The 1,153,433-nt window shown below is 43.4% G+C and overlaps 6 protein-coding genes, 10 long non-coding RNA genes, 3 other non-coding genes and 3 pseudogenes across 86 annotated transcripts in view, besides 72 other annotated features; 13 read left to right on the top strand and 9 right to left on the bottom strand.

The window, feature by feature from the left end:
- The window catches only part of RAB8B (RAB8B, member RAS oncogene family), a 78,171-nt gene extending 24,204 nt beyond the window's left edge, over positions 1–53,967 (bottom strand). For 2 of the 3 annotated variants that reach the window (NM_016530.3, XM_011521669.4), the window contains exon 1: positions 53,825–53,967. In NM_016530.3, the coding sequence (NP_057614.1) occupies positions 53,825–53,948 (124 nt within the window). In that variant the 5' untranslated portion in view covers positions 53,949–53,967. Of the gene's footprint in view, positions 1–19,593; positions 19,726–53,824 lie in introns of all 3 variants that reach the window. The other variant, XM_017022312.1, reaches the window with a different exon arrangement.
- Positions 32,381–32,946: an enhancer, noted in NCBI's record as "OCT4-NANOG hESC enhancer chr15:63502826-63503391 (GRCh37/hg19 assembly coordinates)". NCBI's record gives its function as "activates a minimal SCP1, AML or CMV promoter by ChIP-STARR-seq in naive H9 embryonic stem cells {active_cell/tissue: H9 hESC(naive)}" and the evidence as "EXISTENCE:reporter gene assay evidence [ECO:0000049][PMID:30033119]".
- Positions 49,365–49,865: an enhancer, noted in NCBI's record as "H3K4me1 hESC enhancer chr15:63485907-63486407 (GRCh37/hg19 assembly coordinates)". NCBI's record gives its function as "activates a minimal SCP1, AML or CMV promoter by ChIP-STARR-seq in naive H9 embryonic stem cells {active_cell/tissue: H9 hESC(naive)}" and the evidence as "EXISTENCE:reporter gene assay evidence [ECO:0000049][PMID:30033119]".
- Positions 51,147–51,306: an enhancer, noted in NCBI's record as "active region_9528". NCBI's record gives its function as "activates an Ori minimal core promoter by ATAC-STARR-seq in GM12878 lymphoblastoid cells {active_cell/tissue: GM12878}" and the evidence as "EXISTENCE:reporter gene assay evidence [ECO:0000049][PMID:35858748]".
- Positions 53,883–54,212: a silencer, noted in NCBI's record as "silent region_6512". NCBI's record gives its function as "represses an Ori minimal core promoter by ATAC-STARR-seq in GM12878 lymphoblastoid cells {active_cell/tissue: GM12878}" and the evidence as "EXISTENCE:reporter gene assay evidence [ECO:0000049][PMID:35858748]".
- LOC101928972 (uncharacterized) lies at positions 54,142–65,506 on the top strand. 2 transcript variants are annotated; one of them, XR_932355.4, is made up of 4 exons: positions 54,142–54,727; positions 56,538–56,583; positions 62,884–62,964; positions 65,258–65,506. It is a non-coding gene; the product is annotated as an uncharacterized LOC101928972 (long non-coding RNA). The 2 variants fall into 2 exon arrangements; XR_243169.5 differs by lacking the exon at positions 56,538–56,583.
- Positions 54,393–54,542: an enhancer, noted in NCBI's record as "active region_9527". NCBI's record gives its function as "activates an Ori minimal core promoter by ATAC-STARR-seq in GM12878 lymphoblastoid cells {active_cell/tissue: GM12878}" and the evidence as "EXISTENCE:reporter gene assay evidence [ECO:0000049][PMID:35858748]".
- Positions 85,723–85,822: a silencer, noted in NCBI's record as "silent region_6511". NCBI's record gives its function as "represses an Ori minimal core promoter by ATAC-STARR-seq in GM12878 lymphoblastoid cells {active_cell/tissue: GM12878}" and the evidence as "EXISTENCE:reporter gene assay evidence [ECO:0000049][PMID:35858748]".
- Positions 85,973–86,632: an enhancer, noted in NCBI's record as "active region_9526". NCBI's record gives its function as "activates an Ori minimal core promoter by ATAC-STARR-seq in GM12878 lymphoblastoid cells {active_cell/tissue: GM12878}" and the evidence as "EXISTENCE:reporter gene assay evidence [ECO:0000049][PMID:35858748]".
- Positions 85,973–87,356: a biological region, named in NCBI's record as "MED14-independent group 3 enhancer GRCh37_chr15:63448416-63449615".
- Positions 86,004–86,577: an enhancer, noted in NCBI's record as "H3K27ac hESC enhancer chr15:63449195-63449768 (GRCh37/hg19 assembly coordinates)". NCBI's record gives its function as "activates a minimal SCP1, AML or CMV promoter by ChIP-STARR-seq in naive and primed H9 embryonic stem cells {active_cell/tissue: H9 hESC(naive and primed)}" and the evidence as "EXISTENCE:reporter gene assay evidence [ECO:0000049][PMID:30033119]".
- RPS27L (ribosomal protein S27 like) lies at positions 86,096–95,324 on the top strand. Its single transcript, NM_015920.4, has 4 exons — positions 86,096–86,173; positions 87,052–87,160; positions 87,842–87,952; positions 89,513–95,324. The coding sequence occupies exons 1-4, from the start codon at positions 86,168–86,170 to the stop codon at positions 89,539–89,541; spliced, it is 255 nt and encodes an 84-aa protein (NP_057004.1). The 5' UTR covers positions 86,096–86,167; the 3' UTR covers positions 89,542–95,324.
- Positions 86,157–87,356: an enhancer, noted in NCBI's record as "MED14-independent group 3 enhancer chr15:63448416-63449615 (GRCh37/hg19 assembly coordinates)". NCBI's record gives its function as "activates an origin of replication core promoter dependent on BRD2, BRD4, P300/CBP and CDK7 cofactors, and independent of MED14, by STARR-seq in HCT116 cells {active_cell/tissue: HCT116}" and the evidence as "EXISTENCE:reporter gene assay evidence [ECO:0000049][PMID:35650434]".
- Positions 86,783–86,872: an enhancer, noted in NCBI's record as "active region_9525". NCBI's record gives its function as "activates an Ori minimal core promoter by ATAC-STARR-seq in GM12878 lymphoblastoid cells {active_cell/tissue: GM12878}" and the evidence as "EXISTENCE:reporter gene assay evidence [ECO:0000049][PMID:35858748]".
- On the bottom strand, positions 101,512–121,712 carry LACTB (lactamase beta). 4 transcript variants are annotated; one of them, NM_032857.5, is made up of 6 exons: positions 121,345–121,712; positions 120,871–120,937; positions 116,524–116,714; positions 115,884–116,220; positions 113,923–114,088; positions 101,512–102,293 (listed from the first exon to the last, which is right to left on the bottom strand). In NM_032857.5, the coding sequence occupies exons 1-6, from the start codon at positions 121,699–121,701 to the stop codon at positions 101,768–101,770; spliced, it is 1,644 nt and encodes a 547-aa protein (NP_116246.2). In that variant the 5' UTR covers positions 121,702–121,712; the 3' UTR covers positions 101,512–101,767. The 4 variants fall into 4 exon arrangements, with proteins under 4 accessions (NP_116246.2, XP_047288084.1, NP_741982.1 ...); XM_047432128.1 differs by lacking the exon at positions 101,512–102,293 and adding an exon at positions 112,106–112,587; NM_171846.4 differs by lacking the exon at positions 101,512–102,293 and having other exon boundaries at positions 112,106–114,088.
- Positions 120,954–121,143: a silencer, noted in NCBI's record as "silent region_6510". NCBI's record gives its function as "represses an Ori minimal core promoter by ATAC-STARR-seq in GM12878 lymphoblastoid cells {active_cell/tissue: GM12878}" and the evidence as "EXISTENCE:reporter gene assay evidence [ECO:0000049][PMID:35858748]".
- Positions 121,154–121,223: a silencer, noted in NCBI's record as "silent region_6509". NCBI's record gives its function as "represses an Ori minimal core promoter by ATAC-STARR-seq in GM12878 lymphoblastoid cells {active_cell/tissue: GM12878}" and the evidence as "EXISTENCE:reporter gene assay evidence [ECO:0000049][PMID:35858748]".
- Positions 121,244–121,823: a silencer, noted in NCBI's record as "silent region_6508". NCBI's record gives its function as "represses an Ori minimal core promoter by ATAC-STARR-seq in GM12878 lymphoblastoid cells {active_cell/tissue: GM12878}" and the evidence as "EXISTENCE:reporter gene assay evidence [ECO:0000049][PMID:35858748]".
- On the top strand, positions 121,806–129,762 carry LOC107984798 (uncharacterized). Its single transcript, XR_001751584.1, has 2 exons — positions 121,806–122,833; positions 129,417–129,762. It is a non-coding gene; the product is annotated as an uncharacterized LOC107984798 (long non-coding RNA).
- Positions 146,169–146,463: a silencer, noted in NCBI's record as "tiled region #14461; K562 Repressive DNase unmatched - State 7:EnhWF". NCBI's record gives its function as "represses a minimal TATA promoter and a strong SV40 promoter by Sharpr-MPRA in K562 cells {active_cell/tissue: K562}" and the evidence as "EXISTENCE:reporter gene assay evidence [ECO:0000049][PMID:27701403]".
- Positions 149,431–153,227: an enhancer, noted in NCBI's record as "VISTA enhancer hs2160". NCBI's record gives its function as "enhancer in: tail[7/8]" and the evidence as "EXISTENCE:transgenic organism evidence [ECO:0001131][PMID:17130149]".
- Positions 163,470–164,145: an enhancer, noted in NCBI's record as "H3K27ac-H3K4me1 hESC enhancer chr15:63371627-63372302 (GRCh37/hg19 assembly coordinates)". NCBI's record gives its function as "activates a minimal SCP1, AML or CMV promoter by ChIP-STARR-seq in naive H9 embryonic stem cells {active_cell/tissue: H9 hESC(naive)}" and the evidence as "EXISTENCE:reporter gene assay evidence [ECO:0000049][PMID:30033119]".
- Positions 164,146–164,823: an enhancer, noted in NCBI's record as "H3K27ac-H3K4me1 hESC enhancer chr15:63370949-63371626 (GRCh37/hg19 assembly coordinates)". NCBI's record gives its function as "activates a minimal SCP1, AML or CMV promoter by ChIP-STARR-seq in naive H9 embryonic stem cells {active_cell/tissue: H9 hESC(naive)}" and the evidence as "EXISTENCE:reporter gene assay evidence [ECO:0000049][PMID:30033119]".
- TPM1 (tropomyosin 1) lies at positions 171,658–200,826 on the bottom strand. 58 transcript variants are annotated; one of them, NR_176346.1, is made up of 12 exons: positions 200,630–200,826; positions 199,421–199,546; positions 186,455–186,588; positions 183,893–184,010; positions 182,634–182,704; positions 182,300–182,375; positions 181,785–181,860; positions 181,296–181,358; positions 180,928–180,997; positions 179,431–179,509; positions 177,488–177,677; positions 171,658–172,483 (listed from the first exon to the last, which is right to left on the bottom strand). NR_176346.1 is itself a non-coding variant. In NM_001407323.1 (11 exons), exons 1-10 carry the CDS (start codon positions 200,741–200,743, stop codon positions 179,427–179,429), a joined length of 981 nt encoding a protein of 326 aa, NP_001394252.1. In that variant the 5' UTR covers positions 200,744–200,826; the 3' UTR covers positions 177,395–177,677; positions 179,383–179,426. The 58 variants fall into 58 exon arrangements, 41 of the variants coding, with proteins under 41 accessions (NP_001352707.1, NP_001394255.1, NP_001394265.1 ...); NR_176344.1 differs by lacking the exons at positions 177,488–177,677; positions 179,431–179,509 and adding an exon at positions 199,742–199,867; NR_176342.1 differs by lacking the exons at positions 177,488–177,677; positions 199,421–199,546 and adding an exon at positions 199,742–199,867.
- Positions 194,186–197,539, top strand: TPM1-AS (TPM1 antisense RNA). Its single transcript, NR_147233.2, has 2 exons — positions 194,186–194,732; positions 194,878–197,539. It is a non-coding gene; the product is annotated as a TPM1 antisense RNA (long non-coding RNA).
- Positions 194,720–195,379: a silencer, noted in NCBI's record as "silent region_6507". NCBI's record gives its function as "represses an Ori minimal core promoter by ATAC-STARR-seq in GM12878 lymphoblastoid cells {active_cell/tissue: GM12878}" and the evidence as "EXISTENCE:reporter gene assay evidence [ECO:0000049][PMID:35858748]".
- Positions 195,520–195,689: an enhancer, noted in NCBI's record as "active region_9524". NCBI's record gives its function as "activates an Ori minimal core promoter by ATAC-STARR-seq in GM12878 lymphoblastoid cells {active_cell/tissue: GM12878}" and the evidence as "EXISTENCE:reporter gene assay evidence [ECO:0000049][PMID:35858748]".
- Positions 199,141–200,054: an enhancer, noted in NCBI's record as "H3K27ac hESC enhancer chr15:63335718-63336631 (GRCh37/hg19 assembly coordinates)". NCBI's record gives its function as "activates a minimal SCP1, AML or CMV promoter by ChIP-STARR-seq in naive and primed H9 embryonic stem cells {active_cell/tissue: H9 hESC(naive and primed)}" and the evidence as "EXISTENCE:reporter gene assay evidence [ECO:0000049][PMID:30033119]".
- Positions 200,968–201,882: an enhancer, noted in NCBI's record as "H3K27ac hESC enhancer chr15:63333890-63334804 (GRCh37/hg19 assembly coordinates)". NCBI's record gives its function as "activates a minimal SCP1, AML or CMV promoter by ChIP-STARR-seq in primed H9 embryonic stem cells {active_cell/tissue: H9 hESC(primed)}" and the evidence as "EXISTENCE:reporter gene assay evidence [ECO:0000049][PMID:30033119]".
- Positions 253,623–254,123: an enhancer, noted in NCBI's record as "H3K27ac hESC enhancer chr15:63281649-63282149 (GRCh37/hg19 assembly coordinates)". NCBI's record gives its function as "activates a minimal SCP1, AML or CMV promoter by ChIP-STARR-seq in primed H9 embryonic stem cells {active_cell/tissue: H9 hESC(primed)}" and the evidence as "EXISTENCE:reporter gene assay evidence [ECO:0000049][PMID:30033119]".
- Positions 254,124–254,624: an enhancer, noted in NCBI's record as "H3K27ac hESC enhancer chr15:63281148-63281648 (GRCh37/hg19 assembly coordinates)". NCBI's record gives its function as "activates a minimal SCP1, AML or CMV promoter by ChIP-STARR-seq in primed H9 embryonic stem cells {active_cell/tissue: H9 hESC(primed)}" and the evidence as "EXISTENCE:reporter gene assay evidence [ECO:0000049][PMID:30033119]".
- Positions 281,803–282,303: an enhancer, noted in NCBI's record as "H3K4me1 hESC enhancer chr15:63253469-63253969 (GRCh37/hg19 assembly coordinates)". NCBI's record gives its function as "activates a minimal SCP1, AML or CMV promoter by ChIP-STARR-seq in primed H9 embryonic stem cells {active_cell/tissue: H9 hESC(primed)}" and the evidence as "EXISTENCE:reporter gene assay evidence [ECO:0000049][PMID:30033119]".
- On the bottom strand, positions 289,415–290,415 carry LOC100287243 (Y-box-binding protein 1-like; annotated as a pseudogene).
- Positions 345,213–345,978: an enhancer, noted in NCBI's record as "H3K27ac-H3K4me1 hESC enhancer chr15:63189794-63190559 (GRCh37/hg19 assembly coordinates)". NCBI's record gives its function as "activates a minimal SCP1, AML or CMV promoter by ChIP-STARR-seq in naive H9 embryonic stem cells {active_cell/tissue: H9 hESC(naive)}" and the evidence as "EXISTENCE:reporter gene assay evidence [ECO:0000049][PMID:30033119]".
- On the top strand, positions 359,528–414,315 carry LOC105370854 (uncharacterized). Its single transcript, XR_007064671.1, has 7 exons — positions 359,528–359,615; positions 395,435–395,698; positions 398,433–398,668; positions 399,072–400,773; positions 405,418–408,311; positions 408,396–408,490; positions 408,787–414,315. It is a non-coding gene; the product is annotated as an uncharacterized LOC105370854 (long non-coding RNA).
- Positions 367,359–368,197: an enhancer, noted in NCBI's record as "H3K4me1 hESC enhancer chr15:63167575-63168413 (GRCh37/hg19 assembly coordinates)". NCBI's record gives its function as "activates a minimal SCP1, AML or CMV promoter by ChIP-STARR-seq in naive H9 embryonic stem cells {active_cell/tissue: H9 hESC(naive)}" and the evidence as "EXISTENCE:reporter gene assay evidence [ECO:0000049][PMID:30033119]".
- Positions 396,004–396,503: an enhancer, noted in NCBI's record as "H3K4me1 hESC enhancer chr15:63139269-63139768 (GRCh37/hg19 assembly coordinates)". NCBI's record gives its function as "activates a minimal SCP1, AML or CMV promoter by ChIP-STARR-seq in naive H9 embryonic stem cells {active_cell/tissue: H9 hESC(naive)}" and the evidence as "EXISTENCE:reporter gene assay evidence [ECO:0000049][PMID:30033119]".
- Positions 396,504–397,005: an enhancer, noted in NCBI's record as "H3K4me1 hESC enhancer chr15:63138767-63139268 (GRCh37/hg19 assembly coordinates)". NCBI's record gives its function as "activates a minimal SCP1, AML or CMV promoter by ChIP-STARR-seq in naive H9 embryonic stem cells {active_cell/tissue: H9 hESC(naive)}" and the evidence as "EXISTENCE:reporter gene assay evidence [ECO:0000049][PMID:30033119]".
- Positions 397,687–398,187: an enhancer, noted in NCBI's record as "H3K4me1 hESC enhancer chr15:63137585-63138085 (GRCh37/hg19 assembly coordinates)". NCBI's record gives its function as "activates a minimal SCP1, AML or CMV promoter by ChIP-STARR-seq in naive H9 embryonic stem cells {active_cell/tissue: H9 hESC(naive)}" and the evidence as "EXISTENCE:reporter gene assay evidence [ECO:0000049][PMID:30033119]".
- On the bottom strand, positions 398,942–853,023 carry TLN2 (talin 2). Of its 2 annotated transcripts, NM_015059.3 has the most exons (59): positions 852,888–853,023; positions 653,811–653,886; positions 625,098–625,222; positions 596,127–596,298; positions 593,392–593,489; positions 591,439–591,568; positions 590,259–590,411; positions 587,487–587,629; positions 585,675–585,802; positions 569,683–569,746; positions 568,252–568,356; positions 556,777–556,932; positions 550,632–550,733; positions 549,181–549,257; positions 545,705–545,885; positions 544,706–544,819; positions 542,359–542,467; positions 541,373–541,581; positions 540,709–540,807; positions 536,320–536,487; positions 534,777–535,071; positions 531,496–531,662; positions 527,114–527,242; positions 525,884–525,997; positions 523,693–523,806; positions 521,086–521,220; positions 518,469–518,597; positions 516,384–516,486; positions 506,487–506,695; positions 505,240–505,359; positions 504,028–504,225; positions 502,804–502,943; positions 495,129–495,222; positions 493,082–493,171; positions 491,146–491,268; positions 489,657–489,800; positions 487,880–488,041; positions 481,752–481,892; positions 481,120–481,301; positions 479,878–480,010; positions 477,151–477,252; positions 472,439–472,609; positions 466,663–466,809; positions 462,332–462,433; positions 459,683–459,802; positions 450,786–450,932; positions 447,280–447,446; positions 446,171–446,354; positions 443,080–443,205; positions 442,804–442,920; positions 437,788–437,973; positions 433,541–433,648; positions 423,952–424,057; positions 422,963–423,087; positions 409,944–410,069; positions 407,774–407,836; positions 407,500–407,682; positions 404,592–404,717; positions 398,942–403,091 (listed from the first exon to the last, which is right to left on the bottom strand). In NM_015059.3, the coding sequence occupies exons 4-59, from the start codon at positions 596,260–596,262 to the stop codon at positions 402,963–402,965; spliced, it is 7,629 nt and encodes a 2,542-aa protein (NP_055874.2). In that variant the 5' UTR covers positions 596,263–596,298; positions 625,098–625,222; positions 653,811–653,886; positions 852,888–853,023; the 3' UTR covers positions 398,942–402,962. The 2 variants fall into 2 exon arrangements, with proteins under 2 accessions (NP_055874.2, NP_001381476.1); NM_001394547.1 differs by lacking the exon at positions 625,098–625,222.
- Positions 407,717–408,916: an enhancer, noted in NCBI's record as "CDK7 strongly-dependent group 2 enhancer chr15:63126856-63128055 (GRCh37/hg19 assembly coordinates)". NCBI's record gives its function as "activates an origin of replication core promoter dependent on BRD2, BRD4, P300/CBP, MED14 and CDK7 cofactors, with strong dependence on CDK7, by STARR-seq in HCT116 cells {active_cell/tissue: HCT116}" and the evidence as "EXISTENCE:reporter gene assay evidence [ECO:0000049][PMID:35650434]".
- MIR190A (microRNA 190a) lies at positions 419,532–419,616 on the bottom strand. Its single transcript, NR_029709.1, has one exon. It is a non-coding gene; the product is annotated as a microRNA 190a (primary transcript).
- Positions 446,815–447,315: an enhancer, noted in NCBI's record as "H3K4me1 hESC enhancer chr15:63088457-63088957 (GRCh37/hg19 assembly coordinates)". NCBI's record gives its function as "activates a minimal SCP1, AML or CMV promoter by ChIP-STARR-seq in primed H9 embryonic stem cells {active_cell/tissue: H9 hESC(primed)}" and the evidence as "EXISTENCE:reporter gene assay evidence [ECO:0000049][PMID:30033119]".
- Positions 460,539–461,467: an enhancer, noted in NCBI's record as "H3K4me1 hESC enhancer chr15:63074305-63075233 (GRCh37/hg19 assembly coordinates)". NCBI's record gives its function as "activates a minimal SCP1, AML or CMV promoter by ChIP-STARR-seq in naive and primed H9 embryonic stem cells {active_cell/tissue: H9 hESC(naive and primed)}" and the evidence as "EXISTENCE:reporter gene assay evidence [ECO:0000049][PMID:30033119]".
- Positions 472,778–473,291: an enhancer, noted in NCBI's record as "H3K27ac-H3K4me1 hESC enhancer chr15:63062481-63062994 (GRCh37/hg19 assembly coordinates)". NCBI's record gives its function as "activates a minimal SCP1, AML or CMV promoter by ChIP-STARR-seq in primed H9 embryonic stem cells {active_cell/tissue: H9 hESC(primed)}" and the evidence as "EXISTENCE:reporter gene assay evidence [ECO:0000049][PMID:30033119]".
- Positions 483,882–484,679: an enhancer, noted in NCBI's record as "NANOG-H3K27ac-H3K4me1 hESC enhancer chr15:63051093-63051890 (GRCh37/hg19 assembly coordinates)". NCBI's record gives its function as "activates a minimal SCP1, AML or CMV promoter by ChIP-STARR-seq in naive H9 embryonic stem cells {active_cell/tissue: H9 hESC(naive)}" and the evidence as "EXISTENCE:reporter gene assay evidence [ECO:0000049][PMID:30033119]".
- Positions 484,680–485,477: an enhancer, noted in NCBI's record as "NANOG-H3K27ac hESC enhancer chr15:63050295-63051092 (GRCh37/hg19 assembly coordinates)". NCBI's record gives its function as "activates a minimal SCP1, AML or CMV promoter by ChIP-STARR-seq in naive H9 embryonic stem cells {active_cell/tissue: H9 hESC(naive)}" and the evidence as "EXISTENCE:reporter gene assay evidence [ECO:0000049][PMID:30033119]".
- Positions 499,859–500,014: a silencer, noted in NCBI's record as "fragment chr15:63035758-63035913 (GRCh37/hg19 assembly coordinates)". NCBI's record gives its function as "represses an EF-1alpha promoter that drives an FKBP-Casp9 reporter gene in an ReSE screen in phorbol 12-myristate 13-acetate-treated (for megakaryocytic differentiation) K562 erythroleukemia cells {active_cell/tissue: K562(+PMA)}" and the evidence as "EXISTENCE:reporter gene assay evidence [ECO:0000049][PMID:32094911]".
- Positions 520,653–521,153: an enhancer, noted in NCBI's record as "H3K4me1 hESC enhancer chr15:63014619-63015119 (GRCh37/hg19 assembly coordinates)". NCBI's record gives its function as "activates a minimal SCP1, AML or CMV promoter by ChIP-STARR-seq in primed H9 embryonic stem cells {active_cell/tissue: H9 hESC(primed)}" and the evidence as "EXISTENCE:reporter gene assay evidence [ECO:0000049][PMID:30033119]".
- Positions 521,154–521,654: an enhancer, noted in NCBI's record as "H3K4me1 hESC enhancer chr15:63014118-63014618 (GRCh37/hg19 assembly coordinates)". NCBI's record gives its function as "activates a minimal SCP1, AML or CMV promoter by ChIP-STARR-seq in primed H9 embryonic stem cells {active_cell/tissue: H9 hESC(primed)}" and the evidence as "EXISTENCE:reporter gene assay evidence [ECO:0000049][PMID:30033119]".
- Positions 534,632–535,403: an enhancer, noted in NCBI's record as "H3K4me1 hESC enhancer chr15:63000369-63001140 (GRCh37/hg19 assembly coordinates)". NCBI's record gives its function as "activates a minimal SCP1, AML or CMV promoter by ChIP-STARR-seq in primed H9 embryonic stem cells {active_cell/tissue: H9 hESC(primed)}" and the evidence as "EXISTENCE:reporter gene assay evidence [ECO:0000049][PMID:30033119]".
- Positions 544,649–544,943: an enhancer, noted in NCBI's record as "tiled region #9569; K562 Activating non-DNase unmatched - State 21:Repr". NCBI's record gives its function as "activates a minimal TATA promoter and a strong SV40 promoter by Sharpr-MPRA in K562 cells {active_cell/tissue: K562}" and the evidence as "EXISTENCE:reporter gene assay evidence [ECO:0000049][PMID:27701403]".
- Positions 552,239–553,093: an enhancer, noted in NCBI's record as "H3K27ac hESC enhancer chr15:62982679-62983533 (GRCh37/hg19 assembly coordinates)". NCBI's record gives its function as "activates a minimal SCP1, AML or CMV promoter by ChIP-STARR-seq in naive H9 embryonic stem cells {active_cell/tissue: H9 hESC(naive)}" and the evidence as "EXISTENCE:reporter gene assay evidence [ECO:0000049][PMID:30033119]".
- Positions 555,548–584,509, top strand: LOC105370855 (uncharacterized). Of its 2 annotated transcripts, XR_007064673.1 has the most exons (5): positions 555,548–555,754; positions 559,469–559,591; positions 560,517–560,715; positions 574,501–574,604; positions 584,391–584,509. It is a non-coding gene; the product is annotated as an uncharacterized LOC105370855 (long non-coding RNA). The 2 variants fall into 2 exon arrangements; XR_007064672.1 differs by lacking the exon at positions 555,548–555,754 and having other exon boundaries at positions 559,331–559,591.
- Positions 598,392–606,401, top strand: MGC15885 (uncharacterized protein). The gene is made up of 3 exons (NR_026897.1): positions 598,392–599,056; positions 603,211–603,413; positions 604,955–606,401. It is a non-coding gene; the product is annotated as an uncharacterized protein MGC15885 (long non-coding RNA).
- Positions 618,430–618,569: an enhancer, noted in NCBI's record as "active region_9523". NCBI's record gives its function as "activates an Ori minimal core promoter by ATAC-STARR-seq in GM12878 lymphoblastoid cells {active_cell/tissue: GM12878}" and the evidence as "EXISTENCE:reporter gene assay evidence [ECO:0000049][PMID:35858748]".
- Positions 721,053–721,982: an enhancer, noted in NCBI's record as "NANOG-H3K27ac-H3K4me1 hESC enhancer chr15:62813790-62814719 (GRCh37/hg19 assembly coordinates)". NCBI's record gives its function as "activates a minimal SCP1, AML or CMV promoter by ChIP-STARR-seq in primed H9 embryonic stem cells {active_cell/tissue: H9 hESC(primed)}" and the evidence as "EXISTENCE:reporter gene assay evidence [ECO:0000049][PMID:30033119]".
- Positions 721,053–722,143: a biological region, named in NCBI's record as "Sharpr-MPRA regulatory region 9025".
- Positions 721,849–722,143: a silencer, noted in NCBI's record as "tiled region #9025; HepG2 Repressive non-DNase unmatched - State 24:Quies". NCBI's record gives its function as "represses a minimal TATA promoter and a strong SV40 promoter by Sharpr-MPRA in HepG2 cells {active_cell/tissue: HepG2}" and the evidence as "EXISTENCE:reporter gene assay evidence [ECO:0000049][PMID:27701403]".
- Positions 736,732–737,262: an enhancer, noted in NCBI's record as "OCT4-NANOG-H3K4me1 hESC enhancer chr15:62798510-62799040 (GRCh37/hg19 assembly coordinates)". NCBI's record gives its function as "activates a minimal SCP1, AML or CMV promoter by ChIP-STARR-seq in naive H9 embryonic stem cells {active_cell/tissue: H9 hESC(naive)}" and the evidence as "EXISTENCE:reporter gene assay evidence [ECO:0000049][PMID:30033119]".
- Positions 736,732–737,323: a biological region, named in NCBI's record as "Sharpr-MPRA regulatory region 10240".
- Positions 737,029–737,323: an enhancer, noted in NCBI's record as "tiled region #10240; HepG2 Activating DNase matched - State 5:Enh". NCBI's record gives its function as "activates a minimal TATA promoter and a strong SV40 promoter by Sharpr-MPRA in HepG2 cells {active_cell/tissue: HepG2}" and the evidence as "EXISTENCE:reporter gene assay evidence [ECO:0000049][PMID:27701403]".
- Positions 778,392–778,923: an enhancer, noted in NCBI's record as "NANOG-H3K27ac hESC enhancer chr15:62756849-62757380 (GRCh37/hg19 assembly coordinates)". NCBI's record gives its function as "activates a minimal SCP1, AML or CMV promoter by ChIP-STARR-seq in naive H9 embryonic stem cells {active_cell/tissue: H9 hESC(naive)}" and the evidence as "EXISTENCE:reporter gene assay evidence [ECO:0000049][PMID:30033119]".
- Positions 788,957–789,505: an enhancer, noted in NCBI's record as "H3K4me1 hESC enhancer chr15:62746267-62746815 (GRCh37/hg19 assembly coordinates)". NCBI's record gives its function as "activates a minimal SCP1, AML or CMV promoter by ChIP-STARR-seq in primed H9 embryonic stem cells {active_cell/tissue: H9 hESC(primed)}" and the evidence as "EXISTENCE:reporter gene assay evidence [ECO:0000049][PMID:30033119]".
- Positions 790,980–791,589: an enhancer, noted in NCBI's record as "NANOG-H3K27ac-H3K4me1 hESC enhancer chr15:62744183-62744792 (GRCh37/hg19 assembly coordinates)". NCBI's record gives its function as "activates a minimal SCP1, AML or CMV promoter by ChIP-STARR-seq in naive H9 embryonic stem cells {active_cell/tissue: H9 hESC(naive)}" and the evidence as "EXISTENCE:reporter gene assay evidence [ECO:0000049][PMID:30033119]".
- Positions 791,590–792,199: an enhancer, noted in NCBI's record as "H3K27ac-H3K4me1 hESC enhancer chr15:62743573-62744182 (GRCh37/hg19 assembly coordinates)". NCBI's record gives its function as "activates a minimal SCP1, AML or CMV promoter by ChIP-STARR-seq in naive H9 embryonic stem cells {active_cell/tissue: H9 hESC(naive)}" and the evidence as "EXISTENCE:reporter gene assay evidence [ECO:0000049][PMID:30033119]".
- Positions 803,709–804,003: a silencer, noted in NCBI's record as "tiled region #2524; K562 Repressive non-DNase unmatched - State 22:ReprW". NCBI's record gives its function as "represses a minimal TATA promoter and a strong SV40 promoter by Sharpr-MPRA in K562 cells {active_cell/tissue: K562}" and the evidence as "EXISTENCE:reporter gene assay evidence [ECO:0000049][PMID:27701403]".
- Positions 852,001–852,615: an enhancer, noted in NCBI's record as "H3K27ac hESC enhancer chr15:62683157-62683771 (GRCh37/hg19 assembly coordinates)". NCBI's record gives its function as "activates a minimal SCP1, AML or CMV promoter by ChIP-STARR-seq in primed H9 embryonic stem cells {active_cell/tissue: H9 hESC(primed)}" and the evidence as "EXISTENCE:reporter gene assay evidence [ECO:0000049][PMID:30033119]".
- Positions 852,794–853,123: a silencer, noted in NCBI's record as "silent region_6506". NCBI's record gives its function as "represses an Ori minimal core promoter by ATAC-STARR-seq in GM12878 lymphoblastoid cells {active_cell/tissue: GM12878}" and the evidence as "EXISTENCE:reporter gene assay evidence [ECO:0000049][PMID:35858748]".
- Positions 853,171–853,367: a silencer, noted in NCBI's record as "fragment chr15:62682405-62682601 (GRCh37/hg19 assembly coordinates)". NCBI's record gives its function as "represses an EF-1alpha promoter that drives an FKBP-Casp9 reporter gene in an ReSE screen in HepG2 liver carcinoma cells {active_cell/tissue: HepG2}" and the evidence as "EXISTENCE:reporter gene assay evidence [ECO:0000049][PMID:32094911]".
- Positions 853,534–853,603: an enhancer, noted in NCBI's record as "active region_9522". NCBI's record gives its function as "activates an Ori minimal core promoter by ATAC-STARR-seq in GM12878 lymphoblastoid cells {active_cell/tissue: GM12878}" and the evidence as "EXISTENCE:reporter gene assay evidence [ECO:0000049][PMID:35858748]".
- On the top strand, positions 863,094–864,379 carry LOC124903503 (uncharacterized). The gene is made up of 2 exons (XR_007064670.1): positions 863,094–863,317; positions 864,238–864,379. It is a non-coding gene; the product is annotated as an uncharacterized LOC124903503 (long non-coding RNA).
- HMGN1P26 (high mobility group nucleosome binding domain 1 pseudogene 26) lies at positions 881,097–882,347 on the top strand (annotated as a pseudogene).
- Positions 892,185–892,685: an enhancer, noted in NCBI's record as "OCT4-H3K4me1 hESC enhancer chr15:62643087-62643587 (GRCh37/hg19 assembly coordinates)". NCBI's record gives its function as "activates a minimal SCP1, AML or CMV promoter by ChIP-STARR-seq in primed H9 embryonic stem cells {active_cell/tissue: H9 hESC(primed)}" and the evidence as "EXISTENCE:reporter gene assay evidence [ECO:0000049][PMID:30033119]".
- Positions 898,041–898,541: an enhancer, noted in NCBI's record as "H3K4me1 hESC enhancer chr15:62637231-62637731 (GRCh37/hg19 assembly coordinates)". NCBI's record gives its function as "activates a minimal SCP1, AML or CMV promoter by ChIP-STARR-seq in primed H9 embryonic stem cells {active_cell/tissue: H9 hESC(primed)}" and the evidence as "EXISTENCE:reporter gene assay evidence [ECO:0000049][PMID:30033119]".
- Positions 900,435–900,544, bottom strand: MIR6085 (microRNA 6085). Its single transcript, NR_106733.1, has one exon. It is a non-coding gene; the product is annotated as a microRNA 6085 (primary transcript).
- A 38,294-nt stretch (positions 900,545–938,838) lies between these two features.
- On the top strand, positions 938,839–938,915 carry MIR8067 (microRNA 8067). The gene has a single exon (NR_107034.1). It is a non-coding gene; the product is annotated as a microRNA 8067 (primary transcript).
- Positions 946,469–946,763: a silencer, noted in NCBI's record as "tiled region #8292; HepG2 Repressive non-DNase unmatched - State 22:ReprW". NCBI's record gives its function as "represses a minimal TATA promoter and a strong SV40 promoter by Sharpr-MPRA in HepG2 cells {active_cell/tissue: HepG2}" and the evidence as "EXISTENCE:reporter gene assay evidence [ECO:0000049][PMID:27701403]".
- Positions 947,879–948,392: an enhancer, noted in NCBI's record as "OCT4-NANOG-H3K27ac hESC enhancer chr15:62587380-62587893 (GRCh37/hg19 assembly coordinates)". NCBI's record gives its function as "activates a minimal SCP1, AML or CMV promoter by ChIP-STARR-seq in primed H9 embryonic stem cells {active_cell/tissue: H9 hESC(primed)}" and the evidence as "EXISTENCE:reporter gene assay evidence [ECO:0000049][PMID:30033119]".
- On the bottom strand, positions 974,497–976,612 carry LOC102724938 (uncharacterized). The gene is made up of 3 exons (XR_932342.2): positions 976,508–976,612; positions 975,238–975,433; positions 974,497–974,578 (listed from the first exon to the last, which is right to left on the bottom strand). It is a non-coding gene; the product is annotated as an uncharacterized LOC102724938 (long non-coding RNA).
- Positions 980,168–981,367: an enhancer, noted in NCBI's record as "MED14-independent group 3 enhancer chr15:62554405-62555604 (GRCh37/hg19 assembly coordinates)". NCBI's record gives its function as "activates an origin of replication core promoter dependent on BRD2, BRD4, P300/CBP and CDK7 cofactors, and independent of MED14, by STARR-seq in HCT116 cells {active_cell/tissue: HCT116}" and the evidence as "EXISTENCE:reporter gene assay evidence [ECO:0000049][PMID:35650434]".
- GOLGA2P11 (GOLGA2 pseudogene 11) lies at positions 985,870–1,001,852 on the top strand (annotated as a pseudogene). 2 transcript variants are annotated; one of them, NR_169521.2, is made up of 24 exons: positions 985,870–986,005; positions 987,458–987,510; positions 987,600–987,694; positions 987,879–988,040; positions 988,148–988,255; positions 988,449–988,536; positions 990,035–990,243; positions 990,706–990,743; positions 990,863–991,403; positions 991,589–991,669; positions 992,834–992,884; positions 992,973–993,246; positions 994,644–994,702; positions 995,035–995,176; positions 995,965–996,054; positions 996,160–996,267; positions 996,461–996,544; positions 996,918–997,924; positions 998,586–998,942; positions 999,392–999,947; positions 1,000,034–1,000,135; positions 1,000,207–1,000,309; positions 1,000,393–1,000,540; positions 1,000,628–1,001,852. The product of NR_169521.2 is annotated as a GOLGA2 pseudogene 11, transcript variant 2 (transcript). The 2 variants fall into 2 exon arrangements; NR_136885.1 differs by lacking the exons at positions 985,870–986,005; positions 987,458–987,510; positions 987,600–987,694; ... (9 more) ...; positions 994,644–994,702; positions 995,965–996,054 and adding an exon at positions 994,778–994,805 and having other exon boundaries at positions 996,918–997,865; positions 998,632–998,913; positions 1,000,628–1,001,044.
- Positions 988,929–989,223: a silencer, noted in NCBI's record as "tiled region #15238; K562 Repressive DNase unmatched - State 12:CtcfO". NCBI's record gives its function as "represses a minimal TATA promoter and a strong SV40 promoter by Sharpr-MPRA in K562 cells {active_cell/tissue: K562}" and the evidence as "EXISTENCE:reporter gene assay evidence [ECO:0000049][PMID:27701403]".
- Positions 988,929–989,837: a biological region, named in NCBI's record as "Sharpr-MPRA regulatory region 15238".
- Positions 988,945–989,837: an enhancer, noted in NCBI's record as "H3K27ac-H3K4me1 hESC enhancer chr15:62545935-62546827 (GRCh37/hg19 assembly coordinates)". NCBI's record gives its function as "activates a minimal SCP1, AML or CMV promoter by ChIP-STARR-seq in primed H9 embryonic stem cells {active_cell/tissue: H9 hESC(primed)}" and the evidence as "EXISTENCE:reporter gene assay evidence [ECO:0000049][PMID:30033119]".
- Positions 1,000,057–1,000,557: an enhancer, noted in NCBI's record as "H3K4me1 hESC enhancer chr15:62535215-62535715 (GRCh37/hg19 assembly coordinates)". NCBI's record gives its function as "activates a minimal SCP1, AML or CMV promoter by ChIP-STARR-seq in primed H9 embryonic stem cells {active_cell/tissue: H9 hESC(primed)}" and the evidence as "EXISTENCE:reporter gene assay evidence [ECO:0000049][PMID:30033119]".
- Positions 1,000,558–1,001,058: an enhancer, noted in NCBI's record as "H3K4me1 hESC enhancer chr15:62534714-62535214 (GRCh37/hg19 assembly coordinates)". NCBI's record gives its function as "activates a minimal SCP1, AML or CMV promoter by ChIP-STARR-seq in primed H9 embryonic stem cells {active_cell/tissue: H9 hESC(primed)}" and the evidence as "EXISTENCE:reporter gene assay evidence [ECO:0000049][PMID:30033119]".
- Positions 1,001,853–1,040,254: 38,402 nt separating the features above from the next.
- On the top strand, positions 1,040,255–1,047,412 carry LOC107984784 (uncharacterized). The gene is made up of 4 exons (NR_148210.1): positions 1,040,255–1,041,816; positions 1,044,699–1,044,769; positions 1,046,527–1,046,644; positions 1,046,811–1,047,412. It is a non-coding gene; the product is annotated as an uncharacterized LOC107984784 (long non-coding RNA).
- Positions 1,047,413–1,076,978: 29,566 nt separating this feature from the next.
- Positions 1,076,979–1,078,160, bottom strand: LOC124903502 (uncharacterized). Its single transcript, XR_007064669.1, has 2 exons — positions 1,077,401–1,078,160; positions 1,076,979–1,077,283 (listed from the first exon to the last, which is right to left on the bottom strand). It is a non-coding gene; the product is annotated as an uncharacterized LOC124903502 (long non-coding RNA).
- Positions 1,077,638–1,078,237: an enhancer, noted in NCBI's record as "H3K27ac-H3K4me1 hESC enhancer chr15:62457535-62458134 (GRCh37/hg19 assembly coordinates)". NCBI's record gives its function as "activates a minimal SCP1, AML or CMV promoter by ChIP-STARR-seq in primed H9 embryonic stem cells {active_cell/tissue: H9 hESC(primed)}" and the evidence as "EXISTENCE:reporter gene assay evidence [ECO:0000049][PMID:30033119]".
- Positions 1,078,238–1,078,837: an enhancer, noted in NCBI's record as "H3K27ac-H3K4me1 hESC enhancer chr15:62456935-62457534 (GRCh37/hg19 assembly coordinates)". NCBI's record gives its function as "activates a minimal SCP1, AML or CMV promoter by ChIP-STARR-seq in primed H9 embryonic stem cells {active_cell/tissue: H9 hESC(primed)}" and the evidence as "EXISTENCE:reporter gene assay evidence [ECO:0000049][PMID:30033119]".
- C2CD4B (C2 calcium dependent domain containing 4B) lies at positions 1,078,288–1,080,038 on the top strand. Its single transcript, NM_001007595.3, has 2 exons — positions 1,078,288–1,078,378; positions 1,078,549–1,080,038. Exon 2 carries the CDS (start codon positions 1,078,589–1,078,591, stop codon positions 1,079,681–1,079,683), a length of 1,095 nt encoding a protein of 364 aa, NP_001007596.2. The 5' UTR covers positions 1,078,288–1,078,378; positions 1,078,549–1,078,588; the 3' UTR covers positions 1,079,684–1,080,038.
- Positions 1,127,728–1,127,958: a silencer, noted in NCBI's record as "fragment chr15:62407814-62408044 (GRCh37/hg19 assembly coordinates)". NCBI's record gives its function as "represses an EF-1alpha promoter that drives an FKBP-Casp9 reporter gene in an ReSE screen in K562 erythroleukemia cells {active_cell/tissue: K562}" and the evidence as "EXISTENCE:reporter gene assay evidence [ECO:0000049][PMID:32094911]".
- Positions 1,133,497–1,133,697: a silencer, noted in NCBI's record as "peak2366 fragment used in MPRA reporter construct". NCBI's record gives its function as "represses an SCP1 promoter by STARR-seq MPRAs in K562 erythroleukemia cells {active_cell/tissue: K562}" and the evidence as "EXISTENCE:reporter gene assay evidence [ECO:0000049][PMID:32103011]".

The following is a 1,153,433-nucleotide window of genomic DNA, read 5'->3' as shown; positions in this document are numbered from 1 at the left end:
TTTGAAGGCCTCGGGCACTTCAAAAGTTCAACCCTTCCCTCACGTATTTCCCCCCACTATGGTAGCTCAAAACTTATTTATCAATTTCAAAGACAAAGAACCACAAAGCCCTTGACAAATATCAGCAAGCTCTATCATATATCAGGAATAAGCTTTCTGAGGAGACCAGTTAGTGAATACAACTTAGTTGCAATTTGCTAAATCGTCATCATCTGGCTACTCAGCTTTGTTTAGATTTTTCTATTCTTTTGCATTCTGTCCAGCAGGGTTTCTCAATCCCTGGGCCACAGACCAGTACTGGGCTGCACAGCAGGAATTCAGTGGCAGGCAAGTGAGAGAAGCTTCATCTATATTTACAGCTGCTCCCCATTACTTGCATTGCTGCCTAAGTTCAGCCTCCTGTCAGATCAGCAGTGGCATTAGATTCTCATAGGTGCTCAAACCCTATTGTGAACTGCCCATGTGGGGGATCTAGGTTGTGCACTCCTATGAGAATCTAATGCCTGATGATCTGTCACTGTCTTCTATCATCCCCAGATAGGACCATCTTGTTGCAGGAAAACATGCTCACAGCTCCCGCTGATTCTACATTGGTGAGTTGTATAATAATTTCATTATATATTACAATGTAATAAAAATAGAATATAAGTGCATAATAAATGTAATGTGCTTGAATCATTCCTAAACCACCCCCACCCCCACACCACCACCACCTCCAGTCCCTGGAGGAAAAACTGTCTTCCATGAAACCAGTCCCTGGTGACAAAAAGGTTGGGGACCACTGCTATATAGAACCCCTTAAAGTGGTTTCCAAGAAATTTCAGGAAAACACGTAAATTACATATCCTCTAAATTGACTTAAACATTAACTCCAGTTTTGTTTTGTTTTGTTTTTTGAGACAGAGTCTCACTCTGTCACCAGGCTGGAGTGCAGTGGAGCAATCTCAGCTCACTGCAACCTCCACCTCCCAGGTTCAAGTGATTCTCCCGCCTCAGCCTCCCGAGTAGCTGGGACTACAGGTATGCACCATCACGCCCAGATAATTTTTTGTATTTTTAGTGGAGACGGGGTTTCACCATGTTGGCCAGGGTGGTCTCAATCTCCTGACCGACCTCGTGATCCACCCGCCTCGGCCTCCCAAAGTGTTAGGATTATAGGCGTGAGCCACCCAGCCAACTCCAGTTTTATTTAGGTGGGGAGCATTCAACTGCTATGTTACTACAGTATTTTTTCATATAAACATTGAAAGCACCCAAAAGGCTGCTTCCTAGCTCCAGCTTTATACAATGCATAGACATAAACCAACCGAATTTCCTCCTTTTTTCTCTGTGTGGTACTTTTCCCCCACGGAGCCTTTTTAGATACTCTTGTGTCTTGAAATAGGCAACAATCACACCCAAGCTAATTTAGCAGAACACCTTCTCAACCATTATTTCCCCTCACTAACAACCATAAATTATTAATAAATATTAGGTTGCTGCAAAAGTAATTGCCATTAAGAATGGCAAAAACCGCAATTACTTTTGCAGCAACCTAATGCAATCTGATAACCACTATTCCCAAGTTATCTGGCTCATATTTTCTCCTCTAAGGCACCTCCCTCAGCATTTCAGGGTCTGTAAAGGTGACACAAAACTCAGCAACTCAGCATAAATATTACTGCTAGCATCTGACAAAATATACTGTTTCCATCACTCATTTAAGACTTAATAGACATTGATTTTTATTGTGATTTACGTTTTATATGCCACCAAATCCAGTGTAACAAAGACCCTCTAGGAATCCTCCTCTATCCTTTACCTCTCTTTGGGCCTGGCATCAAGAACAATGCCCAAAACCTGGTATGTACTCAATACATGTTTCTTCAGATTAACATTTTAAAAAAATTCATGACTTTCCAAATCCATAGAAACAGAAAGTAGTACAATGGTAGTTACCAGGATCTGGAAGGAGGGGGAAAGGAATAGTTGTTTAATAGGTATGGAGTGTCAGATTTGCAAGATGAAATAGTTCTACGGATCAGTTGCACCACAGTGTGAACAGGCTTGTAAAACTACTGAACTGTACACTGAAAAATGGTTAAGACTGTAACTTACATATTATGTTTTTACCAAAATAAAAAAAACAATGACTTTCAAAATGCCTACTGTATACCTGAATAAATTAATTAAAAGGCCAATGTCCAACATTTTACCACTTAATAATTCATTCACTTATTTTTTTTGAGATGGGTCTCCTTCTGTTGTGCAGGCTGGAGTGCAGTGGCGCGATCTTGGCTCACCGCAACCTTCGCCTCTTGGGTTCAAGCGATTCTCCTGCCTCCTGCCTCAGCCTCGCGACTAGCTGGGATTACAGTGTGCTCCACTACACCCAGTTAACTTTGGTATTTTCAGTAGAGATGGGGTTTCACCATGTTGACCAGGCTGGTCTCAAATTCCTGGCCTCATGTGATCCACCTGCCTTAGCCTCTCAAAGTGCTGGGATTACAGGTGTGAGCTAGCCTGCCCAACCTTCATTCACGTTTTAAATAAACGACGATGTATACCAGAATATTTGTTCAGATTAATATTTTCCTTATTCTGGCTTATTAAAGTAGTAACGCCTGTTCTTATTAAGGTTGATTTTGCCTGTAATTAGAAGTCATGGGCAACTTTACCACCTTCACTCAATAATGCCAATTTGAGGCTCCTTAAAGCCTCACTCTCCATTCATTTAAAACACTTCAAAAACCTTCTACTGACAGAGGCTTTTTTTTTTTTTTTTTTGTTAGGAACATTACCTTTCAGTTATGTGAGGAAGTTCTACAAGATGGTGACACTTAGCCATCTTTTCACTACTCAAAGGTTTTCAAAGTTTCTAAGAGCTGTGAACTATGGCATTTAGCTTTTGCTTATGCTGTTGTCAAGGGCCAACTGACAGACAACGGCTGCAGAACAAAGTCAAATTAGCACCATATGGAAAAAAAAAAGCAAGTGGGGACCTAGAAAATAGGCAACAGTTTTAGTAAGTAAGAATTTCACTACAAGAGGTAAAAATTCATTGAAAAGCACTGAACTGTAGGTTAGTTCAGTTTAATGACTGAACTGTCACTAAAAACTTGTGAACAGGCTGCTTGACTGCTCTGAACCTATATATCCTCATCCATAAAAAAAGGTTGACAGGATCTAATTAGATAAATTAGACGATGTGTGTGAACGTGCTCTGGGAACTCTGAAATTCCATATAAACCTAAGAGATTACACATTCAGTCTATAACCCTACAGCTCTTGTCACTTCATGCATGGATTATTTGTAATAGCTTTCCAGGATACTGTGCCAACATCTCTCCCTGGTCTAATTCCCCTACATGTCACTTCTAGACTAACTTGCAACAATCCCTGTGGTAATGTCACTGCACTATTTAAGAAGCCGTGGAGCCAACTTCTTCAGCCTGGTGATACAGCCTTTCCCACCAGATGCACCATTCTCCTGACACTGCAAACCTCAGAGTTTCTCCAAATGAGGCCTTTTGCTTCTCTCAGTGGGCCCCATACCTCCTTTCCTGCACTCCTGCATGACCACCTCACTTTGCAGCCTTCTCTGAGGATGCCATTCCACCCATGTAGTTCCCTCTCTTCTCTCCTCAGCTCTGCCTCAAAGCCTGGTTTTTGCACAGTGATTTAATCCTGTGTTATTGGGTTTTATTAACATAGTGCCCTGCAATTGCTCTCAGATCATGCGAAGACTCCATCCTCTCTTTGCCAGTTAAGTTGTGCACAGAAACATGTGTACAGTAACTAAATTAAAGGGTAGGTACTCTTACATATTTAAGTAAATATTATATACTACTAAGGGTAAAGATGGCTTTAAAAACTTTGGAAATTTGGCCAGGTGCGGTGGCTCACGCCTGTAATCCCAGCACTTTGGGAGGCCAAGGCAGGCAGATCACCTGAGGTCAGGAGTTGGCCAGCCTGGCCAACATGGCAAAACCCCTACTCTACTAAAAAAATTAGCTGGGTGTGGTGGTGGGTGCCTGTAATCCCAGCTAGCGGGGAGGCTAAGGCAGGAAAATGAATCACTTGAACCCAGGAGGTAGAGGTTGCAGTGAGCCGAGATTGCACCACTGCATTCCAGCCTGGGCAACAGAGTGAGACTCTGTCTCAAAAAAAAAAAAAAAAAAAACTTCGGAAATTTCTTAATATATTATAGTTACAATAGTCAGGATGCTGAGAAATCTTATTCCAATAAGAAAATGAAGACACATTACAATTAGCTTGACAATAATATCAGTAGTGGATTAACATTCATGTTAAAATTTAAAGCAAAGATAATTTCCTGATGCTACTCCAGGGATTAAAAGAATAATTAGCTGTAAAATGATAATATAATCAGGATGCTTTCAGCTGCAAATAGCAGAAACCCCAAATCAAACTAGCTTAAGGCAATTTGTTGACTCATCTACAACAAGTCCAGTGGTGAATGGGGTTCAGAGATGGCTCAATCTAGGGCTCCAGCTCATTTCTCTGCACCTCCCTGGGTTCTGCCCTCCAGGGAGTATCAATTTCACACTCTTGACTGATAGCAGTTCCTGACCACAACAGCAATACCAGAAGAAAAGAGATTATTTTCCTCTTCCTCTCAAAAGTGAGAAAGCATTTCCCCAAAGCCTCCAACAAGTTTTCCTTCATGTCTCATTTCTGGACTTATAACCATGGGAATGTCATGTTCTGGCAGGCTAAGGCTGAATTCCTGAACTAATCACTGCCACGGGGAATTACCAAGATTGGATTAATCTAAATCCATTCTCTAAATTTAGATTAATCAAGTCCTATCCCTGGAGCTGGGTCACTCCTAGAATCCATAGGCTGCTAAAAATAGAATAGAAAGGCTATTGAGAAAAATCATAATATCCTCTATATTATATACCTATTATATATCCTCTATATAATACTCAAACCTATCTCATTAATAAAATTTTATATTCATAGCTATATGAAAGGACAAACTGTATACTCATATCTATATGAAAGAGCTGCACTACTATCCTGTCATGAATGTTATTACATTTAATGAGAAACTGTAGTACTTCTCTGAAGGCAATTTCATGTAGTGTTCAGCTAAGAACTAGAAAATAAGAAAGAAAAAGGGGACAATGAGCAGCCCAAGTAGCTGCCACAACATCTCTGTGCTGAACTGTGACCACAGCTGCTAGGAGAGTCCTCCAGCCCACAACTCCAAAGACTTGGCTTATCCCCTAGCCCCAGATGACTGGAGACTAGAAAGAAGGAGGGGGCTATCACACCAACAGCAGCAAGAACCAGAGGTCATCCTGGCAGTAAGGGAGCAACTTTTTTTTTTTTTTAATTTAAAAGGACTATACAATCTCAAAAAACATAGTTTTTGAAGGACATTATCCTTCAGGTCAAAAAGCCCTTTGTTTAAATTATACTACAGAGCTATGGTAACCAAAATGGCATGGTACTAGCATAAAAATAGACACATATACCAGTGGAACAGAACAGAGAACCCAGAGATAAATCTATATATCTACAGTGAACTCATTTTGACAAAGGTGCCAAGTACATACATTGGGGGAAAGGACAGTCTCTTCAATAAATGGTGCTGGGAAAACTGGGTATCTGTATGCCGAAGAATGAAACTAGACCCCCACCTCTTGCCATATACAAAAATCAAATCAAAATGGATTAAAGACTTAAACCTAAGACTTCAAACTATGAAACTACTAAAAGAAAACATTGGGGAAACTCTCCAGGACATTGGATTGGGCAAATATTTCTACAGTAATACCCTGCAAGCACAGTCAACCAATGCAAAAATGAACAAACAGGATCACATCAAGTTAAAAAGCTTCTGTACAGCAAAGGAAACAATGAGCAAAGTGAAGAGACAACACACAGAATGGGAAAAAATATTTGCAAACTACCCATCTGACAAGCTATTAATAATCAGAATATATAAGGAGCTCAAACAGCTCTACAGGAAAAAATCTTATAATCTGATTTTAAAATGAGCAGAAGACCTAAGCAGACATTTTTCAAAAGACATACAAATGGCAAACAGATACATGAAAAGGTGTTCAACATCAGTGATCATCAGAGAAATGCAAATGAAAACTACAATGAGATATCATCTCACCCCATTTAAAACGGCTTTTATCCAAAAGATAGGCAATAACAAACACTGGCAGGGATGTGGAGAAAAGGGAACCCTTGCACACTGTGGGTGGGAATGCAAATTAGTACAGCCACTATGGAGAACAGTTTGAAGTCTCCTCACAAAATCAAATATAGAGCTATCATATGACCCAGCAATCCTGCTCCAAAAGGAAGGAAATGAGTATGTCAAAGAAATAACTGCACTCCCATGTTTATTGCAGCACTATTCACAATAGCCAAGATTTGGAAGCAATCTAAGCATCCATCAACAGATGAATGGACAAAGAAAATGTGGTACATATACACAATGGAGTACTATTCAGCCATAAAAAGAATGAGATCCTGTCATTTGCATCAACATGGATGGAACTGGAGGTCATTATATTAAGTGAAATAAGCCAGGTACAGAAAGACAAACTTCGCATGTTCTAATTTATTTGTGGGAGCTAAAAATTAAAATGATTGAATTCATGGAGATAGAGAGTAGAAGAATGGTTAGGCTGGGAAGGGTAGTGGGGGGTAGGGGAAAGTGGTAATGGTTAATGGGTACAAAAAATAGTTAGAATAAGACCTAGTATTTGCTAGGACAATAGGTGACTATAATCAAAAATAATTTAATTATACATTTTAAAATAACTACAAGTATAATTGGACTGTTTGTAACACAAAGGATAAAAATGCTTGAGGTGATGGATACTCCATTTACCCTGATGTGATTATTATTACTCATTGCATGCCTGTATCAAAATATCTCATGTAACCCATAAATATATACATCTACTATGTACCCACAATTTTTTTTTAAAAGACTTTTTGTATTTCAAAAGTCTTTTTGAGAACATCATTTTTTGGCAGCACATAATATAATAATTCATGTTCAAAATGATGACCCTGAGTCATCCTGACTCATGAGCAGTCCATGACCCACCAGGAGGCATGCAGCCCACCCAGCTGGAAACACAATCCAACATCTGAGTTTAGAAGGCAAGATTCCAAAGGTATTTCCATGTTGCTCAAATATACCTCAACACTCATTTTTTGATGGTTTTAAAGTAGTCCCACTTTCCTTATTAATATTTATCTAGTCAATACAGTAGGAAATATAAACTGTAAGAAAACATTCCCAAGGGAATGACTCAAAGGCATTTTCATTTTGAATTTAGAAACTCTCTCTAACAGATTTTGCTTTCCTGAATTGACTCTTATGCTAAATGGTTGCTTATAACATAAGGAGGCAGGGAAATAAGTATGAAAGAGAATCATAGAATTATAGACTTGAGAAGTACTTTAGAGATCATTTAGTTCAGTCCTGTCTGTGTGGCTAAGAAAACTGAGGCCAAGAGAGATGCAGCAATTTACGCAGATTCACGAAGACCAATAAAAAAAGGTTAGGTTAAAATCAAGTTTTGGCTTTTAAAGATCAGACCTTCCCAAAGGGAGACGTACAAGAACATCCACATCTTGGTGGGGAAACTTCCTCTTTAAGGGTCATAGTATAGAACACAGGCAACAACTTAAACGTCCACCAACTGGAGAATGCCTTGGTATACAAGTAGAGTAGGAATACTCGAGCAGTGAACAAAAGCCATATTTATCAACATAGATGAATCTAAAAAAGATGATGGTAAGTGAAAAGAACAAGTTGCAGAAATATACAGTCAAACCAATTTGTATATTTCTGAAAAAAATATTTAAAATGCCAAAACAACAGTATTATCATTCATATATATAAAATATATATAGTATATTTTTATATATATATCCATGTATAATTACAGTATAAAACATGGATAGGAATGATTATTAACAAATTAAGGATAATACTCAATGTTACCTCTAGAGAGAAATGGAAGAGGAGGGATTCATAGGGGACTTTGACTCTATAATTTATTATTTCTAAAATTGAGTGGTGGGTACATGGACATGAGAATGTCTTATATTAGCTATACTTTAATAGGTCTAAAAGTTTTTGAAATTCTTTTAAAAAGCAAATATTAGTAACCTGGAAAACATACATGGAGGTATGTTCATTAACGGCAGTAAAAAACCAAACCAAATTTTAGAGATGAGCGGTACCTTAGAAGATTTAGTCAGGGGAAAAGCAGGCTCTATCGCTCTTATTCAATACAGTATAAAGAGGTCCTGTGAGCCCTTGGTAGCCCACCCCATCCATGCCTGGTCACCAATGGCTTACAGTCCTTCTTTATATCGAACAAGGATGGTATGGTAGTGCCTGCTTTTTCCCTGACTAAATCTTCTAGGGGTACATTTTATCTCTGAAATTTTGGTTGATTTTTCCACTACCATTAATGAATGCATGCCTTCACATGTCAGATTTCCAGGTAACTAATACTGGATCAAGTTCAGATTGGATCAAGTTCAGAAAGTGAGGGGCAGAGCAGGGAAGTGGGGTGGCAAGGAATGCTAGCTACTCTGATTTCAAGCAGGGGGTTTGGGGACTTTTCTTCTCCACCTCGAGGAAAAGGAGTTTTGACTTGGACCAAGGACAAGTGAAGAATACACATTTGGGTCACTGTTGGGAGTGGCACTCTGGCAGGAAGAACAAAGGAGTTCTGATTTTCCATTCAATGGGAGAAGGCGGACAGCCACTGCCCCACCCTTGGGGTGGGAGGTTTGGGCCAGGAGGCTCTTTCCTGCACCTCTGAGGAGAAGGCAGGGTGGTATTTGAGGTTTCTGCATTGTCCAGCGCAACCCACAGGGCATCAGAGCTCGCAGATACCTCACCACGTGGCACCAGTGAGGGGTAAGGAGCAAGCTCTTACCCAGAGTACTGCTTACCAGATATTTCTCAGCAACCAGTGATGTCGCTGGAGGCAGCTGAGGGGAAGGGCTTGGCCAGCAAAACAGAAAGAAGGAAACTTTCAACCTGGCCCAAGTCCATAGTTAACAGATCTAACAGGGAAAAGGAACTTGGAATGAGCAGTACTGGGCCACTTTTCATTCCACAAATTAGATATAATTGAACATGGTAAAGGGACAGATTGACAAGACTCTTTTACACTAAAGTTAAATTAGTCAGTCAACAGATATTAATAACATAATCTTTTCTGTTTCAAGAGAATAGGGAGGTTGCCCCTGCGTTTGTGAATGGGTGAAAGGATACCATTGCTGGAGTGTGGGAAAGAGTAGTTTTCTTGGCCTTCGGAACTCTCTCTCTAGGGCCAACTAGTTCTCCTGACCTTCAGCATAAGCTGTGACTTGATGCATTTTGGCCGGTGGGTGCTGCAGCTTAGAACACACACAGCTCTCCTGCTTTGAGTACTATCTTGGGTCTCCTGGGGAAGTCTGCTGCCTGGTCCAGAAAAATCAGGGGTAGAAAAACATCAGGGACCTTCAACTAAGGTTTTCTATACCTCGTTCCCACTGAATTTCTTTTAAAAGACTAATTTGGCTGCAGTCATGAGAACCTTGAAAAAAAATTCAGACTTCTGGGTCATTCAGCCTTTCAATGAATCATAACAATGCAAGATTTCAATGCTGGGTTTACTCACAGCACTGCACATTTTTCTACAAAGGTTATCTATCCCCTTTGACCCACTTTAAGAAGCAGAAGTTAAATACTGTGCTTTTACAGTTAAAAAGGAAAAAAAAACAGGACTTTGTTTCAAAAGTACATTTGGAAACACGTGATCCCAGGCTATCTGAATATGGGTTATGTGGTTTGTATATTTACATTTCAGAGATCTTCCAGAAATAGAAAAATAGTTTCCCAAATATTGAAGTCTACTTTAAAGAAATGCTACATTCACCTCCTTAAGATTTTGATTAACAATAAAGATACAGTTCTTGCCAGTTTTGAAACTTTCTTTGACAATCAAATTTTGCTTATGCTTTTTTTGGTTTGAATTTAGATTAATGAAATTTTAGAGTAGCTGATTTTAGGATAATTAGTTGAAATCTCTAATTAGAAAAATGGACTACTGAAATAAAAAATGAGTCATAAACTGAAGCTTTAAAATATTTTTTTCTCAAAATAAAGGACTTGGAGAAAATGTAAAGGTAGAAATAAATCAAGAATGTTACTTAGATTGAGACTGGGAACAGTGGCTAATGCCTGTAATCCCAGCATTTAGGGAGGCTGAGGTGGGAGGATCACTTGAGGCCAGGAGTTGGAGACCAGCCTGGGCAACATGATGAGACCCCACCTCTAAAAAAAAAAAAATTAAAAATTAGCTGGATGTGGTGGCACGTGCCTGTGGTCCTAGCTACCTGGGAGGCTGAAGTGAGCGGATAGCTTGAGGCCAGGAGTTAAAGGCTGCAGTGAGCTATGATCATTGCGCCACCACTCCCCAGCCCTGGCATGCCATGAGACTATTCTCAACAAAAAAGAAAAAAAAAAAGAATGCTACTTAGATTGAAAAAAAAGAGGTCAAGGCATTGTTCTTTCATAAATATACGTCGCATAAGTTATAAAGCTATTTTCACCAAGTATAAGTTATTTTGCTGGATATATTTATAACTATTTAAATTTTTGTTTATTTATATTAAAATTGTTTTCTTGTTTGAAAATTAGGAAGTCTAAAGTTTAGGAGGAAAAACACAATAAAAGTAAGTTTAGAAAACATTTAACAACAGTGTGAAATGATCACTGGCAGCCAAATACGTTTATTTTAGCTTTGTTCAACCCAACAGAGGAAAACGGGGCATTTTTTAAGGGGGACAAATGGTCAGCAAATATAACTTGCCCTTAAAAAAAAACCTGATAAACTAAGAAGATGGACTAGAATTTTCTGACGTGTTTGGTTCTTCCATCCTATGAATAGGAAGTGGCAAATTAAATGGCATTTATATATGTCAACAGTGACACACATTACCACTTCCTGCTAAAAAAGCTGAACGGCTTTACACTGTTTCAGAATTTTCTATTTGTTACTAAATTAAATTCAATTCTTGGCATTCTTCATATGACAGCTGTACCCATAAGATCTAATCATACCAACAAAATATAACAAACTCATAAACTAATTTCAGAAATTAGGAAGAATTTACTAATTTCTCTTTGAGCCATAAACATGCATTATAGATATACAAATAGTACAATTAAGAATAGTTTTAAACAATGTCTCTATTTGAGTCTCGAAGGGCTTTAATTTGTAAGGTTAAAATATAATGATCTAATTAACCCTTAATATATCTCTGGGAAATAAATGAGCAAAATAAATAACTATATATCAAATGATAACTACTAAAATATAACTATGTGTTGAATCATAAATAAAAGGTTTCTAAATGCTAGAACTACCAAAAGTCAAGAAAGACAAAAATAGCAAATAAAGTGTAATAATACAGCTACAACTCAGGTAAAGTATGCAGAAACAATTAGGAAACACTGAGAATTTTAAATCTGATTAAGGAGCCAGCAGAGATTATCCAGCATTCAGCTCACCATTTAAGCCAGGCCAAAAGACTTCATGACAAGTCTCTTTTGCAAATCTTGCACTTTGAAAAGGAAATGTGTTTCAAGTGTTACTCAATCTAGAAGTAGCAATAAGCTCGAAGATGTCAAAATGTGGATTTTAGAGATTCTCAGTGAACAGATGTTGTACCTTCAATAAAGTCTCTTTTCATAAAGGGGCTAACTGGTGAACTAACCTTTCTTAAAGAATGAAAGTTCAGAATGCCTCTGAGCTTCCATTTCTTTCCCCACTATTAATTCATCATTATCTCAAGAACCAAACTGCTCCAAAACAAAACCAGTTGCGTCTCTCTTGCTGCATCCATTGTTTCTGATAAAGTGTACCTTTGTAGCAGGAAAACCCCTCGAGTATGAACCTCTATTATTTCCTAAACCTAGAATTTCCTTGTTTGAATTCTGACAACTGAGTCAGATCTGTTTCATTTAAGGGTGAGGTGAATACTCTGAAGACATTCAAAAACTGAAGTTAAAAAAAAAAACAAAAAACACGCAAATCCCTGATTTTAGGTACTAAGGCGCTATTGCTATGGGAAGACCATATTGCCAAATCACTGGAATTATCACTGGAAAAAATTACAACTACATTCCAATGATGTTGCACCAAAAATGCAGTGAAACTGATTATTTGGCTCTTTCCAAGTATTGACCATGTATCGTATTTTCCATTCATTTAGAGGTAAATGAAAGCTAAAAAAATAAACTAATAGAACTAAGTAATAACACTACATAGTACAACTAACTAAAAACAAATGATATCTCTTTTCCCTTTTAGAATGAATTCTTAAAAAGAAAAAATTAAAAAGAATGCTATCCATGTAATGTATCAGATAATAACCAGGGTTAAAACAAACTTTAGCTGTATACATATTTTTACTTTCCAGGAAAATTCCCAAGTCACTTTGTTCAGAAATATTTCAGCTTATATTGGTATGAACTGTAAAATTTGGTAATTTTCCCACCCAATTAATACAAATAAACATTTTAGTAGAGAGGGGAGGAGGAAGGGTCTTTACCAAATTACTAGAGGCAGTAGAGAAAAACCTAAAGTCATACTCTCCCAGCCTGGGCAACATAGTGAGAGCCCATCTCTACAAATTAAATTAAATTAAATTAAAAATTAGCTGGGCATGGTGGCACATGCCTGTAGTCCTAGCTACTCGGGAGACAGAGGCAGGAGGATCATTTGAGCCTAGGAGTTCAAGGCTACAGTGAGCTATGATTGTGCCACTGCACTCCCACCTGGGAAACAGAGCAAGGCCCTGTCTCTAAAATAATAATAATAATAAGTAGTAAAATCATACTCTCTCCTGCAGGCCTGCCTCTGCCTTCTCTCATCCTCTTATCCCACTGACTTTTCTCTAAATAAAAAGTGATAACAGGCCGGGCGTGGTGGCTCACGCCTGTAATCCCAGCATTTTGGGAAGTCCAGGCGGGCGGATCACCTGAGGTCAGGAGTTCGAAAACAGCTTGGCCAACGTGGCGAAACCGTGTCTCTACTAAAAATACAAAAATTAGCCAGGTGTGGTGGTGGGCGCCTGTAATCCCAGCTACCAGGGAGGCTGAGGCAGGAGAATTCCTCGAACCCGGGAGGCGGAGGTTGCAGTGAGCCGAGATCAAGCCACTGCACTCCAGCCTGGGCGACAAGAGCAAGACTCTGTCTCAGCAACAACAACAACAAAAGTGGTAAGAGATTATAAAATAAACAAACATAACTGCAAACTTCCAGCGTTCTGAATCTAGTTAACAAGAGCCTTTTCTTGATCAAAACCAACATCAATGCCACAAAAGTGTATGAAAATTAAGCAGCACTTACAGCTCACTGTAGCCAGTGTGATGGAAGGATAATTATAATAAGCTATTGCTGATGAGTAAAGTTACAACCAACAGAGTAATGCAGGTAAGAGGATGAGTAAAAAAAAAATCAACATTTTGGCACAAATGGCATATTTTTCCCAATCAATAATGAAAAACTACCAGTGACTACATCCTCCTGATTTGTAAGCACAATCCTCTATGATACAAAAGTTTGAAGGTGACAACACTCTATAACCTTCATGGCCAATTACACTCATCTATATATGTAGCCATTCACCTTAAAATAAAGACACTCTACTAACTTTATAGGGTGCCAAAAGATTCTGTCCTCTATTACTTCCTTGGTTTGGCTTCTTTTTTTTTTTTTTTTTTTTTTTTTTTTTTGAAACAGCGTCTTGCTCTGTCACCTAGGCTGGAGTGCCGTGGTGCAATCTCGGCTCACTGCAACCTCTGCCCCCAGGGTTCAAGAGATTCTTGTGCCTCAGCCTCCTGAGTAGCTGGAATTACAGGCACGTGCCACCAAGCCTGGCTAATTTTTGGATTTTTAGTTGAGACATGGTTTCACCATGTTGGCCAGAATGGCTTGAACTCCTGACCTCAGGCAATCTGCCCGCCTTGGTCTCCCAAAGTGCTGGGATTACAGGCGTGAGCCACCATGCCTTCTTTTCAAATACTGGAGAAATACATTAAGGATCACTGAATGTCTGTGAGCACCTATCTTCCTCAGGAATATTTTTCAAAGTTACAAGATGCTTTTTAAACAGGTCATCATCAGGCAGTCACCCCAAATGACTGACACATAAGATACCGAAGACTCATTTGGAAATCTCTAGCCTGAACTTGAGCCCCGAAGGGCAATGACCTTTATTTCTATAGCAGAATACCTGGGAGTGAGCAACCAAAAGATATGTCTTCTCTTAGGCATGCATAGAAATACTTCCTGGAAAATAGCTTTCCTCCTCTCCCCCACCCCTTATTTCCCAATGCTGGGGTAGCCACTGAAGGCTTTGTGTCTTATTTACCATGAAGGAATATTTTGAAGCTATTAAAAGTGATCCTTGATTGTTACCAAGGTTATATAGAGATCTCGAAAATATTTATGTTATCATGTTATAAACGTGGCAAAATATAAAATGCACTGTCTGCAACCATGTAGAAAATACATGTACATATGGAAAGCAACATGTAAAACAATTATATAGCTATGTTAGGCTAAGTATATTAATGTGAGATGATTTTCAAAATTACAAACTAAAGTTTTCACTTACTCATTATTTTTGCATTGATAAATTCTGAAGAAAATATTATACATACAATAGCGAAAATAGTACTCACTGTAAGTATACTTCAAATTCTGAATTAAAGAAGCTTTTAGGGGCTGCCCTTGCAAAATCTTAGCATTTAGTATAATCTTGTTTCTATGGGAAAAAAAGCACAAAAAAAGGGCACCAAACAACTAATTCACACACTCCATCTGAAAGAGCTAGTGTGAATTGGGGACTGCAATCATTATCCACCAAAGAGCCCAGACAAATATGTTCCTCTTTCTCTAATACTGCAGTTCCAGTTTATTTCTTGTCACCTGCAAGACAGCATGTGGGAAACAAAGAAAGGGATCAAGACATGAACTTGCTTTCACATGCTGTGTTTTATGACCATCTGCAGAAACAAATCCAGGAGGAAAGGCATCATTTGCAGAATTCATTTTTCCAGGCTATCCCTGTCCCTAATTAACACAGATAATTCTGAGTTTGCCATATCATAATTTATTAGCCACATTCAATTAATCTAATCAGCTGTAAAACAGGAGAGGGCAGCAGTACAAGTTTTAATAAAGTGAGCTCACTGGGGCAGGGTTCGGTAGCTCACACCTATAATCCCAGCACTTTGGGAGACCAAGGCAGGAGGATCGCTTGAGCCCAGGAGTTTGAGACCAGCTTGGGCCACAAAGGAGACCCTACTCTACAAAAAAATAAAACAATTAGCTGGGTGTGGTGGTGTGTGCCTGTAGTCCCAACTACTTAGGAGGCTAAGGTGGGAGAATTGCTTGAGCCTAGGAGGTCGAAGCTGCAGTGAGCCATGTTTGTGTCTCCAACCTGGGTGACTACGCTCCAGCGTGGGTGACAAAGTGAGACCCTGTGAAAGAGAAAGGAAAGGAAGAAAAGGAAAGAGAAAAGGAAGAAGAGAAAGGAAAGGAAGAAAAGGAAAGAGAAAAGGAAGAAAAGAAAGGAAAGGAAAGAGAAAAGAAAGAAAAGAAAGGAAAGGAAAGGAAAAGAGAAAAAAGAAAAGAAAAGAGGGTGCTCACTGGATTTTAAAAGCTGCTCAGCTGAGGATCATGGTGAATTCCCACACAGACAAAGGGCAAAAGCAGCCTTGGTGAACAATTTGTTTTGTTATATTTTTAACTCATCTTTCTGTTTATAAAGCCCCATAATACAATGAAGTTAAGAACAAAACAAACAGCAGGTATGCACAGATTATTTTAAAAACAAATCCAGGGGTTCAGAGGGTGAAGAATTCTGGGTTCCTGGGTGGACAGAGCCAGAATGTTTCCATACATGAACGGTTGAGGAAAACAACCAAAACTAAATAAAACAAAATTGAACATCAACTTGTAAATTAACCTCTGCAATTGAAAAGTTAGTATTTTACAATGTTAACTTCATTTACCCCGTTTCTGCCTGATCCAAAAGTACGTTTGCAGCACCCTAACAGTAACCCTAAGTTACTAACACGAAAAACAAAAACAGAACTATTCACTCACAGATAACTTTACAGGCACAGTGTTATTTCAAAGATGTCCTCAGGCAAGCCTGGGGCAGGATTTCTGTATCTAGTGGTCACAGTTTTGGTGTTCTCAGTTTGGTCCTCATTGTCATTAGGTCAGGAAATACATACAACAGTGGATGCAAATGTCAGAGGCGTGTGAACCAGAGCAACTCCATCTTAAACAGGAGCTGGGTAAAATAAGGCTGAAACCCACTGGGCTGCATTCCCAGATAGCTAAGGCATTCTAAGTCACAGGATGAGACAGGACGTCAGCACAAAATAAAGCTCATAAAGACCTTGCTGATAAAACAGTTTGCCCTAAAGGAACCAGCCCAAAGCCACCAAAACCAAAATGGCCACAAGAGTGACCTCTGGTCGTTGTCACTGCTACACTCCCACCAGCACCATGACAGTTTACAAATGTCATGGCAATGTCAAGAAGTTACCCTATATGGCCTAAAAAGGGGAGGCATGAATAATCCACCCCTTGTTTAGCAATATCATTTAAAAAAAAACCATAAAAATGGGCAACCAGCTGCCCTTGGGGCAGCTCTGTCTATGGAGTAGCCATTCTTTTACTCATTTACTTTCTTAATAAACTTGCTTTCACTTTGCACTGCAGACCCGCCCTGAATTCTTTCTTACATGAGATCCAAGAACCCTCTCTTGGGGTCTGGATCAGAACCCCTTTCCTGTAACACAAAGAAGTTAAGAAATGTGAAAACACAATGACTATGTATTTTTAACCTCAAATTGTCTATCAGCAGAATGAGAAGTGTGAAGAAAAATGACGCTGGCCATTTTAGGAACAGATCACAACCATAGACGGCAGATCTTGGCATGAATTTCTGAGGGTGAGAGAAGAAAGCAGAAAAAAATGTGTGCATTCTGAAAAACTGATATTTAATCTATTTTGCATAGGTAATATACCTTTGCAGGACTCAAAGTTGAAGGCTGAAGTCCATATTTGGAGATTATGATACTGAAGTCAGAAAAGTGGGAGATTTGGCCCCTTATCTGATTTACAACCAATTCCTTATCCTACGTGTGAGTATAATCCATTTATCAAATTGTAGAACAGAAAACTGACGGAGGCTGCTTCATTTTAGCTATGTAACAGATATGGCTAAAGAGTGCTCAACCACACATGATAGATACAATAAGGTTTACCTTAGTCAAATGAAGGCAAATTTAGCGAAAATCAGATTGACTAAGGCAAGGGCAAATTTCAAGATTTAATTTGACAAAGAATTAGTGGCTGGGCACAGTGGCTCACACCTGTAATCCCAGCACTTTGGGAGGCATAGGCAAGAGGATCACTTGAGCCCAGGAGTTCAAGACCAGCCTGGGAACATGGCAAAATCCCGTCTCTACAGAAAATACAAAAATGAGCCAGGCATGGTGGCAAGCACCTGTAGTCGCAGCTACTGATGGGGCCGAGGTGGGATGATTGCTTGAGCCCAGGAGGTCGAGGCTACAGTGAGCTATGATCACGCCACTGCACTCCATCCTGGGTGACAGAGCGAGACCCTCTTTCAGAAAGAAAAAAATAAAACAGAGAAGGAAAAAAATATTAAATTCTTCTTGCCAATGAGCTAAACAAGAAAAAAGAAAAAGAATTAGTGGGCACCTCCATGAGCCTGACACTACGCTAGGCACTGAGGAATACAACAATGAAAAGTTATGAGTCTCAAGGAGCTCCTAGGCTAATAGTCATTAAAATTTCATAATGTGAAAATCCTACTCCATACTGGTGTCTTTGCTAAAGACAATATTCTAAGGTTTGCTCTTCAGGAGCAGGAACTAACAACAGATGATGAACTAACAAAACCATGATTTCCTAAGATATGAAAGTGTCTGCTGTCATTTCCAGAAGCAAGTATATATTTATCACCCAAAAGGCTGAGAGTAAGCAAGCGGCATTTGTCTCTCACAAATGGCAAAAATGTTAATAGTAACTTTTCATGTTGTTTAGAAACAAATTCGGCTTAAAATATATGACAGCAATAAAAATTAAAAGTACTCAATATACCATCACTTTTGCATTCTCTCCTAGCACTCCAGTAAATAAACTATAGTCCTGGTCAAGTCTGAAATTCTGACTTGTAAGAGCTTTGATGACTAGCTAAAAATAAAAATTGTCAAACATATTTATAAGGAATGGTAATACTAAAAACTCCAACACGGTTAAGTTACATTAACAAAGGCTAAGAGGCTCAGCAAACTTTGGTAGTGCAGCTGCAGAGTTTTGAATCCTGACTCCAAAGTCCTTTGTCTGATAAGCATGATGATATTACGTTAAAGACGATATTATATTTATTGTGTACCTACTATGTGCCAGGTAGAACTATAGGAAATATCCATCCCTAACCCTCATTTCACTGATAAAGAACCTGCTGCTCTAAGAGGTTAAGTAACTTGTACAAACAACAAGAAAGTGGCAGAGCTGGGGTTTCAACCCATGTCTGCCCATCTCTGATATCTGATCTCCCCTCGTTGGGCTAAAGATGAGGATTCTGTGTCTCAAGTGACACTAACAGGAGAATCACCCTTTAGAGTCCACCCTGGAGGAGGTACTAGCTCAGATTATGGAGGACTTGGGAGGAATCTGTTTCTAATACATCCCTTAAAGTTGAACCTAACTCCAGATTATGTCGCGATCACAAAAGGAAAATTGGTCCATTCTTGGTGGACCTGAATATTAGGAATTAGTTCTTTGAGCCTCTGAGTATGCTTAGCACAGCCATTTTATTATGAAATCCTTATTTCTAGATTAATCTGAAATAGATCTGATCATCCTGGCAAACTAGAGAAGACCCCATCTATGTAGGTCTGTTTTGAATCAGAATGAAGCTATCTCCCAAGGCAAGGTTCAAAATAAGAGATGTTAAGGAGATGGGGCAATTAGGTAATTTTCCACTCATATGATTGAAATCCATCCCATGTTAGCCTATGTGACAGGGACTGTGACACTCATGCTGCTCCAGGAAACATGATCTTGGTTCTACAGTAAGACTAGGAAGAACTAAAAAAGTTTGGATACCTGGGGTATTATCAGTGGTCAAATGTACTTGGCCATTTGAAGAATACCTTTTAAATATACATAAATATCTTCCAACATGGGATGAATATTTTCTATAACTTTTCTCTATCTAATTATAGTTGCATCTTCCAATTCTGAGTTTATAATGAGAAAGAAACTATGTTGGAAACAACTACAAATGATAAAAATAAATAAAATAAAATATGGCCAGCTGGCAGACTGTTCTACAACATCATTGAGGCTCCGTGCATCACTTGAATAAAGCTTGATAGTTTATAAGCATTTCCTTGTTTTGATCATCACAGACAACCCTGAAGATGTAGGTATAACAGGAATCATAAGTATCTCCACACGGAGAGAATGAGTGACTTACCCAACACCACAGTGCTATAAGTGACAGTGATTCCAAATCCAATACTCTGTCCACTACATCACACTGCTTCATTAGCAGACATTTTGTGGGATAATAAAATGGGTTGTTTTTATTCCTCTATGTGAGGCCGCACTATAGAAGAAAACAATATAAAGACAAAAGAAAAACTCCTTTTTTGGAACAGTGTATCAGTCAGGGTCTAGTCAGGAAAAAGAAATCAAATACAGTCATGTGTCACTTAACAACCAAGTACAGTCACGTGTCACTTAACAACCAGTACAAGTACAGTCGTGTGTCTTCAAGTATAGTCATGTGTCACTTAACAACCAGACGTTCTGGAAAATGCATTTTTAGGTGGTTTCGTCTTTGTGCAAACATCATAGCATGTACTACACACCTAGTCTACGTAGTATAGCCTGTTTATTGCTCCTAGGCTACAAACTTATATAGTATGCTACTGTACCAAATACTGTATGCAACTGTAACACAATGGTAAGTATTTGTGTGTTTAAACATATCTAAACATAGAAAAAGTACAGTAAAAACATGGTATAAAAGATAAAAAATGGTGGCTGGGCCCAGTGGCTCATGCCTGTAATCCCAGCACTTTGGGGCCGAGGCAAGTGGATCACCTGAGGTCAGGAGTTCGAGACCAGCCTGGCCAATACAGTGAAACCCCGTCTCTACTAAAAATACAAAAATTAGCCGGGCATGGTGGCAGGTGCCTGTAGTACCAGCTACTTGGGAGGCTGAGGCAGGAGAATCGCTTGAACCCGGGAGGTGGAGGTTGCAGTGAGCCAAAATCATGCCACTGCATACCAGCCTGGGTGACAGAGCAAGATTCCGTCTCAAAAAATAACAAAAAATAAGTAAAATAAAAATGGTATACCTATATAGGGTACTTACCATGAAAGGCGCTTACAGGACTGGAAGTTGCTCTGAAGGAATCAATGAGAGAGTGATGAGTGAATGTGAAGGCCTAGGACATTACTGTACACTACTGTAGACTCTATAAACACTATACACCTAAGCTACACCAAAATTATATTTAAAAAATAAGGTAACTGTAGTACAACATTACAATAGTTATGATGTCACTAGGCAACAGAAATGTTTTAGCTCCATTATAATCTTATGTGGGCCGGGCATGGTGGCTCACACCTGTAATCCCAGCACTTTGGGAGGCCAAAGCGGGAGGATCACTTGAGGTCAGGAGTTCGAGACCAGCCTGACCAACATGGTGAAACCCCATCTCTACTAAAAATACAAAAAAAATTAGTCGGGTGTCGTGGCATATGCCTGTAGTCCCAGTTACTCGGGAGGCTGAGGCAGGAGAATTGCTTGCGCCCAGGAAGCGGAGGTTGCAGTGAGCCAAGATTGTGCCACTGCACTCCAGCCTGAGCAACAGAGTGAGACTCCGTCTCAAATAATAATAAAAATCATCATTATCATCATCATCATCAACTTATGGGACAACCATCCTATATATGATCCATCATTCACTATAATGTTGTTATGTGGTGCATGACTGTATTTACAACAGAAGGAATTTAATAGAGGGAACTGGCTATATAAGGCATTAAATTGCTGCAAACCATATTGGGGATGGTAAAAGGTTTAACAACAGCAGGGAGCCACTACCACCCCTAAGCCGGAGAGACAAAAGGAAGAGATGACAACAGCAGGGAGCCACTACCACCCCTTAGCTGGACAGACAAAAGGAGGAGATGGTGTTATAGGAACTGAAGACATAGAGTCACTGGACAAGAACCATGGTGGTCCTGTCCAGTGAGAACTAAAGCCAGAGAGAAACAGTCTCTGCTAGAGAAGCCACCCAAGGCAAGAAGGGAAAAAGAGAAATATCTTGGTTTCTCCCTTTCTCCTCTTGCATTATTTCCTGCCAGTTTCTCTAATCAGCTGAACCCAGTCTGAAGCTAGCTGACCCAGAAGCCTGGGTGGAGAAACAGGGAAGAATGAATATTAGAGAAAACTGACCAAGGGCTACAGTTAATCCTCAGCTGCAATAATCAAATATGTGACTGTTACAAGCAACTGAGATTTTGGGGTTGTATAACTGCAAAAGCTGACTGATACATGCCTCCACAAACATCAAGTAGGTAAATAAATAAGCAGACAGAAGTGAAATAAATGGAGAATCAAAAGTGAAATCATAGCAATAATTACTTTTAATAATTGCTTTGAAGACATTTCCACTATTAATTCGTGAGCCCAGGGTGGAAGGCAAGCACATGTACAGACCCCCAACCATGCTCTGGTCCTGAAGGAGAAGTCCATTCAGGAACCTGTCTAGCTATGTGGTGGGATCCCCAGCTAGCGGTGGAGATGAGCCCTGGCCAGGACTGTCTTATAGCTTCACAATTAACTGGGCAGTTCGGGACAGGATGACCTGGTGAACTGGGAGTGTCATATGCTGGCAAGTGAGGAGCCAGGACTTCCAAAAAGGAAGTTTGTCACTGAGTCAGCGATGTTGCCAAGCCCTAAGCCAGAGCAGTACTAATATAGCTCAAAGGTAACCACTGACATGGCCATTCAAGCTTTTTGCTTATAATACTTCTAGCACAGTACTAGCTTCCATCATAATACATACAGTATAGCTTCATTAGTTATTTATAATCCCTCCCTTCTCCCAAAGTAGACTGTATGCACCACAGGATACTGGATACCTTTTTAGTTTATGTAACTCTACAATTACCCATCTTAAAATATATGGCCCCATCCAACATATCCAACATTATTTTTCACAATTCCTCAGCATAAAACCTCAGAAATGCCTCTTTCATGCTCTGTGGTATTCCCTGCCTCTAAGCATTTTTCAAGATCTCCCCATTGTCTGGAACATTCTCCATCCTTTCCATCTGAATCCTGAAAGTGCCTCAAGATTCAGAAACTCTACCTCCTCTGTCCTCCAGTTATTCCAGCCAACTCTGCTCACTCTCTACCCTAAACTCCTACAGAATTTAGAATGCATATCATTATGCATGTGGCAATTAATTATTTTTGTTGTTTCATTTAAGTTTTACCTTCCCAATTACACTTGAGCAGAGGATCTAGCACTGTATACGGCTGATTAAATAAGTGCCTGATAAATGTTTAAAGGAATAAATGAAAGATAAACCCTTTTTAAAAAAAAGCAGGAGCCTCATCTTTTACTTACAGTACTTCATTTGGAACCTCCCTCCTGTTTGCCAAGCAAGTAACAGGCACTCAATAAACATTTCTTGACACTGATCAATTACTTTGGAATACAATCAGGTTTACATATGTCTAGATTGATCCTACTGGAATGAATCTTAATGGCTGGCAAATTAAGTTACATATTTGGGTAACTTTAAGTGATAAAACAAAAAAGTGAAACACAAAAAACACTAAAATATGAAACCACTGAAAGTTTCAAAAAATACCACTTGACTCTTACTCCTCCTTACTCTTATATGTGCAGTGAACACTGTACTCTCTTCTATTCTCATGTTCTTGTCCTACTGTCTTTCCCTCCATTTAAAAAAAAAAAGTTGGTCTGTACACAGTAAATTGACTTCATGACCCAATAAAGGGTTGCAATCCATATTAAAAACACCGGCCTAAAGAACATTCTAGAATAATTTTCTTAAATTATTAAGTACAAATGACAAAACAGTACTAAGCATACATAAAGTAGATGTCTTCATTTTAGAATGAAGAAAAGGCAACAATGCAGTCTCTTCTAGAGAAATGAAATAGAACGAAAGGTTCTGCTACCATTGTCTCAATTCTAACCACGTTAACTTAGACAGGTTTAGGGGTTCGGGTGATTTTTAAAAATTCAACACACTGAAATAAATAGCAATTTTGTAATTATATTAAAAGGCCTGATATAAGGGCTAACACTGAAGTGGGGGGAAATAATTGGATATTTCATATTGGTTAGAAAGTCTTACTTTCTTCAGAAACCATAGTTTTCTTAACACTTGGACAACAATCACAAAACCAAATGTTGTGGATGTCTCTACGTTGTGTGGGAACTTCTACCATTGTTCCAACAACTAGAATGGCTTCCAGAGTCCATGTAGAAAGAGTAGAAAGCAGAAAACCAAAAAAGAAGAGAGATAATAGACTCATTACCCAAGAGACCCTCTCAAAAACACAGCCAGTTAAGCCAGCAGTGGAAGCCTTCCATCAATATAGGCTCAATAGTAAAAGACCCAGTTTTCTTTCATGGAAAAAAAGGGATCTGTCTGATCAAATACAGCCTCCATAGAATTGGTTTTTCTAAAAAATGAGACAAGTCTTCAGTGGCAAACTGCCCCACAGCAGTGGCTTTCTGCCTTTTTTAACCCACTGGTAAGAAATAATTTTTATATAACAACACATTCCACATATATACATACTTACATAACTGAAACAAAAGTTTTATGAAATAGCACTTGACCCTTACTCCTTGTTACTCTTACATGTGCAGTGGACTCTGTGTTCTCTTATCTGTTGTCATGTTCTTGTCTGTTCTCTTTCCCTCCATTTAAAAAAAAAAAAAAAAGTTGGTCTGGACACAGTAAATTGACTTCATGACCCAGTAATGGGTTGCAACCCATATTGAAAACATTGGCTTAAAGAACATCCTGGAAGTCAAGTAAAGGTCACATTCTCTCTCTCGATCTCTTTCTCTCTTTCTTTCTTTTTTTTTTTTTTTGATGGGAGTCTCGCTCCTTTGCCAGGCTGGAGTGCAGTGGCGTGATCTCAGCTCACTACAATCTCTGCCTCCCAAGTTCAAGCAATTCCCCTGCCTCAGCCTCCTGAGTAACTGGGACTACAGGCGCGTGCCACCACCCCGGCTAAATTTTTGTATTTTAGTGGAGACGGGGTTTCACCGTGTTGGCCAGGATGGCCTCGACCTTCTGACCTCGTGATCTACCCACCTCAGTCTCCCGGCACCTGGTGATCTCTTTCCTTCTAAAAAAAAAAAAAAAAAAAAAAAAAAAAATCCACTGCTGGAAGAAAAGATCATTTTAGCTTCACTTTTTAGTGAGAGAGAGAAAAATGACAACTTCAGGGTCTTGTATATAGCTGCCCCTAAAATATTTGTTAAACTTAAGAGGCTAAAGTGTTTTTTTTTCTTCCTATTTTGTGAGTAAAGTAACATATTAACAAGCAGGGAGGCTAAGATTTAAAGGAAAAAAGGAGAATTCCAATAATGGAAATACTGCTTGAGCAACATGCCCAATATTTTGAATATGACATTGCCGGGAATTCCTGTATCACCTGAGATACTTTGATTTATCAGCCTAAGGCCAAGAAACAAAAGAGAGAAACGCCCATCACAAAAGGCCAGAAGAGTTCAGTAGTGTGGTAACTGACATCATTTCAAATGAATGAAGTGGGACTATGCCCTTTAAATGAGGAAATAATTGCCTGCAAAATAAATGACTCCAGCTTAAAACAATCCAGAATGTCTAAAGCACAAACTCTTAGAACAAAATGCAGCCAAACAAAATGAGCTTCAGATTAGATAACCCCGTATAGTGGAGTCCAACGATATTCTTCAAGATACTCTCCTGAGATCCCTGCTCAGCAGATAATGATGCTGACAGCTATAATGGGATAGGCTATCATTAATAAAAATAGCTAGCACTTCTTAAGGACCCACTTAAGGCCAGGCACTGTGATAGGTACTGAATATTCCTTATCACTATTCTCATAACAAGTCTGCAAGGGGGCTTTAATCCCCATTTAACGTAAGAGGAAACAGAGGTCCAGATAAGTAACTTGCTTATACTTGTAGAAAGTGATAAAACTGGGATAATGAACTCAACTGTTATATTTTAAACCTTCACCTCCCATTGGTGCATTTCTTTTGCCAACATAAGGGTAGAAGCATAAAAAAAAAAGAACAGATAACCACATGTACAACATACATGGAGCAATAGGAAGGAAGTGAGGAAGGGGAAAAAAGGCAAAAAGGAACTGGTCCTTTTAAATAAGAAAGACATTATTTCAGAAAATGGCAGCTTCGCTTAGTTTGGAACCTAAGCTTTAGCTCTATAGTTCTAAGTGTCTATTTTAACAGCAGTTATTACTATGTGAGCTCTGTACTCTCAATCTAGGGAAAAGAATCTTGCCACTAGAAGAATAATTTTAAAGTGAGAGTCTGCTTTTGATACAAATATTTGATATAGATACTAAGTGGAATAAACATAGCGATCTACCCTTCTCTCTCCCGAAAAACTGTCTTTATCACGTTTTACTTTAAATTGTTTAGATTTTCCTCAAATTAAAAAGACAAGCTAAAGGTAATAAAATATTATTAAAGGCAATGCTTTAATTATACAGCATGGAAACCACTCATTTGCACAATGAGCATTTTATAGCTGAATGAAACTCTTCTCAAGCTTGGGGAAAACACTCAGAGGTATTCAAAATAATTAGTCCTTTGATCCTTCATTTGGTTTCAAATGGCCATAAGTGACTCTCCAAACTTGGTCAAGGATCTGGAGTTATTATACACAGTACCACCCAACAATCGTCTTGGTTAAGGCTTTCTCACTGACCCAAAAACATGGCACATGGTGAAAAACATTTTCCTTAAATGTCTAAATTGCTGCTGGAATAAATACTAGAAATGATTAGAAAGTTCCAATGGAAAAACCCCATATTCCATTCAATATTTTTAAATGTAAAGGACGTTTATTTTTGCATCTTTTACACAAAAAGAAAGTAATTATATAGAACAATCCTAACTCCATTACGCTTATTCCTCAAACCATTAGGCCCTCGTATGTACCATCTTTTCATTAGTCTCTTCGAAGTACATTTGAATTCCTTTTATCTGACTAATCATACATTAATCATATATGATTTATCTAATGAGATATCTGATTATTCTTTCTAAAGATGAAGGAAACTACCATGAGCTCAGAGGATATAAGGAAATGAAATGAAAGAAAATTAGATTCAGTGGAACTAAGAGAAACATAGATGTAATCAACCCATGTGCATCTAGTCAGAGGCCAACTTCTCTCTAGCAAAAGTCCCCCAGTGTGTTAGCAACAGAGACTACTGCACTGATACCACTTTATGACTAAAAAAGGAGGAATACTTTACAAGTCAAAACTTTTTTTTTTTTTTTTTTGAGACAGAGTCTCACTCTGTCACCCAGGCTGGAGTGCAGCGGCATGATCTCAGCTCACTGCAACCTCTGCCTCCCAGGTTCAAGCGATTCTCCTGTCTCAGCCTCCCAAAGAGCTGGGACTACAGGTGCACACCACCATGCCCGACTAATTTTTGTATTTTTAGTAGAGACAGGGTTTCATCATATTGGCCAGGCTGGTCTCGAACTCCTGCCTTGTGATCTGCCCGCCTTGGCCTCCCAAAGTGCTGGGATTACAGGCGTGAGCCACCGAGACAAGCCACAAGTCAGAACTTTTAAATCAGTGGTACTGAACATTTAAAAGTTGGATTGAGGCCAGGCACAGTGGCTCACGCCTGTAATCCCAGCACTTTGGCAGGCCAAGGCAGGTGGACTGCTCGAGCTCACGAGTTCAAGACCAACCTGGACAACATGGTGAAACCCCAGTTCTACTAAAATACAAAAAATTAGCCGGGTGTTATGGTGTGCGCCTGTAGTCCCAGATACTTGGGAGGTTGAGGCAGGAGAATTGCATGAAACCAGGAGGCGGAGGTTGCAGTGAGCCAAGATTGTGCCGCTGCACTCCAGTGGGGGAGACAGAGCAAGACTCTGTCTCCAAAAAAAAAAATAATAATTAATTAATTAATTAATTAATTAATTAAAGTAAAAGTTGGATTGAAACATTTATATGGATGTTAAAAGAGAGGAGAAATCACAGTAGATAATATATATGAAAAATTATAGAGAAGAAAAACACATCATATGGTGCTAAGATGCTAATTATGGACTCTTGAATAGGGTAATTTTCTTTAATTTTTCTTTTTTTTGAGACGGTCTCATTCTGCTGCCCAGACTGGAGTGCAGTGACACAAACAAGGCTCACTGCAGCCTCAACCTCCTGGGTTCAAGTGATCCTCCCACCTCAGCCGCCAGAGTAGCTGGGACCACAGGTGCATGTCACCACACCTGGCTAATTTTTAAAATTTTTTATGGAGATGGGGTCTCGCCATGTTGCCCAGGCTGGTCTCAAACACCTGGGGTCAAACAATCATCCTGCCTCAGCCTCCCAAAGTGCTGGAATTATAGGCATGAGCAGCTATGCCTGGTCTATAGGGTAAAATTTTAAGGGCAAATATAATATAGTTGCTCTTTCTTCTGAATCTTCTGCCAATTCCCACTTCAACTTTCAGTAAAAAGTAAAGGGTTGTGAAAATAAGACTGAGTTGACAATTCTAAAACTGACTAAAATAAAAATGAAAATTATGAGGACCTCAGGCATTTTTCAAAGTAAACTAGAAAGAACTTTCCTTTTGATAGTCCATTTACAAGTAGCGAAGTCTATCATAGGGATTCTCAGTTCCTTCGAAGACTAAAAAGAAATACAGTATGACAAAGATACAGCGTTAACTGGTTAAATTTTTATATAAGTATAAAAATTACTTCCTACTCTTTACAAACTTGTTATTGACCAGAAGGCAGTTTTTCATTTAATATCTTTGAAAAATCAGCAGTTAAGTAAAAAATATCAAGACAATTTTTGGAACACTTTAATCAGAAGTATGGAAGTATACAAATGAATTTTAAAATAAAATCAATGCATCAATGAATAAGATCTAATATGAAAGTACTCACATTTCACGATGAGACTATGATCAGATGCAGGAAAGGCAAAAGTCTAAATCCCAGTAGAGAAAGGATGGGTATGAGGGACAAAGGGCCCTTGGACTGAATTATCAAGAGTGATGTCTTCAGCTTCCAGATTCCCAGAGCCCCTGTTGGTAGTTATTGACAAATATGGTATTTGGTCACAAATAGCAACAGCAGGTATCTCTTGTGTCTGGGATAGGAAAGGAGATCAGAAACCTGTGAAGATTGCAAACTCCTGACTCCATAAGAATGAGGTGGAAGGTCTGAGGACAGAGAGCTGTAGATGCCCTACTCAATTTTAAAGACCTTAGTAAACAAGAAAAAATAAAATTAAATACTATATGTGTATTCCATGGGAAATTATTTTTATTGTTTCTTTTGGTGGGGAGAACACCACTATATGCAGTTTTAGGAGGAAAAGATAAGAAACATGAATTCTCAGAAGCAGGTTTCAACCCCCACAGCTCAAGGGTTACATTAAAAAAGAGAAATGAACTGCTGCTGAAATTAGAAGCAAGAGAACCCACTCTGGTCAAATCCACTGTCAGATGGAAAAGCTTTGTGAAGTGTTAGAAACGGTTGGGCATGGTGGCTCACGCCTGTAATCCTAGCACTTTGAGAAGCCGTGGTGGATGGCTTCTCGGCCTTTTGGCTAAGATCAAGTGAGAAGCCGTGGTGGGCAGATCACCTGAGGACAAGAGTTCAAGACCAGCCTGGCCAACATGGTGAAACCCCGTCTCTACTGAAAATACAAAAATTAGCCAGGCACGGTGGCACCTGCCTGTAATCCCAGCTACCCGGGAGGCTGAGGCAGGAGAATCGCTGCAACCTGGGAGGCGGAGGCTACAGTGAGCCGAGATCATGGCCCTGCACTCCAGCATGGGTAGCAGAGTGAGACTCCGTCTCAAAAAAAAAAAAAAAAAAAAAAAGAAAGAAACTGAGCGTACCCATTTCCAAGGAATTCAACACTGTTGAATTCTTTTTCAAACTTAAACTCCTAGATAACTACATTAGATCCTTTACCTCCCACACTGTAATACCTTGAAAGGAATAGCCAATCAGAATTTTTAAACACTGGAAATTTCTACATTTTACACGTTGGTATAGCAAACGAAACCACTTTTTTTTTTCCCCTGAGACAGAGTCTCGCTCTGTCACCCAGGCTGGAGTGCAGTGGCACAATCTTGGCTCACCACAACCTCCACCTCCCAGGTTCAAGCAATTCTCCTGCCTCAGCCTCCCGAGTAGCTGGGATTACAGACACATGCCACAACGCCCAGCTAATTTTTGTATTTTTATTAGAGTAGGGGTTTCACCATGTTGCCCAGGCTGGTCTCGAACTCCTGACCTCGTGATCTGCCCGCCTCTGCCTCCCAAAGTGCTGGGATTACAGGCGTGAGCCACCGCGCCTGGCCTGGAAACCACTTTTGTTTTGTTCTTGAGAGCAGATATAAGCGATGGAAATAAATGGAAAATGTAGAAAATTATTTGGAAGACAGAATTTACTCATTTTAAGTTTCAACACTCATATAAACAAAAGCAGTTGGAAAGAACTCATGTAGGAATTCCCCATAACCAGAAGGAAGATTGTTTTGTTTTGGGTTTTTTTTTAAGTGTCCATATTACAACTTAAATTTACAACTTAAGCTTTTATCATTATTTTAAAAATGAAAGTGGTATCATCTATAGTCATAAATGCACAGCCTACTGAATTTAAAAGAGGAGCACATTCCAGTTTTAGGCATAAGTACAGTAACTAAATAGACTTGAACAAGAAATTCTTTATCCAGTACAGATTTTCTGAGCATTTGGCACTATACAGAAAACCATGATTTACTAAGCACCAATCAACTGACCTAAGTTACATTATAACAGCACCCCTAGCCTATCCTCTGCTTTGCCCCACGTCCCCCTCCAAACATATCCACCTGAAATAGTACCTAGAAGACATTTGTCCTTATCAGATTTTATTTGAAGGAAGAAGTCAGAAAGGAATTATCTAGTAATAACTTAGTTACAATTTCAGGTACCAGCAGAGAAGCCAAAAAATGAAAATTAATCTGTGTACAAGCTGAAATTGTCCCTAGTTCTGAAAAGAGAATAGTCAGAACCTAGAGAGTTCCTTTTTGATTCCAAAGAGGGAAGGAAGGGAGGAAAGAAGGGAGGAAGAGAGGGAGGGAGGGAAGACTTAGACACTAAAACATGCTTTAGGCCTCTGCCAAAGCCTTATAAAAAACTAAGACAAACCTCATAGTTAACTACTGACAGTGGCATGTGCTTTTAATTCTATTCTGAAAATGTGCATGCAAGCAAGGCAAAATTATATCATGGTTCTCATTTACATTTATCATTGCCTCACTATGGGAATATATAATCACATACGGACATCTGTGGATGATTATATACAAAGACGGGCCTTTCAAGATCAAGTTTAAGAGTTCTAGTGTCTTTCTATTCATACACCAATCATGAAGCAATTCACTAGAGCTGTTTTAGGGAATACGGAAATATTTGGGGAAGTCCAGAGGCTGTCTCCTCATCACGTACAAAAATTTTGTAATAATTTCCTTCACCTCCCCCTCTTCCCACAGTAAAGCTCAGCAGTGACATTTCCTTTCCCCTATCTAGTTATATGAATCACTTTTTACTTTACTACATTTTTAGGGATTCTGTGTTTTTACCTTGAATCAAAAGTGATGCCAAATTATCACTAATACATCTTGACTCTTCTGATCCCCAATCAGAATTTCCCCTCCCCTAATTGAAAGTGACATTTTCTAGTACAAAAATTTTCACGCAAAATGAGGTTAGACTAGAATAAATATGAGTCAGATGAACATGAACTGAAACAGAAAAATGTGCTGGTGCAATCCCTCCCTTAACAACTTTATCTCACAACCCCGGATGTTTAAAAATGATAAACATGGTGACCTATCCAAGAACAACCTGGATATCAAGTTTTCGTTGTTTGTTTTTTGCTGCGAACTAGTTCAGCATGCTCTGCTTGTTATACATCAAGGATGCCTCTACATCAATTCAGGAGGAAAGACTACAACGCACTGTGTAGGAAGATGGGGCTTTTAGGCCAGGCACTGTGGCTCATGACTGTAATCCCAGCGCTTTGGGATGCTGAGGCAGGAGGACTGCTTGAGCCCAGGAGTTCAAGACCAGCCCAGGCAACATAGAGAGACTCCCTCTCTTAAAAAATTAAATAAAATGAGCTGGGCATGGTGGGACACACCTGTAGTCCCAGCTACTTGGGAAGCTGAGGTGGGAGAATCACCTGAGCCTGGGAAGTTGAGGCTGCAGTGAGCCATGATTGCGCCACTGCACTCCAGCCTAAATGACAGAGTGAAATCCTGTCTCTAAAAAAAAGAAAAAAACACAGGGCTCTTCATGTTGTTGAATGATCAACTAGGGGCAACTCCCCTTCAGCCATGACAGTTATGAGATGTCTATCAATATCTATCATGACCAGTCACTAGTTGCAATTGACTAGTGTCAGTCAATATATGACAATACTAAGAAAAATGCGGTGCTTGGCAAAAAAAATCCACCAAAACTATGACTGGATTTAACTGGAAGTTAATTTTGAACTCTACCACACTACCTGTACTTTTAAGAAGATACATTTAAAGAAAGTAAATACTAAACACAGTATCAGGAAGCTTTATAAAGGAAATATCAAACTATGGCTCTCTCTAAAGTCTTGCGTAAACATTCTTTCCTATTCTAATGGCCATCAAAGTTAAGGATATAATAGGGTTAAACCAGAATCTCAATGAGAGAGATGGTGAACACATATAGTCTGGGGTAGAACACAGTTATAATATCACAGTACGTGAGACAATAATCTCCCAACCTCCCAACTCAGAAAGGGACAAGAATTCACTCAATCTGGCTGTAGTTTCAGGAACATCTGTGAAGCATTTCCCAGTATTCTCAGTAATTTCTATACTTCCGATCTACAAAGGATATTCTACTATTTGTTCTCTTGTCAATAAAGAAAAGTTAGGCCAAAAGAGATTTTAACACAAAACACTTAAGCTAATAAAAGCAGAGCTGGTCTTTCACTTTTATTTGGGTTTTTGCAGATAAGACGCACATCTCAAACCAACCATAGGATCCTTCCCCAAATTCTTTCCCTGCTGTTTATCTTTTGATATTGCAAGAGCTCTGATGGGTCCCTTGTGTAGTGGTATCTTTTGGCAAAAGTGGTTTCCTCAGGTTGAGTTGAGCTCTGGCTCTTCAAAGTTAATTAGAACCACACCACACAGTATCTCGAGTATGCTGATAGAAAATGCCTGTGGTGTGATGTTAACGAGAGACAATTAAATTTCTCTTTGTTCTCTTCAGAAGACAATTACATTTCTCATCTTTTATTTGCATACCAGCCACTCAATAAAAACCAGCCTACAGCCTAGTAAAAAAAAGGCCAAGAATGGGCCTTGCCCACAGCTGCAGCTACCACCCACTACTTGCCCACCCCTTTCTCAATAGAAAAGACAGCGGGAGGCCACGGCACATACTTCCTACTCCTTTCAGGGTCTTCCATGTCAGAAACCCTGCCACGTTCCCCACATCCAAATTATCTCAGTGCTTTGGTGTGAAAAAATTGAAAAATGATCCACAGAAGGTTGGGAAGCTGGAGGTGGAAGGTACCTGGACAGCACCAAAGGTTCCCTTGTGCAGACAGCAGGAAGCCTAGCTGTGGCACTACCTATCTCTTACCCAGGTTTGCTTTCACACAATTCAGTCTCAGTAACAAAAGATTTTAGGGGAGAGAGTAGAGGTAGACAAAGCAGGAAGAAAAAAGAAATTCATTGAGGAAACATTTTGTAATCAAGAATGAAAGTAACAGTGCTGTGCACAGCACAAAGATGGCTTTCTCAAAGACACAGAGAAAGCCTCATTGTCTAAATCAGGCCAATGTTCACAGGGCACTGACAGCTCTAGAGAGGGCCAGAGGCAAAGAAACTGTAGCCTCTTACCTGGGGAAAAAGAAGATTTTTAGGGCCTCTTCTGTCAAAATAAAATGAAAATCAATTTTCACAAAAGAAAGCCAATGAAACATGCAACTTCTCCACTTCACCACCACAACTACAGCAGGCCTGAATCCTACTCTGAGATGTCTAGAGTTGCAGTCTAAGATTATTTTATCTTTAAAAGATAAATGGTCATTCTCAGCAAACTAACACAGGAACAGAAAACCAAACACTGCATGTTCTCTCTCATAAGCGGGAGTTCAACAATGAGAACACATGGACACAGGGAGGGGAACATCACACACCGGGGCCTGTTGGGGAGTGGGGGGCAAGGGGAGGCAGAGCATTAGGAGAAATACCTAATGTAGATGACGGGTTGATGGGTACAGCAAACCACCATGGCACATGTATACCTGTGTAACAAACCTGCACATTCTGCACATGTATCCCAGAACTTAAAGTATAATTAAAAAAAAAAAGATAAACGAGCAATCATTCCTAACATGTTTCAGTAAGCAACTATAATTCTAATTTCAGAATCATCAGAAAAAAAGTTCTAAACTGGTACCTTTAAAGGCTCCCTTCCCCAGAAAATGACGGTTTTATTTCATCAAATTATTTCTTTCTTATTTTATTTTATTTTATTTTTTCGCTTTTTGTCTCCCAGGCTGGAGTGCAGTGGTGTGATCTCGGCTCACTGCAACCTCCGCCTCCCGGGTTCAAGCGATTCTCCTGCCTCAGCCTTCCGAGTAGCTGGGATTACAGGTGCCTGCCACTACGCTTGGCTAATTTTTGTATTTTTAGTAGAGACAGGGTTTCACCATGTTGGCCAGTCTGGTCTCAAACTCCTGACTTCAGGTGATCCACCTGCCTCGGCCTCCCAAAGTGCTGGGATTACAAGTGTGAGCCACTGCACCCAGCCTCATCAAAGTATTTCATAATATCATCCTAAAATTTCAGTTCAATGACAATTTTTTCAAGCACCAAATAGGTACAAAGTATGGTATTCGGCAACGCAAAGAACACAAAGACAAAACATGTTTCTGTCCTAAAGGAATTCATCGTGGGTCCCAGCACTTTGGGAGGCCGAGGCAGGTAGATTGCGTGAGCTCAGGAGTTCAAAACCAGCCTGGGCAACATGGCGAAACTCTGTCTCTACTAAAAATACAAAAAATTAGCCGTGTGTGGTGGCGGGCACCTATAATCCCAGCTACTCGGGAGGCTGAGGCAGAATCGCTTGAACCCAGGAGGTGGAGGTTGCAGTGAGCTGAGATTCCATCACTGCAATCCAGCCTGGGCAACAGAGGGAGACTCCCCCTCAAAAAAAAAAAAAAAAATTATCGTGGGAGTGGAGGGTTGGGGAAGCAAAGGAAGACGGTTCTACTTATAGGAACAACATGGTAAGTGCCACATGAAAGATCAAAGTACTACAGAGTACAAAGTCCCACTGAGGAAAGAGCATCTTGGTGGTTGGGTTGGGGGTGAAGAGAGACAATTCTGACATGGCCTCATAAAGAAAGTGACATATGAGGAACATCAGGAAAGACAGATGTCAACAGGCCGAAATGAGGTGTGTTCTTGGAACCTGCCATTCTGGGCAGAGCAGTAGAGCAGTTAATCTTACACTTTTTAATTTTGTGAATTAGTAAAATGTGCAGGCGAGAATAAAAGGTGGTGGTAGTGAGAATAAAAGAAGGTGAAAGCCAAGCATTGTGCATTCCATAAAGTTTGCTTAGGGAGAAAACTTACCTCCCTTAGAGAAAAAAAATAGCAAGAATTCTATTACAATCGTTTTTTCTTTCACAAATGACAGTGAGATAATGACCATCTATTACTACCAGCATTTTATAAGTAAAGAGGCATTTTAATTCCAAAAATGTAAGAAGCACATCAACTCAGAGACTTAAAAATTGTATTTCTTCTCATGTAAGGGCCTCTAAAACCCTTACACTGGCCAGCTGAAAATGTGGCCACAGTCCACCCAGCACAGATGTTGAGGGTCCCTGGGTTAGAGTTTAGGATTCCTGTAAAAAACAGAGAGAGATATAGCTGAAGCCACACTGTAGGGAGTTTGGAATGATAGGCCAACGATGATGTATTCCAGTGGACAAAGTAAAAAATAAGACTTTTAAGGGAGGGATAAGGGATTAATATGATAATCAGAGCTATGCTCTAAAACTAATTTGCTTGAAGTGTACAGAATGGAATTCGGGAAGGACGCTGCCCAAATGAGACTGGAAGTGCTCGGGTCACTTAGAAGGACATGGCAAAGTCCAGGAGAGAGGTATTGAGGGCCTAAATTAGGGTGGCAGAAGAAAGAATGGAAAGGACTTGGCAACAAATTGTACATAAGAACTGAGGAAAAGGGGCCAGGCGCGGTGGCTCACGCCTGTAATCCCAGCACTTTGGAAGGCCGAGGTGGGCAGATCATGAAGTCAGGAGATCGAGACCATCCTGGCCAACATGGTGAAACCCCGTCTCTACTAAAATACCAAAAAAGAAAATTTGCCGGGTGTGGTGGCACGCACCTGTAGTCCCAGCTACTCGAGAGGCTGAGGCAAGGGAATCGCTTGAACCCAGGAGGCGGAGATTGCAGTGAGCCGAGATCACGCCACTGCACTCCAGCCTGGTGACAGAGCAAGATTCCTTCTCCAAAAAAAAACAAAAAAACAAAAAACTAAGGAAAAGGAAAGAGTCAAAGATGACTTCCAGGTTTTGAGCCTAAATACCTGAAAAAAAATATGGGTTAAAAAATATATGACAATTCATGAAAGGGTACTAGATAAAAAGAGGAAATGAACTGACCGTGGGGTGGGATGCACACAGAGGAGTCTGAGAGAGGCCGGGAAGAGGAGGAGACAGAAAGTTGGGTAGTCACACATGGAAGGGGGCAAGCTTAGCTCCATCACCACGTGGGAGCTTTCGAGCACTTATACGTGCCCCGCACTGCGCTAGGAGCTAGGGATATGATGAGAACCATAATGGATCTGATATGTGCACTCGCGGAGTTTACAATCTGGCAGGAGATATGGACATCAATGCAATAATCACACAGATGGACGTAATTACAAATTTTATTGAAGTGTCCAATTTCTAAAAGAGAAAAAAAGGAAAACCTAGAGAACAGACACTTGGAAGTGACTTCCATTAAAAGGCAAAATGAGACTACCATGGAAAGGGGAGGAGCGGTTAGAAGAGTAGGAAGTATGCTGGAGCAGACAATTCCTGGAAGCCAAAGGAGGAATGAGTTTCAAGGAGCAGATAATAAACAGTGTGAAATGCTGATGAGAGGCCAAGGATGACAAAGACTGAGAAAGGACCACTGGACAGTTGTTAACAAGGAGGTCATGATGACCTGAGTGCAGTTTTGAAGGGGGCAGAGCAGGACTTTGAGGGGTTAATGAGTGAGGAGATGGGGGACAAGACTTCTCTCTTTCAAGAAATTAAGGAACAAGGAAGGAGAAAGGGGAGATGGGTGACTTGAGAAAGTAGCGAGTTTATGGGATATCCTATGTAGAATGAGGATGATTTCAATAGGGTTGAAAGTAGAGCAGAAAGGGCAAGCAGAGAACTAGACAGAGAAGACAGATGACGGAGGAGAGGAGGGGAATGACTGCCAGGGCCAGGTCCCAGGAGAGTGGGAAGGTATTATTACATCAAGCATACCAACCAACAGGTTAGCACTGGCTCCTTGGAGAGAAGGGCGAAAGAAACAAGGAAAGGTGAAAATATCCAGAAATTAGAGATGATAAGAAAGGATGCTGGGGAAGCACTTGTTAGGGAGTAGGGGATCTTTTCAGGAAAATGAGGGGGAGAGGGGAGTCTTCTGCTATGATTTCAGTGAGACACCAACAGCTGGGACTTAAGGAGATTGCTATGGGCTATCAACTGCACAGTCATTAAAAAAAAACATTTACTCAGGGCCTTCTCTGCCCCAGGAACTGTACATATTTATGTGCGGCATAAATGAAGTTAGCAGGCATTTATTACTATAGATAAATACTCTGGGTAAAAAAAGAAATGGGCTGATTTTATTGCTCTCACATCTAGAAAAAGACCATAGGCAATAATAGGTGATAATTACACATCCTTTGAAACGTATGTATGTGCTAATAAAAGAGATATCACTACTGCAGGGACCCAAGAGTCATTCCTCAGAAGGAAATACATGGTGTTAGTTCATTTATTCCACAAACAGATACTGTGTGCCTAAGCACCAGATAAAAGAGCTCTGAAGAGGCCAGTTACAGTTCCTGTCCTCCAGGAGCTTCCAATTGGATATGACAGGCCCTGAAAGCTCCTGCTCTTCCACCATGGAGGCACATTTCACTGCTTTTACTGCCCATGAACTGAACTCCCCATCACAAATCTGTATGCTTTATTAGAAAGTAAAACTCTTACCATCTGAACATTTTTTACAATATGCTTTTCTGGGTACATCAAAATTTTAGGGAACAGACTGGACCTGAGAGTTTCACGGCATGGTTTTTCAGTGCCATTAAACTTCAAAATGAACTCTCTTAAAACTGCTTTTAAAATTATAAATCAAATGTGTCACTTCTTATGAACCTGACACGTTTTCAGAGCAAAGAAATAAAATGTGTCACTTCCCTGAACATAACTATGGTCAGAATAAAATCTATCCTCCTTACACTGCCTTGAGGCCCTTCATGCCCTTGTCCCTACCACATATCATCCCGTGTGTGTGTGAGTATTTTTTTTGTTTGTTTTTTGATACAGGGTCTCACTTTGTTGCCCAGGCTGGAGTACAATGGTGCCATCATAGCTCACTGTAGCCTCAACCTCCTGGGCTCAAGTAATCCTCTCACTTCAGCCTCCTGAATAGCTGGGACTACAGGCGCATGATCACACCTGGCTAATTTTTAAATTGTATTTATTTTTATTTATTTATTTGTTTATTTATTTACTTACAGATGGAGTCTCACTCTGTCACCCAGGCTGGAGTGCAATGGCGCAATCTCGGCTCACTGCAACTTCCATCTCCTGGGTTCAAGCGATTCTCCCGCCTCAGCCTCCCAAGTAGCTGGGATTACAGGTGCCCACCATCATGCCCTGCTAACTTTTTTTGTATTTTTGTAGAGACGGGGTTTCACCATGTTGACCAGGCTGGTCTCAAACTCCTGATCTCAGGTGATCCGCCTGCCTCGGCCTCCCAAAGTGCTGGGAATACAGGCATGAGCCACCATACCCAGCCAATTTTCTTATTTTTTTTTTTGTAGAGATGAGGTCTCCCTATGCTGCCTAGGCTGGTCTCTAACTCCTGAGCTCAAGCAAGCCTCCTGCCTCGGCCTCCCAAAGTGCTTGGATTATAGGCATGTGCCACTGCACCCAGCCCTCATCCTTGTATAAGAAAAAGTGTTAAATGGAGGAAATCACACTTTATGCTCACTTATGCACATTTCTTTTCCTAAATCTCTTGAGACAGTTTAAAGATGAAAAAGAAACTAACAGCATGTATTGATACTGTAAAAGTATGATTAATGACTTTTTTGAGATGGAAGCAGCATCTTGATTATTAGGGAAAGAAAAACCTATTCACTAACTTTCAAGTTGGGTAATTTACTCCATTAAAATCAGCTACCATGTTTTAAGATTTAATGTATTGTTCGAATTCATGTATGCAAACAAACTCATTAAAATTCAGGAGATTTCACTCAGAAACTCACTGTACTTAAAATTCAGGGCCCTAACAGAGGGTATTGAACTAGAATATTTAAATGGAAACATTTGTCCCTTCTAGACAGGGTGTTCTACGCTGTTTTTTGTTTATGTTTTCACCCAAAGTAGGAATTCAAGATGCCCTGAGAGTCTGCAGCAACTGGAAGAACTTGCTCCTGATATTACACTAACATGCTGCACCCGAGGTCAAGGGCTGATTTTTCAATGCCTCCTTACACCCGCTGATGTAGGGGATAATCACCATCACTCTGGGGATGAATTTAAAGACAAATATTTCCAATTCTAGCTTTGTAAAATGCACGTAGTCCTAAATTTTATTAAGAAGTAATTTTCTAGAAAACAGACATACATTCCTTTAAGTAACCAAAATGAATGCTCCCGCTCATATTTTGTATGGAACTCATGCTAACAGGTGCTTCTTATGTTACCTGGATTAAAAAAAAAACACCTCACCTTATACTGAGCCTGACTGCGTGATAGGCCCTGTGCTTCATTAATGCTTTACCACAGCACTTCATTCAACCACCCCCCGACAACCCTCTGCAGAGAAGAGGAACTAAGGGACCACGCAGGTTAAAAACCTCATTGAGGTCACCCAGCTGGTAAGGAGTGACACCCGCAGTTCACCCTGCACCATACCACCTCCCTGAAGATAATGAATCAGAAAAAATACTTCTGAGTCACTGTTGGGATTGAAAAAAAACATGGGGTTTAAAAATGGATTCTGGAACTAGACTGCCGTTTACTAGCTATATGACCTTGAAAGGTTATTCAAACATTCTGTGCCTCAATTACCTCATTTGGAAAATAGGGATAACGGAACACAACTAAGACGCGTTGCAAGAATTAAACGGGTCAATCCATGAATAATGTTAATGCCTAGAATTTGGTATACAGTAAGCACTCAATAAATGTTAGCTCTTATTAAAATCAAGTGCTGTAACAATGAAGCCCCCAAAGATTACCAAGGTTCTTACAGCTGTCTGGACCTACCCTCAGTGAACTAGGGGCTGATTTCATTCATATGCATTTACACACTTTTTGTGTGTGCTTTCCATGTGACAAACACATCATACACACAGTAACAGCATTCAATTCTCAAAAAATAAAAGTCCTACAAGGGAGTTTCTATCCTTCTTATAATAAAGAAAATGACTGAATAATTTGCCCAAGGCTTTCAAACAGGAATTTGAACTTTGGAGTTTCTATCTCAAAAGCCCAAGTTCTTTTAGCTACACCATTATTTTGAGTTCTTATGTCTACTTTTTCCATTTTGTCAGTAAGTCCATTGGTTATAACTTAGGATCAGAGTTTGGACAGAGACTTTACAGTGTATCTAGGACAACATTTCCTTTTCATACACGAAGAAATAAAAGCCCAGGAAGTTTACTGTTGACATGTCTGAAGTCACATAATGAATGTCTTCCATAGTCCCACACTGCCAATTTTTCCTCTCCGATGTTGGTGGCCTGCCTCCAAGAGGCCCTCAGCCCTGCTCCTAATCTTTTTGGGCCATAGAGAAACCAATGACCACTGCATAAATCAAGACTATAAAGGCTAAGAGAGGGCTCAGAGACTTCCCTATGAGGCAAGCTCATGCGTTTTAGCAAGTGGACTTCGTTATATAAAAAGCTGAGTTGCTCGGGTTTCTCTGCTTTCTGGATCACAGAGGCATTATGGAGACTTAAACAAATCAGGTGTTCATCTAGTTTACAATGCTACTGTGTCTGCGAGGAAAACTTTGCCAAACAAGGTTTTTACAAACAAAAGCTAGAATAGACACAATTTCACCTTCAAATAAAAGGACAGGCTGACATGAAGTTTAAACTTAAATTGCCAAAGGAAGGAAGCTCACAATTAAGGTAGCTGTTCCTAGCACTTAGTAGTCTAAGGCCAACAGCATACAAGCATAACAAACCAACAGTCCCCATGTGGACAGACAACACTGAGATTTCTGATACAATTAGTTTCCTTTTCACGAAAGAGTCAGATTCATAATTAAACTCTGTCCCCTCCTGTTCCCATTCTGCTGCACACATATTTGATTGCTTCCTAAGGGCCTGAGTTAGAAACCGGGAGACCCAAACCACAAGTCCACTGACCTCTGGGGGCCAAGAGGGAACTTGATGCATGTTTGCATTAGCTATTACTCAGGCTTGTCCAAGGAGAGGTTGATTTCATCTTCCCACTCAACATACTTTTCAAGGGTTTGTTGGTCAGTTTTAATAGTTCTTTTTTTTCTTTTTTCTTTTTGAGACGGAGTCTCGCTCTGTCGCCCTGGCTGGAGTGCAGTGGCGCGATCTCGGCTCACTGCAAGCTCTGCCTCCCGGGTTCACGCCATTCTCCTCCCTCAGCCTCCCAAGTAGCTGGGACTACAGGTGCCTGCCACCACGCCCAGCTAATTTTTTGTATTTTTTTTTTTTTTTTTTTTTTTTTTTTTTAGTAGAGACGGGGTTTCACCGTGTTAGCCAGGATGGTCTCGATCTCCTGACCTTGTGGATCCGCCCGCCTCGGCCTCCCAAAGTGCTGGGATTACAGGTGTGAGCCACCGCGCCCGGCCAATAGTTATTATAGACCACTGAAAGGGGCTGGTCCTATGGGTAAGTGCCCAACACACAGAGTCCTGTGGAAAACTCCAGCACCTGTTTTGAGAGGAAGAGGTTGTTGCAGCTAGAGTACAGTCCAGAACTGAAGTGCGAGGCTCACGTGTTGGCCCCTCTAGCTTCTTACTTGATTAATCAGTCAACTACCCTCTCAGAACTTTAGATTCCTTGTCTACAACAAGGAGATATCTATCTCCTTCTACCTTATATGATTATTGAGTAGTTTACATAAAGTAATAACATAAGTGAAAGTACTTTGTAAACGGCAAAGGTCCAAGTGAAGGGAATGGGCAAATGATGTTGTTTCTTAACGTCCTAATTGGCCTCCCCATATATGATCCTACAGTGGCTCCCTACTGCTCTAGGATAAAGTCCAGACTCTTGAATAAGGTTAGAAGCTCTTCTGCCCTCTAATGACCCAACTTCACCTCTTGTCACATCCCCCACTTACCTGAGGCTTCAGCCAAACAAGATGTCTTCAAGTTCCTCCTTCAAGGGCTATGCTATCTCTCTGGAGGGCAGGAGTGGCTCTGCCCAGAGAGCCTCCCTTCCTTACTCTCTTCCATTCTACCCAACTAACTCCTCCTTTGGGGTCCAATCTGAGCTGAGATATAATTCCCTCCTAGAGCCCTTCCTCGACCTCTCCTCTGCACACTTTCATAACACGGAGATTTACTCCTTTGTAGCCTTTTTCATCATTGTGTTAAAATTGCCTGGGTATTCATTAACTCTTTCCCGTTTCAAAATTTTGCAGACCAAAAAGTGTTGAATGAGTGAATTTAGTGAAAGTGATAATGACCTAATGTTTGGCATGAGTAGCTGACTGACAAACCAATATAGTACCCCCACCCCCAACTTCAAAAGCAAGGAGGAAAGAGGTTCTTGGAAATCTAGTTAAAACCTCACCCACCCCCAGCCACTCCCTTTTAACCCCAAAGCAAAAGGCTAATCAAGGGCCGAATATATACTTGCATCCCAGATCTCCTAGTCTAATTCCTTCCTTTTCTCCCACAAAATGTTGACTACGCCCAGACTGTATGCCAAACCATCAGTGTCTTTTCATAGCAAGAGAAATGAAGGCAGATGGGGTGTAAGAGAAAATAGATTTGAAATTAAAAAACAAATGCTCAATGTCAGGCTTTGTGTGACCTTGGGCAACCCCGATGCCTCTAGGCCTCAGGCCCACCATCTGTCAAATGGAAATTTAGCACCAGCAAAGGGCTTCCTATTATTTTAGACTATTTTTCACCTATCTCACCATGAGGTTTTTTTTTTTTTTGTCTTGTCATGCTTTTTCTTTTTGTGGTGTTGAGTGTCTCACTATGTTGCCTAGGCTGGTCTTGAACTCCTGGGTACAAGGGATACTCCCTCCTTGGCCTCCCAAAGTGCTGGGATTGCATGCGTGAGCCACTGCACCTAGCCTCACCATGTTTTACAGGAAGTAAATGAGACTATTTGAAAATACTTTATACATTTCTTCTCAAAGAAATACTTTTACAATTTTCAATAAGTTATCTTTCTGGTGATATTTAGCTTTATTACTCAAACCAAAACATTTTAAAGAATAGGATTCAAAAACATTAAGCAATCTCTTTAGTACAACAAAGATTTTAGCCAATTTACAAGATCAATACAGGCTTGTTTGAATTAACTAATGCTACTTCTTCTTCTGTCTTCATGTCATCAAAACACTAGTGTCTACCAGTGCAAAGAATCCTCATCCACAATCATTAACTGAAGAAAGAAAAGGACAAACCCTTTTATAGACACTGTTTGATTTCACAGACTCACAGAATGCTGCAGCCAGAAGAGACCTGAAGACCATCGAGGCCTGCACTCACCCTTCATGATCAGAAAAGTCTAGTCTGATGTTTTCAGGAGGGGTTTGTGCCATGAATAATTCAAAACACAAACCAATTGTTTGTCACAGCCCTACGTACTTTTTAAAATAAGAATTAAGAGATAACTTGAACAAAAAACGGTAAATCATATAATAAGATCACAACATAAATGTAAAATGTAATAGTGCTTATCAAAGTTGAAGGCTGGCCGGGGGCAGTGGCTCACACCTGTAATCCTAGCACTTTGGGAGGTTGAGGCGGGCAGATCACTTGAGCTCAGGATTCAAGACCAACCTGGGCAACAGGTGAAGCCAAGTTTCTACAAAAAATACAAAAATTGGCTGGGCGTGGTAGTGCACAGGAGGCCACTAATTCCAGACTGATGACAAAGTCTCAAAAAAAGCCCACAAAGAAACAAAAAACAAACAAAAAAAACCCAAAGTTGAACGCTGAAGGGCCAAAATAAAGACATAACTCTGATGATATTATATATATTTATATATGCATGTTTTTCAACTTAATTATAATGGAATTTTGTGCATGTTAAAGAAATTATTTCACTTTTCCCACAAATTTTTCATCCTTCTATAAGGTTGGAAATTTTCAAAATGATGTAGACAAAATAGGGAATGCAACAACTCAAATTTGTTTGTGGACAACACCCTGGTCTGTGTTCATTACTGGCTATGGCAGAGAGAGGCACCAATTTTTTAAAAATTATCTAGTTCTAAACAATGTAAGAGAAAAATCGAAGTCAAAGGTCACTATTAATTCTCAAACTATTTTACAGAGACATTTCTAACTCTTTATCCAATAGTTTACTCCAATTGCTAACAAAAGCAAAAAGAGACTGAACCAAGTAGCCAAAGAGATAGGGGAAGGGAAATGTTTTCATTTTTCTCTTCCCAACCCAATCCCCTCTCTCTAAATCTTGGTATGGGTGAGGTGCTAACAGACAGTGAAACAAGAAAGTGGTTGGAGTCATTCCAAAAGGGGAACAGTTGACTCTCAATAAAGAATTGTTTTCCATGCTGTATCAAGATTTTACTCAGAGATATTTAGAAGAGAAAAAGTAAACGATTCCTTGTTGAAAACCATAAAAAACTATCACATCCAAATTCATAAGCAATAAACAAATTACAGAAGGGTTAGTCACTGACATCTCCCAACACAAACTCTTTTTTTTGTAATGGATTTTGTGTATTCGTATGTATGTGTGCATAAGGAGATTAGAGTATGCTGCAATATCCATTCCAGATAAACAAATATTGCATAAGAAACGAATTTACAATTCAACTTTTAATAGATTATCCAATACTTCACATTAAAACTTGACCATATATCTTCAGAGTTGTCCTTCCACTTTATACATCAGGATAACATCTATGATTTATTAAAATAATTACCGCCAAGTTCTTCACCAAAATATGCAAAATTATAATGTGATATGGGAAGCCACGCCAGTCCTAGCTTTGCCAGCAGAAGGCCGTGCAATACTACACGTTGCTTAACAGCTCTGCAGATGGTTTTTATCATAATGAAGTGGGATTCTATACCTAACTGAGCTTTTGCAAAGTGCTTTGAAATCCTGCAATGCTGTCATGAGACCACAAGTACCACCATTATCCAGGCTTTCTCAGTGGTAGCCAGCCTAAATACGATGAACATGATAACAAGCAGAGTGTTAGCATTTTCCCTGAGAGTCAAGAATTAAACTTCTGGGCTGAGGAAGATGAGAGCTCCCAGGAAAATGTCCAAAGTTGCAGTAAACAGGTAAATACCAAAGTGCCTAGTTAAACTAATGCTAAATGCTACAAGTAGGACAGCAAGAAAATACTTTCATCACAGCTAATTGAGCTGCTGTAGAGAACTGTTCCCAAACTGTTTCCACCACTTTATGCGGCCTCCCAAAGGAAGTCCCAAGCAACTAAGTAACTTTTTTTGAAAAGCAGATTTATTTCTTCCTCTAAGGACAACCAGGTACCTACCTCCTTTCAGGTTCTTATTAATTCAACTTGAAATAAGAAAAATCCCAAAACACAAAACTGAACATAGGAAAAGGGCACCTCTCCAGACATACTATATCTAATAATTATTTACTAATAATATTACTAATATTGAAATTTAGCCATAACATGTTGGACAGCAAATAGCTACCTATTCATTTTAGAAAACAGCAAATGTGTAGGAAGTTGCCGCCCTCCCTCTCTTTCCCTACTGTCCATGGCAGACATTAGGAATCCATCACAGCCCTCAGCCTTGCTGAGCTCAGACAGGACCTCAGAACTCAACAGAACACAGCATTCCTGGCAGCCACTACCAATCCATCAGGATTGACATTTTTCATCCCAGCTTTGCATATTCCTCAACATACTATGCCAACATATTGAAATGGGTCTTTAAAGAAAGCCATTTCAGCCAGGTGTGGTGGCTCACTGTAATGCTAACACTTTGGGAGGCCGAGGCAGACAGATTACTTGAGCTCAGGAGTTTGAGACCAGCCTGGACAACACAGCGAAACCTTCTCTCTGTAAAAAATACAAAAATTAACCAGGTATGGTAGTGTGCACCCGGGGTCCCAGCTACTCCAGAGGCTGAGGCAGGAGAACTGCTTGAGACCAGGAGGCGGAGGTTGCAGCAAGCCGAGATTGCACCAACACATTCCAGCCTGGGCGAAAGAACAAGACTCTGTCTTAAAAAAAAAAAAAAAAAAAAAGAAAAGAAAGAAAGAAAGAAAGAAAAAAAAAAAGAAAGCCACTTCAAGACAGTTTCAAGACTAAAGAAAACCCTTTATTTAAACTATAAAATGATCATTTTTTTCTGTAAGATGAGAATAAAACATAACCATAAACATCAGTACTATAGACATATGCTATTCCAGTGAGATACACAAGGGCTCTATATAAAAATATTTATATAAATATTTTTTTTAAATAGAATTTGGCCTTATTCAACCCAAACGCTCAGTCCAGGTCTAATCCACTCACTACCCTGTCACTCAAATGAGTGCTGGGCAGAACACAGACACAAACACAGCTCCATCTGCTAATTAAAAATGGGCATGAAACTGTTAACAGGCATCTGTTGCATTGTTTGAAGCTAATGGGCAGAGACAAAGCTGAAATGGCTCTTATAATGCAAACCCAGTGATTTCACTCATTTTCTATTTGGTATTTATGTTAGTGGGGGGTTGGAAGCTGGGTGTTAAAACAGCTTATTATGGAGACTGAAAGATAAGTAAAATATCTTTGATATTCTAAAACAAACCTTTCAAACTGATTATAGAAAGATATGTAGCATTTTATACTGGGGGAAGTAACATTCCTGTGTTAAGAGTCCAAATTAAACACTTTTTATCTTAACTCAAATATCATCTAATCATCTATAATACTGTGAAAGAGAATAGTAACAAATTCAAGCTATGCTTTACAGCTCATATAGGGCTTTCACAATTCATCCCTTCATCCGTTCATTCATCCAATGTGCAGACATTTAATACAGGCCTTGGAGATTTAAAAGGCGAATATGACTTGATTTTTGCCTTAAGGAGCTCACAGCAACTCTGAAAGGTAGACACAGTATTCTTACACTCTGTTATAAGGAACTAAGGCCCTAGAAGGATAACTGACTCCCCAAAGCCCACAAAGCTAGAACGGCAGATGCCCATTGCTCTTAATTCAACATGCTATCTCCATAATGCCAAACATACTAGTCCACCTCATCTGCCTGGAAAATGAAAATAATTTAAGGCTTTTTCATGTCAATACCAGCTCTGATAAAGGATCTATTTTAAAGTACTGTAACCACCATACATCCTTGATGGCCATGCCTGCTTTGCAAGCTGGTAGCTCACAGGCCTCATCTAGCCCACAGACATGTCTGTTTGGCCCTTATTGTAATGGCCCTCACATTGTTTTTTGTTTGTTTTTATTAATTGCCCATAAAGTTGAGTTTTTATGAGAAATTTTCAGCAAATCTTGAAATATGTGATGATTTTCCAGCATGGCAATGGTAAAGCTGCAAATAAAAAGCAGCCACGCCCTAAGAGAGGGAATACATACAATCCAGGGTCCACATCACACCCTGCTGCTTCCCATTCTGGGTCCACTCCCCTTACTCATAGTTCCCACCAGAACCATGTGAGTTTGCAACCCCTAACCTAGGTAGTAAGAATCTACAATCTTACCTTGAATTTCCCTTTTTACATTTCCGTGGCTACTTGCATTTCTGAAGCTTAGTGATATCATACTCCACATTACTCGCCACCTAAAATCTACTTCCCCATCCTCACCCCCAACCCTCTTCTCATGCTATGAAAACTCTATTCCTGCAAAATATTCTCAAGTAACAGTTCTAACACCCACAGGAGAGCTGATGTCCAGAGCTGGGTGAAGACAGGCAGACCTAGACTCGAGCTGGCCTGAGGCCAGCAGCTCCCTGCTCATCCACTTCAGGATCTATGGTTCTTTTCAGATTCAGTTATTGGATTCAATTCAAAAATATACTGCTAAATTTTTCTTTGTCCTCAAAGACTAGACTTATTTACCTCTAAAACAATATCTAAACCTATTTCCCTCCAGCTTTTCTCAGTGGATCCAAACAATCTCGCTGCTGTTGCCAAGAGAACCTCCTCCCTGACTTGCTGCCTGCAGAACAGCTGGTGAAGCTCTTCATTAAAGTACACATTCTTCAGACAGATCCATATTTGTACCCAAGACTCAGTTTCCCCATGCCCATCCTTTATATGTAGGAAGGCTTTTTTCATTCACTAGAACATTGATTGAAGAGATGAGTTTAATCCTTTATGATCAAGTATTAAATTCTACTTTTTCTGAACCAGAGTCGTTATCAATGCTATTGCTTAGATGGGAAATCTACTGGCAGCTTTGAAAGAACACAATGACATTAAAATAAGGCTTTATGTACAAAATGTTCAATATGAACTTGCATGTTCCTTGCATATTTTTGTTTGAGAAGTTGAAACCAAGGAAAACAACTATGAAAATGAAAATCAACTTGCTCTACGTATCTGGATTATGCTCAGCCAAATGTTGATGTCATCTTGGATAAAAATGTAAATATGACAAAGTTTGTTTTTCAGTCAATAAGTCTTGATAAAAGCTTTGAAATGCTACCAACCAAAAATAGTTTTTAATTTTAAGTAACGGTCAGCAAACTTTCTACAAAGAACCAGTTAGTAAATATTTTTAAGCTTTGTGGGATACATATGGTCTCTTTTGCATATTGCTTTATTTTTTAATAACCTTTAAAATATAAAAACCATTCTTAGCCTGTGAGCTACACAAAAACAGGCTGCAGGTCACACTTGGCCCATAGGCTATAGTGTGCTAACCCCTGATTTTAAGGAAAGTGAACCCAAGAAAAATATCCAGTGTTACAGAATAAAATGTCTAAAAGTACTCTGATGAGACTAAGCTACAACAATTACTAACATACCCCCATTAATATGATTTCATTAGTTACTTTACGTATGGAAGAAATTTTAATGATAGGATACACTTTGATCTCCTAATGTGAAACTATAGACACAGAAAGGGCAAAGGACAGCTATGCGCTGAGTTATTCCAGTATAAACTCCAACAGAACTCAGAGTCATTGTAGTAACATTTGCTATTCACCTGAACAGACTCGGCTAATCAAAACAGAAATGTCTTAACTTTCCTCACATAAAGGCGTATGTGCAAACTCTAATTCTTCCCTGGAAAAGGTGATGACTTGAATTAATGGGGATAATCATACTGATTAGGAATAGTAGCAACTCAGTTGTGAAAAGTGACATAGACTTGGATCTGGGGTTTCACTACAGGATCTGCTATAATCAGCTGTGTAATTTTGAGGGTGTCAATTAAACCTTCATTTTTTTTTTATTTATAAAATTGGGACAGGAATAAAGTAGATAATATCTAAGACTCTTTCTGCTGTTAAACTATGACTATACTAAATAGTGAAACCACTCAGGAAATACCTAACAGGAAGAAGGGGGCAGGGCAGCAGAGAGACGGCAAAGGGAAGAAGCTCTGATTGTCCTGTCAAGAGGACAGGGCTGGGTTATCTCTTTTTGTTAAACCAGCACCTTTTTCTGTCCAGAGCCATTTCAAGACGTCGGTATGCCCTCATATCAATATTAAAATGCATCCATTTCCCAGAGGAAATATAATCTATAGCTAACTGTATCATCATTCCTAGTTGTCTTTATGTTACATTTTACAGGCACTTAATTAAATGTTTTTGATGTTGTTGTTGTTGTTGTTTTTTGAGATGGAGTCTTGCTCTGTCGCCCAGGCTGGAATGCAGTGGCGCGATCTCAGCTCACTGCAAGCTCGGCCTCCCAGGTTCACGCCATTCTCCTGCCTCAGCCTCCCAAGTAGCTGGGACTACAGGTGCCCGCTGCCACCCCCGGCTAATTTTTTGTATTTTTTAGTAGAGACGGGGTTCACCGTATTAGCCGGGATGGTCTCAATCTCCTGACCTTGTGATCCGCCTGCCTTGGCCTCCCAAAGTGCTGAGATTACAGGCATGAGCCACTGCGCTTGGCCAATTAAATGTTAATTATGATTACATAAGGGTTTTTAGAGCCAATAAAAAAAATTCAATTTTCAAACATTTGGAGTGAAAGGCGAGTTGGTCCTAGGCACTTGACCAATAATTTCAAATGGATAAAACATCCTTTCCTCACAGTTAACTAAACTATTGACAGATATACTAGAAGATCTTCAAAAAGTCAGATACAAGAAAATCTACCTTCCAACACCCCTCAAAGAGCAAAAAGGAAATGAAGGGACCTGAGATATCAGAGAAGATAGCAAAACCTTATTTATTTACTTATCTATTTTTTAGAGACAGAATCTTGCTCTGTCTCCCAGGCTGGAGAGCAGTGGTGCAATCATAGCTTACTGTAATAACCTTGAACTCCTGGGCTCACGTTATCCTCCTGCCTCAGCCTCCCAAGTAGCTAGTACTAAAGGTGTGCACCACTCCACCTGGCTAATTTTTTAATTTACTTTTTGTAGAGATGGGGTCTTGCTATGTTGCCCAGACTGGTGTCAAACTCCTGGCCTCAAGTGATCTTCCTGCCTCAGCCTCCCAAGTAGCTAGGAATACAGGCATACACCGTTTGGTGAATTTTTGTATTTTTGTAGAGACAGAGTCTCGCTATGTTTCCCAGGCTGGTCTTGAACTCCTGGCTTCAAGTGATCCTCCCACCTCAGTCTCCCAAAGTGCTGGGGTTACAAGCTTGAGCCACCACACCCAGCCAATAGCAAGACCTTAGAGAAGTGAGAAGAAGAAAGTATCTCTGAGACAACTGTATCTGGAATCAAAATGACTGTCTCCTTCCCTTCGTGATGACAGAACCCCTATCAAAACAGTGTCGAAAGATGGCAGATTACCATTTTTAAAACTACTAAAACTTTGACAAAGCAAAATTAAGACTTAAAATGTATCTTCATGGGAAGAAACAGACACCCATACATATCTACCAAAACACATACACACAAACCCCAGGCGTTGAGAAATACATCTTTTCCGTATGACACAGAGCTTATCAAGTGCTGTCAGCAATGCTATGGCAGACTTCATCAAAACCCAGTCAGAAAAGCACAGGAACTTACACACTTAGGTACTTCATGACTAGGGAGGAGATGGGCTGTCACCTCAGTAACTTCAGATCACCTGGGAATGAGGTGAGGGGCATGGAGGGAGTGGCTGCTAGAGATGTCAACACTCAAAATCTATACTTGTAATCAGTGAAGAGTCTGTGGAACCAGAATGGTGCTAACATTCACCTTATTTTCCCAGCTTAATTTTGACTGCAGAGCATTAGGTTTCTATATAATTCTGCAGTTTGAAGGCAGTGTGTATATAAATTCTGCAGTTTGAAGGCAGTGTGCTACCACTTCCTGTTGGAGCTCTGGGGCTAAATAAGAGGTATGGGATTTCCCCTCCTCCACGTCAACTGAAGACACAGCTCACACCTCTTTTTACCACATCCACCTCACAGAAAATATAAAGACCAAGATGTCACATGAGATTCACCTCCTTTTCATGTTCACTTCCTATTCTAATCTGTTTCAGGACACTGGTTTTCATGCCTTCATAGCTGTCACCCTCCAAAGAACCTCATTTCCATCATTTTTTGAAATCCACTGATAGACTTGAACCCTTCAAAATGAAAAGTAATTTTTAAAAGCTACTATTTTAAAAGGAACCAGATACCCTTACAGGAAACATGGGACAAAAATTAAGGGAAAAAGAGAAAACGAATAAAACTATTACAAACAAGCAAGTCGTCCAAGAAGCTTAACAAAAACAGCATCAGCGAGATTCACTTACTTTCAAGGCAGGAGATACTTCTGGGAGGCTCAAATACAGAATGGACAAAAGGACACCCACTCAACTTGTTAGAAATTATCCTTTACCATCTGTACTGCAGTATGCATTCAACAATGAAAAATTGTTATTTGAGGCTTTGAAATTAATACAAATGTCAAAAATTAACACCCTTTAGTTGCTGTACCAGCAGCTACCACCAAATCTTAGGAATATACTTGAGAGATGACATTTAAAATCTGCTTTTTCAGAAAAGAAAAAGTCCCACTCAAGACTGACTGCCAAGAACTTGCAATTCAAACTTCCCTAAGCCCAGACATCATAACACCCAGGAGATTTTAGACCATTCAATCTATATGAAAGAATCCAGAATGAGCAAACAAACCATAGCCTTTACTAATACTTAAAGAGTGTTCTATACCAAATACTCTTTTTTTAAAAAAAGATAAATTATCCTTAAAAATACACAAATATTTAAACACACGTATTACCAAAGCACTAGCTCTCTATTATTTCCCAACCCAGAAATTCATGGTGAAATATGCTGTAAGAACCATACGAAAGATGACTAAATAAGCCACTATTAGAGGCCAGAAACATCACCAACACAACCAAAAGCTGAGGTATTCTTAAGGTACTTAATTAACCTGCAACTATTTAACAGGAGAAATGATGTTAAGGTGGTCACTTCTAAAACAGCTTAAAACCAGCTTTGACTTGGTCTTCAGTTTATGATAAGTTAAGAGATCTTATTACCTGAACACAGTGTCTTCCAGTACAAAAGTAGAAAGGACAGCTCCCAGCCAGGATCAGAAAAACTCTTGATTCAATTGGAAGTAACTGAGAGGTATATCACATGTTGTGATTCACTTAACAATAATTAGAACCAAAGCAAAATATACAGGGAGGCAGGTAGAATGTAAGTTCATTTCCTTGGCTGAGAAGCTGTTAAACATTCAAACCGAAGGATTTAAAATACTGAGAAGTCTTGCTTCTCAGGAGATGGTAGTAAAGAGGTGAACCATATTTTCCTGACCACATCATTTCCAAAAGTCACCAATTCCCTTAACATCCATTAACACTCACAGAACAAATTAACGCTCTATAGACATTATTCCATCATTAGTCACATTTTGCTTTCTCCTGCACTTGATCCAAAGGAAGTGAAGAGAAAATGGTAATCAGTTACTATAGCAAGTCTTGCGCCCCACTACTTTCCATTTCCTCTCTTTTCCATCTCCTCTGTCTTCTCTGCTCAACCTCCCTTTACTATGATGTTGCTTCCTCTTTTCCTTTCTGTCTCACACCCAGATCCCTTTACTTTCTCCATCAAGTATCCTCATTCTGCCCTCTGATCCCTTGAACTCTTCTTCCACCTACAATTTTCTTCTGTCCCCTCCTACGACATCTCAGTCCAGACCTCCTGTGGCCAGCCGTCCCCTTCTTCCTCACCTCCTGACCGCTCATTCCCCTGAATTCCCTTCCAGTTGCCTGGTTCTCACCTCTCTGTCCCTTGTGTCCTCTGTCCCTTTACTTCACATCCCTCTCATTGCCCCCATCCCTCATTTCCCCCTTCACATTTCCTTCCTCTCCTGTCTTTTAATCATTGGCACGTCCACTATCCCCTTCTCTCTACATGAGATTTCCTGAGTCTTCCCCCCAACACATTTTGTCCCTCAAAGACCCCTCCCTGTCAGTCTCCGAACCCTCTCGTTCCCCCAATACCCCTAGTCCTTGTTCCTCTGTTCCCCTTCCCGTTCCTTTGCCCCCAAGTTCCCCCTTCGCCCTTAGCCTCACGTTCCCGCTCGCCTCTCTCCCTCACGCCCTCGCCCCTCTCCCTCACGCCCTCGCCCCTCTCAGTGCCCCCGCCACCTTGCAGTCCCCGGGGTCTCCTCTCCCGGGCTCCCAAGCGCCCCCCGCCCTTTCCCCGTCCCCTAGTACCCGCCCCCCAATTCTCTACCCGGTCCCGGGCCGCGGCCCCTCCCTCACCGATGGTGGAGATGAAGGTGGTGTTGAAGGCGTCCTCTGAGAAGCGGAACAGGAGGCAGGTCTTGCCTACCCCCGAGTCGCCGATCAGCAGGAGCTTGAAGAGATAATCGTACGTCTTCGCCATCTTCTCGCTCCGGCCCTCTGACCGGGGAGCCAGAGGAGGCGGTGGAGAGAGGCGGGGAGGGGGCCGCGGGCGAGGGGGCGTGCCCGCCAATCCGCCGCTGCTCGCCCCGCCCCACGCCCCGCCCCTCCTCTCGGAGAAGGCCTGCGCGCCCCGCCCCGTGCGGCCAATCGGCGAGGGCTTCGTCATCACCGCCCGCGCCCCGGGACTTCATGGGACTTGTAGTTCCTCCGGGGAGCCTCGGGCGTGCCCCGCGAGGACTGTCCAGGCGGCTCCAGCGGATAAAAGACCTGCTATGGGCGGGGTGACAGGGTGGAGGCGTTTCCACCCGAGCTGGGAAGGGAGGCCCCGTTTCGTACTCTGCTGGTCGAGCCGCGGGAACTTAACTTTGTTATTTCTTTGTGTGCAGACGCCTTCCAAATCCAGGACCTCAGAATCAGAGCCCCGTAGTTCCCGCATCTCTTCCGCCGAGACCTGGAGCAGAGATGCTTTCTTTCCTTGGCGCTGCTGTGGCGCAGCCTACGGGTTATCTGCAGAGGGCATTATCCAGCTTCTCCCCGAGGCCATGCCCAGCACCACTATAACCCCCTCCCGCAGCCCCTCAGTCACAGAGCTGAGAAAGAATGGTTACCATGCTAACTCGAACCTCACTCGTGCCCCCTTCTTCACGCCACACAGACCAGAGCCAAATACAATGAGTATTTAGAGAATCTGCTACGCTGATCGCTCCCCTCTCCTCGCAGGAGGATGGATTTTTAAATCTGGGAAGTCTTGTGCTACAGGTCTGTGCCCCATGAAACTGCAAGCATCCTGTGAGGCGGGCCACGGGAATTTAGAGAGTAAGATTTGAATTTAGTCTTGGCTCTGCTGCAAAACCGCTGTGACAAGTCACACAGGCACTGGACATTTCAGTTTTCTCATCTGTAAAATGGATATGAAACAAGATACTTCATAGGGTTCCAGTGAAACTTAAATACTAAATGTGAAAGTTCTTTGAAACCCATAAGGCACTGTTAGCAGTGATGGTAATATTCATTACTCTTCAGTAGGCTCTCACTTAATTGATGACGAATATAGGGAGGAAACAGCATTCTGTTATACTCAAGTTAATCCTTTATTATTTATTGTCTTAGGCTAATTCTCTGTTTTGTGGATGTATTGTTCAGTCCCCTTTCATTTGCTAGTGGCAGAAACCCAACCGGATTAGCTGTTGTGAAAGGGGTGTTGACTGGTTCAGGTAATGTGGAAGCAAAAGGCTAAGAAGGTGTGGGACTAGGAGTCCACCCTGCCAGGGCTCTGTGTCTCTCATCTGTTGTTCTCCCTTCGAAGTTTTAATTTCTAATATGTCAAATACCGACAGGTAAAACCCACATGAAAAAAAGCTTCTTGGAGTCTTCAATAAGTTTTAAGAGGATGAAGGGGTCTTGAAACCAAAGTATTTGAGAACCACTGGTCCAGACATTTACCTTAGCTATAAGGAAACACCTTCTGGAAGGCTAGAGGTTATTAAGGGAACCAGTGGACTCCACCATTAGTGGAATAAGAAAAGGGGGGGGGGGAAAAACCGTGGACAGTTAGTTGAACAAACCAGCAGGCTTTTCTAAGGACACATACTGTGTGCCTTGTGACTTTAGGAACAGTGCCACTGATAATCCATTCTCAGTTGCATTGTGGCAGAAGACTTAGTTGGCCCTAGAATTGGCCTTCATTTTCTATGCGGGTAAAAGATGAAATGTGTCATCATTAACTGATTGATCATACAGTAGCCAGAGGGCTGCTGCTGCTGCTGCTGCTGCTTACGGAATGTCTCATTCCTAGAGTCCACTAGATAGGAACAAAGCTCTAATGAGTTCAAAGTCACAGTGTCTGCCCCTAATGAAGAAGGATTCTGCCCTCTGGCACAGGCTGAGCCCTCTTGCCCAAGCCAGTCCTTGAGCAAGCCTCTGAACGTGGCTTCAGCCATGATCTGAACAGTGTGGATTGTTCTATATCTTCCTCCTCATTCCTGGAAAAGAAGGGGAAAAAATTCCGCAAAGACCAGTGGAATTTATTTCTTTTTAAAAATGTATATTTATGGCCAGGCGCGGTGGCTCACGCCTGTAATCCCAGCACTTTGGGAGGCCCAGGCGGGCAGATCACGAGGTCAGGAGATCGAGACCATCCTGGCTAACACGGTGAAACCCCGTCTCTACTAAAAGTACAAAAAATTAGCCGGGCATGGTGGCGGGCGCCTGTAGTCCCAGCTACTCGGGAGGCTGAGGCAGGAGAATGGCATGAACCCGGGAGGCGGAGCTTGCAGTGAGCCGAGATTGCACCACTGCACTCCAGCCAGGGTGACAGAGCAAGACTCTGTCTCAAAAGAAAAAAAAAAACCGCATATTTATTAAAATGATGTTTAGTCCCACTGTCTGTATGCAACTATTATCACTCTCTTTCTATATGAATAAAAATGTAGTGATACGGTAAAGAACTTAAGTTCAAAAGAGAAACTAGCATTAGGAATTTTAAAGTCCCTAAATTTTCTTAGGGGAATTTTGTTAATTGATGGGAATTTTAAAAAATAATAATGTTGTCTTATTTTCACTTCCCCAGTTTTTCTCTGCTACCAAGTATATATAATATTGGGACTTTCTAGCTGGTAAGTTTGTGCACCACTGTTGAACCATTCAAGCATTTTGACATATTGATACTACTTCAAAAAGAATCAGATTTTTTTCTCTTACACATTATTCATTTTCATATTTTGTGCAACAATGTTATTTAGATATCGGATTCTGGTGGTAGTAACTGAGTACTATTGAATCAAGGCATTTTGCTCAAAGGACTGGACATTAAGTATATTTGTAGCAGTACAGTTACTTCAGGTAGCAGGTTGCTGGTTGCCACTGTTCCTTCTTTCTCCGAGAGCTATCAGTGGACCCCGTTTTAAACTCCAAGTTACTATGCTCTGAGTGAACCACATCAATACTTTCTGTCAGTTTCCCAAGCCCACCCTGTAAATACTACATCACTGCAGAGCACCAGGCACATTCAATTTGATTTAGCAAATGTTTATTGAAGCCTTCTATAGGGTTAATATTGTACATGACAGCTTGACTACAGAAATCTAGATGTCCAAGGAGTCTACCTTCTGTGAATTTTGTCAGACCAGCACTCTTTCTGTTTTTGGAAAGCCACTCCTCTTTCTAATGATGGCTGTGAATCATGTCACTTCACTCCACATGCCACAGAGGTGGGCATATGACCCAGGCTGCGTCAATCCGAGTTCTTCCCTGTGAACTTTCTAAGGAAATGGGTTTTGATGCTGAAAGTAGGTCTGTCTGGTATGAGGTCTATGTGAGCTTTTGGCTGGTTTTGATCAAAGCTTTAGTTCATTTTCCTGTATGCTCTTGTTCCTGCTCTTCTCTGTGTTTACTTTGTCCTCAGGCTAGCTTTCCTCATGGTAGCAAGCAAGACTGCCATGTTGCACAATTCCAAAGGCATTATTCACTCTCCACAGTAATGTATTCATCTTGGAGGTCCACTCCCAAGATTCTACAAACATAGTCTTGAGGGTCTGTGTGTTCTCTAAGCAAATTTTCAAAATAGTTTAAGAATTTTTAAACTGGTTTAAGTTGCTCCATGACACTTGAGAGCAAGAAATCACCTTTCTTAATGGCTTTAACGAAATTAAATTTGGCTGAGACCCCTACTTATCAAAGGCTGGCAAAACCAATATCAGGTTTTTTTTGTTTGTTTTTGAGACGGAGTTTCACTCTTGTTGCCCAGGCTGGAGTGCAATGGCACAGTCTCAACTCACTGCAACCTCTGCCTCCTGGATTCAAGCATTTCCCCTGCCTCAGCCTCCCGAGTAGCTGGGATTACAGGTTCCCATCACAATGCCCAGCTAATTTTTATATTTTTAATAGAGACGGGATTTCACCATGTTGGCCAGGCTGATCTCCAACTCCTGACCTCAGGTGATCCGCCCACCTTGGCCTCCCAAAGTGCTGGGATTACAGGCATGAGCCACCGCGCCCGGCCCAAAATCAGTTATTATTGGGACTTTTCCTCTCCTTAATTGTATCTTACAAGAATCCAGGAGCTCACATGGTCCTGAAAAATTAAAGGCAAAGCAGCCTCTGGGAATCAGTGTGTACCCATCTCGGTTGACACTTCTGCCCAACTACTCTTAGGTTCTGGCCCTCTGCCATCTGTTGAGCACAGCTGTCCCGGTGGGCTACAAAGATGTCCTTTATGGTGATTATCTTCACTGACTGATGACTCAGCTGTTGAATAAGTTCTCTCTCTGTTATTGAATGGTTTGTGTGCTTCTTTGTCTGCTCCCTTAAAAGTTGAGCTCTTTGAGGAAAGAGACTGCTAATGTATTGCTGCATCCCCAGCATGCTTAGCATGATGTTTTATACATAGCAGGCACTCAAGGTGTTGAATGAACCAATGAATGAAGATCTGACTAGCATCTTAGCAGTCTAGCTAATTTTAAAACATCTGGACACCTTTAGTTTATTATTTGCTATATTAGGTGTTTGGGACCTCGCTAATATCTTTCTGTTTGTACTCTACCTTGTATTTAGATGTTATTCATTCAGTAAGTACACTATTCATTGTTGTGTTTAAGAAATCAGCATAATTATGTATTATTTTTCTGGTTTGTCAAGATCACATTGAATGATAAGCCCTTAAAAATACCAATTTTTCATGTCACCTGTGTGTCATTAAAAAATGCTATTTAGTGATACTCCAGTGTATAATTCTACAATTATCCTAATCAGAGGGACAAACTGTACCCTTTCCACTGACTGATATTTCCTGAGCAATCACTAGGTGAAAAATGTCCACTCAAACATTCATTAAGTTCACACTTTGAAACCAGCTAAGCAAGGCCACCTGGAGGATACAAAAAGATGTCTCATGTGGTCCTTGCCCTCAGTTTGCTCCCAGCTAATTGAGGGGAGAGCCCACAAATGAAAAATTCAATGGTAAATGTGAGGCTCGTACACATTGCATTTATCTTGATAGGTGAAGATAAGTTGTCCATTCTGATTGGTTGGCTTTTCATTCGGATTAGTGGGGCATCCATTCTCATTCTCATTGGTTGGGTGTTGATTTTGATGATTTGGGCATCCATTCTGATTGGCCAGGCTTCCAATCTGATTGGTCAAGTGTTCCTGCCAAACTGATTGTTACATATTATGCATATCACCACTGGATGCAAAAGTTAAATAAAAATGAGAGATGATAAGACCCCTACATTATGTACATTCTACAATAATGTAGAATCAGTGGGAGCCCCGAGCTTGTTTTCCTGCAACTAGATGGTCCCATCTAGGGGTGATGCGAGACAATGACAGAACATCAAGCATTAGATTCTTTTTTTTTTTTCTTTTTGGGACAGAGTCTCACTCTGTCACCCAGGCTGGAGTGCAGTGGCACGATCTAGGCTCCCTGGAACCTCCCCTCCCCAGGTTCAAGCGATTTTCCTGCCTCAGCCTCCTGAGTAGCTGGGATTACAGGCACACACCACCACACCCGGCTAGTTTTTGTTTTTAGTAGAGATGGGGTTTCACCGTGTTGGCCAAGCTGGTCTCAAACTCCTGACCTCAGGTGATCCTCCTGTCTTGGGCTCCCAAAGAGCTGGGATTACAGGTGTGAGCCACCGCACCAGGCCTAGGCATTAGATTCTCATAAGGAGTGGGCAACCTAGATCCCTCACACACGCAGTTCACAATGGGGTTCGTGCTCCTCTGAGAATCTAGTGCCACCTCAGTTCTGACAGGAGGTGGAGCACAGGTGGTAATGCTTGCTCACCTGCTGCTCACCTCCTGGTGTGTAGCCCAGTTCCTAACAGGCCACTGACCACAACTGGCCCACTGCCTCGGGGGTTGAGGACTCCTGCACCAAAGGGTGGTTTGGAAGGAATTCATTCTAATACCTCTTATATTATTTCTTTCTCTGGTAATAAAGTTGCTGACAATAAAATATTAGCAAAATTCATTCATTTCATTAAGCTAGGCATTGCTATTTTGTGGGATTTTGTGTAAAGTAAGACGTGCAATAAGGACTATGCATTTTGGGTAGAGCTTTTTGGGTAGAGCTTCTTGTAAACTTGAGGTTTTTTGTTTGTTTTTTTTGGTTTTTTTTTTAAGTCTTTTGGGGCCAACTTTAAAATGGACTCTTATCCAATAGCAAAGTCAAGATGTGCTGAAACTCACAATCAGCATCAGAACAGGTATTGGGATTCTTATGGTAGTAAATAACAGAATACTAAATGACCTAAATAAAAATACTGATTTAAACCATAAATATATTTAACCCTAAACTAGAATTATCAGATATAAGCCTAGTGACAGGTGAGACTTAATCTAGTAGCTCAAATTACATGCCCAGTTCTTGGCTTCTCTTTGTCAGCATCTTAGCAACACGTCTTCAAGATAGCACTTATTTCAATAGGCTAGCCCCATGTGGTTGCAAAATGTCTTCCTGAAACTCCTAGGGCTCCTTGCTTCCAGATTCAAACAGAGCAGAATGTAGAGAATCCTTTTCCCCAAAAGTTCAAATAAATACCCAGGAATTGAGTTCCATGGGCCTTGACTGCCCTTCCCTGAACCTATGCAGGGCCCAAGAGAGTGGCCTCTGTCAACTGATGTAAGCCACTGGGACTGGGTGTAGAGTCAGCCTCACCCTAAACACAGGGTTCTATTAGTGAAGACTGGAGAAGATAAGGCTGGGAAACAAATGAGCACCATCTGTGTTTACGTGTCAAATGCACATGGATATTTGTTTGCTTGTTTTTGAGACTGAGTCTCATTGTATTGTCCAGGCTGGAGTGTAATGGCACGATCTCGGCTCACTGCAACCTCTGCCTCCCGGGTTCAAGCAATTCTCATGCCTCAGCCTCCTGAGTAGCTAGGATTTCAGGCACATGCCACCACACCTGGCTAATTTTTGTGTGTTTAGTAGAGACAGAGTTTCACCGTATTCATCAGGCTGGTCTCGAACTCCTGACCTCTGGTGATCCGCCCACCTCGGCCACCCAAAGTGCTGGGATTACAGGTGTGAGCCACGATGCTTGGCCATCACATGGATATTTGTGTCAAGTACTACCAAGTGATTGATTACATTGGAGAAATCACAGAACTGAATCCAGAAAAAGTGTGATTTGTCATTCTCTAAACAGATGGGTTGATGCTTAACTGGGAAGAAGGAAATATGGCCTCCTTGAGGAGGGAATGGGTAACCCAAAGCCAGAATTAACCAAAGCACTTTGACACCTGGCCCCTTTTCTGCGCTACTTCAGGAATCAGCTGACGGTATAAAGCCCATTTTGGCAGCAAAGACTTTAAAATGGGCTTTATACCCTTAAATGGTTCCTGAAGCAAACTTTCTAATTATTCTATCAGGCTCTGACAAATCTGTCCTGGGACTTTGTTATTGTCAAAAGGACTGAACTTAGCATCAGATGACCTGAGTTCTGTTTCCCCTCTGCTACTAAATAGTTCTGTGACCTTAAACAAGCACAGCATTTCTGTGCCTCAGTTTCCTTAACTGTAAAATGGGAGGAACTGAATGAAATCATCCATTCCCATCTGTAAAATCCTTTGAGCTCTTGAATCCAGGCCCCGATAACAGATGTCCTGAGACCTGGAAGTTCTGATCTTTCACACAATAGTCTCCCAAGCCACCCAAACACCCTGGTGAATCAGGGGATTTATCAGCAACCTCAGAGGTCTTGTGAGTCCCATTGAGGCTATGTAGGGTGTGGAGCCGGGAAAGGAGCCCAAGATACTTAGTTCCTTGTTCTAAACAACATTCAATTCACCCTTATGACTCAGTTATCATTGCTTCTCTCTTTCCAAGGAGCACCAAGTTTCAGTCCTGAGATAGCAACAATGATTTGTTGGGTTGCCAAATTACTGGGTTAAGAGAAAAATGAAATTCTGCATTATTCTGAGCCAACTCCAATCAGATTTCTTCCTGCAATTCCTACTTAATATGAATAATCATAATCATTTCCCGAATAACCTTAAACATAGACATGTATATATATTTAGAGGCAGGGTCTCACAATGTTCCATAGGCTGGAGTGCATGGCTATTCACAGGCACGATCATAGCTCACTGTAACTTCAAACTCCGGAGCTCAAGTGATCCTCCTGCCTCGGCCTCCTGAGTAGCTAGGACTACAGGTGCACACTACTGCACCTGGCTCTGACTTTTTTTTTTTTCCTGGTTTAACAGCAGCAAGGGATTATAAACAGAGTTAATCAGGGAACATGTTGAATTGCTCCAGAACCTGTGATAAAACACCCTCTCCCTTTGTGAAATTCCTTGCTCTCACTGGTTCAGACAGAACTGAAGAGTTAATATGAAATCAAGCAGGATTCTTTGATTATTCACTTTTAAAATTACAAGCATAAATGATGATGATAACCTAATAGAATGCTGAATAAATAAGGCTGAATAGGTGATTCTTTTGGGCCAGGTTGAATATTCAGATTAAGAGAAACTGCGAATGAAATCCCAATCACATAGTAATTTCCCACCTATTGCTTTCTGAAACTCAAGTAGCTATATGGTCTAATTAGGCTGTTTGGGGGATTATCACATTTTATTTCTGCAATGAATGGCATCATTTGGGGTTTAATATTTATTGAGGCTTTTATGAAACAGAGAGGTTTCCATATGTCTCTAGAGCAAAACATTTGTGTTTGCCATCTGCTACTCAAGAGTAGTTTTGTAGAAAAAGAACGCAAATTGCTTGCTTCTTTAATTACTTTGGGGCTAGGCTATACTATAGTTGGGACTGTGGAAAAGCCAGTGGAATTAACTGCTGAGAGAATACCATTGTTTACTTAGCCACCAACTTAAATAATTTTTTGCAAGTAAACTGCATAAAAAGAGATTAAAGCCTAAAATTATTTTTGTTCTTTTAACTCAAGGCAAAGACCAAGTGAAGAGATGTGTGAGATTTTTTTCGAGCTGGCAAAAAGGAGACCCTATCCAGGAGACTAGGCTTTAAGGTCAGTATAGAAAGTATCAGATCTCTTTTTCAAGATCTGACGCCAACTGAATCTGTGACTTATACTTAGTACTTAAAAAAAAAAAAAAAAAATCAGAGGATCTCCTTGAGCCCAGTATCAAAAAAATTAATTTACTTTTCATCACCAGGAGCTAATTACTTGGGCTCTGGACTCCATACTGTTTGTTTCTGCTTTCCCTCTTCTCAGTGGCTTCTTGAATTGTGTATAAGTCTCTATTCAGTAACACCTCCACTAGCCTGTAGACAGTCATCATTAGAAAATATAGTATTTCTAATCACTTTTGCTTAATCAGGAGTCACTTCAACCAACAGGGCTCACCCAAAAGTGGAAACTCTGGGGCTTAGGAATTGTCTGTGGATTTCAATTGCTGATGCTTTTTCTAGCTTTCCTCACAGTAAAATTGTATCCATCAAGGTTATGAGAATACAAATGTAAGAAATTGACAGATGAAAGGGACCTAGTCTGCCCAGTGACTAACTGAGATCCTTGACAGGCTACCTAACCTCAATGGACCTCTGACTTCTAAGACTACTTCTTGCTTTAAGAGGCCATAAAAACCTGCCGGGCGCTGTAGCTCACGCCTGTAATCCCAGTACTTTGGGAGGCCAAGGCAGGCGGATCACGAGGTCAGGAGATTGAGACCATCCAGGCCAACATGGTGAAACTCCGTCTCTACTAAAAATACAAAAATTAGCTGGGCGTGATGGTGCGTGCCTGTAATCCCGGCTACTCGGGAGGCTGAGGCAGGAGAATCGCTTGAACCAGGGAGTTGGAAGTTGCAGTGAGCTGATATCACGCCACAGCACTCCAGCCTGGCAACAGAGCGAGACTCCGTCTCAAAAAAAGAGGCCATAAAAACCAATGTCTAGGCCGGGTGCGGTGGCTCACACCTGTAATCCCAGCACTTCGGGAGGCTGAGGTGGGCAGATCACGAGGTCAGGAGTTCGACACCAGCCTGGCCAACGGGGAGAAACCCCGTCTCTACTAAAAATACAAAAATTAGCCGGGCGTGGTGGCGGGTGCCTGTAATCCCAGCTAGTCAGGAGGCTGAGGCAGCAGAATTGCTTGAACCCAGAGGCAGAGGTTGCAGTGAGCCGAGATTGCGCCACTGCACTCCAGCCTGGTGACAGGGCGAAACTCCATCTCGAGAAAAAACAAAACAAAAATCCAATGACTATAGAGATGTATTCCAGGGTTTCTCAAAATGTGTACCTCAGAACGCTAAGTGAGTCAGCAGATGCTAGCAGGTGATACAAGAAGAAAAGATTTCAGGGCTAAGCTTTTTGAGAAATGCTGCTATCAGTTGTTTAGATGGTGCGGCTTCTCTGACGTCAGTATGCAGAGGCGCAGCTGTGAGTCTCCACCGCAAGGTGTGGCACACGGCTTTTCCCACACTCCATTCTGATGGCGCATCTTATGGGGCTTGTGTCCTCAGACTGTATGTTAGGAAACTCATTTAATCCAAACCCTTTTTTTTGCTTGTTTGTTCGTTTTTTGTTTTTGTTTTTTTGAGACAGAGTCTCACTCTATCGCCCAGGCTGGAGTGCAGTGGCGCCATCTCGGCTCACTGCAGCCTCTGCCTCCTGGGTTCCGGCGATTCTCCTGCCTGAGCCTCCCGAGTAGCTGGGACTACAGGCGCCCGCCACCACACCTGGCTAATTTTTTGTATTTTTAGTAGAGATGGGTTTCACCATATTGGCCAGGCTGGTCTTGAACTCCTGACTTCAGGTGATCCACCCGCCTTGGCCTCCCAAAGTGCTGGTATTACAGGCGTGAGAGCCACCGCACTCGGCCCTTATTTTTATTTTTATTTTTTTTAAATTTATTTATTTTGAGACAGGGTCTCTCTCTGTCACCCAGCTTGGAGTGCAGTGGCATGATCTTGGCTCACTGCAACCTCTACCTCCCAGGCTCAAGGTATCCTCTCACCTCGGCTCAAGGTATCCTCTCACCTGGGCTCAAGGTATCCTCTCACGTCGGCTCAAGGTATCCTCTCACCTCGGCTCAAGGTATCCTTCCACCTCAGCTGGGACCACAGGCCCGCACCACCACGCCCAGCTAATTTTTATATTTTTTTGGTAGAGATGGGGTTTCACCATGTTGCCTCGGCTGGTCTCAGACTCCTTGCCTGAAGTGATCTACCTGCCTCGGGCTCACAAAGTGCTGAGATTAGAGGCTAAGCCACCCCTCGAAACCTAACCCCTTAGTTTTAGATATGAAAACACTAAATAGCAAAGTCCTACTATCAAGTTGAAAATCAGCATGTTTACAGGAAGCTGTGAGGAAAGACGGCAGCATCCATTCCCAGAATTCCTGACAGACTGGACTGAGAACACCCGTCCCTGCTCCCAGGCTTCTCCTGAGTCCCAGGGCAGGGCTCCCTGCTGCCGCCTCTGTCACTGTCAGATCCACAGAAAGATCAGAGAAGAGGGTGGGGCGCTGTGATGGCTCTCTCTCCTCCACACCTGGGGAAGCTGCTTCACCCTCAAGCTCTGGGGGACTGGCAGATGTTGTACTAACCTGAAATTAAAATCATCTGTGCAGAAGCATATTTACCCAGAATTCTGAATGAACATTCTGTATATTGTGTTTTTGAGAAAAAGACTAATGTCAAGTAATTAAACTAACTGGCATTTTTTGCTTTGTATTGTTCTGTATTTTGAATGAATTATAGGCTAGGTTAGAGGGTCATATCACACCCAGGCTAATTTCCCACATTGACATTTAAAGTGCTGTAAAAATGATCTGCACAATGAAGTGTTTTTACAGAGAAATTATTTGAATTTCTTGAGGGCATGAATTATATTTACATTGTATCCCTAATGACTGACTAACACAGGCTTGGCATATATTAGCCACATAGTGACAAATATGTTTGCATTAATTAGTAAATTACAATCTAATGAGCAGGTTTTAATAAAATTAAATAATGGTAATAATTCACTCACAGCACTAATGGAATCCTACCTTTTCAGATTAATTGACTTATCATGGTCAAGGACCATGAATTCTGGTTAAGGCTTATTAACAGAGGCTATTTGACAGTTTTCACTTGTAATCTCTTGGTTTCATAAACATGTTTCATTCAGGTGATAATAAATGAGATCATTTCTATATTTGACTCTTCAATACATACACACAGAATTGGAATGAGCTGGTAGTTATCAAGTCCTATCTTCCAGGCACTGCAGAATTCCCCTTTCAACCACTTGGTCTGTGTTTAAACATCCCCATAGATAACACACATAATAACAACCTTGAAGAAATGTGTGATCCTGGAGGGCCTTCTGAGTCATCACAGGATTAAGTCATGTTAGTAAATGATAGTTTGTGTTCTATAGTTTCATTCAACAAAAGCTCTTTTAGCACCTACAATATATAAAGCAACTTACTAGATACCATAAGAGGAATAAAGATGAACTGACACAGACCACTCCGTAAGAAGCACATGGCCTTCATGGGAGGTGGGACCCACACTTAAATAGTTAAAATACTAGGTAGAATTATGATATACTGGTAATGTACTGTGGTGCTAGTTTATAGTTCTTTTTTTTTTTTTTTGACAGAGTCTCACTCTGTCGCCCAGGCTGGAGTGCAGTGGTGCAATCTCCGCTCACTCCAACTTCTGCCTCCCAGGTTCAAGCAATTCTCCTGCCTCAACCTCCCAAGTAGCTGGGATTACAGGAGCGCGCCACCACGCCTGGCTAATTTTTTTATTATTTTGTGGAAATGGGGTTTCACCATGTTGACCAGGCTGGTCTTGAACTCCTGACCTCAAGTGATCCACCCGTCTCGGCCTCCCAAAGTGCTGGGATTACAGGCATAAACCACTGCGCGCAGCCTTATAGTTATTTCAAAACTAGTTTATATTTATTTAGACACTGGTAGTCTATAATTAAGTGGATTACCCAGTGTATTAGAACACCTAATTCCCTAACTATTGTTGATACATGGAAGGTTACCACACTCAGTATCAATGACATTGGGTTTTACTAGCAATCAACAGCATCACCTAAGAGCAATGCTCTTGGGTGAACCATCCCAGCAAGGTCTTGCTGACCAGCGTTGAGTCACCTACTTTAGACCCACAATTCACCTTAAATGGATGAGCAAGGAGGATGAATCAAGATGACATGGGAACCTGAACTGCATTGAGCGAGGTTTCAGGGATGCCTTCGGGAAGCTGGATGCTTGTACAGGCTGCAATATAGACCAAGTTGCCAAGTGACAACCAAAAATGGGATTAGTCAGGGAATAAAAATTGTCCCTAGCTTTCCAGAATGGCTCTATCTGAACAGATAGTGGATCTGTTGGGGAGAAGGTGAAGGGGGTAGGAAAAGAACCTGCCTGTTTACACCCCAGAAGTGACCACCACCTACTAGTCTGAACCAACTTTTAAATTCTGATTTGGGCTCTGTTTCTACCTCCATATGAAAAGCGAAAAAATTTAAAGGAAGCCGGGTGTGGTGGCTCATGCCTGTAATCCCAGCACTTTGGGAGGCCAAGGCTCTTGGATCACCTGAGGTCAGGAGTTCGTGACTAGCCTGGCCAACCTGTCTCTATTAAAAATACAAAAATTAGCTGGGCATGGGCGCCTGTAATCCCAGCTACTTGGGAGGCTAAGGCAGGAGAATCACTTGAACCCCCTGGGAGGCGGAGGTTGCGGTGAGCCAAGATCGTGCCATTGCACTCCAGCCTGGGCGACAGAGCGAGACTCCGTCTCAAAAACAGAATAAAACAAAACAAAAACTTTAAGGAAATTAAATTATATAACCAACCTCCAAAGATCATTAAGGAATGTATCCTTCATATATTATGAACAGTATTGTTGGAGAAAGTTGAACTAACCCTCGCCTGAGCCGAGAATCCAGAATTCAATGCTGTTAACGTTTGAACACACAACAACGAATTTGCATCCAAATAAACATTGTACACATTTCCTTACATCTTTTGCCTTGAGAATTTGGTGATGAAAATACTTTTTACATGTGGACATATTTCCCTTAATATTAAATGTTGTAAATTATTATGCAAAACTGAGATATGGGGGAACAATAAGGAAGCTCATAATTTTAGCTTCTTTGCATCTCAAAGCCAGGACTGTGATCATGACCCTGATTCTGAAGGAAATGATGTGGACAGAAGCTGTTTTGTCTGACAGCTCCTCACAACCTTGACTGACCCAAGCAACCCCCACAAAAAGCAATGCCCAGCAGTCCAGGGAATCAAGCTTCTCTTCCACCCCCTTGGTCCATTCTGGGGAGGCAGCAGCAGTGGCACTGACCTTAGGATCATCCTCTAGAGTTTTGATGTCTGGTTTTGTATGGGAGTGCAACCTTAGCAGTAAAATATTTACTTATGGAGCTCATTCATTTGTTCTCTGGCCCTTATACCTACTGGAGATAATGCCTACTGCCCAGAATAAGTAAGTTATTTATTGGAGGTAGCAGATAAAATATTGAAACAGCTCATGCCTTTGTGTTGTATAGTTGAGGTAGAAATAATGGTACCCAGATTTGTGCAGACTCTATTAACTCACATCTTTGGCTTATTTATTATTTGGCCAGATATGATTTGCTCTTAGGTCTTGGCAAGAGGGGCCTCTTCCCCTGGGGCCCACTGTGTAGAGAGCCCTATGCTACCCTTGTTCTCTTCTGGTCAGTCCTCTCCACTGGGCAAGGAGTTTACAGGCTAAGTGGATTTACTCACCCAGAGCCATGCCATCTTTTTAGGCTACATTCCAGGTACCCAGAACTCAGGATTCCCTGCCAATGGCCCTGCTTCCAGGATTGGTATGGGCCTCTTCTCCTGATCGATCTTTCTTTCTTTCTTTTTCTTCTTTTTTTATTTTTTGGAGACGGAGTCTCGCTCTGTCACCCAGGCTGGAGTACAGTGGTGTGATCTCAGCTCACTGCAACCTCCACCTCCGGGGTTCAAGCAATTCTCCTGCCTCAACCTCCCAAGTAGCTTGGATTACAGGCACACATGGCCACGCCCGGCTAATTTTTTGTATTTTAATAGAGACAGGGTTTCACCGTGTTGCCCAGGCTGGTCTTGAACTCCTGAGCTGAGGCAATCCACTCATCTCGGCCTCCCGAAGTGCTAGGATTACAGGCATGAGCCACCGTGCTCGGCCTTTTTTATTTATTTTTTATTTGAAACTGAATCTTGCTCTGTTGCTCAGGCTGGAGTGCAGTGGCGCAATCTCAGCTCACTGCAAGCTCCACCTCCAGGGTTCAAGTGATTCTCCTGCCTCAGCCTCTCGAGTAGTTGGGATTATAGGCACCTACTACCATGCCCAGCTAATTTTTGTATTTTTAGTAAAGACGGGTTTTCACCATGTTGGCCAGGCTGGTCTCAAACTCCTGACCTCAAGTGAGCCTCCCAAAGTACTGGGACTACAGGTGTGAGCCACTGCACCCAGCCCTGATCTATCCTTCTGAGGGTGGACTGTACAATTGGGCCATAGCCCCAAGTGGCCACCAAAAGGGGGTGATGATATGGCCAGCGCTTGGACATATGGGCTGGAATCCACATCGTGTGTGTGTGAGGCCCTTCATGATGTGGGCCCAATTTGAGGGGTGAAGGAAGGGCACTGTTCTGGGCCAGGGCTGCTCTCCTGGGCCACCACGTTTTGGTATGGACCTCTAAGGAGCTGAAATATTCTAAATTCAAACCAATTATCTGCATCATTGTAAAGGTATATCTGTCAAGGTAGGAAACCCAAGTTTGTTAGCTTTGGCTAGAATTTTTAAATATTTAGACATATGATATGTTGGTTTTCATTTTCATTCTTGCTCCATGCCCCACAAAATGGGGCCTGTCCTTGGAATGTGTTTGATTTTGAGTGTGTTTAAAATTCTAATATAAAGGCTCTGGTAAGTGGTTGGAGTGTGGGTAATGGGTGGGCCACTTTGCCACCAGGTCAAACAGAGCATTGCTGCCAACCAGCGCTCCAACTACGTTCCAACATCCTTCTGCTCCCTGACCCAACAAGGGAAACTGTGTGTGTGTGTGTGTGTGTATGTGTGTGTGCGTGTGCGCATGTGTGTGTGTGTGCTTGCGCGCGCATGTGTGTAATATCCACTGAGAATCAGGAAAACATGACCTGGCTGTGCTCACATCATCCAAACCTCACACTGATGTTCTGTTCTAGATCGCCACGGCTGCTCTGCCAAGCTTCTCTTCCCACTTGGCTTCCTTTAGCTGCTCAGAGTTAGGAGCTAGGCATTTTGAAGTCCTCCTCCAGGAGAAGAAGAATGAACTAGAAAGGGAATCATGCCAGGCTTCCTTGATTGAACCCCACTTCACTTCAGCAAATCCTTAAGCCTTTCTGTCTGTTTTGTCAGCTGTAAAATAAGCAGACTAATTCAGCTCTACCTCAGAGGGCAATGAGTGGCAGGTTTAATTAATGCTGATTGTGATGGGCTTTGTAATGTAAAGTTGTATATAAATGAAAAAGAGCTTTAGAGCCATTTTATCCAAAGTCAGCTAAGTTTGGAGTGCATCCTGCTTTCCACTGCTATGGTTAAGCCTCTGAGTCCTGATCACAGACTGCTGCAGACAACAGAGGAGCAGGAAGGCACAGTTGGCTCACATTGCCTGAACAGAAAGCAGGGCTTAGCAATGGCAGTGGGGGGGCAGAGCATGTAATCAACGCACATCTCAGATGTCTGCATGGCAGGCAGCTCCAAAATTCACTGGGTCCAGCTGGTGGCAGATGATGGGCTGGTTTTTGCAATCAAAGTACAAAGAACAAGGTGTATCCGTTTATTCCTGGGACTGTTCTGGAGAGATCCTTGAGATCTAAAGTGTCACACTGAGGGAAAAGCTCTTTCCAAAGATCTCCTCTGCAGGTCTTCCTATCATCCCTGCCTGGGTTTGCTGGCTGACAGCTCATGATAGGAGTCTTTTCTTCAGGGACAGTGCTTACTGAGAACACGCTACGAGGCTCAGGCCTATCTAGGATCCATTCCTTCCTTTAAAGTCTTGTGTCTTTCCTACTTCACTTAAAGACATGGTGATATGGTTTGGATTTGTGTCCCTGCCGAAATCTCATGTGTGAATTGTAATCCCCAGTGTTGGAGGAGAGGCCTGGTGGGAGATGATTGGATCATGGGGGCGGCCTTCCCCCTTGCTGTTCTCGTGATAGTGAGTTCTTATGACATCTGGTTGTTTAAAAGTCTGTAACACCTCTCCCTTAGCTCTCTTCCCCCTGCTTCGGCCATGTAACACGTGCCAGGCCGAGAGCAGTGGCTCATGCCTGTAATCCTAGCACTTTGGAAGGCCGAGGCGGGCAGATCACGACGTCAGGAGATCGAGACCATCCTGGCTAACGCAGTGAAACCCCATCTCTACTAAAAATACAAAAAATTAGCTGGGCGTGGTGGCGCATGCCTGTAGTCCCAGCTACTTGGGAGGCTGAGGCAGGAGAATCGCTTGAACCTGGGAGGCTGAGGTTGCTGTGAGCCAAGATTGTGCCACTGCACTCCAGCCTGGGCAACAGTGGGAGACTCCATCTCAAAAACAAAAACAAACAAACAAAGACAATGTGCCTGCTTTCTCTTCGCCTTCCACCATGATTGTAAGTTTCCTGAGGCCTCCCCAGCCATGCCTCCTGTACAGCGTGTGGAATTGTGAGTCAAACCTCTTTTTATAAATAAATTACCCAGTCTCAGGTAGTTCTTTATACCAATGTGAGAACAGACTAATATACATGGCTACCTAACTTACCAGAAGTCATAGTGGTCCCACTGAGGATCACACCTGGGCACTGTTGGTTACTTTGGCTAACATGGGATTTCTGTCTCTTTCACACAATTCATCTAGCAACATTCACATGCAGCAAATCATAACTTGTATATGCTTAGTGGACATGACCACTCCTTCCCTTAATCTCTTAGAGCCCTGTGTTTCCAGGATGACAGATCATATTCAGTATTATGTTATAATTATGCTTATACAGGCTCTTCCTAATATTAGATGACCTTGAGCTCCTCAAAAACCCCAAGAGGGTCTTAATCATTTTTATATTGCCCTTGACCTCGGTACTTCTTTATAGAAAATATAAAAGATACTTGTTCAAATGCACTGGAAATAAAGACATAATGAGTGATGAAAACGATAGGAAGGCCTAATGTCCATTAGGGAGTTTTGTTTTCAAAATTTAAAAAAAATCTTGTTGGAAGATCTAGATATATTATATTCATAAGGATGAAAGGTCTTCAGCTTCAGCCAGACTTAGGTTTATAGCTTGGTTCTGCAAGTTACCATTTCTGAGAACTTAGGAATGGTACTTAACTATCTCTGTGCCTCAGTTTCCTCATGTGTAAAATGGGGATAATATTACTATCTACCTCATAGGGATGTTGGAAAGATCAAATTAGATAATCCATGTGAAGAGTGCCTAGCACGGTGCCTGGCACAAAATCAGTGCTCAGGTGATATCATCATCATCATCATCACCACCACCACCACTATCAGAGATTATGGGGGAAGGAGTCTTAGTTGCTCTCCAAGGCTCACAGTATAGCCTTTGGATTTAACAACGTGCCCCATAGTTCCCTTAATGGCACCTTATAAGTCAGAAGCAGGACCCACTTAGGTCAGAACCTCTAGATTTTCTGCTTCTCACCCCTTATTTCAGATTTTCTTCTTTGGCCACTTGAAGAAGTGTGAATAAGATAGTTCTCATTTAGACATAATGTGAGGGCTGTTTAGAAAGGCATTTTGCAAATAAATTACTTGTATATTATGCATAGTAATTTTGTTGGTTGTAAAATATACTGTTAGACACATGTAGATCCTTGTAAACTGACTCAGTTCCAATGTACTTGGTATGTCTTTAGTTTAAATGGTTTCTCCCCTCAACATGTGGTCCTCGGATTTGATTGTTCCACAGGAAAAAATGTTTTTGTTGTAGACATTCACCACCAGTTTGCCGAAGTTTGTGGAGAAAATGTTTTCAGTTAACAAACAATGTCCCATTAATGCTAGGGGTTTGAGGGAGAAGGCAGGCAGCCTGGAGGGGGTAGCGCAGAGCCACCAGCTGTGGTGCCAAAGGCAGCAAAGACGCCTGGAGGGAGTGGGCACCTTTAGGGTCTTCTGTTCAGTCTGTGCCTCCTTTCCTCAAAGTTGCCCCTAGCCTTCTTCCACAGGGGTGGCCCCAGCAGTCACTGTCTCCTCAAGTGGCCCTGAGGCTCTACCACAGATGACCAGGGTAGACACTCCTGACCCAAGCTGAGACAACCAGATTCTCTCTCCAGGGCACCTGGAATTAGGACACAGGCCTCTGGTCAGTCACAGTTGGCCCTGGAACTAGGACAGCTTATACTGGGGGGCTGGCCTGGCCATTTTCACTGTGTACCATAGAAGGAAAACTGGGCTGTGGAGAAAGGAGACTGACACAGTGTCAGGGAGAAAGAGATGAGAAACCAGGTCACCCCAAGAGAAAAAGGGAGGTGGCAAGAGCATGGCTGTCTCCATTCACAGTGGCCTCTCAGGGCTTTGTTCCCACCCCATGTGGCCCAGCTGCCCTTCCTGCCCTGGCGGGTGCCCAGCACACTCTCCATTTTAGCTCAGGCAAGTGTGAGATGCCTCTGTTACTGGAAACCCAAGGAGACTTGGCTAAGTCCGTGGGCTGGCAGGGAGAGAGGCTTAGCCAGAGATTCTGGTTGCACAGAAAGTGTCTGCCTGTTCACACCTACCCTGCTAGTCCCATCACACTCAACTGGCCTGTCTAAATCAGACATGCACAGATAATTTTTACTGATCACAATATTAAATGCAACAGATTCACACTTATCCCTAAAATAATGTTTTCTCCTAGTCACTTCCTGATATACCTTCTTGTGTCATAGGGAAGTGGATGGATGGCATTATAGATGGCATACCCAGAACAAAACAGGATTGGCACTGGTCTTGCCAATTCCCCTGACAATCGGTCAGTCCCATTGCTGGGGCATTTGATACTCATCTGTAGCTTTGGCCCTGCCCCGGGTTCACATGCAAATCCTCTGTCTAGATGGAAGGCTTTAAGAAGCCCTGTCTCAGTAGTTCAGGAGACACAGTTAGTTTACTCTGTGACTTGTCCTGCTTTTTTTTTTTTTTTGAGACAGAGTCTCGCTTTGTCACCCAGGCTGGAGTGTAGTGGCATGATCTTGGCTCACTGCAACCTCGGCCTCCTGGGTTCAAGCAATTCTCATGCCTCAGCCTTCTATGCGTGCCACCATGCCTGGCTAATTTTTGTATTTTTAGTAGAGACGGGGTTTTGCCATGTTGGTCAGGCTGGTCTTGAACTCCTGACCTCGTGATCCACCTGCCTCAGCCTCCCAAAGTGCTGGGATTACAGGCGTGAGCCACCACACCCAGCAGGACAAGTTACTTAATTTTTCTAGAACCCAAAGGGATTGTTGAAAAGATCATATGAGCTAATGTGCCTGGCAAAATGTAGCAGGTATTTGATAAAATAAAACTGTCTTTCTTTCCTGTACTTAGATTTTTTTAACAGGTTTATTGAGATATAATTTACATACCATACAGTTCGCCAATTAAAATATACAATTCATTAGTTTTTAGGGTGGGGCACGGTGGCTCACGCCTGTAATCCCAGCACTTTGGGAGGCAGAGGCAGTTGGATCACAAGGTCAAGAGATCGAGACCATCTCGGCCAACATAGTGAAATCCCCTCTCTACTAAAAATACAAAAATTAGCTGGGTGTGGTGGCATGCACCTGTAGTCCCAGGTACTCGGGAGGCTGAGGCAGGAGAATCGCTGGAACCCAGGAGGCGGAGGTTGCAATGAGCCGAGATCGCATCACTGCACTCCAGCCTGGTGAAACAGCGAGACTCCGTCTCAAAAATAAATAAATAAATAAACGAATAAAAAATAAAAAAATTAAAAAACATTTTTAGTATATTCACTGTATTTAGATTTCTTAAAATGCAATTATAGCATAAGGAATGTGAGGTTTAATAGTTTTAAAAGACAGGATTTTAGTCAGCTATAAGTTTATGTAAATCAACAGTGTGATACCACTGCATTGACAAAAAAACCTTTGTGATATTGGGATGTATTGATACACTTACGATAATCCGAACAGGACAAGTAATAATTCCCTGTTATTCTCAGCTGGCAGTGTGTTCAGTCATTGGGCCTATTTTAAGAGAGAAATGGGCAAATTGGAGCATGACTAGAGAAATGTGATAAGGGTGATGGGAAACTGTTTATAGGAGCCAATGATACTCATCCTGGAGAAATAAAGCCTTAGAGGAGATGAAATATCATCCTTAATTAGCTCTAGAGTTTATTTTTATTTTTTTAGAGACAGAATCTCACTCTGTCGCCCAGGCTGGAGTGCAGTGGTGAGATCACAGCTCACTCATAATCTCAAACTCCTGGGTTCAAGTGATCCTCCCTCCTCAGTCTCTTGAGTAGCTGGTACTATAGGCATGTGCTACCATGCCCAGCTAATTTTCTTTTTTTGGTAGAGATAGGGTCTCCCTATGTTGCTCAGGGTGGTCGTGAACTCCTGGCCTCAAGTGATCCTCCCACCTTGACCTCCCAAAGTGCTGGGATGGTAAGTGTGAGCCACTGTGACCAGCCTAGACTTGTTTGTAAAATGAATGATATGTATTTCTATGTTCCCTCCCTAGACAGAACTTCAATAGGTGAATTCAAATTAAAAAGCAAGCAGATTTTGATACAACATAAGGAATAAGTAGAGCTGTCTAAAATTGGAGTGGATTATCCCTAATGTGGAATGAATTTTTTTCTTTTTTTTTTTTCAGTAGAGATGGTTTCTCACTATGTTGCCCAGCCTGGTCTCAAACTTCTGAGCTCAAGTGATACTCCTGCCTTGGCCTCCCAAACTGCTAGGATTACAGGCGTGAGCCACCACACCTGGCCTCTAATCTGAAATTCTATCTTTAATATTTAACCACATTATTTACAAGTCAGAAAGCAATGTCCCATAGAGCCCTTACTCTGTGCAATGTATTATGCCCAGGCAGGTAAAATTATTAAGAAGGTCAACTCTTCTTTATTCAAGGCCAATTTTCCAGTCTGTGGATTAGTCTAACAGATCATCCTTTCTTTCATTTTTCATTTCTGCTCCCTGCTTTTTGATCAGAGGATAGAGGAAAAGAATCCCAAAATGATCAATACAGATATTTTATTAGCAGTTCTGATGATAATGGAAATACTCCAAGAAGACTTAGGTATTACCGATCAGAAGGTTGTGCTCATCTCTTCCCAACTCTCTGTAAATTGACTTCACCTTAGTAGACTGAAAGTGGTCATAGTGGGAATATTTTCACCATGGAAATTAGCAAACACTACTGATCAGCACACCTACCCCTTCCTCCCCACCTCCAAGCTCGCTGACCAATGCCCTACTGTTTGAGAGTCTATGCTACCTAATGACTACTGGCCTGGCACGACTAAATGACAATAGCCCTTCTAGTAGATTGTTCAATTATGTGTCTCTATAAAAATACATTTAAAGCCAATGCTATTTCATGTTTTTTTGTTTGTTTGGAGATGGAGTTTCACTCTGTCACCCAGCCTGGAGTACAGTGGCACTATCTCAGCTCACCGCAACCTCCTCCTCCCGGGTTCAAGTGATTCTCCTGCCTCAGCCTCCCGAGTAGCTAGGATTACAGGTGCCCGCCACCACACCCAGCTAATTTCTGTATTATTAGTAGAGACGGGGGTGGGGGTGGGGGGGGGGCACAGCTCACCATATTGGTCAGGCTGGTCTCGAACTCATGACCTCAAGTGATCCGCCTGCCTCAGCCTCCCAAAGTGCCGGGATTACAGGCGTGAGCCACCTGCTGCTATTTCACTTTTGTGTGAGGGCAATTGGAATTTAAGTGGTTTCCTTTAGTTAATGAGTTTCAGATGAGTGAAATATTGGGGAAATACTTAGGGAAGACTAGCTTTACTCTCACCTGCCCTGTAGGCCATATATTCTGTCTTTAGGGAAACCCAAAATAACTATGTTCTGTATATTGAAGGGGGCTATTATGCATAGCTACTTATGGAATGGCTGTGTAACATGAGTAGGAAGACATCTCCAAGGTGAAGGCCCCCTGGAAACAGGAAGTTAAAGTTCTCTGCTGGCCAGCACTTGTCCTGTATAAGTGGCTCCTTGTGCCACCTATTGGATCTTGAAATAATAGTCTCTGAGCTTTTGATTCAGAGACTCCAGTAAGTATTTTTTGCAGATAGAACATATTCTCATCATCTTCCTTAAGGCACAACTGTTGTAATGACATTGCATTTTACAAGTTGTTATGAGGGAAATGCCATCAGTCCAAGATTCCCAGAGCCAACTGATTTCTTTTGCAAACGCTAAGCACCCGGGAGAACTTATACAGCAGTGGTTCTCAACCCTAGCTGCTGATGGAATTACCTGGGGAGTTTACAAAAACACTGCCAGCTGGGTTCTACCCCCAAGTACTCTAATTTAATCGACTTCAGCTGCTCCTTTGGTGATTCTAATGTACAACAAATTTGGGTTTTATTGACTTAGAGGGTTCCTAGAAGTGGTAAGAGAGAATGAGATTTGCTAGAATGAACGGGGGAAGAGAGGTGCTTTCCTGCTCCAATGTGGAGAAAAATCCTTTATTTGTTACCCTGGAGTAGTAGGAATCTGGGTTCTAGCTTCCTGACAACCACTAGGAATTACAGTTGGCATTTATTGAACACTTGCGGTATACTATGCCTCATCTCATTTTTTCTTCATATAACCTTATGAAATAGGTATAAATATTTTCATTTTATAGATAGAGACACAACTTAGAGGTTAAACGGCTATTAAAGTTTCTGTGCTCCCTGGAAATAGGGTTTCCAAATTGCTTACTGTTTTGTATATAGCAGACATTCCATAAATAGTTGAATAAGTTTTTCAGTGTGAATAAGTAGAACACCATTCTTCTTTGTACTTTGAGCCCTTTAACCCATTAGCCTTTTAGTCAGCTTTTATCTAATGGAAAAACAGAATGCTTTTCACTTATTTTGCTTGTACCCACTTCCCAAGGGAAGAAGCAGCAGAGGTTACTACAGTGTCGTCGCATTAACTCTGCAGTGACTTTGAATCACTTTCCTAATTTTATCTTATTTGTTTGTTTGTTTTTGGAGACAGGGTCTCAATGTCACCCAGGCTGGAGTGTAGTGGTGCAATCATGGCTCTTTGCAGCCTCACCCTCCCGGGCTCAAGCGATCCTCCCACCTCAGCCTCCTGAGTAGCTGGGACCACAGGCACATGCCATCATGCTCACCTAATGTTCTTTTTTCTTTTTTTGTAGAAATGAGATCTGGCTGTGTTACCCAGGCTGGTCTTGAACTTCTGGCCTTAAGCAATCCTTTCCCTTGGTCTCCCAAAGTGTAGGGATTACAGTTGTAAGCCACCGCACCTGAACTTTCCTAATTTTAGAAACAAGTTAACTGAGGCTTAGGCAGAATTCAGTGGTCTTTTGGTCTTTTCATAACACCAAGTTGAGACAGAGGAATGATCAAAGGAGTGCATCAAGAAGGATCAACTAAAACTATGATGAGAAGAAAGGGATTCTGGATAACTGGAATCATTATTAAAGAATGACCATCAAGTCAGCTCTATTGAGTATGGTACTCAGCATATTCCTGGAGTGCCCATTATGCACTGTGCTAGGCTTTTGGGGAGATGAGACCAAATTCTGATCTTCAAGAACCCTATGGGCCAGGCACAGTGGCTCACGCCTGTAATCCCCGCACTTTGGGAGGCCAAGGCAGGCAGATCACCTGAGGTCAGGAGTTTGAGACCAGCCTGGCCAACACAGTGAAACCCCCTCTCTACTAAACAGTGGCTCCTGCCTGTAATCCCAGCTACTCAGGAGGCTGAGGCAGGAGAATTGCTTGAACCTGGGAGGTGAAGGTTGCAGTGAGCTGAGATCGCGCCACTGCACTACAGCCTGGACGACAAGAGCGAGGCTCCATCTCAGAAAAAAAAAAAAAAAAAGCCTATGGACTTTTGGGGAAGAGAAGGCATGACACATGGAAAGTGAAATAGCATAGCAGTATAAGAGCATTTTTTAAAAAGTTCATATAAGACAGCAGTAGTTATTGACAAGTGGTTAAGGTAGGGATTAAGAGTTCAGAAAGGGGAGAGATTATATTTGCATAAATTTATGCTGGCCTCAGCACCCTCATAAAACACCTTGACAGTATGAACTGTGCGTTACAATGAAGTCTGAGAAAACACCGTGTCTCTCAGTAGCTTACCTTCCCCTCTGGAGTCTCGGGCGGATAGTGAGAAGGTTTGCAGGAAGCAATGGTAGGGGAAATGAAGAGACCTGATCATCAAGGCAAGCAGGACAAGTGCTAGGAGATCTCACCTGGCTGCCAAGCTTGGCTATTTTGAAATATTAATGATTTTTTTCTCCCTGTATTTTTCCCTCATTCTCCTTTTAAGCATTAGAAGCATATAGTACTTTCTGGGCTTTGCTTTTATAAATTCTAAGCCCTCCAGACAATTTATAGCAGGAAGTGCAATGCTGGCTGTTCATGGAATCACCTGGGGAGTTTTAAAAATACTGCCGCCTGGGTTCCACCCCTAAATACTCTAATTTAATTGACCTCAGCTGCTCCTTTGGTGATTCCAAAAAGCAAACAACTTTGGTATCACTGACTTAAAAGGTTCCTAGATATGGTAAGAGAGAATGAGATTTGCTGGAATGAATAGAGTATCTTGGAGAAGCAGTGAAAGAGGAGTGCTTTCCTGTTCCAATATAGAGAAAAATCCTTGATTTGTTACCCTGGAGTAGCAGAAACCTGGGTTCTGGCTTCCTGACGGCCCCAGCGGGGAGGTAGGAAGACTCCAGAGAGAATGGCAGTGTGATATATCTAGGCCAGTGCTTCTCACACAGGGATGTGCACAAGGATCACCATTGTTAAAATGCAGATTCTGACTCAGTAGTTCAGGGGTGGCGCCTGAGAGTCTCTATTTCCAAAAAGTTTGTAGGTGGCTGGTCCACAAAGTGGCAAGGATCTACATGGCTAGGACTACAGGCTGTCTCCTTTAAGATTCCCATATCCATTTCAAGCATAGAACAGGAGGAGCCGCAGCCTGTTAAAACTGAATGGTCCCACAGGCAGGGACAAAGGATGTTTCTGCGGTGATTTGGTTTGATTGATGACTGAGGAGCAGATGGACCCCAACTGCAACGCCTTCTAGGCTAAAAGAGGACCACATCCTGACAGGGGATCCTCGTGTCAGGGTCTTGGCAGATCACAGATGGCCACTCAGAAGGGATGACTGAAGAGAGTTTCATGAAGCATCCTCATGAATAACAGATAGATGGCAACTCTACAGTTGGCACTTTGGGGGCCATGGGTGTGGTCCTGTTGGAGAACTGGTAGGCAGAAAAGACACACACTTGCAGAAGTTGCTGCTGATTTCAGGAGTGTGTTGAGAATGAGCCACAAGCACTTTAATAACTGCCAATAGGTGGACAATGGAAGAGAAAAAAGAATGCAGTCTTGTTATAGTTTCCTGATGACACAGATTTCTCGAAGTGTCTCAGAAAAATACTTAGAAAGGGTATGAAAAGTTATCTTTAGGCCGGGCGCGGTGGCTCACGCCTGTAATCCCAACACTTTGGGAGGCCAAGGTGGGTGGACCACCTGAGGTCAGGCGTTCGAGACCAGCCTGGCCAACATGGTGAAACCCCGTCTCTACTAAAAATATAAAAATTAGCTTGGGCGTGGTGGCATATGCCCGTAGTCCCAGCTACTGGGGAGGCTGAGGCAGGAGAATTGCTTGAACCTGGGAGGTGGAGGTTGCAGTGAGCTGAGATCATGTCACTGCACTCCAGCCTGGGCGACGGAGTGAGACTCCATCTCAAAAAAAAAAAAAAAAAGAAAAGTTATCTTCAGTCTGGGCAACATGGCAAAACCCCGTCTCTACAAAATTTTTAAAAAATAAGTCAGGTGTGGTGGTACACATCTATGGTCCCAGCTACTCTGGAGGCTGATGAGATTGCTTGAGCCCAGGATGTGAAGGCGACAGTGAGCTGTTTCACACCACTGCACTCCAGTGTGGGCAACAGAGTGAGACCTTGACTCAGAAAAAGAAAAGTTATCTTTAGGACCTCCACCTCAAACTCTAAATTTTTTTTTTTTTTTTTTTTTTTGAGACGGAGTCTCATTCTGTTGCCCAGGCTGGAGTGCAGTGTCGCGATCTCAGCTCACTGAAACCTCCGCCTCCCGGGTTCAAATGATTCTTCTACCTCAGCCTCCTGAGTAGCTGGGATTACAGGCACACACCTTGATGTCTGGCTAATTTTTGTATTTTTAGTAAAGATGGGGTCTCACCATGTTGGCCAAGCTGGTCTTGAACTCCTGACCTCAAATCATCCATCCGCCTCGGCCTCCCAGAGTGCTGGGATTATAGGCATGAGCCACTGCGCCTGGCCTGAATTTCTTAAAAGCAAAACTAAACTAAACCCTTGATCATCTTTCTGGGAAAAGGGCATAGGCATTGAAAAACTTCAGTCCAGGGGAAAGCTGGGGATCTGATTTATTTAGAGCAGCACTTGGGGCCTGAAATTTAGCACTAGTTGGGTTCCCGGCTTAGCCTGTCCGAACACCTATGTGTTTTATCAGCACTAGAAGTTGGTAAAGGGAGGCTGGGCGCAGTGGCTCACACCTGTAATCCCAGCACTTTGGGAGGCCGAAGTGGGCGGATCACCTGAGGTCAGGAGTTTGAGACCAGCCTGGCCAACATGGTGAAACCTCGTCTCTACTAAAAGTACAAAAATTAGCTGGGCATGATGCGTGCACCTGTAGTCCCAGCTACTTGGGAGGCTGAGGCACAAGAATCACTTGAACCCAGGAGGCAGATGTTTCAGTGAGCCGAGATCGGGACCACTACACTCCAGCCTGGAATTCCATCTAAAAAAAAAAAGAATTTGGTAAAGGGAGATGGGAGTAGAGATGGCCCCCACACCCTTCTGAGGTGAAGGGAGCCAGTGCCAAATGGAAGGTTTCAGTGGCACCTACTTAGACCTGGCCAGCTAGAATGGATGGAAAGTTCTCAGGGCAGTAAATAGGATTTTGACTGGTGCTCTACAGTTCTTTGGAAAGCCAGGTGGGAGCTCCTTCTGCAGGATCCCTGAGAGCAGGGTGCCAAGTGTAAAGGGACTCCAGGGCCCTCCATCTGCCATCAGTGCAGGGGCCTGAAAACATTTTAGGAGAAACTGAGCTTTGGAGGAGGAGGCAGAGTTGTAATTAGAGTCCAGGTCTTCTTGACCTGGAAAATTTTATTTCTCAGGCTGCCTGTGAGTGTCTGAGAGGCTGGAGGATTTTGACACTACACCGGGCATTAGTTAACAAGAACTGAAGCCATAACTAGGCCTAATAATCAGAAATTGTTCTGAGACCTATGATACATGAAGTGCCAAAATAAATTCCAACTTAATTAAAAAGTTAAAGAATAAATATCACAAGAGAATTAGAAGAAAGCAACGGCAAATATTCAGTTAATCCTACAGTGACCAAGTCCTCTCTAAACACAATAGCAAAAGGGAAAAAAGCAATAAATTTGAAATATGTATGTGTGTGTGTGAATATATAACATTAAAAACTTCTGCATGATTAAAACAAATTATCAAAAAATAAAATTAGGCAGGGCACAGTGTGTCACAGTGTAATCCCAGCATTCTGAGAGGCAGAGGCAGGAGGATTGCTTGAGGCTGGGAGTTTGATGCTGCACTCCAGCCTGGGCAATAGAGCAAGACCCTGTTTCAAAAACACAAGAAAACAAAAGTAGAAAAATGCTAATGGCCAATAAGCATATGGAAAATATTAATTACAACAACAATGAAATATGACAAAGTATTAGTTCAAAACAATAGTTCTTCTGGATTGAGATAGGGAAAAACAAAATATCCAGTATTATCAAGGGTGCAAAGAAAGGGACATTCACATACATTTATATCTGGAAAATAAATTGGTTTCGCTTTTCTGGAGGGTAATTTGGCAGTTTATATTACAAACCTTAAAATGTGCATAACTTTTGACTCAGCAATTCCTCCTCCAGGAATTTATCCTAAGGGAATGAGGACAAACACAAAAACGTATCTATAAAAATGTTTATTGTAGCGTTAATAATGAAAAGTTGCTGGGAGGGAGTACTGAATGTTAAGCTTTGACAGAGCTAGGTAGTGGGTACATGGATCTTCATTTATTGCATTAATTTTCTATTGTTGCTGTAATCAATTACCATAAATGTAATGGCTTAAAACAACATAAATGTATTTATTTATTTATTTATTTATTTATTTATTTATTTATTGAGACAGAGTCTCGCTCTGTTGCCCAGGCTGGAGTGCATTGGCGCCATCTCCGCTCACTGCAACCTCTGCCTCCCAGGTTCAAGCAATTCCCCTGCCTCAGCCTCCCAAGTAGCTGGTGTCTACAGGTGTGTGCCACCACGCCCGGCTAATTTTTGTATTTTTAGTAGAGACGCAGTTTCACCATGTTGGCCAGGCTGATCTCGAACTCCTGACCCCAGATGATCTGCCCACCTTGGCCTCCCAAAGTGCTGAAATTACAGGCAACAAGACAAATTTATTATCTTACAGTTCTGGACAGAAGTCTGAGCCAGGTCTTATTGGGCTAAAGTTGAGATGTTGGCAGGGCTGTGTCCCTCTTTGGGAGATCCAGGAGGGAGTCCATTTCCTTGCCTTTTCCAGCTTCTAGACGCTGCCCACATTCCTTGGCTCATGGCCCTCTTCCATCTACAAGCCATCAACATAGCACCTCTCAGACCTTCCATTACCACATCTCCTTCTCGCTCTTCTGTCTTCCTCTTCCACTTTCAAGAACCCTTGTGATTCCACTGGGCCTACACAGATAATCCAGGATACTCCTTCTAGATTAAATCAGCTAATCAGCAACCTTTATTCCACTTGCCATGTAACTAAAGGTTCTGAGGATTAGGCCACTGATGTCTTTGGGGGCCACTATTCTGTGTATACAATTGTATTATTCTATATACTTATATACATTAAATATTTAATATTCACCAATTTTTATTAATTTTTAAGTATCAAATATTTAAAAACCCAAACCTAATGCCCAATTTAGTGTATGGCTGAAGTGAAAATATATATAGTCACAGGACAAATGCTATATGCCCATTAAGAAGCATAATGTAGAATATTCCAGCCTGGGCAACATGGCGAAACCCCATCTCTACAAACATTACAAAAATTAGCCAGGCGTGGTGGCTTGTACCTGCAGTCCCAACTACTCAGGAGGCTGAGGGGGGACAATTGCTTGAGCCCAGGAGGTCGAGGCTGCAGTGAGCCAAGATTGTGCCACTGCACTCCAGCCTGGGCAACACAGTGAGACCTTATTTAAAAAAAAAAAAGAATATGTAGTGACATGGAGTGATGCTCATTTTATAGTAAGTGGGAGGAAAATTCAAGTCTACAAAAGATTATGCACAAGATGATCCCAATTAGGTTAAGTCAAAACCCAAAATAAACCTATATCCAAGAGAGTAAAAAATATTGGGAAGGATATAGGTCAAAAGTTAAAAATGTTTATTTACAGATGGTAAATTTTCTTCTATTTTTCTGCATTTCCCAAAATGTATATTATACATGTATCCTTTTTGCAAAGACAAATAAGGTGATTAAGAACATCAAGTCAGGGCGGGACGCGGTGGCTCACGCCTGTAATCCCAACACTTTGGGAGGCCAAGGCGGGCAGATCACTTGAGGTCAGGAGTTCGAGACCAGCTTGGCCAACATAGTGAACCCCCCCCCCACCATCCCCCGTCTCTACTAAAAACACAAAAAGTAGCCGGACATGGTGATGGACACCTGTAATCTCAGGTACTTGGGAGGATTGAGGCAGGAGAATCGCGTGAACCCAGGAGGCGGAGGTTGCAGTGAGCCAAGATCGCGCCACTGTACTCCAGCCTGGGTGACAGAGCAAGACTCTGCCAAAAAAAAAAAAAAAAAAAAAAAAAATCCAGTTAGACCAATTTTCTGGTAAAGTGTCTTTCTGGTTTCTTGCCTTTTGGTCGCCCATGACACCCATTTTTCAAGCATAGAGTTTCCTCCTCAAAAATAGAGCATGCTGTCACGCGCCGGTAGTCCCAACTACTTGGGAGGCTGAGGTGGAAGGACTTCTTGAGCCTAGGAATTGGAGACAAGCCTGGGCAATATAGCAGGACCCTGTCTCCAAGGAAAAAAAAAAAAAAAAAAAGAATAATGGCGTGTTCCTGTGGTCCCAGCTACTCGGGAGGCTGAGGCGGGAGAATCGCTTGAGCCCAGGAGGTCGAGGCTGCAGTGAGCTGTGATGGCACCATTGCATTCCAGCCTGGGCAAAAAAGCGAGACCTTGTCTCAAATAATAATAATGATAAAGACTCATGTTCGGTCATCGGTGACATTCGCCTTTCTCAGGCCCCCTAGTTGTCCACTCTGCAAAGGACGAGTAATCCTCGGAAGGGGTGGGGCCTCTTAGTGAATGAGGCACAGCAGCGAATCCGTGCTGTTTTAAAAACTTTTTTTCAGAACAAAGCAAACCTAAGGCACAGCCATACCCCGCAGAAAACTTCGAAATCTGCGCCTTGAAAAGGGAAGCCAAAAGGATACGAGCCTCTTTCATAATCTCTCTGGCACGTATTAATGGTTAATAATACTGTATTTTTTAATACACAAAAGAAGAGAATAGTGGCATTGCCCCGTGTGCCCACCCCCAGAGCTAACCGAGAGCGGCCGGGCCAGGGGGCCGGGGGCTGAGCGGCCCGCCGGGTTCCGGGGTGGCGCCGGCCCCGGTGGCCGCGGGCGCTCCCTCGCCATGGCCTAAGCCCGAGGCCGCTCCCCAGCCAGATTCTGGCCTCAGGCACTGCAGAGCCCGCGGCGCTCGCCAACAAGCCCGTTAGACCCACGGGACTTGGCACCCTGGAACGCTCACCATCCCCGGGTCTTCCCTGCGCCCTGGACCCGAGTACCCTGCTGCGGCGTCCCCCTACCACCGAGAGGAGGGCCTAGAGCAGACAAGCCCGCCCCGCCGCTCCTCCCAGCAGCTTCTATCCCGGAAGTTGATGCCGAGCGCAGATCGCTTGCAGCTTGCTAGCTGTGTGGGCTGGGAGGTCTGGTAGGGCTGAGCTTGCAAGAGGATCAACATGCCTGTGAGTTGTTTACATCGGGCTCCGGGTTTGTTTTGGGCTTCTTTACCGAGAGTCATATGGGACGGATGAGTCCGGCTGCCTCTCGGGCCTGTAGTGTCCGAGAGTGGCGAGGCGGCTCAGGTTGCGCAGCGTCTTCGCGCGTGGCGGGCATGTAGTGACTTGCCCGGTCACCGCGGCGCGGCTGGCCCTGCAGGGGCGTGGGCTGCAATTCAGAGGCGGTGGCTGGGAGGGGAACAGTTCTCTGTGTAGCTTATGAGCGGTCTTGGTCTTTGAGGATGCCCCTGAGGTTGTGATCTTTGGGTCTTTTGGCTTTCCCAGTGATTGGTGTTTCTCGCCCCCTCTGCCTTCTTTCGGAAGCGATTTCCTACTTGTTTTCCTTTTTTAAAAACTGTCCTCGTTGTTGCCTTATATATTAATTCCGTCAAGGACGGTCGCTCAGCAAGAATTCCTGTCAGATCAGCTGTTGAGCCACAGGAGCAAAAATCACCCAGGCGCTGACGTTGTCTGGTCTACTTCAGCAGTTTCTACTCTAAGCGAGTCCACAGTCGGGGTCACTTTCTTTGCTTAGCACCTCGACTTCGCGCAGTTTTCATCGAAGACAGTTCATTACGCAGTTGAGTAAAGAAGGACAAAGTTTGCCTTACCATATGTTTCCTGATCGTGCGAAAGCCCTTTTCTAGGGACTTGGAGAACACAAGTATTATGAAAAGTACTGATGAAAGTTATTAACAGGTTTCGAAAAATAACTTTACTATCTGACGTGTTGCTTCTGCCGAGGATGACCGTTATTCCTGTTTTTGCATGTATATTTCACGTATGGTTAAATGTGCCAGCGTTGTGGTTTAAAACTAATAGTAATAATATGCTTCTTTGTTCAGTTGGCTAGAGATTTACTACATCCGTCCTTGGAAGAGGAAAAGAAAAAACATAAAAAGAAACGCCTAGTACAAAGTCCAAATTCTTACTTTATGGATGTAAAATGTCCAGGTAAAATTTGAAATCTTAATTCCTTTACTAAAGAAAATTTCTGTAGGGATTGCTAGTGTGGTGTGTATAGTTAAGATACATTAGAACCCTCTGTTGAGTAGAAGTGGGATTACAGAATTGGAAATGTCAGGGACATTTTCATAATAAATGTACTGAAACCATTGTAGAAACATTTCGGGGTAAGTGAAAACAGGCATTCAAAGGAGATATGCCATTTGACTTAGCAAGTCTTTAAGCTCTTCAGACGATGAGTTTTCTGTTTCATGATACAAAGAAAAGTCTGTTGATTCTTCAGTCTAAAGCTGTGCTGCCCAATACAATGGCCATTAGCTGAATGTGGCTACTGAGCACTTGTGGATAATCAAAATGTGGATACTCAAAATAGAGATGTTCTTTAATTGTAAAATACTCACTGGATTTTGACGATGTAGCACAGAAAAAAAATACATTGATTACATGTTGAAATGATATTTTGGAAATATTAAGTTTAATGAAATATATTATTGATTTTACCTGTTTTTAAAAAATTTTGTGTCGCTGCTAGAAAAGTTTATGTTACACATGTGGCTTGCTGTTTCATAGCACTGAAGTTACTGATTTTTTTACATATTACCAGAAATGTCGAACAGGTGCTGTTTTCCTCTGCTTTTCATTTTTAACATTGCCTTTTTTTTTTTTTAGGTTGCTACAAGATCACCACGGTTTTCAGCCATGCTCAGACAGTGGTTCTTTGTGTAGGTTGTTCAACAGTGTTGTGCCAGCCTACAGGAGGAAAGGCCAGACTCACAGAAGGTATATCATTTGGCATTCTCCAACCCAGTGATGAGATTGATGATTATAAATGTCTCTATCTTCACTGAAAAGTTTAAAGAAATCTTAATGATTACCAAAATAACTTATCTTTCATTGTGTGCTTTCAGTAAAGAATGGCCTGTTCAAATGGATATATTTATACTCTTGACCTTGCAGTGAACTCCATTGACTTATTTTTCTTAGTTTAGAACACATTTATTCACTTAGTTTGCTTAACTTGGAATAAATTAAGTCAGAATAGAAGCAAAAGAATAACTACATGTTATAGGACATGCAGATTTATTTATTTATTTATTTATTATTTTTTTTTTTTATTAGGAGTCTCGCTCTGTCACCCAGGCTGGAGTGCAGTGGCGCCATCTCAGCTCACTGCAACTTCTGCCTCCCCGGTTCAAGTGATTCTCTTGCCTCTGCCTCCCAAGTAGCTGGGACCACAGGCGCGTGCCACCATGCCTGGCTAATTTTTTGTATTTTTAGTAGAGGTGGGGTTTCACTGTGTTAGCCAGGATGGTCTTGATCTCCTGACCTCATGGTCTGCCCGCCTCGGCCTCCCAAAGTGCTGGGATTACAGGCATGAGCCACCTCGCCGGCCAGGACATACAGATTTTTAAAACCATATAGAATTTTAAAATTTCTTTTACAAAATTTTGTTCCATATATATTTAGTACATATAATAGTTTTTTTTTTATCATTGCCAGCTAAGCAACAGATAGCTAATATATAAGTTAAAATGCCAGAGATTTTACTTTTATGAGCAACTGCAATGATTAATATAAAAACCTAATTTTAATTCCTCTTTCACTTTAGTGCAATAAGAAAAAAAAATTATATATATAGTTTCCATAGTAATACTTGTAAATTTGTGATTCCATAATGATGTTATAAATTTGCTTGTGATATTTTGGGGAGCTGTAAGTTCCATGCTCTCACTGGAAGAGTTCAAGTGGATTGGCAGCAAATCTGAGATCTATTTGGTGTGACCTGGTGAGATCTAAATATGGAGTCAGCACATGATTTTTTTAAGAGTAATATTGCTAAGTAATATTGCTAAGTATACTTGGGAGATTTTTGAAACAAAGTATGTCATGTCATGATTTTGGAATTTAGTGCCCATATGCTGACAGATGGTTTAATGGGTCTATCTGTTCTAGAGTTTTCCTAATAGGTCTGAAAATACCTCTAATCAAAATTATTTACTTGAGAAAAGTATTCAGAATAGTTCCTAAAAATTAAGAGTATATCTTCTGACAGCTTGCTTGAAACAGTCTTCACTGTTGAATTCAGGCTCATGGTCTTAAGTAGACTTCATTATAGCATTTGAGAAACAGGAGTGACACTTATAGTCATACCAGAGTAAACTCAGATATGATAGATGTATTATAGCAAATTTCTGGTATAAAAGGATAAATAATCTGTATATGAGTATTAATCCAATATTCTTAAAACTTCAGTATTTTACTTAAAAGTACTTTTTGTCATTAAAATTATAGCAAAGGTAGAATGCACTTGTTTAATATACTCTCATGATTCTTTTGCAGGGTGTTCATTTAGAAGAAAGCAACACTAATGATTCAAACAGCTTCCTGAATTTTAATTTTGTGTTGTCTCACAGAAAGCCTTATCATAAATTCCATAATTCTAATTAATTTACCAAGATAATGTAATTACATTTGGTTTTGTAAGGTATACAGCAGTAATCTCCTATTTTGGTGTCAGTTTTTCAATAAAGTTTTGATTATGGGCAAATCCCCTCTTTTTCTTTTTTTAAAATATATTTGAGTATGCCATACATTTATATATATGGTGTATATGAATTTGGTTTAAACATTTTAAAATTTATTCTGATTAGTTTGTGTCTTTTTTTTTTTTTTTGAGAGAGAGAGTCCTGCTCTGTCACTCAAGCTGGAGTGCAGTGGTGCGATCTCGGCTCACTGCAACCTCCGCCTCCCAGGTCCAAGCAATTCTCTTGCCTTGTCCTCCCAAGTAGCTGGGATTATAGGCACACACCACCATGCCTGGCTAATTTGTGTCTCATTTTCAAGAGTAGAAACCCTAAATATTTTATTTTCATTCCTTTTCCAAATTGCTATGAATGGGATTAAAGGATTACAGATGTAAAGTCTATTATTTGTGAATTCTAAATGTAGTTCTGCTGTTGTACCTGTGGAAACATCTTAAAGAAGTACATATTTTGCACGTCCTGCACGTGTACCCCAGAACTTAAACTATAATTAAAAAGAATAGTTTCAAAAAAATACATATTGATCACAGTGTAATGCCTTGGATTTATGTGGCCTTGCTATACTACTATATAATTTAGGACAGTAACTGCTAGCTGGGGTGTGAGTTATTTATTGGAAGCTCCTTTTTAGGGTAGAAAATTTGAGGAGAAATCTGAAGTGGCATGATTTACCCGCAGAAGTCCTGGTTGGGGATAGTAGATGGTGTTGAATTCTCTGGCCCAGATAGGTGAGCACTCCTGACTACAGATGTGTGTTGAGTGGTTCTGGTGCCTGCCTCATTGTCATTTTCATAGTTTATGAAGTAATCCTGGGGAGCTGAGACGGGGAGTGTATCCACTCACTATACAACTCCTCATTGGACTAGGAAGATAGTCCAGTTTCTACTCTGCTTCTATTTGATTTGTTACCTTGTGGCAGGTATTTAAAACAGGCATTTCCTATCAACAGGTAGGCCTCTAATGTGAGCAACTGATCCTCTTACATACTGCTTAAATCAGAGAACTGTTGCACAAGAACTAAAGAATGATGGCAAGTTTGGGGTGTATATAGTTGTATAAGGAAGGCTGGGCGCAGTGGCTCACACCTGTAATCCCAGCACTTTGGGAGCCTGAGGCAGGTGGATCACCTGAGGTCGGGAGTTCAAGACCAGCCTGACCAACATGGAAAAACCCCGTCTCTACTAAAAATGCAAAATTAGCTGGGCGTGGTGGTGCATGCCTGTAATCTCAGCTAACTCGGGAGGCTGAGGCAGGAGAATTCGCTTGAACCTGGGAGGTGGAGGTTGTGGTGAGCCAAGATCGTGCCATTGCACTCTAGCCTGGGCAACAAGCACGAAACTCCGTCTCAAAAAAAAAAAGAAAAAAAAAATATATATATATACATATATATGTAGATGACCCAGAGATTCTCAGACTTTTAGTTTCTGACATCATTAGAATCTCAGTAATTTTTTTCAGGCCATTCCTTGGCCAAAAGAAATACCTAACAGTTACATTTATTAACTTATGTTCTAACAACTCTAGTAGCCATTTGAAAAAAACTATACACACACAAGAGCAAAAGTGATGTGATGATTTTTTTAAAAATAGAGACAGTGTCTTGGCTCTATTGCCCAGGTTGGAGGGTCATAGCTCATTGTGACCTCAAACTCCTGGGCTCAAGCAAGCCTCCCACCTCTGCCTCCTGAGTAGCGGAGACTTCAGGCACGTGCCACCACGCCCGCCTAATTTTTTTGTAGAGATGGGGCTCTGGCTGTGTTGCCCAGGCTGTAAGGAACTCCTGGCCTCAGGTGATCTGCCTTGGCCTACCAAAGTGCTGGGATTACAGGTGTGAGCCACTGTGCCCAGCCTGATGTGATAATTTTTATCTCATCCTTAAATCATCACAGTTACTAATGGAATGTGTGTGCCTTTTGGGCTCCATACAGTTTCTCAAAATTGAAATCAGATTGGACACCATTGTCCTTATTTCTTCCACATTGATTTTTGCATGGTGCTTTTTGTCATAGCAGTGGCTCCAAACCCAGCTTCACAAGGATAGGATGCCATCAAAGGGAATGTAGTGCCATATCATATTGAAACTGAACTTCCTGGAACTAGTAGTTTATACAAAAGATGCGTCAGTGTCAAGTGTTTTTCCTGAGGTACTCCAAGGCACTTCAGCTTGCACAGTTTAGGATACTTGGCTATAAGGAGAGACAGTGGGATGACAGCTTTTGATGAGAAGGAATCAAACCTATGATGAGGACTAATCTAACAAACCCTGAAAATTCCCTTGGAAGTATTTTTTAAAAAAGGATTATACTTTAAAGACCACATCTAAGGGCTGGGCGCGGTGGCTCACACCTATAATCCCAGCAGTTTGGGAGGCTGAGGCAGGCAGATCACTTGCAGTCAGGAGTTCGAGACCAGCCTGGCCAACACAGTGAAACCCCGTCTCTACTAAACATACAAAAATTAGCTGGGCGTGGTGGTGTACACCTGTAGTCCCAGCTACTTGGGAGGCTGAGGCACAAGAATTGCTTGAAACCAGGAGGCAGAGGTTGCAGTGAGCCAAAATCGCACCACTGCACTTCAGCCTGGGTGACAGCGTGAAGCTGTGTCTCAAAGAAAGAACACATCTAAGGATTTACATGGCATTGGGAAACGAATGGTGTATTAAGTTTTACTTTATTATTAATCTAGATGGTATTACTGGTTTTGAAAAGTGCTGAATAGGACACCAGGACTTTCCCAAACTTCAGGGTCAGCCACATACATTATTATATACTGAATGTTTTAAATATTATTTATATTGACTTCATATTTTAATGTAAATATATTTGTAAAGGAAACCTTCCATAAACTTAATATAAATTTATTTTTAGGGGAAGGCTTCCTAAATGGAAAAACCAGTTACATAAAGATAGCTAAAAATAGGCCGGGCGCAGTGGCTCACGCCTATAATCCCAGCACTTTGGGAGGCCGAGGCGGGTGGATCACGAGGTCAGGAGATCGAGACCACCCTGGCTAACACGGTGTAACCCCGTCTCTACTAAAAATACAAAAAATTAGCCGGGCATGGTGGTGGGCGCCTGTAGTCCCAGCTACTTGGGAGGCTGAGGCAGGAGAATGGCGTGAACCTGGGAGGCGGAGCTTGCAGTGAGCCAAGATCACGCCTCTGCACTCCAGCCTGGGTGACAGAGCAAGACTCCAGCTCAAGAAAAAAATAAATAAGCTAAAAATAAAATGAAATTCTTGGCTTCTGGCCTGATGAGATGACAAATGGTTTTGTGTCTGGTCGTTCCTGTAAGTCATCTGATAAAGCTCTAATTCCTTTCTGTTTTATTTTTCTGGAGATATGATTCAGATACTATAAAATCCAAACTTCTGTGATGTAAAAGTCAGTAGTTTTTACTATATTTACAAGGTTGTGCAACCATTACTACTGTCTAATCCCAGACCATTTTCATCACCTTAGAAAGAAACTTCATACCTATCAGCATTCACTCCCTATTCTTCCCTCCTCTCAGCCATTGGCAGCCACTAAGCTACTTTTGTCTCCATGGATTTGCTTCTTCTCAATATTTCATATAATGCTATTTCGTATAAATGGAATCACATGGTATGTAGCTTCTGTATGTTTCACTTAGCATAATGTTTTCAAGGGCTGTCCATGCTGTTGCATGTATCAATATTTCATTCCTTTTTTTGACAATATTCTGTGTAATAATATACAATGTTTATCCATTCATCAGTTGATAGATACTTAGAGTGTTTTCACTTTTTATTTATTTATTTTTGAGATGGAGTCTTGCTCTGTTCCCTAGGTGGAGTGCAGTGGCGTGATCTCAGCTCACTGCAACCTCCTCCACCTCCCAGGCTTGAGTGACCCTCTGGCCTCAGCCTCCCGAGTAGCTGGAACTACAGGCACGTGCCACCACACCCCGCTAATTTTTTGTATTTTTTGTAGAGATGGGGTTTCGCCATGTTGCCCAGGCTGGTCTTGAACTCCTTGCCTCAGGCCATCCGCCCACCTCAGCCTCCCAAAGTGCTGGCATTACAGGTGTGAGCCACTGCATCCGGCCAAATAAAGTATTCTTAATGACATCTGCAAAATCCATTTTGCTATGTAAGGTAACATATTCGTAGGTTCTGGGGATTAGGGTGTGGGAATCTTTAGAGGGCCATTATTCTGCTACCACAGAATATAAAGTTGTAAAATTCTACCCCATATTTGGAAACTGAGATTCTTAAATTATGTCTTTGTAATTCTCTTTTTTCTTTTTCTTTCTTTTTTTTTTTTTTTTTTGAGACGGAGTCTTGCTCCGTCGCCCAGGCTGAAGTGCAGTGGCGCAATCTCAGTTCACCGCAAGCTCCTCCTCCTGGGTTCACGCCATTCTCCTGCCTCAGCCTCCAGAGTACCTGAGACTACAGGCGTGTGCCACCACGCCGGGCTAATTTTTTTAAAGTATTTTTAGTAGAGATGGGGTTTCACCGTGTTAGCCAGGATGGTCTCGATCTGCTGACCTCGTGATCCGCCTGCCTCGGCCTCTCATGTCTTCGTAATTTTCCATGGAAAAAAACTTAAATCTTTGGAAGGAATAGAGTACATTATTGCATTTTACAAAGAAAAGGATAACTTTTATAGAATAATGACCTTGTATTCTTTTAGGATTTTACAGCTACTTTTTCACAACTATAGGCATAGAAAATGACATCAGGGGCCGGGCGCGGTGGCTCACGCCTGTAATCCCAACACTTTGGGAGGCCCAGGCGGCGGATCACGAGGTCGAGATTGAGACCATCCTGGCCAACATGATGAAACCGCGTCTCTGCTAAAAATACAAAAATTAGCTGGGCGTGGTGTCGGGCGCCTGTAGTCCCAGCTACTCGGGAGGCTGAGGCAGGAGAATTGCTTGAACCTGGGAGGCGGAGCTTGCAGTGAGCCCAGATCGTACCACTGCACTCCAGCCTGGGCGACAGAGCAAGACTGTCTCAGAAAAAAAAAAAAAAAAAAAAAAAAGAAATGACATCAGGTCATGGTGTTTGCTATTGATCGACACTTAAATAGCCTTTGAATTTTGTTTCAAAGGAGATGCCAGAATTGCAAATTTTCTCTGCTGATTTGTGTCCTACTGATTCTGGCTCGCTTTCCCCCTACACTACTAGGGCTACTCTCACTTTCACACCTAGCAAAACTTCACCTTTCAAAGAATTTAGGCAGAATAGTCCTAATTTAGTTAATAAGCTTTCATTTTAAATCTTAGGGAAGCAGTGTTAGTTTCAGTTATTCTATAGGAACAGAAATTGGAGCTGCCACAGCCTTTTGAACCAGAGCCCGGCAGACCCTCAGCTTCAGCCCTGCTCAGTGTTTTGTGTCTATGAAAGTCTTTTTAATTTTCTCATTACACATTTTATATATCATGCTATGTATTTAGAACAGAGGGGTTGTGTAAGATTATGACTCTATGTTCTTTATCTTGTCTTTGTATTAATTTGAAGTTGTGTTTTTTCTTTATTTGTAGCCAACTAATTAAAATACCAACATATTTATTTTTATTCATTTTTATGTGACAAACTTTTAAACTGAAGACTGCATCAATAAAATTGCATGCCATTAAATATGACTTTTATTGGATTGGTAAATTTTTAGAGATGCCTTTTTTTTTTTTTTAGACAGAGTCTTGCTTTGTTGCCCAAGCTAGAGAGTGCAGCGATGCGATCTCGCCTCACTGCAACCTCTGCCTCCTGGGCTCAAGTGATCCTCCCGCCTCATTCTCCCAAGTAGCTGGGACTACAGGCCCATGCCACCATACCTGGTTTATTTTTGTATTTTTTGTAGAGACAGGGTTTCACCATGTTGCCCAGGCTGGTCTCAACTTCTGGGCTCAAGTGGTCCGCCCATCTCAGCCTTCCAGAGCGTTGGGAATACAGGTGTGAGCTACTGCGTTGGCCTAGAGATGCTTTTTATGGGAAGTCACGATAATGGTTAAAACAGGCTTTAGAGTCAGATATGTGTGGGTTTGAAACAAGTGCTAGTTAATGGTTTGTGACCTTGTGAAAAAATAATAATATTTCTACTTAATAGAGTTATGTTGAAGGTATAATGAGATAGCATATACAAAGAGCTTAGCAAAATGCCTTCCCCACAGTAAGTGCTCTGTTAATAGTTTGTGTGGGCCAGGCGCGATGGCTCACGTCTGTAATCTCAGCATTTTGGGAGGTCAAGGCGGGTGGATCAACTGAGGTCAGGAGTTTGAGACCAGCCTGACCAATACGATGAAACCCCGTCTGTACTAAAAATACGAAAATTAGCCGGGCGTGGCATGTGCCGGTAGTTCCAGCTACTCAGGAGGCTGAAGCAGGAGAATCACTTGAACCTGGGAGGTGGAGGTTGCAGTGAGCCGAGAACGCGCCATTGTACTCCAGCTTGGGCAACAAGAGCGAAACTGTGTCTTAAAAAAAAAAAAATAGTTTGTGTGGTATTTTTTTTTAAGTGGAAAGCAGTCATGTCTATTCAACATCAAGTACTTTAATGTTCCATTTTTTCCCTAAAGTGATTTACCCACCTTACCACCACACTGGAGCATAGATATGTTAACTTTTGCTACAAAACAAGTCACCCCCAAATCTAATAGCTTAAAATGTTGACTTATTACTATTTCTCATGAGTATATGAGTTGGCTGCTTACTCTGTTGGTCTCATCTAGGTTCACTTACACAGCCACCTTCACCTGGAGGCTCAAATCATAGGTCTGGCAGCTGGTGCTAGCTGTCAGCTGGGGCATCTCTGTTCCCCTCCACATGGTCCCCCATCCTTCAGTAAGCTAGTCTGGCTTCTTTACATGGCAATCTTGGGGTAGTGTTCTTAGAAGGTGGCAGACAAAAGCTTGAAAGCCACTTAAAGCCTATGCAGTGGGACTTGTGCAACATTATTTCCACCACATTCAGTGGGTCAAAAAGCAAATCATAAAGCAAGACCAGATTCAAGAGAGTGGAGAAAGAGCTCCACCTTTGGATGGAAAAAGCAGCAAAATCACATTGCAAAGTTGCATGCACAATGGAATGAGAGGAAATCGTGGCCATCAAAGAATTGGTGGTCGGGCACGGTAGCTCATGCCTGTAATCCCAGCACTTTGAGAGGCTGAGGCAGGAGGATTGCTTGAGTCCAGGAGTTCAAGATCAGCCTGGACAATATTGTGAAACCCCTACTCTACAAAAAATTATCCAGGCATAGTGGAGTGCACCTGCATTTCTAGCTACTCAGGAAGCTGAGGTGGGAAGATCACCTGAGGCTGGAAGGTCAAGGCTGCAGTGAACCATGATTGTACCACTGCATTCCAGCCTGGGTGACAGAGTGAGACCCTATCTCTAAATAAATAAATAAATAAAAATAAAAGAAAATTCCAAATGGGGGCCCAGGCATGGTGGTTCATGCCTGTAATCCCAGCACTTTGGAAGGCCAAGGTGGGCGGATCACTTGAGCCCAGGTTACAGTGAGTTACGATCATGTCACTGCACTCTAGCCTGGGTGCCAGAGCAAGATTCTGTTTCTAAAAAATAAATAAATTCCAAATAACATAAAACACTAACATTAAAGAAACATTAAACATTTAATGTTAAAATAACATTAAAGAAAGGCATGACATTTTTATGTTTATCTAAGGGCACGGATTGAAAACTTGACAAACATGAATACAGGACCTAGAGATCAGAAGTCAGAAAGAAATAAGGAGATGAAATGGATCTGTTTTAGAGAGCTGCTCTCTTTCTACTTCAACCAACTCAGAGATATCCATCTATTTACTTGTATAAAGTGTTAAGGGAAGAAACAGATTTAGGGCTCAGAATTATAGAAAAGCCCTTCCTTTATTAGGGTGTATAAAAACTTTGATTTCTTTTTGAATTTTCCTGAGTTCAGTGGCACACTGGTAATCTCTAGTACACATGATCTGTGGCTGTTAGAACAAAATTCCCCAATACGTTAACACTGCAGCCTCCAAAATGGCTCCCAATGATCCCAACCTTCTGGTATCCACTCCTTTCTACAGTCCTCTCCCACACCAAATCAGGGTTGGTTTCTGTAACCAACAGAATTTGGCATAAGTGATGGCATATGGCTTCCAAGGCTGATTTATAAAAGACATTGAGGTGTTTCCCTGTTTCTTCAATCGCCTGCTCTAAAGGGAAGCCATAGCACAGACAAGCAGACCTATGGAGAGGGCCATGTGGTGAGAAACTGAAAACTCTTGCCCAAAGCCAGCAAGCCACAAAGACCTCTTGCCCATGGCCACGTGGGTGAATCATTTTGGAATCAGATTATCCAGCCCCAGTCAAGCCTTCCCTCAGATGCCTGAAGCCCCTGCTGACATCTTGTCTACAAACTCATGAGACCCTGAGCTAGAAACACCCAGCAAAGCTGCCCCCAAATTTCTGAAACACAAACTGTGAGACAATAAGCTTTGGGGTAATTTGTTATGCAGTAATAGATAACTAATACACATTATACTACAGGAAAAAGCTCAAGACACAGAAGGCCAGATATGGTGTGATTCCATTTATATGAAACATCCGTAACAGGCAAATCCAAAGAGATAGAAAGTAGATTGCTGGTTACCAGGGGCTGGAAGGACAGAGGAATGGGGAGCAAATGCTAATGGGTATGAGGTTTCTTCTTGGGGTGAAAATGAATTGGATAGTGGTAATGGGTACATAATCTCGTGACTATACTAAAAACCACTGAATTGTACACGTTAAAGAATTTTATGGCATATGGACTGTGAATTATATCTAAATTACGTGTGTGTGTGTATGTGTGTATGTATTTGGAACAGAGCAGCGGATGGAAGTTGGAAGGACTTTAAGGAAAGTGTTAATGAAAACCTGAAGAGCCTTGAAGAAATTGTTGAGAAGTATGGCCTTTGAAGAGGCTGCAGGTGTAGTCTTAAGGAAAGTAAGAGAAATCTTATTGGCAATTAGAGGAAGGGATTCTTGTTTAGTACTGACAGAAAATTTAGCAACACTGTCGCCAGGAGTAACTCAGAAAACAGAAAATGTGCCTAATGAATTGGGTGACTAGCTGATGGGATTTCCATATGCAGTGTTTTTTTTTTTTTGTTGTTGTTTTTTGTTTTTTTGTTTTGAGGCTGGGTAATTTATAAAAAGAGGTTTATTTGGCTCACGGTTCTGCAGGCTGGACAGGAAGCATGGTGCTGGCATGTGCTTCTGGTGAGGGCCTCAGGAAGCTTACAACCATGGCGGAAAGAGAAGGGGGAGCCCGGATGTCACAGGGCAAGAGAAGGAGCAGAGAGCCATACACAGTGTTGAATGTGCTTCCTTAATTCTTGTTGCTTATACTAACATGCAAGAGAAAGATAAGCTAATGGAAGAACTATTGGTAAAGAATTAATAATTGATGGTTTAAAAAATTCCCAGACTCTTCAGATTGCAAATGATGCCAAAATTAAGAAATGGCTTCAAGGCAAAGATAATAATTGAGGGCACTTCCAGGAAAACATAGTCTAAAGATGATATTGAGGGCATGACTATACAATCCTTTCTCAAGACTTCAAAATGAATCAACATGGTGCTTCAGAGAACTATTTAAACAATAGAGTTCATTAGATTATTAGCGTAATTAGTTCTTCCCATTATCTTGGCAGAGACAAGCCCCAAGTTAGAGAGGGGATATTCTGAAGGGACTTTGGGGTGGCTTTTGTCTACTGGCATAAACCCCAATAAAATTCACAGGATACTCTTAACATTTTAAAATATTATATTGTCAGTTAATAGGGTTGCTAAAAAAAATTCAAAAATTAGAGAAATAAAATATTATATTGGCAGAACCACTGTTAACTTAGATGGAAAGGAAAGAGAGTATAAAAAGGCCTTTGGGTCTCCAAACTTCTACAAGTGGAAAGCACACTGAGAAAACCACTCAGCTAGAAAGATACGCTACCTTTCATGAAAAAAAGGTATGGGGAAGCGGCCAGGCTTAGTGGCTCACGCCTGTAATCCCAGCACTTTGGGAGGCCGAGGGGGGCGGATCACCTGAGGTCAGGAGTTCGAGACCAGCCTGGCCAACATGGTGAAACGCTGTCTCTACTAAAAATACAAAAATTAGTCGGGAGTGGTGGCACGCACCTGTAATCCCAGCTACTCGAGAGGCTGAGGTGGGAGAATTGCTTGAACCCAGGAGGCTAAGGCTGCAGTGAGCCGAGATTGTGCCACTGTACTCCAGCCTGGGTGACAGAGGGAAACCCTGTCTCAAAAAAAAAAAAAAAAAAGTAAAAAAGAACAATTAAAAAAAGTATAACTCAGGGGCTGGGTGCGGTGGCTCATGCCTATAATCCCAGCACTTTGGGAGGCTGAGGTGGGTGGATCACTTGAGCCCAGTAGTTGAAGACCAGCCTGGGAAATATGGTGAACAGCTGTCTCTTAAAAAAAAGAAAAAGTATAACTCGTAAGGTAGAACTAAGAGCCCAGAGAACATAGCCAAGAACTAAGAATTATTCTGAAGCCTTGAATACTAATCAGAGTTGCCAACCTCTGTCTGACTGAATTTCAGAATTGCCAGTCTCCTGTATGTCTTCCACTTCCCTACTTTTTGAAGAGGACGGTATCTAGCAATTATCCTATATCTGCTGTGCTACGGTATGTTACACATATGGGGAGCAAATAACTACAGTTCACAGGTCTTAAGAGAAACTACTTGAGTTGCTGTACCTAAGGAACTCATCCCAAGGAGCCCTCATTCACACTTGCACCTGACCTGATTTAGATGATAAGATACTGGGCTTTGAGCTGATGCTATATTAAGGTGAAACTTCTGGAGGATTTGAAAGGAGGTAAGAGTATTTTGCATTGGGAAGGACATAAATCATTGGGGACCAGAGGTCAGACTGTGGTACCCAACTTCCAAGTTGACACCCAGTGATTCCTGCCTCCTAATATTCACAATGTATATAATCTCTTCAACATTTATTAGGCCCCATGTAACCCATGGAATTTGGCAAATGTGATGGTATGTGACTTGAGGCTAGTTTATAAAAGAGTGACTTCTGCCTGGCACTCTCTGTCTCATCACTTACTCTGCGGGAAGCCAACTACCATAAGATACTCAAGCAGCCCTACAGAGAGGTCCATGTGGTGACAAACTGAGTCCCCTTGCCACCCACCAGCCAGAGAACTGACTCTTGCCAGCAGTCATGCAAGTAAGCCATGTGGAAGCATTTCCTCCAGCCCTGGAGAATTCTTCAGATGATCATAACACCTTGTCTGCAACCTCATTAGAGACCGCGCCAGACCCACGTGACTATATTGCTCCTGATTTCCCGATTCCTTCTCTGAACGTTTCTTTTAAGCTGTAGTGGATAACTAATATACCATTTCTCATGCTTTTGTTTCTGCTCTCATATTAAAAGGATATTTGGGCTGGGCACAGTGTCTCACGCCTGTAATCCCCAGCACTTTGGCAGGCTGAGGCGGATGGATCACCTGAGATCAAGAGTTCGAGACCAGCCTGGCCAACATGGCGAAATGCTGTCTCTATTAAAAATTCAAAAAGTGGCTGGGCATGGTGGTGGGTGCCTGTAATCCCAGCTACTTGGGAGGCTGAGGCAGGAGAATCGCTTGAACTCAGGAAGCAGAGGTTGTGGTGAGCCAAGATCACACCACTGCACTCCAGGCTGGGTAACACAGCAAGAGTCCATTTCAAAAAAAAAAAAAAAAAAAAAAGAAAAGAAAAAAAACCTCGGATATTTGGAGGCTCCTGTTGAATGAGATTTTCTCTGTATTACACATGCAGAAAGTACATATTTTATCAGAATATTTTATTTCAAGAGTTAACACTTTTTTCAAAAAGTAAAAACAATATAATTACTTCCCTGAGTATAAAGAACCAATTCTACAATAAAAGACCATTACAAAATTAAGCAATTAGAGGTACATAATTCTCTGCATTCAGTTATACTCTATTTCAAATTTATTCTTAAAAATGTCATGTTTTGGAACTTTAATGTTTCAAAAAAACCTCAGAACAACTCATTTTGCACCTATGGTGTTAAGGTTATCAGTCTGATCTGTCTTTATCAAATTCAAGGGCAATCTTCAAAGCGGTGCTATTGAGGCCAACAGATTGCATGTTACATATGATAGAAACAATGATTCCTCTTGGGGGAACCTTGTTATTTATAGTCTCTGTATCCAGTTCTTCAGGAAGGACCAGCAGGACACTACTGGCACCCACTGCCCCTCCAGTATGTGAAGCATAATGCCGTTGCTTTCTACACGAACCATACGTTTGTTTCCTTTCCACAACACCCCACGCCATTGCATATTTACCCTCTTTATCCCAAGACATCTCTGTGTTAGGGACTGGGGTCCACATCATAACCATTGTTTCTGGTTTGAGGTATCCAGGTAAAAGATTTTCATTTGAGTTCTTAAACAGCCCAACTTGGTAACCATAAAGCATTGCATTCCCAAATTTCAGAAGGTCACCCACTGTAGACAGAAATCCACCACCAGCCCATTTATAGGAGTTATCCACGTAAGGTGTGTTGACAAGACGTTTCTTTTTATTGTAAACATAAAATCTAAAAGGAAATAAGAAATGATCATGAAAAATTTCATAGTCACTGGCTTCACACATGATGATAGAAAAATGTATACATGAGAGAGATTGTATTTCAATGTAATGATCATACATTCTCAGAAACTATAAACTAACCACTAATTTTCAGTATGATTCAGGTCCTAATGACACACAGATAACTAAGTAAGATAGTCTAATTACCTTTTGAATTAAAGCATAGAAAGTGGTTTTTTTCTATTGGTATGGCTTGTCCATGCTGAGTGTATCAAACCTTTAATACCTGCAAAAATGTATTGGTTAATATTACACATGACATATTTGCCCTGTGCATATGGAGAAAGTTATCATTTGGTAGATATTCCTTGTCCTTGGGGTTAATGTTGCATCGTGCCACAAATGAATTTTATAACCAAAACTGTAAACATCCAAAGCACTTTGGGATGTTTAGGAATAAGGTTATTTGTAAGATGACTAGATTTCTTGGATAAAAATACCATATAAGCTGGGTGCAGCAGCTGGTGCCTGTAATCCCAGCAACTCAGGAGGCTAAGGCAGGAGGATCACTTGAGCCCAGGAGTTTGAGTCCAGCCTGGGCAGCAAAGCAAGACCCTATCTAAAAAAAAATTCTAAACAAAATACCATATACATATCATATATAATGATGTGACATGGTAGTTTCTTGGTGCAGTGGGAAAGGCTGGAGTTAGCAAACCCTAGTTTGAATCCTTTCTTCTTTTTTCAAGATTCTTATACGTCCCCTAAAAGTACAAGTCATAATATTGAGTGAAGTAGGGTTGGCAGTTAGGAAATGAGTGGCCACAGGTATGTGTCTGAAGATTTTAAAAAAGAGGTGGTTTTCTCATTGTCTCAAAATCAACATGTCTGTCATGTTTCTCTCCATTAAAACCTTCATTATACAACTTTTAATGACTTTCTTGCCCTAAACTCTCACATCCAGTAAGATGCTAAATCCTATTTATTCAATCTCTGCTTTGTGTCTTACCCTTCTCCCTTCCTTCTATTCCTATGACAACTCTCAAATTTTAGGCCCTCATTACTTTGTGTCAACTCCTGATTATATTTGTAATTCCAGCCAACCAAATAAAATTAAATCTAAAAGTTACATAATAGAAACACATTTTTTCATTGAGAAATAAATTTCTACTTTTCTTTTGAGACAGAGTCTTGCACTATTGCCTAGGCTGGACTGCAGCGGTACAATCATGGCTAACTGTAGCCTCAACCTCCAGGGCTCAAGCAATCTTCCTGCCTCAGCCTCTTGAGCAGCTGGGACCACAGGTGTGTACCACCATACCTGGCTAAGATTTTTTTTTTTTTTTTTTTTTGGTAGAGATGAAGGTCTCACTGTTGTCCAGCCTGGTCTCGAACTCCTGGCCTCAAGCAATCCACTCGCCTCTGCCTCCCAAAGTGCTGGGATTACAGGCATGAGCCACTGTGCCCAGCCAATAATCAGCTTTCTGTAACTTCTTTTTTTTGAGACAGAGTCTTGCTCTGTTGACCAGGCTGCAGTTTGGTTCTCCTGCCTCAGCCTCCCCAGTAGCTGGGATTACACGTGCTGCCACCATGCCCAGCTAATTTTTTTCTGTATATTTACTTATTTATTTTTGAGACAGACTTTCACTCTTATCGCCTAGGCTGGAGTGCAATGGCGCGATCTTGGCTCACTGCAACCTCCACTTCCCGGGTTCAAGTGATTCTCCTGCCTCAGCCTCCCGAGTAGCTGGGATTACAGTTGTGCGCCACCACATCTGGCTAACTTTTATATTTTTAGTAGAGGTGGGGTTTTGCCATGTTGGCCAGGCTGGTCTCAAACTCCTGACCTCAGGTGATCCGCCCACCTTGGCCTCTCAAAGTGTTGGGATTATAGGCATGAGCCACCATGCCCGGCCTATTTATTGATTTTTGACACTGAGTCTTGCTCTGGTGCCCAGGCTGGAGTGCAGCAGCACAATCTCAGCTCACTGTTCCTGGGTTCAACTGATTCTCCTGCCTCAGCCTCCCCAGTAGCTGGGATTACAGGCATGCACCACTATGCCCAGCTAATTTTTTTTTTTTTTTTTTTTTTGGATTTTTAGTAGAGACGGGGCTTCATCATGTTGGCCAGGCTGGTTTTGAACTCCCGAACTCAGGTGATCTGCCTGCCTCGGCCTCCCAAAGTGCTGGGATTATAGGCGTGAGCCACTGTTCCTGGCCGATTTTTTTTTTTTTTTTTTTTTGAAACAGAGTCTTGCTCTTTCACCTAGGCTGGAGTGCAGTGGCACGATCTCGGCACACTGTGATCTCTGCCTCCCGGATTCAAGTGATTCTCCCTCAGCCTCCTGAGTAGCTGGGATTACAGGCGCCCACCACCACGCACAGCTAATATATATATATAGTATTTTTAGTAGAAACGGGGTTTCCCTATGTTGGCCAGGCTGGTCAGAAACTCCTGACCTCATGTAATCTGCCAGCCTTGGTTTCCCAAAGTGCTAGGATTACAGGTGTAAGCCACTGCGCCCAGCTCTGTAACTTCCTTTTAACAGTAAAGCATTTCAAACCACTTACATTAAGACTGGAAACTAGAACTCCTCAGTCATTCCTCCTTTAAATATAAAAATATGGAGACTTCTAGACTTTATAATTCTAGCTTTAATAAGCAAATTCTAGATTTTAATCTCTTAGTTCCTTTTCACATAGGACAAATTAGTACATTTTTATGAAAATAATTTTATTCAGCTGAAAGATAAACTTTACCATTTCAAATTCCTAGAACATTTCTGCTTAAAAGAATATAGACACAAGTTCTTGACTAGGTTACTGAGACATTTTTGTAACTAACTGATGGGATGACGCCAGATGACAAACAGCTTCTTCATACTTATTTATAAGAATCTCCAGATTCTGCACAAGAATGTTATATCACCACAGAAATCTACATCTACAAACTTAGAAACTAAAAATACTTTTTTTCAAGGGTGGGGGGACAGGGTCTCACTCTGTCACCCAGGCTGGAGTGCAGTGGTGTGATCCCAGGCTCAGGTAATCCCCCACCTCAGCCTCCTGAGTAGCTGGCACTACAGGCACACACAACCTTGCCTGGCTAATTTTTGTATTTTTTGTAGAGAGAGGGTTTTGCCATGTTGCTTAGGGTGGTCTCGAACTCCTGGGCTCAAGTGATCCACCTGCCTCCACCTCCCAAAGTGCTGTGATTACAGGCATGAGCCACTGCGCCCAGCCTTATTTTTAAAATGCTTCTTAAATGTCTTTAGAGACAATATTCATCACTTGGTATTTATTGTTATAAGAAGTTTGAAAACCAACATAATTTCAAATGCATGTTATAAAAACAATCCCACTTTAACATTTAGTATTAACATTTGAATTGAACTACCAGTAGAGAGTCTGTCAGCTAAAGGCATGAAAAAGAGCTTGATATGGAACAATTCTTAATTCTAGAAGACACTTTAGAAATAGAAGGTAAAGGCCATATTTATACTGTCAAAATACAGCCAAAGTTGAGAGAAGGTGGGGGATGGTTAACGGGTACAAAAGAAACATAAATAATCAATAAGATCCAGTATTTGAGAATACAACATGGTGATTATGGTCAATAAAAATTGTACATTTTAAAATAACTAAAAGAGTAGGATTGGATCATTTGTAACACAAAGGATAAATACTTGAGGGGATGGATAACTCATTTTACACGAGTGATTGTTTTGCAGTGCATGCCTGTATCAAAACATCTCACGTACCCCATAAATATATACAGCTGCTATGTACCCATAAAAATTGAAATTAAAAATTTTAAACATTAAAAAATGCAGCAAACACTCCAGAAAATATTCATTTTATTTGGTTTTCATCCCATCTAGTTATAAAATTAGAAATTTTTGTTGCAAACATTGTGCCAAACACATAAAAAATATGGCCAAGTTCTAATAATAAGCCGAGGCATTGACTGAGGATTCCCCTATCAACAAATTGAGTGTCTTTCAGTGGCAAGAACATTCACTGAGCTCCTTTGTGATGTTCACTTACTGGGTTATTTAGTGTACTTGCCTATACAGAGTATATTTGCTACACAGAATCAGTATAGTTATGTGCCTAAACAGAAACAGTGTCCCCACTGTTCCATTTAAGAAAATCCCAATTTTATTCAAGACAACAACATATCCAGTTAAAAACAATTCTCTTGCCTCCCTTACAGCTAAGTGTGATGTTGTGACTCAAATCTGAGCAAAAGAATTTAAGTGCTATTGTGAGGTGGGATTCTGGTGAGATACTTTTAAACAGGTGACAGACACCGTATGGTACTATTTTAAACACATGCATAAACACACAGAGAAGTGATAAAGAAGAGAAATATTTACTCCTGGAAACATAGTAACTCTAAAAAGCCTTAGTCAGGATATTATAAACAGGTTTATGGTTATACCCAACAAGTCAGTAGACTACATAACGAAGCTGGAAACATTTTTTTCCCCTCAAAATGGTACCATAAAACAAATGAATCCAAACATATATATTTATTAAGTTTTACTTCAAGGTTTTATTTTTGCCTGTATCTTTGAAGAGATTCCTTTTACTCCCTGAACTCCCCCAAAAAGCTGGTGCCTTTAAACTCCTTTAAAATAATTATTACAAAAAAGAATCAGAGTTGAGTTTTAGAGGCCCAAATAGATACTGTATCAAATAAAATAAATAAAGCAAACAGACAAAACATTTTCCTAGGTAACAATATTTCCTCTTTTAGTGCCCTATTTTATTTCAGCAGCCCATTTTATCTAACTAAAATGAATCAACTACCCTTTAGAACCATCGAGAACTACCAAAAATTAAAACAAGACAAAACAAAAAAACCAAACCAAAAGCATCTCAGAGCTGATAGGGACCCTTAACACTAGAGATAGAAACCCATCGCCTTTTTTCAAAGAATAGAAAATAAAATGAGCTAGGCTCACGCCTGTAATCCCAACACTTTGGGAGGCTGAGGAGGGAGGATCATTTGAGGTCAGGAGATCAGCCTGGGAAACACAGCAAGATCTCATCTCTACAAAAAAATTTAAAAATCAGCCAGGTGTGGTGGCACACATCTGTAGTTCCAGCTACTTGGAAGGCTGATACAGGAGGATCACTTGAGCCAGGGAGTTCAAGGCTGCAGTGAGGTATGATTGTGCCACTGCATTCCTGCCTAGGCAACAGAGTGAGATCTTGTCTCAAAAAAAAAAAAAAAAAGAAAAGAAAATGAAATTGACTCACCATCATATGGCATATTTTGATTTTTGCGCAAGTCACAAGTTAATTACTCATCAAGAAAACAGGAAATAATAGCTGCTCTGCAGTCTGCACATTCACAGAGACTTAATTTCTAGCTTAGAAAAGAGGCTCAATGAGTGGACATAACGTCCTTCTCCCCCTTATACACAGAGCTAGACGTCCATTTTCAAACTTTCAGATGTCTAGATCTAAATCATAGTAAGGTCATACATCCATGCCATCTTTACTAGAGAATCTTTTTTTAGATTCAACTGACAACTTCTGGTATTTGTCTTTTGTTTTTGAGACAGGGTCTCATTCCATCATCAGGTTAGAGTGCAGTGGCATGATCACAGCTCACTGCGGCATCAACTTCCTGGGCTCAGGTGATCCTCCCCGCTCAGCCTCCAAGTAGCTGGGACTACAGGCGCATGCCACCATGCCCGGCTGATTTTTTTTGTATTGTCTGACAGGGTTTCACCATGTTGCCCAGGCTGGTCTTGAACACCGAGGCTCAAGCAATCCACCCCTCTTGGCCTCCCAATGGTATTTATCATTTTTCTTGTGCTTTCCAGTAAAATATAATGCTAGATCCAAAAATAATAAACACAAAGAGTCTGAAGTAGTTGAGAACCACAGGCCATTTAAAAAATTAAAATTCATTGCTTGTTGCTAATCTAATTTATTTTGGGTCCCCAAGAAATCTCTTTTAGGCCACAAACTGATTTGCAATGCATATTTAATCCTTTTAAATAAGCTGATAATTGAACAATTATAATTTAAATACAACAGAAGATTGAACAAAACTAGTATGTAGATAAGAACACAAAGCTAAAAAATTTTCCAAAAAAAGCCACCATTTCATCTATTTCTTTATAAAGTACAATTAAACCATTTGTAAAGCATGTACTAATGGAAATATGCAAGGTAAAAGTAATAGTTGATTTGTTAAATGTGCTACCTTTCTAACAAATCAAATAATAAAATGGAAAATAAAATATAACTGTAAAATTCCTATCAGTAATTAACATTCAAAATTCTCTTCCAAAGCCCCTTTCACAAATTACTAGCAAAAATTATAATAAAATTTTAGTTTGACATAGTCCACTGAATGGCTTTCAAACTTTTTTTTTAACCTCAACCCACAGTGAGGAATATATTTCTCCTTTTGACTGAATGAAAACACACACACACACACACACACACACATCACACACACATCACACCCTTCTAAAACAGAAGTTTTATGGAGCAACACAGTGGCCAGTGGCATAGATGGCTGGTTGTTCACAAAATTGACTCTTCTTCATTAGTAATAAAGTAAAGCAAGGCACATGCCTGCTCAGCTACAAATTACATTTCTCAGCCTCCCTTGTCGCAAAGTGTGACCATACAGCTAAGTTTTTGCCAACAGAAGGTGGACAGAAATGAAGTGTGACACTTGCAAGTCTGGAGACCTTAAGGCCCTGAGTACATGCTCCATACCCTTTCTCTTTTCAGGAGGCTGGGGCACCTGCAGGGCTGTGATTGAGCTTCAGGTGTACAGACAGGGACACCACTGTGGAGAGAGGAGCAGTAAGATGGATGAATCTGGCCTCTTAAAGGCTTGTGGGGAACCAATCAGAACAGCTCACCTCAGGAATGCTGCAAGGGGGAATTAAACTTTTATTTTCCTCACGCCACTGCATTTTGGTGCCCCTTTAATGCAGCAGCCTAACCTTTATCCCAAAGCTTATATTTACCTTTACTACCTGCAATGTACTTTATCATATTCTATTCTATTTTTTTCCATTAAAAAAAAAGAAATCCTGGTACTCAACCCACTAAACTGATTTTCCAACTCAATAATTGGACATACAAACCTACAGTTTGAAAACCACTATGGTATGAAGAGAGAGGAGTAAACAGATAAAAATCAGTAAAGAATACAAATACTTAAAAAACTGAATTAATTCTGACCACAAATAATCAAGATATAACTCAACTGGCCATTTTATAAACTTCTGACTCACCCTCCTAACATTTGACACAACTGCCCTTTCATAAGTATTTTGTTCTTTCTGAATTAAAGTATTTTTGAAAAGTTACCAAGTATTTGCTTTCCAAATACTTTTTCCTCTAATAATAAAACCCCAAATTACTTTAAAAAGTCAAACAAATCTTTATCGCATTTGCTAATACTGTGTCTCAAATTTTTCTCTACAAAATAAGCTCAAATGTTTATAATTTTAAAATTCAATACTTCCATGTGTGTTTTTTGAAGTATACCAGTTCAGACAAGAAATCTGTATTTAGTTCACATTACTTTAATCCTGTCTCATCTCAGCTGAACATGGAAATTTTTTAGCACTTTCATATAGTCTTGTGCTTGTTTTATTTAATTAACTAAGTAATTAATTAACGTTTAGAGACAGGATCTTGCTTTGTCACCCAGGCTGGAGAGCAGGGTATAATCATAGCTCACTGCAGCCTGAAACTCCAGGGCTCAAGTGATCCTCTCCTCCTGATTAACTAGGACCGCAGGTGTGCGCTACTATGCCCGCCTAATTTTTTAAAGAATTTTTGTAGGGATGGGGTCTCACTCTGTTGCCAAGGCTGGTCTCAAACTCCTGGCCTCAAATGATCCTCCTGCCTTGGCCTCTCAAAGTGCTGGGATTACAGGCATGAGCCACACAGCACCTGGCCAGAGTTATTTTAGATTATGTAAATTAGTAGTTAAAACTCTAAGTCATAGAAAATGTCTCCATAAGAGAAAGCATAAATTAAAATATAAAATTTGTAAAGGCTAAAAAGCTGACTAAACCCTTTCCTATTATAGTGGTAAATGAATCAAATATGAAATTATATAAAATCATAGCATTTTTCACTCCTAAGGGTAAAAATTCTAGTTAACTTGTCAAAATCTGTTCTAAAGCCTCTCCATAAAATATTAAAGTCTGCTTAAGCAATTTGCCTAGAATTTTGTTTGAACACCCAATTCAAATTTACGTAAGTAACTTCAACTTGATAGTTTATATTTAAAAGCTGTAAAAGAAAATGGAGAGAAAATGTCGTTTAAATGTTTTAAATCTTAAAACTTATTAAAAAGTACCTAAGGATGCCTCACTGTAAAACAGTGTTTATACCCAGATAGTTTTTAAGTGTTCAATTATTTTAGATATTGCTTTGTATTTTTATAATATATCAAAAAAAAATTTTTTTTAAATGGGGTCTCGCTCTCTTGCCCAGGCTGGAGTGCAGTGGTGCAATCACAGCTCAGTGGAGCCTCAAGTTCCCAGGCTCAAGTGATCCTCCCAACTCAGCCTCCCAAGTAGTCAGGACTACAGGTACACACTACCATGCCTGGCTAATTTTTTTTGTACTTTTGGTAGAGATGGGGTGTTACCATATTACCCAGGCTGGTCTTGATCTCCTGAGCTCAGACAATCCACCTGCTTCAGCCTCCCAAAGTGCTGGGATTACAGGTGTGAGCCACCTTGCCCCGCCCCCAAAATCTTAATTACTCTTATTAATGGCATGTAGCAGAGGTCTGCATAATCCAAATAAGAAGAGCATTTTAATGTTTACTATCAACACACACAAAATAAAGCAGAAAATCATTCAATTAAATATCTACACATATACATAAAAAAGAACAAAATCATGTCCTTTGCAGCAACATAAATGTAGCTAGAGGCCATTATCCTAAGTGAATTAATGTAGAAACAGGAAATCAAATACCACATATTCTCACTTGTAAGTAGGGGCTAAACACTGGGTACACGTGAACATAAAGATGGAAACAAGAGACACCAAGGACTCAAAAAAGGGGGACGCAGGGAGGAGGGCAAGGGTTAAAAAACTACCTATTAGGTACTAAGCTCATTATTTGGGTGACAGGTTCAATTTAAGTCCAAACCTCAGCATTATATAATATCCATGTAACAAACCTGCACATGTACACCCTGAATCTAAAATAATAATTACAAAAAGAAATTAGGGGATTACCATGTTAGCTACATATCTAAAGGGCAGTGTGGCCCCACTGATAACTATGTTACATAATCATCATATTCTTTTTTTTTTTTGTTGGGGGCGGTGACAGAGTCTTGCTCTGTTACTCAGACTAGAGTGTAGTGGGGCGACCTCAGCTCACTACAACCTCCACCTTCTGGGATCAAACAATCCTCCCACCTCAGCCTCCCGAGTAACTAGGACTACAGGCACGCACCACCATGCCTGGCTAATTTTTGTATTTTTTGTGGAGACGGGGTCTCACTATGTTGCCCTAGCTAGTCTCAAACTCTTGGGCTCAAGCAATCCTCCTGCCTTGGCCTCCCAAAGTGCTGGGATTACAGGTGTGAACCACTGTGCCTAGTCATAACATGTATTCTTTTTGAAAGAAAATGTATGTACTTAATTGAATTATTTGCTAGATGTTGGTCTGTAAGCTCCTGGAGGGCAGGAGCTATGTCAGGTTAGCTCTATTATGTGGTATAGTATGTGGCATGTAGTATTTGCTTAATAAATATTTACAAATGTAAGGCAAAACAAAACAAAAAATACACATATAGGTAAGCAATCTAATAACCATTTACTGTTACAGTTTTATTATTTCATATACTATTTTAAAAGCAACATATTAAATAATGACAGTGACAGATTATAACTCATTGACTAAAATAAGAATCCATGAGTGCATACTGGTATGAATAAATAAATAAGAGAGAAGGGAAAGCACTTTTTTTTCTGAGATGGAGTCTCACTTTGTCGCCCAGGCTGGAGTGCAGTGGCATGATCTTGGCTCACTGCAACCTCTGCCTCCTGGGTTCAAGAGATTCTCCTGCCTCAGACTCCCGAGCAGCCGAGATTACAAGTGTATGCCACCATGCCCGGCTGATTTTTTGTATTTTCAGTAGAGATGGGGTTTCGCCATGTTGGCCAGGCTGGTCTCAAACTTGGTCTCATGTGATCCGCCCACCTCAGCCTCCCAAAGTGATGGGATTACAGGCGTGAGCCACCGCCCCGGCCCGCACCTTCTTATAATAGAATGCCAACTGATAAATACAGAATGGATGATGGAATTAGAAAATCACCATTTGACAACCATCACTGTAATAACTGATTCAGTCATGAATCACTGATAGATGCTAAAACTAGTAGAAAGTTTGATGAGAAAGAGGATTTTTACATCATCTCAAATTATCTCCTCCAAATATACTTGTTAATTATAAAGTAAAAATAGTAACTTTACAATAACCTGACAGGCACCACCTCAAAAAGTGATTAAAATACCATCAGCAATAATGGGACAAACTGATGTCAAGTGACTTCTGATAGATATGACAAGTAAATGCAATGTGAGATCATGGATTAGATCCTAGACCAGAAAAAAAAGTTTTTCTGCTCTTTTGCTATAAAGGACATTATTGGAACAACTGGCAAAATTTGAGTAAGGTCTGTAGATTTAATAAAAGCATTGTATCTATGTTAATTTCCCAAATGTCCTTTTTTTTTTTTTTTTTTTCCTTTTTTGACATGGAGTCTCACTCTTTCGCCCAGCCTGAAGTGCAGGGGCACGATCTTGGCTTACTGCAACTCCACCTCCTGGGTTCAAGCGATTCTCCTGCCTCAGCCTCCCGCGTGGCTGGGATTATAGGCACCCGCCACCACACCTGGCTAATTTTTGCATTTTTAGTAGAGAGAGGGTTGATTTCACCACATTGGCCAGGCTGGTCTTGAACTCCTGACCTCAGGTGATCCACCCACCTCGGCCTTCCAAAGTGTTGGGATTACAGGCGTGAGCCACTGCACCCGGCCCTGAATGTCCTTGTTTTTAGAAAATACACATGTAAATATTTATAGGTAAAGGGGTATCACGTCTACAACTTATTTCCAAATGGTTCAGAAACAAACACATATGTAGACAGAAAGGTAATGCAAATGCGGTAAACTAACATTAAGGGAATCTGAGTAAAGAGGATATGTGAATCCTTTGTACTACTCTTGCAACTTTTCTATAAGTATAAAATTATTTCAAAACAGTATGAAAACAATTAAAAACTAATAACACGTAAACAAAGTATTAGTTAAAACCTAAAAAAGGAATGGTTAAAGAGCAAATTACAGATGCTCATGGTGGGTGCAATTTTGGTTTAGTTATTCATGTTTGAATTATTAATATTATTGCTATCTTTCATCAAAGGGTCTTAGTGTACTTTATAAACATGTTTTACTTCCTTCACTTTACAGATGAGAAAACAGACATGTAGAAAAGCTCCCAAAATGTGGCAGGTTGATTTTGGAATGGAAACAAAGAAAATTTGACTTTTAATTAATAAAATAGTGTTAAGATGCGATATAGCTAGACACAGCAGAAGGTATTCATTTACCTTGCTCTATTGTAAATCACTGGCTCGTTTTCTTCCTGCACAGTCGTCAGCATATCCAAGTCATGGAATATTTTCTGCATATAGTCCAAATATTTACATCCTGAAGCTCTCTCTACTATGGCTGCCAGTAGGGTATAGCCAAAAGTTGAATACAAAAACTGACTACCTTGAGACATCATTGCGAGGAGGAAAAAAATAAAATACTTGATTATTATTCAAAAACATATAAAATATATTCCCACTGAAAATTGGCATACTTTTAAAACTGGAATATTTTACTTCAGCATTCAGAAAAAGAACACAGGCAATACATCAACAAATTGAGTTAACTTTGCAACTGTCCTTATTCCAAGTCCTTAACACAAGAATAAAATTATGATCAGCATACTTAACATTTCACATAAATCTGCTCCTTTCTCTGATAATAAAGTAAGCAAATAAATCCTACCTCAAAACAAAACAAAAATATTTCAAAGTGACAACAAAACAGGAACAGAAAGAAAAGAAAAGCAAATTTGATTTCTTGAGTCAACTTTGTTCTTAATATACCTCTACTCATTGTTTAGGGCATAAATGGGCAAACACGTTCTTATTTTAATAAAATATATGGGTCAGGAGCGGTGGCTCACTCCTGTGTCCTAGCACTTTGGGAGGCCAAGGGGGGAGGATCACCTGAGGTCAGGAGTTCGAGACCAGCCTGGCCAACATGGTGAAACCCTGTCTCTACTAAAATACAAAAATTAGCCAGGTGTGGTGGCGGGCACCCATAATCCCAGCTACTCAGGGGGCTGAAGAAGGAAAATCGCTTAAACCCAGGAGGCAGAGTTTGCAGTGAGCTGAGATCCCGCCACTGTACTCCAGCCTGGGTGACAGGGCCAGACTCCATCTCAAAATAAATAAATAAATAAAATAAAATAAAATAAATGTAGGCACACAAACTTTGTTTCAAATACATATTTGAATTTAAATATATATTCAAATATACATAGTATTTCAAATAAATAACTTTATATCATTTTGGGTTCTGGACAAACTCAAACTGGTTTGAGACAGGGTCTTGCTCTTGCTGTTGCCCAAGCTAGAGTAAAGTGGTATGATCACAACCCACTACAACTTTGAACTCCTGGGCTCAGGGATCCTCCCGCCTCAGCCTCCTGAGTAGCTAGGACTACTTACACACACAGGCCACTGAACCTGGCTAATTTAAAATTTTTTTTGGAGAAACAGGGCCTTGCTTTGTTGCCCAGACTAGTCTTAAACTCCTGGGCTCAAGCGATCCTCCCACTTTTCCCTCTGTAAGTGCTGGGATTATAGGCGTGAGCCAACTGTGCCCAGCATGGAACTTTATTTTTAAGATAAAATCCATAATTATATCTTATTTGCTCTTATTAGTCATATCTATAAAATATCTATTCAACTAAAAGCTTTTAAAATGAAAAATGAATATAAGTATATCAAACTATGGTAAATTTAGATATTAAGTAGCTTCAATAGGCACCAAATCAAAAAATAAAACAAAGATAATTATTTGTATAGAGCAGATTTTTGGCAAAAAATTAGTGATGAACACTCATTTCTTTAAGAAATAAAGGCACAAAATAAGTTGAGCAATTTAAATTCTAACTAAATACTAAAATATCAGCAATACCTTATCATGTCTACTTTGGTCCAGGTTGTATTTAGAGAACTATTATTCCAACATTTCTCCATAAGTTTGCATGAACATCTTGATACTGAGAATCCTCTAAATGACTGGGTAGTCTCCAATGAGGCAAAATTTAAACAAGCTGCCTGGATGCTAGGCTTTGTTAGAAACTACAGACAAAAACGCAAGCACCAGACTAGTCCGTATCACAATCATCAACCTCAATGAATGCACTCCGGATGGTATCATTTTGGATTTCCTGAAAATTAACATTTCAGTAATGATGATTTTGTTAAGAGAAGGGATTAACACTCACCAGGTTTGAAGAACAAAGGATCATTTTTAAATAATCTTAGGGATTCAATTGAATTTTCAAACTTTTCTCTCAAATATAATTCGCCTTGTTCAAAATCATTCTTTTTCTTGCCAGGTTTTGAATTCCGGCATTTGGCTTCATTCTCCTGCTCTGTTTTAAATTTAGTAAAATCATTCTTTTCATTACTTTTGCCTTCTTTTTCTTGCTCAAATGCAACATTCTCTTTCATCATCTTCAAGGCTTTATAAGCTTTCTCTTCTTTCACCTTTTTTATGTCCTTTTCATAATGACGAATTCCACTTAAATGGGAAATCAGTAATCTTGTTGTGACAGAAACCTAATTGTAAAAACATGAAAATTCAATTACAATATTAACCTGAAAAATAGAAAGTTAGTTGCCTCGGAATAATGTCTCAGTAATATTTTCCACTTAGAACTGCTGCTGGGAAAATGTCATGTACAAATCCTTAGCCTCAAATTTCAGAAAAATACCTACCTGATTATCATCTGGATTAAGAAAAACTAATACATTAACAATAACTAAAAACAAGCCAAAGAATCCTATGAAACATTTTAAATATAAATTCCAGCATAAACCATTTAACATGCCATTAGTAAAATGAACTGTGAGTTTCAGTACCTTTTCACCTTCATATTCTTTTTCTGGGAATTCGGGAACATAATGTTGTACTGGAATATCAAGATCCAGTTTCCCTGCTTCCCACAATTTGGCAAGAGCAACCATGGTGAGACTTTTGCTGATGCTAGCAATTCGCATAACTGTCTCTGGTTTACATGGTACACGGTTCTCAACATCAGCATAACCTAAACCTTTGGGGGAAAAAAGCAAAAAGTCACTATTAACAGGCTTCATGGTCAAACAAGTTTTCAAACCCTGAAATAATACTATCTTTAAACATGCTGTGTTTATCTAAAAGAAAAGATACTCCACTTTTATAAGTTACTTAACACTGGACATGTAAAGGATTAAAATCTTAGTATATCGGTAAGCCTAACAATTTAACCTTATAACTAAAGTGAAATTGTACCCTGTTTGCAATAGCAATTTTCTATGACTTAGATACAAATTTTTCTTAGCTTATCTAAACAACTGAGTTATTCCACATTTTAAATAAAGTATTCTTTAAAGAAAACATCATTATTCTTCTTCAGATTATATTTATTTTTGACTTTTGAGTAAATTTCCACTGAATTCCTTGAAATAGCCACTCAATAAAAGTAAGTGTGGGCCGGGCATGGTGACTCATGCCTATAATCTGAGCACTTTGGGTGGCCAAGGTGAGCAGATCACCTGAGATTGGGAGTTCAAGACTAGCCTGGCCAACATGGTAAAACCCCGTCTCTACTAAAAATACAAAAATTGGCCAGTCATGGTGGCGTGTGCCTGTAATCCCAGCTACTCGGGAGGCTGAGGCAGGAGAATCGCTTGAACCTTGGAGGCAGAGGTTGCGGTGAGCTGAGAAAACGCCACTGCACTCCAGCCAGGGCGACAAAGTGAAACTGTCTCAAAAATGTGTGAAAAGATGTCCTGCAAACCAAATCTAGCTAACCATCAATTTAATTCGACTGCAAACCAGGAGGAAAATTATGTACTAACTTAAAGCTTTTTCTAGAAAAAATTTTAAATTTGGTTTCCATGTTCTCACAGGCTGAAAGTGCGTAAATCTAACTAAGAAAGAGAAAGTGCCTGCAATCCCAGCACTTTGGGAGGCGGAGACGGGTGGATTACTTGAGCTCAGGATTTCGAGACTAGCCTGAGCAACATGGCAGAAACCGCATCTCTACAAAATATACAAAAAAAAAAAAGAAAGAAAGAAAGAAAAAAGCCTGGCGTGGTGGAGTGCACCTGTAGTCTCAGCTAGTCAGGAGGCTGAGGTGGGAGAATCATCTGAGCCCAGGAGTTTGAGATTGCAGTGAGCCAAGATCACACCACTGCACGCCAGCCTGGGAGACACAGTAAGAGACCCTGTCCAAAAAATAAATAAATAAATAAATAAAAAGAGAACAGAGATCTGAAAAGAAAAGGAATACAATGACTATAAATTTGTATAATCTTAAATATCTAAAAAATATTTGCATAAAGTCCATAAAGCTGACATTTATATAATTTTTGATTACAAGACTTATCATAAATTAGGTATAATGATTAGATTATACTTATACTTGAAGGAAGAATCATTTTCCTTTTTTAAAAAATTTTAAGCTGGGCACGGTGGCTCACGCCTGTAATCCCAGCACTTTGGGATGCCGAGGCAGGCGCATCACCTGAGGTCGGGAGTTCGAGACCAGCCTGACCAACATGGAGAATCCCCGTCTCTACTTAAAATACAAAAATTAGCCAGGCGTGGTGGTGCATGCCTGTAATCCCAGCTAATCGGGAGGACGAGGCAGGAGAATCACTTGAACCTGGGAGGTGGAGGTTGTGGTGAGCTGAGATCGCACTATTGCACTCCAGCCTGGGCAACAAGAGTGAAACTCCAAAAAAAAAATAAATAAATAAAATTTTTTTTATAGAGACACAGGTGTCGCTATGGTGCCTAAGCTGGTCTCAAACTTCTGGTCTTCAGCCATCCTTCCTCCCTGGACTCCCTAAGCGCTGGGATTACAGGCGTGCGCCACCTCAACTGGCCCATTTTTCTTCAAATTCAAACCCCTACTGCGCCCATCAACTTACTGCCTTTAAATGGCATATGAAACATTTTTTTTTCTTTTTTTTTGAGACAGAGTCTCGCTGTTGCCCAGGCTGGAGTGCAGTGAACGATCTTGGCTCACTGCAAACCTCCGCCTCCCGAGTTCAAGCGATTCTCGTATCCTGGCCTCCCGAGTAGCTGAGATTACAGGCACGCACTAGCATGGCTGGCTAATTTTTTGTGTTTTTAGTAGAGATGGGGTTTTGCCACGTTGTCCAGGCTGGTCTCGAACTCCTAAGCTCAGGCAACCCACCTGCCTCTGCCTCTCAAAGTGCTAGGATTACAGGCGTGAGCCACTGCACCTGGCCTGAAACATCATTTTCTAAAAGTGGGACTCCTAGAAACCTAGGATGACCAATTAGATCAATTTCTGTGCAACAGAGAAGTTATGAAAAATAATGCCTTGATAAAAGTATCATAAAATGAATAGAAATCCCTCTCCCTAAGTTTTTTGCCTTCTGTTTGAAAAAAATAGATGACACCTCTACCTGGTTAAAAAGCCTAATAAAGTAGACTGAAAAGTCATTAAAGACAAGGAATAGTGTGTGGGCGGCAAGCCACCCAGGCGCTGAGGCAAGAGACCGAGGACACGAGCTGTTCCAGTATAATAAAATATAAAACAAGAATAGTTATACCAGATATAGATCTTAGATATGATTATATATATCATTAATCTTATTAGTTTGTAGCAATTAGTCTTTATTCCAATATTATAATAATCCTTGCTCTATAATCATAGCCAAGGAAAAACCAGGCCATACAGAGATAGGAGCTGAGGGGACACAGTGAGGAGTGACCAGAAGACAAGACTGCGAGCGTTCTGTTACGCCCAGACAGGGCCACCAGAAGGACTCCTTGGTCTAGCGGTAACGCCAGCATCTAGGAAGACGCCCGTTGCCAGCCGGACCGTGGTCTAGCGGTAGCGAAGAGCGTCAAGAAAAAACACCCGCTACTTAGTAGAACCAGAAAGGGAGTCTCCTTTTCTCCGGGGGAGTTTAGAGAAGACTCTGCTCCTCCACCTCTTGTGGAGGGCCTGACATCAGTCAGGCTTGCCCGCAGTTATCCGGAGGCCTAACCGTCTCCCTGTGATGCTGTGCTTCAGTGGTCACGCTCCTAGTCCGCCTTCATGTTCCATCCTGTACACCTGGCTCTGCCTTCTAGATAGCAGTAGTCAATTAGTGAAAGTACTAAAAGTCTCTGATATGCAGAAATAATGGCATAAGCTGTCTTTCCCTCTGTCTCCTCTCCCTCTCTGCCTCGGCTGCCAGGCAGGGAAGGGCCCCCTGTCCAGTGGACACGTGACCCACGTGACCTTACCTATCATTGGAGATGACCCACACTCTTTACCCTGCCCCTTTTGCTTTGTATCCAATAAATAACAGCGCAGCCAGACATTCGGGGCCACTACCGGTCTCCGCGCATTGGTGGTAGCGGTCCCCCGGGCCCAGCTGTCTTTTCTTTTATCTCTTTGTCTTGTGTCTTTATTTCTACACTCTCTCGTCGCCGCACACAGGGAGAGACCCACCGACCCTGTGGGGCTGGTCCCTACAATAGTGTATAACCCCAGTACTTAGCACTTTGCTTTTTACGGAAGAGAGGCCTCAAGAAATTGTTAACTTAATTAAAAAAGAAAACTTCACAAATTCTGAGTTTTATCTACCCATAAGTGTTACCTGCAAGTACTCAGTTAATGGATTGTTCTACACAGTAGTTACCCCTTATCTGTGGTTTCGCTTTCCTCAGTTTCAGTTATCCATGGTCCGAAAGTATTAAATGGAAAATTCCAGAAATAAACAATTCGTAAGCTTTAAATTGCATGCCACTCAGAGTATTGTTGTGATTGTTCTATTTTATTATTGTTGCTAATCTCTTACTATGCCTGATTTATAAACTTTATCATAGATATGTATATATAAGATAAAATATAGTATATACAGGGTTCAATATCATCCACTTTTTCAGGCATCCACTGAGGGTCTTGGAATATATCCCCAGGATAAGGAGGGACTACTGTATAAAACTTTCAGACTAATAAATCCAGTCCTAAGAGAAAAGTGGGAGTGGGTAGCCATCCTCATGACTCCAATTTATTAGTCACATTTTAAACCTTACCGTGATTTAAAAACACCTGACTCTTTATTATGTTAGATGTTTTCTCTACAATATGCATCGTTTTATGTAAATGCAATAGCATTTCATGGGATCCACTCTAACCAGTAAAACAATATTTTATTTACCAACTGGCACAGAACAAAACAACAATTTTCTGAACCCACCTTCTGACCAGACTTCTTTTCCATCTACAGAAACTCCAACCACTATGCCCGGTGCGCCCACCTCATCCTAAGACCGAAGGGGAAAGAACCGACAGTTACGGGCCTGCTGAAAAAGCCCAGCGCTCTCCTCGGGGACCTTCCAAGGCCCCGCCCCCTGAGCCTGGGCCCCGCCCCCTCCACCTGGGCCCCGCCCACCTCGTCCCAGGCCATGGTCACTCACTAACAGCAAGGGATGTGCCTGTCCGCCCCCTAGGGGGAAGGGGCGGTCCCCGAGACAGGCGGTGACCTCCACCCAGATTTGGGGAACCCCCAAGAGCGTCTGACCACGGCTCGGCGGTGGGGAAATGGGAAGTCTTTCTCGGAAGCCGATCGCGGGCACCCCGCCGCCCCGGGTGGGGTCCACTCAGCCCCCGACAGCACCGCCGACAGGGGTGGATCCCCGGCCCCCTACGCCCCCCGCTCCAGTGGCCGCACCTTGATCCTGTGCAGCAGGTCGCGGCTGCTCTCGATGGCTCTGGCGAAGCACCTGGAGCAGGGCGGCGCCGGGGTCTGCGGAGACCACGGGGCGAGGGACTGCTCCTGTGGCGGCTCGGCCAGAGGCGACGCCTCAGGGTCGGGGGCCGCGGGGGACTGCGCCGGGGCCGCGCCCCTCAGCCCACCTGCCAGCTTCACCCCGAGCGCCAGCCCCAGCCCCAGCCCGAGGCCCCCGACCCAGCCGTGGCCGAGAGGCGGCAGCCCGGCGCGCTGATGGACCCCGCGTCGTCCGCAGCTTGAGGCCAAGCCCCCGGGGGCGGCAGCCCGGGCAGTCACTGCTGACATGAGCCGGTACATGGCGTCTCTGCACAGCCGGCCGCCACCAAACTCACGCACACCCTGCCAGCCGCGGCGCGGGGCGGAGGGAAGGGCAGGGGGCGGGACGGGGGTGGGGACCGCGGTCAGACCCTAGCAGTCGACGCCTGACTACCCGAGCGCCGATCGCATCGAGCCCTTCTTCCTCTCCCTTTTCTTGTCTCTTCCTTGTTTTTCCTTTCTGTCTCTCTTTCCTTTTTTTCCTTTGCTTACCCTCAGATCAAGCGTCACCTCCCAGAAGCCTTCCTAGTTCCCGTCCCATGGGAGTTCTCGCCCTTACCATCTTGCCCCTCAGTGTGCACACTTCTTTAACAACAGTTAACACTTTGTATCATTTAACTACTTGTCAGATTCCTTACCAGAGTGGGACTTCTTTGGGGAGCCTAGACTTAGTTTTGGATCCTCAACTTCTGGAACAGCGCAGGGCACACAGTAGACGCTCAGCAGGCATCTCCTTTCCCTTTAGAGATGCCTTTCTCCTTTCCTTTCCCTTTCTCCTTTCCCCCTTTAGAACGCGCTTCTTTTCACTCTCTTGCCATCTCCCTTATGTCTCATTTCAATTCACCCATTTCCCTAAAGATGTTTTAAAATCTATTGCTTCTGGAATTCTAGCTCCACACCGTACCAAAGACATGAAGTTACATCCAGACCTTATATTACCTTTCTTTTGCTATAAAAGATAAAGTGTTTTTTAAAAATTTCGTGCTTGAAAAATTTTAATCCAAAAGTAACTATTATAATTTACAATTACCTATGATTTCTCAGCATCTGTAAATGATCAGACATTCTTGTGAAATAAGAAACCTAATCTCAAATTGCTACAAAATGTAAAATGTGTATAAAATCCTAGTTTAACGTGTAATGAAATTGATATGTTAATTTGAAGTTACTTAAACATTTATCAGTTTTGTAATTTTTATATTTTGGGATACATACATACACACACACACACACACACACACACACACAATCTTTGAAAGCTTGTAGGCTTTATACCTTCAGCACTGGGGCAATATGCCCCATATACAAAATGGCCCTGTCTTTTCTTGCAGGTGGAATAAAGAAGAGAGCTCACAGACTTGAACTGACAAGCCATCAGGACAAACATATTGAGGTAATAAACTTACTGAGTAAACATATACATACCTCAAAATAAATATATTGAGGTAATAATTATTTAATAGGAGGAAAAGGCAATAATGGTATCCATACCTAGCAAGAAAATAGTGGGGCTAAATAAGTAAAGCTTCTGGGGCTACTCACAAAACCCAAGACTCCAAGAGACCAGAATATCCTAGGACCCAGAGCGTTTGACACTGAAACTGCAGTTATAGTGGACAGATGTACTCTATTAAGATAGTACTGGAGGTTCCCACGGTGGGGGTCACCACTACTCCAAGAACATGAGAGAAAAAATATAAAGAGAAAAATGTAAAAGACGCAGTCAGTGGTGGTTATGAGTGCCCACTTTTATTTAAACTGTACATAATTTTTCTTTAAACTGTACATATGTTACTGAAACACCAAGGGTTTAGCCTAGATCCCATTGCTCGCCACACAGAAAGCCAGTCACCAAGACAATGAGTATCGCCGGGGGAAAACAAAGCTTTTTCAGGTGCTGCAGCCAGGGAAACGGGAGTTCAGTCTCAAGTCCATTTCCTCAGCTAACTAAAATTAGGGGTTTATATAGCAAGGAAGAAATGTAACTATGTGTGGGGAAACAGGAAATAGGGAGGGATAAGGAAGAAGAATTGTTCAACAGGAAGCAGGTGGTTGGTTAGGCCGGGGGTCCCAACCCCTGGGCCATGGACTAGTTAGGAACTGGGCCACACAGCAGGAGGTGAGTGGCAGGTGAGGGAGCATTATTGCCTGAGCTCCACCTCCTGTCAGATCAGTCATGACCTTAGATGCTCATAGGAGCTCGAACCCTATTGTGAACTGCGCATGTGAGGGATCTAGGTTGCTTGCTCCTTATGATAATCTAACTAATGCCTGATGATCTGAGGTGGAACAGTTTCATCCTGAAACCATACCCATCAGCCCCAACCCCACACCCCATGGAAAAACTTTCTTCCATGAAACCTGTCCCTGGTGCCAAAAAAGCTGGGAACCGCTGGGTTAGGCAATCATGACAGGTGAAGGATCTGGTGTCTCATTGTCCAAATGTGGTGATCTGGTAAGTTTCAGTTTCTTGATACTATCTGGGAGACCTGATGGTTGGTTTCCTCCAAAAGGAACTCAGATAAGACAAATGTAAGTTTCTCAAGTTTTAAGACTGGGCAGGTCAATTTTCTCTCTTTATTCAAAATAAACCATAAACATATTCTATTGGACAATTGGGCTGGTTTCACATATGTGTTTTTTGCACTCTTCTGTACCTCTCCTTGGATAAAAAATAAAAAAAGAAACAGAGCCCTGTGTTTGCCATGTACAGGGCAAAAGCCAATGTCCTGGTGGACTTCCAGTCTAGAAGCAGGTACAGAGAGGCCATTTGAAGTATGGCTTCTGGGAAGTGTTAACCTAAAAGGAAGAGGCTGAGGCACAAAATATAATTTAAAGACTTTACTTTAGCCAAAGTGAGGACAGCTGCCCTGAAGACTCAGACCCAAGGAAACTTGGAATGAGCTCCCCATTAAGGGGAGCTCCCCTGTCCTCCTTTGCCTTTAAAGGCAAAAAAAGGGGGACAGGGAATGGGCTGATACAAAGTTGTTTGTCAGGGATCCCCATTGGTTTACAGAAATAACAATGATTGGCTATATACATTGTTAAGCAACAGGGTATGGGTTCTAGCGTCTGGTGCCCCATTATTAGGTTAATTTATAACTACTCGTGGCAACAGCAAGCAGTTTCAAGAGATGAATACATAGCTTATTGTGGGGGTAGGACATGAATGCCATCTCTTTTTTTTTTTTTTTTTTTTTAAGATAAGGTCTCACTCTGTTGCCCTGGCTGGAGTGCAGTGGCGTGATCATGGCTCATTGCAGCCCCAACCTCCCAGGCTCAGGTGATCCTCCCACCTTAGCCTCTTGAGTAGCTAGGACCACAGGCATGCACCACCACACCTGGCTAATTTTTGTATTTTTTTTAGAGATGGGCTTTCGCCATGTTGCCCAGGTTGATCTCAAACACCTGGGCTTAAGCGATCCTCCCACCTCGACCTCCCAAAGTGCTGGGATTACAGGTGTGAGCCACAATACTCAGCCACCATCTCATTTTAATGTCTCCCTGGGCCTGATAATTTGAAAGGACTTGCATTCTTCACATAAAAGTTATTTTCTTTTCTCAGAAGGTAACAGAAAATAAATTGTTCTCCAGCAAGCTGAGTGCCCAGGAGGCAACCTGACCAAGCAGCCTGCAGACTTGTTGGCAGGATCTTTACTACAACTCTAGGGCAGGAGCCCAGAGCCCCAGCATTTGAGCTGGCTTTGGGGTGGGAGCCGCAGAGACCAGATAGAAGAAAGGTAAACAGGCCAGGCGCGGTGGCTCACTCCTGTAATCCCAGCACTTTTGGAGGCTGAGGCAGGTGGATCACGAGGTTAAGAGATCAAGACCAGCCTGGCCAACATGGTGAAACCCCGTCTCTACTAAAAATACAAAAATTAGCTGGGCATGGTGGCACATACTTGTAGTCCCAGCTACTCGGGAGGCCGAGGCAGGAGAATCACTGGAACCCGGGAGGCGGAGGTTGCAGTGAGCTGAAATCACGCCACTGCACTGCAGCCTAGATGACAGAGCGAGACTTTGTCTCAAAAAAAAAAATAAATAAAAAAGGTAAATGACTACACATGGAGAAGAATGGGAAGAGAGAAAAAAAGTGAGGAAAAGGGGAAGGAAAGAAACTTTCCACTAAAAATAAATCTGCAAACCAAGTTTCCAAAACATATTTTTAAAAGTTTTCTAAAAAACACTGACAATAAAATCAACCACCAAATTGTGAAATCACCCCAAACAAAATAAAATCAGTAGAAGGATATACAGGAAAAGAGGAAAAAGAGAGGCCTTTCCCTGGCTAAGAAAAAGATGGGTGATAGAAAATAAAACAAATATATATATTTTAAAACAAATATATATTTTTAAATATATATTTTTATATATTGAAATATATAAAACAAGTATATATAAAATATTTTTTATATATTTGTGTATTTATATATTTTATATATTTGTTGAAAATATATATAAAAGATAAATAAATGTATAATATCTACACAACAAAAAAGGAATTACAAAACAAAATAGGAATAAATGAAGCAAAACCATATAAATATGAAAATGCACTTATCAGAAATTGGGGAAATAAAAGATCATGAGAGAACTTTAATATCATCTCTTCTGAAGCTGGAGCTACAGTTTTGATGGACTGCTGTAACTGCGTCCAAAGCTTGTACTGCTCACCACACAACAGCCAATCAGTCAAGAGACAGGCGTTGGAGCAGGGAAGATGACTTTATTCTGTGGAGCCAGCAAACCAAGATGGCAGACTACTGTCCTAAAGAAGCATCTTAAGTAAATGTGAATGTTGGGCTCCTTTTATGTTAGGGGAGGGGGAAAACGGGAAGAGGCTTAGGTCAAAAGGTGACCAGTGACCACAGACATCTGGGTGGCAGCAAGGGTAAGCTTCTTTGTCTTTGTCAGGTCACAGTGCTCTTACAAATTTTTAACATAACATTGTTACTTATGTGTATACCCATCTTATCTCCTTGGGGGTTAGTTTTGGGGAGGGACTAATCATCCTTGCTTTAAAGTTAAACTATAGGCTGGGCACGGTGGCTCACACCCAGCAATCTAGGAGGCCAAGGTGGGAGGATTGCTTGAGCCCAGGAGTTTGAGACCAGCCCTGGCAACATAGTGAGACCCGTTCTCTACAGAAAATTTTAAAAAATTAGCCGGGCATGGTGGCCTGTGACTACCAGCTACTTGGGAGGCTGAGGTGGAAGGACTGCTGACCCTGGGAGGTCGAGGCTGCAGTGAGCTGTGATCATGCCTCTGAACTCCAGCCTGGGTGACAGAGCGAGACCCTGTCTCAGGAAAACAAAACAAAATACTGAGTGGGACTCAGACAGAAACCACTGGTACACCAATAGAAACTTCTGTCCAACAACTCAGAATAGACATAGTCCCAGCCCTCCTGGAACTTGCAGTCTATACGGTAATAGAGTCATGATAAACAGAACGGCAAGATTAAATGTAAAATCCTAGTTGTAATGAGTGCTGTGAAGGAGAGGTGCATACTGTGTTGAGAGGTTATAATGTGAGATGTTATCTGATCTGGGAGATGAAGGAAGACTTTCCTAATGAAATGAAATTACATCCAAGACTTTAAGGATAAACAGGAATTACCTTGGTTAAGTATGGGCAGAAAGAGAAGGGAAGTGTTCCATGCAAGGAATTAGCAAATGCTAAGGCCTTGTGGTGGGAAGAGGCGGTTTCATTCAAGGAATTAAAAGATAGTCATGGGCCAGGTGTGGTGGCTCATGCCTGTAATCCCAGCACTGTGGGAGGCCAAGGCAGGCAGATCACCTGAAGTCAGGAGTTCAAGACCAGCCTGGACAACATGGCGAAACCCCATCTCTACTAAAAATACAAAAATTAGCCAGGTGTGGTAGTGTGCACCTGTAATTCCAGCTACTAGGGAGGCTGAGGCAGGAGAATCACTTGGTCCTAGGAGGCAGAGGTTGCAATGAGCTGAGATTGTGCCACTGCACTCCAGCCTGGGCAACAGAGTGAGACCCCGTCTCAAAAAAAAAAAAAAAGATAGTCATGGTGGGTGGAGTAGAGAACTAAGGGGCGTGAGGTAAGAGATGAGGCTGAGGACTGACCATCCAGTACCTTATCTCCTTCTGCTGCTATTTCTTTAGAAGAAGGAATGCTCTTCTACAGCTGCTTCTAGCCACAAGTCCTGTCCTACTATATCTCAGTATAGTGTATACTATTAACCACATTAACAAGCTAAAAAAGAAAAATCACATGATCATATCAATTGATGCAGACATATCAATCATTAGGCAAAACACATTCATGACCGAAAAAACCCTTAGGAAAATAGGAATAGAGAAAAACTTCTTCAAATTGATAAAGAACATCTACAAAAAAATCTATTGCTAACATTATGTTTAGTGGGAAAGACATACGAAGCAAGTATGTCCACTCTAATCTTTCTTATTCAACAAGGTGCTAGAAATTATATCGAGTGCAATAAGGCAAGAAAGACAATTAAAAGCACACAGATCAAAAAGAAAGAGATAAAATTGTCCTTATTTGCAGAGGCCATGATTGCTTATGTAAACAATTTTAAAGGAGCTGGGCACAGTGGCTCATGCCTGTTAATCCCAGCACTTTGGGAGGCTGAGGCAGGCAGATTGCTTGAGGCCAGAAGTTTGAGACCAGCCTGGCCAACATGATGAAACCCTGTCTCTACTAAAAATACAAAAATTAGCTAGGCATGGTGGTGCCTGCCTGTAGTCCCAGCTACTCGGGAGGCTGAGGCACGAGAATCACTTGAACCCAGGAGGCAGAAGTTTCAGTGAGTCAAGATCACACCACTGCACTCCAGCCTGGGCAATAGGGCAAGATTCCATCTCAAAAAAAAAAAAAAAAAAAAAAAATGTTAAAGGGAAAACAAAAACCCATCACCTCCTAAAATTAGAATGTTTGTCCAGCAAGGTCGTAGGATACATGATAAGCATAAAATATCAATTATGTTTCTATGTACTCGCAATAAACTTATGGAAAAGTTTAATTAAAAAAATAAAGATGGCCAGGCGTGGTGGCTCATACCTGTAATCCTAGCACTTTGGGAGTCCAAGGCAGGCAGATTGCTTGAGCTCAGGAGTTCAAGATCAGCCTGCGTAACATGGTGAAACCCCGTCTCTACAAAAAATGCAAAAATTAGCTGGGTGTGGTGGTGTGTGCCTGTGGTCCCAGCTACTCGAGAGGCTGAAATGGGAGGATCACTTGAGCCCAGGAGGCTGAGGCTGCAATGAGACAATATTGCATCACTGCACTCCAGCCTGGGTGACAAAGTGAGACCCTGTCTCAAAAAAAAAAAAAAAAAGGTGGAATATGAACCAGGATGAATATTCTGAAACTCAAATATAACCATATCTAACTCCTGTTCAAAATGCTTTAAAGCTTAACCAATAAGAGAAAGTCCAGACTCCTATGGTTGGACATGTGGTAGGATAACCTACTGAGAAAAAAATGGGTTTTGTTTTTTCAGAATCAGGTTCACCACAAAGGAATGAACTTCATTTCCTCTTCTGCCAAGAAGGAGGCCAGGCCTCTGACCCTGGAAGGTCTGGGTTTTTCATACCCCCAAAAGGGCAGTTAACAACTGTAACTGGTTGTTTGAGAGGTCCCAATCCACCGAAGTATAAACAACGAAGGTTTTGTTTTTCCCAGTAATTGCTACCTGCTTTGCTTGGCCAAATCCCTCCCCACCAGGGTAGAGGGGAACTTTAGTGATAACTCCATCTGGTCCAACACCTTTTCCGTCACATGAAGCTATCAAAACAGTGTAATTTCAAGTGAATATTTGGTTGCTTCAGGTACTATTTCCCCTGCCAAGTCCAGTTCAATGGCCTCTCTCTAGGAGCTGACCAGGGTGCCATTTAAAGCCGCAGGGAGGTCCCGGCTGAAGCGGGTAGGTGGTGCCATCAGGAATTTACTTTCCTAGTCTGTCTCCCTTCGCTTGGCAGCAGGTGTGTGAAGCAGGCCTCACCAGTCAGAGGTGCACATTTTCAGAAGCTGGCAATGCCATTGACGGTGTTGGATGAGACATGCAGCTCTCTGGGCAGTAAGTGGCAGGGGTTCTCACAGTGTGGCAGGGCTGCCCCACTGTACCCACCACTGTATCAGGCGCAAGGCCGCTGTCAACAGCCCAGCTTCTAGGAGCACCCGAATCTTAAAAGACTCCATTCGTGTGTCCTTTACACTTGCAATCCTGGCATAATTAGAAATAACTCCACTTTCCCTCTCAAATGAGGAGATAAAATATGTAGCCATCCCACCCCATATGTTTTAATAAATTCATTTTCTATTTAACTGGCCAGAGTGGTCTTTGAATTTACAGCTAAGAACGTGCCTGATACAAAAGGCTTCTCAGAATCAGGCTCCTCCCTCCTACTCCATCTCTATCCCACCTGTGATTCGATCTCAGTTCTATTAAAATAGATGGCTGTTTAATGTCTCCAGGCCATTGGACGGGCTTTTCTTTCTTCCTGGAACGTTTTTTCCCCCAGCGTCCACCTGGAAAACACTGTCTTCCTCCCTCTTTGTGCCCTGCATTCCTCTATTGTCACACTTAGCCCCATGTTACAATTGTACTAGACTTTTTGGGTTTGTTCTTTTGAGATTTCTCTGCCAATGATTTGTGAGTTCCCTCAGATTAGAGACTTAGTTTCCTCCAGGGTTAGACCAATGCCAGTCACAGGAAAAGTTTCAACAAACATGTATTGAAAACTTTATATGAATCAGTGTAAAACTGCACTTTTTATAGAAAAATGGTGAAATCAATTGGTTATGATTACTGATTTAGAGAGTAGCTTTAGCAGTCTGCTAAGTTGAATTCTCTGATGGTTTTCATTTGTAGATCTTGAGTTTTAGCTGGAGAGAACCAACCCTATCAGGGGTCTGGAAAATGGAATTCAAGTCAGGAGTGGACCTTAAGTTGGACTAAGCCATGTCACACCAATAGGGAGACAAATGGTGACAGCTCACTATTATTATTAGACTGCTATGTCACTGCTATGTGCTGGCTGCCTTATATACCTTCTTTTTTTTTTTCTTTTTGTTTTGAGATGAAATCTTGCTGTGTCACCCAGGCTGGAGTGCAGTGAAACAATCTCGGCTCACTGCAACCTCCACCTCCCAGGTTCAAGCAATTCTCTGCCTCAGCCTCCTGAGTAGCTGGGATTACAGGCACCCACCAACCCGCCCCGCTAATTTTTGTATTTTTAATAAAGACAGGGTTTCACCACCTTGGCCAGGCTGGTCTTGAACTCCTGACCTCGTGATCCACCTGCCTTGGCCTCCAAAAGTGCTGGGATTACAGGCGTGAGCCACCGCGCCCGACCTAGTAACAGTTTAAAGGATAAAGCAGGCGAGCACTAGGGACAAGAGGCAAGGATTTCAGGCCCTGCTCTACCACCAATGAGGTGGGCTCACTTCAGGCTAATTATTTTCCTTCTGAATCTCAGAATCTGTATCTGTAAACCAGCATGCACTCTGAGGTCCCTTTCAGCCACATGGTACAAAAATTCTAAACCTCCCAGCAAGAGGTTCACTATAGAAGATGATACTGGATAAGACCAAAAAGAAAGAAAGAAAGAAAAAAAACTTTCCTAATAGTGGAAGTTGGAACAGGCTCAGCATTGTTTTTGGAAAGAGAAGTTATTTCTGGAAGTTTCTCAAGCGTCTCTCTGTTCTTGATGGAACTCAACACAAGCACTCTGCATCTAGTAGGCCCTCCATAACTATTTCTTACTAATGAACAGCATCTAGGGTGTCAGAGTTGGATCTTCAGGGCTGGGTACATCTAATAACCTCCTCTCCCAGCGTTTCACCCCGCCTGTGATAAACAAGTGTTTGATACGGTGACCCTCTTGTTTTCTAGACTCTTTTAGTTAGATTTCTCTGTGGGATGTTTTCAAACATTCTCAGGTAATAATAACAAGACCATAATGATAACCCAGAGGTGGTTGTAACTTTTATGTGGTTAGCTGGGAGAAAGAATTAGAGGTTTTAATGGTGATGAAAAATTTTTCTTGAACCTGATCAGCCTTTGACAAATGCAGACTGGAGCTTTAACAGTTGCAAAATGGAGATAGTGATGCAGGATGTTTAAAGATAGAGTAGAAGGCATAGACCAGAGAGAGCAGCTGTTAGTTTGCTGAGGAAATGGTCTCCCTTCTCGTCACAAACCATTTCATTATCTATGTGTATATCAAAGCATCATGTTATATGCCTTAAATATATATGATAAAATCTTTTTAAAAATTCATTTATCTGTTTGCAAATTGGAGGAGCTTGACACTAGGATGCAGTTAGGTCAGAACAATGCAATAGGTATGTTGAGCTCATGACTGGTCAAGGAATAGGCAAGGCCAGAGGGAAGCTGTGACCAGGGAGGCAGGTAGCCAAAGTGACACTCCTCAGATGTGGCAGCTGTCCCTCCCACTTCCCCATGTCAGCCCTTCCAGCTGCCAGTGCCTGCCTGAGGACTCTGGTGCTGGAGGCTGTCTTGCCCATGAGTGCAGCAGGCAGGAAGTGTTGGGGAGTAATTGCTGCCCCCTTCAAAAAAATAAAGACTGGTGGGAGTAGGTGTAAAATGCCTCAGCACTCTTGTCCTTCTGGGATAACTGTCTCTGAGTTCCCTGAGGGGATCAAGCTTCAGCCACATGGGTAACTTGCATGATCTCGCATCCTTCATTGTCTCCTTCCTTTCCCTGTCTCACATCTTCAGTGGTGTTTCCTAGGATCATCTCCCACAAACTACCTGAGCTGGAATCCTTGTCTCAGGTTCTACTTGTGGGGAGACCCCAACTAAGACAGCAGGCCACTAGGAATATGATGGGTAAAGTCACTGACTTGTAGCCAGGGGACTAACAGAACACAGGGCCGCCATGGGGCTTATAACACGGAAGAGGAAGTAGCTGAAGTGTCCAGTATACAAAGAGATGAGCACGGTGAGACTCATGGCTGTGCGCAGGAAGGGGCAAGCTTGATTGGAAGACTACCGTAGTCCTGACCCTGTGTTTGGGATTAGGTACATATTGTCTCTATCAATCCTTACAGAACTATACACTAGAGATGTCACCTCCATTTCACAGGTTGAAGGAAGTTAAATAACTCATTTATGATCACACGGCTCGTAGAGAGGGGATGTGAACCAGGCCTCCCTGGTACCAAAGTCTATGCTATATTCCCAAGAGCTCACCTAACAGCCCACACATCATGAGTGATCAGTGACCAGTCGGTGTGGTTTTCATGAGGAAGAGCCAGCAGTTCCTCAGGCCAGGCCAGGCTTCCCAGGGTGGAAGGACCTTAGAGAGGTTGAGGTCAGCCACATGGGGACTCAGCTTAGCAGATCCAGAAACTTGATTTGGCAACCCCCTAGCAGTAATCTGGCCTGGGGCACTGAATGACAGCCACCAGACTCTCCAGAGACTCATGAATGATCTGGGTACTGATCTGTTGATCAGATATTTATGTTTGTTAGTGTATTAGTTTTCTGTTGCTGATGTAACAAATGACCACAAACCTAGTAGCTTCAAACAATATACATTTATTATCTTACAGTTCTGGCAGTCAGAAGTCTAAAATCAGTTTCACTGGTCTAAAATGAAGGTGTGGGCAAGGCTGCATTCCTTCTGAAAGCTCTAGGGGAGAATCAATTTCATTGCCTTTTCCAGATTCTAGAGACCACCCTAATTCCTTGGCCCCTTCATCTGCCTTCAAAGCCAGCAGCATAGCGGCTTCCAGCCTGACTCTGACTCCTTCTTGTTACATTTGATGCATCTGGACGATCCCGGAGAATCTCCTCATTTCAAGGTTCTTAGTTTAATCACAGCCACAAAGTCCCTTTTGCCACATAAAGAAATGTATTCACAGGTTCCAGGGATGAAATATGGACATCTTGAGGGAGCCATTACTCAGCCTATCTCCTTCGGTCAGTTTTTTTATCTTCCCACAGCAGGATCATAGTTAAGCCAGCCTATGAGCAAAGGCTGCTGAGGAACCTGAAACCAGAGTACAGGGATGTGTACAATCTCCATGGACAGGTCATCAGCTGGCTGCAAATCAGCTGGGCCCCAGTCTGCCATCCAATCAACAAGGAGTGGAAACTTCTGACACTCAGGCTTCCCTTCTTGTAGACACTGTAGCCTTTTATCAGACGGACTCCAGTGCTGATTGTCAGGTCCTGCTCTACTTACTCCCAACTCTCCATCTCTGATACAATTACAAGTCATCTTTTATGGTTGCTTGATGGGACCTGTCCCATCCTGGGTTCCTGTTAATCATGCCCATCCATTAACGTCTCTGACAGATTGTGTTACAAACCAGTACCCAGTGACAGCATTTGATCCAGTGTTCTCCAGGACCTCACAGCTCCCTGCCCTTCTCTCCCTACCTCTCTGACTTTTGGCCGCACATCCCAGGTTCCAAAGTCTGCTCTGCCCTTCCCCTGTCTTTTTGATAACTTGTTAGGACTTTCCTTTCTGGATTCTGTGCAGAAATAATCTCATCCATTATGTACTGAGCTTTATTAGTAACCTTGTCTCAAAATTTGGGGAATACCTCCTTCATGGTGACTTTTTTTTTTTTTTAAAAACTGATTCTCAATTTTCTGTGTTAGTCAATTTCTACGTTTCTGAAAATCATTCTATAAACATTCTGCAAGAAACTGTTTATGTGCCAGGCTTTGGGTAAGGCTCAGAGAGCCTAGAGGCCAGTGGAGAAAATGAATTTTTTTTAATCAAATCATCACATTCACGTATATGTAATTATAAATGAAGATTAATTGCTCTTAAGGACAGAAACATGGTTAATGAAAATTTAACACAGACCTGCCCCAGATTGGGGGTCCTCAAGGGAAACTTCCCTATAGAAGTGCCATTTGAACTGTGATCATCGGATAGGTGACAGGGAGAAGTCAGGGAGCTGGGAGGTGACTGTGGCTGCAGGCAGAGACAGACAGATGGGGAGGAAAGGTCAAGGGGGATTGTATAGGCAGGCAGGGGGCAAGGCGGGGGTTTTGAGTTTTAGCCTAAGAGCAAAGATTTTCAGCAAGGAGAGAGTGGGGATGGCATCACGTGTGCTGAAACCATCTTCCTGATTGTAGCGTGGTGAACAGCTTTTATGGGGAAGGAGGAGAGGACAGGAGGGCAGTTAGGAGCTCCTTTTGGTAACAGAGGTGAGACATGAAGGCGACCTGGCTGGGGTAGTAGCAATGGAGAAGCAGCAGAGTGGTTGGTTTCTCAGAGTAGTTTGGCAGTAAAAATCTAACAGGAGATGGTGACAGTTTGAATATGAGGCAAGAGGTGGAAAGTTTCGAAGATGGAACCAAACTTCACAGCATATATAAGTTACTATTAACTAGTCTGATTTTTTTTTTTTTTTTGGGACAGTGTCTCTCTCCGTCGCCCAGGCTGGAGTGCAGTGGTGTGATCTCAGCTCACTGCAACCTCTGCCTCCCGGTTCAAGCAATTCTCATGCCTCAGCCTCCCAAGTAGCTGGGACTACAGGCATGGACCACCATGCCCAGCTAATTTTTGTATTTTTAGTAGAGACGGAGTTTCGCCATGTTTGCCAGGCTGGTCTTGAACTCCTGACCTCAAGTGATCCACCCTCCTGGCCTCCTAAATTGCTGGGATTACAGGCGTGAGCCACCGTGCCTGGTCTGCAATGAAACATTATTAAAAGGAGGAAATGATAGCTCTTGTGTATTTTGTGACAGGCCTAATGAAAATAGCTGCCTTCAGTGTGAGGGGGTTGCTCCATCCTTGTGAACCGCAGACATGACTATGTTGGTGGCTTCTGGGAGAAGTTTACATATCTAAGTTCAAGTTCGTAGGTGGCCAACATGGTTGATGCTTTTATCGTCAGAATTCCCCTAACATTCTTTGCGGTGGGGAGAGGGACTATCTCTAAAACCAAACCACCATCCTGAGGGAGCCTTAGACTGAGAGGCTTACTTATGGACACTCACATTTGGAGAATTCTGGGAATCCAACCCCAAGAATGCTGGCCCCTTTCCCCACTTGTGACGGACGGTCTTTTGAACCTCAGGATTTGGCAGTCTGTCAAACCAAATAACTCTGGGTGCAAAAGTCAATGCAGTCCAGAACAATATCTGCCTCGTTGCTACAGGCTGGATGTCTCTAACAGGCATGTCTTGGAATCCTTGCCCTTTTTCCCTTTTCACTTAGAACAGATGCACTGGTATAAGAACCTGCATGAACACTTTTTTCCCCAACATTATTTTTTTATATTTTATTTCATTTTATTTTGAGACGGAGTCTCACTCTCTCACCCAGGCTGGAGTTCAGTGGCACGATCTGGGCTCACTGCAACCTCTGCCTCCCGGGTTCAAGCGATTCTCATGCCTCAGCCTCCTAAATAGCTGGGATCACAGGCATGCACCACCACGCTCAGCTAATTTTTATATTTTTAGTAGAGACGGGGTTTCACCATGTTGGCCAGGTTGGTCTCGAACTCCTGACCTCAAGTGATACTGCCGCCGCCTTGGCCTCCTAAAGTGCTGGGATTACAGGTCTGAACCACCGCGCCTGGCCACAATGTGATTTTTTTTTTTTTTTTAATAACAAGACACTTGGTTGCTTTGTTGAGACAGAATTTCCAGGATTTCACATTTGAGTCTCTGGACCTAAGTATCCTGGTGGCACCACTTGGATATCTTAAAGTCACCTGTGGCTGCAGGTAGTGGCTCAAGCCTGTAATCCCAGCACTTTGGGAGGCCAAGGTAGGTGGCTCACTTGAGGGCAGGAGTTCGAGACCAGCCTGGCCAACATGGCAAAACCCCATCTTAGCCGGGCGTGATGACACATGCCTGTAATCCCAGCAACTTGGTGGCTGGGGCATGAGAATTGCTTGAACCCGGGCGGCAGATATTATAGTGAGCTGAGATTGTGTTACTGCACTCCAGCCTGGGCAATAGAGCAAGACCCTGTCTCAAAAAAAAAAAAAAAAAAAGTCATTTGTTAAAGTGAGTGGACCCCTTTGGAACATTCAGTCAGATTCTGCTACCCAAAGGCTAGAAACCCGGCCTCCCAGCACACAGTGGGGGAGAGGAGTGTGTACCTTAGGATGAGGCTGAAGGATCTTGGACAGGGAGCCTGGCCAGAGTGCTCCAACCTCGCCATTACTTTTGTTCAATTACACATTATGAGAAGTGGAAGAAATGAGAAAAGCAAATTAATGCTTAATCACTGTTAATACCCAACGCACTTCTAAGGAAGGCCCCTGTGCCTCATTGTGGAGATCTACATACGCCTGCACAGTGACCCCAACCACACCTCCGACTTCATCATTAACATCTAGTATTCTCCACTTTGGCTGCACTTTGCATGATGGAGGGGGGTTGAGGGGGTGGGAGTGTTAAAAAACAAAAATCCAGCACTTTGGGAGGCCAAGGCAGGCGGATCGCCTGAGGTCGGGAGTTCGATACCAGCCTGGCCAACATGGTGAAACCCCCATCTCTACTAAAAATACAAAAATCCAGCCGGGCGTGGTGGCATGCACCTGTAATCCCAGCTACTCGGGAAGCTGAGGCATGAGAATCACTTGAATCTGGGAGGCGGAGGTTGCAGTGAGCCAAGATCGTGCCACTGCATGCCAACCTGGGCGACAGAGCAAGACTGTCTCAAAAAAAAAAAAAGACAATGCCATGGTAATGATTTTGTTCATTACCATAAGATACATGGGTCACCCCAATCTTACCTGCTGGCCTAAAGGCAAGCGACGGCCACTTCAGTTCCACTTTGTCACATGCCCCACTTGCCCAGCACACACCTTCCTTCCTCCCCGGTTAAGACGCTGGCTGGTGTTTCCAGTGGAGCTGGTCCTCATGCCCTGTCTTAACACTGGACTGTGCTGTTGAAGAATATGGATACTCACTCACCTTCTGGCTCTCTCCTCTCTGGCTTCCCCGGATTCCAGCCTCCAGGAACCAGATCCTGACCATGGCTTGCTTGGTTGGCTCCTGTACCTCCCATTGGGGGTTGTGGGCAGATATTTAGATTCTCATCTGCAATCTGGGAAGCATAAACTAACACTACCCCCATTTTATAGTCAATGATATGAATGCCCAGAAAGGTTAACTGATTCAGGCCGGGAGCGGTGGCTCAGGCCTGTAATCTGAGCACTTTGGGAGGCCGAGGTGGGAGGATCACTTGAGCCCAGGAGTTTAAAACCAGCCAGGGCAGCATAGCAGACCCCATCTCTATTTTAAGGAAAAAAGAAAGAAAGGTTAAGTGATTCATATATGACCACCCAGCTCTGAACTTTACTGCTTTTGATTCTATTGAGAGGTGAAGCCGGCTGGGCTTTTGGGTCGGGTGGGGACTTGGAGAACTTTTCTGTCTAGCTAAAGGATTGTAAATGCGCCAATCAGTGCTCTGTGTCTAGCTAAAGGTCTGTAAACACACCAATCAGCACTTGGTAAAAACGGACCAATCAGCACTTGGTAAAAACGGACCAATCAGCACTCTGTAAAACGGACCAATCAGCTCTCTGTAAAGTGGACCAATCAGCAGGATGTGGGTGGGGCCAAATAAGGGAATAAAAGCAGGCCACGCAACCTAGCTGCGGCAACTGATTGGGGTTTCTTTCTGTTGTAAGTGCTTACCATAGAGTTTGTTGCTGTTTACTTTTTGGGTCTGCACTATGTTTATGAGCTGCAACACTCACGGCAAAGATGTGCAGCTTCACTCCTGAAGCCACCAGGCCATGAACCTCCCAGGAGAAACAAACAATTGTCGACACGCTACTTTTAAGAGGTGTAACACTCACTCGGAAGGTCTGTGGCTTTACTCCTGAAATCAGCGAGACCATGAAACCACCAGAAGGAAGAAATTTCAGACACATCTGAACATCTGAAGCAACAAACTCCGGACACACCATCTTTAAGAACTGTAACACTCACCGCAATGGTCTGAGGCTTCATTGTTAAAGTCAGCGAGACCAAGAATATCGGAAGGAACCAATTCCGGGCACGCTATCATCCAAATAGTCCATTACTTGAATTTTAGCTGTAAAATAGCAAAAATTATCACCCACTGGGGTGAGGGGAGGATTTATGTGGTGAGGATTAAAGGGATATGGAGGCAAGGTTAGTCAGTATAGCGTAAATAATGGTTGGTCTTTGGAAGCCAACTGAGTACCAAGTGTGGACATTAAAGATTGCTCCAGTGTTAGGTTTTCATCATCGTGGTCTGCCATTGCAAAATACCACAGACTTGGCGTGGCTTAAAGAATAGAAATTTATCTTCTCACGGTTCTGGAGGCTTGAAGTCTGGGATAAGAGTGCCAGTGTAGTCAACTAATATGAGCGCTCTCTTTCCAGGCTTGTGGACAGCCACCACCTTGCTGTATCCTTTGGCAGAGAGAGGGAGTGGAGGAGAAAAAAAAGCGGGGAGAGGATTTTCTGGGCAAACCAGAGTGTTCCTTGTGTCTCTTCTTATAAGAACTCTAATCCTATCATATCAGGCCGCCACCCTGAGGAACTCATTTAACCTTGTCTCATACTAAAGTAGTCACCCTGAGAATTACGCATTTTAACACAGGAATTTGGGAGGACATAATTAAGTCCATAGCATGTTTCCAGAGAAACCATTATTTCTCAAAGTTGGAAAAGAACACAAAGATCATTTTATACATTTATACTTTTTTTTTGTGGTAGAGACAGGGTCTTGCTATATTGCTCAGGCTGGCCTCGAACGCCTAGGCTCAAGTGATCCTCCCACCTCAGCCTCCTGAGTAAAGAGCATCTTTTTATTTGCTCGTTATTTCTTGGTAACTCATTTCTCTGCTCAGCTTCCTTTCCTTGGGGCAGGCGTTGAGGGGAGGCTTTCTGCTAGAGTCTGCCTTGGGGCTCTGAGAACGGTTATCCCAACAGACTTTAATTATTCTTTTCTAAGGGCTTTCCTGCCCTTGAGTTGGTTATTTACAAAAATGCCTCAGGGATTCCCAGAGGAAGGCCCCCCGAATTCTAATGTGCTGGCTTTCACTCTGGACTAAATGCTCTGTTCTATAGCTCACTCAGCTCATCTTTCCATCTTCAGGAGAGGGAGAAGCTACATTGTGGGGCAGCTTTACTTATTCGCAGAGCCATTTTACCCTTTAGGTGAAGAGACAATCCCAAATGCCGGTATAAAGACTCATCCTAGTGATGGTGATGGCCTCCAAAAGCATCCTCCATGGTATGAGGCCAAAGGTTTAGCTTCTTGGTGAAAGATTGTAACTTCCCGTTTTTGTCCTAAGAGGCTTTTTCTTATTAAATTGTCAGAAGTGGGCTCTCTGAGAAAATCTTAAGAGGCCCTTACTGTAAGACTTTCATGAAGTTTAAAGTGTGGCTGTCTCCGCAGGGCATTACTGTGAAGGGGAAGTTAGATTTTAGTATGTCAGAGTCTTGAATCAAAGTTAGGAAAATCAGAGTTGGGAACTTTCTAGAACAGGCTGGGCAGTCTCTCAGAGGCTTGCACCATCTGGATGGGGTGACAGCATGAGAACCCATAGGAAGGAAGCCTGTGGTCCCCTCCACTTCATCGCATTCACTTTGGCTACCACAGGCCGACCCCAGGGTGGACCCCATGTCTGTTGCTAACCACTTTGTTGCCAAGTTACCCTTCTGGAGGCTCATTTTCCTCAGCATGGCTCTGAGAGGGAGTGCCTCCTTAATTTGTATATCTTTCTCTCTCTCTGTGTATGTAACTCCTCAATTTTGTACCCTGGGCCTCTTCTCTCACCCTAGTCCTGCCCTAGATACTAGTATCTTCCTCAGGGGGATTTGTGTAGATTAAATTACAGAATGTGGGATGGGTGTGGTGGGGTCTGTAATCCCAGCACTTTGAGAGGCTGTGGCTGGTGGATATCTGTATCTATCTATCTACCTATCTACCCATCCATCCATCCATCCATCTATCCTATCATCTATATTATAGATATATGGATAGAGATCTATAATATACATATGTATAATATATCTCTTTCTATATATATATGTGTATATGTTTTTGAGACGGAGTCTGACTCTGTCGCCCAGGCTGGAGTGCAGTGGCGTGATCTCGGCTCACTGCCCACCTCTGCCTCCTGGGTTCATGTCATTCTCCTGCCTCAGCCTCCCGAGTAGCTGGGACCACAGGTGTGTGCCACTACGCCTGGCTAATTTTTTTTTTCGTATATTTTTAGTAGAGACGGAGGTTTCACCATGTTGGCCAGGATGGTCTCGATCTCCTGACCTCGTGACCCGCCCGCCTCGGCCTCCCAAAGTGCTGGGATTACAGGCATGAGCCACTGCGCCTGGCCAAATTAGCTGCTTTTTAAATGGAACCCTAGAGCCCTCAGACATAACGCCGCATATCTACAACTCTCTGATCTTTGACAAACCTGAGAAAAACAAGCAATGGGGAAAGGATTCCCTATTTAATAAATGGTGCTGGGAAAACTGGCTAGCCATATGTAGAAAGCTGAAACTGGATCCCTTCCTTACACCTTATACAAAAATCAATTCAAGATGGATTAGACTTAAATGTTAGACCTAAAACCATAAAAACCCTAGAAGGAAACCTAGGCATTACCATTCAGGACATAGGCATGGGCAAGGACTTCATGTCTAAAACACCAAAAGCAATGGCAACAAAAGCCAAAATTGACAAATGGGATTTAATTAAACTAAAGAGCTTCTGCACAGCAAAAGAAACTACCATCAGAGTGAACAGGCAACCTACAAATGGGAGAAAATTTTCGCAACCTACTCATCTGACAAAGGACTAATATCCAGAATCTACAATGAACTCAAACAAATTTACAAGAAAAAAACAAACAACCCCATCAAAAAGTGGGCGAAGGACATGAACAGACACTTCTCAAAAGAAGACATTTATGCAGCCAAAAAACACATGAAAAAATGCTCACCATCACTGGGCATCAGAGAAATGCAAATCAAAACCACAATGAGATACCATCTCACACCAGTTAGAATGGCAATCATTAAAAAGTCAGGAAACAACAGGTGCTGGAGAGGATGTGGAGAAATAGGAACACTTTTACACTGTTGGTGGGACGGTAAACTAGTTCAACTGTTGTGGAAGTCAGTGTGGCGATTCCTCAGGGATCTAGAACTAGAAATACCATTTGACCCAGCCATCCCATTACTGGGTATATAACCAAAGGACTATAAATCATGCTGCTATAAAGACACATGCACACGTGTGTTTATTGCAGCATTATTCAAAATAGCAAAGACTTGGAACCAACCCAAATGTCCAACAATGATAGACTGGATTAAGAAAATGTGGCACATATACACCATGGAATACTATGCAGCCATAAAAAATGATGAGTTCATGTCCTTTGTAGGGACATGGATGAAATTGGAAGTCATCATTCTCCATAAACTATCGCAAGAACAAAAAACCAAACACCGCATATTCTCACTCATAGGTGGGAATTGAACAATGAGATCACATGGACACAGGAAGGGGAACATCTCACTCTGGGAACTGTTGTGGGGTGAGGGGAGGGGGGAGGGATAGCATTGGGAGATATACCTAATGCTAGATGACGAGTTAGTGGGTGCAGCACACCAGCATGGCACATGTATACATATGTAACTAACCTGCACAATGTGCACATGTACCCTAAAAGTATAATAATAAAAAAATAAATTAATTAAAAAAAAATGGAACCCTATTTTTACTTAAAGGGATGGCTGACAGACAAACTATTATTCTTTTGACTTGGGAATTTGGCGGATATTTTCTGAAAATGAATAAAGTATCCTGTCACTTCAAGGAAATCATACGACAGTATTTGTTGCCACATGGTAAACTGAATTTTCAAGTGAAAATTAGGATTTGGGGAAGCCTGTATCTGCTACCATAAGCTTGACAGCTTTTTAGTTTTTTAGTTTTTGTTTTTTTTAAATTGAGATAGGGTCTTGCTGTGTTGCCCAGGCTGGAGTGCAGTGGCACAAACACGGCTCATTGCAGCCTTGGCCTCCTGAGTTGTAGTGATCCTCCCATCTTATCTGAGCTGGGACCACAGGTGTGTGCCACCATATCAGGCTAATTTTTAAAATTTTTGTAGACACGCATTCCCACTGTGTTACCCAGGCTGGCCTCGAACACCTAGGCTCAAGTGATCTGCCCCCCTTGGTCTTCCAAAGTGCTGAAATTACAGGCATGGGCCGCTGCGCCCAGCCATCTAGTGTTAAAATACTTTTCTTATGAAATTTGTGGTGATAGTAATAAATGTAGTTTTCGATACTATATAATGAACTATGTCAACATTTGGAAGTCTACAACTCATTGAATCAATATTTTCAAAATGGCCAAAGCACAAAAATCCTGCATAAAAAAAGAACCATTTAAAATGCAAGATGAGACTGGTTGTAGTGGCTCACACCTGTAATCCCAGCACTTTGAGAGGTCGAGGCAGGTGGATTGCTTGAGGCCAGGAGTTGGAGACCAGCCTGACCAACGTGGTAAAACACCATCTCTACAAAAAATACAAAAATTAGCTGGGTGTGGTGGCTTGTGCCTGTAGTCCCAGCTACTCAGGAGGCTGAGGTGGGAGGATCGCTTGAACCTGGGGGGTTGAGGTTGCAGTGAGCTGTAATCGTGCCACTGCACTCTAGCCTGGGCGACAGAGTGAGACCCTGTCTGAAAATAAAATAAAATATATTAAAAAGTAAAATAAAACGCAAGATGAACCAGTGAATTTTAGTATGACTGAATACGAAAAGTTCAGTGATACGGTTCCAGATTATACCTTGCAATTAATGTTTAAGGAACTACCATTTGGCTGGGGGTGTTGGCTCATGCCTGTAATCCCAGCTCTTTGGGAGGCTGAGGTGGGCAAATGACCTGAGGTCAGGAGTTTGAGACGAGTTTGGCCAACATGGTGAAACCCTGTCTCTACTAAAAATAAACAATTAGCCAGACATGGTGGTGCACGCCTGTAATCCCAGCTACTTGGGAGGCTGAGGCAGGAGAATTGCTTGAACCTGGGAGGCAGAGGGTGCAGTGTGCTGAGATCATGCCATTGCACTCTAGCCTGGGCGATAAAAGCGAAACTCCGTCTCAAAAAAAAAAATGCCATTTGTTGAATTATAGTGCAGTATCAAAGAAGCACATCCAGAATTATCTGAAAAGTCTAATGACATACTCTTCCCTTTTCCATCTATACATGTATGTGAGGTCATATTTTCTTCATATATGCAAACTATGTCAAAATAAGTGGACTATATAAGCAGATAAAAGAAAGCAGCTATCTTCCGTTTAATGCAAACATTAAATGGATTTGGAAAAATGTAAAAGAATTTCACTCTTTTTTTTTTATTGATCATTCTTGGGTGTTTCTCGCAGAGGGGGAGTTGGCAGGGTCATAGGACAATAGTGGATGGAAGGTCAGCAGATAAACAAGTGAACAAAGGTCTCTGGTTTTCCTAGGCAGAGGAACCTGCGGCCTTCCGCAGTGTTTGTGTCCCTGGGTACTTGAGATTAGGGAGTGGTGATGACTCTTAACGAGCATGCTGCCTTCAAGCATCTGTTTAACAAAGCACATCTTGCACCGCCCTTAATCCATTTAACCGTGAGTGGACACAGCACATGTTTGAGAGAGCACAGGGTTGGGGGTAAGGTCATAGATCAACAGGATCCCAAGAAAGAAGAATTTTTCTTGGTACAGAACAAAATGAAAAGTCTCCCATGTCTGCTTCTTTCTACACAGACACAGCAACCATCCGATTTCTCAATCTTTTCCCCACCTTTCCCCCCTTTCTATTCCACAAAACCGCCATTGTCATCATGGCCCGTTCTCAATGAGCTGTTGGGTACACGTTCCAGACGGGGTGGTGGCCGGGCAGAGGGGCTCCTCACTTCCCAGTAGGGGCGGCCAGGCAGAGGTGCCCCTCACCTCCCTCCCAGACGAGGCGGCTGGCCGGGCGGGGCGCTGACTCCCCACCTCCCTCCCGGACGGGGCGGCTGGCCGGGCGGGGGGCTGACCCCCCACCTCCCTCCCGGACAGGGTGGCTGCCAGGCGGGGACGCTCCTCACTTCCCAGACGGGGCGGCTGCCGGGCGGAGGGTCTCCTCACTTCTCAGACGGGGCGGCCGGGCAGAGACGCTCCTCACCTCCCAGACGGGGTCACGGCAGGGCAGAGGCGCTCCTCACATCCCAGACGGGGCGGCGGGGCAGAGGCGCTCCCCACATCTCAGACGATGGGCGGCCGGGCAGAGACACTCCTCACTTCCTAGATGGGATGGCGGCCGGAAAGAGGCGCTCCTCACTTCCTAGATGGGATGGCGGGCGGGCAGAGACGCTCCTCACTTTCCAGACTGGGCAGCCAGGCAGAGGGGCTCCTCACATCCCAGACGATGGGCGGCCAGGCAGAGACGCTCCTCACTTCCCAGACGGGGTGGCGGCCAGGCAGAGGCTGCAATCTCGGCACTTTGGGAGGCCAAGGCAGGCGGCTGGGAGGTGGAGGTTGTAGCGAGTCGAGATCACGCCACTGCACTCCAGCCTGGGCACCATTGAGCACTGAGTGAACCAGACTCCGTCTGCAATCCCGGCACCTCGGGAGGCCGAGGCTGGCGGATCACTCGCGGTTAGGAGCTGGAGACCGGCCCGGCCAACACAGCGAAACTTCGTCTCCACCAAACAAATGTGAAAACCAGTCAGGCGTGGCGGCACGCGCCTGCAATCGCAGGCACTCGGCAGGCTGAGGCAGGAGAATCAGGCAGGGAGGTTGCAGTGAGCCGAGATGGCAGCAGTACAGTCCAGCTTCGGCTCGGCATCAGAGGGAGACCGTGGAAAGAGAGGGAGAGGGAGACCGTGGGGAGAGGGAGAGGGAGAGGGACGAATTTCACTCTTTTCACTAAAGTTTTCCATCTTAGAAAACATTTTTACTAAAAGTGTTATTTATTTTAATAATGGGTTTATTATTGTCGTTTAGAAATGAATTGGTAAATAAATTTCCCATTTTTAATTTCTAATATATAAACATTGATAGCTATAACCCATATAAACAAAAGCTCTTTGGGGTTCTCAGTAATTTGTAAGAGTAGAAAGGGATTCTGAGACCAAAAAAGTCATTCTCGGGCAGAGGGCCGTGCTGCCCTTTTTTTTTTTTTTTTTCCTTGAGAGTGTTCTATGCCTGTACCCCATGGACTGTGTGTTAACTCTGCATATCCATCAGTTTCCCATTTGAGTGACTAGGAAAACATTTTGCATACAATGCTTTGTGATGTCCTTTGGCCTCTACTTGTTTACATAGTAAGTCCATCTCTATTCTTTTTCTCTTTAGCCTGTGACAATTCAAATAGAATTATTTGGCTCCAATCCCATCTAAACACAGTGCCAGTGTAGATTGTGAAGCCATGTTATGGTACTCAGTGGATGGCCAGAGGACCCAGAACCTGCAACCATGAATCTAATTTTAAATAGTAATCAAATGGAAAGACAGAATTTGAAATTCCATAGGCGTCTGGGGGTGAGTCTGCAGATCCAGCATGAGAAGCCCGACCTTGCTGGCTCAAGCATAGGCGCCCAGAGCCATGGCAGGAACCACAGGGAGGCTGGGAATATGACTGTTGTTATCAATGTGTGGTTACTTAGTTCTTTCTTAGAAACCATCTCAAGAGTTACTCCCTTTATTTCTATGCCCCAGTCTAAGTTTGAAAGATTTTCCTCTGAGCAATCTTGATCACTGAGGGACCAAAGATCTAAGGCTAGGTCCACCCTTAGTTCTTCCTGCCGAAGTCTCCATCAGGCACTGCATACCCCCCGCCTCCCTCTCATAGATGCCTCCTGTTTGTGGGTACTGAGGTCCTGAGTCATCTTCCTGCAATTGTACCACACTGTGGCCTCACCACGTTGCTATCAGGCTCTCCAACAGATCATTGCGTGGACCTCCCCAGGCACACTAACCATTCATACCTCACAAAACATTCCTTTCTGGGCCGGTCACGGTGGCTCATGCCTGTAATCCCAGCACTTTGGGAGGCTGAGGCGGGCAGATCACCTGAGGTCGGGAGTTTGAGACCAGCCTGACCAACATGGAGAAACCCCGTCTCTACTAAAAATACAAAATTAGCTGGATGTGGTGGCCCATGCCTGTATTCCCAGCTACTCGGGAGGCTGAGGCAGGAGAATCACTTGAACCCGGGAGGCAGAAGTTGTGGTGAGCTGAGATCGCGCCATTGTACTCCAGCCTGGGCAACAAACGAGAACTCTGTCTTTAAAAAAAAAAAAAATTCCTTTCTGCGCTTAAAAAGTCAATCAGTAGTTTCACCATAATCCATGTAGCTCAGAGTTAATATGCTACATGCCTCGGCCTCCCAAAGTGCTGGGATTACAGGCATGAGCCACCGCGCCCGGCCAGTCACTTAGTTTTCTAAGCCTCAGTGTCCCCATGTGTAAAATACTACATGCCCTGCCTGCTGTACAGAGTTGGGAAACTCAAACTTGATAAAAGATGTGAAAATATTTTAAAAATTATAGGCCGGGCACGGTGGCTTTTGCCTGTAATCCCATCACTTTGGGAGGCCAAGGTGGGTGGATCACTTGAGGTCAGGAATTCGAGACCAGCCTGGCCAACGTGGCGAAACCTTGTCTCTGCTAAATTTACAAAAATTCTCTGGGCATGGTGGCAGGTGCCTGTGATCCCAGCTACTTGGGAGACTGGAGCATGAGAATTGCTTGAGCTTGGGAAGCGGATGTCACAGTAAGCTGAGATTGCATCACTGCACTCCATCCTGGGTGACAGAGTGAGACTGTCTCTAAATAAATAAATAAATACAATTATAAAGTGCTAGTCAAATGCAAGTTGGTAGTGAAACAGGCCTTGACATATTTCATAGTCACTTTATAATTCTTCCATCAAGGCTGGACAAGTGTCACCTTAGCACAGATCAACCCAGATCAACATACTGAAGATTTAGGAGCACAAGATTCTTTAATAGAGGATATTTTTCTGCCCTGCTTCTTCCAATTGCAGTATATCATATTTGATCATTGTAGTGCTTGATGAATTTATTTTGCAACTTACTACGATAGAATGAGAAATCACTGGCTTTTCCAAATAGATCATGGCTGTCTCCCCATTGGAGAAAGAGGTACTCTGTAGAGTAACTAGGTTAACTCAGAATATCTACACCCTGAAAGGCCAGTTTTCTTTTTATAATGTAAACACATTAAGGGAATTTGGAAATAAAGAGAAATCATCCAGAATTCTACCATCTTAACACAGCTCTGTGTTTTTGCCCATTACAGCCTAGTTGGCATCCATAAGCACTTAAGAGGGCTGTAGTTACAATGTACATATCATTTTGGTTTTCTGCCCCTTTTTCACTTATGCATTTCTCCACATTTCCTTTTTCTTCTTTTTGTGATTATACTTTGATAGGCATCTACATTTCTACCTAGCCTCCGTGTTTATCATTTTAATGGTGAAATAATATTCCATCAACTGAATTAATCATGATTCCTTTTGGGTGAAGATATAGGTTGTCGCCAGGTTTTTCTTTTTCTACTATTAATAATGCTACAACAAACGGGCCAGGCACGGTGGCTCACACCTGTAATCCCGGCACTTTGGGAGGCCGAGGTGGGCGGAACACCTGAGATCAGGAGTTGGAGACCAGCCTGACCAATATAGTGAAACCCCATCTCTACTAAAAATACAAAATTAGCCGGGCCTGGTGTCACACACCTGTAATCCCAGCTACTTGGGAGGCTGAGGCAGGAGAATTGTTTGAACCTGGGAGGTGGAGGTTGCAGTATGCCGAGATTGCACCATTGCACTCCAGCCTGGGCAACGAGCAAAACGCTGTTTCAAAAAATAAAAATAATGCTACGACAAGTGGCTTCTTAAATATAGCTTTTTGCCTTTGTTGAAAACCAAAGTCTCCAGGATAGAATTATTAGCTCAAAGCTTAAAAACTCTTTAGAGTTCTTGCAAATATATTTCTATTGCTTTCCAAAAGGATCCCACAAATTTTAATGCCATTAACATATTTGATCTCATTGCTAACATTCCAGCATTGAGCAATTTATTATAAAATTTTACCAATTTAATAGGTATCAAATGCTGTCTCTTTTAAAATGCTATTTTTATTTCCACAAAGGAAAGACAGTTTTCAAGGGCTACTTTTTTAGAGGGAAAAGTTTTGTCACCAGAAAGATAAATCCAGGTAGCTGATAGTATCTTCATTTACTCTTTTGTCCATACCAAGGACGTAGGAGAGTGATTTGGCACTCAGCCTCCCCTTTAGAGGTTGAGAGCAGCTAGATCTGCCCCTTTAAACCATGACATCCAGGTCTATGGTATGCAGCAGAGTGGATACTACTGAAATAGTTTACACATTCTTGCTGGAACTTACTAATACAGTTTCAGTTTTACTGAACTTCTAAACCAGCAACATAAGTTAAGGATCCAGGAATATTAGATTGGCAACATGCAAATTGACTATCATCTAACAACTGGCATCTAGACTCAGTCAGAAGGAGTTTTCAGGCAAACAGAATCTGGTGTGATGTTTATAGCTGTGTAGCGGGAGCCAGGCCTCTTAGCTTTGCTATTTGTGTCAGTTCCCAAGGGAACTTAAGTGGCAAAAGCCCACTTCAATTTTCTCAGTTTTAGGTTGCCCATTTGCCTGAAAGAAGTGATGTGAAACTTGTGAACCAGAATCTTGGGAATATTCTGAGAATCTCAGATGGAAGGGACCATTTTAATTATGAAATCTTTTTTCATTAAAAAAAAAAATCAGGTAACCCTTTCCCCATTTCACATTTCTGGTTCAGGTACTCAATAAAATGCAAATAGAATGACAGAATTTACTTTGATGAGCTCAAAATCAGTAGCAAAATATAAATCAAGATGCCTTATTAATAAAAAAGTTAAAGATTTGTTAAAAACAATAATGTAAACAGAGATGATTGTAGGTATTTAGGATGTTTAATTGTGTCCCATCCTGCCTTGCCCTTTACATATTTAGCATTTTTTTCTGATAGGAAAGTAAATTGTAGATTGGAAAAAAATCTTATTTTAAAAACAATTGCATGAAGCACATATTATTATGGTGTCTTCATTTTACAAATGAGGAAACAGACTTAAAGAGGCTGAGGGCCCCGAGGTCACACTGCTCAGGAGTGTGTCTCAGCTCCCTTATTCAAACTCTTCTGTTTCTAAGGGTTTACTCTTCTTGCATTTGAAATTGAGCAAAAGTTTAAATTCTTTTACCCAGGCTGCAGAATGGGTCTGGGAAAGACGGTAATGCTGTTGAGAGGCTCACGCATGCAGGTGCTGGGGAGAAGCCATTGGGTGGAGAATATGTGAACAGCAGGTGGCAGCAGTGTCTTTGGAGTGCGTGGTTGTCCCAGGCAGTCCCCGGAAAGCAAGGTCCATGCAATACCATGGAGCCCTGAACCTAATGCCTGACCTTTCATCTCTGACCTCCTGCTGAGCCAGGTGTACTACCTGCCACCTAGTAAGGTACAGTGTATCCCTGGGGAAGGAATTGGGGAGAATATTGGGAAACAGGTGACTTGGGAGTCATTTATAATTGAAAGGCTCCCATCTGGGTAACTGGTATAATGTGTGGTGGTGTGACTCTGGCGTGTTACTTAGCTTCTCTGTTCTTCAATATCCTTTCTGTAAAATGGGGATAATGGCCATCTGCCTCTCAGGATCACTGAGATGATTAAGGGAATGTGATATCTACAAAGCCCTTGGAACAGCCCAGTACTGGGCGCACACTATGTGTACGTTACCTATTATTAATATTCTTTGTTGAAGGCTTTATCGTTTGCAGTGGACTTTCATACCTATCATTTCATTCCATCCTCCCACCATATTTTAAGATGCAAATATTACACCCATTTAATATAATAGAGGCGGACACCGGTTGAGCCAGAGAAAGTACAAATTAGCACGAGCTTTGAAGTCAGACAGATTGGAAGTCAGGCTCATTAGAGTTGTGGGATTTGTGCAAGTTACTTAATGCTTTGGAGCCTCAGTTTCTTTCTAAATGAGTGATAATATTACCTATCTTGTGGGTTTATGACAACATACATGAAGTTTAAAACAACATACATGGTTTAAAACAATATATATGAAGCCATCTGGTGTGGTTCCTCTTCCATAGTGAACACTTAAAATTATTCAAGGGATGTTTTAAAACATCAAAAAGTATTTAGACAGGCACGGTGGCTCATGCCGGTAATCCCAGCACTTTGGGAGGCCGAGGCAGGCGGATCGCCTGAGGTCAGGAGTTCGAGACCAGCCTGGCCAACATGGTGAAACCCCATCTCTACTAAAAATACAAAAATTAGCCAGGTGTGGTGGCGCATGCCTGTAATCCCAGCTACTCGGGAGGCTGAGGCAGGAAAATCGCTTGAACCCGCGAGGTGGAGGTTGCAGCGAGCTGAGATCGCGCCACTGCACTCCAGCCTGGCGACAAAGCGAGACTCCATCTCAAAATAAATAAATAAATACAAAGTATTTAAAAAGGCAAGTAAATTTACTTACAATCCACCACCTAGAAATAACCTTGTTATTACTATGATGTGTTTTTTTCCCCTAGTATTTGTAAGTGATATGGCCGAGCTCCCATCACATATGTGTAAGTCACTCGACCAAGGTGCCAAAGCTAAGACAGGGGCAGAGCTGGGCTCACACACCAGGCAGGGCTGCCTCCAGGGCCAGGTTCTTCTGTGTAGCTACTTCTCCACACTTCCTCAATCAAGTTAAGGATTAAATGTCTTTTGAGAAACTGATGAAAAAATATTTCAAGTGTTTCAAGTTTGAAAATATACACTTACATTCAAAAGCATGTAAAGAAACCAGAGGTACCTAAGACAATCTTATCATATAGTTCAAGGCTGGAATTCTGCCCAGAAGGTAGGGTTTCACTTGCAAAACATGAATTTCTACAGATTTTTGTTTGGCCAACATTTTCACTGTTAAAACATTACTGTTCAAGCTGTTACAACTACAACAAGTAAATTTGGAAAAATCAGTGAACTAATCATTTGACAAATGGATTAAATTGAGTGAATTAATGATTCAGCAGATTGGGTCTTTGGGTGCACTGATTTTTTGGCAAATTGGCTCGCATCTATTAACATGGAGTAGTGCTCAATGTATGTGCTTGTTGAATTAATTAACACATGAATGAATGAGTGCATTGAATCTTGCCATAAATAAAATGATCTTTCCCCCCGAAGGTCAATGACTTTACATGATGTCAGCATTTTAAGAGCCCCAAAAGCTTCTTGAGACAGATATTCTGATTCTAGGGTCACGGCTACTCACCATGTGTGCATCCCAACTCCAAATCCACACTCATTGCCTGGTTGGCTCCTCAGTGAGAGCTGGTGCTTCCCTGTTGGTTCTTAGGGTTGAAGCCCGCTCACTATGGGTCTTGGAGTCAGAAGACCCAGGTTTGAATGTCACTGGGCTTGTCCACATCTTAGCCACGGAACACTGGCCAAGCCAGTGCACCCTGGAACCGTGTTGTCACTGATTACATGGGGACAGTGCTGATGTCTGTCCTGCTTTGTTCCCAGCATCACTGTCACTATCAAATAAAATGGAAATGCTCTCTGGGAGCCGGAAAGTGCTAGGTGAATTTTAGTTCTTTATGAGTTCATTATTATGAAAACCACAGTGGCCATGTGTGTGCTCTGTCATGGAGGGAGTAGGAAGGCTGGGGACGGGTCTCAGGGAAGGAGGGCCATGCCTGCTCGCTGGTAGAGGGTCACTACTCACCTTTGCTCTTTGGTCTCTGCCTTTCTGGTCACTGACACGCATGATAGAAGGGCACACACACCTATTAAACTGCTTCCCCCAGGTCATCTGCCAGTGAGGAGCTGGCAAACCCCAGTGGCCCTACAAACGCCTCCTCACTGGCTGCTTCAGGCTGAGGTCATTTGCCCGGAGCCCCTGGGGTGGGGTGAGAGGGAAGCCGGGGTCCTCCCAGTCACCTTGGGCCCTGTGCGGCCAGGCTGGGTGGCATCCTCCTCCGTCTGGCCTCTCTGCTCCCAGCTCTGAACGCAGCCTGAGAGAGGGCAGAAGGGGTGTCTGCTGGGCACCTTTGCTGCCTCACAGCCAAAGAAACCTGGCTGGGGAGGGCCGGGCAGGGAGGGCACACAGCTGGGCATGACAGGGAGGGCGTGTAATGGCGTAAGCTTGGGAACAGGATCAAAGACAAAGAACGAGGGGGCAAGAGGTGTCTGGAGAACGCAATTTTTTCCTCCTCCCTTTTCTCAAGTGTAAGAGTAAAATCATTAAAGAAAATAATGCGCCCTTCAAAGGCGAATTGGCAATCAGTGTTGAATTTTAGTGCTGGAGTGGGTGACAGCACATCCCAGCTGCAGTCAGGAGACCTACCGCTGCTGAGTGACGCTGCACCAGCCACCCGCCATCAGCCACCAGCCCCCAGCCAAGCGGTCATTTACCACCCACTTGGTCTGGCTCACTTTCTGTTTCCTGAGTTATATTAGCTCTAGTGGAGACCTACCATAACAGTTCATCACGCTTGAAAGGTGCTTCTTCCTCCCAGAGAACTTCACGTCCACCCTCTAAAAGCTCATCTGTCTGAACAGCCCTTCAGGGTTAAAAGCACCTGTGCTCAGATGGACTCTGAATTGGAAGGTTCTGAGGTTCCATCTAATCCTGTTATTACCCAGACTTCAGCTGGGCTCTCATTTCACCTCTCAGAGATTTGGTTCAATTTAGCCTGGACCCCAATTCCAGGGCCAGTTTAAGACCATTACAGGCCCCAGGGTCTTTTAATTATGGAGTCCGCATTCCACATAATATCAAACACATTAGAATATACCCATATTTCACATTGAGTATCACATTTTTGCTGTAGAAAGGATCAAAAGGACTTTATTAATCTTGCTTTTGAAATTATAGCTGCTCATTGACTACATGTCTGGCTATGTTCTCCAGGCTGGCATTGTGCATGCACAGTACATTTTATGGAGGGAGAAAATAAAACCTTAGCGTTATTTTCAAACAGAGAATCCAGAAACACTAAATTTAAACATGAATGAATTGACGTTGTTTGTTTTATAGACATTTAATTAAAATGTATTCCTTTCAATTTCATACTTTTCCTTTTATATTTTAGATTCAATAATTTTTTTTTTTTGGCATGTCACGTATTTTCACAGGCCTTTGAAAAAAGCTCATTGGCCAGAGGCCCTGTCCCCGGGGCCCTGCAGACCAGATGGCTCTGCTGGTGTTTGCTGAGAGCCCTTCCCAAGATTTTGCCCCACCCCTCACCTCATTCCCAGCATCTTTCTGATCCCCTGCTCCCTGTTCCTGTGTGTCTATCTGCCTGTGTTTCAGTTTCCACTGGTATCAAAACTGACCGCAAAGCCCAGCTCCTTCACTGTTACATGGACATTTCATGAGGTTGGTACCTGGACACATTCTGAGGACCATGGAGAACTGTCACTTACATACCTTGTAAGCTCCTGCCATCTGCTTGGCTCCACCCTTTCCCTCCCAGTGCCCACCCTCTCTCACTCCACATCCTGCCAAGGGCAGCTCTCCAGGGAGCCTGCATCACATCAACCACTTCCCTTGTCTGGCCGCTTCTCTTTCAAACAGCCAGGAATGCCTGCAGTCCCTATCCCCCTTGAATCTGCAGAGCAACATTGCTCCATCTCTACACAAGCATTATCCGATGACTTCATCCCTTCCAGAGCTTCCTGGGCAGGAGCTGCTGCTGGACACTTCCCAGGATGAGGATCTCACCGTCTCTCAGGACAAGGCTTTTGCTTGCTTTTGGCCTGTTCTCACCATTAAAAAGGAATAAGATGAGGCCAGATGTGTGGCTCCTGCCTGTAATCTCAGCACCTTGGAAGGCCAAGGTGGGAGGGTTGCTCCAGCTCAGCAGTTTGAGACCAGCCTGGGCAACACAGGGAGACCCCATCTTTACAAATACTACTACTACCAGCACTACTACTATTACTACTACTACTTGTAAAATTAGTTGGGCGTAGTGGTGCATACTTGTAGTCCCAGCTACTCAGCCATCTGGATCGCTTGAGCCTGGGAGACTTGAGGCTGCAGTGAGCCATGACTGTGCCACTGCACTGCGGCCTGGGCAATAGAGAGATACCTTGTCTCAAAAAAAAAAAAAAAAAAAGAAGTAATAAGATGAATGTGAATTCTGGCTTTATTTCAGCTGCTCCTGATCCTGCCTCTGGGCTCCTTTGACCTTCAGCCTTCCCCCTGAGAGACAGAGCTGTGTCTCCATGGGACAACTGAGGAGCCCTGTAGTAAAGCCCCAGCTGAGATCCAGCCTCTTGACTTGCAGTCCTGGGCTTTCTCAAGGTCCTATTTTCTCCCTGACTGCCTTTTATTATTCGGCTTTCTTCAGGGAAGAAATGCACTGCACTGTGAATTTCCTTCAGCAAACAGAAGCTCTCTGCTTGTTGAAGTAAACAGAGCTGTGGAGGGTGGGGGGCGGGGAGGGGCCGGGGTGGGAACAGGGCCAGCTTCCCCACTAGCCACAGGAGGCACAGTGCCCAAGGCCCACAATAGGACCCATGGAAATGATGCGATTTCTTTTACAATCGGGAGAAAAAAATAACTTTTAGGTCAAATAAAATGTTTTAACATGTAATACAAATATATTTGTCTTCTTACCAATGCAGATGTAAAGTATGATTTTTAATTTTTTTTTCATAAAGTGGCCCATGAAGGCAACAGTACGCAGGGTCCAGGTCCACACAGTGATAATATGGCCCTGGTGGGCAAGGGTCTCTGGACTGAAATTTATGTGTGACAGTCCATTTAATGGCACAGTTGTGCTACTGAGGGGACAGAGACCTGGCACCTCCTGGTCTATGAGCTACCATCACCCCCCCAACACACACACACCCAGATGAACCAGTGAAAGAATGACAAGGCTGGTTCTGTTGGCGTGGTCAGCGTGTGTTGGGTCCAAATGCCCAATCCTTTTGGGGGATTTTTCTTTTTTTTTCTTTCCTTTTCTTTTTTTTTTGAGACAGAGTCTCGCTCTGTCACCCAGGCTGGAATGCTGTGGCGAGATCTCAGCTCACTGTAACCTCTGTCTCCTAGGTTCAAGTGATTCTCCTGCCTCAGCCTCCTGATTAGCTGGGATTACAGGCATGTGCCACCACGCCTGGCTAATTTTTGTATTTTTAGTAGAGACGGGGTTTCACTATGTTGGCCAGGCTGGTCTCAAACTTCTGACCTCAGGTGATCCACCCACCTTGGCCTCCTAAAATGCTGGGATTACAGGCGTGAGCCACCGTGTCTGGCCTTTTTTGGGGGATTTTTCTTAAGAGGTGACACCATGCAGAGTATGTAGTAGTTGTTTTTCTTCCTGAAAAAGGAAACAGCATAAAACTTAGCCCTGGTTTAGGATACGATCCACTGTCGTTCTTTTTTTTTTTTTTTTTGGAGACGGAGTCTTGCTCTGTCGCCCAGGCTGGAGTGCAGTGGTGCTATCTTGGCTCACTGCAAGCTCTGCCTCCCGGGTTCACGCCATTCTCCTGCCTCAGCCTCCCAAGTAGCTGGGACTACAGGCGCCCGCCACCACGCCCGGCTAATTTTTATAAACATCAATACATATAAACATCAGTAGTGTGTATCAGAGATAGAGGTGGCAGCCATCAGTGCTTACGCCCTCTGGCATATAGGAGCTCCTCTCTCTTCTTTTGGATGAGCTGGTCCCATCTACCAAGAATCTGTCTTTGTAGTTCTGCCCCCACTTCCCACCCCTATCAGCCATGGGGAGACTGTAGCATAAGGGGAAATGCTCTGGGTGTGGTGTCAGGGACCCTGGCGTGTAACGTGAACCCTGCTGCCCCTCAGCTGCAGACCTCGGGTAACCTGCTTCACCAAGTGCAGTCTGGGCTTCAGTTCTACATCTGGAAAATGAGGTCTCCCTTTCCATTCTAGCATCTCTGATTTTATGACTCTGGGAAAATTCAAAGTTTCTTCACATCAGGAAAAGATTAGGGATTCTTTGTTTAAAGGTATTTCATAACATACACTCCATTAAGCTATGAAAACAGGGAGTTTGAAAGCTTCACTATCGACTGAGGTGGGCAGGCAGAGTAAAATCCTGTCGCCTTCCATGAACTCCCCTCATTTCACATCCTGTCCATTGAATGGACTTTAAAATTGCTCTCAGCAATGCAGAGTGCAGCTAGAAGGCTCACATGCTGCTATTGACCCGGGAATTCTTAGGCATTACCCTGCTGCGACACTCAAGGCTCATATTGGTGAGACCAACAAAATCTCTCTGGCAAATCCGGGAAAATCTAGAATTCCATAGAACCAGGGGAATCACATTGGATCAGATTTCACCAGCTTTCTCTACTTGAAAATTCTTAGGCTGGCAACCCAGCCCAAGTGTACTTTGCTTGAAGTTGATCAGCTACAAAACCGTAAGTTTGGCGAGAGAGTACATGTGGGGATATGAGGTGCAGGGGGCAAAATGACAATCACACATTTACCAATAAACTTGGGGGTTGGGGAGAATGGGAGAAAAATCACTTCTGGAATTCCCATCCTTGCCTGTTTACTCCTCCTACTCATTGCAGTATGGAAACCATTTAGCTGCAGACAAATGATTTCCTGGCATATTCTTGGGACTATTCCAGTAAATCATGTCCTTCTCTACCCCTGGGAAAAGTCTCTCCCTTGCTTGGGTCATAACTCAAAACTACATCTTCGAGATACTTGCTTTCAGTCTGCCTCCAGCAAGCTGAGTCTCTGAGATTAAGTATGGCATGCACCAGTGCCGATAGGCCTGAGCCCAAAGAACGACCCATAGTAAAAGACAAACTAGGCCAGGCACTGTGGCTGATGCCTGTAATCCCAGCACTTTGGGAGGCCAAGGCAGGAGGATCACTTGAGATCAGGAGTTCAAGACTAGCCTGGGCAACATGGAGAAACCCTGTTTCTACAAAAAATACAAAAATTTATCTAGGCATGGTGGCATGCACCTGTAGTCCCAGCTACTCAGGAGGCTGAGGTGGGGGAATCACTTAAGCCCAGGAGGTCCAGGTTGCAGTGAGTTATGATGGCACCACTGCACTCCAGCCTGGGCAACAGAGCAAGAGCCTGTCTCAAAACAAAACGAAACAAAACAAAAAACAAAAACAAAATCAAAAGACAAGATAAAAAGGAGATTTCTCTAGGGTAACACAGTCCCTGCTTCTGACAAACCTGTCCTCCAAAACCAGAAGAGACAACATTTTCATTTGTCTAACCTAAAATATTTTAAACAGAAATACTAAAAATAGGATTTTATTAATAAGACTTCTATTTATACATAAACTCTTTGGGAATCTATTTATCTCTCTAAGCGATGGTTTCTATTAAAATGAGATTATATCTAGTGATTTTGTAAAAAAATTACCAAAACAAGTTGATGGGATAAATACAGGAGTACAGATAGCTCCCCCTCAGAGTCAACAAACTTTTTCGGTAAAGGGCCAGATAGCAAATATCTTAAACTTTGTGGGCCATGAGGTCTCTGTCACAACTTCTTAACTCTGTTATCATAGCACCAAAGCAGCCACAGACACTGCTTAAGTGAATAAATGCGGCTATGTTCCAATAAAACTTTATTTGTAAACACTGAAATTTGAATTTCATATAATCTTCACATATCATAAACGATTATTCCTCTTTTGAGTTTTTTTTTTCAACCACTAAAAAAATTAAAAAGCCATTCTTAGCTCTCAGGTTGTACAAAAACAGGTGATGGGCTGAATTTTGCCCATAGACCATAGTTTGCCAAATTCCGATTTAGAGGTTTCCCAGGGCAAAAACGCAAAGAAGTTAAAGTTTGTTTTTTGGTTAATGTAACCTTTCCCTACTGGCACTGGCATTTTAAAATAAGACAAGTGGGTAAGGAAAATGAAAGTCAAAGGAATAAGTTATTAATAGAGGAATTTCAAAAGAGTTGAAAATATTTTGGAGATGGTCCCTCATCTGACACCTTCTAAACAACTACTAACTTTACCTTCAGGTGAAATGAGTTTCACCTCCATCAAGTTCAGTAGACTTCTATTGACCTCTGTTATATTCCAGGAACACACTAAGTGCAAAGATGATGCAAAAATAGCCTCTGCCCTCTGAGAGGGACAACTGTTGTCAAACAATGAAAGATCCTTTCCATTTAGTGGTGGGATTGATTAATTCATTGAACAAACATTGATTGAGCATGCCAGGCCCTGGGTCTGGTGCTACCCATTTCAAGGTAAATAAGTTCTGAAGATGTTTATGGTAAGCATCGTCCTTCCTCACTATTACCTTGTTCTTTTTTGCTTGAGGGAAAAGAAGAGGCCCAGAGGTGTCTTGCCCAGGTGGAAGAGTAAAGAGGAGACCAAAGTGTGACTACTCTTCCTTAGCAGGGCTGGAGTCAGGTGAAGTGACTAGCTTGCAAAATTTAAGAAGGGGCTGGGTGCGGTGGCCAACACCTGTAATCTTAGCAGTTTGGGAGGCTGAGGCAGAAAGATCACTTGAGGCCAGGAGTTTGAGACCAGCCTGGGCAACATAGTGAGACCCTGTTTCTACGAAAAATAAATTAAAATTAGCTGGGTGTGGTGGCACCTGCCTGTAGTCCCAGCTACTCAGGAGGCTGAGGCGGGAGGGAGGATTGCTTGGGTCTAGGAGTTGGAGGCTGCAGTGAGCTACAATCATATTACTGCACTGTCCCCTGGGTGACAGAGCAAGATCCCATCTCTTAAAAAGTAAAATAAAAAATAAAAAAATTTGGCTGGGCATGGTGGCTCACGCCTGTAATCCCAGCACTTTGGGAGGCCAAGGCAGGCAGATCACGAGGTCAGGAGATCGAGACCCCGTGGCTAACACGGTGAAACCCCGTCTCTACTAAAAATACAAAAAAATTAGCCGGGCATGGTGGCAGGTGCCTGTAGTCCCAGCTACTCAGGAGGCTGAGGCAGGAGAATGGCGTGAACCCGGAAGGCGGAGCTTGCAGTGAGCGAAGATCGCACCACCGCACTCCAGCCTGGGCAACATAGCAAGATTCCGTCTCAAAAAAAAAAAAAAAAAATTTAAGGAGGCATTCATATGCAAGTACTTTTATGACTTGAGAGTAAGCACCTCCTTAAATTTTGTACCCTAGCATGCCCCACTTGTCACCTCCTAGTCCGGCCTGTGCGTTGGCTCCCGCTAAGAACGCTGTGGTCCCGGGAGGACTTGGGCCTCCAGTTTCATTGTAGAGCCCACAGACTCCTTCCTCCCTCCTCTCTCCCTCCCCAGCAGCCCTGCTATGCACACCCCTCCTTCTTTCAGCCAGAGAGAGAGATGACCTCAAATAGGAGGCGCTGTCTCAGACTCATCAGGGCCTCCAGATCTCACTCTCCGCCCACTCACCTGGCTCCAAGGAATCCCTGCTGGAGTGGGCATTTGTGGGTTTTGGACACCTAGTGCTCATGTCCCCTTCCTAAGATGCCCCGATTTTCGAATGCAGAATTGAGGAATGACCTCTTTTTCACTGTACACAGTCTTATGGAACTTCTCCCGGGGCCTTACCGTCCCAGGGCTGAGGCTGGAGTGAAGCCCGGTGCCTGGCCATTGGTGCTCCCTTCCAGGGCTGGGAATCCTGAGCTGAATGAACTGGTTTCTTTTTCTTGCCACCAACCACCGTGACACCTACAGTCCCTCTGAATAATGCCCATGTTACACACCACATCATATCTCAGAGCCCTGCTACTCAAAGTGTGGCCCACAGGCCAGCAGCACCGGCATCACCCAGAGCTGGCAAGAAACGCAGAGGCTGGAGCCAGCCCCCACCACAACAGAATCTGCATCTGGACAAGATCACTGACGGGCTCCTGCGCTCATTAAAGTGTGGGGAGTGCCTCTCTACACCTTTCCTCACCCTCCCACACCGTTTCGCAGCAACAGGGGCCTGGGGAAGGGGCCTGTCTTCACGTGCATGAGTTGCTGAAACCGAGGGAGGCTTGCGTTTCCAGATGACCTCATTCCCCGAGGACTCCTCAGCTATAGGCTTCTCAGACGCACTCACCTGATGCATAGTGGATGGCTGACTGTAAAATAGGAAAAATTGGGCAATGATTTCAGAAAATAATGACATTTAAACAAACCTCTCTCCAGAGAAGCCCCTCCCCTTCCAAGGTGTGGGGCAATGGAGGCCGGAGACTCCCGAGGTTGGTTCATAGGGTAAAGCTTCGCTACAAGTCCCTCAAGCTGAGATGGTGGTGGTTGTGGTTCCTTTTCCCTAGAGAAGGGACCTACTCTATCTTCTTTTTAGGCGGATCAGGAGTGAAGAAAGGGCATGAATAACTCTAATATTTATAGGTAATCTGCCTTGTAGCAGGCCTCAGACATGTTTTACCTTTTATTCTTTTTTATTTATTTGTTTGTTTATTTACTTATTTAAATAGAGACAGGGTCTCATTCCATCACCCAGGCTGGAATGCAGTGGTGCAATCGTGGCTCACTGCACCCTTGACCTCCTGGGCTCAGGCAATCCTCCCGCCTCAGCTTCCCAAGTAGCTGGCACTACAGGTACATGCCACCATGCCTGGTTATTTATTTATTTTTGTAGAGATGAGGTCTCACTACGTTGCCCAGGCTTGTCTTCAACTCCTGGGTTCAGTGATCTTCCTGCCTCGATCTCCCTGTGCTGGGATTATAGATGTGAGTCATCACACCTGGCCTTTTTTCTTTCTTTCTTTTTCTTTTTTTTTTTTTTTAGAGAGTTGCTCTGGGGATCAGAGCAACTGTCACCCAGGCTGGAATGCAGTGGCGAGATCATAGCTCATTGTAGTCTCCAACTCCTGGGCTCAAGTGATCTTTCCACCTCAGGCTCCAAGTAGCTAGGACTACAGGGATGTACAACCACACCTGGCTAATTAAAACAACTTTTTTTTTTTTTTTTTTTTTTTGTAGAGACAGGGTCTTGCTTATGGCCCAGGCTGGTCTTGAACTCCTGGCCTCAAGCACTCCTCCCATGTCGGCCTTCCAAGTATCTGGGATAGCTTTTGTTCTTTAACACAACTATAAGGCGCAGGCTCTTACAGAGGAGGAAACTGACATTCAGAGAGGCTGAGTAAACTGCAATTCAGAAAGGCTGAGTAACTTGCTTCAAATCCCCCAGTTGTTAACTGGGAAGAACTAAGGATTGAACTTGGGTTTTTCTCAGTGTTGCAGATTCACAAAAGTACCTGCAACAAAGCACATGCAGTATAAAAGTGGTCTGCATGTCTTCATACGATCAATGGTGGTGGTGATGCTGATGGCTCTGAGTGTGGGGAAAGGTGGGGTGGTGGCCTTGGGAGAGTCAAGGACACAGACCAGGGGCTTGTGGAGGGCTCACCTCTCTGTGGTGGTGAGCTATAAGACCGACGAGATGTGCAGCTAGCATAAGACATCATCCTTTGCACCAAAGGGATTTGTAACTCAAGATAAAACATCACTAAACTATGAAACAAATGGAAATAAGACTACATACATTCAGATTTTTCCAATAATGACTTTGTCAATGCCTTTTCTTTTTTGAGACAGGGTCTCGCTCTGTTGCCCGCCCAGGTTGGAGTGCAGCGGTGTGATCACGGCTCACCGCAGCCTCGACTTCCTAGGTTCAATTGATCCTAGGCTCATTTCAGCCTCCAAAGTAGCTGGGACCACAGGCGTGTGCCACCACACCCAGCTAATTTTTTATATTTTTTTTGTAGAGATGGGGTTTTGCCATGTTGCCCAGGCTGATGTTAAACTCCTTGGCTCAAGTGATCCTCCTGCCTCGGCCTCCCTAAGTGCTGGGATTACAGGCATGAGCCACTATACTTAGCCAATGCCTTTTTTTGAAATATAAAATAACAAAATTCCGTCGCTGTGTCTCATTCTTTTGGGTGCTATGCTTTTGTCTATGCACGCAGTACAAACCCTCGTAGGATAATCCAGCTCTAATGAGTGGGGAGCTGACCTCCTGATTCCTTTTAATCCCAGATCTGAGGCCAAGGGATGTTTGCTCAGCTAGTGGAGGTGGCAGTGACTCCTCCACCTGGAGCAGCAATGGTGTGCACCATTGTTAGGGAGGCGAGTAGGCTAAAAACTCACGTAGTCACTTCTCTAAGGTTAATTTCTGGAGTGCCCGCTATCCTCATTCCTGGGCTCTCAGTCAAGAATGTAATTGAAGCCCCAGGACAATGGAGTGTGAAAGGAAAGATGTTCCCTGGTGTCAGATGCCCTGGCCAGCCAGAACCAAAAGCATGGAGTAGACGCTTGGCTTTTATTCCTGGTGTTGGCTGGGTCCCTGTGTCCTGCCCTATTCCTGAAATCCTCTTTAGGCAAAAGCCAAAGCTAACTAGGAAGCTCCAGCTTGGGCCTCCTCTGGCATCGCCAGGACCAGCTGTGACAGAACAGCTTGCTTCCTTCTGCCAACCCCCTTGTTTAAAGGTTAAACATACAAAGGCAGGAGCCGCAAGCCCAACAGAGGGTACTGCAAAGCAGCCCCTCAGATGCTAACGATTTCACCAGACGACCAGGATATTATTATTGTCTGAACTCAACTTCTAAGTGCCCTAGGAAACCTTTTAGTGGCTGAGAGTACGATCACCAAGGAGGTGAGCTAGGTTTTCACAGTGTCATTGAGAAGTCCCCAGGAAACCTAACCCCAGTGGCAAACCCCAGTGTGCCCTGGGGAGACACAGGACCTGGGCACCTCTTCTGGATGCCACTGGGCAGGCACTTCCTGGAGAGCTGATGAGGGTCAGTCATTGGGGTCTACTCGAGGCCCCTCCTCCCACACTGGAGAGGGGCTGTTCTTACTGCTCACCAATGCCGGACTTTAGTCCTGACGGGCGGTGAAGTGTGCTTCCATCAGATTTCAGGGGAAGATCCAGCTGGGCTATCAGGCTAACTCGCCACTGGCCCTGACCCATCCCGATGAATCATCCTGGTGAAATGAACATCAGAGGCAGCCTTGAAGGAGAAAATGACAGCACACTAAGGCAGCCTGATAGGTGAGTAGGGAAGAGGTGAGGGGCGGCCTTGTCTTTGAATCCTGGGGAGCGTGACTTCTACGGGCTGATTGCCGGGATCTAAGACTATTTAAAGAACAGGGCAATAGAAGTTGTCTATCACTGAGAGTTTGCTATGCCAGGCACCATACTAAAACTTTTCATGCAGTATCTTAGTTATTCATGCCCTGAACGTTATGATGTTGGGTACTATTATTATTATCCCCATTTTGCAGATGGGGAAATAATTGCAGAGAAGTTGAGCAGCTTACTTTAAGTCACACAACCAGTACATGGCAGAGGTGGCTGTTAAATTCTGGTCTAATTTCGAAGGCTGGGATTGTACATACTATCTAGGCTGCCTCTTTAGCAGGGCAGTTAAGTTTTCTATATGGCTGCTTCCTTCTTCTGTCACTGTTCATCATCCAGTAATTAAGGGTCTTCCCAGAACTGAGGCCCGAGGCAGTGCCTCTAAGCCCACACACCCATCATTCACTTTTATCAACTCAGGTCTAGACAAGGGGTACAAGAAAGAGCCGGGTGGCTGCGGTGAAGGCATGTCTTAAAGCTCAAGTTTGTGTGTTTTTGTTGGGGGAGCAGCACAGATGAGGGAGCGGGAAAGGGATAACGTGTGGAACTAGATTTCTTTTCCTTTCTTCTTTTTTTTTTTTTGAGGTGGAGTTTCGCTCTTGTTGCCCAGGCTGGAGTGCAGTGTCTCGATCTCGGCTCACTGCAACCTCTGCCTCCCAGGTTCAAGCGATTCTCCTGACTCAGCCTCCTGATTAGCTGGGATTACAGGCATGTGCCACCACGCCCGGCTAATTTTGTATTTTTAGTAGAGAAGGGGCTTCTCCATGTTGGTCAGGCCGACAGGCCAACCTCAGGTGATCCACCTGCCTTGGCCTCCCAAAGTGCTGGGATTACAGGCGTGAGCCACTGCACCCGGCCGGAACTAGATTTCTTAAAGGCTTTACCACACCAGTTTGGGAAAAGTTGTTTTGCTTCTCTTTTAAGAACCTGAGGCCTGGAAATCAAAAAAGGGCTCTCCAGGCTGGAGTCCAGGCCGGAGCAGGAATCACCACATAGTTAAGAAACAACTTAACACTATATTTAGGGTATGTCTGTGCTTAAATGAAATAGTTTTTTTTAAGTGTATGTTTTCATTTCTTACATGTCAGAAAATATCTGTATTACAAAAAAATCTCCCATCAGTCCTAGTTGTGAGAACAAAAAATTAGAAAAACCCAGTGATCAAAAAGAGGAGAACAAATTATGGCACATTAACCAGAAGACTAGGTGAAGCAACACAGGAAGATGTTTATGCAAAGTTTTTTGAATAAAAACCAAAATTTTGAATAAAAAGCCTTCCATAAACACACAGGCAAAACATATGGAAAATAAGTTTTTTTTTTTCCCAGTGGTGACCTTTTTTTTCCTTCATAGTTTTTCTCTATTGTTTTTATAATGCTTTGTGACAAATAAAAAATGTACACAATTATATGATGGCATGTACCTCATGTGTACATTTTGCTTATTTCCCTTGCAACCCAGTATCCAAATGTGCCAAATAGCTTTTCATTTGAACTTGCAAATTGCTGCATGAAATTTAAATATTCCTTTAAATACACAACCCACATCAATTGCTGTTATACAAATTGGAATGAACTCTTCAGGTTCAAGTAGTTTTTATCCAAATTTAATTATCCATGTTTATCAGTAATACTTTATGTTTCTGGGGTAGGAACCAAAACAAGGAGAGCAAAAGGGGAGCTCCCAGCCCCCAGCAGTTTACATTAAAACAGCACTGAAACCCAATTCTCTCTCGCCCACTGCCCCACTACTCCTCTTTCTTGGAAGGCTGGAAAATGGGTTATCTGGAGACACCCAGGGCTCCTAGCCCATTAGGATTAGGGAGGCTCTGAACCTGGCTGAGGCTTCTGAAGTCTGGCAGCCTGAGCAGATCAGGTCGCTGTCTGCACTAGCGACTATAGCAATCAGCCTGGGGAGGCTTCTCGTGGGAGAAGTGAATGTTAGCGGCGATCCTCATCCATTTGCTTTACCAGAAACCAAAGGCTCCTTCAGACCTCCCTGGTGGAGTAGGAAGCTGATTTTATAGGCTCTAAGAGTATATGTGTGCATTCATTTATGCTCTTTCCTTTAAAGCTTAACAGATGCTCTAGGATTAAAGCAAAGGTATGGTAAGACCAAAAGTTTAAAAACAAACAAACAAACAAACAAACAAACAGAACACAACTACATGGCCTACAGCAAGGAATGAGAGGTGGGTAAGAGGGGAGGATTTTAAAATGAGAATTTGGTAGAAAAAAGCTACAATTATGAACAAAAAATTTCGTAGCCAGAGTAAGTAGTAAAACCAAAGCATTTTTAAACTAGCAGAGCTCTTGTTTCTAAGATTTGAGAGGCCGGGGTGAGTGGTGATTTGCCTGTGGCTGGAGTACCCCTGAGAAAATTATAGAGCATGCCCAGGAGAGCCTTTTCTACTGGTTTTAGATGGTTAGAAATCTACCAGGAAGGGGGCATGACATCTGTTTCCATGCAGTCTTGTATCATTTACTGTCTATTTGCCATGTAATCATATCCTGTTTTATTATTTTTTAGTGCGTTTGTGCACATATTCAGTTGCTTCCATAGACTCCTTGAGGGCAAGACGTCTATTATACTTTGTCTGTATTGTCCTATAACCCCCAACCTTGAAAACAGACCAGGATTTGCCATCATGATGTTTGCTGGCTTCTCAGCCCCCAGCCCCACAGAGCATCTGCCAAGAGGAGCTGACTCTTCTACTCCTCCGGCCCATCTGAGCCCAAAATACAGTCCCCAAAATACTGTAAAACATTCTTAAATGGAAATACAATTTGTCTTGTAGGCAAAATTATGAATCTTAACTTTCATAATTTTAGTTACTAGAAGACAATATGGAAGCTCTGTGTCTGAGAGAAAGTGAGCAGAACAAGAGATTAGAGTAACAAAAAATTGTAGCCAGAAGGGAAGAACGAAAGCCAGAAAAAGGAGGCATGGCGGATAGGAAGTTTTCAAGTAGAGGGTTAACAACTGAAGAGAGATGAACAGTTTGGCCAGGATTTGAGCCTAGCAACTCTTTGTTGAGGCACATTTTCTTGACATTCCTATTCTTAGGCAAATTATTCTGCCTTTGCTCTTTTTAATTTCTCCGGAAGGTGCTAGGCAGACAGTCCCGGAGTGTTCTGGAAAGGAGTGCTTTGTGTGAAGATAGCAGGAAAACAAATCATGGGAATGACAGGCTTCGAGCTGAGTAACCCAGGGGTTAATCACTTCCCGCTGGCTCAGGCTTCTGAGATGCAGGTATGCTTTGGCCATTCCTAGGAAGCCAGCATCCCCTTCAAAAACAAAAGCCCCTACTGCCTGGGTGTGGGTTCCCATTTCTAATATTTACATCACTGGGCTTTGGGCAACTATACTTAATCCTTTTGGGAATAGTGATGGGGCTCACTTCAGATAAAGGCGTCCTTGACCACAGCACGATTCAAGCAGTTCCTTGGCAAGTGTTTCATTGTGAAGGGTGGTTTTCATAGAGGAAGTGGACTTTGGGGTGAGGTGGGGGAGTGGAGGTGCAGGATGTGGGCAGCCCATCGAATCCCAGCTCACCAGAAGGCCGAAGGGCTATATTATACCAGTGCAGGCATCTGGGAGTTTAACACTGGAGTCATGAGTCTAACCAAGAGTCCCACTGGAAAGGCAGCATTCCAAATCCTTTCTGAGTGTCTCTGGAGTTGAAAACAGACCAGGACTTACCATCATGATGTGTGCTGTCCCCTCTGACCCCATCCCCATGCAGCATCCGCCAAGAGGAGCCAACTCTTCTGCTCCTCCGGCCCCCCTGTGCCCAGCCGGCCCCTCCGGAGACACAACAACTGCTTCCCTGCCACAGACAAAGCATCTTTCACCTTCCCGGTCATTAGCTTCCCTCTGGAGACAGTGGATTCCACGGCTCCACAGGATCTGCCTCGTGGCTTCTCTAGAATAAATAAGGGCTGAACTGCCTTCATTTACATCCGATGCCAGGCCTAAGAGCAGTGTTCTGTTGGCTTCCATGAAGCAACAAATCCAAATGCAGTTTGAGAATGGAGTAACAGAAACTTACAACAGAGCCAGCCTTTAGCTTCCATGTGAGATTTGAATCTACTACTTTGAAACATTCTTTGCCTCCTGTGCGCAGGTGATTAACAACTCAAAAACAAACTTCGAAACTGTGACTTGAGCTTTCTTTCCGGGCCACTTGTGGGGTACCATGGCCTTGCAGTGAATATCCTCCCGGGCAGTGGTACTGGGGATTTTCATTTCAAAAGGAAAAAGTTACTTTCAGTTTCCCTAAGGACCTAATGCAGGTGAAAAAAAAAAGGATTGGGGCTAAGGAACAGAAGAGGGACTCTACACACATTGCCCCATTCGGTTCTCAGCCCTGAGGAAGTGAGTGGGCACGTGGAGAGGGGCAGTGAAACCACCTCCTTCAGGGATGGAGAAATCAACGCCCAGATGGCAACATTAACCTGGGCCGGTCTGTGAGCAGGGAGCGGATGCAAAACCAGTGCCTCTGGTTTCCAGGCCCCACGCTGCACTGCCCGCCTTGACGGGGGCTGGATGACTCGGAGCAAACCACTAAATCTTTCTAGGTCTCGTTTTTCTCTGTCCTCGATGATCTTAAGGCTCCTTCCAGTTCTGAATCAGCGTTTTCAGTTTAGGGCAACAGCCTTGGCAGGTCCTGATATGGCCTTGACTCGACCCTTGGTTCTCCATGGCTTTGGTAACAAATGGAAAGAAAACTCTCACAGGCAGCAGAAAGCAGCCTTTTCCTCAGGGTTGATGCCCATTTGTCAAAAATTTGGCAAAAGTTACATTCATATTAGTGAACTCTCAACATAGTTTCATTCATTGTTTGACACACAAAATTTATGACATCTGTTGGAGGAATGTAGCTCTGAAAACCCTCAATGTCAAAAAGTATATATAATGGAAGGAACACTTCTTGTACTGCCCAACATTTCTATTTTCTTTCCAAACCTTTGTCTCCAATTCTGGAAATGATGGCTCCCTGAACGCCCTAGTGCTTTTTGTTTTGATTGGAGAATTCGGATTTTTTTTCTCCCTGTATATATATCTGACTGTAGATTTAAAAAAAAAACCAGCTACAAATAGTGTTGACAAGTTGAAAAAATGGTTCACACACATTCAAATACTTGAGTAAGACAGATATCTATATCTATATCTATATAATTTTTTTTTCCTGGAGAAAAATCAGGCCCAAAGTATTGAACTCTGGAGGACACAAACCAGCATATGCAAAAATTAGATTTTGTTTCTGTTAACGACATCTCTAGGAACAATAAGGAGGGGAATTGTTCTTTTCAATGTCAGTCTCAAAAAGTTCTGAATGTATCCACAAAGCGCTTTTCTTTTTTCTCTTAAGAACTGATTGTAGGCCGGCACAGTGGCTCATGCCTGTAATCCCAGCACTTTGGGAGGCCGAGGTGGGCAGATCACTTGAGGTCAGGAGCTCGAGATCAGCCTGGGCAACATGGTGAAACCTCGTCTCTACTTTTTAGAGTACTTTCTTACTCTATTTTTATACAAAAATTAGCCAGGCGTGGTGGCATGCACCTGTAATCCCAGCTACTCGGGAGGCTGGGGCATGAGAATTGCTTGAACCCAGAAGGTGGAGGTTTCAGTGAGCTGAGATCATGCCACTGCACTCCAGCCTGGGCAACAGAGTGAGACTCTGTCTCAAAAAAAAACCAAAAAAGCAACAACAACAACAACAAAACAAACTGTAGAACTCTCATCATTATTTTTTGAAGATGCTTATGTTTTTACCTGTGTCCTTTCTCTGTGGAGTTCCACAATGTTTTACTCTGAACAGGGCAACTGTTCAGCTGTTCATTCTGAAATCTGGGACTGCTAAGTTTCAGCAATGGAATTTAGAACATGAATCTTGAATTCTCTCTCTACACCTCATGGTTCTCCAAATGGTGACCATCTCAGCTTCCAGCCTTGGCCTTTCCATATTCAAGAGTCCTAATCTCTGTACCTTGACCTCACAGAGTGGCATGTTCAGAGGTTATCACACCCAGTCATACCCCAGGCGTGTACCATGTAGAGACAGAGCCGTTCTCCTTTTTTATATTAATCTGAAAGATTAGGTAATCATTCTTCGAATTGGCATGATGCTTCATAATTAACTGATCTTGTCTGATCCCTGGAACCCAGAGGGGAAGTCAGGTGTTAAACCACTCCCACACGGTCGTGTCAGCTGCTAAATGGTTGACTCCACCTCCATCTTCCCAGCCTCCTCCTCTCCTAATTATACCTGCGGCTTCATCTGTTTTCATCTATTATCTAGAAACTGTTTTTCTTCTGCTGTAAAGCGTTTGAAACAAGGGGAAGGAGATTCCAGACAGGGCTCAGGAGTCACACAGGGCCAGAGTTTGAAGCCCAACCCCACTACTTGGGAGCTACTGAACTGAGTATCTAAGCCTCAGTGACGTGAGGCTTAAGTGAAATAACCCTTGTGAGTACAAGTTCTTTAGCACACATAAATGGGATCCGAAAGTGTTAAAAACCATCATAATTTGGGGTAAGGTTAGTCCCCCCTTAGCTTCACAAGGATGGGTACTATCTTCTGTGGTGGTCTTTGGAGCACAAATGGCAAGTTGAGGACCACAGCAGTTAACTTTTTTTTTGAGATGGAGCCTCACTCTGTCATCCAGGCTGGAGTGCAGTTGTGTGATCTTGGCTTACCGCAACCTCCACCTCCCGGGTTCAAGCGATTCTCCTGCCTCAGCCTCCTGAGTAGCTGGTATTATAAGTGCACACCACCATGCCTGGCTGATTTTTGTAACTTTAGTAAAGACGGGGTTTTGCTGTGTTGGCCACGCTGGTCTCATTCAAACTCCTGACCTCAAGCGATCCACCTGCCTTAGCCTCCCAAAGTGGTGGGATTACAGGCGTGAGCCACCATGCCTGGCCGAGCGGTTAACTTATGGAACAAGACCTAGGCGCCTGGTACTGTGCCGTGTACTTGAAGTGGTTATAGATTAGACTCCCACAGTTATAAACTATGAGCTAGGTGCTAATCTCATCTCCATGTTAAAGATGGAGCAGCTCAGATTTAGGGACTTGACAGGTTAGGCAGTCTCATAAAGGTGGAGTCTGGATCTGAAGCCAGATCTGGCTCCCCGAGTGAAAGAGGACCAGGTTTAGGAAAGGCTTCCATGACTAGAGTGATGCAGAGAGGGTTTTTTCCTAGCTGAGGATTGGCAGAGGTGAGGCGAGGGGTCCTGAAACTGTAGGAAGGTTGAGACCTGTGCATTTATTTGCCGTGAGCAAGGGGACAGCTTTTTGGAAGGAGACCTAAAACCAGGCTCCGGGACCCTGCTTGGATTCTTTGCCTTACAGCCTTTGTCTTTCTGTGGAGAAGAGATTCCTGATTAAGAGACATGGAAGTACAGTTACAGAGATATTTAATACTTTTGAATGAAAATATATCTGCATCCAAATGAGTTTTCATTTGTTTCCATTCTGTTTGCTTTTGGTGAGAACATCCTTTTTTCTCCCTGCAGCACAGCTGAAGCCAGTATTGTCTGTAATCTATTTTTGTTTGCTTAGAGTCTTCAAGAGCTAGGGAAATGACTGATGACATTTTTAGTTTCCAAGTCTGAGAAAATGGAGACGTATTGGAATTGAGAACTCATGAGTTGGGAAGCAGAAAGTCATAAAGACTCGCTAAAGCAGTAGTTTGAGTCAAATCATATCGCTGGGGGACAACAGCAGATTTGGCACATTAACCCATCATTTGTTCTTGTGTGGCTATGCCACTGCTAGAGGCTTAGCTAATATGTCAGGAAGAAAAATCCCCAAACCAGTAAAGCCACTGCCAAAGTCCTACATGTATGTGCAGGCATACACCAATAACATTGAAAACAACATTTGGAAAGGGTCTCTCCTGCTTGGTTATAACTTTAACAGACCAAAATAATGCTGCCTTTAGTGTTTCTGAGAAGGTAACACATGAAACCCAGTTTCCCCTGGACTGTGGGATATTGTTTTGAGAACCTATTTGTGGGGGAAGGCAGGTCAGTCACACGTTCAAAAGTTCACAAATTAAGAACATACAAATGACAGGACCACCAAATTTAGAAAATGTCCTACAATGTGCATTTTATTCCATATCATTATACAATGTTTACATATAGTTAAAACTCTCAAGAAAACGTCCTTTACCAGTTGTATGTGGTGTCTAAATCTTTAACATGAAGGACTGAAAAGAGTGGAAATCCACACTGATTGTTATCCTACAGATTGTCATGAGCTGCACGTGTGCCAATCAGAAAGGAATGGAAGTCTCGGAAGAGCAGCGTGGCTTACAGACCCTTGGCTTTAGTGAATTCAGGCATGCGGGATCCATAGTCTCATCTTGTAGTAAAACTCAAGACAAAATAAATTAGTGTTGGACAGAGTTCTACATTGTACAATGTTGAACAAAAGACCACAGGGGGACCTTTTGTTCAAAGTAGCACCAATCCACACCTGATTGTGTTTCCAACATTAACCTTCCTGTTGACTCTATCATTGGCACTTTGAATGGAACTTCTTCTGCTTTAGTGAGGATTCCTACGCTGACTAAGCACACTGTGTTGCTAAACTCTCTACAAAGTGTGGCAGCATCAACCCGGGAAATGGCACATTTGAACCAGGATCGCCCTGACATGGGCTTGCCTTTTTGTATGTGTTTTCCCCACCCCCTGACCTAGCTGGTATCTTGTGGATGTTTCTGTGACAGTGGTAAAAGTAAATAAATTGCATTTAAGGGGTAAGCAGGTGTTTAAAAACAAAACAAAACAAAACGAAAGAATGTGGTCGCAGCTAAGGAGGTTTTCACATGTTGTTTAACTCCAGTAAAGTCTGATCCAGCATCTGATGCATACTAAGGTTTTCTTCTTTGGCATGAGCCACTTTCTCTGTGGTGAGATTAGAAAATTAAGTCATGAATAGCTGTGCTTTGGACACAATGGTGGTTTGTACATTTAGGCAGGCAAACATCAATCACAAACACAGGATGAGATGATTAGAACTAGGCATGCTTGTAAGACATTACTCATTTCTAGACAAGAACCTAAGACGGAGGGGAGGGCATCTTTGACCCAAAGGAGCCATGGCACGGATTCTCACAGAGCAGTCAGGTGCACCTCCACCAACAATTCACTGAGGATAAAATGCACGTGGGGTTTGGTGAAGGTTCACTGACGGTGTGCCGTGGGAACAGGGAGAGGTAAAAACCAAATACAGCTGCAGCACTGTTATACAAACTGAAGAAGTTACGAACAGCAGACATTTCCAAGGTACAGGCAGTTAAAAGTCTGGGAGTTGTGCGGTAACACAAACTCACAAAAGCAAAGATGACATAAATAGGTTTTCTGAGAACTTTTAAAATGATTTATTTCTGTTGCTCATAAAAAATTGTCAACATGTTTCATGCACACTTCATTAGGACATTCTCTTAATATTTTTATAGTGTTCTATTTATTAGCATGACATTCTCCCCAGACTCCAACAGCACCATTAGACTGAGTAAAGCATACCTTTCAGACAACCAGGGGCTTCTGGCATGAGTTCCTGTTTTCAAAAGCTATTTTGCCCAAGCATAGGTACATTTAATCATATTTCAAACACTATACCAGATATTTAGAAGTTAGGAATATGAGTATCTGATAGGAATATATACACACACACACACACACACATATATATATATATATACATACTTAAAGTAGGACTCATGGCTGTCAGGAAATAGAAAACATTTTTTGGGGGGGCTCCTCATTATTTATCAGTTCAAACAAGAGGACCTGCTATTTCAAGGAGCAGTGCTGAATTGATATAAGTATTCTACCATAAAAGCTGTTTTGTGATTAAAGAGAACGTAATTATTCCAGCCATATAGAGAAACAAGCAGGCAAGGCCAGCCTTTCAGCCAATTCCTTGCATTTGCATTTCTGCAGAAAGCAACTGTTTTCAACTCTATTAGTTGAAGGTAGGACAGTCTTAGATTTTCTGCACATGGGCTCCACGCCTAGAATTCAGCCCAAGTTTTTTCACTCTTAAGTTTAATCCTCATTCAGGGCCAGCTTTAGTTCATTAGTGAGGCGGCGATTTTGCTCAAGTTGCTGGTAGAGTTGATCTGTACAGGTCAGCAAGCAGGTTAGCAGAAAAGAGGCAGAAGGAAGACAGGTTAGCAGACTTGGTGAGAGGCAGTTAATAGAGAACACAAAGAGACCTCAAGCAGGACAGCAACTGGTCACTTGCTGAGCAGTTTACTCTTACCCCATAGTCACCTGTCCTGTATCCAGGAAGGGTAGACCCTAAAAAGCTTGGTAGACTTAGGAAGTGTCAGAATTTCTCTCTTGGTGAGGAAAGGAGGGGAGGAGGAGCAACAGGATAAGAGGAGGAAGAAGAGTGAATGTTCCTCTTATACCTCACTAAACCACTTTGTGAGCTGAGCCATACATGGTTTCTGGCAATAGATTTGGGAATGCAGGCCTGGCTGGAGGCGAGCCCAGCGTGACATCCACCCCTTGCTAGGGCTCAGTGTTGAACTTAAGTGAAACATCAACCTGCCCAGTGCTGCCCACCTCTTCCAGAACCCCTTTCCTCTCCGTTCACAGGGCAGGCTTTCCCCTCAGGTAGGACCAACTGGGGGTTACTGCTTTTGCTGCACTGAAATTTTTTGAAATTTGGAATTAAGTCTCTGTCCTTCCCCCAGTCACCACAATACAGGGTACACATTCTGACTCCTGTCTAGCTTTGATAGTGTTATCCATTCAAACAGCAAAAGAACAAGCACTTGTCACCACTCAACACTGATTTAGAATTTATCTGCTTGCTTTTTTTGTTTTTTGAGACTTAGTCTCGCTCTGTCCCCCAGCGTGGAGTGCAGTGGCGTGATCTCAGCTCACTGCAAGCTCCACCTCCCGGGTTCATGCCAATCTCCTGCCTCAGCCTCCCTAGTAGCTGGGACTACAGGCGCCCGCCACCACGCCTGGCTAATTTTTTTTGTATTTTTTTTAGTAGAGATGGGGTTTCACCGTGTTAGCCAGAATGGTCTCAATCTCCTGACCTCATGATCCGCCCGCCTCAGCCTCCCGAAGTGCTGGGATTACAGGCATGAGCCACCGCGCCCAGCCCTATCTGCTTACTTCTTGAAGAGGATGGCATTCATGTGTGGTGCTAATGGATGTGTATAAAATGAACGAAACTTGCAACACCTACATGAAGACCAGCGTGATATACATTTTACACACTGACACGTGATCTGCTTACGGGGGAAAACAAGTGCAGGAGTCAGTCTGTATCTGATGATCCAGGGGACATCCAAGCTATGACAAGCAAGAGCCCGGTATGCACTGGGAACAGCTGGAGGATGCACGGTGGCTTTGAATGCTGGTGACAACTTGGACCTAAAAATACTTCATGATCTTGAAAAGCTAACAGACCTACCCCTAGGGAAAATGTGCCTGCAGCCCCCGGGTCTGTCAGGAGACTGAGCAGTTCTCACATTAACATTCTCTTATAAATGGTAGGACATGGGAGGATGCTATGCTCGTTATGTTTTCTCGCTTGGAATATCTGCTGCTCTGTCCTCTTTGCTCATCCACATTTTTTGAATATGCCAAACCCCAGTCAAACGTCCGCTACCTCCTCCAGGGAGCTCCCAGTCAGAATGGTTCTCTCTTCCTTGTTGCCTCCAAATACACATGCCTATTAGTTCGGACTCGCTTCACTCCTCTATCTCCCCATCAGATGCCCAGCTTATTGAGGACAAAGAGCCTTTCCAGCCCATCTCTTTACCACACCCCCACTGCTTCCCACGGTGTTTTGCACGTGACATATGCTTGGGGGTTCCAAGACATATATCCCATTACTACATTCACACTATGGACATAGGAAGTGTCGCCATGGGTGGGGAGCTTGTCTCAGTTTGCTGAGCCCAAATGTTTGGCCAGGCTAGAATGGAAGAACTTTGGAGAAAATCTGGAGAATCCAGAGGGTCAGTATGAATTCAGCAGGAAGGACAGTGGTCCCTCCGACAGCCTCCTCTGGATCTGCTCTGCTTCAGCTGCTGTGGAGCTGGTGTGCATGGGTGGCCCAAAGGCAGGGACAAGACATGCTCATATCCTTGGAAGTGTTTTCCCTTCCGGTTCTATGGAGACTCCCAGCTGTCTGAAACTTCAAGTGCCCAAACTCAGTGATGCTTTTGGTTTGGCCCACCAGAGCAGCTGTAGCTATGGCCTGGCCCTTTGAACCAGAAGCCTGGTTCAAATCAACAGTTGAACAAGAAATCAACAATTTCTTGATAAACTTGAGTTTATCAAGTTTTCCTCTTGCACATGCATACCTTGGGCTACTCCTGACCTGCCCTCCCAGTCCATTAGTGCCCCACTTCCCCTTGTAGAGTGTACTTATAGAAAGTGCGAAAGTCTCTGGAAGGATTTCCAAAACACAGATGTGCCTCCAGAATTACATGAACATCTGCTCAGCAGAACTTTCAGACTTGGCATTTTGTCTACATCAGGAAGCAGGATTTACTCAGAGAAGGGTACACTTCTCTTATTCTGAATTTAAAAAAGAATGAGGAAGGAATCATAGTCAGAAGCAGGCCCAAGGAGCCTTAAGAAAAGAAAAGCATGAAATCATGGAAGTCTTTATAAACTCAAGGGAGAGACATTGTCCAGATTCTAAAATTCCACCATACTATGACTAAAATACTTTAATTCACAGCTTTCTTTAAAAAAAAGTATTTCCTCTATGCTTTGAAGTCTCTGTAGAGTGAGAATGACACTATCTTCTGAGTTTGTCCAAATTTATTTGAGTATGGTGGTATATCAGCCCTCTCGGGCTAAAAAAACTATATACAAAACATGCAGATCATCCATGTTAAAAAAAAAACAGGAGAAATATATAGCTAGATTGTTGAGGAAGGAGAAATGTTGGGAATTATAACACTAAAGTCCATATTAGTTAAAGTTCTATTTTTTGCAATGTATTTTTTTAAAAAAATCACTTAATTGCTGTTTGTGAAATAAAACAGAAGCCCAAATGAAATACAATTGTCTTCTGAACAATTTCCACCAACTATCTTTTTGGGAAAAAAAAAAAGAAACTTTCATTGCTATATTTTAAAAATGTCCACAAATGAAAACACAGCCATTGAACACAAAGATTATGTACAATCCCTCCCAAAGAGTATGTGCTAAAAAGCACAAAACAAATCACGACTAAACAGAGTAATCATATTTAGAAAACCTAAGATGTCATTTTCATGATCAAAATAAAGGTGGCTGAGTCATGAATATACTTCAAAAAAGCTTGAACTTTTCTTTGTGCTATAAAAGGATGATCGACAATAACCAAAACTTACATTGTTTGAATCCAAGTTCTTTTTCACCCTTCTCAATGTATAACTTCCTAGTAATATGGGACAGCTACAGAACCATTCATCATGAGCCTTTCATTAGTTAGCCAGGTCCTCCCAAGTAAGGCCACCGAAATAATCAACACAGAGGGGTCACTACATCCCGAGCTAAACCTCCAGCAAAGGAAGACACTGATCAAGCCAGACCTTTCAACTCTCAACAAGCAATGTCCCCTGTGTGACCCAGACTGCAAAGCAGAGCCATCACAATTCCCCCAAAACCCCCCCAGATGTCCAGACCTCATTCTAACCTTTGAAAATCAGAACTCTGAGAGGGAATGCAGGCCTGGGTATTTTTTTGAAGTTCAACAAGGAACTACTGCTTTAGAAACTCCTGATATAATTCTGTATAGTGTTCAGTATTTAAAAAGAAAAAGCAGCAGCCAAACACTAACCCTCATATGTGTGAAGCAGCTTTGTAGTTTTATTCAATGTTGAAACTAAAATGTCAATAAATAAGAAGTAAAAAGAATAGCAAACAGAAATAGCTTACACAGTGTTTATTTGACACTGAAACGAAGAGCTTCTGTACAATAGAAAGCACAGTGTGTGCCTGGCTCTAAGGCAGGATGCTAAGAGAGAGAACCAGGGTCAGCTGGAGAATAGACAAATGCAGAGCTCAGAGAGGTGGGACATCCAGCTCGACGAGGGAGTCTTGGGAGAAGTGAAGCAAAGAAACTTATCTGCGTGAAGATAAAAAGGTGGGAGGAAAAAAAAAGTGGCACAATGAGAAAAAAAAAAAAAAGAAAGGAAACCAAACCAATAGATGAGAGCACTTGAAACACAGACAAGAAGCAGTCATGCAAACCCCACTGCCAGCCACACCCTTGGAAGGACATCCATCTTCCCACCTGAGGCCGTCACAGGCCGCCTTTCGGCAAGGGTCCATTTTAAGAAGACCCATGAACAGAATTTAAAAACAAAAAAAATTTTAAGCTACACTCGTCTTTCAGAATATTTAATCATACTTGATGCAAAAAGTTTTTCCCAAAGAATCACCACATTTTAGCACTGAAAAAGACCTTAGAGACAGATGATCTGCTCCACCCCCTCATTTACAAATGAGGGATGAGAAGACACATTTTCTCTGGTTTCCATGGCAACAGTCATGTCTCTAGAGGCTTTTTTGTTGACTGTGGGGATTCTATAACCTCTAAGGCAGCAGGCACATGCCACTCTCTTCAAGTTACCATTTTTTCTGCATGGGTAAATGAATGACAGGTGGGCTTGGAAAATGACATTTCCAGCTTCAATGGAATTCAGGGTGATATTAGAATGAAGAACTCTGAAACATTCCAGGTTAGAATTTAAAGTAGTAGAAAAAGTTTAATGTTTAAGTTTGGTTAGTAATATGTAAATTAGTTGTATCTGTTCAAGGTTCTTCTCATGATAACAAGACTACCTACTCCAACTCTTACTGCCTAACAGTAAAATCTGGGCCATTAACTCCCAAGCTCACATTGTACAATCTGTGTTTAATTTCCCATTTATTTGACACAGGTTGTGGTAAATATTTATCGTGGGTATTTTAATTCCTTTCATAAAAACACAAAATTAAAGGCTTGGTTACTCAGCAGAGGGTTCTTTTTACTCTACCATTCTTTTTTTTCTTGAGACAGAGTCTCGCTCTGTCGTCCAGGCTGGAGTGCGGTGGTGCGATCTCGGCTGACTGCAAGCTCCACCTCCCGGGTTCATGCCATTCTCCTGCCTCAGCCTCCTGAGTAGCTGGGACTACAGGCATCCACCACCACGCCCGGCTAATTTTTTTTGTATTTTTAGTAGAGACAGGGTTTCACCGTGTTAGCCAGGATGGTCTCAATCTCCTGACCTCGTGATCCGCCCGCCTCGGCCTCCCAAAGTGCTGGGATTACAGGCGTGAGCCACTGTGCCCGGCCTACTCTAGAATTCTTAAAAGTAAAAGAGATGATCTTTTGTAGTACCACTGTTAAAGCTGTATTGGATCATGCCAATTTCCTTATCCTCAGATTCTCAATAACCTGACACTTTAAGGGTTCCTTCAAATTATATTTAACGAAAATGATTATGTTGTACTTAGTTGAATTTCAGGAAACAAATTTTGATATTTTTTGAGAAGTTCCTGTACAACAAACGGCATGGCCTTCTAGTTTTACTTGAGTTTAGCTTAATTTCCCAAAAGGACAGTGCTCAAGGTCACTCATTCTAGTTCACTGCTCTAGTTCAGCGTTTACAAAATAAACGGATTCTGAAAAGAAAATGGTTTGTATAGACAGACTTAATCTAATTGGCCTTTATATTAGCAGAAAGTGAAAAAACAATGACTATTCTAGGTTATGACAAAAAGGGTGAACACAAGAGTGCAAAGATGGAGATTAGGGAGCAAGGAAGGCATGGTGGTGAGTTTATTACATTAGCATGAGGGCAGGGTGTAAGCAGGCAGAGTGGATGAACGTTTACATGGAAGTCATATCGTTGAGAGCGTGGTCCAGCTCCTCGCTGATGGCTTTGTACTTCAGTTTCTGAGCGTACAGCTCGTCTATGACCAGGAAGTGGAAGGCAGAGGTGCAAGAACATGGAGAGTGATCAAGAAATGGAGGGTGAGTGAGGGTGGTGCGCGCACCATCCCAACACAGCAGCAAGAAAAGGGCAATGCATGAAGGGGTTGGTGCCGCAGCAGGTGGCCAATGCAGGAGGCGTGCGTTTTGTTTTAAGTAAATTGAAACAAAAACAAAGAGAACAAAACCCATTAGAAAATAAAATGAAAAAGACTCAATATGAAAATCCTAACAAATATGGTAGGTATATCAGTAAACCATGTTAAATTGTAAACGAAACCACAGAAGGCTGTCTCCTGGTGAGGGGAGGCAGGGGCTAATGGAACATCTTTCTTTTGCAGAGCTATATTTTAATTACACTGGAGTAGTCAGGCATCTGCAGCTATAAACAATGGGAAAAAAATGCAAGGGCAGTGTTTTGGAAGAACAATTTGTGACTACAGCCTGTAGTCCTTATCTGGTTCCACCTTCAAACCACTGACTTCCTGACCACACTAGACCACTGGGATAGCGATTTCTTAGTGCCATTTAAGCTACTCCTGTGGTCTTCCCACTCAAGCTGCCTATTACTGGTCCAGGAGGCTTGAAAAGCAATGGGCGCCACACTTTATATGGCAAGTCTGCAACTTAGTTTTTGTAATGCTGCAGGTTTCATACTTTGCTGCACTTTGGCAGATCATTTTGCAACCATTTGTCATTCTCTCTTCTCCACTATTTTGGTTATTATCTGCACCAAACACTAGTTCCTTCTCTAATCCCTTCTGTGATGTAGATATTTGTCTTTTTTCTTTCTTGTTCACAGCTAATCCTTCACAAGCTTCAAAGCTCAACATTTAGGATATCTGTGAGATAGAGTGGTTATTACTAAAATAAAACCTAAGTGCCTTAGGGAAGAAATGCTTAAGTATAATTTTTCCCTCCTCCTTCAGGATATAAAGTATTTTGTTAAGATAATATATGACTTAAAATAACCCCTAAATCCTTACTTTGAATTCATACTTGGAAGAAGATGGGTTCTTCTAAAAACAAGACCACAATCACCACATCATTCCCAATTTAATTAGGAAGTAACACTAAAGATATAAAATATACTAGAGTCATTCTCACCAATAAGCACCTCACTCACAGTGAAAAATAAACCTGCCACACTTGTAATGAGCATGAAGTCAAGCTGGATGGCATTTGCCACTATGGCTGGTGGCTAACTAGTCACCTCGTGAGCAGAAGACTTAGGTTCATGAGTTCAAGAGCCACAGAGAAAAACCCCAGAGGACACACAGGAAGAATGTGCAAGTGCAAAGGAGCGTATCAATGTGGATGCCCTTGAATTGGAAAATTGTTTTGCCAGGTTGGTATTCAACCATAAGGATTAAACTAAAAACACTACTTAAGATCTTACCTTCTAAGTCATCAATGCTTTTCTCCAATTTAGTTACTGACCTCTCCGCAAACTCAGCCCGAGTCTCAGCCTGTAATGATTTATTTGAGTTAAAGTTGGGAAGTTTTATGTTTCCTGTAGCTACAAACATAGGGAAAACTAGAGGATGAAAATGAAGCACATCACCTATAAAATGGATCAGAAACTACTTGTCAGTTTCAGTCACCTCTGTGAGAAATGGCAGTTAGCACAGTACATAAACTCCAAGGCGACCTTTGAATATTCCTGACTTGGATCATTGGAACTTTAAAATGAAAAGGCCCTGACCGGTTCCATGAAAACAAACTCATTTAAAATCCAGTTGGCTTCATCCACAACTCTCATATTACCTCCTTCAGCTTGTCGGAAAGGACCTTGATCTCTTCCTCATATCTGTCTTCCTTCTGCGAGTACTGTAATTAGAAAGAGCATTCCAGATGTCAGGCTGCAGCTCAATCTACTCATGGCTTCTCATGCAAAGAACTCGCCAGCTCAGCCAACAGATGTTAAGGATCTCTTAGGAGGTAATGGAACCTCTGATATCAAATGGCACACTGCAATACATTCTCTGCTTTCTTGCCTATTGTTTTACATGGGATAACAACAAGATAACTTATCCACTTGGCACTTGGTTTAAATTAAATTGATGCCTCATATCCCTAACATAAAATAAATTCTCTAGTTAAAAAAAAGAATTTGTTATCTAGTAACTCTCCAAAAATCACCTCACAATATTGCCATTTTACTAAAATGTCTACTGTAAGTGTTGCTTTCTGGCAGGGCCTCTTTTGAGCAGCTCTTAAAAGATGCCTTTCCCCCACACCATCCTCCTGGCCTACCTTCTCAGCCTGAGCCTCCAGTGACTTCAAGTTGTTCGTCACAGTTTTCAATTCTTCTTCAAGCTCGGCACATTTGCTAATGTTTTCGATCAGAGGCAGAAAGGGTGGGAGACAAGCCAAAGGAAGGAGGAGAGAAAAAGGAGAGGGATGGGAAAAAATGAAAACTGAGTCCTAGAGACGAAGGGCTGCCTTAAAGTAGCCAAATCATCAGGTATTAAAATGTTTAGGTTTTCCAGGAACACTGCCCCCCAACCTCGCAACAGCAGAAGGCAGGGTGACCAAATCCAACAACTTTGAAGTGCGATAATTTGGCTCCTTTTTTGGCTGCCCAAAGAGCATTTATGAAGGGAAAACAAAGGAGCATAAAGGACCAAGGGAAAGCACTTAAGGCAAGATATAAATAGCAGAGGGTGAAGTGAAGGTGCAGTCGTTATACCAAACGAACCAGGAGGCATTGGAAGCTGAAAGATGTCTGGGTTGCAGTTAAACCTAAAAACCACACGAGCCATCAGTACCTTATCCTCTGCAGCCATTAATGCTTTCAAGGTCTGATCCATTATTCTTAATTGTTCTTCCAGCTGTCGGACTTGGCTGTTAGTGGACACAGGAAATGCACAAGGCCATTCACAAAATCAGTGTGCAGGTAAGGCATGCAGTGATACACGCATTCATACATAAGACACCCCACACGAGTCCTCCATGTTCCATACTCGTGGCTCATCCACATCAAATGAGCACAAAAGGAGCCCGGAGCTGAAACAGGTAATGTGCAGCTGCCAGAAGGTCATGCTGTTTAGTCACTGCTCTGCAGCACCCCATTCGTGGCCTCCTGGCGCCGGGCCCGCTTACCCTTCTGAGAGCTCAGCCCGCTCCTCTGCACGTTCCAGGTCGCTCTCAATGATGACCAGCTTACGGGCCACCTGCAGCAGGAAGACACAACACACACACCATGGGTCTTGCAAGCTTTGTGTAACAGAAGGGCATGGGGGTAGAGATCAGATCCCATCAGGCCCTAAGGGTTTTGTCTACAAACAATATGATCCTCTTTCTGGTAGACCAGAGAGAAGCAACTCTCTATTAGGAGTGCCAGCAGAGAGGAGATCAGAGGCTTCTGCTTTGACTCAGAATGGTTAGCTGTGATTGGGCAGTCTCAATTGGAAGTCTGACCTAGGTGAACCGGCAGCCAGACCAAAATGTGGAAGGAGGGATAAAATACACATTCACAATCTCAAAAACAGCAGTAGGATGAGACATGTACTAAAAAGGTGGGGGCTGCCAGGAAAACAAAGTAAACCTAAGAACTCCATCAATTTGATGGCTGATCTGTGCATCTACCTCCTTACTGCAGTGGAAGAATACAAGAGACACTAACGTGAGACAAGTTGGTGAGATAACTGACAAAATCAAATTTGTATTTAGTGGAAGAACCAGAGAGAGGAAGGGAGCCTCTGAAGCAGATCAAAACTTGTGAGCATAGTGTAATCTGAAGGTAATAATGGTAATAAAAAGGAGGGGCAATGCTGTTTCAGGATAGCCACGATGTGATCCAATAAGGAAAAAACAGAAACCTTAATAATCAAGTTGCCTCTTATCACAGGAGGCTGTTTTCATGGGGACACGACCAGGAGCAAATTCTGCTGAAAACCTGCGTTGATAATAGTTTTCTACCACCCTTGAGGAGAGAGGCCTCTGTGAATCCACTGAGAAACTGTCTGTGGTCTCTAAGCTGCCCAATCTGGATGTGCCAGGTCACTCTGGGAAGAAATGACTTGCACCATGACAGCATGAGAGCCTCCTTTCACAAGACACAGGGCCCAACTCTCCCTTCCGGCCAAAGATCTTTTGTCCGGGTCTTTGTGGCTGGGGGAGAGGAGTTTTGGTCCTTCTTCGCAGTGCTACTGATTGGCTTCCTGATAAAGCCTGGGATCCCCTAGCAGGATTAAAATTAGAACCGTTTTCTGGACACAAAGGAACTCTGCTTCTCAAAACCACCCATTTCTGCCAACAAAGCAGATGGCCTCACTCGGGAATCAAGACTGTACATTGCTCCCTGGCTTCCTGAAGGCCACTGCTGGGTGTCCACAAGGCTTTGGGCCCCAGGATCTGACCTCTTCATATTTGCGGTCGGCATCTTCAGCAATGTGCTTGGCCTCTTTCAGTTGGATCTCCTGAATTTCCATTTTTTCTTCATCTTTTTGGGCTCGACTCTCAATGACTTTCATGCCTCTGAAAAGAAAGACAAGCAAGAAAACCCAAGATTTAGAGCTGAACTTCCCAAATGCACACTGCACTGCTGTGGCTTGTGAGGCTTAGTGTAAGTGGTAGACCAAAATAGAGCACAGAGCTACTTTTATTTTCCAAACCAGGAAACAACAATTTCCAGAGCTAAAGGTGGAAAAAAGAGACACATTTCTCTCTGTTCACTGTGAATGAACTCTCTCACTTTGAGTACTGATGAAACTATCAGGCATCTAACATTAATGATGACGAAAGGTACCACGTCAGGAATCTGTCTGAATCTTGGCAGTATGAAACCGGAAAAGCCAATATGCTTTACTATTAAAAAGATAATGAGATTTCTTGCCTTTCCTGTGGGAAGCCTCAGCTTGCACATGAACCAAAGCTAGAACAAAATCAAACTTATCTTTATATACCTCTTTCTACAAAGAATCTTCTTACCCTGCCACCCATAAACAAAAATATTAGACTTAATGTTAGATTTAATAAACTATTAAGTCCACAAAGAATGCTGATATTTGACCATTTCAGACAAGTAATAATGGCAATTTCTTATGGTTCAACTGAATGCATCAAATTAAGTTTTACCTATAATGGAACCCTTTCATGACAGCAATGCTGGGAGACAGGCCTGACACTGTCCTCTACACTGAGTGTATTAGGGTCCTATGGCATGGTGTATATTAGGGTCCTATAGCGTGGTGTAATGTTTCAGAAAAATACTAAATGACCTATGATATTTTACAGATATATGGAATAACAAGTCATGTAAAATGGAATTCATTTATCAAAATTTAAGTAGGCAGTATAAGTGAACCACTATTTTTTTATTTTTATTTTTTGAGACAGAGTCTCGCTCTGTCACCCAGGTTGGAGTGCGGTGGTGTGATCTTGGCTCACTGCAACCTCCACCTACTGGGTTCAAGCGATTCTTCTGCCTCAGCCTCCCGAGTAGCTGGGATTACAGGTGTGCACCACCACGCCTGGCTAAGTTTTCTATTTTTTAGTAGATTTAGGGGTTATGCCACGTTAGCCAGGCTGGTCTCGAATCCCTGGCCTCAAGTGATCTGCCCGCCTCGGCCCCCTAAAGTGCTGGGATTACAGGTGTGAGCCACCACATCTGGCCCACTATCTTTTGATGAAGCATTGGAATACAGTTGAGGAGATCTGGGTCGGAGTCTTGGCTTAGCCACAAATATGCTGTGAGCCTTGGTGCAAGTCACATCAGCCTCTGAGCCCTACTTTTCTCATTTGTAAAACTAAGGGACTAAATGATCCCCAAGTCCCCTTTACTCCGAAGTCTAACATTACCAGACTGCCTTTAAGGTACACTAACAAGTATATTTCAGAAAGAAGTCAGCCACAAAACTGCTCTTATGCGTACACTGTAAGATGCTTAGTCATCTTAAAGAAGTCCAAAATGCTTGGTTAGCGAAGAAACACTAAGCAGCGGTGAATAATGGCCTAAAAAGTTTAGCTAAAAATCTTCTTTAATCCTAAAGTCTGAAATCACTCTTTATACCTGGTACCTAGTGGTAGGGTCACTTCAAAGAGTAAGAAATGGACAAGATGACTGACTGCATTCACTTGCCCAGGTCACAGCACAGACAGATACACATTCAGTGCTCTGAGCCCCTTCATGCTATGCCATCCCTCAAGCGGCAGAACGCTCTCTCACCTCATGGAGTCTCTCTTGAAGTACTTCTATGCAATATGGCAAATCCTTACTTCCAACAGTTGAGCTTAAGGGAAAATGCCTTTTAGACCACACAAGGCTGTGCTGGTCTATACGAACCATGCTTTCCTTTACTACCACAAAGCTGAATCTGAGTAATAATTCAGCTACAGCCAGATTACAGTGGAGGTGGGCTCAGAACACACGAGCATCTGACTATTTGTGTGCATGTGTGTTGTGTATATTACTAAGACCAAGTCCAAAATATTTTACTTTTGCAGACCATGTTTCTGCTTTGTGTTTTTTCTTCCACCTATTTGTTAAGCTATTTTGACAACTGATAGTCCACAGTTCCTTTATTTACACCTAAGCCTCCTTGTATATTATAAAATAAAGTTACACTTTAAAAAATGCACAATTGCTCTGTGGTCAGTAGGAGTGAAAGGGCCAACTTGTATCCCTGACATTTCTCCTTTACATGTCTGTCTCCCTCATTAGATGGTGAGTTCTGTAAGGGCAGGAACAAGATCATCTTCTTCTTTGTAACCTTAGGGCTTAGGACAGTGCTTTGGACATAGTAGGTGTTTCACTAATGCTAAATGAACAAAACCAACCGAGTTATACCTGGGATCAATAGAGGAAATGATCCCACCACCAGGGGACTGAAAAATTCTTAAACCTCAAAGATCACAGGAGCCCTCCGGTTTATTCCACCAGGAAAGGCAGCTGCAAAAGATGGCTGATGAGGCATTCTCACCTCTCACTCTCATCTGCTGCCTTCTCAGCTTCCTCCAGCTTCTGCAAAGCTGTTGCCAGACGCTCCTGGGCACGATCCAACTCTTCCTCAACCAGCTGGATGCGTCTGTTCAGAGAAGCTACGTCGGCTTCAGCCTAGGTAGAGAGTGAAAAGCATTTCAGAGTTGGGGAGAAAGTGAGGGTGGTAGCTTCAGGAAATGGCTGGGACTGCAATGCTGATTTCAGATAGGAAGACTGTCTTGTGGTGAGCTACCTTTAAGTGCATTACAAGCCCTCATCAACTCTGGAGTTCTCGGACACATTTACACATTGATTTATACAGTGAACATCCATATTTGTGTATACACAAATCTATACACACAATTCTCATCAGACAGACAGATCATTAGCAAACGCTCTTTCACATGGTTCCTTTCTTCCGTAGATTTTTTTGTTTTGTTTTGTTTTGTTTTTGAGACAGGGTCTCGCTCTATCACCCAGGCTGGGGTGCAGTGGCACGATCTCAGCTCACTGCAAACTCCGCCTCCTGGATTCACGCCATTCTCCTGCCTCAGCCTCCCGAGTAGTTGGGACTACAGGCGCCCGCCACAACGCCCGGCTAATTTTTTTGTATTTTTAGTAGAGACGGGGTTTCACCGTGTTAGCCAGGATGGTCTCAATCTCCTGACCTCCTTATCCACCTGCCTTGGCCTCTCAAAGTGCTGGGATTACAGGCGTGAGCCACTGCGCCCGGCCCACTTCCGTAGAGTTCAACACCCTGGCTTTACTTGCCTGTTAAACAAGAGCGTCATCACGGCCACCTCACTCACTGGGGGCCTGAAGTGTGAACTGAGACAAGACTTACCCAGGCTCAGCCATGTAAGACAATAGCAGTACAGCCAGAAATCGGACTCAAGAGTTTCACTCAACTCTTTCCTTCAAGCCACTTTATCATAGGATCCTTACAAAGGAACTTAAATAGTTTAAAATTCAGTGGTTCTAAAATACACACCACATGAAGGCCCAACACAATCCAGTAACCCCTTTTAGAATAACTGGCCTCATTGGAACAGAGCCAAGACAAATTTCCCAAGTGTTTTTGATGTAAGCCTATGATTTTTCTTTGAAGTCAAGGTTAATACAAGAAAAGTATCAAACTCCTAAAAAGAAAAATAATACAAGTACTGTTTTTACTTGGTATCTGTCACTGAAATAAAATGTTGGTTTCTTTGAGAGGCAATGATTTTTTTCCTGTCATAAGAAATTGTTGCTATGAGCCTCAGAACACTTATAAGACTATGATGGTCCATTATACACACTTGCACTGGTGGCTGTTTAAATATTGTGCATGGAAGTGGGAGATGGAATTTACTAATCAGGTAAAATATCCTCATCCACTTTGAATGTATGTTCACTAAGGGGTGGTGGGGTTTTCAGAACACTTAGGAGTTTTCTAGAAATTACAATACACACTTAGGGACCCATGGTAATAGGATAACAAATTTCTCTACACACAGCCCTGTCTTTGTCATTGAACTGTAAGCTGCTCACATCCAGAGAACTCACAGTTCTCTGCACAGAGTATGGGCTCAGTAAGATGAGTAAAACCAACCTAATTTTAATAAAAGCAACGTTCTCAGCTTATGGATCCACAATACAGAGTTGGAAATGCAAATGTAGTTAGAAACTGTGGTCATAGTCTTTAATCAAAGGAATCTGAGAACCTTCAGCTCTTTGCTCACCTAGATTTGTAAGATTTTAAATGCCAAGTTTTATCTGGGAAGAGAGGTGAGTAGGGCATCTCCAACCACGGTGAAGGACTCTATAAAAACATGTAAATACACTTTTATCTTGACAAAAATGTAGTAATTGGTTGATGGAGGCAGGGAGCAGGGCAAATGTGAAATAAATCAGAGGAAGAGCATTTACAACTGTACTGCCTACAAAGTAAATCATTATCAGTGCACAGCTGGTAAATGGACCCAGCTAGGAATTACTGGCAGATGACTGTTGTTTCTGGTGTGTGTGTGTATTGAAGGGTGAGGGTAATAGGATAACAAATCTCTCAATTATAGGGAAGTGTCTTTTAAAAACCATTAGGCTTTTTTTTTTTATTACTATTACTGGAAGGATGTATATATTAAGGATATACTTTTGGGTCAGGTAAGATTTCTTCACTTTTCTATATTTTCATTTTCCAGTAAAATTCTATTCCTTTTGAGGGTGGGGGGGAGACTCAAAGCGGAAGCAAAAACAAAGGGCAAACAAAACAAAACAAAATTTAAAGCCACACAAAAAAACCAAGCACACAAACCAAAAGCCCTACAACAACAAAAAGCCTCCATAGAGTGTCTAGGTTATGTACTCAAAAGCACTGTACACTTTCTTTTCTTTCCCCCTTTCTTATCATTTTCAATATGATGGCAAATATCCTTGTTACAGAGGCTATGGCCTATTAGAGAAATGCCAGCAAGATTTTCAAAACTTTTTTGTAGCTACCAAGTTCCAAGTTCTCTGCTCTGCTTTAGATCTGGGCCTGAACCTCAAGGACTTTGTACTCACAGAAAGACGACTGTTTATGCTTTGGGGAAAGAACCCTCTGGGTGACAGGTCTCTATCCCCAGCTCCCCACACAGCCGAGTCACCAGAAAGGAAGGAAACAGCACCTCATGTTCATTCCAGCCTTGCACATGAGATCTTCCTACCCAAAGGGCCCCTACCAATCCATCCGTGTCTTCCCTCCGATCACCCCCACCCCCATTCTTTCCCTTAGCTCTTGGCACTGTGTTTACAGAATGCTGTTGTCTAAATGCCACTCTTGTTTCCCCAGGGGCATTCTGTAGAACCTCAGACTCCTGGACATCAGAGAATATGTCCTACAGGAATACCAGCCAGCAGGGCTTCATACAGGGTGCCCCAGCAACGACTGGGCATGGAGACCAGTTTCTAGGTGCCAGTTTGTGATATAGTGGGAGGAATGGTAGGGCACACACAGCAGACCTGAGAGTGGCTGCCCCTTCCTGAGGAGGCCCTGTAAATCCAAAAAATAGGGTCTCAATTTTTTAGCTAGAAGGATCCCTAGGCATTGTCCAGATCAGCAATTCCCACAAGTGGCTGAGTGTCAGAATCAACTCAGAGATGAGCATTAAAAAAAAAACTTTCAGCTGGGCGCTGTGGCTCACGCCTGTAATCCCAGCACTTTGGGAGGCCGAGGCGGGCAATCATGAGGTCAGGAGTTCGAGACCAGCCTGACCAACATGGTGAAACCCCGTCTCTACAAAAAACACAAAAATTAGCCAGGCATGGTGGCACATGCCTGTAATCCCAGCTACTCAGGAGGCTGAGGCAGGAGAATTGCTTGAACCCGGGAGGCAGAGACTGCAGTGAGCCGAGATCATGCCACTGCACTCCAGCCTGGGCGACAGAGCAAGACTCTTGTCTCAAAAACAAAAAAAAAAAAAAAAAAATCAAACTTCCAGGCCGTGTCCCTAGAGATTCTGATTCAGGAGGTCAAAGGGGGAGGGCAGGAATCTGTACTATAAATAAACAATCCCCTTTGCCACCACCCAAAGAAGCTGGCTATTCTTCTAGCTCTTGACTAGAAACAGGCGGCAGGAGGGAACTCTGACCCTGGGCACAGAAGTATGTGGAGGCCATACAGCCATCAGTGTGAGACAGGATTAAGATCCAAGTCACTAGGCTCCCAGCATGCCGGCTCTCCACTATGTCACTTCTCCTGGCTTCCCGGAACATCACGGAAACCTTGGAACTGGCAGTTCTCACTCCTGTGTCTTTATCTCTCCTGAGATCAGATTGAGATGTTCTCCGGCCCCCACCCCAACTCCCCACAAAAGGCCTCAGGCACAGATCCTAACCAGGACTGGGAGAACAGTTGCTGCAATGCAAATCATCTGCTAAAGTGATTATCACAATCTTTTTGAAATGAGGCAGGATATAAAATTGAAAACTTCATAAAACAATGCTAATGGGTAATAGGAAGCTCACATAAGGACACGGAACATTTACTCCCTAGCCCAGAAGTCAATGCCTACTGCCCCAGAGGTTTCAGAGCAGGACAGGCAGAGGGGCTTTGAGGTTAAAGCCAGGACCTAGGAGTAGTATCTGAGGTACACCTATCTTTATGGGAAAACCCTGAACCCATGACAGGCTCTGCAGGCCCTATTATACTGGCCTAGTAGAATTTTTGTTTGGCTCGTTAGAATTCAAGATATGCTTAATTTTATAATTTAATCAGGGCCACTTTTTTCTCTTTCTTATTTTTACTTTTTATTCTGATTTATTATGCTCTATGTTCCAAAAGCCCCACACCTCTCACCTTTACTAGCTTTTATTTCTGGTATTTTTTTTTTTAAGTTTTGAGCTTATTTCAATATTTTCTAAGGTTCTTTTCATCATGGCACCTGGGGAGTCTTAAGGACCTGCTGTTGCCTCTGCCGGTACAAGCCCATAGACACATGACCATCTGTTATCTAAAAGCAGAGATATAAATAACAAGGCATTTGGGGAGGGTCAAGACCCCAGACACAAATTATTTGCAGGCATGTAAATCACTCTTAGTGTACTGAGTTAGCTTTCTTCTTCTTCTTCTTTTTTCTTTGAGATGGAGTCTAGCTCTGTCTCCCAGGCTGGAGTGCAGTGGCATGACCTCGGCTCACTGCAACCTCCACCTCCCGGGTTCAAGCGATTCTCCTGCCTCAGCCTCCCCAGTAGCTAGGATTACAGGCACGTGACACCATGCTCGGCTAATTGCTGTATTTTTAGTAGAGATGGGATTTTGCCATGTTGGCTAGGCTAGTCTCGAACTGCTGACCTCAGGTGATCCACCCGTCTCGGCCGCCCAAAGTGTTGGGATTACAGGCATGAGCCACTGCACCCAGCCAAGTTAGCTTTCTTCTAACAGCAGCCCATGTGCTGACTGCCAGTGAAGTCTTTCAATCTGGGATGCTAGTTTCTTTTATTTCAAAAGTGCTATTGTGTTCTAACAATGAACTACTCAAAAAAGAGACTGCTGTATTAGTAAAGGCTACCAATGTCCTCCTGCAGATGTTTTTAAGTAACTTCCTGGTGCTCTGTACTTGAGGTGCCTTACAATGCATATGACCCTCCTCTAAGGGCATGCACCCCATTCCCCCACCCCAACATGGTACTATATAGAAATCAAGGGCATGCCCACCCCACCATAGTATAATATTATCCCAAATCAGATTTGAAAAAAAAAAAAAAAAACAACTTTTATGAGGCCTAGATTTTCATGAAATCCAGATGTTTTAGCCAATACAACAACAGAAAATTAAAAATGGCAGTGACTTTTACTTTTTAAAAAAGTATTCCAGTTAAGGTTATTAAGAAAAAATACTGGTGGGAGAATATTATAATCTAGAAATCAATCCTCTGGAATATGTTTCCAAAGTCCTGACTGAACTGGAGTGGAACTTGGGATGATCAAAGGTCAGGTCTTTTTATTTCATGCAAACTGTAGTTATACGAAGAAGGTTTCACCCAACTTGCTGTGTAAGGCCAAGTGACCACAGCCAAGCTAAACTTCTGCCCTTATATGGTAAGGAAAGGGGGGAAAAAAAAAAACACTGATGACATTAAGGGGCACTCCCATGGATAACAGATAAACACAACCTCCTGTGTGTGCCAAAGCCCATAATTTATGAAGCATATTTGTATAATGAGGGAGAACAGACATGAACAAGGCATTGTAGTGCCTCTGCCTTGCCTACATATGAAAGCGGAAATCGAGAGTATACATTCCAGTTAACAGCCACTCTGGGAGTGCCAATGCAAGCACAAAATGCACCCTCGGTTTTCCTATCCCGGAAATACTTACCAAGTGTAAAGAGGGAAAGTGCTGGGAATTTTTGTAAATTGGTTATTTCCCATGATTTAATCATGTTACTAATTAAGAACCTTCTGGCCACAACTCCCTGTCTCCTTGTTTGCTGGATACTACTCAGAAAGGAAGATTCATCCTGCCTTTTTCTTTAAATAATGAAAAAAAGCAAACATAACCCTAGTGGGTCACAAGATCTGGAATCAATCATGTCAAGCAAAGTAGCCTCATTCCAACATTTTGAAGGATCCACACACCTTGGAAACACAGACTAGGAGGAAGTAAGGGATGGCTGCTTTTTCCAAGGTAAGGGCTGGTTTAATAGGGCCTATTAATTACAGTCTGAGTATTTGAATTTAGGCCAACTCTCTGGTCAAATATTTTTTGCAGTGGCTCATGGTTTTGTCACTAAACCTTTATCTTTGCTGCCAAAAGAAACTGTTACTGCTAGCTTAACTCACAGCCCAAGCTACATCTAAATACCTAAGTCAGCTACATTTAAGTTCCAATTTCAGAAGTTAGGAACAACTTGCAGCCTGAAAGTCTCTCTTCAATGGTCTGATCCAGTCTTCAAGTTGCTGTCTTAAAAGGTTCTGTGTTCAATCAATCACCCAGGTAGATTGTTTGCAAAGATTACTTAAAAAAATTGAAACTACTTAAACTACTTTTGATATAAAGCCGTGAAAAGAACGAAAGTACTATCTTTAGCCAACTGGCACAGGAAGAGTTCTGTTATAAAAACGACGTGCAAAAGAGAAGGTAAGAATAAAAGTAATAATGTGCCCTTCATAAAATTTATCTTTTGTGTCTAACATCAATCACTAGGCCAGGAGCCAATACAAGGCTCTCCTGCATAGGGTCACACATACTCTTTCTTAGCAGGGTGAGGAGACCTCAGACTTCTACCACTGATACCACTTTAACCCATCAAACATGCCTACCAGCCCGCCCACTTCCTCTTCATTCAAGCCCCCCGCCCCAACAAATGTTGATTAAAAGCAGTAAATGAAGTGTTTTATGATGTCATGAAATGAGCAGGCCATCTTTAAGACCTCTTGCTGGGTGGGGAACTGAAGGTGAAGGAGCACTGGGCTGCCAGGGCTGTGCAGTTTTAATGACAGCGGGCACACAGCACTTACCCTTTTGCGCCAAGCATCAGTGTACTGTCTTTACATAGTAACTCCTTTAACCGACAGGTAGATGCTGTTACTATCCACACTTTACACACAGGGAACTGAAACACAGAGATTAAGTAACTTGCCCACTGCTAGTAAGTAGTGGAGACAGGATTCAAGTTCTGACAGTCTGGGTCCAAAGTTCTTGTTTTTATCCATCATATTCTATATAGTTCTAATGGTTCAAGGACAGCTACTAGCGAGTAAGGGAGTCGGAATTAGTTTACCACCCAGCCAAGTTCAGGGATATCCACAGGACTTTTGCTGACTCGTCCTATAAAGCAAATACTGAGAATTATCTTTTGCCTATTAATTTCCTTATTCCTGCTTGTATTTTATCTGAAACTTTCTCTAGTTGAGCTTTCCTCTGAAGAGGACCATTTCAGGTCTTGAAGTTTCTGTGGCCAGCCATACAGCCATTTACAAACACTTAACTAGAACGATTTACTCAACTCAGAACAACCCCGTATATTAAGCACAGCAGGACATCATACTATCAATTGTCATAAAACTCCCAAGGTGTTTGTTTCAGTATCTTCATTAAAAACACACACACACAAAATCGACAAATATCCAATACTAGACTACCTCTGAAATCCTGTTCGTGTTTGCTGGATACATTTGCCTTAGAAGAAAGGAAGGAAGCCAGGTATTACATTTAACAAGGGGGAGGGGAAGCCCGCAAGAGAATACACCCAATAACTGTTGACATTTCGCCAACTTTTTCCAAGACTTGGTAACAAAGCATTATCTATCTGTATGAGAGAAAAGGGGAGGAGGACTGCTGAAAAAAGGGACGGGTTAAGGGTTTTGCACTATAGTTTAGCTCTTCCAGCAGAACGCGGCGCTGTCAAGCTGTCAATGTCTGTCTACCGCCTCGGAGACACAGGCCGCCGGGAAACCACAGGGTCGACGGGAACGGCGGAGTGTAGCATCCCCGGGCCCCAAGTCCACAGTGCCTCTCCCACTTGACCTGTCGGCGCCCCTTCTCAAAGTACGGATCTCCAAGAGGAAGGACCTCCTCCCTCTCCACTCTCAGAGTAAAGCAAGCCAGCAGCGCAAAGTGCACCTCCCGGGGACGCACAGACACGACTGAAAGCCACCACCCCAGAAACAGACCCTTCCTGGGAAAATGCTCCTTCCAGAACCTTCTCAACACCACCCGTTTCCCCTGGGAGCGTTTACTTTGGATCAGCGAGATGGAAAACAAAGGCTCAGGAGAACAGGCCGGGCCCCTCCCCAGAGCCCGCCGCCAGCTGGCCCAGGTGCGCCAGGTGCGCCCTGGAGGCGTGGGGACGAGGGACCGGGGCCTGCGGGGGGGGAAGCAGGAGGGCCCTGCGGGGCTGCCCCGGGAGGATGCGCCTCTGGGGGCTGCGGGGTGATGGGTGTATCCCTTACGGTCTCCCTCAGCTTCCTCTCGTGGTCCAGCTCGCGCTGCAGGGTGCCCGCGCGCTCCTCAGCGGCGTCCGCCTGCTCCTGCAGGCTCCGGATCTTCCTGCGCACCGCCTCCAGCGAGCTACTCCCCGCCATCGCGCCGGACGGTAGGCGGGCGGGAGGGCTGCAGTGGGAGAGGCCGGCTGCTGCCCTGCGGACCCGGCTGCCGCGGCTGTCCTGGCTGCCCAGCGCCGGTCCGCCCCGCCCAGGCCTCTCTGTGCGATGGCGGCGCCCCCTGCGGCCAGGAGCAGTCCGGAAGTCGCAGCCTCCAGGGCTGCGCAGACAAACCGCAGGCGGGCGCGCGCGGCTGGGAGGGGCGCGCGCCGTGGATCCCGGGACTGGCTGGGGGCACTGCGCATGCTCGCGGCGGCGGGGAGAAAGGCGCTCCCGGCGCGCTGCGGGGGTACCTGGTGAGCTGGGCGCTCCGGGAGGCCACTGCACTAGGGCTCTGGCTTCCACTTCTAGGGCCCCTCCGCGGCGCGGTGGTGACCCGGGGTAACGGAGCTGGCTGCTAAGGGCAATAGCGACTCCTGCTGGCCGCGGGAGCGCTCCGCTCCCGAGTCCAGATTCCCATGCCCGGGAGCCAGAGAAGCTGAGCGGCGGGTCTGGAGCCGGAATATGCCCTAAAGGGCCTGATCCCAACCGCAAGATTATAACCCAAGCACTACCCCCATTCCCCAAAACTTCACGAAGTGAAAACCACCCGCGTGTAGAGCACAGTGGTTAGACCTCCTGTTCTAAATGCAGTTTTCCTAGGTTGACTCTGGCTCCTAGTTTCCTGCTGCGTGACTTCGGACACATTACCTGTCTTCTCTGGGCGTCATCTGTAAAAGTGGGAATAATAATAGTACTTTCCCCATGGGGCTGCTATGAGAATTATGAAGGACTGTAAAGCGCTTAGCACAATACCTTGTACATAGTTAAAAACTCAAATGATAGCTACGATTAAGAAATACACAAGCATTGTTTTAAGAGTCAGGCTGAGGCCCATAATCAGCTGTGTAATCTCAGGCCAGCCTCCCTGGGGCTCACTTTCCATGAAAACAGTCATCCAAATGGTCTCTTCTCTTTACAGCCTTCTTTGGTGTCAGACCAGCCTCTGAGATCTCCTGGAATCCAGTCAGTCCTGGGCTGGACTGGGATGCCTTTAAAAGGCACCCCAAGGAAAGCCACAGAACCCTATGAGAGAGCCTCTGGCTACAGGTGGAGAAAACCACCGCAGATACAGTCTCCACCGATTTCCCCCTTGAGCTGTATTCTTAAATGCCTTCTAAGTCTCAGGGCTTTTTCTCCTCAGGTTTGTCACAGAAAGCTCTTAAAGCCAGCTCCCTTATGTGTGGGAATAATAAAGAAAACATGCTTGACAACCCTCTCCTCCTCCAAGCCCTAACAAGGAACTTTTGCTTTCCTGCCTCATTTTCTGTGGAGTTCCTCACAGCCTCTGCTGAGACTCTCACAAATCCCAGCTTGGGTCCTTGCATCCTGTAGGTGGGAGCTTCTCGCTTTGTTTCCCCGCGGTTCATCTGGTCAGGTGGGGAGGTTACAGCTGGTCCCCTAAGTGCAGAGACTGTGGGCCTCCAACATTGAGAATGGGGGAACCGGGTGTCTGGCAACCTCCAGGAGCAGCCAGGAAACTGCTGGACACTGGCAAGTGCCATAAGCAGCCAACTAGTGACTTAATGTCCTGGGAAGGTCAGTTTCAGGTGAGTTCATTTTCATGCCGATGTCATTATACAAGAGTTTAGGAGAGTTTTCTCATCCTTGTCTGTAGGTTGGAATCACTTGGGTATTTTTTAAATGCTGCCGCCTGGGTTGCATCCCCAGGGATTCTGATTTAACTGGCTTTGGGTGCATCCTAACTTTGGGTTTTAAAAGCTCCCTAAGTGATTATGTTTAGAGAAGGTTGAGAATCCCTAAGTTAAGAAGTAAAGACCTACAAAGGGATAAAGACTCATATGCTATAAATATCAGATATATCACAGTTACTGGGGAAGAGATTGGGGGCCAGAAAAAAATGGAGTCTTCGATCCCCTTCAGCCTCACTTTTGACTTAGGTGGAAAGACAACACAAAATTCGAAACAAGACCATCAGGGATACTACTCCTGAATGACAATCTTCTAAGCTAGGTAGAGCCCACTTCCAGAATAGGATTTGTAAAGTAGTAGAAAAATGTTTTTAGTAATAATAGTAGAAAAATGTAAAAGTGTTTTACACTGGTGAATAATGACAATGAAATGTCCTAATCCCAAAGGTAATACGATTCCACCTCAGGAAGCTGACTTCTCCCTTACCGGACTTCTCCCTTTTTCTAGTGACATCTGTCTCTTCCTCCTCAAGTTTTGACTATTTTTTAGTAAATAAAAAACGAATACTCTCAATATGGTCATGCACTGCATAATGATGTTTTGGTCAATGAGGGGCTGCATATATGAGAGTAGCCTCATAAGATTACAATAGAACTAAAAAATTCCTATCGCCTGGTGATTTGTGTTACAATTGTTGACAGTATTCAGTACAGTAACACACTGTACAAGTTTGTAGCCTAGGTGTTTAGTAGGCTATACCCTCTAGGTTTGTGTAAGTACCATACACTCTATGGTGTTTGCACAATGAATAAATCACCTAACGACACATGTCTCAGACCTTATCCCCCTTCATTAATCAACAAATGACTGTATAGCATTTCTTCACTAACTTCTTCAATATTCCTACGGGCTCCAAACTCCAGACAACCTAAAGTGTCCTAAAAGGGAATGTGATCAATACACTATCAAAAAAGCCATATATGCCAGATTTAGGGGCAGTTTCCCGGTGGGAAAAATAACCAAAACAAGATTCAAGAAGCTCCCTCCCCTGCTGCTTCCCACACCAGCTGACTTTAAATAACTTCTTTCCCATTTCTGCCCCACCCCATTCCAGCGCTCCCTTCAACAAGACTTTTCAATAAAGACATGTTAGCACTACATAGTTACAATAATTATTATCCTATTTTTTTCCCTTAAGAATTGTAGTAACCTTTTTCTCCCTCTTTTGCCTTCAGTCTTACTGGGCTATTTTCAAATTCTCTGCATTCTTTTCCTTATAAGGAATATCTTTCCTTGATCTATTAGCAGCTCTTTTGAAAAAGCTAAATAAACGTCCTGCTGGAGAATTTGCGGGAGGCAGGCATCTTCCATTTAGCCATATATAGAGCAGGCATCTGATCTGCATTATACAAAGTAGGCTCAGAGTCATATATGGTTTTTGGCTCTTTTTCCAAAGCCAGGTAGTTTAGAATTTAAATGTTTTAGCGAAATCAGTGCTTCCCCCCAAATCCCCTTTCCAGGAAGCTTGATTTTCACTGAAAATTTCTTTTTGTCAGATCCTAAATGTCGTCTCTGGAGTTCTCATTTACAAAGCACACCTGGATATACATCTCAAGCCTTTCATGCTACAAAAGACTTCACTAATTTCAAGACCTGAGACCCTTCAGTTATTTGCATGTTACTTTCATATAAAAAAGTCTGCTGTTGCTCTCGGTGTTTCAACTGCTGGCATAGCTTTCCCTGGTGCTCACACATTCTTGGAATTGTTACCAACTTCCCAAGGAATTCTTTTCTAATTGGGCCTCTAGGCTTAATTAGCTTTTAGAATGGAATCCAACGGTGTGAAAAGAAGTTGGTCCTTTGGCTTGACTTTCCGAGGCAGAAGAGGCAAGCTATCAATTAAAAAGCTTCCAAAGGGCAGTGGACAAAGAGCTTAGGAGAGCCTTAGCTGTGTGCATCACCCCTGCAACTATGTGGTGGTTGTCAGAAGGCTGACAGGTGGGGGCGGGGCCAGCAGGAGGGGCAGGGGGCAGCTAGCTCACTATACCATATAAAGCACTGAGCTATATATAACTCACAGCTTACTTTCTGGATCTAGTGCCTTCAGACTGCAGACCCAAGCAAGTATCATCTTCCCAGGCAGATCTTAAGGGGTGGATTAAGGCTTACACTAATGAGAAAGGAAGCCTCAAAGTGTCTCTGTGCCCCACCATGAAGTGCAGCCATCTAAGTAAAGGTACCGCTGTGTCATTTCTTTCATTTAGAGGCCAGGTTCTCTGAACCCTGACTAGACCCACCACCAAACCCAGAACTTCCCACCCACTGGAAACGGCAAAAGGAAAGAAAGTGAAGAAAACCTGGCATTCTCTACACAAACCTTGGTGATGACACCTCAAGGGTTTTCTGCCACCAGGGAGGTGAAGTTCACCTCCAGAGTCCAATTTCAGCTGCTCTATTCTCCCAGCCTCTCATCCACCCACCTCCACCCCCAGGGAGGTAAAGGAAAGGAGAAGAAGAGAGGAGTGGATGAAATATAAATGAATGTGTGCAGTAGCAGTCAGAGGCGGCATCCAATGCTCTGGGCCATGGCAGGGCTGTGTGCAGGTGTCCAGCAGGAAAAGGTAAACTTCCTTCATTGCTCTCCAGCCCTGTGGTGACCCCGGAGTGGCCACGCAGGCAAGAGGTGAGGGAAGCAGTGTGAGCGTGCACTTACATCGGTGGCCTTTTTCTCTGCCAGCTCCAGCTTCTCCTGGGCATCTTTGAGAGCCTCAGAGTATTTGTCCAGTTCATCTTCGGTGCCCTTGAGTTTCTTTTGCAGTGACACCAGCTCATCTTCCAGCTGGGAGTTGGCCAGGGGGTACAGGGAGGGAGGGGGGTGCAGCAGGCAGCGTGATCCCGAAGGGGAGGGGTGTGGGTGCACAGAACCAGAAGGACAGGGACAGCGGGAGAGACAGAGGGAAAGACAGGGAGGGAGAGAGAGAAAGAGAAAGAGTTAGCCATTCGTGCGCCACGCCGTGCCGCGCGCCCCGGGTACCTTGGCGGCGGCCTCTTCGGCGGCCAGGAGGCTGTCCTCCGCCTTGTGCAGCTCCTCCAGCACCCGGTCCCGCTCGTCCTCCGACACCCGCAGCAACTTCTCCTTGGCCGCGATGTCCTCCTCGAGCTGGGGGCAGCGGCGGGCGGGCGCGGGCGGCCGGCACGGACCGGGTGTTAGACACACACAACACACGGGCGTCGGGTTGGCTGGGGCCCCTCGGGCTCGGGGCGCCGCCGAGTTGGAGTGCAAAGGACCCGAGGTAACTTCCTCTTTACCCGAGCTGGAACCGCTCCGCGGCTCACCCCGCACACCCACCTGCCCTGGGACGAGACTCCTGCCGAGGTCTCAGCGGGCTCAAGTCCACTACTTGGGGACACAGAAGAACGCCACTGCTGGCCTGGCTTTCGGGCTGTAGCCTCCATTCCGCCCCATCTTTGTTCTTAGGTAACAACTCCAGGACTCCCTTCTCCTCCCCAAGTTTAAGGTTCCTTTCTCCCCAGTCAAAAGTCAACGAACTTCTAACACTTGAGTTACTCGACCCCCTTTCTCCATCCCTCGCCCTTCCTTCAAACGTCCCCAGGAACCGGGTGTCCTCCTCCCTCCCCCAAACTGATTCCCAGTCCTGAGAATAAAGCGCCTCTAGGACTTGATTTCGCGGGCCATGGGAACCAGAGAAGGGAAATAAGCGTCCTCAGACCAGACTAAGTTAGACTAAGCCTGGCTCTTGCGTTTCCCTTCCTTCTTTCCAGACGCGCGCCCTGGCCGCCCTGGGTGGTGGTGGGGGTAGGGTGGTGGCTCCCCGAGTCCTCGGGGTGGGGATCCAGCCGGGGGTGCCAGGCTCGAGTCCCGGCGCTCTGGGCGCGGGCGCAGGGCCGGGGAGGCGCAGACCTGCTTGCTCCTGTCTTCCGCCGCCTTCTTGTCGGCCTCCGCCTGCTCAGCTCGATCCAAGGCGTTCTCCTTGTCGAGCTTCAGCATCTGCATCTTCTTCTTGATGGCGTCCATGGTGGCGGCGGCGAGGGGCCCTGGGGCTGCAGCAGGAGCGGCGGGGCGAGCGCGCGGTCGGGCGGAGGAGCGGGAGTGCGAGCGCGGAGCCGCCTGCTTCTCCCAGATATGTACTTTCCCAAGGGGGCGACCGCATTCCTCAAGACAGCCAATACTTTTTTGGAAAAGCTTTTTTCTCCTGCCCCCCTTCCTCCTCTCCTCCCTCCGCCCCGTGCCCCCTCCCCGCTCCTCCCGCGGGGGCCGCTCGCCCATTCGCTGCCGGCCGCCGGCCTCCCAGTTGACGGTGGATATGACTATATATGGGGACCCGAGCCGCCGAGGCGGCGGCCGGAGAGGCCGCCCTGTTTCTAAACCTGCGCGCCAGGGAGAGGGCGTTGGGGCCGAGCCGGGGCCGAGGCGCAACCCTCCGCCCTCCGCGTGCCCTTCTCCCAGGGCCGGCACCCAGCCATTAGGGTCCCCAACCGAGCCCGCCCTGAGCTGCCGGAGGCCGGGAGAGCGCGGACCAGGTGGTGGATGCGCGTCGCCCCCCTGTGCCGTCCCCCGGCGCGCTTAGCCAAAGGCCCGGGGGCTTCCCAGCCGTGCTGCACCCCGCGTCAGGGTCAGTGCGCTCTCGGCACCCGCCAGCGCCTCCCCGGCAGCTCTCAGCCAGCCAGGTGTCATCCTGCGCGCTCACGCTCTGGAAACTCAACTGCAGCAGAGAAAGGGAGAACGTGGGAGAAAGCCTGGGGCGGCTCTTGAGACTTTCTCTGCGGGCGCGGGTCAGAGAGGCAGGGGGCGGCACAGCGACAGCACACGGAGTCTTGTTTTCTGCCTGCCCTTTCCCCCAGCGGAGGGACAGTCAAATACTTTAGGGACACAGGACTCAGTGGCGTACTTCTGTGCTTGCTGTGCAGTGCCTCCAAAAAGGTGTGCATGTGTGCGTGTGTGTGCGGGTGGCAGTCTAAGGGGAAAGAACATTGAGTTTAGACTCAGGCAATTTGGTCTGTGGTCTCTACTCTGCCACCAGCAACTGTGAGACCTTGTTTGCTGCCCGCGGCTTCCTCAACTTTAAATCCAGCGGGTAGATAATCCCCGAGGTCCCTCCAGATATAACTTGTTATCATTTTTCTTGCACTGATTTTAGGGAGTCGGCCTTCCATGTTAGATGCTTAGGTGCCAGGTTTCGGAAAACATGGGATCGGCGTTAACCTGGCTAAGTCATTGCATCCGCAGCCGCAACTCTGAGGAGGCTCTGCCGTGTGAGCTGTGCTTGGAAGGAGGAGGATTTCCCCCAACACTTCTTATTTTTAACTACTCCTCCCATCTCCCAAGGGGGAAAGGCTGCTTTTTTTCAGAGCTTCAGTGGGAGGGGAGGAGAGGGGGCTGCCCCCAAGCCCTGAGATCAGCTGAGGCAGGGTTGGTGAGGGTCTTGTTAATAGTCCCCACAGAATAATTCACAGTCTGTACTGCATGGTTACCAAATATTCCCCGGACGGTATCTGAGCAGATTAGGCAGGCCAAACAACTTGTAAGTCCTTCAGAGAATGATCAAATTCCTCTCCAAGATTTTATCGGGTTTCTTCCACTAACCTAACTGCCCAGGAGGGAAAAGATACACTGACCTAATGGTCAGAACATTAGATCTGACCATTAGCATAGGGGCTGCGTGGCACAGAAATTGACCAGAGCCCTTTAATCACGGTGTGTCAACCCAGCCACCGGAACAGTGACAAAGTTCCAGGCATGTGGACGATATCCAGATGCGTGGACTCCAGGGAGCTGACTCCCCAGGTTGGAGCTCAGCAGAGGAGGCAAGAATAGGGAGTTAGGAGTCAGTTCCAGGGATCCAGACCTGGCCTGGTCACTTCCTTGCAGTGTGACCTTAGCCATGTTACAATCTCTCTAAGCCTTTTTTCTCACTTATAAAAAGAGGCAACTGAACTAGAGAAACTCCTTGCGGGACCACATGTTACTGACTTTTCTTTTCTTACTGTGCCATATGTAGCCGAGGGACTCATTAAAGTTTCCTTAAATGAAATCATGCTACAAGCAATTTATTAAACACACGGTTGTTGAGTACCTGCTATATACTAGGCAGGTACTAGGCTCTGGAATCCAAAGAATGAGTAGCACAGGTCTATGTCCTCCAGGTGTTTGGCATGAGAAAGGTGTTAAGAATTCACACGAGGAAGAAATAGAAATGACTAGGTCAGAGCAGATGGGAAAAAATTCTCTGAAAAGGTGATGGCTTTTAAACTGATTTTAAAGGAAGGGTAGCAGTTAGCTAGAGAGGAGGGCCGTTGTATGCGCCAAGGAAAGAAAAAGGAATGTTTGGTGGTGGTTGGACAGTAGGATTTTGGGGGTGAATGGGGGCATGAGACTGGAAAGGAAGCTTGGGGCTGTATGATAAAGGGCCTTGAATTCCAGATTCAGACATTCAGACCTTATTGTGTAGTTTAAAGCCATCGATGTCTCTTCTTTTCACCTCTTCCTCTCCCAGACTCCCTCACCTAGGGCCTATATTCAGAGGTCGAAGCCTATGGTGTCAAAGTATGGAAATGGAGCTATACAACGCTAACTTTTAAAATCCCTTAGTACCACATCATTGATCTCTAGACTGATGGGTTAACATAGCAGGTCCTGAATTCAATCATTTCTTTTAACCCATGTTGAGATTCTGCCATGTGTCAGGCCCAAGTCAGCTTCATGGGCTATACCACCCATGACCTTTTTGTCACCAAGGGCTAAGACAAAGCTAGGACAAGCAAAACGTCATGACTTAAATAACACATTCTTCTGTAGTGAACAGGTCTCCTGGTCCTCTCCAGAGGTAGGCTGGACAGTCACAGGCTGTATGTAGTGTGTATCCCTGTTCTCTGGCTGATTGGCCACAACTCAAGGATGGATCTAAATACTAACCAGGGACTTGGCGTTGTGGCTTGTCAGGCAATGATGAACTGGGCCACTCAGCTTCTTTCATTGCAGTTTGAATTAAGGAACGTGAAAAATGGGAATCACTAGCCGTGGCTGCTGAAACAAAAAGGGATTGCAGTGTCGGGCTGGAAATGCCACGTGTAAAAGTGATTAAGGTTATTCACAATTTTTTAGGTTTTCTCCCCAGTCAATGTCGTGGTAGCATTGTACATCCCACCCAATTAAGTTGGCTGTGGCCATTTGACTTGCTTTGGCCAAGGAAACGTGAGCAGAAATGACTTCTGGTGGATACTTAAAGAGCTCACGACTAACCATGTTCATTTTTCAAGACTGTGGCTGCTCTGTCATTGTGGGTTTTCAAGTGGCTCCCTCTTTCCCCCCAACTAACCCTTGGTGGACATGTAGTGAGAATAAGATATAAATCTTTGTTATTTTAGGCCACTGAGATTGGGGGTTGTTTGTTACTGAAGCATAACTAGCTTCTCCTGACTAATACAGCACAATAGGCATGCATCAGCTAAGTTATGAAAAAGCAGAGAAGTGATTATAGAGAAAGAATGAAGCAGGCATATCAAGATAAACAGAAGCACCATTTAGAGAAAGAGATTGGGAGAATATGACCAAATTTCAGTTCCAGGGGTCCTTATAATAACCCCCTGTATTTCTTGAGGTTACATAAGCGAGTCTATATTCCTTGAAAGTAAAAAGCTTACCAAATCATGGTGGCATGACAGCCTGCACAACATTCAACATTCTTGGCCTAGAGGCTCTACGTGATCACCACGAACATGCTTGGAATTTCCAGATTTCTCCAGTGCCTGGTATTCAGTCATTTCTCAATGAATGTTTGTTGAACAATTTTTTTTATGACTGACAAGTCCAGCTTTCTTACTGACTTACAAGAAAGTCTGGGAAGGTAAAGTAACAAATCTAGGTTCAAAAGATCTTGTTTCCATTCAAAATATGGGCTCTGTGTCTTATTTCATGAAGAATGAATATAAGTATTGTGATAGGGTAAGACAAATGTCTCCAAATATTTATTGGACACCTTTTGTGTGCAAGACATTTAGGGCTTATGGGATCCAGGGAAGCAGACAAAAGACATGGATCTTTTTCTGTAGGAAAAGTGTCTATGTATGATGCAGGGAGAACCCTCTCTTTGGGAGTCATTTAATATGTATTTCCCATGGCATGACCATCAGCTCAGTTGGTCACCTGGGGCCCTCTATAGTTATGAGGATCACATATCTCGGGTTTTCTAGGAAAGCTTTAATATTAAATATGCTGCCTTTTTCCTTCCATAAAACACTTGTATGTGTCATACTACATTTATCAATATTTGGTTACAAAGGAGAGTCAACATGAGCATCATTTCCCAATGTGACACCTTTAACAGGAATGCCCACTTGAATATGTACATCAGGGTTTGTTTGTTTGAAAAAACAAAATGAAAACCTCATTACCTGATAGTCACCCCTTGTTTAACAGCAATAGCCCTGCCGGTGTACTGTGACTCCCCCAGAGTCAACAGTGCTGACTGAAGCAATTAAGGGAAAGTGAAGAATCTATAATTAAATGGAGAGACGACTGCTTCTTCGTCTCTTTTGGAATGCAGCGTTTTATGCTCACGACTCAGTGTCCCTGGAACAAGATACGGCATGCTCTCCTCAAACACTGGGAGTTGTGTTTCCCAAGGGTTTGTGATGCTACCATCAAGGCCTCACAGAAAATATGCTATGCTTCCTGGGGGCGGGGGGTGGGGCTGGTTTGGATCTCTGAGAAAGGTCTTTAGGCCATTTTCAAGGCGTGCCTGCCTTTATTGTTTAGTAACACACAGCTGGTCCTGATTCTTTGGAGAGGCCCTTGAGCACGCTTATTACCTGGAATGTTTGCATGGGCAAAATGATTGTCCCAGTACAAAAAAAAAAAGGCATAGGAGTTTTCCTGCCTTACCTCTTATTGTCTGTCTCTCAACAGTAGCAACTCAGTGTAGATTTAATCAAGCTCCAAGTGTGGCAGATTTAGCTGTCTTAAGAAAGGCGATATTCCTTCATGTTTGTATAGTTTATAAAGCACTTTCAAGTTCATTACCTCCTCCTCCCAACCTCTTATGACAGCATCAGGATGAGTTCTCTGATTTTCACTCTGTACATGAGAAAACCAGGCCGAGCACAGTGGCTCATGCTTGTAATCCCAGCACTTTGGGAGGCCAAAGCAGGAGGATCACTTGAAGCCAGGAGGTCAAAACCAGCCTGGGCAAATTTGTAGAGCTTCCCCCCATCTCTCCAAAAAACTTTAAAAATTAGCGGGGCATGGTAATTCACACCTGCGGTCCCAGCTACTCGGCAGCCTGAGGCAGGAGGATCGCTTGAACCCAGGAGTTTGAGGTTGCAGTGAGTGTGCCACTGTACTCTAGCCTGGGTGACAGAATGAGATCCTGTCTTGAAAAGAAAAAAAACCTAAACCAAAACAAAACCACACACACCAAGGGCAGTAACTGGTTCAAGACCACTCAGCTGGGAGGTGGCAGTGCAGGAACAAAAATGCAGATATCTGAACTCTCAGTAACAATGCCCTTTTCATTCATTCATTCCCAGCCTGTTTTTAGGTTCAGTTTGATTTCATATTTATTTTATGTTATTTTTATTATTATTATTTTTGAGACGGCGTCTTGCTCTGTTGCCTAGGCGGGAGTGCAGTGGCACTATCTCCGCTCACTGCAACCTCCACCTCCCGGGTTCAAGCGATTCTCCTGCCTCAGCCTCCCGAGTAGCTGGGATTACAGGCATGCGCCGCCACACCCAGCTAATTTTTGTATTTTTAGTAGAGATGGGGTTTTACCATGTTGGCCAGGCTGGTCTCGAACTCCTCACCTCAGGTGATCTGCCCACCTGGGCCTCCCAAAGTGCTGGGATTACAGCCGTGAGCCACCGCGCCTGGCCTTATTTCATATTTAAAAGCAATACATTATAAGGGGAAGGGGGGGGTCGCTAAGGTCGTTTCTACACGCAGAACGTGGTTAAAACATGATACTAATGAGGCTAAGATTGAAGGGTTGCCCTGACCTGCATGGGCCAGCTCACAACAGAAGCCTGGGCTCCTAAACCCTCCCACCCACTCTCAGTGATGGGAGAACCTAGTGAGAAAATGTTGTTAAGCCACCAAAATCTTTTTCCACTCTTGTGTTTATGACCAAAGGAGGGATAATAAGGACATCTTGAAGATAGAAAGGTGAGTATGTTAATTTTATTCCCAGTAGCTTTAATGGAGATTTGGGGTAATCAATAGATATCTACACTTGATTCCCTTAAAACCCTTGGGTTTGCAAAGGAATGAGCCACCAGTTAACCCAGGCAGTATGTTTGGGGGGAAAATGAAGAGAAAATTTGGGGCAAAACAGCAACTAGTGCCTCCTTAAGACCCAGCCTGCGCAGAAACGAAAGCGTCTGTACAGACTTCGCAGTCCAGAGCCTTGAAGGCCACGTCGGAGCCTTGGACTGGTTTCAATCATGACTTCCCAGCAAACCCTGCATTCTTTTCCTATTGAATGCCACCTGCTCATTTTTATATTTTTATACTTGCTTCTCAAGTTTCTGCTGATGTCCTTAACAGGAACATATGTGGAGGTGACCTTTGCAACCTCCTGAATGGCAAGTAAAGCCCCACCCTTACTTTGCAGACCATGAAATTCGATGCAAAAAAAAAAAAGCCCATGGAGGCGGATGGCCCAGGTGCCTCTCCTCTACTTGAGGTCTCGCTACAACCCACTCAGGCTCTAGGAGGCAGCCGTGTTAGGTAAATTCAAGATTAGGATTTCTAAACTTTTGTTTCTGCACCTATGCCAGACCTAGTGCTAACAGCTTAATTCTCAGTGGAGGTTATTTGATTTAGAGGCCTATGGGTGGGCCTAGGTTATTAAAAGTAAGCAATGGGCTTTCTTTTGGTTTTGTAAAGACCCTTTCTTGGCAGACTAGCAAAACCCATTTCCCCAAGGTTTAATTGGTTAACATGTAGGTTTAATCAAGCTCTATATGTGGGGGAATTTAGCTGTCTGAAGAATGGTGATATTCTCTTATATATGTGTAGTTTAAAAAGCACTTACAAGTTCGTTACCTCCTCCTACTCACCTCTCATGACAGCATCAGGATGAGTGTGCTAAAAGCAAAACCTTGTACCCCAGGGTTTAGCACTTTCTTCTGGGACCCTGAGTTCTTAAGAGAACCTGTTTTCTTGCTTTGATAGAAATTGCTGTTCCTCAATAGAAATGCTTCTCTGAGTATTTTGTCCTGAGGACCATTCTACCTCAGGAACTTCAGTGGAGGAAGGAGCCAGACTTTTCTTACTGCTTAAGGCGGAGGAAACTGTTCTTTTGCTGAGGTACTGCTGCTTGAGGAGGGAGCTCCATCAGGGCTGCCGGCAGAGTTCCAGAAGAGGCCAGTATTTTTAGCATGGCCTTCTTCACTTCCCAGCACCTGCCGTGATCTGTAACCCAAGGGGCTACTTAAATGCCACTGAGATGACTGAGGACAAGGCAGCCTGAGCTAATGTCCTAAAATACCACCCAAGGGAGGTTTTTCTTTTGGGAGCCATTTCATTTCTACCTCTTCTTGTTCCTTCCTAAGCTGTGGGGCTATTATAGATCCTGGCTGAGAAGTGCGACATCTGCCCTGGGAGGAAGTTAGAATAAAACCACTGGATCTATCTACCTTGATGCCAGCCATCTACCCTTGGCTCACAGTTTCTTTTTCTGTTGTTTGTTTGCCTGTTTTATTTTATAGTTCTGTGGTTCCTTCTTCCCCAAGGCTTCCAGTTTCAATCTTTCTACTGTCCTTGCCAGATGGAAGCAACAAAAGCATGTCCACACATATTTTTCCCAAAGCAAAGTCCTCTTTTGATATCCCTGAAAATAGGTGAAGGTGAGAGACAAAGGCAGGTCAAATGTTTCAGATGAGATGACAGTAAAGGGAAGGCAAACCCCTCTCCTAGCAAATATAACTCATGGAGCCCATTAGTCCATAAAGATGGTACAAGCTGGAAATAGAAATATGTTATCAAGAAGCTTGATACATTTGTGGAGGACAGATGCACCGTGGGTCATGAAGGATAATGAGAATGTCTTAGGATGTCTCTAATCCTGGAGTTTGACATCAGCCCATCCATCCACAGCATTCCTTGGCATCACTGTCAGATGTACAATGCTGGGCTGCTAAATCCTAGGGCTGACCCAGTGTGGAAGTTCTTACGTGCCTCTGCTAATTTCTCTGGCAACTCTAAATTCTCCCAAACACTGTGGAAGGCCTGGTATGAAATCAAGAGTTTATTTTAAAAGGAAGGAAATCAGAACTTATATATTGAAATGGATTTTGTCACCATGATCAGTTTTGCTTTAGTTGGGCAAAAAATATAAGCAGTAAAATCAAACATATGGTAATATAACTTAGTTAAAAATGATATGTATTTTTTAAAATATTTTTTATTTTATTTATTTTTTGAGATGGAGTCTCATTCTATCTCCAGGCTGGAGTGCAGTGGTGCGATCTCAGCTCACTGCAACCTCCGCCTCCTGGGTTCAAGTGATTCTCCTGCCTCAGCCTCCCGAGTAGCTGGGACTACTGGCGTGCACCACCACGCCCAGCTGATTTTTGTATTTTTAGTAGAGATGGGGTTTCACCATGTTGGCCAGGTTGGTCTCGATCTTTTGACCTCATTATCTGCCTGCCTCGGCCTCCCAAAGTGCTGGGATTACAGGTGTGAGCCACTGCGCCCAGCCCGATATGTATTATATATATGCAATATATGTCATATATGCGTATGATTACACACACACACGCACAGACACACACACCCGATGTGGGAAGTTACTGTTAATTTGATAACTGAATTCACTTCCTTTGAAGAGGTAGGAGGGGTGCTAGGATCAGATATGGTCTTCAAAAAGGAGTATAGCTATATCTTTATGGTTTAATTTTTAAAGTAGAATATATTTGTGAATTATATAAAGTATTAATAATCTCCTATTTTCCCTTCGTTGTTATTTAAAAATATATTCTTGAGTGTATTACAGAAAATTTTGGAGGGTTTATAATTGCCTGAGTCTCTTAAAGGAAGAAGAATCCACTTTGGCGTGTACATAAGCCAAAGCCTCACAGCAAGTAAAAACTAATATAAAAATAAAGTAGTCAATTTCCTTTGGGACACCCAGCTGTTTTTCAGTGCCTACTATTTGTCAGGCATAAAACTTGGCACCAGAAATTTAAAAGTGAACAACCTGGAATTCTGGCCCTCTGTGGGATCCTTTATTTCTAGGTTATTGCCTGTGGCAAACCCAAATTTCAAACGACCTACTGGAACTGTTGTTAGTGGTCTTTTACAAGTCACCCAGTAAAATTAGTTTCATTGCTTTACCATCTTGTGTTTGGACCAAAAGCAACATGCCCCCAGCTTGATCTTTTATTAAGTTTGCCACACCTGGTTCCTGACGACTTACGGATGTTTCCAAAACTCCAACGTACCTTCAAAGGATAAAGAAGATTTGCTTCACCAGGCAAAGTCAAAAGAATGTGCTACGGGCTGGGCACAGTGGCTGATGCCTGTAATTCCAGCCCTTTGGGAGGCCGAGGCGGGTGAATCACGAGGTCAGGAGTTCGAGACCAGTCTGGCCAACATGACAAAACCCCATCTCTACTAAAAATATAAAATTAGCCAGGCATGGTGGTGCGTGCCTATAATCCCAGCTACTTGGGACGCTGAGGCAGGAGAATTGCCTGGACCCAGGAGGCGGAGGTTGCACTGAGCCGAGATCGTGCCACTGCACTCTAGTCCAGGCGACGTGAGACTCCATCTCAAAAAAACAAAAACAAAAAACAAAAAAAGAATGTGCTACAGAGTCTAAAGGAATAGCAGCTCCAAATGTGGAGCTAAAAAATGCTTTTGGAAACAAATCCAAATAAAAGAACAGACAGCAAAATGTTGACTGTCATTGTTTTGCATGATAGACTTGTTAGTAATTTCAGAAATTCTTTATTTTCCAATGTTTGAAAAATGAGCATGTTCTACTTTTATAATAATAATAATAATAAGTTAATAAGCTTGCCTAAAAGCTCCTTTAGCCATCCACAACAATGCTTTACATATAAATAAGAGGCCTCCCAAAGAGACAGTTTTGAAAGGAATAGTGCTTGTGACTCTGAATTACCTGTTAGGTTACATGCCAGATTCTACCTGTTCTGTCTTCACCATCACAGGTACTTGCGTACTTGTCCTAAAGCCTCTCCTAGAAGGCATGCTTCTCACCAGCACTCACCTTAGGACTTCCACTGAGTCATAACACAAGTAATCATAGCCGCAGACCCCCAATAGACGAGGCTTGGATGAGGCTAGGACTTAACTCTTCAGACAGGCAGCAGAGTCCACGTTCTTAACCAATAGACTGTGTCTCCCCTCCCGATGACTGATGGGAGTAGGCCCGCCACACATATTTACTGAGTGAACAATTGTTCCTAAGTGCGTTAAAAAAGTACAGTCACGATATCTTGTAGTTGTACATTGTTAACAGCAATAGGAAAGCCAGCAGCCAGGATCTTCTCAGCTTGAGAAGAGAGAAGGCAGGGGTCAGCGCGGCCTTACCTCTGCTCCCTCTCATCAGCCTTGAACTCTGAGTAAGGACGGTGAGCTCATGGCTGGAATGATGTACTTCTCATGTCCTTCTCCCTTCCGAGGTAGCTGGTTTGGCTTGTGACTTCTCGGTCTTCATTCAAATTTCTCCAAGGCACATGTGCTGATGGCTGTTCCCTGGGTTCCTGGGTTCCTCCATGACAGGGAGCCCAGGGTGGGTTTTCTCCTCGGTGTCATCATTTCTGGGCACCTGCTGAGCTGGTCGGCCTGAGCACCCTGGTATTGCCAGAGACAAACAGAAGCCCTGAGAGTGACAGCCCAGTCACTGAGCATGCCTGGCCTGGCACGAGGCCCCATCATACATGAGCCCTCCTGCCCAACCCAGTGACACAGTGGGGCCAGTTCAGAGGTTAACACAAGGATATAGATTGCCTTGTTTGGGAGTGAACATGCGTTCTTGGGCTTTGGAGTCACCCGGGCAAGGGTCTGATGAAGGCCCTTAATTGCATGCAGCCTCAGTTTCTCCTTCCGTAAACTTGAGATAAGAATATGTACCTCATCAAATTGTTAGGAGGGTTAAGTGTGCTAGCAGAACCGCCGTGTCTGCCGCTTCCTCTCCAAAATTCACATAGGCGAAAATGATCGGCAAATTGGCCGTCTCCTATTTACACCTTGAAACAAACAAACTCACTTGTCTTGCTGTTGGATGTGTTAGCCGTAGAAGCCATTGATGAATGAAATGGAACGTATTCTGTGTTATATTTCACACAGAGGCGCTGAGGTACCAATATCTGTGTCTGTATGTTTTTGGGGAGTTGGAAAGTGTTATTTTAAAAGCGTGGGTTTTGCAGTTAGACCAACCTAATTTACCCATTTATTACCAGGGTGACAGCCAAGTCACTACCTCTTTGAACCTTGATTTCTTCATCTGAAAAATGGGGATAATAATAGTACCCATTTCAGCAGGTGATTATCATGATTGAGCTATTTAATGAATGTAAAACACAGTGCCTACCATGTAGAAAAGTTAAATATTCTCTTCATAATGGTTATAAATTTATCAAAAGGTCCAAGGCATGTGTACACATGGACAAATATGTGTGTTTGTTTGTGGGTCTGTGTATAAAACATTAGCCCAAACACATTACTGTTAACGCATCATTTGGGATTGTCTTCTTGGCAACGAGTTCTTTTTCTACCCCCTGAATTCCTCTGAGCACACTGCTGCCCTTCTCTGACTTGGCTTTCTGATTCCTATTTTCTTCCAGGCCACTTTGGTTATTTATTTTAATCAGATATTGCTTGTATGAAAATGCTAGGGAGATGGAACCTTGAATTCCTGCCAGGACTGTATCAGGTGGGCTCTGGGTAAGTCAAGACCTGACTCCCGTTTGTTGTACCATTAAACTTTTTATTGACATATACCATATGTACAGAGATGTGCGTATGTCATACTCATATAGCTCACTGAATTTTCACAAGCCCAGCAGGCCCTTGTAACCAGCACCCAGAACAGGAATCAGAACGTTCCAGAAGCCCCTTGTGCCCCCTTCCACATATTATCCCCCCTACAGCTGACCACCATCCCGGCTAGTTTTTTCCTGCGTTTCAGCTTTATATAAACCTGGCCCCTGATTTTAAGGAGCTCAGAGGCTCTTTGTTTCTCCCTCAAATCTACACTGTGATTAGATCCCCACTTGTTTTTGATTATTAGTGAATGTCAATAAACTTGAATTTAGTAGCACCTATGTGTGCAAGGCACTCTGTTACTTCACTAAAGTGATGAGGCAAGAGAGGTTTGTGTCTTCAGTGAGTGTTTTTTTTTTTTTTTTGCGGTGTTCCTCATGCAGGGCTGCCTGCTTGAGCTGTTTCTCTTGGAATGAGGCATGCGTTTCCCATACTCCTCTCTCTTGTCTGGCTTCCAGTCTGTATTCCATCCATGAAAGTGAGTCTTCCTGGGTAAAGATCCCAATAGAAGCTGACCAGTGTCCAGTTTCCAATTCCAGAATTCCAGGAGAGAGAATTTGACTGGCCCAGCTTGGTCCGCTCTCAGTCACGTCAACTGTGGCTGGAGGGTGTAAGGACACGTGATGCTGAAAGGGTGTGGGACCCAGCCCTGAAAAGAAGAAGAGAAAGCGGGGAAGGGAGGGGCTTGGAAGTTTGCAGCAAAGATGTTGGTCTGAGCTGGTTCCTTCTAACTCTGATAGTTTATCATTTCCTTTTCTTCTCAGATGCAGATCCTTGACCCAATGTCTAACCTGATTTATTATTCACCTTCCCGCATCAACGTTGCAATTCAGTAACGTGGCTCATGGAGCACTAGGGCTGATGCTTCCCAAACTGCCTCTGTGGGGCATTTCTGGCTCCGATGCCGCAGCTGGCCACTCAGGAAGGCAGCTCTTCCATCTGGCTCTGAGGATTAGCTGTGGTTTTATAGACACACATGCTCTGCAGTCTCTACCTCTGAGGGAGGGGCATGTTCCCTCACAGCACAGACTTGGCCCCTAAAAACTGATTTCCTGGATGCAGGGACCACCAACTGTTTATGATGATGATTATTATTACAGAGCATTGGAATTCCTGCCCAGGTTCCAAAAGTCACCCCCATGAAAGAGTGTTTGCAGCAGCATCCTAAATCCTGTACAACATCGTGGTCAGAGTGAAAAATATAATGGGGTGTCTCCAGTCCAAGCTCTGCTATGACATGGACAGGGCCAGAGATGGAGGCGGGGGACTATGCTCACTTTGCCTTACATACACGACCTCATCGAATCCTCACGGCAAATCCAAGCGGGAGACATCACTACACGTGTTTTCATGGACGCGCCAACTGAGGCAGAGAGAGGTTAAGCATAACATGAGTAAAGCCCATTATTGTTTATGAAGTGCTTTCTCTTTGTTGTCTCATTTTATCCTCATGAAACCCCATTTTATAGATGACTTTCTTGTGGCTCAGTTTCCCAATTTTGCATGGGTCATAAGTGCCAGAGGTTGGACAGACTCAGAACTCTGACTCCTATCCCCTAAGACAAATCTGCAAATATGCTTCTGTAATAAGAAGCGGATAGAGATGAACACTTTTAGATGATCCACTTGTAATTTTATGGTGTTTCAGAGAAAGGCAAGCTCATATATGGATGGAGAAAATCAGGAAAGGATTGAAGGAGGAGGTGATATTTAGGCCTAGTTTTTGTAGTCTGAGCAGTAATTGGACAAGCATTACTTGAGAGAAGAGCACTCCAGGAGGAGGAAAGGACACGCTCCCAAGCCTGGGGAGGGGGTATGTTCAGGAAATAGTAGGAAGTCATTTGATCTACTGGGAAGACTGAAGGGCAGAGTGGGGGATGAGGCTGGAAAACCAGAGTGCCTCTCACATGGGCTGTGGCAATTGTCTCCTTGACAGGTTGGGGCAGAAGGGTTGAAGGGTCGACCACCCATGAATGGAGGTCTGTGACCTCAGAAGAATCCCCGGACTGAGTTTCCTCATGGGATTCTTGTTGCTCCCTTGTTGGCTGTTGGATAATTACCCACTGGGTGCCTATGATTAGGGACAGGGCAGAGATAGGGGCTGGAGCACACATTATTTACAAGTGCTAGGGAGATCCAGCAACTTTCTAAAAGAAGGAACAATAAAACTTTTATAGATCATTACAGAGTCAGATGTTCCAATAAGGTAGGGTTGGAGTATGTGTGTGTGTGTGTGTGTGTGTGTGTGTGTGTGTATACATGTGTGTTGTGAAGTTTGCGGGTCACAGAGGGTAGGGAGCAAGACAGCAGGGGGTAACAGCCGGGCATGACCCCCTCTGGCCCCAGGTTAGTTTCCCCCTCCAGAGGCAAGTCTTATGGGAGGATCATATATGCCTCAGTTTCCTCACCTACAAAATGGGAAATTGTAATACCTGTCACCCAGGATTGCTCCGAGAATCCAATGAGATGTGCCAATGTGTCTTGAGGTGTTACTTTCATTGTTATTTTGTACTATTATTAACTTTAGACCTTCCCATGGGTACTTACCTTCCCAACTAGAAAATAAAAGTCTTTAGGAGTAGTGGCCATGTCATCTATTTCTTTTAATCTTTGGTGGTGCCTAACAAGCACACAACAAATTGTTTCAACCATCAAAATAGACAAATTAGTAGTAAGGTACATTTGCCCATGGGATGAGCATGGCCACTGTTTTTGGGAGCCGTATTTTAGTTTCTGAAATGGTAATGAGCCAGATGTCAGATAGCTGAAAGAAACAAGGTGGGTTTCACCCAATCCATCAATACTTGTACAACAACCCTGCGCTGAGCTCTGTGAGGGTGGCAGAACTGGGGGTGGGATGGCTGCCTGAAAGCTTAAGGACCATGGCACCTGTGGAGTTGGCTTCTGTCCGTGGTTGAGCTTGGCATGCTGGTTGTGGACATATTTGTGGAGCAGCCTACCTTTGAATGGACCCCACAGCTTGGACCAGGGACTAACAGTGACCACAGTGGACCACAACTAGAGGTCTTGCCCCCATTTTCTCATGGGTCATAAAAGCCTTGAGGAGAGGGAAAGGAAGCCACAAAAATGGACCAACATGAGACATAACACTGAGCTTAGCTTGTGAGGAATTGAAACCCAGCTGATTTAATTCAGAAGCATTTCCAATAGAGACAATTCTCATAGCTCCAGTGAGGTGCAAAGATTCATGCCAGTTCTGCTCACAATGGTGAACATTATGTAGATAAATTGTTATCGAAAAATTGTCCCAGGACCTGAACACTGGGGTGATGAGGGTGTTCTGAGAGGCCAGAAGCTGACGTGGAAGAGCTCAGGACCAATCTGCATAATTTTTGGGTGATGTATGTCCTTTTTTTTTTTTTTGGAGAATTTACTTTTGGGATGAATGCTTGGAAAATTAGGGTCTTTGATATATTTGAAAAAACTAGGAGATGCTACAAAATCACAGGTAGTCTCTGAAAGTAATAGGATGGAGTTTGGATTTGAACCTGTCATCTCACATTGTGTTATACTTTTGTAGTTAGAAAGTACCTGCTTTTGGAGAAGGCAAAGGTATTTATGGAAAGTGAGGGCCTTATCTTGGTTACTCTGTATTTGATTTCCATCTTATTGTCCCCAGAACTCCTGTGTTGACTAAGTCCTCCTTTTGTCAATAAAGTTTCCTGCCTTGACTCCACATTGGAGTCTCACAGTCTAGTGTCATCACTGTCATTGTTATCACCTGTTTTGGAGATAGTATTTATTATCTCAGAAACCCAGAGACTACAAAAAGGAAAACTGTGAAGGTGTAGTTAAGGAGAGGCTGCTTCTCCTGAGATTTCAATATGAAGGACTGTGTTGCAGCCCCATCATCCCAAATCAAAGTGAATTCCAGACTTTAGAGCTGTACACCTTTAAGGCAAGTTTGTGGGGAGCTCCACAGCTGAGAGGGGTGCCCAGCTAGGAGGGTCCAGGTGCCAGGTGAGGGGGAATCAGTGTTACCTGTGGCAGCAGATGAAGGATGCCTTTCCAGATTGAGGATAGTCTCGTATAACTAAAAACTGGTATTTGTTGCCTGACAATCTTCATTTGGCTGGAAGAACTCCCATAGTACCAATCATAGAGTTGGTGTTCTATAAACACTTACTTGTTGGCTCTTGGATTCATGACTTTAGAACTGAGGAGCACAGCTATGGGGCTTGCAGCTGCAATTCTGCAGATGCTCCTTGAGTCAACCTGGGCCTCTGCAGCCTTGCTGCACCCTCAGCTCCACCTGGGCCTGAGCTCCAGGGATGGGCTTCTGACTTGCTTACCATTTCTACATTGACCTCCTAATCCTCCAATACTGGTCTCCTCTATCTTGTCCCCCACGCCCATCTTGGTCTGAAGTCTTGCTGTTGGGCCTCAGTACCCAAGTACTGTCTTTCCATGATAACCATTCTCCCTCCAATCCAGACTGTCCATCAGACCTGGATCTGCACGAATGCAGTGCTCTGACTGACCACCAGGATCCTGCCCCTCAGGCCATCGTGAGGGTCTTGTCTATCTGGATTCCTAGGATCACCTGTTCCTGAGACCATCCTCACCCACCCCTGGCCCTACCTGGGTGGATCTCTCTATGCCTTAGCCAACTTTTGTGTGACCTCATCCCTGTCCACCAAGCCATAGTTGTGCTCATCAGCTCCAGAATCATGAATCCAACAGCCAACAAGTAAGTATTATGGAGCACCAACTATATGATTGGTACCCATGGCAGTTCCTCAACCAAATGAAGATTGTCAGGCAACAAATATCAGTCTGTAGTGATATGAGACCAAAGGTGGAATTATCTTCCTTTACCCTTTTGGAAGAATTATGTAATGAAATATATTAGTTATATATTGCTGCATAGCAACTTACCTCAAAATGTAGTGGCTTATACACTTTATGTATAAGAATAAATATTTATTACCTCTTACATTTCTATGGGTCAGACACGAAGAAGTGATTTAGCTGGCAACTGAGGCTTGAGGTCTCTTATGACGTTGTATTCAAGACGTGAACTAGATTGCAGCCATCTGAAGGCTTGTCTGGTGCTGGAAGATTTACTTCTAAGGTAATACATGCCTGGCATTTTGGTGCTGGATGTTGACAGAACACTGCATTTCTCCTCGCCAGCCTCTTGGTGGCTTCTTGAGTGTCCACATGACATGGTGGCTGGCTTCCCCAGAGCGAGTAATCCAGGAGGCCAAGGATGAGGCAGCAGTGTCTTTTATGGCCCAGTCTTGGAAGTCATAGACTGTTGGTTCTACCATATTCTCGTGTGTAGGTCAGCCCCAATTCAGTATGGTGGGCACAACAATAGGAGGTGGGGTCCCTGGGGACCATCTTGGAGACTGACTACTGTCCCAAGGGCTATTCACCTTAAAGGCTAGGAGGAAAATACATTTTATCTCTTAAACAGATAGTCATATTTGTTTATTTCTCTATCTCCAATGCTGGAACAGTACCTAGCATATAGTCGGTGCTTAATAAATATTTAATGAATGCATGATTTTATGAACAAAAGACATTACTTTCAAGAAGTGCTTTCTAGTTTGTGAAGTAATTTTCCAGATGTTTTACAACTTGATTCCCATACCTGTGAAGTATAGAGGGCTAGTATTATGAATACTACTATAGAGAAGAGTGAACATATAGTCACGTATGAAAAGCATTGTCCTAATTCACCCAGCCCGGAATCTGATGCTCTTTCCTTCATGCTCTACTCATATCACATGATCATGTCATGACCCCAGTTCCCTGGGCTTCTTCCATGCTCACTGGCTGTGAGGTGGGTATCTTGAAGGGTAGGTAAAATGACCCCTGCGAGGCTGGGACAAACCATTTTAATGGTTTGCAGGGCAGGTCTACTGTGAAGCCAGGGACATTTAAGCATCAAAACTCGCACTCGCATGGACCCTTCCAGGACAATTCCTAACTTTTTTGCCAAGTGCGAGCCATCTATGTGTGACTACATTTGATAAACTGATACAAATTCTAGAAGATGGTAACCTGCTGTTTAGCAATATCCACAGTCATTAATGACAGTGCAGCTGTAAGCGTCCCTTAAAGGCATCAATAAGTTCTCAGAATAGATGCCATGAACATATAGATGATTTACTTAATCTCACAGGAGAAATGTTTTCAAGGATACCTGCAGTCATTGACAATTTCAGTATTTTCCAACAGTTATATTTTTTTCCTTTTTAATGTATTTTAGAGATGAGGTCTCGCTGTGTCACCCAGGCTGGAGTGCAGTGGCACGATCTTCGCTTACTGCAGTCTTGAACTCCTGGACTCAAGTGAACCTCCCACCTCAGCCTCCTGAGTAGCTGGGACTGCATGTGGATACCACCATGCCCGGCTAGTTATTTAATTTTTTTGTAGAGATTGGGTCTTTCTATGTTGCCCAGGCTTCATAGAAGAAATATTTTAAACATAGATACTAATTTGAGTTTTTCTTTAGCTAAAGAACTGAGAAAAATCAGATAAAAAAATTAGTAAGTTATGCAATTGATAAAATCAACCTAAGTTATTTTGATTTTAAGAAACAAGTTGTAGCAAAAGAACTCTTAGTGCCAAAGGCATTTATTCGTTAAGAAGAGGAGGCACATTTTGAAGATAAGTAATGAACAGGGTCTTGGACAGTTGATAGTCCCATCTCTAGGGAGGGCTCATCTGGGTATGCGGGGGATTCTGCAAGAAGGCACGTCTCCCTCTCAGCCCAGGCCCTGTGGGACACAGCTCCTAACAGGCTTGGCCAGACAGGGAGCTCCAGTGAGCTGGGGCTTCTCCTGTAGGCTCATGCCCACCCAGTTTCTCCTCTGACCCATGGGACCTGGCCTTTCTCTAAGGAGCCAATTAGGGGTTCTTAGGCATGAGCAAATAAAAAGAAACCCAGAAGAAACATTCTGTGGGGCTGGACATGGTGGCTCACACCTATAATCCCAGCACTTTGCAAGGATGAGGCAGGAGGACCACTTGAGCCCAGGAGTTTGAGGCTGCAGTGGTCCATAACTGCATGCCACTGCACTCCAGCCTGGACAACAAGTGAGACTCTGTCTCTAAAACAAAGCAAAGAAAGAAATATTCTGTGTTTATTTAAAAGAAATGTTTGCTCCCCTCCAATTCTATCCTTTTGCAATTTCAGAAGAAGCTTTGTCTCTGGATTAGTCAAGCTGAAGTTATTTTTCTTGCCATCCGTGTGGGGAATTTTTCCATTTTTTCCAACAAGAAAATAACCCTTGGGCCAAAGGAACTGTGAAAATGTTTAGTCTCCAGAAAGGCATGCAGTCTCTCAGGGCAGCGGAAGCCCTGCAACTCAACTTTGGAGCGTGCCATTGTGTCATTTATGAAACAACCTCCCTTGCTTTTCCTTTGCACACCCAGCATCCAACTTCTGCCCCCCACAATTCACAATAACTGCCCTATGGGATGTCATGTGGAGATTGATTAGGGTGGGGTGCTGCTGGAATGCCACACAATTATCTGGATACGTGGCATTTTGGAACCAGAGTGTGGATGTGGGCTTGGAGCTTGGAGACTGGCTCTAGTCTCAGTTCACTTGATGGGTGATCATGGGAAAGTCACTTCCCCTCCTTGTGTCTGAGTTTCTCCAGTTGTAAAAAGACAGTGTTTGAACTGGATGATTTCAGTGCTTAATGATTTTTATGAATTATCCTGAAGGGCAGAGGGTGAAGCTAGGATCAGGGTAGTTTCTACAATGATTTATGTGAAATGAGAGATGAAGAAGGCCATTCTCTGTATATTCTTGGGGAGTGGGTAAGGGAGGGGGGAGAGCTCTGATTTTTGAAGTATATATTCATATTACTTTATGTTCTTTAATACATTAATTTTTGGGGGTGTTGTGATATGTGATACCTGTTAAAGCATGGGCTCAGAGAAGGGGACCCTTTTGTCTGGGCCTTGCCTAGATGGTGGATGACTCATTTAGTAGATGCCAGTGTGGATGGTTGATGGCTAAAGATTACACAGTTAAAATAGAAAATAATTTGAATCATAGATAAAGTTCCATTTAATTAGTGTTTCTCTGGGAAGCCTTCCCTAATCTCCCTTCCTTATTGACAGAATTAATAACCACCCTTTGATTCATTCCTACACATAATTTTTATCATTACAAATATCACACTGTAATGTATAATTCAAAAACATGTTAATATTTATTTCCCTGTATCATTGCAGGCCAATGGATATCAGGAAATACTTCGTGGGGAGGAAGCAAGGGTTGTGCTGGTCAAAGCAAGGTTGACAAAGACCTGGCTCAAGAGATCAGTGACTGGAGCTATCCGTCAAAGCAGATCAGGAAGCCAGGTGAATAGGTAGGTACCAGGAGACAGTCAGAAGGCCCAAGTCAAAGCAAGACAGAGTGAGGCACTGAGCAGTATATGTAGTAGCAGTGAAAATAGCTTGCAACGGAGGCCCCTCCTGTCCTGGCCTGGGGGCCTTTTACATGCTTCCTGCTGAGCCAGGTGCTGTGGGTGAGGCTCCACACCTGGCCAATCTCCTGTTTGCTGGCCCAGAAGGGATCCTGAGGGAGATAAGTGAGTGAGGCTAAAGAGGGGAGCAAACCCATCTGTCTCAGTCAGTTTGGGTTGTATAACAAAGTACCATAGATTGCTGGCTTATCAACAATTTATTCCTCACTGTTCTGGAGGCTGGAAGTCTGAGATCACGGTGCCAGCCTGGTCGGTTTCTGGTGAGGGCCCTCTTCCAGGTTGCAGACTACTGACTTCTGGTTGCATCCTCATGAGGTGGAAAGAGAACTAGCCAGCTCTCTGGCATCTTCTTATGAGGACACTAATCCCATTCCTGAGGGTTCCACCTTCATGACCTAATTACCTCCCAAAGGTGCCACCTCCAAATATCATCACATTGGGATTAGAGTTTCAACATATGACTTTCGGCAAGCCATAACACTCAGTTCATTACACCATCTGATGTTTTTCTATGACTGAATATTTATGTAAATAAAATTTGCAAAACAATCTATTGAAATTAAAAGAAAATATAATTTATAATAAATTCATATCAACTTTAAAAATCAACATCACTTAGATTAAAATTACTTAATCTTTTGAAAATGTAATTAAATCTTTAAACATATTTTTATAAAATAAAACCTATTTATTAATACAATTCTAGCCTTTGAGGTCTGCCTGTGGCCAACATAAAGAATTAATATCATGCTTTTTGTATGTTATGGATAGGCCTGCAAATACACAAATTAAAAGTGTTAGGATTTGTTTAATATTGCAAACTATTTCCCAACCATCATGTGAAGCTGTTGTGAATACTGCCTTAATTTTTGACTGATTCCAGAATCACAGGCTGGAGCATTGAGAGAAGCAAGAAATAGACACTCAGCATTCCTAGGAAAGGATACTGCACTTTGCATGAGTCTGTGCATTCATGAAATCTGTGAGGAAGAATAAGGTAAGTTAACTAATTTGCCTAATTCTTATCTGAGTTCATATGGGGCTCACATCCTGCCCATCCTCCAAAGGGAGGTGTCCATCTCCAGCGCTGGCAGCGGCACAACCCACAAATCTTCATGGATGGCATTTGGACAAGGTTTCCCTTTGATTCACAGACACAGGACAAGAGACACGGAGAAGCGTTTCTCTGGGGCCTGAATGGTGTTACTCATCCGAGTGGTGTTTAGGGTTATTGGTTGTGCTGTGCCGATGCTGAGTTCTGAATCCTGAATGACAGAGATGCTCTCAAGTTCCTTAACACATTAATCTATTTTGGGTTTGTGATATGTAAGACCTATAAAGCATGGGCTCAGAGAAGGGGACCCTTTTGCCTGGGTCTTTCCCAGATGATGGATGACTCATTCAATAGATGCCAGTGTGGACGAATGATGGCTAAAGATCACACACTCAAAACAGAAAAGAAATTGAATCATAAAGTTTCATTTTTTGAATGTTCCTCTGTATGCCTTCCCTAATCTCTGTTCCTCCCTTATTGACTGAATTAATCATCATCCTTCCATTCCTACATATAATTTTTATTATTACAAATATCACACTGTAATATATAATTTAAAATTAAGCTAATGTTTGTTTCTCTGGCTAGGTTGGAATCTTGAGCAACAAGGTGGTACCTTAATTGTCCCTATGTCTCCAGCAGGCAGCACAGTGATTGATATTTCATAAATATGTGGGTAGAAGTGGACTGTGAGCATTAGGAGTCTGTGCTTAGAAGCCAAACGTTCCTGGGTTTGAATCATGGTCTTACCACTTCCCAGTTAGGTGACTTTGGAAGTTTCTTAACACCTCTAAGCCTCAGTTTGCTCATCTGAAACTGGGGATAGTGACATTCCCCCCTTCATATGGTTGTTCTGAGGCTTACTTTTTTGCAAAATGTTTAGTATAATGTTAGCCGTTGCAACGTTCCATTATTTATCACACAGTACATCTCCAAACCAAACAATCCCCATGTCCAGCCTCACAGTATTGACATGTGGGCAAACCAGGCAGTGCATACCAGGCCACTTGCAAGGACATTGCAAGGAGGCATTATTGTTAGGTCAATTTCTAAACTTAAAAGGGGTACCGAGTGTGTGGAAGATTTGCAACTCTTTGAGCCTATGGGTAGAGAAGAAGGATTAAGGAATTCATCTAAGCTAAAAGACTCCTGGAACAGATGAAATATAGACCTTCAGTTGTTATTCTCCTCCTGGAGGGTGACGCTCTCTGGCAAATATTTCCTTCACTAATGGGCTGGTGGTGATGTCCCTGTCCAGAAGCAGCTCCCATCAAAAGCTGAGAAGCTGAGGAGTTGGTGTAACCTGAGACCTCACTCCAGCAGGCCTAAAATCGCAGCTGAGCTTGCAGGAGCATTCTGAGCAGCAGCCTTGTGGGGGCTCTACCCCGTGTGTCGGGTGGCTGTGTCTTGTCTATCAGGAATGACCTGGCTGTGTCCTGCCAAACAGGTACAGGCTGTGTCCTGCCTCTCCAACCTGGACAAAAATGCACAGGCTATTGTGGGCTGGTGCGATCCTATCTCTCAGCCAATTTTCTTAATCATCTGCCGTGGCCCTGGGAGGCATCTCAGGTTTCCACGGCCCCATGGCCCACAATATTTGCTATTTTGGGCCAGGTAGTCAGGGTCTACAGCTGTATTCTGTGTCATCCATGGAGCAGCCATTCGACAAGTATTTCGTCAGCTCTGATTCATCTTCAGGCAAGGTGCCAGGTGCAGAGGACAGGGAAAGTGTAAGAAGGCTCTCACTCCAGGTGGCTTATACTCTTGCTAGGAAAAGATAGAGGCTACTACTCAGCTGCTAGTCTAACAAATATATGTCCTAAGCGGCAAATCAGTGCTTTGGAAGACGAATGAGGGGCCTGTAGGGTTAACTGGGTTGTTCAAAGAGGGAGTCTTAGAACAAGAGATGTTTCTTTCTGTGTTAGGATGATTTCCTGATCTTGCAGTTGCCCATTTATCTGTAGTGCCCACATAACCAGCATAGGTGCCACCTCACCCATTGCCATGATTTGGGGTGAAGGTGGGGGTCAGACTCTTTCCCAGACTGGTATGAGGGTATAATTCTTAGAGTAGCATGGAATGGGGTTTGCAAATTACTTCTCATGAACACCCTAGACTCTGGAACAACCCTTAGAAAAATGGAAACACTATGCAACAGCTCTGCCAGCTCAGAGATGGGATGGGAGAAACCAGGGCTCCTGCTGGAGCACAGTGTCTTAGAGTGTGGCTTGCCGTCCAGGATGTATCTCTAGTAGTTGTGAGGCTATGTCAGGCTGTGAGGCCAGGTCAAGGGTCTGGATGACCTGAAATCAGATTGCAAGGACCACAGTGGGGCTTGAAGTTGCATGCCCATCTTAGATGTTCTAGGATCTCAGGGCAGGCCAGAAAGAGCTCCATTTGCAAAGCATTGAATATAGGAGGGGTTGGGGGTGTGTCTCTGAATCATGCTCTGGACTAGTCCCCAGGGGACTTATAGCAAGTTCCTTATTGAAAGAGTTTATTCAACTCCATGAGTAAGACCAGCTTTGAGGGTTCTAAAGAGCAATTGGTACTGAGAGGACAGACCATTCAAGGTAGCTCCAGAGACCTGTCATCAAACGGGAGTAGCTTTGCCTCTGTAATAAACTCTGGATGGGGATCACATCAGGAGAAACTTCAGCACATGTCCATGGTCATCATCATCATCACCATCATATTTTATTATACAAGAGCAGTCACTAAGCACCTACTCTGTGCCAGGCACAATGCTATGTGCAGATCCTCATAGCAGTCTTTCAAGCTAAATATCACTTCCCTCATCCTGCAGGGGAAGCAACAGAAGTCCAGAGATGTTAAATAACGTGTAGAAAGTCACACTGCATTAAATTGGCAGGGCTGGGACTCAAACCTAGGTCTGTCTGACTCTGAAGTCTATGCTCAACTTCAGCAACTGTAGCCACAGCAGCAGCAGAGATGTAGTGGCTTTGGCACCAGGAGAACTTTGTCTGAAAGTAAGTGCTAGAGACTCAGAACCTGCTAGGATTCTAGGTTGCAAGCAACAGAAACTAATTTTCTTTCTTTCTTTTTTTTTTCTTTTTGAGATAGAGTCTTGCTCTGTCACTCAGGCTGGAGTGCAGTGGCACAATCTTGGCTCACTGCATCCTTGGCTCACTGCAACCTCCACCTCCCAGGTTCAAGCGATTCTCCTGCCTCAGCCTCCTGAGTAGCTGGGATTACAGGCACGTGCCACCATGCCTGACTAATTTTTGTATTTTTAGCAGAGAGGGTGTTTTAATGTGTTGACCAGGCTGGTCTCGAACTCCTGACCACGGGTGATCCGCCCGCCTTGGCCTCCCAAAGTGCTGGGATTACAGGTGTGACTGACTAGCTAATTTAAATAGCAAGAGGATTATTGGAGTGACATAGGGTCAGTCAAATACTGACAGAAAGACTGAAGAACTGGGCAGGGACCTGCCCTCACCAGGAGTCACACAGTGAGAAGTTCCTCTAGGCAAGTGTCAGATGCTGGGAAGTCAGAACAGAATGACAAACGTCCATTGCAGATTCCTAAGAATGGCAGAAGAACAAGGAAGATGGGATTGAAACCCCAGCAATCAAAACTTGTGGTCAAATGTAGCTAAAAACTATAGCCATCGGTACCTGAGTATCAACATCTCCTATGAACAATTCACCTATACAGATTTGAGCAGACAGGTGATAGAAGGCCAGGCACTGTGGCTCATGCCTGTAAGCCCCAGCACTTTGGGAGGCCAAGGCAAGCGGATCGCTTGAGCTCAAGAGTTTGAGACTAGCCTGGGCAACATGGTGAAACCTCGTCTCTACAAAAAAATACAAAAATTAGCCGGGCATGGTGGCGTGTGCCTATGGTCCCAGCTACTTGGGAGTCTGAGGTGGGAGGATCGCTTGAGCCCAGGAGGTCGAGGCTGCAATGAGCCCTGATCGTGCTACTGCACTGCAGCCTGGGCGACATGGCGAGACTTCATTTCAAACAAACAACAAACAAACAACAACAAAACAGGTGTTAGAGTCCTTCCTCACACAACTACCAAACTTAAGTGGGTGAACTTTTCTAGTGATCACTCCCATGGAGCACTAACCTCAGGACCCACTCATTCTACCCAGCCTCCACGATGGGGATCCTTGCCTGCTGGTATCCCTGTCTTTGCATAGTCCGCTCTCACACGGAATCAGGGCTGACCTGTGTGAACAATGGGACAGTAGATGTGATGACGCGTGACTTCCAGAGCTAGGTCGGAGAGGCATTGCGGCTTCTTCCTTGGTTTCCTGGATAGGTAGTTGCGGGGGAAGCCTGTCACCACACTGTGAGGACACCCAGGCAGCCTCATGGAGAAGTTTGTGTGGAGAGGAACCAACCTGCCAGCCATGTGAGTAAGTTATTGAGTTTCAGGGTTCATTTGTTACACAACAATAATTGCAGGTGAGAAAGAAAGGAGGTAATATGTGTGCAAGCAGTAACTACTGGAGCAGTGTCTGGACATTGTTGCACCCAGAGTTGAAAGAAACCTTCTAGCTGGTGTGGACATTTCCTTAGTAATATCCCTCACAGGTGCTCAGACTCTCAGCAAACCTGGAGCTCCCTTAGCTATCTTCATATGTGGTGGTTGTTTGCAAGAGATGATAAATATCTTGGCTTCCTGGGGCAGAGGTAGAGCAATGGTGGGGCCAAGGGTAGGGCAGTTTAGGAACAGCTTCCCCTCTATGGGAAGTGTCCTGTGGGCCCTTTAAGCCTGCCTGGCCACAGACCTTCATGGACTTAGTTTTTCCTTTCTCTAAACCAGGGATTAGCACAGTATGACCCTTGAATCAGCCACTTGATTTTGTAAATAAAGCTTTATTAGAATCAGCCATGCCCATTTGTTTATGTATTGTCTAATGCTATTTTGGCGCTTTAATGGCAGAGTTGAGTAGTTGCAACAGATACTGTATGTGGCCTGCAAAGCCTAAAATACTTACTACCAGACCTTCTAAGAAGAAGTTTGCTGGTAGAAATGGACAAGTATTGTTGGCCAGCACAGCTGAGAGCCAGAAAGGCAGCGTCAGTTGTCCACTCTGTCTCCAGCTCTATGGAGGACAGAGGGTCACTATGGCCTCTCTCTTTCCTTGTCTCATGACAAAGGACTTTCCAGCAGGACAGAGAGTAGAAATGTCAGAGGGAATGTCCTCAAATCCTGACACATGAGCCAATAGATGTTTACCCTCTATTAGTTATTTATTGCCGTGTCACAAATCATCTCAAAATATAATGACTTAACAAACAATGACTATTTCTCATGGTTTCTGTGAGTCTGAAATCTAGGAGTGGCTTAGCTTGTTGGTTCTGACTTGGGGTCTTTCATGAGGCTGCAGTCAAGATGTCTTTTGGGCAGAAGAAATGGACACTGTGCTTCGTCTCTGTGTGGTGGGGTGGAGAGAACTATGAGTAGGCAGTCAGGAGACTTGGATGTCAGCCCTTGCTCTGTGCCTGACCTCCTGAGTCTTTGATTGAGTCATATTTCCTGTTGGAGCTGTAGTTTTCTGATCTTTTGAACTTGGGTCAGTTTTTCTTAGGGGTCCAGGCCCCAATACTTAGCAAGTTCCTTCATCCCTGTGGACTTGTTTTCTCATCTACAAAATGAGGATAAAAACACCTTCCTCTTAGTGTATGAGGAATAAACAAGCTAGGCCATATAGTGTGCCTAGCACATAGAAAGTGTTCAATAAACTTTAGCTGTCATTATCAGCAACAGAAATAGCAATATTAAAAGATCTGATGCCACAGTTTGCTCTGAGCCCTGAGAACAAGGGCTTCTGCATCTTCCCTTCTCCTTCATCAGTTCAGCCTCTTGCTGATACCCTCCAAGGCTGGCTCTAGGTGGTTATGCTCAGGCCTCTGGCATAGGCCGGGGTGTCTGTTTCCTTTCTCAGCCTGTGGTGGTGAAGGCACATTTGTATACAGCTAGTTGAAATTACAGATTAAACAACCAGCATATCTCATAGTTGGGTCAACCTTTGGGACAGCTGTGAAGTATGTGATCACAGGTGGCAGTGATGGAATGGACTTCAGAGCTCATCTAGTCCCTGATCCAGCCACCCCTCTAGCCTGTGGTGTCATCATCCCTCCTCACAAGTCCTGTCTGAGCAGTTAACTGAAGCACCATCCACCATGCAGGGTTCCTGCAAGCAGCCCTTTGGTGCCTGCAGACCCGAGGCCTGCCAAAGCCATCGCAGCTGCCTGCGCAGACCCACTCTGTGGCCAAGCCACTGTGTGAAATCTTTAGCCCCAAGTCCTCACCCCACTGTAGAGACGCAGTGGATGAAACCCATTGGGCCCATTCCCATTCTTTTCGGTCTCAGCCAGCATCCCAGGCCTCTTCCTGCACCCATTGGCTCCCAGACTCTATCCCTACACTGCTCTGTTCTCTTCTCGGCTGCCCTGGCCCCCATCCCCCTTTCCCTGACCCCTTCACTGCTCCAAGCAGCGCATTCCTCTGTACCCTTAGCCTTTCCTGGAACATTCCCTTTTCTTTGCCCTCTGACCCTTCAGAGAGGGGCTGCTTATCCTCACATTCCCCTCTCAGGGTCAGCAGGACAGGCTGGAATCCTCCTGGCTCCCCAGACCACTCCTAAACTCCTCTTCACCTTGTGAAAGCTCAGTTCCTTTAGAGTAATGTCATTCAGTCCCCTCCCCATCCCTAGTGCTCATTTATAGTCAACCCCTTCGATGTACTGGCCACCTTGGCTCCAGGGTTCCTGGATCCTTTCCATCCCAGCTCCCTCATCACCGCGGGGCCCTTTATCATCTATGAGGATGACTTTTCCAGGATCCCAAACATGACCTCCTAATTGCCAAGAACAGTTTCAGACCTTAGCTATCCACTGCCTTCCCATTACCAAAATGACATTCCCTACAAAATCTCAAACCCAGATATCTCGCTCTCAAGATTATCTCTTGATCTCCCAGCTTGCTTCTTCTAGGCCCCTTACGACAATTTTCCAACCTCCTCATGAACCCAGACCTACTGAGCCCAGTTCTTTCTCACTGTCCGCCAGTCTTCTTCTGGCTTCATGTCCTTTTTCTTCTGTCTTAGATTCCATGGTTCTTCACTGGAGTCACTCTCTTGCAAACACCTCCAATTCCTTTGCTTTTCTTCCTCTCCTTCTCACTACCCTATTTATCATAAAGCTTGGCATTAGTACAAGGCTCTTGAGTTTGTAGAGCTTTTGAAAAGGCATGGCTTTGTTTTGATATTTTGGTGGTCACGTATGATGCAGGGCAGGTAACAGGGAAGGTATACCTATTTCTGGCTGACAGATAAGTTATTAAGTGGCTTTTCCAGGGTTGCCCAGAGCTGAGCTTCAAACCCATGTCTTCTGGCCTTCAGTTCACCTTGCCTCCAGAACAGGGTGGGCTTTGGATCCATACCTTCCTCACCAAGTATCCAAAGCCCAGCAGAGGGAAGAGTGTTCCCAAAGTGTGCCCAAATGATGATGGGGGCAGGAAAGGCGGCATCCAGGGGGAGTGTGACTCTTCACAGGCCATGGATTGCTGAGAAATCCTTTCCAAGAGGCCGGCCTCCTAAGGGACGCCGGCTGCCAAATGCAAAACCAGATGCCATTGGTAACACACACACCGTCTGAGACAGAATTCCTCCAGCTTCCCAGCTTTCTGCAAATCCCATTTTCTTTCCTTATTGGGGCTCAGGGGGCCGAGGGCCCCACATCACTCTGCACATCAAAGGCATCACCAGCTTTCCCAGCACAACTCCCAGAGGCTTTTACCCAGCCTTAGACAATAAAATCACTTTTAAATAAAAACCAAGACTCAATATTCGGCAGGAAAGGGATTAACAGGATCAGTCGAGAGATGACATCATGCTATTTTTGTTGGCATTTCCCCAACTTAAGTGTGAGGAGTCTGGGTGTGGAGAGAGAATATATATATTTTTTTCTTTTCAACTGCTTTGGCCACTCTAAATCTAGGTCTGGAAAATGCAAGGACAGGAGGCGGCTGGCACAGCTGGAGGTGGCCTCCAGCACAGTCAGGGCATCCACCAGCCTGAGGGGTGAGGACATGGGACCTGCATGGGAAGAGCAGGGACCGGGATGGGCTTTTTGCTGTCATTCTCCCTGGGCCTCAGGCAAGGGGAAAGGAAAGGCCCCTTTTGGTGATCAGTCCCAGAACTTGCAGAAAGGTGCCCTATACAGTGGGCAAGCATCCTGGTACAGCTCTCGGAGACAGAGTGGGCTAGAGCAGAGGTCCCCAACCTTTTTGGCACCAGGGACCAGTTGTGTGGAAGAGAATTTTTTCATGGACCAGTGTGGGTGGGAGGGATGGTTTTGGAATGATTCAAGTGCATTACTTTTATTGTGCATCTTATTTCTTTTATTATTCCATTTTAATAAATAATGAAGTAATTATACAACTCCACATAACATAGAATCAGTGGGAGCCCTGAGTTTGTTTTCCTGCAACTAGAGGGTACCATCTGGGGGTGATGGGAGACAGTGACAGATCATTAGTCATTAGATTTTCATAAAGAGTGCACAACCTAGATTCCTCGCGTGCGCAGATCACAATAGAGTTTGTCTTCCTGTGAGAATCAAATGCCACTGCTCATCTGACAGGAGGCGGAGCTCAGGTGGTAATGCAAGCAATGGGGAATGGCTGTAAATACAGATGAAGCTTCGCTGGCTCACCACCACTCACCTCCTGCTGTGTGGCTGGTTCCTAGCAGGCCATGGACCAGTACCGGTCTGTGGCCTGGGGGTTGGAGGTCCCTGGGCTAGAGAATCTGGGCCTGGCTTATCCATATACCAGCCTCTGGATGATGGCCACTAGGATAGAACAGTAAGGCCCTTTGAGGACACTTGCTCCAGTGGCTTCCAAATTTGTATTTTTTTAAGTTAAGGAACTCTTGCTTCAAATGAGATAATATACATACACTGCATACAGATGGCTGGAGGAAGTGGAACTACCACACTTGGAGCCTCCTGGCTGGGCCTCCCCAGTGCCTGAGGCTACCTTGAATTCTAACACCAAAAATACAAGTTGAAAATCTCTGACCATTAATTAATTTAGTGACCAGTCACCAAGTGTCTGCTCCATGCCTGGCACTTCTCCAGGTGAGCCAAGTCAGGCACAGTGCCCCTTGTCCTCTCGGGGCTTACAGTTTCATGCATGAGATAGACATCAATCAAATAAGGACACAAATAAATGTGAACGCCCCCTCCCCTCCCCTGACTTTTATATATAAGGAAAGTGAGTCGTGAAAATGTCAAATTCTTAGCCAGGCACTCAGGCTACCATTACTAAGCCTCAAGCAGCCTTTCCAACTTTGTTTCACATTACTTTCCCACCTGAACCCCCAGCACCATCCGGAGCCTCAACTGATGTGTGTTTCCCAGCTATAATTTACCTTTTCTCACCTCCAATTTCCCTGGCCTGCCCGGTGCTCCCTTCCATCTTTCTCGCTGCCAACCATCCCTAACCACCACTGGGAAGTCCACTGACAACCCCACGTGTCCAGAAGTCCCCTCAGTTGGAGATATTCTGCCCCTGGCCTCAGCCTCCCTCAGCACCTATGCCTGATCCAGAGAGGAGGGGAGCTGCTGGCATCCATTAAGGAGGAAGAAACCTTGGCAGCATCCTCATCCGGCTACCGAGACCTTAGATGAGTCTCCCAACCTCACAGGGGAGCCCGTGAGCTCACCCTTGGAATTAATGATTTGTGCATACTTCTACTCAGGAAATTCCCTGAGGGCCAAAATTGATTTTTCTCCTACTTTGTCCTCTCCCAGTACCAAGTCCAGTGGCTCACTGGAAGCCAAACATGGCCTTTGTTCCTTGACTGGGGTATCGTATTGGGTACTCCCTGGTGCAAAGTCTCTCAGTTTTTCGTGACTGCTTCAGGGCTGGCTCCACACAAGCTTCACTGAGTTTTCTTTTCATGGGAAGACTGAAGGCACATTTTATCAAGAGTCTAGGCCTTCAAGTTTCCATCCACCTCCCTTGGAAAACTCCTGCCCCTCCCCACCAAAATTTCTAACTCTCCAGATGCATCCTTTCCATGCCCTCCTTCCAATGCCCCGGCCCAGGGACATTAATTCTAGAATATTGCCCATTCAGCCCTTTGCTAAGCCATCCCTTCCTCTCCAATCTCTCTCTTGGCCACTCAAATCCTAGGGCCCAGCCAGAACCAAAGAGGGAGGAATTCCGAGTCCTGCAGTCCACAGCCAGTGGTGGTTGTGGATCCTTCTCATTGGATTTCTTCTCCACAGTCCCATCAGTGTGAGTTGCATGCATGCAGGTTCTATGATGTAATAGCACTATTAAATTATACATGCAATCTTCTCCCCAAACAGTAATTAACTTTGGGAACTAGTACTGTTTAAGACACACACAGAAATTCGGCTGTTCGGTAGTGTGCTGGAGATGGTCCGTGCTGGCTTGTAAGAGCTGTTTGATGGAAATTTTCAGGAATTTTGTTAGCCACTTGTTAAACATTGCCACCACTATTAAATTGTAAATTCCATAAACTTGTAATTAAATAAGTTATATTAAAAATTTTAATACATGCTAAAAATGCATTACTTCCTAATTATTTTGCTACACTTTACTATTATCTATTGTGTCTATAATGGTGGAATACACTGCTGCACATCACTACCCAACTCCAGGCCCGTTGAAGTCAGCCATTGTGGGAGTATTTACACTTGGAAATTGGCAAACACTACAAATCAGTGCTGTCCTCCCCACACCCAGGTCAATAAACCTTCACCAGCACTTCACTGGAGAAAGCCTACGTTTCCTCAATTTGCTCTGCACTCCTCCACCTTCCTCAGTTGGCCATGTCATTTTGCAGGGTAGCATTTGGTTTTTTGCCTCCTCTGCCTGGGGCCTGTTGACGCTAATAGTCCTGAATGGCAGCTGCCTTAATTAATCAAGGAAGGACAAGTCACTATCTTAGGGGATGAGAGAGTTGATGATCCTTTTGGAAATGAGAGGTATACTTCGGCTACTTGGTGAGCACAGGCTTTAGCCCTGCTTGGTGGGGTGGGGTAGGGAAGGCTTACCTAAAGAAGTGGCGCTTGAACTAAAGTAGATTTCACATTCCTGGAGAATGTGGGGCTTGTGCGATGGGGTAGGTGAAGTCATAGGATAAACCTGTGTTTATCATAGCCACCATAGGATAAATCTGGTGCCTCTCTTGAGAGCATTGGTTTGTTAAGATGGTAAGTAGTTAAAAACATTATTAAAAAAAATAAAACAAACATGACAGTATTATGTAAAGGAGTACAAACTTTGGATGAATTTTAAAATTAAAACAAGAGACTGCAAAGACATTTTTCCCACATGACAGACTCCTCACGCTATGGCCCCAAACCCCACGGGCACCTATTCGCTCTCCTCCAACATTCAAAGTCCTCTGGTGGAAAATTTTGAAGATCCCTGAGCTAAAGGTTTTTGAGATAGCAATAGCAACTAATTGAACAGAGAGTGGGGAGGAAGTAGCTAGGGCATTCCAGAAAGTGGAATTCAGTAGGAAAGAGCAAGGGCTTGGATTAGATTCCTCGGGTTTGAATTTCTGCTCTGCCACGTCTTGGCTGTGTGACCTTGAGTAGGTTACATAACTGTTCTGTGCTTGTTTCCTACAGATGTCAGCTGGGAATAGTAATAGTACCCATGTAACAGGTTGTTCCAAAGATGAAATTAGCAGCATGTGTAGCGCTTGAAACAATGTTAGGGCTTTTTGCTCTTTCCAGTTCTCCTAAGTAGAGGGACTAGCAATAGCAAAGACCTGGGCCTGGGCAGGCATGCTCAAGAAACAGACAGCTCTTCCACATGGTCGGGCATGGTGTGTGTGTGGAGAGAGGTGGTAGAGGCCGGGGAGCTTTCCAGCCTCATCTGCAAGGAGACCAACTGTGTAGCACACTCACCTGCCCCTGGCGACTCAGTTCCCCTGGCAGGGTCTTCCTGTGCAATGGGGGTGGGCTGGGGGCTTGCTCATCTCCAAAATCCCTTCTGGTACCCATAGCCTGCATTTTATTTCATCTTTTCTCCATCTCTTCTCTCTGAACACTTACACAGGATTTTCAGATCCCCATAGTTTAGAGACTAAATGCGGTTTTGTGTGGCTCACCAGTTACCCCGCGAATTTGTCTTTCCATTTCCAAACAACTAAATTATATACAAGTTATTTGATTTTTTAAAGGGGGGCGAAAGGGCATCAACACTTTTAGCTAAGGTGAATAGCTAATCCAGTTTTATAAAGTTATTTTTAAAAATAAATCTTGCCAATTTCATAGCAAGTTTATGGCATGATGCAAGTTTATCCTGCAGACTTTATGGTCTATGGAATCAGAGAGATTTGGTTGAAATCCTGGCCCACTGATTGCCACAACTGGGCAACCTGTTTCTTCTTTTAACTCAGTTTCCTCATCTCTAAAATGGGCTGGTGATAATTGTACCTACTTTATAGGATTATCGAGACAATTAAATGACACAAACCAGATCCAATCATGAGAGGATGGGATAACTGTCGTTTGCCCCTCTGACCTTGTAGTGGGGGACAGGGGTGAGTCCAGCACCTTCTCTTCTGGGCACTGTTCGCAGGCTGCGTCCCTTGACCCCATCTCAGCTCCTGTCACACTGCCCTCTCCACATACCTGTCTTTGTCTCCCACCTTTTATCCTTCAGCCCAGGAGGTAATGGCTGGCACTATCCACCCTGGGCTACCGCATGCGCCTATGGGGTTTCCCCACACTACCCACACCTTTGTAAATAGTTCCTTTATTCAACTCTCCTCAAATTACCTGATATGACTATTCAACTTGCTCCCTGACTGATATATACTTAGTATACTATATATACTTAGATACATACTATTACTATATGTACTTAGATATATACTATTACTAAGTATATGTCAGTCAGGGAGCAAGTTAAACACTCAGGTAATTTGAGGAGAGTTGAATAAAGGAACTGATATACACTAAGTATATCAGTTAGGGATATATGAGCATGTGATACATCAAACTGGTATACTGAGCATCTACTATGGGCCAAGTATTATACTAAGTATATAAGGGCCTGACTGATATACTTAGCATAATACTCGGCCCATAGTACATGCTCAATAAATGGAACTATTATTAATATGTAGAAGAGAAAACTCCATGCCTTTTTAAAGGAATGTCTGGGCATATTTATTGAACAACATTCATTGACTCAACAGATATTGAGTTCAAAGTCCCATTGAGTCAATATCAAAATCGTATGTTATTTATTAGGTTTTTTCCCATTTATTATGCAGCACCTTCATGTGGCATGAGCAACATGGAGATGAACCTCTTGCTATTGGTTTCAGCGGGGGAGGGAGCTCACTGGGGTTTCCTCTGTCATGACAGCTGACAAGCAAACTCATCAGTCACCTGTTGCCCGACTAATCAGTTAGAGCTCTTACCTAGAACTGAGCAGTCAGTCACGATCAGGAAAAGTGAATTCTACTCACCGGGTTCTCTCTGGGGAGGACACAGGCGCAGAGGGGTGAGCGGCCCTGTCAAAATCGGCCTTTTGTCTGGCTCTAATCTAGATGTGAAGTCCTATTCGATGTCACAGACTTGGAGGATTCTGTAAAGTGGGAGAAGAGCCCCGAATGAGGGCCGAGAAACTGGGTTCTAGCCCCTGTTTGGCTGATAGCTTTCTGTGGGTCGACGGCGACTGTCGTCTTTAGGACTTGCTTTCTTTCTCTGTGAATTGAGATGGTTGGTCTGTTAATTGCCTGTGGCCGCTGTAACAAATTACTACAAACTGAGTGGCTTAGAACGACAGGAACTTATTCTCTCCCGGTTCTGGAGGCCGGAAGTCAGACATCAAGGTGTCAGCAGGGCCATGCTCTCCACAGCTTCTAGGGAAGAATCTTTCCTTGCCTTTTATGGGTTCCAGTGGCTCGTGGCATTCCCTGGCTTATAATAGCATAACTCCAATGTCTGCTTCCATCTTCCTGTGGCCTTCCTCCCTCTGTGTGTCTCCATGAGTTCACTCCTCTTCTTATAAGGACACCAGCCATCGGACTTAGGGCCCACTCAAATTTGGTGGGATCTCATCTCAGTCCTTAACTAATTACGTTTGCAAAGAGTCTATTTCTGAATTAGGTTACATTCTGAGGTTCAGGGTGGACATGAGTTTGGGGGGACACTATGCAACCCAGTACAGTTGGATTCTGGGTTCTCGATAGTTCTTACCAGTCGCACTGGCTCTTGGAAGTTGATGGGTATGTGGCATTCCCTAGTCGGGCCTCTCTCTTTGCTGGACTACTTTGAAAGAGATTGGGTAGGGCAACATTACACTACCCCACACTATATCATGCCCCCTCTCTTTTCCCTCCCTCAGTGTTACCACTCGACATTACTACAGCTCTCCCCTCCCCTCCCCCTGACTCCTACTACTGGGATCTGTGGGAGCCTGTCTGTGTGCTAGGCACTGAATCCTTTCTCTTCCAGTGGTGCTATGAAATAAGTATTATTACCATCCCCACCAAAGGTGATGAAACTGAGGCTCACACAGCTGCAGAGTGGCAGAACCAGGACGTGAGCACAGGTCTAGCTGAGCCAAAGCTCAAGCTCTTGCCACATGCCTGGACGTTTGAACAACAGAGAAACAGGCCTGGCTTTTCTTCGACCATACTTGACTTTCAAGGCAAAATTGTGAAACTGGAAAAAGTAGTTTACACAATTTCCCTCTGAATTGCCTGTTCTTGTCTTTGCCTTTCTCCCATGCCCTAATCCCCCATGGCGGAGTCTAATACCCTAAGGCATGCTCTGGCCTCTCTGCTCCCTTAGACACCTCATTCTCACTAAGGCAACAATGCCTGATAATAGCATAGAACGCTGCCCTCACCTCACCCTCAACCCTGAAGGGCTGTGCATTAGCATGTGGCTGTGCGTGTATGTGTGTGTGTGTGTGTGTGTGTGTATGTGTGTGTGTGTGTGCATGTAAGCCAGTGTTTTTCACTCAGTTTTCCTTGCCTTGCCCTGTTCTTTCTAAGGGCAGGACTGTGCTTTGCCTGACAGACCAGGGCAGTTTCCTGCTCTATGTTTACAGCTTTTATCATAGTAGCGTACAGTTTGAACTCAACACACCTACAAAAAAAACCCTTAAACCCACACTTTAGCCAAGGCCTGATAATATTTAAAGAAACACGGATTTTGAGTGTTTCATAGTTTTTCTAATATATACTAAAAGTTTATTTATGCTCTGTTCTCACTCATAAGTGGGAGTTGAACAATGAGAACACACAGGCACAGGGAGAGAAACATCACACCCCAGGGCCTGTCAGTGGGTGGGGAGTAAGGGGAGGGAGAGTATTAGGACAAATACCTAATGCATGCAGGGCTTAAAACCTAGATGACGGGTTGATGGGTGCAGCAGACCCCCATGGCACATGTATACCTATGTAACAAACCTGCACGTTTTGCACATGTATCCCAGAACTTAAAGTAAAAAAAAAAAGTTTACTCGTGCTCTAATATCTCCTATACTACAGTGGCATGGGAGGGACCCACATTTTGGGAAGTGATGGCTTAATGTTCTGCCATCTACTTGAGACATTTTCTAAGGATGTTGAGTTTATTTATTTATTTATTTATTTGGTGAGAGTGGATATCTTTGAAGATCATGAGCAAATGTTTAGGGGTATATACATTGATATAACTCTTTAGGAAATTAGGTCGGTGATACATATTAGGGGCCTTATAACAGGTAACCTTATACTTATTATTCCGGGGAATAATTCCTGAGATAATAACCCTCAAAGCAGGCTGGGTGCGATGGCTCATGCCTGTAATCCCAGCACTTCAGGAGGCCGAGGCAGGTGGATCATTTGAGCCCAGGAGTTTGAGACTAGCCTGTGCAACATGATGAAACCCCGTCTCTACTAAAAATACAAAATATTAGCCAAGTGTGGTGGCAAGCACCTGTAGTCCTAGCTACTGGGGAGGTTGAGGTGGAAGGATCACCTGAGCCCAAGAGGTCAAGACTGCAGTGAGCCATGATAGTGCCACCGCACTCCAGTCTGGATGACAGAGTGAGACCCTGTCTCAAAAAAACCCCCAAACAAACAAATAAAACCAACCAACCAACCAACCAACAAGGAACTCAAAGTAGAAAAGGCTTGATTTGTTTCATAATGCCATTTACAATAGCAAATGTTTTGGCAGCAATCTGAGATTCCAATGATTGGGAGGTGGTTGCATAAATCATGGCGTATCCTTTCTTAGAGAATAACATGCAACTATTAAAATGATGCTCACTCTATAAAATTAGGTGAGAGAAGCAGGACACATAAATGAATATCAAACATCTAAGTTGATCATTATTATATAAAATGAAATATGCATAAAGGAGAGACTTGCAAGAGATATTGCTAAATGTTAGCCAAAGGTTGTTCGTAGATCATTTTCCCCCTGTAATTTCTACGTCTTTATTATCTCCAAGTTTTAAATAGTAAATTTCAGGGTGGAGGAATTAAACCATTGACAAGGTTATTCATGTATCTTTATGTTCATTTTCTGGACAGGGATATTGTGATGATGGCCCTGATTCATTTAGTTGGAGCCAAAGTTTCCAAAAAAGAAGTTGATGCTCTTGTTATTGATGTGTGTGTGTGTGTTTAGTGGGGTGTGATGTGAGGTGAGTGCCTCCTGAGGAACACTGAAGATTGACAGGGGGTCTCTAGGAAAGGGAGACCCAAATACAGTCCCCCAGGGTCCCATGCACAACCTGCTCATCACTGCCCTGGCAGTACTTGAAGACACATTGTCCTCTAAAAGAAACACCCAGCCTGACATCTCAGATTACTGCCCAGAGCCAGGGAAAGAGAGTGAAGAGATTCCCCAGGGGTGGGGTGCCTCCTCCTGGATGTCTTCAGGACAGTTCATTTGGCCATGGAGGTTTTGGAAGGCCCTAGCTGGAGCCCTGAGGTAGGCACTGAGTTGGGCCCTGCCGGAGCTAGGAAACAAGCCTGGAACAGAACAGCCTAGCAGCAGAGTAGCTGTTGACTGAGTGCCTATAATGCATGTGCATACGGTGAGCTAGTCCTTGAATTTTTCTAATTTAACACTCATAATCATCCTAGGAGAAAGGGTTCCAGCCCCCATTTTGTGGATAAGGAAACAGACCCAGAGAGGTTAAGTCACCTGTGCAGTCACACAGCGGGGATTCACACTCAGGTTCAGCTGACTCCAACACTCCCACACTTTCAGTGACGCTGCCATGAATCTCCATGGAAGGGAACTAACACTATTGGCCCCCTCCCCTGCTTGACCAGTTCTGTCAAGCACTGGGTAATTGGGGATGTAGTAATAAATCAAGCCATACTTCCCGGGGGATACAAATCACATTGCTGCTTCCACTTTTTAAAGTCAATTTCATCTTAGGCTTCTTGGGACTGCCACCAATGCCTAGCCACAGAGAGGGCCAGGGTCCATGGAAAGTGCTGAGATGCTGATGTGTACACATGTGCTCTATTGCGTCCTCATGGACCGTGCTCTACTTCATCCAACAGTCATGCTGATTACCTTCATATTAATGGGACAATGTATGGTTGGGCACCCCCCTTCCTCCCTGCTTCCTTCTCACTCATCGGCTTTCAGCCTGGAGCACATACCTGTGGTTAAATTATTAAACCTTACAACAGGATAGAAATGATGACAGCTGTAATCCCTACACACACACACACACACACACACACACACACACACACACTTTCACGCCACTAACAATTTGCTGAAAATGCTGACTTAATAGTATTAACCTAATGGCTGGGTTGAAATAATGATAATAATGATAATGATGATAGTAATAGTAAAAGAATTGCTCTCAAATCATTCTGACAGGTATTGCAGCTTCAGTTGCCACGCTCATTCCCTGAGAAAGAATTTGCATTTTAAGATTCAGTTCGTTTCAGGCAAACGGCTCCCCAGGAAGATAAATGAGCCTTTAATGAGGTTTTTCCTTGCCCAGAGTGAAATCTTACTCCTTTCTGCAAAAGCAGGTGAACACCAATTTCCAGACAGGATTCAGGCCAAACCTCTACATTTCCAGACTTCCAGGGGGCAGACTGGAAAATGACATCTATTAAAAATCCTGCGCTCATGCCTGTAATCCCAGCACTTTGGGAGGCCAAGGTGGGTGGATCGCCTGAGGTCAGGAGTTCAAGACCAGCCTGGCCAACATGGTGAAACCCCGTCTGTACTAAAAAATCCAAAAATTAGCCAGGCATGGTGGTGGGGGCCCGTAGTTCCAACTACTTGGGAGGCCGAGGCAGGAGAAGTGCTTGAATGCGGTAGGCAGAGGTTGCAGTGAGCCGAGATCGTACCATTGCACTCCAGCCTGGGTGACAGAGTGAGACTCTGTCTCAAAAATAAATAAATAAATAAATAAATAAATAAATAAATAAATAAATAAATCTTGGGCTCTGATTTAAAGTGGTCCCCAGTGGGGTGTCATTGCACTGTGGCGGTGTTTTGGATGGGGGCATGATGTGGCAGGAATGTGGCTTTCTGGCTCTCTCTGGCCCAGCAATGGTGGGAGCTTTTTTGGAACACCCCTAAAAACCAGGGTAAGTATCTTCCCTCTAGCCATAGCAGGCAGACCACGGTTTGAAATGCTCCAGCCAGTTAAAGAAGTAGCATTGGGGTGCAGACCCCAAAGGTGTCTCCACAAAGACTTGCTGAATGCCTACCGTATGTGGTTCTACACAGATGAAGATGACTAGGATATAGCTTGAACCCAGGAGGTGGAGGTTGCGGTGAGCCAAGCCCACGCCATTGCTCTCCAGCCTGGGCAACAAGAGAAAAACTCCGTTTCAAAAAAAAAAAAAATGCTATTTGAGAGATAGTCTTGTTCAGCCCTTCTAAAACTCTTCTGTTCACTTGCCCTAGTTTTAAGGGTTCCCATCTGGTATCTTAGTCTTGGGATGTCCCTGTGCTGTGGAGTTGTCTGTGGGACAGTAACCATATTTATGTTACTCTTTACTATTTTGCTATATAATATTCTATTGTTATTAAGTTATAGTTTATAATTTCCATGATTATTCTTCCTTTTACCCATTAATTATTTAGAGGGGCATTCAGAAATTTTCTTAACACATGGGTTGTGTGGAAATGTTTTGGTTACTGACGTTATAATTTTATTGCACTGAGGTTTGTGAATATGATCTGTATAATATCAATTCTTTGATGCCTTTTGGTATTTTCTTTGTGGCCTAGGGTACATGGTTAGTTCTTGTAAGTATGTACTTGAATAGCTGTTTATTCTTTATTTTTGAGGTGCAAGTTTTCATAAATAACTGTGGTTCGACTCTGCTGTATCCTTCACAATTTTTTGGTCTGATTCAATGCTTTCTGAGAGAAGTGATTAAAATCTACCACTTTGATTATTCATTGTCAATAATATCTTTTTGTCGGTTTTTGCTTTATATATTTCGAAGTTGTGTTGTAAGGTTACACAGGTTCAGGTTAACTATATTTTTTTTTTTGGTGAATTGTTCTTTATCAAGACCTTTTTATTGCCAAGTTTTTGTCTTAAGGCTTATTTTGTTTCAAATTAATATTGTCAAGATCAACTTCTTTTAGTTAGTATTACCTGGAATATTTTTTCTTAATCTTTTGGTTTTGATCCTTTCCTGTTTTTGGTTTTAAATGTGTCTTTTAGAATAGCTTTTAGCTGGATTGCAGTGCCTAGACCACTGCCTAGTATGCATAGTAGGTGCTTAATAATTATTTGTTGAATGAATGAATGAAAAAATTAAATCTAATCTGAAAATTTATCCTTTAACAGATGAGTTTAATCTGTTATAATTCTTGTGATTATTGATATTTGACCGACTTCTACCACTTTTTGTTTTCTAAATACATGTTTTATATTTCCTTCTCTTTTTATTTTCCTGCTTTATTGACTTCTACTGGATTAGTCGAATAGGTTTTATTTCATTTCCCCTTCTACTATATTGAAAGTGATTCCTTTTCTGTTGTTGAGAAGTGATTGAGTTCTCAATCACTTCCTATCTCTGTGCTACCAAGAAGAAAATAGAGAAAAGAAATAATAACAGCTATTTATTGTATATCTTGGTCAACATTTGGAATAAAGGACATTTGCTAACTATGCCCTTTGATCAGCACAATAACCCTGTAAATTCAATGTTAGAATGCCCATTTTACAGATAAGAACTTCGAGATTCAGATAGTTTAAGTGACCTGTCCAAGGCCCTACAGCCAGTGACCAGCAGATCTGGGGATGAAACTTGTTCTCTGTGATTTCACAGTATGCGTTTCCTGCTGCCAGCCACACTGCTGATGCAAAGGCCAACCCCAGATTGCTGTAGGACAGTTATCACAGTATTTCTTAGTTCCCACAGCCATATTCTGGTCACCAGACCTTGTTATCTCCGTGTCCTTGTGATAATTCAGAAATGGAAATGAATGAACACAGGCCTGGGGTACAAGTTCTGGGCACAAGAGAGCCATGAGCTGAGAAGTAAACAGAACCCTTAAAGCCCTCCAAAATTAAATTGGTCATAATCTGAATGAATTCTGTCAACTCTTTTTAATAACATCTCCAAATCAGCCACTTACTGTGTTGGGAATGCATTCTCTTCTCCCATTTGATACTTAGCTGGAGCCCGTTAATAAGCAGACAAAAAGAACTGTAATTCTTGCTACTATCTCTGCAAATTGATTTTCAGCTATTTGTTCTTTCTTCAAACAGCTTCCAATCTGCTTTGATTGTCTCCCTCTGGAAAGGGTCTGACGGCCCAGATTAGAGAGGGGGAGGAACATAGGGCCACATGGTCACTGGCTATAGGAGAGCAAGGACAGAAGCTTCTGAAGCTGTATTAATATTCAGTGTCAGTCGCAGGATGGATGGGAGAGGGAACAAGCTTCGGGAGCCTTTGATGAGGTCACCCACAGAGGAGGCAGGTGCTATGAATAAGATTACCCACAATCCCACAAGCTCCCGATGAATTCCCATTGCAGTAAACAATGTCCAGTGGAATGGTAATCCTGGGGTTGGATGTCCTGCTGATTTTGCAGGGGTACAGGTGCATCTTTGTCTGAAAGGGCGGTGTTCCTTTCTAGGATGAGAGTATGAAAGAATGTGACCAAATTTCTGAAATTCCATTCAGGGACTGCAGCCATGCCCAGTAACTGCACCCGCAAGCGTGTCTGCGAGGCGTGCAGCCCGGGCTGGCCAGAGGGCCTCACTGGGCCCTGTTCAGGATTTCATCTCTAGTGGAGGCACATGCGTCAACTCGCCCTTGAGAGGCACTTTTCAAAGTGGGTACCATCTGAATCCAAGCCAGTTGGTGGGGGTACAGGGTTGGTTGTGCCTGTTAAAATGTGGATCTGGGGCCCCACCCTAGACTTACTGAGTCAGAATCTAATAGGAGGATGCCAGGAATCTACATTTCCAATAAGTGGCTGGGGTGATTTTGGTACCAAGTCTAACTTGTTCTTCAGGGACTCTCTGCAGGTGCCGGCAGCCTCCTGTTGGGTGGCTGGGCTGGTGCGAGGGGGCACATACTGTTAGAGTAGATGAATAGTTAGACATAAACAAAAAAGAGAGCCCCTGGGGAGGAAGTTTTGGAAAATGTTATGTTCCAGAGACTACTTAAAACATGTATGTTAAATATAAACAGAGAGGAGGGAAAATGCCAATGCAGAAAAAGTGCCCCCAAACGCTCCTTAAGACGTCTTGTAATTTTGTAGTTAACCTGTCAAAATGTAGCTAGCTATGTATTAATAGAAAGGTAAAAAGGGCAAAGAAAATATTCCTAAGAAATCCACAGGCACAGTAAGTACAGTTGTAACCCCCCTGTGACCCTTCTGTGGTGGCGGTACATGAGCAAGGCCACCATTAGGTAAGGTTCGTATTGATTACCTGGCCCTGCACAAGTGTATCAATGACAGTGAGGGAAATTCCACAAACCTAGGTGAAAACTAGGAGGGAGCAAAAGTGGAGACTTAAAACAAAAGCAGAAAACTAAACAAAGAAAAAGGTGGAGTGTTAAGATGGAGGCAGGAGCTTAAAGAAACAGTCTGGCATAATAAAAACTGCAATACAAAAGTATCAGGGCTGCTCCCAGCCGGAAGAGCCCAGTCCTCTCTTGGAGTTTACTCTTATTTCCTTTTGCTTACTTTACTAATTGGTCTCTTAGCCAAATTCTTTCCTCCAGAAGGACTAAAAACCGAAGACTCCACACTTCCCAGTAACAATAGGAAGTGACAGAAGGGCCCTGGATGAGGAATCCTGACCCCAGCTTTCTCCTTAGCTTGCTCTGTGACTTTGAGCACGTCATGTTGTCACCGTGGGCCTCATTTTCTGGTCTGTTAAGTAAGTGCCACCCAGAGCTTCTTAGTAGAGGAACAGGACCAGAATTAATGGCCCAACTCTCTGTTTTGGACATAAGAGTCTGAGGTGGGAGTAGAACTTCTGACTGGAGGTAATAATTACAGCTCGTTTTCATCGCATGCTTACTGTGTGCCAGGCACTGCTGTAGAGATTTAGGCATGAGTATTTTTCTTTCATCACAGCCCCATGAGGTTGCACTTTCATATTATCAGTTTACAGATAAAGAACATGAGGCGAAGAATAGTTAAGGTCATAGCTAGTAAGAGGTGGAACAGGATTCCAAACGCAGACACTCAGACACCAGAACTTTCGCTGTTACAATAAAGATCTACTATATCTCTCCATCGTAAATGTCCTGCTGGCAATTGGAAATACCTGAAACAGCTAAGAGGCTTGCTCATCAGGCAGATGTGGCAGTCATCAAAATAGAGGTGACAGGTGGAAAGCCAGAGAGATATTTAAAGAGTGTGGAGTTGCAGCACCAGTAAATACCTGTTGACTTAACCAGCCCAGGGTAACAGCCCTTTGAACTTCTGTATGGTTGTAAAAATGTGACTTTGTTGAGGGGAGTTTAAAGCATGATTGCAGGTAGGTGTAGAAATCTTGGGTGAGGGGAAGGGGACATTTGCTAGCACCCTGCCCCCACCTGCCCAGCATGCTCTAGAGGTAATGGCCCTTTCCTTTATAGAGATTTAGGGCCGGAAATAGGTCCCTGCTCATTGTTTCAGAGCTCTGAAGACACGTTTGGGAAGTTACAAAGCAACCATGATGCCATACTTCCTTCACCGTAGAGACTTGTCCAGTAGATGACACTGGGTGTAATTTGGTCTCAGGCAGAACTGGGCCAGAATTTGATAGTGGGTAAAGCAGGTCCTTGCAGAAGGCTAAATTACAGGGGGTAATGCCTCCTTGCTAGTCCTCCTGGACTAGCAAGGGGCTGGATTTTCCATGGAAGGGAATGACCTTGTTGGTGGCAGATGCCATTCTATGGCCTTCTCATCTCTGTGTGCCCTCCTGGGGGTGGGGGTGGTCCCTTTTCTGCCCCAGCGTCAACTCTCACCTTCATGATAAGATTCCATAATCTTCGCCTCTAGCTTGGACCTCTCTCTGGCCTCAGGCTTTTATTTATATCCACCTCCTGGACCTCTGTATGTGGAGGCCCCGCTGGTAACTCACGCTCCATTTGTCCTGGTCTATTTCCCACAACTCCTGCCCTCTTTTGCTCTTCTCTTGTTAATAGAAGCTGTGTTCACCAAATTCTTCAGTGGTTTCCATCAGCTGCAGGGGAAAGCCCAGACTCCTGGGCTGGAACTCAGGGATATTCAGGTGCCAGACCCACCCACCTTTCCAGCCCCATGCCCAGCCCTTTGCATTCCAGCCACACTTGTGCCCTTTTACACCTTGGTGTCTTTGACTGATTTTTTATTAGGGTGCCTTTGCTTTCTGTAGCAGTCTGATTGCTCCTTTTTATCCTTCAAGACCTGGCATAACACCTTAGAGAAGCTTTGTAAGACTATAATCCTCTCCCTCCCCAGAAGAGGTCCTCCTTCCTTGGGGCTCCCTTGGCCTTTTTTTTTGGAGATACAACCTTGCTCTGTCGTCCAGTCTGGAGTGCAGTGGTGCAATCACAGTTCACTGTAGTCTTGACCTCCCGAGCTAAAGCAACCCTCCCACCTCAGCCTCCTGTGTAGCTGGGACCATAGGCACTTGCCAGCACACCAGGCTAATTTTTAAATTTTTTGTAAAGATGAGGTCTTGCTATGTTGCCCAGTCTGGGCTCAAACTCCTGGGCTCAAATGATCCACCCACCTCGGCCTCCCAAAGTGCTAGGATTATAGGTGTGAGCCACTGTGCCCGGCCTCCCTTGGCCCTTTCTGCATGCCACTAGTTCACGTTTTCCATGTTGCATTGCTAATATCTTTTCCCACGACCTTCCTGCTGGACACCAAGCTTCTCCATGGAGAGAAGCTTTCTGTCAAAGACTCTCACACTCAATTTTGTGTTCCCAGTCCCAGGAAAATGCTCAGGAGATGTGGTTTAAGAAATGAACCCATGGTTCAACAAATGGGTCAGAATTTCTGGGAGAATGGGCCTGTGGTTTACTGGGCCCCTCAGGATTTTATCCAAAGCATAATGGTGGTAAAGGGAAGGACAGATGCCTGGAGAGGCTTCCCAGATACCATGCCGCCCAGGACTCTGCATGTGTGAGGCCCTTGGGCCTCCCTGGCCCATCCTCCCTTCCTCCCCTGTTGTCTCAAATCTTGCAACAACTCACCACCTTCCTGTCTCAGCCCAGGACTCTCCCTTTGTTCCAGTCCTTTTAGAAGTCTCCTCACCTCTTCTAGGAAGCCTCTCTTCGTTAAATAGGATGGGGGAGAAAAGATGAGCTTTCCTAAAGCTCCTAAGTCAAGCATTTTCCCCCTCTCTGGCATTTCAGATTAATTGAGAGAGTGAGGAAGAGGAAGCAAAAAAGCACAGATTTTAGTCCTGTTAGGCTCTTGGTCCCATTAGAGAAGCAGTTAGTTCCCTAAACCCTTCATTAGGATCATGCAGGTATTTGTTCATCATACGGCTCCTGGGCTCCATTCTAGATCTGCTGGATGAGAATCTTCAGGGTGGGGGCCTGGAACCTCTATTTTTAACAAGCACCTTGGGTAATTTTTAAAAATCAGCAGACAAGTTTGGGAACTCTGTTTAGGTGCCAAATAAGCAAATTAAATAACTTTCTGTTGGGCTCATTATATGAGAGTGCTATGTATTAATCATTATCCTTGTAGCAAGAGTTTATTGAGCACTTACTATGTGCTTGTTCAATTTCTTTCTCTTTCTTTCTTTCTCTCTCTCTTTCTTTTCTTTCTTTCTTTCTTTCTCTTTCTTTTCTTTTTCTTTCTTTCTTTCTTTCTTTCTTTCTTTCTTCCTTCCTTCCTTCCTTCCTTTTTTCTTTGTCTCTTTTCTTTTATATAGAAATGGGTTCTTGCTATATTGTCTGGGTTGGCCTTGAACTCCTGGGCTCAAGTGATCCTTCTGTCTTAGCCTCCCAAGTAGCTGGGACAACAGGCATGCACCACTGCACCTGGCAATAATTTTGAGCCATTTATATGTATTAACTCATTTGTTCTCGATAACAACCTTTTGAGGTAGATACTATTATTACCTTCACTTAACAGATGAGGAAACTGAGGCACAGATTTAAGGTATCCAAGTTCACCCAGCTAGGAAGTGGAGAGATAGGATTAAAATCTAAGCAGTGTGGATTCTGAGACTTTGCTCTTTGCCTTTGACACACAAAAGAGGAACATTACCAGAGCAGGGCATGCTGCTCCATGCTGCAGACGATGAATAAATAAATGTTCACTGAAAGGAGAAATTGGAAACAGACATGATGGGAATGTTTGATTTAGTAGCCTGTTCTCTGCCATCAATAACTTATTCATGTTCACAGCATCCCAGGGGAGCAGTTCTGGGGGCAGTAGTATTCTCGGTTTTGTAGATGAGGAAATAAGGCCAGGAAGATGCAATAGTCAGACTTCAGCACAGACCCCACCTCCATTCAGTGGATGGCCAGGGAAATCTACAATCTAATACTCTGCATTCACAGGAAGGATTTCCTTTTACAGGTCCCTTTTCACATTACATCACTGTCTTAAGGCTACAGGGATCTAGTGCAATGAATCATTTCTGGAAATATGTACATTGGAAGATAGTAGTGATGACCAACCGATAAGCTGACAGCCCAAGGCTGGCTTCTGTTCCTGTAATACCACAATCTCAATGGCTTCATCAGGTGGCATCAGGTGAACTGGATTGCACTGCTCTGTGACCTTGGTTCCATGCCCTTGTCCACCTCCTCTCACACTCTCAGTGAATCCAGATGAATTCCAGAATATGTTCCAGTTGCTGTTGGCTGGAGGAAATCACCTCCTTCCTAGGAAAGCACCAAGGATGTGGTGTGGGGCAGAGCAGGCTGAACTCCACAAAGGGAAGGGAAACCCCTTAACACCATTTGCCCGGGTAGACTTTTGAAGGACTTCAGGCACTGCTGTTCCTTCCCTGAATTGCTGAGAAAATGCCTAAGACAGCAGGGTGAGTAGTCGGGGGGTGAATGAGCTCCCCAGTTAGGCTGGCGCCTGCCTGCTCCAGGCCCTGGTCTCCCTTGGGATTTGCATCTGGGGCTGACCCGGCCACGGGTAAAAAGCAGGATATGAGTCTCTCCTCACTCCCCTGACACCTCTGAGGCAGTGAGTGGGGAGAGAGTGGTCCCATCAGGGAGAGCTGGCCTACCTCTGTATACCAGGCCCAGCCTTACAGTTTAGCTGAGCAGACTGTGATGTGACTGAACAGAAATCCCTAATGGCCCATTGCATGTTGGCTCTCTTATGCCTGATTTTTCCACCAGTATTACCAGGAGCCATCCCCCAGAAGGCCCCTTTTGAATGTCACTTTGGGATCTGAGAGTTAGAAGTCAAGTCCTCGGTGGTGATGGTCCCGGGGGCACATCTTGGTCCCTGTGTTAGGTAGCTGGGATAGAGCAGATGTGGGCCCTCTGAGAACAGGATCAGGAGAGGGAGCTGCTGGGGTGCACATGGGGAGGCAAGGGGTGAAGGAATGACGAACCAGAATTAGAATATCCTAACTGTGTCCTGCACTGCCTCAACCTTTCCCTTAGAACACCGCTTTACAATGATGGCTTCACTGGAATCAGGTGGGCACTTTTAAAAAAGTACTGCCCACTCCCACCCAAACCACTTTCTGATGTTGGTAGTCTGGGTGGGCCTGGCACCAGTATTTTTATGATTCTCCAGTGCTTCAGATATAAGCTAGGGGTGAGCACCACCGCTTTGAGAGCGTCTGCAGGTCTCCCGCTCTGGCTGGGGGGATCATTTTTTTTTCCCATACTCAATGTGGGCACAGCTTCCGTCCATGGAAAAAGCAATGTCTTTAGCCCCTTCACTAATTGGTGAGCTAAGGACCTCTATGCAGGAAGAATTTGCAGGCCTACAGTTCTGTGAATTTAGCCTGCAAGTTCCATGAATGCAGGGACCACACCTACCTTGTTTTCCTGGGACCTCAGCACCTTGTAAAAATAAATGTTTGCCATCAGAGTGCTGAGACAGCTGCTCATGTTTCCTGGAATCTTTTTTTTTTTTTTTTTTTTGAGATGGAGTCTCACACTGTCGCCCAGGCTGGAGTGCAATGGCATGATCTCGGCTCACTGCAACCTCCACCTCCCGGGTTCAAGTGATTCTCCTGCTGCAGCCTCCCGAGTACTGGGATTACAGGCACCTGCCACCACACCTGGCTAATATTTTTGTATTTTTAGTAGAGACAGGGTTTCATTATGTTGGCCAGGCTGGTCTCAAACTCCTGACCTCCTGATCTGCCCGCCTTGGCCTCCCAAAGTGCTGGGATTCCCTGGAATCTTTTGATCTGGACATGCTCACTGCTGTAAGTGATCCTTAGCTTCCTCAACAGTAAAATGGGTTCAGCAACAATGACGTCTACCTCACAGTGCTGTGAGGATCAAGTGGGGTTGGTACGGAAAAGAGCATTAGAAAGTCTGATCCAGCTGTGACTTGTTGCATCGCCCCCTTGCTCTGCAGCATGAGCTCCTATTCAATCTTTAAAACCCAGTTCAAATGTCACTGATCTGCAAATTCTTCAGAAGATTAACCACACGCTTTACACAGAACTCCAGTATGGCACTTGTCATTCTACATTCAACGTGATTTTAGTCAATGGCTACTGAGCCTTTTCTCTCCCAGGCACTGGGTCAAAAGCTTTAATGCCGTGATTTGATACTTATTCATCTACCTCGAAAGAATTGGAACTCCTCAAGGGCAGAGGCCATAAGGTGAATCAATATATCCTCCACAATGCCTAGAGGGGTTTTACTTCTGGAAACGATTTTTGGTAACTAATAACATGTCTGTCAGTACTTGTGTTGATGAGTTTTGAGTAACTGTTGGGTATTTGTAGGAAAAATGAGATCTTGGAGTTGGAAGGACAGTGAGCAAAGGGGATAGTGATTTGGAGCAGATGGCTTTAGAATGCAGGGCAAGGGATGGTGTAAATGTCACCTGGGCCCCACAGGGCACTTTGAGTTGATGAGACAGGCTGTTTTGGAAGGAAGACTTTGCAGGTGGATGGCCAAGGCCATATAGCCCGGTGAACTGGGGGAAGCTTGAGCAAGATCCACTCAACTATAGTGGGAATGTTAAATAAAGACTATTCCAAACTCGATCCATCTGAAGGTTCAGAGTTTTTCTGCATGCTTGAGATTCCAAAGGGACCCAGTGGAGTGAGACAATATCTCAGAACCATAAAAGTGAAAGGCATAAGCTTAGGTTGGAAGATGACTACAGAAAACAATAAATGTCTTATGGTGTAGGGTAGCAGCAATGGAGTTTAATGGATTTATAAGCCTCTTATTAGAAGTTCAGACAAGGGAGAGCCTTTCTAGTGAAAATGGTGTAATTCTGATAATAAAACTGACAAAGACACTTTCCAAAAGGCATGCCTCAGACATGAGTTCTGCAGGGTGTTAAGAGGAATTATGTGAAATGGGGGCTCTGTGATCGATCGTGTTGGGAAATGCTGGATTATACAAATTTAAGCACAGCATGTTCCCTTGCTCTTAACTCTAGCAGATCTTAGAATCTTTAAAATGAGAATGTACCTAGTGAATCTCCTGGAAGGATATATAGTATTTCCCAAACCTTGCAATGCCAGACGTTTCCTTTCCTTTTCTTTTCTTTCCTCTCTCCCCCTTTTAATGTCTTTTCTTTTCTTTCCATTTCTAGTGGCACAACTCATAGCAACAGTGTTCTGTAGAACACACTTTGGGACATGCTGCTGTAAAGTCATCTCACTTGTATGTATAGCAGTTGTGAAATCCTAAATATAACATAAATGAATCAAATTCAATAGTGCATTTTAAAATTTCACCAGAGGGGCCAGGTGTGGTGGCTCATGCCTGTAATCCCAGTGCTTTGGGAAGATTGCTTGAGGCCTGGAGCTGGAAACTAGCCTGGGCGACATAGCAAGACCCGTCATCTCTACAAAATGTTTTTCAAAAAAATTAGTCAAGTGTGATAGCACATGCCTGTTCTCCCAGCTACTCAGGAGGCTGAGGCAGGAGGACTGCATGAGCCCAGGAGTTCAAAGCTGCAGTGAGCTATGATTGCACCACTGTACTCCAGCCTGGCCAACAGAGTGAGATCCTGTCTCTAAAAAAAAAAAAAATTCACCGAAAAAGAAGAGTTTTGATTCCAGAAATATAAAGATATTTTAGTGTTAGAAAATTATGAGGTAATTCTTAACATCAACATGTAAAATAAGAAAAATACAATAATCTCAACAGATAATGAACATGTATGTGATAAATTTCAATACCAATTCTTGATTTAAAAGTCTAAGAACTAGGATTAGAAAAATAGATCCTTAATGATATAAAAATAATCCATGGTAAATTAAGATAAGATCACCGATATTATTACTATTAACATGATTCTTGAAGTTGTACAGTAACTCATGAAAAAGTATTACAATTATTCAGAGAGTAAGATAATAGCTAGATGCAGAATATTTTTTCCAAACCATAGTTCAAATTAGAAATATTTAGAGGAAAAAGATCCCAATTCCCAATGGCCCAACAAAAAATAAAAAATTTATAAAAACCTCAACAAGAATGTTTAGGACCCACTTGAAAGAAAACTTTGAACTTTATTGAAAGATATTAAAGAAGGTTTGACTAAATAGATAGCCATATATTATTTTTTTGAGTAGAAAATCCGAATACTGTAAGATGCCAATTTTACCCAATAAATTTATAAATTTAATGAACTTGCAATCCATAATGGGCTTATCACAATAAGTCTAAAATTAGTTGTTTATCACAATAAGTCTAAAATTCATCAGGAAAAAGAAGTAGTTGAGAATAATTTTTAAAATCTTGAAAAAAGGGTGATGGAGGATTTGGCCCACTAGGAATTAAAGTCTATTATAACACAACAAGAGTGTAAACATTATGGTATGCGGGCAGGAACTGGCAGGTGCAGCAATGAAACAATGTCACCTGGAAACATATTCTAGACTACGTGTATATAGTAGTGTGTATATGAGTTTTAGACTACATATGTATGTGTTTATATATGTAGTCTATATATACATACATATGTAGTCTAGAACACATATACACACTAAGACGCAGAACTGAACACATACACGCTAAGATACATTCGCACACACATACACACTCTGACAAAGAACGGGAAGGAAATACGGTAAAGAGTTAATGGAGGGTTTATGAGTGGTGGGATTATGGGTTCTGACTCTCTTCTTGGTCTTTTTTGTACTTTTCAAATTTTCTATGATGGACACATTTTAGCCAGCTAATGAGAAAAACAGTAAATGTTGTGCGTAAGTGTGTATGTGTGTGCATGTGCAAACGCTTAAAGAATGTGCTCCATTAAATAGGAAGGCCCCCTGGGAAAGAATACCCTGCTGGGCACGGTGGCTTACGCCTGTAATCCCAGGATTTTGGGAGGCCAAGATGGGTGGATCACCTGAGGTCGTGAGTTCGAGACCAGCCTGACCAACATGGAGAAACCCTGTCTCTGCTAAAAATACAAAATTAGCCAGGTGTGGTGGTTCATGCCTGTAATCCCAGCTATTCGGGAGGCTGAGGCAGGAGAATCGCTTGAATCCGGGAGGCAGAGGTTGCAGTGAGCTGAGATTATTGCACCCCAGCCTGGGCAACGGGAGCAAAACTCCGTCTCAGAAAAAAAAAAAAAAAAAAAAAAAAAGACTACCCTTAATGCCGACACACTGATCTCTTCCTTCCCGGTGTGGGCTGCTGTGAGTGTGGAAGGGGTGGTAACGAGGGCCCAGGCTGTAGGGGTGAGAGGGCCCAGGCGGTAGGGGTGACAGGGCCCTGAAGGGAGAGAGGGGTGTAGAGGAGAGAGGCTTCAGGGTGGTAAGGAGGAACGTTGCCCTTTTGCCCTGAGCTGGGAATTATGAATCCAAGAAAATGACAAAGTCGTAAGCTGTTTTCCTTGGCAAAGGAGCTGTGTTCTGAGGTTATAACATTGCCTCGAGGATTAAATGATGGTGAGTGGAGGAAGAGGGGGAGATGATTAGTCTTGATCTGTAAAGTTCACCCCCTATGACTTCAATAAAATGCCCAACTGGCAAGCGAGATTGAGGGAGTATTTGTAGAAGTTGGCCCTAAATGTGGGGTGTGAGCAGCAATTGTTGGCACACATCCTGGGGGCTGCTGTGGCTCTCTGTTGGAGGACTTGTGCCCAGAGCAGGCAGAGTGGGCATGGAGTGATCTTTCCAGTGCTGGCTCCTGCCGGTCTCAGAGCCTCAGTGTGTGCCTGGGCAGTGTGTGCCTGGGCAGTGTGTGCTGTGCTGAGGCGTGTGGGCTGTGGAGGCAGAGGGCTCTGGATTCCCTCCTGACTTTTCCACTTGCCAAGTGGCCTTGTGCAAGTTATATACTTACCTTCGCTAGCTGTAATGTCTGGAATGGAGATGGTAACTCCTGTTTTCCTTTAGAAACTCCACTTGCCCCTTAATTGAGATTTTCTAAAACACTCGTGGGGGATTCAAGTTTGGGTCAGAGAAAAAGGAGGAAGAAAAAGGGAAAACATAAATAGCCTTAGAGCAATAATTTGCCCTGTCAGACCCAAAGAGACTTTGTTAAATTCTATAATTTCTGGAATGGCAGTCCTAGAGGTGGTGGCCAGGCCAGTCATTTGAGAGTTGGGGGCCGGTGAAAAGGAGACACCTAGGATCCTGCTTCAGGCTCCAAGGACACTGGGCTATGTTGATCTTTGGTTAGAGAATCACAGACTTCTAGAACTGGAAGAGGTCTCAATTTAACAGGGAGAGACAAGGCACTAAATAATTGGCACACAAGGCTGGGCGCAGTGGCTCACACCTGTAATCCCAGCACTTTGGGAGGGCCAGGTGGGAGGATCGCACCACTGCACTCTAGCGTTGGGTGACAGAGTGAGCTCTTTTCTCAAACAAAAACAAAAACAAAAACAAAACACCCTCGGCACTGAAGATCGTGTGGCGAATTAACAGTGGATTCCTAAGCGAGGACCCAGTATAGTCCCTCTTTCTCTCAGTGTGGCTTCCTGCTTTTTTCTCCTGGTTACTTGGCTATTAATTTAAGTGCCAAATGAAACATGTGTGAAAACTTTGTATCTTCCTTGGTTTTAATTTTCTTTTAAAACACAATTTCACATAAATATCTAAGTCAAGATGATTTAGTAGAACGATCCTTTCAGGACTTCCTTTTCTCCAAACGCTGGGTAAAGAAAGACTAAAAATAAGAGAAACAACAACAACAAAAAAAAAAAACACAAGGAGAGTCAAATGCTAGATAAACAGCTCAGTGTTCATTCAACAGCACAAGGCGCAGACCCTTGGGTGAGGGTGAATGAGGCTAGGGCTGGGTGGTTCTGGGTCTTGACGAAGGCAGCAAGACTGGCCTTCTTGGCTTTTCTTGACTTAAAGGGGAGTGAAAGCACCCCATGTCAGGTGGGAACCAGAGCCAGGCCCACTCTGTGAGGTTGGGGTGGGACAGGCCTCCTTTGCCCATGAAGGGAGATTGGAGGAAAGCAGTGACTGTTGCCTGGCCCACCACTTCCTAAAGCTGCCTCCCCAGGCCTATGGAAGGGAGCAGACACAGCCATGTAGCCAGGTCCTGGGCAATGCCTGCCTCCAGCTCCGTCAGATCGCTGGAGTCAGCCCCAGGCAGAGCCTTGAGCCTCCAGTATTAGACTTGGTTGTGAACTGGGGTTCCTGGATCAGAAAGGACGCAACGGGGATACTGCCTTAGAGGGAGGAAGGGATGACACAGAGGGAGGAAAAATGCAAAACGAAACACAGTAAGCTGCAGCTCCAGAGGCCCCTGCAAGCCCAAATTCCAAAATGCAAGAGGAGAAGGGAGGCTAAGAGAGGTGGTCAACAGAACCAACAGGCGGGAGAACCCACTTCAAAGAGGTACAAGGAGAAATTGACTTGGGGGCAGAAGTCCCAGGAATCTGTAAAGCAAACATTAGGCAGCTGTGAAGCAAGATCAGATGGATATGATGAAGAAACAACAAATCCTGGAAATAAAAAATTATTAGTTAAAATGTTAAATTATCTGTAAATGACTAAAAGTTATGAGTTATTGAATAAACTCAATAATCAGGATAAAGTTTAGTTGGGTAGAGTTGAAGAAAGAGAGTAAAATGAAGAAGAGTATTGAGGACTTCACCCAGAGTACACACAAAAAGTTTTTAAAATGCGAGAGAGAACTTATGAGAAAATTAAGCTTGACGGAGAGACTCCCATATGTATCTCATTGAATAGGAGGCCAGAAGGCGAGCGTAGAGGGAATGGTGGAGAACCACTTGAGATAATGGCCGAGACTTCTCCAGACTTGAAGTAAACACAGATTGGGCCAAGTGGCGCTTTCCAGGTGGATGTGTTGGGGAGCTGGCCTTTTCTGTCAGTGCCAGACACACAGCGGGTTGCTGTTACATGTGCTATCTCATGCGATGGCCACAACCGCCTTGCGGGATAGGTGTGATCATCCTTGTTTTCAGATGAGGAATATAAGAAACCTGTGGGTGGAGAGGCTGGCCCCATGTCACACAGTCATAAGTGGTAGAGCTGAGCTTCCATCTCAGGCAGAAGTCTCCAAGTCAAGATACAATGGCCAACTTGTCCCTGTTTGCCTGGGACTTTCCCGGTTTTACCGCTGAAAGTCCCATGTCTTGAGCAACACTTCAGTCGCTGGGAAACCGGGATAGTTGACCACCCTAGGTGAAGGGCATGAACTTTGGAGCTTGCCAGATCTCAGATCTCATTTCTATACTTACTGTGTGTGCCTTAATTTTCTCATTTGCAAAATGGTAATAACAGAGGCAACAGTCAGATGAAATGGCAATTCATTTAAAGCGCTTAGCCTGACACCTGACATCTGCCATGCACTCAATAAATGTTAGATGCTGTTATTTATTTATATCATTACTACACAATTTGTGTGCTTCCCACTATGGTGCTCCACTTGTAGAGAGCAGGGCCTGCTTCTGGAGGCCTTGAATGCCAAGGCTAAGGGTACAGATGTCATCCTTTAGGACAGTAGTTTCAAAACCCGACTGCACATCAAAATCAGCTGGGAGCTTTGATTAAAACCTAGATTCTCTAGTGGCTCACACCTGTAATCCCAGCACTTTGAGAAGCCAAGGTGGGAAGATCACCTGAGGTCCGGAGTTCAAGACCAGCCTGGCCAACATGCTAAAATCCCATCTCTACTAAAAATACAAAAAATTAGCTGGGCATGGTGGTATGCACCTGCAGTCCCAGCTACTTGGGAGGCTGAGGCACAAGAATTGCTTGAACCCGGGAGGAGGAGGCTGCAGTGAGCCGATGTCCCACCACTGCACTCCAGCCTGGGTGACAGAGCGAGACTCCATCTCAGAAAAACAACAACAACAACAACAAAACAAAACAAACCTAGATTCTCAAAACACATTGTCTAAAAGTCTGATTCGGCATGTCTGGGGCAGGATCTGCTGGTCTGCAATAATTGGTCTTTGAAAATTGTTTAAATGCCATTGAAATTTTAGAAAACATTCTAATCAGTGTGTTGGGCAGTTTTGCTATGTATGGATATTTTGAGTTGCGGCAAGCCTTAACTGTGGGCACATCCACCAAGTTAATGCAAGGTTAGGGCCTCTCCTAGCCAGGAGAGGAAAAAAGCCTATTGTTTGCATTTTTTCTAGGACTTGAGCCTGCAGGAGAGTGAAACTACCAAGCAACCTGTTGAGATCCCAGATGGTTTCTAACCCACAGAATTTCTCATCCTCTTTCCATCCGTCTGTCTCAGGGACTGTGCCTCCCCTACCATGCTCCTGGCCGCCTTCCCAGGCTCCCATCTCCGCTGAGGAAGGCATTCCCTCCTCATGACCTCATCAGAAATGGTCCCTTCCCCAGGGCAGGACTTCCCACCATAAATTCTCCATCAGCAGAGGCCCCTCCGGCCAACTGAGAGCGAGCAGCGAGTTCCAGGCAGTGTTCTGTAGTTCAGCATGAGTCAACATGGAGACCCTGCCTCAGTGCATCAGTCAGCCCTGGAAGCAGTCTGGCTTAGAATGCATTTCTTACATGTTTAGAGATTGCAGAACAGCCATCAGTTTTATCCAGAACACCTGTAAATAGTTTTTTGAAACAAATTATCAGAGCCAAAAAACAAAATAATTCTTGCATCTACTCCTCTTCCTTTTTGAATTGACATATCTAAACAAAAACCAAAAGGAACACGTAAATCAGGCTTTACTGCGATGAAGAGATAGTGTCCTATCTCATTTTACTAAGAGGACATATGTAAATGCTGAGTTATTTCTTCTCTCACGACACATCTGTGTATTGTTCAGGGGACCAGCATTCTGCCAAAAACAAGTTAGGAACACTAGATAAATGAGAAGACTTTGAACTAGAGACAGAGAGATCTGGGATGTTGATGTGGCTTTGTTACAAATGGGTCCAACGGCCTCTGGGAAAGACCATCTCTCTAAGAGTCTGCGTTCCTCCTTTGTGAAGGGTAATGAGGTGGGGTGGGAGGTGCCTGGGGGTGGGGGTGGGTGGGATTAATTTAGAGTTGTTTTCCGATGAGGTAGCCACTAGCCACACGTGGCTATTTAAATTTAAATGCAAAATAATTAAAATTAAATAGAATTGAAAATTCAAATTTTCAGCTGCACCAGCTGCATTAAAAGTGCTCGAAAACTACGTGCGGCTAATGGCTACCATATTGGACAGCACAGATGAAACATTTCCATCATTGTAGCAAGTTTTATTTGCAGTACCTGCCTAGATTGGAAATCATAGTGTAGGATTCTATTCTACCTCTCCTCTGCATATTGCCCCTGTGACAGACATTGCTAATCGATCACAGCATTCTTGTCTACTATACCTTGATGTGTCTTCACCATCTTCCTCGGAGATCCATTTGTGCTCAATTGACCTGGAATATGCATGTGAGACAAACCATGTGCTTCTAGGGACCAGATCTGAGTTCTTAACCATTTTTGTGCTGTGACCCCTTTGGCAGTCTGATGAAACTTATGAAGTCCCCTCCCAGAAAAAAAAATGTTTTTAAATGCAAAAAACACAATATGAATTACCAAAGAAACCAATTACAGTGAGATATAGCTATCAAAATGTTAAAAGAATAAATGTTTGACATAATAATAGATATGCTTTTTTATTATTGCACCAAATAATAAGATCTGATGGCAGGTGATTTTTTTTTTACTTATAATTTTATAATTTTAATGTAATTTTGAAGTGGTGCTGAAAGCAAATGATATTTTAAGTATTTTGTCAAAGCTACCATGGGATATAAAAATAACTTTGATGTCTTCGATGAAACAAAGTCACAGATATTGCCAACACTATTGTGTGATGCTTCCATTCATAACTGAAGAAAATGCTAAATTTCAGTTAGTAGTTACTAAAAATAAAGATGCATTTTTCCCATTGTTAAAATAAAAACTTCAGCTGAATTAAATGTAATGGAGTTTAATTGAGCAGTGAATAATTAGCGAATCGGACAGCCCCCAGAATCATAGCAGATTCAGAGAGACTCCCGGGAAGCCTGCTGGTCAGAACAAATTTATAGACAAAAAAAGGGAAGTGACATACAGAAATCAGAAGTGAGGTACAGGAACAGCTGGATTGGTTACAGCTCGGCGTTTGCCTTATTTGAACACAGTTTGAACACTCAACAGTGTATGAATGGTTGAAGTATGGCGGCTGGGATTGGCCAAGACTCAGCCACTGTTACAGGCGCATACTCCTAAGTTCAGTTTTCAATCTTGTCTACCCACTAAGTTAGGTTGCAGTTCATTCTCTGGGCTCAAATATAGAAGTACGGAGTCCTTCTCAAGACATATTTAGTGTGCTTTAACACCATCCAAATTCATGGACTCATTAAGTTCTACTGACAGATTTCTTAGGGTTCCATGGACCTTTGCAAGGAATCCCTGAAGTAGGTGATATGTGAAGTTCCTTCTGGATTTGCCATTTTGTGGCCACATAAAAAAATTTCTCCAAATTGTTCATGCATGTATGGAATATTAGTGTGCCAAGGCTGATGTCCCTAACCATAATCCCCCTTCTTCAAGAGCATCTCATGCAGTTGAGGAGATGTGGTTGGGAGTGGTGGAGAGGGGAGCACAGAATGAAGAAAGGGGTCAGAAGAAGGCTAGAGAAATCTGCCACCTCTGTCACTTTCTGTGGGGCAGATAGGGAGGGGAGGGGCTCACTGTCACTGCTGACCGCAGCCGACCACAAAGGGCATTCCTTCCACAGTGAACTCAAAATTAGTGCCATGAACTCCACGGACGAAGCGAGAAAACCAAATGGTCAGCATCTGAAAATGACACCCCCTTCTTTGAGCACTCCCTAAAGACCTTTTATGTTGTGGCCTTCAGTGCCTTTGGAACAGTTTTACGCCTTTGTCAAAACAAATAGAATGCCCACTAGTGAAAAAGGATTTGCTACAAATACCAGTGACAGTGCAGAAATAAATATTTATAGCCTGGGCTCTGAGACCTACATATTCTCATTTCTTATAGAGCCTGGAGCCAGGCCTATGCCAGTGAAAATTGATTTACACAATAATTGTTTTTCCATTTATAAGAAACATATGCCTGCCACTACTTTATTCTGGGGATCTTGACAGATCACAAACTCAGTCAAACGTACAATAATCAGCTGGCTGTAGCAGCAATACCCAAATCAAACTTGATTTCCCATTAATCGACATTTCACGATCTCAAGCCCAGTAGCACATAGCCCCGCCACAGTCTCCCCCAGCAGAATGCCCTCCCCTGCCAGCCAGGGAAAGGCACTCGGTTTCTTTGGCACTGCCTCTCTTGTGTAGTCAGAATGCATCATTTTATTCTTTGACTTCTTTGTCATTTACTTATGCATCATTCACTCATTCATTTTGCAAATAATTACTTTGTAGTTACTGTACCCTCAGGTCAGGAATAGATATTGGAGGAATGGGAACTAACATTTATTGGGTACCTTCTCTGTGCTAGGCACAGCACAATGCACTTTCTCATTCCTTACTACAAGTACTCGCACAACCACCCCGTGATTCTGGAATTATTATCCCCCAGTCTTAGCTATACAGAGCTCAAGGCTCAGATAAGTAATTAACTACTTATCTAATTTTCTAGAAAGAGAAAAATGAATAATATGATTCTGATTCTCCAGAAGTTTACAGTCGAGAGGGGGAGACAGTATTGATATAGCTGAGGAACTACAGATACGAGAAAGAATTAAATAACAAAGCAAGATAAGGTGATTACATTTTGAAATGAGAGAAGAGATAAGAAAGGCACAAGCAAGTCATGCCTGTAATCCCAGCACTTTGGGAGGCTGAGGCAGGCAGATCACGAGGTCAAGAGATGGAGACCATCCTGGCCAACATGGTGAAACCCCGTCTCTATTAAAAATACAAAATTAGCTGGGCATGGTGGCACGCACCTGTAGTCCCAGCTACTCAGGAAGCTGAGGCAGGAGAATTGCTTGAACCCGGGAGGCAGAGGTTGCAGTGAGCTGAGATCATGCCACTGCACTCCAGCCTGGCGACAGAGCAAGACTTCGACTCAAAAAAGAAAAGAAAAGAAAAAGAAAGGCACAGGGATCACTGTGGACCGGGATAGTCAGTGAAGGTGGGCTTACATCCAAAGATGAAGACTTGGTCACTGGGAAGGGGGTGAAAGAGGACATTCCAGGAAGCAGGGTGGTGTTGAGCAAATGCCTAGACTCAGAAGTTAAATGTAATTTGGGAGGTGGGGTGGAGCATGCCATGAAGGTACAGACATGTGGAGTGAGAGTATTCCTTAGCACAATGCCTTATGTGAAGGAATGATCAGATGCATCAGAGAATGAAAGAGTAAGTGGCGGATACTGCTATGTAGGTGGGAATGAAGTTGGATAGATGTGGTTGGATTGGGTTGTGGAGGGCTTCAATTGGCAGGTTGAGGAATGACAACCTCTAGAATCTAGAACACCTAGCTGGAGATTTCGTCTCTATAGAAGGGAATCGGATAATTATTTGTGATTCTTTATTGGTAAAGCCTACCCTAGAGTCAAATATATGAATATCATGAAATCCAAATCCAAGCAAAAAAAGAACACAAGTAGCCAGACATTTTTTTAAAAAGTATAATCATGTACAAACCCCCTAAACATCCCATGATACAAGAGTGGTTAAGCAAATTGTGGGGTAAGACTGGAGAAAGGGAGGTCAGTTCAGAGGTTGTCGAGGCTATGATAGTGAATAGTACCAGAGAACTGAGAGTAGGAATGGAGAGAGGTGGATGGATCCCAGAGATACATCAGAGGTAGAATCTACAGGACACGGTAACTGATGGAGTGAGAGACAAAGGAGAGGGAGGAGTCAAGGATAATTTATGCCTGGGTTTCTGGCTTGAGCAACTGAGTAGATGAAGGTGCCATTTCCTGAGGTAGGAGAAGATAAAGAAGCCAGTGTGTCAGGGGAAATGATCAATCTGGCTTTCAACAGTTTGAGTTTGGCATCTGACTAAAGGCATTTGCCAAATAGCCGGCTGTGTGGGTCTGAAGCTCAAGAGAGTGACCTGAGCTAGACACATAGATTTACAAAGCACCAGCTTCTAGCTGATAAAGGAAGGTGTGGGATGGACAACACTGCTGGCAACACGAGTAGGGTGGGAAATGGAGCTAGGATGAGGCTGGAGGAACCCTAGCATTTAAGTGGGGGGAAGAATTGGAGCCCAGAATGGAGACCAGGAAGGAGTAATCAGAAAAGCAAAAAAAAATGCCAGGGAAGGAAGATTGTGGTCAGCACCCTCAGATGGTGCTAAGAGGTCAGGTAAAAAGTGGAAATCACGGCGTCTATTGGGTGGAGCAACTAGAAGGCCTTTGATGACTGTGGCAAGGACAATTTCCATGGTATAGTGAGGACCGAAGCCAGATCCAGTGGCTTGAGGAGCAAGTGGGAGGTGAGTCTAGCCACATCATTTCAGAAGTTAGGCTGTGAAGGACATAAAAGAAATACGACAACAGCTGAAGGAGAACAGAGGATAAGGAAAGACTTAAGATGGGCCAGAATGGGAAGGACAGAAACATCTTTAAATGCTTCAGGTGGAGGCAGTGGAAAGGACGTAGAAAAAACCTGGAAGGCCATATGCCTACATGGTAACAGCGGTAACCTGTGGGTAGTGTAGTCCAGAGGTTCCTGAATGTTCAAAAACAGGCTGAATGATGTTTGTTGGAGTTTTGGTATTGTCTGTTTTATTGCTACAAAATTCTTTAAAATATGTCCATTTACATGTAACATCACACAAGTATGCAGAGATTTGATAAATGGAAGCATTCCTCTGCCTGCCTACATTGGACGGCAGGGAGGTTTGCCCGAAGCATCGTGGTGATGAATACCAGTGGTGCCCAGCATCCAAGATGGCCCCAGTGAGCCACAGCTCCTGGCTTTCAAGGCTTTGTATGAAAGCCCTCGCCACATTGAATCAAGGATGTCTGTGTGACCAACAGAGTATGATAGAAGTGACAATTAGGACCAAGGCTAGGTCGTAAAGGGCATTGCCATTTCAGCCTCAGTCTCCTGCATTGCTCACTCTGGAGAAAGCCAGTACCATACCATAAAGACACTCAAGAAGCCCTGTAGAAAGACTCATACGGAGAGAAACGGAGGCCTCTGGCCAACAGTCAGCACCCACTTGCCATTCCTGTGAGTGAGCCATCTCAGAGTGGAGCCTCTAATCCCAGCAAGCACTTACATGCAGCCCCAGCAGACCCTTGACAGCACTTCAGGAGGGACCCTGAGCCAGCACCTCCAGCTGAGCCTCTCTAAATCCCTGCCCCACAGAAATCAGGAGAAATTTCCAATGATTAGTATGGAAGCTGCTACGTTTTGGGGTGATTTGTTATGCAACAATTAACTGTTGTGGGCACCCTACATGTGTTGTGGGGCCCATGGGAGCGTCATCCACTAGACAACGGTCTGGCTATAACAGCATTTAAAAATAGAGGTACCAATTGTGTGTTCGATTTAAACAAGAAGTCATGTGCTCCGGCATCCTTCTGTGTGAGGAGCACAACCACTCCTACCACATCACACACACTCAAATTGATAACGCTACCTGTTTTGTAGATAATATTTAGTATGTGAGTGTTGTGTACGACTCAAGTATGAGTCAAGCATATGTGGAGGTTTTCAGATGCTATAGTTTTAGGATTTAATTTTGGAGGAAGTGAACTTGAACAGTTTCAAACTGCATAATTAATGACATTCCATTTTCATGACAACTACTAATTAATCTTGCCTGTTATCATAAACTTTTAGCCTGTGGGAGTTTGGGTCTTCCTAGCTCACATGGGAGAACAAATTGTGTTAGACTTTCATTTTGTTTTTTTAATTGTGAAATGACTGGGGTTGAGATAAAGTGGTGGGAAGGGGTGGAGTGGGTGTGCTCCCTGGGAACCATTGGACCATTCATTTAGCACCTGGGTTTATCAAACCCCCTAAAGTCAGGGGTTAGCTCTTTCACATCTGCCCCATGGCCAGCACAGTGCCTGGCACATAATGCTGGTTCAGTAAGTATTTGTTGAATAAATACTAATTCTGCTCCTTTCCTTGTTCTTTCATTCTACTCGTAGAGTTTAATAAAAACCCTGTGGAAGGTTTGGTATGTTTCACCTCTACAGAGAAGGAATGAGAAAAAGTGTTTCACATTTCTCTGGGGTCAGTATGACAGGACAGTGCTATCTCCCTTCCCTTCTCCCCTCCTCATGCCCTGGAGCAGTGGACCTGGAGGATAAGAGCGGGGTTCCTCTCCTGGACCCCTTCCCGCTCTGTGAGCACCAGTTGAGGAGTGTGTCAACAACAGCAATAGTGGCAGAGACTTGGGGGTGTCTGGAATATCCAAGGAATGGTCTTGTGTGTAGAAGTGAAGTGGCTTCACGAGTGAGACCCATTCTCATTCAATGGGGCCCTTTTGGTTTCATTGTGTGGCCTAGGGTTAGAACATGGCAGCTGGGAGACACTTTGATTTCCCAAGCAAGCTTGGCCAAGTCTCCCTCTGTCCTCTGAAGAGGAGGCAAATCTCCCTTCAGGGCAGTCAGTGGATTTGCGCCTGGCCCTGGCGAATGTGGTCATTTCCGGAAGGAAACAAGAATAATTTTCCACTCCCACATTCTGGCCACTGCAGGGCAGGGAAACCACTTGCCAAGTCAGGCAAAGACATTCCTGGCTCATCCTGGGGCATTGTTTGAGCTCATCATCTGAACCTGATGACAAGAGACAGGAATTGTTTTTGTGAGACTCGTGGGTCAGGGAGCTTTGCTGGTTCAGAGAGAGGATTGAGGTCATGCGACCAGGCAGGCTACCATGGCCACCAGCAGCTCTTTAACTTCCATGATGACTCGTAGATAAGCCTGGAGAGATGGATGGCTGCAGACTGGCAGGAACACTTGTCCTGGATTTGGGTAGGCCAGGGACACCAGGTTGCTGTTGCTGGAATACTTGGAACAAAAGCACTTGTTTCTGAAACCAGATATCTTATCATAACCAGCTCTTGCCTCTCCATTTATAAAGGATGGGGTCAGCTAGACTTGGGAGAGGACAACATGACACAGACATTAAAACAATTGTGTGTCCAGACCTGCCCAAAGGCTGTGGGCGAGTTGGCAAAGTGTGTTTCTGGTGCCCTCAGGTGCCCCTCTGTGGAGCTCATTTTGAGCCCACAGATGCCCCGTGCTTACTCCCTCCTCTGCTCCATCAGAATTTGTTTCAGTAAAGGATTTGATATCAGTCATGCACACTATAGTGGAATTAAAGCCATTTAAGCCTTTTCTCAGAGTGTGGCTCTCATGGCTTAAAAGGCAATCTACTATGATTAATCAAAGGCCACAGTACAAACCTTACTTAATTCAAAGAAATTCTAGTTTTTTGCTACTTTAGAAAAAATGAATTAAACAGTTTTTACTTAAAAAAAAACTTACAAGGGATGTTAATTAACTTTTTAATCTTGTAACTTTGGGAAGTAAGTTGGACAATTATTATTATTATTTTTAGAGATAGGATCTCAGTCTGTCACCAATGCTGGAGCGCAGTGGTACGATCATAGCTCCCTGTAACCTCAAACTCCTGACTCAAGCGATTCTTCTGCTTCAGCCTCCTAAGTAACTAGGTCTACAGCCATATACCACCATGTGGAGCTACATTTTTTTTTTTTCGTAGGAACGAAGTCTTGCTATTTTGCCAGGCTGGTCTCAAACTCCAAGCCTCAAATGATCCTCTCGCCTTGGCCTCCCAAAGTACTGGAATCACAGGTGTGAGCCATCATGCCTGGCATGGACAACTATTTTTGCCCCTATGTTGCAGGGAGGAAACTAAGGCAGAGAGCACAAATGATGTGCACAAGCTCCACAATGAATTAATGAGCTGGCATTAGCATGAAGGCCTCTGACTCAGGCACCAACGTCTTTCCAGGGACCCTATAGTCCCATGTAGGCCAAAGAAAGCTCCATACACCTCCCCCCTGCAGGTGACAAGTGCTCCACGCCTAAGTATCATTTAGCCCACGTAACAGTCCTAGGAGCTAGGGACAGTGCCTGCACTCACAGATATAGGCATGGGGGCTCAGAGAATTTTTTAAATTTTTAAATTTTTTGTGGGTACATAGTAGGTGTATATGTTTATGGGGTAATGAGAGATTTTGATATGCAATGCATAATAATCACATCAGGATAAATGGTAAGCAACTTGTCCAATTGCTTACAACCAGAAAGAGGCAGCATGAGAATTTAGTCCAGGTCTCTTGAGCTCCCAACAGGGCTCTTTGCTTGTAGCGGGTCGTTTAGAGAGTCCCCAGACCCCTCTCAGCATCTGAGCAGAGAGGGGTAGGAATGACGCACGAGGCCATAGCTTCCAGGCCTTTAGCTCTGGGGGAATAGTTGGTAAGGGGCTCCTGGGACTTTTCCAAGTCTCCAAGGCACTGGGAGTTCCCACGATGTGAAGATCTGCTGAGTTGGCTGAAAAATGTAAATAATGCACTTTTGGCTTTTTGAAGCCACATTCCATTTTAGTGATTTATCATCTTATAAAGGCAGAGAAGGGCAAAAACAAAATATGGGAATAAGTGATTTCCTATAGGGAGGAGGAGACTAGTCCCTGCTATGTTGTGTATTTATATTGAGTGTCAGATGCAATTCTTCTCCTGAATGTTCAGGAGAGGGGGTCTGATTCTCTGAATTCTTCCTCTGTGCTGTCATGAGACAAGGTGTCTGGTACAATTAAGAAAGGGCTTCAGTGTCTACTGCTGACTCCCCAGCCCCCAACCCTCTCCCCACCTCCATGAGCCTGTTAATTAGAAAGGAAAGGTCACAGCCTCTCCAGCAAAGCTGCCAGCAATTCATTGAAATACTCAAAGAATTTCTCCCAGTTCATCTACTGTCGTACACTCATTCATAAAACATTCACCAAGCATCTGTTTGTATGAGATGTCATGTTACATACACGTGTAGATTTATATATACACACATGTATATAATATATATAATGTATACATCTTATATGTATACATGTAATATATATGTAATATAATATGATAATATGAATATATGACATATTAAATATGAATTTATATATGAATATGTTATGTGCATATTCATATTATAAATATGTAGTATATAAATATATTCCATATACTTATATATGTTATATGTATGCTATATATACATATATGTATATACATAGGATTACATATGTATGTATTCATATAAATATGTATATATATTATATACACATAGTAATAAGCTAATATTTGGTGACACTTTCTGTGTCCCCAGGCACCATTCCAAGAAATTTACCTTATAACTCACCTCAGCCTAATACTTGACCCCATGAGGTAGGTATTTTATAATCCTTCATTTACAGATTAGAAAAACGAGGCACAGAGAGAGATAAAATAGCTTGGCCAAGATGTCATAGAGGGTTGAACGCAGTCTGCCTGAGTTCTCTCACTGAGTCTGCCTGTAGTGCTCTCACCCATCACAGAATGCCATCTCCAGGAAGACGAGGCAGTCGTACAGAGGTAGGAACAAAGGCCTAGGGAGTGCGGAGAAGGGCGGGGCCGTCTGCCAGGGAGAGGCCTGTGGTGAGAGGAGTTTTCACTGAGGAGATGGCTTGTGAACTGAGAGCTCATCTCAGCCTTGAAAATAATTGCCGGTGAGGTGCAGTGGCTCATGGCTGTCAAATAACACTTTGGGAGGTCTAAGTGAGAGGACTGCTTGAATCCAGGAGTTTGAGACCAGCCTGGGTAACATAGTGAGACCTTGTCTCTACAAACAAACACACAAAGAAAATAATTGCTTTTCTACCAGTATAATCAATAGTTGCTCCTTCATCTCTGCATGGGAATAGATTGACAACAATGATTGTAGCAGTAATAGTAGTAGTAGCAGCCGCAGCCATATTAGTATTAATCATGATGCCATGCTTGATTTGCCCAGCACTGTGACAGAGATCCAGGGCTTTAGATCTGCACGTTTCCCTGATAACTGAGGCCTATGCTTTCAAGACCAACATCTGTGCTGGCTCCAGTCTATGTTGTGTCTTTTTTTTTTTTTTTTTTTTTTTTTTGATAAAGTCTCGCTTTGTCGCCCAGGCTGGAGTGCAGTGGCGCAATCTTGGCTTACTGCAACCTCCGTCTCCCGGGTTCAAGCAACTCTCATGCCTCAGACTCCAAGTAGCTGGGATTACAGGTGTGTACCACCATGCCTGGCTAATTTTTGTATTTCTAGTAGAGACAGGGTTTCGCCATGTTGCCCAAGCTGGTCTCGAACTCCTGGCCTCAAGTGATCCTCCTGCCTCGGCCTCCCAAAGTGCTGGGATTACAGGCGTGAGCCACTGTGCCTGGCCTGTTATGTCTTTTAAGCCACTCAACAATTCTGTGAGGCAGCTCTTATTATTCCCATTGTCACATAAGAAAATGGAGGCTCCAAGGTGTTAGGTAACCTGTGTGCCTCAAGGGCCAGGTCAGGTTGGAGCTGGATTTGAATCCAGGTCTGCATGACCTTCCCACTTTACTTTGCTACCATTTTTAATTGATATCTTTCTAAAACATGCCTCACCTATACCTTCTTTAGTAAAACACAGCACAATGCAATGTAACCTTTTCTTTGTTGACTCAAGGCCACCCTTGTGAACACACTTGTGAAGCCATTGTCTGTGGTGTGCGTTTGAGCACTAAAAAAGGACCTAGCAGCCACCTGAGCCATCATTGACTTGGCCGAAACCGCTCTGCTGTTCTTTACCTGCCCAGAGATACTTTTAGGGATTATTAAATTGTATGGGGTGATGGAGTTCTATAGCACTATAAATAGCTCGGTCTGTTCTGTCCTTAGAGTTGTTGTTTTTTCAGATTCCCTCGCTGTGACCTTCTTTGTTCTCTGTCATCACTTCTTTAAGCCAGGTGCCTGTGCATCTATTTCCATGACCTCCACACTTCCAAACCAGCATTTTCCCACTCTCAGTTTGGAATTTAGGGTGAAACTGAATAAAGGTTGTCCAAGGAAACCAAGGATTGTGTTTGAAATGAAATCCAATATGATCAGTGCCCAAGAAAGAATGAAATGGATGAGCTCCGAGACAGCGGTTTAGATGGGACTTCCCAGATAGCTTCTTCGTTGATTCCTCCCAACAAGACTGTGTCATGGGTAGAGACAGTGATATTTCCACAGTTTTACTTGCTTAGGGTCATGCAAACTCATGAACTGGAATTGGAAATCAGGTCTTTTTTATTGCCTAGTTTCCTGACATTCCCCCTGGGTCAGTTTGCAGCAAATGGTCAGACACTTCTGGCCATCCACCTGTGGCTTCAGTGGGACCTATCAGGTAAGATAGGGTTGAAAAGGTCCTTGGAATTTGGCTCCATAAATTTTAAGGGCCCCCAAAATGACTGCCTCAGCTCAAAAGCATCTCTCTCAGGAACCCTGAGGCCACTCTGTAAGGCATTGATGGTAGTTGAAAATGGTTTTGGGGACACTAAACTACTATAACCCATTAACATCTTAAGAGTAATTAATTTATCATTCATTCTTGCATTCATTTGTATGCCAGGTGTCAAGTTCTTTGGCCATTAAGATACAAATGAAATAGCCTCAACTCCATCCCATATATGGTGGGAACCGCTTTCTCTCCTTCCCTTCATTGCTAATTTTCCCAGGGATTTGGATCAGGAAATGGGCTTGAGTTTTTCTTTGTCACCTGGGCTCTGAGCACCAGCTTCTACTGAATTAGTTCCATGGATGGATCAATTCCCCATCCCTATTCTCTCTGGCTTCATTCCAGATGTACAACACAGCTGCATTTCTTTGACTTCCCACAGAAAACATCACCCATACAGGGTACCCGAAGGTGTGGCAGACTTCACTGAAAGTTGAGCATAACAGTGAGAAGTGGTTCCGTTGTACCCTATAAACTGCAGATTCAAATATTAACCCCTCTTCCTCTCATTCTTAAAAAGTCCCTTGGCTGTTTGTACTTACACAGGTTCCTATTGTGTTTATTAGCTCTCTTCTTTTCTCTTTTGTCTTCTGCCTTCCAGAATTTTACTCCATTTCTTTTGCTAATCAGTTTTGTTCTCTCCAGCTCCCACCTCTCTAGATAACATTTTCTCCTTCCATTACACATTCATTCGTTCATTCAACAAGGATTAAGCAATATCTATTCTAACATTTATTTACAATGGGCTGCTGAATCATTTGTCTTTGGTACAAGATACAAGTCATGCCAGGCACTGTCGAGGATACAAAGGTGAAATTAGACATGGATCCTGAGCCCATGGTGCTGATAATCTCCATGGGGAGATGAGTTACGTGCCAGATAACCAGAATGGAAGTTAGAATGTGTTAAGAAATGTAAATGTGTGGGAAGACAGGCCATGCTTTAGGTGATGAGATGAACAGGGAACGTAAGGGCGTACTAGGATACAGTACCAAAAGAGGGATTAGGGCACAGGAAGCCTTTGGGATCAATATTTCTCCCTCTATTCCCCCACCTTAAAGTCCTGACTCTTCTATCAGACTGAGCTAAAGCAGGGATGAGAAGGGAAGTGGGTCCCCTTCCCTGGAAGCATGGCTTGGACATCTTGACTCTGTTAATAGTGACAGCCAAGATCAATACCCCCAATTCTCTGAGTGTAACTGTTGGAAGAAGCACCTGCCACATAGTAGGTACTCAATATCCCTTTGCTAAATGAGTGAATGGATGTTGAGGAGGACTGATAACTCATCTGGGTTTGGTACAAGATACAAGTCAACCCAATGAAAGCATAGAAAAATATAAGAACCTGGCTGGGAGTCAGGAGATCTGGGTTTTAGTTCTGGGTTTAGTCATGTTTTACCTTCTACCTTGGGCAGGAAGTCACTTACCCATTCATTCATTCATTCATTCACTCAGTTGTTGAAAGAGCACTGAAAGTATCTACTTTGTGTCTGACTCTAGGCAATGAAAGCTGAAGAAAGGGCACAAGTGGGACAGACAGAAACATACCCAAATGATAAAGAAGTTTTATACAATTTAGGTAAGAAATGTAATAAATATTAGAATATAGAGGTGCTCTGAGATCCCTCATAAACTGTTTTGCAAACAGAGAGGATGGGATGATTGTTTTAACCTTCCTTCGTCCAGCCTGTCTGGGCAGTCTAATTTAAAGCAATATCCTTAGAGTGCATTTAAATTGCTTATATCCTGTGACACTGGGAATAGTGAGCTCCACTTCATTCTGAAAAGGATGATTGCATCAAGGAGTAAGACACAGGACATATGGGTCACATTTAATGAAAACACATAACCTAGGTTTTCTTTGATCCTGTCCATTTAATATCCTCCAGGTGAGTTTAGGAGGCACTTACACCTCTAGATGGGAGGAAGGCTGCGGCCCGGTTGCTGAGGAGGGATGCGCAGTGCCCTGTGTGGGACTCAGGGTGCAGGATGCAAGCCAAGCTCTGCTTCCACTTGCTGCTCTGCTTCCACTTTCCACTCTGCTGGAGCTGAAATAATAGCATTTATTCCTTATTCTAGAAGTATCCTGGGATTCAGCTTCCATTTTTATTATGTGTGTGTATATATTTCCAAACATACATTTGCATAGTTGAAAAAGACAGAGAAGGCACATGTCAAAATGTTATTAATAATAGCTGTCCGCTGAGTTTTTACTATGGATCAAGTGCTTTAAAAGTATTTTTCCAGTTAATCCTCATAACAAATGGATATGGCTAAGTATTCTCCCCATTTTACAGATGAGGAACCTAAGGCATCATTAGTTGGAGGTGCTTGCCTGAGCTCAGTGCCCAGCCCCCTCTCTGCCAGGTCCCGGGAACCTGAGTCCTCCTCTGCAAGGAACTCCCAGTCCAGCAGCGTCGCTTCTCTCACAGTGGTGATGTCATCCTTTCAGATGAGAGTCAGGACCCTCAAGGAATTGTGACAATCAAGGTAGGTCAAAATGGGAGAGTGGCCACGTTATTCAGTTATTCAAAATATATACATAAGATTTAAAATAACCAGATTTCAATGTTAAACATCATTCTCATTTTTGTAAATAGAAAAAAAAAGGAAAAAAAATGTGACTGAAGAGAAAAGAAAATGAAAGCAAAAGTGGAAGAGATGAACTATGAGGAAAGGAGGTGTGATCATAGATGTAGAAAATTACAATAATTGTAGGCAAATGCAGGTGTAACTCTATAGCAACAAATTCGAAAACCTAGAAGAGATGAAGCATAAATAGATGCAATAGGAGATGAAACACTTGAATAGATCGATACAATTCTTTTTACATAATGCTATTTTATTTAGAAGACCACTTCTACCGAGGCGGGTGGATCACGAGGTCAAGAGTTCGAGACCAGCCTGGCCACCATGGTGAAACCCCGTCTCTACTAAAAATACAAAAATTAGTGGTGGTGCACACTTGTAATCCCAGCTACTCGGGAGACTACCACTTCTATATTCATCAACAGATTTAAAGGAGGGGAACATGTGCTCAGATTTATAAAGGTTGATAAGGCATCCAATAAAATTCAGCAGGCTTTCCTAATAAAATTCTGAAGAAGAATAGAAGGAAATAGCTAAATATGATAAGTATTATTTGTCAAAAACCAACACCAAATATTACCAATGGTGATATGTTAAAACATTTTCATTTAAATCTGAAGCAAGGCAAGGGTATCCACTATCTCCATTATTATTCAACATCATTTTGGAGGTGCTAACAGGTTCTATAAGATAAGAAAGTGAAATAACTTGTACAGGTTGAGCTTCCCTCATCTCAAAACCTGAAATCTGAAGTGTCCCAAATTCTGAAAATTGTTGAGCACTGACATGTCGCCACAAGTGGAGGATTCCATACAGAAGTACTGAACACAAATTTTATTTCATGCATAAAATTATTTAAGATATTACATAAAATTATTTTTAGGCTATGTATATAACGTGTGTATGAAACATAAATGAATTTCATGTTAGATTTTAGTTCCATCACCAAGATATCTCTTATATATATGCAAATATTCCAAAATATAAAAAAAGTCTGAAATCTGAAACACTTCTGGTGCCAAGCATTTTGGATAAGGTATACTCAACTTGTATAAAATTTTGGAAGAGAAGAGATAAAATTGCCCTTTTGGCCAATGCCATAATTGCATCTAGAAAACCCAAATATTCTAGAGTTGGTAGCACAGGTATGTGAATACTGTCCTTGGAGGTGTGTGCAGCACACTGGCATTGGCTGAAACATGTGTGTAGTGGCTAGACATGGGAACTCAGGTGACAGCCTCTCAGTGGACAAATGGCAGAATGAGTAGAGTGGAAGCATACCATGGAATATTGGGCAGTCATTAAACAGAATGAGTCAGATCGATACTACCTGACTCAAAGGGATTTCCAGGATGCATTGTGAAATTAGGAAGGTAAGGTGCAGAGAAATTTGTGTAGCAAAGCCCCATTTTTGTGACATAACCTATGCTCCCATGTTTGAATGAGCATGAAGAAAGGTACTGGAGGATACATGCCAAGGAGGGAGATGGGGAAGTGAGGCCAACCAAGCCAAACCAGACCAGACCAAATGAGATCAGACCAGATCAAACTAGACCTGACCAGAGCAGACCAGATCAGACCAAACAAAACTACACCAGACCAGACCAACTAGTCCTGTCCAGATCAGACCAAGTCAAACCAAACCCAAACACAACAGACTGTTAAAGTGTCCCTGATTAAGCAACTTGAGTGACATCCCTTTTATGTTATGCATGTGTGTGTCTGTATGTAGATGCATATAATCATAGATGAAATGATGGTCATTGAATTATTGATGGTGACAACTCAGTGTATGGGATCTCAGGTGATTTTTATTTCCCTTGAGCTTTTTATATTAAAAAATACAGAGCGTATGTATTATTTACATAATTAGGAAAAAATGGAAAAAGTGTTTTTCATTGCAGAATGATTTTTAGAAAAGGGAGGGAAAAAAAGAACCTTACTGTTCTGCAAGTGGCAGTATAAGGGGGCCACTCTTCTTGGTGGCCCTTCTGCAGCCCACTTTGGTGAGGTGTATCTATCCCAGAGCCCACTGGGGAATGCAGAGGCTGAACACTGACTGCGTAGACCAGACCTCAGGGACCTTCATGCACACAGTATGTTTCTGGGCTCCAACCACATTGTAGTACATCTTCTGTGTCTCTGGCTTCTGCCCTGAGCCTCTTCCCAGAAATTTCAGGAGAGAGACTGGGAGGGACTGTAGGAAGCAGAGTGAGCTCGAAGTCCTCTTCCAGGACAGGAAACCAAGTCCTGCTGTGGCCACACAGAAACGAAAAGATAAAGTTGATCGGGGCACAGGACCGAGTCATTCCTAAGGGAGCTCACATTTTCGCATATTGATGCATAAGAAGAATCTCTAGTTACACTGGTGTAATTCTCCAGGCTTTTCTCTTCTCTGGTTCGAAACTGCTCTGGATCACGTGGCTTTCCAGGGAGACCTGTGGGATTAAGAAGAGAGTGGGCCTACAACCCCATTTCCAGTTGTCTACTATAGAAAACAAAGTACAGGCTCTCATCTGAATCTGTGGGCAGAGTCTGGCTGGGCTCTCTATAATCCTTCCCTGGTCTTCCCTGGCTCTGTAACTAAGAGTTGAGCACTTCCACACTCTCTCCCCACAAGTCTTGATGCTGGAAAGGAAAGCATTGCAAAGCCACAGCTCAGTGTTGCAGCTTTGTTTTCACGCAAATCTTAAACTCTCTTTGTTCTCACCTCTGTCATCCCTTTACTTTTATTTACCTGATGCTAGGAAAGAGTTAGGTCTAATGGCTGAGACATGAAAAATGTCAAAGACCAGCATGAGAACTAGGCCCAGGGGTGCCTCTTCCAGTCTCTTTCTCAAGTAGCTTTCTCAGTTTTGGGGGACATTGACGAAGTCTCCCACAATATCTTACACTAAGTAGTTGTTTGATAAATATGTATTGAAGTAAGGTCTTTATCTCCCCCAATACCGCATGTGAGAGGCCACGAATAAACCTGCCTGCTTCACTCACATGTCAGCACGGGCTTGTTTATCTGGTTAACTCACAGACCTATCCATCTGTTAGAATAGCTGGGCGTTGTGGCGGGTGCCTGTAATCCCAGCTACTTGGGAGGCTGAAGCAGGAGAATCGCTTGAACCCAGGAGGCAGAGGTTGCAGTGAGCCGAGATCATGCCACTGCACTCCAGCCCGGGCAACAAAGCAAGACTCCATCTCAAAAAAAGAGAAAAGTCCCCTTTCATTCTCTGGAACTCCTTAGGCCCTGATAGAATGAGTCAAGGGCAGACATCTTTTGAGGCCTGGGGCAGTGGGGGGAGGACAAGCAGGGAGGGAGTGGTAGATCCAGAGAGGCCCTGCCACAGAGAAAGGTAGAAGGGAATGGAGTCAGGAAAGGTGGAGGAAAGCCCTTCAATAAAGCTTGGGGGACCTCAAAGATAGCCAGTGATAATGGCAACAATAATATGATAATTGCCACTGGGCAAGGATTGGAAGATAAATCATTTTCTCTCTTGCTCTCCAGGGGATGTTTATGGATTGCTTTTTCTTTTACTTTTCAGTGTTCAGGCCCAGGAACAGTAGGAAGGGATCCCTGGGCCAATGCCACATGCATTGGTTCTGGGCTGTCATGCCTGGGTTGCTGTGTCTTTCAGTAGGAGATAATTGGGTAAGGTGGGAGGAAGGGCCTTGCACACCTAACAAGGCAGGGGCCCTTGTACGGACAGCTGGGCAGGGATAAGGGAGGTTTAGGAGAGGCTAGGGCAGCAAAGAAGTTCACTGTTACAAAACCAGAGAGGTAGATTGAGCCTGAGCCCCGAGCCATGGGCCAAGCCCTTTCAACACCACTCTAGCTGGCCTGGGGAAAGGGGTTCATTTCTGGCGCCAGCCCAGGTCTGAGCAGCCTAGGTTCAGGGTGAGTTCAGGTTATACTGCCTGCTTTCCTGCTCTGGGCCCCTCCCCAGCAGGACTGGCTGGCCTGCAGACCTGCAGAGAGTCAGGCCCACCTCCTCCCTGGGGACAGGGCTACCCTGACCTGTGGCTCCCTGTGCACCTTGTCTTTGTGACCCAGTGTAAGCTATTCTGGGTGGGGCCTCCATCTCTTCTCAGGCCTCCTCAGCACTTAGCAAGGTGTCTCCTACACAGGTGATCTCAGAACCAGCTTTGAGGTCATACAGACTTGGTTGCAAATTCTGCCTCTGCCTTGAATCAGCTATGTAGCCATAAGCCGGAGGAATTCTCTGAGCCTCAGTTTTCTAGCCTGTAAATCAGCAATAAATGCTTCTAAGAGCAGTTGTGAGGACTGAATGAAGTAATGCACGTGATGCGCTTGCAGCTCAGTGCTGGACACACACATGATGGCCACCAAGCCTAGAAACAGGTCTTATCACTTTGTCATGTATTATAATGTCATATTAATAAATCATTTATCATGATTTTGCCTGTGTTTGCAGAACCAGTGGCCACTCACTGATTCTGGATTGAGTTGAAAGCCCTCAACCCATGGTCATCCATTCACAGTGACAATCAGGGACAGCAGGTGTCTAAGCACTTGCTGCCTTCCATGGTCCAGATTTCCCTTGGTTGTTTCCCCTCCAGGACACCCCAGCTTTCCCCCACTTTTTGGAAGGGCTGCCATCCAGGTCTGTTTCTGATGAACAGGGAAGGTGCTCAGAGGCAGGCTGGGCCATGGGGATATCCCAGGGTAAAGTCAGTTCAGGGCATCAGCTGTTCTGTAGGGGTTGGGCACAAGCATTCCTTAGAGACCAGCAAAGCATGTGGTACTGACGCACCACCTTCAAGGCCCCACAAATCAACACTTGGATCTAATTGCTGTTTGCCTGCCACACACAGAGATTTTAAATATTCAGGAGGATCAGAAAAGTAGGCAGACTTTGAGTGGTTGCTAAATCATCAATCTGACTATTCTATACAGAGTCTTTGAGCACCTATGCGGCAAGGGCACAGAGGTCTAAGAGATGGTCCCTGTCCACAGGGGGCAATGTCTGTTTTGGGGGAAAGGAGAAAGTGCCCAGGATAGCACAAGCTGGAGAAGCTCACAGAGGGAAAGACCACCTAGACCTGCGCATTTAGTGAAAGTTGCCCAGCGGAGGTACCCACGTTGATTTAATTGTTTGTTCTTTCATGGAAACATCACACTTAGGTGAATTTGAGAGGATATTGGTGGAGTGTCAGTAACCTGTGACACTCCTCATTTTGGGCTTCTAGAGCAAAGGCTGGCAAACTTTTTCTATAAAGGTCTAGATAGTACATATGGTCTTTCCCTGTCCTCCTCCTTCTCCTTCTTTTTACAACCCTTTAAAAATGTAACAACCAAAATAAATAAATAAATTTTAAAAATATATAACAACAACTCTTAGCTCAGTGGCCATATAAAAGCAGACCAAGGGCTGGATTTGGTATACAGCAGCAATTTCCTGACCACTGTTCTAGAGAATTACCAGAAGCCTGATACCATTATTATTAACAATAATAATAACTTAGCCCCGAGTTTAGTGTGCAGGCACCAAGCTATGCACTTTACCTACATTATCGTATATAATTCTCATAACATCCCAGTGAGCAAGGTACTATTATTGTACCTTTTCTAGGAGAGCAATTAAGGCACAAAGAGGTTAAGTAACTTTCTCAAGGGCACTCAGCGAGGAAGTGGTGGAGGCTGAATTTAAATCTAGGTCTATGTGATGGAAGCACCCACTTTCTTAGCCTGCATCACGCCAACCTCAGCACTGCTATGTGGGAGTACAAGGAGGCTGGGATAGTGCTTTTCCTTCCAGTGGCTCCAGGGAACATCCATGTCACTAACAGAAAAATGTAGGCCGGGCGCGGTGGCTCACGCCTGTAATCCCAGCACTTTGGGAGGCTGAAGTGGGCGGATCACGAGGTCAAGAGATCGAGACCATCCTGGCCAACATGGTGAAACCTCGTCTCTACTAAAAATACAAAACAAATTAGCTGGGTGTGGTGACATGTGCCTATAGTCCCAGCTACTCAGGAGGCTGAGGCAGGAGAATCACTTGAACCCGGGAGGCAGAGGTTGCAGTGAGCTGAGATTGTGCCACTGCACTCCAGTCTGGTGACAGAGTGAGTTTCTGTCTCAAAAAAAAGAAAAGAAAAGAAAAATGTAGAGAAGTAGACAGAATTGGGTAGAAGGTCGAAAGACACAATCTGGCTTTCTAATGGTTTCCCTGTACTCCAGGTATTGCTACTGACATAAAGCGGCACTAGAAGCAGAGAGGACTGTAGCAAGTAGCATTGATTGCAAAAATGATCTTCATTTGATCATCTTTGAAATGGGGATACAGTAGCCACACCTGTCCCCACTACCCCTCTCAGCTCAACTATGATAAAGAACTCTTTGCAAGTACTCTTAGTAGCTTCTGGGGCATTAATTAAATGAGAGTCTGGATTTATTCATTCATTCCATGTACACACGGCTCCATTCCAAAAAGGACCTGATATGTGTACAAGTTTGCATGGGATTATTCTTTCTCCAGTAAGAGTGGGAAAATAGTTACCAGCTCTCAGCACATACTTTAAATTTTTTTTATTTTTTTGAATCCAGAAAGGAAATTAAAATGCAGAGAAGAAAATAAATGCATTTATTACTTCCCAGAATGAATTACTTAGTAATTTTTAAAAAACCCAATAAACAAAGAAAAAAAACCACACACACATAAAAGAATGGGGTAATTTTGAGTTGTTTTCCCAAAGACAGGCCCTGCCTCGGTACACAGGACCCAGCTGTTGCGCATTAAGGATGACACAGAGGGGCTGGGCATGGCAGCTCACGCCTATAATCCTATTGCTTTGGGAGGCCAAGGCAGGAAGATCGCCAGCAGTCTGGGGGTTACTCAAGGTAGCTCAACTGAGTGGCACTCACCTTCTGTTCCACAAACCCTTGGGCAGCCCTGAGACTCAGAGGGTTGAGAGGTCAAAACTATTTTCATAACAATACCGTGCTGCATGGACACTTGCACTCCAATGGTGCAAAAGCAAAAAAGGGGAGTATAAAACGGCTGGTGCCTTAGCATGAATCAAAGACAGCCCTCAAAGGTACTAGCGGTCTTGTTCTTCTCCGCTGCTATGCACTCACAAGATAAAAAAAAAAAAAAAAGGCAATGGGTTAAGAATGTCTTTGATGAAATGCTAAAATAATTGTGTGGAATCTCAGTCCTGGAGCAGGAGTCTTGCTACCACCATGTGACGGAAGGGACCAATGCAGAAAGCATCGTGGCGAGCTGCAGTGGTGCTCTGGAGCAAAAGCACGTGTGTGATTGTTCAAGGTGTGAAAACTGAACTAGCCGCTTCTCTTTGAAACACCACTTTTAATCAAAAGAATGACTGACATTCAAACTCTGTTCTCTAGACCTGTATTTGGCAGACAATTTCCTGAATATGGGTGAACTAGATGTCTACTATCGGCCAAAATGGAACAACAGTAACCGAATTACCCTCTCCCACCTTAAAGAACTAAGAAAAAAAAAACAGGTAAAATATTAAAAATAACAGGCTCAGGACAGCGAACCATGAGAAGGGACACAAACGAGGCATCCCAGCTTGCTGTCTGGAGGGAGTGTGCAGGCCACAGTGCAGTGGGGGAATCCAAACAGAGCTGGGGGCTCCCTGAATTGAGAAAATGGCATTGAGAATTCAGGGAGGTCAAGGTGGCTAGAATTCACAGGGCAGAGCACTAGAGGGGAAAGAGCTGCCCAGAGAAAGAGAAAGATTGCTCCAGAGATCTGCAGAGGAGAGCTCTAAGCACTGAGCTGAGCCCTGAGCTAGGCCTAAGGCCTGTGCAGAAATCACTGTTCCTCATAATGGATGTCAGGCAGCAGTGACCATAGGTAGATGAGGTTTGGCGGGACTCTTAGGGCCCCATGACTCCATGGGTTTTTGTCTTTTATCCCCAAACCTGTCACCCTTCAGAGCCCAGATTAACTGACTGGGCCGTGGCTCAGGAAAGGGAAGGTAGAGGGGAGAGAGCTTGTGGGTTAGGAGTTCTCTTTGCTGGTGCCTTTCGCTCTAAAGCAGTGCCATTGGCAGAAGCGTCCTGAGAGTCATGCTGGGCTGCCCTCACCTGGAGCCTGAGGATGGAGTAATGACACATACACTGTACAGTGTCTTACTTTAAGTCCTGGAAGTGGCCTAGATACGTCCTTCGATGTCATGGGTTTTTGTAAAATTTATGGTATAATTATTATTTTTTAAAGTTTTTTCTTCAAAGGGGCCCCCAAATTAATCAGGTTCGGGGTTCACGAAAATTGGATCCTCCTCTGGTAAGGAGGTTTCCCACACCTAGATTCCTGGTGTTATACAAGAAGCCCCACTAAAAAACCAGCCGTTTTTCCTTCCTTCATTCATCCATGTAACACAGGTGCTCCGAGGGCTCACCACGTGCCGGCCCCGGCCAGCTCTGGAACACTGGGGTGAACACCACACGACAGCTGCAGCCCCTGCCTTTGTGCTCTTCAGTCTGATGGGGACCAAGGGAGGGGAGGAGTCACCCGAAGCAATTTAACTGAAAGGGGGGTAGGTGCGTTGAGGGAGGGGATGGGTGCTGTAAGCAAGGACAAGTCGGGGCCCCAACTCCTGGAGAAGGGGCATTGAGTGCAACTGTGAACAGGAGCAGGGGCTGGCCAGGCAGAGGGCAGAGGGCGGCTGCCAGGAGGGCTGACTTCCAGGCAGAAGGGGAAGGCAGCTGTGTGCAGGGCTGGGACTCAACTGCCGTGGCACGGTTTCAGCCCAAATCATAGGCTCTTTTTATGATTCTTTGTAATTCTGCTCACATCAAAGTCAAAATTGCCTGCATCTGGACAGCCACTCTCTCCAGGCCAATTACAGACACCGTTTCTGGAGTGTCTCCTGGTAGCTCACCACTTCCTCCCTGCAACACCAGTCCTGTGGGCTCGGCCAGAGCTAGTCCTGGTAGGAAAGCCAGAGCAGTGAGGGACCGGGGTGTGGGGTGAAGGATGGACAGCTACAGAGGTCACCGGCAGGACCACACCCCCAAAAGGGCATCAGGAATCTGACCTTGCCAGGGAATGTTGGCGCCCAGAGTAAATTGCTCCTTAGCCTCTGCTAAGATGTCTGATAGGTGTGAGTGTACTCCCCACACCAGGTCAGAACTGACAGCAAAGCCATTTTCTAGGAGGAGGCAGCTGCCCACAAAACCTCCAGCAGCTTCCAGGGCCTGAAATGCCCACTGTGAGAGTTACCCCTTAAACAGACATGCCCTGTGCTGTTCAGTTAGGCTAAAGCATGGCTCTCTGGGGTCAGTGGATGGAAGGATGGAGGTGGGAGGAGGTGGTGAGATCCTGGACTTAGTGAACACCTGCCCGTCTTGTGCCAGGCATCGTGCCACTGGGCGTTTGCAGGTACATCATCAATTCAATCCTCCCGTGCGCCTTGGCGGTAGATAATCTTGTCTCAGATAAATCGAGGCCTCTGGGTTTGCACTGTAGCTTTCATTCACAAGGTGTTGCATTCAGAAGTAACAGCAGAGCTACATCCAAACATAATTGAAAAGCAATTTGAATAGTTTGTTGTCTTTTGAAAAACATCTAAGGGGATTATATATATCCATCAAGCATAGCAAAATGTTTAGAATTCTGTGCCACCATGTAGCTGCTCCCACTCCCCAACATCCGAGTAGGGCAGCTGCTCCAAGATCTGCCATTGCCCCCTCTCAAAATCCCCCCACACTCTCTGGGAACGTCTCTCCCTTCTCCCCTTTCCCTTTGTGGATAGCTCTTTGCTCTTTCCAGTGGCGATCTAGCTGGCCTTCCCCGTTCTGCTCAATCCTGCAAGCACAGTCCCCAACCTAGGAGGGCCCAGAACTTCTTGCCAGAGGTCTCTGACCCCAGAGCTACGTGTTTGTTTTGTGAAGCCTTTGACGTCTGTGGGGAGGGAAGAGGAGGAGAAGGCCAGTGTCTTGTAAAACCGGAGGCATCACGAGGCTGGCCCGTCCAGCACCCGCTGGGCTCTGGCCCTTGTGCCCACTTCAGACCTGCAGGCTGAGCAGCTGAGGGAAGGGAAGGGAAGGGAGAGAACCCTCCACCTGGGGAGGGGAGGCCCCAAGCCAAAGGGGTAGCCTTCCAGGTGTGCATCAAGGTGTGCAGACCGGCTGCAGTCTGCAGGAGACAAATGTCCCCACCTCTGTGAGGCTCTACTGAGAGACTCAAGGGCATCAGCCAAGATAAAAAACGACTCCTTGGGCAGAAAATTCAAGCCATTGATTCTTTCTCCACTGGGAATGAGAAGAAACAACCACGACCTTCCGTAGCCTACAGACAGCAGGAGAGAGGCAGCTGCCATTTGGTGTGGACTGTCTTCCTTCCTTCTGCCCTTGTCCTGTTTCCCCTCCCTCTTCCCCTCCCTCTTCCCCTCAATCTGAGAAACCCCTTGGTATCAGTGGCTCTGGTTCCATTCTTCCCTCCTTCCGTTCTTTCTTTCCTTCCACTTTCTTTTTTTTTTTTTTTTGAGACAGAGTCTTGCTCTGTTGTCCAGGCTGGAGTGCAGTGGCATGATCTTGGCTCACTGCAAACTCCATCTCCCAGGTTCAAGCAATTCTCTGCCTCAGCCTCCCGAGTAGCTGGGGTTACAGGTATGCACCACGATGCCTGGCTAATTTTTTGTATTTTTAGTAGAAACAGGGTTTCTCCATGTTGGCCAGGCTGGTCTCAAACTCCTGACTTCAGGTGATCCTCCCACCTCGGCCTCCCAAGGTGCTGGGATTACAGGCATGAGCCACGACGCCTGGCCCCTTCCTTCCACTTTCTTTCACTCTTATCACCAAAAGGACTGGGCTTTAAAAAAACTCCTCAATCTCATTGTCAGTGTCCGCACATAAGACTCACCTGGGGAACTTTTATAAAAAGGATCTCCCCTCTTTCCAGACCAATTAAATCAGAAACTCTGGGTAGGGCTGGGGCATCAGCATTTTTAAAAAAGCTCCCTCCAGGAGATTCTAAGAGGAAACCAAGATTGAGAACCCAGAGACCCAGGGACTGTTGGAACTGGAAGGCACCTTAGGGCTCGCCAGGAGCCCAGGAGCCCAGGCCTACCAAGCTGGGACTATGCCCGTGCACTGGGTTTGGTGCCTGGCTCAGCAATGGAGGCCTCTGTGGCCTGAGCAGGAGCTGTAGGGCCTCTGAAGGTCAATCTAATGTGGCAGCTTTACCTCCCCCATCCCCCTCTCCCCACAGTATCCCATCTCTTCCTGAAGGCCTGAGGCACCCTCTGAGAAGTGAGCAGAGAGGCCGGAGGGTCTGGGCTCTGCTTGGCCACCACATCTCCAGCTTTTACAACGAGCAGTACTACTGCTGTAAGTTCCCAAACCTGGGGCATTTTTGGCAAGTTATTAATCCCTATTAAGCAAGCCATTAATCTCAATTAACTTGATTGCTTAATTAGGCAGGGCAAACAAAGAAGGAAGTCCATAGAAATTGCTCATGGGGCACCAACAGGCTGTGTGGTCTTTGAGAACCAACAGGAGTCAGGGGCCTGAGTTCTGTTAGCCCTTTTGCCAAGACCTGTGTCTTGGCATTTCACATCACTAAACCAGGGGTTGATGAATGGGCTGTTCCAGTTAAAGGGCTATGTAGATAAGCAATTTTCAAAGACTTGGAAAAAAAATAGATTCAAACTTAAAACCATACTAAACAGTCTATAATTTCTCTTTGCTACCAATTGCATTTCAGATGTGTGCCCTGTCATTAGTATTGCACTGTGAAGGTTGATTGGAATCACATAGGACTGTAAATGGTAATAACAGGCATTCAATAAAAAGTTACTAAATAAAATAAAAATATTTCTAAGATTCTGAGCTGGGCTATCAGTGAATTTACTTTGATTGGTTTATATTAATACATGTTGGCCAGGCACGGTGGCTCATGCCTGTAATCCTAGCACTTTGGGAGTCCAAGGTAGGTGGATCACTTGAGCCCAGGAGTTCAAGACCAGCCTGGGCAGCATGGGAAAACCCTGTCTCTACAAAAAAATGCAAAAATTAGCCAGGCATGGTAGCACACGCCTACTCAGGAGGCTGAGGTGGGAGGATCACTTGAGCCAGGAAGGTCAAGGCTGCAGTGAGCTGCGATTGCGCTGCTGCACTCAGCCTGGGCCACAGACTGAGACCCCATCTCAACAACAACAAAAAGAATGTATGTTAATTGTAGCAAATTTGAAAGTTGTGGAAAAAGACAAGAAAGTCAAGCTGAGATCACCGTTGTAAAGTTTTGTGTTGGTGTTTCTAATTCTGTTTTTTCATGTACATATGCATAGCTTTCAAAGTTAAAATCTCTGCTATGCAAAAGTGGGGCTGGGCAGATGGCCTGCAAGAGTTTTAGGCCCTCATGCTAGATTCTGCTGGGGGCCTGCTTGGATCCTCTTTACCGCGGGGGCACCTGCCCCCAGCTGCTGTGAGTGTTGCATACTGTTGGCTCATGCTTGTTTACTTCTCTGGAGGCTTGCCCTTTACCAAGTGGGAGCTGCCAACCCTGAAAATGCCTGGAGGTTATCCAGGGATGGCAATGTCCTTCTCCCAGGGGCAGCTCACAGCTAATGACTGCCTGATGCTGGAAGCAAAAACCTAGCTCCTTTGCCTCAGCTGACACTGGAACAGCTTTGTGGTGTCACTTATGTCCCAGAGCAACCTGTGGATCAGGCTGAGGTTAGATTTTAGCTGAAGCCAGCTCTTTGCTTAGCTTCCTTTCTACCTCATTCTACTTCCTCGACTATCTTACTGGTTTCTCTGGGGCCCCGTCTATAGGAATCGCCGGCTTAGCTCTACTTCTGGAGCACCTGACCTCTGGCAGCTCCTTTCAGCTCTAGCCCTTAGGACCAAAGCGTGAGACTTGCTCCTCAAAGCAGCCTCAGCATCACCTGGGGTCTTGTTAGAAGTGCAGAATGTCAGGCCTCAAGCCAGACCTACTGTCTGCGTCTGCATTTTAACAAGATCCCAGGGAGATTCTTATGCACATTAAAGATTGAGAGGACTATCCTAGATATCAGTGTTGTAGGAGAGAGTGAGGTAGGGCAGGAGTGGAAGGTGGTTCTTCTTTGGCCTAATTTCCACTGGAGCCCAGGGGGGTGAATGAAGAGGGAAGACAATGTGAGGAAATCTAAGGATTTATGCTGCGTCCCTGAAGGCAGGGTGAAGAACACCTTTGCAGTGGAAACACGTGAGGGGCTGACAAAAATGGAGGATTCATTCTAGGCAAGAAGGGGTGGTTCCTGGATAGGGAGGGTTGGGTGTGTCATCTGCAGGTTCTAATTCCTTACCTTCCACTAATTCAGGGGCAGGTGAGCTGCGGTGAGCTTCTTAGTTCTCTGGGTTTTCTGTCCTTCCGTATGTAACATATAGGATTTGGACAAGTTGATTTCAATGATGCCCTACAGATTACACCCTGTATAGGTCTAAGAAGAAAACAACAACAACAAAAACGGCTCCTATAGCTACAGTCACAAATCTTAGGCAAAGATGACAGACACATCAATTGACAGAGGCAGTTGCTGGGATGTAGAACCCACAGCCCAAACTTAGGACCTGTGCATCAATTCTATTTCATTGCATCAAAACTTTTTTTAAAAAAAAGAAAGAAAAAAAGGAAGGAAGGAAGGAAGGAGGGAGGGAGGGAGGAAGGGGTTGAAATCACAGAGTGGGTGCTCTCTGAGAGGTACATGCAGGGACCAAGGGAAACAACGGAGTGAGCAGCAATTCTCCCAGCTTGTGGGACCGCATGATATAGACAGAATGGGCCTGACATTGAAGAGTGCTCACTGTCACGTCGCATTGCTTCCTGCACAGCAATGTGCCTCCCAGAGCTTGCACAGAGTTTGGAGGTCAGTTTCATACCCTGGAACTACATCTGCCTGGTCAAATTCCAGATGCTAAATGAAGAGGGTTGTTTCTGGACAAACTTGGGCTGGCAAGGCTGTCACGCTTCTTAGTCACCTTCCTTCCTTTGGAATTTCCCCTCCTGGCCTCAGATGCCCAGAGCTGCTTAGAAAACCCTCACGGTGGTGCCTGATCAAGGCTGACCCCCTATAGACAGTGGCTTATGTTCCAGAACTTTCCCAACCTTTTTCCTTCCATCAAACTCTTAGGTCAGTTTCCTCTCCTGTGCCATCTAATCCAGGAGCCAGTAGTTATATGTGGCTGTTTACGTTTTAAATGTCAGTTAATTAAAATTAGGCAAAAATTCAGTTTCCCAGTCACACAAGCCACATTTCAAGGCTCAATAGCTGTATGTGGTAGTGGCCACCGTATTGGACCATATAAAGAACAGTTCCATCATCACAGAGAGTTCTATTGGACCACGCTCATCTATATCACTCCTGTGCCTTATTCACCTGGCAGTACATCTGGCCAGTATATGGCATGCAGGAGGGGGAATATTCAGAATGCCTCCATGTTCTGCCTGCATGTGTCCACTCCTCTGGCAAGCCCTCCTTTCACTCTTCCTTCAGATCCTGCCTGCTGTTATCTGAACATTCTGCCTCTGGAGAGCTCCGTGTCCCTCCCCTCCTGGTCTCTAATCACCACAGATAACTGAGCTGTCTACCTTCCATCACTGTGCTGAAATCCCCAATGTGGCCTCAGGCTTGCCGGCAGAGCAGCTTCATGGTCATTGATCATATTAACTAAAATATTAGGTTGGTGCAAAAGCAATTTTTTAAAACATCAAATGGAAGGTGAGGATTTAAAACAATCGGGGGCATGAAGTCCCCCAAACCATCTTCTGCTTGCCCTTCTTACATCCCAAGTATGGCAAGGAGGCCTCACAGTCTTGAAGTTGAGAGCCAGCTAAGTGCATGAGATAAGGTTCCAGTTGACCTGCGTTTTACCCAGCCAATGGCATGCCTCTTTTAGGCCCAGCCTAATTCCCTGGAAGAACAATAGTTGTAATTTTTTTTTTTTTTTTTTTTTTCAGACAGTCTTACTCTGTCGCCCAGGCTGGAGTAGAGTGGCGCCATCTCGGCTCACTGCAACCTATGCCTCCCAGGTTCAAGCAATTCTCCTGCCTCAGCCTCCTGAGTAGCTGGGATTACAGGCACGTGTCACCATGCCCAGCTAATTTTTATATTTTTGGTAGAGATGGGGTTTTGCCATGTTGGCCAGGCTGGTCTCAACTCCTGACCTCAAGTGATACACCCACTTCGGCCTCCCAAAGTGCTGGGATTACAGGCGTGAGCCACCACACCCGGCTAGTTGTCGCTATTGAACATCACATATGGGACAGGTGCACACATCATCTCATTAAAGATAATTGAAATATTTCATTTAGTTGGGTATTGGGATGGTTTCTTTCACAGATAATTCCTGTGGTCTCTATTGGGATTAATTTATTTATTAAGGCAGGGATAGAGGAAGGAAGCAAACACAGCTCAAGGCCTTTGCAGATATTCCCTCATTTAATCCTTTTTGAGTGTAAATCAGGCAGCTTTGCCCACATGAGTGTCCCCATCTCCAGGTTAGCACTGTCACCTGGGTCCCTGGATGGCAGTGACAGTAACAATAAAGAATAGCTATAATAATGATGTTTCACAGTTGCTTACCACTTGATGCTTTTCTCCAATTATGAACTATTTTAAACATATACAAAAAAACACAACACCCAGCTACCCACCACCTAGACTGAACAAATATTAACATTTACCACATTTGTTTTAGATTTAAAAAATTATTGAGACAGTTGTAGTGTCCTTTGTATTCTTCCCTGATTCCATCCCCCTTCCTCCTCCTCAGAGGTATGGATTATTCTAACTTGGTGTGTAGATTTTTCATCTGAGTTTAGGACTTTTACTGGTATGTGTGTATTCAATAAACAATTCATAGTATTTTTGTGTGCTTAAAATTTACATCAATAGTGATATGATTTGGCTCTGTGTTCCCACCCAAATCTCACCTTGAATTGTAATGATCCCCACATGTAAAGGGCGGGACCAGGTGGAGGTAATTGGATCATGGGGGTCGTTTCACCCATGCTGTTCTCGTGATAGTGAGTGAGTTCTCACGAGATCTGATGGTTTTATAAGGGGCTTCCCCCCCCCTTTGATTGGCACTCATTCTCTCGCCTGCTGCCCTGGGAGGAGGTGCCTTCCACCATGATTCTAAGGTTCCTGAGTCCTCCCCAGCAATGCGGAACTGTGAGTCAATTAAACCTCTTTTCCTTATAAATTACCCATTCTTGGGTATTTCTTCACAGCAGCGTGAGAACAGACTAATACAAATACTTCACACATTCCACAATTTTTTCTCTCAGCACTTTGTATTCAAGATTTATCCATGTTGATGCTTGTAAGATCTAGTTCATCTGCTGCATAATATTCCATTGCATGAATGAATCATGATTTTTTAATAGATGGGTTTTTAAAAATTATTTAAGACCGGCCGGGTGCGGTGGCTCACGCCTGTAATCCCAGCACTTTGGGAGGCCGAGGCGGGCGGATCACGAGGTCAGGAGATCGAGACCATCCCGGCTAAAACGGTGAAACCCCGTCTCTACTAAAAATACAAAAAATTAGCCGGGCGTAGTGGCGGGCGCCTGTAGTCCCAGCTACTTGGGAGGCTGAGGCAGGAGAATGGCGTGAACCCGGGAGGCGGAGCTTGCAGTGAGCCGAGATCCCGCCACTGCACTCCAGCCTGGGCGACAGAGCGAGACTCCGTCTCAAAAACAAACAAACAAAAAATTATTTAAGACCTTTATTAACAGGTGCTTGCAGTTTGTTGACTTTTTTGAAAAAATCAAGTTGTAAACTTTTATTACAAATTAAAAATGAAGTTCTTAAAAATCTCAACTTGACCAGATATGAAACAATTTAAAAACCTTGAAAGGCGTATTGAGAAAAACCAGGCTTTAAAAAAAAAAAAACACGTTTGTTATTACCAAAAAGAGACGTCTTTCGTTTTTAGTAAAAATAATAACCTCATGCTGCATAGATAAGGCAGATAGTTCTGCTTCTCTGGTCAACGGGCAAAAAGCAAGCACTTTAGGTCTTCCACTCCAATCTTTTGTTCATTTCTTATTGCTGGAATTTCATATTTCTTCTTGTTGGATGACTAAACTGTATGTTGGTAGAGATGAAGCCGGCATTTACTCAGCCTGCCCTGCTCAGCCTCCGGAGTGGACGAATTCTCAACTGGTGGATCTGCTGCTTTTGTCTCTTTGCCATCTTGTGGTTTAGGGTTTTCTGGGCGTCTGCGTCGGTAATTGAAGTTGCGGAGGTACCGACGTTGAGGTGGCTGCTGACCTTGGGTGTCACCTCCTTGATTTTCTTTATCTTCTTCATTGCCGTCCTCTCTAGGCTGTTTTGGGCGAGGAGGGCCCCTGCGGAACCGTGGTCTATATCCCCAACACATATTCTGCCTCATTGGTCTACGTTGTTCTCCTGCACCCTGGTTGCCAGCACCCTCCATCACTTCTCCCTGCACAGGTTGGAATGCTGTGGTCGACACCCATAGGGTCTCCGCATGGAGTCAGGTGGGAACCTTTGCCGCCGTAGGGCCGGCGTTGTTGGGCCTGGCCTTCGGGAGCACTCCCCGATCCCTCGTTCTTTTCCCCACTCTCACTGTTCTGGTAATTTTGCTGGTAATTGCGTGGAGGACCCCCACGACTGGATAGCGTCTATATAATGGTTATAGTCTGCTGCATATTTACTGCCTTGAACTAGAACACCACCAGGACCTGTAACATGTGCTGCCTCCGCACCCTTTTCTCCTTCAACAACATCAAACTCCATAGTCTCCCTATCTACCCTGGGAAGGTACTTCCTGGGGTTATTCTCTATGGCAGTCTGGGGTACAAATACATCTTCCTTGGTGTCATTCCTGTTGATGAAACCATATCTGTTCCTTACATTGAACCATTTTACTGTTCCCAAAACCTTCGTTGCGATGACTTTCTTGTCCCCGCCGGCAGGCGCCGTCGGTGTGAGGCCGCCCAGGACACCGTTCCCTGCGCCGCTGCCCGTAGTGCCGGGCTTGGTGTAGGTGGAGCTGAGGGCGGGGGCGGGCGGCGGCTGCTGGGTCTCCGCCTCGCTGCTCATGGTTGCAGTGATGGTGACTGGGGCCGGGCTGCGGCAGCTGCGGCTCCTCCTGGGTTGTGATGGTAAATAGGCCGGCGGAGGCGGTGGGGCTGCTTAGGGCTCTCTGGTCTGCTCTCCACTCTCGCTACCGATCGAACTCGACATGGGGATTTACCATGTTGGCCAGGCTGGTCTCGAACTCCTGACTCCAAGTGATCTGCCCACCTCAGCCTCCCAAAGTGCTGTGATTATAGGCATGAGCCACCGTGCCCAGCCATCATGATTTCTTTCTTCATTCTCCTGCTGATGGACATTTTGGTTGCTTCAAATTTTTCGCGGTTACAAAACAATGCTCCAATGAGCGTCCTTGCATGTCTCTTCAGGCACATGCTCAGGAGTCCTGGGCTGTGTGTAACTTCAGTATTCACATATGATTCCACATGGGCTCACGTTTAATCCTCATAAAGCTCCAACACATTTCATTGACTAGGTGTAATTGTCCTGTGATAGACATGAGGCAGTTCATTGACGTTACAATTCACCCAAGGCAAGTCAACCGGCTTCATGAGGTGCTAATATGTATTCCGTTAGTCCAACATCAACGGATATGGTTCAAGTGATGGCCCTGGAACTTTCCAGTTGTGCAATTTGAGGCAAGTTACTTATACTTGCTGGGCCTCAGTTTCCTGTAGCACTAGGAATTACATGATTTATTCTGTGCTATTGTTGTAAAGATTAAATCAATGTGTATAAAAAGCATCCAGCCCAGATTCTAGCAGGTGGTGTAGAATCCATATTATTTAAAACTAAGAATGATAAATGCTCAGAAATATTTTTAATAAAAGTAATGGATTATATGGGCATTTAATTCCCCAAATGTGACATTGTTCTTCCAATTTCCCCCCACCCCCCCACTATTCTGAAACAAGCATAATTGTATATAACTAGTTCCTCAGGATTGTACAGTATGCCAGCTTCTGTGACTGATGAATGTGAACTAGGAACAACGACCACTAGGGCAGAGCCATCTGACTGTTTCTTTTATAAGAACGCGCATTTTGATAACTAATATTCACATGTCGAAGAGGGACTTTGCATGCTACCAGAACACAAACGCATCTACGTAGTAAAAACAAGTCTAGTTCTTTCCCTTACCACTTGTGAGCATCTCTTTGGAATTTGGTTTTCCTCATCTGCATAGCAGATCTTTGTTCAAGAAACTCTGTTCAAGTATATACAAGTATACTTGAATGTATAAAACGCCCCATGGGGCCCTTAAATAAGTGTAGATCAGTACGGATCATTCAAACTAATTTTATTCAATGACACTTGCTCTCAAGTTTCTTGTTCTGATTTTGTTTAAATATGTTAAGATCCTTTCAAACAAGGCTTGGGTTTCCGACTTTCCTGAAATGTGCCTGGGGCAGGGTGGACATGTAATAACAGTAGAGAGAGGTCAGATTTCAGAATTAGACAGCTTGGGTTTGCCATATGCAAGCTGTGAGGCTGTGGGCAAATTACGTCACCTCTCTGAGCTTACTACCTCACCTGACAAATGAGTGCAGAAATACCTGCTTCGTGAGGCTGTGGCAAAGATTTGATGAGGTTCTGTACACAAAACACGAACTCTACAAATATTAGCCTCCCTCCTCTTCCTCCTGTCCTGCTAAACTTAAGGCTACCGCCCTCTATGCCAAAAATCAAGATGGAAAATTCTTTTCTTCTCCCTTCAAAGGCTTTGGATGCAGCAGCTTGTCATTTCTTCTTTACCACCAATGCTTGGAAAGAGGATGCTGTATCATTGGCAGTATTGTTTCTTTCCCAACTGTGCCAATTTCTCTGCAAACCATCAGCCCTTTATTTTGTGGCTGAGTTTTATAATTTACCAATTGATGTGGGTATTTACCATCCTTAGAAACAGCCCAGGGATGCCTTTCTCTGGGGGTTTATCAAAACTGCTGAATTTGAACTCTTTTTGCCAAAACCCCTTCTATAGGATTTGGAGTGGGTTTGTGGGTTGGCAGATGCTATTCTAGCAGGAGACATCTGGCCATAAAATGAGGGCTCCACTGAATATGCCAGCGTGGTGTGCCCATGCACCACAAGAGGGGACACCTAGCAGAGACTGACAGGTAAGGTACAACACAGCCCCTCCCCGTTCTGTCAGGTGACGCTGCAGCAGACGCAATGGAGCCCTTGATAATCAATCAAGGTGTCAATCCAGATGGCCTGTGATGGAGGGATGAGGGCTACAGGAGGGCGGGTTGGTAATGAAGCTCCCACAGCTCTCTCCCATGCATGGTTAATGCATGAGGTGACACTCAATCACCTCCCAGTGCAGCAGTTGGGAGCAGGAGAGCAGCTAACTATGCACCTACCTACATCCCTACCCACACTGCTGGAGTCAGGCTGTAGCTGGACAGTGGCCTTGGACTGTTTCCCAGCACGTTATTTCCGATGGGGCCAGAGAAGATTTCCCAGGGACTGGATTAAATTAGCTGGCATTCTTCCCTCATGCAGAAGGACATGGCAGCAGGACTGCTGGGCTTCTGTCTCATGTTGAGTGATGGCACAGGAGGTATCACTTTCAATCCTATCCTACGCTGGAAAAGGCTGGTGTACAGAAGGGATATCAGGCGTGAGGAACTGGGCCAGGATAAAAACAAGATTGGCAGGAGCACTCATATTAGGCCACGGCTGGGGACAAGAACCCAGGGAAGGCAGAGAGGCAGAAGCCATGTGAGGCAGAGAAGCATTTCACAAGTAATATGCTAACAAGAGTTGGCTGCAATGACTGCCTTTGAACAGGGTACCTACCTTGGCCCTGCCTGGAGGCTGTCCACCATCCAAGCAGCCATCTATCCATTGCTCCTGGCCTGCAAGGAACCCAGCTGACTCCTCTCCTCCAGCCCTGGAGGCCTCTACATCCACCTGGGGGTGAGGGCAGGTACAGTTCGGTGCCGTCAGGGGAGGTGGGAACTGGAAGGTATGCCCCATCTTCTTGTGCTTCTTTTCTTTCTGATTTGTTTTCTGAGGTCAGAGCTAGGAGTAGTTAACAGAGAGAGAGAGAGAATGCTATTCCAGGGTCAGGGGACAGTGCAAAATTCCAGTGATGAGGAAAAACATCTATATAGGGAGCTGCATGCAATTTAGCAAGGTCTGGGCATGTGATTAGCCATGTCAAAGCTCACGTGTCCCAAACAATTCCTCATTACAGGACTTCCCCCAGGTCTTCTCCATCCCTCAGTCCTTCTTACCTGGGGAGGAGTAAATGGAACTCCATCTTCCTAGCCTTCTAGTAACCCACGCCAAACCCTTTAAAGTCATCTTGACCCCTCACAAACCCCATATTTAATCTCTCAGCAAGTCTTGTTGCTCCTGCTTCACAAATTCCACCATCCAGCTCTAAACCAGCAGCGGTTGTCTTCCTGCTGGCCTCCCAGCTTTCAGCGGGTTCCCTCCAACCTGCCTCCTAAGTGATCTTCTAGAACATGTCACTTCCCTTTTAAGATCCCTCCAGTGGTTCTCTGCAGTTTTAAAGTTTTCTTTTTGAGACAGGGTCTCACTCTGTCCCCCAGGCTGCAGTGCAGTGGTGCAAACACGGCTCACTGCAGCCTTGATCTCCCAGGCTCAAGCTATCCACCCACCTGTCCCCCAAGTAGCTGGGACTACAGGTGGCCATCACACTCGGCTAATTTTTTGTAGAGACAAGGTTTTGCCATGTTGCCCAGGCTGGTCTTGAACTCCCGGGCTCAAGTGATTCACCTGCATCGGCCTCCGAAAGTGCTGGGATTACAGGTGTGAGCCACTGTGCCCGGCCGTCTGTCCTCTATAGGATAAAATGAAATCACCTTTATATTGGCTCATAATGCCTTTTGTGATATGACCCCTTCTTACTCTCCAGGCTCCTCCTTCAACATTGGCCCTACCTTTGTCCCAGTAAACACATACAGCCCAGACCATTCATTTTTTCATTTTATTAATAAGGCACTCATCAAATATTTGAGTGATTACTAAGTGCCAGACCCTGTTGCAGAATACTACAATTGCTGTAGAAATACAGCAATGCAATAAACAAAATGAATTATCTGCCCTCAGAAAGCTTAGATTCTCTATAGGTTGGGGGAAGTAGGACAGAAGTATGTAAACAAACAAATGCACGGTACATCAGATGATAAGGGCTAGAGGAGATAAAGCAGCAGAGGAGAATGATTGGTAGAGGTTTCTGGTATTCACCCATGTTCAGTTGTTCCCTCCCTCCAGACTGTGACATAGGAGGTTCACCCTTCCCTACACCCCTCACCCCTTGCAGTTAGATGGAGACATGTGGTTAGTTCTTCCAGTGGTTTGTGTCCTTCGTTGGTGCAAAATATTCCAGCATTCACTTTCCTTGCAGCAACCAAGGAGACCGTGTGTTCCAGTGCCAGTAGCTACAAGATGGCAGAGCCTCCTTCAGCCCGGATGGCAGAGTTGCTGCTTGGAGGATAGTGGTGCTGGCAAGTTGGTCAGCGTGTAGCAGAACTTGGGAGAGGGACGATAACAACCTGAGTGGAGGCAGTGTGTACTAGGCTGCCTAGAGAAATACCTGAGACTAGGTAATTTATAAGAAAAGGGGTTTAATTGGTTCATGGTTCTGCAGGCTGTACAGGAGGCACAGCAGCATATGTTTCTAGGGGGGCCTCAGGAAGCTTCTAAGCATGGCAGAAGGCAAAGAGGGAGCAGGCCCACCACACGGCGAGAATGGAAGCAAGAAAGAGAGCATGGTGTGGCGGGGAGGTGCCACACACTTTTAAGTGACCAGATCTTGTGAGGACTCACTCAATTATCACAAGGACAGTACCAAGAGGATGGTGCTAAACCATCCCCACGATACAATCACCTCCCATCAGGTCCCACCTCCAATACTGGAAATCACATTTCAACATGAGATGTAGGTGGGGACAAATATTCAGACTATATTACAGTGGCAGTGAGGATAGAGGGGGAGGGGGCCAGGATCGAAAACTGTTTAGGAAGTAGGACTTAATAGCAGAATAACCCAGGGGTTAAGGATGAGACAGGAGGCTGGGATGAGTCCCTGGATGGGTGCCTGGGTGACCTAGAGAACACGGAAGATGAGGCTGCAAGGCTGGAGGAGAGATGATGAATTCGGCATGGGCATGTGAAATTTGAAGAGTGTGTTGGAACCATCTCATAGGTGTTTGGATCTATGAGTCAGGCACCCAGAAAAGTGGTCTGTGTTGTTTATATAAACTGGGGAGTCCATGAGAGGCAGATGATATTGGAAGCCATGGTAGTTGCTGAGATGACCCAGGAAGAGGGGCAGAAGCAGAAGGAAGAGAGCAGAGAGCCTCCCAGCATTAAAAGGGGCAGGTAAAGATGTCCTCAAGGAAGACTGAGAAGGAGTAGCTAGGGTGTTATGAGAAGAGCAGGAAAGAATATGGTATAAGACAGGCTTCTCTGAGTTCAACATATACAACATATACAAATTGCCTGGGGGTTTGTGAAAATGCAGATTCTGGCTCAACTGGTCTGGGACAGAGCACAAGATTCTGCACTTCCATAAGGCTCCCAGGTGATGTCGATGCTACTGGTCTGCAGATCACACTTTGAGTAGCAAAGATGTAGGAGAAATCATGGGAGAGACTTTTCAGGAGAATAAAGTAGTTGGCTATGAGCTTTTCCTCTGCAATTCTTGCCTGTCTAAGGTAGGAGCAGAGAATGAGGAGTACTGAGTCATTTGGGATTGAGAAATGCCAAGGCAGAAAGACCCTGCTCTTAGTGACCAGGATTACTTGGGCCAGGTGATGCCATGAGACTGAGCTGCATTCTTGGATTTTGAAGCACATGCTTGCTTCTCTCAGCCTTTGGTAGAAGGTGCATGTCTCCTGGGACCCTCAGGCAGAGCAGGTGTGTCCCCTCCACCAAGTAAGTAGGGCCAGGGCTGTCTGAGCCTGCCTCTGATAAATAAACCTGGATGGGCTCTCTAGACTCTGCTTATCCTGTTGATGAGTCTGCACTAATGTTTTAAGCTGCCTTCTGCATGATGTCCTGCAGACACCTGACTCATGGGCTTCCTTGGCTGTTGCACACCTCAGCTAGAGGTACCTTTGGAAGGCAACAGTGTGAATTCCTCTTCCACGACAACCCCGCTTCTGAGAAAGACCCAGGATGCCAGGCTGGAGAGGGAGTTCTCCACTCTGACCTTCTCTGGCTCCCTCCAAGGGCACATACCTCAATGAGACACTTGAAGTGCTCCACAATTTGACCCTTATTCTTAACTCCTACATCTTCTTTAGGCCCCTTTTCCATTCTCCTGGCTGTCTTCTCCAGCCCCAACAACCTACATCCCCTTCCTAGAAGACACCTTGAAATCTTGTGCCTTCTTTCTCCACTCTCATGTCTGCCAACATTTCAGGGTCCAGCTCAAATTCTACCTCCTCAGGAAGCCTTCCCAGATTTCCCTGTCAGAATGAATCTTTCCTAGCAACAGGACCCACCATTTGCGTTTCTGTTTTAGCATTTCCCACAAGCTGCTTTTGTTCATTGGCCGGTTATACACATTTTTTTGCCAAACAGTTTATGAGCTTCTGGGAGTTGAAGACCGTGCCATATTCATCTCTGTGTTTGGGGATGCTGCATATGGTTGTTTAGGTTGGACACTGCACAAGAGCACCCAGCTGAGGGCGAGTTGGTGGGAGCTGATGTAACCTGACCACTGCTCCCTGGCGAGGGTCTGGGTTGGCCCAGAGAAAGAGGTGACTTTTTCTATTTCACACAAAGGTGCTGTACAGGGTAGAAGAAGCCTGGTCTGTATCCCTCTCAGCCCCTGATTGTTTTGCTTTGTAGGTGACAGGGGCTTCACGAATGTTGTTGGAGTTGATGCTTTCCTGAGCTGAACAGAGAATAGAAACACTTTTATTCCATTGACAATCAGAAGCCCTCTCACTCCCTCTCCTACTTCTGTCGCTATGGGCCCTCAAGCGATCTACTTTGTTATTCTGGAGAGGCTGTACTTCTCTGAAAGATTTTTTAAAAAGCTGTCAAGATCCTGACACTTATCTGGAAAGATCTCAGCGCCTCCCTCCCAGACAGCCTCTCTCTGTCCTCAGGCGGGGTCTCATAGCTGGGCCCCATCTCTGGGTGGCTGATGGAAGACTCTTTATTACCAGAATCATGTGAGGACTGTGTCTAGCTGAGTAGATAATTGTGCATATTTCGCCACCCAAAGTGAAACTGTCCATTTTCTTATTTCCACACAGTCTGGCCCTGGGTGTTGCCACAGCTCCCCACCCTTTGCCCAGCTCACATGGGGGAATCTTGTTAATAAGAAATTTCCTTTGGGGGTGTCCTGAGGCCACTTGGACCCCATGTCCAAAAGTCATTACAGGGAGAGAGAGAGAGAGACACGGCTGCTTAGGTGGCTGGTGCTTGAGGATAGGAGAGTGATATGGTTTGGCTCTGGGTCCCCACACAAATCTCACCTTGAATTACAATAATCCCCAGGTTTTGTGGGAGGGACATGGTGGGAGGTGATTGAATCATGGGGTGGGTTTTTTTTTCTGTGCTGTTCTCATGATAGCGAATAAGTCTCACGAGATCTGATGGTTTTATAAAGGAGAGTTACCCCACACGTGCCCTCTTGCCTGCTGCCATGAAAGACGTTGACTTTTCTCCTCCTTTGCCTTCCACCATGATTGTGAGGACTCTCTAGCCATGTGGAACTGTGAGTCCATTAAACCTCTTTCCTTTATAAGTTACCCAATCTTGGGTATGTCATTATTAGCAGAGTGACAACAGACTTAATACAGAGAGAAGGAAGGAAGGTAGGGGAGACAATGGAGGCAAGCTGGCCTTTCTGCCTGAGGCCTGATTGCCTCTGAGGCTGTGAGGCACCTGGGAGAGCTATTCCCAAAAGCCCATTTATCAGAGGTCCCCAGGTGGGGCTTGGCCTTCCAGCCTCCTGCCCTTCAGACTTTATCTTTGCTGCCTCCTCAGACACTTCCCGGGCTCCTCATCTCTCCATGTCCTGGCTGGTCACCTTGAAACTCTCTGCTCTCCTGGTTCCCACAACACTGCACACTCCGAGGTCCTCTGCATCCATTCCTGCCCAGGTCTCCATGTCTCCTGTCCCACTGCCCACCCACTGAATGTTGGGGGACCTCTGCTCTCACACTGCAGGCTTCTCTGGCTGGCCAGCGGTGTGGTGTGTGGCCTCAGAGCTCTTCTATGCCTTGACCAATATGTAAGTGCACACATGTAAAATTAGTTTTAAAATAAAAATGGTATCCTATATGCAATGGCTGTGGTTTTTTGTTGTTGTGTTGTTTTTTTTTTTTTGTCTTGCTCTGTTGCCCAGGCTGGAGTGCAATGGTGTGATCTTGGCTCACTGCAACCTCCACCTCCCAGGTTCAAGCGATTCTCATGCCTCAGCCTCCTGAGTAGCTGGAATTACAGGCGTATGCCACCATGCCCAGCTAATTTTCATATTTTTATTAGAGAGGGGGTTTCGCCATGTCGGCCAGGCTGGTCTTGAGCTCCTGGCCTCGAATTATCTGCCTGCCTCAGCCTCCTGAAGTGCGGAGATTACAGGCATGAGCCACGCACCTGGCCCACTATATGTTTTAAAACAATGAAGTAGCCATAGCATAGCTAGACTAGCATAGACTAGGATACAATAGAATACTATAGCGTAGACTAGGATAGAATAGCATAGCATAGCATAGCATAGACTAGGATAGAATACAATAGCATAGACTAGGATAGAACACAATAGCATAGACTGGACTGGGATAGAATAGAATAGCATAGGCTGGACTGGGATAGAATAGAATAGCATAGGCTGGACTGGGATAGAATAGAATAGCATAGGCTGGACTGGGATAGAATAGAATAGAAGAGTAGAGTAGAATAGAGTACAGAACATTGCAAAAGGTGAAAAGTGAAACTACTGTTTCATGAAACTTATTTCAGTTAGACTTTTTTGTGTGTCCACGGTCATAATTTAAATGAATGTATTACTATGGGGCATGATGAAAAAAGTGGAGAACAGCCATTGTGAGTCTACACTATGCAGCTAGAGTGATTTTAATTTGTAAATCTGAGTATGTCCCCCACCTAATGCCTGTCAGTGGTTCCCTAGCTTGGTCACTCATTACTTAGGAAATATCTAGTGAGAGCCTATTGTGTGCTAGTCACTGTTCTAGGTGCCGGGGATAGAGCGGTAAACAAGGCAGACAAAAATACCAGCCCTGGTTAAGTTTATATTCTAGTTGGGTGAATATAAATATAGAAATAAACAAGAAAAACATACATAGGAAAATTATACAGTATGTTGAGGTGGTACGTGCTCTGAAAGAAAACACCTGAAGAGGGTCAGGAACTTTAGGAGCGTGGAATGAGGACGGGAGGGTGCCGCATGGTGGTCTGGGCAGCCTCATGGAGAAGGTAACACTTCAAGAAGACTTGAAGGGGGTGAGGGAGTGAGCTGTGAAGATATCTGGAAAAGGGACATTCAGGGCAGAGGGAACTGCAGTGCCAAGGGCCTGAGCAGGGGCTGCCTGGGTGGTTTGAGGGAGAGGGAGAACATGGTGAGAGGGTACAGGGGGGTGGACATGGGAAGGAGATAAGGTCAGACAGGCACCTGGAAGCCAGGTTACGTTGGGTCTGTGGGGGGCATTGTAAGGACACTGCAGGGGAAACAGGAGTAAAACCTGCAGAGCTTTGAGTAGAGGAGTGATATGCTCTGGGCTACATTTGAAAATGTAGGGTTCAATCCTCTTGAACAGGTCCAAGGCCCTTTATATTTTGTTCTTGCCTAAAGATGCAGACTTATTTCTTGCCATTTCCATCAGCAACACCAAAATGTTCACATTTTCTCCATGATGTTTCCCACTTCTGGGACTCTGCCTGGAAAGCCACGCCTCCCATCCCTCTCTTTGGCCTGGCTCACCTCTACTCGTCTTTTAGCAACCAGCTGAGATACCACCTCCTATTACAACCTCTCCCCTTAGGCTGGGAGACTTGCCTCCCACTCAGCCTGCTAGCACCTTCTCTCTCTCCATCAGTAATGTACTTCATTGTACTCTAACTCATGTGTGTTCTTTCAAATTTTTGATTCCTGGGAGGTTTAGGATCTTCCTTTTTGCATCATTTTACCCCCACTCCCTATGACAGTGGTGCACATAGGACATGCATGCAATACACAAATGGCTGTTGAATGAACAGTGGCTGATGAGGATTCCATGAGGTCTGAATCAACTTTCCAAGGCCACGCAACATAGTGCTCCCCACACCCCTCCCGGTGCTCCTTCTGCCATACCACAAGACTCCTGGGGTGCCCTGAGGCTTTCCTTGGGGGGATGGGTGTGACTCCCCATTGTCCCTGGAGGAATTTAATTTAATAGATGAGACAAATTGAGTGGCGGGAGGGGTGGAGGTAGGGAAGATGCTCATAGAGGCGGCAGCTTGCTTAAGGTTACACTGTGCTCGTTGAACTTGGGAGTCCACTTGCAGCGTCTGGCTCTGCACCGACGTAAATGTACACGGATACTTCACTGGGCCCAGCTGTATCTCTTCTCCATGGAAGATCCTCTTTCACCCAAAGCACTTCATCAATATTACAACCAGAGAAGGGGGGCCAGTCTGGGCTTTCCTGTGGCCTATGGTGTAGATTGGGGCTTTGACGTAATTTGGGAGCAAACTTGGGGACCCCTTCAGGCATCGTAGGCATCCTGCCCTGGGCTGGCTTGCCAAAGCTTGGAGGTTAGGAAGGAGGATGGGCAGACTCTCCCTGTATGTTTCCCTATCCTGTAGTGAGAAAGACTCACAGATATACACAAGGACAGGCCACCGTTGAAAATGAAATACACCATTTCCCTGCCTAATAGAACTGGCAGCTTTCCTTTCTTTCTCCTCTGTCTTCCTGTAGGTGATCAAGCATCAAACTTTCTGTATACACTGTAAAGTGCTTCTTCCAATAATCTTTGCAGCCTAGACTTACAGTTTGTCCTTCCCAGGTCTGTTTCCTTATAAATATTCCAAGGTGAGGCTGCCAGTGGGTGATTTATTTACAAGAGGTATCACTTCTTGCGGCTGTGCATGGTGTCCAAGCAAATGGCTTACTGCAGCTCTCACCAAACTCAGCTTTGTTATCTACTTTAGATGAGACCAGGTGATTCACTCTCTCTCTAATTTCAACTCTTGGTGAGCTAAAATGATTTCTGCTTTAAAAATGTCCAGAATGTGAAAAATAAAATGAAAAACTACAGAAACAACAAGCCTTGTTATTCAGATAGAGAGGGAGACAGAGACAGAGACTACTCATCTTATCTGAATGCTGTCACAGGGAAAGCACACCCTGACAGTCCACAGCCCTGGAGCCTCCTCAAAGTTTCCCACCCAAAGAGGAAGCCCTACAAAAGAAATGGAAGAGAACCCCCTGTACCCTGCCAGGTCTGTCTTACCAAAGGAATGTATCATTCAATACCCTTCCAGGCTTCCCCATTCCCTCCCAGTAGTTCTAAACCTCTTGGGGGCCAAGGACTCCTTTAAGATTTCCCAGAAAAATATGCATGTCCACAAATGCCTAAGATTTCAGGAGGTGCAGGGGAGTGAAGGGAAGCAGGTGCTGTGGGGTCCAGAGGGGAAGCATCTTAGGGGGTTGCAGGGTTGGAGGACAGGCTGTGTGGACGGGGCCAGGGCTAGGACCCTGGGTTGGATGTGGCTACAGGGAGGAAACGAGAGGGCATTTTAGGCAGGAATGAGGCCAAAGGTAGAGGAGCTGAGATGCAGCTGGCTTGCCTGCAGAGCCACAGTGAAGGGAACAGAGCTAATGCTTATTGACCACCTACTATGTCCCAGCCACTATGATATGTGCCAAAGGGCTATAAACAGGCGTGCTCCCTCGCCCGAAGGAACACAGTCTCATGGGCCAGGCAGCCAAGGACTGGGGCAGGATTAACCATGATACGGTCAGAATGAGCAGCAGTCCCTCTCAGCAGGGAGTAAAGCCCTGAGGCTGCAGATGGGAGCTGGTGACCCCTGACAGTCTTCATCACCAGGGCAGGCCTTGATGGCAGGGGTGGGACAGGCCGGGCCTTTCAGTGTGTCCTTGGCTGCCTCTCTCCAGTTAGGGGCTGGACGCTGGGCTCAAGTGGGCGATGTTCCAGGGCTTTCAGTGGTCCAGAGATCCCAGCTGGTTCCAGCTCCTCAGAGCAGACATAAAGCGGGTCATTTCTTGCTTTCTGGCGTGGTGACTCAGCTGACAAAAATAACTCACGCTAGCAACAGCTCTTTCTGCATCTTGTGGGCTGGGAACGGGTACTAGGAAGGACAAAAACTGCTAAGCAGTGAAACATGAGGACTCCTCCATCTGACTCAGCCACAGAAACACACAGAGAGACAGACACAGACAGAATGACAGCAAGAGACAGAGAGAGAAGCAGAGACAGAGACATAGAGAGACAGTCAGACACCCACACAGATGTGTTCTGAGAAACTGAGTGGGGCTGCTTCTGACACTGAAGCCAAGGCACTCCTCATTTCTGGACTCAGCAGCTGGGGAAGTCACAGGGCTCAACTACCAGGGAAAACAGTTTACAGGTCCCAGGACTTAACAATGCTTTCCCAGGTGTACAGAGCACAGCCTCCAGGGTTGTGCAACCCCCTGCAAATGGACTTCTCCCAAAGCAAGTTCATGTGGCAGCTCCCAGCTCTTGCAGACTCCTGCAGCCCTCTTTACTCGGCTTGAGTGTGGTCCTTTGCATTCTGCTCCCAGGAACCTTTTGTTTTGGTCCCTGGGCACAGGGTCTGAACGTGTACCTAGGATAACTTACCACATGCCTCTCTCCAAAGACTGCCTTGTTCTGTGAGTTGGAATTTGCTGATGAGGAGGGATGCCATCTGTCTTTCCCACTTATCCACACCCAGTCCACCCGCCAAAGCTCATTGCATCCCCCTTTTCTCATTTAGAGTCAGACAAGGAAGTTCATATTTTCAAATGGGTCTGGCGCCATGCTGGGTGTAGGCAACATCATTTCCCTCCACCTAGACAATAATCCAAGATAGGTATTATTTAACATGTGAGAAAACTGAACTTAAAGAGAACAAATGAGGCCGGGCACGGTGGCTCATGCCTGTAATCCCAGCACTTTGGGAGGCTGAGGAGGGCACAGCAGATCGCTTGAGCTCAGGAGTTTGAGACCAGCCTGGCCAATGTGGCAAAAAATACAAAAAATTATCTGGGCGTGGTGGTGCATGCCTGTAGTCCCAGCTAATTGGGAGGCTGAGGTGGGAGGATTGCTTGAGCCTGGGAGGTGGAGGGTTGCAGTGAGCTGAGATCGCACCACTGCACTCCAGCCTGGGTGACAGAGGGAGACCCTGTCTCAAACACAACAACAACAAAGAGGATAAATGATTTGCCCAAGACCACACCACTGGTTAGAGTGGAGCTGGAATTTGGGCCCAATGCAGTATAGTACCACATCCCATGGGATGCCTCCTGTGGTACTGTACAGCATCCCATGCTTGCAGCTGCCATTGTATCCCATCCCTGCCTGTGTGCCTCTCTCTGAGTTTGACATGCTGCTCAGAGCATGGACAACTCATCTGAAAACGAAAATTATATCATTGGAAGGTCTCTTGTCCTATATAATTGGGACTAGTAGTTGGTTGGTTAACCAAAAAATTTGATCAAGGTGAGAAATCATAAAACAGGACACATACAGCCTTATTTTGATGTGGATCAAAGGCCTTTTCTCAAAGAAACTGGTGAAGAAAATTCTACTTTTCTGTTTTGCGTAAGCTACACTAATAATTTCCAGTGTCTGTTTTAATGAAGAAGAGAGAACCCAAGGTACTCTTGAAGCAATTCGAGTGCAGAATCCTTCTAGATTTATACAAACTTTCTCTTTTTTTTTTTACCGTTATCTCGTCCACACCTCATTCAACAAGTTTCTTAGTGATTCACTTTTATCAAGTCTTTCCTAAAGCAATGTGTTTGACATAAAAAGCAACAATTTCTTTTGTTCCACACTCTTCTTTCTCGGTTTATGTTCCTTTTGGTTAAATTGCATAATCATGGTGTCAAGTGTAAGTGGCAAGGCATAAATAGATTTGGGAACATGAATAATTGATTCTTGGTAAATGTTCTACTCATTTGGAGAGCAGAAGTGTGGAGGCGTATTATAGATAAGCTGCTAGCTGGGAGCATCAACTGCTGTATTTGGGGCAGAGAATGGAAGCTGGTTAACCTGGCCAGTTATGGGGAATGTGGTTAAGAGGCTTTGCGCAGGACCTGATGGAAGGGTTGGGGTGAGAGCCAATGGAGATGGCAGGTGAAAGGATTGAGTAAAGTGGTGTCTTGTATATAAGCCATCTTCATGATTTTGAAGCCTTCCCTGATGCTGCAGCACACATGGTCCCCTCCTCCCATGAACCTTCTTCCCTAGGGAACGTTAGAGAGCCCCCAACCAGCAGCCAGGAGACCCAGATCTAATCCCAGCTCTGCCACTTTCTACCTCTGTGAGTTTGGGCAAAAGGCTTAATCTCATCAATCGGGTTTTCTTCTCTGTACACTGAAGGAATTGGGTAAAATTGTCTGGAAAGGCTCTTCTGGCCCTGTTCTAAGTATCCCAGGGCCAGGTTTCTTACTAACTCCACTCTTCTCTTTGGGGTTCTCAGTCACCCCCAGGGCTCTAGAATACTCCCTGTCTGATACGGTTTGGCTGTGTCCTCACCCAAATCTCATTTTGAATTCTAGCTCCCATAATTCCCATGTGTCACGGGAGGGACCCAGTGCGAGGTAATTGAATCATGGGGGCAGGTTCCTGTGCTGTTCCTGTGATAGTGAATAAGTCTCACGAGATCTGATGGTTTTAGAAATGGGAGTTCCCCTGCACACGCTATCTTTGCCTGCCACCATGTATGTTGTGACTTTGCTCCTCATTCGGCTTCTGCCATAATTTGAGGCCTCCACAGCCATGTGGAACTGTGAGTCAACTAAACCTCTTTGCTTTATAAATTACCCAGTCTAAGGCATGTCCTTATTAGCAGCGTGAGAACAGACTAATACACCATCCCAAACCGTATCAACAGCCTCACCTGTGTGCTGTGCTGTGCTGTGCTGAGCAGCAGGAAAGCACCATGTTTTTGGTGCCCTTTAAGTGGGATGGCCTGACCTCTCATGGATGACCAGGTGAGAATTTTTAGACCCATCAAATACCAAACCATATTATCAAACAAAGATTATTAAAACTATGTGGCTTTGGAGCAAAATGGACCTCTTATAAGAATATAGTATATGATAAAGGAAGCATCACAAAACAGTGGGAAAGGAGATAATATTTGGTATGGGAAAAGTTGGATAATAGTTTGGGGAAAAAAGACTTAGGCCCACATCACAAACTATACATTAAAATAAATGATGGGTTATTTTTAGATGTAAGATTGCTACAGAAAAAACACAAGAGAAAATATAACTGAATGTTATTATCAAAGCCTTGGAGAGTGATGCCTTTGAAAGTCTAGAGGCAATAGAAAATTCACAAAGGAAAAGAGAAATCAATTTCATTTTGTAAAAATATATAAAATCAATTTGTAAAATAAATAGGCAAATGAGAAAAAACAGATAAAACATGAGGGGTTTATATGTTTATTAAAAAAACTCATGTACATCAGTAAGAAAATCATTAATAATTTGTAATAAACAAATGGGCAGAACACATAGTTAAGTTACAAATGAGGAAATTCAACTGGTATAGAAAAAACCTCAACCTTTCTAGTAGTTAAATGCATGCAAATTAAAATAAGAATTAAGAATCCACTAAATTAAGCAGAACATTAAAAAACTTGGCAGATCTAGTGCTGCTGAGGATAGGGCAAAATTGCTAGATGGGAATATAAATCCCAGCCCTTTGGAAACCAATTTTACTACCCAAAATTTTAAAATTGCCTTGCTCCCTTTGACTCAACTTCTAGAAAAGCATCCTAAGAAGATAATAAATATGGATAAAGTTATTTCTAATGAAGATGTTCATTGCATTATTTTATGGAAACATGTTACAAATGAGGGAAGAGTTAAGTATTATGAAGTATACTGACCCAATTAACTATTTTGCAGACATTAAAAGAAACAAGAGGCCGGGCACGGTGGCTCATGCCTGTAATCCCAGCACACTGGGAGGCCGAGGTGGGTGTATCACCTGAGGTTGGGAGTATGAAACCAGCCTGACCAACGTGGAGAAACCCTGTCTCTACTAAAAATACAAAATTAGCCGGGTGTGGTGGTAGATGCCTGTAATCCCAGCTATTTGGGAGGCTGAGGGAGGAGAATCGCTTGAACCCGGGAGGTGGATGTTGCGGTGAGCCGAGATCATGCCATTGCATTCCAGCCTGGGCATCAAGAGTGCAACTCCATCTCTAAAAGAAAAAAAAGAAAAGAAAAAAAGAAAAAAGAAAAAGAAACAAGACTACAGCAAGGTAGAAAGTTACGTTTACAAAAAAAAAGTTTACATAGCAAGTCAGTTAATCTCTCTGAGTTTCAGGTTTCTCATTAATAAGATATAGATAATAATAATACTACCTTCCTCATCTGGTTGTTGTGTGGACTAAATAAGATAATACGTGGTATATGTTTAACCCAGCACTTCGGCTATGGTAAGCATGCAGTAAATGTTAGCTAATGTTATTGTTTTCATGATTGTCAAATACAGTTAATACAAATGGAATATGGAAAAAATGATAATAGTTGTGTTAGGGTGTTGGGATTATAGGTGATAATATATCACCTTTTTCTTTTCCAAACTTTATTATTGATATGTTTTGTTTATAATCTTAACAGCTTTATAGATGTATTCTGGACATAAAAAATTTACCCACTTTAAGTGTACAATTCAGTAATGTTTAATATATTGACAGAGTTGTACAATCATCACCACAATCAACCACCCTAAAAAGATCCCTCATGCTCATGGGTAGTCACTTCCCAGCCCAGGCAACAACTATTCTGCTTTCTGCCTCTATAAATTTACCATTTCTGGATGTTTCATATAAATGGAATTATAGGATATGTGATCTTTTGTGTCTGGCTTATTTCAGTTTATAATTTTTAGGAGTTCAAAAACATAGTTTGCCACTGTCATTGTGAAACAAAAACAAAAATACAACAAAAAGCAACTTCTTAGCATGATTTGCATTTTTAACCAACCTACTGGCATTAGCCAGGTCCTGCCAGGAAACAGATGGCTCACTCATAAAGGTCAACGGACTAGTTTAACGAAGGGACTATTTACACACAGGCTGGTCAGGTGAAAGGAGTCGGGTTCAGTGAGAAACAGTCCCTGCCCCTGGGTCTAAAGAGACCAGAGGGAAGAGCAGTGCTGCTGGGTCCTGGAGAGGGCTGTACCGTGAAGGAGGGGCTGCCTGGAGGGAGCCATGGCAGAGAAGGCAGCCATGGCCAAGACTATGGCTGGGCAGGTTGGGAGCTGGGGACTGTTGAGAACAAACACCCCACCCTCACTCTCTGTCCTCCATCTGAGCTGCTGCTGGCGCTTCTAGGCACTGAACCTAACTGGAAGGCAGCTGCCCAGGAGCCCCGGTGCTGCCGCCCACAGAAGTCAGCCTCCAGGGCCAGAGCAGGGCAGAGAAAGGCCGAGAGCAGGCCTAGAGGGGCCAACAGAGGCAAATTAGCAAACCACTTTTCCCAGTGAGCCACCCGCCCTCTCTAACCTCCTACACTGTGCACTTAATCACCCCGAAGTACTCAGGGTCCTTTTCACATGTCAGGAACGTTGACATCCTCTTGCCTGTTTCCATGCTGATACCCAAGCCTGGAATGCTCCTTCTGCCCTCCTGCCTTCGACCCTTGCTCAGGCACCTCCAGGGGTGGGGCTGGGGGATCTCACCTGTGGGCTCCCACCATAGGTGTTTCGTTCTTCTGCCAGAGCATTCCACTTGGCTGGAATTATTTGCTGGCATGACCATCTCTCACACAAAACCACATTTCCCTGGAAGGGAACAGCTGTTTTATATATGGTGCCTGGAATAATGCCTGTCATATGGTAGGTACCCAATAAATATTTGTTAAATCGAACAACATCCTGTAATTCTTTTGTGTTTCTCCCACCCCTACTGTCTACTGGTTTGGAGAATTTACTTTAGTATGCTGCTGGATGATGAACAATTTCAAATTCGAGAGTTTCTCTCTGAGATAAGTAAATTCCTCTGATTTTAGGAATAAGCAAACAACCTAATAACGGTGGAAAGAACAGGTGTGACTGTCTCTTTTGAAGAGATGTGATGCGATTTCCTTGCAGTTGTAAGCAGCTTCCATTGTTCGCTATTTTCTCTACGGTGTTTCTCCCACATGAAGTAAACCTCGCTAACGTTTTTGCTCAGCTCTGAATGGGACTTGTCACTTCTGGTTAGGGAGATATTAACCACCCTTCAGACATACAGAGCAAAATGAAGTGAACCCGGAGCACACACCCACAATACAGCTAAGGGGGAACTCAGGCGAGAAAAGAAACCTTGCTTTTTGAAACTACCAGACCGTTCTCCCACTTAGCTGGTTCTCAAACTCCTGCAAGAATCTTCAAGGGAAAGAAAAAGAAATTCAATGATTTTCATACTCAGGCACCCCTCCCGGCTGAAATAGATGCTTCTATGTGCAGCCTTGAGGCCAGTGGCATTTCCTGACTGGCTGCCACAGTGAACATTCTGTCAGGGGTGTTGTGCTCCAAATATTGTCCCTGGCAGAATGTCTCTGGGCCAACACCCAGTTTTCCTGCCTGACGGTCCGGAGGATGCTCAGGAGGCCACAGAATTGGGATGAGTGCCACAAAGCAGGCTGGAGAAATTCTAGTTGCTGGGCCTAGGGGCAAAGTTAGTTCTCTGGAAAAAGGAGAGAGGATGGCGTTTGGAAGGGTGACTACGGGTTCCCTAGAAAAATACAAAATGACTATAATGTCACCCAGATTACCATGAAAATGTCCCTTTCAGGAATAGTTCAGAGAGGCAGAGTGGTATAGTGAGAAGACGATCCTTTAACAAGACCCATGTTGAGGCCAGGCGCAGTGGCTCACGCCTGTAATCCCAGAACTTTGGGAGGCCGAGGTGGGTGGATCACTTGAGGTCAGGAGTTCGAGACCAGCCTGGCCAACATGGCAAACCCCCATCTCTACTAAAAATACAAAAATTAGCCAGGCATGGTGGCACATGCCTGTAATCCTAGCCACTTGGGAGGTTGAGGCACGAGAATCACTTGAGCCTGGGAGGTGGAGGTTGCAGTGAGTGGGGATTGCGCCACTGCACTCCAGCCTGGGTGACGCCCCATCTCAAAAAAAAAAAAAAAAAAATGGCCCTGGCTCTGGTCACTTACTGTCTGGGGACTTGAGGATTCTTAGGAATCTATTTAAAAATAATATTCTACTAGCTTCTTAATGTAGTCCACAGAGCACAGCTTTGGGATCATACAGATCTGAGTTTGAATGCAGGTCCTTGTCATTTACCATATGTGTGATATCACTTTTCTTTTGCATAGAATTTTTAGCTGGGCACAAAGCCACCAAGCTGAATGCTCCATTTTCCAGCCTACCTTAAAGCTAGATATGACCAAGTGACTAAGCTGTGGAATTGTGAGTGGGAGTGTGCAGCTTCCTCCTTTGCCCTGACAGTGAAAGAAGGTGTCCTGCCGTCCCTTCAGCCTTTTCCTCTTGTCTGGAATACAGACTTCGTGGGGAAGTCATCTTGGATCATGCAAGTGTCCCAGGTGACTGGCAGAGCAAACACAATTTATCCCTGGATTTTTTGCAGTTTCAATCCAAGCCATAAAGAGTTGTACAGATAAAATTCTAAGGCACATATGCTCACTGTAAAGGTATACAGACTTGGAAAAATCTATTTGCAAATGACATATGTGACAAAGAATTTGTATCCAGAATATGCAAAGAACTTTTACAACTTGTTAATAAAAATAGAAACAATTTAAAAATAGGCAAAAGGGTGGGTATGGTGGCTCACATTTGTAATCCCAGCACTTTTGATGGCTGAGGTGGGAGGATCACTTGAGGCCAGGAGTTCAAGACCAGCCTGGTCAACATAGTGAGACCCCCCTCCCCAAGTCTCCTTAAAGAAAAAAAAAAAGTAGGTGTGGTGGTACATGCTTGTAGTCCTGGCCACTCAGGAGGCTGAGGTGGGAGGATCACTTGAGCCCAGGAGGTCAAGGCTGCAGTGAGCTATGATCATTCCACTACGTTCCAGCCCGGGTGACAGAGTGAGATCCTGTCTCTAAAAATAAAATAAACAAGGCAATAGATTTGAATAGACATTTCACCAAAGAAGATATTCAAATGGCTAATAAGCACATGAAAAGATGCTCAAAAGTATTAAGGAAACACAAAACCACAGTGAGATACCATTTCACATCCACCCACAATAATCAAAGACAGACAATGACTTTGGGCAAGGATGTCGAGAAATCAAAATTCTTAAACATTGCTACTGGTAGGAAGCTACTTTGGAAAATAGGCAGTTTCTTAAAAAGTCAACCAAATACTTGCCACATGACACAACATTCCACTCTGTAGTATATACCCAAGAGAAATAAAAACATATGTCCTTAAAAAGACTTGCATAATGTTCATAGCATCAGTGACTGAAAAGTGGAAGCAACCCAACAGCCCATCAGTTAGCAAATGGATAAAATGAGGTATAGTCATACAGTGGAGTACTAAATGGAATGCTAAATGAAAGAAGTCAGACATAAAAGCCACATATATTATTCCATTTTTTAAAAATGTCCAGGAAAGGCAAATGTCCGGGAGAGACTAGGGTTGCCTGGGCTTGCCGGTGAGGATGGGGGTTAATTTGAAATGGGTACAAGAGATACTACTGGGATGTTATATAAGCTGTAAAACTGGATTATGGTAATGGTGACATAACTTGATAAACTGACTAAAAATCATTGAATCACATACTTCAAATGGGTGAATTTTATGATATATATAGTTTATACCTCAGTAAAGTTAAAAGACAGAATTTTACACCAATACAACTTTTAGGAACAAGAGCAAAATAAAACAAATTTTCAGAAAAACAAAAATCGAGAGATTGCCATAAATATATTTTCTATTAAAGGAGCTTCTCAAGGACTTGCTTTAGAAGAAAAATAATGTCAAAAGGAATGTTGGAGATATTAGAAGAAATGGCCACCAAACAAACAATCTAGGAAAGAAGAAAATGTATTAACCTAATTCAGGGCCATTGCAAAAGCCTACAGCGAGCATTAATTTAATGGCAAGATGTCAGATGCTTTCTCTTTACAAACAAGTTCAAGCTAGGATGTGTTTCATCATCAGTTCTTCTCAATTTTGTCCAGGACAGTAGCAAAACAAGAAGAGGAAATAAGGATTAGAAAGGAGGAAATAAAACTGTCATGATCTGCAGATTGTATGATTGTCTTCTCAGAAAAACCAGAAGAATTTATGAATACATTATTAGAATTGATGAGATTTTAGCAAAGTTAATAAAAAAATTAATACACAAAGTTCAACTGTATTTCCACACTCAATTTGAAAGTATAACTGAAATAAGAAAAAAAGTACAAGATACTTAGGTGTCAACCTAACCAAATATGTGCAAAACTCTTCAGGGATAAAGTTGCAACACTTTACTGAAAGGCATTAAAGAAAACGCAGATAAATTAAAGCTAAGTCATATTCTTGGTTAGGAAGATTCACTATTGTAAAGATGTCAATTCTCCACAAAGCAGTTTAACACAGTTTCAGTAAAATCCTAAGAAGATCATTTGTGAAACTTGAAAGTTTTAGTCTAGAATTTTATTTTAAAATTTATATTGAAGAGAAAAAAGCCAAGCATAGCCAATATACTCTTGAAGAACACAATCTTGGAAATCATCCTGCCATATAGCAAGATTTAGTATTAATATAAAGTAATTAAAATAGTATCATGTTAAAGAAGGGATAGATAAATAGATCAATGGAATAGAATGGAGAGATCAGAAAGAAACCTACACAGATCAAGAAACTTGATTTTTTTGAAAAAAGCCATCGCGTATCAGTGGGGAAAGGGATGGACTATTCAAAAAATGATGCTAGAATAATTGGTTATCCATTTGGGAGAAAATAAACTGAATCTCTACCTCACATCATGCACAAAAGCTATTCCACTGATTGAACACTAAAAAATGCGAGCCAAATTTAAACATGACACCAACTTGCATAAAACACACACACACACACACACACACACACACACACACACACGTGCATGTAGAAACTGGTAAAAACTGAATAAGTTGGGAGGCTGAGGCAGGCAGATCACGAAGTCAGGAGATCGAGACCATCCTGGCTAACACGGTGAAACCACGTCTCTACTAAAAATACAAAAAAAAAAAAAAAGCCGGGCGTGGTGGCGGGCGCCTGTAGTCCCAGCTACTCGGGAGGCTGAGGCAGGAGAATGGCGTGAACCTGGGGCAGAGCTGGCTGTGAGCCCAGAGCGTGCCACTGTACTCCAGCCTGGGCAACAGGGTGAGACTCTGTCTCAAAAAAAAAAACAAAAAACAAAAAAAAACTGAGTAAGTTTTGTTAGCAATATTTACCAATGTCAATTTGCAGGTTTTTATATTGTACTACAATCATTTAAGATATCACTATTGGGGAAAACTGGGGGAAGAATTTGCAATTTTTTGTGAGTCTATAATTATTTCAAAAGAAAAAGTTTAAAAAGTGAAAGGAAAAACGTAAAAGTACTTAGAAGGCAATATAAAATATTTTATGACTTCAAGGTAGAGAAAACTTTCTTGGTCTAGACACAAGATGCAGGAATCCTAAAGAAAAAGATTAATAAATATATACTATAGTTAGAAACTTCTTCAAATGACACCATAAATAGTATGAAAATACAAGAGAAGACAGGTGCCATATGTAATCACCAAACAATGTCCAGAATACAAAAATAACTATGAAGCACTGAGAAAAAACCCAATAGAAAAAATGGATTAAATAGACATTTTCACAGAAGAAATCCAAACAGCCCAGAAGCATAAGAAAAAAAAAACCATACACAACCAAACCACTCAACCTAATGAGTGATCAGGGATGTGTTAAATAAAACTCAACAAAATATCATTTTGCATTCAACAGATGAGCAAAAGTTCAAAAATCAGACAGTATCAAATGTAGACAAAGATGTAGAGAAATAGGAACTCACATATGTTGAGGATGGAAATATAAAATTTATATATCCACCATGGAAAAGTGTTGGGCAATAGCTACCAATGCCAATCATACAAAACTGCATGACCCAGCAATTGTAGTCCTGGGTCTACAGAAACTCATGCACATGTGCACCAGGATACATGAATAAGAATGTTCCCCGCAGCATTATTCAAGATAGGCAAAAACCGGACACAACACAAATGTCCCTCAAGAGTTGATTAGATATATTTTAGTATACTTATATAATGGGGTATTATACAACAATTAAAATGAACAAGCCATAGCTCTACAAAACAAAATGAGTGAATCTCACAAACATAAGTTTGAAAGATGTTAGGTGCTAAGAAATACTAGTGGATGACTCCATTACTAGAGCAGGTGAAATTAAGGTATATTCTTTAGGGATCATATATAGGAGGTAAAACAAAGGCAGGAAAGTGGTTACCATTGAGGTGGTGGAGTGAGATTTGCTTTTGATGAGGGAGAAGTAGACAAGGGACTTCTGGGGAACTGGCAAATATTCTCAATGTAGATCTCGGTCATGGTTTTATCGGTGTCCATTTAATAATTATGTTTGTTTGTATGCATGGTGTATAGACTTTTCTATATGTATATGTCCCAATGTAAGAGGAAAAAACTACCCCACCTTTCTCTCATCACAGCATTTATCATCAGATGATAATTGCTCATTGAACTATCAGTTAATCCCATTACAATGCAAGAAACAGGAGAGCAGGAGCTGTGACTCATTGCATGCTCACAGCCTTGCTGAGCATTCAGTGGGTGCTCAATGAGGGAATAGTAAACTGATACTATTTACAGTTAAGACTGGGCTTATGAAAGGCATCTGATTTTACAGCCCAGGAATGATGGAGTGGGACTCAACCAGTTCCCCTCCCCTGTATGTGGGGACTGTGACCAGAAATAAGCCAAGAACTGAGCAGAGACTGAGGATGGACACATCCTGTTAAATCTGCTAGGCTTTGCCTCAACAAATTGTATTAGACAACTTTGTGGTAGGAGATTACAGCTCAGCTAGACGACAGCCTCCTGATTGAGCTACTCTACCACTTACAGCCTTCGACATAACATTCTTCAGCGATGGTTTTTGGCAAGAGCTTTCACGGAAATGTGCCTGCCTGGAGCCAGCTCCTGTCTAGAGAGGTTCCTGTAGAAACTTTAAATGATGACATCAGTCTGCATATGCCCCAACATCAGGCTGCTGACCCAGCTGCCTGTAGATAGTAGCATCTTGTCTTTTCTACATGGGCCCCGGGGACAGAGAGATAAGGAGGAAAAAGGTCAGGGGTTAGGCAGTCCATCATTGCACAGGCAAGTTGTGGTCCGATGGTCCAGACAAAAGTCTGGATTTCTGCCTTCCTGCCTCCACAGGCTTGGAGTCTGGCCTCTGACTAAGCCTGGGGCAAATTAACCCAGTCATGATTAAGCCATGAAGAAAGGTGCCAGAAAGTTGGGACGCATACATGAGACGTATTGAGTCTCGGGGGTGTGCAGTTGGTGTTCATCCATTCCTTCAACAAGCATGTGTTGAGTGCTTATGTGGGCGGACGCTGCAGCAGGCACCAGGGATATTGTCCAGCAGGGGACTGTCATGCCAGCTTTTCAGATTAGACTGTGTGGATGTTGCTCAAGAAGGAGCAGATACGGTAGAATTGATCAGCAGTCTCCAGATAGGGGTTCCAGAGGATTCCCCTTAAGGATGGAAGGCAGTAGTATTAGGACCGAGGAAAGGAAGCACCTGGTCACATTGCCAAATTTCTCATGGCAAGTACTGGAACAGGTTGGAGAATGTAAATGTTGACAACATACATTTTTGAATGAGCATACCATAAAGGGAGACACAGATGTTTAGGGAAAGACTCCAGACATTTGAAGTGACAACAGGAAGAGAAATTGTTCTTTCCAGAGAGCTGTGCTTGGTCCTGCTGCTAGAGACAGTATGCTTGGCAGTAAAAACCTCAGCGTGCCCCTCTCCATGGCCCAAGCATTTGTGGAGCACCCCCTAGGCCCAAGCTCTGTGGTTGAGTGGTAGAATCCAGAGCGAGCCACTCAACAGTATAGTTCAGTGGGCCCGTGCGGTGATGTGCCTCTATAAAGCACGGTGTCCTTTTTTTTTCTCAGAGTTCATCTGGGCACATTTTAAAATTTGATCACTCCTCCTAAAAAACACAGAACATTCACTGGTTGTGTGAGGAGCGTGTGTATTACTTTATAAAAGTTGACACTGAGAGGTGACAGGCAAGTCTGGAGCTGTGTATAAGTATCAGATGCATTTCTGATCATTTATGTAGTTAACCTTCTTGAATTTAAACTTAGAATTCCCACTTTGTGTAGTGTTTTTTTTTTAAACTTTGTGTAATATTTTGTGTGAAACACAGGCATTTCCAACTGTATATTTACTTAATCAAAGAATTTTATGCATTCTGAGCTCTTATTTGTTTAATCATGGATTTGAAAGTTTTAAGAAATACAGAAATAGTTCAACTATCAGTAGGAGCTTTGAGGAATCACAGAAGAAACATTAGTTAACCATTACAGGAGAAAGCAGACAGACTGCAAGACATTTAAACTCTATGATACAGAGGATAGGCAGCTGGGTGTGGTGGCTCACACCTATAATCCCAGCAATTTGGGAGGCCAAAGCAGGAGGATCACTTGAGGCCAAGAGTTCAAGACCAGGCTGGGAAACATAGTGAGACTCTATCTCTAAAAAAAAAAAAAAAAATTTTTTTTAATTAGCCACGTATGGTGGTGTGCACCTCTAGTCCCAGCTACTTGGGAGGCTGAGGAGGGAGGATCACTTGAGCTCAGGAGGTCGAGGCTGCAGTAACCTATGATTGTGCTACTGTAGTCCATCTTGGATGTCTCAGGAAAAAACAAAAAGAAGATGGACAAAGAACTCTGAAAAAAAATTCATTGGAATTGAAAAGCCTGAAATGCTACCTTAAAAAAAAAGGAAAAGAAAAAAAAAAGTAATACCAGCTGCAAACCTTGAACAAGCTGCAAGCAATATGGAAAACTTTAACACAGGATTTTCCTGTTACAATAGTGAGCTCTGCCCTGGAGGGTGTAGTGAGAAGAGAGTTTGGACTAAGTCACAGAAGATTTGAAAGCCAGGGGGATATTGTCAGACCTGGGGTTTTATAAGTAACCATGGTAGCACTGTAATGCGGGTTTAGAGAAGAGCGAGGCTGGAGTGAAGGAGGCCAGGCTGGAGAAGATCCCAACAGCCCATGGAGAGATGATGAGTCTGCACCAAGGGAGGGCAATCAGGATGAGGAGAACGGCCAGTTTGAGAAGCATGTGAAGAGTAGAGACGACAGACCTTGGTGGCAGGTGGTTGATGAAGAAGGAGAGCCAGATAGGACTGTGATTCTAGAGAGGGTGAGCCAAGGCCAGTAGAGGGCTCAGGCTGAGGGCAGGCATGGGTCCAATGGTGGGCATGTTGGGATCCTTGTGGAAATGTCAAAGGGACCACTCAGAAAGCTTAAGGCAAGAAGGAGCATTTAGGAGAGGGCAGAAGAAGACAAAGGCAGTAGGGGAGGCTGTGAGAGTTAAGTTAGCCTGGTTAAGGTTGTGATTTCTTATCATCTTAGCGGTGAAAACAGTTCCCCTTGACTGGGGGCCTCCAGTGTCCTGAGTCCTTTGCTTAAGGTACTTCTTTTTCTTGCCTCTTCCCTGCATTACTGAACTTCCTGGGTCCGTTCCCACATTGCCCTGGAGTTGACCATGAGCTCCTGGTTCTGGTGGGGAGATGAGTTCTGGAGCTTCTTCCTTTGCTGCCCACGTGGGCCAGAGCCAGAAGCGATTCTTGGCTCAAGGCAGGTAGACAGAACCGAATGACCTGAATGATCCTCGGACCTTACCCTGCTGCTTTTAACAATTCGGCTCTAAACAAATCACACCCCATGCCCTATGGGAACCTGTAGTTTCCAGTGCACAGGAGCATCAACCTGAGGGGTTATTTTCCATAAGATTCCTCTGCTAAAATAGCACCTTGTGACTTTCTGTTGTTCAAACGAAAATACAGCTGGGAAACAAAGATGCGCTTGGGGAAGACATTTGCACTTTTGCCTGGAATGTGGTGTCAGAATTTAAGACCAAGCTCTTTTTTTTTTTTTTAAATTATTGTACTTTAAGTTTTAGGGTACATGTGCACAATGTGCAGGTTAGTTACATACGTATACATGTGCCATGCTGGTGTGCTGCACCCATTAACTCGTCATTTAGCATTAGCTATATCTCCTAATGCTATCCCTTCCCCCTCCCCCCACCCCACAACAGTCCCCAGAGTGTGATGTTCCCCTTCCTGTGTCCATGTGTTCTCATTGTTCAGTTCTCATCTATGAGTGAGAACATGCAGTGTTTGGTTTTTTGTCCTTGCGATAGTTTACTAAGAATGATGATTTCCAATTTCATCCATGTCCCTACAAAGGACATGAACTCATCATTTTTTATGGCTGCATAGTATTCCATGGTGTCTATGTGCCACATTTTCTTAATCCAGTCTATCGTTGTTGGACATTTGGGTTGGTTCCAAGTCTTTGCTATTGTGAATAGTGCCTCAATAAACATACGTGTGCATGTGTCTTTATAGCAGCATGATTTATAGTCCTTTGGGTATATACCCTGTAATAGGATGGCTGGGTCAAATGGTACTTCTAGTTCTAGATCCCTGAGGAATTGCCACGCTGACTTCCACAATGGTTGAACTAGTTTACCGTCCCACCAACAGTGTAAAAGTGTTCCTATCTCTCCACATCCTCTCCAGTACCTGTTGTTTCCTGACTTTTTAATGATTGCCATTCTAACTGGTGTGAGATGGTATCTCATTGGGGTTTTGATTTGCATTTCTCTGATGGCCAGTGATGATGAGCATTTTTTCATGTGTCTTTTGGCTGCATAAATGTCCTCTTTTGAGAAGTGTCTGTTCATATCCTTTGTCCACTTTTTGATGGGGTTGTTTGTTTTTTTCTTGTAAATTTGTTTGAGTTCATTGTAGATTCTGGATATTAGCCCTTTGTCAGATGAGTAGGTTGCGAAAATTTTCTCCCATTTTGTAGGTTGCCTGTTCACTCTGATAAGACCAAGCTCTTAATGGAATAAAGTTGGGATAATTCTCATGAACTATTGAAGACAGAGCAGTCTTGGGGGGAAGAGCATATCCTGAGGGCTCAGCCTGTGGCTGTGGGCATGGTGTGTATTCAATATCAGAATCTGGAAAAATGTTTGCAAGTGCCTCTGTGCCAGGTGCTGTGCTAGGCCCTGAGAACGGGAAACAGCCTGGCTGTGCTTCCCTTTCTGTTTGCTCCAAGGAGAGGGAAGGTAGATGCTTAGAGTTGGTAAAGGGAAGTGTAGTCCATCTTAGAGAAGTCCTAAGTAGACTATTAGGGGGTAAATCCATTATAGTGAAGTAAAATAGCGAAAAAGAAAACCATATGAAAGAAATTGCGGGCCGGGCGCGGTGGCTCACACTTGTAATCCTAGCACTTTGGGAGGCCAAGGCGGGCGGATCACAAGTTCAGGAGATCGAGACCATCCTGGCTAACATGGTGAAACCCCGTCTTTACTAAAAATATAAAAAATTAGCCAGGCATGGTGGCAAGCGCCTGTAGTCCCAGCTACTCGGGAGGCTGAGGCAGGACAATGGCGTGAACTTGGGAGGCAGAGCTTACAGTGAGCCGAGATCGCGCCACTGCACTCCAGCCTGGGCGACAGAGTGAGACTCCGTCTCAAAGAGAAAGAAAAAAAAAAGAAAAAGAAAGTGTCGGGTGATAAGTGAAAGGTGTGCCCTCTGTGTTTTCTTCTGTTGGGACTGATAGAAGAGAACAGATGGAAAAGGAGAGACATAGGTCAGGAGGATCTGGGGTCAGAGCTACTGATGAGGGACCTGGGCAGGAGGTGGACACCACCCCACAAGGTCGGGCAGGCCTGCAGGGAAAGGGAAGGTAGGAGGAAGCCAGGCCAGCCTTGAGCAAGACACAGTTTTTTTTTCTTTTATTATTATTCTTTTTTAGTTGACATGTAATAATTGTACATATTTATGGGATACAATTAATACTGCATCATTTGATACATGTGTAATGATCAAATAAGGGTTTTAGCATATTCATTTAGCATTTATCATTTCTTTGTGTTGAGAATATCTGCTCTTCCAGCTATTTGAAAATATACAATAAATCCCAGCACTTTGGAAGGCCGAGGTGGGCAGATTGCTTGAGCCTAGGAATTCAAGACCAGCCTGGGCAACATGGCAAATCCCTGTCTTTCCAAAAAATACAAAAATTAGTTGGGTGTGATGGCGTGCGCCTGTAGTCCCAGCTACTCAGGAGGCTGAGGCAGGAGAATCGCTTGAGCCCATGAGGTCAGGCTGCAGTGAGCTGTGATTGTGCCTTTGCATGCCCACCTGGGTGACAGAGAGACCCTGTCTCAAAAAAAAATGTATACAATAAATTGTTGATTATAGTCACCCTGTAATGCTATAGAATACTAGAACTTATTCCTCTCATCTAGTGCAAGATACATGTTCAGACTCAGAACTGAACTTTGGCGTCGCAAGGGGGTCCTTTTCAGTAACCCCTCTCATAGGCTTTAGCATTCATATATGTGTGTTATTCCAGAACATAACCGAATAAGCTTCCATATCCCCAGAGGGTGCCATATTCTGTTTGATATTTTGAGGCCAAATACCATCATGTCATAAGGTGAAACATTCAGATTGAGGAACTGCTCCATGAGACCGAGGAGCTGTAGAGAATAAACAAAGTGGAAGGAAGGTGGGATTCAAAGACCAAGTCAGAGTTTACATTGAAAAGGCCAGGTTTCATGAAATACAGTTTAATGGAGAGCAGGCTCCTAAGTATCAACAGTGAAACTGCACAAAGAAGCCCCACAACTACTGCTTGGTTTGCCAGGTTTCCCTACATATAATAAAGCAGCTAGCTGTGAGACACAGGGAGAAAGCCTTATCACCACTCCATGGATGAAAAACCCAAGGCACAAAGAGATGGATTTGCCCAAGGCAATGATCAACAGTCAGAATCAGCTCTAAGATTCAGGCTTCTTGATTGGTGATTCCGAATTCTGTCAATTTTTAAATTGGTGACTCTTTAAAACTTAAGTATAATATCTAGACCAAAAAAACGAACAAAAAAAGTTTCAGAATTGAACACACCCATAGGGTTAGTTCCCAGATCAAGAACAGAATGTTCCCATCCCCGGAAGTCCCCTCCTGTCTCTCTTTTTCACTCACTATCCCTCTATCCCTCCAAAATAGCCACAATCATGACTTCTAAGAGCATAGAATACTTTTGCCTGTTTTTGTCCTTTCTAGAAATAGAAGAATGTGAGTTTTTTTTGGTTTTTGTTTTTGTTTTTTTGCTTCTGGTTTCTCTAGCTAAGCATTATTTTTGTGAGGTTCATCTATATTATTGCATATTCAGATAGATCATTCTCATTGCTATATAGTATCCCATTATTTGATTATACCACAATTTACTTATCCCTTCCATCAAATGCCAAGGGCACTTGGGTAGTTTCCAGTCTGATGCTGTTACAAAGAGTGCTGTTATGAACATTCCTCAAAGTGTCTTTTGATGAATATATGTACACAGTCCTATTGGGTATGTATTTAGGACTGAAATTGCTGAGTCTTAGGGTATACACATGATAAGCTTTAGTAGATACATAGATACTATAATTGGCAAGTTTAAATTTTGTCTATCGAAGTTTAAAACTCACCTGACTATAAAATTCTGTATTTGTTTACATCCAGGCATCTGTCTTAACATTGCTGAATAATTGTCTTCTCTTCTTATCTAGATCACTGAAGAGAGGATCGTGACTTAAACTTGCCTTGAATCTCTATAGTGCTGGGTACTTGGGGCTGGATACAGAGTACTCGTTACATGAATACTTTCTTATTCAAATGTACGAAGAATTGCATAAGCATAGTTCTGCTTCTAGAAGAAAGCCACAGACTTAGACTCAAAGTCTAAGGCAGGGCCACAAAACATCTCAATAGAAAGAATAACTAAACCAGGATTGACTTAAAAGCTTGAGAGCAGAGGTCATGGCTCATCAATCTTTGCATCCTTCACAGTGCCCAACACAATGTCTTATACATAGTAGGTGCTCAGTAAATATTTGCCCCCAAAAATGGAATCAATAAAGAAATGATTGTGAATTGCTTCTATCACATCTGGCTCAAAGTCAAGTGCTTTTTGAGATAGAAAAACAAGATGAATATAGAATTGGGTAAAAGTTGGAAGAAAACATGCGTTAATCCTACTCATGAAAAATATTTCATATAAGGAAAGCAACTTCATTGTTTTAATTTTTCAGCCACTCTTCCCAGAAAGAGAATTCCTGAACCTGTCACTCTGATCCTAAACAATGTGAAACTAAGGAACAGATAAATTTGGGTGCTGGAGATTATATTTTATTCCTCAATAACTAGATGTAGCAGGAGAAGAAAGATTTGAAAATTTTTTTTAAGACCAAAACTTTCTCTAAGAGACCTCCCCTTCAAAGGCTTAAGGTAAGACCTGGGGTGGTGAGGACACAGGCCAAGGGAAGGCCTGATCTTTGGCACAGGCTTGAGTGTCAAGCAACTAAGCCTGGACTTCTCTCTCTGGGCAGCAACAACATTCATAAAGACAGGGCAAGTCACAAGAAACAAAGACGAGATGCTGAGGCATTCCTGAAGGGGCTTTGTGAAGAAAAGGAGGGCTTGGAAAAGAGATCTGAAGTTGACAGCATCTCTCAAGGGTCCCTCAGTCCCCAAAAGACTGAGAGCTGCTGAGGGTAACATAAAGGAAGTGCTTTTTGTTCATTTCATAACCAAATAAGTGAAATACAAACCTCTGCAAGTTATGCTCAGTGGCATGTTTTGACATCTCACTGGAAATCAAATTTCTGCCCCATAAAAGCCAAGAGGTTTTGGCCAGGACCCAAAAGCCTTTCTCAACCTTCTCATTAGCAAGCAAGAGAGTAATCTGAGGTTTCTGACCCATTCTGTAAACTGCAGTATCTCCCCTTCCCTAAAACCAGAAAAACCCCAGAATATGTTCTAAATGGAAAAGGAGCTTTCCTGCAGCCGAAGATGGGAGAGGAGTGACCTCAGGACCTCTGTAGTCAGGCGAGCCAAACCCCTGGGCTCTAGAGAGGAAGGAAAGAGAACACAGCTGGGGATGAGGGTGAAGAGGGGTCATGAAGGGAAAGGAGGGGAAGAACAGGGAAGTACTAGGAAGGTCAGAGACAAAAAAGAAAATGAACATTTACTGAGCACCTACTGTGTACCAGGTTTTTTATATAAAGTATTTCCTTTGATCCTCAAAGCAACTCTGCAAAATAGGTCATGGTATCTCTATTTTCATGGGCAAGAAAATTAATCCTCACCTGAAATTTCATGGCCAGTACCCCCTGACCCCTGGGCAAGTCGGCTCCTAATGTGGGCCCAATGCCTTAGAGGGCTTTGCTTTGGCCCTCCTCTGGCCACACTGCTGTCCAAGAGGTAAATAGTCCCAGGAACAAGGAGGTGCATCCACGCAGAGCCTGTGTAACGCTACTAGACAGTAGTCTAGGTTCCTAGAACCCCAGAATTTTTTGCCCAAACTTCTGCTCACAGTCCACTGGCTAGAACTCATTATGTGCCTCCACAAAGATACAAAGAGACAGATGTACAGCCTGACTTCCTAGCAACAACTCCACAGCATGGAAGGGCCGCATGAATCTTGGGGTCAGTTAATCATCTTGGTCATTCGTGTCCTCAAACCCAGGTCAATTCTATGTCATGAGGAATCTGTGTCCCACCAGACTGCTACTCTACGGCCTGAATTTGGTCTACGTCTTGTGTGTGCATAAAGGGCCTTATCTGGTCAGGTTGCTCAACAGGGTGAAAACACTAAGGAATAGCTTTAACATGGGAGAAAGAACATCGAACTCTCAAATAGACGTCAGCAGCTTGGAGTTAGTAGATTCAATGCAATTCTTCATTAGGTCCTGAAGAGGCAGGGAATTTAGCTACATGCAGGGACCATAGAAATCATAGCTACAGCTGGACTTCTCATCCATTTTTTATCAGATGCCAATCCCAAAGTCGATGATAATTTTGGAAAATTCTTCTGGTCCCTAATACAGCCAGAATACCATTTGCCACTACTATTAATCAGATTTTACATGTCCTTTGCCTGATGGTTAGTGCCAAAAGGTTTGGGAGTCAGACAGTCTTCGGTTTAAATCCCGGGTCTGCCTTTTACTAGCTGTAAGAGCTTGAGCAACTCCCTTCACCTCAGTTTCCTCATGTGTGAAATAGATCTAGGTACCACCTAATAGTGTTATTCTGTGAAGATTAAATGAAAGCATCTGCCCTGGTGCTTGGCACATGGTAGATGCTCAATACATTTAATTCCCTTCCTCCTATCTGTGGCTGATGGGAGCTAGTCACACTTGCGTATTTATTCTCCTACCATCCATCTAGTGATAGAAATATTCAATACAAATTCTTTTCCCAGTATCCAGTGTTTATACAGATACATATTTACACAAGCTATTTTGACAATTTGAAATAATTTTTTGAAGAAGAGCTTCACTGAGATGTAATTCTCATACCACAAAACTAGCCTTTCAAGTGATACATTTCAGTAGGTTTTAGTATATTTAATGGTGTAAGCAGCCATCACTGCTATTTAATTTTAGGATATTTTCATCACCCCCAAAAGAAACCCCAAACCTATTACTAGCCACTTCCCATTTTCTCCCACCCGACTCCCAGCCCTAGGCAACTGCTAGTCTACTTTCTGTCGCTATAGATGTGGCCTATTCTGGACGTTTCATATAATATGTAGTCTTTTGGGCCAGGTGCGGTGGCTCACGCCTGTAATCCCAGCACTTTTGGAGGTCAAGGCGGACTGACCACTTGAGGTCAGGGGTTCGAGACCAGCCTGGCCAACATGGTGAAACCTATCTCTACTGAAAATACGAAAATTAGCCAGGTGTGGTTTCAGGCACCTGTAGTCCCACCTACTCGGGAGGCTGAGGCAGGAGAATTGCTTGAACCCAGGAGGTGGAGGTTGCAGTGAGCTGAGATCATGCCACTACACTCCAGCCTGGGTGACAGACTCCGTCTCAGAAAAAAAAAAAAAGTAGTCTTTTGTGGCTGTTTTTTTTTTTTTTTTTCACTTAGCATAATGTTTTCAGGTTTCATCCATATTGTAGCATATATCAGCACTTCATTCCCTTTTATTCTTGAATCATAGTCCATGTATACTACATTTTGTATATTACATATACTGTATTTTGTTCATTCACTGGTTGATGGTCATCTGGATTATTTCTCCCTTTTAGTTATTATGAGTAATGCTGCTATGAACATTTGTGTACAAATTTTCGTGTGGACATTTGTTTCAAATTCTCTTGGGTATACACTTAAGAGTGGAATTGCTGGGTCATATAGTAACTCTACATTTAAACTTTTGAGAAGCTGACAGACATTCCAAAGTAGCTGCACCATTTACATTCCCATCAGACAGGTAAGACGGTTCTAATTTCTCTGCAACATTAATCATTACCTGTCTTATTATTAATATTAATTAATATTATTAATATTAATAGCTGTCTTTTTAATTATTACCATCCTAATGGGTAAAGTGCTATGTTATTGTGGTTTTGATTTGCATTTCCCTGATGGCTAATGATGTTGAGCATCTTTTCATGTATTTATCGGCAATTTGTAGCTTTTCGTTGAGGAAATGTTAATTTAAATCCTTTGATCATTTTTAATTGGGTTATTTGTCCTTTTATTGAGTTGTAAGAGTTGTTTATAATTTTGAATATAAACATCAGATATATGATTTGAAATATTTTTTCCGCTTCTGTGGGTTGTTTTACGTTCTTGATGATGTCCTTTGAAGAACAAAAGTTTTAAATTTTTATGGAGTCCAATCTGTTTTTTCCTTTTGTTGTTTGCACTTTTGGTGTCATATCTAAGAAGGTGTTGCTTAATCTAAGGTAATGAAGATTTATTCCCATGTTTTCTTTTAAGAGTGTGTGGTTTTAGCTCTTACATTTAAGTCTCTGATCCAGTTTGTGTTAATTTCTGCATATGGTGTGAGATAGAGATTCTGACTTAACTCTTTTGTATGTAGATATCCAGTTGCCAGACCAAGCACCATTTGTTAAAAAGTTTGTTTTTTCTCTAATAAAAAATCAGTTGACCATAAATGTGTCTATTTCTTTCTCAGCTCTCAATTCCATTCCATTGATCTATATTTCTATTCTTATCCTAGTATCACATAATTTTGATTACTATAGCTGTCTAGTAAGTTTTGAAATTGGGGCGTGTGAGTCCTCCAGTTTTTTTTTTTTCAGGATTGTTTTGACTTTTGGATTCCTTGATTTTACATATGAATTTTAGGATCAGCTTGGCAACATCTACAAAAAAGACAGCTGAGATTTTGGTAGGGATTGCATTGACTCTGTACATCAATTTGGAGAGTAATGCCATCTTAACCATATTAAGTCTTTCAATCCATGAACATGGGACATCTTTTTATTTATTTAAGTCTTTTTTAATTTCTTTCAATGGTGTTTGGTAATTTTCAGTGTATAAATTTTAAATTTTTTAGTTATATTCTTAGTTTCATTTTTCAGATTGTTTCTTGTTAATGTATAGAAATACAATTGATTTTTGTATATTGTATAAATGTATAATATATAAATGTACTTTTTTGTTTGTTGATTGGTTTGTTTTGATGGATTCTTGCTCTGTTGTTCAGGCTGGAGTGCAGTGGTGTGATCTTGGCTCACTGCAACCTCCACCCCCTGGGTTCAAGAGATTCTCCCACCTCAGCCTCCCAAGTAGCTGGGATTACAGGCATGCACCATCATGCCCAGCTAATTTTTGTATTTTTAGTAGAGATGGAATTTTGCCATGTTGGCCAGGCTTCTGTAAGTGTGTATTTGTATTTTGTCACGTATCCTACAACCTTTTGAACTCATTTAATAATTCTAATAATTTCTTGGTTTCTAATAATTTCTAGAATTTTCTGTATACAAGATCATGTTATCTATAAATACAACTAGTTTTACTTCTTCCTTTGCAATCTAGATGCCTTCAATTTTTTTTTTCTTGCCAATTGCTGTGGCTAGAACCTCCAGTACAGTGTTGCATAGAAGCGGCAAGAGTGGACATCCTTGTCTTGTTACTGGTATTAAAGGAAAAGCTCCCAGTCTTTCACTATTAAGTATGATGTTAGCTGTGGGTTTTTCATAGTTGCTATTTATCAAGTTGAGGACATTTCTTTTTATTCCTAATTTGTAGATTGCTTTTATCATGAAAGTGAAGTGGTGTCATTGTCTGGGGTAAATACCCAAGGTTCGTTATTTCACACCAAGGAAATCAAGGACATGGACATGCAAGGAATGAGATTAAGAGCAGAGGTTAAATAGGCAAAAGAAAGAGAAAAGCTCTCTCTTGCAGAGAGGGGTCTTGAGCGGGTCTTCTTGTCTGTGGTGACATGCAGGAGGTTTTATAGATGAGCTTCAGGAGGTGGTGTCTGATTTACATAGCGCATGAAAGATTGGTCAGACCAGGTGTGCCATTTGCATAGCGAGTGAAAATCTAGCCGCCTCCAACCTATTCTTTTATAATGCTATCTGGCCAGTGCCATGTTGCCTGCTTCTTTACTGTGCACATGGTGACAAAGAAAAGGGAAGATGGAGCCTCCATGTTGAATATACCTGGCTTCCAGGTAGCCCTGTTCTATTGGCACAGCTGCCGCCATTCAGCTGTGCAAGCTTCCAGCTTGCTTATCTATGTTTGCAGCTCGATTTTTCAGGCTGCTCTTTGTTAGAAAGGAAATTATTTTGGGGCTGCTTTTTGTTAAAAGGGAAATTCCACTGATGACTCTGTTGCCCTTACTATCTGCCTAAATAATTTCTTTCTATCTCCTGTATCAAAAGAGTGCTGGATTTTGTTCAATGCTTTTTCTCTGTCTATTGAGATGATCATATGGTTTTTGTCTTTTTATCTTGTCCTTTATTTCACTTGATTGCTTTTTGTATTTCAAATCAAACTTGTTTTTCTGGGATAACTCCTTACTTGATCATGGGATACAATCATTTTGATATGTTGCTGGATCTGGTTTGCTAGTATTTTGTTGAGGAGCTTGTGCTTATATTTGCAAGATATATTATAATAAATGTCTTTGCATGCTTTTGGTATCCGGATAATACTGGCCTCATAGAATGAGTTGGGAAGTATTGCCTCCTCTTCTAGTTTTTGGAAGAGTTTGGGAAGGATTGGTGTTAATTCTTCCTAAGTACTTGGTAGAATTCACCAGTGAAGGCATCTGGGTCTGGGCTTTCTTTGTGGGGGAAAAAGAATGTATTACTAATTCAATCTCTTACAGGTTCTCTTCGATTTTTTCTCGTTTAGTCAGTTTTGGTAGTTTGTATACTTTTAGAAATTTTTGTTTCGTTCAGGTTATTGGATTTTTTGGCACACCATTGTTCAGAGTATTCTTTTACAATCCTTTGTATTTCTGTAGGGTCTATAGTGATATTTCTTTCAGTGTTATTCCAGATTTTCATAATTTGAGCCTTCTCTATTCTCCATTAAGCTAAATTTTTGTCAATGTTGATCTTTTCAAGGAGAGGTTGTCTTTTAACCACAGCATAACTGAGCCTATTCTTACTAAACACATGAGGAGATAACATACGTAGTTTTCTAATCTTTCAAAGGCTTCTAAACCTACAATTCACTCCACAAACATTTATGGAAGCTCTACTATATAGAAGCAGCATAAGCATGCTGTAGACCTCCAAAATGAATAGGACATACTGGATGGTCCCTGTGCTCAGTGGTACAGTCTTGGGTAGAGTTGAGGGGTGGAAGTTGGGGTCAGTCTAGGATAACAGCTAGATAGCACAATGGGATAAGACTGAGGCCACCTAAGTGTGGCTGTGTAGGCTATCTACTCCACAACTCTAGGTTCCAGTGACCTAGACTACTGGCAATGTGAATGGTGTATACTGAAGTTGGGCTAGCCGTAGCCCTTGAATAAGTGCTGACACTAAAATATCTGTAAACCAAAAATAAGATTCTAAGCCCCCTCCCGCAGCTGACTGAGTGCACCTCTTTTCTTGGCCAAAGGGATTCCAAAGCAACCTGAAAAACTAGTTCAGGCCTTGAGGCAAGTGGGGTGGGGGGTTTGGACATGCCTCTGTATACTCTCCTCCCTTTGGAATTCAGGCACAACTGACCAGCATTAACATAAAAACAGAGGTCTTAAGACTGAAAAAAGAGGGCCAGGCACAGTGGCTTACGCCTGTAATCCCAGCACTTTGGGAGGCCAAGGTGGGTGGCCTCGAGGTCAGAAGATCAAGACCATCCTGGCCAACATGGTGAAACCCCGTCTCTACTAAAGCACAAAAAATTAGTCGGACGTGGTGGTGCACACCTGTAGTCCCAGCTACTCAGGAGGCTGAGGCAGGGGAATCACTTGAACCCATGAGGCAGAGGTTGCAGTGAGCCAAGATCGCAGCACTGCACTCCAGCCTGGCAAAAGAGAGAGACTCTGTCTCAAAAAAAAAAAAAAAAAAAAAAAAGAGACTCTTTGTAGCAGTAAGATACCAAATTCCAGCCTGACTCTAGTATAGCATCACATGACAGACAGCAGGCCCTGAAAGAAATAAAAATATTTTACCCCAAAATATATTTTTTGACATATTTTGAAACAGCCCGTAAAGCTGTCTCTTGTGGAGGAAATTTACATTCTGTAGAAAATCCCCTTCCCTTTCCAGGTCTTTTTCTGATCCTGAAGAGATTAGCTACGAGTATAGCACATTTAAAGGTCTGAATAGAAAATATTTGCCATCTATTGCCTCTCAGGGCGGCCATCTATAAGACTTCATCTATATAGTAACAACCTTGGTCTCCATAACCCTTTATCTTAACCCAGACATTCCTTTCTCTTGACTCTAGGTCTTTAGGTAATAACTCTTTCAACCAATTGCCAATCAGAAAATCTTTGCATCCACTTAAGACTTGTAAGCCATCTCTTTGAGTTGTCCCATCTGTCCGTACTGAACCAATGTATACCTTATACATATTGACTGATGACTTATGCCTCTCTAAAATGTATAAAACCAAGCTATAACCCAATCACCTTGGGCACATGTGGTCACGAGTCCATGGTCCTCACCTTTGGCTCAGAATAAATCTCTTCCAATATTTTACAGAGTTTTGCTTTTTTCATCAACAATGCCTATAGGGATCTGGAGATATAAGTGAGAGGGCCATTATTTCTGGCTGTTGGGGGGAGGGCAAAGGGGAGATAAATATCAATATTTATTCCATCCATCTCTCCTCCATACCTTCATTCTGCACCTCCCTCTTTGGCAAAAATTCCTACTTTTTGAAAGAGCATCATAATTTCTAAAATGATTCTTGGCCCCACAGTTCTTTGACATGCATAGGGCTTGGCAGACTCACAGGAAAATGAGGTCATTTAACACAAACCTTGTAATGATTGAAACCTGTGCTTTCTATGGAGAGCAGCAAGATGGAGGGAGAAGAGGGGAAGTAACCTGGGACATAATTACATCAGCCCAAAGATCCGAGCTAGGAACTCTTCTCACTTGGAAAAGTGTAATAGACAAGGGCCTTTTACTCCTGTGAGTGGGTTTCACACCATTGATGGTAACACTTTCACCTGTAGGCTAGAAGGATGGCTGGGCCTCCCGCTCTTCTCAGCTGCTTTGCACATAAAATTTGAGTGATGTTATTTTAGAAAGGCATTTAACGCTGATGCTGAAAGACTGCTTTGCAGTGGCTCACACATATCTGGGACCAGGGCCGGGTGCCGGTCCATCACAGGCAAAAGGGCAATCAGCATTGTCTGAGTAACACTAGCTGCCTGGGGAATAAACTTGAGAGAAAGCTGTTCTCCTCTTGACCTCTAGAGTTTCCAATTCACATTCTAGCAGGGCAGCCGGCAGATTAACAGCTGCAGGTTTTCTCCCCACCTCCACTCCTGAGATCTGCAAACCAGCTTCTGCCAGGGATGCCTTGGAGAAGTAGGTTTTTCCAGCACTGCACAATAGTCTGTGCACATACAACAAACTGCTTTTTTATTTTAAAAAGAAAAAGGAAAGGAAATTTCCCTGAGGTTCTAATCCTTCTCTCTGTGAAGCCTGTCTTTCTAGTGCTGTTTGTAAAAGTAGGTTTCATGAGTTTAGGTTGATGATTGCTGTAAGGATACAAAATTGAGATAACTTTTTGGTCTGTTCACAGCTCTTCTGTGGCAGAGGTTCAGAGGTCTGCTGACCAAATGCAAAGGGAGGAGGAGAGTAGGGGGCTAAGTGTGGGCTGCTGGAAAGGCCTGATGATACCAGAGTCTGGCTATGCTCTGCCTCTGCAGCGTAACAGCTCCCAGGTCCTTGGCCAGATCATAGAACTTCTCTGCTTTAACTTTTTTTTGTCTGTTTACATGGGAGCAAGGTTTACCTACTCCTTGGGTCCAAGGTAAATAGATAAAGTACCTGTGGGTACTTCGGAAGCTAAAAGTGCAATAGCATTAAGAAGGGTGATTGTTATTTTGCTGAATAGTCAATGTTGGATTGTTCTTCCTTACGAGCACTAATACTATTCAACAAGTCCAGTGAATTAATCCCACTAATGTATAGTCAGAACCTACTAAGTGCTGGGAATTTATCCTGCCAGTTGGAATTCAGGCTTGACATATACACATGCATACATGCACACACACACACACACACACACACACACACACACACACACACACATACACACACAATTGCCTTCACTCCTTTCCAGAGCTCTGATGCTATAGCTATTGCTCTTCTGCTTGCAGCTAGGGTGCCCTGGGATAAGGCAGAGAGATCACCTCAGCCTGCACAGCTAGCACCACAGGCAGATGGCTGCCTTGCAGATAAAAGAGGGTTTAGTGCCGCAAACACGTGCACTCTAAGGACCTTGGAAGGTGGTTGGTGTGGCTCAGTGGGGAAAGGAGACAGCCTAGACTCAGTCAGACCTCGGTTTGAGTCCCGGTCTGGTCAGTTATTAATTTTATTAATTGTATTACCTTCAGCAAGACTGAGTCTCAGATTCTCTGCCTATAAAGTTATTCCCACCTCCAAGTGCTCTTGCGAGGATTAAATGAGATCAGCATGGTGGACTGCCCAACGGAGAAGGTGCTCCTTCAATGCAGACTCCTTCTCCTGCCTGGACAGCTTATCAGTCTTGTTTAGGAAGAGTGGAAGTCGAGCATTCATTCACTCCATAAATATGCATGAAGCACCTGCTATGCGCCAGACTGCTCTAGATGTGGGAACGTAGCAGTGGGCAAGGCTAGGGAGGTCCATGTCCCCTGGAGCTCACATCCACCCTCATGCGTCTTATCACATGCGCCTTACCACAGACGGGGGGCACATGCTACAGAATGTGTGTCATCCGCAGCTGCCAGCATGGGGAATTAGGAAGCGCATTGCCCAAGGGGCTTGGCCATAGGCTTTGCTGAGAGCCCAGTGGCAGTGCTGGACCCCGAGGTGGGGCACAGATGGCACAAGACCTGGGTTTCCGTCATGATTCTGCTGTGTGCTGGCCCAGTGACCTTGGATAATGCCAGTTCTCTGCACCTCAGTGGCCTCATCTCCCACTGAGACTGTCATTGGTTCCACTGTCCTCTGGGTTTTTATAAAGACCAAATAAACTAACAAGAAGTTTCCTTGCAATAAACACATACACACACACACACACACACACACACACACACAGAGAGAGAGAGAGAGAGAGAGAGAGAGAGAGGCAACATTTGACAACAACAATTATATTCTCTCATTTAAGGACCATCTCACTGTCTGTATCTTGATATCATCATCATCCTCTTCATGCTCATTTTTACTTAAGCCATTAGTTTTCCTTGGTAGAGAAAATGAAACCTGTTGTCAGTTGCAAAGCTGTGTCTCTGGACCTGAATTTAGCTGGGTGCATTTGCAACTATAAAAACAAGGAGGGTAGGAGGAGACAAAATATGTATGGGGAGGGGAAGGAGGCAGACATGCAGGTTTTGCTGGTGTTATAGACAGACCATGAGACCTCCTCACACAGGACTGAGGCTGGCCCAGAAGTCAGTCCACTTGCCCAGGATGAGTCTCATTGTTTGCGCCATCAGCAAGGCCTGGAGTTCGAGTGCAATGGCCCTATTGACTATGCCCTTCATCATCCAAGGCAGCCGCCAGGTGTGGCTCTCCTTCCACACTTGGAACCTGACCTTCAACTGGAGCCCTAGCAGCCACAGTGGTGCCAGCCTGGGAGTGCGAATGGGGTGGGCCTGGGAATGGGGTGAGCCCTGGGGGCTGTGTCTTTCTCCAGGGCTCCTGGTGCCCTAAAGAGACGGAGGATCCTATAGCATTTAACGTTAAGACAGTTCAGCCAAGGCCTTCCATGCCAGAAGGTGGCTCTGCTTCTATGCTCTGGTGCAAAGTGGGTGCAGGTCTGGAGCTCCTGCCTCTTCTGTGAGGGACCCACAGGGTGGGGCTCTGTGATCTTAGGGCAACAGACATAGAGGCTGCTGAGTGGCAAGGGAGGCAACCAGCCCGGAACAGCAGTGAGTGTGTCACAGGCAGGTAGAAATTTTTTTTAAAAAAAGGAACATTTGGGTGAGACTGCACCACGCACTTACACTAGGGGCTCACGGCTGGTTTGCCAGGGCTCACATCCCGGCTCTGCTGCTCCCTTGCTGTGGGATCACTTACCTCTCTGGGTTTGCTTTCCTTATCTGAAAACTCGGGACGATCCGTGGGTGATTTTTGGTTGCAGGCATTAGAAACAGACTGGTTCACTTAAACAAAGGGGGACTTATGAACTGGATACAGGTGGCTCGCAGCATGAAGGGAAGGGCTTCAGAAAGGGGGCTCAGAAACGTCAGGCCGCAGAGTTACTCCGGGGGGTACCAGAAGCCAGACCTCTGAACCAAGGCCACTTGGGAGCTGTCTACAAAGGGTGGGGACGAATCACGTCCTGTCAAGAATCTAAACGCTGAGGACAGCCTGTGTTAGTCCATTTTCACTCGCTGATAATGACATACCTGAGACTGAGTAATTTATAAAGAAAAAGATGTTTAATGGACTCAGTTCCATGTGGCTGGGGAGGCCTCAAAATCATGGTGGAAGGTGAAAGGCACATCTTATATGGTGGCAGACAAGAGAGAAAATGAAAACCAAGCGAAAGAGGTTTCCCCTTATAAAACCATTAGATCTTGTGAGGCTTATTCACTACCACGAGAACAGTATGGGGGAAGCTGCCCCCATGATTCAGTGATCTCCCACTGGGTCCCTCCCACAATATGCGAGAATTATGGGAGCTACAATTCAAGATGAGATTTGGGTGGGGACACAGCCCAACCATATCACAGCCCGACTGGCCTTTTGGGGTCAAAGGATGACTCACTGACTAAGAAAGGATGTGAGACAGTCCTACCAAGACCACACACAACAGGACAGAGATTGCTCCCCAGAACAGAGCTGGGGTACAGTGCCAAGAGAAAGTGCCAGTGGCTGCAGGAGGCTGGAAAGATCACAAAATCCACTGCAGAGGGCAGTAATTCCCACTGGGTAGGGCCACTGTGAGGCAGATATGAGATCAAGCAGTACAGCACTTAGCACGGCACCTTGTCCTTACTGAGGAATCAGCAACATTCAGCTGCCCTTGCAGTCACTTACCTTAACCCTCAACAGCTCTGAAATATCTTCATTTTCCATTGTGAACCCGGGACTACAACTGGTGAAAAGCGTTGCCCAGGGTGGCCCAAGTGTCAAGCAAAGCTCTGACACCAGCGTTGCTTTCAGAGCTGGCTACGTACATTGCAGAGCTGGGTATAAAATGTAAATAAAGGACCTCTTCTTTAAAAAGCAGGAAAAAATACTGTTCATTAAAATGTAAAGCTGTTTCCTTTCTTCCAGTGTCTCTTTCTCAACTGCCTTGGTGTTTTTAATTTGCTACTTAATGTCATTCAAAGTAAAGAAAAATTAAAATGTAAAATTATTAGCATGAATTTTACTCTCCTTTATATTATGCAATGCTGGTTTGATTTTTTTATTTTTATTTTTCGAGACAGAGTCTTGCTCTTTCGCCCAGGCTGGAGTGCAGTGGCGCGATCTTGGCTCACTGCAACCTCCACCTCCTAGGTTCAAGCAATTCACCTGCCTCAGCCTCCCAAGTAGTTGGGATTACAGGTGAGCGCCACCACGCCCAGCTAATTTTTATATTTTTAGTAGAGACAGGGTTTCCCCATGTTGACCAGGCTGGTCTTGAACTCCTGACCTCAGGTGATCTGCCCACTTTGGCCTCCCAGCTACTGAAAAGATATTTGCCACTTTTTAAGCAAACGAAATTGATAGAGACAATAACCTTTCTCTTCACCTGTTTCAGTATTTTCACTTTAAAGAAAGAGCCATTGTAGTAGAGAACAGGAAATAGGATTTGACCTGCAAATATTTCATTTTACCAACTCTGCTTCAGGGAAACTTCTTGGTTAACACCGTCCCTGCGTAGAAGCTTGTGGGAGTTGGAAATCTCCCTCAGGAGCTAGAGAGTCTTTGTTTGCCTGGCAGAAATAGGACCTCTTCAAGTCTGCAAGAAGTCCTTGCTGGTCAAGGAGCCCAGTGGGAGGTGGGCTGCTTCAAGTTGGGGGCAGTGGAGAAGTCAGCTGGTGCATTGCCTTTTAGGACGGGGGGTATCTTATAAACTTCCTCCCCTCTGCCCACACAGAAATACTATATATTTTGCAATTAAAGCCAGGCTTCCACTGGTACTGGAAAAAAAGGGGTCTTGATCCAGACCCCGAGAGAGGGTTCTTGGATTTCACAAAGGAAAGAATTCAAGGTGAGTTGCAAAGTGCAGTGAAATAAGCAAATTTATTAAAAGCTACTCCATTACAGAATAGGGCATGCTCAGAAAGCAAGCAGAAGAATGTACCATCTTTGTTTTAAGTTTTTCTTATATAGGGGTCCTAACTATGTAAAGAGTAAACTAAGCTGTGACTACATGAGGGTGAGCAGACTGCATGACAAAATTTATTATTCTACTGATTTAAACAACACTATCTTTGACATTTTCGTGTGAGTACATCAAAGCATAACTATAATTATCCTGAAAGCATATATTGATATGGGTATTGGGACATCTGGACCTTCTATTATTGTAGGCGTTTGACCTTGCAGGCATTACCAAGCTGCTGCCTTAGCTGTAAACATCCTATGACCATGGGTTGTGACTGGCAAGGATTGTGCCTTGCTCGTTTTAAGATGAAGCTGATTTTAAAATGGCGGCACTCTGGCTCTCCTAGGCTCCTGCTTCCCTAATACCATGCTCCTTTCCTTTTGTTCTAAAATGTGTGTGGAGCCCAGAATGCCCTGAATTCTCCACGGGCCGGATCTGTCTGCTGAATGTTCCAGGGACAGGTCTGTGCAGCTCAACTGCTGCAGCAACAGAATAAATATTTTGAGAGCTCCAATTTGGAACCAGCTGCAGTGAAATCGCTTCTTTCTGGCTTGGGTCAGAAAGTAAGAGAAGAAAACCCACTCTTGCAACTTGTCTGCACCCGTCGCTCGGGCCCTGGACACCCATATGCCCCTGGTGGGCCACTGGGCTGGACCAAGTGCTGTGCATGGTCTGTCTAATGAAGCACTGAAGTGCTGCCTGCCAACCCTGTCCCTTGGGGTCCAGCAGCACACGGGGCACTCGCATTAAGCTGCTGTGGTAGGAGCTGGTGCCTGGCCAGTGGGAAGTGGTGGTAGCCTTTTGAGCACAGGTGCCACCAGCAAAATTTCCCTTACAGTTGCTTAGCCACTCCAGGTCAGGGAAAGACCCAGGTTGATGAGACCCACTCACTACTAAAACAAAGGCAAAGGAAGGCACCATCAGCTGTGCCTGTATCCTGAACCCTCCTGTCCCCACCCACAGCACGCACACAGTCCTGTTGGTCCAGCACTGACGCCTGGGGGATCTCAGTGGGGCCTGGGGGACTGCACTGGCGTCAGTGAGTTGGAGTCAGGAATCTGTCAAGTGTAGCAACCACAGCAGAGGACAATGGGTCAGGCACCCTTGTGTGATGGGGTGTTTGCTCACATTCCATCTCCTCCAGAAAGCCTTCCTTGACTTCTCTGGACAAGACGGATTGCTCCTTCTTGGCAACTCTTACAGTGTAGATAATCTGCACTATAAATGTACTCATGGTTAGGAACACAATCTGCAGGCCTCAAATCGCAGCGCTCCCATTCACCAGATGTGTGACTTTCAGCAAGTTACTTCTCCATACCTCATTCCTTTACTTATTAAAAAAAAAAAAAAAAAAAAAAAGAATAGTGACAATGCCAATTGCACAGGAGAAGGAAGGAAGGACATGATTTAATATACATACATTGCTTAGAGTAGTGTCTGGCACAGAACGACTCCACAAGAGGCTGCTATTATAATCATACAACTATTTTTTAATGGTAAAGTATCCATAACATAAAATTTATCAATTTAACTGTTTTGAGTTACAATCAGTGGCATTAAGTTCATTCACATTGTTGTGCAACCATCACCACCGTCCATCTTCAGAACTTTTTCATCATCTCAAATTGAAGCGCTGTAACTCATTAAACGATAATTTCTCTCAGGCCCTGGTAACCACTATTCTGCTTTCTGTCTTTTAATTAACATAACTTTTTATTATATAATGTCTTTTTTTTAATTTAACAAATATATTTATTGAATAGCTGCTTTGCACCAGGAACTGGAGTAGAGTCTGGGGACACAGTGGTCATCAAGATAGAGTTTAGGCCTTTATGGAGCTTTTCTTATAGGCATTTGAGATTGACAATAAACAAACATGCAAGACAATCTCAGACAGTGATGCGTGGTATTGTTGAGAAAAACTATCAAAACAAAAGCATGGCATGTCCTTTCAAATTATATGGGGGCTTTGTTTAGCAGGACTACCCAAAAATTATTTAATTTTCTAGGATATTTGCTTGACATACCTATTTACTATCTGATTAGGGTCTAGACACTGGGAAGTGACATGTTAACTTGTAGATTTCTAGCATATAGAAAAGATAATCCAAAAGGTTATGGTTTTGTTATCCTGTAGGACAGTAAGAACTTTTATATCTAACCTAGCAATCTTCTAACATGTTTTCTCTTTAATGTCTCTATAAACACCCAGTTTCTCAAATGCTTTTGGAACCAACATGAAGTAATCGTACTAGTTTCTGCGTTAATCAGTTAACAAATCTTTGAGATGTGTTTATTCTATTTTTGTATGAGATCTGTGTTTTTAACTCTTGAAAATTATACTTTGCCACTCTAAGGAACATAAATCAGGACAAGTGGATAGAGTGGCTGCAGTTGGTATGATAGCATTTGAGACAGGGTGCTGAGGGAAGACCTCTTTGGGCAGGAACTTGGATGATGAGAAGGAAACAGACACCCCAACTTCTGAGAGAAGAGACTTCCCAGCAGAAGGAATGGACAGGAAGGGCCAGGGTGCTCCTGGGGCTGTGAGGAGACCCGTGTGACCAGGGCAGTGGGCTAGGAGAGTGGGGGCTAGACTGGGTCAGATCCTGAGGAGCCCTGTAGCCTGTACCGGGCCGGGGCCGGGGAGGTCAAGCCCAACTTGAAACTGATGTTGAAGAATACACTCTATCCTCATGACAAGCAAGTACGTGTCCTCAGGCCACTCTTCCTGTCTCATTGGCTCCCCTCCTTCTCCCCATCCTGCTTAGCTCAGTGAGGCCAACTGATGCTAGTTCATCTTGGCTGTGTACTCCAAACTGCTCCAAGTCTGAAGCCAATTTCTTCAGCATCAGACCTTGGTCTCAGCCCTGCCTGTGAGGCTTTGGGGATGGGGAAGGGGGGCCCAGCACTGGACTGGCTGGTCAGGAACCCAATGGGGGAGTTTAGTGACTGCCTGTGAAATTCCCTGGGGGGCCCAACAGTCGTCAGTGGCCATTTGTGTGTTGGGCTGTCAGGGGACCCACTCCTGGCACCGCCTCAGAGGAGCCACAACTGAGCAAGGACCTCTTGCTAAAACGTGAGTGATTTCTTCTAGTTCTACAACCTTCTAAGGCTTCCCTGAACAACCCAACCTGCCCTCCCAATCTCCCCTCCCAGTCTCCCCTCCTGCACAGAATTGAGTCCTCGGGGCAGCCCTACTGAACAGCGCCCTGTAGTGAAACTTTGTGTTCCTGTTGTAATCCCTGAAGACAGGAATTGCTGCAGCCACCAAGGATAGGGGCTTTTCTGCAAAAGGCAGAGCCCACCCTATTTTTTCGAACTCTGTTGAGCTCCTACTGTGTCCCAGGCACTATCAGCCACTGTAAAGTGCTGGCAGCAGTGTGACAGCAGGGGCCACGTCTGTCTTGGTCACCACTGGGCCTCAGGACATAATATTGCCCAGCATCTACTAGATATTCTGTAAGTATTGCACTAGTGAACAAATAAAGAAAAGTAAATAAGATGCAGTACCTAAGTGTGGGGACTGCTTTGTGTTACTTCAGAGCACAGGGATGAGCAGGAGTTGATTTATGTCTTTTTAATGAAGCTCAACCTAATGGGCAGCTGTGTATAGTATTAAGCACAAGAATTCTGGCATCAGACTGCCTGGGTTTAATTCCTGGCTCTGCCACTTATTAACTCTGTGACCTTGGGCAAGTTACTTAATCTCTCTGTGCCTTATTTCCTCAGAAATGGGGAAACCTCATAGTGTTGTCAAGAGGATTCAAATAAAGTTTGCAAAGCACTTAAGAGAGTGCCTTGCACATTCTACGTACGATGGCAGATTTTGTTAAATAAGGGAAAACTTGCTAAAAACTAGAGTGATGTCCAACAATAAATGGTTGCCTAATAAGGTGCTGAACTGCCCACAACCAGAGGTATGGGCAGATGTATTAGCTCTTCCGGATAATTAATAATATCTATTATCTATTGAACACTTAATATTGTCCAGCATTGTGCTAAGCACCTTACATTTATTATCCTATTTTGTCTTTACAATAACTCCATATTATTATCACCACTTGACACAGGAAACAGGCTTTGTGATGGCCTGAGATCCCTCTGTTTGAGTGACAGATCTGGGATTCTATGGATTCTGAAGTGAGTTGTGCTCAGAATTCAGAGAACACTTGGGTGTCTGAGGTCACGTAGGGCATGGGAACCATGGGGAGAAGGCAGGTAAGCAATCTGTGGGCTGAGGGAGGAGACTCCAGGGGCAGCCAGAGCCCAGGGCTTAGTGATAAGGAATGCTTTGTGCTGGGGTTCACAGGCAGACAAAGAGTGGGCAGGAGCTAGGAGGTGGAGAGTTTTTGCAGCAATCCATCAACCAATAAACCAACCAACCAGCCCATCAAGTCAGAGACACACTGTATTTGGCAATGAATGGAAGGGAGGTGTTGGGAGGTGGCTCCGCTCCATAGGCCCCCACTGCAAGACACTGTTATGGCTGGTCAGGGCCACTCTTTATAGCAAGATAGTGTCCCTTGGGGGACAAAGAGAAAGAAAGTACTGCGGAAGGAGGAAGCAGCAGGTAGATAGGATAGAAGATACAGGTAGGGGCCTCTCCTTGGGAAAGAGGGGACAAACCTTCCACAGTAATAGTAGGATAGAGGAGATGAGTACAGATACATATTTAGGAGCAAAGAAGAAAACCAAGGGGGTTCTGCACTTGTCTTTACTGTAAAAAACAAACTGAGGTAATCTGTTCAAGGGTTGAGGAAGTGAGTTCTGGGACTTGTGAAAGGCAAGTTTGGAATAAACCTGAGTAGGTGTGCTAGGAGAGCAAGCAGGGAAGAGGAATCTTGTTAAGCTGCAGGAGGCCCTGCTGGAGACAGAAGGCAGGAAATTGGGCTGAGCCAGGGGCGACAGTTCGTGGTATGTAGGAGAGGCCACTGCTAGGCCATACTCGCTGCTATCCAGCCCCGTTTTTCCCACAAGGGCCCAAGCTCTGGGGCTATGGAAGCTGTCCCATCCACCTAAGAGTAATCCTTCTTTCTTGACCAGCCTCCCAGAAACTCTCAGGGTCCATGAGAGCCACCTCTCTCAAGGGCACGTGGAGCCCTCCTGCAGCCCCAAAGCGCTGTTGTGGCTTAAACGTTTAGAGCAGCCTCTACCCATCTTGCATATCCTCTTCCCTCTCCACATTGACTCTGAAAAACACCAGTGGCCAAAGTGGAACATGGCTGGAAAGTCCACGCTGTTTCCTTAGATCCGTGGGACACCTCACTGCTAAAGCATTTCCCGCAATCATTTCATAGGCCTCTAAATGGGCATCCGATTAGCGTGACTTCATTTTCCAGGTGCGAAGGCTGTCTCTCTCAGGTTCAACATCGTCGGCTAGAGGCAGCAGGCCTTCTGAGCAGCTGTCTTGCTATCAAGGCAAGAAGTATCTGTTTTTGTGGTGTGTTTACCACCCCTCCTACCCTGAGGGCCACTCTCATCATTACCCTTACTGTGGAGGACAGGTGGTTCGCGGCAGGGATGGCAAACTCTTGAAACACACGTCTTGTCATGTCCTAACCCAGCACCAAGGGCAGACCACAATAATATATCACGCCTCATTGCTCAACACAGAGCTCCAGGCAGCATCAGGAAACAATTGCGGTGGGAACTCCAGACAAATCTTTTTGCCACCCCCATGTGGGATCTGTAGCTCTAGCACCTTCTTCCCTATTGTCTGTGAGGCAGGATGGCCCTCCGTAAAACTGTGAAAGGGTGAGGTGTGTCTTTGGCCTGTAAGCAGCCCTCTCCTATAGGCCCCTAGAGGTGGGTTCTCCTCCAACAGTCATCCCTGCTCTGTCCCACTGCCCTCCTCAGGGCCCTGAGGAGCTGAGCAGCTACTCCAGTCACTGACTGGTAATAATGAGGGCAGTGGGTTGGAATCACAGCTGCATCTCTGCAACACTGTAGCTCTGAGGCTGTTTTCTCCTCCATGAGGGATACTGATTACACCTACCCGTGGGTCCTTAGGCACAGGAATAAGGATCAGAATGGAATTGAGGTCCCGTATTTATAAGGTTTTTAAATTGCATTGATCTCTGGCCTCCTAAGAAAGCGTCACTTCTAATCGCCAGCACCAACCCTCCCAGATATTTTAACAGGGCACAATTTTTGAATCTGAAAGGAATAATTCTAATGGTGGATGTGTAAAGTTGTGGAGCTCTTTGGGGGTAAACCCGGCTTTGTGGCACCCTTCGGATCCCACCTCATGCTGCAGCGGAACTCACATTTGCATGGTGCTTCCTAGTTGATAAAGGGGTTGTCACTTTAGTTCAAGATCCCTCCCTTGCTATTCTAGTGGCATCGACTTGCTATTCTAGTGAGGCCTTGTGACTTTCCTACCTGGTAGAGCCTACAAATCCCTCTCTCTCATTCTTTCTTCCTTCCTTTCTTTTTTTAAACCAAGGGATCATGATGAAGCATGGCTGGCTGGGCAGGGAATACGGTGGAAAAAGGGCAGCCTAGGCTGGAAACACCCCAAGCCGGGAGCATCGCCCCCATCTCTGTCACCAGGTCAGAGAAAGAACAGCCAAGCTGAACTGAGGGTTATTTTTAGTCTCAAAGATGCAGCCTTTAAGAACAAACAGCCTAGGAGTGTGCCAAATGAGCGTGGCCCCGGAGGAGGTGTCAGCACGCACCTGCTTCGCGTCGCCCCCGGCCCCTCCGGAAATCAGAGCTGGGGCGGTGTGTGTTTTTCCTCAGGCTGACTTGCAGGGCACCCCGTGTGCCACAGGGTCCTGTGAGGATGGGGTGAGAGCCCCACGCACCATGACCTTTAAAACCAGCCTGGGCCTAACCTGAATGGGCTGTCTCCCTCCAACACCCACCCACAAGAGGAACCAACTTTGCAAGGGCCCCACCTGCCTCATTTGGTGCCATGCTTCTGCCTTCGGCCCCTCCTGCTGCCTTTGTTACCACCCCAGCCCCAGACTGCTGTGGGGTACCTTGGAGTATCATTTTCCTCTTCCTTTCTTGTTTCCTCTCCTAACTTTTCTTCCTTTACTCTCTGTAACACAGGTAATCCATATTCATGGTGGAACAAATTTAAAAATTGAGATAAGCAAAAAAGAAAAATCCCTATGACCAGCCCTCCCCCGGCCGCTGTGAGTGGGCAGACGCTGGCACTCGCTAATATTTGGTTGATGTTTTTCCGGACTTTTTTCTATGCATACTTGCGTATAAGGCACTTATTTTTTTCAAAAGCATGCAATCCCACCCACAGCCTGGCACTGAGGAGCCAGGACAGCCACTCATTCAGGAAGGGCCTCTACCAGTTTGGATGACGAATATTATCTCGCAATCATGACCTGTAGCTCTATGGCAAGAGGCTGTTAGGACATGACATTTCAAAACAGAATTGTTCTGAAATAATTTTTACTTGGCTACAAAGAACAAATAGCAAGAGTGATGCCAGTCTGGGGTAGGATAGGCAGCTGCTGGGCAGATGAAATATTTTTTGTGTAAGGTAGTGATGGTCTTTGTGGAAGGTTACAGTTTTTGCTTTAGCACAGTGCCTGGTCTCTGTGTATTGCACTGCAGTGTTTGATAAAGGCAACTTTCTTCTTCATCCTCACCTGTTCTGGCAGGAATCACTTTGCCTGTGTCAGGCTTTTTTTTCAGCGGTCACCTGATTCAGAACCGCACCCCAGTGTACTGGCTAAGAAGATAGACTATCAAGTAAGGAGGTGTGGGTTCAAATCCTAGCCCTGCCCCTAAATAACTGCGTGAAATTGGGCAAGTGGTTTAGCTTGCTTGTGTCAGATTTCCTCATTTGTAAAACAGGGATGAAGACAGAATATACAGTTCAGGCTTGGGGTGAGAATTCAGTGAAATAAAACAGGGAGAGCACTCAGAAGACGGCATAGCACATAGTGAGTGCTCAAAACTCATTCATTCTTCTTCTGCTATTATTATTTTTTCAACTCTTACTGAACAGATCCTGTGTTAAAGGCACTTGCCCGGATTCCAGTGTAATTTAGGGCAAATTGGTGAACTTACCTCTCTCTTACTTCAGATAGGAGCTCGAGGCAGTTGGGGAATGAGATGAGGGGTAATTTCAGGTGCTTGGATATCAGGGGATTGAATAAGTTTGCATTATGGGGTCACTGGAGCTTGTTGACACATGGGGAAAATGTTAAGAGCAATGTTGCTTTAATTGGGACTCTCATAAACACAGCACTCCCATTGCTGAAGGTGGGTCTTGAGTACATCGGGGTCCAACGTGCTATTCATGCTACTTTTGTGTATGTGTGAGAGCTTCCGTAATACAACGTTTTTATACAGGTATAGGTGTGTGCGTCCTGAAAAAAAATCTACAAGCACTCTATTTTTCTTTCATCCTTTTACCGAATTGTTTTAATATGCCTTTTATACAATGCTCATGAATCTTTTTTGTTAAGACCACAAAAGCAATAAAAATGCATCCTCCTTGGACATACTGGTGTTGAGAGAAGCCACAGCTGGTCTATTACAAGGTTTTCACTCTGGCGATCACATTTTATTGCACTGATGACATGCAGAATTCCTTAGCTGACAGGTGATGGGGACAAAGAGCAGACACCTCACTGGTACCTGGTGCCAGGCTGCCTGCTCCCTTTGCCCTTCCTCCCAGTCTTGGCTTCCAGCCCTTATTTTAGGTCATGCTTTTCCCATCTATGTCAATGCCCAGCACACGGTGTGCCCCATTAAAACTCTGAGAACAGAAGAGTTGGAGGTTAGAGACATTCATCTGGGTTAATCACAGAACTTTCCACCTCAAGATTGGGGTCCTTGACATCTGTCCCCTCCCTCTTCCAGGCCGGCCTCACCACCTCCTTCTCTCTGGTCCTGGCAACTCCTCCAGACTTTTGGCAACAACATAGATGTCACATTCTTGTTACTACGTAGGACTGAGTTCATCTTCTTTTTAGTGATCGGTCCTTCAGATGTTTGGGCTGGGTTTGTTGCTACCACCATTATTATTATGAATAATTATAGCTGCCGATTATTGAGGGGTTATTGGGTACCAAATGCCATACATCCATAGTCATGGTCTCATTTAATCCATACAACAGCCAATGAGGTAAGTGCTATTATTCCATTTCACAGACGAGGAAACTGAAGCTTGCAAAAGTTGAGTATTACAGCCACAGAGCTAATAAAAGAAAATTGTAATTCCAGGCTTGCTTATTCCAAAGCTCATGCTCTTCACATTATGCTTATTTGCGATTCTTTTTCCATCTGTGGAAAGAGGAGGAGGGTGTAAAAGAATGGCTTTCACTAGACCTACAGTTCTGTTGTGGTTTTGTATGTACATGGTAAATGGAGACTACCATGACGTGGACACCCTTGCTGTCTAGGCTCTAGTGTCTTATAAAAGGGCTCTAAGGTGTGTGTGTGTGTGTGTGTGTGTGTGTGTGTGTCGCGCACACACACACACTTCTAAATGTAAAGAGAGGGCCATCCAGAGGTAGAGGGCTGTCAGGTAAGAAAATGACTCCGGAATTCAGCACACCTGGGTTCTGCCTCAGCTCTGACACTCATCAGCTTGTTATCTTAAGCAACCCGCTTCCCCTCCCTGTACCTCAGTTTCCTTATTTGTAAAAGAGGAATAACAAAGCCTAGGTCACTGTTAAGTGCATTAAGTGAGATCAATGGAAAGCGTCCAGAGGAGTGCCCAACCAAAGTTGGCATTCGAAAGTAAGGGTGTCCCTGTCCCACATTCTCTGGTGCAGGAGGGTTTCCCAAAGCAGCGTTGGGAAGAGAGAGAAGTGTGAGCCTTTGCCTGGGTGCATGCTCAAAGATGCAGTTTTGGGGAGGAGGGTACTTTGCAAACCCCAGCAAGTTTTCCACTGGGAACTGCTGGATTGTATGTTGGGAGCTTTGGAGTGAGGTTTGGGCCTTACCCCCCCCTTGGCCTCCCCAGCTGTTCGGGAGGGTGCAGGTCTGCTCCCCACACACACCCTCCCTTCTGCTTTCTTCCCCATGCATCTCAACCTAACCAAAGTTCACGCCCAGCCCTCGCTTTCTTTCCTGACTGCCACTCAGACCACAGACACGCGGGGCAGGGGCCACACTGGGTGGGGCTGCAGGTGGTCTGCAGGTCTCAGAGGGGGGTCTGGACTGAAGAGTTAGCCCCCTCCTGCTGTGAACCTCCTATTCTTAGAAAACCAGGGACTCCAAAAGCACTCCTGACCCCGCTCCCAGCCACAGACAGACACAGCGACCCACACAGACTTAGAGACACACACGTAGGCACACAGACACATAGAGATACAGACCCCCACCCCAAAACATGTACAGATATGCAAAGATATGCAGAGACACAGCCACATAGAGACAGACACACACAGAAATATGAACAGATGTATACACACATAGACACAGACCCACGCACACAGAAACATGTACAGATATGCAAAGACATGCAGAGATGCACACACAGACACACAGAAATACCCAGACACATAGAGACACATACATAGACGCAGACACACACGGAGACACTATGACGTGAACAGTGTGTGCGCGCACACACAGGTTCCCTCCCACCCGGCAGGCGCTGCCCTCTGCCCCGCGGCCCCCACCCCTGCGGCTCTGCCTCTTTGGTCTAATAAGGGTAGGTGAGAAAGCATTGTGAGATTCCGGAGATATTTCCTGGCTCCCCGCATGCTCCTTCTGTGGCGCGTCCAGCTGAATGTTCAGCTCTGGGCAAGTGTCCAGGGCCCGGGGCCCCAAGGCTGAGTCATGTAGACAAAGATTCCGAGGCCCTGAGTAGCCTTTCTAGATCCCCGGCCTTTAAAAAAACACCGCAGGATGCCCTAGGAGGCAGCGAAGTTTCCCACAGAAACTCCACTTTGTGCAGATTTAATCACAGGGCATTTAAATAGCATCATCTGGAGGTAATTTGGAATTTAAATTACCAGGCTAGAGGAAATTTTTTCTACCAAAAGAAGGGCTTGGAATATTATATTGTGTTGGTTATCGATCAGCCATTTGCAAGGGATTACAAAAGTGGTAAGGCCTGTTTTATACAATATGTTAGAACAATTTACAGCAGGATTTGGTCATCACTAGTGTAACTGGTATTACTTGTTCCACAAAGCTTGGGGCAAGAAATGACACATTTCATGAATTTCTAAATCAAATCGTCCTTAGACCCCACACCTACTAGGACCTCAGAAAAATTCAATCCCAGCCTCTTTTCAAGGCCCCTCCTCTCCTCCTATGCAGAACTCTGAGGCCTCAGGATCCTTGAAACTTGGGGGAAGGGCATCAGGTCTGTGACGATCACTGCCCAGTGGCTCATTGTCCATGCCCAGGTAAACCAGTAAAAGGCTGCTGCTCACGGCATCCTCCAAATTCAAGGCCACAGTGCAAGTGTCCAGTCCCCAGAAGCACACTGCCCACCCAGCCACTCCCCAGAGGCCTTGGCACCTCAGGGTCCTGGGTAAGAGGCTGGGCACCCAAGGGTCCTGCCAGTCCTTGAATGACCTCTAGCCCTTGGCCCCCTCCCCAGCCCTCGCAATCTCTAACAGTAAGTGTTAGGTCTACAGACCCTTAGAAAATCAAAGAAAGGCCTTTAACTTTCCCCCAGAGCAAGAGAAGCCTAGCCTTCAAGACAGGAAGGCCTCTGGAGAAGAAGAAGAGGAAATCCCCCACATTCTTTTCCAGTGAGCTACATAAGAAAAACAGACATGGTTAATTTATCAATTGCAGTGGCCAGTCACTTCTTAGTCAATAATTACCTGATTTACTTAATAATCCTTACTCTTCAGGGAGTAGATAGAGCTGTGGTCCAAAAAAAAAATCCAAAAAATCAACAAACAAACCCCTTTCTTTGAATAAAGATGATGAAATCTCTTGACTTCTGTAATATTCAGAGTCCCTCTGGATCACTTCCGTTTGGACAGGAATGGGTTCAGTCCTAAACAGCTTGGTGTCTAGTAGCTCAGTCTCTTTGTTCCCTTTCATGGAACAGTTGCACCCCTATTTGAGGACTGACAAGGGTGCGATGAGGGGTGACCCTGCAACTCAGGTAAACCCAGGCTAGCTCCGACTCACACCCAGCACCACACAGGCGGTAGAGCTTAAGGTTGGAAGGAATGGCTGTGGAATCAGATAAAACAGAGTTTGAGTTCTGGCTCTGTCACTTTTTATCTGTGTGACTTCAGGCAATTTACTTTACCTCTCTGAGCCTCAATTTCTTCCTTTCTAAAATAGGGATGATAAAGTGCCTCATAGGATGATGGAGAAGTTAAATGGCAGCCATGCAGACATGCCAGGATAGTGGTGTAAATTCATGCTGCAATGTACGCCCTCTGCTCCAAATACTCTCTGCTCTATATGTGATAGAGAAATGTAAGGTAAAATGACACAGCCACATTTGAAAAGCAATATTAGTGTCTCTGAAGACAAGACCAAGATGCATCCATGTCCCTCCTCTAGGGTCCCTAATAGGATTGACCCTATTTGCCTATGGTGATGATCAGCTTTGTCTTCATCCCTTTTTCATTCTTCCCAGCCCCCGCCCCACTCCTATTCGTTGAATCATTTCCTAAAATAAACAAGCTGCAGACAAGCCATTATTTCAGAGTCTGCTTTGTGTGTGTGTGTGTGTGTGTGTGTGTGTTGGGGGGACTAAGACAGCTGGAAAGGAGAAAAACCAAAGCAAAACAAAAGGGTGGGAAATAGAAAACAAAATATGGCAGGAATCAGTTAAACTATACGTCATTATAATAAATGTAAACAGATTACCTCTCAAATGAAACATTCTCAGATTAGATAAAACAAATGAACAAAGTTTATAAGAGATACACCTAAAGCAAAACCATAACAATTGGAAATAAAAAGTTAGAAAAAGATATACCAGTTCAATGCTAACCAAAACATGAAATATATATTGTTATGGGTGAAACTGCATGCTCCAAAAGATACGTTGAAGTCTCAACCCTCAGTATCTCACAATGTGACCTTATTTGAAAAGAGTCATTGCAGATGTAATAAAATTAAGATGAGGTCATATTGGAATAGGGTGGGCCCTTAAGCCAATATGACTGGTGTCCTTTTTTTTTTTTTGAGATGTAATCTTACCCTGTCACCCAGGCTGGAGTGCAATGGCGCCATCTCAGCTCACTGCAACCTCCGCCTCCCGGGTTCAAGCGATTCTCCTACCTCAGCCTCCTGAGTAGCTGGGATTACAGGCATACTCCACCACGCCCAGCTGATTTTTTGTATCTTTAGTAGAGACGGCATTTCACCATGTTGGCCCGGCTGGTCTCGAATTCCTGACCTCATGATCCACCTGCCTTGGGATCCCAAAGTGCTGGGTTTACAGGCATGAGCCACATGCCCAGCTGGTGTCCTTATAAGGAGATGAGAGACACAGATGCACAGAAGCCAGCCATGTGATGGGGGAGGCAGACACTGGTGTTATGCTGCCACAAACGGAGGACTGCCTAGGGCTACTAAGAGCTAGAAGAGACAAGAAAGGCTCCTCTCCTAGAATATTTGGAGGGAGCATGGTCCTGCCAATTTCAGGCTTTGATTCCACTTTGATTTCAGACTTCCAGCATCTGGAACTGTGAGGAAATAAATTTCTATGGGTTTAAGCCACCCAGTTTATGGTAATTTGTTATGGCGGCCCTATGTAATTAATATACATAACTAACAATATTTATATCAGACCACATAAAATTTAAGGCCTGATATGGTTTGTCCCCATCCAAATCTCATGTTGAATTGTAATTCCCAATTCTGGGGGAAGGCCCTGGTGGGAGGTGATTGGATCATGGGGGCAGATTTCCCCCTTGCTGTTCTCATGATAGTGAGTGAGTTGTCATGGGATCTGGTTGTTTAAAAGTATGTAGCACTTTCCACCTCACTCTCTCTCTCTCCTGCTCTGCCATGGTAAGATGTGCTTGCTTCTCCTTCACCTTCCACTATGATTGTAAGTTTCCTGAGGCCTCCCAGCCATGCTTCCTATACAGCATGCATAACTATGAGTCAATTAAATCTCTTTCTTCATACATTACCTAGTCTCCCGTAGTTTTTTATGGCAGTGTGAGAACAGACAAATACAAGACCAAAGCATTATTAAGAATACGGACATTATAAAGTTATAAAAGCAACATCCCATTAAGAATATATAATGTTTGTGAATTTGTATACACTTAACATGACTAAATTATAAAGGGAAGTTAGATTCATTCATATTCACCATGTAATATATTTTTTAAATTAACTCATACATTCATCCCTATCATAGTGTAATACTTTTAATGTACTTTATCAGGACCAAACAGATCAAATAGTAAAAAAAAAAAAAAAAAAAAAAAAAAAAGGGTAAGGATATGTATAAAAGAGTAAGGATATGTAAGATATGAAGAGTAAGGATATGTAAGGTATGAAGAGATAACTTAGTAAACTTGCTCCAATATAGAAATACGGAAGCCTGCACCAAAATAGAGAATATATATATTTTTCAAGCACATGTCGACCATTTTAGCAGAGTCTCAAGAAATTTCAAATAATTTATAGCATAGAAATCATATTTTCTATGCAGAATGCTATTAGAAACAAACATACTCCTAAGTTTACTGTGGATAAAAGGGAAAGTTTTAATAAAAATTATTAAATATTTAGGTTTGAACAACTAAAAAAAACTACTCTAACACTTGTGGGATGCAGATAAAGCACTACCTAGAGGTATATTTATAGCTTTAAAATATGTTACTGGCAAAACAGGATTGAAAATAAATGAATGAAAAGAATACCAAAAACTATTTTAGAAAAGAATAAATGAGATAATACATGTAAAGTCTTTTTCATAGTGCTTGACACATAAGTATTCAATAAAAAGAAGAGCACAATAAATGGAAATTATAATTGTTGTTATTCCACCCATATCTTTCCAGTGAAAAGAGATTTTCTTTCCAGGATTAAATTAAAAATTCATAAGTAACTATGGCACACCAAGAAGGAGATACCTCTGTGCCTGGAACTTCACAAATTAGTTTTTATACAATTTTGCAGAGTCCAGTAATATCCCAGAAAGATAAATTCTCTGGCCCAAGTTGGTGTCTTCTGCTGCTATTAAATATAAACCTGTTCCTTACCTATCGAATGGGCTAGAGACAGAACCCAGAGGTCAGCAGTGACATGATATGTATTAGAAGCTAGGTCCCTAGATACAAGCTGCCCTCTGAAAAGCCTTATTAGCATCCAGGGAATTTCTGTCATGAATCCTTAATTTAGCAAGGAAGTAAAGATTTCAGTAATTAGGGATTATCACCTTTCCTGAAGGTACTGTTGATAAACCAGTTCCCTAAAATTATTCTTCAGTAAAGGTGGCCTTAGGCTCTTAATGACAGGGTGTTTTTTCAATAACTATTTTTGACTAACCAAATACTATTTGGGGAACATACAAAACCCTCAAAGGAACTCAATCAATGCATTTTTAGATTGGAAAAGTGATCCCTTGACAGAATCTGTTAAAAAGCCAAGAAATCACTGTAGTATCTCATTAGTAGTATTTGACTTTTCCATCTATATTATTAAAACGTTTATATGTTCAGGTTGGCCCCAGAAGGTCTTTCTTTGTTTAATTTTCTCATTTGGAAAAAAAAAAAGCCTAGTTTTTCAGGGTTGCCTTTTATCCAAGCATACGTGTTCATCTGCAAAAGGGAAGAGGGCATTGAGGGTCCCCTTCCCTGATGCTCCTGGTCAAGCAGACCCACCTATGGAGAAGGCAGCAGCTGACGCTGAAACTCGCTTTAGTTTGTACCACTTTAGATGGGTGTGTTCTAACTGTCCAGGAGGCTGAGCACACTGGGAAATGAGGTTGCTTAGAAGGGATGGCCTTGACTGATAGGTGAACACTTAACTGCCTGGCCTTCCCAATACAATTTCTTAAGGATGCTGGGCAGCTCTTGGGCACTAGTTCTTGGGAGGGCTTGGTTCTGTCATCAGAGGAAAGCCCAGCATCTATGCAGCCCCTTGTTCTCGTGATATATCTCCCTAACACCCCTTGGGGTAGGGAGGGAATGTTCTGTTACCCCCTTTAGACAAGTGAGGAGACTATACATTCCCAGATTAATGACAGGAGAGGAGATCATCCTTTGGCTGCTGATGAGGGAGGAAGACTTGTGGGAGAGGATGCTTGGTTCTCAGGGCCCTCACCTCCTCCTCCTATACCTTGTCTTTGAGCAAACATGCTTCCCTGTGGGATAAATAATCATAACCCATACCAACCCTCCTTGCTGCCGGATACCTGCCATACTCACTGCACCTTCTTGACCACTGTGCAACTAACATACACCCAGCACAGAACATCCATCCACACCCATGTATGTCTTGAATGTCTACTATGGACTTAGTACTGTGCTTGGTACTTGGGATGCAGTGATGAGTAAGGCAGACTGAGAGCATTGCTGAAAGCCAAGTTTGGGTCTGTCTGTTGTAGAAGGACACATTTCTGTGGAGAACAGGGCTGTGGTGGGCAGTGAGGAAAGTAATGACCTTCTGTCTGGCTTCCCTTCTAGAGAAGCAGCCGAGCTGATTTTCTCCGGCAGTGGCTTCAAAAGACGAAGCTCAGCATAGCAGAGAACTATTAAAACCACAAGTCTGAAAGGTGTATGATGCCACAGAGAACGTGTGCTTTCTCTCCTCATTCAGGAGGTCCCCAGGCATCGAGGCAGGCAGCGAGGGGGTGGTTCTTGCAGCGGTGAGACAGTCGCCATCTGCACAGGCTTCACCTGGGCCTGCAGAAGCAGTCTACCACCCCCCCATGCCTTCCAGCTGCAGACCCTCTGAACTGTACATAAAGCCAATTGTAACTGAAATGAGGGCATATAAGATATCCAAAGTTGTTGCCAATTAGGTTTTTTTTTTTTTTAAGTGCTACTTTGCACATTAGGTAATCATCACTTTCAGCCTCTCTGAGCAGAAAGCACCCAGAGCACATTCTCTTGGGTGCCTGGGCAGAAATGCAGAGGTCTCCATTTCAGGGTAATACAGAAACATTACCCTCCCTTGTTAATTTTGCTAATAAAAGTTGTACATAGCTAGATCTTAGGGTACATGAACGTAACCATGGTTTTCTTTTATGATTTCCACTTTAAAAATTACCTTATAGGCCAGGCGCAGTGGCTCATGCTTGTAATCCCCAGCCCTTTGGGAGGCTGAGGCGGGCAGATCACGAGGTCAAGAGATCCACACCATATTGGCCAACGTGGTGAAACCCCATCTCTACTAAAAATACAAAAATTAGCTGGGCATGGTGGCGCAAGCCTATAGTCCCAGCTACTCGGGAGGCTGAGGCAGGAGAATCTCTTGAACCCGGGAGGTGGAGGTTGCAGTGAGCTGAGATTGCACCACTGCACTCCAGCGTGGTGATAGAGTGAGACTCCGTCTTAAAAAAAAAAAAATTACCTTATAAACTCATCTGAATATCAAAACAAGCTCTTCCTGATGAATTGTTTTTCCTTTACCAGCTCCATCTCCAATTATGCTGCCCCACGTGGAGATTTGTACAGAGACTTGGCAAGGTGGTAAAATGACCTCATTGGTTTGTTTTGGGTAGAGGAAGTTTGTTTCAGTTGAGTTCAGAAGCTGATCATAAGGAAATCAGGCCCATTAGAAAACAACCCTGATAAGCAGGAGTGAACTAACGTGGTTAGAACTCCTTTGTATTAATGCTGAATTCACAAACTCCCCTGCCCTCAATGGTTCATGAAATTCTGAAACACACAAGTGGAAGACCTCAGAGTTACTGCAATCCCCCTGACTGGACCTCTACAAGCTGTAAAGAGTCCCTCCACAACATGTTCAGAAAACACAAGTGGGATGAAGTTCTGGGATATAAGAGTACAATAGCTTCAAGCTCTGTACCTCCTCCAAGCCTCTGCTCACACAGTTCCCATCTTCTAGGAAACACCCTTCCCCGCTTCCCACTTGGCCAACATGTAGCATTCTCAAGGGCCAGCTAATGTCCACAAAATTCATCTTGTGATCAGTGTTGGGAAAGACCTTAAATATCATCTGGTTCTAGGAGCTACTCCTTTCTAAAATTGAATTTCTTCTATAATTTCTAGGCAGAGTTGAAATACCATTGGTGACTGGGGGCTCAATCTCCTGAAGACAACCCATTTTATCTTCATATAGCTTTATTTTTATTAATGATAATTACTACTATTTGTTGCAATTCAACTTATAGTAGTTGACAAATGTTACATGAATGTAATTCTCACAACAACCTTACGAAGGAAGTATCTCTATTGTCTTCTCATCTCATTTTACAGAAGAGAAGATCAAGTCTGAGGGAGGCTCAAGGACCTGCCCACGGTCACAGAGCAGGAAGCGGCAGAGCCTGGAGGTCTAACTCCAAAGGCTGTGTGCCCTTTGCCGCTGCACTGCGACCTCCAGGTCTTCCTGGTGTGCAGAAATTCTTCACTGTCACAGGCGCACTCAAGATAGAGTTGTGCACAATTGTCAAATGACCTCTTAGAATTCTCAGTGCTTAGAGTCTGTCCTGCACACAACATAGCATGTAATGACCTAGACTTGCAATCTTTCATGGATCATTGTTTCAAGAATTTAGTTTCACTCTCCACCAAAACTGTAAGTTCCTGGAAGGTGGGACCATGCTCTATGCTCATTTTGTGTATTTAATTTTTGTGTGCTTAATTTTCAAGACTTTTTACATCCATTTCAGAACCTATTAGGTGGGTAATTGCGGTTTTTGCCATTTAAAATAACAGTGAAAACTGTAATTGTGTTTGCACCAACCTAATAGAATAGACAGCACTGAGCACATGCCAAGGGCTGATTGATTGAACAGTGCTGGGGAGAAGAGCAGACAAAGAGGCAGGAGCCCTGGATTCTCGTTCCAGCTCTGCCACTACCAGAACAGTCCTCTCCACTTGCCTCAGTTTCCCCATATGAACTGGATGATATGTGCCACAACCATCTTTTGATTGGTGCTCTCCCAGGCTACAGGGCTGGTGGCAAGGCCAGGAAGAACTAGCCCATTACTCAGACTGAATCATGCCCTCATGCACTCACCCAGGAAGCAGTGATGATACCCTAGAACACATAGCTGGAACAGGGAGCAGGACATCACCCACAGGACATAGACTAACTTCTGCTGGCACTCCTGGTCTATTCATCCCTTATGTTCTTAGGCCAGCAAAAAGCAGAAATCCTGCACAATTCACAGTCGTTCAGTCTCTCACTCCTTAGGAAGTTTCTCAATGTTTAGCGAAAGGTTTTTATACAACGTCAATGAGGCCGGGTGTGGTGGCTCACGCCTGTAATCCCAGCACTTTGGGAGGCCAAGGCGGGTGGATCATGAGATCGTGAGATCGAGACCATCCTGGCTAACATGGTGAAACCCCATCTCTACTAAAAATACAAAAAATTAGCTGGGCGTGGTGGTGGGCGCCTGTGGTCCCAGCTACTTGGGAGACTGAGGCAGGAGAATGGCATGAACCCGGGAGGCGGAGCTTGCAGTGAGCCGAGATTGCGCCACTGCACTCCAGTCTGGGAGCTGGGAGATAGAACGAGACTCTGTCTCAAAAAAAAAAAAAAAAAAAAAAAAAAAAAACACCAATGTCAATGAGAAACAACAGAATCTGTAGAAATTTCCTTGGGAAATCCCTTACTGGCTAACTCACCAAGGAAGTAAGGAAGCTGGTGTATGTTCAGCCTTCACCACTGCATTGGGCAATTTTTCATTCATTTGTTCATTTATTTCACAATATATTTTTTTTGGGCCCATCATGGACTAGACACTGTGCAGTGTGGTGTAGATACAATGATGAACAAGACAGGACACAGTTTCTGTCTCAGGGGGCTTACAGTCTTGCTGGAGAGGGAGCTTTAAGCAAATAATTACACAAAGCTTGATTAAAATCAGGTAAGTGCCACAAAGAAAACGTGCATAGAGCGCCAACAGGGAGGCCTGACTTGAGGGTGGGTTTGGGTCGGGGAGGGTTTCTGGGCGGAAGCAGCATTTACCCTAGGACCTGGCACATCCAGGAAAGAGAACGTGGTGAGGTCTGGGGGGTGCTCTGATTTCCAGCACACTGTGGGAGACAGGAATCAGATTCCTCATCTCAGCTCCGACTCCCAGTGGCTGTGAAACTGTGTAAGTTCACCTCTTCTCTCTGGGCCTCAGCTTTGGTTTGGTTTTGTATTTTCATTGCTGTTGTTATTGATTTTCCCCATCTGTAAAATGAAGATGTTACTTTAAGCAAATGTCGTGATGCTCAGATAAAAGCCGTGGTTAAGTTGTCACCTTGAAGACTGAACAAATTAATAAAAGGGATCCTTATCACGGACTCTTCCCCTTCATATCCACCGCATCTGTGAAAGGGAGAGTGTCTGAGGGAGAATTTCATTTGACGTTTAGAAAAATGAGAGTGAAATGGGTTTTCCTTATATGGATTCTCCACTTTATAAGCCATATACCCAGATTATATACAGACACATGCAGGGGGCTGCAGAGGGACTGGAAAACCTGGTCCCAGGTGGCCTGTGGACGGGAAAGCCAGCAGACGTGTGAGGGGAGAAAAGAGCTTATTAAACAAACCTCACTGGCAGCCCTTCTCCTCATCTCTTTTCCAGATGAGCCTGAAAATGCTCCGCCAAGAATTCTAATGAGAAACAGATTTCCTCTGGCTCAGCCTGTCCTTCACCTGCAGACTTCTAAGCAGAGATACTGCTGTCCACTCCTGCCGAGAGTCCAAGGGGGGTTTGTTTTAAATTCTCTTCTGCAGCAATTGGAGCTTTGAACGTTTGAGAACACATTTCAGATTTCTCTTCTTTTATACTTTAGCCAAAAAGCACGGGGTCAAAATATGAAAGGAAGCAAACACAGTCATTTGGTGGAGGGTTGGGGCTAATCACCCCGAAGTCCTGGTCGTTCATCAGCAAGCCCTTAAGTTGAAAGTGCAGGGATCCCAGTTTGCACGGAGAAATGTTTGTTCTGTCGTGTGAATGTTCCTGTTTGTGGTCCCACCCACAGACTCCAGCGTGGGTCAATGACTCTATTGTGAAGCAAAGAAAGCCAAAGCAAGACCTTAGCCAGAAAGATGTGAAAGTGGGTTTTGTCCCTTTAACCTGAAACAGACGTTATGAAAGAGATTAGTCAACCTCTACTATGTGGGCTCAGGAAATGTCCTGAATTTTCATAGCTTTGGAGAGTTCTAAGACAAACATGGTCTCTGCTTTTGCCCTCGCGGTCAGAACCCCAAGCCTGCCTGGCCCCCTGCAGCCCTGCCATTGTCTCTCACAGCCCCGTCTCTGTCTGTCTTGTTTGCTCTGCTTCCCACAGGCTTTGCCTGCTCAGTCCACAGGGTGGAGGGAGGGTGGGGGCATTTCTTCCAGCAACCCAGCGCAGACCCTCGACTCCCCCTGGGTTTACACATCATTGTGGAAAGAGCGTTCTTTTCATTTCCTATGTCATCCTGTCTCAAAAAAAAATCCTTATTTCTTAAAAGCGTCCCTTCCTATGAGCAATCAGGATGGAGGTTTGCTAAAACATACTTTGGCTTGTGGCTGGGCATGGTGGCTCACACCTATAATCCCAGCACTTTGGGAGGCCGAGGTGGGCAGATCACCTGAGGTCAGGAGTTCAAGACCAGCCTGGTCAACATGATGAAACCCCGTCTGTACTAACAATACAAAAATTAACTGGGCATGGTGGCTCAGGCCTGTAATCCTAGCTACTAGGAAGGATGAGGCAGGAGAATCGCTTGAACCCAGGAGGTGAAGGTTGCAATGAGTCGAGATTGTGCCACTGTACTCCAGCCTGGGCAACAGAGTGAGACTGTCTCAAAAAAAAAAAAAAAAAAAAAATATATATATATATATATATATACACACACACACACATGTATATACATACGTAAATACATTGTGTGTGTGTGTGTGTGTGTGTGTAAATATATATATAAAATATTGGCTTGTATCTGTCTGTGTGGTGGGAAAGGAGAGATCTTGACCTCCCTTGACTCTGCCATCCCAACTTCTGCTCCCCCAGTACCAGACTCCCTTTCATGAGAGTGATTTGCTCTTTGAACCAAGTTTCATCAACAGTCAAGTTTGCCAAGACAAACTCTTTACCTGGAAGGAACTCCCCTGAAAGCCTAGTGTTCAGAGCATGTGTCGTCTGGCAAATGAATGCTCAAAGGCTAAAAACTAACTGGAAAACGACTTCTATTAACAAGTTTGTCAGCCTAAATAACAGACTCTGAGAGGAAATTCAGGAACAGGTATTGCAATGGAATACTCTTGCCATAGTAAACTGTGCGACATTCACAGAGGTAAAGGAAGACAAAGGTTTTTAAAGGAAAAATGAGGAGGATGACATAATTGTTTTGAGATAATTATCCTTGCCTGCAAAGATCAATAACAAAGGTGGTGTCATTCTGAGGTTGGACAGGCAGTTGCTGGGCAGTTGTCCTCACAGAAGTGTTTATGTGTAAGGTTGTGATGGTCTTTGGGCGAGGTTGTGATTTTTGCAGTCTTTTGTGATCTTGTTATCAGGCATTTGTGCATAAGAACCCTTCTTCATGGCCTTCCTGGTTGTATTTGTCAGGATTTTTAACACAAGTGACTCCACTTTGATTCTGACAACTTTCACAAGTTACTTAGAAAAAAAAGCTGGAAGCAAAACTGGATTTTTCATGTGCTCAAAAATATGGAATCCAGAAGCTGGGCGCAGTGGTTTATGCCGGTAATCCCAGCTACTCGGGAGGCTGAGGCAGGAGGATTCCAGTAGCCCAGGAGTTCAAGACTAGCCTGGGCAACATAGAGAGACCCCCCCTCATCTCAAAAAGAAAAAACTGGAATCCAAACATCACATCAAAAATAAAAATGCTTAACAAAAGAAAGGATATAAGGAAATATTCCAAAATGTACTAAGGCTGGGAGGTGTAATGGGATGAGAATGAGCTTTGGGGTCAGGCCACCTGCTTCCCTGGGAGCTCTGAGCAAACCGTTGTATGTCATTAAGCCTCAGTGTCTTCATCTGAAAACAGAAATAAGGCTTCTCCCCATGAGAGTTCTTGCAAGGATTAAATACGGTGATGTATATCAAGTTCTAACGTGGTCTAGTCATGCGAAACTTGCATTAGCTTTATGTTGGACTACTGTTCTGCAGCTTCTAAATTTTCAAGATGTGGATTTTAACTTTATAAAGGGAAACACTAAGCTTAAAATAATTACAACAACAATATGGTTCATGTTATAGGGACATTTCATGCAAGGAAATATTACCCAGATTAGATGTCACATCTGGGGTGGGACAACTTCTAAAAAAGGCATCCTGAAGCTTTAGTAAGATCTAGCCTAAAAATGCGATCATTTTGTCCTGCCAGTAACTGAGGCTGGGACCTAAATCTGTCAGTTTAGCGAGCAGGTTCTGTGTCTCAGTCACTAGACTACTCCAGACAGCACATCTCCAGGATGCTATTGCCTCCCACGGTGATGCAAGGAACTTTGCTTTATGCTTTGAAATATGCCCCCGAAGGCCAAATCCCTCTGAGAAATGAGAGTTCCACCATATCCTCTGAAATGGCAACATTCCTCTCATCCAACGTTTTTATTAGCATCCTTTTGTAACCCATTAAGTCCTTAACAGCAGCTTTGAGGAATTACACCTGTTTTTCATCAGGATTGCAACCATAAGCCAGCACAAACATGTGTGATAAGTTGATGCTAAAATACCATGACACACTCCTTGGATTTACTAGCATTTAATAAATGAAGGAGAAAGCTTTGCCTTTTATAGCCCTGAGCCTCCCAGGCCTAAAGCAGATGGAGCAGTTGACTCCTGCAAAGCATTCATTGCTCATTGCTTCCAAATCCAAGGAACAGGCATCTCGGATCACTGCGCTGTGAGGGCAGGAGGACCCTTCTTTTGGAAAGCGGTAAGTCCAGTGTTCTCAACCCTGACCATTGCTCAGCATCAAGTGGGGAGCTTTTGAAAAATACCCAGGCCTAGGTACCAGTCCCAGAGATTCAGATTTAGTTGGTCTTGGGGGAACTCTAGTAGCCTTAATTTTTAGCAGCTTCCCCAGAAGTCTCTCATCCGTAGGCAAGACTGATATCTACTAAAAATGATTTGGACCACAGGCAGTCTAGGGCAGTGGGAAGAACATGGACTTTGGAGACAAGAAATAATGGATTTAAATTCACTGGAAAGGATAAGCTCTGTTATTTTAGACAAATTTCTTAAATTCTTTGAGTCTTAGTTTCTTCACTTGAAAAATGAGGTTAATAATATTTATCTCTTAAGGCAAATAAATAGGAGTTTGTTATGTAGATTCCCCTGGTGCCATCTTCAGACTGATAAGGATTTAAAGTTATCTTCAGTAATCAACCTTTATCTTTCTTGGTAGAGAGGGGAGGAGAGACGCCTTACGTCCTGCTTTTAGGTTTTTAGGCACATTTTAGGGGAGGGCAGAGAGCTTTTCTTGTATCTGCTCTTTCTCAGTTGCCTTCAGCTCACAACAATCCTCCTGCCAAAGTGGCATATTTTGGGGTGGCATCTATAGGCGTCTCCTATATGAATCAAGACAGAGGGGTATTGGTGAATGGAATGAGAAGAAAGTCCAGCCATAGACCCACACAGGTGTGGTCAATTGACAAAGATGCAATGGTAAATCAATGAAGAAAGGATAGACTTTTCAACAAATTGTGCTGGGATAATTGGATATCCATATGCAAAAGTAACAACAAAAAATCTTGACCCTTGGCCCATACCCTAGGTACCTAACTTTGTACCTTGTACAAAAATTAACTCAAAATGCATCATAGACCTAAATGTCAAACCTAAAACAGTAAAACTACTGGAAGAAAGCTTAAGAGAGAAAATCTTTGTGATGTTGAGTTAGGCAAAAATTTCTTAGATACAACAATATCAGAAGCACAGTCCATAAAAGAAAAATTGATGAATCAGTGTTCATCAGAATTAAAGCCACCTGCTCTGTAAATGACGCTGCTAAGGAAATGAAAAGACAAGCCACAGGCTAGGGTAACGTATTTGCAAAGGATATATTTGACAAATAACTTAAATTCAGAATATATAAAGAACCCTCAAAACTCAATAACAAACAACCTAACCAAAAAAATGGGCAACAGATTTGTACAGGCAGCTCACCAAAGAACATATATAGATGGCAACTAAGCATAGAAAATATCCTTAGCATCATTAGTTATTAGGAAAATGCAAAATAAAACCACTGCACACCTATTCGAATGGCTAAAAAAAATAATGACAATATCAAGTCCTGGTGAAGATGGAGAGCAACCACACCTCTCACAAATTACTGATGGGAGGGGAAAGTTCGGTGAAAAAGTTTGATAGGGTATCTCTGGACTGAAGAAATATAGTACCTTGTTTTCTGTGTAGATGGGCTTGATCCAAAGGCAGGAGTGGAAAGTGAGTGACGATTGGTCCTGAGGTCAACCACAAAGTTAAGTGAACTGCGTTCAGAAAATCAGACCAGTGGTTTCAAATCCAGGTCAGTGGGCCCCTGAGGATTTATCTGAAAAGGTAGTGAGTGGAACTGTGGAGTTATTTTTCACATTTCAAGAAAAAGCCTAAGGAAAATCATGTTTTACCTGAGATAAGATTCCCTTGGCAGGCTGAGTAAAATCTCATGTTCTTTTACTTTTGGCTGGAATTTCTTTTCTGCTGATTATATCTAATTCATAGAGAATTTTTTAAAGCCAACATGCAAGTTGGTGGATAAAAGTACTTCATAGGAAGAGGCCCAGCAGGAAAAGTTATAGAATGGGGTTTTTGGTGATGAAAAGTTTGTGACTGGCCAAACTAAGCCATGCATTTGAGGATGATGAAGGAACACTCTCCTTCAGCAAAGTCTGAGTACCCACAAGTTTTTACTTGTGCAAGATAGCTTAGGGGTTGTTGTATCTGATGTTAGAGAACCCTCCCCCCGCCCCCCAGGTCTCTTCAGGTCTGTAGAAGCTCCAAATGGACCTGTATGTAATTTGGAGACTGAAAAAAATACAAACCCCTGAGTCTGATTCAACACCACCACGCATCACTTTTTTTTTTTTTTTTTTTTTTCTTTTTGAGACGGAGTCTTGCTCTGTCACTGGGCTGGAGTGCAGTGGCGCGATCTCAGCTCACTGCAACATCCACCTACTGGATTCAAGTGATTCTCCTGCCTCAGCCTCCCGAGTAGCTGAGACTACATGTGTGCGCCACCAGGCCCAGCTAATTTTTGTATTTTTAGTAGAGATGAGGTTTTACCATGTTGGCCAGGATGGTCTCGATCTCTTGACCTCGTGATTCACCCGCCTTAGCCTCCCAAAGTGCTGGGATTAAAGGTGTGAGCCACTGTGCCTGGCCAGGGCACTCTTAATCAAAAGAAGTACATTTCCAGGGCTGAAACTGAGCCTCCTTATTGACATTAGCACATCAGTTTTATGATTGTTCATCATAATAAAACAAATCAGGGTTTTGCACCCATGAACACTAGAAAAAGTGACACCAAGCCCTGGCTAAGGTTGGAAGATGTGGAGATTGCAACAGCAACCTTAGATGCACCTGTACGCAAGCAAATTAACATGCCCTCCCCTTCTCGGCTTGCGCAGAGCTCAAAGGAGCTTAACAGGATTAGGAGCAAATACCTTGTTGTTATTTTTAACATTGCTCAACTCTTTTGTAAATCTCTCCATTGTCCCTGCCAGTAACCTCTTCCTAAAGGGAGGCATCCAACCTTAGAAACATAACAGGCAGAGTTGGCAATAATTCATTCGAGGTCTTACCTAGTAGTGGCCCATGGAATTTAGTACCTAAAAAAGAGATTCATAACGTGGTAGAAAGCTTATTGGCCTTGAAGTTAGATAGACCTAGATTTGAATTCTGATTCTGCAGCTTATGAGTCTTGGTCAAGTTATCTTGACCCTTTGAACCTCAGTTTCCTTTAAAATGAGGATGTTACCTACCTCACAAAATTACTGTAAAGATTAACGATAATAAATGGAGAGTCCCTGACATGGAGTCGTGGAAGTTATCACCTGGTAGATGCTTAATAAATGTTGGCTACACTTACACACACACACGTGCACACACTCACCTATATATATGCACACACATATATATACACACATATATATACACATTTAAAATTTAATTACTAGATAATTAGAGGAAAAATAAGATGCACACTCTTTCACTTCTGAACGTTTCTGAAATTGGGTTGTGTCTTTTAATTGATGGCAACCCAAATTTACTAGCAGCAAATAGAGGAATGAGTTGTGACATGGTTTTCATCACTGAGTTATGCAAACTTAGCTAAATCTTTCCAAGGAGATTGCAGAATTGAGAGCTGGGAGAGGCTGCTGTGGTTAATTTGTGCCCTGTGAAAGATTATCACTAGATACTGCACATCCATCTGTCAAAAGTATCTGGGTGACTTCCAAATTTCCAGTGATATGTAATTCAGTTGCAGAGAAAATGAAACCATGAGTTTAACCAAATAGGAAATGCATGCAAAACCTGGCATATTAACTGTCTCTACTAAGTATACTCAGGATGTCAAGTTCACGGGTACAGGTTCCATAAGTCTACATTTCTATGACAGTACTTGCCTCAACTGGGAAGAGTCTTCAGACTGTAAATGTGAAAAAAATTTAGAGTCGATGGTGATATTAAAAAAGAAAATGCTATATGATTATACAGATAAATGTGCATGATATGGTTTGGCTCTGTGTCCTCACCCAAATCTCATCTTGAATTGTAATCCCCACGTTTCGGGGGAGGGACGTGGTGGGAGGTGATCAGATGATGGAGGCAGTTTCCCCCACGCTGTTCTCATGATAGTGACGGAGTTCTCAGAGATCTGATGGTTTTTAAAGTGGCAGTTTCCCCTGCGTACTGTCTCTTTCCTGCTGCCATGTATGACATGCCTGACATGCCTTGCTTCCCCTTCACCTTCTGCATAATTGTAAGTTTCCTGCGGAACTGTGAGTCAATTAAACCTCTTTCCTTTATAAGCTACCCAGTCTCAGGCAGTTCTTTATAGCAGTGTGAAATGGACTGATACAGTACAATATTAGTTGTTTTTAAAAAAGTGTTTAATTCGATATGACTTTTTTTCAGTAAATCTGTGTTAAGCTGATGGTGCATCTTATAACTGATGGCATCTTATAACACATTAAATACGGTCGCACTAAACCACCTCTCCCATCCCTGACTAGTACCACCTGTGCTCATGTTGCTGTATTCTGTGACATTAGCTGACTAGGCTGATTCAAAATTAGCAGTGGCAGGCAATCTGTGTGGCCAGTGAACATTCATCCACATTAATGATTAGGAAAACAAAAATCCAGACCAAAATGAAAGACCATTTCATTTGGCCAAAAAACTGTAAAGGTCTAATAATTCCTTTGGAGAACAGTTTGATATTTTCTCATGAAGTTGAACATCCACATACTCTATGACCTAGAAATTGCATCCCAAACAAAGAGTCGCTGCACTTGCACACCAAGAATCACATACAAGGAAGCGGCTAGTTCCATTTGCAACTCACACAATCACACAAATGCTTTTCTTCAAGACGTCCCTTGTACTTCAGTATTTAGCAGAAGTGCTTTATGCAAACTCCCTATTTTGTCACACAGAATATTAAAAAGACATGCATTCAAGGGTTGAGACTGACTGGAATTAATAACTTTTACTGCTTCGTCAAGATGCAATCTTCAGTGAAATTGGAAAATCTGTAGTGAGGATGTATGGGAGTGAATAATTCAATGACTACTAGTTCTGTTTAGTGCTATTGTTTGATCTGTGTTAAGTCACCTGCAGTTTTACCTACCATTGCTTTTGTACATCAATGTGGAAAAGGCAAATAATATCTTAGAATTATTATGAAAATAGGTTTGATTTTGCAGCTTCCTTGAAAGGATCACAGGGACCCACAGGGGCAGACCAGGCTCCAAGAATGCTGCTGTACCACAGTATTCCAATATATTAATTTATTATAATTTATTCTAGTGTTGGTGCACATTTGGGTAGCTTCCAGTTTCAGGTTATTACATATAGTGTGTAGCAAGGTTTTAGAATATATTCTTCTCCCTGCCACATAAAAGTGTACTTAACCCAGCACCTGGCATACAGTAGGCATTTAATACATTTCAGTCATGAAAATTCCTTTACAGAGGAGTCCTCATTATGCTCTGTTTAGGATTTCCCTACCTCTACCTTGTGCTGTACACAGTAGGATCTCTATACAGATGATAACAAGATATTTTCTCAAAAAGCCATAGAAAGAAATGAATTAGTTATTAGCAAAGGCAGAAACTAGAAAAGTAACTTCTGCCCTTCTCCCAACCTGGGACCCTGGGATGCCTCCAACCCTGGGCTGTTACTGAACTTTTCCATAGCTTAGGAGGAGTAAAACCCCTCGGAGAATGGATGCCTCCTCCTGGCAACTGCTGCCCAATCCCCAAAGTCAGCAGCTCTCTAGCCACTGCAAGGCTGCATGGAGAAAAGCCAGATGTCTGTCCCTAAGGCGTCCAGGCCTCCCTTCCCCAGACACCAGGACCCAGAAAGGCCTGCTCCCTGCCCTCTGGCAGCCATATGCGGGGGTTGGGATTCATGTTTCTGTCATTTGAAACTTCGACCCTTGGAGGAAAGATGCCAAGATGCAGGGATAATTGAAAAGTGACCTCTGGCAATGGCAGGTGTTTCTGGGACGTGCGCTTGACCTGCTGGCTGCTGTCCAGCCTCTCTTGGTTCCTATCTATTTTCCAAGCCCAGCTTCTCCAAAAAGTTCTGCCAATTCTGTGAACACCTCAACATCTTCCCTATAGATTCCTTCTTAGCTTACATGGGCCCACTGGTTTCTGTTACTTGCACCCAATGACCCTGACTCATTTCACACCTTCATTAGAAGCCTGTTCTGAGAATCTGCTCTCAGGAGTGGGCAAGGGTCAGGCCTGCCACCCAGGGAGCCATATTAGGAGTTATTAACATGTTGGGGCAGCCCTTTGACTCCTCCTTTTAGCCCTTGTCTTCCCATTTACCTCTCCGGGCCTCCCCAGATGTCTGTCAGCCTTCTAAGCAGGCAGTACCCATGGCAGACTATGGTGGCATCATGCCCTCACAGCCTCTTTTGCTCCCACAGCATTAGTCATGACCACCCCCACTCTCCCAGCACCTTGTCCTCGCCTCCATGAAGGACAGATCACATTCTCTTGCAGCCGTTTGTTTACTCACCTGCTGTCCCACCTGCTTCTGATCACCTTAGGCCTGTGAGCCATCAGCCCCTGATTCACAAATGGTGACGCAGGAAGCAGTTTACACCTTTGCCAACCCCAGCACCCAAACGGCCAAGAGTGAAGGATAAAGCGTGCTGTTCTCACACTGCCACGGGAGCTTGAGGGCTGAGTACACAGGTCTAAAGAGAGGAGTTGATGTCAAGGGGAAGGTTGGCCTTCATAGCACAAAGCTGAGCCATTTGCTTGGTACAGTGCCTTTCCTTAGATTCCCGAGGACTTTTCCTAGCAGGGCAATGGGAGGAGCTGGCCCCCAAAGGAAGGTTGGAGTCACCCACCAGCTCTCTGTCCAGCCCGAGAGAGCGGCTCCAGCAGCCTCTTAGCGGAATCTCTCCGGACATAGACGTGTGAGGTTCCTCTTTACTAGAGGCAAGAATCTCTGAGCGCCCATGTGAGTGCTTCTCCACCCCAAGTCCACTTCAGAATCCTGTAACTGCTGGGACAGCCAGCCAACCCTGAGTGGCGAGATCATGACTTTGGTTGGAGGGTCCTCTGTACTGTTCCGTGACACTCATGTATCAGGTCTTTCCTGACAGAGCAACTCAATGTGGAGCCCAGTGTCTTCGGCCAGGCTGCATGAGATTCCTTCCCTGCACACCACTCCTCTGGGTAAAGAGCCAGAGGTGATGGCACCTGGATCAAGCTGGGATCCCACTGTTGAGGCCTCATGTGGCTCCCTCTGGCTGCCTGACCCTTTCCACCCCCTGCTTTGGGCCCCATTTGTCCAGCAACAGCCTGTTAAGTGCTAAGGCTTGCCTCCTACCACTGCAGAATTGGGGGCGGGGAGCCCTGGAGGTCATCCAGGCCTGTGCCTGGTAGGACCACCCCAACATTTACCACTGGTCTGGGCAAATTGCTGCTTCCCAGAAGTGGCTTTACCAAGACAAGGGCTAACCTCACTTAGGTCCCAAAAGTGAGGTTAGCCCTCTTTTTCATCATGACCCAAGCCCAGGAAGGGAGGACACAGGGCCTATTACATTATGTCTGGAAAGTTGGAGGGTTTCTTTCATCCAGTCGTGTTGCTAAATAACCTGCTGAGAGGCCACGGCCACATCCCAAGAAGGATCCCAAAGATGAGCTTCACCCACCAATGCTCCTGAGATGGCCAAAGGCAGGCTCTTTACTCCAGAAACCAGGAACAGGAGGCATAGGGAGAGAGAGATTTGAGTATTAAATTTAAATCTCTCCATTTAAGTTTAAATTTAATATTTAATTAAATTTAAATTTAGAAAAGAAAATTAAAATGAAACATTGCTTAGCTGATTGAAACTCCTGATTTGTGTGTTTCTAAGCTCAGAGAATGATCCCTCGAGGACTCATGGCTGGTGGCCACCAGTGATGAGACAAAGGCAAGAGAGGGGCCCTGGGCTCACTACACTTCTAGCCTCAGTGCCCTGCACCATTTCTGCTCTGCACCTCACCCCAAAAATGCCAGACAGCAGAGGGAACCCTGGGCTGAGACGGAGACCTGGGACCTAGTGCCAGCTCTCCCATGGAGTGACCTTAGACACCCCGTTTCATGCACCAAGCCTCAGCTTCCTCATCTATAAAGAAGAAGGACAATGGGCTATCACTTGCAAACCCTGTAAAGTTTTTGTTAAGCTCCAGCAAGACAGGGTATGAGAAGTGTGCAGTGGGAAGAACTTCACAATGCGAGCTATTGTTAGTGTTATTTTTGCTCATAGAGGGTGGCCATCCCTGCCTGGGAGGTGGCATGAGGAGTATGCCAGGCTGGCAGGAAATGCCGTGGCCATGGGCATGGGGGACCTGGCAGTGGCCTATGATTCCAGAGAGTGTGCCCAGGAGCTAGGTGTCTAAATAAGCAAATGCAGGCCTCCCTGAGGACGTGGACAGTCATGCACCCCACAGAAGGTCTGAGTGGGTAGTTATGGGCACCCCAGGTTTCTGGACCAGCTGTTCCTCCAGCCCGTCTTGGAGCTGGAAGCAGAATAGAGACCAGAGTCTGGGGTCAGGGTTGGGGTAGGGGCTGTTGTGAAGCTGCATTGTGCATTTGCTGTGGGAATGCTGGCAGTCACATGCCTTCTGCCATTGCCTGCCCGGCTGGGTAAAACTGAGCTTCTGTGCCTTTAAAATTGTTTGACATCTTTGAGATTGGAAACAGAGCTCCCCAGTGGAAGGCCAGCAGTAGCTATGGAATGCTATTCTAATACAAAACTTACTCTCGGTGGATTTAAACTGATAATCCCACTGGCAGGCTTTGGAGCGAAATCACCTATTATGGTCCTGGAAAAGGCCCCAGATTCTCTGGGCTGATCTTTGCCCATGTGGGCTAGTGAGAATAGAGCTGTTTTCCCTCTCAGGCTATGCAGCCCCATCTCCCACCCTCAGCTGACGAGACAACCCTGAGATTCTAGTCCGGATACAGGACTGAGAGCTCAGGGCTGGCGGGGAGTCCCCATGGTGTTTTGCTCTAAGACACTCGCTAGCCCAACCCCTTAGGGGTGCCTGGCCAAGCGCTCAACATCAGCAGATGGCAAAGCTCGCGCTGGCGGACAGGTCTCCATTCCAGGCTGCCTCCCTCTCCCAGACCATAATGTCAAGGATGCGGGCCCATTTCGCAGTGGGGGTAAGCCTGGGTACTGCAGTTTCTCATGGCCAGTCAGCTCCCGAGGCGACGGTTCCTTCCTCCCACTGCGGGGACCCTTGTGACCGCCTGGGGACTCTCCAGCTAATCCCTCCTGGGCCTGGCCCTCCCATGGTCAAGTCCTCTGTTCCAACGGAGGCTCTGGAGGCAGAGAGAGCAGGGTTAAATCCTGGTCTGCAAGATTACTTAGGGCAAGTTACTTAGGCCTTTCTGATCTTTAGTTTCTTCCCCTGTCAAATGGGTATAGTAATCACACACATTTCAGTGTTAAGAGAATGAAATGAGCTAGACTAGAATCAACAGCCTAGCACGGTGGCTCTCAAAGTGTGGTCCAGGAGTCCGCAAGACCCTTTCAGGGTAGCTTTGAGGTCAACACTGTTTTCATGAAAATACCAAGATGTTATTTGTCTTTTTACTCTCATTTTCTCACCCTCATGGTTTCCAAAGGCTACTGGCTCTGACAGCTGTTGGGATGTGTGCTGTGTATTCTTCTTTTTAAAATATTCTCAGCTTCAATTTATAAAATGATAATGATCCATAAACAGAAGTCTGGGGCCATCAATAATTTTTAAGGGGCCTCAAGACCAAAAACATGGAGAGAACCGCTGGACCAGCACAACACTGTGTGCTTAGTAGGTTTTCTTTTCATTGGCTCTGAGCTGTCTTCCTTGCCCTGTTTCCCCATTCCTTGATGCAGGGCGTTCCTGTCCTTTGCACCATAAAGGATGCATTTTATTGTTCATTTACTCCCAGCCCTACTTACTGCACCTTCACATGTGGAAGGACTCGACCTACCAACTTGATGCCTTGGTAATGGTTGTTTTTCTCATGTTGCATGAGCCCCAGTACCCACAGGCCAGCAGTATTATTACCTCACTATGCTGATTTCATCCTGGTAAAAACAAAACAACAACAACAAAAAAGCCTCACTGAAGTTTGTCACGGTCAGATGAAGACCTGTGGGCTTTCTCTGACAGGACAGAAATCGGGGTGCACAGGAATGTGGTTTTAGCCTTGGTAGTTAGGCAAGATCTGCTTTGCTTTGTCTTCAGCCTTTGGAAGCCCACATACTCAAATGCCTACTTCAAGATACTGTGTCTTCCCTGAACCTGAGGGTGATCAATGATCTTGTTACTGTATGTGCATGTTATTGTATTAGGGTTTGGTCAGAAAAACAGAAGCCACTCTAGGTATTTAGAGAAGGAAGAGAGGTTCAATACAGGGAACTAGAGGCATTCATGACCTCACAAGAGCAGCGGGAAGAAAGGGCAGAAAGGCCACTTTGAAATCTGGAAGTTCAGAGATCCCGGGGAAGTGGCCATGAATGGTGTCCGCTTCCAGCAGCATCAAAGTGGGAGATTCTCAAGGAGATGCCCGAACGCCATGCAGAACCCCACAGGAGCAGCTGCTGCTGCTGCGAGCTGGCCTGTCCTGCCTCTCAAACACTGGCTTCTCCTTCTCTTCTGCATCCCCCAAACAAGCGAGAGTAGAATCTAACCTGAAGCCTGCCAGCCAGAGAGTCTGGGAAGCGTTGTTTCCAGGCTTCTTGCCCCTGTGGTTTGGGTGATTGCTTAGGTCAGGGAGTTGACACATAGTATCTCTCATGGTTGCATATCATAGCTAGCCTATGAAATAATGGTGGTGGTATGCACAAAGTATGTCAATCAGATATACTGTTTATTAGTAATATTTGCTTTCTTTTTTGCATTTTCTGCTTTTATATAGATATATTGTTACTATTTGAATATTTCCTCTTAATTTTTTTTTTTTTTTTTTGAGACAGAGTCTTGCCCTGTCACCCAGGCTGGAGCGCAGTGGCGTGATCTCGGCTCACTGCAAACTCCGCCTCCTGGGTTCAAGTAATTCTCCTGCCTCAGTCTTCTAAGTAGCTGGAATTACAGGCACCAGCCACCACGCCTGACTACTTTTTTGTATTTTTAGTAGAGATAGGGTTTCACTATGTTGGCCAGGCTGGTCTTGATCTCCTGACCTCGTGATCCACCCACCTCGGCTTCCCAAAGTGCTGGGATTACAAGCGTGAGCCACCATGCCTGGCCCTCTCAAATTCTGATAAGGATTCTAGGTGTATACTTTGGAGAAAAACAGCTCCTTGAAATATATGTAATTGTATGAGTCAAATGATGCAAAATGTAATGAGGATTGTGAATGCTGTTCATATTATGCAAAATACAAATATTAAATTCACATAGTTTAAAAAATTAGAGGCTAGGAGCAGTGGCTCACACCTTTAATCCAGCACTTAGGGAGGCCGAGGCAGGAGGATCACTTTAGGCCAGGAGGTCAAGACCAGCCTGGGCAACACAGCAAGGCCCCATCTCTACAAAAAAGAAATTTTCTAAATTAGGAAACTAGTTAATAAAAATATTAGGAAAAATGCATTATCTCTAGATTAGCTGAGAAAGAATATTGTCTTTTTTTACTAAGTTTATAGAGTTTAATATTAAGTTTAATAAGAGATTAATAAGAATTTGCATGATAATTCTAATCTTTGTAGAATTTTTTATTCACTAGCATTTAAACATTAAGAACTGTAATTTTTAGCTATTTAATTTTTTAGGGCAAAAATATTTCAAGAATATATTCTACTTGGAAATTCTTCACATTTTATTAAAGATTAATTAAAAGCAGAATGTCAGTTTTGCCACCAATCTCAAAATTTCACAAGGTGGAAAAAATATCTAAAATCATGTAAACATGTATGATAAATTATCTTCAATCCAGAAATAATAAAGAATACTAGCCAGGTACAGGGGCTCACACCTCTAATCCCAGCACTTTGGGAGACCAAGGCAGGCAGATCGTTTGAGCTTGGGAGTTCAAGACCAGCCTGGGCAACATAGCGAGACCCCATCTATAAAAAAAATTAAAAAATAGCTGGGCGTGGTGGCACACACCCGTAGTCCCAGCTATTCACAATGCTGAGGTGGGAGGATCACTTGAGCCCAGGAGGTCCAGGGTGCAGTGAGCTGAGATCGTGCCATTGCACTCCAGCCTGAGTGAGAGTGAGACCCTGTCCCAAAAAAAAAAAAAGAATATTAAGAATATGAAACAAAGAAGTGCTAGAGAAAAATGAGGGGCTCTAAACACACTTTGATCTTCTTAATCATCAAACTTCATAACAACACATTTTTGTAAAAATGCTTTAAGAAGATAACTCCTTATAGTTTTGAATCCTGGAGACTAAATTTTTAAATTGTCAGGATGATTGCTATAGACCACTAATCATTTTCATAAGCTGAAGATAAGAAAATTTTAAAAGATTTTCCTAAGTTATTTTATTCATTCCCTATTTCTGCTATAACAAAGTAACCACAGATTCAGTGGCTTAAAACAACACACATTTATTATCTTACAGTTCTGGAGGTCAGAAGTCAAAAATAGGTTTTATTGAGCCCAGAGTTATTAGCAGGATTGTGTTTCTTCAGGAGGCTCTAGAGGAAAATCCATTTCCTTGCCTTTTCAGCTTCTGCGGGCTGCCTGCATTCCTTGGCTTTCAGCTTCTCCTTCCATCTTTAAAGCCAGCTGTAGTATCTTCAAACCAATTCCCCCACCACCTGCCCGCCTGCACCCCGCTCGCTATTGCTCTCCCTTCCTCTTTCTCTCACCTCTTCTTTTGTCACACCTCCTTCTCTGACTCCATACCTCTCCCTTCCCCTTATAAAGTTTACACTCACTTATAAACATTAGGCTCACTTAGTTAATGCAGAATAATCTCCCCATTTCAAGATCTTAATTACATCTTGAAAATCCCTTTTGCCAAGGGAACACTCATACATTGTTTGTGGGAGTGTAAATTAATTCAACCATTGTGGAAAGCAGTGTGGTGATTCCTCAAAGAGCTATAAACAGAACTACCATTAGACCCAGCAATCCGATTACGGGGTGTATACCCAGGGGAATGTAAATCATTCTATCATAAAGATACATGCATGTGAATATTCTTGCAGCACTATTCACAATAGCAAAGACATGGAGTCAACATAAATGCCCACCAGTGACAGAATGGATAAAGAAAAAGTGGTACATATACACAATGGAATACTACACAGCCATAAAAAAGAACAAGATCATGTCTTTTGTGGGAACATGGATGGAGCTGGAGGCTATTATCCTTAGCAAACTAACACAGGAACAGAAAAAGGAATACTGCATGTTCTCACAAGTAGGCGCTAAATAATGAGAACACATGGACAAAAAGAGGGGAACAACATACACTGGGGCCTACTGGAGAGTGGAGGATGGCAAGAGGGAGAAGAGCAGAAAAAATAACGAGTGGGTACAAGGCTTAGTACCTGGGTGACAAAAATAAAATAATCTGAACAAAAAAACCCTGTGACATGAGTTTGCCTATATAACAAACTTACACATGTACCCCTGAACTTAAAATAAATAAATAAAAAAAGAAGACTGCAAAATCAAAAAGAAAATCCTTTTTACCATGTTAGGTAATATGCTCACAGGTTTGGGTTATTAAAATGTGAACCTCTTCGTAGGCTCTTGTTCTTCCTATCATAAAATCATAAAACCTCTTTGTGGGCTCTTGTTCTTCCTATCATAAAATCATAAAATCATAAAAACATGTTACTGAAAAACATTTTCCAAAATTACATTGCCTTGAGTCAAAAGGTTAGTGATATCATCAAATGTGCCAGCTAAAAGTGAACAACTACTTAGTAATGTAAATATGCAGTATAATAACTGTAGGAGCAATCCAGCAACGGACAGTGCTATTTGTTTTCCTGTATCGTGTCAAAGTTTAACATTTTAATAAGTAAAATAAGATTTTCATAATAAAATTATAAAAATAATTGAAATTTAAAAATAAAATTACAGGTTTATTTGTATATCTCAGAAGGTTTTCTGTGATCGTGATGTTTGGCTTTTGTTGAATATTTATTTTGATACATTGGCTTTCAGTTTTAGGTTAAAATATATTTTGGATACACTTTTGCTAGGCCTTTCCAAATTGATATAGCACAGGGGTGGAGATATATAATGCTATTTTTCTTTTTTCTTTTCTTTTTTTTGTATTTTGTTTTGAGACAGAGTCACCCACTGTCGCCCAGGCTGGAGTGCAGGGTTGCGATCTCGGCTTACTGCAAACTCTGCCTCCCGGGTTCACACCATTCTCCTGCCTCAGCCTACCGAGTAGCTGGGATTACAGGCACGCACCACCACGCCTGGCTAATTTTTGTATTTTTGGTAGAGATGATGTTTCGCCATTTGGCCAGGCTGGTCTCAAACTCCTGGCCTCAAGTGTGATCCACCCACCTTGGCCTCCCAAATTGCCTATTTTTCTTTATTATACTTTTCTTCATGCTCAAAATAATGGATATATAATACATTGAACTTATTTGAAACTGTCTTTCATTGTACATTTTCTGTCATTTGTACATGGATGGCATGAGACTCATCCACTCACCAAGGACAGAGTTATTACCATGGCAATAGATAAAAAGTCTGTTAGTGGAATTTTAAAACTTCTCTCTTTTTATAAATGGACTTTCATAGTTTTAATTTTCTTTTTTGGTGGCTTTTGTGATTTTCTGAGCTAACTTCCTGGAAGGCAGGATTTAAAACCTGGATAACAATATTCCAAGGAATGGCACTGTGATGGGCACATTCCTGGTTTTCTGGTGTTCAGCTGACTGACACTGGCCCTCCAGGTCCCTGTTGATGGGCCAAGCTGAGGGCTGCAGGTGCTTCTGTGCATATCCAGGACATGTTCCTCACTTGAGCAACCAAGAGGCTAGGCAGAGTCTTATTAGAGCAGAAGCGATTTCCTATTTCATTTCCTTTCCTTTCTCACTCGCTCTCTTTTTCATTTTCTTGAGACAGGGTCTTGCTCTGTCACCCAGGCCGGAGTGCAGTGGCACTATCATGGCTCACTGCATCCTCCAATTCCTGGGTTCAAGCAATCCTCCCGCCTCAGCCTCATGAGTAGCTAGGACTGTGTGTGGGTGCCACCATGCCTGGCTTATTTTGTTTTATTACAGAGATGGGGTCTCACTATGTTCCGCAGGTTGGTCTCAAACTCCTGGCCTCAAGAGATCCTCCCACTTCAGCCTCTCAAAGTGCTGGGATTATAGGCATGAGCCACCGCGCCAGGCCTCTTTTCTTGTTTTTTCCAGTGAATGCTGTCAACTTCATTTACTTTTAACCAGCCAAATAAGGAGTTGGAGGCCGGAGCTAAGTCACCCTGTATTTCTTGCTTAGTTCAATATGTTTTATTGCTTTCATATGTTGGCGACCTGGACAGCTGCTTGGCTGGTCTAGTACTTAATTCAGTTCCATGAAGAATAGAAGCTAGGATGTTCGTCAGGCTTTTGGGAATGCTAACAATAGTTTATGGGCATTCCGCCTCCTTCATTATTACAGCTGGGAATAACTTCCTTACAAGCTTCTCCATAATCTTCATCTTCTCTTAGGAACTTGAGGCTTAGGCTGGGGCTAGAATGTGGACCCCCTGGGGCACTCTGTAGGAGTTTCTGAAAGACTTTCTGGCCCCATTACCCAGAGCAGACATACTAGGAATTAGAGACAATTTGGACTTTTTTTTTTTTTTTTTAAATTACGGGGGTCCTTCACCAAGTTGGGTCCAAAAAAGTTTGTGCAGAAGGAGTGGCTTAAGTAATTCATTTGTGTAAAGGTTAAGAGTAAGGACACTACTGGGGAAAGGGATGAGGGAGAAAGTTTAATCCAAGGATGGACTCCAGGGGTAGGGCAAAGGAATAGAGGTTGGTGATAAGGGGCAAGAAGTAAGCAGAGACCAAAAGAAATGCTGAAAAGGTACTTGTGTTAATTTTCTAGGGCTGCCCATAGCATCACAGACTGGGTGTTTTAGCAATAGAAACTTACTGCCTCACAGTTCTGGAGCCTACAAGTCCAAGATCAAGGTGTTGACAGAGTCGATTCCTTCTGAGGGCTCTCGGGGAAGGATCTGTTTCCAGCTGCCTCTTTCTTTGGCTTGCAGATGGCCGTCTTCCCATTACATCTTTTCATATCATCTTCCCTCTGTATGTCTGTCTCCACATTTCCCCTTTTTATAAGGACACCAGTCATACTGGATTAGGGCCGCCCTGAAGATTTCACTTTACCTTGATTTCCTCTGTCAAGATTCTATCTCCAAATAGTCACATTTTGTGATTTCGGGGGGCAGTTAGGACTTCAATATGTGAATTTTGGGGGAGACAAAATTCAACCCATGAGTGTGCTCACGATAAAGAAAAAAGTGCATATATGTCGTGATCCTATTATGTACAAATACTACACTTACACATAAACACACAGGACACACAGAAAGAACATTCACCAAGTGCTCACCTGTGGGTGGTAGAATTTAAATTGATATTTTAAAATGATACTTTCTTGTATTGTAAAATTTTTTTTACCTTGAATACATTAGCTGTATAATCTGGTAAATATTCTAATTAATAAACATTAGGGGGAATAAAAGAGTAAAGACTGCCTGGGCTCAAGTCCTGGCTCTGCCACTTAGTAGCTGTGTACATTAGTTTAGATAATTAACTTCTCTGTGCCTCAGTCTCCTCATCTATAAAATGGGAATAATAAATTGTACCTCACAGGGTTGCATGAAGATTGCACCAGTTAATATGTGTAAAGCGCTTACAGCAGAGATAAAAACATTTGCTGTTATTCATTTATTGCACCAATATTTTTGAAGCCATCATTTGTACCGCTTTAGGTGCTGGAGACAAAGTGTGCCACTAGCCGAATAATAACGTCTACTGAGCCCTTTCTTTGGGCTGGGTACCATTCTAGACCTTTTATGCATATTTGTGCATCTAATTTTCCATATCACTCTGACATAGGTACCATTTCCATTACTCTCTTGCAAGAGGGAACTAAGGTACAAAGACTGTTAGGTAGCAGAGCAGGATTTGAGCAGCCCGGCTCTTAACCATTTTGCGGCCACCTCCCAAGTGCGTGCAATACAGAGCTACTGGAGGGCTAAGATGGTGAAAGACAGCCTGGGACATTACCAGTCACGGCACATGAGCTTATTTAGGAAGAAATGATACTTACACTTAGACAAAGCAATTCAAACCAAAGATTGGGATGCACCTACAGCCACTGTTTTACTACACAGTGTCTCTTGGCTGGGCCCAGGGACGCAGGGCTGGAGATTGGAATTAGGTAGCTTCAAATTGATTCTTCTGCCTTGAGTTTTCTTTTGCAATAGCAGTAGCATTTGTTTGTTAGGTCCCATGACCACCTCTCATTTCATTCTCAAAAGGAGCCTATGATTCAAGAGAACAGAGGCTCAAAGGGGTTTAACAACCTTCCCAAATTCACACAGGGAGGAAGGGACAGAGCCAGGACTAGAGGTTGGGTTTCCTGATTGCTGACCCACAGCAGCTGCTGCTTCTTGGGAGCCTGTGGCTTCCCCGGGGGACGTGTCCTTCCCCAGGAGAGTGTGGGCATGAAGGGATTCTTCCCGGGACAGAAGAGCATCATCCATGTGTTCAGGGAGCTCCTTCCGCTCCTGCTTCTGTATCTGCTTCTGCTCTGGGAGGGCAGGGTCTCCAGCGCCGTGCTTCCCCAGCATGGAATACAGGGTCTGGCACAGATAGTCCTGGATGGGCAGGGCTGGAGGGGACCTGGAGATTGCCTTGTTCTTAATCATTGTTAAAGCAGCAGAACATTTTTCCAAATGGAATATACATGGAACCCCAATACAAAAAGCAGATAAAAGCAGTGCTGTTGAAGCAGGTGTGGGGGTCCAGGCCTAACCTTTAGCCTCCTCTTCATAGACTCCTGCCCAGGAGGCTCCTAGGAACCTCTTAAAAACCCTGAACTCCAAGGAAATTCAGAGTGAAAACTGCCAACCTCATCCACCTTCTCCACAGCTGGGAAGACTGAGACTCAGAGTGGGGAGGTGACTTCTCACAGATCCCTAACAAGGGTGTCAGGGCCCGGGTGATGAAGACAGGTGCCCTGACTCTGAGTCCATACTCTTTCCAGTACCCCCACCCTTCTATCTTCATAGCAGGTATTCAGTAAATACTTGTTAAACGAATATGTAAACTTCCCAGAAAGTCTTCCATGATTTTTCCCCTGTCCTGACCCCACTTCCTTCACCCTGAGAGCCTTTTTTGTTTTGTTTTGTTTTGTTTCTGAGACAGAGTTTCTCTCTTGTTGTCCAGGCTGGAGTGCAGTGGTGCAATCTCGTCTGACTGCAACCTCTGCCTCCTGGGTTCAAGCAATTCTCCTGCCTCAGCCTCCCGAGTAGCTGGGATTACAGGCACATGCCACCACGCTCAGCTAATTTTTGTGATGTTTAGTAGAGACAGCATTTCATCATGTAGGCCAGCCTGGTCTCAAACTCCTGACCTCAGGTAATTCACTTGCCTCAGCCTCCCAAAGTGCTGGGATTACAGGCATGAGCCACCGCTCCTGGCCCTGGAAACCTTTTTGATTCCTGAGTTGGTTCCAAGCACAGAGCATGTACTCCATCAACATTAGTCACTGCTGTCTCTGGTATGATGATGGTTCTGTTTGTAAGGCCCATGGTTACCCAGTTGAGAGCTAAATTCATACCAAGACTACAGCAGTGCCTACAACACTGCTATGTCATGGGGCGTGAGAACTGCTGGTGACTTTCCAGGCCATCCCGCTCTATTCCACATTCACTAGTAAGGATATTTTTTTTCTTCCAACTTTTATTTTAGGTTCGAGGGGTACACGTGCAGGTTTGTTACATGGATAAACTACATGTCACGGGGATTTGATGTACAGATAATGCTGTCACCCATGTAGGTATAATACCCAGTAGGTAGTTTTTCAATTCTTACCCTCCTCTCACCTTTACCATCAAATAGGCCCCAGTGTCTTTTATTCTCTTCTTTGTGTCCATGTGTACTCAGTGTTTAGCTCTCACTTACAAGGGAGAACATGTGGTATTTGATTTTCTGTTCTTGCATTAATTCACTTAGGATTATGGCGCCAGCTCCAACCATGCTGTTGCAAAGGCCATGATCTCATTTTTTTTTTTATAGCTGCACAGTATTCCATGGTGTAGATGTACCACATTTTCTTTATTTAGTCCACCACTGATGGACATCTAGGTTGACTATATGTCTTTGCTATTGTGAAGAGTGCTGCAGTGAACATACATGTACTTGTGTCTTTATGGTAGAATGACTTATATATCTTTAGGTATGAATTGCTGGGTAGAATGGTAGTTCTATTTTAAGTTATTTGAGAAAAATCCATACTGCTTTCCACTGTGGCTGAACTAATTACATTCCCACCAGCATTGTATGAGCGTTCCCTTTTCTCTACAACCTCGCTGGCATCTGTTATTTTTTGATTATTAGTATTTCATTGTGGTTTTGATTTGCATTTCTCTAATGATGGGTAATATAGAGTATTTTTTTTCTGTGCTTGTTGGCTGCATGTATGTCTTCTTTTGAGAAGTGTCCATGTCCTTTGCCTATTTTTTTAATGGGGTTGTTTGTTTTTTTGCTTGTTGATTTGTCTGAGTTCCTTATAGATTCTGGATATTACACTTTTGTTGGATGCAAAATTTGCTAATATTTTCTCCCATTTGTAGGTTGTCTATTTACTCTATTAACAGTTTCTTTGGCTGTGCAGAAGCTCTTTAGTTTAATTAGGTCTCACTTGTCTTTTCTTTTTGACACAGGATCTCGCTCTGTCACCCGGCTGGAGTGCAGTGGTATGATCACGGCTCACTGCTGCCTCAGTCTCCTGGGTACAGGCAGTCTTCCCACCTCGGCCTCCTGAATAGATGGGACTACAGATGCATGCCACCATGGTGGGCTAATTTTTAAATTTTTTGTAGGATAGGGTTTTGCCATGTTGCCCAGGCTGGTATTTTTGTTTTTGTTATAGTTGCTTTTGGAGTCTTCATCATGAAGCCTTTGCCTCAGCTCATGTCCAGGATGGTATTTCCTAGATTTTCTTCTAGGGTCATTAGAGTTTTAGGTTTTACATTTAACTCATTAATCTATCTTGTGTTGATTTTTGTATATGGTGAAATGTAGGGGTCCGGTTTCAGTCTTCTGCATATGGCTAGCCAATTATTCCAGCAGCATTTATTGAATAGGAAGTCATTTCCTCACTGCTTGTTTTTGTCAGCTTTGTTGAAGACCAGATGGTTGTAGGTGTATGGCTTTAATTCTGGGTTCTATAACCTATTCCATCGGTCTATGTGTCTGTTTTTGTACCAGTACCATACTGTTTTAGTTACTGTAATACAGTTTCAAGTCAGGTAGTGTGATGCCTCCAGCTTTGTTCTTATTTCTTAGAATTGCTTTGGCTATTAGGGCTCTTTTTTGGCTTGAAATACATTTTAGAATGATATTTTATAATTCTGTGAAAAATGTCATTGGTAGTTTGACAGGAGTAGCATTGAATCTGTAAATAGCTTTGGGCAGTATGGCCATTTTAACAACATTGATTCTTTCTATCCAAGAGCATGGAATGTTTTTCTATTTGTTTGTGTTGTCTCTGATTTTTTTGAGCAGTGTTTTGCATGGTTTTTCTCATTTCCATTTTGCTTAGTTCAGCTCTGATTTTGGTTATTTCTTTTCTTCTGCTACCTTTGGAGTTGGTTTGCTCTCTTTTTTCCAGTTCCTCTAGATGTAATGTTAGCTTGTTTATTTGAGGCCTTTCTAACTTCTTGTGTTGGCATTTAGTGCTATAAACATTCCTTTTAGTACTGCTTTAGCTGTGAGATTCTGGTATGTTGTATCTTTGTTTTCATTTGTTTCAAAGACTGTATTCATTTCTGTCTTAATTTCATTATTTACACGAAAGTCATTCAGAAGCAGATTGCTTAATTTCCATTTAATTGTCTGGTTTTGAGAGATCTTGGTATTGATTTCTATTTTTATTGCACTGTAGTCCGAGAGTGTGGTTGGTATGATTTGGATTTTTTTGAATTTGTTGAGAATTGCTTTATGGTTAAGGGTGTGGTCAATTTTAGAGTATGTGTCATGTGCAGATGAAAAGAATGTGTATCTTGGTTTTTGTTGGGTGGAATATTCTGTAGACGTCTATTAAGTCTATTTAGTCAAGTGTCAAATTTAGGTCAAAAATATCTTGTATTAATAGTATTCTGCCTCAATCAGCTGTCCAACACTGTCAGTGGGGTGTTGAAGTCTACCACTTTTGCTGTGTGGTTATCTAAGTCTTTTCTTAAGTCTCTAAGAACTTATTCTATGAATCTGGGGCTCCAGTGTTGGGTGCGCATATATTCAGGACAGTTAAGTCTTCTTGGAATTGAACACTTTATCATTATTTAAAGCCCTTCTTTGTCCTTTGTGATCATTGTGGGTTTAAAGTTGGTTTTGTCTGAAATAAGAATAGGGACCTCTGCTCTTCTTTATTTTCCATTTGCTTCATATATCTTTCTCCATCTCTTTACTTTGAGCCTGGGGGTGTCCCCGCATTTGAGATGGGTTTCTCGAAGACAGCATATAGTTGGGTCTAGCTTCTTTATCCAACTTCCCACTCTGTGCCTTTTAAGTGGGGCGTTTAACCCATTTACATTCAACGTTAATAATGACATATGCAGATTTGGTCCTGTCATCCTGTTGTTAGCTGGTTGTTATGTAGACTGGGTCAGGAGATTTGGTCAACGTTTATAACTACCTACCTGTGCGAGGCACTGCTCTGACTCTAGGGACACAGATGAACACAAATGCTTGACAACAATCACAGGCTTACCATGTACAAGGCTCTGTGCTAAGCCCTGTACTAGCTACATTCATCAGGGCTCATTTGGTGACAATCAACAAAAATTCAACTGAGACCAATATAAGTGGAGGATTTATTGGAAGGACCTTGGGCTAGCTTACAGAACCAGTAAGGAAGAGCTATGGGAGGTAGGGCAGCTCTGAGATCCTGGGCACCAATTCTCTTTCATTTTTTTCTCTCCTGCCTGATTTTTCCTGCATGCCCAGGAACAAAGCTTTCAGAAGCAGCTCTGAGGTCAAATCCCTCTCAGCTTCCAAAAAAGAAAATAAAAAGAAGTTCTTCCCTGCTGGCTCCATTTAGAAAAATTACGCAGAAGGGCTTTAGCCTGGTTTGAGACACTTGTCCATCCTTGGCCCAGTTGCTTATTTGGGGGCTGGGGTAGGCAGGAAGGCAGGAAAGAGCGGAGGAGTCAGGGAACAGAAACCAGTCCAGGCAGGGTCTCCTGTTTCCCATTCCCCTGGTAAGAGCATGGAGGTGCTCTGAATATACAGTTGGCCAGATTGCAAAAGGCCAAATTGTTTAATTATTTATTTATTATTATTATACTTTAAGCTTTAGGGTACATGTGCACAATGTGCAGTTTGGTTACATAGGTATACATGTGCCATGTTGGTTTGTTGCACCCATCAACTCGTCATTTACAATTAGGTATTTCTCCTAATGCTATCCCTCCCCTAGCCCCCAACAGGCCCCAGTGTGTGATGTTCCCCACCCTGTGTCTATGTGTTCTCATTGTTTAACTCCCATCTGTGAGTGAGAACATGCGGTGTTTGGTTTTCTGTCCTTGCGGTAGTTTGCTTAGAATGATGGTTTCCAGCTACATCCATGTCCCTACAAGGGACATGAACTCATCCTTTTTTATGGCTGCATATTATTCCATGGTTTATATGTGCCACATTTTCTTAATCCAGTCTATCACTGATGGACATTTGGGTTGGTTCCAAGTCTTTGCTATTGTGAAAAGTTCCACAATAAACATACGTGTGAAGGTGTCTTTATAGTAGCATGATTTATAATCATTTGGGTATATACCCAGTAATGAGCTCGCTGGATGAAATGGTATTTCTAGTTCTAGATCCTTGAGGAATCACCACACTGTCTTCCACAATGGTTGAACTAATTTACACTCCCACCAACAGTGTAAAAGCATTCCTATTTCTTCACATCCTCTCCAGCATCTGTTGTTTCCTGACTTTTTTATGATTGCCATTCTAACTGGCGTGAGATGGTATCTCACTGTGGTTTTGATTTGTATTTCTCTGATGACCAGTGATGATGAGCATTTTTTCGTATGTCTGTTGGCTGCCTATATGTCTTCTTTTGAGAAGTGTCTGTTCATATCCTTTGCCCACTTTTTGATGGGGTTGTTTTTTTCTTGTAAATTTCTTTAAGTTCTTTGTAGATTCTGGATATTAGCCCTTTGTCAGATGGATATGTTGCAAAAATTTTCTCCCATTCTCTAGGTTGCCTGTTCACTCTGATGATAGTTTCTTTTGCTGTGCCGAAGCTCTTTAGTTTAATTAGATCCCATTTATCTATTTTGGCTTTTGTTGCCATTGCTTTTGGTGTTTTAGTCATGAAGTCTTTTCCCATGCCTATGTTCTGAATGGTAATGCCTAGGTTTTCTTCTAGGGTTTTTATGATTTTAGGTCTTACATTTAAGTCTTTAATCCATCTTGAGTTAATTTTTGTGTAAGGTGTAAGGAAGGGATCCAGTTTCAGCTTTCTACCTATGGCTAGCCAGTTTTCCCAGCACCATTTATTAAATAGGGAATCCTTTCCCTATTGCTTGTTTTTGTCAGGTTTGTCAAAGATCAGATGGTTGTAGATGTGTGGTGTTATTTCTGAGGCCTCTGTTCTGTTCCGTTGGTCTATATATCTGTTTTTGTACCAGTACCATGCTGTTTTGGTTACTGTAGCCTTGTAGTATAGTTTGAAGTCAGGCAGCGTGATGCCTCCAGCTTTGTTCTTTTTGCTTAGGATTGTCTTGGCTATGTGGGCTCTTTTTTGCTTCCATATGAAATTTAAAATAGTTTTTTCCAATTCTGTGAAGAAAGTCATTAGTAGCTTGATGGGGATAGCAATGAATCTATAAATTACCTTGGGCAGTATGGCGATTTTCACGGTATTGACTCTTCCTATCCATGAGCATGGAATGTTCTTCCAGTTGTTTGCGTCCTCATTTATTTCACTGAGCAGCGGTTTGTAGTTGCCCTTGAAGAGGTCCTTCACATCCCTTGTAAGTTGTATTCCTAGGTATTTTATTCTCTTTTTTGTAATTGTGAATGGGAGTTCACTCATGATTTGGCTCTTTGTCTGTTATTGGTGTATAGGAATGCTTGTGATTTTTGTACACTGATTTTGTATCCTGAGACTTTGCTGAAGTTGCTTATCATCTTAAGGAGATTTTGGGCTGAGACGATGGGGTTTTCTAAATATACAATCATGTCACCTGCAAACAGAGACAATTTGATTTCTTCTTTTCCTAACTGAATACTCTTTATTTCTTTCTCTCGCCTGATTGTCTTGGCCAGAACTTCCAATACTATGTTGAATAGGAGTGGTGAGAGAGGGCATCCTTGTGCCAGTTTTCAAAGGGAATGCTTCCAGTTTTTTCCATTCAGTATGACACTGGCTGTGGGTTTGTCATAAATAGCTATTATTATTTTGAGATACATCCCATCGATACCTAGTTTATTGAGACTTTTTAGCATGAAGGGTTGTGGAATTTTGTTGAAGGCCTTTTCTGCATCTATTGAGATAATCATGTGGTTTTTGTCATTGGTTCTGTTTACGTGATGGATTACATGTATTGATTTGCGTATGTTGAACCAGGCTTGTGTCCCAGGGATGAAGCCAACTTGATCGTGGTGGATAAGCTTTTCGATGTGCTGCTGAATTCGGTTTGCCAGTATTTTATTGAGGATTTTTGCATCGATGTTCATCAGATGTTGGCAAAAGGCCAAATTGTTAAACATGTATATTTGGCTAAAGTTGAGGCTGAAGCCAAAAGTCACAACTGAATTTTGAGATTCCAGAAGAAATCTGAAATTGTATTAAATATTATTGTTATGATGATTTTATTACCAAAAAGGTTAGTAGTTACATGTTAAAGGGTGAGAACTGTTATTTCTCAGTGCAGTGTCATTTCCCTGCTGGTGCTCCTGTGACCATTATACTTTGACACAGAACAGTCACTCATTTCAACTAATATTTAATAATATCTGTTATGCTGAGCAGAATATAATTCAGAAAAAAAGTTTTTCAATAATATGTTTTCTAGAAAGAACTTTGTACCTACAATTCATTCTTGGGCAAATCTCTGCTCAGTATGGCAAGCTGGCTACATTGGGCATACAAAAAGCCTCTGAACCATACCAGGCAGGACAGTCTGGGTTTAATTCATTCCAGTCTGCATGGCTGCTCTGTGCAGCTAGTTTCGGCAAGGGCCCCTGAGCTGTGAGGAGCTTGAGTCGTCCTGTCAGCCCCACTCAGAGGTATTTGGCCTGCAGAGAAATTTTCTGATTTTCTCTAAACTTTGAGGAAAGACAGTTCAAAGATCTAGATGTATGCCTTCAGCCTCACCCATGGCATTTACTCTCTGTAAGGCTCATGACTTGCTCTTTGTTTTCTTTGCACCTGACTCATCTTCCTGCAGACTGTGTGCTTCCTGAGGGCAAACTCCCTGTTTGTTCATCGTTGGATTTTCTGCACCTGGCCCATGCCTGACCCACAGGGTCCTGGAGCACTGACTATGAGCCAGGAACTGTGTTGATGTTTCATGAGCTCATCTGATTTAATATCTAGAAAGTTTCCATGTACCTCCACCTCTAAGATAACTGTCATATGTATCTACTGGAGGAATTGACTTGTGAACGTTGACTTGTGCCTAAGACAGTCCTTGGAACGTAGAAAATTGCCCAATAAGATAAAATATGAGTTTTGGGAACCATTTGAAATTGGCATGAAGTCTTTATTCACCTAAACCTCTGAAAAGCACTGCTCTAGGAGCAGAGAAAAAGGGGGATTGAGACATCAAACAATTACACAAAATGACTGGGAAATGCCTGCAATATGGTCACTGCAAAGGCTGAATATTAAATTGTCTATTTGCTGTGATTATATAAAAAGTATAGGATCTGGAAATAAAACCTGGAAGTGAAATATTGACCAAAAGAATTCTAATGAGGGTTTCTTTTTCAAGATTTAAAAGCTAAGCATCAATCTAACTTAGCTGTTATTTACTAATTTAAATCCCTACTTTACTCCATAAGAATCTAAGGAGGCTTAGAAGCTGGTTTGTGCATCAGCTGAGGCCAATCTGAGAGGCTACGGGCCTTTGTTCTTCCATCGCCTCAAGGGCCAGACCTGGAAAAAGAGAGCAGGGTTTCTCCAGTGCTGGCCTGCCTCGGAACTACCTGGGTGCTTAGGAACAAGAGTGGTGACTGGGCCCACTCTGGCACCTGCTGAGTCATAGTCTCTGTGGTTGAGGTGCCAGATTCATATTTTTCTGAAACTCCTTGGGGCATTCATTCAGCAGGTTACATTTTGCCAGGGTTAACACCCATTTTGCACCTCTGCCAGGGTGAGGATGTGGTTAGGGGAGGAGGGCATGGGTGCTCATCACAGCCCTGTACCTGCCGTGGGAAGACTGTGATTAGGGACAACCTCCTATCCTTAAGGCTGGCCAGGAGCTGGCGGGGAGCTGGCCCCGCTTCCAGCCCTGTGGGAAGTGGCAGTGAGAGTGGGAACAGGACATGAACTGTCATCTGTGGCAGTGACCCTCCACGTGTGGCCCGTGAGCCAGCAGCACGGGCATCAGCAGGGAATGTGATGGAAAAGCAAACTCTTTGGGCCGTGCCCCAAACTCACTGAATCAGAGATGAGGGGACTCAGCACCTGTGTGTTACACCCTGTGGGTGATTCTGACTGGCATTTCAATGTTGGCAAATCACTGATCTGTAGACCCTTCTCCTAATTATCTTCTTCTAATCTCCCTGCAGCCATTTGAGGTGAGAGGTGGCAGTGCCCTATTTTGGAGAGCTTAGTTATCTGCTGTGTCCCAAAGCCTGCCAGGAGCAGAGGCGGGAGCCAAGTCCAGGCCAGGTGGTTTCCGGCTCCTTCCATTCCTCAGGTATCCAAGAGCAGCTGGTGGTGGCAGGAGTGGCTGCTCTCCTCCTCCGTGCCTTGAGAGAGGGTCTGGGAGGGTGTGAGGGAATGCGGGGAGCAGCCTCATAACCAGCAAGGCCTCTGGGGAAGCAGGGAGCCCCCATGTGCATTCCTGTGCTGTCTCACACCCACCCCGCCCCTGCATAGTCCTGGCCTCCCCATGGCCCTTACCACATCAGGGAACCCAGGAATGGTGTGTCCAGGTAAGAGGCTGGAAATGAAATTTTCATTTTAAAAAAGTCCTTCCGGGTTTACAAGGTGTGTGTGAAGGGATGGTGCTCATACCTGAGAGGGCGTCCGTGGATTAGGAAAGTCAAAATGATGAGGGGTCCCTCACCTGCCAACACCACTGTGGGTAGGGTGGACCCTGCCCCTCCTGGCCACCTTGCTGTGCAGGCGGTGGCAGCAGGTTCCCACCACAGACGAGGAAGCTGAGCCTCAGTGAGCAGAGGGCAGTGCCAGGGCTCAGTAGGGGATGTGGACACCTAGACCACTCTGCTGCAGCCCACCCTGGGCTCGGGTCCTGCACTGCCTGGCAGAGGCCGGTCCAGGCTTCCAGTTGATTGGGGAGAGGCTAGCCTCACTGTCGTCTCTGCCTGTCCAACCCAGCTTCTTCTCCCTCTGTGGAAAAGGGTAGCTGGGTTAATATCAAATGTTTTCATGTCAACCTACAATTTGGATTTCCTGAAGGTGTTTGGTCTGGGGAATAGAGGGGTGAAGGATGAAGTTTCTCCATCTTAGTTTTTCAATGATGAGGAAAACCTCATGCTTCCTGAGTTGGGAGAAGCACTTGCCTTAGAGTCAGAAAAAGCTAAGGTGGAATTGTCATTTCTCTCCCTTCCCGTATTTAACAGCTTGCACCTCAGTTTCTTTATGTAACAGCTTGCACCTCATGGGACAACACAACCCGTGTGGCAGAATTTTTGTGAAGAGTCAATGAAATAGTGTATGTGATCGCTCGAGCAGTGACCGGTACGGAGGTGCTGAAGAGATGCTGCTTGTTACTTTCTTTCTAGGTACCACAGAGTCCGTGTTCACACAGTGTAAATGCCATCTGTGGGAATTTAGGACACTGTCACTAGAGACACAGTAGTTTAAATCACAGACGTAATTAAGAAAACCCAATATACTATAATTCAGAAAATCCAAATCTGCAAACCAAATGCAAATTATTCTCTTTGCAGAAGGATTCTTCTATTAAAAAAAAAAAAAGCCCAAACAAAAAACCCAAAACATACCCAGAGATTCCCTTAAAATCATGTATTGATTTTATTTTATTCAGTCTCTTCAGGAATATATTTATTGGGTAAAGCATAGATTTAGTGACCACCTGGGCATCTCCAGCTCAGAATTGCCCCCAGTAGTAAGAGAAATTTGCTTTTTTTTTTTTTTTTGAGACAGCGTCTCGCACTGTCACCCAGGCTGGAGTGCAGTGGTGCGATCTCAGCTCACTGCAACCTCCACCTCCCGGGTTCAAGCAGTTCTCCTGCCTTAGCCTCCCGAGTAGCTGGGACTATAGACACATGCCACCATGCTTGCCTAATTTTTGTATTTTTAGTAGAGACGGGGTTTCACCGTGTTAGCCAGGATGGCCTCGATCTCCTGACCTCGTGAGCCACCTGCCTTGGCCTCTTGAAGTGCTGGGCTTGCAGGCATGAGCCACTGTGCCCGGCTGGAATTTGCTTTTTTAAATTAAAGAAACTTGAGCTCAAAAAGATTAAAAAAAAATTCCACTTGAAAATTCTTGGCATAAATGTCCCATTTTTCTGACCTACACAACCTATGGGTATAGGTCAGAACAATGGAACATTTGTTCTATACCCATAAGAAAATGCCACAAAGCAAAGTGTCCATAAATCCACAGTAAATCTTTACTTAATGTCATTAGGTTCTTGGAAACTGTGACTTTGAGCAAAATGACGTATGATGGACGAAACCAATTTTTTTCCTCATCAATGTTATAATGAAATCACACTGAACAAAACGACATTATTTGGAAACTTGCTGTCTATTGCTTCTCTTAAAGTCAAGACTCCAAGAACCTATTGATGACCTTAGGTGAGCCCTTGCTATACGGGACTGCAATTCACAGGAGAAACCATTCTCACTGGACACTCGCTGGGCCTCTCTCTCTTTATCAAAATCATTTATTAACCCTGTGGCCTTGGGCCTTGGGTGATGCCTCTGAGCTTCAGCATCTGCATCTGTGAACAAGGCTGGGACAGATGCAGGCGTCAGACAACGGGTTCACATCAGTTCTCGCTCCGAAATGCCAGTTTTCTTCCCTGCGATGGTGGTAATGGGATGTTGGGCCATGACTATTGGTACCATTTCTGTGCTGTCATAAAAACACTTGTTATTATTTTGGCATGAAATAGTCTTTTAAGCTGGTGCTGTGAGCACATGTTTCACCCTTAGCAAACTGGGGGGAAAGGCTTTGATTTGAAGGTTACCAGGCTTAGCTGGGTGCAGGTGGGAACCAGGCAGATGCCGTGCCGACTGCATGAATGCCCATTTTCAGACCACTTGGAGCCTCTGCCGCTGGACCCACAAACTTGTGGGAAACTCCTTGGCGGCTTCTTAAACCCAGGCTTCAGGGCAGACTCCTGGAGGATCTGTATTTAAAACATACAGGTGCTCGGGACCCAGCCCCAGTGGGCTGAATTCGAGTCCTTGGGATGTTGTCATGCAGCGTATCCGATTCTAGGCTATCATCATGGAACCGAAGGCCCTTTTCATGGTCTCCCACCCAGGGCAGCCCAAATCACTTCAGGGTTCAAGCAATAGTCAGCGTGCCTTCTGCCACATTCCTTTCCCATGCCGGAGCTTTTTCATTTTATTCCAGCCTCATAAGCATTGCTTTTGTGCTTGGCAAGGTAGTAGACGTGCAGCGAGTATTTCATGCAAGAATTCTGCTGATTAGGACAGAGGCTCAGGGGTAAGGAGGCGTGTCCAAGCTCGCACAGCTGGAAAGTGAGGACAGCAGGATTCAAAGTCAGTTTCAGCTCCAAAGCCTGTGGTCTTTCCACCACCTGCAAATAAGCCAGGAACACCTGGGCCTGCAATCTGCAGTCCATGAGCCAAATCCAGCCCGCTGCTTATTTTTGCACAGCCAGGTGAGCCAAGGATAGCTTTTACATTTTTAAAATGTTAGAACAAACAAAAAAAAAACATAACATGCACATTAAAAAAAATGCAACAACAGAGGCTGTATGTGGCCTGCTAAGCCTAAAATATTTACAATCTGGCCCTTTAAAGGAAAAACTTGCCAATTGCTGATTAAGACTGTGACATATGTCCCCTTCTGAGCTCACCCTGGGATGGTTGGTGAGACGACACTGGGTCAGTGTGTCCATCCAAAGCTTCATTGTCAAAAACACAGCAGTTCTGAGTCATTAATGTGACTTAGGTCTTCAAAGACTTTCGTAATCATTTTGCTGGCTTGGCCCGAAAGTGGCACATGTTCCTCTGGATGTGCCAGTGTTTGCTAGAACATCACAGAAAGCTGAGGGCTTTTACATTTTTCACCTGCCACATAAGAGTTTTCCAGGCCAGGTGCAGTGACACACACCTGTAATCTCAACACTTTGGGAGGCCGAGGCAGGCAGATAGCTTGAGCTCAGGAGTTTGAGAGCAGCCTGGACAACACAGTGAAACCCTATCTTTACAAAAAATACCAAAAAATTAGCCAGGCATGGTGGTGTGTGCCTGTGGTCCCAGCTACTCCGGAGGCTGAGGTGGGAGGACCACCTGAGCCTGGGGAGGTTGAGCTGCAGTGAGCTGTGATTGTGCCACTGCACTCCAGCCTGGGCAACAGAGCTAGACTCTGTCTCCAAAAAAGAAAAAAAAAAAAAAGGAAAAAAACAGTTTTCCATTAAGGGGTTAAGGGGCCTCCAGGGGCTGAGGCCAATGGTTGTTCCCTTATATCAGAAGCCAGAGCAATCACTGACCCAGTCCTATTATGTCCACTCTTGGCTGATCCTGGCAAAAATTCTGTGAGGTTGAAGAGAGAGAATTGTTCTCCCAATTAAAAAACAGAATCTTCTTTCTTACAGAAAATAAAGCTGTGGCTCAGAGAGCATAGCACAAGCACACAAAATGGTGGCACCCCCTTTGAACCTTGTTGTTGGTCTTCTCATCTAGACATCGTGCTTCTCTAGCTTACAATGCCATGGCTGGGCACTGGCTCAGTGCCCTGTGTTTAGAAAGAACACCCCGCACTTACTTGGAATTCACTCACAGATCCTTTCGAGGCTTCTGCCATTCTCTAGGGATATATTCCTTTGTTTTGATCTATTTTCTATTGATGAGGATATTACATTACCCCAGGTAGATGTTCAGTTATAAGAGACTCATTGGATTCTTGAATAGAAGTGCTGTAATTTTCTCCGATAGGATAGATGACAACCCCAAAGGTTATAGTTTTGCTGCCTGATAGGATAATTAACTTCATAACTAATTTAGGAATCTTAATTGCAGTATTCTTTTTTCTCAGTGATGATGAATATTCTACATATTTTTAAATGAACCTTGTCATTGTGCTGGTTCTTTGATTAGTGAGTTAAATCTTTGACACATGCTCACTGTATATTTGTATGAGCCATGTTTTTTTAACTTTTGAAAAATAGACTTTGACATCCTCATCATGCCTACAAAAATGGAGACCTCCAAGATCAAATCCACCAAGCTGCAGTGGTCACCCTGGAGTCTGGAGTCTTCTCTCTGTGGGTGTATTGATCTGTAAAGAGGTGGCCCGGGGTGGTGGAAACCTTTGGATAGCACAGCTCGGTTTAGCTCTTGGCTCCACCTTTTAAAAGCTGTGTCATATTGGCTGACTTGTAAGATGTCTCTCAGTTTTAGTATCCTCAGCCATAAAGTGGATATAATGCTCCATTTATATAATGTTGTTATATAAAAATTAAATAACAAATAATAATAGAAGACAGTGGTCGAGGATACAAATTCTGAGCCAGGCTGCCAGGGTTTGCTTCTTGGATCTGTTGTTTCCTAGTTGCACAAAATTTTCTAGTTGCATTTGATTTTATTGTGCTTCCATTTCCTCATTTATAAAATGGGGTTGCTGGGCATGGTGGCTCATGCCTGTAATCCCAGCACTTTGGGAGGCCGAGGCGGGCGAATCACGAGGTCAGGAGATCGAGACCATCCTGGCTAACATGGTGAAACCCCATCTCTACTAAAAATACAAAAACATTAGCTGGGTGGGGTGGCGGGTGCTTGTGGTCCCAGCTACTCGGGAGGCTGAGGCAGGAGAATTGCGTGAACCCGGGAGGCGGAGCTTGCAGTAAGCCGAGATCGCGCCACTGCACTCCAGCCTGGGCAACAGAGCAAGACTCTGTCTCAAAGAAATAAAAATAAAAAATAAAAAATAAAATGGGGTTAGACCCTACCTCAGTATTTAAATAGCCCTTGGAACTGTAGTCGACTGGAATATTGTAAGCACTTAATAAATGTTATCTGTGATGAGGAAAATAACGATATTCATAAAACACCCAGTAGAGCACCTAGTATATAATTTATTCTCAAAGAATTGGTAGCTGCCAAAGATCAAGGATATTCACCATCCAGACTCAGAGTCATGGCAAAAGGCCTGTTAATACATAAAAACAAAAAGTTTCCAAGAAATAAAGAAATTTGCCCAAGATCACCCAGCCAGAACCAGAACCTAAGTCTCAGATTTCAGCCCAGATTCTGTCCCCTGTGCGGAACTTAGGAGCTAGACACTGAGCACAAAGGACAACCAGCCCCGCCATGCAGGGGCTGAGTCTCCTTCCTGCCAGACTCGTCTCTGTAGCTTTCAGTGATTCCCTGCCCGAGGAAATGTCTTCCCCCTGCTGCTACTGCTGCTTCGAAATCAACGCTTTTGTGGGGCCACAGGGAAAAGTCAGAGACTGAGCACAACACACCAGGTCAGGGATGGTGCCATTTAGTCCCAGGAGCAGAAAAAAGACCAGGACTGTCCTGTGCCCTCCCCCACCTTCCAATCCCTGGGGTCCTGAGCTCCACGCTCATGCCTCCAGTCAAAATAGTTAAAGATTTCCATCCTAAGTGATGATGAACAGGAAAAACAAACCCATACCATACCACATACCCAAATACCAGACATTCCTCACATGGTTTGCTGTGTAGGTGATTGGCCACAGACTTCTCTAGCTTCTCAGAGCGCAGGGATGGAGACTAGGGGTGGGGAGACCTGTGCCCCGACCGCTCATCCCAGAGTCTAGAAACAGGACTGGGATGGCTGCTGTCTGTAATAAGTCTGCTATCCTTTTCCATACCCATCAAGTAAGCCATATACTGGAATCCGGGTGTTACCAACATCACACTCTAGAGATGCATCAAAAAGTAAACATTTGTTGAAGACCTACTGTGAGTCTGGCACCACGTTAGGGGCACGAGTGCTCAGTTAACTCTTGAAAGTGGACGCAGTGGGGTTTTCATTGGTCACATTTTCAAGATTGCTTTCATGTAGGTGTGAAGGAAAACGGAACAAAATTTCGCTGCATGCCTAGTATGTGGTCAAATGCTTGTTGGCCTTTTCCCATGCGACTGCTACCTGGCATTAGTTAGGGCACCTTGGCTGCAAGCCCAACTCTGTCTGGCTTAAATGTGGCAGAAGTGTATCTGGTTAGTGATTGGGAAGCCTGGAAGAATTAGGTTAGACAAACCGATCGACACTGCCACCAAAGATACAGATTCTTCGATTGCCTTCATTCCACCATCCTTGCGGGAGGCTCCACGATGAGGCTGGTGCTGATTGTGGTCAGAAAGTGGCTTTTTCATTCACTACTGATAGGGAAGAGAGAGCCTGTTGGGGATATATGATAGACATTGTGCTTGACTTCCCAACATCGACTCCCCTCTGCCTTGTGGAGTGCAGCAATATTTTGGGGACTTGGCCTCAAGTCAAGGATAACACCGTTTTCATTGGTCACATTTTCAAGATTGCTTTCATGTAGCTATGAAAGAAAAGGGAATAATTTTTTTTTTTTTTTACTAAAAGAATAGATTTTTATTAAGCGCTGTAAGTTTCTAGCAGCATTAACAGAACAACAGGCCAATTTCCATCACAGAACAACTCCTGAGGCATTCTCATTCCTTTCTGAAACTCTTCCATGAACTCCTGCAGTTCCCCCAAAGAAGCATCCATGCAAACTTAGATGAATAAACTATGGAGCTTTTGTGGTGAGGTGGGCCAAAAAAGCAGGGAATTTGGAATCTGGGAGTAGGAAAGAGAAATACATATTATCCACTCAGTAAACTGTCAAGAATGTGTTTCCTCTTATCTCCAGCAGATATTTTCTCTTATCTCCTTGGCCAGAATCAGGTTATATGTCCATTCCAGAACCAGTCACTAGCAGGGGGAATGGTATTATCCTTGACTTGAGGCCAACTCCCCCCAAATATTGCTGGACTCCATAGGCAGAGGGGAGTAGATGCTGGGAAGTCAAGTACACTGTCTATCAACAGGCGTGAAAGCTAAGACTTGCTCAGAGCCATGTCTCTCTGACGTTCAAAGCCCTTGTAGGTTCTTTTCACTTCATTGTACTACATGAGGCAAGAAAAGGGAAGGAAGGATTAGGGAGTTGAATTTCAAGTGCCCTTTTGGAGCATGCAGCTGCAGGAGGAAACTCTGCTTCTTAAAGTACCCTTTCCCCTCTACCTTTCCCTTCTTTTTCAGATGGTCCTCACATCCCACTGGCATTCAGACCAGGGGCACCGTTGTGTAGGGATTGGCTCACACCGTCCAAGGTCCTCTCAATATTTCAGTAACAACTCCCTTTGGCGGGGCATGATGGCTCACACCTGTAATCCCAGCACTTTGGGAGGCTGAGGTGGGTGGATCGCTTGAGGTCAAGAGTTTGAGACCAGCCTGGGCAACATGACAACACCCCGTCTCTACTAAAATACAAAAATTAACTGGCTGTGGTGGCGGGTGCCTGTAATCCCAGCAACTCTGGAAGCTGAGGCAGGAGAATTGCTTGAACCTGGGAGGCAGAGGTTGCAGTGAGGCAGGATCGCGCCATTGCACTCCAGCCTGGGCAACAGAGCAAGACTCTGTCTCAACAAACAAACGACTCCTTTTGAGCTGGAGCCTGTCTTCTGGATTTTGCTGGACAATGGGGAGAGTTACCAGGAGGTGGCAGGATATTTAGGATCAAGTTGTGTTTCCTTGCAGCTGTTTCAGGAAGGAAACCCTAGGAAAGCGATTTTCAGAGAAACTATTTTAGTCTTAGGCAATAATGTTGCCCTGTGGCATGGCAAGGCCACGGGGAGGTGGGGAGGAGGAAGAAGACAGCTGTGGTGGGTGGTAGGTGTTTGGGAACAGGCTTTTTTAGTTTGTTCAAGCTCAAATCAGCCAGAGTTCAAAGCAGCTGACACCAAGCAGGTCATAAACACGAGTTACAAACTGCATGGTCTGAAGTTTTCTCCCAGGCAATCAATCTTTATTAAATATCTCACATGTCCAAGGCTTGGTTTTGGGTGCTAGGGAGGCTGCATGAGATCCCTGCCTCCGACCTAGATGAGGCTGCTGCACAGGCGAAATACTACCTAGTAACACTAGACGGGATATGTGACATGCTAAGAGGGGAGGAGAGACAGTAATTGCAATAGGATTTGGGAGCAGTGTTTCCCAAGGTGTGATCTTTGGAATATCTGTCCCTCAAAATATACTGAAATTAAAAACTGCTCCAAGGGCCTCCAAATTGGGGCAACCCCATATATTATAGGCTCCTTTTGGAGATATCCAGTGCATATGAGTATCTTAAAGGCTCCAAGAAGTCTCATAGAGACTTATTAAATTATTAACCTATTTACCTTTCATAGCCTGATTTCTGATACTTATTTACCCATGAAACACCTCCTTTTTCTCTCCAGGAAACAGGGCTACCCGATCTATCGGTGTCCTATGGAACCACACTGCCCCCTGTGGTCAGAACCACCTGGGATGCAGAACAGCAAGGACTGCAAACTTGGGTGCAGAGGGCTTTCCTCCACGCAACCCAGGAAGCTCCGTGATTGGCAAACTGCTCTGTCAGGATCCATCGAATCAGCAAACATAGGTGCCTCTAGGATGCAAACCAGGGAACAGGACTGTTATGTGGCTTGCTGGTAGCCAAGCAAAATGCCCCGATCCATCAGGTGAGCTGATGATGAGCTTGCAGACATTGGAGAATGTAGCACTGAGGCAGAGTGGCAGCCAGCCTGAAAGGTTTGTCATGTCTTCCCCTGCTTCCCTGGCCCCTTATTCCTTTGGAACGGAGCCCTGATTCCAAGGAGTGCAGGCCCTGCCAGACAGCCTTTGTCCCTACCTGTCCCTCCAGGTTTAGGCCTTGCATGGTCCTCTCCCCGTATCCCTCCTTCCTGCCTGCATGCCTAACACCCTAAATGTTCTCTCTGCTCTGTTCAGTAGCCCAGGCTACTTCCCATCCTTTGAGAATCTACTCCAGCCCACCTCCTCCTCAGTCCTACCCTCCCAAGGACCCGCCCTGAGGCTGGAGTCCTGCTGGCCTCCCACCACACTGGATAACTTGGCATTGCTCTCATTTCTCCTTGCAGGAGACGGGCTTCTCCAGGGTGGTCTGAGATCTCTGGAGGGAAGAACCGTGCCTTGCCTTCTCCTTCCATCTCCTCTCATGCCCATAGAGTCAGGGAGCTGAGAGGACACCAGCCCATCTCTGCCCCGGAGCCTCTAAGCACCTCTCCCTTCCTGCTTTTCCAAATGCCTCTGCAACACCAGGGTGCTGGGCGCATGGGACTGAGGGCCTCCCTCTGGGCCCCTTCTCACCCTGGGCTACCCCAAGTCTTGGACCCCATGTGGAACATGGTCAGCCTTCTGATGAGTCCAGAAAGCATTTCTCCAACATTTAGTTGTGAGCTTAAGGGAATTAAACTTCTCTTTCTGAAAATAAGCTGCAGATTATCCTGAGAGAGGCCCAAACAGGCAGGAGGCTCTGAATATGGCCGCAAGAGCTCAGGCTGTTACTGCCCCTCCTAGGTGCCAGCCCACACAGGCAGGGTTTTCCGCCCACCACCCCCAGGTCAGCCTGGCCATAGAGGGTCTGGGCTGGGGCTTCTCCCCTTGGGGAGTTCAGGCAGCAGAACTCCTGCAATTGTGCTCTGCTTGGGGTGGAAGGTGTTCAGATAAAAATGCCTGGTGGAGTATCTCGGAACCACAGAACTACCTGTGAACGCTGTGGTTTTAAACCCAGGATAGAGCTGTGGTCTGAAAACAGGGTTTTGGAGACACTCAGTGGGAATAAAGTAAAGCAAGGCTCTCTGTGACTGCATGATACAGAACAAGCTCGGTAGCACGGGCTCACTCAGTGGTCTCAGAATGTCTTCTTCTTCCCCTCACCAGACATGTGCAGACTTGGCCTCTCCTGCAGCCCCCACCAGCCCCTATGGTCTCTTTCCCTACTCGCCCAGGAGCCCCCAGCACATCCCAGGTTCTGCCATATGCACACAGTTCCGTCTGCCCCCAGCTCCCTCTCCCTGTGTCTGCCTGCTTAATATCTATCCCACTAGCCAGGTCTGACTGAGGTTCTCCCTATGCTCTTGATTTAAAAAAAAAAAAAAAGCTTTGGAAACAAATTGGAATTTCAATCCTTGCTTTGCCACTCACTAGCTGGGTGATCTTAACATAGTGGTTGGGAGATCCCCGTTCTGCTAGCTGTGTGGCCTTGGGCAAGTTACCTAACCTCTCTGTGCCTCAGCCTTGCTGGCTATAAAATGGAGATAAGAGCACCCATGCGTTGTACAGGGTATAGTTGTGAGGATTAAATAAAGGTGATAATGGTGCGTGTCTGGCACGTGGTAGGTGTAGGGTAGGTGTTAGCTAACTTAGAGATGGAACGCGGCTCCCCCATCCTACCTCTGGCAGCAGCCCCTCCCACTACAGCATCTCCCACTGGGCAGCTCTGTGGCCCAGCTCACCCTGCTTTGAATTTTTTTTACCTTGGAACCGAATTCATTCTCCAGTTGCTGACCTTTGTTAGTGCATCTCCTGTTTCCATCATGCATTTTCCCTGCACAGAATCTCTCTCCTGATCTCCTGCAGAGTGATTCATCTTATGACTGGACCTGAAGTGCCCTCCCTGACACAAGGCCCCTCACGGTGTGCTCCTGGCTGCCTCCTTGCCGGCCTCAGGGAATTGTTCACCTCCTTAAGCAACTGCCTCTTCAGAAACCCAGGCCTACCTAAGTGCGGTTCCTGCAGCCTGGAGTGCCACCCCCATCCCTTCTCTGCTGGGGAACTCCTATTTATTAGGAGTCGGGCCAAATGTCCTCCTCTTGGAAATCCTTCCCAGCTTCAGGGCTCTGCCCTTTACTCCCACACCCTTGGGTCAATGTTTGCCCTCCCTGGACTGTGACCTCCTCCAGGAATTAGGCTCGGGTCCCCAGAGTCCTACACACAGCAGGGGCTGGGGCACTTCTAAGTTAAGGTCGTAGTTGATGGGTCAGCCTGATTGAGCTGCGTGTGCAGAGGATCTGAACTCCTGCAGACACCACTTCTGCATGAGTCTTGGTTTGCCGCTCTGCAAAATGGCCACACCACCTTCCCCACAGCTGCGGAGGGCTGGGCTCTGGGTGTCCAGCAGCACCGAGCTGACACCCAGGAGGCTCATTAAGTCAGTCAGTCCTCTCACCCCTTCCTGGTCGGCTCAGGCTTCCCACATTCATTTTGGGTGTGGTCAGCTCCAATCTCATTTTTGTTGTTCTTGTTAATCAAAGATATAAAAACCTTCATTATCAACTGGCTTAGAGATCCTAAATCATCCTTTCAAGCGTGAAAAAAAATCTTTCTTATTGGTTGTTAGACATACCAGTGACTCTCTTCGTTGCGATGGTGATTCTTTGACACCCCCTCTTGCAGATTAGAAATGCCTCACACTTTTCTAAGTCTGGCTGCCCCGCCACAAACAAGGACTTCTGGCCCCCAGCAATTCCCAGTCCAAACAGGAAGGAGGGCCTGGCAGTCTCCGGGGGTTGCAGTTGTGGCCTCAGCTGTCAGAAGTGAACCTAACCTTCCTGTGCCAGGACCTGGGTCAAGATTGGAGATGATCCCATATGCACTTCTGTATTCAGCTGTGCGGTCTTCTGACAGAGGCGGTATGTAAAGCCAAAAAGCCCCCTAGCTACTTGTCCAGGACGCCTGCTCCTGGAGTTTCTCCAAGTTAACTCTTGTCAGCAAAGCTACATGAAATTCTGTGGCACCCTGTGGCTCTGCGTCTGTCACTCACTCACACACACGTGCTCTCTCCTGACATACCTCTGGTAACTATGGAGCTAGTCCTCAAGGTGGAATTTTACTCTCATGATAAAGACAGTCTCTTCCCCCTTCTTTTCCATCTTCCTCCCATTCCCATGAGTCCTCCACACAGGTTTGTTCCTTTAAAGGTTTATTTCTGGCAAATAAAAAAAAATAACTTATGTGGTTAGATAAATTAATGTATGTGATTAGATACGACACAGGGCAGAGCTGAACGTTCCTGTTTTCTTCTGGATCTTGAAGGTTGGTGAGAGGCCGCTGAATGAGACCCAGCCTCGTGTTTTGTGGGATGAAGAGATGCAGACAAAGTGACTCAGGTACACTGATGCTCCCTGGAGGGCTGGGAGGTGGGCTCAGAGGAAGAGGCCGAATCCAAACCTTTTTTATTGAAAAGAAATAGCTCTTGTTTGTAGCATTTAAAAGAATCAACCCAAACTCTGCACACACTCATCCGTAGTGACCATAAACATGACATACCAAGCAGAGGCTCAGAAAGATGGAGCAACAGACTGAGGACATTTTCAACATGGTACTTGGGGATACCTTTGGGAAAGATGCCTTCCCCAGCAGAGGCCAGCACTGTGGAGAGATAGGACCAGAGCCACTACTGGCACAGTTGTCAAGATCTTTTGCTTTCTGAACTCTGGGGACCGCTGCCTTTTAGCCTGAGGGGAATGTCTCCAAATTTCTTGGGTTGGTAAGTCTCAGAAGCAGCCAGCCCCTTGGTCAACAGAGGGTACCTTTCCTCCAGGAATCTGAGAATGGAACATGCTGATAGTCTGTGCTGAGATCTTAAGGCCAGCATCCCAGAGGCCTTTCCAGAGCCCAGAACCTCAAAGCTGGGAGAGAAGATTCTGGGGACTATCTGCCAGGGAGGAAACCAAGGCTCCTCGGGGGTCAGCGTGTGAGTTCCCCAGGAGCAGAGACCATGGCTTGCTCACCACTTTTGACCTGTGTCTGGTTCCTTGATGAGGTTTTGGCCTTGGCATCACTTTGGAGGTGGGGTTTACTCTCTTAGGCTATGGTGAATTTTGGTTATAATTTTTTGATAAATTAGGAACAGGCTTTAGTTGCCTGTAAACACACTGACTAAGACAGCCAGAAAGCAAGCAGGTGAGAATCAGAAGAAGCTCGAAGGGTTTTCCCTGATAAAAGCATATGCCGTGAGGCTACAGGCAGCTCATTTCTTAAGGCCCGTGCATAGACTGCAGGCTGGGCAGCTGCCTCTGCAGCCGACCTGGAGGGACTGTGTTGACCGACTGCAGGGCCAACCAGGAATTGAGGAACCTGCCTGCACAGATGGCCAGGGCCACAGCTGGCTGGACACTGGCAAAACTTAAACAAGGGCTGTTCATTGAACTAAATATGACCTCAGCATCCCTATCTAAAGACTCCTGAAAGGCCCAAGTAAAATCTAAATTTTCAAATCACTGGGCAGTTCTGAAATCCAGTTCAGGTTCCCCTTTTGGCCATCGGGAACAGCAATTTCTGGCACAAAAATCAGCCCAAGGATTCAAAGCCCTCGAGGAGTAGAGGGGTGTGAGAAGAACCACATGTCAACACACCGGCTCTCTCTTCACAGAGATACACTTCTATGCTCCAGACCTGGGGCCGTTTTTACTCTGACACCACTCTCTTATTAGGTGTTCTGAAAGTTCACACTCCCAAATGAACTCATGCCTGTGTTATTTTCCTTTGAAGGACCAGAAGGCCCCCTCAGTACCATCTGAGGACACCGCAGTAGTGCCTATTAAATAACATCCAGACAAGGCATGGCCCTTCAACTATCTTATGAAATGAGAAACCACCACACCGGCCACGAAGCCGTTCACATACACATGTGCAGGGTGGATGAGGAAAGGACAGATGAGAAACTGGGACCATACCAGGTGATAACTGAGAACCAAACTCCCCAAAGCTCCCAGCACTGGACGACTCCAGAAAGGTGAGTATTTATATAGCTCCTACAAAAATAAACTTTCGATGCCTGTTCTTTAGAGTTATAAAGGAAAGGCCTTTGCATTTGGTTTGTCTCTGGAGGCTTTTCTGGTATCAAATGCAGTAAAGGTTTTAAATGACTCTGAGGCAAGGTGGAAGAACTGGCTGCCTGCCCCTGCCTTGGTCCTGGGTTTTCAGGATGGGATGGGGCACAGGCAGAAGAGGGCAGCTGCCCTGGGCACAGCATAGAAGAGCAGAGGGTGGGGTGGGCTGGGCCACAGAGGGGATCCCCAGAGTCCTGTTACAGGAGGCCATGAACACATTGTGACTCTGAGCATTGGGGTCTGACTCCTGAGTGTCTCTGGAAGCACGTGTGCCCCTCCTCTCAGTGTCCGGCCAAGGCAGGCATGAGGTGTTGGATCAGCTCCACTCAAAGAGGGCGAGCCAAGAGTGTGCCAGCTTTTCCCCAACAGGCTAGGGCTCCAGCAGCTCCCCTCCTCTTCAGAACTGGTGCCCACACACTGTCAGTGTCCTACACATACTCTCACTTGCTTTTCCTTTACAGCGTCTTTTCTCTAACTTTACTGGTCTGAAAAAAAAAAATTCTAATACGTGCAGCACTTATAAGTAACTTATAAATATGGGAAGCTGTCAGAAGTTTATGTATTTTAAAACCATGACATGGGCTAGAGTCTGGTGAAACAAGATCGGGCAAGGTCGAAAGGTGACATCTTCGGAGGACCAAAGCACCAACTTTCCCCCGTCAGTGGAACTTTGAAACTATAGTGTGGATGGAGTCCAAGACATGATAGCACACCAGAGAGAGAGAGAGAGAGAGAGGCGGAGGGTGAGTGCCTTTAACTGTTACCAGTTTTGAAAATCATGTACTTCCATTAACTTTTACCTTCCCCACTATGAATTCTTTCAAACACTCCTGCTCCCTGGCATTAGATTCTGTCCCACGAGCCATTCATCTTCCATGCACTGCCTTGGCTAAAGGTGCAGATTAAGGGTAAATTCAAGCCCTTCCCTTCCTATGGGAGGGCTCTGAAAAGGGGAAAGAAAAGAGGGGAAAAATATGAAATTCTGGAAGTGTGACATCCAGAAAATGAAAACATCTTATGTCTTATGTGATAATAAGTAAAACTATCTTGTTAAAGGTTCACATTGATTTTAGGATGCATTTAGATTTTCTGGATATTAAGACAGAAAAAAAGGCGTTTTGGGTTGGAGGACAGGGGACAGGTTTGTAAGCAGATCCTTTCCAATCCGGGCTTGTGACCATTCTGAAGGCACAGAAACCAGCGTGGGACCTAAAGATGAGTCACTGAGGAAGCTCTTTATTCCAGCAGAATCCCCACCCTGGACGCTAAGGAGACGAGCATTCCACTGACTGTCAACTGGGAGCCGTGGGTTTGTGTGGATGACTCTGTGTGAGCTGAAACAGCCTCTGCAGGGTAAGGAGCCCACAGACTGTATTACAGCCCCTGCTCACCAAGCCCCGACGGCCTTCCGCAACTCTGCCCTTTGGACTACGGAGGAACAAAATAATCGTTCAGTTTTCTGGGCCACAAAATACAAGATGGGTCTGGGTTGTACAAGGAGCTTACACACGGAGGCAAGAAAGCGTGCAAACAGGGGCGGGAATTTTTCACCCCCTGGGTGAGCCAGTGCTCAAGACATGGAAGGAGGACCTGAGTCACCCTCCCGGAGTCCACACGGGTTTGTGTTTCTGGCTTTTATGAACCATGTCCAACTCCAGCTTCCGTCTTCTCCTGAGAGGAAGAAGAATATTCTATGACGTCAATGATTTTTTTCCCTATCACAATATCATAAAGAGGTCCAGGAGCAGGCCTAAGAGAAGGACCAACAAAAGCCAAAGTGTCTGAGAACAACATAATACTGACTTTTCTTTGTTGGTAACAGTCCATGAAACGTGCACCCCTCTCTCCTGAGACACGGTGAGGCATGAGGGGAGGCGGCAGAGGAGTTGTGGGTAGGACATTGTACCGTGTGACATCACGATCATGCAGCCAGTGCCGACGGGACAGAGATGTGAGAACAAGCACGCAGGGCTCCAGGCTCACCCGGGAGGGAGGTGGGCGGTTTCCAGCTAAGTGCCCAGCCTCTCAGGAACACTGTCTGTCCAGTTCAGCCAGGGCCATCCCCTGGGGCTCGCCATCTGGGCTCGCACCTTTAGCCCTCATCTTCCCTCAGCTCGGTGGGTAAAAACTTATACTGCTGCTGGCGGATTTGGGCCAGTTTTTTCCTTGCTTCTTCCAGTTCTCGCTCTTTCTTTAGCATTTCTTCCTGGGCGGCGATGATCTAGAAAGAAAGCAACAAGCTGGATGGACCTAACACTTTGTAGAAAACCCTCCGACCCACCCCACTGCTCATGTGAGCTCCACGGCTCCCGCGACCGTGGGACACTGCAGCACATCCGGAACAGCTTTCTTAGCTCTGGCGACCAGCCTCTGTCACTGTTTGGGTTTTGAGACTAATGACCCAGCTGAGCCATGAAAACACGCTGGTTCTGGCCTGTGATTGAACAGCAAACATCTCTTGCAGCCTTACTATGTACCAGGCTCTGGTGCAAACACTCCACGTAGACAGTCCCTTCACTGAAGGGGCTGCCCTGTGAAGCATGCCCTGTTGAAAGTCTTGTTTTTCCAAGAAGAAATCTGAAGCTGAGCAATGTAGGTCCACTGTCTGGAGTCACCCAGCCAGTGGAGGAAGACCCGGTCCAGGTATGGGCAAGGCTAAAGCGGAGCCCTGGACCACCAGATGGCCCTCAAATGCTTATTTCACGCTTTCAAGGTGTGATCTGAGGAAGACTTGCTGATAGGTATTGTGTGGAAAGGGAAAGTTGTGTTCAAAAAAGCAAAGTCAGTTCCTTTCCTGGCTTTCCAGAGCCTTGACTAGGCTACCGACTATCATTATTACCAGGGCAGGGTTATTGAATGCAGTATTCTCCAGTGTTATTTGATCAGAGCCCCTTCTCTGTGAAACTTCTCATGAAATTAGCGCATGGAGAAACACATTCTGGTAAAAATACATGCAGTGCATAGCCAAACACAGGGCGTGGTTCAGGAAGAGCTAAGGCAGACATGGGGAATGAATAACTTCAGTGCTCCTGATGCGGATAAATAAAACAGTCCCCTAAAATGGATTTACGAGATGGAGACACATCAGAAAGTTTAAGCCTGACTTCCTAGAGCTTTCTCCTCACTCCCATGCGTGAGAATGCAATCCTGCGTAAGTCAGAATCCCACCTGCTCTTATAAAAGTTCTGGGAGAGGGAAAGCATTCTCTGTAGGGCCAAATGTCTGCAGTGGGCAGTACCTCCAAATGCATCATTTTATTTAAATAATGTTGCTGTCCTCCATTTTTGCTCTTCTTCCTTTCTACAATAGAATCCTTGATTTTTATCTAGGCAAATGCTACTCACAAAAAATATATACTACATTGTCCAGCCTCCCATGCAGCTGGGTTGGGCACATTATTAAGTGCTGACCAATGGTATGTGAGAGGACGTAATGCCTGCAGCTTACGGTCATGGCCTCCCCTCCTTTCCCTCTTCCTGCCACATGGAAAGTTGAGGGGGCTACTGAACCAACGTGGACCACGTGGCCAAGGGTAACATCTCAGGGATGGTGAAATAGAAAGGCAGATGGATCTGGCTCTCAGACATGAAGGAAACACCACACCATCTCTGGTACACGAGGAAGAAATAAACTTTCATCTTGAAGTCACTATTCTTTTGTCTCTGTTATAACCCAACACCTCTCTCGGGAAGTAAATACTATTCTTGATTTAATTACAAACCTGAGCAATGCCCCCCACAAACTTGGTTTTCACTACAACATCGTCGTCATCAGCTTTGCCAAAAGCTGCCTTCTGGGCTGCACGGACAAGATTGTCTGAGGCTCTTTTCACAGCATTTCCTGCCGCCTGGAGAGTGAACAAAACATACATTATATCATTAGAAACAGCCATTTGGGCCTGGCAAGAATAGACATGAAGGTACAGTTTGTGAGACCATGAGTCAATTGATTATCCAATTATAACATCAAGTTCTGTAGCCAGAGAGTACCCATCTGTCTGTCCATCCATCCGTGGATTCTGCCAACACTGGAACCTACCTGGTCACTCACAGATGAATGAGACAAAGTGCCTGTTACCCCCAAGGAATACTCATTTTTGAGGGGAATTACAATTATGTAAATATTTAATAAATGATCCCAGCAATGTGATGTGTGTGTTAACAGAGGCATGCCGGAGTTCTGCCTCCTTGGTCTGGAAAACCACCTCGCCTGCCTCCATCTGATTTAGCACATACTTGAGGACTTGGCGCAGACATCACTTTCGCTTGTCTCCCTTAGCTCTACCCATACCCTCTCCCTCTGTGTGCCTGGAGTGTGCTGTGCCGGCTTCACTGCAGCCTTTACCACGCTTGTGGCTGGCTGTTCCCTCCTGGACAGTCAGCAACTTGAAGGCAGGGGCAGTGACCGGAATCCCTGCATCCCTAGCAGCGGCAATGTGGCTGTCCATGGTTGGTGCTCACTGAAGGCTTTGAGGGAATGAAGGGCTACCCCTCTGTGGAAGGGCTGGGAGCCTCATAGTAACTACGGCCTTTTGCTCGTACTTTTAGGGTCTCAGCACCACAGGCTCTAAGATGGAGTGACTGCTAGAGACAGGTAAAGAAGAGCTTTTCATTTTTCCTTAGATCTTCCTTAAGGGCTATTGCCTGTATTGGCTTATTTTTAATGCTCATGAAACATGTCCCCAGGGACATGCCAGCTGAGGTTTGGAATTTTCTTCTAAAAGTGGTTAAGGCTTCATTAAACCTCTCTTATTTCTTGTCCAGCGCCCCCTCAGAGTCGAAGGCTTGTGCTTGAGGGTTCGCCATCAGAAAGTTGAGAGTTCTTCTCATTCAAAGTTAACTGCCCCATCTGGTCTGTGAACTAAAGTGACCAATGCAAACTATGAGGGCTTGCACAGGGTGGGACGCGAACCAATTAATATTTGACAAGTAATCACCATGTGCTTATTTGCCAAAGGGTTTATGAGGTCAGAAATCTTTAGCCCACTTTTCTGATGTGAAACCAAGGTTAAGAAACCTAACATTTTGTAGCTAGCAGGTTATACAGCTGGGATCTGCACATAGGTCCATCTAGCCCCAGGGAACTCCTGAGTCATTTATAAGGGGCTCAAATAAAACATTGCAACATCCAGTTAAATCGGTAATGATGGGAACAAGAGTGATGCTGCATTCTATCTGTGTAAATCCTTAGGACCTAACAAAGCACTGTCATATGCATTCTCCTATTTGACCCTCATAAGAGTCAGTGTGGATGGCTCTATCCCCATTTTACAGATGAAACCCCTGAAAAGTTTTGAGTGATTTATATAAGATTATGCACCTAATAAATGGCAGAAGCAGGACTTGAACCAGGTCTCTCTTAACTCAGGATGTTTTCCTCAGAAGTGTCCCCCAGACCCAGAAATCACATATTCACAAACGAACATGCAGCTCCTCAATTTTTCCCTGGGTTTATCCCAGGTATCAAATAAAGGTGAGGGAGGTGTGGGTCAGAGAGGGACTCAAGAGGGCCAAAAAATGGAAATGCACTTTAGGCCTTTCACAATACAACAAGAATTCTGAGATTTCTGCCATTTATGATTTGCTACATGACTGATGTAAACATACTTTTAGCAATACAGACAATCTACATTTTAACACTTACAATAAAAAAATCTCGAAAATTGGAAACAAAATGTCCAAAGTATAGGGAAATTCTGGCATAATCAGTTGATGTAATATCATGCAATCATTAAAAATGGAACTCATGAAGAATGGGCCAGCTAGCTTTGCATAGAGAAGTTAATGAAGCCTTATCTTCAAGGAAAAATTACATATGATAAAATGTTAAGTGAAAAGAAAGCAGAATGTATCTCGCCATGATTACAACTGGACAAAATTATTTTATATGTAGATAAAAACGAACAGAAAGCAATGATAACGTTTGCTATATGAAGATGTTGGGGCTGTGTGATTTTTTTCATTTAAGCATTTCTTTTATTGTATTTAAAATATTTTTATAATTAAAGCAATCAGGAAAATGTATCTGCTCTGAGAAGGACTTGATTGTTACCTTCCTAACATGTTCTCTGGGCTCTGGGAAACAGCAACAGTCTCATAGAATTTCAGTCATTTTACTCCCTTCTGTAGCAGACACTGGCTGAAGGCCTCCTCTGAAGCAGGCACCGAGTTAGTAACGTATGAGAGAGGCACAGATGAAGATGTGGTGCCTGCATCTAAGAGGCTCACAACCTGCTCACAGACAGACCTACAGTAGCACCATGTGATGGGAACCTGAGTGGTCTGGCTAGGGGCTCTCAAAGCACAGAGGAGGGATAAACTGCCCAAACCCTGGGAGTCAGGGAGGGCTTCCCAGATGAGTCACAAAGGACAAGTAGGGGTCTGCTGGGTTGGGCTGGCGAGGAGCAGGGCCCCAGGGCATGAGACCAGAAGGCACACGAGGAGAATGGCAGCGTGGTGGGGCAGCAGTGGAGGATGCATGGACGCACGCAGTAGATGAGGCTGGAACGTGGACAGGGCTGGCTGATGGAAGGCCTGGTGGGTCATGCCAAGGAAGTGAGGCTTGTCCCCTCTGGTGACACTTACCCGCTCCAACAGGAGTATTTTCCCACCAGCATCAGTGACCATTACCTGTAGCCGCCTCATGGCCTCTGAATCCTGGTCGGCCTTCACCTTGCAGGCCACCAGCAGCTGAGCCGTGGAAGCGGCGACCTGCTTGGCAGATGAGATGAGCTTCTCCTCGCTGGCGTGTCCCTGAACGGAGGCATTGGCCGCCTCACAGAGACTGCTGGTCGCAGCCGCCACCATCCGGGCCTGGGGACAGTCAACGGAGAAGTGACCCAAGGCCCAAACCTCCCTCAGGGGACCCCAAAAGCAAACTGGGAGGAAGGAGAAGGCAACTCACAGCAGAAATCAGCCCCTGTGACCACTGTCCGTCGTCTGCAGCATTGGCAGGGATGGAGCCCACCTAGAGAGTAGAGTCGAGAAATTGGCCATGAGGGCAGGCAGCCCCAGTGGTCGCAGCCCCTCATCCCCAGACCTTGCTCGGGAACCAGACTTGTACCCCGCTTGGTGCCTCCTGCCAACAGCACAGGCCTGAGAATGGAGCAACCTTTCTCACGTGGGACTCAGGCCATGCCAAGAAAGATTGCACAGCACATCCTGGCAGGTTTCGCCACCAAGAGGCGACAGGAAATGCTAAGAATGGCTCCACTTAGCTTCCAGGTACTGCAATTCTGGGAAACGGCTCAGGAATGATGACCTGGGGCTGTCTTTCTACACTTACTCCTCTGCTGAGCTTTCTCCATTTCATATGTGGGAGCCACTAGGCCTCCTCTTTTCAAGGGCTAAGAGAAATTTAAATCTCTCCCGATTACTGACCCTGAAAACCACACTGCGTTTCTGGCAGATGATGTTAAAAAAGTGTGGTGGAACTCCCTCTGGTACAATTGAGTGCAGACCCTTGTCTTAAGGAAATACCATTTGTCAGGGGTGGGAGAGAAATATGGATCTCTGTTTCTATTTAGAAATCATGGCAACAAGTAGAACATTTTCTGTCCACATCCAGAGGGAGAAGCCACAGGAGGAAATACCTTGAAGCTTGTGGGACGTGCCTGGTGAGGTAAGAGTATCTCAATTTGAATATGAAATTGGGGGTGTGTCAGCAATAAAAGGGCCACATCAGGGATTGCTGAATGTCAGGTAAAACTCCAAGGTCCTGCCTATAATACTATAGTTCACCCAAGTCTGGCTGAACCTCCTTCACCAATTTTTTAAATGCTTGAACACGTAAGTTCGTTGGAGGACAGATAGGGACTCTGCCATGTCCAAGTTGGATTCTCTAGTATCTAAGCAATGTGTTGGACACATAGCCCTTTATCAATGTTGAAATAACCAGGATTTTTTTTTTAAACATAGGATATTCCGTTCAATGACACATCTGTCATCTTTACATGTTGACCAGCCAACAAGAACTTGCTGAGTACAGGACGGACAAGGTTGGCATTCCGCTGGCTCTACAGGGGATCAACGGGAAGGATGGAGAGAACAGCTTGTGTGCCAGGTGGGGAGACGGACATGGACCAATACTGAATAACCTACAACACAATGGTTTAGAAAGAGAATTCAAGGTATGTGGACTGGACTTAAGCCATGGCTAAGCTCACAAAAGACTTCCTGGAAGAAGATGTACAGCCTATGGTGAGGCACAACCTCCCTGTCTGTACTGCGAGTTCTTGGGTCAAGACACAACTCACCTCTACCTATCTGTACACTGACAGCAAAGTCCTTTTAATATCAAACAGAAATGAATGACAATGATGGTGACCACATTTCCCAAACCCACGAACGGTCAGGTTTCTGTGGCGCCTCTCCATTTGAGAGGCTCTCTGAAAGCCAGTCGTGGATAGCATGCTTCCATGTGTATGTAAATAACAAGACATATGGAACATGTTAAATCGGAAGACTGTTCCATATCCAGAATTACTAATGTACTAATAATCCTTTGAATCCTCAAAAAAAACAAAAAACACTATACTTTTATGCCAAAGTAGATGGAATGGGTGACTAGAGATAAAGCTGAAGAAATTTCAGATTTAAAATCTGACTGGCCCATTCACCAGCAGACTTAGGAAAGTGCTAACTGCGAAGCTGGCCAGTATTCAGCTCGACAGTCCTAAAAACAAACGGAACCCTTTGGAGCTGGAAAGTGGTATCATAAAAGCCGCCGAATGCGGTGCTTCTAGAGCGGCCCACCAGGAAAATATGACAGTTTACATCTTTACGTAGCCTAATGTACAGTGGGAATATAAATATCTCGTTCAGGCCCCAGTCACTGCCTGGAATGGGATGCTTTCCTTAACAAGAAGCAGATGAGAGGCCCAGAAGCCAAACCTCTTATTCTGTTGGTCTGAAGGCTGTAGTTTTCAGTCGGTCAGCACAGAGAGTGGCAATTCAGGGAGGGAAGGCACTGCATGTGTTTCCTTGGTCAGGACAAAAGCTTGTAGCTCTTTTCCTGGGCCCCCTGAGGCTCTCGTACGTTGAGTGTCCCGCATGTGGTCAGCGGCTTTACCCACCTTTCCTTGGGCCACCAGCTCCCTCTGGGCTGCTGAGGCCGATTTGACCAGGGCGCTTGTGGCAGCAGCAATGGATTTAGCAGCTTCCAAGATCTGTTCCTCAAAGTCCAGGGTCTCATCCGCTTGCTATAACCAAAAGAAAACAGCATCACATTCAATTCATATCCACAAAGGGCTCTTTCTTCCAAACTACTTACTGCCGGGTCACCTGGCTCTTCACCTGCCTATTGTTTTTTGTTGACAAACCACACCTGAAATGGGATGGTTCCTTAACAAGAAGCAGATGACAGGTCCCCTGTGCAAACTTTCAGGACTCTTAAGTCAGTTTGGTTAAGCCACCCTCGGGTCACAGTGTGGAAGATGTGGCTGGTACCTTTCAGGCATTAAGAGACAATGGCCAGGCACAGCAATAGTTTTCTTTGTATGTGTGGTACAATATATATAACACAAAATTTACCCTTTTACCTAATGTTAAGTATTAATACACTGACACTGTTGTACAACAGCAATACCAGGATAGAAAGGTCAGGATGCCTCTCCACCTGCAGCCCCTTCCCCCTAACTCCAAAAGGAAAAAGCCGTTAGCTTGACATCCCACGGAAATTTGCAGACAGACTCATTTTCTGGAACAAAATCTTTAAAGATATACACTCACTGTGAACAAAATACACTCAAATGGTTTTAGCAACATCAATAACTGAAACCAAAATAATAAAATCAAAACAGTAGATCATAGCACTTACTCTCTTCTAGAGCCTAAGCCTCAAAAATGGACTTTAAAAAAAAAAAAAGGAAAGATGGCTACCAGTTCTGAAAAGTTGTCTTTTTCCTGGGTAAAAATCAAAGCCAAACAGCACTGGCATTTCTGTGGCTGAGCACTGAGAGAGTTATAGACCAAGCACACATTGCCCAGTGGTGAAAAAGAAACCAGGGCAACACGACATCAAGGTGGAGCTTGTTCTGTCCTCTGGACACCCGAGGCACGGGATCCACCTTGGGAAGAACACTGGACACCACTGTGTAGGTGTTATCAGACCATTAGGGTTCTGGTCTAAATTCACCACCATCTCCTTTGCTGCTAAAACAACTCAGGAAGTTGAAAAGAAGCTTTGGAGAAGTGGAACAAGTATAAAGACTGTGGTCCCAGGCTCATGGGTTGGAGCATCACAGTTTTGCCGGGGGGTGGTCAGATTAGACCTGTGTGACAACATTCCGTGACTCTAGGTCAATTTGGTTAAGCTGCCCTCAGGTCACACAGTGTTGAAGATGTGGGTGGTACCTTTCAGGCATTGAGAGATGATGGCCAGGCCCAGCAATACTTTTCTCTGTATGTGTGGTAAAATATATGTAACACAAAACTTACCCTTTTATCCAATTTTAAGTGTACAATTCAGTGGCATTACGGACATTCACACTTTGTGCCAACAGTAGTAGATTTTTAAGAGTGCCTACTGTGTACCAAGTATTTTGTTAGGCACTTCTACATACAATGACTTAATTCTCACCAAAAAAAAAAAAAAAGATCGTATATTGGAATTATCTTTATCCTTATTTTTACAGTGAGAAAACCCAGGCTCAGGAAGGTAGATGATTGGGCCAAGGTGATGTGGCAGCATGAAGCATCTAAACCAGAATCTAAACCTAAATCTGACTCCAAAATGAGGCACTTTAACTAGCCAAAGCCACCCCTTGGGGCATCAGTGAGAAACGGTTTGTGCCAGAGGTTCAAAGTCAGCTTGCTAACGCTCCCATGTGAAACGTCAGACAGGAGGGATACAAGTCTTCTCCAGCTCTCCATTCATAATGCCACATCTTGAACCATGAAAGGTGCTAATCCTTTTTCTTTATAACCTACATTATCAAAATACAATTTCAATGCACTTCTAATGGATCTGAATGATGGTAGCATTTCAGAAGTTCTGAGACAGACTTGTGCATTCTTTCTTATTGCTGACCAAGTCTTGCTCTAAGAGTATTCAGGACAGACATGAATTTAGTTCTACTGGACTCATTTTGGACTGGTGGAGTATAGAATTTGGTGACTGAAATACGGAAATGATCCATTGTAAGACACTCTCGTATAAAAGGAACTCTTGTGTAGTCAGTCCCCAAATAAATTATAGTAGGCTCTAATTTATATATATTAAATATATAAATAATGTATATTTTAATAACCGTGAGATTAAGAGCTTTTCTGGAAATTCATTCTGCCAAAGAATGTCAGGCACATAACAGATTAAAGCACCAGGGAAATCACAGAATTTTTGACTCCAAACTCCTCATCTCATTTTGCAGATGAGGAAACGGAGGCTTGTGGGAGCTCTTCATGGCGGCTCCTGAAGTCTCTCACGCTCTTGCCTCAGGTGTCCTCAGCTACTCTATGGGTTCCACGCCCGAGTCCACTTTACAGTGTGGAATACTCTGTCAGACTTTTTATTTCCCAAATTTTAAGATTTTCAAAAATGGAATTTCTTTAAAATTAAGTGCTACGTCTTTAGCAGGGGTAGATCTGATAGGATCATCTCATCACAACTGATTTTACGAGCCTCTCCCACATCTTCCGCTGCCTGGAGTTTTTTTTTTTTTTAAACACAAGCTTGTAATAATAGATATTCAACTTGGAAATATTTTTGACACCCACAGATTTTTCTGGTAATGGCAACTGTTGTAATGTTCTTTGACGAATTTTTATTTTTCTTCCCACAACATCTCTATGCTTTAAAACAGATACGGCAGAAGTTCTTATCTCTGGGAGACATTTGCTCTGATAAGAAAGTATTAAGATTCTCCCTAGAAAGGCTGACTGGGATGGCACAGGGATGGAGGGCTAATGTTAGATACTACAGTTTGGGCAGAGTACCCTGATGAAACCTGCCTTCTGACTGCTGTGTCCCTATTTTCCTGTATGCCAGGTTTATGACTAAGACGCACTGCCCACCCTACCTCTACTGCTGAAATCAGACACCAATACTTAACGTGTCCTCATACCATACAACTTCTAGCCTTAGAGAAAATGGCATCTCTCCAAGCCAAGGAGACATGGTCAAAAACCCAGGTGCCCCATCAGTTCCAGCTCCCATTAGCATGCAGAATGGAATAGGGGAGAAGGTAGGAAGGACACACACTTAACCATATCACAAGAAGGAAACAGAATTGGCTTGGTCTTCAAAGGACTTTCCTAAATAAAAGAATCCCAATTAAAATGCAGAATTTGTTAATGGAACAGTCCCCACTGCAGCTGAGAGACTGGGGAGACTAAGAAGAACAACATGGTGCACAGTGACTCCGGGGAAGAATCTGCAGGCTGGGCCCTCTCCTGGAGCTCTCATTCTCACCTTCTCACCAGAGAGGCTCACCTGGTTGGTGTCTTAAGGCCCTCTTTAGCTGAGATGTTACTGACCTGACCAGGGTCAGTCAGATCTCTCCTTCTGGTTTATAAAGGGGATAACGGAATCCTCGCTTCTGGGTGTTTCATTCTTTCCACAATTGGATCATGTAAAGACCCGCTAAAATAATCTTTTAAAGATTATGACTAATCCTGTGCATGTGGCTATTTATGTTTCTCTATAACTACTGGCATCAAGCTAAAGCAAGGAACTTTAGAAAACAATTTCATTAAACAGGATAAATTGATAGTCTTTAGCCATAAAAAAGAGTGAGATCCTGCCATTTGCAACCACATGGCTAGAACTGGAGATCCTTATGTTAAGTGAAATAAGCCAGGCACAGAAAGACAAACATTGTATGTTCCCACTTATTTGTGGGATCCAGAAATCAAAACAATTGAACTCATGGACATAGAGAGTAGAAGGATGGCTCCCAGAGGCTGGGAAGGGTAGTGAGGGGCTGGGAGGTAGGGATGGTTCATGGGTACAAAAAAATAGAATAAGACCTACTACATGTGACAGCACAACAGGGTGACTATGGTCAATAACTTAATTGTACATTTTAAAATAATTAGAACAGTGTAATTGGATTGTTTGTAACACAAAGGATAAATGCTTGAGAGGATGGATACCCCATTCTCCATGATGTGCTTATTTCACATTGCATGCCTGATATTGTTTGGCTGTGTCCCCACCCAAATCTCATCTTGAATTGTAGCTCCCATAATCCCCACATGTCATGGGAGGGACCTGGTGGGAGGTAACTGAATCATGGGGGCAGGTCTTTCCTGTGCTGTTCTCGTGATAGTGAGTAAGTTTCATGAGATCTGTTGGTTTTATAAAGGGGAGTTCCCCTACACAAGCCCGCTTGCCTGCCGCCATATAAGATGTATCTTGCTTCCCCTTCGCTTTCCGCCATGATTGTGAGGCCTCCCCAGCCATGTGGAACTGTGAGTCAATTAAACCTTTTCTTTATGTATCACCCAGTCCTGGGTATGTCTATATTAGTTGTGTGAGAACAAGCTAATACAATGCCTGTAACAACACATCTCATGTATTATATATATATAATATAATATATATTATATATATATACCTACTATGTACCCTCAAAAACCAAACAGAAAAAAATTTTAAAGAAAAATAAATAAATAAATAAATAAATGGATAGCCCTCACTGCAGAATCACCTGAGGATCTGGTTAAAGATGCAGATGCTGTTTTGGTAGGTCTGGGGTGGGAGTCAGGAATCTGTATTTCTTACAGAGGTGGTTACACACTACTCTGTAGGAAATGCTGGCCTGGACTCAGGAAAACAAACACCATTTAACTTAAACCTACCAGCCTGTGATCCCCTCCAGGGTGAGACTGTGTTTTATTCAACCTATGTTTCTCTAGCACAAAATCAGGCAGAGGAGCCCATGTGATGATCAACATTTGCTGAATGAATATATCCATTCAAAATGCATTTCCCAAGTTCCAGAGTTCAGCCAGAGCACAACGCACAAGGTAGGAGAAGGAGAAATACACAGAGTAAGCATCCACATCATTAGCATCCACTCCTGAGCCCTGGTGGACAGATGCATACACAGCTATGAGCAAGTTCCTGCCCTGTTTGAGGCCTTGAGTTGTTAATTGTACACTCTACTTGCAGCCTTCAACTGGAATTCACAGTTTGTGACATTTAGTCATGCATGGACATACAAATGTAAACACAGTGGCATTTTACCAAGAGGCACTCTTATGTAACAAGACAGCACTGGGAAAAAGAGTGAACAGATGTACAAACTAAGCTTCTACTCTGCCTAATGAAGGTGTTTGTTGCTGCCTCTGCATGCTGAATTAACTTCTCCTTTGATATACTGTTCTTTTCCCCCTTCCCCTTCATTTGAAAAGGCTATTTGGCCAGGTGCCCATCAGCTCTAAGCAATCGTCTTTCCTGGGCTGTCTGGCCAACTCTTGCTGAGGACAGATTTATCCCTACCTGGGCTTTTTGGTAGCTTCTAGAAAGGTCTGAGTACCCTGTAGTTGACCTCTTCCCTGCATGCTGACCTTCCTTGCTCACCCTTTAAAAAGTCAGTGGTCTGGTGAGATCCCTCTTGGGAAAGGCTATATATTGGGTTGGCTCCCTTCCCCTGTTTCCCAGTTGGGAGAGTATTTGGGACCCCTTTATGTTGCTCTGATGGGTTTAAAGTTTCAGTAGCTATATGTCCCCTGGAAGAGGAAATGGTGGTGGTAGGGGAAGTGGTGTGGAAAGTGGAGAAGGTAAAAGGGACAGCCTTTCCTCATGTTTCTTTTGACATTTGGCCTTTCATGGATTCTGAGAACATGGTCTTCACACTAATTCATTCATCTTCTAAGCCTACTTCCCCTCCTAACCTATCTGATGGAGTCATTACAAGCACGTGATTAGTATATGTAAAGCATGGCTGACTCATAGGAGATGCTCAAAAACTATTAGCAATTTCATTATCAAAAATTGTTTTTTTCAGGTTTGGGGCTAAATTAATCTGTTTCTCTGTCTAAACCCTGTTATGTATCCATAATTCCAATAAAAATTCTTCTTGCTATTTCTGATTACAGCCTAAATTCATTATAAGTAAAACCCACAAATCAGTAAGCGTCAGGTACCAAACAGCATAGATGGGCACCAGCTCCTCTCTCAGCACCCAACCAGGAGTGGGACAATCCGGGTGGTAGTCACTGTTCTGTACTTTGACTATGTGACTGTGGAGTCTTCGCTGCCCTTTCTCCAGGTATCAGTTACTCAGTTTTCTGTCACTGGAGGAGCAACTCAACCTTCCTGGTCCTTTTGCCTAGACATGGACAGTTCCAAATTAAACTTCTCTTAGAAGGCGGTGACTAAAATAAGCAGGAACTACCTTTTCTCTTCTGATTTCTCTTGACCTCCTCCTCAATATCCTTACCAACATCCCCCACTGCCCCCGCTCCTCCTCAACGTCCTTACCCACTTCCCCTGCTCACTGTCCTTGTCAGGTCCTGGGCAAGTGTTGGGCAGGGGAAGAGAATGTCCTCCCATGGTCTTTTTCTTGGCCTTTTCTTATGCCCTGCAACCCCACAGCTCCTTCCGCCAATGAACTTGAAGGTGAAGGAGCATAAGGCATGCATAGGAGATGGCCAAAGGGCTTGCCTCCCTCCCTGAAAACTTACTTTGAGGGAATGCTTTGTTGAGAGCTAAAAACACAATGGTCGCCCTTCTCACAACTGGCTCCACAAACTGAAGAACCACCCGTGTCATCTTTCCAGTGGGGTCTCAGGCTTTGCTCTGTGTTACTCAGAGTCTTGCAGAATGCCTGCTACTAAAAATAAGGTCATAGTGCATCAGAAACTTTAAAAAAACCCTCTTGGATATATATTTTTTAAAGTGTGAACATTTTGCATTTAATTTAAATGTCCTTGAGGGAAAAAAGGAGGCCAGTGTCTAGAACTCCCACAACAGGAGTGAGGCATTTTCCTGCCAGTTGGAAGCCGGAGTGGAGCAGGCAGCCACATTTCTCTTTTTTTTTTGTTGTTGCAAGTTTGGCTGCTACTAGTTTGCTTCTGGTATTGAACTGAGAGGTGCCTTGAGGGAGGCCTTAGCCTGTATGCAAAGCCCCAAACTGTGCAAAGGTTAGATCAGCTTCTCCTCTGGAGGACCCATGGATGGGGTGGCTTCAGGACTGCCACCTTTATTAGTTCAAACAAAAGGTACACCTCCCAGAACAACTGGAACTGCTAAGAGCCAGGCATGGACAGCTGGCCTTGTCTCAGGGAAAGCTCCAGAGAGACCTTAAACAGGCAAAATGGGTGGCAGAGAAACTGCCAAATGGCTGTGCCTGTGACTGGGGAGGGACCACACCCTCCGCATCCGAGGAATACGCGCGAGTTCATGCAGTGTCTGCTGGAAAAGGTCCGCACCTGCATGATTAGTATCTTGGGAGTAGTTTTCCCATAGTATCCATTGCTTTACTTTTGTGTTCAAAATGGAAAGCAACGCCACTGAAATAATCTTTTAATCACTATTTCTGTTTAAGGGGCCCTTGAATGTCGATATAGAAAGCACAGACAAAAGATAACAGGGTTCTTCCCAAGCTGTATCAGATAAACTCCCTACATCTTAAGCCCCCTTTCTGTGTCTGTGAAGGATCTGACAAGGACCTACTGGTCTACCCTGGAGGGGAGTCTCCCATACTTGCTTTTCTTATTTATTTATGTTTTTGAGACCGAGTCTCACTCTGTCACCCAGGCTGGAGTGCAGTGGCACGATCCCGGCTCACGGCAACCTCCGCCTCCCAAGTTCAATCGATTCTCAGCCTCCTGAGTAGCTGGGACTACAGGCGTGCACCACCATGCCTGACTTATTATATATATATATAAATATATATATATATAATATATTTATATATATTATATATTATAATATATATTATAATATAATATATAATATATATTATAATATATAATATATTATATAATATATAATTATAATTATATTTAATATATATAAAAATATATTTTTATATATATTTATATTTATATATATATTGTATTTTTAGTAGAGACTGGGTGAAACCCAGCTGTTGGTCAGGCTGGTCTCGAACTCCTGACCTCAAATGATCCGCCCACCTTGGCCTCCCAAACTGCTGGGATTACAGGTGTGAGCCACCATGCCCGGCCCCATACTTGCTTTTCACACCCTGTATGCTCCTGGTCTGGAACCAATGAGTGCCACTCAAAGCCCAAGTGCAGCCATACAGAAAATGCTGTATTTGTCCTCCTCCTTCCTGAACAGTTGGTTCCTTTTTCCCTTCACCATATTAATCACTACAGAGAACATGCTGGTCAGTGACAAAGTCACCCAAAGAAACAAGAAAATCACATCAATTCAAACAACTGGGCTTCGTCTGCAGGTCCTTTTGAAACCATGTTTTTCTTTGTTCGTAATAACTTGCTGTCTCTTTTCCATGGCCATTTGCCATTTCAGTCAAACAATGTAACTGGACTCAAAACCAAAGCCGGTGTTCTCTAGCTGTGTGAAGGAGGGACTGATTGGGGCAGCATCTTGAAACCCGCCTGACAGAGCACCTGCCAACACACACAGATCGCTTCTCAATGGAGAAGGATTCCAGAGACAGGATCCATTATGTAACTCCAGAAGCCAGGACTCCAACATTACAGGACCCTCTCCTGTGTCATCACCTCTCTGATGTTGCTGTTGGTGACCCTGTCACTATGCATTCACCTGTAAGCAATGTGGCAATGACTTCTAGACACAGTAAGGGGAAGCTTTCATGACTACCTGTTTAAACCATTTGCTTACACCTTTTCTCCTCCAAAACATTGAGAACAGTAGTTCTCTTTCCAGAAAGCAGTGCTCACAAAGTATTTTGTTTGTTGAGAGAACTCAGAATGAACTCACACATACTTCACAGGCTTTTCTATAAGGAAGAGGTCAAAACCAACCAAAGAAGGCTGTTATGTACCAGAAAAAATGTTTTCTATATCATAATCCCAAACTTCCTGCCACAGTCAATTAGGCTATGATATTACTTTCCGATTGTTGGCTTATTCTAAATATTACCAACCTCCACTGACAAGTTAACCTATAACAGGAAATTCAAGAGTTCAGTCAACATTATATTACCTTCATGAGATATATTTAGTCCTATATCCAAGGTTTGTACAAAGCTCACTGACTCAGTATCCATGCAGCTGGTATGGAGGATTTGCTTTATACATTCTGTTACTGTGAGTGGAAAGGGAAGTCATAGAAAACTGATCTGTGCTCCTTGAATTTTTGCTGAAACCCTGACATGAACTTCTAAATTGAAGATCAGGATAAAAATGAACCAAAATGAAACATGAATCTAGATGTGTTTGAGGCTATAATCCTGACCTTTATTCTGTGTCACAGACATGGGTTGGAACCGTTTTTTCCACCAAGCATATTGAATTCCTTAAGGATTCATCACTGCACAAAACTAAGCCACACAGAATACCCCAGGCTCTTATGAAACATCAACACTTATTGTTTCTATAATAAGCAAGTAATCCAGTAATACTGATACAGGTCTCAAATGCTATAAGAAGAAATGGAAGATAACATGAATTGTAATGAGTGCTCCATCTTCTAAATCTACTTGTGATTTTAACGTGTTCTTTCCTGTTGCCTTATAAACTTTATTAGGAACCCCCGGAGACAGGGCAAGACACTGTAGGAATATGTTTGATATATAGTTGGATTAAATAACAACCTAATATATCAAACATATCACACAGAGGCCTGCAGAAAAGGCATCCAGGTTTGACTGAGCTCGAGACTAGGCACAGTATTGAAGGTTACGGCTGCAGGGGGTGGTCACTTTTGCAGCAACTCCGATAACTGTCTTTGGAGCACAAGTCTGCCTGCAGATGTGGAAACGGCGCCATTAACAATACTGTCAGCACATGCACCAGCGCTCACTGACATTCTCATCTCCCCAGGTGAACAGCAGATTCAACGGTGCATGTCTGGGAGATCCCAGGCAAAAAGTGATGCTTAAGTTTTAAGAGCCTGAGGTGGAAATGTACCAGAATCATCATCAAAGACCATGAGCCATTCTCCTTTAAAAACAGGCAACCTGAGACGGTGGTGAGCAGAGCATTTTAGACAAAATTACTGTCTCTCCCCAAACTCTTCCTGAAAGCAGTGTGAATACTCCCCAGAAGGAACACACATCCATTTTATACTGAAGGCATGTGTGTGTACCAGGGTAGGGTTATAGGGATGTAATAAGCAATTGTTTACTGACAGTACCCTGAGGATTTTTTTAAGGTTTTGGGAGAGAATGGAGAGAAGTGATTCAACTCAAAAGACTGGCTGATTTTGGTGCAGATTGTTGTTATTGTTTTTTAATTGGGGAAATAAATTCCTTTATAAAGGCAAGGAAGATATTTCATGCAAAAGTTATTGCAATGTGCCCTATTAGGCACAAAAACTATGGTTTGGGTTGCAGGTTTTCCAAAACAGTTTCATAGATAATATCCACCTCTGGCCATCAGGCAGAGAAAGACTTCAGACCATTGTGAAGCATTCTAGAAGTACCCATCACCCTTCCTAATACGATGGGAGTGAGCTAAGGTAGGAACCCTCAAACAAAGGATTCACATCATCAGTTATGTTAACCTTGACCTTGGCCGAAGGACTCCTTGGCTTTCCTGTAAAAACCCTCAATGTAAACACAAAGGCTATATGATCCTAGAGTACTGTAGGGAGTCCTCACAGGCCTACTTCAGCAGTCATTAATTTTTAAGGTGCTGTTATTTTTTAAACCTTTGTTTTATAAAATGTTAAAACACAGACCCTTCCATCATCCCAATTCCATCATCATTCTTGTACATTCCCTACTTATTTTCTTCATCTGTGAGTTTTTAGAGTTGTAATCATAATAAGTACATAATTCTGCATCCTTTCTGTTATACCATGAGCATTTTCTTCGTGCTACACAGTCCTAGCAACCATTATTTTTCATAGCTGCATAATATTATAGCTGCATAATATTCCTTCGAGGAGTAGCTCTAAGGGCACACATAAACTACAAATGGCCTTTGTGGGACTAGACAAGCCTTCTCTGACAATGGGGTGGGAAACAGGGGCTGGTATGGACTGAAACTGCCACCCAGGGCCATACATAGCCCTCCCAGCTGAGTGACAGTGGTCGGACCCTGGCAAGGTAATTCGCCTCTTGGTGCTTCTGATTCTAATGGACTTTTTCCAAGGATCAGATGAGTGACTCCCATAAAGTACCCAGAAGACTGCCTGGCACAGGCTTGGCAGCTGAACAACGCGAGCTTCCTGGTTTTCTTTCTTCAGGGGCCAGTGGAATAATTTTTATTTCAGGCATTTCCTAGGGAGTAAGTCCCAGACACACATTTTCAGTGATGATGGTGATAATAATGGTGATATAGTTACTATCTACCAAGTCTCACTGTATGTCAGGCAGTGTTCTTATACTATCTTATTTAATTATTATAACAATAATCCTATGGGGTAGGAACTTTAATAATTTTGTTTTCCCATCTGGAGTCGTGAAGTGAACGACCAGACACGGGGAAACCAGGACTCAGACAAGAGCTCAGAAGGACCCTGCGGAAGGACAAAGGGAAAGACATTGAAACAGGAGCTCTTAGAATATGGTGAAGTGTTAATGTTAAATTAGCACCAGGCTAATTCTCCAGGAGAACGAATGTGTCAACTGACATGGCTTCGGCATTAGCGGACAGAGCCCTCCCCAAGAAAGGCCATCGTGATAAATCAGACAAGGAAATGGAAAAACATCATGCACCAAACCTCTAAATCTTAGTTAATGGTTGACTCTTAAGTTTAAAGTACACTTTTCATTCACGATTAACTTGACTGACAAAGCAGAAACAAAGGCGTAACCAGAAAATGGAGTTGTCCCAACACCCACACTTGGCTCTTACTCTGACAATATCAGGCAACCCAAGACTCCCAGGTAGAGTCCAGCAGAGAGAGCCCTGGTAAACCCCACAATCAGAAGCCCAAATCCTTAAGTTACATCTTGATGAGAAAACGTTTAAGTGCCTTTACCAAGTCCAGAGCGACTATTAGGAGGTTGGTTCTAAGCACTCGAAGGTTTTAATAATGTTCCCAAGCTGAACAGACTCAGTCTGTGTTTATTTCATACACTACACTGGCCCAGGCACTGCTTTTGAGTGGTCTGCTCTGTTTCAGGGCCCAGACTCCATCCCTTGGTCTTACAAAAATAGGTAAATTTTTAGGTATACCTAAATTGGTGGAATCCAGCCCTTTTTTGAGGGGAAAAGCCAAATATTATTTCCTAGTATATCTGGGTCCTTGGAAATAGATGAGTTACATGCACCACCAGGGACTTACTTGAATAGGAAGAAAAACAGGCCGCCTCTGGTTCTACCATTTTCCTGCTGAAGACAGCTATGGAAGGTGGGGTAGGAGGTATTAGCTTAACAGGATTGGGGCTTTGCCCCTGGAGACAGCACTAGCTTGTCATCCTTTTATTTAGAAAGTGTCCTTCCTCCTGCCTAATCTAAAAGTATCTCTTTCCTTTAAATGGCTATTTCTCTTCACATATACCTATAATCTTAAGTTTTAAACATTTATCTACATGACAAACACAGAAGGAAAAAACATACCAGCTACCCATCCTCTCCAGCATATACTGACAAAGCCTGGAGTGGGTGCACTTTTGAAGTTCTCATTGCCCTCTGATTCCCAGCAGTGCTATTTCTTTGTAAAAAGCAAAAGAGAAACCAGAAAATTGGAGGCTAACAATCTCCTCTCCAGTAACAGCAACTTCTGACAGAAAGCATCCAACACCTGCTTTAGATAATGAACTAAATCAAGACTGCAAATGCCCCAATTCTTCCTTTGGATACTCAGAGGAATTTTTCTGGGTGGTTAACTTGAAAGACTCATCAGCCATTTTTTTACCCCCATACTCTAAAGCAGTGCCGGGCAGGTAGATCCGGTTTTCTGCTTGCTAGTCTGACCATAAGGAAGGAGCCAAGCTCCCTGCAGCACTCCTAGCTCCATTTCACAGCCACCCACTGGAAGAACCCACTGACATCGGACAGCCAACCATAAATGAACACTTACTTTTGGTTTTGCTCTTGGCTTCAGTTGCTCTAACTTCTTAGCAGCAGCTTCGATGGATGCTGCAGCCCCCAGTAACTCTGTTTCTGCAATGACAGTTGGGTCTTCTGGATCCACCCACTCTGTTCCTAGAATCAGTCCAAAAGAAGGTGATTCTTCATAGCTGCAGACCTCAGGGCACTGGCTTAATTAAAAACACTATCTGGATTTGCATGCATGAAGGCTCCAGGAGCCTGACCTGCATTGTCCTAAGGAACCTTCCTTCCGTCTCTCATAAAGGCCATCTGGATGGGGGTGGGGGGTGGGGGTGCTAATCCTGGTTTTCTAAATCAGTTGCATGTATGGCCCTTCCACAGAGCAGTCACCAAGCAGCTTCAAAAATGATCTCACGGACCAAGGCTTGAGCTTTGCTCTGACTTTGAACTTAAAGCTCATGAATCTAAGTAAGCATCCTCAGGAGACACTACACTATGCTGTACATCACACAGGAATTTGCCATTCTCTTCTCCCTGGAACCCAGGAGGACTGACCCCTCACCTTAATTCAAAGTAAAGGAAATTGGTGAGAAGACCTTTCCCAGGTGGGTTGATTGCTTCTATGTAAACATAAAGGGTGTCCAAACAATGTTTTCAGGTAGCATCATTTTCAAAACATGAAGTACTATTTGAAGGAGAATAAATATCCTGATGAATGAAAATGCAGACAAAAAAGAAATGGGGAGACTCCAAGGAAAGTGAGTAGGTTCTAGGTGGAGGATACCATTTAAGTAGAAGCACTTAATACAAAGACTAGAGAAAAGACTTGCTTCAGGGAGGATGTTTCTTTTTCAAGTTAACTCTAAACCCATTTGCTTGCAGAAAGTCCTCACTGTATTCCTGGCTGCATCTGCCAGCTAAAGGCCATTGCCGTCTGTGCTTTTCCTCTGCTCAGTCTGCTGTATTAGCACTGCCTGGGAGGGTTGCCCTCCACCAAGACGTGAGAATCCAGCCTACCTTTCATGGCTTCCGCCGCCTGGATGAGCTCTGTCACAGCGCCGGCGACTCGCTTGGAGAAAGCGGCCAGCTGCTGCTTGAATTCTGGGGTTGGTTTCTGAAGAATCTACAGGTGAAGAACAAGTCAGAGGCATGAGGGGGATAGTAACCACTGGGACAGGAAAGAAGCACACTCCTCTTGCTGGATGTGGAGTCAGGCAGCCTGGTTTTAAGTTGCATCTCTGTCCCAAGTGACTTCAGAGCCTTGTGGAAAACCCTTACGACTCACTGGGTTTCAATCTCCCCATGTGAGAAATAAAAGGTTGGGAACCAGTGGTGCCTCTAAGGTCCCTCCTGACATAGCTCCTAAAGATCATAAAGGAGACAAAGTCCTTGTTTTCTATTTGGACCTTCATTTGTCCTTTATTTGTACATAAAACACACACATGCACCTGAAATTTAACCAAACTGTAAGAACATTCTGGCTGGGTACAGTGGCTCACACCTGTAATCCAAGCACTTTGGGAGGCCGAGGTGGGAGGGCTGCTTGAGCCCAGGAGTTCAAGACCAGCCTGGTCAACATAGCAAGACCTCATCTCTAATTAAAAAAAAATTAAAAATTGGCTGGGCATGGTGGCACACACCTGTAGTCCCAACTACTCAGGAGGCTGAGGTGGGAAGATCTCTTGAGCACAGGAGGTCAAGGCTGCAGTGAGCAGTGGTTGCATCACTGCACTCCAGCCTTGGCCAGAGAGATTGAGTCAGTCTTTAAAATAAATAAATAAATAAATAAATAAAAATAAAAAAAAAAAGAACATGCTGAGTAAAGGCAAAAGCCCCAAGCTATGGGCCAATCAGTACTTGTGACAAAATAAAGGACCAGAGGAAACACGCCACTCAAGTCCTTGAGACAAAATCCCTAAGTGAGCAACAACTAACTGCTCAGGAGGATCATTCTTGAGAAAACAATCCATTTCCAGAGTTTTGACTGCAAGCTCTCCTGGGAGAAGTCCTGAGGATTTGCCCTCTCTTTTGAATTAGTTCAAAAGTTTTCAAAAATTGTCTTTTGCTTTCTGTTTTTTATGGATTTAAAAAAAGGTACTGAGAATACTAAACACCTTTAAGACATCCCCAGCTGATTTCTTCTCAAACTCATCCATGAATGGAACCACGACACAGGATAAGAGCTCTTCCCCATCTTCCACCAGGGATCTAAATTCTAGTGCACACCATCCTATCCCTTCCTCATGTTGAAATTCTTCTTCCAGTGCTCTTTTCTGTTATCTCTTTCTCACGTTTCCCAATGGTGATCTTCAGATTTAGAAATGTTCAGACAGTCAGGAGAGAAGTATAACTGCTGTCTATCTCTGCACAATTTTGGAGCCTCTGAGTAGGGGACAAAGCATCAGCTTTGGAAATGAACAAACTTGTGTTCAAACCTGGCTTCATCCATTACCGGTTTTAAACCTGTTTTCTCATCTGTAAAGCTGGGATAATGCCTATGTCTCAGGGCTGGCACAAAGATCAAACGGAGGCTGGGCGCAGTGGCTCATGCTTGTAATCCCAGCACTTTGGGAGGCTCGGGCGGGTAGATCATCTGAGGTCAGGAGTTAGAGACCAGCCCGGCCAACATGGTGAAGCTCCGTCTCTATTAAAAATATAAAAATTAGCTGGGTGTGGTGGCGGGTGCCTCTAATCCCAGCTATTCAGGAGGTTGAGGCAGGAGAACTGCCTCAACAGAGGTTGCAGTGAGCCAAGATTGCACCATTGCACTCCAGCCTGGACCACAGAGTGAGACTCCATCTCAAAAAAAAAAAAAAAAAAAAAAGATAGAATGGAATAACACATGGAGAGTATTTCTCACAATGCTTGGAACACAATAGACATTCATTAAATGTGAATTCCCTTCTTGGTGCCCCACACTCCTTTCCCCTGCCCAGGTAGCACAGTCTTTCTCAGGAATCTGGAAAGATGGTTTTTAGACCCCAGGACTAACCCCTTTGCACCATGACTATAAAGAAAGCTTAGAAAAAAACCGATGAGAGGAGTCAATGGGTTACACCATGACCAGCCCTAGACACGGCAGTGTACAGATGACATTATGCGTACGCACAAATGGATTAGTCAATAATCTTTGAGCACTACTTCACATGTATCTATCCTCATCTTCCCTCCTCTTATAATCTTTTATACTTCTTTCATATTTGCTACTGTTCCATGATGATTCCAGGTGCTCTGTGATTCTCACTCTCTCACACTAGGGCCTATATATATATCATTCTGCAGATATTAAGAACTCAGCATAGACCTTTGAATGAACAAATTAATTAATGAGTGAAAAGCAAACCAATACATTATTGGGACAAGTCCTACTATGATGGCTTCCTAGACCAGTTCCAAAAGAACACTAGAGCCATGGAGAAATAGAAGGAAGGGGATAAATGCCTTTTACTTTCCAAGACAGCCAGTGGGCAGGCAATTTAGTTAGGCATAGGTTCAGCAGTCAATATCAATGTACCTGTGTACAGGTACTTATCCTCTCTCTAAGCCTCAGTTTATTAAGCGACCACAACAGTCTTCCTTTATAGAGCTGTGGTGAGGTTATATAAATTAATATATATATATAAAGAGCTACTGATAAAATTCTTCTGGTGTGTAGCCTGGGCATAAGAATTTTTTAAGTTCCCTGGGTGACTCATGTGGCCATAGTTGTAAACCACTGCTCTAGACTTAGATGGTGGCATTTGTCACCACTTAATTGCAAAAGGCTTGTACCATATTTGTCTGCAACAATATATGCTGTACGACTACCAGGTTATTAATAGTTATGGCTCAGGATCTCAGTAGCTAAGCAGTCCATAGGCATTGTTAAATGGTTTCTCTAAAGTGGCCAACACAGCATGAATAAGCAAAGGGTTAAAGGTATGGTGCGGACACTCATAATTAATGGCAAAAGACTGAATGATTTTCCCCTAAGCTCAAGACAAGGGAAGGATGTTTGTTCACATACTTCTACCAACATTCCCACAGAGTGGAATGATGAAAGACTTCTGTCTCTAAAAGGAGGGCCTTCAGTGAGAAGTGTACAACATGACAGCCCTCAGACAGGGAACAGCCCTGATAAAGAACCCGAGCTTTAGATAACGGAGGAGAAGAGGAGTTCTATTTTTATTCTGCCATTAAGTCAACATGATTTCTGATAGCAGACAACAGACAGATCCAAATTAAAGCTCTGCCAGTGGAAGCAAGGATAATTTTAGCCCTGCCAAAGATCTCAAACTGGTTTTGCAGAAATATTGAACTGTGATAGTTGCAGAGGCAAAGTAGCGGCTTTTTGTCCTGCAATACAAATCCTCTATGATAAACGAGCAAACAGCAAACGCAGGAGGCCACCATCATTCAAATGGACATCTCTAAAACATCATAAAGCAGCTCTCGGGGCAGCGGGGAGATGGCTCTGTCGAAATTAGATCCTATGTTTGTTGAGAGTTAACTGAATTCTCTAAAGGATTCCCCAGGCGGGGGTTTTCCATTTGGAGTCTCTAAATACCAAAAGGTTCTAACTAGGTTTTGTGGGTCTGTGACTCCTCTTAACAGTTTGGGGATCAACCTGTGTGTCTGTGCTGATGTTTCTTTGATGACGGTTGCAGAAGGCAAGAAATGACCCCGGGCTTTTAGCTCAAAGGGGCCCATGACCCACAAAAGATGAAGAATGCTGAAATCATGATAGTCATTGGCATCTGTAACACAGGCAAAGAGAGAATAGGAGTGGGAACAGATACAAAATGTATTATTATTGGTATGTTTGTTTAAAATATAAGCATCTGAAGCAAATAGGATAAACTGTTAACAAAATTAGTCAATCATAGATGATGGGTACATGGATGCTGCTATTAGCTTCTGTATTTATTTAAGCATTTTCCAAAGAAAAACTAAAAGATACAAACCAGCCAAAAAAGCCTAAGAATCCTTGGCTCTAGATATTTTAACAGAACAAGGCTAAGACACCATAAACTCATGCATATTTTTATGTGCCGAGATTTAAGAAAAGCAGCTCACTGAAGAGGATCCCCGATTCTCCATGTACCACCTGAAAATGACCTCAACTTATTTCTGCAGATTGCTGGACACTTTTTCTAAACCTTGATTTCTGGAATTTTCTCTTTCCCTTTTTGTAAAAAATGAACAATTATCTGACCTTTCTTCAGCTCTCAGGAATCTCCATCGATTCTCCTTGAATTGTTAAAAACGGGATCAATTTTTCAAGCATTTCAGGAAGACTACCCTAAGATCTACAGGTACAGTCTGGTTTTAGTCAACTCTTTTTCAGAATGGAGAGGCCATGGTCATATGATCATACAGAGTCTTTCTGCAGAGACCAAAGAACAGAGTGAAGGGCAGAGCGAGTGAGTGTGTGTGTGTGTGTGTGTGTGTGTGTGTGTGTGTGTGTGTGTGTGTGTGTGTGACAGACAGAATAAAAATCTCCAGTTTTTAATTGCTTTTTAAATCTATCACCTGCAAATAACTAATCAAATTTTAGTAGATATTCTTTTCTTCTACCCCAAAAAGAATTTCAACAAAATTCTGATGTCTTCTCTAGATTAGCAATTTGGCTTTCATTTTCTGATTGTCATTAGAATCCCCTCTGAAAACGAACACTACTTCCCAGGCTTGGGCATTCTCATTTTCCTCATTTCTTGTTGGACCTTCATACAGCACTGGCCGGTCAGTCTTGCGGCTTGCAGGACTCTCAGTGTGAAACAATACTCCTCTTTCTTATCCTTATTTTAACCCAGATTTCTAGGAGTTAAAGCTAACTGTGTGAACGTGAATTTATTTTTGGCAGCAGACCTAAGACAATGACCTATGTCACCACAATTTAGGTGACCGAATACTGTTGTGAGGGTTTCTATAATTTTTCACCAGGAACTTGTATTTTTTATATGTTTATGATAATTCCCTAGAAAGAGGCTTGTTTTCGGCCTATATTTTTAATAGAAAATACTCTTCAAAGACTGTCTTGCTTTTTAAGGAAAAAAATATATGAACATGAACAAATAAATGAATACATAATGCTATTTCATTCACATCCTTGGATGTCAGAGCCATCAGCACTTGTCACCCTCAAGGGGGAAAATTCTTTTTTTTTTTTGATAGTTTTATCTTTGATTGTTTCACTCTTTAACATTCTATAAACAACAACCAAGACCACTGAGGGAGACTAACTAGATTATAAATGGATTAGGAGCTACTTGAAGGCAAGGGCCATTATGTGCTTAGCTTATATTTCTTTTGTGTGGTCTATAGAAGGAAGTCAATAAAATAAACAATGACTTAATGAATCAACCATAAAGCCCAAATGATAAGTCTTTTTCTTGTATTCCCCTTCTTTCAGCGAATATTTCTGAAGTCCCCTTTTTTCCATTATTTCTCCAGTTTTTTTCCTGCCTTCTACTGGTTCATGTTTTCTCAAGATCTAGCCTTGACTCTATTCTTTTATGTCTATACTGTATGCTCTTAATAAAACCCCATATTGGCCAGGCCTGGTGGCTCATGCCTATAATCCCAGCACTTTGGGAGGCCAAGGTGGGCAGATCACCTGAGGTTAGGGGACCAGCCTGGCCAACATGGTGAAACCCCATCTCTACAAAAAAGACAAAATTAGCTAGGCCTGGTAGCTCGTGCCTGTAATCCCAGCTACTTGGGAGGCTGAGGCAGGAGAATCATTTGAACCCGGGAGGCGGAGGTTACAGTGAGCCAAGATCATGCCATTGCACTCCAGCCCAGGCAACGAGGGCAAAACTCTGTCTCCAAAAAAAAAAAAAGCCCATATGCATGAATAAAAGCCTTCAACTGCCAGCACTAGAACTATATCTCCTCCATCTTTACATCTAGAGAATGTATCAAATGTACAGTATGCCTAATTAAACTTAGGCACATTGTAAATTTTATAGATTTATCTATAAAATCTCCCTTTCTTCTGCCTTGCCCTGTCAATAGCATTACCGTGATCCTAATCTTGGAGCTGGAGAACTTTGGAGGTAACTTTTAATCTTGCTTTTCATTGCTTCTCATACTTAGTTGCTAACTTTTGACAATTTTATCTTTAAAATATATTTGGATCTTTTCAGTCTCAAGGGGGAAAAATCCTTATCGCAAAAGATGAGATGGATTCTGTTTCTTTTATAGGAATAGTTTTACTATCATTTAGCTTTTCTTCCTATTAGTGATTTCATTTTAGTACCAACTACCCTAAACCTCTGAATGGCCTTAGAGAACTAGGACATTGATATATCTACCATAGTTACAAACTACAATGACAATAATTGTATACAATGAGGACAAGAAACTCAGCTGGCAGGCTTTTAACAGATATATCAACCATGCAAGTTTGTAACACACAAGATTTAAGAGTACTGATTCTACAAAAAATACAAGGAAGAATCCATAACAGAAAATCAATCAACTGAAATGTCAATGGTCACCAGAGAAGCACGTCTGGCCACAAAGTGCAATCTGTTCTTGCCTAGGCCCTGGCAAAGAAAGTAGTGGTCACTCTCCCTCCTTCCGATCTCCAGCCTCCATGAGATGAGATCTGATGGTGACCTCCTGAATGACCTGTGATGGTGGGTCTCCCGTCAGTAAGTGCCCTTCTTCCTGTTACAGAAAAAGCTGCCGTTTACCATCAGGGCTGATGTTGACATAGCGACTGGGTGGCCACTAAGCAGGAGTCTCTGAATGTGTGGCCTGGGAAAGTTCCTAGACCTTCTATAATGTTCCTAGAGCTCCTGGACCTCTTGGCCTCCCCTCAGGCAGAGGCCAGCCATCTGCCCGCCCGCCCCTCGGACAGAGGCACACCATACACACAAGACAGCCTTGTCTTATTTTGCTCACCCAAACGAGGTGGGCATGGAGAGGGGAAGTGACAAGAAAGGAAGCACTTGAGCAGATCCAACACCTCATTCCCGGATACTGGGATAGGGTTTAGAGTCGGCATGCAGTCAGGGAAGTGACCCTGTTACAGCTCCATTTTCCTTTCCCCTGAGAGACACTTCTCCCTAAGACAAATGCTGGCACCTGCCCTTCCTTACGAAGAAAGAATTCCTCTCCCCTAAATAAGCTGCATTTTTGCTGGAGAATGAAAGGGGAGACCTTCACTCCATTTCCATCCAGGCCTTTGTACGTGTCAGACATAAAGCTGCAGGCAGACCCCACACAGTGACATTCTTGTTAAATGACTCACCAAGGGCAAAGGTACAGATTGCCAACCTGAGGCCCATGTGTGCAGGGCCTGGACCCATAGATGTCATGTACATTATCAATGCTGCACAGGTGCTGGAGAAAATACGGTTCAACTAAGAAATGGAACTGGGGAGAAGTGAAATGGAAATACGAGGATCCCTGTATCTCCTCCCTTCCCCCAAAATGAACAAGACAACAGCAAAAGCACGAGAGAGAAAAAATAAGGAGAAATGGAGCATAGGGGGAGAGCTCCCATTTAGGAGGCAGAGGCCACTGCTGCTGCAAGCCCACCGTTAGCAAGTACCACCCACCAGCCAGAAATGGCACCTTCCCAGTGGCAGATTTTATTTATTTATTTATTTATTTATTTATTTATTTATTTATTTATTGAGATGGAGTCTTGCTTTGTCACCCAAGCTGGAGTGCAGTGGTGTGATCTTGACTCACTGCAACCTCCACCTCCTGGGTTCAAGCAATTCTCCTGCCTCAGCCTCCTGAGTAGCTAGGATTACAGGCACCCACCACCATGCCTGGCTAATTTTTGTATTTTTAATAGAGGTGGAGTTTCACAGTGTTGGCCAGGCTAGTCTTGAACTGCTGACCTCAAGTGATCTACCAGCCTCAGCCTCCCAAAGTGCTGGGATTCAGGCATGAGCCACCGCACTCGGCAGATATTAATAAGGCATTCAGCAAATGTTAGCTTGGCCACAAAGCCCTAGGTTTCCAGACATGCTCATTTCATCCTTAATAAACTGCCTGTTTAACGTCTGAGGAAACTGCACCCCAGATAACACAGTGGCCATGTAGCTACTTAGGTGGCAGAACCAGGATTTGAACTTGAGGCTTCTAAATCTACTGATTGCACCCTATTGTCCAATTTTTAGTTATAACAAGGTTCTATATGACTCAGAATATACTGTTCCATAATGAAAAAGAGGTCTTTGGAAAGCCTTGCTGGTGTTACTGTCTTTAACCTCCATTTCCTGCTAGGCACACTTACAGACTGAACACTTTAACTATTTCCCAACCTGTCTAGCTAGAGGCTCTTGCCTGTGAATGCTGACTGGCTAAGATGTCTTTCCTTGGCCTACATATGATACACTGATCTCTATTTACAAGGGTTCAGACTTTGGGAGCTCAATGTTAGTGACCCCAGACTGGCTACTTTCCCAAAAAATGCACTTCAGAATTGACCACAGTTACCTGGATAAAGAATAAAAATAATGATCCCTTAAATGACCTAAAATGTTTAGCATCAGAAGATAATTTATTTCTAAGAAGGAGGCAGTGAAATGCCCAGAGCTGGGAATAGTAAGAATTGAGATTTGGATCCAGCTCTGTTGCTGAACAGATGGGTGACTTCAACCAAGGGACAAGCTTTCTGGGTCTCAGATCAATCTGTTGGCCATAAGCCTCATGGCTGCGCAAGGACAGAATGAGAAAACTTGAGAATGCCCAGCAAATGAAGGGCTTGGCACTCCTCCTCTAGCTATGTGAATTATGTATCTAAAGGTGGCCTGTTGGATCTCTTTTGTTAGGTTTGGTAAGAGCAAGGGTAGTGATGGAGGAGAGACATCATCAACGCTCTTCTGGGGGTGTCCCTGACTATGGAGGCCTGCCCTAGACCTTACATGGTTCTAAACATGGCTCCTGAACTCAGCAGAGACAGATACACACTGTACCTACTTCTTGGTGCTCCGTGGTTTGGTCCTTAGGGTTTGTAGCGAGTCACGCCTCCTTAGGAACTGCACAAACTGAGGCTCCCACGTGGGCAGCCCACCAGCCATGACTATCTACACCCCTGCCTGGTGTCTTCTGCTTATGCCTTCCTAACCCAGCTCCACACTAGGCACACTAGGCTGGGGGAGTCATTCTCGATGGGATCTAAGCCATTCATTCGAGGATGGAAGTTGTGAAGGGCTGGTGGGTCACTTGCAGCACTGGCAGCCTCCCTCACTTGCCACGGAGGCTGGCATGGCTCTGTCAGAAGCCTTCCATGTCCTTGCAGGATGTACTGGGGGTTTCCTAACAAGACCTCCTGATACTTTTTCAGGTTGGCACTGGCCGCCCGCCCACTTTGTCCTTCACTCTGCTCCCTCTTCCTTTTACATGCTATTCCTGCCTTTTAGGTGCATGAGAGAACTGGGCTTTCCTGAATTCTAACTGCAACTTCGTCCAGACCGCACTTTTAGCTCAGTGTGCCGGATCAGTGCATCAGGGGAGATTCCAGTTCAATCCAGTCCCAGCCTCACAGTGGCAATGGACAGGGCTCTGAGAGAGGTCTTCCCAAGGAAAGCATAGTTTGAATCAGCCAGGACAGCTAGAGGGACACAGCTACTCCCCAGCCCTGACTCATGCGCTTTCTTACCACCAAGACGTGCTCCAGGAGGTCCAAGTAGCCAAGGGTGCACTCCGTCCCGAAACGCAAGGCTCTGGTTCTCACCTCGTCACTGACATCGGGGTGGAAGGATGCTTGCTGGAGAGAGAAAGGAATGCTGAAATCTTAACATGGGAAAAGCCAGCATTGGGCAGTCCCAGACTCAGAGGCAAGAGACCTTAACCCTGGTGACCTCAAGAAACTGCCCTGACTCCCTGGACAGAAGAGGTATCTCTCCTCTACGTCCTCCTGCCACCTCCCACCTGCCCACAGCAGGCCCTCTGATGCAGTCTGTGTGCAGACTTTGTTAGTGCCCTGGGGCCAAACGATAGAAACAGCTCAATCTGGACCTTTGTTCCTCCTTTTCCCACCCCACATTTTTTTGAAATGCAAAAAATTCCACATGCACAAAAACATCCAGGCAAGATTCATGATCAGCGCTTACAGCTGGAGACGTACTGACCTAGGGTCAGCTTTGCCTCTCTTTAGCAGCTTAAGGGGTCCTGAAAGCCCCTCTCTGCTCACAGGCTAATTAAGCCCAGGCTCTCACCCCTGGGCCTGACCATGCTGCAGTCAGTGAGGTCTCTGTGACCAGGGCCCTCTAGCTCCTGGGAAACTTCAGATAGCTAGCTCCCCAGTACCCTAGAGGCACCATAACTCATCTCATATTATACAAAAGTCGAGATACACAAACCAGCACACATGCTTAACACAGCATCTTGAGCTTTTTTCTTGTACTTACGACCTGCTAACTTGAGTCATTCATGATTACATCATTTCTGAAGGGATACCCATTCACAGAGTCACCAGATAAAATGCACCCAGTTAAATTTGAATTTCAGATAATCAATGAAAAAAAATTTTTAGCAAGTATGGGACATCCTATTTTTTATTTTTTACAACTAGCAACCCTACCCCTTCCTTCTACAGCTTCCCTCTGGAAAGAAACTGAGGGGCTTGCAGAAATACATAAAACTACAAATACACTGCTAATCAGGACAAACACAAATCACACATTGGGATAAAAGGTAAAAGCTGAGGGCAAAGACCAGGATCCATGTTTTATCCACTCAAGCCCCTCTTCCTAGGAATGTGAGTGCTGATGGGAATACCTTGGGCTCCCCCCTTGACTTACCCCCAGTCCCTGGACAGAGTGGGGCTAATTCTCATGGCCAGCATGTCATGTATGAGCCAGCTTTTCCTCATCTGAGGACTAATGGGCTCGGAGGCAGGAACCAAAAGCCATGCTCCCAGCCACCCACCATCACTTGTTGTTCATCCTCATACCCCTGTGCCTCGAACGGTGAGGCACAAGGCCCCACGTCTGTTTGATGAGACACCACTGCGGGAAGACACAGGCCCGGATGCTACTCAGAGTCACTTCCAGCAGGTTATGTGCAAGCCCGTGTGTAGGGAGTGGGAGAGGTGGAGCTGAGGTGCTTGCGTGCACTGCTGGGGGCTCTGTAACCGGGTAGAACCCTTTGGGAGAACAATGTGGCACTAATTAAACTCTTATACTATTGGACCCACTAATTCTATTTCTAGGAATCTTGCCTAAGGAAATAATCCAAAGCACAGAAAAAAACAGATATGCCCAAAGATGTTTACTGCAGTAAAGTTCATGATTTTTAAAAAATGCAGACAGCCTAAATATCTGTCAACAGTGGGAAGATAATATTCATTAAGGGTATTTTGTAGTCATTAAAAAGTCAGCAATATAGCAACACAGAAATAGCTTTATAACATTAATTATAATAGTAGACATAAAATTATATCTAATATACAGATGTGCAAATGAAAGTAAGACTAGAAAGAAATATGCATGAGAATTAACTTAGGGTTTAGGTAAGTCTTTCTCTCTGCCTAAGGAACTGCAGTAATCCTTCCATTCTAAGATGAGCCAGTATGTAATTTTCTGCCCCTCCGTGTGTGGGCTGAGTAGGGTAACCAGGGAAAAGGCAGAGCTGGACTAGGGCGACTCGGCCCTTCTGCTTGGCATTTAAGGCTTCCGTCTTGACCACCACTCAGCAACCCAGGTTTCCTGTCTATGCATTATTGCATGCGCTCCCTTTCGGCCAGAGGCCTCATTTCCATTTGCAAAGGGGTGAGGGATACAGGAGATCAAGGGAAATGGAAATGTTAGTGAGTTCGCTAAGTCAGTCCTATCCTAACAGGAGCATCAGGGCTCAGCAGTGACTCCTGTCAAGTCTGATTTTGGTGTGTGAAGCTGACATTCAGGCTTTAGAGCTCTGGCTGCTATCTTGTCCTGCAATGCCCAGATAACGCATCCCAGGGTCGAGATGACAGAGAGGGGCTGAGGATGGGCAAATAGCACCCACACTGTTCTACCTGAGCTCCTCCCCTGAAAACAGGGGAGCACACGTTAGGAGAGACTTAAACATCTGAGCTGCATTCCCTTTAAAAAGACCATTTAATCATGGTTTCTCTTCTGTTCAGTTTCCCCTGTTCACGTCTGTAGCTTGGGGACAAAAGCGTCTGTCACGCATCAACCATAGCGACCTTGAACATTACATCTGGGAGGCCCTGAGTAGCAGAAACAGACTGGCTGAGAAATCAGGAGAGCTAATTTCAGTTCTGGATCTGACAGTAAATAGCTGCGTGACCTTGGTCATGCCACTTCTCTCTCTGAGCCCATTTCATCATGTAACAAACAGAATAATTACTCTCGCCTTTCTCATATGGGATCAAATGAGAGAATATATATGACAGCTCTTCGAAAATTTTGAGATTCCGTGTGTGTACACCACAATGCATGCAGGCCTTTACTCTCTGATTGAGGATGTAACCCCTTTGGCAGTTATCTCTTATGGTAGGTGGACTCCACTGAGCATATCAAAGTGGCCAATACTTGCAGCCTCAGGAGAGAGAGTCCTAACTCCCTCATCTAGCAAGCCCTGCGTCCTGTGTGAAAGCGGAATCTTTCCAGCCCTGTCTTTTCCAACACACCCTCTTCTCTCCACCCTTCATCACACCCAGGGGTCCCATAAATGTGGTACTGTCTCCCAGGGCCAGGCCCTTGCACACAAATTCCGTCATCACCCCCTCCCTTACCTCCCTCTCCTTCTGAGGAGCCACCAAGAAGCCATAAGAGTTGGATCTTGCAGCAGCAACTCCAGCAGAACTCACTTTACCACAAAGAATGGCTCTGCTCCCTGAGACCCCACGCTGTAGGAGCTGGTCTTCAATTCTGCCCTCACTCACCATGGCAGCGGATCATCAATTGATTGCTGAGCAGAAGCCGGAGTCCCTGGGGGCAAGGCTGTCCCAAGAAGGGGGAAGGCCTAGGGTGGGGGCTCTTATAGTTCACTTTCCTAATAGATCAAAAATAAAGGTTCCAGGCCCTGGGTCTCCACAGCTCCCTCACCAAGCACAGGCTCAGGGCAGTTGCTCCAACTATCTACCTAAGGAACAGAGGAATTTTTCCAAGATGTCTAGCACAGACTGTGAAAAGCAGCTCGCCAAGTTCTGCTATATTCCTCCAACTCACTTCCTCACCAGGGATGGCAACACCTCTCCTAGTGCACAATGGCTGACCTATGGGGGTAAACAAGGGTCCAGCGGAAGAGCAAACATTTTCCATTTGGAGGAGCTGGAACCAAGTGCTGCAATCCCTATCCACCACCCTCGGAGAGGCCTCCACCACACTCTGCAAGAAGGCTTCCTGCCTATTTAGGAAGAACTAGAAAGAAGGGGGAGGATTAGGGCCAGCAAGGCTGACTCCATCCCCTCTCAAACACAAAACTGCCTTAGAGAGTCATTTCCCACAGGCTGGTGCGTATGCCATATTCAGCGTGCATTTTTTTTTTTAAACGGACAGGGTTTTGCTCTGTCACCTAGGCTGGAGTGCAGCATAATCATAGCTCACTGCAGCCTTGAACTCCTGGGCTCAAGTGATCCTCCTGCCATAGCTACTATTCTGAGTAGCTAGGACCACAGGTACACACCACCACACTTGGTTACTTAAAAAAAATTTTTTTTAAGAGATGAGGTCTCACTATGTTGCCCAGGCTGGTCTCAAATTCCTGGTCTCAAGCGATCCTCCTGTCTCAGCTCCCAGAGTGTTGGGATTTCAGGCATAAGCCACTACCCCTGGCCCTGTGTGCATTTTTATTACAAAGTTTAAGGTTCTGAGCCCCTCCCCTTTTTCAGACTACACCAAGCAACCCAGTCACGACAGAGAATCATCTGTCCATCCAAAACCATGCCAAGCTCTTTACCTTGCAAGCCGTCAACATATCTGACACGGCTTTCCGGCTCAGGTTGGCAGTAGCAATCACGTCCTCCTGTCTACATGAGTTCCCAGCTGCCACGGCTTTGGCTGTTGCCATGGTGATGCCTTTCGTCATCCTTATGGATTCTTCAGGTGATGATGTCTTTTCAGGTACGTCTTTTGACTGGAACACCTGGAAGTCAGAAACAGAGAGGTTAAAAAAATCAAAAAGGAAACGAAAAAAATAATTTATTCTTCTCCAACCAGGCTGTAGCTTGTGTCTGAAAACTGAGCCAGTAACTGGAAGAAACTGTCACATGGCGAAATTAGAAATTTGAGTACAGTAATATGGTTCTTGTTTTCAAGAATCTCATGGACAAACCTCTTGCACCTACACTAAACATTCATGGGAACAATATGGTGAGGGAGACGTATCTAGAGTGTTAACCTGTTGGTCTGCAGAAACTGACACCCAATATTTACACACTACCCATCCTGTGAAAGGTTGTTGTATGGCTTCATAGTTCTCTTCCCCCATCCCTGCTGGTGCTTTGGCAGTTCCATACACTCTCAGTCCCAGTGCTGGTTTCAGGGCAGGACTGACCTGGCCCCATCACTCAGGACTCACCTCTCTCTCTCTGAGAGGATGTGAGGTTGGGGGAAATGAAGCATCAGTTCCTTCTATTCTTAGCCTGTCTTATAAATATAACTGCATAATTGTGCAGAGGTGTTCACGTCGAGTGCGCCATGGTGACACTGTGAATTATTTAGCAACCCACCGACCCACCCCCTTTAGAGAGGCTGAAATAAATTCACCATGGTAAGTCAATATCCCATTTCTGCTTCATGCTCATCTGTTCTGGCTCTCTAACATGAGTGATTGGTACCCTGGGTATGTGCTGAATGTGCCTCTGTCCCTACACGAGGGCCCCTAGCCTAGGTGGGGCTACCCTGTCTTCAGCCCTAGGCAACCATGTTTCAGCAAGGAAGGCTTCCCTGATGCAGAAGAGTGGGCTCAGTTGGCATCCCATAGAATGCCAACCAATGTCAAACATCACTGCTGAAAATGGGCAACTGCAATTAAGCAGTCCAGGACCCCAAATCCCCACTTCACCCTTGAATGCTACAGCGGAATGAAGGCCACACGTAGAGTCCTTCACACTAATGAGGCCCTCATGGCACGCGCTACATGGAAACCCACGATCTGGGTGAATTTTATTCAGCCAGAATAAAATTCAGTCAACCCGGCTCACAGCAACTTTGACCTCCTGGGCTAAAGTGAGTCTTCCACCTCAGCCTCCTGAGTAGCTGGGATTACTGGTTCAGGCCACCACACCTGGCTAACTTTTTAATTTTTTGTAGAGATGTGGTTTCCCTATGTTGCCCAGGCTGGGCTCAAACTCCTGGGCTCAAGCAATCCTCCTGCCTCAGCCTCCTAAAGTGCTGGAATTACAGGCGTGCGCTGCCATGCCTGGCCTCTGGGTGAATTTTAAATAACACTGGTATACTCAGAATAACCCATGTGTCTGTAGTTTCCCAGGATGGCTCCAAATTTCAAGTCTCTTTGATCACCACCATTAGGCCTGCCTATGCATGTCAGAAGCTATGTTCACAGGGGTACCTGTGTCACCCCACCCCTAGCTTCAGGAGGCTCAGCACAGAGTGACAGAGTCCATTTGTTTGGGAGAAAGTAATTATCTGGTAATCCAGATAATTCTTCTGGATCTTATCCAAGACCATCAAGATGGTACCTTTATGAGTCTGCAAAAACTACAGTGTTACTGAGCTTGGTGTGCCCCCCGATGCAGATACGGCTTAGATCATAACATCCAAGTCCTTTCGAGTACCTGGAAAGCCTTCCCAAGAAAGACAGGCACAAACAAGCCCAGACTGTGAAGACTATAATAAATACCTAACTCTTCAATGTCTAGACACAAATGAACACCTATAAGCATCCAGGAAAACATAACCTCACTGAACCAACTAAATAAGTTACCAGGGACTAATCCTGGGGATATGTGACCTTTCAGACAAAGAATTCAAAAGAGCTGTGCTGAGGAAACTCAGATTCAAGATAACACAAAGAGGGAATCAGAATCCTATCAGATGAATTTAGCAAAGAAATTGAAATAATTAAAAAGAATCAAGCAGATATTCTGGAGCTGAAAATGGCAATTAATATACTGAAGAATGCATAAGCGTCTTTTAATGGCAGAACTGATCACATAGAAGAAATAATTAGTAAGCTTGAAGACAGGCTATTTGAAAACATAGAGGAGACAAAAAAGAATAGAAAACAATGAAGCATGCCTACAGGATCTAGAAAATAGCTTCAAAAGGACAAATTTAAGAGTTATTGGCCTTAAAAAGGAGGTAGAAAAAGAGATGGGGTAGAAAGTTTATTCAAAGAGAACTTCCCAAACCTAGAGAAAGCTATCAATATCCAAGTACAAGAAGGTTATAGAAGACCAACCAGATTTAACCCAAAGAAGACTACTGCAAGGAATTTAATAATCAAACTCCCAAAGGTCAAGGATAAGAAAGGATCCCAAGAGCAGCAAGAGAAAAGAAACAAATAACACACAATGGAGCTCCAATATGCTTAGCAGCAGACTTCTCAGTGGAAGCCTTACAGGCCAGGAGAGAGGGGCATGACATATTTAAAGTCCTGAAGGAAAAAAACATTTACTCCAGAATAGTATAGCTGATGAAAACAGACAAATGGGATTACATCAAGTTAAAAAGCTTTTGCACAGCAAAGGAAACAATCAACCCACAGAACGGGAGAAAACAGTTGCAAACTACATATCTGACAAGGGGTTAATAACTAGCCTATGTAAGGAGCTCAAACAATTCTATAGGAAAAAATATAATAATCAAAAGAAGGGCAAAAGGTCTCAATAGACATTTCTCAAAAGAAGACATACAAACGGCAAACAGGCATATGAAAGGGTGCTCAACATCATTCATCATCAGAGAAATGCAAATCAAAACTACAATGTGATATCATTTCACCCCAGTTAAAATGGCTTATATCCAAAAGGCAGGCAATAACAAATGCTGGCAGGGATGTGGAGAAAAGGGAACCCTTGTTCACTGTGGGTGGGAATGTAAATTAGTACAAACACTATGGAGAAGAGTTTGGAGATTCCTCAAAAAACTAAAATTAGAGCTACTTTGTGATCCAGCAATCCTACTCCTAGGTATACACCCAAAAGAAAGGATATCAGTTTATTAAAGAGATATCTGCACTCCCATGTTTACTGCAGCACTATTCACAATAGCCAAGATCATATATATGAAGTAAACTGCAATAAACATGGGAGTGCAGATATCTCTTCAATATTATATATATGTGTGTGTGTGTGTGTGTGTGTGTGTACCATTGTATATGTGTGTCCATTCATCTGTTGATGGACACTTAGGTTGCTTCCAAATCTTGGCTACTGTGGTACACATACACAATGGAGTACTATTCAGCCATAGGAAAAAAAAAATGAGATCCTATCATTAGCAACAACATGGATGGAACTAGAGGTCATTAAGTGAAATAAGCCAGGCACAGAAAGACACACTTTGCATGTTCTCACTTATTTGTGACAGAAAAAATTAAAATAATTGAACTCATGGAGATAGAGGGTAGAAGGATCGTTGCCAGAGGCTAAGAAGGGTAGTACGGAAGTGGGAGGTCGGGGTGGGGAAGTGGGGAGGGATAATGGCTACAAAAAGTAGAAAGAATGAATAAGACCTAGTATTTGATAGCACAGTGGGTAACTACAGTAAAAAATAATTTAATTGTACATTTAAAAATAACTAAAAGAGTATAATTGGATTGTAACACAAAGCATAAATGCTTGAGATGATGGATACCCCAATTATCCTGATGTGATTATTATGCATTGCATGCCTATATCAAAATATTTCATGTAACTCCTAAGTATATACACCTACTATGTACCCACAAAAATCAAACATAAACAAATAACAAAAAAGGAGCTGTGTCCAGATTTTGGTAGCAAACACCCAGCCTGTGCAGCCAGGCAAGTGCCAGGCAGTGGTACTTAAGGCACCACCAGCTTTTAGGTTACTCCTGTATTTTTTAGATTCTCCTTTAAAGCATGAACTGAGCGCAACATCAATCAAGGCTAGATTCTTTAATGATATGACAAGAAAACCCAAGTTTCTGTCAGCAAAACCCTGCAAAATTGTTCTACTATTGTTTCTAGTGCTCTAGGTCGCTTTTGCAGGTGACCCTTTAAAGGTGCAGAACAATTGGCAGCAAAGGCAGGTATCCCTCTTTCCCAAAAAAGTTGAATCTGTGATCAGACCTCCTATCAAAAAGAAATCTGTTTGAAACTACTCTTTTTGGCATATTTCTATTTGTGGGGATTAGAATGAGCCAATCCACAACCATTGTGGGATCATAAGAACAGCAGATATCATCCACATTGCAGTAACTCCAGAATGTCCTCAACTCTGCAATGCTGGAACAAGTCAGAAAAGAACAGGGTCAATTTCTCTCAGGTCAGATGACTCCAATGGAAAGAAGCTGGATTTTAAAGGGAAGTGTCTCAGGTAAAGGCTTCTAGGCTTTTCCAACAGCAAACGGCAGACTTCCAATTTTGCATGTGTGCGGGTACCAAGAGCAATGTGCATCAAGAAAGGCTAAGCACTGTTCACAGAATTAATGCTCCAGGTAAGCACAGTCATACTGACTTTCCCTTTTTCCAGGAATCTTTGACAATGCTTTGATCTCGTGCTATAATTTTAGTGGAAGTAAACCTGAATAGTCCTAAGTGATACATTTCAATTAACTCCTTGATTACACTTACAAATCAATCCCAGCCAAACTCAGTGACACATGGGGTCTCAATTATATAAAGCTACCAGCAGGCAGGTGAAGGGGCATTCTCAGTTCAGGTGTTTTAGGTAAAACCTCATTGGTAAAAAACCTCAAATGAGCCCTCACTGGGGTCAGCTGTGGGACTCTGGTACCCAAGGGAGGTAACTGCTGGCTCCTTACCGTAAGCTCCTGCTTTATGCATTCAATTGTGGCCTCAAGCGCCCTGGTGCCCCGGGTGGCCTCATCCTCCACTGCCTTTACAGTCTTGAGGAGCGAGGTGACATTGGTCACCATCACCTGCATAGGAAGGGAGAATGAATACAGATAGTGCAGTGACTCAGGTCCAGCCCCTACTCCTTTTACTTCTGGATCGCATGCTATGAGCAAGGACGCCTCTCCTTCCTTTAAGTGAGAAGAGAACTCAGGTGCTCATCCCCAGTCGGAGCCCCACTCTACCTTGGCAGCCCCCTTGAGCTGGTACATGGAAGGGTCGTCCACTGGCTTGCTGGCAGCTCCCTTGGTAGCACTGATGAGATCAGAAAGGGCCTTGGCCACATCTTTGATGGCATTGATCAAAACCACCTGAAAGAGAGCACAGAACTCAGGTGAGCAGGCGTCAAGATGTCAGCTGTGGGCTTTACCAAGGCATGCAGCCTGAGGGCAGGCCAGGGCACGGGGGAGGAGAGAAAGACAGTCTGAAGTCTGCAGCATGGCAGACCTCCTGGGAAGCCACCCTTGGTGATTCTGATACAGGACTCAGGACTTTGAAAAGCTGCCCAGGGGAGGCTGAAGCTGAGCCAGAACGGAGAAGTCAGGTGCAAACATGCAGCTTATGTAAAACCTCCTAGCCAGCAACTTGGCCGATGAGCTGCCTCTGACAGCACAAAGGACACCAGAGAGGCAACACCACTTACTCCTAACTGGCACCCTGAACACTGAGTAAAAATCCCCACCTGACCCCAGCCCTCAAGGCCCCACAACAGCCCTGCCTGCCTCTCTGGCTATGAGGTGCTCTGCTACAGGCACACAGGTCAGCCTGTCTTCTTCTCCATGGGAAATCTCAACTCATTCCTGTTTCGGACCTTTGCTCATTGTTCTAACTGGGACTCAGCTCTTTCCATCACTTGGGCCTTAACTCAAATGTCATGTCCTCAGAGGCTTTTCCCCATCCCTCAGCTAAGGGCCCACTCCCACAATTGCTGAAACTGTCAGGTTGCCGTTTTATTTACAGCACTTATCAGTAGGTGGAATTATTTTATCATTTATTCACTTATAAATCATCTGTCTTCTCCCTCAACTTGAGTGCAAGCTCCAGGAGGCTTGGCCTGGACTTCTGCTTTGTTTCACGCTTGTAACAGGGATGAGCACCCAGCAGGTACTCAGTAAATACTTGTGGAATGAAGATGCAGGTACGTTCCCACATAAACCTGGATGTGATGCATTATCTGTGTTTGCTTTTCTAATTTCACAGAGACCACAGATCATCTTTTCAAAGTGCCGGATTTAGAGTGAAAAGTACCAGGTCTAGATGGGAATTACACAATATTGGGCACTGCATTTAAGCGTTCCCAGTCCAGTAGCTCCAGTAACTCCTATTTCTATAATAATAAAAACATTTTCCCTTTACTGAGGGCAGTGTTCAGGTGCTGAGCCAAGCACTCTACACACATTATCTCATTTACTCCTCGCCACTGCCTTTTCGAGTGGGAACCACAACCCTTATGTCCACACTCCCAGAGCCCAGCAGTGGCAGAGTTGGGATTCAGAGTCTGGTGAGCATGAGGGCCACGGTCTTAACCTCCACACTGCGCCATGCCTGTGTGCGTGGCTCTGGGTCCTCATCCACAGTGAAATTAGCTTGCTAGCCCCATCTACCTCATTAAATTGCTTTGAAGATAAACTGGGATCTCAGATGTGACAACGTATTAAGAGTGCAGTGGCGTGATCTCGGCTCACTGCAACCTCCACCTCCTGGGTTCAAGTGATTCTCCTGCTTCAGCCTCCCGAGTAGCTGGGATTACAGGCACCCACCACCTGTAGCGGAGGTTTTTGTGAATGCTTAGAATTCCAAAAGGCAGCCAATCTGGACTCTGATGTTATCAGAAATCCAACAGAAAGGATGAAATGGTAGCATAAGGAATGTTTCCTCTCGGAGCTGTGCTCCACTCATGGGTGCTGTCAGGGAGGGAAGTGTCATGCCGTGAGGGAACGAGCTGGTGGCCTCAAGTGAACCAGCACAGTCACTGCATCCCCTGGGGGCACTGAATGACAGGGGGTTTCTAACCAGTTTTGTCCAGACAGACTAGTTTACTGAGAATGGTTTAAGGAGTGAAAACTGAAGTGCTTGGCATTTGACGGTTCTGGGAACAGAGAGAACAGAGGTTTTTTTTTTTTGTTTTGTTTTTGTTTTTTAAATTTTGCACTCTGGGAACAGGCATCATCCATTTATTAGCGACTTTTGTTGGCTGTTAGTTCAACAACAGGTGAACATATACTTGTTCAGTAGCCAGTAGCCACTATGTGCCAAGAGCTGTGCCGCATGTGCAGGTTTCAAAGATGAGCAAACTGTGGTGACTGTCCTTGAGGAGCAATGGTCTGGGAAGGGGACCAAGGAACAGGCAAGTAATCTCAATGAAATTGCCAAATATCAGAAGCGGAAGTCACAGAAGCACAGGGCCCTTCCCTAGCCTTCCAGTTCTTCTCTCTCTTCCTTGAGAACCGAAGTTCTCACCTGGGCCATCTACAGGTGCTGAGTTCATTTCCCCACCCCCATCTGGCTGCTGCCCCACCACTCCACACAAGCAGCTGGGGACACCAATGTCCTCGATGGCACTCGATGGTTACCGGAACAGGCCAATAACCAGTTCCCAGTCTTCCCTCTTTCTTAACTCTGTCTCTGGTGGGTTGAAACACTCCATCCTGGCAACATGATGCCCGCGGCTTTCCTCCCTGCAGCAGCTGCTGCTTCTCCGTCTCCTGTGCCACTTGCACGGTAAAGTGGTCCTAAATGCTGGATTCCTCCAGGCTCTGCCCCGACTCCCTGGCTTTTCCTCTCGTGTGGTTGCAGTCGCTACCTCTATGGCAACAGTCGCTGAACCCACAGCCCCGTGCCTGGGCAGGCTCACGCGCACTCACTAGTTCTACCTGTGTGTGGCTCCGGCACTTCAATCTCCTCCACCTCCCCCTGCCCACACCAGCTCTCCCTTCAGGGAGCTCCTGTGCCCTGCTCTGGCCCACAAGGAGCCGCCTTTCACTCCTTCCCCTCCCTCAGGTATGCCGTGCTCCAGCCTTCACCGGGCCAGGCCAAGCCTTCCTTCTAGACTCTTCTCAAATCCCTCCGCTTGTCTCCATCCCCATGGCCACCACCACAGTCTGTGCCACTATCTCGCTTGGATGACTGCCTCCTACCGGTTCCTCAAACCAGACACACTCACACACACATTGTCTACTTCAAAAGTTCCTGTTCTGCCTTAGGCCTCTTCTGAGGCCCGATGTGCAGCGTTCACGGGAAGACCGGGAGGACGCACTCCCCAGGCCCTGCTGGTACCTGGGTCTCGGGGTCGTCGGAGCCCAGGCTGGCTGCCCCCAGCTTGACCACTTCTGCGAGCTGGGTGATGGTGGCTGCTGAGGACTGGGCCGCCTGGGCCAGCTTGTCAGGAGTGGACGCAGCTCCTGACACAAGTAGTTTCGTGTCTTCTACCAAGGCCTTGGCCGTCTTGAGAATGTTCTCCCTGAGAGAGCCAGGAGGGCAGGGGAGAGGGGGAGAGACAGAGGGCAAAGCTTGATTACTTCAAGAAGAAAAGAAATCCCTCACATGGGGCTTTTGTTAAAGGGCTTTGAAGAAGAGAAGTGCTGTGTTACACCTCCCTTTACCAACGGACTCTCATCTTCCACAAATGCAAAACTGGGGGGAGAAGAAGAAAGTCAACCAGTATTCATTCACATAGCCGACTGACATGAAAACTTCAGTGAAAGAGTCAGGCCCACCAACCTGGCTCCCTTCCCAAGCCCTATAGTTCAATGAAAGGTCAGCTTCTTTTCTGTGACTCCCACTGTCCCTTAAAATACTCCATAGCTAGTGACTGTGAGGACACATGGGTTGGGGCACCTTGTTCAGGATCAGAGGCTGGGCTTGGGAAGGGACAGCAGAGCTCTGGGAACTGCCTCCCTAGCCCAGCCCTTGGATTGCAGAGGGGAAGAAAGGTATAGGACATGTGGTGAGGTTTCAGGGGTCCCTAGCAGCAGATAGAGAGGCTGAGTGCAAGCTGAGCAGAGATAGGGGCTTTGAGCCCCTATCTTCCCAAAACAGGGTTTAAGCGAAATATGCCTGCCCCTGCCATTCCCAATCCTGCTGGGGTTGGCCAGCAGTTTGAGGAACGGCTCTCTGGCTCAGCGTGTGGCAGGTCTAAAATCTGTCCTTTGCTGTAGCAGGCTGGATTTAAGGCTGTCAAAGGCAAAGCTCGAACCACGACACTGTGTTTACAGTTGGCAAAGGGGGCTTATTCTGATTACATGGTTCACTTTCCCAACTTGTGCATCTTGTTGAAATCAAAACAGATAACTACATTTCTGGCTCCCAGGTGGCGTCTCCAAGTCGATCATGAGTTTCAGGGGCAGGCCAGCCTGAACCTCTCCCCGTCCAGGACCCCCACGTACCTGTGGTCTGCGAAGGTCTCACTGTTCTCTGCATTCAGCGTCCCCGCTGTTGCAAACATAATGGTGGTGTCCAGGTCGGCAATGATCCCAGACACAGCGGTGGCGGCTGTAATGCATGCCTGGGTTCCTTTGTTCCCGGCCTGGAGAGCCGAGAGCACCAAGGAGACCTGTAGGCAGAAAGGGAATGTGAGGGGAGCTAAGAAATGGAGAGAACAGGACCTAAAAGCAGATTCTGAAAATAATGAATTCTCTCCTAGGAGTTGATGTAGCTTAGAGGTTAACAACACACATCTGGAGTCAACGGCCTCAGTCTGGATACCAGCTTTGCCATTTACAGGCCCTGTGACCTTAGGCAAAGCTGCTTTACCTCTCCAAACCTCAGTTTCCTCATCTGTAAAATGGGGCCACTATTTCTGGCCTATTAGGGTTGTTGAGAGAATTAAGTAGGAAGAAAAATATCTGTAAAGTGTCTAGCAAGGCATTTGGCACATAGTAAGTACTCAGCAGAGGGCAGATGCTATTTATTCAATTACTGCTATGTTTCTGAAACCACAGAACGGGAGAAAGGATTAGACTCCTGTGAAAGGTGTGGCGATTACATCCCCTTTTATTAGGTTTTCAGTAGGAACAGGCCACTGCTAACACTCATCACACCTTTGCTGGGATGGAAATTCTCCAGAATGGAGTTCAGAAGGGCTGGAGTCTAGAGGGGATCTGTGTATGTGACCTCTCCACTTCTAACACTCCTGCAAGCCATCATCCACCCCCGAACCATCATTTCAGTGCCCCGAGGGCCCAGCAAGTTCACTCGGGTGTCTTCCATGTCAGAAATCCTGTGCTGTCACCCTCACCCATCACGTACACCCTCACTGCTCCGAGGTACTTTCCTATGACATAAACCTGACCACACTAACACCCTGCTTACAAATCTCCCCTGGCTGAGCTCCGTTTCTGGTCATGTGTCCGCTTCACCTGGCTCTCACCACACCCGCCAGCTCCTGACTTTCCCAAACACTCCCACCTCTCCACCCTGGGTCTGCGCTCTGCCTGCAACGACTCCTGCCCCTCTCCCGCAGCCACCGAACTAGTTGCCCCGTCAGATGCCAAAGTGAAGGAAGAAGGAAAAGCCACCAAGCACGGATGTATCATCCTGTGCCTCAAGCAGCCTGCAAAACAGCTGAGCCCCGGACACCTCCCCCTGCTCTCCTCTTCCAGAGACAGCCCTGCCTCCCGGGACGCCACAGCACACCGTTCTTGCCCTCAGGATGGCCCAATGCACCCAATGTAAATCGCATGTGTCAGGCTAGTGGCTGGAGGCTCTTTGAGTCTTTGTATTAACCTCTGCGTGCACACACCCACTACCCTTGACTACGACCCAAAGAAGAATCTGACAACGTTTCGTAGGTAGATTTCTTCAAACATGCTGACCAGGGCAGGGGAGTCACTGTGTTACCGTGCCAGCAAGAGGCATGGAGTATGAGACACTCTGTCCCCCGTGCTGCTGAGATCTCAGCAGAGGCTGTGGACACAGTCTGGCAGGAGAGGCACAGGGACCATTTCCTGGGTACCTACCACGTTCCAAGACCAGCCCACAAGGAATTGTTTCTCTTCCTCATCTGCCTTTCTTTCAAATGCTACTAGGTCCTGCCAGGAAAAGACAAGTCAGACTGGCATAGAGCTGGCCGGGAAATGAGGTATCCAGGTTCTGGAAAGCCCCTCAGAGGATGGGTGACAAAGGCCAAGACAAGTATCACGGGAAGCCTGCAGGGTTGTATATGTGTCTGGGAGAGAGACATTCTTAGCCAAGGTGAAAGAAAAAGAGTCCAGAAATAGCATCCCACCCTCTGTGAAGGGTGTGCCAGCCAGCAGGTGTTTACTGAGTATCTGCTAGTCACTAGGGTCTGAGGACACAAAGGCAGACAAGTCATGGCTGTGTGTGGGTACACTATACACACCATCAAGGCATATAACGAGACACAAGGCATAGAGGACAGGGACGCACAGCAAGAAACAGTCAAAAGGCCAGTTGCTAGGAACGAGCCACCTCCTCTCCTTTGGTGGTCCCTCCAGGTGTCCTAAATCAGGGACCCAAAGCCGGGACAGGTAGCGGCCGAGGCCAGCTCAGGAAGACCAAGCTGCTTGGCCATGCCTACAAACACTATGTAGCTCGGACCCCTCTCCTCCCTTCCTGGTGCTCCCGCTATAAGGCCTTTTATGGGGGAACTTGGCAAGAATAACTTCAATAACAAGAAAGGGCTTTGAAAGGAAGGCAAATGCCTTCCTCCAGCTGAGAGATTTATTTCCTCGTCTGTGGAGTCCCAGGAGGCTGGACAGCCCTGTGGGCTATGGGAGAAGGCCAGACTGTAGCTTGGCCTCAGGGAGGGCCACGGACAGAGCAGCCTCTGTGGCAGCAGCTTCCAGTTGAGGGTCCCCCCTGCCCGCCCCTCAAGTCTGTTGCCAAGTTTCTAAACAGGACAGAGCTCTGTGTCCTATGAACCAGAGTTAAGGGAAGGGGAAAAGCCACCAAGCCTGGATGCTTTATCCTGTACCTCAAGCAGCCTGCAAAACAGCTGACCTGAAAAATGATTCCGAGACAAAAAGCAAAGCAAAAGACTCGCATACTGGGGGAGAATAGAAGAGCTACTTGGGAATGAAGAAACATTCAGAGTATGGCGTGGTTAACTGGGGAAAACTGCCTGGGGAAAAAGAAGTTTGGAGGAAAGTTAGAGAAAACAGTAGCTAGATTTATTACATGTGTAACTGTGTGTCTGGCACTGTACCAGGCACTTTTACACATATCAGCACAGTAAATCTTTGCAGTTCTATCAGTCAGATATTATATATTTTTATCCTCATTTTACAGATGAGGAAATCAAGTTGTGGAAAGCTGAAGTACCTTAGCTAAGATCTTAGAGCCTTCTTCACTACCCCATGGGAATCTCTCTACAAACAACTGTCTTTAGAATCAGAAAACCGAGGACAAGTTTCTGCTTCTCCACAAAGGCACACGCCACTGCCCCATGTGGCCTAACCCACCCCCACTTCACTGTCTCATCTGTAAATTAGAGGTTACACCAAAGGGATTTTCACTCCTCCTGACTCAGCCCTCAGCCCTCAGCAGCCTCCTTGAGAAGAAAGATGGTGTCAACAGAGGTTGCAGGAAAGGGCTCTGGCTCCAGGCCTCCCCTGACCAGGGGCTCCTGGCTGCTGATGGGGACTTTGATACAATCTGCCTACGGGGAAGCCCTGCAAGAAGGGGGAGTGCCAGGGCCTGACCTTCATGGGATAGTCCCTCTAAGCCCTCAAATTCTCTGGGCCTATGATCACCCCAGCTCCCTGATGCACCCCATTTTTGGGAGAACCTGGGCAGTGGGGAAGATCGGGATGAGACAGCTGAGTCAGCTGGGTTAGTTTTGGCTGAGTTTCCTGCTTTTGTCCTTGATTACAGCGGATCACTGAGAGCCAGCGCAGGTTCTTGTGACTCTAAACTGAGGGCTGCTCCTTACCTTTTCCGTGACGGCACGGGCGCATTCGATCAGCTCCCTCTTGGTGTAGCTGTCTGTGGGGCAGACCTGGAGGGCCCCTGCCTTCTGCACCAGGAAGATACAGCCGTGGCCCAGGTCCTGCACACGAGTGCGAATCTGGAATCCGATCTGCAGAGGCAAGCCCAGGATGGGGAAGGAGAAGCGTGATGGACTCTGCCATCGAGGCCTTCCCTACGTGGAAAATTTCTCCTATGTCCTATGGGAGCCTGGCTAGGAAAATTCCACTCCTATTAGGAGTCTGTGTTTGGTGAAGTATGGAATTTGGTTGATTTTGCTTCCCTTTTGAGAGACTGTAAAATGCCCAGTCTCTACCTAGCAAGGCTGTATCTTGAGGTCCTAGCGTGATACCCTCCTTGATACATATCTTTCCTGGTTTATAGCTTATCTGCTCCTCCAGCCACCTGGTAAGAATGTTAATTAGAGGAACTTTGTGGGATAATTCTGTTATTCATTCAACAAGCATTTACTGAGCCCCTATTGTGTGTCAAGGCCTCTTCTAAGCAGGTAATGTGTTTAATTTCATTTATTCTTCAAAATAGCTCTAGAGGGTAATTAGAGGTTCAAAATGTGGTTTCCGTATTAAGCATATTTTGAAGTGTTCAGATTCTTGCAAAATTGGTATGTTTACCAACTAGAACACCCCCTTCCCCAGCTGTATCCCATGGGGACAGCGACCATACCAAGCCCAGACTTCCTATCAGGCCAGGTTTGAGGTTTCCTTTAAAAGGTACATTTTTAGAGCTAAAAGCTCAGCAGGCACACATTCTTTTAATAACTCCTGGGTTGTGTGATTATAAAAGGTACTTTGCCTAAGAGAGGCCAAGTGGGCTCCGCTGTGGATTAGCTGCCAGCTGTCTCCTTTAAGGTGTAACAAATTCCACTTCCACCTCCCCGAAGTTTGCATTCCTCCGGCCCTGTTTCACATCAAATTTCATTTTGGTCTGATCGATACAGCTGCCATAAATAATCTGCCTTCCAGCCCAGGTAGGCAACTCAAACCTAACCAAAACTTTAAGCATGGGTCAGTGTTATTTTCAAGAATCTACAAGAGCTAGAAGCTATGGCTTTTATTTTTCCAGCGTCTATCAGGAATAGTTATGAAAAGATCTCAGGTATTGTGAATAAAACCTGGGAGATTTTTGGCCCCCTGGATGCTATCTTCCAATACCATCTCATTAGTCACAGTTAAAGAAAGGGTGACTTTGGAGAATGAGGGGTGCTGCAATTGTTATTTCTCATATTATTGAAACACTGTTTTTAGGGAAAAAACTCTCTTCCTTTAAACCCCTTAAAGGCCCAAAGAACTTTTAAATCCATTTAGTAGAATATTCTCGTGATCGACAAAGTTGAGCTTCTGCTCTTTAGGTGTCTTCTACACACTTTCTTCTTTTTTTTGAGATAGAGTCTTGTTCTGTCACCTAGGCTGGAGGGCAGTGGTGTGGTCTTGGCTCACTGCAATCTCCGCCTCCCAGGTCCAAGCATTCTCCTGCCTCAGCCTCCTGAATAGCTGGGATTACAGGTGGCCACCACAACACCCAGCTAATTTTTGTATTTTTTTTTTTTTAGTAGAGACGGGGTTTCACCATGTTGGCCAGGCTGGTCTCGAACTCCTGACCTCAGGTGATCCGTCCACCTCAAGTGATCCGCCCACCTTGGCCTCCCAAAGTGCTGAGATTACAGGTGTGAGCCACCAGGCCCAGCCAAGCTGCTGCTCTTTTGGGTGCTTTCTATACACTTCTATACACCTTCGTACACAGGGTGCTACAGACATTTCATAATTAAGCAGGGCTGTCTTGTTGACTACCTCCATGCAGAATACAACAGCAGCAGCACCTCTGGACTGCACAACACGGCAGCTCTGCAAACAGATCTGGACTGGTGTAGTAGTATGGCTGCCGCTGAGGCGGGAAAAACACTCCAGCCCACACAGATGTCATGTCATTTAAATATATGTGTTTGCGGGACATGTTTGTTGGTTTGAAAATAATGTTAAGCTGAAGCAGGGGTATACCCCATTAAAGTTTCAAACAATCTGGCTCTTGAAGTGTTCCAGATCCACAGAGTTAAAACCTAAGTATTTCAGGGTAAGATAATCTAGAGGCAAGGGCTCTGAGGTCAGTGATGACCACAGATCTTTAAAGGATAAAGTGCTGCTGGAAAAGTCAAGTAAGAAGGAAATGGAGTTAGAAACATTTATAGAATTTCAAGGTAAAAAAGATCTTACCAGTTCAACCTCCCCATTTTACAGACCCAGAGAAGTGATGTGATTTGCCTAAGATCACACAGCTGGTCCCTGGCAAAACTAGGTGAGAATCCAGGTCTTTAATCCTGAGCACAGTGCTCTACTCGGTAGATCAGTGTTTTTCTAACTTCTTTGATTTTTCGACTTAGCAGCAGAACCCTTCCTCTCCCTCTCGAAATTAAATCTCTTGTGGATCTCAATACGTCAAACGGATAGCAGTAATGGGTTATTAGTATACTCTTCCTTTATGAGTTAAAATGTGTATCTTTGACCCAATAAAAAGCCAAAAATGAGACTGAGTGAATCAAAGTTTTACAGATAAGGTTATGAAGGCTAGTTACAGCCTTAGCCACCAAATTATTTCTGTGTTTTGCTTTGGTGACACAGTGTTGAGAAAATCCTGTTACATGCATAAAGAAAGCAAAGGAGAGCAGTTTCCTCCCAGTTCTTGACCACTGCGGACAAGGCAGATGCAGCAGCAGCAGCCTGAGATCAGCACAAAACTACCCAGCAGCCTGAAGCAAAGCACCGGTGGCCCCCAAGGGGTTCCCATTTGGCCAAGACCACACTCAAAAGCTCCTTTCTGCCACCCACATGAGTGAAAGGTTGACAGCAAGGCGGGTTTTCCTAACAGTTTCTACAATAGTTAAATTAAGTTTAAAAAGTGACACTAGGGGCAAACATGCAGAACCTTCTCCGTGGGTTTTGAAGAACATGGCATGAAACCATGATGCTAGAAGAGACCCAGGCTCTCAAACTTCTCTGTGCACTCCTCCTGCTCCCGTGCAGAGTCCAGCCTGAGCTTTCTATTTGCAAAATGCAAGGCACCGGGACGAACACCTGTATCTTAAATCCCCTTGAGAGTGGGAGGGAGGGAGGACCCGCTCTTGAGCTGTCTTGAACCTGAACCCTATGGGATGACATGATCCATGGTGGGACACATCCTCAACAACACTTTTGTGTTCCCTTAGTGCCACCCCACACCAAAGGCTACGCTCTAAAAACATACCCCAGTGCCCTGCTGCCCGGCCCCTTTCTTGGAGGTGACACGATGCATATAGCAAGGGAGCCTGTATATGATCAATGGTGCAGCTGGCCCAGTGGTCATCAGAAATAAAATTCCAGTTAAGAAGCTCCAAGGAAGGCCAGCACCAGAAAACAAGGGGATGAGAGTAAGTGAGGCAACAGCTGCAAAGGCCTTTGGTGTTCTCAGTCAACCCAGGGCTTTGCCTCCATATTCAGCGCTGTGCCAAGTCACGCAACTGTCATCTAGGTACCTGGAGACCCCCTTGAGGCTCAGCCTCACAGGTATCTTGCATGTGTGTCTGCACAATCCTATTTGGACAGCACACGGAAGGGATGCAGGGTTATCAAGGACAAGCTGAAACAGGCTTCATCCACTGATGTTCATGGGCCAGGAGGGCTGAATTTAAGAGGAAGAATGGGATCTCAGGATTCCCAGCCAGCCCTGTTCTCAATGTTTCACCCCTTTGGGCAGCAGAAAGGACTAGGGACCTTCATCCAGCTCTGCCTTCTCCTTGGGAACCTGACATTCTGGGTGAGCCCATTAACCTTGAGGGGCCTTTGTTCCTTCCCCTGTGACACAGGACAGAAGCTATGTCCCATTCTGGGGGCTGATGGGATGGTCAAATGAACAGGTACATGTGGAAAATCTCAAAAAGATGAAAGTGCCATATGAATGTGTACTGCTGGAAAAGGAGGCAGACTGGTACAGAGAGGCAGCCAGGGTTGTGATGCCCGACTAACCTGGGTTTGAATCCTGGCTACTCCACATATTTACTTGTTAACTTATTTACTTACTTGGAACATTCGCTTATTCCAAAAAGTTATTTAAAGTGGCTCGCATACTAGCGACTGTAGTTGTGTGGTCTTGGGCAGTTTAACTAAGTTCCCTGAGCCTGGGTTTACTTATCTGTGAAATGGGGAAGAAAAAAAGATTGTTATCTCACTGCAGTTGTGAGGAGAAACAAGATTGGGCCCATCACAGCATCTGACATGCGGTAGGACTTGATAAATAATAACTCTCTTACCATTACTTTGCAGAGGCACATGGAACAGCTAGGGCATTTAAATGAAAGAGGACAACAGAACCAACAGTCTACTGGCAATTTCCCAGAACATTTTGTTTTACTAGGGGAACATCCTTGAAAGGAAATTCTTTGTTTCTTTTTTTTGAGATGGAGTTTCGCTCTTTTTGTCTAGGCTGGAGTACAATGGTGCGATCTTGGCTCACTGCAACCTCCGCCACCCGGGTTCAAGCGATTCTCCTGCCTCAGCCTCCTGAATAGCTGAGATTACAGGCACCCCCCACCATGCCCGGCTAATTTTTGTATTTGTAGTAGAGACAGGGTTTCGCCATGTTGCCCAGGCTGGTCTCGAACTCCTGGCCTCAAGTGATCCACTCATCTCGGCCTCCCAAAGTGTTGGGATTACAGGCGTGAGCCACAGAGGAAATTCATTTTTTGAGTCTGTATCCAAAAAGATAAGAGATTTAGACTGGCCACAGTGGCTCACGCCTGTAATCCCAGCACTTTGGGAGGCTGAGATGGGTGGATCACTTGAGGCCAGGAGTTCGAGACCAGCCTGGACAATGTAGCAAAACCCCGTCTCTACTATAAATACAAAAATCAGCCTGGCATGATGGTGGGTGCCTGTAATCTCAGCTACTCAGGAGGCTGAGGCAGGAGAATCGCTTGAACCCGGTGGCGGAGGTTGCAGTGAGCCGAGATCACACCATTGTACTCCAGCCTGGGCGACAGACTCTGTCTCAAAAAAAAAAAAAAAAAAAAAAAGATAAGGAGTTTAAAAATGCTAAGCTTCTCCATGCAATAGTGAGCTTCTCAGTAAATATGACCAGCCCACAGGGTGATCCAACGAACTACCAGTGTTTATTAGAAAGGAATGTAGCTCAAAGACATAAAATGTGGGGTTTTAAATTGGCAACTTTAGAAAAGTGTTACTTGAGACTCAAGAAAAACCCTCAATTCTTTTTTTGTCGAAATAAAAGTAAAATGGAGAAAATCATCTCCTGGTTTTGTGCCTTGGGGGAAGTTAAAAGCCTGGTCTTTATGAAGTTTTGGATCTGATTCCAGTTGGAGGGGGTCTAAGGAATCCTGATCGCCTTTCCTCACTGCCTCAAACACAACAAAACACACTGGTTTTTCCCAAGCCTTAAAAAACAACTACATCTGAAACCAGGTCAAATATAATTTGCTTGGGACAGCTTGTGAAAGTTGAAAAGGCAAGAATGGAACTTATCTGACAAAGATAGAAAACATGGAAGAAAAAAGTGGCTGGGCATGGTGGCTCACATCTGTAATCCCAGCACTTGGGAGGCTGAGGCAGGTGGATGGCTTGAGTCCAGGAGGTTGAGACCAGCCTGGGCAACATAGTGAGACCTTGTCAATAGAAAAATTAACCAGGCATGGTGGCGCACACCTGCAGTCCCAGCTACTTGGGAGGCTGAGGTGGGAGGATTGCTTAAGACTGGGACAGAGCTCAAGGCTGTAGTAAGCTGTGATTGCACTACTGTACTCCAGCCTGGGCAACAGAGTGAGACCCCGGCTCAAAATAATAATAATGGTAATAGAATTATTATTAGGTTGGCATAAAAGTAATTGCGGTTTTTGCCACTAAAAGTAATGGCAAAAACTGCATTTACTTTTGCACCAACCTAATAAAAGAGTGGTTCCAATGGCACTGGGGCATCATTTTCCCACCTCCAGCACGTGTGTCTTGGGGTGGAAAATTTTAGAGAATTCTAAAGCAGACATCCATTTCATCTGGGGGAAAGGGCTGTGGTTCTCACAAATCATCTTAACAAATGATTGCGCCAGCTTTTAAGGCATCCAGTATTTCAAGTGGTTACTGCACATTTTCCTCAGAGACAAAGCTGTTGTCGCTAAATCTTTTCCTCAGGATTTACATTTAGAAGTTGTGGCTCATAGGATCTCGAGTTCTTTCTTCTTCTTTTTTTAAGGGGAAAATAATCTTAAATTGCAAAGCTGCTGGAGGCTTTTAACTTTTCCAAAGAAAGAAGTTTTCAAAGTGATGTTAACAAAGGCTTGAATTTTCCATGAAAAATAAGCAGATAAAGCTCCTGCTTGATGTTCCAGGGCAGAGCTATGACTTTTCCTGTAATTGTCACATTCTGGAAAAGACCAAAATGCTGACCTTGCATAGCGGACTGCGGGACTGCAGCGAAGGGAGCAGCTCCTTATTTCCCCTGGATATAAATATTTTCACATGTTGTGATAGGGGGCCCTCTTGGGTAAACAAATAATTCCACGATCTTGGAATAAAAAACTACATTGCTTCAGGGATCTCCTAACCTTCTCAGTTTTCCCCAAATATCTGTCTGGCAAATGTACACAAAGAATTTTCCTTAGCAAGCCACTGGAAATTTTATATTCTCTCTGCCCCTTTTCACTCCAGGTCACACTGCTCTCGTGTCTGGAATGTAAAATACATCTCAAGATGTAACAGTGAAAAGGAAAACCTTAATGAAAACGTCAGCTGCTGCAAATGCAGGGCCAATAACCAAAGTAACCTGTTGTTGTGCTTTTAGCAACACATTCTCTTTCCTTGCTGTTTTGGCATTATTTTATACTTTGGTTCAATGGTCTCTGTCGTAATAAAAAAAAAATCTGCTTGTTTCACACGTTGGGTGGGTAGCTTACAAGAACTCATGTGGAAAGGGCTATACAGACAGTTCAGGGAGACAGTAGTTAAACTACCTAAGGCAGATGGTGGTAGATTCCATTTTTAAAGGTTTCTGTGGACAGATATCCAAACCTCCCTTGCCAAACACTTCTTCCCCTTTTTTTTTTTTTTTTGAGATGGAGTCTCATTCTGTTGCCTAGGCTAAAGGGCAGTGCATAGTCTTGGCTCACTGCAACCTCCACCTCCCGGGTTCAAGCAATTCTCCTGGCTCAACCTTCTAAGTAGCTGGGATTACAGGCGCACACCATCACGCCCAGTATTTTTGTAGACAAGGGGGTACGCCATGTTGGCCAGGCTGGGTCTTGAACTCCTAACCTCAAGTGATCTGTCCACCTCGGCCTCCCAAAGTGCTTATAGGCGTGAGCCATCACGCCCAGCCCACTTTTCCTTTTGTCCAAGCAAACTTTTCCTTACTGTAACAGAAGTTCCCTTACATTTGTTTATGGAGTTCAAAATTATAGGTTAGTCAAATGAATTATAAATCTAGATGATCTTACTAAAACAGGGAGTCTATTTAAAAAAAAAATGATAGGCCTGTGTAAAGAATCAACAGAATCTTAATGTGGGTATCTGATAACTCTCTTTTCTTGGTAGTGACTTCACACTCATTGCAAATAGAATTATTCATGCTACAGCCTAGTCAATTATTCTAATATCTCAAAATGCAGGCACTGTTAGAGACTTAAGTAATCCCATGCTAGATATTTATGTATGCAAGTACATACATATATGGTACTCCTATTTACATGCATTGTTACCACACACATTAGAAAGTGATTTGTTTTGGGACTTCATTTCTGGAATATCTCTCGGAGTCTCTGTAAAAACATACTTAGATCTGACTCCCAGGAGAAATAGCAGCACTGAGTAACTTGGGGACAGTGACTGTCACTATAAGGAGAAGAGAAGACCAATTACAACCTTCTGCCTTGACAACTCAGTTCATTTAGGAACGTCTCGAACATGGTTTGCGCTCAATAAACAGCTTGCTGAATTTCACAGAATATAATTACTTTTATCTTTTAAGTGTCCCTGTAATCCACTCCATTAATCTTCATTTTAAATTGGGCTTCCTTTCTCTAAGAAGCCATGTGGTTCCCCCAAGCCCTGGACTCCTTCTATGTGTTCACACTGATATAGATGCTACAAAGCTCCTTGGAGCCACACATGACCTGTGTCCTTCCCAATGGACCACCCCATTAGAAGTATGAGAGATGGCAGCTCTTAGAAAGTGGCCTTTGGGGCCCAACTTTGGCTACCGTTAGACTCTTACGGGTACAGGCATTCTAAAGCCAAGTCTACACTGGCCACTAAGGAAAGCTGGTCTAGGAAAGGCAGGGAAGTAATAAAAGGAGTCCACAGGAGGTATGTCTGGGCTAATTCTTAGCCACCCAGAATATTCAGGCAAGACTTTGTTTCATGAAAGTAGCTCTTTCGAGGGAGAGGGATAGCTAATTTTCATACTTGAATCTTTCAACACTTCTGTGAACCTATGGAAAACAAAAATAATTGCGGGGGATGTGCTAACTGGAGTAGGAAGTGATAAGATGGCAGTCCCAAGCTTGGGCATGCTAAAAGAGACAGGTGACAGGGCTAGGGACAGGGGACCTGATAGAACACTGTATACAAAGTCCTTCTGTCTGAAAGCCCATGCCCCAGTTCTTGGCCAGTCTGCCCCATAAGGGGCAGTGAGACTTGAGTACAGCCTGGGGCTACCTGGTCTGGACCTGTGCTGTGCAGTGGTGGGGAAATAAACTGGGCTCTGGTTACTGGGCTGGGGTCTTCCAGAGTGGAGCTAAGCTATGAAGAAATACCCAGGAGTGGGCACCAGTGTGTGTGTGCATCTTAAAATAGGGGTCTTAAGGTGGCAGACCTCCTCTGGTTCCGCCGTGGCTGCTGCCATCTGGCCCTGGAAAGCCAGGTGCCCATAGTCACTGGTCATTTGTGAAGCCAGTCCTCCCAACTCCTCCGGGTTAGTAACCGACTTAGTCATCTGGAAAAAGAAAACAAGCAAGACACACACACACACACACACACACACAGAGAGAAACGCATGAGAACCATGTGTTAATATCACTGGAAGCCAAAGGGTTTCATTCACTTTTAAGCTCCTGAGGGGGTGAAGGCCAGGCCTTGCATTTGGGGCTAGATGCTGGAGAGGGCAATTCAAGCCAAGCCCATGCTGCATTGCACACAAAAGGCCAGAGCCCTCGCAGGGCCCCGCTCAGGCCACAGATTCTGGCCGGGCCCAGTGGGCACATGCTCAGCGTTCGGGCTGTGCAGCTTGGAGCCAGTGCCCAGGGCCCACCCTCTGGCAGGTGAGTGTGCCAGCCCCTCGCCAGCGCAGCCCTGGGGGGTCACCAGAGGAATTCCCCCTAGAAACCCCCAGGAGGCACAAGCCCTATGCGATTTTCACCCCTGGGCCAAGGCTTCTGTCGGGGGCTGATCTGGTCTCTGGGTGCCCTGAAGCAGGTCCCACCCAGGTGAGAGAGGGCATGAGGACAGGGCTGTTAAGAAAACCATGAATGACAAGTGCTGGATAAGTCAGTGTTTTAGAGGAAAACACTCATAGAGGATACAGCTTTGCAGTAAATTTGTGCCAAAGAATGACAAGGTTTTAGCCACAAATTTAGTTAAGAGTAGTGTGTAGCCCACATGGTCAAGTTCTGCCTTTATTATGAAGATACTCAGGATTTTTCTCTGTTTCATTGACTGATGCATCTCAATTATCTAAGGCAGCTGGCATGCTAGTTTCTAGTGTTTCCTCTTCCTCTGGACAAAAATACCTCTAAATTCTCACAAAAGCAGTTTTAATCTGCCACCCAGACGGGTGTCACTGTCCCTCATCAAGGGGCTCCCCTCCTGCTCCACCTCCTCTTGCTCTGGATAACAATACTGTCTCTTTCTTTGTGGCCTTTTAAGACCTTGATTTTAAACAGCCTTTTAAAATGTCTTTTGAATGACTCTCCATCCATCAAGGCAGGACAGGAATGTCCACCCTTTCTAAGGCATGTGTACAAGGACACGTCCCAGGCTTCAGGCTGAGATGTGGCCGCCAAGGAACGCACACTGAGCTGCACGAGAGTGAGTGTTGCCACGTGCTGCTCCACTGCGACCTGCCAACAGGTGCACTGGGAGTCTGGGCATCCTGACGGGGTGAGAAGGGCCTCTTTCACACAAAGAGCCAGGCCAGTTATCTCAGGAGTGGCCATGCAGCCTGAGGCTCAGCTCCTTAAGCTCATGGACACCCAGGGTCAAGCCAAGGCAGCTCAGGACCTGGCTCTGGAGACATTCCAGAAACACCATGAGGCTGCTCAAACATGACTGCTGCTGCACTGTGCTTCCTGCTCAACAGGAATCTGTGCTGAAAGTCTGCTGGCTCGGACTAGGATCCGTCCTCCATGCTCCCCTGAGAAGGACAAGACTGGGCTCAGCTCCAGCTTTTCACAAAACACTGAGATGGGTGTACCATTCCCCAGCCCGAATTCTTTTAAACAAGCCTGGCACAATCACAGAGTTTCCATGAATGAATGGCAGCAGCCAGGGATGACTTTGTGGTCCAAGCTCAACCCCTAGTGGACACATGATTACATGACAAAACCACTCAGAGGGGACCTGGGCACAGCAACCATGTGGTGGCTCATTCTGGTCACTTCAGCGAGGAAGGCCCATTGATTTCTCAACCCAGGCTTATGTGGCAAGTATCAAAGAGGCATCTTTCAAACTTTTATCTTATGGCATCTGAGCCTTTAAAAGTTGGGAGAAACTTTTTCTATGGACTCCTATCAATTCTTTGAAGACAACATTTGTCATCTTTCGTATAACTGCTTAACATATCAGATAGCATTCACTATCTCTCAATGCCATTTATATCTAAGAATCTATATAATACAGTTCTAGTTGCATTACATTTTAGAAAAACAAACAAACAAACAAAACAACAAAAACCAAACCAAACCAAAACATTACCTCCAAAAGTTGTATGCCTTCTACTGTCGGAATTTTTTTTTTCTTATTACATAACCATACTGTTTCATTTTGCCTGAAAGACTGGCAATACCTTATTTTCCAAGTATTATAACTTGATTTCATCAGATAATCTCATCTCTATTTTATCCCCAAATATCTTCTCTTGTACTGTTATTTTAATCTACTAAAAACACCTCAAGTCCTTCGTGAGGTGAATAAGATTCTCCCCCTTTCTCCTTAACTACAAATTCCTTGCTTTCCCCGTCTTTTCATTTTCTCTCCTTCCTTTGCTCCTCTGTCCTCATGCCCAAGTCTCAGCCATCTTTAATTCCCTCTTGCAGCTTTTTCATGAGAAAAGAACTGCAGCAGACTGGGGCTACTGGACACAGGCAGCCAGAAAGACCACAGATAAAGGACAGAAGCTGGAGCCCCTGAGGGACTAGAGAGTGGTCTGGGCTCTCTCTCTGACACAGATCTGGGATTTGCAGGCTCAGCGGCGGCAGTGGATAAAAAGGCAAACAACAGTGGGGAGGGCAGCTCTCTTCCCTCTTACCATTTCCTGAGCTGTCACCGCAATGGCTTTGGAGTATTTAACCACAGTCGTCTGATAGTCGACAAATGTTCCCTTTGGTTCTGGAGGAGTGCCTTCATCCAGCTACAGAGGAGAGGAAAAGAATCCAAAGGTCATAAGAAGCCTGCTGAAGTGTAGACTGTATTTACGAGAATTAGGAACTTTGAAAAACAGAGAGGGCCTCAGAGATTCTTTCGCCCAGTGTCAACTCAATTACCCAACTTGTGCAATAAGGACTTCAACAGAAGGGCACATAAGGCATTCAGGGTACATGGCAAGGAGAGGCTCCCAGCCTTGCCTGAGAGGAGTGGGAGGCCTTCCAGAGGAGTGATGTTTCCGCCAAGTCTTACCAGGCGAAGAGTCTGCCACATGTAAAAGGTGGGAAAGGCATCCCAAGAAAAGGGAACAGAATTCACGTACATGGAGGCGGGAGCCAGCCTGACACTTCTAGGGAAGCGCAAAGTGCCAGAAGATGAGGTGGGAAAGGAGGCAGACTCTCCATCAGGAAGCACTTCCTGAGGAATGGTCGAGTCCATGGCTATCCACGGAACCGTTCTTTATGAGCACAATCGGGGAATAGAAGGAATTAGAAGCACTAGGAATAAATTGTTGCTCACCTGACTATAAATGCAATAGGAACTGAGAGAAGGGCAAGATCACTGTGGGGTGGAAGAACTGAGACAATGGGACTATGTCCCTTGAAGGCTTGGGGACATATTGGTGTAGGAGATTTGTATTCAAAATGTGTTTCCAAGGCTTGTGAATGAACCTCGGGCTGCTTACTTAAACTCTGATCTCTAGTCCTTCAGTGGTAACTTCCAGGCATCACATGGTTACAGTAAAAATCAACACTACACCTGGTCAAGAACTATATACAGGAAGAGGAGAGAATGACCATAATGAAGATGCTGATGATAAAGATGATAATGCCAATGATGAAGAAACAGGCAACCCATCTTCACCACCACCATCCTCACCATCACCACTGGTTGCTGAATGGTATTCCAGGCGAAGAGACAAAGTGAACAGAAATTAATACAGGCAGAGTGAGTCTAGTGAGGTCATCCTGACCTGAACAGGAGGGGGCTGTTGACAGCAGTGGGAATGAGGCTGCATCTGTTTTATGGAAAACCTTGAAATCATGACGACAACAGTGGGATCTGGGGTAAGCAATGACGTATTTGAGATTTCCCTGGCAGCTCTGTGCCATAAAGTTCAGAGTCAGAGATGAGATTGGGGCCAAGTGGTCAATTAGGAAAATGTTAGCTGGTATCTTCAGTGACAGCTATATGTCATGAGCAGGCATGTACTGCACTGTGAGTGAAAGGAAGGCATCACTGTGGCCTATGCGTGATGTGGCTGCATAGCCCAGCATATAATTTTCACCAAACTATTAACACAAACTCCACACTAGACTTTTTTAGCTTTCCCTATTAGGCAGATAGATGCTATATCCCCATCACGGCACGGGGGCCCTGCTAGTCAAAGGAGACTGAATTGCATACTCATTCACTTGCTGTAAACTGACTGAACATCTTCTAAGCCTCAGGCCACATGCTAGGAGCTTGCATGTGAGATGTGACATCACTACCCACATGCCAGGATGCTGGAGCTGAAGGGCAGCTCAGAGTTCTTGGCCAGTGGCCACCAGCCAAAGAACCTTTAACTAGTCTGAGGACAATGGGAAAAGAAAGAACAAAGTAGTGACTAGGATTTCAATTTCATTTATTTGAAAGAACTTCCCTTTACTCTGAGAGTACAGCCTTCCTCCTTTTGTGGGTGCTAGCATGACCTTTCTTTTATAAAACAGCCGTGATGTAGATGGCACAGTTTTTGTTTGTTTTTGTTTAATTTTCTTACTTGGCCAAAAACAAAACGAAAACAAAAACAAAGAAAAGATACCACATCACAAAATCCCACAGGATCCTACCAACCTCACTGAATGAGGAAATCAACGTCCCGAGAGCTTGAATTCCTGTCCAAGGTCACCCGGAAAGCTGATTACTTCATACTCACTTGTGAGTCTCCAAACCTCCTAGTGCTGAGATGACGAGAGAGAATCTCAAAGAGAAGCTCCACAGTGAAAGCACCCAAAGTGTCAGGAGTCACATCCAAGTTAGAATTAACTCTGGCTACACTCAGGTTTTTCTATAATTCACTGGCTTTGAGAATTTCAGACAGTGAGTCTAATAGTATCTCAGAGTTTTAACCAAATTAATGAAATTCTGAGAGACTATGCCAGCTTTCTAACGCTTGCTGCACAGGGACCCAAAGGACCTGAAACGTCACTTAATTTGAAGTCCCCAGCAACATGCTGAGCAAAGGGAGAATGGGAATGAGGAAGAGGTGTTGTGTGGTGCCCTGGATGTCAGGCCAGGGTAGATAAGAGTTTAGGGGCAACATTGAAACCCCAATTATATACTTTGCAGAACTGAGGGGGGAAGAACAGCTCCTGGCCTCTGTGGCTTGTGTTGGCTGGCAGTTCCTAATTACTGCTATCAAGTAACACCTGACTTATTTCCAGCCCATCCAAAAGAATCAAATGTGTCTCTGGCTGAGACAGCATAGGCTATACCACTAATGGCAGGTGGTGCAGGGCCTGCTCTCTCTGTCCACAGCCCATCACAGTGCATAAGGCACAGGGCTATCAAAGAAAGACTTTGGATCTGACGTCCATCTTCCTAGGATTTATGGAATCCTTCCCTATCATTTGAGTGGTACTGAAAAATATCTTCTCCCAAGAAGAAAAAGATTATCATTTGAATTTCTAATTTGCACCAAGAAACCTTGGGCTCCATTATTTAACATCCTTAGGTAGATACACGGTTTATCTTCAAAGCTCTGGTGTTCTGATGTCCTGAAAACCAAACAAATCTACTGAGACTTATCCAAGGGCCCGCAGAAGAGGGAAATTTCACTCATTTTCTGCCAAAATGTCCACATTTGCAGCATGAGAAGCCCACAGCAGAAACTGATGGATGATTTGACAAAGTAGAGCCTGCGGCCTCTAAAGGGAGACGCAGCATTCCACCCTGGGCTTGTTATGTTTGTTCTCAGGCTGACAATGACTGCATAATGCCTAAGGATAATTATTCTAATTATAGTTACAGCATATCATTTCTTCATGGAGATATGAACAACCAATCTTCTCTAAATTAGCAATTAAAGACTGCTTATTATCCTGAAAAACCTTATTAATGTATTCACAATCTGACAATGGACATTTCAAAACATAGACGATGTCTAAAATTCTTGGCATGCTATCACAGGATGGCAATTAGATGCTGATGAACAAGCATTCTTTCTAATGAATGTCAAACTTACATGACTAATGAAGGATTCTTTGGGGGAAAGAACAGGAGATATGGAGTTGAAACTGTCTCCAGTCATGTCACCCTAATGATCTGACTCATTTGATGGGTCACTAAATGAGAAAATGATACTCATGTTCTCTTACATGTCTGTAGCCTACAAGAGTTTACTATGGGCTTTTGCATATATACGATTTCAGTGGTTTCTGTGCCTGGCTAGATATCAGAACCACAAGGAGCAATTAAAAAGAGTGTGTTAAAATGTAACCCAATTGAGTGGGTTGGGGGTGGAGCCTTGGAATCTACATTCTTAAAGCTCCACATGATTCCAAAATAGCCATTCCAAAAACTAGCACTTGGGAATCACTTTTTTTTTTTTTTTGAGAGTTTCGCTCGTTGCCCAGGCTAGAGTGCAATGGCATGATCTCAGCTCACCGCAACCTCTGCCTCCTGGGTTCAAGCGATTCTCCTGCCTCAGCCTCCTGAGTAGCTGGGATTATGGGCATGCGCAACCATGCCCGGCTAATTTTGTATTTTTAGTAGAAACAGGGTTTTACCATGTTGGTCAGGCTGGTCTCGAACTCCCGACCTCAGGTGATCCGCCCGCCTTGGCCTCCCAAAGTGCTGGGATTACAGGTGTGAGCCACCGCGCCCGGCCGGGCGGGAATCACTTTTATTTCATTTTGGCAATTGTTCCCCCACAACAAACCCTATGAAGTAGATAATCAATTTCCATCTTACAATTGAGGAAACCTATGATATCTTTTCCATGTCCATCTTTTTCTTTCATGTAAAATTAGAAGGCACAACTGGCTTACAAAAGTAATGCATTAATAATAAAGAATAATATGTTGGACATGTGACTGGATATCTGTACATTAACTAGAACCTTCAAGAAAAGAAGAGGCTTGTTGCTATGAGCCTTGACAGCTTAGAGAAAAGCACGCGAGGCCCATGGGTGAGGGAGATAAGGGAGTAGAGAGCCCTAGAGCCCATGCCCACCTTGCTCATGGCTTCTGCAATGGCGTCCACCATGCCCCCAACCAGCCCCACTTCACTGGCAGCTTCGTTCAGCGTCACCATGATGTCATCCACGGCTTCCTTCATCAACTGGGCGGCCTCTGTGATGGCGTCATGGGTGTGTTGTGCCTGAGAAGGGAATTGTGAAACATTTCCTTAAGCAGAAGAGAGCGGTGCTCAGTCTTCTAAGAATAACCTTCAAAAGTAGAATATAAAACCATACCCCCACAATGGAGCACAGCGATCTATTCTATTTCTTCCCTTTCTTTATGTTTGGCCATTTGTTTGCAAAGTAAATAAAAATCAGAAAGACAAATAGAAAAAGATCTCTTTTTACAATCAGGGAAAAATAAAACTGCAATATCAAAATCTTATGACATGACCAATTTTATATGTTACTATGTTCAGGACTGTAGAAAAGAGAATGCCACAGGTTCCTAAATATACAAGTTGATACATTTACAAAATAATATAATGAAAAAATGTGCTTAAAATAAATGTACGTCTCTTCAAAGTTGCCCAACACACTATAGTTCCCCGTCTAAAGATAAGACTGGATTACAGAAATGTAGGTACCTCTATGGGAAATATATTTGTAGAGTGCCTAATAGGCTTTGAAACTATGTCACAAATTATATGCCATGAGGTTGGAGAAATGCATGGAGCCCTGCCGGTAAAGCCCTGAGTACCCATGCATTCCTTAGACCATATTAGGAAGTAGGTGTTTCACACCTGTGTCAAGCAGAGTAGGGGCTAAGTGAATGAATGAATGAAAACAATGAAACAATGGCAGTCCTGGGCTCCCTGAAAGATACCTCAAGTAGCAGCAAGATGCAGGGGGAACAGCCAAGGTGACAGACAAACCTGGGTTCTAGTTCTGGCTCCACTGCTGGCTAACTAGGTAAGTGGCCCTGGGCTTGGAGTCCTCCTAGGTAGGATGGGGAAAACTATAACAACACTATGCAGTGTGGGATGATATGGCTGCAGGCGCCTTGCCATTTATAAGGGCAGTCTAGGAGGAAATCATGCCCTCGCTCTGCAAAATTTGACCTGATGTCAGGTTTCAGGGTCGGAATTGCATTACATCCAGGCACTGGGTCTACCCATGCCGTGGCTACGGCCGCCCTGAGCCACCTTGTTGGGGAAGTAGACCCTTTCAAAAGGCCAAGATACTGCATCTTTACTTTGGTAAATGAGAAGGTAAAGAAGCCAGTGGAAAGCAGTAAACGAGAACTCGTTGGGTGATTTTCTAAATACAAGAGAATTCCAAGAGGCTATGTGAGCCACAGGAACTGGCCATGTCTGAATTGAAAAGCCATAGGAAGCAAGAAAAGTTATTCAAATATGACATCTGATGAGATGGGAAATATGTTGATCATGGATGGTTATCCTTGAGGCAACGGTGTCAGGATACACAGAACTCTCTTTGGGATGAGTGAAGTAAAGTGGTAATTTGGGTTGATAGCTGATTTCACGGCACAGACATGGTAAAACACAAAATGTGCAGATTGCTTTATTTTGATGATAGAAGTGTGAAAGGTGATACCTCTTGGACCTACTCTCCAGAAAGAGCATCTCATACATTTTTATTCGTACAGAAGGTGAAAGGGAGGGTGCATATTTCTCTACATCTCATTTAGAATGAGATGACTGTTACAGACACAAAAATGCCAGCAATTCAGGCCGAGGCAGGTGGATTACGAGGTCAGGAGATCGAGACCATCCTGGCTAACACAGTGAAACCCCGTCTCTACTAAAAATACAAAAAATGAGCCAGGTGTGGTGGCGGGCGCCTGTAGTCCCAGCTACTTGGGAGGCTGAGGCAGGAGAATGGCGTGAACCCGGGAGGTGGAGCTTGCAGTGAGCTGAGATCGCCCCACTGCACTCCAGCCTGGGCAACAGAGCGAGACTCCATCTCAAAAAAAAAAAAAAAAAAAAAGCCAGCAATTCTACACATTCATATGAAAATTAAGTATACCTTCTGGGGGAGACAGGAGCACCGCTTGCCAAGGATCTGTACTCTCATGCAGGCTCAGGAAGGTTCAGAAGCAAACTTTGGGTGCAGCAGTAAATCACAAAACTTTTTGAACTCCTTCAACAATTTAAAGGACACTTGTCCTGTGCCAGGTCACTGAAATCTATAAAAGCATATCCTTGCTCTTGGCTATCCCAGAAATGAATTACCTCCCCATCCACTCATGCTGATGAATTCTCTAGAAGGCCTGCTCTCCTTCACTTCTCATGGTTAAGTTTTTCACAGATTCTTAGAGGGTCAGCTCAACGTCTACCTCTTCTATGAAGCCTCCTCCAATTACTCCAGGCCTCACCCAGGGCCTTTTCTTCTGAACACCAAAGGCAAGTCTCATCTTTATCAGACAGCCTAATCTCAAATCACACATACCTGCTAGTAGAGCTCAATAGTTTCAGATACCCAAAGACACAGTTGGATCTCAATTAAGGCCTGTTTAAACCACCGACAGCAATCTCATAAGTGGCATCGGTGGGCCCAACAATGAGGTGGTTATTTTAGATTCCGGAGGGGTTCCTTGTTACTGTTCCTCATGGCACCACACAAGAGAAAAACCAGATTCCATTCTTTTTCAGACACATGTCTGAAGTCCGCTTCCAAAGGAGCCTTGTTTCTTTATTACAGCACTTCAAATACAAAGCCCAGGATAGCAGGCACAGACATCACAGGAGTATGGAAAAATGGGAGAAGGCCACAGGGGAGCAGATTTCAACTTTGGTAGAGGGAGAAAAACAAGGAATAATTAGAACTGTCCAACAGTGGAGAGGGCTGCGTTTCTGCTGGAGTGTTGTGGGCAGAATCTGTGGTGGCCCATCAAGGATGCCGCAGAAGGGAATTGGGCGGGGTGGGGATGAGTGGAGAAGGGAGCTCTGCGGGGTAGAGAATACCGCAGAAGAGCTCAATGGAGTGAGGGAGAGGCTACACTGCAAACGCCTCGGTAAGCAGGTAATTCATTAACACCAGGTTCTGGGCTGCCGCTTTTTTAAAAAACATATCTACTATGTCAGGCACATTATTTCATTTAGTCTCTACCAGTACCTTAGGGAGGTATTCATAATTACCTTCATTGTTTAGGTGCAGAAACAAAGAAATGAAGTAATTTACTCGTGAGAGGCAGAGGTGGGATTTGAATCCAATTATGTTTGACCCCAAAGCTTGTGCTATTTTTCACCGTATCAAAGCTACCCATAACTATTTGACAAACCTTTATTTCTTCTGCAAACAGGGATATATAACACCTAGCACACAGCAAATAAAACCTAGTAAATATGTGTCCAAAGAATAACACTCAAGGTGATTAAGTCTTGGCATCAGGCTTCTAAGGAAAGGGTTGAAAAAAGCAGACTTGTAGTGTCCCAGGCGCACTTTGGGCTAAGCCTGTCAGGGTTTGCAGAAAGAGAGCAGGTTGAATGAGACCAGTGAGGGACAGAAGTGATCACCTGCCTTGCCTTCACTCATCGTGTTTTACTTCATCATCTAATGCTTTACTGAAAACTACTTCACACTGGTAGAAAATTATGCTAGACACCACTTTCAAGCAGAGGCTGTTACCAGAAAGCTTACAGTGCTGACTGTGTGTGCTCTATGGCTGGGAACACAGGAAACTAAGTCCAAGCTGGGTGTTGTGGCTTGCACCTGTAATCCCAGGTACTTGGGAGGCTGAAGGGGGAGGACTGCTTGAGGCCAGAAGTTTGTGATGAGCCTGGGCAACATGGCGAGACCCCATCTCTGATGGCTGGGAGCACAGACAGTCAGCACTGTAAGCTTTCTGGTAACAGACTCTGCTTTACCAGAAAGCAGAAGTTGAGGTTGTGAGGTTCCTTGAGAGAAAATAAAATTCCATCAGGAACTCTGAACTTACAGTCCAAGCAGATGTGTTAATGTCTTAAAAATCCAGAAAGGTCAGGTGTGGTGGCTCACGCCTGTAATCCCAGCACTTTGGGAGGCTGAGGAGGATGGATCACCTGAGGTCAGGAGTTCAAGACCAGCCTGGACAACATGGTGAAACCCCATCTCTACTAAAAATACAAAAAATTAGCTGGGTGTGGTGGCAGGCACCTGTAATACCAGCTACCCGGGAGGCTGAGGCAGGAGAATCACTTGAACCCGGGACGCGGAGGTTGCAGTGAGCCGAGATCGCGCCATTGCACTCCAGGCTGGGCAACAAGAGCAAAACTCTGTCTCAAAAAAAAAAAATAAATAAATAAATCCAGAAAACTCCTCCTTTGAATTATTCTCTTAGTACTGAAACCATCAGGTAGGAGTGGGGACATGTGGCAGTCAATAGCCTGGAGAAAAGACAACCCAGAAGTGAGTCAGAGGGTAAGTTCTGCCTCCTCCAGTTTGGGGGAGGCACCCCTTTGAGGGTGCAAAGGGGGCTGGCACGACTGCAGGGCACCCTATCGTTTCTCCATCGCAGTCAAAAGAGTATTCTTTTTTTTCTCACTCCATTCCACCACTTCAGCAACTCAACTTATTTTTCCAAAAGACTCTGAACAACTTGAGGGCAGTGGCTGGCGCTTAATATTTCAGCATCCCCAGAATGAGGCTCTTAATAACTGCCAAGTACATGAATGAAAAAATTGAACATAGAAAATGTTAAGTCCAAGCTGGGTGCTGTGGTTTGCACCTATAATTCCAGGTACTTGGGAGGCTAAATGGGGAGGATTGCTCGAGGCCGGGAGTTTGAGATGAGCCTGGGCAACATAGTGAGACCCCCCACCTCTAATTAACTTATTAAGTAAATAAGTAAATAAATGAGCAAGCAGGCTAGCCAGATATGGTGGCATGTGCTTGTGGCCCCAGCTACTTGGGAGGCTGAGGCAGGAAGAAGGCACGAGGCCACGAATTCATAACCAGCCTGGGCAATACAGTAAGACATGATCTCAAAAAAAGAAAAGAAAAGGAAAGTCCATGACATTATTCACACTGCTACCAGTTTAAATGTTTCTAAAATATGGACTGGTTGTGCCATTCCCCTGCTTAAAAACTGCCAATGGCTCCCCACTACTTACAATAAAGACTGAAGTCCGCAATGTGGAAGAGACCTGTCACCCTGCAGCCCAGTCCATCCTCCTGCCTGGTGGTCCCCCAGCTCTACATGCTCCAGATAGATCAGACCACTCACTATTCCTGAAGAAATCATGACCCTTTAATAAATCTACCTATGCCTTTGCATATGCTATTCTCTCTTCTTCAGTTCCCAAGTTCAGGGTAAAATGTGGTGCAAAGTCACCTATGACAGGCTGTCGTCATACTTGGCCACTTAAAGCAGCTGGGTGACACAACAGGCTGAAGAAATGTTCCCTCTTGCAAACTGGTATGGGAGATTTTCATATTAAACTGCAGTCTCTTAAGTGTTAGGAATCAAAATGACATTTACTGGAGCACAATAGAACATTCCTCTGTGCAAGCTGGGTGTCAGTGCTGAGCAGGGACCCAGCAAGCATTACAGTTTTCATTCCTGTAATCATCGCACCATACATTTTTCTTCCCCAAGGACACTTGTCTACACATTCTGTCAAGAAAAAAATAACTTTTATGTATATTTCTTCATTTCCTCCCTAAGAACCTTGGGAAGGCCAATAGATTATTTCTGATCTCAGAGTGGGAGCTCAAATGCCACCAGCAAGAACTGGAAGTGTTTTCTCCTGGAAGGACACATTACAGCAGGAATGCATGATGGCTTCTTAGTGGTCCTAAGTGAGTCCCCGATATCCTGGACCATACCTTGGGGTTTCCGCCACCTTCTTTGGCTGCATACAACATCTGCAAGGCAGACTCTGCGAGAGTCTTGGTCTGGTCCAGCACCGTCATCTGCTGCTGATGATCAAGAATCTTGGAGGCCACACCAACTGCGGCTAAGATCAAGGGCTCAAAATAGCTTGCCAGTTGTGTCACCTTTCAAAAAAAAAAAAAAAAGCCAGAGATGTATCATGTAAATACACGTGTCTCCTTCAGGGGCTCCACAGTCAGGCGCGGGAGGGGAACAGGACTGGGCTGACTCACAGGGAGAGGCAGATCTGCTGCAATTTACTGCTGAAAGTGCTTGCTAATTAATGGACTCTTTCTTGGTTTTTACTTTCTCCAGGGAGTTCTTCATCTCTCTAAATATGGCAGAGGTGCTAAGAAACCCATTCCAAGATCCAGAGTTAGATATGAGAATTGAATTCAATTTTACAAACTGTCAATTTCTATAAATTAACAACTTTTAAAAGAACTAAAGACATCTTACAAACTCAGGAGGAAGGAGGAGTGGAAAAGGGTAAGGTAGCAGGGGAGCAGAAAAAAGCAGGAGATGAAAGAAACCTTCAAAAGCTTTGTAGGAAGCCAATCCCAACTGCCTTTTGCCCAGAGCATTTTGACCAAGCCTTGATTTGGAAAAACAGCACAAATGATTTCACATCAGCCTAGATGCTCTGTTTATGATTCGCCCAACTTGGGAGAACAAAAAAAGCTTATCCCGACAGGAACCACTGCCTCCGCACAGGCCTCTTTCCAGGAGGGCACTGCCATGCATATCCATCCACGCTCACTAAAGCTCGCCTACCAGCTGGGCGCTGTGGGCCATGTGTTGCAAACATCTAGCGGGCGCACCCCCTATGCCAGGCTCTCTGCTGAAAGTTTAACTTCCATTTCCTCACTGAGCCTCCACAACTTTAAGAGGCAGATACACATGAAGATACCGAGGCTTTGAGGGGTTGAGACGCATGCTCCATCTCATGCAGCTAAGAGGTGGAGACAGCGGCATCCCACCCCACAGCCCTGGCTCTCAGCTGCCACAGTCTGTGGTCTCTTTCACTTTCATTGGGATGCCAGTCCTGCTGCTGTGGGAGCACCGCACTTTTAGAAGTTTATCATTTGGTGTTTGGATGACCCTCTACCTGGCATCAGAATATGAGATCTTAACATTTTGCTATATTCACTTCAGACACCAGAATCTATCCCCTCTCAGAATCTATCCTCACTCAGATAAAATACAATGGCATGAATCACACTTTTCTGTTCAATGCCTCATTCTGTGCGGTAATGACTAATGGCTAAATTACACCCTTTAAGAGAACTTAAGATCAAACCTTTAGCCAGCACCTCCCTTAACGCTTCTTCCCATCACATGTTAGAAGAATGAGTGTTGTGGGGATGTGGACAGGAAGACCACTCACATGAGCAGTCACTGGGCCAGCAGGAGAGGGTGGAGGATGATGGGGTGGGGGTGGCTAGGGCAAGGTGAGGGAACGTGTCCAAAAAATAAAACTTAATTAACGCTAATAGTGAGACATGATTATTGGCCAACAATAAAACTTATTTTTACATTGTTATTTCCTCTATGGTTATCTTACAGAGAGGTTTCAAACCTGGTGAATAGGGCTGTTCCCGGCCCTTAGGGAGCCTTTGAATGAATTTTAAAGGGGTCCTTTGGGCAGACATGAGCGACGCCAGGGCAGAGCATGGGCTGAATTTTCGTCCCTACTTCCCACTTCAGCCAAATGCCTTTGTGGAGGGCACAGCCTATACAACCACAGGCAGCAGCTCCACACACTTGCATTTGATTTCATCCTCATCCCCAGGAAGGGCACTGGTGTCACCACCAAAGGGAACGGAGCACTGAAGGGTCATCGGGACAGAGGGCTTAGGGTGGTCCTTTATGTCCTAAAGGAGGAGTCAAAATGTTTAATGCATTAGAATCTTATATGTTTTCTAGGTTAATTTTATTATTTTCAAAGTATGTTTCATCAATGCAACTGTCAAATGTCAGCGGTTGCTGTGTGCTGAGAATAATTAAATGCAAAACTAAATGGGAGCCCGGCTCCCCCATGGAGGTAGCATGGCTGGGCCATGAAGGACTTCAGCTCTGGCTTCAGAATCACTGGATTTGAATCTTCCCTGCCAATTCCTTACTGAGAAATATTTAGCTAATTGTTCCAATTGCTCCACTTCAGTTTCCTTATCTGTAAAATGGGGATTAATAATAGCACTGAGAGTTCATCAGGACTGGTAGGAGGATTAGTGTACATGAAAGCCCTTCACCATGCTAACCGCCAAATAGGAAGTACTCAGTAAAGGCTAGGTGCTCACATATTACAGGCAAAGCTTTTTGAAGGCATGTGCTTTTCTCTGTATTTAGGGAGCTTAGCAAGTACTTTAACACCATTAGTTCTTGAGACATGACAGAACAGGAAACATCCTTCCTTGGGTTAGCACATGCATTAAAATAACACAGAATTTTGAGTATTTGGTACATAACGTTCATTCCTAGGTCTAGGGACACGGTGGACTGAATGGTGGCCCCTCAAAAGATATGTCCATATTCAAACACCTGCAACCTGGGAATGTGATCTCATGTGGAAAAAGGGTGTTTGCAGGTGCATTTAAAGACCTTGAAATAAGAATGTCCTGAGTTACCGGGACGGGCTCTAAATCCAATAACAAGTGTCCATCTAAGAGACAGAAGAGACACCGAAGAGCAGGTGACAATGTGATTACGAAAGCAGGGATCAGCGCGACAGTCAAGGAGTGCCAGGAGCCATAGGAAGATATAAGCAGCAAAGAACAGATTCTCTAGGGAATCCACTCTACAGTCTCTGTAGACTGCACAGCCCTGCCACCACCTGATTTTAGACCTTGGATGAGAGAATAAATTTCTGTTGTTTTAAGCCACAGAACTTCATGAACACAGTTGGGGTCTGAGAACTGGCATTTCTTATCACTCCCAGGTGCTGCTGAAGCTGCTGATCTGGGGCCCCACACGAGCACTGCAATGAAGCCTTGGGGAAAATGTGGGTGTGAACTCCCAGTCCACGGCTCTTCTGGATAGAGGGCGCACCGACTGCCTCTGTCCAAAATTCTCTTTTAGAAGGTAAGAGATGGATTAGCCCAAGGGTCAAGAGTAAATTTGTAAGTCAAGTGACATAAATATATTATGTTTCTTTTGATGCTAACCACTAACATAGGAATTAATCTTGTATACTAATGAAGTATCCGCAGAGACATGGGTATTGTCCTCCAAAGACATCCAGAAATATTCTATTACAAAAGTTCTGGAATCAAAAGTAACTGCTGAAAAAATGTCCAGCTTCTCTCCTAAACTCAGTTTCCCTTATGGGCACATAGGCAGTGGCCCCAGTGTCCAGACCATTCTCCTACCCCTGCAAACCTCTTCAGACAGACGGACAAGCCCTTTTCTAATTGCCGTATAAAGAAACTCAGCTAAGAAATGAAATATGCCAGCCGGGCGCAGTGGCTCACGCCTGTAATCCCAGAACTTTGGGAGGCCGAGGCAGGTGGGTCACCTGAGGTTGGGAGTTTGAGACCAGCCTGACCAACACGGAGAAACCCCGTCTCTACTAATACAAAAATTAGCCGGGCATGGTGGTGCATGCCTATAATCCCAGCTACTCGGGAGGCTGAGGCAGGAGAATTGACTGAACCCGGGAGGCGGAGGTTGTGGTAAGCTGAGATCACACCACTGCACTCCAGCCTGGGCAACAAGAGCAAAGCTCTGTCTGAAAAAAAAAACAAAGAAAAGAAAAGAAAAGAAAAGAAAAAGAAATGAAATATGCCACACTTAAAAAGGCAGAAAGACACTGGCCTTTGAGATTTCAAATCTTAAAAATCCCTCCTTGGAACCACTGGGAAGGTGAGTAGGCCCTTAAGCTATTCTGTAATTTAAAAAAGCAAGAATATTGATTTTCTAAAATCGATACCTGCCAAGAAGATTTTGGCTACTGTATTTCTTCCTATGTACATCTATACTGATAGCTGCACTGATAAAATGCTAGGAAACCCAAGGTGGTTAAAAATCCAATTTCTGGCCTCTCCTTATTGAGGCACAGGCTGCATAACAAGCCAACCGTCCTTGAAGAATTTGCAAAATGAACCCCAACCAGGCAAGATATCATCTGGGTCTGAACACAATGTGGGTATGAATCCCCAGCTGAACGGCTCCCCTGGAGTGGACACCTAGGGAGGGTTTGGTCATCCAGAGAGGTCTGCTTTGCCTCATTATGTCTAAGAGTAGACACTATGTTAGAAACCACAAAAGAATAATGTACCCTTAAACATACCAGAATGGGGCTGGCCGGCCAGCCAGCCAAAGGTGGCAGACTCCAGGCTAGGAGTGTCTGCTTCAGTCTCTGGTTTCTTTCAGCAAAGGTCGATTGCAACGGATGACTGTAAATGCCAAATTACATCTCTGGCCACAACCAGAAAAACTGCACTGAAGTTTTCTTCTGAACTTAGGTAAAAATAGATCCTGAACTGATAATTTCTGGAGAGGATGCCAGAGAGAGGTTCAGTGTTATTTTCTGCAGCTTAAACGAGCATTGGACTCAGGCACAATACTTGCACCACAGGCTTTTGGGAATGATAACAGTAAAGTCAATAAAACCCTCTCTCCTGTGATAACACGCACACCCTCGCAGGATCCCCTCGGTGTGCATTACCTTATGTCCCAGCTGAGCTGCTTCTCCCCGAGCCGCTGTGGCGATGGGATCGATAAGGTGTCCGATTTCCTGGACCACCGAAGTCAGCTGCTCCTGCAGGGCCTGATAAGGAGAGAAGTGTCAAGTTCATCCCATAACAGCTCCCCACAGAGCTGCACTGATTCAAAAAGGCCCCTCTGAAAAATGACAGAGGCCACACAAAGCAGACATTAGAATGCCTGCGTGTGTGCCATCAAGCCACTGCACCCTGCCCTGACCTTCTCAGTGATGACTCCTCCCGAGAAAGAGAGAAGAAGCAGGCATGAGAGATGCTTTTGCAACTGGCTTCTTGCTCCTGTCAACCCTGACAACTGATGCTACTGGTATCTTTACTTTAGGTTCCTTGATGGAATTAGTAGACATGCGGAACAGTCATGGCTTTCCAAGAAGGAACGACAACTTCTTCCAAATGCAGGCAGATAATGGAGGGGTCTGAGGGAACATTCCAGGTCACTGTATTCTCAGAACTAATAACCCCTCAAGGAGGGAGAGTGACATAAAAATGAGATTAGCTCCTTGAAAGCAGGACTACTTCCCAAACAGTGCACTGTGAAAATGCTCAGCTTAGATCTCAGTCCACTGTGTTTGGTAGTGTGCATGCAAATATTAAACACGGTGCCCTCAAGACCTTTCTTCTCATGTTTGAGAGATGGTTTAATCTCTTCACCCCTAAAGAATTGAATCATGCTGTAAAGAGACAGAGAAAGATATCTAGATGATTCTGAGAGTGTGGGGGATGGGGGATTCAAAGGTGGAGATTCTTAGCCAGTGGCAGGAAAGATCAGATCCCTCTGTAGGACTATTCATACGAGCTTCACTGATAGATACAGGATTAATGCATCAGTGCACTGGGCGTTTTACGTCTGCACACACCAGCATGGAATTGAGTGAACTCTGCCAAAGTAGCGATGTCCTGCTCATCAGAAATGAGACTCTAGCCTTCACTACTTTCCCACAGAACAATGCTGCCTGTGGGCCGGGAGGGATGCGGGCAGAGTGTCCTCAAAAAGAGGAGCAGACTAACATGCAAACTTGAAAACAAAACCCTGGAAAAAGAAAAAAAAAAAGGAAAAAGGGAAACAGAGACAGATGGGAGCAGGCAGAGAGAAACTTCCAAGACGGCCAAGGGTTTTATTTAGCTAATTACTTATTATCTTCATATTCATAATGTGATTATAGTCAAGAACACAAGAATATTCCAACAGTGCTGTCTTATTACAGATGGTTTGTTAAATTAAATAGGGTGTATGATCAGGGAGCACATGCAATTAAAGGGGAAGGGTTCTCTTCCTAGTGAGGGAGTTAAAACAGAAGATGTACTGGGTGAGGGAGGATATGGTGAAAGGATGGGGGGATGAGGGGGGCTTCTGGGGTGCTGGTCATCTTTGCTACTTTTTTTTTTTTTTTTTTTTAAGATGGAGTCTCGCTCTGTTGTCCCAGGCTTAAGGGCGGCAGTGTGATCTCGGCTCACTCACTGCACTCTCCGCCTCCCACATTCAAGCAATTCTCCTGCCTCAGCCTCCTGGGTGGCTGGGATTACAGGCGCCCGCCACCATGCTCGGCTAATTTTTGTATTTTTGGTAGAGATGGGATTTCACCATGTTGGCCAGGCTGGTCTGGAACTCCTGATCTCAAGTGATCCATCCGCCTCAGCCTCCCAAAGTGCTAGGATTCTGTAATCCTAGCACTGGATTGAGCCACAGCGCCTGGCCTCAACTTTGTTTCTTGATCTGGCTGCCGGTTGAAAGGCCTGTTCAGTTGGTGATAATTTATCAAGTGGTACCCTTATCTGCATGCATATACATACGGACTTTAATAACAGATCCAAAAGAATAATTCTGGCATCCCACACAGTTTGAGAAAACTTAATCCTTCTTTTTTTGGAAATAGGAGGGTGAAGGTGGAGCGAAATAGACAGCTCTATTAATAAAAATGAGCAATACTAACTCTGGGCCAAAAGCTGATTGTTAATGAATTCAGTGGCAGGAAGATAAACATCAATAAACAGACCATCCATGTTTATTAAGCACCTTCTGCAAGTCAAGCATTGTGCTTTCGGTAGAGATAGAAGTAAAAATCAGGAACCTTTGGACAGGTAATAGAAAAAGACCCAAAGGGAAAAAGCAGGAAAATTCCATTTTAAACTTTGGAAAAACAAGCAAGAAAGGGCAAAGTGGCTTTAAATTAATAATAGGATGCCAAAGTCCTCAAATGCTGGATATTGAATAACTTAGGGCAGAATCCTTGATCTCTGAACAGACCAAATGCATTCGTTTAATGCTGAATTGGCCAACTAACTAAAAAGCACACTGATGAAATACGACAACAGAGAATTATTCAAAATTTACATACCTAGGTCCACTCTACTGATGTGTTAAAACAAACACGGTACCCACCGTACCCCTAAATTACCTTGATATTGATATTTTCCCTCCAAATTTCAGCTACTTTTGAACTTTCCACCCCAGTACCTGTATTCCTTCCCCCAAGCCACCCTTCTCTACTTGGCATCTGCCCTACCCTCTCCAAAAAGTTCCCAGATTGGCTCCACAGAGAATGGCTGTCTAATGGTGAAACTCCAGCAACAGAAACATTTTGGCCCTACAACCTCTACCCCTCCAAGTCTGATGCTAAGGTTTTTCAACATATCTAGAGGCGACTAAGCAGGCCCCCAGATTCCCAGCTTACCTCCACAGAGATGTCGTCCCTCGTGGCCAGGCTCTGGCTGACGGCGGCCAGCGAGGCCTGCTCGATGTCCCGGATGCACCGGTTGATGCCATCGATGGAGTAATCACACTCCCTCTGTCCAGGGGCCTTGTCCCTGGAAGGAATAGTGCAAGTTGGACACAGGCTCCATGGGGCTCAAGTCCCACAGCCTGCTCCAGCACTGGTGGGCCAGGATCCCTGTCCACTTCCTCCCTGACACAGTCACCTCCTTTCAGGAGGAATCCCTGACCCCTGGTTGGCAACGTCTCACTGCACAGCCCATGCATTCCTTAATTTAACACTTCAGATAACTCTACTTATTTCTGGTGGAAAGAATATGGTCCTGCCCTCCACCTTAGGCTGATACCAGGCAACTGCAAAGGAAGCAATTTGGACTTGGATTTTCTATTCACTGGCTTAAGCACAGGACTTTTACTCAAAAAAAAAAAAAAAAGAAAAAAAAAAAAGGTCAGCACTGCTTCCAGTGCAAACATATTATGCTTTCTACATTGCATACTAGTCACAAAGTCCTGGGCTACAGTAGGAATTAAAACATGTAGTGAATTTTTCTTTGCAAGGCATTAAGAAATAAAGTTAACTGTGGTTTTGAGCTTCAAAAGCAACTAGGAAGCAAAATATAATTAAGGAAAGATGAATTTCATGCTGCGAGGTATTTACTGGTTAACTTCAGAAATGTTATATCTACTTGGGGATGTCTTTTTAGGCTCCCACTATCGACAAGGTCAGAGATGCTCAGAGTTACTGCAGGCCCTAGAATATTCTTTGTCTTATTAGCAAACTAACTGCAACCACAAATCCTGCTAAATAAACAACGGTGCTCAATGACTAAACTCCTAGATACGGACAATGTAGTACAGTGATTAGACAGCCATTGGGCCTTAAGGTGACCTTGGGGATATTACCCAAATTTTTCTGCCTAAATTTTTTCATCAGTACAATGGAAATAATGACAGTGGTACCTTATAAGACTATTGTGATGTTCAAATAAAGTAACACAGATAAAGCACTTGTAGTAGTATTTGGTATATGGTAAGTACTTAAGTTAGCAATTACTATTGTGACCAGTGCTTCCGGCCCCAAAGAGAAAAGAAAAAGATGATAATGATCAACAATATCACTATTAAGTAAAAAGCCTGGTGGGCTTATCCTCCTCCTTCCCCGCTGAGATGCAGGCTGGCAGCAACCTCCGGATGGGAAACTGACCTGATAGAAGTGATGAGACTCTTGATGGAGTCGGACACTGTATGGGAATGTCCAGCCAGTACAGACCAGGTGGGTGGGTCTTTGGGGTTGATGGCCAGAGAGCGTGCAGTGCGAATGAGGTACGATGAACTCTCCAGCATGGTCTTGGCTGAGACCAGGATTGGTTCCTGTGCCTGGGAACCCTGAGACCAAACAGCAGAGAAATCAAAGTCAGGGTCGAAGACATGAGTGAATGACGTGGGCCCTGAAAGGTCCTGTTCTTTGCCAAATCACCACCTCTGCCCTTTGAAGGAGACAAAGAGGGCAGGGAACCATGAAGACTGGATTACCAGGGGTCTGCATGGCGGGGACTCAAGCCCATGTTTGCCCCTTAAATAGCATTTTTTGAGTGTGACACATCCCAAGAATCGCCCCAAACCTAGGCAGTAAGATTGTTCTCTACATATATGTTATCTCTCAACAGAGGTGTAGTCATTGTGTTTCACTAACTGTGCACATGCCATCATTGACAAGAGTAACAGTAGCCTACATGTTGACAGAGAGAGCTGTTGGAGTTTTAACTAGTAACTCATTTGGTGCCACACAAAGTTAGCCAAAGACCTTAGTATGATGTTCCTGTAAACACTCCCTACCTCGGAGCTGATCTGGGCAGGAATGCTGACAAACTCAGGGTTTGAGGCGAACGCTGTCAGGTTCTCCACAGCTTCAATCAAGGGTGCGGTGGCGATGCGACACTTATTGCGGTTGTCTTCAGAGAAATCCCCATCCAGGGCCTGATGGGAGAAAACAGGGAGATTCTGCCCAATTGAGAAGCACAAATTATTTCTGAACCACAGTAATCACCTCTTAGTGAAAGAAGGTGGTTCAACCGGAACACTGAAAATCTCTGGTGACTTCATAAACAATAAATAGGAACTGATGAAAGAGACCCCTGCCATCAAGCAGAGGGGCCCAGTTAGATGTTGTGGAGAATTAAATGTGTAGCTCACAGGACAACTGACTCCACAGTCAACTTTCCACTCCCAGGAAGCAGAGACACAGATTTAAACAGCACCCTGCTCTTCAACGCCCCGTGACCCCCTGCACCAGACTATGCAGCGGGACTACTTTCCTCCTCACTTTTGAGACTACAATCCTTGGGATCTTTGCCTTCATTTTACTCAGATTAAATCTATTCTCTTCCAAACAATAAACATACCGTATTGTATTTTAAAGCAGTACTTTTAACTTTTTCTAAGTTTTACCTGGATATTCCCTAATGACTGATGGAGGCAAGGCAGGCATAACTGTCATCATTCTGAAATGAACACAATGGAATCTAATGAGAAGGAATAGATGAGAACTACCCCCAGCCATACAAATAAATCTCACAAACATCATATTTAACAAAACGGGCCACCCACAAATGGGTGCCTCCTGTACAATTCCATTAGTACCAAGTGCAAACACAGGTGACCCTCCTAATCTAGGGTGTTAGAAGAGCAGATAAGACCGGAGAGAGCATAAGGAAAGCTTCTGGGTGTCAATAACATTCTGTTTCTTAATCTGGCTAGAGTTACCAAGGGGTGTTCCACTTGAGAAAATTCACTGAACTCTAAACATAACGTGTTTTCTCTGTGTGTATCTTATGCTTCATAATTAAAAAAAAACAAAAACAAAAAACTAACAGCAGGTAACACAATGGCATTGCATGATCAGGCCTATTGCTGATTTACGGTCTGGATGGATAAGGATCCAGGAATGTGGCCTGTGATCCATGCTAGACTGCTAACAGAGGGTCAACACTTCGATGAGGTTCCCAGCCCTGGACTCTACCTCCTCAGGATCAAGACTGTTAGAACCTACAGCCTGTGACCCAATGACAGAAACCCTCCCTCCCAGCAAAAGGCTACACTTGACAAGGCAGTTATGTTTGCAGAAGAATGCAAATTTCCTTGTTAAATGACCACTTAAACTTTTAACTTAACCCTTATGAGCAACATATAAAGCCAATTTAGACAATTGGGATAAAAAAAAAACAGGGGCACTGGCATTACCAAGCAAAGCAGATCTGAGATGGGAGCATTTCTGTTTTTCAGTAGAGCAAGAGGAGGCAGCCACCGTTGGTTTGAAGGCGATTTCTGAATAACAACTACATTCCAATCAAGCCTTGGCAGCTTGGGACAATAATTACATACCCACAATGCTAATATTTTCAGAGGAATTCCCGCAAGCCTGGCTAATTTACTGTTTTTTGCTAATATAGTACCTGGCTTGCCTTGGCTCATGCCCTTCCCCCACCAGACAGGCCCTGACCCTACCCTCACCTCTCCAGTTCTGCCATTTTTCCAGGCCCAATGGAAACCCTTGCACGCCGGCTACTTCTTGCTCACATATAAAGCCTCATTTCTCACTACCACTTACATAGCTGGTAAATGTTGATTTATGCTGCCGGCACTGGCCACGTAGAAGTGAACCACTTTGGTACTGTGATCTTGTTGCACTGTTAATATCGCTCTGAAGTTTGGTAGATCCCTGGAGGTCGGGGTTTACCAGACTTCAGAGCAATTTGAGAACACCAGTGCGAGGCAGGGTGGGTGCCACTCAGCAGGAGCCTGACACAGATGGGCCCAAACACAGGCAAAAGAGTGAAGCAGGCTGATTGCAAGAGTGGACTTTGGAGTGGAAGAAACTCAGGTCCCAGCCCCACCAGTGGCTACATGGCTTTCTCCAATCATACCCCTTCAGCTGGGATCACACGACTTCCAGCTTAACAGGAGATGCTCAGCCTTCCCTTGGTGCTGCTCGCCCTTCCTGCTTCTTACCTCTCCAAGCTTTTCTCTTCCCCTTTCTGCTCCCACAAACCTCTCAGTCTATTGGGAAGAAGGGCAGCCAATCAAGCCACTAAGCCTAAGCTGAACTTCTTCAGACTAAAAAGATGACAACTCAAGGGAAATCTCAAGGAATGGTTTTCTAATTGTGTAGGTGTCACAGACAGCACTATTAGAATAAAGACAGGGTTTGTTTGTTTGTTTGTTTGTTTGGGGCTTTTGTTTTGAGCACAGGCCCTAAAATCATATTAACATATAGCCCATTGCTATTTGCAGGTCAAAGCCTTGAATAACATGAACTAGAATAGCAAGCCATATCAATCATTTTCCATTCTCAAAAAGGACAAGTTATTTTATCCAGAAAAGGCATCCGGCGTCAGAAAGGATAGTTTGCACAGGTATTATTTCACTTCTGAACTCTGCTTCCATTGGGCACAGCAGAGCCACTCAAGTAAACTGAATACTCAAAGCTGCCCAGTGGTGACATTTCAAGCAAGCATGAGAGTTTCCATGTCACAGAACATCTGGCATACCAGCCATAATGATGAAAGGGTAAATTTACTCAGCCATATTTCCAGGCCCCACCAGAACAAGAACACTCCCAAGCCCGGAGCCTGCTCCAAGTGTTCCCCCTTAGCAAAATACCACGGACATCTGGGAGAAACAATTTCTGTGTATGCACAAAGTCAGATTCATGGACTTTGGGGGTTAGAGGGGACCCTAAAGACAATTTAAGCTTAAACTCCCAATTCTCCAGACAATAAAACCAGCACCTGGAAAGTGACATGACTTGACAAGGTCACCTTGCTACTCACTGGCATGCCTCAAACAATGAACCGAGCCTCCTGGCTCCCTTCTCTCCTGCTGACCTTAGACAAAGGCAACAGAACAAGGAGTAAAAAGCCCAACAGCCTTTTTCCTTTTCCTTCTAAAGAAACCACTTTCCCAATCCAAACATAGGGATGACCAAGAAAGCATACTCACAGCCAAGTCAAATTCGATTAAAGAGAGCTGGATCGGGTGTCTGTGGTACACACTGAAAGTGCTTAATTGCAAAAACCCCGAGCTTTAACTCTGCTGTGAGGGGCAAGGCCAAACTTCAACTTCTCAGAAAAACAAACGCTGCTGTTGCATAATTTCTACTTGGCACCCAAATGTGAGTGACTGCACATTTAAAATAACATTCCATTCCACACATCTGATTCAAGACTAGGTAATGAGCTGAATGAAAGGAAAAAGGCAGGCAACAGCGTATGTGGTGACTCGGAGAGACAGCCGCTGTGGTTAGGGGTGTGCATCCTTCTACCATGCCCAGCATTTACAGCCATCCCTGGCAGGAGGCAGAAACACAGAAATGGATTCTCGTGGAGCCCTGCTCTGGGATTTTAAAGAGTGCCATCAGTAGTGACTGATGCCGATGAGCCACTGTGTGAGGTAATCTGCTCCTGCTCCCTCGTGCTTCTCTTGGTGGCTCCCCTCCCTTCTTCATGACTATAAGGGTGTGGCAGCTGGGATTTAGGCTTGGGCACATCCTCATGGTTAAAAGAAAAAAACAGCACTAAGCAGCATAAAACTTAAGAGCAATATGCAGCTATCAGGGCACCTGTCTTAAGCACTGAGGGAATTAAATATTCATTTGTTTTTCTGTTTGACAGAACACATAACCATTCCTTCAAACAGGAAATCTATTCAGTATATAGTACCATGTGCTACAGTGAAATGACCTTTACCACTTTCCTGTTAGTAAATTAAAAGCAAAGCTCATGGCTCCCAGCAAACCCTGCCACATGATGGGAATTGAAAAACCAGGCCCATTTCCACACGCGGAGGGGCAGCACGTTCATTTCTGTTCCTCTTGCATTGCTCCTCGTTCCCAGGGTGCGCCAGGAGACGGAGGCCTTTATCTTTTCCACGTTACAACCCCCCGACATTCCTCCCCTGATGTTCTGCACAGGCCTATCTTTTAGGCCATCACGAGAGCTCATTTGCTGCAGGGAATCGCAAAGAGGGTTTGACACTGTGAGGAGAATCTGAAAAGAACATGAGATCTTAACAGAGATGCTTTATATAGAGATAGGTCAGGATTTAAAACTGAAGAGGAGGCAGACAAGAAAGGGCTCCAGAAATTTCGACAGAATAAAGAGTGTCTTTCCTGTTTTTACTCCGTTGGTCCATCTAAATATAATGTTTTTTAACGACCAGAAAATGATTGATTTTAACTGAGATAAGCTCATTACACAGCAACCAACGATGTCACTGCTGTCAACTCTATCGCTCTTTCCACCCTTACCTCCCCAAACTCACACACAAGCCCTGCAAACACAGCAAGGTCTTTCTTCCCAGGCTGGAGAGATGACTTCGTCTCTCCATCCCAAAGAGGTGAACAGCATGCCAGGGCTGAAAGCAGGGGCTCTGGGGCCTGGGTTTGAATTCTGCCCCACCACTTCCTGGCTGGGTCACCTTGGTAAAGTTACTTAACCTCTTTGTGCCTCAGATTCCCATCTGTAAAATGGGGATAAGCACAGGGTGGTTGTATGGAGTGAATGAGTAACATACCTAAAGCACAAAATAAACATTTTTAAATGTAAGCTTTATTACTTCCTAATTACTGTGAACTATGATGGTAATTCAGGTAACCTGCCACCAGGATCATGGGGAACCTGGACACTGGCTTTATTCAACTTCAACTGAGCTTACTCTTGCCTTCAAATAGGGAGGGGTTTTTGTTTGTTCATTTCTAAAAAAAAAGACTCTTTGTTTAAACAGCTAAGAAGCTGCTGACTGGGGTGCGAGCCCCATGTGCTGACTGCCAGCTTCCAACTAGCGCTGGGCTGGGTGTTCTCTCCTTTTGCCTCTGCTTGGTCATCCTGTTGACTGATTTCTGCATGCAATTGCACTGGCTTTTTGTAGTCAAAACAAAATGAGGTGTGCAGTGTCCTATCCTCTGGAGAGAACTGGGAAAACTTCTCTTACTCTAGGACTGTCCCAGCAGCAAAGCCAAACCTCCTATCTGAATGAATACAAAACCCTTAACTAAAAAGTGTTAACTCCTTCAATGCCTTTCCCTTCAGTGGTGTCCAGGGTTTAACACAGAACTGGTATCTTGCCTCCCATGACAATGCTCCTTTGAAGGCTGGGGCTGTGGAGGGAGCTGGCGCGATGGTGCTGGGCCTTCTGCCTGCGGTCTGTTGTCCAGGCTGTGGCTGTTTTCTCACAGGTCAGCTGCCTGCTGCCTGCTTGGTCCTAGCTGAGGGCAGACTGTGTTTGTGGCTTCATCGCCCACCTACAAGTACTAAGGCCTAGTGATTCCCACTTGCTTCTTGCAAGTGAACCTGCCCACCCGCCACATGCCCATATACCTTAATGCAAAGGTGAATTTTTAATGAACACCAGATGCTCTATTTTTAAAAGTTGACGCTCCACTTAAAACATTCAAACAGCTATAAACAGAATTAATATCACAGGAATGATGAAAATGTTTTAAGTGATTTTTCCACAATCTCCCATTCCCTTCTCCTTCCACCTACTCTCTTGGTCCAGATATATTCAGCAATGATGGGAGAGCCCTCTACTAGCCCACCCAAAAACGCTGCAAGTAAACATATCATTTAAGTAAAATCAGGGTATTTGCTACGCAAGCACAGTGCTAAGAGAGGCCCTATAACCAACCCTTTCCCACCAGAGTTCTGTCCCTAAGCTCCTCATGTACAGAATTTGGGGAGGCCTCCTTCCCCACCATCTAAAAGGTTAGTAGAGCCCAAGCCTGTTGGTTTTTCAAGAAGAGTATCTCCATTAGTAAGGGATGCCTATTCAGTGACACAAACCATAAGACTGAATTAGAAGTTAAGCTTCACTAGACAAGGAGAGGAGTGGAGCTTAAATCTTGTTCCCCTTCCCCCGCCAGAACAGGAGTTACAGAGTTCAATAAGGCCGGTAGTCCAGCGACCTACCTTGATGGTCTTCACCAGGTTGGCAGTGCTGTTGGCGACTTCCTTGGCTGACTGGACGAAGTGCCTCTTGGCTACTGGGTTGGCCGTCTTGGATGAGGCGATGCGGCAGGCATTGCACAAGGCTGACGTGTGCTTGGCAACAATTGTGGCGGCTGACAGGACCTACAAAGCATGGAGCTAGGTTGGGGGTACCCCATGCTACAGTGCAGAGGGGTCCACCCCGGTCCTCAGCCCTGGGTTCCTGTTCAACTCACATGTTCAGAGCCTGTGTAATTACAAGCATGTCTAGTTCTGCGACCCTCAAAGTCACTCCAAGAAAGAGGAGGGCAAGAAATCTTAAGCACAGATAATAAAGAAAGAATAAGAAAAAAGGAGGTGCTGACATAGTGGTGGGATAGGCTGAGCCCCAGGTAGTCTTAAAGGAGATGTAATCAGTTAGCCTTTGGAACCCCAGATAGGAGGTCCAGGGTATAGCATCTAGACCAAGGTCTACACATACCCAATTTTAAGTTTTCTGGCAGTCACTTTAAAATAAGTAGAGAAACAAGAGAAATTAATGAAATAATTTCTTCTATTTAACTTGGTATATCCAAAATATTTCATCATATAACCAATTTAAAAATATTGAGATTTTACAATCTTTTTATCATACCAAGTCTTTGAAATTCAGTGTGCACTGCATATTTACAACCCATCGCAGTTTGGACTAGTTCCATTTCAAGTGCTTAACAGCCACATGTAGCCAGTGGCCACCATACTGTAGAGCCCAGATCCAGATGACAAAAATACATATCAAGGTGCAACAGCTCCCTCCTCATCCATGGAGGGCTGCTGGCACCTACTGAGGTGTCTGGCTCAGGAAGTTCCACAGGCTCCACCCCGCCAGCCTCAACTCATTTGCTTTCCTGAATCCACCTGTTCTGCTTTGCTGAGGCTGGTAACACCCCTTTGGCCTTGCTGGATGGGTAAGGACTCCCAGATACACCAGCTCTTGGGGCTGCTTTAGGTCCACATGGTCCTTGTGTTTCCTTCTTTGTTCAGGCCCTTCTCCTGCCTCAAGAACGTGGGCCCCAGGTTGATGGTGGGCATGCCACTAACAAGACTGCCTCCTCCACCCCCATTCCAGCCACTTCTCCTTCCTTGCAGTACACACTGTTTTAATAAGTGACTGGGACCCCGTGCCACTCAGGTATGAGAGGTGTTATGGAATGTCACATGTACTGGCTCTTCCTCAAATGTCATTCTGGCTTCTTTCTGTGCTGCAGATTCTACCCAACTTTGAGGCCCGGTTCAGTGCCGTCACTTCTGTGAAGTGAGCCCTGACAGCCCCCTTGGAGAATTAATCACACCTTCCTTTGCACATCCCTGGCACTGTCATCGTGCCCTGGTCATTGCATTTTCCAAACTTTGCCTAACACACTAAGAGCCAAGGGGTAGAAAACGGAGCCCTGCGCACATTGAACCCTTACAGCTAAGCACAGAACAAGCCCTCAATTCACGTCCCCTGAAATGAATGAAGACTCCTTGTCAATCTCACTGTGATTACTTCACTCCTTTTGCCTTCTGGCACCCCATTTCAAGGCACTTACAAATTTCCAGATTCATCATATTTTGCAATATTTGCTCCCACCTGAGTCATTATCTACAATGCTGGCATTTAGCTACCTTTGCAAGCTCTGAAAGAACAAGATTCTTTACTAATTTCTCATAGTCTCCCACAACTTACCTAGAGGAGCTGCTTAAGGGCTTGAAATCTTACATCCTCCCCAACAGTTACCTGTGATGGGCTGCTGCCAGGGTCCACCAAGTTCTGGCATGCCATCTGGATGGCCTGGTTAGCCCTGGCAAACTGGATGGGGTCCACCAGGCCCTGGTGGCCTGCCTGGCTGTTTGGATCAGAGATGCCAACCAAGTATGCAGCCTAGAAAGGGAAGAGAAAAACCACAGCTCAGGCTCCGTGCTCCTAGGTGAGCCTGCTGGGGATGATGGTCCGCACTACACATGCAGCTGTCACACTCAGGCACTCCTCAGTTCAAACTGGTCAAGGTCATCTCATCCCGCTCACCAATAAGGGTGTAATAATGAACAGGTTTATGCCAGCTTGACATACCAGAAGTAGTTTATCACAGGCTCATGGAACAAAGTGTCCTTGTTCTTCTGAGAGAGCCTCAAGAAATTCTTCTTTGGGGGCATGGATAAGGATGGATGCAGCCCTGACTACTCTGGCAGCCATCTTGTGATCACGAGGCTGCCCAGCCTCAGCATGAAGCTGACTCTTTGGCTGGCAGACAGGAGAGGCACAAAACAGTGGGTGCATGCAGACTAATGGTGTGGAGCTGCTGGGTCAGCCAACCGTGGAGCCTGCCCTGTCCTAGGGTTCCTCATCTCGTAGCTTACCGAAGCATGTCCTTATTGCTTAGGTCAGTATTTTCAACAGCAGAAGGGATCTTAACTTTGTAATTGAGTAAGATGGCCCAGAAAAGAAACAACAAAAAAGGCAGCATTTGGTTCCCAAGAGGACAAGAGGGCACAAGGGAAGGGCTTCTCTTTGCAATTCCATTTAGATGTGTCAGCCAAATAAAAAAGAAAAAATGAATCTGTGCATAGGAATTTTGATCTTATTTCATTTCTCCTGAGATCTGAGGGGAAGGATAAAGGTAGATAATTTCATCCCCTAAACTAGTGATGTTTCTCTGTGGTTCAGTAAAATCTTCTAGGTTCAAGGTAACTGTCAAATGATGAACGCTTTAAAGTAGATGCTGACATCTTTGAAGCTTCTGTCATGGGAGGTCAATCATCATTGAAAATACAGAGGATAGTCAAAGAAGGGCAAGGAATGTGCCATATCATGTCTCTGCATGATGGCATCTTATTTTTTTCTCTCTCTGATTCTAAAAAGAGCATGACATAACAGTTTCGCATTTCTAAAGCCTTAGCAAATTTAAATTATTTAGTGCTTATTTTTCTACCCCAAACAACTCATCTATAATAAAAACTTTTAAAAGGATTGAAAAGTTGGCCTCTGAACCTATATGCTGGGTCTGTACTGAGTCTTGCCATGCTCCCCAGCCTGGCCCATGGCTGCTCTGCTCCTCGGGGGTAACTGGCTCATGTTTTGTGTAAATGCCCCAGCCAGCACAGAAGCCACTGCCTTTCCCATGGTTTCTGTGGTGGTACTTGGAGAAAGAGGTGCAGCTGGAGTTCCCCCACACCTCCCACAGGGATCTGGCACAGGGCACATGGCTGCATCGGGACTAGCCCCTTACCTGGGCTGCAGCCTCTGTCAGCCCACAGAGAGCCTTGGATGCAATCCCCACACATTCCCCAAAGGCAGGGAGGTCTCCGGTCTTGGCATTCTGTGAAATCCCTGCCATCGATTCACCCAGAACCTGCAAAACAAACGGCCAGCAACATTCTCTATCCAGCATTGCCTCAAACCAAGGGGTAAAGGAGGCTACACTCCAACTTTAATATTCAAGGCAACTTAATTTGGAACATTTGACATTTTCTCCTTTATTTGGATTAAAAAGAGATGGAAGAAAATTACATCATTTCCATTCCACAAAGAGATAAGTACAATGAAAGTATAACCCCAAAGTTATCTGTATTCCAAGCAGTTAGAGTTAATATACACAGACAATATAGTAGAGTCTATAAAAGGCAACTCATGGGTGAATGGTCTAAACTGATAACTAGTTCCCAGAATATAAAAATCATATGCATCGAGCTGTAGGTGAGGTCATAATCAGAAAGCATGATACTCACCCTTCCAGATATCATTTGTCTAGTTACTGACAGTAAAATTTAAATAGAGATCTTTGTTAAGTATGTTTCCTAAATACTGTAAGAATTTTGCCTTATTTTGAAAATCACTGGTGTGGTGTATTCTTTCTTCAGAGATCTTTACAATCACAGCTGAAAGAGATTTTAGTGTTCAGAATCCAACCCAGAGTGGTCATGCATCCTGTACAAGGTCACAGTGAAGGTCACATGGGCAGGTACAGGGTGCCCAATGTAAATTTGGTGTTCCCTCATTATGCCCCAGGAGGGCTGGTCATATTTTCCTTGGCAACAATGATGGAACTGAAGGATGTTTTACCCTGTGGAGAGACTGTGGTATTGCCAGGTCTAGAACCCAAGGCAGAGACTATTTGTCAATAAGCCATCTTGGAAGGGAACAAATTCCCTAAAATTGCTTAGATATACAAAATAATCCAGTTTACATAAGGATTTGCAAAAAAGGAACCATTTCTTTGGATCTGAGTGTGTATGCATCTTTCCCTTAGACAATCCATAATTCCATAAAAGGTACTGGATGAGGAAATTCTAGTTTTAGCCCAAATCAAACAGAGTCCTTTTGACATTACCAGCACAGATGTTTCCCCGCTAGAATAAAAGTGACCATGTTTCAGCTACAAAGCCAGATTGCAACAGCTCGACATCCATTCTTCTCCCTTGCATTTGATTTTCACCTTCTGATTTGAAGGCATTCTCAAAAGACATTGGTATGATTACTACAGAGGAGTGTTTCTCAACAGTTTTTTTTTTTATTATTGTTCCACTAAGGAGCCTTTTATGTTTTTTTTCCTAATCAAATGCCAAAGAATAAGATTTTGTTGAGTAAGGTTAAGATAGGAGCAGGGTAACAAGCCATTATATTATCTTAATTTTTTTTCAACATCTCTCCAATGTCCTACCAAAACAAAACAAAACAAAACAATTTCACCCTCCTTGAGAATGCATGCCATGAATAGACTGCAAAAGAACACATAAGAGGATCCCACGTAAGTCAAGTTACTGAAGGACTTTCCAAATCAGTTCCGGTGTAGAAAATACACGATTTGACTTACAATAAGACCCATTTGTGAAAAAAGAGAGGAAATGGTTCTCAAAGTATGGTTCCTGGACCACAGGGGCAGGACCTGGGAGATAGTCAGAAATGTAGAATCTCAGCTTCCTCTCAGACCTACTGAAACAGAAACTTGGGGGTAGGCAATCTGTATTTAACAAGCCCTCCAGGTGATTCTGATGCACCGTCAAGTTTGAGAAGCTCCTGAGCAAAGGGCTCCACAAATAGGCTTCATGCTACATGTGGCTAGCCCTGCAGACCAGCCACAGGCAGATGCACAGAAGGCACGTCTAAACTTCTCCCCACATTGACAAGCAATGCTAACTTCTGACTTACGGCATAGGCAGTCTTACCTTGGAGTTTTCCATCACACTCTCAATGCAGTCAAAGTAAGAGAGGTCACTAACAGGTTCATTAGGATTGTCCAACATCCCCTTCACAGTCTACAGAAGAAGAACACAACATAAAAAGCAAGCAAATGTCATAGAGCAAAAGAAATTCAACATCAACTGCCAACTATCAACTCTCCCTCCATACACAAGTTTCTGGTCATGATCACTTTTACTCAGATGTTTGAGAATTTACATCATGGTATCATGACTTCAGATTTCCTGTTAGCAACACAATGCTCATTATAGGGGAGGGGGTCTCTGGTTAGCTTGGCCAGAGATGAGAATCTCTTGTTTTCAGTTTTGAAGGAGAAGAAACAAGGTAAACACAGAAGGATGGCATTTAAAACATATTAGAACATTAATACAAGGCAATACATGCGTGGTCAATTAGCACAACTTCTCAGCAGGATAATTCTAAGGAGTTTAAATTTCAAAAGGCCATTCATTTCTTCATGACCAGTAAGAACCCTCAGTTTTTCCAATTTTGGAACATTTTAATAGGAAGGCATGAAAGAAGGTAATTCCCCCAAACTGTCCATTGTGATGGTTCATTTGTTTTTAATTTAAACAGTATAGAAAACGTTTCTTGTTGTTTAGGTCCTCATCAAAGAAATACATGGGTATAGGGCCTGGCTCTGTGTCTCTAAGCCACCAAAAACCATGGCTAGCTCTGTCATGGCATTGTAATGAACTTGATCACCACTTGTAAGGGACTTTTCCTGGGGATGCAGCCATTTAACCTCCTCCCCAGAGAGTGAGAATGTACATTAGGACCCAGCAATCTTTGGGACACAGCCAACAAAAAGACAGTCATTTGAGTTACAAAGGCTGGTGGGGGGCTGGGAGAGAAGGAAGGGGAACTGCTGAGCTGTTAAAGATGGGAGGGAAAGAGGGCAGTGTAAGGAATGAGCTCATTTCATTCAAGAACCTCCTCCCACTCCTTGGATATTCAAAATTGTTCTATTAACAGCAATCCTAAACTAGTCATATTTTTCAACCAAGGATATCAATAAGGGACGGAGTACTGGCACCTAGGCCAACAGAGCTCATTTAGATCAACAACCTACATATTTATATTTGCAAATGTGAACACAGCAGAATAGGGTAGTAATTCAGCCAATGTAAGAAACATTCTCAACTGTTTTCAGAATGCTTCGGTCCTGTGATAACAATCCCCTTCTCATTTCCAGCTGTGCACAATGGCCTAGTGCCAGTACCAGGGCCTCAATCAAATGCTTCAGAAGCTGCAGTGGGTATTCCCACCATGCCAGACCCATGCTGATCATCCAGAAAATGGAACGTTCCTTGGGACAACCAACCCACATCTACTGAGATACTCGTCTGGCATCTCAATATAACCGGCATTGGTTAGGACATACAAGTAGGTACACTGATTTTATGTTTACCCACACACATTCTATGGGGATACATAACTTTTCAAGTATAAATGAGTATGAATATAAAATGAAAAGCACCCACACTGTGTTCTGGGCCCTTAGGGGCCCCACAGCCATCCTGACTGTGTAAGTACTGTTAGTCCTAGGATTCCTCTTACATATTCCCTACATGGTACAGATGCAGTGTATGGGAAAATCATTTTTACTCAAAAGAACACCTATCTCAGCCTCTAGCTCTCTCCCCATTGTTCCAGAATAATCTCTCCAATATTTTTTAGGTAAAAATTGCTGATCTTCAGCCTACACCCAACATCACAGGCCTCTTCCTGTTTGAAATAAAGAATCCTTTAACAAAATACATCTCATCCTACTGGAAACAGGAGAAGCAGGAATGATAATCCCACTAAATCTAGTTTCTCTTCAGTTTCTTTCCACTTGGATTGGAACTTTGGCCTTAACAGCCTCCAAGGAAAGATAAAAGGCAAGGACAGAGAAGAGAAAACTAGCCCTATAGGGAAAGAACAGACACAGACATAGACAGACAGACACACAGACACACAGACACAGACACTCCCTCTCTCAAGTCCTCAGCAGCCTTCCCAGGGACCTACCTCGAGCTCCCGCAGGGCATTATCGCACTCTTTCTGGCCCGGAGCTTGTTGGGTACACAGAGTGATGAGTTGATTGATGCTCTCTGTCACAGCTCTGTGACAGAAACAGAATTTTTTTTTTTTTTTTGAAGATCAACAGTAATTTCCCCTACAATGCTTTGCAGGCTCACCAGAAATACAATTAATTCACTATTTCAGCTCGGGTCCCCAGGAGAACTCTTCTGCAGAGGCTCTACACAACCAAAAATAAACCACACCCAGGGAAGACAGAATGAGAAACCCTACCTCGCCTCTGATTATTCATTTGCTAGATCTGGAAGGGGTCCTAATACAGTTGACCTTTGAACAACATGGGTTTGCACTGTGCAAATCTGCTTATAGGTGGGTTTTTTTTTCAGTAAAAGTTACACCAGTGTGTCTACCTCTCCTTTCTCCCCTTCCACCTCTTCCACCTCTGCCACCTCTCAGACAGCAAGATGAACCCCTCCTCCTCCGCTGCCTACTCAATGTGACGAATATGAGGATGAAGACCTTTATGATGATCCACTTCCACTTAGTGAAAAGTACATTTTCTCTTATCATTTTGTTAGTAGCTCAACTTATCATGGGAATACAGTACATAATACATTAACATACAACATACAAACTATGTGTTAACTGTTCATGGTATCAGCAAGGCTTCCAGTCAGCAGTAGGCTGTTGGTAAAGTTTAGGGAAGCAAAAGCTATACATGAATTTTTGACTGTGCAGGGGTCGGTGCCCCTAACCTTTGCATTGGTCAAGGGTCCACTGTAGTTCTCCTAAGAAAGCTAATACATTCATAAGAAAGAATTCACAACAAGCAAATAGACCATATTAGCACTATTTAAGACCCTTCATCAGCAGTCCCCATGGAACAAGATAACCCCATGGAACAAGATAAAAAATGTACAAAATATTTTGTACATTTTTAAATACATGGATATAAAGTGAACTGTGCCTATGATTTTAAAATTTCTTCCTTCCATTAAATTCTATATGATTGACTGGTTCCCAAAAGCGACCACAAAATTATTCATTAAAATAGCTATTTTCTTTGTTAACATTAACAGAAATAACCTAGGGACTCTTATATGACTTTACCTGTTTCTAAGAGGTAGCCCATAAGTAGATACAGAATTGGGGTGGAGTGTGATAAGAAAATTAATCACTTTGTGCTTTTGATTACCTATTTAGCACAAGTCATTGACAAGGACTCTGTCCCTCCTGGACAGCCGCTGTTTAATTTGTCTGAAGTAATGACATGGATAATTTTGAAAGTCATGGCCATTCGTAGTTAACTTTTTGTATAGTATAAGATATAGCTCATAGTTGTTTAAAACATTTTTTTTGCATAGGTAAGCCCCATAGTTCCAGCCCCATTTGTTGAAAAGACAATCTTTTCACCATTGATATGTGTTGCACTGATCTACATGGTCAATGTTTTGTCGATACCACGCTGTCTTAACGACTAGCTTTACACTAAGTCTTAAAATTGAAAACCCACGCATTTTATAAATGAAAAATCTGAGATAACTCCCAAAGAGCATGCTACAAATAAGCAGCAGAAATAAGACTTAAACTCATGCCTATCTGACTCCAAAACCAAATACATAATTCTTTCCTGCAGTGTCATAACTGGTCCACGCTTCTGGCAGGGCCCAGAATTCGACTCAGTTTCTAACCACTGCAGCTTTGGCAAGTTAAACAAAAATAAAATAGGCACATATTGCTGTTAATCACCAACACTAATATAAAAGATGCCTCATTTTATTAGTTAAATTGGCTTTGCAGCTTCCCACAGAATATCAAATTAGACAGAAAATGATGTTGCCAATGTACAAAAGCAATCGGCTTAATTATTTGATGAGGAGATACTGCTTTCAATTTCAAATTGAGCTAGGGTGATAGGAAAATTCTAAAATAGTTTTTGTAAGATTGACTCTGGTGATTCATTTATTTGGTGACCACTATTTAATTAGGGTGTCACTGGGAAACACTGCGCTCTCTATGGTGCAAAGCAAAACAAGAACAAGGAGACAGCCGGACAATCCCTAGTTCCAAGGATTGCGGAGGGTGTAGTCCTCAATGCGCGCTTTTAAAGTACCTCCTGGGGAGTCCAGCACCCTGTTCTACATGGTGGTGGCCTTGAGACACGCTTCTGAGATAGGCTGGCATATATCAACATATGTGCTATTTCCACATATCACAGAAACTTTCTATTTAGCTTAATTCTCTCTGTGTTTCCTGTTTATCTGTGTTTTTTAAAAAACCTTGTTGCTATATAAAAGTTTCTTCCATTGAAAACTAAGTGTTTATAATTGGTGAATCCAGAGGATATACAGCTGTGGGAAAGCCGCCAGTTTTCCTCAACTCTTCAACTTTTCTGTAGATGTAAAATTTTTTTCAAATAAAAACTTGGGACAAAAACCAACAGACTAAGGGTTTGTGGTTGGGTAATCCACAAAAGTGCCAGCACAGCATCGTGTGTCTAAGTGAGATGCTTGGGTAATACTGATCCAGAACTAAGAAGCATTATTTAGCTATCACGAATTCCCATAACTAATTTTACAGTCGGGATTACATGCTAAATACGTGCTAAGTGGTCCAGAGGCAAACGGTTATGTAAATTTGACAATGAAAAACAATATTTATGTTTTAAACCCCAGCAGCTATTTATAAGAGCAAAGAATACGGAGCAACTCAAATACGCAAGAATAGAGGATTAAATAAATATACAGCCCTCAAGGGAATCCTGGGGACCCATTAAAAGTCAGTGTGTAGCATATTACTAATGTCAGAGATGAATATATGTGTTACGTGATTAAGGAAAATAAAACTTACAAAATAGAATAGAATGGGCCTACCCCTCTAAAAATAAACATATATATGCATAGAAAATGATAGAACGACATATATTAAAAGGTGAAGGGACTTTATAATGTTATTTTGAAAGAAAAAATTTCAATAAATCTACCCCCCATTAGAAATTAATCAATTTACATTATCACAAAAAATCTGGCCAAAATTAGAAGGGTCTCTGTTCTTTGTAAATCCAAATAGGTCTGAAGTACAGTTACTTTTATTTTTTTTTTACCATCTTTTTTTAGTGATCAAAGCCACATAAGTTCATTTTTAAAAATACAAAAAAGCTAAATAACCATAATGCTACCTTACAGAGATAGTGTTTTCATCTAGGCTTATCTATCTACTCTCAGTTTCTAAAAAACTTGGGATCTACAACTTCAATGGTTAAAAAGGGTTAAGGTAAAACATTATTTAGTGTTCAGAGATGCTGAATAGGTTCAGTTGAAGTGTGAGAGCTCTGGCTGGAAGTTTTAAGTAGATACAGAAGTGGGGTGGAGTGTGAGAAGAAAATCAACCACTTTGTGCTTCTGATTACCTATTTAGCACAAGTCACCCAGTCAGGAGCTTAGAAGGTAAAAAGCAGCAGCAGACATCTGTCTGCCTGCCTCCAGGGAAGAGGCGCCTGGGAAAGGAGGAAAGAGCAAATCGAAATTGACCTTTCTGTATTCCCAGGGTCCTGTTATGTCAAGGCACAGAGATTAAAAAATAATCTAGGCCAGGCGCGGTGACTCACGCCTAGAATCCCAGCACTTTGGGAGGCCGAGGTGGGTGGATCACTAGGTCAGGAGTTTTGAGACCAGCCTGGCCAACATGGTGAAACCCCGTCTCTACTAAAAATACAAAAATTAGCTGGGCATGGTGGCATGCGCCTGTAATCCCAGCTACTCGGGAGGCTGAGCCAGGAGAATCACTTGAACCCGGGAGGTGGAGGCTGCAGTGAGCCGAGATCGCGCCTCTGCACTCCAGCCTGGGCGACGGAGCGAAATTCCATCTCAAAATAAAAATAAATAAAAACATAATAATAATCATCTAGCTGGGCATGGTGGTTTGTGCCTATAATCCCAGCTACTCCAGAGGTTGTGGCCAGGAGTTCCAGACCAGGCTGAGCAACACAGCAAGACTGCCTCTCTTTAAAAAAAAAAAAAAAAAAAAAATTAAAAATAACAAAAATAATCTTTTATGGCTCTCTAGGATGGCAAGGTGTTTGCAATCTAATGGAAAAGGCAAGACAATGAGAAGACAAGGTACAAAGAAGTTGGATGAAAGAAAGCAGTACCAGGGCGGGACACCCGGCAGGGCATGATGGATCGCTGAGCAAGGGACCAGAGGTATGTAGGGACTCGCAGGGAGCCGGAAGAAAATGAAAGCCTCAGCTGCCGGGCACAGAGTCTGCCTGAAAGGGAGGGCTCGATGTAGACTGAAGCAATTGGAAAAGTCAGGGCTGAGTGACATCCTGATTTGGATGGAGGGAAGGAAACATTCTAGGTAAGACCCACAGAGAGCAAAGGTCTCTTGTACACCTTTCTGTTTACGGAGCAAATGCACTCTTCTCGTTTGTGCTGCTTGCTAGACCATCCATCTTCACAGTCTTTGGGGACAGGAGGAGCCCCGTCCAGCAAGAACCTCAGACCAAAGGGGAGCCAGGGGGGCAGGTGCTACCTTGAGTTCCTAGGGAGCATCCTCTGTGGACTGGAAAGCAGCTGAAACCTGGCCCGGGGGTGTGATGCTGGCCGCTGTGGGCTTAAAGCCTTCTCAGTTCTGGAGTCCTTCTGGCCAGGATGACTGTGGTGGTGAGCAGTGATTCAGGGAAGGTGTTCAGAGGTAGGATACCCCCTTCGTTTTGGCAACTGCAAGCTAGCTTTCTATTTCCTTGACTAAGTTTAGGGGGCACCTGACCAGCCCCTGGTTGGGGGAAAAAGGCTGATGAATGGGTGACAAAGGGTCTCCAGCTCCACCCAACTTGTCAGAAAAGAGCCAGAACCCAAACAGTTACACGGGAAGAAAATGAACAAACCAGGCACTAAATAGCAAATGACTTCCTCTCCCCTAGGCATCCAAAACCAAGGGGATAGGTAGGGTCCCAAAAACGTACCCAGGCTCGGAAGCAGAATTAAGAACAGAGGAAAAAGACATCCTCTACTTTTTTCTCCAGAAGCAAACCTTTTCTTCCCAGAGCAAGAAGGACCACAGAGACCACAAATAATAAGGGGTTTGAGACTGTTAACACAGGAGTGGGACAGGGCTGAGTTGGTCCAGGCCTGGGTCCCCGCAGTGGCATTTCTGGGGACTTTGAGGATACACACAGGAAGGACAGGCAGGACCTGACAGTCTCAAGAACAAGGAGGACAGAGGACTGAGGACTGAGACTATGATGATCAGATCCCTTCTGCCCAGCTTCCTGTGCACTTTTATGCAGGACTGTTCTAGGCCCAGATGAAATGAGCGGAGCATGTGGTGAGTCCTGCCTAACTCCACCAGGGCCACATAATGAGGGTTATAAATACACAAGATATAAAGACACACATAATAAGACAGGCCCTGTCTTATTCACAGTGTGCACTCAGCACTGGGCGTCACCCACATCAGGCCTGTGATGAAAATCTATGTAATGAAGACATGAATGAATAAGACAATGAATGAATGAACCCCAGCCTGGCAGAGCTTTGTGTCCCAAGAGGAGCCTGCCTGACCCTCTTGACCTGGCTGGAGTCTCTGCTGAGAAACAGCCCCAGGGAGCAGAAGCTTGCCAAAATGTGCCAAAAAACCAAGGAGAATGTGCCAGCGTTTTCTCGCAACAGTTCCATCCCAAGACAATCATTTTCATGTGATGATTTTTAAGTGCTTACCTGGCTATGAAATCACCAGGCTGGGAATTCTCCGTCAACTGCTAAAAGCCAGGACAGAAAGGCAACGAAAGCTTTTTTTTTTCCCCTTTTCCCCATGTCCTTTCTTCGAAGCCACCACCAGGGGGCCTGCACCTATTCACAGAGCCATACACCAGCAATATTCTTTCCGGCTCTGTTTCCTTCTATATCTGGCTTTCAAAAGGGCAATTTATACATTCCCCCTCCTTCCCACAATTTAGGAGAGTGAAGCCATTCCAAGCTGGAAACTGTAATTTTGAAATGATGCAAAAAATTGAAGATAATGAAAAACATCTGAGTTCTGATACCTGGAAATGTCAGTTGCCTTATCCAAAGGCTCCTTTGTAGGAAAAAAAGCAACGATCAAGAGGGGGTTTTCTATCAGAAACAGCTGCTCAACAGAACAGACATCACCCCCAACCCCACCTCCCATCTCTCCCACCATCAAGGGAGGTCACTTATTTACTAGAACAGTCACGAACAAAGCATGAGATGGGAAGATAATTTTCCAGTCCCCTAGTGGCTCTAGCTATTGTTTGCAGTTAAAATGTACCTTCCAGGAATAAATGAAGAAACTCAAGGGTTTGCAAGCAAACTGCTCTGACAGTGTCTAACCCTTCACACACACACACACACACACACACACACACACACACACACACACACACACCCCACTACAAGCCAAGAGGGAGGAAGGACATGTTTGGACCATGAGTACCATGAGATCTTATGTGCTGAGAGCTAAGGAGAGCTTTAAGGATGATGTAGTTCATACCCCCACTTTGCAGATGGGAAAGTTTAGACAGGCTGAGCAACCTGACCAATGCGACTGAGTTAGTCAAGTATTAAAGCTTGGAATATAATTCAGGTCTCTTGATGCCGACAATTTAAAAAACAGCCAATGATCTCCCAGGGGAGACATAAAGACACACACACACACACACACGCGCAAATTTTAAAAAACCAAGTTAAAAAAAGGAAAGCAGAATCAAAGCTATGCTTTTCAAAAATCACGAATCTGCACATTATAAAAAGGCCTCCAATTACTCTCTATCCCCTAATAGTCCTGCTTTTAATCTCTCTCCACTGTCAGCTTTCTTATACGTAATATGATGGTAAATAATGCTAAAAAAACATGCCTGCACCACCACAGAATCATGACCACCCTACTCTCTGGGTTCAGGAAAATGAAAGAGGGGCTGCTGATACGAGAACCCCCTGGGCTGTCACTGCAGTGCTCCACATACCACATTCAACCACTAGTTACTGAACTAACTTGTGGCCCTGGAGCAGAAACTATACTGTTTTATCCACTTCCCTGGGTGAAACCAACAGGAAAGAAGGACACCCAAATCATCCAAAATTCACACTCATGTTTTAATATATTTCCAAAAACAATTTATTCCCACTGCCTCCCTACTCATCTTAAAGTGGAGCCTTCCCCATGTGACAGATACAACATGTTACATTCAATCTAACACTGATGCCAGGCACAGGGTTAAGTGCTCAATAAAAGTCTGCTGAATGACTTGATGAGCACTGCTTTTCATCTTTACGCTTTTCAGTATTTTCTGATGTTTCAAGAAGCATATATACTATTTTATAATCAGAAAGATATAATGCTACTTAAAAAAAATCTGTTTAATTCATTGCATTTACAAGTCAAAATGGACCTTACGTCTAAACAAGTCTCTACTGAAAAGGCTGTATGAGAAGACAGAAGATATTTTTAGTGGGGAAAGAACATGGAAATGAGCCAGTTTTATAAAATATCAGAGTGTCCATCACTCTCAGCTCCACCTCCCATGACCTAAGGACAGCACCAATTCTTTTGCTCAGCAAAAGTGGGAGGATGTCAGGCACATCTTCAGACTGCAATGACACTGTCTAACCACACACGAAAGCACATTGTGTCCCACTCCTACCTTGCAGCTGCAGCCAGGAGATTTTTCGCATTGGGAGCTCCTGGATCTACAGAGAGAGACTTGGCAGCTAACAGCAGCTTGCTGGATGCCATCGAGATATTCTTGAGGTTCCCTATCACTTGGATCTGGTCTTCTTTTGTCTGGAAGGTCAAAAGGAGCCGGAGCTATTAGGGCCTGTCCATTTCTTGAAGGAGGCATTCAGAGAGCTAGGAGCAGCATCCTGACATGCAGGCAGGTTATCCGTATAGATCACATTAAACCCAGTTAGCCCGCAGATGCCTAACTCGTTGAGACACTGACCAGTGTCTACCCTTCTCCAAACAGATGCTCAGATCAAGATGCATGCCACAGGGAAAGAAATCCATCCCCAAGTGGGTCAGCCAAGAGCTGTGCTTTTCTCACAACTAGAGGCATTAAGCGGGGAGCAGGGTGGGAGGAGAGTGAGCGAGCTGTGAGCCAATGCACAGACCAGGCAGCGATTCCAGCATCTTGCTCAACAATGCTGGAGTTGTCAAGGAGCTGTACATCTCGGCCTGGCACAAACGACCAGCACTGTCTCGATATTCAGAGCTGACTGCATCCCTGAAGTTCCTGACTCGGGAAAGCACACATTTCTCACCCGGTTGCCATCTGAGAAACAATTCTTTGTAGATACTAGAAGAAGATACACCCTGGTTATCTCTTTTAGGGAGGTCAAAGGAGCGCAGAAAAAAAAAAAAAAACAAAAAACACAGCTCTGCAAGCTGACACCAGATCAGTCAAGCTCCCTTGTTCTAAACAAGGGGTTTATCTGTTCATCTGAAGGAGGTAATTTTTAATCACTTGACACTCTGTATTAGACACAGACCATCTGAATGGTCCATTAAACCTCAAATACATATATATTTTTATTGTATTATCCCACATTTGAAGAGCTGTTCTAATCTTTGTTAAACATTCTCCCTCCTCCTACCCTCCCTCCAAATAGTAAGACTATGAATTCTGCTGGAGGATCGTGGGAGAAGTTATTCTTTATTACTAACAGCACCTCATGCATAAGCTGATAGCATCTTTGGGAATGCCATTCCCATGAGGGCATGAGCTTCCTAAGCAGCAAAAAGAATGCAACCATGGCCTGCCTGTTTCCAGGTTCCTTTTCCTATTTGTTCAGTCAGTCTCAAGGATGGATTATCCATCCGAGAGGAGAGGCTAAGGTCAACTCCAGACAACCACCTCCACACCCACCTGAGCTTGGCCAGCCATCTCAATGCCAGCATCGAGGAATTCATCAAAATCATCACTGAACTTTCCAGAGGCTGCAGCCAACTCTCCACTCTGGCCCCGGGTGGCATGGACCACTTCCCCAGCAGACTGGTTCAGATCAGCTGCTGCCTGGTTCAGTTCACTCTGGGCTTCCTGGAAAGGCTTCGTGCTTGGAGGTAGCTGTGGGGAACAGACGGCACACCCCATGAGACATTCTGCTTTGCAGGGGAGGGATAAAAGGAAGGTATTGTGGAAGGGAGACAGACTCTTCAGAGATGCATTTGAGTCATCACGATTAAAAGGCTCTGAGTCATCTGAGCCCATTTTATTAATAGGTTTGACCACCAACATATACATCCATTCATTCATTTAAATGTATCAAACACCTGCTCAGTGCTAGACACTGTGGATCTAAAAATGTAAGCTATCTACAGGGGCTCAAGGTTTCCTAAGTGGCAGAGACAGGATCCACACCAAGGCAATCCGACTCCAGGGTCCATTCTCTAAAACTCTACCCTATTTTGTCTCTGTTAAGATGAAAGCTAAGTTTTAGCTTTGTAAACTAAAAGGCAGATGCTCTCAAACTTCAAATCACGTTCTTCCAAACTAATAGCCACCAATTATATTAGTGGCCTTTGCTAATAACTTTTAAATGTCATCTAGCAGACTGATAACCATTTGTGAAAAGTTCTAGGGAGTTAAGCTAGACTCTATTCATCACCCACAAACATTGCCTCTATACCTGTGCAGAGAAGAAACAAAGATGCACCAGCACAAACCCTCCTTCAGCAGACTCACAAAGCAGGGAAGGGAACAGGCCCCAAGGTGAAATTCCTCAGACTACTCGCTCTCTCACTGAGGCTTGGACACACGTACCCTTCCAACACCTGACTGTCACTATCTGAGATGTCCTGATGAGAAGACAGGTGATCACATACCCCTTTGCCTGTCTCACCGGGACGATCCGAGAGGAAATGGCAACATGGGCTCAAAGAAAAAGTAAACTTTAAAAGCTCCACCTGGGAACTTTGTTGATCAGACAGCAAAACATGGAAAACAAAGACTGGCGGGAAAAACAGGACTCCTAAAGGAAGGGTTAGCTGCTCAGAGATCTCATGGAGAGAAGAAGACTTCACTCACACCTAACGCGAGCCTAGTCCCCCAGTGTCCTTTCTCAATCTAAGAACCTCTCACCGAATCCACAAGCAGCTTCTTGCTGGACTCCCCGATGCTCTTCAAGGCCACGTCCACATCCTTCTGCCCAGGGAGGCAATTTACGCAGTTATTCAAGGAGTGTGAGACGGCTTTAGCCACCTGAATTCGTGGAGAGAGAGAAGCACCTTTAAGTACAAACATTTCTGCACATTTGTTGGGAATGGGCAGTGAAACATGCAGAGCTGAAGCAGATACGGAAATGACCCACCAGCATCCACCTGCCACTCTTACCTGTCTTACATCACCTCATCCAGGCCCCTTGTCCCAGAGATGTTTTCCACCCTCTTATTGGGGTTAATATTCTGTCTCAGCAAAGGGTCCGACACAGTGACACAGCACATCCCACCTGCTCCCCAAAGCCAGGGTAAGCCACAGTTTTGTGATTCAAACATAGAACTCTCCAGCATGAGGTCAGGTTCTAAAGCAAAGATTTCTTATACCAAGAGAAATGAAAATATCTCCCTTCTTGGGAGCCCTGCTGAGGTCGCCGAGGTGGAAGGAGACCTTGAGTTTTTTGGATCACAATTAGAAGGCCTGTGGTTAATTTCTGCTCAGTGACTCATGGGGCCATCCTCCCAAACCTCACTCTGCCCAAGGGCAAGTGGGGTGCTCTGAGCACAACCTGGAGCTGCCCTCACGTTGCCTAGAAATGTTTGGTGGCTCCCTGTTTGCATTCTTTGGTATCCTCAATTAAAAGGAAGGTCTTTGGAGGTGGGGAGTGTCATTCCCTCTCATCTAAGCCATCTCCTTCCCAGCCCCACGTCCAGGACTCTGCCTGGATGCTCCTTAGCCAACTGGTTCCATCAGGCAGTCGAAGAATCATTTAAAGAAGTAATAGAGCGCCAGGGTTGAAAACTTCTGAGTGGCCAGCCCTAGCGGATCTACCTCATTCCCTGGCAAGGAACAGCAATATAGCTCAGCACACATAGGCCCAAAACAAGCATGTTATGTCCTGGCTCTGAAACTCCCAAGGACAGAATTCAAAGGCCCCCATGCCCTCTGCTGACTGTGAATTAAGCAGATCACACATTACTGTGGAGAATACTAGGCAAGACTTACAAAAGTGAGTATCATGTATGGCCAGCATCGTTATGACCTTTGGAAGTTTCTGAAAACATCTGCTGTGTCAGTGTTCATATCAGGGAAAAGTGCCCAGGAGACAGCCCGACCACATGTCCACGTTAATGATGACCATGACAACCACAATTTCTCATTCCTAGCCTCACCTGAGCCAGTCTTTGTTGACGCTCTGCATCTCCAGGTGCAATCAGGGCCTGCTTGGCCTCTTGAATGAGCATGGCGGAGCCCTCCATCACGTCTCGAGCAGAATCTAACATGGCATGGGCGGCCGCGGGGTCGGTTGTCGATGCAGCCACTCCACGGGCGGCCTGGGCCAGTGTTTTCAGAGCTTGGGCCGTCTCTCTAGCAGCCACCCCTGGGGGAAAAAGTCCATCAGATTTCCAATTAGACTCCATCTAAATGGCACATTTTACTTAGGAATAAGCTTCTGGACCAGGGCCTGGCACAGAAGGGGAGCTGCAGATTAGTCTTCATAAAATTTGAATTGCTGTGTTTCTCAAAGAAGTAGCTGGCTTCAGAAACATATCCCCCTGGCTCTGGGCCAAACCAAGAGACACATTAATAACAAATGCAATACTAAAGACTTCTTCCCCCTGACTTCCCTTGCTCCCACTGCCCCACTGTCCCTAGACCTAGAACACCAAGTGCATGGCAGTGAGTACACAGATGGAATTACCTGCACATGTTTGCGGGAGGCCATTTAAAAGCACCTTTCTTCTCAATTGCCTTTCTGGGGCATAACTTACAGTACACTACAGTGAACAAGTCTACATGTGCAGCTCCGTGAATTGGTACATATGGATACAGCCACATATCCACCATCAGTTGTGCCAGTCAATGCTCCCTTCATACCAGAAGTAATCACCATTCTAACGTCTATTACCTTAGACTACTTTTACTGTTTTTTTTTTTTTTTTGAGACAGAGTCTCTGTCGCCCAGGCTGGAGTGCAGTGGCGCGATCTTGGCTCACTGCAAGCTCTGCCTCCCAGGTTCACGCCATTCTCCTGCCTCAGCCTCCCAAGTATCTGGGACTACAGATGCCCATCACCACGCCCGGCTAATTTTTTTGTATTTTCTTTTTTTAGTAGAGACGGGGTTTCACTGTGTTAGCCAGGATGGTCTCGATCTCCTGACCTCATGATCTGCCCACCTCGGCCTCCCAAAGTGCTGGGATTACAGGCGTCAGCCACTGCGCCCAGCCTTTTACCTGTTCTTAAACTTCATGTTAACAGAACCACATATATATATTCTTTTGTGTCTGCTTTCTTTCTCTGACCATAATGCTGTGAGATTCAGCTAAGTTGTGATGTCTGGCAGTTCATTCTTTTTTCTTGCTATATAGTATTCCACTATACAAATATGCCAATATTTGTTGACCCATTCTCCTGTTGATGGACTTTTGGGTTGTTTCCTGTTTGGGGCTGTTATAAATGAATCTAACAAGAAAGTTCTTATATATATATTCAAGTGGCCATATGGGATCACTTCTCTTAGATATAAACCTAGGAGGTGAACTGCTAGGTCATACAGTAAGTATATATTTAGCTTTAGAAGATACTACAAAAACAGTTTTCCAAAATGACTTTACCATTACACATTCCACTGGCAATCTGTAAGAACTGCAGTTGCTCTACATCCTAGCCAACACCAGGTAGCATCGGATTTTAATTTAATCATTCTGATGCATGTGTAGCTGCATCTCAATGAGGTTTTAACTTTTATGTCCTTAATGGGTAATGATGTTGAGCATCTTTGCATGTACTTAATGGCCATTTAGATATCCTCTTTTGTGAAGTGCCTCCTTCTCTTTAAATTTGCATCTAAACAGATGATGGGATTTGGTGATAAACGATGAATATAAACTAGTCCTTTAAAGCTGTAGCACCACCTCATGCGGAATAAACGTGAGTCTTACTACCTGGCACACAGTCCTTGGCACACCCAAGAAGAGGATGAAGACTGGAGATGCCAGGACACATATAACGCCTGAGAATCGCTGAACAGCTTACCCTAGAGCTCATCTCATGAAATTTCACAGATGAAGCCTGGTGCTGAGACATATCTTGCCCACAAACACTTCCAGAGGTGGCAAGAGAGCTAGATCTGAGCTTTCCTCACTTTGAGGTCAAATATTCTTTATAGTGCTCTTTGCAGTAGAGAACTATGAGCCCTTTCTGTTAGAACATATAAGATCTACGTGAAAAATACGCAAATCAGTGTCTCTCTCGCACTGAACTTTTGAAATGACTGTTTTCTACAGGACTGAGCTGGAAGGTCTCTCGGCACCAGTGAGTGTAGTCTTTACCAGCCACTGCTTCAGCTGAGTCAGCACCTCCACAGCAGGTGGTCTTTTCCTCACTGAGGGTGAGGCTCTGAGATACAATAGAGTGTGAAAGGCCTCAGATCCATAAAACCAGATGGGTTTGCAGTGCTGCAGACTTGCTAATATGTAAATATTTAGTAAATCACACAGCTGGGATATAAAACTACGATCTAATCAAGGTAAATGACAAAGCTGCCAATCTATCATTTATCCCATGGCACTTCTGAGTACAGCTGGCAGAATAAAAGAATTTTAAACTAAGTGCTTTTTATGGCAGAGGAGAAGCCCAGAAGAGAAAGCACAAAGGTGAACAAAGCTAAGGTGAAGGAGAGAAACAATCTGAGGAGAATGGTCATTCCATTTTACGCTTAAGCTTTTGGCACAGGGTTGAAGGATGCTGTTGCTCAGAAAAGCGCCAGATGTAGTTAAGACCTCATCTGGCTCTGGCTCTGCTGCTGATTAGTTGTGTGGTCTAGACTGCTGCCTTTTCCCTCTGGGCCTCCCTTTCTCACGGGTTTTAGGAGAGGCTGAGTTCCTAGCTCTGACCATTGCAGATTCTAGGCTGTGATTTCTAGACCTCTCCTCTTGTCTTCCCATTTGTCATATGGACTCTTGAATCCACTTCTATTTGAGTCATATGTAAGTTTGGAGGAGTAAATCATTTATCATATGTAATTAGAAAAGACATGTTTATGCAAAACCCATTTAGTGAAAAACCTTTCATAGACTCATACAATTTAAAAAAACGCAGAAATCCGAAGAGCTAAATTCCAAGAACAACCTGGTCCATCCCATGTGTTTTCTGCTAAGGACTCACTGTGAAATCTCAAAGCACATCAAGGATCTTCTTGAGAGAGATGAGGTTTCTGGAAACAGGAAGCCCATACCATCAAAAGGACGAAAGAAGGCCACGAGAGGTCAGAAAGCCCAGTGAACACCCATGGCGGTGCATGGCTGAACGCACAGCAACATTCTCAATGGTCATCACTACAGGATCAGATCCCCAAGCAAACAACACCCACCGAATGGAACTGTTCCTGTAGTCAAAGTGTGCACCACAATACCAGAACCACCAGTGTGAAATACTAAAGCAGATTTCTGTTTCAATAACCACAGTCCTTTGAAAACACAGATTACTTTCACAGTATTCTTGCCATCTGGATCTTAAATGATACTTAGTAACAGAGTCTTATACAGGCATATCAAGTGATATCAAATATAGTAGCATTCTACATAATGGTTGCTATTCTTCACCAGAATTCATGTGGATTGTGTATCCAGACAGTATTGGGCCACATAGCAACCTCAGAAGACAAAGACCAGGTATGACACAAATCTTTTATCTGTTCCAAAGTATTTACAAAGGGTTATGTGTAATTGTAATCAGCTATACAGAAATATATTTTGAAGACTGCATTGGCCAAACAGAAACACACTTGCATTAGAATACAGCCCAGTGGCAGCTCACATGCAACTTCTGAAAACCCCACACACCTCAATTATGGACAAGGAAACTGAGACCCATGGAGAAGTTTTCCACACACGCTCTCTCTTTCCTTGCTTCCCATCCATTCTCCAACCTTCCTGAAACTGCCTTCAACAAGGAGAATAGTGATCTCCTTATTCCTAAAGCTAATGGATGCTTAAGTCTCCCATTTGACATGACTTTCTGGGCAGCAACTGTGTCTATGGCTCTAGAGACATCCCTCTCTCCTGGTTTCCCTGCCCTCTCCACAGCTCCATGTTCTTCTTTCTTTCAAAGATTTCCATTGCCAGTTTCCTCCCTAACCAGCCAGGTTCTTCAGGATTACAACTGATAAGCTGTCTCTCACTCTACCACTCCCTGTTGGCAAAATTATCTACTTCCAATCATTATCATTTTACCAATAATTTTCAAATCTGTATCATCCAGCCCAGCCTTCTCTACTGAGTTTCAGAGCCAAAGATTTAGCTGCCTAATGATGCTCTCACTGCATATTCTCCAAGCACTTCAAATGGAATATATCTAGTGCCGAACCCAGCATTCCTGAGCTTCACCTCCCCTGCTCCTACCAATGGTCCTGTGTTCCCACCAGTGATTCATACAACTCTTCACTCAGCTATAAGGCCAAACACTTGGAACCGTTCATGTTACCATCTCCACCAACTTCTAACCAGTCACCAAGAACGATTGGGTTTTTGCTTCTTCAATCGACCACTTCGTCTCCACTGTAGGACACTACCATCTCTTACCTGGATTAATGCAACAGCCTGCTTGCCTACCACTTTGTTTCCGTCCAATCCATTCTACACACAGGAGGAAGGGCGACCTATACAAAAAGCAATCTGAACTGTGTCCACAGATGAAAAACATGTTCACATATTCTTCAATTAAAGTATAACTCATTTATTTTAGCTTATGAGGCCCTTTAGGATCTGACCCTGGCCTAACTTTTCAGCGTTATCCTCTTATTTCTCACTTACTCTTTGCCTATTACTTTCACCATCTTCAGTTCCTTCCATCATCCTTCTCTCATCTTTAAGGCATCATACATGCAGTGCTCACTTATGCAACTGCCTTCCAGTGCCTGCCAAAATTAAATGGGGCTACTTCTAGGCTGTTTTTCAGACACCAACTAGACAGCATGTCTTCCTGGGTGTTATTGGTATGAGATGACGCAACATGTAAAGTAGTCTTTTCTCTACTAAATATGCATTTCATCATCTACACAACAGCTGGCAAGATTTCGGGAAAGTGTAGACATTTTTGAAATTTAAATCTCTCATATTACCCTATGATTTTCTAAGAATTTTATCATACCTTTCCTCCTCCTAGAATGCTAAAGGAGTCCTAAACAATCCACAAAGCCCTCGCTAAGTGTCAATTCTGCTCTGAAAATTTCCCCTACCTTCCCATTGGGATCAAATTTTGCATTCTTATTATTGCAGGTACTTTATATACTGTACTATAACTTTGTGTTCCTATTGTGCTCATTAAAATTTTTATTTTCAAAGTAATAAATGTATACAGTTTTTACAAATCAAAGAGGATTTTGCTTGTAGTGATGGCAGAATAACTTACTGAAAATCAGCCTTCCCACACAGAAACTCTGGAAAACATATATAAAACATTTATTTGAAGACACTGGAGAAATACCAAGGCACCAAGGTAAAGAGGGCCAAGATCTTGAAATGAAGGAGTGAGTCCAATGTTTAGGATTGCTTTTTCTCTAAAGGCATTTCCTAATTTGTAACCTATTGCCAAGAAGCTGAGTAAAGTTTCTTGATATCTCATGGGGCTAGGAAGAGAAAAAGCATAGTTCTGAGCCCAAAAAAACAGAATAGCCCTGGTAAACAGCAACCCTTTCAGACGGGACACACAAGGGCTACACCCTCAAAGGTAAAATGGAAACAGACCACACAATTTCCAATCAGCTCAGTTCCTGCATTTTTATTGTGATCTGTCCTTATCTTATCCACCTGCCAGAAGCGAAGAGTAATCCTATGTAGGGAAAAAAAACATAATTCAGGGCCTCAAACTATCTCTACAATTTAAAACAGCAATGTTCAGTCTTAAAGAAAAAAAAAGAAAACACCAGGAGACAAAACCAATGGCTGAAAAACCAAGAGGTGGGAAAAAAAAAAAATCCCTGACAATAAAAACAGGCTACAGGCTATCCAGATATTAGGATACTGGATTTCAACTTTAAATAACTGTGATAAATATGTTGAAGAAATTAGATGACAATATACAGAATTCCAGCAGAGACACAAACTATAAGTAAATAATCAAATGGATATTCTAAAACTGAAAAATATGATACTTACAATTAAAATCTCAACTGAAGGGGTTGAAAGCAGAATAGACACCGCTAAAGAGAGGAAAAGTGAACTGGAAGATAGATCAAAAGCGGATACTGAGATTAAAGCATGAAAAGAAAAACTATGAAGAAGAAAAGGGTACAGAAGATGTAGGAAACACTGTGAAATGATTTAGCATAAGAGAAAGGAAATGGGACAGAAGCAATATTTGAAGAAACAAAGGTTGATTTTTTGAAAACTGGCCCAGGACAACAAATCCCATTTTCAACGAGCACTTGCAACCCAAAGGAGGATAAATATGCAGGGAAACTCCTCCAGGCACACTGCTGGAAAATCGAAGACTAAAAAAACTCAAAAAGCAAGGAAAGGGGAAAAATAAAACCGCATTACCTTCATAGCTTCACAACAGAAATAAAGGAAGCCAGCAACAATGGAATAACATCTCCAAAGTGCTGGAAGAAAACAACTGCCAACCTAAAATTGTGTAAGTGATATTATCCACCCAAAATAAAAGCTAAACAAAAGCATCTTTAGACAAACCAAAATGGAAAGAACTTGTCACCAGTAGATTAATACTAAGGAAAATAATGAAGGGAGTTCTTCAGGTAGAAGAGAAATGATCCCTAATGAAAGCTCCTGGAGACGCAGAAGGAACGAAGGGTGATGGAAAGGGCAACTATGGGAGGAAATCCAAATGAATAAGGACTATCTGGAACAACACTGAGACTGTATTGCGGAGATGAAAATATACCTAGAATTAAAACATAAGGCTGGGTGCGGTGGCTCACACCTGTAATCCCAGCACTTTGGGAGGCTGAGGAGGGCAGATTACGAGGTCAAAAGATCAAGACCATCCTGGCCAACACGGTGAAACCCCGTCTCTACTAAAAATACAAAAATTAGCTGGGTGTGGTGGCACACACCTATAGTCCCAGCCACTTAGGAGGCTGAGGCAGGAGGCTGAGGCAGGAGAATTGCTTGAACCCAGGAAGCAGAGGTTGCAGTGAGCCAAGATAGTGCCACTGCACTCCAGCCTGACAACAGCATGAGACTCCATTTCAAAAAAAAAAAAAAAAAAGACAACAATAAAATAATTGAAAGAAAGGTAAATGAAGTTAACATGTCTCAAGATTCTTGCATTATGCAGGAAGAGGTAAACAGAGTAACTTAGATTTAAAGAAATCATAAAAGAATAGTAAATGAATGTACAACTAACTAATCAAGAGGAAGGAAATAGAATTTGAAAATGCATATGAATCTGAAAGGAGGCAAGCAAAGGGGAAAAAAAGGAACTTACCATAGGCAGGCACAGAGAAAACAAATAGTAAGATGATAGACTCGAACCCCAACATATCAGTAATTACACTACCTATAAATACACAAAATACTCCAATTGAAAGAAAAAGATTGTTACACCACCAAATACTCTCTGCCCTCCCCAAAGAACAATGACAAACTCAGAGGATACCCAATCCATTAAATATAAGCATGAAGAAAAATTGAAAGTAAAAGAATGAAAAAAGGTATGTCATGCACACATTAACCAAAACAGAGACTTCTATGCAGAAAACCATAAAACTGTACTGAGAGAAAAGAAGACCTAAATAAATGGATATTCACATATTAGAAGACTCAATGATATAAAGAAGTCAATTCTCCCCAAATTGATTCAATGTTATTCCAATAGTGGTTTAAAAATACTGGCTTAAGAAAACAGTATTTTTTATTATTATTTTGTAGGAATTGACAAGCTGATTTAGAATTTATGTGGAAATGGAAAAGGCCAAGAATAATCAACACTAACTTGAGGAAAACCAACAAAGTTGAGGATGTGCATTACCAAACATTAAGACTTAGTATAAAACTGCAATATAGTAATTAGGGAAGCATAGTACTAATATAAGAACAGGCAATTAAATCGATGGAAAAGAACAAATACCACAAACTGGTCCAAACATACATGTTCACTTATGTTACAACAGAGTGACACTAAAGATCATTGGGAAAAAGTAGCCTTTTCAATCAGTGGTGCTGGGTCAAATGGATATCTATGTGGAAAAACAATTAAATGAATCCTACTGCACATAAATAAAACTCATTCCAGATAGATCAAAGTTCTAAACATGAAAATCTAACACTGAAGCTCTAGAATACGACAGAGGAGAACATCTGCATTAATCTTAGGCAAAAGTTTTAAAATAGGGCACAAAAAGTACTAACCATAAAGAAAAAAAGTATAAATTGGAATATATTAAAATAAAACCTTTTGTTCATCAAAAGGCACTTTAAGAGACTAAAAATGCAAATCACAATATACAAGAAATACATGTAAGTAACAAAGAACTCCTATAAATGAGGAAAAGACAATAACCCAATTTTCAAATAATGGGCAAAAGACACAAACACACTTCACAAAATGGCCAATAAACCTATGAAAAGATCCTCGATGGCACTGTTCATCAGGGAAATGCAAATTAAAATCATAATGTGATACTATTACACACAAACCAAAAGGGCTAAAGTTAAAAGACTGACGATACAAAGTGGTGACAAGGATAGAGAACAACTGGAGCTTCCATACACTGCTGAAAGAAATGTACTGAACACATGGGGAAGCTCTGACCTAGGAAATCCACTCCTAGGTACACAGCTAGAAAATGCTTACTATGTTCACTAAACAACGTGGACCGGACTTGTTCCTGGCAGTGTCTTTTGGCAACAACCCAAATGCCCAAGAACAGCATAAAGAATAGCTATATTCATGTAATATAATACCATAGAGATAATGGAAATGCAAGAAGCACTGTATGTACCACAGATGAGTCTCACTAACATAGTGCTGAGAAAAAGCAGCTAGGCACGAGGGGCACATATTGTATTATTCCATTTACTTACAGCTCAAAAACAGGCAAAATTAATCTATGCTGTTAAAAGCCATGAGCGTTTAACTCTGGGGAAGGAGAGTGGGGATACAGTGATTGGGAGGGGGCACAAGGGAGCATCCGGGAGGCTGAAGATGTTTTTGATTCCTCGATCCTGGTAGTGGCTTCTTGGGTGCTTTCAATTTGTGAGACCTTATGAAGGTATCCATTTAGGATTTATGCTGTCTTCTGTGCATATATTATACTTTGATAATAATGCATATTTCAAAAAGAAGTCAAGCGTGTTACTGTATAACAAAAGCAATGATCCATAACCCACTCCTCCCCTCTTCACCCTCACTCCTAGAGCCACTCAATTCCTTAAGCTTTCCTTCCATACATATTTTTAAGAAATGTGCTCATACTGAAACCTCTTGGTTTTAAAATTTGAGATATGTATAGACTTCCTACCACAATAACATTTCCTCATTGTATAACTTTTCTGCTTTTCTTAGAGTTGATGATTGTGCAATCTGTTCCTTATAGAGATGTTTAAGGAGTCTCCTACCTTCAGGGGTACCTGGCCTCACCCCACAGGGTTCTGCAGCACAAATCAGCTTGCTTCCTTGCTGGTTCCCCTACCCCTCAGCTTTCTGTTCACTCGCCTCTACCTATTAGCACGCATCTGTCTCCTTCCATTTTCACACATTCCATTGACATCTTATTTGTTGTCATCTCTTATTCTCTTTAACCTTTTTTTATGCCTTTACTTTAGCGGGATTCCAGGATTCACAGATAGACCTGGAAGTCTACAATTACTATTTCTTTATAGTCTAATGGGGGTAATCCATAAATGGTTTGGGGGAATCACAATTTATTAGTCTTTGTGTGCTTAGTATCAAGCCCGGTAACAAGCACATGGTGCTTGAAAAATATACGGTGAACTGCTGGGAGAAAAATGTCACGTGTATTGTCAAAGGAATGAACTCCTCCTCCTCCCCCACTACACCCAGTGGCCTGAAGCTGGCCACAGTGGCATGAAGGGCGTGGGTCTCACCTGTGTAGTGTTCGTTGCCTTGAGCAGCACAGGTCAGCAGCTGTGCCATGGAGGAGCCCACCGCCTTGGATGTGCTTCCCAGGTCCTGAGCACATTTTTCCAGCTACAAGAATATTCAAGGAGGGAAAGAACGTAGAAGAAAAGGAACATCTGCTGAGGTCTTAAAATAATTTAGAAAAATCATGCAGATCAAACTTTGAGCCCTAGCTCTTTCCCACCAATGGCACTAAGCCGCAGCAGGGTGGTACAGGAGAAGGAGCCCGAGCTTTAGAACAAACAAATCTGGGTGCAAATCCCTGCCCCATGCCCCCTCCCCTCCCAATTACTAGCATGAGACTGAGTAAATTACTGAACCTCTCCAAGCCTCAGTTTCCTGAGGAGATCATAATACCTAGGCTCAGAAGGTTTTCAGAGAATTAATGTAGGCTCTCAACAAATGGTAGCTATTAGTATTATGCCTTTAGAAGCTAATTTAGAAAGTCTGCAACAAATCCTTAGTGAGAATTAATTATGGCTGGGCAGGAAGTGGGCAGACATCCAGCTGCACCACCTTCCTGGCATGTGGGACCATTAACATTGTTCAATTTGATCATTATACTTTGAGGAGTTCCAACTGAAAGGAAATGCAATAGAAATAGAGGGTTGGAGTGGTAAATGAGATTATGAAAATGGGCACAGTGCTTGCTTCCCATGAACAGCATGTTATTTTGCTTTGTAAACTGAATAAAAAATTCAGGGAACGAAGTCAGTAAAGGCCTAGGGTATGGATAATTATTTGATTACTAGATGAGGTTTTGGAAGAGAATTTCCAGGTATACTGCGAGAGTACAAAAAGGCATCAGAAAACAAATGCATTTTAAACCTTGCAACATGTTTTCCAAGAGAGGCAATGCTTTCCAATAAAAATAGAGCCTGGTCCATTATAGCAAACAATATGTTACAACACAATACAGACTTTATTAGAGCAATTTCTTTAAAAATTCATGATGTTTTCCTGCATTCTAACTGACCAGTCTATGCTCTACGTAAAGATGGAATTACATGTCATGCCAGCCTCTCTTGCACTCCCTGGGGTATAGAACTTTGCAAAGAGACTTCCGGACCACTTTGCAAAGCTGTGGGCCCAGGAGGCAATCCCAACGCTGTCATTAACTGGGTGACCTCAGTTAAGTGACTTAACCTCTCTGAGCCTGAGTTTCTTCTTTTTTACTATTAGGGGAACTTGATTTAACACATATTTTCTGAGTGCTTTCTATGTACCAGGCATTGTTCTACGCCTGAAGTCCCCTTTACATTCTAAAAGTCTTCAGTTCGTTCAAAGAGCCAGAAGCTCTCAAAAGCACAGGTTTTAGAGTCCTGCAAATCTGAATTCAAACCGTGGTTTGGCTCCTAACTGGCAGATAACATTGGACAGAACGGTGACAAACTCTGTGCCTCTGTGTTTCTCATCTGTAAACGGGGTTAATAAAACTTGCTCATGAAAGTTACTATCACGATAAACTACACTGTGTGTGTACAGTGCTTCACAGGTGCTTAATACATGGTGGTATTTTACTAGCAATGTTCAGTCATGTAAGGAAGTACATACAAATGAGGAGGACTGGTAAAGTTTTAGCCAACAAAACTCTGACATAAGCATCAGGAGGTGTGGTAATACGACCACAGTAGACCTCTAGTGCCATTATTCCATTTGCAGTATGGCTTTCCTGTATGGACGCACTTTGCCGTTGTCCATCCTAGTGCTTTGCATTAAGTAAATGTTTTTTTAAAATGACTGCTGATAATCTTTTCTATGTGCATCATGATAGCCTCATTGCTACCCACTTCGTAAATAAAATACTTCAGACATAGAGGAGATATGGGACGCGTGCACAGCTAGTTGATGATACAGCTGAGTGTAGAATCCAGCGCTCATAACTCCAAACCTAGTTCCTCCAGCTGCCCTGGGCATTCTTTTCAGAAAAAGACCACAGGATTAGAAGCTTCTCAACATGCCGCAACTTTAGCAAACACCCTAACAACAAACAATTTAATAACGTCATAACAAAAGGTACACCCGCACCCCAGCTGGCTCTAACAGCTCACCGTTTCCCCTGGAAGTGGCTTCAGCTGGCTCTCCACGGCTGCCATCTTGGCATCCTGCAGTTCATTCTTAAGCGTCTGCACCGTATTCAGAGCTGAATCGATTTCCATCGGACCACAAGCTTCATGGGCCTGCCAACAGAGTTGGAAATATGTATACCCAGTCTGCTTGGGAAAAGTGTCCCCAACACTTTTGCAACTTATAAAATGCCCTTCTGGATATACCCAGTGATTCTCCAAATCCAGCAGGAGGAGCAAGGAAAGCAAGTATTTTTTCTGAGAGAACAAAATCATCCTCAGTTAGAACCTTACTCTTAACTTCCTTAAACCATCAATTAGGTATGTCTCATAACTGGATATAGTAAGAGTTCCGGAAGTGACCCTTATCTGAAATGCACTTGCCTCTTAGACTCAGTGGATCATTTATTCACTGTGGCTGAGTTCTAGAGGTAGGGCACCTAGCACAGCCATGTGTGTACACAGAGTCATGGGAAAGATGCAGTGAATGAACAAATGAACACACCCAGGACTCTGGGGGCAAGTCTATGTCAACTTTATTGCTTCTCTTTACAAATTTCTAGATTATAAATCATTACTTTTCTGTACTGAAGATTACAAAATATTTTTCCCTTAGTAATTTATGAAAACTACTTTATCTCTTGGTCACGTATAACACTGATCTCCAAATGCTTTGATAACATCCCTCAATATACACATGCACATATAATTATATAAACGTGTAATTATTGATCAGTATACTAAATACTGGTACATTTTCATTTCTTTCCATTTTTAGATGATAGTAATAACAGCAGAAATAAATACTAATTGATTTCTATGTGCCACTATTACTCAAGAAGGAAACTGAGGCACAGAGAGGTTAACTAACTTGTCTAGGTCACCAAATTAGTCAATGACAGTCTGATTCCAGAGCCTGCACTCTTTTTTCTATTTTTTTGGGAGACAGAGTCTCACTCTGTTGCCCAGGTTGGAGTGCAGTGGCATGCTCTTGGCACACTGCAACCTTTGTCTCCTGGGTTCAAGTGATTCTCATGCCTCAGCCTCCTGAGCAGCTGGAACTACAGGCATGCACCACCAACCTGGCTAATTTTTGTATTTTTATTAGAGATGGGGTTTCACCATGTTGGTCAGGCTGGTCTTGAACTCCTGGACTCAAGCAATCCACCCACCTTGGCCTCCCAAAGTGCTGGGATTAGAGCCTGAACTCTTAATCCTTATGCTGCATATTAAAAAATATTGCCGGGTGCAGTGGCTCACGCCTGTAATCCTAACACTTTGGGAGGCTCAAGTGGGAGGATTACTTGAGCTCAGGAGTTCAAGACCAGCCTGGGCAAGATGATGAAATCTCATCTCTAAAAAAAAACACAAACAAAAAAAATTAATTGGATGTGGTGGCACATGACAGTGGTCCAGCTACTCAAGTGGCTGAGGTGGGAGACTGCTTAAGTTCAGCAGATTGAGGTTACAGTGAGCCATGACTGCACCACTGTACTCCAGTCTGTGCAACAGGGCAAGACCCTGTTTCACAAAAAAAAAAAAAAAAAAAAAGTTTTCACAGTGTGTCTTCCTGTACCCAATGGACAGTCTTGCTTGAGTCCCACTTTAGGGGTCACTGCTTTCGAGCAGTGTGGTTCAATGTTGGTGTGTGTCTCAGACTCAGCAAAGAAGCTTGTGAAAATGCAGATGTTCAGGCTCTACAACCAGAAATTCTAATCTGGTTTCTCAGAGGCAAGGCCCAGGGATGTGCATTCTAATAAGCATCCCCAGGTGATTCCAGTGTAGACAGTACCACGAGCTCTCTTTGAGAAACACAGGTCAAAATAACTTTTTTATTGGCTATAGTCTAAAGCTCTGGATATTTTTATTTGGCAGTGTAGCATTCTCCTCATATTAAGAATTCAGTCAACTTCTACCTTCTTCTCTTACCAATTTATGAGGCTGCTTGTTTCTATAAAGGGATTGCTACAATGAAGAAAAGTGAATTCATGCTAGAACTTCATGCTAATACCACATCAAACAGAGTAGTAAATGAGGCCCTTTGGTAATTAATATGCTCCAGAGACAGAAATTTAGTCCTCAACTCTGTTCTCTTGAAGACCTTGTTAAGGTGAATGCTCCCACGCAATAAGTGAAAACTTTGCAGGGCAAAAAAGATAATAAAGATGACACTTCAAAATAGATTTTCTGCCTATATAATTTGTTATTAAGTTCACAAAATGATACCTGGAATATATGATCACTTATTCTGGACTACAATTTAGCTGGCACTGAGACACTGATGACTACCATTCTCCCCTAAGACTTGTGAAAAATGGACCACTGCTTGTTCCAGGATATGGAAAGAGGAGGAGGAGGAGGAAGTACACAACTCAAAATAGTTCAACGAAAGGCATTTGAAATCAAAAAGTGAATACTAAGTCTGGGAGATAGTGGCTTAATGCAACAAAAGCCAACCCACAGGGGCATCTTTAATAGTCATGCAAGTAGAATGGACAACTTTGCCAAGAAATAGGTTCAGCAGTGTTCAGGCCCTGGGTGGTACCCATGCCACCCCAGCTCCCTTCCTGACAAGTTAACCCCTATGACACGCTCCACTTGCCTTCTGCGAGGCGGTACGCAGCTCCGCCAAGCTGGTGGCCAGGTTCTTGGCACACTGGCTCAGCTGCATGGCTGCGGCCTGGTCACTCACGGTGGGCACTGCGGCTTTGGCAGAGGACACCATCTTGCTTCCAGGCTATAGAGAGATGAAAAGAAAGTAAGATGGCTCCTGGGCAGCAAGAGGTAGAGAGGAGAGACCTAAGCAGCGAGGTCTCCACAGCAGTAAGAACTGATTTTGTCCTAAAAAAAAGGAATATTAAACAACTCATCCCCTATTCCCAAACTGCCACCTCAAGCCAGATACTCTAGGGCAGTACCTTCTAGGAATGTTTAAAAAAAGAAAAAAAGGAGGTGTCATGGAGGGTAGAGGAGGCAAAATTAGAATAGTGGCTTGAAATTCTCATTTAAAACCGATTTCAAAGAGAGTTCCTTATTAAATAGGTTTCACTGTATTTCTCAGAATAGCTCTTTATTCTGAGTCTCACGTACACTCAAAAGACTGCTTAGAAAAATGAAGACAGATAAATAAAACAGCTAACATGACCTCGCACCTCACAAAGCAAAATAACTTCGCCAGTGAAGGGACATCTATGTGCATGTACATATTTTTCAAAAATAAGATCACACTGTTCACTCTATCTCACAATCTCCTTGTCTCACATATCCTACCTTTTAAAGAGCTATATAATATTCCAGTATATGCAACTATTGCCATTTCTCAATTCTCTATTGTTGGGCATGTTTCCATTTTTTCCAATTTAATAAACAATGCTATGATAAACAGCTCTACAGCTAACTCTGTACATATTTATAATTTTCTTTGTATAAATTTTTAAAAGTTGAATTTCTGGATCAAAGAGCATACATACTTTTAAGACTTTTAATATATATGTTATAAAACTACACTTAGAAAAGTTCCAACAAGTGCCAGATCATAAATATTAAGGACAAAAGTTAATATTTTTAATATTTAAAGAATTAATGAATATTTATAAAAGCTACCATGAGTATATAAAAAGCACAAACATAATTTTGCATAATAAAAAATAACTGAAACTTATGAAAAATGTTTAACATTGTGAATATCGGAGAAATGCAAAACCAAACAAAAATAGTTTTACAGAGCAAACTGGCAAAAACATACATGTTTTCTTAAAAGTTGAATCCCCAATCTCATAAAAGATATATTTAAAAGCATGCTCTATATACTGCTAAGTTGTAAATTTAGATTTGTTCAACCTCCTGGAAGAGCAATGTTATAACATGAAGTTTAAAATGTACAAACTTTTTGATCTGTCAATTCAATTTCTATTTATTTTCAACCTTCCCTTTTTCTCGTAAAGATCTGAGTATCTATACTAGCAAAGTTAAAAGAACAAAAGAAAAAGGGAAAACAAGGGCAGGGACAGAGTGGAACCAGGAACACATCTACACGGCTCTATCTTAATGCCCTACAATCTTGTCAGGGTGGAGACAGTACCCACAAATGGCTCCAGGCTCTCTCCCCTCCCAAATGAAGAGAGAAATGCCTTGTCCAAGTCATAATCTGCAAAGTCCTAAAGATAAAAATAAGCTGTTTACAATCCTCTCTCTAGGAATTCAAGAAAAGACTTGAGCACATAAAGATTTTTATCACGTTATTCATGATGGCAAAAAATTAAAAACCTGTACGTCCAATAATGAGAGAAAAGTTAAATGAAGAGTATAGTCATATAACAGAAGATTATTCAAAATCATAAACACTCATAATATGTTAGATGAAAAACACAAAGGGCCTATATACAATGAATACCAATTTAAAAGAATACACACACACACACACACACACACACACACACACCTGTGTTGTATATGTATGTAGTTAAAATATGAGGAGATATATCAAACCTTTCATGTTTTATTTCTGCATGTTAGAGTTATATAACTTGAAAAATGAACCAAATAGATGTATCACTGGGTCCTACAACTATCAGTTGAACTAGAAAGGGATGAGGAATTGACCCACCTCATAATATCAACTGCTTATGAGATACAAGTCGAGAAAAAGTGCTGATAAAGTAGAGAGATTTGAATATAAGAAGCACGTAAAGGGGAATTTTTCCACAACTTAATATTTTCGTTTATTTTCCTTAAAATGAATCTACCCTTCACCCCACAGAGACTGACAATACTAACTGTACAATTGCCACAAAGAACGATCATATCTTTGGAGAAGACGCACTTAACATTTCTTTTCCCGGTCCATGAACAATGGCATTAGGATCTCTGGAAACAAAAACCTAAAGCAATGCCTAGTCCTAGGCTGTTCATCACAACTTGCAACATTTTACGTGTTTTCTTCTCTTTGAAGAGAAATAAATACGATAATCCTGAGGAAAACGGAACATATGCCATCTCCACAGGGCAATTTCCCTGCATATCAGCATTTTGCTTTGCCAAGCTGAACCCACCTCTCCTGAAACTGGAAAGGTAAAGAAGAGGCCTTCAAGCCCTGCCTACCGCAAAGACTTAGCTGAGGCTGTGGAATTCATTAACTCCTCTCCTTAAAGGGCAGCCCCTGCCCAGAAGAGGGCTCTGAGTGAGCCCAAGGTGACCACAGCCCTGTTACCTGGAGGAAGTTCTGGCTGGAGATGATGAGAGCCAGCTGGGCACTCAGGTCTTCAGCTTGAGCTTGGCTCCCCCTCACTCCCTGGACCAGCTGAGGGATGTGATCAGCCACTGCCTGCAGAAGGCAAGGAAATAAAAACAGCATGGCTAGAATGGTGGGACCATCCAAAGAAGCTAGACCATGACCCAAGTGCGCTTTTTGGATGTGCCATCTACTCCCAGGGGACGCCAGCCCCAGACCTTGGATAGACACTGCACATTAAGCCAGCTGGGTCCTTACCAACACTGAATCCCATTTTCTGGGCATTTTCTCTACACATACTCTACCCTGTGGTCCTGGAAGTCTCGATACATTCCTTCGAAGATGATTGTCTATGATGAGGCCTAAAAGAATTTCCTTAGTTGCAACTCACACCATCTGGCTCATTGGCACTGCAAACCTAGAATCAAAGGATCTACACGATTCACAGGTGGTAAACTGAAGTGTACAGCCCCATGTTCAGAAGGTGAGGGAAATACTTGGATACCAGTGCATGTAAGTGCTTTGGCTTCTTACTTTGCAGGCACACATTCTGCGCCTTTGTGTTGCCATGGCCCCTCTTTGTCTAAGAAGGACTTCTCATTCTCAAACTGGAAAGCCCAAAGCCAGGGGAAAGGAGAGAGGCACGGCATTCTGTGAGGCAGTGCTGCTGTACAGTAATGGGCTCCTACAGTGTGCCTTGGGAGATGAGCCTTTTACTTTCTCTGTGTTCTGTCCCTGTTTCCTTTCTGTGCCCGCACCTCCTTCTCTGGTTAATGAGGCTCTCAGAGGCCACAGCACTGTGGCCATCGTTGTGGATAAAGGTGCCCAGTGCATACTGGCCTGATGACATATTTTTCTAGGACTGCTCCAGCACAAGTTAAAACAAATATTTCCATGGAATTTTTCCCAGGCCCCCTTTAGGACTGCCAGTTCTGCTAGTTCTAGTCATTTGCTCCACTCTCCCCTCTCCATCTCAATCCTTTCATTTCCTGGTAGTGACACTCAAGACCTAGTATCTTCAGTCTCTCTGCAGAAGAGGGGCGAGAGGTCTCACTCATCCTGTGGCATGTCCCTGCATGTGAGCAGCACATGCTTCCTGAGAAGAAAGTTTTCACCCCTGCTAGCAGCTGAGCTGAGGACCCAATAGGAAGCAAACTCCTCCACAGCAGAGGCCTCACTCTCAGCAAGACTCCTTCTCTATCCACACAGGACCGAAGGACACCAGCCCAGGACCCTACTATGTCACTAAGGCTTTTCTTCCTGGAGTGCATTCAGTCCACAACAGCAGTAGGGCTGGCCTCAGAGAATCCAGATTCAGGAATACAGGGCTCCATCAGAAGCAAAGGCCATTTCTGAAGTGGGAGCAGTGGCACCCCTCACAAATGTGAATCATTTGGCAGAGATTTGAAGAAGCAGAGAGGGTTGCAGTTGGCTCTCATAACCCCAGCAGAGACAGGTATGCCTCCCAGCCAGCCACCACAGCTAGCTGCAAATACTTCCAGGACATGCCAGCCAGATGTGCCACCCACATGTGGGCAGTGGCTTTGCAACTGGACTTTGTGTCTGCCACCATTAAGAGGAGCCCTGGGGGAGTCAACTCCCTGGGCTCTTAGAGAAACCAACAAGGGTGTTTACTGTACCTTTTGTAGTAAACTGGCCTCAACTTAGCATCAAGGCCCAGGTGTCAGAAGAATAGAGACAAAAGAGCAACAACAAAAAGCACCAAAGTACAAAGTCACAGAGGCTAGATGGGATGAAATAAATCCTTGAGGTGCAATTATTAGAAAGCAGGAAATGAACCCTGCTCCAGGGAGCGAGGCTGAATTTGAAGTCCTGCCTCTCAAAGAAAGGCACTCTGGAAACTCAACACTTCCTTCCCATTTCAGAGCCCTAAAATGGCCTCGTCATTGATCCTCTTTGGCTCAGTCTCTTGAAAAGAAAATTGTGGACAAAAGTAGACAACGCTGGAAGAAAATCACACTTTCCAAACACAGGCCATCCACTTAATGGACAAAAACCAGACGTGTAGACACCTGGAACATGGGAACTGGGGCAAATTGGATTAGGAGCTTGGATAATCTGTCTTTACTGAACTACCAGGGGACTTGGTGTTCTAATGTTATCAGGGTCATCTGCAGCTGACCTGGCTCTCTGTGCACTGGAACCTCACCTTGCAACTCTGGACCAGCTGCTGCTGGGCCGCAGGGTTCTTGTTGGAAACAGCTGCATTCTGGGAGGCGGCGATGGTCTGTGTGGCTGCCGCTGCGGCCTGCTTGGCTGCAACCTGCAGAGGAGTGATAGATGAGTCAGGATCTGCATATGCAATATACATGCATGTTCTACAGGTCACTTCCACCACAGAGTCAGGACAGGTTTGTGGCTCTAAAAGAACTCCAAAGAGCAGGCTTTGCCTTTTAAAACCAGTGATGACCCTAATCTTACAACACGCTATCTTCCTTGTGTTGACGTCCTCTGAGACAAGTGACAAAGACAGGCACGCTTGAAAGCTCAAGCTTTGAAGTTCATTTGTTTTTCTCAAAAACAAAAAGGATGATTCCAAGATCATAATGACACTGACAAGCTGCACCAAGTCTAAATGTGTGGAAAAAAAAATCTCCCACAAGCAGCGTAGATGGTTCTGTGTCAAGCACAAATGCTGGTGCCCATGACTCTCCTCTCTCAGCACTCAGAAGCCTTAGTTCCAAAATGCAGAGACTTTCCAACCAGGGCACTTAATTGTGTTTACCCTCTTGTCTTTGTCCAAGAACAACAATGTTACTTTTCTTCCAGAATATAGCAGACTGCATATGGAGGGACTTCTCAGTACACAGGCAAAGGTCTCATCTTCCAAACTCTCAAATTTCAGTGTAAGGGTCTCCTGTGTGCATTTGTCAGACAAACTTTTTAAAAAAAAAAAAAACATAGTTTTTGCCTATTACTATTTCAACTTTCTTTTTCAGAATAATTATTTCAAAAAATAACAAATATATTTCACTCCCTTCTATACCTATCCACCCAAGCCTAATCTCCACCTCCAGTCTTTGAAGTCCATATTTCCTATGGGAAGCCCTGACAAAGTCACTGACTCCAACAAAATATAAATATTTTCAGCAAAAGGTCCTTCTTGAATGTGTATATCCTTTAATGATAGAAAAAAAAATCTGGTTCCTCCTGAAAAGAGTCTAAATTCTATTCCTGAATGCTAGAAAGGATTCGAGCTTACGGAAGCAGTTTTTTCCAATTGAGTCAATGCTTTTATAGTACTCAAACCTTCAAACAATGATGTGAACCTTGACTTGGCTTTCTTTATATTGTCAACACCTTGTTAATTCAACTATCTTTTCAAATAACTCTTTGCAATTTAAGATGGGCATCCCAGAAAGGCAGCCTCTTTCCTTACCTCCAGTCGGTTGACAATTTTTTTCTTAATAGCATTCTGGGCAGCTGCGTTGGTTGCTACCCGGAGGCCTTCTGCAGCTTCTCTCAGCCTTTGCTGCTGGTCCTCATTCTCTGGGTTGGCTGCAGCCCCCTGCAAAGGCAAAAATAAAGATTTCAAGTGGTCCAGCAGGAGACATCACTGAATTCATGCCTTCAGTATTATTTTTTCTTAGTAATAGAAAGCATTTGCAAGGATAGTCAAATGCCACAAGCAATATCTTTATGATGAAGATGTTTCCTCATGCAACAAAAAATACCTACCAGGGGATGTTTCAAAATTGCATAGCTAAGCAGTTAGAAATCCAAAGTAATAATTAAACACTTGAGAACATTGCCTTGGTTGTCCATACAAATTAACCTGTGGACAGAAACCCATGGTTTAAAAGATGGGAAGATTAAATCTCCCCTCTCCCCATCTCTCCCAGGGAGAATCTTCTTTTCATTGGCATGACACAGTAATGACACATGTCTTCATGTCACTCCTGAAATACCCTGTGGCACAGGTAAATGTGAAGGGGTAAGAGTCCAGTATCAACTCAGGTGGGGACAGAGGGAAGAGGGGGAAGGATGGAGGGAGGGCTCAGGAATGCCGTTCAAAAACACTCCAAGGAAATTTTGTTAAAGAAAGACCATGCCCAGAAATTACATTCCTAGAGAGACAGAGTTGGAAGGTCTAGTATAAAGTCGAGATGGTATCCAAATGTACTGAATTAATGAGAGAAATGTAATGCCGTCCACCTGACAGAAAAAGAGGAAGGCAATATGCCAGTCACGCTTTCTTTGTCCAGCCCCACAGCCCCTTTTACTTTGTTGCTTTTAGTTGAACATGTCTTAGAAATCTAAGTGGATTTTATTTAGATGGGTGGGATTCTGAAGCAGGGGAAGGCTAATGGTAATGTAGAGAAAGGATATAATTTTAACTCTATAATAATTCAACATGCTCACAGCACATCCAGCCTTCCTCTCCCACAACTATAACAGTAGCAATCAAGATTTCCCTCACCAGGGCCTGAATGCTTTGTAACATGTGCTTGATGTCTATAGATCAATGAGTTTCTTCCTATGAACGCTTTCAGGCAATAATATTTGCTCTCAAGGCAGGAAGAACAGCACACCGATTTATCAAAAGTCAATTTTCTAAACGTCTAGATTTCCAAGTGGCCAATTTGCTAAACTTACCAATTTATAAGAACCTATTTCTTTGAGCTATTTATAAAAGTTATAGCAATGCATACAGGATGGAATAGTTTTAACAGCTGTGGTAGAATTCTTTTGGCAACCCTCTTGAATAGAATCTCCTATTCTTTCAAACTTTAACCACTCTCATAATCTAGCAATGAAACATTTTTATTTCTGCATTTCACATGTAAAAGGATTGGGCTACTTTTGGATTCTTTTGCAAGTTTATGAAAGTCATTTTGTTTTTTTCTGTTCATCAGGTATTTTCTAAGCTGCTCCTTTATATATGTCTCAAGTGCACATCAGCCTAATTTTATGTATTTTGAGCAGCTGGAAACCAGCACTTCTGCACTTCACACTGATGTGGATGCTTTGGGTCCTTGCTCAGCAATGTCTTTTTTTATGATGAATATGTATCAGATATGGGGTACTAATTTTGGCCTGAAATCTTAGTTACTAATCATGAAATATATTTTTTCTGCACATTAAATATAATCCTTGGAAGTCTAACCATTGCGTGTTCTTTAGCTTTCAACAAAATTCAGCAAATTAAAATATTGCTACAAAGACAAAATGAAAACTTTTAACTAAAAGTTAAAAGAATTTACAGAAACACTTAATGTTGTCTCATTTAATATAAATAACCAAAATCACATGAATACTTAGAAGAAACGAGTTTCTGGTAACTTGGTAAATGCAGTGAATTGGCCTGATAAACAGTCACATCAAGAAACAAAACGTGGCTGGGCGCGGTGGCTCACACCTGTAATCCCAGCACTTTGGGAGGCCGAGGCGGGTGGATCACAAGGTCAGGAGATCGAGACCATCCTGGCTAACACGGGGAAACCCTGTCTCTACTAAAAATACAAAAAATTAGCCGGGCGTGGTGGCAGGCACCTGTAGTCCCAGCTACTCAGGAGGCTGAGGCAGGAGAATGGCGTGAACCCAGGAGGCAGAGCTTGCAATGAGCCAAGACTGTGCCACTGCACTCCAGCCTGGGTGACAGAGTGAGACTCTGTCTCAAAAAAAAAAAGAAAAAAAAAAAAAAAAAAACGTGCACATTGGCCTGGCTCAATACTGCTTATGTGGCATTAGCATTCATCTTTTATGAGTTTTAATTTTTTTCATTTGTAAAATAAGGAACGGACTAGATTTACCCTACAGTTCTTTCCAACCTACCAAGTAATTTTTTATGAACATAAGATTGCCTCAAATATCTATGTATAGACTGAGAGAGGTGGGGTAAACTAGTAAAACCTTTTAAAAAATTCAACTACTACATAAAACCCAATACATACATACACACACACACATACACACACACAGCATATATATATATATATATGGCTTAAAGAAGGGGGTTAATAGCAGAGCTTATTGGCTGAAACAGGGATTAGGAGACAAGGGAAGGAAGCTCAGACACTGTCCCTCCCTGGGTCTCTCTTTCACCCCTACCCACGAGGTGTCTCTAAGAACTCTCAGTCCCTCAAGTAACATGATGGACAGTTGAGTGAGGAGAGGTCCTCTACATGGCTCACTATGTGTCACAATACATTTTTTTTTTGAGACAGAGTCTTGCAGTATCTCCCGGGATGGAATGCAATGGCACGATCTCAGCTCACTGCAACCTCTGGCTCCCAGGTTCAAGCAATTCTCCTGCCTCAGCCTCCCTAGTAGCTGGGATTACAGGCATGTGCCACCAAGCCTGGCTAATTTTTGTATTTTTAGTAGAGACAGGGTTTTGCCATGTCGGTCAGGCTGGTCTTGAACTCCTGACCTCAGGTAATCCGCCCACCTCGGCCTCTCAAAGTGCTGGGATTACAGGCGTGTGCCACCATGCCCAGCCCACAATACATTTTAAGTGAAGTAACACACATATTAGGTTGAGATACCAATTCCCAAAGCCAGGGAGATGAGGTAAGATGTGGAGACACTTAATGAATCTATTTTTTGTTTTTTTTTTTTTTTTTTGAGACGCAGGTTTGCTCTTGTCACCCAGGATGGAGTGCAGTGGCACGATCTTGGCTCACTGCAACCTCTGCCTCCTGGGTTCAAACAATTTTCTCCTGCCTCAGCCTCCCGAGTAGGTGGAATTACAGGCGAACACCACCATGCCCAGTTAATTTTTTGTGTTTTTATTAGAGACAGGGTTTCACCATGTTGGCCAGGTTGGTCTCGAACTCCTGACCTCAGGTGATCCACCTGTCTTGGCCTCCCAAAAGTGCTGGGATTACAGGTGTGAGCCACCGTGCCTGGCCTTAATGAATCTTATATGCATAGAAATACATTTAAAATATTATTTTGAGGGCAGGAATTTGAAGGTGATTTTTATTTTCTTTTTTCACATTTATCTGCATTTTCTATTAATTCTATAAGAAATGTGTGCTAGGTACACAATAAAAAACCCAGAAAAATATAGCCTTATTCATTTAAAACAGTTCTCACCTAGAGATGCACATCGGAATATCCTGAAGAACTTAAACACATGCACGCACGCATGCACACACACACACACACTGAGTCCTACCAGTGACCTTGTGAATCAGGATCTTTGGGGATGAAACTGAGGCATGTGCATTTTAATATGTTCCACAGGGGGCTGTGTATCAGACCGCTGGTTCAGAATCACTAGGTTTTGTAAGCATTATGCTATAGCACAGCTGTCAAAAAGCATAAAGGAACTCTTAACTCCTCATCATTTTATAATATTTAAAACTGCAACTGGGATTTAAAGAACCGTAAAGTAGGAAATAGTCTACTGTGCAAAATCTTGATAATAGTTGAGAAGTCAAATGGAGGGCAAAAGTAACATTAAGGCATTAAGGAAGAGAATAGGTTTAGGTGAATTTGCTATTGAAAAATCTCAGGTTTAAATTAGTCACCACATTGAATGAAGCCAACAGTGATGACCAAATGGAAAAAGAGGCCTCCCTAAAGAGGGCACTTTGCTACTATGGCTGAGTCAGTACCACTTCCCTGAAGCATTTCATTCAGATGTTCCATTACCGCCTTTGCCACAAGAACAGGGTTAGATGTTACAAGCCATATAGGTTTTAAGCAAACAAAAATGCACACTCGGATGACCATGCCCCATCTGGAAAGTACCTTCCAAATCCTAACACTTAATAGTGTTCACTTTTCATACAAACAAATCCAGTAGAATACCTTTGCAGCTTCCACCATGCGAGCAGTGGAGTCAGCTAAGAGTTTTGCTGCTGCCAGGAGCTTCTTTGAATTCTCCATGTCGATTTCGGCTTCTGCATCTGACCTCATGGCATTGACGAGGTCTGATGTGGCTTGGGCCAGAACCCGCGCCTGGCGCACCATTTCACCTAGAAGACAGAATAGAGGATGAGGTCTGTTTGTCTGCTTTTCAAAGGTCAGTAAAACCTCAGGAGCCACTACAGTCTTGTCTCTACTCCTCTGGTAAGCAGGAGCAAAAAAACTGAACCTCCATGCTCTAGTCCTAAGCCATGCATCCAAATTAGAGCCCAAAATGAAAATATTCCCTGCGGCTGCCAGGATGCGGCTCCCCAAACACAGCCAGGTTCAACCTTTCACTATGAGGCATAATCAGAACAGAAGCAGCCAAAGAGGAACACTATAAAGAGAGGGCAGGGAACAAAATTACGTGGATTTAGCATTAGTAAATACTTATTTAGAAAACATTGCTTTCTTCACTTTGAAAACCACTTACACAAAAGCGTCTATAATAAACTTTTTGAAGAATTGGCACAGAACAAAATTACTTTTAAATTCTGTATTAATGTGTAGGTTACCTAGCACCAGATGAGGGATATCACACAATCCATTCAATGTGTGCCATTTGGCCTTCGCTTATTAGCTTCATGCTCAAATGCTATGACTTGCCTTGGCCTGGAGTTTTCTCTGCCAATTTTCTCTCTGCTCATCCTTTTTTGCCCAGCACTGATTTTGATCTTGCATTATTCTTTGGTCTTATTGTCCCTGTGATTTTACTGAAATCTATTTTAATTTCCTTCTGGAAGTAGGAGGAGTATAACAACCAACATTAAAAAATAGAACGATTCAAATCTTCCTCTAGCAAGAAATCTTCCTCTAGCAAAGGTCATCTGAGAAGAATGCCGAAGCACTATAACAAAAAGGGGGAAGAAGAAAGCTTTTACTAAAATAAAAATGTGCTCAATTCACTGTGGTATCCTGGACTGGATCCCGAGACGGTAAAAGGACATCAGCAGGGCCAGGCGCGGTGGCTCACGCCTGTAATCCCAGCACTTTGGGAGGCCGAGGTGGGCGGATCACGAGGTCAGGAGATCGAGACCATCCTGGCTAACACGGTGAAACCCCATCTCTACTAAAAACACAAAAAAATTAGCCGGGCGTGGTGGTGGGCGCCTGTAGTGCCAGCTACTCAGGAGGCTAAGGCAGAAGAATGGCATGAACCTGGGAGGCGGAGCTTGCAGTGAGCTGAGATTGTGTCACTGCTCTCCAGCCTGGGCAACAGAGCAAGACTCCATCAAAAAAAAAAAAAAAAAAAAAAAAAGGACATCAGCAGAAAAACTGATGAAATCTGAAAAATGTCTGTAGTTTAGTTAGTGGTTCACTAAAATACCAATGCTAATTTCCTGGTTTTTGACAAATGTGCTATCCTTTAGGGAAGATGTCAAAAATGGAGAAACTGGGAAAGGTATATGGGAACTCTCCATATTTCCTCTGCAACTTTTTTGCAAATTTAAAAGTATTTCAAAATAAAAGGATTGTCAAAAACAAACAAACAACAACAAATTCAAATGTGTGAAGCATTCCTATCTTGTTAAATTATTTAAGGATACAGAAGAACACAAGACAATTTTCTAAAAACACCAAAACTCGTTATAAGGTATTGTTCTATGCTGGCAAGGAAGCACAAAAATAGATCTCTTACAGATTACTAGTTGGGTTGCAAATTGTGGGTCCTTTCTGGAGAAAAATTTCTTAAATACATTTAAAATAAAAATCTACCTACTGGCCCAGCAACTCCATTAATAAGAATTTACCCTACGTAGGAAAAGTAAACTATTTTTACAAGAATGCTTATTGTAGTATTTTTGTAAAAGCAAAATGAACTAACAAACAAAAAAACTAAATGTCCATTAAAAGATTATTGGTTAAATTATGATACCTTCAAAAAATAGAATACTATGCTGCCACTAAAAAGATTAACATACAGGTGGACATGAAAAAAGTCCAGGTTGGGCATGGTGGCTCACCCCTGTAATCCCAGCACTTTGGGAGGCTGAGGCGGGCAGATCACCTGAGGTCAGGAGTTCGAGACCAGCCTGGCCAACATGGTGAAGCCCCATCTCTACTAAAAATACAAAAATTAGCCGGGCATCATGGCAGGCGCCTGTAATCCCAGCTACTTGGGAGGCTGAGGCAAGAGTATCTCTCGAACCTGGGAGGTGGAGGTTGCAGTGAGCCAAGATTGTGCCACTGCACCCCAGCCTGGGCAACAGGGTGAGACTCCATCTCAAAAAGAAAAAGAAAAAAGAAAAAAGAAAAAAAAAGTCTTTAAGATATATAAAATGAAAAGGTTATGAATTTCGGGAATTTTGATGGCACAGTGGTAAGCTGGGTTTGGGGAGACTTACTTTTCAATAGATTATAAAAAGGTGTATTGCGTATGTTTTTAAACTGACTGTATATTAGGTATGATGCTTTGGAATCTGAAAACACCCTTTTGCTGGAGACAAACTGTCCTCTTAGGGCTGGCCAATTTAGAGACTGCACAGGCTCAGCAGGGAACGTGTCTTTGATATGCAAACTAACCAACCCAGAGCTATTCCTCCTCTATCTGGCCCAGACACCCAGGAGACACTGCTCCTCTGCGTGGATCACCCCAGGGCCAGGTACCAGGTAACTAGCCACCACCTCCATAATTTAGAGCCTGCCAAAATTATTTAAACTAGCCAATCCTAAATTGTTTATTCTGCCCTGCATTTCCCAAGGAAGCTCCAATAAAGGCCATGGTCTAGGCCCTCCCCTTGCCTCTGTCTTCTCCCTCCTGACCACCCCGGTGCTCTCCCATGACCCTGTGCGGCATGTGGTGAGCCCTCCAGGGGACATGCAAGTATAATAAACTTCTTAAATTCCAAGCCTTGATCTTGTTTCCTTCTGTGGCTGCTCCAACTTTGCCATACCGTACCCAACACGTGCATTCGCAGAACAAAGGGGATTCACTGTAAATCTAACAAAATAACAAAATCTAACCATTATAACAAAAACCCAGTGAACTCTGTAGAAATCTGTAAGCATGACTATGGAAGAGTCTTATATCTTTTTCTGAGCTTCAGTGGGGAAGTCTTTGAGACTGAAGAGAACTTGCCCTTGCCAGTCATCCAGGCAGCCTTCACCTTCCCTATGGGTTAGCACCACCATCAGGAACATCAAAAGCCACCCATCCACCCACCCACAGCACAGTGCCTTACCAGCGTCACCCATGGAGCTGAAGATGCTCTCGGTGACACACATGATGGTGTCAGTAGCCTGGTCGTAGCGGCCGATGGGCTCGCCTCGGCTGGCAAACTGCCGCACATGCTGCAGGAGATCATGGAGGGCCTGGCTGACCACGCTGGCCGCTGCGCTGACCTGCTTCAGGAGCTCACTATCGGTAGTGGCCGCCTGGCAGGCACGGACACAGTTCTCCACCGAGCGGTCCACCAGCTTCCCTGCTTCAATCAGCTGCTCCTGGCACACAGGGGAGCTAATAGTGGGGCTCACAACCTGAAGTGAGACAGGAACAGGTTTTGGGCACTGTGGTTGAATCCTGGTCCCTCTCCATGTGCCCCCGCAGTCCCATCAAAGCCCTTCCTGCTCTGGGCCTCGGTTTCTTACTTACAGGACCACTGCTCGGTTTCTTACTTACCTGACCATTTCATTCAATGAAACCATTGCTTCAGTCTCACACGCTCTGCTATTCTACTTCATCCTTGTGATTTGACATGTCCCACTAATTTATAACTTCATTAGTCACATGTGACAGTCCATACTACTGCCCTACTTCCATACAGAGAAATTTCTGAGATTTCCCAATTATACCTCCTTCATTTTAGGATCCTTTGAATTGAGTCTTTTGAGTTGGGATACAAAGACTACCTAAAAGAATTCTATTTCTATTCCCAGAAACACCTGAAACTCTGCCTCATAGTCCTTTAAAGAACAGGGGGGTTCTGTCAGTTCCTTGTAAATTCTAGCAGCGTGGACAATGAAAGCTTGAGGGAGACGATGCTGCAAATCTTACCACAGGCTATTGATGCCAAGCTGAGCCAGATCACAGATCTATACAACATGACAGGCCATCAATTCCAGAAACGGACATTTCCCATCTTCTGCTGCATCATCACCGAGAGGACACATGAAGTAGAGGGGAAAGCGTATTTGGAGGCAGATGGACTTGAGTTGTAACTCTAGTTCTGCCACTTACTACTTCTGTGGCCTTAACCTACTGACATCTAAGGGCCTCAGATTCCTCATCAGTAAACTAGAGATAATGGTGCTTAATTTGCAGGATTACCGGGGAGATGTAATGAGGTGATGTATGACACACTGAGTGTGTATACCCTGGCAACAATTAAAATCCCCACTCGGACCCTGTGCAGCCTAGAAAGGGTTCCCATAAACTCTGTGGATTATTTCTGAACCCATTTGTAATGCTGTACCACGCATTGCAAGAACTATTTTTGTGCAGGTGTAAAGATGCACTGAGAAGTCCAAAGGGGAGACACAGCAATTTGCATATAGAAATGAACTAGTGAAAAGTACCAACGGCCTGAGGACTTGGGCAAAGAACAAATGATAAAAGCAGAATTTGACCGCTTATGCTAAAATCCTATCATCACTTAAGACACTTTAAGGAAGCTCTAAATCTCGGACTATTTAAACAAATTCTGCCCCTGCTACACACCAAATGCCTGGAGGCAGGTAACAGCAGGTGATACTGGGTAGAAAGGGCTGGGGTGCCAGCTGGCTTACCTTGGCACATGCCACAAGCTGGGAGGTGGAGAGGGCACACTGGGTGGCAGCAGCAATTACCCTGTTCTGTAGGACAGTGTCTTCGGCCACTTGGGCAACATTCTTTGCCTTTAGTACCAACATGGCAGCTGCATTGGCAACAGCTTTGGCCAAACTCATTAAAACATCCTAAGAAAAGGGAATCAAAGACTATTCATTTATTTTTCTCTAATCACCTTTCACAGCCTGAAAATAAACGTTATTAAAATTCCATTTGATCTTTTTCCTTCAGTACTTTAGAAGTTTTTTTACTTTTTTTTGAAATGTCAACTTATCCTTAGAAGTAATTAAAAAAGGAGACTTGTATCCTAATAACTCAGTCTCTTACATCCATTAAGTAGCATAGGTTTAAATCTAAAATAGTTAATTTGAGGGAAGGGTCATTATTTTAACCACTGATTCCCATTCATGCACTTATCTAACACGAAGTCTTGACCACGTCTCTTGAATGAGTGGCTGATATGGTAGATCAGGAGAAGCTGAAAACATATCCAGATGCCACAACATCATGTGCCATAAGAAGGTTATAATTCATGGCCTCCAGTCATCATGCCCCACTGCAACTTGAAAATGTATCTTTTGGATTTCTACTTTGCACAAAGATCCAAGTCGTCATCAGAAATTTAGCCATATCTCTACCTCCAGAGGGCAACATTTGATGTGCACAGACACATAGCTGGCACCAATACCTATAGCTCAAGAGCCAAGAAATGCTCTGAACATGAGTTATTCTCAGTGTTCTGCAGCCTTCTGGGTAGGAATTAAATTATTACAGAAAGCAGAAAGAGAGCCTATATAAATACACTAGCTATAAGATGGTCTGACTGAAAATGCGAGGAGCTAGTTTATGCTTCAACTCAATGACTAGGCATTCTGCCTGCAGAAAGAAGAATCCTTTGATTGAGCCTACCAGATTTGTCACCCATCTGTCTGACCTGAAGAAGAACCATGGTTACAATTAATTTACTTCTTTGCTTTTAATACTGAAAGTAGTTTATTTGACTTGGAAATGCCTTCCCAAACATATGAGCCATTTTTATTTGGAACAAACACGTCAAGGCTTTTCCCTTCAAGGAAATACGGTCAGAAGTCTTTATTAATTCATCAGATGATAAAGAGCACATTTGATTCTAAATGTAAAGGGCACCCACAGCGTCTTTACAGTGAGATATTTTATGAGAAGATACATTGGAAATAATATTCAGCCTGCACAATTTTACATAGAACAAAGACTAGATACAATCCAGCTAAACCAGAAACCCATGAATCTATCAAGTAAGCTGATTTTAAAATGGACAAAAACTAAGTGGTCTTAAAGGAGCAGGTTATTCCAGTCTTTCTCAGGTCTGTGATGTTTCCTGGCTATCCAAGGTATAATTAAAGCCCATGGTGCTGAAAGCAGAAGATCCCTTTGGGATCTGACTGGCACTTGTCTACCACACAACTTTTAGGAATTGCTCCCACTATGGCAAAGTTACAATTCCTGGACATCTATCTCAATGCTCAGTGAAAACACAGCTTGAATGTCACAAATTATTAAAAAGATTTTTAAAAATAACTTTCCAAAGTAGGTCATAGTATTCCCTCACTTGATATGAATTCATCTTTTCAGATGGGGGGCCAGGATTTGGTCACATAGAATCATGATTGTTCTAAAGGACTTTGTTAGAATTGTTTAAAGAAATCCTGTTCCTCTTATTAATTTTGTCCAAAAAAATACAGTCAGAAAAAGAATGTGATACTACAGCTATAGCTGCTGACAAGGCCTTTGTCAAAATTTTCAACAAGACCACTATTATATAGCCAGTGTAAAATAAATCTTTGTTAACTATGGGAACATGCAGTACATTAAGAAATCAAGAAAAGCTCTGAGATATGATCTCAAGAATCAGAAGAATAGAGTAAGAAATCCAATGTCAGTTACCCATAACTGGAGGAGGTTGCAGGATCACCTTACTGCCCTGGTCTTTACCTAGAGAGCTAAACAATTGAAAACATTCAAGTCTGGCCTGTCCCTGCTAACAAAGGCTCTGTAGGACTGTCACCCTGAACCTGAACCTGCTTCCTTTGCACATCTGAATAGAAACAAACATTAGGAAGCAGGGTTGACATTCACACACAATGAAAATAATCTGCTAAAGCAGGGAGAGGCAGGAAAAGCTTTTAAAAAATACAAGGTTGCATGGGATGTTTAAAGGAAGAATTGTGACTTTCTCCTTAACCTTCCTTGGCACTTTGGAGAAAACAATAATATTAATACTTTTGGGGAACATAAATGACTACGTCAAGATAATTAAGCCCAGTAAAACAGCAGCTGAATCTCATATTTACCAAGTTCCTAAATAGGTACCTGCCTACAAATAATTACCTGCCCTAATATAAAAAGTAAAGGCCAATGCAAGGGCAGTTTGGGGATATGGAAAGGCAAATTAGAATGGGGACACAATTAACTTGGGTTTAGCAGAATATATTGATGTGCAGTTCATTTTGATTCTAGGGAACTTATGACCAGCCATCTCAGTGTAGAAATGGCTTCCAGGAATATTCCTACCACCCATCATATGAATTCAACCTCTATCATGACACGAATGTCTGTACATTGAATGTCTTATTGCACTGCAGGATATGAATGAGTCCCATAGCCCAGTGCCACAGGCATGTGGAGAGTGAAGGAGAAACAAACACATCTATGGATGAAGGTTGAAGTTTCATGTCTCACAACATACATGATCCCATCTTCGTTTAACTAACACATCTTATGCTTATAAAATTTGGAAGTTCTAGATAAAATGGCATGCAAAATTGCCACCCATGAAGCAAGAAACCTGAATGCCAGAGGATCTTTTTGTTCCGTCTATAAAATATTATAAAATCATTGCCAAATGAAGAGGTGGTCAAAACAGATGAAGTCAAAAATGCAGGAAAAAAGGTATTTAGAAGTGTCAGGTAGTTAATAAAAACATTACGTTATTTTTCTAGATTTGGTGATATTTGTGGTGTTAGTTCATATAAGTTCGTAATTTTTTGTGATTTCTTCTAAGTAAATATTTCATTATATATATAAATAAATAATTCAAAAAACATTTTAATAAGTGAAGGCCAATGAAATTCTGTAGAATTCCTAAACAGTGAACATGACACAGGATTTGGAAAAGGGCATCTTTCAGAGAACCTGGGCCAGAACTGTAACAATTTAATTAGGATATATTTATATATTACTTGCAAAATTAGAGACTTAGGAGAAGGAGTAAAGGGCACTGGCCCACCAGCACGTAAGCAGCTCATCCTGGCCTGAACCACCCCAGAAGCAGGCCTCTGCGCCCCACCCTTTGAGGGACAGGGATGGAGGCAGATGAGCAGAGATGTCTGATGCTTTCTGAGCTGCAGTGAGGTGATACTGCAGACAGTGGTGACAGTCGCTCCCCAGAGGGCAAGCACCACAGGTCCCTGGTATTGAAAAAGAAGGGTCACAAAAAAGACTTCCCTGCCACGCTTGTGGTTTTGGATAAGACACAAAAAATAAACCACCTCTGAGTACAAAGGAAATTCTCTCTCTCTTTCTCTGTGTGTGTGTGTGTGTGTGTGTGCGCGCGTGTGTGTGTGTGTGTGTGTCGAAGTAAACATAAACTTCATGTTTATGAGGACTCAAGAATGATGCCATTAAAACCTCCTCCTGAACAGATAAAGTAAGACTGGCCAGGAACTAATGATCACAGAGGTTAGGTGACAGATACCAGGAGTTCATGACACTATTAATATTTCCTCCCTTCTTGTGATTAAAGAATGTCCAGCACATTAACAAAAAAAATAATCACGGCCAGGCGCGGTGGCTCACGCCTGTAATCCCAGCACTTTGGGAGGCCGAGACGGGCAGATCACGAGGTCAAAGTTCGAGACCAGCCTGACCAACATAGTGAAACCCCGTCTCTACTAAAAATACAAAAATTAGCCGGGCATGGTGGCGTGCACCTGTAATCCCAGCTACTCAGGAGGTTAAGGCAGGAGAATTGCTTGAACCCGGGAGATGGAGGTTGCAATGAGCCAAGATCACGCCACTGCACTCCAGCCTGGGCAACAGAGTGAGACTCTAATTTAAAAAAAAAAAAAAAATCAGGAAAGCTAAATACGTGCTTTACAATGATGACGCATGGTGGCAGTGAAATGAGTTTTCCTATTAAAAAAAATCTTTTTGGTAACACAAAAAGACCTCACTCCCAAGATAATCCATCTCAATCGCATTCTTGACTATCTCAAAGATTTAGTTAGTTTTCAAATATTACATTCTGCCTGCTCGGGTCTAGACCATCACTTAGACTTCTTTCCATGACTATAAGCCTGCAAATATCTTACCTGGAATCGCTCATCAGTCTCATTCTCTCCAATCTGTCTCAGAAGATCCCCACTGGCTTGTCCGATGCTGCCAGCAGCAGTCAAAACTGTCTGTCGAGGCTGTGAACAAACAACACACCTTAATTGGAAAGAAAACGCATTTCCTCCAGTGCCATCAGACATGGAAGTACAGGAAGTAGAATCTCACAGAATTTGCTCCCTTTGTCTGACAGTGAGAATCTCAGGTGGTCTGCCAGATAGAAGACATCCCGGTGAAATCCGTGAAAGGAAACATCCAGTGTCTCACAAACCAGCAATATAGTTGTATGGATTTGAAATGGCCAATTAGTGAGCCTTGTTCATTTGGTAAGAAGGTGATGCATTCTGTGGAAATTAGGGTGCAAACTTCTATTCCCCTTAAATGCGTATTAGTCATGTGTGTTAAGTTCCTGTAGCTGCATCTACTCAAGTACCCTTGAGGGGGAGGCCTTTATACTAAGAGCTCAACCACTCCTGAATGTGGATGAGCTTCTGCACCCAGTTCCACAACTCCAGTTACTCCTGCAGAGAGAAACACACCCCATCAAGACGCAAGGAACAGCTCGGGAAGCAAGAGCCCCATGGTCCCCCAGTGGATGCAGCTGTCCCATCAGAACCTGAGTGATTGCTTGCCTCTGGAGCTTACCTCTCCAGAAGTAGGCTGCACAGCTTTCAGCAAGTCTGACACCGCCCCAGCGAGGGTCCTGGCAGCTCTGAGCAAGTCCTCCCCGCTGCCCACCTCATCATCCATGAGGGCGGCCAATAGCTTCACACCCTTGGACATCTCCGTCAGGTTGGAAGAAATAGTGGTGATCGCACATCCCACAGCTGTGTAGTCAGTGTCTGCAGGGTCACCTGGCACAGAAAAGAACCATCCCCATCAAAGGAGGGCACATGGTTCTGGTGAGAATTTTCAAAACCCCACACTGGCAGGAGTTCCTCACCTACCATCCTGCAGGAGTCAGACACCAAGCTTCACATGAGCACAGTGAGCTGGCCTGCTCCCTGTCTCCGAGGTGACTTCAAAAAGGCCCTTTCACCTGGAGGCCTCATGCACTGAAATACTGAGTACAACCACCTTTAAAAATCCAGAGGATGTCTCGGCATCTCACAGCCCTTTTCATTAGGCCCCTGTCAGCAGCTCAGGGGGTCAACTCTGCTCCTGAAAGGCTGCTGCAGGGTGAAACAAGCAAGTTCCCAGCTCTCCTCTGACAGTGAAAGGCTGGGAGCCACACTGTGCCAGAAGAGACCACTGCTGGACAACATGGGCAAAGGCACATATGACAGGTCTGTTCATTCAAAACCATTTTCCAACTGTAGGTGCCCAGAAGGCAGAAAGTAGCCTCAGTAGACTTTGCAGTATGTCCGGCACACTGACAAGCCGTGAGAAGATCTGAATAGATGCTTTTTAATGAGGATGCATGATACAGGCAAAAAGCAATGAGATGTTCCTTCCCACTCTCCTGGGTCACTGGGAGAAAATGCCTACAGCACTAAAAGTGCCTTAGACTATCCTCTCATAATATAAAGTCTATTGTTTCAATCAACAGATAACTTATTTTTTAAAATTAAAAAAAAAAACACAGCTTTTAAACAAAACCCCAATGCAGCACAAATCTCTCCGGGACTTACCAGCTGTGAGGTTAACAACTGAAGCCGTTCCGGCCGTGATAGCATCAACTTGAGAATGGATTTCGTGTTTGGATTCGTCGACTTTGTTCTGAACCCATACCCTAGATGCCTGCAAAGCCAGACAACGGCACAACACAATCACAGCACAGAATTACCCAGGAGACCGGAGAAGCCCCGCCATAAAATCACACCAGCATTTTGGCTACATTCTTCTTATGAGGCCAGCACCGACAGGGCCCTTAAGTTATCCTAAACAGTATCCTTAACAGGCCTCTTAAGGAGCAAGAGATACTCAATGGCGTGCAAATTCTCCCTTGTGTCTTATGTTAATTATGTTGTTTGTGTTTTTAACTTTTAAGATCTTAGGGAGAAAAATTCCACGTGGCCTTATTTAGAAAAATTCAAGTGAAAAAGAATGAGGAGAGAAAAATCAATGTTTCATCATAATACTGCACATTAGCACTAATAGTTGTTGCTAATTTTCACCTTGCTTTGCAGGGTGCAGGGTGAGAAAGAGGGTGTTTCAACTTAGACATGTTCTCTGTCAATGTAGGAAATGCCTCTTGCTTACAACGTGCATTGTCGTAAAGACAACTAAGGGCCATGCTCATGTAGACGGTAAGACCTTTCCTGGTAAGATGAGGGGATGGGTTGAGATCCCTGTTCTGGATCCAGATCTACCACTAGCAGGTGACAGGACCTCGGGCAAATCATAGGCAGGTCCTGTGCCTTATACTTCTTCTACCATGGAAATTCAATGGTTTTTAAAAACCTTTCCAGCTCTTATACTTTACGTTTATTTGAACCTATAAATAGCAAGTTCTCTATTTTCTGACATTTCAGAACTTACCTAATAAATGATCATTTATCTTGATAATGATGACCCTGCAGTAAGGTGCTCATCTGCTTCCCAAAACATCCCAAAAATACTCATCTATGTTCAGGATGTGACTAGCACTAGAAATAATTTATGGCATTCTAATTCTTTGAAAACTGGTGAAGCAGGAATGTTAAATCTTAAATATTTTAAAACTCTACCAATTATACTGGATATGGGAGTCTGCCATACATGTTTGTACTCTGGAGTTCCCCAAAGCAAATGTTTATTGTTTTTGGGTACCTGGGAGAAATGGCGCTGAGTTTACCAGCAACCTCCACGCACACAACTGTGCAAATGAAAAACTCAGCATTCTGGGAGAACTTGGAGGGCAGTTATCCTGGCAGGACAAGATGAGGCTACAGACTGTATCTTGGTTCTGGCCCCTGTGATGGCACCAGTCAGTCCTACAACAGTGGTTGTCAACCCTGACTGGCCATTAGAATCACCTGGGGAGAATAAAAACCACTGATTCTCAGGCTCCACCCACAGCAACAACGATTTATTTGGTCAGAACTGGTGCTTTGGGCTTTGTTTTTAAAGTTCCTAGGATGATTCTAACGTACAAAGCAGGGTTGAGAATGACAGCGCTAGCCGGTGCTTCTCAAACTTTAATGGTCACCCAAAGAAGCTGGGAACTTGGCTAAAATGCAGATTCTGTTTGAGTAGGCTGGGGAAGGCCCAAGATTCTGCACCTCTTACAAGACCCTAGGAATTGCCAATGCTGCTGGTCCTGGGACCACGATTTGAGCAGTGAGGAGTTGGAAGATTTCATGCAGCAGCAGCTACAGGAAGATCTCTGGGTTAATCACCCTACCTTGCTGAAAAGCTCAGTGGTAGTAAGCCAGTGCTTCTCAAAGCACAGTCCCCAGGCATGCAGTGTTGGCATCACCTGAGATCTTGTTGCAAATGCAAAATCTCAGGCCCTACCCAAGATCCAAAAAAAAAAAAATAGAGGAAGAGTCCAGCAACATTCATTTTAACAGGCCCTTCGGATGATGCTGATGGATGCTACAGCTTGAGAACCACGGGTAGCAATAAAACTAACAAACAGCTAATGCTTACTGAGCTCTTACTATGTGCGAGGGGCTGTGCTAAGAACTCTACAGGTGATTAGATCATTGCATCTTCATAACAACTCTATTTACAGATGACAAAGTGGAGGAATTGAGAAGGCAAGTAGCCCAGATTCACACAGCCAGTACTGGAGCTGGTGTTTGAACCCAGGTCACAGGATCCTAGGGTTCAAGTTCTCAGCCCACCCGTGGTACTGCCAACAGCCAGCAGTACCCTATGATTCTCTCCTCCTATGGGTGCAACTGAGAGGCAAAGACTCAATATCCTGAAAAAATCATGGGTTTCCATTTCACCTAGAGATAGAAATTTACCTAGATGAATCCCGACAGAGTATATAACCCTGCTTTCTGCCAGGGCAGAGACTTGGCATGAAAACCACTGAACAGTATTTACCATATCCTGGCCGAGAGGTGGCAGCGAGTCGAGCTCACTGAGATCATCCTGGGCCTGCTGGACGGCGTGCATGCTTGTGTTGATGGTCCCCATCAGGGCCTGCTGGGCTGAGGTCTGCAAAGGCAAATGAAACAAAGCTGTCATCCCACACGCCTGGGACCGACATGGCCCTTTATGCAAAACAAAGCAAAACAGAACTCTGCACTCAAGACAAAGCAGCCCAGGCTACATCTCAACAAGCGCCTCAACCATCTCCCATTTCAACCTGGAGGCCAGAAATAGATACTGCATTATATTAATAGAACACAAAATGAAGGTGATTGCCACGGAGGGATTATAATCAGAAGTGTGTGAAGAGCTTAATTAGCTGACAAGAAGGCTCAGAAGAGTCCTTGCTGGGGAACTGGGGTGATCCAATCTTTGAGTACTGAGGACCTCCTCACGCACAGGAAACACGTGGGTGTTAAATGAGAATGCTTCCTGATAGACACTTAAGGACTCCATCTAAATCTACGGTCAATGTACTTTTTCAGAGACAAGTGTTGTTCCTGAGCTTTCGAAAAGTTCTCACACAATAGCAAGGGAGTCCCAAGGCCGGCCTGAGAGGCACTGAGCCGGACAGACCAGCACAGTGGAAAGGAATCAATGACTCCCAGCGTGAAACCTCAAAATCACTAAAAACCTGGTCGACTTCTCAGACTTTCCTAGGGGTATCTGGCCCAATCAGCTTGATGCTGCCAGGACACGGGAGCAGAGTTCTGTCCCTGTACACAAGTCATGTTAAGAGCTCCCTAATTTTCCAGTCACAGAGGACACCTCCGATACTAAACAGGCAGTGATCCGAGTCATCCAATTTAAAAAATGCACAGCTGAACGAGGCATGGTTCAGCCGGGAAATAGAGAGCGTTCCAACACTCAGCCCATCACCGCCGCTGGTGTCCACCCTGCATGCGGGAGGCAGCAGACTAACGAGTGGGGGACGAGCACAGGAAGCCTCACCAGTGGCGGCATGTGGCCTCGGTGCATCTGCCCAACCATGACCTGCTGCTGTGGCGAGGGCATGCTGCCAACGTTGAAGGTCTCAGGCCCGCTGGAGCCCGAGCGCATCACGGCCGGCAGCGCCACTGAGCCGTGCTCTGCCTTCCCGGTCCGGTTGAACTGCTGCTGCAAGATGGTGGACCTGCCGGGAAAAGTGGTTTGGTCACTGAGAGAACACCAGCCATGTGGAGTGCAATGAGGAGACCCCACAGATGTCACGTATGTTCCCTGCTTTATGCTGTGAAGGCCAACTAAAAGAGGCACATACAGACTGAGAAGCAGGAATGAAGAAGTGGCATTACAACACTTAGCAGAGCTCTGAGATGAATCCTTTTATGATAAGTAATGTAAATAATTACTCCCAATTTATCTACTTAATAGATTTATGGTATTATGCAATTAGTTGTTATTTAAAAAACAAGGCCGGGTGCAGTATCTCACCCCTGTAATCCCAGCCCTTTTGGAGGCCAAATGGGAAGGATTCCTTGAAGTTAGGAGTTCAAGACCAGCCTGGGCAACATAATGAGACCTCGTCTCTACAAAAAATTCAACAACTCAGTCCCGAGTGGTGGTACATGCCTATAGTCCTAGCTATTCAAGAGGATGAGGTGAGAGGATCACCTGAGCCCAGGAGCCTGAGGCTGCAGTGAGCTATGATCGCGCCACTGTACTCCAGCCTGGGCAAAAGAGTGAGACTCTGTCTCAAGAAGAGAAAATGACAACAACACAGAGATTCCCATAATAATGATGTTCCAGGTTTTAAGTGAATGTATTGATATGTTGATATATTATTTTTGGTAAATAATATCTGAAAGAACATTCATTAAACAAGTATCAACCTTGTGCCAGGTTCCATTCTAGGCATCAGAGATACAGATCATTTATCTTTAGCTTGAAAGGGGAAATGTGGAAATGAAGCTAGGGGAAAATCTCCCACATCTTAGCTCCCCTCCCTCGGGTCCTCAGGTCCACCACCATTGACCACAGAGGATGTTTCATCGCCTCTAGAGCCTCAACCATGTGAGGCTTTGGAACCTTCCCCAAATGCTTTCAACTAAATATTGGGAAGATTCTTAAGGTATCTAATGGAAAAAATTGCATTTTTTAAAATTTATTTTTTTAAGACAGAGTTTCACTCTTGTCATCCAGACTGGAGTGCAGTGGCGTGATCTCGGCTCACTGCAACCTCTGCCTCCTGGGTTCAAGCGATTCTCCTGCCTCAGCCTCCCAAGTAGCTGGGATTACCAGCACCTGCCACCACACCTGGCTAATTTTCTGTATTTTTAGTAGAGACAGGGTTTCACCATATTAGCCAGGCTGGTCTTGAACTCCTGACCTCAGGTGAACCACCCGCCTCAGCCTCCCAAAGTGCTGGGAATACAGGCGTGAGCCACAGTGCCCAGCCAAAAAATTGCATTTTTTACTTCATATTGTCTTAGAATGAAGAATAAGTGCAAAGGACGCTGATCATCTGAAGGTAAAAAGTCTGAGGGTGGCATATGTTCCTCAGAAGCCCAGTGGACAAACCTACAAACAGGGTCTGTGTGTGTTGTGAGGCGGAAGGAAGGTGGAGGTGCAGCTGCATGAAGAGACAGGGACCTCTGTCCCAGGGCCCTCGCACCCTGTTGCCCAGAGCAAGGCTCGATAGCCACGCGGGGATCCCAAGCAACAGGCATCCATGGAGAAACACTGCAGTCTAGGGGTGGGGTGGTGAGACACCAGGGAAGGTTGGTCTGGAGGCTCCAGTAAGAAGTCAGTTGCATTCTGAGATCTCAGCCAAGGACCAATGGAGGAAGAAGTGGAAGGTCTAGCGATGGGAACGATCCTGACCATTCTTCCTGCTTGCCTTGATCAGACCCCACAGTGATGCTGTGGGCAGTGGAGGAGGCTACAGTGATCCCAGGCAGGGGAAGGTCCCAGCCCTCTGGGCTCAGACACTTACTGGGCCGCTCCTATGGGAAGCAAAGCACAGCAGAGTCCTCTGAAGTGACGCAGATCACCCTGTCAGGGAGCACTAGCTCACTAATTTACATCCAATGGTCATGAATAATTCCAAAGACTTAAGGTGCTCTGCCCAAGGGTGGCAAGTACTAGAAACTTATCATATCAAGTTTGGTTCCAACTTGCGTACTAGTGGGGACAAATGGAAAAACACCTTTTGGGTGATTAGGAAGCAAATTGTGAGAAACTGGCAGCAAGGGTGAAAATATTAGAGAAACTACTACAGCTAAGCAAGTTTAATGGATTGGAAGATGCTAGAACTTTCTAGCAGCGTACTATGGGAAACATCGCAAGATCTGAATCTGAGTCCTGGCTCTACCACATATGTGTATCTCAACTAACTTTCATGAGCTTCAGTTTCCTTATCCGTGGACTGGGAAAGATAGATCCTGCCTGGGACCACTGTAGCCTCCTCCACTGCCCAGAGCATCACTGTGGGGTCTTATCAAGGCAAGCAGGAAGAATGGTCAGGATTGTCCCCATCGCTAGACCTTCCACTTCTTCCTGCGTTGCTCCTTGGCTGAGACCCCTGGCCTCCCTTTTGCATAGGGAGTTGTTATTGGAATTCCAGATGAGACAAAATGTCACACTAAAGCATACAAGAACAGTCATTACATTGCTCTATTAACATAAAAGGGATGTCTGGATAGGTTTCCCAAAAAGAGCCATTTATTAGATGTTACTTAATTTTAATAAACCTATCTCCTCATCTATAAATGGGGCTAAATTAAGAATACCATGAATTTAAAACAATGATCATGAGGATGATAGTTATAATAGCAAGTGCTATGTGCCAGGCATTGTTTTATGTGCTTTATTAGTAACTACCATGGAAATAAAACCTACTTAGGTGGTAATATCATTATCCCCATTTTATAGATAAGCTCATGCCAGAAGAGAATTTAGTAACTTTCCCAGGGCCACACAGTGAAACAGAGACCCCAGATTTGAGTCCATATTCTTAACCACTCGCCTGCACTATGCTACCTCACAGCACTCGAGACAAGCGTGGCATGCAGCAGTGCTTCACCGTAACTCCGCCACTGGCTGCACTCCCTCCTCCCACAAAAGGGGCCAGAATCAAACAGAGGCTCATCCTCTGACCTCCTGACGGTACGGCTCAATGATCATGATTCGATCATGAGATTTAAATCAGAAATGCAGAACAGGACTCATGAACACTTACTGCCTCAAAAGACGCAGTTAAAATGCCACACCTTGGTCAATGTTTCCCTAAAATCCTCAGCCTCCCTCACGAGACGTCTGCCACTTCAATGCTGCTGGTCTGGGGACCACGCTTGAAGAAGATTCAACTATATCATCTGCTGTCATCTTCTCCAGGTGACAGGCTTCAGAGCAGCAGGCTCCAAGCTGGCAAGAGGAAACCTACCTATCTAGGGAGAAGGTGGTCCTCTAGTACTCTTCATAATACTTACTTTTTTGGGGAAACGGACTCTTCTAACATGGTTGACTCCTCATCACCTTCTAGTCCAAATCGATCTTTACTTTGTTTCTGGAAATGCAATAAAACAAGATGCAAAAATGAAAACCAGGCCACGCGCGGTGGCTCACGCCTCTAATCCCAGCACTTTGGGAGGCTGAGACGGGCGGATCACTTGAGGTCAGGAGTTCGAGACAAACCTGGTCAACACAGTGAGACCCCGTCTCTAATAAAAAATATATATATACATAAATCAGCCTGGCATGGTGACAGGAGCCTGTAATCCCAGCTACACCGGAAGCTGAGGCAGGAGAATTGCTTGAACTGGGAGGCGGAGCCTGCAGTGAGCCGAGACAGCGCCACTGCACTCCAGCCTGGGCGACTGAGGGAGACTCTGTCTCAAAAAAAAAAAAAAAAAAAAAAAAAAAAAAAGAAAGAAAATCAGCAGGTCTTCATACAAGGACCTTTAAAAAAACATTTTGAAGGGACACAAGTCAAAGTGTTGAAGTTTACTCAAAATTCTTTATACTGGATATTTAGTAAGCGATGGATGAACAAAAGCATAATAATAAAAAAGAGAAATATATGATTTAATATATAGTTAGATGTCACGTATTTATTGCACAGACTTTAATTTTACATAGTAAAAAATCAAGATGCACATATTAACATTCTATTAAATCTTGGTTTTTTGAATGGGCTGTATCTTGAAGCCTTAAGAAATCTGTTTTTCTATATACCACTATGGCATATAACCCCATTACATTTGTTTAAAAAAAAAACATGAAAACTACAAAGATCATTTTTGGCCCCTCAATCCAAGTTCCCACAGAGGCTGAAAAGCACAGTACAGCTACGTGGAGAGGAAGATGCTGAGGGGTGCTAGGCTCATTCATTAGCTAAGTGACATGCTATTGTTCACTGCCTGGTAGTAAATGACACAAATATGTGCTGCAGAAAAAGCAGGAATTCTCAAAGGATCTTGAGGTCAAAGATCTCACACTTAATTAGTGATTAAAGATTAAATTAGTAAATCAAGTTTTGTTGTTTTTTTTTGAGATGGAATCTCGCTCTGTCACCCAGGCTGCAGTACAGTGGCGTGATCTCAGCTCACTGCAACCTCTGCCTCCCAGGTTCAAGCGATTCTCCTGCCTCCACCTCCCGAGTAACTGGGACTACAGGCGCCTGCCACCACGCCCGGCTAACTTTTTTGTATTTTTAGTAGAGACGGGGTTTTGCCATGTTGGCCAGACTGGTCTCTAATACCTGACCTCAGGTGATCTGCCTATCTCAGCCTCCCGAAGTGTTGGGATTACAGGCGTGAGCCACCATGCCTGGCCTCAAGTATTATTTAAGAGGATTTTTTTTTCAAGGTAGCCACGTCATCGAAACCAAGCCTTTTAATAAAGCCGTCTTGCTTTTCCAATTTGCATCAATACAAAATACCTTTTTCAGGATGATGTCAATGTAGCCTGCAATCAGCTGGGATATCTGCTCTCCCTCGGTGGTTTGTACTGAATAGTAGCTTTCCTGATACTCCCCAAAATCCTGAAAAGACAGCAATGGAGGAAATATAGCCAAATCAGATATATCAGCATTTTAAAGGCTAGCAGGTCCAGCTCTAGAACAATATGACATAGACTTCATTTTCCCTGCTCCTCCTCTCTAAATACAAATGAATATCCTAAAATTTATTCAACAATATTCAACAACGGTAAAAGAGCTCTGAAAACTGAGAAGACAGACTGGCTGGGGGGCTCAGAACTTGCAAAACCACAATGTGGTTGAGTTCTTGGGCTTCTTTCCTATCCCATATACCCCCAAGACTAAGAGTTGTAGAGGCCTGAACATTGGAACCTCCAGTAAGCAGTTCCTGAAAAGCATGCTTTTAGTCAAAGAACTAGGAGAAGGGGAGCCCAAGAGAGACTAATTTGGGGAACTAGTCAGGAGCTCCAACTCCAGCTCAACAACCTGGGCTGATATTCACAGGAAGCTGCAGAGCAGGGAAACCTCAGACCCTCCCAGGCCCTGTTCCACAACCCAGGCAGGTGGATGGTCTGACCCTTTTGCTGCAGCAGCCACAGTAAAGCCCTGTGTCTCCCTGCCCTCTAGCCAGTGGCTTAAAGAGACTCAGCTCCAGTGCCCTCTGCTTCCTGCAACGAAGGTCACCCAGCAATAGCAGGTAGCCCAGGGAAGTGCCTTCTGCCTTCATCGACAGAACCAACAGGGTTTGAGCAGGAACCTTAGTGTCAAAAGAAAAAATCAGTCCAGAATAGCAATGAAAGGGCTCAGAGAATAAAACTGTCATTGCAACTTAAGCCCTGAAAAGTAGGCCAGAATACTACACGCTAAACTTGAACAAAGTGGCCACCTGCTATAACAGAATATTTCAGTAAGATCAGAAGTCTCCCAATGGGCTGGGCACAGTGCTCATACCTGTGATCCCACCACTTTGGGAGGTTGAGGCGAGAGGATCACTTGTGCCCAGGAGTTCAAGACCAGCCTGGGCAACATGGTGAGACTTCACCTCTATAAATTTTTTTTTTTTTAATTAGCCAGGCATAGTGGCATGAGCCTGCAGTTCCAGCTCCTCAAGAGGCTGAGGGAGGAGGATCGCTTGAGCCCAGGAGGTGAGCTATGATCACACCACTACACTCCAGCTTGGGCAACAGAGTGAGAGACTGTCTCCAAAAAAAACAGGTCTCCTAATAACCAAGATGTCTAGGATGTCTTAAAAAAATAAATATTCATATCGAGAGCCAGGACACCCACAATATGAATGACAGATCATCAACTCATGCCAACACTGAAATAAATCAGATATTGGAATTATAAGGATTTTAAAGCAACCATCATAAAAATGCTTCACCAATAAATTGCAAATTCTCTTGCAGCAAATTTTAAAGAATAAAAAGTTCAAACAAAGAAACAGAAGTCATAAAAAAGAACCAAATGGAAATTACAGAACTGAAAAAGGCAATAACCAAAATTTTAAAACTCACAGGATAGACTAAATAGTAGTGTGGAGATAATAAAAAATAAAATCAGTAAACCTGAAAATAGATCAACAGAATTTAGTCAATCTGAACAATATAGAGAAAAGAAACTAAAAAACAGAGCTTCACGGACTTATAGGACAGTAACAAAAGATCTAACATTAATATCATCAGAGTAACAGGAGAGGACAGTGTTGGATAAAAATAGAGTAGCTGAAGAAATAATGACTGAAAACTTCCCCAAATTAGTGAAGACTTAAACCCACAAATTCAAGAAGCTGAGTGAACTCCAAATAGAAGAAATCTTAAGAAGCCCATACCCCTCCCCCTCCCCTCCCCCTCCCCCTCTCCCTCTCCCTCTCCCACGGTCTCCCTCCCCCTCTCTTTCCACGGTCTCCCTCTGATGCCGAGCCGAAGCTGGACTGTACTGCTGCCATCTCGGCTCACTGCAACCTCCCTGCCTGATTCTCCTGCCTCAGCCTGCCGAGTGCCTGCGATTGCAGGCGCGCACCGCCACGCCTGACTGGTTTTCGTATTTTTTTTGGTGGAGACGGGGTTTCGCTGTGTTGGCCGGGCTGGTCTCCAGCTCCTAACCGCGAGTGATCCGCCAGCCTCGGCCTCCCGAGGTGCCGGGATTGCAGACGGAGTCTGGTTCACTCAGTGCTCAATGGTGCCGAGGCTGGAGTGCAGTGGCGTGATCTCGGCTCGCTACAACATCCACCTCCCAGCTGCCCGCCTTGGCCTCCCAAAGTGCCGAGATTGCAGCCTCTGCCCGGCCGCCACCCCGTCTGGGAAGTAAGGAGCGTCTCTGCCTGGCCGCCCATCGTCTGGGATATGAGGAGCCCCTCTGCCTGGCTGCCCAGTCTGGAAAGTGAGGAGCATCTCTGCCCGGCCGCCATCCCATCTAGAAGTGAGGAGCGCCTCTTCCCGGCCGGCCGCCATCACATCTAGGAAGTGAGAAGCGTCTCTGCCCGGCCGCCCATCGTCTGAGATGTGGGGAGCGCCTCTGTCCCGCCGCCCCGTCTGGGAGGTGAGGAGCGCCTCTGCCCGGCCGCGACCCCGTCTGGGAGGTGAAGAGCGTCTCTGCCCGGCCGCCCCGTCTGAGAAGTGAGGAGCCCCTCCGCCCGGCAGCCGCCCTGTCTGAGAAGTGAGGAGCCTCTCCGCCCGGCAGCCACCCCGTCTGGGAAGTGAGGAGCGTCTCCGCCTGGCAGCCACCCCGTCCGGGAGGGAGGTGGGGGGGTCAGCCCCCTGCCTGGCCAGCCGCCCCGTCCGGGAGGGAGGTGGGGGGGGGTCAGCCCCCCGCCCGGCCGGCCGCCCCGTCCGGGAGGTGAGGGGCGCCTCTGCCCGGCCGCCCCTACTGGGAAGTGAGGAGCCCCTCTGCCCGGCCAGCCGCCCCGTCCGGGAGGGAGGTGGGGGGGTCGGCCAGCCGCCCCATCCGGGAGGGAGGTGGGGGGGGTCAGCCCCCCGCCTGGCCAGCTGCCCCGTCCGGGAGGGAGGAAGGGGGGTCAGCCAATAAAAAAAAAAAAAAAAAAAAAAAAAAAAAAAGAAGCCCATACCAAGAATTTTGAAAACTAGAGATAAAAATATCTTAAAAACAGCCACAGAAAAATGACATATTACCTACAAATTGACACCAACTTGAATGACAGCAAATTTATCATTAGAAACCATGGAGGTAAGAAAGAAGTGGCATGACACTTTTCAGATACTAAAAGAAAGGAACTGTCAATCCCAAATGCTGTACCTGGCAAAATTATCCTTCATGAATGAAGGGGAAATAATAACATTCTCAGAGGAAAAAAACACAAAGTCAATTTGTTGCTAGCAGATGTACCCTTAACAAATAGCTAAAGGAAGCTCTCCAAACACAAAATGATAACAGAAGAAGGCTGGGAACTTTAGAAAGGCAAGAAGAACAATGGGGTAGATAAAAATAAAGGGAAGTGTAATAGACGGTTCTTCACCTCATGAGTTTCTTTCATCACATTTTGTGTTCAAAGCAGAAGCTGTAACACCATCTTATGTGGTTATAGACAAAATAACCATCTTATGTGTATACTGAAAAAATATTTAAATAATTATACTCAAAAAGTGTGGGGAGTGGGTAGGTAAAAAGACCTAAATGGAAGTAAGGTTTCTACACTTAAGGGGGAAAAGCCATTACCAGTAGACTGTGTTTAATTTCATATGGACATGGTAATATCCAAAATAACCACTAAGAACACTACACAAAGTGATATGCTCAAAACGTAACACACAAAGCAAACAAACTCTAAAAAGGTGTCCAAGTAACCCACAGAAAAGGCAAAAAAAAAAAAAAAAAGAGAGAGAGAAATAAAGTGGACAAACAGAAAAACTACAAAATGATAGACTTGGGCCCTAACATATCAATAATTAGCTTAAATATAGTGTAAATATACCAATTAAAACTGAGATAGAATGGATTAAAAAAATATAACCCAACTAATTATGCTCTCTACAAGAATTCATTTCAAATATAACAGTATATGCAAGTTGAAAATAAAAGGATGGAAAAAGATGTATCATGCCCACATTAGTTTTATAAAAAGCATTGGTGGCTATGTCAACATTAGATACAGTAGACTTCAGAGAAAAACAAAAATTACTAACAGAAAATAACATTACATAAGGAAAAAACAACTTCTCTGTTAAGATAGAGGAATCTTAAATGTACAGGCATCAAACAACAAAGCTTCAAATTACATGAAACAAAAACTGAGAGCTGAAAGAAAAAGTAGAAAAATCCATAATTACTGTTAAGAACCTCACTCTCGGCAACTGAGAAAACTGCCAGGCAGAAAATTAACAAAGATATTCATTCAAAAGACTGGAACACCACCATCAACTAATAGGGATCTAACTGGTATTTATAGAGCCCACTTTACATGATAATAGCAGAATATATGTTCTTTTTGAATACTCGTAGAACACTCACCAAAAAGGATATCCTGGGATATAAAAACAAACCTTAAAATTTCAAAAGGACTGAAATCATACAGAGTATGTTCTCTGACCATAATGGAATCAAACTAAAAAATCAATAGTAGAAAGACAGCAGAAAAACCTCTAAACACTTGGAAATTAAATAAAGGCTAGGAGTAGGAAGGAAAAAATCACTACGTATAATGGGCTTTAATGTGACGTTATGCTTTAATCAAAATACTGTTATTCTCTCTTTTGCCTGAGGTAGTTAATGAGGTTATCATAACTATTCATTTTTTAAATAAATTTTTGTTTTCAATAAATACTTGGACCTAGTTTAAAAAGACCAATAGTATTACAAGATGTAAAACAAAACACAGTTGTTCCCTGTCCTACCCATTCCCAACTTCACTTTCTACCACATACCTCTCCAAAGGTAACCACTTTCAACTCTTTTAGCAGTTGCTTCTAGTATTTCTAAATAATATGTTTATATTGATTTCTTGATTTTTCTAATTTAGAAATCATCCATGACTTCCTGCAATGGAAGATGAGGACACAGCTAAGTATGAACATTCATCTTTTGAGGGCCACACAGGCACAAATGTTACAGCTACAAGAGGAAAGAAGGTATGTTTTCTGATGATTCCTTATAATTGGCAGGAACCTATCAATCTATAGTCAAATTAGATAACTAATGACTCTTTCCATGGCCCCTTCTTTACACAGTTTTTTTTCTGATGTCCTATTATGATATCTTGCATAGATAAGAGGTGATATTTCAAGCATTCACTAGAGACTTCAAGAGTCTTAAGAACTGACAAATTCTAGCACTTTTTGATTTTTCTTATTGCACATCTTGCCCTACCAACCACCCGCTCTATTGTGTTTCACATGTAAATGTGGCTATAGTTAAGGCATAGAGTTATACTCTGCTAACAACAAATGTTGAAATCAGGAGGAAGAATTCAGAGGTCTGAAGACCTGAAACAAACATATTCTCACTACTTTCCATAAATTTTATACTAAGCATCTTATCTTCATCTTATTCAATCCTAGCAGCTCTGTAGGTAGGACTATCACCATTTTATAGCTGAAGAAATTAAGGCTCAGAGAGGAAAGGTAACTTGAACAAGGTCACACAGCTGGGAAATGACAAACTGGATTTCTATAATAATACTATCCTAAAGTCCACGTTATTTCCACTGTGTACTATGCTCTCTTTCTAGGCAGGCTGGGAAAACATTCCTCAGCAAGATAATCACAATGCTTAGGACCATCTAAAACAGAGAGGGGGCCTTTGTGTCTCAGAGCACTAGAAAGTTTCCTTTCAGTATATGCTAGGGATGTCATCAGGAACACAGAACTGAGAATCATCTGGGTGAGTGGCTTTTTCTAGATAATGAACTAGAGGCTGACTTATGTAGAGTGCAGAGAAGCAGTAGTGCCTGAAGAAACCCAGGCTTGCTGACCTCTCTTTTACTTCTGGACCCATCCCCTTCCCTGCCCATGGGCTTGCACCATCTTCCTCACTCCACGCTGGCTCTCCCAGGCCAGAGAAACCCAATGGGCAAGAATCTGGTCTTTCTCCTGTCCCCACAATATCACTCAAGGCCACGCTAGTGCTCTCCTTGCCCTCTGCCAGTCCCTACCAGTGTGAAGCTCTTGGGTGAGGCTGCCCAGCGCTTGACGGTGGTGAGGGGCCACTCCTGCAGCACTTCCTTGGTCTTCTCATCCACGCGCATCACCGAGTCTTTGGTGATCCCCAGCAGGCGAGGCACCAGCTTGTTCTTGCCTTTCATCTTCTCCTGAAACAGGAGATACCAAGAGTCAGTGCTCTTCTTCTGAATACATCTGACTTTGCCAGGGAATCAGTGATTTTTTGACCTTTCACCTGCATACACTGTCTTTCAAAACAGGTAGGGCTATAGGGAAACCAAGATTTTGAGGCTAGGTGAATAACTCATTAAACTAAAGGCATGGGAACTCAAACAAAGACATGAGAAGACTGGAAAGAGCCACAAAATCATGCCCCCTGTTCAGGAGAGCAGCTTGCTCCAAAAACAGACGATGCCAGAAAGATGGGATAGAACTGAAAAGACATCCAGAGAAAAACAAGCAAAGGTGAATTCCAGGTACTATCACTCCCAGTGGCCAACTCAGTGAGTAACAAACAAGGGTTAATCTGAGATTTAAAATTAACTTAACTAAAACTCTGTCAAAGTAGAATCTTCTCATTATGAGGAGACACAGCTTCCTGCCCTTTTTTTTAAATCTCTGAAATATATTTCTGTTTGGATTCTTTGTTTTGGAATTTTGTATATCTACTGATTCTTAAAACTTATTTTATAACTAGTTTTAATAATGTTTTAAGATATAGTAATGTCTATTAAAATAATGGAACCCTAGCTCACACTCATACCAAAACAAATTAAAGACAGAGACAGATTAATAATTTAGGAAGAACATCCAAGTGGATATTTTTGTGATCCTTGGGTGACAAATGATTTCCTAAGAAAAACACCAACATAAGAAGCCATAAAGGAAACGATTAATATGCTTAACTCAAAATATACATACTTTTGATAGACCAGGGGGAGGAGAGCAGAAGCTAAAGAAACCTCATAAAAAATGAAAAAGACTGGGCAATAAATATTTACAATGAATGTAATGGCAATAGACTTCATATACTGTCTATGTGATGTGTTCATAAATCAACAAAATAACTGCTGAAGAATATGAACAGAAAATGTTTTTAAAATAAATAAGCAAATAAGTTTTCACTTAAAATAGCTAAGGTTTCTTATTAAAATTAATACTCAGATTTGAGGAAGATGTGAAGCGGGTCACTAGTGATGAAAGCTTAAGATAGCAAAGCCTTCATGGGGGAAAATGTGTCACTATCTATCCAAACCCTTAAAAAGTCCTTACTTTTGACACAGCTAGCTTTGAGAAATTTAGTTTAAAAAAAAGTTATAAATGTGTGTAAAGATTATGCCACATGAAGCTCAACCACAGTACATCATAGTGAAAAGCTAGAAACCACCCAATTTTCAGACAACATTAGGCCCATTCAGGGTGGTATGGCTGTAGATGAAACAATCCAAGTTTTCAATAACACAGGACTTGATACATAAATTATGATATATCCAGATAACAGATTACCCTACATTATTAAAAATCATATTGTAGAAAAACAATTGGTTTTATGGAAGTAAATTATTCATAATATATTATTAAAAAACAGAATATAGGGCCTAATCTTAGAGGAAATAAAAATTTAAAAATAGGCCTATGTCCATTACATGAAAAAGGCACTGAACATCTCATGTGTTTTGTATTATTTTTTCATGCTTTTCCTTATTTCCAAAATTTCACTATTAAGTGTGTATTTTTAGGGCTGTCAGGAAAACCTTTTCAACTCATATTTGCTGAAACCTAGCAACAACACCTAAACTGCTATTCTCAGAGGCCTAGATATATACATTCACACAAAGTATCTATGCATTTGTGGATGTGTCTACACACACCCAACACAGGGTAATGGCACATAAAACAGAGCTGGAACATACTAGATACTTAATAAGCACCATCTGTTAATCTTCAGAGCATCTCCAAAACACTGGTATCATCATTTTTCACTTTGCAAGTGAAGAGACCAAAGCCAACAGTGGTGAGTGGTAAAGCCATAATTTGAACATAGATTTGAGTAGCTCAAAAATATCTCTGACTTCAAAAGCTGACTGTCTACTGCAGTTTACTGTCTTCTGGTGGAAGCAAAAAGAGAAAAGGCCAAATCCTACCCACCCCCAACCGCCCTCACCATGGGCATCTGGTAACCCTCAGATGGTGACAGTCACCGCACACCCCCAGCTTCCTCACGGAGGACACCATGGTATGAGGAATCTACCTGGGTGTCTGAGGAGGGGAATATTCCTCCCTGAACCTCAAGTCTTAAAAAACACTGACAAGCGTCAGATTTTTTTCAAAGAGAGGGCAGTTCCACAAGGGGTGAGATCAGTGCAGGGCAGACAATGTCAGTTAATCTACTTTGGCTTCAGGAGCCACACAGAGTTTTAGCTTGATAGGCTCTAGGCAGCTAATTTAGTCACACAGGGTTGGCACAATCCCAGCTTCTGGGACCCAGGAAGGGGACTGGAGATAAAATATGGTTTGCAGCTGCTTCCTTCATTCTTTCCCATCTGCACTGTTCCCCAGTGAGGGCTTCTGGGGTGCGGGAACACAGAATCGTGACGGATTGCCCTAATTCTTGTCAAGATCATTCCAGATTGGGAGAGGAAGCCACAGTGAACAAACAACTTACAGTGGACGCTCTATCAACAGGTCACAACTGAGGAAAAGGGGCTGAGGGAACTCAAAAAATACTGCAACTGGCAACAGAGACCACCATCAAGGGATAAAATTACTTCAGCACCTACACACAAAACGCAGAGCAGCTGGAGAAAGGTAAAGTAGCAAATGGCTGAGATCTGTGATCGTGATGCAAGGTCTTCCCCGGTGCAGAGACCTGCCTTAGAGCCTCAGTGACAGGGATGTGACGGGAGGGCCACAGGGTAATAAAGCTCCCTCTTTCCTTCCTATGCCTCAAGTCTCAGTACCCCCGAACCACTCCTTTCCGACCTTCAACTACACAGACCAGCTTCCTTTTATCTCCAGTAGACAAAGCAGGCTAAAGCAGGCACCAGTGAAGACCCATCTATCTCATATACCAACACACACAAAGAGCTGTAGCTGTGATTTTTGACGGCCATCTAGAAGCTTCTCTCTCAAGATGGTCCTGATTAGATTGTTTTTGTTTTGAAAATGTCTACAGCTTGTGTAACTCAGAGGCAGGAGAATGCAGGCATTCTACCAATGAGAGGCGGGAGAATGCAGGCATTCTACCAATGAGAGGCGGGAGAATGCAGGCATTCTACCAATGAGAGGCGGGAGAATGCAGGCATTCTACCAATGAGAGGCGGGAGAATGCAGGCATTCTACCAATGAGAGGCGGGAGAATGCAGGCATTCTACCAATGAGAGGCAGGATTCGCTAATAAACCCAAGCCCTCCTCTTTCAAACGTATTTCAGCTAAAACTACGGGTTCAGCCCTGGCAGCCAGCTGTGATCAAGACTGCTGTCTGCAGGCTCTTTTCACTGGTGTAGAGATTGCCTGATTCTGCATCACCTCTGCCTCACATCTGAGATCCAGAACTGGATGGAGGAATGCAACTGGACTGAGCTTCTGGCTCCTGGACCCTCACTTCAATATGGCCCAAGCCCAAAGGGTCCTCCCCATGATCCAGCTGAGCTCACTAGAGTTCTAGGTTGGCTTGGCCAAAGGGCTGGTTTGCATGTTTTACTCTGTCTTCAGTATATTTCTTTCTTTTAGGGGCATGGGAAAAAAAGGCTGCTCAAGAGCAAACCTGAAGACCCTGTTTATTAGCCATTTCTCTCCCTGCAAGTGACTGGCAATCCATTTTGACTGAACTTGGGATTCTGAGATGCTCCGAATGCCCTCTCTGGTGTTTTTACAGTTGAGGGGAGAAGAGGGTCTGTTCTCCAGGTAATCTAACACCTCAAGGCTCTGGGTAAGTCTGCAAAAAGTTTTCAAAGGCAAATTTGGAAGTGAGAAGGGTTACACGTGATTTTCTGGAATAAAACAAGATTTTATGCTGGTCATGGGAAATGCCTTACTGTTGCTTGTGGGGTTTTGGTGTAGCAGATCATGATGAAATGCAAAAGAAGGCAATGAAAGAAGGAAGAATGTAGACATTTACAGCTCCCATTTATGGAGATTTATATGAGGCAGTCCCTTTTTCTGTATTAACTTATTTAAACCTCATAAAAAGTCACAATTTTATAGGTGAACAAACTGAAGCTTAGAGATGAAAGGTAAGGTAACTTATCCAAGATCAAACTACTAAGTGGCAAAGCCGGGATCCAAACTGAAGTCTTTCTTTTCCAAAGCACATTTCCTAGCCACTGAGAATACTGCTGCCTAATGCTATTCCATATGAATTCATTATATGACTCGCAGACATGCTCTGTATGGAGGTGGGTAAACTATGGCCAATGCTAAATCCGGCTTATTTTTTATGGACCAAGAGCTAAGAATGAATTTTCCAATTTTAAATTAAAAACAAAAACCAAGAGGAATATTTTGTGCGAGAAAAATTACATAAAATTCAAATTTCAGAGCCCAAAAATAAAGCTTTGTAGAAACATAACCATGCCATTCATTTACATTTTGCCTATGGCTGCTTTCATACTACAGGGGCAAAGTTGAGTAGCATGATTGGCAAAGCCTGAAATGTTTACTATCTGCCCCTAGGGCCAGGGAGTTGGGAAGTGTGGGAAGAGTTCAGTGACTGGGATCATCTAAAATTTATCAGGCCAGATACAGTGGCTCATGCCTGCAATCCCAACACTTTGGGAAACTGAGGTGGGAGGATCACTTGAAGCCAGGAGCTCAAGACCAGACTGAGCAACATAAGGAGACCCGTCTCTAAGAAAAAATAAAAATAAATTAGCTGGGCGTGGTGGCACGTGCCTGTAGTCTCAGTTACTCAGGAGGCTGCAGTGAGCCATGATCACGCCACTACATTCCAGACTGGGTGACAGAGTGAGATCGTGTCTCGAAAAAATTAATAAATAAAATTAAATTAATCAAATATCCTTACTTTCCAGTCACCACATTTGTTTACATACATTAGCTCGCTTACTCGTCATTAGAGCTCTTTAAGGAATTATTCCTATTTTTCAGATGAAGAAACTGAGATTTAGAGAGTTTAGGTACTTTCCCTAAGGTCATATAAGTTTCTACTATTCCTCACACAGGTGTAAATTACCATCCTGGATTCTAGGCCAATCTTCCCAACTCCAACATGCAAGCACGCTCTATTACAATGACATAAAATTTAATACCGATTATTAGGACAAAATGTTCATAGACATAAAAGAAAATATGATGTAAGCAGCTCTAAGCACATGAAACCAGTCCTTTCAAAATATCTATGACTGATCTCAAGGCTGTGGGGTTTGAGTAGGTGTGTTCAATATCATTATTAATTATAATTTCATTTACTTATTTAGAGTTTCTAATAGAATCCTATAAAAGTAGTGAATGGGAAGGTGGAATTACTAACTTTTAATTTACTTCCTAAATTATGCTTTCATTAGCATAATTCCTTCACAATTTAATGCAATGTTCAGTTTAGGGCTTGAGAAATCTGTTACTGATGTCTTTAAAAAATTTATTGTCCCAATTAGTACAACCTCTATGGAAAACAGTATAGAGATTCCTTAAAAGCTAAAAGCAGATCTACCATTTGATCCAGCAATCCCACTACTGGGTATCTACCCAAAGGAAAAGAAGACATTACATGAAAAACACACTTGCACACGTACCTTTATAGCAGCACAATTGACAACTGCCAAAGATGTGGACCCAACCTAAGTGACCATCAACTAATGAGTGGATAGAGAAAATGTGGCATATATACACCATGGAATACTACTCAGCCATGAAAAAGAACAAAATAATGTCCTTTGCAACAACTTGGATGGAGCTGGACGCCATTATTTTACGTGAATAACACAGGAGCAGAAAACCAAAAACCATATGCTCTCACCTATAAATGGGAGTTAAGCTATGAGGATACAAACGCAAACAGGGGTATAATGAACTTTAGAGACTCAGAAGGGAAAGGGTGGGAGTGGGGCTACAGATAAAAAACTATACAGTAAGTATAATGTACACTGCTTGGGTGACAGGAGCACTAAAATCTTATAATTCACTGCTATATAATTCACCCATGTAACAAAAAAAACGCTTATACCCCAAAAGCTATTGAAAAAAAAAAAAGTATCCCTTAGGTATACAATTTTTTTTTTGATGCTGTTCTGCATGTGATCTCTTTTTATCATATACTCTAAATGGTTTTGCTAATTTTTACATACATACTCTAAGGGCTTATTTCACATGGTTGACATATGTCTTATCAATTTCCTTGCTCAATTTAATCAATTTAACAATAAACCTGAAAATTAAAATGATTGTGTACATATTGTTAAAACATGTACAGGATCCATAAGCTGAAAATTACAAAATGTTGAAAGCAATCAAGGAGGCTCTCTATATCATGTTTATGGGTTAAAAGACTTAACAGAATAAAAATGTCAATTATCTCCAAATTGATCTATAAATTTCATGCAATTACTATCAAAATCACAGCAAGCCTTTTGGTAGACATAGATAAGTTTGTTTGAAAGTATATATGAAAAGGAAAAAACCTAAAATGGCTAAAATGATTTTGAAAAAGAAGAAAAACGTTAAGGGAATTTATCTGATGTTAGGGCTTACTTTATAGCTAAAGTTGATCACGACAGTGTGATTAGCAGAGGGACACATATTTGAACAAGAACAAAATAAAGAACCCAGAAATAGACCCATATAGATGTGCTGAACTAGATTTTGAAAATGATGCAAAAGTAACTCGATGGAGGAAGAATAGCACTTTCAACAAATGGTGCTGGAGTAACTTGATTATGGTGGGGGTTACATAAATCTATAAATATGATAAAATTGCATGGAACTAAACACACACAAGTACATGTAATGCTGGTGAACTCTGAATAAGGTCTGTGGATTGTATCAATGTCATTCTACAGGCTGTGTTACTGTACCATTGTTAGCATTGGAGGAAACCTGATGAAGAGCACATACGACCTTTCTGTATTACTGTTATTTTTAAAACCACAGTCAGTTCTAGAATATTTTTAACACATCAAAAAGAACCCTGAACCCTTTAGCCATCATTCCCCTATCTCCCACACCAAACTCTTAAGCAACCACTAACCTTCTTTCTGTCTCTATAGACTTGCCTCTTCTGGGCACTTCACATAAAGGGAATCATATAGTATGTGGTCTTTTGTGACTGGCTTCTTTCACTTAGCGTAACATTTACAAAGTTTATCCGTGTTGTAGCATATATCGGTACTTCATTCCTTTTTATGGCTGAATGATATTGCATTGTAAGGATACACCACAAATTGTCTACCCATTCATCAGGTGATGCGTTGTGTTGTTTCTTACTTTTGGCTAACACTGCTGTGAACACATATGTGTGAGTTTTTATGTGGATATACACTTTCAATTTTCTTTGGTATATATTCATAGAAGTGGGATTGCTGGATCATACGGTATTTCTATGTTTAATCAACTGAGGAAATGACAGACTGTTTTCCAAAGTGACAGTACCATTTTACATTCCCACCAGCAGGTTATGGGGGTTCCAATTTTTCCATATCCTCACCAACACTTGTTATTATCAGACTTTTTGATTCCGAGTTAGTTTTACAGCTTCTTGTGAATCTGTAATAATTTCCAAGTAAAAAGTAAAAAAAAAAAAAAAAAGACTTGGTATATCTTGTTATAGGATAAATAATCATAGCTACAAGTCATAGTAATTTTGTTCCTTCATTTGCTAAAGCAATGATTTTCCCCTCATTTTACTGTATTTCCCAGAACTTCCAAAATAATGTTAGAGGGTAATGAGATGGTGGGCACATTTATTCTGATTTCAATTCTTACAGATTTATTTATTTATTTATTTTGAGGCAGAGTCTTGCTCTATCGCCCAGGTGGGAGTGCAGTAGTGCAATTTTGGCTAACTGCAACCTCTGCCTCCCAGGTTCAAACGATTCTCCTGCCTCAGCCACCCAAGTAGCTGAGATTACAGATGTGCACCACCACATCTAGCTAACTTTCGTATTTTTAGTAAAGATGGGGTTTCACTATGTTGGCCAGGCTGGTCTCGAACTCCTGACCTCAAGTGATCTGCCTGCCCTGGCCTCCCAAAGTGCTGGGATTACAGGCGTGAGCCACCATGCCCAGCCTGTTATAGATTTCTCTCTAGCATTTCTATTAAGTATGATACTAATGAGAGGTTTGATACTCATGAACCTCTATCATGGTGAGCAAGCACACTTATATTCCAGCATTTTAAAGAATTTTTAATAAAAGGATGTTGAGTTTTATCAAACACCTTAGTGGCTTTATATAAAATAGTTATATGATATCATCTTATTTAAAGTCTTGATGTGATTCAGGTTCATTAATTCTTAATATTGACTCATTCCTGAATTTTTTAGCTATACCACTTTTAAAATAAGGCAAACTATGGTCACATAAATTATATTAAAAACAATTATAAAATAAAATGTCATACTAATGGGCCCACTGAGCAAAACACTGGAGTGAGCAATGTGCTATTAACATTGTAGAAAGCAACAAAAATAAAATTAATAACAATTTGAATATTTAATATGTATATAGAAGTTGCAAGTGCTTGGCCAGGGGTGGTGGCTCACGCCTGTAATCCCAGCACTTTGGGAGGCCAAGGCAGGAGGATGACCTGAGGTAGGGAGTTCGAGACCAGCCTGACCAACATGGAGAAACCCCATCTTTATCAAAAATACAGAATTAGCTGGGCATGGTGGTGCATGCCTGTAACCCTAGCTACTCGGGAAGCTAAGGCAGGAGAATCGCTTGAACACAGGAGGCGGAGGTTGTGGTGAGCCGAGATCGTGCCATTGCTCTCTAGCCTGGGTGAATCTCCGTCTCAAAAAAAAAAAAAAAGTTGCAAGTGCTGCCTACTTTCTTAATCCTTTCTTCTCTTCAAAGAGATGTAATTTTTAAAAAAAAATAAAGAGAAAGAAGGGAAAGAAAGAGAGGAAAGGGAGAGAGAAGGAAGGAGGAAGGAAGAAAGGAAAAAAAAGTCTACCATGTTCTTGTTTTGCCTTAAATAATTGTGTAAAAGGAGATTTGGTTTGATCAAACCTGCAAGACCCTGCTATAATGAGAAGATCTTTGCTCTCTCTCAAATTATCCTGGTGACCATGGACCGATTTTTCTTAGGTTCCAAATTGTCACTGAAGAACAAATTTATTTTTTCTACAATTTGGTGTTCAACTTCTCTTCCTAATTACAGATTTCTGTATGTTCTTTATCATCCTAAATTTACTGACCTACATGCAAGAGGCACAACAGTTTTTTAGCACGTCACTGAAACTGACTGTGTGAAGCCTGATGGTATTAATGGAAGATGATCTGAATGCAAGAGATGAATTTAATACTCAAAGGACTACAGGGAAACTCAAGAAAATAAATGGAAATTGATGCCATTATCAGTGGACATGATGAAAATTTGTTTAATCTTTGTCCCTGCAAGGCATTGGAGCTCATCTACTACTGGTTGCCCTTCACAATAATGAATGAAAAGCACGCCTTCTAAAATGAGCAGATCTCCCCATGTGTTCAGGGCACAGATGGGAAGCTAGAACGGTGGAAGCAGGTGACTACCTCTCAAATGGGGTCACTCCGGCTAAGGCAGTACAGCTAGAGGTTGGGAACACCATCTGTGAATCAGGGAAACGTGAATTCAAGTCCTGGCTTCTTCAGTTACTAGCCTTATGGCCCCCACTGAATCAATGGATCTAGCTGGGGCTCTGTGTTCTCACTTATACAAGAAGATAGGGTGCGGTGGCTCACGCCTGTAATACTAGCACTTTGGGAGGCCAAGGTGGGCGGACTGCCTGAGCTCAGGAGTTCAAGACTAGCCTGGGCAACACGGTGAAACCCTGTCTCTACTAAAATACAAAAAATCAGCCGGGTGTGGCAGCATGCGCCTGTAGTCCCAGCTACTTGGGAGGGTGAGGCAGGAGAATGGCTTGAACCCAGGAGGCAGAGGTTTCAATGAGCCACGATCGCGCCACTGCACTCCGGCCTGGGCGACAGAGTGAGACTCCGTCTCCAAAAAACAAAAGAAGATAGTAGTAGTAGTTTTACCCTTGGGTTGTTGATAGCTTTGAATGAGATAAGCTTGATGGATGGCTGTTTACTAAACATTATTGCTGTTATTATTAATATTGGTAAGTGGAGTCACTGTTACCTAGATGGCACCAGTGCCATTTAAATACTCACTGATCTTTTAAAACTGCCACTAAATGTAAAAGATTCGACCTCTCAATTATTTTTCTTAAAAACAAGGTGACTGATGTATACGTTCTTCATTGCAAAGGCCCCAGCGATTTTGGATGTAAAACTGAGAGCTAGTTTGGTTAATGTATTAATAACTAATCAGCATGCAGTATATGGCTTTCTGATGCATAACATCTTGGTATCTCCTCTCTCCAAATGAGGCAGCTTGCTCCGATGAGGAGTGGGGTCAAGAAAAACATCTTAGAGGACAACGTAACTTCTTCTTTTGCAGTTCTCTTTGGCTGTGGGGAAAGACACCTTCTTAGTCTGGTCAGTTTTGTCCTTCCTACTTCAGTCCCTGGATGCAGCCGCAACACGGCTGGTTTGCTTCCATTTGCAGAAAGCAACACAAGAAGACTGACTATAAGTTAGAGCTTTCTCCACGGCCCCAGGCGAGAGGCCAAAGGGGTCAAAGCAAAACAAGCAGAAATCTGTGAAACCTAATAGTTAAACAACTAAACAGCGTATCACTTTCCTGAGGTTAGGAAAAGCAAAGGGGTAACAAAGATAACCAGAGGATTTGTCAGTCAAGTGAAGATGACACCCATCAAGGGCCAACCTGGACTTGCTCACAGGTACAATTTCAAAAACACGCCTCTTTTCCTCTAGTAGGAAAACAGACAATTCCCATGAAAACAGATCTGAAGGCCGTAAAATCCCAAGCCCTGTCTTAAAGTATACAAATTAAGCATCGCATTTATCACATGAATTCGATTTGGTCTGCAGTGGTGAAGAGCCTTCATTTAGTCCACAGGACTCTTGACAGTCATAAATGAAACATTGTCAGGAGAAGGAATAACAAGTAAAAGTGAACTCACTCCTTCAGGGACTTTATAGCTTTGACAGTGATCTGAGCCAAAGCCCAGCTGCCCAGGGGCTCCTGGACAGCAGCGCTCACTCACCAGCCTGCAGGTCATACCCCTCATGCCTGTGCGGCAGCTAAACGCAGGTCAGCACTAGCCAGATGTTCCACCCGCAAATGCTAGGGGGGTGAGCAGGACAAACCAGGCTTAACAGCAAACGCTTGAACAAAAGAAAAAAGAAGGGGCCAAGGTGAACACTCTCCCCATTCTGCCCAACTCACCTTCACCAGGAAGAAGGACACGCCATATGTGCGGAGGGACCGTGCGAGTTTGACGTACTTGACCTTGGCTTCTATCTCACTCATCTCTCCGCAGTTCTTATGCTCCTGCAAAAGTGACAGTGGTCGGGACCAGTTATTGCATCTCTGCCAGCAGGTGGACTTGGAGAGAGGTAGTTACTGTATGTGGTGGAGATAAATGGCTAGGAATGATCATTAAGTGATGGTTGTGTCTGAGACCCCTCCATGACACAGGCAACTGCTGACCAAGGATCAGAGCATGCAGGAAGTTCTAACACAGGGATTTCAAACCAGAGTTTGAGCCCAAACAGCCTACATTACTTCACAACTAAATGTGACAATCCATGCACACATGCAGTGTGGTGGGAACAGGGTCCATAACTGTAATCACATTGTCAAAGGACTCCACGTCCCAAATGGTTGAGAGCCAAGACTTTAAATGATACCAAGAAAAAGTTCTTATCAGGAGAGGTGTCATTCTAACATCCATCCTCAATGTATTGGCTGGGTGTGGTGGCTTATGCCTATAATGCCAACAGTTTGGGAGGCCAAGGTGGCTAGATCATTTGAGATTAGGAGTTTGAGACCAGCCTGGCCAACATGGTGAAACCCCCTCTCTACTGAAAAAACAAAAATTAGCCATGTGTGGTGGCACATGCCTGTCATCCCAGCTACTTGGTAGGCTGAGGCACAAGAATCACTTGAACAGGGCGGGGGGAGGTACGGAGGTTGCAGTGAGCTGAGATCGCCCCATTGCACTCCGTCTTGGCTCTGTCTCAAAAAAAAAAAAAATATCGTTTTCCATAGAATAGGGTAAATACACGCCTGTGCACGATAGTACTCAGAAACAATACTGGAGAAAAGAATGTTTTATACGCATGAAATTTGTATTTTAATTTATATTTACATTTCAGGATCAAAGTAGACTTTGGTATCTTGGATTCCTTAGAGTGTTTCATGGCAAAGTTTGTGTTAAGGCTTTTCTTACTGGTTGCGTAGACTGGACAAGTCTCTGACTTTTAGGATAATTCTGGATTTTTAAAAGGCACTAATTTCCAAATTCCACTTTCAAAAAACAAATCTCAGGACAAAGAGGCTACTTGTAGATCCTTCCTCAATGCATGTTAACAGTCTATCACCTTGTTTCAATGTTACCAAGATAATGCCTTTGAAATTAAATGTATGCACATTTTTCTCAGAAGGGCTAGGTAACCTTTAGCAAGAAAATATGGATTAAGATAATAAATCTGCCCAAAGTAGGACTGTCAGCTTCTATACTCTTGAGTCACTAATCATTTATTATATCAGAGTACAGGCACGAGGTATAAAACTACCATGCGCAGAGGCCCCCTCACACTAATAAATGAGGATGGGGAGTGAGGAGAATAATAAAGTTCTGTACATTTCCAATACCTGAAAGATCCTCTTTTCAGCTCCTCTCTGCTTGATATATTCTTTGGGCAGGAATTCCTTCAGACTAAGAGAGAGACATTTAAAAAGGAAAGGCATTTATCATGTTCCATGATGAGAAGCAAAGCAAAGACATTTAATAAAACTCATAGTTAACTCACTAAGTCTCCCAATATTTTATAGAGTAATTAATAACAGACTGCTATATCCTACGATGCACTTGAATAAGGGCACGGACATAAAACTAGTATGATAGAAAAGGTCAAACTAACATATTTAAAGAAAAAAGAAATTCCAGGATCTATTGTAAAGTGAAAAAAAAAAAAAAGAGCACAAGAGTATATAGTATGCTATCTTTTGTAAGAAACAAAGGAAATATTTATTTTAAAAACACTATTTTCTATTGTCTACGTATTTTTAAAAAATAATACAAAGATAAACCTAGTACTAATAAAAATGGTTCTCCATGGAAGAGGCGAAAAACAAGGAGAAGGGAACAAGTATGGAAACTAAACTTGCCTATTTCTTTTATTGTAGTTTTCACTTTAGAACCACATGAAATTGCAAAAAAAAAAAAAAAAAAGCAACATCTAAAAATCTAAAGCAAACTAAAACCGTCTATCAAGCTGACAGCATAACTACAGGAAGAATAATTATGTCAAGTAACTGCAAAACAGTCTTTTGACTGTGTATCCCTTGTAAGATATTATGGGCAAAATAAGCCATAGTAGACTTGTTAGTAAAAATATTAGTATTTAAAATTAACATCCACTTTCCCTCCTGTCTATACACAGACACACACACACACACACACACACACAATTAAATTAGGATATTACATTATATATAAGTAGGATGTTACATATAATTAGGATAAAGTAAATGAGTAATTATGGTTGCTGTTAGGAACCAAGCTTTTCAGCATAAAATAGATAAAAATAAACAAAATGCAAAAAGACTTGGCTAAACATTCTGCATCTTTTATTTGAACTAGAAATACTGGCCTGAGTACCTGATTCATTTTTCTTTTCCTGAAAAACAATTTCTAGCTATGTCCAGTTTAAAGGCCAGGAACAAGCACAACCTGGTGGCAACCCCCCGACACCACCCCCCAACCCCGGTGCCTAGGCCAGGTGGTGTTCTAAATACCATTTCCACTAAAAGGAACCAGTGAGTCTCAGATAAATCACTGACTCTTGGTCTGAGGCAGGAAATGTATAAAATGTTCCTGGGACTTCTTGTGGCTTGAACCAAGGAAGCTACCAAGATAATACTGGAGCCAGTATCAGTGAATTCCCATTAGCCAAAAATTGGATGATTTAAAACTTTATATTGAAAAAGAGAGAACAAAATAATAAACCCATCCATCCAGCCTCGAGAGTTATCAACTCATGGCCAATCATGACTCATCTATTTCCCCATCCCACTGACCTCCCCTGGATTATTCCGAAGCAAATCCCAGACATCATATAATTAATACCATGTGATGGGGCAATTTGAGCATCAGAAAAAGGATGACCACAGTAAGTTAAAGCACAGATATTTCATACCTACAAAGATTTTTTTAAAAAATCATTGGTCACCTTAAGAGACTGCTAAGGTCCCAACTCATACTGAAAACTGTAAATGAGGAGAAAGAAACAAGTATTTATTCTGATGTTTCTAAATGTTGATGAGGGCAAGAATCACAGCTAATAAATGTAGAAAAAATAAAAGAAGTCCAAAATCATCATTATACAACTCTTACTGAAATAAATGATAGATCAAAGCACATTTCAACGGCTATAAGACAAAAAAATAACAACTTGATCGGGAACTTTTTAATAGATTGATGGATTTGATAACATCTAAACCCAATGATCAATTTTAATATTAATCAAAGCAGAATAACCAGATAATATATGCCTCCCAACTGATACAAAATGAAGTATACAGCACCACCTAGGAAGTATTCTTGGCAATAAAGAATAAGTAAATACATAATTGAAACTGAATTTAATTGAGCCCCTAGATCTAAATAACAGTTTACAAAAAGAAGAATAGGGGAGCATGTTCAATGATACCATCAGGATACAATTAGCCAAACCCAAACACAAGAAATTCTATAAAAATAACTTAGTTTCTTCAAAAATAAATAGTTTGGTAGTAGTGGTGAAAAGGAGGACATAATAATAAATTAAAAGAGATACAAGAAATATATTTACTACAAAGCCATAGTAACAAAGACAGTGCAGTAATGATGTAAGAACAGATACACAGGTCAATAGAATAGAATTGAGAGTCCAGAAATTAACCCTCACCTTTACAGTCAACTGATTTTCAACAAGGGTTCCAAGACAATTCAGTGGGGAAAGAATACTTTTTTAAATAACTGGTGCTAGGACAACAGGATGTTCACATGCAAAAGACAGAAATTGGACCCCCTACTTCACACCATACACTAGAATTAACTCAAAATCTATGACAGACCTAAATGTAATAGCTAAATCTATAAAACTCTCAGAAGAAAATACAGGAGTAAATCTTTACAAACTTGATTTAGGCAAAGAGTTTTTAGATACAATACCAAAAGCACATGTAGTAAAAGAAAAAAAATAAAATGGACTATTTCAAAATTATAAACTTTTAAATTGCAGATACCACCATCAAGAAAGCGAAAATACAATCCATAGAATGGGGGAAAATATTGGCAAATTATGTATGAGGAAATTACAATATATACAGAATATATAAAAAACCTTTAACTGATAATGAAAAGACAAACACCCAATTAAAAATGGGCAGAGGACATGAACAGTCATTTCTCCAAAGAAGAGATACAAATGGCCAATAGGCACATGAAAGCATGTTCAACATTATTAGCCACCAGGGAAATGCAAAGAAAAACCACAATGTGATACCAATACATACCCGCGAGGATGGCTACAATAAAAAAGATGGACAACAGCAAGTGTTGACAAAGGCATAGAGAAACTGGAACCCTCATACACTGCTGGCGGGAATGTACAATGGTACAGCTGCTGTAAAAAAGTTTGGTAGTTCCTTAAAATATTATACAGCAATTCTGCTCCTTGACATATGCCCAGAAAAAAATGAGAACACTCCCACACAAAAACTTGTACACAAACGTTCACAGCAGCATTATTAATGATAGCCAAAAGATGATAATAACTCAAAAGTCCATCAACTAATGGATAAAATGTGGTTTCTCCATACAATGGAACATCATTTGGATCTAAAGGAAGTACTGAAATATGTTACAACATGGAAACACTGTGCTAAGGGAAAGAAGGCAGTCACAAAGGAACAGTTGTATGATTTCACTAATAAGAAAAAAAGAGAGATTCCAAGTTCATCAGAAGGAGGGATCTAAGAAATATCTAATCTGCAGCAGTTTAGATATTAAAATTATCATTAAGCAACTCCATGGGCAAAAATGAATGATTCAGAGAGAATTGGACGGCACCAACATCACAAAAGAGGAAGCTGAGTTTCAGAGAGGTAAAGACTTAGCTGAAGGCACAGGACTTGTGAGTAAGTAGCAGAGAGCCTCTGACCTCCCAGAACAAAAGTGGGTCCACCTGAACACACAGCTGCTTCAGGCTTTCTCCAGGGGCCCATTTAAAATAAGGAAGTGGCATCATGAGAGAACCGTTGCTGCCAGCCTCTAGGCATTGGCTCCTCCATCAGCAACAGAGACGTGGTTAAGGTTAACAAAAGCACCCAAAAAGGGCTCCATGTCAAGCCCTCTCAGAGCAATGGCTGTCACTAGAAGAATACCAGATGGTGGTGTCCAGGGGACCAGCAGGGGTAGAATATGCTGACCACCACTGGCAAGAAAGTCCTGTACTGCAGCAAGCGCCCTTCTTTCAAACTCCGCCAAACCAGCCCATCCGAATCTGCCTCCTATGCAGTCTTCAGGAGTTACTAAAACCAACATCAGAAGGTGCACTAGAGGTGTTACCCCTGAGGTCTCAAGAATCGGTTTGTGGGGAGTTTAAAAACCATTTTAAGATATGAATAGTGTGTGCATGTGTGTGGCATGTATTTTCCCCAGTAAATCAGCCGTGTGTGGGTGCCATGTCAGCACGGAGCAGGCAGGGTGTCATCAAGGCCTGCCAGCCAGCAGCGCAGTAGTTCCAGCTCAGTTGTTGTTTTGATTACCAAACCTGAGTCTGGAAGGTTCCTAACATCTGGGACATGTATACAAGTGCAATCTGTCAGCCTTGTCAGAGAAAAAATGGGTCAGACTATCAAAGTTGATTGGAAATTTTCCTAATTAAGCAAGTTCTGGTCAAGCAAAATCCCTCCCACTGTCTCCTTAAATTGTTCTCACCTTAAAAGGGCAGCCATCTACAAACTGTGCATTGAGAACTCACTTCTCCGCCAAACCCTACTGCCAGCCTTTTAAGCATGGCCCTTTCTGAATGCAGTCATAATAGCAGATCCTCTATTCCAGTAAAGTTAGTACACTAATCTCTAATAGACTCAGTAAGATCCATGAGAGGTTGAAAGTTCGCAGCCAACAGACTCCTCTCTCACAAACCCTGACTTCTGCTCTGGTCAAGTCCACTGTATTTGTTCTCCAATTTGTTGCAGCTGGCTGGAGAGCACATGATTATATGATACACTGACATAGCCCATGAGCTGCTGAAATAGTATAAAAATTGAGCTACTGCATTCTTCCTAAGGGTAATAGTTGTAAAATGTATCAAATGACATATAGATAGCTGTCAAATACTGAAAAGGAAAAAAATCATGGAAATCTAAAGATATTCTGTCCTCAGATTGCTTCATGGTTGTCTTTAAATTCCTTCACAGATGATGCATTATGCATGGTTCATGCAAGACACTGCAGAAATCCAATCAGGAGATGCACACAAGAAAAAACCTTGGCCCTACATCAAAACAGTAGCAACAAATGTGTAAGTTCAAAGTTAGAATAATGGGTTTCAAGTGGTACATGTCACCTGTTATGATTCTACATTTTAAATGACTTTTTGGATTATCCAACTAATAGTCCAAACCAGGTTGAGAGAGAGTTTCTACAATTAAAACAGCTGCCATTTTCTGAAGGCCAAACCCTGTTTCAGGTGCTTTACAAGCACCAGCAGATTAACTGAGTACTGACAAAAGCCGTGGGAAGCCGGCATCTTGTAACAAGCCCTTTAGATAATTCTACACACTGACTCTGAGGCTCAGCGATGCTAAGTTGCCCAGGGTCACAGCACACACGCCGTCTCATCCGTGGGCACTGGGGACCATGCTCTGGGCCACTACGCACCCTGACCCCTCCAAGTTACCCTGTAGGCAAACAACATCCCACGTGATCAGTATTTCAGACCCTGTGGAATAAAATAATAATCAGAATATGACAATGAAGACCAGGTGGTGGCCACTGAGTTTTATAGAAATGCCCAGAAGCCAGTGGAATCAGGGAAGGGGAATTTAACACATTTAGGGGAGCAGGATCTGAATTCAAACACAGATGTCACCAAAACTTCATTTTCTACTATTTGAAGGATGAGTTGCAATTTTGTTATTTTATTGTATATATTCAAAGAATACAACGTGATGTTTTCATATAATATATAGTGAAGGAATTTCTACAGTCAAGCAAATTAATGTAACCATCATCTCAGTTTCTATGTGTGTGGTAAAATTTACTCTTTGTAAATTTCCTTTGTAAAATTACCTAAAATTTACTCTTTGCAAATTTCTAGTATACAATAGTATCAACTATAGCCCTCACACTGTACATAAGGAACATTAGGCCTCTAGACTTATTTATGCTATGTAACTGAGCCTGTGTACCCTTTGACCACTATCTCCCCATTTCCCCACCCTCAGTAACCACTTTCCTACCGTTTCTATGTATTTGAGTTCTTTGTTATGTTTTAAGGTTCCACATAAGTGAGATCACACAGTATTTTCATTTCTCTGTGTGGCTTATTTCACTCAGAGGACATAATAATGTCCTCTAGGTCCATCCATGTTGTCACAAATGGCAGTATCTTCACTGTTAAGGCTAAATATTATTTCACTGTGTGTACATAATCGAACCTCATTTTCTTATGTAAAATTTAAGCTGCCTCTACAAGTAATTCCAAAAGAGAAGTTCCAAAGATGTTTCCTAGTCTGACCGTAAGTTACAAGCACACAGGGAAGCAGCAATGATTTGGAGAAATGTGAACTGCCTCTTATCTGTCCCAGGGCTGCCATCAAGTCACTGCATGACCACAGGGAAGTCACCGTTTCTCTAAGTTGGTTTTTATCACTTGAAAAGGAGAGGCTTACAACCTATGAGTGTTATCGCTCATACGAATTGAAAACAAGGGATGTCGCCTCATTTGTGAGAGCGGAGGGGATCCACATGAACATACAAACAAAGCAGCAGAGTATCCACTCAGCACAGGGTAGAGGAACAGAGGGGAGGGATGGTGGAGGTACAATAGGGACAGCATCACCCAAAGGATGCTGGAACACCCAGGATCCTGACTCCAACTGTGTTGTTGAATCACCAAATGATTAACAACAACATGTCAAATCTGGTATCACATAAGCTTCTCAGAGTGTGGCCCCAGGACCAGCAGCATCCACCTGGGAATGTGACAGAAATGCCAGTGTTCGCCAGGCACGGTGGCTCACGCCTGTAATCCCAGCACTTTGGGAGGCCAAGGCGGGCGGATCACTAGGTCAGGAGATCGAGACCATCCTGGCTAACATGGTGAAACCCCGTCTCTACTAAAAAATACAAAAAATTAGCCGGGCGTGGTGGTGGGCGCCTGTAGTCCCAGCTACTCGGGAGGCTGAGGCAGGAGAACGGCCTGAATCCGGGAGGCGGAGCTTGCAGTGAGCCGAGATCATGCCACTGCACTCCAGCCTGGGCGACAGAGCGAGACTCCATCTCAAAAAAGAAAAAGAAAAAGAAATGCCAGTGTTCAGGCTTCATCCCACACCTGCTGGATAAGAGGCTCTGGGGGTGAGGCCCGGCATCTTGTAACAAGCCCTTTAGATAATTCTGATCAGATGAAGTTGGAGAACCACTGACACAGTGGGCTGAAAGCTCAAATTACAGATTCAAACACACTTGGATTTGAATCCAGACTCAAAGGTCAAAATGTCTGCAACTGAGTGTAGCAGTTAAGTTCTGAAGTTCTGGTTAAGTGAGGTGATAACACAGGTGGAGGGAAGCACTGAGTGAGCTGGGAAACGCCTAGAGTGGCAAGAAAAAGTGGAAACAGAAAACAGCTTGTTAGTCAGTTTGTGTTGCTGCAAAAGAATACCACAGACTGGGTAATGACCGGTCTTTTAATTATATTCAATTATACTTAATTCTATAATTTATAATTCAATTATAAAGAACAGAAAATTTATTTCTGCACAGTTCTGGAGGCTGGGAAGTCCAAGGTCAAGGCACTGGCAGGTTCAGCTGTCTGGTATGGGTGGCATGCTCTGGAGAGGAGAGAAAGGCTGTGTCCTCACAAGGCAAAGGAGCAGAAGACCAAGCAAGGTGAATGCTGCGTGAAGCCTCTTTTCTAAGGGCCTTAATCCCAGTCATGAGGGAAAAGCCCTCATGACCTAATCATGTCTTGAGGCCCCACCTCTTAGCGCTATCACACTGACAACACCCAAATTTTGGAGAGAACACATTCAAACCACAGCAGCATGGGAGAAACTAAGAACTGGATTTGAAGACCTATCTTGGTCACACAGCAGTTCTGTCATCCTGAACCAATCCAAATGTCCTTTAATATAAGGACACGCCACTGCCCAGGAACTCAGAGACAGCTCAGGGCTGGATACCCTCAGCGGTTCCTGGTTTGAAAGTAGTTAGGGAGACAGGCATCAACCTCAGAAGACAGCTAGGATGAAACAATACAGACACTATTGAATGGTCACTACCTCCCAATACTGAGAGGATAGGAGAGCTCCGGGCTGTCAGAAACACAAGACAAAAGTTCACTGGGAGGAAGTACGCAAGTGGCTTTTTATTGCACTTTACTTTTAATTTAGTGGGAGGATGGTGGTGAAGAAGAGAATCAAGGGCCAAATTATTCTGACAAAAGCACACACAGATGACCAACTCCAAAGGAGGAATATGTGTTTGAACAGAGGCCAAGTGAAAAACTGGCTTAAGACCTCCTACTGGGTCAAAAGCTTTGCTTGTTGACAGTAGAATTATCTTGAGTTTGTGGGGGAAAATTTCCAAGTCCACTGTGAATTCTTTCTCAACAAAGATTCATACCCTGGGTTGCTTTGTTTTCTCAGTAAAATACTTCCGAGGAATTCCCAAACAGGAAGCGGGGCTGTGAGAGTCAAGGATGAGGGAGGTTTCCTAAGCCTGTGACCTGCCTGCCCACACTCAGCCCTTGGACAATTTCTTCACGTAACACGCAGACTCATGGAACCTTTCTGTCTGGCCTCCAGTGCCTATTACTTTTGCCTTTGCCATGTGTTAAATATCCAACTTTGGTGAATATAAGTTTTATCACTTCAAGCCCAGACTACTGCAACCACCTTTTTTTAAAAAAATGTTAAGTGAGCTGGGTGTGCTGTCTCAAGTCTGTAATCCCAGCACTTTGGGAGGCTGAAGAGGGTGGATCGCTTGAACCCAGGAGTTCGAGACCAGCTTGGGCATCAAACTAGGACCCCATACAAAAGTTAGCTGGGCATGATGGTGCATGCCTGAAGTCCCAGCTACTTGAGAGGCTGAGGTGAGGGGACTGCTTGCACCAGAGAGGTGGAGGCTAAGATGGCGCCACTGCACTCCAGCCTGGGTGACAGAGTGACACCTTGTCTCAACAACAACAACAACAACAAAAATAGTTGAGTGTGAAACATTTCAAATTATAGAAAAGTATATGCCTTATAAAGTATATACCTACCACCAAGGAGAAATACATATTGACATGTTGTCATATCTGCTTTATGACTGCTACTTCTCTTCTGTTATTAAAGTAGAGATTACAGAATTAGTGGAAATCCCATATCCTTTCTTTATTAGGTAGCCACTTTTTTTTTTTTTTTTTTTTTGAGACAGTTTCCCTCTTGTTGCCCAGGCTGGAGTACAATGATGCATATCTCAGCTCACTGCAACCTCCGCCTCCCAGGTTCAAGTGATTCTCGTGCCTCAGCCTCCCGAGTAGCTGGGATTACAGGCATGCACCATCACGCCCAGCTAATTTTGTATCTGTAGTAGAGACAGGGTTTCTCCATGTTTGTCAGGCTGGTTTCGAACTCCCAACCTCAGGTGATCCACCCACTTCGGCCTCCCAAAGTGCTGGGATTACAGGCGTGGGCCAACGCGCCCAGCTGCCACTTTTTTGAAGTTAGTTTCCACAGATATTTTAATATCTTCCTGTATCTCCTTGTGTCTATAAAGAATAATACATCCGGTTTCTCTTTGTGTATATATTTTTAAATATAAAGATTCATATTCTGAAATACCTTGTTTCCTCTATAAAGAACCTTGGTTGTCTTCACACATTTAAATGTATGCCCATCTGAGAGACATGAAATGCTCTGTCCCTTTTGATTTTGTATTTTCTGAATCACTTATTAGGTTAAACATCTTTTCATGTCTTTATAAGTCAACTACATTTCCTTCTCTTTGAAGTATATACTGCTATCCTGGGTGATCTTTTTCTTAGATTTTTTTTTTCTTTTTTAATATCTTCTGGATATTAATCTGATCTTGGAGTATGCATTGCAAATATGCAAATTTCTTTTTCCAGTTTGGAGCTTTATTCTTGATGAGGTCTTTTCCTAATAAGATACTCTAATTTTAATAAAGGTAAATTTATCAATCTTTTGAATTACTATATCACCTTATGATACTAATGTAGTGTTTTAATTACTTTACCTTTCTAAAAAATTGTGGTAGTTGTATGAGTCCTTCATATATCTTCAATTAGTCTTTACCATTCTTGAGCCTTGACTAGTTCATATTAATTTTTAACAGCTTTATTGAGATGTCCATTTTAAGAATAAGTTTTCTCATTATTATGTAAGTGACTGGAATTGAACTGAATCTGTAAGTTTGGGTAGAAGTACTTTACCTGATACAAGTCTTCCTACCCATTAACATAGCAATAACATAGCATTTACTCAGACTTCCTTTTATGCTCCTCAATAAACTTTTATCATTTTATTGGTGAGATCTTGGAGATCATTGGACAGCTGTCTTCCTAGGTAAATTATACTTTTTGTAACTACTATAAAAGGTAACTCCCTTTTTTCAATTATATTTCCTCTTTTTTGATTTGTATGGGAATACTATTTGCTATTATATGTTGATTTTTTTTTTTCTAAAGACCACACTTAAAAGTCTTGTTAATTCTAGTAAGGTTCTCTATAGACTGACTGATTATCTATGTAGATAATCCTATCACCTGCAACTAATGACAGTTTGTTCAATCCTGATATGGTTTAGCTCTTTTTCTTTCCTTATTGCACTCATTAGGATATTTAGTATCATGTTGATAAGAAGCACTGAGAGCAAGCATCCTTCTGGACATTAAAGGGAATTAATATTAAACTATTAATTATCATACTTGTTTAGACTAAGAAGGTTTTCATGAATTTCTGGCATGCCATGAAGTTTTTCTTTTTGTCATCAAGATTATTTTATTTTATGAAATTCTTTCTCTCCAGTAATTAAGACAATCATATAGTCTTTTTAAAAAAAATCGCACATGGTAAACTATATAAACAAATTTTCTACTGTGAAAACGTGTCTCTTGGTAATCCATTCTAAAATGTCAAATTCTCTCTCAAGGCCCGGCGCTGTGGCTCAAGCCTGTAATCCCAGCACTTTGGGAGGCCGAGGCAGGAGGATCAGGAGATCGAGACCATCCTGGCTAACACAGTGAAACCTCGTCCCTACTAAAAATACAAAAAATTAGCCGGGCGTGGTGGCAGGCACCTGTAGTCCCAGTTACTCGGGAGACTGAGGCAGGAGAATGGAGTGAACCCGGGAGGCAGAGCTTGCAGTGAGCCGAGATCACGCCACTGCACTCCAGCCTGGGCGACAGAGCAAGACTCTGTCTCCAAAAAAAAAAAAAAAAAACTCTCTCAATCCCTAAAATACACCAACTCCCTATTCCCCCTTTCTGCCTTTTTATCTTGGCATTCATCATCATGAATATATTATGTATTTTACTTACTTAATAGTTATCATCTTTCTTTCCGCACTAGAATTTAAGTTCCATGAGGGCAGAAATGTTTGACTGTGTCTTTCACTGCTGTATCTCCAGTGTCTAGTGTCTACCCCGTAGAAGGCACTCAACAAATTATTTGTTAAATAAATGAATTTTGCCTCCTTTAAAGAAACACTATTTAGTTATAATTTGCACTTACACACGCACATATGTCATGTTGGACTTAGTTAATATTTGATCAACTTTTGTGAGGAAGACATCTATATTCAATTTAAAAGCTTTCTATTGTCTGTATTCATTTTGGTATTACAGTTCTGCTAGTTTCAAATTAAGGAGAGGAGCTTTACTTTTTTATTTTCTGAAATAACCTGGGCCTAGTGTTTGTTGTTTTTTGACTGGTATATTTTAAACTGATAAGTCAATTTCTTTCAAGATTGTAAATTTATTTCAATTTTCTAATTATCCATTTTTTCTAAATTTTCCTAGTTTATCACATTCTCAACTGCTTTTTAACATCCCTTAACCTTATTTTGCCTTTTTCTGCTTTTGTTTTTCTTGATCAAATTTACCCAAGGTTTATTAAGTTTTTTAAAGAGCCAGCTTTTGGGTTTATTGATTCTCTGTGGTTTCTATTTCATTACTTTCTTTTAAATATCTTATTTCTTCTATTTTGATCTTGTTCTACTAATCATTCACTGAGGGAAGTATGTTAAATTACTTTACTAAAACTGCATATCTGAAATTTTTGCAATACAGTCTATTTTTCCTTTATATACATTTAAGGCAGTGTTAGGCACATATACAGGTTCACAATTATTTAGTATCCTGATAAATTAGTCCTTCTGTCTTTATAATCTTCTTTATCTCTACTTACGCTTTGTTTGCCTTACAGTCTATTTTGTGTAACACCAAATGTAGCTGCTCCAGCAGCTACATTTTTGATTTAAGTAGAAATTTCCTGGTTTATCAGTTTCAATGCATTTAAACTTTTCTCTGTCATTCTCTCTGCTCTTTGTCTAAAATTGTGTCTTTTAGAGATAGTATAGACCTGGACTTACAAAAAACTTCCATTCAATGAGAATCTCTGTTTATTAATTGCTGCATTTCATTTACTTACATTCAGTATGATGCCTAATATATTTAAAAGTGTTTACCATATCTTATTCCATACGTTCTTTTCACTTTGTTTCCATAAGCCGCCCTGCACTTCTCCTATTTTAATGGTCAACATACCTGCATTTCTTCCCTCCTACCCCTACTGGCTTGAAAGCTATACAGGTTATTTCTTGTTTGTTTTGACCAGTATTAAAACTTTATTAAAGAACTTGTGAAGTCTGGTTTCTTTCATTATTTCCATATGCAGTCTATCTATATTCTCTTAGGCTATGTTCAATTTTTTTCCCAACAATTTTCTTATGAAAAATTCCAAACACGGCACAATGTTGAAAAAATAGTGTACTAACATTCTATATCTGTCACCTAGAGTCACCTTCAATTTTATCATGTATACTTGATTTAAGAGCTGAAGTCTACCAGTAACTCTCATCTTCTCCAATAAAATATAGAAGGCTTTTACTCTGACCACTTCTTAAAGTTATCCACAGTGTTTTTAAAGGTCTAGAAATTAGTCATTATTATGTTTTGTTGTGGCTGTTTTAAGAGTTAATTCTTCTTTACATTGACCTTCTACTTTGTCAATTTCTTTAATCAACATTGCGTCTTGCATGATACTCTTCCCACCTTTTTAGAAACAATCCATAGTAGTCTCCATAGTCTACTTCCTGAATAGACCATCCTGCACTTAAAATACAGTTTAAAAGTTGGACTTTGTTGAGATGATCAGAGCCAAGTTTTGGTTCTGCATAATAACCATTTCATATACTTATCTGCCACATAGACTGTAGATTCAAAAACAGCAAGGAATTAGTATATAATATCTCCCTTGTATCTTCCCTGTACCTGACACAATAAAACACATCTGCAAGTTCTCAATGAGTTAAAGAAAAACACCAGGCTCACATATAGGTAACAAAATTTCACATGAACCCCACACATTTGTACAAAATTCCACATCACATGGCATATTTTCTGCAAGCATTTTCTCAACACAGAAAAGCATAAAGCAAATACCTGATTACTAGATTATGTGTTGTTTTTACTTCATGCACCAATAAAATGTCCCTTCTTAGGACCCTTTGAAGGTGACCTGAGGAAAACTGTCATGTAGATAAAGCACATCAGACTCAATTAAGGAGAACTGGCTTTTTCCTGGCTCCCCACACTTGACTGTTCTGGGCCTTGTCTCTGTCTCTCTCTAGCACTTATTCTCCCCATCAATAAAGTAGATGGATATATTAAATCATCCTTAAATCCCTGAAAACTCTGAAAATCTTTCAAGCTCTGATGATTTTCATTATTCTAAATGAGTACCTTCACTAAAGTAACAAATCCAGAAATCACTGGAGAGTCTGAAGAAAGTTCGAAGCGAATCTCATAAAAATGTCCATATTGCAACTTCGAGCAAAAATGCTGAGCAAATTTTCAAAAAATTAAAAGATATGCCCTTGTTCACATTCCTATGTACCTGCCTCAGAAACTACGTAACTGAAATTTCTGGGGGTTGCATCTTCAGCATGACTGTCACAAGTCCAACCTTCTCATTATTATTTTAAAACCCTAAATTGTTTAAGCAGATCACACATATGAAAGCTAGATTGGGAAAGATATAAAGGCTGCAAAAGAGAGCCCAGCCAGTCACCAGGGACAGCCCAGGTAAAAACAGGACCTGACTATCCAACTCGCAAATCAGCAAAATGTGGCCTCGCTGTTTTGTTTTAATTAAGAAGGGACTTATATCCTCAAGAAGTTTTACCTGCATGGTATAAGCAATAATGTACCCAATTAAATATCTACATTAAGTAAAAATGCCTCATTACCTAATTTGGCCTAATTAAAAAGTAAATCAAATTCATAAGGAAAAACAATTGCCACCAGGCAAAACCACCTTATTTTAATTTGGAATCTGAATAAGGGTACAGGTACCACTACAGGCATAAACTTGATATTATAATCTTACAAAAAAAGAAACAAACTCAATGCAATTGCTTAACTCTTGTGGTCTCAGATTATTAAGGGAAGAATACTGTTGCTGGAGTGTGAGTGTGGAGCATTCAATAGGACCACAAACTGCAGGACCTAATTTTAAGACCAATACCAATGCTTTGATGTTAGTTTGTAATCTCGACACAGGCAGTCAGCTGTACAGTAACATTCATGATGATTTGGTTGGTACGACCCATCATACTAGGAAGTAGACCAAAGCACCTTGTAATCCCAGTTTTAAGTACCTTTGCTGCATAGTGGGAGACCAGTGAAAGGGGCAACTTTGCCTTTCACTGAAAGCAGGAATGCCTTTGAAAATGAGAACCCGGTGTTAGAAGTCAGAAGCTATTTGCGGAGAACCTCTTTAAGTAAGTGTGAACAAGCCACTTCTCTCTCTGCTGCTTCTTCCATATCTATCAAATAAAATACTATGTTCTCAATTCACAGGGAGTCCTGAGAACTAGTTGCCCCTGGGCTATGGAGAAAGGGAGCTAATAAAATGACCATGGTGGCATCATCATCAATATAGGAACCCGGTGAATGACTACATTCGGATCGCCTTCCTACCAGGGAGACATAGATTCACAGCTACAAATGCCTAAAAATAGGTAAACGTTTTATTTCCATTTTTTAAAATTCATCAATCTTCCCTCCATTTTCTATTTGTCACCAGTCACTCTAGCAACAGAAACAAAATGTTGTTTCCTCCAAGGCCCCTCTAGCTCTTGGTGTTTATTCCTCAATATCCGTGGCCATAATCCTCAGGCTGATGACATCAGTTGTATCTGAGGGGCCAGCCGTGAGGCTAGAAGGTGGGAACGTGGAAACTGCTAAAGGAACTTGTGCACATGGCCTTCGATAGGTGGCGGAAGAGAAGGGGAAGCTTCCCGAGGTTCCTGAGGAAGGAAGCCAGACTGGTGGGGTAAAAGCAGGCCCTGAGGAACACCCGGCAGTATGACTCATTTGGAGAATACAGAACTAAGTAGGTGGTAGAAACTGCTCAGAGCCGTCCTCAGCCTCAGGCTCACAATGTGTGGCACACTGCAGGACACGGCGTCACCTTGTAAAGGTTCCCTGGGATTCGCTAACCCAAGGGCAGAGGTTTGCTTTTTGGGGGGTTAACAACTCAGTATAGACCAAACAGCATATTGGCCAGGCATTCTCTGCCACCAGAAGAAAAGTTAAGTTTTCTTCTTACTCAAAGGCATACTCTGGTCCCAACTACTTTCCACCAAAGTGAAACTGGGGTCAAGGGCCAAAGAAGCCTCTCCGTTATCCTCTCCCTGCAATACACTTGAAACAATACAATGAATGCACAATACCAAGAATGGCCTGCTGGACACATCTCATGCTGACTGGCACATCCTACAGGAAAGCTCATGTCCTCCCCACAACCCCCACACTGGCGTTCACACCTTGGCCCTACTGGAGCGGTTTTTTTTTTGGTTTTTTTTTTTACTTTCCTCTTCACTAAGACGAAGTAGAAGGAAAAAAAGGGGGTGGAGGGGGACACAGATCACTGAATTTCTATTCAGCAAAAGAAACTTCTGAATTTCTCTTGCTTTCCCCAAAATCTGCAAATTTGGTCATCTACTCGATGGAAGAAAAGCTAGCATTCTCACAAATGATTGAAATTAGGGTATGATCTTAGACACCTAGCTCAAAAATAAAAAGCTGAAAGAGAAAGAAGACAGGAGAAAAGAGAAAAAAGAGAAACAAAATGTCATTTACTCTAAAAATCCAGGTTTGTGTTTATGTTCCACATGAGGTCCAAATTGTATCTGGGCTTGAAATCCACCAAACTCACAAGCTTTCTCGAAGGAGACAGGGTGAGAGCCATTCAGGATGTCATCCCGTGCCTGAAACACAAGAGGAAGGAAAAGCATCAGAGGCTTCGGGGAGTGACACGTTCTCTCCACTGACGCATTCCCATGGCCCAGTACACCCTCTGTGGAGCAGGGGACAGTGCCAGCCAACCCACGGTGACATGTGCAGGACACAGTGGATGATCACCGCATGGGAGAAAACTAAGGCAAAAGAAAAACAAACTTTTGTCCAAAATGGCCTGTAGATGGAAAACATTAGAGGTGTCCAGTACAGCAAAAGCAAAGTCTGATGACAGTCCAGAAAGGCAGAAGTGATTATAAAAAGAGGCAAAGGAAACTCATATGAAATGATCAGCTTCAAAGAGGCCAAAAGACAAATACAGTGTACTTTTTACAATCCTAAATCACAAAGCTAGCTAATCAAATATCTAGAGGTAAAATCAACCCAACCCCCATCCCCAGATAAAAACCAATGTAATAGAGGAAGAGAAAGAAAGGCGATAGGCACACACACACACAGACAAGAACTCAATACTCAAGACAGCAGGGGAAATGACAAGCGAATGCATCCTAAAATGGGGAGCTTGTTGTGTCTGAACTCCTCCTCCTCCCAGTTTCTCCATCCATCACTGCTGTTGCTTCCCCCCCCCACCTTTTCAGCCTTTCCTTTCTCTAAATGACCCCCAGATCACCCTAAGATGGACACTCCAAGCTATCACTCTAAGCCTTAAGCCAACAAGCATCTTTTCACTGCCCTGCTATCTCTCTCCTTTTGGCCTCCCCACTTCTTTCCTCTCAGCCCTCTTTCCATGCCATCCTTCCGTCCACTAACTCAGGGGTCAGGAAACTTCTCTAAAGGCCAAATAGTAAACATTTCAAACCTCCTGGGCCACACAGTCTCTGTCACTGAGTTCTGTCACCAGAATGCGAGAACAGCCACAGAAGATATGTGTAACAATTACATAACCCTCAAGGGGATTTATCAATATGTAATACTTGAATACATAAGCTGTGTTCCAATACAACTTTATTGACAAGTACAGGCAAAAGGCATGACTGTAGTTTGCCAACCCCTACATTATTTCTATGGGCAGATAGATGGATAAATAACGAGAGGAAAGGGAGGGAGGGAAGGAAAGGAAGAAAGGAAGCTGGTAGGAGAGGACAAAGATGGATGATGTTTTCCTTGAGCCACAAGAAACCTTGGGGACAATCTAGTGCAATCCACATCTTACATACTGGGAAACCGCAACTCAGATATGTTAAATGACTTGTCAGTTTTAACAATTAGTTAAGGGTAAAGACATGAAAGGTTATTGAGAGGATATCTTCCAGTTAATGAGAGTCCTGATTTCTGACCAACATTCTCTTGCATTCTAAGATGCCAGCTAAGAAACCTTTAGTGCACTTGAAATGGTGAGCCAGTTAAGTGAAATACAACTGTCCCTCAAAGCCCGGCAGAGAGGGACACAGTGTTGGCTACCAGGACACAATCTGGGAAGCCATAGGGAGGCCCTACTCCGGATGGTCAGCTGCTCATCCAGAATATCAACCTGCACCACAACCAAACACATGCGGGGACCCACGAGCAGCGCCTGCTGGAAACGACGCCATAAATGTGGCAGAAGCCAGCGCCGCCCTCCTGCTCGCCACAAGATACAGCCAGGAGCTTCCTGCAATCTCACCAACCTCAGTGTCTGAGCAGTAAATACTGTACCTGAACATAAAGCAAGTTCAGCTGCACGGGGTCTCTCGAATCTACATTCTGATCAGAGTAAAAGAACTTCCGTCTAAGCAGCAACGTTTCGTTTTCATCTACTCCTTGTTCTCTGAATGTTCGGCTGTGATCCAGCCAATTTACTGCAACACAACAAGACATATAAGAGAACTGTGTTTATTTTTCCTGTTAATTAAAGGGAATTTACCAAAAGAGCAGTGTGATGCAGATTTCTGTATCTCTGATACTTAGTTATAGTAGTTATAGTTATTTCTTATTTTAGAACTATGGTTTTTAAGCTTTGCAAAATAATTTCACATCTACCAAAGGACCAGCCAAAATGGAAATGAGGGAGAAAATTCCCATGCCTGAAACACAAGAGGAAGGAAAAGCATCAGAGGCTTCGGGGAGTGACACGTTCTCTCCACTGACGCATTCCCATGGCCCAGTACACCCTCTGTGGAGCAGGGGACAGTGCCAGCCAACCCACGGTGACATGTGCTACAATGAATGTATAATATGCTGCCTCTCCGGTGGCAGGGTGGAGGGCAGATACTCCAGTCTCACCTAATAAAGTGATCTTGAGGCTATGAGCATAGTAAGTTACCTCTGATCTCAAGTAGAAAAGAGGAAGAAAATGAAAGTATGGAGGGAGTAGCGGAGACAACACTAAAGGGGGGCTGGCAGAACCGTGCCATGGGCCAGCTTAAATCTCAGCCATTCTGAGAACCCTGTCCTCACATCTATGTGCACAGGATTCGACCACTCCCCTCTACACTTTCACAGCTCTCACTCCAACACTCCTCTCTGGGCTTCAAACACATTGTGGGTTAAGTCCTTATCACCAGCGTCTCTAGATTATAAGCAACCTGAGTACACAAAACGTGTCTCCCACATCTCCCACAGTACCTGGGAGAGTATTTTGCACATAATAATAAATCCTTGGGATTTTTCTACTAAAGTCTCTTGAAAAGAAGTATATAACTGCAAATCAAATTAGGGAGTAAGAAAAAAAAAACACAGAAAGGGTGAGAGGAAATGAGAGCCTCACAGAAGATCAATAAACACAATGGCAATAATGATGTCATCCCGATACAGCCACAAGAACAAATACAATGAAAGGAGGAAAGAGGCCAGGAAGTCTAGGTGGACTGGGTAATAAATTAAGACCCTTTCAGTGGAGGGTCAGGCAGCAAGGTGCAAACAGCATGGGCTTTAGGGACACATGGGGTTACGTGCTGGCTTTTCCATATATTAACTGTGTGGCTGTAGAAAATGACTTTCCAGTAACAGAATTCTGTTACTTTTTTTTTTTTTTTTTTTTTTTTTTTTGAGGCAGAGTCACGCTCTGTCACCCAGGCTGGAGTGCAGTGGCACAATCTCAGTTCACTGCAACCTCCACCTCCCGGGTTCAAGCGATTCTCCTGCCTCAGTCTCCCGCATAGTTGGGATTACAGGCATGCGCCACCACACCCAGCTAATTTTTGTATTTTTAAGCAGAGATAGGGTTTCACCGTGTTGGTCAGGCTGGTCTCAAACTCCTGACCTCAAGTGATCCACCCGCCTCAGCCTCCCAAAGTGCTAGAATTACAGGCACGAGCCACCACGTGCAACCAACTATTACTATTTTTAACTCCTAAGGAAATAATGGGTCTAAGGCAATGGTCATTGATGGATGTTAAACATCCCCCCAAAAAAGAAAACCAGAAACACTTCCTGATGGAAGTGCACATCACCACTGAAGAAAGCATCTTTATTATAATAAACACAAACATTTAAATCTATTCAAGCCTCCAGATCTAAAGAATTAAAAGGGACAGAGGAACATGTTAAATGACACCATAGGTATGCAATGAAGAAAATCCAGACTGTATGAAATGCTGTACAGCTAACAATCTGGTTTCTTCACATACACAAAAACTGCAAAAAGACATGCACTATCACACTGAGTGGTGACCACAATTAATAATAACGTATTATATATTTCAAAAATGCTAATAATAGATTTTTAACAATCTTACCAGAAAAAAAGATACATTGGTGAGGTGATGGATATGTTAATTAGCTTGACTGAATCCTTCTTCAGTGTCTACACAGATATATCACAATGCATCCCATAAATATACATCATTAGTATTAGTCAAAAAAAGAGATGGAAAGACACTTAGTAAAACAAATTAATTAACTAATTAACTTGTTCAACCTTATTTGGATCCCAGTTCACACTATTAAAAAAATTTTTAGACAATAATGAAGAAAATGTGAACATGATTTGTATATCTGATATTAAGATATTTCTTTAGATGTGAAATGGTATTACAATTACTTTTTTTTTTTTAATTTTTATTTATTTATTTTTTGAGACCGAGTCTCACTCTGTCACCCAGGCTGGAGTGCAATGGTGCGACCTCAGCTCACTGCAACCTCCACCTCCCAGGTTCAAGTGATTCTCCTGCCTGAGCCTCCTGAGTAGCTGGGACTACAGGCATTCACCAGCAAGCCCAGCTAATTTTTTGTGTGTTTTTAGTAGAGATGAGGTTTCACCATATTGGCCAGGCTGGTCTCAAACCTGACCTCAGGTAATACACCTGCCTTGGCCTCCCAAAATACTGGGATTATAGAAGTGAGCCACTGAGCCCAGCCTACTTTTTTAAAATAGAGTTTTAAAAACAAAAATCAAAAGTCCTGTCCTGGGTCATATGGATGGTGGGAGGGAAGTGAGGCTTAGCAAAGCCTGTGTGTCTGTATCATGCTTCCTCTGCAAACACTTACGGTCATCATCTGTGTGCAGCTTGGCCTTCAACTTCTCCATTTTCCTCTCATCTCGTAACAGTGTCCTGTCTTTTTTGAGTGTGCCCGTTCCTTCCTCTTTCTTTTCTTCAATAGTTTCTTGGATTAAGGAGTATTCTTCATAATTTGTTATTCCTAAACATTGGAAATTAGGTTATAATTATAAATAATTAAACTGCTGTCAACCTCTTCCAGCCTAAGGCCTGTGATATTCCAAGGAGCTCCTGGTGGCAAAGAACCAGAAACGGCCTTACAAATATGAGGGTCAGGGAGGTGGCCACATCAAATTAAATGAAGAAGCTTCAGCTAGTTAAGTCATATTCACACTGTGGGGGAAAACAGGTAACAAACTTGAACACTTTTTTTTCAAAAACGAATTTTTAAAAATCAGACTCTGATTTCCTCTTTCTTCCAAAATGTCTTTGAAACCTTCCTACATTTTCACAGGGTTATTGTCACTACAATACAGAATCTCCAGTGCTAAGTAATTCCTTTCATAAAGGTTTCCTAAAAATGTAGTAGTGAAATCGTACCCAAAGAAGTCACGCGTATAGTAGAACTTATGTCACATTCAATTCTCTCATCTATAATAATTTTTGGGAAACACCGCCACAGAGGAGGTCATGCAGAAGAAGGCAAGACAGTGTCAAACAAGAAGTGTCTGAAGGAACTAGGCTTCCTTTGCATGAAGAGAAAACTAAGATAGGTAAGTCTATTTTCTTCAAATATTTGAAGGGCTTCATTAGAAAGGAGGCAGACTTGTTCTCTGGGGAGACTAACAGAAGCCACAAGAAGAAAGACTATCTAATAATCATGTGGGCTGTCATCGTAAGTACTCAAGGAGATAGTGAACATCTAGAGTGCTCATATAGAATAGAAGGCAGCAATGGGCAGAAGGCTGAATTACACATGACTTTCCATTTGAAAATCTTCTTGTTTTGGAGAGGGAAATGAAAGCCCTCCGTTGTGACTTAGTGAGAAGTCCAAATGTTTCATGGATTGGCAAGTTGGGAGAATGGACACACCCTCTGGGGATTAGGCAGAACTCGGCGTGTTAAGACACATTCAAAGTTGCCTAGAGATCAAATGCAGGTGGAAAAAAGAAGAGGCCTGTAATTAAAAACTAAGCAAAAAGACATAATGAAGGTGTATGAATGCTCACCTATTCTGCTACAAATAGTGACCAGGAGCTCCCCCACAGTCTTGGAATCATCCACCATCACTGTCTTCACAGATCCATCCAGCATCCGGATTTTCTGAGGTCTCTGTTTCTTTTTATATTCCAAAATATCCTAGAGCACAAACCACATACAAATTTCACACTGTGTGGGGAAAATAAATAACAAACTTGAACACTTTTCTTTAAAAAATGAATTTTAAAAAAATCAGAGTAGACTCTGATTTTCCCTTTCTTCTAAAACATCTTTGAAAACCTTTCAAAGTTTTCAGGGGATTGTTGCCACTACGTCTTTTAGAGATAGTACAGACCTGGACTTACAAAAAAATTCCATTCAGTGAGAATCTCTGTTATTGCTGCATTTCATTTACTTACATTCTGTATGATGCCTAATATATTTAAAAGTGTTTACCCTATCTTATTCCATACGTTCTTTTCACTTTGTTTCCATAAGCCGCCCTGCACTTCTCCTATTTTAATGGTCAACATACCTGCATTTCTTCCCTCCTACCCCTACTGGCTTGAAAGCTATACAGGTTATTTCTTGTTTGTTTTGACCAGTAATTAAAATTGTATTAAAGAACTTGTGAAGTCTGGTTTCTTTCATTATTTCCATATACAATCTATCTATATTCTCTTAGGCTATCTTCAATTATTTTCCCAATAATTTTCTTATGAAAAATTCCAAACACGGCACAATGTTGAAAAAATAGTGTACTGAACATTCTATATCTGTCACCTAGAGTCACCTTCAATTTTTTCTCCAGTGCTAAATAACTGCTTTCATAAAGATTTCTTAAAAATTTGATAGTGAAATTGAACCCAAAGAAGTCATACTTATGCCTTACAATTACTGAAAACCATCCTCAGTGAAATGAAAGTAGAGTATGACCTCCTGCAAGGCTGAGAATGATCTGCTCTAAGGAGAATTAGCAGAGGGAGGTGACTACTTGCCTGTTAAAAAGACATCAGTGTGTGTCTCCAATTATCTTTTAACCTGTCATAAGCAATTTTTACTATCTCTATGTCTTTACTATTTGCATATAAAAATATTTTTAATTTTTACTATAAATACATTTTACCTTATATCTTAGAAATAATGAAAGACATAAATAGCATCCTCATCATTCTTCATATTAGTGGAGTATCACAGTAGTCGTGATTTTCAAAAGAGTGTGTTAAAATACATTAATGACAAGACCAAACAGGGGTAACATGTTTGGGGGATATTTTTAAGTAACTTGTTTACTACACTTCCTAAAACTAGAAGTATGAACTTCCTAAAACTAAACTATTCATTTCTTATCCAAATTAATTGGCATCACATATTTCACTCTTACTTTATGGAATACCCATCAATCTGATGGGTGCACTTCACCCTACATACCAAAACCCGGTATCTTGGAGGTTAAGCTGAACAAAATGTTTAATATGTTTTTACTCATTACTTCTCCCTATTTCCATAACACAACCATTTTTGTTGTTGCTGTTACTACTACTGATCATTATTAAACTCACATCTCAAATTGAAGTTTCTTTTTCAGAAACAAAACACTAATATTCAGTCTCTAACTACCATTAGGGTTACATTTCGTTTTTCCCTCTCATTTGTTCTTACTTCCCATCTCCAGGCATAGGAATATCTCTTCCATACTTACAGTAAGATGCTGTATCTTATCTCACAATTACCAAATCCAACAACGACAAGTAGAAACTACTTAAAATACTAACCTCGAACTGCTTCAATCCTTCTATGGAATCTCAAGAATTTGGATATCTGACATTTTCTATCACCACCTGAACAGCCCTTACAAAGTACAATGCATCGAACTATTAATAAGATGCCCTTGAATCAAAATAGCGTAACCGTGTTGGCGTCTATGGAAGAAGGCCCAGGGACAAAGGGATGAAGAAACAGCACTGGGATTGGCAGCATACCCCATTCCGCAACATGTAGTAATCCAGTGTTCTGCCCGCTTCCAGCCAAATCCCTTTCCTCGGGTCTTCATCCGAAAGAAAGAGTCCATAGTCAGAAGCTGAAATATAAATGGGAAGAAAAACAGAAGGCAAAGTGGTGATGAAGCCATCACTGACTTCCAGGCCCTGAGCCTGCTGACTCAGCAAGGATGTGGGTGTTCTCCTTCACCAGACAGCAATGTTTCGTTTTGACAACACAAGCAGCCATCAGGGCTGGAGCAGATCTGGAGGAGTAAGAGTTGAGTTGCAGAAGCAACACCCACAAATAAGGTCCGTGTTTCCTAAAACCAGTGGGCTGTAGTTGTGTCTAAAATGTAGGAAAATTTAGAAGCAGTCCAAATTTCTTTCTAACTGAATTTGAGCTTGTTCTCTATCCCTTGCTATAAAAACCAGACCAACATCCCATGGAGAATGACAAGACAGCGGGGGAGAAACTAAGGAAGTGACCACCTATGCCCAAGGCCACTCAGGCAAAGGGGGACAAATGAAGCCTTTACGTCTCCAGTGACCCCTCCATCATCCCAACTGAGCGGTGTAAAAGAGAGGTAGGAGTTCCTTGTGAGATGAGGCCTCTGACCCCGACCACCAACAAATCATGTAAAAGGTGCAAAATTAAATTTGGTGTTCTCTGCAGGAACCCCTTAATCTGACATAGGAAGTACGAAGGGGGTGGGGTGGCAGGAGAGGAGCAGTACCATTTCCTACCCCAAAATTTCTCTCTTTCTTCTGAGACCCAGATGAGGGTAAGAGCTCCTGCTGTTTCTTAGAAAAGCAACTTCAAAATCTTTAAAGGTTTATACCTTCACCAGCACTATATAGCAATCAAGCTCCCCACCCCCACCAAAAAAAAAATCCGACAGAAAAACAACAGAAAAAGGGAACAGAAAAGTAAAGGCACCAGAAATGACTGGACAACCAAATAGTAAAGTTAGGGATGTAGCAAACCTTATTTCTGAGTAATCTAGAAACACTACTAATAGCATAAATAATGTTTTAATAGCCAGGGGGCGCAGTTGCTCACGCCTGTAATCCTAGCACTTTGAGAGGTGGGTGGATCAGTTGGGCACAGGAGTATGAGACCAGCCTGGGCAACATAGCAAGACCTTGTATCTACAAAAAATACAAAAATTAGCCGGGTGTGGTGGCGTGTGCACCTGTAGTCCCATCTATTCAGGAGGCTGAGGCGAGAGGATCACTTGAGCCTGGAAGGTTGAGGCTGCAGTGAAGTGTGATGGGGCCACTGCACTCCAGCCTCCAGTGACAGAGCGAGACCCTGTCTCAAAAAATAATAATCGTCCAGGCGTGGTGGCTCACGTCTGTAATCCCAGCACTTTAGGAGGCCGAGGCAGGCAGATCACCAGAGGTCAGGAGTTCAAGACCATCCTGGCCAACATGGTGAAACCCCGTCTCTACTAAAAATACAAAAAATTAGCTGGGTATGGTGGTGTGCACCTGTAATCCCAGCTACTTGGGAGGCTGAGGCAGGAGAATCGCTTAAACTCGGAAGGTGGAGGTTGCAGTGAGCCAAGATCACATCGTTGCCCTCCAGCCTGGGCAACAAGAGTGAGATTCCATCTCAAAAAAAAAAAAAAAAAAATCGTCATCATCATCATCACGTTTTAGACCAAAAACAATTTTATGAGAAGCAGATCTTTTCAAGAAGATATTTTTGTATTTATAATTACCCTTGTGATGTTTGATTTTTATTCTTCCTTTTTTTTTTTTTTTTTTTTTTTTTGAGTCAGGGTCTCGCTTCATCGCCCAGGCTGGAGTGCAGTGGCTGGATCATGGCTTGCTGCAGCCATAAACTCCTGGGTTGAAACTACTTTCCTGCCCTGAGACTACAGGCACATACCACGACACTCAGCTAATTTTTCAGACTTTACTAGAGACAGGGTTTCAACCTGTTGCCTAGGCTGGTCTCTAACTCCTGGGTTCAAGCGATCTTCCCGCCTTGGCCTCCCAAAGTGCTTGGATTACAGGTGTGAGCCACCATGCTTGGCCTATTCTTTCCATTTTTAAGATAAGTTTCATCCGACTTTCACCTAAAGACTTACTGATTTGGAAGGGATCCAATTTCTCAACTGCCTGTCAAATACTAAATAAAAGAAAGACAAATTGAGAGAAGACAAAGGGAAGGGGAAAATAAAATGGTACAAGTGGCTTTTGTTTAAACTCAGATTAACGGGGATGAGTGATTTAGCCAAACTTCAAACAAAACATATATCACAAATGTCTTTTTTTTTAAGGTTTGAGATAAAATTTATAAAGTCCCTGTCAAAAAACTTGAAATATAAGACCTGCCCTGGGTTCCAATGGCAGTGGAAAGCGTTCATGCATGGGAAACAGGGTTTAGGACACATACCGCCAATACTGTTAGGGCAGCTTCATTTGCACTTTCTTGGGACAATGAGATGATACATGAGAATGTGATCTGTAAACCGCAGAGCATAATCCTCATGCATGGGAGGGTCAAGTTGCTGGGCACAGTGACAATGATGACTCAGCAGTGGGCATGGTCACTGTAATCACAAGTCTCACAGAGGAAGCAGGTAGTGTCTGATCTAAGAAGGTATTTCATTTGAAACATATGCACTAATAGGCTTGTGTACCACTTGGAGCCTCTGTCTCTTTAGCAAAAAAGTGAAAAACATGCAAACACGTTTTAAGAAGCCAGTAAATAACCCATGACCTACCTTGCCCAGTTTGTGCCTCAGGCACCCGTTCCCGAATGACTCGACACGCATCGTACACAGCTGTAGATGGTTCAAACTGCATGGTCTTCACCACGTTGCAGTGGCGCACACAAATCTTTAAGGACAGGGCCACCATTTTCCTAGATGATGTGGACAGTCTCACTTAGAATGTCTGGAAAACACAAAGAGACAAACCCTGATGTTCACGATAATAATTTGTCTTGGGGAAAAAAAAACAAAAAAAGTGCTGGACTTTAAAATCAACTTTAAACATGGAAAGAGAATAAAACAGCAAATAAAGAGTACACTTTAGGTACAAAACAAATTTTACAAATCAATTTTGAAAAATTTAAAGGAGGACAACAACAGCATATTGGCTAAGAGTTATTACTACAGGGTGACAAGTAGAACCCCTTAGGAGGAGGGAGCTCCAGATGTTCACCACACCTCCCTCTGAGTAGTCCCCCTCCTTGGGGTTTCTGAGAGAAGGTCCTAGGAGTGGAATTTCTAGGGTTAATGTCCTCAAGGCAAGAGGCAGAGAGCCTTGGGCACCTATGACTGGGTCCTAAAGACAGCCTCAGTTCCCTGGGTCCTCTCAGCACCTGGGGACAGAGAAGAATCAGGGAAGCCCTCTCAGGTGCTCCTCTTGGCACAAAAGCTCCACCACCCTTGGATTCTGGGCCCAGCTCCATCACTAAGAGCCTGTGTCAATCTGAGAAAGTCACTTTGGCCACTCTGCCTCAATTTCTTCACAAATAAAGTGGCTATAATGATATCAGCCCTGCACAGTGCATAAAATAGAATCCCAAGAAAAGATCAACATGAGGCCAGAGAGGCCAATCTTAAACCCAAAGGGTACCAAGAAGCTTCACGTGATTGGGGTCTCAAAGGGAATAAAATGCAACTCAATTCTGATTTGATTTAGACAAACTATGGAGATATTTTGTTTCTTCTCCAGTTCAATAGTTTCAGAAAATACACAGGTGGCTGGGTGCAGTGGCTCATGCCTGTAATCCCAGCACTTTGGGAGGCTGAGGGGGGCGGATCACTTGAACTCAGGAGTTCGAGACAGCCTGTCCAACATGGTGAAACACGGTCTCTATTAAAAATATGAAAATTAGCCTGGCATGGTGGCATACACCTGTAATCCCAGCTACTCGGGAGGCTGAGACAGGAGAATCGCTTGAACCCGGGAGACAGAGGTTGCAGTGAGCTGAGATCATGCCACTGCACTCCAGCCTGGGCAACAGAGCAAGACTCTGTCTCAAAAAAAAAAAGAAAGAAAAGAAAAGAGATGAGACGAGATGAGACGAGACACAGGTTTAGGTTAAGTTTGAACTTGCTCATAAATGCTTTCTTTTAAAAATGTAAGTTCAACAACTCAGTGTTTTTCCTTTGAGTTGGTGGCTCACGGTGTATTTCCAGTGCCTGCTCTATTTCATGGCCAGAAACTTACCTGTCCCCTACTCACTTAACCCAAGCCAGTCTCTATCAAATATACTCCTTGGGCACAAGACAGAAAGAAACCTGTATCACAAACGCTTTTTTCTTTGTGCCTGAAGAACCAGCTGAGTGTCATCCTAGCAAGCAAAACAAGGCCCTTTATAGTTAGTAGCTAATAGAATCTTAGAGCAGCCCAGGTAACATCAATCCACAGGTATTTCAAGCTCACTCTCTTTCTTGTGTTTTATGAGAGAACCTGCAGGTAGTAAACCTGGACTCCAGCTTCTTCCCACGGAAGAAGGGAGGTGCTAGGAGGCAACAAGATGGCCACAAGGCAGAGGGGACAACAGGCTGCCCAGGCCCAGGCAGTGCAGCGAGTGCCTCCAGGGTCTCAGCTTCTCAGCATGCTTGATTGCTGGCGTCCTAACGACAGGTGGCTGGGTCACATGGATACAGGAGATGTTTTTCAACAGATGCTTTGGTGAATGCGGGCATGGTTTACACGGTCTCACAAAGCAACCTTTCAGGCCGTCCAACTGCAATGTCATTCTGACCCCTGCTTGCATTCTGAATGAATTTTGCCATGAAAATTGTGAAACTATTCCTTAGTTGAGAAAGGTCAGGATACACTTCTCAATAAACAACAGCAGTGTTCACTGGGAATCTGCCTGAAACTGAATTAAGTAACTAAGGCCTAGGCAGTGGCTGGATTGCTGACACAGCAGAGGGGTTCAAAATATCTGGCAATTCCCAACTGCAATATTGAGGACTTTTAAAGCCATATGTAAAAGCTTCCTCCACCCCTCTCTTTATAGGCCTAGTTAACCCAGCAACTCCCCGATTGGGGGAAATAAAATTTAAACTCTAGAGATAAATGGACTAATTTGCTGTGATGCAGATCATTCCGTGGGCTAGTCTGTCTCCTGGGGCTGGCAACAATTGCTAAAATCCATAAGCATGACTGGTGGTAAGAGTCAGTGAGGAAAGCCACAAAGCTCCATGCTGTCATGGATGCTGTTTATGGGATGCAACGGTGAGGATGGGATGGTTAATATCGTCTGTTCCCTCGGAAAACGAAGTGTTGTAAGCGTTGCTGCGTGAAGTCTGCCCTTCCCAGGCTAAAAACTGAGCTTTCTGAAAGGCAAATGAATGGTCCCCCTAACCATGCAGAGAGAGATTCCACTGAAGCCAAGAGAGAGCCATGACATGGACCCGAGAGCCAAATGTAACAGCAGGACCTAACACTGGAGCTCAGAAGGAAGCAGAAGACACACAGAGGAGCAAGGAGAAAGCACCAAAAGGGGCAGCAGAATCAAAGGAGGGAGCCCTGCAGGGCACAGCAAGACGCCTGGGGCTGCGGGGTCCGCAAGGTGCACAGGAGAGAGGCTCAGAGAGCTGGGAAGCAGACAGGAAGGAGAGAAGCAGAAACAGGAGGACATGAAGGAAAACCTCTGTCAAGAAAGGCTGCTGGGGACAAAGATTTGGAGGTGAGTTTCCTTGAGAGGTATTCAGTGGAGAGGTGGAATATAGAATTGAACGCAAAGATGGAGAGAGAACTGGGTGGGAGGGGCTAGAAAGACCACCTAGGGAGTGAGGGAGAGCAGTAATGACTCAGCCCTGGGAACAACATTCTGAATTGGCAGACGAGAAAAAATTGGCAAAGGAGGCACAGGGGTAGGTGAGGGAAGAGAACAGACAGAGGGTAGAACCCAGGAGAAAGCACATCAAACAGAAGGGAGAGATCGCATGTACCCATTGCTGGTCACAGGTCAGGTAAAATGCAACTGAGACATTGCAACTGAATCTGGCAAATTGGAGGGCTTTAGTGGGATGGGGGCGGGGCGGTGGGTGGCGCGGGGGAGAGCCTGGAGTAGCAGGTTCAGGAGAGAGATGGAAGAGAGGGGTGGCCCAGCAGGTATAGACTTGTCTCCTGAGCAAGTATGCTAGGAGGGGGCAGAGGAACAGGCGGTAGCTCAGATTTATGCTTTTAAGACTTTGTAATCCAAAAGTGCACATCACATGGTTGCTGTAAACTCCATAGGGAAGTTATCTACATAGACATGGTTTCCACCTTATTATAGTCCTAGAGACAGTCCCAGGACAGCTAAGTGCCCTTCCTCACCATACATAATCTCTATTCTGCACCAAGTGCACATGGCTGCCCGGGTCTATTGCGGAGAAGGTGAGTGGCTAAGTCTGGGTTCACGGAAAGGACCCTGGGTGCAGAGTCTGAGGTGCAGGCTCAATTCCACACCTCCTGATGCCTTTGACCTCTGGACATGTCAATTCCCCTCTGCTGCCTTCAGAGAGCAGGAGGTAACCTGCTCCCACAGAAGGAGCTTCCTGATAGATACTCAATGCTTGGCCAACTATACCCGTTGGATCCTCAGTCTCCTCATCCTTACATCTCAAGAGGGGGCAGGGCATGGAATGGAGGGTAGTTCAGGGTAGGTGTTCAACAGACAAGAAATACTACATTCACTATGAGACTTGTGGCCTCAACTTTTTTTTTATCACCCAAAAACAACTATTGCAAAAAAGCATCACAGGAACACAATATACCAAAAAAAAAAAAAAAAAAAAAAAAAAAAAAAAAAATCCTGGAACCAAACTAATCATTCTTACAGAGCACTGCACACGAGTGTAAGACTAAAAGGCCCCAGGGTTGCCTTCTCACTTCTGGCTCCCCATTTTATTAAGATTTAGTTTTTCCAAGCTTGAGATAAGGCCAACAACTGACTTCCCAGGAATGTCTCTAAAAGGCCAATACTTTGTAATCTACAACATTATATTTAAAGACAAGATATTTTAATTATTTTCACCCAAGATGATCACTGACATAGGGAAACCCAGTCATATGGGATTTATTCACCACCCCACAAGAACCACAGCAATGAGCTGCTTCTAGCACCACTCACAACAAAATAAGTACCTGGCAAAAAGGACACTTGTTGGAATCAAGTACTATGACTTACCCTATAGCAAAAAGAAAGTAGGATTAAGGCCAGGTGCAGTGGCTCACGCCTGTAATCCCAGCACTTTGGGAGGCCGAGTTGGGCAGATCACCTGAGGTCAGGAGTTCAAGACCAGCCTGGCCAACATGGCGAAACCCCTTCTCTACTAAAAATATAAAAATTAGCTGGGCGTGGTGGTGGGCACCTGTAATCCCAGCTACTCAGGAGGCTGAGGCAGGAGAATCGCTTGAACCCGGGAGGCTCATTGAACCCGCAATGAGCAGAGATTGTGCCACTGCACCCCAGCCTGGGTGACAGAGCAAGACTCTGTCTCAAAAAAAAAAAAAACAGAAAACAAACAAACAAACAAAAACAACAACAAAAAGAAAGTAGGATTAGAACATATAGCAACCTAGAAATGTAGACTAAAGATGAGTGTGTATTTTCCACACTTGTGAGAAATTTACATCCACTGAAGCCCTGTGAAAATGAGGCAGCTCAGACAACACACCTCGATAAAGATTTATGCTCCTTGTCCACTGTGATGTTTTCAGGGCAGCAAAGCCTGCAACTGGTCCTGGCGTCTACTCTTCTGCACCCGAACCCCTCTCCGGGCTTTTCATGGTGCAGACTCTGAGGTTAGGATTGCTGATCAGGTTTCCTCTTCTAGTTTGACTGCGTGAAACTTCAGAGCCAAATCTGTGTACAATTTCTTGCAGTGTTGTTATAGTCTAATCCCTTTTTCTATTTTATCTTATTGTTCATTTTTCGTTTACCCGAATTTGAATGACTACTATCTTATTGGATCTTAAGGTTGTTTTTGTTTTTTCTTTACTCAAAGACTGGGTATAAATTCATAAAACCTGCATTGTGTTTCTTTTCATAATCTTGTCTCACTCTGACCATTTCTGCCCTCATTGTATGTGTGAAGGTTGCTTGATCCAACACAAAACCCTTCTGTGGTTTCCTTTGTGGAAGCGGAGCTGACGAAACCAGTGGTGAAACCCAGACATTGTCCTGTTAAAATATACTTTTCAGTCCCAGGGAGCTGTAAAGAGCCCAGGATGATGGCAGCAGTGCAGGCTGCTCAGGATCACCCTGGTTCACCCAGGGACAAACAAGTTCAGCTCCAGCAGAGGCCTCCTTCTCTTCAAAATAAATGCCTGTCATTGGTCAAGATGAGCAGCCTTCCCTTGGATCTCTGCCTGTAAGGGAGGACCACGAAGTGCCCTGACCCCACCTGCCTTACCAGCTGCGTGACTTGAGCTGGTCACTTAACTGCCATCTGCCTCAGTCTCCTCCTCTACAAAATGGGAGATAATAACAGATCTACCTATAAGATCGCTAGAGAATTAAATGAGTCAAAGGCACAGAGAAAAGGCTTAGGTAAGGGCTTGTTATTATTATTTTTTTTTTATTTTTATTTTTTAGATGGAGCTTTACTCGTAGCCCAGGCAAGAATGCAGTGGCGCAATCTCGGGTCACTGCAACCTCTGCCTCCCGAGTAGCCGGTTCAAACGATTCTCCTGCCTCAGCCTCCCGAGTAGCTGGGATTACAGGCAGGTGCCACCATGCCTGGCTAACTTTGTATTTTTAGTAGAGATGGGGTTTCTCCATGTTGGCCAGGCTGGTCTCAAACTCCCAACCTCAAGTGATCCACCTGCCTTGGCCTCCCAAAGTGCTGGGATTACAGGTGTGAGCCACCGTGCCCGGCCTGGGCTTGTTATTATTATTAATAACATTAGTCATGGGAGTTGCACAAACAATGGAAGCAGCATACTTGAGTCGGCCACTATCTGAGCTACAAATATCATTTTATTGTTTATTTTGTATCTATTATGTACTAGATAACCTAACAGGCATTAGGGGGCAAAGACAGGTACAACTCCTGTCTACATGGAGCTCACCTTCTAGTTAGCCCTTTATTCACTTAAATATAGTTCCTGTGGGCTGGGTGCAGTGGCTCATGCCTGTAATCCTAGTACTTTGGGAGGCTGAGGTGGGTAGATTACCTGAGGTCAGGAGTTTGAGACCAGCCTGGCCAACATGGTGAAATCCCATCTCTACCAAAAATACAAAAATTAGCCGAGCATGGTGGCGGGCGCCTGTAATCCCAGCCACCCAGGAGGCTGAGGCAGGAAAATTGCTGGAACCCGGGAGGTAGTGGTTGCAGTGAGCCAAGATCGCGCCACTGCACTCCAGCCTGGGCGACAGAGTGAGACTCTGTCTCAAAAAAATAAATAAATAAAAGTTAAAAATAAATAAACATAGTTCCTGTGTTTATTCTTATCGCAGTCACACAACATGCTTTTCCTAGACACAGAACTTTCTGAGGATGAGCTGTGAGGCTGAGTGTGTGTGCGAAGCAGCTAACTCCTATAGCACCTAGGCTGTTTCTCTTGGAGGTCACTTAGGTTCCCCCAACCTAAGAATTCAAGAGGGAAAAAGCCCTCACCCTTTGGCGCAAGGCTGGCATTACTATCAGCTTCCACCCTGGGGCTTGTTCATGAGCTCTGCCTAGGGGCAACTTAGGGGGGCACAATGGGGGCTCTGCACACTCCTGTGTAAAGCAGGGGTTTGTGCCCACCTGGCAAGACCAGAGGGCCAGGCTACCATACCTCAATGGGGCCGTGGAGGTCTACAAGAGTAAGAGCTGGCCACCGTCCCCCTCTTCTCTCTGCCTCTAGCCACTCACTCTCCACCGTGACCTCCTGGGAAGGCCTCTGTGCCCAATTTTGGATGGCTGTACTTGCTATAATTCATCTGTGTCTACATCTCAATCTCCCAGGAATGATTCAGCTCTCTCAAAGAAACACCAAAGAAAGAGCTTCCCCTTCTCCACTCCCTACCTGTCTTCTACAAGAGAGGAAGAGAAGTAGCTCCTCTGCAGGTAAGAACCCACCATGCACTGGGTCACAGCCACCCAGAAGTGCTGCAAATGCCAAAGCCAGGGTCTTGCCCTCCACCTCGCTCGGCAGGACAGTCTGGGCTCAGGTACCCTGAAGCTTGCCTTGAACATTCAGACTCCAGGCACTGAGCAGGCCAGGCATAGACAGGTGCCTATCTGTCCCCATCTAGGAAGGTAAGTCAAGTCATGCCTTCACTGGGAGCCAGCTATCTTTAATTTAAGGAGGGACCAGGAGGGAAGGAAGCAGGGCATCCCATTTGATCTCATCGTCAGTCCAGCTTTACCAAGGAGCCACATTTCCTGGAAGTTACCAAGGCCCTCTCTAATAATTTTGTCAACCCACTGGGACCTGGTTATCTCTTCCCAACTGGTGGGAACCCAGAGGGCAGGGCCTGAGTGGAGAGGCTCCCCTAGTCTCGGTATCTACACTTGAGAGCGCTCCATGCGATAGTAAGCTCAGGAAAAGCAGCAATGAACACAGCTCATGTGATTTTTCCATGTGGCTAACAGCCACTTAGAATAGGACCAGGAGAGTTAAGCTCCTGTTTGCAGCCAGAGTAGGGAGACCAGAAAACAAGAGAGAACATTTATGTAAGAATCCCTCAGTTCTCCCTTATGGAGGCAAGAGATGCCAGGACTACTGTTTGAACACTTCAACTAGAAATGACTATCGTTAAAACTCAAGTGCTAAATGAACAAAGGAGAAATAATTAACCACCCCCACAAGTGTGAACTTAGCAGCAGCCCACACAGGTCAGTAAGAATTCCAGCCAAGTTGCTGGCTTCCAGGGCTGCTGTGCAAACCCCATATATCCCTAAGTAAACGGCAGGGCCACCACAGTCCCCAATATAGCAGCAATAAGATAGATATAGATATACACATAGATATAGATATAGATATAGATATAGATCTATAACCTAGTGTCAGGAATATATTTGCCATTAGAAGTCCATCTCCCCTGCTGGCCTCAGAGAGCAATAACTACATCAATGGAGTCATCTCTGTATTTCAAGGCCTATCACAGTGCCCACTATACAGTAGGTGCTCTATAAATATCTGTGGACTTCATAACACTCCATGGAAAGATTTAACCAGATTTTTCCCTAAATTAGTCATTAGGAATTATGCACAGTAATATCCCAACTAAAGGATGAACAGAGGGCCAACATCCAGCAGACCAAGCTATGTCTACTCAACAACAGCCCGCTCCAGGAACCACAGATGCTGAACTTCATGGCTAACAAGATGAAGTTCTCCATCTGGGCAAATACACAACTCAAAAAAAGAACCAATGCCACATCAGTCAGAAATAACTGGAAGCTCCCCAAGGGCAAGGACCACGTGTATTGCTCACAATAAAGTACCTGACACAGAGAAGGGTTCAATACATATTTATTTAATGCATGAATGGGGTGGGGAGAAGTCAGCATTTCTACCCTCCACCAAGAACCAAAGAGAGTGCCCACAACATGGAATACAAGAATGATGAGAAAAGACCTTTGATACTATTTTCCATTTTCAGGTGAAGAAACTAAAACCTTGAAGTCAAGAGACCTTCCCAAAGTTCACACTGCTAGAAAAGCACAACCAGACCTTCTCACACTGCCACAGTGAACAGAGAGGGTATGCACACGGTTCATTAGAGTCCTCCCAGGATCCCTCCAACCTACCCTCCCATTGCCAGGTAGTTCTTGGCACTGGCACCTGGAATTCCATCATTAAGTATATTGTTGGTCATAAAGATTTGTCCCCAGTTAAACTTTGCTATAAAAATGGATATGTGCATTTGCTGCCTATCACTGTCATAGAAATGGTAAGTTTCAGAACCCTCCGGGCAACTGAGCTGAGTGCTGCCCTTTATTAAAGATGATGCCTAATTAAGAGGAAATTCTGCTGAGGAAGGGGTAGTGCACTACAGAACACACTAGAACTCTGGCACAGTGGAGAAAGGGCAGTAAGCAGGGGAGTAAGAAAAAAGGACCGCCTGAAAGAGAGGGGAGCCGACGCCTATGTTCTCACAGCTTTATGATTTTGCCTAGAGCTGATCTTTAATGGACACATAGCATTTTGAAATGTATGGAAAATCAGGTTCAAGCTGCTTAGCCCAAAGATTAAGGCCCCCACCCACCGCCCAGGCTCATCTACCCCGCTTCCTGTCTCCTAGGCACATCATAAGAATCCTCGATACTAATGAAATGGATGATTTTTCAATCCCTGCAAAACTGCTTCAATTATTTCAGCCTGTGTGTCTGAAATGTTACCACCCTCTGCTCCAGGTCCTCCGTTACCCGTCAGCCCAGCATCCGGCTTTGCTTCCATAAACTAGTCTTTAAACCCTGCCCCAACAAGCAAGGATCCATCTGCTCCCCTCAACTCTCAGAGCACTCAGCTGTGACCCTGCTCCAACACCAGCCCGCCTGGCCTGAGTCACCAGTGAAACAAACAGGAGATGCTATCACCTGATGACCACTCAGCAATGAAGTGCTCCAGGGCGCTTCCATGTATATCTTGTCCCTGGATATGATCAATAGGCTGGAAAGCTAAAAGGATTTTGCATTTTTTGGCACCCCCCTTCCACAGATAAAAACAGAGGTTCTGGGAAGATACATGAATTCCTGGCCTGTATGTGGAAGATACTGTCGTTTTTTGTCGAACCGTAAGAAGGCTGTGTCAGCTCTCGAGCAATCTCACTATTCCCCTGTGGTTGCCAAGACAGCTGAATAAATCATCCATACATTTCAGTCCTCTTGGAGTCTACCTTTCAGTCCTGCTATTTTCCTCCTCTTGTTACAAGCTTCAGAAAGAAGGTGGCTCTAAACTGAACTCTGACTTTGAATTCTTTTATACATTAACTTATTCAAATGATTGAAAGTAGATTGTTTACAAAAATGGATACAATAGAAATGTAAAAGGTCAGCTCCAAGAAAAAAATAGAAGAAAAATAAAAGTGAAGGTCAAGACCAGGTGAACTATGAATTATTTACCATTTGTCTAGATATCAGGGAATAACTCATCCCATTACTTGTTTTCGTTGACCCTTGGTGGCCAGCCTATACAATCTCAGGAAGGCATATTCTGCAGGCTCCTGCTGAGGCTGAGCAACACGAGCTTTGTCATTAAGGCACACACCACTGTGATGGATACAGATATACTTGGCTTTTACGTGGGGTTGGGGTGGGGGAAGCTTTGTTCTACAAGTGCTCAGGGAGGGCATTCAGTGTTTTCTTCCAGACTGAACCTGGAAGAATGAGTGACAAGAACTGTGCGCAAGCTCCTTCTCAAGTGACTCTCTTCATGCTGCGCTTAATTTGATTGTGAGATAGTGTGGCCCCCACTGAAGGACATCTGCTAAAAGCAGCATGGGTTTGGGTTGCCGAGTGACCATGCAAACCTATATTACCATGTTTGCTTTCACCTAAAAAATGGAAGAATCTTGCACTTCCTAGCTCCACTTCCTTCCCCTGCAAGGACCAGACAAGAAAAGGCTGAGACCCCACACCACACATCACTCAAAAAGGCAAAAGCACATTTTTTGACTTGGGCAAAATTTTCTTCAATTTTGAAGAAAAAAAGGAAAGAAATTAAAAACCTATTCTTGCCACTTATCTATGTTAACCTATTAACTATAAATCAGAAGGACCTAAAAATCTGGCATATATTTGGAGAACTGAAACAAACCAAGAAACCTGACTAAACTTTCCATTTGTGTAGACTCAAAGTCCATCTGCATATCATCACATTGCCAATCCAGCAGTCACAGACCAAACTGGATTTTCCAAAGGCTCCTCATTTTCTACCACCACTCATTCCAAGGTCACCCCCATTTTATACCTAAAACTTGCAATGTTTTAGTTAAACTCTATCTATCTATCTATCTATCTATCTATCTATTACAGTATCCCTGATCTTAGACTTAGAAGTCATTAAGTCTAGTTCTCTACAGGTTATGTAAATCCTTGCTGTAATTTTCCCATCCTTCTGAATGTAAGAATTAAAACTAATACATACATATATTTTTAAAAATTTTAAGTATATAGTAGCAGCTAACACATGTAAGTGATTACGCGCCTGGCACTGATGCTAAGCCCTTTTTATGTTAAGGCACTGAATCCTCAACATAACCCCATGCTAAGAGGTTTAGACTTCGCCCAAGCAGGACAACCAAAACAGAGTAGTCATGTGAACTCGACCAAGGCCACGGATCTGGGGGTTCTGCCTCCTAACGTGTGCTGTTTAAAATGGAAGGGAACATAGAGAAATCGATACAGTGCTTGTGTCAGGGATGCAGGAAAATGGGAAAATGGTTTTTTATTGATAATGTGGTTTTTATTAATAATTGAACTTTCACTTGTTGCATTATTATATGTCATACACTGAACTAAGCACTTTACCTAATGATTCTGGAAAATCATTAGGTAAGGGAGATCCTATTTACCCTAGATAAATTAGGCTTAATAGAGATTATGTCTTGTTAAGTAACAGGCAAACACAAGAGGAAAGGAAGGTTTAACCCAGGTCTGTCTGAATCTAGACTTCCATGTCTGATCCCACCCCACTCAAAGATAAATACCACTAACATTTGGACACATTTCCTTCCAATATGTATGCATATTTTATGTAGTTGAGATGATATGCTCTATATAATTCTATATCCTAAGTTTTCCCCATTCTAATTACATAATATTCCCCCACAGTATTGTAAACTCTTTACATTGTTTTTAATAAATACATAATATTGTAAATAAGGCCCCATAATTTAATTTAATAGCTGTATCTTTTTGGGTATATCAGCTATTTACAAGTTTTTCCTATCATAAATAAGGATGCAATAAGGATTTTTTTTTGAAACCTCTTCTGTTTTTTATTTCAGATTATTTTCTTAAGCTAAAATTTTTTCCTTTTGTTAAAGGAATCATCAGTATTTTTACAAAACAACCCAGAAGATAACAAAACAACAAGAAATAATGAAATCTGAATGTACAAGTATCAGCTGTTTGATTTATGCGTTAGTTAAATGAATATGCATTAACAACTGAGAAGGCCAATAATCAATCCAGGTTTTATAGTTCAATCCACCCCACAGAACCATCCTGCCATCCAGGGCTCAAGCTGCAAGGGACCAGACCAAGAGACAGAATTGACAAAGGAATGAATGGGAGAAAAACCATCTAGCATAGACAATAAACTAGATTTACAGAAAAGAGGCAGAGAAAAGATAAATGTTTAATACAAATTTTAAAATATATTGCAAACAGTCGAAATGACAGAGAGAAGAAGAAGGATTGGACTAGACTTTACTACAGAAAGCCATGTGGATGTGCATGGTGAGCAGCCACGTGCTGCTTTCTGCAAGCCCAGGTTTTTAGAACTGCCTACCAGATCGAACCCGAATTACAAAAAGAATATTAACTAAATTGAAGTATGCTGATGAAGTATCATTTTCCTTTAGTTAATAAAATAAAGCCAGATAAAAAGTCTTACCAATTTCATCAGTCAGTTATGAATAAGATTTGTATTTTCAAACAGCAAAAAAACAAATCAAATTGCAGCCTGGACACGTACATATTACTTCATCAAAAGCATAAGGAAGAAATAAACATGTCCCCATGAGAGATGACATGAAACGATGAATTCTCTACAGCACAGTTGAGGACAGTGTTTTAAAGGATTGTTTTAAGATACTGTCACGTTTGTTGTATCTCCACAACCTGGACTTATTCTTGAAAAACAATTCCAAAAATAAATATAAAACTTAAGATAAAGCTGGAAAAATAACAGAAGAACTGCACAGACCAGTCAAAGAGAGACAGGGATAAAAGGTAAGAATCCCTAAAGAAATGGCAGGACTAAAGAACTCCCTGAATTGGAAAGGGGCCTCATCAATGGGAATTTGTGCTACAATCTTGTGTCATCTGTCAGCACCAACCTACAAAATTGATATTCATCTTGTCCTCCAACAGTGCACCTAGCTTACTGCTATGGGCTGAATTGTGTTTCTTCCAAAATTCATATGTTAAGGTCCTAACCCCCAGGACCTCAGACTGCGACCTTATTTGAAGATGGCACCTTTACAGAGGCAATCAGGTTAAAATGAGGTCATTAGAGCAGGTCATAATCCGAATTGACCGTTGTCCTTATAAGAAGGAGAAATTTGGACACAGATACACAGGAAAGATGATGTAAAGAGGACAGGAGAAGATGGCAATCTAAAAGCCACAAGAGAGGCCTGAAACAGATCCTTCCCTCACAGCCTTCAGAGGGAACCAACCCTGCCAACACCATGACCTTGAACTTCCAGCCTCCAGAACTGTGAGACAATAAATTTTTGTTATTTAAGCCACCCAGTTAGTGGTATTTTGTTAGGGGACAGCCCCGGCAAATTAATCCATTTAGCCAGGCTAAATACAGGCCCAATTAGGATATTAATAAGTGCAGTAAGCCTAAATATAGTTCTTTTGACACAAAATAGCAAATAGTACAGTTAAATGTAAGTGGTAATCAGTAGAATAATTATAAACGTGTGTGAATATGTAAACAGAGGCATAGCTGGGCCTCACGCCTAAAATCCCATTGACTCAAAGGCTGGGGTGGGAGGATTGCTTGAGTCCAGGAGTTCGAGACCAGCCTGGGCAACATAGCAAGACTCTGTCTCTACACAAATTTTTTAAATATAAAAACTAGCTGGGCATGGTGGTGTGCACCTGCAGTCCTAGCTACTCAGGGGCCTAAGGTAGGAGGACGGTTTAAGCTCAGGAGTTCAAGGCTGTAGTGAGCTATGATCACATCACCGTACTGCAGCCTGAGTAACAGAGCAAGACACCATCTCCAAAACAAATAAACAAATATAAGCATAGATGCAGGTGCTGGTGTAGGCAAGGGCATAGGCATATGCATATGTATACATTATGCCCAAGGTCACAAAGCTAGCAAGTGACAGGAGCAGGACTCTAACCAGGGCATATCTGCCTCCAGGGCCCGTGCCTTGCTATAATACCACCGTGCTGCACCACCTAACAAAATTAACTACATGGCACTGTGAAAAATATCTGTGAGAATAGGATATGATTGATGCTACATAGAATTTAGGGTGCTTCCAGCCAAGTAGGGAAGAGACTATGTTAGCATTTTGTTAGAGTGGCAGAATTATACTTTGTTTGTTGTTTGTTTTATTTTGGCTTTTGTTATACTGGAATTAAAATAAATAAATTCAACAGCAACACAAGCCCACTTTCGGTTACTCTAATACAGATGAAACCAAATGGTGTTTTTCCTTGTCAGTTCGCTCCTCCATCATATAAAAAGGGATGGGAGGCAGATTTGTGGAGTCTCCCTCCACATTCTGCACAACCACCTCGAAATGCAGACATAAATATCTAGGACACAGTATTTTGTGGATATAGAGGATAAGGTTCAGATTCTGAGCCTAGGGGAAGGATACAGGTCAATCTACATCCATTTATCAATAACCTATAATGCACAAGATACTGTGCTGATTACTTCAGGGAATAAACAAGATGGAATAAGGCTGGTCTTGCATTTATGTGGCTTAAACTCTCACAGCAACTCTCACTGAGAGTTGGCGGGTGCCATGTAGTAGATCAGCTGCTGCCTGTGAGAGAGGAGTCCTGCCTTGCCCTCCAAGAGCTTCCACAGGGCTCGGGGAGGACAGTAGCAAGCAGTACAGGGTGACAAGTCTGGAATAAGAGCCTAGGTCACTCTGATCACTAAAGTCCTTCCAACATCTAAGTGATTCGAGGATGAAGTCACACCTCTAAGGGTTCAGGTCGTTAGGAGTCCTTGAGGTTCCTGAAGGGCTCCAAGATTATTCTGGGGCCTTCTCGACCTTTCCAGACAAGACCTAAGCAGGTGAGATTTAGTCAGAACAGAAATGGCCTCCAGCACAAGCAAGAGCTGCTCAACTTTAATGCCACGCCCCACAGGGGCACTAGTCCCCAGAATGAGACTATGTACTCCGTTAACTACTTATTATCATTGACTGCCTCTAAGCAGGCGCTGGGGCTGTCTAGAAAGCTGTGACAATAAGTTTGTATGAAAGATTCGGGGGGAGCACACATAACTTCTAACTAGTGCCCACAGAGACTTTGGAGCCACTCTCTTACCGGTGGTCCAATGGCTGTACCTACTGTGATCCTTGTGGGCTCGCACATCACCACAGCTCCTGATGAAACTGAGGTTGACAGATTTTATCATCATCTATAGAGAGGAGACTATTAAAAAATACCTCACTATAAAACTATCAAGGCCGGGCATGGTGGCTCATGCCCATAATCCCAGCACTTTGGGAAGCCAAGGCACGAGGATGGTTTGAGCCCAGGAATTCAACAGCTTGGGAAACATAGGGAGACCCCGTCTATACCAAAAAACAAAAAGAAAAGAGAGAAAGAAGAAAAAGCGGGAGGAGGGAGGGAGGGAGGGAGAGAAAGAAAGAAAGACAGAAAGAGAGGAGGAAAGAGAAAGAAAGAAAAAGAAGGAAAGAAAGAGAAAGAAAGGGAGGGAGGAGGGAAGGGAGAGGGAGAGAGAGAGAGTGAAAGAAGAGAGAGAAAGAAAGGAAAGGAAAGGAAAGGAAAGGAATGGAAAGGAAAGGAAAGGAAAGGAAAGGAAGAAAGAAAGAAAGAAAAGAGGAAGAAAGAAAGAAAGAAAAGAGGAAGAGAGAGAGAAAGAAAGAGAAAGGAAGGAAGAAAGGAAGAAAGGAAGAAAACTATCAAACCTGAAAAAATAATGGATGAGTGATTATTTGTGCTAGAGAAGAGAAGGCATCTTGACTTAGGAATCCACTGAGCAAGCTTCCTCTATTACGGTTTGCATGTGTCTTCTCCAAAATTCATGTTGAAACTTAATCCCCAATACAACAGTATTAAGAGGTGGGGCCTTTAGGAAGTGATTTGGCTCTGACAAGGCTGAAGTCAAGACAAGGAGAGGAGGCAGAAAGGAGAGAGAGAGACTGCAACCTGGGAGGTATGAGAAGCTGCGGAACTCATAGGAAGCTGCAAGCCAACAGAGTCTATTTTGCTTTTGGGGATCCTTTGGTTATATATCCATATTCCCCTGATTGTTACTATCCTGGGTGAGAAAAGGCTAGCTAAGCATTTCAATGCCTTAGAAAAAAAAATGGCTTATTCAAATGAAAAAATCTTTTAAGTTTTCTTTTCTATTTATCTTTCGAAAGACATCTAGAAATTTACTGGGGGGAAGATGTCTTTTCATTCCCCCTTCACACTCCTCCCCCTCTCTTTAGTGATGAATCTCTTGGTGAACTCGTCTGAATGTCAAAAAGAAAAAGACATCTTCTCAGAAAAATATAAATATTTATAGACAGCATTACTCCATCACCCCTGAAATGTTAAACAGAGCTGTTTCTCCATTCTCTTCTTTATTGATTTAGTTATGTGGTACATAATCAGAAAGCCAAAAAAAAAAGGTAACGGTGGAACTCAAATCACCAGGTCATGCATCAAATAAACGCAGACCAAAAAACATTCATTAAATCTTGTTGTGATATACCTCCAGAGAGCAGTAACAGAAATAAAAAAAATCAATGTCAAAACAAACCTGGCCTCGGACTGCTGGAGAATGGCTGCTCACAGACCTTCCTCTGTGATGAGATCCCGACGTCTGTGGCACTTCTCCTCCTCTGAGTTATGTGCTCTCTTAGGGCTAAGTCCCACCAGTATGACCGCAGGGCCAGTGGGAACAGAGTGGGATGTATTTAAAAGCAAAAATATCAGGGAGTCAAGTCCTCATTCAGCACCAAAAATGTCTGAGTGGCCCTCCTCAACTTTCTCACCGGGTTTTAGCCTAGACAACTTTTAAGGAAGGTAAGTACCTTAGAAGTCATCTAGTCTAAAACCCAAGTCTGTTTTCTGGATCTCTCTTCTGATACCTAAAATCTGGCTTTACCTAAATGACCTGTCCTCTTTCCAAGTGATAGTCAACCTACTAATAAGCAAAAATGATGATTAGTTGGTGCCATATTTCCAGTTTTTCCAATAGTTACAGAAAGGCTACCTGTGACAGTAGATGTGATTTTACAGTGTTACTAATGATCATTCTGGCAGCTCGTTATATACACGACACAACTGAAAATAACCCCACCAAAGAAACAAAAAAAGATAATTTCCTGACTTTAAAGACATAGAAGAGATTCTCTAGATTAAGAACAATGGGAAAAGGATGTTAAAATGATCTATGGTGCCCTCAATTACCTTTAAAATGCTCATGTATTTTCTAAGGGATTTTCACAAAGCTTCAATGTATTAGGACTCTCAATTTTAACTGCTGCCTGGGGCTTTACCCTACTTATTTTAAAATAATTTAATATTTGCCTTTTGTTGGGTCCCAAAAACAAAATGTACTCAAAAACATACACTTTGAAAGATGAGCAGAAAATATGTAAAATCAGTATATCAATTATTCTAAAGGGAACTAACATTTTACTGACACATGTTTTGAGTCACACTCTTGCAAACAAAATAAAACTGCTATCCTCCAAGGGCTCATGGCTTAGCCTTATACGGCCCTACCTTGGAATGTCAGGACAACTTTGGAAAATACCTCATTTGGGGGAAAAGCACACAAAACTAACAGACATCAACACAAAAGGGCAGGTCAAAAATAAAAAGCTTTAAAAACAAAATTCACAGTAGGTAACACCAAGACACCTCCCGAAGCTCAGCCTAGGGTTCTTCTCTTAGGAAAAGCATGAAGTTGGAATCGGTATAACCTGGGGAACTGTCACAGATGGCTGACATGGAAGCACTATCTCACAGAGAAATGATATCACCATGTACTGATCACACATTATGTGCCAGACACACAATGTTTATCTCATTTACTCCATCCAAGGTCACAAAAAGCTGGTGACACCAAGGAAGTGGCAGAGCCTAAATGAAGTCTACCACCAAAATTTCCTTTTTTATTTTTTATTTTTGAAACAGGGTCTCACTCTGTGGCCCAGGCTGGAGTGTGGTGGCGTGATCATGGCTCACTGCAGCCTCAAGTGGGCTCAAGCAATCCTCCCACCTCTGCCTCCCAAGTAACTGGGACTACAGGTATGTGCTACTATGCCAAGCTAATTTTTAAATTTTTTTTAGAGACAGGATCTCACTACATTGTCCAGGCTGGTCGCAAACTCCTGGGCTCAAGCAATCCTCCTGCCTCGTACCTCCCACCTTGGCCTCCCAGAGTGCTGGGATTACAGGTGAGAGACACTGTGCCCAGCACCACTATCAAATTTTCTGATAAATAAAATAGAAAACTGGGAATTATGCTGTCAAATAGGTTAAGTCTCCAGGATCATCTGGGAAAACTTTGCAGATATCAGGACAGGGAATTCCTAGAGTGGAAGAAGGTACAGGGCAGTATCATTTTGTGACCAAATCCCATAAGGTTGCCAGGACTGTCTGCTCCGGTTTTGCCAGCAATATGCAACCTTCTGCTCCAGTGCGTGATCTCATTAACTGGATTGTCTTTCCATGCTTTGTACACAGGAATGCTCACCCCTTCTTCTAATCCTAGATCTTAATTATGAGGGTCAAAAATGGAGACTGAAAATATAGATCTTTCTATGAAAAATGTCTTTATTTTAGCATGGGCTTAGAAAAAGCATATAATCTCTACTGTAATTCATACATGTTTACAATAATTCCACTTAATTCAACAAAACGTTATGGAAGTCCTACTATATATGATGTTCTAAGTATTTAGTATTATTACACTTTTGCTCCTGTGTAATTTGCATTGTGTAAATTGGGGTTTTGCCTATGCAAGTCACCCTGGGATGCCTACACCGTGAAATCTGAATCTGCTGCTTTAAAAGGGCAGGGAAGCCCCCATAGGTACATGAATAGTTTCAAAACTACAACCATTTTAGCCTTACCCCAGAATTACACAGTGAGTTACTAGTAAAGGAGAAAAATTATAGTCCACACCTTGTTACCAAGACTAAGTAACTGCAATATGAGATTTAAATTGAGCAATAACCATCAATTAGCATTACTGGTAATCTTAGACTTCTCAGTTAAAGAACCTATGTATGTCAACACAATTATGAAAGTCTGATTTCTATATTGGGACTCTAGAAAACGAGAATGTTTGCTTCCCATGTTGACAGTTCCTGTGTGATTTTGCCCTTTTTGTAATTTTCTCTATTGAAAATGAAATTCATAGCATAATTAGAATCTTCATGGATTAAATTCCAATGCTAAAACTGCACATGACACAGGCAAAGGAAACAGAACATGAGCCCCACCTGGAAAGAATTAAGAGAGTAAAACGAGCCCAAAATTGCCTAATAAAAATCACTAATTCTGGAAGTTTTAACAAGATGCTTTCTTAAAGAAAAAAAAGGAAAATTTAGGGAAATTAGAAAACGTAAAGAAAATTAACATACTTGATCCTAATGATGTAACGGCATAATAATCAATTTTTAAAACTCAAATAAATACAGGTAATTCTAGTATGGCTAAGAGAAAAAACCCTCAGCCTGCATGTAGTATTGCTCTTTCGACTTTTAAAATAATGTGTCTCACACACAGCAGTTCAATTTCTGTGTTAGCCTCTAGGAAGCACAAATCAACATTTCACAAGATAATTCTGTATATGATGAATCTCTGCTTATTTCAAGGATAATTACAACTGTTAAATGTTACCATTCTGAATATAAGGTAAAAAACACAAATAAAGATTATACTTACCTAATTCCCTCTTTGGCTAGCCCCCAAAATTCACCAACTCCCTCCATCAGGAGCAACAAAGACAGCAAGACAGAAAGGGAACACCTATCACTTCATCTCCTGATGAAAGCAACTGAGGTGCTTGGGTATAGTTCCACCCTACCAAAAGGCACAACAATATAGAAAATTTAATATCTACCTTCCTTCCTGCACATCCAAGAGGATGGATCATCCCCTTAAGAATTCTCTTTTGCCAAGAAACAAAATGGCCTAACTACTAGAACTGCATTAGCCTTCAGTGATGATGAAATTTTAAAAGGCATGTGTAATAAAGGCGTGGCCAGCACAAGCAAGCAAAAAGCAAGATGTTCCTTGATTCTTTTATCATGAGCACTTACCTTAGCCCTTCCTTGCAACCCCAGCAATATATCCACAATCCTATTTTAGCGGAGCAGAGTTTAAAATACTTATGTTAATGTAACTGGATATCTGCCAAGAGGAAACACCTTGGTATTCGTCCTTGCGCTACAACTAACCCTACACTCCTCAAGTTTCTTCCCTCTGTGTCCACCATCCAGCAAACACAATTTATGCCATCTTCAGTTTCATCCATATGTCAACCTCACACCAGTAGACACAGATATCTGATCTAACTAAAAGCTTACTTTTGTAGCCTCCCAAGTAGCAATAAATGGGCCCTTAATAAGAGCTGTGTGTCCTTGGACAAGGCATTTATCATCTCTGAGTCTCACGTTCCTCCTTTGTGAACTAAATGGTGAGGACCAGGTGATGTCAGAGTGGCCTTCTAGCAGCCCATGCCATCATGTCTAGGTGCACATCCTTGTCGCTGACTTGCCCAGATCAGGGAAAATGCAAACTTCAGTCTCAGGTTCTTATGTTCAATTGCTTCAAAGGATTGAGGATATAATTACAATTAGAGAAGAAAATAATGAAGGGCGGTAGTGAGCATGTTAATTCATTTTCCATATTCAAGTCAGTAGTGCTTTGGCCCACCTGAATCTTTGACTATAATATTCCAGGGAGCAAGAGATCACATACTGTCAGATGTCAGTGAACTATTTATGCGATTATTCCAGGCAAAATGAACCTGAAATACCTACTTTTGGTTTTTATTTTGTTTGTTCAACTGGATGAAAAGCAACAAACATAATTGTTTATATTTTCCTAAGCACAGAGAACACAACTCCAGAAAATACAAGATAGAATTGGTGACCTATAAAATCATTTGAAAGTCAACAATTTAAAAAGCCTCAAATGCAAGACCAGCTCCTGTTAAAATGTCTTCTATGTACCTATATTTGCTAATCTGTCATGTATATCGTTATGTGTGCCATAATCCCTAATGCTTGCAAGTCATTAAGATGAATGGCTGGAAGTCAAGGGTATAGGAAGACTCTCTCAAACTTGCCCTTTGACCCATGGAAGAAGGTGGCATCTGCCTAGTGTTTGAGGACAGATTTCATGGGGAACTCAGGCCCTACCCCACCTACAGCCTAGACATCCCCAGTCCCCCTCTATTGCACACTCACACAGGAGTGGGCCCTACAGTCCTTCCTTCAGCATCCATTCCCATCTGCCCACTCTGCCCACTCAGATCTCTGCCCTCTCCAGCGAAACGACATCACCAGAGCACAGTCTGAAAGCCAGGCTGGCAACACAGAAGCCCAGAATTGCCTGGATTTGAGAGAGTCTTATTCTCTAAAAAGACAGGTGGTTCCATTTAAAATTCCACTCTGCCCATCGGCATCAACCCATGCTTCACCCTCAGCCCCCAACACATATGCTGCGGGAGTTCCCGTCCTCCCCCAGCCCTCGCCTGCGTGCAGTAGCCTAACTGTTCCCAGCTGCTGCTGGCTTCCTCTTGGCTCTGGAGCAGCATCGTGTTCTAACAGCATGGATGCAGAAACCTCCAAGACCATCTCGTAGCAGAGGGCATTTCCCCATATTTCTTGCTGTAACCACAGCCTATGCCTTCTTACCTTTAATTCAATTACAAGGATGAATTAATTTGGTCTCTGATACTAAAAAAATCCTCAGCTTACACTGCAGCCAGCAGAGCCCAACCATACCCTAGTGGAGGGGACTCCACAACAGGCCACAGCATTGAAAGGTTCCAGGGGTGATCAAGATGACTCCATCTTGGCCAAGCTTTCCTAAAGGGTTCATTCAGCCTTGAGTAACCAGAAAAGTAGGTCATGGGCCTGAGTCATAGTCTGAAGCCCCATGTGCACATTCAGTAGTGAAGAACCAAGCCCCACAGTTCTGTGTGGTTTGCAAGATGCAAGCAACATTTGCAGATGGGTCCTCACGCTACTTCCCCCACCAATACGCTCACATCAGCCTTGACTTCCAGCACAATAACACACACCCCTGAATCCTCCAGTCATCCTGAAAGCACAACAATATTCCCTTCAGGCAGCCAAAAAATAAAAATTAAAAAAGAGAAAGTGAAAGCAATCTAAGACATTATTGGTACAAGTAGCTTTTAGGTCACCATGCTCCAGCGAACCAAGGCAATAGCCTCTGATTAAGACAGGCTTAATCGTTCTTAGCTGCATTGTTTTTTTCTTATTTGGTCAGTAGCTGTCACATTGACGTGGTGTTACCAGTCTTTAACCCTACTTTTTAAAGCAAGACTCTCTTTGCCCTTACTGCCATCATGTGCTTATGTACGTAATTGTGTGCGTACACACATGCAGACACCCCCACACCCCTTTGACATCACAGAATGGACTACTGAGGAATTAACTCAGCACTCCAGTGCTTTTAAGAGAAATGTGTTAAGACAACCTGACAAGCAGAGGAAAACCATCAAAGCTTATCTATTTCTTCCTTCTCTGCTCTTCTGTGATATTTTCTTTCCTATCTGCACCTAAAAGAGAAAATCTTATGCCTTTCAATGTCAACAATGAATGATGAAGCTTCTGAAACAAAGCTGTAAAACAGCACATTCATGCGTCCTATCACCTATGAGACCTTCCCACTTCAAGGCTTCCCAGGGACAGAACACTCCGTCCTTCTGTAGGGACCTAGGATGGGATTCAGTCGGAAGGGCAGTGGAGGTTTACTCTATCAGCTGAGAAGCAGGGAACTTCTGGCAGTAATACATAACTTTTAAATCCATCAGAAAAATAATATTGCAAGCCAGCTAAGACTAATTTTCTAAAACTTGGTACAAATATGAAAAAATGTGACCACATGCAAAGAGCCTGCAAAGGTGCAAGCCAAACAGCATGGATCTTCCTGGATCTAATGAAGGTTAGAGTTAATTTGGCCATTTAAAAACAACACTAATATATTATTTCTGAGTGGAATACAAAACTCACGTGTAGCTCTATTATCAAACCACTTGGAGCAGGTCCATCCTCAGGCCCATGTGAGGTATTGGATCCCCTGTGCTCCTCTGTAGTTAAGGATACAGTGAAAATCCTGAATCCTAGCCATCATGTGATTGACAGCAAAGGAAAAAGTACAGTAATACCTAAAGCAAAAAACCAACTAAAGGCAGATGTGACATCAGCAGTGAGTTTGATGGGTCAATCCTCAGTGGAATGACAAATCAACTAATCTTCCAAAACCAAGAGTCCATATGCCTTTCTCTCATATTTTGCTATCTCACCGGACTTATTCTCATCTCCAAATGAAATACATAAACCTAAAAGAAACAGTAAAACCAAAGGGAAATAGGTTCTGGATCAAGTGGAAAACTGCCTGATAATGGTCAACTTGCCAAGAAACAAAGGATTAGAAGGAAATGTATGTTTTGAGTTTTGGGCAAAATAAATGTTAACAGTAATTCCAGGAATACTGTCAACACCAAATGGCGATCTCAGTTGGTGTTGACATAGATTAGCTACAATTTAAACTTTAATTTAGGTACGATGCATTCTCATTCCATAAAGGTCTAGGATTTCATATAAGAACCACAGAGTGAACTTAGAATCATTATCTCAGCAATACTGCAAAAGTATGCTCATGAATGTAAGTTGGTTTTGGTAGATGGAACCATCACTAGATCACTGGATCAGCTATGTAAAAGATACTACCTTTCTCTTTGACTTATGACCTGTGAGATTTTCAGCGAAAATAGAACAAATGATTTCCTGCATTTGTCAAACCAATAGTTCCCTTCATGCTTAGCCGTAGACAATCATCTGAAGAATAATTCTAAAGTGCTACACTTTCTATAAACACACACTTGGTTTAGGATGTGCAGTCCCAAAGAGCTTTTGTTTATACGGATACAGTAATGTTTCATTCTTTTCCACTCCCGCACAGATTAACCAGCACAGGACTTAGTTAAAATCTCCACTGCCCATTCAGTTACTCCATATGGATATTAAGCAAAGTAAATCCACTTAGTGACTACACCATGAGGACTGGAGGCCACGTTGATCACCCTGATTAGCCCTGTCAGCTGGAGTAAGAAAGACAGGCTGGCACTCAGGGCCAGCTGTGCAGGGCACACAGACAGATGATGGGCAACATCGATGGGCTCTGAGCAATTGGTCTGGGCAGTGATGGATGTTATGTCGACAGCTTAGAGTGTTATTACAGATACAGAACTGGCCCAAGAGAAACCCAAACTCCATCTTATTTTATTAAGATAAAGTTGGAGTGTCCATGACACAGTGCAGGACCAAGGAAGCTTTTCCCTCTTTTATCACTGACTCAAGCACAAAACAAAACAAAATCAATGTATATATTAAATAATAAGAATAAGGCAATTTAACTCAGTGAATGTATGTGTAAGACAGATTACAAAATGCCACATCTGCATTTTTAAAATTATGAACAGGATACATAAAATTTTTCAGTAAATACATGTAAAAAAATTATTTAATCCATATTATTAATTACAGTAAGTTGTATCAGGGCAGAGAGGAGAGTCATGGCTGTCTCTGTGTCCCCTTCATGATTATCAAGGGGCAAGTGCTTAATACATAACAGGACAGATCACACATCAGTTTCCACCCTACAGAATGGACTGAATGGATATTGGGTGCTGGGTATTCCCCCACTTGTCTGGAACAGGAGTCCCTCCAAATTTGCAATTACATGGCTGAAAGCAGAAACCATCCCCCACAAAATCCCCAACTTTTACAGATACACACACACACTCACACCCTTTTCCACTTCTTTCCTTTTGTACCTCAGAAGGTTCTACTAATTATCTCATTGTATCACCTGGAGTGAGTCGTTTTAATTTTCTGATCCTCAGTCTCCAAATTAAGACTAATAATAATTTGCACATTAATAATACCAAGGCCTACAAAGCATAGGATTACTCTGAAGAGTAAATCAAACTGGTAATGTTTCCCTTTGCAAACACACCCCCCACCCCCCAGCTTAGTCCTTTAGGCCAAGAAAAGCCTGGCTCATACATGGCACTGCCGGGGAAGGATGGGAAAGCATGTTTTTTTCTACTGGATACCAGCAAGATTTTCCTAAATGTGCACAACTGACATCTACACTAGCAGAGTGATTCTCCATTCCAAACTGGTTTTATGTCCTGAGGTCCTGAGGCCATCTGTGTTGGGAGGACCCTTTGGTAGAATTAGCTAGCAATTCTGTGAGGAAAAATCTCCCACATTTTGCCATTCCTTTTTAGTACCTGCTAATGCAAGAGCTACTAGTAACTACTCTGAAGTAATGATGTTCCATTTATATTGGGCCAATCCCGCCATAAGGGAGCTCTTCGCAGCAAATAAGAGGGACCCTGTTCCAAGAAATCTAGGCAAATAACATCACATTGAAGTGCAAGACTGCAGGAGCTCAGTAACATTTCTCAAACATATAAGTACCTCTGCCACCCCTTCATATGAAAATATCACTGCTGCACGATTGAGTTTCACAGCATGAGGACCTGAACTTCTCTGGATTTAAACTTCTAGTACACATTTGAGAATACAGGGCTGGGGGCACAAAGTTGGAGGGCCTGAATCAATGCCACCAAGATACTGTATATTTATCTCTATTGACCAAGAGAATCATTTCTCATTTGAAAGATGCTCTTTTTCTTGCTCTCAGTATCTGTGTATCGACTTTACCTTCTATTCACCCTAATAGTGTGAACTAGCATATTGTGCCCCAAATGCTATGTTTCCCAGTAAACTTTCCAAAGGACACAGCCATACAATATCACCCTGCATCCTTTGCAGGGTTTTCAACTTTGTTGATGCTCTAACCTGAATCCTTGAGTGCTGACAAAGGTAAACAAATAAATATAATACTTCAGAGACACAGTTCATTCCTTAAGTCCCAAGGTGCTATATAAGAAGCAGGTTTTGGCCGGGCACAGTGGCTCACACCTGTAATCCCAGCACTTTGGGAGGCCGAGGTGGGCGGATCACAAGGTCAGGAGATCGAGACCATCCTGGCTAACATGGTGAAACCCCGTCTCTACTAAAAATATAAAAAAATTAGCCGGGCGTGGTGGCGGGCGCCTGCAGTCCCAGCTACTCTGGAGGCTGAGGCAGGAGAACAGTGTGAACCCGGGAGGTGGAGCTTGCAGTGAGCTGAGATTGTGCCACTGCACTCCAGCCTGGGCGACAGAGACTCCGTCTCAGAAAAAAAAAAAAAAAAAAAAAGAAAAAGAAAGAAAAAAAAAAGAAGCAGGTTTCAGGAATCTGAAAATTCACTTTGGGGCTGGGTGTGGTGGCTCACATCTATAATTCCAGCACTTTGGGAGGCCAAGGTGGGAGGATCGCTTGAGCCCACGAGTTTGAGACCAACCTGGGCAACATAGCAAAATCTCATCCCTACAAAAAAATTTTACAAAATTAGCCAGGCATGGTGGCACACTCCTGTAGTGCCCGCTATTAGGGAGGCTGAGGTAGGAGGATTGCTTGAGCCCAGGAGGTTGAGGCTACAGCGAGCTGTGTTCATGCCACTGCGCTCCAGCTTAGGCAACAGAAAAAAAAAAGAAAGAAAGAAAAGGGTGTGGGGCGGGGAGGGAGGGAGAGAGAGAGAAAGAGAGTATGAATGAATTCACTTGGACAACAACAAAAGCAGTAGGCAGGCCATTTCCAAAGGTTCAGATTAAGTTTTTCACGGAAAACTTCTTCCAGTGGTATAGGATGCTGGTAAATTTGCTTATATATTGGCCAAATTAAAATGAAAGGTGCACCAGACACAGGAACATTTTGCACACGGAAATTTTTACTGCACTGATTATAAACATTGCAGTTTAAAACCTCGATAAAGATTAACTGAGGCCAGGGGTTTGAGATTAGCCTCGGCAATATAGTAAGACCCTGTCTCTACAAAAAATAAAAATAAAAAAAATAGCCGGTGTGGTGGAACCCAGCTGTAGTCCCAGCTACTCAAGAAGCTGAGGTGGGAGGATTGCTTGAGCCTAAGAGTTTGAGTCTGAAGTGAGCCATAAGCAGGCCACTGCATTCTAGCCTGGGCAACAGAGCAAGACCTCCATCTCTAAAAATAAAAATAAAACCTAGATAAACTGAGGATACCTAAAGCTGAAGGTCAATGGGAGATAGACCTTCAATCTCTGCCATTTTGGGCTGGTTGTTACATTAGTACCCCAGAGCTAAAAAAAATGACCACAAACTTGGTGTCCTAAAACAATAGGAATTTGTTCTCTCGTAGCTACAGATGCCAGAAGGCTGAAATCCAGGTTTCAGTGGGAACACGCTACCCTCCAAGGCTCTAGAAGAATACTTCCTTTCTCCTTTCAGCTTCTGGGGGGCTCCATCTTCACATGCCATTCTCCTCTATGTGTTTGTGTGGCCTCTCCTCTTCCTACAAGGACGCCAGTCATCAGATTCAGGGCCCACCCTAATCCAGTATGATCTTATCTCCATTCTTAACTAGTTACATCTGCAAAAACTATTTCCAAATAAGGTCACATTCTGAGGTTTTAGATAGACACAATTTTGGCAGGGGGGCAGGTGGGTCACACTATTCAACCCACTACAGTTGTTAATGAAAAATCGAGTGCAACTCTTATGACAAGAATTCTCTTGATTTAAAAATACTTTCTGTAGAATTATCAAGATGCAGAATGCCATCTATATAGCTCTCACAAACTGGAGGATGGAGCATGTGGGCCAGCTCCTCTAAGGAGAGAAACTGGAGGTGCGCTATGAGAATGGGCACGCCCACTCCAGCAGCTTCTCCAGCGCCTCACTCTTCTCTAACAGAGCAGAGCTGTGTCATCAGAGCCAAACATGGAAAGTAAATGGCATTTTTCAGAAAAAACATGCATACTGCCTCCCTCCTTTCACCTCCAATCCAAGAAAGATTTCTAGCCAACATATACTGTTTTGAGAAAAAACAAACAAACCTAGATTCATTGCTATGCTCAGTTAAAAAAAAAAAATCAAACATCTCAGCATCCAAGAAACATAAATTAATCCAAACTAAGAACAGAAAACAGGGCATAGTATAGGCCACAGACAGAAATGCTGATTTGCTTTCCAGCTTATTCTGCAAAAATGAAAGGCACAAGTATTCAGTCCCGTAAACTAGTTTATATGGTGTGAGTTTAGTTTATAACATTAACAGCAACTCAAGAAGGAAAGCCATTTTAACAATGCACATTTTCTAACTGAACCTTTGTTCTGTACACTTAAAGCCAGAAAAGGTTTTCAACATCTCCAGTACAATATTTCACTCTAAAAACCTACACATCAGGAGAAACAAACTGGAGAGCTTCAGAAAACCCTTACACATCTGCAAATTCTCTAGGCTTGAGGAATCAACCACCTTCATAGTAACAAAAAGCATTTTTAAGAAGGAAATCATCAAAGGTCTGACTCACTCAGCTCTGCTGACTCTGTCATTCCTTCCTCCAGGGGATGGACAGAGACGCAGGCCCTCATCAGTGTATTAGTGTACCTAGCTGGTACCCAGAGCTTTAGTGGAAATCTGTGTGTCATGATCACCTCCCCAAAACACACGCAGAAGACCTTTAACATACAAACAACTCACAATGACAACATCCAAGTCCTCTGACCAGGAGCTCCCACTGAGTCCTCTGTTAATACCCAGGGGTCCGAAGTTTCAGGAATCAACTCAGGGTAACAAGTGCAGGTGTCCTCCGCCAGGCAGACTTTCTGTCGTGGAAGAGTGTGGAGTGGGAAAAGAAGAATTAGGTAAAAATAACATTACAAATCTTGTACCAGAAAACAGTCACTGAAGTTGAACAGAATACCTAAACAAAAATGGATGAAAGAATAGGAGAAAATGTTCAAACTAAATTCCAAATTACATGTAACACTAAAAATATTTCCTAGGGTCTTGGGCCACTATGATCCACCTGGCTGTTATTGAAGAAACCAAACACATATCTCAAGAATTGCCTGAGGCACTGGGCATGGTGGCTCTTGCCTGTAATCTCAACACGTTGAGAGGCCAAGGCGGGAGGATCATTTGAGCCCAGAAGTTCGAGACCAACCCAGGCAACATAGTGAGATTCTGTCTCTACAAAAAAAAAAAAAAAAAGAATTGCCTGAATGATGAATCACTTGGATAACTCAGCTTCCTTCAAGAGTCTTCTTTCTTTTCAGAAAGGACTTTTTAACTGGAAGACTACAGTTCTGCTTCCGGTTTCATAATTTAAATACAACAGAGTATGTTTCTCCTAAATATCAGAAGGTGAAAATTCCTCCTTTTACATCTTCAGCACTAACATCCTTCTCCTCTATGCATTTGATTTAGAAGTTCAAGACAAGCAAAAAGAACAGAAACTCCAAAAGAGAGCCATTCAGTGTAGCAGACACTTCAAACAGACAGATGCTGTCACGGCACCTGATTTAGCAGTCAGAGGTGCAGGGTGAAAGCGGGGATGAGGCCTTGTGAGATGGCATCTCTGATCAGGGTGGTGACCACCAACACAGGGAGCTCAGAGAGGCTGGAGAAAGGGGGTGACAGTGGCCAGTGTACCCCCCGCTTCTGTTACAGTCGTGTTTCTTGTCTGCTAATAGCTCCCTATAAATGTGCAAACAAGGATAGGTGAGTGCCTTGCCATGACAGATTAGGAATGTAAAACATCAGTATCACTGGGCCAGACTGAGATGCCAAAACCAGAAAGTGATCACCAAGGAATCCAAGGAATGGTTCCAGGAGCAGCCCATGCCAAAGTCACTGTGGTCATCTTCAGGCAGACCCTCTAGTCTCACCCATAACACAGAGGTGACAAAACAGACATGGCCTAGCTAACTTCTGCCTTCTGCTTGGACATGTGTCAGCTGCTGTACAATTTCTGCAAATGCATAAAGATGACAGGCAAAAAAGAAAGCAACTGACCCCACTCCTGAGAATGCCTAGCACTGTGATTTTTAACGGACAGTCCAAACAATCCGAGCTCCATGAAACCCTGCATTCAACTCCAAACCCCAACAGGGATGTTTTACAGACATGTGCATTGCATGGCAGTCTCTCCTTTTCTATTAGAGCTATTAGAAAATCCTGCAAGAAGACACGCATGCAGACACCACCTTCCACTCTGTCATAGCCAGGCCAGATGGGAAGGATCACACCAGTCACAGGCAGGAACATGTAATCTCTGCACTGCTCATTTAAGAAAGTAATTATTATTTATCAAGTGCTTTCTAATAAGAGACTAACAAGGCAATTCAAACTAGGTTTTTAAAAAGCAGTAGCAAAAACACTTTTTTAAAGTAAAGGTTGAATATAATGATGTTAAGAAGCAAAGAGACAAATGTCCAGATGAGACAGCAAAGGCTCTCTGACTCCACATGAGGTTCCCAGTGAAATTACCCACTGAATACAAAAGCTGGGGAGAAACTCACACCATGACTAGGAGCCTAGGCTACATTCCATCTAGAGATATTTATTTCAGAAGAAAATAGGCTAGGTGCAGTGGTACATGCCTGTGATCTCAGCACATTGGGAGGCTGAGGCAGAAGGATCACTTGAGGCGAGGAGGTTGAGGCTGCAGCGATTCATGATCACACCACCACATTCCTGACTGGGTGACAGGGCAAGACCCTGTCTCTCAAAACATGAAAAAAGAAGAAGAAAATGTATGGAAAATAGTAAAGAAAATGTTGAAAAGATGGAAACTTGTTTGCCAGACAGTAATACCAACTTATAAAGCCAAAAATGATTACATCCTCGGGCTCTACAGGACAAATAAAACAGACATGACATAAGAGCATATACAGTGTTCATATGGGCATTCGTATAACCCAACTATCGTATCATAGTCACACTGGGAAAGGTCTAAGTAAAAACAGTGCAAGACGAACTCACAAAGAGGTTTCACAAGAGAAAATGTGAAAAGGTAAAGTTAAGTCAGAAGATAAGCAATAAACTTTGAAAATATTTTTACAGAAAATGACAAAAGGTTACTATGTACCAAAGAGACACCATTTAGAGCTTAAAAGCTTATTAAGAAAATAAAACAAGTATCATGATACAAAACTGTTAGAGGACAGTAGTAAAAATTTCACAAAAGAACAAATACAAACGGCGAGGAAACAGATACAAAAAAAAATGTTATCCTCCAAATACAAATCCAAACAAGATATTCTCTATCATCTTAGCAGGAGTCTGAACACTCACCATGCTGGCAAGAAATATGGAGAAACCCACACACTCCCCTCCAGAGAGGCACCATATTTTTGGCAGTCAATATGGCAATATTATTCAAGGGTCATAAATATGATGAGACTCCTTTGATTGAAAATTTCATTTCTAGGAATTTACTGAAATAAATAAAGATAAACATGAGTGTTTATGTTCCAAGATATCCATCACTGCTTTGTTTGCAGGATACAAAATGATATAAACTACATACATACACACGTGCATATGAACATAAAAGACTAAAAGAAAATCTACCTAAATGTTAAGAGTACATTGTATTGTCTTTAAGATCTGGCTTTACAAATGGTTTCTAGTTTGCTGTGTTTTGATTTCCTACAAGATGCATATACAGTAGACTATCTTATAACCAAGCTCTGCTTAACCAATTTGCCAAATTAAAAGTCACTCCTGAGTGGGTGGGCTGCACCCACCATTACATGGTAGGCCTGCTAGAGTAGTGTGTTCTCAAACCCGTTCAGACCAGTTGTATTTATTGTACAATTGCATATTTAAATATGCTATGGGCCAAAGAAGTATGAGTGCAAAAAGAAAGAGTTGCTGTTCCTATGAAAACTCAATACAATGCTTTGTGTGCATTGCTAAAAAAGAAAATTACTGCCAAATTAGGTGAGGGCCAGACATCTGTCAATAGATTGAGAGAATTTTTTTAAGTATAAAGAAGCCTGTTCTCAGATGACTTTTCAAATATCTTTTAAATTCACATTTCTCTGTAAAGAACCCCAAACTAGGCCAGGCGTGGTGGCTCACACCTGCAATCCCAGCACTTTGGGAAGCCGAGGCAGGCGGATCCCCTGAGGTCAGGAGTTCGAGACCAACCTGGCCAACATGGTGAAACCCCATCTCTACTAAAAACACAAAAATTAGCCAGGCGTGGTGGTGAGCACCTATATTCCCAGCAACTCGGGAGGCTGAGGCTAGAGAATCGCTTGAACCTGGGAGGCGGGGGTTGCAGTGAGCCAAGATGGCACCACTGCACAGAGCGAAACTCCATCTCAAACTGAAAACTGTACACCCCACAGCACAGGAGTGAATTGGGACAGAAAGATGGTGGAGAAGTCATCAGAAACACATTCAGAGACATATGTTGAAGACATACATATTTTTTAGGTCAAAACGTAAATGCCTATGTTTTAGGTTAAAACTTTTTACAATTCTCAGTTTTAACTTTTCTCAATAAAAATTACAATTATTTTAGCACTAATTATAAGTCTATTCATGTCAAAAAAGGTGGCTTCCTTCGCAGTCCTTTTACAACGAAGAAGTGAATGTTCTTTCGAGCAGAGAGGTGGCGGGATAGAAAGAAGGAAAGGGAGGAAAGAGTGAGAAAACTATAATTTTTTTTAAAGGAGTAGAGGGCCATTTAGATATACAAGCAGCAAAATTGAAAGTTTACAAAAACTTTTAGGATAGTTGATGCTGTAATGACTAATTATAAAGTCAATGCAGTGATTACAAAATCCCTTACCTGCCACAGAGGATTTGATCAGAAGACAGAAAGTTTTTAATTCAAATTCTCTTGGACATATCGTTCTCCCAAAATCCTAATAAATCACTACAAGTTCCAAAAGAAAACAAAATAGCTAATAAATGATTCAGAAATGTTTATGGAAATCAGCTGATGAATTCTGTGCTACAGCAGCACAGCAAAACCTATTGGTTTTTTGTACAGTAAGCCTGATTTTTTAAAAGCACTCATTTTTGAGTCATAATTTATATACAATAAACTGTACATATTTATAGAACACAAATAAGTTTCAGAATCTGTATACACCTGTAATCCTGACAATCACGATGATGAACACAGCCATTAGCTTCAAAAGTTTTCCCAGGCCTCTTTGTAAATCAGGTCCCCCTCAACTCTTGCTTTCCACTCTCCTCTGTCAATCACTCATCTGTTTCCTGTCACTATCATTAGTTTGCATTTTTCCAGAATTTTATTTAAAAGGAACTCTATAGTATACACTCTTTTTTTTTTTTTTTGGCCTGGCTTCATTACTTAGCATAATTATTTTGAGATTGATCCCTCTTGTTGCATATGCTGAGAGATCATTTGTCTTTGTCTTTCATGCTTAGTCTTAGTCCCCTGAATGGACATAACATGATTTCTTGATCCTTCCACATGTGGATGGACATTTGTGTAGTTTGAGGTTATTACAAATAAAGCTTACGGTAAAGAGTGCATGTATCCAATGGCCTGCCTTTGACGTTCATGTGAAAGTCTTTGCAAGGATGTAGCTTATATATTTCTCTTGGGTAAATGTCAAGTAGAATCGCTGGGACACATGATAGGTGTATGATCAATTTTTGGAAGAAACTGCCGTACTGTTTCCCAAAGAGGTTGTACCATTTTCCATTCTCACCAGCAGTGTACATGAGTTCCATTTACTCCACACGAGCTCTATGTGTGTTTTGTAGGACACGGGATCCCCTGTCTATGCAACATATACTAAGTACAGGTTTGTCTACTTTCTAGGAACTGGACAGAAGTTGACCATTCTAAATAATTACAAAGGTGTATTTTTAATTTCTGCCCTCTCCCTGCAACACAGATTACAATAAAAGTGGCAAAACGGATCAAAAAGAACAAAATACATTTAATGAGTATTTACCATATGCCTGATTCTATGTATTCCATCCATCTTGCAAATACCCTACAACAAGCCCATAAGGGTAGATACTAAAATTGAACCATCAAATCCATTTCACAGGCAAGAAAACTGAGGACAAATAAATTACCCATGGTCACTGAGCTACTTAAGAAGCGGTAGGGTCAGGATTTGAACCCAGAAGTCTGAACACTGCCCTAGCTCTTAACTACTCCTGTATCCCCTGCTACCAGTTATACATTCCTAAATGCTGTTTGTTTTACAATACATAATCCTGTGAACTATCTCTGGCATTCCTTTCCAGTTCTACCACAAAGATAATGGATTACAAATCTTTAAGAAAGAGATTATTTCATAAAGCCTGGAAGATCTTTTTGCACTAAAGCATCAGAGCAAATGTTCATTTCATACATTTCTACGTAACATAAAATCATCAGAGCAATGACAGAATAGATGTTGATTAACGCAATCCAGCAGATCTCACCTATTAAGTGGAGAAGTCAGCCCTAAGAAGTGAGGGGACATTATTTCAAAGAACATGGCTTATTTTTAACAAATTGCTTTTCTGGTGACAACAAGAAAAAAAATCTCACGAACAAGCAGGCTCATTATCCACTGTATCTCAGACTGCTATGGTTTCACAAAATCCAATCCAGTTACTAAAAGCCCTTACCATAAAGACCCCCAGGGCTACAAGATAACCAGGTCAGCAATGTGTTGTGTTTTAAAACTTCTGGGAGCTTGTTGTCATAGTTCTGAAAGGGTAAAAACAGAGGGCAAATTTGCAGCCACCTCTTTGTCTACAGAAAGCCTAAGAGTACAATAGGGACCAAGGATAGCACCTGCATTAAGGAGAAAGCAACGAAAACAACATTTCCTAGAGGCAGCAGACTGTGACACTGACCATGGTATACAGAATATTGATTCGTAATCAAAAAAGAAGAAAGGATGGAAAAAATAATCGGCACCTCCCCAGCACTCTGACAAAAGGGAAGGAAACTGCTCTATTAGCAAGATGATATACAGGTAGAAGGATCGTAGAGTGAAGGACGATTGTTCAATGACAAATCAACATATATTTAATACTGGCTGCAAAGCACTGAACTAAGCTGAGGTGGGCAGGTAGATGCTGGGTCAGGGGGCGGTTTAGATACAAGCAAGAAGTAGGAAACAAGGTCTGTATCCCAATTTGAAGTCATCAAGTTGGGGAAAGGGATTGTACTTTACATAAAATCATGACACATACACTCTCATATAGTAATTATACACCACTGACATCTTTGCTAACACTATGTACAGCCACTTCCTAAGTACTTCCAAAATGGTGTTTCATTTAATCCTCACAAAAATCATGAGATAGCCATTATTCTTATCTCCATTTTACAGATCATTAAACTGACTGGGGGGAAAGGTTCTAGGACAGGCTCCTGACCATGTGGCTAGTCAGTGGTAGAGCTGGGAACCCAATGTGGCTCTGGTAACTCCAAAGCTGATGGTCTTAGCTACTAGGTTATAAAATCTCTCCGAAGGCTTGAGAAACTTGTGGGAGAATGATCCCTCTGGGTAGTGAGGGCCTGGAAGGCTTACTGCAGGAAGGAAGGATAGGAGATTCTAGGGCAACTGAAAAGAAAGAGGTACTACAGGAAAAGGAGAGGACTTCAGAGAGAGGCTGGGCAACCACTTGGTGGGATGTGGTCAAGTCCCCAAATGTTCACCAGTTACTTCATATGCCAAGCCCTGGGGACACAGTACTGAATAAATCAGACACAGTCCCTTGCCCTCTGGGGACTACTGTCTATCAAGGGAAACAGGCTACTTCAACAAGAGTGGATCTCCCAGCCAGGGACATACTCCTGACACTCTTACAACACCCAGCATCCATACCTGAGCCTAGAGAAAACAGCAGGTGCTTCTGTTTCCCAAATGGCATGGTACTGCCATAAACCAGTAGCATAAAGCCAGTTTTTTTCAATCATTGGGGCTCACCAGCTTAAACATTTTTTTCTTAATTTTGATGACACTTGCATTATTTTCAATTATGAGGATATAAAGAGGCTTTATAAATATGTTAATATCGCTCTATCTTAAGTTAGCACACTAGAACATAAATGTCATCATAAGACATAATCACATCCCTCTTGCTTCTTGCCCACGGCTCTTCCCTTACTGAGAAACTCAGGCTTAGAGCCATCAGGTGGGAAAATATCAGGCAGGTGCCAGGAAGGGATGCAGGAGGGGGTGCCATGGTGGCCCAGAAAAGGGAAAAATTAGAAGGAAGCCCATTGTGTTAAGCTGGAATCTGAAGTATTGGTGTGAATCACGGGTTTCAAGTTAGACACACCCGTGCGTGTGCCCTGCAGCAGTGTGCACATACAGAGATACACAGGTGATCCTCATTATTTGTAGAGCCTGTATTTGCAAATCCACATGTTAAAATTTACTTGTGACCCCAAAATCAATACTCCTGGCACGTTTGCAGTCCCTCATGGACGAGTGCAGAACAGCAAAACATTTGAGCTGCCAGGCTTGCATGTTCCCAGCTGAGGTCACCCAGCAACTCTCTGCTTTCTTGTTTCAGTCTCCTAAACGTCTCCGTTTCACAGTTTATTTAGTGCCAAGCTTTTTCCATCTTCTGCCTTTTGTTGATTGTGCTGTTTAAAATGGCCCCTAAACATAGTGCCGAGGTGCTGTCTAGCGTTCCTAAGCAGAAGGAGGCTGTGATGTATCTTACAGAGAAAATGCATGTGTTAAATAAGCTTAGTTCAGGCTGGTGGCCATGAATTCAATGTTAATGAATCAACAATATATATTAAGTAAGGTATCTTTAAATAGAAACACACATAAAACAAGGTTATGTACTGACTGGCTGACAAAAATTTTGTGACCAGAATCCTACAGGAACCCAAGCCTGTATTTCTCCTAGGAGCTATGTGCTAATTCAGTATTTGAAGATACTTTATAGAATATAACTACTGTAATAAAATAATTACTGTAAATAACAACAATCAATGGAATTCCTTAACTCTGTCCACTGAGGTAGTCTAGGATGAGCGACATCCAATAGCAAAGAGCATACTTAGTGCTCAGATCTTGACTTCTGATCATCTTTTTTGCAATAAAAGAAATCAGGGCTCTGTGGGAGAGCCCATGGCACCCCCTCCTAAGTCTGGAGCAGGGTAAGTACAAGATGAGTCTGGTAGGTCTTATTATACCAGAAAGTAAAGAATTGTTCAAAGAATGTTGGAGATGGATTGAAAGCACATAGTTTGAAAGGGTGCCTACTGGCTAAATCCAGAACAATTTGAATGTCAAAATAATGACAGTAACATTATAGCTTGATGAATAAAATATGAAACATGAGTCCACACTGGTATAAATAAATGAATAAATAAAATGAAATTTTCACGAGGGATGGGATAGCTACATAGTTTCAAAGGACCCTCCACAAAGAGAATAACCTTTCCAGAGGCAAAAGCTAGCCAAGACCACCTCAGTCAAACCTCCGTCAAGTGAGGAGCTGGGCACCATCGGTAACAGGACACATCTAGATTGGGCACCACATGATGCGGTGCAAAAAGAACATGGTATCCCTTCTGTGATATTCCCGCCAACGACGCATCAGCTGAATTCAAGAATGTGGAAAGACACAAACCTCAACTGAGGGATACTCTACAAAATAACTGGCCTTTCACCTTCAAGAGGGTCAAGGTTATGAAGGTCAAGGAAAGGCTTGTGAACTGTTCCAGCCTGAAGGAGACTAACGGCACAAGACAAGTTAAGGCAACACATGACTCTGAACTTGACCCTTTCATTATAAAGGACATGGCTGGGACATTTGGTAAAACCTGAACGGCATCTGAGAATTAGATGATAGCAATTTTGATGATTGCACTGTGGCTGTGTTCAAGAATATCCTTTTGTAGGAAATACCTGTTAACATAAAAGAAATGGTGGGTGATTGTGCATTAGGTCACCAACTTACAATCAAATGGTTCAGAAACCTTCTTTTGTGCTGTATTTTCAGCTTCTCTGTGAGTCTGTGATTGTTTCAAAACCTTTTAAAGTATTTTTTTAAGGCTGTGTAACATAGAACAGTCAGTGTGACAAGGGAGGAGGCCCAGGGGGAACGTTCATTTTTGTTTCTTCATCTATCCCTAACGTAACCCCACCACCACCACCATCACAAGCCCACAAACTCTCCAGGCTAGTGCCCGGCCTCTATGCTCCCTTGCACAGCCTCAATGCCTACGGGAATTCTCTACCCAAACAGACCTCCTATTACCCATCTTATCCCTCCTCTGACTTCTGTCCGGCCCCAGCACCACTCCACCCCTAATCCCACAGGCTCTCCTTCGTTTAGAAATAATCTCCTCAAGTTCTCTCCTAGTCCCCCACTCCTGCTGGTCCATCCCATGTACCCTCAGGACTTGCATTCACCAGTTCTGCACAGAAGCCAGATCTCTCCCTTGCACCCCTTATCCAAGTCTACCCCCGACCTCCCTAAGGTCTTTCACAAGCATAGCAAATTCCTCTTATTCAAAAATAAACTCATCACCTCTCCCTTGTCCCCGTGTCTTCCCAACCTGCTTCCCTCCTGTGTCGCTGATCTCAGTAACTTCACAATCCACCCACCTCCCAACACCAGAAACGGAGAGTCATCCTTGACACCAATGTTAACTCCTAAATCACTCTCAAACCTGTGCTTTCCTCCTACTCTACGACACTGCCATCCCATCATCTCCTGCTCAAATTCCTGCAACAGCTTCCCAGCTAGGATCCTCACATCTCTTCTTACGCTCTTCAGTGTACTCTCCACATCCCAGCCAGTGGACTTCTGAAAATTCAAATCTGACTACAGCTCACCACACTTAAATCCTATAATGGATGCCCACTATTCTTAGGGAGAAGTCTAACACCACCCCCACCCCTTATTAGATATTCCAAAATCCATTTATCAACCCTAACTCTCTGTCTTAAACCCTCTGCACCAACGATATAAACATATTTTCCTTTTCCAACAATGCTGCCAACATCCAGCAGACTGCCTGGCACTTTGTAGATGCTCAATAAATGTTTGTTGAATAAATGAATGTCAATTAGAGTCAATTAGATGCAGGGGTGGGGTGGGGGGATGGGGGTAGTAGACCAACTTAATATTTCACAAACTCAAATCTTCAGATACGCCAAAGTATTAAAGATACAACACATGTCCTTCGCAAAAGCCTAACAAAAATGTCAGAGAGAGTCTGCATAAAATAATTGGCAGCTCAAATTCAAGGTCCTTGAGGTTAGACATTAGCAAAGAAGGGAAACACTTGTTCACAGTCAAGCAGGCAGCAGTTACACCACAGCTGGCTGCTGCATGCCACAGCATGACTCAGTTCCACTAATGTGTGGGTGCACTCCCCATGGCATGTGGATGGTGAACTCAGAAAGAGAGGTGTATGTGCATACATACACATACATGGACTTGTGCACACACACACAAAAAAGAGCGGGGAAGTGGGGAAATCGGGCCTTTTCCACACAGGGGTCAAATAAACCCTAAGGAATGAAGACAAAATCACAGCTAAAAACCAAAAGGGCCCCTTCTACAGAAACTCACTTGGTACATGACAGTTTGAAAGGAGGGATCCTTTTGGACGTTTCGTTTATTATTCCTTATATTTTCTCTAAACTCCATTATGATACACCCATTCTGGAGGCTTTGCTAAAGAATAGCAGCCAATATGCTCCCAACTACTGTCATCCACTTTACTTCAGGTATTGCTGCAAATCAAAGGAGAGATGGAGTCAAGAAAGAACAATCCAAAGGCAACAGAATAAAGCTCTTTTAGCTTAAAACCATCAGGGAAATGGAATCAGTAATCTAATTAAGAAGGGAGGTGGTGCGGGTGGGCTAGCATCATCCTTTCAAGCCTCAGAGAGGCCTTGTTGTCAGGATGACAAATAGAAAGCTACCATGACTTCTGTGACCCAAGGCTGCTCTGATGCCTATTAAGCATGAAGAGAGATCTTTTCCCCAGAGGAAAGAGAAAGTCTAATAGGAAGCCAAGGGTGCTTGAAGGGCAGGAGCAAGCCCCACAAGCTCAAAAAGGAAGTAACATCCAAGGGACCCAGGATCACGGGCGAGAAAATTACTGCTGTGAAGAGGCATGAGTGGCCCAACCATATGGAAAACTCATCCGGAGATGAGGAAGGGGCGGAAGACTACAGGCAGCGGTGGTGGTGATGGTGAGGAGGAGGATGATGATGGTGGCAGCGGCGGAGGTGGTGATAGGGACCACACAACAACAGTGGCCCACCGTGGAGCACTTGCTCTGTGCCAAGCCTGCGCTGAGCATCACCTTACAACAAACACTGCGAGGAGGGTGCTATTCACTTCACTCCACACTACACGGCAGATGACACAGCTATAGAAAGACTGACACTACAATCTACACAGCTATTAAAGTGGTAGGAGTCAGGGCTTCAACCCAAGTCTGCCCAATTTCAAAATCAATGGCCTTCTATTTGAAGTATTGTTCCCAGTTACTTGTGAATGACTGTACTTATCCAGATGAAAAAAGGCAGTGTCTGGTGGTTAGGAAGTCAGCCAGCAATACTGGGGTGAAGGAATGCTGTATCGCTGACCTTATACTTGGGTTAGCACAATAAAAGCTTCAGTAATGGATGACCAGGACCATGTTCTGACTCATCATCCTCCATGGGGGAAATCAAATACTATTAGGCCTAGCTGGATTCTATCATCGCTAAACTTTTTTACTGTTAAACCACAGGCATTCCTTTCCTGGTATTATTTACAATAATTTCAACCTAAAAAAAATATCTTTTGGGGCCAGGCGTGGTGGTTCACGCCTGTAATCCCAGCGCTTTGGGAGGCTGAGGTGGGTGGATCGCCTGAGGTCAGGAATTCGAGACCAGCCTGACCAACAGGGGAAACCCTGTCTCTACTAAAAATACAAAAAAAAAAAAAAATTAGCCAAGCATGGTGGTGGGTGCCTATAGTCCCAGCTGCATGGGAGGCTGAGGCAGGAAAATTGCTTGAACCTGGGAGGCGGAGGTTGCAGTGAGCTGAGATTACACCACTGCACTCCAGCCTGGGCGACAGAGTGAGACTCCGTCTCAAAAAACAAAAAAAAAATCTTTTTGAAATGGTAAACACTGTCTTCTTATTAAGTTCTATCAGTCATCACTAGCACTATCGACTAACACTACTTAACTAGTGACACTGGTGTAACACTACTACCTCTAGACAAGTCTATCAAAATGTATCACATGAAATGTATCTAAAGAAGGGAAATTCTGACAGACTGCCCTTCTGCCCCTGATTGTGGTACCAGGCACATCTGAAGAGACATTTCGTGAAGATGGGAAGGGTAGTTCGCTTGCAGCTTGGGGAGGCTGCAGGTCTAAACATCATATATTGATTGCCCAGATCTCTTTGCTGCTACGGTGTCCAACGTGACTTAGATACACCAATGACATGGGCTTATAGGTGACTCTGGTGTTCAACCGAGTCACAAGGAAGAAAAGCAGAGCACACGGTTATCCACAAGAAGCAAGATCTCCCCATGGAGGAGGCGTGTGTTCTGAGCTGGCAGGTCAAGTACCGGATTCTCAATTCAACAGCCTCTCATAGCAGCAGCCACAGCCTAACTTCCCTGGTTCTGGTAGGAAAAGATGGTGCTGGGGATAGGGAGTAGACTGGAAGCTCAGCCCAGAGCCTGTTCCTCCCAAACTGCCAAGGATTCCTGATTCGCTTGCCCATGGATTAAATCGACTCCAGCTTTAATTCCCTAGAGTAGATTCTGTGTCCAATACAGGAAATGTGAATAACAACAAGAAGCTCATCGCTTTTACTAGTTTATTAAATTTGTAAAATGTTACGTATAAAATACTCAGACACAAAGGATAAGGAAACAAACTCAATTTATTTTAATTATATTTTAGTATAATAGCATTTAGGCTAGGATATTTCATATAAACTATAGTATTGCCCAATTTTATAAACTTAAACCTACACTGTAATTCACCTCATTCATAAACATGAGAAAATTTGACCTACTTTCTAATATATTCAGCTCCTTGTCTGCATTAATCTGCAGTGACATTTTAAAAGTTCCTCTAATAATTTCCATTATATGAAAATGCACTTTTCATTTACATCACCTTTGATTTTCTTCCCACAAACAAAATACTGTTTTTTCAACAGTTAGCCTGCAAATGTAGTAAGAAACAAGACATACAAGACAGCTGATACAAAAAGTTCACCTATGATGGGGCTCAGTCTTGGGTTTCTTAATGGGGGAAAGGAGGAGGAGGAGGAGGAGGCGGCGGCAGCGGCAAATAATGAGAAAATTTTGCCCTAGGTCCACACGCTACAGGATGGTAGGCTTGCGTCTGTGTATAATCTATGGAAAATCAGAGAACACAGCTTTGAGAGATTAATATAAATCCCTTATCGCATAATATGAGCTCCATGCTTCCTAATAGTTCCATAATCTCAAATAATTAAAAAAAAAAAAAAAAGAAGACGAAGAGAAGAAATCCACTTTCCACTCCCACGGCCTCCTTCCAACTACACACTGCAACCACCAACACCCTCCTGAACCTGGGCTCCCTCTCTCTTATGAAGCTCTCTTTAATATACTGTTGACAATCGCCCCCCACCCTTTTCTTTTTTTTTTTTTTTTTTTTTTAAGACAAGGTCTCACTTTGTCACCCAGGCTGGAGTGCAGTGACTCAATCATGGCTCACTGCACCATCAAATCTTCTACCTCAGTCTCCCAAGTGGCTGGGACGGGAGGTGCATGTCACTACCCACTACCCCCAGCTAATTTGTGTGTGGTATTTTTTGTTTGTTTTTGTTTTTAAGAAATGGGGTTTCACTTTGTTGCCTAGGATGGTCTCGAACTCCTAGGCTCAAGTAATCCTCCCACCTCAGCTTCCCACAGTGCTGAATTACAGTTGAGAGCCACCATGCCCCGCCTTGACAACCCTTTTGAGCAGCTCCCTCATATGTGCAAGAATTTTCTATGGCTCCCGAATGCCTAGAGCACAGGTTGACAAACTATGGCTCAAAAGCTAAGAATGGTTTTTATAATTTTAAAGGGTTAAGGAAAAAAACCAAATGAATTATATTTCATGATACATAGAAATTATATGACATTCAGATTTCAGTGTCCATAAATCAAGTTTCATTGGAACACAGCCACACCCATTTATGACTTGTCTATGCCTGCTTTCTGTGTGCCAACAGCAGAGTTGAATAGCTGCAACATAGGCAGTAGCCTCAAATATTTGTAGTTGAGTCCTTTGCCAGAAAAGATTGCTAACTTCTGGCCTACATTGCAAAATCCATAGCCTTTGGCCTAGCAATACAGGTCATCAAAATATCTAACAGACCTTCCTATAAACCTTATTTACTGCTACTTGAAGACATAACACAGATTCCACCGAAATGTCCTTCTCTATTTCTCCCAAACGTGACTCCCTTTTCCTTTCTTGCTCCAAAGCTCTGTTCAATCCCAGTAGTCTGTAGACATCCTGCTTTGTCTTTACAAAAGGAGTCACCTCGTATATACATTTAACTTCCATGAGGTTAAAAAAGAATAATGATTTTAAGAGTATCAAGGCTATTCTCCACAAAGCTATTTGTAATTGTAAAAGATGGAAACTACCCAAATGTCCATCAATTCAGCACAGGTTGAATAAGGGAGAACAAATCCACATAATGGAGGAAGAGGCAGATACACAAAGGAGTGAGGACTCTCTCTCTCTCTCTCTCTATGCCACTACAGAAGAAGAATTAGGGGAAATTAAATGAAAAAAGCAGAGCAGAGAAACGTGCATAGAGTATGCCTTGCTTAACTAAGAAGGGAAGGAGATACAAATACAAAAGTATGCACACATTTGCTTACACACATTTTAAAAAAAAACCACTACAACGATAAACCGTAATTTTTTCCATTGTTACCTATGGGGTAGGAGAAAACAGGATGGAGAGAGAACTGGGGTAAAACCAAACGCCTCGGCCGGGCGCGGTGGCTCACGCCTGTAATCCCAGCACTGTGGGAGGCCGAGGCAGGTGGATCATGAAGTCAGGAGATGGAGACCATCCTGGCTAACACGGTGAAACCCCATCTCTACTAAAAATGCAAAAAATTAGCCGGGCGTGGTGGCTGGCGCTTGTAGTCCCAGCTACTTGGGAGGCTGAGGCAGGAGAATGGCATGAACCTGGGAGGCAGAGTTTGCAGTGAGCCAAGATCGCGCCACTGCACTCCAGCCTGGGCAACAGAGCGAGACTCAGTCTCAAAAAATAAATAAATAAAAATAAAAATTTAAAAAAAAAAAAAAAGCAAACACCTCTAGCTATAGACTGAATGTTTCCCCAAAATTCATATGCTGAAACCTTATCCCCAATACTGTGATATTTGGAGGTGGGGCCTTTGGGAAGTGATTAGGTCATAAAGGCTCAGCTCTCATGGAATTAGTGCCATTATAAAAGAGGCCCCAGAGTTGCCTTTCCCTTTCTGCCATGTAAGGATACAACAAGGCGGCTGCATCTGTAAACCAGCAAGTGCACCCTCACCAGACACTGAATCGGCCTGTGCCCTGATCCTGGAATTCCCAGCCTCCAGAGCTATGAGAAATAAAATTTCTGTTGTTTATAGGCCACTCCGTTTATAGCAGCCCAAATGGACTAAGAGACTACAGAGTAAGATTTCATAGATGAGACTCTGGATCCCTGACAATACTGTACATAATTATTTAAAATTGAAATTGAAAAAAGGAACCTCTAAAAACATAAAATAAAAACCAATGAACTTAACTATGTATCCAATTGGTGGCGCAATCACAGAGAGAAGTCCTATTCAAAATATCTTTCGAATATACTGTTGTGTATGCAGCATGAGATAAAGCAGATGAAAAAATATGACGGTATCACTGAGAACTGGATTTTTGGCACAGATGAAAGAACAGAGTATATAATTGATGAAACTAAGTAAAAATCCTGCCCATCTGAATTTCACATGGAAGTATCAGTATGAACTAATAATCTACACACACATCCTAGTTCTGTCCACTGTAAGTATCCAGAAATAATGATAAATACAGTAGCAAGAAACATGCCTTGTTTCTATATTGTGCCTTCTAAATACTCAAGGAAACCAGGGCTCCTTGACGAACTGGCAGATCTCAGTCTGAGGCAAGAAATGGGTAAGACAATCCTGTAACATTTGATCTCACCAGAAAGTAAACAAAAATACAAAAAATTCATGAGTCATGTCTAAAGGACTCGGGAGCCAATTTAGATTCCACTGGCCAAATATGGGACAATCTGAGCATCAATAAGTATATTAAATTGAAACGCATCAATTAAATTACGCTAAAAAAAGAAATAAAGTCTCAGTGATCTCTTTTGGACGCTGCTGCCTTGAAAATAAAAGAACATATTTATCCCGACTTTCCAAGATAAATTTCAGTGTGAACAAATAAACGATGAGAGTATAAAGTTATGAAGTTCCTCTTTATATAAGTATTCTAGTATATAAACAAGGTAGGAATGATAGAATTAGAATACCACTATTTTGCAATCACTAATGAATTAAGAGATATAGGCAATGATCATCAATTGCCAGTAATGTAACAAAGAGTCTACAGTTACTATGTGTTTCTCAATGAAAATATGTAGCCTGCCTACGTGTATTCTTGCCAAAGAACAAACTAACAAAATAAAAAACATACCCCAAGAGATCTGAGTCTGACCAAACCTTGAGATTCAACTAAGAAATCATAGAAAATACAAGGAAGAGAGGAACATGTTAAATAGCACAATGGGAAACCGACCACCAAAATCCAGACTGTAGAACAAAAAACTACAGTGGGGTTTCTCAACCTTGGCACAATTGACATTTTGGGTCAGATATATTTTTGTTGTGGGGGTATCCCATGGGTTGTATCATGTTTAACAGCATCTGTGGCCTCTACCCACTCAATCTCAGTAGCATCCCCCAGTTGTGACAACCAAAAATGTCTCCAGATATTGCTAAACATCCCAAGACTGGAAAGGAAAATTATCCCTGTTTGAGAATCTCTGCTCTAAAAAATAAACAACCCAGCTTCATCAACAAATCACAAGGGTCAGAGAAGGTATGGAGAGATAGAGAAGAAGCCCAAAGACGAAAATATTAGAGACATATTAACTAACTGCAATGAATAAGTCTCATTTGGATCCTGATTTAAGGAAACGTAAAAAATAAGACAATTGAGAAAATTTGAACATTAGCTTGATATTAGATAATATTCAGAAAATATTAATAACGTTTACATTTTTGGCACAATAACATAATGTAGATAATTTTTAAGTTCTATCTATTTGACACATATACTGAAATAGTGACAGGAAATAATAAAGAGGTGCTTCAAAATAATGGGTGGGAAGAGGGAAGGGGACAGAAGAAAGACTGGCTCAGAATTAATCATCTTTGGACTTGGGTAATACGTGCACAGTTGTCCATAAAATTCTCTTCACTTTTGAATATGTTTGAAAGTTTCCTTTTTTAAAACTATGAATAAACAAATCTGGCAGGCGGTTCCATTCCCACTCCTCTCAGTGAGCATGTGAGACCACATGACCGTGGGAGGGAATATAGGAATTTATAGTGCCCTGGGCTTGTCAGTGCCTCTTGGGATCCTGTCTTGATGCTGAGAGTGAGTCCATTGTTGAAAACATGGTCCTTAAACACAGGGGCCAACTGCTTAGCAGCAGGCTACTCCAACACTGCAGGAAAAGTCCACTTGCTGGACTCACTGGGAGACAGAATACTGGCCTCTAATGTGGCACCTTCCTAAGGGGTATTCACGAACAATTTTGTCTATAAGGAATTTTTGCCTAATGTGCTGAATTTAGTTCATGCCAAGTAAGGTTTCACTGCACCGCACCAAAATTTTACTCATCCTGGAAAGAGCCCAAGTCGCTGCACAACCTCTGTGAGCTCTCCCATCAGTCCTGAACAGCCCTCTTCAAGACTTCATTCTAGGTGACAGAAAACTAAACTTCTGTCCTGTATAACCCACTGTTGTTTTCAGTCTTTTCAACTACAAGCAGCAAAAACTCACATCAACTCAGCGGGAAATCCCACCTCCTCTTGGAAAGCTGCTCTACCCGCTCTAGCAATATCCCCTCCTTCCTCTCAACTTTCTTTCTGCTCATTTGTCATCTACCAGAGACCCCTCGGCACTGCAGTGTTTTTGGAAACATGTAAACACAACAGAACAACGCCCAAGTCATTGTATCCTCCACGGTCAATTTTTATTTCCTTCCTAGTTTAGGGTATTGAATCCACCTCCTCTGAATCCAAACTTCTGACAAGAGTGGCCAACAGGGACAGCAAGCGCTCACTCCCACGTTCACACAGCTCACCCTCTGTGCCGGCAACAACCTCTCCAAAGGGAAGGCAAATGAACCAAGCATCCGGACCACCTGGGTGACCAGAGCCAAAAGTTCTCCTGCAGGAGAGACTGAGTCACTCCTCATCCCTTAGAGATAAATAAACTGAAGAATATAGAACATATCTGGGAAATATTTAGGATCAGGTAAAAAGGCTTTGTAAACTTCACTGATGTTTCCCTCTCTTGATGAACGGTTGGGGTCTGCCTCAGATTTAAATTTTCCAAATAGATTTGTGCCACTAAATCATTTGTATCCAGTTTTCACTGGATTTGTAAAGCTGTGAAGATTACTGATCTTTGTATAATAGAGTAAAAGCTGTCACATACAGATTACAAGTCTATTTGCTCAGCATTCTATCCCGTCCTTACAATCAATCAATATAAAAAATTTCAAGTCACAGTGAGATCACTGTAAGTTAATGGTAGGGTAACCTCGGACTGCTTATCACTAACAAGTTTAAATGTGGGACATCACCCTTGGTCATCACTGCAACCAGTTAAATATTGACTCCCCTCTATCCCTTTAGACTTGACCTCACTAAAGCCAAATGTCTCCTCCTTAAGTAACTGAGGCCCAGCTCTAAAGATGTTTCCTTTTATTCAATACCTGTTTGGGGGCATAAACATCATTGGCCAAGATGTTTGGAAAAGAAGTATATTTGCACAGAGACAGCACATGTTAACGCCACCACCCTGGCCTGACACAGAGGTGACAAGGAGGAACTCCATCCACAGCCACCCCATCCTCAATGTGCTATTCCAGGGGAAAACAGAGAAGAATTCTTTGGTAACAGGTCTGTGGAAAGACTCCTGGTTCCATGGTCAAGGCTTCCTCTAGTTCTGTCTAGTGAGGAGGAGTGGGAAGGACACCAACACTGTGCACGGGTCCCATCGCCCAGGGCACCTGCCATCCATCCGGTCACTACCATAGGAGGTAACTCACAAATACCAGGATACTAAAAGATTTATTCAGACCACCATTCTGAATTTACTTTGAGCACTTCTATTTTCTCTCCATTCCTGAGAGAAAATTCCATTTCTCTCAGGAATGGAGAGAAAAGTTGATTATCTTTCTAAATTTCCTTCCAAAATAACTACAAAAATATATGAGGCATTAAAAAAATCAAATGTACTTGACTTACACACACACACTTCAGGCTATGAGGAAATACAATAATGGTCATTGATAAAACACCTTTTCCCATTTACCAGCAGGGTTGGGTAAGAGGTCCAGCTTCTCCCATCAAATTCACCAAGGGAACATCGAGCAGAGAAGGATGTTCCCCTGTCCACGCACAGCAGAATTCTTTAGAATGAGCTCCTGGCCATAAGGCACACCCACGACAAGGACAAGGCTGGGAACGAGGCAGAGCTGACTCTGCTAGAGAAGCAGCGATTTTCTGGGGTAAAGACAGAGATCTGTGGAAGAACGTGTCCAAGACGTGGCAGAGACAGAGAAGTCTTTTCCCACCTATAAAACACAGCCGACCACCACGCTCTCAGCCTGCCCCAGGATCCAAGAAGCACTTCCCACTACAGGAAAGGTCTCAGAAGTCACCCACCCAGGGTCTAACTTCTTTGTGTGTGAAATGTCAGTGATAACATCTGTTCTACAAGGCTTGTGTGAGAATTTCAAGAGACACCAGGCTTCAAGGATGTAGGTGCCTAAGACATCAAGTCCTCAATAAATGATGGCAAATTTTATAGATCAGGCCACTGCCCCATCCAACACACGACAGCCTGGGGTGATTCTCCAATACAGGTTGAGCATACCTAATCTGAAAATCTGAAACCTGAAATGTTCCAAAGTCTGAAACTTTCTGAGTGTTGCCAAGACACCACAAGTGGAAAATTCCACACCTGAACTCATGTGACATGTCACAGTCAACATACAGTAAAACTTTGTTTCACGCACAAAATTATTTTAAATGATGTATAAAATTACCTTCAGACTATGTGTATCAGGTATATGTAAAACATAAATAAACTTCATGTATAGACTTGGGTCCCATCCCAAAGACATCTCATTATGTATATGTAAATATTCCAAAAATCTGGAAAAAAAAATGAAATCTGAAGCACTTCTGGACCCAAGCAGTCTGGATAAGGAATGCTCAAGCTGTAGTAATCACGAGCTTTCCTTGGCCACTGGCATTTGCTGAGCCCTGTGCAGTGTACCTAGAGATCAACCTGTCCTGACCAAGGAGGGCGGGCTGTGAGAGCAAGACCTCCAGAAACAAAGCGGGCTCCTGAGAGAGGCGATGGGGTGACTGAGAACCCAGAAGAACTGGAGGCTAGCTTCAAGATAGCTGCTGCAGTATAAAAGGGGAATCCATTTAAACATACTCCACTGAGGGGCAAAAGGGTGAGGACTTCAGGCTCTGAGGATTAGAATCCCACTCTACAACTAGGTTCCGATGGGAACAGCATCTACTTAATCATAATAGAGGAAATACCACTTACTGGTTTTTAACATTCAGAATCTAGAGATAAAATCATGGAAGCCTTTACTGAGTGAGATTGAAGAACAGAATATAAAATTAAAGGTACAGCTGCCTGAAATTGAGGGGTTGGACTGGGAGCATGTTGGTGGGAGACAACAAATAGTGTATCTAGGAGACAGAAAAAGAAAAAGGCTGGCTGCCTGTGTCATCTGAGGGTGCAAAGGGGAACAGCAGGACTGAAAGCAAGAATCAGCTTTAGGGAGGCAGGGAGATGGGGATGGTTAGAGAGAACTAACAGCGTGATCTGCCATCCCAACAAGCTACCATGAAACAGCCTTTAAGATTGACAAAGTGAGGAGCTGAGTTGCAAGCACCATGTTTTTACGTGTGGAAGCCCCCGTAAAAGAAGCAAAAACAATCTACAGGAAAAAAAGTAGTTGCTCTAAGAAGTAGAAATAAGTGAAGGAAGGCAAGATGCTGTTGCTTTTCACTATAAGCTTTTCTGTAATGTTTCCTACTTTTAGCCATTTGCATGCAATACTTTGACTTAAAATTCATAGTTATTATTATTTTTTTTTTTTTTTGAGACAGAGTCTTGCTCTGTTGCCCAGGCTGCTGGAGTGCAGTGGCATGATCTCAGCTCACTGCAACCTCTACCTCCCAAGTTCAAGCCATTCGCGTGCCTCAGCCTCCAGAGTAGCTGGAACTGCAGGCACGCACCATCATGCCTGGCTAGTTTTGGTATTTTTAGTAGAGACGGGGTTTTGCCATGTTGGCCAGGCTGGTCTCGAACTCCTGACCTCAGGTGATCCACTCACTTTGGCCTCCCAAAGTGCTGAGATTAGTCATGAGCCACTGCACCCAGCTTTGTAATTAAAATTTTAAAATATATTAACAAATAAAAGTTATAGAACATGCTATAATGTGTCATTTTTAAATATGTATATCATAGAATGACTAAATCAAGCTAGTTAACATATGTTAACGTATTTTTTTTGTGATAAGAATGCTTAAAATCTACTCTGAGCAATTTTCAAGAATACCTTTTTTTTTTTTTTTTGAGATGGAGTCTTGCTCTGTCGCCCAGGCTGGAGTGCAGTGGCGCAATCTCGGCTCACTGCAAGCTCCGCCTCCTGGGTTCACGCCATTCTCCTGCCTCAGCCTCCAGAGTAGCTGGGACTACAGGCGCCTGCCACTGCGCCCGGCTAATTTTTTGTATTTTTTTAGCAGAGACGGGGTTTCACCATGGTCTCGATCTCCTGACCTCGTGATCCACCTGCCTCGGCCTCCCAAAGTGCTGAGATTACAGGCGTGAGCCACCGCGCCTGGCCAAGAATACATTATTAACTGTAGTCACCATGCTGTGCAACAGAGCTCTTGAACTTATTCTTTATATCTAACTGAAATTTTGTATCCTTTGAACAACATCTCCCCAGCACTGGTAACCACCTCTTTCTACTTTTCTGAGTTCAAATTTTTTAGATTCCACATGTAATTAAGAACACGGGTATTTGTCTTTCTATGCCTACCTTATTTCACTTAATGTAATGCTCTCCAGGTTCATCCATGTTGCTACAAATGACAATTTCCTTGAAGGCTGAATAGTATTTCACTGTGTATGTATACCACATTTTCTTTATCTATTCATCCAATGATGGACACTTATGTTGATTCCATATCCCAGCTACTGTGAACAGTGCTGCAATGAACATAGGAGTGCAGACATCTCTTCGACATGTTGGATTAAGGGATCATATAGAAGTTCTATTTTTAATTTTTTGAGGAGTCTCTAATCTGTTTTCCATTATGACCATATTAACTTACATTCTTTCCAGTGATGTACAAGCATTCCCTTTTCTCCACATCCTCACCAACACTTGTTATCTTTCATCCTTTTTTTTTTTTTTTTTTTGAGACGGAGTCTGCACCCAGGCTGGAGTGCAATGGCACGATCTCAGCTCACTGCAACCTCTACCTCCCAGGTTCAAGCGATTCTCCTGCCTCAGCCTCCCAAGTAGCTGGGATTACAGGCGCCCACCACCACGTCTGGTTAATTTTTGTATTTTCAGTAGAGACGGGGTTTCACCATGTGGCCAGGCTGGTCTCAAATTCCTGACCTCAAGTGATCCCCCACCTCAGCCTCCCAAAGTGCTGGGATACAGGCGTGAGCCACCGCACCCAGCCCATCTTTCATTGTTTTGATGATAGCCATCCTAACAAGTGTGAGGTACTATCTCATTGTGGTTTTAATTTTCATTTCCCTGATGATTAGTGATGTTGAGTATTTTTTCATATACTTGTTGGCCATTTGTGTATCTTCTTTTGAGAAATGTCTATTCAGATTCTTTGCTCATTTTTAATAGGGTTGTTTTCTTACTATTGTTTGAGTTCTTCATATATTTTGCATAGTAACCCCTTATCAGATGCATGATTTACAAACATTTTCTCCCATTCTGCAGGCTGTCTCCTCACTCTTGTTTCCTAAGCTTTGCAGAAGCTTTAGTTTAATGTAATCCCATTTGTCTATTTCTGTTTTCATTGCCTGCACTTTTGTGTTTATATCCAAAAACATCCTTGCCCAGACCAATGTCACAGAGCTTTTCCCTTATGTTTTCTTTTAACAGTTTTACTGTTTCAGGTCTTACATAGATGTCTTTCACCCATTTTCAGTTGATTTTTGTATATAATGTGAGATATGGTCTAATTTCATTTTTCTGCATGTGGATATCCAGTTGTCCCAACACTATTTATTGAAGAGACTGCCCTTTCCCCATTGTGTGTTCTTGGTACCTTTGTCAAAAATCAATTGAGGTGGGTGAGATGGGCATGGTGGCTACGTCTGTAATCCCAGCACTTTGAGAGGCTGAGGTGGGAGGATCACTTGAGCCTAGGAGTTTGAAACCAGCCTGGGCAACATAGGGAGACCCTCTCTCTCCAAAAAAATTAAAAATTAGCTGGGCGTGGTGGCACATGCCTGTAGTACTAGCTACTCAGGAGGCTGCAGTGAAAGGATCACTTGTGCCTAGGAGGTCAAGGCTGCAGTGAGTCAGGACTCACCACAGCACTCCAGCCTGGGTGTCAGAGAGAGATCCTGTCTCCAAAACAAACAAATAACAACAATAAAAATCAATTGACCGTAACTGTGTGGATTTATTTCTGGGCTCTCTATTCTGTTCCACTGGTCTATGTGTCTGTTTTTATACCAGTACCCATGCTGTTTCGATTACTATCACTTTGTAGCATATTTTGAGGTAAGGTAGTATAATGCCTCCAGCTTTGTTCTTTTTGCTCTAGATTGCTTTGGCTATTCAGGGTCTTTTGTGGTTTCATACAGATGTTTCTTATTTTTATCCATTTGCATGCAATATTTTGATTAAATTTTTTAAATAAAAGATCCTCCATAAGATCATTGTTTACATCACAGCAGCAGGATTTTCCTCAACGTTTATCAGGCTTTATAGTGGTGTGTTGACAGCACTGCAGCTGGCCTTACATGTGTTTATTTTAATCTTGGTAAAGTCATGTTTACACTCTATAAGTAGTACACTAGTTATTTTATGGATTTGGAAAGCTGTCCAATTCTGATTTGTTGTAAACAGAATAGAATGGCTTTAATGGCCATTTTAGATCTTCCCAGTATGGAATTTCGCAGCTAAAAAAGAAAAGTGATTGTTTTCAAAGGTTCAAGTTCTATAGAAAAATACTCAATTGCAGATAAATGTATTCTAGAGTCATCGAGTCCATGAAATCCAATCAATTCTTACATAGAAAAGTCTCAGATCTTGAGTTCTCCAGGGGGGCTTCTTAATGTGGAAAGAAATTAACTGATGAACATAATTAGCCAAAAAATGCATGGAAACAGCATACCCTATTATACCATGGTTTAGTAAGTTTAATTATGAAAAATAGCCTGGAAATTGTTATTGTTGTTCTGAAACATTTACTAAGCACAAACAGCAGAGTGAGGAGCGCAGCCTAGGTCCAGGAATCTTGATTGACAGTGCTAAGAAGAACTCTCAGTCACTCAGGGAGCCTGCAGGTGGGAGACCAAATGATGCCTACAGTCATCAAGAAGCATAATCCAAAGAATCAGCTAATGGAGGGTGGCAGGAAGACAAAAGTGCATAACAGGTTACATTTTTAATGAAGGAAGCATGGAACAACTTCTCTTCACTGACGTCATAGCCCTTAAATGACTGGTACAGAATGACAAAGAGCTGCAAAGATCCTCCTTTGAATTTCACAGATTCAACAATTCTCCCTAAATAGCAGTGGGAACTAAAAATTCCCTGAGAGCCAAAAACAATATTTTTCATTGAAAATAGATTTTAAAATATTTTTCTTACAAGCTTTCAGGGAACACAGAGATAAGGTCAGAATATTGCATTTAATCTCAAATCCAGAATATATCACAAGTCATTACATAAAATGCCAAACAAATCATTTATCATTCCCCCACCCCATCTATCAATCACCCTTTTCTCACATGCACACACATCCATGAATGCATGTAACTCTTTAAAGCATCATGTTTATTCCTGCAAAGCGTGGCCGTCTCAAATTCTCAACTGCTCATCCCTACAAGATCTCATCCAGAATGTCTTAGCCTTGTGAAAGACTCAAGAGCATGATTGATTGGTTACATTGTTCATTCATTAACTTTTATTCAGACTTTGGACTGGTCCACATCACTTAAAGCAATTCTCCTTCCTCTGGTTTATGTCAAAATAAAAGCTCCTCCTAGCATTTATTCAGACTTTATATACTTTCAGACATGTTAGGACTTCAGGTAATCTCTCATATTACTATACATTTAAAACAAATGTTTCTGTTGTTGTTCAATACAGCTTTTTCCTAAAAAGGGAAGAGAATAAACATTCCTGGGTAGAGGAAACCCATGTGAAGCATACCAATTAGGCAGCAAACCGAGAGTTGACACAACAGAAAACAACTAGGTAAGTCTGTCAAATTTCATTTGGGTTTCCCAGAAAATCAGAATGTTAAGACAAATGAAAGCCAGAAATCACTAAGGGACAATTCCAAAGGACTGAATCACCATATTCCAATCAACGCAGAGTACACATAACTTCTCAGGACTCTCAGAAGCAGCTAGGATTGTGCAGGCTTCTTGGAACAGGTATTGCTGCTCTTCCCCACATCATTTTACTGTGCTAAATAATTCAGTCCTTTATTCCCTCTGTCTTCCTCCCACCCTCCTCCTTATACACATCCCCATACCCCAAGGGGAAGTAAACAGAAAGCACAGTTTTCCATTTCCCACAGATAACGGCTTAAGAATCCACCCAGAACACTCCTTTCAGATCTGAAGTCTTGGTAACGGCATAGATCTGATGTGTTTCCCGGCCACTGTGCCCCAGGTCTTTTAGCCAGATTGGACCACTCAGCACCCTCTGGGGGTCCTCAAAGGACAATATCCACCCCTGGATTCTCAGACGGTCCTCTGGTCAGGAAAGCTCTTCTCCATCCTGAGCACACCTGATCCCATTGCCATCAGCTCGGAACTCTGAGCTGTGCCCTCGACCTCCACACCCAGCCTGGAGCTCCTCACACCCAAGGTATGCACTGGTCTCCTTGGAGTCCAGTATTCTACCCGCCTCACCCCTGGCTCTCAGCATCCCCACATGCCAGTCAGATACTTATCTGTCAGATCACATCTGGCCAGAGGCTGCCCCACAATGGTGGGAAGGAAGGAGTCTGTACACTTCCATCAGGTTACTTAAAACTGTCAAGTTTTGTCTTTACCTTGACCATGGTGTGACTCAAAGCTAAACTGGATGTTCGCACAAATGGGCCATTTTTACTCAAGGTTCCCAATAGAATCCCTTCTGTATGGCCCTCTGACCTCTCTAGTTTGACCATGCCAGATGTCACAGCATTTTCTGGAAACAGGCAATGTACAGGTAAAGTACCTTTCTTTCCTGCTTCAGAGGAATGATACAGTCTTAGAGGCAGAAGAGCCCTCAGCAGTCATGTGTCCCAGTATTTCCCAAACACCAGTTCTCAGACCAATTTTGGTTAGTCTATGGCTGCTAGTCACTGGACTACAGAGAAATGAGGAAGACATAGGAAATAAACAGCATTTTCATAATGCTAAATACATACAATCTAAAGACAAATTTAGGAATAATCCTATTCTTTTAGTATTATTTTCTCTTTGGCAAAATTATATTAGTAGATGGTAGTTATTTTGTGAAAATAAACCTTTGATTATTAAAAATTCCACACACAAAATACAAAGAACAGTATGTAAATATATAGTGAACCCTCATTCACCTATCCAGCTTTAATCATCAACTTTCTTTATATACAGCCAAAAAAAAAAAATAGAAATAGGTCCTGACTTTTTTTTTCCTATTCCACAAAATTTTAAAGTAGAGGCATGACCAGGTTAGACCAATCTACATAATTTCCAAAGAAGAGAAGGAAACAAAGATTAACTAACCTGTCCCAAGTTCTGCAGCTGGTCAGGAACAGAACTGATACATCTGGGTGTGCCATGATACAGCTACCGAGTAAGAGCATCAACTAAGACCGGCAGAAGAACCCTGTGTCTCTGCCCAGGATGCTTCGTACACACTACTTGGGATCACACAACCCCCCCAGGACAACCAAAACTGGAAAACAATAATCTACAACCAAAGTTTACTTTATCTCATGCTAGAACAATTGTTTCCCAACCATGGAGGGCTCCAGCAACCACCAACCAGTTTCAGTTCAAAGACTACTGGAGATATCAATGACAGACTAGATAAAGAAAATGTGGTACATATACACCGTGGGATACGATGCAGCCATAAAAAAGAACAAGATCATGTTCTTTGCAGGAAGATGGATGGGGCTGGAGGCCATTATTCTCAGTAAACTAATACAGGAACAGAAAACCAAATACCACATATTCTCACTTATAAATGTGAGCTAAATGATGAGAACACACGGAAACAATGGGGAAGAGAGGAGAACAACACACACTGGGGCCTACTGGGGCATGGAGGTTGGGAAGAGGGAGAGGATCAGGAAAAATAACTAATGGACACTAGACTTAATACCTGGGTGATGAAATAATCTGTACAATGAACTCCCATGACACGTTTACCTACGAAACAAACCTGCCCATGTACCCTGAACTTAAAATAAAAATTAAAAAAAAGACCACTAGAAGTTTCTACATTAATTCCTTACCCAGCACTTACCCCCTCACGTCACACTAAGAAAAGATTTATGAAGCAAACCAGTGTGAGTGAATGAGAATTCACACTATAAGGTCCAATATGATTAAAACAAAAACAAAAACAAAAACAAAAACCCAGCTACTCAGCTCCTCCTCTGGGCCCCTACCATCACCTCACCAAGCTACCAGGAGGAAAAATCAGACAGGAATGGGAATATTAGGACCGGGCACTCTTCACACCTGCCTCGCAAAACCACAGTGAAGATGAAACGAGACAGCATAACAGACAGCAGTTTTAACACTTTACAAAACTATACCAATGCAGGGGATTGGCCAATTGATAAGAACAAAGTATCTTTGCGAAAGGACTTACCTTAAATTCTCAGTTTCTATTAAGAGCGTATTTCCCTGAAGATATCCCAAAGCATGTGAGAAGCCTCCTGCAGCACCTAAAATCATAATAACAATCATCAGAATCAAGTAATGTTTTTGAAAAAGAATCTCAATCTATACATTTGGTCATTTCCCCCACACTAAGCATGAAAGGAAATAACTCAGGAAACAATGAATTTCTGCCACAACACATGGGCTGGGAATTTTCTTTACCCACAGGGAATTCAGGTCCCAAGACACTTATTTTGAAGACCAAAATTATGTTACTGCTGGCAGAGAGACAAAACACATTTTCTTCTTCCTTGTGGTAGGAATGCTTTAATGGCTTTGAATTTAAACAAAAACCAAATACAGACATCCACCTCCCTCAATGTCGAAAACAAAAATCTCAGGCATTGCACTCTGCTTCTTTTTAAAATTAGTTTACATGAGGTGCTCTTGTCTTCTTTTTTTCCTATTTAGCTCCTCTAACACATCTGTGAAGTGGTCCCTTCTTGATTTTGCTGTTCCCATGTGGCTCCTGGTTCTCTAAGGCACTGGGAACTTGCTCCATGGAAACCCAATTTGAAGCAGAGAAGCACTATAATCAATTGTAGAAATCAACAAAATGGCCTAGCCACAGTAAAGGAACAGGCGCCTGTGTGAGAACACACACACGTTATCTACGAAACAGAATAAACATCCAGATACAGGATTCATATGAAACAGTCCCAAGTACGTGCAATCAAATCTGGGTGGGTATGACAGACTAGTTAACAAATGGTGTTGTTTAGCATTTAGGAAAGAAAACTCTACATCTCTCTCTCCCTACTTATGGAAGAATAAACTCAAAATAAAAGCAAATGAGTACCAGTACTCATTTGCTAGTTTGTTATTTTATTTTTTGACAAAAGTATCATTGTTTTTAAAATTTCTGCTCTATTTTTGCCATTCAAAAATTTTAGATTAAAAAAATTGTTACTAGCTACATGTCTCAGTCCTTTATAGTTGCATATTTTGGTGTCATTCTTAAAAAGGCCTTCATATGTATATTTCATATATATATATATATATATATATATATATATATATATATATGAAAAAAATGTATATATATATGTATTTTTTTTTAAGATGGAGTCTCACTCTTGTTGCCCAGGCTGGAGTGCAATGGTGCCATCTCGGCTCACTGTTATCTCCGCCTTCCGGGTCCAAGCAACTCTCCTGCTTCAGCCTCCTGTGTAGCTAGGAAGGTGCCCATCACCACACCCAGCTAATTTTTGTATTTTTAGTAGAGACGGGGTTTTACTACGTTGGCCAGGCTGGTCTCGAACTCCTGACCTCAGGTGATCCATCCACCTGGTTCTCCCAAAGTGCTGGGATTACACGTGTGAGCCGCTGCGCCCTTATTTCTTTATAGTAACAAAAACAGACTAAAACAGTCTTAAAAATAAACAAGAAAATTAATATTCCCTTCAAAATGGATAAAGCAAATTAACAAATTTTTCATGTCTTAAAAAATATAACAGCAAGAAACATATGAAAAGATAGCAACTATACTAACAATAAAAATATGTAATTTTAGGCCGGGTGCGGTGGCTCACGCCTGTAATCCCAGCACTTTGGGAGGCGAAGGCGGGCAGATCACGAGGTCAGGATATCGAGACCATCCTGGCTAACACGGTGAAACCCTGTCTCTACTAAAAATACGAAAAATTAGCCAGGGGTGGTGGTGGGCGCCTGTAGTCCCAGCTACTGTGGGGGCTGAGGCAGGAGAATAGTGTGAACCCGGGAGGCGGAGCTTGCAGTGAGCCGAGATCACGCCACTACACTCCAGCCTGGACTGCAGAGTGAGACTCCGTCTCCAAAAAAAAAAGTAATTTTAGAAAGTGGAGACCTTATTTGTACCTATCAGATTGGTAAAGATGACAAAGACTGACAATAAATAACCAATGTTATAGGCACTTTCATGAACGGAATATAAATTGGAAACGTCATTCTGTAGCCACCTGGGAGATTATGTCAGCATATAAGATGGCATGCCCTTTGATTCAGCAATCCTACTTCTAAGAATTCACTCAAGGTAGATAATTATGGAAGCAGGGAGATGGATACACATGGCATTGTTTATAATTATGAAAGGAGGAGGATAAATGCCCCTAAAGGCCCACAGATATGAGACATGTTGAGTAAACCACATAGACATTGAAAACAATGTTGGAGGTCTATATTTATTGATATGAAAAGATATCCATTATATACTTCTGAGTGAATAAAATAGGTAAATGACCATATGCAGTATGATTCATTTGTGTGTGTGTATTCTTGGATGTCCAGAGAGATGTCTAGAAGGATGTTTATCAAAATAGTTATGATTCTGGTTATCAAAATGTTAGATGATTTTTACTTCTTATACTGTTTAAATTTCATAAAATGAGCAATCATTATTTTTCTAAAGAATACAATGGAGCTACTTAACTTTTAAAATCTCGTGTTGAAGTTAAGGAATACACGATATCAATGTCCACTCTCCTTCTCTGTCACAATTTTTCCTCCCTGACTTTACTGACATTCGTGCACACATGTGCTCTTAGTGAACACTGAGTAGGGAGTTACCTTCCTCAAATCAGCTGCCATTCATTTCCGAGGGTCATGTCACCCCTGCCTTTGGGTCCCTAAGATACTCTATAACCTTCTTATAAGTCTCCCTTTTCACTTATGCTGGCTAGAGTGAGTGTGTTACTGTGACCAATGGAATCCCATCTATCTTTCTCTTTTCCATCTATCTTCTCAATCATCCCATACCATTTGAAAACACAATAATCCTGTAGTCATAAGAATGAAGATTTACCACACAATTTCAACTAATGTTTATGTACTACAGCTAAAGTAACTGAAGAAGCTCAAAGCCGCTATGAAAATAGGCAAAAATCTATTTCAAGAGACAGGTAGATTCATTCCTGACTAACAAGGGAATTGATGAAGAGATTTTCTGAAGAAGAATAAAAACAAAGGAGACATAATTGTACAGATGGGCCATTTCTTGTGGTTAAAATACTTTCCATTATAACATGTGTAACCACTTCACAGATTTATTTTTATTGGGTTATATTTATATATGAAATAATGTTTTCTATGGAGATTATAAAATACAGAAATGTATCCCCATAATGGGCCCATAACGTTAACTTTATCTCTAGCAAACAAATTTATTGTTCTCATTTTGCTTTATTTGTAAAAGTTTAGGAGTCCCATGTAATACATGTATCTTCATAACGGCATAATTATAAACTTGGCTAAAAAGTCATAATTCCTTGTAGATGCACAAATCTTTTTATAGATATGTTGGATATAAAGTACAAATCTAATTAACCCCCTTCATCTGCTGGCAGCTCCTTCTTCCCTACAAAATTTCCCTAGAAGTTAGACAAAGGACAAGAACCACTCTCCAATTTCAGAGATGAGCAATCATGAGACTTAACTTAGATTAAGCATCTGCGACTCCAAAGTACAACACACCCCTTCCCACAACACATGGGCCACCCAGTGTGAATTGCTGGCCTCTCTGTTCTGACCCCCTTTAGTGCGAAACAAGTCCACATTTGCGACGGAGATGCATCGGGATTTAAGAGACAAAACGTTGCATTTAGGGAAAGCAACAGCACAGCAGTTAAGAGAAAGGTGTCCAATCCTGGTTGGATCATTTACTAGTCATCCGGCTTGGTATGCCTTAACCTCTCTGTGCCTCAGTTTCCTCTTCTGTAATAATGCCAAGGGCAGCTGTGAGGTTAAAGGAGATAATATGTCTGATGCAATCAGCAATGCTCAATAGTCACTGAGCTCCCTTGCGCTCCAGCTCAGGGGGTGCCATGATGGAAACAGCTCATGCTAGAAACTCATTCATTGCCTGATCATAACAAGGTCCCTAGAGAACGCTGAGACAGAACATGTCTCCAATGGAAACACACCTACCTGTTTAAAATGCCTATTATGAATATGGATAAGATCTATCCAAGCAAATAGGAGCTTATTTCAAAGGGACCAGGAGCTTGCTATTTAAAGTAAACTTGCTTTAAAGTAGCCTTCTCCAGAGTAACATACAATAAATCATTTAGCAGCTCCCATGATGCGCCTTTTCTGGAGTATTCCGAGAAGCACAGAAAGATGTGAACAAAAATCAGCAAAAGCTACACCTAAAATGCCTGTCACCAACAGCAGGACATTAATGCAGGCCTTAACTCTGCTCCTGCATCCCCAACCCCTTCCTACTTGCTCAGGGAAGCTTAAGTACACCTCTCGGAGTACATGGTTGCTCATCGTAAGAGCAGAAATGATCATACTCATACTTAGCTATTTTGACTGTTGTGAGGATGAAATGAGAGAGCATACGTGAAGTTTTTAGCATGGTGTCTGGAATCCAATAAGTATTTGGTAAATGATACACCTAATATTATCATCTCAACAGCATTAAAGAAAAAAGACACCCATTAAGTAATCTGATGGAGACCATACCTGGCAGTTTTTCACCATGAGAGTTTTATAGACTGGTTTTCCTCGTTTTACTTGGCGTAATCCCCACAGGAATGTGGGTGTAAGTTGAAGGGGATCTGGAGTGTGCAGGATGTATGCAGCTGAACCCTCACTATGTGCTTTAGATCCCATGCAGCCAAGAACCCATTTGTCATCAAATTCCATTAAAAGGCAGGGAACAGTGTGACACCACACTCAGGCTTTGCCCTGACATCAACTGCATGTGTGTAAAAATCAGAATATGGGCTCATATGGGCCCCAGCCCAAGTGTTTTGCTCTCTTAAGTTAAAAAAAAGCTTTTATAACCTAAGACCAGGTAAAGCAGAGAAAATCCAATAGGATTAGCTGAGGATGAACTAGCATTACTCTTGGCTTGAAGTGATCACTAATTTTTGACACATTTACTACTAATTATTCAAAATCATAAAATCCAAGAAGCAAACGAATAAACCAAAAGTTCTTTGGCAGCCGTACACAGACATGGGAGAAGCCGAGGAACAATTTTGAAAACAAAATGTCCCAACTTCCACCACTTGCCAAGGACTTACTTGTTTTTGCTGAAGTCTTGGGAATGCTATAATTTGAAGTGTAGCCCAATGATTAGAGTCCAGCTCTGCTAGGTCAGAAGATATGAGACTCCAAGGGGAGATGCCCAGTTCTCTGCTCATGGCTTCCCTGCACTGACTTTCCAGCTAGAGGCTGGGGGTTGGGCCAGGGTCAAAGGAAACTCAATGAAGAGCAAGTAGACAGCGTCAACACCCAAGGACCTCAGAGATGACAATATGCTACGTTGCCTTTTTGCAGGACAAAGAGAAAAGAGTCCTAGTAGAAAAGCCCCAGAAATCCTTTTGTATTGCTCTAAAAACAGCATTCCAGCAAACTAGGAGGTAAAAAGTGTTACATGCAAAAAAGATTCTCAGTATAAAGGGGGCAAAAGCTGGTTTAAACAAAATTAAGGAGTTTCTCCAATGCAGAATATTTTGGATGCTTTCACTTGCTCATGTTGATTATGAGTAAGTAGCTCTAACCTTATGTGTGCACAGAGTTCCTTTATTTTTGTGGTCTATGTCTTGGGACCAGTGTCCCACGCAATACTTTGAAAAATAATGTTATAATTAGTTCTTTTATGTAAATAATTGTTGAAAGCTCATTTTGTACCACTACATTCACAATTAAATGATGAAGCACAATTCATATAAGTGATCAGGTAATGGTGCCAACAATATCAATGCAAAGTAGTGTAAAATATATGCTTACTAGGAGGGCAAGAAAAGAGATCACATTGCACTGCTTTAATTCACACTGTCTTTATGAGCTTTTCACAACCAAAAAAAACAGAGATGCCATGAATTCTTTATTGTTCACTAATTCACTGACCCTCCTCTCTTAAAATTTTAAAAACAGTTATGATAAAAATCAATTAGTAATAGGTGTAACTAGAATGCAAACTCCATGAGAACAGGAACTCTACTTGGTACAAAGCCATATCCCCAGCCCTTGAACAATTTGACTACATGAATCTAAGAATGAATAAATAAGCTGTTCTTAAACATACTACTACTACCTCATTTTATGAACTGGCCAAAATATACTTTATACACTTTTATATTTTAAATTGACTTTGAAATGTTCACAATAAAATCAATTTTTATTTCTCTTTTCTGAAAGAAGTTTTCTCCCCCATTTTTTTCTCAGCATAGTCTCCCATCTTTTGTAATCCAAAAAAAAACAAAAAAAGAAGGGCGAGAGGAGAAAAGAGTATTTCTCTTTATGACTTCTGGGTTAGAAGAAACTTTTTGTCTCTAGACCAACTATGATATTCAGTACATTATTACAGCCAATTGTTTTCAATAGAAGTCTAATTAACTAACATTCAAATGCCTAGGAATTTCAATTAGTCAGACCAACACAGAGGGTCTCCTTTGGGGGAAGGAAAAAGAAATGCATTCATTTTTCAGAAAAAGGCAACTCTACAAAAATAAGCTTTTAACACTGATTTCCTGAAAAAAGCAACTGGCCATGGAATATGGGTATCAAGAAATATCCTATACTATTAAATTACACTTAATATTCTGAACATAATGTTTAAAATAACCCTGAGATGTTACAACACCTTCAAATGGACAATTACAAACTTAAATGTTTTTGCTAAACTCCATTATAACAAAATCTGGCAATGCATTTTAGAAAAATTTGAAACAATTTTTGTTTTCCTTTTTTTTAAGGAGGCAATGGAGGAAAGAGCAGGGATAAAGTGTCTAACTCTTCCTTGGTCATTCAGCAAATTAAATTAACTAAACCCTTCCCCACCCTCAATTCCTTATACAAAGCAGTTAATGGCCAGGGTTTTCCTACTGGCAATCCTCAACTTCTGGTTGGGCTACACTCTGATCTACCGTGGCAGCCTTCCCAGGCCCACCTGCTTGCCAGCTTCCCTCCAACAGGTTAAATCAGGTAACACAGTCACTGGGACCAGTCCCTACAAACTCAAGGCCAAGTTCCTGGGCTGCAGATACCCACTTCCTCACCTCCTGCCTGGCGTGCCCTGGGAGTCTGTGCTCTACCACCACTAAGCCAGTGCACCTTATGTCCCCTGCCCTCTGAGCTGTTTTCCCCTAAGAGGGCTTTGATGCCCACTCTTACATGTCTACAATGCCGTCCCCACACCCCCATTCAATCTAGCTGTCCATCAAGTTCCACCTGCTCCAAGGAGACTTCATTGACCACATCTCAATTTCTGTACTTACAAAAGTTTGTTGAAATAATCTATTTACATGTCTGTATTTCGCCACAGACTGTGAGCTCTTACAGGGCAAGAACTATGGCTTCTCCCATATTTTTATCCTCAGCTCAGAGCAGTTTCTTATACACATTAAGTGCTCAATGAATGACTGAAAAATAGTGACTCCAAGAAACTGGGGCAGACACAGGGGGCCCCAAAAAACTGGGGTACAGCAGCAGGGTCAGGAATGGGTCAGGCATGAATGTGTGTGTGTGTGTGTGTGTGTGTGTGTGTGTGTGTGTGTGTGTGTGTGTGTATGCATACACATGCACTGAAGTTATGGCTGGCTGATTCTATGATCATTCTCCCTGGGACTTCAAGGTACCAGCTTAAGCCCTCGTTTTCCTCTCTCAGTCCCAGTGATTAGTCCACCATTCACATGTTTTTCTTTTTCTTTTTTTTTTTTCTAGACAGAGTTTCACTCTTCTTGCCCAGGCTGGAGTGCAGCGGCACAATCTTGGCTCACTGCAAACTCCACCTCCCAGGTTCAAACGATTCTCCTGCCTCAGCCTCCTGGGTAGCTGGGACTACAGACTCATACCACTACGCCCGGCTAATTTTTGTATTTTTAGTAGAGACAGGGTTTTGCCATGTTGACCAGGCTGGTCTGGAACTCCTAATCTCAGGTGATCTGCCTGCCTCGGCCTCCCAAAGTGCTGGGATTACAGGTGTGAGCCACCGCACCCGGCCCACTATTCACTCTTTTGCTACAAACCTGGGGTCTGTGAATAAACTTCTCGACTCTTTGGTCTGTTGTCAACTAGGGAAATACACTATTTTACATTTATGCCTTCCTTCCCACCTCCAAAGCAAACAAAGGCTTTCACGGTATAACAATTGGAGAATGAAACAAAAAGATTCCCCTCTGTACACTATTCCCTCATCCCTGAACCCTAAGAGCACAAACGTGCTCTTATTCTCTTTCATTCCAACTTGGACCCTTTAAAAGAGCACAAAGCCACAAAGAATACCAACAGTAGAACCTGATGAACACCATAGGTAAGTGTTATTCATCAACTACTTGAGTTTTTCTTTTGGGAAAACAGAATGAGAGGTTCCAGTAAAAAGAGCAAGAAGGTACATGTACACAATAGAATACTATTCAGTGCTAAAAAGAAAAGCGCTATCAAGTCATGAAAAGACATGGAGGAAATTAAATCCACATTACTAACAGAAGAAGCCAATCTGAAAAGGCTACATACTATACAATTCCAACTCGATGACATTCTGGAAGAGGCAACACTAGGGAGACAGTAAAAAGATCACTGGTTGGGCCGGGCGCGGTGTCTCACACCTGTAATCATGGCACTTTAGGAGGCCAAGGCAGGCGGATCACTTGAGGTGTTAGGAGACCATCCGGGCCAACATGGTGAAACCCCATCTCTACTAAATATACAAAAATTAGCCGGGCATGGTGGTGGGCGCCTGTAATCCCAGCTACCTGGGAAGCTGAGGCAGGAGAATCACTTGGACCTGGGAGGCGGAAGTTGCTGAGAGCCGAGATCCTGTCATTGCACTCCAGCCTAGGCAACAAGACCGAAACTCTGTCTCAAAAAGAAAAAAAAAAAAAAAAAATCAGTGGTTGCCAGGGGTCAGGGGGCGGGGCGAAGGCAGGAAAAAATAAGCAGCACTGAGGATTTTTTGGGCAGTGAAACTACTTTGCATGATACTATAAAGGTGGATGTGTATCATTCTACATTTTTCCAAATCAAAAGAACGTGCAACACCAAGAATAAACCCTAGCCAGGTGCAGTGGTGCATGCCTATAATCCCAGCACTTTGGGAGGCGAAGATAGGTAGATCACTTGAACTCAGGAGTTAGAGACTAGCCTGGGCAACATGGCAAAACCCCATCTCTACAAAAAATACAAAAATTAGCTGGGTGTGGTGGTATGCGCCTATAGTACCGGCTACTCGCGAGGCTGAGGTAGGAGGATTGCCTGAGCCTGGGAGGTCAAGGCTGCACTGTGCCTAGATCTCGCCACTGTACTCCAGCCTGAGCAACAGAGCAAGACAATGGGAAGGAAGGGAGGGAGGGAGGGAGGGAGGTAGAGAGGGGAGAAGAGAGAAACTCTAAGGTAAACTATGGTCTTTAGGTGGTAATGATTTGTCAATATAGGTTCATCAACTATAACAAATGTACCACCCTAGCATGGGATGTTGGTAATGGGGAAGCTATGGGTACAGTAGATATAAAGGAACTCTCTGTACTTCCCACTCAATTTTGTTGTAAACCCAAAACTGCTCCGAAGAAATAAAACCTGTTAAAAATAAACAAAATATTTTTTAAAATACAGAGAGAAAGAGGTGTGGTGCTGCAGATGCCACCCAGGCACTGAAGCCAAGGAACTCCCTGTGGGAGATCTCCCCACTGCAGGCCAGGGCCTGGGAGAGGTGTAGAGTGACACATGTTGGCTTGGCCTGGGGAAGCAGCGATGGAGGATCTGGGATCCTCCTGGCCAGGTAGAGATCCTTTGACTGTATCAGAGCACTCGGGTTGAACAGGTGCTGCACACACAAGGCTCCACGCTGCTAGAACTGACCCTGGGAAGGTGCATGCTCCTCCATTTTTATTCTCACTGCCACCCTGACCATTAGCTCGAGGACTATTCCTACATGCTCGTAACCTCAGCAACTGCTTCTACAGTGACACAATCCAGCTGAAGGACATGCAGAGAGAGAATGTGACTTCCTCAAGTGGTGAATCTCACCTGAGTTTCCTTGCCAGTGGAAACTCTGTCATCTGTAATGAAGTATCTCGGGTCTGTAGCTAGGAGAAGGAGGGGCATCCTCTTCAGGGGACACGTTCCTATGAATACTCACACTGGCTCCATCCTCCAGCCTGCAAAGCCTGGCTGCCTGATGCCGTGAGCCAACACACCACAGCATAAATGCAACAGGAAGAAACAATCAAAGTGTACTGTGAGTCTTCTCAGCCCCCAGCAACCTAAGATAAGTATCACAAACAAGAACACGAGGTCATTTGAGAGGATTCTGCTAATCAAGACCGAATTAGATACTCAGGTATACATAATGCGGAAATCAGGAATACTCACTTTCCATAAATAAGAACCTGTCACCACTTGGCCCTGATTAGCAGTTATTGTAACCCTCAAAATTCATCTTTCCCAAGTGATTTTTCTATGCTGCTCTCTCTTACCATGTGAAGGCTGGTTTTCATAAAATTGCCACCTGATGTATTTCTCCAAAAGCTAAATTCCTCTTCTCTTTCCTCACATGGCCAGTGATTTTTTTGCATATTCGCTATGGCACCTTTCATGCAAAACCAAAACACCTTCTAACAAACTGTACTTCCTCTTCTCAGTATATTGTGAAAATTAATTCTCCTCAGCCTTGTTTCCCTCCTCCTGTCAACCCAAGGCCCCCATTTTCTAAGATGCTCTTTCCCCTGTGGTTCCTCCTACTCTTGCATTTCTCTAAATTTTCATGGGTTTTGTAGGTTTCTCTGCATAAAATGGCAACTCATTCTATCATGTTGTATTCTTTCTAACACCAGTCCACAACATAGGGTGCTAAGACTACACAGAGAAGGAATATTCAAGCACCCAGCACCAAGCCTGGCACCAGGTCACCCAAGGCCAGGGGCATCCTTGCTCCCTGACTAAGTCCTCCATGCCTCACTCTGCTCCCCTGTAAAAGGCCGATGCCAGGGCCTCCCTCACGAGCTGATGCGAGGGACACACGAGCACAGCACACCTGCAATAAATGTGGACTTTACCCCCCTCCCCACATGCGGCCTCTCAGCTCTCTACCTGGAATAAAATCTCTGTGAGCAGGATGGGGATTCACACCTTTCCTGTATTTCTTTAAAGCATTTTCATGAAGTGGAATATGCAGGAGATGGGGGTTTTTGTTTGTTTGTTTTGAGACGGAGTCTTGTTCTGTCACCCAGGCTGGGGTGCAGTGGCGCAATCTCACTCACTGCAACCTCCACCTCCCGGGTTCAAGTGATTCTCCTGCCTCAGCCTCCCGAGAAGCTGGGATTACAGTCATGCACCACCACACCTGGTTAATTTTTGTATTTTTAGTAGAGACGGGGTTTCACCATGTTGGCCAGGCTGGTCTCGAACTCCTGACCTCAGGTGATGTGCCCACCTCAGCCTTCCAAAGTGCTGAGATTACAGGCGTGAGACACCATGCACAATGGTATTAAACAATGTTTTCCAGTTCCTGGTGGTTCTGGTTCTTGTTGGGTGATGAGATTTTGTAACTTATTTACCACGTCATGTACCATATACATGTTTAAAACTTTCTTTTAAAAAAGTTAAATACATACAATGTTTATTGTGGCACTATTCACAATAGCAAAGACTTGGAACCAACCCAAATGTCCATCAGTGATAGACTGGATTAAGAAAATACGGCACATATACACCATGGAATACTATGCAGCCATAAAAAAGGATGAGTTCATGTCCTTTATAGGGACATGGATGAAGCTGGAAACCATCATTCTCAGCAAACTATCACAAGGACAGAAAACCAAACACTGCATGTTCTCACTCATAGGTGGGAGTTGAACAATGAGAACACATGGACACAGGACAGGGAACATCACACAATGGGGCCTGTTAGGTAGTAGGAGGCTGGGGGAGGGATAGCATTAGGAGAAATACCTAATGTAAATGACGAGTTGATGGGTGCAGCAAACCAACATGGCACATGTATACCTATGTAACAAATCTGCACGGTGTGCACATGTACCCTAGAGCTTAAAGTATATTAAAAAAAAATTTTTATAAGTTAAATATATACAAAACAAAGAAAACATCATCATGAACCCCTATGTACTCATCACTCAGCTTCAACAATTACTAACTCACGGCCAAAATTATTTCATCCTAGGCCCCCATTTAATTCCTTCCCAGAAATCACTGGAGATTATATTGAAGCAAGTATCATATATCAGATTCAAATATAAGAATTTTATGAAGTAGTTCTTTTGTTTGTGTTTTTTGTTTTTGTTTGTTGTTTTGTTTTGTTTTTGAGATGGAGTTTTGCTCTTATTGCCCAGGCTGGAGTGCAATGACGCGATCTCGGCTCACCACAACCTCCGCCTCCCAGGTTCAAGTGATTCACCTGCCTCAGCCTCCCAAAGTAGCTGGGATTAAAGGCATGCGCCACCACACCCGGCTAATTTTGTATTTTTAGTAGAGATGGGGTTTCTCCATGTTGGTCAGGCTGGTCTCGAATGCCCGACCTCAGGTGATCCGCCCGCCTCAGCCTCCCAAAGGGCTGGGATTACAGGCGTGAGCCACCGCGCCCGGCAAAGTAGTATTTTCAACAATAAGAAGCATAACAAAGCTGTTTTCCCTAAGAAAACAAATTCTCTACTCATTAAATAAAGTTACAGCCATCATACTCTATCTGATCCCTGTTGCACACAGTAAGATAAAGGTGACCCAGGAAAGACACAGCAGGCCTTAGTTGATTCCTGGTGGCACACAGCTGGCCAGGTGACCATGGGCAGGACACCTGCCCTCCCAGACCTCACTCCCTGGGGCTAAAACCAGGACATAAGGAATCCTACTCCACTCGCCTACATGAGCCCCTGCTCTCACGGGACAGCAAGGACTTTCTACTTCCCTATTTATGTTCTCAGTGTTTCCCTCGGATTTCCAGAATCAGCTCCTCTAGACAGAGTAACTTAGCTCGTACTTGCTCTTTGTCAAAAATAGAATGAATAAATATATATATATTCAAACAGCAAAGTCTTCTCGAGGAACAAATTTCCTCCATATTACTCTTTTATGTGGGGGGCGGGGGGGGGAATCATTCCATTATCTTTTTTTCCCCTCCAGTCTCTTAAAATGCAAAAAAAAAAAAAAAAAAAAATACAGAGCAATGTCTTACTCATGTCTCTCTGTGGGTCTCTGTACTTATGGGGCAAGTATCAGCAATTCTCGCGCTCCCTCCCTGCCCCTTGGATGAGATGGCCAGTCTACCCCATACAACTCACCTGCTAAAAAATAACCTATGAGGTTGGCAGGTGCCTTTGGGGAGGGTGCAACCCCTGAGGGTCCACTGCTATCCCCTCAAAGTAGACAGTGCTCCTCTAGAGTCTAATTCCTTTTCACAAATGCATAAACATGTTACATATCATCTCCCCATAAATGATATTATTTGAATACAGCTTTATTTTTATTTTTATTTATTTTTTTTTTTTTGAGACGGGGTCTCACTCTTTCACCCAGGCTGGAGTGCAATGGCGTGATCTCGAGCACAACTTTAAAACAAAAAAATTAACTCAGACTTCGTTTTTGAATTGTTTTGTATACTTCCTTGAATATGCCCTGCCAATTCTAAGATTTAAATATTTACATGTTCTAGTAAGACAATCACCACTACCTTAGAACATAAAATATCACATAATCACCCCACAGACCCCTGCAGACCAAGAGTCAAAACACTCTATTGCTATTTTAAAAAGCAGTTCCCAATTCCTATTTTTAACCTCACAAATAAACAGAATAAGACAAAATTACATCTGACTTATGACTTGGAATACTGAAATTTCACTCTACACAGTTGGGAAAATATTCAAATCCATGATTCTACCGCAAGGCAGGGAGGGCTGGGCATTTTCCATACACCTGGAGAATAGCCACTCACTTGCTTTCCACTGGTTTTCCGTGGATGAAGTAACGAACATGGAATTAAACTATAGCTTGAACACTGATAAATCTAAGTCACACAAACCTTCAGGCCTGACCTCTGCAGGGCAGTGGACTTTAGTGTGCTTCCAAGCAGTGTTTTCTGAATGGTCTTCTGAGAAGAAGTTGGACTAATTTTTCTGTGTGTGTGTATGTGTGTGTGTGTGTGTGTTTTTTAAGTGATTCCATGGAAATTGATGAATTAAGTAAAACCTCCATTATTTAGCTCACACTACCAAGAGGTGGTCTGCCTTCACCAGTTTGTAACTGGTCCACAGTAAGTACAGAAATTGAGAGTAAACACTTAGAAAATTCTATATAGCAATTGGACAAAGTGATTTACACTGATTCTGATTTTTTAAAACGTGCCTGTATTTTATTTTTTCAAATATTTCATTTTTATTGAATTTGCAAAAGTTTATCAGCCTGAAAATAATTTTTTTGTTTGTTTGTTTTTGGAGATAGGGTCTTGCTCTGTCACTCACGCTGGAGTGCTATGGCACAATCTCGGCTCACTACAGGCTCAACCTCCAAGGCTCAAGCGATCCTCCCACCTCTCACCTCAGCCTCCCAAGTAGCTGGGACTACTGGCACATGCCACCATTCTGGACCAATTTTTAAATTTTTGGTGGAGATGAGGTTTCATCATGTTGCCCAGACTGGTCTTGAACTCCTGGGCTCAAGCTATCTGCCCACCTCAGCCTCCCAAAGTGTTAGAATTACAGGCATGAGCCACTGCGCCCAGCCCTGAAACAGATAATAAACTTTCAGATGATTTCAGAAGCACTCATCTAAGTCAACCCACCAGAATCTCCATTTTTTTTGGCAATCTCCCTCTACATTTGTAGGAGGTAGGGAGTGGCAAGATAAACAGAGAAAGTGAGCTGAGACTCTGTATTTTTAGACAGAAAAAAGCTAGGATTAGGATCTGTAACACTTATATTTTTATATCTACAACTAAAATGCCAAATTTCTTCAATTATAAAATGCCATGAATTATAAACCACACTGTGACATATAATACAGTGTTGATGGGTCCTGATTTCAGAAATAGAAAAATTTATGCAAACTAAAGTTCAAGTCTGGAATGATCATACCTCAGTAAGCAAAAACATCAAGTATTCATTATACTCATTACACACACAAAAGGAAATAGTCTTTTTTTTTTTTTTTTTTTTTTTTTTTTTTTTTTTTTTTTGAGACAGGGTCTCATCCTGTTGCCCAGGCTGGAGTTCAGTGGTGCGATATAGCTCACTGTAACCACAAACACCTGGGCTCAAACACTCCTCCCACCTTAGTCTCCTGAGTACCTGGAGCTACAAGCATGTACCACCATGCCTGGCTAAATTTTTCATCCTTATTTTTGAAGAGGCGGGGTCTAGCTATGTTGCTTGGGCTGGTCTTAAACTCCTGGCCACATGTGATCCTCTCACCTCAGCCTCCCAAAGCACTGGAATTACAGGCTGAGCCACCGCGCCTGGCTAATCATGTTTTTTAAAAGCCTTCCAGGTTGAAGTTAAAGGCAAAAAAAATTTCTAGATGAATAAGAGCCCATTACTAAGCATCAGCTATGCACAAAGCATCCTAAGAGACAAAAAAAAAAATGAAGTGACAGTCCCTGGAGAATTCATAATTGAGATGGGAAGACAGATGGTACCTAAAATACCGAGGAGTTGAGAGTTAAGCAGCTTAAAGCCTCAGATGACTTGCACTGGCAGTCACTTCATTTGGTCCCAAGGCTCCTTCCTTAACCCTGCACCAAAGATGGGACACCCAGGAAGGGCTGCATCTTTTCCCCGCCTTTGACTCAAAGTTGAAGGCATGTGCAGGGAGTCAGGCGGCTGAGCTCCCAACCTGCCTCCAACTTTCATCAGATAGTTGTGAGCTTGGGTAGCTATTTCCCCACTAAGCCACTGTGTCCCCATCCATAGAAAGGAATAATAATGCATCCCTCTCAGTGTTCTGGGGAGGGCTCCTTCTGTTGTTTTAAAAAAAAAAAAAAGAAAAAGGAAGAAAGAAATTCAGGGATTTGGGCAACTTGTAGACTGAAGGGAAGGAGCAAAAGGGACAGCAGAAACCATGCACTAGGGAGGGAAGGGGGTTCCTGGGGGAAGGAGACTCTGGAAGAGATGGGAAATGGGCAGGTTCTTCCACCCCCAGGCTGGAACATGGCCAGGGAGAGAGGAGGGAAGCTGGGTGCATGGCCCCACGGGACCCCTGTCATGCATGCAAGATAGAAGGAGGGTTCTCTATGAAAAGCAGGTGCTGAAGAGGAGGGGTAAGGAGCTGCATTTTTCCTGAAGAACCTGTGTGCTCACTGGGGCCCCTAGAAGGATGAATGCAGGAAGAGGGCCGAGCCAAGGTAGTGGGTCCTCATGTGAGCTGGCACCCATCTCTAATGATGCATCCAAGGGCTGGGCCAGTGGGAGGGCAGAGGGGGGCACAACACCTGCATTCCCCAGGGCTCAGGTCTCTCAGTGGAGCCAGGTAAAGAAGGAAGTGAAGACAGGGGTGGCTGCCAGAGTGAGAAGACAAGGAGGAGTTCTGCAGGGAGGTTTTGAGGAGGTCAAAGAGCCGGTGAGGGGTGTGATCAAGGTGGATAGAGCATGTCAAGGGGGTAGCATTTCTGGGGAAACCACACCTGGCTCAGGATGTGGTTATAAACACCGGATGCTGATTGGAAGGGAAGGCTTTTACAGACAGGTAAGGGTCAGCTTGGGGGCTGAGTTGTTACGGGTTGGCCTGCAGGGGCACTGGAGCCACTAGCTATGAGAAGAGAGGTGTGGGAACTGGGAAGGCCCGTGAGCAGGGCACCAGCTCCATGGTGAAGCCGGGACTTGGCCAGGGGAGGACAGCACAAGGCTGGGAGGAGCCATGGGGGCAAGACAGGAAGAGCGCAGCAGGAGGGGGTGGCGAACAAGCACAGAGTGCGGGATTCCAAAATGCAACAGGGGGTCAGGTGCCCACAGATCCTGCCTCCAGACCCAGGGTCAGTGGGGGTGTGAGAGGACAAAGCCTCTCCAGAGAGGCCTGCAGGGGCAACAGCAAGGAAAGGCAGAAGCCACAAAGGTAGCTTGCAAAGAAAGTGTCAGGAAGCATCGATCCGGACTCAGTTTAGTCTCCAATGCTTTGAGCATTAGTACATTTTTACGTACATCCAGAACTCAGGCTGGTGCCAGATACTGGCATAGAAAAGTTTGGCAGAGAGTAGATCTGGAGAGTAGGCTCCATCTAAGGGGGAAAAAAAGGCTGCCCTGTAATCCCAGCACTTTGGGAGGACAAGGCGAGAGGATAGCTTGAGCCCTGGAGTTCGAGACCAGCCTGGGCAACAGAGTGAGAACCTGTCTTTACAAAAAATAAAAACAAAAAATTAGCTGGGTGTGGTGGCACACAGCTGTAGTCCCAGCTACTCAGGAGGCTGAGGTGGAAGGATCACTTGTTCCCAGGAGGTCGAGGTTACAGTGAGCCATGATTGTGCCACTGCACTCCAGCCTGGGTAACAGAGCAAGACCCTGTCTTATTTAAAAATAAAAAAAAAAAGGAGGTGACAATGACAGCAGCCCTCCCAAGGGCAGGCACAGGGGGAGGAACTGTCAAGCAATTCAGGACACCCACCAGTTGAGCATTGCCCTTAAGAAAGTGCTATGCCCAGTGTCAAGCTAGAGAACCTGGAAAGAAGAGCATAACAGGGAATTAGAGGAAAAGCAGGTATCTACGATGTTCCTGCCAGGTGCCCAGCACAAGGCTCCGCACCCTCCCATATCAGCACATCAGACACAAAGGCACAAAAGATGACTTCCAGGTCTGTCCTGCCCTTGAGGATTTTGATTACATGAAGAGGCCTTACAGGATAGACCACAAGATATGTAACAGATACATCAACCAAATACAACAAATGTTTAATATTGAGGAATGTTTAGGTGTAATGGTGGCTCCTTTATTTGGGGGGATTATAATTGTGTTTAAGAAAAAGCCCTTCAGAGTTGTATACTGAAATATGTACAGATGAAATGATGTGATGTTGAGGATTTATTTCAAAATAATCGAGTGAATGGAGAAAGGGGACTCTAGAAAAAACAAGATGGGTCATGCATTGAAAATTGGAGATAAGCTGGTACATGGGAGCCTACCATTGCCTCTACTCCTGCAGATGTTTAGAATTCCCAATAACAAACTAAAAACAAACAGGAGGCAACACATGAAGGTAAAGTACCTTGTTTTTAACTTAATTGTATTAGTATGACATTACTACAACAAGCTCAAAACTCTGAAAGCATGTTTTTAAAAAATGATAAAAATATGTAAGGTTTTAAGGGTAGACGGACAGTTCCGTAGGGATAGAGTCTATTAAGTTTTCTAAAGAAGCAAGACTGGCTGGCTGTAAAAAGTGCAGTCATGCTTGAGAAAGTCCAGGAACTATATTCACCCAAAGAGCACGTCACCTTGACATTACAGTTTGGCACCGTCCCCCCAGATGACATGAAGTAAGTTGGACTGACTCGCAGGAGTGATGGGCAATAGACTCCTGTCATGCTTTGCTGCCTGGCTGAGGAATAACGCAAGCAAAAGGTGCCAAGTGTCAGGCTCATCTCCCGAGCACCCTCAGTGCAACTGGCATCTACATTTTAAAACCACTGGAGGAATGGCAATAAGCCTGAAAAGGAAGATAGCTAAGACATGCCCTAAAAGTGAACAGCCAATCATGTTGATTGATCATCACCAGCTGCCTTCACTGCTGTGAGACCCACATTATGACCAGGCTGACTACAGCTGGGTTGAAAGTGATCCTTAAGTAAGTGTGAAGGTTAAGGAACCCAACTGCCACTCCTCCCTACACACACACACACACACACACACACACACACACACACACAGATGCCTGTGCATGGAAGCTTCTTCCACTATGCCACCAGTAGTACGCTTACCACCTTGGAGAAGATTGGCTTAGCCAGTGGTTCTCAACCAAGGGCAATTTTCCCATGCAGGAGACATTCAGTGTTGTCTGGGGAAATTTTTGGTATCCACCACTGGGGCCGAGTGCTACTGGCATAGTGGGTAGAGGCCGAGGCAGCTGCTAAACATCCTCTGATGGTCAGAACAGCACCATATGACAAAAATGATCCGGCCCAAAATGTCAACAGGCTAAACTTGAGAAACACTAGCTTAAGCAACCAAAATTAGGGAAAAGAGAATATTCAGACTTGTTCAGAGAGGGGAGGGAAAGAGAGAGAGTGGGACAAAGAAAGAAAGAGAAAGACGGACAAGAAAGGAGAAAGAGCACTGCCTTCCAAACATCCTTTATTTATCTATTCTTACCAGTATTTCTTAACCAGATGTGGGATTTGATGCCATGACTTCTGGCATAGCTCCCTCAGGAACACAAGAGGGTCTAGATATTTGAATGACTACAACTGCCAAGACAAATATTTGCTTTTTTCCAACGGCCATGTTTACCAAAGATTATTCCCTCTTGTTGAACTAGAAAGCAACAGGCTGTTGACACACTTGGAACCAAGCCAGGGATCCGCCTGGCACCCTCCCCGTGGGTGAGGCGGGGGAATGTGGTCCAGAAAGGCCAATCCCTAAAGACTTCCTAAACTTTTGGATGGAGCCACTTTGAAACCACTTTGGAAACACATACACATCAACAGGGCAATCTTGTTAGTATTTTCAACAGCCCTGAAGAGTCTTAAGAAGAGGAAAGAGGAGGAGCGCTGGCATAAGGGAAAGCAAAGGGAAAGGAGAGATAGAGAAGAAGGAAGAGAGAGGACAGTTATCACCAGAGAACTGAACACAGCCTTGACCGGAACAAGGCAGAAAGGGAAAACTCACACAAAATTACTGCTTCATCAACTGTAGCTTTAAAGCCAGGGATTAACTTTAGCTTGATTATTAACCCTGAAATATAACCCATGTCTGACCTCCACAAAGACCAAATCATAGCTTCTCATTTGAATTAAACTGTCTGCATTCACATATGTGGAGTGTTTATAAAACTACTCTGGTAACTGAAATTCAGCCGTGCCTATCCTACACGATCACAACATTTCTCTCACGTGCTACCCAACTTCTGTTTTCCACAGCCATTCCCCTTTACCACAAAAATCCAACCACAGCTACAATTACTGCCACTGAGTTCACCGGCTTACACAAGAAGCAAAGAGAGATATCCGACTCCAGATTGCACCAACCTCATGCATGAGCTGAAAGTGCCATGCTTCCAGAAAGTCTGGGTAGCAGAGTGTGCCTGAGAAGACCATCCTAGCACCCAGGCAATCCTGGGCACCAAATGCCGGGCTAACCCCTGCCTCCCGCGGGGAACTTTCTGAATCTCCCAGTTTCTCCTAAGAGGGAAGAGAGACTCTAGAGCCAGGTCAGGCCAAATGTCTGTCACTTGGGTGCCCAGAGGGGACCCTTTGGTCTTCCCATGAGAGCATACCTCTGCCTCTGGCCTGTAGGAGTTGAATGGTGGCCCCCACTAAAGATATACCTACATCTTAATTCCTGGAACCTGTGAATGTGACCTTATTTTGGAAAATGATATTTGCAGACGTAATTAGGGATATCGAGAGAAGAGCATCCTGGATTACACAGGTGGGTCCTAAATCCAATGAGAAGCGACCTTAGAAGAGACAGAGAAAAAACACAAAGAACAGGCAGACTGTATGAAGACAGAGGCAGAGTGCGGCGTGACACAGACACAAGACGAGGAAGGCATGGAGCCACCAGCAGCTGAAAGAGGCAGAGAAGGATTCTCCCCAGAGCCTTTGGAGGGAGCATGGCCCGACAGACACCCTGATTTGGGACTTCTGGCTTCCAGAACTGGGAGAGAATAGATTCCTGTCGTTACAAGCCACCAGCTGTTGTCATGTGTTACAGCAGCCCTCAGAAGCTCATACATGCTCTAACACTGGGGTTATCTAGCCTCGAGATTCTGGAAGGACCTGGGCAGGACACAGCTGGGCATCCTCCAGGTGCTTCTTCCAGCAGCTGCAGGAGAGCTCAGGAGGACAGGGCTGGGGAATGTGTTCCCACCCCCAAAAGCCCAGGCCAAGGATGTTTTCCAAAGGACAAGCTCAGGGGCAGGGTCAAGAGAGAAGGTGTTTCCATCTGTCAAGGGGCAGAGACTACCCAAAGAAACACACTATTCCCAGCTGGTCAGTGAGAAAGGTACCCTCTGATGAGTGGCTGTCATTATCCATCTCCGTTGCTAACACAGACTGAGCACTCCCCATGGGCCACGCACTGTGCTTCCAACATTCTGAAGAGGACTACTTGTGAGTCTTCTGAGTTTGAGTTCATCACTCCCTACCTTTTCTTTAAATTGTACCTCTTACCTATAGACCAAAAATAATCGTTCAATGTTCCATTTAAAGAGATTGCTGCTGCTGGCACCCTCCTGAAGAAAATGAAGCATAGACAGAATGCGATGGTTTGCCCCAGATCACTCAGTGGTGAAACCAGGGCCACGATGGAGAGTCAAATCTTCCACCTCTGCCTGCTCGGGCTCCACTCTACCTCGCCCAGGGCAGGGAGGTTTGTCCCCTCCCCTCCTGCCGCTCCCTCCTGCTGCCCAGCCCTGCCAGCCCCAGCCACACTGGGACAAGGACCATGTTCCTTGCCCAAGCCACACTCCATGCCCAGCCCCCTTTCCCTTCACCCCGCTTCCATTTTATAGACCTTAATTAAATAATAATTAGGGACATAAAAATGCTAATAATATCTGTGGTCGTGGGCTCAGAGAACTCAACTCAGTAGGGGAAAGTGACATTTAAGCAAATGGTTACAAGGTACAGATTACAGGGGGAACGGGAAGAGGGAATTCTGGAGGTCCTAAACCAAAAGGCATCATCTTTAGCATGCCTGGCCGAAGTTCATGATGTGCCACAAGCCTACACATTTCACATTCAAGCAAGGTCCCCTCATTGTCTTTTCCCCCAAGACAGAGTTTCACTCTGTCACCCAGGCTCCAGTACAGTAGCATGATCTTGGCTCACTGCAACCTCCACCTCCCAGGTACAAGCAATTCTCCTTCCTCAACCCCACCCCCAAGTAGCTGGGATTACAGGCGCGCGCCATCACGCCCGGGTAATTTTTGTAGTTTTAGTAGACACGGGGTTTTGCTATGTTTGTCACACTGGTCTCAAACTCCTGCCCTCAAGTGATCCACCCGCCTTGGCCTCCCAAAGTGCTGGGATTACAAGCGTGAGCCACAGCTCCTGGCTGGTCCCCTCATTCTTTCTCAGCAATGCCATCGCCTTGGGGGAGGCTTTGTCTGGATATTACTCCCACCAGCATCTTGCTGCTCAAATCCACCCTCACCAGGCCTCCAGGTGCCTCATGACACAGAGAGCTTTACACTATTTTTCGGTCAGTGCAATCTTTTAGGGAAGGACTCTGACAATGTGTTCCAAACTTCAAACATCTTTGAAAATGTCCACTGCCTTGAACTAGTAATCACAATGTTGCAGATTTAACACTAGGAAATAATCTCAGGTGCAGAAATGCTTTCACAAATCAAGATGCTAAACATTCATTCTTTATGCTAATAAGGTCTTGGAAACAACTGAATGATCCGAAAGAAAGAGCTGGTTAAGTCAACCATATTTCATACTCCCGAGTGGATACTACTTAGCCAGTAAAATACTGTTTACAAGAATTTGAGAAAATGCTCACTCTATAATAAGTGGGAAAAAAACAGATAACTAAATTGTACTTATGATCGTAACTATGTCGACTCAAGAAATAAATTAATGCCATGGGGCAGAACCTGAAAATAAGTTGGTCAAAATACAAATTTTTTCCTGAGAGGTGGGGGCTATGGGTATTTTGCTTTTACTTTCTAATTCTGTATATATTTTCTATAAGAAATAAGGGTTACAATGACAGCAGATAAAAATATTTATATATTAAAAAAAAAAAGTGGGCTGGGCACAGCAGATCATGCCTATAATCCCAGTGCTTTGAAAGGCTGGGGCAGGAAGACTGTGCCCAGGAGTTTGAGACCAGCCCGGGCAACACAGTGAGGACCTGGATTGAGGTGAGAGCATCTCTTGAGTCCAGGAGTTTGGGGCTGCAGTGAGTTGTGCTTGTGCCACTGCGCTCCAGCCTGGGTAACACAGCAAGGCCCTATCTCAAAAAAAAAAAAAAAAAGGAAGGTTTCTGTGGCTACTCAATGCTGCCAGGAGTTTTTTAGAAAGACTCATCAGGCCTTCGCAAATATGTGCTCACTTCCCTCCTAAGCCTGGTCATCCAGTTCCCCTATACCCCATGCACATCCCTCTATTTTCTGGCCATATTTAATTACTCCACATTCCTAGAACTCGCCTTATACCCCTCACCTCAGTGTTCTTACACACGTGGGTGTGCACTTCCCTTCTCTCTCCCTGGGAATGCAGGCTCCAACAGGGTTTTTAATCTGTTCTGAGTCACTCCTATAATCCCAGTGCCTGGTGAAGTCTCTGGCACACCAAAAATGTTCAAAAATGTTTGCCAAATGAACGAACAGAGAAGTACTGATGTCCCGCTCATCTGTAGCCTTCTAACTTTCTCCCCAGCTACTGGCCTCTCTTGCCCGCACCCCAAGCCCCCAACAGGAGTTATCCTGTTCACACCTGTGTGTTCTCAGGGATATAACGCATACCTAGTCTAATGGAACATTTGCCATGCTTTATCTCAGTCATTTCCTTACTGCATCAGCAGCAGCCATACCAGATAAACAACAAACATTTATGCTTGAGAGTTTACATGGGTTACCTTGCTTTTCCTCACAATAACCCTAAGACGTATCATGATCCTCATTTTACAGATGCAGAAACTGAGGCTTAAGAGGTAAAACACACACACACACACACACACACACACACAGCTAGTAAACAGTAGAGCCATCCAACTCCAAAGCCCAGCCCCTGACAATGCTATGCCAGGGCCAAATGCCAGTTTCTCTGTCTATCCTACACAGTGGGCTGCAAACTTCTTGAGGGCGGGAAATACATTTTATTATTTGAAAGCTGACTAACACTGCTGCACATAGCACACATTCAAATATTTGCTGATTTGAAACGTAAGAGGATGGATGTCCTTCATGTAGACCACATTAATTCATAATGTGAGATAACCCTAGACTCACAACTGGAAGTTTAAAGCGTTTGCCTAGCAAAACAAGGGTAGTCAAATAGTTTTAAGTTCATTCAGATGAACACTGGGCTACGTAAGGAATTGAAGGGTCCAACTGTTGCCAGGCAGTGCCCCTTAAGCAATCCAGGAGTACTTAATTACGAAGTGGTATGTTAATTGCTGCTCTTAAATATCCATTAGCACAGATCCCCTAAATCCCTCTATTGGGCAATGATGCCTTAAATTTGTGTCATAGATCATATTTCAGAAACCTCTTTTAGAAATATCATCTGTCAGTCTAGTGCAATTTATTATGTATATACTTTAATGTTTTTAAATTGTCCCTATATCTTCTAAGTTAGATGACTTTCATTATCCCAAACTAATGAAATTTTACTGTACCAAAAGAATATCGTAAATACTTCTCAAAATGGTATTTATGAACTTTATTCACCATAGCAATCAAGACAGGCTACCTCAAGGGAAAGGTTTTTGTCTCCTGAGTGTTGGCTGGGACTTCACCCAGCATGCAGACTCTGGGGTGTTTAACACTTATTAACAGCTTGTCTGGGTTTGCTGCTGGTGAGTCTCTAGCAAGCAGACAAGCACAAATTAGCAGCTCCTGCATGCATCTCTCCTCCTCTGGGGGAATTATGCAGGCAACAATGGGATATTTATAAGCTTTTCTGAGTATGTGTGTGTCAGTGGGGGGAATGCAGTATATATATATATATATTTTTTTTTTTTTTTTTTTTTGAGATGGAGTTTTTCTGTCACCCAGGCAGGAGTGAAGTGGTGCAATCTCGGCTCACTTCAACCTCCACCTCCCGGGGTTCAAGCGATTCTCCTGCCTCAGCTTCCCCAGTAGCTGGAAGTACAGGCGCCCGACACCATGCCCAGCTAATTTTTGTATTTTTAGTAAAGACGGGGTTTTGCCATGTTGGCCAGGCTGGTCTCGAACTCCTGGCCTCAAGTGATCCACCTGCCTCAACCTCCCAAAGTGCTGGGATTACAGGCATGAGCCACTGTGCCTGGCCTGGGAATGCAACATCTTACACAGCATAGGAAAAGTAATGCACACAGGAAAAACACCACAAAAGTAAAATCTGTAAGAAAATGTATAAGGTATACAATCCAGGGGTGCAGCTAACCTCAGCACAACCTTCTGTAGTGCTCACAGAACTTCATCTCGCCTTTCTCATTCTCTGAAATCTTCCCACTTTGCAGATTGAAATGAGTCTTGCCACCAATGTGTGAAAAGGTCAGCTCTACCAGGGATAATTCTGAAAGCCGTTCCTGTTCCCTGGAGTCCAGTCTACCTCCACCCCACGGGCACACCAGCAATCTCCTGCCAGCATAACACTTTTATGAAGTCTCCAGGACTCTGTCTTGCTTGGGGAGAAGCCCACCAGAGGAAGACTCTGAAGGCCTGAGGCTGAGGCACCATCCTGCCTCCTGCAAGCTGTGTGGCTAAGGATTCTGAGTCTCCATTCCCTCATGTGTAAAACAGAGTTGCACAGTGCAGAGCCCCAAACTTTGACTATATTAGGACATGTGCAATCATTCTAAAACTCAAAACACCACCAGTAAGTTTTTAAAAACTCATTATTTAAGGAAGAAAATGCCCCTTATCAAATAACTTACTGGATCACCTAGTAGTTAGTGCATGCCTGGCACTCGGCTATATGCTGGGCAATACCAAAAGGAGTAAGGTCAGGTCTCCCTTCCTGAGAACCCCACCCCCTTCCATCCAGTGGGAGAAGAGACCCATAAACAAATGACTACAATAAAACGTGATGCACACTGGGGGCTTTCACCCATAGAGTTCATGGCAGGGCAGAGGAAGCTGAAGGAATCACAGAAGGCTTCCCAGAGGAAGCCAGTGAAGCCAACCCTCGCAGGATGACAGGTCACTGTGCCCAACGGGAGAGAGACAAGGCCCAGCATGTGCAAAGTGTGCTAGAAACAGGAATGGGAGACCTTCTAGACATTGGCTTAGGCAAGGATTTCATGACCAAGAACCCAAAAGCAAATGCAATAAAAACAAAGATAAACAGGTGGGACTTAATTAAACTAAAGAGCTTTTGCAGGGCAAAAGGAAGTCACCTGAGTAAACAGACAACGCACCAAGTGGGAGAAAATCTTCACAGTCTATACATCTGACAAAGGACTAAAAACCAGAATCTACAACAAACTCAAATAAACAAGAAGAAAACAAATAAGCCCATCAAAAAGTGGGCTAAGAACATGAATAGACAATTTTCAAAAGAAGGTATACAAACGGCCAACAAAATGAACAAAATGCTCAACGTCACTAATGATCAGGGAAATGCAAATCAAAACCACAATGCAATACCACTTTACTCCTGCAAGAACAGCCATAATCAAAAAATAAAAAACATAATAGATGTCGGTGTGGATGCGGTGAACAGGGAGCACTTCTACACTGCTGGTGGGAATGTAAACTAGTACAACCACCATGGAAAACAGGATGGAGATTCCCTAAAGAACTAAAATTAGAACTACAATTTGATCCAGCAATCCCACTACTGGGTATCTACTCAGAGGAAAATAAGTCATTATACAAAAAAAATACTTATACATGCATGTTTATAGCAGCACAATTCGCAACTGCAAAAACATGGAACCAGCCCAAATGCCCATCAATCAACGAGGGGATAAAGAAACTGGTGTGTGTGTGTGTGTGTGTGTGTGTGTGTGTGTGTGTGTGTGTGTGTGTGTGTGTGTGTGTGTGATGGAATACTACTCAGCCATAAAAAGGAATGAATGAATGGCATTTGCAGCAACCTAGATGGAACTGGAGACTATTATTCTAAATGAAGCAACTCAAGAATGGAAAACCAAACATCATATATTCTCACTCGTAAGTGGGAGCTAAGCTACAAAGATGCAAAGGCATAAGAATGATACAATGGACTCTGGGGACTTGAGGGGAAAGGGTGGGAAGTGGGTGAGGGATAAAAGACTACAAATTGGGTTCACTGTATACTGCTCCGGTGATGGGTGCACCAAAATCTCAGAAATCACCACTAAAGAACTTATTCATGTAACCAAACACCACCTGTTCCCCAAAAACCTATGGAAATAAATAAATAAATAAATAAATAAATGGAGGAGAGATGTTCAGGAAGGCTAGAAGGGGCAGAGCCAAGAGGGAGCAGAGGGAGGCTGCATCAGACAGGCAAGGAGGAGACAGGCACCAGCACCTGTATGATTTCATCTTGCCCTTCAGATTCTGCAGTAACCCAAACACATCCCCAGTGAAGGACGAGGGCCACAACCCAGGATGCCAGGTGTCAGGCAACTGTCCCACGATGCCTTGCCGCACAGTTACTGGGCTCCTTGAATCTTAAAGTTAAACAGAGACAAGGCAGCAAGATACATGGGTAAAAACAAACCAAAATGGTATAAAAAATCTTTAATACTACATAGATAGGGCTATAATAGAAATACATCTGCTATGGGGCATAAATTGGCTGTAGTTAAAAAATAAAATCAAAATATATCATTTGTTTAAGAGACAATATCTCCAAACGATTCGGGTGTATCTATTATGTGCCAGGTATCGCGAATTTGAAGATGGACAGTTCTAGACTTCGAGGAGCTTATAAGTTGAAAAGGAAAAAGAAGCAAAGGTATCATTTAATACTAGGTGAGATAACAACTCAAAACGTGAACGCAGGGTGCTCCAGGGATCTAACAGACTCAGGGACAGTCCAGGAAGGAAAAGGACAGGGAGCTTTCGTGAGGAGAGCATGTTAAAATCTGAAGATGGGAAAAAAAGGAAAGAAAAAGTGGGGTAGGGAGCAGGATACTGCAAGAGGAAGCAGCAGGGAGAATTCCTCAGTGGCTCAACTGGCTGGGCCCAGGGAGTCGGAAAGGGAAGGAGGCCAGGGTGGGGTCTGAAGACCAAGGACAGCAGCAGGCGATCAGGCACAGTGGCAAGGGATGATACACCTTTTGCGGAAAAAAAAAGAGAGAGAGACAGACTTTCCTCAACTCCATAGAAAGCGCTTGGCTCATTAGTGCTTGGAAATGTTCGCAATTGTGACTGGAAGGTCAGGCTCCTGCACTAGCTTTCTGTTCAGTAATGCAAGAGAAGGGCGGAGAAGTTAGCCACAGGAGTCCCTAAAGGACTTCAGCATAAGGTAAACTCACCTGTAAAATGGCCCCAAGGCAGAGACCCTAAAGAAGGCATCTTAATTATTCCGCATAGGGCCCTCAGCTCCTCTCGCGAAGGCGTTAGCTGTTAAGGAGGGAGCTTGAGGAAATGAAGACACACCCGCTGAGGAGGGGCCTCGGCGGGGTGTGTTACATTCCTTTGAAAACAGGCCCTTTGCTATAATTTGTGTAATCAGACCAGAGATTGGACTGTAGAACCCTGCTTCCCATTTATTACAATATCACGCTTCTGCCCAGGAAACCCCACCCAAGCTTTTGTTTGGAATTCCTTTCCTTGATTAGGTGCAAGTCCTATTATTCCCGCCACTCAAAATAACACATGGGTCTAATGAAGTCGCAAGGCACAGCCCTGCCAGAAACCTGACTTTCCTGAATGGGGCTAGTTCTCTTTCTTCCGTCTTGTTTTGGAATAATGATTTCTTTTCCCTTTCCTTCTGTGTAGAGGAAGAATGGGAAGCAGCGACATTCTGTACAAATGGAAAGGCAAATCATTTTTTCCCTCTGGAAAGAGCCACGCAAGTGGGCACCACTCTTTAGGCTGTGTCTGCAGCACCCTCGTTGCCTCCTGGCTCCAGCTGCCTCGGTTGCAGTTCTGCACACTCGATGAGTGGAAAGGGGTGACACACTGTCCTCAAGTCTCATCACCTGCAGAGCTGCCCTCCTCTCTGACAGCCTTCATTATGCAATTCAGGCAGAGTCCACCCTGCAAAGAAGGGCTGAGGAGCAGGGCAGGGGCATCGTCCAGACAGGTGAAGACATACTTTAGAATGCCTGGTAATTCTTAACCAAAGACAGGAGGCACAGAAAAATTTCACATCAAAACATGGGGTATTGGCCAGGCATGATGGCTCACGCCTGTAATCCCAGCACTTTGGGAGGCCAGGCGCGCGGATCACTTGAGGTCAAGAGTTCGAGACCAGCCCGGCCAATATGATGAAACCCTGTCTCTACTAAAAATACAAAAATTAGCTGGGCATGGTGGCGGGTGCCTGTAATCCCAGCTAGGCGGGCCCACTTAGGTGGCTCCATCTACTTCTAGAGAACATGACTTCCATACCCCAAGACTCCACCCCAGCCTGGGTCATTGCCACTTGGGAGGCTGAGGCAGCAGAATCACTTGAACCCGGGAGGTGGAGGTTGCAGTGAGCCAAGATACCGCCACCGCACTCCAGCCTGGGTGGCAGAGCGTGACTCTGTCTCAAAAAAACAAACAAAAAAACACGGAGTATTAGAATTGGAAAATAGGATGAATCATTTTCTCTAGCAAATACTTAAATAATGTAAGAGATGTGTTTTGTGGTCTGCCCAGCCCAAAGGAGCTGCCTTTGGTCCCCAGGGACCTGCCCTACCTTCCCACTTTCCCGAAGCCATCTAGGCAGGGGTAGAGCCCTGACCCTATGGCAGTTAATCCATTTCCAGGCCAGGGATCTAATACTGGTGTGGTCTCGGTCAAATAGGCCAATTCTGGCCAGTGGAATTCTTCCTGGTAACTGAGCCATTCTATTTGGTGGAACTCTAGTTCAGTGGTTGGAAGATTACGAAGTCACAAAGATTAGGACAGCCACAGAAGGTTACTGGAAACTGGGAGGTAATAATGACCTTGCAAGTTCATCTGGATAATAAGATAAAGCACACCCCCCCACCAAAAGAGGGACCAGGTACGTGGGAGCCCAGGAGAGCACCTTCAGTGCCTCAGTCCCCAGTTCTGGTGATCCCCAAGGCCCTTTGTTTCCAAAAGCATACAGGAAACTTCCTTGTTTACCAAATTGGTATGAATGGGTTTCCATTGCCACCAAAGAGCCTTGCCTAAAATAAGCACTCAGTATATGTCAGGTGCTATGGCAACAGTGCTACCTCAGAGCTAGTGTGGAAGACCAAACCCTCTATTAGATAGTTGCAGAATAGGTGGCACGAGCACAAGAAAGTGCTAGTGATATAATGCACATGGTCTGGCTAAAGAATAAAGAGCACAGCTCACTCTGAGCCAAACAAAGCTGCTTAGAAGAGACAGTTCTCCAATTTGGCCATGAAGAGTAGGAAGGGTGTAGCTGAACATTGGGGACAACATTGATAATCCCACCATGAAACAAGGCTTCCTTACCACAATTCCTCTAGGCTCAGTCCACATCCGCTGGCCTCAGTTACTTAGATTGTAGCCCACGCAGAACTGGGAGAGGTTTTCTTGGCAAGCTCTCCCGCCTCAATTTTCGGTGATCCTAGTAAAATGCAGCAATCCCCAGAAGAGGCTATTTAGAGCTCTCTTAACAACTCGCCTGCACACTGAGAGTCAAGAGGGAAGTCAGGCTGCTGGAGGACTCCTCCCTCTGAATTTCTCCTCTCCTGCCTTCTCAGTGACATCACTAGCTGAAGGGAAAGTGGATGTTCATTCACAGGGGTTTGAAGAGAATCAGGAATGTGGGAGACCAGAATAGGCCACCCCAAAATATGAAGGATTATTGGGCTGAAGACAATTAAGAAGAAGCAAATGCAGGAAAGCTTCTCTGCTCTCCCTGTATCTGCCTAAAAGCAGGATATGTGTTTACAAAGAAGAAAGGTATCCTGCCCCCTCTTTTATCAGGGAGAACAAAGGTTAACCACCGCAGACAGCTTTAGATGCTTCTCACTTCTCTGCCTGGAGATGGTACCAGAGGGAACTACGTGAACAAACTTTGCTAACTAGCCGTTATCTGCAGTTACTTATCTTCCCCCAACCTGCTGCCCATAGAGGCTCAAAATCCTTTTCCTTAGTGTTGTCACTTCTCTAAAAACCTACTGTTCTTTGTTGAAGATGCTATATAAGCTAGAATTCAAAGCCACCTCTCTTTGAGAACTACTCATTCCCTGGGTATCTTCCACGTATATATAAAATATACATGTCAATAATTTGGTTTTTCTCTTGTTAAATCTGTCTTTTGTTACAGGGGGTCTGTTCCAACTAAGAACGGGGTCTGTTCCAATTAAGAATCTATGAAGGTTGAAGAAGAAAATGATTTTTCTTCTTCTATAGGAACTACATCCTGAACATATGTGGTAGGTGCTCAGGAGTAATGGTGGGAGCAGGAATGCAAAACAAAATAAATAAGATACAAGCAGGTCCTTAAGAAGCTCACCATTTACTAGAGGAAATAAGACATGCACACAACTGACCCAAACACATGCCTACACATTCGAAATCCTATAATATCTACATCAGATGGATGACAAAGTCATTTTTAAATCCTTCCTGCCAGAAAATTTTCCTTGAGAAATGCAAAATTGAGTTGAGATACAAAATGTCCACAGTTATGTAGACAAGATCAGTATCACCCATACAAACACGATTTAAATTAGTAAAACGAATTACAATGATAGCTTTCAAATTTTTTAGCAAAGTCTTTTCTTCAGATATAATTCCACTTAGAAGTCCAATAAGCAACAGAGATGCATAAAAGCAGAGCTGCTTTGGCTGAAATAGGCAATGAGATCAGGAGCTGTACAACCCTGCAGTCCACTGAGGCGTCTCTGCAGAACACAGGGCTCCAAGAACCACTGGCGCAAAACCTTTCATTTAAAGGTACTAGGGCTTGTGGCTTTTAGGCACACACAGTAATTTGAAGTTTACCTAATAAAAGTGTTCCCAGCTGGGCACAGTGGCTCACGCCTGTAATCCCAACACTTTGGGAGGCCAAGGTGGGTGGATCACTTGAGGTCAGGAGTTAGAGACCAGCCTGGCCAACATAGTGAAACCCCGTCTCTACTAAAAATAAAAAATTAGCCGGGTGTGGTGGCGGGTGCCTGTAATCCCAGCTACTCGGGAGGCTGAGGGAGGAGAATCACTTGAGCCCGGGAGGTGGAGGTGGAGGTGGAGGTTGCAGTGAGCCGAGATCACGCCACTGCAGTGTTCCCAGGTAGTTGAATCTACTAGCAAGAAAGAATAGTTGTGACAAGGTTTGAGGTTACATTCTAAGCCTTTGGCTTTAACTCTGCCAGCCCACTCTTCAGTAACACAGATAAGGACCCCTGCCATGTAAAAGTGCCAGAGTCCTGCACTATCACATCACACATCTTGTGTGTCATTCTCTTCCTCTTTTATATTTGGTACGTGACATCTCTAAATTCACTGTTTCCATGCGGCCTCCAAAGACCCTCTGGATCTGACAATTAGTGAAGATTTTCTCAATTTCAGCCCTACCAACTGGCTCTTAGGGCCCACTTAGGTGGCTCCATCTACTTCTGGAGAACACGACTTCCATACCCCAAGACTCCACCCCAGCCTGGGTCACTGCCACTGGTGAGAACCCTTGATCCCGCTCACATCCTCCTTGAAGAAAAATAAGACCACCTTGCTCAAAGTGTGTTCCTAGGGTTTCTCAGAGGTTCTGTGTAGTGCACTGAGTCTTCAGATGTTTTAACATGCTCCTATACATGGGGAATTCCTCAACGGAGAGACAAATATGAGAATCTGTTTTTGATCAATCATAAAATCTATTTCTTGGCACATCTCATATCACTGCCAAATCCTTTGAAAAAAATGAAAAATGACTTAAATATTTTCCCCTGATTACAGTTAATTTGATACTTTCTTATCAAAATGTTTCCTTATAAAGAAAAGTTCAGAAATGTATGGAAATGAGAAAACAAATGGTGAGTTATACATAGTGCCCCATTAAAATCAGGAAGAAGACAAGGATGCCTGCTATTACTATTCAATATTTTATTTCACCCTCTAACCAATGCAGACAGAAAAACAAAATAAAGTACTCAAAAGAAGGCAGTAGCAGTAAAACTTTCTATATTTGCAAATGGAATGCCTGTCTGCCTAGAGTCTAGTGGATTACAAATGGTCAGATACAGGAACCATTTAGGAAATGGCATTTGTTTAGCTGGACATGGTGGCTCACACCTGTAATTCCAGCACCGTAGGAGGCTGCGGCAGGAGGATCTCTTGAGACCAGCCTGGACAACATGGCAAAACTCCATCTCTACAAAAAAAAAAGTACAAAAAATTAGCCAGATATGGTGGCGTGCACCTGTAGTCCCAGCTACCCAGGAAGCTGAGGTGCGAGGATCACCCAAGCCCAGAAGGTTGAGGCTGCGGTGAGCCCTGATCGTGCCACTGCACTCCAGCCTGGATGACAAAGTGAGACCCTGTAAAAGAAAAGAAAAAAAGAGAAGAGAAGAGAAAAAAAAGAAAATGGCATTTAAAAAAATTCTACTCATAATAGCAAATAGGAATAGAAAGAAGGGTAGGAGGGGAAAGGAAAAAAAAAACTCCTAAGAAATAAACCTACCCATATATATGCCAAACCAATCTTATTTTAAATTTTACTACATGACATTAAAAAAAACCAAAAAGATACAATAATGGAGAGAACTACCATTTCCCAGATGAGAAGACTCAATATTGTAAGACAACAATTCTTCCTCAGTTTGTAAAGTCAACTAAGTCAACGTTAAGTCAACGAGCATCTCAACTCAGAAAACTAATCTTAAAGTCCAACTGGAAGAGAAAAACCTTTAGGATGACCAAAAAAAAAAAAAAAAAGTTTAAAAAATAAGAATAATGAAAGGAAATATCCTCATAAAATCAAATATAGTACAAAGCTACAGTAACAAAAACAGAGTGACAGCATTATGAAAATAGACATATTCTATTATCACTAGAACAGGAGAGTATAGAAAGCAAATACATTGATATTTAGGATACAATAAAGATATTTAAAACTGGCACAAAAAGAGCAAACTGTTTGACACATTATACCGGGAAAAGTAAAAATCCACATACAAATTAAGTTGCAGCTCTACTGCTATCATACACAAGAACAAATCCTAGGTAGACTAGACAGATAAATATTTTTAAAACTACCAGAAAAAGAGACAAAGAATATCAAGTATATTTACAAAACTCAGAAGACATAAAGAAAAGTTCACAGGTGTGGCAAACGCCACAGTTAAAACCTATATTTCATAAACAAAGTTCAAAGACAGCAAGAAAGTGACATTATTTACAAAGGATCTTCTGAGGAGGGACACAATCTAATCTATTACTTTTACTCTGAAGCTTTCTACAATGTTTAAATCTTTCAGAGCAAGCAAGAATTCATTCATGCTATAAATAAAAATCTTCAGACAAAAAAAGGTTAATATAAAGGAACACTTCAACTGAGTCTTTTCATAAATATTCACAAATGAAAAATTAGTAACGTAAAAAAAAGTTTGCTTGCTATTTTTTAGGAATAAAATTAAGAAAGGAACATGGACAACTATCTGAAATATTTTTCCTTGAAACATTCTACTAAGGGCCTCTCCCATAGATGTTCTGCAGGAAAAGCTTCGCACTTCAAAGGGTGTGCCTGTAGGATTTAGATGACTATCTGAATACCTGCACTAGTAAACAAACAAAAATCACCCCAAGAGTAAACTAAGAATATCACAGGGAAGAAATCTCCTAATTCCTAACCAGTGAGAAGGGTGTTTTTTTTTTTCTTTCTAAATAGAATTTATAAACTTCAAAAATTCTGTGAATTTTTCACAGCAAAGCAAGTGTACACGAATTTTCTAAATCTACATCTCTGCCAGACCCTTAAGTTTTCTCCACACCTGCAAGGAGAACTCCTGGCATCTTGCTAGAGTGCTGAATTTGGGACAGAGGTGCAAAGTTATCACGTAAGTGGTACTCTCTCACTGGAAAATAGAATCCTATGGCTCTTAACAATGCTCGAGGCCTGTCTCCTTGTTAGGTGAAACTGAGGCCTGGGTACTGGGTGGCTTATCCCCTTAACTCAGTCAGTAGCATTATCCAGCTTTTTCCGTTTGTTCCAGAAAATAGTTCTTACTGGCCTTGGTAAAAGTGTATTTTTTATTTTTTTCTAAGCAGTAAACAGGTAATCCTAAACCTTTACAATTTCTCTGTCCCATCATCCTAGAAAGGATTTATCTGACTTATTTCAAAGTTCTACAATTCTCCTGAGTTTTTCTGTCAGTCAAAACTGTGAACATTTTAGTATCTCTTTCCCAGTAGCGTTTTCATTGTCTAAGTCATCTTAAGTTAAAACTACAGCTTTCTGGTATAAATAGGGCTTAAAACTCAACCAAAATTCTATATCTGGTATCAACAGCTGGTACAAGGTCTCACTTCCTCATACTAGATCAAGGAAATCTTTATCTACGGAAATTCTATTCATACTATTAAATAGTCCCTATATTCCCTGAAATACATGAATGAGCATCAACCAAGCTTTAATATCCTCTTTTCTCCTGCCACAGTGAGGGGGGCAGGGGTTAGAGAATCACTTTAACACTAAAGTGTTTTCCTCACATTGTACTCATTCCAGAAACAACTGTTGTAATAATTTAGATTAAGCATCTTGGTTGATCCTAGATAATGTTTACCCAACTGCATCTAGTCATTAACTACTTATCTACCTGAAAATTGAGTCCTTGAAATCCTCTGTCAAGTCTAGTGAAAGAAAATAATAAAACTGCAAGACTGAATCTGTGTTATGTTCTGTAGCTCTAGCTACTGGCAAAAAAAAAAAAAAAGATTAGATTAAAAGATATGCATCCCAAGCTAATTGCACAGCATAAAAAGTAAACCACAGCTATTAAACAGAAGCATCACTATATAATTTCTCTTGACAACTTAAGCATTTTAATAAGTATTTTATAAATAATAAGGAAGCATTTTTCCACCTAAATTATATGCAATAACAAAGCATAATGCTAAGGGCACATAATAGGCAAAAATTCAGTCCCTTCTATATTAAATTAGGGGTATTTAATATAGATGCATTTATTTAAAAAATTCATTTATTTTTATGTGCATTTTCTGAAAAGGCCTGAAAATTACATGTACCAAATTCTTAACACTCATGAGGAAAAGGTGGGAAAAAGTAAAAAAGGGGAAAGGATTTTAAGTTGTATTTTAAATATATCTGTGTAATTTGAATTTTCTCTAACATGAATCAATTTTGCCATTTTTTTTTTCTTTTTTTTGAGACGGAGTCTCGCTCTGTCGCCCACACTGGAGTGCAATGGCGTGATCTCGGCTCGCCGCAACCTCCGCCTCCTGGGTTCAAGTGATTCTCCTGCCTCAGCCTCCTGAGTAGCAGGGATTACAGGCACCCACCATCACGCCTAGCTAATTTTTAGTAGAGATGGTGTTTCACCAGGTTGGCCAGGCTGGTCTCGAACTCCTGACAGATGATCCATCTGCCTCGGCCTCCCAAAGTGCTGGGATTACAGGAGTGAGCCACTGTGCCCAGCCGCCATTATTCTTAAATAATATGAAAAATGCAAAATAATGCCAGCCAGCAAAGATATACTGAAGCTGGCACTGTAAATCAGTTCAACCTTTTTCATGATGTATGTAGGAGCTTTAAAGACACTGACATCCTTTGACTCAGCAATTATTTATTTTAAAAGTTTTTATAATGTGGATATATTATTTTTTAGAAAGAAAAGCAATCTTGTTTAATCACATATCACGTGAGATCCTTAAAATGCAGGCTTCTGACATACAGGCTAGAAAAATAAACACATAGTCAATTCTCATTATTTGCAGTAGTTATATTCTATGAAGTCTCTGTGAATACTGAATTAGCAAATACTGAACCTCTGCTCCTAGGGGAAATACAAGGTTATGTTCCTACAAGCCTCTGATCACAAAATTTTTGTTAGCCAATCAATACATAATATTGCTTTATGTGTGTTTCTATTTAAAGAGCCTTCTTTAATATATTGTCAATTCACTAACATTTAACCCAGGCAACAGCACTGTGACTCATGTATGAATGCAGCTTATCTAACATACATATTTTCTCCCTAAGGCACATCACAGCCTTCTTGAGCTTAGGAACACCAGACAGCTCTTCAGCACTACACCAGGGGCTCATTTTAAACAGCAAAATCACCCAAAAGTATAAAAATGCAAAAACATGACATTAAATAGACCACAAAAAGGACACTTGTGTACAGTATGAGAGCTAAAACAAGAGGGTAGAGTGTTTTCTTGTGTGATCTCAGCTAGGAATGTGCACATTGATCAACTCAAATTTTTCATGCTTCATAAGTCAATGAATGACAGCAATGCCTGAAACATGAATTTGTAGGTTACAAATAAATCTCACTAAGTAGGCAAATTGACAAATATGGAATCCGTGAATAATGGGAATCAACTGTATGTATTTAATAGTCAAAACAAATTTCTCAAAAGACAGATTAACAATAGAATAAAAATATAGCCCATAAAAGGCTTTCTTGTCTCTGCTAACTCAGTGATTATCGACCAGGGGTTACTTTATTCCCTAGGGGACATTTGATAATGTCTAGAGAAATCTGTTGATTGTCAAAACTGGGTCTAGCAGATAGCAACCAGGATGCTGCAAAACATCCAGCAAAGCCCAAGACAGCCCACGACAACAAAGAAGTACCTGACTCAAAAAGCGAACAATGTCAAGATTAACTGGGCTAACTGACGAATAAAGTCAATGTTTTGTCTTTAAGTGTGCCTTCTTGTACCTTCTATCAACCCACACTCTAAAGCCTAAAACAATAAATAATTTTAATGTCAAGGATGAAGCAGCTGTCATACTTTATTGCTAGGTGGCCCCTTGTTCTCAAACTTAACTAATGAATTCAATGCAATGTAAGACACAAAGCAGTTAAAAGCTCTACTGAAAAGTGTGACTTTTTGAGTCATTTCCACTGAGCTTGTAATGGTAGCTGGGTAATAATATTGTAAAACATAGAGCCAGTCAGAAATCTAGGTGTTTTTGTTTTTGAGACAGAGTCTCGCTCTGAAGCTCAGGCTGGAGTGCAATGGCACGGTCTCAGCTCACTGCAACCTCCATCTCCCAGGTTCAAGTGATTCTCCTGCCTTAGCCTCCCGAGTAGCTGGGATTACAGGTGCCTGCCACCACATCTGGCTATTTGTGTGTGTGTGTGTGTGTGTGTGTGTGTGTGTGTATTTTTAGTAGAGATTGGCTTTCACTATGTTGGCCAGGCTGGTCTCAAACTCCTGACCTCATGATCTGCCTGTCTCGGCCTCCCAACGTGCTGAGATTACAGGCGTGAACCACCACGCCCTGCCTGAACTCTGGTTCTTAACACCAGGTAAGTAAAAATCATCCTTGCACAGGAATTAAGAAGTACAGTCTACAGCAGGGGTCCCCAATCCCCAGGCCATGGACTGGTACCAGTCTGTGCCCTGTTAGGAACCACGCCACACAGTAGGTGGTGAGCAGTGGGCAAGCAAGCGAAGCTTCATCTGTATTTACAACTGCTCCCCATCACTCACATTACCACCTGAGATCCGCCTCCTATCAGACAGGTGGCAGCATTAGATTCTCATAGGATTGCAAACCCTATTGTGAACCACCCATGCGAGGGACCTAGGCTGTGCACTCCTTATGAGAATCGAATGCCTGATGATCTGTCACTGTCTCCCATCAACCCCAGATGGGACTTTCTAGTTTCAGGAAAACAAGCTCAGGGCTCCCACTGATTCTACATTATGGTGAGTTATATAATTATTTCATTATATATTGCAATGTAATAATAATAGAAATAAAGTACACAATAAAGATAATGTGCTTGAATCATCCTGAAACCATTCCTGCAGACCCTGGTCCAGGAAAAAATTGTCTTCCACAAAACCAAAAAGGTTGGGGACCTCTAGTCTACAGTACACCATCCATGAGATGGGGAACTCCAAGCAGTTTGCAGAATAAATCAAGAACAGTTTGAGGAGATTCTTGTGGTTACCTGTCTAAGGGAAGAAATTAAAATGTCCTGCAAAGTCTTAACAATTCTATGAAAAGAGGCCCAATTTAAGTGACCCCCCAAATATCCTTACTGCATAAATGCTGCACACCCCCTTTAATGCACCACCCATGTGGATTCAGTATTATTCTAAATACTGAAAAATACTCAGTATTCTGAACATTTATTCTGTCTTGAATCGATCATATTTTTAAATAATGAATCAAGCAATTTGTAGAGTGGCCTCCAAAGTTACTCAAGAGCATTCCAAAATCACTGAGCTAATATAACAAAGATAAATAATTTCCAACTGGGAGGCCGACTTGCAGACTAAGAATTGCACTTGAAGTTTGGAACCTGAATTTTCGGCTGCATGAGTTTAGAGCCAAGTCATTATTCCGAGAGGTATTTTCCCCCCTGTAAATATGTTTTAGCTCATCTCTGCAAAAATAAACCTAAACTATTATTTCCTGTTGTAAGTATGCTCTGTTGGACATTACATACTCTGCTGGCTGATGCCTTTAACTTCCTACAAGATCCTGCTGACCACTCAGACCTGGAAGCTCTCCTCCATCCTTCCTTAACCACTCTGACCACTCTCTCCAGACTCCTGCTCTTCCCCTACCCCAGCCTACATTTGAAGCCTCATCCCTCAACCCTCCCAGCCCCATACCTGAATTCTTACCCCAGACTGGTACTCCTTGGATCACCATCATCAGAACCAGCTAGAAAGTGTAGATTAAAGTATGTTGCCCAGACCACATTCCCAATCGATTGATCAGAATCTCAGGTGGCAGGCTTGGGAATCTGCATTTCCACTCCACCTCGCAGCTATTTAAGACTTAGCTATAAAACAACACCTGTGGCTTCCTGGAAATGACATCATTGTGGCCTTGATTCATTTATCATGTTTCCCTCTGCCTAAACATCTGCCCCCTGCCCTATCCAATTCCCTAAGCCCATTTTAAACATCATTTCTACTAAACAATGTTATCAGCTGACACCTCCGGTTGAGAGAAACCACTCTTCTCTAAACTTCCACAGCACACTACATACAGTATATACCACATAAATTCAAAATTGTAGATTTGTCAAATTCCCCAACCAGACTGGAGCTCTTGAGTAGGGACCATGTGCCATACCTAGATTTCGCCTCTAGTGGCCAGCAGAGTTCTTGGCACATAGCAGGAACTCACTGGATGGATGGATGGATGGATGGATGGATGGATGGATGGATGCATGGCATGCATGGCAGGCCTCTGAGTGGCACTATTAAACTTCAGTGGCCAGGGGCGGTGGCTCACACCTGTAATCCCAACACTTTGGGAGGCTGAGGTGGAAGGACTGCTTGGGTACAGGTATTAGAAACCAGCCTCAATTAAAGTGAAACCCTGTCTCAATTAAAATAATAATAAATAAACTTCAGCGATCCCACATGATTTGTGATTAGTGTTAATCTGAACAAATGGAAGACTAAATGGAATAACCGAACAGAAGAATCTTAAGTAACTGGAGTATGGCTCTCAGGGAGCCCTACAGGAAGAAGGAAAGGTCTCCCTCCAAAGCCATTCATGTTTTACACTCCGTAGGGTCTCAATTAAAGGCAGCTAATTGACTCTACATGTACAGTCCTACTAAACAGCTAAAGCAGATGAGGATAAGAAAGCAAACTAGCTACCAAAGAACTTTTCTGGGCATAAGCAGATATAGTTAAGACCAGTGGCAAACCATTACACACTCCTATCAAGGACCAAGACAGATACAGTAATAACTCCAAGTGGATCTAACTATAGAATAAAGTCTTGGATTCCTCAAGATTATTTACCCTAGGATTCAAATCCACCCATAATTTTATCCTTGAGTCGACATTATTTTTGTTGTAAATCCACCCTCCATCCTACCATTCCTTTCTGCCTGGATAGATTTTCCTTTGGGAAATCACTACATAGCAGCCACAGGATCTGGCCCCAAACTTAGCTCCAGAGGTTGATGTTTACCAGCATAACCTAATCAGCACAATTTCAACCGTATTCTGATTAGCTGTGGGATGAACAGGAACCCAATTCTAAGCACATGGCATTTCCCCTGGCTGCCATGTTAGTTAGGCGGAATAAATGTCAGGTCTTTTGTTTGATGGTTATGGGTGTGAGTGAACAACCAGGGAACCCTGGCTACTACTAGCTGCCTTCTGGTGAGCACCAGGAAATCTAGGCCTAGGAAGACACACCTAGAGAACCCTGTGTGCAACTTGAAAAGTAGGTCTTTTTCCAGTTATTGAGCCAATGCATTGTCTTTATTGTTTAAGCCAATTTGGGGTTTCTGTCATCCAAAGCGTTATGATGTCTACCCCACTCCTACTTTTCCATCCCATTTTACCCGATTCTCTTAGGACATACATAAACCCACTTTGTAAGACTCTATAACTGTCCCCAACATACTCCATCTACTCCTAGCTCCTCATTTGTGTGTCATTCCCCTGCCTGAAATGTTCCTCCCTTGCTCTCTCCATTTTTCAAATCCTGTCTGGTCTTCCAGACTCAGGCTGGAGTCCTAATCCCTCCGAGGGCAGACATCCAGGACCATAATTTTCTTGTCTCATTATCGATATTAGTTGTCATCTGTGTCCTATTTTATACTTTTAAGTATCTTTCCACAAGCATAGTCTCGGGCTGGAATGAAGCTCCATATGTTTGCAACCCCTTGCAAAGGGCCCCTGGAAGAATATCTTGTGATAAATGGAAAACCAATAACTCCTGTATAGGCAGATGCAAAATGCGATTTAGACCTCCTGATCACTGCCAGTCACTCCTTCTTAATTCACATAGCAATGTAGAGGATAGACAGCAATTTCAGAGGCAACATATTCCAACATCACACAATTGGCCACGGCCCTGTCACATTTCACAACCAGACTGGCAGTAACAGCTGGATGAGGATCAGAAATTTATCAGGCTACTTTCCATTTGCAGATTGCTGAAGTCCTTCCAAGGAAGATGCAAGACTAACTCCTGTGTTCTAAAAAGTAAACATCCACACCTTTCAAATATCATCCTGGGGGCAACACCAGAATGGAAAACATGAAAAAACACAGCCCAAGGCATCCACCGAACAATAGGTTCCAGCCACCTTCAAAGTCTTTTATATCCCCTTTCATACCTGTAGCTCCAGATACCTTCGGAGCACTCTGGGAGTACATCTGTGAGATTTAAATGAGGAACATGAATAAACAGAGGTTGGGATTTACCCCCATCACAGAGATGATCAGGAGCTCATGAGTAAGTTGAGGGGTCATGCAGGACCCAGTACTATGTCCACTGAATATGACAAAATGTGTGTGTGTGTTCACATACGAGCCACAAAGATGTCAACGTAGCCACAAGATTGATACTATCCTAGACAGTCTAATCCTTTTGTATGTGTGGCATGACATGTCCCTTATCTGCACAAGGATTTTGACATCCCAGTTGGGGTCAACATTAACAGTATCTGAACATGTTTTTCAACAAAGTAGAGAAATGAAAGGGCTGAAAAATTTTAAAAATCACTATGAGTGATCTACAGAATAAAGCAGGTATCTTTACAAATACATATTTACCTATAATAATTGGGAGCTTATTAACAGTTAATCCTCCCTTCATAAGGAATAGCAGTTTCTTTGGTAAACGGCCAGATTCAGTGTTTCAATACTGCTTCTTTATCCCCTTTCCTCCCTGATTAACGCTGGTCTTTTCCTGGTTCCTAAATAGGTTCTCAAGAGGTCCACAGACTATCAGCAGGGGCTTGTAAACAAACTGCAGTATTACGGACCAAGGGCTTGGCAACAGAAATGCAGCATGCCTCCTCATGGCCTCTGCATCTCACATTACTACCAGGAGATTTGTTCTCCTCATTGCTCTAGTCTGTAAATGCTTTCAAGGTTGAGCTTTATTGTAAGCCATGTGGCTGCTAGAGATAGATCTCAAAGCTCCCCTTGCTCTAAAGGACTCCGCCTTCGCTGTGTGGCCACTGACCAAACTGATTTTGCCTTTCCTCCACACTGGCCATGGTGCCAAGATGGCCTCATGAACTACTCACACTCTCATTGGCTTTATGCTAAGAGGGGCTCTCTATGCTGTCCTTGCAACTGGATAGAAAAAACAAACCTTCAGACAACATGCCCCCAGGAAGACTATCTCCTGAGAAGCCAGTCCAGAACACTTCCCAGCTTTCTGGTTTGCCTTTCCAGAACATCTTAGTAGTTCACAACTATGGAGCAAGAAATGAAATACCAAAATTAACACAGCACAAGCAAAAGGCTGAATCCAAATAGTTGCTGTTCAATCAGAGAAAAAGCAAACCAAACACCAATCACAATATCTCTATCAGCACTTTTCAATCCACTCCAAGAACCCAACACAGATGAAGATTAGCCGTGCCCCAGCTCACTTGTCTGGAGGCTTCTTAAAGGAAAATCTCCAGCAAGAATCGATTTCATCAAAGCCAAGTGGTTTGCAGCAACTCCTTCTGTCACCAACAGGTCAGGAAAGAGCCCCCGTCAGAGGTAGTGAAGACAGAAATCAGTGCCGACCTCCCTCTCCACACTGTGCCAGGCAGGCCAGCCTCACTGTGTCAAAGCAGAGGACTTGCTCTTCCCCCAAGAATCAGAAACAGCTGCTCCCACTTCATCAAGTTTCCAAGATTCCAGAATGTTCCAGCCCCACCTCATGTCCTGAATTTCTGGCTCTACTGCTTCATAGAACCAGCAGAGCACAGAAAGGAAATACAGTCCAAAGACCTGGAATGCTGAGACATTGCCAAGTCCTCTTCTGGCACTCTCTCCCAAGCATGGTGAAAGAATTGACAGCACCAGTCTGGGATACAAACACCCCCAACTTTGGTTTGATATTCCGGATATCCATTTGACAAATATTTATTGAGTGCCCAATCAGAATAAGGCCCTGCCACTACACCTCAGCCAGGATGGGCTCGAGTTCTGAGTTCTGAGATTACCAAATTTCACCAATGCACACAGAGCAATATGGATTTCAGGCTGCTGTCCAAGAACAGGGAACAATTGTTCACTATTGATTCACTTGAGCATAAAAAGGATATGCAAATTTGCAGGAGATTTGCAGCTCTGCTGTCCCTGGAACCCTGCCACAAAACCCAGGAAAGAACACATTGAGACACAGTGACACACACACACACACACACACACACACACAAAGAGAAAGAAAGAGAGTTGGATTCAAGAGACACTATGCAAATGCAAGGTTAAAAAGATGCTGCCTCACTGGAAATGTTGCCTAGCCTGATAACCCACCTTTTCCTCCATCCTTTTTCTCTTTCCCTCTTTCCTCTTCAACAGACAAATGTGGACTTTTTGTGTTGTTTCAGTGCCTTGTTATTGCAACAAGCAATTTTTGGAAGAGTTAAGAAATGTACTGTTCTTCACCCCCCAATTTTTCTGTACACATCAGTCAATAAAAGAAAAAGCATAACAGCCGGGTGCGGTGGCTCACGCCTGTAATCCCAGCACTCCGGAAGGCCGAGGTGGGCAGATCATGAGGTCAGGAGATTGAGACCATCCTGGCTAACACAGTGAAACCCCGTCTCTACTAAAAATACAAAAAAAAAAAAAAATCAGCTGGGTGTGGTGGCAGGTGCCTGTAGTCTCAGCTACTTGGGAGGCTGAGGCAGGAGAATGGTGTGAGCCCAGGAGGTGGAGCTTGCAGTGAGCCGAGATCGCAACACTGCACTCCAGCTTGGGCGACAGAGCGAGACTCCGTCTCAAAAAAAAAAAAGTGAGGTCATCCCCAAATCTCCACTTAGCACAAGTCTGGGGTTATTAACACAATCAATGTGTTGCCACTAGCATTGATAAGGAAAAAAAAACTAAGAATAAAGTTAGCTAATCCTGACACCATCTCTTACTTCCATTAGAACCTGCCATTCTAGGAATGGAAGGAAACTTCAGGCTGTGATTAGAGGGGGGGAAGAAAAAAAAAAAAAAGCTTTTCTACTCCCACTTGCTTTTAAAAGATTTTTCTCTTAAAAGGGTAGATGATGATGACAGAGTTGATGGAAAAAATGTAGGATGGCGCAGTGGCAGATAAGCCAGAAGCGGTCTCCAGGAAATGAAAACTATTCCAAAGCACGCCTCAATTTAGAACCTTTAAAAGACTATGGAATCTGTCTGTTTTTTCAGGAAAGCATGATCCTTCCTTGTACACACAGTGTTGGTTTTTCTTCCAGGTGTCTGTGGAAACAAGCCATTCTAGGAATCCATGAGCAACCCACACCTCCTTTTCCAGTAATCACCACTTATAACCTTTTGGAAAAGTCCCACAGAAAGATGGCTAAGGAAGCAGATGCCCCACAGGAGGCAGAGACCACGAGTGTTGGCGAACCCAGAGGAAGAGGCGCTATGAGTTTGGGAGGCTGGGGGAGACTAGGGAAGAGGCACTGAACTGGGCTTGGACCAACCAGGACTCACCTATTACAGGGAAGAACCTTCCACAATATTTTTTAAAAGGTCTGGAGAAACAAGAAATATCATTTTTAAGGAATCTGAAATTTGGATGAACATGAAGAGCAGGCTCAAATGGAGATTCGCCACTCTAAGAACACAAATGATTATTATACAAAGCGTGATAGCTAACTTATCTTACAGCTCTCTCAGAGATCAGGACCGAGGCCTCATTAATTCTGACGACATCAGAGTCTGTCAAGGCCAGAAAGGACCTCATGGGCCCTACTACCCTCCACGCCAGCCCCAGCCCCTGAATAGCCCAAGGCCCTATCCTGGGTTTTCAGCTTACTATTACAGTCCTCCCTGGAGATGCTCTCACAGCTCCCCATTGTAGCCTGAACACAGTTTAACACAGTTTAATATTATATATTTGTGTGATTATTTCATTCATTAACTATTTGATAAGGATAAGAGCCAGGCGTGTATTAGAGCTCCATCTTTTTTTTTTTTTTTTGAGACAGAATCTTGCTCTGTCACCAGGCTGGAGTGCAGTGGCACGATCTTGGCTCACTGCAACCTCCGCCTCCTGGGTTCAAGCAACTCTTCTGCCTCAGCCTCCCCAGTAGCTGGGACTACAGGCGCACACCACCACGCCCAACTAATTTTTGTATTTTTAGTAGAGACGAGATTTACCATGTTGGCCAGGATGGTCTCAATCTCTTGACCTTGTGATCCACCCACCTCAGCCTCCCAAAGTGCTGGGATTATAGGCGTGAGCCAGCGCGTCTGGCCTAGAGCTCCATCTTACATCTGTCTCATCATTTTTCATTCCTGTCTCTTCTACTAGTCAATAAGCCCTAAAAGGACAGAGGACATGTCCACATTGCACATAATTATATCTCCGGCCCCTGTCCTAGAGCTTGGCATAGTAGGTACTCAGCAAATATATGCTGAATTAATGAAGTCCAACCTCCTTGTTTTAGAGTTGAGAATATAGAGTTTCTGAACAATTTGATGATGTGGGCAACCACTAGGGAGTGACTTAAGACCAAAGGCTTCCTGAGGAATGGCACCAACAGAGAAGCTATTAAACACTGCTATGGGGAAAATTAAAAGGCTCTGGAGCCAGACAGAGAGCAATACATGCCCATCCTAGCCCTGTCCCTGTAGTGGCCATCTGTGGATGGCCTCTCCAGCACTCATTTCCTCCTAGCAAACAATCTCTCCTTGATTATATTTCTGAAGCTGACATATGTCCTAGGTCACATATCCTAGGTCAAGCCAAGTCACTGTAGCCAGTCCATTTCTCTGGCCACAATGACTGGTTTAAGGCAAACACATGACTTGAGTCAATCTAGTCTTAGTGAATTTCATGACTTCTGCTTGTAATCCTGGGTCAAAGTTGCTGGCTCTTCTATGGTTGATGTGGCGTTCATTCGTAAGGCCTGAATCTTCTGAGGCTGTTTTTGTCACCATGAGTTGAAGACAGCATGATGGTGAGGCCCACATACATAGGAAGGCAGAGCCAAGACAGTCCTAGGACAAGGGATCAGATCCCTAATACCAACACGAATCCCTGGATTGAACCATACCTGAAACACACCCCATGGTTGGACTTCTCAGTCACAAAAACCAGTAAATTATCTTTGTTATTTGAATCAGTCTGGGGTAGGTCTTCTTTTACTTGCAACCAAAAGGATCCTAGTATATACAGTATTTTCCCGTTATCTGCAGTTTCAGTTGCCTGCAGTCAATTGTGGTCTGAAAATACTAAATGGGGCCGGGCGCGATGCCTCACACCTGTAATCCCAGCACTTTGGGAGGCCAAGGCAGGTGGATCAAGAGGTCAGGAGATCGAGACCATCCTGGCTAACATGGTGAAACCCCGTCTCTACTAAAAAATACAAAATCAGCCAGGTACGGTGGCAGGCGCCTGTAGTCCCAGCTACTCTGGAGGCTGAGGCAGGAGAATGGCGTGAACCCGGGAGGTGCAGCTTGCAGTGAGCCGAGATCCTGCCACTGCACTCCAGCCTGGGCGAAAGAGCGAGACTCTCTCTCAAAAAAAAAGAAAATACTAAATGGAACGTAACCCCCTCAAATAAGGGAAGACAACTGAATTAAGCATGTGATTTTGAAAAAGTAAAAATGAAGATAACACTTACTTCAAAAGGATTATCTTACAGATCAGTGAGGGACAAGAAAGGGCCCAGCATAATGTCTGGCACTTAACGAGTCCTAAATAAACACTCTTTGCATCTTATGAAAGTATTCGCCAAGGGTTCCTTTAAATAGTCTTTTTATCTAGTATATTAAAATATTTGTTCACAAATAATCCACAATATAGCAAAGCAGCTGGAGTAGCCAAAAATAAATACATAAAAAGGCTGACAGTCACTGATAGTCGAGGGCCCATCCAAAATGAAAACAAACATCTTGAAGTTACAATAAATATCCATGTAATAATGTCTATGGGCTCACAGATTCACATACTTTACTGTTGTATATATACACACCTATATATAAAAATATAATGCAATGAAAACTGAATTGTCACAAAACATTTCAGGAAGCTACCCACTGTATAAAGGGGGATATTGTCAGGTGTGCCGTCTATGGCTCATTCTCTTTCCATCTCAATCCCCTCCTCTCCCCTCCAACACACACACACACACCCCTGAGCAAACAAGGTTCAATCCAGTGGGGCTGACCCCAGGTAGGCAATACGATTGGGGAGCTGGAAGGGGTGGTTCCCTGAGCAGGATGGACCAGAGAAGATACACAGGCAGTGTCCTTGGGAGCACCATCCAGGGTCAAAACCAGAAAAGCTAAACTGTCCAAAATCCACAAGGCAAATTCCAGGCCGGAAACAGAATAGGCCAAGAAAGTCGAGAGCAAGAAATAACAGAATGAGGAAGGAAGGTGAAATTCAGCCAAGACAGTGGCCAATAATAGCAATAGTCAATACAAGATATTTACTTGTGTTACCTCATTTAATTCTCATGAAAATCCATGACGCTATTATTCTTCCTATTTTTAATGTTGTTATGGAACCTTTTAAACATATACAAAAGTAGAGAGAATAGTTCAGTGAAACCTCATACCCCTAACACAGGTATAAAAATCATCTACTCGGGGTGACTCTTGATTACCTACCCACTTTTCACCACTGCCCATCATCCCCAGCCCCGTGCGAAAATTTAAGTCAGTTTCTTATTTTGACTTTAGAAGTTCACAGCCTAGTTCCTAAAGCACATGACTCTCACCTGACCTGGGTAGTCATCCTCTTGATCTGTCATGAGCAGGGACCAGAGCAAACCTCAGTGGAATAACAGAGCTGAGTTGGACTGGGGAAATACCTCCAGATCCCAATGTGCCCCGATGAAGCATTAGGGACATATGAGCATATCTTGGCTCTGTTACTGTCTGAACTCCCTGGTGATCTTCCCCATGAGTATATTAATTCTGCCTTTCCACCCGGATCATGCATCCTGACCCAGTGAATCCCCTGACTAAGGCCCTTCGAGATCAAATCCAAATGCCGCCCTAGGCAGAAAGGCCCATTGCATTCTGGCACATGCTTATCTCTCAAGTCCCTCACCACTCCTAAAACTCCCACTATGCTGGACTTCTCAGAGTTCCAAAGTCCAGGTCCTGGCTTCTGCAAGCATTTTCTCACCTCCTGCCTTCTTCACCACCACCCATCACAGTCCCAAAATGGCCAGATTATGGTTAACACTTCTTTCCTCCCCTCCTTCAGAGAAAGGGCTGCTTGTCCATATTCTCATAACGCCCTGCACCTCTCTCTACCTGCATACCTCATTTTATGTAATTGGTTCTTAGGTCACTCCCAGTTTTACAGAGCACTCTTTGAAGGCCAAGACGCTTACTCATGTAAAAAAAAAAAAAAAAAAGTTTATTTATTTATTTTAAGATGGCGTCTCACTCCGTCACCCAGGCTGGAGTGCAGTGGTGCGATCTTGGCTCACTGCAACCTCTGCCTTCCGGGTTCAAGCGATTCTCCTGCCTCAGCCTCCCAAGTAGCTGGGATTACAGGACCCATCACCATGCCCAGCTAATTTTTTGTATTTTTAGTAGAGACGGGGTTTCACCATGTTGGCCAGGCTGGTCTCGAACTCCTGACCTCAGGTGATCCACCCACCTCGGCCTCCCAAAGTGCTGGGATTACAGGTGTGAGCCACTGTACCCAGCCTGTTTTATTTTTTATATTTAATGGACCCCTGGGGCACAGTGATGAGTTCGTTTGAATTTATTTATTGTAGTGTAAGTATTTACATGCATCTGCAAAATGAGCAGTTGGAGGTTTAGTAGTTAAGTCAAAATTGACTTTTAGTCTTTTTTTTTTTTTTTGGTCTCCTGTGCCTAAAAGGGGCCTGGATGTCATCAGTTAATGGTCTTCTGGCACATGGTATGTCTTCAGTTAGTGTTTAATAAATAAAAGAAGCAAACAAAAGGGTAGATGATGGCCAGATAGACAGCAAGAAGCACTCCTTAAACATTAGAAATCTCTCCCAATGAGTGCTTCATGCCAGGTAGATGCTCAATGTCCGAGTGGTTCACCTGAGATAATGAGCCCCTCGGGTTACCCACCCGGCCCCACCAGGCACTGGAACTACCTTCTTCTAGTTTCCAAGATGCCCACTAATTCCAGTGCTCAGGTATTTGGTAGACAAACTGCACTCCCTCTGCTGATGCCCTTTCAGAGTGATGCTGACTTTAATCACATCCTCCTTCAGGCCCTTGTCTTAGTCTGCCTATAGACCTCTAATCTCTGGAACAGCCCCTCCCAGTGAAGGTGCACTATCACTTCAATCATATATGCTGTCCTTTTCTGGACATGGGCCCACTAGGTGACAGATTTGTTGAGAATGCCACCATCACCACCTTAAGGACTATTCACAGCACAGCGAGCCAAGGTTTCAACCCCACCCACCACTCAATCTTGGCACACACATGATTTACTGTAACAGGACAACCTTCTCCCACTCCCAACATCTTACCTGTATAAAAATGAAAATGCTTCCAAGAAAGCACGCCTCAATTCTATCAGCACTGCCTCAGATTTTCATTGCTTAAGCTCCCTAAAATGTCTGCTTCTAATTTGGCTAAGGGTGGAGAAGGGAAGAGCAGGGAGAGAAAGTCATCAAATCTTTGCCGGCAGGTAAGCTATGGTTTTTGCTGTGGTTGGCCCTGAAATTTAGACTCCATGGGTATTCTCCCTTTGCAAATCACAACTGAATCTCCTAAATCCCCTACCAGAAGTAAGCTACTATACTTTAAGATCTTTTACATTTTATGTTTCTCTGAAGAACAGAGATGTTTTATTATGGTAATCAGCAGGTAATAAAGCACTTACCCTCTCTCCAAAGTAGATCAAATGGGATATACTTACCCCTACATTTTTTTAAAGCATTCCATTTGTTCTTAGAAATTGTAACAATTTTTCAGAATGACAGTCCTAGGTTTATTGATTCACAAATGGCCTGAGTCTATCAAGTGGATATATACTTCCTTACATAGAAAGAGGTTAGAGGGGAGAATTTAACATTCTAATTTACAGGTACAACTAACTTCTTTTTGCCTCCTAGAAACTGCACATTAAATCCTGTAGATTCAGAAATCAAACTAAAACCCCAAATCTAAAACCAAGGAGGAAGGATGTTTGAAAGGGGTCCTAGAGCCTACACAACAGGGACAGAATTTGTTGCTATATGTACCTATGTCCCAGAAAGGAACTTTCTGCTATACAACCTGAAAATAATTTATTCATCTGACACAGCTGAGTTCCAATCTAATGCTTTAGGCTCTGAGGGCTTGGGTAATTATATTGCATTCAATGCAAAGTATTGATGACAATAGTTTGAAGTGGTCCTATAAGAATTAGGGCTAATAGGCCAGAAGTGTAGGTGCTTAATATCCAAGGGCCATTACTATATTACTCTTGAGCTCTTGATGGAAGAATGGAGAGGATATTAGATTGGTAAAAACAAAGAAAAGGCTGGTGTTTTTGTGTGTGTGTGTGTGTGTATGACAAAGTCTCACTCTGTTGCCCAGGCTCTGGAGTGCAGTGGCGCAATCTCAGCTCACTGCAACCTCTGCCTCCTGGGTTCAAACAATTCTCCCACCTCAGCCTCTGAGTAGCTGGAGTTACAGGCGCCCATCACCATGCCCAGCTAATTTTTGTATTTTTAGTAGAGATGGGGTTTCACCACATTGGCCAAGCTGGTCTCGAACTCCTGACCTCAAGCAATCCACCCGCCTCAGCCTCCTAAAGTGCTGCGATTACAGACGTGAGCCACCACGACCAGCCAAGGCTGCTGCTCTTAACAGTGTGGGAGGTGGAGCACTGTGGCAGAATGAGGGAATGGGCAAGACACTGAGGAGCCTCCTCAACACTATCAAAAGGAAAGGATGCCCTGTTTAGATGCTTGAACTGGGCTATTGAGACCAGAAACTCCCCAGAGCACAGGAGCAGAGAAGTCAATCAGGTTTGAAGTTGCTAGAACTGCACCTCCCAACCCACTCTTCAAACAATCCTTTAACATTCTCATCCATCATTCCACCTCTCAGATAACCCTAACTTACACTGGCTGAGCAATCAAGACTGTGGGCAGAGAAAAGAGAAAAGCTCAGCTGAGGGACTAAGCAAGTAAATCACTTCCTTCCCTGAGGCTCAGTTTCTTCATCCATAAAATAGATTTGTTATATAAATATCAAATAAGATCATCTTTTTTACAGTGTTTTAGATACTTTATGGCATTACTCCACTTTCTAGGAGCTGAGACCTCCAGGTAAACTGGTTTGGCTTCTGGACTAAGTACTACTGAAGATTAGACCCCAACCCCCAAATATCAAGGAGCTTGTCAGTCCTAGAGGTGAAGGTTTTCCTTGAACACCACCTGTTTAGAAAACGCCTTTTAAAAACTACAATGACAGGCCGGGCGCGGTGGCTCATGCCTGTAATCCCAGCACTTTGGGAGGCAGAGGTGGGCGGATCACGAGGTCAGATCGAGATCATCCTGGCTAACACGGCGAAACCCCATCTGTACTAAAAATATAAAATATTAGCCGGGCGTGGTGGCAGGTGCCTGTAGTCCCAGCTACTCGGGAGGCTGAGGCAGGGGAATGGCATGAACCCAGGAGGCGGAGCTTGCAGTGAGCTGAGATCAAGCCACTGCACTCCAGCCTGGGCGACAGAGCAAGACTCCGTCCAAAAAAAAAAAAACACTACAATGACAGAGTGAGTTCTAGTGTTCAGCAGCACTGTGGGGTGAATGTGGTTAACCAGAACTTATTGTACATTCTCAAGCAGCTAGAAGAGTAGATTTTGAATGTTCCCAACACAAAGAAATGATAAATGTTTGAGGTGATGAATATGCTAATTACCCTGACTTGATAATGACACATATCAAAATATGACTCTGTATCCTATAAACATGTACAATTATTCCATGTCTACTAAAACTTTTAAAACAGTTCTTTAAAAATTACCATTAGAGCACCTATTCTTGCGAATAGCTCGGTCAGGAAAGCATCCTGCTGACTTTACAAGGCCCAAGGAGAGGGCATCCATCTCTTCCTTCATGCCCACAGATGATATCACATCGCACAGATGGCACATCTACCATCTACACTATTACAGCGCTGTTCAGACACCCTAGGGAGGACAGACAAAACACACGTGCTGTCAAGATCGGCAGGATTCCACTGCAGGTAGGCAAAAATACAAAAATTTATTAACAGCATTTAACCATCTCCAATAATCAATATGTACTAATTAGTCCTGTTCTTGGATTCCTTCTTTTCAAAAATGCACCCAAATTGGTGCCACAGAAGAAAAAACAAGATATCAGAAGCCCCTACGGATGAGAGAAGGGAAGAGGGAATTGACAAGACCTGTGACCTGTGACCTCTAACCTGGAAGTGAGTGCCTTGGGAGAATCCTAGAGAATCCTTCTCAGGCCTGGCTGCCCATTAGCAACACCTGAGCAGCTTTAAAAAAGCCCAGGCCTGAGCATTTGTTGTAGCTGTAAAAGATCCCCCGGTGATTCTACTGTGCAGCAAACACTGTAAACCACTAAACCAGTGATTATGAGGGTCTCCAAACTACATGGCAAAGAAGGGCTAGGAAACAGTTTTGAAATTTAAACAATATTTAAGATACTGGATTTCAGAAGTAACAGCAATAATAGTAACAATAATAATAAATGTCAAAGGAAGGCCGAATGTTTATTCCAAGGAGCAAAACTCCAAAAGTACATTTGTGAAAACTGGATGCTAGAAATGTTGAGAGCGGTAGCAGTCACAAGACTTTGCGCATTTGTCAAAAGTGAGAACGGTTCATACACACACATAAGAGTTATTGTATGAAAATTTAAAATAACTTTAAAACATACTGGCCAGGTACGGTGGCTCACGCCTGTAATCCCAGCACTTTGGGAGGCTGAGGCGGGCAGATCATGAGGTCAGGAGTTCGAGACCAGCCTGACCAACATAGTGAAACCCCGTCTCTACTAAATTACAAAAATTAGCCGGGCGTGGCGGCAGGCACCCATAATCCCATCTACTCCAGTGGCTGAGGCAGGAGAATTGCTTGAACCTGGGAGGCAGAGGTTGCAGTGAGCTGCAATTGTGCCACTGCACTCTGGCCGGGGCAACAGAACCAGACACTGTCTCCAAAAAAAAAAAAAAAATCAAGTTATCTAACCCAATACTACTCAATCTTGGCTAAATACCAGAATTACCTGGAGAGAGAGGGGTGTGTGTGTGTGTGTGTGTGTGTACACACAGACAGGGTCTCACTATGCTGTCCTGGCTGGTCTCAAATTCCTGGGCTCAAGCAATCCTCCTGCCTCTGCCTCCCAAGTAGCCAGGACCACACCACTGCCATAGATCACCTAGGGAGGTTTTAAAAATCCTGACGCATAGGCTGTACCCCAAATCAATTACATCAGAATCTGGGAGTGCTGGGGAGGTTTCTGAGTTTTGGAAGTGCCCCAGTGGCACTTGAGTGCCAGATGACTCCCATGGGCAGCCACGTCTAATTTCCTGTAGAACAGTAGGAAGAATAACAGCAAGTGTTCTTAACACACAGCTAACACAAAGGAATGTGGCTCCCAAACAGTAAAATCACATCTACCCTACTTTCTACTCACACAGGGAAGTTCACTAAAATCTACTCAAGTTTCCAAAATGATACCATACCTAGCAGCAAATAAGGCAGACAAACCCTGTGCCCTCACAGAGCTTAGGCAGAGCAAAGGCCCAGAGCTGCAGGACTTCCCGGAAGTCGCATGCCACTTAGGGGCAGAGCCAGGATCAGAACCCACCATCTCCTAATTCTGTGTAGAGAAGCAGAAAGAACAGAGGCAACTGCCTCACAGTACTGTGAAATATATATTTGGTCTTGTTCCTAGTTTCCTGACAGATAGCTCCTGAAGTGCTGGGGATCTCCAGAGTGGTAAGAGTGCCTTTGTGTGCTAGTAAGATGACTGATGACTAGGGGCCCCTAGCCAGCTTCAGGATAAGGGCTGGTCACAAAACCTGATGAGAAGGTTGGGACTGATTTCAGGCCCACTCCCAACCTCAGAGGAGGGGAGCGGGGCTGAAGTCTGACTTGATCATCAATGGCAAATGATTTAACCAATCACTCCTACACAACGATGCTTCCATAAAAACTCACATGGACTGGGTTCTGGGAGCTTCCAGATAGTTGAACACATGCAGGTTCTTGGAGGGTGGTGCATCCACCCGGAGTGGGCATGGACGCTCCAAGCTCCTTCTCCCATACTTCACCCTATGCATATTTTCCATGATGTTTCCCTGAGTTCTGTGAGCTGTTCTAGCAAATTAAATTGAGTCCGAAAAGGGTGTCATGGGAACCCCCAGCATATAGCCTGTCAGTCAGCAGCTCAGGCCACAATCTGTGCTGGCCACTGGCATCTCAAGTGGAGAGTAGTCTTGTGGGACTCAGCCATCAACCTGTAGGACCTGACACTATCTTTAGGTAGTGTCAAAATAGAATTGAATTAGAGGATACCCAGCTGGTGTCTGCAGGAGAATCAATCCCCTGGAGAATTGCTTGGTGAGTATGTGGGGAGAAATCCCTACACACTGTGGGGAGAAATCCCTACACACTAGACCTGGGAGTCTGTTGGAAATGCAGATCCTCAGGCTCCTACTGGATCTGCTGAATCAGAATCCACATTGTAACCCCTGGTGACTGATATTCACACTAACATTTGGAAGCACCGGAGTAACCCCATCCCAGAGCCAAGTGACTGCTTCTTGTTAATTAAGACAATGGGCAACCATCTGTGGCTCACACCATAAGCAAACAGCAGCCAATCACCTGAGCCTAAAAGCTACCAGATGGGATGCATGTTACACCACAGACTCAGAGTAATCCACAGGGCTTGCTGCATGGGGCCCTTCTACACAGCTGCCCACAGGTTGCTGGACAGAAAGACCAACTTCTCTCCTTAGCCAAAGCACCAGGGAAGCCTACAGCCCTGGTCCTAGCATCTGCTAACACCAAGAAAGACATCTAAATACCTGCCATCATAATTCAAACCCTCCTGGCATTTTTTATGGGGGGTAAATTTCACTTCTTTAAGTAACCCATGAGATGAGAAAGAAAAATACAATTACTCTCAGAACAAAAAGCAGCTAATCCTCTTAGTGTCTGTCTGCTTCCCTCTCCTTCTATATAGATGTGCTTATCTATTATTATATATATTTATAATGATCCTTGGAGTCTAAAAACCTGAATTAGGGCTCTTACAACTAAACATAAGCTACAAACAGACAGATCACTGTTGAGGGAGGGGTTAGGGGATGGGGGAGCCATCATGGAAAACATCCCCCTGACCAGCTTTCCCTGAATCTAACTTAAGGCTCTCAAAGTGTGGAACATGGGCTACCTGCCTTAGAATCACTGAAGATGATCCCATTCCTGGGCCCAAGAATCCACTTTTTTTTTTTTTTTTTTTTTTTTGAGACAGAGTCTCACTCTGTCACCGAGGCTGGAGTGCAATGGTACAATCTCGGCTCACTGTAACCTCTGCCTCCCGGGTTCAAGCGATTCTCCTGCTTCAGCCTCCCAAGTAGCTGGAATTACAGGTGCCCACCACCACACCTGGCTATTTTTTGTATTTTTCATAGAGACAGGGTTTCACCACTTTGGCCAGGCTGGTCTCAAACTCCTGACCTCAAGCGATGCGCCTGCCTCGGCCTCCCAAAGTGCTGGGATAACAGGTGTGAGCCATCGCGCCCAGCCTAGAATCCACATGTTTAACAACCCCTTCCCCATGAATTCCTGCACACATAAAAATTTGAAGCTAACTGCCATCTGATCTAGATACACAGTTACATGAAAATTATCAGACTCAGTACTTAATCTTCATAATTGTGGGGCATCTCGTTTCCCACTGTTCTGAGGAAGAACTGACTGGGGAAGTGGAATTCTTACCCAAGGTCACACAGCAGGTAAATGATTGTGGCTAAAACACTATAGCTGAGGCCCTTTCAACAGACCATGGAAGCAAATTCACAAAAACCAAACAAACAGAGAGGCATGGTTTTGTTGCTAAATCACCATTTGTCACGTGAAGCAAGAGCAATGCTTTTCTAAAAAAAGGTTAAGGTCTGGTCTCTCTTGCAAGGGTATTGCAGGGACTGTTCTGGGTCCCATTTCCAGGACAGGACTGTGGCTGCCAACAGGGACAGTGGGCAGCATGTCGTAAAGGGCTCTGGAGAGCAGTTCACTGCTGGCTGGGTCTGGGAACCACATAACAATCCACTGGCCTGATGAAAGTTCATGAACTTTCAGTAAATTCAAATTATTCCCAGTAATGCTGGATGCAGTGGCTCACACCTGTAATCCCAGCACTTTGGGAGGCTAAGGTGGGCAGATTGCTTGAAGCCAGGAGTTCGAGACTAGCCTGGGCAACATAGCAAGACATTGTCTCTACTAAAAAAACAAACAGAACAAACAAAAAAACCAAGAAACCCTAAAACAAACAAACAACCCACGACATTAGGCATGGTGGCAAGTGTTTGTGGTCCCAGCCACTCAGGGGGCCAAGACGGGAGGATTGCCTGAGCCTGGGAAGTCAAGGCTATAGTGAACCTTGTTTGCCCCTTTGCACCCCAGCCTGGGTGACAAAGTGAGTACCTGTCTCACAAAAAAAAAAAAGAAAAGAGAAAAAGAAAAAAGTAAAAAAAATAATTATTCCCAGTGTGCGATATTTGAAGCAGTTCAGACTCTTCTTTCCATGATGGATCACACCACTTGGGGGACACCCACACGTAACAACAAGACAATGATTCCCAAACAGACGGCTTCAGGAGGCTCACCCGAGGCTCTAAAAACAGGCTTCTAGCCCATTCCTCTCAGAGATAATGATTTGGGGATGAACATCAAATCCATAGTAGTATTAGGGGGAAAAAAATCTACCATGTTTTCAGGTTCAGTGGGGAAGGCCCACGTATAATACAAAAACTAGAAGCCACATAAGACAAGATGGATACCTTCGACTGAATTAAACTTAAAATGTTTTATTTTAAATTCTAAATTGACAAATTACAACTATATTTATGGGGTATATGTGATGTCATGAACACAATGTGGAATAATTAAATCAGGCTAACATATTCAATACCTCAAATATTTATTTTTATGGTGAGAATATCTGAAATTTACTTTGAAATTTTGAAACATCCAATACATTCTTATTTACTATATTCACTTCACCACACTGTGCAATATACCCAAAGCATATGAAAAAAAAGACATTCCTCTAATTGAGCCTTCGTACCCTTTGACCATCATCTCCCCAACCAGCCCAACCCCTGGTAACCACCATTCTACTTTCTGCTTCTATGAGATCAAGGATTCCACACGTGAGAACACATGGTACTTGTTTTTCTGTACCTGGTTTATTTCAGTTAACATAATGTTCTCCAATTCTACCCAAGTTGCTGCAAATGACAAATTTCTTTTTTAAGGCTGAATAGTATTCCACTGTGAATATACACCATATTTTCTTTATCTATTCATCTGTTGATGGGACTTAAGTTGATTCTAGAACTTTGCTATTGTGAATAGCTCTGCAATGAGCATGAGAGTAGAGATCTCCATAAACTGACTTCAAATCTTTTGGGTAAACACTCAAAAGTGGGAATACTGGGTCTAAATCTAATAAAAAATCTGAATGGCAATACATACTATAAAGACAAATGATATAGGAAAAATTATTCACGACTAAAACAATAGACTAACTTAATTAAGAGCTCTAACAAATGAATAATAGACCCCAACACCACCTAATAGGGAAAAAAGGCACAGAAGTATGAATAATTGTTAGAAAAGAAAATAGGACAGTTCTTCAACAAGCAAGTCAAAAAACGTTCAACTCCACTTAGAGAAATGCAAAATTAAAAAAGATACTATTTTTCATGTGTCAGAAAGACGAAGATCAGAAAGTACAACAGTGTAGGTAACAGAAGTCCTGGGAACAGAACTTCTCTTACATCTTTTCCCCAAGAAGAAAAATTAGGCAATGCCTATCCATTTTTTAAATTTGTATTTCTAGGGCCGGGCATGGTGGCTCACGCCTGTAATCCCAGCACTTTGGGAGGCCAAGGCAGGCAGATCATGAGCTCCGGAGTTCGAGACCAGCCTGGCCAACATAGTGAAACCCTGTCTCTACTAAAAATACAAAAATTAGCCGGGCATGGTGGCGCGTGCCTGTAATCCCAACTACTTGGAGGCTGGGGCAGGAAAATCACTTGAACCCCTAAGGCGGAGGTTGTGGTGAGCTGAGATTGTGCCACTGCACTCCAGGCTGGGCAACAGAGCGAGACTCCATCTTGAATGAATGAATGAATGAATGAATACATGAATAAATAAATAAATAAACAAACAAACAAATACATTTATATTCCTTTGACCCAAAAATTCTACTTTTAGGAATTTCTCCTAAATATAAATTCACAAATATGCAAAATGTTATTTGTTCATCAATATTAAGAATAACAAAATATTTATTTATCTTTTGAGACAGAGTCTCGCTCTGTCACCCAGGCTGGAGTGCAGTGATGCCATCTCAGCTCACTGCAACCTGCGCCTCTCGGGTTCAAGCAATTCTCCTGCCTCAGCCTCCCAAGTAGCTGGGACTACAGGCGCAAGCCACAAGGCCCGGCTAATTTTTGTATTTTTAGTAGAGAAGGGGTTTCACCAGTTGGTCAGGCTGGTCTCGAACTCCTGACCTCAGGTGATCCGCCCCCCTTAGCCTCCCAAAGTGCCGGGATTACAGGCATGAGCCATTGGTGCCTGGCCTAAGAATAACAAAATATCAGAGACCAAAGTATGTCCATCAACAGGGAACTGGGCGAATAAGTTACAGTGCATCCATATGATAGAATACTATGCAGCCATTTTTTAAATCTCCTGAACCAGAAGTCCTATATTTACTTATGTGCAAAGATTTCCAAAATATAAAGCAAAATACTGAAAAGTAAATGTGGTATACTATCACTTGTGCTTAAAAATACACACATAAACCATGAGGGAAGGTTCCCTGTGAGGAAGGAAACTGGTACCTGAGAGACAGAGGTAGGAGTCATAATTATTTTCCCTACTTATCCACCCTCTGTGGATGTACTGTCCTTTTTTTTTTTTTTTTTAAGCTTTTAAGTAAGAGAAAAAAAATAAAAAAAACAAGAGAGGCAAGGGAGGGGCAGGGATTGGAGACAGGATGGGGCACGAGAGACCACCTGAGTGTAAAGTTGCAATACGAGTTCTCTCCTATTTCTCTCTTCAATAGTTACTTTACAGTAGACGATAAAAGCCCTAAAAAGGCTGGGCGCAGTGGCTCACACGTGTAATACCAACACAAGGCCAAGGTGGGAAGATTGCCTGAGTCCAGGAGTTCGAGACCAGCCCTGGCAACACAGACCCGGTCTCTACAAAAAAAATTTTTTTTAATTAGCTGGGCATGGTGGTGCACACCTGTAGTCCCAGCTACTCAGGATGCTGACGTAAGAGGGTCAACTGAGCCCAGGAAGTCGAGGCTGCAGGGAGTCATGATCATGCCACCACACTCCAGCCTGGGCAACAGAGCAAAGCTGTCACACACACACAAAAAAAAAAAGCCCTGTAAATGTTACTTTAGCCTCAGTAATTCCACTTCTGATAATCCATCCCCAAATACTAATAAAGCTTTATATGAAGAGACTCCATTAAAGTATTACTTATGAGTAAAAAGTTGAAATAACCAGTGCAATGTGTGTTTTAAGGATGTTCAGCTATGCTGTAGAGAACAAGACAACAAAACCAAATGGGACAGATGAAACGCCTAAGGTGTGTGAAGTACAGAAAGTAAACAAGCACACAGCTGAGAGACATCAGCCATAGATGAAGACAGAAGAGCGTATGCAGTCTGAACACAGATTGGAAGGGATAGAAAAACCAAGTGGTGGCTCAGTCTTCATCGATATCCAAGATCAGCCACCCAGTGGTGACATTCTGACCCGACTTGTTTGCCTGAGACATGCCAAAAAAAAAAAAAAAAAAAAGCAAGCTCTGGATACACTCAAGAAGGGCTGTCAATAAGTGATACCTTTGCCAGACATAGCCCCTGCATTTCTCTAACAGAGGAAGTATGTGGGCTCCTGGCACCTTCTGTCTCTTGAGTACCCTTGCTCATTCTCAGATCTGGCCCTCAGGACCATGCCACTGGTGTGGAACAGAGTGTCGCAGACATAGAGTCTGGACATGCCCAAGCCAGGATACAAGCAGTGTGGTCCATCTACCCTGATGGACCTAAGTTTGTTAACCTACTCCGTCTCCTTCCTCTTGCTTCTCCTTGTATGCTTAAATTCACTTAATCAATCGAATGACTCAATCACCTTAATCTGATCTGTAAGCCTTTCTGTTAGTGACTTCTGGGATAGTGTCCTTGGAGGCTACCATAGCATTAAGATAATTTCCCACTATGACAAATACAGGAAATGATTACATATGTTTTGACATATCCATTTAACAAATTATCAATTTAAATTATATTTTGGCTTCAGTAACCTCATAAGCTTTCTCAATATTTGAAAAATATAAAATTTAATGGAATGTAAACTATATAAAAATAAACTAATTTTAATGAACAAAAGTATATGCACATATCCATCTATTTTTAAAACTAAGAAAACTCACTAAAATGTTAACAGTGGTTATCTCCAGGGTAAGTCATATATTCATGTGATTTTTTAAAGTATTTTTTATATTTTCCACATGTATTTTTATAATCTGGAAAAGTCATAAACTTTTAAATATACACAGAGAAAAAGACTAGGAGGAAATCTATCATAATGGTTAGTGGCTATAGGATTCAGAGTAACTACTTTATTCCTCCACTTTTATAGTACTTTCAGTAATGGTCATCTTGTACTTTTATCATCACAAAAGCATTTTTCCCCTTGAGACAAAGAGGCTGGCAGTGGATAAGACCCACCAGCTAAAAGCCCAGCCCTGGAATTGAAAGTTAAAGCCATACTGTGTACAGACATAATTGTGCATGCATTCCCAGTTGAAGTAAAATCTGTCAAACAGGGTCTACTTGTTTTGCTGCAGGAATGACATGAAAGACATTTTCTGTAAAATTTCTGAGGCATGTCCATCTTTGGGAATGACTTACCACTATTTCTAAGGCTATGAGGTCATCATTTTTGCCTGTGACATATTGCTGTCACCAACGTGAGAGGCCAGGGACCCTCCTGTCTTGCTCAAACACCTCCACCCAACAGCGGGTGATAAACCAGGTGGGCTTTTCCTTAGACAGGGTTTGCTTTAGCATAATACAGCTAACGGTTTCCTGATGCAGAGGCACTGGGAATTTTATCCCCAGCCTCAGCAATACAAGGATAAAGGTCCCAGCTCAACCAGCCAAGAAACCCACAAGGGAACCCAGCATATATTTCATAGAGGCCAAATCTCGCTCATCATCATCACCACCTAAAATGATCCCTGAGGAGTCCAAAGAAGACTTCGGATTTTGACACCAAACACCCGACACCGTGTCTCCAATCCCACTGGCTATGGTATGCACTCCTCACCTACAATCTCAAAATCCAACCCATCCCTGAAGGCACTTGTCTCAACAATTTAACCCTTGGAGGCCTTCCCAAGCATCAAAAGGAAGCTCGACGTCATGTCTCTTTGGTACAACACGTGCCTGTCTACAGGTGCATGTATGTATATTGTAAATATACATCTATACATACAGACTCTAACTATAGACTGTAGATTGGTACATGTGCACACATGCTACAATATCAAAACATACACCTCACTTTTGTGAATGCTAGTACTTCACTTTCCAAGTATTCATGGCTTGTCTGTAGGCACATAGGATAAGGACCCTGAGAACAGGGGCTGGCATCTATAACCCCTACATTACCTCTCACATGGAAATAAAGAATATTTCCCAACTTCCAAATGGAAATAAAGATTACTTGGGATAGGGTCTAAGGGAGATCCTTTTGGGCCAGCATCTTAAGCTGATAGAGAAAACATGAGATTTAAAATGTTTGCTTCTGTTTGAAAGTAGAGCACCTTTAAGATTTCTGAGGGGTCCTGCCCAGCAGAGAATGTCTCTTGACCTGCTGAGGGAAGGGCCCCTGAGATGACTGTAACTAACCAGGCATTCCAAACCAGGGGCCTGGATTGGCTCACAGTGCTGGCTTCACTGGGGCTCAGAAGGGACTGTGAGGAGATGCGGAAGCGAAGTTCCAGCGACGCATATCATTGAGTCAGAGTGCACAAGAATGATGGCTGTATGTGTTCATATGGTTTCATTCAGAGGAAGTGTACCAATGTTTTAATTACCATTAGAAAGGAAATAATGACCAGCCTGGCCAACATGGTGAAAACCCATCTCTACTAAAAATACAAAACTTAGCCAGGCATGGTGGCACATGCCTATAATCCCAGCTACTCAGGAGGCTGAGGCAGGAGAATCGCTTGAACCTGGGAGGCAGAACTTGCAGTGAGCCGAGATTGCGCCACTTCACTCCAGCCTGGGTGACAGAGAGAGCCTCCGTCTCAAATAAAAAGGAAATAATTATTTTTCCCTTAAATCTTTTGCTTATTGAGTTTGTTAATTGAGTATGTAACATATAAGAAAAAATAATAAATATATAATCTACATGACCAACCACATCATTGCCTACTCCAAGCCACCCTTCCTGCCCCACCTGCACCATTAATGCAAAACTGAAGTCTTTAATCTACCCTTCTTCCAGCTTCCCTTGCAGCAGTTCTCACTGGTGGCAGAGTTATAGATCCCACAGCACACTGCCAAGAGCTCTGACAGACTGCCAGAATTCCTCAGCAAGACGCATGAGGGGCACACTGACTAAGGAGGCCTGAGCTAGAAGCAGGGGTGCCGTGTGGGCTGGGGGGAACAGGTGAGGGCAGCATCCAGCTGCCCTTTCACTACCTAAAGGGACCTTACAGACAGAATGACCCACAAGTCTAAGCAAATGTCCTATTTTCTATAAGGTATCCAGAACCCTGTTACTGAAGGAGTAATAAAAGGGAACAAAGTGGAGGAAACCAACATTGACAAGAAAAGGGTGACTGCAGTTATGTTTTCACCAATTTCTGATACCCAAGAAAAAGATCAAACTAAATTGCAACATTACCACAGAAAAGACATTGTACTAACCTCACACATTGTTCTGCCAATGGCCAGAGAAAATATGATTAGAGAAGGTGGGGTATGGTTGTCCCCAGGGGAGGAGTGAATGACCCCATTTAGGAAGTGAACAGCAGGATGTATTCAATAAATTTCAGAAGAACCAAGTTGCATAAATCTGTATATGCAAGTTAATCCCATGCTGGTTTTAAATCATCTCAAAGAGATTGGTATACATTTCAGGGAGATCTGAGAACATTTTACACATCACCCTCATTTTGTTGAAAATGACAGCTTGCCTGAGGACACGTGGATGGCCTTAGCAAATCAACTTTAATAAACTGATTAAACACATGTGAGAGACAATGCACACAGGGCTCTGAGTAGAAGGGTAAGATCTGCAGCTACACAGCTCAGGGAAGGAATCGTGTGACCTTGGGCAAGTGCCTTACAGTCACCATGTAAAATTGGACTGCAATAGTGTTCACAAAAGGAGGTTGTGAAATGAATTCACATGCAGAGATGCTATCACGATGACTATGAGGATGAGCTCCACCATGTTGCTCTTGTCCTATTTAGCTAACTATGACTCAAGGTAAATCATTCTAACTTTATGGACCTTTTTCCCCTTGAGTGCAAAATGAAAGAAGGAAAATCGTTTCCAACTTCAAAATCCTTTCAATCAAATTTCTTCTTCTATTCATTTGTTGGGGGAACTCACCATGGACAAAGGATACCAACATGAACTTCCAGATCCTACCACTGTTTCTCAAACATCTGTAGGAATGAATAAAAGCAAGCATATAATGCATGTATGAGGCAGCCCAACTGATTCTGAATTCTAAAGCTGTGAATTTGAATGAATGAAGCTGCAGATGACAATCTCAATAGGTATCATTTACTGACATTTACTATATGCCAAAACAGGGCTGTTTAAAGTTCATGGTGGTTTCATCTACTCCTTCTGAGGCTACTTCAAGGTAGGGAGGCTACTTCAAGGTAGGGATCTGAAGTCCTATCCAAGGTTCAGAAAGGAGAAACGACTGGCTTTTGTTCCAGGGGACACAGTCTCGCTTGCTTCTGAGCCCAGCGTCTTCTCTCTACAGCACGCTGTCTCAGCACCCCGATGAGGCAGGTCCATGCCTAAATTGCTTCCTACACACACAAGCACACACCTGCAAGACCCTCTAAAATGAGAATTGTTAAATTGTTAACAGAAAAACTCAGAGTATAAAATCTGCCATTGACAAAGCTTCTACTCACAGCTTTGTGAAAGCTGATGATTTTAGTTTATGAACTAAACTAAACATGAACAGTAAGACAGTTTTATTTCCCAGCATTGAAAAGGCTATGTTATCAGGGCACAGGAATGCTGGAATAGCCCAGAATTCCCACACACAAAGAATTCCAGGTGGTTTTCAGGGCTCTCCTCCTAAGAAAATGGAAGGATTGGGATTTATGTTTACAAAATGCCTAACTGGGAAGCAGATAGTGGTTCCCACAAACCACCTTTCACCCCAGGTCCCTCAAAAGGACATAGGAGCAGCATCTAATACTAGTAACCTGGATAAATTTGCTTTGCTCAGATTGCTCTGTTCTGGGTTAGCTCCCCAAGACTGAGCTCTTCCCAGCTGGGATCGGTATGTTCAATACAGGAAAGGAATAAAGCATATCTCGCATTCATACAGCACTGTGCAATTTAGTTGCCTTTTGTCTTTAATTTCTAACTTAATTGGTTTTGACTTAAGTGGCCCACACAACACTGCCTCTTTAACATTTATTGAGGTGTGTACACTGTCACTTTTCATAAATGTACCACGTTTTAAAAATATGTACTTTCCAAGTTGTGAAAGCTGTGTTCTATGTGTGTCCACTAGATCAAGCTAGTTATTCTCTATTATTTATTTTTCTGCCCATTTGATATATCAATTACTGGGATAAATTCTCCCACTTACGCCAATGGATTTGTGAACTTTTCCCTCCAAGATTCAGCCAACTTCTTCTCTCTATATATATCCTTATATAAAGCACATATAACATAGTTAGCATAGTGTTCAGCTCTGAAGCTGCCAGCTGCTAATAAAATAGTCCTGGACTTGTCTAAGGACATACAGCTATTCACTAGCATAGAATTAAAGCCCTCTGACCCCCTTCTCTTAATCAGAAAGCAGTATGGGGCAGAAGGGAAGGCAGGTTTGTACAAAGTATTTATTCCAGAACTTTATGGTTAGAGAAGTGCAGGAGAACACCACCATGTCCATACCTCACTGAGAATCTTAAGTCATATGTCAGCTAAACATTTTATCTTCCCCAACTTAATTGCCCAGTTTAACTCATTCTCTCTGGAATTTATCTCCCCTTGTTGCTGGCTTCGGGGCTCTGTAAGAACAGCTGTGCCATGATGTACTTTATATAAACTTCTGGTCCTGAGAAATATTTGGCATATTTAAGCATATTTAAGGCAGGCAAGAGTTGTATCTAAACTATAGATAACCTTTGAGGACTTATCCCAGCCCTAGGATCCATAGAATTGTCGGGGGTGGGAAGAGGGAAGTGAATGAGTGTGAGTGAGAGAGTGTGTGTGTGTGTGTGTGTGTGTGTGTGTGTGTGTGTAAGCCACATTCAGGGCAGACCACTCATTTCATTAGCAGCTTCCAAATCCTCTGTAACATTCTCTCACATCCCAGTGGGTGAGTGAATCTTTGTCAAAGTCAAAGTTAACTGCACATGAGAGAGAGAAGATGCAATTTTCTTCTCTGGTTTTTGAACTCTGAAATTGACGCCTGGGAGTCGTCCTGTCCTCAAAATGTCAGCTGCAGGGCAGAAAAAAATACAACAAGAAAAGGCAGAATAAACCAGCAAGAAAACCTGCCAAACAGAAGAACATTCTTAGAAAGCCTCGGGGGTTAACAAGTCAGAAATTTGCTTTTTAAAAAAACAACAACAAGGAAATACCCACCTCTATTGAAAAGCAACTTCTGTGACAAGATTTTCAGCTACAAATTCATCAGAAACAGGTAACTGCAAAAAGCTCACAGCGTACTTGTTCTAGCAGCCAGGATTCAGCACAGACCTATCCATATGCCAGTTGTGCCAATGCTTCAGCAAGCTGACCCGTATTTCATCCACGAGAATGGACCACCACAGCCAAAACTTTATTCAGAAACCAATCCTGGATGAAGTGTAGAAACCAACGAACTGTACAGTTTGTCAAACCACCCCCAGTGTTTTTTAAAGGATTTACTGACACAGATTCTCTTTTTTTATTTCTTGGTATCTTCCCTCTAAAATAGAAGAGGGATTATTTCAAGCTGTGGACACATCCTGCTTTCTTCGATCCTTGAGGGTCTCACCACATGTCAAAGAGCTAAGCGTCAACCCCTTGAGTCGTGCATCCACACTGTGAACCAAAGACAAAGCCCTAAGCCCCTCCACCAACTGAACAGTCTTCCTGCTGGCCAAGAGGACGCCAGAGAAGTCTGAAAAAACTGAATTTCTGGCCATGATGGGAAGGGAAGTTGGACACGCCTCTTTATACCAGCTCCCTTTTGGAGTTTAGGCAAAACGACCAGTATTAACACTAAAATAGAGATCAAAGACTGACAAAACAGACTCTTTGCGGCAATAAGATACCAAATTCCAACCTGACTGTGGTATAGCGTCACACGGCAGAGAGCAGACACTGAGGAAATGGAAATATTTTACCCCAAAATATATTTCCTTGACATATATTGAAATGGCCCTGCAAAACCATCTTTCATGGGAGAAATTTGCATGCGGAAAATGTCCGTTTGCATGGGGGAATCTCCATTAATGCAGCCAGGCCTTTCTAGGATCTAGGAGAGATTAACTGAGTCTGACACCTTTTAAGATCAGAAAAGAGATCTTTACCATCTCTCTCTGAAGGCTGCTTAACTGGAGGCTTCACCTGCATAACAAAACAAGAACCTTGACCCTCACAACCCCCCTCATCTTAACTCAAGCATTTCTTTCTACTTAAGTCTTTAGACAAAGCTTAACTCTTTCAACCAACTGCCAATTAGAAAATCTTTGAATCCACTTATGACCTGTAACTTGCCCCCCAACTGTCTCCCTAAACTCCACTGCCTCAGGCACACTTTCTCAGGACCTCTTGAGACTGTTTCCCAGGCCATGGTCACTCATATCAGTTCAGAATAAACCTCTTTAAATATTTTACAGAGTTAGGTTTTTTGGTTAACAACACCCTAACCCTATTCCAGGGCTTTCCCCTGTACCCCCCACCCTCACGGCACCCAGCCCCAGCCATTCTTTGCTCTCAACAGCACTGCACAGATGTCAAAAATTCAGCCATAAAGGAGAAAGAGAAGGGTGGGATGTGATCTACAATTCACCACAAAACTATTCTTATGATCCTCTTTCCCTTCAAGCTTCAGATTTGCAGTTTAAGCATGTTTGGCCCAGAAGTCAAGGGACCAGACACACTCCCCTGTCAATCTATGGGAGGGACAAAGGAATGACACTGTAAGAAGACAAAAAGAAAGTGAAAACTTAAAGTAGTATACTCTCCTTACTTCCACCCAAGCCAACAGCAGGCAATGATGTGGAGCTTTTTGCACGTCTAATTTAACCATTCACCCTGGCAAGGACTAAGTATGTAAGGAGTTAAACACACACTCCTTTCAAAAATTTAACAAGTACATAAAAATTAAAAGGTCCTTAAAAAATATCTGAGTAAGAACAGATAGCCCTCAGAGATTATTTTTTAAATCGCTCTATCTCCCTTAAGAGATAGAACTTCTAAAACAGATATACACTTTAAAAAAATAAACAACTATTAAGTAAGTAATACTGGACCTCCTAAATCTGCAATATGATGCTACTTTTTCCGCTTAGCAACATATACGGTTATCTTTCCAACCACCTCCTTGGTCTCTATGCTGTAGTTATGTTTCCCGTTTAGAAGAAATAAGAAAAGGTTGACTTAGTGTCCCGTTGCCAACAGAGGGGTAGATATAACAAAACCTATTCACAATTCTGTATTCCTCACACATTCAACATGAAAGCTATCAAGGTTATCTTTTCTAACCCCTTAGAGAAAGGCTGTATGCCTGTGCATATATGTACACTTACACACATGTAGACATTACTCAGCTCTGTGCCTTCAACAAACTTCAGGGGTAAATTGCAGGCTCTTCTAAGAAGCATGGAGATGGAAATGTGCCATTTTCCATCAGAAGTGACAATTAATAAACACAACTTTGGGAGGCATACAACTGTACAACAATGAAGACTTCAGATCCCCAGAGAGAAATGGCATACATTCCGTAGCTCTTAGTTCAAAACTTGATTTTAGACACTGATATGGTTTGGCTGTGTCCCTAACAAATCTCATCATGAATTGTAGCACCCATAACTCCCACATATTGTTGGAGGGACCTGGTGGCAGAAAACTGAATCATGGTGGTGGTTTCCCCAATACTGTTCTCATGGTAGTGAATAAGTCTCACAAGATCTGATGGTTTTATAAGGGGAAACCCCTTTCACCTGGTCCTCACTGTCTCTTGTCTGCTGCCACGTAAGACGTGCCTTTCGCCTTCCACCATGATTGTGAGGCCTCTCCAGCTACATGGAACTGTGAGTCCACTAAACCTCTTTTTCTTTGTAAATTACCCAGTCTCAAGTATGTCTTTATCAGCAGCATGAAAACGGAGTAATACAAACACTAACTAAAAAACTTTTTTAAAGTTTCAGGAATATTTTCCTAGAAATACAACTTCAATTTCATATGCACGTAACACACTCCTTTCTAGAAAATGTCTTTCACTGAAAACTGTGTAGCCAATTTTATAGTCCTCAACCATCAAACAGAAATTTGCTGCTACACATTATACTCTTCCTTCTGCATACACCACTGACAAGACCCACTCTCCTTTACCAATCACTTTTGCTTCCTAGCCTAATCCTAGCAGCTGGCATACCCTGTATCAGCCTGTAAAAGTAAGAGAACACTGGAGTCTTCAATTTACAGTTCTCTATTCTGCAAAGAGGCTAAGCTTCCAAGGTTAAGCTTATTTAATATGCTATCATCATCACCAGCCAATAATTTACATTGAAAAGGCACAGGAAACAAATTCCCTCAGTGTCTCATTTATGAGCCACCAGGGATAAGCTTAAAATAAAGGTGTGAACACTAACAGAAAAATCAACATGGTCCAGGCCAAGAGTTGACTTGGGCTGTCATTAATATTTATGAGTTATTTACCAATGTAAGTGAGAGGTACTTAACTACCCCCACCCAAAGGTACTGAGACGGCCAACTTCAATTGCTGGGGAAATGTCTACCTTTTATATAAAAAGCACACTCAGGAGGAAAGGGTTTGTCTCACCTAAAAGCCCCAGATCTGTGGTCAATACTGTGGACTCCACCTTCATATCAAGTTCATCCAGCTCTATAACATAGAGGTCTATGACCCTGGGCAAGTTGCTTAACCACTTAAACTTCAGTTTCTTTATCCATAAAATAAGAACAATAGTAGTAGCTACCTCTTAGAATTGCTGTGAAGTTTAAACAAGTTAATATTTCTAATCCTGCTTAGAACTGTGTGTGGCACATGTAAAGTGCCCAATAAATCTTAAATCATTATACCACTAATCCACACTAAAAAAGACATTGCAAGCCGGACGCCATGGCTCACTCCTATAATCCCTGCACTTTGGGAGGCTGAGGCTGGTGGATCACTTAAGGTCAAGAGTTCGAGACCAGCCAGGCCAACACGGTGAAACTCTGTCTTTACTAAAAATACAAAAATTAGCCGGGTGTGATGGCGGGCACCTGTAATCCCAGCTACTGGGAAGGCTGAGGTAGGAGAATTGCTTGAAGCTGGGAGGCAGAGGTTGCAGAGAGCCAAGATCGCGCCACTGCACTCCAGCCTGGGTGACAGAGCAAAAATTCCATCTCAAAAAAACAAACAAAAAAAACATTGCAGGTCACGGCTCTCCACCGTTCACCATATTTTGCATGTTCTAGCCCATTTAGTCCTCAAAACACTGATAAAGTAGATAGAAATTTAATTTTCAGTTGAGAAACCTGAGGCTCAGACAAGTTTAAAGTCATACCAAACTTGCTAGTGAGCTGAAATCTGAACCCATGTCTATTTGTCTTCAAAACCTACGCTCCTCCTACTTCTCCAAGCTGTGTGGCTCCTTCCTGCCTCCGACACAAATAACTATAAAGAAATGTGCTGGTGGTGGCTCACGCCTATAATCCCAGCACTTTGGGAGGCCGAAGCAGGCAGATCACAAGGTCAGGAGTTCAACACCGGCCTGACCAACATGGTGAAACCCCGACTCTACTAAAAATACAAAAACTAGCGGGACGTGGTGACGCATGCCTGTAGTCCCAACTACTCAGGAGGCTGAGACAGGAGAATCGCTTGAACCCAGGAGGCGGAGGTTGCAGTGAGCCGAAATCATGCCACTGTACTCTAGCCTGGCGACAGAGTGAGACTCAATCTCAAAAAAAAAAAAACTGCTGCTAGCTAATATTTAATGAGCATTTACTATGTGCTCAGTCTGACGTCAGTGCTTTACTCTCGTTCCACACAACAATCTTATGGCTAAGTAAAATCATTAACCCCATTTTTCTTATGAGAAAATTCAGGCTTAAATAGTTCAAGTAATATGTCCAGGGATATTTAAGTAAGTGGCAGAGCTGGGACATGGCTACAGAGTCTCCCATAATTATTTCATTTAAAAAAAGAAAGAGACAAACAGACTTACCCAACAGGTCTGGGAAACTTTTGTACCATCAAATCAGTATGTTCCTTAGAATTAACATGTTTGTTTTTCCAAGTGGGTAATGTGGTAAGCCACAAAGCACCAATTCTCTTATAACATTAGCGGTGTGTTTGACTTTTAAAAAACAAATTAGAATGTAAGTAGAGTCCTCATTCTCCTGGCCAATGTCATTTTTTTGTTTACAAAAGGGGTACAAAATTAAAATATTGGGGGTGTGGAATAATTATTCAGGTTCATTGCAAAACAGCAATCACCACCTCATTTTTCTCCACTGCTCGGCAAATGCAGTGGGGGTAAACCACCATGGCCCCCAAGCAAACTTAAAAGTAGAAACAATTTTGTTTGGGATATCTTTATGTTTGTATCTATAAGGATTTAACTCAGTTATTTTTCAAGCAAAAACATGAAACATCCCATTTTATTCCAAGTACAACAAATGTGTGAACCTTTACTGTGATTTTCTACTAACAGCAGTTCAGGGTATGAAGGAAAAGGAAGAGGACAAAGGGACAAGGGTGAGCCTAAGGAGTAGTAAAGACTGGACAAAGAGGCTAAAGGATGAAAGGCACAGGTGCAGAAAGTGGGGACTCCAAGGCACAAAGTGGGAGGAACGGCGAAGGTTTGGTAATCTCTGAATTAGCAGCAACCTCTCGCCATCCTTGGCTTCAGAACATCCACCAGCCACTGAAATATTATTAGCTCTTTCATCCGTATCCACTGATCTTCAATGAAATAGTAACAGTGAGGAGGTGCCACATGGTGACGGAGCAGCAATATCTTCAATCTACAGCATCATAGTCAGAACAATCCCATCACTGGATAGTTCCAGTGAAACCCACATCTCCCTCCACTCCAGTCAACCTACACCTTTCCAATAAAACTCAGGACCAAGTTTATCAATACCTAATTCTGCCTCATGCAATTACCTCACCTCCTACCTAAAATCTTAAATAAGCAGCCCCAAAAAAACTTTCTGCTCTCAAAATGATACGAGGCAAAGCTACTAAGAATGACTGCACAGGCAAATGAGTCGTGGTATGATTGATCACCTGCCCCCTAGAGCTTCTGTCCAATTAAGCTGGGTGGGCAGAGACTGATGGTACCAAAGGCAGAAGGACACCACCAGGCCTTCAGCCATGGGAAGAAAAGAGACAAGAGGCGGATCAAGGCTGCAACAGCTGTCCAGAAGCAAGCATGCACCCAAAGTTGAAATCAAAAGATTTGAGATAATTATAGGTCACTACCAACACCATAGAGTGAATATGTTCCTTCACCTGACAGACACATTTTGTCTTATTTGTAGTCAAAACAAATAGAGTAAAATGTAGAATTCTTCAGGCAGAGCAGCAAAACTCCTAACTGCATAATGTGATTAGGACCAAAATAAACCTATGACCCATATAAAAACACTGAAAACATAATCCAAAGAGGAAAGGATGCTGTATGTCATTTGCAAAAAGGAGAAGGCAAACTCACATGTTGTTCTGGACCTAATTTAGAAGCTCTTATTGCCAAAAACTATAATAAATTGTGAGCACACTGTCTTCTTTTCATACTGCCTTACCCTCTCAACTATAAATAATAATTTCATATAAGCTGCAACGGAAACGGCAGCAAAAGACATGGTCTCTACTTGCACAAGTCACTTGACCTCTCTAAACCCAGGTCTCCACCTGTAAAAAGAGATGGTTGCATTGGATGATCCACAAAGTAGAGTCACACTAATCAAATGTCTTCAGTTTTGAAATTCACACTTGATTGGCTCCCTTCGAGTCCTGGCCACATCATACCTGAGCTGCCCTTCCCCACCCAGGATCTTGTTGCATAGGGGGTTCAGCAGCAGCGAGCTACTGCACAGCGGGACATGCCAGCAACCACAGCTGCTATGGGGCAAGCCCAGCACACATAAAGGACAGGCAGAGGGTGCCTACAAGAGGAATGGCAAGTATGTTCTGCTGGATTTATTTATACTTTACGACCTGTCCACTACCAAAAGAATTCACTGGAGTCTGATATAAAAACACACGTCTGAAAAAAAATCAGATGTGTGAAAAACACCAAAAACCCCAACATGCACAGAAGGCACTTAAAATGAAGATCAAATTAAAAACTAGAAACTGTATGCATGTTTTCAGTGATCCTTTAGTCACTGGTAGTATGTCTACACAGATAAGCCTAAGGATAATTTCTTGTATCTAAGTAAGAAATGCCCTCTCCTTCAGGGAGAACACTCATCACAAAGTTTACTAAACCCAACACATAATAGGATCTGTTATAGTTATATTTCAAAGAAAAGGAGAAAGAGAAAGTTTTAAATTCCTGCACACAGGTATGCCAGAAAACAAGACCACAACTTGCTGGCTCTTTGGAGTAGCCAAAGTCTGGAAACTATGCAAATTTCCAGTGACAGTAAAATGGATAAATTATAGTATATTCACACAATGGATTACTATGCAGCAATAAAAATGAACAAACCAGTCATGCAAACAACAACATGGATCAATCTCACCAACACAGTGCTGAGCTAATAGCAAGAGCTAACTGATATGATAAATATACTTTTGGGGGGATTAAAATTATATTGGGAGTATGACTGAAGATAGCCATCTACCACACAGATTTAAATAGAAGATGAAAAAAATCAGAGAAACAGAAATAATAAAAATCTTAGCATTAAAATGGGCCTTAGATCTTCTCTAGCTAAGCAGCTTCATTTGACAGAGAAGGAAACAGAGTGTGTAGGGAGTTCCAAGGTTCACGTGCTCTTAATTCCTAGGTCTGTACCTTTGCCTCATACCTGCTCCTCTCCACAAAATGTTCCAGACTTACATTTCCGCTCTCCTTGGTGTAAGTGAGTTATATTTTTTTAAATGGCATTTTGCATATTTACTCTCTTCTGGGAAAGTTGAAAGTTTTCATTTTCCCAGTTTGTTAATTCCACACTCCAACAGGGTAAAGATAGAAACTGATTTAACTCTTCTCATTAGCAATGCCAATTATTTAGGAAGATAACTGTTGAATACTCACTTAAGGACTACTGAGAGATTAAATGCAATTTACCACTCTCGAAGTCTTTAACACTTCAATTACAATTACAACCTGACACAAAATTAATTTCCATGTTTTGAAATAATACACCAAACTAACTGATACAATTTCCCTTTCTTTCCCTCTGTCAAAAGTCAATGCCCATGAACTGCTAAAATAAAATCTCTTCTTACAGTATGTGAAGGTCACATTATATTTACATGCTAATGACCACTGTGAATTAATTACCACTCTTAATCAAACAAGCTCATCTGCCTAAAACAGGTTATAAAAGACCTTTGAGAGGGGAAAAAAGCACCGTATTAAAACTTTGTTCCCAACATGCCATACGTACTTGTAAAGGGAGACTCAGGATTTTTCTTAAGAGCATTAGACATTTGATCTTTTTAACAGAATTATACTTCACTGCCACAATGAAGAAAGTTTTATGGTTATTTTTTTCATAACACTACTGACATAATGACATCAGGTAAAACCTCATTCATAATGTATTCAAAAGTTTTGTTCACAAGTAATAAGAGCCTCTAGGAAATTAATTACCAACAAGAACTAAAAAAGCTGGAGGTGTTCGCATACTAGGCTAGTAGCCAACAAGCAACTGGTGACCAAAGTAAAGCAGCTAGGTACAGTGTGTGCTGTGCGCATATATTATGCAAAAACTAGAAAGTTGTGTCTTTCAAGTTATAGCAAAGCTAATGTTGAGGTTTCTGCCAACTCCTTGACAAGAATTTCTTTTGCTTTGGTTAGTAGAGGGCGGAGGGGTTAACTTGTAAGAGATCTGGAATATTCTCCGCCCTAGACTAAAGACAGAAATCAGTGTAACAGAGCCAGAGTCACAGCTCCAACACACAAGGCTACAGGCTTTTACACCATTTAATCTGCAGCTACAAAATGCCAAACAGGTTCTGAAAGGGTTTGCAATTCCATCAATATTTATTTAGCACCAATTTTGTGTAGAACTTCTTCTAGACCCTATCTGGATTGAAACCTAGAGAAGGATCTGGCATTTACTGAGTTGTCCATATGCCAGACACTCTGCTAGACCCTTTAGTATCTGTTACACCTCATTTTTCATCATCACTATCACCCTGCAGGGGAAGAATGATGGGCCATTTCACAAATGGGTAACTGGAGGTTAAGTGACTTGCCCTTAGCAAAAGGTAAAGGTCTACAAGGTTATGGGATACACTCCCTCCACTGTTCCAGCTGACCCCAGGCTATAAGACATTTCCCTGTCGAAACAGGAAGGAAATCCAACATTTACAACAGAGCAGAAAGTTCTAACACAAAGCAAAGGACACCAGCACTAGGAAGAGACAACGCATCACAGATGCTGAGCAGGAAAGCTATCACTTCCCACCTGGCAGGCAGGTGTTGGGAGGGACCACAAAAGAGGGATCACTGGAGCTGGCTTTGGGAAACAAGGTGGCCCTCAACATCTGGCAACAGGTAGACAGGCACAGCAAGCAAAGGAAAAGCACAGCAAAGGGCCTGCAAAGCAGTAAGGAGGGGGCTGTGGCTGGACCATGTCGGGAGAGATGGAGGATCTAGGTCATCATTGTGAGAAGGACTCAGCATGACCAGAGGCTCCTAAGGCAGGAAGGACAGCTGGAGCAAAGTGGAGAACTTGGGAATGCCTATGTAGCAGCTGCCACTTGGATGCATGAAAGGGGGATATTGAGAGATTAGAGGTCAGGGCACCAATCAAAGCTAACTAGAAGAAATTAGAATCCTTGAATCAGGAGGTCAGGAAAGCAGGCTTGAAGCAATTTTGTGACTGAAGAAATAAGTGCTGGAAGAGGAGGATTTAAGACTAGAGTTCAGTTTTGCAAGCCAGATGAATGGGAAACAGATACTGTTACCAATCCAAACAGGAGAGGGAAGTCTTGAAGATGCCCAAAACATCCTGACCCAAACCAGCAGAGCAGCATGGAGGATTTGTGTAGGATGGTTCTCCTTCCAAGAAACTGGAACACACTGTGGACAAATAACATCTGGACAAACAGCCACTCATTTCACTGACTTACTTCAATGCAAGGGTAACCCATGAATTTTTTTATGGTTGGCTCTATGTCTGTCAAACTAATGTCATTACAGAACCTCAAATACCATCCATGAGAAGAAAGAAAATGTACACTCGGAAAGAGCACATCATGTCTCTCAGCAATTACCATCTAAATTTTTTAAGTCTACTATAAGTATCTTAAAGGGCAAGACAGAGTGGTCTATTTAGTTATGAGTAGCCTCTACAGCAATTTAAGTTTCTGTGGGACTTTGGGTGACTTCTTAGAGTTACTATGCTACTTAGGATCAATATGTTATCCAGAATGGGGGAAAGGTTAAACAAAGAAAGGAAGGGAAATAATTTTCCACTAAGAGAGAGCAGATTTCTGAACCGAGAGGTCCAGAAGTGAGCCTCTTCTGAGAATAGACAACCGACTCAGTCAGAGGGCCCAAGAAATGATGTAGTAATTTCACCATTAAAAGACTAACATTCCCCATTCCTGTGGCAGATCCAAACCACACAAAAAGATGCTGAGGGGCTCTAGAGTCTGTCATGTGGCAAAAGTGTAAAAAACATCATCCAAAGTATACTAAGCTTAGACTTTTCTGCTTCCAGCTGTGACCCAGGACAGCAGCTGGGTGGGCAAAGCAACTTTGTGACTGAAGAAGTAAGTGCTGGAAGAGGAGTATTTAGGACTAGAGTTGAGTTTTGCAAGCCTCCTGAGTGCACTGACCAGGACTAGACACCAGGGCACGGCAAGGGAGCATTTCAGGCACAGGTGCAAAATCGACCAGGGTTACTGCTGGGTTTTGAGAGTGTCTTCTCAGAAAAACACCCAGAAGAGATCATCTGAAGGCAAGTTAAACACCGATTTTTGTTTTAACTAAAGGCAAGAAATTCAGAAAAATGGGGTCACTCATTCCACTCTAGCTCAAAAGAATGGTTTAAACATAAATGATCTCATCCTGAGTTAGATATACCAATCTCTAGAAATTTCAAAATAACTAAGGAAATTGGGGTCAATCCTCAAAATTCAGGGGTGAACTCCATGAAGCATACCGCTTACTCCCAGAAACATCCCTCTGTCAGTGGCAGAAAGGACTCCGCTTCTCACGCTGGGGGTGGGGTGGGGAGGGAGACTCCCCCAGGGCCTACAGCAGGTAGGGGAGCTGCAAGATGAACATGGCACCTCTTCCAGGCAAGTCAACCCTCCTCTAACATTTGCGAAGAAAAGTAGCATTTTAACATAAAAACAAATAAAATGCACTATGGGATAGAATGTGAAATCCAAGTATTTTTGAGAAAAAAAGGGAGAATTCAAAGAAATTTTCACAAGACTACAGTGGGCAATTTGGAGCTAGACCCAGCTGTTTTGAGGACAGGTGTTGAATTTTCATGGAAAAGTATGGAGTCATTCTTATATACTCCTCAGCTCTTCAACTTAGAAACATTCCTAAACATAAAAAAACACACTAATAGACTCATCGGAAGCCCGTATATTTTACCACGTTCATATGTCATTAATAACAAGTGCTGCTAATAGCTGTTTTGCCATGCCCTGATCATCCTAGTTCAGCCTTATCAAAACAGCTTGAAACAGTACAACCACAGGAGGGGTCAATGTCTGGAGGTCACTCCATAGTGAAGACAGAAAGACGACTTAGCTGTAGAGCCTAGCATTGGGTGAGATATGAACAGCACAAAATAAATAATCAAGCCACTAATATTGTAAGACGTTCTTGTCAAAATGCTTTCGAATTGTACTTGGGGCCAAAGGACAATCTTTGTGTCTTAACTTTTACACTTCATTCCAGATACAATTCTTTTCCTAGACTTAGGAAGAGCATGTGGTATCACTCTATAGCACGTAACTGGATTCTCTGGGGGTTGTCTTCTTTCACATACATAAAAACACATTCTATTAATTCTCAGAGAGTCATTCCAAGGACCTGGAGGCACTGGGGGCAGGCAGGGCAGAGAAAGGGCACTGCTTGGTGCCCAGGCACTCACTGTCTCTCCTGCAAGGTCAGCAAACCCTCAGTCACCTGCCACAGCATCGCCCTGGAGCAGGCAAAACATCACCATGCATGAATTAGTGGGGATAAAAGAACAGAGGCTCCATAGGGGCTCCCAAATTACAATACCCATAACTTACACATTAAATGACATGCTAAGCCATAGGCCCAGCTCAAAGTAGTATGTTTTACTATGTGTTGGGCAAGATTTAAATATGATACATATATTATCATCATATACCTATTTCTATGCCATCTCATCATCTAAATTATCTCAACTACTGCATAAGGTAAGCACCATTTTACAGCTTAAGGAACTGAAGCTCAGAATGATGAAATGATTTGCACAAAGCTACTAAGCGACACCCAAGCCTAGCTGATCCCAAAGCCCAGGGCCCCACCCTCTGGTTCACCACTCAAGAGCCACCACTTCAGAACCCTTCTCCAGGGCCCCTGAGGAAAATGGCATGCTCTGGTGGGTGCCCAGTGCTGACCCAAAGGGGCTGGCAGCACCTGTCATGAGAAGGGAAGCTGAACACGAGCCATTTGGGGTACTGGGACCACATCTTACCAGCCCCCGTTTTGCAAGATGCTTTACTAAGGCTGCCAGTAACAAACCCCACAAAGAATGAAGAGAATACAGACTACTGGGAAGATCCCAATTGTCTTAAAAACTTTCCCTATTCGCTAAAAACATTTTTTTTTCACATGACTTACAGAAATAAAATGTTTTAAGTACAGGATTAATTTGAAACTAATATCCTTATCCAAACCCCAAACTAAATATTTCTTTTTCTGACTGGGAAACAACTGGGTGTGGACACGGAATCCAAAGCCACCGGATTCTCTCCACCTCAACGGAGCCCAGGCATTAGGAGGCAGAGCGGAGGGAGGGAGTTCCAGGCAGGGAAGTGGGAGGTGGCTCAGGCAAGCCCAACAGCCTCCCCTGGCTTCAGTGGTCCTGTCTGTAAAGGAGGCGCACGGATGGCCATGACCTGACAAGCCCCCGAAAGCCCCTCTCCTCCCTGGTTCTGTGTGATCAGTGAGACGTTACAAGGAGGGGACCAGAGGACCAGGAGGGGCCGTTCTCAGCAGCACATGTGCATTCCAGGCAAGTTATGCCGAAGATAGGAGAGAGGATGACCCTCGCACCCACACTGCTGTGTCAGAAGTTCAATCTCAAGGCTGGGCTGCTATTTGGAATCTAGATTCTGCTAGAAGACACCTTGAAAGTTTGCTAAGTCAGATTTGAGATGCCAGCTGGGTATGTTTTTATTATCACACGATAAACACTTAGAAAGTAACAGAAATAGAGCTCAATCAATGGAATCACTCGCAACAAATGCTGTTAGCCATGACTAAACAAATAGGCTCTACTAGCAAACTAAAGTATTAACATACAAAGGTCATTTCTCAAAAAAAACAAAACAAACACAAGACATTTTACGGAAAATAAGCCAATCCATTTTTATGAAGTAGCTAGTCCAAGATCCTGAACCACTCCAAAGCCATCATAGTCAGAATGTCCAGTACACGCAGACAGGAAGCATAGGGTAATGGTTAAGATCACAGATCCTAGAGCCAGACCATCTTGGTCCAACCCCTGGCTTATGGGATCCTAAGCACCTTACTTAAGCTTTCTATAGTTTAGTTTCTTTATCTGTAAAATGGAGATAAAAACAGGACCTACCTCATAGGAATGTTAGGAAGCTAAATAAGTAAAACACTAAGATTACAGGCTGGCTTATAGTAAATTCATCCACATAAATGTAACTCTTACTATCACATGTATATACAAAAATACCAAGAATACTGATTAGGAGTAATTGATTATTATTCTATTCACAAAAGGAAGAGATTAAACAATGGATAGTAGAGACCTCCACTGCTCTAAAAGTAACATTACACACACACACAAAAACGTAAATAGAGAAACATGAATCTAAATGCTGTACTAAAAATTCAACTCAAAGTTTGGCCCATATTTTCCAGGATAATTTAAGACAGCTACCTAAGTTATGAAAAATTTACCTAATTTTTTCATTCATTCCAAGGTATTACCTTTTTTATTTGATAAATCGTATTTCTCTAAATTTCTTTTCAACTTGATAGAAAATTTGGTCATTTTTATTTCAAACTGTCCAGATCTTTTCGAAATGAAAAATTTGTTTCAAAAATCATCTATAGGGCTTTGGCCGGGTGCAGTGGCTCACGCCTGTAATCCCAGCACTTTGGGAGGCCGAGGCGGGTGGATCACAAGGTCAGGAGTTCGAGACCAGCCTGGCCAAGATGGTGAAACCCCGTCTCTACTAAAAATACAAAAATTAGCTGGGTGTGGTGGCACGCGCCTGTAGTCCCAGCTACCCGGGAGGCTGAGGCAGGAGAATCGCTTGAACCCGGGAGGCGAAGGTTGCAGTGAGTCAAGATCACACCACTGCACTCCAGCCTGGGTGACAAGAGAGAAACTCTGTCTTTAAATAAATAAATAAATAAAATAATTTTAAAAAATCATCTATAGGGCTTAAATAGTCACTCATCCAGAAGGAAACATCATATATTTAAATTTACCACCACGATTAAATGGTATCTTCATTCATCTCTACCAAATATATCAATTAAGGCTTATTCAGAGAGCTACTGTAGAAAATTCAATATGGAAGCCTCTTGGTGATTCCAGAATACATACAGAAAAGCCCAAAAACCCATAAACAAAAAAAAACCTTGAAATTTCACCAATGATAACAAGTAAATATTCTATATACCAAAAAGTATGCAAAGTACTACAAAATAAAGAATATCTCACATACAGTTATGAATCTCGTTCTCAGGTACGGAATGTGGGATTTCACTCCTTAGAGTCCCATACATCTTCCTCAGAAGACAAAAGGGCAAAACTGTGCACTGCACAGCTTGTTCAAGACATCTGTGCTTCTGCCCAGTACTGCCTACATCCTTGGGAAGACAACTCAATTGCTTACTAAGCATGCCACATTTTACTATGCTTCAATTACACAGTTCCTCTGATCAATCATGTTAGCATTTAATTACCATGCAATTAACTCACTGCACTAACTCAAGCTCATGGGCATTTCTGCTTTGGCCACAGAAATCACAGAGTTGATATCCAAAGCCCACTCTGCATTTTACCCCCACCCACCTGTGCTCTGCCTCCCAGGCACTTGCCTGGGTTATGATTATGAAATTTCCACAGAATAGCAATTATTCTCCAAACTCAGTCAAAGCTGCCCAAAGAAGGACCAGCCTTAGGGCAAGGGACTCACTGTATAAACATCCCTACTTGATGGGGACTCGGTTGCGGGAGGTGGGCAACTCAAGCATCACACGGGGGTCTCAATGAGATGACCAGTTACCAGACTTTGGTATTCCATAGCAGAATACCCCCACCTTTCCCAAATTGTGCTGACTGATAACTTCGTCTTGAGAAACCAACCTCGAAGCACGATCTCATTAAAAACAGACATTTCAACACCTAAGAAGTAAAAAGAACAGTATCTTTTAATAAAAAGCAATTATCTGAGCACATTTATCTTAGAAACTCATCCTTCTTTTTCTCCTTCTGACTTTATACCAATTTCTGGATCAATTCTTTGGGGGAAAACGAGATTAAATAATCTTAAAATTATTTCTAATCCTTATATCAGCTGACCAAAGTTCAGCAAGTGTTTTTAAGCTAAAAAGAAATGAAGATATTTATCATCTGTCACCAGTAAAAACAACAAATATCTTGTCATTCACTTCACATATGCTGAAATGACAGATACACATAAGCAAAAATAAAAAATAAAAATAAGGGTGGAGGAAAAGGAAGCATTCTGCTTTCCTGGTAAAATTTCTAGGAAGATTAATATCCCGTTTGAATGCCATGCTGCTCACACATGATTTTGAAAAGATAGTTTCCTGCTCTACAACAAGAGTGGAATCAGCTGTTTTAACTTGGGGCCCTAGAGTGTAACTCTCAAGTTGCTTAGTTATTTATAACTTCAGAGCAACGCCTGCTTCTGCCATATCAAAGTATGCAAGACCCTAGGGAAAGGTCAGAAGACAATGTTGCTTGTTTCAAACACACTGGCAATTTAAAACTCCCCCAACCTCCATGGGAGAGCTTTCATGTTGGGAATGCTCCAGAAACAAACTAAAGGATCTCCTGGCAGGAGGGCTCTCATCTTTGCCAGGTTCAGCACAGTTCCTAGGAATTCCAAATGTTAATCTGAAGAGCTGGAATCCAGTCTGGTGTTTGTAATACCACCCATGTGACTACCTCATGCAGATATGCATTTGCTCAATAAATATTTGCTGAACATTTCCTGTTTGGAAGGCACCATAGCAGAGTCTCCTCACTCTCTGCCCCTCATCACACCCAAAAAAGGTCTGACCCAGTCCAGTTTCCCAGAGGGTAGCCTAAACCCTCATACCAGCAGCCACTAGATAATGTGCTATAACCACTGCCACACTCTTGGAACCTGCAACACACAAATGATTTCAGAGGACAGAGAGGTCCCTTCTTCCTGGAGATATCACAGTTTCCTAGATTTGTGCTGGGCTTTTAAAGAAAGACATGAGAGAAAAATTAACAGGAAACTTGTACTCCCAGAATATAGGCTCCATTCGGGCCAGATCTTTATGAGTCTTATTCAAAATTGTTTTCCCCGCGTCTAGAACAATGCCTGCCAAAAAGTAAATGCTCTCTTGATATTAGTTCCATAAATAGAATAAAGGAAAGAATGATCTTAGACCTGGCATTGACTCAGCCATCACGTAACTAGCCTCAAGTCATGGAGGTTCAATGACATTTGGCTAATGTAAGTTCAGGCTACCCAAAGAGGCAGACACTCCCCTTCCCCTTCCCCGTCCGCCCCCCATCATAGAGGCAGACAAGGTCAAAAACTATGTTACAGATTAAGTTTAGGGAGAACTTCCTTCCACCTTCCTCATGTACCAGTTGTAAATTCCTTAATTTGCTCCCTACAGATGTCACAAATCAATTCTTAACCAAGCACAGGGAAGAGGGAGATTGACTTGAAATTTTACCTAACATATTTGTGCGTAAGACAGAGCCAACGTTGTAGTTCTGAGAAGTCCAGGAAACACTCCAGCCTGAGGCTACCAGATAAATTACAGAGTTGTGCAAGGATGTACGCCTGCAGACCCCAATTAGAGGGCAGGTGGGCTCCAGTGGGCAGAAACTCAGGACAGGAACTCTGGAAGAACACTGGCTAAATAGAAGGATTCCTTGCTTACTAACATGATGCCAGGATTTCCTAGCACATTTTAAAATAGGTTTAAATCAATGTAAGCCAGATTTAAGACAACTCTTCATCAGCACAGTGTGTAAGCTAAAGTAAGATTTGCTTGCAAAATAAGAGGAAGAGGAGGGCAAGGTGGGAGAACCAAAAATTATCCTCTGAAGGTACCAGTAAGAAACATGTTTTTGGCCGAGCACAGTGGCTCACGCCTGTAATCCCAGCACTTTGGGAGGCCGAGGTGGGCGGATCACAAGGTCAGGAGTTCGAGACTGGCCTGGCCAACATGGTGAAACCCCGTCTCTACTAAAAATACAAAAAAATTAGCTGGGCATAGTGGCAGGCGCCTGTAATCCCAGCTACTCGGGAAGCTGAGGCAGGAGAATCGCTTGAACCTGGGAAGCGGAGGTTGCAGTGAGCTGAGATCGCGCCACTACACTCCAGCCTGGGGAACAGAGTGAGACTCCGTCTCAAAACAACAACAACAACAACAAAAACATGTTTCTGTTTTTTAATGTTATTACCCAACAAAAAAGTGAGCAGTGGGGCAGAGTTTAGAATGGCCCAGAGTCTCCCTCTCTCTCTCTCTCTCTCTCTCTCACACACACACACACACACACACACACACCCCACCAACTACTTTCTGTTACCCTTTCTTCCTGTTACCCTCTCAGCACTTAGCACTCTGGCTCCTCCCTTGCACTGACAACAATAAATAAATAGCCTAATGGAACTACTGGAAGTTTTACTTAAAGTCTACGATCCATTTCAAGATAATTTTTGTATGTGGTGTAACCTAAGGATCAAGGTTCACTTTTTTCCATATGGATACCCAACTGTTTCAGCATCACTTGTTGAAAAGCCCATCCATTCTCCATTGAATTACAGTGGCCCCTTTGATGAAAATCCATTGATCATACATGTGTGGGTCTATTTCTGGACTCTATTCTGTTCCATCCATCTAATATGGCTGCTTTTACACGAATACCTCACTGTCTTGCTTTCTATAGCTTTGACGTATACCTTGAAATCAGGTAGTGTAAGCCCTCCAACTATGTTCTTTTCCAAAACTAACTTGGCTACTCTGAGCCCTTTGCATTTCCATGTAAATTTTAGAATCAGCTTGTTGATTTATTAAAACAAACACATACACCCCCTTCTGGGATTCTGAATGAGAATGCAATGGACCTATAGATCAATTTGGTGAGATGACATCTTAACAATGTTGTCTTCTAATCTATAAAAACGGTATCTGTTTCCTTTTATTTGAGAGACCTATCAGAGTTCAACAAGAACAACAACAAAATCTAGAGCTACTACCTGTGTGTCAAGAAGGGAGGAGTTGCTGGAAAACAGCAAATCTCTGCAAAATAATTTACAATTTTACACAGTTCTTTCATGAACCTTACATGCAACTGATGCCACTGATTTTTTTAAAAGGCTCAAAAAAGCACAGATGAAAAAACAGGCAGATGTGGCGCCCAAATCCCGGTACTCTTTTTTCTACGTGAGATTCCAGGGTCTTTGATACTGTACAGTTCACTGAAAACTAAGAATCAAAGGGAGGCTGGCAGGAGAGAGAAAAACAACTGGGGAAGGGGTGTGAGCCCAGCTCCAGGACCTGCTCCCAGAAGCTAAGTGAGGCTTCCAGGTTCTCTGACAAGCTCACAGAACGGAGAGGAATGAGAAGAAACCAATAAAGATGATGAAAATTCACAACAGGACAATATCCTTCTAGAAAGGCCACAAGCTGGCAAAGAGCCAAGAGAGGAAATGGGGCAAGCATACTGCAGGAGGTCCACAGAGCACAGCCAAGGGCAGACACATGGCTTCCAAGATGCCTGGGAATTTCCAAGAAGAGACAGGTTAAAGAGCAAGACAGACATTGTTATTTCCTTTTCACACCACAGAAAGAAAATCACTTCCCTAAGAAGCTTTAATAGACTGTGGCAGTGACTGAACCACTAATCACTTAAGAAGTCTCTCTGTGTATAAAGCACACATGGGTTAAGCGGAGAAATCAGTGCTAAAAGTTGAAGTGGAGGATTCGAGCTCAGGGTAGAATAATTACACAGCACACACAAAGATGTGAAGAAATCCTACTGATCCCAGGTATCTGCACGTGGTTAGTTCAGATCTTAGTGCTGGTGACACAGGACTGATGGCCACTTCCTAGGAGGGTAGGTGCATTGGTTTCACTGAGTAAGTGACTTTTATTATTTTTTTATTTTTCTATATTTACAGATTATCTACCATGAACACATATTACTTTTATAATAAAGAATAATAGATGTACATATATTTTAATGGCTATAAAGGGAACTTGTTGACGCTGTTGTAGCAGAGTCTGCAATCTGGCCACACAAACATAGGCACTATGACTCAGAGTGGCCAGGCCATAAGGCACAAATCACCTGGCCTTGGAAGAGGGGGTGGCTAATAAAGCAGTATTTGAAAACGCAGCAAACGGAACTGTGAAGTCAACTCTTGCAGGCTTCACAAAGCTGTTTTCCTCCAACCCACCTCTGGGCTCTTTAACAGCCAAAAGGAAAGGACTCACCTCAAAGTTGTTACCAAACAGTACAAGAGCAAGGAAGGGAGACACAGGTGATAGGAAAACAGAGAAGCCCAAGACCATCTATCACCGGGCCTTTCTATCTCACACTCACTTGCATTCTTACAAGTGGCAGTTCTCATAACCTGCCTGTGTGTTTTCAAATTCCATCTCCAAATCCAGATGCAGAACCAGATGACGCCCCGTCTCCTCTCCCCTAGCCAGGCCAGAAGCCAAGCACAGATGATACATCATGAGTCTTTATGGATCAATACAGTCATGATTACCAGCTTTGGAATCAAGAGTACAGATGATTTCTGTCTGAAACTCACCACTTAGACCCCTCGTATCACCAGGCCCAGTGCCTCGGCAATAAACCCCCATGCCTGCAGCCTAGAGCAATCTGTCCCAGGTCAGGCACCAGGCAGCTGCACAGGCTTGACACCCTGGCTGACTCCCCTCCCAGTGCTTGTCCTATATGTCACAAAGACATTCTTCCTCCTTAGAAATTTTAAAACTCCAAAACTAAACTAATATTCTCACAAGAAGAAGTCAGCAGTTCAAACCTTTGTTTTCTAGCAACTCCATGTTTTGAAAGCATTTGAGAAAAGCTGTCAAATATAGTAAATTCAAGCTACTGTGCCTTTCCCTAGAAAAACAATACATATTTTGTTTTAAAATGAAAACACAAAAGGAGCAGCAGCATGTCAAGGAGAATAAGCCCCACAACTCCGTAAAGCTTCCTTCAGCTGAAGAAACTTGTGGCAATGCCTTCCAATCATCCATGCATTACACAGGCATATTCTTAAAGGTAGAGCCACCTGTGACTAGTTCTCCTATAAGGCCCATCATAGGCTTAGGACAAAGAGAGCGAGGAAGGTCACAAAGCCATATCACATGCAGTGGTATCCAACCCACTGATACCAAGGTGCCCAAACTATATCTTAATTGGCTTTCAGCTAGTATCTTGGTATTTGACCCTCCATGGAAATGATGCCCATTCACTAAGTTCCCTACCTTGGAAATAATCATCTCAAAAATCAGGCATAAGGCTTACATGATTATTCAAAATAGATACTTAAAATTAAATAAAAAACATGAAAAGCCCAGTGAGCCTTCATTAGTCAGAGCATGCAATCATCTGCCACCTTCAAATCCTGTTGATATAACTATGTCCAATTAAACAAAAAACAACATCCAAAGGTTCTGTCACATCAGTGTGGATGGGTCCCTCTAATTGTGACTATTCCTTTCCAAAAAATATTTGTCAGCCACTTCTGAAATCCAGATATTCTGCACCACAGCAAGTGGTCTTACTATTCAAAGTGTGACAGAATCATGAAAAGCCCTAACCAGGAATTAACGTTTTCCCGGGGCAGTGTGAGTGCAAGCTTCATTTTCTGAGAGCCAACCAAACAACTAAGTGTATCCAGCAACCTTGTGGGAGGGTCGCTCTTTTGGTACAAGTCTATCAAGGATGAAATTGATGGGGGTTCTCAATGGCCAGTCATGAGTGTCCACCCCAGCCCTGCCCTTGGCCTCAGCTGGAGGCTTGAGAAATTCAGGCAAAGAGAGACACATGTGGCCTGCTCAGGAGAAATAGGAACAAAAGGGACTTGCATAGCCCTGATGCCAAAAGATGACCCAATCCACTTCTTTTGGCCAAGTAGAAGCAAGAAGTAGAGATAAAAGTTCCTCCTTTTTTTAAACAATGAACAGAGGGAGGCTTACCTGTCCCAAGCTCCTTCAGCCTTCTGAGAAAGGTCATTTATCTTTTGCTCAATGAGATGGTCTATAACATGCCCCATGGCGCATTGCACATTTAAGCAGAATATTTCTAAGCTCTGAAACTTGCACAAGATGCGTTTTTCAGTGGCACTATTTGTGAGGACCAGAAGTGCCCTGGCGGGACTTCAAGCCCCCTTAGGTTACCAAATTTTAAGCAAACAAAACTGTGTTGCTGCAGGGACTGTGGTGGGGCCTGCACACTCAGAAAAGATGGCCAAGAGCAGCCTGGGAGAATTGTCTTGAAACAATACTATCTTTCTTCTGCGTCTTTAACTGCTCAAGAAGAGTATGCATATTAAATAGCAGGAAAAAGTTGCCCAATTGAGGCAAAAATTCCTTTCCCAACAGCGCTCCCTCAAGAAGGAATTTCACATTGTGCCCAACTCCAAGTGGGCATTGATGTCACTTGAGATTGCCATAGCAGATATTCGGGTCTTTTCTCAGCCATTTCTCAGATAATTCTGCTTAATGAAATCTTTCTTCCCTTGCCTCCATTTACATTTGCCTACTATAAGCCTGGCTTTGTCTAGACACCAAGGGTCCAAAGGCCAGTTAGACTCTGCCTGACCCATCTGGAACTTAGTTTAAACATTCTAATCCACTGCAAAGGTGTCTTCTTGTTTTGCAGTATGGAGGCCAGTCACAATGCCTATGTACTGAGCACACTGGAGACAATGAATATTTGTTCCCTAGCAATCAAAGTTCTGTAGAGCAATTTGGGCCAGAAAGCCCTGCTGCATTCATTTTATTTATTTATTTATTTTTTGAGATGGAGTCTCATTCTTGTCACCCAGGCTGGAGAGCAATGGTGCAATCCCAGCTCACTGCAACCTCCATCTCCTGGGTTCAAGCAATTCTCCTGCCTCAGCCTCCTGAGTAGCTGGGACTACAGGCATGCGCCACCACACCTGTCTAATTTTTGTATTTTTTAGTAAAGACCGGGTTTCACTGTGTTGGCGAGGCTGGTCGTGAACTCCTGACCTCAGGTGATCTGCCCGCCTTGGCCTCCCACAGTGCTGAGATTACAGGTTTGAGCCACTGCGCCTGGCCTACATTCATTTTAAACAAGAGAAAACCACCAACGCCCACCATCTGTTTTGGACCTTCACTCCTCCTCCCTCACCTGAATTGTAATTTTGACTGTTTTTTTTGTTTGTTTGTTTGTTTCTTTGCTTGTTTTTAAAGAAACTTTGAAACTTTGCAGCCAGGAGCGGTGGCTTATGCCTGTAATCCCACCACTTTGGGAAGTCCAGGCGGGCAGATCACCTGAGGTCGGGAGTTCGAGACTAGCCTGACCTACATGGAGAAACTCCGTCTCTACTAAAAATACAAAATTAACCGGGCATGGTGGAACATGCCTGTAATCTCAGCTACTCTCGGGAGGCTGAGGCAGGAGAATTGCTTGAACCCAGGAGGTGGAGGTTGCGGTGAGCCAAGATCATGCCATCGCACTCCAGCCTGGGCAACAAGAGCAAAACTCCGTCTCAAAAACAAAGAAGAGAAACCTTGCTAATTTAAGGACTGGTAAAGTGGGGCAAACTACATTCATCAGTTGGCATGTTGGCCCTGTCTCCTTTCCCCTCAGTTTTAAAATACGTTTGCTTAAAAGAGGCTTGGTTTCAAGCCATATCCAGGCCATTTCTCTATTTATTTTATTTTTTTGGAGACACTGTGTAACCCAGGCTGAAGTGCAGTAGTGCAATCTCAGCTCACCTCAACCTCTGCCTCCTGGGCTCTAGCGATCCTCCCACCTCAGTCTCCCGAGTAGCTGGGACTACAGGTGAGCACCACCACGCCTGGCTAATTTTCGTATTTTTTGGTAGACACGGGGTTTTGCCATGTTGCCCAGGCTGATCTTGGACTCCTGAGCTCAAGTGATGTTCCCACCTCAGCCTCCCAAAGTGCTGGGATTATAGGCGTGAGCCCCTCTAGTCAATGTTTTGTAATAAATAAAAATAATGTCCCAGGTAGCAGAAAGAACAGATTGAAAATATAAACATGGCCTAGAAAAAAAAAATTCTGTCATCAAGTTTACTCCTAGAGACTTCCATAAAGTCCACACAGTAAGTCTTTGATTCTGTCATTAAGAAGTACAGTGGCAAAGACCATATCTTCTTGGTCTTTCACTAGTCATTAAGTCAGCAATGACTTTAAACTCTCCACATTCCACTAACTGACCTCTACTCTGTTTAACAAGAACAATAACCCCTGTACAGCTCTCTTTAGAGTGGGTAAATTCCTTTAATAGTTTCGCCAAATTCCTTTTAATAATTTTTCATGTCATTCACAGACTCTCCTGTTCCTAAAATGTAATGAATTGGTGACTGATTAGTATTTATATATGAAAAGAACTATAAGGAAAAAAAAAACCCTCCTAAGAAGCAAATTTTGTGGGAAAGATATCCCACCAGATACTGGGGGTCAGTAGATACGTGGATGTACCTCACTTTCCTGTGACAGACACTGGGATATCATCAGACTTACGGTGACCCCAGCTCTCTAGAACACAGCCACCGATACAGAAGCATGTTATTTTAAAATATCCCTTGGCAAATGAAGAGACTGTCCAGCAGCCCCTCACTTTCTAGGAAATCCAGATACTTTTGCCTACACTCAGAACTCTGATTACTGTATATGCATAATTCCAACAAACTCCTCAGGAGGCCTTCCAGGCAGATTCCAAGTAGCCAGTAAAACAACAACAGGCAAGTCAACCCTTGGGGAACTGACCAGTGACTACTCAAGGATCGAATACTAAAACTATACAAATGTTTAGGGTCAGCCTTGGCAGGATCTAACCATTCAGAATCATGAAGAGATACTTAGCAAATTCAGGTTAAGTAAGAAGAACCAGGTTATTTACTTCAGAATTTAAAAATCTAATTCTTATTTATATTTTTAACAGGTATAAAATTCCAGACTTTTTTTTCTTTTTTTTTTTTTTTTTTTTTGAGGCAGGGTCTCACGCTGTCACCCAGGCTGGAGTGCAGTGGCATGATCACGGCTAATTTTTGTACTTTTCGTACCAAAAGTTTCAACATGTTACCCAGGCTGCTCTCGAACTCCTGAGCTCAAGCGATCTGCCCACCCTGGCCTCCCAAAGTGCTGAGATTACAGGTGTGAGCCACCACACCTGGCCAAATTCCATACTTTAAATTTCTCAAGACAGGAAGCATGGGCCTTTCCTTGGCTTTAAAACAGCAAACCAAAAACTGTCCACGCTTGGTCAGCAGCACGGGGAAGCCAGAATGCTATATAACATAAAAGCAGCCAAAACCCCACCATGGAAAAAAGGAACCAGACAAGCACTGGAAATCATTCTTCTTAAAAAAATTTAGAGCTATAAATGTATCTTCTCAAATATGAATTGCTTAAAGTTCTACTAAAACCAAATGTAGAATCTCTCAGCATAAAACCATCCTCAGGGAGAAAAAATCATATTGCAACTAGGCCTTTGCTATCACTGAGCCATTTGTGGCTAACTCACTGCTGGGTGGCCACAACTTTAGGAAAGAGCCCTGAGAAACGATTTTCAGAATTACCAACAAAAATGCCTGCTGGATTAGGAAATAGGATTCTTCCCACACAGAGGAAGCAGGCATCCTGCAGCCATTGGAGGGCAAGGAGCAACTGCTGGAGTTCCAGAAGGAGCAGAGGAAAGTACCACTGGGGAAACAAATCACCCAGAGAGGATCTAACTAAGGGTCCATCCACTTAGCCTAACCGCATTTCACCTTCATAGATTTAAACTTCTGGATTCAAGTACTCCAATTTCCAATAGAAAATGAAGAGACTCTCACATGCTGCCCCAGATATTTTGGGGAGGAAGGAATGGAGAAAACACAAGTCCATATGTAGGATATACTGGGAGTTCTCAATCATCAGCCCCACTCATTCATCCACTCCCTCAGCGAACATTTATTGAATCTCTGCTATGTATTAAGTATGCCCTCTTAGACACAGGGGATGCAGCTATGAATAAAAAGGGCCTCATTCCCACGGGTGTCAGAAATGTCAACAAAAAATTCCAACACACAGGGCAAGTGCAATCACAGTCACACATGTAAGGGACAGGTATAATCCAGAGGAGGAAGAAATTACCTCCATCTGAGGGGAGGGAGGCACGACTGGAGACTACTTACCATCACCAGGAGCAGAGGCCTGTGCTCTGCCTGTGTACATGCAATAAAGGCAGAACACAAATACTCCTATCTGCCTACAGAACACAGCTCATTTTACAAATTAAGTATATTTAAATGAATGCCATTGATGTGTGTATAATGGACAATAGAAGGCAAAGCAACTTAGAAGTTGGTCGCGATCCATAACAGAGACGATTCACATTATAATTTTTAAAAATTGGATCTATGCAGATGTTGGCCCAGTTCTTAGGAGCATAGGTATTGGTAAACCACAGCCATCAATGCATAAGGTCAATGTTCCATTTCCGGGAACAATCAGGCACTGATCATACCACATGCCATATTGGAGCAGGGCTTCTCCATCCTTTAAACAGTGGGTTCTGATGCAAGAAGCCTGGTAGAATCTGGGCATCTGCATTCCTGATAAGCTCCAAGACGGGAAGCTGCTGGGCCACAGCCCACTCTCTGCAAAGTGTGGGTGAGGAAGGTAGACAGTCTTGAGTCCTGACACCCATCCTAGTCACGGGTGGAGCTCTTTTACAATACACATTCCAATCCTTATCTGAAAGGGAAACTCTAGGAGATGTGGTTCCGTGTAATTTCTTTTTAAGCTGTACGGGTGATGCTGAGGCACAGCCAGGCTTGTGAACTACATTCAAGTAGGCCTTTTGAGAAGTAAATCTTCTCTGGGCATGCCTCACCCCAGGAAATAAGCTGCTTCTCTTCGTAGACACGTAAGAACCAGCAGCTTCCAGAGATCCATGGGAACAGTGAGTCAGAAAGAGGAGGCCTAGCAAAGCTGGCCAGACTGGTCACTTCAACCAAGTGAAGCCTGGAATCACAGCCTCTGCAGGCTGACATCTGGCGTAGAATCCACCCTGACCCTTTCCATCCACTACAATTGCCTTCCAAAGCTAGTGCTTAGATCATGATCATCATCTGTTTAGCTTCATAAAAAGCACACAAAGAAGATAAACAGAAGGTTTTTTTGTTTTTGGTTTTTGTTTTTTTTTTTTTGGCCTAGAACTTACAGATAAGAGGTCATCCATGATTAAAGACTGGAAAGAAGCCAAAAGGCAACATGCAATTAGCCAACCTCCCGCCTCCAGGCTCCCATCTTTAAAGAGCTCTGTGGCCACACCCCACCTTGCTGCAAAGTACAATTTCGTTAATAAAAGGGATCAAGTGGAATGTGGCCCTTTAGGGCTTTTACACACAAACTGCTTCTGGAAAAAGGAGGAGTAATATAAGTCTACCCTCTCCAGGTGGAATAATAGGTGATAGGCCTGGGCCCATCTGAAATACCAGCATTTCAAATTTTCCTACATCTACTTTCCATTTAACAAGGCACTTCAAAAAATTCTGTTCCATGTGTTCAGCCTCTTGCTCCCAATTTCTACCCCTGTCATTAAAAGTCATTCTTTCCCTTGCTTATGGCATGTCTAGCTGACAGAGGGCAGGACAACTTTTCAACAGGGAGGTCCCACTTTACCCCTAATCTTGGAAATGCCATTCCCATGAGAGGCTTTCCTAAGATTGGTTTCAGAAGTGTCACAGTTGGGGTCAACAGGCAGGGTCATGTTCTGCCCCCTCTCTAGTGGCATTCTCTCTGGGGAGAAAGATCCTAGGCTTTCTCAACCATCAGTGGATCACTCAAAACAAAAACAAAAAGAAGCAGCAACTTACAATTCCTACCACATGTATCGCGTTCATCTCTCTATTCTTAGGTCCTAGGAGGGTCATTATATAAAGAAATGAATGACTAGATAAATGACTGGAAATAATAGGATGAAAAACATCCTGTCCTCCAGGAGTTCCATTTTCTAGCCAGGAGACTGAGAAGGCATTGCACAGTGCAATTGCAAGTGCAGTGAAGGAACTCTAGGCTCAGGGGCCCAGGGTAGCACAGCTAGGAGGTGGTAAAAGCTGCCTTTGGGCCTGGGTCTTCCAGCTCCACATCGTGCATCATTCTCCTTTACCCAGTATTGCCTTCTCAGTAACAGAAGCAAACAGTGTTCCGGGAACAGAGAAAAAGGAGGGCTGTGTGGGGAGCGGGCAGCATCTGCATCAGGTCTGGAGGAGCCAAGCAGACTGACAGTAAGGGACAGCGTCACAGTCCAGCTATAGCAAGGGGGCTGCTTAGAATCCCCTAACCACTTTCCAGCACCGAATGAATGCATGGTGGGAGCAGGGCACACACAAAAATGTCTTCTCAAATAAATGTCTTTTTTTTCCTCTTTCTTAAAAAAAAAATCTTTAGCCTTGACTTATAGAGCTGGAAAGAGACATAAGCCTATGATATGCAAGAAATATGAACAGAGATTTTATTTTTCAACTAAAGCACGGGGGAGGGAAGAGTTAAAAGTTACGGACAATTTAATCACATCTGGGGAAACATGACTCTTGAAACAAAGAATCACCCAGAAAATCCCCTCTGGGGCCTGAACTTCTGCCATTAATGATTTTTCCTTCTTAAGGGAAAAAAGGTTAACAAAGTGTAGCCATTTTTCTAAATAGGGTCACACAGCCCTTTCCCAAGCAGATATCTGCCTGGAGGAGAATTAACACCATGTACAAATCCCTGGCCTGAATGCAAATCTCCCTAATCTACTTCTGGAGAGGCTCCTGCTTTTGTTTAAAGCCCCCGAGACCCTGCCAGCTGAGGTCCAGCCATAAGCAGAGACGGTAATTAAATTTTGTCAAGGGTCCACTGCCCTCAGCCTAGGGAAAGTCATCCTTGAGTGAAGGCTGGACGGCCCTGGAACCCCCTTGGCTATGCCCACCCAAACTGAGGCAAACCACAGGCTTGGGGTACTTGGATAATTGAAGACATGAAAAGCACTGAAGATAAAAATTCACATGAAAACTACCACAGCCAGTCTCCTGCATGGCTTCCTCCCAGTTGTCTTCTTGAAAATAAAAGAATCCTAGGATCACCCAGACAAAGGGGGGTGGTATCCATAATTTTGACAGATCTAAAAAAAACTCTTCATCAGCAGTGTCCTCCCCTGAGACAAGGAGATTGTTATTTACTTACCTAAGAGGCAACCTCGGCCAGGCATGGTGGCTCACACCTATAATCCCAGCACTTTGGGAGGCCGAGGTGGGTGGATCACCTGAGGTCAGGAGATCGAGACCAGCCTGGCAAACATGGTGAAACCGTGTCTCTACCAAAAATACAAAAACTAGCCAGGCATGGTGGTGTGTGCCTGTGGTCCCAGCTACTCGGGAGGCTAAGGCAGGAGAATCGCTTGAACCCGGGAGGCGGAAGCTACAGTGAGCCAAGATTGTGCCCCTGCACTCCAGCCTGGTCAACAGAGTGAGACTCCATCTCAAAAAAAAAAGCGGCGGGGGGGAACCTCCATGGTGTTGGGCCAGCTTCCTACGTGGGAGAGCGTGAAAGCTGAGTGGATTTGGGGGACCTTTTGTAACGAAAGCTTAGAATAGACACTCCTGACAATAACCTGCTCAAACCCATCCTATACTCAATTGTAATGATACAACAGCAAGGGGAGGACAGGGCCTTATGAGTGATTATGAGCCAGGCATGTATGTTGTTAACACCCACCGCACAACAAACCTACAGGGGTGGGTATGTCACCAGTGTTTGACACGTGAGGAAACTGAGGCCCAGAAGCTTCAACATAGCTGGCCTGTAGTCAGTGCCATTAGGTGGGAGAGGCAAGATTTGAACTCAGTTCCCGCAACAAGCACCTGGAGCATGGCTCTGCTGTTTCTGGCAATTTCAGACCATCAGAGGAAAGCTCACTCGTACTTGCCCAGTTTCCAGTGAAGCAGCTGGCAGACAGCTGTTCAGGGACCAGACTTCCCAGATCATGATTTACGCCCTTCATCTGTCCCTCCCTGAACCATGAACATCCGACCAAGCACCCCCAAAGAAGGCCAGAGGGAACACAAATGCAATTAGTGAGTTCCAGATTTTCAATCCCTCCAATATTTCCACCCCTAACAGGAAGGCCACAACAACTCTCCGAGTCCTCAAATGTCAGTGACAGCAGGAAGAGTAGCCAGAACGTCCTGGGCTACCCCACTTTTCCAAAGCAGCATTGAAAATCCTCTTTCAAGGACTATTAGAGACACAAGGATTTACCAAGATTTTTCTGCTATGGAATTCTGTGGAATCTGTTATGGTAGAATTCTTTGATTACTCAAATTCTACCATAACAAAAGGCAATTATTTGGAATAAATGAATGGGAAATAAAAACTTACTTATACATTTTAATTTATAAATTTCACAGTTTGGGACATTCTGAATCTATGGGGGGAAATGCGTTGAAAAAAAATCACAAAAGGAAACTGACATAGGGCAAAATTCATTATTTTAAAAACAGACTATCTCTAGACATTGGGATTATTGGAATAGTTTTTTTTCTTTTTTTCTTTTTTTTTTTTTTTTTGAGACAGAGTCTCGCTCTGTCGCCCAGGGGCGCCATCTCGGCTCACTGCAACTTCTGCCTCCCGGATTCAGGCAATTCTCACCTCAGCCTTGGAGTAGCTGAGATTACAGGCACTCCCAACCACGCCCAGCTAATTTTTTTGTATTTTTATTAGAGACGGGGTTTCACCGTGTTAGCCAGGATGGTCTCGATCTCCTGACCTCGTGATCCACCCGCCTTGGCGTCCCAAAGTGCTGGGATTATAGGCATCAGCCACCGCACCCGGCTAGTATCACCATATTAGCCAGGATGGTCTTGATCTCCTGACCTCATGATCCACCCGCCTCAGCCTCCCAAAGTGCTGGGATTACAGGCGTGAGCCACCGCGTCCGGCCAGTTTTTATTTTCTTTTACTGGACTAAATCTTCTAATTTATCTATAATAGCATATATTATTTATATAATAAATAAGTTATCAAAATACATCTGAATAACTTAGCTTACTCATAAATTTATTCTGTTAGACATTTAGTAATTATTAAAATACATATGTATATACCAGAAATTGAGAGAAAAAGACGCCCCCACTAATACTCCCTGCTCCCTGCCGCAATTCTCAGAGGCCAATTATTTGTCTTTTTTTCCCTTGGTGAGATAAGGCTTCCTCTAGTTTGTAAATTCCTGAACAAGACCACAGAAAACATCATCCACTGAAGGACAGAGATTCCTCTCTCCAGCAGGAAGCAAGCAGTGAGATTCTGCTCTGACTGTTATGAAACTTCAAGCACTACCACACTGTAAGAGTTGTGAAAGGAAAATGAATTTTGGAACCCCCCAATCACTAAGTCAAAGGGAAAAGTCAAGCTGGGAGCTGCTTAGGGCAAAACTGCCTCCCATTCTATTCCTAAAAAAAGATAGCTACTAAGAAAAAAAAGCTATCTACTTACCTCCCTCACAAGGAGTTTCCTTGTGGACAAAGGACAAACAACTCAAACTCATCCCTGTGCTCACTGAGATAAGAGCATATCTGATTGCCCACTTTGGAAGGGCTAATAAGAAATGCAAAATAATGCAACCATTTGTCTCTTATCTACCTCTGACCTGGAAGCCCCCACCCACTTCCAGTTGTCCCACCTTTCCAGAAGGTACCAATGTACATCTTATATAAATGTGTGTGTGTGTGTGTGTGTGTGTGTGTGTGTGTGTGTGTGTGTATATATATATATATTTTTTTTTTTTGAGACAGAGTCTTGCTCTGTCACTCAGACTGGAGTGCAGTGGCACAATTTCGGCTCATCACAAACTCCACCTCCCAGGTTCAAGCAACATGATTCTCCTGCCTCAGCCTCCCAAGTAGCTGGGATTATAGGCATGTGCCACCATGCCCAGCTAATTTTTGTATTTTTAGTAGAGACAGGGTTTCGCCATGTTGGCCAGGCTGGTCTCAAACTCCTGACCTCAGGTGATCTGCCTGCCTCGGCCTCCCACAGTGCTGGGATTACAGGCGTGAGCCACCACGCCTGACCATCTTACATATTTTGAAGTCTTATGTTTCTGTAAAATGTATAAAACCAAGCTGTGCTCCAACCACCCAGGGCCCATGTCATCAGGATCTCCTAAGGCTATGTCAACGGTGTGTACCCTTAACTTTGGCAAAATAAACTTCCTAAATTGACTGAGACCTATCTCAGATTTGGGGGGTTCAGTGTTAAAGGTGGGAATGACCCCAAAGCAATCTTGCTGGAACCTGGAAATTATTTCTGGCATTTCTAGCACTAGCACATTTACCTAGCATTTCTGTATCAAACACAGAGGACTTGTGTAGAAAAAGTGATGTATACCTGGCCAAAGCAGCTTCCTCATGCAAAAAAATTCCACAGGTAGAACAGCAAGTGACATATAGCTGTGTCTTTAAAAAGTAAGAACACACACAACACCGAGAAGCTCCTGCTAATACCAAGGTGTAAGATAAGGAGTTATTAAATAATTAACATCTTTTTGGGGAAGACGGAATGTCTCCAAATGTATTTTCCTAAGGCTGCCTGTAATTTTTACTCCAATTTAGACACAAGCACAATCTCTGGGAATACATGCCCAAGTATATTTATGTTTCCAACCAACTGTCTTTGGGATGTGCTGAAGGCCCTACTGCCACAGCTAATTCCTCTGAGGATAGAGACAAACGTGTATCCCAAGTCACATAGAGATAACCCCCATAAGTAAGTTCAAGCATTAACAACTGCCAGAACAAATAATTTTTAAAAAATTCATAAACAAATGAATCCATAAATCAATTTAATTGTGGTAACAATCCCTTTAAAATAAACACCAGGGGAGGGAAGTGGTTAATATATCTATCGCATGATGTTAGCTATCACTTTAAAAGCCTCAAAACAATGCTTATAATAGTAAAATCCCTGTGGATTATGTCTCAGTGCTACTGAGTCTCACTACGAATATGCTAAAATCACTGCTGAAGATCTAAGGTCTGTTACTTATTGTAGGTGCTGCATAACAAATTACCCCCGAATGCAATGCCTTCACATAAACACAATCTCACAGATTTCATGAGTCAGGAATTTGAGAGCGGCATAACTAGGTGGTTCTTTCACTGAGTTGGACTCAGAATGTGGGCAGGAGCTACAATCATCTGAAGGTTTGCCAGGGCTGAGGACCCATTCCAACATGGGGTACTCACATGGCTGTTGACAATGGGCAACATGCAGTTTCCCACTTTGTGGGACTCTCCATCAGCTGCTGAAGCACCTTCACAATATGGCAGCGGACTTCTTTCAGAGGAAGCAATCCGTGAGAGAACAAGGAGAAGACACAGTGCCTTTTGTCACTTGGTCTCTGCGATCACATGCCATCCTTTCCACTTGATTCTATACACTGTGATTCACTTCTAAGTCCAACCCACATCTAAGGGGAAGGGAATCAGGCTCTGTCCCTTAAAGGGAGGAGAACTGAAGATTTGTAGACTTTACTTTGAAACCACCAGGATGAGGTATTTGTGCTTTGGGGGCAGGGTGGAGGGGAGAAGGAGAGTGTTAAAAAATAAAGTCAGGATCCAGAAATTACCAGTTCACCAATTACTAATGGTTTATATGAAAAGTTTCAGGGAAGGTTTCTTAGAAGGGAATGGTTGCACAGCGTTATTTTTAAAAGTGCCTCTGAGATAAATTGTTTAATTATTTGGGACACATGTGCTTAGGCTGTTTGAGAAGTTGCACCTGAGTTTGTTGTGTAACCTGTTTGGTTTTTCACAGATTATGAATCATTGAAGATACCAAAGGACTGTTTTAGAAAAAGTGAAGAAAAGGAGCAAAAGAGGACCCCTGTGTATACCTTCATGTCATTCATGGAGTTGTGCATTCTATATTTATATTTTCTTTGTTTGCTTTTGAGACGGAGTCTTGCTCTGTCACCCAGGCTGGAGTGCAGCGGCACAATCTCAACTCACTGCAACCTCACCCTGCCAGGTTCAAGTGATTCTCCTGCCTCAGCCTCCCAAGTAGCTGCGACTACAGGCATGCACCACCATGCCCAGCTAATTTTTGTATTTTTAGTAGAGACGGGGTTTCACCATATTGGCCAGGCTGGTCTTGGACTCCTGACCTCGTGATCCACCCACCTCGGCCTCCCAAAGTGCTGCGATTACAGGCGTGAGCCACTGCGCCTGGCCTATATTTATATATTTAACCATTCACGGCATGTGTATCTTATTAGTCTTGGAATGCTCATATTCTTACTGTCTTCTTTTGGGGGTAAATCAGCAACTCAGCAGAACATTATCACACTGAGAGGCTCAGTAAATATTTTGAGATCAATTAGAAGCCATTTGGCTGATCATTGTATTCTGAAAATAATCACTCAGGCAGTAATATTACATTATAAAGGCTTTCCGTTTATGTTTCATCAGACAGAATTGGAAGACTGGTCTCATCCAAGTTTTGTTTTAATTGGCAATGCTGGGTAGTCATTCAATAATTACTCAGATTTTCCCACAAACATAAATTCTGGCCATTTTGCAGTGATTCTCACAGTGTAGTCCCACTGGATCCTGCTGGTGGTCTGCAAGGATGAACTTTTATTACAAAATGTGAATCTATAATTACTGCCCTTGTCTTACCAACAATTCTCATCCTCACTCCAGTCTCCAAGGCTCAGCTCAGACCCACTGCTTGGTTAAGCCTTTCCTGACCTCTTCAGCTTAAAAGATGTCCCCATTCTACTCCCACCAGTATCTGTACTCCTTCGGCAGATCAGGGACCGTGTCTTCCTCCTTTACATGTTTGCCCAGATTTATAACTGTACTATGGAGGACAGTCAAGACACACTGTTGTTCCTAAATGTACTTTTATTTTTTTGTATGATCAATTATCCTATTTCACTTTACAAAGTACCATTTTCTCTATTAATCCTAAAGTGGATTACATGTGACCATGTGTTTGTGGTTTTCTTTTTTTTCCCTTTTCTTCTTTTTTGAGACAGAGTCTTGCTTTGTTGCCCAGGCTGGAGGTGCAGTGGTGCTATCACAGCTCACTACAGCCTCTCTCTCCTGGGCTCAAGTGATCCTCCCACTTCAGCCTCCTGAGTAGTTGGGACTACAGGCACGTGCCACCATGCCTGGCAATTTTATTTATTTATTTATTTATTTTTTGAGACGGATTCTCACTCTGTTTCCCAGGCTGGAGTGCAGTGGTGCGATCTCAGCTCACTGCAACCTCCGCCTCCCAGGTTCATGCCATTCTCCTGCCTCAGCCTCCCAAGTAGCTGGGACTACAGGCGCCTGCCACCATGCCCGGCTAATTTTTTGTATTTTTAGTAGTATTTCTATCTCCTGACCCCATGATCCACCTGCCTCAGCCTCCCAAAGTGTCGTTTTTATTTTTTATAGGGTCAGGATCTCCCTATGTGGCCCAGGCTGGTCTTGAACTCCTGGGCTCAAGTGAGCTTCCCACCTCGGCCACCAAAAGTGCTTGGATTATAGGCATGAGCCACCGCACCCAGCAAGTGTTTGCTTCTATAATGACAAGTGGGAACAATAGGTCTGCGGGTCAGCAAGGTCAAATGCCCAACAATTGGGCATTTGTAAACAACTCAATTGTAAAATGATTCACAAACTGGAATTAGTTTGAGAAGCACTGACCCAAGATAATACTGACAATAATCAAACTAAAAACATCCAGAGCTCTAAGAAGCATACCTTTCCTACATGGTGGCCTCCTGAGTTCTCAGAATCACGTCTACAAGGAATCTCATAATCGGTGAATGAGCAGCCAGGGCAGGTCTGACTAGCCTGGTATGTACACATCACGCAAGTTGACCACACGGAATCAACCCAGTAAGTCAACGACAGAAGAGAAGAGATTCACAAGGAAGAAAATGCAGTGACAGCAGCCTGGACCATCATCTTCAGCATTGACAGAACTGTCAAATGTGCTAGGAGGAGACTTTTCCATGTCCTAATCTAGTTTTTCCACTCCTAGGAACTCCAAGGCAACCAGGATAGTTAGATATAGTCAAAGGGAACCCACTGTGAACACTGCATTTATGCTTCTATCTCTGGGATGGATCTCACAGTTGCTACAAGGGCAGAGATTAACGGTGTGTTCAAATCTCAGGCAATTTATTCCTCACTATGAGCTCTCTGTGAACATTAGCCCTTCTACCTGTATCGAAGAGCAGACCCTGCAAAGAACAAGGATGCCCACTTTAGGAAAATCCAATATACATTAAAAAAAAAAAAAAACCTTGCAAACCAGACACAACTTTAGAAGACAATGCCCTCTTTAAACTCCTGATTTTAAATGCTCAACTCCTGTACAACAGATAGATTATGTTATGCAAATTCAACACTACATTAACCAAGGGATTGAAGCTAATGTCTCCAGTAATGAGGCAAAATGACATCATGTGCCTCCTGATGTGATGGACTGAGAAGGATGCAAACCATAATTTATAGAGCATGCCCAACAAAAATAGATGAATTGTGGAAAATCTAATAGTGAGAAAATACCACACAAACCAAAATAGCTACCAAATAGCCAACCTGTATTTTTTTAAAATGTCAATGTTGTGAATGGCAAAAAAAAAAAAAAAAAAAAAAACAAAGGAACTGTTCCTGATTAAAAGAGACTAAAGAGACATGACAACTGAGTACAGAATCTGCGTAATCCTGGATTGAATCCTAGGGCAGGAGAAGAATTACTATAAAGGACATTATTGTGTGAAGTGGCAAAATTTGGATATGAACTGCATACTGGATAATAGTACTACATGCCTTGGTTTTACTAATTGAACAGTGGTTATGAAAGGAATGTCTGCCAGCAAGGACAGGCTAGCAAAAAAGAAAAAGAAGAAAAGGAATGTCCTTGATCTTAGGAAAGACTTTCTAAAGTATTTAGCAGCAAAGGGGCATGATGGTGCAACTTTCAAATGGGTCAGAGAAAACAGTATGTAATACAGAGAATGATAAGTATGGCAAAATGTTTATAATTAATGAATTTAGGTAATGCTATATAGAAATTCTTTGTATTTTTTTTTTACAACTTTTCTGTAAGTTTGAAATCATTTTAAAGTCTTTTAAAACAACACGCTCAAAACACTCGATTTGCACCAAGTGTTTCCACAGTAACGTCTGTTAAATAAAGCAAAGCACCCCATATTAAATTCATCTGTCACCATCCTCCAACCCACAGACCCAGGTGATGGTGCCCCTCTCCACTCCCAAGCCAACTGGACACGCATCCAAACTCAGCCATACAGATCCAGCTCCTAGGCATTACAGACAGACACACAGATTGAGCCAGGAAGCGGTGAGGAGCTCAGAATGGAGGCAAGTTTCAAGCGTGAGGTCTCCCTAAGAAGTATAGGAAAAGGTTACCTGATTTAACTAAGCAGGGGAGTGGGAGAGGGGAGGAAAGAGAATGTCCCCACCCACTTCATTTAAGCTAGTTTGACAATCACCATAAAGGATTCCAGAGCAAGGTCAAGCTCTCAGAGCACAACCACTTGCCCCCACCCCGCACTTCTGCCCTTTTCCCATGGGAAGGGATGACTCCTGTTCTCATGTCCACAGCCTCTCATCCAGGAACAAAGTAGCTGCAGTGAAGGATGCAGCCTGAGACGGAGACCACACCGCCAGGCATCGAACAGCACAGCAAACAGCAGAAAGGAAAGGGCTGAAGCCCTGACCCTTGGACCTGCTTCGGCCACTTATCTCCCTGCAAGCCTGGTAAACCTGACCTTGTGGCAGCCAGAACTATGGTCCATGTCCTATTCTCCAGAACCTGTGAATGTGTTATCTTACATGGCAAAATGGACTTTGCAGAGGTGATCAAGTTAAAGACTTTGAGATGGAGAGATTATCCTGGACAATCTAGGTGCCCAAGGTAGGCACGAAGGTCCTGAAAAGCAGAGAACCTTTCCCAGTTGTGGTCCAAGGGAGATGTGAAGATGAAAGGAGGGTCAGAGAGAGATACCACATAGCTGGATTTGAAGATGAAGGAATGGTATCCCCAGCTGAGTGATGCAGGCTGCCGCTAGAAGCTGTAAAAAAACAAAAGAGATGGATTCTCCCTTGGAGCTTCCTGAAGGAAGGCAGCCTTCCACTTGATTCCAGCCCAGTGAGAATTGTAAGATGATACATTTGGGTTGTTTCAAGTCACAAGTTTAAGGTCATTTGTTGCAGCAGCAATGAAAAACTAAAGCAGACCCTACTCCATCACCAGAAATGAGCGAGTTTTCATCCCTTTTGAGAAGTTAGGTGAGTGGAGCCTGGAGTCCACTCTTGGCCCCACAAAGCCCTTGAGGCACCAGCAGAAAAACCTCGGTCCAGCCAGGCGTGGTGGCTCACGCCTGTAATCCCAGCACTTTGGGAGGCTGAGGCGGGTGGATCATGAGGTCAGGAGTTCGAGATCAGCCTGGCCAACATGGTGAAACCCTGTCTCTACAAAAGGTACATAAAATTAGCCGGGCGTGGTGGTAGCACCTGTAATCCCAGCTACTTGGGGAGGCTGAGGCAGGAGAATCGCTTGAACCCGGGAGGTGGAGGTTGCAGTGAGCCGAGATCGCGCCACTGCACTCCAGCCTGAGCCACAGGGCAAGACTCCGTCTCAAAAAAAAGAAAAAAAAAACCATGGTCCTTGGACCAGCGGATCTCTGAAGATAATTCACAAAATGAATGACCTCCGTTTCAGTTGAACTTACTTGGTACCATCTGCTCTTGTTTCGTAGGATACTTTGCCACCAGAACGCTATTATTTCTTTTTTTAGTAATAAAATTTGCTCAGTTTTGACTAAGTCATTGGCAGACACCAGTGGCCCAGAGCACTAGCATTCAAGTCTCCAAGTCCAATTCACTTCATCAGTAAACTACCCCCAGCAGCCACACCCACCCTGACCCAGCTTTTGTCCTTCCTCTGATCCTACAAATCACCAGAGCCGCCTTCCAGATCCCAGTCATCCCGCAGCACTGCAGGCCCAAGCAGCAGCAGCAGCTGGACAGTAAACTGGGGGCAGCAAGGCCCAAACTTCACCCTGGGAATTCAGCTGCTGCACAAGGCTCACCTCCTCCCTACTTCCACCCCACCACTTTCCCTAACATCTTCTCTACGCACTGCCCTTTTATCTGCTGGGAGGCATGCAGCTGGCCAAAGAAACGCTGCCAAATGTAATCCATGGGTGTGGTGGCTTGCTCCAGCTACACAGCAGGAGCTACTTAACTGATTGCCTCTGCTCTCAGAAGGGAGTTTGAAGGTATTTTTATCATTGAAATGTTTCCATTGAACAAAACATCTGGGGGAGATAGCTACTGTCCCAACTAATAAGACCCATGCCCAAGACTCATAGCTTTTATCAAGATGGTACGTTTTAGAGTGGAGCCTACTTGGAGCTCCTACTTCTTATGTCTGCCAACAGCTGGAGAGAATATACCCACCAGGAGAGCAATTCCAGAGGAAGGAAGTCAAGGCGGCCCAAGGTAGACCCAGAAAAAAGAGCAGCAATTGCTTTTGATGATTTGCATTTCACATACTTAAAACAGAGGCTGGCTGTCTGAGAGATCAATCCAGAGATAGAGAACATCATTTTTAAAGGAAACAGCACAATTAAACCAAGAACTTGCACTAGAAATGGTTCTGGCCCGAAAGAGGTCTGTTCTAAGCACCTTGGTACAGGAATGGGCCAGGCAGGGTGCTGACTACAACACAGAAGGAAGCAGCCTGTGGTGGGTAGCCAGGTCAGCAGAGCTCACCCTGCAGGGAATCTTATCAGCCTTTTATAATCCTGTCATTGTCCATTCCTGTTAAATGCAAGATCTGCCAGAGATGCCTGCAGAATGACAGAGAAGGGCTGTGACTCTGCCGTGAAGAAATGTGCTTCCTACCAACATTGGAGTAGTTCTTGGTGCCTAAGAGATCCCAGCTAATGCAGACAGACCAGGATGACCACAGCAAGCCAGCAAAGGAGCTTCCCTCTGAGCAAGAACAGAGGAAGGGAACTGGGCAAGGAAGACAGGCAAGGCTGCTGTAGGCCCAGTCTAGAAGCAGTCTCTCACTGACACCCATCTTTGCTCTCATTCACACCTCCACAAGAAGGGGTCGCTCCTGAGCATCTGTCAACACCAAGCACTGTGGATACAACAAGAACAGGAGGGATGCAGAAAGAGAAGCCCTCAGGGAGGGCTGGGGAAGTACAGGGAAACCCCACAATGAGGCCACGAAGGCTGAACCACAAGACCAGAAATTGCATCCTGGCCACCGCTGGGTCTGCAGGTTAGAAGACTTTGAAGCCCTGTGAATTCTCAGATCTGAAACCCCATTTTTTTTTAACTCTTTTGTATTTATTTTGCTTTTAAAATGGCAAAAAAAAGTTTAAAGATTAATAACATTCTGTGCTAATGAGGGCCCTCATGGTTGGAGATGTAAATTCTATCTTTTTTTTTTTTTTTTTTTTTTTGAGACAACGTTTTACTCTTGTTGTCCAGGCTGGAGTGCGATGGCACGATCTCGGCTCACCACAACTCTGCCTCCCCAGTTCAAGCGATTCTCCTGCCTCCCCCCTCCTGAGTAGCTGGGATTACAGGCATGCGCCACCATGCCTGGCTAATTTTGTATTTTTAGCAGAGATGGGGTTTCTCCATGTTGGTCAGGCTGGTCTCAAACTCCCGACCTCAGGTGATCCACCCGCCTCGGCCTCCCAAAGTGCTGGGATTACAGGCATGAGCCACCATGCCTGGCCAATTCAATCATCTTTTAAAAGGGACATTTTTAAAGGAGCATATCCTTTGACCTTGAAATTCTATAGAATTGTCCATAAGGGTCTACAGTGTGGCATTACAGAAATGTGCAATGCAATATGTTTTTATATATTGCAAGGGGTGGGGGACACCCAGGAACGGAAGAATGAGTGGTTACATAATTTATCGTTTTATATAACAATAATCTGCAACAATTAATATAAAGAAATAGCCAGGTGCGGTGGCTCACTCCTATAATGAACTTTGGGAGGCTGAGGCAGGTGGATCGTCTGAGGTCAGGAGTTCGAGACCAGCCTGGCCAACATGGTGAAATCCCGTCTCTACTAAAAATACAAAAATTAGCCAGGCATGGTGGCAGGCGCCTGTAATCCCAGCTACTCGGGAGGCTGAGGCAGGAGAATCGCCTGAACCCAGGAGGCGGAGGTTGCAATGAGCTGAGATCACGCCATTGCACTCCAGCCTGGCAAGAGAGAGAGACTCCGTCTTAAAAAAAAAAAAAAAAAGAAAGAAAGAAAAAGAAAAATAATATGTAGTCTTTAAATATGGGATAAATTTGTATTAGCAAGAAACATCCATATTAGTTTTTTAAATGCATTATATAAAAACAATATTATTTTCATTTAAAAAAAAAGCACTTTCTTGGCTGGGTGTAGAGGCTCACGCCTGTAATCCCAGCACTTTGGGAGACTGAGGTGGGAGGATCGTGTGAGCCCAGAGTTCTAGACCAACCCGGGCATCATGGTGTGACCCTGTATCTACAAAAAATAAAAAATTAGCTAGGCATGGTGGCATGTGCCTGTAGTTTCAGCTACTCAAGAAGCTGAGGCAGGACAATCGTTTGTGCCTAAGAGTTCGCGACTGCAGTGAGCTGGGTGATGGGTTGAAACCTGTCTCAAAAAATAAATAAAAAACATACACATACTTTCCCACACACAAGGGGTCACAAGTGTTTTATGTAATATAGAGTTCTGATACCACCTTGAAAATATTTTTCCTTCTCACAAAAAGCAAATGTGGTTAACATTAATAGTTTGTTGTTTTTAAGCCAGGTGAGACTCTCTCAGCAAGAGAAAAAAAAAAGAAAAAAGAACAACTTGCAACTTCTCAGTTAAATCATCCCTTTCATTAGAAAAATCATGCTTTTTAATGAAGAGAAACATGCCCTTCAGGATCCCCAATGAGGAAGAGAATTGTGATTAGACGTCTCTATGGACTCATAATTTCAGACAAGGTAATAAAATGAAAAAATGGACTAGTTCGTTGGAATGGGGTTAAGCATGGGTACTCAGCCACAGGCTGCAGGTAAAATTCTTCTGTGCCCCTCATCCCAACTGCCCTGTCAATAGTGCTAGCTCTGGGGTGGGGACATTTCGAATGAGGGGAGATTGACAGAATCCCACCTTGAGGCAGAGCCAGGAAGCAAAGAAAGCAATGCAGGAAAGGTCTGAACACTTTAGCACAGTATCAGAAAGGGAAAGGGCTTGTGTCTCTGGCCATCTAAAATTTATATTACATTGTGACTTCTTCAAAAAAAGAAAAAAAGTACATCCCGGCACAATGAGGGAAGACAGTCCCAAGTGTGGTAACGTAGGGCATGCAACGCAGGACCAGAAGACTGGAAGCACTGGCAGCTTACCAGGGTGATGAAGACTACTATGGAAAAAGCTGTTTCCCTTTTTATAAATGTTTACTTCTTTGTCTTATTTTTAAATATATCAACAGGTTGTAAATTACTTTTCTAACTTTGTAAAATAAGAAGACATTTTAAAGAAATATAGGCCGGGCACCGTGGCTCACGCCTGTAATCCCAGCACTTTGGGAGGCCGAGGTGGCTGTTATCACTTGAGGCCAGGAGTTTGAGATCAGCCTGGCCAACCATGGCTAACATGGTGAAACTCTGTCTCTAATAAAAATACAAAAATTAGCCAGGCATGGTGGCGGGCACCTATACTCCCAGCTACTCGGGAAGTTGAGGCTGGAGAATCGCTTGAACCCAGGAGGCAGAGGTCGCAGTGAGCTGAGATCGCGCCGCTGCACTCCAGCCTGGGCGACAGAGTGAGACTCTGTCTCAAAATAACAACAATAAACAAATAAGATATATAAACAAAATCTGTTATAGGAAGGAGCAGACACTTCTTAAGACACTCATCCAACACCTTCCACCCACCTGCTCTCCCCTTTTACTCAAATAACTGAAGACCCCAGAGAGGTCTTCACTCCTGAAGTCCACAGAAGACAAGGAAACACCTGCTGACTTTTCATTAGGAGGCTTGCAATGACAGGAGACCAACTGGCCCACCATCACCACTCCTGGGTCTGCTCAAGTATTCACCAGTGGTGCCTATTAGTAACTCTTCAGATAAGCTGGCTTTAGGCAAGCAAATGGAAAAAGGGAATTACTTTGTTGAGTTTATTTAACAGATGTTTATCGAGCTCACAGTCCTGTGCTGGGCCTGGGACACAAGGATGAAGCACAGTCCCTGCCCTCAAGGGGCTCACTGTCTAAAGACAAAGAAGGCCGGGCATGGTGGCTCACACCTGTAATCCCAGCACTTTGGGAGGCTGAGGCAGGCGGATCACTTGGGGCCAGGAATTCGAGACCAGCCTGGCCAACATGGTAAAACCCCGTCGCTACTAAAAATACAAAATTAGCCAGATGTGGTGGTGCAAGCCACCACCCAGTAGTAACCCCAGCTACTTAGGAGGCTGAGGCAGGAGAATTGCTTGAACCCAGGAGGCGGAGGTTGCAGTGAGCCAAGATTGCGCCACTGCACTCCAGCCTGGGTGAGAGAGAAAGACTCTGTCTCAAAAAAAAATAAAAATAAAGACAAAGAAGTCTGCTTCAGACAATGGGAAAGTGCTTGATTAGAGGGGATCAGCCAGACGCAAGTGGAAGGGGACACTTCAGACAGTCCTTGAAGGATGAGTAGCCAGGGTAAGTACACACCAGTCTAAGGGCATAGCTCTGAAACAACTCTGCAAAATAAAATCATCTCCCGCCTTTACTGTTGAGGAAATAAGCCCAGAGAATAGAGGGTACCAGTCCTTGATGCCTATATGAGGCCCAGGTAAATGCACACAGGCACAAGGTTATCACATTACAGAGCTGGGATTTGAATCCAGCTCCCCCAAGCTCCAGAGGCTTGACTAGATGGAAAGACAAGCTTAGCCCCACTAAGTCTAAAGAAGCAAGAAGGAGCTGCTTTTAAGATCTGATTCGATCCTGTCACTAGATGGACATCCCAGCATTCCAGAAGGGGTTATACGCATGGATTTAGGAACACAGTTTGTAACACAAAAGTGATAGCATGTTTCCCATCTGCCATTGCCTAAAACATAAGAACTGCAACACATACCTGGCCATGGAAGCCGGGCTAAGTAGGTTCAACTTAATTCTGCATTTGGTGGGTGGCTTGGCCCAGCCCAGAACTAAGCATATACATGAAGCCAAAAGTTGAGAAGCCTAATGAAAATTTAAAACACCTAAGACACTAGAACTGCGTATCTAATACAAAATAGACGAAATAACTCTGACCAGAGCGAGGTCACTTGGAGATTGTCTTTGACATAGAAATCCCACTGAGTGGCAAGAAAACAGTCATCAGAACACACTGAATCAACCCCTAACCCACCCTCACCTCCTACCTCCCAGCCTGAGCCCTCGAGGACTAGGTCTTGGCACTGGCTCTCCAGACTACCAGAAACAATCGAGTCCCCCTGGAGAGCTGTTCCGGTTGAGCCTGGCGGAGGTGGGCAGAGGTAGACAAGAAGTCTGCCTCCAAAATGAACACACCCTTTCTCTCTTCCCTGTTCACGACTGCCCCCACATTGTCCAAGTTTCTCCCCCACCTCAAGGAGCCACAGTGCTATAGAAGCAACATTTTAAAGTTGCCATACAGGGGAGGGTCCTATCTGGGTCTAAGCTGAGGGTGGGTAAAAAGAAGAAAGTAACAAATAACCTAGGATGCAAATAATAAGCGACCCCATCTCGCCACTAGCTGTAAAATCCCACTTCTAGTCATGATGCAGGGGTTAAAAGCAAGAGAAGGAACTCCACATGAGGTCTGATAGTCCAGGCTGGATCCTGACTGCACACTCTCGCTGTGTGACCCACTGGGTGAGTTCCTTCAGTCCTGTCCTCTGTAAATCAGAGGCTGCACCTGCCTCCTGGGCTGCAGGGAGGGTTAAGTTACAAGAACGTGTGCCACACACTTAGCCCAAGGCCTAGGACACTGGAAGTACTCCGAGAATGCTGTTAGAGCTGTTAACTATTTAGGGCGAGAATCAATTTAGCTGCTTATGAAAGTAAAGCAACGTTTCTGAGAAGGTCTACTGCAGCAGCTGGACAATGTTGAGCCTGCAACGCCCCGCTCCCCTCTGCCCCCGCTGCACCCCCCCCTCCATCCCCCCCACCACCTGCCAGTATCAGGAGCACAACCCTTGGGCCAAGTTGCTGCTTGGACCCCAGGCTCTCCTTTGACAGCAGTGCCCTGCATCTGACCTGCCCTCAGTCTACCTGCTCGAAGGTTTCTGCCCCAGTCCCCAGCTTCCAGTATGGTCTCCATTCTCAACATCTCACTGCAAGTGCCCCATGGGCCCAGCAGATACAGTCTGCTCTTAAAAACCAAACATCCGCAGTATTTTCAGAAATGCTGACTTATACAGAACACACCCTACAGAGAGAGCCCATAGGATTCCACCAAGTGAATGTGAAAAGCACAACATTTAAGGGAGGGTTCAATGGACAAACCTACAACCTATGATAACCTTAAGGAGGACAAGCACATAGATGCAGGTGATGGTAACAGGTTCCCCTACTGTTCAATCAGGCTCACATCTCAGACCACTCAGTCTCCTGCAGCTAGAAGAGACTCCAAGGCCAGACAAAACCCTGAGGGTCTCCAGTAACTTTACCCACATCCACCCAGGCAGTTCAGCAAGAGTCACACTCCAGGACAAGTCTTATTTTCATCAAAAAGCTTACAGCCTTACTTCTCCAAGTGTGGTCTAGAAGGCAGCAGCATCACCTGTATCTTGTTAGAAATGCAGACTCTCAGGCCCACCCAGACCTACTGAGTTAGGATCTGTGTTTTAACAAGATGCCCAGGATGCTTTAGAGTAATTAGAACAAAGCACTCTGCCCAAATAGCATGACAGTTTACTTAGGCTTTTACTTGATCTCGTCTTTCTTCATGGATTGGAAGTTTCTAGACAGCATAGACTGTGCCTATCTCAGCTGCTGGTACATAGTAAATACTCAAGAAATATTTGTTGAATGAATGGATGAATAGGCAGTCTACTAACGACTAAAGAGATCTAACCTGTTTTAAGTGCAAAGACAGACACACGGAAGGATCAGAGACAGAAAGAGGATGCATACCTGGGGATGGAGGAAGACATTGAAACAAGGTAGTCAGATAAGCATCTCTAAAGGGGGTGGCATTAGGATGAGACATGATGGATGAGAAGGTACATGCCAGGCAAGAGGATGTTGGACAGAGGAAATGGCATCTGCATCTGCCACCATAAAGCGGGTGCTTTCTCGAAGGCCAGTAAAGGCAGGCCATTGTGGCTGGAGCAAAGTGAAAGAGAGGAAAGTGGTCAAAACTCCCCTAACTGCCAAAGAAGAGAATCAGGACTCGTAGGTTTGGCTCTGGTGATGGAACAAAGTAGCTCCAAGAAGGTAGATTCAGAAGGCCCCAAAACCATTATGACTGCTGGGGGCAACAGAAGGGCCCTGTACGGAGTCCCTGCTGCCATCTTCCAGGCTCTTGGAGTTGGGTGTGAGAGAGGCTGGCCACAGAGGGCAGGAGTCCATCAGCCAGACCTGGCTGGAGATGCCACAGGTCTAGAGCTGCTTGCGAAGTAGAAATGAAGATTACTCATGGTCTTCAACAAGTTGATCCAGAAACTTCTGGGCAGCCGAGCATCCGAGGGACAAGGAGGCCAGTCCAGATGTCACCCTGCAGCAGCGCACTGGCAGAGAAGACACAAATGACATGTGTCAGTGCAGGTAGCCGTGTCAGCGGGTGAGCGACATCCTCCCGGCACTGAACAACACTGCTGGGGTTCAGGTGACAAAGCAGGAGGAGGGAAAAATGCCACACAGGGTTCATGCTCCTGAGGCTCTGTGCAGCAACACAGCTGGCACCCTCTGCCTCCAGTTTTGGTGCCAGCCCACAAGCAGCAGCTCCAGAGAAGCCTCTCTGCAAATATCCCACCGTGGAGTCCAGTCATATGGCTGCCAAGGGTCCTTGGAAATACTCAGGCCTAAGCCCCTCTTTTCACAGATGAGAAAAGCCAAGACTCAGAAGATAGGCCTTGCCCTAAATCAGCAGCGAGGAACAGCAAGGCCAGGAATAGAATTGCAGAATCAAGTCTATAAAGCTTACATTTTACCTGTAAATTACCACTCTAATAAAACTCTGTTTCTAAACAAATGTTATTCTTACTCTGTCTGACTCCTAACTGAAGAGACAAAGCAGCCTGCAGTTCCAGATCTTAACCATGCCCCCAGTTCTCTCTCCTTAATCCCAAATGACTTGCACCAGCCAAACTGAAACTCCTGGTTTTCGTCAAAAACAAAGTTCAAGAAAGAACTGTTCACATTTGAGCAGGGGAAGAAAATCTAAAAATTGTAGAGGGAAACTGAAAAACTTTTTTCAAAAATCTGAATTTATGAGATATAAAGAATAAGAACAAGAAGAAAAGCTCTTGTTCCATACATCAGGTTTACCCACCCAAGACCAGAACCATCCCAGGAAATGCTTGGAGACCACAAAAAATCATGCATTTTAAAGGTTGGTGGGTTATTAATTCAAATATAATCATCCAAATAGTTGCCTCTTTCCCCTGCATTCTAGCTTCGGTTAGCCCTGACACATCAATGCAACCTCGAGCAGATCACACCTAACTTTGCAGATCTTCAGTCAACTCATCTATAAAACGAGGAGCGTGATAAAACTCAGGTGTCCTTCAGCTAGAAAATTCCAAAATTCTGTTACACTTTTGGAACAGAACTGAAAATTAATGTCCCCATTAAGTCGGCTTATACAAAGTTTATTTTCTTAACTTGAAGAAATGAAAGTCATTATAAATTTAAATTACCATATCTCTTAGGAAATAATTACTAAGTTGGTGTCACAGTGGTTGCATTCTGTTTCTAGGGAGTAAGCTTCAGCAATGACAAATCGTTAAACGATTCTTCAGGGAGACAGAGCCAAATACCCCACCCTCACTAAATGGGTATTTGGCTCTATTTCCCCAAAGGTCCATTATTATTTATAAGGCAAAAATTAGGGTTTCTTTTGCATAGCGTAGAACTCAGGCAGTGAGGTCATTTGTTTTGAAACTGCAGCAACCAGTCCCACTTTTTTTTTTTCCATTAGCATTCTAGTTACTCTGGGTCAAGAGAGTGAGATGCAGATTTCAGAGAACAGTCAAAGGCTGCAAGGCCACCCACAGCATCGTCAAGGATTCCACCTGGGACAGCCCGGAGTCTAACCTACAGCTCATTTTCCTTTCACTCTCAAACGTGAGAAGCCAATGACGACTCAGACACAAGCAAACCAAACATATTTCAAGGAATCGTCAACAGCCTCAGGGTCCATTTAAAAAACAAAACACTACCATAACCTCCACATTATTCCTTATTCTTTTTTGAGACAGGGTCTCACTCTCCCGTCCTGGCTGGAGGACAATGGTGCAATCATAGCTCACTGCGGCCTCAAACTCCTGGCTCAAGTGATCCTCCCATCTCAGCCTCCCGAGTAGCTAGGACTACAGGCATGCACTGCCACACCTGGCTAATTATTTTATTATTTTATTTTTTGTAGAGACAGGGTCTGACTATGTTGGTCTCAAACCCCCAGGCTCAAGCAATCCTCTCACCTCAGCCTCCCAAAGCACTGGGATTATAGGCATGTGCCACCAAGACTGGCCCATATTATCCCTTATTCTTACTGAGTGAAAAAGGGGTGGAGAAGGGATGACAAATTCCTCTGAGAATGATAGATGCTTTCACTCAAAAAGGAGAACATAGAGACAATTATGCCTTCAGTTTCAAGGATTCATGAGCCCTCTGAAATTTCTTTTCTGAACCTCAGGTTTAGGACCCCTGCTAAATTAACATGTTAAAAGGAATCCTCTTTTATAAGTCTCTCTGAATGCTGTACAATTCCTTTGTTTGTTCTGTTTTGTTTTGTTTTTAGTACAGACTTTCGCTCGTTACCCAGGTTGGAGCTCAAAGGCACATGTCTGGGCTCACTGCAACTTCCGCCTCCGGGGTTCAAGCGATTTTTCTGCCTCAGCCTCCCAAGTAGCTGGGGTTACAGATGCATGCCACCACACCTGGCTAATTTTTGTATTTTTAGTAAAAACAGGCTTTCACCACTTTGGCCAGGCTGGTCTCGAACTCCTGACCTCAGGTGATCCACCTGCCTCGGCCTCCCAAAGTGCTGGGATTACAGGCGTGAGCCACCATGCCCGGCCCTGTACAACTCCTTTGTAAATGCAGTTGTGAATGGCAACCCTAATTACAAAGGGATGCACAGGAAGAGCAGGATCCAGTGAGGAAACCGGCTTCTTGTAGCACTGATGAAAGAGAAGTATGACCTTTGAGCTCACACAACTATTGAAGCCCTCTGCTTCTGCTAGGATTCTTCACTTAATAGTTTTCAGTAGGAACCTTCCCTTACAAACACAGGTTTGTGCTCCGTACTCAATTTTTCAAAATAAGAATAATAAGCAAAAGCATACATTGTTTAGGAACACATACATAGGTAGTGCAACTACGAAAAGCAAAGATCAGTTAAAAGTTGAGATGGGAAGGACTTCTAAGGTATTTGTAACCTGGTTGTTGGCTCCGCAGATGTTCATGTTACTCTTTAAATTACACCTACATTTTGCATACTCTTCTGTATGTATATGGAAATCGAGCACTTAAAAAAAAAAAAAGACAGTTTTGTGTTAGTGACAGGGACCTCCAAGCATTATTCTCAGTGTTATTCCCAATCCCATTTTAAGACACACCAATAAAACTGAAGTGAGCCCAGTGCTGTGAAGGGGTGGGGCCTGACAAGGAACAGTTGAAAGTTCTGTCCCCAGGGCCACCATCTATAAATACACTTTCATTTTTAAAAGTCTACGCCCTGGGACAGTCCTGTGCTCTGGGCTAATGCCACGCTGACCTCTGAGGCTGCCTCCCAGTCTGGGAAAAGCCAGTGTCAGGTTTCTGCAAACCCACTGGTCTTTCCTCTTACACACCCTGCAGGCCTATTTCCTGTGGCACATTCTGTGACCAGGAACAGTCTCATTAAGGCACCTTTGACAGCTAAGAAAGGAGCAAAGAACCAGACATGGCCACAGACTTAGGAGGAACCCTGGGCCACCCCCTTCCTCAGCTGCACACAGAGGCCTGGCTTCCTTGCCTCTCCTCCTCCAAGCACCTCACTCACAGTCAGTTTACCTTCCTCAGGGGAATTCTGCTCATTCAACGAATGCTCAAGTCATCCGTCGGTCGGAGAAATAGGTAAAGGCTATAGGGGCATGATCAGTGTGTCTCAATTCCTAACCCTTCCCACACTCACCACTACTATTTTGACCAAATAAGGAAGGCACACTCCTTTCCTAATCATTTGAACAAGAGTATGTCATCCAAAAAAACTTTTTTTTGGTAAATCTCACTAGTAAACAAAGCTGTCATTTTTATGTTTTAGTTACAATAGCCAAAAATTGACACCATGACATCAAGCAACATTTGAACCCAGTTTTGGATGGCCCACACCCCATACTCAGTGCAGGGCTGAAGCACGGGAGAAGTGCCTACTTGAGTCCTCACTGTTTGCTAAGCTTCGTGCCAGATGCTGTCTAGGGTCCAGAGGCGAAGGGAGCCGCATCCCTGCCTATCAGGAACTCACACTAGCGTGGGTGAAAGGCACACAGAAGGAGCCCTCTGGCATGAGGGTTCTCCCCATGGGACAAAGATGAGGAAGATATAAGGAGTCATCTCGAAGGCTGGGAGCATGTGATCTGGGTTTGGGGGAAGAAAGAGATCTATCAGATAGGTGGTGTGGGGAGGGGTCCTGGAAAAAATGACTTGCACACAGACCCCAAAGTGGGTGAATACAATGCAGGAGGTGGTGGGGTGAGGAGATTCCCAGACATCAGTCCTTGGGACTGACTCATGGGGGTGGGTGCATGGGAAAGGTGGGAACAGGAGCTGAATCAGGGGAAATCAGGTGAGCATCTAAGTCTGACGGGCCTCCTATCCCAAGGTAAGATATTGGAACTTTATTCTGAATGCAGTGGAGAATGTCAAGCGCAGGGGAGAAGGAAGAAAGGAGGCAGGAAATGCACCACTGCGAGCTGGGCAGAAAGGCGCAAGAAAGAAGGAATCCCTCTGCCTCTGCCCCCCATCCTCCTGCTGCCATCTGACTGACTGATGAGGGAGGCTGGGCTGTGCACCTGCCTGCAGCCTTTGGGAAGACTACTGAATTTGTCTTGTGTCTTTATTACAGTCCTGAGTTTTCAAACCCGAATGTGAAAGGGCCAACCTCACCCTTCCCCAAACCAACTCTTATCTTTCATCTCAGTTACCTCCAGATCCTCCATAGCATGACTCTTGGGTGCCAGGCCCCAGATAAGGGGCTGGGGTGTCAGCAGAAAAGGGTAGTTCTTGCCCTCAGGGAACTCTTGTTTGACAGAGACAAGGGAACAGAAAATCCTAGAGCAGTATGAAGGGGCCAGTGGAGGGGACTTCCCTGTAAGGGCCATGCAAAGATGCAGGAAAGGCACATACAGGGTGCGGCTGGGGTAGCACACTGGAGCACACCCAAACTCAGGAGGTGACGCAGGTTATAGCTTATTTCAAAAACATACTCTTATCTTCATATATGACCTAAAGCTTCTTACAAACAGCACTGCCCCTAAGTATGGCAACAATTTTGTGTTTTGTTTTGAGGAAGGATCACGTTCTGTTGCCCAGGCTGGAGTGCAGCAGCATGATCTCGGCTCACTGCAGCCTCGACCTCGACCTCCTGGGCTCAAGTGATCCTCCCACCTCTCAGTCCCCCGAGTAGCTGGGACTACAGGCACACGCCATCATGCCCAGCTAATTTTTTGTAGAGGCAGAGTTTCACCATGTTGCTCAGGCTCTTCTGGAACTTCTGGGCTCAAGCCATCCTCCTGCTTCAGCCTCCCAAAGTGCTGGGATTACAGGTGTAAGCCACACATGCCCAGCCTTGTGTTTGTTTTTACCCCCACCCTAACCCCAGTTTGGAGCAAAACAGAGGAGTTTTATCATGTTGTGTCAGATATTCAAGAGCTTCTTCATATATATGTCAAGTATTGTCTATAGAACAAATTAGCAATGTCCCAGAATTATATTTTGCTACGTTTAAAATGTACATAAGGCCTACTATGACTAATGAAATATGAATTGCCTCGATAGCCTTTTTGTCTTGATATGTTCTCTCTCCAAGGATACTGAAAGTACAACTACTATTGTCTGCAGGGAAGTGTCACCAAACTTTTAGACCTTCAAAGATGCCCCCACCTTTCTCTCCCAGCACAGTGCCTGCACTGGCTCGGTGGGTAACAAAGGCAGTGGCTGGGGGCTGTCCCAGAGCTCCTGCATGCGGATCTCACCTGCCACTTGAGAACTGCATACCATTCTCACCTGCCCAGCACCTGCTCCAGGCCACTCTTAGGGCTGCTGGGGGCAGGGGCATCAGGAGGCCTGGAGCCTGTGGCCTCTTCCTGCCCGTGCTCTCTGAGGCCTGTGAAGGGCCAGCTAGTGTGAATCACTAGGAATTCAAGTTTGGCAGCCTAGCACCCCAGAGATGCAGAGCTGTTATCAAAGGTCCACTGTCAGCCCTGGCCCAGGCCTTTGACTTAAGGGAACTCGCCATTGGATGTAGTGACTAATGCCTGAGCATAAGCCAGGGTCTCGTTTTCCTCACTGAAGAGTTTCAGCCCCTCCTTGGCTGAGGAGCCCGGGTCGGTTGACTGTCTGGGTTAAACATCAAAGAGCTACCTCTGGAATCTGTTTCCTGGTTTGGCCATCCTCCCGAATGGGTCCCATAGGTTGGAAACACTGACTGTGTCTATAAGTGAGCCCTCAGAATTTGGGAAGGATCCCACTTATGTGCAGTCTCAGTGGGAAAGGGGCATGAGATCATTTTGTTCCCATGTTAGTTGCTGAAACCCTTTGTCCTTCTGGAATTGGCAGGCCTTTACTTTTCCTGAGCTCTTAGCAATGGTTTCCCTATAAAGCTATTGTTTTGAGTCAATCACGAAGAATGCTGGACTTACATGTGCATGCGCTCTCTCTCTCGCTCTCTCTCTCACACACACACCCCCACACAAACACACACCCACACGCAAGAGCCATGCCCATTTTGAGCTCAGGAAAGATGGCAAAATCCACCGGGATGTTTTACTTTTGAAGAAGGTGACATATTGAGGAGTGGGTTCTGTATTCTTAATTTGGCTTTTGCTTTTTTAAACTACCAGACTTTAGCTAGAAGAGAGCCAGTAAGAGCAAAGGGATTAAAATATTTCCTTCATTAGGCATCCACTTAGGAATTGCCTGTGTGTTAGTGCTTTAAGGGTGCTTGTGGGTGGCTCTCAAGAGTGCCAACTCCAGAATCAAGCCAAGCACACAAGCAGCCTGAACAAGAGGAGAGTTTTTCTTTGCACACTCCACCAACACAAAGTATTCAGTCACATTGCTCCATCCATTCAGGCCCTATTTCCCAATGGCAGAACAACTAGTCTTCCTCTGCAAACTCCAGCATTCCTCTGGGGCCAATTTAAAAAAGCTTGGGACTTCAAAATGCACGGGCACACTTTTCTTTATAAAGAACAGCTTTTGGGTAAGCAGCATTGTGAAAGGGACTGAATTTATAAATCCACACAAAAGCCATGTATTTCTTTTGAGACAGATCAACTCACACACTTTGTCTTCTGATTCACTGTGTGTGCTATCTGGTCTACAATGTAGACAGTTCCCTAGGTCAGAAAATGCATCTGCTCATGAACAGACAGAAATGGCAATGTTCTTAACACTTGTCTTAGATGAGAAGTCTGCTTACATGCTCACAATAAAACAAGGAAGCAATTTTTGACTCTAGTCAAGAAGCTTCTGGAATCTTTTTTCCAACACAAATGTTTCTCATTTAGTCCAAGCTCTGTTTCAATTACACGCCAAGAAAAGACAAAGAAAAACCCCCTCTACCACCTACTCCTGCCTTCACGAAAACATTGTAAATTATCTTTATTACATCATATAGAAAAGTCATCTCACATAGGGTAAATTGTTGACAAATGGTTACAGCAGCCGTTTTCTGGGCAATTGCTGTATTCGTAGGTGTTCTTCTGCTCACCTGCCAGGCCCTGGCCTTATCTCTCTCAAGAAAACAGCATGGAAATGAGCATCCCTGTCTGAAGCCTTTGACATTCATTTCTAAAGAATTGTCATGAACATCAACATCAAAAGACAACTCCTTTGTATTTTTTTTTTTATTTTTGTATTTTTTTTATTTTTATTTTTTTTTTGAGACAGAGTCTAGCTCTGTCGCCCAGGCTGGAGTGCAGTGGTGCAATCTCAGCTCACTGCAAGCTCCGCCTCCCGGGTTCACGCCATTCTCCTGCCTCAGCCTCCAAAGTAGCTGGGACTACAGGCGCCCGCCACCACACCCGGCTAATTTTTTGTATTTTTAGTACAGACAGGGTTTCACCTTGTTGGCCAGGATGGTCTCAATCTCCTGACCCTGTGATCCGCCTGCCTTGGCCTCCCAAAGTGCTGGGATTACAGGCATCAGCCACCACACCCAGCCGACAACTCCTTTGTAACATTAAATAATTTCAGAAATGAAAACTGACTGGCTGGAGTGTCTTAACATCTTAACTTTCCCCAGCTTAGTAAATCCCAGCTGTGCAGGGGATGTCAGTAATTTAACTTTCACATGGACCCCACAGCCAACACCCTTGTCATCATTCTGTTGCAGGCATTTCAAAGAAGTTTAAATCAGCATGCTATACCCTCTGGCTCATTTCCTAGTTTAGGTCAACTCTTAGGTGGCAATGCTTAAGCTCTGAGGGTCCCACACCAAAATGAGGCCTGCTCCAAAATTTATTTTGGAAATTTATTTAATAAATTAAATTTAAAAATTTATTTAATAAATTAAATTTATTTAAGCCTTCGCAACAGCTTTCCAATTTACACCAAAAGGATGGAAGGAAAACTTAAGGGTCTGGATTATTAAAAGCTAGACAACCTTTATTATTGTTGTTTATTCTTTCTAAGGCTCTGCCTGGTGATAAGTGTGTGAACTTACCCAAGACTATGCCAAGGATGTGTCTTTTCTGCTCCAACCAGAAATTTTAGATGCAGAAGGAACTTTGGAGATCTGGCCCCGCAGGGATTATAAAATTATCTGGCCAAAACTCCACAAAGGACTAAAGGGGTGGGCCACCTGACACTAGGGAAGCCATTCACAGCAAGTCTGAGGTTTCCTTCCTTTATGAAGTTCTGTGTTCTAGCTTAAATTCATGTCATGCAAATTTTGCAATTATTCAATATGTGCATGCTTTTTTTCACACTAATTTTTTTTTTGAGACAGAGTCTCACTCTGTCACCCAGGCTGGAGTGCAATGGCGCAATCTCAGCTCACCGCAACCTCTACCTCTTGGCGATTCTCCTGCCTCAGTCTCTCGAGTAGCTGGGATTACAGGCGTGCACCACCATGCACGGCTAATTTCGTATTTTTAGTAGAGACGAGGTTTTGCCATGTTGGCCGGGCTGGTCTCGAACTCCTGACCTCAGGTGATCCACCCACCTCGACCTCCCAAAGTGCTGGGATTACAGGCGTGAGCCACCACAGCCGGCCTTAAAATAATCTCTTGTCTTCCATATTACCTGAGTAAAATTAAGGCTCCAATAAGATATCTTAGGTTTATCCTGTGGTTTCACAAATCCAGGCTCACCACTTAGCACTTCACCCCTATCTGGGAAGCAAAAATTTTGTCTCTCTCCTTCTCCTACAGACAATAACCTACTGCTCAATTATGTTTGGTGACCTGACCAAAAGACTTGGAGGCAGGCCAAGGCACAGAACCCAGGACTCCGGCCTCCTGGTATGGGGCTCTTTGCCACTTTACATCCATCCAGTTCACAGGCACCCACAGCCATTCCGTAACTCATAAGGCAATGGTCAACTTTAAAATCTGCCCACACATCTCTATATCGAGGGAGGTTTAGTTTGGTGAGTGTCCTCCCCCAAGCTTGAGGCAAGGCTCACAAAACGGAGGGCTAATTCTTCACTGGCTTTCAGAATGCTGAAATCTCATTGGCTTTTGGAATATTTTGACAACTTCCCCACCCACTGGGCAGTTTGTCCCCATTCACAGCCATTTGCAAAAATTAAAAGTACAAGCTGCTTAGTGGAGACAAGGTCAGAGTCAGTGTCATCAGCATCCCAAATCTGAAAATAAAACCAAAATCAAATCTCCTTAGGGGAAAACTGTCAACCCAAACACAAGGCGGTTTAATACAGAACTGTGTTGACCACTTTCCTATCAACAGGCTTTCAGCCAGTGTTACCTACTGGAAGGGCTACAGTAAATACTAAATATCTCAGCTGTGCATTTTATATTCCAAAGCAAAAGGAGAAAAGGGATCATGCTAATATAAAAGCTGTGTTTACAAATTCCCAGGGGCATCATAAGTCCTCTAAAGCAACGGTTCTCAACAAGGAGCAATTTCACCCCACAGGGAACATTTGGCAATGTCTGGAGACGTTTTTGGCTGTCACACCTGAAAGGGGGTGGGGATGCTAGTGGCACCTACTGGGTAGAGAGGCCAGGGATGCTGCTGAACACCCTACGATGCACAGGCCAGCCCCGCACAACAAAGAATCATCCAGCCCCAAACGGCAACAGTGCTGAGGACTGAGAAAGCCTAAAATGTAGGAAGCAGGAAGAAGACTAGAACAAAGTCACGAGTCCTAGTTCGTTCTCTGATAGGCTCCTCGGTCCAGACATACCACCGGACCTTCCTGGGTCTCTGGTTCATTGTCACTAAACAGAGAGGTTGGCCTGTTTCGGAGGTTTTGCAACCCCTAGACTGAGTTCAACCATTAATTATTCAGGGCTTAAAGTACGGCTGCTCTCCAGGCTGGCAGCCGCTGCCTCTCATCATACCTCCCCTGATCAGGGGGCATTTCCCACCAGTTCTCTCAAAGCCCCATCATATTTCCTCTGGAAAAGGGAGCAATGCTAAAAGCAACTGCTTTCTCCTTATCACCAGCCACCACGCCAGTCCCTCGCGACCTCCTACTCCACAGGAATGAGACACAAGGAGTTCCTGGACTCTACAAACTCCTTCCAATCCTAAAACCTATGATTCTATTCAGCCAACAAACTAAGGACAGACATGGAAGCTTCATTTCCAATTCTATGTTCTGCTCTGCAGAAATGCATAAACAGAAGAGAAAAAAAAATGCTTTACAATAAAATTTAAAAACAGCACAGCTGCAACTGCATTCAATGTACATGTAAGAATTTTCCATTTTCATAATACTTTGCAACCATAAAATCAGCTCACTACCCCATCTTAGGGGACAGACTTAGTATTAAAGCCATTGTTTCATGGATAGAGAAAATGTGCTACCACCTTGCCATTCCCAAAACCTTCTCCATTGGCTCCAGCTGTTTACACAGCTCCATGGAAGACAACAACTTAGCTGAGAGGCTAAACCCCTCCACACATAACCCGATAGTTTCGAGAACGACAGAACACAGGGACTGTTTTACATGTAAAATGTTCACGTTCAGGAAAAGGAATATAACTGGCCTGACTAGGGGAGAGGATTACGGTTTTCACTGCCTCCATACAATTATCATCACACTCGTTCTCTGAAAGAGTCGGAGACAGAACCACTTCCCCAGCCGCACCGCACAGGAATCCCATTATCACACACCAAGCCACGGATTCTCCAGGTGGCAAGCTGGGATAGGGGGGCTAGGCCAACGGGAAAGTAAGCGATAACTCCCAGCAAAGAGAGAGAACCAGAGGAATCTTCCAAGGCTAAAAGGAAACAGCACATACTGCTGCTGCCAAGTAGAAGAACTAAAGGGCTTAGCATATTTCATTTGCCTTAAAAACAAAAACCAAAAAAAAAAAAAAAAAAAAAAACGCGCTCACCACAAGTTTCCCAAGTACATGCATTATCCATTAGAGCAAATGAGAGAGGAAATCTAAAGATCATTTAAGGGGGGAAAAAAGACTACTGAAAACTCTGAGTAATCACACATGCACCCCCATAGTGCCCATGGGCAACAGAGGGTTAACATCCCGGGGCAAAGTTTCCTCTCAGCAAGTACAAATCCGAAATCATCATCAAGATGCTGAGTGATTTAGTCATGAGCCCTCCCCTCAGCCATCAGAAGGAATGGCAAAAATGCAGAGTGAGTGCTAGGAGCCAGAACAATTTCATTTTCCTCCTAATTGTGCAAAGAATTTGCATTTAAAATGAGCACTTCAAGAATGCCCGATAGCTGGCTGCTAACATGAACAAGAATAAAAGTGATCCATCACCCAACAACACCAAAATTTTTTGCAATTATTTAATTGCAAAAAAAGTATTTGGGTACCCTAGTAGACTGAAGAACACTTCTGGCTAATTACCTCTCACAAGTCAGGTGTCAGATTAACTTTTTTTTTTTTAAATATACTTTAAGTTCTAGGGTACATGTGCACAATCTGCAGGTTTGATATATAGGTATACATGTGTTATGTTGGTTTGCTGCACTCATCAACTCATCATTTACGTTAGGTATTTCTCCTAATGCTATCCCTCCCCACTCCCCCGATCCCACAACAGGCCCCAGTGTGTGATGTTCCCCTTCCTGTGTCCAAGTGTTCTCATTGTTCAATTCCCACCTATGAGTGAGAACATGTAGTGTTTGGTTTTCTGTCCTTGCGATAGTTTGCTGAGAATGATGGTTTCCAGCTTCATCCATGTCCCTGCAAAGGACATGAACTCATCCTTTTTTATGGCTGCATAGTATTCCATGGTGTATATGTGCCACATTTTCTTAATCCAGTCCATCACTGATAGACATGTGGGTTGGTTCCAAGTCTTTGCTATTGTGAATAGTGCCACAATAAACACACGTTTGTGTGTGTCTTCATAGTAGCATGATTTATAATCCTTTGCATATACCCAGTGATGGGATTGCTGAGTCAAATGCTATTTCTAGTTCTAGATCCTTGAGGAATTGCCACACTGTCTTCCACAATGGTTGAACTAATTTCATTCCCACCAACAGTGTAAAAACATTCCTATTTCTTCACATCCTCTCCAGCATCTGTTGTTTCCTGGTTTTTATTTGTTTGTTTGTTTGTTTGTTTGAGACAGAGTCTCGCTCTGTTGCCCAGGCTGGAGTGCAGTGGCGCGATCTCAGCTCACTGCATGCTCTGCCTCCCAGGTTCATGCCATTCTCCCACCTCAGCCTCCCGAGTAGCTGGGACTACTGGTGCCCACCACCACGCCTGGCTAATTTTTTGTGTGTTTTTAGTAGAGACGGGGTTTCACCGTGTTAGCCAGGATGGTCTCGATCTCCTGACCTCGTGATCCATCCATCTCAGCGTCGCAAAGTGCTGGGATTACAGGCGTGAGGCACCGCGCCGGCCTGTTTCCTGACTTTTTAATGATCGCCATTCTAACTGGCGTGAGATGGTATCTCATTGTGGTTTTCATTTACATTTCTCCAGATTAACTCTTAAAAATGCACTCACATCGCATTAACAAAGGTAACATGGAAACAAGGTACCTTCTTGGTGGCTAGGCTTCCCTAGAATCAAACTTTTATGCTTTCTACATCATTTCAGATTTACAAGCTAAGTGAAATAGAGAAATCAATCAGGAATTAAAGACCTGTCAATTAACAACAACGGTTCTCACCACTCATATCCAAAACACAGAACTGCAGTTTGACTTTTGAAGGGAGGAAGAGATCCAGAAGGGAACACAGAGGTGGGCGGACGGTCAGAAAGTGGGAAGTCAGTGGGTGGCTGTAGCCTTGCTCTGTAAGAGGGACAGTTTCAAGAGCTTCATGAAAGACACAAGAGCCTTTTATCTTCTTTCCTCACTAATAAAATTAGAGGGTGAAAATATACACTAGAAAAACATCCAAAGAAGTTCAGAAAAGGGCTGCCAGAGGCAGGGGGGTTGGGGGAAAGGCAAGAGGCACCCCTACTCTGACGGGGAATAAGTACCCCCGTGGCCACGGCCATCAGCCAGCTGCTCAGCAAAGAGGGAGCTCTAGAGAGTTTGGCGCTGTCCTTAGTGTCTCCTTCCACATCCTCCTCCCTATGGGGGTGGCAGCTGTGCGGTCAGGAGAGATTTTCCCCAGAACCAGACAATTTCCTAACAAGGGCATTTTCATTAAAGATGAGACACAAGGCAATGAACGAGGGAAAGAGAAATGGCCAGAGGATGCTGTCCAGCCTGCATGTGGGTCTCATTCCCACCAGAGCCTCACACCACACTGGTTCTGGTTCCGGAAGGGAAGCCCAGAGCCCAGCTGGCAAGAGCCACACCCACAGCGCCAGGCCATTTCCTCCAGCTCTGGTCTCTCATTATTCAGCCTATAGCACTACCTCACTTGTCTCCTAAAAACAGGGGTCCCCTCTGGCTAACCAGACTTCCCTCCATCCCCAAGATGCTAACATGCCTGGCACACTCTCAGCCTGGCAATCTGGACCCTGAGGGTCCAGGGAAGATGAATCACTGGTTAAAAACCAGGAACCCAAGAGTAGTGCTGGTTTCCAAAACAGATGGCCCTAACAATGTGTCCAGCCAGTTTCCTCAAGTGGACAGCCCACGGGCCTTTCAGAAGACCCAGGCAGGGGGCCAACTGTGGACAGCACAAAGCAAAGTACATGTTTCCTGGTCCTCTCCTGGGGGCTTCTGTGAAGCAGCCCACACTGGTGCTCCTTCTTCCATCATTTAGTTTATTATTTTTATTTATTGATTTTTTATGTTTATTTATTTATGTTTTTGAGACAGAGTCTTGCTTTGTCACCCAGGCTGCAGCGCAGTGCCGCAATCTCGGCTCACTGCAACCTCCGCCTCCCGGGTTCAAGCAATTCTCCTGCCTCAGCCCCCAAGTAGCTGGGACTACAGGCACCCGCCACCACGCCCGGCTAATTTTTGTATTTTGTATTTTGTATTTTTAGTAGAGACGGGGTTTCACCATATCGGCCAGGCTGGTCTCGTGATCCACCTGCCTCAGCCGCCCAAAGTGCTGGGATTACAGGCGTGAGCCACCACGCCCAGCCTAGTTAAAAGTACAGACAGATACAGCCCTTCCTCCTGACTCCAACAATGAGAAGTTAAATGTCCCAGGCCATGACTTCCTCAGCTTGGATAGGGTCTAGCCAACAGCTGGTCACTCTGCGCTCACCAGGCCACTCTTGAGCCACCAGCAATTTCTGTGAGTGCTCCTGTGCATGCTCTTCCCCTCGCATGGAGTAGGCGCCTCTTACCTGTTGGCCTTGCTCTCATCCTTCAAGCCCTCGCTGAAATGTCGACTCTTTAGAGACCATCCAAAACAACTGCTCCTCTCCCTCTAACACACCTTGCTTGTCTTATTTCTGCTCTCACCCCTAGGGCCTGAGCCAGAGCCTGGCCCGCAGTGATGCTCAGTAACTATTTACTCAATAAATGAATGCACTAGGAAAAGCAAAGCAAACACATCTAAATACTACGTCTAGGTATAAACCCATCCGTGTTGAAGACATAAATAACATTATTCGTATTGCTCTATACATCACAGCCAGAGTCTGGAAACTGCCTACATACCTACGTACAGAAGAACAGGTACGTAATATGAACAAAATGAATGAGTACCATATTATGATGAGAATGACAGACCCACAACTCACACGAAGATGGAGGCAAATCTCACAAACATCATGCTGAACAAAACCAGAAACAAGAGGACACACTGGGCAGGTCCATTTACATTAAGTTCAAAAACAGGCAAAACTGGCCAGACGCGGTGGCTCACGCCTGTAATTCCAGCATTTTGGGAGGCCGACGCAGGCGGATCACGAGGAAGTTCGAGACCAGCCTGGCCAATATGGTGAAACCCCGTCTCTACTAAAAAATACAAAAATTAGCCGGGCATGGTAGCGTGTGCCTGTAGTCCCTGCTACTTGGGAGTCTGAGGCAGGAGAATCACTGGAATCTGGGAGGCAGAGGTTGCAGTGAGCTGAGATTGCGCCACTGTACTCCAGCCTGCTGGGCAACAGAGCGAGACTCTGTCTTAAAAATAAAATAAAATAAAATAAACACACACACACACAAGCAAAACTAAGTCGAGATTATGACTGTGGGAAGGCGGTGCACCAGCAGGGGTATCAGGGGGCTTCTGAAATACTGATCAGGTTATTTCCTGAGCTGGATGCAGGTTACACAGGTGAGTTCAGTTTGTGAAAATTCATCAACTCGTCCAGTTATGATTTGTGTTCATTTCTCTATGCTCTATTTCAACAAAACTTCATTGCAAAGAGAGAAAACATTATCTGAAATAAACATGGAATTCTTATTTTTCTTAATAAAGCCAGCTAAAGATTCCTGTCCATCATGAGGACTGGCACCTGACATAGAGCTTCCCTTGGATGAGTGGCACACAACACCTGCCTCTTCGTACAAGACCACGTGGCTAGTGCCGGGCACGGTGGCTCACACCTGTAATCCCAGCACTTTGGGAGGCCGAGGCGGGTGGATCACCTGAGGTTGGGAGTTTGAGACCAGCCTGACCAACATGGAGAAACCCCGTCTCTACTAAAAATACAAAGTAGCCAGGCGTGGTGGCACATGCCTGTAATCCCAGCTACTAGGGAGGCTGAGGCAGGAGAATTGCTTGAACCTGGAGGCGGAGGTTGCGGTGAGCTGAGATCATGCCATTGCACTCCAGCCTGGGCAACAAGAGCAAAACTCCATCTCAAGGGAAAAAAAAAAAAAAAAACCATGTGGCTACTTATTCAGGTGAGGTGTGAACACATCAAATGCACCCCGAAGCTGAAACCTGCTAGGACACATGGCTGGCTGCTGCAATCTTCTTCCACCTTTGCAGTCCTAGAAAGCATAGGTCCTGATAAATATTAGTGGCTTTAAATGGAAACAGGTGGTAGGACTGTCACTGCCTGAGGCTGATGCAGCACCTCGGCAGACATCTGAAGCCGCAACTCTGCTCAGAGCCTACAGAGCTGAGGTCCTGGATCACATCAGAGAGGGGGAGTAACAATCGTGGGTCACCCGCTGCCTCTTTCTAGTAATTTCTTCCTTTTAAATTATTTCACGAAAATTGATCATTCAAGGGGAAAATCCTCTCTGAGGTAGGGGGAAAAAACTACATGAGTAACAAAGCAATCGCTTTGGCTAAGCTTTGGCTCACCCCAAAGCTTAGGACCTCAGACACTAAGTGGCCCCAGGCCAACTGTGACCCAAAGAACAAGCCCCTGGAACAGGATCACATTCAGCAGGAGGAAAGAAAAACAACTAAAGCCTGCCCCAGGACACCTACTAAGACTCAACTCAAAGTTAGCAAGCAAAAGGGCTTGCATATTCTTTTGCACTAAAGGGCCCAAACAAGTGTTGGTTGGATGTTGTCAACCTGAAAAATAGAAGTTCAGACTTGACTTGCCTAGCACACCTGCACATGTTCATTCACACACTCATACACACAGGCATGCACACACTTTCCTATTCAAACTCCAGTAAATTTTCCTCTATCATAAATTTTTTACTTACTAGGACATTCAGGGCTTGAGGAATAGTATACAGGTATCGTTACTGATTTATAAGACACAGCCCCTTTTAAAATAAAGTGCATTCTTATTTTGTCATCCTATTCACATGTCTGCCCTGTGAGGTAGAAAGAGCAGCAAACTGATCTCCATTTTACTTAAAAAAAAAAAAAAAAAAAAGGCCGAGCGTGGTGGCTCACACCTGTAATCCCAGCACTTTGGGAGGCCAAGGTAGGTGGATCACGAGGTCAAGAGATCGAGACCACCCTGGCCAACATGGTGAAACCCTGTCTCTACTAAAAATACAAAAAATTAGCCAGGCTTGGTGGCAGGAACCTGTAGTCCCAGCTACTCAGGAGGCTGAGGCAGGAGAATAACTTGAACCCAGGAGGTGGAGGTTGCAGTGAGCCAAGATTGCGCCACTATACTCCAGCCTGGCGACAGAGTGAGACTCTGTCTCCAAAAAAAGAAAAAAAAAATAGAGTCTACTGCTTTCCACATAGAGCTAGTGCCATATAAACCAGCAGACCCCTAAATAGAGGTTTAGCCACTAATAGCCTCCCCTCCTTAGGTCTTCTAGCCACCAGAGAGGAGGGCAGAGGTAGGAGAGGGATGCAAAAAGGAAGAAATGCTGATTAAGTAAGCAGGGACATGCAAGGAGAGTCGCACTCAAGCCCTGCATCATCCTTGAGTTTTTTATTTTTTCTTTTTGAGACAGAGTCTCGTTATGTTGCCCAGGTTGGAGTGCAGCAGTGCCACCATGGCTCACTGTAGCCTTGACCTCCTGGACTCAGGTGACCCTCCCACCTCAGCCTCCAAAGCAGCCGGGACTATAGGTGCGCACCATGACACCCAGCTAAATTTTTTTTTTTTTTCTGTAGAGACGAGGTTTTGCCATGTTCCCCAGGCTGCCCCCTCAAGAAGATACTTCTTAATCAAGTATCTTCAAGAGGAATCTCTCTCCCTCCTAGAGGTTTGTGAGACACTCCAGGAATGGCAAAGAAAAACCATGACCAACCAGCAACATCTCTTTATTAACAAGTAATCAATGTGCCATCTCTCATTAAGCCCAGCTCAGAATGAGAAATTGGAAAGGCACAAGGAGCCAAGTCGCCAATGTGAAAGAGATTCCAAATGTACTATTTCTAACACCCATCTCAAGGAATCAGGGAGAGGCGGCGGGCAGCAGGGGTGGAGGAGTGACCCCGCCTGACCCTTAGCATGGAGAGACACTGGAAAAAAGGCCTGGGCACAAGAGTAAGCCTTGTCCCCACTGGTCATCGCTACATAAGCCCTCACTCCCACCAACGAGATGCCCACACCACTGCAGAGGTGGCGCTGAGAGCCACCAGCAATAAAGGCTCTACCGTTGACTCATACAAAAACTTCAGAATCCCAGGAAAGGGACGCCAAGGCCCAACAACTGTGGATGAGGGACCATTGACCAGACCTGACCATCATGTCGTTGTCAACTGAAAAACATTTTTTTCCAGTTTTCTGGCACAGTTGCTTCCAAACCATCCCAAACTTCCAAAACATGGCTAATTATACAAGGTAAATAAGTCACGACAAGCAACACAAAGGAAAACCCGTAGGAATCCATTCTAGGTGCTCACAGCAGGAGGTGACACAGCAGAGGGGACCTGAAGCCAAGCAATGAACTGGGCAAAATGGGACTTCATGCTCCATCCAGCCCCCAAGACTCCCTCGCCTGCCAACCAGCTCCCACGCAGGTGCAGCATTTTTGCCTGTGCACCCTCTTGCACTCCTCCCCTTTGTCAAGTCCCTCTGCTGGCCGTGGCTTTATCATCTAGACATGTGGAAAACCCCGACACAAACCAGCCAGCTCCCTGCCTCGCCACCAGAACGCTGTCCCTCTCTCCCAGTAAGAACTCTCCCTGGGTCACTGGAAAAGGCACTTCTGCCACTGGAGGTCTGACCCCCAAGGAAGACGGGGCCCAATTCCTCTGCAGTCACCAGCCTCTGCTTTAAAGAATCTGCAGCTCAAAAACCTCCAAGAACCCCTGCTATGAACTCAATCATGTCCCTCCAAACTCTTATGCTGAAGCCCTAAACCCAAGGGGGATGGTGCTGGTGCCTTAGGGAGATAATTAGGTTTAGATGAGGTCACGACAGTGGAGCCTTCATGATGAGGTTAGTGCCCTGTTAAGAGGAGATGCCAGAGAGCCTGCCTGTGCATGCACGCTCGCACGCTCTCCCTCTCTCGCTCTGTCATGTGAAGATGCAGCCAGAAGGCAGCTGCCTGTAAACCAGGAAGAAGGCCCACACCAGAACCCAATCATGCTAGCACCCTGATCTCAGACTTCCAGCCTCCAGAACCGTGAAAAAATTTCTATTGTTTAAGCCATCCAGTCCACAGCATTTTCCAATAGCAACCTGAGCTAATACCTTCCCCAGGGAGATTCCCCTTGACCAAGGGTAGACAGGGCCACAGGCAAACTAAACAGTGTGTCAAGCATTCACAGGTTGTAAAAAGTAGCTTGTGAGGCACGATGCCCTACTGTCAAATTCTCCCCCACCCTGAATTCCCCCATCCCACAGCTTGGTGGCCTAATGCCAGAATGTCAAGGAGCCCTGAACCGCCCCCCTTTTCTGCCATGGGGCAAGCAGAATGAGACAGAGCCAGGGAGAACCTGTGCAGTGAGACAACGGATGGAAGAGTAAACCCCAGGAAACAGAAATGGCCACACAGCCTTTGTACTTGTAGTCTCAGGGAGATCAGAGCCTCTGAAAACATACTAACTATGTGACAAGCCCTCATTCCCAACCTCAACACTGGGAATCTAAAATTAGCCAGAGAAAGAGTCTACTCAGCTCTGTGTCTCCTACACAGGCCCTGATAAGTGTCACTACCTCCTTTGGCAATAACTTGTCTTGGGAATGCTATAAATACTACCTAAGTCTACCCAATGTGAATTCTGAATACCAAGAATCATTTCAGGGTTTTCAGGCACTGGCTATGTGACAGAGGTGTCAAATTCAAAGTCGCCTGCACAAGACGCACACCCAGGGAACACATAAATCCCTCAGGTCCAGCCCTGCATTTTAAACGGTGGGGAGGACTCACTCAAGAGCACCTCCACCTTCCGTGCGGCTGAGGCTGCAGCTGCTACTGCTGCAGCTCTGAAGAGCCGATGAAACGCTTTTCACCTTTTGTCAAATTGCTAGGAAGTAGGAGGCTGAGAGAGATGAGAAGCTTCAGATTACAGAAAAGGACAAAAAGAAGTCTGGCCTTCTTGGATATTTAGATCTGACTCAGAGCTTTCCAGTGAAGAGGCCCTTGGAAAAGGAAGGCTGGAGAAGCAGCAGGTACTCCCCGGACGATCAGGGCTGTTACTTGTCACTTGTCCCCTTGGGGGCTTGATCCAGTAAGGTTCTTTTTTTTTTTTTTTTAAGAGTCTTACTCTGTCACCCAGCAGGTTAATAGATGTCTGTGGACTGAATTTCAGTTCTTTGGGTTTCTGGGGTTCGCAACTGCAGACTCGTAACCCCCAGGAGCAGGGCTGGCTGCACTGGTCTGCAAAAGCAAAGTGTCAGCCAGACGCCCTGCACCTGGCCAAGATGTAAAGCTCAGGCACAGGGAACAGGTGGCGGCGGTAGAGAAGGGGTACTGGCTCGGAGGACAGGACGCTGGGGAATGGAGATGTGTGTCAGAGTCAAGAGAGATAGCAGAAGGGGACTGGAAAAGGGCCCATCAAGGCATATGGAGTCCCAGAGGCAAAAGGGAGAGAGGGTGTTAGAGGATGATAAGCAGTGACCCGTGACAGGCAGCCCCGAGCAGGGCACCTGGGAACAAACTGTGAGATTTGGCCACCAAAGGGTTGCTGGAGGCCTTCCAGAATGGCACTCTGGCATAGTGGTAACCGCAGAAGTCGATGAGTAGGAACGAGGTGTAGGTTACTCTTTCTAAAAGTCAACAGACAGCTCACAACCGACACTAGGCCAGTGGTTAAAAAAACAAACAAAAACATTGCTCCCCATACATTGCGGTGCCCCAGTCTTTAACCAACCCCTGTGCTATCTGACTCCTACTGCGCTGTACCATCTTTTTGTCTTGGTTTATTCAGTCTCTCCCATCCCGAACACCCTCTCCCACTGGCTTTTTGACATTCTGCAGATTGCTGAAGGCGCGGCTGAAGTGCACCTCCAGGAACCCCTTCCTGAGTTCCCCATCACGTCCCCTCCATCGAGCACCTCTCTCCTCACCTGGAAACTGCAATATTGCTGACCTACACACTCCTGCAGGAAGAGTCGGGGACTCACTGCCTCTGTATCACTCTCAGGAGGCACCACAATCTTTTGCCCACGACAGACCCTCAAAAAGGAGGAGTCCATTGAATACAATGGTTCCCTTTAAAAATAGTTATTTATTTTTCTCCCTCCTTTGCTCAAATTCCTTGTGCTTAGTAACAGACATAACTGCCCACCACAAAACCCCAGTGTTCAGTATTTCACAAGTTTGATTCTGTCAGCCCCCCGGGGGGAGGAAAAGTGAGGAATAAGCTGTGTGGAGGGACCTGGGACTGGGGGAATGATAGTGTCTACCTCTTCTCTCCCCACCTGCCCCGATGTCACAGGGTCAGCAGAAGGGAGGGTCTTGGGAACAATGCTCTGGAAGCCATCCGAAAGAGTTCAGTCCCTGCTAGGCTACTCTGGGCCACTCCTCTAAAGGGCCGAATGAAAGAAGCCAGTGTTCCAGGGTCTAAGGCAAACTAGGAGCTGGATCTATCTGCTCAAAACTAAACCCTCCCTCTTGCCCATGCTCTTGCCCTCTCCCTCACTCCCTGTGTTAAGCTGAAGTCCTATGGAGACAAGCCAGAAGGGGACTCACGGAAGGATGGGGCACAGGGTCCTGTGCTGTACCCCACTTCTTGATACACTTGCTCTAAGGCATCTGCCAGACATCCCACCCCTAATGACCAGACCTACAAATAATCCCATACCCCATGACGGTGCCCCACCTGGCATCCCAAAGTTCTCACAGAGAACCAGCAGCCCTGCAGGAGACGGCTCTCAGGTCCCATTCATCCAAGCCCCAACCAGACCCCTCCAATGGGTCTGGAAGCAAAAGCACTGGGCATTAAAATGTCAGGGCCTGGCCTCCCTGGTGTGTGGGGCAGCAGTTGAAGCCTATTCTTGGGGTCCCGAAGTGCCCCCTCACCTCTTCCTTCCCTTTCTGCCTCCTGCCCACACAAACATTTGCTGGAGGACTGCTCTATAAACTGACATCAGTGGAAAAGAAACATCCGGAGTACAATCAGAGTTGAGTCATTAAACATCACAGAATCCCTTAGGGGAAGAAAAAGGCCAAAATGAGCCACTAAATGCTAGGGCTTCAAAACCCCAAAATAAAGCATGTCTACCACTGCTCTGAAGGGAGCATAGCGTGTGCCCGTCTCCTCTGAGCCACAGGGGCCCTTGCAGCAGGCAGCCACTCACACTCCCGCACAGGTGGCCAGGGGTCAGCCACTGGCACCTGGGGGTGGGCCTGGCCCGTGGACAATAGCAGCAAAACTGATTTTATCCACCTACCCACCGGCAGCTGCAGGAAGGGCTCACACTGTTTGCAAACCCTGAGAACTATCATTTTATGTCCTCCAAAACACTGAGGAGAAAGCAAACCAGCCACAGGAACCTAGACCCAAAGGGGAGAAGGTAAGTGAAAAACAGCCACACAGAAAACACAGAGAGAGGGATTCAATGCTGCCCGGACTTACTCAGTGCAGATGCTTTGTATCAGTTGCGTTTTTGTTGAATTCTCACACAGGGGGCTGATTCAAAGTACCACCAAAAAATAAATTCGAGGACAGCTGACTGCATTAAACAGGAAGGGACAAGAGGGAAACTTAGAACCAAGTTTCAATTACTCACACTACATAAAACCACCTCTCAGCAGCTGGTGCAATCAGTCAACAACATAAACCATGGCCAGGGGCAGATAAGCAGCTGGATCTGGGTAACTCTTCAAGAAATGCCCTCCCTCAGTCCCTGCTAGCAGTCAGGTAGCCCAGCACCTGCAAAGGAAGAAAGGGCCTTGTATTAGAGCACACTTTTGGCACCTGCCATGTGCAGATCATATTCTCATTAGCCAGTACTAGCTGCTTGTTTCTCTGAAGAACAAATGACAGGAGTCTATGCAGCTACTTTCCAATCCTACTTTTAGGATCCAAGTTAATATTCTACCAAAAAAAAAAAAAAAATAGGTTGACAATGCCAAATGGCCTCTCTCTCTGCACCATCAAATCTGCCCATCTCCCAAAATCTTTCTAGCCAACCGCATGCCCTTTTACCAATGAGCTGCTTTATTGTGTGTTCACCACTGGATCACCCAAATTTAGCAGCAAAAATGCAGCAAATCTAGTTAAACTTGAATTTCAGGTAAACCACAGATAATTCTGCAGTATAAGTATTTCCCATGCAGTCTTTGGAAGATACTTATACTATAAATGATAGACTGTTTATCTGAGATTTAATTCACCTGGGCAGCCTGCATTTTATCTGGCAACCCTGCTTCATCTTCATTCCAGGGAAAACACTAAATCCCAAGAACAGCTGGAAGCAAACTTCGAGAGCCCCCAGCTGCCAGTCCATTCTACACAGAGGATTAGGTAAAGCAGTACACTGGCCCCGCCACTCTGGGCAACAAGGACAGGCAGAAGGGAGCAGGAGGACTGTCTCCAAAGGAGAGGCAAGTTAAGTCCCTTCTCCTCTTAACTTATTGGACTTAAAGTATCGACACAGAAAAATGTGAACTTAGAAAACAAATGCGGTATGATTCCACTGATTGAGGTACCTAGAGTAGTCAAAAATCACAAAGACAAAGTAGACTGGTGGTTGCCAAGGGCTGGAGGGAAGGAGGATAAGCAGTAATGGGCAGTTTCAGTTTTACAAGATGAAAGAGTTCTGGAGATGGATGGTGGTGATGCTGCCCAGCAATGTGAATGTACTTCATGCCACTCAACTATACACTTACAAATGGTTAAAGTAGTAAATTTCGTGTTATGTTTATTTTTACCATAATGTGTTTTTAAACTGTCGACGTCCTTCTCATTTCCAGTTTAGCCAGGTCTTTCTCTCTCTTGTGTCTAATTCATCTCTAACTTCACGGAATAGGTATCTACTAAGAACCTTACACAATGCAAAAGGAAATCAAATCAGCAGGATACAAATGAAATGCAAGGAAAGCCAGGGCGGAGGGAGGAGCAGGTTTGCAGCTAGGACGGACTTTTCGCAAGCCCTCCTGGCTCCTGTCTGTCTAGGCCTCAGGGCTCCCTGCAGAAGCACCCTCACAACCCCACTGTTCTTTCACCCTTGGTGCGTCCCAAGGGCCTTGGCATCACCCCATGCTCAGCTCTAAGAAATGATCCAGGACCAGAACCCCACAGGCAATGAAGCTTGTCTCCACAGGCGACAGGAAAGCCTCGGGGCTGGAGGATGCATGGTCTCTGCAGTTACAATCACCCTTTGCCCAAGAATATCAACACGTACACACACACACACCCCTTTTGACTCTGGAGACCCCAAAGCAGGCATCAGGTCACATAAATATACGATCTAAAACTGCAGGTCGTCTGCCTTGGAGGGTGTTTGACACAAAACAAGACTTGGGGCACTCTAGCGGCTTGATATGTACCATCAAAAGAGAAAACAGAGTCAAAGGCAGAAAGCATTCGTGAAGCCCATGGACCTCTGCAAGGCCCAAAAGCTACTTGAGGACAGCAGCAAAGGCTCCCTCACCACAGTTCTGGTCTATCCCTGGCCAGGTAATCAGGGTTGTGGAGCCAATTCCTCTTTTCTTTTTTTGAGACGGAGTCTCACTCTGTCGCCCAGGCTGGATCGCAATGGCACAATCTCGGCTCACTGCAACCTCCGCCTCTGGGTTTAAGCGTTCCTCCTGCCTCCGCCTCCTGAGTAACTGGGACTACAGGCACGCACCACCATGCCTAGCTAATTTTTTGTATTTTTAGTAGAGACGGGGTTTCACCCATGTTAGCCAGGATGGTCTAGATCTCCTGACCTTGTGATTCACCCGCCTCGGCCTCCCAAAGTGCTGGGATTACAAGTGTGAGCCACTGTGCCCAGCCCAGCCAACCCCTCTTAAGAATCCAGATTCTCCTCAGCAGCCCTTACTTGCCCACCCAACCCTGACCTGGCGAGACTGCCACAACTAGCCCCTCACACCACGCCCTAGACACATGGGGCAGTCTGCAGACACATGGGGCTAGCAGTGGGGCTGTGGTGCACACGGCCCTTAGAATCACATCAGTGTGCCCTGGTCCCTCCTGGACTCTGCTCTGGGTCTGCAGTAGTGCCCAGGAATCTTCAAATTTAGCAAGAACCAGGCAGGTCAGGCACAGTGGCTCACACCTATAATCCACTAAAGCACTCTCAGAGGCCAAGGTAGGACAATCACTTGAGGCCAGGAGTTCAAGACCAGCCTGGGCAACATAGCAAGACCTCATCTCTACCAAAAAAAAAAAAAGAGAGAGAACTCCAGGCAACTGTAAAGGCAGGGATCCTCAGACCATACATTAAAAGAACAAAAACGGAGAAACAACATTTGAGCTAAATATATATATAGATATATGGACCAGGCATGGTAGCTCATGCCTATAATCCCAACACTTTAGGAGGCTGAGGTAGAAGGACAGCTTGAGCCCAGGAGTTCGAGACCAGCCTGGGCAATATTGCAAGATCTCATCTCTAAAAAATTAGCTAGCTAGGCATAGTAGCACACAGGAGCTAGTACTCAGCTACTCAGGAGGCTAAGGCAGGAGGATATCTTGAGCCCAAGAGGTGAAAGTTGCAGTGATCAGCGTTCATGCCACCGCACTCCAGCCCAGATGTCAAAGTCAGACCCTGTCTCAAACACACACACACACAGACACACACACACACACACACACACACATACATACATACATACATACATACATACATACATACACGATGGGGGCCACTTAATGATGTAGGGCTATACTCACAGATGGTAGGTTAAAAAAAAGCTGAATCCCCAACTGTATCTCCTACAGGCGACTATCTATGTTGAATATGTATTTACATACAAGTTAAACTCGTGCCCGAGTTAACTAAAGGATAAGCTTTCTACAAACACGGTGACTCGGATACACCATCAGCTTCTGGATTTGCCTCCTGGCTCGGCTTCAGGTATCACACTCCAGTGCACAAGCAACAGCAATTCCCCGCTCATGCTCCATCCAAGGGTAGGATCTAGTGGTTGGTGGGAGAAGAACGTTTCAGGCAAGGAGTATGAGTAAAAGCCACAAGGTGAAGACTCTACTGAGACACACACTGAGAGGCCGGCCTGGAAGCTGAGAGAGCCTGGAAGCCAGAGGAGAGATTCTGCAGGAGACGGCAGAAAACATTAGGAAAGTAAGTTGGGGTCCAGGTACGGGGGCAACTGAGAGCTACTGAAGGTTTGTGAGGAAGAGAGTGACAGTGGCAGAATTCCACCAGGAGCCCAAATTCTTTTACAACCAGGACAGACAAGAAACAGCAAGAAGGAAGCAAGGGAGTAGTCATGATTTCAGAAAATAAAGACAGAAAATCATGGAACCATGCACTTTTCATTGTGAATGCTAAGCCTGGAAATATGGCTACCTGCCAACTTTCTCTTGTCCTTTCTCTGCATAGCTTTGGCCAAGGTTTTGTTGTTGTTTTCTCAGACAGGGTTTGGCTCTGTCACCCAAACTGGGATGGAGTGGCTTGATCATAGCTCACTGCAGCCTCAATCTCCTTGGGCTCAAGCAGTCCTCCCACTTCAGCCTCCCAAGTCGCTGGGACTACAGGCCATGTCCAGCAATTTTTATTTTTATTTTTTTAACTCCTGGGCTCAAGCAACCCTCCTGTCTCGGCCTCCCAAAGTGCTGGGATTACAAGGTGAGCCACCATACCCAGCCTGTTTTTAAAGGAGAATTTGGCACTCGGAGGACAGTGATTCTCAACACTAGAGCAGTCCTGATGCAAAAGGTGCTGCACAGGAATGTGTAAACTTTCCTGCCCTCTGCCAGCTAGCTCATCTACTGGGCTATGAAGCAACTACTGCAGCCCCAAGGATCTTAGCAGAGGAGAGAGGAACAGGAAGAAAGCTCTTCAGCATCAGGACCAAACTCTGACAAAGACCCTCCCCTAGAAACAAAAGATCTGGGTCATGCAGAAGACTTTTCAAGACCTACGCATGGAGGAATTATAGCCCCAGACACCCCTCCCCATACCACTCACCAATCCATTTGGGTCCCCTCCTCTTAAGACTTGCTGCATCGCCAGGGCTTCTGTTGACGAGTTAAGCCACTTCATTTCAGGTTTTGAAAACTAATGCTCTCTGACACGTTATGTCTCCTGCTGCCCAAGAGTTTAATACCCAGCATTCACTATTTTATATTAAAATCAGTTATCATTTTTACTACACATCAAAGCTCATTTCCCCCTAAAACTGCAAAGCTGAGACACCACTAAGGAGTGCAAAAGGAATAAGAAGCCAGTTGCCCTGCAAAATTATGCAACTAATGCCCTCTCTCTGAGGAAAAAAGAAGCCCCCTAGACAAATAAAGAAGAAACTCGAAGAGCACGCTCTATAGTAGTTTCCTCCTGATGGGATGAGCTGCACTTTTAACATTTTAAACTAGGTCAGTACATGAGTTCTGATGTTGGGCTTTAAAAGAACTTGCTTGCCTCAGATTTGGGCTAACATAGTGAATCTAGAGACCGCTCTGTGAATTACTATTCCTAACAACCAAAGCTTATTTCTAACATTTTGTATCTCAGTTAAAACAAACCTCAGCATTTCTCTCTGTGATTAAAAATAAGCTACACCACAGGATTACAACGTCAATGTCTTTCCCTCCCCCTGCATGTCAAGTGTTCTCGCCCTTACAAATAATAAACCCGGTATCTCTCTGTAATAAATAATTCCACACAGGTTTTAGAAAAGCAGCACATGACAGAGAGGGTACTGGAGGAGGAGCAAACACACAACAGAATAAACCGAATCCAGAAGTGAAGCTCATTCAGCCTGCCCAGTACAAGCCTAACTCTTTCCTCCCTGGATCCTTCTAATATGATCATGCATTTCTATAACTACATTTGCAAATGAGTGACTCAATAACTGCTACCTAACTCTGTAAAGCATTGGGATGTACTTGTTCAAGAGCAGCTATACGGAATTAGGCCCTGACTGGGAATCCTGTCACTCCTCAGTGCTGTGGACTGCAGCGGATAGCACATAGATCACCCAAGCCTTCCCCAGGACAACTGAGAGGATCCAGTGAAATCTAATGTAAGGAGGCACTATGCAGGCTCCCTGGGCCCAGTCAGAGCCATGCTGCTTCTGCTCCAAGTTCGTCTCCTAAATCCAAGGCGTTGGGGCCTGTTGGAAATACAGATTCCTGGGCTCCTCCTGGGAGGATTCTGCATCAGTGGCAGCCAGCCCTTGGCCAGCCTTTGGAAGCTCAGTCCTGGCCCACTCACAGTGAGGAATAGCCAAGTTCTATTCTGGTGTCACGAGCACCTCATTTGTAGCCTGTCAGACTGAGCAAGCCTACGAATTGGCTTGTAATGGGACATAGCAGGAACAAAACCAGAAATGCACAAGAGTGAGTGGGGCGGGGCCGAGCACCCTTCATAGCCTCTGGGGATATGGAACTCTGGAGAAAAGTTAACTCTGGGCCGGGCTAATCCTAGCACTTTGGGAGGCCAAGGCGGGCAGATCACGGGGTCAGGAGATCGAGACCATCCTGGCTAACTCAGTGAAACCCTGTCTCTACTAAAAATACAAAAAATTAGCCGGGCGTGGTGGCGGGTGCCCACAGTCCCAGCTACTCAGGAGGCTGAGGCAGGAGAATGGCGTGAACCCAGGAGGCGGAGCTTGCAGTGAGCAAGATCGCGCCATTGCACTCCAGCCTGGGCGACAGAGCGAGACTCCATCTCAAAAAAAAAAAAAAAAAAGTAAAGTTAACTCTGTCCAAGGAGCACTTCCAGGAGAAAGACTGAGCCTCAGAGATTTTGAAGTGTGAAGCATCCACCACTCCATTCCATTCACTTGTCTCACAGCTCAGCCACATGCTGTTTCCAAGTGCTCCTCCCAGCCTCTCCCACTGTGCAACCCACCCCGACGTTCTGGACCCACTACCTCGTAAAACTTTCCTTGGCCATCCAGGTCGAAACTACCTCTCTCACCTTAAACTCCTAACACACTTAGCACTAATACCAGCTTCCCAAGTTGCATTCATTCAAGTAGTGAATAGTTCCTAATTAAATAAATAAATAAACAAATAAATAAATAAATATAGGCTTCTTGAACAAAGTCTGGGAAACCAAAGATTATGCAGCTATGCGTTCATTATGGAGATTAATTTATTAAAGGCCCCAAGAAGCCTTTAACAAATAAACTGTTTGATTTTGTTTGACCCAACATTTTCTAAACTCCACTGACCTAAAAACCCATTTGTTCAGGAAGCCCTATTAACTTCTTGCAGAACTGATGATCCACGTTAGAGTTTGGGAAATGCTGATCTATTCCATTCATCTAACAACTAATTATGCCTTGTCCGGTTTGAATGGTTATTTAATCTTGTGTTCTTTAGCTCTGTGTGTATTTACATATTATCTTAAGTAGAATATTCATTTGAGCTAGAAGCACAACTTACATGTCTTTGAATACCCTACAGCCCCCAGTCCAGCCCTTGTAGAGATACTGAATACATTGTTTGATTTGAAAGTATTAGACCCAACGGTAAAAATCACAGATGTGTCTTAGAATACAAAAAAATGTTTAAAATCACAGCGATCAGGTAAAGTTCCATTCATTTTTTTATATAAGAAAACTGAAGTCCAGAGATGTAAAACGGATCATCCAAAGTCACAAAAAAGTCAACAGTAGAACCATGACTAGAACCCAAGTCGTCTGACTCACTAGCTAATGTTCCTTCTGTGATTTAAGTAAGCACTCTTCTAGACTCCAGCTGGTTTTCCAGCAGGTAAAGGAATCTAAGGTAGTCTAGTGATCTGAATACCACAGGCAGTAGGACAGAGGCATACCAATTACAAGGAATTAAAATACAAAAAGAAGACCCAAGCTCTGCTAAAATGGGAGTTAAGCGCTCAGAAGATTCCAGATGCTTATTAGGAGTTTAAGACTACAGAGCTTAAGCCGGGCGCGGTGGCTCGCACCTGTGATCCCAGCACTTTGGGGAGACGGGCGGATGACGAGGTCAGGAGATCCAGACCATCCTGGCTAACACGGTGAAACCCTGTCTCTACCAAAAAATTAGCGGGGCGTGGTGGCGGGCGCCTGTAGTCTCAGCTACTCTAGAGGCTGAGCCAGGAGAATGACGTGAACCCGGGAGGCGGAGCTTGCAGTGAGTGGAGATCGAGCCACTGCACTCCAGCCCGGGCGACAGTGAGACTCTGTCTCAAAAAAATAAAAATAAAAATAAATTTATACAAAAAAAAAAGACTACAGAGCTCAGTATCAAGAATATCAAGAAAGGGCCAGTAGGCGATGGCTCATGCCTGTAATCCCAGCACTTTGGGAGGATCCCTTGAGCCCAGGAGTTCAAGATCAGCCTAGGCAACACAGTGAGCCCTCATCTCTACTAGAAATTTAAAAATTAGCTGTGAGTGGTGGCATGTGCCTGTAGTTCCAGATACTTGGGAGGCTGAGGTGAAAGGATTCTTTGAGCCCAGGAAGTCGAGGGTGCAGTGAACTGTGATCAGGCCATTGCACTCCATCCTCGGTGACAGAGCAAGACCCTGTCTCCCCCAACACCCACCCTCAAAAAAAAAAAAATCTAATACTGACATCTGTAATTTGTATAGCTGAATAAGACGCTTGACTGACTTTTTATTGGAACATCACATTAATAGTTTCAGCATTTTACTTCTCAAACAGCTACATTTATGTTTACTTATACACTATGTAAGGCCTGATTATATTCAAACAAATGCTACTTAAGGGTGTGTGTGTGCACCAGTGTATTATGCATGTGAGTCACTGTTTGTTTCTAAAGAGTTCCAATGATGACACTGTGATACCTCTTATTCCTCCACCAGCATAAAAGTATCATGAGATAAACTCTAACGTATATAGCATATACATTAGAGTTGCTTGGGGGCAGGAGAAAGGGAGTTGTTATTTGCTAATACAGATTCAAGACCTCCAAAGGTGGAGGTGGAGGTCACTGTAAAGCCACAGGTGATTCCTATCCACTGGCAGGGATAAGAACGACTGCTCTGAAGGCCTGGAGTCAGCTGGGTCACACCTGCAGGTGCTGCAGCCTGGGCATTTCAACAGCTCCAGTTCTATCTTAAAGATCAATTCTGCCAGTAAGGCCTCCCTGACCCCTGATATCCCCAAGCCTGGTATTCTCTCTCTTGCCCAGAACTTGACCTGGATAGCTGACACTGGGCATTTGCCTGGTAACTCCATGGTTATGATACATAATAACTGTAATTTTGTTAAAGCATAGTGGTTCTTTGTACTTTTAGTTCATCAGTAAGGCCCAGTGGCTCTCAACCAACCCCCAAACATACACATGCACCAACACTGCAGATGACAGGCAATGCTGCACAACCCCACATGCCTTTGTCAGCATCCAACACCATATGCACCCTAGCAGCAGCTGGCTCTGCTTCTACCCCTCCTGCCGCACTCAGTAAAGCACTTTGGAATACATACATGGGAAAAACAGTAATACAATAGTTGCCTTGCTGCCTTTTTCTAGTAAGTCATCCAAAAAGTTTAGAGCCTTAGCCAGTAATTAGAAGCAAATGACTCCAACACGCCTCACCATTGTTCATGACACAAGAGTGAGTCAGGACCGTGCGGTGAAGAACCACTGACAGCACCAGTTACTAACAGCCTTGTGCTGGTGCCGGAAATGGAGACAAAGGCAAAAGGACTAAGAAATGAGGGTTCTTTAGAAAGCAGACATATGGACCAATTCAAAATCTTCAAAGTCTACATTATTCCATTTTATAGGTTAAGTTATATGCTATGGGAGTATTCACAAATTTGGGAATTCACAAAAGCTCCAAGACAAAGGCCTATGCCGCTTCATGGAACTTACTTCTTACATAAGATTCAAACCACTGCATCCAGAGAATGAAGTCATCTGAAGATATGGTCCACATGGGATTTGTCACCTCCATGGAGACCAGTGACCTCACATCATTGAAGACCAAGGCCCATTTCTCAGATCTCCTCGTCCTGCCCTCTAAGCAGCATCCAGAATTACTAGCCTCACCCTCCTCCTCAATATTTCCCTGGCCTGCCTTCTCCCTCTCTGGCTTCTCAGACTTCTTTATAGGTTCAAACGGCTCCACCCCACCATTAGCTATTAAAATCCCTCCAAGGCTCACATCGGTAGGTGCTCAATAAAGGTTCTTGACTGGATGGTAAACTGCTAACATCAATGAACTGCTAGAAAACAGATTCTCCCCTTTATTTGTTTTGAGACAGGGTCTTGCTCTGTCACCCAGGCAGGAGCAGAGTGGCACAATCATGGCTCACTGCCATGGGCTCAAGGGATCCTCCCACCTCAACGTCCCAAGTAGCTAGGACTACAGCCACATATCACCATGCCTGGCTAATTTTTTGTTTTCTGTAGAGATAGGGTTTCGCCGTTACCAAGGTTGATCTCAAATTCATGGGCTCAAGCAATCCTCTGTCCTCTGCCTCCCAAAGTGCTGGGATTATAAGCATGAACCACTGCATCTGGCTCAGACTCCCATTTTATACACACCCTACAGACTGAATCTCAGATTCTCTAATCAGCAGGTGAAATCAGGGAAAATGAGGGAGGAATGTCCATACCCTACTCTCATCTAATCTCTTTCCAATGCTCCTTTAATCTAAAGTTTGAAGTTCAGGAATTTTAATAGACGTTGATTGGGCCTCCTTTGAGGTAGCTGGGAATACAAATTGATGAAGAGGAAAAGAAATCTTCCTTTACAGCTTTAATAAAAAGCTCATTCATAGCCCAAAATACGTTCCTATTGCCCAAGTGTTAGTATTATAACAAAGATGCAGAACTTTTGCCAATTAATGTCAGTGTCCAACAGAAATTGTTAATGGTGATAAAACAAATTAAAGTTTTATATTAGAACCAGTTAAGGAAGCAGGAAGGGCACAAAAACCAAACACTGCTATCAGAAGAGATAACAGAAGGCATTTATTAAGCTGGATTGCCAAAGAATATAACAAATTTAATATTAAAATTATAACTACAGTAGTCTGAACAATGGCCCCCCAACAATATTCACACCCCAATCCTCAGAACCTGTGAATGGTATCTTACATGGCAAAAGGAACTTTGCAAACATGATTGAGGAGGATCTTGAGATGGGGAGATTAGTCTGGATTATCCAGGTGCACCTCGTGTAATCACAAAGGTCCTGAAAAGAGGGGAGGTAGGAGGACCAAAGTCAGAAGACAGGAGGTGGGACAGTGGAAGGACAGGTGAGAGAGAGCTTAGAAGATGTGGCACTGCTGGCTCGGAAGACGGAAGATAGGACCACTAGGCCAAGAACTGCAGGCGGCCTCAAGAAGCTGGAAAAAGCAAAGAAATGGATTCTCTCCTAGAGCCGCCAGGAAAATCACAGCCCTGCTGACACCTTGAGTTTAGGACTTCTGAACTCTAGAACCTAAGTTAATAAATGTGTGTTGCTTTAAGCTACTAAATGTGTAGTAATTTGTTACAGCAGCAAAATGTTTCTGTTTTGATTTTATTTTGAAGGTTGGGTATTAAAATATAGAGAAAGAAAAAACAAATTTTTTTTTTCTATTATCTCACACAGTACACTCAATACTACACTTCTGGTCACCAAAATGTATGGGGATTTCTCCTCCCACAGCAACCTCACACAGCAACCAAGCAGTTTCCCAGGTGACTCTCCAGCAGACACCAGCTGGACATCCTCTAATTTTTTTTTTTTTTTTTTTTTTTCTGAGACAGAGTCTCACTCTGTGCCCCAGCTGGAGTGCAACTGCGTAGTCTCGGCTCACTGCAACCTCCACCTCCCAGGTTCAAGCGATTCTCTTACCTCAGCCTCCCGAGTAGCTGGGATTACAGGCACGCACCACCACACCAGCTAATTTTTGTACTTTTAGTAGAGACGGGGTTTCACCATGTTGGCCAGGCTAGTCTGGAACCCTGACCTCAGGTGATCCACTCACCTCGGCCTTCCCAAGTGCTGGGATTACAGGCATGAGGCAACACACCAGGCCACATCCTCTAATTTAACTCAGTTCTGACACTATCCACCTGGACATGGTGTCGGGGTGGCGGGCTCAGTTCCACAAGACTGTCCCCTACAAGCCTCAGGTTGTGACCTGTGTTCTGACCAACAGGCTATACATCAGGGTTCCCATGACCCCATCCTTAGGTTCACTTAATTTGTTAGAACAACTCACAGCACTAAAGGAAACACTTCACTTACCTTTACCCTTTTATTATTAACAACATTACCAAGCATAAAGATGGACAGCCAGATAGAAGAGATGCTTAGGGCGAGGTATGAGGGAAGGGGTGTGAAGCTTCCATGCCCTCTAGGGGGGCACACCACCCGCCACAAACCTCCACGTGTTTATCCATCTGGAAGCTTGTCTGAACCCAGTCCTTCATGTTGTTAATAGAGGCCTCATTAAATAGGCATGACTGATCACATCATTGGCCATTGCTGATCAATTTAACCTCTGGCCCCTCTCCCTTTCCCAGCAGTGGGGACTGGCATCTGAAGTGGGCAATCTTGTGGGGCTAAACCCTCAACCTATGGGATCTGACCCTATATCTCCAGGTAGATGGTGTAAAAATTGAGTTAAATTAGAGGACATCCAGTTGCTGTCCACTGAAGAATCTGCCGGAGAATTGCTTTGTGTGGGGAACGTCCTCCCGCCCCAACAGACAATGGAGTCAGGATTGTTGAGTGACTGTGAAAGAGAGTAGGAAATAATATCTTGGTTTCTTCTATCTTTAGTTTACCTCAGTGTTTTCTGTTTACATGTATTCAGGGGTGGATTCACATGAAGCTCACACAAGTTAAAAAGCCAGGCATGGTTGCATGTGGCTGTACTCCCAGCTACTCAGGAGGCTGAAGCACAGACATCACGTGAGCCCAGGAGTTCGAGGCTGCAGTGAGCTATGATTGTGCCACTGCACTCCAGCCTGGGTGACAGAGCAAGACGGTGTCTCAAAAATATTAGATAAGTAAATAATACAAATGAGCACAGGGCCTTGGAAGGGATCCCTCCATGTGAGGGGCCCTAAAGCTAATCTTCATGACCAATCCATCTCTGCTTGTACTGGAACCACGTTACACTTACCCACATCTGACCCATCATTAGTTCGATGGATTTTCACTAGGAAATGAGCTTCATCAGGAAACGCTGTCCCAGAGCATGAATGTGAAGTGAGCAGGAGATGGATAAAGCACCTGATGAACCAGCTATGTATTATATACCAATGTGACTATAACCAGAACCTGGCTTTGTTTCCACAGGCCGTTTTCCAGGATAGAAATAGCCTGTTTTATAGACTGCTTCCTTCAGAGCAGTATTTGCTGTCACAGTCATTCGTGCTTTCAGTATTTGCTGAGCACCACACAGGGAGGATATAAAAAATGGTTGAAACTGCCTCAAGGAGCTAAACTTTTGAAGGGATAAGAGATGTACACTGGTATCACATGCTGCTTTCCATGACAGCTCTACTTTAGAAGGGAGGTATCAATCCTAAGTAAAAGTAGGACGGTCAATAATTCCTGCTGCGGGGATCCAGGAGGCCACAGCCAAGGGCAAGACAGGGATAGGGGTATAAGAGAACAGCAAGAGAGGTTGCCATGGAAACATTCACCAAAGCAGAGGAGGACAGTGAGGACAGTCAGCACCGTCCTCCCTGACGTTTGGCACAAACACCACCCCACCCGTTAGGTTAGGAGTCTATTACAGAAAAAATGCTCTGCCATTTGGTTGTATTTACCGATCTGCAGCCAGGACCGTGCTCTTGCCAAGTTCACAGTGCTGTTCTCCCAATGAATGAAACCTGTACCATATACTTAAGAAAGGAGAGGGGGAAGATATGTAAGAATTAGGGACAATTTGGTCTCTATCTCAATCTTAAATGCAAGGAGTTTAAAGAGGTAAGTCATACCATAAATCAATGTTTCAACTCAGCATTAATTAAATGCTAACATTAAGTTACATTCTCCCTCTGAGAGGCAGAAAGAATCAAGTTCGTGAGAGGCCCAAACTGAGACTTGAAAGACAGGAAGACCACGAGATCGAGGAGACAGGTTAGCCAAGGTATAAAACGAACCTGGGATAGACAGCAGTGTCCAGCACATGGCGGGTTCTTCATGAACATCTGTAAAATGAGTAAATACAAACGTGCCTAAACCAAGTAAATGAAGAGACCATCCAGGTTATCCTGCCCTGTCTAAAATCCAGTCACTGCCCTGGGAGTCCTGCCTTGCATGGTATCATCGCCCCTGTTTCAGCACAGGGAGTTCCTGTCCCTAGAAAAACCCTGACCCTGGTTAACCCAGAGACAGCTGAAATACAGAAACACCAAACATCTTCTTGCCCCTAATTAATGGCCTCTGACTGCAAGCCAAATCAACTTTCGAAATTGTAAGCTCACTGGAATGAAGGCCAAAAGTCTCAATGTTCACAAAGGACAATGCATACCCAAAGGGAAAAAGTCTAACACTAGTCAGAGGCTTTCACAATCAGAGAGTCACTGACTGGCCATTCACCAGAAATAAACATTTATTCTCACTGTGGGGCTTCCAGAGGCTGGTGGCATGCTGACCCAATCCATAAAAACTGGCTAAGATAGGCGCACGGTGGCTCACACCTGTAATCCAAGCACTTTGGGAGGCCAAGGCGGGCAGATCACCTGAGGTCAGGAGCTCGAGACCAGCCTGGCCAACATGACTAAACCCTGTCTCTACTAAAAATACAAAAATTAGCCGGGCGTGGTGGTGGGTACCTGTAGTCCCAGCTACTTGGGAGGCTGAGGCAGGATAATCACTTGAACCCAGGAGGCGGAGGGTGCAGTGAGCTGAGATCATGCCACTGCACTCCAGCCTGGGCAACAGAGCAAGACTCCATCTCAAAAAAAAACAACTGGCTCAGATAGGTCAAATGTTCTGTATCCCAGGATCAATCTATTAACAGGTTTTATCTAGGCTGACAAATAGGTTTTATCACATGTGACAACTCCAATCGATTGGCAGTGGCTGCCTTTCCTAGGGTACATAGTAAAGTGTCATAATCTTCTAGCGATGTCTGCCATGACAGCAAGAGAAAAAGTAATGGCACAGGGGTCAGGCATTTATTATCCTTGATCCTAATTATACTGTATACATATGCATAAACATATAATGCATATATTTACAACCACATATAATTATCTTTTTCCCTAATTAGCTTTTAAACAATAAAGAAAAGCCCTATTACAGATAGCAACATCTAAATCACAACCGTATTGTTAAATCCTAAGTACAAAAGAAACAGGAAATTAAGAGTAGGAAGTATGACTTTAATCCGAGTCCAGCATGTGCTAGCACAGCTGTTGCTAGAAGGATCCAACTGTTGAGGCCTGCTCAGCCAGGGGACCCTTCCCTCCCTAGGTCCTTGGGATCACCTGAGCATCTGTCCTGGTCCAGGCATATCATACACAGGGGAACTTGGCAGGGTGAAGAGGACTGACTCTGCAGAGTGCCATTTACTGGACAAGGCATTGTTCCAGGGGTTTTATATGGTCTCAGTAGCCTTGTGCTCATCCTTATTCTCAGGCTTGAACCTAAACATGAATGTTGGCCCCACCTACCTCCCTACTTCCCTCTTACACTTGCTACGCTGTAAACAACATGGGCTGACTGATTATGCACCGAACTGTATGGGATAAATAAATGCTGCAAGTGGTCAGAGGTAAGGAGATCACCAACTCCTTAATGTTTAAAGGTTGACATGTTTAGAATAAAATCTCAGCAGATAAAGGTGCACTTCCATCTACAGAGGGGAATGAGGCTGACTGGAATTTGGATAGGAAAGGACCTTTCAGATAGACTAAGCTTTACAGACAAGGCTGTCTTCAACTTAACAAGGATATGGCATATTTCCACAAGGGAGAAGTGTAATAGCCCCCACTCCCTTTAAACATTCTGCCAAATGTGCAAAAAGCAAGGATGTGATCTGGCTGCTCCCCAGTGCCCCTGTTTTCCCTTAAATAACCACTACTGGATTAGGCCATGTTGTGGACTTTCTAGAGCAGCAACTGATGGCTCTTTGCCAGACATCCTGGAAGTAAGTTTGACTACCTGACCAAGGCTGGCTTGTAATGGTTCTCTAAATGCTGTTTGGCCCTGAGCTCATCCCACTACATCCTCTCTAACACTTGCCTTCCCCAGTGAGCTCTTGGGGACCAGGGTGCATCTGCTGCCACCAGAGGCGAGAGTGGGAAAGGGGATGGTCCATAGATGTGTGGTGCTCCTCCTACACCCAGAAGTCTGTAAATCAATCCGTTGCATTGCCAGTTGTTGCATAAATGATTCATGACTATGTTAATCAATACATTTTTGCAGATGCTATTAACCCTGATCATTTCAAGGGGAAAATATAGCTCAGGATGCAGAGGCCACTGCACCAATTGGCAGACAGACAGACAGACACACACACACACACACACACCCCCATGGTGTTTTTTGAAAGTACCGTTTTACAGAGGAAAAAAGTAAACCTGACCTAAAACAGAGGCATCAGTATCCTGAGGCAAGGGCTAGGACTAGAAGCTCATGTCAGTAAGGAGAATGGCTCCAGATGACACACAGTACTATGATTATGACTCTTGCCCAAATGTACCTATACCAACAAACACCTAGGGGCAGGATGAAATAGCACCTTTCAGCCAGGTGTCATGTCTCACACCTATAATCTTCACAAGGCAGAGGGAGAAGGACTGCTTGGGGCCAGGAGTTCACGACCAGCCTGGGCAGCATTGTGAGATCCTGTGACTACAAAAAAAAAAAGGTCAGGTGTGGTGGCTCGCACTTATAGTCCCAGCTAGCTGACCTGGCCTCATGATCTCTCTCAGCAGCCACCACCAATCACCAGGAGATAAAACTAAAGATGAAACTTGTATGTGTCCCCCATAACTCCTAATACACTGCTATTGATGAATGTGCTCCTCAGAAAGGATTCCTAGACCTCTAGCAGGCTGTACACCAACATGGGAGACGCCCTCCTAAGAGCCCTTGATGGTATTTTTCCTCAAGTGGCTCATAATCAATGAGAGATGAAACAAAACTGTGCAAATGAAAGAAAGCCAAAGTGATTAAAAAGTCCATTGAACCAATGTGTTGGGAATTCTACTGAAATATTAGAGGATGTATACAAAAGAGAAATCATACAATTGGGTTGGGCACAGTGGCTCACGCCTTTAATCCCAACACTTTGGGAGGCCAAGGCGGGAGGATCACTTGGGGTTGGGAGTCTGAGACCATCCTGGGCAAAATAGTTAGTCCCTGTCTCTACAAAACAAAATTAAAAATTAGCCAGGCACGATGGTGCATGCATGCTTGTAGTCCCAGCTACTCAGAAGCCAAGGAAGGATGAGCCCTTGAATCCAGAAATTCGAGGCTGCAGTGAGCTATGATTGTGCTACTGCACTCCAGGCTGGGTGACAGAGTGAGACCCTGCCTCTAAAAAAAATAAATAAATAAAGAGAAATCAAAGAATCATGGAGCAAATAACCAAGCCATACACAACTCTTCAACAATTCAAACAACCTGATTCCTCCAAGTCCCTTGAGACCTCCTCTCATAGGCCTGCTCCAGCCACACTGGCCTTCACTGGTTTCTCAAACACATTGAGCTCCTGTCCACTGCAAGGCTTTCCCTAGGCAGCTTTCTCAATAGGGAAAGCTCTCTTCCTCCTCCTCCACTGACATCCTGCCACCTGCTCACGAAAGGCTGGCAAACTCCCACTCAGGTTATAGGGTTGGACACATTCCCTCAAGGAAGTCTTCCCTGATCGCCCTCTGCCTCACCCCAGGCCAGGGTAGAACACCAGGTCCTCCCGCACAGCACTCCCTGCAGTTGCCAAGGACTGTTAGTTTGAATTCCACCTAAGTGGAAGCCTGGCTATGCTTTCCATGAGCTCCTGAGCATAGGACAGATACGCACCACTGTATCCTTAACACACAGCACAGTGCCTGGAACTCAGAGGGAACGTGGAATCAATGAACTAATAGATCAATGGATGACTGAATAAATGATGAGGCAGACAACTGAATTAGAACTGCAGGTCAAACAGGAGGTTAGCAGGACATCTGTGATGCAGAAAGCAATGGGAAGTACGGAGAAATGTGTTTGTGACGTAAGTTTGAAACAAGTAGGCACAAGAAACATCCTGATAGAGTGGAGAAGGCAGGCAACAGTGATATCATGGAGCATGATACAAAATCCAAAATTCATAAAGATTAATAAATTTGACTACATAAAACAAATTTTGTGCAGTGAAAAAGCTAGTGACAAAGACAAAATGAGGGAAAGTATTCACAGCATGTGACAGATGCTAATTTCCATAATACATAAACAGCAAGGCCTGGCATGGTGGCTCACGCCTGTAATCCTAGCATTTTGGGAGGCCAAGGAGGGTGGATCACCTGAGGTCAGGAGTTCAAGACCACCCAGGCCAACATGGCAAAACCCCATCTCTACTAAAAATACAAAAATTAGCCAGGCAAGGTGGTAGGCGCCTGTAATCCCAGCTACTTGGGAGGCTAAGGCAAGAGAGTTGCTCGAACCCGGGAGGCAGAAGTTGCAGTGAGCCAAGATCGCGCCATCGCACTCCAGCCTGGGTGACAAGAGCAAAACTCCATTTCAAAAAAATAAATAAAAATAATTTTAAAAATCAAATACAAATCAATAAGAAAAAGACAACAACACAATAGACAAATAGACAGCAGACACAAAAAGTGAAGAGAAAAAGAAATAAAAATGACTTAAGCATATAAAGACAGTCAACTTCTGCGGAGAAAAATGAATGGTTTTACACTGTTGGTGGTAGTGTAAATTAGTTCAACCATCGCGGAAGATAGTGTGGCAATTCTGCAAAGATCTGGAGGCAGAAATACCATTTGACCCAGCAATCCCATTATTGAGTATATGCCCAAAGGAATATAAATCATTCTACTATAAAGATACATGCATGCGTATGTTCACTGCAGCACTATTCACAATAGCAAAGACACGGAATCAACCCAAATGCCCATCAATGATAGACTGGATAAAGAAAATGTGGAACATATACACCATGGAATACTATGCAGCCATAAAAAAGAACAAGATCTTGGTCCTTTGCAGGGACATGGATGGAGCTGGAAGTCATCATCCTCAGCAAACTAAGGCAGAAACAGAAAAACCAAACACTGCATGTTCTCACTGATAAGTGGGAGCTGAATGATGGGAACACATGGACACATAGCGGGAAACAACACACTTTGGGGTCTGGGGGTGGAAAGGAGAGCATCAGAAAGAATAGCTAATGGATGCTGGGCTTAATACCTAGGTGATGGGTTGATCTGTGCAGCAAACCACCATGGCACACATTTACCTATGTAACAAACCTGCATATCCTGCACATGTTCCCCTGAACTTAAAAGTTGAAGGAAAAAGAAAATGCTCAACCTCACATCACACATCATAAGTGATATGAGATTCCATTTTTACCTAGCGGACTGGCAAATATAGGCAGTCTGACAATACACTGTGTTGGCGAGGACTCCTGGGAACAGGCACTCTCATACATTGTTGGTTAAATGATTAAAAATGATACAACTTCTTTGGAGGACAATTTAGCAATATTAAATTAAAGATGAACATACTTTCTGACTTAACTGTTTTAGGACTTTATCCCACAGCTGTACTCACACTTGCAAGCAAGGGAAAGAGCGCGCGCATGCACAAGAGTGCACACACATCAGCAAAAGATAAAAAAAAGACCCAAATGTCAATAGGGAGCCAGTTAAAAGACGAAATGGAATATACTATAATGGAATATAAAACTGCTGTTAAAAAAGAATGAGGCTATTCTATATAATCTAATAGGATATAACTTACAATGTTAACTTTTTTTAAGTAAGATGCTTAAGTACACACACCTTATATACTATATATTCAGAGGGGAAGGGAGTCAGAACATAAAGACACATATACATAGACCACTTCCAGGATAATATACAAATACCACTAACAGTGGTTGCCTTTAGGAAGGGACCTTAGTTTTTAGTGGATGGATTGGAGCAAAGTTACTTTTCACTGCATGCCTCTTTCTACTTTTTAAAATTTTTACATGTGAAATTTAACTTTTTGAAAATTAAAATTGTATTAAAAAGAAAGGAGGACAGATGAGCCTAAATTAGGGAGACAATCTTTTTTTTGGGCGGGGGCGGGGGGACAGAATCTTGCTCTGTCACCCAGGCTGGAGTGCAGTGGCGTGATCTCGGCTCACTGCAACCTCTGCCTCCTGGGTTCAAGTGATTCTCCTGCCTCAGCCTCCTGAGTAGCTGGGATTACAGGTACCTGCCATCACTCCTGGCTAATTTTTGTATTTTTAGTAGAGGCAGGGTTTCACCACGTTGGCCAGGCTGGTCTTGAACTCCTGATCTCAAGTGATCCACAAGAAGGGAAGTGAATCTGGACAGGAGACTCGATTCATTCAAGCTTCAAATAACTGAGGCAGGTATGATAAGATTAGTATCCCTTACACCAGAACAGGGGCCCTTATGTACAAAGGCCATCTGGGGGAAAAAAACCAGTGAGTGACAACCTTGACTCAAAAGCAGAAAACACAACTCAGTCTGTGAGCAGACCCGAAGCAAGCAGGTAACACAATCACAGTCCATAGTCAAGAGGACTAAATAGAGAATTCACACCCCTGAGATTGGCTAACACCAAGACTAGAAACAGAGGTGGTATGCCCCAGCGGTCTGCCTCGGTGACAGTCAGGTGGTACAGGGATTTGTCCTCTGGTTCTCAGCAGGCCCTATGGAGTTTCAGAACTTTGGAATCAGGCCTCCTGGACCAGGAATCGATTAGTCCAGAGGGATACCACAGCCTTAGAGTTGACTTAATTCAGATACAACAAGAAGTTACAAGGCAAAAACCCTCAGGCTTCTGTGTCAGATTGTCCCCTGGGTCCCTGTGGCCAGCAACAGGTATAGGTGAGAGCCTCTGAATGAAACGCCCAGGCTGGAGCCCTGTCAGGGCTGCAGTCTTCTTCCCAGAAAACACCATGATTTGTATTTCAGGTTGAAATTCACATCACCAAATAAAGACACCCAGTTCCTCTCCCTAGGAGTACACATCTCACACCCTCTGCCCCTCTATTTGGGGACCAATGCCTCTGTCAACATACCTATCTTAAAATAGAAACCAAGTGGCATATGCTGTGGTCTATTTCAGAAACTATGTCAAACACATCTGGATGAGTACTCCCCATGCCTGCCTGGCAAGGGCTTCTCCTTGGCTCGTAGGAAAATAGGGCACAGACACTTCTCTCTCCCCTGCCAGTTATGTGAGGGATTTTCTGGAGTCAGCATGTTTCACAAGAGGCGTAGAAACTCTATAAATATGCATTCTAGGGCATAAACCAAAGGACCTTAAATTAGTCATGGCCAAAATACATGTACTCGAAGGAGCAAAACAACTCCTAGTATATTGCCAAGAACACAGTAAAAGCTCCATAAAACACCTCCTGCAGTTTCTTCACCTCTAAGAACCCAAACCTCAAAACATTTAAAAATTAAATTAAATCAAATCACATAACACACATTAGCATGCCTCCGGTTCTTTTCAAAGTGCCTTCACATACATCATCTCAATATGGTACCCTGTGTACGATCCAAAATTCATATGTTAGAAACAATCCCCAATGCAACAGTGTTGAGAGGTGTTTAGGTCAAGAGAGCTCCAACCTCATGAGTGGATTAATGCCACTATAAAAGCACTTGCAGGAGTGGATTTGCTCTTTTGCCCTTCTACCATGTGAGGACACAGCAAGAAGGCCCTCACCAGAAGCCAGCACTTTGATTTTGGACCTCTCAGCCTCCCGAACTCTGAGACAAATAAATGTCTGTTCTTTGAAAATTGCCCAGCCTCAGGTATTTAGTTTTGCATCATGAAACAGACTAAAATGGTCATTTTGTCTTCAATTAGAGGATTACTTTCCCAGAGTGTTTCTTTTCCAGAGGACCTAATAAAAAATTCGATAAAAAATCTAATAAAGATACACTAATAAAAAGTAAAAAAATTTAATTAAACATACACACACTGAGACACTGAAGGAATACAGCCCAACTGCTATTACACCAGGACGAGGCCTGCTATGATTCTGAGTCACAAGTGAATTTGTTGTCTGCATTCAGGAGCTAAAAGAGCAACACGTCCTTTCCAAGGAGCGTTCCAGAAGTCCCATTAACCCAGAGCAAGAGATGGGCCTGGGACCATGCCCGGGGCCCAAGGCCTGGAGCTCACCCACTCTACATTTGTATCCCTGATATTTTGTTCCAATAGAGATGAAATCCACAAAATATTTACACCAAGCTGCACAGAGGCATAGAATTAAATATACATGGGTTTCTGGTCTTCCATTTTTAGAAATTTCCTTTATTTTATTTATATATTTGAGGAACGACTGATGCCATTTTCCCTTTCTTCTTTCTGAATGTTTTTCCAAATGGAGAAAGCTAAAGAAAGCTGCACAAGTCCATGTTTGCTGAGCTATAAAGATTCTTTCAGCATCCAAACTTAAACTACCAAATCAAACAAGCCACTTGTCAATGTTTGGTTTCAAAATTCCAGAGTCTCAGGCTACATGTGATCCTTCCAGGCACAAACCCTGAGAAACCAAACAAGCAGTATGGTCACATTTACCGTTACCTGTTCCGGTGACTTCGGGATATGACATATGTTTAAATTGCCTAATTATGTAAGTATCTAATTTTGTGTTTAACATGTCATCAGTGCACAGTCAAATTATATTCCACAAATATGTAGAGAACATTCGGCCTTAATTAGTTGTTTATCCCTACTGCTGTGCTGCTCTCATCTCAGATTCAAAAATGTTATTGAACTAGGTCTTTTTTTAATGTTCACTTTAATGTATATGCACATATGTAAGTATATTTCCCTTCTCCAAAGGGAAAAGCTCTACACAGTTTCACATGCTCCAGCAGGCTTGTGACCAAGGACTGGGGACACTATGGTAGGCAGAGTCCTCTGCTTAAACCCTGGGAGCCCTTCAGAGAGATGTTTACCTGTTAAAAGTCGTTTCCCCTCAAGCCTCACTCAGTGGGCCTGGAGCTCAAAAGTCAGCTCAAGGTCATTATTTCTAACAAGAATCCAGAGCAAGGTATCAGTCTCTCAGATCCTCCCTTGTGCTTGATCATCCAAATTATTACTATCATCCTGGAAGGAGCTGGGTGTTTTTGTGTATTTTTTTTTTTTGGCTTTTCCTGTTTATCATCTTTCTCGCCTCCTCCAGGAAGCCTTTGAGACTTCTAGACCAAATTGATCTCTCCAATGGCTAAAGTGAGTATCACTCAGTAACTGTCCCAAACAATTTATCCTGAATTACTCACACTTCTACATTACCTTGTGGATTGTTCCCTCTAACCATCTTACTGTTCAATCTGACATACCGGGCCATGACTTATACTTTACTCATGATCGACATGGGGTTTGAGCACAATGCAGGGTACCAGTAAATGCTCAATAAATATTTATTGGTTCGTTTGACTAAGTCTCAAACAGAGATGAGATCTGTCCACTATACATCTGAACTCCTGCAGAATTAAAGTATTAAAGTCACCATCCCCAAAAATGTGGTGCAAATCATTAACTCAAACAAGTGCTACCTCCTCCTAACAAAAATTGCTACCTCGCAAATAATCCAGATTAAGGGTAATTGAGAGTAAAAACATCTAGCGAACAAAACAGAAGCTAAAGTTCTAATTGAGGCCAAGATTCCTCTAACCGGGAAGAGTTTGGACAGAAAATAACAGTTGTAATTGTTTTTGATAGTTTCCATGTCTTCAATTTAACCATGATTGGCCCAATAAGACAGATACACTATTTCCAAAGTCATACAAATTTGCTTTCCACTTAAGACACAAAACAGTTGTTTAACTTTCTAGACACTGGTATGTTCTCCAAAGTCAATTGAACTGTAATGGAATTTTCCACCTCTGAAACACCAATAAATGCTAGCTTACAACAGAAGTCCAATAAGTGTTCAGAATATGTAAACACAGCCACAAAGACCTAATTTTTTCCTTTTTAAAATCTGTACACTTATATATACATTCCAGGGGACTCAAAGGAGAACTAGAATAAACTAGTTTAGGAATATCACTAAATTGGAATCATCATAAAATCAAAACCTTTTTTCTTATCAGTTCGGGCCAGGTCTCTCAGGAAGTCTCCGCATTTATATCGGTTATGTAAAAACCTTAACCAGTGATCTTGGATAAGTCACGTACAGGCTGAAAGGACACGACAGTTCTCAGGAAAACATATTATCTCAATTACATTATTATGGGCCTGAATAATCTTTGCCAAGGAAACTACACAGAGATGCAAACACTTCAGCATTAAGTTATGTTTGCTTCTAGAAAGTTTCTGGTATTTCTGATATTGGTGTGCCTGATGTTTTAGCAATTCACAATAAAAATGACCAAACCACCCCAGGCACCTTGACCAGGGGCCACAGCATCTTCCAGTTCCCACCCCCAAAATTAACCCAAACCTGTTGGCATGTCTAAAGAAAACTTCCAGACTACTTCCTCTCTCTAGCTTCTCCAAAACACACCAGCAATTAAATACATCGGCCAGAGTGAAGTTCCCTGCTAAACTACAAACCCAGCATGCCAAAAAATTAGAGGGGGTAACTAAACCCTGGCCAAGACAGGTCTCAAGTCGGGTGGGGAGACGTCTCACCAGCTAGAAACCACAATGCAGAGTTGGCTAGACACGATCTTAACACATGTGCTTTTCATAAACGATAAGTCTTTCGATTTTCGAAGCACCTAAAGGGAAAGGTTCAGGGGCTTTCACCAACCGATGAATCAGTTCATCCTCCTGGCTTCCCAGAACAGCAAACTCAGATATCCCAGGCAGAACCATCCAACCACACAGGCCTCTCCTCAGTTTGCTACCAGGCATCTTCTCCTCCTCCTTCCTGAAACAGTACCATCACAAGATCACTGCACCCCGCTTGAGTGATTGCTTAGGGCTCACCACTACCCCCCCAACCCCCGCCAACCCCGGTTCCCACCCAGAGCCACAAGCTCTGGCCTGGTGACCTGTCAAAATTGGCATGCTGCTCCAGGGCCGGTCTCCAGACGGAAGTCAGGCTGATGATATCTGTCTCCCCCAGAGAAGCTTTCAATAGGGCCCCAGGTCCCACTCCAGAAGCTCTGAGTCAGTGAGTCTGGGTGAGATTCTGAAATCTGGATATTCAAAGCCGTCCCAGGTGATTCTTGAAGATCAGTCAGGATCAAGAATTAATGCATACTAAATTCATATTATTAATAAGCACACATTATAACATTACCTACTGGAAACTACAGTGGCACTCTCAGAATTCACACTTTAACACACGACGTATGACACCTGGCACATGCATCAGTATACTTTTCCCAGAGGTACCTGCCAGGTTTCACATGCCATCTCTTTAGAGAAATAAGCACAGGTAACTCTCATAAAAAGAGCTTTTCCTCTTCTCAAAAGCATTTACCACATTCAGTTGTGGGAAAGAATCTAAAGAGATTCACCTGAGAATATGGAAAGCAAAACTTAATCAACCCACTCCAGACACACCGGGCAAGGAGTGAAATTGGCTTTAATAGGCCGGGCGATCAAGGCACGTGGCTTCACGTGCTTTCTTCCTTGAACCAAGTTTACAATCCTGCTCCTACTGTTATTCTTAAAATAAATTCTAGAGGGACAAACATTACGTCTACACTAAACGCAAACCACAGGAACCAAGTAAAGAAGGAAATGTCTGTGCATCCACAAAGACAAACAAACAAAATAAGCTTCTAGTTGGAAACCTTTACTGTGTGCATTAACTGGACTCAAGTTGCAGGTCAGCTGTCACCGGTGTTAAGGCCACCATGGCAAAACACGACTCCATCCCTCTTCCCATTACTCTTCCACCTAATTTCTCAAATTCCCTGTAAGAAATGCAAACCTACCTGGGAAAGGTGACATTTATGAACTATTAAACCTTATTTGTCTTCCAATAAATAAATCAATCTCCTTTCTTGGGACTGTGAAACCCAAGACCAGAATTGTGGAGGGGGGGTGGTGGCACAATGATGAATGTTCAAGAACAGAAGGCTGAGGGTCTTGATGTCTTCTCCCACTTACAGACCCTAAAGATCCTACCTTCCAAGAAGAGTGAGGAAGATATGTGTCATATACCTCACATAAGTCCCTCTACAAAGAAGTATTGATGACTTCCACGTATCTGACACTGCCTAGCCCTAGGAACAAGCCTCACAGTTTTCAGGTAAGAAGCTGGGTAATTACCACAGAGTTTGGAGGGCAACAGCCAAGATGAAACAAATAGGGAGTCGAGGCTTCCCAAGGAAGAGACCCCCAAAGCTGAGATCCAATTTACATATTTGTTGTCTGCATGGCATGGCCAGGGAGCAGAAACTGCCAACTGCCCCAGAGAGACATGGCAGGGTTACCAGGGACTCAGATCCCAAGGGCATCGTCTGGAGGGCAAAGGAGGGTCGCAATCTGGAAGGGATGCTGCTGCGGAAGGGGAGGGGTGGGAGTGCCAGGCTGGTCTCATCCACCCCCCAGCCCAGCAAGGGTAAACATGGCTAAATCCTGCCCAGCTCTCACCCCAACTCCATACCCCCTCGCCCCCTCCTCCCGTTGCCTTCCTCTTCCTGCCACCTTCAAGTCCCACTTGGGGGGCTCACTCCAAGTCACTCAGCAAGTGGAGGACACCTCAGAATAGGGACTAGACCAAGGACAAGGTATTAGAAGCTTAGGCCAAGGAGAATAAAAGTAAGTAACCCCAAGTAGACAGAATTTTCTGTGCCCAGCCATAGATCTGTGCTGGACCCACAAACTACTCCCACAGTTCCCAGGAGACACACACTATCCCAGCCCTCCTCTTCAGACCCATAAATCCTGTTTGTGGATGAAAATATAAAATAAGTTCCAGAGGGATATCATGCAGAGAAAGACCTCAAAATCAACATGCACACCCTCCCTGCCCATCACTGATGCTGGCCACTGAAGTACCCAGGCCAATAACCTCGGGGGTGCTCCTGATACCTCCAATCACTCAAAACACTCTGCTGGCCCTGCTTCCTGAAGAATCACTGAGCCAGCCCCTTCTGTCACCTTTACCAGAGCAAAGCTTCTCTACCTTTTGCTTAAGCTATAAATGGAGAGGGGCCGTCTGGGTGGCTTGTTACTAATAAAAATGCAGATTTAGTAGCATGAGGTGAGGCAAAAGAATCTGCCATTTTAACAAGCACAGAAAGTGATTCTGACACAGCTGCTCCCAGACCACACTTGGCCCAGGAGACTTTGGAATCTCAGCCCCTGGAGAGCAGCCACTGTGGTCAACTCTGTCCCCAGCACTGGCCACAAGGCAGGGCCTCCCAAAAAAATGTTTGCCAAGGGAATGAAAAAAATACCATGAAGCTTTGGACCAACTAGAAACCACAGTGGAAAGACAAAACTGAATGAACAGCTCACTCCCAGCACACCCGGGGCCCCCAGTGATCTGACTAGGAGTTAGTTTAGGCAAATTTCCATACTTGAGGCTTAGTCCCCATTACCATACAAAGAATTCGCCAGCTGGACCAGGCTGAGGTCTGTCTGGGTCTAAAAGGCTCTTGTCCACATTACCTCTTTTCCCCTATCCCAATCCCTGCCAGTTAAAGCCCACAGCAGCCGTCTGTCTCCTCCCAGTCAGAACCAAGGCACTGAGGTACAGACCTGGCTCCTAGACTAGAGGCGCAGCCCCAGGAGGGCAGCAACGGCTTTGCTCCTCTCTGCCTCCCAAGGTGTCTGGTATAGGGCCTAATAAATGCCTGCTGAAACATTTAAATGAAATGGGGAGAGGGAAAAAGATAAACCTTTACAGGCTGTACCTACCCTACTTTCAGCCTTGATACAGGCACTTGGCAGCCCCCTCAAAGGATGCAGGGAGCAAGGGAGTGACAGCGGGAGTCACCTCTAGGACACCACCCCATGGCTTCTCCAAGGCCCTCCTCAGGCAGGGTCTTAGAACAAATGCTTCCATGGAAATGTGAGATACGGCTGGGCCATACCTTAGTAGAGGCTTTCCTGGCATTGGAGAAAAGCAGTTCCCATAACCAACTCCCCATTCCCTCACCCACTAATGAAGCAGTTAACAGGTCAAGGGGACTTAGAAATTGAAGACCACAAACAAAAGAGTGGTGGTTTATCCTGGCAGCTCTAATGCAGTCTGGGCTGAAGGCTCTCAACAAAGAATAATTTATTCTATGTGGGGCAATAAGTAGGTTCTCCCCTCAACCAATGATGGTAAATTAACTGAGCAACTATTACTAAAAGCAACAATGCACACACATGCTGCATACCAACTGAGTCCTGCAGAAGGCAGGCAGGCTGAAACTCCAAACCTAGAGTACCAGCACTTGCACGAGGTGAAATTAAACCCAAGGAGGACACATCCTATGTAAACATTTTCAAACCACTCATACAACAGAACACAATTATGACAGTACAAGAGACAAACACCAAAGCAGGAAGACTCACTCCCTTTTAATATTAAAAAGCTGATACAATTCTCCCAGTCCTCTTGGTAAAGGTCTCTGGTAACATCTAACCCTCCTCTATAAAAATCCACGCAGCTCCGTGATGCTAAGAAGCCTTTGTCTTATGACAGGATCCCACTGAAGTCAATGCCCCTCACTGCAACTGCTAGGCGAGGTCAAGGGGCCCCATGCAGGAAGGGGAGTTACCGGGCTGTGAGGATGCACGTCCCAAGGTAGAGCTCAGAGGACACAAGAGAATCTGCTGGAGATCAACCGCAGGCAGTATTCCCCAGGGGTGCTCATCCCCTAGCAGCAGCACATTAGAATCACCTGGGAAGCTTTTAAGACAAATAGGGGCTGGGTACAGTGGCTCAAACCTGTAATCCCAGCACTTCAGGAGGCAGAGGCAAGCGGATCACTTGAAGCCAGGAGTTCGAGACCAGCCTGGCCAACACAGCATAACCCCGCCTCTACTAAAAATACAAAAATTAGCCAGGCATGGTGGCAGGCCCCTGTGGTCCCAGCTACTCAGGAGGCTGAGGCAGGAGAATCACTTGAACTGGGGAGGCAGAGGCTGCAGTGAGCCGAGATCAGGCCACTGCACTCCAGCCTGGGTGACAAAGCAAGACTATCTCTTAAAAAAAAAAAAAAAAAAGGCCAGGCACGGTGGCTCATGCCTGTGATGCCAACACTGCGGGAGGCCAAGGTGAGTAGATCATTTGAGACCAGGAGTTCAAGACCAGCCTGGCCAACACAGTGAAACCCCACCTCTACTAAAAATACAAAAATTAGCCAGGCATGGTGGCATGCACCTGTGGTCCCTGCTACTCAGGAGGCTGAGGCAGGAGAACTGCTTGAACCAGGGAGGCAGAGATTGCAGTGAGCCAAGATTGGGCCACTAGACTCCAGCCTGGGTGACAGAGAAAGACTCTATCTCAAAAAAACAAAAAAAAAGGAAAAAGAAAAATAGGGATGCCTGGACGGCAGTTTCAGGTTCAACTTGTGTGCGATGGGGCTAGGCCCTGGTGTGGATTAAAAGCTCCCAGGTGAGCCTAATGAGCAGTCAGCAGCAAGACGCTTGGTCTAGTCCCAGGAGAAAGCAAGAGATGCAGGTGGAGGTGCGTGTACACAGACAAGTACAGTGTTCTTGCTGTTTGCTGACACCAGAGCCATCCTTCCCTACCCACTGCAGATCTCACTCAAGGAAGACAGGAGCAAGCCTACCTGAGGCCTTCACCACTCCGCGTCTCATTCCTTTCTCCTTTCTTCAGCCACTCACAATGCCAGCTGCCTCCCTTAAGAAAAGCTTCATCCATGGCCCTCAAAGGGAGCGTAGGGTACAGCAAATCATGACACGAGTGGGCTCCCCACAACCACCCCAATCACTACCATCTTTAAGCTTAAGGCTCCATGCTATGTGCCTCATATATGCAATGTCTCAATCCCACCACAACCCACTGAGGTAGTTACTATTATTATCCATATTTACAAATAAAAAAACCGAGGCATGGACAGTTAGGAACTTATGCGATGCTTCACAGCAAGTCCATGTCTGAACCAGGATTCAGATCCCTGTGCAGAGCTCTAATGTCTAACCATTTTGCTACCCAGATTACATCTAGTTGCAATTAACGTTAACATTAGTCAGCCTTTGAAAAGAGGGAAAGTTACCAAATGAAAGCAGAGTCAATTAAAGCCCTGAATTTGATGTCTTAAAAATCAATTTCAGGCCGGGCACGGTTGCTCACGCCTGTAATCCCAAAACTTTGGGAGGCCAAGATGTGTGGATCACTTGAGGTCAGGAGTTCAAGACCAGCCCGGCCAACATGGAGAAACCCAGTCTCTACAAAAATACAAAAATTAGCTGGGTGTGGTGGCGGGCATCTGTAATCCCAGCTACTTGGGAGGCTGAGGCACAAGAATTCCTTGAACCCAGGAGACGGATATTGCAGTGAGCCGAGATCATGCCACTGCACTCCAGCTTGGACAACAGAGCAAGACTCCGTCTCAAAAAAAAAAAAATCAATTTCATCAGTATAGGTGGGGAAGGCATGATTTTTACTGGCAGTTCATGTGAAAAAGATGTGTGGTTTCGGGTGACCATATGTTCACGCACATTTGCAAGACACCTGCTATAGGTCAGGTACAGGGATAGGTGCTGGTAACATGGAGACACAGGTCATACCCTTCTCCCCAGTGACTTTTTGTTGTTGTTGTTTTGTTTTGTTTTGTTTTTTAAAAAAGGGTCTCACTCTATCACCTGGGCTGGAGTACAATGGCACAACCTCGACCTCCCAGGCTCAGGTGATCCTCCTGCCTCAGCCCCCCAAGTAGCTGGGACTACAAGCTCACGCCACCATGCCCAGATAATTTTTTTGTAGAGACGAGGTGTCGCCATGTTGCCCAGGCTGGTTTTGAACCCCTGAGCTCAAGCAATCCACCTGCCTTGGCCTCCCAAAGTGCTGGGATTACAGGCGTGAGCCACCGCACCAGGTCCCAATGACTTTTTAAGAGCTAACGTGATCCTAGAGCTAATGTGATCCTGGGCAGCATCAGGATAACCTCTTCCCCCTGGGAGAAGCCAGCTGCAGGCTGCACTACACTGTGCAGACCATGCAGGGGCCTCCAAAGGAAGCTGTCTGTGGGCTTGTCTGAGTGATTGGGTGGTCTCCCAATACCGGTGTTCAAAAACAGCACCCATGTTCTGCTCCAGGCAAGCTAAATCAGCATCTCCAGGAGAGGGGTCCAGGCATCACCAGCTTACGAGTTTCCACAAGTGTTTCTGAGCAGCCAGAACTGAAAACCAGTCTCCAAAGGATGGAATCAAGAAGGTGAAAAATCCAGAAACCACACATAGGAGGAGTTGAAGATGGGTTGATTAAAGATGGCAGAGGGATGGGAGTGGTTCTGGAGCCTTCCTGTGGAAGGCATTTCTGCATTGCTGCTGGAGTGCCAGGAGATGGGATAAGGACCAAGGGTAGACACTCTTAAGAGAAGGTATCCCTGGTACCTTCGATCTGGAGACCTCCGGGGCTCCTCTCAACTCTGTCTTGGTCTGAAAAGCTGCATAGTAAATGGCCTAATGCTCAGATAATTTGGGTAGACAATTACTGTAATACAGTAAAAACTATAATTTTATATTAATAGCAACTAACTGCTTTAATTCTTCTGCACAAGAGACAATCTGAAGTCATGTGCCCATCAGTGTGTCCATTTAGGGAATACAGAAGTTTTAAAAATTCACATTCCTGGGCCTTATCTCCATCCACGACATCTGCACTTTAAACAACATCTTAGGTGATTCACCTCTGATGAGGGTTGATGCCTGGACTGCACTTTGAGAAACACTTTGATAGGCAAGTCTTTTTTTTTTTTTTTTTTTTTTTTTGAGACAGAGTTTTGCTCTTGTTGCCCAGGCTGGAGTGCAATGGCTGATTCTCCTGCCTCAGCCTCCCAAGTAGCAGAGATTACAGACATGTGCCACCAGGCCCGGCTAATTTTGTATTTTTAGTACAGACGGGGTTTCACCATGTTAGTCAGGCTGGTCTCGAACTCCAGACCTCAGGTGATCCACCTGCCTCGGCCTCCCAAAGTGCTGGGATTACAGGTGTGAGCTACTGCACCTGGCCCGATAGGCAAGTCTGACACAAAGAATGATTCCCTAAAATCTTATCCAATGCAGTAATAATTCCTCCTAACGCTACCCTCAGCAACACTCACTTTTTTTTCTTGCTTAAGTCAGAAGACTTAATATTGCTAAAAAGAAATTTCCCCCTGTAATTTTATTTAACTTTTAAGTTCAGGGTTACATGTGCAAATTTGTTATACAGGTAAACTTGTGTCACGGGGGTTTGCTGTACAGACTATTTCATAACCGCAGCATCAAGCCTGGGTTATTTTCTCTGATCCTCTCTCTCCCCCCACCCCCTACCCTCCAATAGGCCCCAGAGTGTGTTTTCCCCTCTATATGTCCATATGTCCTCATCATTTAGTCCCCACTTATAAGTGAGAACATATGGTATTTGGTTTTCTGTTCCTGCATTAGTTTGCTAAGGATAATGGCCTCCAGCTCCACCTGTGTTCCTGCAAAGGACATGATCTCATTCTTTTTTATGGCTGTATAGTATTCCACGAACAACACTCATTTTAAGTTCCTTATACAACCTCAAGTTGTTTTCCTTCATATGTACATAAAGGTACAGCTGTGTTAACCTGCCCCCTAGTAAAATGACATTTTACACCCCTCTCTATGCTTAAAAAACACCAAGTAGGGGCTGCGCGCAGTGACTCATGCCTGTAATCTCAGCACTTGGGAAGGCCAAAGCGGGCAGATCTCCTGAGGCCAGCAATTCAAGACCAGCCATGGCCAACATGGTGAAACCCCGTTGTTCCCAGACCAAACTGAGGGTCGGAATGCTATTTCTCGTGGACCGGTAACAAGATGCAGATGAACTGGTGAGGAAGGGAGTTTTTATCTCTATAACTGGTTACAGAGAGAAGGCCTGGAAATTATCGCCAAACCAACTCAAAATTATGAAGTTTTCCAGAGGTTATATACCTTCTAAACTATATGTATGTCTACGTGTAAGTGTGCATTCATCTAATGACATAAGTGATTAACTTATTTTAATCTATAACTAAGGTATTAGTCCTGAAGACCTTTCTCTGGAGCCTCAGTAAATTTACTTAATCTAAATGGATCCAGGTGCTGGAGTGATTACCCTTATCTTGTCTCCTGCTAAATCACAGAGATTTGAGGAGTTCCTTCAGACCCCCAATAAACTTGTTTGTGGAGGCCTGGGGAGTTTCTTCAGACCCACAGTAAAGTTTGTTTAATCCTAAATGGGTCCTGTTAAGAATTCCTTCCTTATTTTGTCATGCTTTAAGGCCCAGGAAAGGCCTAGGCAAAACTCTTGATGGGCTTTTGTTACATCCCAGCCTTTGTATAAAGTCACTGGCTTTTAATATTTAACTTAACCACTCAGTACTGAAATAGTTGTTAGTGAGACCTGGCCTGCCACACAGTCTCTACTAAAAATACAAGAATTAGCCGAGCATGGTGGCACGCCTGTAGTCCCAGCTGCTCGGAAGGCTGAAGCAGGAGAATTGCTTGAACCCAGGAGGCAGAGTTTGCAGTGAGCCGAGACCACGCCACTGTACTCCAGCCTGGGTGACAGAGCGACACTCCATTTCAAAAAAAAAAATACAGCAGGTAGGACATCTACACACAGGGGTGCTCCAAGAATGTTTTCTTAATCACCTATTAACATAATGTCAATTTTTGAAAAATCTGGACTGGTTAATCATTACCATCCAAAATGACATGAAATTCTATGAAAATATTTAACACAAACAGTCTTATCTTTTAAATTAAGCATTTAAAAATTTTAAATACAATTCCATTAGTTGATGCCAGCCCACCACTCCACTATGAATACATTAAATTCTAGACCACACAGCTTTCAGGAAGTCTACTATAAAGTAAGTCAGCACTTTTAATTTCCCAGTTTTATAAGGCTGATTGGTGTTATTGTTCTTCAGTTGAGGTCCTAACATAAGAAATAAGAACAAAGCAAAGTGGGATCAACAGGGAATCTCAAAGAGCCCTGGCAGAAGCCCATCTTTGAGGAAGTAAACCTAACAGGGATAAGATGCCCCTTGGGTTGTCAAGAAATAGAGTTCAGGAGGGGCACTGTGGCTCACGCCTGTAATCCCAGCACCTTGGGAGGCCAAGGTGGGAGGATTGCTTGAGCCCAGGAGTTTGAGATCAGCCTGGGCTACATGGTCTACTAAAAATACAAAAATTAGCCAGGTCTGGTGGGGTGCACCTGTAGTCCCAGCTGCTTAGGAGGATGACGCAGGAGGACAGCTTGAGCCCAGCAGGTCGAGGCTGCAGTGAGCCAATGCACTCCAGCCTGGGTGACAGAGGAAGACTGTCCCCATCAACCCCTCCCCCCACCCAAAAAAAAAAGACCTCTGCTTCTTCAGAGGTAAAGCAATTTTCTAACCTTTCTTCTTCAAAGGTTCTTCAGTGCAACCTTTCTAGAAAAAGGTGCTCTCTCCAACTTGCTCCCAGAGGTATCGTATTAAGGTCAGGAGGGTGCTCCAATAGTTCCTATTTGTAGTGGCAGCTCTGATACATAATGTAGGCAGATCACTAAGGAAGACTCCAGAAAGCATCACTCTCCAGGAACTTCCAGCACCAACAGCTGTCTTGTGGCCTTTAAGCCAGTTTTAGACAGGCCAAGGCCTAGGGCAACACTGTCCAATAGAAATATAATGTGAGCTGTGTATGTGATTTTAAATTTTCCAGTAGCCACGTTTTAAAACATAAAAAGAAACATGTGAACTTATTACTTTTAATAATATATTTTATTTAACTCAATATATCTAAAATATTATCATTTCAACATGTAACCAATATAAAAATTAGTGGAATAGTTTATATTCTTTTTTTGTTTGCCAAGCCTTTGAAATCTGGTGTGTGTTTTACATTTACAGCACATATCTCAATCTGAATGCTAAATCTTCATCGGAAGTGCTTGATCTTTATTTTGATCTCATAACATTTATAGCTGAAAAAGCTGATTCACATACCCAAGTTATTCCAAATGTACTTAAAAGTTTTCTGTCAGGCCTCTGAGCCCAAGCTAAGCCATCATATCCCCAGTGACCTGCATATATACATCCAGATGGCCTGAAGCAACTGAAGATCCACAAAGAAGTGAAAATAGTCTTAACTGATGACATTCCACCATTGTGATTTGCTTCTGCCCCACCCTAACTGATCAATGTACTTTGTAATCTCCCCCACCCTTAAGAAGGTTCTTTATCATTCTCCCCACCCTTGAGAATGTACTTTGTGAGATCCAGCCCCTGCCAGCAAAACATTGCTCCAAACTCCAGCGCCTATCTCAAAACCTATAAGAACTAATGATAATCCAACCACCTTTTACTGACTCTCTTTTCTGACTCATCCCACCTGCACCCAGGTGAAATAAACAGCCTTGTTGCTCACACAAAGCCTGTTTGGTGTTCTCTTCATACGGACACGTGAGACATTTTCCAATAACTAGTTTTAAATTTGAATAAAATAAAATCAGAAATTCAGCTCCCCAGTCCCACCAGCCACAATTCAAGTGTTCAATAACCATTCTGGGCAGTGACAACAGAGGTCTAAGGATTTCTCTTTCCAAGTTATTCCACACCAAATGCTTTCCTTTCTTAATTATCAGAAGCTATAAGAGCAACTCAAAGGACAAAATCATGAGGGATTTGTGTTGATTCTAGAATAGTCTATCATTGCAATGTTGTGTCTTAAGGATGAGTGGGAGTGTACCAGGCACAACTGGGAGAGAGGAGGACTCACCAAGAGAAAGCGGGGGAGGCAGATTCCCAGAGCCCCCACTGTGGGTCAACCACTGCACCCAGCATACAACATCCACTGAACCATTTGGTCTCTACCATCTTGTAGGTCACATATTAAGTGGATTTAATAGATACAGAATCTGAGATTAGTCACAATGGGAACTTGTCCACAGCTATTTCCAGGGAGACCCTTCCTTCCTCACCTTGCCACATCAGGATCCAAGGATAAGCGGGGGAAAAGCAACATGTGTCCTCTCTACATTAAATACCAGGTAGAACTTAAGACAGGCCAGGGGGCAAGCGACCAGAGGTGGCAAAGCCAAGCATTCGGACAACCACACCCTGCTCTGAAAGTGAATGTGAGATGGGAAAAGGGACCAGAGCGGTAAAAGGGAGGGGAAGGCCTGACAAGCCTAGCTTTTACATTTCTGTCCCAATGAATGCATAATTCCTCCAATGGTGCTACTTCAATGCCCCCTGGTCCACAGGCACTGTTGTGGCTGAGAGTCAAGTAGAGTACGTAATCTCTACCACCAGAGCCTGTAGCCCTGAGAAGCTTTTCTTAGCTCTAAATTCACAAACCTCCTTGCAGACTCGATTCAGTTCTTCCTGAACTCAGATGCAAAGTATGAGGTTCCCACAGGACGGCTGACTCAGGCAGGGAAAACAATTTTCTGATCCAGTTATTCAAGGGTGAATCAAGTAACTGAAGCAGTATCTGAAAGGGCATTTCTATATGTGAACACTGTCATTTAACTCAAAGTTTCTTGGAAAGTCCTTAATGAGGACACAGTAAAGCAATTTTCTAAGCTGCTTCTGGCATGAGAGGAAGCATAATACGCTTGGTCTAAAAAGCATGTAAAGCCTTACCACTTCCTCTAGAGATAGCCCAGAAACGAAGCTGATGAGGAAACAAAGATTTTTCCCTGATTCTGACTGGAGAGCAAAGAAGGGACAAAGATGCCGAAGGAAGCACGCTGGAGAGGGCGACAGGCAAATTAAATGACTTAAATAAAATTATAGAGGCAGAATAAGCCAGATAGGAAGAGCAAGGACTAGACAACTATCAGATGCAGAATTGTCCCCAGAGACCTTCATGCCTTGGGGAGGAGGAGGTGACCTTGCCAAAGGGTGCCCTAACACCTGACGCCATCTCCACAGCACTCCCCAACGTCAACTCCAAAAGCTGCTCTGTAACTCGATGATCTGCGGAATAGATCTGTTAGGCTTCTGAGCCACTGGGCAACTGCTGGCCGGGATGTTCTGGAGATAGGAAGCGGAGAAATGGCAGCTTGGGGAAATGGGGAGGAGAACAGAGCCCCCATGCCATGGCATCACAGCACTCCAGTCCAACTCCTCATTTTTCAGGTGAGAATCCTGAGGCCAGCAAGGGGAGGTAATTATCAAAGATCAACACCCTTACTGCAGGCAGAGCCCGGTCTTCTAGGAGCCTTCATGAGCTCAGAGCAAGCCTTGAATTCCAAGACATTCAAGCCACCCTCCTCTGGGCAAAGGGGCAGGGTGGCTCCTGTCAGGCCAAATGCTAAATAAGCCTCTCTCGCAATGGCTTGAGAGTCATCTCTTTGATATGTAATATCAAGGAAGATAATGCTATATTCTGGGCAGGAAATGAGCCTAACTTCAGCTGTCACCTGACTCCAAATTGCAAACCCTACCTCCAGCCTCAAAGATACGGCAAATTTAGCAATTTAATCTTGAAAACATAAATATAATGAGTTGTATCTACTTAGCTACACAAAAGAGCAATATTTCTTTCCCTTTCTGCAATTCCTTTAGCAGATTGCCTGTGATACACATCACATTCTGGCTTAAAGCTTAGCCAATAATAAGATTGTGTTCTTTCTCTTCTACCTTTGTGGAGAGGTTTTCTGGACTGAAGAGGGATTTTGTTTTTAATTAATTAATCTACTTATTTATTGTTTGAGATAGAGTCTTGCTCTGTTACCCAGGTTGGAATGCAGTGGTGATCACAGCTCAATGCAGCCTTGACCTCCTGGGCTTAAGTGATCTTCCTGCCTCAGCTTCCCAAGTAGCTGGGACTACAGGCATGTGCCACCATGCCTGGCTGATTTTTGTATTTTTTGTAGAGACAGGGTCTCCCCATGTTCCCCTGGGTGGTCTCAGACTCCTGAGTTCAAGCGATCTTCCCACTTTGGCCTCCCAAAATGCTGGGATTATAGGCATGAGCCACTGTGCCCAACCAACTTTGTTTTTAATTTATATTTCCCCAACATTCTTCACAGAATCATCCCAACTTCCACCCAGACCTGACTCCCTTTAAATTAGTTTTAAGCCAATTACATCTTCAACTAAAATAGGGTCCCTTTAAGTTTTATGATGTGATTTACTGCATGGACATGGAGGGCTACCCCCCACAACTCCGAGATCCTAAAACTTGACACGTGGACCTCTGGACATAGCTTAGTGACAATCTCTCAGCCTCACACACTGCAAAGACCACAAATTCCAAACAGAGGAAGCAGACCCAGCGACCGTGAGCCCACTGGCCCAACCCTTGGAACACACTGTTCCCTGTGCCAGGAGCGCCTGGCAGCGGGCCTCTTCCTTTGGGTCACCCCAGCAGAGCGGGACTCCTGTTTTGTTGGGCTGCTGTTTCCCCAGAATGGGGCAAGCAGGGGTTAAATGAATGGGCACTGTTAGCTGTCCTCTTTCCCCTCAAAGTCAAAGTAAATCCTATCTCAACATTTAGTTTGTTTCAGTTGGAATCATTTGTTCCACCAGGAAACGTTTCTTAAACAGAGAGCTCTGTTTCAACTGTTACAATGAAAAAGTCCTTTCAGCAGCAGAATGTTCATCAAACATTTTTGCTATCATGCAGCCAGCTGAACACAGGTGAAAAACATCCATATCCATGTCTCAGCCCTGCCACTTGCTACGTCTCCTCAGAAGAAACTCGCACGGCTGTCAGTCAGTTCGGGCACCTCTCCTACCCTTTCCTCCCAGAAATCTGTCCATCTCTGTCCCTAATAGGAACATGACTATCAAAGGCATCCTTGACACAGTGGCTCACGCCTGTAATCCAGCACTTTGGGAAACTGAGGTGGGCAGATCACCTGAGGTCAGGAGTTTGAGACCAGCCTGGCCAACATGGTGAAACCCTGTCTCTACTAAAAATACAAAAATTGGCAGGGCATGGTGGTGCACGCCTGTAATCCCAGCTACTCGGGGGGCTGAGGCAGAATTGCTTGAACCTGGGAGGCACAGGTTGCAGGGAGCCGAGATCACGCCATTGCACTCCAGCCTGGGCAGCAAGAGCGAAACTCCATTTCAATAATAAATAAATAAATAAATAATAAAAATTTTAAAAGGCATGCTTGACAGGAAAAATTCTTTTATTTACTCCTCCTTGGGTCACAACCAGAGTCTGCTTTTAGAGCCAAGTTGGAGGTAGACTCGAGGGTTCCGTCCAGCCAGACCTTGGAGCTGTCATTAATTTATTACTAAGCACTAGTGGAAATCTAACTTTATTTACCCCCATCAACTTGGCTTGTGTTACCAGAACAAGAAGGCAACCAAACATGAAATGCTTTGGGAAATGACCCACTAGACTGAACGTCCAAATCACTTTTGCTGTTACATACTGTATGACAGCGGTTCTCAAACCTCTGTGTGCAGAACACCCCTGAGAACTTGTTAAAACAACGGTTCCTGAGCCCCAGCCCAGAGCGTATGGTTCAGTAGTTTGGGGGTGAGGTTGGAGAATTTGCATTTGTAGTAAGTTCCCAGGTGATACTGCTGCTGCCACTGGTCCTGGACTACACTTTGAGGAGCCTGCTGAACACAGCACCTCAGCCTCTACTTGAAGGACAAACTAGCTTCTTACTGGATTCAGTGGCAAGATTAAGCCCACTGGTTCTCAAACACAATCCCCTTGGAACACCAGTGCTCTACCACTGAAATCAAAGCATAGGCTCACTCTCCTCCCCCACATTCTCAAATCAAATTAAACCTCAAGCACCACTTACTTGTTCCTACTATCATCTAAAAGGATTTAATTTCTCAAATTATATATATATATATATATATATATATAGTTTTTTTTTTTGCTAACACTTCACTGAGTTCAACCAATATGACATGTGATTATGAAGTTGTAATGGCCCAGCTGCCACAGCCAAAACCACATGGAAAGACACCAAAATTCAGTGCACTTGGCCTCTAGCTCAAGTTCAACTTCCCAAGGCAATCTCCCTTGACCACTGCAGCCAGATGGCTCCAATCATTTACCATACCCTCAGACTGCCAGATAAATAAAGGGCTTGGTTCCTGCCTTCAAAACTCAATCTAGGGGACAAAAATAAAATAGGCATACACATTAAACCATTTTTAACCAAGACAATGTGTAATCTATTGCTGAACTGTGCAACATAAATGTCAAAGGCTTCAGATTTTCTGCACAAGCAATCTGGTGTTTCATCACAGAAAATGCCTCTATCCACCCCATGCCTCTGCACTGGAGCCCTTTCAGATCCCCTACTCATGCTACAAGAATCGCTGTAAAGTTTCAGCCTTTCTACAATTTAATTTTAAAAACTTAATGTGCACCTGTCCCTGCAGACCTTGGCAATAGCATATAAATTCACGCCATGACTTTGAACACAAACATCCTGCCACTTACAGTGCAGAGGTTTTCCCTGTTCTGTGTTCCGTAGGTCGCTCTATCTGGCGCGTCAAGCCAAGAGAAACAGCCGGGTATAGCATCCCCAACAATAGGGATATTTACTGGCTTGAGATTTTTCTTTCCTGATCTTTATGCCTTGTACACTTCAGATGGACTAGCAATAAAACTCACTATGTTAGCTTGGGGGTGGGGGCAGGGCCAGCACATCTGGATCCAATCATTGTAATTTTACATTCTTAGCATCTTCCAAGGCAGCAGAGCACAAGGGGCAGTGCATGGACTAAATAAGATCCCTGGATTCTGATCAGGCTTTATATCTAACCCCATGTGTCACCTTGGGCAGGGCACTAACCTCATGAGGGCTCAGTTTGCTAAAGAGTCTTCCAAGGCCAGGATACCAGTGCTAACTAGCAACACAATTCAAGTGTTGATGAACTTATAATGACTTTCCCTTTTCCACTTGATTTTACCTGCAAAGATTTCAATTCTCCCTGGAGGAGACATTGGCATTGTTCATTTTTCTCGAGGGCACATCGCTCCCTCTTCCCCTCCTCCCTATCCTCCACTCTCCCAAGCCTTGCAGTCTCTCCACTTCTCTAGTTCAGCTTCTCCAAACAGGGGCTGTGATGAGAAAGAGCCCCCAGGAGAGTTTCCCAAATTGGCACTGAGTTCTCTCCAACTAATGTCTAGCACAGCAGGCCTTTAGTTCCTCAAATAAGCTTCTAATTGTCTTTTCAGAAATGTGCACGGACGCTTATTTCAAGCCATTTGGCAAGTGCCTCGCAGGGTATTTCCTCTGACATTGTGCTTAGAGAAGGAGGATTTAAGAGTCTAGGGGAGCATTAGAAAAACTGTACTCCATCTGATCCTGCCCTTGGACAAAAATATAACAACTTTTTCAAGGACCCACTGCTGGTATGATGTAAACCTCCACAGGTCTTCAAGAACTCAAAGTTGCTGACTCTTACATTTGAATGTAAGTCTTTACCCAGGGACAGGAAGAAGGTGTCCTGACAGAGTTAATGGATGCCAAGAATTGTGACACATTTGGGTGGTCCCAGTCGTGCCAAAAAACACATGCTCCTGTCTCCCTGGGCATCATTCTTCCAGGGTCAACATTAACAGAAGGACAGCTAGCACCCTGCCATCAGAGATGATGAAAGACCACAGGTTCAAGAGGATTTGAGTAGAGCACTCAATTTGGAGCCAGAAACTTGAGTTCAAATCCCAGACCTCCGTCTCTTCCAATTCCTCAAAAAGGTTATCAGCCCTTGTTACCACCACCTTACTGGTTTCAAATGTTGACAGGTGTCCCAGTCCTCTAGGCAAGCCTTTCCCCAAATTTAGTATGCATGCAAGTTCACCTCGGGATCTGATTAACATGAAGATTCTAAGTCCGTAGGTCTGGATTAACTTAAGATTCTGCATTTCCAACAAGTTTCCAGGTGATGCTGAAATTGCTGGTCCACAGACCGATTTTAAATCGCAGGGACAAAGAGACTTATGATCTAACCCAGTGTTTCCCAAAAGTCCCTGGTAAGAATTACATGGGCTAACTGTTAAATACGCCAGAGCATGCCCAGCGAGCTGTGTAAATTTACTTTGAGTTAGTACTCAGATGAATCTTATCATCAGAGAAGTCTGGGAAACCCTGAACTAGTTCATCCACATCCCTCTTCTAAAGTTCCCACACAACCCGTGGGTCCCCTTGTCTCCTTTCCATTTTTCTCTTTAGTTAACTTAAAATCTAACAGCCTAGCCCCTGCTTCTAGGGCCCCCATTTTGAGAGATGAATAATCTCCCAAACTTTTCCAAGTTCTGGCGTACTTGAAAAATTACCATGTCAGTAGGGCCTAAGTCCTGGCAGCCCCAGAGGAATGGAGAGAAGACTAAAGGCATCATTCACTATCTCAGCTCACCTGTTAGCATAATTCAGCTCCCTGACTAGAAAGCTCTGCTCCAACCTCAACCTCAATGGGCAAAACCCTGCAGAGCCCTCCAATATATCTCCCCATTGTTAAGATGACCCAAAAGAAAAAAAAATATATCAAACTTCTATCCTGAGGTTGCCTACAAGGGCCAATGCAGCATGGGAACAAAACACACACACACACACACACACACACACACACACACACACACACACATCCATTACTCACACTCTCTAAGGAGGAATAACATCTAATTACCATGTGCCCAGGAGCATGAACTATCTGTTTTACATCCATCATCTACTAAATCCTTGCAATAACTTCATTACTTGGGGATGATATACACGTTTTACTCATGAGGACACTAAGGCTTACAGTGGTTAGGTGACTTGTCCAAGGTCACACTAAATTATGGCCACTATGCGGTGGGTTCCCACATCAGCATGTTTGTGACCTTTGCAGCATTCATCCCTCTTTGGTTTGTTTTAATGCCTCGGTCCACACATACGCTTCCAGACTGTGCTATCCATGAGGGCAGGGCTCAGGTCTGTTTTGTTTCAGGCTGTATCCACCATGCACTTGGTAGACACCCAGAAAAAGATGTGCCAAACTGATGAATGACTCCAAAGCCAGGGCTCTTCTACAAGAATAGGCTGCTTCCACAACCACAGCAAGCACATGGATGTACCCTGGTTTAAAAGACTCCCAAACTATAAAACACGAATTTACAAGATACACTATGCGTTGGAGAATGCACAGTGGAAGGGCACTGGCCTAGGAGTCAGAAGACCAAAGGACTCTTCTCCCACTTACGCTACCTTATCACCGTACTTGAACAAGCCCCTTCGCTCTCTGCACCTCGGCTTCTTCATCAATCTGATGGTTTAATTCATCCCCCAAACCTCTGTGAACTCCCACATGTGCCAGATGTGGTTCTAAGAAAGAAATGACTAAGAGTAATGGATAAGAGGCTGCGCCCATCCCTCAGTAGCCCTGCACCAATTCCACTCCACCCAGCCCACTAAGCACTAACGGAGAGAATGCACAAAGAACAGTTTTCAAACAAGTATGAAACAGAGAGGGTCCTTGAGGGAATACATGCTTCACAAAAGGAATCTTTACTTTGCAAACTAATTCACAAAAAGCATGGCTAAAGTGACAAGTTCCTCTGATACCTTTTTTTTAAAATCAGGTTTATTAAAGTATAATTACGTAAAGTAAAATTCATCCTTTTTAGGGATACAGTTCTATAAATTTTGACAAATGCCTGTAAATCTTGCTGCAGTTTTTACTTTATTTATCTCTAACTTTTCAAGAATACATTATATAAAATGATGTGAGTATATATGACCCAAAGACACAAAATTAACTTTAGCTCCCTTTTTTTTTTCTTTTTTTCTTTTTGAGATGGAGTCTCGCTCTGTCACCCAAGGTGGAGTGCAATGGCGTGATCTCAGCTCAGTGCAACCTCCGTCTCCCGGGTTCAAGCAATTCTCCCGCCTCAGCCTCCTGAGTAGCTGGGATTACAGGCGCACACCACCACGCCCGGCTAATTTTTGTATTTTTAGTAGAGACGGGGTTTTACCATGTTGGTCAGGCTGGTCTTGAACTCCTGACCTCGTGATCCACCCGCCTCGGCCTCCCAAAGTACTGGGATCACAGGCGTGAGCCACTGCACCCGGACCTAGCTCCCATTTCTAAAAATAAAGGTTCCTCATTTTCCCAGAAGGAAGAACATAGAACTAAAAATCTTGTCTTTAGGGGGAAAAAATTCATTTGTGGAAACATCTGCAAAGCACAGAACTTAGAATACCAAGATCTATTACACTGGTCAAGAAAACTGAATCTCTTCTATTAATAAAGTATCTCCTCCCAACCCTCCCCCTCCCATATGAAAGCATTTACCAATTTTTGAAATATGCATGCAGAGTCCAAGAATATACATATATTTCAACCATGGTCATTCCTAACTACCTGTGCAGTTTAAAACCACAAAGCCTCCTTGAATTAACTCCAAAAATCTAAAATATATTTCACATACTATTAATGCTCCAAAGGAATTTACTTTGACAATGAATGTAACTTTTTAAAAGGCTATCTTAAAATGAATTGCATGAGCTTTTATAAAAAATGAGAAGGGGAATGGTTATTCAAATAGAAAGCTAACAATCTATTAAGATTACATCTCTGTTGCAGAATGAGACCCTGCAACAGCCAGAAAAAAATGGAAACAAATGCCAATATAAACAATCTAACAGTATTTATAACCCTACTGTGTGACTGGCTTCTGGTAAAAAGCAGGACTGATTTCCAAACCCTAGTTCAGTGACATTTAAACTTCAGTATACCTAAGGATATTTTGATTATAAAAACTACAAGGCACAGTGGCTGACACCTGTAATCCCAGCTCTTTGGGAGGCTGAGGCAGGCGGAAGGCTTGAGCTCAGGAGTTAGAGACTGGCCATAAGCGACATGGCCAGTCTCTACAAAAAAAAATCCCCAACAGTCAGTCATGGTGGTGCCACCTGTGGTCCCAGCTACTTAGGAGGCTGAAGCAGGAGAGTCGCTTGAACCTGGAGGGCAGAGGTTACAGTGAGCAGAGATCACACCACTGCATTCCAGCCTGGGAGACAGAGTGAGACCCTGTACCCCCCAAAAAATAAATAAATAAATAAGTAAAAATAAGGGCCAGGCATGCTGGCTGTCACCTGTAATCCCAGCACTTTGGGAGGCCGAGGCAGGAGGATTGTTTGAGCTCAGGAGTTCAAGAACAGCCTGGGCAACAAAGCAAGACCTAGTCTCTACAAATTAAAAAAAAGAAAAAGAAGAAGAAGAAAAGAAAACAACAAATTCTTGGACCATACAATTAATTTGGACTACCAAATTAAAATCTCCAGGTATTGGGCAGTTACAATACTTAACCTTAATCACAGGTAATACTGATGGTGGTGATCCAAAGACTACACTCTAAGAAACATAACCCTTAGCTAAGAAACCATGTATTTTACTATATAATCACTACAATAAAGTTAATATGGTGAAATAATTTGGATATTGGTCCTGAACATGGGTTAGAATCTACAGGCTAGTGGCCAAAGCTTATAAATAGTTTCATTATTCAGAGAGACGGTCATTGTAGTATCAAAAGCTGAACTATACAGTGACAATATTGCATTAATATTGGGCTGCTTGCTCTAAGTGTGGTCCTCTGACCAGCAGCTCAGAATTTTGGGGGCCCATCTTAGACTTGCTAAAAGAAAATCTCTGGGGCTGGGGCCCAGGCAGCCCTGTTTTAAAAAATTTATTCAGGTGTTTCTTCTGCACTGTGCATGCTCGAACACACTTTAGTTAATACAAGCACATTTTATAACAATAACAATAAATACTTAATAATCACATTTTTTTCTTGCCTTGTTTTGATAAGGCACACAGTGACTTATCTAAGGCCACACCCTCTCAGTTTACCTCCCACCCGCCACTCCACTGTGGTACAAGGTACATCTGTGTAGCACAGAAAGTTCAAGCCAGATTTATTTTCCACTAACGGAGGGACAATTAGCATGGTGTGGGCAGACAAAGAGCTCAGACCTTGCTCACAACTATGGTGGCAGGGGTACTGTACAAGAAGACAATCCCCTTGGGCTCTACAGATTGAAATGCCCCCGACTCAAGTGGGCACCTTTTTCTTTTATTTATTTATTTATTTATTTATTTATTTATTTTGAGACAGAGTCTCACTCTCTCACTCTGTTGTCCAGGCAGGAGTATTGTGGTGTGATCTTAGCTCACCATAACCTCTGCCTCCCGGGTTCAAGCGATTCTCATGCCTCAGCCTCTGAGGTAGCTGGGATTATAGGCGCCCGCCACAACACCAGCTAATTTTTGTATTTTAGTAGAGATGGGGTTTCTCCATGTTGGCCAGGCTGGTCTTGAACTCCTGAATTCAAGTGATCCACCCACCTTAACCTCCCAAAGTGTTGGGATTACAGGCATGAGCCATTGCGCCCAGCCCAGTAAGCACCTTTCCATGACATCTCCTAGGGATTCCGACGCAAGCCAGCTAACAAAAATCAAATGAAAACTTGGTGGTGATGGTGGTTTTTCCCCTCTAAATTATGTCCATGATAGGGTACATTTGTTCTCATATCTTTGAATGCACTGAAATATCCGGGGGAAACAATAAAAATATGTATTCTGTGGTTGCAACCTGAGCTTCTGATTCAGACAGGGCCTCCCAAATCTGTATTTTTAATGAGTTGCCTAGGAGATTCTTATGCATATCAAGGTTTGAGACTCACTGGTATTACGGGGAGAAACCTATGATACTGAGGAGATCTGAGCTTCAGTCAAACTTATCTACTATTTAGTATACAAGCCTTGCTACATCTTAGCTTCCTCAAAGTAGTAATAATACCTCACAGGATTATGATAGTAATCAATGTGCAAGGCCTTAATAAAAGGTAAAATCAACAAAATCACCAGGTGCAGAATTCCACAATTAAGGGAACTGTGGAATTCTGCACCTGCTGGCTTTGTTGACTTTACTTAAGGGAATTCTACAATTAGGGTCCCTTGGCCTCTAAAGGTAACTTCACTGACAAGCATTCCATGTCAGATGCAGATTCTGAGACAGAAGGCAGTCTGACAATTTGTGTTACAGGTTGAATTGTACCCCCCATCCCAAAAAATATGTTAAAGTCCAATATTCTAAAACCTCAGAATGGGACCTTATTTGGAGATAGGGTCTTTACAGAGAGAATCAAGTTGAAATGAGATCATTAGGGTGTCCCTAATTCAATATGATTGTTGTCCTCATAAAAAGTGGAAATTTGAACACAGAAACAGACACAACAGGATAGAGGTGAAGCAGGAGACAGGGCTTACAGATCAGACTGAGGACTAGCTAAGACACAGCCAGGGTGAAAGCAACTTTCAGTTGGACATGCCCACTAATATGCCATGTCAATTTACCATTGCCATGGCAACACCTGGGAGTTACCATCCCTTTCCATGCAATGATCCAATGACCCAAAAGTTACTAACCCTTCCCTAGAAATTTCCGCATAAGTCACTCCTTAATCTGCATTTTATTAAAGTGGGTATAAATATGACTGCAAAACTGCCCTGAGCTGCTACTGTCAGCACACTGCCTGTGGGGTAGTGCTACTCTGCAGGAGAAGGCACAGAGCTGTTGCACTGCCAAAGCTGTAACACTGCTGCTTCACCAAAGCTGTTTTCCTCTACCTCTAGCTGGCCCTTGAATTCTTTCCTGGGCAAAGCCAAGAACCCTCATGGACTAAGCCCCACTTTGGGGCTCATCTGCCCTGCATCAGAGGGACAACAATGAAGAGACGGGGAGAAGATGCCCTTCTACAAGAAACACAGAGAGGCATGGAACAGGCTCCCCCTCACAGTCCTCAGAAGGAATAAATCCTTGCTCTTAGACTTCTAGCTTCCAGAACTGACACAGTAAATTTCTATGATCCCAGCCACCCAGTATGTGGTACTTTGTTACAGCAGCTCTAGAAAACTAATACAATCCGTCAGCTTCCAATTCAAGAGAAAAATGCCCTTCTCCTGTCCCTATGGTTAGGCATACGGCCACCTGATGCTTCTCGGATTCCCCAGGGCTTACTCTAGGCCCTTCACCAGGCACATTCATAAAGCTCCATCTAAACAACTTCTGAGGTTCATCAAAGAGCCAGCTCAGCCCGACAAGGCATTGCTGCAGGCTCCATTGGGCTGTCTCCAGCCTATAGCTACTGTCACAAGATCGGGGCACTCAAACATGTGACAGGTTCACCAGCAAAAACCAGCCAACAATTTACCATCCTTTATTACTGTTAAAATCCATCCCTGCGCAGCCAGCTTGTACCCTTCTACTCCTTCTGTCAGAGCAGCACTCAGGCCAGCTTCTGGTTCCCCACCAGCTTCTCCAAGAGCTGGTTAAACCCAAACCCCACCCCAGAGCCAGTCTCAGCCTCACCTAGGGACCCTAATCAAGAGGACTCATAAAAGCCCTCAGAGAGGTGACTTCCTCACACTAAATGCAGCTTTCATTCTCACCTAAGTAGGACAAAACACATTGGGAAAATGCCAGAAAATTAAATTACCCCAAAGAAAATAAAAAGCCCTTTCTGTATGCATTTTAAATGGAGCCCTACAGGGTCTTAGAAACCAGAAGCGGTGCAGGAGTGAGGAGCAAACTGCGACACAGTCAGTTGAGATGGGTGTTGTGTCTCAGAAAGGAGTTGGGTCTGTCAAGTGTACATGGCCAGCAGGCATCTGCCCTGCAGGGTGCCTGTCCCCAGTCCCCTGGCTGCCTTCACCCTCTATAGGAAACCCTCCTAGGATCCTCCCTAGGGCTCCCGATTCAGTTTAGTGAGTCAGGTGGGGTTTCGGAACTAGCAGTTTTAATAAGCTTCCCTAGAGATTCTGAAGCGTACCCAGGGCTAAGAACCGCAACCCTGAATTACAGACAGGTTCCAACAGCACATCCCAAGAAAAGGAGGAAGCAGGGTTCTGGTGCCAGCTTTGTCAAGCGTCACACCCCTCTGAGCCTCAGTTCTTTCCCTATCAAAGGGAGACACCCACCTACAGCCATTCCAACCACCTTTCTTTAAAATAAAATAAATACTGACAATAAAAGTAAACTTCCCTCGAGTCACTGAGTTTTCCCACACAGACATCTGCCCTGTCTTCCTGGGTGTACTAAACGTCCTGTCTTCTTGAGTGTACCAAACCTAACTGCTTTGTGGCTGTGCCTCAGGCTGCCCTTGGCTGATGTTTTACCCACAGGGCAAGCTCCTTTAACTCCATCAGGGAGAGCCTAGGAGTGACAGGTGTTGAGTCCAGTAGAGAGCCCTTCAAGGAGAAAATTAAGCCTCTTAAAGTACTCTCCATGTAATCTCCCAAACCCAGGAATAATCCACGCCCCCCTTGGAAGATCCAGCATGCATGACCTCGGGCTACACTTGGGAAATAGCCTCATTTATATGAAACTAGGACCTAGGTGCGGTGCCAAGTAATTAAATGGACTATATTGAAGCAATGCAAATGAAGAAAGAAGAGGAGATTTAATTTAAACACAGGACGAGAATGCTTTGGGGATCTTTTAACCTGGGTGTCTGAAAGCAGCGCAGAGAGGGCCCACTGAACTCCCCAATGAGCTCAAATGCTTAGGAGAAGAAGGAGACATCTCCCCCTGTGAAGAAGTGGACTCTGGGGATGAGTGATTCACCAAAACAAGTCACCAGAACATTAAGGTCCATGATAAACACTTCAGACAAGTCCATTTATCATCTTCAACCCAGAGACAAAAGTTGCCAAGTAGACTGCTTAAGTACCCCCTTCAGAGATAAAGATGAGAACTGCAACCATTTGTCTCCATCCAGCTGTCCTCTGCAGGTGCCTTCTACCACTCAACAAGTATTTAATAAGGATGTGCTTTCTTCATTCAATACTTGAACCCCTAACTCTCAACACATGACCTAAAAATACTGCACCATGAGACACTGGTTTCCACTTCAACATTATGCTCTTCCTTAGCTCAAGTCTGGAAAAGACTTCCATTCCCTCATCCAAGGCTAACCTCTAACCAGCAAGTTTCCTTCATCAATCATTAAGAATTTTTTGTCGAGTACCTATCATGTGCCAGGCATTCTTGCAGGCACTTGGGGATACAGCGGCAGAGATGATTTCTCTTCTGGAGCTTATATTCTAGATGCAGTGAGATAGACAATAAGTGAGTCCTGTATGTAATATCAGGGAATAGTAAATGATAGAAAAATAAGGAAGAAGCTTGAGAACAGGGGCCAGGGGATGCCGGCGTGACCTCATAAGAGGTGATCCTGGAGAGATTCCTAATGAAGAGAAAGGTGAGAGAGCGCCCCCAACTTTAAGCCAGGAAGAAACATCCAGCAAGAAGCATGGAGCTGGAGAAGCCGGGGGTAGGAGAACCAGATTGTGACATGGAAGCCAGTGGAAGGGTTCCAAAGAGAAAGCAATGACCTGGCCAAATGCTGAGGAGAGCCTGTAGAAGATGACAACTAAAGAGTTAGCCACTGGATTGTACCACATGGGTATTGCCACTACCTTAATAAGTGTGGTTCTGGGAGGGGCACAGTGGCTCATGCCTGTAATCCCAACACTTCGGGAGGCCAAGGCAGGCGGATCACTTGAACCCAGGAGTTTGAAACCAGCCTGGGCAACGTGGCAAAACAAAAAAACAAAAATTGGCAAAAAGCCAGATTGGAGTGAGTTCAAGAAACAATGAGAGAGCAGGAAATGGTGTCAGTGAGTATGACAGTTCTTTCAAATATTTTTACTATGAAGGGCATGTAGAGGAATGGAAGAACAGCAGACTAGGACACAGGGTCAAGAGTATTTTCTTCCTGCTGTTTTTTTTTTTCCTCTCTTTTTTTTTTTTGAGATGGAGTCTCGCTTTGTCACACGATCTCGGCTCACTGCAACCTCTGCCTCCTGGATTCAAGCAATTCTCCTGTCTCAGCCTCCCGAGTAGCTGGGACTACAGGCACACGCCACCATGCCCAGCCAATTTTTGTGTTTTTAGTAGAGACGGGGTTTCACCATGTTGGTCAAGCTGGTCTCCAACTCCAGACCTCGTGATCCGCCCACCTCAGCCTCCCAAAGTGCTGGGATTACGCGTGAGGGACCACACCCAGCCTGCTGTTTTTTTCCTTTAGATGACAGGTACTACTGCATGTTTCTGATGGGGACTATCCATCAGAGTGAGAAACTGATGATGCAAAAGGGAAAGGAGATAGCTGCATGTATGAAAGCCAAGAGAGGACAGGATCTCATTCACACGTGTGTGCTGGTAGGTTAGTAAGTTTAGTATAGGAAGATGATGAAAGTAGCTTCTAATTGCTTCTTCTCTCAGTGAAATAAGCCAGGTCATCAGCTGAGAAGTGGGTATAGAAACATAGTGGACCTGAAAGTGTCAAGAGTCCCCTTGAGGTTTGTGGCCATAAATTAAAAGCAAGACAATGCAGAGAGATATGTGTTTTCTCTAGGCAGGATCATCAGCCTGAAGCTGAAGGAGAGTGAGCAGAGGGTGGGCTTAACCAAGGATGGGGTTTTCTTTCCGAGGACAGTAAGACAAAGCGGGGAAAGGTCAAGGTAGTTGAGGGTATATGCAAGAATCTGAGCTGGGTAAGGAGGACAAGAAAGGGATGATGGACAATGAAAAAGAAAGGGCCACCAGGTCAGAAGCCCTTGTAGGTGAAAGCTAGGTGGAACCAAGTACTAGAGGCAATAAGACAAAAGAGAAAAGGGGACGGTCAGACTGGTGAGTTTGTCCAGATTTTGCTGGAGGTGCGGTTATCAGTAATGATTAGGTCTACAACCACATTTTTCAAATAATGGGGTGCAAGTTTAGTAGGCAGTGAAATCAGTTTAGTGGGTCAGAAACAGCATCTTATTGTTTTAATGAAACAATAAAAAGCATGAAAGTACATTATACCCAGTAAGAGTAAATACTGTTTTGTGAAACTTCTGTGTGTTTGTATTGGGTCATCACATAAGCTATATTTCTCCTATGGCTTGGGGTTAAAAAACACTTCAAAGACACTAGAGCAAGGGTTCTTGACCCTGGGACTACTGACATTTTGGATGGCATAATTCTTTGTTGTGTGGGGCTGTCCTGTGCATTGCAGGGTGTTCAGTAGCCTCACTAGAATGTCAATAGCATCTCTTCTTCCTCCAAAGTTGTGCCAAAAGAAGTCTCTAGACATTGCCAAATATCCTCCTTGTCTAGAATCAGTGGTCTAGAGATAACCATGTGAGCGATGGCTGAAGCAGGGTAGAGGAAAAGATAACTGAAAGAGAGTTGGTCAAGGGACTAAGAGGTTGAGAATTGGGTGGACAACCTATATAGATGTTCAAGTCACCAAAAATATTGATGGGAGGAGGGACTGTGGGCCAGATGCTAAAATCTCCAAAGAATGAGGCAAGGTGACTCAGAGGACTGTAGACGAGTGGTCCTCTACCCTGGCTGCACATTAGAATCACATGGAGAACTTACCCACCAATGCCCAGGCCCCATCCCAAACCAACTACATCAGAACCTCCAGGTGATTCCAATGTGCAGCTAGGTCCAGGAACAGTGCAGAAGAAACCCATCCTGCAAAGCGCCACTTAAACATGACCTCCTTCATGACAATTTCCCTTCCAGGTCTCTTTGTTTCCTGCACTCCACTATCACTACCAATTCTGCTTTACTTAGAGCTGACCTAGGAAATCACTAGAAAAACATTCAAGGCTCTAAAACTAAGTGGCTGGCACTCCAGCCTGGGTGATAGAGCGAGACCCTGTCTCTAAAAATAAACAAAACAAATTAAAACTAAGTGGCTGAAAACAGAATAAACGTTCACCTGCTAAAAAATTTTAGAACTAGGAGATCAGTGAGAAGGAAAGCTTTTTAGGGAATACTCTGCTTGAGCTTTGGTTCATCCAAATCTCTCAAGGACATCCAGACAAGCGAGGGTCCCAGAGGACAGCCAAACACTTATGTGTCACTGATAAGCATCATTAGAAACAAAACCCCTTTGGAAGGCCGAGGAAGGCAGATCACTTGAGCTCAGGAGTTTGAGACCAGCCTGGGCAACACGGTGAAACCCTGTCTCTGCTAAAAATAGAAAAATTAGCCAAGCATGGTGGTACATGGCTGTAATCCTAGCTACTTGGGTGGCTAAGGCAGGACAACGGCTTGAACCCAGGAAGCAGAGGCTGCAGTGAGCCCAGATTGCACCACTGCACTCCAGCCTGGGTGACAGAGTGAGACCCTACTTCAAAAAAAAAAAAAAAAAAAAACCGGAAACATAACCCCTTTGCTGACACTGAAATAAACATTTGTTGAAATTAATGGCTACTGCGCTTAATTTCCTCCAAAAAAATGCATGAATGATCAGATTGTGACACAATTTATGCCACATTTATCATCTGGTCACCATATTATTCTCAATGCCCTTCACATGTAGCCAACATTTTATTAAAAGAAATCAATGACATAAAATCTTGAATATGCATGTATGACATGAAAAAAACCAGGAATCAGAATCTCCTCTTTCCCAAGAGAATTCATTATAGACTATTTAAAATGATACCCATGAATTCTCACTTTCACTGCTGATGAAACATATATCTATCTATAAAACATCATTAAATCCCCAAATATCTACAACAAATTCAGACAAGAATTAAGTAACATGACTCAAATATTAATTTTTCCCAGCTTGGGGAAATTGGCAGAATTGCATTAAATGTCCCTTGACTGAGATTCTAACTTTCACCTGTATTAATCCATTCTCACACTACTATAAGGACATATCCAAGACTGGGTAATTGATAAAGGAAACAGGTATATTGAGTCACAGTTCAGCATGGTGGGGAGGTCTGAGGAAACTTACAATAATGGCAGAAGGGGAAGCAAACATGTCCTTCTTCACATGGCGGCAGGAGAGAGAACTGCCAGGCAAAGGGGGAAAAGCCCCTCATAAAACCATCAGATCTCGTGAGATCTCACTTACTATCAGAAGAACAGCATGGCGGTAACCGCCCCCATAATTCAATAACCTCCCACTGCTGTGGGGATTATGGGAACTACAAGATGAGATTTTTGCGTGAGGACACAGCCAAACCATATCATTCCACCCCTGCCCCCTCCCAAATCTCATGTCCTCACATTTCAAAACATAATCATGCCTTTCCAACAGTCCCCCTAAGTCTTAGTTCATTGCAGGATGAACCCAAAAGTCCAGGTCCAAAGTCTAATCTGAGACAAGGCAAGTCCCTTTCACCTATAAGCCTGTAAAATCAAAAGCAAGTTAGTTACTTCCTAGATACAAAGGTGGTACAGGAATTGCCTAAATACACTCATTCCAAATAGGAGAAATTGGCCAAAATAAAGGGGCTCCAGGCCCCATGCAAGTCCAAAATCCAATAGGGTAGTCATTTAACCTTAAAGTTCCAAAATGCTCTCCTTTGACTCCATGTCTCACATCCACATTACACTGATGCAAGAGGTGGGTTCCCATGACCTTGGACAGCTTCGCCCCTGTGGCTTTGCAGTGTACACCCTCCCTCTCAGCTGATTCACAGGCTAGTGTTGAGTGTCTGCAGCTTTTCCAGGTATGTGGTGCAAGCTGTTGGTGGATCTACTATTCTGGGGTGTGAGGATGGTGGCCCTCTTCTCAGAGCTTCATTAGGCAGTGCCCCAATGGGGACTCTGTGTGGGGGTTCCGACCCCACATTTTCCTTCTGCACTGCCCTAGCAGAGGTTCTCCATGAGGGCTCCGCTCCTGCAGCAAACTTCTCCCTGGACATCCAAGCATTTCTTACTTTTTTTTTTTTTTTTTTTTTTTTTTTTTGTTTGAGACGGAGTCTCGCTCTGTCACCCAGGCTAGAGTGCAGTGGCGCATCCAGGCATTTCTATACAGCCTCCGAAATCTAGGCAGAGGTTCCCAAACCTCAATTCTTGTCTTCTGCACGCCTGCAGGACCAACATCAACTGGAAGCTGCCACGGCTTGGGGCTTGCATCCTACGAAGCAATGGCCTAAGCTGTACTTTGGCCCCTTGTAGCCACTGCTGGAGCGGCTGGGATGCAGAGCACCAAGTCCCAAGGCTGCACACAGCAGGGGGCCCTGGACCCAGCCCACGAAACCATTTTTCCCTCCTAGGCCTCCGGGCCTGAGATGGGAGGGGCTGCCGCAAAGGTCTCTGGTTACTTATGCAAATTTCTGCAGCTGGCTTGAAATTCTCCCCAGAAAATGAGTTTTTCTTTTCTACTGCGTCAGGCTACAAATCTTCTAAACTTTTATGCTCTGTCACCTCCTAAATGCTCTGCTGCTTAGAAATTTCTTCCCCCAGATACCCTAAATCATCTCTCTCAAATTCAAAGTTCCACAGATCTCTAGGGCATGGGCAAAAAGCCACCAGTCTCTTTGCTGAAGCATAGCAAGAGTCACCTTGGCTCCAGTTCCCAAGAAGTTCCTCATCTCCATCTGAAACCACCTCAGCCTAGAATTTATTGTCCATATCACTATCAGCATTTTGATCAAAACCATTCAACAAGTCTCTGGGAAGTTCCAAACTTTCCCACATCTTCCTGTCTTCTTCTGAGCCCTCCAAACTGTTCCAATGTCACTTCCACATTTTTAGGTATCTTTATAGCAGCACCCCACTCTCTGCGGTACCAATTTACTCTATTACCCATACCCAAGACTGGGTAATTTATAAAGGAAACAGGTTTAATTGAGTCACAATTCAGCATGGCTGGGGCAGGGGGCAGTTGGGGGGCCTCAGGAAACTTACAAACATGGTGGAAGGGAAAGCAAACACATCCTTCTTCACATGACGGCAGGAGAGAGAAGTGCCAAGCAAAGGGGTAAAAGGCCCTTATGAAACCATCAGATCTCGTGAGATCTCACTCACTATCATGAGAATAGCATGAGTATAGCACCCCCATGGTTCAATAACTTCCCACCAGGTCCCTCCCACGACACGTGGGGATTATGGCAACTACAGTTCAAGATGAGATTCTGCATGGGTACACAGCCAAACCATATCACATCCATAACACGGCTGGCTGGAAAAGAGCACAAGACCCATGGAAGAGAGGTAGCTAGTTCCTCTAAACCAGTGGTTCTCCATAGAACTCATCAGTTCTATCAAGATTACAAAAATCACATTAAGAGTCTGGGTTGAAAATGGTAGAAGCATAACAGCCATCTAAGCCAGGGATTGGATGGAAAGAAACCTGGGTTCAAACACCAGCCCAGCCCTCTCTGGGTGATCCACAGGATAAGACTCTTCTGGAAACTTGTTAATAATGCAAATCAAACCCCACCAAGGACCAAAGGAATCTGAAACTCAGGCCCAATAATCTGGGGTTTAACAAGCCCTGCAGGTGATTTCCATGCATTTTAGTTTGGGAACCACTGATGTAATCTCAAGCATGGTTTTCAGATTGTGCAGCACAGCCCTGGTTTCCAGTGGGTTGAGATTCTGGATCTCCCATCAGGATTCAGAGAGTCACACAGTATGTACTTTTTTCAATGTAGAGCAGGGTGTGGTGGCTCACACCTGTAATCCCAGTGCTTTGGGAGGTCAAGGTGGGAGGATCACTTGAGGTCAGGAGTTCGAGACCACTCTGGGCAACACAGTGAGACATGGTCTCTACAAAAAAATATCAAATACAAATTAGCCAGGTATGGTGGCAAGTTCCTGTAGCCACAGTTTCACAGGAGGCCGAGGCAGGAGGATCACTTGAGCCCGGGAGTTTGAGGCTGTAGTGAGGTGTGATTGTACAACTGCACTCCAGCCTGGGCATCAGAGAGACCCTGTCTCTAAAAATATTATTCAGATAAAAAATAAAAATAAAATGTGAAATGCTTTTGAAAGGCTGGCTTTAGCTGCAACTGGCAAAAACTCATCATTCTATCAAGATTTCAAAAATCACATTAGGAGGCTGGGTTGAAAATGGTAGAGGTGGAACAGCCAGCTAAGCCAGAGATCGTATGGAAAGAGACTTGGATTCAAACACCAACCCAGCCCTCTCTGGGCCTCAATTAGGAAAACCAAGTTTGAGGAGATGCTGCTGCTATCTAGAAAGGCTTCTCAGGCCAGGCACCGTGGCTCATGCCTGTAATTCCAGCATTTTGAGAGGCCGAGGAAGGTGGACTGCCTGAGCCCAAGAGTTCCAGACCAGCCTGGCCAACATGGTGAAACCCCATCTCTACTAAAAACACAAAAATTAGCTGGGAGTGGTGGCGCATGCCCTTAATCCCAGCTACTTGAGAGGCTGAGGCATGAGAATTGCTTCAACCCAGGAGGTGGAGGTTGCAGTGAGCCAAGATCATGCCACTGCACTCCAGCTAGACCCTGTCTAAAAGTAAAAAAAAAAAAAGAAAGCCTTCTCAATTGGCCAGAAGCTCTCCCTGCACTGTTGGTCTTCCTTCAGTATGGGATCAGAGAAAGTTAAGATAAAGGAGAGTGCTTGTAAGAGCTTTCCTGAGCTCTTACTTTCACCACCTCCTGGGGCAGAGGGAAACAGTTTTTCTGAAGCTATCCTTTACACTGAAGGTATAATCTACTAAAAGTTGAGAAATCAAAGCTATCCTTTACACTGAAGGTATACTCTACTAAAAGTTGAGAAATCAAAGATTTTAGAAAATAATTAATTGAAAATTTCCAAAGAGATAAGAGATTACAATGAGAGGCATCAGAGAAAGTAAGCGTGATACTTCCCAGTCTTTTTTTCTAAATGGTTGCTGGTGAGTTTCTTATCCATTAACCAAATATTTTTTAACTTGTTTTCATATAGAAAAGCCTGCGTGTTTGAACAAGTCAACCAACTGAAGCGTACATGGAGAAAGTTAATTACCTCTCCCTCCTCACTGCTAATCTTAAACAATATTTAAGTTTTGGGTGTCCTTACACATCTTTCTCCAAGGTCATACACATAGGGCTTCTTTTTTAAAATCAGAAATAAGGCCAGGCACAGTGGCTCATGCCTGTAATCATAGCACTTTGGGAGGCCAAGGCGGGTGGATCACTTGGGTCAGAAGTTCGAGACCAGCCTGGCCAACATGGTGAAATCTGTCTCTACTAAAAACACAAAAATTAGCCAGGTGTGGTGGCGGGTGCCTGTAATTCCAGCTACTCGGGAAGCCTAGGCAGGAGAATCACTTGAACCCAGGAGACAGAGGTTGCAGTGAGCCCACATCAAGCCACTGCAGTCCAGTCTGTGCGACTGAGACACCATCTCAAAAAAATAAAAATAAAAATAAAAAATCAGAAATACGGTCATGCAACATACATATGATACTCTGCAACTAGCTTTTATTTTATGTATTATTTTTAATTATGTTATGCACTACCCTCACAAAATAATCCATACTATGGATGTACCTTATTTTATTCATTTTACTGATGAACATTTGTTGCTTCTGGTTTATTTACTGAAAAAAATCCTACAACAGACACCCTTACACACAGATTCTTACATGTCAATGTTTTTCCTAATGTAAAACAAGGCTGCAAATGTGGGATTGCTGGCTCACATGGCACGTGTGCTCCAAACTTTCACAGAAATGATCTGCTTTTCCAAAAGGTTGTAGCAATTCACACTTATATCAATGGTCTGAGAATTCCCACCCTGCCCCATCGAGCAGAGAGTATTACCAACCTTTTAAAAGATGTATCAATTGTATGGACAGGAAATAATATCTGTTTTTAAATTTGTATTTCTCTGTCCACTAGAGAAGGTGAGAAGAGACACAATAATTTGCATCCCTTGTTCTGGGAACTGCCTGCTCACATCCTTTTCTCATCTTTTTATAATGTTGTATTTCAGTTACTATTTCATCACATTCTCATCTCCCCACCCTCTACCCCACCCCCGCCCTGGCTACTAGATACACAAAGTACAAAAGAGTATCACCTCCTCGGAACACAATGTGTGGGCATTGTGAGGGCAGGGGATGTCTTCTCAGCATAAAGTACATGGTAAACCCTCAAAAACATACACTGAATGAGTGAATAACAGACGTAGGGAATTAAGTTTGTTAAAACTGCAGCTAAAAGAGTAAAAAGAAAATACAAATGTTCATTCCTTGTTCTACATTTTCAGAACAGCATCAGTTTGACTGAAATTAAATTGTTGATTAAGAGAAAAACAAAACCATGGTCTTGGCACCGTCTCTGAAACTCCACTGTGAAATGGGTGGCAAATGAGCCCAGTCCTAATTCATAGCTCTGGGTGACATATAAAGACTCTCACAACTAAAGCATTTTGTACCCAACCTTGTCCACCAGCTGTTATTCAAATGGCACCTGCCCCAAGCCAAAGATTGTCAGGGTGGTCAACACACAAGAGAGGTCTACCTTAAGCATGTTATCTTCCCCTCCTCCACCCTGACTTCTTTGCCTTTCTCCAGGTTATTGAGGAGGGGGTGTGGGCCCTGCAGGGGAAATTTGACAGAGTTCACATTCCCTAACTCTTTGAACTTTAGGCAAAACATCTGGTCATACCCACCATTTATCCCTATTATTTGTAATAGTTATGTGTGGCTTATGTTTTAACTAGTCTCCTTATTAGATATAAAAGTAATACGATTAAAAAGTTCTGGGGAAAGTACTGTAATTAAAAAGGCACCAGTGGGTATGTTAAGCTGTAATTCCAGGCCTGCTTATTATGTTTTCCTTCTTGTCTTTAAAATTTTTGTACCTAATAAAAATAACTGAATTATTTAGCTCTTTTTGAGTACTTCCTGTACTGGCCAACGACCACTCAAAATCATCAGGAAAACATTATGACTCAAAAGTTCTGGAGCAATAATGTCACAGATCACAAGTTGTAGAAACTGTCTCAAGAGTCTGGACATGCCACACACACATCACAACACCACTACACAGACTGGTAAACAGACAGGCAACTTTCCAAAACACATACTCGTTTTCTAACCTTTTGAAGTTACAAAATCTTAAAAGGAAAAAAATGCAAGAATTTTGGTCAAGCCATGAAGTTATGATGATTAAGAATCAGGTTGGCCAGGTGCGGTGTCTCATGCCTGTAATCCCAGCACTCTGGGAGGCCGAGGCGGGTGGATCACCTGAGGTCAGGAGTTCGAGACCAGCCTGGCCAACATGGTGAAACCCTGTCTCTACTAAAAATACAAAAATTAGCTGGGCATGGTGGTGCGTGCCTGCAGTCCCAGCTACTTGGAAGGCTGAGGTGACAGAGCAAGACTCCATCTCGGAAAAAAAAAAAAAAAGAATCAGGCAAGAGGCAACAAAGCACGATGTATAACAATTTGTTGAGAGAGGCATTAAAAAAAAGATAAATATTAAGGTAGTAAACTTGGGAATAAAGATTGGAGGGTTTGCAATAAAGCTTCTCTTTTTTATTATGTAAGGTTTAACATGTATAAAATATATGTGGCATATACATAGTTACAAAGCATAACGCTAAAATGCATAAATACCTATTTAGATGCATAGTTTTTTTCTGAGCATAGTTGGTAAAAATTTATATCATTCACCACCTGTAATCGTCCTTTACTGCTCTAGAGAACTAACGATGTTCTGGGAGTGAGGGGTGAAGGAGGGGAAATCAGGTTAATTTTGAGAGAGAAAAGACAGATATTGACTAGAAAATAACATACTCACCTCTTCCTAAACCCTAATTTCACTTAAAAATACTCTAGGGAACAGTGTTTGGAAAAACCTGAATGAGTCAGCAGTAGATGAGTTCAAAACACATATATAGCCTATGCCTGTACAGAATATCCCTAGTAACTCATTCAACAGGGTCAAGTTGTTAAAAGTTCGCTTTCTCTTTCGAGGTAGAAGCTCCACATCAATGCCAAAAAGAGAGACCCTCTAATACTCTTTGGAATCTCCCTGATAACTTAAATGGTTACAAAGGCAGAGAGAAACCAGTGGCTTCCCCAATATGAAGAGACCTGTTTCTGTGATTAAGGTGCTCCCTCTAAGACTGGAAACTTAAAACGGATTGAGGCTTTCTGCAACTGATTTCTCTTCTAAATTAGCTATGCTAATTTTGGAAAAATATATCTTGGGCTCTGGGTGTTTTCCACTATTCTAGTGCTCAATGAAAAAAAAAAGGCATTCGTGTAGGCATCCCTCTTCTCTCAAGACCACTTGTCACACCCACCGCCATCCTCTGATTTTGCATAGAGGTCCCAAATAAGCAATCAAGGTAGGTAAAATCTTGGCTGACATTCATATCGGAGTCACTTTTGCAGGCGCTTCATGAAATGAATCAGGGAAAGAGCTGCCTAACACCTAACATCTCCAGGCACATCTCCCACAGGAAAGCCTCTCCCCTCCCTCTGCACACCTAACCCCCAACCCCAGAGGTTTCTGTGGTCCCTTCTAGCCTCTTCAGTGAAGAAGACCGGAAGTGCCGACAAAACCTCAATACTATGACATCATTTCGGTAACACTCCAAGGAGAACACGTTCCTGCAATTGGCTGCCTGTAGGTTGGCAAACACGCCCGTGCCCTGTCCCATCACAAAGCAGAGGTCACAGTCTACTTCAAAAGTAAAGATTCCCCACTCCCGCTTCCCCCTCACTCCAGAGAGGTCGCTGCCTCCAAGCTCTGGAGAAGGGAGGTCAGCGTGCAACCTTACAATGCCACAGCTTAACACACCCAGGTATTATTAATGGAAAAGTAAGTGGTACTTACAGCACCAGGGCAATTTACGTGTATTTTGGGGACCACTTCTCCAAGACATCATCCCTACCCAACCGTCTTTAATTATGTCTTTGACAACGCCAACACTTCAGTTCATTCCTCTCTCATCTTCTGGAAAGAACCAGAAGTTTTCACTATGAGACACAGGAATTCTGGCCTAAGTTGTCCCAGCTCTTCAAGGACAGCAAGAATCCAAGTTTCCCCACGCGTCACCTGAAGCCCCAACTTCTGGAAACGCCCTCCTTTCCTCGCCTCTACGAGCTGCGAGAGCAGAACACGCAGCCGCGGGCGCTACTGCTGTCGCCGCTAAAGCCAAAGAGGCGACTGGAAGCTCAGGCTGTTCGGCGGCCTCGGGGCGACCACAGGCCAGGCCCTGGTCCTGATCCACGAACCAAGGCGCCTCCTCTCCCCCAGGAAGTGAGCTACTGCGCCCCTCGGAGCACCCAGGCGAGCCCGGGCACCGGGAGAACGCTCTACACTCGGCGCCCAGCCCCGGGACGCCGCCCAGCGCACGGCTCCGGCTGAGCACCCGGGCAGCGGTAGCTGCGGGGAAGAGGGGCGTGTTCCCTGAGCCTCGGAGCCCCAAGGCCGGGTCCAGGCGGGACAGAGGAAGGCGGCAAGCCCAGCACGCTGTCCGTGACGGCGGCTCTCGTTCCCAAGCCCCGCCGGCTGGCGTGGCGACGCGCTGTAGTCCGCGCGCCCTTGCGGGGACAGCAGTCGTGCGCGCCTTGTGCGGCCGCCTCCGCGCCTGCCTCGGCGCGCAAACTTTCCCGGCGACAACCGATCAGGCCTCTCCGACTGGGGCGCGGGGCTCTCCCCGGGACCCAGAAACTGCTCGCCCCCTCCCCTCCGCAGTCAAGACCCACTGAAAATATGGCGCCCTCGAAAGTCGTTCCTCGGTCCCCTCAGGGATCCCGAAATACTCGTCTCCAGGTCCCTCCAGCTTCCAATGGGCGCAAAATTTCAGCTCGTGGGACCGAGGAAGGAGAGGGAGCCGCTGAGTCTGTGTGAGGCCAGCCGCACTGGATGCAAAGCCTGGCCCCGCTCTCGGCCCGGCACTGCCCCCGTCGCTCAGCGGCCAGCAGTTCGCCCGTGGCGAGATTGCCAAGTAAAGGGCAGTCGTGGGATCGGCAGGTCTGAGTGTCCGGCACCGGAGAAGGAACTCCGCACTGGCGGGCTGTCTTAGCCCAGAGCCTCGGCGGGAGACTTGTTTGCAAAGTGGCGCTGGAGTCCCGGCGGCCAGTGCTGGAATGAAGCTGCTCCTCCAGCGCCAACTCTTCTGGCGCGGGGGCCCGGCTGGGGTCGAGGGGACACTCTATGCAGGCGGGGCCGCTTTTCAAAGCCCAGTTACCGGAAACCCAGCGAGAGCCCCGGAGGGGACCGGCTGCCCACGGCCAGGAATCCGCTCTCTGGCGCCGACTGCGAGGCTGTTTGCAAACCGCTGCGCCCGGGTCCGGTGCAGTGAAACATACATGTGCAATAGACAGGTGCATTAATTTCATTTTATTTTTATTTTCCTGCAAGAAGCCCTCCTAGACCATCAAATCTGGGAGCTTTACGGGTTTTTCCTGCATTGGCATCACTCACGAGAAGCAAAAGGGAGGAAAAAAAACCCCACATTTTCCTTCTGGAGAGGGGAGGGAAAAGACACGAGAAATTCATGCAACGTGCATGCAGCTGGAGGAAGAGGAAAACCCGAGTGAGCCGTGCGCCTTACCGGGGGATGCATTTACTGTCTCATTGCAGAGCGCCTGCCCGGGAGTGCAGCCCGCGTCCCCCCGCGCGCTGGGCGACCACTCCGCTCCCGCAGCCGCCTCAGCCGCTGCCGCCGCCGCTGGCTCCGGGCGCGGAACAAGAGCCGAGGGCGAGCGCGAGCGCACTGCCCGAGAGCGCTGGGAGGGCAGGAAGCGCGTCATCATTCGGGGACGGCGCGGCGCCGGTCCGGCCGCGGCGCCGCGCGGCACCGGGGTGGGCCGCCACCGAGGCTCAGGCGCCCGTCCTGGGTTTCCTCCCACGCGTGGTGATGCTGAAAGGGTCCGCGAGGGAAGGTGATGCACCGGCCGAGCTGTCACGGGGAAGGGAGGCTCGGGGTGACCCCGGCTTCCCAGAATTGGGGCTCTGCTGTGTAAAGGGGATGACTGCAGGACACAGCGTCTTGTAGGCTGGGGCCCCTAGGTCCGCAGAGTGCCCTCTCGGGACCTCTGGCCCGGTCCTGGGGGAAGCGAGCTGTGGCTAACTGGAGGGCCGTGGTGGGCGGTGGGGTCTTGCTGCGAAGCGGAGGGCCGTGACCCCAGGCGAGCCTGCTCCTTTCAGCACAAGGACCCTGAAACCTTGCTGGTCAGGTGTCACTTAGGTATTTAGAGAACGACTATAGGGATGAGTGGCGGTAGGGGCGTGCTGTGTTGATAAGAAGAAAATAATTCACTCCTGCTTGCCATGCCCTGAATAAAGTCAGTTATATACCTCTTACATTTACAGTCATTATTAGTAAATACTGTAAATACCATGGAACAATGTGAAGGTTATTCAAGGGGGTGAGGAGACAAAACACTATGTACCGTATGGTCCCGTTTTTAAAAACTGTGATTTATGGAGAAAGGCAGAAAAGACTGGATAGATAAACACCAATAAGTCTCTCAGTGATTGGTGGAATTGTGAGTAATTTTACTTTTTTATTTATCTGTAAGGGACACATTAGTAATTTAAAAAAACAAGAATTAGCCATGACCCCTTTACTCCTAGTACTTTGGGAGGCCAAAGCAGGAAGATCTCAAGCCCAAGGAGTTTAAGATCGGCCTGGGCAATATAGCGAGACCTTATCTCTACAAAAAAAATTAAAAATCAGCCGGGTGTGGGGGCGCATGCCTGTAGTCCCAGTTACTGGGGAGAATGGTGGGAGGATCGCTTGAGCCCGGGAGCTCGGGGGCTGCATGAGCGGTGATCCTACCACTGCACTCCAGCCTGGATGACAGAGCGGGACTCTGTCTCAAAAAAGAAAAAAAAAAGGAAAGACGACATTATTTCCATCCCAATACAGAATGGACCAGGAAATAGGTAGCAAATCTATTCAGTTACTCAAATGGAACTGCTGGCAACTTTTTAGTGTTTCTCAGAGAAAGAAACTGCTGTCACCATAAACCGGAGACTGAATTGATTTTGTAAATTGAAATTATTTTGAATAAGTCCGTTGGAACATTGGATAAGGCTGGACATTCTGTGAGAACAATACCCTGTCCTTAACCAGGCTGATGAACCGGACTGTATGTATCATAGCAGCAAAGATAACCTTAGGGTACAACTTTGTAACTTATTGCAGAATATAAACTGTAAAGCTAACAAAGTATACATTATCAATGCACAGTGAGAGAACCAATTACTTGGCAACTTGAGAAAGTCCTAAAAATTGCAGGGCACAATTTCTCATTGTACAGGTAAAGTATTTTTGTTCACCACGCCTTTTTAAACATTCACCAGTCTCACAGAATAACTAGTGGTGGCAACAAGCCACCTCAGGGGTTGATTAAAAAGTACATGTTTATTGATTTCTGTATGAGCCTGGTAATAAGCTCACTAAATTAATGCCACCTAAATTGTTCCTTGGTTTACTAACAAAGAATAACCATATTTTTATGGTCCAAATGCCAGGTTTACATAAGAGGCTCATCAAGAAGGAAAGGAAAAAATGGTTGCAACTTAAGTGATTTTCCCCTTCCACTTAGTCCTCCGTTCATAGGGCCCAATAGCTTCCTATCAAGCATCTCAAAATCTTTCTGACACCTGGATTTCAAGATTTTCCATTACTTAATGCATCCTCTTGAAAGTATCCCCACACTTTTCCACTACCCATCAGCGGGATGCCATTCAGTAATGGAAGCTACATTCCATGAGAGCAAGAACCTCATCTGTATCTCTGTGCCTGAAGGAGCCTGACACATAGTATTTAATAAGTACTCAATAAAAATCTGCTTTATGAAAATAGCCTTATTTGTTCACTACCTATCTTACTAGTTCCTGAGATATTTGAAAAGTTATCTATTCTATTAGAGTGTCAGCAAAATTCTGGGATGCTGAGATCCTGTAGAGTTATAGCCTTGGTTTGGTTCAGTTACTTTTCAAAGTTCCAGCTAAATCCTAAGGCATTCACAAGGGTGAGGTGCAGGTGTCTGAATATTTGGGCATTAATAAGCCAGATAGCACTATTCTGTGGCTTTCCAAGGTCAATTAAATTCTTTCCCCCAGTGAGAAAGAACATCAGCCTTAGAACTCAGCTTTAGTTCTAGCTTCAAACCAATTGGCTTTGGACACTTCTTAATTTTACAGCTCCTGGTTTTTCTAACCACTCTTAGGGCTCTAAAAACCATTTACTGTTTTTTTAGAGAAATCAACTAACCATTCTACGTCCTAGCATTATATTTTTCAAAAATTTCCCCAGTAGAAGTAAAAGCAATTTTACCAGTAACCTTTACTAACTTTTCTGAAATTGAGATGCCTCCCTAGACCTAAAAAAAGTTATTTCTAAATTTAGAGTCAGCTACTAGTAGTCGCTGTCTTTATTCAGAGTGATCATAGTTCATTGTAGACCAGCAAAAAAAAACTAAAAAAACAAAATCTAACTTTTTTTAACAAGATTACATTTTGGGGCTTCGTCTCTACCCAGCAGAGGAAAACAGGGTGGGAGATAAAACATTCCATCTAAGCAATTTCTCAAGCCTTACAGCCTCTTACTTCTGCCCAGCAGATCTTAAGTAGCAAAATAAATACACTTTGTATGAATAAAGAGTGGAACATTTGGGGAGGTAAGTCAAAGAGATAGCTTCCAAGTCACTTGTAATAAATATATCTGGAACGAAAAACCATTTTCTTCACAAGTCAGATTTGTAATTACCAAATTAGACATTGCTTGGTGCTAAAGAGCTGGATGCTGAGAGATTGCCCCTCTCCTCCCATTGCACTGAGCCTTAACCTCCTGAATTCCTGTTGAGCACTTGTAGGTATCTGGGGTGGCTTTGCTCAGCTTTCATAGCTGAGCAAACTCAACTGTGTCCATGTTGAAAAAATAAAAGAAATTCCACCAAATATTTTGTTATACTTTATTTATAAGAGAATATTTTGTGCCATAATAAAATATTTTAAAGGGCTCCCTTGATACAATACACCAACAGTTCATGATTTCCTCTCTTTCAAAAATGTTTGTATCCTTTCCTGAGAGCAAGGTAGGTAGGAACCACATTTTCTCAAAATTGTCCATCATTCAGAACCAGAGATGAAAAGAAGATACTTAGGCTTCTTTTGTAATTTGATATCTTTAGGTTTCTAGAAATCTCTCTACCTCTTTTCTGATAAGTTTTAGGAGAGTATATTAACCAAAAATTACAGGAGGAAATATTATCTGAGTTGTAGTACAGCATATAGTTCATAAGTTATTTTTAATTTATTTGAAAAGCAAATATTTGACATTTTGCAAAAATTAATATATTTTAGCTTTTTAGTTATCTCAAAGCATAGGACCTCATTTCATTTCTAACTATTCAGGATAGCATGACAGATACAGATTTAAATGTCCTATTTAAAAGAGGAAATTGGGCTGAGCATGATGGCTCATGCTTGCAATCCTAGCACTTTGAGAGGCCAAGATGGGAGGATTGCATGAGGCCAGGAGATCGAGACCAGCCTGGTCAACATAACAAGACCTTACCTCTTTTTTTTTTTTTTTTTTTTTTTTAAGAAAAAAAGAGGCTGGGCACGGTGGCTCACACCTGTAACCCCAGCACTTTGGGAGGCCAAGGCAGGCGGATCACGTGAGATCAAGAGTTCAAGACCAGCTTCACCAACATAGGGAAACCCCGTCTCTATTTTTAAAAATGCAAAAATTAGCTGGGTGCATTGGCACATGCCTCTAATCCCAGCTACTTGGGAGGCTGAGGCAGGAGAATCTCTTAAATTCGAGAGGTAGAAGTTCCTGTGAGCAAGATGGTGCTGCTATACTCCAGCCTGGGCGACAGAGCAAGACTCCGTCTCAAAAAAAAAAAAAAAAAGAAAAGAAAGAAAAAAAATAAAAAGAAAAGAGGAAATTGCTCCGATAGATTCAGGAAATGGTAATCATCATACCCAATGCAGAACATGCTTGACATTAATTTTTCTTCTACAGCATATAAAACATACTAAAAAGGTTCTTTAAATGTCTCTGAAGCAACATACTGTCTAGAAGAATATAATACCAGTAATTATTTTCCTAAGTTGAATTGATCCTTAATCCAAATCAAATCGTTAATATAGAGTGAATAGTATAGGAGGCAGAATGTTTTTTCTTTTGGCTGCTTGCTTGCTGATTTAAGATGTGTTTGGAGTTATACTGTGATTAAAAATCTTTTAAAAGTACTTTATTGTGTATCATCAAAATTGCTTTATTAAGTATGTGTCATTTAAGTCTCTGGTCACTTGGAATTTTTTTAAGGTTATGGATAAATATGTTTTCATGAAATTGTTCCATAATATCAAGATACAGTAGAAAGACTTTTAAACAAAAAAGTGTTTTAAAAATCTGTTATCACAGACCGTTGCGCCGCCCGCCCCCCGCCCACGTTTCACTAAAATATGTTAGCTAAGATTGGTCTTTGGGGCTCTGGAGATTTTTTATTTATTTATAGGTGCCACAGAACTCTTTTAAAAAAAATTTGTTTAGGGATTAGACCAATTTTAATTTTAAAATAGTATATTTATTGTCATCTAGGAAATATTATTCTAGGTCTTCCTCAGATGGAATGGATTTGTTCTAAACAAAATAAGATGATTAGATCATGTCTAAATCATTAAATGTTTTTCATTAATTAAAAGCGATCAACTGAAATATAGAAAATTTAAGCTGAAATTACTTAGATATGTTTAGTGTAACTTCAGGGAGGTAAGTGGGGACTATGGGTTTACATCAAAGACAAAATAAATATGTCCAGCACAATTCTTACTTGCCTGTTTCCTTAAATCAATTTAACAAATATTTACTGAGTTGATGCCAGGACTTATTATGAGCAAGACACTCTCCCTCCCAGCTGTGGCAGACATCTACTGAATAAAATAGTCTCTGCCTTCCCTTTTAAGATTAGAGCGGCCACACCAGATATTCAAATTGATTCTGTTGATAAAAAGTCTTTAAAAGTCTTCTTTCATCTTATCACTTCCCTCAGAGTTACAAGCTCCAGGAGTTTAGAAAACATCAAAAGAAGACATTTTTTGGTAAGACCAGTCCTAGGTACAAAGTAGCAGGTTTGGTCCTTGTCCTGTCTTCTGTTGCCCAGAGCAGTCTAGAATAGCCTGGAACTGTTAAGATTAACTACGTAGCAGGAGCTCTGATGAAATGGTTCATATATTATTTGTCTCACCATTTTGAACGTACTTTTATTTCCTGCCAGACCCATGTCCTAGAGCTCAGCAAGTTTTGATTTTCTGCAATTTGCCTCAAAAGGTGATTCCATTGAGATTTGCAGACTTTCGATGTTTCACATGGTTCTATATTTATTTTTACAAACTCAGAATTTTCAACATTAGTCAGAATCACCTTTACAAAGACTGTAAAGTTCGCATGCTACAGAGCCATGTAAAAGGTAAGTTGGAGGGCAGCTGAGGAGAGAAGGAAAAAGAAGAAAATACCCATTCAGGTGATTTGCCATGTGTGAGTTCTTAACATTATTTGAATATTTCCCCAATGCAGTCTAAAATAAGATGAAAACAAAACAAGAAAAACAATAACCTCCAGCACCAACTCAATTAGCTTAATTTTTTTCTACCAAAAACTAAAATGTATTCTATATAATCCATAGCTTCACAAAAAAATCAAAAAGTAAAATGAAAACTTAGAAATAATTAGAACACTTCTTTGAGACAGAGTCTCACTCTGTTACCCCAGCTGGAGTGCACTGGCACGATCTCTGCTCACTGCAACCTCCACCTCCCAGGTTCAGGCCATTCTCATGCTTCAGCCTCCTGAGTAGCTGGGATTGCAGGCACATGCCACCAAGCCCAGCTAATTTTTTGTATTTTTAGTAGAGCTGGAGTTTCACCATGTTGGCCAGGCTGGCCTCAAACTCCTGACCTCAGGTGATCCACCTGCCTCAGCCTCCCAAAGTGCTAAAGTGCTGGAATTACAGACTTGAGCCACCACTCCTGGCCCGGTAGGTTTTATTTTTAATTGTTTTATGAAAATTTTCAAATATGTAACAAAAGTAAAGAGAATTATATAATGAACCCCATATACCCCATCACTCAACTTCAACAATCTCAAGATATTGCTACTTGGTCCATCTATCCTTTCTGTGTGCATATTTTAAAGCTAATCTCAGACACCATGTGATTTCACCCCTGCTCACTAAATATACTCCACTGTCTACAACATATGGACATTTTTCTTACATAGGCACAATGCCATTATCACACCTATTAAAATTAGTAACAATTCCTTGATATTATCTATATTGTGATCACACCCAGTCTATATTCACAGATTTCCCTAATTGTCTTTAAAACACCAAACAGTAGATTCGTTTCCTGTTTTTCTCAACTCTCTTTTAATCTTGACATCTAGAGTAGCCCATTCTTACTTTTTGTGTGGCATTAACTTGAAGAAAACTCCTTAACTGTCCCATAGAATGTTCCATATTCCAGATCTATGTGTTGCTTCCTTGTGAAGTTGTTTAACTTGGTCCACTAACCTCCTATTGTAAACTTGGAGTTGGTTCTATCAGCTTAGTTCAGTTCAGGTTTGACTTTTAGGCAACCATACTTCATAGCTGCTGCTGTGTGTTCCATACTACATCATATCAGGAGGCACAGAATGTCAGCTTGTCTATTTTTCAATGAAGCTGTGATTGACCAATATGTTCAGGAGATGCCAGCTGGATCCCACTATTGTAAAGTTCCCATCTGCCTTTTATCAAATGGTTTCACCTACTTATTCCTGTTGTCTGAATTGGAGATTCATTAGGGGCTGCAAAATAGGGATTTTTTTTTTTTTTTTTTTTTTTTTTCTGAAACGAAATCTTACTCGTCACCCAGGCTGGAGTGCAATGGCACCGTCTCGGCTCACTGCAACCTCCGCCTCCCAGATTCAAGCAATTCTCCTGCCTCAGCCTCCCAAGTAGCTGGGATTACAGGCACCTGCCATCACGCCCAGCTAATTTTCGTATTTTTAGTGGACACGGGGTTTCACCATGTTGGTCAGGTTGGTCTTGAACTCCTGACCTCAAGTGATCTGCCCACCTCAGCCTTCCAAAGTGCTGGGATTACAGGTGTGAGCTACCGTGCCCTTCCAGGATGTTCTAATTGAGCATTAGCATGGAATATACTTAGTGGCAGGCACCTTCTTTCCCTGAAAGGTCCATGAGATCTTAGAATTAATTGAATTAGAATGTTTATAATAAAGTTAAAGGAAATACATGATCACAAGAATTAACACTAAGAAGGCGCCAAATCCCTCCAAATTCCATTCAAATGGAGATAAAAAAAAAACCTTTAGTTTCAAAAGTTTTGTTTGTTATTTAAGTTGTTAAAAGTCTAGCTCCATTTAGAAGCAGCTGATATTGTCACTTTGTCAATATGTCATATTGTCACTGATATTGTCACTGTCATATTGTCAGGGAGGGGTTCCACAGTTATACAATATTCTAAATATAATCTATTGGGAAATTCTCCCCATTTGCATAACACAGCTCATCCATATCTGCAAGAAGAAATATTCTCACCCAATCTGAAATTAATTATAGAATTATTCCCTTTATAGACTGTTAAAAAGTTGGAAACAATCCTCTCTGAGAGGGAAATCTCCAGGGAAATGAATATTCCCAGATTGCAGGTAGGCCACATGGAGAACCACCATGAGACTGAAAGGCTGGAGAGAGGGAGGCTTGCTACACATTGGACATCTCTCTAGAAAGAGACTAGATTCAAGAGACTGCTCATTCAAATGCCTAGGCCCTGCTCCAAGAGATGTGGATTTAATAAATCTTTTCCTTTAAAAATCTTTTCTGGATCATGATGCAGCTGATCCAGAGACCACATCTGAGGAAACCTCATCTTACTCATAGAATCAGGTAAAATAGAAAACATGCTGTCATTTGGAAGAAGGTGAGCACAACTACAGTTATGGTTTACCAGACAACCTTAGATGCCACCACTGTGGTCTGGTGTTGACTCTGGTGGTTTCTTGCCCATATATTCTTTGGTGTTTTTTTTCGGGGGAACACCCTAAGAAACCATTTCTCATTTCCACAAAATGAGCATGGCTGGAGCTGTCCATTCCTTCAGAAGAGATGGCAGCCTCCCACATTCCCACAAATAGACAAATGAAACATGGAATTACTTATAAGGGGGATCTTTCTACTCCTTTATCTTGACTTTGCCCATTTTTAACACTAAGACCAAAGATATTGGTTTGAATTTAATTCTGCAACGGAGGACTATTTTGGGGTTTCTGTTTTCTACTTCATCAGGTTCTATTCAAGATTATGCAGATCAATCCTGCCAAAAGTAATCACTCCCAATGGGGGCAGTTTACTAAAGAGGAAAATGAAAATTGAAGTGGGAATCAGGAAACCTGGGTTCTACTGGTGGCTCCACAGTAGATATGTGACCTTGGACATGTCCCTTCACTTTTAACATCAGAGTAATTTTATTTGCAAAATGAACAGGTTGTGGTTGGGCGCAGTGGCTCATGCCTGTAATCCCAGCACTTTGGGAGGCCGAGGCGGGTGGATCACTTGAGGGCAGGAGTTCGAGACCAGCCTGGCCAACATGGTGAATCCCCGTCTCTACTAAAAAATACAAAAATTAGCTGATGTGGTAACACATGCCTGTTATCCCAACTACTCAGGAAGCTGAGGTGGGAGAATCGCTTGAACCCCGGAGGCGGAGGTTGCAGTGAGCCGAGATCACGCCACTGCACTCCAGCCTGGGCAGCAGAGAGACTCCATCTCTAAATAAATAAGTAAATAAATAAGGAATAGGTTGAATCTAATCATTAATAATTCCACTTCTAGCTTTCCATCATTTCTCTGCACATCTATAAAATGTGTAATTGGTGTCATTCATATGACACTTAAAATGTACTGCTTTGTGCTGTAGCTGGTGTTCTGGTCTTGTTTCCTGGAGCAGCTGAAATGTATTTCATATTGTGTAGTGGATGCTGTGGTGCCTCCGCTGAGGCACTCCTCCCCAGCCACTGGGGTGTTGGTGGCTGATGGCTCTTATCTGAGTCCCTGTCTAGTCCTTCCAGGCACGTGGGATGTGGGGTGGAGGGAGGTGACAGCCAGCATCCAGTGATCATGTGATTGGCGTTCAAATACAGGGGACCACTTCCTTCCTCCCATATAGGCAGTGGGCAACAAAGACCATGAGGGAAAGATCTAAAGAGCTACTCCACCATCAGAGCTTCCCTTGCAATGGGCCGAATGGGCCGAGGTGTTTTGTTTTTTCTTTGTTTATTTATTTGTTTTTGACACAGAGTCTTGCTCTGTCGCCTAGGCTGGAGTGCAGTTGCATGATCTCAGCTCACTGCAACCTCCGCCTCCCAGGTCCAAGCGATTCTCCTGCCTCAGCCTCCCGAGTAGCTGAGACTACAGGCACCCACCACCATGCCTGGCTAATTTTTGTATTTTTAGTAGAGATGGGGTTTCACCATATTGCCCAAGCTGGTCTTGAACTCCTGACCTTGTGATCCACCCGCCTCAGCTTCCCAAAGTGCTGGGATTACAGGCGTGAGCCACCGCGCCCGGCAGACCGAGGTCTTTTCATGACTGCATCACAGTCCAACCTTTTCCTCGTGTAGCCTGCTTTCCTTACTCCCTCAATAGTGTATTGAGGAATGAAAGCATTCCCCAGTCAACCCACTGCATGAAAATATCAGAGTCTCAGAGTCTGTTTTCTGGTGATAGTAATTCTGTTCCTCACCACCTTCCTGTCTCTCCCATGTACCCATACACCTCTTGTGCAAGGTAGGCTGAAATGAACCAACATCAGCAGAGGCCGCGGCAGAGTGAGAGAGCTGCCCATGCTGGGAGAAGCCCTGGTCTTTGTCTCCACAAATGCTGAAACTGACAGTGTTTCTCCCAGAGTCCAAGTCTCCATTAGCCAAGCCAAGAGCAGAGGAAATGTTCTCCACTGGTAAGACTCACTGTATTTTGTTCCTGCACATCTCTTTGCACGTGTGTATCTAATTCCTGGCAGCAGCTAGAGGCGAGGGACTGGGTCTTACATAACTTGACTAAGACCAACAGAATATTGAAAAGTTGGCCTGTCTTTTTTTCTTCTAAAATTAGAGAAAACCCCTGGTTTTCAAACTGCTTCCTCTTTCAAATGAAAACCAGGATGAAACTGATCACACAGTGATGGTCTGGGATCCATCATCATAGATGGTGTCAAGGTTTCAGGAGGGCTTGCTGTTCCCTTCTATAATAGGGAGAAAAATTGCTTTAAGCAACCCCTGGTTCCTCACATATTGTAATAGACTGACTTTATTGTTGCTCTTATGAGAGTGGTATGCAATTTTAAACTAGTTTAATTCAAAATCAACACAGAGACACACACACATTTTTTTTTTTTTTTTGATAGCGTCTTGCTCTTTCACCCAGGTTGGAGTGCACTGGCACACTCATGGCTCACTGCAGTGGGCTCAAGCGATCCTCCCACCTCAGCCTCCTTCGGAGGCTGGGACCACAGGCATGCACCACCATGCCCTGGCTAATTTTTGTATTTTTTGTAGAGACAGGGTTTCAGCATGTTGCCCAGGCTCACACATATCTTTACCTTTAGGGCCAACCGACTGCATTATGTCCTCTTGTGTTAACATAAACCTTCCAAACAATGGATACTTACTTTCATTATGTAATATCCTTTCCTTCTGCTGTATACTTTCCTTCAATAGCCAGGAGTATCTGTGCCTGATTTTTTTTTCAATTTTTTGGTCAGGATCTCAGACGTTTGATATGATTTATAGAAGCACAGTCCTTTGAAATAAGACAATGAACTGTAGACTTGGGCATATTTAAATAATTCAAACATTGTCTAATAGTGTGTGGTTCCAGGAGGAAAGAAGAACTGTCGACACCAGAAAATTTCCTGCTGGAATTCTGCCAAAGAATAGCTGGCCGTCCTAGGGAGGTCCATCATTACGGAACTTTGCTGTTTGTAAATTTAATAAACGACTCACATCTGCTTATAATATCATGGAAGTCTATGTGAAAAGTACTTCTTATATAAAGCACATGGCTTATTTTAAAAATCAATGCTTTCTTCTTGTAGTATTTGTCAGCTTATACAGGAAAAACACTACACCTGTATTTACACTTAAGAGTCTAGGCCACAGCATTCATGTCCTACTTGTGCTTTGAGTCACAGCATGATATGGCTGAGACCTTAGAAATCATCTAGCCTCTCCCCATCACAGTGCAGCCAAGGCCCAGAAGAGGTAAAGGACTCCAGGGCAGTGCACCTGGAGTTAGTGCCAGTCAGGGCTCAGAGGGTGCCACACCCTGTCCTTCCTTCCTTTCTCTCTCCCTCCCTCCCTCCCTCCCTCCCTCCCTTCTTCAATATTTCCTCCTTCCTTCTTTCTGTCCTTCCTTCCTTTCTTTCCTTCCTTCCTTTGTCCTTCCTTCTTTCCTCTCCTTTCCCACCTTGCCTCCCTTCTTTCCTTCCTTCCTCCATTTTTCTTCCTCCCTTCCTTCCTCCCTCGCTCCCTCCCTCCCTCCCTTCTTTCCTTCTTTCCTTCCCCGATTTCTTCCTCCCTTCCTCCCTCCCTCTCTTCCTTCTTTTCTGCCTTTCTTCTTGTGGACTAGGTTACTTGGACTCCTTAGTTATGGCACATTAGCAGCATCACTGGCTGTCCACTGTCCCTCTCACATTTTATCCCAATGGACCACTTCCTTCCTCCTATGTAGGCACCATTCTGATGTGTTTAATGTCCATGATTTTAATTTTTACATATTTGAAAAATGTGTCTGTCCCCTCCTCCCCACCTTGCAGTATGCTTGAAGATCTGCCCATATTGTCCCATATTGTCCTGCATGTGAGCATGTAGCGCATTGCTTCCTGCTGCTGCGGTTCTCCAAGACTACAGCTTTTCCTGCCATAACCCCTGGCCTCATAGCCAATTCATCTAACAGTAGTTCCATCACAGCCAATCTGGGCTCACTTGATCTCTCTCAAGCAAAAATCACATGTTTTCTCTTATTAAACGTATATAAGGCAGAACAAGTCCAAGGAATATAAGTGATTTAGCAGTGGCTTCAATAACCTTTCACCTCTAGATAAATTACTGGTATGATTTAATATAATACAGACATAAAGTGTTCAAAAGCTGTTTTTATTCCATCAAAATGGGTTGAGTGCTTTTAAAATGTTTTGCCAGCACTACAGTTCCCAAGAGAAAAATATCTTCATTGTTCATTTTTTTCTTTTTTTTTTTTTTTAAAGGGGAAAGAAAGTTGGCAGGAGGATGGGGGATTGAACTCTTTTTCTGAAGGGCAATTTGCCAATATATTTCCAAAGGCTTTGATCTAGTAATTCCACTTCTAGGAATTTATCATAAGGCAATAATAAAGAGTAGCTGCAAAAATTCATCAAAGAATGTTCACTGCAGCAGTGTTTATAATTGTGAAAAAACTATAATCAATCTCAATTTGCCACAACCAAGGATGAGTTGAACTATGACATATTCTACTAATTAGCTCATTCAGCATATATTTATTGGGTTTCTGCTGTGTACCAGCACAGCGCTAAAGGTGGGAGATATCAAGAGGATCAAAATAAACAGGGTTCCAACCTGGAAAACAGTCGGCCATTAAACCTGTCGCTCTGGGAATACTCATGATACAATCAACGATTAAAGTAGGACACAAAGAAACACATTATTTTGGAGGGTTTTTTTTTTTTTTTTTTTTTTTTTGAGACAGAGTCTCACTCTGTCACCCAGCTGGAGTGCAGTGGCGTGATCTCAGCTCACTGCAACCTCTGCCTCCCGGGTTCATGCCATTCTCCTGCCTCAGCCTCCTGAGTAGCTGGGACTACAGGGTGCCCACCACCACACCCGGCTGATTTTTGTACTTTTAGTGGAGATGGGGTTTCACCGTGTTAGCCAGGATGGTCTCGATCTCCTGACCTCAGGTGATCTGCCCACCTCAGCCTCCCAAAGTGCTGGGATTACAGGCATGAGCCATTGCGCCCGGCCTTTTGTTTGTTTTTAGAGACAGAGTCTTGCTATGTTTCCCAGGGTGGAGTGCAGTGGTTATTCACAGGCACTATGATAGCTCACTGCAGCCTTGAACACCTGACCTCAAGTGATCTCTTGCCTCAGCCTCCCCAGTAATTAGGACTACCGGCCTGTGCCACCACGCCCAGCTAACACATTATTGTTATTATTTTTGAGACAGGGCCTCACTCTGTCGCCCAGGCTGGAGGGTAGTAGCACAATCTCGGTCCACTGCAATCTCCTTTTCCCAGGTTCAAGCGATTCTTTTGCCTCAACCTCCCTAGTAGCTGGGATTTCAGGCATGCACCACTATGCCCAATTAATTTTTGTTTTTTTGGATTTTTTTTAGTAGAGAGGGGATTTCACCATGTTGGCCAGGCTTGTCTTGAACTCCTGAGCTCAAGTGATCTGCCCGGCTCAGCCTCCCAAAGTGCTGGGATTACAGGCATGAGCCACCACATCCGGCCCTAACACGTTATTATTACAGTGTATAATGTTTTTTGCTTTGTTTGGTTTTGTTTTGTGTTTTTGAGATGGAGTTTAGCTCTTATTGCCCAGGCTGGAGTGTAATGGCACAATCTCAGCTCACTGCAACCTCTGCCTCCTGGGTTCAAGCCATTCTCCTGCCTCAGCCTCCCAAGTAGCTGGGATTATAGGCATATGCCACCACGCCCAGCTAATTTTGTATTTTTAGTAGAGATGGGGTTTCACCATGTTGGTCAGGCTGGTCTCGAACTCCTGACCTCAGGTGATCCACCCACCTCGGCCTCCCAAAGTGCTGGGATTACAGGCATGAGCCACCGTGCCTGGCCTGTATAATGTTTTATTTTAAAATTTATAATCATAGAAAGTTATTCAACAAAGAGCATTTCTTTGAGTTTTTTTTTTGAGATATATTGGACAGCATGGTAACAATAGATGATAATAGTGTATTATATATTTCAAAATTGTTTTGTTTGTTTTTGAGACAGGGTCTCACTCTGTCACCCAGGCTGGAGAGCAGTGGTGTGATCACGGCTCACTGCAGCCACGACCTCTTGGACTCAAGTAATCCTCTCACCTCAGCCTTTTAAGTAGCTGGGACTATAGGCACGTACCACCACGCCCAGCTAATTTTTTACTTTTAGTAGAGACAAGGTCTCACCATGTTGCCCAGGTTGGTCTTGAATTCCTGGGCTCAAACGATCCTCCCACCTCGGCCTCCCAAGGTGCTGGGATTACAGTCATGAGCCACCATGCCCGGCCTCAAAATTGTTAAGAGAGTAAATTTCAAATGTCCTCACCACAAAAAGTGATGAGTGAGGTAATGGATCTGTTAATTAGTTTGATTTAATCATTCCACATTGTGTACATATATGGTAACATCACTTTGTACCCTATAAATATACAATTACAGTTTGTCAATTTCCAATTAAATGTTTCAAAAGATTTTTTAAAGTAAAAAAAATTGTTTTAAAGAGCAAATTTTTTCAATAAGTTCAGTACAAAGCAACAGATAAATTTTTAAAAAAATAATTAATCAAGACAGCAACGCTTCAGCAGAGCAGCCAGGTGCACCCTCCAAGACAGTGATGATGCCCGGAGGCTGCTGTCTTTGGGGCGGGTTAGCGCTGACTTTACCATGCTGAGCCCAGTAATCCTTGGGCCACTGGGCTAATTGCTGAGAGGTCTGAATTCCAGCTAGGGCAGCGTGTAGTCAAAGACAAGCTTCCATATGTTCATGACTCCATTTCTCACCTATAAAATTAAGGTGCCGGACTTAGGGTCCCCCGTGATTCCCTTCAGTCCTAGAGTTCTTCCTTTTCTCTTGATTGTTATTTCACACACTGTCATTTTCCTATTTTTGCCTGTGTTGTGACATGTTTGTGCTTTTTAGCTGTCTGAGTGACTGAATTGGGTCACTGCTGCACAAACCCAATTGTCAGTCTGTCAGCTGTGGAAATGACTGGAAATACTGATAGTCCACACTGAGAACAGTTAAGTCATGCTGTACCAGTATGTCCTTAGGGTTTGTGTCTGCAAAGTCTATGTTACTAGTCAGTAGTAAGACTGATTCTACCAACCACGCGCCACACAGCCAGGATATTTATAGTGCTCTCCTGCATCCTCTTCCTAATAAAAATGTGTATTGAGCTAATTTTTACCTCCAAAACTGGATTTAAAAATTTCTCATTTTGTTTTAGAATTAGCAAGTCAAATGCTATTTCAAAATAAGAGCATATTATTCCATCAAAACCCATGGAAACATTATTTTAAAATTTGTTATTTAAAATTATAAAACATATTTTATAATAAAATTATTTTAAAAGACCTTCTCTGATTGCCACTGTACAGATGATTAGACTTTGAACTATTACAAAACAAACAGGGCCACCTGTGGTGGCTCACACCTATAATCCCAGCACTTTGGGAGGCCAAGGCAGGAGGATCTCTTGAGTCCAGAAGTTCTTGCACTTCTGGGAAACAGTGGAACCCAAATCTCTGCCAAAAAAAAGTGATTTTTATGTGCACTAAAATTGAAAAGCCCTTCTCAAGTAAAATTTGATAACTCTTCTCAAATATTTAATCTTCTCACTCTTAATTCCACTTTCCATTTGTCTAATACATCATAATTCCCAAGACTGATCTTCAAAATAGTGTCTACAATTAACTTTTCCTGTCGGAAATTGGCTTTTAATATCTATACATGTGTGTATGTGGGTGTATAATTTTATCCAGGAAGATCCCACAACAGGTTCTCATTTCTCACCACTGTTAGTTACTATTTGCACTTTTTAAAGACACTAAGGTCCTTATGAAGACAAAGCTGACGTTATTCTATTGCAGAATCTGAAATTAGAATGTCTTTTTTTTTTTTTTTTTTTCAAATGGAGTGTTGCTCTGTTGCCCTGGCTGGAGTACAGTGGCACGACCTGGGCTCACTGCAACTTCTGCCTCCCTGCAACTTCCGCCTCCCAGGTTCAAGCAATTCTTCTGTCTCAGCCTCCTGAATAGCTGGGACTACAGGTGCGCACCACCATGCCCGGCTAATTTTTTTTTTTTTTTTTAGAGACAGGATTTTACCATGTTGGCCAGGCTGATCTCAAACTCCTGACTTCAGATGATCCACTCGCCTCGGCCTTCCAAAATGCTGGGATTACAGGAGTTAGCCACCACACCTGGCCTAGAATGTATTTTTTTATATCAAAAGAAAGAAAATGACTCTGTCCTTCATTCATACTCAAGTGCTTCTCCAGTGATCTCAGTAGCTCTAAATCCAGGGAGGTGGATGCCCTGGTAACATCAGCCTGCTTAGATCCTGTTTATGAAAGAAAGTGGAGGAAAGAAAAGACAGCAATAATATATACCTAAAGTTAAAGAACATATTTATGGTCTTTTAAAAGACAACTATGTCAAATATACTGGTCTCCCCTCTTACCTCAGTCTCTCCTCTCCCCACACTAGGAGCAAGTTCAGCAACTAGAATCTGGCTACTTTTCTGACCAAATCTGTCTTATTATTAGTCACATATTCAGGTTACTTTTTGTATTCATTGCCTATTGCTATATAATAAGTTTTCTCACCTTTAATGGATTAAAAATTAATATTTTCTGTGGGTCAGGAGTCCAGGAGCAGATTTTCCAGGTACTCCGGCTCAAGGTCTCTGCTGAAGTTGCAGTCAAGATGTCAGTCAGAGCTGCAGCCTTTTTTTTTTTTTTGAGATGGAGTCTCACTCTGTCGCCCAGCCTGGAGTGCAGTGGTGCGATCTCAGCTCACGGCAACCTCCGCCTCCCGGGTTCAAGCAATTCTCCTGCCTCAGCCTCCCGAGTAGCTGGGACTACAGGCGCACACCACTATGCCCAGCTAATTTTAGTAGAGATGGGGTTTCACCATGCTGGCCAGGCTGGTCTTGAACTCCTGACCTTGTGATCTGCCTGCCTCGGCCTCCCAAAATGCTGGGATTACAAGCGTGAGCCACCATGCCCGGCAGAGCTGCAGCCTTCTGAGGGCTCAACTGTGGCTGAAGGATCTGCCTCCAAGGTGGTTCGTTCACATGCCTGGCAGGCAGTGCTGGTTGTTGGCAAAAGGCCCCAGTTCCTTCCCATGAGGGCCTGTCCCTAGGACTGCTTCAGCATCCTCACAACATGGCAGCTGGTTTTCCCCAGAGGCAGTGACATGAGAGCAAGGCAGAAGCCATGGTGCCTTTTTATAACCTACCTTCTGAAGTCACCCTCCATTGTTTCTGCAATTCCTTATTTAGTGTGGGAAGGGCGGGAATAATAGAAACAAAAGAATCAGAAGAGAAGTCTCCTTTGTTGTATGAGGTTAGTGCTGAGGTCAGGAAACAAGTGAGAGGGGGCCATTCAGAGAAGGATGAAGTTTGCATCAGGGAAATGGAGTTGCTTTGGATTTCCTCTGACTCTTGCTCTTTATTTCTTGGTCTGAGGTCATTTTTGATGCTTTGTTTTTAATCCTTTATCGGCTGCCATACTATAAAGCTGTTGGAAATATCAAAAGAAAGAAAGAAAAGAGGAAAATCAAGTCAGAAAAAGTCACCTCTTTTTTTTCCCCATCTTTTTGCCCCTGTGACAAAAGGCTGATGGCAAAGGGAAAGTAAAATTTTTGAGATCTCCAGATAAACATGAATTATATTGTAAAAATATGAAGTGATATATCCGAGTTTGGATAAATAATCTCCAAGGCTTGCCTAGATGTTTTGAGGTCCAAGATGGATTGGTAGGAGGACACTTTTCCCAGAGTCTATTTGGAATTGAAGAGATAGGATGTAGGGATTATCATATTAGAAATATATTTTGAAATGGATCAGAACTATTATGGTGTTATGATATATACTGGTTTTCATCCACGGCTCCTGGCTCATAACCCCTGTATTAGTCAGGGGGGTTTATTAAGTGTTAACTCACATGATCACAAGGTCCCACAATAGGCTGTCTACAGGCTGAGGAGCAAGGAGAGCCAGTCCAAGTTCCAAAAATGAAGAACTTGGAGTCCAGTGTTTGACAGAAGGAAGAATCCAGCATGGGAGAAAGATGTAGGCTGGGAGGCTAGGCCAGTCTCTCTTCACATTTTTCTGCCTGCTTATAGTCTAGCCATGCTGGCAACTGATTAGATTGTGCCCACCCAGATTAAGGGTGGGTCTACCTTTCCCAGCCCACTGACTCAAATGTTAATCTTCTTTGGCAATACCCTCACAGACACACCCAGGATTAATACTTTGCATCCTTCATTCCAATGAAGTTGACACTCAGTATTAACCATCACCACCCGCTTAGCCCTTGTTGCAGTCTTTTATTATAATGTTGGGTGTGTGAGGCTGCAGTGGCAGCCTCTGACCTTCTCCTGCCCTCCTTTTGCCTGCTCCAAGGCAGAACTCTAATGTTCGCCCACCTTTATGATTGTGGGTCCTAAGACCCTCCCGTGAGAGGGTCCTGCCCTGTGCCCTGGGGGAAGGAATGCTCACATCACGAAGCTTCCCTAAAAACCCAAGAGGGTTCAGTGAGCTTCTGGATAGCTGAACACATGGAGGTTCCTGGAGGGTGGCACCCGGGCAGGGGGGTCATCGAAGCTTCGTGCCCCTTCCCCCATTCCTTGCCCTATGCATGTTTTCATCTGTATCCTTTGCAATATCCTTTATAATAAACTGGTAAATGTATTTCCCTGAGTTCTGTGAGCCACTTCAGCAAATTAATCCAACCCAAAAGGGAATTATGGGAGCCCCAACTTGAAGCCAGTTGGTCAGAAGTTCTAGAGACCCGGACATGTGACTGGTATGTGATGAGGGGGGCAGTCTTGGGGACTGAGCCCGCAACCTATGGGATCTGATATCATCTCCAGGTAGTGTTGGAAATGAACTAGAGAACACCAAGCTGTTGTCACCTGCTTGGTGTGGGGGGAAACCTTCACACATTTGGTCACAGAAGTCTTCTGTGTTGATGATTGTTGTGGCATGAGAGTAAAGGAAAAAGACAGAGTTTTTACACAACCATATTTGTAATTTTCTCCAACCCTGAGCATCTAGACTTCTAATAAACTATGCTTTTGCTAAGAAAGAACACGGGAGGAAGCAAATCCTTGACCCAGATCTCTGGCAACCTGAGATGGAAACTGACATGGCCCCAACACTACGCCTAACACCTGGGGCCTCACTCCTCTATAGGAATACAAGGTTGATTATACTTTTCTTCTTCTATCTTCAGTAAGAGTAATAATATCGAAAGGTTTCATTATTATTAGTATTATTATTATTATTACTATTGAGACAGAGTCTCACTCTGTCACCCAGGCTGGAGTGCAGTGGCATGATCTCGGCTTACTGCAACTTCTGCCGCCCGGCTTCAAGCAATTCTCATGCCTCAGCCTCCTGAGTAGCTGGAATTACAGGCACACGCCACCACACCTGGCTAGTTTTGTTTTGTTTTGTTTTGTTTTGTTTTCATTTGTTTGTATTTTTAGAAGGGATGGGGTTTCACCATGTTGGCCAGGTTGGTCTCGAACTCCCGACCACAGGTGATCTGCCCTCCTTGGCCTCCAAAAGTGCTGGGATTAAAGGAATGAGGTTTCATTATTTTTGAATAGCTTACTCAAAGATTAAAGAAAGAGCATATTTAAGGCTCTAGTGGCACTCAGTAGACCAAGGGAGGGAGAAGGAAGGGAGGAAAGTAAGAGAGGATGATAAAACCGTTTCAGCCACTGGCTGTGTGGAAGCAGCTAACTGTGGGAGGCAAGAATAGGGAAGAGCTGAAGAAGGAAGCTTTTCTTTCCTCAGCATTGCAAGGACCACTCACCAAGAGGGGATAGCCAAAAGAAATAATAATGTCCAAGGCAGTTACAACCACTCTTGGAAGCTTGCATCTCTTCATTCATGTTTGCGGTCATTGTTAGGTTTATCACATACTTTTATTAAAAGTTGCTCAGTAAAGTATCAAGTGTAGTTTATTTTCTTTCCATAAGAGAATTTAATAAAATTTTAGGAGTATCAAGCAAAGCTCAAGCTTTCATAGGCAGTTATCCCTGGTTCAATCTGTTCCTAGAACATATTCCTTTTTTTTTTTTTTTTTCCTGAGACAGGGTCTGGCTCCGTGGCCCAGGCTGGGGTGCAGAGGTGAGATCCTGGCTCACTGAAACCTCCGCCTCACACCTGTAATCCTAGCACTTTGGGAGGCCAAGGTGGACCGATCACTTGAGCTCAGCAGTTGGAGAACAGATTTCTGACATATAAAAACTATCCTTCATTTGATAGCTATTTCCCTGAGACCTCTGTGGTCCACTCCACATTTTGACTCTATTTATCAATGAATTTTTAAAAATCACTAAGCAGTTACGGTCATTTCCTGATAAAAAGTATTGAACTTTTCAGGCATAGTTCCTTTATGTATGTTTGATATGAATCATCAGAGAAATCTAAAGCAACATACACACAGTTCCTGACTTGCCATAGTTCGACTTAAGATTTTCCAACTTTACAGCGATTTGAAGGCAATGTTGAAAAATCTTAAGTTGCATCATCGCAAGTTCAGCAACTGTCTGTATGCTGCTTTAGAACCAAGTTGAAAAAGTACCGTAATAACTGTACTTCAAGTACCCATACAACCATTCTGTTTCTTACTTCCAGTATAGTATTCAATATATTACAGGAAATATTAACACTTTCTTATAAAGTAAGCTTTTTGTTAGAGGATTTAGCCCAACTGTGGGTGAGGCTAAGCTACGAGGTTCCGTGGGCTAGGTATATTAAATGTATTTTTGGTTTATGATATGTTCAACTTTTGATGGGTTTATGGGGACTGCAACCTTATCAAAAGTTGAGGAGCCCATCTCTGCTTGTGTGAAACTCAGGTGCAATGAAACTGCTCTGGGACTTAGCATCAGGAAACCTCAATTTGAATTCCTTCTCCACTACCTTGAACTAAATCACTTCAGCTTTCTGAGCTATCTACCTGTAATATCTGCTTAACAGGGATGCTGTGAAGATTAAATAAAATGACATGTGGGAATGTGCTTGTGTTCCCAAATACATGGTTGTTAGATTAATTTATGGTCATTGAATTAGCATCACTACTTTTTTTAGAGAGTTCCCAATAATTTAAAAAATTCTTAGGCTGGGCTCAGTGGCTCACGTCTGTAATCCCAGCACTTTGGGAGGCCAAGGCAAGAGGATTGCTTGAGCCCAGGAGTTCAAGACTAGCCTGGGCAACATAGGAAGACCTCATCTCTACAAAAAAAAAAAAAAATATATATATATATATATAAACATTTTCTGGGCACGGTGGTGCATGCCTTTGACCCCAGCTACTTGGAAAGCTGAGGCAGGAGGATAGCTTGTGCCCGGCTGGAAGAGATTGCAGTGAGCCGTGATTACACCACTGCACTCCAGCCTGAGCGATGGAGCAAGATCCTATCTCAAAATAATAATAATAATAATAATAATATAAAATAAATAAAACATTATTTAAACAAATGGTTATTTAGAACACACCATGAACCAGGCCTGTGCTCCGTGGTGGAGAGAAAAACAGTGAACAAGATGGTTATAGTTCTTGCTCTCATGGACCTTACAGTCTAGAAAGGAATACAGACTAGTATGCAGATAGTTACAATGAGGGGTGCCAAGGCATATATGTAACAATAACTTTGTTATTCTCATACTGTATTCTCATACTGTATGTTCTCATAACTTTGTTATTATCATACTGTATTCACTCCAAATCTGCATCTATGTAGCTTTTACAGTCTGTAAAGCCAGGACATAAAAGTGTTCGGCAATCTCAGGGCACAATTGTACCCCATGACAGATCCATTATTGGGCTTGAAGGCAGGTACCCTGTGTGACTCAACACAGGAATGGTAGAATGGCCACACCTCACCCACCTCAACAGCCATTGCAAGATTTTTTTTCTCATGAGATTTTATTGTGCAAGTTTTTTGTGCCATCAAGACCACAGGCTAGAGTCAGCCCTTGTTTCATTTTATTTATTTATTTTTTTAAGAAAAATTTAATTTTGGCCTGGTGCAGTGGCTCATGCCTGTAATCCCAGCACTTTGGGATGCTGAGGCAGGTGGGTCCCTTGCATCCAGGAGTCTGAGACCAGCCTTGGCCCCATGGCAAAACCCTATCTCTACAAAAAAATACAAAAAATTAGCTGGGCATGGTGGCACACACCTGTGGTCCCAGGTACCTGGGAGGCTGAGGTGGGAGGATGGCTTGAACCTGTGAGTTTGAGGCTACAGTGAGCCATGTTCATGCCACTGCACTCCAGCCTGTGTGACAGGGTGAGACTCTGTCTCAAAAAAAAAAAATTAGTTTTATTGAGGTATAAAATTAATTCATTTTAAGTGTACAATCTAATGATTTTTAATAAATTTATAGAGTTGTACACCCATTATTGCAATCTAGTTTTTATCACATTTTCCATCACCCATAAAATAAACCTTAGGTCCCTTTGCAGGCATTCTGTGTTCTTACTCTCAGCCCTGGCAATCACTGATCTATTTTCTGTCTCTGCAGATTTGCCTATTTTGGACATTTCACATAAATGGAATCAAACAATGTGTAGTCTTTTCTTTCACTTAGTATCATGTTGTTTCCTTTTTTTTTTTTTTTTTTTTGAGACCGAGTCTCACTCTGTCGCCAAGCTGGAGTGCAGTGGCGCGATCTCAGCTCACTGCAACCTCCGACTCCCTGGTTCAAGCGATTCTCTTGCCTCAGCCTCTCGAGTAGCTGGGATTACAGGCACACACCACCACACCCAGCTAAATTTTGTATTTTTAGTAGAGATGGGGCTTCACCATGTTGGCCAGGATGGTCTCGATCTCCTGACCTTGTGATTCACCAGCCTCAGCCTCCCAAAGTGCTGGGATTACAGGCGTTAAGAGCAGCATGTTTTTGAGGGGCACCCTTGTTGTAGCATGGATCAGTATCTTTCTATGACTAAATAGTATTCCACCATGTGGATAGTCCACATGTGTTATCTATTCATTGGCTGATGGACATTTGGATTGCTTCCACTTTTTGATCATTATTCTTGATTTCACTTAGTCCTTCCACGAATGGGCCAGATTTCTGACAGTTATCTTTGTTTTTGCCCCGAATGCAAAAACACAATGGCATTTTTGCCATCTTCCTGTTTGGTCTCTATTTTTTTTTCTTTTGCCATCTTTCTGCTTGATGTCTATCTTTCTCCTGCCTTTCCCTGTTGCTTCTCCCTTTCTCGCCTCACTATCTGTTAGTAAGCATACAGCACGATTCACTGGTAAGAGCCTTGAGTAACAAGCGGGAACACCTGGGTATAAGCCTGGGTTTAAGCCTGCTGTTAACTAGACCCTCTCTGAGCCATAGCTACTTCATTTAGGAGAGATCAATTAGAACACAATTTTATTCTCTTAGCAGAATCATTTTCTTAAAATTTTACTTAGAATCCTGAGACATGCCAGATTAGATTGCCACAAGATTTGAAGTGGAGGGTGGATCTCGGGGTCCTGTTGACTCTGTCCTTCAAATAGTCTGTGGACCTCAGAGCTTGAGTACTCAGTTTAAAATCCCCTGGATTAGTACAGTTCTAAGAGTCTATAAAAGCGTTTTTAAAACCTCAGATGTCCTAGTCCTTTTCCAACATATCCACATGAAAGGAATCAGGGGTCGTGGCAAAAGCATTAGACATCAGAATCAGAGGACCTCCAGGACTTCTTACCTCTGTAATCTTGGGCAAATTATTTAACCCGAATCTTAGTTTCCTCAAATGTCAATTGGAAATGGTAATGTGTACAGTGGTGACACGTCATGTGCACATTTAACATGCAGGAATTCAAGGATACAATTAGCACAAACATAATTTAGTTATAGTGCTGTACCTGCTATTTTTTCCTTAGCTCCACTCCTCACCCTTCATCTGCTGTGTCTTGGGCAAGGGGGCTGACCCCTACAGGCTGCATCTGACAGAGGTCCTTTCTGCTGGCTTCCGGTTGTGATCCATCTACAGAAGGCACCAGTGGGCAGGTGTGAGATTCCTTGGTTATGGATAGCCTTAATGTGTTGGTTTTCTCAAATGATGGTTGTAGTAGTAATGAAAAGGTTATGTTGACAGACTCAGGACCTCCTGGTTAGCCACGGTAGTATAGGCAATGGTGATAGCTGAGGTCATGCACAAGTTTTCTCCCTCCTGGGTGCAGTGTTATTCTACCTGGAGATGATGTAATGGACTTTGTCAGTTGGCCTCCAGCCAGGAAATGGTGCATGCAAAAGAGCACCAGCTGCAGTAGTAACAGTGGAATTGTGGAATCTACTGGAGGGCAGGAAGAAAGTCTCGGGTATTTCTCCTCATTCTTCACTTCTTGGGTGGCTTCACTAGTAGTGGCTGCATTTCCTTTATGGCTCTAGTTCTTGCTGAACGGGCCTACCTTGTTCCAGCTTAACTTCAGTGATCCCAGCCCCTAGTTCTGGTGTAATTTCCTCCAGCCGAGGGGTGGCAGAGGTTTTCAGAAATCAGGAATGGCTGGGTTGCTTCACTGTCTTTTATTTGGCTTCTGTATTAGTCCGTTCTCATTCTGCTAATAAAGACATACCCAAAACTGGGTAATTTTTAAAGGAAAAGGTTTACTGGACTCACAGTTCTACATAGCTGGGGAGCCTTCACTATCATGGTGACAGGCAAAGGAAAAGCAATAGCACATCTTACATGGCGGCCGGCGAAAGAGCTTGTGCAGGGGAACTCAGATCTCGTGAGACTTACTCACTACCACGAGAACAGTAGCGGGGGAACTTCTCCCTTAATTCAGTTACCTCCACCTGGCCCTGCCCTTGACAAGTGGAGATTATTACAATTCAAGGTGAGATATGGGTGAAGACATAGTCAAACCATATCAGCTTCTTAACTCTCTTCTGGACATTCCTATCCCCTGTGCAACTAATTCCCCGTAATAAAGCCCCTCTGTTTGAATACCTAGAATGGTTTCTGTTTTTCTGATTGGACCCTAATCAATGCAATGAAACCCTTGACAAAAAAGGAGGGAAAGAATAAGAATCTAAACAAGCTGGGCAATTCCACTAGCCATTCCTCTCAATGAGCCTGTGCCCTGAAGTGAGGGTGAGATGGGAGACATGGAACCCTCAGTTAGTCTCAGGTCTTAGTGTCCCTCATTGGGTTTTGTTTTTGTTTTTGTTTTTGTTTTTTGAGATGGAGTCTCACTCTGTTGCCCAGGCTGGAGTGTAGTGGTGTGATCTTGGCTCACTGCAACCTCCGCCTTCTGGATTCAAGCAATTCTCTTGCCTCAGCCCCCCGAGTAGCTGGGAGTATAGGCATGTGCCACCATGCCCACTCATTTTTGTATTTTTTTGGTAGAGAGGGATTTACCATGTTGGCAAGGCTATTCTCAAACTCCTGTCCTCAAGTGATCCACCTGCCTTGGCCTCTCAAAGTGCTGGGATTACAGGTGTGAGCCACTGTGCCCAGCCCCCTCATTGGGTTTTTAGTTGTGGAGGTTTTGGTATATCCTGGCCTCTAAGGCAAATGAACTTATTTACATAGACACAAAATTATGTGTCCTCTATTTCGTGGTCAGGGGATGTTAAGTGTATGTGATTTCACCTTCCTTGGTGACTACAGAACCCAACCCCTCATGCAAGATGAAGCTCTGCTGAGAATCACAGGGCAATATGAGCATCAGATAAAATAGTGTGAGTGAAAGTACATAATAAACTGTAAAATTTCAAACAAATATAGGACATTATTATTACTTACATTCCAAACCCCCATCATCCAGGAACAAGGCAATTTAAGTCTTTTTATAGGACTTGAGAAGTTACTTTGAAGGTTTTTTAGGGTTCTCCACTGTTTTCTGTTTTATTATTTTATATTATTTTGATTTTTTAGAGACGGGGTCTTACTCTGTCACCCAGGCTGGAGTGCAGTGTGGTGTGATCATAGTGCATTGTCACCTTGAATTCCTAGGCTCAAGTGATCCTCCCACCTCAGCCTCCCAAAGTGCTGGGATTACAGGCAAGAGCCACTGTGCCTGGCCTCTCCATTGTTTTCTACAAAAAAAGAGGAAACTAAATCATGATTCCTAGGGGAGATAAGGAGAGTGCATTTAACCTAATGGTCTCATTCCTTAACTAGAAACACATGGAAACAAAAAGTTATTTGAGCCCAGGAGTTGGAGGCCAGCCTGGGCAACATAGGGAGACCCCTGTCTTTACAAAAAGAGTTAAAATCAGCTGGGTGAGGTGGCACATGTCTGTAGTACCAGCTACTTAGGAGCCTGAGGTGGGCTGATTGCTTGAGGTCAGGAGTTCAAGGCTGCAGTGAGCAGTGATTGTGCCACTGCACTCCAGCTGGGGCAACAGAATGAGACCCTGTCTCAAAAAAAAAAAAAAAAAAAAAGTTGCATTCTTTGTTTTCCCCTGTAAAATGCATTAGAATTTACAGAATTATGAAAAGATTATCCTGTTCTTTGTCTTGGAGATGAAATTGGCATGGGAAAAAGTATGACATTTGACTTTACTTGCTAGGTGCTCAATGTTAAGTTAATGTTCCTGGCTGCGCGCAGTGGCTCACGCCTGTAATCCCAGCACTTTGGGAGGCCGAGGCGGGCGGATCACGAGGTCAAGAGATCAAGACCATCCTGGCCAACATGGTAAAACCCCGTCTCTACTAAAAATAAAAATAAAAATAAAAAATTAGCCAGCCGTGGTGGCACACACCTGTAATCCCAGCTACTCAGGAGGCTGAGGCAGGAGAATTGCTTGAACCCGGGAGGTGGAGGTTGCAGTGAGCCAAGATCGTGCCATTGCACTCCAGCCTGGAGACAGAGCAAGACTCCGTCTCAGAAAAAAAAAAAAAAAAAAAAAAAGTTAATGTTTCTTAGTATTTCCCTATATGTTTCTTCTAAAATCAGTGCTAGACTTAGAAAAGAAAAAGAAGCTTACAATTTCATTATTCTCTTCTCTGAGTCAGAAAGATGATTTTTGATGAGAAGATTTTCACACTGCTGCAGGAAACCACAAATTATACTGATGTGAACTAGGTCCCCACACATTTTTCCTCCCCAAATATGATCTTGCGGGGATCTATTTTGAATCGATGTCTCTTTTTAAGCCTTTGTTCAAATCTTCCTTCAAATTGCTTTATGACCCCTATCTTTTAGGACCAAGGGCTGAACATTCTTTTTTATTCTGAGAGGTAAAGAAGCTAAGGAAGCTCACGGGACACTAATGCAAGCTGACCTGTTCAGTTACTAATTTGCATTTTACAAAATAATAACAACAGTGACGGTGATGATGAGTGCCCTAAGATTGTTATCTTGGGTTTCTTAAATTAGACTTGAGAAACCGTTGCTAGCCAAACCTCCCAAGACTCATTCCCTGGTTGTTGTGTTTGATAAATTTGTCTCTCTGGTGACACATACCCGGCTGGACCAACAGAGTGATGAAATTCTCTCCTTCTTGCCTAATTTTTCTTTTGGACTCTACTCAGCAATATGTCTGAATTTCTGTGTAGGTGTCCAGCTTTTAGATTTTTCCAAGTTTTTCCAAAAATGTAATAAAACGGGCATGGTGACTCAAGTCTACAATCCCAGCGCTTTGGGAGGCCAAGGCAGGAGGGTAGGTTGAGCCCAGGAGTTTGAGACCAGCCTGGACAACATGGCAAAACCCCATATCTACAAAAATTAGAAAATTAGGAGGCGGGCTTCCAATCTAGTTCCATCCGGTTCTCCCACTGCCCTCACTGTGGTTCTCAGCAGCTGGGGACGCAGAAAGAGTGGCAGCGGCCAGGCTGCCCAGCTTCGTGAAGGCTCTCGGTGCGCCGCGGCCCGCAGGCACCTGGCACGCGCCCTCCCTGCCGCCAGGATGCCCAAGAGGAAGGTCATCTCCACCGAAGGGGCCGCCAAGGAAGAGCCCAAGAGGACATCGGCGAGTTTGTCAGCTAAACCTCCTGCAAAAGTGGAAGCGCAGCCAAAAAAGGCAGCAGCGAAGGATAAATCTTCAGACAAAAAAACGCAAACAAAAGGGAAAAGGGGAGCAAAGGGAAAACAGGCAGAAGTGGCTAACCAAGAAACTAAAGAAGATTTACCTGCAGAAAATGGTGAAACGAAAACTGAGGAGAGTCCAGCCTCCCTGATGAAGCAGGAGAGAAAGAAGCCAAGTCTGATTAATACCCTACACTACGTCTTCTCAGTGGTCCCTGTCCCCCTTCTTGTACAATCCAGAGGAATATTTTTATCAACTATTTTGTAAATGCAAGCTTTTGAGTAGCTCTAGAAACATTTTTAAGAAGGAGAGAATCCCACCTCATCCCATTTTTTAAGTGTAAATGCTTTTTTTTAAGAGGTGAAATCGTTTGCTGGTTATTAAGTTTTTGCTACAGCCAGAAAATAGTGTGGGATATTTAATTACGGGAGGCTTTGACTGTCTCGGGTGTCAGCTTAACATTCCGTAGATGGGGGGTTAGTTTTTATATCCTGAAATACAAAGCATATTAAATGACAATATGGAGTCAGTCCTGCATTTAATGTCTTGAACATTTTAAATTACTTCTATTCCCATGTTGCTTTTTAGTAGAATTGTTTCCTAAAGAAAACCACTCTTTGTTCATGGCTTTCCCTGTGAGAATTATGTGCACTCTGTAACCTCTTTGGTTGTGGTAGCCCTATTTTCCTAATAACTTTGTTACTGTGCTGTGAAAGATTAAAAATTTGAATGTGGAGTGTACATGCTGTTCCAGTTGTGAATCGGTGGGACGTGTGTGACAGCTTATCAACATGTGAAGATACTGGTACCTGATAGCCTCTTAAGGAAAATTTGCTTCAGAATTTCGAGCTGGGAAGTCACTGGAATAACTTTAAAAATGAATTACAAAACATGGCTTTTTAGATTTTTGTTACGTATGTTAAGAATTGTGTACAAATTGAAATGTCTGTACTGATCCTCAACCAATAAAAATCTCAATTATGAAAGAAAAAAGAGAAAATTAGCTAGGTATAGTGGGGTGCACCTGTAATCTCAGCTATTGGGAGGCTGAGGTGGGAGGATCACTTGAGCCCAGGAGGTTGAGGCTGCAGTGAACTATGACTGTGCCACTGCACTCCAGCCTGGGCGACAGAGTGAGACCCCATCTGAAAAAATAAAATAAAATGAAGAGCCCCAAATCAGTGTTTTGAATAGTTTGAAATCAGCCTTATCTGTTGAGACAAGCACTGATGGATGTTGTTAGATTCCTGCCACCCTGTGTGTGTGTGTGAGGGGAAGGGATGCTGCGGGGAGGGAAGGATGGAGAGAGACAGGCAGGACCTGTTCTGTTTTACACAGGGCTGAAATCTTACAACACATGCCATGTAATCAGGCTAAGGACAAATAATCCCTATGAATAAATTTACAGTGAATTGACCTACATTTCACATTAGATAAAACACACTTAAGTCATTAAATGAATTTCTCCCTCTGGTTCATTAGTTCCCAGCATGCTCTGATCCTTTGCTCATTTGTCATATGGCTCATGAAAGCTGAATGTGGGAAAAAGAAACTAAATCACTGCATCTGTCCCCTTACCAGGTCAGGATATGTTCCCCAAAGAGGAGTTATTACGATGTTGGAGATTGACTGGTTCTACGGTTGATCTTGGCTAAGAGACTGAGAAGCTACACTCGACATATCGGCCTTGTGGCGTTCTGCCAAGCGCTGTGCACATTAGCAGTGATGCGCCCATGCTCGCATTACCCAGGAGTCATCTGATGCTAAGAGCTTAGATTCAGCAGCATGAGAGCTCTCGAGAATGGGTCTCATCAGAGTTCTGAGCAGCAGGGTTGATGAGTAAAGAGGCTGGCCTTTAAAAAAAACTCTCACTTGAAGCTCAAACCTTTAAGTTTTCCTTTCGTCTCTGGAGATACTCATTGAGTAAAGGTGTTGTAGAGGGAACCATTGTGGGTTGGCCCCAAATAGTATTTGCTGTGGCATGTAGGTCCAAGTGGACCTATTTTTTAATGGTGATGTCTTTCTTGGTGTGGAACTCACGGTGTTTCGTGAAGCTGCTGGTCTGGCGTTGGAGAGTCTGAGAAACAAGTCAACATTATAACATTAGCCATTCTAATGAGACTCAGAGCAGGTGAGTGTAGCATTTTAATACATAAAGGCCAACATATAGTAATGCTCTAGGGTAGAAACAGGAGCTCTGAAAAACAGAAAGAAGGAGAGTAGCATGAACAGGGCTGACCATGTGTCATCAATGGCTGCCCCCAAAGCTCATGGGATCTTAGTTGGCATTACTAGAGTTATGGACAATGGAAAGAAGGTGCACTGGGGATACTGAAGCTATGATATTTGTCCAGCATTTTGGCCAATATTTTAAGAGGCAAAGTGGAACATGTTCAGGGTAAGTAATTTACAAGATGCCATATGAAAAATGATTCATCCAAACAACATATACTAAGCCGAACCCAGAGCTGAGGGCTACAGATAACAGAGATGTAGGTGACACCTTCCCCAGTCTCGAGGTCACAGTTAGTAATGGCTGAAAGAATGTAAGATTCGTAGTTAGGTAAAAAGGAAACTATATGCTCAAATATTTTAAAAGCAATCATGTGAAAGAGGATTAGTCCTGCTCCCTGTGTTACTGAGGTGGAATTAAATCCAGTGAGTGGAAGCCACAAAGACTCAGTTTAGTTCAATATGAGCTGAAATTACCAACAGTGAGAGGAATTTGAAGGTGCAGTGGACAGCTCCAGGGAGCTGTGAGATCCTGGTTCTCAGATGTTTAAAAACAGGCCTGGCCAGGCACGGTGGCTCATGCCTGAGACCCCAGCACTTTGAGGGGCAGAGGTGGGAGGATCAGTTGAGCCCAGGAGTTTCAGGCTGCAGTGAGCCAAGATCATGCCACTGTACTCCAGCCTGGGTAACAGCGCGAGAGACCCTGTCTCTAAAAAAGAAAAAGAACAGGCTGGCAGGGCGCAGTGGCTCACGCCTTGGGATGCTGAGGTAGGTGGATCACTTGAGCCCAGGAGTTTGAGACCAGCCTAGACAACACGGCAAAACCCTGTCTCAACTGAAAATACAAAAATAAGCTGGACGTGGTGGCATGTACCTGTAATCCCTGCTACTTGGGAAGCTGAGGCAGGAGAATTGCTCGAACCCAGGAGGCAGAGGTTGCAGTGAGCTGAGATCACATCACTGCACTCCAGCCTGGGAGACAGAGCAAGACCCCGTCTCAAAAAAACAAACAAACAAACAACAAAAAATAAAAATTAGCCAGTTTCATAACCTATCTCAAAATAAATAAATAGATAAAAAATTTTAAATTAATTTTTTAATAATAATGAATAAGAACGGGCCTGATGACCAGTAGTAGGGGTAGTTGCCGGCACATATACTCCCCTATTCATTCAGTATTTACCCTATTCCATACCAGTGCACCAAATACATTCCTGTGTTCCAAATTTTATGGATATACTGGTGAGTAAAATCAAAGACCCTTCTCTCATGTAGCTTATACCTCATGGCGAGAGACAAACATGAATCGAACAATCACATGAGTATATGTAAAACTGCAACTGGGAAAGTGTTTGATGGAAAGGCCCATTGGGTGTTACAAGAGCAGATAAAAGGGTGTTTGACCTATCGCGGGAGGCCAGGGACATCCCTGATGAGAAAACCTCAACTGAGCTGAGATCCGCAGGCTGGGTTGGGGTACAGAAAGGTGTTCCAGGCAAAAAGGACAGACTACGCAGGCTTCTATGGTAGGAAGAAAGCTCTTAGATAACAGGGAGTTGATTCTCAATGATGTTTAAGACCTCTTTCTTTTTACAAATTTTTATCTATTTATTGAATAGGTAATACATAAATTTAACACATTTCAAAGGTATGAAAGGGTACAGAGTGAACAGTAAGCCTCCCTTATTGCTCTGACCCAGAAACAATCACTCTTGCCGGTTTTTCTGATCCTCCTAAAGGTATTAGATGCATCAACTAATATTCATTTTTCTATCCTCCACAAAATTGTAGTACCCTCTACACCATGTTATATCTTGCTTTATTCTCCTCACAATATATCTGAGGCTCTCTCAGCACATTCAGAGCTACCCTGCAGGTTTTTTAGCAGCCACACAGCAATCCAGTGAAGGAGGCACCATTGTTGAGTTAGCCTCTCCTTTACCGAGGCTATGTAGGAGGACTGCAAGCAAAACAGCAGTGAATATCCTTGTACGCACAAAATTTTGCAAATCTATGATTGTCTGTAATGCAAACTTTGGTTTTCTTCTTTATATTATGTCTGATTACAATAGTCATACATGCTTACAGGAAAATATTTGCAGAAATATATGACGCAGAATGTGGAAGTACTCAAGAATCTCACCTTTCATAACCACTATGGCTATTCATTTGTCCAGATGATTTCTAATCTAGAATAATTGAAAAAGAAGGGGCATGTGGCACACAGAGCATAAGGCAGATTCCAGAATCTTTCCCTCTCTATGGTTTGGAGTTCACATGGAGAGAAGCTGTAATTCCTCCCAGAGGGTGCTGACGCATTCCTCTACTATAATAACTGTTTTTAACTTGGATTCCACGGATGACTTTGGGATAGAGATTAATTCGTCAACGAAGGTGTATTTTCCATGTAAGGGATCTAAAGCTTTCATCAGATTCCTTTTTTTTTTTTTTTTTTTTTTTGAGACAGAGTTTTGCTTTTGTCCTCCAGGCTGGAGTACAATGGTATGATCTCGACTCACTGCAACTTCTGCCTCCCAGGTTCAAGCAATTCTCCTGCCTCAGCCTCCCAAGCAGCTGGGATTACAGGTGCCCGCCACCACGCCTGGCTAATTTCTGTATTTTTAGTAGAGATGGGGTTTCACCATATTGGCCGGGTTGGTCTTGAACTCCTGACCTCAGGTGATCCATCCTCCTCAGCCTCCCAAAGTGCTGGGATTACAGACGTGAGCTGCTGCGCCTGGCCTCATCAGATTCTTCAAGGGGTGTATGATCCCCCACCAAAGTTAAGAGTATCTACTACTAGAGACAGTCATCAGATAAGTTTCATTTTTCACTGAAGAGTGGTATTAAATCCTGCCAACTACACCAAAAAGAAAAAAGAAAGAAAGAAAAAAGAGTGGTGTTAGTCTTGGCAGAGGGCTTTTCCAAGGGTTTCTAAATTATTGCAGAATTTAAATAAATTATTTAGCCTCATCTATTAAATAAGGGTTAATAATGGCAACTCATGGGGTCGTTATGAGGATTAAATGTTAATATTTGCAAGCACTTAGAAAGTTGCTATCAGATCATAAGCCCTATTACATACATGTTTGTAAAGTAACACTAGTTCACGTGTTCCCTGCCTGCCCCAACCACAAGGAGAAAACCAAGCTCCGTAGTAAAGAGCAGAAGACTTTTGACAAGCAGCCAGACCTCCTGAATAATTTCTAACACAGAATCTTCCCTAGGCAGCATGCTATCCCTATCCAGAGATCAAAACGGATCTAGGTCATTTGAGGAAGTAGCCAGGCAAAGGATATTGAAGAGCTGCAGTAAAACGGAATGTTAATTATGCAGCTAGGAAGGACAATTTTTTATAGTAAAAAAAAAAAAGCAAATTATGTATAGACTAGATAGATACATACATACAAATGTGCATATGTATGTACCTATATGTGTATATCATATGTATAAGAAATTATTTAATTTTAAATTGAGGATTTTTTTTTCAACAGCAAGAGAAGGAGCTACCTGTAAACTAAAATACCTGAAAACTTACAGTTCAGGATGTGTAACCAGCAGGAATTACGATCACTTTTCTCTTTCCTCATCACCTCCCCTTGCCAAAAACTATGTATGTACACATAGACATAAATATATCATTTATTACTTATAGAATAATGCAATTGAATTATTTTGTCTAAAAGGCACTTTAAGTATTTCAGATGCTTTGAGGACTGTTGAAAAAGTGCATGTGCAAGTCGATCCCAGGTCCTATTGTTTTCTCCTTCCATCTCACCATTCAGTGTCATAGAGTCCCAGCCCTGCACTCACTAAGACTTAAGTGGGGGAATTAATTCAGTTCTGTCTCATTAAGTACTGAGCACAATGGCCAAGCGCAGTTGCTCATGCCTGTAATCCTAGCGTGCTTTGGGAGGCCGAGGGGGGCCGATTGGCTGAACCCAGGAGTTCGAGACCAGTCTGGGCAACGTGGTAAAACCCTGTCTCTACTAAAAATACAAAAATTAGCCGGGTGTGGTGACATGTGCCTCCAATCCCAGCTACTTGGGGGGCTGAGGCACAAGAACTGCTTGAACCTGGGAGGTGGAAGTTGCAGTGAGCCCAGATCGCGCCACTGCACTCCAGCCAGAGCGAAACCCTGTCTCTAAAACAACAACAACAACAACAACAACTAGTACTGAGCACAAGTATTGAGCATCTAGTCTGTGCCAGAAGCATGGCATAAAGCAAAGAGAAATCAAATGGAGTCTCTAGGCTCTGCCTCTGTCAGCTTGTCTGTAAAATAAGGTGCTTGAATTAGATGATTAATCTGTCTTTTCCTAGCTCTGACTTCTATGATATGAAGTAAAACCATGCAATCGTTTGTATCTAAAAATCTTCAGAACATTTACCAATAGGCTTCATGATCATCAAATTGCCACACAAATCTCATCACCTCTACTGTGGTCCCTCCAGTACTTGAATCGTTAGCAATGTATCATTAATGCTGATAATGCATCATTAATAATGACAGGTTATTTGTACGGTGTGTCGTAATACCAAGAACTCTTCATAACAACCATGGGCCAGAGAGCTCTGGCAGTCTCACCCTTGTTTTTACAGACAATGAAACTGAGACTGAGAAAGGTTGAAGGTGGCAGAATAAGGACTTGAACCCGTGTCTAACTTGTGGTCAGGGCTCTTTCCACCCCTACCACCACTGCACTTATGAAATGCTAGTGGGCATTGTCCCCACTGTGTGCCTACATCTTCCCTCCCATCCACATGAGCAGGGGCAGTCCTATACAATTTCTTTATTGCACTCGCAACATTGTGCCCACGGGGCACCTGCTTCACTCTGCACCCAGTGCAGGCCCCATCCCACATTTGCTTGGTAGGACTGGGAGCTGCTGTGGGGTGAATCAGGGCTCTGTGGCCCAGCCCAAGAGAAAGAAGTTTAATAGAGAGACCTAGGCACAGACCTCAGCTGCCTGCCCTGGCAGAGGCACTCCCCAGGGCAGAAACACAAACCCAGAGTTCTTTGTCCATCTTATCCCAGCATCAGCAGGCCCTGAATTGTTCATTGAAGTTCCTTGAAGGAAGCTTGCTGTCAATTAGACTTGTTCCGTTTAAGGTTTTGATCTCAACAAAAATGAGTGGGTCATTTCAGTGCTTCTGTGAGTGACTCTGAGAGACCTGCAGCCACGGCTGCTGGCCAGCCGGCCTCAGCCGTACAGAGCATGCTTTCACGTTGACCTGCCTGAGGCCAGCCCTCGTGGAATGTTTCCAATAGTAATGATAAAAAATGTGCTTGAGCTTAGGTGGCATTGGGAATATTTTTCAAAGCACAGTCACATTCAAACAAACGCTGGGGCAGGCATGACCGACTCCTTTATAACCTAGGAAAGAGAGATTAGCTATGGTGAATTGGGTCCATGCAGCTATTAAGTTGCAAAGTTGAGACAGGAATGCAGATCTTCCATACCCAGCCGTGTGATCTCTGCATTCTACGAGGCTTCCACCACCCTGTAGAGCTGGTTAGGTTTATCTTGGAGACTCTCTCTCCTGCTCCAGGTTCCAGAGCTTTTCAAGAGTCAGAGGGCCAGGCGTGGTGGCTCACGCCACCAGCACTTTGGGAGGCTGGGGCGGGCAGATCACCTGAAGTCAGGAGTTTGAGACCAGCCTGGCCAACATGGTGAAACCCCGTCTCTACTAAAAATGCAAAAATTAGCCGACGGGTGCCTATAATCTCAGCTAATTGGGAGGCTGAGGCACGAGAATCACTTGAACCCAGGAGGCGGAAGTTGCAGTGAGCTGAGATGGAGCCACTGCACTTCAGCCTGGGCGACAAGAGTGAAACTCCATCTCAAAAACAAAAAAAAAAAAAAGAAAAAGGAAAAGAGTCAGAGAACCCCTACCTCATCATGAAGCTGAGTCCTGCCTTCCCCTGGTGAATGGCATGAGTTCTGAAGTCGCCCTCTTCTTCTCCATCCACCTCATGAAACCTCTTACTGTCTTTCTAAACAGATCACGGCTCCAAGGGAAAAGCAATGGGATTACACGTATTTGCACACAGATGTGAACTGATGAAAGTTAACATATTTGTCAGGAATACTTGTGGAATCCCAAAACATAGGACTCTCTAAGGGTGAAATTTCAAGAGCTATTTGTAAGCACACAAAATGCACTGTAAGGTGTCTGTTTACTCCTTAAATTCTGTTCTAGATCCCCTACACAGCATGGAGGTTTGGTGTGGCTGGGGAGAGCAGATGCTCAGGCCCAGAGCATCTTTGCAGTTCTGAGCCCATGAGCAGTGACAGTAAGAAAAGTGGGCAGATAGAATGCAAAAGAGCTGTGCCCAATTCAAGTACAGACAATGGATTACCCCATGTGACACGGCTGCTGAGAACAAAGTCAGGTTCATGACACCACAGACCCATTCCTGACGATGAGCCCAAGACCCTCCGTGTTCCCAAGGTCATCCTAGAACCATTAAACTGGGTTCCCAGCACTGTGAGGCCACAAAGCTCCAGATCAGCCATTCTTTTGCCACCTTCACTCCTCACCCCTGCTTGTTCTGGAAGCCCAGGTGCACTTCCGCAACAAGGGAGCACTAAATAATCCACCCCGAGACTCTGGGGCTGTGCCCGGCTGCCGACTTTTCCACAGGAACCTTGGGGCTCATCGGTTTATAGATTTCCCCAATCAAAAAACAAAGAATCTCAGCTACCTCTCCTTTCCATCTACCGTTGTTACACATCTCTCTAGACTGTCTCTGAATCTCCTACTTCCTTCCCTGCTGTGATTGAAGTGGGCACTTTAGAAGCAGACTCATTTTCTCTCCTATCTGCTCTGGGCTTTCAGCTTCATGCAGCAGTGCTCCCCCAAAGCCCAGCTATTCCCTTTCTCCCTAAGAGTCCCTCCATTAATGCCCCATCAGGAACCCCTGCTGCTAGCAAGAGGAGCAGGAATGCTAACCTTAGCTGGGCACTGATCACAGCTCAGGCTCCGTGCTAAGTGCTTGCCTTGCATTTTCTCATTTAATCCCAACAAATGAATGATCCGAGTGCTAGTTCTGTGTGTGTGTGTGTGTGTGTGTGTGTGTGTATGAGTGCCAATTTTACAAGTGGGGAAACTGACGCACAGGCAGGGGAAGTAATTTGCCCAAGATCACATGGTTGGATCGTGGAGGAATTGGGGTGTTCTTGCTAATACAAACAAGCTTCAGGGAATAGCCTTGTGCTTTTAACTTTGGAAGCTCTAGAATAAATTCCTTGAAGGGGAATGATGCGGTCAAACAGACAGCACAATTAACATTTTAGATAAATCTTTCCAAATTGTCCCCCAAAATGGTTTTCTACATTATACTTCCATCAACTATGTATGAGAATGCCAGTTGTATCCTTGCCATTACTGGATATTTTCAATTTTGTATCCCATTCCGATACATAAGGACTTTGTTTTCATTTTCATTCTTTAGTTACTGGTGAGGAGGAGCACATGTTCATGTTTATTGGCCCGTTATAGTTTTCTGCCCAGATATAAATGTTAATAATACAAAACAACTCATTTTCTCCCCAGAATCCACATTTCCTTTATTCCCTGTCAGGATCACCCACTAGTTACCCAAAACAGAAATCCAGGAACAGACTTTGGGTCTTCCTTCTGCTCTTCTTTCTCTCTTTTCTTTCTTTTTTTTTTTTTTTTTGAGATGGAGTCTTGCTCTGTCACCCAGGCTGGAGTGCAGTCTTGGCTCATTGCAACCTCCACCTCCTGAGTTCAAGTGATTCTCTTGCCTCAGCCTCCTGAATAGCTGGGATTATAGGTATGTGTCACCATACCTGGCAAATTTTTGTATTTTTAGTAGAGACAAGGTTTCACTATGTTGGCCAGGCTGGTCTCGAACTCCTGACCTCAGGTGATTCACCCACCTCGGCCTCCCAAAGTGCTGGGATTACAGGCATGAGCCACTACCCCTGGCCTCTTTCTGCTCTTCTTTCTACAGCTAGTCAGTCTTGACTGCCTCTTATATGCTTCTGGGATCAACTCCATACTGTCCCCATGACCCCCTGGATGGTGCAGGCTGTCATCACCATTCTCAGAACAGTCCTTGGGGGATGCTGCTGAGGTAGCTACTGCACAGGCCTTGTCTTGTTTTATTCTCAATAACCTTAGAGTGGGTGCTGTTATCCCCATTGTCCACTGCGTGTTCCACATCATGAGGGAGGATCACTTCCTCCACCCCCTTCTCTGCTGCTCCAATGGCTTCCTCTCCTTGTCTTCTTGTCCCCATGTCTAAAGCTTTCACCTTCTGAGGAAGACCACAGGCCTGCTTCCAGCCTGCCTGGCCCCAAAGAAGGCCCTGCCAGGTCAGAGAGCCCACGGACAGGCCATGTGGTTCAGAAGCTGAGACGGTGAACCCTGACTGACCAGCTTTCTTGCTCTTTCTAAAGCGGGCTTGCCCTCTTCTCCTTTTCCCGGTATCTGCTCACATCTCCCTTTTCTTTACCCTCACTCCCGTTTCTACTCTTATTTTCTCTGTGGCTCTTACTCAATAGGCTTTCTTCCCCTGTGTTTTCCCATTTGTTTCTCTGTCAGCCTTTTATTTTTTCCAGACGGAGTCTCACTCTGTGGTCCAGGCTGGAGTGAAGTGGTATGATCTCAGCTCACTGAGACCTCCGCCTTCCAGGTTCAAGCGATTCTCCTGCCTCAGCCTCCCAAGTAGCTGGGCTTACAGGCACCCGCCACCACGCCCGGCTAATTTTTGTATTTTTAGTAGAGACGGAGTTTCACCATGTTGGCTAGACTGGTCTCGAACTCCTGACCTCAGGTGATCTGCCTGCCTTGGCCTCCCAAAGTGCTGGGATTACAGGCGTGAGCCATCGTGTCCGGCCTCCCATCAGTCTTTTCTAGTCCCACTCATTTAATTGCCTTTTTGTTTCCTTGCAGGGTGAATAGGATCTCAGGGCCCCAAGAAGGAAGCAATAGGGAAAGGCACCGCCTGATCCTCCACTGCAGGCAGAAAACAACTTCTGCTTTCTCTTGCTGCCTCTCGGGGTCAGCATGCAAACCTAGGTGGGGTCCGCCCCGCCGCAGACCCTTGCCCACCGGCCCTAAGGCTGGCCATTACCGTCACGTGGGCCCTCTAATCCGCAGAAGTCAGAGTTCTCACCCAGAACTGCCATGATCCTCTCCCTGCTCATGCGATTTCCTTGTGGCCGTTCTCGGCCCCACTCCTGAAATCAGGAAAAGGATCTTTGCCTCTGAGCGTCAGAAGGGGAGGAGTCCGGTGGAGCCTAGTGAACCAGCACCATCTATGCTTTAGAATCTTTGGTGATTCTGACAATTCGAGTTCTCCATGGATGACAATATCTGTGGCCCAGTAAACCGGTTTAGAAAAACTTCATTAGCTCCCTGCCGCAGGGGAGCAAAGGGCCAGTCTGCACCTCAGGTTCACCCCACTGTGCTGTTGAGGCAGGGGTCCTGGGGCCCTCCCAGCTGAGTCCCGCACCCTCGCTCCTCTCCTGCAGATGAGGCTGGGACAGTTGATCTGCAGAGCTTCGGTGTCCCCGCAGCAGGGGATGAGTAACACCCCTTCTCTACCCAGACAGCTGCCCTGCGACCTCCTTGGTCCCTCTTTTGGCTCAAGAGCCTGCTTAGATCAGGGTCTCATTCTGTTACACCCTTTATTACTCTCAATCAGTTTTGTTGAATTTAACTGGGGTTTGGAAAATTAAAAACAAAGTCAACATTTATTTCATGATTCCCTGGAAGCCTAGTTGCAGTTTAAGCTTCGCAACTGGCTCCCGTTTCCACCAAGATTATAGGGTCTCCACCACTGTTTCCCTACCGCCATGCTTTTTGTTTTGTTTTGCTTTTTGAGATGGAGTCTCACTCTGTCTCCCAGGCTGGAGTACAGTGGTGCGATCTCGGCTCACTGCAAGCTCCACCTCCTGGGTTCACACCATTCTCCTGCCTCAGCCTCCCGAGTAGCTGGGACTACAGGTGCCCATCACCACGCCCAGCTAATTTTTTTTTTTGTATTTTTAGTAGAGATGGGGTTTCACCGTGTTAGCCAGGATGGTCTCCATCTCCCGACCTTGTGATCCGCCCGCCTCGGCCTCCCAAAGTGCTGGGATTATAGGCGTGAGCCACCACACCCGGCCCTGCCATGCTTCTAAAGTCTTGGCATGCATCAGAATCACCTGGTGTGTTTGTTAAAATTCATATTCCTGTGAAATCTAGACCTCAAAGAAATAGCTGCACACCTGTGTTGATTGCAGCACATAGCCACAATTGCCAAGACATAAATCAAACTAAGTGTCCCTCAATAGATAACAGATAAAGAAAATGTGGTATATATGCATGCTGGAATACTATCCAGCCTTTAAAAAGAAGAAAATATTGCATTTGCGACAACATGGATGAGTATGGAGGATATTATGCTGCTAAGTGAAATAATAAGCCAGCCAGAGATGCTGCATGACCTCTGGAATGTGAGCTCTAAGGTAGTCACACACAGTAGCAGAGAGCAGAATGGTGGCTGCCAGGGGCTGTGGGCAGGGGGATTGGGAAGGTGTTGGTCAAAAGGTACACAGTTTCAGTTACGCAAAGTAATTATCTCTGAAGATAAACAACAACAACAACAAACAAATGACCAGGCGAGGTGGCTCATGCCAGTAATCCCAACACTTTGAGTGGCGGAGGTGGGTGGATTGCTTAAGCCCAGAAATCTGAGACCAGCCTGGGCATCATAGTGGGACCCTGTCTCCACAGAAAACTTAAAAATTGGCCAGGTGTGGTGGTGCACACCTATAGTCCCAGCTACTCACGGGGAGGTGGAGGCTGAGATGGGAGGATTGCTTGAGACCGGGAGTTCAAGACTGCAGTGGGCCATGATCACAGCGCTGCACTCCAGCCTTGGCAACAGAGGGAGATTGTCTAAAAAAAGGAGAGAGAGAGGCACTACTTACAGAGTATCAAAGAATGTCCACAGTTACCTGAAAAGGCTACAAAAAATATTTGTCTTAGAAAAGATTAGCGGTTGCCAGGAGTTAGGGATGTGGTGAGGGAGGAAGGGAAGTGGCTTCAGATATACAAGGTAGCACAAGAGATCTGTGTGATGCAACTGCCTGTCTTCACTGTGTGGCGGTTACATGAATCTGCACATGTGATAAAATCACACAGAACTAAGGACACACACATATGAGCTCATGTTAAAACTGGTAAAATCTGAATAAAGTTGCTGGATTTTATCAATGTTGATTTTCTGGGTGTGATATTGTACTATAGTCATGCAAGGTGTTACCACCGGGGAAAGGTAGGTGAAAGGCCTACAGGATCTTTTTGTACTTTGTTTACAATTGCATGTAAACCTACAATTATCTCCAAATAAAAAGTTTTTTTAAAAAAGTTTTAAGCTGCATATTCCTGGGACCCTCCCCATACCTGCGGAATAGAAATCTCCAAGAGGGTGAGGCCCAGCTATCTATATTTGAGAACAAGCTGCCCAGGGATTCTGTTGTGTAGTCAATCTCTAAACCTATGCTTCTCAAGCCCTGATCTGGTTGAGCTGGAGCTCCCAGTATCCTGCCTGCTGTGTTTAGGGGGTTTCATTTCCTGAAAATGTCTTTGTGATTGTGGCTGAGCAGGGCTGGAGGCAGGAGGTAACGAAATACGGCTTTGCACATGATCTCTTAGTTTTCAAATCTAAGTGTTTCATCTTCCCACAAGCTAGGCAGCTCCCCTGGGTGGGGTCTTGTTCTCTCTTCTCCAACCCTCTCCACCCACAGCCCAGTGCATGGTGTGAAAGCCCAAAGCAGCAAGTTCAATTTCCCGGGTTCTTTCCTCCCATCTAGCACAGGCCCAAGAGTTTCTGTTTAAGTATTTGAATACTTCCTGAAATAGCAATGCCATTCCCAAAGCCCCTTTCTCCTGCCTCCTCACAGTAAGGACACAGATTGTCCCTCATCCTAAACTCCTTGGACCTCTATTTGACAATAATGTGACTCTGTGCCAGGTGCCAGCTAAGCACTTCACTCCAAGCAACTCCATGAGGGAAGTAATATCATTATCCTTATTTTTCAGATGAGAGAAATAAGGCTCAGAGAGGTCCTATGACTTGCTTAAGTCCACACAGCTAACAGATGGTGGAGTGGGGATTTGAACCTGGCTTCTGACCCTAGAGTCTACTCTTTACCACCAAGTTGCTCTGGGCAGGCATCTGCCTCTGTGTCCCCTTGAGCCTTCGTAGGATATTCCCTCCTTGTTCTTTCAATCTTTCCTTCCAGCCTCCTCATGCAGTTTCCACAGCCTTGTCAGTTTGACACAGTGCTGCGACTTGACACAAACTGCATGAGGCTTGATCACTTACTGGCTGTGTGATCTTAGATAAGTTAATTAGCCTCTCTGGGCCTCAGTTTCCTCATCTATAAAATCAGATGCTATCTATGCATGTGTTAATGGGAGGATTGTGTACAGGACTTAGCTCAGCACCACCACTAGTCGTTTACAATGTCATATATCTAAGACATTTATAATGATTATCCTATGCCTTCGTCTTTTAGGGCAGGGCTTGGTAAACTACAGCTCATGGGCCAAAACTGAACAGTTTTTACATTTTTATTTTTTATTTATTTTTTTTTTTTGAGGTGGAGTCTCATTTTGTCACCCAGGCTAAAGTGCAGTGGCACGATCTCAGCTCACTGCAACCTCTGCCTCCTGGATTCAAGCAATTCTCCTGCCTCAGCCTCCCAAGCAGCTGGGATTACAGGCACATGCCACAAACCTGGCTAATTTTTTTTTTATATATATTTTTAGTAGAGATGGGTTTTCGCCATGTTGGCCAGGCTGGTCTTGAACTCCTGATCTCAAATGATCCACCTGCCTCAGCCTCCCAAAGTGTTGGGATTACAGGTGTGAGCCACCGCACCCGGGCCACATTTTTAAATAGTTGAAAAATAACCAAAAGAATAAAATTTCATGACATATGGAAATTATATGTCATTCAAATTTCAATGTCCCCAAATAAAGTTTTATTGGAATACACCACACTCATTTGTTTCCATAGTGTCTATGACTGCTTTCACACTACTATGGCAGAGTTGAGTATGTTGTTGCAACAGAGACTGCATGGGCCACAAAAGCAAAACTATTTTCTATCTGGCTCTTCATAGAAAATGTTTGCCAACCCCCATTCTAGAACATAAAAGCCTTATTCTGAAGGTACCTCCTGCACTTGAGCCCCTAGCAGTAAATATACAGCAGCAGCAGTCCTGTTTATTTGCAGAACACATTGGAAGAAGAGGTTTGTGGAGCACTGGCACAACATAGGCTTTGGACACTGGCAGCAGACGATGGGCATTAGGGACAGAAAAAGTAAGAAGAAGATAAGGTCACTGGCTGGGACTCAAAGAAACCCACCACCCTCTTCCCAACAGACATACTTTATCATTTGGCTTCCAGAATTTCCCAGCCTCCCTTGCACTTAGTGGGGTCAGGTGATTAAGGCCTGGACAATGATATGTAAGCAGAATTGCTGTTCCAGCTTCTAGGACACTTCCTTAAAATGTGCTAGCACGTGCTCCTCCCCTTCTCTTTGATCTCCCCTTTACCTTGTTGCCTGGAACATAGATGTGATGGCTGGAGTTCTGGCATCCATTTTGGACCATGAAGATAAGAACTACTTTCTAAGGACAGCAGAATAGTGATGGAAATGGGCTGGTTTCCTGAGAAGTGGGAGGGACAGAGCCACAATCCAGCCCTGAATTGCTTGTCCCTAGACTTTTACATGAAAAAGAGAAAAAAAAACCCACAAAAATAAAAGTGATTATATCTGTGAAGCCCCATTGTTATTTTGGAATTTTTTCTTTGAGATGAACTTACTAATCCTAATTTATATGGTCCTCAGTGTCTTTTGGTGGTAACTTCCTGTTTTCTTCCCTTTTCAATTGTCCTTGATCTCCATTTACACAGATGTCCCTGTCTCAAACCGTGGGAGAGCGGTGATGGAGAAGGAGACACACTGTCCTTGGGGATTGAGGAGGCAGTGGAGAGCATAGCATTTTAAGAGGTCTTATGCCAGTTTCTGTACCTACCCCCCTCAGCCTGGTAAATGAGGAGGTGCAGCGCCTTCCTCTTAGCTTCGCACTGAGCCAGGCACATACAAAGATGTTTCCATTTATTTTATTTTTATTTTTATTTTTTGAGACAGAGTCTTGCTCTGTCACCCAGGCTGGAGTGCAGTGGTGCGATCTTGGCTCACTGCAACCTCCACCTCCTGAGTTCAAGTGATTCCCCTGCCTCAGCCTCCTGAGTAGCTGGGATTACAGGTGCCCGCCACCACGCCCAGCTAATTTTTGTATTTTTAGTAGAGATGGGGTTTCACCATGTTAAGTCAGGCTGGTCTTGAACTCCTGACCTCATGGTCCACCCTCCTCGGCCTCCCAAAGTGCTGGGATTACAGGCCTGAGCCACCACGCCCGGACCTATTTATTTTATTTTATTTTATTTTTATGGCTTACTTTTTCTGTCTTAAGCTAGCTACTTCATTATCATCATTTACCCTCTGATAGTCACCCAAGTACTGAAGGCAAGCATTGTCTTTATTAAATCGAGAACTGATCACTTCACTGTCTCCTCTAAAACTTTGGATGCCCAACATCTCACATTGCTATAAGGAAAAGGCCAAAGTCCTTAGTCCAGCCACAAAAGTCCTCACAATCTGGCTAAAGCCGACTCTTCATTTCCTCTCCCACCTCTCCCACTCAGAAAACCTAAAGTGTAGGTAGCCACTGTGAGGAAACCTACCAATGTCAGCCATTCAGCGACATCTGGGTCCCACAGGGTGTTGTACAGGTGGCCACTAGAGGGACTCTTCTCAAAGTTAACAACAGAACGAGTGTGTCTCTGTGTGTGTGTGTGTGTGTGCGTGTGCGCGCGCACGCGTGCGTATGTACGTGTGTGTGCGCGCACGCGCGCGCCTGAGTAGCAGGTGGGTTTGAAGGCTTGATTATCAGCTTCCCCACCTAAAAGCAGTTGATAGAAGATGCTGACCTGGATTGGGGCCTTGGCTATTTACTCGGGCAGGTTGGATCAGGCCCTGGGGAGCAGGGAGGAAAGTGGGGGTGGGAATGGAAGGAGGGAAGGAGCCCTGGAAAGTTTGGTATAGACCAGCTTTGCTTTCTTAACCCTCCCCATATGCATTCAGGGACGGAAGACAATGGGATACATTTTTGAGTTAGAGCTTGAATCCCTTGCTTTCCTAATTCAAGAATTTAGGGGCCACATAGAAATGGACAGCACTCTATCTAATCTCACTTCCCCTACTCAGGAATCAAATGGAGTCACAGAGTGGGGAATATTTATACTTTGTATTTTAGGAGAAAAAAATACATTGAGGTATAAGATAAAATATTTGCTCTCTAATACCTAACGAATCAGTATTTTATAAACACCTAATTATTAGTCTTACAGAACTTAATTACTTAAGAGTCAGGTTGATTAAAATATTGCATCTTTTAGGCTGCTTATATGTGATATTTTATAAAACCAGAATGATGACAACATGGTTTATAATTGTCATTGCTTTCGTGACCACATTTTGGCTATTTTAGAATGAAGTTCAATTTTCTCAAACTGATGTTCAAGACCCTCAAGCATATGACCTGCATTTCCCTCAGGCAGCTGAGCAATCTTACTGCCAGCTCCCAGGTGCCTGTTCACTTCTCTCTTTTGCTGTCAGAGTTCTTCATGCTAGGAACTTGCCCTGCCCTCTCCTTGCCTTCCAAATATAATCCTTTTAGAGATAGCTGTTCTGTCATCCTTAGAATCTGCATCACAGACTTCAAAACTGTAGAATATGTTATACTGTTTCTATTTGTTTCTTCAAGTTGCATGTGCAGAAGCCTCATTCCTAAACAAAACTGTAAGCTACTTAAAGATAAGGACTGTGTCAATTTTTTCTTTTTCTCTTCTTTCCTTTTCTTTTTAAATTCTTAGGGTCAGGCCAGTAGCAGCAGGCTGTCAATAAATGTCTCTGAATTACCTCTAAATTTGCCACTTGTTCAAAGGCAGACATTTGACTTGGAAGTGCACTAGGAGCTAAAGGGAACCAGCAATAATAAAACCCGGTGAAATGCAATTTCCTGTTTTGTGTAGCACTCGAGTCAAATATTTCTGCCCTATCTCCTAGGAAATATAGAACAAATCGAAATTGAAAAAATGTAAGGAAGTCATCCTGAATGGTTGCTAAAGAAACAAAATAAAGCATCAGGTTTTCCTAACCATGGATTCCACGGCCGACAATTTGAACAGTAAGGCCAACCTTGGCCATGTGTGGCCCAGAGCCGGCCCGCACCTGTGCAGGTGTGGCTCATATTCCATTCTTTTCTGTTGGTTTTGGTTAACATTTACATCCTCCACTGCAGGTGAGAGGCTGACTGGAGGGTGCTTTCCTGGCAGCCAAGGCAAATGGCCATGGACCAGATGGCACCGGGTGTGTGTGGAAGGGCCGGCGGTCCTTCTCTCCTCTTCTGCGGAGTCCTCGGTGTTGCAGGCCTGGAGTGCAGCAGTGGAGGCAGAAGCCAGACTACATTTCCAAGACCCTCCTTCTGCCAGCTGCTTCTGCTGGGGGTCTGCCTGCGAGAGGCACTGATAGAAGGTGAAAGCAGGAAGAAGAAATGAGCCTCTGTGGCCTCCGGCCCCTTGAAGGGACCTCTGGCCACGGCAGCAGCCAGAGGGTGTGGGCTCCTGGTTCCCGATCAGGACCCCGCGCAGCCCCATCAGCACAGTGGCAAAGCCTCCAACAGGCCAGTGCCGTGCTGGCCGGTCGGGTGCCAGCATCCTGATGTCTGGGTGATCTCCTTCTCCCTTGTGCTCCCCCAGCCCCTTCAGCACCTTTTGCAACCAGTTTTCTGCATGAAATCCCGGCCTCAGCATGAACTATGTAAAGCTGGGCCCACACCTGGTAGACAGGCTGCAGTGAGGGGTGTGTTCAGCAGGCCTGAATTTCAGCCATAAATTTGGGGATAAGAGAAATATTGCATTTCCTTTGCTTTTTTTCTTTTTTCTTTTCTTTTCTTTTTTTTTTTTTTTTTGAAACAAGGTCTCGTTCTGTTGCCCATGTGGGAGTACAGTGGCACAATCATGGCTCACTGCAACCTCAGACTCCTGGGCTCAAGCAATCCTCCCACCTCAGCTCCCTGAGTAGCTGGGACCACAGCCTTGAACCACCACACTTGGCTAATTTTTGCAGTTTTGTAGAGACGGAATCTTACCATGTTGCTCAGGCTGGTCTCTAACTCCTGGGCTCAAGTGATCCTCTCATCTTGGCCTCCCAAGGTGGTAGGATTACAGGTGTGAGCCACCGTGCCTGACCGTGTTTGCTTTTTTTTTTTTTTTTTTGGAGATGGAGTCTCTCTGTGTCGCCCAGGCTGGAGTGCAATGGCGCAATCTCAGCTCACTGCAAGCTCCGCCTCCCAGGTTCATGCCATTCTTCTGCCTCAGCTTCCCGAATAGCTGGGACTACAGGTGCCCGCCACCACGCCCGGCTAATTTTTTGTATTTTTAGTAGAGATAGGGTTTCACCGTGTTAGCCAGGATGATCTCGATCTCCTGACCTTGTGATCCACCTGCCTCGGCCTCCCAAAGTGCTGGGATTATAGGCGTGAGCCACCGCGCCCGGCCTGCTTTTCTTAAATAAACTTAATTTAACCTTCAAGTCCGGTGACTGCTGGGCAGTCATCGCTAGGGCTGTGCTGATGTCCTAGGGGAGCACAGAGGTTCTGGCCATTCTTGGAGCGAGGCACTGGTGAGGCCCCCAGGTTGCAGTGAGGAGGCCCCCACTGTCTTAGTCTGTACCGTGCTTCAGGGCTGCCAGCTGTGTTGGGCCTTCTTCTACTGGGAGCACAGAAGCCTTTGTTAAGTTTGGGGCCCAGGCCTAGGATGCAGCCTGCCTGGGGCATCGCACAGTGCTTCCCTCTGAGGTCCTGCCACCTCGTGAGGTCTGCCAGGGAATAGGATGCTGGTCCTGTTTCCTTGTAGGAATCACACACTTCTCTCTCCTGTCTCTACCCTGGAGGAATTTCCTTTGGGTCTGAGACAATTCTTTCCCCACCTCTGCTTCCTTCAAAGTCCGTCTATCTTGTCTCAATAAGCCTATGCTTTTGGAAATAAAAGCCAGGAAGGGGCCTTGAAGGGACTACCACTTCCTGCCCTGCCTCAAATCTCCCCTGAGGTAAGGAGGCCAGGATCTCCTATCTGCTCAAATGGCAGAAAGGAAGGAGAACTCCAGAGAGAAGAATTTAAACTGATTTCTTCAAAGCTTCTCCTGCCAGAATTGAATATGCCGAGGAGCTGTATCACTTCTGTAGCATTCCTGCCAATATGCCCTAATCTGAATCTAACCATGAAGAAACAACCAAATTCGAATTGAATAACAGTCTACAAAATGTCTGCCTGTACTCTTCAAAAATGTCAATGTCCTGAAGGAAAAAGGTCAAGCAAGTCTTCCAGGAGAAAGGAGACTCAGAAAGACATGACAGCTCAGTGCAGTGGGGATCTTGAACTGGAAGGAAGATTAGGAAAAAAAAAATGCTACAAAGGATGTTGTTGAGACAATTGTTAAAATTTGAATATCATCTATCTATGTATCTATCTATCTATCTATCTATCTATCTATCTATCTATCTTTCTACTTATCTATCTATCATCTGTCTATATTTTTGAGATGGAGTCTCAGTCTGTCGCCCAGGCTGGAGGGCAGTGGCACGATCTCGCCTCACTGCAACCTTTGTCCCCCGGATTCAAGTGATTCTTCTGCCTCAGCCGCCTGAGTAGCTGGGACTACTGGTGCGTGCCACCATGCCTGGCTAATTTTTGTATTTTTAGTAGAGTTGTGGTTTCACCATATTGGCCAGGCTGGTCTCGAACTCCTGACCTCGTGATCCACCACCTCGGCCTCCCAAAGTGTTGGGTTTACAGGCGTGAGCCACCACGCTCGGCCTCATCTATATATTATATAGTGGTATTATTATAGCGTTGAATTTCCTCCGTTCATTGTATTGAGGTTATGTAAGAAAGCATCCTTGTTCTTAAGATCCACACTGAAGTATTTCAAAGAGGCATGATGTCTTCAGTGGACTCTCAAATGGTTCAGCTACACATATATACATACATACACATATATACATGTATACATACCTATACATATATGCATACACATATAAACATATATGTGTATGTATGTATATATCATACATATGTATTTAAAGCATATGTACATATAGTCAAAATGTATATATATGTCTGTATTATGCAAGTGAGGTAAGATATTAACAATTGGTGAATCTAGGCAGACTGTGTGGGAGAGTTCGCCTACTCTCAGAAGGGAAACAGGTCTGCCAGCGATGTGTCTGAACTGGCAGGAAGACCACAGCAGACAGAAGCTCCTGTTGATGCCACTTCAAGTTACCAGGATGGGAGGAGAAGCAGGTGATGAGGCCCGTGATTCTCCCAGGAATGAAAAGTGAAGGCTTTGGTGGAGGAGGCAGAGTTGGCCCAGGGAGTGGGTGGTGGTGGCGTGAATTGGATTCAGTTAAGGAAGAGCTACAAGATGGAATGTATCAGAGGGGCTCTGGAGAATTCTCAGGATTCTACTAAGTGGAATGTGGGTTGAAAGCAGAGGGTTCCTTGATCTAGGGTATGCCAAGGGCTGGCTATGGATGGGGACTTTGGGAGGGTAAGGAGAGTAGAGGAAGTGTTCCGGGTTCCTGATCGCTCGGCAAGTAGTGGGCACAATGATTTCTAATTATTTAGTGGGATTTGAACACATTTCAAGTGAGGCGGAGTACAAGGGGGTTGTGAGGGAGAAAACAGGTTGCGCCTTAGACAAAGTGTAGGCAGGAGCCATTGCAGGTGCTGAGCTGACTCATCCCCAGTGGAATCTTCTCCACCATGGTGGTTACCTCAGTTGGACGATGATAAAAGGTAGCTGGCTGCTCTTGAACCTGGGCTGGTATATCAAAAGCAAATCCAAAGAGGCTATAATCAGACAGGTGAAGTGTTGGCCATGGGCTGAGGCATCAGTGATCCTGAAGATCCGGGCCAAACTCACAGGCTGCTCCAGCTTTCTGCATGGATGTGTATGGGAGAGGCAGGTGACAGCCCCGGTCTCCTCCTGAAGAAATGCTCTTAGGCATTGTGAGAAATGTAGGTGTACAAGGGACCAGAGGGAAAAGGGTATGAGCCTGCGGGCAACACCACATTCAAATCTTGAGAGGCAGTTTCAGGCACTCATCCCAGCCAACCATGCGGGGTACCCATGTGTTAACTTATTAGTGTGTCCAGTGCCCTGAGAGCAGCATCGCACAATGTGGCAAACCCTCACCAGGGATGCTGGTGTGGAGGAATCCAAGAGGCTAAGAAAAGCCAGCTTCAGGCCGGGCATGGTGGCTCACGCCTGTAATCCTAGCACTTTGGGAGGCCGAGGCGGGCGGATCACTTAAGTCAGGAGTTTGAGACTAGCCTGGCTAACATGGTGAAACCTCGTCTCCACTAAAAATACAAAAAATTAGCTAGGCATGGTGGTGGGTGCCTGTAATCCCAGCTACTTGGGAGGCTGAGGCAGGAGAATCACTTGAACCTGGGAGGCGGAGGTTGCAGTAAGCCGAGATCGCGCCACTGCACTGCAGCCTGGGTGACAGAGCGGAAAAAAAAAAGAGAAAAGGCAGCTTCGACCTTCCATTAATCATCACCCCAGGAGGGGGAGTCAGGGAATTGGATTTATGCAGCTGAAAATTCAGATCTTTCCCAGAACTCAAGGAGTCGAAGGAGAGGTTAAAAGGGTAACAATGAGGTAGTTATAAGGTACAGTGGAGTTATATCAGGCATATATTTACTCAGTAAATGCAAATGTCTGTGCTAGAGGCTGCAGTAGAAGGCAGAGGGAGAAAAAGGAGAGAATGAGAGCAAGACCAGTGTGAGAGAAAATAAAACAAACCCCCGGGGTGCCTCACCACTCCTTGTTGTCCCTTTGCCTGGGCCACACCTTCGAAAATAGTCCTTTTACTAAATGTCATTTAATCATTGTTAGCTTTGAATATGTCGTCTCCAAAATGCATGTGTTGAGAACTTAATCCCCAGTGCAACAGTGCTGTGAGGTGTGGCCTCTGGCAGGTGCTCAGGTCATGAGGGCTCTGCCCTCATCAATGGATCAATGCCATTATCAAAAGGGCTTGCAGGAGTGGGTTTGCCTTCAGCTCTTCTGCCATGTGAAAGTGAGTTCTTCTCTTGCCCTTCTACCTTCCACCATGTGAGGGCACAGTACGGAGGCCCACCCCAGATGCCAGTGCTTTGGTCTTTGACATCCCAGCTTCCAGAACTGTGAGGATACATTTCTGTTCTTCATAAATTACCTAGTCTCAGGTATTCTGTTATAGCAGCAAAAGTGGACTAAGATAGTCACCCTCTGTGAGTGCCTATTGCTCCTTGCCAGGGCTTTGTCCCAGACAATGGTAAAGGTTATTTAGACTGTATGGGATACTGGCATTGAATGCATTTAGAGGAAAATGTTATCCTCAAGGCTTTTTACCTGGAAATGGTGCAGTTAAATACACACCTGTAGATGTAGTGGCTTTTATCAGTAGAACAGAGAAGCCAAAACCCAGGCCACACACTGGTGACTGATCACTTAACTCCCAGAGTCCAGGCTGATCCCACTGGGAGCAGAAGGGTTCCACTGTGCCATGTGCGTGTTTGGGCAGGGGTGTGGAGAAAGAGGATAAGGATGCTTCTAGGTTTACGGGTTCCCTGCTCAGATCCAGGACTCTTTACACATAGTTCTGGATGATTCATATGTGCTTAATGCGTAATAGAAACCCTGTGGTTATAGGTGGAACAAACTCACCCTCCTACAATAATAGCTACAGGTGAGGTTACAGGTGTATTTGTGTATATATAGAGAAAAGTCTAAGAGTATTTGCCAGTCGGTTAACAGTGGTTACTTCTAGCAGATAGGATTAGAGAGGGCTTTATCTTTCTGCTTTGGGTATTTCCCTCTTAATTAGCACTTTAAAGAACTTTGTTTTTGAGATAAGGTCTTGCTCCGTTGCCCAGGCTGGAGTGCAGTGGTATGATCATAGCTCACTGCAGCCTTGAACTCCTAAGCTGAAGTGATCCTCCCGCCTCAGCCTCCCAAGTAGCTGGGACTTACAGGTACGTACCACCGCACACAGCTATTTTCTTGTAGAGATAGGGTCTTGTTTTGCTGCCCAGGCTGGTCTCAAACTCCTGACTTCAGGCGATCCTCCTTCCTTGGTCTTCCAAAGTGCTGGAATTACTGGTGTGAGCTGCTGTAATGCACATTCGGTAATCCCATTTAAAAAATGGGATTACTGAATGCTACAGAAATTCTTTGAAATTTTTATTTGGGTTGCATTAAATTTCAACAGGAACTTAATAAAGAGTTGCATCTTTAGAATAATTTATCTCCTCATCCTGTACATGGTATGTTTCATTCAATATGACTTTTATACTTTACAAAACATTTGGTGGTGTGTGTGTGTGTGTGTGTGTGTGTGTGCATAAGAATAACTATAAAATACATTAAGTGTCTTCTCTGTGTTAGCCATTGTCCATTCATAGGCCTCACTTTTAAGACTATGAAGTAGGTATTGACAGATGAAATAGGCTCCAGGCTTGGTGGAGAAGTGGGAAGTGGAACAGGGCTCCCATTCTAGATCCAGATGAGATAAAAGCTTCAGCTTTTCTCTACAATGCTTTATTCGACACCATACTGCACTCTAGGTTTCCCACATTCTAAAGTGCATAAGCTGGAGAAGCTATACAATATCTATCACATAGATCTTTAAGCTATTTCTCCTTTAGGCAACTAATTATGATCTGGAGTATACTATAAATACGTGCATTAGTATAAAGTTATGAATTTTCCCTTAAAATATTGAATACTGTGAAATGTAACTTCATTCTAATGACTGTACTGGCCTATAAGAAATATTCTTGTTTCAAGAATTCAGATTACTTTTAATTAGCATTAAAAGTAATCACCCTCAAGCACTTTTGGAATGTACCATACTTAAACCATTTCACATGCCAGTAGTCATTTTTTCTTTAAGGTTGTTTTTAATTATTGTAAAGATATTTTTGTCTTTGAAAGAGGATTCTAGAATAAAGCTAGTGACAGAGATGTGATGCAGACAGACATGTGTCTCTTTTCTCTCACAGCCTCTAAGCCAGCCACAGAGCAGCTCTCAGGGTGGGAGGTGACAGCTGGACCTCTGAAGTTCAGTGGAGCTAGTTTGAATTCTAATTCTGTCATTTCCTTGTTGCATGTCCTTGAGTAAATTATTTAATTTCTTTATAAGTCAGGAAAATAGAAACCCACTGGCTATTCATTTAACAGATTTTTTTTTTTTTTTTTTGAGGTGGAGCCTCTCTCTGTCACCCAGGCTGGAGTGCAGTGGTGCGATCTCGGCTCACTGCAACCTCTGCCTCCCAGGTTGGTGCGATCTCGGCTCACTGCAACCTCTGCCTCCCAGGTTCAACCCAGCCTCCCAAGTAGCTGGGACTACAGGCGCAAGCCACCATGATCAGCTAATTTTTTTTTTTTTAGACGGAGTCTCACTCTGTTGCCAGGCTGGAGTGCAGTGGAGTGATCTCGGCTCACTGCAACCTCCGACTCCCTGGTTCAAGCGATTCTCCTGCCTCAGCCTCTTGAGTAGCTGGGATTACAGGCGCAGACCACCTGTGTGGTATATGGGATTACAGGGAGTAGCTGGGATTACAGGCACATACCACCTGTGCACCCACCTCTTGAGTAGCTGGGATTACAGGCACATACCACCACGCCCAGCTAATTTTTGTATTTTTAGTAGAGACGGGGTTTCACTGTGTTGGCCAGACTGGTCTCGAACTCCTGACCTCGTGATCTGCCCTTCTCGGCTTCCCAAAGTGTTGGGATTATAGGTGTGAGCCACCATGCCCGGCCTAATTTTTGTATTTTTAGTAGAGATGGGGTTTTGCCATATTGGCCAGGCTGGTCTCAAACTCCTGACCTCAAAGGATCTGCCCGCCTCAGCCTTCCAAAGTGCTGGGATTGCAGGTGTGAGGCACTGCACCTGGCTTCAGGAGAGATAATTTAATAAAGGGAATTGGTTAAATTGGTGCTGGAGGACTGCAAAAGTGAAAAGGCAATGTTGAGTGAACATAGAAAGCAACACTGCAGGAAGCAGCTACTGCCTGTAGGGTGAGAGGGAAAAACAGGAGAAGCCGGCGTTTCCAGAATCTAGAGTCTCAACAAAATGGGCTCCTGGGGTCCCTAATTCCAGGTTTTTGGCTCCTGGATGGCATTTCTGGACCCATCCTGGGCCAGAGAGAAGCCTGCTGCCCTGCAGGGTGAGTCCCAGGCCTGACATTGTTCACCCACAAGCTGACTGGAGAGCCCTTGGGCCTTGAGTGAACATCAGCCGTAGCCAGGTTGTACTTGCCAAGGGCCTGGGGTGGTGGTGGCCATGGGGAGAGACTCCTTCTATATACAGAAAGGAAAGGGAAGAGTGGGAAAAATCTTTGTCTTGCAGCTTGGGTCCCAGCTCAGCCACAGTAGACTAGAGCACCAGGTAGATTCCTAAGGTTCTGACTCCAAGCCCTGGTTTCTGGATAGCATTTCTGGATCCACCCTGGGCCGGTGGGGAGCTCATCACCCTGAAGGGAAGGACACAAGCATGTCTGGATTTGCCACCTGCTGACTGAAGAGCGCTTGGGCCTTGAAAACATTGGTGATAGCCAGGCAGCGGTCACCATAGGCCTTGGGCAAGACCCAATGCTGTGCTGGCTTCTGGTCTGACCCAGTGCGGTCCCAGTGTTGGTGGCCACAAGGGTGCTTGTGTTACATCTCCACCAGCTCCAGGCAGTGCGGCATGGAGAGAGAGACTCCGTTTGTTTTGGGGAAAGTAAAGGAAGAGAACAAGAGCCTCTACCTGGCAATCCAAGGAATTATCTCAGACCACCCAGGTGGTAACTCTACAATCTGCAAGAGTCACAGTGTTACTGAGCTTGGGGTGTCCCCTAATCCAGATACAGCTGCAGTGACCAAAGATTTAGATCACAACACTCAATTCCTTTTGAATACTTGGAAAGCCTCCCCAAGAAGGACAGGTACAAACAAGTCCAGACTGTGAAGACTGCAGTAAATGTCTAACTCTTTAATGCCCAGGCACAGTCAGACATCTATAAGCATCAAGATCACCCAGACAAACATGACCTCACCAAATGAACTAAATAAGTCACCAGGGACCAATCTTGGAGAAACAGAGACATGTGACCTTTTAGACAGAGATTTCAAAATAGCTGTTTTGAGGAAGCTAAATTAAATTCACTATAACATAGAGAAGGAATTCTGAATCCTATCAGATAAATTTAACAAATAGATTGAAAAATGTTAAAAAATCAAGCAGAAATTTTGGAGGTGAAAACTTTAACTGACATACTGAAGAATGCATCAGAGTCTCTCAATGGCAGAACGGATAAAGCAGAAGAAACAATTATTGAGCTTGAAGACAGGCTATTTGAAAATACAGTCAGAGCAGACGAAATAAAAGAGAATTAAAAAGAACAAAGCATGCCTCCAAGATGTAAAAAATATCCTCAAATGGGCAAATGTAAGAGTGATTGATCTTAAAGAGGAGGTAGAGAGAGAGATATGGGTAGAAAGTTTATTCAAAGGAATAACAAAGAACTTTACAAACCTAGAGAGAGATACCAATATTCAAGTACAAGAAGGGTATAGAACAGCAAGTAGGTTTAACCCAAAGAAGACCCCCTCAAGGCATTTAATAATCAAACTACAAAGATCAAAGATAAAGAAAGGATCCTAAAAGCAGCAAGAAAAAAGCAAATTACATACAAAAGAGTTTCAATACTTCTGAAAGCAGACTTCTCAGCAGAAACGTTACAGTCTAGGAGAGAGTGGGATGACATATTTAAAGTGCTGAAGGAAATAAACTTTTATCCTAGAATAGTTATCTAGCAAAGTTATCCTTGAAACATGAATAAGAAATAAAGACTTTTCCAGACAAACGAAAGCTGAGACATTGTTATCAACACCAGACCTGTCCTACAAGAAATGCTAAAGGGAGTTATTCAATCTGAAAGCAAAGGTAATTAATGAGTAATAGGAAATCATCTGAAGGTATAAAATAACTGGAATGAGGACTTCTCCAGAACATGGTAGAAAATCATTTACTTACTCTAACATGGAGCTCCATCCACAGCAATATAGGAAACACAAGGGCTTCCCTTTGATTTAGAGTAGAAGAGGCCAACATCGCAGCCACACATTTATTCATTAGTGGGGAATGGGGTGAAAGGCATTGTCTCTCAGAAGAGCCCTGAGGCCCTGATGGAGGCCTCCCTGCAGCATCCAGATCCCCTCCAGACACATGTCTATGTCTGGTGTAGTACAGAGTAACCCATGGTGGTCCTGATGACCCATAGAGTGGGCTCAGTTGATCATTTTGAAGGCCATTGTATATGGAAATGCTTAGCTAAGTGTCAAGCAATATTTGGATGAAATGTGATTGGCATGCGTTGTAAGAATCATTTCACCCCTCCCCCTCCCCCTCCCCCTCCCCCTCTCCCTCTCCCTCTCCCTCTCCCTCTCCCCACGGCCCACGGTCTCCCTCTCCCTCTCCCTCTCCCTCTCTTTCCACGGTCTCCCTCTGATGCCCAGCCGAAGCTGGACTGTGCTGCTGCCATCTTGGCTCACTGCAACCTCCCTGCCTGATTCTCCTGCCTCAGCCTGCCTAGTGCCTGCGATTACAGGTGCGCGCCTCCACGCCTGACTGGTTTTCGTACTTTTTTGGTGGAGACGGGGTTTCGCTGTGTTGGCCGGGCTGGTCTCCAGCTCCTAACCGCGAGTGATCCGCCAGCCTCGGCCTCCCGAGGTGCCGGGATTGCAGACGGAGTCTGGTTCACTCAGTGCTCAATGGTGCCCAGGCTGGAGTGCAGTGGCGTGATCTCGGCTCGCTACAACCTCCACCTCCCAGCCGCCTGCCTTGGCCTCCCAAAGTGCCGAGATTGCAGCCTCTGCCCGGCCGCCACCCCGTCTGGGAAGTGAGGAGCGTCTCTGCCTGGCCGCCCATCGTCTGAGACGTGAGGAGCCCCTCTGCCTGGCTGCCCAGTCTGGAAAGTGAGGAGCATCTCTGCCCGGCCGCCATCCCACCTAGGAAGTGAGAAGCGCCTCTTCCCAGCCACCATCCCATCTAGGAAGTGAGGAACGTCTCTGCCCGGCCGCCCATCGCCTGAAATGTGGCGAGCGCCTCTGCCCCGCCGCCCCGTCTGGGATGTGAGGAGCACCTCTGCCGGGCCGCGACCCCGTCTGGGAGGTGAGGAGCGTCTCTGCCCGGCCGCCCCATCTGAGAAGTGAGGAGACCCTCTGCCTGGCAACCGCCCCGTCTGAGAAGTGAGGAGCCTCTCCGCCCGGCAGCCGCCCCGTCTGAGAAGTGAGGAGCCCCTCCGCCCGGCAGCCACCCCGTCCGGGAGGGAGGTGGGGGTCAGCCCCCCGCCCAGCCAGCCGCCCTGTCCGGGAGGGAGGTGGGGGGGGGTCAGCCCCCCACCCGGCCAGCCACCCCGTCCGGGAGGTGAGGGGCGCCTCTGCCCAGCCGCCCCTACTGGGAAGTGAGGAGCCCCTCTGCCCGGCCAGCCGCCCCGTCTAGGAGGGAGGTGGGGGGGTCAGCCCCCCGCCCGGCCAGCCGCCCCGTCCGGGAGGGAGGTGGAGTGGTCAGCCCCCCACCCGGCCAGCCGCCCCGTCTGGGAGGTGAGGGGCGCCTCTGCCCGGCCGCCCCTACTGGGATGTGAGGAGCCCCTCTGCCCGGCCACCACCCCGTCTGGGAGGTGTACCCAACAGCTCATTGAGAACGGGCCGGGATGACAATGGCGGTTTTGTGGAATAGAAAGGGGGGAAAGGTGGGGAAAAGATTGGGAAATCAGATGGTTGCCGTGTCTGTGTAGAAAGAGGTAGACATGGGAGACTTTTCATTTTGTTCTGTACCAAGAAAAATTCTTCTGCCTTGGGATCCTGTTGATCGGTGACCTTACCCCCAACCCTGTGCTCTCTGAAACATGTGCTGTGTCCACTCAGGGTTAAATGGATTAAGGGCGGTGCAAGATGTGCTTTGTTAAACAGATGCTTGAAGGCAGCATGCTCGTTAAGAATCATCACCACTCCCTAATCTCAAGTACCCAGGGTCACAAACACTGCGGAAGGCTGCAGGGTCCTCTGCCTAGGAAAACCAGAGACCTTTGTTCACTTGTTTATCTGCTGACCTTCCCTCCACTATTGTCCTATGACCCTGCCAACTCCCCCTCTGCGAGAAACACCCAAGAATGATCAATAAAAAATAAAAAATAAAAATAAAAATAAAAAAAGAATCATTTCAACATTCACCTCAGTCAGAATGGAGTTGTTTTCTTCTCTACTTTACAGACTGGTATATGAAAAAAACAAAGAGGGAGAAACATAACAAAATATTGTGTATGGTAATATTCAATTTTATGACAGAAAAAAACTGGAAGGATACATTAAACAACAAAATGCTAATAGCAATTCATGCTAATAGCAAATCTTTCTTTCTTTCTTTTTCTTTCTTTCTTTTTTTTTTTTTTTTGACATGGCTTCTCACTCTGTTGCCCAGGCTGGAGTGCAATGGCACGATCTCAGCTCACTGCAACCTCTGCCTCCCGGGTTCAAGCGATTCTCCTGCCTCAGCCTCCTGAGTAGCTGGGATTATAGGCACACACCACCACGCTCGGCTAATTTTTATATTTTTAGTAGAGACAGGATTTCACCATGTTGGTCAGGCTGGTTTTGAACTCCTGACCTCGTGATCCACCCGCCTTGGCCTCCCAAAGTTCTGGGATTATAGGTGTGAGCCAACACACCTGGCCACTAATAGCAATTATTTCTGAATGTTGAACTTAGGAATAATTTAAAATTTCCTACATTTTCTAAAATTTCTACCAAATATATGTAGTTATCAAATTACAACATAAATGCTATGACAATTTTTTTTTTTTTTTTTTGAGATGGAGTCTTGCTGTGGCTCAGGCTGGAGTGCAGTGGTGCGATCTTGGCTCACTGTAACCTCCACCACCCAGGTTCAAGCAATTGTCCTGCCTCAGCCTCCCAAGTAGCTGGGACTACAGGTGCTTGCCAACGTGCCCAGCTAATTTTTTGTATTTTTAGTAGAGACAGGGTTTCACCATGTTGGCCAGGATGGTCTCAATCTCTTGACATTGTGATCCACCCGCCTTGGCCTCCCAAAGTGCTGGGATTACAGGCGTGAGCCCGGCCGACAATGTTTCAAAAAGGAAAAGAAAAGTGGTGGAGGAGCAGAGTCCCATGGGCTAGGGACAGGGACACTGGCAAGCCGGGTTTCTGAGCCCAAGGTGTCTGCACAGGCGTAGGGTAAACTTGCACAGACTTTCAATATATATTTGTTGGTTGAGTTATTTAAATTTATAAGGAAAAGTTCTGGTGAATCAAAATGAGGAAACATTTGAGGTGCACATAAGGAAGCCATCCTTGAGTTTTGTGTTTTTCATACTAAGTATCTAAAAGGTCTGTGCATCTAGTCTTAGATAGAATACCACTCCGAGGTGTTTATCCAAAGAGAGAGAGAACATTTTTAGGTATAAGTCCTGCAACGAGAAGGCTAATAAAATACAGTATAAGTTAAGTATTTGTATCCTGGTAGGGGCCTCTTTTTTCTGAAACAAAAGAAAGCAAATCAATGCAAAGCTTACTCATAGTGATGTTCCTACAACGCATTCTCATCTTCATTCCTCCAAAGAGAACATTTCCACAGTTTGGTTCTCTCTCCATTACATTTTGCAGGCCTTTGATGTCCTGAAATCCATCCTTCAGGAATAGTCAACTAATTAATCTTCTCCCAGAAGCAGATGCTTTGGAAAAAATGGTAATTAGGTGAGCAAAAAAGCTTTCATCTCAAAATTTACTAATGAGTAGTAATGTTCAGCTTACCTTAAAGACCTGAGACAGGCCCCAGAAGGCCCCAGAGTTCTGTCCACTCAGTCATCTGTGGCCTGGTTTTGAAAAGCTCTTTTTCTTTTTCACCTAACTTTCTCATATAGCATCATGCTTTGGTTAGCACTGGACTTTTGAAGTGACCTTTGTTTTGATTTGTGATTTGTAACCCTAATTGTAACAATCAAGCCAGGCCAGGCCACACTGCCAGATAAGATAATCACATCTTCTACCCTGTCTAATTGGGGTGGCACCTGCTACCCAGTCAGGTGGCCACAGGAGGAGACTCTCAAGGCCCAAAGATGGGGAGGGTTGGGTGGGGTTTCACAAGGGTACGTAGAAAATGAGGTAAACCTCACTATGCAGGAATTCCCCTTTGAGTATCCCAAACATTTCCAAAATTAATCAATTATTTTTTGAATAGATTGTATATGCATGAAGCACAGAATTTGAAAGATACAGGGCGGGCACGGTGGCTCATGCCTGTAATCCCAGCACTTTGGGAAGCCAAGGCAGGTGGATCACTTGAGGTCAGGTGTTCGAGACCAGCCTGGCCAACATGGTGAAACCCCGTCTCTACTAAAAATACAAGAACTAGCCAGGCATGGTGGCGTGCACCTGCAATCCCAGCTACTCAGAAGGCTGAGGCAGGAGAATCGCTTGAACCCGGGAGGCAGAGGTTGCAGTGAGCTGAGATCGCACCACTGCACTCCAGCCTGGACAACAGAGCAAGACTCCTTCTCCAGAAAAAAAAAAAAAAAGAATTCAAAAGATATAAAAGGGTATATGCAGTGGCACTAAGTGTATTTCATGCAGGCACATTGCATATGGCTGGACAGGTAATATACTGCACAATTCCAGGGAGCCCCAGACCCATAGTCCAGAATTTTTACACTCTTGTTTTTTTTCAAGATAACTCCTTTTTTCTTATTGTATAAATAATACATATTCTTGGGGGAAAGGTGGAAAGTAGTGAAAAGTTCAAAGTACATAAAAATAATCTGTAGGCCGGGCAAGGTGGCTCACGCCTGTAATCCCAGCACTTTGGGAAGCTGAGGTGGGCAGATCACCTGAGGTCAGGAGTTCGAGACCAACCTCAACATGGAGAAACCCCGTCTCTACTAAAAATACAAAATTAGCCAGGCGTGGGGGTGCATGCTTGTAATCCCAGCTACTCGGGAGGCTAAGGCAGGAGAATTGCTTGAACCTGGGAGGTGGAGGTTGCGGTGAGCCAAGACCGCACCATTACACCCCAGCCTGGGCAACAAGAGTGAAACTCCATCTCAAAAAATAATAATAATAATAATAATAATAATCTATAATCACACTCAACTGGCAATAGCATCTGCCTACATATGGATCTGGTTCCTTTCAGTTCTTTTAGAAACATATATTTGCTAAGAGTATTAAATAAAACAATTTCATTGGTTAATATCTGCTAGAGTCTTCAGCTCCCTCCCAAAGCCCAACTATAACCAGGACCTACAGAAAGCATTGTTTTATGCAAATAAAACATATTCAGGCTGTGTGCAGTCGCTCATGCCTATAATCCCAGCACTTTGGGAGACCGAGGCAGGCAGATCACTTGAGTTCAGGAGTCTGAGACTAGCCTGGGCAACATGGAGAAAACTGTCTCTACAAAAAGTACAAAAATCAGCTGGGTGTAGTGGTGTGCACTTGAAGTCCCAGCTACTCGGGAGGCTGAGGCAGAAGAATCACTTTGATCTGGGAGGTGGAGGTTGCAGTGAGCCAAGATCACGCCATGCACTGCAGCCTGGGTGACAGAGCAAGGCAATGTCTTAAAAAAAAAAAAATTCTGGAGTGTTGGGGGGAAGGGAGATGAAGGTAGAGCTTAGATATGATCAGCAAACTTCAGGCCTCAAGACTTTCTGGCAACTTGTAGATAAAATTATCCCCTTACCCTTCTGCCGTTTTAAAAAGGAGTGGGTACCAAATGCCACAGGCTCATGAAGAGATTTTCATTTCTTTACATTGAGATTTAAAAAAAAAAGCACAATGCAATATTTTTCAAAGAGTCAAATTCATTCATTCTTATAAAAAGGGTTCCCTTCAATAATATCCTACTTTTTTGATGTTAAAATAGGCTTTTCTTTTAGAAACAATGAAAGTTTCAAAACAATTTTCTCAACAATCGCACACACACAAAAGTTGGCAACCCTCTATCACTGCCCTAAATTATTTTTGTAATTTTAATGACTTGTGAAATCTGAAAGTCTCAGAATCATTGAACTCCATATGAACCTCTTACTGGATGAAGACCTCCACAGGGAAAGCTCTGTTATTTATTAATTTGCCTGGCTCACCCAAGGCCCTAAATATACGTTCGTCAAACCACTGGACGAGGAGCTGGTGGGAGTGGGGCTTTGGAAGAGGGTGGTTGGGCTAAAGCGCCCTGGTACACTGGAACTGGAAAAGACATTCACATTTGCTACATGAGCATGATTGCCTAATCCCAGGTAGGTGCTTTAGATTCTCTATATCTTTGAATTGCTTGTGAGGACAGTGTAAGTATCAGTATTCTCATTTTACCACAGATGAAATGAAGACTCTTAGAGATGAAATTGCCTGAAACTACATGGCTGGCAAAGTGCAGACTTTAGATTACAACCCAGGGTAGTTGGACACTGGAGATGTGACGTCTCCCACCATGCCACGGCCAGATCACAGACCACTAGTTAAGGACCCCTGATCTGGGTAAGTTGGGAATGTATATACCTCCCTTCCCCCTAAAAGCGGGCGAAATGTTAAAAGGGAAGAGGCAGGCACTTTCTTAATTCTCAGCACCACTTTGGTGGATGACTCTGAATCCCTTAGACCTGGATCATAATGGCTCCATTTAAAAAATCAAATTGAGGAAAAATAACAAAGAGGTAATCCAATTCTATGCAAATGTAGCAGATAAATTATGTCTGTCCACACTCAGGTTCCCTTGCTGTAGTTTTCCCCTCTCAGATTTACTGGCTTGCACCCAAACCAGCCTCAATTTGATTTACCAGAAGCCCTCAAGGCTGAGTAATTCATATTTATTCACAATTGTATGCACAAAGCACTCAGAATGCAGTTTCCTGTTAGCTCTGGGCTTCTCAAACTTTAAGGTCCGGTAAAAATGCAGATTCCAATTCAGTAGGTCTGGGGTGGGGCATGAGAGTCTGCATTTCTAACATGCTCCTAATAGATGCTGATGCTGCTGGTCTTTGGATGGCTTATTGAGTACTGAGAGCTTAGGTCATATTAATTTGCCTAACTAGGTACTTTCTGAGCTGGGACCCACGATAAAATCTTCTCTCAGGGAAGATTGTCTTTCAGGCACTTCATCGTAGCATGATTCCATCCTGATCTCTGGGAAATGAGAGTTTGTGTGTGCTATGAACAGAGCTTAGAGCCTCAGCAAACAGTTGTGCAATGTATTTGTTTTGTGTAAGGAGACCTTCCTGGGTTATGAAGTCACATCAACAGTCACTTGTCAACTTAATTCTATATAAAAGATGGCTCTTCGTGGAACCTCCACTTTCACATTTGCCTCAAATACATACTTTCATTGTGAATTATCCACATAATTAAGAATGTGCAAATTAGGCCTATCAATCTATGTATAACAGTAGATTGTAGTGTAGATACTTTTATAATCTTATATTTGCCTTAGGCCTATTTCTTTATTTAAGGTTACATAATTATATCCTGAAAAGAGCCATAGTGGTCGTCTAGTATTATTTTACAGAGGAAGAACTGTGGTCTACAGAGGCTGATTAAGTTGTCCAAGGAGACCCAGCATTAAGGCTGCTGGAACCCAGAACTTCTCAGTCCAAGGGCTCTGGGACTGGCATGCAGACTGGGTGCCCTGTACCAATTGGTAGAGGCAATCCAAGGCACGTGAGTTCTCCAACCGTCTGCATCCTTAAATATTCCCGCTGAGGAGGCTTTGACATTCCCGCCTACACCTTCTTTGTGTATCTTTAGGAATCCACAGACTACAAGGGATGGCAAGAAGGCCGTGTTTTGTGGTGATGTCAGCAGCTGCCATCGTCGCTGAGGTCTCAGTGGTGGGAAGTTAGAAGAGAGGATAGCACAGGAACCCACCCTGTTGCCTAGGGAAGTATAATAGAAAGCATACTCAAGCCTGGCTTGCTAGCCGCCCCCACGTTTAACCTTGTGAATGTCACAGCCTGAGGGATCAGCCTACGAGCCTCCCCTCCTTATGAATGAGTACTTTCCTGGGGCTGGCAGGGCAGCTCCCTCCAAAACACAAGTGGGTTCCATGGTGAGCACCACTTGTCTGGATATATGGCAATGACTTTTCAAAATTTAAAAAAGAAAGAAAATTTAAGAAAGAAAATTGTCTAAGACAGAAGCAACTTTTGAAAGATTTTTAACCCTTAGGCTCTTTTTATCAGTTACACATACATATATTAATACCTGCTTATGCAAGATAATACTCTCTCCCTTTTTTTCTTCTTTCCTTCCCTCCCTCCTCCTCCTTCCTCTCTCTCTCTTTCTCTCTCTCTAATTTGGAATTCCCTGAAAATACAGGTGTGCTGGGAAGGAAACTTAACCTATGCAACATGTGTGGAGCTACAATTTTTAGAGAATTAGAGTTTAACAAAACATACTAAAAAGTGTTTCTCAAAGCCTGTTATATGCAACAGAGATTCCATAGGATGTGCTGGTAAAACCAACCAACCAAAAGAAGAGGTTCTGCCTTTATTTAATTGAACAAATATCCTTTATGTTGCAAGTGGTATCTATCTCTTATAAATTTCCAGTGCCCATTAGCAAATTAAAATATTGGAGAAGTACTTTAGTAATGAAACATTTACATTTTGTTTCAATGTAAAGTGTGGTATGAAAACTTATTCAACTGAATGTTTGAATTGTTTTTGTTGGTCTGTGACAAGTACTGAAATGAACTAGGTAAGCATTTAGAAAGTTTAGAGAAATTAGAATAATTTAATGCTTGTTGACACTACTAATTTAAAAAGCTGGGGTAGTATTTCTTTTTGTTTTTTAACATTTCATTTATTCAAAAATTAGTTTTATTGTATTTTGCAAAAAAATTGGTCTGAGACAAATTGAAAATTAAAACAAAAAACTGGTCCTTTACCACAGGGAGTTCGAAAAGCACTGGTTTAAACCATTTTTCCGAGACTTACTAGATCAAAGAAACCGTACTAAAGTACTCTGTTAATAGCCTAAGGAACTTGAGTTTTGTAGACTATATTTTGGGAAATGTTATGCAAAAAATTTAACCAGACGCAATTCAATCGTTCTTTAATAATTTCAAAAGCAGCTCAGGAATTTGAGGGCTTCAGGCTCATCATTTAGAGCCACAAGTTTCACTGTGCTGCAACTGAGTTGTAGTCTTAGTTACTGAGCACGTGTACAGCACAGTCGACCAGGCTGCAGTGTTTGCCATGTGAAGAGCCCAGGGGTGAATATTAATAGCCCTGAGAACCTGAGCAAGGAGTGAAATTTGCAAAAAGCAAAAACATTTTTAAAAAGGGAGTGACATGAGATGATGTACTTAGCACTAATTAAAATTTCATGCCTGGCCAAATCAAGTACACATATTTTAGAGAAATTTAAGTCTATAAATTATGAAAATTTTATTTCATGTTCTCATTCCTTCAAAACTGAGTTGAAAGAATTTTCTTTTTAAAAAAAGTCCTTATTTCCCCCAAATTACCTTAGTTCAGTGCTAATTTAGTGTCTTCATTATTAATTCAAATTTGCAAAGTTAAAAGAAACCAGTTTCTCTCTCGATTGTACGAGGAAAAAGAAATGAGTTTATTCTGGCTGTGCGTGGTGGCTCACGCCTGTAATCCCGGCACTTTGGCTGGCTGAGGAGGGCGGATCACCTGAGGTCAGGAGTTCGAGACCAACCTGGCCAACACGGTGAAACACTGATTCTACTAAAATACAGAAATTAGCTGGGCGTGGTGGCAGGTGCCTGTAATCCCAGCTACTTGGGAGACCGAGGCAGAAGAAGTGCTTGAACTTGGGAGGCGGAGGTTGCAGTGAGCCGAGATGGTGCCACTGCACTCCAGCCCGGGCGACAGAGCTAGACTGTGTCTCAAAAAAGAAAAAAAAAGAAAAAGAAATGACTTTATTTTAAAATTTACATATATGATTGCTTTTTAAATATCTTTCTGCCAATATACTGGTCCTTTGTGGGTCCTTAGCTTCTGTTCCTTCCCTTCTGTTCCCTGAGGTGTATTTTAGGAAGCTGGAAATTTCATTTCCCATACACTCTTGTCAGATGGCTTTCTGTTAGGTTCCTCCCTGGGAAGCCCTGACAGGAGACTGGGAGTCAGGCAGAGGAGAGCTTGCTTCAGGCTTCTGAGGCGCTGGGACAGGGGGATGGGGATTCCTCAGGTCCGCGCGCTGGTGCTCAGGGCTTGCAGCATTTGGCAGTTTCAGCATTAGTCTGTGGCTGCTCCCTGGTGCGCCCAAGACAGTGCAGGACAACCCAGCAGCAGAGTACAGAGGATACGCCTGGTAACCCTTTCCCCTCCTTTTATTCCACAGCCCCAGGAGAGATAGTATTTCCTCACATTCCTAATATGTGGGTTATCTCATCTTCCCCTTTTGTTCTTTCAGCCTTTTCAACACTGTAGTAATGAGTTGCCTGTAGTAGATCCTCTCTGAGATATCTAGCAAGGTACCCATCAGTAAGCCATTCAGAAGAAAAACTTATATTGGTACCCTGTTTAAATATGGAGATATACATATTTGGGTTATATGTACATATGTGTTACATTTCATATCCAAAAAGACTGCAATTGAAAATATATTTTAAAGTCCACTGACAAGACCTTGTTTTGCCAAAATTCATGCAAAGATATAATTGATCACTTAGTAATGAAATAAACAAATTAGAAGTTAAGGTAGCTGGATGGTGGTAGGTGAATGGGAGTGAGAACCTGTATCTGATGAAGTGTATAGTAATAGAACCTGGCTTTAAAAATGTATTATTTGGCTGGGTACAGTGGCTTATGCCTGTAATCCCAGCACTTTGGGAGGCCAAGGTGGGAGGATTGCTCAATCCCAAGAGTTCGAGACCAGCCTGGGCAACATGACGAATCCTTGTCTCTAGCAAAAAAAAATCACAAAAATTAGCCAAGCGTGGTGGTGTACACATGTGGTCCCAGCTACTGGTGGGGGCGTGTTGGGGGGGTGAGGCCAGCGGTTGAGGTGGAGGATTACTTGAGCCCTGGAGGCAGAGATTGCAGTGAGATGAGATCGTGCCACTGCACCCCAGCCAGGGTGACAGGGAGAGAGAAAGACCTTGTCTTAAAAAAAAAAAATTTAATGTATTTCCTGAATAGTGTGAATAGGAGTTTTCCAAAATGCTTTTGTAGAACTCTGGTCTTTACTTAGGGAAGAAAGAGGGATTCTGTGTTCATGTAAGTCTGGGATTTAGAGTGTATTTTACTATTTCTCTTGGCAAGTCACAAAGCTATTAGCATATAAGTGGCTCTGAGAGCTTGCAGTAAAGGTACCTGCTTAATTTTGTTTAAATAAAACTTTCCAAAATTTAGTTGATCATGGGATTTTTTTTTCCTGTTTATCAATAGTAAATTGCCATATTTTAGAACTTATTATTGACCAGGCATTTTGCAAGAATTATTTTCTTTAATCCACTGCTTAACATACACACATGCACACATAATTTTATCACTATCCCTAAATAGCTATTGCTGTTTTTTGGATTAAAGGAATTGTAACAATGAATACACATTTCACTCTATGCCATATTTGGCTTGGTTTTTTAATTTCATAAACATTTCCTTATGCAATATAAGTTGCATAAATAGTGAGTATGTGGCTTCTTTAGCCAATGCTGGCAGCACAATATTATTGACAGCATCTCCCCTAGAAACTGCTTTTCCTCACAAAATGTCCAGGGATTAAAACACAGAAAGATGTAGGAGTAGGGATTTTTTTTTTTTGAGATGGAGTTGCTCTGTCACCCAGGCTGGAGGGCAGTGGTGCCATCTCGGCTCACTGCAACCTCTTCCCGAATTCAAGGGATTCTTGTGCCTCAGACTCCCAAGTAGCTGGGATTACAGGCATGCACCACCATGCCCAGCTAATTTTTGTATTTTTAGTGGAGACGGAGTTTCGCCATGTTGGCCAGGCTAATCTCAAACTTCTGACCTCAAGTGATCCACCTGCCTTGGCCTCCCAAATTGCTGGGATTACAGGCATGAGTCACCGCACCTGGTTGGATTAAGGAATTCTTTTTTTTTTTTTTTTTGAGACAGTCTCGCTCTGTCGCCCAGGCTGGAGTGCAGTGGCACCATCTCGGCTCACTGCAACCTCCACCTCTAGGGTTTAAGCGATTCTTCTGCCTCAGCCTCCCGAGTAGCTGAGATTACAGGTGCATGCCACCACGCCTGGCTAATTTTTTTTTTTTTTTTTTTTTGAGATGGAGTCTTGCTCTGTCGCCCAGGCTAGAGTGCAGTGGTATGATCTCAGCTCACTGCAACCTCCACCTCTAGGGTTTAAGCGATTCTTCTGCCTCAGCCTCCCGAGTAGCTGGGACTACCAGTGCGCCACCACCACACCCGGCTAATTTTTGTATTTTTAGTAGAGACTGGGTTTCAACATATTGGCCAGGCTGGTCTCGAACTCCTGATCTTGTGATGCTCTCACCTCTCCCTCCCAAAGTGCTGGGATTACAGGCGTGAGCCACAGCGCCCAGCCTAATTTTTGTATTTTTAGTAGAGATGGGTTTCACCATGTTGGTCAGGCCAGTCTCGAACTCCTGACCTCATGATCCACCCGCCTCGGCCTCTCAAAGTGCTGGGATTACAGGCGTGAGCCACTGTGCCCAGCCAAGGAATTCTTTAATGCTTTCCACGTTTATATTTAAATGCAACACTCACCTTAACCTGCTAAGTAAAAATAACCAAAGTCCACAAGGAAATTTTAAAAAGCATAGCATATGTCTTTATGCTTTAAGCTGCAGGATAATAACTGGAGTAATATTAAGTTGGTGCAAAATTGAAAGTAATTGCAAAAACCGCAATTACTTTTGCATCAACATGATGCAATGTTCTGTGTGCCAAATGGCCTCCTGAATATGGAGGGGAACCCGAGCCAGCCTCCATGCACATCCCAGGAACCCTTTATATTTCTAGTGAACGGTATAGAACCATGGCTCACAGAAAAGTTTGCTTGCTTGCTTTTTTTCTTTTTAATGCTAAAGTTAAATCAGCTGTAAAAGAAAGAGGATCTTTTAAAAAATTTCTGTTTGTTCATGTGTAAACAGGCTTAGCTTACCCTGTGGCTCCAGAGATGCAAACATAACTTGGAATTTGAGTCTGGATGATTCTTAATAGGAGCCATGATTTGGATTTGGCTGAAAATTCCCAATCTGTTTTTCCAGCACAGGCTGATGACGGCTGCTGGCCAGCACTCTGGCTGGCCTGGCAGAGCCTGCTTTGCCCTCTCCTGTTTCCCTTCCTTTCAATGGGCCTTTGAAATGCCCAGCTAACAGCTGCTGGAGGTGGGAGAGAAAGGCCTGGCAGAAAACAGGTGGCTTCACCTGTGTCACAGTTGTGCCAGCTCCAACAACTGGCCATCCAGCTGGGAGAAGGACAGTGGGGTCAGAAATGCAAAAACAGGAAGGAGGGGGAAAGGGAAGCAAAAATGACGGGGAGTTGGCGGCAGAGGAAAGGCTGAAGGTGAGGAGAGCCTGGATTTTTTGACATCATTTAGCACCAGTGAATTAAGAGAACTCATAGAGATGTTAAGGTGGATGATACGTCTCTGTCTAAAATATGGTCACTTAGTTTTCTTAGGTTCTCTGATCCTGCGATTCCAAACAGAGTTTGAAACCTGATAAACTTTAACCAAGTCGACCAGACTTAGACCACATACACTTTCCAGGTTTGGAGGTGAATTCTGTCTCAGTCGTCCTGGCAGGAGGGCTGAACAACTCAGGGAGCTTTGGTTTTAGGCATCCATGCCAAAGGCCTTGAGGGGAAAGCCAGAGAGCGAATCAAGAGGCACGAACAGCATCATAACTAAGAGACGGCAGGCTGGCCAGGCACAGGCTCGTCAGGGTCCTGGCTGGTTCAACTGAACCCCAAGCATCTGCACCTGCTCCATCACCTTGAATTCTCGCACCATCTATCCTTTCCAGGTAAAGCCCCTGATGGACAGGTGGGACACCTCTGGGGATCCACGTGATGATGTGCCCCTCCCCAGCCTTGGTGTGCTTTTACTACTGGTATGTGTAACTCTTCTTTGGAGGACTGCTTTGAGTTGCTGGGGTCATTTGATCACATGGATATGGAGAGTCAGAAATGCCTGGGACATTCCATCCCTGCAGCCCTCAGCCAACGACTGAGTGGTGTCTGGGTCTGGATCCTGGTTCCCTTGCCTAAGCTCTGGACAGACTCTGAGGCATAACTCATCCTCTAGAGCTCCTCTGCAAAAACAGATTGAAGCTGCCTCTGTAGGATTTGGCTGAGATCGAACCTTTCCCTGTCCTGCTTTCCAGTTCCCTTTCCCGTTTCCCCTGGAAGCACTTCTTTAATAAATCATTTGCTCCTGAATTCTCCTCTCAGCATCTGCTTCTGGGGAACCCAACTTAAGACAGGCAGTTTTTAAAATCCAGGTATCCCTGAGACAATAGTGCTTTATGATGGTAACAAGTCAGCTCTGATCTTTTCTTTTCTTTTTTGAGATGGAGCCTCACTCTGTCGTCCAGGCTGGAGTGCAGTGGCGCGATCTCGGCTCACTGCAAGCTCCGCCTCCCGGGTTCACGCCATTCTCCTGCCTCAGCCTCCTGAGCAGCTGGGACTACAGGTGCCTGCCACCACGCCCGGCTAACTTTTGTGTGTGTGTGTGTGTGTGTGTGTGTATTTTTAGTAGAGACAGGGTTTCACCATGTTGGCCAGGATGGTCTCAATCTCCTGACCTTGTAATCCGCCTGCCTCAGCCTCCCAAAGTGCTGGGATTACAGGTGTGAGCCACCGCTCCCGGCCAGCTCTGATCTTTTAATAATAGTAGTGCCAGCAAAGAGCTGGCCTTGACAAAACTGAATTTAGTATTGGTAAGTTGCAGCGTTTTTTCACTCTCTGGAGAAAGTCTCCTTGGTGTAGGGCACTCTCCGGAAACAGGCCAAGGCTCTTAGGGCTTTATGGATCGGAGGGTGAGAGGAGCATCCTGGAGCTGAGGAAAACTTTGCCGAGGGCTGCCTTCGCCCATTGCGATGGAGCCCCAAGTACATCCCTGGCTCAGAGAAGGGGCTCTGTCAATTATCTGCAGACAACTAGGGGGACCGTCAGGGTCCTAGGCTATGATTTCAAAGCAGAAGAGCTACCCATATTTCTGGCAACTTTTTACCATTACTCCAATCTGATAAGAATGAAATTGCAAATTAGAAGTTCAAGGCTGAATTATTTTAATAATTTTTGCAATGTTTTCCACTATCTTAGTATCATAGCCTATAGCAGTAATTTTAAAAATCCTTTTAGTAAAACAAATGCTTTTAGCAAATGGTCTTTTCCTCTAGGCACACAGGTGTTTTATTCTTAACTATATGATTATTGCTCCATTATAGATATATGAGACATAAACACCTATGTCATGCATGTTTACATTTTATACATATATGTGTGTATATATAACTTATATATACATATATAGCATATATATAACTTTTATATATATATAACATATGTCTATAACTTTTATATATACATATATAACATATGTCTATAACTTTTATATATACATATATAACATGTCTATAACTTTTATATATACATATATAACATATATGTGTATAAAGTTATGTGTGAACCAGTATCATTTATGGAACATAAAGGGAACACGTTTGATTTGAGCAGGGCAAGAGATGCGAACAATGTACACCTTCAGGCATGAGTGAGAAGTGATGGTAGAAGTTGAAAAGTCTGAATAAGTGGAATCAATTCACATTTATGTTAAACAGTCTGGGACCAAAGCGCAAAGAATGTAGTATTAAGTTAAATCAGTACTTAGGGTTGATATTGTAGAGTTTTGTTTTTAAAATGCAAGGAAATCTAGTTGCAAGTTAAAGTCCTAGATGTATGTGATTACTCTTTTTTTTTTTTTGAGATGGAGTCTAGCTCTGTTGCCCAGGCTGGAGTGCAGTGGCACAATCTTGGCTCACTGCACCCATCCTCCGCTTCCTGGGATCAAGCAATTCTCCTGCCTCAGACTCCCAAGTAGCTGGGATTACAGGCGCCCACCACCACGCCCAACTAATTTTTGTATTTTTAGTAGAGACGGGGTTTCACGGTGTTGGCCAGGCTGATCTCGAACTCCTGACCTCGTGATCCGCCCAGCTCAGTCTCCCAAAGTGCTGGGATTACAAGCATGAGCCACTGTGCCTGGACGATTACTCATACTTTTTTTGCTCAGTGTGAGGTTGAGAAAAGGAAAGGGTGTTGATATTAGGTTGGTGCAAAAGTAATTGCAGTTTCTGCTATTCGTTGGAGTTTTTGCCGTTACTTTTAATGGCAAAACCTGCAATTACCTTTGCACCAACTTAATAGTTCATGAATCTTTTTAAAAACAATTTTTCAAAATTATTGTTGTGAAGTATATTACAACTGAGAACAGAAATGCTGTGTAAAGTTCGAAGAATAAAATTGAAGCACACTCCTGCGTCCTCTGCACTCAGCGTTAGAAATAGGATATTTCTAGTACTGTTGAAGACCCACCCTCTGAATTCCCCCTCCTACCTCCATTACATCCTTTCCTCTCTCTTAAGATATAACAGATATCCCAGAATTTGTATCAGTTACTCATTTGCTTTTCTTTATAGCCTTACATCTAAGTATGGAGACTACAACAATATTTTGTTTAGCTTGGTATGTTGTAGACCTTTATATAAATGGAATCACACTGCATGTTTTTCTGTTAACTTTTTTTGTTTCAACATTACTTTTGAGATGTGTTTGAGATGAATTTGTAGTTTATTTAGTTTCATTGTATTCCATTTCCATTGTGTGATTGTGCCAGCTGGGTTCCAGCCAGCTTAGTGTGAGTGAACCTTGCTAGTGCCTTGCCTCAGACCTGTGGCACTAACCTCTTACCTCCTGCCCTAGGTGCTTAATTCTAAAATGTGGAAGAGTTTGCTCCCTTTGGGGTAAGCCTCTAACTGATGGTACGTGAAGGCTATGAATAAATGCTGCCTCTCCTTTTCTCTTCACCATGTACAACCTAGAGATGCATTTTGTACTGCTTCTCAGTGAGGACCCAGGAATCACAGCACCTCTGGCAGCACACAGAATGCACCCTCATGTTGCTCTCACTCCTTCCCTGCTTTGTTCCCTTGTTCTTACTTGCTCCCTGGGGTCACTCTCCAATACAATGCTATGCCTTAGTTGGCTGTGCTTTCTGGGAATCCCAGGGTAAGACACTTTGATTCCATTATAAACATTTACAGCTATACATTTTCTTTTCAGCACCTTCATTAGCTGTAACTCAATATATTTCGATTTGCAGGTTTTTTTGTTTTTGTGGAATGGAGAGTTCTAAGACTTTCCTAATTTTCACTATTATGTTGCATTGACCTATCAATTATTTGTATGTGTTTATATTTTGTAGATTTTGAAAGTTATCTTTTTTGTTATTGATCTCTATCTTAGTTATATTGAGATTAGAGGTTTTTTTCTGTTCAGTACTGATTCTTTGAAATTTATTGAGACTTGTTTTGTGACTTACTACATGGCCAATTTTTATAAATGTTCTCTATGCGCTTGAAAAAGCCTTTTCTTCAGTTTTGTGGGTACGATGTTCTATATTATTGTCCTCCCAAATCTTCTATATACTTGCTGATTGTTTTTCATATGCCTGATCTGTCAATTACAGAGAGAAGGATACTCATATCACTATGATGGCAGATTTGTCCATTTCTCTTGGGCAGTCAATTTTTGCTGCATATATTTTTGCTTTATATCATCAGCCAAAGTTAGCCAGGGCTCAATAATGGAGTTGAGGTCAAGAAAATGATTGTTTCAGCATTTCAAATTACCCTAGGCTGTTTTAAAAAGAAAAAAGTAGGTAAGCCTTAGCTGAACCATTTTCTTTAAAGTAAGTAATGGGTGAACATGTTAAAAAAAAACCCTCATTTGTCTATAGTAAGTTGTTCTATATGAATATATGGATTTTCCACATAACTGAAGTTTAGGCCAATTAAATGTCTAAATCTTTAAAAAAATTAACTGTTTTCTCTCCCCATCGTTTTATTTTGAAAAATTTCAAATCTATATAAATGTAAAAGACTAGTGTAATGAAAGCACATAAAATATGAGCACCTTCTTCAAGATTCACCAGTTATTAATGTTTTTGTCATATCTGCCTCCCCCTCACCCCATATATATTTTTTGGATTGAATCATTGGGAAACAGCTTGCAAGCATCATGATACTTCACCACTGTATGTTTCGGCATGCATCTCCGAAGAACAAAGATATCCTCCTAAGGAACCACAATACCGTTATCACATATAAGAATTTAATATTGATTCAATAGAAAATCATCTATTATATACTCATATTCAATTAAGCCCCAAAATGTCCTTTATAGTTAGTTTTTATTTAAAAATCTGGTATTCAAGTAAATTCCCCATTGCATTAGTTGTAATGCTTTTTAAGATTTAGAACAGGTAACCTCTCCCTTGCCCTGACCCTCAATTTTTTTTGTCTTGTAAGAAATTGACCCTTAGAGTCCAGGCCAGTTGTGCTGCAGAATGTCTCATTGGCTGGATTGTTTGATTGTTTCCTCATGGGTAGATTTAGGTTACTTTTTGGCAAGAATATTATTGAGGTGATATTTCCCTTGCATCATATCTGGAAGCACATGATGTCATTTCTCTCCCATTATTGGTGATGCTATTTCTTTGTTCAGATTTATTAAGGTATAATTTATATATCATATAATCTATCCTTTTTAGTGTATAGTTCCATTACCTTTTTTTTTTTTTTTCGAAATGGAGTTTCACTCTGCTGCCCAGCCTGGAGTGCAGTGGCGTGATCTTGGCTCACTGCAACCTCCGCCTCCTAGATTCAAGCGATTCTCCTGCCTCTGGAGTAGCTGGGACTACAGGCACCTGCCACCACTCCCAGCTAATTTGTTTTTTGTTTGTTTGTTTGTTTGTTTGTTTGAGACTAAGTCTCGCTCTGTTGCCAAGGCTGGAGTGCAATGGCATGATCTTAGCTGACTGCAACCTCCGCCTACCAGGTTCAAGCGATTCTCCCTGCCTCAGCCTCCCAAGCAGCTGGGATTACAGGTGCCCACCACCACACTCAGCTAATTTTTTGTATTTTTAGTAGACACAGGCTGGTCTCGAACTCCTGACCTCAGGCGATCTGCCTGCCTCAGCCTCCCAAAGTGCTGCGATTGCAAGCATGAGCCACCGTGCCCGTCCAATTTTTTGTGTGTTTTTAATAGAGACGGGGCTTCACCATGTTGACTGGGCTGGTCTCGAACTCCTGACCTCAGGTGATCCACCCACCTCAGCCTCCTAAAGTGCTGGGATTACAGGCGTGAGCCTCTGTGCCAACCCCATGACTTTTTAATAAATGCTTATGGTTGCCTAACTATCACTTCAATCTAGATGGAAAATATTTCTACCGTCCCCAAAAGTTCTCATGCCCCTTTGTACTCAATCCCCTCTTCACACCCCCAAATCCAGGAAACCACAGAATCAATTTCTGCCAGTGTAGTTTTGACTTTTCATTCATGTAAAATAAATGGAATCATGCACTATGTAACCTTTTGTATCTTGCTTCTTCCATTTAGCATAATAAGTTTGGGATTTACCCATGCTGTTGCATGTATCAATAGTTCGTTCCTTTTTGTTGATTAGCATTACATTGTATGCATATAGCAAAAGATGTTTATTCACCAACAGTTGATGGACATTTGGGTTGTTTCAAGCTTTTAGTTATGAACCAAGCTCCTGTGGACCTCTGTGTAGACCTATTTACATTTCTCTTGAATAAATACTTAGGAATGGGACTACTGGGTTGTATAGTAAATGTGTTCTTAACTTTATAAGAATCTGCTAAACTATTTTTTTCAGTGGCTGTACCATTTTGCGTTCCCACTAGCAATACATGAAAATTCTAGTTGTACCACATCCTTGCCAGAACTCAGTATTGTCAGTCTTTTAAATTTTAACCTTTCTAGTAGATGTGTAATGGAATCTTATGGTAGGGTGATGCTAATTATATGGTACAGTGGTGTCCACCAGCTCTTTCTATTGTAAATATTCCTTTTTACCTCTGTCATCAACAGATAATATATTTGTGGGCAATACCTTGAGGTCATGTGCATATTCTATTTTATTTCACTCAGTGGCTTTGGCATCTCTGAATAATATTTCCCTGAATTAATTATTACACTGGTGATCGCAAAATAAGTATTTAAGAAAATTCTTTTTCTACATTTATGAACTGATATTCTTTTTAAAATATTGCTTTATTTTTTATTTTTGTGGGCACATAATAGATGTATATATTTATGGGGCACATGAGGTGTTTTGATACAGGCATGCAATGTGAAATAAGCACATCATGAAGAATAGGTTATCCATCTCCTCAAGCATTTATCCGTTGAGTTGCAAACAATCCCATTACACTCTTTAAGTTATTTTAAAATGTAGAGTTATTATTTACTATAGTCACCCTGTTGTGCTATCAAATAGTAGGGCTTATTCCTTCTACTTTTTATACCCCTTAACAATCCCCACCTCCCCCACAACCCCCAACTACCCTTCCCAGCCTCTGATAACTATCCTACTCTCTTAGTCCAAGAGTTCAATTGTTTTGATGTTTAGATCCCTCAAATAAGTGAGAATGTGTGATCACTTAACATAATGATCTCCAGTTCCATCCATGTTGTTGCAGATGACAGGATCTCATTCTTTTTTATAGCTGAATAGTACTCCATTGTGTATCTGTAAAACTTTTTTTATTCATTCATCTGTTGATGGACACTTAGGTTGCTTCCAAATTTTAACTACTGTAAATAGTGCTGCAAAAAACATAGGAATGCAGATATCTCTTTAATATACTGATTTTCTTTTCTTTGGGTATATATCCAGCAGTGGGATTGCTGGATCATATGGTAGCTCAATTTTTAGTGTTTTTTTGAGGAACATCTAAACGTTCTCCATAGTGGTTGTACTAACTTACATTCCCACCCACAGTGTACAGGGGTTCCCTTTTCTCCACATCCTTGCCAGCATTTGTTATTGCCTGTCTTTTTGATATAAGCCATTTTAACTGGAGTGAGATGATATCTCGTTGTTTTGAGTTGCATGTCTTTGATGATCAATGATGTCAAGCACCTTTTCATAAACCTGTTTGCCATTTGTATGTCTTCTTCTGAGAAATGTCTATTGAGACATTTTGCTCATCTTTTGATTGGATTATTAGATTTTTTCCTGTAGAGTTGTTTGAGTTCCTCATATATTCTGGTTATTAATCCTTCGTCAAATGAGTAGTTTGCAAATATTGTCTCACATTCTGTGGGTTGTCTAGTCACTTTGTTGATCGTTTCCTTTGCTGTGCAGAAGCTTTTTAAGTTGATGTGATCCCATCTGCTCAGAAGCTTTTTAAGTTGATGTGATCCCATCTGCTTATGTTTACTTTGGTTGCCTGTGCTTGTGAGGGATTGCTCAAGAAATTTTTGCTCAGACCAATGTCCTAGAGATTTTTCCCCGTGTTTTCTTGTAGTAGTTTTATGGTTTGAAGTCTTAGATTTAAGTCTTTAATCCATTTTGATTTGAGTTTTGTGTAAGGTGAGAGATAGGGGTCTAGTTTTACTCTTCTATATATGGATATCCAGTTTTTCCAGCACCATTTATTGAAAAGACTGTCTTTTCCCCAGTGCATGTTTTTGACACCTTTGTTGAAAATGAGTTCACTTTACGTGTGTGGATTTGTTTCTGGGTTCTCTACTTTGCTGCATTCATCTATGTCTGTTTTTATGCCAGTACCATGCTGTTTTGGTTACTATAGCTCTGTAGTATAATTTGAAGTCAGGTAATGTGATTCCTCCAGTTTTGTTATTTTTGCTCAGGACGGCTTTGGCTATTCTGGGTCTTTTGTGGTTCCATATAAATTTTATGATTTTTTTCTATTTCTATGAAGAGTGTCATTGGTATTTTGCTAGGGATTGCATGGAATCTGTAGATTGCCTTGGGTAGTATGGACATTTTAATAATCAATTCTTCCAATCCATGAATATGGCATATTTTTCCATTTTTTGGTGTCCTTTTCAATTTCTTTCATCAATGTTTTATAGTTTTCATTGTAGAGATCTTTCACTTCTTCAGTTAAGCAAATTTCTAGCTATTTAATTATATATGTGACTATTGTAAATGAGATTTTTAAAAATTTCTTTTTCCCCTTGTTCACTGTGGGCATATAGAAATACTACTGATTTTTGTATGTTGATTTTGTATCCTGCAACTTTACTGAGTTTTCTTATCAGTCCTAATAGTTTTTTTGTGGAGTCTTTAGGTTTTTCCAAATATAAGACCTTATCATCTGCAAACAAGGATAATTTGACTTCTTCCTTTCCAATATGGATGCCCTTTCCTATCATTCTCTTGTCTGATCGCTCTAGCTAGGATTTCCAGTACTATGTTGAATAACAATAATGACAGTTGGCATCCTTGTTGTGTTCCAGATCTTAGAGGAAAGGCTTTCAGTTTTTTCCTATTCAGTATGATACTAGCTGTAGGTTTGTCATATATGGCTTTGATTATGTTGAGATATGTTTCTTCTATCCCCAGTTTGTGAGAGGTTTTATCATGAAGGAATGTTGGATTTTATCAAATGCTTTTCCAGCATCAGTTGAGATGATCATATGTTTTTATCCTTAATTCTGTTGATATGATGTATCACATTGATTGATTTGTGTGTGTTGAACCATCCTTTCATTCCAGGGATAAATCCCACATGGTCATGATGAATGAATTTTCTAATTGTTGAATTTGGTTTGCTAGTATTTTGACAAGGATTTTTGCATCAATATTTACCAGATATTGGCCTGTATTTTTCTTTTTTGGCATATCTTTGTCTGGTTTTCATAACAGGTTAATACTGGCCTCTTAGAATGAGTTTGAAAGTATTCCCTCCTCCTCTATTTTTTGGAATAGTTTGAATAGAATTGGTATCAGTTCTTCCTTAAATGTTTGGTAGAATTCAGCAGAGAAGCCATCAGGTCCTAGGCTTTTCTTTACTGGGACTCTTTTTTTACAACTTCAATTTCATTACTTCTTATTGGTCTGTTCAGGTTTTGGATTTCTTCCTGGTTCAACCATAATAGGTTGTGTGTGTCTAGGAATTTGTCCATTTCTTCTGGATTTCCTAATTTATTGGCATATAGTTGTTCACATCACAGTAGCCACTAATGATTCTGTAAATTTCTGCAGTATCAGTTGTAATGTCTTCTTTTTCATTTCTGATTTTATTTGGATCTTCTCTCTCTTTTTCTTAGTCTGGCTAAAGGTTTGTCAATTTTATTTAACTTTTCAAGAAACCAACTTTTTGTTTAATTGATTTTTTTTATTTTTAAATTTCAGTTTCATTTACTTCTGCTCTGATGTTTATTTCTTCCACTAATTTTAAGTTTGGTTTACTCTTGCTTCTCTACTTCTTTAAGATGAATCATTAGATTGTTTATTTGAAGTTTTTCCTCTTTTTTGATGTAGACATTTATAGCTATAAACTTTCCTCTTAGTATTGTTGCTTTTGCTTTACTTGCTACGTTTTGGTATGTTGTGTTTCCATTATCATTTGTTTTAAGAAATTTTTCAGTTTTCTTCTTAATTTCTTCACTGACCCACTGGTCATTCAGGAGCATATTGTTTAATTTTCATGTGTTTGTATAGTCTCCAAAATTCCACTTGTTGTTAACTTCTAGTTTTATTCCATTGTGGTCAGAGAAGATGATTGACAAATTTCAATTTTTGGATCTTTTAAGACTTGTTTTGTGACCTAACATATGGTTTATCCTTGAGAATGATCTATGTGCTTAGGAAATTAACTGATATTCTTTAGTAAAAAAGAATCTCTTCTCTTCCCCTCCAGCCCGGTTTTATAGTATCTACACAAATGGATTCCTTTTTATCTAGTCCATTATAATCCTTTACTTCATTATTGATTTTGGTGCTCAAACTGCCCTGAAGTTGACCATGGGAGCCTCCTGAACCTGGCTCTTGTGTCCTTTTGGCATGTCTCCATCAGTCTTTGAACGTATCCTCACCTTCTAGAATTGTAAGACTTTCCAGGCTCATCTTATACTTTCCTGGAATCATCCATTGCTCTAAAAAGCCCTGATTCTTTTTAAAGAGGAATCAATATTAAATCCTTATATGTCATAATGATATTGTGGTTCCTTAGGAGAATATCTTTGTTCTTGGGAGATACATGCCGAAACATGCAGAGGTGAAGTGTCATGATGCTTGCAAGTGCCCCAGTTACTGGGATATCATTGCTTTGAAGCCCTTTCAGTGGGTATACCTGGAGTATATGCTATATTTTTTAAAAATATTGATTTTATATTACATCTCCAATTCAAATCCAATACTACAGGGTTCTTTTTCATCTACACTCATTCCAAATTCTCCTACAGTGAGAGGCTTGATATTTTCTTCTCCAAAATATCAATATATTTATTTGTTTTATCCTGCAATTATATACAAAATAGTTTCAGAATTATACTTGTTGCTTTACTAACAACAAACCTACTATGTGAATTCAAGATTTTTTGCAGTTATTTGTGGCCACAAGATGTTACTCACTTAGATTATGTTATTTTCAAAAATTACTTGAATTGATTATACTTTCTCTGGTGTTATGTTAGCAATTTGATATACAATTAAATTGACTTGTGTCTGCATTTAATGTTAGGGTTTGATCCATTTTGAATGTGGAAGACATTTTCTTTCTTTCTTTCTTCTTTTTTTTTTTTTTTTTTTGATGGAGTCTTGCTCTGTCACCCAGGCTGGAGTGCAATGGTGGGATCTCGGCTCACTGCAAGCTCCGCCTCCTGGGTTCACGCTATTCTCCTGCCTCAGCCTCCCGAGTAGCTGGGACTACAGGCGCGCCCGCCACCACGCCCGGCTAATTTTTGTATTTTTAGTAGAGACGGGGTTTCACCATGTTAGCCAGGATGATCTCAATCTCCTGACCTCGTGATCCCAAAGTGCTGGGATTGCAGGCATGAGCCACCGTGCCCGGCAACATTTTACTGGTTTAATAGTGTAGGCCTAATCTTGTTTTCAGCAAGACAACTGATAAATTTCTCATGATAACTTCAGATAAAGTTTTATCTGCTAGAAGTACCCCAACTAAACAGTTGTGGTGTGGGTCAGTCTAATTTTGGAGAAAGGTTTCCAGTGACAACTATAGGACCCAGTGACATTATAGAAACAATTACCAATGCTCTCTTACTAGATGGTAGTAAGCTCCTTTGCAACAGACACTGTCTTTGAATCCCCAGAGCCTAAGAAATGATTAATACATAAAAGCTGTTCAATAAATCTTTATTGAATGAATGGAAGGGTGAACAAATAGATAAATCAGTGGTTGGGAAGAATATCTCCAGAAGCTAAAGTGATGGGTTACCACCAATTGAATTAAGTAGGACTGAATGAAGTGTGACATTTATGTTATAAAAAACAATGTACGTACAAACATAGAGAATGTGGGAATCCTGGCTTAGCAACTATGTAAAAAGATTTTTTTTTTTTACTCAAGATGTTGGTGCTCAAAAAGCTCAACACCTTGATAAAATTATAGAGTTCATTAAATATTTTCTCTGTGTATATAATATCGGGGTAGTCCCACTGCCCATTGCTCTGAAGTGCTGTATCCAATTCCAAGTCACACACTTTTTAAGTGGGACACTGAGGCAGAGGAAGTGCTTTTAGGAGGGTAACCAGGAGGTTGAAGAGTCTGAAAACCACATCCAGGTACTATTATAGGTGATAGAAAATGCTGGGGTAGCTTTCCTTGGAGATGATTTTGAGATGAGATGACATAACAACTCTTCAAATTCCTGAAAGATTGTCATGAAGGAAAAAGATTAGTCACTCTGTGGAGCTTCAAATAGCAGAACTAAGACCAATTCATGTAAGGCATAGAGGCTGACTTCAGCCCAATATAAGAAATTCCTACAGAGTTGAACACAGAGGGAATGAGTCACTTCACATTGATGAGCTCCAAACATGCTGGGGCCCGCGGCATTGTCAGCCACTGCCTGTGTGACCATCTTTCAGGAGTGTTGGAAGGGAATGCCCTGCTTGAATTAGATCAAATACACCTGAAGGAACTGTACAGCTGAAAGAATCCACACTTGAGCCTTCCAGGCTAGTGTCATCAAAGAACATTACTGTTTTCTAGTAACTAGATTTCTCTAATAATGGAGGAACATTTTCATGTACTGACAGGTGTGATTTTTGTGTAATTCACCATGTGGCTCTAAAGAGTGTTTATCAAATTCAGATCACACATACTAATCCTTAAAATACTGCTGAATATACTGCTGTTAGAGCTTCACAATCAATGAGAACATCTTAGAGGGTCTGAGGAGGAAGTTGTTTTAACTTTAACTCAAAATTGCTTAAACATAGTTGTCAACAGAACTAATTTTTTTAATGCTACTATCTCTGCTTCCAAGTTTCCTTGGTAATACTGGCTGCTTTCCTCCTTTTTGCGTCTCCTGCCTCTGGGGTCATCATTTAATGCTGTTTCTAGTGTTTGAGACCGCAGTCTCAAACACAATTTTCTAAAGCAACCACAAGGTGGCTCTGCTAGTCTTACAAAATAAAGCTGCCGGCCTTTCCTGTAACCTCCGTCTCCTAAGGGCCTTGTGCAGGACTGCTCCGCAAGGCCTGGGAGCACTAGGTTACCAGTGTACATGAGTTAAGCTAGAACGACTGCGCCTGACCCAGATGAGTGACGTCTTCCAAAGAGCGTTATAAGTACTGGTGTTTTCTGGTTGTCTCTTCCAAGTTCCCATTTTGAGGATAAATTTCCTTAGAATTCATGAGTGGAACTCTTTTCTTCCAGGTCAGTGAAGAGCAGAAGGCCCTGAAATCTGGCAAGACCCGTTTCCTGCGAAGCCACTAGATCGTTTCAACTAAGTATATTTCATTTCCTTCCTGGTCTGTCAGCAGAGAGAGAGGTGAAGCAGGAAGCTGAGCTGTTGGCACCTCCAGCTTAGCCCTCTGTGCTAATGAGTTAATTCTAATTAGCAGCAGCAGGAACAGTTTAATGGTGTTCCGATCCTGACTGCACCATCATCAAAAAAAAATTGATTTTTGCAGGTGTATGCATTTTAATGAATGGGAAAAACAAGCATTGTCCTCAAAGCTAAGAAAGGGATATTTCTCACTGAGTCGAAAGAGCTTACACCAGCTGTGCTGCGGGCGGGCAAGAAAGGTTAATGGTTTCCAAGGGCTCTCAGTGTCCTTTGGTTCCCGATTCTAAGATCTATGTGTACATAGACGGTACCTTCAGATATCTTCAGAAAAATCTCTCTGCTTCTTTGTATCAGCTCCTTCTGTGTTGCCCACTGTGTTCTTCCTGGGTAAGTCCTCCCCGAACTTCAGAATTTCATCCATTCATTCATTCACTCATTCATTCACTCATTCAGTAGAAATATTTACACCTACTTTGTGTACAGTACATATGCTACATGCTATAGTTATTGATTGATTGATTGAGACGAAGTCTCGCCCTGTCACCCAGGCTGTAGTACAGTGGCACGATCTCGGCTTACTGCAACCTCCGCCTCCCAGGTTCAAGCAATTCTCCTGCCTCAGCCTCCTGAGTAGCTGAGATTACAGGCACGTGCCACCACACCCAGCTAATTTTTGTATTTTTAGTAGAGATGGGGTTTCACCATGTTGGCCAGGCTGATCTCTAAATACTGACCTCAGGTGATCCACCCACCTTGGCCTCCCAAAGTGCTGGGATTACAGGCGCGAGCCACTGCCCCCGGCCCTATCGGCGATCTAAAGATGAATTCCCGTCTCATGGAGGTTGGTAAGGGGGGCAAATACACAAATACATGAAAAGTAACAAGTTATGAGCCAAAGGTTGGACAGGACAAGGAATGTGTGCTGAATATGGAAATTTCACCTTGTGGATTCTCAACTAGAACGCTGCATTATGAGGTCGGAGAGAACTCTGTAGAATTCTCTCCCAGAGGGTTATCTATGTTCAGTCACCATTTATTCTTTTTAAATTGTCTGAAGTTCTCAAAGAGGTGGGAGGGAAAGGAGGATCAGTGGTCACATCATTGCTTATCCCTGGGGTTCCAGGAAGGATGTTACCGACAAGAAGGTAATAATACCTGGAAGAGGACTTAGAAAATGTGACAGAAGTAGAGGCTAGCATACTGGCTGACCAAAGATATTTTCTTGATATTTCTGCCCAGCAGGATATATTGGCTCTGGAGTTATTTTTTGTCTGTCTTCAAATGAGATTTTAAAAAGTTATTCATAAAAATTGTCAACATACAAGAATAGTATAATAAACATGCATATTTCCAACAGGAAGATTCAACAGTTGCTAATATTTTGCCACATTTGCTTTGTCTACCTGTGTGTTCCCAAAATATCTCTTAAAGATGTTTTCCCTCTGAAACTAGCATCCAATTAAAACTCATGCATTGGTTCATTGGTTGCCACATCTCTTTAGTCTCTTTTAATATAGGAGAGTTTTTTGTTTTTTTGTTTTTTGTTTTTTTAAGACAGTCTTGCTCTGTCATCCAGGCTGGAGTGCAGTGGTGTGATCTCAGCTGACTGCAACCTCCGCCTCCCGGGTTCAAGCGATTCTCCTGCCTCAGCCTCCCAAGTAGCTGGGATTACAGGCATCTGCCACCACGCCCAGCTAATTTTTGTGTTTTTAGTAGACACAGGGTTTCAGCATCTTGGCCCAGCTGGTCTTGAACTCCTGACTTCGTGATCCACCCGTCTTGGCCTCCCAAAATTCTGGTATTACAGGCGTGAGCCGCCGCACCTGGCCAACAGTTCTTTGTAAAAAAAAAAAGACTCTTTGAAGAGACCATGCTTCAATTGTCTTACACATTATGGAATGTCCCTTATTCTGGATTTGTCTGTTGGTTTCCTCTGATGTCTTAAAACTTGCCCTACTATCCTTCTGTGTTTCCTAGAAACTGTAAACTTAGTCATAAAGATGATCCTGAGTGCACAGTCTTTCTTGAGACTTTCAGCCAGTAATGAAAGACAGACAAGTGTTAGCAAAGGTGTGGAGAAATGGGAACCCTCATATATTGCTGGTGGGAATGCAAAATGGTGCAGCCGCTCTGGAAAAATAGTGTGTCTATTTCTTTAAAAGTTACAGATAAATTTATCATACAACTCAGAAATTCCACTCGTATCTACCCAGGAGACATAAAGACATATGTCCACACAAAGACCTGCCCATGAATGTTCGTAGCAGCATCGCTTTTAATGGGCAAAAAGTGGTAACAAGTCAAATGTCTATCAACTGATGTATGAATAAACAAAATATAGTATATCCACAGAACATTGTTCAGCAATCAAAATTAATGAACTATTGTGATTCCTCAAAATATTAAAAATAGAACTACCATGTGATCAAGCAATCTCACTTCTGGGTGTATATCCAAAACAATTGAAAGCAGTGTCTCAAAGAGATATTTGCACACCCATGTTCATAACAGTATCATTCAAAATAGCCAAGAGATAGAAGCAACCCAGATATTCATTGATGCATGAATGGATAACCAAAATGTAGTATATACATGCAGTGGAATATTTTTAGCATTAAAAAGGAAGGAAATTCTGTAAATTCTGTAAATGCTACAACATGGATGAAACTTGAAGATGTTAAATGAAATAAGCCAGTCACAAAACGACAATCATTATATGATTCCTCTTATATGCGGTATCTAAAGTAGTGCTTTATGCCCTTTTTAGTCTGAGTCTGGCTATGGTTCTGCTGGTCACCTCTGGGGGTTTCAAGAGCCCGTTCCACATCTGCATTAGTGGTTGTGGCCTCTGGAGTCCTTTCCTAAACTGTTGCAAGCTGAACTGATCTTAGGACTCATGAGTTGATCAGTTCAGCTTGCAACAATTTAGGAAACTTCACTGGATGCATGGTTAGCTACAGTGACAGCCTGACTCAAATGAGCGCTTTTTGTCACAGGTTTAATGTAGCCGAAAGCCCATGTGCCATATTGAAAACTCCTCACAACCGCATCCTAGCTAAACTTCACTTCCATCATCATAATAACCCAGACACAAGGATAAGCAAGAAGGCATTATTTAGAGGAGAAGTGGGGATGTGATCTTCATCCCCAATTCAGACATGTGTGTTCTTTCATGTTTCATTTGGTTATGTTTTCTTCCTGTGGGTGCATGTGATTTGTCACACACCTGCCTCTATGAGCACTGGAAATGTCTGTGAGGAGACCTGGTAGCTCCTGACACCTTGACATCAGAAATAATTAGGAGTTGTTCCAGAGCATTGCATCAGATGATAAGCTAAATATTGGAAATACAAAGCCTCTAGCCCTGATAGGGTAAAGGTAACAGAGCCCAGCTCTAACTCTCCAGCTATGCCTTTGATTATGAGGAAGGTATATGAATATTTATAAGACTTTAAAAAAGAATTTGGATTATCATCAGATGGCTTCAAACACATGTAATGTTAAAATGTTCTAAGAAGAAGACTAAGGGAAGACAAACACTGGCCAAGGCAGGCTTTATTTAGTCCATTTCTCTGACCCATTAAATTTATACTGAGTTGCCTCAGTATAAATTTCCTATTTCTGTTATTTACTCATGTAATCTAGGGTCAGTCATACAACCAGGGAAAGTATGAAAATATATTCTAATATGCGGCAGGTTCTGACCCATCAGAGGGATGGTCCCCAAGATTCCTGCTGTGCTAGGCATTAATTCTTCAGTTGGTGAATTGTAGTGAGGTCTAGGATGTCCTGGGAGAAGGTCTAGGACAGCCAGGGGCAAAGAGAGGCTTTGGGACAAAAGCTTGAATAACTATTAGCAGAATAACTCAGAAGATTTGGGGCAACAGTTATTTATCACCTGGTTTGGATTTTTTTTTTTTTTTTTTAACAATTGGTATGGCTACACTAGTGCATAATGGCCACGTATAACCTTTCCATGGTTCTGTTCCTAATCTGCAGAATGGGGATAATATCCAGGCTGCCTGCCTTGTAGAGTTGTTGAACCTTATATATAGATATTCTCTGAGCACAGTAAAGCCTGTAAAACAGAAATACAGAGTAAGAGTTTTTGAGAGTAATTCCTTCCTGCTGGGGGGTGGGAAGCTTTCCCAGCTGGTGAAGGTTCTCTGGGGCTGAGGTTGTTAGAGGGCCAACTCCAATCTGAGATTACACAATATTCAAATAAAACTAAGGACTAAAAATAGACAGTGGGATTGGCTCTCTAGGAGAGCACTTCAGACAGCTCCTGGGGCCAGAGTATGGAAGACCAGGACTGAGGCTCCAGGAAGAGGAAAGAATGACCCCTTCCATCGCTGGGGCTGTCTCTGATGTCTGGATCCTTTACCTGCTCCCTGTAGGGTGATTTGGTGTGCGTGAATGAGGGATGGAGGGGAGAAGAAACCCATGTTTCAACTCTGATCCCATCAGGAGGTAACTGTTTTCTGTCAAAGGGAGTATAATTAAAAGAGTCTGACTTGTAACCGGAACTCATTAAATATTTGATAATTAACTCTGTAGTAGTACTAGCAGGACACAGGAGAACACAGGACAGGACACAGCACTCAGAGACAGGGAGAAAGCAACTAACTATTAAAATGGAAGATAATCCATTGATGGGAACAGGTAATTAGTGGCAGGCATGTTTCAGAGCATGTTGAAACAATGCAATGTCTTTATATCTCTCGATTCATTTATTTAATACAAAAATTCATGGCATCTTATGGTAGATGAGGATGTATTTATCTTACATGATGCTGCCATCACCCTGTCCTTCTCATATACTTGTCTTAGTCCGTTTTGTGCTGCTAAATCCTGGCTCAGTCACTTACTAGCTGCGTCTCTGGACAAGTAACCTATGTGTCAAGGGTTGTCAGACTTAGCAAATAAAAATACAGGATGCCTAATTACATCAGAATTTCTAATTGTCCATGCATATATGCACTCAGATAATAAGAAAATATTGTACAGAACATACTTTAACAATTACTTGTTTATTTGAAATAAAATATCAGTATCTAAATTACATACCTCTTTAATTGTATTTCTCCAATGATTTGGCTCTCATTAATGGTTCTTTGTTTCGTAGAATGTGCTTATAAAATTCCTTACAGTTACAGTCTAAGTTCCATTTACATTGCAACACAGCTTCTACAGTTATCATATGCAACTCACTTTATTCTTTTGTCCACTGAACCTTCATTAATGAGAAAACATACGCAACATTAGCATGATGAGCCGGTATACTGGGCATGTACTGGCATAAAGTTAACAACCCAGAGAGCTTCTCTTCAAATATGATTTGTTGAAGTATATAATACCATCTTTCATGGTATTGCTTTCCTACTCTTTAGGATTACATTGCATCTCTTCATCAACAACTTTTAAATAATCCACTGACAAAAAAGAGCATTGATATCAACTTTTATTTTCCTCTTCTTCAATGCTACATATAAAAACTTCACTTGCTCACAGGCCAGAAGTGCATGTAAAAGAATAGAGTTCTCCAAGGGCTGATACCATTTCAAAAGATAGTCATGGCAAGTGCCATAATAATTATCCACTTTAAGTAGGAATTTATTTTCCCGTTCTTAAGTAATATTGTTTTTTTAAGAACAGCCTTGACACTTAAAGGGATAATTTTTGGTCAATATTTTCTTTAATGTACTCAAGAAGTTCTTTTAAGCTCTGGAGTACTTCAATAACACTGTTTTCTTCAGTTTGCATGATCCTATTGCTAAAAGAGATATTAAAAATTAGGAACTAGAAATTAATAGGCTTCTATGGATTGTTTAAAGAGTCAGCTGCATTTGTTCAAGAGAGCTAACAGGGTTTTGGATGAGAGGGAATTGAAAAACTGTATCAGGTCTGCAAGACCATCCTCACCCTCAGAAATGTACTAGAAGATGGCTTTAACCATTCTACGACGTAAATGTTCTTCAGAACATACTGTTCTATACAATAAAACATACAGTGTTATCTGTCGCCTAAAAATAATAAATACTTTTTTTTTGAGACAGGGTCTTGCTCTCTTGCCCAGGCTGGAGTGCAGTGGCATGATCATAGCTCACTGCAGCCTTGACCTGGTCTCAAGTGATCCTCCTAGCTTAGCCTCCTGAGTAGCTGCAATTGTAGGCACACACCACCATCCCTAGCTAATTTTTATTTTTTTGTTTGAATTTTTGTTTTTAACTTTTATTTTAAGTTCAGGGGTACATATGCAGGTTTGTTATATAGGTAAACTTGTGTCATGGGGGTTTCTTGTACAGATTATTTCATCACCCAGGATTAAGCCTAGTATCTGTTGGTTATTTTTTTCTGTTTTTATAAAATGAGATTTCATACTTCTATATTGTAACTCACAAGAGGAAATATTTTTCTGTTGCATTCCAGAACACATATACACGCAACCCCCAAAGTTTCATAAAACAATACTTATCCTGCAATATGTAATGCATTAAAAATTTTTCTTGAAAAAAATGCTGGTTGCAAACCGTGAATGGTTGCGATCCATGGTTTGAAAAGCACAGCTCTAACACAGGTAACATTTATAAAGCCATACCATAGCCAGACACTATACATTCACATTTATTACCCTCGTTTAATCCTTCCATCAACTTCATGATTTAGATTATCATCCCCGTTTTACAGATGAGAAAACTGAGGCTTAAGGAAGTTACTGCTCAAGGTCACATTTTGGTAGTAAGGTGTGGTAGTAAGTTGCCAAGCAGGGATTTGAACCAAAGACTGAAGCTAGGAACCAAATGCTTGGTCACCAGACTATATGGCCTTAGCTGCAGAAATTCAGGGCATACTCATGTCCTTGGTAGAGCACTCGGATCCCCCAGAAGAGTTTTGGCAAACATTCCTGTGCAGCGCTTGTCATCACTCCTTGGATCCGCTTCATTTGCTCTTCGTGTGTGCGCGTGTGCGAGGACAGAGCGGGATCCCTGGGGGCCACTCTGCTTCGCTATGGCCATCATACTGCTCAAGTCGGCAGGGATGTTTTCTTGAGGGAGAGGGTGGGAAAAAGAGGATTTCAGTTTGAGTGTACACTGGTCTGTGGCTTGTTTCTGCTTCACTATGATTCTTTATCTTTTATGAGGTGATACTAAGTCAGATATGTATTTAAAGGATATAAGAAAAAGCCACGTGGGTGTTGAAGTTCACAGATGGGAAGCAAAGATCAGGGCATGTGCACGTATCCAGGGTGCTAACATGTACCTGGCTCTAAACTACTCACTGACCGCCGCTCCCATCTGGAGGTCCATTGGTTCTACTCTTTTCTCTTTCCCTTCTGGGCTGGTTCTTCACCTAAAGGGCCCTTGGTCTAGGGATGGGTTCAATTGATGAGACGCACAAGGAGTGGTAGGCAGGCTAATAATTTGGATCCACTTCATACAGACTTTTCACTGATGTCTTGGCAGTCATTTGTTGGGGAGGCCGCAGATGATGAGGGAAGGAGGTCTCAGCGGCTTCTCAGCAGTGGGAGCATATGCCAGTCTCACAGTCAGCCCACTCGACTGCACAATGCTGAGCTCAGCAGCACACAGGACCCATATCACCAGCGGGCATCAGGGGCCACCTGGAGTGTGACCCCTGCAAGCCCCAAGTGGATTTTCAAACTTGAGAGTTAGTCAGAATCACCTGGAGGCTGTTAAAATACCAACTGCTGGGCCCCACTCTCAGTTTCTGGTTCAGTAGGCCTGGAGTGGGGACTGAGAACATGCATTTCTTTTCTTTTCTTTTTTTTTTTTTTTTGAGACAGTCTCGCTCTGTTGCCCAGGCTGGAGTGCAGTGGTGCAACTCGGCTCACTGCAACCTCTGCCTCCCTGGTTCAAACCATTCTTTTGCCTCGATTTCTGTAGTAGCTGGGATTACAGGCTCTTGCCACCATGCCTGGCTCACCATGTTGTCCAGGCTGGTCTTGAACCTGACCTCAAATGATCCACCCACCTCAGCCTCCCAAAGCGCTGGGATTACAGATGTGAGCTACAGCGCCCAGCCAAGAATGTGCCTTTCTGACCAGTTCTCAGGTGATGCCGATGGATGTTGATGTTGTTGGTCTGGGGACCTCAAGAAAAGCAACCTTGAGGAGGATTCTAGCAAAGTCTCTCCACATTTCTTTGATATTTACGGGCTCCTAGATGGGGCCCCTTCTCTCTACTGGCTGGCTCACCCTTTAAGCTGATGTGCTGCAAGTCTTGAAAAGAGAGAAATAAAAAATCCATTAGTCTGGCTGGGAAAGCCCCACCCAGCCTCGCAGAGAGGAGTTTCTGTGTGATTCCAAACTCACACAGGTGTTTAAAATGTTTGTTAATTTACTTCACGTGAGGTTGCAGTGAGCTGAGATTGTGCCACTGCACTCCAGCCTGGGTGACAGAATGGGACTCTGTCTCAAAACAAACAAACAAACAAACACGCAAATTTACCCCACCTGAAAGGTTTCTGCATCCGGGGTTGGTGGATTCTAACTACCTAAGCGGCCTAGCCACATGACCAAAAGCTGGTAATATTTTGGGCTCTTTCAAGAGGGGAAGTACAGGGCTGGGCACAGTGGCTCATACCTGTAATCCCAGCACTCTGGGAGGCTGAGGCAGGACGATTGCTTGAGGCCAGGCATTTGGGACTGGCCTGGGCAACATAGTGAGACCCTGACTATTAAAAAATAAAAAAAAAAAATAGCTAGGCATGATGGTACATGCCTGTAGCCCTAGACACAAGGAGGCCAAGGCACAAGGAGCACTTGAGCCCAGGAGTTCAAGGCTGCAGGGAGCTGTGATTGTGCCACTGCACTCCAGCCTGGGAGACACAGCAAGACCTTGTCTCAAACAAAAAAGAAGTACAGTATGAAAAGGACAGTATAGTATGAAAAGGAGACTTAGCACATGCACTTCTACCCAAATGTACTTTGTGTACATGATGTCACCAAGCCCATTCAAATATGCATAGATTATAGATTTGCTTGCGCCTAAGCCTTTTGCATATTCAGTCTGGTTGCTATGATCACAAACCTGAAGTTGACAGAAGGAAAGAAACCTGGGGATCAACTAAACCAACAAGGTGCATCTTTATTTTTCACTCCCACTCCCCAGAGCCCAGGTTCTGAAAGACTGTGGCTTCTACTCATTCATTTCCCATGAATGCACCAATCAGCACTATCAGAACTCCTCTGCCCAAGCCAAAAGCTGGGGCTGCCTTTGTGCAGAAAGAGGTCCTCTTTCATTACATCTGGAAATACTGAGGAGAGCTCAGGGGTGCTTTTTCTTCCTGCGTGGGAACCAGCTGGGAACCAATCAATGGGCTGCAAATGACGGCCACATTCCTCTGTCACTGTGCCCTCAGCAAAATGTTATCAGTCTCAGTGAAAACGGAATAGGAAAAATGCGAGGAGCCTTGAGGTATTCCTATCTTCTGAGTGCAGCTGGCTTGAGAGCTGAGGAACATTCATTCTTTCTAGCCAAAGGCCTATAAAAACCCAGAGGTAGAATCCTAAGGGATGTCTGAAGGAACCCCACTCTATGGGAAAGGTAAACATACTATGCACAAGTTTAAAGGATTCATTTCTATTTTTAGGACTCAGAAATAAAATTCAATGCATCTCCATCACTACTGACTGCATTCCTTAGAAATGCCAGTGGGAAAACAACTAACCTGGCGCACTGTAAAGAATGCCCTTGAAGATGGAGTATTATCAACCTCTCTCCCCTAGGGGAGGGCCAGAGCTACAGTGCTGCTGTAGTCATTGAATACAATCACACTTCTTTCATATACCTAAGTGAACCGTTTCCCTCGCATCCGTGTGAAGAGACCACCAAACAGGCTTTGCGTGAGCAATAAAGCTGTTTATTTCACCTGGGTGCAGGCGGGCTGAGTCCGAAAAGAGAGTCAGCGAAGGGAGATAGGGGTGGGGCCGTTTCATAGGATTTGGGTAGGTAAAGGAAAAAGGGGGGTTGTTCTCTGGCAGGCGGGAGTGGGGGTCACAAGGTGCTCAGTAGGGGAGCTTTTGAGCCAGGATGAGCCAGGAGAAGGAATTTCACAAGATAATGTCATCAGTTAAGGCAGGAACAGGCCATTTTCATTTCTTTTGTGGTGGAATGTCATCAGTTAAGGCAGGAACCGGCCATCTGGATGTGTATGTGCAGGTCACAGGGGATATGATGGTTTAGCTTCGGCTCAGAGGCCTGACAAACCGTAAATTTAAAAATGTTTTAAAAATGCATATTGAAAACAAATGCTATCAACTTGATCTGAAACAGCATTCTTTTTTTAAATCTTAGCATCTCAGCCTTGCCTGTAGAGCATGAAGAGCACCGAAGAGGTGAGTTAAAGTTAACTAACTCAGAAAAGCTCTTAGGAAAGCCCATCAACACAAAGGAATCGATTCAGGCTGCAGAAAGCAAAGGAGACAGACCTGGTGGGGTAAGCCAATTCAGGAGAGGGACCATAGGCTGGGTGCAGTGGCTCATGCCTGTAATCCCAGCACTTTGGGAGGCCGAGGTGGGTGGATGGCTTGAGGTCAGGAGTTGTAGACCAGCCTGGCCAACATGGCGAAAACCTGTCTCTACTAAAAAACACAAAAATTAGCCGGGCATGGTGGCTATTTGGAAGGCTGAGGCATGAGAATTGGTTGAATTCAAAAGGTGGAGGTTGCAGTGAGCCGAGATCGCACCATTGCGTTCCAGCCTGGGCAACAGAGTGAGACTCCATCTCAAAAAAAAAAAAAAAAAAAAAAAAAAAAAAAAAAGGACAGGCACCATAAACTCCTTTAAAACCAAAAGAATAAGATAGCCTCATTCAAGAGAAGGAGCAATGAAATAAACACCGAACCAGAGAAAACTCCAGTAGACTGTGGACAGTCGGCTATCCCCTAAGGGTAACACTGCCAGAGAGGAGAGTTAAATCAGAACAGGTTTTGGAAAAATTGTGTTGCATTTTGTTTCCATGTGGAAGCACTGACAGAAGTGAAAAGGCAGCATGCTCCATTTACTTTTGTGAAAAATCACATGGCTAGATTTAAGGGAGGAGACCATCCCTCATATTGTCTTATGCCCAATTTCTGCCTCCAAAGAAAGAAGTAAAAACTAAAAGGCAGAAATGAAATCGACAAGCAGACAGCCCGGCGCCACACCCTGGGCCTGGTAGTTAAAGATCAAGCCCTGACCTAGTCGATTATTTGCATAAAAAAAGCACTGTGAAGATCCCTGTCCTGTTGTGTTCGGTTCTAATTACCGGCGTATGCAGCCCCCAGTCATGTACCCGGTGCTTGCTCAATCGATCACGACCCTCTCACGCGGACCTCCTTAAGAGTTGTGAGCCTTTAAAAGGGACAGAAATTGCTCACTTGGGGAGCTTGGTTTTTGGAGATGTGAGTCTTGCTGAATGAAGCTCCTGGCCGAATAAAGCCCTTTCTTCTTTAACTCAGTGTCTGAGGGGTTTTGTCTGCGGCTTGTCCTGCTACAGATTAACTTTCTCCCTACCCAGGGCAGGATTGAATAAACCTTACCTCCTACCTCCACCCAAAGCAAAAGCTACAAAAGGGGGTTTGTGGCAACAGCTTAAAAAACAAATCAAGGTATGAGAATTCCCAGATGGTCAATCATTGTATTTGTTATTTTTGCATTTGGAGGGCACTCCCTACCTCTGTCACCTCTCCCCACCATCACCACCTCCTTCAAACAAGAGTCACACAGAAGATACCTCTCAAATGCAAAATCTATTCTGTCTCAGTGCCACAGGCTTAGGTCTATCTGTGGATTCCAGCTAATGGGATGGCCATATGTCAACTTAGAAAGGGTGGGGGCTGTGATGTGACCCCAGCATCATGGTCAGCTCCATGCCAGTACAACAGTCTTCCAAGTTAAAATGTAGATAAGACACAGGTACATGTACATTTATGGAGGTTAAATAACAGAAAGTGAATCCACTTTAAAGGTTTATAAAATGAGATAGGGATGATGGTAGGGCTGCATGTGTTGGGCACTGGTGCCTGTTGCAGTCATAATTAACACTGCTTAACTGACATCTTGCTGAGGAAGAGAGGGCGATGGAGTGGTAAGAAAGAAAGTAGACATAAGAAAGCAAAATGAAGGCCGGGCATGGTGGCTCATGCCTGTAATCCCAGCACTTTGGGAGGCTGAGGCGGGCAGATCACAAGGTCAGGAGTTCGAGACCAGCCTGACCAACATGGTGAAACCCCGTCTCTACTAGAAATACAAAAATTAGATGGGCTAATAAATGTCTTCTTTTGAGAAGTGTCTGTTCATATCCTTCGCCCACTTTTTGATGGGGTTGTTACTTTTTTTTTTGTAAATTTGTTTAAGATCTTTGTAGATTCTGGATATTAGCCCTTTGTCAGATGAATAGATTGCAAAAATTTTCTCCCATTCTGTAGGCTGCCTGTTCACTCTGTTGATAGTTTCTTTTGCTGTGCAGAAGCTCTTTAATTAGATCCCATTTGTCTATTTTGGCTTTTGTTATCATTGCTTTTGGTGTCTTAGTCATGAAGTCTTTGCCCATGTCTATGTCCTGAATGGTATTGCCTAGGTTTTCTTCTAGGGCTCTTATGGTTTTAGGTCTTATGTTTAAGTCTTTAATTCATCTTGAGTTAATTTTTGTGTAAGGTGTAAGGAAGGGATCCAGTTTCAGCTTTCTGCATACGGCTAGCCAGTTTTCCCAGCACCATTTATTAAATAGGGAATCCTTTCCCCATTGCTTGTTTTCTCAGCTTGTAGATGTGTGGTGTCATTTCTGAGGCCTCTGTTCTGTTCCATTGGTTTATATATCTGTTTTGGTACCAGTACTATGCTGTTTTTGTTACAGTAGCCTCGTAGTATAATTTGAAGTCAGGTAGCGTGATGCCTCCAGCTTTGTTCTTTTTGCTTAGGATTGTCTTGGCGATGCAGGCTCTTTTTTGGTTCCATATGAATTTAAAGTAGTTTTTTCCAATTCTGTGAAGAGAGTCAATGGTAGCTTGATGGGGATAGCATTGAATCTATAAATTACTTTGGGAAGTATGGCCATTTTCACGATATTGATTCTTCCTATCCATGAGCATGGAATGTTTTTCCATTTGTTTGTGTCCTCTCTTATTCCTTGAGCAGTGGTTTGTAGTTCTCCTTGAAGAGGTCCTTCACATCCCTTGTAAGTTGTATTCCTAGGTATTTTATTTTTTTGTAGCAATTGTGAATGGGAGCTCACTCATAATTTGGCTCTCTGTCTGTTATTGGTTTATAGGAATACTTGTGATTTTTGCACATTGATTTTATATCCTGAGACTTTGCTGAAGTTGCTTATCAGCTTAAGGAGATTGTAGACTGAGATGATGGGGTTTTCTAAATATACAATCATATCATCTGCAAACAGAGACAATTTGACTTCCTCTTTTCCTAATTGAATACCCTTTATTTCTTTCTCTTGCCTGATTGCCCTGCCCAGAACTTCCAATACTATGTTGAACAGGAGTGGTGAGAGAGGGCATACTTATCTTGTGCTGGTTTTCAAAGGGAATGCTTCTAGTTTTTGCCCATTCAGTATGATATTGCCTGTGGGTTTGTCATATATACTCTTATTATTTTGCAATACGTTTCATCAATTCCTAGTATATTGAGAGTTTTTAGCATGAAGGGCTATTGAATTTTGTTGAAGGCCTTTTCTGCATCTATTGAGATAATCACGTGATTTTTGCCATTGGTTCTGTTTATCAACTAACGGGCAAAATAAACAGCTAGCATCATAATGACAGGATCAGATTTACACATAACAATATTAACCTGAAATGTAAATGGGCTAAATGCCCCAATTAAAATACATAGACTGGCAAGTTGGATAAAGAGTCAAGACCCATCAGTGTGCTGTATTCAGGAGACCTATGTCATGTGCAAAGACACACATAGGCTCAAAATAAAGGGATGGAGGAAGAGCTACCAAGCAAATGGAAAGCAAAAAAAAAGCAGGGGTTGCAATCCTAGTCTCTGATAAAACAGACTTTAAACCAACAAAGATCAAAAGAGCCAAAGAAGGCATTACATAATGGTAAAGGGATCAATTCAACAAGAAGAACTAACTATTCTAAATATATACGCACCCAATACAGGAACACCCAGATTCATAAAGCAAGTTCTTAGAGACCTACAAAGAGACTTTGACTCCTACACAATAATACTGGGAGACTTTAACACCCCACTGTCAATATTAGACAGATCAATGAGACAGAAAGTTAACAAGGATATCCAGGACTTGAACTCAGCTCCGCACCAAGTGAACCTAATAGACATCTACAGAACTCTCCACCCCAAATCAGTAGAATATACATTCTTCTCAGCACAACATCCCACTTATTCTAAAATTGACCATTTAATTGGAAGTAAAACACTCCTCAGCAAATGCAAAAGAACGGAAATCGTAACAAAACAGTCTCTCAGACCACAGTGCAATGAAATTAGAACTCAGGATTAAGAAACTCACTCAAAACTGCACAACTACATGGAAACTGAACAACCTGCTCCTGAATGACTACTGGGTAAATAACGAAATGAAGGCACAAATAATGAAACCAATGAGAACAAAGACACAATGTACCAGAATCTCTGGAACACATTTAAAGCAGGGTGTGGAGGGAAATTTATAGCACTAAATGGCCACAAGAGAAAGAATGATCCAAAATCGACACCCCAACATCACAATTAAAAGAACTGGAGAAACAAGGGCAAACAAATTCAAAAGCTAGCAGAAGATGAGAAATAACTAAGATAGAGCAGAACTCAAGGAGACAGAGACATGAAAAACCCTTCAAAAAAATCAATGAATCTGAGAGCTTTTTTTTTTTTTTTTTTTTGGAGGTATCTTGAAGGGAATATGAAATCTTGGCCAGGAAACTGGAGGATTTGTGACTGCAGGTGGTGTTTTCATTATTTTTTCCTGCTCTAGGTAGAACTTCACGGAGGGGATGATCTGGGAGGTAAATAGCTGAAATTCCACTGGATTTGTGTTTGTGGCCTATAGCTCCTGATACCAGAAAGAAGGGCCTTTTCTGGGGTTGGAGTATTTCTTAAGAGGCCTGGAAGAATGTGATTGCCTTGAGCTAACTCGCCTTATGAAAAGGACCTTAAACTGAATTGCCAAGTTATTAATCTTGGGATTCACAGACTTTGGAGGATGGCAGGTATGACTCAGAAGGATTTACAGCAATGAGCCAGAACCGTATATATTTATGGCCTCTGATGTCCACAGTGACAACTTGAGAGTCATGAATAATAAGCAAAATGGAACTTGAGATAAAGCATAACACAAAGATGGGAATGGGGGCAGGAGGGGATGGGATCTGGTCAGCAACTGGGTAAATCCAACTTGCTATGCTTTCAAGGAAGTTGTTTTCTGATGTTTCAGGCAACATGTGAATTACTGAATTGAATTCTGTGGTAGCACTTTAAGAAGGGTGTGTTCAGATAAATTTAGGTTCATTTAGAGAATAATAGCCAGGATTGGGAAGAGATTCTATTCTGTATCCAAGGATAGCTGGTTAAATTACTGTGGATTCAGAGAGGAAAACATGGGGGTTCACGATAGCTTGTCTTCAACTACTTGAAGGAGTACATATATGGAAGCATTAGTTTTTATTTGTTTTTGGTGAACACAAGGCATAAAACTAGAACTAATAAGTCAAATTACAAAGAGGTGATTTTCAACTCAATATAAGGAAGTAATTTGTAATTATTTAGAGCCATCTGGTGATGTAGTCTTTAAAAAATAGAATGTTCCTCATCCTTAATAACTTAGAAGGCTGAGATGTTAAATGAGAAATCATATAACTTCCTGAGATCATTGTAGAGCCTAAGAGTCTGTTTCTGAGTTAACACGTACTAGGGTAACTCAAACTTCATTTTAACAGTCACTCACCCTCAACCTGTTTTTTTTTTTTTTTGTTTTTTGTTTTTGAGACAAAGTTTTGCTCTTTTTGCCCAGGCTTGAGTGCAGTGGTGCAGTCTCAGCCCACTGCAACCTCTGCCCCCCGGGTTCAAGCGATTCTCCTGCCTCAACCTCCCGAATAGCTGGGATTACACCCTCAACCTTTTTTTTTTCCTCCTTGAAGAACTCTTTTTACTCCTGTAAAATCTGGATTCCTGAGTTCCAGGGTACAGAGTTTATGGAATAGCATATGGAACCATTGCCATTCCAGGGTTATGGAAGAGGATCTGGAACCATTGGTTATAAACCATTGTTGTTGTTGATAGGTAGAGTTTTAATGATTCATATATATATACACACACCCATACATATATTTATATACACACACATATATATATATTTTTTTACCATAAAAAAACAAACGTTTTTCAAATGTAAATTGTGATAGAGGGTTTAGAGAATGTTACGATTACAGATGGGTCCCCACATGCCTGTGATCATAATTGATACTTATAGGAATAATCATAGGAAATCTCATGGACCTATGAAGCTGACTGTCTAATTACTTGTAGAGGTAATAGTTGCAGTTTAGTAGACTCAAATGGTAATTGTTATGCAGTTTTACTGAAGTTTGTATTGCTTCTTTTTTGTGATTGGAAGTCTTACAGAAGGAGGGGAAAAGATCACAATTTGTTAGGTTAGTTATGAAATGTTCTGTATACCCTCAAATTATGAGCAATTTAACGAGAATTTTCAAACACTCAGATGACTAATTCTATTATGTGACATAATCCACATTATGGTGATTAAAATCTAAATATATTCGGTCCTTACTTTGATAATTTCTATGGCTGAGATAGTAATAGTTGCATTTAGGGTAAAAATATGAGTGTCGATTTCCAACTTCAGAACTTCCTCCAGAAGTTCTTTGTTTCTATGGTTATTATTAGTTACATTTGCTTTACATGCTTATATATGTGTTTTGGGGGCTAACATCCTTTTAAGAATCATTCCTGTATAGTCAGAATACATGTTAACTGTGGTGTTGATACCACAGAATAGTTATCTGGGTGTGATGTTCATCTGTAAAGCTCAGAGAAACAAAAAGTGTTCTTTTTATAAAAAAAAAAAACTTAGTATTACGTATGGATGTGCTGAGCTCATTTACCATGTGCTGCCACATGGTAAAGTAATATTGTTTTTTATTTTTATTTATGTGTTTATTGAGACAAGGTCTTGCTCTGTTGCCCAGGCTGGAGTGCAGTGGTGCAATCATGGCTCACTACAATCTCTGCCTCCCAAGCCCCAGCCATCCTCCCACCTCAGCCTCCTAAGTAGCTAGAGCCACAGGTGCATGCCACCACACCTGGCTAATTTTTGTATTTTTGGTAGAGACAGGGGTTTCGCCATGTTGCTCATGGTGGTCTCGAACTCCTGGGCTGAAGTGATCCATCCACCTGGTCCTTGCAAAATATTAGGATTACATGTGTGAGCCACTGTGCCTATCCAATATTGGTTAAAAATTTGATTTATTTACTTATCTTTTGCTTTTGCTTTTTTGTTTTTTTAAAATCTTAATTTTTTTCAATATTGTTTTTTAAGAGTTTACTTTGCTGACACCTGCAGCCTAATTTTTGCCATATCTCCCAAAATGTTCTGTGAGTGCTAAATATAGTGGTATGTTAATAGATGTTTGCTTTGCGGGGATTGCAAGGTTTTGGGGAAGCCAGGTTCGAAATATCTTTTACTAAAGCACCTCTTGGAGCCTTAATGCTACTTTCTATTTTTCCCAAATTTGTTTAATAATCTACCCGACAGCGTCTCAGAGGATGGTGTCCTCTGGCTTACTCTCTGGGAAATGCTACTTTGTTGGAAATCCGGAGTTCTGAGTGACTCCCATGTGTTTTCTGCTGCAGAGCCGGAAAGGCTGATGTGATCCCTAGTGGGCAGATGTTAGAGCTCTCTTTTGACAGGTTGTTACAAAGTTGATCACAAATATACTATTACAGTGAGTGGAAGTGCCAGGTTGGGTGTGAAACAGAGTTGTTTATAATTGTGTAAAGTTTCATTTTGTTACCTTTAAAGCTTCCCTAGACTGTTTTCGATTAGGCAGTAAAATTGCTATAAAAGTCCTTCTCTTGTCATAAAACCTCATGATCAGTTTTGGAAGTTGGGTGTTAGGTAACCCAGCCACATATTTACATATCCAAAATAAACACAAGACTGAAAAATAGTAAATTTTTAACCTTTGTGTCTCTTGCTCACACCAGCCTTTTACTAGCTACCAAGCCATAATTCTTATGTTTTTCATCGTTTAATGTTAAAATATCTTTTTAATGAAGCCCTTACTGATTGGGGAGAAAAGACATAACTATTGTGCTTCAGTTTTATGTGCTTGTTTATAAAATTGTGTATGTTGACTCAGTATTCCCATAAGCACTGGAAAAGGAAGACAGGTCATTTTTTGTTCAGAACCTTATTTGAGAGAAAAAAAAATGATCAAAGAAAAGATTTGGAAAAAAATCTGCAAATTCAGGATAAATGTCTAAAACCGTTTTTAAATGTGATTATAAAATTGACCAGTATAGCTTTTCAACATTTTGTTATAAGAATCCCAAGAATTTAAGTTTATGATCTTAGTTTACCACCTAGAATAGAGACAAATACATGAAGTTATGAATAATGCCATTTTCAGTCTTAAAATCCGTTAAGTTTCTTCATTCTTTTTTTGACATAGTGTGTTGTCATTATCCAAATGAATAATTAGAATAAGTCAGCTTGTGATCTACCCAAATAAATCTTCTGATTCCTAATAAAGTGTTTTTCATTATACCAAATGCCAGCTGTATCAGAGGGGATTAAAACTACTGAGTACTCCATTGATTATTAAATGCTAAGCATGGACTTAATTTCTCTTTAAAGCAGCAAAAAGTTGCTCTGCCAATAGTGACCTGAAGACTTCATGAAGTAGGTGGGATCTCAGCGGGGCGGTGAAATGTGAGTGGGGTTTGGTCAGCTGGTGGAGGTTGAAGGAAACTTATTTACATAGGTGAAAAGTAAACACATTTGGGTATCTAGGAAAGAGAATGAGTTATTCAGAGTATACCAGACCAGTTTGAACTATAACACAAGGAGGGTAGGATTCATGTAGAGGAGTTGTAGGAAATAGTGCTGAAGTAATATCTTGTACTTACACAGTTCTTATACAGCTTCCATTCACTATTATGGAGGGAATGGTAGTTGAGTTAAATAGTGAAACTCTGGAGCACACAGCCTTTAGGGCAGCTAGTAACCTATTTCTATGGTCAGGAAAGACACCTATTTTTCCTGCTGTCCTCAGCCTCCAGTTATTCTCTTACAGAATCCGCTAGTCTGTGATCACATTCAGATGAGAAATCTGTTTTGTTTTTGTTTTTTCCAGGGTAGGAGGAAGTGGTCACCACTTATACTAAGCAGTCTAGTCTTCTGTTTATAAATGTGCAAGGATGGGGAGCCAAATCTGAGAACCATGAGTAATCCTGAGATTCTGCAAGAGAATCCAAGAGAATCTCGAGATTATGCAAGGTGGTAAAATGGTCTCATGTTAGTTGTTTCTACAGCTCTCATCAGAAGCAGACACAGATACTTTTTGTAGGAAAATCATCTCCAATTTAAGCCTGTAGCTTTCCCAAAGATTAAAAGCAGGCAAGTATGAATTCAGTCAATCATAGCATTCAAGTAGTCAACCCAATATGTTTGAGAATTGTCAGAAATAATGAATAGATATATTTCCCAAAGACTGTAGGTTTTGGAATCATCAGATACAGAACACAGACTTCAGATATTAGAATTGTGAGAAAATAGTTACATGCAGAATCTAATATAAAGAAAAAAGAATCACAAAATTGAGCAGGCAGTAAGACCACCAGGAGTGACGAGGAAGACCTGAAGAGAAAATGGATGAAATAGAACTTACAGAAATGAAAATATATAGCTGGGTATGGTGGCTCACACTTGTAATCCCAGCACTTTGGGAGACTGAGGCAGGAGGATGGCTTGAGACCAGGAGTTTGAGACCAGCCTGGGGAACGTGGTGAGAACTCGTTTCTATAAAAGATAACTCCCACCCTGCCCCCCGTCGCCAAAAAAAGAAAAAAAAAATTAGCTTGGTATGGGGCACATGCCTGTAGTCCCAGCTACTGAGGTGGGAGGTGAGGAGGCTGAGGTAGGAGGATCGTTGGAGCCCAGGAGACCAAGGCTGCACTGAGGCATGTTCATGCCACTGTAGTCCAGCCTGAGTGACAGAGTGAGACTCTGTCTCAAAATAAAATAAATACAAAATGTAATTGTTGAAATAAGAAACTCAGTAGATGGATTAGACATCAGAAGAGAGAATTAATTGATTAGACAATCATCTCCAAAAAATAAGTCAGAATGTTACACAGCAAGACATGAGGATAGATGATAGGGCAGAAGGTGGTGAGGTGGAGATGGGGAGAGAGAGAGCAGAATGAGGTCTAAAATATGTCCTAGTGGAATCCTAGGAGGAGATAATAAAATTATATTAGAAAGTGAGAGAAATAGAAGCTCTAAGGGTTATAGAAGCAAGTCCACATAAATCAGTCACAACAAATGTAAATGGACTAAAGTTACCAGTTAGAAAGATTGAATTAGTAAAACAAAATCCAGCTGTTTTAATCTATTATATTTAAAATATAAGGATACAAAAATATTGAAAGTTTTTATAAAGGAGAGAGAGTGATAATGATATGCCAGTATACATTAACCAAAAACAAGTGATGTAGCTTTAGTATCAAACAAAATAGGATTTTGGAACAGAAAGCATTAGTAACAATGTGATGATAAAAGTCTGTTAATTAGGAGGATGTAGCAATTTTTGTATTTTATGTACCTATCAAAATAGCCTCAAAATACAGAGGAAAAACTGATAAAACCGCAGGGAGAAATTGACAAGTCCATTATCATATTTAGAGATTTCAACATACCCTGCTTACCATAAATAAGTTAAACAGAATGTCCATATGTAGATTTGAATAACCATTTAACGGGCATGGTATAATGGACAAATATAGACCTCTGTACCCAATAATTAGATATTATATATTCTTCTCAAGCATATATGGACTATGGGAGAAAAATTAATTATGTATTAATCCATAAAGCAATTCAGAAGATTTAAAAACAATTGGTACCATACACACCATGTAATTTATAATTTAAATATGAAGCAATTAAGGTTAGAAGGCAATAATGAAGAGATTAACAAAAATCTACATGAATTTAGAAATTAAACATCCTTGTAAATCATAGTTTAAAAAATCAAATGAAATTTTAAAATGCTTAGAATTGAACCATAATTAAAATACTAAACTTCTATCTATTCCTCTCTCTCCCCCTCTTCCTATCTGGAACATTCACGAAGCTAATCTTTTTCAATGAAGAACACCTCAAATACTGAAAAGTAGAAAAAGGACAGATGTCATTCTCTGATCTTAGTTAAATCTATAAGTTAATAAAAAAAACAGAAAACAAATATTTGTGGAATTTTAAAACTCATGCCAACAGCCCTTAGCTCAAATAGGGATTTGAAATTAAAACTGCAGAATACCTAGAGAATAGCAATAATGCGATTATTACTTACTAGAGACTAAAGGAGAGCTCTGAGGAATGTTCATTGCCTTAAAATCCTTATGTCATTAAGAAAAGAATGAAAATGAATAAAGCCTCTTAACTCATTGTCAGAGAGGACAATCAAAAAACCCGAAGGAAAGAAGAAGGGGGAAATTATTAAAGATATACATGCAGAAATCAGTGAGTTAGAAAAATAGAAAGGGCTAAATCCACATTACAGTAAAGCCTCTGCAGAAACATTCCTTTAACTTGGGCTTTGTGTACCTTGCTACTGATGGTGGAGACTGGGAAAAGCCAACATTCTTATTTTCTCCTAGTGTTTTGGGTGATGGGCAGTAGGGTTGGGAAGTGACTGCTTCACAATCATTTCGGAGTTTCAGGGTATTTGTACTTTTTATGCACAGTTTGTTTCTGAATCTTTTATGTTTGTCCTTTTTGTGAAAATACAGACTGACTGAAAAAACACTTTTTCATTCATGTTAAGGAAAATGTGTTACTACACATTTTATATCTCAGTTTTTTAGGTGCATTATGGCAGGGCTTTACTAGTTTAAAGAGCTCTTAGAAGCTGAAAAGGACTACCCTGTAGAAAAATAGGAAAAGTGCTTACGTAAATGTAATGTCATGTTTTTTTTAAAAAAAAAGGGAAAAGGGGCTGGGTGCAATGGCTCACCCCTGTAATCGCAGCACTTTGGGAGGCCGAGGCGGGTGGATCATGAAGTCAGGAGATCAAGATCATCCTGGCCAACACGGTGAAGCCCCGTCTCTACTAAAAATACAAAAATTAACTGGGCGTGGTGGTGGGCGCCTGTAGTCCCAGCTACTCAGGAGGCTGAGGCAGGAGAATTGTTTGAATCCCAGGAGGCGGAGGCTGCCGTGAGCTGAGATCGCACCACTGCAGTCCAGCCTGGAGACAGAGAGAGACTTTGCCTCAAAAAAAAAAAAAAAAAAGGAAAAAGGATATTGAAAGTCTTTACAGAAACAGAAACAAATAGCTCATGAACATAATGGAGACATGTGTAGTCTCACTCAGTAGTATAAATACAAATCAAAACTATACAGGGAGTCCATCTTTCATTTAGAATATTGTCAAAAATCACACAGGTTTGAGGTACTGTGTTGGTGAGGCTGTATCGAGGCACTCTTATAGATGGCTGGTGGGCAAACACAATATACAGTCCTGTAGAGGGCAATTTAGCAATATCTCAAAATTACAAAGTCATATATATCTTTTGACCCAGCAACTCTACTCTAGGACGTTTTTACCAGTACTCAGCAGATATATGTACAATGTTGCTCATTGCAACATTGTAAAACAGCAAAATACTGACAACAATGTGGTTGTCCACCAATAGGGGACTGATTAAATATTTGAATATCCATATAATAGAAGTATTTCAGTGTTTAAAACAGAAAAGTAAAGCTTTCTGTGTACTGATATGGAACATTCTCCAAGATGTGTTAAATGAAAAAAGGGGCAGACCAGTGTCTGTAGCATGCAACTCTTTGTGAGGGAAAGCAGGGGACAGTGGCTAATAACAATGGGCTATGTATGAATATTCTTGTATAATCTTAAAGAAGAACATACAAGAATAGTGGTTAACTTGTGTGGAGGAAGGAGAATGAATGAGAGGAAACTGGGTGGTTTGGGGACAAGAGTAGAAGGGAGAGTTTTCACTTAGGATGTAGACATTTTTGAGTGTTGTACTGTGTGAATTTATTATGCAAAAAATTCTGTGACATAATATAGTAGATAGATGTGTACTGCTACAGAGAATGCTGATGGTATATTAATTGGAAGTTAAGGTACAGGTTAGTTGTACTTATGGTGACAAAACTAACCCTAGATTTAGCTCCTTAAAATGATTGTATATTTTTAGGGCCAGGCGCAGTGGCTGACGCCTGTAATCCCAGCACTTTGGCAGGCTGAGGCAGGTGGATCACCTGAGGTCAGGAATTTGAGACCAGCCTGGCCAACATGGTGAAACCCCATCTCTCCTAAAAATACAAGAGTGAAACTCCATTTCAGAAAAAAAAAACCTGTATATTTTTACCAAAAGAGGATTCCTTTAGTAATGGCTTGGTGCCAATTATGGGCATTCTTTAGCTTTCTTTTTTTTTTGAGATGGAGTCTTGCTCTGTCACCCAGGCTGGAGTGCAGTGGTGCGGTCTTGGCTCACTGCAAGCTCTGCCTCCTGGGTTCACGCCATTCTCCTGCCTCAGCCTCCCGAGTAGCTGGGACTACAGGCGCCCGCCACCACGCCCGGCTAATTTTTTGTATTTTTAGTAGAGAAGGGGTTTCACCGTGTTAGCCAGGATGGTCTCGATCTCCTGACCTCGTGATCCACCCGCCTCGGCCTCCCAAAGCGCTGGGATTACAGGCGTGAGCCACCGCGCCCGGCCCATTCTTTAGATTTCTAACTTAAAATGTCATTCATATGCGTAGTCATGGAAGCTTAATATCTTCTTATCTGAAAGTAATATTTTGTAGTTTTAATAGAATTTATGAGGAAGGGAGTTTGAGTTTCATTAACATCCAGATTGCATCCTTTAACTTTATTTCTCAATATGGAGATAGGCTCTAGAACCAGAAAGCTTTGTAGTTGTCCAGTGGTAGGAAGACTTATAAAAATGAACTGTTAGATTTGTTAATTTTTATTGGGGTACAATTTTGGTTTTGTTATTCTTATAAAAATGTAGAGAATAATTGAGAAATAAGACTATTAAGTTAAAATTGTTTTTGAAATGGAAATATTCAGTTTCCTGTGTACTTTTAGGCACAGTGGTAATGCATTCATAAATAGTAATAATTTTCACCTAATTAGTTTTGATTTAACATGTCTCTTTCAGAATCCATATAATCTAGGAAGAGCCCAACAATCCTATTATTCCATTGTACAGATACATGAGAAAAATAGTATGTTTAATACAATGTGTTTATTGACATTTAGGATGTTTCATATAATGTTCTTGATATGGTTTGGCTGTGTCTCCACTCAAATCTCAACTTGAATTATATCTCCCAGAGCTCCCACATGTTGTGGGAGGGACCCAGGGGGAGGTAACTGAATCACGGGGCCGGTCTTTCCCATGCTATTTTCGTGATAGTGAATAAGTCTCACGAGATCTGATGGGTTAATCATGGGTTTCCGCTTTTGCTTCTTCCTCATTTTTCTCTTACTGCCTGTGTAAGAAGTGCCTTTCGCCTCCTGCCATGATTCTGAGGCCTCCCCAGCCATGTGGAACTGTAAGTCCAATTAAATCTCTTTTTCTTCCCAGTCTCAGGTATGTCTTTTATCAGCGGCGTGAAAACAGACTCATACCGTATTGATATTTACCCTGTTTTACTTTTCAGTTTTTGCTTTAGTTTCTTAAAAAGTATGGTTACCATAGTGAAAAAATTTAACATGTGCTGCATACAAAATATTTTAACGAATCTTTAACACTGTGCCTCAGTCAAAATCTTTGTGTCCTGTACACTTAACCTAGGTATCTCTGAGTCAGAATCAAGATTTTGTTTTTTTAAGTACATTAGTGAATGACCCACTCTACTTACTCCAAATCAATGGTCTTAGGTTAGGGATTGAGTTAAAGGCAGCTCTTTATAGATGGAGTTCTTGTTGTAAGTGGGTAAATGCAATCAGAATCATGACTCGCTGCTTCCGAAACATCTTCAGACTATACTTAATGCTTTTGACAATGTTACATATTTATCTATTCAAGTAAGAATAGTTGTAATTTCAGTATATACTTGAGTATTGAGTTGAAAAGTTTTTTAAGTTAAATATAAAATATCTTTCATAAATTTATTGGTTTTTAAATTTTGCTTGTACCTTATTCACAGTGCACGTTTTGAGTTTTTGTCTCTAATGGTGAGATTTGAAAAAACAAATAGACTTGAAATAATTTCATAAACAACAAGAAATAATTTTATAAAGCCTTTTAAAATCATGTAGAACATATTTTTATATGCCATGTTATACTTAGCACTAAAATTGTTTCTCTGTCTCCTTGTTTTACAAGGTTTTCTTTTACTAAGTAAATGAACCCATCAGATTTTTCCATTATTTGGTGGGGAATCAAGGAAAAAAGGAGGTCGGGGAGCTTTTGGCGGGGTGAGAAGTAGGACATGTATATAGAATTTTTAAAAAAGGTTCCAGGTAAATCTCTAATTAGAATGATTTTGTCCTCTGTACTTGCATTTCATTTATTCCCAGAGCAGCTGCATGGACATTAACAGAAAACAAATAAGTAATCACTCTGCTAAGCTTTCCTATATTGACCTCTGTGCACAGATGTTCCATTAGTTATCTTCCATTTGACGCAAGAACGGTGCTTGCAAATGAAACGTCAATGAGCTTGTTAAGCAAACAGAAAACGGAACTTACCTGTAATTAGAAGTTAACAAGAAGCTTTTGAAAATGTATTAGTTCACAAGGAAGTCAAGAAAAAGAGGAAAATTATTTATGTGATCCCTAATAGTAAAATATATCAAAACAAAGGTAAATTAAAAATAGAGGAATTTTCTAAATTAAACTCAGGGCTGTCAGATTAGAAAGACAATATAAATGTAATACAATCTCTTTTCCATTAATGCTTAAAACTTGTCCTATACTGACCTGTAAATTTGCCCCACTGATGAAATGGAATCTGAAAATCGGGATACAGATACTCTGGGAAGAACTTCACCAGATCAGCTCCAAAAACATATGTACTATTAACAGGGGAAATATTGTGAACTGCAGTCTTTAATAGATAACATTAATCAAAAACATTCCTGTGGGTAAATTATGTAAACTACGTTTCTCACCAACAAAAGCCTCTATAAATTTCAGACTGATCTGATGACAATTTATTTTTAAATGCGTAATTATATCAAGATTGCCACCATAAAGGCCTGAATACAATCTCTGAGCCTAAGATCTTCCCCATCTTTACCTCCGTTTCACATTTGATTGTACATATATTTGAGAGAGCGTCACTCATTATTTGTTTTGGGAGTAGGTCTATAACATTGCACGTTTATTGAGGGTAAGAATCAAATCTTTTACAGCTTCTAGCATGCCTCTGTGCACCCAACAGACCCTCAATAAATAATTTGTTACCCTACTTTGTCATAAAATATAGGACATACTTAGCTGTGCAGCACAATGTGATTTGATCACACCCAACCTATGAGTGGATAATAACAGCACTGAATCTGTTTAAAAACAACATTTTCTATTCCCTTTTCGTCTTCATAGTATATTCGTTTGGTTTCTAGTCATGTTGGTTCTATCCATATGTTTTTAGATAACAGTACAAACTATGTTGTGCCTAAGTAAAATTATACCAAAAATGTTTATGGGGAAAAGCTAATGCACTGCTCTTAATTTTAAGATTTTAGACATTTGAAAATATAAATTGAGATATTGGACAGTGAGAGTTTTATTTTGGAGGCTGGAGGAAATTGAAGTATCGGGGTGAGATTGATAGGCTCCTTTGGCTAGTTGTATATGGGGTTGGGGAGAATATACAAGTTTACAAAATCTTGTAAATTCTTGCAGTGCTTAGTTTTGTGACTTTACAAAAACTGTCATTATTTTTTCCTAGCTCTCAGTGGAGAAATGTAAGCTGTGAGTTTAACATCATGTTTATTGTGCTTTGGCCAGGATTTTGCAAGCTTTTGTGGAAAAAATTATTTTGCTTTCCTTATCCTGTTTGTAACATATATATCAATATGCTTCTTTGTATTTTACTATAGTAAATTGTATCTCTCATATAGAGAAATAAGTCAGAGTGAATTAAAAGAAATCTTTACTCTGAGGTGGAAGCGTTGTCTAATGGACCATATGTTTAAGCCTTGTTAATTAATCACACGAGAGCCCAGCGCAGCGGTGTGCGCCTGTAATCCCAGCCACTTGGAGGGCTGAGGCAGGAGGATTGCTTTAACCTAGGATTTCAAAACCAGCCTGGGCAACATAATGAGACCCCATCTCAGTCAATCAACCAATCAATCAATTACACTAAAAAGAGCAAGATCTTAAAACTGTTCTAACAAATGTCTGGGTGTCTGAAACAATGAAAAGAGTTTATGACAGAGTTACAGCAGTCATCAGCGAAAAACCCTGGACAAATTGCAAATGTGTACCAGTTGTGAATTGCTGACTGCAATTGAAAACCAAAGTTATTTTTGTACAGTCTTTTTGGGTGTATTTGTGTTTAGTAATAACTTGTTTGCAAATTTAGAGGACTCTCGCTTTGATTTCTTAGAGACTTTGAACTTGAGGAGCTCACAGTTTAATAGAAGAGAGAACTAGAAACCAAGATTAAATGCAGAGAGTGAGGTTCTGCAGTACAGGGTGTACACAGGGTGCAGAAGCACTATGGCACCGTGTCTGGCCTCATGTTCTACTGCTCTAGACTTCCTGAAGTGCCATTTCCTGAACCGACCTTTTTTTCCCGCCCTCTGGACCTCTGTCTGTAGGTGCCATTCTCTCTCCTTGCAAGCCTTTTCCATACCTTATGTGCCTGGTAAATTCTATTTCTTCAAAATCTTCTTGAAGCCTGCCTCTACCTCATCCAAATAATTGTTGTGTCTACTTCTCTGTTATGTCCTTATAATTACAGTCAATTCTCGTTATTTGCAGTAGTTATATTCTGTAAAGTTGCCTAGAACACTGAATTAAAGAAATACTAAACCCTTGTTCCTAGGGAAAATATGCACATATACACATATCTCACATAGGTTATAATCTTAATTCCTAAAAACAACTCATCTTGGTAGATTGAATTTTCTTTATTTACAAAACAATAAAGGAAGTACAGAAGCATTAAGTGATTTGCTTGAGGCTGCTTCACTAACAGGTGCCAGAGTTAAGATTCAGACCTCGTCCAATTAGTCCTAGAGCCAGAGCTTCTTGCACTACCCTGCACTGCCCTCTGTTGCCTCTGTCCTTGGGTCATCTTTGTATGAGAGCTGAAACAAGGAGGCCCAGGGTCACCTTATTTGACCTTAGCTTGGAACGTGCATAAGGAGTGACAGATTTTTCACTACTGTGTGTATGTCCATGAATCACCTTGAAAGCTCCACAAGTATTAATTTGGAGATTACAAACACATTTTAGCAAGTAAGCAAATTTGCAAATATAGGATCCACAAATAATGAGGATCAACTGTATTTGTAAGTGACTGCTAGGGTCTGGTTCATGATAACCCCTTCCCCCAACAATGTGGAATGTTCATTCATTTATTCATTCATATATTTATTAAGCACTTACTATTAAGCCAGACTCTGCTTTAATCTGTGGTGAACAAGCTAGAGATTAAGGTCCTGCCCTGTGGATTTTATATTAGAGTGAGAAAGACAGATAGCTGAGTCTGGAGCTCGGGGGAATTAGACAGTCACTTGACCAAGGTGAAACCTGGTGTGCCCCTTCCTACTTCACATCCCCAGACATACTTCCAGAACGTTTCTGTTCTATTCTTGTGTACAAACTCTTCCTTTTGAGCCTCTTTCCATTGACACATGTCAACCTCTACTTGTCTTTTGTTGATTTTGAGGCCACTTGCCCATGTAACTGGCAGGATATTGGAGAAGAATCACGCCGACTTGCTCTTTGAATTCTGGTTCTGCTACCTACCAAGTGAATTACTCTGGTCAAGCTCTTGGACTTCTGAGCCTATTTCCTAATTTCAGAAGTGGCGATATGATGTGTTAGACCCTGATGGGTTGCAAGGAAGAGGCACACACTTATCACCTTTGGTAATGAGGGCCGAATGTAAACTTGGATGGGAAGTCATCTAAGTAGCCATATTGTTTCTTGGCCCTAGTACTTTCAAAACTTCACAGAACATTAATTTAGCAGTATTTAGGATAGGATTTGAGCTCTGAAAACCTGCCCTCTTTTCCTTTGTTCACCCAACATTTGTATTTTCCAAGAGAGAATATCTGATTGGGTTAGCCTGTCACCTTCTAAAAACGGAAGGCCCCTATTAGAGAGAATTTTGAGCCATGCCATGTCCTTGGCGATTGTCCCTGAAGTTCAACCTATATGTTGTCCTTAGCTGAAACACTGAGCCTTGGTCCAGTTACTTGTGGCCAAAGAAGTAAGGTTGGTTTTATGCATTATTGGTCACATGAGTATGCTACAGATATGCTTTTTGTGTATGCTACAGTTGCACAATAGTTGTATGACTATAGCATATTCAGAAAGAACCATTAGGAGACAGTTTCTTTAGAAGACAATTGAGAGCATAACAAACTCTAGCAGTCCTAGAGTTTCATGGCCTTCTGTCCAATTCAAATACGTATCTAATATGATCATAGATAATTGTTAATAAGGTATCTAACAAGGTAATTGACACATGTCAAATATTCAATACATTTCCCTTTTGGTATTGCATTTAATATTATAGTGTGGTTATTTGTTCATATGGCTGTTTTCCATACTAGACCATGCGCTCCATGAGGGCAGGTTCTACCGTTTCATCTTTCTATCCTAGACGCTTAGTTCACTGCCTGATACATAGTAATAGAGGCACAAACATTTCAAGAGTAGAGGAATTCTCAACTCTTACTGAAAGAATGGGAGAATGTAAAGGTTTACCAGAGAAGGGGTTATTTAAGCTGAGTCTTTAAGGGTGAGTAGGAATTCTTTCCAGGTGAATAAAACCTTGAGACATCATTCCAAGCAGAGACCACCAGGTGCAAAGACACAGACATATAGACATGGTGAAGTTTACCAAACACTCCTAGATTAAAAAATACCAAAAAGCAAACAATCAAAATCAAAAATTAAAATTAAAAATCACCTAAAGAAAAAACTACAAATGGGCTTGGCCAGAGAGCATGTCACAATTGAGTTAACTATGGCTGGAATGGATGGAAGTTTTAGGGAAAGAGCGTAACATTCTCAAGTTGTTGGCAGAGTATCTAGAACGATTTAGAAATACAGGTATTGAATTCTGGTAATGATTGACACTGTAGCGAAATCATTTCCTTCTCTGTGTAGGAAGCATGTATGTGTCACACACTGTTCAAGGTCGCACATTGCTCAAGGAGCCCACGAGCAATCAAGGGAGACAGATGGGTGAGTAACTGATTATCATGTGACAAGTGAGGTAATAGAGATATGAAGAAAATCCTATATAAAAATGAAGAAAGGAATAATTAGTAATATATGGAGTGCTTGGGAAAGGTTTCTCAAATGAAGCTGGTTGGGCGTGATGGCTCACACTTGTAATACCAGCACTTTGGGAGGCGGAGGTGGGAGGATCCAGGAGAATCTAGGAGTTCAAGACCAACTTGGTCGACTGAGCAAGACCCTGTCTGTCTCTATATTTGAAAAAAAATATTTTAAAATGAAGTGATATTTGAACACACTGGAGCACTATACAAATGTAGGACAGACTGAAAGAATGTATCCAGCTTAATGTGAGTTAACATTTTTTGAAATTTTATATTGCAAAAATTGTACATATTCACTGTTGTGAAATTAGAACTGATAGACAAGGAGGGGGAATCTACAAAGCACTCCATAGGTCCAGCATACTGAGACAATGCTTAATGCTTTGACGGATTTATTTTATACTTTCTATGCATATGCATGTATTGTATACATACATATGCATTGTTAAATAGAAATTGTTATGCTGGGTGTTCTGTTTATCCATTTATTTTATGAAATAAATCCTCAAAGAGTACATTTGCTTTGCTCAAGGGAGTCTTTTGCTACATACTGCTGTACATAATGAAAACTGAAAAAGGGGCTAACTTTTCAGCCTTGTGATCTTGTGGAGATTTAAACAGAAGCTTCATCAAAGGCACATTCAGAAATGAACTTGGTGTGTGTAGGTGGTTATGCTTGCCTTGCCAATATTGTTTGTGATAGTATGATAAGGATGACTTCAGTGTCCACCAACAGGGAACTGGTTCAATAAACTATGGTACATCCAAACGATGGAATACTGTGTAGTTGTAAAGAAGAATGAGAAAGACCTATGTACTCATGTAGAAGAACTCAGATATATTTTGTGTGTTTTTAAAAAGGAACAAGGAATGGTATAATATATATGGTCTGCTACTTTCTGTGTTGAGAGAGAAGAGTAGAATAAGAATATACATGTGTATTTGCAAATATAAATTCCAAAATGATACATAAGAAACCAATTAAAAGTGTTTGGCTGTGGAGGGAGAATAGGATATGAATGGGATTTTGCCACATACTTTTATAGTTATATTTTTAAATTTTTTGAACTATGTATTTGTACACATAACCCCTTTAAGAATAAGTGAATGAAGGAATGAATTGAGATTATGAGAAAGAGATAAGAAAAAAGTATCTAAGGGGCTGCCCATCTTTTTAGTACCCAGTGAATATTAATACATAGCAATAGCAGCAAAAATTGGAAGAGCAGCCCCAGGAAGTTGGGGAGTCAGCCTTTCCTTTGCCTTTTCCTCTATTTCATATATTTTTTAAAAACACTCTGAGAACAATAAAACAATTTAAAACAAAAATGTTTCCAGACATTTTAAAATAAAAGGAAGATGGGGCAGCTTTGTGTAGTGCACATTCCAAAAATGGACTGAATGACCTCAAGAGGCAGGGATTCTACCTCTCTAGCCTACATGGGATATGTTCACGAGAAAAAGTAAGAGAAAGAAATTTAAATGTAAGTAAATGAAAATAACACTTCTTCCTGATTATGAAGGAAATCACATTTTTTATGTAATAATTTGGATGACAAAATATAAAGAAACATCTTCAATTTTGCCACTCAAAACATTCTGGTTTGTTGCTTTTTATACTTTATGCATATAAGCATTGTAAAAAGTAGAATCATAATATATAGTCTTTTGTCACTTACTATATTTTGGGCTTGCTTCTATGGCAGTAAATATATCCTGGCATCATCATTTTTAATAGCTGGATGTATATTAAGTTAATCATTGCCACCCCAGAGGTGAATTTCCTCATATATACATTTTAATGGACTCGAGCAAGCATTTTATGACTGAATTCATAGAAGTAGAATTTCTGGAGGAAAATAATATAAAACAGTTTTAGGGATTTTAATAGACATTTTCAAATTATTGTGCAGGAAGATTGGTTCAGTTTATACTCCCACCAACAGGGACAGAGCTCCAGCTTCCCCCTTCCATTTGTTGTCTTTGCTAGTCTTTAAGCAGAAAATCTTATTGTTTTCATTACATTTCTTTGATTTCTAGTGCTTTTGAATCTTTTATATGCTTATTGGCAATTTTTATTCTTGTGAGAAGTGTTTGTTTCTCCATTTCCCATTTTCTGTTGGAAACCATTTGTTTTTCTCTGAGTAATTTTATAAAATTGTAAAATAATTTTATCTTTTAAAATCATTTTTTCTGAGTAATTTTAAAGATTTATTTATGGACTTAGGATATAAACCTTTTATCTGTCACTGAGGTTACAAAAACTTTCTCCTAGTAAGTAATTTGTTGTTTAGCTTTATATTTTCTTTCCTTTTTTAGCCACCCAAGCTCCAAAATCACATTTCACTTAATCAGTTTATTTTTATTTTTTGAGACAGAGTCTGGCTGGAGTGCAGTGGCATGATCTTGGCCCACTGCAACCTCTGCCTCCTAGGTTCAGGTGATTCTCCTGCCTTAGTCTCCTGAGTAGCTGGGATTACAGGCACTCGCCACCATGCCTGGCTAATTTTTGTATTTGTAGTAGAGACTGTGTTTCACCACGTTGGCCAGTCTGGTCTCGAACTCCTGAACTCAGGTGATCTGCCTGCCTCAGCTTCCCAAAGTGCTGGGATTACAGACGTGAGCCACCGCGCCTGGCCACATTTCACTTAATTTTTTTTTTTTTTTTGAGATGGAGTTTCGCTCTTGTTTGCCCAGGCTGGAGTGCAGTGGTGTGATCTTGGCTCACTGAAACCTCCCCCTTCCAGGTTCAAGCGATTCTTCCCGCCTCAGCCTCCCAAGTAGCTAGGATTACAGGCATGTGCCACCATGCCCGGCTAATTTTGTATTTGAATTAGAGACGGGGTTTCTCCATGTTGGTCAGGTTGGTCTCAAACTCCCGACCTCAGGTGATCCACCCACCTCGGCCTCCCAAAGTGCTGGGATTACAGATGTGAGCCACCACACCCGGCCATGTCACTTAATTTTTATCCTGCTGAATGAAAGCATTTTAACTTAGTGATTTTAGTGTAAACAGGAGCAGGACAGAATGTAATTATCTAGGTCTTGCTCTGTCACCTAGGCTAGAGTGCAGTGGCATTATCGTAGCTACAGCAGCCTCAAACTCCTGGGCTCAAGCGATTTTCCCACCTCAGACTCCCAAGTAGCTAGGACTATAGGCATGCTAATTTTTAAATTTTTTTGTAGAGATGTGAATTCACTATGCTGCCCAGGCTGGTCTCGGACTCCTGACTCCAAGTAATCCTCCCACCTTAGCTTGCCAAAGTGCTGGGCTTACAGGTATGAACTACTGCTTCCGGCTGAGAGTTTACTTTTGTTTGCTAGTGGTGTTTTTGATATCTTTTCATATTTGAGGCTTTGGTGTTAGTGCTAAAATATTACACTCACCATCTGAGGTTTACAGGACTTTTGTTTTAATATTAACAACTGTTTAGTTCTGCATCTTTGCAAGTATACACAATATGCCTACCAGGACTCTGCTTTATATCAATCAAAAGCAAGAAGTAATAAAGTAAAACTTTGCCTGGCTAGAGGCTTTGGAAGTATGGAGTATTCTGGTTTAATTCTATTAACTTGGAAGTACAAAGGTGAAAAAAATTCAAAACCTTAATTTCCTGTTGAATGCAATTTGAAAATACAGCCAGTGATTCCACTTTTCTTCTCTAGTAAGTTTGGACATTCAGATCTACTTGGTCTTTTATTATCACACTCCTAGTGTGCCTTAGACTTATATTGTGAAGGTCCCTTTCTAAAACTTTAGATGTAGGAGGATGTAAGTGGTGTTGTATAAGATCAGACTGGATAAGAACAGATATCTGTAAACATACTTTTTAGATTAAATCTCTGATTGCCACTTGTTTTCTTATTTAACTTATAAAAATAAAACACATTAGCTGGAGGATGGGAGTAGGAAGGAGATTTATGTCTTTTAATTGCATGTCTTTGTTTCATATCAAGACAGAACATACAGTATCCCTGGCTTTGGACCTACAGAAGGAAACACATTTTTCTACCTGCTGTATGCCAGAGGTTCCTGAACACCTGCAGGGTTTATTGCAGCACAGATTGCTAGGCCCTACTCCAGAGTTTCTGATTCATCAGGTCTAAGGTGGGGCCTGAGAATATGCATTTATAAAAAGTTCTCAGGTGATGCTGGTGGTGCTGGTCCAGAGACTACATTTTTGAGGACCATTCTTGTATACTAACTGTAAATTGTAGAACTCTAGAAGAAAGCTTACTTGGGTCTGGGATAAGAAGCACACAGGTTATGGAGCAAATCATGAAAGATTCAACCCTTGATCCCAGCCTAGTGTGGAATTCAGATAACATGCAATACCCAGTGACATAACACAATTCTTGGTTTTCACAATTGCTGCAAGTCATAGTCTAGTATCTAGTGAGAAATTCAGTTTCATTTGCAAGGTTTGGAGAGGCCAGGTGATTCTAGTCAAATAGGATTTAGTGATTAACCCCTTGAGAGTAGGAGTTGTTTATGTCCTTTTTCTCTCCCCCATCACTTAGCATTTAGCCTTACTTTAGAAGGGCCTTGTAATTTTTTTTTAAACTGGTAAAGAGCTTTGAGTGCTTATTAAATTGAAAAATGTGTGTTTTTAAAGATATTAGACATGTTTCTTGTTAAAAAAAACTTAACAATAATGTAGGAGAATAAAATAATCTTTTTCCAAAAAAGAGAAATCATTGTGATTATTTTATCTTATTGGAATGTTGGATAATATAGTCTTCTGCCTTAATCATCGAGCATGCTATGGGTTTTCCATTTTTATAGGATTTGTACCTCAATTGAGGTAATACTGGTAATTCTTGTGCTCCATTCGAAGATGAATAATAAAGGCCAAAATCAAAGACCTGGCATAGAAGCTGTATAATGAAGACAGCTCTGAAAGAACACATATACACACACATAGACACACACATATATATAAAGTACACGCAGATTTTTTTTTTAAGTTTTAAAGTTTTTAAAGTGAAAGCCAGCCCTGCCCCTTTCCTGGAGTGGGCGGGGAGAGCGGTTGCCTGTGCAGCTTTCCTTGTGAAACCACAGGTCCCTCTGGCCACGCTGCCACCTGGCCATGCCTCCTTTCCCTTTTTTTTTTCCCTTTCCCTCCTTTCTCGTCGACCAATGGGTTTGGAGCATTGAAGCCATGCCCTTATCCTGCATTCTAGTGCGGCCCTGGTTATGCCTCCTCTGGCTCAGTTGCACAACTGGTGGTAGCTGGCTAGAAGTGTTTAGCAGTGGTTGCCAGGATTACACTGATGTGGTCCCAACCCCACCTCCCTCCCTGCCCTGTGGTGTCGGAAGAAACTAACACAGGGAATTGGACACAGCCAAGAAAAAAACGGTAAAATGAAGCCAACTGGTCAAGGCCAAGAAAAAAAGGTAAAATGCACGGGGTTGTGGCTACCTGACCCAGCCCTAAGCCCCCTTCAACAGCAGGACCACTGCTAGAGTCCGTGCCACTCCTGAGGCATACCAGGCTGGGCCTCTGGGCTTCCCCAACCAAAGTCTTGTCAGCCAGCCCCGCCCCCTCAGCAGCCCAGTCCCCACCCTCACTGGTCACCCCTGGGTGACTTTGGGCCAATGACTCCCAGGGCTCTCCACTCCAGATTTGGTCCTCACCTCCTGCCACCCCAAGCCAGACCTCCCTAGGCTTTTTGAGCTCATGTCTCCAAGCACCCCCTCTACCATTCAGAGCGATGTGGCCCCCCCAACAGGGAGGAGTTGTTGGGAGAAAAGCTGAGGGTTGGGAGAGAAGCTGAGGCAGGGCTTGCACGTCTGACATCATGCAAAAGAGTCTTGGAACATGTCTGGGGTCCAGAGTATAAAACCCCTCATGACCTTTGGAACACCAATCTCCATGCTGAAGGGTGGAAGTCTGCCCTGCCACACCACAATCTAAGACCAGGGCATAAAACCCCTCATGGCTTGGATGGAATCCAGGGCTCAGGGCATAAAACCCCTCGTGGCCTCTGGAATGTGTCTAGACTTGCTGGCTTCTTGGTTCTAGCAATCCCAGGTTCATAAAACGATTGTATCTTAAACTAGAAGAACATGTTTCCCATTATCTCAAGTAGCATAACATGTTCCATATACTTCAAAGAAAATGCTAAACCGTCACAGCTGTAGCTCATTCACCTGATGCACTGCTTTCTCCCAACCCTCATATCCTCACTACCTGCTTCTTTGTTGGATTACCAATAAATGGCATAGGCTCCCAGAGCTCGGGGCCTTCACAGCCTCCATACTAGCGTTGGCCCCCTGGTCCCACTTTATGCCTTAACTTGTCTTTTCTCATTCCTTTGACTCTGCCGGACTTCGTAGCCCCCATGGCCTGGTGTTGGGTCTGATCACCCCAACAAGGAGTGGAATGTAGTGAGTCACAGTCCCCCTGAGAACTGTCATTATTGCCACAAGACTGGCCTTTGATCTTAGGACCCAGTCCCCTAAGTGTTCTCACCCCCTATCTGGTTCCTCTGGTTGCAGTACAAATTTCCAACTGGAAGGGGAATGGGAACTATGGAACCTGGGAGCAAGAGGTTTCAGGTTGCCTTACTCCCTTAATTTAGACACTGATAGTGTGAAAAGCCTACACTCCCCACTGCACCCCCACCCCTGCCCCAACCTGTGAGCAACCATTGACAGTTGTCAATGGGAGAATGGGATTGGTTGGTTTCCTTCCAGGCTTCTCTTCTTAAGAGAGACTTCAGCATTTTGTTTTCTGAGTTCTCTACCTCGTATTTGAGTTCTCCATGGTTCTGAGACCAGAGTGCCCTTCAGTCAGTGGTCTCTGGAGTGAGATCTGCTCATCTTCTGTGGAACAGATCTTGGGAAACTGAACTTGACAGCTTGAATCTTCCTCATCTCATGTCAACCTAGGGTACTTTGCGTGGCACAGGATAAATATGGGGCATCTTTCTGAAGCATCAGTTTCGCTTGATTCTCTTGAAAGAGAAAAAATAATATACTTAGGGGTGACAGTCACATAGATTTCTAAGAGTATACCAGACTTCTCTCTGAAATGAGGCTTGGGTTGTCCTCTTTCTGATAAATTCCCAGATTTAACAGAAAGGCTGCCTTCTGCCATGAAGATACATTGATGTAAAAGTTTAAGAGGTGCTGGTGCACTTCTTACTCTAACAGACGTGTGAGGATGTGTGACTCTAAACTGCACAGTGTACAGTTCCTGCCTATTTCATGTTTACTTTTCTACCTCTGCCTCTGGTTTTGGTCCCTGGCAGCTGCTGATTCATGGCAAAACCCCAGAGCTTGGATCAGAAGACTGAGTTTAAGTTTCATTATTGCCTTTTTTTTTGTAGCCATCATATCAATCCCTGTCTGTCACTAAGTGATTGTGACAACACCTTGTACAGTTGTTGGTGGCATTAAATCAGATGGTATATAAGAGTATTTTGTAAAAACTGTAACGTACGATGTGACTGTAGGGGCTTGCAGTTCTCATGAGTATTACTGCTCTTCTTTTCCAAAGTTGAGAGAATATCAGCAGAGGAACAGCCCTGATGTTTGGCAGGAATAAAGAGGAAGAAAACGAAAAAAAATGGCAGTAGCACTAAGACAACCACTTCTGGTGGTTGCCACTCACCTGGGGATGTGAGTCTTGGCTGACCAGGCTCCTGAGGGCAGGGGGCCCAAAGGGCAGTAGAGGGTAATTGTTAAGATTGTGGAAGAACTGTCGGGTACTGGTTAAGAATTCTGGGTTCGAATCCTACCTCTCCATCTGCTAGGGATATGATTTAGGGCAAATTGCTTGAGTTCTCTTTGGGCCTCCTTTTTCACATCTGTAAAACAGGGGTGGTATTGTTTTACATATATTTGTGAGGTTTAAATGAGATTTGTTATCGCTGTTGTTTTTGTGTTAATCCCTAGTAAGGGGCCTGCTGTAAACACCCAGGACACCCAGGAAATGGTAGTTGCTGTTTGATTTTCCTCATCCCCAGTCTCAAGGGGGAAACCAGGCCAATGAGAACAGTCATTTGCCCATCAGGCTGTCCCTTTAGGAGTTACTGAAAGGGCCCCAGCGTGTGGTGAGGAGAGCCCCAGGCACTAGGATTCGGAGATCTAACTTTTGAGTTCATCTTTGCCATCAGCTTGCTGAGTGACCACAGAAAAATCACTTCTTCCACTGGTCCTCAGTTTCCTCCTCTGTAAGATGATACTGGGTAAGATCAGTGTCTTTCGTTTTTTAGCTGGAGCCCCCTTTGTTCAAGTGAACCCTTACTCAGAAGTCTGGTTTTTAAAATAGAGGTGGAGGTCTTCTGGAGCTCTACCAGATTCATCGCCCACGTCCTGGGCCTGAGGAGAGGGGTCCAGTGAGTGTATTAAGAGCTGCACTGGTCAGGCGACCCCACTCTGTGTGACTGCATCGCTTAGGGGACTTTCCCATCTATTTGTTCCTGCCCCTGGCAAGGCAGCAGGTGGCCATTTGGTGGGAGGAGGTCAAAACCACAGGTCATGGTTTTGACCTCCTCCACTCTTCTTCAGCATTTCGTTTCCCTGAACCTATATCTTCCTCATTCCCTGACTTTCTTGCCTCTCTTTAAGCGACTCTTTCTCCCCCTGCCCTTGTTTTTCCCTTTTCGCCTCCTGTAGATTCAGGACTTTGTGAAGGTGCTGCGTTCCCCACATTGGACAAATGGAAGGTGAGAGAGTGCTGAGACTCCTCCCTGGCTTGCTCTCTCCAGCTGTGCATGCCCTTAGGCTTCTCTGGTTTTGGGGGATACTTTGCCTTTGGCTTATTATATTTTGCTGCCTTAACCTTCAGCCTGTTTTTGTCCGCTTCTTCACTTGCTTGATTGATTGGGTTTTTTTCCTTCCCCCACATCTTTTATCATTTTAGAGAAGGTGTGACATACCTTAAAGTTTAAAAACAATTTGAGAATAACTTTCAGAGCAGGCATGTGGGATTTGGGACTTTTTTTTCTTTTGAGATGGAGTCTTGCTCTGTCACCCAGGCTGGAATGCAGTGGCACAATGTCAGCTTGCTGCAATCTCTGCCTCCCGGGTTCAAGCCATTCTCTTGCCTCAGCCTCCTGAGTAGCTGGAATTACAGGTGCCCATCACCATGCCCAGCTAGTTTTTGTACTTTTAGTAGAGACAGGGTTTCACCATGTTGGCCAGGCTGGTCTCGAACCCCTAACCTCAAATGATCTGCCCTCCTTGGCCTCCCAAAGTGCTGGGATTACAGGCATGAGCCATCATGCCCGGCCTGAGATTTGGGCTTTTGAGTGCCCAGTGTGATACTCTCAGACTAGGAGGGATGGAGAAAAAAACCCAACCAACTTTTAGGTTTTGCCCTAAAGGCAATCATTAGACCACATAGAAGTTTGTGATTTTTTAAAATTAATTCACTTTGGTTTAAGAGTAGAGAACATAGGGTTAAGAGAAAATGAGTTCACATTACAGTTGGAAGGATTGAATCTATTTTTTTGGAGGAACTAACTGTGAAAAATATGAGGTTAACCAAACAGATAAGTGACCGAAACATTCTGCCCCTAATCTCTTTAAAATCAAACGGACACTTAGCCATATTCATTGGGCTCTTGATAGCAAAGACACTTTGCTAAATAAACAATGGAGAGAATAGATGAACAAGCTAGGCTGCACACTGAGTGAGGCAGACTCCTCTGAAGGAGGAAAGAGAGAATTTTGGAAAATTCCAAATGCTCAGCTGAAGGGTAGGTTGGTTCCGAATGGACTCGAGGCCGGAGGAAGTGGCATTTGAGGCTGGCTTGAAGATTTAAGGTGGGTAAACATTCATCCATAAGGGGAGTGGGGGAGGCAGGGGGAGTGGTGAGGTCATGGTCATCATTATGAATTCACAGAGCACCTTTCAGGAGCACAGGGAGTCTGGTGGGGGCAGGGCATGGGGGTACACGGGGCTAGGAGATGACTTCCTCTGGTTGTGATTTGGCATTTCCTTCATATCTAACTTACCTGGGGGGCTCCTGACAAGCCAGAGGAGCAGGGCACAAATGGCACCAGATCCTGTTGAAGATGGGCATGGGGAGGGGGACTAAGACAGAGCACCCTTGGCTGCTGTTAGAGAGTTGTTCAGTCATCACACCTGTTACCCCCGCAGTCGGTCAGGTCTGTCCAGGTGCTGTAACTCACCTTGCCAGCTCAGAGGAGATACTGAGTGGTACTGTGGGGAGCACAGGCCTAAGGGCATCCTGCAGCCGTGTATTTGGCTTTTTCTCTGCCAGTGGTCCAGTGGATTAGGGGGTCTGAAGCCTGTTTTCTAATGCTCTGAGATTGTGTGCCCAGCCCAGGTCTCTGTTCTGGAAACAAAGGCCCAGATCCACATATTTCCTTCTTGCTGTTTAGTTTTAGTGTTTGTTTTTGAGGCAAGAGTCTGGCTCTTTCTCCTGGAGTGCAGTGGCGGCATATCGGCTCACTGCAACCTCTGCCTCCTGGGTACAAGTGATTGTCATGCCTCAGGCCTTCCGAGTAGCTAGGATTACAGGCACCCACCACCGTGCCCGGCTAATTTTTTTGTATTTTTAATAGAGACGGGGTTTTGCTGTGTTGCCCAGGCTGGTCTGGAACTCCTGGCCCCAAGTAATCCACCAGCCTCGGCCTCCCAAAGTGCTGGGATTACATGCATGAGCCACTGCGCCTGGCTCCTTGCTGCTTTTATACCTTCTCCATATCCATAACTGTTTCCCATGTAAGTTTTTTTTAAAAATTTCTCATTTTTATTACCATGTAAATTTTCTTTCTTTCTTTTTTTTTTTTTGAGATGGAGTCTCGCTCTGTCGCCCAGGCTGGAGTGCAGTGGTGTGATCTTGGCTCACTGCAACCTCTGCCTCCCAGGTTCAGGCCATTCTCCAGCCTCAGCCTCCCAAGTAGCTGGGACTACAGGCACCTGCCACCACACCCGGCTAATTTTTTGTATTTTTAGTGGTGACGGGGTTTCACTGTGTTAGCCAGGATGGTCTCGATCTCCTGACCTCGTGATCAGCCTGCCTCGGCCTCCCAAAGTGCTGGGATTACAGGCGTGAGCCACCGTGCCTGGCCAACCATGTAAGTTTTCTACTCCAGGAGTGTAGGTCTGTGATTGCAGTATCCTGAGTAGAGCTGATAACATTTCCAGAAGTAGGGAATAATGGAGAGAGAAAAAAATCTTAATGGGATGGGACCATTTGAGGAGAGTAGGCTTTATTTTTTTTAAACTCCATTCTTAGCTACAAGACTTAAAATTATCTTCAGTTCTTCCAGCCTCTACAGCACTTGCTCTAAGGAGGGAAGCAGATTTGGGTTTTCAGAGGCCAGGACCAAAGGGTCCAGTGAGCAGGCAGTCCTTTCCCTGGAGCGAGGTGTAGCCACTTCCTCCAAACCCAGCTTCCCTGTCCAGGCCCTGGCTCCCTGGTGGTTTTCTCTTGTCAAGCTTAGCTGGTCAGCCAGCTTTTTCCACTGTCTGCCCACCTGGCCTGTTGGATATTAGAAGATCTCTAGAGCCAGATGCTTGGGCCAAGAGTAAGGCCAGAGCCTGGAGACAGGCTGGGTGGGGCTCTGGTCAAGCAAGTAGGTCCAGTTCAGGGCAAGGGAGAGGCTCCAAATGACTCCAAGTCCTGAATCCTAGGATGGTCCCCAACTGCTGTTCTCAGGAAAGAGGCCCCACAATTTCTAAGTTGCCAAGAGCCATAGGGCAGATGTCTTATGTCTGTTTTTTTGGGTTGTTTCTTGGTTGGGTAGATGTTTCTGGATGTAAAAGGACAGGGTGGGGGTGGTGACTGTGGTTTATTGTCTTTTTACCTACAGAGAGCGGGGAGAGGCTTCCAGTTGGGCAACTTTTTTTCCCTGAAAAGGCCTGAATCAGAAACACAGTTAATAGGCCAGGTGCAGTGGCTTACACCTATAATCCCAACACTTTGGGAGACCAAGGTGGGAGGATCACTTGAGCCCAGGAGTTTGAGACCAGCCTGGGCAACATGGTGAGAACTTAGAGAGACGGGGTCTCGCTATCTCACAGGTAGCTTGTTCTCTAGGACCAAGTGGCCTTCCTGGGAACTGGACTGGGGGAAGGCTGAGACTGGACTTTTCCTTGAGGTCTGGGGAGATGCAAGATTGTTGGAATGAGCTTGGGAGCTTGGCTCACCCCACCCTGGGTGATTGTTACCAGAAATTGAATGACCCTCTTATATGTTTCTTCCCACACAGAAACATGATGCTGACAATGGCCCTAATCTTACAGGTGAAACCAAGTGAGTGTCTCCTATTGGGGCAGCAGCCTCTAGGCCAAGGGAGTCAGGAAGGCCACTGCCCATGACCTTCTTTCCCATCAAGCCACTTGCACCCGTGACCCATGTCTCCACCCCTAGGACTTTCTCATTGACCAAGAGCCTGCAGTAACTCTACCAACAGCTCAATGGTGTTGCCTCTGAGGTACCTCAGAAATTGAAGCCCAGAGTGGGGTGCAGGGGCAAGGAAAGTATGATAGAAAGAAACTGAGGCAGGGTTTTGCAAGAGAGGACAGATCCTGGGAGCAGCTGATTTGCTGCTGGGCAATGTTGAGGAAGTCGCCTTTTCCCTTAGCCTTCTCCCTTGAAGCTGTTCACGTGAAGGAGTTGGACCACATGACTGGTTGCATCATTTTTTGCTGCAGAAGCACCAGATGAGAGCTGCTCTGAAGGGAGGGATGGTGGGGAGATAAGAACTGTGAGAGAATTTGGTACAAAAGAGTTATGGAATGAAGGGTTCAAGATAGGCAGAAAAGAAAATATTGCCAGTTGCTGGGGAAGAAAGGAGGTCATAGGGCTTAGACACTGAGGGGCAGAACATTTCCATGCGCACTCTCATCTTTTGTAGTCAGCAACAGGTATCCACTGGGAGGGCCCTGCATCATCGTGTTAAGAATAAAAAGTTCCTCTTCAAAGTTTCCCTTTTTAAAAACAGTAAGTGTTAAGAAGAACAACAGTTCCTTTTAAAAACTTCTTTCAAGTTTTCTTTTCTTTTTATGCTACAAACTAATAAATCTTTTAGTTTACTAATGACTCTTTGTTATGCCCTGGGTAGCTGTTAAATATAGTAGAGAAATAAGTGTATTCTATGTTTCTATGTCCTTATATTTTAAACAAAGCCTAAGTTGTTTATTCTAGTTTCTAGTCTGCCTAGATATGCTTGGACATGCCCAGGCATGTCCCAGCTTGTAGCCTATGCCTTTTCCTTATTTGGAAATGTTATTATTATCCCAGTTTCCTGTACGTAACCCCCTCCCTTTCTTTGTTCTCCATTGTGCCGTTACCTATTTAGGAAAGTTTTAAGATTTTAGCCAGTCAGAATCAGTTTAGATTGTGAGTTCCAGCTCCAGCCAATGGAGATAGGACACAGCAGTACGGTCCTGATGCATCAGGGATAAAAACTCCTGCTTTCCTTTGTTTGGTGTGCTTTCAAGGCAATCTGGCTTGCAAACAGGATCCTTCTGCAGAAGTAAAATTGCCTTGCTGAGAAATCTTTTGTTTGTGTTTTCGTGTTCCTTACGACTCTGAATTTTCATTTCTAACAATCTGCTACCCTGAAGAATCTGGACGTAAGAGGGCCTGGGCCCTCTGGGCCAGCCCTCAAACCTCCTCCCACAGTGGGGGTTGGATGACCCTCTGCCCGCTAAGACATCCCAACAGCTCCCAGCCCTAATGATTACCCTTTCTGACTCTCCCCACAGTCCTCCTCCAGCTCCTCCTCTCTGCGTGCATTTCAGAGCTGTTATCAAGAGGTAACTGTACCCTGGACTCCAGCTATCTAACAAACAATCAACTCAATAGAATAACTGAGAAATAGTTAAGAGTCCAGTAGGGTCTCCTGGTTCCACTCTGCCAATCTGGGCTCCAGTTTCCCCTTGGGGCCCTGAAGAAAGGGGCTAGGAGCACCCAGTGCCAAGGGCAAATGGGGAGCTGGGGGGCCCAGGTCTCAGCTGGAGGGACCCCAGATCATGGAGCATGCATCATGGCTCTTCTGTTGCTGCCCTCTTTGCCTACTGTCTCTTCTCCAGACATGCCTGCTCCAGTCACTGCCAGACATGCCTTGGGATTGTTGCCTCTTGGGGAAGTGCTAGTCTGACTGGTTGTCAGGAACTCCATATTTCTGCCCTGACTCAGTCCCTAATTTGCTCTTTGATTCTGGACAAGCCACCTCTCCTCCTTGGGCTTGCGTTTCTCAAGGAGGTGGAGAGTATCAAAAGTCTCTGCTAGCTCTGAGAGTCCAAGATTTAAAGGTCTACTAGAATGTAAACCTCAGGGCCAAGGGATCCTGTCTGAATCTATAGGATTCTTTTCCATCCTATATCCCTGCTATGAAGAATTGTACCTGGCCCGTATGTGCTTAGCCAATGTTGAATGAATGCACTTTCTAAATCACAAGCTGGCAGAATGGTGGGCTTTTCTCAGACTCCATCTATAGACGTCACTGGTAGAAGGTCGTGACTACAAGTTGTCCAGGTTCTTGGAATTTTGAACAAAGAATTGGACAAAACGCCTAGCAAATCAAAGAAAGAATGAAGCAACAAAAGAACCAAAGCAGGAATTTATTGAAAACAAAAGTACACTCCACAGTGTGGGAGTGGGCCTGAGCAGCAGCTCAGGGGCCTGGATACAGAATCTTCCTGGTCCAAATACCCACCAGAATTTTCCCATCGGCCACTTCATGCTCACCTCATGTAACTGAAATGGTAGCCGCAATCAGTCTGATTGGTTGCAGAAAGCAGCCAACCAGAGGCTGAAGTGAAGTTACAAAAGTCACACTCCTGTGCAAACAATCTGATGAGTTGCAAAAAGCAACCAATCAGAGGCTAGGATGAAGTTACAAAGTTATACTTCTTTGCAAATGAAGACTTGACCAGCAATCAGTCTTACTTGTTGCAGACAGCCAATTTCCCATCTGCCTCACAGAAAAGGTCAGAGGTAGTAGCCTCTGGTTCTTTGTTACTTAGACATGGAAAGTTAGGGTTTTCTTTTCATTTTGGTTCTAGGAAGTCAGAGCGAAAGAGCCTTAGGTTCCCTGCCTCCAGACCCTATTTTCCTGCCTCATAGAGGTTTATGTCACTGTCCTTTTGAGAGAATCCAGATTCAGACTTTCAGTTCTGTGGCTGTGGGCCAAAACCAACAAAGACCCAAATCCTCTGTCCTTGGGAGCTTGAGGAGAGTTTACCAGTTCATGATCCTAGTGGGTCTGAGAACTTTGCCTTTAAAATCCACTCCTGGCCCCTGCCTACTGCTTCATGGCCTGGGGAATAGAGTGGAGGGGGCCACCCTTGGTCACCTTCCTTTGACTCTCCCAAGGAAACAGCACAACCAAGAAATTGTGGATCAACTAGAATCACACTAGTAATGTAATTTCTTTGCTCACAGCATGACTGCTGGGTTTGGGGGGCACTCAGATGTAGAGGTGCTAGTCTCGTCTTGCTGACCCCCAGCCTGGGAAGAAGGCTCACCCCCCAGGTTCCACCTCATCCCCACAGGGTCCCTGATAACCTGGTCCCATGGGTGGGCCTGTCCTGGGGCATTGGTGGAATTCTGGGGGCATGTCTTTGCTGTGCCATCTCTGCCTCCCCCTAGTAAGAGCTCTGTCTTCCTCTTCCTATAGGAAAAGCAAGAAAGCCAGCAAAACCAGGGAACCCTAAAGAGGCAGTTAGAGGTGAGTGGAGGGTGTGAAGTTCCCTCCTGTCCTCTGGAGAATGTTGCTTTCCTTCTCTTTCAGCACTTGCTTGGCTTTTCTCCCAAAGGTTCAAATTCAGAGAACCAACAAACTGATGTCTGAGAAAGGAAAATTAAATACTGAACTGTATCATATGCAACGTGCTGCCAGGCACTTTGAAGGTGGGAATCTGGGCACCCTGTCATCCTTCAACCTGGTGCTTTGATAGGCCTTTGGACCCCATCTCAACCTCTCTCATTTCAGGAGAGTCCATGGATCTGGCCAGCGGCCTGCAGTATTCCCAGCAGTGTGTGGGAGAGTTGTAATGGACTCTTTGCTGTCTCCATGCAGCAGAAGAACATGGACAGTGTGAGTCCTACCGCCTGCCCCATCCCTTGGCAGCCCAGCTTCCCAGGTGGAGGAGTGAGGGACCTTTAGGTCCCTTCTGCAGGATGGAGTGTCCTGCCCAGAAAGCAGCATGGGCCATTTCTCATTGTTTTTGTGTGTGGTTGTTAGAGGCAGCCTGCGGCTGAGTTGGCTGCTGTGGATGAGTTGGGGAGTGCTGTGGGGAGCAAGCAGAGCTTGGACGTGGAGCACTGGATGCAGAGCTTAGAGGCCAAGTGCCTACCCTGCCTTCACTTGGCTGTGGCCTTAGCCAAATCCTAGGTGTGGGATATGGTACTTGCACTGTGAAAGTACAGAAGAGTATCTTTAGTATGTTACCATTTGTGGAGAGAGAAGGACCGTGTGTGTGTGTGTGTGTGTGTGTGTGTGTGTGTGTGTTGTGTGTAAGTACTATGACAATATACATAAAACATGCTTGAAAGTGGTCTCAGAGCCAGACTGGGTCTGGCTGCGTTTTCTTGAGGCTCAAAAATGAGAAGCAAACTAGGAAAGAAGGGGATTTATTGCTGTAACTGGATACAGAGAGAAGGCTGGAGATAACTCCACCAGACCAACTCGAAATGTTACAGTATTCTTAGTGTTTATATAGGTTGGGGTTATGTGTCTACGTACAGTATAGCATTCGCCTAAGTCCACTGATAACTAATTTTGTTTCAACTAGAAGGTCAGAGGCAAAAAATGCTTGCTAAGTCTGATTAAGCTGTGAGGGCCCTGGTACCTTCAAGGTCTGTCTACTGTGGTACCTGAATGATTATTTCTATCTTACCTCCCTTACAGCTTGGTCTGGAGACTGCCTTAGACCCTCCGATGAATCTATTCAAACAGCTGCCTCTGTTACCTTGACTCGTCTCAGATTCCGTCGACCCGAGACAAGGAATATAAGACTGTCTCTATTATTTTGACTTGCTCCAGGTTAGGGAGAAGCCTATGCAAGGGTCCTACTGACCATATGTTTCATTTTTAGCTTTGATACCTGGGCACGGATTTCCCTAGGTTTAACTATTTGCTCAATGTTAAGGCAGCTCTGTGGAAATTTGTTTGTATAACTGGAGTGCGGTGCAGGGCTCTCTGTGTGACTGTCATGAAGGCCTGTCTGTGTGACTATCAGGGAGAATTGGCCTGCCACAAAAGGATTCATACAAAACTCAGGAGAGAGAAACAGGGTGGCTGGGAGATATTTCACTTCTGTACCTTCTGAGTTTGGGACTATGTGAATTTATCATTCTTTCAAAAAGTGAACAAAAAGTTAATTTCCTCCTTCCTTTCTGTGTCCCGACCCCCAGTGAAAAAAAGGGTTAGAGAATCAGATATACCTGGGTGTTCAAATCCCAGCTCTGTCTGAGTGATCTTAGGCAAGCAATTAACCTCTAATACCCCATTTTTTTAATCTACGCAATAGAGGTAAAAATAGTAACTGTCTCATATGGTGGTTGTGAGAATTAAATGGGATTGCTAGCATGGTGCCTGGTGAAGCGCTCAAAGCTTCAAACAGTGGTAGTAATAAGGGTAATAACAATAGCAATATTCTCTGATCTCTCTGGGCCTCTGGTAGCCAGCTATAAATTTGATCTCTTTCCCCGTCGCTTCCACCCTTATTGAGTTCTTTGAGAAACAAATGAGACTATAGGCTTGGAAATGCCATGAAAACATGTCAGCTGTGATTGAGAGTAAGGAATTGTTGACTGGGGAATAGTTATTATAGCTATTGTTACTGGCCAGCCAGCTGCTCCTCTGCCTGTTTTGTCCTGACTTAACCTTTCTGTATTTGCAGTATATCAAGGAGGTAACCAAAGACAGAGATGCCCTCAGGCTGGAGTCATACAAGAATAGGTAGGATGGGGGAGGGTGGGATGGGAGGTGTGGGGCCCTTAGCGTGGGTGATGTGCTGGGAGGTGGGAAGGCTGCAGGTGAGCATGGTGAGGTGATCATACAGGTTTGCATGTGTGCACAGGCTACGCTTTAGGGCCGGCTGTGCCCCTGACTCATGCTTTGGCCTCGGGGAACTCATGTCTTCTCTCTGGACTGCCACCTGTGACTTTTGATTCCTGAGGTCCCTTCCAATGCCATGGTTCTGTGGTTGTGGGGTGAGGTGAGGATAGAGGAGCAGTCCTTTCTGCTCTTCATTGATTCCACAGTAGTCCTTTCTGTTCTTTGTTCATTCTTTTCTCTACTGCCTCTGGCCATAGCCAAAACAACGAGGACCGGAAGCAGAAGAACTCAGAACTAGAAGAGAAGCTTCAAGTCCTAGTGACCGAAGATTTCGACTCAATCTGAAGCAACTGCAAAGGAAGCTGGAGAGGGCTAAGATCCTGCTTCTGGCAAGAGGCTGCAGCCCCAGGGGTGGTGGGAGCCCCATCCAGCTGGGGACATGGTCTAGGGATCATGCAGGTTATGGGGAGGCTCCAGCCAAGAGCCGGAAAATTTGGGTCCTTGTTCTGGTCCTGCCATAGAATCCTCTAGAGACTGCTAAAAATCTACAAACTGGGCCCTGCCATAGACCTGGGGAACCAGAATCTCAGGGTTAGGGCTTAAATTTGTTTTAAATGCATCATGGATGAAAACCATTATTATATAGATTATACTTATATGGCTAGCTCATGAGCCTGTTTATTTCCTTCTGAGGTTCAAGCCAACACTTCAACTATTCCACGGTGATAATAGATAGCAGAGTTTTTGTTTGTTTGTTTTTTTCTTGGGATGGGGCCTCCCTCTATCACTAGGGCTGGAGTGCAGTGGCATGACCTCGGCTCACTGCAACCTCCACCTCCCAGGCTCAAGCGATCCTCCTGCCTCAGCCTCTCAAGTAGCTGGGACTACAGGTGCATGCCACCACTCCTGGGTAATTTTTGTATTTGTACAGATGGGGCTTTGCCATGTTGCCCAGGTTGGTCTTGAACTCCTGACCTCAAGCAATCCACCCACCTCAGCCTCCCAAAGTGTTGTTATTATAGGCATGAGCCACCATCCTTGGCCTGAGATCTTTTTAAAAATTATTTAATATTTTATTTCTAAAGCAAAGCAACTTCACAGTAGAGATCTTTATTGACCAAGTTGTACATTGAGCCCAGCTCTAGACCTTTTAAAGGGCACTGTGTGGAATGGCCCAGGATCCCCAGATCTGAACTTCTCACTCTTTACCATTCAATTTGATTCTAGGAAATCAGCGCGAAACAGTCTTAGATTCCCTGCCTCCAGACCTTATTTTCCTGCCTCATAGAGCTTTATGTTACTGTCCTTTTGAGAGAATCCAGATTCAGACTTTCAGTTCTGTGGCTGTGGGCCAAAACCAACAAAGTCCCAAATCCTCTGTCCTTGGGAGCTTGAGGAGAGTTTACCAGTTCATGGTCCTAGTGGGTCTGATAACTTTGCCTTTAAAATCCACTCCTGGCCCCTGCCTACTGCTTCATGGCCTGGGGAATAGAGTGGAGGGGGCCACCCTTGGTCACCTTCCTTTGACTCTCCCAAGGAAACAGCACAACCAGGAAATTGTGGATCAACTAGAATCACACTAGTAATGTAATTTCTTTGCTCACAGCATGACTGCTGGGTTTGGGGGGCACTCAGATGTAGAGGTGCTAGTCTCGTCTTGCTGACCCCCAGCCTGGGAAGAAGGCTCACCCCCCAGGTTCCACCTCATCCCCACAGGGTCCCTGATAACCTGGTCCCATGGGTGGGCCTGTCCTGGGGCATTGGTGGCATTCTGGGGGCATGTCCCTTGCTGTGCCATCTCTGCCTCCCCCAGTAAGAGCTGTGTCTTCCTCTTCCTATAGGAAAAGCAAGAAAGCCAGCAAAACCAGGGAGAGCCCTAAAGAGGCAGTTAGAGGTGAGTGGAGGGTGTGAAGTTCCCTCCTGTCCTCTGGAGAATGTTGCTTTCCTTCTCTTTCAGCATCTGCTCGGCTTTTCTCCCAAAAGTTCAAATCAGACAATTGGAATCTTGATGTTTGAGAAAGCAGAAATGAAGACAGCACTGTATCACACTGAACGTGCTGCTGCCAGGCAGTTTGAAGGTGGGAATCTGGGCACCCGTCATCCTTCAACCTGCTGCTTTGACAGGATTTTAGGGGTAGTCCTTTGGGCCCCATCTCAACCTCTCTCATTTCAGAAGAGTCCACAGATCTGGCCAGCTGCCTGCAGTATTCCCAGCAGTTTACGGGAGAATTGGAACGAACTCTCTTTGCTCTCTCCACGCAGCAGAAGAACATGGACAGTGTGAGTCCTACAGCCTCCCTCATCCCCTGGCAGCCCAGCTTCCCAGATGGAGGAGTTGAAGCTGGTTATGAAGCCCTTGATGCTAACCAGCAGTTACAGCAGGCCATGGAGGAGCGGGCACAGCTGGAAGTACACCTGGGGCAGGTGAGGCTTTGCAGAGGGAGGGATGTGGAAGGAAGATGACCCCAGGTGGCCAGGAGCGTGTGAGGACCAGTGACAGCCCTTCCTAACTTCTGTGCCCATTCTTGCAGGTAATGGGGTCACTGAAACAACTACAGATGGAGAAAGATCAACACGCTGAGAATCTGAAAGGAGAGAGCGCCTTGTGGTGGCAGAGGATGCGGGAGATGTCAGAGCAGGTGAGACCTGACCCTTCAGCCCCCACCGTAGATAGGTCACTTGATTGTTCCAGGCATCTGTGAAATGGGAGGAGCACAGCCAGAGGTGGTCATGGGTCTGGGCTTTGTGGAGGTAGGGGCAGAGAGGGAGATGGTAGCTTGTCCAGCTGCCAGCCCCTCTCTGCAGGGCCCTTTCCCCCTGTGCTTTGGGCAGGTGCACGCGTTGAGGGAGGAGACGGTGCATAGCATGAGTCGAGTACAGGAGCTGGAGACGATCTTGGCTGAACTAAGGAACCAGATGGGTAAGCTGGGGCTGGGGTGACCTGGGAGCAGGACTGGCATCAGAGGGCTGTGGGGATGGCTTAGAATGCCAGAGAGGTGGATGCATGGAAAGGCTTTGAGGCAGAGGGAAAGAGGTCTGTGCCAGGAGGCGGCAAGTCTTGTAATCGTCATGAGCCTCAATGTCCCCATCAGCAAAGAGGAAAAAGTGTGTGTTGTCAGCCACCCACAGTTGTCTCTATCTGAAAGTGGCTTGGAAGATTGGCTACCATCAGGGTGCAAGGAATCATTAGCAGGGAGGCCAAGTTTGGGGAGCCTGAGGGGTGCAGTGGATCAAGAGGAGGGTTTTTTTTTTTTTGAGAATGCAGAGGGTTTTTTTGAGAATCATTAGCAGGGAGGCCAAGTCTGGGGAGCCCGAGAGGAGCTGTGTACCAAGAGGAGGGTGTTTTTGAGAATCCAGAGGCCGTTATTGTCTGCTTCCTTTCTCAGCTGAATCCCACCCCTGGAGCCCCCAGCAGGGGGCGCAGCCCTCATGTGAAGCGGCACTTCTGAGGGGACCTGTGAGCCAGAGCCCTGCTTTGATGGCTGTGGATGAGAGGCGATGATTTTTCTAATCTGCCTCCATCCTTCCCAGTGCCGTGGGAGGCAGACACCAAGTTCTGGGGTCTGCAGCTGCAGCAGCAGCTACAGGCAGAGGCTGAGCACCTGTGGGAGGAGCTGGAAAGTCTAGCAGGACAGCTCCAGTGGGCCCACATGCAAGACAATGAGGACTTGAAATGCCTGAACTGGGAGCAGGAGAGGCTGCTGGAGCTGGGGCGGGTGGCTGAGCTCTGAGGGGAGCAGGCGGAGGTATGCAGGCAAACCCTGGGGACCGTGCAAAATGACCTCACCACCATCAGCCCCACACTCTCCCAGAACCCTGAGCTCAAGGAGCAGCTACAGAGAGCAGCTTTGTAAAACTGGTGCATCCCACCTGGGGAGACTGCCCTCCTCCCCAGCCCTCTAGGCCTTTGTTTCCCCATCTGTTAAGTGGGGCAGTGTAGCCCTCATGTGAAGTGGCACTTCTGAAGGGACCTGTGAGCCAGAGCCCTGGTTTGATGGCTATGGGGGAGAGGGGATCATTTTTCTAATCTGCCTCCATCCTTCCCGGCGCCATGGGAGGCAGACACCAAGTTCTGCGGTCTCCAGCTGCAGTGGGTGGCGTGATTGCTTCTCTCTGTCCAGAACAGTGAGAATATGGAGATCAACAATGCACTTTAGTCTGAGCAGCATGTCAAGGAGGAGCTGCAGGAGAAGCTGGGCGAGCTGTAGGAGATGGTAGCCCCTGCTGATTATGCCACTGCAAGGGAGAAGGGAAGAGAGAAGAGAGAGGCAGCTACATTGTACATTGCCCAGACTACTACTTCCTCATCACTGTCCTCTGCCCAGGAGGGGCCCAGTTAGGGTCACTCTGTGGCACAGACTGGCCGTCTGGAAGAACAGTGCCTTTCTCTTCCCTGACTTTGGTACACCTTCCTCCAGCCTGCTGTGGCTGCCACAGGTCAGAACCTGCTGCTGTCTTTTGCTGAACTCCAGGGGGAGCGAGGTCCTCATGTATTCATGAAGGAGGCCGTGCAGCCCCTGCTTTGAGCTTTGGCCATTCAAAATGCTGCCTAGCAGCCCAAGGCCTGGGCAAACCATATCCACACCCCCGAGTGGCTCCAAGCATGCATGACTGTCACTGTCATTGCGTGAGTATCTGTCATACCTGTTCCACACTCTTGTGTCCATGCCACTGAGGCACCTTCTCTCCTGCATGGCCCCCTAATGCCCTGCTTTGTTCTGTGACAGACGCCAAAGACAATGCTGCATCTGTCTAGCCACCTGCCAATGACACCGTGTTACCTGGTGGTGTCCCTTGCCCTGGTGCCAGTCTTGCTAGCATAGCGGCACCTCAGGTTCATGCTTCCTCCTCCTCTGCCCACTGCCCTCCTGTACCTACTATGGATTCTCTTCTCTTTTCACAAGTAGTTTGTTCCCTAGGGCCAGGTGCCCTTCCTGGGGACTGGGCTGGGGGAAGGCTGAGACTGGGCTTTTCCTTGAGGTTTGGGGAGATAGAATATTGTTGGAATGAGCTTGGGAACTTGGCTCACCTGTCCTCGGTGATTCTTACAGAAATTGAATGACCATCTCATATGTTTCTTCCCACACAGAATCATCATGCTAGCCCCAATCTCATGGATGAAAGCAAGTGAGTGTCTCTTATCAGGGCAGCAGTCTCTAGGCTGAGGGAGTCAGGGAGGCCACTGTCTAACACCTTCTTTCCCATTGAGCCACCTGCACCCCTGACGCCTGTGTCTCTGCCCTTAGGACCTTCTCATTAACCGAGAGCCTGCAACAACTCTCCCAACAGCTCAATGGCGTTGTTTCTGAGGAACTTCAGAAATTGAGGGGAGTGCGGGGGAAAGGAAAGTATGATAGAAAGAAACTGAGGCAGGAATCACCAGAGAGAGGAAAGATCCTGGGACTGGCCGATTTGCTGGGCCATGTTGAGGAAGTTGCCTCTTCCCTGAGGCTTCTTCCTTGAGGCTGTTCACATGAAGGAGTTGTACCCCGTGGCTGGTTACATCATTTTATCCTACTGTAGAAACACCAGATGAGAGCTGCTTGGGAGGAAGGGATGGTGGGGAGATAAAAACCATGAGAGAAGTTGGCACAAAGAGGTTATGGGATGAAGGGTCCAAGTTAGGCAGAAAAGAAAATGTTGTCAGTTGCTGGGGAAGAAAGGAAGTCAGAGGGCTTAGACATGGAGGGGACAGAAGATTTCCATGCGCACTCTCATCTCTTGTAGTCAGCAACAGGTATCTGTGCGGAGGGCTCTGGATCATCCGCTACCCTGAAGGATCTGGAAGTAAGAGGCCCTGGGCCATGACCCAGTGACCCTGCAGGCCAGCCCTCCAACCTCCTCCCACAGTGGGGGCTGGGTGCCCCTCTGCCATCTGAGACCTCTCACACCCTCCCCCCAACCCTAATGATTGCTCTCTCTACCTCTCCCCTCGATCCTCCTCCAACTCCTCCTCTCTTCACGTGCCTCAGAGCAGATACCAAGAGGTAACAGTCGCCCTGGACTCGAGTTATATAACAATCAGTCGACGGAATAAAACCATCGAGTCATTGGTAAGAGTTCAATGGGGTCCACCAATTCCACGCTGCAAGTCCTGGGCTCCAGTTTCCCCTTGGGGCCCTGAAGAAAGGGCTGAGGGTCCCTGATGCCAAGGGCAAATGGGGAGCAGGGGGGCCGAGGCCTCAGCTAGAGGGACCCCAGAGCACGGAGCATGCATCATGGCTCTTCTGTTGCTGCCCTCTTTGCCTACTGTCTCTTCTTCAGATACCCATGCTCCAGCCCTTGCCACACATGTCCTGGGGTTGTGGCTTCTCAGGGAAGCACTGGCCTGATTGGTTGTCAGGAGCCCCGTATTTCCACTCTGACTCAGGCCCTAATTTGCTCTTTGATTCTGGGCAAGCCACCTCTCCTCCTTGGGCTTGTGTTTCCCGAGGAGGTAGAGTTAGAAAGTATCAAAAGTCTCTGTTAGCTCTGAGAGTCCACGATTTAAAGGTCCAGTAGAATGTAAGCCTCAGGGCCAAGGGATCCTGTCTGTCCTTTTCTGTCCTACATCTCTGCTATGAAGAACCATACCTGGCCTGTATGTGCTCAGTCAATGTTTGTTGAGTGAATGCACCTTTCTAAATCACAAGCTGGTAGAAGGGTGAGCTTTTCTCAGACTCCATCTCTAAAGGTTTATGTTACTGTCCTTTCGGGAGAATCCAGATTCGGACTTTCAGTTCTGTGGCCGTGGGCCAAAACCAACAAAGACCCAAATCCTCTGTCCTTGGGAGCTTGAGGAGAGTTTACCAGTTCATGGTCCTAGTGGGTCTGAGAACTTTGCCTTTAAAATCCATTTCTGGCCCCTGTCTACCGCTTCCTGGTCTGGGGAATAGAGTGGAGGGGGCCATCCTTGGTCACCTTCCTTTGACTCTCCCCGCAGAAACAGCACAACCAAAAACTTGTCAAGCAACTAGAAGAAATGATTTGTTTGCTCACGGCATGACTGCTGGGTTTGGGGGGCACTCAGATGTAGAGGCCCCAGTCTCGTCTTGCCCACCCCCAGCCTGGGGAAAAAGGCTCACTCCCCAGATTCCACCTCATCCCCACAGGGTCCCTGATAACCTGGTCCCATGGGTGGGCCTGTCCTGGGGCATTGGTGGCATTCTAGGGGCATGTCCCTTGCTGTGCCATCTCTGCCTCCCCCTAGTAAGAGCTCTGTCTTCCTCTTCCTATAGGAAAAGCAAGAAAGCCAGCAAAACCGGGGAGCCCTAAAGAGGCAATTACAGGTGAGTGGAGGGTGTGAAGTTCCCTCCTGTCCTCTGGAGAATGTTGCTTTCCTCCTCTTTCAGCATTTGCTTGGCTTTTCTCCTAAAGGTTCAATTCAGATAATTAGAGTCTTGATGTTTGAGAAAGCAGAATTGAAGACAACACTGTATCACAATGAACGTGCTGCCAGGCAGTTTGAATGTGGGAATCTGGGCACCCGTCATCCTTCAACCTGGTGCTTTGACAGGCCTTTAGGGGGAGTCCTTTGGGCCCCATCTCAACCTCTCTCATTCTAGAAGAGGCCGAGGATCTGGCCAGCCATCTGCTGTATTCCTGGCAGCATGTGGGAGAGTTGGAGCAGGAGCAGAGGAAGGCAGATAGGGTGAGTCCAACCGCCTGCCCCATACCCTGGCAGCCCGGCTTTCCAGATGGAGGAGTGAGGGACCTTTAGGTCCCTTCTGCGGGATGGAGTGTCCTGCCCAGAAAGCAGCATGGGCCATTTCTCGCTGCTTTTGTGCGTGCTTGTTAGAGTCAGCCTGGGGCTGTGTCGGCTGCTGTGGGTGAGTTGGGGGGTGCTGTGGGGAGCGAGCACTGGATGCAGAGCTCGGAGGCCAAGTGCCTACCCTGCCCTTACCTGGCTGTGGCCTTGGTCAAGTCCTAGGTGGGAGATATGGTACTTGCACTGTGAAGGTACAGAAGAGTATCTTTAGTATGTTAACATTTGTGCAGAGAGAGGGAACACGTGTGTGTGTGTACTATGATAATATACATAAAACATGTCTGCAAGGATTTGTAAAAAACTCAGGAGAAAGGACCAGGGTGGCTGGGAGATATTTCCCTTCTGTATTTTCTGAGTTTTGGACTATGAGAATGTACCCTTCAAAAACTGAACACAAGATTATCCCCCTTTCCATCTGTGCCCCCACCCCCAGCTGTTAAAAGTGGAGGGTGTCCAGCTTCTTGACGTCTTGAACAAAGAACTGGACAAAATGCACAAACAAAGCGAGGAAGGAATGAAAGGACTTACTGAAACTGAAAGCACACTCCACAGTGTGGGAGCGCACCCGAGCATAAGGGCTCAAAGGCACCATTACAGAATTTTTGGGAGTTTACCCCCTAGAGGATTCCATTGGTTACTTGGGGTATGCCCTATGTAAATGGAGAGGATGAAGTAAAGTTACAAAGTCATTTAGCCATAGGCCCCATAGAGAGGATATTTCCTGTTATAGCTGAAGTGTGAACAGGCCTTATGTTCCCTGCCTCCAGATCCTATTTTCCTGCCTCACAGCGAAAAAATGGGCTTAGAGAATCAGATATACCTGGGTGTTCAAATCCCAGCTCTGTCTGAATGATCTTAGACAAGCACTTAACCTCTAATACCCCATGTTTTTCAACGACACAATAGAGGTGATAATAGTAACTGTCTCCTATGGTGGTTGTGAGGATTAAATGGGATTGTTAGCATGGTGCCTGGTGAAGCACTCAATAAAGGTTCCAACAATGGCAGTCATAACGGTAATAACAATAGTAATATTCTCTTTTTTCTCTGGGCCTCTGGTAGCCAGCTGTAAATTCGATCTCTTTCCCTGTCCCTTCCACCCTTACTGAGTTATTTGAGAAACAAATGAGACTGTGGGCTTGGAAATGCCTTGCAAACATGTCAGGCGTGATTGAGAGTGAGGAAGTGTTACTGTGGAATAGTCACTGTAGCTGTCGTTCCTAGTCTGCCAGCTGCTTCTCTGCCTGCTGTATCCTGACTTCACCTTTCTGTATTTTCAGTACAACAACCAGTTAACCAGAGACAGCGATGCCCTCAGGCTGGAGTTATACAATAACAGGTAGGACGGGGGAGGGTGGGATGGGAGGTGTGGGGCCCTTAGTGTGGGTGATGTGCTGGGAGGTGGAAGGGCTGCATGTGAGCATGGTGACGTGGTCACACAGGTTTGAATGCGTGCACAGGCTACGCTTTAGGGCCAGCTGTGCCTCTGACTCATGGGATAGCCTTGGGGAACTCATGTCTTCTCTCTGGCCCGCCACCTGTGACTTTTGATTCCTGAGGTCCCTTCCAGTGCCATGGTTCTGTGGTTGTGGGGTGAGGGTAGAGGGCTGATCACCAAAGCAGCCCTTTCTGTTCTTTGTTCATTCCTTTCTCTACTGCCTCTGGCCGTAGCAACAGCAATAAGGAGCTGAAGCAGGAGAACTCAGCTTTGGCAGAGCAGCTTCAAGTTGTACTGATTGACAAGGCAGGGATGCAGTGTGACTTGGAGGAGCTGAAAAAGAAACTGGAACTCACTGAGCTCACGCTTCAACAGGTGAGAGGCTGCAGCCCTAGGGGTGGTGGGGTATGGGAAGGCTCCAGCCAAGAGCTGGAAAATTTGAGTCCTTGTTCTGGTCCTGCCATAGAATCCTCTAGAGACTGCTAAAAATCTACAGATTGGGGCCCTGCCATAGATCTGGGGAATCAGAATCTCAGGGTTAGGGCTTAAATTTTTTTTTTTAAATGCAGCGTAGATGAAAATCATTATTTTATAGATTACACTTATACGGCTAGCTCATGAGCCTGTTTATTTCCTTCTGAGGTTCAAGCCAACACTTCGACTATTCCACGGTAATAATAGAGAGTAGATTTCTTATTTGTTTGTTTGTTTTGGGACAGGGTCTCGCTCTGTCACCTGGGCTGGAGTGCAGTGGCGTGATCTCGGCTCATTGCAACCTTCGGCCTTCCATGCTCAAGCAATCCTCCTGCCTCAGCCTCTCAAGTAGCTGGGACTATAGGCGCATGCCACCACGCCTGGGTAATTTTTGTATTTGTAGAGACAAGGCTTCGCCATGTTGCCCAGGCTGGTCTCTAACTCCTGAGCTCAAGCAATCCACCCACCTCAGCCTCCCAAAGTGTTGGGATTACAGGCATGGGCTACCATCCCCGGCCTGAGATCTCTTTAAAATTACCTAATTTTTTATTTCTAAAGGAAAGCACCTTCACAGTAGAGATCTTTATTGACCAAGTTGTACATTGAACCTAGCTCTAGCCCTTTTAAGGGGCACTGTGTGGAACAGCCCAGGCTCCTCAGATTGAAACTTCTCTTTCTTCATCATTCAGTTATCTAGCTGGTGTGAAGCCCCTGATGCTAACCAGCAGTTACAGCAGCCCACAGACGAACGGGCACAGCTGGAAGCACACCTGGGGCAGGTGAGGCTTTGCAGAGGGAGGGATGTGGAAGGAAGGTGACCCCAGGGGGCCAGAAGCATGTGAGGACCAGACAGCCCTTCCTAACTTCTGTGCCCATTCTTGCAGGTGATGGAGTGGCTGAAGTATCTGCAAATGGAGAGAGAGCAGTATGCCGAGTATCTGCATGGAGAGAGTGCCATGTGGTGGCAGAGGATGCGGGAGATGTCAGAGCAGGTGAGACCTGACCCTTCAGCCCCCACCGTAGATAGGTCACTTGATTGTTCCAGGCATCTGTGAAATGGGAGGAGCACAGCCAGAGGTGGTCATGGGTCTGGGCTTTGTGGAGGTAGGGGCAGAGAGGGAGATGGTAGCTTGTCCAGCTGCCAGCCCCTCTCTGCAGGGCCCTTTCCCCCTGTGCTTTGGGCAGGTGCACACGTTGAGGGAGGAGAGAGTGCACAGCATGAGTCGAGTACAGGAGCTGGAGACGATCTTGGCTGAACTAAGGAACCAGGTGGGTAAGCTGGGGCTGGGGTGACCTGGGAGCAGGACTGGCATCAGAGGGCTGTGGGGATGGCTTAGAATGCCAGAGAGGTGGATGCATGGAAAGGCTTTGAGGCAGAGGGAAAGAGGTCTGTGCCAGGAGACGGCAAGTCTTGTCATCTCCACGAGCCTCAATGTCCCCATCAGCAAAGAGGAAAAAGTGCCTGTTGTCAGCCACCCACAGTTGTCTGTACCTGAAAGTGGCTTGGAAGATTGGCTACCATCAGGGCGCGAGGAGTTATTAGCAGGGAGGCCAAGTCTGGGGAACCTGAGAGGAGCTATGCACCAAGAGGAGGGTTTTTTTTGAGAATCCAGAGGCCCTTATTGTCGGCTTCCTTTCTCAGCTGAACCCCTGCCCCCGGAGCCTCCAGCAGGGCCCTCCGAAGTGGAGCAGAAGCTACAAGCAGAGGCTGAGCACCTGTGGAAGGAGCTGGAGAATCTGGCAGGACAGCTTCAAGCCCAAGTGGAAGAAAATGAGGGCTTGAGTCACCTGAACCAAGAGCAGGAAGAGGTTGCTCAGGTTGTTGGAGCAAGAGGAGAAGTTGCTGGAGCAAGAGGAGAGGTTGCTGGAGCAAGAGGAGAGGTTGCTGGAGCAAGAGGAGAGGCTACTGGAGCTGCAGGAGAGCCTGCTAGAGCAGAAGCGGAAGGCCGCTTCCTTTCTCAGCTGAACCCCTACCCGGAGCCCCCAGCAGGGCCCTCCGAGGTGGAACAGCAGCTACAAGCAGAGGCTGAACACCTGCGGAAGGAGCTGGAGAATCTGGCAGGACAGCTTTAAGCCCAAGTGGAAGAAAATGAGGGCTTGAGTCGCCTGAACGAAGAGCAGGAAGAGGTTGCTGAGATTGTTGGAACAAGACGAGAGGTTGTTGGAGCAAGAGGAGAGGTTGCTGGAGCAAGAGGAGAGGTTGCTGGAGCTGCAGGAGAGGCTGCTAGAGCAGAAGCGGAAGGCCGCTTCCTTTCTCAGCTGAACCCCTACTCCCGGAGCCCCCAGCAGGGCCCTCCGAGGTGGAGCAGCAGCTACAAGCAGAGGCTGAACACCTGCGGAAGGAGCTGGAGAATCTGACAGGACAGCTTTAAGCCCATGTGCAAGAAAATGAGGGCTTGAGTCGCCTGAACCAAGAGCAGGAAGAGGTTGCTGGAGCAAGAGGAGAGGATGCTGGAGCAAGAGGAGAGGCTGCTGGAGCTTGAGTGGAAAGCCGAGCCTTGAGAGGAGCAGGTGGAGGCGCTCAGGCATACCGTGCGGAACGACCGTACCACCATCAGGCGCGCGCTCTCCCAGAAACACGAACTGAAGAAGTATCTGGGCGAGCTGAAGGAGATGGTAACCCCCGCCCAATTCAAGAAGGGCAGGGAGGTGGGCATCAGCCTCTGGGGAAGGGAGGTGGGAGGCCAGAGGCAGCTCCAGCCTGGGGTACAGGTGACCCTAGCAGCCTCCAGGGCCGTGCCGTGACTGTTTCTTGCTTCCTGCCCTCTGACTTTTAGAGGTGGATAGCCTTGGACTCCTCCCAATATCCTCTAGCTGGCTATTGTCCCAGCTAGAGACATGGAGCACCCCCAATCACAGGGAAAAAACAGTGGTATAAGAGGCTCCTTAGATTCAAACTGAATTCTGGCCTCGGCTCCACTGCTCACCATTGAACTACTTTCCATCTCTAAGTCTTGGTTTCTTTCACTTAAAAAGGAAATGAGCATTTTCCTCGCAGAGGTGCTCAGAATTAAATGAGATAATACATGGAAAGCATTAGGCATGTAGCACACTTAGCAGATGGTGGTTGGCTCCTTCTGCTTTTCCACCTGTGGCTTACAGGTTAAATGGTGGGAAATGGGTGTGTGATTTGAGGCTGGGGAAGGAGGCATGGGGCTCTCCGCAAGGGAGGCAGTCACTTAGGCCTGGAGCAAGGGGCCAGGGGCCTGGGCAGGCGACAGAGTCCCACAGTACCCTTGCTACCCTATTTCTGGGCCCAGAATCTGGAAGCCAGCCACCACCTGCCCTCACGCCCAGGGTCTTCCTGCAGGTGGAGCTGAAGAACCAAGAGGCTCAGAGCCTGCCGCAGCGGGGAGACCAGTGCTGAGGTCTTCTGCAGCAGTACTATCAGCAGCTGATCTCTGAGGAGGAGGCACTGCACAGGCAGTTATTTCTGCAGATCCAGCTCGTGGACCAGCTGCAGCACCAGAGAAAAGAGTAGCAGAGATGGCCTGCCAAGAGTTGCAGGAGACCCAGGAAAGGGAGTTGCTGAGGGCAGGTCCCCGAGGGGGATGAGACCTGGCAACATCCATGCCTTCTCATTCTCTTTCCTGACCCCTTAGGAGCGCCTGGAAGCAGAACCAGTAGCTACAGGCCCAGTTGAGTCTCATGGCTCTCCCTGGGGAAGGTACGGGGGAGACCAGTCACAGGAAGAGGAGAAAGTCCTCGGAGGAGCAGGGGACTGTTAGCAGCATAGGATTGAGGAGTTGGAAGAGACCCTTAGAACAGCTGGTCATTATGCCGACGGGGTGTCCGCACTGAGTTCGGCATCAATATGGTGCCCTGGGAGTGGGGGACCACCAGGTTGCCTAAGGATGGGTAAACTGGCCCAGGTCAGAAATGGATCAGGTCAGAACTCCCAGGTAGATAGGTAGTGGTACTGTGCCTGGGCAACATAGCGGGACCTTGGCTCTTTAAAAAAATGCAATAAAAATAAAGAGCAGCTACTCATTCCTCTCTGGGGAGGGGCTGGCCTAGGGTTACACAGTGAGGGTGGGGGCAGAGGTGGGCCCACTGTACTCCCTTGTTGGGTTGTCTGAGGACCCCTCTGGTCACTGCCCCGCCCCACCCCCATAGGAGATGGACTGGAGAGTGAGGAGGAGGAGGAGCCTTGGTCCATGCTGAGCATCCTGGAGGACCTGGAGAGCTGGGAGACCATGATGAGCCTGACTCCCCATGCCCCACCTTTGCTTCCTCCCTCTCTCCTCCCTCCCAGACACCCTTATGCTCTTGGTTTTTCTGCCTTCTGATTTCTTTGGACCCTCACCCCTTCCCTGGGAGCCAGTGGTCAGACACCATTTCACCTGAGACCAATAGGTGCACCCTCTGAGGCCCCAAGGGAAGGGCTTCTCTCTACTGCCCTGGCCCGTTCATCCTGTGTATCCCCCTACAAGAATGGGCACCTCCTGCCCGCAGGTGGCATTTTAAAACTTGGCTTTAGCCAGTGCCGAAGAGGAGCAGGCACAGCTACATGGGCAGCTGAAGGAGCAAAGGGTGCACTGCCAGCGCCTGTCTTACCCGGTGGCCTTGGCCCAGAAGGAGCCAGAGGCAGCAGCCTCAGCCCCAGGGACTGGGGGCGATTCTGTGTGGGGAAACCCACCGGACCTTGCAGGGGACCATGGGGAAGCTGCAGGTGAGTGAGTCTCTCCTGGCATGGCCAAGAAGGGTGGGGGCGGGGCAGGTTGTTGCGGGGATGTGACCCCATTATTTTGACTCCAGAGCCGCTTTATGGAGCTCATGCAGGAGAATGAGCGGGTGGAGAAACTGGAATGTCGCTGCATTCAGCTGTCTGGACAAACAGACACCATCAGTGAGCGAGAGGTCAGGGCACGGCAGGGGGAGCTGCAGGGTGGTCAGAGGGGCCCCAATGTCTGAGCCCTGTCCTCCTGCAGGAAAGTACGTCACATCATACCAGAGCCAGAGGTCAGTGCTGAAGACGTGGACCGGGAGAATGAGTACATAAGCAGGCTGGCTCAGGACAAGGAGGAGATGAAGGTAGGGCGTGCAACATCTCTGCAGGGGTGGAGGTGGGGGTGGGTGTGGGCACGGGCGTGGCAGCTGAGCACCCCTCCCTCCAGGTGAAGCTGCTGGAGCTGGTGTTGCAGCTTGTGGGCGACTGCAACAAGTGGCATGGCAGATTCCTGGCAGCTGCCCAGAACCCTGCTGATGAGCCTGCTCCATGGGACCCAGCCCCCCAGGAGATTGGGGCTGCCAACAAGCAGGGTGGTGAGTAGAGCCCTTGGGCAGGGTGGGCTGGCAGGATGAGGGGAGGGCTCACACAGTGCTCTGAGCCCTGCCTCCCTGTCTCCAAAGATCTCCCACAGTGTGGAGCCTGAACAAGAAGAGGCTGGGGAGGGTTTTCCCCACGACAGCCCCACGGCACAGCAGATCATGCGGCTGCTTCATGAGATGCAGAACCCCCAGGAGCGCCCAGGCTTGGGCAGCAACCCCTGCATCCCCATTTTTTACTGAGCTCAGGAGAGCAAGATGAAGGTAACAATCATCTAAAAGCCAGCCACTGTCAGCAAAGCCTGGAGAAATGGGACCAGAGAGTCTGCCCCTACCACGTCCCTGCCACCCCTTCCCAGTTACCCCTTTACCCTTACAGTAGCAAAATAAGACCCCTATCTAGTGAGGGAGACAGGTGCAGATGAGGTGAAGATCACTGTCATCTAAAAGCAGGCCACCAAATTTAAAAAAAAAAAGTTATGGGAAAAAATTTATGGGATTAAAAAAAGTTATGGGATTAAAGAAATTATGAAAAAAGCTGCAGGTAAAATGTTATGAAAAAAGTTAGTTATGGAAAAAAGTTATGGAAAAGTTATAGAAAAAAAGTTATGGGATTAAAAAATAGTCATGGATAAAAATTTAAAAAATAAAAAATAATAAAAACAGGCCACCGTCAGCAAAGCCTGGAGAAGTGGGGTTGGAGGCTGTGCCCCTACCATGTCCCTACCACCCATTCCCACTCACCCTTTTACCCTTAGAGTAGCAAGACAAGCCGCCTGTCTAATGGGTTGAGACAAACAAGTGCAGACCCTTTGCCGCCTTGGCCAGGGCTGAGTCCTTAAATTTCTGGAAGACGATTATTGTTATTTAAGAGCTAGAGGCTCAGAGTTTATTTCTTTCGAGGAAGCCTCATGGCCTCTCTGATGGCGTTAATCCCACCAAAGCAATTTTTCCCTCATGGGGGCTCCCATTTTACTCAGAGAGGCAGCTGAGGCAGGACAATGGAGCTAATGTAGACCAGGCGAGGGCACGAGCTGCTGGAGGTGGGTCCCCTTCCCCAGTGTACATATTGTATCTGTGTAACATTTTGTATATTCTGGGGGTAGGGCTGCCCCCTGTATCATACATAGCAGAGGTTGGAGTTGGCACATGGGGAGGAGGTTCTAATAATTATTTGTGGCTGGGAAACTTATTTGATAGCATATGACAGAGGAGGGAGGCAGGGATGGGGTTGTGGCTCCCTGGTGATGAGACTCCTGTTTATTTTGCTTTTCATTTTGGAATAAATAGCTTTTAGCCATACTGCTCATCCTGGTGTGTTCCTATTTCCTTCACTGGCTCCTGGAGTTTGTGCCACTGAATGGGGAGCCCCAGAGTGTCTGAGCATGTCCAACTGGGCTGATGGGGACCTTCCAGGCCTGTTTCCTGGATGCTGCCTGGTGACACCTGGGGGATTCCACGGGGACTGCCGTGGTGCCTATGGGGCACAGTCCAGCCCTGACAGCCAACAGGCTCAGAATCCTGATCTAGCGGTGGCCGGGAAGGCAGGTACCAGCACCCAAGGGCACTGACTTCCATCCAGCCCAGGCATCTTCCATTCCATCCTCCTGCCTCCCTTGCCTGTCTGCACCTGGTGGCCTGTTCTGTCTGTCCCTCCAGAGTGCCAGCTGCCCTGCAGGCTTCCTCCAGGCTGAGTTCATGGCCCTGCACCCTAGTGGCCAGAACCGGCTTCACAGGATGAGCCAGCTAAGCTCCAGGGGCTTTCCAGGAAAAGTGTCCTTTGGAAAGGATGTGGCCTTTTCACTGCTCCCAACAGCACCCTAGTAATGGCTTGGCCCTTTCCCTCCCCTGAGCTCCACTGAAAACACAGCTAGCAGAGGACACATTTCCCATCATTCAGGATGGGTTTGATTCTCAGCCGAGAGACAGCAGGACTGGTAGAGACTATCAGGCCACATGGCTGCCTACACAGTACACCCATGCTTGGCGGGGGACTGAAGTGATGGCGGGGGCTGGCTGTCCACAGGCCGGGCATGACAGGGAGGCTCACTGGAGGTGGCACACTTTGGAGGGGCAACATTCCTGTTGGCTACTGAAATCTTCCTTTGGGCAGTAAGTTGAATGTCAAAATGAGGAACCATGGGTCATTTTACCTTGATGTGATATACCTGGCTCCTTGCCAAAGGATACCTTACTTTTGGTTTTGCTAAGGGAAGAGGAGACAAAACATGAAGGCACTTGTTGACTAAAAGGAAGTCTTAAAAAATACTTCAGCATTGAAAAGAGAAATGGAAAAACTAGAAAATAAACCGTACTTCACAGAAGCTCAAGAGAAAAAGTTCCCTCTTTCCATATGGCCCACAGATGCCAACAGTGGGAGAGGGTGGCATGTTTAAAAACAGGCAGAATAAGAACCTATTCACAAGCCAGAGATTTGGAAGTGACATCAGCTACCCCTCTCCAGATATAGGGGAAAGTACAGATCCTTGGAAACCCTAGACCTCACTCTATGTTACTGGATTCTCTTTCGAGCAGCAGCTTAGAAAGGCAAAGATGGGGACAATTTTAAATTTCACTTCCTATGAATTATGCAGCTTCTTGCTAAGCATGGCTGAGAGTTTATTTGGGCAGGAGAGATTATGTGCCAGTCAAGGAACCTAAGAGGAGCCTACTCTGAAGAATGCTGACAGCATCAAAAGGTGTGGAGGAGGAGCTGGAATAAAATATCCAAACTCCATAGACTCTAGGGCACATCTTGGGAGAGGTTCCAAATGTGGGCCCTAGTGATGCCATCTGCAGCAGAGAGAGCAATTTCCAAAGAAGATGTGATGAGGAACCATAATTTGATGGTGAAATATCTTATATCAAATTTTGATAATAGTACATAACTCTGTGTGTGTTAATTCCATTAATATGTATTATTTCAGGAAAAGTGGATAAAATCTAATCATCTCTTCCACAATATGTGCATATAAGTGAGTGAGGATGCCACAGCTGCCTACCTAGCAATCCTAAATTATCCAACTAGCACTCAGGGGAGCCATAAACTTTAAGGGTCTATATGTTTAGCCACAACTCAGGTCACTGGGCTCCCTAGCCCAAGTATAGTTTCAGCCAATCTGGCAGCCGTGGACCCAAATTTGAGGTGATCAAAATCAGTCTTCCTCTGATATATACACAGAATGCCCCGCCCACCCCAGCCTTGCACCCAACTACAGCCCAACTTACAAGTTAATTATCATGATCCCTGCCCTTTGGAGAGCATCACATAATTCACAAGCAGCGGATGAAGAGCGGGGAGTTGGTTTCATTCATCTTTTTCCTCTTTATTTCTAGCCTAGTGCATGGTATGGTCAGGCTCTGAACACTTATTTATTACGGAATAAAGGAGAAAGGGGAGAAGAGGGAGAGAGTTGGAAGACAGCTAAAATATGCTTGTATCTAAACAATGAAAAGGAGAGAGAATACTGCAAGATGACTCTTTCCCCTCTTGAAGCACTCTTACTAACCTCATGTCTGTTTCTTTCCTTACTCTTGCCCTTGTCCTTCTTCCAGCGACCCATTCTGTCTCCATTTTTGATGTCACTAATCTCTTCCTGTTTGGGGCCTTATTTCTACCCCTATTTGCTTGCAAGACTATCTACCTTTCTTTTTCTCATTCTCTGCATATCTCATCTGTTTCTCTGATTTTTATAAATTTGATCTCTTATTCTGTCATCTGATAACCTCTTTCTTTTAAGTAGGAATGGCAGGGCCTCAGGAGAGCCAATGGGTAAAAGAGTAGCTAAGAGAAAGAGCATCATCTAATGTTTCCCACAGGGGCAGGACCCATTCATCCCTCCTCTCCATGCTTTGTCCCAGTAGGTCAGAAGTGGTTAGTCAAGGGTGTCCTACCTCGTCTCTCTCTGGGCTCCTTTGAGTTGTCCTCCTGACCTACTACCTACTGTTACCATCAACATGGAAGCTAACCCTTTCAGACACTACCCAGTTTCTGTTGTTAACTGATCTACCTCAAAGAGGCAGCCCCAGGCCCTAATTTTGAACAGCAGTGAAGACCTACATTCTACAAAAGCCAAGAGAACGCCATGTTTTTCCCACAGTTCGCTTCCCCAGAAACTGACACCTGAGAACTCCATATACCCAAACCTAGTCTTGGTTCGGAGGTTTCTAGGCAACTTCCTAACACATGCACAGAGGCTACCTCTAAGGGGTGAATCCTAGTTTCAGCTCCCAAGTCCAGCTTCACCCTAAGATCAGCTCCACTAACTCTAAAGAACCTTATGGTATAGGAGCTATGTCTCACTCATCTTAGTATCGCAGCATTGGGGAATGTCTGGCCACCATGGGTTCTCTGTTTGAATAATAAAATAACTTCCCTAAGGCATTAAAATTTAAGTTAAATATTTTCTAAAGCATTATAATACATAGAAAAGTTTAGGGAAAAAGCAGTTGCTTCCTGTACGGAATGAATCTATTGGTGTCATATCTAAGAAAAACCATTGTCAAATCGAAAGTCATGAAGATTTACCTCTATGTTTTCTTCTAAAAGTTTTATGGTTTTAGCTCTTATATTTAGATCATTGATCCATTTTGAGTTCATTGTGTATATAGTGTAAGGTAAGAGTTCAACTTCATTCTTTTGCATGTGGCTATCTAGTTGTCCAAGCACAATTTGTTGAAAATACTATTCTTTCAAATGGTCTTGATGTCCTTGTTGAATGAAAATCAATTGACCCTGCTTGTATGGCTTTCATCCTGGACTCTCAATTCTGTTCCATTGATTTATATGTCAATCTTGTGCTAGTACCACACTGTTTTGATTACTGTGGCTTTGTAGTAAGTTTGAAATCAGGAAGTGTTTGAATTCCACTTTTATTCCTCTTTTTCAAGGTTTGTTGGCTATTTGAGGCCCCTTTGCAATTCCATATGAATTTTGGGATGAGCTTTTCTATTTCTGCAAAAAAGATCATTGGGGTTTTGATAGCGATTGTATTGAATTTTATTTGTGGATTCTTTAGGATTTAAAAAATATATATTGGTCATTATTTCTATCTTAAAAGTATTAAGTCTTCCAGTCCATAAATATGGAATGTTTTTCCATTTATTGGTGTCTTTAATTTCTTTTAGCAATGTTTTGTAGTTTTCTGTGTATAAATCTTGCACTGCATTGGTTAAATTTATTCCTAAGTATTTTATTATTTTTGATGCTATTACAAATGAAATTCTTTTCTTAATTTTCTTTTTGGGTTGTCCATTGCTAGTGTATAGAAATATAACTGATTTTCTGCCTTGTACCCTAACTCTGCTGAGTTAATTTGTTAGCTCTAATAATTTTATTTGTAGATTCTTTAGGATTTATATATATATATGGAATCATGTCATCTGTTAATGGTTTTACTTCTTCCTTTTCAATTTGGATGCACTCTCTTTTTCTGGTCTAATTGCTCTGGCTAGAAGTTCTAGTATGATGTTGAATAGCACTGGTGAAAATGGGCATCCTTGTCTTATTCCTGATCTTAGAAAAAATTTCAGTCTTTTACTACTGAGTATGATGTTAACTGTGGTTTTTAAAAAATAAATACCCTTTTATTATGTTGAGGAAGTTCCCTTCTACTAGTCATAGTTTTCTGAGTGTTTTTATCACTAAAGGGTGTTGGAGCTTGTCAAATGCTTTTCCTGCATCATTTGAAATGATCATGTGAGGCCAGGCACGGTGGCTCATGCCTATAATCCCACCATTTTGGGAGGCCAAAGCAGGTGAATTGCCTGAGCTCAGGAGATTGAGACTGGCCTGGCCAACATGGCAAAACCCCATCTCTACTAAAAGTACAAAAATTAGCTGGGCGTGGTGGTGCACGCCTGTAGTCCTAACTACTTGGGAGGCTGAGGCAGGAGAATTGCTTGAACCCAGGAGGCAGAGGTTGCAGTGAGCCAAGATCACACCACTGCACTCCAGCCTGGGTGACAGAATGAGACCCTGTTTCAAAGAAAACAAACAAACAAAACAAGATCACGCAGACTTTTTCTCTTCATTCTATTAATGCGGTATATTATATTATTACATTGATTGATTTTTGTACGTTGAACCACTCTTGCAGTCCTAGAATAAATCTCTAAATTCTGTTATTATGCTTTACTGTCCCTTCTTTTACATATTTTCTCCTGTCATATTTATTTCCTGCTATATGTGTACATATTATCTATGCATTCGTCTTTTTCCACACTTGTCACTCTTAGTTACTATTTTGTCTCTCTTTTATTGCTTGCATGTTTGGCTGATTTTCCTAAATAAGCACATTATATTTCACTGTCACAGGCAGACTAGAACAAACTCAGCAATGGAGGGCAGAAGGACTCAAGGAAAAGGGTAGTTAACCAATTACAGAGGCAGAACACACTAGCTTAAGTCAAGATGAGGTTGCAATGTCTATTTGTCCCATGCCACAGTATCTGTGGATCAAGAATACTGACCTCCCTGGACTCTTGTCAGATTCTGACCTAGAGAATAGGGAAAAGAGCTACCATCCTTAGGGGCTTGTTATGAACTATTGAGAGGCTCCTTGACCAATGGGAACATGTCTCTGTGACAGCATTTTGGGAATTTAAGGAGCATCAGGAAAGCCTCACTTTGTTAAAGAGGTAAGTAAACTAAACCCTGCTAATAATGCATTTGAGTATATCAGCTTCATTTCCTTAGGTGAAGAGCCTGGACCTTCTTAAACATTAAACACTCTAGGATATAAATGGTCAGATCTTTTATCTCTACATGAGTAAGTTGTGAGAAGAAGGAGAGAAAGAAGAGGAAGGTCAGAGGTACAGGGGAAGAGGTTCTTTAAAAAGGGCAAAACATGCACAAAATGTAGGCCAAGGGAGCTATAAACAAACTTCCGCATTGTACAAATGAGCCCAGGGTGAATTCTGGGAGGGGGATCCAAGCAAACAGTGAGTTTGCCTTCTACAATTAGGATGCAAATTCCCCTTAAAAAAGGTGGATGCTCAGACATACCTAGCACAAGTCACAAGACATAGGATTCAGAAAAGACACTAGAAAAATCTCTCTTCCAAATGATGTTTAGTTTTCAGGTTCTGGCTATGCTACACTAAGGCTTTCCCAGTTTCCATCAGCAGGGGAAGGAGTATAGGGCATTTTTGGGAATCTAAATTTCTGAATGGTTGCAGCCCCCAGCTCTAAACCTTTCAACATAAACCCATCAAGGAGTGTGTTTCTGGTCCCAATCCTGGATCCCACAGATTTGACTGCTATGAGGTCTCCCTGTCCCTTACTATTTTCCCCTAAAATCTGATTTTGGTCTTACCACAAACTCTTGAATTCTCATAAGATAGATATATCTAGGGAAATTCTAACTCCTAAACCTAAACAAAATAACTGTAAAAAATACCAGAAGAATTGTATTTCAATCAAGTTTTCACATTTTAAATTGCTATAATGTATTTATTTTTTATTTTTTAACTTTGAAGTTCAAGGGTACATGTGCACGTTTGTTACATAGGTAAACTTGTGTTATGGGGGTTTGTTGTACAGATTTTTTTTTTTTTGTCAGCCAGGTATTAAGCCTAGAACCCATATACCCATATTCCTGATCCTCTCCCTCCTCCCACCCCAACCCTCCGATAGGCTTCAGTATGTGTTGTTCTTCTGTATGTGTCCATGTGTTTTCATCGTTCAGCTCCCACTTGTGAGAACATGTGGTGTTAGGTTTTCTGTTCCTGTATTAGTTTGCTAAGGATAATGGCCTCCAGCTCCATCCATGTTCGTGCAAAGGACATGATCTCATTCTTTTTCATGGCTGCATAGTATTCCATGGTATGTGTGTATATATATATATATATACCACGTTTTCTTGATTTAGTCTATCATTGGTGGGCATTTAGGTTGATTCCATGTCTTTGCTATTCTGAATAGTGCTGCAATGAACATACGTGTGCATGTATCTTTATAACAGAACAATTTAGAGTCCTCTGGGTATATACCCAGTGATGGCATTGCTGGATCAAATGTTATATCTGTCTTTAGGTCTTTGAGGAATTGCCACACTGTCTTTCACAATGGTTGAACTAATTTACACTCCCAACAACAGTGTATAAGCATTATTTTCTCTACAACCTTTCCAGCATCTCTTATTTTTTGACTTTTTTGTAATAGCCACTGAATTGCCTTTAACTCCTAATTTCCAGCCATTCCTTGTCTGATTTTAGGCGACAGAGCTGCTGACAATTAGATCTGCCCCAAGGATGACTCCAGCGATAAATGCCATGATGGCTCCATCTTTGCCCAGCCCTTTTGCCAACCAGGAGAATGAACATTCATCCCTCCAGGGAGAGGTAGGGAAACCAATAGGAATCCCACTCCATCAGTGTGATCTTCAGGTGGGAAGCAGAATGGCTGAGTCCCTGGACTGCAGGTGGAAGCTCACCTCTAGAGCTCATCGTGGGGGAATAGCCTAGCCTTAAAAAAACTATTCATATCGTTTTCAAGCTTGTTTAATATCAGTATGATCCTAGATCCTTCTGGATGATTGATATTGGAGATGCAGTAGAAAGGGATAGCCCTGAGTACCCAAGAGGTGGGAAGAGGGCACTGCAAGAATACAATCCCCCATTTCACAAGCTGATCTTCTGATTTTTATTGACTGATTGATTGTTTGAAATGGGGTCTTGCTCTGTCACCCAGGCTGGAGTGCAGTGGCACAATCATAGCTCATTAGAGTCTCAACCCCCTGGGCTCAAGCAATCCTTTTGTGTCAGCCTCCCAAGTCCCCAGGCTGCTCTCAAAGTCCTGGGGTGAAGCAGTCCTCCCACCTCAGCCTCCCAAAGTGCTAGGATAACAAGCGTGAGCCACCGAGCCCAGCCCTAACCTACTGAGGACACTGAGAGGAGGCTCCCAGTCATGCAGGGCAGAAGCTACCAACCAGAGGAATCCCACCCTAAGGCAGCCAGGTCCAAGACCTGTTTCTATCAGGCCATGGAGGGGCTGTGAGTTTAGGAGTAGGGGTGAGGTTGAGGGGTGTCAGGTTTCAGAAGTAACTCTAGGAACTTTCTCCATTTTAAGTCAGCTTGGGAGCATTTCTGTTCATTTTCCTACAACAAAGCCACTCAGCATCACCTACACTGTTTCAGGTCACTTAAATGGTGCCCAAGGCCAGAGCTGGATTGTAACTTTTTAGCTGGATTGGAAAGGAAGGCTAGTTGGGAGCACATCAGCTAGGACTCACCAGAAGCAACTTGTGCAGAGAAGAGTTAACATAGTAGGCCTGAGACTGCTATCCTTGAAAAGGATACCTTGGCTGGTATCTGGGAACTTGGGTTTAGGGTTCCACACTTTTGGGGGTGGAGCTGAGTGGGAGAGAAGAAGGAGAAAAACAATTTTCTATTATTTGGTCCCAATATATCCTTGTCTCTTTCCATTTCTGCTCCTTTCAGACACATCCCTTAAACTACTTTTCTCATATCTCATTTTTCTTCTCTCAGAATTATAGAAAGAGATTTTTTCTAAAGAAGCTCACCAACTATACCAGAGATGCCTATATTGTCTGTTTGAATGACTATATTGGGCTATATTGTCTGTTTGAATGACTATATTGGGCTATATTTTGTCTGAATGACTATCTTCCAGTTGATAGCAGTGCTCTTCTTGTCTGCTCATTTCTGATACTGTGAGTTTTGATTTGTGTCTTCACTGCCTTCTTTTCATCTCTTTTTCAGATTCATTTCTTCTCTTTCCCTCTGCTATGGTATCAATCTACATTTTTTGTTTGTTCTGAAGCTGTTCTTGAATCTGCTTCTGTATTTGTCTCTGACATAATCTCAGCACTTGAATGTTTGTGTGTCTTCCTTTCACAGCTAAGTGCATTCAAAGAAATCTTTTCTAGGGAGGCCTGGAGAAAGAAGCCATCTGAGTACATGAGCAGAACTACTTCAATCATCTATTTGTGATCAAAGAACAACTTGTTGTTGTTGTTGTTGTTGGGCCCCAGTGGGTCACAAATGATTAGATAGTACTCGTGTTTGTCAAAATCTGTGCCCTGACCTGGCTGCCTGCAGGCTCTCCTAGATTCTAACATCTTTCAACAAAAAACTATCAAGAAGTGGTTTCAATACATATGTGGAGAAAACACAAATAAAAGAAGACTACAATAACAAAAAAAACAAAAATTTTTAAAAACTAGAAAAAAATGGTTTCAAGCCCCACAGCTGACCACCACTAAGAGTCAATATTTCCAAAGCCCACTATCTTGATCAAATACTTGGAAGCTCCCTGGCCTCTCCTTTTTGACCAGTCTCTTTGGGTCTAGGTAGCTGAGACAAAGCCAATGATATTAAAACAAAGCAACAGTGACCTTCCTCCCCACCTCCTACTCTTGCTACAAAGGCAGAGCCCAGTACCCTAATACACACATGCGACTGACTCAGCCCCAAAAGGTTGTCCATCACTCCTGGCTGTGTTTCCAGGGCTTCAGACAGGGCTCCAAGGCTTCCTGGGAGGGTTTCTCCAAGGATTTCAGCAGGGGCTCCAAGACTTCCTTTTAGAGGTTTTAGATAGTTTATGTTAAGATTTCAAGGAGTCCCTTGCGGGAACTATGGGACTTATCAAGGTTTTCCAAATTTCCACTTATGGGCCCTAGTGGAGGCCATAGATTTATTCTGCGGGCTTTTAGATATTTTGGGCAGCAGCTTCTAGCACTGTCTTCTTCTTCAAGGTCTCAGGGAGTAGCTGATCATTATTAATCAGGGAGGCTTCTAGAGGATCCTCTCAGCATATGCTTTCCTCAGCCACCTCTTTTCATTCAGTCATTCAGCAGACATTTAAAGAGTACTATATTCTAGACATTGAGCTGGGTCAAACTTATGCCACATAGCATCAGCCACAAAGAGCTCACAGACATGGCTGTTCCCAGGACTCTCCTGCTGGAGGGGGCTGCCACCATCTGTTGCGTTCTTCAGCTCCCACAAGGCCCCTCATCCATAAGCCTTGCTTCCCTGCCAGGTGGAACAGCTCAGAGTTCATCTTTCAGTTCTGTGGCTGCGCAGCAGTTAGTCTTATGGTCCCCAGTGGCAATTTTGTTCCAAGCTCTTTCAAGAAGTTTACTAAAACCCACTGTGGAGCGGCACTAGGAGAGCAAATCTCTGTCACCCCACCAGTGACAATTCTCAGGCCCTCTGGCTCTTGTTTGGCTACACTCTGAGGCAACAGTAGGGACCCTCAAAGATCAAGAGTCTGAAAAGGTCTTTTAGCCCTAATGCCAATCCCACCCAGCCACACTTTGCTAACAAAGTAGTCACACTTTCCAAGACTTTTCAAATTTATTTCTGGGAATCAAATTCCACAAGCCACAACTAAATAGGAATAACTTCTTTAATGAAACACACCTGGAGTGGGTTTGTCACTCTCTACTAGGTCAGAGAAGCCCTGATGGGGCCTTTGAAAGTATATGACATCACAGTGGGTACCAGGAGAGGCCATGCCTGGAAAAAGGAGCAATAATAATAACAGCTATATTGATAGCTGTGCAACAGATAACTATTGAAGCAGTCTACAAATATGGAACTCTTTTTACCTGACCAACATCTCTATGAGGTAGGTACTATTGTTTCATCCTCACTTTACACTTAAGAAACTGAGAAATGGAGATTGTAAGTAACTTGTTCAATGTCACATAGCTGGTATAATAGCAAGACTTGAACCCTGGCAGTCTGGCCAGAGACTCTGAGCTCTAATGCCTGCACCTCTCCAAGGTGACTGGAAATGTCTCTTACAATACTTCCATTTCCCGTCAGCTTTCTTTTTTTTCTTCCTTTCAAATTTTCTTCCATGGTATTGGTTCAGCTACTGAAGACCACTTTTGGTCCTGGAGAGAGGGGACAGGAGGGCTTATTGTTTCTTCCCTCAATGTTCCTGAAACAAAATTTTCTCTCTACTTTTCCACCCCTGGCCCATTTAGTCAACCCTTCTGACTGGGACTTATTCTGTTTCCCCCTCTGAAAACACGAACACTTGCAGACGTCTTTCTTCCCTTCTCTTGAAGCTGACAATGGAGGGAGAGGACTGGTCTGCCAAGAGAGCCAACCCTAAGGTCAGAGAAGAGAAGAGAGCCCCTGGGTGCTCAGCAGGGTCTGAGCCTCAGTGTCTGAATCTGCCTGTGACTCTGGCGTCTTGGGGGGCTCTCTGACACCCTCTCCCTTACCCTCTCCCTTTAGATCCCTTGCCTTTCACTGCTCTTTTCTCTGCTACTGTCTCCTGGCCTGTTTGTCTCCCCACCCATCTGCCCACCATCCACGTGACCTTTTTGCTGCTGGAGCTGCTTTTTGGGGCCTGGCTTTCCTTCTTTCACCATCTCCTTGTCTCTGGACTCTTCTCAGGTTACTCTTTCTGGCTGTATCTTGCTGAGGGTGTGTCTGTGTCTGATTCTTGCCTATTTTTTTTTAGGAGGCTAAAACGGGGAAAAGAGCTCATGACCCCAGGATAAAATCCATTCTTTTGTAACGTGGTGTAAAGGCCCTTGCATCTGTCTTCACTTCCACTCTTGCCACTGCTGCCCCCTGAGGCAGTGCTGCAGCCATAAGGAACTTTATTTTTTCCCTAAATGTGCTCCACCCCTCACAGGTACTGTTCCTTCCACTGGAAAGACTTTGCCACCCCAAACCCACTATTCAGTTAACTCCCCCTCATTTTCAAGCCTCAGACACAGCTTCCTCTAGGAAAACAGCCCCTGGCCCAGGTGTGTCTTGCGTGTACTTCCACCAGCCCATATTGCTGTGAAAGCGATGGTCATGTGCATTGAATTTGCCTGTTTACATATTGTGTCTCCCCCATTGGACTTTGCTCTTTGAAGGCAAAGGATGACCTTCCTTCAACAGAATATAGTGAGAAGAGTGCTTTTGGCATCATTCCCTACCAACTGTTCTCTCCCCACATCATCTTCTGAAACGTTGGCTCTTTTCTGCCTGATTTGGGGATTCTACAAACCCAAATACTAATGCCTCCTCCTCCAAGTCCCAAGAAACACCCTTGAGGGTATTTCTTCTGAAACTTCTCATGTCAGTCTTTATTTTTTTAAATCATGGAAGAAGGTGAGGTTGAGTAGGAGTTTCATGGGGGTCCTTCTGATAACCATCTTGGTGACTCCAATTACAGGCAGGAAACCTAGATAAAGCCAATCACATATTGATAACCCTTACCCATGTTCAATATCAACATCAAGCATTTTTCAAAGGGAGGCACAATATCTCATTCTTATTCACAAAAAATTTGTTGAAATGTTTCTTTCATGTATATCTACATATGTGTAAATATATGTGTGTATGTATGTGTGTATACATGTGTACATATTACTGACCTATAGATAGTGCTACATAAGGAGGCTTTATTCACATATATGTATAGGATAGGGATGTAGAATGAGTCCTCGATGACAGACAGCACCTTCAACCTCGCTTTTCTGGCTGCATCTGAGAAATTGTGAGTTAGGGCCATGGGCTGGGTTCTGAGAGGACCTAATCAGTTCCAAGCACCTTAAAGTCCAAGCTGGGAAGTTTATATATTCTTTTAAAGAAAAATGTCTCCTTTAGTAGTGGCAGCCAAAGAAAAACTACATTTTTGCCTGGCAGAAATGATAGCCTATTATCCCACCTGTAGTACCTGCTTGTTTAATGAATAGTTGAATGTTGCCCAGCCAATTCATATGTCATTTTCTCCTTGCATGTTCCCCAATCCTAGAGAGGGCTTGAGCCTTTGATATGCTTTGAATGTTTGTCCTCCTCAAATCTCATATTGAAATGTGATCCCCAAAGTTGGATGTGTGGTCTAGTGGGAGGTGTTTGGGTCATGGGGTCACTATCCTCATGAATGGCTTGGTGCTGTCCTCCTGGTAATGTGTGAGTTCCCACTCTGAGTTCACATGAGATCTGGATGTTGAAAAGAGTCTGGCACCTCCTCCCTCTCTCTTGCTCACACTCTCACCACGTGATATGCTGCCTCCTCCTGTGCCTTCCACCATGAGTAAAAGCTTCCTGAGGCTCTCACCAGAAGCAGATGCTGGCAGCATGATTCTTGTACAGTCTGCAGAACAGTGAGCCAAATAAACCTCTTTTCTCTATAAATTACCAAGTCTCAGTTATTTCTTCATAGCAACAAGAATTGACTAAGACAGCCCCGTACTTTTTCATGAACTGACTAACACAGCCCTATACTTTTTCATGAACTGACTAACACAGCCCTGTACTTTTTCAAGTTTCTATTGCTGGCTTCACCACCACCAACTAGAGCCTCCAGCAGGGCTCACCCTGCCCTGGTCTCTCTTCTGGCAAAGTCAGCTTCTCATAGCTGATCCTATACCAGTTCTCCAGGCAGTCAAAAGCTCAGAATTACCCTCTCCATTCTGTATACAGCAGTGCCCAGGACAGTCCTGTGCTTTAAGCCCTTCTTCATCCAGTAGCTCTCTTGAGGAACTTATGCAACATTGGTGAGATAAGACTCTCACAGTAGTCTCTGTTTCCATGATTTTGTTAGCTATTTTAGACATTTACACTAAAATTCTAAGATTATTTTGTCTTAATTTTGAAACAACAAACACAAAAGGGATCCTTTAGAAGGTATTTTTAAATCTCCCACTGAATTGCGTGTGTCATATATATATATATATATATAGAGAGAGAGAGAGAGAGAGAGAGAGAGAGAGAGACAGACAGAGAGACAGAGAGAGAGACAGAGACAGGGCCTTGCTCTGTCACCCAGGCTGGAGTGCAGTGGTGCAATCACAGTTCACTACAACCTTGAACTACTGGGCTCAAGTGATCTGTTCCACCCCAGCCTCCAAAGTAGCTAATTTTTTTAAGTAAAAAAAATTTTTTTTTTTGTACAGACAGGATCTCACTGCATTGCCCAGGTTGGTCTCACATGCCTGGCCTCAAGCAATATTCCAACCTCGGCTTCCCAAAGTGCTGGGATTACAGGCGTGAGCAACCCTACCCGGCCTGAGTTGTGTTTTTAAAATCAAGGTTCTCTTTGCATGTCTAATAGTTTTTGCTTATTAAAACACATAGCTGCTGGATTGTGTAGTGTGTATATTTTTTACATAATTTATTCAACCTAGCCTAATAAAATACTACTACTACTATTTCTGCATGTGTGTGTGTGTGTATTTGGCTTTGTCAACTACTTTATTTTCATCAACTGCTTTGGAAGCATTTTGTTTTAAGTATATTTCTTGTTCAACAATATATTAAATAATATATTAGAAAAAACAAAACCCAATAATGTAGTCTCTTTTAATTGAAAAATTCAGCCTACTCACATTTCATAAAATAATTGTTATACTCCCTCTTATTTTTTCATCTTATTTTATGTTTACCATTTATTTAACTATATCCTTTTTTTTGCTTTTCCTTCTTTTCCATTTATTCTCTCCTGTGTCCCCTGTTGATTTAGAAATTCTACTCTATTTTCCCATTCTGCTCATAATTACCTCCCAGTTTGTAACACTCATGATCAGACACGTATTCTTTACTAGTAAATAAAAAGGCATATTCCTCTACATGCCCCCCACCACAAACCCACAAATTTCACAGTCGTCCCAGGGAGACACATGTCTCATGTTTATACCCAGCTACTGAGGCACACCTGGTTGGGGGCAAACAAGCATAGTGGGCTCAGACCTGAGAATGAGACTCCAAGGGCCCAAAGTCCCTGTCTCCATTGCTAGGCTAGCTCTGACAATCCCCAGTTACTGACACTCAAAGCTCCACTTTTAAAGCTGGAGCTGTCTCTCTCAGTGTACCTGTAATCAGACCTCTCAGAAAAGGTCAGATGGGGACAGATTTGGGAGTGAAAGGATAAAGGGCTGCCCCAGGGCATGGGGGAGAAGGGTATAAGAAATAGTGAAATGTGCCCAGGAGAAGTTGAGGGATGACATTTGACTGTGGGGCCACTCTTCCTGGTAGGAGTGTCCCTCAGCAGGTACAGAAGCTCTCCAGCGCCAAAGCCTGGTGAGGCGCTGTGTCCTAGACATGCATGGGAGAAGGGAAAAGGCAAGATAGGGAAGAGTGCCCTGAAGGGTCACAGCAGGGGAAGGAGGAGAGGTCAAGGTGGGGGATATGGTGGTCACGGAGGGTGGATGAAGGGCCCCTGATGGAGAGGCAGGGCTTCAGGCAGAGCTCCCAGTCAGACTGGGCTTCCAGATTGGGGCCTTCTTGTTGTGGAGGAGGTGGGATTTGGACTGGGGAGGAGTGGACAGTACCCTGGGGTCTTGTGAATCAAGTATTTCCTCTTAGGGAGTATAGAAGTGTGCGGAGACAGTCAGGTCAGAATGGGATTGGGAATGGGAGGGCCTCTTACATTTGGCCCTCAGCTGGGCACTCCTTAGGAGGTTGGGTCAGAGCCTGAGCAAGACCCTCCATGCCCTCTGGGTGAAGGTGGACTCCAGCTCTGGGCAAACTCCTCCAGAGACCTGGGACCTTGGACCCCAGCACACCTGAACGGGCTGTAAGGGTCAGGAGCACCCATCCTTCCTCACAGTCTGCAAAGGGCGCTTTGGAAAGGAAAACATCTTAGCTCCACTCCCTCATACTTGAGTCCAGGAAGCAGATGAGAATAGGACATGCACGTGCTAAAGGGAACTAGAGGCATCCGGGCTGGACGCTGGTAGAAATGCAGGAGGAGCATTGCTAGCTCTCGTTAGCTGAGCATTGACCTCGACAGGCGCTGTGATGGATGGTCGTCCCTACAAGTTATGGCATCACTAATGTGGAGATGAAAAACCAGAGGCTCTGAGTTTAGATTGCTTTCCCAGCGTCGCACACCTAATAGGTGGGAGAGCTTACACAAAAGCTGTCTCTCTGATTTCAAAGCCGAATGTCTCAACTTCTACACTCTCCACAATTATTTTGAATACTTTAGCGGCCTTTATTTGGAGTCTGGCCTTACACTTATTGTTGAATGGGAAAGGCGACCAAGAAAAGAACAGAATAGAGGAGAAGACTGATGAGAATAAGGGTTGGGGGAGCCCTTTGTGACTCTGGGCAGTTCCTCCCTGTTCACTTCTATACCTGCTTTCCTCACACACACACCAATGTGCAGGGTTGGCTGATTCCTCGGTTGGAGAGGTATTATATAATCAAATAGGTTCCTCTGCCTCCCAAACCATGGCAGAACCCCCACCAGCCCTGTCCGCAGCAGTCTCCCTCAGCTTCCCCTAAGCTTACATGCCTCTCCCGCTTTCTGTCAGAACTGCACTGTGTGGAAAAGGCCTGGGGGCATTAGGAGGGGCCCCAGAAGGGCCGACAGACTTAATTAGATGGTCAAAGGTCTTGGTCTGTTCTTCCCTGTTTCCAAAATCTCTTCGTGTATCTGCCCATCTTAAAATGTAAAATACATTTAAAAATCTGGGCTTGGCGCAGTGGCTCATGCCTGTCATCCCAGCATTTTGGGAGGCCGAGGTTGGCGGATCACTTGAGGTCAGGAGTTCAAGACCAGCCTGGCTAACAGGGCAAAACCCCGTCTCTACTAAAAATACAAAAATCAGCCAGGTGTGGTGGTGGGCGCCTGTAATCCTAGCTACTCGGGAGGCTGAGGAGGTTGCAGTGAGCCGAGATCACACCACTGCACTCCAGCCTGGGCGACAGAGCAAGACTTAGTCTCAAAAAAAATAAAACGAAACAAAACAAAACAAAAAAACAACTCACCAAAAAAACAAAACCCTACTATGTGAAAAATACAAATAAAAGGACAATGCAAAACCCTCGTATCATCTATCACAAATAAATTGTCACCATTTGGTCATATGTCTCCCTCTGCCCTGCTAAAGGATAAGTGTAAGAAACAAAGTTTAATTGTTGCCTTTTTGGGCGAGTATAAAACCAGTGAAGTTTTTGTAAATCACTTTGTAAAGTTGTGTAGTGTATGTTGTGTCTACTGTTTAAGTCATTAAAGTGTTCAAAGAACTCAACTATACTCACTTTGTGATTGTAATCTAAATAATGTAGGGATATTTATAATTAAACGAGGAATTAATGAGTAGACGCTCAATTAAAAAATGCTTTTAGAGATGGTATCAGATGTATGAGTTTAATAAATTGAGCCCAAAACAACACAAATAGTGGTGAGTATGGCTTCCCGGTGCAAAAACCCTTTGAACCTGGGAGAGTTTCAACATAAAGGCTAAGAGGCAGGGGAGATACAGCAGAGAAGACATCAGAAAGGCCTAAGAGGCGCTAGAAGCAAGGCAGCGACAGGTTACTAGACGCAGGCGCTTCAGAACAAGCTGCCTCCTGGGGAGACGGCAGGAGAGCCAAGTGGGCTCAGCCCCAGATGGCTGAGGGGACACCTAGAGGGTTCCAAGCAGGGGAAGGACAGGCCCGGTAGCAGGGCCTGTGAGTAAGGGCAGAGGGACGGGGAGATGGCTTCACTTCCGAGGAGCGTTGCGCAGGGAGAGACCGCCACCCCGGCCATGGTGACCCGGGAGAGTGACATTGTTCAAAGTCACCGGAAGACATGCGACTGGAAGGGGGACAGGGGAGGAGGGCCCCCCGCGAACAGCGTGCCTCGCTGGGCCCAGACTCAGGCGAATCTCAGGGAACCCATGCGCCCCGTGTTTATACCCTGCGGCCGTGTGTGGAGCTGGGGGCCACCGCCGAAGCCCACCAGGCAGGGCAGGGGAGGGCAGGGCAGGGCGCCCGCGGCTGGGGCTCCTCCCTGCACCCCGCCACGGAGGAGGGGTTAGGACGCCCGGCTCCTCTGACCCACCGCCCAGCGGGGCCCCTGGCGCCGCCCCGGAAGGCCCGTTAGGCCCGGAAACCCCTGGCGGCGGGCGCGGGAGACCACCCCCCACGCAGCCGTTAAAGGGCGTTGATTTCCCGCCTCGCGTCCTCCTTCCGTTAGGGCCAGATGGCGGGGGCTGGTGTTTATTTAGTAGGGGCCCCCATGCAGGAGGACGCCCACTGGAGCTCTGGAGGGTGGGACATCCCCAAACCTAAACTGTTAACTGAGACCTGGAACTGTAGCTGAGTCATATATTCTTCTTCTTTTTTTGAGACGGAGTTTGGTTCTTGTTACCCAGGCTGGAGTGCAGTGGCGCGATCTCGGCTCACTGCAACCTCCGCCTCCCCGGTTCAAGTGATTCTCTTGCCTCAGCCTACCGAGTAGCTGGGGTTACAGACATGCGCCACCACGCCTGGCTAATTTTTTTGTATTTTTATTAGAGACAGGGTTTCACCATGTTGGCCAGGCGAGTCGTATATTCTTGTGGTGATAGTGGCCTTAGGAAAAAAAAACAAAAACAAAAAAAACGCCTTCTTGGATGACGTAAGGTAGAAGCCGCGGAAGCCTTGTTAAACAGTGCATCTGGCCTGTGGGGCAGCTTTTGGATAAACCCCTAGAAAATATGAAAACTCTTGTCACGGGAAGAAGGGGCTGTACAGTGAATGTTAAGTTGGGTGAAGTTTACGGTTCCACCCATGAATACTGAGCTTCAGCTGCCAACCTCGCAGGCCACTTTTCTTCAGCTCAAAGCTGAGGATTTTTAAGCAGATTTTCTGACAACCAGAGGGGAGCAGACATGCTTCCTGCTCTTTAAGCGACTCCCTGGGATCCTAGTCATCCATCTAGTGAAGTCAAGAACCCATTAGAGTTCCACCGACCCAGCCTTTTTGTGCCCAAGTGACAGATTCTGCCAAGTCAGACAAGCCTAAGGGGCTTCTACCACACACGACATAACTATTTTCTTTCTGTTCCTTTCTTTTCCCTATCAAAGTCCTCTCAGGCTCTCATAATGATATAAACATGGGTGTTACCATCCTGCATGAGACAGGAAAGACAATTCTTGAAATGACTTTTAAGTCACTTTGATGTCATTAGAGAAGTCATTTAACAAGTGTGTTATTAAGTTTAAAAAATTAAAAGACTATGGCCTTTGGTGACTTCCCTCCCTGGTGGGGCACTATACTTTGCTCTCTAGCTGTTGCAGCCTTTTTCTGGCTTGCAGGTTAAGTTGGGTGTGTGAGCTGCGCAAAAGCTCTGTAGTTGGTTAATGAGAGCAAACGCTGTGGGCCTGACTTGGAACTGCATCTGGATGTGGACTCCCCCAAGTTACTGGGCATTGTGGGATGGGAGGAAGGTGTTTTTCCTGAGACCAGAACTAGGAAAGTGAGAAAGTTTCCTGGTAACAGGGAACCTGAACGAAGGACTACCTTTAAAATTTTGGGGAAGGGCGAGGGTTTGTTCTTAAAACCCATTTTTCGAATAGGTTAAACCTATATACAAATAGCAGCATTCTTGGTGGCAGTAATTAGAGAAGATTCATCACAGTGGTTGGGAACATAAAGGAAACGAGAGTGGGGATGGGCAAGCCTGGGATTAGAAAAAAATATGACCTCTTCCTTTCTCCTGAATTAGTGCCTCGTCACTGTAAGCAGTCCTGGAATTCAGGAACAATGTTACAGAGGTAATTAAACAGTAGTTCAGGTATAATTTTCAAGGCGGTTAAGAATTTGGGATTCAGTCTTGCTGATATTGAATCCCAATTCAGTACGCTTCGGGAATGTGGGTCTGGTGACTGGTGTCAGAGTAGGAGGAATCTTGGGACTGAGGGGAATAGGTGATATTCATTGTTAGGCAGCTGCTCGCTGCAAATGGCCTCTTCATGGTTAGACCCTTTTCCAAATGTCAGGACGCTAGACACGTAATGTCGATTATACAGGAAAGTCGTGTTTGGTGATTTGCTTCTTTGATCTCTCAGCTCTCCCCTCCATTTTAACATCACCAAAATGCCTGAATTTAGGATGTGCTATTTGTCCCCACACCCTGAAATCCTGTGCTCTGTGCTGCTGGACTAGGTGGTAAAGAGTGTTGGATTCTAGTGGGAACCTGAGGTTGAACTCTCTCAAGTATCCTACGTGTTGTCCTTTCCTCCAATTGAGAGAGAATCTGAGGAGACCAACAAACTTTTGACCTCAGATCAGAGGTGGAAAGGGAGCTTGCAGAGGTATCAGTTCTGTGGGAGGTTGGATTATGACCAGAAAATGAGATAGTGACATGAGGAGTGTGGCAGTGGTGTTAAGAACTTTTCTCCTTGGGGTGCTAGTTGAGAGCCTTTGCTGTCACTCAATATAGGGCCCGGAGCTGCCCTTTTGGAGTGACGTGCTGAAAGATGGAGCCCCAGTTGGCCCCGTCCTGGGTGAGGATATAGACCCGTGAAAATGTCGGTTCCTAGGTTGATGGTAATTGAAAGAGCTTTTTGGGTGACTCTGAAGAAGGCTGTTGGGCTAAGGGTAAAAGACCAGCTGTCACATACAGGCTAAGGGATTCAGGACTCTCTTGAGACTTCTCTTTGGGTGGTAACTGGGATGGTGTTACAGGTGTTGGACAGAAGTCTGAAGTGAGTCAGGGATGGGAGGCTTCCTTTGTGCTCTGTGGCACAATCACAGGCACAGTGGGAGGGACAACGTTACCACCCCTCCTCTCCCTGAAGTGCCTTGTATACAGCTGTGGGCTGTCCAACTGCAACTCACCTTGGGCTTTCTCAGCCCTCATGCTATGTAGAAAAGGAAGAAAATGTCGTTGTGAGAGATTTGGAAAATACATAACACAAAAAAGAAACACTCTTATCCCCAAATAATGAAAAGAAACTGAAGGAAAAAAATTGTCTCATTTATGAGTTGCTTTAGTCCAGGAAGCCTGAGGTCCGCAGAATAAATACCCATGTAGAGAAGATATCAGTGTTTAGGTGTAGGTTAAGGGTCTTTGCCGAGGCTGGGGATGGGACAGAACACAAAGCTTCTAGGTTTTTACCCCTTGACGAGAAAGCCTTTCTGGGGGAAGTGCTATTGTGCAGGTTTAAAAAAAACTTTTGTGCAAAGTACAAAAGAGTTATCAGAATGTGGGCTTCTGAGGGAGTCAGGTTTGTTATATATATATATATATATATTTGGGGCTGTAAAGCAGGCATTGAAAAATAGCTGTGAGTTTCCAGAGTTTAAGGGGAACAAGGTTGGTAGTTGACTATTGGGTCCGGGAACCCTTTCCTGCATGGTTGAAGGAATTTGCTCTTGTTGATGCTAACTGGAAGAGGGGAGCTTAAGGTTGCCTGACCAGAGCCCAAAAGAAACTGGAACTAAGGTACTGGCTGGATAGGCCAGCCATAGACACATTTGTGTCTGTCCCATAGATGCAAAGCCAGGTGAAGGATACTGGTTCTATGACTCTCATTTCCCCAGACATTTTGAGGAATGTTTGGTGTATGTGGTCCTGTAATGAGGGACAATGCTTTAAGTTGGATAGCTGTCTTTACAAAACAACAGCATTGCCGTATTTTTCTCACTTGCTATGGGCCAATGAAATCTTTCACTTAATTGCCACAGTCCTGGAACAGCATTTAATTTCTACTGATCTAGCCCAGCTCTATGGCCCAGAAAACCATGGCATAATGTCATGGAGCTTCCCCATCTTTCTTTGAGCAGATGGCCAAAGGAAGGGTTTTAGGGTACGAAGATTATGGCCTGAAACTTTGTGGAGATTCTGAAATCTCTGCTTTACAGGTTGATTAGGGTTTCTCACCCTGCTTTTCCCTTCTGGAGGGTATTTTTCTGTGGCCATTTTGCAAATTTCCCGGCATCTTACTCTTTCAAAAAGCTTGGAAGTTTTCTGGCTCTGATATTTTCCCTTTGGTCTATGTTCTGCCTTTTTCTTAGGTGTTTTTGGCTCTCCTCCCAACTATTAGGTTGGTGCAAAAGTAATTTTGGGTTCAGACCATGAATTTTAAATCATAACTAGGCTCAAACACATCTTTATTAATCAAAATTGGAACCATTACCATCAACACATTTTTGCCAGCAAGACCAAGTTTATTCCTGTAGTGTAAAAATCCACACTTACAGATTTGAGGAACTCTCAGAAAGCATTTTCTGCATACTGCTGGTTGTGGAAGTGTTTTCCCTGCAAAAAGTTGTCGATGCTTGAGGAAGTGGTAGTCAGCTGGTGGTAGGTCAGGTGAATATGGCAGATGAAGCAATGCTTTGTAGCCCAATTCATTCAAACTTTGAAGCGTTGGTTGTGTGACATGTGGTCAGGCGTTGTTGTGGAGAAGAATTGGGCCCTTTCTGTTGACAACTGCTGACTGCAGGCGTTGCAGTTTCCTATGCATCTCATCGATTTGCTGAGCATACTTCTCAGATGTAATGGTTTCACCAGGATTCAGAATGCTGTAGTGGATCAGACCAGCAGCAGACTGCCAGTGACTGTGACCATGACCTTTTTTTTTTTTTTTTTTTTTTTTTTTTTGGTGCAAGTTTGGCTTTGGGAAGTGCTTTGAAGCTTCTCGGTCCAGCCACTGAGCTGGTCTTCACCAGCTGTTGTATAAAATCCACTTTCCTTTTTTTTTCTTTTTTTAAATTTATTTTTATTTATTTCTTTTGTTTTTTATTGATCATTCTTGGGTGTTTCTCGCAGAGGGGGATTTGGTAGTGTCATAGGACAATCGTGGAGGGAAAGTCAGCAGATAAACAAGTGAACACAGGTCTCTGGTTTTCCTAGGCAGAGGACCCGGCGGCCTTCCGCAGTGTTTGTGTCCCTGGGTACTTGAGATTAGGGAGTGGTGAGGACTCTTAAAGTGCATGCTGCCTTCAAGCATCTGTTTAACAAAGCACATCTTGCACCGCCCTTAATCCATTTAACCCTGAGTGGACACAGCACATGTTTCAGACAGCACCGGGTTGGGGGTAAGGTCATAGATCAACAGCATCCCAAGGCAGAAGAATTTTTCTTAGTACAGAACAAAATGGAATCTCCTATGTCTACTTCTTTCTACACAGACACAGCAACTATCTGATTTCTGTATCTTTTCCCCACATTTCCACCTTTTCTATTCGACAAAACCGCCATCGTCATCATGGCTCATTCTCAATGAGCTGTTGGGTACACCTCCCAGACGGGGTGGCGGCCGGGCAGAGGGGCTCCTCACTTCCCAGAAGGGGCGGTCGGGCAGAGATGCCCCCCACCTCCCGGATGGGGCGGCGGCCGGGTGGAGGCGCCCCCCACCTCCCTCCCGGACGGACTTATAAGTTTGGCATGCTTCTGGGGTTTTGTTTCTCCCCTCTCTTGATTTTTCCTTGGGGTGGGCTGTCCACATGGGCAGTGGCTTGTCAGCACCTGGGAAGGGCCACATGCACAGTGTGTTTACTGAAATTGTGCACATGCTCATTCGAGGCATTTTTCCTTTACCATTTGAGTGTTCCTAGAGGAAGGTCATATACCAGTTAAACTCTGTCATTTTTCCTCTTAGTGAGCATGTTTGAGCCCACTTGCCCAACTTCTGCATTCGTATCAGGAAGCTGCTGATCACCAGCTTCAGGTATCTTCTGTCTGTTGGGAGACTGCTTCTCCCGGCACTGGCTGTGACTAATTATTATTTTAGAGAGACATTGGTCTCTAATAATTTCAGACAATGGTACCCTGACATTCCTGGGTGTGAGGGGCCTTTCCTGCCCTATTCATGTTTGCCTAGCTACGCACTCTAACAATATCTCTATTTGCATAAGCCTCGTAACTGGGAACAACTATACCCAGAAGTCTCTGTCACCAGGTATCTTGATATCCCCTCAGTAATTCTCTTTTCATTCTGGTGGAGGCAGGAACTTTTCCATCATGGGGATGGATGGAAAAAGAGACAGATAATGGCCCGGGAGGCAAAGTACTTCAATTTTCTAGCTGTTTAGGCACCTGTGTGCCCATACTTGCGTTGGATGCTCTGAACTAATTCTACGCCTTGAAAATGACCCTTGTGACCAGGCATGGTGGATCACTCCCTGTAATCCCGGCACTTTGGGAGGCTGAGGAGGAGGATCACTGAAACCTAGGAGTTAGAGACCAGCCTGGAAAACATAGCATAGTGAGACTCTGTCTCTACAAAAAAAAAAAATTTTTTTTTAAATTAGCTAGGCAAGGTGGCACATGCCTGCAGCCCTAGCTACTCAGAAGGCTGAGGCTCCTAGGAGTATCACTTGAGCCCAGGAGGTTGAGGCTGCAGTGAGCCATGATCGTGCCACTGCACTCCAGCCTGAGTGACAGAGTCCAGCCTGGGTAACAGAGTGAGACCCTGTCTCATAATAAAAAAGAATTTAAGAAAGGCCAAGTAGGATGCCGAATGATCCAAAATGAGGGAGATTTGCAGGCTCTGTCAAATCATCTCTAGTCTTCAGAATATCATGATTCAGGCTGTCTTGGAAAGAAGTAAAACAATGAGAGACAACATTAGTGATTTGACAATCAAAAGAGAATTTTTGCATCACAATGAAAAAAAAAGGAATTTCGCTAAGGAAACAACTAAAACATCATGAATAAAATTACAACCCAGTTCTTCTTTAGAGACTTATTGTAGCCAAGAAATAATTCAGGAGTTAGCCCAAATTCTAGTCAAATAACAAAGCTTAAAAACAAAGGTCAGGGCTGGAATCTAGTATAAACAGGTGTGGTACAGTTTTCCTTTGAAACATAACTTTTATCTCTCTGTAGTCCCCCTTTTCTACTACAGAGAAAGTATAGTAAGATTGATCTGTGTGCAAAATTAGTTTTAGCCTTATTGTACTTCACCTGATTATTTGCACAAAGTGCAGCAAGAATTGTTTGGCCACATAGGCTTTGCTGGAACTTTACCTGAAAATTTGTTAGTCTAATCAAAGCCTTGGTAAAATAACCAATGTCTCCAATTGTGCCCTGTTTAAAAAAAAACAGATTCTTATCCATCATATGCAAATATAACTATACTGCCATAAAATAAGAATACTCATGAATAGTTTCCAAATTTTAGAGAACTCAGGTAGAGAGAAAGGTAAATTTGGGTCACAAAAGTATACTTTAGAATCAGAGTTGCTGCCTTCCAAACAAGGATGTTTGTTCACTGTTGGGAGAAAAGCTGAGTGTTTGGAGAGAAGCTGAGGCGGGCTTGGAACATGTCCAGGGTCCAGGTAAAACTCCTCGTGGCCTTTGGAATGTGTCCAGACTTGCTGGCTCCTTGCTTCTAGCACTCCCATTATCTCAAGTAGACATATGTTTCAAAGAAAATGCTAAGTTGTCACAGATGTAGCTCATTCACTTGATACACTGCTTCCTTTCAACCCCCACATCCTCACCACCTGTTTCTTTGTTTGATCACCAATAAATAGCGTGGGTTCCCAGAGCTTGGGGCCTTTGCAGCCTCCATATTAGCGTTGGCCCCCTGGTCCCCCTTTCTCTGTTAATTTGTCTTTTCTCATTCCTTTGACTCTGCTGGACTTCATAGCCCCCATGGCCTGGTGTTGGGTCCGATCACCCCAACGTTCATGGCGCCCAATGTGGGGCAAAGAAGACCCCAGTGAAGGAAAACCAGAGTGTGTGAAAGTGGAGGATACATCATAAGAGGACACCCGAGGATGACTGAAAGAAGCTCTGTGGGAAAGCTGTGTGCTCAGAAGAACCAGGGGAACAAGAGGACAAAGTGAAAGCAAACATTCTGCTTATTTGAATTTGTTTATTTATTTATTTATTTATTTATTTATTTATTTTTTGAGACGGAGCCTTGCTCTGTTGCTCAGGCTGGAGTGCAGTGGTGTGATCTCGGCTCACTGCAAGCTCCACCTCCTGGGTTCACACCATTCTCCTGCCTCAGCCTCCCAAGTAGCTGGGACTACAGGTGCCCACCACCACGCCCAGCTAATTTTTTGGTATTTTTAGTAGTGATGGGGATTCACCATGTTAGCCAGGATGGTCTCGATCTCCTGACCTCATGATCCACCCGCCTCAGCCTCCCAAAGTGCTGGGATCACAGGCATGAGCCACTGCGACCAGCCAGCTTATTCTTAAGGCATTTATTACAAAGAGGGAGAGTGAAAGTTAGTACTCAGAATTTATTACTCTTTAGTACAGTAAAGCAGTTTTGCCCATGGTTTCCAGAACAGGGGACTATGGAGTTGGATCAATGGGAGAGAATGGGAAGAGATTTTAAAAAGGCATATAAAGATGGAGTAAAAATTCCAGTTCCCGTTTGGTCAATGTGGGCACTAATAAAGGCAGTTCTTGAGCCGTTCAAACAGATAATGCGGAAGATTTAGATAAGGAAGAGGAGGACGAGTGTAAAAAACTAACTTCAGATTCTGAGTGTGAGGAACAGCTACTGGAGGAGATTAAAGAAAAGAAAGGAAAGCTACAGTATGTTTTACTAGCCTGTCGGCTCCACCGGCTGAATTAAGTGAGTGGCCACCTCCTCTCTCTCCCCTGAATGGGTGAGAAAATGAATTAGGTGAAAAAGTTACTGCTCCTGTAGTTGCAACATTAAAACCTGGAGCAATTGGTGGTGCTATACAAAATTCTATTCAAAAAGCCAGATAGAGCCAAGGGAGACCTTGAAGCATGGCAATTTCCAGTTACTATAACCCAGCAAGAAGGACAGAATATAGCTAATTGGGCCAACTTTCCTTTTAAGTTACCAAAGGAATTCAAGCAAGCCATTAGTCATTACGGCCTGAACTCTCCTTTTGTGCAAACTTTGTTAAAAAATGTGGCTCTTGGTAATAGGTTAATACCATATGATTGGGATACTTTAACAAAATCTGTTCTCACTCTGTCTCAGTATTTACAGTTTAAAACTTGGTGGGCTGATGAAGCTCAAACTCAGGCAAGGGAAAACACACAAGCACAGCCACCTCTGCCTGTTTCTTTTGAACAGTTAATGGGAGTTGGCCCTAACTGGGGTCGATTACAGAATCAAGCAGTAACGGAGGATGTTGCCATTTTTCAGCTGCACTCCGTGTGCTTACAGGCATGGGAAAGGATAAATGTTACAGGGGAAAATATCCTTCTTTCAGTTCTGTCTGACAAGGACCTAGAGAACCATATATTGATTTTATTGCTTGGCTCCAAGAGGCTGTGTATAAAGCCATAACTGATAAAACAGCTCAGGATGTTGTAATACAGCTTCTTGCATCCCACAATGTTAATGCAGAGTGTCAAACTGCTATTAGACCCCTGAGAGGGAAGACTCATTTAGCTGAATATATTAAGGCTTGCGATGGCATTGGAGGTAACTTACTTAAGGTTACTCTTTTAGCTCAGGCTATGGCTGGATTTAAAGTGGGGAAGAATATGCCCCGTTTCTCAGGCTCTTGCTTTAATTGTGGGCAGTTTGGATATACAAAAAAGGAATATAGAAAAGGAAATGCTGTCTAGTAATGGAAAAGCCTCATTTGCTGGACCTCAACAGCAAGTTTTTCAAACTGACTTTGCTTCTGCTCAAAGGGCTGAAGTTATGGCTGTGATAACAGTGTTAAAAACTTTTAAACAGCCAGTAAACATTGTTTCTGATTCAGCCTATGCAGTGCAAGCCACACAAAATATTGAATGTGCCTTAATTCGAAGTGTGACTGATGAACAACTTAATCTTTTATTTCATTCTTTACAGCAAACAGTACAACAAAGGCATTCCCCTCTCTATATCACTCATCTGAGAGCACATACTAACCTCCCTGGCCCTTTAACTAAACTTAATCAAAGGGCGGATGCATTGGTGTCTGCAGTCTTTGCTGATGCACAAATGTTCCATTCTTTAACCTACCTTAATGCCGCAGGCCTTAGAAAAAGATGTGGTCTATCATGGAAACAAGCTAAAGAAATTGTACAGCAGGGTGCGGTGGCTCCTGCCTGTAATCCCAGGACTTTGGGAGGCCGAGGCGGGTGGATCACGAGGTCAGGAGATCGAGACCATCCTGGCTAACACAGTGAAACCTCGTCTCTACTAAAAAATACAAAAAATTAGCCGGGCATAGTGGCAGGCGCCTGTACCCCAGCTACTCTGGAGGCTGAGGCAGAAGAATGGTGTGAACCCGGGAGGTGTAGCTTGCAGTGAGCCGAGATCACGCCACTTCACTCCAGCCTGGGCAACAGAGCAAGACTCTGCCTCAAAAGAAAAAAAAATGAAATTGTACAACCCTGTTCTGCCTGCCAAGTCCTGCATCTGCCACCTCAAGGAATAGGAGTTAACCCTAGAGGTTTAGCTCCAAATTCCATCTGGCAGATGGATGTAACACATATTCTTGCTTTTGGAAAATTGTCCTTTGTTCATGTTTCAGTAGATAACCTATTCACATTTTATCTGGGCCACATGTCAAACAGGGGAAGCTATAGCTCATGTTAAAAGACATCTTTTATCTTGCTTTTCAGTTATGGGAATCCCAGAAAAAATCAAAACTGATAATGGCCCAGGATACTATAGTAAAGCCATGGCTACATATTTTCAACAATGGAATATTACCCATACTACAGGTATTCCATATAACTCGCAAGGACAGGCAATGGTGGAAAGAGCTAATCGTACTTTAAAAATTCAAATACAAAAGCAAAAAGGAGGGGACCGGAATATAAGACACAGCATATGCAACTGCATTTAGCTTTATTAACATTAAATTTTTTAAATTTACAATAAGATTAACACATGACTGCAGCTGAACAACACCTGACAGGACAAAAGGAAAATAAAAAGGCTGGACAAGATATATGGTGGAGGGATGCACATACAGTTGGGAAAAAGGAAAGATAATTATATGAGGAAGAGGATTTGCTTGTGTCTCTCCAGGTGACAATCAGGTATCTGTGTGGGTGCCCACCAAATATCTGAAGATCTATCATGAACCACAGCGTCTAGTGGACCCACCTTTAAATTGAAGGTTTAAGGATTGCTTTTTTGCTATACTATTGTACAAGAAGGACAAGCCTCGGTTTGCTTTCTCTATGCCTTCTGTTAATCAGAAAAAGCCTGTTTCTCGCTATCAATGGTAAGTTTTACCCCGCGGTAATTAACCAAAGAGGTAGAAGCTGAGTTTCAAATGCTTCAGCAATAATAATAGTAATAATAAAGGCCTTTGCTTCTGTTTTGCTAGATTTACTAATGTGGGGTGAGGGTATGCTTGTGTTTTTGCGGGAGATGAACACCGTGTGGGTGCCCTCAAGATGTGTACAACCATGGAGCAGGAGATGAGGGGGACCCATGGATCCAAACCATGGACTGGGTTCCCCCAGTATGAGCCATGAGCCAGTTGAATCTGAATGTGAATGTGGAACGAGGACCAACCAGAGTCATGCTGACATCAACCCCTATAACATGGGGTTAGATCAAGAAAACCACACAGGAAGCTGAGAAACTGCTGAAGCACCAGGGTTTTACCTTTTGCTGGGATTCAGAGGTACAACGGATGCTTAATAGACCAATGCTTTCTGACTGAACTCCTCTCTACCCTGAATACAAGAGACCCTAATAGTTAGGCAGGAATATCATTGCCCCTATTCAGCATGAAGAAGTTACAGAAGATGGACCTTCATCCTTCTGCAACCATTAGAATTAAGGGTCCTCTTGTAAAAGGGAAGGGGGAAATATGTAAGAAGCATTCAAACCAGAGCGACTCCATTTTGAATAAGGGCTAAGAAAAATGAAGCTGGATCACCAACCAGCAATTAAGGGCTGCACAGCCTGCAATTGCCTTGCTCAATTAATTTAAAAACAAAAAGAGGACCTTTTGGATTTGAAGTTGTGTTATGTTACTCTTAAATGCCATCTGGAGGGCAGAGATGAAAATCTCATCCTAAAGATAGTAAAACTAAAAGAGCAGGTTTTTGAAGCCTCTCAGGCTCACTTAGCCCTGCTCCCTGGAACTGATACTTTGAACAAGACAGCCAATGGGTTGTCTACAATCAATCCTCTTAAATGGATTAAGGCCATTGGAAGCTCTACACTTGCAGATTTTATTCTAATAATTATGTGCTTGTGCTGTCTTCTTTTAGTCTGCAGATGCAGAAGCCACTGCTGGAGAGAAAGCCGCCATTGAGAACAAGCAATGATAGCTGTGGCAGTTTTACAAAAAAGAAAAGGGGGACATGTTGGGAGAAACACTAAGTGTTGGGAGAGAAGCTGAGGCAGGGCTTCGAACATGTCCAGGGTCCAAGGTAAAACCCCTCCTGGCCTTTGGAATGTGTCCAGACTTGCTGGCCCCTTGCTTCTAGCACTCCCATGATCTCAAGTAGCCATATGTTTCAAAGAAAAATGCTAAACTGTCACAGCTGTAGCTCATTCACTTGATACACCACTTCCCACCTAGCATGTCCAGTTCATATTGCTGGAAGGGCAGATTTACATGCCTTCTGTTTTATAGTACTAGTGTAGCAGGACCAGTCGCAGACAAAACTTCTTGGACACCGGTTTTAGGAAGGAAGAGGCTTTAATCAGCTGGGTGCATAGGTAGACTCACGTCTCAAGATCCAAGCTTCCCAAAGTAAAGACTCATGTCCCTTTTATAAGGGCTTACAACTCTAAGGGGTCCATGTGAAAAGGTCGTGATACATTGCACAAGTGGGGGCTATGTGACTGAGGGCTACCTGCATCAGTGATGGGGGCTAGCAGAACAGAACAGAAGGTTTCACAAGTCTTCCTCAAACAATGTCTGGAATCTATAGATAACACAAGTGGTTAGGTCAGGAGTTGATCTTTAACTACCAGACCTGGTTCTTGGTGCCAAGCCGTCTGGCTATTGATCTCACTTCTGCTACTTTTTAACTTTTTGCTGCCTTTTTGAAACAGGAGACAATGGGATAGGTGGTCTCCTTCCTTACTAGTTAGGGAAAACATTCCTCAGTCAGACACAATACCCATTTTCCATAAGACATTTAGGTAAAAGAGACATGAGTACTTTACATAAAGCCTATTTAAACATTCCAACCTTCATAATCATATCAGCCCTTACATTTTTATGTTCTGGTCCCAGGAAACTTTTTCTTTTCCACTCCCAGACCATTTCACCCTCTCTGGTAAAAAAGGATTTGGGTTCTCAGCAGTGACTTGAGCCAGGGGACCAAGGCTCTTTTGTCAATCTTGACTAATTTGCCTCAACATTTTCCCAGGCAATTGTTAATCAGCTTTCTCATTGTAACCTTTGCCTTCTGATTGAAGAAATTTCTCCAATCTGGGGCAAATACCAAAAACTAGTTTGGGGATTTTTAATTTTGAAGGACCAGCAAGTTCTCCCTTTGGTCTACCCAACCTTCAATAGTGTTGTATTAAAACCTTTGTGGTGTATATATATATTTCAATACCTTTTGGGGTACAAGTGGTTTTTGGTCTCTAAGAAGCTCCAAACTTTCCCTCATTTTCCTTTCTTCTTCTAAGCCATCCGAAGTCTTTCAACCTGCCACCCAATTCCAAAGTTTCTTTCATATTTTCAGGTATTTTTATAGCAGTGCCCCACTCCTTGGTACCAATTTTCTGTACTAGGCTGTTCTTACATTTCTATAAACATCAAAGTCTGGGTAATTTATAAAGCAAAGGTGTTTAATTGGCTCATGGTTCTGTAGGCTTTATAGGAAGCATCGTGCTGGCATCTGTTCAGCTTCTAGGGAGGCCTCAGGAAGCTTGCAATCATGGCAGAAGCTGAAGAGGGAGCAAATGTCACGCACAGTGATAGCAGGAGCCATGGGGGGGGGGGGAGGTGCCACACCCTTTTTAAACAACCAGATCTTGTGAAAACTCACCATTGTGAGGACAGCACCAAGGGGATGGCATTAAACTACTCATCAGGTATTCGTTCTCATGATCCAATCACCTCCCACCAGACCCACCTCCAACATGGGAGATTACAATTCAACATGAAGCTTAGAGGAAACAACATCCAAACTACATCAACATCTTACTTTATACACCCTGTATGTAGAATTTTTTTTCTCTTATATCTACTAGTTTTAATCACATATATTAACTACTATTCTCTTAGTAACCCTCATTTCTGTTGAAAAACCTAGGATTACTTAATGCTGGGAACAAGCCCTAAGCCTGTCATAAATAGGCCTTAAAGAAACTGGCCATAAACAGGATTTCTGCAGCAACGCGACATGCTCGTGATGGCTGTGATGCACATGGCTAGAAGTTGTTGGTTTACTGGAGCAGGGCAAGGAACGCCTGGCCACCTAAAGTGGGAAACTGCTCAAACCACAAACAATAGCAGGAGCAGGCTGTGCCTTAACATGTTTTTGCTGCTGATAATCAGCCAGAACCTGTTTCTCTACTCCTTGCTAAGAATGCTTTGTTTCCCGTAAGGAATGCTTTTAGCTAATCTATAACCTATAGAAACAATGCTTATCACTGGCTTGCTGTCAATAAATATGTGGGTCAAACTCTGTTTGTGGCTCTCAGTTCTGAAGGCCGTCAGCCCCGATCCCACTTTGTACTCTATTTCTGTGTCTTTGTCTTCAATTCTTTAGCACCGCTGGGTTGGGGTCTCCATGACTGAGGTGGTCTTGGTAACTTAATTTAACCTACTGTTGTGGCTTCTTCTCTCCAGTAGTTCAGCAAGTGGGAGGGAGCAGCACCCAGTGGATTTTTTGCTTCCATAGTTTGGTGAACAGGAGGGAGTGTTACAGCTCTTTTACTTGCACCATCTGCAGCTCAGTGAGCCAGCCAGGTGTGTCACAGCTCTTTTGCTCCTGTAATTCAGTGAGCAGGAGGGAGTGGCACCCTATGGCTTCTTCTCACCTGTTGTTTTGCAAGCAGGAGGGAGGGTTATAGCTCTTTTTCACTCCTGCTCCCTGCAGCTTAGCAAGTTCTGGGTTCCAAGAAGAATAAGGTATGCAAACACTGGAGAGCGAGTAAGGCAGAGAAGAATTTTATTGAGCTACAGAAGGAAAGGTCTCAGCTGTGAGACGTGACCAAGAAAGCAGGTAGCTGTTTATGAGGCTGAGTCTGTGGTTTTTATGGGCTTAGAATGGGGGAATGCATGCTGATTGGTCCACAGGTGGGCTTGGAGAGAGCACCATTTGATTGGTTAAAAGGCATCATCCAGAAGGAACCAATTGAGAGAAAGTGGATAAGATGGGGACAGAAGTTTTCACTCCAGTCGTGGACTCTATCCAGAACTAGCTGCTCAGTCCTCAGGTTGAAGGTCGAGCCTTACCAGCAACCCGTCCCTGTCTGCCTAGGAATTTGTCTGTCTCCTGTTGCTATCAATAACATGACTTTAAAAATTAAATTACTGAAGAGAATTTAGAGACTAGTTTTATTTAACAAAGATCATTGAAGTCACATGAATTAATGGCATTTGAACTAGCTTCTATTTTCCTGAGAAAATATTTCATTGAAGCACTTACTTTTCTTTAAGCCAATTGATTAGAGCTCTTTCATATAACTCGGTAGTGAACTATATCTAAATGATACTAGAAACATATACACATGGCCAGGCATGGTGGCTCATGCCTGTAACCCCAGCACTTTGGGAGCCTGAGGGAGGGAAATCACCTGAGATCAGGAGTTCAAGACCACCTTGACCAACGTGGAGAAACCCCATCTCTACTGAAAAAAATATAAAACTAGCCAGGCGTGGAGGCACATTCCTGTAATCCCAGCTATGCAGGAGGCTGAGCCAAGAGAATCGCTTGTACCCGGGATGCGGAGGTTATGGTAAGCTAAGATTGCGCCATAGCACTCCAGCCTGGGCAACAACAGTGAAACTCCGTCTCAAACAAACAAAAAAATAGACATACAAACACACAGACAGAAGCACACCTTATACATTTATGTGTCCAGAATTGCTGGGGTCTCAGTCTCACTAACGTTGAGAATGAAGCCGGGCACCCTTATGGTGAGTGTTACAGTTCTTAAAAGGTGGTGTGTCCACAGTTTGTTCCTTCAGAGATTCACATATGTCCGAAGTTTCTTCTGGTGGGTTTGTGGTCTTGCTGACTTCAGGAGTGAAACTGCAAACCTTCATGGGGAGTGTTACAGCTCTTAAAGGTGGCACATCCAGAGTTGTTTGTTCCTTCTGGCTGATTCGTGGTCTCACTGGCCTCAAGAGTGAAATTGCATACCTTCACAGTGAGTGTTACAGCTCTTGAAGGCAACGTGGACAGAAAGAATGAACAACAGTAAAATTTATTGCCAACAGTCAGCTAACAAAGCTTCCCCAAAGTGGAAGAGCACTGGAGCCCACTGCCACTGCTTGTAGGGGGTGGCCTGCTTTTATTCCCTTATCTGGCCCCACCCACATCCTGCTGATTGGTCCATTTTACAGGGAGCTGATTGGTCCGTTTTGCAGAGTCCTGATTGGTCCATTTTGACAGAGTGCTGATTGGTGCATTTACAAACCTTTAGCTAGACACAGAGCGCTGATTGGTGGGTTTACAAATCTTTAGCTAGACAGAGAGCACTGATTGGTGCATTTACAATCCTTTAGCTAGACAGAAAAGTTCTCCAAGTCGCAGGGACGCAGAAGCCCAGCCGGCTTTGACTCTGAATGGCATTCGCCGCGGGACTTTGCTTGGCACCTAGCCTGGGCTCTCCCGCAGTCCAGAGTGAGCTCATCACCCATCAAGCCCAGCAGGTGCCGGCCAGCGCGCCAAGTGCGGGGCCTGCCCAGCCCGTGCCCACCAGGAACCTGCCCCGGCCGGCGAGCACCACGCGCAGCCCCGGCTCCCGCTGGCGTCTCTCCCTCTACACCTTCCCACGAGCAGAGGGAGAGGGCTCCGGCATAGGCCAGCCCCAGAGAGGGGCCCATACAGCGTAGTGGCAGGCTGAAGGGCTCCTCCAGTACCGCCAGAGTGGATGCCGAGGCAGAGAAGGTGCCAAGAGCTAGCGAGGGCTGCTAGCACGTTGTCACCTCTCAATAAGATCCTGCATTTGCAGTTTTCAAAGCTTCTCCCCTACTTTAAAGACTATTAATAACTTGAATGCCTGTTACATACCGTAAACAACTGTTAGCTATACCACTGTAAATTTGCATCTCCAAAGACATGAGTTAGGTGAAACCGGTAGAAAAGGTATGTCTCAAAGGCACAAACGTAGATCTAAACAAAGATAAGATTTATTATATAAATTTTAGTTCGTTGTCTTCCCCATAGTTAAAGTGCCTAGTGGTTTAGGTGCAGAGACAGAGATGCCCTTACAAATGGAAGTTTCCTTTAAAGATATAAATTTCTTTTTACAAAGAGTTTCACAAGACTAATTTAGTTTGATAGGTTTTTTTTGTTTTGTTTTGTTTTTTAACTTAGCTTGTCTCTTAATTCTAGAGCCAGATTACTGGCTTTAGGGTAGAGCCCTTTAAGAAACAGGGCCAATGGGTGCAGTGACTCACACTGTCATCTTAGGACTTTGAAAGGCCGAGGTGGGAGGATTGCTTGAGGCCAAGAGTTTGAGACTGGCCTGGGCAACATAATGAGATCCCATTTTACAAAAATCAAAAGGAAGTAAGCAGTTTTTAGGACTAAACCATGCTTTTCTTATCCAAACACAAAGAACCAAGTAGTCCCCTGTAATAATAACTATTTCCTGTAAACAACACTGCTGTTAGCCATCTAACACTATAAACAGTTGCTCATAACTTCTAGCCATCACACACACCAAGGTCTAGTCCTCTCACAGTACCAAGTAATCTCTGGTAACCCTAAAAGCCAAGGGGACCAAGTAGTGCAATACAAAAGAGGACAGTGTTTTAGACCTGAGAGGAACTTTCCCATGATTCTTGAAACACCTCAAGGAAAGTAGAAGACCCCCAAACAGGGAGTTAAAAAGGACAAGCGCATTACATAATGATAAAAGGTTCAACTCAACAAGAATATTTAACTGTCTTAAATACATGCACACACCTAACATTAGAGCACCCAGATTTATGAAACAATTACTCCTAAACCTAAGAAAATAGCCACACAATAATAGTGAAGGATTTCAACACCCCACCCCACTAACAGCATTAGATAGATCATCAAGGTGGAAAACTAACAAATTCTGGGCTTAAATTGGACACTTGACCAACTGGACCTAACAGACAACTGCAGAATACTCCACCCAACGACCACAGAATATAGATTCTTCTTATCTGCACATGTAACATACTCTAAGGTCGGCCACAGCCTTGGTTATAAAGCAAGTCTTCATAAAAAAAAAAAGTCAAATTACTTCTCTTCACTGACAGTGTGGCTCTATGTCTAGAAAACTCTAAAGGTTTCACCAAAAGACTCCTAGTCCTGATAAATGACTTCAGGAAAGCCTCAGAATACAAAATCAATGTACAAAAATTGGTAGCATTTCTATACACCAATAATGTTCAAGCTGAGAACCAAATCAAGAATGCAATTCCATTTACAGGAGACACACACAAAAATACCTAGGAACATGTCTAACCAAGGAGGTGAAAGATTTCTACAAGGCGAACTAACTACAAAACACTGATGAAAAAAATCATACATGACACAAACCAATGGAAAAAGCATTCATTCCATGCTCATGGGTTGGAAGAATCAATCTCATTAAAATGCCCACTTTGCTTAAAACATTCTACAGATTCAATGCAATTCCTATCAAACTACCAATATCATTTTTTCACAGAATTAGAAAAAAAGATTCTAAAATTCATATAGAACCAAAAAAGAGCCTGAATAGCTGAACCAATCCTAAGCAAAAAGAACAAAGCTGGAAGCATCACATTACTTGACTTCAAACCATACTACAAGGCTACAGTAACCAAAACAGCATGGTTAGTGGCTAGTGGTTCAAAACTGACAATCAGAACAAAGTGGAAAACCCAGAAATAAAGCTGCACACCTACAACCAACTAGTCTTTTACAAAATTGACAAAAAGAAACAATTGGGAAGGGACAGTCTATTTACTAAATGGTGTTGGGATAGCTGGCTAACCATATGCAGAAGAATAAAACTAAAGATGGACTAAAGCCTTAAATGTTAAGACCTCAAACTATAAAAATCCTAGAAGAAAACTCTTCTGGATATTGGGCTAGGCAAAGAATTTCTGACTAAGACCTCAGAAACAAACACAACAAAACCAACAAAACAAAAATTGACAAGCGAGACCTAATTAAACTAAAGAGCTTCTGCACAGCAAAAGAAACTATCAACAGAGTAAACAGACAACCTACAGAATGGGAGAAAATATTTGCAATCTATGCATCCAACGAAGGACTCATATCCAGAATCTATAAATAACTGAACAAGAAAAAACAAATAACCAGGCTGGGTGTGGTGGCTCACACCTGTAATTCCAGCAATTTGGGAGGCTGAGGCAGGGGTATCACTTGAGGTCAGGAGTTTGAAACATGCCTGACCAACATGGCAAAACCCTGTCTCTACTAAAAATACAAACAATAAAAAAAATTAGCCAGACATGATGGCGTGCGCTGTAGTCCCAGCTACTTCGAGATTGTGCCACTGCACTCCAGCCTTGGCGACAGAGCAGGACTCCGTCTCAAAAAACAAACAAACAAAACCAAATAACCCCATTTAAAAGTGGGCAAAGAACATGAACAGACATTTCTCAAAAGAAGATATACAAATGGCCAGCCAACATATAAAGAAATGCTCATTGCTAATCATCAGAAAAATGCAAATAAAAACCACAATGAGATATCACCTTACACCAGTCAGAATGGCTATAATAAAGTCAAAAAATCGCAAGTGTTGGTGAGGTTTCCTTCCTGACTGAAATATATGTGTGTTTACCATCCACCATTTGGATATGTCTTCATCCTCCTGCCAGACCCAGCTAATTGGCTAATTGCATCCACCTGCACTGTTGGGAGGGAAGAGAGAATGATCTGTAACCTACTTTTCTCCCTGGTCTTTTGGTGAACAGGGGAAGCTTATACACTATTGGTGGGAATGTAAGTTAGTTTAGTTCCTGTGGAAAGCAGTTTGGAAATTTCTTAGAGAACTAAAAATAGAACTACGATTCAGCCCAGCAATCCCATTACTGGATATATACCTAAAGGAAAAGAAATCATTCTACAAAAGACACCTGTACCCATTAGTTTATCGCAGCAATATTCACAATAGGAAAGACATAGAATCAACCTAAATGCCCATCAACAGTGGACCGGATAAAGGAAGTTGGTACATATGCACCATGGAATACCACGCAGCCATAAAAAGAATGAAATGATGTCCTTTGCAGCAACATGGATGCAGCTGGAAGCCATTATCCTAAGTGAATTATCACAGAAAAAGAAAATCAAATACTGCATTTTCTCAAAAGTGGGAGCTAAATATTGAGTACACATGGACAGAAAGATGGGAACAGTAGACACTGGGGACTTCAAAAGGGGGAAGAGAAGGAGAGGGGAAGCGTTTTAAAAAATAGGTCGGGCACGGTGGCTCATGCCTGTAATCCCAGCACTTTGCGAAGCCGAGGCTGGTGGATCACCTGAGGTCAGGAGTTTGAGACCAGCTTGGCCAACATGGTGAAATCCCGTCTCTACTAAAAATATGAAAATTAGCCAGGCGTGGTGGTTGGCACCTGTAATCCCAGCTACTCGGGAAGCTGAGGCAGGAGAATTGCTTGAACCTGGGAGGCGGAGGTTGCAGTGAGCTGAGATCGCACCACTGCACTCCAGCCTGGGCAACAGAGCGAGACTCCGTCTCAAAACAAAAACAAAAACAACCCTACATATTAGGTACTATGCTCACTAATTGGGTGATAAGGTCAATAGAAGCCCAACCCTCAGCATCATGCAATATATCCATGTAACTCATCTGCACATGTACACCCTGAATCTAAACTAAAAGTAAAAAAATGCCCTGGCCACATAGCAGATATGCTGACATTTCTACCATCAGACCAAGTGTTTTCGCTGTCATATATTGCATATTAAATCACTGCAGTGAAATTTTGTTTTTGTGTAAATTTTTGTGCGTGGAAAGGGTCCATAGCTTTCACTAGCCTCCTAAATGGGGTTGATGATGCTAAAAAGTTGAAAGCCAGTACTTTAGAGTTGAAAAGTTGGATTCAATGATGGGAATAGATTGATTGTTTCCAAAAGGGTTCTCTTAATATGTCTGAATAGTAATTGCTGTGCTTCTTTGTGTAGTAAAATTCTTAATGTGGCCTGATAGCTGTACAGAACATTTGAGATTGGGACTGAAAATCTTGGACATATGTCCCTCGGTAGCCATTAGATTATCTAATTGCCATTAGTGTTAAGGTGAGCATAAAGCAAATTATTAACTGCATGGCCCTAAGAAAGTCACCTTATCTCATGGGATCTGTTACCTCATTTATAAGACATTTTTAAAAGGAGGAATGTGACCTTGAAGATTTCCAAAACTCCTAGTTTGGATTCTCTAGAAAAGTGAGATCAATGCTGGACTTGGATGGAGCCCTTTTGTGGCAGAAATGAACCAGGCTTTGCATAGAAGGAAAAAGACAGAGTGTCCAAATGAGGAAGAGGCCCAGAGGATCCAAGAAGCCTCTTCCTCCATAAATGGGAAACACAAGCCTGCTGTGGCAAAGAGCCAGTGTAATCAGGGCAGGATGAGGGCTACTGTGACACTTTTTAACATCCAGGACTCTGAGGGAACAGAGGCTCAACCTCTACTTTTCACCCTGGGACTGACTTGCCAGAACACAAGTTGTCCCTCAGTGAGTGAATACACCATCTCGCCTGCACTAAGAACTTCTGATTCTCATAGGAGAAAATGCTTTGGGTCTTCCCACTTTCCACATCAGCTGGCTTGGCTGTGTCTGGAAAATGCTGCTCTCCAAGTGCCTGAAGGCACAAGTAAGTCCTAGGGTGAAGCTGTTTGGAGGGGTAAGAGAACAGCTTACCTGTACTTTAGGATATATTGGAATCCCACCCCACAACAATAACTGTCAGCATAAAAAATTTTAAACCACTATTGATACATTATTATAAACTATTTTGTACATCAGAGTTGAGTATTTGTGTCATTGTGGTTTAAATTTTCAATTTCCTAAATGAATAGTGATGTGGAGCATCTTTTCTTATGCTTATTTGCCATTCACATATTTTCTTGGGTGAAATGTCTGATCAAATCTGTTGCCATGCCCCTTTGTAAAATTGAGTTTGAGTTCTTTAAAAATATTCTAGATACAAGCCCTTTATCAAGTATATCATATGCAAATATTTTCTCCCAACATATGGCTTGTCTTTAACAGTGTATTTTAAGGAGCAGAAATTTTTAATTTTTATAAAGTCCAGTCTATCAATTTGTTCTTTTATGGATTGCATTTTTGGTGCAGTATTTTAAAAAATCTTTGCCTAACTGAAGATCACAAGGGTTTCTTCTGTTTTCTTCTAGAAGTTTTGGTGTTTTGTTTTTTTGTTTCTTTGTTTTTTTGAGACAGAGTTTCACTCTCGTTGCCCAGGCTGGAGTGCAATGGCGCGATCTCAGCTCACCGCATCCTCCACCTCCCAGGTTCAAGCGATTCTCTTGCCTCAGCCTCCTGAATATCTGGGATTACAGGCATGTGCCACCACATCCAGCTAATTTTTTTGTATTTTTAGTAGAGACAGGGTTTTAACCATGTTGGCCAGGCTGGTCTCGAGCTCCTGACCTCATATGATCCACCTGCCTCGGCCTCCCAAAGTGCTGGGATTACAGGTGTGAGCCACCGTGCCTGAACTCTCCTAGAAGTTTTATGGTTTTAGATTATATATTAGCTCCATGATCCATTTTGAGTTCATTTTTGTGTATGGTATCAAGATTTGTATAGGGCACTTCAGGTATGGCTCAAAGTTCATTTTTTGTACATGGATATCCAATTGTTCCAACATTATTTGTTGAGAAGACCATTGTTTCTCCACTGCATTGCTTTTGCAACTATGTCAAAGATCATTTGTCCATACATGTGTGTTTTTTTTTCCTGGATTGTCTATTGTGTTCCATTGATTTAATTGTTGATCTTTATGCCAACATTATGCTGTCTTTACTGTAGAAAGACAAGAAAAAGGCAAGAAAAAATAAGTCATAAAATCAGGTGGCTTTTATTTATCTTCTGACTTCTTTTTAAGGTAATTTTGACTATTCTACGTCCTTTGTACTTTCCTATGAATTTTAGAGTAAGCTTGTCAATTTCTCCAAAAGTGCTTGCTGGGATTTTGATTAGGATTGCACTGAATTTGTAGCTCAATTTTAGGCAAATTGCTATCTTAACAATACTGAGTCTTTTGAACCATGAGCCATGGAATAGCTCTCCATTTAGTTTGGTTTTCTTATATTTCTCTCAACAATGTAGTTTTCAGTTACAGATCTTGCATATCTTTTGTCAAGTACAGAACATCTTTGTCTTAGGATACTAAGTAGTTTGTTTTTTAATGCTGTTGTAATGGTATTGTTTTTAAAATTTCATTTTCTGGGTAATTGTTAATATTTGCCAATTCAGTTGATTTTTGTATACTGCCTTGTATTGTGCAAATTTGCTAAATTTCTTAATGTTAGCTGCTTTTTTGAAGACTCCATGACATTTTCTACATAGCTAATCCTGTTGTTTGTGAGTAAAGATAGTTTTATCTGCTTTCCAATCTAGATGACTTTTCTTTTATAATTTTATTTTTATAGATTTAGAGGGTACAAGCATGGTTTTGTTAAATAGGTATATTAAGGTAGTGGCGAAGTCTGGGCTTGGAGCGTACCCATCACCTGAATAGTATACACTACATTCAGTAGGTAATTTTTCATCTCCCTACCTCCCTCCCACTTTTGGAGTCTCCAATGTCTATTATTCCATTCTGTATGTCTGTGTGTGTTTATCATTTAGCTCCCATTTATAAGTGAGAATATATAATTTAGAAACTTTCTGTTTTCAAGTTATTTCACTTAGGATAATGGCCTCCAGTTCTATCCATGTTGCTGCAGAAGGCATTATTTCATTATTTTTTATGGCTGAGTAGCATTCCAAGGGATACATATAAATATATCACATTTTCTTTCTTTCTTTTCTTTTTTCTTTTTTTCTTTTTTAGATGGAGTGTCACACTGTCACCCGGCTGAAGTGCAGTGGCACGACCTAGGCTCACTGCAACCTCTGCCTCCCCGGTTCAAGTGATTCTCCTGCCTCAGCCTCCCAAGTAGCTCCGATTACAGGCATCTGCCACCATGCCCAGCTAATTTGTTGTATTTTTAGTAGAGATGGAGTTTCACCATGTTGGCCAGGCAGGTCTTGAACTCCTGACCTTGTGATTCACCCGACTCAGCCTCTCAAAGTGCTGGGATTACAGGTGTGAGCCACTGTGCCCGGCCACCACATTTTTTTTATCCAGTTGTCCATTGATGGACACTTAGGCCACTTCCATGACTTAGCTATTATGAATTGTGCTGTGATAAACATATGAGTGCGGGTGTCTTTTTGATATAATGTAGATGGCTTTTCTTTTTCTTGCCTTACTGCACTGGTTAGAATCTTCAGTACAGTGGTGAATTGAAATGGTGAAAGCAAACATATTTTACTTCTTCCTGAACTTAGGGGGAAATCATTCAGTTTTTAATAATTAAAAATGATATTAGCTATAGGTTTTTTGTAGATGTCTTTTATCAGGTTAAGGTAGTTCTCTTACTAGTTTGCTGGAGAGTTTTAGTCAGGGATGGATATTGAATTTTGTCAATATCAAATGCTTTTTCTGCATCCTTGGAGATGATTGTGTTGTTTGAAGAAACAAGCTAGCTTTGTAGACTACAAAAAATGGGAACAGAAGTTAAATTATTTATAATAATACCCTTAACTTATGATTCTCCAGAATAGGGGTCAGCAAAATTTTTCCATAGTACATATTTCTTGTAGTAAATATTTCAGATAATATTTTTGGCTTTGCAGGACTCATACAGTATCTGTCACTTATACTCCTTTGTTTTGTTTATTTTTTAAATATACCTTTAACAATTTTTTAAAAACCTATTCTTAGCTCACATTAAAAAATTTAGGTCTGGCCACTTGAGATGAAAATGTCTTTTACATTATTAAAGAGTTGGTTTTATAGTTGAAAAAAAGACGCATTATGTAGCCAGCAAAGCCTAAAATATCTACTATCTGGCTCTTTATAGAAAAAGTTTACCAACTCTCTGTTCTAAAATATAGTCACAAAATACTTTGAAAGGATATTAACATTTTCATATTTTTCAAGAGCAATTCATTGGAGAAACAGTGGTTTTCTGCATATGGGCTGGATTAAATTAAGCCAAGGTATAAGTCAGATAATCAGTGGCAGCTTTTTCTCATCTGTGGTACTAGTCTCCAAACTGGGAAATTTTTAAACGAGGGTGTGATTATTAAAAGCATGAAATGTGAATAAGCAGCTGAGTATCTCAATTTATTAGTTTGAAATTAATTCATGGTAACTCTGATTTCTCAGAGACTGAAAAACTTGGCTCCTTGGTTTAGAAGCAGTACTGGCTGAAACTTAGTTCTTTGGAAATACACAAGGTATAGTCTTGACTTGAGTCTTTAAACCAACACTTAAATAGCAGTAATGATATTCCAGGCATTATTCTAAGGGTTTTATGCTCTGGGCCTGTCTCCTGTTCTATACAAGGAGGATGACAATGATACTAATAATAGCCCTGTCATGGGGTTGCTGAGGGGATTACATATGGTTAACTTGTAATGCATATATGTAGTAAATGTGGTTAACTTGTCATGCAGTGCTGGGGCCAGAATCTGGTTCCTAACTCAGTACCATGCTATTTCTCCAATACATTCAGTGCCCCTTTCTCAGCTTCTGCCCTTTCCCTCTGGTCTTCCTCTCCAAGCCTTTTAGTGGTCCACAAATACTGATAGAGGTGAGATGTAACCAAAAAGTCCCATTTGACTCCCTTTTTAGCAAACTACAAGATTTATAGCACTTGTAAAGCAACATTCAATTTTAATTTGTGGTACAGAATAATGTTTGATCAGTGTTCATTTAAATATTGATTTAGTATCTCTTCAAGAATTCAAAACCTTATGAGTGAGGAGGGCCCGAATGTTTTAGAGAAAGACAGAGGAAGACACAGAGATAGTGAGACAAGAATATAAAACTAAACAAACTAAGAGTGGGCCAGGTGTGGTGGCTCACGCCTATAATCCTAGCACTTTGGGAGGCTGAGGCAGGTGGATTGCCTGAGCTCAGAAGTTCGAGACCAGCCTAGGTAACCCGGCGAAACCCCGTCTCTACTAAAAATACAGAAAATTAGCTGGACATGTTGGCATGTGCCTGTAATCCCATCTACTGGGGAGGCTGAGGCAGGAGGATTGCTAGAACCCGGGAGGCAGAGGTTGCAGTGATCTGAGATCATGCCACTGCACTCCAGCCTGGGTGACAGAGCGAGATTCTGTCTCTTAAAAAACAAAACAAAACAAAAAACAGAAAAAAAAGAAACTGAGAGTGAAGAAAGCTTTTACTCTTTTGTTTTCCTCTGACCTGAAAACAAACTTGAAATTTGGAAGTAGCCAAAGAGCTTTCCTTAGTTTGGATTCATCTGAATCCATTTTAAGCTGTTTGTGTTTTTTCCAAATGAACCTCTCTAGGTAACCATTGACTGCATATTAATTATGATACTGAGTACTTTTAAAGGTCAAGAAGCAAAATAACCAAAATCAAAACATGTCATTCAGTGTAAACTACCTCCGCACATTCATTCCCCCTAATGTGCACATCACCTGAGACACTTGATTTTCTTCCTGGGAAATGGGCAGGGACCCATCTGTCCAATGCTCAGTGCCACACAGATCCATACCACTACGTTACTCCTGTGGCTCGTTCCGTGCACCACTCTGGACCGGGCCTGATTTTATTCTCCCACAGACTCATGGTTCTTGTTTTCCCCACTCTTTATAAATGCAATGCTTTCTTATCAAGCCCTTATTTATACGGCTTTACTTATTATACTAGCATTTGACATATAAGGTAACTAGGGAAAACTACGCCTTTTCATTTTTTCTTGGGCTTTTAGAGAACTCATGCAATATAACCTACCAAGCATCTAAACCGCCTTTACCCACACTTGTGCTTTTCCAGGTACCCAGGCTCTGAAATGGCAACTCGTAATACACTACCTCCATTTAAAAGTTCCATCCCTGATGTCTTTAGCTATTGATCACTCAAATGCATTGTCTAAAGTAGCTTTAGTTCTCTCTCTTACCTTACTTCTTAGAGCAGAAGAGAGAGGTTCTACTATAAAAGAAATACATCTTCATTTTAGTAAAACCAGAAAATTCAGATCAGCAAATAAAGAAATATTAGAATCACCTCTAATCCCAGTCATCCGGAGTTAACTTGCTGGTGTCATTTTCCTGGATATTCTCATACTGTTTACCCATGTATAGTTTTTTTTTTTTTTCAAAAATTGGATACTTAGTACAATACTGTCTTGTAATCTTTTTCTTTTATTTTTTCTGAGTTTCTAATCTTCTACGACACTGATTTTAATGATTTTATTACAGAGGTGTGTTTTTCTTTATTTAACAAATCTACTGTTGTCCACAGGTCCCATTCCAGGAGGCTTTTCATATAGAAGATGAGTGGACACCAACTAGAGACACTGGAGCAAGGGCCCCACAGTGTGACATTTGGTTGTCTCTTGATGGGGGAGGGAAAGTGTGCTTTTGTGTACAAGTATGAGATAGGTGGATTCTATCATGTGGAGGATATTGCTTCTCAGCCTTTTGGCTAAGATCAAGTGTAGTATCATGAGGAGTTTTCTTCGAAATTGTGGATTTCCACTTATGTAACTAGTGGTGCTATTATGTGCCCAGCACGAAGGTATGTAAATGTTGCATTAAAACCTTCTTGAGGTGGCCGGGCGCAGTGGCTCACACCTGTAATCCCAGCACTTTGAGAGGCCAAGACAGGCAGATCACAAGGTCAGGAGTTCGAGACCAGCCAGACCAACATGATGAAACCCCGTCTGTACTAAAAATACAAAAATTAGCCAGGCATGGTGGCGGGTGCCTATAATCCCGCTACTCGGGAGGCTGAGGCAGGAGAATCACTTAAACATGGGAGGCGGAGGTTGCAGTGAGCCGAGATTGTGCCACTGCACTCCAGCCTAGGCAACAGAGTGAGACTCCATCTCAAAAAAAAAAAAAAAAAAAAAAAAGAAAACCTTCTTGAGGTGTTTGCCATCTCACAATGTATTTATTTCAAAGTGATGCCAAGGAGCTATAATAAAGTGTACTTATGATGACATATGATCTGACAAAGCACTTATTTGTGTGAAATGTCTTTCAAACACAATACAAATTAAAGACTATTTAGTTCTATATGTAGTAAAGATTTCTTCTTACTATCTAGGATGCAAAAATGTCATGTGATTTCGAGCCCTCACTTGTAAAGGGCTGCAAGAAGTATTATATTTTGTGTTACTATTGGAGGATCTTTCACTGTTTAGACTGTACCAGGGCCTCGGGTCTGAACTCTGAGAAAAGGGTAAAGGGAATGTGGTCATCTTTGGTCTTAGTCCATTGGGTTGTTTGGAAGATGCCCCTGTCCAGGCCCTGTAGTTTTTTTTTTTTTTTTTTTTTGAGATGGAGTCTCCCTCTGTCGCCCAGGCTGGAGTGCAGTGGCGCAATCTCGGCTCACTGCAATCTCTGCCTCCCAGGTTCACGCCATTCTCCTGCCTCAGCCTCCCGAGTAGCTGGGACTACAGGCGCCTGCCACCACGCCCGGCTAATTTTTTGTATTTTTAGTAGAGATGGGGTTTCACCGTGTTAGCCAGGATGGTCTCGATCTCCTGACTTCGTGATCCACCCGCCTTGGCCTCCCAAAGTGCTGGGATTACAGGTGGCCGTGTAGTTTTAATTCAGCCAACCCCACCTGTGGCTCCACTCCCCCGGGGCAGGGCTGGGCTGGCTACAGTGAACGTACTTCACTGCTGCTCTCAGTAGTTCTGTGCACGGCCACAGCCTACTCACTGGATCATGATGCTTTCCCCTTTCCAAGATGCCCCTGCCTCAGGGATGCCCAATGTGAATAGGCTGGCATTGTTAGCTACTGTCAGAACTGGAAGTCCCAGCTGCCAAACTCCATCTTTTCCTCAACTTGGATAATTCATCCTTAGAACCTTGTTGGGCCCCTGTCACCCAATCGATGGCAGTGGGAGAGAAGGAGATTCTTCAGATTAGCTCATCCTACCTGCTTCGAAACGCACAAGTGGTGTCACCTTTCACCGAGGAGCGAGAAAAATATAACTCAAGACAAATATCTGACTGCCTTTCTATAAAGAAAGGGAGATTTTTAACTTTTCTTTTGTTAAAGCACCCCAATCAGTGAAAATGAACAACTTACCCTGTCACATGTGTTACTGTATCCAGTGTTTGTCCATCACAGACAGGAGCTTCCATTTATGCAAACCTTTCTACACCCCAGACAACATTATTCTAAATGATTTTCTGTTTTTTATTCATTTAATTCTCATGGCCCCAGTATTCCACCCACATTATTACAAATTATGAAACTGAGGCACTGAGAGTTTACATTATTTGCCCAGGAACATATAGTTACACAAAACTATTTTGTGTCATGAAAGAAATAATACAGTTGGAAATGTCTGAGAAAAAGCTTGACATTTAGTACCCCTGTTACAATCTTCAATAATTAAGGTTTTAATGTTTATCTGTTTGGTGTGGGTCCGTAAGAACGAGGTGGGACAAAGAATATAACTTCAGCATAACTTCAAAATTTTGGCTTTGATAGAACTTGGAAGTGATACAAATGTTTTGCAAAACATGGAGAAGATAGCTTTCCTCCTCAAAGAGCAACGTTTATAATCTTGGTTTCGCCTTCTTGATGGAGTTGTTGATTTATTTATTTATTTATTTTTTGTCACTGCTTTCTGGGAATCCCCTTCCTTGCCTACTACTCTCTCAAAGGGAGCATCTTTACAGCACATAGAACTCTGAAGACTAGAAGGCACAGGGACTTGGCAGATTGTGCTAGCAGTCTTTGAAGAAATTGCATTTAAAGGAAATGCAAACCGCAGAGAAAATTGACATTTTAAGAGAAAACATTTTTCTAAGCTAAACCAAGTTTTGTCATTTACAATATTTATTGTGGAGAAGAAAAAAACATTTTCATAAAAAATATTTCATAGCTCTTTTTCTCAATTTCTTTAAGCAGCAACTGTTGTTCTTTAGCAACTCTTGGAAAGCCTAAGGGATGAAGCAGAGCTCTAGCTCAACTGGGGAACTTTCATAACTCCCAGGGATGGAAACAGACTTGGAAGAATACTCTAATCCAGAGCAGAGGTATAGAGGCAACCTCTGGATGCTGTGCTGTGAACAGTTGACTCAGATCCTATGATGATTCCTGTCTACGTCCATCATGAATGTTGCCCCATCTTATCAAACTGAGTTGAATGGACATTGCTGGCAGTAGCAACAACAATAGGAATATTGTCATACCTTTGCTTGCCATGTTAATCAACCAAGTTAATGTGATTTATCTCTAACGTCCCAGGTTAAATACCACTATTTCCTGTAGTGTTTCCTGTCTTTCCGAGACAAAATTGACACTCTTGAGTTTCCCAAAACACTTGTCACACACTCCCATGTTTTGATTTAATAGGTCTATATTCTCTCCTAAACTGAGCTTTTTGAGAGCAACAACTAAGATTTATCTCTGATTTTGCAGTACTTGCTGGCAATTTAGGAACTAAATTGTTGAAATATATGTCTAATACCAAGGATGATGCTAACATAAGTGACATCTGATTTTTGTGTTTTGTTTTGTTTTTTAGCCTCAGTTCCTCCAAGACTACCCTTTACCTTGTTTTCTGTCCTCTTAATGCCTGTGGCCATCTGCTTCTGGATTCTTTGTTTTCCCTTAGGCAATGTTTCTCAGACTTCCAATGGAAACATCAGAAATATCAAATGCTTGTTAAAGCGCACCCCTCAATATCTGGAGATCTGGTGTGAACTGAGATTTATTGGAGTTTCATACTTCCTCTAAAACATTAATCTAAATTTTTTGTATGTTCTACTACATGTAATACATTTTCCCATAAAACTTCTGAAAATTTTACATAGTTTCATAGTCCCAAAGAGAGTAGTTTGAGAATCATGGTGCTAAGCAGTTAATAACTATGAGCTGATTACAGCCCATGTGAGTGCCTTCCTACGATGGCATCAGATGGCACTCTACGAGGAAGGATTTCTGAAATCTGGGAAACAAGAGAGAATTTGGAGGGAATCACCTTATTAGTTGTATCTTATTCTGCCTAACCAAAAGTTGTTACTGACAGGGACTTTGGAGTTGGTTTGTAACACAAGCTTCACTCTATTGTTAATTGCTGACAATATATTATAGACTGCTGAGAAGAGGATTATAACTGAGATGTATTTAGCGTTCTCTGAAATTCTGTACACATTATCTAATATTATTGTCTTAGTTCATGATGATCCTAAAATAATAGATGGAAATATTGTCAACCTACCTGTTTTATTTTAAGAAAAACCCATCTCCTTAATTGAATATACTTCCCCTAGAGTTAAGTTTTTATATTTCCAAGGTGTTAGTTTTAACTGTGTATTTAACCAAGAGAAATAGCCCCCACTTGCTAGCTAACTTCTTTTTTTTTCTTATTCATTCTTGTGATATATAAAGAAATGTTATACAACAATGGAAGTGAACAAAGTGGGGCTTCATCTACGTTTATGAATGAATCTCACATCAGGTTTAATTAAAAAGGAAGTTGTCAAAGAATATATACAGTATGTTACTATTAATGTGAAGTGTAAAAACATATAGGACCAAATAATATATTATGTAGGAATACGCACACACACATTAAAATTACAAAGATAAGCAAGAGAATAATAAACTGAAAACTCAGGATGTAGTTAACTCTGGTGGGGAGGAGGGAGAAGAGAGGAAGGGACATGTCATGAGGGAGGGTAATACATGTGTCTGCAATTGCATGGCAAATACTCTCTCTTTTTAGCTGGGTAATTGGTAAATGAGTTTGTTACATTATATCTTACATTATGCATATGATTGCATGCATAAAATATTATATAATTCAAATACTGAAAAAAGGAAAATGTGAAAGCGATATAATGTGATGGAAAAGCAAAAGTATGTCTTCAGGAAGGATTTTACAATTGGAATAGCTCCTAGGTCAACATTTTGGTGCCAATGATGAGTAAGAAAATAGAATACTTGTAAGATGGGCTGCTGTTCCTAGTCTTTTGTCCTTCAATATTTCAAACTTAAAGACCTATTTATCTTATAAAAGTAAGATAATATTTAATTCCAAGTCTAAAATAAAATATTAAAATATATAATGGACCAACTACAATCAAGAAGTTGTTTAGGGATCAAATAAAACAAATTGTTTTTATACAGTAACATGATAGAGATAAAAGTAACTTTTACCTTAGGCTTGCATATGCATCAAATTGAACAAAAGTCTCATCAATTACTTGGATTAAGATAAAAGCATGATAATAAATTACTTGTATGGCTAGGTGCTGTAGTCAATGCCTGTAATCCCAGCACTTTGGGAGGCTGAGGCGGGAGGATCACTTGAGCCTAGAAGTTCAAGACCAGACTGGGCAACATAATGAGTCCCCATCTCTACAAAAAATTTTTAAAAACTAGCCAAGTGTGGTGGCATGTGCCTGTGTTCCCAACTACTTAGGAGGCTGAGGTGGGATGAACACTTGAGTCCAGGAGGTTGAGACTGCAGTGAGCTGTGATCATGCTGATTCACTCCAGCCTGGGCGACAGAGCGAGATCCTGTCTCAAAAAAAAAATTACTCTTACAAGACAAATCAGTCTGTAAATTTGAAATACTAAAAGACAATTTCTTTGACTTAAGGAGATTTAAGCAATAATGACTACAGCATCTATAACAAGAATTAAGGCAACAATAGTTATGTTAAGACAGATCACACAGTAAGAATATATTCAGTTATATAGAATGAAGTTTTAAAAAACATGTACTGGTTTCTTACCATATTTCCTTTTAAACAAGAATATGGATAATTAAAATATATTCTCAAAGGAAAGTAAATTTAAATGCGTAACCTGTTCATTCAATAAATACTTATTTTTCACTTGTTATGCAGATGAGGATTACAGATAGTTCTTGACCTCAATTTACCTAAATGCTGATTTAAGAGACTTGACATGTAAACCTATACATGGAAAAGCTATGTGAGACAAATCCAATTCTAGCAGACATTTGATTGTCTCCTATGTGCTAGTATTGAACAAGGTGCTCAGGTGGAGATGAAAATCAAAATTTCCCTTCTTCAGTGAGTCCAGTAAGAAAGATAGGCAGGGGTAAGAAATAAGCAATTGGCATAGAGTATGCAAAGTGCTGGAATAGCAGGGTGTGAGGCTATAGTAGCGCAGAGAATAGGCACATGCTCTAGCCTGAGGAGATTAGGGAAGGCTTTCAGAAAGAGGTGATACTTGAACTTCATTAGGAAATGAATGAGTTATGACACAGATAAAGAACGAGCATTACAGGGAGAGGAAGCAGCATATGCAAAGGCATACAGATGAAAGAATATGGACTTTCTGGGAATGGCCAGCACAGTGACAGAACTAACAAACCTAGTGGGTATGGCAAATGAAGCTGGAGATATTGGTAGGGAGGAGTCAGATCACAGGATTCTCGTACACTAGGCAAAGGGGTTTGGGCTTTATCCTGAAGGCAATGGGGAGCCACAGAAGGCTGTGAAGAGGGGGAGTGAGTGATGTGGTCAGGTTTGTGTTTTAGCTCCTTCTAGAAGCAATGGTGATGAGAGATGGGAGTGGAGGCTGACTAAGGCAGCACCAAGAGGCAGGCACACAGACAAGGAAATTCAAGCCATGGGAATGGAATGTTTCCCTCAGGGAAGCCGGACAGAGTGAGAAAAGGGGACTGAGGGAAGAACTCTAGGTAACAGCAGCATCTCAGGGCAGGACTGGCTACCCAATGGATGGGTCTGGCACAAAATGGAGCCCCTTTTCTCAAAGGCAAAATAAGTATATTGTTAAAGTTAAAGTGTTTTTCTTTCTCCTGCTGTCTCACTCTCAACCTGTCATACTCTTTTTTTACTTGTTATTTAATGGGATGCTCTCTTGAAGATGGGGATACTGGTGGGATGAGTACAGACCCTCACAGGTACCTGCGGATTCACCCTAGACTTGGCATGAGCTCCTGCCTCATGTGCTGTCCATCCCCGTTCAGTCAGCCACTGGACTGATGTGCTGTGCCCCAGCCAGGGGTGGAGAAGTAGAGTCAGACATCTCCCCTTCCCATGACTTGTTGTCCCCAATTCATGGTGAATAGACAATCCCTATAGGTGTAGCAGCCTCTTTTCCGAATGCACTGTGTGCACAAGAGCCAGTGAAAAGCTTGTCCCCTGCTGAGTCCTTTGTGAAAAGTGCTGTGGCACCAAGCATTAAACCCTTCTAAGTGAGGTCCCTGTCCAGCTGCACTGATCCCACTCATGATGCCAGGCCTTTCTCAGGGTGGACAAAAGCAGAGAAGTCTCATTATTAAGATAGAAAAACAACCTGGGAGGAGTATGTGGCCTAAAAGAGGAATTTTTTGTTTGTTTGTTTTTTTAAGAAAACTTGTTTCATAAAGTTTTTAAAGAGCCATGCTTTCAAATATACTTTATATACTTAGTATACTTTAGCAAATTAAATCTTTTTCAAAGTTTAATGTGAGAAACGTAATCAAAAGAAATAAGTAATAATAATTGCTAGCACTTCTTTAGCCCTATTTGTCAGGTGTTTTACATACTTACGTCTAATTCTCATAAGATGGACACTAGAGAAGCTATAAGCCCAGTTTTTAGATGAGAAGATTGAGGCTTGAAGAGTTTTAATTAAGTTGCCCCAAGTAACTAGAGTAGAAAGTGGTAGAGCCAGAATTGGGAAGTCAAGTGTGAGAGAGTTCAAATTCACACTCTTCCCCGCCACACTACCCTGCTTCCATCTTTCTTCGGTTTAGAGGAAACTCATAAAAGGGCACATATTCTATCTTAGGGAGGCCCTGAAATCCTTCCGTAAGGAGGCAACTCTTGAACAGAATAACAAGGGATGGACAGGGATTTTGAAGAAAGCTGGGACACGAAAGGACTTTTCAGGCACAAGGAACCGCAAATGTAAGTTATGAGTAAGAGAATATAACGCTTCAGGGACTGAGAATCAAGGGCACTTTGAGGCTTACAAAATGCTTTTAGCTGCAAGTTTTCCTTCCATATTCAACACAGGGATTTTATTATCTTCCCCCTTGTGTCGATGAAAACAAGATCACAGCAAGGTTAAATGCTGTACCCAGGTACACAGATCAAGAAAATTGCTGAGCTCAGCCTTCTGATGCCAGATCCTGTGTTCCTCCTTCTCTGCTCGACTCTGCGAGCAGGGCTGTGGCACACTACGCTTACTTTTCTTTCTTCATGTCTTTCTTGCCCTCCTTTCCTTCTCTTCCAATTCCCTCCCTGGCTTACACCCATTTTTTTTTGACTTATGTTGTATATATTTTTATAAGCTAGCTTAAAGCATTTTCCACCAAAGCTGGGTATACATTAAAACACGTGTGTGTGTGTGTGTGTGTGTACACACACAATAGAAAAAGCACTCAAAAGCTTACCTCAGAAACAAACATATCCACTGTTACTAGGTTTATATTCCACTTCTGGTCCAAAGCATCCACATTTTCACCCAGGCATGATGTCAGGTGTAGATGTAATGTTCTGTTTTCCTTTTTGTCCATTGAATGCAATATGAAAATCAAGTTTCCATGTTACTACAAAGCTATGATGCAATGGAGAATATCCTGGGTAATAAAATGTCTTTCAAAGGTCCCACCTATATTATGGTGGTTTCCTGTGGACTTCTACATAAAGTGTAGTATCCTGAGCCCCAGAAGTTAGAGCTGGGTGAGGTTGGCCATGGGACCAAGTCATCTTCAAGTTTTTAATACTTTGGAGTTCATTTTAGGCCTGTGGATTTTATCATTCTTTTCAAATTATCTGATCTCCACCCTGAGGGAGTGAAAAGGAGATCTCTTCTGTGGTCGATGATAATTTAGGTCTTTTTATGCAGCTCTGAGAGCAACAAGTGGAAAGCTTAAAGGCTGCCTAGACTTGTGGTTGTTGGTTGTGAGACACCTGTTCCCCTAATGCCACTCCCAAGGAGGTTGAACCAGCATTGTGAAAGGGCTTGGAATAGGACTACTGCCAGGGACTCTGCTAGGACCTGCCCCAGACTCTATAGCTCAGCATGTAATACTGAGCTATTGGGTCTGATAGGATGTCATGAGCCAAAGAGGCTTTAAACTCCCTGAGAACTGAAGACAGGCCTATGTGTAATAAACCAATTCTTAAAGGAGATACACCTGCCAGATTGGAATCTCAGGAGTTTAGGGACTGATATATCAAAGTCTCATACATTTTTGACTTGCTGACAGGGTACTTGACACATGTTAGAGTCCCCTTAAATACTTTCTGGAAAGAATTAACCAAGCTGGCTACTGGAGAAAAGCAGCGGCTGAATGTGTCACTTAGGCATTTCCCTAATCCATGAGTGGCTGCAACTCAAGGGGTCCCTGAGGGAATCCCTGACCTGAAGCTCCAGCACCTTTGCCAAGAGGCTGGGGAAGCCCCTGCCTGGAAGTTAGAGAATCCGTGACTGAGAACCCAGGAACTCTTGCTTAAGCGTTGGACAAACGCTGGAAACAGGATACTTTGAGGCTAAGAAAAGCATCAGGCTTTTATTTCCGGATGGCCCTTCCTCTCCACATCTTACTGGGACAATGGGTTGGGAGAAAAGTTACTTTTTTTTTTTTTTAATCAATTGTTAATTGTAGAGGAAGAAAAAGAATCAATTAAGAAACGTTAAGCTGTTTGAGGTATGAGAAGCAAGAAGTCACTGGCCTGAACCAGACACAGAGAGAGCTTTGGAGGCAGGGGAGAGGAGATTCATAGCAAAGACTGAATTAGTTGAAAAGTGTTCTTTTCACAATTAATGTAACGGTGATAGAGCTTAAAGCATGGGCAAGGCAAAAGCCAGCTCTTCAGTCAGGTGCCAGAGGGGCTTCCTCATGTGCTGCTGTGGCTGTGGCTTCTGTAGGAGACCCTTTACCTTTGTGATCTCCCCCAGATTTCCAGGTGCCTGTAGTGAGAGGTGACAGCATGCTGGCAGCCCTTGCAGGCCTCGCTCGCTCTTGGCGCCTCCTCTGTCTGGACTCCCACTTTGGCGGCACTTGAGGAGCTCTTCAGCCCGCTGCTGTACTGTGGGAGCCCCTTTCTGGGCTGGCCAAGGCCGGAGCCAGCTCCCTCAGCTTGCAGAGAGGTGTGGAGGGAGAGGCGCAAGCGGGAACCGGGGCTGCGCGCAGCGCTTGCGGGCCAGCTAGAGTTCCCAGTGGGCGTGGGCTTGGCGGGCCCGCACTCGGAGCAGCCCGCTGGCCCTGCCGCCCCGGGCAATGAGGGGCTTAGCACCCAGAGCCAGTGGCTGCAGAGGGTGTGCTGGGTCCCCCAGCAGTGCTGGCCCACCGGCGCCGTGCTCGATTTCCTGCCGGGCCTTAGCTGCCTCCCCCAGGGGCAAGGCTTGGGACCTGCAGCCTGCCATGCCTGAGCCTCCCCGCTTCCGTGGGCTCTTGTGCGGCCCGAGCCTCCCCGACGAACGCCCACCCCTGCTCCACGGTGCCCAGTTCCATTGACTACCCAAGGGCTGAGGAGTGCGGGCGCACAGCACAGGACTGGCAGGCAGCTCCACCTGCAGCCCTGGTGCAGGATCCACTGGGTGAAGCCAGCTGGGCTCCTGAGTCTGGTGGGGACATGGAGAACCTTTATGTCTAGCTAAGGGATTGTAAATGCACCAATTGGCACTCTGTATCTAGCTCAAGGTTTGCAAACACACCAATCAGCACCCTGTGTCTAGCTCAGGGTTTGTGAATGCACCAATCCACACTCTGTATCTAGCTACTCTGGTGGGGCCTTGCAGAACTTTTATGTCTAGCTCAGGAATTGTAAACACACCAATCCACACTCTGTATCTAGCTAATCTAGTGGGGACGTGGAGAACCTTTGCGTCTAGCTCAGGGATTGTAGACGCACCAATCAGTGCCCTGTCAAAACAGACCACTCAGCTCTACCAATCAGCAGGATGTGGGTGGGGCCAGATAAGAGAATAAAAGCAGGCTGCCCTAGCCAGCAGTGGCAACCCACTCGGGTTTTCCTCCACTCTGTGGAAGTTTTGTTCTTTCGCTCTTTGCAATAAATCTTGCTGCTGCTGCTCACTCTTTGGGTCCACAGTGCCTTTATGAGCTGTAACACTCACTGCGAAGGTCCGCAGCTTCACTCCTGAGCCAGCCAGACCACGAGCCCCACCAGAAGGAAGAAACTCCGAGCACATCCGAACATCAGAAGTAAGAAACCCCGGACCCGCCGCCTTTAAGAACTGTAACACTCACTGCGAGGGTCCGCGGCTTCATTCTTGAAGTCGGGGAGACCAAGAACCCACCAATTCGGGACACAGTAGTCTGGGCTGTCAAGAAACGCTGTGTGTGCTCTGCTTGAGGGCTGTGCAGGGCAGTCAGGGTAAAGACAACCGAAATGCTGGACATGGTGTAGTTAAGCAGGGAGAGAGTTGCCAGCCCCAACCTGTGGCAAGCAATTGCTGGTCAGCAAATCAACAGAGTTTTTGTTTTTTGTTTTTTTCCCACTGAGAGCTGAGCTGCTTAGAATTGAACTGATGATATCACAAGACAACTCATTATTAGGAAAATCTAAATTTATAAAAAATTTGCTGCAGTGGGGGAGAATTCTACTTTGACAAGGTTAGCAAGTGTCTTAGGAGGAGAAAGTCAGGAGTTGGGTATTTTTAGGGCTTTCATTTTAGGGAACTGATGGGACTGGGCTAAGTTTGCCACAGAATAGTTCAGGATTGGTGGACACAGAGAAGCCAGGGTCTTCAAATAAGTCTTTGTAAGTAAGCTGTTGTCTGAAATGCCTGTTGCTCAGATAAGTAGACTGTTGCCTCCAATAAGTTGATTGTGAGGAATTTCCAGTAACAAACAATGTAGTTATTTATTGGTTTACAGACATCGTTCCTGGGCAAGGCCTTCCTAGAATAAACAAAATCATGTCATAGGTCACTTATAATCTAATGAATTATATTTCAAATGTTCTCAATTTTCATCAGGTGGCTTTCCCGGAACGGCACGAGGAAGTTCCAGATTTCGTGTCAGCACTCAGTACCCATGCAAGTAGTGCCTAAAGGAGCCAGCTAAGGACAAAGGGGGTAGTAGAAAGGGATGAAGTTTTTGAGGCTTTTGTACTTGCAGGATATATTTGGAGTATAGACTTTGGAGAACACAGAGTAATCAAATGTTGGGAGGCAGTCTTGACTTTCGATTACTAGAAAACAGAAAGAAGGAGGGGCGGGGAGACTAAGGCACATAGCATTAGAAATCTGTAGGATGTGGTAAGCCAGAAGCCTACTGAGAGTGAAATTGCAGTAGGGTAAGACTTCATTCCTAAGGACAAACCACTTGGGGTTCACACTGAGTGAAGATCTGTACTCCTGAAGCTGTTAGCTTATTGATGGTAGTTAGAAGAATTTAAGGGAGACTCTGGAGAAAACTAAAATGAAATTATGGTAGGATGAGACTTGGATGGTGCCAGGAAGAAGGAACTAACTCCTTCTATCTGCCCCATGGGGGAAGTGGTTAGTGGTGCTCTTCCCTTGTGTTGCCACAGCATTGCCCCTTGGCCACTCAGATTTCTGATTCACAGCATAAAAAAATAAAATATTGGATGAGACAGAACAAGACTTAGACACACAGAGAGAAGCATCAAATAACTAGAATTGAGGCAGCTGCTGGAAAGAAAAAAAGAAAAAAGTTTAAAAATGCAGCCACAGAAATAGGTGGACAGGTGTACTAGGCCAAACTTGGGTACAGATTACGGTCTGTGAAAGAGTAAAAGAATAAATGACTCAGAGAGAGAAAGGCACAGATTCAAATCTGTAGGATGACCATGAACACCAAACTATATCTTACTTCCTCTCTTTCTCCTTCCTTCCTTATTTTCTTTCTCTTTTTGTAGCCATTGCATGCCTAATATATGCAGGGCTAGGAGCCACAAGTAAAATACAATAGAATGCAGAGATAATTCTAATCTATGAAGACTTGAGTACAAGGTTATGTTGGTGGGTACACTTTTCCCAAAGTTTTTTTCATTTATGCAGGAACAAGGGGAGGGCTAAGAGACTTGAAGATCTCATGCTGAGCCCAGGTTGTCTTACTGGTTGATAAGCTGCCAAGGGCAAAGGGTCAAGAGGTAACCAGGTTGGCTGAGGACTCAGATCTTCAAGGTGCTGGCAACCATATTGATGGTAGTGGGTTTTACTAGGCAGGGGGCCCTCTGATCCCTCCTGCCCATATCCAAAGACAGAACAAGGGATTGATCAGGTGAAGTTTTGCCTCCCTCTGTCCTCAGTCAGTTCATACAATTGAGGGTGGTCAGATTATGTCTCTTTCTTGGCACTTGCTCCTCTTTTTTGCCACACAGAGATAAAATAAAGGGGGAAGAAAATTTGAGAAAATTGTGTAAAAGGCCAGGTGTGGTGGCTCACATCTGTAATCCCAACACTTTGGAAGGCCAAGGCGGGAGGATTGCTTGAAGTCAGGAGTTTGAGACCTGCCTGGGCACAAAATGAAACCCCTGTTTCTACAACATTTTTTTTTTTTTTTAATTAGCCAGGTATGGTAGTGCATGCCTGTAGTCCCAGCTACTAGGGAGGCTGAGGTGGGAGGATCACCTGAGTCCAGGAATTTGAGGTACAGTGAGCTATGATTCCACCACTGAACTTCAGCCTGGGAGACAGAGCAAGACCTTGTGAATGAAAGAAAAGAGAAAGAGGATGATAGAAAGAAAGGAAGGAAGGAGGGAAGGGAGAAAGGAAGAAAGGGAGAAGGAGAGAAAGAAAAGAAAGGAAAGAGAAAGAAAGGAAGAAAGAGAAGAGAGGGAGGGGAGGAAGGAAAGAAGGAAGGGAAGAAAGAAAAATTGTGTATAACTAGAAATCCTCTTAAAGTGACAGAAAGGAAGTTGAAAGAAACATTTTCATGTGCCTAATTTGCATCACAGATAAGATTCCTGTTCCAGAGGAAGAGACAGTTTCATACAAAGCTGAGAGTGTAACTCTTTAAGTGGAATTGGGTTGGGACCAAGGTCCTGGGTTTCATTGCCTATGGAAGAAGCCCCAGGAGGACTGTTGGGTGGTCTTATGTGGTCCTAGGAGAAGTCCACATCCTTCCACAGCATTTGGATGGGTTCAAATGAAGGAAGTTTCTGGCAGTTGAGCCATCAGAGGAAGGCCAAGGATTACCCTCTGTCCAGATTTAGGTTTGGGAAGTAGGCCATGGTTGGGGCTGGATGTTTCCAAAGGGGACATTTACAAAGCAAAAATGTAGGAAGGGCAGAATTTTAGAGTACAGGACTGTGCTTTGAATTAAATAGAATTACTCTTTAAAAAATGTGGTAATTTTTCTAAAATAGTTAATATGTTTTTTCTCTTTATAATTTTATATATATATAATAGTTATACATGTTTTGGGGTACATGTGATATTTTGATACCAGTATACAGTGTGTAGTGATCAAATCAGGGTTATTGGGATATCCATCACCTCAAATATTTATCTATTTTTTGTGTTGGGAACATTCAAATTATCTTCTGGCAAACTTGAAACATACAATAAACTATTGTTAACTATAGTTTCTCTACTGTACTATTAAATACTAGAACTTACTCCTATCTAACTGTATTTTTGCATCCCCCTAACCAATTTCTCTTTACCCCTGTCCGTTCCTTTCCCAGCTTCTGGAAGCCACCATCCTACTTTCTACGTACATGAGATCCATTTTTTTTTTTTAGCTGCCACATAAGAGTGAGAACATTTGATATTTGTTTTTCTATGCCAGACTTATTTCACTTAACATGATGACCTCCAGTTTTATCCATGTTGCCGCAAATGACAGGATTTCATTCTTTTTTAATGGGTGAATAGCATTCCATTGTGTATATATACCACATTTTCTTCATCCATTGATGGACACTTATGTTGCTTCCAAATCTTGGCTATTGTGAATAGCACTGCAAAGAACACGGGAGTGCAGATATCTCTTCGATACACTGATTTCCTTTTTGTAGGGTATATACCCAGCATTGGTATTGCTGGATCACATGGTAGTTTTAGTTTTAGTTTTTTAAGGAACTTCCATACTGTTTTCCATACAGCTGTTCTACTTCACATACCGACCAACACCATAAGAGCATTCCCCTTTCTCCATGTCGTACCAGCATTTGTTATTTTTTGTGTTTTTGGTAGTAGCCATTCTAACTGGGGTGAGATAATATCTCATTGTGGTTTTGATTTGCATTTCCCTGTGTATTAATGATGTTGAGCATTTTTTCACATACCTGTTGGTGATTTGTATGTCTTCTTTTGAAAAATGTCTATTTAGGTCTTTTGCCCATTTTAATTAATTTTTTTTTAGACAAAGTCTCTGTCACCAAGGCTATAGTGCAGTGGCACAATTATAGCTCACTGCAGCCTCAAACTCCTGGGCTCAAGCAATCCTCCCGCCTCAGCCTCCTGAGTAGCTGGGACTACAGGTGGGTGACACCATGCCCAACTAATTTTTATTTTTATTTTGTAGAGACAGAATCTTACTATGTTGATCAGGCTGGTCTCAAACTCTTCACCTTGAGCTTTCCTCCTGCCTCAGCCTCCCAAAGTGTTGCGATTACAGGTGCAAGCCACCACACCGAGGCTTTTGCCCATTTAAAAATTAGATTTTTTTTTTTTTGGCTATTGAGTTGAGTTTCCTATATATTCTTATTATTAATTTCTTTTCAGATGGAGAGTTTGCAAATATTTTCCCCATTCTTTAGGCTGTCTCTTCACTTTGTTGATTGTTTCCTTTATTATGCAGAAGCTTCTTAGCTTTATGTAATCCCATTTGTCTATTTTTGCTTTTGTTGCCTGTGCTTTTGAGGTTTTACCCAAAAAGTCTTTACCCAGACCAATTTCCCACAGCATTTTCCCAATGTTTTCTTTTGATGGTTTCATATCTTACATTTAAGCCTTTGATCCAATTCAGTTTTCTTTTCTTTTTTATTATTATCATTTTTAATGTTTTGTAGAGATGAGGCCTCCCACGGAGGCCAAGGCAGGCAGACCACTTGAGGCCAGGAGTTTGAGACCAGCCTGGGCAACACAGGAGACCTCATCTCTACAAAAGAGGTGTGACCTCATCTCTACAGGTGTGAGCCACCATGCCTTGCCTCTTTTTATTATTTCAGTTGACATAAAATAATTGCATTTATTTATGGGGTACGTAGTGATGTTTCTATGCATATAATGTATAGTGAACAGATCAGGGTAATTAGCATATCTAACGTCTCAAAAACATTTATAATTTCTTCGTGTTGGAAACACTTAACTTCCTTCCTCTAGCTATTAGAAACTTTATGTTATTGTTAACTGTAGTCATTCTACAGTGATGTAGAACACTAGAAGTTATTCCTCCTATCTAGCTATCATTTTGTATCCTTTAACAAATCTTTCCCTATCCTTTTCTTCCTCCTATCCTACTCAGCCTCTAGTGTTTTCTGTTCTACTTTTTATATCTGTGTGAGCAACATTTTTTAGCTTCCATATATGAATAAGAACAGGTGGTGTTTAACTTTCTGTTTCTGGTTTATTTCTTAATATGTCCTTCAGTTCCATCCATGTTGCTGTGAATGACAGGATTTCATTCTTTTTTATGACTGGATAGTATGCCATTGTGCATATATACCACATTTTCTTTATCCATTCATTTTTTGTTAGATACCTAGATTGATTCCAAATATTGACTATTCCAAATCAGTGCTGCAATGAGCATGGGGATTTGATCTATTTTGAGTTTAAATTTGTATATGGTGAAAGATGGGGGTCTAGTTTCATTCTTCTGCGTATATATCCAGTTTTCCTGGCACAAGTTATTAAAGAGACTGTCCTTTCCCCAGTGTATGTTCTTGGTGCCCTTGTTGAAAACGAATTGGCTGTAAGTGTGTAGATTTATTTCTGGGTTCTCTATTCTGTTCCATTCGTCTATGAGCCTATTTTTATGTCAGTACCATGCTGTTTTGGTTACTGTAGCCTTGTCGTATAATTTGAGATCAGGTAATGTGATGCTTCCAGTTTTGTTCTTTTGGCTCAGGATTGCTTTTTCTCTCTGGTGACTTTTGTGGTTCCATTTTAGGAATGGAACAGTTTTGAGATTATTTTTTCTAAAATAGAATTACTTTTATAGAAAAGTTATTTTTTTTCCATTTTGCTATGGACCAATTGCCTCAATCCTTGTTCTTACCTCCTGAATCCACTAACCTAGCTCAGCCCAGCTACTGAGGCCAACTACAATTGTTAACTTCCTTAGCAGATAACTAAGGAAAAGTTTCTGTGGTCGTCGGAAATGTAGTCTTAGGTATGGGGGTGGAGATGAGGATTGCAGATTTCCCTTGTTTGGGATAAGAAATAACCAGTATTATCTTTACATTTCTATAATCTCTGGCTGATCTATAGAGTCTGAGTTCTCAACCTGCCTCCTTTGAGACATTCCTCCCTCTGTTAGGGTGGCTGCCTTAGGGCCTGTCAGAAATCTTCCTGAGGATTGCATTCCACTTATTGATGAAATAGGGACATTTACTTTTTCATTTTTATGCCTTTCCTTACAGTGTTGACCTCTACATTCCTGTATTTAGCTCTCCTTCAGGAAGGCCATTAGTTCCTAGCCCAAAAGAAAGAAATTCCAACTGTGGACTTTCTGGCGTTATTTCTTGAGGGTAAATCTTGGGACAGTGTGACATTAAAAGGGTAGTTCGGTAGGTGTCAAGCTTACAGGAAGGATGACGAAGGAGTGTGATAGAGTGAGGAGGAAGGACAGTGCATCTGAGGAGTTGGCACTAGGGGCTCCGCTGGACCAGAGATGCAACCTCTACCCACATATGAAGTGACTTGCCAGGACTGGCTGCCTCTCATGAGCCAAAGATGTTAGTGGTCTTGCCTACACTCAGAGTTCTGGACCTTCCAGTCATCTCAGGAGCAAATGCTTCATGTCTTCCCAACCCTGTGGCTTGGCCACTTCAAGAATATACTGTCTTTAAAACACCTTGATATACAAGTAAGTCTAAAGGGACTGTCAGCACAGTAGAGAAAAAGTATGGAGAGATCTTTCATACCTGTGTTTTTGGGGTGGTATTGGCTACTGGAGCATCATCCCTATCTCACACCTGAAGCAACCCAAAACAGATACTCTTACATCTAATTTTTATGTACATTGAGCCAGTTCATATTTCTTAGCAGAAAATGACTTATCAACTCTGTTGATTTATTCTTGTATGATGTTATTTATTGCTTTATGCTCTATTTTTAGAGGCCTTTGGAGATAGCACTTAATTAGTATCAACTTTCACCTTTTGGGGAAGAAAGCAAGGCAAACAAAAAGGGAATGGGGCAGATAAATTCTGATAGACGAAAGGCAGCAATAAATTTGGAATGGTGGACGGTGCTCTCTCCACGGTAGACCATCCCAGCAGGGGTCTTCAGAATGCTGCTAAAAAGGAAGGGTGATCATGGGCTTGGAGAGGAGCCTTGACAAGCAGAGAATGGCAAACTTCCTCTTCAGAATCCTGCTGTGTTCCTTGCACACACAGAAGATATGAAACAGCTTTTTATTCTCTGTTGCAGACCACAGACTTAAGAAATAATAATACAAAATATACATGAATTTGTCCTTTTGAAAGATTCTGGCAATACAGAGTAAAAGGTTATCCCATTACTACTGGCACACTCATAGCTGTATCTTCAGAAAGGTTAACTCTTCTCAGGCCTTCTATTCATTGAGAAAAAACATAAATGGGATTTTGCTACACAGAAAAAAAATACATATATATATATATATATATATATACACACACATATATAAAGAGAGCTTGTCTTAGTTTTCTGTTGCTTACAACAAAATACCCGAAACTGGGTAATTTATAAAGAAAAGAATATATTTCTTACAGTTAAGGAGGCTGAGAGAGGTCCAGGGTCGAGGGTCTGCATCTAGTGAGGGCCTTCTTGCTGGTGGGGATTCTCTATAGAGTTCCAAGGTGGCACAGGGTATCACATGGCAAGCTTTCTAAGTGTGCTAGCTCAGATCTCTCTTCCTCTCTTTCCACTCCTGTGATAGCCCATTAATCCACAAATGGATCAATCTATTCGTGTCAGAACCCTCACAATCCAATCACCTCTTAAAGGCCTAACCTCTCAATACTGCCACACTGGGGATAAAATTTCAACATGAGTTTTGGAAGAGACAAAGAATCAAACCATAGCAGAGCTAGAGCGGAAAATCTGCATCGTTTCCCTCTTAAAATGTGTCGGAATTGGCTTTTTAAAATTAGTATATGTGACTTCAAATTTTTAAGCAGATGCAGATTATACTAGAGTATGCATGAACTCTGGTTGTTTGACTATTCTGATAGGGATAGACCCTGAGCTTGTTTTCCACCTTGTACTATTTTAAAAAATACTAAGACAAATAGCTTTGTTTAAAATAGATCATTGTATCTCTTTAGTATTCTAGTTAAAGAAAAAAAACGAGCTGGGCAAAATTTTTTTTTAAATTTTTTTTTTTATTATACTTTAAGTTCTAGGGTACATGTGCACAACGTGCAGGTTTGTTACATATGTATACATGTGCCATGTTGGTTTGCTGGACCCATTAACTCATCATTTACATTAGGTTTTCCTCCTAATGCTATCCCTCCCCCCTCCCCCCACCCCCCCGACAGGCCCCAGTTAACTTAGTATACAGAGAGCACAGTTCAGTATTCCATTTGAATTGAGAACAAGAAAGGAAACACTTTATAATATACATACAAAAGCATTCAAAAAAATAGATATAATTACTCTAGTATACAGAAGTAAGACTCACCAGGAAGGAGGAAATAGGGAAGAGTGAGAGAGAGAGGAAGAGAAAGACAAATCTTTGCTTCTAAAGCTCTAGGGGCAAAGATATAATAATGTCTCTATTAATACTTATTTCTAAGACAAAATAATATTTTAGTTTTTTATCTTTATAAAAATGGGTAGACTGCCAAAATCATTTTGAAATTATTTCCTGAAGTGTGAAAGCACATATATCTCAGGAATCACTGGTTTCTTAAATTTGTGACCAAATAGCTTTGTGGACTGGGAAAAATGGCTTTGTAAGTTATAAAGACAAAAGGCTGGTTTTCAAAGAAAAATATCCATATTTTGCAACTGTTCTGGAGCATTTTTATATGGGCCAGATCATATTAAGACAAAGTGTAGATCATAATATAGCAGTAATTTCTACTTTCCTCATCTGCAGTATTCCACCCCAAACTTGGAACTTTCTTTAATAATGTGATTATTAAAGTGGTATCCAGTGATCAAGACGCAGCTGAGGAATTGAATTTAAATCTTAATTTGATAATAACTATGCTTTATTTCTCAGAGTCCAAAAGATTCAACAGGCTCGTTTTGATGTAGTGTGAACACTTGGTTCTTTGGAAATTCACATGGTGTAGTTTGGGGGCTGGTGTTGCTTCTTTTGGTCCTGCATTTTGTATGCTTACTTGCTTAACACCCTTACATAACACTTACTGCATCCCAGACACAGTCTTTATGGTTTTGTGCTCTGTGTTTTCTCATCTTTAAAATGGAGATAATAATAATAACTATATCATAAGGCTTTAATAATAATAATAATATGAAATTACATAACCTTCCTAAGGTTGTAAGAGCTAGAAAGTGGTGAAGCCAGAATTTCACTCTTAGCCACTGACCTAGGCTGCCTCTCCAGCACACCTGGTTCTACCACCTCAGATTCCTTCCTTAAACTGTGAACTTACCCAGTGATGCCAGGATACCAGAAGGAATGATGGAGCTGAGATGTGGCCTAAACATCCTGTTCAAACCCTTTTTACTAGACAACAGATTACACAGTACTTATTTTCAATGAGTTACCCAGCTGGATTTTGTAAATCTGGAAAACAGTTTAATAAATATTTATTTAAATCTTAATTTAAGTTCTCTTTATGAATAAAATATCTTAATGAGTTAGGGAGTTGAGAATGTTTTAGAGTGGAAAAGAGTTGAGAAGGAAGTAAGAAATGAAGGAAATTTTAAAAAATCATTTTGAGCAATATGAAAGCTTTCCCTTTTTCTCTTGATCTGACAGCAGAATCTAAGATTTAAAGAAAAAGAGTGTACCCAGGTTTAGAGTGATTTGTATGAATTTTAAACCACTTTGTGTTTTTCCAAATAAACATCCCAGGTTGGGGTAACCAGTGATTGCATCTTAATTTTGGACACTGACCAATATTTACAATCAAGAAACAAACCAAAGACAAAACAATATATGCCATTATTGTAAATCACTGGAGCACATCATTCCTTTTTATAAATACCTTCCCAAATCACTCCAGGGAATGGGTCAGAATCCTTCTGTCAAATGCTCAGTTTAACTCAAATCAACATCCAGTGTGTAGATGCCATGGGGCAGTTTCTGTCCAACACCTTAAGACAGCACCCTCTGGGGGTTTTACCAGGAGAAGATGTCAATGGCCTTCTACAACAACACGGTGTTTCTTTAACTTACCCCCAAGTCGACAGATTTCAATTACATGGACTGATATCTACACCTTTTAGGTAGCGTGGGTTTCATTTTGCCTTGCAGTGGTTGGAGTTCATTTGACATGCTCATTTGACAACAAACTGCCCTTTCCAGTGGTTGTCCTACTAAAGCACCAAGTAAAACAGAAAGGTTGGCAGGTTTCCTGTGAGGCAAATGCTTTTTCATATTCTTTTCCCTTTGGGGGGTGTTTCAGAGAACTTACATTTCCTGACAAGTATCTAAATCAGCACGGTACAAAACAAAGATGTGAATCATTTTTAATATTATATTTTATTTACCCAATATATACAAAATATAATTATTTCAAGATGTAATATTAAAAATTTTTGAGGATTTTAAAATATTTTTAATACTAAATCTTTGAAATCTTATTTTTTTTTTACACTTAAAGCACATCTCAATTTGAACTAGCCATATTTCAAGTGCTCAGTGGTCACATGTGGCTAGTGGCCTCTGTCTTGAACAGCATAGGTCTAAACCTTCTCCTTTTACCCAGACTAGTCCTTTCCTAAATCTTCCAGGCTCTGAAGCCGCCACTGTTAACATACGAGCTCCACTTAAAGTCTCATTCCTGATTTCTCCAACTAGTGGTCAAGCAATCATTAATTGACTAATGTAGCCACAAACATACTCCTCATAAGACATCTATAATTTTTAGAGGAAAAATAATATTTTCAGTATTTCAAAAGTAACATTATTTTTGTCTGATCTAGAAAACATATTTAAAGAAAAGGAGAAAGAGTAGAATAACCAATAATCCTACCACCCCAGAAGTAACTACTGGATTTTAATGTACCTTCTTACAGATTTTTCTCATATGTATGTTTTTTCCCCAGAAGTGGAATTATATGGTATACATTGTTTTATTATCTTCTTCCCCTTAACAACATCCCAGAAGCTTTTTCTCTTATAATGATTATCTTCTACAACTTTAGTTTTAATGATCTACCATATGAGTGTGTCTCAATTCGTTTAACCAATCTCCCATTGCCCACAGGCTAGTAGACCTTGAGAACCTGCACCTAGAAGAGGAATGGATATCACCTGAACGTACCTGAAGAACAGCCCACAACGTGATATTCAGTTGTCTCCTGCTGGGAAGGGCGTGAATGTATTTGTGATTAAATGAGGGAGAGGTGGATTACATTAAATGGGGAGACCTTCAGAATTAGCAATTTCTGCTAATGGAGCAGGGGGTACCAGCATGTGCGGAGCGACCACGATGTGTACTGGATGCATTAAACCTCTCCTGAAGGGTCTGCCCATCTCTTGATGTGTGTACTCCAGATTGAGAGCATCGTTGTGATGAAACTGCGTTAGCTTAAGGGACCCACCATGAACAAAGTAATGCCTCCTTCCCCAGGGAAGCTCTCATCCAATGATTATCAATAGGGTATTATAATTACTTGCCCCTCTTCTTCCAGTTTGGGACAGTTCTTCAGAGTGATCTCAGTTCTACAGCTCTTTGGGCACTGGATTGCAGCTCCTCTTTTCCTTCTGCTTCATCCTGCTTTCTTCTCTTCACTCCCCCACATTTGTATTCCCAAGAACATGCTCCTGCAATAACATTGTGATGTGCACATCTCCAACACAGCATCTGCTTCCCAGGGAATCCAATCCGTGACAAGCACTAAAATAAACTTTACTTTACTGGTCTGACAAGAGTTTAAGTGCATGATATGTCTTACAGAGACTGTGCAAGTTAAATAATACTTAGTTCTAAGTTCAATAGTTTTACAGATTTCTCCATAATACTGGTGTTGCTACTAATGTAACATTTTCTTTCTAATTTAAATCAAATCTCGCCTGGAGCTCTCACCTGAAGAAGTCAACAAGAAGTGTTCTGTATTTGTTATTCTCCATGCTCTTTCCCCACCATTTGGACTGTACCAAGATCCCAGGCCTGTGATCTGAGAAAAAGTGGGTGGGGAGGTGGATAGGCGCTGCCCGGCCTCAGCGGTCTCACAGGTGGGCATTTCTTGTGGTACTCTTCATGCTGCACCAGCCTGGGACCCTCACTACCACTCTCAGTACTGACGCACTTGGTCCACAGCCTCTCCCTGAAGTCACACGTGTCCTCTTTCTTATGGAGCAGGAAAATGAGTACAACCTATTTCCTCTCTTGAAATTCCAGCCTTATTCAGTAATTTCCTTATTTATGATGAGGGTATTTTATTTTTTAAGCAGCAGCTGTTGGCTGTCAGCCAGTGTGGAGCAACCTCAGGAAGGTGACAGCCCTAGCTGAGCTGGCTACTCTTCTATTTCCTCAGGGGAGGAAACAATGATAATATTCTTTATTTCAAAAGCAGAGGTAGAGAAGTGCCCTCTGGTTCCTGTGCTGGGGATAGATGGTTCCATTTTTATGAAGGCTCCTATCTTTTTCCCTGGTTTAGGTCCTGAAGTTGCCCCTGTCCACCCTATATTAAGTTGGGTGGGGAAGCCATTGTTGAAAGAGGGAGCAGAGAAGATGTGATTGAGCCATTGTTACGAGTTGCATTGTGTCTCTCCAAATGACATGTTGAAGACATAATCCTCAGTGCCAGAAGATGTGATGTTATTTGGAAACGGTCTTTGCAGAGGTTATAAGTTAAGATGAGGTCATACTGAAGTAGGGTGGGCCTTTAATCCAATATAACTCATGTCCTTAAAAGAAGAGATCCAGAGATACAGATATAGGAGGGGAGAACATCATGCGACAATGGAGGCAGAGTTTGAAATCCTGCAGCTGTGAGCCAGGAAACGCCCAGGATTGCTAGCAAACCACCAGAAGCTAGAAAGAGGCGAGAAAGGATGCTCCCCTACAGGTTTCAAGGTGGGCATGGCCTTGCCGACACCTTCGTTTTGGAGTCCTGGCTCCACAGTGGTGAGAACATAAAGATCTGTTATTGGAAGCTGTTTGGTTTGTGGTATTCTGCTGCGGCAGCCCTAGGAAATGAATACAGCCATTATCACAAAACGTTTAACTAGTGAAACCAGAAATAGACTTGGTGTTCTGTCTTCTAGTTCAGAAATTGACCCAGGCGCTATTCCCAAGGTAGCCAACTTCTAAATGCTTAGGCAGACTGTTTATTTAGATCCTCTTGGTGACAAGCATTATTGTAGCTCTAATAGTTGAGTACCATGAACAAGATTTAGTTGCTGAGAAGTCTGTTTCTAGCTCAGGGAAATTACTGAAGCTGAAAGAAAAGCTCACAGGGTTCAGGGACCTGGGAAATCTTCATAGGCATGGGTCCAGGAGGGAGTTCATTAAAAACCTCTGCACAGAGAAAGAAGCTCTAGAAAGAAATTTGAAGATTACCAGGTACTATTCAGTGTCTCGTTTCATGTGGAGGAAACCAAGATCTGGGAAGGTTAAGTGGCTTACCAGGCCCAGCTGGTAAACGGTGGGGCCAGGACGGGGGCCCTAAGCATCCTAAGATGCAGGACAATGTGCTTTTCCCAGCTCTGAACTCCCTTGGCCTGGCAAAGAGTTGCACAAAGTCAGGAAGCCGCTCTGAGGAAGTTCTATACTGACTTCTCAAAAATAATGAGGTAAGCAGAATGAGCTTTGAGGAATGGGCCTGGCAACTTGTTTGAACTGCAGGTAACATCTGAAAAGCAGTGTTAAGATCATGAACGGTTTAGACTTTTGCGTAAGATAATGGCGTTATATCCCAGCTCTGTGGTTATAGGCCAAGTAACTTTAGTAAAACTTACTTTAGTAAAACTTACTTGTTTGTAAAAGGCTTAACTTAGAATAGGTGCCCATTAAGGTTAGTTGTCTTTCTTTCCTTAGTTCTTTTTCAAATTCTCATCTGTGTCCTAAAAATTTAATCTGATATAATAATGAGTATAGTTGTGACACACTATTTCCTTTGTTACTACTACTAAAAAATCGATAAGGTTTACTAAGCAAATCCCAGACACTATATCACAATGACTTTAAATGGGTTACTAATGACCATAAGCCTAGGATATAGTTATAATTATTAACCTCATTCTATAGATGAAAAACGTAGGCTTAAAAAACTAAGGAACTGGCCGGACACGGTGGCTCATACCTGTAATCTCAGCACTTTGGGAGGCTGAGATGGTCAGATCACTGGAGGTCAGGAGTTCGAGACCAGTTTGGACAACATGGTGAAACCCTGTCTCTACTAAAAATACAAAAAACATTAGCGGGAGTGGTGGCGGGCACCTGTAATCCCGGCTACTCAGGAGGCTGAGGCAGACAGAAGAATTGCTTGAGCCTGGGAGGTGGAGGTTGCAGTGAGCTGAGATCATGCAGCCGCACTCCAGCCTGGGTGACAAAAGGGAGACTCTATCTCAAAAAAAAAAAAAAAAAAAAAAGAACAAACAAAAAACCCCCCAAAAAACAAAAAACCCAAAAACTAAGGAACTTGATGAAGCTCACATAGCTAGATAGGGGTGGAGCTGGAACAGGAACCTAGGCAGCCTGTGTTTTCTGTGACAAATATGAAAAATAAGAGCAACATTTAGTCCCCAGACTCCACCATGAAATGAGAACAGTCATGTTGCAAGGCAGGAAGCTATAGTTTGTTTAATTCTTCGCAATTACCAAAGGTGGCGGTTTGTCAGTTTACAACATCGTTGGTATGTACGTAAACTTAAATGACTTAGAGTTAGTTCTGCCTTTTAAATATGAATCAGCAAGCCAAGTGTAGCCAAGATAGGAAAATTAAGTATTCTGATTAATATTTGAAATATTGGACTATTTTCTAGCAACACCATCTATTGTACTCAAATCCATGACCAAATAGACTAGAGTCTATATATCCATATGGTTTTTGAATTTTTTTAATAACATCCCTACCTCATGATTGTCCAGACTACTTGAACACCTCCCAAAATGAGCATACCACCTCTTACAGAAGCTCTTTTCATCTTTAGAGAACACTGAAAATTCTCTCCAGTAGTGGTTTAAAGATCTAAATGTAAAAAAAGCAAAACTTTCAAAATATCAGAATACCAGTGCTCCTCAATTCGTGATAGGGTTACATCCCAATAAACCCATCCTAAGTTGAAAATATTGTAAGTCCAAAATGCATTTAGTAACCTAACCTACCAAACATCATAGCCCAGCCTAGCCTACCTTAAACATGCTCAGAACATACACATTAGCCTGAAGTTGGGCAAAGTCATCTAACACAAAGCCTATTTTGTAATAATGTGTTGAATATTTCATGTAATTTATTGAATATTATACTGAAAGTGAAAGACAGAATGGTCATATGGGTACTTGAATTATGGTTTCCACTGGATGCATATTACTTTTGTACCATCATAAAATCAAAAGATCGTTGAGCAGAACCATCATAGATCAGGAACTGTCTGTATAGAAAAAATACCTTTATTACTACACAGAAAAAAAATCTTTATTATTTCAGGGGAAAAGATTATTTTTTAAGCAAAATTACAAAGGAAAAGATTGAGACATCTGATTACATTAAAATTAAAAACTTTTATTTCTCCAAAGACTTCATAAAAATACAAAAAGCAAGACACAGACAGTTACATGGCCCACCCTAATGATTTCATTTAACCTTAAATACCTCTTTAAAGACCTGATCTCCAAATATGGTTACATCCTGAGGTACTTCAGTTCAGGACTTCAACATATGAATAGGTGGGGACACAGTTCAACACGTAACACTCACCATAGTAGCGGTATTTACTAAACATCTGGGCTGCGTGCAGTGGCTCACACCTCTAATCCCAATACTTTGGGAGGCCGAGGTGGGTGGATTGCTTGAGCTCAGGAGTACCAGACCAGCCTGGGCAACATGGTGAAACCCTGACTCTACAAAAAATACAAAAATTAGCCAGGCCTGGTGGCAAGTATCTGTGGTCCTAGCTACTCAGATGGACGGTTTCAACAACATCTATTTCTCACAGTTTTGGGGATAGAAAGTACAAGATCAAGGCATTGGCAGATTCAGTGTCTGGTGAGGGTTCCCCTCTAGCTGTGTCCTCACATGGTGGAAAGGTGTGAGGGCTCTTTGAGGACTCTTTTATAAAGGCTCTAATCCCATTCATCAGGGCTCATAACCTAATCACCTCACCCATTTCTTAATACTGTCACATTGGGGGTTAGGATTTCAACATAGGAATTTGGTGGTGGAGACATACACATTCAGTCCATAACTCTCTGATAATAATAGTATAGTTGAGGATGTGAAGCCATAGGAAATCTTATATATTGATGACGAGGAAACTGATTTTGCATTAAAATTGAAGATGCAAATATCCTATTACCAGCTATTATATTCCTAGAGATGTACTCTAGATAACTTTTGCATAGATGATTAAGAAGACAGGTACACAAATGATCATACCAGCATTGGAAGAATCAGAAACAATCAAAATATCTGTCAGCGAGAAAACAGAGTACATTAAATGATGGAATACTGTAAGTCAGTGAAAGCGAATGAACTAGCGCTATACATGTAACATAAGTGAATCTCATGAACAGAATGCAGACTGTTGCTACAGTCTTCTAGATAATGATTTCCCATGACTGTGTTTTGTTCCGTAAAGGGACACAGCCATTCCCACACTGCTAAACATTCAGACTGGTTCTTCCATGGCCTTCCAAGGCTAGTGGACCATGAGGCTCCTTTAGAACTTCTCACCGTTCCAAGCCTTTCCACTAGAGACTCTTTAACTGCCTTTACACCTTACCCTTCCCACCCTCGGGGCATAGGTGTTGACATATGTCAATTTGTGACCTCATTCAAGGTTTGTCATTCAGTTAATTGCATGTCTTTTCCATTTTCATCATATCAGTTTCCAGCAGCTGATAAATTCCCTGGGTCCTTGTTATGTAAACAACCCCAATCCTTTTTTTGGAAGTAGGTATAACATAAAGAGAACGACTATACTTCCTGGGGGGACAAGGATTCTGTCTACAAATGGCACAGCACTACTGTGCATAACGCATGCTTTCCTGCTTATGACAATGTCATGCTTTAATATATGAGGTACTGGTATAATCAATAAGGTGTGTAAGTTTCAATTCAAGGCCTTGGAACAAGGGTCTCTTTCTCTATTATCTAGCTACCTAGAGAGGAGCTGGGTTCAGGAGAAATGGCTTTGAGAGAGGCACTGTAGGGAAGGGGTTATAAGCACACAGGACCATGAGCCAGATGGATCTGGATTTGAGTTCCAGCCCTGCTTTTACTGTATGTGAGATTTATGAGAAGTTTTATTCTGTTTTTTTCCCTTTGTGAGCCTGTTTCTGCATCTCTACCTTCTTTATAGGGTTGATTAGATAAGATAAAGTATATGAAGCATTTAACATGACTTCCACCTACTACATAGTCAGTAAACATTATTGTTATTAAAGAGATCATTTCTTTAAAATAACAATTTCAAGGTTTGAATACAAGATGATAGTGGCCTTTATGTGGTTATTAGGCACAAAACTGAAACAACTGGAGCGATCGAAGTTTCCACTGAGGAGCTGTTTTTTATTTTCTCCCAGTGTGATTTAAGAATATGGAAGGAAGCCAGGCCTCCAACTGTGGGTTCCAGCCTATAGCTGTGGTTGAATAAGTGACTATCTGAAAAGGATCCCTGGGTAAGTAATTTAATTTCCCTGTATCTTACTTTCTCTTCTATAGAATATTGATTCATGGGAAGATAACAGTTCTGGAAAACCCTCTAGATAGGGATTGTGTTAATAGCCACGTTTGCGTTGCTCTGTAAACATGGACGTGCTGGGAGTGCAATCACTCAAATCCCATGTCCTGCTTTCAGCATCTTTCACCCACCGATATGATGTCTGAGTGTTCATTGTCACCAAGGCCATTTTCACTGAGGTTTCATTTGAAACGAGCTGCATCTACTGCAGGACATAATGCAGGTGTGCTCCACTTTAGAGAGACCGTTTGCCCATGAATCAGCACATTGGCCTGAAGAATCACAGGGAAATGATCCTGTCAGACACCCCTCGGGATGTTTGTGCCTGAAAATCTGGCTTTAGCAGGAATGGCTACTGCTCCCTGGCCCCAGTGGCTGCATATTGATCGATACTTGCCCCATTAAAAAAGCATACAAGTGTCCCTCAGTGTCTGAGGGGGATTGGTTCCAAGGTCCCTCAAGATACCAAAATCCTCAGATGTTCAATTTCCTTATATAAAAAGGCATAGTATTTGCACGTAACCTATGAATATCCTCTCATATACTTTAAGTCATCTCTAGATTACTTCTAACACCTACTACAATGTAAATGCTATGTGAATAGTTATTTTATTGCTTCATTTCTTTTGTATTATTATTTTTTCCAAATATTTTCCATCCGTGGTTGGTTGAATTGGGGGATGCGGAACCTGTGGGTCAATTAAGCAGTAAAGTATTATTAGCCCAGAGAAACACTTACTCTTTTCACCTTTAAGGATTTAAAAATAGTGGGGCTTATTCCAAAGCAAGTATAGTGGAAAATACTACTTAACAGTAGACTGAGATGCTGTAAGAATTAACATTCTGGGTGTAAAGGGCGATACAAATCACACAGTAGACTCTGCATTATATTGAACTGAGTGAATAGATGGAGGAAGGATGGAAGAACAGAAAAAAGGAAGAAAGGAAAGACGGAATGAATTAGAAGAAATTAGCCAAAAAGCTAGGACTTAGGCTCTATGTACGCTATGATCATAGCTTGAATGACCCTAGACAAGTCCCTCAGTTTCTCATCTGGGAAACAGAAAAAATGTCTTCCTTATTGGTTTTCTGTGAGAAAGAAATCAAATTACGTAGAGAGATATGTGGTTGATAGCACCTGACAGTCATAAGACCTGCAGATCAGTATCAATTCAATACAATTCATCAAATATTTACTAAGCCCTTACTATTTGCCTGGCATTGTATCCTGGGTGCTAGAATTACGTAGAGACGAATAAGACAGCCAGGCTTGTAGCCTGGATAAGGCAACCGGGATGGAGGCAATCCCAGTTCTTGATCTTAGGACTTTTATTTTTCATTTATTCATAATAGACTCCCGAAATCCCCTTCTGGTTGAGCTGCCCCAGTCCTTGCCCACTGAAAACCCACAAGGCTATTAGGGGGAGACAAAACTGTAAACCGAAAATTCCAAAGCAGCATGCGAACCGCAACAATGGTGGCCCCTAGATGTAGGAAGGAAATGAGGAGGGACTGAGGAACTGGAGCAGGGGAGTTCCGCGGCGGCTGGGTGGGTGAAGGCACCTGAAAGGGACGATGCGTGGGCTGAATTACAGAAAATAAACAGGAATTCCTATATAAAGAAAAAGCAGAGAAAAGGCATTTCAGATCACAGGAAGCATCACATGCAAAGCCAAAGAAACAGGAAATTGCTAGTTCCAGCTTCTGCCATTAACTGGCTCTTTTTAACCTTTCTGGAATTTCCTCAGGTCCCTCTGGGATTTCAGTCTTCACATCTCAGAAAATGAAGGTCGGGGGTGGAAAGAAGGAATCTATATTTCGGGAAGGTGCTTTCTAACTGGATACCTCCGTGCTAGAGCAAAAAAAAAGGGGTAGTTTTAAAAACGTCAAGTGTTATTTTAGGGCAGGAGCCAGAAGCCCCATGTTTTGTAACTATCAAGATGACAGGCAGAGCCTGCAGCCATTCAGAGGCTTTCTCCACTTGATCTTAGCCAAAAGACCAAGAAGCGATCAGAAATTTTCTCAACGATTAATTTACCCACTTCACCAGTACTTAGGGCATGGACTGAGCCAGGGCCTATGCTATCAAAAAGAGCACAGTCTAGCAGAGGGAGACAGACAGTAAATAAGTATATAAATAACTGGAAACCATATTGGTCTGCACGCTGCGAGTGCGTGGGGACAGGAAAACAGAAGCTCCCAGGACGTGCAGGTCACGTCCAGGTTACATGCAGGGTGAGTGACGGTTTATCTCCTAGCCAAATTAACTTCCTGTTTCCTCGTCCAGCCTCACCTTCTCCAAGAAGCCAGAAACATTTTCAGCCGCCAATTTTTCCTTGGCAGGACGACAGGGTGCCCTCTCTTCACCTGCAACCTTTCCCAGGCCTTGCCTGGGGCTCCACGCACTCACTGCAAATGCGGGTCCCAGAGCTGACCACAAGGTGCCTGCTCCCGCGACAGCTTCGCGCAGACCTGAGCGCCCAGTGCATGCAGACCTCCCGGCGTCGTGGGAGAGGGTGGCGGGAAGGCGGGCTGTGCAGCACCTCCGGGTTGGGCCGCTGGCGGCTGGGCGGGACTCAGCCTACGGTATAAGAGGGGAGCGCCACTCTCCTGGCCGCAGTACTGAAGGTGGCGCCTCGGCAGCGGGCTAGAGGCCACTGGCACTGAGCTTGCAACCAGATCCAGAGACACTGAAGAAGAGAGAAAGGTCTGAAGCGGGGCTGATTTGTTGTGGGTGCAGGGGAGAGGAAGGCTGGAACTGGTCTGGGGTCTTAAACACGTGGGGGACGTTTACAGGGTCTGGGGGAGGGATCCAGCCGCGTCGAGGGGCTGCAGCAGCTCCAGGCGCCCAAACTCAGCAGCTTCTCTCCCCCGCAGGCGCACCTCTTCCCGCCACTCCTAGCCCCAGCCTCCAAGGATGCGGCTCCTCGAGAAACTCTGTTCCTCGGCCGCAGGCAGCTCCGCGCCGAAGCCCGCCTTCGCCAAAGTGCTCACGCCGAATCGCATCCCCGAATTCTGCATCCCGCCGCGGCTGCCGGCCCCTTGCACGCTCGAGTCTCCAATCCGGGCCGCCGCCGTGCCCCGGCGCTGCGCCGCTGAAAGCGACCTGTGGCCCCGCGCGGCAGACGAGGACGCCGGCCGCACGGACTGGGACCCGCGCTCGCAGGCAGCGCTGTCACTGCCGCACCTGCCCCGTGTGCGCACCACCTACGGCTTCTGCGCGCTGCTCGAGAGCCCGCACACGCGCCGCAAGGAGTCGCTCCTGCTCGGGGGCCCGCCCGCGCCCCGGCCCCGGGCCCACAGCTGCGGCGGCGGCGGAGGCCCGGACGCCCCCCTGGGGACCCTGTGCGGCCCGCGAGGTCCGGGCCCGGCCACCCCCGCGGCCCCCGGCGGTCCCCGCCTGCCCCAGGACGCGCTCGCTGCGGGGCCCCGCCGCTGCCGCCTCCTGCGCGTCCCCGACGGGCTGCTGAGTCGCGCGCTGCGGGCTGGAAGGAGTCGCCGCCTGGCCCGCGTCCGCTCCGTCTCCAGCGGGAACGAGGACGAGGAGCGCCGCGCGGGATCCGAGTCCCCGGCCCGGGCCCCCTCCTCGAGCCCGCTGTCATCCAGGGCCCCGCTTCCTGAGCGCCTGGAGGCCAAGGGCACCGTGGCTCTGGGCCGCGCCGGCGACGCCCTGCGCCTGGCTGCTGAGTACTGTCCGGGAACCCGGCGTCTCCGCCTCCGGCTGCTCCGCGCGGAGAGCCTGTTCGGAGGCGCCCCCGGGCCCCGCGCCGTCCGCTGCCGCCTCAGCCTCGTCCTGCGGCCGCCGGGCACTGCGCGTTGGCAATGCAGCGCTGTGGTGGGGCGCAGCCGCAAGGCCTCCTTTGACCAGGACTTTTGCTTCGACGGCCTCTCGGAAGACGAGGTGCGCCGCCTGGCCGTTCGCGTCAAGGCCCGGGATGAGGGTCGCGGCCGGGATCGGGGCCGCCTGCTGGGCCAGGGTGAGCTGTCCCTGGGCGCCCTCCTGCTGCTCTGAGGGCCCAGCCCTCCCCGGGGCGCTCTGCCCTGGAGACTCCGGACACTGACAGCCGCGTGGTACAGAATAAACGTTATTTATTTTTTTATTTATGATACTGCTTTATTGACGTTTTACTTCCTCACCATCCACATTTGTCATCGTCTATTGGTAAAGAAGAAAAAGATAATGACTCCCTGTTCTGTTCACAGGACCCCCATATCTCTTTCCAGACCATTTTTGCATTCCAAGGAAAAATGGGTTGGCTTGGGACTGGGAGAGAAAGGAAGTACACCCATCTGCATTGTTTTTAATTCCTTCCGGTTTTCTATCAATGTTACAGTTTTTTTTTAATAAAGCAAGTTATTCATTCAGAGTCATGCCCAACGTTACGATTCATATACACAGCTTTACATATTGATGCGGCATAGGTAATATCCTAATTTGTGTTTGCGCACGCGCACACATCAGAGTGAGACACTTGTATTATAAGGATGTATATACCCTGGTGGGAAGAAAATTTTTTTGTAGAAAGTTTTCTTTTGGAAGTGAGTTTTTCAAAAATTGGTGAGGAAAACAGGGAAGTGGAGGACCTTCCAATAGATGGGTTATCTAGGGAATAGCTATTCCTGGGGTCTCTCTCTTCCTTACCTAGGAAATCTTAGAAATCTTTCTTGCCTCTGTAAACAAGATGATACTTTTTGTGGCATTTTCTCACCTAGCTATGTATCTAATTACACACTAATTAGCTTTGCGGTAGGATTTCCTAGATGAGTTAAAAAGTAAGTAGTCAGTTTCTTGAACACTGGGTTCTAGAGAGTGTTTTTAAAAATCCAATTGATTTTCATTTGTTAATTCAACAAATAAACCTAAGTCCACTGGAAACTGATTATACCCAAGAGAATTTGCCCTGGGCCACGGGAATCCACCATGTAGTGGAAAGCACAATGGAGTTGGAGACAAATAGAGAGTTCAATTTTTTTTCTGCCACTTTTCTGGACTAGGGCAAATCAGTTACTCTCCCTGAGCCTCATTTTCTCCATCAGTGAAAAGGGAGTAATATCTACCTCACAGGGTTTTGTGAAGATATACCTTAATATCCAAATAACCCTTGAATACATGTGAAATATGAGAGCAAACCTGAAATGCTTGCACTGTACTGTTGAATAGTGCTCAATAATGTTGCAGAGAATGAACTCCTTCAGGTCTTCTTTCTTTCCAGTTGTTTCTCCCTGCTCCTGGAGTGGAGCTTGGAAAAGGTAGGGCTACCTGTGACTGAGGACTTAGAAGAGCCAGGAGTGGGAATGTAGAACCCTTCAGTATCCCCATGGTAAATTTCCCCATAAGCAACAGTTTGCCGTCATTCTACATCAGAAATTCCTTCTGCATTGTTGTTATAATAATGAAGTCTGGGTACAAATTTGATCAGACTAAATAAAAATCCTGGATTTGAAATATTATTTCAAAGTGAACAAATTAGCCTTTAAAAATAATCTCATCAAACTACTTTTGATATTGAGAAAACATCACAGAGATGACTTGCCCAAAGCTATACAGCTAATGTGCATAGCTGAATTCAAACAAGAACCAAGTGTTCTGACTTCTCCAGAAGACTGACCCACCCCTGTGGGTCAGAGGAGGTGAGGCCAGTGTGTTGGAGGGAAGTATTCCAAGAAGAGGCTGTTCAACCTATGTATTCATTTATTTATTTAGTAGAAATGGAATTAGCTTCATTCTGTAGACTTCAGAGAACATAATGAAGATGACATATACATAAAGGCTTATTCCTTTTCAGAGGGCTCAATTTAACAAAAATGAAACTTCATGTAAAACATTGACTTCTTAAAATAGGTAAAGAATCTGGAATGAGCACTTGATGAAATACATTTGCTTGTGACTGATTATATATTTATATAAATTTATATATTTATATAAATATAAAAATATAATGTTAAGATCACTGAAATCTGAGAGTGACATCAGCAAGATGGCTGACTAGAAGTAGCATACAGTATTTCTCCTGTGCTGGGCTTATTTCATTTAACATCATTTTCACTAGGTTCATCCACCTTGTTGCAAATGATAGGATTTCATTTTTTATGGCTGAATAGTAATCCATTGTGTATAAATACTAAATTATTTGATCCATTCATTCCTTGATAGACACAAGTTGATTCCATATCTTAGCTAGTGTGAATAGTGCACCAATTAAGATAAGAGTAAAGATATCTTTTCAGCATACTGATTTCCTTTCCTTTGAATATATACCCACTAGTGAAATTGCTGGAGCCTATGGTAGTTCTATTTTCAAATTTTTGAAAAATGTTTGTCATCTTCATAATGGGTGTATTAATTTACATTCCCACCAACAGTGTTTAAGAGTTCTGCCCTCTCTACATTGTTGCTAGGATTTGTTTTTTGTTTTTGTCTTTTTGATGAAAGCCACATTAGCTGAGGTGAGGTGGTACTTTATTGTGATTTCAATTTTCACTTTCCTGATTAGTAATGCTGAGCACTTTTTTATCTACCTGTTGGCTGTTTGTATGTCTTCTTTTACCCATTTTAAAATCAGATTATTTGGATTTTTAAATTTGTTTGTTTGCTATTGAGTTGTCTGAATTTATTATGTATTCTGGATATTAACCCCTTGCCTGATGCATAGCTTTCAAAATTTTCTCCCATTCTGTAGGTTGTCTCTTCATTCTGTTGATTGTTTCCTTTGCTGTGCAGAAGCTTTTTAGTGTGATGTAATTTCATTTGTCTATCTTTTCTTTTGTTGCCTAGGTTTTTGAGGTCCTATCTAAATAATTCTTGCCCAGACCAATGTCATGAAGTTTTTCCCTTATGTTTTCTTCTTGTAGTTTCACAGTTTGAGATCTTACATTTAAGTTAGTAATCCATTTTGAGTTTAATTTTTGTATGTGGTGAAAGATAGGGGTCTAGCTTCATTCTTCTGCATGTTCATATCCAGTTTTCCTAGCATCATTTATTAAAGACACTGTCCTTTCCCAATGTGTCTTCTTGGCACCTTCATTGAAAATCAGTTGTAAATGTTTGGATCTATTTATCGATTGCCTGTTCTGCTCCATTGGTCTATGTGTCGGGTTTTTATGCCAATACTATGATGTTTCGGTTGTTAAAACTTTGTAGTGTATTTTGAAGTCATGTAGTGTGATTCCTTCAGCTTTATCCTGTTGCCTCAAAATTGCTCTGGCTATTCAGGGTCTTCTGCGGCTCTACACAAATATAAGGATTTTTTTTCCATTTCTGTGGAGAATGTCATTGGTATCTTGATAGGGATTGCATTGAATCTGTAGATTGCTTTGGACAGTGTGGGCATTTTAACAATATTAATTCTTCCAATCCATGAACACAGGATATGTTTTCATTTCTTTGTGTCCTTTTCAATTTCTTTCATCAATGTTTTATAGTTTTCATTGTGGAGATCTTTTACCTCCTTGGTTGAATTTATTCTGAGGTTTTCAAGCATCATATAAGTTCTCACTCATAAGTGGGAGCTAAGCTATGAGGACGCAAAGACGTAAAAATGATACAATGGACTTTGGGGGACTCGGAGCTGGGTGAGGAATAAAAGACTACACATTGGGTACAGTGTATACTGCTCGGGTGATGGGTGCACCAAAATCTTACAAATCACCACTAAATAATTTATTCATGTAAGGAAACACCACCTGTTCCCCAGAAACCTATTGAAATAAAAAAATTATTCAGAGTTTTTTAATTTTATTTTTTGTAGCTATCAAAAAAGGGATAGTTTACTTGTTTATTGATTTGTATATGTTGAACTGTCCTTGTGTCTCTGGGATGAATCCCACTGTATCATGGTGAAGGATCTTTTCACTATGCTGTTGAATTCAGTTTACCAGTAATTTGTTGAAGACTTTTGTATTTGTGTTCTTCAGGGATATTGGCCTATAGTTTTCTTTTTTGTTGTATTTTTTTTCTAATTTTGATGTCAGGGTAATTCTGGCCTCAAAGAATGAGTTTGGAAGAATTCCCTCCCCTTCCATTTTTTGAGAATAGCTTGAGAAGAAATGGTTAGTTCTTCTTTAAATGTTTGGTAAAATTCAGCAGTGAATCCATTAGGTCCTCAGCTTTTTTTTTGATGGGAGACATTTTATTACTGATTCAATCTTATTACTCATCATTGGTCTGATTAGGTTTTCTATTTCTTCATGATTCAGTCTTAGTAGGTTGCATGTGTCCAGGAGTTAATTCATTTCTTCTAGGTCTTCCAATCCATTAACATATAGTCATTCATAATAGTCTCTTATGATCCTTTGTGTTTCTGTGGTATGAGTTGTAATGTCTTCTTTTTTTATCTCTGATTTTATTTATTTGAGTCATGTATCTTTTTTTTTCATAGTATCTTAGTCCATTTTTTATTGCTATAACAGAAAACCACATGCTAGTTAATTTATTTACAAAAGAAATTTATTTCTGACATTTCTGGAAGCCAAGAAGTTCAAGATCAAGTAGCTCTATCTGATTAGGGTTTTCTTGTTGCATCATAACATGGTGGAGGGTATCACATGGCAAGAGGACTAGAACATACTAGGTTATGTTCCTCTTTCTCTTCTTATAGAGCCACTAATCTTATTATGGGGCCCCACCTTGATGACCTCGTCTAATCTTAATTACCTCCCAAATAGCCCATCAAGTATGAATTTAGGGGTAAATTTTCAAACACATGAAATTTGGGGGACACATTCAAACCATAGTAGTTAGTCTAGTTACATGTTCATCAATTTTTATCTTTTCAAAAAACCAACTCTTTGTTTTATTGATCTTTTGTGTTGATTTTTTGTCTCTATTTCACTTATTTCTGCCTGATTTTTATTATTTCCTTTATTCTACTAATTTGGGATTTCGGTTGTTCTCATTTTTCTAGTTCCTTGAGGTGCAATGTTAGAGTAGTTTTTTTTGTTTTGAGATCTTTCCACCTTTTAGACGTAGGTATTTATTGCTATAAACTTGCCTCTTAGAACTGCTTTTGTTGTATGTATAGGTTTTGAAAAGTTGTGTTTTCATTTCCCTTTATCAGAATAATTTTTAAATTTTTCTTTTTAATTTCTTCATTGATCCATTAGTCATTCAGTAGCATGGTTGTTTAATTTTCATGTATTTGTACAGTTTTCAAAGTTCCTTCTGTTGATTTCTAGTTTTATTCCATTGTGGTCAGAAAAGATACTTAATATAATTTTGATTTTTAAAAAATCACCAAGACTTTTTTTGTGGTATCATATATGATCTATCTTAGATGTTCCATGTGCTGTTGAGAAGAATATGTATTCTGCAGCTGTTGGATGGAATGTTCTGTAACTGCCTGTTAGGTCCATTTGCTCTACAGTGCCATTTAACTGTGATGTTTCTTGGTTGATTTTTGTCTCAATGGTCTGTCAAATGCTACAAATGTGTTGTTGAAGTCCCCTATTATTATTGTATTTCAGCCTATGTCTCATTTTAGGCCTATTAATTTTTGCTTTATATATTTAGGTGCTCCGTTGTTGGATACATATATATATTTATATTAATAAATTTATTTACAATTGTCATATCCTCTTACAATATTGACTTCTTTATCATTGTATAATGGGCTTCTTTGTCTTTTTTTATACTTTTTGACTTTCTTTTATTTGGTATAACTGTAGCTACTCCTGCTGTTTGTTATTTTCCGTTTGCATAGAATATCTTTATGTCTTTCACTTTCAGTTTGTCCTTACAGGTGAAGTGAGTCTCTTGTAAGCAGCATATAGTTGGGTCTTGTTGTTTTAAATCCTTTTAGCCATTCTATGTCTTTTATTTGATAATTTAATTCATTTACATTCAAGGTTATTATTGATAGGTAAGGACTTACTAATGCCATTTTGTTACTTGTTTTCTAGTTGTTTTGTAGATCCCTTCTTTCTTTTTTTCTCTCTTACTGTCTTCCTTTGTGGTGAAATGATTTTTCTCTAGTAGTATGTTTCCTGCTTTTCATTTTTAGTATATGTATTATAAGATTTTGCTTTGTGGCTACCATGAGGTTTACAAAAAACATCCTGTAGTTAAAACAAATTATTTTAAACTGGTAACAACTTAGCTTTCATTGCAAAGAAAAGAAACAAATAAAACCGTACACTTTAACTCCTTTCCCTGCCCACATTTAAAATTTTTGATGCCACAATTTAAATTTTTATATTCTCGATCTCTGAATAAATTACTGTAGTTATAATTATCTTTAATGGTTTTTGTCTTTTAATCTTCATACTAAAGATATACATGGTTTATATACTATGATTACGGTATGAGAGTATTCTGAATTTGTCTGTGTGCTTACTTTTGTCAGTGACTTTTGTGGCTTCAGATGTTTTCTTGTTACATGTTAGCATCCTTTTCCTTCAGTATGATGAACTCCCTTCAGCATTCCTTGTGAGACAGGATCATTCTATCCTGAGGCAGACCACACTTAGAGACCTAGGATGTTGGCCAGTAACCACCAGGAACTACTCCATAATTTCTCTTTGAGGACCAGGCTGATGAGAAGGCCTTGCTTTTAAAAGCATACCCATAAGACTAAGGAAGAATGTCTGTATGTGTTTTAATGGCCAGCTTGGGTTGCAATCCCAATCCTGAACCAATTCCTGCAAGAGGAAGGATTTTAGCTTTAGGATTATTGAGCCTATCTGAGTAGCTGAGTGTGAGGTCAGCTCCTGATGAGGCAAATGCTTCTTCCTTTTAGGAAGTAAGAAAGAAGAGTTGAGGTTGCTTATTAGGTAAATGTTTGAGATGATGGCTATGCTAATTAACCTGATATAATAACTATACATTTTATGTATCAAAACATCACCAGGTACCCCATAAATATGTACAGTTATGTGTCATTTTAAAGATAAAATAAAATAAACAAAAAGATATATTAATTGATTGTAATTTATGGACCTTACTTGAACCCCAAATCAAGCAAACTATAAATAAATAAATAAATAAATAAATAAATAAATAATATATAGTTATATTTATCAGACAGTTGGAAACTTGAATGCTGAATACAGATTGGATATTAATGAATTATTGATAACTAAATTAGGGTATGGTAATGGCATTAGAAATATGTTTTTAAAAAATGCCTTTGTCCTTTAGATATATATATAGAGAGAAATATTTATGGGAAAAAATATTTAAGTCTGTAGTGGGTACTATGGTATGCCTCCCACATCTACTCACTCCCCTCCCAGGACTGAAGTACTCACTCCTGTAGCTACTGAGAGGTTTGGCTATTGACAGCTCGTAGCTCAGATGCTCAGATCCCCTCTGGAAATTGTTCTCTGAGCAATCCTGCTTCTTTCACTTCCCCACAGGCATTGATCCCAAGAGCAACACCCAATAAACGTCCTGCATACAAAAAAGGAAAGAGAGAGAGAGAGAGAAAAGGAAAAGAAAAGAAAGAGAAAGGCCAGAAAGACAAATCTATACTCTGCATGGCCTTTGAAATGCTTAATTTCTTTGAACTAAGGTTTTGTCTTTTCTAAAATATTGAGCATGAAGATGAGAAGGGTTAAATGAGATTGTTGTGTTTATTCATAGCAAATTCATAGTAATAGGTAAACAGCTTTTCATTTTCAAATGTAATTTGAACACCTCCTCTTTAGCTCATGTAAATGATTGTAATTTTGCAGCATGGCTTTATGCACATCTCTAGTTCTGGTCTTCAGTCTGTACAAAGGGTAGTCTACTGGGAACATGTCTGGGTGAGTGCACTAAATAACAAAAACACAAAAAATTACATCTTTCCATTCCACTGGTTGTACACTTCAGACTCCATCTGCCATGTACTAGAGAGAGAAACAACAGTTCAGCTGATGTGTGCTTCTAAAATCCAGCCATCACTAGGAGGTTTCATCATTTGGGAATAACAAGGCTTTGTCAAAATATCCATATGTAACCAAACACTAATATTTACCCTAATAGGGAAAAATCCATATTTTATTTTATCTGGCAACAGAACAGGATGTATTTTGCAGATTGGTGACCAGTTTCTGATTTACAAAAGAATGGATATCCCCTGTCTCTGTCTGTCTGTCAGGAGATGGTGCCTCATCTGTCAGAACTGTTCATACAGTGCTCCACACCTCCTTCTAGCTACCTGGATCAGAGCCACCGCATCTTCTTCCTTTACTTGTTCTGCTCTGGGCTTCCCTCTTCACCATTATTATTATGTTTTTTTTTTTTAAGTCACTATTTTTAAGTAATTCAGGTTTATAGAACAGTTGCTAAAACTGTTACTAGAACTCCCATATATCCTTCAGCCATTTCCAAATATTAACATTTTACCATAATATTTTTCTCATTACCCTTTTCTATCTATAATCTATCCTTTGAAAAATGAATTTAAACTGTACTATCATCAGATTTAATTTCCTAACACTCTGCTTTTATCACAAACAAAATCCTTCTATATCTAACATCACCCAGAATTCTTAACGTTAAAATTTAAGATCCATTCTAGTCTCTCTTCAGCCCAACTCCTCCAACCTTATCCTCTGGGATCCCCCGTCTCCAGTATTCCTCTGCTGCAAGGAGGAGGTCCACCTGCTGTGCCATGAATATATCTCTTTACTGTATCCCAAACAAATTTGTGCTGTTTGAATTTTTCACCATGAGCATAAGATGAAACATTATTGAAAATATATTTACACACAAGCCATTAAACTTACAGAACTGCTAAAAGACACAGCTAATCAACAAACGTATTTGATGCAAAAATGTTATACACAGAGCAGATAGCTAAGAGTAGAGGTACTCATATAAGAAGTCTTCTCCTAATTGGAAAAGGCTCATCTAGGGGAAAACACACTAGAAAAGCTTGGAGTTTGTGAAGCTTCTTCTGGGAGTGTCAGTCCACAATTAATCTGCCTCAAAACTCCTGCTTATTCTGCAGGTTCCAGCTCAAACAGCAACCTCCCTGGAAAGGTCCCTCCCACCCCAAGTCTCCAAGGCAGGGACTCTTCCCCTTTGGGCCCATCAGACTGTATACAACCCTATTGTACAACTGTCCTATTGTAATTGTCAGTTTGCCTTACTAAACTGTAAGTTCCTTGAGGGCAGGGATCACGCCTTTTGTCTTCTCATTCCCAGAGCAGTGCATGATGCATAGAAGTCACTCAATAAATATTTGGCAAGGTTAATCACTTTCTGCTGCTCAGACCAGGCTGCCATTCTTCCTGCCTGGTGCGTTAATTTTGACACAGATCATTTGGTTGGCCTGCAAACTGTGTCAAAATGTCAACCACTTTTTCAGGTAAGACCGTGTACCTGACGGCAGCTAACCTGAATTGCACGCATCACATCTTGCAGGAAATATGTCTCTGAAAGGATCATCTTAGAAGATCCAAACTTGTAAAATGATGACAGCCTGAGAGGTGCTGTTTTGACTGGTATATACACCTTCTGTACATATTAATAATAATTTTCTGAATATCACTTCCTATGTGTAAAGTGCTTCCACAAAATATACCCCTTTTGATCCTAGCAGCAACCCTTTGTCAGGTATAGACACTATTTTTATTGTTTGCTCTATTTTACAGAAAATGAATTTTAATCAACTGCTCATGCTAACCCAGGTAGTAAGTGAAGGAGCTGGGAATCAATCCCAGGTCTTCTGGTCCCAGTTGAACTGTAAGCTCCTTGAATCAGGGTGCATTTCTTACACCTCTTTATGTATTCCTGTTAATACCCTCTAACCAAGCTGTATGTATAGGAGGTAGGCCTGCCATGAATATACATGAAATGCATCAGTGTTGGGCAATTGGTCATCAGATCAAAAATGGACAAAATGGAGGAAGATCACCTGTACCTAGCTTCAGGTAGTCGGCAAGAAGTGAGAGGACACTCAGGCCAACCTAGAGTTTTATCATCTCTAACTCCCTTCCCCATTTTTCTTCTACCTTAACCCGTATTCCATAAGAAGATGTTCAAAGGGTGTCAGTCCCTACACTGACAGTAGATGGTCACAAATTTCTACCACTCTATGTAAAATTTATTGTAGGAGATCCTTATTTCCAAAACTCTCCTAACTAAAAAAAAAAAGACAAATTTGAAAAAACAGACTTAATGTCAATGATATGGGGGAAAAAGAAAAGGACAGGATTAAAGTTCATATTTCTTCCTTGGTTTTGGCTTACTGAATAATTAATAAATATATGACTAGGTTATATGCCTACATAATTTTAACAGCTCATAGGAGAGAATTTGATATAGTGTAATTTAGGAGGAAATAATGGCACAAAGAGACTCTGATTTGCTTCTAAAGGGATGCTTGTTTTGACTTACTATCTATTCTAGTTTAGTTATATTTTTCTGCTCAGGTTAAATTAGAGTCATTCTGGATCTCTCTCATCATCACTCTAGAATCTCTCGGTGGGATTTTGGGGCCAGTCCTCACTCGAGTGAGCTGTGCTATCAGCTGTCTTCTGCAGGCAGTGAATCTGCAGAAGAGAAGTCAGCCTCTTCAGACGTGGGCAAAGCCTGGTGAGTAATACAGAAACATGAGTATGACTACTGTGGTAGGATGGTGGGACCCACGGCAAAGCTTTTCTTTATTCATAATTTTTTTTCAAAGCTGAGTTTCCAATTGAAAAAATAATTAAAACACTGTACTTGATTTTATAGAGATTGTTTTAGAATCAGAAACAATTATCCTTGGGCAAGGCGCTTAATCTTGCTAAATCTTAGCTCTATTTACATCATAGGATTATTTTACAGATCAAAAGAGGTCTGTCTTTAATAAAGACTAGAAACTGGGGTGGAGGCAGCCTGGGAGTAACTGGGAGCTGTCAGGGGTCTACACTAGTGCAGGGAAACAGGCAGAGGAAAGGGTGAGGCAGGCAAACTCTGACAAGAATCCATCTGTGGGTATTTGGCACAAGTAATAGTAATTATATGATGTTGTTGGGGTTGATAACATTTATTGCATGTTTGCTATTAAGGTATCATGGTAAGGAGTTTATGCACCAATTTATTTATTTATTTCTCATAATCTTCTACCTGGGAGGGAAGTACAAAGAGAAAACCGAAACTCAGAAATAAGCCTAGATTTTCAAGCTAAGCAATTGCAGAGCTGCTCCTGCAACCCAGGTTGTGCAAGGTAGTGGTTGAGAGCATGGATTTTGGAATCCAACTGTTTTTTCTTTACTTATGAGCCATGTGACCTTCAAGGGTTTACTTTTTTTCTCTGTGCCTCTGTTTCCTCATTTTGGAATAGGGATGTAATATCATGTGTTTTGGGGAGTTTTTCTAAGAATCATACAAATTATTATATAAAATACTGGCCTATTCCAAACCTTTCAACATATATCAAGCACTCAGTCAAGTTGTTTCCATGATACCTGAAGGGACATCTGAAGAATTCAGAATCTGAGTGGGGCCCCATTCTTAGCCAGATGTCTAGAAACCAGGGTCTTCTGGCTGACTTTGCCTGAGGGGGACTATGTCCTGGCTCCTGACCCCATCGCAGTGTTGACCCCATTCTCTGGCTCAGATAATTCTGAGTTCACCTTGCCTGATCTTGACCTGCTATGAGGTCCTGAGGCTAATTCTGCACATCCTCTCAATGCCCTGGCCTTGGAGTGATGGCTTGTGCCAGGGACTGCAAGTCTCATTTATGTGAATGTTCCTATCTCTGGGAGAACAGAATGTGAGGGAGAGGGCCTCTGTGCGAGGCCCAGGTCCTTTGCATCAGAACCTTGGGCCGCTGGGTGCTGGGGGAAGTTTGTGGAGCAATGCTGGGAATGGAGAGGTTGTTGCTGCAGGGACCCTAGGAGCCAGGTGAGGGGCAGATTCTACTCTATGGAAGGGCGTGATTAACAGATAAGGAAACTTCAGCCCTTTGAGATGTCCTGGGCTGTGCCCCTCCTCAAAGCAAGGGGAGAAGAATTTGTAATGGAGGAACTCATACACTGGTATGAGCTAGTTTCTCCCCAGAATCTCAGCAAGGAGGCTTTGGACTCTGTCCCATGTGACAAAGGCCGAAGATTTGCCTCTGGAATTGAGGTCCTCTGAAAGAGAGAAAAAGGACAGTGCTAGGGTGTCTCTTGGCTCCAGAGCAGAACCACTCTTGGCTTTGCAGGATCAGGCTTACAACTTATGTTACTCTCTCTGCCAGGTGGGAAGCCTATACTGAGGCCCATCAAAACTACTTGGGGCTGAAGGCTTTCTGCGGTAGGCACCTTTTGGGATAGGCTGCAGGCTTCCCAGTAAGCAGGGCAGGGGAGGTCAAGTTGCAGCTGGCGGGTGCAGCCCATATCCACAGCTGCATTGGAGCAAAGATAGGCAAGGGGCAAGGGAGTCAAGGTCATTGGCAAAGGGGTGGTTGGTGCAAGTGGACAGGCAAGTGAAAAGAGGAGGGGCTGGCTGTCAGAAGAGGTCCATGCCACAGTGTGTCAGTGCAGCTGTCAAACAGTATCATAGGAATCAGGGATGAGAACAGGAAGGATAAGAGTGTAACATTATTAATCAGTGCATTCTAAGTGCAAGGCATGGTTCTAAGTGCTTTACATCTATTAAGACATTTGATCCTTGAGGTAGCCTATTACTATTCCTGCTTTGCAGATGAATAAAGTAAGCGACAGAAAGGTCTAGTGTTGCTGAGACCATTCAACAATTAGTGAGAGGTTAGAACTTGGATTTGAACCCAGGCAGGCTGGCCGCAGAGATCAAGCTCTTAACACTTTTTCTCCCCTGTAGAAGACTCCGGGCATGAGAGCTGAGGTACCTGCTGCAGGCAGAAATGGGTGGAGGTGGGGGTTTGAGGAACAGTGGGGTGGTAGAGTAGGAAGGATATTAAGAACAAACTTCACTCATCTCACAATTTTTTTCCAGGCATTAGCCTGAAAATGTAAATTCTGCATAAATCAAGGCTTAGAGAAAATGTCCTAATGCAGTTTACTATGAGGTATTAGTGCTGTAACTATACCAGGAATCAAATATATCTGCCCATATTCCAGAATTTTTTTCCAAAGATGGATATTATAAGGATGCTGTTAAAAAATAAAATAGTAAGTACATTTTCCCTTAGAAAGGGAACAAATAAAAATAATTTGTAAGACAAATAACTTGAGATAAAAGCATAGGAAAATTTAAGAGCTGTGAATGGAACATCTGATGTGGCTTTGTTTCCATATAGATCATGTGACAGGAAACTCCAAACAGCCTAATCAGTTCTGTTCTTTGTGTTTCCATTCACCATAATGTGGTCATGGTCATGATATCACTTTTGTTCCAATGAACAGAAATCCAGAAAGGGAAAGGATCAGGTGAGGCTGGTTGGAGGAGAGGAGGGAGGTTTACTGATATTCTGCTGCTGTTTATCCAGACTGCATTTTCCTTGTACAATAGGCCACTCTGGAGTGCCTCCTCTTCTCAAGAGGAGAGAATATTAATGGAGTATTAAAGAAGGTTTAGGGAGCACTTACTGTGTAAGTAAGTACTTCAAGGAACTTATAATCTTATGAAAGAGAAAGACATGTCTACAAAGCAGGACAAAGTGAGAGATGCCCAACAGAGGCAGATGCAAAGATGAAGCTCTGATTAGATCTAGCTTTCAAGGGCCCCCTTATGGGCGGGGCAGACCCTGCTGTTCTTACCAACTGCTTTCTCTCTCTTGGTTCCCTGGGACCCTCCCCGATGAAGTCTGGCTTGCAGGCAGCTTTCCTTTTGCACACTTTGAGCGCTCCATGAGGGAAGATGGCTCAGGTGGATAATATGATTTTCGTTGAGATAAACCCAGAGGTGTGGGCCTAATGCATACGTGGTGAAACCTGGACAGATGGAATGGTCCGGGGGTAACGTGCATGTTCCTAGGAGATTGGGTCCGGGACCAAGATTGAGGATCCAAGAAAAGAGGTTGCAGTCCTGTAGGAAGGCTGGCTAAATGGGGACTGTGGAAGACACGTTCAGTGTTGGGCCATGGGGAACAAGAGAAGAAGGCACACAGTGAGGAGGAGGGATGGGTTAAGGATGGTGTTGGATGAGTGTCCACAGCACAGTTGCCCTGGGCCTGCCTTCCTGTCTCCTCCCTGCCTCCTCAAGATCTGTTCCCAGAGGCTTAGCTGGAACCAAACATTTGCAAAATGGATTCTGTTTTTACGTCTTCCTAACATTATGCTTTCTGACATGCTTTATCATTTTCACTGATCCTCAATTGTGAGTGTTTTCACAAACTTTAGTGTTCACTAACTTTGTCTATTTCATCCTCTCCTCCCCAAGCCTCATTCCTCCAGCTCACACATATATACTCTTAAATATAAAGGGCAAAGTTTTTGTTTAAAGGAACACTCGAAAAATTTCTACTTAAAATTTTTAATGGATTTGCCTACTAATTGTGGGAAGGCAGAGTGAAATCAGGCCATCTATGTTCCATTAAGGCTCATCCACTTCATACCAGGGTGACTTCAAGCAACTTACTTAAATTCAATCAGCCTCTGTTTTCCCATTTGCAAAGTAGGGCTGATAATAATGAAACTCACCTTACTTAGAGTTGCACTAGGAATTAGAGATAATATATGCAAAGACCCTGGCCTGGTGCCTGGTAATGGCTCTTGGTCCAGGCACCTCTTCATTGGAAAGAGGAGTGAAAGTAGATAGAGGTGGAAATTCTTGAAATGAGTTTAAATTCTGAATTCACTATGTTTCAATATGGAATTACCAAGTTACCTTAGACCCAAAACACATATACACACCCAGGAATCCCACCAGACAGAAAGCTTTTATGATATCTAAAATCAAATAATGGATAACTATTCATATTGTCTTAAAAGAGGTCATTTCTGCACTTTTCAAAACTCTGAAAGCAACCCACAGCACAGTCCTGGGAATGTGTAACTCTTACATCATGAGAATTGGCTTAGAACTTACACAGCTTGCAAGCCTTTCCTCTTTTGGGGGAAATTTAATATTTCATGGGTTGTTGGAGTGAGAATCAAAATAAGCTTAGTTTTCATTGTGAAATGAGATCCTGTTTTCTGTGTGTCTTAATGCATTGGAATCTAATTCTCGTGAGCTCAGGATTCTTGTCTTGTCTTGCTTTTTACTGTATCCCCATTCTCTGGAACAGTACTTGGCACATAGTAGGACTCAATAAATATTTCCAGAGTAAAACATGTATAATCATATTATTTCCAGTAAATTGTTTAAGGAGGCAAGTAGACCTCTGTTTATATCTATGTTATCTGTATATCCTTTCTTTCTGGATTTCTGACTACATTGGTAATTTAAAAAAGTGTGAATAGATGAATGCCCCCTCTCGGGGCCTGCATGGAAAGATCACAATGGCTGATGGAGGAGTGCCAGCCTGTGGACTTGGGGGAGGCACACTATGTGTAACGTGCTCCAAGAGGCATGAGAAATTGCCTGAGAATTCCTCCATGGCACCCTGAGAGTGGCTCAGAGGGGACTGAGAATGCGCTGGCCCATCCAGAAAAGCTTGGCATCAGAACCAAGAAGAAGCAGATGGGGGCCCAGTGACCAGAGGCCATGGCAGGATATGAGCATCAACAGTGAGGCCAGTTCATAGGCACAGGGACCAGATGAAGGCCACTAAGCCACTGCTCAGCAGAGCCAGTCACCCCAGGCAATGGATCTTGGTCCAGTACCTCCTCATTGGAAAGAAGAGTGAAAGTAGATAGAGGTGGAAACTCTTGAATTCACTGAGTTTAAATTCTGAATTCACTATATTTAAATATGGAATTACTGAGTTTATCTTAGACCACCCTCCACACACATACACACACACACACACACACACACACACACACACAACTTTACCCAGGAATCTCACCAGACAGAAAGGTTTTATGATATCTAAAATCAAGTGCTTAAAATCATATGATTTCGAAAATAACATGAGTAACAAAACAAAATCTTAAAACATCTGCTCTCTAAAAATCTTTGTAAATTGGTTTTCTCTGGCAGCTATGAAGGTCACAGTTAATTTAATAACTAATTATTTATCAGAAATGTAGCTGCTTGTCAGAATCATGACCAGGTTGAACTTTGGTCCGAGTTGGCAGTTTCTAGAGAAGCAGGTAGCTGAGGTGAAAACCTAGCCAGCATCTGGCTTTGTTCTCAGTAGGGTGTTACAACTTTGAGGGCAGTGACTTGCAGCTGCTGCAGGTGATACTTCAGGCAGGTTCATGATGCTCACGTGACACTAGGAGACCCTTGGCTCTCAATGGATGTTGTACCTTATCGTTTTGATTGTCCTTGGTTTTCCACAAGCACCATAAGATGGATCGTGCTGGTGTAGGCAGAGACTGTCAACTTGCGATCTGGGTTGAGGGACACTCAGAAGTTCAGGAGGACATGTACGTGGTATGAATAAAAGACTGGGGTTGGGGAAAACTTCTAGACCTCAGAGTGGGATGGACAATATGCAAGGAACAAGGCCTGAGCCATTAGTAGAAACCCAGTTATCAGACCTTGGACTAACCTCACTGCTAAGCAGACTAGATGCTGAGCCTCACCATATATGGCTGATTTGTTACATACTTTTGCATCAGATCAAGATGGGGCCTGAGAACTGGGAGCAAGGGCAACACTGCTGGGGCAGATTCTGGATGCCTTGAACAGAAGCAGCCTGGGTTGGCGGGTCCATAGAAGTGTCTGCTGCCTTGAATTGCAAAGTAACAGTGTGATAAGGGTCCCACATGCCTCTGTATCCTATTACTACAACTAGACTGAAAGGCAGGCCAATGTTGCACGCTTCTTCCCATGAAGCATACCACCTGACCTTTTGTTGATGCTCAATAAATATATGCTATGGATTGATGGGTCTTGGTTCCATCAGTTTTCCAAAAAAGATAAAAAATCACTTTTTAGGTAGTTTGCTATATGAAAAAAAGTTATTGTCCTGGTTCCCTGCATGTGAGAATCAAAATAAGTTCAGGTTTTGTTGTGAAATATGATCCTGTTTTTGTATGTCATGATGCATTAGAATTTAAATGCATTTCCCATGCATTTTCCAGCAAGGAAAATGACAAGAGAAGAATCATGGAGCTGGAAGCATGATCTAGGGGGTCTCACTGGGAAGGGAAGGTGTATGGGATCAGGGGTCATGGTCCAGTCAGGAAGCATGAGGAGCACTGTAGAGATGCTCTTGCTCTTCCCTGCCACAGACTCCCATGGGTTTGGATGTCTCTGGAAGATGGATCTAAAGGTAGAGCTGGACTCTGGGCTTTGCACCACTTCTCAGGCCACCAACATTTATAGTCATGCATATGCACACTTTAGGTTTTGCTCACCAAATACTCCATGTCCTCTGTTCCCAGAAACCTTATGCTCAAGGAACCCCTGTCTTCACCTGAATCCGCCTCTTGAACTCCTGAGTCCCACCAGGACTCAGGATGCATAGGACAAGGCCTGGATCTCCTTCTTGGTTGTCCCTGGTTGTCACTGTTGGGGAGGGCTGGACTTTGGCTTGGCATGATTCAGAGATAATGGGAGAGAAGTAGAGATTCTTCATTTGTGCCTGGGAAGGCCAAAGGACGTGGTGCTGGCCTCCACTCTGAAGCTCTGTGGAGGTCACAGGCAGGAGGTCCTGAGCAGCAGGAGGATGTCAAGAAGAGCTGATGGGCATCCAAGTACTAGAGGCAGAGGGAATCAGAGAAGGGATGTAGATCCTAAGGGGAGCCTGAGGCCAGAACAAAATCAGGGTGAGGGTAGGGAAGGAGGGTGGAATTGGCCAGGTCGGTTGGCTCAATTCAAAGGCATAAAGTCCTGAGAGACACCAAAGCTCTGAGAAGATCACAGTTCACTTTTGAAGTAGTTATGTCCTTGGAAGGTAGAAAGAGCCTATATGAAAGTTCCAGTGGAGAATCTGAAGGAACAGCTGAGATTCACACCTGCATAGCTCTTTACTCTTTGTAGCCTCCATGTTATTATAGTGATGACACCTGTCTATGCCTAGTGTGGCAACATGGAAAGAGTCCTAGCTAGGATTTGAGGGGCCCCTGGGCTCTACACTGGAAAGACACTTAACTCTCTGAGCCTCAGTATACTTATCTGTAAAACAGGACAATAACAATGCCCTAAATGTGCTTGTGAGATTGGATGAAATAATGTATTTAAAGATATATTTTTTAGAAGCTTAAGAGCCAAAACCACTTGAGAGAATGAGTCATAATTCTTTATTTCTTTAGCTGCAGGAGGGGTTGTTATGCACTGAGAATGTGCAAAAAACACTGATGTCTTAAATTTATTTCACATTTTTTTTCTCTTTTGCTTCAAATAATAGGGGACTCTGAAGCCAAGTTGAGAAAGCTAAAGGAAGACATCAATAAAATGTCTGTTAGGCCAGGCATGGTGACTCACACCTGTAATCCCAGCACTTCGGGAGGCCGAGGTGGGTGGATCACCTGAGATCAGGAGTACAAGACAAGCCTGGGCAACATGGTGAAACCCTGTCCCTCCGAAAAATACAAAAATTAGTCGGGCATGGTGGCAGGAGCTTGTAATCCCAGTTACTTGGGAAGCTGAGACAAGGGAATCGCTTGAACCCGGGAGGCAGGGATTGCAGTGAGCCAGGATTGCACCAGTGCACTTCAGCCTGGGCTACAGAGTGAGACTCCGGCTCCAAAAAATAAATAAATAAAAATAAATAAATAAAACGTCTGCTAGACTGTGAGCAGGACCTAGTCTCCCGGTAAGATATTTACATTTCCACTTACTGTTGATACTAAGAGTAAATACTGATGTAAGACTGGATATTAAATAGACAGAAAAGGCTTACCGGGTCTTGATAACAGGCTACTTGAACTACATTTCTTTTTTTTTTTTTTTTTTTTCTTTTTTTTTTAATTATTATACTTTAAGTTTTAGGGTACATGTGCACATTGTGCAGGTTAGTTACATATGTATACATGTGCCATGCTGATGCGCTGCACCCACTAACTCGTCATCTAGCATTAGGTGTATCTCCCAGTGCTATCCCTCCCCCCTCCCCCCACCCCACAACAGTCCCCAGAGTGTGATATTCCCCTTCCTGTGTCCATGTGATCTCATTGTTCAATTCCCACCTATGAGTGAGAATATGCGGTGTCTGGTTTTTTGTTCTTGCGATAGTTTACTGAGAATGATGATTTCCAATTTCACCCATGTCCCTACAAAGGACATGAACTCATCATTTTTTATGGCTGCATAGTATTCCATGGTGTATATGTGCCACATTTTCTTAATCCAGTCTATCATTGTTGGACATTTGGGTTGGTTCCAAGTCTTTGCTATTGTGAATAATGCCGCGATAAACATACGTGTGCATGTGTCTTTATAGCAGCATGATTTATAGTCCTTTGGGTATATACCCAGTAATGGGATGGCTGGGTCAAATGGTATTTCCAGTTCTAGATCCCTGAGGAATCGCCACACTGACTTCCACAATGGTTGAACTAGTTTACAGTCCCACCAACAGTGTAAAAGTGTTCCTATTTCTCCACATCCTCTCCAGCACCTGTTGTTTCCTGACTTTTTAATGATCGCCATTCTAACTGGTGTGAGATGGTATCTCATTGTGGTTTTGATTTGCATTTCTCTGATGGCCAGTGATGATGAGCATTTTTTCATGTGTTTTTTGGCTGCGTAAATGTCTTCTTTTGAGAAGTGTCTGTTCATGTCCTTCGCCCACTGTTTGATGGGGTTGTTTTTTTCTTGTAAATTTGTTTGAGTTCATTGTAGATTCTGGATATTAGCCCTTTGTCAGATGAGTAGGTTGCGAAAATTTTCTCCCATTTGTAGGTTGCCTGTTCACTCTGATGGTAGTTTCTTTTGCTGTGCAGAAGCTCTTTAGTTTAATTAGATCCCATTTGTCAATTTTGTCTTTTGTTGCCATTGCTTTTGGTGTTTTAGACATGAAGTCCTTGCCCATGCCTATGTCCTGAATGGTAATGCCTAGGTTTTCTTCTAGGGTTTTTATGGTTTTAGGTCTAACGTTTAAGTCTTTAATCCATCTTGAATTGATTTTTGTATAAGGTGTAAGGAAGGGATCCAGTTTCAGCTTTCTACATATGGCTAGCCAGTTTTCCCAGCACCATTTATTAGATAGGGAAACCTTTCCCCATTGCTTGTTTTTCTCAGCTTTGTCAAAGATCAGATAGTTGTAGATATGCGGCGTTATTTCTGAGGGCTCTGTTCTGTTCCATTGATCTATATCTCTGTTTTGGTACCAGTACCATGCTGTTTTGGTTACTGTAGCCTTGTAGTATAGTTTGAAGTCAGGTAGCGTGAGAGCCAAATCATGAGTGAACTCCCATTCACAATTGCTTCAAAGAGAATAAAATACCTAGGAATCCAACTTACAAGGGATGTGAAGGACCTCTTCAAGGAGAACTACAAACCACTGCTCAAGGAAATAAAAGAGGATACAAACAAATGGAAGAACATTCCATGCTCATGGGTAGGAAGAATCAATATCGTGAAAATGGCCGTACTGCCCAAAATAATTTATAGATTCAATGCCATCTTCATCAAGCTACCAATGACTTTCTTCACAGAATTGGTAAAAACTACTTTAAAGTTCATATGGAACCAAAAAAGAGCCTGCATCGCCACGTCAATCCTAAGCCAAAAGAACTACATTTCTTAACCAACTGTGTTTCTGCTTACCCAGAAAAACAAGATTGCTGTTGCTATTGGTTTTTGCTAAATTCCCTTGATAATCCTATCACAATTCCACTTCTTTTAGTGTTTTGTAAATATAATAGTATCTTCATGGGATATTTTGAACTACAAATGTTTAAAAGAATTCTGATGACATAGTTGCACAGCCATATTAACAGGGTGGCCTTGTTTCCAAGTGGGGTTTTCTGACTGAATAGGGGTTTCAGGGCTTCCTTATAAACCGTCAAAATGCTAAAAACAGTGAAAGGAGATGTCTACTAATTAAAATAAGAATAGTTCCTAAAGAACTAGGTTCACCTGAATGACAAAAGTTTTTAAAGGTGACACCAGGGGGAGATCTAATAAAAGCAACAGGAGTTCTAGTACAATTTTAAAGAATTAAGATAGCAATAGTGGATATGGTATCTAGTAGAAAAGCTTCGGAATTGGAATTGGAAGTTTCAGGGTCTGCAGATTAAACAATATGCCTATATTTGTACCATTTTATCAGAAAAACGTACTGAAATTATTTTAGTATGAAGACTGTGCTAACTTTTTAGACAGTTAGAGACCCAAAAGGAGAAGCCACAATCCTACCACCTGTTCACAACTGTTAAAATCTTTTCACATTTTCTGCCACCTTTGTCTATGTGGGAGACCAGAATAGGCTGCCCCCAAATATGAAGGATTGTTGAGCTGAGGACAATTAAGAAGCAGATGCAGGAAAGCTCTCTTCTCTCTATTTGCCTAAGAGCAGGACATAGATTTCCAAAGAATGTGTCCTGTCCCATCTTCTGCCAAGGAGAATGAAGGTTAACCACTGCAGACAGCTTTAGATGCATCTCGCTTCTCTGCCTGGAGATGGTACCAGAGGAAGCTACAAGAACAAGGTTTGCTAAGTACCCTTTAGTGTGTTAAATTAAGTTTAGCCCAATGCTGCCTCTTTATGTATTTTAAGTTCAGCCTACAGGCTGAACTCCAAACTTAGTGAACTGTAACCTAACTGGGTGTGTGAACCTAACTGGATGTAATCTACTCAGGCCAATCACTGAGTTTCAGCCAATGAAAGGCAGCCAACTGTTCAAACCATATTAAAAAAAAAAAAAAAAAAAAAAGCAAACACCAAGCAGTAACCAATTCAGCTGTTTCTGTACCTCATTTCTGTTTTCTGTACATCACTTTCCTTTTTCTGTCTATAAATCTTTTTCTACCATGAGGCAGGCCAGAGTCTCTCTGAACCTGTTTTGGTTTGAGGGCTGGCCAATTCACGAATCATTCTTTGCTCAATTAAACTCTGTTAAATTTAATTTGTCTAAGTTTTTCTTTTAACATCTGCCAGCTATTTGCCTTCCTCCAAGTTGCTGCCCGTAGAGACTCAAAGTCCTTTTCCTTGGTCTTATCTTATCACTTCTCTAAAATTTTATTGTTCTTTGTTGAAGATGCTACGTAAGCTGAATTTGAAGGCCACTCTTTCAGAACTACTCATTTCCTGGGCGTCTCCTATGTATTTATGAAACATACATGCTCATAAACTTTGGTTTATTTTTCTCTTGTTAATCTGTCTTTTGTAACAAGGGTCCTTTTCAACTAAGAACCTCTGGGGGTAATTATTTTGCCCTTGTATATATTTAGTTACTTTTCAAAGTTACAACTGTATACTTCGTACAATGTTATGCATTTTCATATTGTTACAGTCTATATAGTAAATGGGGGAGTTTTTCATTCACTTTTTTTTTTTTTTTTTAAGAGAGGGTCTTTCTCTGACCCGCAGGCTAGAGTGCAGTGGTGTGATCATAGCTCACTGCAGCCTTGCACACCTGGCCTCAAGCAATCTTCCTGCCACAGCTTCCCAAAGCACTGGGGTTACAGGTGTGAGCCACTCTGCCTGGCCATGATCATGGCTTTTAATGCACATATGTGGCTTTCTTGCTTTCTTCACTGGCATCTTCCTCTTGTCCCACAACATATTATTCAGAATTTTTCTTTGTTAAAAAAAAAAAAGTCTTTTTTAGTTCTTTATTTTAAATAGAAAGGTTTGATCTATATTGCCAAGTGAAAAAAAGCAAGGCTCAGAGGGGAAAAAATGTATGTGGAATGATACTTGCCCCTTAGAAGTCAGGTATCTTCTTTGATTAGAGCAAGTATTGATTTTTGAGACTCCTCTAGTTAGGAAAGGTTGTCATTCTACCAACAGCAAAGCTTTTGTGATCTTTTTAGCAATTCTTTGGCAGCTTTCTCTTTTCCCCGGGAACTCTTGTCTTCTCCATATTTCTTAATCTAATAAAAAATTATTTTCATGTTCTGCCCTAGGAGTCAGCTCTGTGAAGTCATAGCTGACTTTCTAGTTCAATATCTAATAGCTACCCATGTAAAGGACTCAAGGAAGGATTGATACACACCTTAGACCTGAAGCTAGAACTCATCCTTAGTACTATACTTCTATATACTAAATCACTTCCATACTGCAGTTATTGGTCTGCCTGAGTTACTTTAGCCCTCTGAATTAATCTCAACTATCTGAGGCAAGATAATATTGTGCATTTTTATTTCTGCATCGTGTTAGCAGACCAATATTTCTTAAGCAAAAAAGCAGACATGATTAAAGTATTTTGACTAGGTCCCTCCACCTTTCAGATAAAGGACTGTCAGAACTTGACAGAATCAACCAGGCGGTCGCTTCACTTTTCTAAACCATGTCTTCAACTGTGCCATTCACCCCTTCCTTCCCCCTTGAGGGCAGTCAAAGTTCTTGCTCTCATCTGTCTTCCCTCTTTTTGGCAATGTGTAGCTCAGCACTCTGAACGCTAACCTGGTACATAGTAGGTATTCAATAAATTTATCAAGTGAATGGATGAAAAGAATGAATTCTTACAAAACAAATTACTGAGATGCTATAGAAAGTGTTTCACATCAGACTTCCTTTAAATCCTGTAATGTTGTAAAGTATATATTATTATGCCCATTTTACAGAGGAAAAAATGAAGGCTCAGGGAACAAAGTGACTTTTTTCAGGTTTACCTATCCACTTGTGGTAGCCTGTATAATCCCCCCCACCCCGACCCTCACCAATGATATCCACATCCTAATCTCTAGAACCCACAGATATGTTACCTTATGTGGCAAAAGGAGCTTTGCAGATGTGGTAAATTAAGGCTGTTGAGATGGGAAGATTATCCTGGATTATTGGGGCGAGCCCAGTGTAATCACGAGGGTTCTCATAGAAGTGGGGCAGAGGGGTCAGCTGGATAGAGGAAGGCAAGGTGAAGACAAATGCTGAGGGGAAGGAATGAATGCAGGTGGCCTCCGGAAGCTAGAAAAGGCAAGGATAATGGATTGTTCCCCACAGCTGCCAAGCGGAATGCATCCTGCCCACATCTTGACTGCAGCCTGTAAAACCCACTTTGGACTTCTGATCTCCAGAATGGTAAGAGAGCAAATCTGTAGCAAATTTATGTTGCTGTAAGCCACTAAATTTGCAGTCATTTGTTACAGCAGCTACAGAGAGAACTAGTAAACTCCCATAACTGGTATTTGAAAGGGCAGGACTCATAAGAACAATCTTACAGCAAGTTAGTCTTTATTTTACCACTACCTCTTCACTCCTGCTGTGGGGTGGTTCTTCCCCAGCTTTTTCTCAGGCAGACCTCATAGCTTCTCCCATGTATAATAATAAAAGTCTCCAGTTGGCCAGGCATGGTGGCTCATGCCTATAATCCCAGCACTTTGGGAGGCCAAGGCAGGTGGATCACCTGAGGTCAGGAGTTCGAGACCAGCCTGACCAATATGGTGAAACCCCGTCTCTACTAAAAATACAAAAATTAGCCAGGCATGGTGGCTGGCGCCTGTAGTCCCAGCTACTTGGGAGGCTGAGACAGGAGAATTGCTTGAACCTGGGAGGCAGAGGTAGCAGTGAGCTAAGATCACGCCACTGCACTCCAGCCTGGGCGTGAGAGCGAGACTCCGTCTCAAAAAAAAAAAAAGTTCCCAGTTACTTTCATCCTCAGAATAGTCTCACATCAATAATTAATATGTCCAATGCTATGCAAAACCAAAAAAATCCCTAAACTTTAATCATAAAGCATCTCCCTTTCCCCAGCCAAGGACCTACAGTGGGAGCAACACTGCTGTGGTCCACTTTGGCTCAGCAATTTGGCTATTATCTTTCTCTCCTGATTTCTTGGAAGGCCAGATGACAACTCGGTTTCACCTTGGTGATGTGGGACTTTAGCATGGGTGACTCCATTTTGGTTTTTAGTCTGATCTGTTGGGGCCTGGTGCAAGAGCTTAGTCCAAAACAGTGGCCTCCTATAATTTTTATTTAACATGAATAATCTGAACACCATTTTTCACAACCAGGGAGGAAAACAAAATAAAACCAAGTTGCACTGGGAGATAAACCACAAATAATAAACTCACCATTTCTGCTTCTTGTGTCCGAAATTAGCAAGCCTTTAGCTTCTCCAGTAAAGCTAGGTCTCCGGCCTCTGTAACTCCTTCCTTTCCTGATGGGGTTGGGGGTGTTATTTGATTCTTACCTGACTCTAACAAAAACCTTTATCCTGGCTTTTGTAGTACCGATATCTGACCATATGTCATGACTTTTGAGGATATGATAAACATATGAGAAAATCCACCAGAACAGGCTAATGTAAACTAGCTAACCTTGCTAATGTTAAGGGATTTTCCCTTTAAATAGCTATCATAGACTTATTTATGTATTTATTTATTTATTTATTTACTTATTTATTTATTTGTAAGCCAAGCTGTCTGAAGTTTAACTCCCTTGAGCTCTTTTGAGAGTAAATTTCTTTTCTTTCCTAAGTGCTTTTGTCTCTCAATCTTCCGTTCTCAAATCCTGCATAGGCAGTCTAGTATTTCACTTCGGTATGTGGGAGTGATGGGCACTTACTGTTTTGGAGTCTTCGGCCAAAACAGGCTGAAATCATTACATTGTCAGTGCTGACTCACAAGTCAGGTGCAGAACTGGGATTCAAAGCCAGGAAGTTTGAAGCAAGTTCTATTTCTACCACAGTGTGGTTCCCTGGTTGGACTGAAGTTAAAAGCCCCCCGAGTTTCTCTTCTCAGTCTAATGGTGTTTAAACTCTCATCTCTTCTGGTGTGATGGAAAGTATTGTCACGAATGCCTTCATTTCCCCTAGGTCACCTCAAGGAAGGAGGCTGGTTGTGGGAGGAGGTTGTCCCAGTGTCTGTATAATCCTGGCATGAGTGTTGACATGGAAGACATTTAATTCTGGAAAGAAAAGTAAGTCATCATTAACCTTGTTTTACAAATGAGTTTTAGCTCAATGGTTAACTATGAGATAATTCAATGGTCAGGTCCTACCTGGGTTCCAGTCTCTGTAATTCCTTCTTCTTCCATAGCTGGTGGGTGGGGTGGGGGTGTCACTTCATTCTTACCCACAGATAAGAATCACCCATCCTAATGACCTGGTCCAATCTAGGTGGATATAGTTGGTTTTCAATCAGCTTCAGCCCTGCATTCTGGGCATTGAGATTTCTTTGCTGAGAAAGTGCCTTTCCCCTCTGGTGCTTTCTGTTCTTATCACTGAACTTTGACCTTGGACCTCTGAACCCCTCTTTTAGTGAGCTGCCCAGATTCCTGTTGTCTTCAAGGGGCTCTGACCCAGAACTTGAGGACAGACCTCTTTTCCCTTTCTCAGATTTGGGCCTCCACCTCCCCAGGCTCTGCTTACTGGTTGGGATGCCCTGAGAGTTTCACATGAGCATCCTCACGTCTCCTCCACTGCCAGCATTTGCCTGGGCTGTGCCAGGTGAACAGCATGCCTGCTCACCAGACAATGCCTCCCTTCGGTGCTCACGGGGATGTTCTCACAGGTTATGCCCTGCTGGGTCCTGGGATCTGATAAGAGGCCTTTGTCTGAGGTGTTTATTGCAAGTGTCTCCAAGACTTTTTAACTACAGAGACATTAAAAACAAGACAAAACAAATCACCACCACCATCACCACCAAAACCCAGAGCCCAAGAGAAAAGCAATGAGTTTCCTAGTTGCCCAATAGGGTGGCACTGATTTCTATTCTACTTTGCTCCCTGTTGATTTTTTAAAAATTGTTTTGTTTCCCAGTGACTTGTTGCTGCCACAACTCCAATGAGGAGATAGGACAGTCCCCAGTGCAAAGGGTAACTTAAAGGAATTATCTGCATTGCACATACAGATTTGCTCTTGCAGCTGTGGGCTGGAGGAAGCAGGGCACCTTCAAGATGATGCACAGTAGAAAGGGGCAGATAGAACTACCCCTGCCCAGAAGAGGCATGTAGGGGAATTAGTGAACTGGGGCCAACTACCTAGCACATTCCTTTTCCAGGATAGGTGCTGTAACACTGCTGCCTGCTTCCCATTGCCCATCAGCTCTGCCAGTTTTTAGTCTGGGCGTTCCTCTGTTCACTCCAAGACATCTCCTGTTTAGCTACCTGTCTCAATACTGGCTTCACACTTAGCCAAGTTTCCCTGGTCTCCTGTTATTCCCAATGCACCTCACTGTGTCTCTGGCCCACCAGCTCCATGCACCCTCATCCTGTTGGGCCTGACCTGGGGAATCATGAGCATAATTAATATAAGCATAATATTTGAGCAAGGTGACAGAAGTGGCAGTTTATCTGTCCTCATGATTCTCATAATTTACAAACACACAAAAAATGTGTTTAGGATCAGTGGTGCAGTGGGCTCTGTGCAGTCTCCTGAGTAATTCATAGACTAATGAGGGCTCTGAATTTCCTAGGGGAAATGAACCTGACAGCAGTTTGTAAAGAAATGATTCACTGATACAAACTGATGTTGATCTTAAGGTGGTCTTGCCCACAGGTGAGACAATGTATGATGTCAGGTACTTTGTTGAGTGCTTTGTCTTATTCAATATGAGTTTCTTAAAGTGGAATTGGCACCATGAGTTGTGTGTGTGCATACGCTCACTAACACCTGTCTCCTGAGACTTCTCAAAACCATCTATCCTTTCTGTGATGCCAAATGTAAGGCCAAGTCCACAGGGTTTACTCAGAAGTCCAAAATTCAGTTCCAGACTCTGCTAGATAATCTTAGAAAAGCCATTTAAATTATCTGAGCTTGAGTTTCCTCATCTTTGAATTGAAGATAAGATCCGACCTCATGGGGCCAGGTAATATGTATGAAATAGCTTTGTAAGCTCTGAAGCACCGAACACATGTGACTTCCAATGACTCCATCCAGGATCTAAAGTGTTTATTTAGAGTAGGCCATGGGCTCTTTCCCCAGGCCAGCCTTGTAAATGCCTCTGGCTCTTGGAGAACTGGGGGAGACCTGCTATGCCCCCTCCAGCGTCTCCTCCCACACATTATGTCCTGCACACTACTGGGTAGAACCCGCCCTGCCCTGCTGATCAAGTTGCGGGGAATGTTGGCTGCTGCTGGGAAACGAAGAGGAGGCAATGAAGAAGAAAGGGCAGCCAGCCAGGAAAAATAGGAAGTTGGTGCATTTGGACGATGATGGGGATTTTTTTCTTTTTTGGCTGGGAGATAAGAGTGTTTTTGTTAGTTTAAGTGGGGTGGGGGCTCGTGGCAGTTATCTGGCTAGAACTTGTTTATAGATGGCTCCAGACTTTGAGACCTGGCAGTGCTGGCACTAGGTAACACTGAAGTGTTTTCAACCCAGTGGAAAATCCCCGAAGTCTCCTGATTCTTGCTAGAGTGCTCAAGTTGGCAGAACACACTCTCAGACCAGACTGGGCCCAACCAGAGAGGTCACAGGGAGGCTGCAAAGGTGCTGCCACTTCTGTTTGGCTTCTGCTAAAATAAAACCAAGAGGAGACCTGGGAGTGTCAGTGTGGAGGTCTATTCCTCTCCCTGGTCTGGAGTGAACTAGTTGCATTAGTTAATCAGCAGAATAGGAAAGAATTTCCTACGGCCCCAAGGCCTGGAGAGGGAATCCCAACATGCAGACTCTACGCCTTTCTTTCTCACTCCACATGTAACCCTTGAACCTGAAATAAAAGTTGGGAAGAAAAAAATAAATAGTGTTTTAGGAAACACCTGGACATGTGTTGCCTCATTTGATTCTCACTACAATCCAGTGAAATAGGCAGGGATAGTATTAGCCCATTTTTCAGCTGATAAACTGAATTTCAGAGAGGTGCATGATTTGCTAAGATTGCATAGATACCAAATAACTAAGCCAGGACTAGAACTCAATAGATCTTTTCTTTCCTAATCTGTGCACTTCGTATCATGTGTACTACAGTGTGCAGAAGAGTGGAGAAGTGAAATCAAGATGGTAGCAATAGAAATAAACAGAAATGATGGTCAAGAAACTCAGAAGAATAAATGGGTGAAATCAGGACCACAGCTGTGTGGCAGGTTGGAAGAAAAAGATGTTTTTGCCTCATGTAAGCAAAACAAACCGAAAAGTTAAGAAAGAAGATTCTAATGGAGACGTAGAATTACAATTGTGGAAGCATGTGTTAAAAGAGAGCCAACACAGTAACCAAAACAGCATGGTACTGGTACCAAAACAGAGATATAGACCAATGGAACAGAACAGAGATCTCAGAAGTAACACCACACGTCTACAACCATCTGATCTTTGACAAACCTGACAAAAACAAGCAATGGGGAAAGGATTCCCTATTCAATAAATGGCGCTGGGAAAACTGGCTAACCATATGCAGAAAACAGAAACTGGACCACTTCCTTACACCTTATACAAAAATGAACTCAAGATGGATTAAAGACTTAAATGTAAAACCCAAAACCATAAAAACCCTAGAAGAAAACCTAGGCAATACCACTCAGGACATAGGCATGGGCAAGGACTTCACGACCAAAATACCAAAAGCAATGGCAACTAAAGCCAAAATTGACAAATGGGATCTAATTAAACTAAATAGCTTCTGCACAGCAAAAGAAACTATCATCAGAGTGAGTAGGCAACCTACAGAATGGGAGAAAATTTTTTGCAATCTACCCATCTGGAAAAGGTCTAATATCCAGAATCTATAAGGAACTTAAACAAAATTTCAAGAAAAAAACAAACAACCCCATCAAAATGTGGGTGAAGAATATGAACAGACACTTCTTAAAAGAAGATATTTATGGAGCCAACAAACATATGAAAAAAAGCTCATCGTCACTGGACATTAGACAAATGCAAATCAAAACCACAATGAGATACCATCTCACGCCAGTCAGAATGGCGATCATTAAAAAGTCAGGAAACAACAGATGCTGGTGAGGCTGTAGAGAAATAGGAACACTTTTACACTGTTGGTGGGAATGTAAATTAGTTCAACCATTGTGGAAGGCAGTGTGGCGATTCCTCAAGGATCTAGACCCAGAAATACCATTTGACCCAACAATCACATTACTGGGTATATAACCAAAGGATTATAAAAATCATTCTACTATAAAGACACATGCACACGTATGTTTATTGCAGCACTATTTACAATAGCAAAAACTTGGAACCAACCCAAATGCCCATTAGTGATAGACTGGATAAAGAAAATGTGGCACATATACACCATGGAATACTATACAGCCATAAAAAGAATGAGTTCCTGTCTTTTGCAGGGACATGGATGAAGCTGAAAGCCATCACTCTCAGCAAACTAACACAACAACAGAAAACCAAACACTGCATGTTCTCACTCATAAGTGGGAGTTGAACAATGAGAACATATGGACACAGGGAGGGGAACATCACACACCAGGGCCTGTTGAGGGGTGGGGAGCAAGGAGAGGGAGAGCATTAGGACAAATTCCTAATGCATGTGGGGCTTCAAACCTAGATGACGGGTTGATAGGTGCAGCAAACCACCATGGTACATGTATACCTATGCAACAAACCTTTACGTTCTGCACATGTATCCCAGAACTTAAAGTAACATTACATAAAATAAATAAATAAATAAATAAATAAATAAATAAATAAATAAAAATAAAACCATGTGAGAGAGAAAAAAACAAAAGAGAGACAGCCAGTCAGATTTTTAATGCTCATCTATGTACTTATATCCAGCAGTGGGCGTACAGAAATACTGATTATGCAAATATGCTACAAAATCAGGTAGGATAAACCAGACAAGTAATCTTTGGGGCCCAAGACTAGTTTTTCTGAGGTTGCATAGTTGTTGTACAGGAAGGACAGACTGTGAAGAGCAGAGAAGCAAAATCAGCAAAGCCAGAAGTAACAATATGTATTACATTGTGTGGGGTTTTTTCCCTAAACTCTGCTAAGTAAGGCTACTGCTTCCTGGCTAAGGAGAAATCATAGTGCTGCAAATTACCAGGACAAATCAATCATAGCAGGAGACTAAAACAACTTTACCCTTTTGTAAGCCCCTCTCTCTTAATGCTCATTTAAGGTTATGGCAGAGCACAGCTGTGGCATAACGACTAGGTGGGAAGGGAGGAAAAGGTTTCATGGACAGGGAAAAGTACGGGAAAGGGTATCACTGGAGGTAAGTAATAGGGTCATTGGGCTGGAGGAACACCTAGAACTCGAAGCACAGCTGTGATTCATTTGGGCACATCATTGGGATTCTTGGGAGAGAGGAAGAGGCCATTAATGAAGGGCTGGCAGTTGAAAATATGGCATCTAAAGGGACTTGGCAAATCCAGGATTGATTCCAGCTGTGGTTAGTATCCAAGGGGTATCAAGTCTGTGGACCACTAATACAGCGTCTGGCAAACTACGGCTCACAGACCAAATCTGACCTGCTTCCTGTTTTCATATGGCCTGCAAGTTAAAGATAATTTTTACATTTTTAAATGGTTGAAAAAAATCAAAATAATAATAATATTTCATGACATGAAATCTACATTTCGGTGACCACAGATAAAGTTTCATAGGAACACAGCCACACTTATTCCTTTCCACGCTATCTAAGGCTGATTTTATACTACAGCATCAGAGCTGAGTAGCTATGATGGAGACATTTGGCCCTCAGAGCCTAAACTATTTACTATCTGACCCTTTACAGAAAAGGTTTGCTGATCCCTGGGATAAAGTCTGGGAATTGACCCATAACTTTTCACAGTCATGGGTCAACCATATGACTGATCATAAAATCTAGATTTTTTTTGTATTATTATACAGGTCAAGTGTAGCTTTTGCAGCTTCCCATCTTTTCAGTCTTAGGGAACACATGACCAACTAGCCACCACCAAAGTTCCTGCAGGGTCAGCCCTCTTGATTTCCACTCCCTCCCTGCTGCCCAGTCTGGTGACCATGCAGAGCTTGCCTCTGCCACTCTGAGATCCCATCACGCCCACTGAGCTCACTGAAATCAGGAGGTCCATGTCAACAGAGCACCTCCTACTTTCATCCTCCCAGGTGTGGATGACAGTGACCATAGGTCCTTTAATGGATGCCAGACACTCCTCACCAATGAATGGCTTTGCTGATGACAGTGCCCTCTGGGACCTCCAGGGGTCATAATGAGGGGGTGGCTGAGCAGATCCCCCATAGTAAATTCATTCTTACTTTACTTTTCCCCTAAGCCTTTGGATTCTTCCTTCTGTATTTTATAAAGGAAGTGTTGGCAACTCAACTTGATTTAATAAAGGCCACAAGTGAGTCCAGGCTTCTGTCAACCAGCAAGGAAAGCTGCGGGAGCCAATCCCCACTGTTCAAACTAAAACTTGAAATCTGGACTGTCTGGTACATTCACCCATACTGGGGTGTTCTGTCAGTATGAATCAGATCAAGTTGGTTGATAGTGTTTTTCAGATAATCTACATTCTTGCTGATTTTCTATCCATTACTGAATGTTCAACTAGACTTACAGATTTGTGTATTCATATCCACAGATCTTTCAGTGTTTGGCTCATGTAAAGTACTTTTGTTATGTGCATATTATGTCTTTTTGGATAATTGACCCCTTTATAATCTTATAATATTATCTTGATAATATTCCTTGTTCTGAAGTCTACTTGATCTGAAATTAACATAGCAACTCCAGCTTTCTCTTGGTTAGTGTTTATATGGTATATTGCTGTGCATCCTTTTATTAACCTGTATCCTTATATTTAAAGCAGATTTCTTGCAACTGGAATATGGTTAGCTCTTGCTTTTTAAATCTACTCTGACAATCTCTTATCAGAGATTAACATGTGTGTTTAAATTATTCACATCTCAAGTGATTATTGATGCGACTGGGTTAAAAATTACTATCTTGCTAGCTATTTTCAATTTGTTTCATTTGCTTATTTTTCCCCCAAGTTTTTTTTGCCTTCTCTGGGTTTAACTGAACATTTTAAAATTCCATTGTTCCCACCTCCCATCCCTTGTGCCACTGTCATCATACATTTCACTTTTACATATTCTCCTTTCTCTTAACACAAACTACATTGTTATTGTTAGTGCTTTAAATGGTCAAATTTTTAGAGCAATTAAAGATAAGGAAAATATTTTATTTTACCTTCATTTACTACATTTTTGATGTTCTTCATTTCTTTGTGTAGCTCCAAGGTTTTCGTTGTTGTTATTGTTGTTTTTGAGATGGAGTCTCGCTCTGTCACTCAGGCTGGAGCGCAGTGGCATGATCTCAGCTCACTGCAACCTCTGCCTCCCAGGTTCAAGCGATTCTCCTGCCTCAGTCTCCCGAGTAGCTGGGATTACAGGTGTGTGCCACCACACCAGGCTAATTTTTGTATTTTTAGTAAAGACAGGGTTTCACCATGTTGTCCAGGCTGATCTCGAACTCCTGACCTCAGGTGATCTGCCCGTCTCGGCCTCCCAAAGTTCTGGGATTACAGGCATGAGTCATTGCGCCTGGCCGAGCACTCAAGTTTTTAACTGTATCACATTCTTCCTCCTTGAAGAATTTCCTTTGATATTTTTGGTAGTGTAGGTCTGCTAAAAATGAATTCTCTCAGTTGTTGTTTATCTGAGAAAGTTTATTTTTCTTTCATGCTGAAGGATAGTTTCACTGGATAAAGAATTTTAGGTTAACAGATTTTTTTTCTTCAGCATTTCAAAGATGTCATCTCATTGTCTTTTTGTTTGAATGGTCTGATAAGATGTCTGCTCCATTTTTTTCTTTGTTTCTCTATCCTGTATCTTTTTCTCAGGATGTGTTAATTTTTTTTCTCTTTTTCTTTGGTTTTCAGTAGTTTGGATATGATATTCTTAGGTGTGAGGTGTGTGTGTCTTTTAAAAAAAAATCTTGCTTGATGTTTTTTGAGCTTTTTGGATCTGTGTTTTGCTGTCTGTTATTAAATTTGGAAAATTCATAGCTATTATTATTTCAAATATTTGTTTTGCCACATTCACTATTTTTTCTTCTAGAGTTTTTATGTGCATGTCCGACCACTTTATGTTGTCCAGAACTCTTGGGTACTCTATTCTTTTTGTTCACTCTTTTTTTTCTCCTTGTATTTCAGTTTGCATAATTTTTTGATATGTTTTCAAATGGATAGGGTTTTTTTCTTGGTTGTGTTGAGTCTAACAATGAACCATCAAAAGTGTTCTTCAGTTTAATCCCTGCGTTTGTGATTTCTAACATTTTCATGTGATTCCTTCTTACAGTTTCTGTCTCTCCTGAAATTACCTATCTGATCTTGCATGCTATCTACCTTTTAAGTTAGCATCTTTAACATATTAATCATAGTTAATTTAACATTTTCTGTATCATATTGGAGCCTGGTTCTGATGATTGCTTTGTCTCTTCAGATTCTTTTTTCTTGCCTTTTTGTATGCTCCTATATTCTTGTCGAAATCCAGACATGTTGAATAGAACATTAGGCACTGATGTAAATAACTTTTATGCTTGGAGATCAGTATACTTTTCCTTTTGCTTAGCCGTTAGTGTGGAGCCTTGTGTTACTCTAGTAAGGAATTGGGCTGGATTTAAAAACTGTTGTTGCCTGGGTTACCTCTGTGCATCAGCGGCTTCAAATTCCTCTAGTGATACCTTATTTTAGTCTCTTTGCTTGTCTTTGAATCTTTCTTCTACACCATTCCCTAGTTAAGTGTGTGCTGCTGCAGCTCTCCCAGCTGCATTCTTCTGTTATTTCTACTTGATGCTTGTTGGTGTGGAGTTAAGGGGCAGGGAAGAAGGTATACCCCGATGATCTGATTAAGCCTAGTCTGTGAAGCTGAGACTAAATCTGTGAACCACAGGTACTGTGAACAGGAAACCTGTGGGTTTCCAAACTGTGGCTTTCACAGGTGTTCCTGCCTCTCCTCCAGACATAAAGCTGGGCCTATCTTGTATTACTGTTCTATCCTTACTCGCATGCTTGCCTCCCCTAGCTGAAGTGGGTTTCCACCAGTGCCCTCAGATACAGGTTTTGATGACCTTCCCCATATAGACTGAGACTTTCCTTCTTTTGCAAAAGTAGGGAAGATAGTCTAGGTGGAGCTTCTGCAGTGGCTGCTGTTGCCCTCCAACCCTAGAAGATGGACTTTCTCATGCTTCTCCCCGTCTCCTCTGTGAGAGCCTAGTGGAGTTCCTGGAAGAGAGACCAGCAAAAAGTTGGAATATCACCCCCCATCTTTGTCTCCAAGGGCTTCACACTCATACCGACCCACAATTTGTTAAAAATTTCTAGTTGAATGTCCTCTGTTTTATACGACATTTGAGAGCATTTATTCCAGGTAACAAATGCTTAGGTCTTGTTTCTCCCTACAGGTAATTGTCTCTCTACTTTTTAGGTTAATTATTTGCCCTGCAATTTTAATTCTCTGCCGGTTCAAGAAAAGTCATTAGTTTGCAGCGTGTCCATCTTTTTCCTCGTTAGTAAAAGGGAGAACATCCTTTTATTTATTTTTTTAGCTCTCTATATCTCTAAGCTGAAACTGGAGGTCTCAGTGTTGTAAGAATTGAAACCACCTACTCCTCGCCCCCCACTGCATAGTGTGGACACTGACGACTGAAACTACTTATCCTCCACACAACCTATTGTCTGCATGACATGGCTTTATATTTTATTGTCTTTATTAGCATAACTTTATTATTCCAAAATACTCTTGCCCAGACAAAAAACTTGATTTTTCATTACGGGTACTTCCTGAAAATTCCATCAACTCTTCAGTAGAAAGCATCGAAAGACAGTTGATGCCCTAAGATTCTGAATCCCTCACCTCAAAATCCTTACCTTGTGGTTTCCACTAGTCTGTCATGATCCTCAAGTGTATATCGGGATCCTTCCCCAATTTTAATCAAGCCTTTCCCCGACCCTACTTTGAAAGACCTACTGGAATCCAACTTTCCTATTCTTTTTTTTTTTTTTTTTTTTTGAGATGGAGTCTTGCTCTGCCACCCAAGCTGGAGTGCACTGGCGCGATCTTGGCTCACTGCAAGCTCTGCCTCCCGGGTTCACACCATTCTCCTTCCTCAGCCTCCCAAGTAGCTGGGAATACGGGCACCCACCACCACGCCTGGCTAATTTTTTGTATTTTTAGTAGAGATGGGGTTTCACCGTATTAGCCAGGATGGTTTCGATCTCCTGACCTCATGATCTGCCTGCCTCTGCCTCCCAAAGTGCTGGAATTACAGGCGTGAGCCACCACACCCGGCCCCAACTTTCCTATTCTTAATAAAATCTTACATTACTTTTCCCTCCAAGACGCTATGAAAGCTCTGTTGAAGTGATATTCTCCCTTATGAATGAAAGCAAGAAACTTGGCTTTGTATTATCAGTTGGTGATATTTGGGGAGCAGATTTGAAAAAAACTTTAAGTTGCATTTCTCTTATTATTTTGCTTTTATCTCTTGCCTATTTTTCCATAGGGTTATTGATTGTTTTTAGAAACTCTTTGTATATTAAGGGTATCAACTCTTTACCTATGATACAAGTTGCTAATATTTTTTCCAGTTGTCATGTGTCTACTTTGTCATTTGTTGGAGTCTTTTACCATTAATTTTTTTTAATGTGGTCAGCTTTATCAATCTTCCTTACCTTGTCTGGATATTGAGTCATATAAAGATTTTCCACATTCACAGCTTATAGAGGAATTCACTCACATTTTCTTTAAGTATTTTTGTCGTTTTATTTTTGCATTAATATCTTGTCCATGTTGAAAATATCTTGATAAATTGTGACAATAGTAAATATGATTTTATCTTTTTTCCATGTAGTTATCTGGTTATCTCCAATACTGGAATATTATAAAGTCCAGCTCATTCTCACTGATTTAATATGCCCCTATACCAATTCAAAAATAATATTTAATAGAAAATAACAAGCTGATTCTGAAGTTCACATGGAAGACCAAGTGTATAGACTAGATCCCCCTCCAAAATATTTTTGCTGAAAATAACAATAAAAGGGCACTTACCCTACCAAATATCAAAATATAATGAGAAACTGCAGCAATTAGAACAGCATAGTACTGACATTGGACTAGAATTAAAGATCAAAGAACCATTAAAAAAAAAGAAAGAAAACAGAGCCCTGTATAGTTAAAAATGAAGTTTATGGTGATATGGTTTGGCTGTGACCCCACCTAAATCTCATCTTGAATTCCCATGTGTTGTGGGAGAGACCTGGTGAAAGGTAATTGAATCATGGGGGCAGGTCTCTCCCATGCTGTTCTTGTGATAGAGAGTGAGTCTCACGAGATCTGACAGTATTATAAGGGGGAGCTTCCCCGCACAAGCTCTCTCTTTGCCTGTTGCCATCCACATAAGATATGACTTACTCCTCCTTGCCTTCTGCCATGATTGTGAGGCCTCCCCAGCCACGTGGAACTGGAAGTCCAATAAACCTTTCTTTTGTTAATTGCCCAGTCTCAGATATGTCTTTATCAGCAGCATGAAAATGGACTAATCCATATGGTAAAAGTGGTTTTAAATCTTTGGGGAAAGAATGGATACTACTTATTAAATTTTATCAAGACAACTAGCTGTCCTTTTATGAAGAGAATTTATTTCTGGTTTGTTTGTGTACATATGGAATGTTATAGTAAGAGAAAATTTTGGGCCTTCCCTTTTGATCCATGGATTTAATAGCTTAATACCTCATGTATTGAGACTCTTTTTGGAGTGTTGCCAGAAAAAATTAGAAGGATCTTAGGCTTAAAAGCATAAACAAATTTATTATGATGATATGTGATGATATGAGAGTAAATATATGAGAGTAAACATATGAGTATGATTGACTGACAGGGATGAAGTAGAGAAGTGAGCTGGACACTTCTGGTAATAATCACTTACACCTAGATAAGCTTTTGTGAAAGGAAGTGCTTAACTTAGCAATAACCTGCTCTCCAGCTGTGCCAAGTACTTAACAGTGTGCTGGGAATTCCAGGATGCAAATATTGTCCTATAACTGGAAGAAGCAGCTGCTTACCGTTAGGGGGCCCTCTGTCTGTCTGTCTGAGAATATACCAGATGGGTCTAATCGTGCACTGCCTTCTGGCTTCCCCATCCCTACTCCCAGCTCTCTGGGCCAAGGGGTAGCAGAAGGCAGCAATTAAATAAACTTGGGTGTTTTTTTGTTTTGTTTTGCTCTTGATATAAATTTATGTTCATTGTCATTAGGTCTAACCCAATGTAAACAGGAAGAAGATACATTGTAATGAAACTGCATAAACGGAAAGATACAGAGAAAACCTTAAAAGAAGTGACTGGAAGGAGAGGAGGAAAAGAGATGGTAGCTAGAGGAAGATTTAGGAAAAAGAGAGGGTTTTTTGGTTTTGTTTGTTTTGTTTCTGAAAGTAAAAGTGATTTGAGGCAACTTATGCTGAGGAGGAGGGAACTACTTTTTTTTTTTTAAAGTTTAATACAGAGGAGAAAATTCTGTCCATCATGATGACCAATGGTAAGCTTCAGTTACATTTAAGCTACTAGTCCTAGACCTCTCCTTCAAGATCTATATTTTCAACTGCCTATGGGACTTTAGCCTTATCTGTAATGTCTGAATTTCTTAAAAGGAGAATCCATTAGTGTATTTAATGAGTAATTGGAAATTAATTTAAACCCAATGTAGGAAAGAAGAAAGTTATAAATGATGAGATCAGAGCCTAGATGACATAAGGAATAGTCTTGAATAGAGAGGAGTGAGTAGGGAAATGAGAGTAAAGACACAAGAAAATGCATGTACAAAATGCAGCAAAATGTAGCGTCCTCCTCTGTGAAGTAGTATGCACATTCTCCCACCCTCTGGGCATCCATGTAAATGACCTTTTCTAACGTTGAGGGTTGGTAGTGCTTCTGAGGTTTTAGTGAAAGGAAGTGTGGCCAGGTCTCATGCTCCACCTATTGGTAAATTAAATTTGTTTAGCCATTTCTGGCTGTGTGTAGCCATTTCTAGGAAGCTATCATGCCACAATCTGTGAATTAGAGCACCTCTTCTAATCTGAACCTAGAAAAGCTTTTGCAGGGTAGCTTGCCATTATGACCTGGCAGGGGTGTAATGGATGAGTCTACCTGGCCTAAAAGGAAAAATGAGAGAGGAGCTCATCTGCTGAGTGTCAGGGAAGTCAGTGGAGCTGAGAGGGGGCTGAGGATGATATGTGATAGGAAAAGTTGCTGACCACCTATCTAAAAGAATATCTGTTAGCATCAAGGCCTCAAAGGATGTTCTTAACTTCTTAATTTCCTGTTTTATTTTACATAAAATATCTTAACTTCATGAACTCTATAGTACTACTGAAAAATGATTACGTGTCTGAATTTTCCCAAGAACATGTGTATTTCAAACAACTTGCTTACAGTATCAGTGATTCAGGAACAGTCAATATTTGTACTGCCCTTTGTTACTTAACGTTGCAAATCATTGTCTGTCAGAGTGGAATACAAGCAATTTCCTGTCAGCTGAATATGCTTCTTTTTTCTATTGCAGACATTATCTTAGGTTTTCTTTGTTTTGTTTTGTTTAGAAGGAAGCCAAAGTAGACTATCTAACCCAACATAACGATTAAGAGCATAGTTCCGGGAGAAAGGTGCTCAGGATGTGAGTCTCGATTTCACTGTTAATAGCCGTGTGAACTTGCAAGCCATTCAACTTCTCTGGATTCAGTTTCCTCATCCTGTATGATGTGAATAATAATAGTGTGGGCCTCTTAGCAGTGTTGTGAGGAGGAAATGAGACAACCCATGCAAAGTACTTTGCATAGTGCCAGGATTTAGTAAATACTGAATATATCCTGGCCATATATATATGTGTATGTTATAAATGTTAAAAATATTCTGGGTAATCTGTGAATTAATAAAAGACAAATCAGGATTTTAGAGCTTGAAGGGGACTGGTGAGATCATTTATACTAGGTTGGCTAATATCTGGCTTATTTTCCATCATTCTTTCCCACCATATTCATTATAGACCTCACTAATTGATCCCAGCATTCTTTCCCACTGATGTCAATAGGATTTTAGAATCCTCAATACAGTATTTTATCTGGTCACTACTAATTGATTGGAGTTGATCCTTGAGATGAAACTCATCTGCCACCTCTAGCTGTTCTCAACAGATAAGGAAGTGACTTTCCTAATGTGACACAGTTGATTATTGTTAGAGCCTGGACAAAAATCCAGTCTCTTGTTACATAGTGGATTATACTCATCTCTGTGCAGAATTTACAGCTTTACATAATATAAACTCTTAAAAGAAATAAAAATATCCTTAAAATACAAATATCCTTTTTTGAAGAAACGGGATAGTTGGAAGAAAACTTTATGAAATGAAGAAAATGGAAAATGAGAAATTATTCTTGTCCATATTTTAACTCTTCAATCTTGCTTATTGGTCATGATTTGGCTAATGAAAGAAACTAAGCTGACTGCAGAAACCGTACATTTTGCACTGTTCTAAGAGATTTCATCCATTTACTTATGCAACTGATATATATTTGATGTCAGCTTTGTACCGGGCACTATACTAAGCACTGAGAAGATACAGATGATCAAAATATGACCTTGACCCTTAATAACATCGAGAGACAATATGGAGACAGACATGAACAAAACTGGAAGCATCAGTGATGTGCACTTCAATAAAGGCATGTAGAGGGGACTGTGGGAACAAAGTGGTCCATTCTACCCAGAGTGATAAAAAGCAGTGAAGGCTGCTTGAGCTTGAAACATTCAATGAAAATTAACCTTACAATCAAGAGATTCTAGAAAATGTTAGTAACCATTACTGACAAGTTAGGAATTGTATTTTTGAATGATAAAATATTTATGGACTTGAATTTACTTCACTAAAAATTGGTCTTAGTAGGCCATATGGTTTTGTCAATGGCAGGGCATAGAAAGTGTCGCTGCCTGCTCTAAGACTAACAAAATAAGTAATATTTACCATAATCACATTTTTGGGAGCAGATTATTTTGTATATCTGAGTGAGGGACAAATATACTTCCGGGTCTAACAGGCTCTCCTTGTGTGTCTGTAGGACTGATGTCAGGGAGTTCACGGTCTGACCCTGGGTGGACCTCATATGGCCCAAACCTGCGTGAAACTACCTGCAAAACGAGACTGACTCTTTACCCCACTTGACGTCATGGCCTTAAAGTCAAATTTGCTTACCCTTATTCTTTCATGGTTAAACACACTCTGGTTATTGTTCTCTGCTTAGGGAAGAAGATAAAAAGCCTCTATCCTGAAAACCCGGGTTATAAACAAACCCACAGTGGCTGCAGAGCAGCCATCCAGATGCCGTTGGGCAACTGGTAGTCATTGAAACCCAGAGCCAAGTAGCTTACCCAATATCTTAAGGCTAAAGTTGGTAGAGTGACTTTTAAAAGTGTTTTTCCACTCTCTTTGGCAAGAATGAGGGGGAAGTGCCTTCATTTACAGGCCAAGATAATCAACCTTGCCTCAAGTTCCATGTATAATGAAAGGTTCTACCGCAATGTAGGTCATGACAAAATGTCACTGGCCTAGATTCTCTGCTGAATCAACACCATTAAGAGATGCTGACCCAGTTTCCACAAGCCCTTCACTTCCTCTTTTTGAATTTGGATTGCTAGGTTACTGCAGAAGCTAAGAGACAAGGGTTCCATTGGGTAAAAGACTTAGTGTGAATTGTCTTGAAGCTCCATTAGGAAACCATTGAAACGAAATTTAGAAGTGAGTCTGGGATGATCTTGGATAGCACTGAACATAGATTGGACTCTGTTTATTTTGAGGAAATTTGGCTAAAACAATTGTCATTTTAACCCAGTGGTAGCTCTTATTGCCTAGTGGTGGTGGCTGAGACCACCATGGGGTGGGGGCAAGGTTGGAAGGTAAAATGGATTGGTAGGAATGGTAAATTGTGGGGTACAGCATGGGGTTGAGGGGAGTGGGCTGACATGCATGGGCACCCTGGGCGGGATAACAGTTTAGAGCCCCTTCAAAGAAATGCAGAACATTTATTTAGAGGAGCACCTGCCTGGGGGAAGAGCAGTGCAACAGGCATGTCACCACTAAGAGCCTGTCCTCTCTGTGGTCTGGGCAATTCGGCTGTGGATCCAAATATGTACACTCCACTCAGCAAAGTGAAACTCCAAAGGCAGCCAAGGTATTTATTACCTGTTGTTACCAGAGCACATCCCTTGGCGTTTTACACCCCAAGTCAAGCAGCTTATAATTGTCACAGGTGTTCGAATAAGTGAGATAGGAATCTGCAGGATTGGTTTTGCAAACTACAGGTCATGAAGACCCTGCTGATAAAATGAGATGTGGTAGAAAAAAAAAAAAACAGCCAAACCCCACCAAAAACAAGGTGGTGACCTCTGGTCGTCCTCACTGCTCATTATACACTAATTACAATGTATTAGCATGTTAAAAGACACTCCCATGACATTTTGCAAATGCCATGGCAACTTCCCATATGGTCTAAAATGGGAGGAACCCTCAGTTCTGGGAAATCCCCGGCCCTTTCCCGGAAAACTTGTGAATATTCCACCCCTTGTTTGGCATATGATCAAGAAATAACCATAAACATAGTCAAATGGCAGCCCTCAGGGCTGCTCTTTCTATGGAGTAGCCATTCTTTTGTTTCTTTACTTCTCTAGTAAACTCACTTTCACTTTATTCTGTGGACTCGCCCCCATTCTTTTTTGCTTGAGATCCAAGAACCCTCTCTTGGGGTCTAGGTCGGGACCACTTTTTGGTAACATGACTACATACAGCTCTGAGAGGTGTTGCCTTAACTAGGATGTTCTCCACATCACTGCATTTCTAGTGGGGCTTCAGGGATGTGCTGAGAAGAGAGGCAGTCGTGCCGGAGGAGGAAAACCAGCAGCCTGCTCTGAGTATGCCTCAGCCACCGAGCCAGGATTCCAGCTGAGTATGGATGGACAGGGCTGGAAATTGAGGCCTGAGAACAGAAGAGTGGCCAGGAAGTTGTAGTAGCCAACTCTAGCTGTGGGCCTGTGCTTGCCAAACAATGGGCCTGTTTTTCTAAGTGCCTGTGAAACACACAATTTTTAAATATGATAAAACATAATTTGTAAAGAAATGCGAGCCTCAACATTCAGAGCTTTTCACATTAGTGGCGGACAGACTGCCATGTTCAGGTTTGACTGCTGACTTCATGCCACTTTTGCACTTTATGACCCTCTCCTTCATTCATGTTTCCAGAACATCTACTCTGTGTCAGATGCAGTTGTAGGCACTGGAGGTGCAGCAGTGGAAAGGATAAACCAACTGTCTGTCTTTCTGGGACACTATGTTCTAGTGGAGGATCAGACAATAATTAAGACAAAACTACATGTTACATAAAGTGGTGCTAAGTCTCCCTCCCTTGGGAAGGAGGGAATGAGGGGCCAGAGAGGGGTGTCCCTTGTACACATCACCTTTTGGGGTTCAGAGAATGAAGTCTCTCTTCTTCCTGAAAACTTAGGGTGAGGAATATGTGTTCCCTTCAATGGGCGTGATGCAAGAGGCGGGAATTATGTGGGTGATTTCAGAGCATGCTGCAGTGTTCCTAATCCATCAGTCTGATATTGTGTATCCTGGAGGGCCCATTTCTCAAGCATGGTTGGGCCCCAGAAACCATGCGAGGAGGGAGGGGCAGCTTCGCCTCCCTCTCTGACTGCATATATACCCTTTCACTCTCTCTATCAGTTATAGCAAGATCATGGGGTTCCTTCATTGTCAGAGACAACATTGTGTAGGGCGGCACAGCCATCCGTTTATGGTCAGTGAAATGGCAATGACCCTGGCCCTGTGCTCAGCCAGAGGGACTTCATCTCTGGTGACCAGGCTGGTGACAGCTGGAGGATTCCAGGGAGAGGAGAGAGAAAGATGAGGAGGAGCAAACAGTCTAGATGATGTTGGCACACAGTAAACGGGCATGGGAAGGACTGCTCATGGGGACAGTGACTCTTTTTGGGGGGTGATGTAAACATTCTGAAATTAGAGTTATAGTTGTACAACTTTGTGAATATACTAAAAACCATTGAGTGGTACCCTTTCCAAGGGGGAATTTTGTAGTATGTGAATTATGTCTCAATTAACAAAAACAACTCTAAATTTAGCAGAAAAAAGGAAACGGGGAATTCTTCTTCTGACTTCGGCTCTTAGATTATTTTCATCACACTCCAGCCACCTTAATTATATTATTTATGTTAATCTTATCTTCCATCAAGGGAAAAACACCATAAAATCAAAACCGTGTGACCAATTCTGCCCCAGAGTTTCTGGGAATTTCTGGTTCTACTTTTACTTTAGGCTCTGTCATCTAATCCCAGTGCAGTTAAAAATAAGAGTGATGCAATAACAGGAAGTCAGGACCAATGCCTGTATGCAACAGCATGAATGTGAGTTACCCTGAGAACAACAGGCTTCTGAATCATGGCATGATGAGTAAGTGAAAAGAAGGCAAGTCGGGTTACGGTATTGCTGAAGCTGAGACCTGAATTGAGCTGCCCTAACCTCTGTCTTTTGAAAAGGCATGAGTGGGACTGCAATTAAAAGCAGTAACCCCATATTCTAAACACATGTCGGCAGCACCAGCTTGATAGGAGAGGGAAGGGAAGCACATTGTGTGGAAAGTGAAACTTTAGTTGAGCAGGATGAAAGGGTTTTCCCACTACTTCCTATGACTGCAGTAATAGCTAGAATCCAATGGGAGCCTCACACGGTTTACCTTTGGAATTACTGGGAAATTCAGCAAAGGAATCTCCTGGCTACGTCACTTATAAGATCTAAGGAGAATCACATCCCCTTCCTAACCCTCTGTTTTTTCATGTGTATAGTGAGAATATTAATAGTTCATTCCGGGTAAAGACATTATGAGGATTAAATGAGAGGCTGCATATGCACACTGTCTGGTTCACAGTAAGATGTCCAAATATAGTAGCTCTTCTTGGCTATCAGGCAGCTAGGGGAGGTATTATGTCCTGATTTAACAGAAAAATAGCGGCCGGAAAAAATGTTTCACAGCTTCTTAAGGGAAGAACGGAATTAATCCCTGTTTCATCACTTAGCTAATAGACTGCTTGTCTTAAGGATAATATACAAAAGAGGCACATAAAACCAAAGCACAGTATGGAAGCTCCCAGAGCTGCTCTCTAGGGAGACCTTGTTGCGACCTGTCTCCTGCCTTGTCCGAAAATCACAAGCTGGCTTATGACACACCACCCTGCTCACAAACTGTAGTAGTTCCCCTTTCCTTTCAGGAGAATCCCAGGCTCCCTGATGTAATGGATGAGGCCCTTTGGAGACTGGCTTGACCACTGCTGGCCTCCCCTCCCACTGCTCCTTCCCTTGGTCAGCTCCTGGCCCTCTGCCCAGATGCCCCTGTCCTCTAACCTGTCATTGCCCACTCATCCTCAAAAGTCTATTTCAAAAGCTGCTGCCCCAGAAGCTTCTGCGCGCAGCGAGCCCTGCTCCATGGCTCCTCTGCTTTAACACATCACTGACTCCTTCTTAAGCCCTGAAACCCCTGGGACGGGAGAATTTTGCAGTTAAATAACTTAAAGCCTTATGAGAAACACAGAATTGGAGACTCTGAGGTCACAGATTTACAAAATACCCTTATTTTTACTTTTAAACTTTTTGTGAGTATTAAGTCAGTGTAATCCCTTAGAAATGTTTCAGGGTCTGCCTCCCCTGCAATTTAAATGATAGGCTTGTATAGGCATTTATTTTATGGCTGGTTAGATGTATGCCAAGAGATATTCTGCTTGCTTGTCAATTTTGACTTGAAGCTGGTGACTCTTGTCTGCCACTTGCATCTTGTCCCAAAAACCCACTTAAATGCATGCCTTAATTCTTTGCCTTATGACCAATAGGGAAATGCAGTTATAATGCCAAGGTTTTCTGTTCCTTGTTCTTTCTCTTCTGCAGCATGCACTGTAAATACCTTTACTTGTGTCCTGACATACAGGCTACCAGCTACCATCCTTTTTTCCCCCAGATACCTTTTTTTTTGTTTGTTTTCTAATTAAAGTCATGTGTTGCTTCTTTGGACGATTTCATCAGTCTAGGTGTGTAGTATAGCCTACTATACACCGAGGCTACATATTAATAGTATAGCCTATTGCCTAGGAGCTATGTATATGCACACATACAGTGTATTTACATAAGCCTAGATGGTATAGCCTACTACACACCCAGGCTGTAGGGTATAGCCTATTGCTCCTAGGCTACAAACCTGTACAACATGTTACCGTACTGAATATTGCAGGCAATTGTAACACAGTAGTAAGTATCTATGTATCTAAGCATATCTAAACATAGAAAAGGTACAGTGAAATTACATATTCCACTCTTATGAGACCACTGCTGCATATGCGGTCCATTGTTGACCGAAACATTGTCATTCAATCCATGATTGTATATTCAAAGAAGTGACATGTGATGCTCTGCTTGCTGAGAAGGTGTGTGGAAGCAAATACACAAACACCAGCATTTAGCAAAAAGAGAATACATGACTAGGAAGCAATTGCATTATCTTAATCGGTGACAAGATGGAGAAATGCTGATTGAATTATGAGGAGGTTGAATGTAAGAATCTATTTCCCTAGGCTGGGCACAGTGGCTCATGCTTGTGATCCCAGCACTTTGAGAGGCCGAGGTGGGCGGATCACCTGAGGTCGGGAGCTCGAGATCAGCCTGACCAACATGGAGAAACCCCATCTCTACTAAAAATACAAAATTAACCGGGCATGGTGGAGCATGCCTGTAATCCTAGCTACTCGGGAAGCTGAGGCAGGCGGGAGGCGGAGGTTGCAGTGAGCCAAGATCGCGCCACTGCACTCCAGCCTGGGCAACAAGAGCAAAACTACGTCTCAAAAAAAAAAAAAAACAAAAAACCCAGAATCTATTTCCCTACCCATGAGGTGTTTGCTCTTTGAGAATAGGGCTATAATTAATCCAGCTCCGTATCTCCAGTGCAGTCATTACAGATTCTCTAATAAAAGTTTTCCCAGGGCTGGGTGCAGTGGCTCACACCTGTAATCCCAGCACTTTGGGAGGCCGAGGTGAGCAGATCACCTGAGGTCAGCAGTTCGAGACCAGCCTGACCAACATGGTGAAACCCCGTCTCTACTGAAAATACAAAATTAGCCGGGCATGGTGGCCCATGCCTGTAATCCCAGCTACTTGGGTGGCTGAGGCAGGAGAATTGCTTGAACCCGGTAGGTGGAAGTTGCAGTGAGCCGAGATTGCGCCACTGCACTTTAGCCTGGGCAACAAGAGTGAAACTCCATCTCAAAAAAAAAAAAAAAAATTTGCCGAAGGGATGAATGAGCAGGTAAAGATGAAGTCAGGATGGCTAAAGCCCAGGATGAACTTAGAATTAAAGACAATTGTAAGAACTGTAGTAAGGCCAGGCACAGTGGCTCACGCCTGTAATCCCAGCACTTTGGGAGGCCGAGGCGGGTGGATCACCTGAGGTCAGGAGTTCAAGACCAGCCTGGCCAGCACGGTGAAACCCTGTCTCTACTAAAAATACAAAAATTAGCCAGTTGTGGTGGCGGGCACCTGTAATCCCAGCTACCTGAGAGGCTGAGGCAGGAGAATCTCTTAAACCCTGGGAGGCAGAGGTTGCAGTGAGCTGAGATCACGCCATTGCACTCCAGCCTGGGCAGTAAGAGCAAAACTGTGTCTCAAAAAAAAAAAAAAAAAATATATATATATAGAACTGTAGTAAGAACTGTTTTTATTTGGTTCAGAGCAGGAGGAACTGCAAAGGTGCAAGCCTATTATTTAGGGTAGGTGGTGTAATTAATGTTTATGGGAGACAAAGAGAAAGCACAACTGTTTTTTAACTTCACTCACCTATCAATGTTAATGATTTACAGAAAGAAAAAAACGTGGAGACCAGGAAATTGAACCTCAAGATAGCAGAAAGGAATGGCAAAACACCACCACCACCTGATTGTTTTGAACAGCTTCATATCCTGGTTCAGGCAAATTGCATGTAAATGAGATTGGCATGCCTGTCAGTCATCTGAAGAATTATGGAAAACAGGAAAAATCTAAAAGATTGGAGAGAGGAAAACACTGCCCCAATTGTCAAAAAAGGAAAGAAGCTGGAGTCTAGAAACTCTACAACTAATTGTTAAATGAAAGTTTTGTGAACTCTCAGTCTAGTGAGTAGAAATTCACCAGAAGCCAAGAACAGTTCACTGTAAATCATGCCCTTTACTTCTCTCTCTCTTTTTTTCCTGTTGGCCAGGCTGGAGTGCAATGGCGCGATCTCGGCTCACCGCAACCTCCGCCTCCAGGCTCAAGCGATTCTCCTGCCTCAGCCTCCTGAGTAGCTGGGATTACAGGCATGGGCCACCATGCCTGGCTAGTTTTGTATTTTTAGTAGAGACGGGGTTTCTCCATGTTGGTCAGGCTGGTCTCGAACTCCTGACCTCAGGTGATCTGCCCGCCTCGGCCTCCCAAAGTGCTGGGATTACAGGTGTGAGCCACCGCGCCCGGACTATTTCTCTTTTAAATAGGACTATTTGCAGGTCAGATCAGAAGCAGAAGTGTACAATGAACATAGTGTATCTGGATTGCAAGAAGGTATTAGACTCTTTCGTGATAGTATGGAGCAAGTTGGAGAAATGCTGATTGAATTACTAGAGAGTTAATCTGTAACCTTTTAAAAGGTGGAACCTAAAACATTATCAATTAATGATTGGAAGACGATTTCTAGATGCATACGGTTGCATACTGTAGATTTTTAATCTTGAATGGTCATGTTCAATATTTATGTCAATGACTTGGCTGCAGAGATTTATTAAGAAATGTATGATACTGAGTTTGATGTCAGCATTAGGACATAAAATGATTTCAGCAAGGTGAATAGTGAACTGATTTTAGCAAGGTAGAGTGTCATGGATATATAAAGTTTTGCATTTAGGCTTTAAACATGAACTGTCCAATAGAGAGAGAGAGACATGAGGCCCAACAGCAGTCCACACACAAGCGACCTAGGAGTTTAATTGACAAGTAGCTCTGTGAGAGCCAACAGTATGTTCTGGGCTACGAGAAAACTAAATTTAAACCTCAGATCGTTGTTGGAAGATTTAGTATCCCATAGCCAGAAAGCAATTAACGATAGTTTAAAAAGTAGGAGTATGGTGCCTGGATGGTGAAACATTCCACCCTGCTTTTTACAGAGCAGATAGCATGTAGGGCGCTGGAGGAGGTTTAGGTGCTGCAAGGGTCCCAAAGGGACTTTGATGCACTGGAGTGTATCATAGACACAGACACTAGGATGGCCTGGAGCACCAAAAACACCCTATGAGGAATTATGGAAGGTCCTGGGAATGTTTAGCCTTAAAATGAGAAAACCTGTGGGAAAGTGAGAGACATTTTCATAAATCTGAGGAAGTCGGTAAGAACCAGAGGTGAGACCGCTGGCTGCTATGACTCACGCCTGTAATCCCAGCACTTTGGGAGACTGAGGTGTGCGAATCATTTGAACCCGGGAGTTAAAGACCAGCCTGGGCAACATAGGGAGACCCTGCCTCTATAAAAAAAAAGACAAAAATTAGCCAAATGTGGTGGCATGCACCTGTAGTCTCAGCTACTAGGGAGGCTGAGGCGGAAGGATCACCTGAGCCCGCGGAGGTCGAGGCTGCTATGGGCCATGATTGAGCTGCTGCACTCCAGCCTTGGTGACAGAGCGAGACCCTGCCTCAAAAAATAAAAATAATTTAAAAAATAACTAGAAGTAAGTGAGAACTGCATAAGAAAAGAAGAACTTTCTGACGGTCAGAGCTATCTGAAAATGAAAGGAGGTATGCAGTAAGCTCCCTGGCACTGGAACTATCAGATGAACAAGGCTGGATCACCCCTTACAGAGGATTAGGCAAAATGATTTCATAGACAGGGTAAGTGTTGTGCTTGGTGGTTTCTAAGGGCCTCTCCAGTGCCAGGTTGTGGAGACGCAGGGTTCTGTCCTGCCCTGAGGGCAGGTGGAGGGGGCTTCTTCCATGGGGAGGAGAGCAGATCATGTGGCTTCCTTGCTGTCCCCTCGCTGCGGGCTCTCCTCCAGCCTGACATGGGGTTGCCTTTAGTTCCCATGGATTTCTGGAGGGGCTGATGGCTTTGCTCACTGTGCATGTCTCGTCCCTACAGCTGTCTTCTTTGGCCATCTGTAGGAACAGTGGGCCTCCCTGGCTCCCCTGGCCTTTGTTACTGCTTGTCTATCTGTTCTTGGACCCATTGATCCCTGAACCTGAGAGAGAACAGTGGGTGTCAGGGCAGTGAGGACTTGCTTGAGATGCCAAGAGTCTCTAGCTAAGCAGCATTGCTCCTTCCAGGGCAGGGAGCTGGCCAGGCAACCATGATCAGGTTCCATGGCAGCAGAGAGTCAAAGACCAGAGACACGGACCAAGCTGAAGTCTGGAGAAGACACTGGCTCTGAACTCCAGGACATCAGAAAAAATACCAAATTTGGAGGGGTTTGCTGGTGAGAGGCTGTGGGGTAGGCTGTAGAGCCAAGAGTTGGGAGTCTAGTAAAGATGGGACCAGAGCAAGAGGAGTGGGAGCCGACAGGATATAGGAACGGCCTGGGCCACCTTTATGGGCTGAATGGGTAGGACACATGGATGGGGTGGGGGGTTAGACTAAAGGGCCAGTAGGTGGACAGACTTCTGCAGGGAGACAGTGCTGCTGACCAAGGGACAGCAGGGCCTTGGTTTGTGTTAATGTGTGTGAGTGACGGTAACGGAAAGGGGTTGAACTTTAATTACTCCTCGACAGTCAGACAAGTGAAATGAGATCATCCCAGGGAGTACAAGCAGTGCCTGTGCACACAAGCCTAGAAGTCAGAGTGACTCAGGTTTAAATCCTGGCTCTGACACTCATCAACCACGTGTCCTCGGGCATTTAACTCCTGGAGTCTCTGTGTCCTCTCCAGTCTAAAGGGGACAATAATACAAACTCTCATGTGGTAGGCAGGAGTGGCTCTCGGGTGCCCCAAAGGCAAAGGAAGTTAGAACGGGCTATTTTCCCTTCCTTTGCTTTCATGTTTTCCTTTCTTCTTTTTCTCTTATTTTTTCAACTGTGATAGGCTGGCAGAAGCTGGAGCCATGCCCTGTTTCTAAGCAGGGTCAAGGCAAACACTCCTGTAGAAAAACCTGACAAACTGGGAGAGACTGGAGTCAGTAGCTCCATGGCAGGCAAGTCAATGCCACTAGCGTTGTCCTTCCAGGGCCATCTCCTTCCAGGGCCATCTCCTTCCAGGGTTGAATATCCCCTTGTCCAAGGATGGAATGCAGTCTCCAGCAACATGGTGGTTGTAGCTAGTAACTCTTCTGTCTGTCAAGAAAAACCACCTGTAGCTCCAGGGGAGTTAGTTTCAATGGGATTTTTCTGTCTTTCCTATTCCCATGCCAATGCATCTTCAGACTCACTTCCTCATGATAGCAACTATGCAGGCCAGTTTCCCTGTCTTTCCCCTCTTCCCTTTCTTCTCAGTCTATTCCCATATCCTTTGCTCAGTAGACAGGCAGTTATCTGCTCTACCCTCCTCCATTCACAAACGTCTAGGGTTTATAATTTTAGGAAGGTGCTGCAAAAATACACACCCCTTTTCAAAATAAATAAACACTCCTTTTAAATGATGAAGAAACAAAACTTTAAATCGGAAGTACACTTGGGGGTTGTCACCTTGCCAGCATGAGGGAACACATCATCACAGCACAGGTATGCACTGCGTTAATGATGGAAAGCTTCCTTCTCATCGTACACAAGCTTCAGGTCTTCCATTTGGGGGGCAATGTAGAGCAGAGATTACTTGCACATGAGGACATAAAATTGCCCCCACCCCAAATGATCAGGACTTGAAAAGATATTTAGAAAAGAAAAGAGAGAAGCTGATTGGATTTCAGGGAGTTTGGGGGTTCCTGGAGCCAAGAGCATAGCCATGGTCTAACTCTGGGGAGCCCCCACAAATCAGTGAGCCTCACCCTAATTGTCTGAGGATGAACTTGGGCTGGGTCAAGGGTGAGACCTGAATTACTAGCTGATGGGTATATGTACATTGTGTGTGGTGCTGTTGGACCACCTTCTCTATAAGTCACAGGGTTGACCTTTGGTGTATCAATTATGGCTAGACGCATCCACCCCTTATCGCACTTCTTCCTCTGACTTTACAACACTGGGGGCATAACTTTCTTACCAACGTGCCTCCTTAAATTGTTGAAAATGCACTTGTTGGCTGGGCGCGGTTGCTCATGCCTGTAATCCCAGCACTTTGGGATGCCGAGGTGGGAAGATTGCTTGAGCCCAGCAGTTTGAGACCAGCCTAGGCAACATAGGGAGACCCCATCTCTACAAACAAACAAAACAATTAGCCGGGCATGGTGGTGTGTGCCCATAGTCCCAGCTACTTCGGGGGCTGAGGCGGGAGGATCACTTGAGCCCAGGAGGTAGAGGCTGCAGTGAGCCATGATTACACCACTGCACTCCAGCATCAGTGACAGAGCAAGACCTTGTCTCAAAAAAAGTAAAAAGAAAAAGAAGAAAGAAAATGAACCTCTTTAGAGAAGGAGCCCAAGGGGTGTGACCACCTGCTCTGCTCCCACAGGTATGCCCCATCTCCTCATGGGCTCAGCCCCGCTTTCTGCCTTTCCTTGATTACTCTGAGATACACCTGTTTCCTTTCAACACAGTCCCTGTGATTTGTTGAGCTAGTTTGAAGGGTTTCTGTTCTCTTCTCCCTGAAAAAGACCCTCACATTACACAGGGATAAAATGACAGCGTTTGTCTGCAGGAAGGAGGGAGTCTGCGCAAAGAGGAAGGTGTAGCATTGCTTCCTGAGCCCTAGACAGAAGGTAAGTGCGTATGGGTAGGAAGGGGAAATTGGCTTCACTGAGGCAACGCTAGAAAGGCATTTTAAGTAGGGATTTAAGTAGGCATTAGGATGGGAGGAGGAGTCATTTGATAATTCAAAGTTGGATAATTGTTCTTTTGTTCCATGATCAGAAAATGTGGTTGTACCCTTTCAAAACAGGACTTCACCAACATTGAAAATGCCTTTTGTTTTATTATCATGTTTACTATGTCTTTGCTTGGCAAAAAGAAAGCACAGCCCACTGGTGACATTAATATTAACATGTACGAAGGGAAACATGAATAGTATTTGGCTCCAGCAAGAAAGAACACACAATAATGATGAGAGAAATGTGAGTCAATTATTCTGCCAGTGACTCAGAAATTCTGCTGTCCTAAATGAATCATTTGTAGAGGCCAAACAAGTATTATATAGGAGACATCATACCAAACAGAGGGACAAATCTGACACTCTATAATAGCTCTTTTTGTCATTTATGGTCCAAAACAGATGAGCTCTGGAACATGTAATTTTATTGCTGAAATCAATAAAGTCTGGCCTCAGGCCAGTGCTTAGAATAGCTGTTGCAATTGTCTGGCAGATGGAGAGACTGCTGTTGCAGGCCTCCTGGACTCACCCTTCTTCTCTTGGCCCAGATTCAAACCCAGCCCCCCAACCCACCCCTTTCCACCCTAGTCCATGGCAGGCATCGCTCCCCTCTCCATGTTTATTGAGAGGCTTCCCCAGTGCACACCCAGCACCTCTACACTTAAGTGTGATGTACCTTGGCTTCTCTCTTTCTCAAAAACCAAACCAAACCTAACAAACATTATTTTTCCAAGCTCTTCAGCACAGGCTGAGTCATAAATGTCACTGGTCACTTCGGGACTTTTCTCTCCCACGTGGGAAAAGGATTTCATGCTAGGCTACCAACTGATATCTGTCACGCCCCATACTGTGGGGCCCAGGAGTCTCCCAGCACTTTGGGGCATTGGTCAGAGCACTGACCTGGGAGGCTGAGGTTTAAGGTTCTTGTTGTGGTTCTGTCACTAATGGGCTATGTGAGCCGGAACAAGACCCTGTAATTCTCTAGACCTGGTTTCTCCATCTGTTTGGACTAGAATCAGGGGCTTTCAAATTGTTCTGCAGAGTTGCTTCAGGGGATCTGCAAACTCTTGGGTCAAATTTTATTGAAAAAGTAAAGCATATTTAAATCATGATAAAAGACAGTCAGAATAATCAAATAGATAATATTTTAATTTTAACTGTTAGAATACATGAGCACATTTATTGTGAGTTTATTCTGTGGTCTTGGAAAAAAATTATCTGGATATCTCTTGTACATATATTTAAATATTTTATACATGTGTGTTGACCTGGAAGGTTGCCACTGGTCTTGTCTTAAAATCAGGGCTGTGCATGTGCATTAGCATAGCTTCTGTGGGTCACACCAGATTAAAGGCCATGCCAAGCTCAGATGCATCTGCTTGGCACACACTCTCATTACAGACCAGTTCTCACTTGTGCAATAACCAATAAATGCCAAACATATCGCAATGTGAAAGTATCATATTGTAGATCATTTAAGCAATTATTGTGTTTTTTCTGGGTGATTTATTATGAGATATTTACATGCATACACACCTAAGTGTTTATATACAAACATGTAATCTTTGTATATATATATATATATATGTGTGTGTGTAATATGATCTCTCAAGTTTAAATGACAGTTTTATCAATATGTCCCATGAGGTTGACAGAGACCTATTAAAAAATCTGGGAACCATTAAGCATTACTTATCTGTGTGGTAAGGATTTCCTGATACTGAGTAGCCAAAACAATAAAACAACATCAACAACATGTTACTAAAGATGATAAAAAATTTAACTGTCATCTAATGTCAACATTTCTTTTTTATTTCTAATTGATAAATTATAACTGTATATATTTCTGGGGTATAATATGATGTTTTGATATATGTTTGCAATGTAGAATGGTTAAACCAGGCTAGTTAACAATTCCATCATCTCCTATACTTTTTAAATAGTAAAGTTTCATTTTTAAGAGAGTCTTTTATTTATCTCTTACTTATACTATTTTGGGTTATAATTGGCAAACTTTATAAATTTCAAGTAAAATGAATTTATATTAGTAAAATTTGTATTTGTTTTGTAAATACTGGGATCCAGGACAAAATTTAATTTGAAAGAAGAGATGTCTTCTACTAAAAATGTTTGCAGTCCCCTGGGAAGATGCTGTTTCAGCTGGAGCCGCCCTTGTGAAAGGGGGATAGCTATTTGGTGTGATTTGGGGCCACCAGAAGAATCCTTGCTATTGATGTGGTTTACTTTACCAAGAGGTAAAGCCTTTCTTTCCTCAATGAAGTTGGACAGTTACCATGTCATGCTTCCGGGAGAAATGCCTAGAGATGTAGAAATTCACACTGAAGTGGGAAAGACTGATATTGGAACCTTCCCAGAGAGTGGGTTTTGGCCTCAGTGACAGGCTCTGGCCATATAAATGGGGTGGAAATGAGGAAATTCAAGGACAATAGAAACAGGAATTTGTTGATTTTATCAACGGTTTTGACAATAGAATTTTTGTTCTGACTGTAGGGAAAAATAATATTCTGGCAATTGGGGATGGGGTGGAGGGCTCATTATCTGTAGACTACCAGCTATGAAACCGCCATGCTAGGAGACATTCTTGCATTGTGATCTCTGTTTTCATAACAACTTTGCAAGGTAGTTCCTCTTATTTACAAATTAAGGATAGGGAAATTGAGACATTGAGATATTGAATAATTTACTCAAAGTGGTATGCCTAGTAAAAGGCAAATTGGTATTGAAAGCCTGGTCTTTCCTTCACAGTCACACTTGTGGGGAGGACAGAGCCTATAGCCTTTCTTCGTTTTGCTACAAGGAGAAGGGGATTGTGCTTGCCGTAGTACACGAGGTTTGTGTGCTCAGCCAAGGCAGAGATGGCAGAGCTACCAGGCAAAACTACCAGGTAAAAACTACCAGGCAAAACTACCAGGCAGAGCTACCAGGTAAAACTGGAGGTCAGCAGGTATGAACTAGAAGACTGGACTGTTTAGTAAGTATGTAGGTTTGGCCTTTGCAGAGTATGCTACTGCAGTCTGAGCTGAGTCATGTCTCTTGTTTTTAGCCTGAAGAAGTGTAGATTAAATTCCTGGCAAGGAGGAAATGAGGGAAAAGCAGGAGGAATCTGCATCTGTGAACCCATCCTCTTGAAACTTTGTATTTATTACTGACTGACAACAGTCACAACAACTCCTTCTTGCATCCAGCTGATCCTAGTTAATGATTTAACCAGGGTGTGATAATGTTATGTGGCTGTCATTTTGTGCATGAGGCTTTTGAAGACATCATTTCTATCCCCCAGCCTGGAGTTCCTGATATTCACTCGATCGAGAATGTGAAAACTTTCCAGAAAGTTTTCAATTTACTTTGTCCAGATCCATCAGATAAATCACTATCTATGGCTACTGTAGCCTCATAAAATGTGTTTCTTAAATAATAAGTCATAAAAGTCAAAATGACTTCCTTATCCATGGGCTACACAATGGATGTTGTGTTAGCAGACATGAAAACAACATTAATCTTCTTGTACATCTCTATCAGAGCTCTTGGATGACCAGGTGCATTGTCAATGAGCAGTAATATTTTGAAAGGGATTTTTTTTTTCTGAGCAGTGGTTCTCAGTAGTAGGCTTAAAATATTTAGTAAAGCATGCTGTAAACAGATGTGCTGTCATCCTGATTTTGTTCTTCCATTTATAGAGCACAGACAGAATAGATTTAGCATAATTCTAAGGGCTCTAAAATTTTCAGAATGGTAAGTGAGCATTTATATCAACTTAAAGTCACCAGCTGCATTAGCCCCTAACCAGAATGTCAGCTGGTGTTTGGATGCTTGGAAGCCAGGAATTGACTGTTCCTCCCTACCTATGCAAGTTCTGGATGGCATCTTTTTCTTTTTTCTTTTCTTTTCTTTTTTTTTTTTTTTTTGAGACAGAGTTTTGCTCTGTCACCCAGGCTGGAGTATAGTGGTGCAATCTTGGCTCACTGCAACCTCTACCTCCCCGGTTCAAGTGATTCTCCTACCTCAGCCTCTTGAGTACCTGGGATTACAGGCCCCTGCCCCAATGCTTGGCTGATTTTTTGGTATTTTTATTAGAGAAGGGGTTTCGCCATGTTGGCCAAGCTGTTCTCAAACTCCTAACCTCAGGTGATTCACCCGCCTTGGCCTCCCAAAGTGCTGGGATTATAGGCGTGAGCCACCGCTGGATGGCATCTTTTTCAAATAGAGGGCTGTTTCATCTACACTGAAAATCTGTCGTTAAGTATAGCCACTTTCATTGATTATCGTAGCTAGATCTTCTAGATAACTTGCTGCAGCTTCTCCATCAGCACTTGCTTCTTCACTTTGCATTTTTATGTTACGGAGACAGATTCTTTCCTTGAACGTCACAGACCAATTTCTGTTACTTTCCAACTTTTCTTCTGCAGCTTCCTGACCTCTCTCAGTCTTCATAGAACTGAATAGATTTAGGGCCTTGCTCTAGGTCAGGCCTTGGAATAAGGGAATGTTGTGGCTGGTTTGATCTTCTATCAAGACCACTAAAACTTTCTCCATATCAGCAGCAGTAAGGCTGTTTTGCTTTCTTATCATTTGTGTGTTCACTGGAGCAGCACATTTAATTTCCTTCAAGAATATTTCCTTCACATTTACAACTTGTCTAACTGTTTGGTGCAAGAGGCTTAGCTTTCAGCCTGTCTTGGCTTTGGACATGCCCTATTAAGCTTGGCTAATAACAACTAATTTCAATGTGGTGTGTCTCAGGGAATAGCGAGGCCCAAGGAAAGGGAGAGAGATGAGGAATGGCCAGTTGGCGGAGCAGTCAGAACACATAGCACATCGATAGATTAAGTTTACCATCTTATATGTGCTTCATGGTGCCCCAAAACAATTACAACAGTAACATCAAGGATCATTGATCACAGATTACCTTCACAGACATAATAATGAAAAAGTTTAAAATATTATGAGAATTACCTAAATGTGACACATAGGCATGAAATGAGTACATGCTGTTGGGAAAAAATGGTGCCGAAAGACGTGCTTGACATAGGATTGCCACAAACCTTTGATTTGTAAAGAACAACAACAACAACAGAAACACACACAATGTCTGTGAAGTGCAATAAAGTGACGCACAGTAAGATGAGGTATGCCTGCACTGTATTCACAGCTAGGGTCATTAAAGAGATAACGAAGTTAAAAGAAGGTCTTTGAGATGGGCCTTAATCCAATTGACTGGTGTCCCAATCAGAAAAGGGGACTGTGACACAGACATGGACGAAAGGGAGACCACGTGAAGACACCCAGGGAGAATATGGCCATCTACACGCCAAGGAGAGAGGTGGCAGAAGAAACCAGCCCTGACAACACTTTGATCTGGAACGTGTAGCCTCTGAAACGGCAAGAAAATACGTTTCCGTTGTTGAGGTCACCCAGTCTATGTACCTCTGTTACGGCAGCCCTAGCAGAGTAACACACAGCCTCACGCAACTGTTCTTAGAGCTGTGCTTTAGTCTGAGGTTCTTCCTACTCAGCCCTCCTTTCTTCCACCTCTCCCGTCACAGGTGGCCGACCTGCCACCTGTGATCTGAAGGGTCTCTTCAGCTCCTCTGGCTCCCCTGCCACCTGCTCCTTCTCCCTCACAGGTGTTTCCCTCTGAAAATCTCTTGTGTGCTAATCTCTTTTGGCGTCTGCATCTCAGAGGACCCAAACTATCGCAAACATGAAGAAACAATTTTATTTGGAGATGCAATATATTTCTGAGATTATTAAAAAATAAATTCTAACACTAGGTGACAGAGTTCTTGAAAAATAAGCCCAAATTTATTTTGGATTTATGTTTCACTTGCCAGTATAGACGGATGAAGTTGTGTTTCCTGCCCTGCCCCTCTGGGCCCTCTACAGCTGTCTTGGGGCTAAAGGGAAGAAGAGGAAATGACACCTCTGCTGGCGGAATTATAGCCTGCCAGAGTTGGAAAGGACCTCAGAGATGATCACTCAAGCCCACCCCCTCACCTCACACATGGAGAGACTGAACACCCGAATAGTTAGATGTCCAAGTGACTCGCCCAGGGTCACAGAACCAACAAGTGGCTCTTACTGGCAATCCAGGGATGTACTTCGTAGAAGGATATAGAAACTGTTAATTGAAATGATGTGTTTGGATAGCCTATGAGTTACTAGTCACGTCTTTCAGTTACCTCTGGCTCCTGTTAATGAAATACTGGCTATATGGTCACATACGTGAGTTGGAAAGATGCCTTTCACCTTTCACCAATGCCTGGGGCTATTTCTAGGCACCGCAAACCCCTGATAGCATGAGAGTGGGTTGAAACTTTTTGGCAGCTGCCACAGAGGGTAAAGCCTGGCTCAGCAACTGAAGCCAGAACACATCCTCACAGGATGGCAAGGGCTGCCTTGGGCTGGCAGCTGGGGGCTGCCTCTTCATCCATCTATCCCCAGCAGATCTCATGTGTCCTCCCCAGGAATTTGGCTGGGCAGGGCTTCATCAGCTTGCAGTGGAGCTGCATGAATGTGAGGCTGGAAATATTGGCAGAGGCTTAGCCTGAGTCCAAGGACCACCACTATTCCTGTTTCTTCTAAATCATTTGTTAGTCAACAGCTGTGTTATTAATATGGTAGAAGATCTTAATTGTTAGTGAAATGGGGCTTCCTCTGCCTTCTCCACACTTCACAGAATCAGGAGACCAATGAAGAGCTGAGTCATAAGATATGAAAATGTCACAATTCCTGGCTTAAAAGAGGGCTTGGGGGCCCAGACAGTTTCTTTGGGAATATTAACAATTTTGTAGACAGTGACAGGGCAGAACCTATCTCCCAAAGGAGGTAGCCCAGCCATTATAACAAAAGTTATAAAAACTTACGAGTTATAAAAATAGGCAGCTGGCCTGCAGACTGTAGTTTGTCACTTCAATGTTTTTGAAGTATCACATCAAAATATTATTCATCTTGTTGTTGAGGTTTTGGTGCCCTCTGAAATTCTGCACCTGAGGCAAGTGCTCACTTGACCTGCCCTAGCCTCAGCTCCAAGATACCTATTGCTTTTCATCCAGCACTGGTGCCCCTCCTCTCTGGTCCCAGTACACCAAGTACGCCAAGTTGCCTTTGAAAACTATCCCTCCATCTTTTTTCTTAGTTATGTGGCTTCTGTGGGAGCGGCCCCACCTCCAATTCCCTGATTGGCTTATCCGTTCCAAAATATCCCGTCCCCAACAGGATGGTTGATTCAAGCGGTGGGCAATTAAGCTGGTCCAAGAAGAGTGAACTTGAGACTTAAGCTGGGAATGCTGAGCCACAGACGCTTTCTCCTCCCTGGGTTTGTGGTGTGAGGATATATGACCGGGAACTGCTGAGACCACAAGAAGTAAGCTTAAAGCTTCAGGCCACCTCCTGGGCACTGCCAAAAAGGTAGAATCCAGGGATGCCTGCGGGTTTTGTAAGGCCTACAGCTTATACAATTTTGGTTGTCTCTCTAAAAATAACAGCAACAATAAAACACACAGAATTACACATACAAAATTAAGTACAAATGTGAATATTTAGTTAGAATGAGAAAAGAGGTCATAAATTACAGATTAGAAAGAGCTGAGAAATACCACAAACATGACAAAATTTAGGAAAATAGCACATTTTTATTAATTAATTAGCACCTCTGTGGTACTTTCCCCATTTTTGGCTGCATATTATTTGATTACATTCTTATATGACAATGATTTTATAATGTTGTTTTTGAAAGAGAGGATAAAAAGATAGTCTTTCCTTTGGTAGGAATGATTGGAAAAAAATTATTATTATTTTTTTGAGACAGAGTTTCACACTTGTTGCTCAGACTGGAATGCAATGACACGATCTCAGCTCACCACAACCCCCACGTCCTGGGTTCAAGCAATTCTCCTGCCTCAGCCGTAGCTGGGATTACAGGCATGCGCCACCACACCCACCTAATTTTGCATTTTTAGTAGAGACGAGGTTTCTCCATGTTGGTCAGGCTGGTTTCAAACTCCTGACCTCAGGTTATCCACCCACCTCGGCCTCCCAAAGTGCTGGGATTACAGGCGTGAGCCACTGGGCCTGGCCAAAATTTTTTTGTTATTTATAGTTTAGAAAACTCTCAGTATCATAACTCATTATTGGTAATGCCATGTAACATTTTTAGGATTGCTGTCAAATAAGGGAAGTGTAGGCTTCATTATCTTCATGGTAAATCTACTTCTTATCTCATTTTCATTTCATGTAGTTCCCCTATGTAAGCTACATATTAGATGATACTTCCATGCCTCTCAAGGTCTATATGAGATTTTGGCTCAAATTCCTGTTCTAGGTCATGTAAAAAATAAAATACCCTCCACAAGATTTCTGCAATTCCTAGGAAGGGTCTTCCGTTCTCATGATAATAGCTTTGGAGCAGCCAGCATCTATTCATTCTATTTCAGGTGACAGTAGTTTCAGTCTTTGCTCTTATCCTCCATTGTTAGCCCAGACAGTTGGGTAGGACTGACCTCTGAAATTCAGGTGGGAGCACATGTCCCATACCCAAGACCAGTGATATGTTACATCCCTCCTGGCTATGATGGTTGGTTCTAGAATGGCCATGGGATTCAGTTAGAGTCCAGGATACTCAATTCGTCTTTTGCTGAAATTTTTGGAGAAGAGACACTTGCTCTCTCCCGAGAAGGTGTGAGGTCTGATAAAGTATAAAAAGTGTTTAAGGGACTATAAGAGCTGTTTTGGAGAGAAGGAGAAAATTGGGCTAAATTTAGCTATCTTTGTAATGTATGTGGGAAGGGAATTTATGTCCCATTATTAGGTTGACAGATGTCAAAGTCAGCACCAAAGGAAATAGAGGAGAACCAAGGAAGATGCATGAAAAGCAGAATTTGATTCTCTTAGAAAGGGGAAGCCATCCAGTTTCTTGGCCTTTAAGAGTAAATGATAGATCCAGCCAAGGGCAAAACAACCAGGTCTCTCTATAACCAAAAAGACTTAGAAACATGAACCAATGGCCCATTACTTCAAGTCACATTTAGTGCATAGAATATTTGAGTTAGGAAGATTCTTCTTAAAAGGCAAGGTTTTAAAATACTAGGATTTCATTACCAAAAAAAAAATTGTATATTCAATGGGTGTTTGACTTATAATTTTTATAGATTCTGCTTCTTAAACCTTTATGAAACTGGGAATCCCCATCTATGTATGGATATCATAAAAAGACACACTTGATCATTCAGTCTTATGAGCTCTCATGGTACTTTGTACATTCCAATCACGATAACCCTTTTCTCAGTCTCTGTCAGTACATATTTATAGATCTATTTCCCAAATAGACTTCAAACTACTTCAAAAGGTATTGCTTATATTGCATTCCCCCCATTAATGTCTGGCATATAACAGGCACTTAAAGTAAGCTAGACAGACTTAGGTTTGGAATCTCAGTTCTTTCACTGGCTGACTGGATATCTTTGGAAAAATTATTTTACTTTTTATGAAAGCTCTTAACACATGCTTGGTGCAGAGTATGTGCTCTTCCCTCTGAATAAGTGATTCAAAGGAAAAGATTGACATTTCCCAGCAAACTGTTCAGGACAGGTATGGCAAGAATTCATGACTTTTGGACTCTTGGCCCAAGAATCTTTTATTTGTTATTTTTTATTATACTTTAAGTTTTAGGGTACATGTGCACAACGTGCAGGTTTGTTACATATGTATACATGTGCCATGTTGGTGTGCTACACCCATTAACTCTTCATTTAACATTAGGTATATCTCCTAATGCTATCCCTCCCCCCTCCCCTGACCCCACAACAGGCTCCAGTGTGTGATGTTCCACTTCCTGTGTCCATGTGTTCTCATTGTTCAATTCCCACCTATGAGTGAGAACATGCAGTGTTTGGTTTTTAGTCCTTGTGATAGTTTGCTGAGAATGATGGTTTCCAGCTTCATCCACGTCCCTACAAAGGACATGAACTCATCATTTTTTACAGCTGCATAGTATTCCATGATGTATATGTGCCACATTTTCTTAATCCAGTCTATCGTTGTTGGACATTTGGGTTGGTTCCAAGTCTTTGCTACTGCGAATAGTGCCGCAATAAACATATGTGTGCATGTGTCTTTATAGCAGCATGATTTATAATCCTTTGGGTATATACCCAGTAATGGGATGGCTGGGTCAAACGATATTTCTAGTTCTAGATCCCTGAGGAATCGCCACACTGACTTCCACAATGGTTGAACTTCTTTACATTCCCACCAACAGTGTAAAAGTGTTCCTATTTCTCCACATCCTCTCCAGCATCTGTTGTTTCATGACTTTTTAATGATCGCCATTCTAACTGGTGTGAGATGGTATCTCATTGTGGTTTTGATTTGCATTTCTCTGATGGCCAGTGATGATGAGCATTTTTTCATGTGTCTTTTGGCTGCATAAATGCCTTCTTTTGAGAAGTGTCTGTTCATGTCCTTTGCCCACTTTTTGATGGGGTTGTTTGTTTTTTTCTTGTAAATTTGTTTGAGTTCATTGTAGATTCTGGATATTAGCCCTTTGTCAGATGAGTAGATTGCAAAAATTTTCTCCCATTCTGTAGGTTGCCTGTTCACTCTGATGATAGTTTCTTTTGCTGTGCAAAGCTCTTTCATTTAATTAGATCCCATTTGTTAATTTTGGCTTTTGTTGCCATTGCTTTTCGAGTTTTAGACATGAAATCCTTGCCCATGCCTATGTCCTGAATGGTATTGCCTAGGTTTTCTTCTAGGGTTTTTATAGTTTTAGGTCTAACATGTAAGTCTTTAATCCATCTTGAATTAATTTTTGTATAAGGTGTAAGGAAGGGATCCAGTTTCAGCTTTCTACATATGGCTAGCCAGTTTTCCCAGCACCATTTATTACATAGGGAATCCTTTCCCCATTGCTTGTTTTTCTCAGGTTTGTCAAAGATCAAATAGTTGTAGATATGTGGCATTATTTCTGAGGGCTCTGTTCTGTTCCCTTGGTCTATATCTCTATTTTGGTACCAGTACCATGTTGTTTTGGTTACTGTAGCCTTGGAGTATAGTTTGAAGTCAGGTAGCATGATGCCTCCAGCTTTGTTCTTTTGGCTTAGGATTGACTTGGCAATGCGGGCTCTTTTTTGGTTCCATATGAACTTTAAAGTAGTTTTTTCCAATTCTGTGAAGAAAGTCATTGGTAGCTTGATGGGGATGGCATTGAATCTATAAATTACCTTGGGCAGTATGTCTTGGCCCAAGAATCTTATGTGTCAATGTTTTGTATGTTAAGAGGAGGACATTTCTGGAACCCATGTTCGTCTCCCAAACCCAGTTTTTTTCATGTTTGACAGGAAAGCTGTGACACATAGCAACTCCTAGCCCTGGGGGATAAAACTCTATACAGAAGGAACCATGTGGCTGGACTGTATGCACAGCTGATTAAATATTTGAGTAACTCACTTTATAATGTGATTTCACTAAGTGCCTACCTATTGCACCAAACCCACTGGCGATTAGATGGCTCAGAAATAGCCTCAGAATGCAAAGGCACATCCTTCATGGCTTAAAATGGAAAAATCACTAATGCTTTCCTGGATGTCGTCAGTAGAGAAGTTGGGACATATGCCACTTTTAATGACTCAGTCGGAGACAAGTCTGTGTCAGTGGGACTCCTCAGAGGTTTCCGAAATGTTACCACATGGCAAGAAGTTGTAAAGGGTAATTTAGAACGTGTGTTCTGGTGGTAAAACCCCATAAGTGTAGCTAAGGTTGGGGTTTACATTCATCTTAAGCTCCTGGAGAGCAATCACTTCTTTTTGAGCTGTCCACGGCTGCCTGACTTCCTCTGACGTCAGTGAATTAGGCAGACTTTCTTCTAAACACATTTTATAAAAAGAATCTAATGAGTTGGAATTTTCCACTCATATGGAGCATATTGGATCATGAGCAGAATTTTTTTTAAGTAAAAGGGAGCATAATGGCATAGAAAAAAAATATATGTCCATCTTATCCAGTAAGGGTAAGGGATGTTTTTAGTAACTTTTGTTTTAGTCTCACATATGAAATGTATTGTGATATAATACTTACTGTGGATTACAGTAAGAAAAAAATAAAAAGCTACTGAGTTTGAGGACTCCTCTGTTTTTAAGATGGTTTTGCTATATGTTTGTCTTCATCAATTGTCATAAATATTTCAGTGAAAATTAAATACGGTCCATGGCTCATTTTGGTAATAATGCTTACTATTTGTTGGATACTTATTTCATCCCTGATGGGGTGGAAGATGCTTCACATAGTTTGTTTCAAGGTAAGCTTTAATATCCCTATTTTAGCCTTGAGGAATCTAAGGTTTAAAACTATTCATCGGTATGTTCATCATCATACCAAATATGATGCAAATATCTAACTCTAGACCTAACTATGTTTTCCTTATGCCAAACATTTTACTAACAAAGTAAAAGCACAGCATTTTAACAAAAGAATAGTTAGGGTGCTCTTAAAAATCTGTTGATTTAGGTTTGCAAGAGATTTGAGCCTTTTGGACGTGGTTGTTTGGAAATTTGTCCTACACACACAAAGAGCTGGATCTTTTGGAAGAAAACTAGAAAAGAAAGATGTAAAAGAATAGATGTGCCACTGCCCATGCTGCCCGGAAACGAACTCAAATGATCTAAAGAAGACAAAAATAGACAATCTGCACCAGCTCTGAAACCAGAGAAAGGTGTCCTCTATTTTGCAGGCTTGGAGGAAATTCCATCAAATATAGTCAACAAGGGCCAATCCATAGCTCTGTTTTCTGAGAAAGTAACACCAAGTCATAGAAAATCTAAGCCAAATCCCCTCCCTGGCATATACATTCCATAATTTAAAGAGTTGGTAAACTGCTGAGTGCAGTGGCTCACACCTGTAGTCCCAGCTACTCTGGAGGCTGAGGTGGGAGGATTGCTGAAGGCCAGGCGTTCAAGGCCAGCCTGGGCAACTTAGCAAGACCATGTACATCTCTATAAAAAATTAAGAAAATTAAAGGGTTGATAACTTGCCATCTCCAACTGTTGTCTCCTCTCTTCCTCCTTCTCCCAGAATTCCTTCCCCCAATGGTTATCAGCAAATGCAACAGGATAGCAGGGAGGGTTTACCCCTCCTGGGTTTGCTGGTCCTCTTCTTCTTCACAGCTCTGTATCAGGGAGAAGGGGTGTAGGGATCAGCATAGGGGGACAGGGAAGGGAAGCTGATCCTACAGGACATGTTTCCCAGGCTTCCACGTCTGCTGGTTGCTACTGATGGGTCAGTGGGCATCTCCAGCAGCAGCTATATTTTTTCTGTGGCTCCAGCTCCTGTGGCACAGGCCCCCTACAGTTCCAATTTCTCCCTTTTGTCCATGGTCTGGGGGAATACTGGTTGTCTGCTGCTGCTAATCTCTGAGTTGCCTCCTCACACCCTATTGGCTCCTTGCTTTCCCAACACCTAAGTAATTTGTCCCCTGTAGTAAGTTCTCTTGGTTTTAAATACTCAGAATCATTTCTATTTTCCTGGTTAGACCCTGGTTAATACAGTGGGGTGGTGGGACACCTGCCCAGAGCCATTCTCTGAATCCCAGTTAGGTGCAGCTGAACACCTTCCTACGTGTTTACCTGAAGACAGATAGCTATGGCAGAGTGCAAGGGAAACAATCAATAAAGGGAGAAGCCACTGACAGGCAGGTGTGATATAGAATAAAGGCTCTGGATCTTGAGTGATCTTTGTCTACAGCAGCATCATGACTCCTTTTCAGGTCTGACACTGTGCAGTGAACTCAGGCTCTGCCTAGAGCGCAGAGCTAGCTCACCTTTCTACAATGGGGAAGGAAGAAAACCCTCTACCACCACTCACACTTCTCCCATGTCCAAAAATTCCTGCCCAGTGACTGGAGGCCAAATAAAGAGCCTTGTCTTCTTGTGACTCTCAGAAGGACAAGGGGAAGGACCCAAGACAGCCAGGGGTTTCCAGTCAAAGTGTATTTTTCACCTAGCCTTTGGCAGTTTGTCTTGATTTTATAGCAAATGAAACACATCCTGAAAGAAAATTCATAGATAGTCGTCTGGGCGCGGTGGCTCACGACTGTAATCCCAGCAATTTGGGAGGCTGAGGCGGGCAGATCGCAAGTCAAGAGATTGAGACCATTCTGGCCAACATGGTGAAACCCAGTCTTTACTAAAAATACAAAAATTAACTGGGCATGGTGGTGCGTGCCTGTAGTCCCAGCTACTCGGGAGGCTGAGGTAGGAGAATCGCTTGAACCCAGGAGGTGGAGGTTGCAGTCAGCCAAGATCGCGCTACTGCACTCCAGCCTGGTGACAGAGCAAGCCTCCTTCTAAAAAAAAAAAAAATTCATAGATAAGAAAGCCTACACGCACACGTAACTTTTTAAAAATCAATATAATACCATAGCTATAATGTAGTGGAGAAATAAGATAAAGGTAATAATGATAAAGTTTAACCCAATATTTAAATGATAAAGTATGATTTCACTAGAAGACATAATGAATTGGTCAGATGGTTGCAGCTGTGCATAATAAATAAGTTGGGCTTTAAGCAAAAAAAAATAAAATAAAAAAGATGAGGGCCAGGCACAGTGGCTCAGGCCTGTAATCCCAGCCCTTTGGGAGGCCAAGGTGGGCAGACCACGAGGTCAGGAGATTGAGACCATCCTGGCTAACACAGTGAAACTCCATCTCTACTAAAAATACAAAAAAATTAGCTGGGCGTGGTGGCAGGCGCCTGTAGTCCCAGCTACTCATGAGGCTGAGGCAGGAGAATGGCGTGAACCCGGGAGACGGAGCTTACAGTGAGCTGAGATTGCGCCACTGCACTCCAGCCTGGGCAACAGAGCAAGACTCTGTCTCAAAAAAAAAAAAAAAAAAAAAAAGAGATGAGAAAGATGAAACATCAATGGTACCCAGGGAGGACACGAAAATAGAAACTAGTGTTAGGATGAGTGATAACCAGTTATTTTATGCATCATAAGAGAAAGTGGGAAGTACTTAATTGAAGGAGGGATAACATACCAAGATAAACTACATACTGATAGAGTGGAGAAAATGAGAAAGCGTGACATATTCTCACTAATGAGCTGGGACTGATTTATAAGTGCAGTGTCCATTGTTGCCTTTGTTATAACATGTACTAAGGAGCAACAAAATTTTATGGAAACACATTTCTTATGTTGAAACACACGCACATATATATTTCAGTACATTATGCAGAATTAGGGATTGGCTAGAAAGGAACAATCACTCATAAGGGCATGGAGTAGACATCAAACATCATTAGTAGAAAAAGATGGAAAAATGACAGGCAACCCTTAAATAAATGTATGATTTCAATGCTAAATTTCTTATCATTGTTCTAAAAATTAGAAAAAAGTCATAGCAAAATTTTAGATATAAAAAGCTTTTTTTTTTTGAGACAGAGCAAGACTGTCTCAGGCTGGAGGGCAGTGGCACGATCTCGGCTCACTACAACCTCTGCCTCCCGGGCTCAAGTGATTCTCATGCCTCAGCCCCAGAGTAGCTGGGATTACAGGCATGCACTACCACCCCTGGCTAATTTTTGTATTTTTAGTAGAGATGGTGTTTCGCCATGTTGGCCAGGCTGGTTTCGAACTCCTAGCCTAATGTGATCCACCTGCCTCGGCCTCCCAAAGTGCTGGGATTACAGGCCTGAGCCACTGAGCCCAGCCAAAAAAGATTTTATTAATGAAATGCAATAAGATTCTTACACTTATTGTACATCTGTATTTTAATAATAGCTGGATCTAAATCTGCTAAAGAATTTGCTAAAAGGTGACTCAAACATTTGCTACATTTTTACATGGGACAGCTACACGTACAAACTAACACAGGTGTGTGCAGCCCAAAACACATGGCATGATTCTTGGCTATGATGAACAACTCTTCATACATTTTCAAACAAAGAACAGACTTCCCTAGATTGGCATGGTAGTTACATTCTTGGAAAATCAGCATATATATTAAAACAATGCAAAAACTACTTCATGTGATACATGAAACAGAGTTCAATTCTAGGCTCATAAATAATTATAAAAAAGGTTTTTCCACCATGTGAATACCTGCTTGAACATTCGAAAGTCATGCCAGACTTGAGAAAATCCTTTGCTGTACGGAACTGTCCTGCCCACCGCAGGTTGTTCGGCATCCTTAGTCTACCCACCAAATGTGCGCAGTGTTCCTATAATCATTGTGCTGAACAAAAACTCCCCCTCAGATTACCAAGAGGCCCTCTGAGACAGGATATCGGTCCATTGAGAATCATTGCTTTAAGCCACAACATTATCTAATCAACTGTTCCATACACAGTCCCTCTCCCCTCCATTCTCTCATGCCATGTACAACCCCGGGGCTGAGCTGATGGCTGTTGCCCTGGGCCTTGCTGATATGGCTTTCCTGGGACGTGACTCTGCTGCTGTGGTTCTGCACGTCCTTAACAGCGCACTTAATCACCTACCCCCTCCCTTTAGTATCAAGTAGCACGGAGTTCACTGACAAGAACATGAGCTAGAGAGAATCAGAAGCAGAGGTTTTTGTTTTGTTTTTATCATGTATCCCATTGAGCTGATGTAACATGTTGACTCCTCAACCTTTCATCACAGGTTTACAAGTTTATTAAAGCAGGAATTTTCTTGCTGCCCTGCCCCCCTGCCAGTAATTTAAGGGCTCAAGATCTCTTTAAGATTCAGTGCCTGTCCATCAATTCCTTTATCCAGGTGCTACCCAGGCTTCTGTCAGCCCCTACGTGGTGACAGTGCCTTCATGTGAAATACTAAAAGGTATTCCATCCTAGACACTTCTGCAGGAAAATACCATAATACACTGATACTGTCATAAGAAGTCGACAGATTTATCCTGCCTATACTGTGAGTATCCTTGCCCCACTCCTCTTCCCCCACTGCACAATCTGCCCAACCATAAAGGCAGCCCTGACCATGTCTATTCGTATGATATAATTCAGGCCAATGCTATATCCTGATCGTTGATGACTAATCAGTTTGACTCTAAATTAAATTAATAAGTACTCATTAATCACCTATTACATGTAGGGCTCGATGTTCCCCACTGAGAGGAAAATATAAAAGGATTGAGAAATGACCACTTGAGAAACTCATAATTTAAGTTACCCTGACTTCTGCTTTTGCATCAATAACTTAAGGTTAGATAATGTGCCTAACCTTAATGCAGATGGTTTTACAATAGGGATTGAACTGTTCTTCAGTTGTGTACTTCAACTGAAGTACATAAATCTCCAATTATGTACTTCTCATAATTGTATGAGATATGAGGATTTGAAGAGAGATACAGGCAACTTAGACACTTAAAAAATACGGCTTTGCATTATTTCCTTCTACATAACATAACAGCTTTGGAATCTGCATCTTGCAGGGATGTTGTAACCTCTTGCATTTAAGAGACTCAGTGTTATCTGGAGGCCAGTTGGAAGATACATTATTTTTTAGAGTGTCTACTGAGCATTTTCTCCAAGTAATTTCCTGGTGAGCTCTTTTTATTTTTCAGCTGATAGTGCACACAGGATGTGCCCTTCTTAGGGGAAGACTATAAACTTGTAATAAGAAAAAAATTGATAGCTTTAATTAGTCCTTTAACATAAATGCAATCATCATATTTTTCTCTAGGAGCTCTTCAACACTAGTCTCATGATTAAAGTACACTAATAAAGTTGTCCCCATCACAGAAAGATGAGCAAAACATGCAGAAGCCCTTAGGAGGGTTGGTGTGGGATCTTTCACTGTACTAGTCAAGGTTCTTGATTGTAAGCAATTGAAACTGATTCTAGTCATTTAAGCAGAAAAGAAATTTATTGACAAGATTTTAGTTTCTTATGGGATCTCTAAGAAGGCTGGAGGACCAGGCTTGGAAAATGGGGGAAACAATGGGAGTCTATGTAGTTGGAACGAGAGCACATTTAGCAGTCAGCCAGCCCCATGGATCGTTGACTGCTGAATGGAGGATGCTGATGGATGCAGCTAACATTAAGCACGAAGTCTCATACCACTGCCACTGCCCCTACTTCTCTGAGTTTATATCTGTGGACATTTGATTGGCCAAGCTAGGTCCTGGGCTCCTGCACTAGTAACAGGGAAATGAGTTTGGCCTTTTCAGCTTCTGTGAGGAGAGCTGAGCTTTGAGTCCTGCTAAATCTCAGACTCAAAGAAATTCTGAAACATAGAAATACAGTTTGGATGCCAGGTGGTTACAGACAGGCAAACATTCATTTCTTCCATGGAATGACTAAGGGAGACAAACAAAACATAGATTTCATCTTACTTAACCAGTATCTCACTTTTAAAATCTTCATCCCCTTTTTTCAAAAAAATGAAAAAAAAATCCAAGTAGCATTTCACTATACCAAATACAAGGGCTTGCATTTGGAAACAAATATCTTTCTTCCCTTGCTTAAGAAGCCAAGATTACTTGAGACAAAGGGTTTCTTATTGACATTCTATGTCTTTCATCATTTTATTCCCCCTGGTCAAGAACTTAAAGTGACCTCTATTGCCACCAATGGTGAGTCTCAGCTCCTCCCATCTCTTTGCAATGAGCACCCAGTCTCAACAGGCCACTCTGCCCCCAAATGCATGGAAACTTGCCAGTCTGTCAGTGACTCTTGCGCCATTAAACCCGTCTTCAGATGCTGAAGAGGTGACTTCTTCAGGGAACTCTACAGTAGCTTTCCTCTGCATGTCCCCAAAAGGAAGCTGGCCACAGAAGTGACTTGAAGCTAGCATAGCCAACATGTAGGCTTTGGCCTGTGGGCTGAGAAAGGTGATCTGGACATTTCAATTGTATAAGTCACAACCACTGAATAGGTTATTGCATTTTGGGGTGAGTATGGTATTCATTATATTAGTTCAGAAACAAAATCGTACTTGAATAGATAACAACTTAAGTTAGATTTTCTTTAATATCTGGTATGGCATCATGGCCCTATTAAACACATTTTGACTTGGCTTTGTTCTTTTATGACAATGGAGTGGGGCAAATACCATAAATGTGAAAGGACATCTATGCTCTACTCCAATGGCCTACAGGAAATAAATCATCCAGTCAGTTGCATGGTAACCTAAGTCCTTCCTCCCTAATTCCTAAATGGCTGAGCAGTTGTAAGATCAAATTATACACCACTAATTAAAAAGTTAATATGGTCATGGGTCACTGTATTACTTCATACAATTCATATTTCCTCTACTTCTGCCAAAAGCTGTCCCTCTTTTATTAATTACTTCTCAGGTTATTGGAATAGAATATAGCCCATTTGGGTAATTATAATGCTCAAAGAGATCATACATCAGTTTTACCGGTAAGTCCAGAGCTGCTATGAAAGTGCTTTGATCAGTCTGGGGCAGTGGCTCACATCTGTAATCCCAGCACTTTTGGGAGGCTGAGGCGGGCGGATCACCTGAGGTCAGGAGTTTGAGACCAGCCTGGCCAACATGGTGAAACCTCATCTGTACTGAAAATACAAACATTAACCAGGTGTGGTGGCGATTGCCTGTAATCCCAGCTACTCAGGAGGCTGAGGCAGGAGAATTACTTGAACCCAGGGGGCGGAGGTTGCCGTGAGCCGAGATCGTGCCGTTGCACTTCAGCCTGGGTGACAGAATGAAACTTCATCTCAAAAAAAAAAGCTTTGATCATTGTCAGTCTTTTCAGCAGAGGCCTCAGAAGCTTCTGTCACAATCAGCAAAGATAAAGACCTGTCATAATAACTGATAGTCCTTTCACATCTGTCTTCTTTTTAGTCAAGAGGATGGGAAGGTCTTTGTCAGAATTATATAAGTCTACGAGGCTATTCTAAGGTCAAATGAAAGTTTATTTTTCAAACGTTTCCTACAACAGAAAATTTTCTCCTATTTACCAGACTCAATATTTAAAAACCCCTTTTACTGTAAAATACAACATGCATAGGGAAAAGGGCAAGAGGACAAAAAGGTACAGCTCAATGACTAATCACAAGGCAAACTTACATGTCTACCCACTACCCAGCTCAAGAAATGGAACATGTTTTCACAAAAACTAATACGTGCTTACTTATAGTAGCTCTTCGTGATCACCAATGTTCTTCAACTACTGCATGAATAAACAAGCTGTGGTATGTCCATACCATGGAACACTGCTCAGTGATAAAACTGAACAAACTGTTAATATTGGAAGAATATTAAAGTGATTATGGGAGGTGAAAGAAGCCTGTCTCAAAAGGTCACACACCATAGGATTCCATTTAAGTGATGTTCTTGAAAAGACAAAACTCTAGTGGTGGAGAAAAGATCAGTAATTGCCGGGGTTAAGGGGTGGGAGAGGGTGTGTTGTAAAGGCCAGCAGGAGGGAATTTCTTTGGCTGATGGAACCCAAAACCCCTGTGTGTGGGTGATGATGATACAAATATATATATGTATTAGTCCATTCTCACACTGCTGTAAAGAAATACCTGAGACTGGGTAAGGTAGAAAGAAAATAGGTTTAATTGGCTCATAGTTTTGCAGGCCATATGGGAAGCATAGTGGCTTCTGCTTCTGGGGAGGCCTCAGGAAGCTTCCAATCATGACGGAAGGCAAAGGGGGAGCGAGGCACTTCACATGGCTGGAGCAGGAAGAAGAAAGAGAGAGCAGGGAGGTGCTACACACTTTAGACAACCGGAGCTTATGGGAACTCACTATCATGAGAGCACCAAGAGGGATAGTGCTAAAATGTTCATGAGAAACCACCCCTATCACCCAGTCACCTCCCACCAAGCCCCACCTCCAACACTGGGGATTACAATTTGGTATG

Source organism: Homo sapiens, chromosome 15, assembly GCF_000001405.40.
Source record: "Homo sapiens chromosome 15, GRCh38.p14 Primary Assembly".
NCBI lineage: Eukaryota > Metazoa > Chordata > Mammalia > Primates > Hominidae > Homo > Homo sapiens.
The sequence above is the reverse complement of the archived record's forward strand: the minus strand, read 5'-3'. Positions and strand labels throughout refer to the sequence as shown.

Excerpts from the sequence above, each read along its gene's own strand:
- TPM1 (NM_001365778.1), bottom strand. The coding sequence starts at position 200,743 with ATGGACGCCATCAAGAAGAAGATGCAGATGCTGAAGCTCGACAAGGAG. Across the intron at positions 182,705-183,892 it reads CCGACCGCAAATATGAAGAG|GTGGCCCGTAAGCTGGTCAT; the intron begins GTCAGATCCTGG and ends TTCCTGCTGCAG. Across the intron at positions 180,998-181,295 it reads TTTCCGACAAGCTGAAGGAG|GCTGAGACTCGGGCTGAGTT; the intron begins GTAATATGAGAG and ends AAATCATTACAG.
- C2CD4B (NM_001007595.3), top strand. The coding sequence starts at position 1,078,589 with ATGCGGCTCCTCGAGAAACTCTGTTCCTCGGCCGCAGGCAGCTCCGCG.
- TLN2 (NM_015059.3), bottom strand. The coding sequence starts at position 596,262 with ATGGTGGCCCTGTCCTTAAAGATTTGTGTGCGCCACTGCAACGTGGTG. Across the intron at positions 506,696-516,383 it reads AGGCAACGAACACTACACAG|GGGTGGCTGCTAGAGAGACG; the intron begins GTGAGACCCACG and ends TTTTTCCCCCAG. Across the intron at positions 443,206-446,170 it reads CCGACGACCCCGAGACCCAG|GTGGTTTTGATCAATGCCAT; the intron begins GTACCAGCAGGG and ends GCTCTCTTTCAG.
- RPS27L (NM_015920.4), top strand. Across the intron at positions 87,161-87,841 it reads TATGGATGTAAAATGTCCAG|GTTGCTACAAGATCACCACG; the intron begins GTAAAATTTGAA and ends TTTTTTTTTTAG. Across the intron at positions 87,953-89,512 it reads AAAGGCCAGACTCACAGAAG|GGTGTTCATTTAGAAGAAAG; the intron begins GTATATCATTTG and ends ATTCTTTTGCAG.
- LACTB (NM_032857.5), bottom strand. The coding sequence starts at position 121,701 with ATGTACCGGCTCATGTCAGCAGTGACTGCCCGGGCTGCCGCCCCCGGG. Across the intron at positions 116,221-116,523 it reads AAGAATATGAAGGTGAAAAG|GTTTCTGTCACAACAAGATT; the intron begins GTACTGAAACTC and ends TTTTACAATTAG. Across the intron at positions 114,089-115,883 it reads TCCTTTGTTCTTCAAACCTG|GTAGTCAGTTTTTGTATTCA; the intron begins GTGAGTGTTAAT and ends TGATGTCTCAAG.